Source organism: Lynx rufus, unplaced genomic scaffold (assembly GCF_022079265.1).
Source record: "Lynx rufus isolate CCGP_SWC_20201006 ecotype Redwood Valley unplaced genomic scaffold, mLynRuf1.p SCAF_8, whole genome shotgun sequence".
Classification (NCBI taxonomy): domain Eukaryota; kingdom Metazoa; phylum Chordata; class Mammalia; order Carnivora; family Felidae; genus Lynx; species Lynx rufus.
In genome coordinates, this window is record NW_025814896.1 from 17,264,957 (window position 1) to 18,418,389 (window position 1,153,433).

At 43.6% G+C, this 1,153,433-nt stretch overlaps 1 protein-coding gene, 1 non-coding gene and 1 pseudogene across 2 annotated transcripts; 1 reads left to right on the forward strand and 2 right to left on the reverse strand.

The window, feature by feature from the left end:
• The first annotated feature begins 156,538 nt into the window (after positions 1-156,538).
• PTPRT (protein tyrosine phosphatase receptor type T) lies at positions 156,539-943,942 on the forward strand. The gene is made up of 32 exons (XM_047069145.1): positions 156,539-156,617; positions 156,997-157,122; positions 239,011-239,282; positions 245,747-245,828; positions 254,716-254,831; positions 273,152-273,326; positions 346,924-347,217; positions 540,276-540,572; positions 563,797-563,906; positions 652,757-652,958; positions 654,267-654,369; positions 708,676-708,949; positions 739,884-739,920; positions 774,912-775,047; positions 787,352-787,381; positions 813,210-813,358; positions 849,035-849,222; positions 867,972-868,059; positions 882,217-882,293; positions 891,562-891,598; positions 892,898-892,995; positions 895,515-895,574; positions 896,300-896,416; positions 900,996-901,150; positions 904,414-904,549; positions 906,639-906,788; positions 908,289-908,462; positions 912,064-912,195; positions 938,367-938,492; positions 939,356-939,519; positions 942,743-942,878; positions 943,747-943,942. The coding sequence occupies exons 1-32, from the start codon at positions 156,539-156,541 to the stop codon at positions 943,798-943,800; spliced, it is 4,374 nt and encodes a 1,457-aa protein (XP_046925101.1). The 3' UTR covers positions 943,801-943,942.
• Positions 328,756-329,526, reverse strand: LOC124504155 (transcription initiation factor TFIID subunit 9-like; annotated as a pseudogene).
• Positions 859,534-859,664, reverse strand: LOC124504483 (small nucleolar RNA SNORA43). Its single transcript, XR_006960456.1, has one exon. It is a non-coding gene; the product is annotated as a small nucleolar RNA SNORA43 (small nucleolar RNA).
• Positions 943,943-1,153,433: the final 209,491 nt, after the last annotated feature.

Sequence of the window (1,153,433 nt, forward strand, 5' to 3'; positions counted from 1 at the left end):
CTATGCTGACAGCTCAGAGCCTGGAGCCTGCTTCTGATTCTGTGTCTCCCTCTCTCTCTGCCCCTCCCCCGCTCGTGCTCTGTCTCTCTAGCTCTCAAAAGAAAACATAAAATAAAAGACTGTTGTTGGTCAGCACCTTTCTCCCTCTGTGGGATCAAGGATGGGACAGCACTTTTGGTATGTCACCAACTTTGTCACTTTGTTGATCATATTTGCCTCTGTTGTAGAGCAAATGGCAGAATATATTAGGAATTTCCCATCACTGGAAGAATGAAAGTAGAAACCTCTTCCCCCCCCCGCCCCCCCAGGAGAATTTGGGAAAATGTCTCCTATTCCTAGGTGCCTCTGTGGGCATCACCACTACCTGTACTGTACTTGGACGTCTCTCCACGATCTGCTTTTTCCTCCCTATACCCATTGCCTGGATTGGAGCCCTCACCCTTTCACGCCTGCCAGACAGCCGACCAACTGCCTTCTGGGTGGGCTCCTCTCTCTGCATCCCACCTCTGAGCTGTGGACGTGCTGGCACCATAGGGCTGTCTGTGTGTGACTGGCTGTGCCAGCCTGGTGCTCACACTCTTCCCTGGCTCTCCATGACCCATCCTTAGCCTGCCTGAGAAGGGCCTCATGACTGATGAACCCTTGCCAGCCTCCAGCCATGGCTCCTGGACATCTCCCCTCTGCTGCAGGCCCTGCCGCTTCTGCATACTCTTGTTCCCGGACCCGCCCACTTTCCTCCCTCTGTCTGTAACCCCTTCTCTCTGACCCCCAGCCCATCTGCCCAGCCAACTCCATTGAGCTCTTGACCTCTTCCTGGGAGCCCATCCTGCATCCTCTGGTATCGTCTGCATCCAGGCTAAGTTCAGGATGTTCCTCTGTATCCCCACATTCTCTTGTCTATTTTCTCACACAGTTGATTTGTTTCTCACACAATTGATGACTCCTCTGTTTTGCCCACCACACACAGTGAGTCCTTGCAGGAAGGGGTTGTGTAGCTTATCTGTCTTTGTAGCCCTGGGACAAGGGAGCAGTGTGTCCTGATGATGAGACCGTTGTGGGCTCCAGTTCCCCTGGTATCTGTGGGACTTGGTGTGGTTTGTTTGACTTGCCCTAGCAGTTCTGTATAGGGACAAAGCTGCTATTTTGCAGAGTTACTGTGGGGATTGAGGTAATTATTTGTTTACTCTTCTAATAGTATCTATTAATTTACTTTAAAAGTATATAAATTTCTCTTTTAAAAGACTAAAAATTTTTTTTTAAATATGATTTAGTGTCAAGTTAACTAACATAGAATGTGTACACTGTGCTCTTGGCTTTGGGAGTAGATTCCCATGATTCATTGCTTACGTACAATACCCAGTGCTCATCCCAACAAGGGCCCTCCTTAATGCTCATCCCCCCCTCCCCCATCAACCCTCAGTTTGTTCTCCTATTTAAGAGTCTTTTATGATTTATCTCCCTCTCTGCGTGAACCTATTTTCCCCCCTTTCCTTCCCCCATGGTCTTCTGTTAAGTTTCTCAAATTCCACAAATTAGTGAAAACATAGGATCTCTTTCTCTGACTTATTTCACTTAGCATGATACCCTCCAGTTCCATCCATGTTGTTGCGTATGGCCAGATTTCATTCTTTCTCATTGCCAAGTTGTAGTCCATTGTGTATATAAACCACATTTTCTTTATCCATTCGTCAGTTGATGGGCATTTAAGCTCTTCCCATAATTTGTCTATTGTTGAAAGTGCTGCTGTAGGGGCGCCTGGGTGGTGCAGTCGGTTAAGCGTCCGACTTCAGCCAGGTCACGATCTCGCGGTCTGTGAGTTCGAGCCCCGCGTCAGGCTCTGGGCTGATGGCTCAGAGCCTGGAGCCTGTTTCCGATTCTGTGTCTCCCTCTCTCTCTGCCCCTCCCCAATTCATGCTCTGTCTCTCTCTGTCCCAAAAATAAATAAAAACGTTGAAAAAAAATTTTAAAAAAAGAAAGTGCTGCTGTAAACTTTAGGGGTACATGTGCTCCTATGCATCAGTACTCCTGTATCCTTTGGATAAATTCCTAGTAGTGCTGTTGCTGAGTTGTAGGTTAATTCTGTTTTTAATTTTTTGCGAAACCTCCACACGTTTTCCAGAGTGCACCAGTTTGCATTCCTACCAACAGCGCAAGAAGTTCCTGTTTCTCCACATCCTTCTCAAATCTGTTTCCTGAGTTGTTAATCTTAGCCACTGGGACAGATGTGAGGTGGTATCTCCATGTGATTTTGATTTGTATTTCCCTGATGACAAGCAATGTTGAGCATTTTTTCAAGTGTCTGTAGGCCATCTGGGTGTCTTCTTGGAAAAGTGTCTATTCATGTCTTCTGCCCATTTCTTCACTGGATTGTTTTTTGGATGTTGAGTTTTGTAAGTTCTTTATAGATTTTGGGTATTAACCCTTTATCTGATATGTCATTTGCAAATATCTTTTCCCATTCTGTTGTCTTTCAGTTTTGTTGATTGTTTCCTTTTGTTGTGCAGAAGCTTTTTATCTTGATAAGATCCCGTTAGTTCATTTTTGCTTTTATTTTTCTTGTCTTTTGGATAATTAAGGTAATTCTTCTAGAACTGTCCCTGGCTCAGAGCCTGTGAGCTGAATAAATGTTAGATGCTATTATTGCTACTTGGTTCTGGAAAATGCTGGATACTTAGTGAGCTGTTGTTAAATAGAAGGACTCAGTGGTTGAATGATATAATATCATTTTGTTGAATTCTGATTCTTTGAAACAGTTAATACAAGAACATTAATTTTCTCTTGTCTCTTTTCTTTCTGAACTTTATTTTTCTTTTCCCCAAGAGCAAATAGTTTCTCAGACGTTAGCAAAACACTGTACTTGGTTAAGCAACCCAAGAATGCTTGGAAGAGAGCCATTTTGCCCAATAAGCTAATAGCTGGAGTCAGGATTCACTTCCCTGCTGGTTGAGTGACACCCCATTTCCCTCCTCTTAAGAGAACTAAATGGCCTATATTTCTTTTTTAAATTAAAGTGAATGAAAATGAATTTCACAACTCCCCTGGAGATGCCTGGAGACACACTGGGATGCCAAATAAAAAAGTTGGGAATTGCTGAGCTTAAGCACAGTAGTCATGGGATCCCAAGAAAGATATGAAACAAGAGAAGCATCCAGAGTGGAGGAGGGGGGGTTGGAGGGAGAATCAAGGAAAACACATAGATTATGAGGCAGAGAGATGGGGATGGGGGGGAGCAGGAAGGGAGGGAATATATTGAAAAGAAACTGTTAAGTGACTGATCTTTAACTTCCGTGAAAAGTAAAACAAGTCTAAGGCGTGCTGAATAATTGCCCAAGAATTATTCCTGGCCGCCCTATAAATGATTCCTCACTATGCAAAAATATTGAAAGCAGAAGGGAAATTATTGTTTTGAGCTCGGAAATTTCTCAGTTCTCTGACTTTGCTAACGAGATTTGAGCCCATTATCCTTGTCTCACTGTGAGCCTCCGTCAATAGCAGAACTTGTATCTCCTGAGGGATTGTCTACTGAGTTCATTTCAGCTTAACAAGTGTTTATTGAAACCCAGAATGTGTCTAGGGCTGGGATCAGAACCGTCACCATGCCGGGGTTGCGATGAATGGTTCTTTGGGCCTGACGGGGTTCCTAGTGGATTGAGGGGAAACCATTGGAGAATGGCTCCTGATTGTGCCCCCACCTCAGCCCCAGTGCCTGAGCTGACCCCCTGGGAGGACATTTTTCAATGGCCTTTTCAGGTGTTCTGGTAGGTTAGATGAAGCAGGCCAACTCGTGCGGGTACCTGGGTGCTTCTCCCTGCATCCCCCACACGCCCCCTCAGCTTTCCTTGTTGCCAACTGCATGATGGTCTTAAATTATAAAACCGAACACGTCACCCTGTTGACTCTGCATTGCACCTGGTTTCCATCTGCACCTGGAATAAAATCATACTCATTAGCATGGCCCACGAGGCCCTACCAGCCTCTTAGCCCCCGTTCTTCCCATTTCTGGGCTTTGCACTCACTGTTTCTTCTCTTTGGAATACCTATCCCTCAACTTTGCACAGCGTGGTTCTCCTGAGCTCCCAGGGTTTGGCTTAGATGACATCTCTTAGCCACAGAATCTAAAATTTCCTCCCCTGCCTGCTGCCTTCCTGTAGTCTGTGTTGTCTGTACTTGATATTTGTAATTATTGTTTTCTTACTCTCTCCTCTCACGAGATGGTGAGCTCAAGGGGGAAGGTCCTTCTCTTTTCCTCTTCTTAGTCCCAGTGCCCAGCACACAGTAGGTGTTTAATAAACTGTGCCTGACCTTTTTATGCATTGGTGGAGTCAAGAGTACAAACATTGATGAAATAAGAAAGAGGGAATTGTAGGGACAAGAGGTATTAATGGAAGGAGTGCTATTAACTCAGGAGATGGGGGCCAGATCCTCTGGCCCCTTGGGATGTGTGTAGCTTTGCCTGTGAAAGAAATTAATGTTCAAGGATCCTCCCTCCTGGCTCTCAAAATTCTGAGTATAAAAGCTCTGAGACAGAACAATTTATTGATTGACAGCTCTTTGGCCTAAGCCTGCCCCAGAAATGTTTTCATGAAGAGACGTTGCTCGCTGCCTGCCTGTCTCACGTTGACGTTTTCAGGCTTAATTAGAGCCTGTTACCCCTTCTTAAGTAGTCACACACCAGACACGCCAAATAACCTTAGCACCGGGCGCTGAGATAGGAGAGTGGAATAACAATTTGATTTCGGGTAGTTAAAAGCCGAAGGCCTCTACACCACAGTTGTTCATTTCCTTGATTTAACAAGTTAAGTGAGTTCTGTATGAGTTTTTCTAATTTGTTCTGTAACATTTTATCGAGTCGTCTACACTGGCTCTGAAGCTGTGGGAGGTATGTACTCTTGAAGAGGCTCCCCACCACTTAGAGCAACTGTTAAAAGAACATCGTGCCGAGCATTTTTACACACCCGGCTTCATTTCCTCCTCCCCGCAGCTCTGTGGGATACACACCGTCAGCATCTGAGGCCTGTAGGGCTGAAGCGCAGATGCAGAGAGGCCCCCCCTCAGTTGTCAGGTCACACGGCGAGGAGGTGGAGAAGCAGGACTCGAATCCCAGTCTGTGGTTCCCGTGCCAGCGAATGTTGAGAGGGGCAGTTGTTAGATTTGGGGTCTGTTCCCGAGGAGTTTTTAACCTACTGATCGTAGGAGTAACACGCTGGAAAGGGTCAGGGGCTGCGTGGCCCGTAGTTGGCGCTGTTGACGTGGTCACGTCTTTCTCCGCCTTCCCAGGCCAGTCTCACTGGCAGGCACTGTCAGCTCCAGCCTGCGGGGACCACCCTGTCCCCGAGTCTGCATGCAGTCCTCTCCCTTCCATCAGTCTGTCCACCTTCCTTCTCCTAGCCCCTGCCTGCCTGTGGGCACTCCCCTGTGCTGGGCTTCCTGGGTGGATTTGCTTGGTGGTCTCCTGCGGGCCACAGGGGCTGTGCTGGGGGCCCCAGATTCTGCCTCTGCTTCCTCCTGTGCTGGGGGCTGGCCTCCTGCTGCTCTTCAGGGTTTTCCTTCCCACGCCCCCCAAGCCCCCCAGGGCCCACTGGAGCCAAAGGGGTGCCATCTCAGGCATTCCTGTTGGCTATCCTGTTGAAAAGGCCCCTATGATCTCAGCTTGGCACCAAAATTGGTAGACTTGGGCACATGAGCAATTTTTGGTGGTGGCATTAATGGAGGAAGCACCTGTCCTAAAACATGAGACCCTGTGAGCCTGACAAATCTTACCCACTTTGCAGTCCTGTGACACGAAAACACTCTTGTAAACATCACATTCTTTTGTATTACTCAGGCCACTATGTCACTGGGTGACCTTGGGAAGGTGGTGTTCCTGCCCGGGTCTCTGTGTACCCATTTGGTAAGTGAGAAGGCTGGACTGGATAATTTTACAGGCCTGTGGTTTGGGATCTCAATGACAGTTCACAAGCTTGTCCTTAAACTTCACACACTTGTGGTGTGTGAACCACGGTATGTGGTTAGGAACGTGAACTTTGAGGCAGGGAGACTAGAGATGGGCCACCTGCAGGCTGTGTGACCTTGGGCAAGCTGATTAAGCTTGCTAAACCTCAGTTTGCCCATTTGTAAAATAGGGCCGACTCCAGAACCTTCCTTACCAGTGGGGTACAGGCAAAATAGGGGGAGACACCAGCAAAGCTAGGCACGAAACACCCCGCTGAGCTCATCTGATAAGATAGAAGAAGCTCAAACTGGAAAGAGAAGGGGAGTGGCTTGGACCATTGGAGCTTGGGAGGCATGACGTACTGGAGCTATGGGCCAACTGGGGGTGGTGAAAGAATACCTGCCCCATGACCTTGGCCCAGCGCAACTCTTCTCGTGTGGTTGTTCTTGACCTGATGGAGAAGAGAGGCAGATTGAGTTTTCTGTTCTGAGGTAGCCAGGGGTGGGGGGATTATAAAACCCAAGGTCACCAAGGGGGACTCTTGGTGAAGTGGAGATTTGTGAGGATGAGTGCTTTGTAGTTCGGTAGCTTGCTCTTTCCTTCCTGCAGCCCAGGATCTGCTGTCCCTGGGAGCCCATTCTTCATTTCCAGGGTAGAGCCAACTGTTGGCTCTGGGCAGGACAGGTTTGGCTTTAGGAGATGATGTATGGAATCTAAGTGTGCTGCCTGGTTAGTAAATTATCCCCTGGATCACTGGACAGTGAGACATTTTAAATTGGAGCCTATGGGCTTTGTGCAGCCTTCTGCATTTTGAATTTGCAGATTCAATTGACTGTGAATTGACTGTGAATGCGCGGTGTGCCTACTGTGTGTCAGAAGAATGACACTTGAGGAGTCTCTCTACCTGAAGAGGGGAAGGGAGAAAGCCAGCCCTAACTGGGCACCTACTGTCAGGCCTGAACATGTTTTGTTCCATTCGATCCTTATCACAATCCTATAGAGCAATTATTGTATAAATGAGGAAACTGAGGCACAGGGAGGTTAAGGGACTTGCTGGAGGTATCATTCTGGTACACGACAGACGTCGACTTTGAAGTCAGGAATGATCAGGTGTAAAAATGTATTCTGTCTCCGGTGAGTGACCTACGTTCAGGAACTGTAATTGTTTTTTGTAAAGGGCCAGGTAGTAAATATTTGAGGCTCTCTGGGACATGGGGTTTCTGTCACAACCTTGCCATTATAGCATGATAATGTATAAACAAATAAGCTTAGGCATATTCCAGTAAAACTTGATTTACAGAAACAGCTAGTGGGCCAGGTTTGGCCTCTGGGCTGCGGTTTGCTGAGCCTTGCTGTATTTATTTATTTATTTGTTTAATTTTGAAAGAACATGTGCACCAATGGGGCAAGGGCAGAAAGAGAGGGGGATCGAATCCCAAGCAGGCTCCCTGCTGTCAATGCAGAACCCAACATGAGGCTTCACCTCAGGAAAGCAAGATCATGACCTGAACCAAAACCAAGGGTCAGCTGCTTAACCAACTGAGCCACCCAGGTGTACCCACCGCTGCCCCAACCCTTGCTTTAGAAAAGAGCCAGACTGACCATGAACACCATTTTTGCCCAAGTAACCATGAGACAGCCAGCTTTCCTTTCCAGAACAAAAATGATTCTCTTAGATGTTGTGCAATGATCTGAGGGCCACATGAGGCAGATGTTATGTTGCTGCCATCCCTCCAGGTGGTAAGATTTTTTTAGGTGCTTTCCAACAGGTAGATGTTGTGGCTCTGGAGAAACTGGGGGTGGGTGGGTTGTGGTATAGATGGAGTTAAATGAAACAGTAACATAATTTTCTTCTCTGTTGGTCACCATCATAAATTTTGAAGTCCATTCTAAAGCTAATCATGGCAACATTTAAGAACAGTATATTTTTAAAAGAAAATTTGTATTCACTGAATTAGTACCACAGGCAGTTCCTAAGGAGATAGTAGAGCATAGTGTTTAAGAAATAAGGCTTTGTGGTGAGAAAGATTGGGGTTCAAATCCCAGCCTAGCAACACAATAGCTTGTAAGGTCCTAGGAGGTCATGTAAGCTGAGTCTCGGTTTCCTCAGCTGGTTAGAGTGAGGTTTTTTTTTTTTTTAAATGTTTATTTTTTTATTTTAAAAATGTTTGTTTTTGTGAGCGAGAATGCGAGTGTGGGAGAGGGAGAGAGAGAATCCCACGCAGGCTCTATGCCATCAGCACAGAGCCTGATGTGGTGCTTGATCCCACGAACCATGAGATCATGACCTGAGCTGAAGTCAAGAGACTTTTAACCGACTGAGCTACCCAGGTGCCCCTTTAATGTTTATTTTTGAGAGAATGAGAAAAAGAGAAAAGAGTACTTATGTGGGGGAGGGGCAGAGAGAGAGGGAGACATTGGATCTGAAGCAGGCTCTGTGCTGTCCCTGCAGAGCCCAATGTGGGGCTAGAACTCATGAACCGTGAGACCATGACCTGAGCTGAGACCAGGTTGGGTGCTTAAATGACTGAACCACCAAGGCACCCCTAGAATGAGGTTTTTAACCTTTCCTGTACATTAGCATCATCTAGAGAGCTTGGACTTGGTGCCCAGAGTTTCCGATTAAGTAGGTCTGGGGCAGAGCCAAGAGTTTGTGTTTCTAAGAAGTTTCTAGGTGATGCTGATGCTGCTGGTCCAGGGACCACACTGTGAGAACCACAGGGTAAGAGCATGCTCAATGTTCCAGGTTCTGACTACTTCCCAGCAGGCGGATTAAGATCTGAGTGGAACACGGAAACAGGGAGTTCCCAGTACATCCTCAGGAAGCACAAGTAGGGGCTTGGAGACTCTTCCACCTTTTGAAGGCTGCCTGTAGGTGGCCCTGGGGTGGGTTCAACTCTCAATAGTTCCATGAGAAGCTTCTCGAAGGTTGGGCAAGAGAAAGAGGGAGGGACAGGAGTTTTCTCTTCCATCTTTTACTGAGAGGGGGATAAAGTTAGTGGGAGTTTCTCTTAGGACCAAAGATCGCAATGGCAACATTTTGCTCTGTGCAAAACCAGCCTCGGTGGTTGTGGGAGGGAGCCAATAATGCAGGGAAAGTGCTTTATAGCCTGTGGCTGGCATATGGTATGCAGCCAGGAAGCATTAGCTATTATTATTTGGTGTATTGTAAAAACAAAACTAATGTTTCAGAAGTGTTCTATTGTCAAAGATCCTCTCCCCCTCCTCCCCCGTTCTGTTCTCTGTTGGTCACCACCATTGGCTGTTTGGGGTGTATCTTTCAGGCATTTTCTTTATTGATACTCATGATTCATAATCTTAAACAATGACAGACAGCCGTCTGAAAGAGTGGGCGTTTTTACTCTACCAACATTCTTATCTTCTGTCTTTTTGACCTTTGTAATGCATAGATGAAAAAACATTTTTAATTAGCATTCACTCAGTTGTTAGTGAGGTAGAAAAATATTTTCAAATGTTGATCGATGTTCTGCTTTTTCTTTCTTAGCTGGTCATAGCCTCCACACGTTTTTCTTATAGGTGGTTTTCTTCGTTTTCATTTGGAAGTGCTCTATGGGTATCAGAAATAGTCCTTTCTCTGTCATCCATGTTGCACTGTTTTTTTTTTTTTTTCTTTGTTTTCTCAGACTTGTATTTTTACTTGGTTATGGGTTTTTAACTGTCCTTTTTGTCACATAGAAGTTTTTTCATTTTCCTAATTTTTAGGTGGTGAAATCGATCAGTATTTTGTTGCTTTTTGGTTTTAGTCTCCATCAGAAAGGTTTTCCTGACTGTTAATGAAGATAATTTCCTTTTTTTTTTTTTCTTGGTATCTTTGTGCTTTCTTCTGCCCTCCATCCTTCCTTTTCTTAAATCTTGAATAGGCCAGGCTCTTATTTTGAATTAAGGGTGAGGTAGAAACATGCTTTATTTTAGTCCAAGATGACAGCTAATTGTCTCTATCCTTTAATGAAGAACCCACATTTCCTACTTACAGGCAGTGCAACCTAAATAATACACTCCCGTTTATTTTGGGGTCTAATCAGCTTCTTCTACTTTGCCTGTTTAGAGGGCGGTACCATCTTGCTTTAATGCCGTAGCTATATATTTTAGTATTGGAGAGGATCATTCTCTCATTACTCTAAAGTTTCAAAAGTTCCCCAGGTATTTTTGCATATTTATTCTACTGAACAAATTTTAGAATATTTTTGTCAAATGTTCTCTAAGATAATCTGTTTTGGATTTTGGTCAGCTCTGCACTAGATTCATAGATTACTGTAGAGACCCCAGACATTTTTATGATGTTCAGTTCTCTTATCTAATCACAAAAGGAGTTTCCCATTTACTCTGCTCTCTTGTATAACATGCCTCATTGGGCTTTATCATTCTCTTTTAGGTCTTAGACATGTCCTGTTTATTCTTGCATCTTTTTTGTATATGGGATAAGTGTTTCTATTATGTTTTCTAACTGGTTCTTGCCAATCGTTATATCCTGGTATATACAGACTGGCATAAGAAGATGAGGTTTTTAGGCAAATATTTTTTTTTTTTAATTTTTTTTTTCAATGTTTATTTTTGGGACAGAGAGAGACAGAGCATGAACGGGGGAGGGGCAGAGAGAGAGGGAGACACAGAATCGGAAACAGGCTCCAGGCTCTGAGCCATCAGCCCAGAGCCCGACGCGGGGCTCGAACTCACGGACCGCAAGATCGTGACCTGGCTGAAGTCGGACACCCAACCGACTGCGCCACCCAGGCGCCCCTAGGCAAATATTTTATATCTAGCTCCCATACTGAAACTCTTTTACCAGTTCTGATAGTTTGCAGTTATGCCCTTGGGTTTTCAGGTAGACGATAATATCATCCAAAATAATGGTTCTTCTGTCTTCTCCTTTTCAATACTTGTGCTCTGATTTTTAATTTTTCTAGAAATCCCAGAATGAGGTTCAATAATAGTGATAATAGCAGATACACCTCCCATCCCCCTTTTTTCCCCTGATTCAGTTAGTAAAATAGTTTGGAAATAGATGTTTATCATTTTAAGGAACCAGAATTCTTATTACTTAAGGTCTTTTAAATTTTATATCAGGAATATTGTGATCCTCTGTGGTTTTTACCCCATTGACCTATTTTAAAAAATTGTATGGTTAAATTTCCAAATTTGAAACTATTGTCATTAACTTTAATTGGTTATGGTTTATTATTCTTTTATTATGGTACTGGATTTGACTTGCTAGTATTTTATACAGCTCCATAATCCCTTATCTAAAACCCTTTGGGTGAAATGTGTTTGCAGTTTGTATTTTATTAGATTTTAGGAAGGTAGTATGATACATACACTGTGAGTGATCTGTAATAACCCTATAGAGTCTGGAGAAGTACCCCTTAATCAAACACATTAATAATTATGCAGCCAGACATAGGAATACAACACTAAGTCAGGTAGATGAATGTGGGAAGCAGTCTTAGGTCAGGGATGGTTGCTGAAGGAGTTTAGGCCAGGTTTTCTACTGATTTAGGATGGGTCCTGGAGCAGCAGACCCTGAGATAAGGGTTCACGGGAGAATGATTGATTAGGAAGTTCCCAGGAAAATTGGGTGGACAGGTACAAACAGGGAGAGGAGGCAGCCAGCAGAGTCCCGGGGAGGGTGACTTGGGCTCCCTTTCTTGGTGGGGGGGGGTGGTTCTGGAAACGACTCTTGAGCTGTCCCCATCGGGAACAAGGGGGCTGGGGTGTCTGTGCACCCAAATGATGCAGGTTGTGAGGAAAGGAGGGGGCTTTGACAGCACAGGCCACTGCTACCACATGAGTTAAACCCAGGTTTTAGAGCTTTTTCACTCTCAGAATCTGGCATGAGAGATGATGGACTTTGATTTTGGCCTCAGTATCTCACAGTGATGCTGTTCTGTTGTTTTCCTGTCATACTGCAGTCAAGCTTGATAGCTGCTTAAGATGCACAGGGTGCCCTTCTCCCACCCTCGGCCGTGGGGGAGTTGATAAGGCACCAGGATCCTCTGTTCTCTGGAGAGTTTTCAGAACTAGCCTGAGAAGCCACCTGGCATAGCACAAATTTTGGAGGCAAAATTTGACAGGTAGTTAAGTTTTAAAATAGGCATTATTGAGTCAAACTGGTTCTCTATATTTTCCTGAAAAATAGTGCCTTTCGTTGCAGTGTAGTTTGCTAGCACAGTTGCACAGAGTAGTTCGTAAAATTTGCATATCTTTATAACACACTGTCAGTGCAATTACTTTATCTTTTCTCCTTTACAGTGAGTTAAAGATCTAGTCTAATTCATTATGGTGTCACCAATTCCTGACACTTAAAGTACTCAGTGAATATTTGCTGAATGAAGGAATCGATGAATGTGGCAATTCCTAATTTTTCATGTTTATCTTTTTTCCCCTCTTGCCAAAGGTTTATCTACCTTAATGTCTTTTGAAAAGACCCAGATATTATGTTTATCAATACTATGCTTAAATTTTTTTCTAATTCATTAAGTACTTCTTTTAGTTTATTAATTCACTTTTTCTTAAAAAAAACCAAGTTGATTGCTCAGTTCATTGATTTCTAACTTAATAGGAAAAATTATGGTATGCTTTTTCATTTGACTATAGCTTTGGCTTCATCTGGAAAGTTTCGAGTGGTAGTTATTTCTTTTCTATTTTTTTCCCTTAATCTGTCATCTTATTTTACTTCTTGAATGCAATAGTTTAGCATACTGTTTTTAACATTTGAGGAGTTGAGTATTTATCTTACATAATAAATGCCAAACTTTATTTCATTGTGATCATAGCATGTGACCTGTACAATTTAATCTTTGTGATTTAGGTTTCATTTTTGTAAGTTCTTTTTTTTCTGTTTTATTTATTTTGAGTGAGCAAGAGTGAAAGAGAATGAGCAGGGGAGGGGCAGAGAGAGGGAGAGAAAGAATCCCCAGTGAGCTCTGTGCTGTCAGCACATAGCCTGACACAGGACTTGATCTCACAAACCATGAGGTCATGATGTGAGCTAAATCAAGAGTTGGATGCTTAACCAGCTGAGCCACCCAGGTGCCCCGCAGTTTTGTAAATTTATAAAACAATTAAAATTCTTTTTTCCCTTCTGCCTCTGCCTTACTCTCATAAAACTTTGAAAAATGTGAGAAGAGTAATTCCTCCCACCCAAATTGAATAATAGTTAGGTTGCATTTCTTTAATTATGTTTAAGATCCTGTTTTTTTTCTTTTTTGGGGGTGTAATATAAAAGTAACATGGGATCCACCTGACCAGCTCATTCAATTTTGTAATACAGGTCATAGTATAAAATGCAATGTCCTTGTTCCTTTGTGGGTTCTAAAGGAAGCCTCCCAGGAGGAGCTTTTACCCCTGGCTCCATTTATCTTTGTTCTTGGGGTTAGGCCCCTTACCAGGACTTAAGGGACAGACTGAATGGAACCCAAATGATTGGCAATTACTGGCTTGAGGTTGCTGGTCTGGGGAGTATCTGTTGTACATTACAGTTCTAAGCAGACCTTTTTTTATCCTCAGCCTCCGGACATGAGCATGAATATTCCTCTTCTAAATTATGGCGGTGCCATGTAAATTTTCAATAAACATATCTTATCTGGAATTTCCCTCAGCTGGGTGGCCTGCTGTGAGTGTGGAAAAGAGAGATTTGAAGGCAGAGAGCAATTAAATTTGTTCAGTGGGCTCCAAATTCCATTTTCTTTAACTGTGAAGAGCTGCTTTGCCCTTAATCATTAGGCTTCACTATCCGGGCACCTAAACACTCATCAGGCTTAGGCAGTTTAAGTCATTCATTCATTCCTTCATTTATTCACTCATTACCCAAAGCAAAGTTCTGTTACAGGAATGTTAGGTATTCTGACGGTAATTAATCTTTAAATTAAAAAAAAACTTTTTTTAAACTAGTTTAAGCCGTTATCTTTAAATCGTCTGGTTTTTGAGCACAGATTCCTTCCTTCCAGAAAGGATCATTAGAGCACCTACAATATTGATGTGCAGAAACAAGGGTGAGTCACAAAGAATGCTTGTTCTCTGGAACCCAGACCAGAATATGGTCTTAATGGACTTAAGGCAGGTGACCAGTCTGGTGACCAAACCCAGAGGCTTACCACCTATTTTTATAAATGGTCTTATTGGAACACATCCATTCTTTTGTGCTACAGTAGCAGAGTCAAACAGTTGCCATATAGATCCTATGTCCCACACATTCAAAAATATTTGGTCTTTTCCAGAACCAGTTTTGCTGACCACTGATGTGGAAAGGCAAGGTCTAGGCAGAGAGATTTCACAGACCTCCAGACACAGTAATGTACATTGAAACTCTTAAGTGCTCTCTGTGAGGGGTTGGGCTCATTTTCTGGGCAGTTTTGAGGCAGGACGTGTTCTTGTTGCCTCTGAGGTTCTGCTCACAGGGTGACATACTGGAACAGCCTGCTTTGGTCTGGACAGCAGAGGGGTGGGGACAGCTGAGACGCCTGGTCTCACTTTCCTGGTCTCAGGGCTGCAATTGGGTGCCCAAGCCCAGCCTACCAGAGAGTGGCTTTCCCTCTCTTGAGATCTACAAAATGCTTACAACAGGGCCTGGCACAGAGAAAACTATGTGGAATAAATGAGAGCCTTTGAGGCCCTTGGGGGCCATGTAGAGGCCAATGGCAGCTTAGGGTGCCCCCTTTCTTGTCCAGACTTAAGGGCTTTCTTCCAGCACAGCCCACCCTTTATCAGCTGACTGGGCCTCCTCTGGTAGTGAGGGTGTGGGGTCTTGACTGACCAGCTGTCCTTCCTCTTCCTCCTAATCTGCTTCTTTAGCTGTGGGTCTGGGTCCACATGCCTCTTGGAGCTGGATGACCTTCAACTATAACCCTTGTAAAATGATAATAAAAACAGTAATATGGAGCATAATTATTATGAGTAGCTGTCATTTATTGAGACTCAGCAGGTGCCACTGACTTAGCCTATGTCAGGTTGGCTTGCAGATCAAATCCAGATCCTAGCCTATGGTTTACATAACGTTTTATTGGAGCACAGCCACCTGGCATCTGGGGCTGTTTTCATGCAGCAGAGTTCAGTCCTTGCGACAGAAAAGTCTGCAAAGTCTGAGGTAGTTACTCTTGGGGGCCTTTGCAGAACAAGCTGACTGACCCCTGACCAGTCCTCCTATACCTTCTTTGAGGTGGTGCTGCATTAAGTCCATTTTACAGATAGCAAAGTGAGATGCAGAGGTTGAACAGCTTGCACACATAGCAGAAAACTCAGGGGTGCTTGCCTCTAACTTCTTCGCTCTTCCTTTACAAGTTGCTCCGAATCGTGGGTGTGGAGGCATTTCTGGAGTAGAAGGCTCGGGAGCTCTGTGACCCTGTTTAGCCATTGACTGTGATTTTTAAAAAGTTTATTTTTGAGAGCGTGAGCACGGGAGGTGCAGAGAGAGAGAGAGGGAGACAGAAGATCTGAAGCGGGCTCTGTGCTGACAGCAGCGAGCCCATTCTGGGGCTTGAACCCCTGAACTGTGACATCATGACCTGAGCCCAAGTCCTATGCTTTAACTGAGTGAGCCACCTAGGCGCCTCTCTCACTGTGTGTTTTTTGTTTTTTGTTTTTTTTAAATGTGTTGGCACAATGAATGGGCCATCCTGGGGGACCTCTGTGGCCCTTCCAGCCCTGAGGGGCTGGAGTTTCAAGCCAGGGTGTGCCTGTGTTCTGCAAAGAGTTTCCGCAAAGCAGAAGAAGATCTAGAAAAAGAGGTGGTGGGTGGGCCTGATGCAGTGTGGTGTAGAGGGCAGAGCTCACAAAGCCTTGCCTTGAATCTCAGCTTCCCTCTCCCAGCCTCGAAGTTGTGGCATGTTCCCGACCTTCTTCCTGTGAGCTTGTTTCATGCCTTGTAAAATGGGGAGAATAGTATGAAAGTTGTCTTTCCCATCCCTGGCCTTCTACAGGTACTGGGAGAGGCTTGTCCTTCACACAAGCAGGGTGCCCTGATTCCTCCCTGCTGATTCACAGGGATGTGCTCCTGGGGTGACAGGGGTGGTTGAGGCCGCCCAGTGGGGTGGAGTCTGAGGGGCTACCCTTGGATCCTGCCCAGCGCCCAGCAGATGAGATGGTACCCTCTCCATGTACTTGTTCCAACACCCAGCCCTCAACCACCCAGGAAAACTGGAGACCCGGGGGGGAATTCAGGTGCTCTCTCTCTGCCTTTGCTTCTATTTGCTCCATCTGCTGAGCTTTTGGTGGATTTGGGGGTAAAATTACCTTATTAATCTTTCTTTTGTAAATACCACTGTGAAAGAAGGGGATTTTGTGTTCACTCATCTTTTTGTTATTATAGTAATTGCTTTCAATTTATAACTAATTTAATGTTGCTCCTTCCTAACCTGGCCTTTATTATGAGAAGGCTGGGAGGAATCCTGGAGTGGACGCACAGCAGGTCCCTACAGAGGGTATGATTTCCAGTGCCTTTGTTTTCATTTCTGGGTCTTAGTGGTGAAGAAGCCCATTCCCATCTGCCTGCCGGCTGGATCCCCAAATGGAGATATCAGGAGGAGATTGATACACAGGGTGAGGAGGCAGCTGGGGCAGGGAAGTATCTAGAAGCCATTCCTTGAGAAGACCAGGAAAGAGACCTGGTGACATTGTAAAGGGGGCGGGGGTGGAAAGGAAGGCTAAAAATAGCTGTCCTGTGGATCTGGACTTGTTCTGAGTCCCTAAGGAGTGATCCAAGAGAAATGGGCGGGGGTTACAAGGTGGCAAATTTGGATACAATAGGAGAAATGTGCCTACTGTTGTGACGTTCACAAGTACCTGACAATAGAGCTGTCTTCCTTGAGAGGTACTCTGAGGTGCTCCTACACACGCATTCCAGTTCAAGTTTAAGGACACATTGTCTTGGTATGAGTTTTACAGATGGAGGTTCTCTGGTCCAACCTCCTGAGGCCCCTGTGATTCTGGACCACATATCAGAATTTGTGTTTGGGGGAAGGTGCCTGGAAAGGGAGTGGATATCTAGCTGCAACTATTTTACTTGTATTAGTTTTGTGGAATAAAAGCCTCCCTCCTCGCTGGCAGGCTAATGTAGGCCAGTCTCTTGACATCAGGGGACTTGGAAACAGGGAGGGAAGGGGAGGAAATTTGCTAATGACATGCACAGATCCTCTTTGATCTCTGGAGAGATTCAGAGCACAGGCCTGGCTTCTCTGCAGGGGGGCTCAGATAAGAGATTCCAATTTCCCTGTGGACTTTCCAGGAACTACAGAGTCATTAGCTTTTTTCTCTGTTTATCAAGTGAACATAAACAGGTACAAAAATGGTTTGTCTTCTCCCTTCTGGATTAATTATATACATTCCCTGCTCCCCTCAGATGCATTAGATTTATTTGCCACTGTTCTTTTCTATGAAAAGATTTGGGGCAGTGGGTGAGGGGCATGGAGAAAATCTGGATCATCGTTGAGGGAATGTTGCTTCCTCCAGGACTCCAAAGCAGCCCCCTTTTAACATTTCCATTGGAATCTTCTGTGATGATGGAAATGTTCTCTACCTGACCTACCTGCGTAGTAGCCACTAGAGCCACTAGCCATGTGTGACCCTTGAATACTTGAAATGCGGACCGTGCGAATGAGGAACTGAATTTTTAGTTTTATTTAATTCTTCACTGACGGGTATCCAGGAGGAAAGCCCAAAGTTCGGAGTTGACCACATACAGGTTGTGTGATCTTAGGGAAGGGATTCCCACTTTCTGAGCCTTCGTTTTCTTTATGAAAGAACAGCAGGAATGGGAGTGATGCCAGCCAGTCACAGGGCTGGCACAGAGTTCTCACGGAAGGTGCCTGTGATGAATTTTGGCCACTCCTCTCCAAACCTAAGGTGACCTGTTGGCCACTCTTCACTGAGACACATGTTTGTCTCCCTCCAAGGCTGGGGCAGAGAAAGAGGGTCAAGAAGGAAAAACCGTAGTAGCTGGGGAGTAGAGTTGCCTGGTGCAGAGACGAACAGGTTGAGGTGGACCTCAGCATCCTGCCACTTGGACCAGGTGTGTTTGGGAACCCGAGAGGGCGCAGGAGGTTTCCTTCTCCAGAGATTCCTGTGGGTTGCCCCTTTGATCACTGTGGCTTGCCTTCATACTGAGGTGTTGAGGCCTTTCCCACACAAACCCCAGAGTGTACGGTGAGTATGTTGACTTTAGAGGCAGAGACAGCTGAAGTTGAATTTCCTTCTGGTGGCACTGTCGCTTGAGCAGATCACATAACCTCTCTGAGCTTCAATTTTCTCGTCTGTCATAATAGAACCTACTGCAAAGAGTCATGTGCAGATGATCAACAGATGAAAAGTCAAGAATTATCTAGTACAATTCCTGGCCCGCAGTTGCTGGCTGTGTCCTATGTTGGAATCTTGTGACTCCCCCTTTAGGACTCGGGCATCCTTTCCCCGGCTGCTGAGTGTTTGCTGCTGACACTGAAAGCTGAGTCCTTTCCCATAATTGCCCTCTGTGGAAGGGGAGGTACCTTGCCCAAGATTATACCCCTTGTCTGGGGGCAAGGCTATTTGATGTCAGGGTACAAGCTCTGCTACCCTTGCCTCAACTCTGGGCAACTCAGAGGGGCTCTCCAAGGTGTAGAGCTTCTTGGGTGACCAGTTGAGGCCTCTGTTGTGACTGCACAGTAGCTCGACTCCTCCCTCTGCCTCATCCTGTTTCCTTTATTCCTTTATAGGTGATGGTCCCAAGAGCCCTCAGCATTAGGCATCTTGCTTGGAAATGTCCTCTCCTTCTGAATTTGTTTCCTGGGGAAGCTGATCTAAAATGGAGAATGTGCTTTTCCTTCCTCCATTTGAGATTTGCTGTTGTAATTGTTCTAAGTTCTTTTTTTTTTTTTTTTTTAATGTTTATTATTTTGAAAGAGAGACAGAGCATGAGCAGGGGAGGGGCAGAGAGAGAGGGAGACACAGAATCCGAAGCAGGCTCCAAGCTGTCAGCAGAGCCCTACACAGGGCTTGAACTCAGGAGCCATGAGATCATGACCTGAGCTGAAGTCGGGCACTTACTTAACCAACTGAACCATCCAGGCGTCCCCTAAGTTTTCTTGTTTTTTTGTTTTTCTAAACGTTTATTTTTGAGAGAACTAGCTGGGGAGGGAGGGAGGAAGAGAGACAGACAGACCTGGAGACAGAGGATCTGAAACGGGTTCTGCTGACCGAGAACCCGATGTGGGATTTGAACTCACGAACCATGAAATCATGACCTGAGCCAAAGTCATATGTTTGACTGAGACATCCAGGCGCCCCCTTTCTAAATTCATTTTACCTAGAGTAAACTCCTTTCTTTCTGACTCCAAAACCTACTCATGGGCCCTAGCCACACTTCCTCCACAACAGGAATAGCACTTCACTTTTCTCTTTAAAAGCTTCCATTTATTCCTCCATAACCCCCAAAGTTAAGTCACACCTCTTTGGCATGGCCTTCCAGGTTCTTTCTAAGCTGATTCCGGTGGATCTTTCTAGAATCATTTTATCTGATTCTTTATCTGTTTATCCTAAGCCCCATCCTCACTGAACAACAGCAGTATGTGCTCATGTCCTTGTACGTGCCGTCTTTCTCTGCCTGAAGTTTACTTTTCCCATTTTCTGTCCTTTCCTTTCTTCTTGGTCAGAATTCTTCTCAAATTCAGAGTCAGTCTGTCAACCTTATTTGTAGTGCAGCACATATGTTGGCTATTTATATGGTCTCCCTTTACCCCCTTCTTGATACATCTTGTTACAACACTTGCCTCAGTATATCAAAATGTATCAGTGTCCCCTCACCACCTTCCCATTGTACGCACCTCTTCTTTGCACTTCCTGCCCAACCAGTGACTGCCACTTACTAGGTGCTCGGTTCATGAAAGATTCTCAGTTCACAGATGGTGTTCGATGCATAGAAGGCCTTTAATTCTTAATAGCGGCTTGATAAATAGTAGTGGAGGAAAAAAAGACAAGGGAAGAAGGTATTTCAGTTAGGATATACTGGCTATACTTCAATAATAAATGATCCCAGCCCACAGCAAACTGTAACCACAACGGTTTGCTTTTATCCATGCTACATATCCATCAAGGATTGGCTGTGACTTTACACTACATGGCCTTTAACCTGCTTCTTAGGCTGATGAAACAGCCTCTACCTGGGAAACAGGTGGTCTGTGGAACAGAGAAAACAATAAGGATCTTAAGCTTTCATCTGGCAATGACACATGACTGTCCATGTTGAAGGGAACACAGCGAGTCCCATGAAGATTCCTGAGTTCAGTAGGATGCAGGTGTCTCATGTTCCATATTGCAGGCTGCCAGAAATCAAGCTTCCTATCTGCCACTAGGACAGGGATGTCTGATCCTCCCCCAGGGAGAAGCACCCCAAGTCACATGGTCAAGCCTAACCTCAACGGGGTGGGATGAGTTAGACCTGTACCAGTATTTTGAACACTATTACAAAATACACAGAATGAAGTGGAGAACACAGGTGGTATCCGAGGCTAACTGCCCAAGGGTCTTTTGGAGTCAGTTTGCAGAATGTATGACCACTGAAGGTATGAGAACGAAGTTTTGCATGGTGCATCTGCTTTGTTCCCGGAAACTCCCTCTTGGGATTGTTGCCAAAGTTTCTGCTGCTGATGCTAGTGATGAAAGCCAAAGCATTTCCAGTCGGCCCATTGGTGGCCTGTATGCACGACTTCACTCTGCCTCACAAGCAGTCGATGGACCATGGAGACATTTGATGGACGGCTGCTTCATGTAATTTCTGGGCCTGTAACTTGTTTGGAACTGTCAGGCCAGACAGCATGACTACTGTACCATCATGGCTTTGAAAAATGCCCTTTTAAAGACTTGTTCCAATCAGTCACAGGGTAGAATAAATAGAGAAGGGAGCTGGGAATTGTGGCAAGACAGATCTCGTGGTTTGGAGATGGAATTCAAAGCTTGCACCTTTCTGCAGGCCGCTGAGAGGAGAGAGGAGGCACTGATGGATGGCTGCCTTGCTCTCATGCTTTCCTGCTCTGACCTGAAGATGCACAGCTTTGCTGGGTGGAGGAATCCAAGGGGTGATGCATAGGAAAATGACCTTCAGAAACCTGACCCTATGTCTTCCTGACTCTGTGGGTTTTCTCATACTGTCCACTGCCACTCTCTTCTAGTATTTCCCCTAATTCCTCCTGGCCTGACTCCTGATTCCAGTTCCCTTCTTGCTCTCAGATTTGGTATTGCTGCTCCAACGGAGCAGCATTTGTTTTCAACGTTTATTTATTTTTGGGACAGAGAGAGACAGAGCATGAACGGGGGAGGGGCAGAGAGAGAGGGAGACACAGAATCGGAAACAGGCTCCAGGCTCTGAGCCATCAGCCCAGAGCCCGACGCGGGGCTCGAACTCACGGACCGCGAGATCGTGACCTGGCTGAAGTCGGACGCTTAACCGACTGCGCCACCCAGGCGCCCCCAACGGAGCAGCATTTGGATCCGACTTAATTTGGATTTATTTGGATCCGATTTAATTCACTTTGCCTTCAGGGATGTGTGCCTCGCCTTGGCTGTAGGCTGCTCAGGCACTCAGCATCTCCTTTGGTGGTCCAAGACCTCTCGCTGCCCTTTATCCTTGGGGATACTTCATGACTTCAGTGTGGCTCCCCTGAGATTACCAGACCCCTGGAGCTTAAGGCTGTGGGACACTACAGTCATTTTAAAAAGGGATCCGTTTTATAACGTTCCTTCTTCCAGGACTGGGATATACCATGAGTGAGGACCATGCAAGATGGTACAGGCTTCTAGAACTGCATTGAATAAGAGAGGGTATTTTACTTGTGACAGTTTGGAGAAGTTTGGGTGTGGGTTTTGTTTTTTCTAGGGGGATAATATTGTGTGCCAAGCTCAACGGGCAAAGCGAGGGCAGGAGGATCTGAAAGGAATGCCTGTGCCCTACAGCATCTGTGAAGGATCCTGAGGTCAGCAGTGTGGAGGAAGGACAGCAGCTTGGAGCAAATCCATGTGTGGTGACTGGGGGGCATGACTTCTGTTGTCTGTCTGGTTCATGGGTGGTACAGGCACAGGAATGAGAGTTTAAAGGATGTTTTGCCATTTCAGAACTAGTCTTTTTTTATTTAATTTTTTTAAATGCTTAAGTTTGAGAGAGACAGAGTGTGAGCAGGGGAGGGGCAGAGAGATGGAAACAGAATCCAAAACAGTCTCCAGTGCTCTGAGCTATGAGCTGTCAGCACAGAGCCCGACATGGGTCTCGAACTCATGAGGATTGGGATCATGACCTATGCCGAAGTCAGACACTCAGCTGACTGAGACACCCAGGTGCCCTTAGAACTTGATATTCTTGATTCCCTTTTATGTTGCATTAAAATAAAGATCTTGGGGCACCTGAGTGGCTCAGTCGGTTAAGCATCTGACTCTTGATTTCAGCTCAGGTCATGATCTCATGGTTTGTGGGTTTGAGTCTTGCATTGGGCTCTGTGCTGGCACGCAAAGCCTGTTGGGGATTCTCTCTCTACCATCCCCCCCTCCCCAGTGCCCCTACCCCACTTCTTGTCTCTCCCTATCAAAAATAATACTAAAAAAAAAAAAACCTTAAAAAAACAAACACCCCCCCCCCCCAAAGATTCAGACAGTTCTGGCCTGTATCATGTAAAGGCCTTTCACTTGTAATGGAGAAATCACCGTTTCTTAGAGAAGGAAAGTAACGGGATGAAGCAGTGATGGGGCTGGGTGTGCCATTCCTTGAAAGATCAGAAAAGGAGCAGACTGGCTCTTGAGATTTATTATAGAAAATATCTTGTCATTCACCTGTTGACCAGAGTAATTGGCAACTCAGGTGCTGCTGGAGCTATGTAGATGATATACACGAGTTAATGTATGTACCTAGTGCATTAGTTTGCGCAGACTGCCATAACAAAATACCACAGCCTGGGTGGCTTAAACGGAAACTCCTTTCCTCCCAGTTCTGGAGGATAGAAGTCTAAGATCAAGGTGTGGGCAGGTTTGGTTTCTCCTGAGGCATGTCTCCTTGGCTGACAGATGACCACCCTTTTGCTGTGTCTTCACATGGTCTTTCCTCTCTGTGCATGCAGCCCACGTCTCTCTTTGTGTTTGGATTTTTTTCTTCTTACAAGGACACCAATCAGATTGGATTAGGGCCCATTATAATGGCTTCATTTTAACTTAGTCACCTTTTTAAAGGCACTGTCTCCAAATACAGTCACATTCTGAGGTCCTAGGAGTTAGAGCCTCTGCGTATGAATGTTGGGGGACACAATTCAGTCTCTCGCAGTGAGGCAGTATAGGACTGCATTCTGGAGGACTGACATACCCAACTGCAGTGACACCTGTTCTCCTGGACAGGCACCTACTGGATACAGTCTCCTCACCATTGTTGGCATCCCTCATGGATGGGCAACACAGTGTTCTCCTGATGGGGGGTTCCCAGAGTGGCAAGGGGACTGAGATCCAAGTCAGAGGGGAGGGGACACTGAGTATTGGGGATGGGTCACTTCGAGGAGAAAAGACTGGAGAGGACATTGTAGTTGTCAATAGAATTTTGACAAGCTGCCTTGAGGGGAGGGTTTGTGTGTTCCTAAAAGATATTCTGGGACTGATAGGGAAAAGTCCTGGGAAGCAAATTTTAACTCAACATAAGAAGGGAACCTTCAAGTGGTCAGAAACCTCTGAAAATACTAGGGATTGTTTCAGAAGACCAGAAATTCTTGGGTGCAGGGTATGTGTAAGCCAGAGGACCGACCTCATAGTGGGGATTTTGCATGGGGGATGCCTGAGTCACCCCGTGGAATTAGGCCGGATGCTGTGAAGGAGTCTCCCAACCCTGGGAGACTGCATTTTCAGGTGCTTTGTATACTGTTGAATACCACACAGGTCAAAGTGTCCCTAAGGTTTTCACCATCAGGGTAAAAGGATGGACTAATTTCTGAACATTAGGTTCCCTGGCTTATTGAGCTTTTTGATAACATTGTATTTTCTAGTTTGTTGTTGCAATGTTCATTAGAGGCTGTATGTGGGCGCGCGCGTGTGTGTGTGTGTGTGTGTGTGTGTGTGTGTGTGTGTGTGTGTGAGCGAGCCAAGTGAGATTTAGCTCTGACCTTTGTTATTTTCACTCTGAAAACGTGTAAGGTATCTAGTAGGTGTCAGGCATGGTGAGCCAAGGTTGTATCCACCCAGAAGACTGCTGTCTGGTGGGAGAGCTGGTCACTTTGTAAATGAGGTGTCTGGATACAGGTGCCAGTGACAGTTTGGGAATCACAGAAGGTTCTGGCTATGTTTGCAGCAATCAGGGGAAAGTGGGGTTGAAGTGGTAGTGTCAGAATGACCTTCCAAAGAGTTTTAAAATTTTCAGGGTGGCAAAGAGCAAGAGAATAGCATGTACACAAAGTCTGGGATGAGAATGTCTACGTGAGGTTCTGGGTACCCAGAGCAGCTGTGAAGGTGCAGAATCCGTTCTCGTGATGGGGTGGAACCTGGAGCTAGAGCAGTGGGCAGGTGCAAAGTTGTGACGGACTTGTATGTGCCCGCCTGAGAAGAGGCACGACAGATGTCCTAAGAATGTCTCCAGCTCTGGATCTGAGAGTGGACGCCAGACAGGACAGCATTTCTATGAAAGTCTATAATTGTATTCCTAGCACCACCCCACTTAAGCAGTTTCAGTTGCGTATTTGATTCACATGGGAATGTTTTGGAGGCATTGTTTACCACCTCTAGTACTAACACTGAATCCTACCAGTGCTGCATTCGTGTGCCCAGTGCCGAAATGAACATTATCTGTGCGCTGTCCTGTAATCCTCACGACAACCCTAATCAGGTAAACACTGATACTGCCCTGTTACACAGAGAGGTGAAGTACCTTGCCCATGTTGTCACAGCAGCCTGTGGCAGAGCCAGGGTTCTCCCTGGTGCTGGAGCCTGTGGTCATAACCGCTGCACTCACTCTCCAGCTGTCTGCAACGTACACCTGCAAAGACACGGTGACTTGGGGAGCTTGCTGGTCCCTGGGGCCACATCCAGTGACAGGCAGCAGAGCTGAGATGCCAAGCGATCCAGGGGCATTAGCATCCCTGGGAACAAAAGGTGACAGAAAATCACCTGTATTTACCAGAATGTTTGTCGGTGGGGGGGAAGCTGTGCAGGATGGGAAGCAACACTTTGAATGGGATACAGAGAGAGGCCAAGAGGCCATCTCAATTAAGAAAAAACAACCCTTAAAGCCACCTTTTAAGGAGAGGGGTCAGAGCATTTGCGGGGTTCTGCTCTAGAGAAAGGGATGTGAGTTTGGGGTGGGGCCAGAGTGCACAGGAGAGGTCAGGAGAGGCAGCCTGTAGCCACTAGGTTGTTGCTCAGGCAGCTCTCTGCTTGTCCTCTATATAAACTTGGACAAATGTTTAAAGAACATCGGTATGAAGAAGTGCCAAGTAACCAGTTGGCCTGGGGTGCCCACATGTCTCCTTTTCTCTTGGGAAGGCAGGTGATGACATTGGGAAGTGAAACAGACTTTGCGGGGCTGGTGTGAGCTGGAAGGCAGGCCAGTGTGGGTAGCCCATTTGGCTGCCAGCAGAGTGTCCCTTGGTGTGTGTGTCAGGAGGGGACAGGCTGATGGGGTCGTCCATCTGGAGCGTGCAGCCAGCAAGCACTGGGGAGGAGGCGGCTTTGGGTTCCATCAAAGTCATGATGTGTAAAATAGGTCAAAGTTATTCAAGCATCAGAAACTGAGAAATGAACCCTGTTTGGGAAGCTGGCTCAGTTTAGAGGTGTAGGGCGGTCTTCAGATCGTGCCGAGACTGGTCCTAGAGACTCAATGTTGTGGAGCTCTCAGTAATCATCATGGACAGAAACGGTTCTCAGCTTGAAGCTGCCGATGACAGGGTCAGAGTATCATTTCTCCTTTCAGAAGAGAGAGGCTGAGAGGTGGTGAGGACCCTCCCTCTGCTGTGATGGCCTTTGCTTTGTGTCATCTTGCCACGGCTGGGCATTCTTCATACCCTTGGGCATCAAATAGTCCATTTATATCTTGGTCTTAGCTTTAAGTAACTACCTCCTGGGTCCAGGGTAGCCACATTGCCACTTCTCCAAAAACAGGCCCCAGGTAGGCTGAAGTCAAAGTCTTTAACTGCTTACCTCCTGGCGTCTTTGCCTCCCACTACCTGGCCTATTCCTGTCCTTGCTCACCTGGCTCTGATATCCACCCCATTTGGGGCTTGATGACATGACTGGGGAGACCATGGAAGGCCGGAAGTGCAAGGTTTATTTGCCTTCTTTGTGTCTGAAGACTCTTGTGAGAATCTCCCTCTAGTGCAAATATTGGGTTCCTTGCCCCCAATTCCAGAACTTTCCAAACTCCTATGCCACCCACTCCCTTATTAATGTGCTGATGAATTTACAAAGTTTACTCACATAAAATATCTCCTAAGATGGACTTTGCTTGTTGCTTACCCAATATCCATTCTTAACACTCTGCCTCACTAAAAAATCCTGAATTTGTTTGGATAACGTGTCGAGCTTTAAATTTTTTTTTTAATGTTTATTTTTGAGAGAGAAAGACAGATGGAGCACTAGTGGGGGAGGGGCAGAGAGCAAGAGGGAGACACAGAATCTGAAGCGGCTCCAGGCTCTGAGCTGTCAGCACAGAGCCCGATGTGGGGCTTGAACCCACCACCAGTGAGATCATGACCTGAGCCAAAGTCGGATGCTCAACTGACTGAGCCACCCAGGTGTCCCTTTAAAATTTTTTTTTTTAATGTTTATTTTTGAGTGAGAGAGAGACCGAGCATGAGTGGGGGAGGGGCAGAGAGCTAGAGGGAGACACAGAATTGGAAGCAGCTACGAGCTTTAAAGCTACATGTCCCAGCCACCTTTGTGGGATGAGGCAGAAGGAGCCTGTTGGTTTCCAAGAAAGCTCTCTAAATGGAGGGCCAATGGCTGGCTCCTACCCCTTTGTCCTGTGCTCTGCTGCTTATTGACCGGAACAGGGCCGCCATCCTGAAGGTGGAGCAGTCGCCTGTGACAACGAGGATATCAGGGGGAAGAGATCATTGTGAGACCTCAGCCTGAAGTCTCAGACTCCATGCCAGCAGCCATTTTTTTTTTTTTTTTTTTTACCCTTATACCTCTTGTTATGTGAGAAAAATGAAACCCCAGTTGTTGAGGGCATGCTATTTTGGTTTCTGTTAGAGCTGAGTGCTGGTGTTAAGGTTGGTATCTAGTAACACTGCTTCTTTTATCTGAATCCCTTAACTGTGTCTCCTCCTTTAGGCATAGGCCTGAAAGGACTCTGGAGGATCAGCTAGGGCTCCTGGAACTCCCCCAACACAGCCTTCTCACATCCAAGAAGGCCCATGGAAAACAGACCAGGAACCTGTCACCTGGCCCTGGTCCCCTGCCCGCCTGGGAGGGTGACTTACTCCATTCAACTGAATTCAAATACATTCTTAGATTGCAAGGGATGAGTAGGCTCCAGGTTGGGCTTTAGGCAAATGGAACAGGTTCTTATCTTGGGAGGGGAAAGTGCAGCATGTTCTGTAGGCACATATGCAGCTGTGACAGCTGTTGTGCCTTCAACAGACTGAGGCATGTTCAGGGCATGCCCCCTAGGCCTCTGTCTGTAGCCTCTCCGATCTGGACCTGGCAAAGGCAAGGTTTGCATGAGAGGAGTGTCCCCTCTCTGGCTCACTTCATCAGGCTCTTAAAATTTCTTTTGAGTAGATATTTACTGTGTGTGCTTGGTTTCAGTAGTGCTCAGAATCTGGTTTTTTTTTTTTTTTTAAATCTTTTTTTATTTTTGAGAGAGTGAGAGAGTGTGAGTGCGAGAGGAACAGAGAGAGAGAGAGAGGGAGACACAGAATCCAAAGTAGGCTCCAGGCTCTGAGCTGTCAGCACAGAGCCCTACACAGGGCTTTGAACTACTAACCATGAGTTCATGACCCGACTAAAGTCGGATGCTTAGCCGACTGAACCACCCAGGTGCACCCCTCAGAGTAAGTTTATGCTCAGTTATCTTGAGTCTGGTTTGGTCAGTGGCCTGGGGGTATCTGGTCAGCTTCAGGGCCTGGTGTTGGATGGACATGAGCTGAACTGCCCAACACACCTGTGTTCAAATTTTGCCTCTATCACTTAACCTTGAGGGGGTACCTACGGTGGATTCTTTGGTGAAATGCACCTCATCAGTTTAAAAAAATACTTTTGGGGACAGAGACAGCAAGTTCGGGAGGAGAGCAGAGGGAGAGAGAAACTCAAGCCAGCTCCATGCTCATTGGGGATCTCATGGCCCTGGGATCATGACCTGAGCCAAAATGAAGAGTTGGACACTCAACTGACTTTTAGAATGAGTGGAGGAGGGGCAGAGAGAGAGAGAGAGAGAGAGAGAGAGAGAGAGAATCTCAAGCAGGCTCTGCACTATCAGCCCCAGTGCAAGGCTCATGACCTGAGCTGAAATCAGGAGTCCAAGGCTTAACTGAGTGGGCCACCCAGGTGCCCCCTAGAACTTGTCATCTTTAACAGGACTCCTGTGCTCATGAGGGGAAGTACACCTTTGATACATAAATGGCGAGCCATTCTAGCTTTGATTCAAAATGTGTCCTGGTTCCTTTAAAATCTCAAAACCTAACTAGGTTTAATTTAATTGCAAATAAGCATCTGCCACATGGCTCCTCTAGGAGAGAGCAGTGCCTTAGATTCGCAACACCCTTAGGGCAGGCTGCTCTCATTGATCAGTGGGGATGGTGGGGAACAGGGCGGGTGAGGTGGGGAAAAGAAACTTTCTGTGTTCAAATCATCGATGCTCAATGCGGTTCCTCTTTTGTTACAGAAATCTTTTTTTCTATGAATATAGAAGTAACAAGTACTCATCGCACACATGTAAATAGGAGAGTGCCTGAAGGGAAAAGCAAATCTTGTGCAACTCTCCCTCTCTAGTGCATCCACTGTGGCCTGTTTGTGCTTCCAGTCCTCTTCCTGCATATAAAAACACACATGCACTGGCATTCACTGACACATACAGACACACGTGTTCTTAAAAGGGATCATGGTATCTATAATTTCTACATGTTTTTAAAAAAAATTATATTTATTTTTACTTTAGGGAGAGGGGCAGAGCCCGGGGAGGGGCAGAGGTAGAGGCAATATTAAGCAAGTTCCACGGTCAGCCTGGAGCCCCATGCAGGGCTCCATCCCACAGCCTTGGGATCATGACCTGAGCCAGAATCGAGAGTCAGACGCTCAACTGACTGAGCTACTCAGGTGCCCCTACATTTTTTTCTTTTGAATACCTTTCCCCAATGGTTCATAAAGCTCTATCTAATTCTTTAATTGGCTGTGCTATATTGCATCCATTGTCTGAATGTACTGTGACTTATTCAGTACTTAGTTGTATGTTTAGAATGTTTGATTTTTTTCCCCCTCTTTGAAACAGTGAAAGATGACTAACCTTTATGTGTGTGCGCATGTATTTCCATGGGACTAATTCTTAAAAGTGGAATGAATGGGCCAAAAGTCATGTGCATTTCAATTTTTTTTTAAAGTTTATTTTGAAAGCATGCATGTGCATGTGAGCGGGGGTGGGACAGAGAGAGAGAATCCCAAGCAGGTTCTGTGCTCTTAGCATAGAGTCTGATGTGGGGCTCAATCCCACGACCCTGAGATCATGACCTGAGCCAAAATCAAGAGTAGGATGCTCAAGGGCGCCTGGGTGGCGCAGTCGGTTAAGCGTCCGACTTCAGCCAGGTCACGATCTCGCGGTCCATGAGTTCGAGCCCCACGTCGGGCTCTGGGCTGATGGCTCAGAGCCTGGAGCCTGTTTCCGATTCTGTGTCTCCCTCTCTCTCTGCCCCTCCCCCGTTCATGCTCTGTCTCTCTCTGTCCCAAAAATAAATAAATGTTGAAAAAAAAAATTAAAAAAAAAAGAGTAGGATGCTCAAGTAAGCCACTCAGGTGCCCCTCAAATTTTGGTAAATATTGCCAAATTTCTGAGTCGGGGGTAAGAGCAATGTCCACTCTCACCAGTGCTGTAATTGTTCCCAGCTTTTTCAGCTCTCAGTTGTGGTACTTAATCTTCACTAATCCAGCATTTGATAAATGATATCTCATAGTTTTAATTGAAGTTTTTTATTTGCCTTGTGTAAATTCTTTTCTGTAAACTGCCTGTTCACATCCTTTGCATTTTTCTTTTAGGTTACTGGATTTTTGTGTTGATAGGCACTCCTCACATATTAAGTTTTGTCCCATAGATTGCAGATGTTTTCCCCCACTTCTGTTTGTCTTTCGGTCTTGTTTATGGTATCTTTTGCAATACAACCCCCCCTTTTTTTTTTAAAAGCGAAATTAAAAATGTTAATGTGTGAGTTTCATGACCTCCTCAAAACTGGGAGTTAGAAGTCCGAGGCTGAATCAGGCTGTGAGCCCTTGGGCAAATCACTGAATCTCTCTGAACTGTAGTTCCTTGAGTTGCAGAAATAATCATACCTAAGGGAAATGTCGGATTGATCATGGAAAATGATGGCCCCAGGTACATCCAGGGATAGTAGGCAAATTCTCATTGCCTGCTTTTTTTTCATTGCTGTACCAAGAAGGCCATGTGGAGAGTGAGTTCCCCTGTCTGGGGGAATCTGTGTCCTTTACAGCCTCAGTGTCTCCAGTTCCTGCCAACGGGCCTTCTCTGTGGGGCTTTGCCTCTGTGCTCCTGTCTGTGTCCACAGTTGGGGACTCCAGCACCACCAGCTGCCTGCTCACCTACCTCTGGGACAGAGGGCGTTTACTGCTCAAGATGAGTTTGACAGGAGTGCTGGCAGATGGCCGCCGATCTGGAGATCTGAGACAGGATGGAGTTTGGAGCTCTTTCCTCAGTCTTGCTTTCCTGCCGGGAGGAATCCTGTCTGTCCTTTGGTACCCTTGGCAGTGTTAGGGCTTGATGGGCTGGCCACAGGTGCACGCAAGATGTGGAGAGACCCGAGGGTGACCAGGGAGAGAGAGGAACTCAGCCACAGGGGAAGCAGGAGAGAGAAAGAGATCCAGAGGAGAAGGACAGACTTGAGGTTTGTATGTGTGTCCTCATGCAAGTATTGTCACAGGAAAGAGGGAGGGTGGGGAGGAGGAGGACCACAGCGTCAGTGCCTGTGCAAGACTGTGGTGGGCAGAAAAGAGGAGAGGGACTCCGTTTCACTGAAAAGAGGAAAAGGAGTGGAGAAGGGGATAAAAAGGGAAAGAGAGAGGAAAGGGCAGAAAGGGAATTGCATTGAAAAGCCTTGGGATCCCGACAGAAATCCTCCTCCAGTGCAAAATTTTAAGGGGATGTCAGAAAACTTGACAGTCAACATAAATATTTTTATTAAAAAAATTTTTAGGTCTCTTTTTGAGAGAGAGAGACTGACCCTGAGACTGCGTGAGCAGAGAGAGATTGGGAAACAGAGTCTGAAACAGCCTCCAGGATCTGAGCTGTCAGTGCAGAGCCCTATGCAGGGCTTGAAATGGTGAACTGTGAGGTCATGACCTGAGCCAAAGTTGGATGCTTAACCGACTGAGCCACCCAAGTGCCCCAAGATAAATATTTTAATACAACTAAATCAAATTACTGGCAGCCTGTTTTAGTAAATAGAGTCTTAGAGCAGGAATGGATTAATGTGAAGCCAGGGAGGGAGGTACAAGTGCAGGGTTCATCTTGTCTTCATGCAAATTTGATTCTTTGTTCATCATGGATTTTTTGCGTTAATTTTGATATTAAAAATATTTCATTAAAACAGTGTTTACTCTGGGGTGCCTGGATGGCTCCGTCGGTGGAGCATCTGACTTTAGCTCAGGTCATGATCTCATGGTTTGTGGGTTCAAACTCCAGGTCTGGTTCTGTGCTGACAGCTCAGAACCTGGAGCCTGTTACAGATGCTGTGTCCCTCTCTTTCTCTGCCCCTCCCCCACTTGGGCTCTGTCTTTCTCTCAAATGTAAATAGACATTAAAAAAAAAGGTAGCAAAAACATTCTTAGTACTGAGTTTTTTGGTGCCTCCTTAAATTTGTGCCTTATTGGCCTTAGCTAGTTCCTCCCCTGAAAGGCGACACAGAGGCAAATACCCTGAGTGAAAGGGAGCCAGCGGGGTTGAGGGTCTGATGGAAAGAGAGGAGAGGAGCTAGATGGGGAGAGAGGGAGTAAGCGGGCCGGAGGAGGGAGGGCAGGGAAGAGGTGGAGGTCAAGCAGGTGTGAGATGAGCCCAAGATGGAGAGACATGGCTGTGCAGAGGGAGGAGAAGCTGATGAAGGCAGAGGGAGCATAGCAGAGGGACTATGACAGTCCAGAGGGAAGGAGGCAGCAGATGGGGACACAGTGACACTGAGTAAGTAGAAGGAGAGGAGAGAAGGCCCAGGAGCATGTCTACCCCTCAGGCAGAAGCTAAGTGCAGAGACAGAAAATTTCCTTGTGGGCAGTGCAGTCCTCCAGCCTGTGGCTCAGCAGTGCCTGAGGTTTTCAGGGAAAAGGGGGTGCTGTGGGTGCAGCTGTCCCGGGTGGAACTTACCCTCCTCTCCCCCAACCCTTAGACACCTAGCTCATTTGCAGACCCCCTTGGAAAGGAACTAAGAGTGAAGGGGTCTGACGGTCCTCAGGAGGGAACAGGGGAAACTTTGAGCTTGGGATTAGAACCATCAGATTCTGGAAGAGGGGACATCTCTCAGTGCTGGTGTGGAATGACTTCTACTGGGGGATATTAAGTTTGCATTTACTTGTTCTGGGCATCTTTGTGATTTCGGTATAATTACACAGACCTCTTCGCTTGTCATGTGTTCATGTTGCTAAAGGAGTCTACTATGAGGTGACTTATAAAAGTCGACCAGCTCGGGAGGTTGGTACAGTGGTTGTCCCCAGCTACAGATGAGGAAACTAACCTCTGGAAGAGTGACAGGGCTTGCACACAGTCCGTTGTAAGAGGCAGAGCCTGGAGTCCAGCCCACCAAGTCTAATTCCACAGGTCCACGTTCACCTCTAGTTCAGTGCTGGAGGTCTGCCAGGCTGTAGCATGCACCATATGCTGAGGACAGCAAGCCAGAGGGCACCGTGGTTTACGATGTGGACACTTCTGTCCACCTACATCCCGATATCCATCCCTGTTCCTAAATACCCACTTTTGGATTTTTTTTTCTCATGTGTGTTTTTCCTTTCCTGTAGATACAGACCATAGGACATTGGGTATTGGTTAATCATAGAGTTATAACTTCCATAAGATACTGCCTGTCCCTCCCTGATTTAATACTGCTCCAAAGAGGAGCAAAGCGAATGGAGGTAACACTTCTGAATGTCTAATGTTCTCCTGCATAAATTTGACCTAAAAGGTAGGAATTATCACTGTATTTTACAGATGTAGAAAGTGAGGTGAGAAGAGTGTAAGTAATTTGTAGTCAGAGGGTAGGGCTGGGGTTTGAACTTGGGTCCATCTGAATCTGCATTTGGTGTTGACTTCCTTGTCTCTCCCTCTGTCTCCTAAGAACCGGACACTCCTGGGCTTTTGTGTACATATTCTAAGACCATGGCACTTAGCACTCTTGTAGTAGTATTACAGTGGGACCAACCAAGGAAAAGTTACACAGGTTATAAAGGGGAAAGATTAAATGGTCACAGTGGAACCCATCATTATTCCTTCACGGAGTAGGACACAGGTGACCGTAGAGGGATGTGTACATAAAAGTCTTATATAGAACACAGAATGTGGTCCTTTTCCTTTAAAAGATCATATGCCCCATAACTTGTGTGTAAATGCTTTAAAATGCCTGTCTAGCCCCCTATTTCCACATCCCCTGTACTGTTTGACATGCAAAGTGTCATATTCAAAAGCAAATTAGTCTGAAATGAATCCTCTTTTAAACCCTTTTTATTTCCAAAATCCAGATTTAGAATTTAGGTTCATTAATATGCACAAACACTGCTCGGTTAAGCCTGTTTTAATTTCTCTGTGTGCTTTGTAAATAGGGATTACAAAGACGTTTGAATTTTCATGGCAGATTTTGGAGTAGTGTATACATTCGGGCCATTATCACATAATAAATAAATAACCCCCTGAAACTCAGTGTTGATGGTACCATCCCCAGAATGTTGATTTTTATTCTCCTCATCTCATCATGTGGATATGTGGCTTCATTCTCAACTTGATGGGGGTCTGAATGTGGCTGAAAAATGATGCTCTGCCTTTTGATGTCCATTTGGTGGGCATATGCCAGCCTTAGCACTGAGGGGAATGAAACCTCAGCTTGGCTTCTGAAGCTGGGCTTGGAAGAACACCCCGTTTATTAAATCTTTCACTAAATGGTGACAGTTGTAGGCATTAGTTACTCAGTGTTTGCCAAATGAGCTGGAAGTACAGGCTTTCTTGTTATATGCAGATAACAGAGCAACGGGACTTGTCGAGGAAGGTTCCAGCCATCAGAGTGAGTGGCTAAGAGTCAAAATAGGGCAGTGCCGTGCAGAAACTGGGTCCTCAAGAACTCCTTTCCTACAAATGAGGGACAAGATGCATTTTCCCATGATGCAGCCTGGCACTGTGCTTTTAATCATTACCTCTGCATCAGGTTCTTGGGAGAAGGAAGTGTGTCCAGTTGGTACTAAAAGAAACAACAATAACTAGTATGTCTTGAGCACTTGGTGTTAGACAGGGAGCTACCTGGCCTCATGTTCATTATCTTATGTAATCCTCACAACCCTGTGAGATACTTGCTCATTATTCTCATGTCACAGGTAAGGAAAATAAATGCCTAAGGAACTTCCCCAAGATGACACAGCCGTAGAGAGAATTCAACCCCTGATCAGACTGTGTCAAGCCTGTTCAAGTTCTCTCTCCTGCTGTGTTTATATTGTATCCCAAGGGCTAGTACAGTGCAGGGTATTAGAGTAGGTGCTCAGAAATGGTTGCTGAGCGAATGAGTGAATGAACCAGTGAGTAAAAGCAGTAGCTTTGCCTTCTCTTCTTCAGGTCATGGTTACTCTATGATACCTTGTTCAATTGATATGTTTCTGTAGAGGGTTTCCAGGCTCCAAAAAGGTAGGGTCTCTGAGCGGGGTGACCCATTCCTAGATATGTACCCTCACCCTGCTTTGTTCTTTATCTTAGCCATCACAGGACCTGTTTATTTGTCTACTCTTATCCCGAATGCAGGCAGACTTGAGGTTCTAACTTATTCATTGTTATATCTATCTCCAGGGTCTAGCATAGCTCTTGGGCACAGAGAAGGTGGCAGATTTTATATTTTCTTGCACTAGCTGGTTTGAGGGTTGCTTGTTTTGAATAAAAAGCATTAATGGTAGCAGAAATCATGTCAGAGTGCTCAATGCTTTGGGGGAGAATTCCATATTTCACACACGAGTCATGTAGGCATATCCACACTGATAGGTCGGGTTTTCTAGAATTTGCATTGTCATTGGGGACAATAGTGCCTCCAAGAGGGAGAAATGGGTTATTGGAGAGTGAAAAGTTCATCTTATGTGAAAAGCACAGACATTGACACAGTACAAACCAGACATGTAATTATTTGTTATATTAAAATGGGTGTGAATGGGAACAGTATCTAAAAAGGCTCCTAGGGGGTAAATAATGGCAAAAATATTGGGAAACACTGTTTTAATGCAGAGCCTGAGACAGTGATTCATGTGAAAGTGATTTATTGAGGGAATACTCTCAGGAGAAGAATGAGGGAAACCGGGCAGGGGAAGAAAATTAAGCAGAGGAGCATTCTTAGCTGGAGACCAGCTTCAGGTCGAGCTCACTGGTTGCTCTAGAACATTGATTTATATCACAGAGTTGGTTCCATCTTGAGGCAAGTGGCCTTTTGTACCACCATGTCATCGGCCATTGGCCACTGGCTCTCCACATGGCAGTGAGAAGGGGGAGTAGCCTCCCATGTGGCTCCTCTTGGCCAAGGACAGTTCTCTGGAGAAGGCAGTAGCATCTGTGAGCCTTTAGCAGCCATCCCTGTGGTGGCTGGGATGCAGTGTACCCACCCAGTAAAGGGGATCTGCACACGTGCCATCAGCATCCTCTATAGTACAAATCCTTCCTCCAGTGGTTTTGGAGAAGTCCTCTGATTTTTTTTTCCCCTCTAATTTCTTTTTATCCTGGTAAAATATACATATCCTAAAATTCACCATTTTGCCTTTTTTTTAATGTTTTATTTTGAAAAAGACTGTACACATGCACAAGTGGGGGAGTGGCAGAGAGAGAGAGGGAGAGAGAGTATCCCAAGCAGGCTCTGCACTGTCAGCACAGAACCCAACATGGGACTTGATCTCACAAACCATGAGATCATCACCTGAGCTGAAATCAAGAGTCAGATGCTTAACTGACTGAGCCACCCAGGTGTCCCCTACCATTTTGGGCTGTTTTTTAAGCACACAGTTCAGTGGTATTAAGTACACTCACATTGTTGTGTAACCATCACCACTCACCATCTGCAGAACTTTTCTCATCATCCCAAACTGAAACATCGTACCTATGAAACAACAACTGCCCATTCCTCCCTTCCTGGAACTTCTGGCAACTTCTACTTCCTCTCTTCTACTTTCTGTCTTCATGAACTTGACTACTTTGGGTAGTCATAGGAGTAGAATCATACAGTATTTTGCCTTCATTGTCTGGCTTATTTCACTTAGTGTAATGTCTTTAAGGTTCATTTGTTTTGTAGTATGTTCTAGAATTTCCTTTTTAATGATGAACAATATTCCATTGTAGTATATACCACATTTTGTTGATCCACTCATCTACTGATGGACACTTGGGTTGCTTCCTCCTTTTTGACTATTGGGAATAATGCTGATATGAATATGAGAATACCAATCTCCCCTTCCTCTCAACTTATGCTCAGATGCATTTTAGTCTTGGGGAGAGTACAGTGGGAGGCTCTGATTCATTGGTGCGTCCTCACTCGAGGTATAGACCTCAGTCTGTCTTTGGTTATGGAGCACAATGGCTTCAGCAGAGATGGGGAGGGGTCTTGCATTTGGATAGGAAAGACCCTCCTGCTTTGGAGGGATTAGCTTGTTTTGCAAGTATTTTTAGAAAATGAATTCCTTATTCCATTTTGTAAAATATTACAAGAAGAAAAAATTAGAATGTTTCTAAAACCTCACAAATTGGACAGGTTCTGGACATTTGTTGCTTTGGGTAGTTTCTTTGGGGTCTATACTTGACTCTCACCTTTGTGATTCTCCATAGCCTGCTTGATATTTAGAGTATGTAGACAGATAATCAGGCTTGGCTTAGAAGATTTTGGATGAATGAATGAATAAAGGAATGCGTGAGTCCACGAGTGTGTGGAATCTGCCCTGGGTTTGAACCACTGCCTGCAGCATATTCACTTGCTTTCAGAGTAATAAGCAAAGGACATCTGCCTAAGGAATAAACAGGAGGGTGGTCCATGTTTGCTTTAGGCCAAGGCCTGGAGGGAAAGCAGCCTCCAGCTCTAGGGATGGCTCCCTTGCTGCTTATCTGTGTCCTGACACGCCTAAGGACAGTGGAAAAGCAGTGCTTACCTGTTGCCTCTCTCTCAGGGGATTTCTCAAGCCGAGGGGAATGAGATCGTCCCAGCTCTTTACTCTCTTAGGAAGAAAAGGAATTTTATGAGGATAATAATAGGCTGTCCTTGATACGTGAAGAACCTGCTCAATGCTCCTGGTTAGTGGGGGCATTAATTTTGAAGAGTGTTTTTGTTCTTTTTTTTCCCCTTGCAAGCGGTGAATTTATGCAACTCTGTGTTCCTAGCTGATGCAAGCTATTTGAAAATAAGGTTTAACGATGATGGTGTGATGATGATACAACCAGTATATATTCAGTGTTACTAATGATAAAACTTTTCCTAAATGCTTTACCTGTGTTTCCTCCTCCATTGCTCATGACCCTATAAAGGCAGTGCTGTAGTTGTACCAGTTTTGTAGATGGGGAAGCTGAGGTCCAAAGAGATGTGGTGTACTCAAGGTCACACAGCTGGTAACGGGTGGAGTTTTAGAGGCAGCATTGCAATGTACCTCACAGTAAGCAGGGTATTTTGCCCTAACCAATCATAAAGGAAGAGAGTAGATTTTCAATGGTTTGTTATGGAGAAAGACCTTTTTGTAAAGGGTGCCCTTGATTTGGGGCTTGGAGGGCTGGAAGAATTTGAGGGGATGGGAAAATAGGGCAGGGCATTCCAGGGGCTTGCAGTGCGGTATCAGGGTTTATTTGGGATTCGGATGTAGCTGGACATTCAGCTTTGTGTCAGGATGGAGGGGATGGGTGGTTTGAGGATGACACAGGTAGAAAGGGAGTTTGGGGTCACACGAAGGAGAGTTCGAACGCTGTGTGTCTGCCTCCACAGGTGACCAAAGGTACGTATTTGGGAAATAGCGGCTGGAATTAAGAGGGAAGACTGTGGCCATAAAATGAAACCATGCCTGCCCTTGAAGGAGATTAACCAATCCCTCTCACTAGCCCTCATTTCTAAGAGGAGCAAATCAGGAAGCTCCTCAGCTGGTAATTAGTAATTCAAGGTGACTGAACTTGTATTAATGGCCTTTGGACTGCATAGCTTCCAGAAATCCAGGACTGATTAGACATGGCAACAATTTTTATTGGAAGAATGGGAGAGCACCATGGCTTCCTGCAGGGGGTGGTGAGGAGGGAGCTAGTTCTTTAGAGAAAGTTTCTGTGGACAGCCAGAGCGATGAGCACTGAGCATTCCAGGGAGTGGTACAGGGTGCTCTGTATTAGTTGCCTTGAGCTGTCTTAACAAAGTACCAAAGACTGGGTGGCTTAAAACAAGAGGAATGTATTCTCTCCTCATTCTGGGGGAGAGAAGTCTGAAATGAAGCTGTTGGCAGAATAGGATCCTCCTGGAAACCCTGAGGGAGAATCTGTTTCATATCTGTCCTAACTTCTGGTGGCTGCTGGCAATCCTTGGCATTCTTGGATTTTAAACACATGGTTCCAATCTGTGTCTCCCTTGTCACATGTCTGTTTTCTCCTTGTGTGTCTTTGTCTCTCTTTTTTTTTTTTTTTTAAACAAGGACACTAGTCATTGCATTAGGGCCCATTTTAATCCAGTATGACCTCATCTTAACTCATTATGTCTGCAAAAACCCTATTTTAGATAAGGACACATCCTGAGGTTCAGGTGGGCATAAGCTTCTGGTGAACACTGACCCAGTACACACTGTGAGCAGAAGCCAGAGTAGGAAGTGCAAGCTGGGTTGGGTGATAGCTTCACCAGCAAGGGCTTAGCTCGGTGAGTGCGAGGAAGGAGATCCTCATGGGAAGCCTCTGAGGGATCCAACTGCCTCGAGTCTGAGTGTCTCACAGTTATCATCAGCACACTGTTTGGAGTTTGGAGTTGGCCACCTTTCTCAGGGAGTAACTTGATAATGAAAAACGGGCTGAGAAGGAGGATGTCTGGTGGCAGAGAGCCCAGGTGGGTCAGTACGGAAAGAGTTCACTGGAGAGGTCACTGTGGTCTGAACTAGTGTGGGGGCAGTGGGGTTGGGAAGGAAGCAGCGAGGTGGGTACACTTTGGAAGGAAGACACATAGCAGGCCTTGGTGAGAGATGGGATGTGGGAAGGAGAGAGAAGGAGCATCTGAACCTGGGTGGCCAGAATAAGAAGGAAGAAAGCTCTGGTTTTATGAGAAAGATGAGGAGTTTGTGGCCATGGGTGTGTTGTGTTGGTGTGGCCTCTGGGACGGCAGCTGGGAGACTTCTATCCCGCAGCTGGAGATGTGGTCAGCTGCTGGGAGATGCTTGTCTTCTCTGCTCAACTTGAGTAAACCTGACTTGTACGGAAGTGTGAGGAGCCTCCCTGCTCTCTCAGGAGGTTGGGTGATCAGAATGTATGTAGTGATAGCCATGGCCACAGATGCCCAGTGAGTGGAACGAGTCAAGGGTGCATAACAGGCTAAGATGGCAGAAGGATCTTAAACACAAATCTTAATAAATAATAAACCACAAATCTGAGTGTGTCACTCTCTGGCCTACACTCCAGTGTGAGGTGCCCATGACCCTCAGGGTGAGGTCCAGCTCCTTAATGCACGCACAAGGTAACCTCGAGGCCCGATCACATCTTACACCATTCCATCATCCCCATCCTCACTGAAGCCTTTCTGAACCTTGTACAGTTGGAAGAACCTCTGTGCCCCCTTGCTCTGCCGTTGTGCACCTGCCACTCCCCTGGCCTGGAATTTCTTTGGCCCTCTCTCATGTCCTTCAATACCCAAGCTTGGTATCTTATGGCCTATGATAGTCTGGGCTAAGTGTCTTTTTTTCTTTTAATTTTATTGTGAGAGAGAGAAAGCCTGAGTTGGGGACAGGCAGAGAAAGGGGGGTGGGGAGAGAGAATCCCAAGCAGGCTTCACTCTGTTAGCATGGAGCCCAATGTGGGGCTTGATCCCACCAACTATGAGATCATGACCTGAAGTTGGATGCTTAACCAACTGAGCCACTCAGGTGCCCCCTAAGTGTGTCTCTTGACAGGCCTTTCCCTCAGTAGACTGTGGGCTCCTCAAGGACAAGGGCTCCCTCTTGGGCATCTCTGTGTCCCTATCTTCTCTCACAGGGATGGGCATAGTGTATGCAAGAATCAGTGGGTGAATGAGTAAATGCATGGATAGAGAAATGAAATGCCATCTATATTTAGTCCTTTTTCAGGGGTAGCTCTTAACGTGTGTGTGTGTGTGTGTGTGTGTGTGTGTGTGTGTGTGTGTGTGTTGGAGCTACTGGAGAAGAAAACATTCATTGACCTTGAGGTGGTTTCCACCTTCCCCCTTGGCTCTTGCTCTGCCTTGCCATCCTGTCCTTTTCTCTCCAATGTATCAGGGTCATTAGGTCAACCTAACCGTAAGATGCTCATGGGCCACCCCATTCTCATGAAGCATAAGGACTACCAGAATGTTCTCAGAAGGAAACTCTTGATCTGAGAGGTCAGGTGGAGGGCCCAAACTGTCACCTGGCAGATGCATGAATGACTGGAGTAGTCTTTGTGTTTACTTGGACAGTCACAGAGTACAGGAGGTGGGTGAGGAAGGGGCAGCCTGCATGGTCAAGAGAGAGGTCAGTCTTTGTTTCTTTGTTGATTTTAGCCACATGGTTGGACCTTGACCTCACAGTGAGACTGGATGGCCATCCCTCAGTCTTGAAGAAGAGTTCCTCCTTAACTCTTAACATGGCAGAGCTGTTACCGCAGCATTCTTCCTAAGGAGCACCAGTCTGCTAACTGTGCTAACATTTATGAGTACTGATCATGTGCCAGGCACTGGGTGAAGTCAGCACTTTCACTTGGATTATTGCATTTCATACTTGGGGCAGGTTCTATTTCTTCACCCATTTCACAGTTAAGGAAACGTAGGCAAAGAGGGGTTATAACTTGGCCAAGCATGCACAGCTGTTAAGTGCAGATAATGCCTGAAGTGTCAACTCCTATGGGTAATACTTTTCTGGGCCTATAGACTCAGGACTTTTCAAATTGGGCTGAGGAATGATCCTGCCTGCATTTTAAGCAGAAAATTTGATCATGGTTTTAACATTGCTGGATGATGTTCCATGACGACAAAGTCTTTGGTTGGTAGGTTTGGGTTTTAAGTGGTCTCAAAAGTGTATAAAGTTCTGTCCAGACATTTTCCCTACGTGGTTCAAGTTGGGTTCGGTTGGGTAAGCAAAATCCATAATGAGAAATATTAGTGTTCCTAGATCTTTATCTTAAATCATAACATTTGGTACAGTGGCTTTAATTTACATATCAAAGTTACTGAAAATGAAATGATAAATAAGTCATGAAGGCAAAAATGGCTAAAGATAGAAGAATAATAAGGCCTGATGCTGCATGTATTTAAAGTCAGAAGCCAGTATTTCCATTCCGATGACCATTGCTATCAACTATGTGTTTCTCTTCCCAAGTAAAAACATTGGCACCAAAACATACTTTTTGAGATTTTGTTGTTCCCTTTGAACCCTTTAAATTGTCAAAGGAAGGAGCAAAAGTGCTTTGCTAATGGATGGCTTTCACTTGTACTCAGCTGGGTATTTTGTCTTCTACTTATGTGATGATGTTTCAAGTCTTGTTTAACCTTTTGATTGACTATGTGATCTTATGAGCTGTAATCAGCTCTCTCTCTGGACTTGTCTGGATGCTGCTGTTGATTTCAGGTCGTTCTGTTTCGATTGCTGTGATTGTTCTGGGCAAGGCTCATCTGGGTTCAATTCATGCTGATGTATGAGGGATTTGTCCACCTGAATTAGAATGAGATACTATTTTTATGACCTCTTAGGAACTTCACACTTACTGTGGTCCGCAGATTTCTGGGCAGACTCCAAATTGCCAAGCCACACCTTGCCTTACATCTTTTTTCATAAGTTTTAATCAGCTTATTCTCAATGTCTGCTTCTGTGCCAAAGTGCTCGACTTCTCAGCAAGAGTTTGTTTCTCTTACTTGGGCCTCTTCGGAGAGGATGGGATCCTGAAGGGCAGTGATCTCCAGAAACAAAAATCACTGAATTGAGTTCCTGAAGAGAAGTGTAAGCAGATGATTTCACTCATTTTTTTTATTATTAATGGAAAGGGAACAAAGACCGTTCAGTAAATACATCTCACATGTTTTCAGATTATGGCCAATAAAGGAGAAGAAGGCAGCTCTATGGAGAATAAGGGCAACAAGGATGTCAAGTTTAAAGGGAAGTCAGGGCAAGCTGAGTGTGAAACATAGAAGCAAAAAGAGATACGGATGGGGAAGCCAGCGCAAGGTGAAGGGGTCCTCCTGAGCAGGCAGTAAAAGGGCAGATAGAGGACTGAGGACTGGAGGATGTAGTGTATTTCTGTAGATTTTGAGGTGAAAGAGCCCATATTAATGATTTTTTGCTTTGGGTTTTGGGAATCAGAATAAATTATCATATGCTAGGACTGTGCTTTACATACTGATAGAATCTCAGTTTTAGCTAGAGCAATTGTCCTTGATTGGGTATAGCCTGTCAGCCTTATTTTCAAATTTGAAAATGTATTTCAAAAGATACTTCAAAATAGTTTTGTTAGCAGAACTAAATATTATACTCAAAGAAGGAGAGATCTGTTTTTTGTTAATTATAAATGATGTTTATTTTGCATTTGTTTTAAAAATGTCATTGTCGGGGCACCTGAGTGGTTTAGTCGGTTAAGGATCCAGGTCTTGATCTTGGCTCAGGTTGTGATCTCGCAGTTCATGGGATCAAGCCCACCGTTGGGCTTTGTGCTGACAGCGTGGAGCCTGCTTGGGATTCCCTCTGTCCCTCTTTTTCTGCGCCTCATCCACTTGTGCACTCTCTCTCTCGAAGTAAACATTAAAAAATTATAGAAAAAAATCATTGTTAAAAATTAGAAAACAGGTAACATTGGAAAATGTAGGAAATACACAGAAGAAACCCAAAAACCATGACTCCTGTTTTGGACTGTTTCTTCTTGCTGTAGTATATAATTGTATGCTCTGTGTTTACTAACGTGTAGGGTTCAATTGTGCATTGTTACTACCTTTTAAAAACTTACCACATTACCATACACTTCGTAGAGTATTTCATTTCATATAACTTATTTAAATACTTCCCTCTGGTGGGCATGCAGGTTGCTTCCAATTTTTGCTTTTGGAAGAATGTTGTAATGAACATCTTTGGCTATTAATTTTCACGTATTTCTCTGATTATTTCCTTAGGGTCGAGTCCTAGAAATAGGAAGAGATGATCAAAAATAACTTCTTTTAAACATGTTTAAGGTTCTTGATACACTGTTTAAAAGCGTGTTCACATTCATATATTCATTCATCAGCATTTGAAGGCTCTTGGGATGGCGGGTTCAAAGCTGGATTGCTGTGGATTTAGTGAAGAGCAAAATAGACCTAGGATCTGCCTTCTGGAACAGGCATTCCACTGGAGGAAACAGTGAATAAGTGAACTAATACTTAAAAAAATTGCAGCCAATATGTTTCTCCTCTTCCCCCCCCCGCCCCCCCCCCAAAAAAAAAAAAAACTGTGAGAAGTGCAATGAAGGAAACAGGAAGTGATCTCTAGCAACAAAGGGGCTGGTTAGTGGATGCTGCTCTGGGGATATGGTCTTTGAGCTCTGAGAAAAGTGGGGAAAGGAGCATTCCAGGTAGTGAAGATTGTGTGCAAAGGTCCTGAGGTAGGACAGAGCTCGAATGGTTCTGAACATTGTTAGAAGGCCCCTATGAAAGGAAGGATGGAATGAGATGGGGTTGGAGAGTGCACAGTGGCTGGTCACTGTCAGAGAGGGCTTTGTGGACCATTACTGTCTGAGTTTGCATTTCTATGGTAAGAGTATCCAGAGGCCTGTGGAGGGAGAGCTAGGGTTTAACTCAAAATAAAAAAAAACAAACAAAAAAAAGCGTCCTGGCTGCTGTGTGAAAAGTGGATACCCAGAAGGGGATGTGAGCATTAGTAGGAACTTAGTATGTAGGTGCCCGACCCAGTCCCCTGGGTATTTGCTTGTTTTGAGGACTGTTGGACTTAGCTCTCAGAGGCCCCTGGGCAGCCTTGGACCTCATTTTTAAGAAAAGCTTTGAGTGGTGTTTACCTGCTTAAATCTGTGTGTTTTACATACGGTACTGAATCTTCCCATGTTGTTCCATTAACATCATTTAAAATGTGTTAGTGTTCCTACTGTCTCTCAGTCTCTTCACTTTGGATCTGAAATGCTGCACAATAAATGAAATATTTCAAAGTAGCATTTCTGCTATTGATAGGATTTGAAAAATGCATGCCTAGTATATGAACAAACAAGAAAAGATCAAGAACTGTTATTTGATATTTTTACGCCATTCTTCTATTGATGGATATTTAGGTTATTTTCACTGTTGTAAGTAATGCTGTGATGAAGTTCTTTCACATAGACCTGTTTGTGTATTTCCTGTGGATTTCTTCTGTTGGAAAGTATGCCTTTACGAGAATTATTTACCACATTAAATGCCAGCAAGATTGTGTACCGGTTTAAATTCTGCCAATGATGTGTGAAGGGGTTGGTTTGCTGGCATCCATCTTAACCCAGGATATGAATGAATCTTTCTTTAAAATCTTTGTTAATTGGGTGAATGTAGGTTGATTGGCATTTCTTTGATAATTAGATTATCTTCCCTTGTAGGAAGTGACTTTGTTTTCTTTGCTGAAACAGAACTGTGAACCTAATGCCTGAAGAGTATTTAAAGCTTGTTGCTTGAATGAGTAAAGGCATAGACCTATTTGACCATTTGCCTTTCTTTTGCGAATTGGTTAATATCCTTCATTTGTTAGTTGGAGAGGTCTTTTTCTTGGTACATTTTAGTAGCTCTTTATACATTATAGTAAGTAACCTTCTCAGTAACTTCAAATGTATTTTCCGAGTTAGTCATTTTTCTTTAAATTTTGTTTGTAAGTTTAATGATTTTTGCAATAGAGATTTTTAAAAACTTTTATGAAGTATTTCAACCATTGCCTTTATGGTTTGTGGCTTGGAAACCATACTCAGAAGGGCCTTCCCCAGCCTAAAATTATTATTTTCATATAAATTGACCTATGTTTTTATACTAATATATTTAGTATAAACTATTGCTGCATTTGAATGAACTCCACTTCTTTGTTGTATGGTATTTATGTAACAAGGTATGGGATTCTTTTCTGTTAGAAATTTTATTTTAGAATTTTTAATTTTTTTTTTTTACATTTATTTATTTTTGAGACACAGAGACAGAACACAAATTGGGGAGAGGCAGGGAGAGAAGGAGACACAGAATCCAAGGTGGGCTCCAGGCTCTGAGCTGTCAGCACAGAGCCCAATGTGGGGCTTGAGCCCGTGAACCATGAGACCATGACCTGAGTTGAAGTTGGACGCCTAACAGACTGAGCCATCCAGGCACCCTTTAAAGGGATTTAAAGTATCACGTGAATTACCCTAGACGTTGCTAGATTCCAGTGGCTCTTTTGGGAGCTGTGTGTGTGCACATACCTACGTGTTATATATATTTAACTTTAAATTCTCAAGTTGACAAAGGAATTTTTGAATTTTTTCCTGTATCTCTTCAAATATTTTTCTCGTTACTTTTTTTTTTTTTATTCTAATGTTTATTTTTGAGAGAGAGATAGTGTGCGAGCAAGTGGGGGAGGGGCAGAGAGGGAGAGAGACACAAAATCTGAAGTAGGCTCCGGGCTCCTAGCTGTCAGCACAGAGACAGAGTTCGGGGCTCGAACTCACAGACTGTGAGATCATGAGTCGAGCTGAAGTTGGACGCTCAACAGGCTGAGCCACCCAGGTGCCCCTTTTTCTCATGTTTTTTATTCTATTTTTTCTTGAATGAGACTCTTTTCATGATTCATGTAGTTTGTCTTTTTCTCAATGAGCCAGCTCTTGGATTTATTAATTTTGGTGTTTTTCTTCTTCTTTTTTTAATGAATTGATTTGTGCTTTTATCTTTATTAAACCCATTTTTCCTGTTTTAGTCAGTGTTTTATTTTCTAGTTTCTTGAGTTGATTTCTTAAATAATTGATTTGTTTTATTTCTTAGTTACTAAAGTATTTAAGGCTATGAAATTTACTTTCAGTACATGTTGGCCACTTTCCATGTATTTTGATATGTGTTGGTTATTATTGCTATTCTCTAAAAAAATCTGTAATTGCTGTTTTGGTTTTATTTTTGACCCAAGAATTATTTCCAAGCTGTTGGAATAATTATTTTGTTCTACTTTTGAAATTAATTTCTCATTTATTGTAGTGTGAGTAGAGAATATAATCTATGTTATTAATTTCTTTTTTGGGCACTTAATGGGATTTTCTTCGTTATTTAATATTGGTAGATTTTATAACTATTTAGTGGGCCTTAGAAAAGGAACTTAAATTCTTTGCAGTATACAAAGTATGAATAAAGCTTTTACAATGACTTCAATAATATTAATCAAATCCCCTACTTTAATACTGTCTTCCTGATTAGCCACTGCAATTTTCTTTCCTTTGCTTTCCCCTTAGTATTCCCAACATTTTTTCCTTTACGGTGTTGGACTCTGTTACTCAGACCGTAGATATTTTGACAGTTAGATCTCAGTTGTGGCTTGTGCCACTTGTCAGTTTAAAAAATGACCTCTTTTGACAAAAGTTAATACTGTTACCCTCCGTGAATTCAACCTAATATCTGTAAGTAGAAGAATGTCTGCTTTGATCTTCTATGAATTTTTTCTAGTATATTTTTGCCTTTATGTATTTCTTTTGGTCTTTATATTTTAGTCTGGTATCTTTCCCATCTTTGAGTTAAAGCTTTAGTCTTCTTCCTGATAAACATCAGATACTTGTTTTTATTGGTTTTGGATTCATTTTGAGAATCTTTTAAACTGCTGAGTCCATCCTTTGTCTGCCTCTAGTTTTAATTGTTACCTTTGCCATTAAATCTGTTTTGTGTTCAGGAGTATTGATCTTTGTGACAGGGAAGACCTATAGTCTACTTGTATTTCCAAGTAGAGTTTATTTTTGTGTATTTTGAAAATGGTAAGTTTTTATGGTTTAACATTTTTTATACCTCTGTGTACCACCATCATTTATTTAGTGCTAATTTTAGTTGTGAATTTTATCAGGAATTTAAAATCCTTTCCTATCACCACTTACTCAGTTTTGAGATCTGTAGTTTTGATGAAGCTTTTTGGTGCTTGAAAGCATGGGTGCAAGTTGCTTCTTTAGTGGTGGTGTTTAATATCAGCCTTGTTGAGTCCTTCATGCTTGAGAATCTCGTGATTGTCCTCTTGGCCTCAGTTGGCTTCTCCTTTCCCTTCCCCTTCCCATTTCTATATGCCCTCTTTCTTGCTTTCCTGTTTTTTTTTTTTTTTTTTTCCCCCTCTTTGACACACGAATGTCTGGCTGGCTGGATGTAGAAGAATACCTCTCCCTCAGACCTTCGTGGACGTTGCTCTGCTGTCTCCTGGAGTCTAAGAAGAAGACTTTTAATCCTTTGTATGTCACCAACTTTGCCCTACATGCTTGTGCAGATTCTGGTCTTGATCCTTGAGACTCTAGGATTTCACTAGCATATTTCTCCATGCTGTTCACCTTTCAGTCATTTTTTTTTTTTTCCTGAAGCCTGCAAGTCCTCTCAGTAGACATAGTCAGATTTCCTTTACGATCATAAACATTTTCTTTTGCTATATCACTGAATATAATTTTTATTTTGTTTCCTCAGTTCTTTTTTGGGCCCACCCATTCTAGAGCTATGATGTTTATCTTTAACATCCAACGTTATCTCCCTGATTGTTAGGGTAGGTCTGCCATGTGCTTTTGCATTCTGTATAAGTGATGATCTAAAGCTTATGTTTTTTATTGTTGACTTGGTTCATTACGCTGTTTTGAATTCTTCAGTGGACTTGTTTCCCTTTTTTTTCTTTTTTTAGCTGTCATGTCACTTTATCTTCTTTCATATTTTAGATTTTGATTTATTGCCTCCATAATTTTTTCAATTTCTTGGAGAGTTCAAACCAGTGCTGTTACAACATTTTTTTTTTTTTTTTGTCTTTTGGAATACATCTGCACAAAGGATATGCTCTTAGAGATGCACATTTTGCACATTTCTACTTTTTTTTTTTTTGTTTGCTGCGCAAGTGTTGCAGGAGTTTCTCCTCCTTTTTTTTTTTTTTTTTTTTTGCTGCATTTTAACTCTTTTTGAATCTGGACTCTCTATTTTTAGGTCTCCTACTTACCCTGAAATAGTCTGGTTGATTTTTCCTTGGATATGCAACTTGTTTTGAGAGGCACCATCACATACTCTTGAGGAACCAGGTTGGAGGGCTGTCTGTGTCTGAGGTTAGTCTTCTGAGTTATATAGTCCTTTGTGAGACTGGCAAGTAGAAAGAGCTGGGTCTGTGGTTTATTGCCACGAGGGAGTTTTGCCTTTGCAGGCCTTTAAATTTTTTTCTTTTTCCTTCTCTTTTTTCAATTCCATGATATGTCAGAACCACTGATTTGAAGGCATATCCTGCCTCATTGTGGGATGAGATTCCAAATTGTTCCTATTCTATACCTCCATAATGTTGAGCCATATTGTTAAGTTAGTTCCCTTAAAACGGACAAACAAAATAGCACTGAAATATTTATGGCTTCCATTAGATGTGGGTTTAGAAGCATTTTATTCCCCACCTTCCCACTGCAGTTTGCCTTACTTTTGAAATAACAATTTCAATTACAGAAGTAATGCATTGCCATTGTATAAATCTCCAGGAGTCTTTAAAAATACCGAAAGAGAAACAAAAACTCCTTATAATCCCACCATATGGAAATAACCAGTGTTTGCTTTTTGACACATGCTTTCTCTGCGTGTGTACATGTGTGTGTATTAACATAACGTGGCTAATGTACATGCTGTATGGAAACCTTTTTGCTTAGCAATACGTTGTGGAAATTTTCCCAGGTGGCTAAATATTCTTCTTCGTCATTAATTTTAATGGCTGTGCAGTACTTTTATTTTCCTCAGGCTTACCTCAGATTCTAAGAATCTGTAAAGAAATGCTATGTTTGTAACTAAACAAAAGGTGAACATGGAGGGAGGAGGTACAAAATGGACTTGGGTATAGATTTGCAATACAGCTAGAATTGACTTATGGGAAGCAGTTGGGGAAATAGTGGGGGGCTACAGCATTTCTCTCTGTACACACTCATCCTCATATAGACACAAATATTCCCGTCACTGGGGTATGGAGGGTGGGAAATGCACCAGATGGTCAGGAGTCCCAAAATGAGCCTTGGCTCTTCTCATCCCAACCCAATTTGGGGATAAATCACTTGGCCATTTAGCTTTAGTTTCCTCGATGGTCAGGTGGGGATGGTAATACCTATCCTTGCCTACCTTACAAAGAGCTATTTTATTCGTAAATAAGACTGAAATGAGAAAATGTGCAGTTGTTGACTGAAGAATTCTATACAAGGCAGAGGGATATCTGGGTGGCAAAAGTCCATTTGATTCCACCAACATTTATTGAGCACCTAGTCTGTTCAGAGGCCAGTACAGGTAATCAATATAGAGGCACCATCCTGTGCTGAAATGGCCTAGTTAGGAAGGTTTCATTTTTCTCAAATCAATGATCTTCTAGGTGAGAATGCTGGCTTCTGCTCATCACTCTGAGATGATTAATTCATTCATCATGTTAGACCGATTTAATTATTTATTATGTCGTTTTGTTTATTTAATTTGCATATCAATTGCCAGGGCCCTGCATATCTCAGCTTACCGCAGAATCCTATTAAGAAAGGTTTTGATGCTGATGCAGGTTCCAGTGGTCTCCCCGGGGGCAAAAACTTTTCTTTAATTGAATACTTAGGCGCTGGGATGCAGCAGCTGGAATTTTTTTCTGACCTGAGGTTCAACGTACTCCTTCCCGCTTGGGTCCAGAGAGACAGCTAGTTGTAAATTATACATTCTCATCTATCCTCTGGTCAATGTTTGCATATTTTACTTTTCCATAGAGGGGACAGCCTTTCCCTCGAGAAACTAGTATCTCCAGCTCTTCGTAGTTGGCTTAAAGGAAAAGAACGAGCGCTAGCCATTGTTCCCTTATCCACTGTCTCCTGATTGCCTTTTTTTGACCCAAAGGGTCGTGAAGAGGCCCTTAAGAGGCGTTGTCTATGTTCTCATCATTGTACTGTCCCAGCCTTTCAGCAGGGAGCAGTGGGAGAAGAAACGCTGGACTCTTTGGACATTAGACTGGTTTACCTTCCTGTTCATCAGCGGCGGATGAAGTGAGACTGAGGTCTTGGGATTGAATTCCTGGCCACGATCCATATTAGCTGTGTGATTTGGGGGAGTTAACGAACAATACTGACGGTGATCATATAGCTAAAGAGCATTTAACATAACACATCTCCGGCACCAAGTACTTAATATATTGTCGTTTAATAATCTCCCCAGCTTTCCTTTTCTGGTTACTGTGGCTGTGTAGGAAGTCACCCAAAAACTCAGTGGTTCAAGACTGTCACCTCAAAAAAAAAAAAAAAAAAACCTGGGACACCTGGGTGGCTCAGTCAGTTAAGTGTCTGACTCTTGATTTCAGTGGCTCCTATCATTGTCTCACAGTCATGAGATTGAGTCCAGTGTTGGGCTCCGTGCTGGGAATGGAGCCTGAGATTCTGTCCCTCTGCCTCTCTATCTTGCGTGTCCGTGTGTGCTTTTGCTCACTTGTTCTCTGAAAAAGCATCACAGTCCTTTATTTTGCTCATGCATATGCATGTTGGGCAGGACTGAGTGGAAGAGCCTGTCTCTGGGGTATACAGTATCAGCGGAACGTTCTGTCTGGGGGCTGGCTCACTTACCTGACTACTGAGTGAGGGCTGGCAGCCCAGCCTGACTGGGGTTTGGAGGTCTCAGTTTCTCTGCACGAATGACTCTTCATGAGTTCCTCGGGCTTCCTCACAGCATGAGAGGCTGGGTTCCCAGAGTGGGCATCCCAAGGAAGCGAACAAGAAGCTGCAGGTTTTTTCTAACCTGTTCTTAGAAGTCAGACAGCATCACTTCCAGTACACCTTACCGTGGAAGGGTTCACAGACCTTCTAGATTCAGGGGGAGGGGACTTAGTGTTGACATATTGATGGGGTAGAAGACTGTGGGTGGGAGATGCTTCGCTTCTTTGGAAAGTACAGTTTGCCTGTACTCCTCCAAGATGGAATTTTCTCCCTCCTTTTACAGAAAGGTTCTGTAAGTTGTCAGTGGTCACAAGCTTGTGGAACAATTGGCTGGGACTTGAATGCTAACACTCTGGCTGTAGTGTGTATGCTCTTCACCACTAACGATCATAATAGCAAACATTTATTGAGTTGCTCTATGCCATTTACTCTTGTAAGCACTTTAAATGTTTTGATATTTAACCCTTATAACAAACTTTTGTAATGGGTGCTATTTTTATCCATGTTTTACAAATGGTGACATTGGGGCCCTTGGCTGTTAAGACCCTTGCTCAGGGTCACATGGGTAAGTGTCAGCGCTGGGATTCAAACTCAGACTCCAGAGTCCACATGTTTAACAATGCAGTGTAGGGGCGCCTGGGTGGCTCAGTCGGTTGGGTGGCCGACTTCGGCTCAGGTCATGATCTCGCAGTCCGTGAGTTGGAGCCCTGCGTCGGGCTCTGTGCTGACAGCTCGGGGTCTGGAGCCTGTTTCGGCTTCTGTGTCTCCCTCTCTCTGACCCTCCCCCATTCATGCTCTGTCTCTCTCTATCTCAAAAATAAACGTTAAAAAAAAATTAAAAAACAAAAAAAAATGCAGTGTAAACGTTCTAAAGTAACAAAGCAAATCGGTTGTAATGACCATTTGCCCCCACCCCCACTTCTTTCCTTCCACACCAGAGACAGATCTTTTTCTAATAGCCTCCCCCCTCCCCACAGACATTCTGAGGATTAATTTGAGTCATTGAATCGCATTAATAGTGGGAGGAGCTTGTGTGTACAAAGTGTATCCAATCTTGCCTACCATCAACACAACCCATCATGAAGAGTTAGGTTTTTAGACTGGTTTTGAATGAATCACTCATGGTTATGGCTTCCCTGTGTGTCTCCCTCCCTCCTTCCTTCCTTTTTCATCACTACCCCAGCCAGTTCTTGTGGCTTGCGGTTTACAGATGCCGTTCAGATCCTGCCTCTCACGTTTACCAAATGGATTGGCAAAGGTTGCTGCTCAGAGAGAGCCTCACTGTTCTCACCTGTAACATATGGTACTAATAGCACCTCCTTCGGTGGGTTGCTCTAAGGATTTAAAAATGACATGTGTGAGGAACCTTTGTAAAGAAGTTGCTCACATAGGTGCTGACTTGCCTCCTCCTTCCCTGCCTGATGTTTGTCGAAGCACACTTCCTGCTGGAAACTGTTCACCTGGCAGTCAGGCTGTTGCCCTTGCTGCATTCCCCCACAGGAAATGAGAGGGGTTGAGCTGCCTTAAGTGGATGACTAGGAGTTGAGTTGGATTGGGGTCATGACTGAAATAGACCTCTCTTAAAACATCCCCACCCCCCCCCCCCAACTCAGAGGCTCTTGCTTTGAGGAATGGGATTTCTGCCCTGGGTAAAAAATGCAGTCGATTGGATGGCATAATCCTGTTTCCTGGGTGTGTGGGAAGAAGACAGTCCTTACTGGTGAATCTCAGTGAAGCCTATTGTCTGTCCTCCAAACCATGTGCTCTTCTGCCCTCTTCTTTTTTCAATGTTCATTTACTTTTGAGAGGGACCAAGCACAAGTGAGGGAGGGGCAGAGAGAGAGGGAGACACAGAATCCAAAACAGGCTCCAGGCTCTGAGGTGTCAGCACAGACCCCGACCTGGGGCTTGGACTCATGGACCTTGAGATCATGACCTGAGCCAAAGTCAGACACTTAACCGACTGAGCCACCCAAGTGCCTCTGCCCTCATCTCTCATGCTTGGTGTCTTGGGCCCCAGGATCCCAGTGTTCCCAGAGATTGGAAGAGTTTTAAGAATGATCTGAGTCATCAAATGGGCACACAAACTGTGTGAGCTACTCAGGTTCATGAAAGTTTCAAAAGATAGAGATGAGGCTAGAAGTGGGGTCTATGTATCCCCCCACCTCTGATTCCCTCCCCTTTTCTCTAATATGCTCAATATAACCTTTGCCTTAGAATCAGTGCATTTGTTTCTACCTGCAACCATTTATTCATTGATCTTGACTGCGCCCTCATGAGAAATGCTATGCCGCTGGAACCAACCAGCTAAGCTGCTCCTGATTTTCTGATCAACAGAAAATGTGAGATAATGAATGATGGTTGCCTGAAGCTGTTAAGGTTTGAGGACTTTGTTGGGCAGCGAGTGATGACTTCATACAACAGGGAATTCTTAGAGGCGCTGGCCTTCTTACTGTGTTACAGTGTCTCCTTTTTCAGGGCTTTCTGTCCATTTGTCCTTTAAGGATGGTTTCAACACATTGCTGGGCCTTCCAAAACTCCTGTTGTTTATCCTAATGAAAATTTTACTATTTTAAAAAATATAAGTTTCTCGTCTTGGCCATGTCTGGGTAGGTCTTACCTTTTTTTTTTTTTTTTTTAATGTTCTTGAGAGAGAGAGAACGAGCGAGCAGGGGAGGAACAGAGAGAGGGGAAGACACAGAATCTGAAGCAGGCCCCAGGCTCTGAGCTGTCAGCACAGAGCCTGATGCGAGGCTTGAACCCACGAACCTTGAGATCGTGACCTGAAGTCGGACACTTAACCCACTGAGCCACCCAGGTCTCCAGGTCTCCCCTTTTATAAACACATTCAGGGGTATCCCTAAATAAAGGACATTATTTATCTACGAGAGAAATTCTGCTGTTCTTGTAAGCCAGCCAGCCCAAATGGTAACCAGCTTACTCAATACCAGTTGTTACATCACATCATCTGAGGCTCCGGGTAGGAATGGGAGTGGGTTAGTGATCCAGTTATGAAGTAACAGAACTTGGTTTCATCTGGCTCCAGAGACTGTCTATGCCAAATGCCTAAGGATACTTTTTCAGATATTTCCATTAAGTTTTCCTAACAGCAGAAGAGCAAATGTGTGAGTGCTCCTGGGGGGTCTGGGGCATGGCCAGAGTAGTCTGCCTCAAGCAGGGCATTCCTTTAAAGTTTCATGTTTTAACTTAAAAAATTCATGTGAATTTTAAATGCTCATTAATATATTCATGTTGATCCTAACATAATATTATGTTAGGCTAGTTTTGGTTACACTGCTATAACAAACTGCAAAATCTCAGTGGCTTCCTTGAGAATGGAGTGTGTCTGGCATCTATTAGTCTATCAAGGTGTCAGGTGACTCATGTAAAAAAAAATGTATTGCCTCAAATTCCAGTAGCACCCCAGTTTTGGATTTCTTAATTTAGCTCTTAGCTTTGGGATAAGAAAGAAGAAAATCTCTGTGGCCTAATACACATGAAAGTGATTTCTGATTCAAATCACATTTCAGTGTGGGTTCTGTACTTCCTCTTAGGTGGTTGCTCTGGGGTGGTTTTATGTTGTGACACATGTAGCCTCTTAAAAAAAGGGAGAGAGCAAGCATGGAATGTTATATGGGGGTTCTGTGGTCAGGCTTGGAAGGGTGTACAACCCATCCAGTTGACCAGAACCCAGTCACACGGTCCTCTTGGAACTCTGAGAGGACTGGGGAGAGGTGGTCACTTCAGCAGGGTTTGATAAATACATAGCATTACTTCTGCCACAAGCATTTAAAGTTGAAATCAAAAGGTTTTCTACTGTTCCCATAATTTAATGGGTGAGAATGCATTGCTTTGAGAGTGTCACTTGAAAGATTACATTGAGCAAGAGAGCTGACAGTGTGTGTTGGGTTCTTTGTCCAGGCAATTTCTCTTGTATTTGTGCCAAAGTCTCTTAATAGGTCTTGCATAGATAGGTTATTTCACTATTAGAAGTGATATCGGGGCAATCACCAAACAGGCAGGTTCTCAGTGCTGCCAGGAGGGTGGCACGATGCAATATTTTAAGCCAACCTTGGTGGGTTTTGGTGATAAGTCCGGTTACTCATATCTGTGGTCTTGTTTACCATTTGTGGGAAATGCTGGTCAAAGGAGTTTGTGAGCAAAGGAAGAGAATCAAGAATACTTTATCACTAATAACCTTAATTTTATTCACATGTAAACAAACTAAAACACAACACGAATGAGATGCCCAATCAGGTTTTTGTCAAATTCCTAATCCATAGAGACCATGAGAGAGCAATAAGGATTGTTGGTTTAAACCACTAATTTTGGAATGAATTTTTACCCAACGACGCATAACTAGAACATTCCTCTAATAAGCTCTAACCATGCAGTCTTCCAACTTGTTTTTTTTGGTTCAACCATCTTGACATTTGTCATGAAAACACTAAGTTTTTGCCTTGATAACTGGACAAAGATGCTAACTTCCTTCTCTTCCCAAGGGGCAGGAAGAGAAGGGTATGCAGGACAGCTAGGTTCCTCAGACCCTAGCCCAGTTGACAGAGAGCATCAAAAGCTGAGTTTTCCCCTTCCCCCATCTTCCTGGGAGAGAAACACGTAAGACAACATGGATGTGCATGTACCCCAGTTATGACCTACAGCAGCTTGTCTAGAATCAACAGGGCCTGATTCTGAATGTCCTGGTTCAATGTAATCCTTTTATCCAGACCTCAAATTCTTTACCTTTTGATCTCATCTTTTGTTGTTTTTTGAGAGTGTGAGTGCACACAAACTGGGGAGGGGGTGGGAAAGAGGGAGAATGAATGAATGAATGAATGCATCTATCTTAGGCTCCATGACCAGTGTGGAGCACCACATGGGACTGTATCTCAGGACCCTGAGATCATGTCCTGAGCCGAAGTCAAGAGTAGGAAACTCAACTGACTGAGCCACCCAGGGGCCCCTTGACCTCATTCTTTTTTTTCTTTTTTTTTCTTTTCATTTTTTAAAGTTTATTTTGAGAGAAAGAGAATGAGCAGGGGAGAGCCTGGGGTGGGTGGGGGGGGGCAGACAGAGGATATGAAGCAGGCTATGCACTGACAGCACGTAGCCCCGATGTGGGGCTTGAACTCACAAACCATGAGACCATGATCTGAGCAGAAGTCTGGCGCTTAATCGACTAAGCCACTGAGGTGCCCCGACCTCATTCTTCATGTGCCACAACAGACCTAGAATTTCCTCCAAAGTTTAAGAAGTTGGGGAGGGGAGTGGCAAAAACTGTGATGGGGACCAAATGGCACAGCCCTTTTAAAAATTCAAAAGCTGACTTTTGTTTATATCTTAAATACTAATGATAAATATTCAGTATAATTTCAAGAGACATTGTGCCACATATATTAGGGTAAATAGAAAACCAAGACAGAGAACTTCTGTTGCTGTTCTCATCTGAACATGAGAAAAAATTTGCTAAGATTGGAAGTTCGGCTGTATTTGGGAGAGTTTTTAACCTGCTAGCAATCCTAAGAAGTTTTATAGGATGAGGTTGTTTGAACTTGGTTGTAAAGCTATTGCATGGAACTTTTCACTCCATTAAGTGGAAGATATCACTGGGGTCCCAATGGTAAGACACTGCCATTTGCAACAAGGAGTCACATCTGTGTGTGTGTCTGTAAATGTGTAGAAACTTTTTTTATTGTAGTTAAAATATATATAGCATAAAATTTACCATTTTAACCATTATTGCCACTTTTAAGTGTACAGTTAGTAGCAATAAGTACATTTGTAATGTTATGCAGCCGTTACCACTGTCCAATTCCAGAATTTTTCATCATTCCCAAAGAAACTCAGTGCACTTTAACACTGACTCCCCATTCCCCCTCTCTCTAGCCCTGGGACTACCATTCTACCTGCTGTCCCTATGAATTTGCTTGCTGTAAGTACCTCATAGAATGGAATCATAAGTGGGATCATGCATTATTTTGGATAGCTTTTTAAAATAAGTTTCATTGGAACACAGCCATGGCATTCATTTATATATTGTCTATGGCTGCTTTTGCACTGCAATATCAGAGGTAAATAGCTGTATTAGATACTGTATGAGTCGCAGAGCTGAAAATGTACTATCTAGTGTTGTACAGAAAAAGTTTGTAGACCCTTGAACTAGACTGGGGGTGCCTGGCCTCTATGATTTCATTAACATGGGAAAGGAGTCTCTTTTCCCCCTGATTAAGGGTAGGTTTTTACAGGAGAAAAATAAGAACCTTGAACTCTGCTTGGTCAAATTCCTACTCTGTTTTCAACCTTCTTCATATTCTAGTTAAAAAAAAAAAAACAACTGCAAACCATTTTAGAGTACTGCCCACTTTGTCTCATGGTTTTGTTTTCTGCTCAAGGTCTAACCAACTTGGAAAGCCCTTTTTCCACCCCTGAGTTCACTAATTTAATACCCTTTGTTTCTACTAGATGATGTTTATTCCTTTCCCCTCTATGTAACAGAAACCCCTTCTGATCAATAGTGCCTGCTCTGCAAAGTGTTTCATAGTTATGAAACGATATTAGCTAAATAATATGCCTTTACAAACTTCCCTTCTCATTAAGATGAGTAATGAATTAGTTCTTCTTATTTAGATTCTGACCTTTGGGTTTTCATTTTCTCCCATGAATAAAAACAAGATTTCGACCTGGAGTTCTAAAACCATTCCAGCACCTGTGTCTCCAAAGTCCTTCTTGTTTTACTGTGTATTTGTTGAAAAAGACAATTCACATTTCCATTTTGCTTTATTTTTCCAAGATTTATCATGTTACTCACCCTGTTGAACATTGACAGACACCACCTCCCGTCAAAGTATGATGCCAAGTTTGTAGGGCATTGGGTTTCCTGTGGCCTTGAGTAACACTGTGGCTTTTTACAGTTTTGCCCATCATTGATTTGAGCTATGTATAAATAAGGTTAGTCACTTATAGATTAATAACTTCATAAATATCAACATTATGAATATAACGAACAAAACCTCAGTGAAATGAGTCATTCAGGTTGGCAAACACTTGTGTAAAGAGCCAGTTAGTAAATATATTTCCCCTGAATTTTTTTCAATAAATCTTTATTTACAAAAACAGGTCATACTGTGCCAATCTGTTCTCAATCATTCACAATCATGTATTTTTTTTTTAACTTTTAAAATGTCTTTTAAAAGTACATATTGTTTTTAAGATCTCTTTTTAAAAGTGTTGACTTCATGGGTGATAGCCATTTTGAGCATATTATCCACTACTTTGGCACATCTTCCGTTTCTGTAATCAGTAGTAACCAGTCTATAATATCTAAGTGCCTCCTCCCCTGCCCCTGTATAGTAACTTCTGCTGCTCTTGTTTCTTCCACAGCCCCCTGAGGGCTCCCATTGTTTTGGGAAGCTTGAGAGACAAAACTGTAGAGTGACCTGTGACTGGAAGTTTTTCTGTCCTTGTGTCTTCAACTTTCAGGTTCTCAGTCGTTTCAAGTTTGCATCTCACAGTTTCACTTTTTAATCGTCAATTTTTCCAGTTGAAAAGATGCTTAAGGAGAGTCAGTGAAGGGTGAGCAAAATCACAAAATGCAGAAATCTGTCTAGACTTCTGCTGTTGAGGAATTCAGGGAGGCAGGAGGGGGTGGTTGGGAAGAGGCATCCAGTTGTGTGAATGAAAAACCAAGTGGGAAGGATTTGAGTTGATTCATGGGAGCCAGTGGAGTTGGGCCAAATAAGAAGAAACCAGTTCTTGTTTTCTAGGGTAGGCATGCCCTGTCCTCCAATTCCATCTGGTGGTCCCTGTCAGCCTCCTTGGGAAAGCTGCCTCCCAGCTCCCCTGCTCTGACTTGGAAGGGCGCTCTCACCCATGGTGGAGTAGATGCTCCGGGGTCCTCCCAAACCACAGCAATGCCAACTTGTCCCACCTTTCACTGCCCACAGATGTTTTGTGGTCTCTGTGTTTTCATGAAGACCGATTGGTATTGCAAAGAAACTAATAGAATTCTTTAAAAAATACATGTGTTGTTTAACGTTTTTATTTTGAGAGAGCACCAGAGGGGAAGAGGCAGAGAGACAGAATCAGAAGCAGGCTCCAGGCTCTGAGCTGTCAACACAGAGCCCGACATGGGGCTCAAACCCACGAACCATGAGATCATGACCTGAGCTGAAGTTGGATGCTTAACTGACTGAGCCACCCAGGTGCCCTGTAAATTAATAGAATTCTAATTGTGTACCTTTTGTGTGAAACATTGAAGTGTTTGGTATAATAGGAAAAGAATCTTGGACGTGAAATCAAGAAGTTGAAGGTTTGAATCTAGCTTTGCTCAACAGAACCCACATGTCTTTGAGCAAATATATAGGCTTAAGTTTTATATTCTGTAAATTGGGCATAATAAAATCCATCTTGTGAAATTCACTAATTAATTTACAGAAATTACTAATTCAGGTAAGTGAGTACCTACTTGTGCCGGGCACTGTGTGATGTCCAGCGACCTTAAGATACATGACAGATGAGGATTTACTAGTAGTAGTAAGTCTCCCAATCTAGTAGATGCTGAAAGGACTAGGGACATGGTAGGTGCTTAATACACGGCAGCTGTTACTATTCCAGCATCATTATGCCCACAGCTGTTGGTAATCCCAGGTCACATGGTACATGGTTACCTTGTCAGGTGGTTTCCCTGATTCCTAGCATGTCCTGCCAGTTGACCCTTTGACTCTGTGTCAAAACTCAGTGCTGATCTCTGCTCCAGTGATTGACCTGATCACAGGTTCTGACCAGGAGCCTTGCTTTTTCTGCAGCTGCTGTGTCTTCCTGTTTATTGCCTGGGAGAAGCAGCTAATAAAAAGTCAATGGCTCTGCTGGCCCTTCGTGAGTGTGTGCTTCCCTGGTGCATAGGAAGTATAATTTCATGGGCCGTCATGAACCTGTCAGTCCTTGTGTGATACAAGGCAGGGCCATTTGCAGCACATGGGGTTTGGGAACCTGGGATTAGACCAAAGTCAGAGTGGGGGAAAGCCTTGAACATGTCTCCCACCCAAGATCCTGTCCCAGAGAGAGCAGCCCCCATGGACCGCAGATCCGCTACCTCCCCTTTATTTTAATGTCACCACCAGTTTTAAGAGGAAGACAAATACTGAGACTGTGAAATCAAAATGGACCAAAGGATGTTTTGGATGGGAAGGAGCATTGGATATTTTCAGGCCTGACTCCTTGGTTTCACAGATGAGGTAAGAGAAGGGTACTCAATCATACTTTGTTTCGACAGTATTTATGGAGGACTTATTCTGTGCCCAGCACTCTGAGGACACAGTGACAAATAGGACAGCTTGTGGTAGCCAGTCCCCTAGATGGCTCCCAAGGACCCCAGCCTCCAGGTCTTCACACCCCCGTTGAAGTCTCCTCTACCCCTGAACCAGGCCTGGTGTGTGTGACCCATGGAATTCACAAGTAATGATGTGTCAGTTCCAGGTTATGGTATAAGATCCTGTAGCTTTCATGGTGGTATCCCTCGTTTTGAGGAAAGGCAGCTGCCGTGTCATGAATAGTCTTATGAGCAGGCCCATGTGACCTGCAGACAACAGTCACATGAGTGAGCTTGGATGAGGAGTCCCAGCAGTGGTCAGGCTTTCAGACTACTGCTGCCTTCAGGTGTTACAATTTAATGTGTTCCATGAAAGGAAGGACTGGCAAAGATGAGGGATTGGAATACTGCTGGGATTCAAATGTGTATCTGTGTTCAGCTTTAGGAAGTGCCAGGAAGACACCTTGAGGAAGTTGAAGTTTGAAGTGATGACTGAGGGATCTGGAGGAGTTAGCCTGAGGACACAGTAGAAGGAGGGCAGACCCCAAGGTGGAAAAGAACTTGGTATGTTTGAAGATCTGAAGAAAGGGCAGGTGGCTAGAGCATGACAGGTGTCCCACCAGAGGAGCCTGGACAGGTGAGTTGGGGCCACATACCCTGTGGGTCTTGTAGGCCATGGAGTGGAGTTGGGATATCATCATCTAAGTTAGTTCTCCCCATGGAACTTTCTCGGACATTGGCAGTATTCTACATCTGCTCTGTCCAGTAGGGTAGCCACTAGCCACAGGTGACTGTTTTGCCCTTGAAATCTAGCTAGTGCAATTGAGCCACTGAATTAACCTTAATACTATTGGATTTAAATTTAAAAAGCTACCTGTGGCAGGTGGGTACTATATGGGACAGTGTAGAAAGCCCAAGTGGAAGCAAGAGAGGTTTCCAGTGGGTAGGGATGTGATTTGACAGGAATCTGCAGGAAGATCTTTCTGGCTGCTGTGGGGAGAGTGGATGGAAGGTAGGCAGGGAGGAGGTGGGGCAGTGGTCGGGGTGGGGGATGGTGGCTGCCCCACCAGCTCCCTGTGCCCTTTTGCGGCCCCAGGACCATGTGAGGGTTGGAGATGCTGAGGCTGGGGTGTCAGTGTGGGATCATTCCCACCTGCTCTAAATTGATGCAGGTGGGGGTGGGCAAGCTCTCCAAGGAGAGCGGTTTCTTAGTTGCAGAAGGTATAGGGATTCCCCTCCTGGCTGTTGCAGGATGGCCCTCCTGTATAGCTGCCTTGGCAAGGTTCAGGTGTGGTGATGTATCTGCAGGCTCTATTCAGGTGGTTTATTGCCTGTGCTTTAGTTTCTTCATCTGCAAAATAGGATATGAATACCATCTACCTTTGGGAGGGAATCTCACCTCCTTCCTGAATTGCCCACCGTCTTACTCTTCTCTTTTCCTCCCAACTATTATGCCCACCCTGCAGGCCTCCTAAGGCTCCCTGAGCTCTCCTGCCAGCCTCTCAATGGCACTCATTGGCTCTGCTTGCCTTGGGATATTCACTCTTTTAACTATTTTTTAGCTCACTTATTCTTAGGTGTTGAGTTCTCCAGTAGCACTTCCTGCTTATGCTTGGCATTGTACAAGGAGAATGGACTTTGGTGTCAGACAAGCACAGATTCTCCTTTCATTACCTATTGGACTAGATTAGGTTAAAGAACTTTTCTGAGCCTAAAAATAAGAATAATGATACCTACCTGGGAAGTTACTATGATATATAAAAATGTGCATGAAAGCACATAGTAGCTGCTGAATAAAGTTTGTTGTGTGACTCTTGAGTGAACTTGGAGTCATGGGTGGGGGTGGAGAGTAGTAGCATTACCTAAAGATGTTTTATTCTAGTATGTCAGTTCTGGAATGGGATTGTTGTTGTTCCACATTAGAATAATGAGAAAGCTCTTATCTTTATTGGAATCCTTCTACAGAAAGAGGAGCGCTGTATTTGTGTCAGAGATAATGTGGCCTTTTTACAAGCTTTTGTGTGATAGACAATAGTAGGGACCTTTCATCTGGTGTGTTCAGGGCTTTTGCTGTCTGTTTCTTTACATGGTCTGTCAATTCCAGTCCTTACTTGGCTTCTAAATGATTTGTGTGGCATTTGGTTTGTGAATTGTGGGGTGTGTGTGCATGTATGTGCTGTGTACTTGCATATAAATGCACGCTTGCACAACACGTGTATGCATATGGGAACGTGCCTACCTGTACGCAGGGAGCTTATATGCCTGTCCATGTGTAGATGTATAGATAAATGCATGTCTGTTAACACACATGCATGTGATGTTGGTAAGTTGATGTTTATGAGTGAACTTGGCGTTTTCCTACGGACAGAGCCCAGAAGGGTGCAGCAGACCTGCTGAGATCAAAGTGGACTTGTCTAGGAGAATGGGGTGGTGGGGTTGGAGAGGTCTTTCTCACAGTGGATTTGGCAGCTGGTGGCTGCCTGGACTCCTCTTGGCCCCACTCTTCATAGCTCTGTGACCTTGGGAAGTTGCTCAACCTCTGGGATTAAACAGGATGATGATGTAAATATAGAGTGCTTAGGATAGGGTAGAGGAAAATCACTCAGGCAACACCCGATCTTCTTTCTAAACTTGCCTTCATTGTTATTTCCAACCCTGAGATTTCAGAGCATTTGGTAGCCAGCATGGCTCAGCCTGGCTACAAAGCGTGGCCCGAATTTAACTTAGGGAACCAAGAAGAAGATGTTTAAGTGCCTCCTTTTGGGCTCCAGGAAATGACCAGCACTGCATGCAGAAGATCAAGAGCTTGAAATAAGCAGGAACAGAAGAGACAAGCCCACACCTGGGCCTTTGAAAACAAGTTAGACCCAGATCTCAGGCTGGCACCTGTGTGCTGACCCTGATTAGATGTGTGGCCTTGGACATACTCCTCTAGGGAATTAGGGGGTAGTGAATGAATCTCCTTATGGGTTATGGGAGGATAGGAGGTAAGTCTACCCAGTGCCTGGTGCAAAGGAAATAGTACCTCTGCTCATCAGATCCCCTGACCTCTGATCTCTGCAAGTGCAAGCACTGATGATAATCTGGAGCACATCCTCAGAAGGGCAGGTGTGAGAGAGAATGGAAGAGATGGAAGTTGTTCACCCTGGGGAAGTTGAGCTCATGTGGCTTCATCTGCATTGACTGACTTGTCCTTGCTTGCTGTCTCCGGGCCTTTGCACAGTTCTCTTTGCCTGATACGTATGCTTTTAAGTTTTGTGAGTTACGTTCTTCACACCCTTTGATCTTATTTCAGATCTTACCTCCTCAGCGAGGTCTTTCCTGATTATCCTGGCTAAGTGGGTACTCAAGGTCCCTGGCTTGGTTACTCGTTGCCAAGTACCGCACTTAATTCGTTCATAATGTTTATCACCTGATAGAGATTGTGTTGCTTACTTGTTTACTCTTTTATGATTTGCCTCCCGTGCCAGACTGTGAGCTCAATGAGGGCAGGTGGATGGCTTCTCAGTTACTGTCTGTCCATCACTGAACCCAATGCCCCCTCCTTAGTGGTGCTGAGGAAATAAAAATATCTGGGTCCTAACTGTCTAAGGGTAGGAACCTCTTGGGTAGCCTGTCTGGGTCTATGTAAAGTGTTTCAGGACTGAGTGTCCCTTTACTGGGTACCTGAACCAAAAGCAAGGCAGCCACATGTTGCTGATGCCAGAGGTTAGTAGGAAATTCACCTCTCCCTGTAGAAAAGTTCAGGGCCTCAATGACATTTGCCTGCCTGGATCTTCTTCCTGTGAGTCTAATTCTGATCCACTGAGCTGCAGGGAACCAGTAAGAATACTGGCAGCAGATAGCACTGCCCTGTCCAACTGGGCTGGTGACTCCTTTTTTACTAGGGCTCAGCTCTCCTAACCACTGCCAAAGCCATCCACGAGAAAAGGAAAAAGAAGCAATTGAACACAAATTTACTGCCTGATAGTGTAAGTTAGTTTTTGCCATCTAACAAATAAATGATCCTGTAACTTAGTGGCTTAATAAACAGAGGTGTGTGTGTGTGTGTGTGTGTGTGTGTGTGTGTGTGTGTGTGTGTGTGTGTGTTTAAGCTTAAGATGCTGTGTGGGTCAGGTACACAGTTGTGGTCTGGACTGTTTGCTTGGTCCCTGCTAAGCATTCTCATGTGTCTGAAATGCCCCATTCATATCTTTGGTGTTTGAGAGACTGTCATCTGGGTTGTCTCAATTCTCATCCTCCAGCAGGCTAGCTCTCTCCTTCCTTCTTAGGATGCTTTCAGGGTTCCACGTGTAACAAGAGGGCAACCCCCATGCGCAAGTACTTTTAAAAGCCTCTTTTTGCAGCATGTTAGCTACTGTGTCACTAGCCAAAGTAATTGATATGGCCAAGCCCACAGGTGTTGTGGGAGGGGATGACCCAATGGTGTGTTTATGGGAAGGTAGATTTTGCAAATGGTTTACCACTCTGCTTTCTGGCAGGTGGTTGCATGTGCAATTTCATTCATTCCCTGAGTTTTAGTATTACTTTTCAGGGATGGGGGTCTTGAGGTTGAAGGAGGTACGTTGACACAATTGGAACCAAATGACAATTGTACTGGACAAAGTTAATGAGCCAAGGAAGACATTATTTAGGACATTTAAGACATTGCAATAGGGGAGACAGATTGAACTGGATACACTGAAACAGAGGGTTGGAGAAGTTTTCAGAGCTGAAGTGGGGGAATTCTTAGGCTCTCTGCGGTTGCTAATTCCTTTTACCAAAGGAAAAGTTAACCTTATCATACATCTTTGACAGGTGGTAGTTTTACAGCTTGGAGCAAGGTGCTGCTGAAGTTAGGCTCCTACCCTCCAGCAGAGACTAGGAGGCAGGGGCACACTCTCCTTCAGGGCTTACATTTCATGGAGATGGTTCCTTGGTCTTGGAGAAAAACATTTTGTTTCCTGGATTATAAAACTAATAAGAGGCTGAGAGATTTGCCTACATTTCAAAGAGGCAAGAGAAAGAATTTAGAAGTTTTCTAAAGTAAATGCTCTAAGAAAAGGGAGGTGAAGGCCCATAGTAAGAAACCCGTGTAAAGTTTAATCAATTTCAGGTAACCTTAAGACCACCTTGTTCAGAATGTGATTTGAACACCGGACCATCTGATTCCAACATGCACGCCCTCCTTCCCCCACAATTTATAGTAAGCACATAGCATAGGCTGCACTTGAAAGGTAAATCTGTCACCATTTAGAGGCAGTTGAGAAGCTTCTAAAGAATTTGTCTTATTTGAATGTAACACCTCGATGACTCTGATATAATTGCAGATGCAATATATAGAAAAAGTTGGCCTTAAAATAAGTTGTAGAATTCAAAACCACAATGTCAGAGCCCAAAGCCATATGAATACAAGGTAATCTATTCCCTTGGCTGCACAGGTGAGAGATCTGGTCTTGCCCAAGGTCATGGCCCATGGTCACGCCCAAGGTCACAGAGTGAGCCAGGGTCAGACTTTGACACTGTGCCCAGAGCTTCTGACTCCCAGTTGCCAAGGGCTGAGTTCCTTTGGCCCCATCCTCCAAGGCTTTGTACCAAGGGCTTCTCAGTTTTTTTTTTTTTTTTTCCTTTCTTTCTTTTTAAGGGCTCACTGGCAGCTACTGCTCCAAGGCAGAAAATGTATTCATTTAAATGACTTCGTTTGGAAATAGAAGCTTGAATAATGATGTTACCATTTATAATTGCTCTGATTAACCACACCACGTTTTGCAGTTTAGAATAAAAAAAGCCTCATTTCTTTTGTGATGTGAATTTTAATTGCTTTCTCTCAGGAAGACCCCCTCCAGGCATACCTGCTTGTTCCTTAGCTCCTGGAACCTCAGAAAGACCCCTCTGGGCATACCTGTGTGCTCTCTGAGTTCTCTGGCAGAGATTGGGGGCTGGACACAGGGCATGTATTCTGGGAATACCAGGCCGGTTGAGATTTTGGGACCGAAATCCCTGCTGCTGGTAGGACCATAGTTTCACACTACCTTTGGGGGGGTGGCATCAGAGCACTTAGAGGTCCCACAAGACCCAGACTGAAGACCTGGGATAAGGGAGTTTTTCTTATGGGTATTGGAAGCTCACTGTGGTTGTCATCCCTGAGATTACAAAGGGGGCAGATTCATCCATAATTTATCTGCCAGTGAATGTGTCTTCTCAGATGGATTTCCTTTTTTATTTTTTTTTTTAACCTTAAGGATATTTTCACTTATTTTTCTATTCTTGTTTGACATTTCACCCATATGAAATAAAAATCACAGTGCAGTGAAAAAGGCAAGAGTTGAAGAAAATATAGGTGAATATTTATTTGATCTTAGTAGGAGCAAAGGTTTTCCAAGTTAAAAGCCAAGAAACAAACTATAAGGGGAAAGAAAGATGCATTTGGTTACATAAAAATCTTAAACATTTATAGGTAAAAATAAAATGACAAAATTAAGAGACAAACAACCTGGGGAAAATATTTACAACATACATGATTCACAATAAGTAAAATAGGTAAAAATTTACATAAAAGTAGGTAAAAATAAAATGACAAAATTGAGAGACAAACAACCTGGGGAAAATATTTACAACATACATGATTCACAGTGATCAGTTATCCTTAATATATAAAGAAAACTAATAACAAAAAAAATCAATGTCTTGATAGAAAAAGGAGAAAAGGGTATGAATAGACAATTTATGGAAGAAAAATAAGTTGATAAAGAATAATCTTTATTTACATTGACAAAAGTTTGAGCAATGATACTGGTGAGGATGAGGTGATGTGGTTGTCAAGAGTATAAATCTCTCCAGTTTTTCTGGAGGGCAATTTGATACATACTTTGAGAATCTTAAAATGTGTATACCCTTTCACCTTGTAATTGCATTCCCAGAAACCTACTTTGGAGAAATAGAGATGTACATAAAAGAGAAAAGGATTTTTAACAGAACATTATTTGGGCTGGATAAAATTGAAGAAAAATTTATTAAAAAAAAATTTTTTTTTAACGTTTATTTATTTTTGAGACAGAGACAGAGCATGAACAGGGGAGGGTCAGAGAGAGAGGGAGGCGGGACTCGAATTCACAGACCGCGAGATCATGACCTGAGCCGAAATCAGACGCTTAACCAACTGAGCCACCCAGGCACCCCGAGGAAAACAAATTTAAATACCAGCAGAGAGTAGTTAAAATAATTATGTGGATTTCATATAATGGAATTCTCTGCAGATATACAAAATGATAGTTTCAAGTTTTATGAATGCCATGTGAAAAGTCTCTCACTATGTTCAGTTTAAAAATTAGTAAACTAATCTTCATATGCAGTATTACTGATTTCTTTTTATTTAAAAAAAATTTTTTTTTAACGTTTATTTATTTTTGAGACAGAGAGAGACAGAGCATGAACGGGGGGAGGGGCAGAGAGAGAGGGAGACACAGAATCGGAAGCAGGCTCCAGGCTCTGAGCCATCAGCCCAGAGCCTGATGTGGGGCTGGAACTCACGGACCGTGAGATTGTGACCTGAGCTGAAGTCGGAGGCTTAACCGCCTGAGCCACCCAGGCGCCCCATTACTGATTTCTTTTATATATAAAACAAAAGTTAATGGAAGAGAATGAGCCAGAGTGTTAGCAATTCATCGTATCTTTGATAGAATATGGATAATTCTTGTTTCTTTTTTAAAAGGAACTTGCAAACTACTTTTCATACTTACATAAATATTTCTTTTAAAATCTAAGAGCCTAACAAATGATATTAAAACATTAAAAGAGAAAAAGAATCAAGTTTGTGACGAGTTTGGGTTTAAATCTGAACTTTGCATTTAGTAGCTGGTTGATCTTAATTTTTTTTAATAAAGATTTTATCTTAATTCCAGTCTACTTAACAGTATTAGTTTCAGGGGTACAGTATAGTGGTTCAACAGTTATGTACATCTCCTTAATCCCCATCACCTAGTTAACCTGTCCCCTGTGCACCTACTCTCTGGTGACCATCAATTTGTTCTCTATGGTTAAGAGTCTGTTTCTTGGTTTGTCTCTCTTGTGTTTCCTTTGATCCTTTGTTTTGTTTCTTAAAGTCCACATGTGAGTGAAATCCTATGATATTTCTTTCTCTAATTTCACTTAGCATTATATTCTCTAGCTCCATGCATATCACTACAAATGGCAAGATTTCATTCTTTTTTTTTTAAAGGCTGCATAATACTCCATTTCTGTGTATCACTGTATATATGGTGGTAGTATATATATACCATTATATGTATATATGTGTGTGTATATATATGTACACACATATGTACCACTTCTTTATCCATTCATTGATTGAACACCTGGGCTGCTTCCATAATTTGGCTATTGTAAATAACGTTGCTATAAACATAGGAGTACATGTATACCTTTAGAATTAGTGTTTTTTGTATTTTGGGGGTAAATAGCCTGTAGTGTGTTTACTGGATCAATAGGGTAGTTCTATTTTTAACTTTTTGAGGCACCTCCATACTGTTTTCCACGGTGGCTGCATCGGTTTGCATTCCTCCCAATGTGAGAGATCCTACCAGCATGAGGGTTCCTTGCCAACACCTATTATTTCTTGTGTTTTTTATTTCCGCCATTGTGAAAGGTGTGAGGTGATACCTCGTTGTGATTTTGATGTACATTTCCCTGATGAGTGATGGTGAGCGTCTCTTCATGTGTCTGTTGGCCATCTATCTGTCTTTGGAGAAATATCTATCCATGTCTTCTGCCCATTTTTTAATTGAATTGTTTTTTTGTCTGTTGAGTTGTATCAATTCTTTATAGATTTTTGGCCCTCTTTAGTGGGTATGTCATTTGCAAGTATCATCTCCCATTTTGTAGGTTGCCTTTAAGTTTTGTTGATAGTTTACTTCGCTGTGCAAAAGCTTTTTATTTTTATGTAGTCCCAGTAGTTTATTTTTGCTTCTCTTTACCTTGCCTCTGCAGACCTATCTAGAAAAATGTTACTATGGCTGATGTCACAGAAATTGGTGTCTATACTCTCTTCTAGGAATTTTACGGTTTCAGGCCTCATATTTAGGTCTTTAATTTTTTTGTTTTATTTATTTTTTATAATTTAACTTTATTTTTTTATTTTTTAAGATTTACATCCAAATTAGTATATAGTGAAGCAATGATTTCAGGAGTAGATAAGTGCCCCTTTACCCATTTAGCCCATCCCCCCTCCCACAACCCCTCTAGCAACCCTCAGTTTGTTCTCCATATTTATGAGTCTCTTTTGTCCCCCTCCCTGTTTTTATATTACTTTTGCTTCCCTTCCCTTATGTTCATCTGTTTTCTCTTAAAGTCCTCATATGAGTAAAGTCATGACTTTTGTCTTTCTCTAATTTCACTTAGCATAATACCCTCCAGTTCCATCCATGTAGTTGCAAAGGGCAAGATTTCATTCTTTTTGATTGCTGAGTAATACTCCATTGTGTATATATGTGTGTGTGTGTGTATATATATATATACACACACACACACACACATACACCACGTTTTCTTTATCCATTCATCCATCGATGGATAATTGGGCTCTTTCCATACTTTGGGTATTGTTGACAGTGCTGCTATAAACGTGGGGGTGCATGTGTCCCTTCGAAACAATACACCTGTATCCCTTGGGTAAATACCTAGTAGTGCAATTGCTGGGTCATAGGGTAGTTCTATTTTTAGTTTTTTGTGGAACCTCCATACTGTTTTCCAGAGTGGCTGCACCAGCTTGCATTGCTACCAACAATGCAGAAGAGATCCTCTTTCTCTGCATCCTCACCAACATGTTATTGCCTGAGTTGTTGATGTTTGCCATTCTGACAGATGTAAGGTGGTATCTCATTGTGGTTTTGATTTGTATTTCCCTGATGAGCGATGTGGAGCATTTTTTCATGTGTCGGTTGGCCATCTGGATGTCTTCCTTGGAGAAGTGTCTATTCATGTCTTTTGCCCATTTCTTCACTGGATTGTTTTTTGGGTGTTGAGTTTGATAAGTTCTCTATAGATTTTGGATACTAACCCTTTATCTGATATGTCATTTGCAAATATCTTCTCCCATTGTGTCGGTTGCCTTTTAGTTTTGCTGGTTGTTTCCTTCGCTGTGCAGAAGCTTTTTATTTTGATGAGGTCCCAATAATTCATTTTTGCTTTTGTTTCCCTTGCCTCCAGAGATGTGTTGAGTAAGAAATTGCTGCGGGCAAGGTCAAAGAGGTGTTTGCCTGCTTTTTCCTTGAGGATTTTGATGGCTTCCTGTCTTACATTGAGGTCTTTCATCCACTTTGAGTTTATTTTTGTGTGTGGTGTAAGAAAGTGGTCCAGGTTCATTCTTCTTCATGTCACTGTCCAGTTTTCCCAGCACCACTTGCTGAAGAGACTGTCTTTATTCCATTGGATATTCTTTCCTGCTTTGTCAAAGGTTAGTTGCCCATACGTTTGTGGGTCCATTTCTGGGTTCTCTATTCTGTTCCATTGATCTGAGTGTCTGTTTTTGTGCCAGTACCATACTGTCTTGATGATTATAGCTTTGTAGTGGAGCTTGAAGTCTGGGATTGTGATGCCTCCTGCTTTGGTTTTCTTTTTCAAGATCGCTTTGGCTATTCAGGGTCTTTTCTGGTTCCATACAAATTTTAGGATTATTTGTTCTAGCTCTGTGAAGAATGCTGGTGTTACTTTGATAGGGATTGCGTTGAATATGTAGATTGCTTTGGGTAGTATTGACATTTTAACAATATTCTTCCTATCCATGGAATCTTTTTCCATTTCTTTGTGTCTTCAATTTCTTTCATCAGCTTTATTTTTCACCTCTTTGGTGAAATACCTAGATTTATTCCTAGGTCTTTTATGGTTTTTGGTGCAAGTGTAAATGGGATCCATTCCTTGATTTCTGTTTCTGTCACTTCATTGTTGGTGTATAGGAATGCAACCGGTTTTTGTGCATTGATTTTATATCCTGCAACTTTGCTGAATTCATGAATCAATTCTAGCAGTTTTTTGGTGGAATCTTTTGGGTTTTCCATATAGAGTGTCACGTCATCTGTGAAGAGTGAAAGTTTGATCTCCTCCTGGCCAATTTGGATGCCTTTTATTTCTTGGTCTGATTGCAGAGGCTAAGACTTCCAATAGTATGTTGAATAATAGTGGTGAGATTGGACATCCCTGTCTTGTTCCTGACCTTAGGGGGAAAGTTCTCAGTTTTTCCCCATTGAGGATGATATTAATATTGGGTTGCTCCTATATGGCTTTTATCATTTCGAGGTATGATCCTTCTATCCCTACTTTCTTGAGGGTTCTTATGAAGAAAGGATGCTGTATTTTGTTAAATGCTTTCTCTGCATCTATTGAGAGGATCATATGGTTCTTGTCCTTTCTTTTATTGATGTGATGAATCACGTTAATTGTTTTGCGGATATTGAACCAGCCCTTCATCCCAGGTATAAATCTCACTTGGTCGTGGTGAATAATGTTTTTAATGTATTGTTGGATCCGGTTGGCTAATATCTTGTTGAGGATTTTTACATCCATGTTCATCAGGGAAATTGGTCTATAGTTTTCATTTTTAGTGGGGTCTTTTTCTGGTTTTGGAATCAGGGTAATGCTGGCTTCATAGAATTTGGAAGTTTGCCTTCCATTTCTATTTTTTTGGAACAATTTCAAGAGAATAGGTGTTAACTCTTCCTTAAATGTTTGGCAGAATTCCCCTGGAAAGCCATCTGGCCCTGGACTCTTGTTTTTTGGCAGATTTTTGATTACTAATTCGATTTCCTTACTGGTTATGGGTCTGTTCAAATTTTCTATTTCTTCCTGTTTCAGTTTTGGTAGTGTATATGTTTCTAGGAATTTGTCCATTTCTTCCAGATTGCCCATTTTATTGGCATATAATTGCTCATAATATTCTCTTATTGTTTTTATTTCTGTTGTGTTGGTTGTGATTTCTCCTCTTTCATTCTTAATTTTACTCACTTGGGTCCTTTTTTCTTCTTGATCAAAGAACCAGCTTCTGGTTTCATTGATCTGTTCTGTTTTTTTCATTTCGATAGCATTAATTTCTGCTCTAATCTTTATTATTTCCTGTCTTCTGCTGGTTATGGGTTTTATTTGCTGTTCTTTTTCCAGCTCCTGAAGGCATAAGGTTAGGTTGTGTATCTGAGATCTTTCTTCCTTCTTTAGGAAGGCCTGGATTGGGTCTTTAATTGTTTTTGAGTTTATTTTTGTGTATGGTGTAAAAAATGGTCCAGTTTCATTCTTTTGCATGTAGCTGTCCAGTTTTTCCAACACCATTTTTGAAGAGCTGCTCTTTTTTCCGTTGGTTATTCTTTGCTGCTTTGTTGACCATATAATTGTGGGTTTAATTTTGGGTTTCCTATTCTGTTTCACTGATTCCTGTGTTGTTGTGGCAGTATCATACTGCTTTGATTACTGCAGCTTTGTAGTATAACTTAAAGTCTGGAGTTGTGATACCTCCAGCTTTGCTTTTCTTTTTCAAAATTTCTTTTGCTATTAGGGGTCTTTTGTGATTGCATTAAATGTGTAGATTGTTTTAGGTAGTAAAGACATTTCAACAATATTCTTCCGATCCTAGAGCATGGAATGTCTTTCCATTCCTTTGTGTCCTTTCAATTTCTTTCATGAGTGTTTTATAGTTTTCAGAGTACAGGTCTTTCATCTCTTTGGTTAGGTTTATTCCTAGTTATCTTACTGTTTTGGGTGCAATTGTAAATAGTATTAATTTCTTTTTATACTGCTTTGCTGTTGGTGTATGGAAATGCAAGTGATTCTTGTACATTGATTTCGTATCCTGCAACTTTACTCAATTGTTCTGTCAGTTCTGGTAGTTTTTTGGTGCTGTCTCTTGGGTTTTCTCTATATAGGAAGATTTTCTTCTTCTTTACCAATTTAGATGCTTTTCTTTCTTTTTGTTGTCTGCCAACTGTGGCCAGGACTTCAAGTACTATTTTTTAAAATATTTTTTAAATGTTTATTTTTGAGACAGATCATGAATGGGGGAGGGTTAGAGAGAGGGAGAGAATCTGAAGCAGGCTTCAGGCTCTGAGCTGTCAGCACAGAGCCCGACCTGGGGCTCCAACTCTGGGACTGAGAGATCATGACCTGAGCTAAAGTCAGACGCTCAACCAGATGAGCCACCCAGGCGCCCCTTCAAGTCCTATTTTGAATCAAAGTGGTGAGAGTGGATATTCTGGTCTTGTTCCTGACCTGAGGGGAAAAGTTCTGTTTTTTCCCCTTTGAGGATGATATATTCTGTGGGTTTTCCATATAAGGCCTTTATTATGTTGAGGTATGTTCCCTCTAAACCTGCTTTGTTGAGGATTTTTTTCATAAGTGGATGTTGTACTTTGTGAAATGCTTTTTCTACATCTATTGAAATAACCATATGGTTTTTCCCCTTTTATTGATATGATGTATCATGCTGATTGATTTGTGGATATTGAATCACTCTTGCATCCTGGCAGTAAATCCCACTTGATTGTTGTGAATTATTTTTTAAATGTATTGCTGAATTTGGTTTGCTAGTGTTTTGTGAGGATTTTTGCATCTGTGTTCATGAGAGATATTTACCTATAGTTGTCGCCCTCTTTTTTCTTTTTTTTTTTGTGGTTGTCTTTATCTGGTTTGGTGTCAGGATAATGCTGACCACATAGAATGAATTTGAGAAGAATAGATATTAACTGTACTTTTAAATGTTTGGTAGAATTCTGTGAGGCCATCTGGTCCTAGACTTTTGTTTGTTGGGAGGTTTTTGATTATTGATACAATTTTCTTCTAATCAGTCTTTCAAAATCTGTTACTTCATGCTTCAGTTTTGGAAGGTTCTATGTTTCTAGGTGTTTATCCATTTCTTCCAGGCTGTACAATTCATTGGCATAAAGTTTTTCATCATATTACTTCTCCCATTTCTTTGGTGTTGGTCCTCCTTTTTCAGGTGTGATTTTGTTGGAGTTCTTTGCCTTCCATGAGTCTGATTTGAGGTTTATCAATTCAGTTGATCTTTTCAAAGAACCAGCTCCTGGTTTCATTATCTGTTCTATTTTTCTTCAGTTGCCATGCCATTTATTTCTGGTCTAGGCTTTATTTCCTTCCCTCTGATGGTGTTGGGTTTTGTCCATTCTTTTTATAGCTCTTTTATGTGTGAGGTTGGTTTGTTTGAGATTTTTCTTCCTGAGGTAGACTTACATTGCTATCAACTTCCCTCTTAGAACTGCTTTTGCTACATCCCAAAGATTTTGGACTGTTGTGTTTTCATTTTCATTTGTGTCCATGTAGTTTTTGATTTCTTTCTTGATTGCTTGGTTGACCCATTCATTGTTTCAGTAGCATGTTATTTAATCTCCATGTATTTGTGCCCTTTCCAGATTTTTTTTTTCCTGGTGGTTTATTTGTTTCATAGCATTATGGTCAGAAAAGATGCATGGTATGAACTCAGTCTTCCTGGTTTTGTTAAGACTTGCTTTGTGTCCTAATAAGTGATCTGTTCTAGAGAATGTTCCATGTGAACTTGAAAATAATGTGTATTCTTTTCAATACACATTATTCAGAATACACATTGAGAAGAAGATATATATTTTGGTGCTTTGGGATGGAATGTTCTGAATATATCTTTTAAATCCATGTGTTCCAGTATGTCCATCAAAGTCACTGTTTGCTTTTTGATTTTCTGTTTGGGTGATCTGTCCATCAATATAAGTGGGGTGCCAAAGTTCCCTACTATTATTGTATTACTATTGACTAGTTCCTTTATGTTTGTTATTAACTGTCTTATGCATTTTGGTGCTCTGTATTTGGTGCATAAATACTTAAAATTGTTTTATTTTATATAGTGTCCTTCTTTGACTCTTTTTATAGTCTTTGTTTTAAAATCTATTTTTGTCTGATACAAATAATGTTACCCCAGCTTTCTTTTGACATCCATTTGCATGATACATGTTTTTCCATCTACTCACTTTCAATTTATAAGTCTTTAGGCTTGAAATGAGTCTCTTGTAGATAGCATATACCTGGGTCCTGTTTTTTAATTTTTCCATCACCTGTGTTTTTTGATTGGAGCACTTAGTCCATTTCATTCAAACCTAATTATTGAAAGATAAGTATTTATTGCCATTTTGTTACTTTTTTTGTGGTTTCTATAGATTTTCCTTGATTCTTGCTGTCTTTCATGGTTTGCTGATTTTCTAAAGTGATACACTTTTATTTCTCTTTATTCTGATCTGTTTCTAGTTTTTGATTTGTGATTACCATTAGGTTTGTATATAGCTTTTCCTGCTTATTGCAGTCTATATTAAGTTGATGGTCACTTACGGTTGAATCCATTCTTTACTCCTCTGCCCCCTACATTTTAGGTATATGGTGTCATATTTTATATCCTTTTATTTTGTGAATCCCTTGACTTATTTTTACAGATGTACTTATTTTTCATACTACCCTCTATGGTCTTCCTTTCCAGTCAGAGTCATCTTTAATATTTCTTGTAGGGCTAGTTGAGTGGTCATGAACTCCTTTAGATATTGCTTGGACCTTGACAGTTTGGAACCTTCTGTCTGTAAAGTGAAGACAAATGCAACTCTGCACAAATTTGTTCTAAGGGATAATTCAGAATATATGGAATGTAGCCCTGAATATATTCTCAGTAACTGTTAAGTAGGGTCCTTTATTCTCTCTGTTGGTCTGTCTGGCATTTGGATTTGGAAGCTAGGATCTGGATTGGTCTTTGAATTCTCTTCTATGATTTTGTGCTTGTTTTGGATTTCCCTAGTTAGTTAGCTCCAGCCATTTGTTGCATTTTCCCCAGAGAGGATTAGGTCAGCCTTGACATTGCTGTGGTTAAACATTTGAGTGGGCTTGTTTAGGTTATGTCATTTTGGGCTATGGACTCTTAAATCTGTTTCTTTCTTTTGTTTGACAGAATAAAACTGGTAAACCCACTGGTGGCAAAAATGTGACTAAATGGTCAATTCTGTACCCTGTTCATGGACATAGAAACTCATATAACCCTTTTATTTTTATTTTTTTTTTAATTTTTTTTAACGTTTTATTTATTTTTGAGACAGAGACAGAGCATGAACGGGGGAGGGGCAGAGAGAGAGGGAGACACAGAATCGGAAGCAGGCTCCAGGCTCTGAGCCGTCAGCCCAGAGCCCGACGCGGGCTCGAACTCACGGACTGCGAGATTGTGACCTGAGCTGAAGTCGGCCGCTTAACCCACTGAGCCACCCAGGCACCCCTCATATAACCCTTTTAAAGGAAAGTTTGGAAATAGATATCAAGAGCCTTTTTAAGTAACATCGTATCTTTTGATTCAGTAATCCTCTGTTTGAGAAATAGTGTGTTAAGGTAGTAAACAGATATAGACCCTAACTTACGTACAATTCCAAAACTGTGTCCTTTTCAGCATCTGAGAAGATACGGCATAAATGTGGTTGTTTGTGCTTGTAAGGGTTAAGGTTCCTTTGGCAGGAGACTAAAAGTCTACATTTCTGTCTGGATGATGGTGATGAGAATGGCTTCAAAATCAGACACAGTTCTTTCGCTCATTGTGGTATAGATGAAAGAGGCCACGTGGGGTAATGGAAGGATCTGATCACTGGTATCAGCCAAAATGGATTTGCATCCAGACGTTGATAGGTGACTGACGTGTGATCTTGCACAGATACCTGCCTTCTCTATGTGCCCATTGCTTCATCTGTAAAATGGGTATGATAATGCTAGCCTTGCAGTGATTTTCTGTGTAGAGGAGAATGTCTAGGACTAGGAATGTGATCCTATATCATCCTTCCTTTTTTTACAATGAATTGGACTGGTAATTATGGATAAGTTAGCCTTCTGTGTTGATTCTCCTAGGCTCCCTGGGAGATAGCCAGGCTTCCAGACTCCCTTACAGCTCCATAGTCCCCAGAAATAGTGTTGGCTGGGTCCTTAGCCAGCTCCCCTAGAAACTGGGGGTGGGTAAGGGCATGGGGAGCAGTTCTGCCTTGTTTCCCCAAACATCATAATGCCATGAGGGCATTAAGACAGAAGCTTTTGCAGAAATTGTTTTCATAAAATAAAAGCTTACAGATTTTAGGTGAATATTATTTTATAATAAAAATCTGAAAGACAAGATTTTGTTAAAAAAAAACGGGTATCTGATACACAAAGTTTGGAAGGTGTAGAGGAGTAGAAAGACTAGGAAAACAAGGACACATGTTTCCTGACCACCCAAGATAACCATTGTTGGTTTTTTCCTGTATTTCCCTTTAGAGTTGCCTGTGCATTTTCATATAATTGAAATCATACCGTATATATTGCCATGCATCTTCCTTTTCGTTCATTTGGCCACATAATACAGACTTTTCTCACATTATTAAAAACTCTTTGTAAAAGTGGCATTGAATCACTTCATGTTCCTCTATTTAGTGGATATTAGATATATAACTATTCATTTCAGTTATTTTTAAATCAGTTGAAAACAATATTTTCCATATTCGATATTTTCTGTCTCTTATCCTTAATGTCTGTATCAGATATTCCTCAAATTATTTCCTTGTTCAGAATGTCTGTATATCAGGCTAGGGCTGGCAGAATTACACCTTTGAATGTCTGTAATGACTCCAGGTTAAATCTTTAATGCATTCTAGCTATTTTTTTTAATGTTGTCTATAATTTCTATTGGAAATTGAGATGCTGCAGCAGCTTCGATGAGAAATCATACTCCACAAAGTGGAGAGAATGGTGCATTCCTGATTTGGAGTGGCTGTTAATGGCAAATAGAAAATGACCATTTGGGGTGGAGCTGGGAATAGCTTTTGTTTTAATTTCTGTTAAGAACTGGGACTGGGGGGGAGGTGGAATGAGAGTTGTGTTCCGTTTTGTGGGTAATGTGAATACAGTAGAAATTGAACAGATTTTTTTCTTTCTGTCTCTGGCCTTAGTGGAACTTGTACTAATTTTCTGGAGTTGTTCACCCAGCGCTTACAATTGCTTTTACCAGAAACGATCTCATTTCAGAAGCCTGTGAAGAGGAAAAGGAAATGTGTTCTCACGACTGTGAGTCAGTGTAGAGTGAAGGAAGCCGCAGAGAGCTCTGCGTGTGTCTGTGGGTGTGGAATTGTGTGAGAAAGAGTGTGTGTGTTGGGGGCAATGCATTGACAGAATTAAGTCAGGAGAATGTGGGAAATAACAACAAAGTTCTGTGTGGCTCCTGCTTGACATGCTCAAGTGAATGCCAAGATCTCTTCTGGGACTCAGAAGTTTTGGGGTGTTAGGGCTTCCCTGTTACTGGTAAGAAAGTATCAGAGGGCCTGGTTGATGGGCTGTGCAGGGTGCAGGGTGGTTGGGAGTGGAGATCAGAGAGGTTGCCTAACTTTGTCAGGATTGCACAGCTCAGTTTTGCTTAATTGCAAAGCTCCTTCTGATTGCACCCTGCCCCATAGCACCTGGTCCTCTGGAATATGATCTGCTGCTGGTTGGGGGCGGTGGTTGTATGTAAGTGGCTCATGGTCATGTGCTGCTCCTAACTAAGGGCAGATAACACTCATGGATGCTCTGAACTTTTAAAAACCATAGCCCAGGATTTGCTGTGTTTATATGTTACACCCCCTCAGCTCAGTTCCCCAGAACTCTCGGAGAGAAAAGGGATTACAGAGCTGGGAACTGTATTCTGATTAGCATTTCACTTTTGCACCTGCCAGATGGGGCAGATCATTACCTGGAAATTATGTTCAGTTTTTGTATACAAGAAATACTGGTAAATTACCCTAAACAGAATTTATCCATTTATACCTGGGGCAGGTGTGTGAGCACACTTTTTCTACTTTTTGATGCTGTACAAATTCAAACTGGAAACCTTCCCTTTGAGGCTTCAGCTCTTATTTTTTTTTCTTTGTAAGATATTTATTCCTGTTTCTTTAATTCACTTATTTGAGTACCTGCCATTTGCCAGGAACCATTCCAGGCATGTGTGTGTGTATGTGTGTTTGTGTGTGTGTGTGTGTGTATGCGCGCGTGTGCACACGTAAAACAGATGAGGACCCAGTGTGGAGAGAAGGCCATCAAAAAATTGCAGATACTAGGTACAGGCAAAATGAGAAGGATGAAGAATTGGGTTGGGTATTGTGTCCAGCCTCCAAAGAAGTGATGTTTGAGCTGACATTTCAGGCCCACATGTCAAGAGTAACTTGCCATCTGAAGAGTTTGGGAGAAGCAAGTTCTTCTAGTATATTTTATTTCCTCCCCGAAATTGGTGTCATCTTCTGTCTCCATATCAAAATGGTGCCACCATCCACTTAGTTGCTTGAGTCAAAAATGTACGAGTTCTCTCCAGTTGCTCATTTTCCCTTTCTATCCCCCACTCTTTTGTCACCAGCCCTGAAAGGTATTCCTAGATGTCACTTCTCTCCATCTCTGCTCCCAGCTGTCATCATCTCTCCCCTGGACTGCTGTGATAGCTTCCTGATTAATCTTCCTGCTTGCCCCCTTGCCGTGCTCCTGTACCTTATAATTATTCTCCAGCCAGTGGTGAAGGTGCTTCGGACCAGATAGTAGCTACTGGCCATGTGTAGGTATTTAAATTTAAATTACCAAGTGGACTAAAATAGACTAAAAATTCGTCAGTTACACTAGCCACATCTCAAGTGCTCATTAGTCACATGTGACCAGTGGCTTATTGCATTTGGCAGTCTAGATAACAGAATTACTTCCGTCATTGCAGGAAGTTCTTTAGGATAACTCGGAGATAGAGTAATCTTTCCAAAGTATACACCAGCTCGTGACACTCTCTGCTTGGAACATCAGATAGGTAGTATTACAGCTCACTGAGAATAAAGGCCAAATACTTTATTCTGATCTAGAGTCCCACATGATCTGGCCCTTCCTACCTGTCTGGCCTCATCATATTTCTGTCTCCTCTTTGATCACTATATTCCAGTCATACTTTGGCTTCCTATTACTAGAACACAAAGAACTTGTTCACTCCTTGGGGCCCTCATAAGAGTTCACACCTGAGTTCCCTCGGCATGGCATGCCCTGTCTTCCCTCCCCCATCCTAAACAAATTCTTTGTGTTGATGGCTCCTTGTGGCATTTAGTCATCAAAATAAATGTCACCATCTCCAGAGGCCTTCCTTGACTATCCAATCTTAAGTAGCCATCTGCTTGTTACAGTGAGCGCTGGGTGTTGTATGTAAGTGATGAATCACTAAATTCTCCTCAAACCAACATTACACTATATAGATTAACTGGAATTTAAATGAGACTTTGAAACAAAGAAGCCATCCAGTGGCTGTCAAACAACTGAGTTAAATTGTCTTCCCACTCTTACTACTGATGTTTTGCTCATTCATTTATTGCTGAATTGTCTTTTGCTTGTCTCAGCTTACTAGTGTCTGGCTTCCCACGTAGCAAAGGGCTGCCTGCCTGGTTCAAGGCTACAATCCCAGTGCCTAGAACAGTGCCTGACTTACCGTTGGTGCTCAACTAATACTTGTTTCAGGAATGAATGAATCCTCCCAGGGAAGCAGGACTGCTGCTAGCCCAGATGGCTGCTATAGTGTATGAATTAGAAAAGGCACCCTTTGCTCTGCCTGATCTTGTACAGTGAACATCTCGCCCAACTGCCTGGTAGCGCTCAGAAGGGGGTGACCTCTCTAGGCAAGAGGAATACCAAGTGCAGAGAACCTGAAGGAGGAATATGCTTCATGGGTTTGACAAAAAAGGCTGGTGTCTGTGGAACACAGTGTGTAAAGGGGATTGTACAATGAGAAAAAAATCAGGAGATGTGGTTGGGGGACAGGTCATGTGGGGCCTCAAAGGTCGTGGTAAGGAAGTTTTATTAGTGTTCCAAGTACGTTAGGAAGCCATTGGAGGATTTAAGGAAGGGAGAGACATCGGATTTACGGTTTGTTTATTCTCCGTTTTATTTCCTTGCCTTTATGGGTAAATCTGTTCTAACATTTTTCTCAGGTATATGATTTGGGGGAAGCTTTTAGTTTGAACGCTAGTTCTCCCAAGGGTCGGGGACTTCTCTGAAGACTGAAAAATCCTCACACGACACTTTCAGGTGCAGCAATTAGGTCCCAAACGCACATTGACTGTTCTTTGAAAAGCTTTCTGGCATTCACTGCTGCTAATTTTGAAGGTTACAAATTTTCAGCTTTCTGCTAACGGTGAGAGAGGCACAGAGCAATACCAATTAGGAAAAATCCCAAGTAGTTGATTGTGGCCATTTGGTAGAGTTTTGAAACGCAAATAAAAACATGCGTACAGCTCTTTCTTTGGAATGGGAATACCTATTCAGCCTGGTATTTGGTTTCAGAATCTATCTGCCTGTGAACAGGATGTGTGACCTCTGTGCGCGTTTTTACACGTGAGTACAGATTGAATTGATAACTTGCTCTGGTCTCAATTTCTTCTCTTGAAACGAAAGGAAAAATACATCACTTCTTCCAAAAGTATCCTTTACCATATTCTCTCATTTCTAAGATGCTATAAAGAAAAAAAACACCCTTGGTTAAATTGTAGCTTTTGGGGAACAACAACATAAACATTATATTAAAAGGATATATCAATAGCAAGAAGGAGTCTGGTTTCAGAGAAGTTAAATGTGAAGCCAAGTATCTGTCTTATATCGATCATTCTCTACTTCGGAATCAAAGCTAATATGGGACTGCTAAATTCTAAGCGCTTTGAATACTGACTCATTTAATCCTCAAGGCAATTCTTGAGGTTGGTTTATTATCCCCATGTTCCAGATACAGAAACTGAGGCACAGAGAGGTTAAGTAACTTTTCCAAGGCATGAAGGTAAAGTGTGTTTACATATTCCACAGTCTGCAGTGACATCTTCACAGTAATATTACCTGTTGTTATTTGTAGATGTATTTTCCATCATCTTTGTTGAGCAGAGCCGAGCCCAACTTGACGAAGAGCCAGCCTGGTGGTCCTGGCTGGATTCTGAACACTTACCTCCCTAGCTTGACTGTCCAGTTCTGGAGTTCTGATCCAGAGCCCAGAGCATTTGGCTGATCTTGGAACCCAGGTTCATCCTCCCATGTGGACCAGCATTTTGACTGGATTTTGTTTGTTCCAAGTCAAGAAAGAAGGAAATACTCAATTATAAAACAGAAAAAAGGAAATAGAAAGAATGCCTTTTTCACCCCTAGGTAGAGTCCGCCTCTGTGCTGAAACTCTTTTTTTTTTTTTTAATGGCTGTAAAATGAGGGAGAAATTGAGAACAACGACAACTACCAAAAGAACATTTCCCTTTAGGCAAACCTACGTGTGACACTCCATTAACGATACCCGAGTCGTCTTCCATCTAGTGGGAGCAACACAATACTCACGTTAACCAGTCCTTGATGGTGCCAGAAGCAGGAGATGACTGGTCAGTTTCCATCCTGTCAGTCACTTTCAGGCAAACAGAGGGTGTCTCTGGGTTCCGCGTGGACACACAGTTGAGTGTTGGCAGCACTGCTTGTAGTTCCGTGAGTGCTTGATGCTTGGTCTGCAGCTTATGGCAGAAAGAGGATGAAGAGCTGGACGGACGTAGGTCCTGGGGTCTTCACCTGCCACTCACTCAGCTGATGTCTGTCAACTCTGAGCCTCAGCATCCTTCATCGTGCAGAGAAGAAATTGTAATCGCTTATGTCAGCAGGTCATTGTGAGGAGTAAGTGGCTTGAAGCCTAGGAAAGTGATTTATAAGCAGGAAGCTGTGGGAAATACTAGCTTCGTTATGATGTATGTTATGTTCAGTGAGCTTTTGATTTGCCACAGAGTTCGCTTGTGTAATTCTGGGTATTTTTGTGTCCTGGGACCCTTTTGCCTGTCCCTTCTCCTTCACATGTTGCCCATCTGTGAGTTCCTTTGGTACTTGGCAGTTTGTGTATCCATTCACACATCGATGTCTCCACTCACCCAACCTACTGAATGCCTGTTGTATACCAGGTACTAGGCTAGGTTCTGGAAAACAAAGATGAATCACTTAAGGATGGTCGTGGCCCTTAGGAAGCCTGTAGGCTAACGGGGGAATGGAGGAGTCCATGGAGGAGTGTCATGGGGTGTGGTTGGCACCGTAACTCAGGAGTAGGCTGCAGACAATGAGGACGTGAGGTGAGCACTCAGTTCTGTTAGGGTTGGCAGTAGGAGAGGGAAAGGCTAAAAGAAGTTCCTGAAAAGGAGATGGCACTTGAGCAGAGTCTTGAAAGGTATCTACTTGTCAGGCTGGGGGAAAGGGCATACCTGAAATAGCGCGTAGTAGCCTGGCACATTCAGGAAACTGAATACTGAGTCCTGCCTTGAGAAGAGGGTGTTCAGGGAATTTGTCTTGGCAGATCTGAGGTCCAAGAGGCAAGCTGGGGCCATGTGGGAATCCTCAGACACTAGACCGAGCATCTTGAGTTATCTCAGTGTGCATCTTTGGCCTGCCAGCCACTGGCTGCAGGTTTTAGTAGGAGAGTGTCAGTCTTTAGTTTGAATGTTGGGAAATTTTTCCTGCCATCTGGTGTAGGTGAGGGATTGGCTGGTACAGGACAAGGATGAAGGCAGGGGGCTGGGTGGAGGATGCTGCACTGGTCAGAATAACAGTCTAGGGGAGAAGGGATTCGGGGGCAGGTGAATGGGATCAACCACTGCATAGATTCCTAGGGCTGCTATAGCAAATGACCACCAATGTTTTGGTGACTCAAAACAACAGAAATGTATTCTCTCAAAGTTCTAGAGGCCAGAGTCTGAAATCAAGGTATCAGCAGGGCCATGCTTCCTCTGAAAACTCCAGAGCACACTTTGTCCCCTATCTGGTTGCTTCTGGTGGCTATTGGCACTCTTTGTGACTGTATCACTCTAGGCTGTGCCTCTCTTTTCACATGGCCATCTGTGTCTTTTCCTCTTTTGTTTCTTAGAAGGACACTTGTCACTGGAGTTAGAACCCATCTTAGTAATTCAGGATAATCTCATCTCAAGATCCTTAACATGATCATAGCTGTAGACTCAGTTTCCCAAAATGGTCATACTCAGTTTTGAGGGATCAGAATGTGGACATATCTTTTGGGGAGCACCATTAAACCCATTACACCTACTGAATGGATGGAGCTGCTCCTGTTCTCGGGGTCCCTGTAAGTAGCTATAGAAGGAAGGGCTGAGGTCTTGCACAAATGTCCTAGCAAAGTTGTATAAACTCATCGTGTGCTGAAATGCCATAGCATCTCCCCACAGTACCTTTCCAGTGTCTGATGAGTAGATAATGGTAGACCAACCGCCTCTGTGAAAAGAGGTGTAAAGACACAACAAACGGGAGCTAAAGCAGGGGAGATCTTTCGAAATAAAGTACAAATTCAAGAGACTGTTATTTGTGGAGAATCAAATTTTCTCCGACAGTTCTGCAAGTACATTGCAACAGTCTCTTAAGCAAAACGTATTTTCTAAAGACAATTCTCCTTGAATTTTACAAACTTTTCTCAGCCTGATGATTGTGTACAACGGAATGAACTCCAGCCTTGCTCTGTTTCTGTTTTTCTCCTTGTTTGCACCCAGTCGCTGTAAATAATGTTGGCAGAACTATGTCTGGGGGAAAAGGCTGCTCATTTTCATGTGGTTTTGTTGCATCACTGCTGACACCCAGGTGAAGCAGCACCAAGTGCTCCCTGACCCACTGTCTCCTTCATTTGGCAGATGTTGTCAGAGGCCTACTGGAAGCTGGGCAGTGCTTTCTGCTGCAGACACAGGGAGGGACTTGATGCAATCCCTATTCCTGACTTGTAGTCTTGTGGGGATAACGGACGTCCACACGGCCATGGCACTGTGCATTGAGGACTATGATAACACAGCGGGGGGTGGAGGGTGGCAGGAGGAGGCAAGGGGGCATAGAGGAGAGATGGATTCCCCAAAAGTAGAAGTGGAAACACCCAAAAAATACATGAAATCCTACCAACCTCAGTAGACACCAGGCGTGCTACTTAAGACAAGGTACTGTTTTCACTTGTTAAACTAGGCAAGATAAAATTAAAGTGGAATAATGCTCTGTGTTGGCAAGCATGTTAGAAAATAGTCTCAAACACTGGTGGTGGGAATGTGAATTGGTACAAGCTTCCTGGAAAGCAATTTGATGAGAGGTTCAAAAGACTGGAAAAGCCAAGTCTGTTCAAGATGTCACTTTGTGACATTTGCAGGCTCCTTGTTTTCCCTACATCCTCTTGGGTGTCTCCTCCATCATGCTGCTTGCCACGTGGGGTTAGAATTATCTGTTGGGGTATCTTTCTACCCCACTAGACTGAGACCAGGATTTCTGTTTCTCTAGTTCTTAGTACTGTGCTTTTCTGAATATTCTAGCCTCGTAATAGCTTTGGGATTGAGTGTTTCCTGAATGTTGGAGTTTCTGTAGAATTTTCCTAGATACTCTTGCATGTTTATTTTTTATGGATCAAATTTAGGATTGCTTTGTCAAAATCCCTCTTCCACTATCTCCCATGAAAATGAAATTGGATATTGGTTGGGATTTCTTAAATGTATAGATGAATCTAAAGAGAATTAGCCTCTTTACCATATTAAGGCTTCTCATCTATGAGCACGATGACCTTCTGTTGGTTGAAGCTTTATTTTATGACTCTTGGGGAAGCTTAGTAATATATATATATATTTTTACAAGTGCAAATCTTGTTGAAATCATTGGGTTCTTTAGACAGCAGTGTACTGGAGTCCGTCAGTACCTGCTCATAAGAGCTGATTATTTTCAGAACTTCAGTGTGGTGATTGTAAAACACAGCCATTCTTAAAACTTAAATTATATAAATTTCCAGTGATACATATTATAAAAGTAATAAATACCCAAAACTCATGACTTTCTAATTGTTTCATTAAATTTTGCTATCAATGCCCTCGGATTTATTTGGGTGTGTGGTATATCTGTAAGCAGGAAATACTGTGTAACAGGGTACCATGGCACATCTCCTCCTAGCTGTGCATGCAGTAAAACCATGTTGGGCATGGTGGGAATATTTAAACTGAAAAAATGAGAAATACTATAAATGTTATAAATCGGGGCATTCCCCCCCCCCCCAGCTCACTATTGATGAGTTTATATCAGTGTGTGTGTGTGTGTATGTATGTGTATTTAAACATGTATATATAGATAATGGGACATTTTCTGCCCCAGCTTTATATTTTCTTATTGGCTGATAATGTTACATGAAAAAAACAATGAGTTTATTCATTTACTTTTATGCTAGATGTCTTACTGAATTTGAATAGAAGTTAGAATCATTTTCCTGTTGATTACCTTGGCTTTCCTAGGTAGATACAAATCACTTTAAAATAATGATAATTAAACTATTTTACTAAGAACTTAAATCAGGAATGGGTATTTATTCTAATCAAACATCATTTGGCATCTATTGATACACTTGTATGATGTTAAATTTAAAATACATTTCTCCTTGAATTAAATACACTAATTTATTGATGCTGAAATTTCCTTGTATTTCTGGAATGAAATTTATTTGATCATGTTATAATTTTTTTCATATGTGATAGGACTTGGTTTCTTAATTCATTTTTATTTATACACATGATACTGGTTTAAAGGTTTATAATTTTGTGATTTTGGTTGGATCATGGTATCATGCTTATGACAGAAATCTTTATAAAATGATTAGTGATATGTATACTCTTTTATTTTTTTATTTTTTAAACTTCTTTAGTGTTTATTTTTGAGAGAGAGAGAGAGAGAGAGAGAGAGAGAGAGAGAGAGAGACAGACAGAGAATGAACGGGGGAAGAGCAGAGAGAGAGGGAGACAGAATCCGAAGCAGGCTCCAGGCTCTGAGCTGTCAGCACAGAGCCTGACGCAGGTCTTGAAACCATGAACTGTGAGATCATGACCTGAGCCTAAGTTGGAGGCTTAACCCACTGAACCACCCAGGCGTCCCACGTTTGCTCTTTTAAAATTGGCTAAATGTTGCTTAACCTTTGGCCTTGACATCTAGGTAACAAAGCATATAGGACTTTTAAAAATGAGTTGTTGAGGTTCTTTTGTGGCATAGTATTAAGAATTCTCTGTAGGAAAAGAAAGTTGTACGTAAGTCTTTTAAGTCTACACTATTGATTATACTAGTCGTGGCTTCTTTATTTTTATTTTTAAATTTTATTTCGATTCCAGTGTAGTTAACATAAAGCATTAGATTGGTTTCAGGTGTACAATGTAGTGATTCCACAGTTAAATATATTACTCCATGCTCATCAGGATAAGAATACACAGAGTCCCCTTCACCTATTTCACCCATCCCCACCCACTTCCCCTCAGGTACCCATCTGTTTTCTATAGTTCAGTCTTTCTTTGTATGTCTTTTTCTCTCTTTGCTAAATTCCATATATGAGTGACATCGTGTGATATTTGTCTTTCTCTGACTTACTTTGTTTAGCATTATACTCTCTAGATCCACCAGTGTTGTTGCAGATAACAAGATTGCATTCTTTTTTATGACTCAGTAATCCATTTTGTGTGTATATGTACGTACACACACCACATATACCACGTTTTCTTTATGCATTCATCTATCAGTGGGCATTTGGTCTGCTTCCATAATTTGGCTATTGTAAATAATGCTGCAATAAACCTAAGGATTGCATAGTCCTTTAGAATTACTGTTTTCATATTTCTTTCAGTAAATATCCCATAGTGCATTTACTGGATCATATGGTAGTTTATTTTGGATTTTTTGAGGAACTTTCTTACTGTTTTCCACAATGGCTGCACCAATTTGCATTCCCACTAACTGTGGAAGAGAGTTCCTTTTTCTTCATATCCTTGCCAACACCTGTTGTTTCTTCTGTTTTTGACATTTGCCACTGTGACAGATGTGAGCTGATAACTCATTGTGGTTTTGATGACTTCCCTGATGAGTGATGTATAGCACTTCTTCATGTGTCATCCACCTGTATGTTTTCTTTGGAGAAATCTGTTCATTCTTCTACCCATTTGTAATTAGATTATTTTTTGTGTGTTGAGTAGTATCAGTTCTTGATATATTTTGGGTACTCTTTAGTGGGTATGTAATTTGTAAATACTTTCTCCCATTCTGTAGGTTGCTTTTTAGTTCTGTTGATTGTTTCCTTTGCTGTAGTCCCAAAAGTTTAGTTTTGTTTCCTTTGCCTCTGGAGACCTATCTAGAAAAAAAGTTAATATAACTGATGTCAGGAAAATTACTGTCTGTGTTCTTTTTTAGGGTTTTTAATAGTTTTAGGTCTCACATTTAGGTCTTTAATCCATTTTGAATTCATTTTTGTGTATGGTAAAATAAAGTTGTCCGGTTTCATTTTTGTGCATGTAGCTGTCCAGTTTTCCCAACACCATTTGTTAAAGAGACTGTCCTTTTCCCATTGGATATTCTTTCTTGCTTTGTTGAAGATTAAGTGACCATATAATTGTGGGTTTATTTCTGGATTATCTATTCTTTTTCATTAATCTTTGTGTTCTTTTTTTGTGCCAATACCATATTGTTGGGATTTGTAAACTAAACAGCTTTGTAATAGAACTTGAAGTCAGGAATTGGGATACCTCCAACTTTGCTTTTCTGTCTCAGGATTGCTTTGGCTATTTGGAATCTTTTGTGGTTCCACCCAAATTTCAGGACTGTTCTAGTTCTGTGAAAAATGATATTTTGATAGGGATTGCATTAAATGTGTAAATTGTTTGGGATTGTATAGACATTTTAACAAAATTTGTTCTTCCAATCCAATCGCCTTGATCATGGTGAATGATTTTTTAAAAGTATTGTTGAATTTGGTTTGCTCATATTTTGCTGGAGATTTTTGTGTCTGTTCATGAGAGATATTGGCCTGTAGGTTTTTTTTTTGTTGTTATCAGGGTAATGCTGATCAAATAGCATGAACTTGGAATATTTCTTTCCTCTTCTGTTTTTTTGGAATAGTTTGAGAAGACGAGGTATTAACTCTCCTTTAAATGTTTGGTAGAATTCCCCTGCGAGGCTATCTAGTCCTGGATTTTTGTTTGTTGGGAGATTTTTGGTTACCGATTCAATTTCCTTGCTAGTCATCAGTCTATTCAGATTTCCTGTTTCTTCCAGCTTCAGTTTTGGAAGGTTATGTCTCTACAAATTTATCCATTTCTTGTAAGTTCTCTAATTTGTTGGCATTCAATTTTTCATAGTAAGTGTCTTATAATCCTTTGAATTTCTGTGGTGGTGGTGGTTATTCCTCCTCTTGAATTTGTGATTTTGAATTGTCTCTCTCTCTCTGTGTTCTCTGTCTCTCTGTAAGTTCATTAATTTTGTTGATGTTTTCAAAGAATTAGCTCCTGGTTTCATTGATAAGTTCTATTTCATTTATTTCTGCTCTAATCTTTATTATTTCTTTTGTTTTGGGTTTTGTTCTTTTTCTAGCTCCTTTAGGTGTAAGGTTTGGTTGAGATTTTTCTTCTTGAGGGAGGCATGTATTGCTATAAACTTCCCTCTTAGAACAGCTTTTGATGCATCCCAAAGGTTTTGGAGTATTCCTTATTCTTATTTAAATTTTCCTCTTTTGATCGGTCAGGACTCTGAAGTAGGTTAAACTTACTTACTGTTACTATATTTCTGTTGATTAGTTTTCTAGCAGTGTTACTTGTTGCAGAAAATGTCTTTTTAAAAAAAATGTTTATTTTTGAGACAGAGTGAGCAGAGGAGGGGAAGGAGAGGGAGACAGAGAATCCCGAGCAGGCTCTGTGCTGTTAGCACAAAGCCCTGTGTGGGGTTCAAAGTCACAAGTTGTGAGATCATGACCTGTGCTGGAAGTAAGAGTTGGATGGTCAACTGACTGAGCTGTGCAGGTGCCCTGAAGGTGTCTTAATAGTTAGGATTCCTTTGTGAGTTACAGTTTTGTTTTTTTTTAAATTTACGTCCAAATTAGCATATGGTGAAGCAATGATTTCAGTAGATTCCTTAGTGCCCCTTACCCATTTAGCCCATCCCCTTCCCACAACCCCTCCAGCAACTCTCAGATTGTTCTCCATATTTATGAGTCTCTTCTGTTTTGTCCCCCTCCCTGTTTTTATATTATTTTTGTTTCCCTTCCCTTATGTTCATGTTTTGTCTCTTAAAGTCCTCATATGAGTGAAGTCAGGATTTTTGTCTTTCTTTAAGTTCACTTAGCATAATACCCTCCAGTTCCATCCACGTAGTTGCCAATGGCAAGATTTCATTCTTTTTGATTGCCGAGTAATACTCCATTGTGTATATAGTTACAGTTTTTATCGATGTAAAATGGTTTTATTTGTACTATTTAATATATTTTAATTCTGCTTTGATGGATAATGGTATATCTGCATTTTTTCCATTGAAAGTTTCCTGTTAAACTTGTCCGTCCATTCTTTCACATTAAACCTTTTTTTGAATTTATTTACGATCGTGTCTTAGGGAAAATATTTAGTTGTCCTCTAGTTTTTTACTCAGTATGTGAATAATTGTTTTTTATTAGAAAAGTTGAGGCCATTTATACTGTCATAACTGCTCTATTTTTTCCTGATGTTAATCATCTCTATTTAATGCTTTGTGTTTCTTAATATTTTTGATGTTTCTTTCTCCCTATCTCTCTTTCTTTTTAACCCAAGTGCAGTGGTTGGCAACCTGTGGCCCATTTTTGTATAGCACACAGGCTAAGAATAGCTTTTACATTTTTAAATGGCTGCAAAACAGTATAAAATAAAGGAGAATATGTGGCAATAACTGTATGTGACTCAGAAACCTGAAATATTTACTGTCTGATCTTTACAGAGTTTGCCAATTCTTCACGTAATAATTAGGTATTTGTACTACATCCTGCATTTGGTTTCACTGTTGGGTACGTTTAGTTGTCTTAAAAACATAACCAATTTTAACTTTTTCTAAGACTTCTTTCTAATTGCCTTCAGAATACAAAATGTTACCAGTTTTCCCCTGCATAGGATAAAGTAGGTTGGTGTAGTTTTACATACTGTTCCATAATCTTTATTCATTTCCTCACTTGAGGGTATAGAATGAGATTTTTATGCATGCTTCTGATTTAGTCATCATTCTTTAAAATTGTCTTTTTTTTTTAAAGAACCACTAATGATTTTTATATTGTTGATAATTGTATTTATGTCGTTTTTAAGATCATTTCATGTTCAGCTTCTTCTGGTGTTCACTAACAGGCTTTTGAAAACATAAAAAAATACCCATTTTTCATTTTAAAAATGAAGCCCTATTTGGTTAGGGTATTTCTTCTAGTACTTGCCTGAGGAGGGTGGGGTAGGTGGTGATAGAAATGTTTTTCAGGTATTCTCTGCATTTTTTCACATTTGTTAAATATCTTTCTGCTTCTTCCATACATGAACAAAGAGTGCTTTACACCCTGTATCTATTTGATTGGTAGCTTTTGCAGTCTAGTAATTGTAAAGGAGAAGTCTGAGATGAGTCATTTTAATTATAGGAATGTTTTCTATGTATATAGCTTGTTTGTTTCTTCTTTCATACTGGAAATGCTATTCAGGATGTTTTGGACATTGAATACAACTTATTTTTTATATGATCTATTTTTTTGGGGGGGGGATTCTCTTTATATATCTGTCTTTAATATTTCTAATTTTCTTGTCAATTCATTACTGGGAGTGTTATGTCTGCTTTGGCACCTGTAGTAAGCTTACCTAGTATGCCAGATTTCAGGACTCTGAACTCTGCTTATGGAGAATCCTTTATTATCACATTGAATATTAGAACTTCAACTAATGCTAGGAAAGCATCAACACTGTGTGGTAGGTACAACATCTAGAAGCTGAGAGTTAATTTCTGTATCTCTATTCCTCTTTTAAGTAAAGCATCTGTATTAGTTTCCTGTTACTGCTGTAACAAATTGCCACAAACTTAAGGACTTGAAACGGCAGAGATTTATTCTCTTACAGCTCTGGAGGTCGGAAATCTAAAATCAGAGGGTCAGCAGGTCTGTGTACTTTTTTTTTTTTTTTTTGAGGGGAGAATCTGTTTCCTTGCCTTTTTGGGCAAGATAGCATCTAGAGGCCACCTGCATTGGTTGCCTTGTGGTCTCAAGTTATTCAGGCCTATGCTTGTATCCTTCCCATCACCTTCTCTGACAATTCTCCTTCCCTCTTTTACTTACAAGAACCCTCATGATTTCATGGGGCCTGCTGTATAATCCAGAGAATCTTCCAATATCAAAATCCTTAACTTGTATCTATAAAGTCCCATTTGCCACATAAGGTAACATTTTCACAGAATCTGGGCATTGGGATGTGGATGTTTTGGGGGACAGTCGTTATTCAGTCACCTCCGTACCCTCTCTTGATGTGTGCAGAAAGAACTCTTTTCATCCATGCTGCCATTTGGAAGGCAGTGGAGTTGGTCTCTTTTCCCCTGACTGTCCCCTGTCCGCACCTGTGCATCCTTGCTGACTTCTCTGAAGTATCTGCTGTGTGGATGCCTGCTGTCCTAACCCTTAATTCTATTCCAGGGCACCCATTCTACTTCCAGCCAAGTGCAACTATAACTTTTCTTCTTAGAAACCACTTAGTTGTTTTCCCTTCTAACCAGTACTGTATTGTACCCAGTAACTAAAATATCCAGCATTTCTGAGCAAGGATACCACTGAGCAAGGATACCACAATATATGGAGATGTGCTTTTACTGGGGGAGAAAATAAAGTTTTAGGTTTCTAGAGAACCAACAACACCATAACGATCTTCATTGCCCTCATTTCTTCATTTCTGGAAAGTTCTACATATCACTGCTTCAGTACTTGGTGGCATCACTCATGCTCCTGATGGCTTTTTAAATGCATTAACATTATTTTACCAACTATCGAATTTCAAAACATGTTTTATTTTAATGACATGTCTTTTTTTCTAGCCTTTAAACTAGATCCCTTTTAAAAATCTCTTTTGATCTCATTAAAATTTTTTTTTTGTAGAAACCAGGTTTTCTTGAATTTATGAAGAACACAAAAGGAGAGTGTATGAAGTTTAATGGCATTTTATGCAAAGAATCATTTTAGAAAAGTATATTTTCCCTGCATACTTTATTCTCTCTTGTTTAATTTACAAAATATCCTTCCTAGGCTCTAAATTGGTTGTATTTTTTTTTTTTGTAATCTTTTTATAAATGGGGACAGTTTTACCTCCTGTCCTGGTATGTTCTCCAAAAATAGGGAAGTGAATTATTTGGGGATACTGTTTGCTCACTGCTCAGATAGTGTTTGTAACATTGTATTACCCTAGCAGCTCCTGTCACTCTATCACCTGCTACTTATTCAAGCCAGTTTTTTAGGGTGTGTGTGTGTGTGTGTGTGTGTGTGTGTGTACGCGCGTATGTGCATATTAGCGGGGGAGGTGAGGGAGTAATGACAAGTGTTGGTGACTACATTTACATAGAGAGGAAATATTTCTATTGATTTTATTGAGTGCAATATTTCACTAAACTTTATCAGGACATGCAAATATACATTAAATATACATGTGACCTGGTTGATGACTGTCTCTGAGCCAGCTCCTTGTAGGTAGTAGTGGGTTGAGTGGTTAAGGTAGACAGGTGCTCTCAGTCACCTGGGACAGGCATTCTGTATTAGTGGAGGGTGGGAGGGACTAGGTGCTGGGCAGTGGGCCAGCCCTTCCAGGTGAGAATGGCAGTACCCTCACAATCAGGACATGGAATGGGACAGACTTGTGAGCTCCAGGAGTGAGCTCCCTGGGGAGGATACAGCACTGTCCACTGTACCAGTTTTCTGCCTTCTGTGCTTGTTATCTTTGGGTTCTCCCTCAGGTCAGGGCTCAGGAAATCTTCCTGAAAGTTCTAGCCAGTGTCAGCTCTTCACGAACCTAGGGTCCTGGTATTAAAGCGGGGGCAGGGGACGGTGCTATTCACAGAACATAGGGTCCTGGCGTTAAAACCTGGGCATAGGTTTTAGTGGTTCCTACAAAGGAAGAGAGTCCAAGCAAAAGTAGAAGGGTCTACTTGATGGTCAAATAGAGGTGGTTTTTTTTCCCATCTGGGCTCAGTTCTTGAGAGATTTGGTTTTGCAGTATGGTGATCAGTCACTGCATTTGAGCCTCTGTTTCCTCATCTGTAAAATAGGTATAATAATAACTCCTGCATTCCAGGGCTCTTGTGTGGATTAAATGAGGTGACACTTAAAAATTTTTTTTTTCAACGTTTATTTATTTTCGGGACAGAGAGAGACAGAGCATGAATGGGGAGGGGCAGAGAGAGAGGGAGACACAGAATCGGAAACAGGCTCCAGGCTCTGAGCTGTCAGCACAGAGCCTGACGTGGGGCTCGAACTCACGGACCGCGAGATCGTGACCTGGCTGAAGTCGGACGCTTAACCGACTGCGCCACCCAGGCGCCCCATTTTTAAAGTACTTGTCTCCATCCCTGGCACAGAAAGCTGTGCTCAACAAAGCTGGTTTTCAGTAACATTTTATAAAATCATAGTTGGAAAATGGTAAAATATACAAGATGAAAAAAAGATACAGGGTGAACTAAAAAAATCTAAAGACAGAAAATGGAATTGCTTTGAATTTTGACGATTGGTGATATTAAGCATTTTTTCATGTACTCGTTGGCCACGTGTATGCCTTTGGAGAAATGTCTGTTCTTTACCTATTTTTAAATCAGACTATTTGGTGTTGTTTGTTACTGAATTTTAGGAATTCCTTATATATTTTGGATATAATCCCTTAACATCTATGGATTCCAAATATTTTTTTCATTCTATGGGTTGCCTTTTCACTCTGCTAATCAATTCTTTTGCTGTGCAGAAGCTTTTTAGCTTGATGCAGTCCCACTTAAACAATTTTTGCAACAAAGCTTATGCTTTGATGTCGGTCATTTCCAAGATATCATTGCTAAGTCCAACATCAGGAAGCTTTTCCCTTTGTTTTCTTCAAGGAGTTTTACATTCTAGGTCTTATGTTCAAATCTTCAATCCATTTTGAGTTGATTTTTGTATATAATGTAAGATGGAGTGCAGTTTCATTTTCTTGCATATGGATATCCAATTTTCCCAACATCAGTTGTTGAAAAGACTGTCTTTTCCCCATTGAGGTATCACCTTATACCCATTAGGATGGCTGTTATCAAAAAATCAAAAGGTAGGGGTGCCTGGGTGGCTCGGTTGGTTGAGTGTCCTGTGACTCTAGATTTCAGCACAGGCCATGACCTCATGGTTTGAGTTTGAGTCCTATGTTAGGCTCTTTGCTGATAGCACGGAGCCCGCTTGGGATTTTCTTTCTATCCTTGTCTCCCTCTCTTTCTGCCCTTCCCCCGTTGTGGAGAAAGTAGAGCCCTTGTCCATTGTGGGTGGGAATATAAAATGGTCCAGCTGCTAGGAAAAACAGTATATGGTTCCTCAAAAACTTAAAAACAGAATTACGATATGATCCAGCAATTCTAACCCTGGGTATACATCCTGATGATTTGGGGACCTTGAAGACCTGTGCACTCCCATGTTCATTGCAACATTATTCGCAATAGCCAAGATATGGAAGCAACCTAAATGTCTACTGACAGATGAAAGGATGAGCAAAAGGTGGTATATACATACAATAAAGTATTATTCATCCTTTAAAAAGAATGAAATCCCTGCTATATGTCACAACACGGTTGAATGTAGGGACATTATGCTAAGTGATATAAGCCTATCACAGAAAGACAAATGCCACATGATTCCACTTCCATGAAGTATCTAAAAATACTGTAGTCAGACTCCTAGACACAGAGATTAGAATGATGTTTGCCAGGGAATGGGGGGGCAGGGGAGGGGGGATGAATGGGGAGCTGCTCTTCAATAGGCATGGCGTTTCAGTTCTGCAAGATGCATACATTCTAGAGATCTGCTACACTGGACAACACTGTGCTTGTAGTTAACAATGCTGCATGGTCCACTGAAATTTTAAGTGTGTAGATCTCCTGTTAAGTGTTCTTACCACATACTCACAAACATCAACAGAAAGTAGGAACAGTAAGAATTGAGGAGGTTGAGATTATATCATGATTATCATTTTTCAATGTGTATTGATTCTCAGGCAAATACTACACTGTATTAAGGGAACAAAAGCAGAGTTGTATCCTTGAAGCTATGGTTCTCAGGAGGAGGTTTTCAAGCTAGTAGCCAAGGGAAGACTAAGCTTGCATGGCAGTCATGGGTTGGGTGACCCTATATTGTTCCCCAGCATAATAATTTTTTTAACATTTATTCATTTTTTGAGAGTGAGAGAGACAGAGCATGAGTAGGGGAGGGACATAGAGAGGGAGACATAGAATCTGAAGCAGGTTCCAGGCTCTGAGCTGTGAGCACAGAGCCTGATGCGGGACTCAGACTCACAGACTGTGAGATCCATGACCTGAGCTGAAGTCGGACGCTTAACCGACTGAGCCACCCAGGAGCCCCATCCAATGTAATTATTAATGGTAGTTCTTTTCTCTGTTGGAAGTGTCTTGGTGTAGAGGATAAATTACATACTCATCTTAGTAATGAGGTAGGGGGAGTGTCACAGATGGACCATCTGAGAGGTTGGTGAGGCCACTTCCCTATCTGGACATTGGCTCCTGATGTGCAGGTGGGTTGTTGGGTCAGTCACGGTCTGTTGTTCTTCCTTTTTATTCCTAGTCTGCCTACATGCCCACAACACACATTTTGAAGTGAAACATCCCCAAAGGATGATGTATAATTTGTATGACAGACCTGGAGCCTGTCGACAGTACAGCTCATTCTACTGAACTCTTCCTGGGCCCCCTAGCTTGACTGATTATAGTAAATGAGGTGTCATTTAAGGGCTGGCGATGTGGAGATTATGAGTATTGGGTCTAAAGTACAAAATATTAATTGATAAAAAAAGAAGTAATTAATGAAAACCTAATTAAAGCAGACATCCTGAGCAGGGCACTCCTGGAATCCTGGGACAGTCTCAATTACCAACTTTCCTCCGAGCTTATAATGTGTAATTGGGAGGTATTAGGCTCTAATGGATGAGATTAATACAAAAATTAATTAATGAAAAAGGAAATTAAATGTGAGTTTGTTAAAAATTTCCAGAGGTGGGTCCATTACGCTGGAACAGTAGGTGCTCAAAGATTTATTAATGAAAGTCTTCATGAGTGACAGAGTCTTGCATGCATAACTGACACTGGAGGCCCCCTTTCCGTGCCCAACCTCACCCCGTGTCATCTGTCTCCATTAAGTAGCATCTGATGTCAGCTAGGGTTGCAGTAACCAAGGGGAAGTCTTAATGTGGAAGAATCAAAAAGTGTTCATTATTCTCCAGGAGGGGAGGTGTATTCTGGCCTCCCCTTCCCGCAGCTTCTCTCTTACAGAAAAGGGTAAACAGACGGAGTCTTTTGGTCGCTCAAAAAGAAACTTAAGAATGACAAATCGATGTAGAGTATGATATTAAAAACAAATTTACTTTTCCTACAGCTATATGAAAAAGTAACGTTCTTTCATATCCAGGAGAGCTGTTTTTGTAAATGTTTATGAGTAAGTGACGCTTCCTAGGGCCCCTAATTATGTTGGCTTGCCACGTGCACGGTCTCCCCTGTGCTTCTGTGCACTGCAACTTGACCTTCTGCGTGATTCATTGTTCTCTTCTATTGATCTGCAGTTAATCACTTCTGGGTTTCGATTTTTTCCCCCTTGAAAATGAGTCAGGGAATTTGGGCATGCTCAGGGCAGTTCATGACGCTGCTCAAGCTGTTTCTGAAATTAAGTGGGCGCAAAAGTCACTCGGGGACCTTGTTAAAAATACGTGGATTCTGTGATTGTATCACCAAATAAGCCTGCTGCTTTAGCTCTGGGGTGTGGCAAGGGAATCTGTGTTTTCTTCATCTTTTTTTTTTTTTTTTCTTTTGAGAGATAGAGACTTAGTGAGTGGGGAGGGGGGCAGAGAGAGGATATGCATAATCGGAAGCAGGATCCAGGCTGTTAGCACAGAGCCCAATGTGGGACTCGAACTCATGAACCTTGAGATCATGACCTGAGCTGAAGTTGGACGCTTAACCAACTGAGCCACCCAGGCGCCCCAGGGAATCTGCATTTTCAATGGGTGGTTTAGATACAGGTGCCTTGGGCCCTGGGATCTCTGATGAGTCAAATGCTTTTTGCCACTGAATGAAGGAGCACGGACTTTAATTCAAAGATGTGGTAGTGTGGACTGAATGTGTGATCCAAAGTACATAAGTTAAATCCTAATGTCCAGTGCGATTTGGAAGGTGATTAGGTCACACTCATGAAGGAGGTTAGTGCCCTTATAAAAGAGGCTCCAGGGAAGCCACTTGCCCTTGCCTTGTGAAGTTACAATGAAAAGACCCAACATCTAGGAAGCGGCTTTCACCAGACACAGAATCTGTCATTGGTTTGTGGGCTTTGTGGCATCTGGAACCAAGCAAGAGATTTCTAGGACAGCCCAGATGGCCTAAGACCATGGGTGTCCTGGACTCCACTTATGTGCTCCCCACATTCTCTTGGCCCTGTTACTCCCACCCCCCATGGTCCTGACTTCTGGCTCAGTGTGTGGGCCCACTCACTGATATTGTCACCTTAACTCCTGAGAGCATGGAGTCTTAGCCTCCACTCGTGGAGAAAGCCGTGCTTGGCACAGCCTTTATTACCCCCAATTTGGTGGGAGCTGCAGTATGTTTGCTGCCCAAATTCGAGCAGAAGGGGCTTGCACAAGCCCTGTACCATGAGGTATAATCTGCCTTTTCTAAGGGCTGTGGGGAGCAGCATGGGTAGCACAGCCTGTATATGCAGGAATTAGGACTCTGTGCAGGATGAACCTTAACCAGAAAGTCAGGAAATAAGGCAGCAGATACATGGCTCTCCCTTACTTTCCAGGAAAGAAAGTTGGCACAACTGTGCCCAAGCAACTGGCTTGCTTGTGAGGCTGTGGCCAACCTAAGAATGTGCTGATCTGTATTGATTTTTATCCTTTCTCTGGTTTCTGTCCTGGCATTGCCTCTCAATACCTTCACACCCAATTTTGGCAAGAATGTTTTTATTTTGAGAGAAAAAGTGTAAGTAGGGGAGGGGCAGAGAGGAAGAGAGCAAGAAAGAATCCCAAGCAGGCCCTGCACTGTCAGTGGGGCTCAAACCCACAAACTAGGAGATCATGACCTGGGCTGAAGTCTGGTACTTAACTGACTGAGCCACCCAGACACCCCAAGAATGCTTTGTTTTGCCTCTGCCTTTGTTTCTGGTCTGTGACTGCAGTTTGCTGGCCAGAATTCCTTAGCAGGTCAGGTAATCTTTATGAATCTCTTCATCTGGTAAATGACTACAACACTCTTAGTACTTTTCTCACAGGACATTAAAAAAAAAAGTTTATTTTGAGAGAGCACACATAAGGTAGGGAGGGGGAAGAGAGAGAATCCCAAGCAGGCTCTGCCTTGTTGGTGTGGAGCCTGACTTGGGGCTCAAATCCACCAACCATGAGATCCTGATCTCACCTGAAATCAAGAATTGGTTGCTTAACCGACTGAGCCACTTAGATGGCTCTCATAGAGACCTTTTAAAGCTCAATAATACTTATATTTAATTTATATTTTAAACTTTTAAAAATATTTTTATTCTTGAGAGAGACAGACAGACCGTGAGTGAGGGAGGGGCACAGAGAGAGGGAGACACAGAATCTGAAGCAGGCTCCAGGCTCTGAGCTGTCGGCACTGAGCCTGATATGAGGCTTGAACTTGTGAACCGTGAGATCATAACCTGAATTGAAGTCGGATGCTTAGCTGACTGAGCCACCCAGGTTCCCCTTCATTTATATTTTAACTTGTTAGAGTATAAAAACTATTTGTTACATAATATGTGAATTATATTTTAACGTTAATATAAATATAAGTTAAATACAATTTATAATCTATATATACTTCATAATTTATATTTATAAATACTCACAAATTTATATTTATAACTTAAATTGGATGATATTAATGAAATGTTAGTCATCATACTAATTACAGTTATGCTTTTAAGAAAATTCGGGCTCATTTTGTGCAGGCATGGAAGATAGAGATAGAATGAACCAAAACCTACATTCTAGAAGTGTGCTTTCCAGAATGTGTTCTACAGCCTGTTAAAAGCTACTACTGGAAGCACATTGCATGTGGTGGGGTTTCTGAAGGTGTAGATAACATGTGGCTTTCGCTTTCCTGGAGCTCCCAGGCTGGCAGAACTGTTTGGGTACATACTACCAGGTTATCCTTTAACAATAAAAGGTGTAGAAGTGAATATGACTCCCATCCCCAACCAGGGGAGGGAGGGAGGTTCAGCCCAGGAACACTGCCCCATATTCTCCAACAACTCCCTCTTCATGTTCTCACCGAGCATGGTTCTGCATCCCCATAGTTACCTCCAGGAAAGCATCTGCTGACCTGATAGTACAAAAACTTGGTCTCCTCGAAAGCTCTGTTCCTCTTGGGAAAACAGTACCCTGGAGTCTGTGTTACACATCGGCTTCCTGGGAGCTGGGTCTACTAAATTAGTCCCACTGAGGCCAGGAGGCTCTGCCAGGCTTGGGGCCGGAATGTGCAGTGCAGTCTCAGGCTGGGCGACTATACTGTGGGGTAGCCATCCTATTCTGTGAGAGATATCTTGGAGGCCCCACTGCCCCAGCCCTCTCTCTGTGGCCCATCTGTTAATGTCTTGAGTGTGATACATCTTCCCAGGGCAATAATACTCAACTGGGGGTACTTTTGTCCCCCAGGAGACACTTGACAACATCTGGAGATAGATTTGGTTATCATAACTGAGAGAGACGTACTAATACCATCAAGTGGGTAGAGGCGGGCATGCCATTGGACATCCTGCAAAGCACTTGCCTCCACAAAAATGAGTTGTCTACTCCAAAATGCTGATAATGCCAGTACTGAGAAACCATCGCCTAGACGGGCTCAGTCATCTGGGGTCTGCCTTGGAGAGACAGCCGAGAGTCATTGAGGGGGATTTCTGCTGCCTTGGTATAAGCCAGAAGATTTGGCTTGTCCATTGCCTGGCAGCCTCAGATTGATGATCCCTCTGAATCCGTGGCTGGAATCTCTCTCAGGATCGTGGTAGACTGCATTCTTTAGTCTCTTGGGAAAAGCAGTGAGTAGTGCTGGTGGGGGTGAGGAACTGCCCCTCCTGAGGGGCAAAGTTCACCCAAATTCTCCTGCAAACAAGCACTTTCTGGGTCATGTGCTGACTCAGGGATGCTTCTATCCAGCAGTCATCCATTGGGGGATGGTAGTGGGTGTCATGGGCAAGGGCATGTGGAGGGAGACCTGCTTTCAAATTCAGGCCTCACCTCTACTGAGCTGTGTGACCTTGCTTAAGTTTCCTAACACCTCTGGACCTCCATCTTTGCTGGTGGTGGTCCTGCCTGCCTCACTGTGTGCTGTGCTTGCCTTGGCCCTGGGGGAGGGGACAGCTCTGTCCACCCACCATCTTCATGCAGTCTTACCCCTCTGCTGACTCCCAGGTGAGGGAACTGCCATATGGTTTGGATGTGCTTGGTCTCCTTTCGCTTTCATAATTTGTTTTGGTTTGACTTGGTCCAGTTTTCTTTGCAGGTTCTGTAGAGGAGGGAGTGGTATTAACTAGGAGGAGGTTGGAGGAGGGACACATTTCAGTTATGAACAGGCATGAAAGGGCACATTTAATTTATCCAGCCCAAGATTTTTTTAAAAGTATACGTTAAAAAACCTCATTTTCTCATTAGGTGCTATAGTTAGTACTTTTGTATCTATTCATTTAAGAAAGGAGACTCTCAGGTTCAGTGTCTACCCAAGGTCAGACAGCAAGGTGCTGGCAGACTATTTCCAAACCCCTGGTTCTGTAACCCACCCTCGGAATTGTCATGTGGACCAAGTGGAAAAGCGTATTTAAGAAGTTCTTGAGGCAGCTGAGGTGTACTTTGTGGTTTTTGTTTTCTGTGTGCTTTGTGGGTACATGAAACAAGAAGGTTCTGATGGAGGAGGACATACACGATCTTACTTGTGCAGCCTCCCGATTCAGGAGCCGTGGGTGTTCGAGTTTGGTGATTGCGTCAGATGGGGTGAGGGGGACCCAGGCTCCTGGAGCGGTTTCACTGGTCAAAGGAGGATGGTCTGCTCTGCGGACTCAGCAGTGTGTGAAGCTGGCTTGTGGCAGGCAGCTGGCTGATGCCTTTGGAGAGGAGGGCGAGGTAGGCTGGGCTCTGAGTGACTGATGGCCCTTCTCTGCCATGCCTTTGAGTCCTTCCTCTGGACCTTCTGCCTACTCTTTCATCCCAACAGTTTCTGGCTTCTAGCATTCCTTGTCTGGGGGCAAGTACCATGGGTCTGGGTGTTTTTCTTTAAAATGGAGGATTTTGGTCTTGAAAACATTTTCTTGGCCTGGTCTTATATCTGACTCTTTGGTGTACTTCATTTCATTTACTCCTCATAGCAACTCTGGGAGGCAGGTGCAAGGATTCATCATACATAGCTGAGGAGATTGAGACTCTCACAGCCAGTTAAGGGGGTGAAGCTGTGATTGAGGCTCAGGGCTTGGTCATCAAGGCCTGCTGATAGCTCTTGATCTACTTCTGCCTCCCAGTGTCCACTGCTGTTGTCCTAGGCCGAGCCCCCATCAGCTGTTACCTAGGACTAGGGTGTTGGCTCTGCACTGCTTTCTCTGCTTGCTCTCCATCCATTTCCAGCTCCAAAGATACTGAAATCTTAGCTCCTGGAGGGTGCCAACCCTACCTCACATATCCACTGCTGAATCCCCAGTGCTTAACATCATGCTTGGCACATGGCAGGTGCTCAGGAAATATGCATGAGTACATGGATGGATGCTTAGATTTGCATTTTAGAAAGATTATTCTGGTGGATGTGATTCGCTTATCCGTCCATCTATCATCCATCCACCTGTCCATCCACCCGTCCATCCACCCATGCATCCATCCCTCATCCCCTCATTCATCCATGTCTTTATTCCTGTTTATCCAATCAATCATGTATTAGAGCAGGAAAAAGGCAAAACACACTTAGTGCTGTTAGGTCAGACTCAAATAGGTATTAAGGGCTTCTTTGATGAGGAAAACATCATATTATTTCTATTTTAAGAGTGATACAACATAAAAGCAGGCACTTTTCGTGAGTTAACATGTGTCTCAAAATCTGGACCTTCATCTAAAACATTAAAATACAACTTGTGATTTATCTAATTTTCTCTGCAGATGATCAAGAGACAGCATGAGTAATTCAAATACAAGCTAAGTTCTAATTCCTTGCCTGTTAGAAAGCCGCTTTCACTTTGGGGTGCAAAACCGAGACTGCAGAAATATTAATAATTAAGAGCTTGGAGACCGTCTAAGCTAAGGTATAGGCATGTAAAACAAGTACCTGATTACAGAGCAGATTTTTATAATGTCCAGCCGAGGGGCCATGGAGCCTCACCATCAGGGGACCTGGCCATCATCCCAGGTGCTACCTAGAGCAGGGATCCCAGCTCTCCCTGTGAGATTGGGGTTTGGAGCTGTTGGCACCCCAAGGAGTTGTTGGGGATTCCACGCTCTTCTACAGACTTCTGCCTGTGGTCATAGTTAACAAAGGCAGCTAGCTAGGTGAGGAGGGACGAGATTCCCAGTGCAGGAGCCTCATAAATATGAGATGAGATGGCTGGGATGGAAATGAAAGCTGAGATGCTCAAAAATAAAGCGTGAAAGAGTCCTGGCCCTGTATAAGAACAGGATTGATCTCTGTACGCTGACAGAATGTACGATTTCCCTTCGCTTTACTACAGTGCTTCTGTTTCTATAGAAACCACCAATTTTATAGACAGATCGGCTCCGTGAGAAGGCGCGGGGAGTTCAGTTTGAAGCCAAGTGCCGTCAGGGCACCGGGCACTCCCAACCCCGGGGAGGGGGCTTTCTTCTTTGCTAGCTAACTAGCTCTCCTGGGGATGGTTAATGATTACCAGGCTTGGAACCTGTCACAATTATTATAATCACACTTGCAGTGCCGCTTTCCTTGCACAGAGCCCCCGAAGACACGGCTGGTTGTAGGGCTCTTGGAGCATCCTCACAGAGGCCAGTGGCATGCGGCTTTTCTTTCTTCCATTCATTTGTTCATCAGATACATACTGATATCTTAGCACCAGACACCTTGCTGTGAGCCCCGGAGGAGTCCCCGTGCTACAGTAAGGGAGACAGACAGGCAAATCGATAACTTCATTTCAGTTCTGTGAGAGAGGTTTTTCTGGCCAGGACTCCCTGAGAAAGAGACGCCTGGTGTTGGCCATATCTCAGGGATGGTCTGGCAAAGGTAAGAGATCCCTGAGTGCTTCCGTTATGTTTGCTGCATAACCAGCTACCCCCAAACCTAGTAGCGACAACCAACACCTGTTTTATATATCCACAATGACTGTGTGGGTCCGAAATTGGGGCAGGGCACAGTGGATAGGTGTGCCTCTGCCCCTTAATGTTTGGGGCCTCAATGGTGGTGGGCTCAAAGGCTAAAGATGGCGGGCGTGACCCACATGCATCCCTGTATTTTTAAGATTGGTTCTCCTCTATATGGTGTCTACTGGGGCTGGGCTCCTCAACTCAACATGTGTAGCACCTGGCTTGGATGGCTAGAACACCTGAGGTCTAGCTGCTGTCACACTCTTTGTCCACTAGCTTGGGTTTCCTTACACAATGGCCTTCTCAGGAGAGCCTTCCGTGGCAGTGGATACTGCAAGGCTTTTTGTGACTTACCCTCAGGAATTCTAGAGCATCACTATCATGGCATTCTACTGGGGAAAACAAACCACTAAAGCTAGAGCAGATTAAAGGGGAGGAATCCTCTTTTATTTTTTCCTTTTGAATTAACTTCAGCCATCTCCAAGGGGCAAGTAGATAACCCAAAGTGGCATAAGCAAAAATGAAATTTATTGAGTCATTTAATTGGAAACTCCTAGAAGAAGGGGGTAAGCATAGCTGTACCCTAGGTTTCATCTGAAGTCATCGGTTCCTGGTTTCTGTCTCACCTTCTTACTTTGCTTTTTTTGTGAACTGACAGAACTCCTAGGCACAGTCTCCCCATAGGGAGTCAAGATGGTCACATCTCCTAGCTGCTCAGTGGACAAGAGAGAATGGCCCATCACCACCCATTCAAAGCTTGGCCCAGACTTGCGTTGGTTTATGTGGGTCACATGAGCACCTCTGAGCCATTCACTCTGGCCAGAGGCATGTGGAACTCCCATTATTGGCCAGTCCTGAGTTATGGGCCCACACCTGGGGCAGGTAAGGGTAATAGGGGCAGCTTCTTAGAAGATGACCCAGAAGTTCTTAGAGACCATGATGAATAGGTATAGGGTAGTTCAAGTGGTAACTGAGGCCAAGGGAATGAATGGGGTTCTGATGAGCATCTAATGGATGGGCTAAGAAGGTGCACACCATAAAGGCAGCAGAGATGGAGTCCCTGGGGAGGTGGGAAGAAAAGCAGCAGTTTGTGGCTTTCTGGGAACCAAAGGAAGCATGTGTCTCATGAGGGAGGGAATGGTCAGCATTAACAATGCCTTGCAGAAATGAAGTGGGATTCACTCATTCATTTATTGGAAAGATCTATACTGAGCACCCACTATATGTCAGGCACTGTTCTAGTACTGGGGATATAAAAAAACCAAACAAAATAGACAAAAGCCCCTGCCCTCTGGGATCTTGCATCCAAGATGAAGGTGAAGGGTGGTCACTAGATTCAGCAACACGGGAACCCTTGCTGACCTTGGTGAAAACAGTTTCAGTGTAGCACTGGGGTTGGAGAGAGCGTGGAAAGTGAGATGGTGGGCAAGGTAAATGACAACTCTTAGACGGAGTTTGATTGTCAGAGGGAGGAGAGGTAAAGATCAAGGGCTGGACTGGAAGATTCATCTTCACTTTAGTTTTATAGTACGAGAGTTGGGCTCTCCGTTTCTGTGCATACATTGGTTGATCTTCTGTTCTGATATCTTGTGTGGTCTAGTTCCCCAGAGAAGACCCTTCTACTTGTCCGCTTGCCTGAAGATAGGCCCTGAAGGGAGAGGTAATACTAGGATTTTCCCTACCAGGAGTAGATACTCTGGGAGCTCCTGACATCCAGAGAGGACAGGAAGGGACTGCTACCCTTCGAGTGCCTCTGCTACCAGGGGCTGGGAAGAGGCTGGCCAGCAGTAAAGCACTGACAAGCCGCAAGGAGGATGCATTATAACATGGCCCCATCTCTCCATCCTAAACAAAACCAAATAATCCAAACTCTCCACGTGTCTGCATTCTTGATTTAAAATCCCTTCTTCCCGACAGTACCTGCTGCTTGTGAATGGTGAATTGGGGAGACCTCAGATAGTGTAGGGTGGGGGAGGGCAGGGTAATGTGGATAATTGGCCCCTGGATAATTTAGAGTTGGTTGTAATTAACCTAATTTTGGAAGCACAGTGCAAGATCGCATACCTGCGCTTCTCAGGCGACCTAGTGAGAAAGCTCTTTGTAGTTTCTCTTGTTCACCTGACTATATTTACATCAGTGGTTCTCAGCCAAGGTCCATTTTGCCCCTTGGGTGACATTTGGCCAAGTCTGGAGACATTTTTGGCTGTTACTATCAAGGAGGGGTGCCAGCGGCACCTAGTGGGTGGAGTATCCTACAATGCACAGGGAAGCCCCCCTCCCACCCCCAGGACAAAGAATTACCTGCTCAAATATCAGCTGTGCTAAGCTGAGAAACCCCGCTGTTTTTGCAGCAGATGGGAGTGGCCATGATGTCCAGAAGAAAGGAAGAGTGGGTACAAGAACTATACAAGTATATACTAGAAACAATTCTGAGATTCCTGCTGGAACATAGTGGATATTCAGTACTGGGACTGCCTTTATTTTTTTTCCTTTTTTGCAAGAGAGTTTAGCAGTTGAATTTATATTCACAACTCAGGGCCCTTGTCTAAAGACCTGATAACATTCTGACCCATTCTCTGCTGATGCCACAGTGGGGTCAGACCACGGTCTATTGTCCTCACAGCTAAAATACTGCTTTTTAAAACTCTCAGGATTGCTTTGTTCTTGGGATTGCCTGGTTTTGTTTTCTTCAGCAAAAGCCTACAGGCATTTAAATAAAATGTTTGCCTTTCTCTCTATGAACACAGGACCTCCCAGGGCAGGACCGGGCTGGACTCTAGTGTCCCTAACAGCTCTGGCCTTGACACCTGCTGTGGCACTCCCCTGGGTAATGCATTGGGAGGGATGCATTTGCCCCCTGAGAGGGGCTCTTGTGCTGGTGGGGGAAGTTGTTAGGTGAATAGAATTCTGAATCTTCCACTTCATAGCTGGTCTGGGTAGACTGAGAGATGACCAACTGTCATGTATTCATTCTCTTTATCCTTCACCCAAAGCTTTGACATCTCTAAATGGCAAGTGGTCAAAACCCCAATGGACATGCTACAGTATGGATGAACCCCTAGAACCTTATGCCAAGTGAAAGCCAGGCACAGTGCTCACATGTGACTCGATGTAAAATGTCTAGATTAGGTAAATTCAGAGACAGGGAACAGATTAGTGGTTGCTGGAGGAATGGGGAGTGACTAGCTAATGGGTAGAGAGGTCTTTGGAAATAAAATGTTTTGGAACTAGATATGGGTGGTGATTGTATAACACTGTATAATACTAAAAATGCCCCTGGGGGTGCCTGGGGGGCTCAGTGGGTTGAGTATCCAACTCTTGATCTCGGCTCAGGTCATGATCTCTTAGTTCATGAGTTCGAGCCCCACATTGGGCTCTGCGCTGAAGGCACGGAGCCTGCTTTGGATTCTGTCTCTCCATCTCTTTGTTCTTCCCTACTTGGGCACATGCATGTATGCGCGTGTGTGCGCTCTCTCTCAAAATAAAAACAAGATTAGAAAAGCCACTGAATTTTGTACATTAGATGATTACTTTTGTTATGCGAATTTTACTTAAAAAAAAAAACAAAACCAAACCTTATGGACAGAGAGGCTCAGCTGGCCCATCTTTAGACCGCAGATCCTGGGGCCCACCCCATACTGCCCAGCCTGGGTGGGCACCAGGGGAGAGGCTGTCCTTAAGGGGAGCTAGCCCCTCAGAAGCCCTGATAGGAGAGGCCCTGCCCCGTTGGACACTGGCAGCAGGGAGTGTCTGCTGGGGTTTTGTCTCTTTCATGTTCCATTGGAAGTGATAAATGAAGCTTTGCATCTGCTTCACGGCAGATTAGTCCCGGGAGAGGTAGCAGACGCTCTGGCAGACACGTTTAAATCCTCCTCAATAGCCGGCTTCCTGCAGGATATAAAACAGAGCTGGGGAGGGAGACGCAGAGCGTTGTGCCAGTGGTCACTGCAGGCTCGGAGCAGTCAGCGAGCGCGCTATCTCCCCGGCCTCTGACACCCAAGTGGCTCCGCAGGTGCACAGGTGCAGAAAACAGCCCATTTTTCTTACCATCTCCCCCTTGAGCTCTGCCTTGGGATGTATGATGCCTGTGTTTTAGTCCCAGCCCTGAGATAAACTGTCCGTGAGTGGCCCATAGTGGTAACAAAAGTCAAACAGCTGTCATTTACTAGCTGTGTGATCTTGAATAAATGACATAACCTCTCTGTGCTCCAGTTTCCTTGTCTGCAAAATGGTGATGGGATTGCCTATCCTACAGGAACGTATGAGGCTTAGATGAGCACGTACAAATAGGTTTAGTTATATTTACCTAGTATGTGTATGTCCTATAAATACATAAATAAGTATAACTATGTAATATTTAATAAAACATAAATACATTTATATATGATGTAAGTACCATATATAACATACATGTGATGTGAGATACAGGTCCTTCCACAATGTCTGGCCCACAAATGATGGAAAATGTAGTGGGTTCATTCATTGAATCGTTCAGGGAGTTTGTGCTTCCATTGTCTTCTGGGTACAGGGACCAAACTGTGCCTAAGATGAGCACATTTTCTGTCTTGATGAAACTTATGTGCCAGTGGAGAGCTAAAACAAGACCTCAAAGATCGACATAAAAGCAAATTATAATAAATACTATGGCTGAAAACAAGTACTTAAGGTGGAAATTAGCCAGGTGTGGCCTTTATATGTGGTGGCTGGGAAAGGCTCCTCTGAGGAGGCGCTGTTGAAACAGGAGCCTACAGAAGAGAACACGCTGGTTATGTGGAAAGTGAGAGCTTTTCCGGGAGGGGAGCACAGCAGGTGCAAAAGCCCTGCCTGTTTGAGAAACTGAGTGGACACCGGTGAAGCTGGGGGTAGCAGGTGAGGAAGGAGGCTCTATAGGAGGTTGGAGAAGCAGGGTGGTCTGCATGTAGGTCCTTGTGGGCTGTTTACAGCAGTGTGCATTCTGTTGTGAGTTTAAAACAAAGCTGGTCCAACGCAGTGGTGGGACCAGAGTTTTGTATTGGGAGGTCACATTGCTGTTGTGAGGGGGAGTGGTTTGCACAACGTCATGCGTGCATTTGGAAGAGCAGCCTGCAGGTTCCTGCATCTGTTCCCGTGAGGGCATCTGCGCCTGCTTCTCTTGTCACCTTGGGAAGGTAGAAATTCTAGTGGATGCTCTTTTGGGTCTTCCAGCACCTAGGTCCTAGATGGACATCTTCTCTGCTCTCTTCTGTTGGTTTGTTACAAGTCTGCATGACTCAGTGGCGGGGTAGTGTACCCAGGGTATGGAAGGTATTAGTGGTTAGAACCCAGATCCTTCCTGGGCTACTTATTTTGATGGCTGTCCTCACTCATGCATTGACCCTAATGAAGGAAGCTCTGCTTGTGACCAGACTCTCCTCAGAGACAGCTGGAATAATTTCAAGGAGGTTTATTGTTTTGAGCTATATATCGAGAGAGATTAATCAGGTGACTCCAGATTCTTTGTGCAAGAAGAAGGGTATGTAGGGGATGCAGAAGCAAGGAAAGGGAGAGATTCTGGCCCTGGGGGAGGTTGTGTCTCCTCTTTCCCCTTTCTGATTTGCATGATTCCAAAGTACTGAAGTCATTTGTCAGTAGAGGGATGCCGTAAGAGAGACTTGTGGTCCAGCGCCTGGTGCCTGGGAGAGGAAGGGTAAGGGGCTGGGTCTTCAGTGGTAGCATTTTTTATTAGGCTAGGCTTCCCCAGGCCTGCTCCGCTCCAAGCACTGAGGAGAGGTTGCCAACCTAAAGGCTGTGGTTAACCAGCCATGGGCAAATCCCCTGAGGGGACTGGCTTTGGAACAATTGGGTCAGTTCCAGCCACTGGTGAGCTCTCATCTTACTGCTCTGGGCCAATGTCCACTGGGTATCTGGGGACACCTACTATACTGTGACCTTTTCCTCACCTCAGCCTGTTGGGCAGCTAGGCAACTGAGGCTCTGCCTGCCTGTCCTTGGAATCTATACCCTGTGAAGCACTGTTGAAAGATCTTCCCTACTCCCCCCCCCCCCCCCCCCGCCCAAGTCCTGTTGGGGTTTTGTTGTAAATGATGACTGAAATCCATGCCACAGGAAAATGACAAGTGACAAGTCCTGAGCCCTTCTCCTTAAGAGTAGAAATGCTAAACAGTAAAACCTTTGGGTACCCAGGCCCTTCTGTAGAGTTTAATATGCAATTAGCATAGGTCTTTCTCCTTTCATTCAGTAAGCATTTACGGACCCCTGACCAAAGTAAGAAAGTAATAATGGACATTTAATGAGCATCTCTTGTGTGCCAATGAGTTCCAAAATATTCTGTGCATATTATCTCTTGTAATATCACTTTCATGAGGATGCTGCTGTCAATATCCTTTTTGGGGATAAAATCACTGAGACTTAAAGGTGTTGGCTACCTGCTAAAGGTTGTTTAGCCGCAGCTAAGGGAGGTACTGAGTACTAGAGATAGAACAAGACCAGGCCACCACTGTCCTTTCATCCTTAGTGTATTGCAGAGAGGCCAACGTGAGGCAGACGCATAGGCATCTAGAAGGATGGGAAAGACTTTGAGAGCAAAGTCCAGTAAGAGCATTGTGGTAGGGTACCCAGCCTGTTGTGTTCTTGGATGGGGTCAGTGAGGGAAGACTTCTCTAGAGAAGAGTCTTCTAAGCCTAAGTATATACCCTGTGTAGAAATACTGCACTTGAGTTCTTCCATTGGCTTGTCCATACTCTTCTTTAGGAGCTGTGACTAGACTGGGCAGATAGATGACCTGTCTTTCTTCTCATTTGCTGAATGCCCCCTTCTCCTTTTGTTCCTCCTCAGCCAGTGTGGACATGTCACGTCCATTTGTATCTGCAGGATGTCTTGGACCTGATCTGTGTGCGCTTGGTCCAGGATGCCTTTGTTATCTGGTCTCTATAAATGGACTTCTCAAGTCAGTGGCTTGCTGTGAGGGCCTGCATTTCACTCCAGCCATTGTCACAGTGTTGCTGCAGCCTGAGTATTTGTTTCTTGTGGGTTTGGCCCTTTGCTCCTGCCCCCATTCCTTAGAGACCATTATATTTTGCTGTTTTGGTGGGGAGAGTGACTTCTCAGTTGCACTGTGGTAAAAAAGGGTTACTTTGGTGTGGCCTCTTCTGTGACACCCCTGGGTTGTGTCTTTTAACATTACTGCAACTACAGGGGGTTGCTGAAGTCAGTGCTGAGTATGTCATGCCCAGTATCATGTAGCCGCATCTTGATGATAGCTACGTGGACTTTTCTGACTTCAGCATAATTTTCTAGTTGGAGGAGGTTCCTATTTTTTTGCTAACAGTTCCCTCTCTAACCCCAAGGAGTTCATAGCCAAGCATGACATATGAGAGTAGCCTTTAAAGTTTAAATCTCATCTCTCTCTCCTTGCTGTCTCAGGGAGTGACGTCAACACAGGGTGTTATATGAAGAGTCACCTGGGGCTCCGAGGGACAAGAGTGTACAAACATGAAGCATGGAGACTGGTTAAGAAGTCCTGGCAGTCAACTAGGTACTTAAGTGACTTTGAGCCTCTCTCCCTCATGAGTAGGCTTAAAGTAATAAGTACTATCACCTGGGAAGATTATATTTTTGGAATTAAGTCATCTTAATATGTATCAAGGTCCTGGCACCATGGCTGGCGCACAGCAGATGCTTAATAAATGCTAGTGTATTCTTACTTGTTGGTCTTCCGAGAGAACGGTGGTGTTGGGAGAGGAGGTAACTGATTTTACCTCCATATCTCTGTCCAACACGTACTCCCTGAATGGCTAAGAAGATACTCAGCTTTGGTTGGCCAGAGAGAAGGAGGTAAAGGAATATATTTTGCCTTCTAATAATACTCTTTCACCGTGTATCACTTGACCTGCCTTTTTTTTCCCCCAGAGCTGTTATTTCTGCCTGAAATGCTATTTATTAATGATATAATTTATTCACTTCTTTGTTACCTTTCTTCCTTACTAAAACACAAGCCTTTGGAAAGTCAGAACCTTGTCTGATTCACTACCACAGCCCCAGCTCTTTGTCAAAAATGTAACTCATAGTGTACATATTAAGGTAATAGATGATGAGTGGATGAAAAATCTAACGAATGGATTTGTTATTATTACTTTAAATGTTTATTTTTGTGAGCGAGTACCAGCAGAGGTGCAGAGAGAGAGAGGGAGACAGAATCCAGAGCATGCCCTGCACTGACAGCACAGAGCCCAAGATGGGGCTCAAACCCAAACCATGAGATTGTGACCTGAGCCACAGTCAGATACTCAACTGACTGGACCACCCAGAAGCCTCTAACCATTGGATTTAGTTCATTTTGATTAATGGCCATTTTCTCAGCAGGTCTCAGCATCAACTTTGGGTGGAGTACTCAGACACTAGGTAGAGAGATGAATAAGACAGACTCTGTTCTCAAGGAAGGAAGGAGCAAAGAAGGGGGTCTCCAGCTTTTCCAGTTTCTGAGCCAGTGTTGGTAGAAACAGGGTCTGAAATGGAAGGAGTGTCAATGAACAACACCTGGCATCAAAGCTTTGTCTTTTCAGAGTCACGTTCTACTATGGATGTGGTTCCCTCCCTCACCCTAGATTAGCCTAGAAGGCTACCTTGAGTGGCAGAAGAAATTGACATCCCATTGAAATTGATGAAATAGTCAAGCATTTGCCATCAGAATACACTAAAGCATTGCCATTTGGGGAAAACTCCTTTAATAAGAGGGAGGCCTGACCCATGCAAATGGTGAGAGCTGGTTGGCGTGTCTTCTCTTTGTATGGGTTTTACAGAAACCAGAGATGATTAAGGGGGCAAGTGAGTTGGTAAAAGCATCTCTAGAGAACAAGTACTAAATGGCTTCTTTATTGCTCACCTCTCAAGAAACCTTCTGTTGAAACTGCTGGCAGTAAGTGCAGGTTAGGCCTGTGTGAAGTTATTATAAATGCTGTTCTTATGTGTAAGAACTTTATTTTTTAATTGGTATCTTTTTTCCCCCCAACTAATGCAATAGGAAGAATGAAAATTTGTAATTTCTTAAGACACAGGAACTATTGAGAGAGAGAACAAAGAGGCTATTGAAACATTTAGAGACTTCCCGTAAAACCCAAACCACACGGAACCTCCTCACCTCCTTTTCCTGCACAATGGAGGCCTCTCTGAGGAGTGTGGGGGCGGGGGCGCAGGCTGGAAATGCCCATCACAACACGTTACTGAATGAGAAATAGGCTGCGGGGAAAATGCAGAGAGCCAGAGACTTAATGTTCTTGCTGGACTCTCTTCTTCAGACCCTTATGCTCTTTGTCTCATATGCTACCAGCAATTTAAGGTCTAATCGTTTTATGGCTGGGGCTTCAGAACAGTCAGGGTCAGTGAATGTTTGAAACAGCTTTTCTTAGGACTGGGATGAAGTGGAAAGAGTCCTAAAGAACCGAGTTCAGATCCTAGCTGTCCTGGGGTAGGGAGGAAATTTGTGCCTTAGTGAAAAATGATGACTGGCGTAGGCTCTTCATTCCAGAGGACACCCCTCTGGGTCATCTGATTGTGATTTTTGTGTAACCTAGTTTATAATCGATGGGTTTTAAATAATCACTTTCTGTTCTGTGTGGCAGAGGTTCCAATGATCATCCAACCTCCCACAAACCAATCTTACCCCCATTTGTACATCCATTAAAAAATTTCTCATCTATCGATAGGGCTGTACTTTGGGTTTTCTTTGGAGCCAGTTGCAGTATCTTCCTTTACTGATTAATGACGGAATAAAATAAAGTTAATGATAGGAAAACGAATTTAAAAAATCAGAATTCATGACAGAATAAAACAGTATGTTCATTCTATATCTCTATGAGAATCATGGTTTTACCATTTTTTGAAAATTACCTTTTAACACTCGTTACTGACAGGTACTCTCTAACCAGCTTAACCTTTTTGAGCCTCAACATCCTCATCTGCAGAATGGGAATAATAATACACAGTGAAATCACAGATTTTACTAAGGGTTTTACCATCCATTGTCCTGTTTATTATTGATAGCTAGATAATATGTAGCAATTAATTTTTAGCTGTTATGGAGAGTGAATGGATAATGTTTGTGAAAACACTTTTATCAAGTGTGATTCATAAAGTGCGATTCAGATTTTAGCTGGAGCTATTGTTGGCATCAAATGATGATTTAAGAGTTGCTCTTAACTCTCTGAAAGCTTGTGATTTGGAAGGGAGAGGAAATTTTCTCTGGTGGCTTCAGGAGGTGAACTGGGGCCGATGAATAGAAAGTGTAGGATCAGATTTTGGCTGATAATAATAGAGGAGGGCTTTCTAACAACTTGCTGTAATGATGGCGTGGGCTGCTTCATGGGGTAGTGAGGTTCCCGTCATGGGAAGTACGCCAGCAGAGACTGTTGCTCATGGTAACTGCAGTACTAAAGAGCATCCCAGACTTGGCTTTCATTTCTGAGAAGCTTCATGTAGAGAAACACAGGCATATGTGGGAAAAACGGTCATAGCCCACTGCCGGGGAACCTGAGAGCCACAGCCTTACTGTCCTTAGAAACCCTGTGAGCCGTGAGCCTGTGTATACATGTGGATAACATATGAACAATGCCTGGGATAGTGCCTTGCACACTGATGCACATCAAACACTGCTTTAAGTAATCTGTCCTCTTGGAATAGTTTTTTCCTTGACTTGTGCAGTAAGACAGGAGGTGTTTGTATAATAGTGTGGTATGCACACACAGTGTGTAAAGCAGACAGTCCCATTGCACAGGTTCAGGCTGCTGCCCAGCATACAATTCTGAGGAGCTGGGCATTTGCAGGTAAGGTGAGCTACTGGAGACCAGGTGTGCCATGTGAACCATGTAGGATCCCCTAGATGGGGCTGAGGCTCACTTCCGTGGGCTCTGACTCCAAGTCTCATGGTCTCTTGTTTTCACTTACATCCCAAATTGAGCTCCTCACTTTCACTTCTAAACTTGCTCTTCCTTCAGTCTTCATTCTTCTAATTCAGTCCCATTCTTCTAATTATTGGGACCACAACCCAAGAGTTATTGCTGTGTTTTTTCCTATACAGGATATCCAGAATCCAACCTGATCCCTGCTGCTACCACCCTGGATTTAACTGTCATCGGCTGTCATCAGCTCTCATGTGGATTAGAGCAGCAGCCCCTAACTGATGTTCCTCTTCTCTGCCCTTGCCACTTTACTGAAATTGTTTCTGCCCCCTAGTCAGAGGAGGCCTGTTAACCCACAAGACATTTTATATTGCTCCTCTGTCCCAAGCTTTTCAGTAGCTCCTTATTTCATTCAGCCTAAAGGCCAGAGTTCTTAAAAATGCCTGCAAGGCTTCATGTGATCTGCCTGCCACACTTTTCTCCCCTCATTCCTATAACTCTTTCTCATTCTCTTTCACTTTTGCTGCTGCAGCCCTATTGACTTATTCTCCTGCCTCAGGACCTTTGCATCTGCAGCTTCTATGTGAAAAGCTCTTCTCCCAGATAGGCAGGTGGCTTATTCCCTGATCTCTTCCATGATTTTGCTCAAATGTCAACTTTTCATTGGGGCCTTTTCTTTATGCTGTTGGTTTCAACATGCACCCCTCACCCCTTCCCTGCTGTGTTTTATTCACAGCCGTTAGCACCATCCAACATGTTACCTTGTTTACTGTCTTTCCCTTTCCATTAGAATAGAAGCTCTGTGAGAGCAGGGATTTTTGAATTCTGTTCACCTCCCTTTCAGAACAGTGTTTGGTCCGTAGTGGGCACTCACTAAATACTTGTTGAAACCTAAACCTCTGAGTTTCCCAAATACTCTTATGTGTCAGGTTTAAGACAAGAGGCTCTGATGATACTTTCCTGGGATTTTGTTTCTATAGTAGGCAGTCTTTGCCATGTTCCCAATAATCCCTGTATCCTTGTATTCATGCCCGTGTGTAACCCCTTCCCTTCCAGTGTGGGCTGGAACTAGAGACTTGCTTCTAAAGAATAAAATAAGGCAGATATTATGGGATGCCACTTGTTTAGGTTACAAAAGACTGTGACTTCCATCTTGGTAGCATTCTGTCTTTAATGGCACTTTTTCCTGCTGTCTTCTTTACTCTGATGAAGCAGGTGGACATGTTGTGAGATCCTCTGTAGAGGAGCCCATGGGGTAAGGGAGTATGGGAGGCCTCCAAGCACTGACTCATGAAGAACTAAGACCTCAGTCAACAGCCTGTGAGAGACTGAATCCTGCCAAAAACCACATGGGTGAGTTTAGAAACAGATCCTTCCCTGGCCAAGCCTTCAGATGAGACCATAGCCCCAGCCAACATCTTGATTGCAGGCTTATGAGATGCTGAAGCAGAGGACCTGGCTACACTGTGCCTGGATTTCTGAAATACTGAAACAGTGAGATAAGAAACACATTTTATTTTAAACTAAGTTTTGGGGTAATCTGTTACACAGCAGTATATAACTAATGCACATCTGTTTTTTTTTTTTTTTTTTTTTTTCTTGATCCATTGGGAACTATATTCCTTGGCTGGAGGAGTTGAATCTCTTTCCTGTTTGATTCCTTAGCTACACAAACACAAACACACACAAACACTCACTTTAGTCTGAGGCATTTCTGACATTGGTATTTGACACAACTTCAGGTTCAGCAAACTTCCTGAGACCCTGTTAGTGATGCCATAATAAGATGGGTAAATTCTCAGTACCTTCGGATGCTGCTCAAGGCAGAGTCATAAGCGATGCTTGTTTGATAATGCCGAGATGTGTCACTGCCTGGAAGGCCGTCTGGTATTTATAGGAAGCTGAAAGTTAGGCACTGGGGAAAAATGAGTTCCAGACTGTTGCACTTACTTTCAGATAGGATCATATTCTCTGAAAAATTGCGTAGGATGTTGAACTGATAGGGAATTCAGCATGATTGTATGGCTCACTGGGCTTGTATTATGGCGGAGAAAAATCATCTTGTCGGGTTGGGAAGACGACAGTCACATCTCCTCAGCCGGCCTGTGATAGATGCTGGAGGATGGATTGAAGACGTGGCTCCATTCTTCTTCCAACCTTAAGACACGGAGTTGCATTTTAAAGTAAACCCACAAAAGGAAGGATGCTTTGACAGACACATTGGGAGGCTCCCCCCCGTTGGCAGTGTGAACTGCTAGATGAAACTGAAAGCTTTGAGATAAGCATTTGGAAATTCAAAGAGGCATCTTGTCTGTCATTTGTAATGGCTAAAACCTTGGAGGAAAACATGGTCTCACATGGAAGGATTTGGGGGAAGTAAGTTTGGTCAATCAGTCAATCAATCAGTTGGCTAGCAAACACCTCCTGTATGCTTGTTTTGTGCCCAGAACGATGCTCCATGATGGAAAATACAGTTGAATCAGACTCGATCCTGTTACCAGGTAGGCCATGGAATAGTACATGTTACAACACATGTAAACATAAAACGATCACAACACAGTGAAATGAGGGCTTGGGCTTTGTGGGAGGCCAAATAGAGTGATTGGTCCTACCCACTGGGAACAGGGAAGGGAAAATAAAGGCTTTTCTGAGTAGGGAAATAACTTGGGTAGGTAAGTGGCGAGGTTAGCATCTAGGGGAGCCTAAGGCATTCTAAGTTGCAAGACCAGGCTGTGCAGAGGCCTGCAGGTATGAATTAGTGTAGCTGAGTCAGGGAATTGAGAAGGCCATCAAGGTTGACATGTGTAAGGCAGGAGAGGTCAGAGCGATTGCTGAGACTTGTCTGAGAAGGCCTTGAGGGCCAGGCCAAAGCTTAGATTCTGTTCTACAGGCAACAGGGAGTCCAGGTTGGGTCCTCATAGGGGAGGCATTGGCAGGTTTGGTGTTTGGAAGGGTCACTCATGGATCCCAGTGGAGGAGGGGTTGGAAGAGGTGAGAACAGGGGCAGATGGACCAATGAGATCAGAGAGAGGACGTTTGTTTCTGTGCTGCTCTGACCACCCTTATTATTTGCTGTTCTGTTTTTTCCTCCTTTTGCATTAGTTGCAGTCATCTGCAAGTGGTAGTAGACACCTGAGGGGGAGGTGATGCAGGTGGAGTAGTCATTTCAGAAATTACCTAAGTGTCGAGGGAAGACGCAAGATTTTCAAGGCCCATCTCAAAGTGCACCATGAGGCCCCAGCTAGAGGATGGTTTGGCAGTGGGGTGGCCAATTGTCCTGCTTTGCCAGGATGCACGACTTGAGGTGCTAAAACCAGGAATGTTCTGGGCAAACAAGGACAAGCTAGTCACCTGAGTCAACAGGGTAAGGCTGACCAGGCTCCCTGGTATGGAAAATACAGCTTCCTTCTGTTTTTTTTTTTTTTTTTTTTTTGTCCTCTTTCTCTCTTCTCAGCCAGGCAGGTCACATACCACCCCATTCCAAATTTTTGAGTTAATGGCCATTCTCTGTCCTCTGACCTTTTTGTCAGGGATGTGCATTGGCTGCCCTGTAAAGACTAGAGGCCCTCACCCATTACCTCAGTTGTATGTGGGCCTTGGGCTCCTTGTCCAAACCAGGCATGTGCCCCAGTGGGAGGTTCTGGCTGCTTCATTGGACCTGCCCCCAGTCTAGGATGCTTGTGTGGCTAGGCCTCATGTCCCTGAGGCTGGCTCTAGCCTCCATTTTTTTGTACCTTAGGGAGTGGGCCTGCCTTCCCCCAGCCCCAGGTGCCTTCACAGGCCATGTGTTCCCAGAGCCACCCCGCCCTTGTGTTTGCCTCTGCCTCAGGTTTCTTTCTCTCTGAGAGATTGGGCTTGGTGGGACTTGTGCCCAAACCAACCCTGTGTGGGTGCTGTTCATGGGCCCAGGAGGAGGCTTTTGCCTCAGATGGTGGTTCTTAGCCTCATGGGAGATTTGAGATTAATGTAATCAGGAAAAATGTTGACAGGATGTTTTCAGTGCCGCCTAGCTATGATGAAAGCCACCGGAAGTGACCTTCACTCCATGCCTCAAGGCCCTGTCTCATCTGCACTAGCGTTTTGTCAGCCCCCACCTCCCCCTGCTGAATAGCTGTGAGTCATTCTGTGTATGCTCGTTTTCCAGTTAGAAGGAAGACACATTGCTCCTTCCACAAAGATGTATTGAGTGTCCGTGCTGTGTCCTCTCCACTTATTCCCACCCTGTGTGGGAGGGTCTCTCAGAGTGGGGGTTCATATCCATGATGGCTCCCTTCCCTCCGTGTGCCCTTGCAGGAGCCTATGCAGTGGCCATCTGCCCCTTCTGTGAGAAGGTTCTTCATAATTCTGAGCAGAGTGGTCTTCTTCCACACACTGTCCTTACAAGTTTCCTTTCTCTGCTGAGGAACCTTGATAATTACTTTTAGGAAGCTTTTAGGAAGCAGTGGCTCCCACGTCTGGGGATCTGCTTGTTTTAGTCAGCTTGGGCCTCATAACAAAACATCACACCTGAGGGCCTAAACAGCAGACTTTTTCCCCCCCTTATAAGGCTCAGATCAAGGTCTGGCAGGTTTTCATTGTGTCCTCACGCGGTGGAGTGGGGGAGGGTGGGGGGCAGTCATTGAACACTCTTCAGTGTCTCTTCCTATAAGGACACTAACCCTGGCAGACCAGGGCCCCATCCTCAGGATCTCAGTTAACTGTCTTAATCTGCTAAAAGCCCTATTCTGCAAATACAGTCATGCTGGAGATTAGTGCTTCAACATGTTAATTTGTGGGAGGGGGACCCAGCTGAGCCTACAGCAGTGCTCTCTTCCATGTCCAACTCCTTACCCTGCTCCTGGTAGGAGGGCTGGGCTCCTGGTGTGAGTGTACTACCAGGGTCATGGGCCGTGGTGGTAGCTAAGGTGGAGGGGATTGAGGGGATGGAGGGCTGGTTCAAATGGCATAAAGGGGTGAGGGGGTAAAAAAAAAAAAAGCTTCTATATTCTAGGTACCAGTCACAACCATTATCGTAAGATTAGCTTATTTATTTGGCAGTAGTAGAATGCCACTGTTAGAAGGTAAATTTTTTGAGCTCTGTTTCCTAGGAGAGAGGCAAGTCTAGAGGTTGTCTGTGAGGGTAGGACAGTTGAGGCAGTTGGACAAGGACTTCAGTGGTTTATACTACAGTGCTGCAGCTCTTGGTGGGTTGGGGAGTTGCATTGAATAAATGATGTGAGGGCTTTGTATGGCTCCTTCTTCCAGCATAAGTGGATCTTTGGTTGATGGGCAGGTATCTGGCTCCCTAAGGGGGAAGACTTCAAACGAGAATAGAATTTGGCTCACATCTTCTAGAATGTGGACCTACAGGGGTAGTGATTTGGCCTTCTTGGCTACTGCTGATGTTGGCCCCAGAAGAGAAGCCTGGGAGGGCTGGCTTTCCACTGCATTGATGCTAAAGATGGGTGTCCTTTGGGTGTTCCAAAGGCAGGACTCAGCTTCCTCACCATCACCAAGTGTATTGGACCCAGTGTATTGGAAACAAGTCTGGGAGATTGTGTCAACTTCTCTCAAGTGACTCCTTTCTTGAATGGGTACTAAGCACGCAGCCTGGAGCCAGGCGTCCTAATTTGGGGATCATTTGTAGTCAGATCAGGCCTTGAGATAGGGACACAGAGCTAGCAAGGGATGAGTTACATGACCATTCTAATACCCATTTACTAATCAATAGTGGAGGAGAAATTTTGAGTACTTAATAAATGGTTTGCTCACACGTTGCCATGGTAATGGCTAATTCTTGAGAGTCCATTCAGGCATGGGTTCTTGAGGCCCTTTCTCTGACCTATGCTTGCTAGGGCTGAGAAGGCTTGTGTTCCTGTAAACATCAGAGAAGAACACTTACCTGAATTGATTGAAGTGGGGGGGGGGGAACCTGTCCCTGTCATTTTGGCTCTGAGGCTGTGAGAGTGGGGTAAGGTGTGCCCCACATGGGCCTTGGGCCCATCAAGTCTGAGCACTCTCTCTTCCACCCTAATCTTGCTATCTTTATTCGTTTTTAGACTTTTTTATTGACAAAAATGGTAAGTTTATATGTAACACATACTTTCTATAGCAAATACAGAAAAAAATGGAAATGCACAGAGGAAAAAAATAAAACCCCATGAATAAGAACAGGCGATTTTGATGTTTTCTTTGGTGCACTTCCTTCCTGTGTTTTTTAGATACGTTTCTGTATTTGTATATTTTAAACACAATTGGAATAATTATATATGTGACAGTTTCTTTCACATCCTGCTTTATTCCTTAATGTGTATCATCGACATGTCCTCACTTTGGGTTATGTGGGAACTCTAAATGATGGATGATGGCATGCGCTTCAAGTGCATGAGCATACCACAACTTAACCAGTCTGATTTCAAACGCATCTGAATCCCTTTGCATTCCTATAAATAACACTTGAGCGAGGATCCATGCATGCAAGTCATAGGATATCTTCCTGGGAGAGATTTACTTTCTTAATTTCTAAGGATGTTAATGATGACACAGGAGGCCTAAGTCCCTTCCCAGGGTATTGGAGCAATCTAGGTGCCCCCATACAGTAATTCTTCTACTACTGTGTTACCCCATTAATGGGCAAAGCAAAACAGAGGACTGATAGATCCTGTTGTCCCAGCTGTTTTGTTATTCTAGTATTTCTGGCTGGGAGTTACCAAAGTCCCTGGAAGGAAAGATGTTAGATACAAGAAGAATCAAGAGAGTGACTTTGACAAGGTCAGTCTTGAGGGAAGGGAATGTGTCTGTCTTCTATACTGAAATAAGGAAGGGTTTTGTGTTGAGTGCCTGTACCTGCCCTGGAATAGTTGTGGAATGGGGGATGTTTCTCACCTGGAAAAGAGAAAGTGGTAGGGCTGGGTAGAGGCTATAGTACCTGATACATAGGAGTTACTGCCACAGCAGAGTCCTTGAAGCTACTTGTCATATGCTGTCTCTTAGCTGGATGAGGGCCGTTGTTCTGACACCTGCTTCCTGCCCCACTGACCCATTCTTAGCCCCCTGGACAGCTGGACCCACACCCCTGCCCTGTCCCCCAGAAACACCATGGCAGAAGATTCCCAGAGCCCCTGCTGTCATCTCTCCTATGTTGTCAGTTTCATAGGACATATACCAGATGTTCACATTCTGTGGCGCAAGGACAGGTGGACCCCAGAGGTTCCCTCCTCCTCTTGCCTGATTTCTGTCCATTTTGTCCACCCTCCAGCTCACAGCTGCAGGTGCTGGGGCTCCCCAGACAGCTGCAGTCATCCGCGTCCTGTCTGGGCTGTGTCCTCCCTTCCCCTCCCTCTGTCCCTCTCTGGGCATCTCTGAGGGCTCCCTTGCCGGGAGCAGCTGTTGATTCAGATTTTCATCAGGACTTTGATAATTAAAACTCGAAGCTCTTCAGACATTTGCGTTCCATTACATTGAAGGAGCAGCTGTTTAAATTTCGGGCAGGGAACCAGAGCCTTGTGCAGTGAGCTTGGGTTTAGATTAATCAAGTCAGTAGATTCACTCCCCTGAAAGAAAACTTCCCCCTGCCCCCAGTTTATATGAACAACTGGTATGTTCCAGGCACTGTGCTGTGCTGCTTATGGCTAATAGTGTGCAGCTTAGAGGGAGACGTCATGACTTTGGATCCCAGCTCTGCCAGTTATTGGCTGTGTGACCTTGAGCAGGTTACCTAACCTCTCTGTAGAATTCCAGAATTGCTACTGTTTGTCATAGATGGTTTGAGGACCAAGTGAAATAAGGCACAGGAGCCTGAGTATAGCGTAAGTGCTTAATTAGTGTTTGTTTATAATTTTAGAATTTTATATAATGCCCCCGATGGCTCAGTTCATCCTATCTTACCCTGTTTACAGAAGAGGAAACAGAGGTGAAGTCATGTATGAGAGCACATGCAGGCAGCGAGTGGGATACTAAGCTTTGAGCACTGGACCGCCCGACCGCAGGCATGGGTCCATCACACTGTGTGCCTGCTGCTTCCCTGTCCACCTTCTTGCCTTGCCATCTTTGTGCCTCACTTGTTCCTGTCCTCAACTTAGAAAACAGTGGCCTCGGCTCTGGGAATTGCCAGACTCTACTTCTTTTCGGGGGGTGAGGGGGGGGGCAAGTGAGAATTCCTGAATGAATGGAGTCTCTTCATTCTTTATGGGACCCCAGATTTTCCTACCCTCTCTTATGGCAGACATTGAAACATTTGAACAGCAACCTTAAAAACACCACCTGTACATTATAACCCATGTTGTGTTAGCCTCCAGGCTATTGGGACCTTGAGGGAGGGAGGAGAGTCCATCTGTGCACACATAGAGACAAACACAGACACACACACGTGTGCATACACCATCAGGGACACCTCCTTTTCCTGGTGTTAACAGTCGATGGGGGGCCTGGAGCAGGAGTTTGAAATTTCCTCACCTAGAGCGGCTGTTCCATCAATAATAGCGGTAGTGTTGGCAGTCGCTGCCATCCTTTCCTGGGGACACATTGTAAGCCTGGCTGCCACCCTGCTGGGGCTTGGCGTACATTATTTAACTCCGTTCCTACAACAATCCTGCAGGTAAGGCATGATTTCTTCTCTATCGCAGGTGAAGCGATGAGACACACAGAGGTTCCAGCACGGGCCCCAGGACCCACAGGGAGTAAGCGTGAGGCTGGAGTTCTAACCTGGCTGTGTAGATTTTGGAGCCTGTGTGCCCATGCTCATTGCCTGGGTTCTATTCTCTCCTCTGGGATGTCATCTTGTTGGAGTGGAGAACTGGAGTCCAGGCCCAAGTTTCTCTGGGAAGTGCTTCTAGTGGAAGATTTCTGTGCCCCATGAAACAGGTCTCTTGGATCCCTTATTTGATAGTATAAGCTCCCTAAAAACACCAGGTGCAGTGGAGTGAATTGCAATATGAATTGCTCTGAGAAAATACTTGTTCTTTGCTGCTTGAACCTAATAGTTACTGGAGAAGAGCCAGGAGTGGGGTTTGAGTTCACACAGCCCACTGCTGCGGTCTGTGATCTGGGGAAGGGCAGTGGCAGAGGGTGCGGGCAGGTCTAGGAAGTGAGGAGAGGAGAGGCGGCGTCGGGGGGGGGATCTAGGAGTGGGTAAGTCATCATTCATATGGAGTCTAGGGAGTTTGTAGATGTCTGAACATGGCTCAGGCTTGATCAGGGAGGGAGAACAGACCAGAAATGGTCCCTTGGTGGGTGCAGAGGCCACATCTAGGAAATAACAGGGTCTGAAGGAGATACATGGCCTGCTGGAAGTCTGGCTCACATGCTGGCTGGTTCTGCTTATGCTGCCCCAGGAGTCAGGGGGCCTCATTCTAGCCAGATTTCCTGCTCCCCCAAACCCCCACGAGTCACCATGTGAAGAAATAGCCCACCTGAAAGACCTAGCTGATGAGATCTAGCCTTCTTCCAGGAAGCTTCTGGAAGAATACTGGAGTCAAGCAATTGAAGGTCTTCTATGAAGCTGGTGCTTTGGGACAACAGGATAGCCAATGCTGGGAATCTTCAAAGGGACTGTAGAAATTACAAGCACCTGGTAATCACATGCAGTTGACAGTCCCTCATAGATATTTGGGAGTATGGGGAATTAAGCCTTCCTTTCCTCAGCTGCTCTGCTTTCCTTAGGCTGGTGGTCTTCGACGTGTTCCTAGAGCAGTGACAACAGCATCACTTGAGAGCCTGTTAGAAATTCAGCTTCTCAAGCTCTGCCCCAAACCTGCTGAATCAGAAACCAAAGCAATCTGTATGATTGTGATTCACCCTGAAGTCTGAAAACCACTGCTTTAGGCCAGTGACATCCCAAATGTGGCATGTCACCACTGGTAGTTCATGAAACCTTTGGTGTTGTGTGGGCAGGGTATTCAAAAGCATTGAGTCACATAGAGAAAAGGCTTCCCTTTCCTTTACTGTCCCTCTTCAAGGGGAACTTCTCAGTTTTGGGGTATCTGTAGTGCTCTGCCTTTTAACACTACTGCCTTATTTATATCTGAGAGAAAGCAGGTCTCAGGATCAGAATCCTAGGTGAGAAACCCCATCTTGCCAGTATCTGCTTGCTTTTTGTTGGTGTTGTTAATTTTGCTTTTAGCTTCATTATGTGTTTATGGCAAGTGAGAATAGGTTTCCACTTTTGGTGGTGATACGGAATTTCTTTTTAAAGGAAGTCGAGAAATAGCCATTTAAAAAATATTCGTGCAGGTGGCATTAGGATTTATCAGTGCTTGTGCTGGAGGCCTGGGAGACTTTAAGAGCCATGGTTAGAAGCCAGCACTGCTGTGAAAAGTGGGCTTATGGACCTGAGAATGGCCACAGTGATTGTCTTGTTGTGGAACAAGGAACCATGTGCGTTGGAATCACTTGGGAGGTTCTGTAGAAGTACAGATGCTTAGGTCCCATCCCTGAACTACTGAATGAGTACAGCCTAGGAATCTGCATTTAACAGGCAACCGCCACCCTCCTCCCCAGGAGAGTCCTCTGACCAGTAGACTTTGGGAACCACAGGTGAGGTAACAACACGGGTTTGTGCATCTCCACTCAGCCTTGCTAGGTCAGCTAATCTCCCGGAACCCCATTTCCTTCTCTGTAAAGTGAGGTTGGCAGTGATGGTTTTCAGCTATGGGTGTGAGACTCTGACAGTTTGCCAGCTGTGATATTCTCTGCCTATTTGCCCCATTTTGTGTGAGCTCCACTTGCTTCACCTTGAGGATGTAATTCAAAGCTATTTCCCTGAAGCCCTCGTGGCACTGAGGTTAAGATGGAGTTTAGGATCCAGACAGAGGCCCTGAGCCAGGTTTCTATGGGGTTTAACACAAGTTGGGGCTCTCTTGGCAGTTCTCCTTGTAAGGTGTACTTTTGGACACTGGGTATTTTTCCCCATGAGGCTTAACACGTGTGGCCTCAGGTGCTGGCAAACACCACTCAGTCTGTGTATCAGACCGTGGCTGCTTCTGTTCCCAGAATGGAAGGCTGTTTTGCAGGCCAACGCCACGACCTTCCTCAGCTAGCTGCATGCTGTTTTAACCCAAGAGATCTTGCAGGGCTTTGCAGCACAGGCTGTCATAGAAAAAAAAAGGGGGGGGGTTGTTTAAAAGGTAGGTTTGAAGTGGTGTTTAGGGGGATTCTTGGGTGAGTTCATAGCCTGTATCTGAAAGCATTGTCCAGCTTGAAATGGGCCAGGTTTTGACGACATTAGACACTGCCAGCCCAAGGGAACCAGGGCCATCTCTCAGCCTGTGAAGCATCCTCAGGCCCAGCAAGACATGCAGGGACTGGGTGTTGGTGCCAGGGCCTCTGGTTCGTTTACATCCTCCTTGTGTGACCTTGTTAAATCACCTGCTCTCTGCAGGTGTCAGTTTTCCCAGAGGCTAAATGGGGATAATAATGAATTTGCCTCCTGGGGCTATTATGAGGCAGGGACTAAAAAGAAATAACTGGAAAGTGTTTTGCCACCTAGATGGTGGTGTGTAGGTGTTGGCTGTCCCTTTGTCACTGGGAGAGTTATGTGCCGGCCTTTTCTGTCTGAAAACCTTAATTCAGTTTTAATCCCCATGGTCCTGCACATTTAGGGATTTCGTATGTCATTTGGCTCAGAGGTGGCACATTCATGGACCATGAGCCCAGCTCAATGCATAGACGTGAATTCTTCTGAGCACACAGTATTGTCTAAAAATTGCTTCCGGACGCCTTTAGATGGCATCTGTATTCTTTGGTTTATTGAACGTTCTACTCCTCTGTATTGCCCAGTCTGTGGCTTTGCACACTTATATTACCTATGGACCCACAGATCCTGGGAAGTGACCCCTAAACTTCTGGATTTTCAAGTGTAGTCTCCAGGTATAGTGGAAGAACATGCTCCATGTATGATTGGCCCTCCTGCAGTCATGATCTGGCATGAGTAGTCTGGTCATGGGGCCAGGGGAGGAGGAGTATTGAATGTCACCTGTCTGCCAACATCAGTTGTAGGTAGGGTCCTTCCCCGAATAGCCATGGGTGAAGTGTTGGGAACTATAAGGTGGGATGCCTTCCCTGCTTGGGATGGGCAGGGTGGTCAGAGGGGGCTTCCCTGAGGAAGCCTTGATGCTTGAAGGACAACTCTAAGGGTGATGAGACAGCAAGGGAAGAGTGGTCTAGGCCTTAGCTGTTTGCCAAGAGAAGGATGTGGAGGCATTAAATGCTACCATGTATTTGAATGATCTCAGTGAAGCCACACTGAGATGTGGATCATGAGGTGGATGGGTGGCAGGGGAGGGCCTCTCCCTTGAAAGGCAGCCATTCTAAACGTATCTATCTGCCAATGGTCCTGCAGGAAAACACAATTCTACTTAGAAGTAACTGAAGAGACTTCCATGAAGCAAGTTCTAGAGGCACAAACATGGCTAAGGGAGTGAATCCACAGGGGTGCTGAGGCACCAAGAGGAGTCTCTGTGGAATAGGCTGAAGGAGGGTGGTCATGTAGGTTTGACCTACGTGTTGGATATCCATGTGGATATATCATTTATGTAGTTAGATATACAAGTCGAAGAGTGTAGGGGACAAGTCTGGAATAAAGTTGTAAAATCGGGAGTAGTAACTGTATAGGTGCTATTTAAAATAAGTCGTGGGCTTGGAGTGAAGTCCTCAGGGGAACAGAGAGAAGTAGTTCACAGACTGAGGCCTGAGCATTCCAGCATCAAGAAGTCAAGAGGAGAATGGGGGTGGGGAAGTCTGGTCTGGAGGCCGAGAAAGAACGAGGTATGTGGGGGGAGCAAGAAGACAGAGCAGTGTCTGAATCTGGGAGGAGGGAGCAACCAGTCATGCCCACACTGCTGATAGGGCCAGTGTGATGATGTCTGAGAAGTGACCTTGGGATTCAGCATGGAGGTCACAGGTGACCTTGGGGAGTGTGGTGTCACCTTCCTGGTGGCACTGACAGCCTAATGGTAGTGGGTGCCGGGTACGGTGACTTGAGATTGAACAGTGGCTACAGAGGATTCTTTCCACTTCTGTTTCCTTCTAAGGTGAAGCAGAGAGACCGTGAACATGTATGCCTTTACATGCCTACAGTAGTTCTTTATTTTGAAGGGAAAAAAGTAATAAAAATTTAAAAATAGAGAAGATGAAAATGATACCCTAGATCCACCTCTCTTGTACCATGCCTAATAGAATATCTCTTAATTCTCAGCCCCCAACCTCCACCATGCTTATAATTTTTTTAACCACTTACAATGTTAATGGAGGATCAGCCCTTACATTTTCTCACATAATGTTTCATCACAAGTGGTCTTGATGCCGTCTCTTTGCCACGATAACCTGGGTAGTTAAAACTTGCATGATCTCATTGGGACCTGTTCCCAATCTCCATATTTCCTGTGGAGTCTGAAACTAATGAAGGGGATGAAGAAAATGTCTGTAAATATGTTGTTGTTTTGCAAACACAAGCACTCTTAAATCCAGCTTAATGATTGCTCAGTTTAATTAAACACTCTTGGTCTAACTCGTTACCCACTTCTCTGCACTGATTACTGCCCTGATATGAAAGAAGAGATCCAAATGTGCCTTTGAGGTTCTTTCCCCCACCCCTTTCTTTCCCTTCTTTTTTTCACAGATGTGAGAGGAAAAAGGTGAAGGGAGAAATCTGGTTCTGCTTAGTGTACTCTTCTGACCCATGTGCCTTAATATCCTTTTAATTGGGGTAAAGTTTTCTCATATTTCTGTCTATAACTCTCCCCACCTCCCACCACCTCTTAAAAATGTAGTAAGGTGTTATTTGCAGACTACAAGTTAAGTGTGGAGTATAGTGGATTTTGGTCACTATACAATCATGTAGCCACCATTTCGTCAAGACACAGAATCATTCTTCCCCTCCTTTTCCTTCCCCCTCTCTGCGTATCACTCCTCCCTCCAACACCTTGTCACAGGCAACCACGTAACTGCTTTTTGACACTATAGTTTTTCCATCTTTACAGTTTTATATAAAAGGAATAGAATGGTATGTAATTGTTTGCACTTGACTCTCACTTAGTCTGCGGTTTGTGAGAATTGTCCATCTTTTTTGCATGTATTAATAGTTCATGCTGAGTGGTCCTCGATGATTAGGACCCGCACAATTTAATCTATTCACTTTTTTCCCCTGTCTCTGACTGAACTCACTCTCTTCATTCATCCTTAAATTGTAAGTGACAGAGACAGTCATAAAGCTTATTTAATGTTTTTGATCAGGACATTCAAAATGCTGACTGCTTTACCTGTGCTCATAGCCTTCCCTTTATGTGATGAGCATAAATTGTAACGCTACCGACTCAAATTCTGGGTGGGGATTGGTTTCTGAAATCAACAGATGAGTTGGGAATTGGATAGTGTCACAATTACCCTTGGAAAATTCCTTAAGGCACCCGTGATAAAGTATGTTTGGTTGAGTGATTCTTAAGCATACTGCAGTTTAACATCCATTGAACAAGACTGAAGGAAAGAAGAAGAACGACAGAGAACTATGTAGATGAGTGGACAAGGAAGGCATTCTTGCATTAATGGGTGGGAATTATGAGGTCTTTTTGCTCTATTTTAAGTCTCTGCAACTTTAATTCAAATGATTTTATTTATTCATCCATTTTTAGGTAGTGGGGATTTAATGAGATAATATTTTCAAAAACGAGCCCAGGGTTTGACGTGCAGTGTGTGCTGTGAAATGTTTCATGGGTTGGAATTTACCTCTTGCCAAATCAGAATCACGTATAGAAACGGTTTTTTGAAATCTAGCTGCTGGTGTCTGGTGTGGCCCCACAGATCAGCCTTTGCTCTCATGCCATTGAACATTGGTCTAATAACTCCATTGTCCTATGTTTGTGGGTCAGTGTTCAGTCCTCAGAGGGATCTCAGATGGTGGGGTCCAGCCACCCCCAGACACAGAGTGGGGGAAAAGCACATCTAGCTCTTGCTGCTCAAAGTCCCCAGCAGTTGGATATTTTAAGACATGCTTTTTAAATTCTTAGCTGCTTGGCCAAATCAGAAGGTGTCCTCTTCTATGGGGGTCCTCTTCTATGTCTTCTATGGGGGTACTCTAGCACTGAAGGGTGCCCCTGTGTATTTTCATAGGAGAGGCATCAGCTTCCATTTGTCTCCTGGTGTCAGCCCTCAGTCCCTGAGAAATGGGAGCAGCATCTCTTCTTTGCCTGGTGAAATCTGTTTTACTTTTAGGGAGTTGTATAGGTGGTGTGTTGTTGGAGAGGAAACATTTTTCTGTACCTTTCAAGATTCTTCTAGTTGGTCTAGTTGACATGAGATAAATTACTAGGAGAAAAACTAACAAAGTTTCACAACATGGATACTTCCTGTATACATGGGAGAGACCTGGGAAGACCAAGGAACGGCCTGAAATGGCTGAAGCCATTTCCTTGAATACTGTCTTCAGCCAAAGACAAAAGATGTAGGGGAGGGGAGTCTGTTATGGGAGGAGAAACACAATGAACAAGGGTTAAGGTTGGTACATAGATTTAAATTATTGCCTTCTCTCTTGATAGTAGTTTCTAGAGATTTAGAGTCATCCCCTTCTTCCTGGTATAGTAGAAAGATACCCTTACAGGTGGAGGTTTCCCTTTTACATGTAAATGTCTCTTTAAAAGGGTAACTTCTCCTTTTCAGAGCTGCTTCTGTGTTTGCAGTTTCTTAAAAATAACCAGCTTAAAATAGTATGCCAAAGAGGCATAGTTTTCAGTGGCAAATTTTGCTCTCCTAAAGTGGCATGAGCCAAGAGGGCCTCTTCTGGTGTTAACGAGGAAGAAGAATTGAAGAGGGAGTCAGGTGGAGTTCAGATATTTAGGGAACCCAGATGATTGTTGCTCAACTTTCCTTTGGAAGGCTAAACTGATGAAGTACACACACCAAAACCTGGAAGCAAGTACCAGTACCAATCCTCTTAATCTGAGCAGATTTTGTCTAATCACTGATTTGTAGCAATAAGTGAAAAGTTGGGTTTCATGTGTCCTTTCCCTTGAAGACCATTTTGAGGAAAACATAGCAAGCAGACAGTAGGAAGGAAAGTTTATCAGGGAGGTAATTGCAATGGGAGAGGAGAGCTGTGCTTTGGGGAGGCTGGTTGTGATGGGTGGGGTAAGCAGGTGGTCTGATAAATTTGCTGAGCAAAAGGTAGTTTTTATTGAAGTTAGCCAGTCCTTGGAAGGGGCCTGTGGGGAGGAGAGATACCTTACTAACATTTGGTCAAGTTCGTTGATATTTTGTTGAGATTGGTTATTGGAGACAAATGTTTGGGCTAATCATTTCTGAGACAAAGAATTTGGGAGATCTGTATCTGGCCTTATCATAGATAATTAAAGGGGACATCCTAGGTTTCATTAAAGCCTTACGGGAAAGAGTGGGTCTTTGCAGTTAGCTGATTCCTAAATACAGAAGGGGGGACTTTCTTCACCCTCACTCTTAACCGGGAACACAGGGCTCAGGTAAGTTGGGCATTTTCACCAGCAAGCTCTGTCTTGACTTCCCACTAACCCTACTGCATGAATGGGCAGCAGAATGATGGTGCTGAGTATTGCTCAGGTGTACCCAACCTGGAAGAGGGAGGTCAAAGAGCAGGCCAGAGGACTTGGCACCTGAGCTCAGGTGGGCAAAGAGGTTGTAGAAGCCAAGAGTTGTACCCCTGGGGCACTATGGTTCTGCTCCTTTGTAAGATGGGGCCCTAGGAATGGCAAGCTTGTGAGTCAGGTGAGTGGTTCCCCCACTCTGAGTGTGATGGAGGAGGTAACCATTGTTAAGCAGCCAACCTAACCAGTTTCAGACTTCAGTTCCATCCTTTGCTGGCTGCGTGACTGCTGGAAGTGGTTTCCTTATTTAAAGTGGGAACAGTGGTACCTGCCTCACTTGGCAAGCTCCTAGGCATGTGAGAGTGACCTTCCATTCTGGATTGGTGGGAAGCAGTGTGATTTCACTGGCTCATTGTTCAACTTTTCTGAGATCTTCCTTTGGTAAAAAGTCAGTGCTAGTGAGGGAAATGGCTTTTAAAAACAACAGCAATTTATCTGTCTTCTGCATTAAAGCTGCAGACATACTGGGAGGGAGCAATATTCTTCAGGCAGGTACCTCTGCTACTAACCATCACAGCAATCTAAAACACAACACCTCGACTGCGTGGCATGGAGCATCACCTCGCTGGGCAGCCTGTCCAGCCCAGGGAGCAGCCAGGCCTCAGACACAAAACCATTGTGCAGACCAGAAGGCAGCTTACAGGGTGCCTTCAAACTTAGAAGTCCATGAGCAGGGGAAGAAATCTGCAGGCCTTCCCTATAGTGGGCCAGGCCTGAGATGTGTGTCCCAAGGGGCTGAGAACCCTGCTGTGGGGGTCTCTCAGCTCTGCTGTAAACTTTTTAATAGAAGCTCAGACTTGGAAGCACATTGTACATAGCATTTGGACTCCCAGCGAAGCCCTAAAATGGCAAAGGCAGTAATCCTGGGAGCCGTTTTCTCTGCTTTGACCACAAGACATTAACAAAGACATTAGCACAGCCATTTCATTTGAAGGGGCCACAATTTCGGATGCCTCTGTTTCCTAATTGCATCTCTCATCTTCCCTCTTTATCTCTTGGCTTAAGTCATTGGATAGCATATTCCTGAACTAGGCCATTTAGGAAGGGTAGGAAAGAGTTGCCCAAGCTTGATTTCTGGGCCCTGGTCTCATACAAATTTGATGCTATGCATTTGGTTTTTAAACTATGTTTTCTAAGACCTTAAACATGTAGCAGAGAAGTACACAGAATAACATAATGAACCCTCATCATCTGGCTTCAAGAATGATCACATCGAGGCCAGTTTCCCTACACCCATACTCCTATCCACTTTTCAGGTATTGTTAATACATTTTTCCACTGTAGTCAAATTCACTCATGCTTCCCCTTTGTTTTGTCAAACCCTTCGCTCACCCTCAATTCCTGGTGATCTATTTGCTCTTCCTATAGTTGTGACTTTTCCAGAAGGTCAGGTAGATGGAATCATGTATCATGTAGCTTTACGAACTTAGCTTCGTTCAGTTAACATAAAACATTTGATTTTTGTTGGTGTTGTAGTGTCTGTTGGTAGTTGGTTCCTTTTTATTGCTAAGTGGCATTCCATATTTGATTTTTGAACTGGGTTCTAAGAATCCAAGGGCTTGTGGAGACAACTGCCATTGCCTTTATGGGTGATTCATCCAGATGTGTGCAATGGGCCAGGCTTCTGAGGTGCATGGGTATTGGAGCACAGGTAGCTAAATAGTCTGTCTTCCTTGAAATGAATTGATGTGACAGAAGATTGTACCAAGCTAGGAACTAGAAAAGATGCCATCTTTCTGCCTCATAATCAGAGTAGTTTCTAGTTGGCTAGGTAATGGGATTAGATTGAAGACGTTCACCTAGGGTTGATCCACAAATCTCTTTCCCGAGAAAGCAAAAACAATCCTGGTTGTGAAATTTGTCAAGGGAGAGTATATAGGGCATTTTCACAAATGAAGATGGATGCAACCACCAAAATGAAACAACCAAACAAAAACTTGAAAATCCAGTAGTATGTTAAAGGAATAACACAGCACTCTACAACAGAATTTACCCTGGAAATGTAGGGAAAATTCAGCTTTAGGAAGTTAAATAATATTTGTCACATCAACAAATAAAAATAGAGTCACCATATGATTAGTTCAATGGTCTCAAAAAGGAGTATGATAAAATTCAACACTTACTCTGGTTTAAAAGTTAACAAGCAAGCCAACACACCAAATGCTTTGGTCAATAAGAAATTGAGAGAATAACCCTTGTAATACTAAAACAACAGCAACAATGAAAAAAACCCCAACACTTTTCTAAATTTAAAGCTAATGTAATCATTTGCTATGAAAATTTAGTAGCATTGACCTCAAAACTGATATTAAGACTAAATTGTTTAATACTTCCATCCATCAAAGTATAATAAATAATGGTGATTACAGGTTGAATTGTGTTTTCCAAAAGGATATATGTTGAAGTCCTAACCCTTAGCACCTCAGAATATCACTTATTTGGAAATAGGGTCTTTGAAGATTTAACCAAGTAAAGATGAGGTCATTAGGGTGGGCCCTAGTGCATTAAGACTGGTGTCCTTATAACAAGGGCAAATTCTGATACTAAGACACGTACAGAGAGGACCATGTAAAGAGACACAGGGAGAATGGCTTGTGAACATGATGACAGAATGGACTAATACATTTGTAAGCCAAGGAACACCAGTGATTTCCAGCAAACCATCAGCAGTTGGAGACACACATGGAACAGGTTCTCTCTCTCAGCCCTCGGAAAGAACCAGCCCTACCTACCAACATGCTCATTTCAGATTTCTGGCCTCCAGAACTGTGAGGTAGTACATTGTTTAGGCCACCTGATTTGTGGTACTTTCTTATAAAAGCCCTAGGACACTATGTAATAGCTACCATTGAGTGCTCACTATATGTCAGACATGGTTCAAAGTATTCATATCCATGAACTTAATTTTCACCACAATTTTATGAGGAAGAGATGGTTTAAGTAGGGGGGCTACTAATGCGGGGCTTGAACTCACGACCCTGAGTTCAAGACTTGAGCTGAGATCAAGAGTTGGATGCTTAACTGACTTAGCCACCCAGGGGCCCCATAGGAAGAAATGATTATTAACTGATGTTTTGTTGATGACGAAACTAAAGCTCCAAGATACTAACAAACTTGCCCTTGGCCATTTAATCTTGAGCATCACCACTAGTTATGCCGTGCTCAGATCCATAATAATTACAGTATGTTGGTACTGATATATTTAGACACATAGATCAATGGAACAGCTAGAAACTCAGAAATAGACTTATGTATATGTAAGCATTTAATATATGGTGGATATTAAGGAGTTGATGGATTATTCATTGGTGCTGGAACAATAATGAAAATACTTTAAAAAGTAAAATAGAGTTAGATTCATATGCCACATTATACATTAAAATTATTTCTAGATGAATTAAAGATTTAAATGTATTCATAATTTAACAAGGGAATCAAAAGCCGATACAGGTGAATATTTATTTCTTGTTCAGTATCAAATACCAGAGCATCACATATTCTCTGTAGGCAATTCCGCCAGAATGGGGGATGATTTACAGAATTTACTTTATACTCAGCTCTGTCCATATGTCAGAAATGACTCAGTGGTGAAAAGAAACTAGAGAAATGTCTATAAGAATATAGAAAATAAGTTGGTCTTGATTATAGTAAGAGCGCTTACATGTTAGAATAAACAGCGTGATCATAAAATGAGTGAAGTATATGAACAGGCAGTTTACAAATGAAGAAATGCCAGTGGCCAGTTAAGCTTATGAAAATCATACAACCTCACCTAGTTCAGTAACTTCAAATTAAAACCAGAGGTCTCTGTGTTTCATCAGTTAAATTGACAAATATTAAAAACAGCAATACTCAGTAGTGGGGATGCAGAGGAAATGAGCAATTTTACACATTGCAGATAGCAGTATTTATTGGAGCAGCTGTTTTGGAAGGCGATTTTACTACATAAAATTATGCATGCCCTTTGATCCCCAGAAATTCAACTTTCAGCAAATTTTCCTAAGGGAATAAATGTGGAGATGTCCTAAAGTTTATCTCCTTGCTTTATGAATAGTAAATTAAGGAAACAAGAAAAATAAGAAAAGGGGATTTTGTTGAGTAAATTATGGGCTTGCAGGATGGCAACCATTAAAATTAGGTTTTAAAAAATGTTTCATGAAAAGCATTCCTGATGTAGTAATGTCTTTTTTTTTTTTTAATAATTTTTTATGTCTATTTTTTGAGAGAGAAAGAGGGAGCAAGCAATCCAGGGAGGGGCAGAGAGAGAGAGGGAGAGAGAAATCTCAATAGGCTCCCCACAGCCTGTTGTGGGGCTCAAACTCACAAACTGCGAGATCACGACCTTAGCCGAAGCCAGGACTAGATGCTTAACTGACTGAGCCACCCAGGTGCCCCAGTAATGTACTTTAAAAGCAAGTTGCAGGGGCACCTGGGTGGCTCAGTTGGTTAAGTGTCCAACTCTTGGTTTCCGTGCAGGTCTAACAATTTGTGAGATGAAGCCCTGTGTGGGGCTCTGTGCTGACAGTGCAGAGCCTGCTTGGGATTATGTCTCTCTCTCTGCCACTCCCCTACTCGTGAGCTCGCTCTCTCAAAATAAACAAACATTAAAAAAAAAAATAAAAGGTTGAAAAAAGCAAGTTGGCTTTGGTTCTGATTTTATTTTTTAGAAAATAAATGTATATATCAGTGGGAAAAAATTTCAAAATCCATAGATCATGATATGAACAGTGGTGACTCTTGGAGAGGTAAGTGTAGAGGGTGTTGTTATTAACTTTTTTCAAATTATTTGCATTAAAAATGTATTTTTGGGGCGCCTGGGTGGCGCAGTCGGTTAAGCGTCCGACTTCAGCCAGGTCACGGTCTCGCGGTCTGTGAGTTCGAGCCCCGTGTCAGGCTCTGGGCTGATGGCTCAGAGCCTGGAGCCTGTTTCCGATTCTGTGTCTCCTTCTCTCTCTGCCCCTCCCCCGTTCATGCTCTGTCTCTCTCTGTCCCAAAAATAAATAAACGTTGAAAAAAAAAATTAAAAAAAAATGTATTTTTGCAATTAGAATAAAGCTAATAAACCTGACATATAGATGCATATAGAGTTTCATGTATAAATAAATGTGTATAGGATGCCCCTGTATAGTGTACAAACCTTTCAGATGTTAAAGACACCAAAAAAGGCCATGTTGTCAAATGCACTGGTGCCAGCAGGAAGTTTGAATATATGTGACTCCAGAGTAAGCGGAATAGTCTCTAGTTAATACTGATCAATAGCTGTAACTTGTCAAAATGTGTGTTGTTAAAATATGAATACGTTTTATAGGCATTCTACTCCTAATAATAGCTAATATATATTTAGCTCTTAAAATGTGCCAGACTTTTTTCTAGGCTCTACGTGTTTTCCTCTGCTAATTCCCGTAAGAAATCTTGTGAGGTGTGTGTATGTACACCAAGACTCACAAAGTGCATACGATGAATATGCTAGATTTCTTTTGGAGGGAGCACTATGATTTAAGAAAATGTTCTTCTGTGATTAATTTCAAAGAAGACTGTGTTCTATAATCCGCTCCACCTTAATAAATTTTTATTTATTTTGTGTGGTGGCCTCTTAAGATGCTCTTGTGGGTACCAAGGGAGTTCGCCAGGGGCTCAAAGCAGTGTGAAGACTGAGCATGTTGCTCTTAGTGATGGGTTGGGTTTGATCCTGAAGCAATCTGTAGACTCCCTGGAGAGTGGATGGAATGAAGCGCCTTTAAGCCTACTCTCCGTCAACATCATTTCTGTAGTCTGTTTTCAGTAAGAAAGCCAACAGACTTTCCCTATCTTACCTTGTAACATTTATTATTTCCTGAATAACTAGGAAATGGCATAGGAGAATATGAAAATTGCCCCTGATTCTACTGTGGAATGCATTGCTCCCTCCCCATGAATTCCTGGTGTGCGGGTGTTGCTGACAAGGGCATAGCTCTATTTCTTTTGGTTTGCCTGGAGGGAGCCTTCCAGAACTGTGGAGAAACTGCAGAGAGAACTCTGTGTAAAAGCTCATGGGTGGAGATGAAGGGTAATTGTAGTGAAATCTGAAAGCCATTTCAGATTCCTAGGTGTGCAGCAGGACTTCTTGGTCTGGGGTGTGTCATGCGATGTGGCCTGGGGCTACTTGGGAGAGATACTTTCAACCAAAGGGCCTACAGGGATTGAAGGGGATGATAAGGTAACCAGCTTTAGGTATCAGTATCTGCTGAAAGGTGCAAAGATGTGATTGAGGCATGCAGGGAGCTGCAAGGGAGAAAAGAAAGGGAAAGGACTGGGAAAATTAACAGGAGTCTGCAATACCCATTGGCCTCAGCATCTTTTAGCAAACAAGACAAATGTCTGAATTACAGTGTTTTGCCAGAGCCATGGACAATAGCAGTGTTTTCTAGCACAGTTGTTGAATGTTTGACTCCCCAGGGTAAAAATCCAAAAATGTATGAAAGTAACAGTGTTGGTGACCCCCCCCCCGGCACTCCCCATCTCCTGCGTGAGGTCTGCTGTTTTGAAGGTGAGATGCACAGCCATGCAAGTGCAGTAGAGGTTCGTAAGTGCTGGACACATCTCACACGCCTCCATCCGCCATGTGGCACTGCTGCACATAAAGATATTGATGGCTTGTGGGGCCAGGCACTGTGTCACACGCCCTTCATGCATCCTGTGAGCGAGTTTCAGGGTCCTCCACCTGGGAAGCCATGGAGGGTGTCTCACTGTCCCGTTACCTTTCCAAGGCCCTGGCAACAGGTTCAGATAGTCGTGTATTTTATCTAATTATCAAAAGTAAGATAGTTTTTAAAAAAAGTTTTAATGACAGTGTTTTAAAATTGTTTTTCCATTTTTCATTGCTTCACTCTGCCTCTAGGTCTTAGTAATTCAGGTATGAGTCTCTCCAACTTTTCCTTTATCATACTTTGCTTCTGGAGGTTGGTGGTGGGGCTTTGGGAGTAGTCAGGGACATTTTAGGGATCTAGACAAGTGGAAGTTGAAATGTAGTTTGGGTTAATGGGGTATATTTCATATATAGTATTTACAGTGTACATATGCACATAAACATATGCAGTATTTATATACACACAGGTATATATAGTGTATACTGTATACTTATACACACAAGTATACGTACAGTATTGTCTTTTTACAGATGAGGGAATAGAAACTGGGAGATTAACTGGCTTGTCCGAGGTCACGTGGTCATGGGCTGGGGTCCGAGATGCTTATCATCTGTGGGTTCTCAGCATGATTGGGATGTGGTTTTGCTTCTCTCTGTGTTAGTGGAGTTGCAGTTGCTAATGGCCAGCACCCTGGAGGATGTGGGAGGGCTCTCTGCCGCCAGCTCCAGCTCGTTTTAGGTGGCCGCGCCTCTGGGAAGTGTTCCTGCACGTGCTGGTGGTACATGAACTTCTCTCACCTGGCTCCAGATGGGGAAAGTTGGGCAGTTCTCATAATTGCTTTGCTACAGTGACTGCTGCTGTTCTTCAACCTGGAAAATTGTTTTGCCATTTCTCATTGCTTTCACTCTGCCCCCAGTGCTTACCAATTCAGTTTTGAGGCTCTCCCAGGTGAGACAAGGTCCCAGGGCCTCTGCAGAGAACGGGTTGGAGGGGAGAAACCAAACATGACTGAGGCTTTGGATGCTGTTGCTGCAGGGGGGATTGGGCAGCAGGTGTTCAGGTCAGGTGTCCTGAATCTTTTCCACAGCCCCTGACGTTCCCCTGGCAGATAGTCCTGGGTTTTCTGGAATTTCAGCCACTTCCTCTCATGCCTGGGCCGTTTTCTCAAGAATGAGTTTTCTGGTATGTAAATTTTTGGCATTTTGTGTGGGCCCAAATTGTCTCCCATCCTCTAAGGTGGTGAGAAAAGACCATAGGACTGTAGGCTCCATGTTTACTGTTTCTTTGCTACTTTTGCGTCCTTTAGTTCATTTCAGTTGGTGTCGAGATCCGAGGGATTGATAAATTCATGTTTATACCACCATCTTTTTCACCAATGCTGGTTTCCATTCTGCTTTTTGCATTTTCACTTTTCCTGAAATCCTTTCTTAACCCACAGATCTGTCAATCAGTCCTATTGTCTTTTCGTTATGTTGGTCTCTTTGTGGCTTTTTGTTGTCATTTCAAGGGCTGGGTCTCTCTGTATCCAATTGAGGATGCTAACATTTTCTGAAGTGTATTTCACGTTCCTGTATCAGGTCATTTTTAGAGGTCTACTCTTTAAGTTTTCAAAATGATTTATTTTGCTTTTTTTCTATTTTTATTTTATTTTATTTTTTTTTTTTGCTCATCATAACTTTTCTTTTCCCTGAAGATTTTATTTTCTGACTGCAGATAGGAGACAGCAAGGAACAGAAACTGCCAAGTGTCTAAAATAGGTCTTACTCAAGTAGGGGGCCAGGGGCACCCTTTTCTACTTAGTAGATTGCGTGTATTTCTGATCTGGGGGTTGGCAGTGTGGGAGGAACACATGGTCTGCCTCCTTAATTCCAGGTATATGAGGTTCAACTCCCCAATTCCCCTATCTCCACCCAGATTTTAATAAGAGTGATCTGCCATTTACGTTTCTAAATCCATTTCAGTATCCTCCATATGACATGTAATTGTTTTATTGTGAGCCCTGGTTTTCAGTTGTACAGGAAGTTTTCACCTTTTCTGGTGTTTTCGTAGGCGTTGCAGTGAGGTTCTGAGAGAGACCATCAGGGGCTTCTAGCCAGATGTATATCAAACTGAATGTGACTCAGGCAAGGTCATGCAGCTAGCTGGTGGCAGAGCAAGTCTAATGCGGGGCTCCTTTCTTCTAGACAAACCCTCGGTCTTCAAGACCATCTACCACTCTTGGCCTGTCAGAGCCTGAGCTATGATGTGATTTCGCAGGTGGTAGCTTTGTTAGAAGTTCATTTCTGTTCCAAAGAGTTTTAGCCTGAGGCAGAGTCTTGCTGTGAGGGGCTGTGCTCATAGGATCATCTGCTTTGGGCATTTACAGATTACAAAAAAAAAAAAAATGTGCATGGAGCTAGAAGTTGCTGAGTGCCCAATCTAAAGATGAGAAGAGTGGTTATATGTCCTGGCCATATAAACTCCCGGGCATTGGAGAAGCAGAGGTGAGGCAGCTTTGAGGTACTGGAGTCTGGTTGTTGTTGTTGTTGTTGTTGTTTTGGTTTTTTTTGTGCTTAGGAATCTTCAAGACTGCCCTGCTATCTCCTTGGGAAATGGTCATCAAAGACCACCTCTTCCTTGACTACTAGAAAAGTTCCTGCTTCCTGTTTGTGGGTGCCTCTCTCTTGGGGGAGATTGACCTCTCCAGGGAATTTGAGGGTCACTATTTGAGAGAAAGAGCACACAGGCTTAATGATTTACCAGGGTGGTCTGCCAGCATAGCTCTAACTGCTGTTACCCACGGCACCGTCCCTGGCCCTTGGACCTCAACACACTCCGGATCCACCACTGCTTTGGGACTGACCCAGTCGTGCCTTAAAGGTAGTTTGCACTTGAGTCCTTTGTGCTCTGTCCCTAAAACAAAACAAAAAACATTCCACATTTTAATGCACGTTAAACACATCGTGGTAGATACAGCCCGGCTGGCAACCACAAACCCATTTGCCAAAGCTGAGTTGTTTCGAGGGAGCTCCCCATACCATCTATACTTATGATAACACTCAGGCTTCAATAAATATTTTATCTACACAATGACCAGTTTGGTGATTTATATAATGCTGGATGCTATTACTGAGTTAAATTGACTCTACGGAACCCTCGTTTTTACTCTTTGTAATTAAATGTTAATACACTTACAGAAACTGAGTATATGAACCAATATCTGCCAGCCAGCCCTAAATGTTTCTGAGGCTTTTGTATGCGTGGCATTGTGCAACAGAGAGATGATGGCCTTTTGGGAAAGGAAGCAGAGTCAGAACCCACAAATGTAGGGAACTTGGACTGGATTCTTAATGGATTCTCAGTTTCTTTATCTTTACAATGAGAATGAGTAATTCCTGGATCATAGGATGGTTGTTATGATTAAGTGAGATTGTGTGGGATGACTGGCCTGATGCCCGGCAAAGAACAGCTGCTCAGTGAGGATCGCTTTCTCTATGTACCTTACAGATAGGTTTACTGAGGGCCTGCCATGTTCAAGGCATTATATGTGAAAAAACCAAGGTGGGTACCTACCTGCATTATTTCCCTCCCATGATTTCATTGAATGTGAACTCTGTGAAGGAGGGGCAAGTTGTGAATCCCTGTTCTGTCTCTGGCACTTAGAATGGTGTCTGGGACACAGTGGATACTTGGTACAGAATTAATGAATGACATTCAAGTATGGGCTGAATTAATTCATGGAGGATAATAAGGAAGAGTAAGAGTTGCCAACTGGAGGTATTGAGTGGTTTTTTTCATGCAAGAGATATTATGATAGAGTTGAGAGGGCTGTGCTATGGGGCCAGATTGAAAGTCCTTCTATTCCTTATTCCTCCCTTTACCAGCTGTGTAGCCTTGAGGAAGTTTCTTAACCTCTCTAAGCCTCAGGTTCCAACTATGCAAGATTGGTACACTGAATCCCAAAGAGCAACTCACAGTGGTGCTCTAAGGGGAAATAAGGTCGTGCTTGTTTTTTGTTTTTTTTTTTTTGTTTTGTTTTGTTTTTTTTACCAAAGTGGAAAAAATTTAAAGCCCTGGGAAGTTTTAAATGACCCACAGATGATCATCTCAGGCATTCTTTATGTCTCAGGGGTGAATATATTACAAGGTGTGTTCCTCTCTGGGCCAGGTGGGAGCACCTAGCTGTGGTCTCTCTTGATGATCTGTAAGCCAGGTTACTAATGGAGCTGAGGTCTGGAGTGGGCTCGGAGAGAGCACCAGAGTCCCCAGGAGAGCCCTGTGTGCACCGGGTGATGGTCCATAACCTTGAACACCAAGACAGTGAGTGGAGACTCAGCTGACTTTACCGGGTGAGGCTTGTCTACAGAGACTCAGAAGGTGTCACTCCTTCTTTTTTCCCCCCTGGTGAAAAAGTCCTATGTTAAAAATAAGTCCCTTGCAGAAGAGATTTTTAGAAATCCAGGTATTGTCACAGTGGTAGCAAAGTTAGTGATCACTTGGCTGGTGTGACCCAGGGCTAAGAATGTGTTTAGGGTAGGACTGTCTTGGTGTGAATCCCAGGCCTGTCATTTCCTACCTGTGAGATTTAGGGCAAGTTATCTAACTGGTTCTCAGTTTCATTGTGGATGAAGTGTGGGTAGTGATCGTACTGTCTCATGGGGCCCTTTGGGGATTCAGTGAGATATTTGTGGAAATGCCTTAGTGCACTGCACAGCGTATGGTAAACACTCAGTAAGTGCTAGCCACTGTCATTATCGTTCCTACTTTACATATGGGGAAATGGAAGCTCAGATTTCTTGTGATTCACCTGAGGTCACAAGGAAAGTTCCAGAACCAAACTACAAATCATCTTCTGAAGCCAAGTCATACAATCATGAGACTTGGCCATACTCAGCTTCATTCATTAATTTATTTGGTATTCATTCAAATGCTTAAACATCAAAGTGCTGGGCTATTTGAACAGTCCTGAAGATTGGCGAATGAAATGGGCACATGCTTCCCGCTTTGGTGGACTTATGTAGTGGGAAGGCAGAAAATGAATAAGCGAATAAACAAATAATTTCAGAGTTACTAAGGGATGAATGAACCCTTAGTAACAACCCCATTGCACATAAGCAAGGTGGTATAATAGACAAGAACTGGAGATAATAGGGGGCTGTTTCCCCCTGGAATGTTCACAGAGGTGGCATTTTGATGCATGCGATGCCCAACTGAGTCAGCCACATGAAGCCGCATGAAGCACCGATGGTGAAAACATTTCAGGCAGGGGAGGAGGAAGTGCAAAGACCCCAAGAGCTTGGCTTGGGTTTCAGAGGCAGTCGGAAGTTGGCACAGAGCCTGCCAGAAAGCCCTCTAAGCCCATGCTTCTGTGCAGAGGAAACCTTTATTCACCTTTCCCTGACAGATAAAAAAGTTTCCCAGACACAGGGTATGACCTGTGGCCATCTCTTTCTTTCCCTGCTCCCACAGAAATAAACATGAAAAAGGCATCGCGGTTGTGTGAGAAAAGATGAAAGATGCTATTCTGGCTTCTGAGTAGGCAGAACTTTGGCCCTGGGCCAGGAGAGTGGGGTTCCATCCCAACGCTGCACCCCTCTCTGCATCCTTGTACTTTTCATGCCTGTTTCCCACCCTGTGAAATTAGGAGCTAGGCCAGATGATCTGTGTCCTCTGCCAGTGTGGGAGACTAGTGGAATCCCTGTATCTGCTCCCAGGCTGTTTTTGGGTGGCGGAGAGGGGGAGGAAGACTTTGCAGGCTGGTGGACTCTCCAGCTGGTCTCCAAATTGAGCCATTTTTCACTTTGAACTGAAGGTGACCGCTCTCTCCCCTGCTCCCTCATCCTCTCCTTGGCAGGTTGAAGCTGGAGGCTGAGCCCAAACATGGCCTTCTCCTTTGCTCTCTTTCCTCCCAGACACAGTGCACTGCAGTATTGCTGCGACCTTGCCTGGGGCAGAGATGTCTCCTTTCCTGCATGCTCTCTTGGGTCTGCTTGTAAACTGGTGCCCAGGAAGACTGGGGCACATGAAAAGACAGAAATGAACGTGCCACGTTCACTACTGTGTTCTCCTCTTGTACCACACACACATGTACCAGACCAAGGGCCATGGCAGACCACTCAGAGAAGCTGGTCTGAACAGAGGCTTCTGTTTCCAGGGGTTGCCTGACAGTCCTGTATCCCAGCAAATGGAGCCAGGTGGACATGGTAGAAGAGTCACTGTTTCATAGGGTATCAGAAATTCAAGTGTCATTTGAGAGAGTTTATTGTAATAGAAGGGGTTGTAATATTATACTGTATTATAATAGAAGGGATGCCTTCTATTACATGGGAAGAATCTCTGACCTGAGAGGTTAGGTGATTTGCCCAGGGTTACACAGCAGTAAGTAGAGAATGAATCTGGGACTGCCAGTACAGATCAGCATATCACAATAGGTGCTGCTGATCCATATAGCATATGATGGGCCATTTCAGATAGTTTCTTTTAAAGTACTGTTTATGAGATTGTGCAATCTGAATCTAACCTATAATGTAGTTATCTTCCCCATTCCTAATTCATACATGGGATTAAACATTAATGAAATATTTATTTGGCACCTCTGTGCCAGGCTCTGTTCCAGGTCTTGGTTGGTAAATACTGAATTGACTCAGTCCTCATAACAACCCTAAGAGATGGGCACTATTATCCTCATTTTCTTTTTTTTTTACAGATGGGGAAATTGAGGCACATAGAAATTAAATAACTTGGCCAAGGTCACAAAGCTACCTCCCCCCAATAGTGGAGCTGGGATGCTGGTTCCAGAGTTCACGCTTTTAATCCATACCTACGTATGTCTCACTGGACAAAGAAAATCATCGCCTGTCCAAAGTGGGCATGCCTCAGGGCCACCAAGCACATTGACCTCTCTAGTTTACAGGTGGGAGAGCTGGAGCCTGCAAAGGGCGTGGGAGGGCTGAATCAGGTTCTAGAACACCACTGTTTCTGTTAGTCCTGTCTTTTCCTGCTTTTCTGAGCTGCCTTGGAAGTCTGAACACGTCTCTGGTCTAGAAGACCCAGCAGCAAGTTCATTGTTCTCCCTTGAAGTCCCTTTGCTAACTTGTACCTTTGTTGTTTTCATTCCTGGGTTTATTATAATGGGCCCAATTAACCTGAGTTGCCTCATGGAGTCTGTGGGAGAAAGAACCAAATGAGCAGATCAGACACTTTCTCTGGTCCTTGGGGAATGCTCAAGCCATCAGAGAGACATCATCTTATTTATAATAAATTCACTGTTCAAAAAGCTTTAAAACATTTTTTTTCTATTAGGAGTATTGTTTCTATCTGTTGAGTCCATGAGTGTTTGACATTGGATGACTTTATAAAACATTCTACTAATTGGATTTATTAAAGCAAATAAATCAAACACTAATTGGAACGTGCCCTGCCATTATTTTTGCTTACTGAATTAGATATAATGGTGTGAAGGCCTTCTTATCATATTTGTGCACTTATTTAAACACCCCCCTGGCACACAGTTCTGCAAATTCAATTAGGTATTCAAAAAAGGAATTCAATTTATGCAAGTCTGGTTTACATTCATTCCGGGGGCAAGGCTCTCCTACCGGCGATAGGCTGTTTGCAGTTATAAGCCCTACTTAGATACTGCCTTGCCTTTAAAGCATCTGGCAGCCTGAGGGTGGGATCTTGATGGTTTGGGGGTTTGGGTACTTTAACGTGGGTGTCTGCAGAGCAGGGCCAGCTTCGTGGGTGTGTGTGACCTGAGCAGTCTCATGGAGACTGGCCCTTGCCCCATGCTTATTAGGCTCTGCCATGGCCATCTTGAAATTACTTTCTAAGGAAGAGGCTCTGTATTTTAGGTTTGTATTGAGCCCCACAAGCTTTGTAGTTGTATCTATCCCAGAGCTTGCTCTGGTTCTCAGAACTTCTAAGGAGGAAGTCCTTGGTTTGAGTCTTAGCCCTCCCCCTCATTGACTATGTGGTGTTGAGAACATCATGTGCTCTGGCCTTGTTTTCTTCATCTGTGAATTGGGGGTGTGTGCTAGTTTTGACTCATAAAGTACAAGTGCTGTGATGTGGGGGAGGGTGCTCATTTAATTGCAGACAGTTACTGTGCTGCTGTCACGCTTAGCCCACAGGTCAAGAGTGTAGCTTTAGAAGACACTGGGAGACACATTGTCCCCAGAGGGAGGAAAAAACATTATACAGCTGGGAATTGGGAAAGAGTTGTTAAAAGCACATGACATTCAACAGACATCAAACACTCAAATGGTGAAACGTGGCCCCTTTCTGTGATTGTGTTAAAATTAGAAATTTTTACGGCATTAAAGCAAATGTTGGAATGGTATATAGCCTGCAGACCAATTCTAGACCTTCACTAGTTTTCATATGGCCCACCATTGAGGAATGGCTTTTATATTCATTTAAAAAAGTTTTTTTTAATGCTTATTTATTAATAAATAAAGAGAGACACAGGGTGTGAGCAAGGGAGGGGCAGAGAAGGAGCAGACTCCAGGCTCTGAGCTGTCAGCACAGAGCCTGATGCGGGGCTCGAACCCACAAACCATGAGATCATGACCTGAGCTGATGTCAGATGCTTAACCGACTTAGCCACCCAGGCGCCCTTGGTTTTTACATTCTTAAACGGTTAGACATATCAAAAGAATATATTTTGTGACAAGTGAAAACCATATGCAATTCACAGTGCAATGTTAATATTTTTTTTATTGAATACAACTCTGCTCATTATTTATGGCTGCTTTTTTTTTTAAATTGTATTTAAGTTTTTTAAATTTGTTGAGAGAGAGTGGGGGAAGGGCATAGAGGGAGAGAGAGAATCTCAACCAAGCAGGCTCTGCACGGTCAGTGGGGCTCCATCCCCTGAGATTGTGAGATTGTGACCTGAGCTGAAGTCAAGAGTTGGACGCTTGACTGACTGAGCCACCCAGGTGCCTCTGCTTATGGTTGCTTCTATGTTGTGGTGTTGCTGCATTGTTGTGACCAAGACCTAGTGGTCCACTGAAGTGGGCAGAATTCTAGGAAAGCTTCCAAGATCCCTGCCCCGTGGCATGCGTGCCCTGTGGAATCCGCATCCCTTGGGTGGGACTACTGAGAATCATGGACTTCACTCCCATGATTAGATCAGGTTAGTGAGAAAAGTGAAGAAAATTTTCAGATGTAATTAAGGTCCTAAATCGCTCGACTTTAATCAAGAAGGAGATGGTCTTGGATGGGCCTACCTGAATCGGGCCAGCCCTGCCCTACCCAGAACAGGAGATTTGGGGCATGAGAGGGCTTATGGGGAGGGGCCACAAGGCCAGGAACTGTGGGCAGTTTCTAGGGGCTGAGAGTAGCCTGTGGATGACAGCCAGCCAGAGGACACTGAATTCTGCCTAATACCATGTGAGCTCCAAAGAGGATTTGAGCCCCAGAAAAGTGACTTCAGCCTGGTGAGGCCCTGAGCAGAGAAGCCAGCCCAGCCTTGTCTAGACTCCTGACCTGTAGAACCCGTGAGCTAATAAATGGGTGCCGTTTTAAGCCCCTAAGTTGTGTTAGTCTGTTGCAAGGCTATGAAAACCAATAAAATCAGAAAAGTGGAAATATTTATTATCTGGCTTTTTATGGAAAGTTTGCTAAATGCGGAGTTAAAAGAATAATAAAAAGTAGTCCTACCACATTGCCCTTTCCTGTGCCCCTAAGCATTTAGTCCTGCCACATCTTGAGTCTGAATAACTTCCAAGTGTGAACTTCCCACATATCAGGGATGACTGTGGGAGGCCTGAGCCTCCACCCCATACACCTTCTTGCCTGAGACCCCACCTCCATTTCTTGTTCTCCCCAGCACACCTTGGCCTCTATTGTGAGTTAAAAAGCATTCTGTCATGAATGCCTTGACTTCTGAGACTGTGGAGAGGCGTGTTGAGCCGAGGCAGTGATTTGGAAAAAGGCACGCAGGCTGGCTCAGTGTACTTCTCACAGGGATTGGAGAAGAGCTTTACCGTCAGCCATTTCCCTCAACCAGAACTTCCTTTCAAGATCAAGGTTGCCTTCCAAGTTCATTGTCATGACAACCTGGTATAATTAGTAAGAATGTAGACTGAGTTAGTCGAGGTTCAAGGCCCTCCCTTTGTCTCTTGTGATTTCTGTGATCTTAGGCTAGTTTTTAAATATTTTTATGCCTCAGTTTCCTTATTGATATGATGGGGGATAATGACCATACATATCTCATGGGGCGCTTGGAGTAATTAAATGAGCTAACGTTGGTGAACCCTTAGAGTAGCGCCAGGCCTGTATAGTTCAGCACCTGACAGGGAGTGTTGGTTGTCATTATTACCACTCACATCGACTTGAGATTTGTGTCTGCCTGGTAGCCTTGTGTCTACATCTCTTCGACCTTGCACCATGATTACCTGCTCTTCTGGCATGGTGCCCACCACCCCTGCTCAAACCCTGCTCATAGTTTAACCCTGAGCAGCTTGCTCTCTTTCTGGGTCTGCTGCCGGTACTCTTATGTCCCCTCTGATGCTCCTTGGCCTCCACATGACTCACCTTTTTCCTTCGTTTGGTAGCTTCATGGTTTCTCCTGGCTGCATCCTTCGGCTTGCCTTCATTCTCTGGATTCAGACTTGCCCTCTGTCCTGAGCATTTGCAGACCCAAGGTAAATTCTTTCAAAGGGTCCAGCCTAAGGCTTAGCCCCAGAGCCCTTCTCTGCTCCAAGGCCTACACTGGGTTTATCCTGACCCCTGAGGGAAGCCAGTGGAAGATACACCAGAGTTCCCTGTGGGGGTCTCAGCCTGGCTTCTCTGTTTGAGTGCAGATCTATTTTAAATGCGTTCATCCATTCATTGAACAATCAAGTCAAACACAGACTATGGACTAGGTGCTGGTGAAGGGATATATGGCATGCCCCTGTATTCGTGGAGCTCTGGGGCTTGGAGAGAGAGGGGCACAGTCCTGTGGTTTCATTTCCCCCTTTCCCCAGGTCCCCAGTGCTGGATGTATCCGCAGAGCACCCTGAGGGGGATATTTGAGTTTTAGCTGTATTCTTGCCAGGGGATGGGGTATTTCATTGTTACCCTCCTCAGGGCACATCACTGTGGTTGATCATGTTCACGTGTGTCAATCAAAGTTCGAGCTGTGTTGGAAGTGAACCTGGCCATGTAGAGCAAGCGAGGACAAATTTCTGCTTTTCTTGGATATTTTTTTTTTTTCCAGATTTCTCTCTTCACTAGTTTCACCACTGGATGTTATAGGCACAGCTCCCCACCCAACCCTCCCCGCCCCTCCGGAAGCAGCAGGGTGAAACTTGGATTCTGTGCACACACACGGTGTCCTAAGAGGGGCAGGGTTAGAGCAATGGAAAGTATTCGGGCTTTGGTGCCATTACAACCTGAGACTAATGTCTTGACTCTACTACTTCATGCAGGTTAGTTTACTTCTCTGTCTATAGAATGGGTACAATCAGAATGGCAGTGCCTGCAGTGACGGGTACACATTTAGTGGCCAATAAAAGGAGATGTTAGTATTGTTATTGCTTTATGCGAGGGCATTCTTTCTCCCTGAGATTCCTAGCTGGGCACATCCCTTAGTAACTTTGAGGACAAGTTTTCTTGTGTAAAACGGGGAAAGCAGTGTTTCTTTCTTAGAGGAGGGGGTGTCAGACTGCAGCCCCTTGGTTAAGATCGGGCCCATCACCTGGCTTTGTGAATAAAGTTTTATTGGAACACAGCCAGCCACATCCATTTGTTTCTGTATTGTCTACAGCGGCTTTTATGTTACAGTGGCAGAGTTGAGTAGTTGTGGCAGAGACTGTATGGCTGCAAAGTTGAAAATTTTTTAGTGTTGGGCCCTTTTCGGAGGAAGTTTGTCATCCCCTGTCTTAGTGGGGGTAATTGGACTTCATTTGTATGCACACATCTATAAATACATACTTAACACAGCTCAAGTGCAGTGCCTGGCATATAACAGAAGCTCAGGAAATGTTTAGTTCCTCTTCTGAACTTAATTCTGTTCAAGAAAATACAGGATTCATATCTGAGAAATGCAGAGGCAGACACATTTATATTTTTATTGAATTCTATTCCTTTCTCATTTTCAAAAGAAGAGCTCATGTTTAAAAAAAAATTCTGATTGGCACTATAAACTTTATTTATGCTTTAATGTATCCTAGAGTATGTATCCTGCACTATTTTGACTTCCCTTACAGATGCTGATCTGCTATACATTACCAAACCCAAATGGATTTCCAGAATCCAGTTTCCTTGCTACAGTTTTCCATTTCTCTGTTGACTTTTTATGCTTGACTCTCGTCAGAGCATCTGGGGCCTTTGCCACATTTTGACCTCCACCTGTCCAGGGAAATAGCTCCTCTCTCTGGGTGCAGGAAGGTAGGGCTGTGTCCTTCACCCTGTCCTCCCCTAGTTATGTGGGTCTTCTCCAAACCTGGATGTGTGCTCTGGACACATGTGCTGATTCCTATTCCTGGGGTGGGTTTTTTGTTTTCCCCCATAATGATTGTGGTCGGGTTGACATCAGTTAAATGGGTCTGCCTGTTCTTTAAAACTGAATGAGGGGTGCTTCCAGATGAGTCTTTTGGGAACCTCTCCACTCATTAGTCTTTCCTAAGTCGCCTACCACCAACACCTGCAGAGGCAGCCGGGAGCCTTTTCTGTCAGGCGTTAGGGACCTAAGGAATTGCATCAAGAAAGTAAACCTCATTTTTTTTTTTTTTTTTATTTATTTTTGGGACAGAGAGAGACACAGCATGAACGGGGGAGGGGCAGAGAGAGAGGGAGACACAGAATCGGAAACAGGCTCCAGGCTCTGAGCCATCAGCCCAGAGCCTGAGGCGGGGCTCGAACTCACGGACCGCGAGATCGTGACCTGGCTGAAGTCGGACGCTTAACCGACTGCGCCACCCAGGCGCCCCTAAACCTCATTTTTGAGATAGAGGAACAGCAGTGAGACTCAGGGTTATCAAGGGTTTGAATATTTCATGCTATGGGTCCGGAAGCAACTGGTCTTTGCTTTCTTCTCCTCCCCTTGGTGGCCGTCAGTAGCCAGTCCCTGGCTTGCAGTGTGGCTCTGCATCTTGGTGGCTCCTGAGAGTTCCCGGTTCTTTCTGCGTCGCTGGAATCCTTCCCTTTACCACGGCGGGGCTCCCTAGTGATCCGTCACATACACCACAAAACGAGGACCCAGAAACGAGGAAGAGATGTGAGCTAGAGTGGGGCTCTACCCCGCGGCAGCGTGGGTTGCTGTCAGGATGTGTAATCCTGCGCTCGTAACTACTCTTTCTCAATCTGTTGGTTGAGAGGAAGAAAATTCAAGGAGGATGGCTTAAAGGAAATACTAAGTATGTTTTTCTCTCAAATAGCTTTTAACACTTGTGTCTGGGTCAAGCCAGACTAATGGGGAGCAGAACTCTAGATTGAATCCTGTTGAGCCCCAATGAGTAGCTTTCCCCCTGTTGTATTTTGGGTGATGCGGTCAGTTTATGTGGAGAATGAGAAATAGTCTCATGTAATTGGCCATGTGCTCCTTGTGTGGGTGTTTCTTCAGATACAGTTCATGATGGAGCATGGGGTTTCTGTTACCAGTGGTCCTGCGGAGACATTCTTGGGTGAGCCAAGCACCTGGAATGGGTGTAATTTTCCTGTGCAATTGGCTTTTGTTGTAGGAACACTGAGTGTCCGGTATCTGAACAGATTTTCCTTTTTCTAGTGGCCATTGGAAGCTCGGAGCCAAATACCAAACTCCCTTTCAGCAGGCAGGCATGTCGGAAACTGCTTTTCTTTCTTTCCTGTCCTCAGCTGTTGTTGGTTTTTTTTTTCCCATCATGCCTAACATGCTGTATTTGCTCCTTCCACATTGATGAAGCCACAGTGGATTTGTGAGTGGTAGTGGTCGAGTTGGGAGAGGGTATATTGGACCGGTTAAGGCAGCCTCCTTTGAATGGGGTCTTTGAGCTTGCTTCAGCCCTTCTCCATGAAGGTGTTTTTTGCATTTTGGCACCTTGAGTGTATGTTTGTGAGGCTGTCTTTCCCTGCACTCTGCAAACTGAGTGTAAGAATTCTTTGTCAATTCTGTGCCCGTGCACAGAAAACATAAAAAAAAAAAAAAACTTATTTAACTTTGTTTCTAGAATAAGCAAAGAAATGCATTCTAATGGGAGAGATCCAACCACCTTGGAAGCCCTTTTTCTGATCCTCTCTCATAACCTTAGAAGTGAAAGGCTTGGTCCTTGGTTTTGGGGGAATACATTCTCTCTCTGGTCCATTAGAATGAGCATGGGTTATGTGGTTAGGTCACCACAGAATTAATCTTGGCTCTAACATTCCCTTCAGTGTGAGCTGAGAAGGTCGCTTAACCCCTCCGTACGTTAATTACCTTGTACTTACAGTAAGGGATAACAATCTGCCTCACCAAGTTGCAAGCATTAAGTGAAAGCAAATGAGCAAAAATAAGCAGTCAGTGTCTAGTATGTTGCCTGGCATGGAGCAAATGCTTGAGAGCATGCGAAAGGTTCTGCTATGGTCCTAGTTAACCCCTACGCTGTCAGTAACATAAGACAAGTTGGGATTTTGCTCTTGGAGAGTGAATGCTGGTATCACTGGTCATGTGACTGGTTGGCTCTCTTCCAGTGTCTCAGGGATCCAGACTCGTTCCCCCTGGATGCCACTGCTTTCACCTATAGTTTTGGAGTTCTTCACAGCAGGGATAGGTGAGGGGGATTCCTTGTAAGAGGTCATTTTTATGGGCCAATCATGCACATGGTGGATATCCCTTTGTTACACATCTCTAGGGCTTACTATGAGGTCTTGCCCAGATGCAAGTGGCCTGGAGACACAGTGCTCTTGTGTGCACAAGAGAGAAGACTCAAACAGTTTGCTATGCCCATAGCATGGTCTTGGCCACTCTTTCCTTGTCTCATCCTGGAGGCTGATGTCTATTTAGGATGCTAAATCAGGTTTCCCGTGGACTCTTGAGATGCTGCAGGTGTCCCTTGCTTATCAATTCAAGCAGGTTAAGGATCTGTTGTCTATGGCATTGACCCGATTCATTTGTCTCCTGCAGGCTGGGCTCCCGGCAGGTGATGGCATTGTGATGGAGAAAAGGGGGATGGCCTACCTAAGAGCAATGGAACCACTGCCATCACTGCTTTTAAATTGTAAATATAGGGGCTCCTGGGTGGCTCAGTCAGATAAGAGTCTGTATCTGGGTTTTGGCTCAGGTCATGATCTCACGGTTGTGTGAGTTTGAGCCCTACGTTGGGGTCTGTGCTGGCGGTGCAGAGCCTGCTTGGGATTCTCTCTCTCTCTCCTCTCTGCCCCTCCCCAGCTTGTGCTCTCGCTTGCTCTTTCTCTCTCCCCCGCAAAGTAAAAAACAATTGTAAATGTAGTGTATTGTGTTCTCATGTCTGGAGTATTCACACTCTGTTCTGGTTTGGGAAGTTTATAGAAGCACTGATTTGGGGGTGCCTGGGTGGTGCAGTTGGTGAAGCATCTGACTCTTGATTTTGGCTCAGGTGATGATCTCACAGTTTGTAGGATCAAGCCTGCTACGGTTCCTGCGCTGACAGTGCAGAAGATGCTTGGGACTCTTTGTCCCTCTCTCTCTCAAATAAACATTTTTAAAAAATTAAAAAGAAGTGATTCGGGAGGATCACTTGGAATTTGTCAGGCGATGTGGGGAAGGAGCTTTCTAGGTAGAAGGGGCAAGTATGGGGCTTGGCAGAGCGGGTTGAGTGTGGGGGTACTCTGTGCTCACTGTTACTGGAACAGAGCTTTGTGTCAGGAGTCCTGTGTTAGCATTATTGGTTCATTCACTCAACAGATACTTAAGCCCCTACTATGTGCCAGAGCTGTTCCCAGCCTTCCTGAAGCTCACTGTCTAGTGCAAACTGGTTGATTGCCTCCCTCCTTGCCTTTCAGAGGCCAGCTGAGTTCTCCGCTGTATCCAGAGTGAAGTGCCTTCTCCTAACCTTTCATCTCCTGGCCTCCTGTCCTTGCCTGTTGTCCTTGTCAGTATGCACTGGTCATCGGCCTTCCTCAGTTACCTGAACTACGAGTGGCACATGGCTGCCATGTGTGGCCTGCTCTCCCTGAGGAGCTGGGTGTAGTAGAGGAGCATTATAGCACAGGACAGGGAACTATTTCCGGGACATGTGGGAAGGCTTCCTGAACCCCTGGTAGTCTGTCACCCACCTCACCTGCAGCCTTTGTGGCACGACGCTAAAATGCATGTGGGTTATTCATTTACTTATTCACCATCATTCTGTCTTGTGCAAGAGTGACAGGACCCTTGTGTAAACCGCTGTACGGCCAGGGCCTGGGACTCTGTTGGACCTGCATTAACGGCTCAGTTCATGTTGAACTGAAGAATGAATGAATGGAATCAGATTTAGTTCCTACCAAGGCATCAGCCAGTTTCCATCACAGGAAATTTCTTACTGGCTGTCACTTTTTGTAGGTTTCTGCTTTCCATTGTTTCTTGAATCCCTTTCTTCCTCTCCTTTACTTTGTAATTGAGGTATCCACATTAGACATCCCAAATTGCTGTTACTTCTTAGTGCAAAGTTATTTAATACTCTTGACTCAAGCCCAAATGCCTGTATTACCAAAGTACGTCCAGCCCTCCTTTGTTCAGCTGAGACTCCAAATTGGGGTGCTAAGGGTCAGTGCTTCTGGGTTATCATTTATCATTCACACAAGATCTGTCAACAGGACTTCTACCCCACTGAGAACATCCCAGGCCTGGGGTGCAGAGAATGGCTTTTGTCCTTGGCAGCTGGTGGGGATGATGGGGAAATATTAGGGAAGGCTGCAGACCTGGGCTGGGGCCAGCAACGGATGGCTTCGTACATGGATTGGAACCATGTTTGCATGTGTGATGGGGGAGGAGGGTGTGTAAGGGAGGCAGATGGTGATGTGATGACACCTGAGCATCAAGGAGAATGGGGGGGGGGCAGTTGCAGAGCTGGCCGGGTGTGAAAGGGGGTTTGGGAGACCATCAGGAGGCTGCTCTAGAACTCTGTCCTGTGCCACCTCTGTGTCCTGCCGGCTCACCTGGATGCCCCCCCTCCTGCTCCTGGTCCGCAGATGTGCTGGGTACTCCAAAGCCCTGATCAGTCCTCCTTTGGGATGTCATGGCTCCTGTTGATCCAGACCAGAATTTCCTCCTTGGAGCCCTGGTTCTGTAGCCCACATCTTTGTTCACGTCCCCTGGAGGGGACCTACCGCTCATGGTGTATGCTCAGTAAATCCTTGCAGAGTTGAATTGTTAGAACTTACTGTAAAATGGTAGATGGCTTTAAACACTATCAGCACCAACTACGATTGTCTGATTCTTCACAAATTTGATTTTTATGCCATGAAACATGATTTTTCACAAACCACTTTTATAGGGAAGGAGATAGATGTGGAGAATTTATTCCGTGCCAGTTACTTTTCATGTGTTACCCCATTTAGTCCTCATGGTGTTTCGGTCCAGTGGCTCCTCCCCTCCATGCCACAGGTGGGGAAACTGGGCCGCAGATGGGGAAACTGAGCCGCAGATGGGGAAGCAGCTGGCCGGGGCTGGCCCAGGTTCGCAAGGTGGAGCTGTGTGCAGCTGGTCTGGCCGGACTCTGGAGCTGGTGCTCTCTCTGCTGCCCCCAGTGTCTGTCCCTGTTGTAGGAAGCAGTCACAGAGGCATGCCCTGGCATTCATTTTTTCCTACTCAGAATGAGATGTTACTGTTTACTTTCTCGGGAAGGAAGATTGAAATCAATGTAACTAGCCGTATTAACTTTTTTAAATAGGAGGGGCCGGCAGATGCCAGCACCTTTCTGAGAGAACCAGAGCAAATATAAAAATCCAATTTGCTTGCCTTTTTTTTTTAATCTTCGTCCAAGTTTAATATTCAAAGTTGTAAATGAGGGGCTGATGAGACAGGGGTAAGGAGCCAAGCTCAGACACCAGGAGGTATTTACCTGTATCTTTTTTATCTGCAGGTGGCTGTTCCTTTGATGAACACTACAGCAACTGTGGTTATAGCGTGGCCCTGGGGACCAATGGGTTTACCTGGGAGCAGATTAACACATGGGAGAAACCAATGCTGGACCCCGCGGTGCCCACAGGTACGTGACCCACTGTGTTGGAGGCTGGGATGAGGGTCACTAGCTTCTAGGATGACTTACGGGGACAAATGTATGGGTTGAGTGGAGAGGGCAGTAGACAATGTCCTTCGAGTAAGTTTCTCATCTCCAGGGGTAATCAAAACAAGGCTGAGTGCGTTCTTAAGGTATGTGGTAAGAATCACACGTCCCCTGGATTCAGGAACCTTTGGGATTTCTTTTAGCTTTAAGATTCTAAGTTTTAGCTATAAGTAGAGCATCCCTGGGTTTTGCTTGGGAACCTAAGAGTAGTTGGATTTGGGGTGGAGAGGAAAGAACTTGTGAAGAATGAGGTCTTTCCTTTTCTTCCAGGACACATAGATAAATAACTTGTATATCTCGAGGGAAACTTCCGCAGTCAGGATATTACTCATAGTTAATGTCCTGACATCCTGAATGCCCAGCTTGTCATTAACCAGCAGGGCTAAAGGGCTAATGTGCTTTCTTGATAGATGGCTGCTTGAGGCAGGCCTATGAGAGTGACATCTGGTATATTCTAGCGGAGGTACACCTGGAGGAGAATACTCAGGAAAAACACACTTAGGGTGGGCTATGCCTGGGTGACTTGAATCTTGAAAACGTTTACCTGGGGACATATGCCAGGAAGAGTTACAACTCTGGGAACATGAGGATCACCTCTTTGGATATGTGATCCCAGGTACAGCGGTAAAGACGGCTGGTTTGGGTGTTGGAGAGGGAACATCATATTTAATGGTTCCTCCCCATCTAAGGGCAGTCTAACCCACATACTATCTTGTTCTTTGTCCACACATCTTGTGGTACTCTTCCTCGCTCTGGCCATTAAATGCTGGAGATCTCAGGCTTGTTCTATACTGCTTCCGTGTGTTTTAGGTTCTCCAGAGAAACAAAATCGATAGGATTTATAGAGATACATTTAAGAGGAGTTTAGTATGGGAATTGGCTCACACTGTATGGAGGCCGAGAAGTCCCATCATCTGCTGTCTGCAGGTTGGAGAACCAGGAAAACCAGTGTGTAATTTGGTCCAAGTCTGAGGGCCCTAGGATACAGGGCTAATGATATAAACCCTGATCTGAGTTCGAAATCCCAAGAACCGGGAACACCAATGTCTGAGGGCAGGAAAAGGTGGATGCCTGTAGCTCAGGTAGAGAGAGTGAATTTACCCTTCCTTTCCCTTTTTTTTTTTATTTGGGCCCACAAGGGAGTGGACGATGCCTGCCCCCCCCCACCCCCTTGGTGAGTGCTATCTGCTTTATTCCATTCACCAACTCACATGCTTGTCTATTCTGGAAATAGCCTTATAGACACACCTAGAAATGATGTTTTAGCAGCTATTTGGGCATCTTGTAGCCCAGTCAAGTTGACACACACGGTTAACCATCACACTACAGATGGCCTTCACCACTTCTGTGCCTTTGGTTGCCATCAGACATCTCATATGAACTCTAGACCACCCACTTCCTGGCTGCCAAGTCTTTTTGGCTTCCTCTGGGGAGAAGAATTTAACAGGATGCACTAAGCTATAGACAGAGAAGACACTCAGACCTGTCCAGGTAAGGATGTGGCCTCTGTGGCCTCATGGACTTGGAGTTTGGCTCTAAAGCATGAGGCTGCTGGATGGTTCTGTATACTTCCAATTAAAGGCATAAATGGTTATGTAAGTTTTTCATGAGTGTAGATACCCGCCCCCGGTGTAATAAATCTGTCCTGTGGTACAAAATTGAACTTTGCAGATCTAGTAGGATCTTACTTTGCGTGAACAGAGTCTCCAGCAACTACACATGCCCATTAGTGAGGTGACCGTGGACAGCCTGTATGTGGGTTGCCCCATCATAGTTTTTAACATTGCTGACTTAATTCTCAAAGGTGCCTTGGTTTAGATGATAGAATCACTCATTCTATTAGAGTCCAGAGTACTTTGCGGAAATATACCACATCTCCTCTGTTTTGCCTGACCATCTTTGACGTTGGCCAAATGTATCCGGATCTTCTAGTATGTGTATGTGTTTGTATCCAAAAACATCTAGCCCTGCAGAGCCTTATAGACTCTCCAAACTCAACATGGCTAAAACTGAACTCTTGATTCATCTTTGCTCCTCTCCCCATGTACTACTCTCTATGGAACCTTTTCCTCCACCTTTCTGTCTTGTGCCTCCCCTTTGTAGCTCAGCTTAAATATCACTTCCTTAGGGTGGCACTTCTAGATACTTCAGCCTGGGTCAGTTATCTCTGTAAATGTTTCCCATTGCATCCTGTGCTTTTTCTCAATGATGCATGTCACATTGGATGTTGTTTGTTTGGTGTATGTTATACCCTCAGATGAGGAATTCCACATGTGTAGGGACCATGACAATCTTGTTGATAGCTTTATCTCAGTGCTTAATACAGTGCATCATATGTAGTATGTACTAAATAACATTTTATTGGATAAATGCATGGATGGATGGCCACATAGTCTGCACTAAGTGTATTTTATTTATTTATTATTTAAAATTTTTGTTTGCTTTCTTTTCTTTTTTTTAAAATCTTTATTTTTGAGAGAGAGAGTGCGAGTTAGGGAGGGGCAGAGAGAGGGAGAGACAGAATCCGAAGCAGGCTCCAGGCTCTGAGCGGTCAGCCCAGAGCCCGACGCAGGGCTCAAACTCACAAACTGCAAGATCATGACCTGAGCTGAAGTCAGATGCTTAACCGACTTCAGCCACCCAGGCACCCCTATGTTTCTTTTTTATTTTTATTAAAAAAAAAAAAATTTTAACGTTGATTTATTTTTGAGACAGAGAGAGACAGAGCATGAATGGGGGAGGGTCAGAGAGAGGGAGACACAGAATCTGAAACAGGCTCCAGGCTCTGAGCTGTCAGCCCAGAGCCCGATGCAGGGCTCAAACTCACAAACTGCAAGATCATTACCTGAGCTGAAGTCAGATGCTTAACCTACTGAGCCACCCAGGTGCCCCTATGTTTCTTTTTTTAAATTGAAGCAGAGTTGACATACGATATTATACTAGTTTCAGGTGTACTCCAGGTGATTCAACAAGTCTGTTATGCTGTGCTAAGTACAAGTGTAGCGACCATCTGTCGCCATACAATGCTATTGACTCTGTTCCCCATGCTGTACCTTCTCATGACCTATTCATTCCATAACTGGAAGCCTGTATCTCCCACTCTCCTTCACCGTTTGGCCCGTCCCTGTCTTCGCCTTCCCTCTGGCAACCAACCACTAATTTGTTCTCTGTAGTTATGGGTCTGATTCTGCCTTTTATCTGTTCATTTGTTTTTTAGATCCCGTATATAACTGAAATCATGATATTTGTCTTTCTCTGACTTCACTATCAAGTGTTTTTTAAATAAAGAAATGAAGGTCAACATCTTCAAATCCCTTTGGGCCCTCTATTTAAACTGACCACGGATTTTTAACCTTTCCTGTAATCCTTCCATTTTACAGATGAGGAAACCAAGTTGCCAAGAAACTGTGTGGCATGGCTCCTTTGCCCACCGTGCCAGTCTCTCTTCCCAGAGGAATAACTCTTCTAATCTTTTTTTTTTTTTTAATTTTTTTTTTTTCAACGTTTATTTATTTTTGGGACAGAGAGAGACAGAGCATGAACGGGGGAGGGGCAGAGAGAGAGGGAGACACAGAATCGGAAACAGGCTCCAGGCTCTGAGCCATCAGCCCAGAGCCTGACACGGGGCTCGAACTCACGGACCGCGAGATCGTGACCTGGCTGAAGTCGGACGCTTAACCGACTGCGCCACCCAGGTGCCCCTAACTCTTCTAATCTTAATTTTTCAGTCCCTCATTACGGGAGAGTGTCATTTCATAAATACTGGATTGTGCTAATACAATCCTCTGAGCTTTTCTAAATAGAGGCATTTGATAATGATCACTGAAATTATTCTGTCATGATGCGCCTGTGGATTTCAGTGGCTCCGTGTGCTTCTTAGGCAGAGAGGCATGAAAGTGAATTTGGATTAGGCAAAATTGTTTGTTCTTCTCATGGGCCAAAACTGAAATCTTACTTTTCCTTCTGTAAAACCAGCACTTTGCATCCTTTGGAAGTCTAGTTTGAGTCTGTTTATTCAGATGTTCCACACCCTTTGACTGATCCACTTCTGTGTGACAAACTCTGTGCTGGACTGTAAGTGACACTGTGTCATTTTGGCACTTAGTCCCTCTGCTGGCTTCTCCTGGCACATGGGAAGAAATTTGAACTCTTTGCTGCAGCCTGCAATGTTCTGCATGATCTTGTGTCTTCTCCAAGCTCCTTTTCTTCTCAAAATGCTCCAGGCACACTGGCTCCTTTCAGCGCCTTGGAGACTGAAAGGCTGTCAGGTTGTTGGCTGGTTCCAGACATTTGCACATGCTGTTCCTGCTCACTGGAATGGTTTTCTCCACTCTTTGTGTGGCCAGTTTCTTCAGGTGTCAGCTCAGATGACTGCTTCTCACAGACATTGCCCCTTATCAGTCTATGTAAAGAAAGATTCCCTCCTTGCTATTCCCATGGGATCCTGTTCTTGGCTTTCAGAGTTCTTAATGTAAACATGTTTCCAGGCCAACTCATTCCAGTCCTATGCCATAGCTCAGTGACTTTGGGCCCTTAATCCCTCTGCCTCTTTTTCCTCATCTTTAGCATGGGAACCAGTGTGAGAGTTAAATGGAATGATGGCTGAGTGAGTGTGAAGTGTTTGCACATAGTAGAACTTAATCAGTACTGGTTCCTCTGTGCTCTTTTCTATTTTTTCTTTTTTTTTTAAATGTTTATGTATTTATTTTTGAGAGAGCAAGTGAGCAGGGGAAGGGCAGAGAGAGAGGGAGTCAAAACTCTAAGCAGGCTCTGCACTGTCCGTGCAGAGCCCGATGTGGAGCTTGAACTCATGAGCTGTGAGATCATGACCTGAGCCAAAATCAGACGCTTAACTGACTGAGCCACCAGATGCCCAACTCGTTTCGGGTTCTTGACAATCTCTGGAGCTGTAAGTCTAAGTTCTTCTTAGAACCATGTCTCCTCCTTCAAGTTCTCCTGACCCAGATGCTTCTTTACCCAGGTGCTTGACTCAGTAGGTGGTCTGCGTGGGTCCCTGAGAGACCCAGAGAGGCTTTTCAATACCCAGGGTACTTGTTGCCCTGCGGGCTTGCACATCTCCTCTAGCCCAGCTCTGTCAATTCAGCACTCCACACCATTGCTTTCATGGCTTGTCCTCGTCCTTTTCCATGGGAAAAGCCCTCTGGCTGGCATTCCAGGCTTCAGACCTCTGACCTCATCTTTGTTGGGGCTGTCACAGAGGAATGGGGATACTACACCCACAGACCCTCTTTCCAGGCCTCGATCTGGTCCGTAGAACTTTATGCAGTTTCCTTTGGTTTCTAGCTCTGCCTTTCCCAGCCTTGCATAAGTGTCTTGGGGACTGAAGGGGACTGAAGTCTCTGTCATTTTCAAAGGCTGAAGCCAGAGGCAGTGGGGCTTGGGAGGTGTCCTTTAATTTCTTTCTTGATTAAAAAATTTTTTTTTTAACATTTATTCACTTTTGGGAGAGACAGAGTGTGAGTGGGGGAGGAGCAGAGAGAGAGGGAGACACAGAATCTGAAGCAGGCTCCAGGCTCTGAGCTGTCAGCGCAAAGCCTGACACAGGGCTCAAACCCACGAACCATGAGATCATGACCTGAGCTGAAGTTGGAGGTTTAACCAACTGAGCCACCCAGATGCCCCTCATTTCTTTTTGATGCTTGTAAGCTATTATTTTAAGTGTTGGAACAAAGTAAGGTTGACTTGTAGGCTGAAAACCCAGGTGCATAGGAAATGCTGCATTTGCGTGAACTTAAATTGGACCCCAACCTTCAGGGAGTTAGACATAAATTTTTGTCATTTTGGGGGGTCCCCCCTTCTAGAGGGGTTACAGATGTCATGGGGACTTAAACAGGCCAGGCTATTGTAGTTTCTTCTTAGAAGCCCACTGTCACATTCCTGTGGTCCCTTTGGGTCTAGTAATACTGATGCTTCTTCCCAGGCTTGGATCCCTTGTTTGGAGTCCAGCCAGCCCAGGTGCATCACCCAGCATCCCTTCTGGGGCTAGCACCACTGAGCTGTATGGGACCAGCAGACCCTCCCTTCCTTTTCCCACTGTGGAAGACTATCTGTCCTCACTTTCTACACCCCAAAGGCACACCCTTCTTGTCACAGCCCTTATTTGAAGTCATAATCTCTTGAGTAAAATTTTAAGCTTTACAACAACTAGAAGAAAGAAGGAACCTTTCACTTCAAGCAGCCTCTTCTCTGTGTCCTGCACCGATTTCTAGAGCAGATACAAAGACCCTAGTTAGTTACCTGATCGGAAGGGCTACATGTTAGGAAAAAATCCATGGAAAACACACACATGGGTGTCTTTCAGCCAGTTGGCTTGCCATGGAAGCAGACACAATCTCAATATTGTGGTGCTAGTTTTCCTTTCTGTCACTGTCATAGCAGGCCGTCACACAGTAGGATTGGTGGAGGAAGAGAGATACATAGACAAGGAAGTGGCCATGGGAACACAGAGACAAATTGGAGCAATGCATCTATAGGCCACAGAGTGCCAAGGATTACTGGCAGATACCGGAAGCCTCCTTCCCTAGAGCCTTCAGAGAGAATATATCCCTGTCAGCAACTTGATTTCAGACTTGTACTCTGAAAGGTTCTGTTTCTGTTGTCTTAAGCCACCCAATTTGTGGTAATTTGTTACAGCAGCCCTGGGACAGTATGACTGGGTCATTCACATATCTGTATCCTGACCCCATCACCTTTCCTACGTTAGAACTAACACCAGGGTGCTGTAAGTAGAGGAACCTTTGCTTTCTCTTAAGAGAACTGACATTTCTGTGTTCACTCTAACCAAGAACTGGATTAAACATTTTCCTGTGCATTTCTATTTTTTAAGTGTTTATGTAAAAAAATTTTTTTGTAATGTTTGTTTATTTTTGAGAGACAGAGACAGAGTGTGAATGGGGGAGGGACAGAGAGAGAGAGAGAGAGAGAGAGAGAGAGAGACAGAATATGAAGCAGGCTCCAGGCTCTGAGCTGTCAGCACAGAGCTGGAGGAGGGGCTTGAACTGTGAGGTCATGACCTAAGCTGATGCCATACGCTTAACTGACTAAGCCACTCAGGTGTCCCTAGTGTTTATTCATTTTGGAGAGAGGGAGAGAAAGTGTGTGTGCACATGAGCAGGGGTGGGGCTCCACTCACAAATCATGAGATCATGACCTGAGCTGAAACCAAGAGTTGGGTGCTTAATGGACTGAGTCACCCAGGCGACCCACTATACATTTCATCTAATGTGCCACCATCCCATGCATTCAGAGATCTTATCTCCTCTTGTTTTGAGAAAATCAAGCCCCAGAGAGAGAAAGTGATTTGTCCAACCTCATGCAAGTTAAATATGAAAGAGGAGCCAGTCTTCAAATCCAGGGTAGAGAAATCTGTGTTGTATACATGGCACTGTCATCAACAAAGCATCTGTTAATGTTATTTATATTTAAAGTCATGCTTTATGATGGCAAAAATGCACATTTGTGGTAAAGACTATGCATGGTAGAGGTAGCTGTAAGAAACAAAATTAAAGTCATATGCTCACACACACTTACATAAATACATTTTTCTATATAATGCTATTTTTAAGTATTTTCCTATGTCATTAAATATTCCTCAAAAAGCACTTTTTTTTCAATATATGAAATTTATTGTCAAATTGGTTTCCATACAACACCCAGTGCTCATCCCAAAAGATGCCCTCTTCAATACCCATCACCCACCCTCCCCTCCCTCAAAAAGCACACTTTCTAAAAAGCTTCATAGTTTTCCATTACAATGATTGTTCCATGATTTAACCACCCTGTTGTTGGATATTTAAGTTGTTTCCAGTTACTCACTCCTGAATCACATTGCAGTGAGTGTTCTTGTACATCTATCTTTGCTCCTCTCCAATAGACGTTCTTACATTTGCTTTCATACATAGATATATATATGAAATCTATATAGAAACATATATAGATATATCTATATATATATATTTCTGTACTCCCTTCTGTATCAAACGTAGAGTAGTTGTACATTATTTTTGAGATCTGGCAGAATGTCCACATGTCAAACATGGAGTCCTGGATATTTGCCCACAAATTGATGTAGGGAAGATTCTTTGTGGACTCTGCAGCCCTAAACACAAGTCAAGAACTGGCTGGTGATGGCCCCCTGAGTGTAGCACGTTACAGCTCATAGTGTACTAGTTGGAGACCTTCTGAGGATTAGCAGGAATTCTGTTCAAGATAATAATCAACTAGAGAGCAGTCCGAGCACTAGTCCAGGTGGATATCAGCTGTAAAAAGCAGATTGGTCTCGCCAGTGCTGATTTGACGAATAGCAAGCCTCTTCGTAGTCTGTTTTTGAGCTAGCTTCTGTTCTCCTTGTAGGCAGGGGCAGTGAATGTTTGCCAAGTGAATTACTCTTGTTAGTAATTGAACTTTCTCATGATACGATCCCAGCATCTATTTCCAGCCTGAGCCTCCATTTCGGCCTTCTTGGCTTCTCTTTCTATATAGTCATGTGAGAGAGGCTGTTAGGCTTGAGTTTAGGGAGTCTAGCCTCCAATTCTGCTTCCTGAATTTGGGAATCTCCCACTGTGTGGAATCTTGGTGGACCGTGCAACTTGTCCAGAGGTGAAGGTGCCAGAAATTTACTCTTCCTCATGGCTTGGGTATGGCTGGACGTGGGGCCTGGATGCAGCCCATTGGAGCGAGGGTGGGCCAGAGGCCTGTACAGGGGGGGTCCCGTGATAGGGGTGTTGTCTGGGCCACAAGAGATGCTACTAAATGAGGTTGCTGAATTGCTGCCGCCTTGGCTCCCCAGAACTGCCTAAATTTCTGTTCATTTTTCAAGGCTATTGTCTAGCTTTCTGTTCATGATGAGCCTCTCAGTATTCATGCAGAACATTTCTGAGTTTGAGAAGGATTGTCATAGTTGATTTTTCTTGTTTCTAACCCCAAACCTTGCAGGTTCCACAGTCTTGTCTTTGGCTAGAAGGCATCTCCTATCTCCCTTTGTCTTATGTCAAAACCCTGAACAGATTAGTCTCCTCCAGGAGGACCTCCCTTACTCTCCCTGTGCAGGATTGCCTCTTCTCTGTGCTCCTGTGGCTGAGTTTATTATATCTTGTCTCGGATTTCTGACTATGGCTGTGAGCTCCTTAAGGGTATAGGCTGCTGATCATTGCTCCCTTCCCTCTGCCTTGCATTGGGCTTGGAACAGGGAAGGCGATCCATGTATGAAGACTAAATTATCATTAAGGTTATAAGCATTTGGAAAGTCAGGAGCAAGTTGATGTCAGGGAGTTTTGGGGAGAACCCTGGAGAGCTGCTGCTTTCTTTGGCATTTTTATGGTACCTGGTGCACCTGCGGCTTTCCTACCTGGCCTGCCTCCTCTCAGCCTGATGAGGTTCAGTCTGGCTGGACCATTGCTCCCAGGTCCTGCCTTGTCAAGGCTCTTTTGCTCTATAATTGACCCTTGGGACAAATAAAGGGGCCCTGCAGATTCCCCCTCGCTTCACTCTGGGGCCTGGCACGTGTGTGTGGATCTGCTTGTGACCTATGTAAGACCCTCCCCATTGGAAAAATGTGATGTATCCAAAAACTGACCAACTGTTTCTTTAATGTAGTGCTTACATTAAAATGATTGGGAAGTATGGGCCTTTAACCATCCTTAATCACTCCTGATATTATTATTGATTGGCTTAAAGCTATAAGCTCTTAAGTTCCCATTTAGCCAGTATTGAATCAATAAGTTTTTCTTCCCTCTTTAATGATAAAATATTATATATTCATTTTTAAAGAGATGCTGAGTCTGTACATATAAGGTAACTCTCTCCAGGACCATCTCACTTCCCTCCGATGTCATGATTAACAGATGGATGGGTATCAAGAAAGAGGGAGGAGGAAGAAAAGGAGGAAGGGGGTGGGAGGGAAGAGAGAATATATGTATGTGGTAATAGTGACAATAATAGTAGGGAAGCAGTATTTAGGTAGTGCTTATTGTGTGGTGGGTACTATCCTGAGCACTTTAAATGTATGAACTTAATCTGCTCACAGCCCTCTGATACAGATATCATGATCTGCGTTTTACAGATTAGGGAGCTGGTGGCACAAAAAAGCTTCTGTGACTTGCCCAAGGCCGTAGTTAGCATGTGGTAGAGCCAGGATTTGCCTGCAGGAAGTCTGTGTCGGAGTCTGTACTCTCGGCTGCCTCACTTTTGTGCCTCCTAAGAATGCAGATGATGAATCGGGTCATGGTTCCCAACAGCTGCCATTGCCCTCCTTTCACATCACCCATTCAGATCTAGCGTTCACCTTCCAGGGCTGGCACCATCTTTCACTAGATGGATGCTCCGTGCTTTATTTAACACCCAAGAAATGCAGTGGGAGAAGAAAAGATAAAAACCCAAATGTACCCCATATGCCCCAATAAAAGGCCGGGTCTTTGTCTCCAAACAGCTCTTGAAAAAGTTCTTACAGGGCATTTTATATTATGGGATGGTCTCTTATGTCCTTTGAACCACAAAATTAATTAGGGAAACTACATTAGCCTGCAGTGACCCCAATCAGTGCTGGTTTGGGATGTTTACAGTGATAACAGAATGGATAGGGGGGAAAAGGCAATAAAATTGAAGACATGTTTTATATTATTCTGGAGGATATGACTGGGTAATGACAAGTGATAAGGATGGCTTGTAAAAAGCAACAGAGGATCTTTTTGGTGATCAAAATACACATGTTACATAAATGGGAAAACAGGCCTGTTCGAATATCCACATGGATGCTTGCCTTGATGTTTATTTTCTGTGATAAAAAACCTCAGTTCAAAAATCAACAAAACATAAAGGCAACCTATTGAATGGGAGGAGATATTTGCAAGTGACATTATCTGATAAGGGGTTAATAGCCAAAATATATAAGGAACTTAAACATCTCAACACTAAAAAGCCTAGTAATTCAAATAAAAAAATGGGCAGAGGATATGAATAGACTTTATTTTTCCAAAGAACACAAACAGATGGCCAATAGACACATGAAAAAAATGCCCAAAATCACTAATCATCTGGGAAATGCAAATTCAAGCCACAGTGAGATATCACTTTATATCTATTGGAGTGGCTGAAATAAAAAACACAAGAAATAGTGTGTTGGCAAGGATGTGGAGAAAAGGGAAACTTTGGGCACTGTTGGTGGGAATTCAAATTGGCATAGCCCCTGTGGAAAACAGTGTGGAGGTGCCTCAGAAAGTTAAAAATAGAATTATCATGTGATCCAATAATTCTGAGTATTTACCCAAAGATAACAAAAGTGCTAATTCAAAAAGATACATGTACCTCTTTATTGTAGCATTATTTACAATAGCCAAGATATGGAAGCAACTCAAGTGTCCATCAGTACGTGAATGGTTAAAGAAAATGTATGCACGCACACAGAATGGAATATTGTTCAGCCATAAAAAAAATGAAATTTTGCCATTTGCAACAACATGGATGGAACTCCAGGGTATTATGCTAAGTGAATAAGAGAAAGAAAAATACCATATGACTTTACTCATATGTGGAATTTAAGAAATAAAAAAAAGAAAAAAAAAACAGATTCTTAAATACACAGACAACAAACTAGCAGTTGCCAGCAGGGGCAGCTGTGCAAGTGGACGGGGTGATGGATGAAATAAAGGGGATTAAGAATACACTTACCATAATGAACACTGAGAAACATAGAATTGCTGAATACTTACATTGTACACCTGAAACTAGTAAACAGTAACATGGTATGTTAATTATACTTCAATAAGGAATTTTTAAAAAAATATTCTTACATTTATAAACAAAATACCTTAATAAACTATGATGTTGCTGTTCACAGCTTTTCTTGATAGGCTAGTACAATCTTGGGAACAGGGTTGCTGTATGCTGAAGGTCGGACAGTAGCTCTTAGCCTTGCCTATCTTAGGTAGTTACGCTGTGCATTTTTTTATTGGTGTACCATGTTTGATTTGTCCCTGATATCTTTGGAGTTTTTCTGAGAAATGGAGCAGTAATGCAGCATCAACTTATTAAAATACATTTTAAGCCTTTTAAAAAAAAAACTGTATTTTCTAGACTATTAAAAAGCAATGTATCCAAATGCTGTAATTGGATGCAAAGGTGATGTAGACAGGTGTCAGTGAACTGAAGAAGTGCTTGCTCTAATGACAGACCCAGATGACAATGGCACAGAGGCCGAGTTCAAATGAAAGTTTCTGTAATATGTGGGAATGGACAATAAACCACTATTTTGTAACTTAACACGTGTGTGCCACTTACTGGACAGTGTTCTAGGGGCTTTACATAATTTTAAATCATTTAATACTGATATGAACTGGGTACTATTAATTACCCGTATTTTACACATGAGGAAGTTGAGCCCCTGAATGTTAAGTACCTCACCCCGAAATTAGTAGCAAATGGAGGAGCTGAGGTTTGAACCCAGGCACTCTGGCTCTAAGAGTCTGTGCTGTGGACCATCGTCTATTTTTAACATAATGTGATATCTTATGAAACATGATTTCAAGTATGTATATGTCATTAAATCATGTCTTAGGCATCATAGGCAGACATTTAACTAATTCATGTGCGTGCTGAATATTTTATGTATTAACTAGCCTCAAAACTTTTTGTGGGGTCTTCTCCCTGGGAAATACCCTATTTCTAGGCACCAAGGGTTAACCATCCTGTAGCCAGCTGAATGCAAATATAATAAGCTTGTGAATTGTTCTGAATAATCTGTCATAAGGGAACATTGAATAGAAGCAGTCATGCCTCAGGAGATCTCTAACTGGACAGCAGAGATGACTTCCGTTATGACTCCTTAGTCTTCTGTTTCTACTTCGGTTACTCCCGGGACAGCCTGAGAGGAAGATACTGCCAAGAATCTTCATGATCCTAGTGATGCCATCCCAGTGTAGAGGGTGATGTTTCCATGGATCATTCATCTGACCTGGCTGCTGTTGCAGGGGCTTGGGCGCCTCAAAGTGAACACCTTGTTTTTGAATACATGGATTGTCTTTTACTTAATGAGGAAACAGGTTTTTTTTTTAAATGCTTTGAAAACCATAGTAATTTGAGGTGTAATTACATAGTGTAAGAGATTTGATAAGAAAATGATAGTTTAGTACAAAGAGTTTATTAAATTTAATGAAAATTGAGGTGGCTTTTTTTGATTCCATAAAATAGGGTTCAGTAATTTGAAAAACCCCAAGAGCCCACTGTGGTCCCATTTGGGAATGTCCTATGTGTATCCAGTGGGGAGGTCACTAGTCACTTGTGGCTATTGAGCACTTAAAATGTGGCTAGTTCTGCACATGTAAAATTCACGAGAGATTTTGAAGACTTACCATGCATGAAAAAAATATATGGCATCCATTAATTTTTATATTGGTTACCTGTTGAAATGATTATATTATAGATCTACTGGGTTAGGTAAAATTATTAAAATTAATTTAAGCCCACCTTTTTTCTTAACTTTATAAATGTGGCTACTAGAAAATTTAACCTGTGTGGCTCACATTATATTTCTATTACCCATCACTGTCCTAGATTATCAGATTTTTAATTATTTTTTATTTCAGGAGTAGAATTTAGTGATTTATCATGTATAACATCCAGTGCTCATCCTAAAAAGTACCCTCCTTAATGCCTGTCACTCATTTAACCCATCCCCCCACCCAACTCCCAGCCAGGAACCCTCAGTTCTCTGTATTTGAGTCTCTTATGGTTTGCGTCCTTTTATCTTATTTTTCCTTCCATTCCCCTATGTTCATCTGTTTTGTTTCTTAAATTCCACATGTGAGTGAAATAATATATTTATCTTTCTCTGACTTACTTCACTTATCATAATATGCTCTAGTTCCATTCATGTTGCTACAAATGGCAATATTTCATTCTTTGTTTTTATGTTTATTTGTTTAGAGAGAGAGACAAAGCAGGGGAAAGACAGAGGGGAAGAGAGAGAATCCCAAACAGGCTCTGTGCTGTCAGTGTGGAGCCCGATGTGGGGCTCGAACCCACAAGATTATGACCTGAGCTGAAATTCAGAGTCGGATACTCAACTAAGTCATTCAGGCTGCCCCAAGATTTCAGTCTTGTTGATCACTGAGTAATATTCCATGGTGTATGTATATATACCAAATCTTTTTTTTATCCATTCGTCAGTCAATGGAAATTTTTCTTGTGTCATTTGTACCAATAGGAATGCCTGTCTTTCATAATAATTAGCATTTATTGAGCACTTACAGTGTGCGAGGCACTTGAAATGTTTTCTCCTTTATGGTTCACAACAGCCCTATGTAGTGTAGGTACCATTGTCTTCCCTATTTTACAGATGGGAAAATTGAGGCACAAAGGGATTCAGTAACTTGCCTGTAGTTGCAGAGATAGTAAGTGGTAGAGAGGGAATTTGAACGAAAGTAGCCCAGTTCAGTGACTTAACTGATGTTTCCTAGGCTGGCCACCTTTCAACACACTGACACGGGACTATTGTTCCTGGCTTGCTGTGCTGATTTGACCATTTGAGCCTCAGTTTCCCTAGCGAGGAGTAGGCTGGAACATCCCTCGGGCCCTTCCAGTGCTGCTTTTCCTGTAGTTTCTTTGTGCTTCTTTGGGGGCCATGGGAACATGGTGGGGCTGGGGTAGGCGCTGTCTCTTCCAGCAGGCCAGTCAGTTAGTCTGGTCCTTCTTACTTGGTGGGCAAGGAGACGGTCCTCAGTGCCTGTTCCAGCTCTGCCACTAATCTGGGCCGGTCAGCTACTTTTCTCTGTACTTGCCTGGATCCTTTTCCATGAAATAAGTCTGAAAGGGATTCCTGGAATTTAGTCCTAACTCTGCCATTAACATGCTCTGTTAACTCAGGCCAAGCATCTTCCCTTTCTGGGTCTTACTTTATGTAAAATCAGGAGTCAATTTCTTCCAACTCTAGTGGTCTTTGACTTGTAACTTGTGACTCAAGAGGAAAAGGGTACATTTTTAAATGAAGGAATTAGGTGCCACATTTGTAAAGTAAAATGTCTGAAAAATCTTTTGGTCTTATCTCCTCATCTGTCTGTCTGTCATGGCAGCTGCAAGGAATCACCTTGATAGAGGAATTTGTCTTCATGAGTGTGTGCAGATGGGCACAGGAAGATAAACCTCCCTGTCAAACTTCCTTTGTTCTCAGAGCTGCAATGATTTTCCCTATCCCTTAGGATCATGTGTACATCTTCAGATTTTATTTTCCCAGAATTGTTGATCAGTGAGACATTGGGTCACTTAGAGAAATTTCCCTTTTTTCTAAAAAAGACTTCCTGTCCTCCTGCCCTCCTTCCTTAGTCCATACAGTTTTGCCACTGTGCTCTATGCTGACGTGATGCGACTTCAGCTTTGGAAAGTCACAGTTGCTTTAGCAAACTGGTTTTTAAACCTTCCTAGAATCTGCCAATGTCTTTTAAAAATGCTTCTTAGGAGGATATTATGCTAAGCGAAATTAGAGAAGGACAGATATCATGTGACTTCACTCATGTGGAATTTAAGATCTAAAACAGATAACATGTATGTGTATTATATATCATTAAATATATAAGACAAATTGTATATAATTATACATGTTATATAACATAAACAAAAATAATATAAAAACAGGGAGGGGACAAAACATAAGAGACCCTTTTAAACAAAGAGAACAAACTGAGGGTTGCTAGAAGGGTTGTGGGTGGAGGGGATGGACTAAATGCGCAAGGGGCATTGAGGATGACACTTGTTAAGATGAGCACTGGGTGTTATACATTGGGGATGAATTACTGGATTCTACTCCTGAAATCTTATTGCACTATATGCTAACTTGGATATAAAATAATTAAAAAAAAATACTTCCTAGGGCACCTGGGTGGCTTATTCAGTTGAGTGTCCAACTCCTGGTTTTGGCTCAGGTCACGATCTCATGGTTCGTGGGATTGAGCCCCATGTCAGGCTCTGTGCTGATAGTGTGGAGCCCGCTTGGGATTCTCTCTCTCTCCCTGTCTCTCTGACCCTCTCCCACTTGTGTGCACATGCTTGCTCGCTCGCTCGCTCTCTCAAAAGAAACAAACATTTAAAAAATGCTTCCTTTCCTGGAGCACCTGGCTGGCTCAGTTGGTAGGGCCTGTAACTCTTGATCTCAGGGTTGTGAGTTCCAGCCCCACAGTAGGTGTGGAGCCTACTTAAAAAAAAAAAATGTTTCCTTTCCCAAGTATGTTCATCATCAAGAAAGCCAGGTTGTATTTTCTCAGAATTCTCAAAGCATTACTTGTCATTAGTGAAGTAATTATAAAAGCTACAAATAAGCAAAAGTCTCCAGTGTTCTTTAAGAGTCCTGAGAGTTTCTAAAGTTAAAATAAGACTTCTGGCTAAAAAGGTACAAAAACCTTATAAATGAGAGCTGCTAAAACATACAAGCACAATGAGTCTATCAGTTGGGGTTTAAGAAAGAACACAAAAACCACCCTATGTATTTCAATCAGGAAGGTATTTAACACAGGGTATTAGAGGCCTAAACCTTTGGAAACCCTCACATGGATGGTTAAATGACTTTCAACAAGGGTGACCTCATATTCATTAGGATGGCAGTAATAAAAACGATAATAACAAAGAAAATAACAAACATTGGCAAACAGTGGGGAGGATTCCAAGAAATAAGAACGCTTGTGAATTGTTGGAAGGGATGTGAAATGATACAATTCCTAAGGAAAACAGTATGAAGTTTCCTCAAAGAAGTAAAAATAGAATTACTGTATGATCCAGCAATTCTACCAAAAGCAGGATCTCTGAGATATATTTGTACATCCATGTTTTTTGCAGCATTTATTCAAAATAGTGCAGAGTGGAAACAATTAAATGCCCATCAACAGATGAATGGAATAAAGAAAATTTGTTCTATACATACAGTGGAATATTGAGCCTTAAGGAAATCCTGTCATAGGCTATAATAGGAATGAAACTTGAGGACACTATGCTAAGTGAATAAGCCAGTCACAAAAGAGAAGTACTTTATGATTCTATTTATAGGAGGTGTCTAAAATAGTCAAATTCCTAGAAACAAAGTAGAACAGTAGTTGCCGGGGGGAAGGGCAATGGGCAGTTGTGGTTGAATGGATATAGTTTGAGTTTTGCAAGACCGAGTTCTGGAGGTCTGTCGCACAATGGTGCAGATGCACTTAACACTGCTGAACTGTACCCTTAAAAATGGTTAAGATGATAGATTTTATGTCCCATGTTTTTATCCCAGGTAGAAGGAAAAGGAGTTTCTAGGCTTGCAGCCGCAGTGATGTGTGAAAGAGCTTAGTAGGGTGGCAGGAATGCCGAGTACCCAGGCATGCTTTTGAGTAGGGTGCATTCTTAGTGACTCTGTGCTCTTCTTACATGGAACAAGTAAGTGGGAGTGTGAACTTGGAAATCAGCTGATCGGAGTTGGAAAGCTGGCGACTAGCAATTTGACCTGGGGCTGACTTGGTAGCTGCTAACTGGGAATCCCCAGGAGAGCAAGAAGAGCAGAGGGCAGAGGGCGGAACAGGAAATCCCCGTGCTTTGAGGCATGGCCAGAGGATTGGGCCTCAGAAGGAGCTGGAGGAGCACATTCAGAGGGGTGGGTGAGGAGCAAGTCTGCATTTCACCAGGAGCACCTGTCCTGTGTCTCCCTTCCCATAGAGGCTGGGGACCCTGGGACATGCCTTCTTGGTGCTATGCCTTCCCTTCCTGTAGCCCCCAACTCTCCTTGCTTTACTTTTCTGTCTTCTGCCTTCTGCATCACTCCCATGTTCTTTGCCTTGGGGACTACAAACTAGGTCTCAGAATTTCCTTGTCCCGAGTCATGCATCGGTTGGAGTGGCTATATGTGATCATGCATTTAATACCCGTCATCCTCAATCAAATATATGTAGGAACAGGAATCAACTTACCCATTCATAGCTAGCTATGTGTCCTCAGTCCTTAGGACTGGCCTTGGCCCCCACTGTGCCCTCAGATAATGTTAACTGAGTTAGGAGACCACTGAAACGTTAAGCTACTTGGAAAAGAAACAAAATCATAGATGGCCGAATCACAGTCTTGTGGTCCAGAGCACTGTGCCCGGAGGCCTTGGGAAGCCTGGGTTTTCGGCCTGCATGTTGCTGATCCACTGTGTGGCATGGAACATGTTGCTTAGCCTCTCTGGGCCCCAGTGTCCTTGCCCACTTAATGAAGGGCCCTGATTAAGTAACACCCCCACAGTTCTTTCTAACATCACATAAGTTCCATGTGTCATTTCTGCAGAATTTTTTTCCATTACTGCAGACAGGGACCTCATGATTCAAGAGCAGGGACAGTCTGGAGTCCACGTGGGAGTGAGGCAGGCCAGGTGTGGGAGGCCGGAGTAGATGGAGTGTGGCCAGAGAGCCACCCTGAGTGTAGTTTCAACCTTCGAAAAATAAGTCTCCTTTTTTTTTTTTTTCCCCTGGGTAGTGGCCACAATTAGGAGAGAAACTGCATTTAACACCTATGCTGAATGTAATTGTTATCTGATTTTGACCATTTTAAGCAGTCAGCTTTATAATCCTGATTTTAAAACTACTAAATTTTTTGATTTTGCAATAAGGAAAATAATAATAGGTTATTTGCTTGGATGGAAAGACTGTTTTCCTGTGTTTGACAGGAAACTTCCATAACCTGTGTCCTTGACTCTTTGTAGAGTTAACTTTTGGAAAGGCTGCCCGAAGTATACACATAGAGAGTTCATGGACACTGCAGTCAGAAGAACACGTGCAGAGGACCGTGAGCAAAGCTGTTTAGTTTTCCTATGGCTCAGGGTTTTCTTCAGCGAAGGTAATGGGATAGGAGGATGTGGAGATTAAATGAGACAATATGTGAAAACACAGGACAAAATGCTTGCTGCATGGGCACATGATAAGTCCTCTCCAGCACCCACGTTTACTTCCTTCCTGTCCTATCTCAGCTGGGACCCACTGTGGGGGTACTGGGTTAATTTGTATCTACAAGGGAAGGGAAACCCTGAGGCCTGAACTGTGTGTGTGTGTGTGTGTGTGAGAGAGAGAGAGAGAGAGACAGACGGACATACCAGATAGTATGTCTGTGACCCTAACCGGCCCCAGCTGGCTGCCTTTGCAGACCTTAGGCCATTTATAATAAGAGCAGTTGGTAGTGGTCTTTTGTCCTTCGTGCTTGTGGAAGGTCAGCAGGAGGTTCATTTTAGCTCGGGCCTGGGGTGGGAAAGCCTGTACAATGTCAGGAGAACCAGACCCTACTTGGGAAGAGGGCTTGACTACAGGGGATGGCCAGGAACAGAGGTGAGGGGAGGTGTCTCCTGCAGACTGGAGCACCTTGGCCAGGTGGCTGGAGGGACTTTCTGAACCCGCTCAGCTCCCCTACCCCATCTTCTCTGCCTTGGAGAGAGCTGGAGAGGTGCGTCTGGACCCTAGCAGATGCCACACCATATGGAAGCAGTCACCTGTGACTCAGACCTGAGGTTTTACATCATCTTCCCTGCCACACTCTGATCTTTAGGCAAATCCAGCTCGTTTCATTTCTGTGACTCGTAGGTTATAATCGGGGGATGGAAGAGGAGATGAGGATCTTGCCACCTGTGATATGTCCACTATTTTCATCATATTTAGGAAATGAGTTTAACACATCTGAAGGCTTGTAGGACTGGGTCCTGTTGATCACTTATAAAAATTACTCATTAATTCATGAGCATTTGGGACCTAAAGTCAAACTCCTTGTGGGTTTCGCTTCTCAAGGGGAAGTAAACATTGCAGAGGATGATCCCCAGACACACAGACTGTGCTTTCCCAGTCTGTCTAGATAACCGCCATGTGAGCTAACTATACTTGGATAGGGATGTACTGTTCAGCAGAGGTGTGAACCCTGAAAGTCAGCATTCTGCAGTGTAGACCCAAGGAATTCGATCTCCTCAGGAGTCCCAGGTACCATAAGCACTTAGGATTTGCAAAATTTTAGGATTGTGCCCGCTTCTTTCCTGTCAATGCACCTGCAGGACCTCAGGCTTTGCTAGAGCCTAGGCTCTGCCATAAGGCAACATGGGCAGAAAAACAGGATTTCTAGCCCATGTATACACATTTGAGCCCTGGCTCTACTCTTCACCAGCCTGTCACCATGTATGACCAAGGACCTCTCTGAATCTCATTCTTTTTGTATATAAAAGGGGCATGGGAACACATGTCTGCTTCACCCTATTATTGTAAAAAAACAGTCAAGACAGTGGAGGTAAACCTACTTTGAGAACTCAGTGTAGTTGTATGGGTCAGTTGTTGTGACCTTGAATAGCTGGAACCAGGCTTCCTGTTGCAAACACACACAGTGTTTCCTGCTAAAGAGACCGCCCCCTACTTACCCACCAGGCCCATCTGAGGGCGGATTAGAACTGTTGTGGCTGTAAACCCAGCCAATACGGGTTGTAATATAGTAAATTATCACTTGTTTTGCAGTCTTGAAGAGAAAAATAAATGCAATTACACTCATGAATGTTGAAAAATGAAGCAAAGCAGCGTGGATCGGCACATTTGAGGTGCTTTTCCAAATGAAAAGCTGTGTACAATGAATGCTAATGGACTCTCTCCCTCCTACTCCCTAGCATATGGTGTAAAGCGATCTTTCTGGATTAAGGAAGTAGCTGTGCCAAGTGCCCCAGGCACAGGAGAGGGCCCTGAATGGCCCCCACTATAGGAGACCCAGCAAACAGACCCCGATTTCTTCTCTTAGCTGAGGACACAGAATAGACCCAGTTTCCTAAATCATGTACTTGAGTAATCTCGATGATGCCTTGCTGCCTATGGAATGGGCAGGTCATCTGCAGGTCTTCCGGCACTGTCCCCCGTGGACACTCGCTGAGTACCTACTGTGTGCCAGGCATGATGCTGGCATCTCATGCCCTGTCCCTCCTGATCAGTGTTCCCTGTCACCATGCCCTGATGGGCATGATGTAGCCCCGTGCCCACTGGGGGTTATTAAGTGCTCAGAATGTGGCCAGTCTGGTACACACTACATCTCAAAAGCTTAGTACAAGAAATACCTAAGATGTCTTGTTAATTTTTTATATTATTTAAGTGTTAAAAAGATAGTATTTTATTTTTTATTTTTTTAATTTTTAAAAATGTTTTTATTTATTTTTGAAGGAGAGAGAGAGAGAGCATGAGCAGGGGAGGAGCAGAGAGAGAGGGAGACAGAATCTGAAGCAGGCTCCAGGCTCTGAGCGGTCCGCACAGAAGCCCGACTCGGGGCTCGAACTCATGAACCGTGAGATCATGACCCGGGCCGAAGTCGGTTGCTCAACCGACTGAGTCACCCGGGTGCCCCCAAAAGATAGTATTTTAGATATGTTGGGTTAAGTAAAATACACTAATAAATATCTCCCTATTTTACTGTTTTAAACCCGGATACTAGGAAAAGGAGAACCAAAAACATGTGGTGTGCACTGTATTTCTATTGGACGTCACTGACGTAGCCCCTGCCTTCCTCTTCTTGTTCTCTACCACACACTTTGCTCCCTTGCTGGTAGCACCCCTTCCAGTTGTTCAGCCATAATATGTTCTCTCATGCCTCAGGGCCTTTGCACTTGGTACCATCCTTTCTCAGAGGCTCTTTGGCTTTTTCTCAAATGTAACCTTCTGTGAGAAATAGTCTCTGACCATCCTTTCTAAATACGTCTTATTTGTTACTTATCAAAATACTTGTTTTTTCCTAATCATTATTTTAACATTTAGGTATTTAACTGTTTGTGTATCTGTTTCTTCTGAGAACATTAGGGTAGAGAACTCGTCTTTTTTGTTTTTTCTGTACTAATCTCATTGCCTTCCACAGCAGTTAGCAGGAAGTAGGCACTCAGTTTTTTTCTTAATGAATGTTGAAATGTCACAAAGGATAAAATATTTTGATTATACTGAGATGTTGAAAGACATTTGGAAATACTTAATGGCGGATCCTAATTTATCAGTCAGTCTTTAAAGAAGGTCTGGGTGAGAAGCATATGGTATATGAAGGATTTAAATGGAGAGAGTGGGGCGCTTGGGTGGTGCAGTCGGTTAAGCGTCCGACTTCAGCCAGGTCACGATCTCGCGGTCCGTGAGTTCGAGCCCCGCGTCGGACTCTGGGCTGATGGCTCAGAGCCTGGAGCCTGTTTCCGATTCTGTGTCTCCCTCTCTCTCTGCCCCTCCCCCGTTCATGCTCTGTCTCTCTCTCTGTCCCAAAAATAAATAAACGTTGAAAAAAAAAATGGAGAGAGTCTGGTGAAATAGAGGTGGGATCATGATTGAGGGAATTAATAGGGGATGGGGAAACTCTCAAGGGCTGTCAACAGTGGGGAGCTGTTACTACCTCCTGGACTGAAGGGCAGTGGTAGTAAATGGTGTTCTAAGACTGCCTGACAGGATGTAGAGAACACAACTCAATCCTTCCACCCTGGAGTATTCAGCTTGTACTCGCCACCAGTTAGACTCAGCTGGAGGCAGAGGGTCCGGGAAGCTAGAAGATGCAGATCACAGAGGTCAGACTCTCAGGAGCAGGGTGGGGATCAGTGTGGATTGTGAGTGGGGTGCACAGAGAATAACTGTCATCCTGAAAAGGCATGGGAAGCTATTTTCTGAATGGGCTAGAGCATGTCTGTTCCAGACCAACAACCTATATCTTCAAAATACAAGGATGCTCATGATCATTAAAATTCTTTAACATTCATGCAGAGATTTCTAGTTACAGAATTGGGAGGATAATTACGGCAAAGGAAGAGATAAGGTCATTATTTGCAGAGGATATTATCTACTAAAACCCCCGAGAGAAATAAGTGAAAAACTATCAGGACCTATTAAGAGTCTAGCAAGGGGACTAGTTAGGGAATAAATATACAAAATCAACAATTTTCTAAATCCTAGCAATAACCAATTAGAAAATATAATTTTAAAAGAGTTCATTCTGTAAAAGGAACAAAAATAGAAAAGGCTGGGGAATTAACTCAAGAGGCAGTATGAAGGACCTTTAGAAGGAAACTATAAACCAAAACTGAGAAAATAAGTAAACAGATGTTATCTTATTCTTGGGTGGCAAGATTGGATATTTTTAAAGTTTGTCAATTTAATTTAAAATATATAATGTGAATTATAATAGAAATGTATAAGCAGTGTTAAAGAATTGTTTTAAAGTTTGTATGGAAAAATGGTCACAGATCATGAAGCAGATAACAAAAGAGAATGATGGGGGAAGACTTCTAAGTTTTACAAGTGTATCCTAGAATTATTACAATCCAAATAGCATATACCAATCGAAGAAGAGACAGGTAAATTCTGGGTCTGTGGCCTGTATCATGACACTTGACCTCCCTAGAGTATCCATTTCTCCATCCTCAGCATGAGAAAATAAATAATCTTGCTTGGTAGTGTGGCTGTGAGGGTCATTTAGGAAGACTGGCCTGGAAAAGCCTTGAAGCTATGGAATCCTGGGAAGGTAATGTGTACTCTTTTTTTTTTTTTTTTTTTTTAGTTTGTTTACTGGGGCACCTGGGTGGCTCAGTCAGTTAAGCGTCCACCTTCAGCTCAGATCATGATGCCACAGTTCGTGAGTTCAAGCTCCACATCGGGCTCTCTGCTGTCAGCACGGGGTCCACTTCAGATCCTCTGTCTACCGCCCCCAGCCCCTCCCCTGCTCACATGCACGTGCTCGCTTGCTCTCTCAAAAGTAAACAAACATTAAAACAGTTTATATATTGTGATAGCATGTGTGTGAGGACACACACAGGGAAGGGGCAGAGAGGAGGAGAGAGAGAATCCCAGGCTGGCTCCAGGCTGTCAGGTCAGTCTCCCAAATTGTGAGATCACAACCTGAGCCGAAATCAAGAGTCAGAGACTTAGCCGACTGAGCCATTCCAGCGCCCCTGTATGCTTGATTAATTAGGGGCCTGGGACACATTTTGTTGCCTTCTCCCCCAACCCTGCACCCCTTGGACACCATCTGCTGGGACAGTATGTGCTGCTGTTTCTGCTGAGGGAAGGGTGAAGAAGAGAGAGCTTTGAATCCTTGCTGAGGATGCAGCTTTTTGTTCAACAAACATTGAGTTGCTACAGCCACACCCAAGACGGAACTTATGCCACATGTTTGGGGTAACAAAGACCTTTCATTGACCAAACTTCAGTTAGGTTCCTTTGGTCCCTCTTCTTGACTGGGCCTTGAGGTTACCCCCATATCCTAAAGCTCCTATCCCCTATCCTATTTTTGGCCTACTTATCCTACTTGTAGTGAGACTCCAACTCTTACAATCTGATCACCCTGTCTTGCCTTCAGCAAGATTCCTATTAAGTCAGGTTAGCAAGAAAATCCCCTCTATCCTTGATGTCTTTTCTTAGTCTTATCCTTGCCTTAGTCCTATTTCTTGTCTTATCCTTGATGTCGCTGACCCCCCTCACTCTGCTCCTTAGCTACAGATCCCCAACTGTCTTTGTGTATTCAGAATTGAGCCTTATCTCTCTCCCTGTTGCAATATCTCTATTACAATAGTCTCGATTAAATTCTTCCTTACTGTTGTAACAAGTGTCAGAGTAAAATTTTCTTTCACAGTGGTTACCATGGTGAATAAATCCCAGCTTGCCCAAAGGGAGCTTTGGGTTTAATGGATAGACAGATAGGCGGACCCAAGATCAACTGCATGTAAGAGAAGCTCAATCATTGATTAATTTAACAAACATGTATTGAGAACCTCTAATATACCAGACACTGAGGGTACAACTGTGAACAAGATATTCCAGCTCCCACCTTAATGAGGCCCACAAGATGATGAAACAGATACATGACGAAAACAAACGTAAACAGAAGAAGCACAGAGGAGTTGGTTAGTCACATTCCTTTTCCATGGGGTTGTGGGGGAAGAGGAGGTTCAGGTGAACAGGAAAATCTTCCTGCAGAAGATGACATCTGAGCTGGCTGTTTGTTGAGTTCAACCATTGCTTGTGTCCACAGGTTTAGAGCCTTTTAAGCACATTTATGAATAAGTATGAGTTGGGTGTCTCAGGAGCTAGCCTATGATGTGCAGACTGTGGGAAGGAAGACAGCTGAGGTTTCCAGAGGCGGCCCATCTCAGACATGGATGGAGATTATCCTAATAGGATTTCACAAAGACCACTTAGCAGTCGCTGAGCTTGAGGGAAAAATAGTTATGAGCTGAGGGTGGAGAAATGGCCAAGAATCTGGCAACTCGGCGAAAGCTTGTAGAGAAAAGCTGACAGCCAACAGACAGAACAAGATGATGCTTGCAAAAAGGTTAGAAGAAGAGACCAGAGGAAAAAAGTATACTGAGAGATATGAATGGAAATGGAAGCGCATTACTATAACTTGGGAACATGCGTTAAGATAATTCCAGCTCTGAGAAGGAGAAGAGCCAGGATTTATTCATTGTAGCAGTTCACACTGTCGGGGAACTCCTGGAAGGTGATGTGGGCAGTGGAAGGTGAGAAGTGGCTGGGAAGAAAGCATGTATGGATATACTGCAACACAAGCAGAATTGGGATAGCTGGTCCTAACCCTTCCTCTTTAGATATAGGGGGAAACAGATGCAGAGAAATGCTACAACTTATCCACAGTCGCACAACATAGAAAGTGCTGGAGCTAAGAAGTTGGAACCTTGTACATTGCTAGTGGGAATGCATAGTTGTGCATCTGCTGTGGAAAAAAGTTTGGTGGTGCCTGAGAACGTTGAGCGTAAAGTAAGTATGTGACCCAGCAATTCCACTGCTAGGAATATACCTAAGAGCACAGACAACATACTCACTTTGTCACACCCAGCCGCTGCCTCTGTCTTACATTCTTTCTCTGTCTCTCTCCTCCCTCCCTTCCCACTCTTCCTCCTTTCCTGTTTATATATACTGGGGAGAGTTGGGATCTGAGTTGTAGCTCTGCCAGTTAGTAAATATAGGACCTTGGTTTCACTGTCCTGTTGCTGACTGGGACTAGATGAGGGTCTTTCCAGCCCTGATAGTGTGCATATTCTTCACACACTATCCCCGCATATGTTCAGGAACTGCAGATCTGGTATCAGTGAGGGTACAATCCCCTATTAAACGTGTGCTTTCCCAGCCTTGAAAAGCCTTCATGTCCTCTGACTCCTTCATTGCTTGTCGAGGGAGTTCTTAGACTCTTCAATTTCCGTGGGATTACAAAACTGTTTTTCTGTTTCCTGGAGCACCTCTTCTTCAAGAGTGAGGTGTTTTGTTTTTGTTTTTTTTTTTTTGATTGTTTTTGCATGCCAGACCTACATTGGGGTGACACAATATTCATTGAAGTCTTAGACTGTTTTTTTCTACTTGCCTCTCTCTCTCTCTCTCTCTCTATATATATATATATATAGATATATAAATATATAGATATATATATCTAAATATATATAATATATATAAATATCTATATCTCTCTATATAAATATATATAATAAAATATATATATAAATATATATATAATATATAAAAATATACATATATCTATGTATATTAAATACATAGATATATATAAATTGGGCCGGTTATGTGACAGTGTTATTTGATACAGATTGGGAACACCGAATTTTCTTTGGCTACTCTTCCTTTGTATTTGGACACAGTTTGGCTCTTTCCCTTATGGGAGAGGAAATCACTGGGGACTTAGGAGTCTTGTCTCTGGTCTCTGACTTTATCCAAAGTCTTACACTGGGTCCAGTCCTGCTGAATTGGTAATGGATCCAGTTTCTGGATGGAGAGCTTCCCCTAAAGCTTCTGTTGCTTATAAGTCCTCCGCTTTCATGAAAGGTCATTCTGTTTCAGAGGCTTTTGTTTTTTATTTTTCTAGGCCTATTCACTGTCTTTTTTGTCTTCCCCATTTGAACCCTGATATGACATAACTGGTTTGCACCTGACAAGCTATTCTGGGGGTGGGATTTAAGGAAAGATGTAAATCCCTAGTGGGGAAAACAAACTCCACTCGGGATGGTTTACATTTATCCCATGGTTTGGCAATACTTTCCAGTTGATTCCCTTCAAATTGGGAGCTATCTCTGAGCTTTTCTGTTTATCCAGTGTTTATTCCCTCCAGCACTGTTACATTTGAAAAGGGAAGATGGGTCTGGATTCTTCTCCTTTCATTTGGGTTCAAGGTGACACTTAAAACTTATAACGTGAAGTTAGGGCTCTCTCTGTATTTCAGCATTAATAGTATATTTGCTCTTTTCACTACTTTTTGTTCACTTCAGTCAACTTTGGAGATGGAGTTTCTGTGAGATGGTACTCAAGCCACCATATTTTCTGAAAGATCTGGCATTCTTTCCATTCTGCCATGCTGGGTGATTATAAATACACTCTTGCACAGCCAGTATGACTTACTCTTATTAGAAAAGGTTTTCAATGACCATTTCACTGAAATGGCCCATTTATATGTCAAGTACATTATTGGATATGTGTTTCTATAAGAATAGAATAGCAACAAACAAAAGACTGAGTTCCAGGCTGCCAAAAAGACACTGTGGGGCCTCCCCAAGCCTCCTTTCCCATGTGTTTATGTCAAGTTGCTGCAGTAGGTCTCAGTGGTGAGTGCCGAAACTAGGCAGTGGGATTAGGTTTTCAGAAGATAATGCTCTTGTTTTCAGTTCAAGATCTTAATTTTGTTGAAAGTGCGGCTGATGTTGTTGGTGCTGGTATAAATGATCTAATTTAATTTAATTTGCTTCCTTGCAAAGAAGGTGATCCCTTGCCCAGCTGCTGCTCTGGGCATAGAGGGAGCAAGCAGGCTTGGAGATAAGCTCTGAACTTTATCAGACCTCTCCTAGGTTTATGCTAATGAGCAATGCTTAGAGATTTCAGAAACCTTTTTCCTAGTGATTGCTTTAACTACCAGGCAGAATATTCTCATGAGTCTTCATCTAAGGGGCCATCAGGATGGGGAGGGGTGGAGTTGATGTGGGATTATCTTTTTTGTCTGGTCTGTTGTTTTGCTTCCAGGTGTCGTATCTGTGATGGGTGCAAGGCACATGTCTGGTGGAAGTTAGGAAGGGTCTTCTCTGTGTATTCTCTCACTGTGTGCCAAAGGAATTTTTGTGATATGAATTCTGAGGGGTAGCAGGTATAGAAGAGTCAAGTGGTCCTTGATTAAGCCCTGGTTGTACCTTACCAGTTTGTTTCTATTCCTGAGTTCTTCAAACTTGCTGAGTCTTGGCTTCCTCCAACCATGTGTGAATTGGGTAAGTGCCTCAAAGATAGAGTGTCTCATTCCTGTCTATATTCTCAGTACCGAATAAGGTGTCTGCCAGATAGTAGGTTTGATAAGTGTTTCCCACATGAATGAATAAATTAATGCATGTATGAAGAAAGGAAATGGATGGATACTTCTGGAAAAGAAGATGGAATGTCACCATTGTGTCTCCAGGCAGACTCATTCCTCAGACAAATACTATTTGGGTATGAGGGGATTCAAAGTCCTGCTATGACAAACAAATTGTGACTGGTGATGGCACAGCATGCCTCCCCAGTTCTTCTGTCTGTGGTCAGGTTGGGGGCATTGGAAATGGTTTGCTGTCACTTATGCAGACATGTATGTACTTGAGAAAAGGGGGCACCAAACCATGCTATTTTTCCACCTAGTCTGCAGATTTACTCAGCCATGGTCTCTGTCTACTCAAGTATTTGACTCAGCTTAGTTGTGTTTTAGGAGCCCATCCTTCAAGGTGGTGGGGATTGAAATCAGCCTCCTAGTTCAATCCTGGCATACACTCATTCTGGGGTACCTGGACCCCAATTTGCTTTAACACAAAACTGTTTTATTCCAGTATTTATATGAGGCTCTATATCTAGAGCATAAGTTTTTAGGTCACATTTGAAGTTATGTAACGTGGAGGAGGCATCTAGACAGGCCATGGAGGGGATAGAATCCCTGTGTGAAGGACATACTTCCAGAATGAGCCAATGGAGAAGAATCTTTACACCAATGAAAAATGCTGTGCTTCTTGAAAATCATACTACATAGTCTCTGAACAAGTGTGCTCTATGTACTTCTTGACATATGTAAATATGTCAGTTCTCCCCCACATTGATTATGCATTTATGTTATTTCAATCAAAATCCTTCGGGAATTACTGTTTAGAACTTGACAAAATTTATTCTAAGGTTTATATAGAAGCTTAAACCCATAAGAATAGCAAAAAAAATATAATGTTTTAAAAATAAAAGATTTACACAGTAAAAAGTTATAAAGGGTTATAAAAATAATTTAACACTACAAGCAATTTAGTTTAGTGGCTGGTGAAATGAAATATAATTGGAACAGAACAGAAAAAAATACAATAAAAAGGTTTGAGTATATGTAAATATTTATTATGTGATAATGGTGGATTTCAGATCAGCAGGGGAAAGAATAGATTATTTAATTAATGCTGCTAGGAAAATTGGCTATTTAGGGAGAAAGTTAGATCATTAACTCAGTCCGTATATGAAAATAGATTGCTAACATGTTAAATGTAGAAGAGAAAAACATAATGCCTTTGAATTTTATGTGATGTTCAAGCGAGAATATTTTAAGGGACACCATCAAAGATGGAAATTACCCTGACTGGTTGATATCATATGTGAAAATGAATGTTAAAAGTCTCCTAAACAAACATAAAATACCCTAATTTTCTATTCCCTCTTTTTCAGCATGGCTCCCCCAGAGAACTTATTCTCCCCATCTCTCTGGGTTTGCTCTGCTTGGTCACTGCCAAAGCTGTCCCTGTCACAACCGCTCAAGTTCGGCTCTCCGGTGGTGTCCGTATTGCCGAAAACTGTGCTGCTCATGTTGTTGGACCTGTTGGGAGCATTGATTCTAGTTGGTCTCTTCTTCTCTTTGAAACTTGCTTATCATTTGGCTTCTAATCCCAGTACACTTAGTGGCCCTTCATCCATGCTGGTTTTCCCTGTTCTCCTTTGCTGGTTCCAGGCCTTCTTAGGGTGGAGTTGCTGCTGGGCCATTTTCTCCAGCTACACAAGCTCCTTTGATGGTTTCATTCAGGTCAGTGGCTTGAAGACCATCTCTTGGCTGATGATTTTTTCCTCTTCCTCCTCCTCCTCCTCCTCCTCCTCCTCCTTCTTCTTCTTCTTCTTCTTCTTCTTTTTTTTTTTTTTTTTTAAATCTCCATCCAGGACCTCTTTCAAGCTCTAGCCTGGTGTATATCCATCTGCCAACATGGTATGGTCATTTGGTTGTCTGATTGGTTTCTCCAGTACAGCAAGTATACCACGAAACTTGTAATCTCCCCATATCCCCATTCCCAACTTGGACCCTCCCCTGTTTATTATAAAGTGGGGAAAAAGCTCATCATTAAATAACACAAATACAAATTAAATACCATCTTTTTCTGTCTCCAGAGTTGGCAAACAGTGGGCTGTAGGCCAAATGTGGTTTGCATCACGTGTTTGTAAGTAAGTTTATTGAAGCACAGTGACACCCATTCATTTACATATTGTTGGTGGCTGATTTGGGGGTTACGATGGCAGGACTAAGAAGTTGAAACAGTGACAGTGTGATCTATAAAACTGAGAATACTTTCTATCTGGCTCTTTCTAGGAAATGGTTGCTGCCCCCTGCTTTATCACATCTACAGCAAAAGCTTGAGGTGAAGCCATGGCAGATTAACAGAAAGCATCTTGTTCTCTGTTGTCGGGTAGCCGTGTGTATATATGTGTGTGTGTGTGTGTGTGTGTGTGTGTGTGTGTGTGTGTATAGAGAGAGAGGGAGAGAGAGAGAGAGTCTCAATTGGGACACTTAGTGAAAGGGATGAGAGAGAGAGAGAGAGAGTGTGTGTGTGTGTGTGTGTGTGTGTGTGTGTGTGTGTCTGTCTCAATTGGGACACTTAGTGAAAGGGATGCTCCAGGCAGGCAGGGGGGTACTATAAGTATGGATACTTATGATGGATTTTTAAGAATTAGATTGAAAACGGGGAAATGCAAGACAGTGATGATAATTAGAGGTGAGTAACATTACAGTTAATGGTTAAGAATAATAGAAGTTGGATATTGGTAAAAGCACGAGGTCTAACAGCAGAGAAGAGTTTTAGGGCCTTAAGGTTATCTTTGGATAATTTCAACAGAAAATTGTAAAGCAAGCAGTTATTCTCAATCTCATGTCAGACAGAATGCTATTTATTAGGTAACACAGTGGCAGAGACAAAAACTCAAGTACTCCTTAAGCTGTGTAGGGGACAGAATAGAAGATGTAAGACAAGAACAAAATGTTCAACGCTAATGAGTGCCTGAGAAGGACATGAGGAGACTAGTAACCTGGATGTTTGAAATCGTGGAGAATGGCCGACTGGAAGGAGCTGCTGTAATTAAGTGTGCATCTAGGGAAGTGGCAGGAACACAGTGCTTTGCAAGTTTGGTTTAGCAACGAGTCAGCTCCTGAGTGCTCTAACGAGGACCACAGAGTGAAGGTGTTTGTGGGGAATGAGACCTGGGCAACCAGCTTGTTCTCTTCCATCTGTGAGTTTTCCACGTGATGGAAAGAAAGGCAGTCAGGAGATAGGCTGGCCTCGGGCTGCGTGGTGAGGACTTGTAGTTCAAAATCATTTCTGCATGGTCAGTAGGGGTGCTTCAAGGTAGGCTCTGGAGGAACAACATCGTGGGTTGAATCCACAGCCCATGACCTCATGAAGGAATGTGTGTGGGTGCCCTTGGGGACACCACAGGACTGTAGGTATTTAACAACTGAACATAAGGGACTTTGGCTTCCTGTTGCCAGGCGTTACCAGAAGGTTTGCTTTGGGAAGATAGATTCACAGCACTGCATAATGGTATTCAGCCTTTTCATGGAAGCATAGTCCCTTTAACCTTGTGAGTCTATCCTTTGTCAAATGAATGCCAGGCTGGCTCTCATTAGCATGTGCCTTTTCCGGGTGTGCCTGATCTTCCTTAGTTATTCCATCTGGGATCTCAGAAAGACAGAGGTGGAGACCTTCTTAGGAATCACCTAGTCCAGTGTTTTTCAACTTGAGGACCTGGGAACCTGGCAAGAAGTGGTAATGCTTGAACTGCTTTTAGTATGTCAAGATGCTTGTGCGATGGTGTGTCTGAGCTTCACAGGTTCAAAAAAATTTCAAGTCTTTTGGGTTAGAGTTTGAGTGGAATCAACCTAGTGAACAAGGTTGGTGATCGCATGCTTCTCAAGAGCCCTGATGGGGGGCGGGTAGCAGTTGTATTTTGCTTTGATTAAGAGAAGTTGGAGGGAGAGGTAATTTTTTTACTTTGGAAATTCTATTTCTGTAGTAGACAAGCCTTTGAAAATGTGAGGGTCCAGGGAGAAGTATACTCATAGTAGAGGTCAAGAACCACTTGTCTAGTCCTTTCAGTAACCTGCCCCACTCCATTTTATTGATGATGAAATGTGTGCCGAGAAAGAAATGAGACAAGGTGACATAACCCACGTTTTAGGAAACAGAAACAGCAGGATCTGGCAGCTCTGAGACTAATATTTCAAGGGAAGATGAGGGAAACACATATGGAGACCTGGAAGCCACTTTCATGGCTGAAGAGTGGACGTTTATTGAGGACCTACTGTGTGCCAGGTGCTGTTCTAGGAGATTCACACACATCCTCTCATTTAATTCTCTGTGATCCTGTGAGTTAGGGATTAATACCCAAGAGATTCAGATGAGGAAAGCAGGGTCCAGGGACTTGAAGGGATTTGCCCAAGGTTATTTACCAAGCAAATAAAGGAGCCTGGGGTTCAGAGCGAAGGTATTGTGGCCCCGCAGTCGACTCCACCCTGCCTTGGAGAATGTGCTTCTTCCCATTTGGGCTGATTTAGGGACATGTGAAGAGGATGGTCTTCCTCAGAAAGAGAAACCACACACAGTGCTTTAAATGCCTCTGACTTGTTTCAGCATACCCCAGAAGCAGTACAGGCCTGGATCTCTGTAAATATTGGATTCGTTGATTTGATGTATTGGATTGTCTGTCCAAGGAGCTCTTCTGTGGAAGAGAGACTTTCATTGTTCCATAGGGCTCTGAATTCACTTAGAGCAGGTGGGAAAGTCCTAGAAAGGAGGCTGGTGGTGATTTAAGAGGAGGTGGGACTTTCTGTTAATTAGAAGAATGGACTTCTTTCACTTAATAAGTTCTGCTGACTCAATAAAAGGTGGAGCCATCTTGGCTGTGACAAGTCCCTCTGTGTTCTGAACTGATGATGGCAACCTCCTTTGTCTCTTGCCCCAAGCCATTGCTTCCAAAGCCTACACATCCCTAAGGCGAACTTGGTAGGTCCAGGGAGGGGCTAGAGGGGATGTGCCACCTGGATCTGGTCCTTCCAACATCTAGCAATTCACCCAGCAGTGGCTGCTAAGAGACACTGATAGCTATGGCATCTGGCTCTAAATCCCCATTCAGTGTTTTAGTGGCCAGGCCTGGACCCCCTTATTCTAGGACAGCATTGTATGTGTACTGAATGCTGTGCTGGTATCTTCCACATGACCCTCTCAGTCCATGCTCTGCCCCTTGCACCCTGCTTACTGTCTTGGAAGGCTCACCTGGAGGGACCTCACTAGTGCCCTTTGACTTCTGTATGGCCCGAGATTGGAGGGAGGGAGAGAGGACAGCATGGTCTAGGTACTTATTCCCTGGACGTCTCCCTGTGCCCTTGCTTGAGGCCAAGCCATGTGGCTGGACTGAAGGTCACTGCTCCTCTAGAAGGAGCCTCTCATCACTGTTTTCTGTTTGCTCTTGCTTGATTACAGTAACTGCTCCCTCCCTGTGATCTCTGCTGTCCTGAGGGGTGGAGACAGCCTGGCTGCACTTGCACACGTTCTTCCCTGTCTGCCCCTTTATAAATAGTCTCTTCGTTTAGCTCTCATGTATTCTCCTTGTTGAACATGCCAAGTGTGACCCTGATTGAGACCTGTGCATTCTTTAGTTTGATCTTCATAAAAACTGGAGGAGATAAACATATTATTATCGTCACCCTCCTTTAAAAATTTTTTTTAACGTTTATTTATTTTTTGAGAGACAGAGCATGAGCTGGGGAGGGGACAGAAGGGGGGGGAAGTCACAGATTCTGAAGCAGGCTCCAGGCTCCGAGCTGTCAGCACAGAGCCCAACACGGGGCTCAAACTCATGAACCATGAGATCATGACCTGAGCTGAAGTCGGATGCTTAACTGACTGAGCCACCCAGGTGCCCCCATCACCCTCCTTTTTAAGTGAGAAAGCTCAAGCATAGAATGACCCAGTCACTTTCCCTGGAGTCACGTTGTCTGTAAGGGTTAGACACAGAAGTGGCATCCAAGCAGTCCTTTTTTTTTTTTTTTTTTTTTTTTTTTGCCATTACATAAGGATGCCCAGTTCCAGCAGTTCTTTTCCAAGCAGGCCTAAGACACAGGGGAAGAAGAGGAAAAAACAGGTTATATAATGTTTTTGGAGCCTGTCCCCAGACCTGTGTCCTCATCTTGACTCTCCAGGGGTCACTGCTGCAGCAGGTAGGAACAGTCTAGCCACAGGGCTCTCAGAGCTCCTAAGGGACATGGTAAGGGAGCCTTGCAGAGTGATTTCCAAGATCCCTGAGCTGTTAACCTCTTGAGTTAAATTAAAACTTTATTGCTTTTGAGTTTGAGCTCAATAAAATGTTTTAGTTTTACCCTAGCTTTATACTAAACGAGAGTGGTACCTCTTGTACCCCCTAGAGGCTGAGAGAGGTGGGGCAGTTACTGTGGTTATCTTGACTTTGCAAGGTTAGTTAGCACCGCAGACTTGGGGACACCTGCTAAGGATGGGGAAAGCTCTAGTCCCTCCCTGTGTATGCCTTTTGTGCTTTGGAAGCATTTGCCCCAAGCCTGACATCTGCTTCTGCGATGCATTTTGCTGAGCTCTCCTCAGAGGGGGCGGTCACCACAAGGTGTTTCATTAGGTGTCTCAAAAAGCCTCATAACCGCAGCCTGGCTCACCTCTCCCCTGTGGAGCTGCTTTCTGCATGAGGCAGGGGAGGGTGGATGGTTCAGACATAATTTGCATTGGCAGCAGGAATGTTATTTTTGCATTATAAAGCACGATGGGTGACCTTATCAGAAATGGGAGAAGGGAGCAGGCAGCAAGCAGGTCTGTGGCTCCTTGTGACATGTGGGGGTTAGTGTGCCATGGGGGTGGTGGGAGGGTGTTAAATCCCTTAGCAGCCTGGCCCCATCTGCTCAGCTCCTGTGCCGACCCCAAATAGGTCTGTCTGTGTATAGATATCTCCTGCACGCAGCAGGCGTGGCTGTCTCGTGACCAGGGGTGACGACTTTGGTCTTTATGAGCACCCCAGGATTGAACCTGAGCTCTGGCCCAGCTGGAGCTTTGGTTCTTCTTCTGCCCAGGTCTCCCCTGTCCTCATTTCCCAGAGGCTAGACTGGCCCTGATTTCCTGAGGGGTTGTGACATAACGTAGCTTGCCTTTGAGCACATGCTCTGTCTGGAGTTGTCCATTCCCCAGACTAGACCGCAGAGCTCTGCTTACACTTGCCATGGGTTCCTGTAGCCAGCCCACAACCTGGAAGCGTTCTGACGTGCTCTTCACTCAGGCTTTGGTCCATCCGTGTGCAGCAGGTGGACGTACACAGCACTCACTGCACAGGCTCTTGATTGTCAATAGGATAGTCTGGGATTATAGTTTTTAAAGTAATTTAGTGGTTATTCAGCAAGAAGCCCAAGTCAGACTTCTTACAGGCCACATTGTCTGTCTCTCTCGCTTACACACACACACACGCTTTGGTTTATGATAGGAAATAAGATTTATATAAAATCATGAACCATCAGACATCCTTGGACAGTCAAATAATACAGTCCCCCGTTTTTCAGATGAAACAACTGAGACCCAGAGGAGGAGTAAACTTGGCCAGTGCCACACAAGTTAGCTCTTTGTACTTTCCCCAGACTGAACCTCGTTCTGCTAAAGTTATCATACGGGGAAAAGAAACCAAACAGAAACAACTCGTGACTTGGAATGAGGTACTTGTTTGACTGCTATGATGATCTTGAGAATCTTCACACGCTCAGGCAAGGGAGAGGGTGGGCTCCTTGCAGAGCAGTGTCCAGGCCCGTTGTCCTTAAAGGCAGCACCTCTCCTTTGTGGGGCCACTCCCCTCCTCACCTCACCTACATAGTAATGGGGGTTGGCAGTTTATTTATTTATATATTTTTTATTTCTTAAGTTTTTATTTTAATTCCAGTTAACATACAGTATCATATTTCAGGTGTACAATATAGTGATTCAGCATCACTCAGTGCTCATCACAACAGGTGTACTCCTTAATCCCCATCACCTATTTAACCCATCCGGGGGTTGACAGTTGAATGTGATGGTCTAAGGTCAGGCAGAACACCAGCTTTTCTCAGAAGGCTGTATCTCAGAGACCCCAAGCTCAACACTTGGACGCATTCCTAGCAAGTATGGAGAGAAAGTGCCTGGCCAGTGAGGCTGAATGGAGAGGCATGGGTGGGCAGGCAGGGAGTAGAGAGCTTGTCAAATCCCAGTAATCCTACCTCCTAACGCAGGTCTGAGCCCAAATAGGGGCTCATACTGATGGATGGGTGGATGGATGGATGGATGGATGGGTGAATGCCAGAAAAGTATAAGAAGTCAGAGGAGTCATCTTGTTGAAAGAACCTCAAATTCAGGTGGTCAGGTGGGGGGACACTGTGGTGGCAGGAGCACTGGCATCAGGCTGATCTCTGAAGATGAGTTTATAAGACTTGTCACTTTTCTCTTACTTTTTGAATTTTACAGACTTCCTACCAGGAATCTATGTTGTTTTTCATCACAAAAAAAATTTAAAAACACTATTGCTGCTAGTGTTTTCCCTATCGTTCCTGCTACTGTAGCTGCCAAAGATATTTTGTAAGTTTTTTATGAAAGTGAAGTGAAATCATGAAGTTAAAGTGCCTAGCACAGTGCCTGGTACACAGTTGGCATTCAGAAAAAGCTCCCCGCCCCCTCAAGCTCATCTGCATAAATGCTGTTCCCAGTATGTATATTTAACTTGACTGTTGAGTTTTGAAGTTCAGTGTTTTTCCTCATTATCTTCTATTGTTCTGACAAACTTCATTCAGGTTCTTGATCTTGCAGTTTTCTTGGCTGGGTTTCTAAGATTTCATATGCACACACACTTGCTCACATTTATTTTTTCCTGGCCAATTACAGAATTTTCTTCCTAAGGAAGGAGATGTACTCTCTGAGGTCATCGTAATGTGATGATGTGTGGCCAAGTTTTCACCCCTTCCTTCACACTGATAAGAATGTGGTGCAGAGGTGGCTTTAGTCCAATGCAGGAGCCCCACAGGCTCGCTCCCCTCCTGGTCACCATGAGCGTGGTCCCTTTTTCTGTACGTCTCAGGGAACTCTGTGCCCTCAGTCCATTCCTTTCCCCCAATAAGTACCTGTTACACCTGCCATGTTATTTATACTTCTGCTCTTTGGATTCTGGCCAGCAGAGGTTGTCACCCTTGCCAGTTTTCTTTGGAGACGTGACAACTTTTGAGATGCTACCATCTGCCACATTCACCTGAATCACTTCCAATTCAGGAGTTTCTGCTTCCAAAAAGAAGTAATTCCTTGGGTTGATTTCTGACAGGTCCGACTTGCGGCAGCTGCTTGAGCAGAGGCAGTGGTGGGAGCGGCCAGTCCTCGGGGGTAGGAAGAGTGGAGTTTCTGTGGTTGCTGCAGAGTCGTGCTAATATTGTGATTCCGTCAGCACACGAAGGTGGTTTGTCGTGCTCATGATGTGCCCTGTGTAATTGCTTATTTACCTCCCGCCTGTGATTGCCTATTGGAAGCTATCAATAGCTGCAGCTTATTTCCCAGATCTCTTTAGGGAACCAAAGTCCATCTCATACCGGGAGGAATCCTCTAACTGTGGAGTTTCTAAGCCGAAGTTCCTTTGGAAAGAATGTAATCCACATGCTTACTTGGCAAGTGGAGAATTTGTGATCTAGGAAGTGAGTTAGCTTCTCCAAGGTCACACGAGGCCTGATGAGATATGGCTTTCCTAACCTTGGCCTTGCAGAGTCTGGCTGCCTGGCTGTCTGCTAGGAGCAGCCCGTGTTTTGCAGGCACTGGACCCTTCCCTATTTATGTGTCTTCTGGAGTTTTGAAAACGTTCTCAGTGCTTTCGCTGCAGAAGGCAGTTCCAGCATGCGGGGGCACCTGTGCATCCGTGTCTGGCTGCCTCTCGTGAGACCAGGCTGCTGTCGCACAATACGGGAGTGTTCTGATGCAGGGGATTTTTCTAAGAGTGGGCCTTGTTGCAGCAGTGAGTGGTGCCAAATCTTAGATATGGAGCTGAGCTAGAATTAAAAAGTAAAACTCACCGTCTTAACAAACAAATGATTGCAACAAACATGGCTTCTGTAACGTGCTGAGACCTCGGTGTGGTGCTGCTGGTGAAGTGGGGAACAGGGTGGGATGCCGGGCCATGTAGCCGCTTTGAATGCGGAGGTGGGAGGCCTTTGGGCTAAATTACGGTGTTTTAAAGAGGGTGGCAAACTTTTGCTTGAGCCAGATTAAAGCTTTTAGTTTTTCTTTCCCAGAGTCCTAAGTATTTAATGAGCTCTGAACTAGGCGTACTTCAAAGTAGCTACACATACATGCTCTCTCATAATACTTACGCAAGCTTAGGAGCTAGATTCTCTTACACAGAGTCCAGAAAGCCGAGAAGCTGTTAAAATGGAAAGCGTTGTTTGTTTGTTGTTTTAAGTTTAGCACTAAGTTCTTCTGGCTGCCAGATCTGACCCAAACTGATGTTGAAGCTGTTTATAGTTTTTATTTATCTCCCCTTGTGTGAGTTTTCATGGGCTTCCTTGGGGAAATATTTATATGTTGAGCAAAGGATGTTGCTCCCAACCCCCAGATCCCACCAGGGATGTTACATGTGCCCATACTATCTTTCTAAAAATCTGAGCCATTCTGAATTCTAAAGTAGATCTTGTCCTGGAAGTTTTGGATCAGGGATGTGGGTATAGATGACATCTGCATTGTAAAGTAAGGGAAACAGAGCCTCAGGGAGGCTGAGTCACTTGATTGAGGACACTCAGCTCATGAATGGTGTACTAGGTACAGGCAGTATAGATTTTGAGGGGGCTGTGACTCACCAGAGGGGAGGTTGTCCTCTGAACAGGGGGCAGGCCCCCAGATGGTGAGGTGAGATGTCTACTTTGTGGTAGGCTCCAGGTAGAAGTGGGATTTGGCGGGGGGTGGGGGGGGGTACAGTATACTTCCCATGGAAAGAGGACTTGTCGAGCTTAGCAGGCTGTTAGTAGCCTTGGCAAACAGCTTAAAGTTGAGGATCCAGAAGCCAAGGGCAAGCAGACCCAGGTCAAAAGGCTTGGAGTGAAGCAGCACAGATATCTCCATGGCCATTAATGAGAACGGCAGGAGCTCTGTGGACAGGAACATCTGGGGACCCCCCCTCAAACGTTGGAGTACTGGGCTCCAATTAGCAACTCCTGCTGGGAGCATGCACTTTGAGCAGTGGATGGGCAGATTCCACAGACCAGTGCTGACTGGGCAGCAAAAGCTGGGACTGAAACCCATGGTTAGATGTTGAATTGTCACCCCTCCCCCAGAAGAAAGAGAAACACATTCAAGTCTTAGTCCTTGTACCTGAGGATGTGACCTTAGTTGGAAATAGGGTCATTGCAGATGTAATTGGCTGAGTCATATTGGAGTAGGTGGACCTCTAATCCAGTATGATTGGTGTCCTTTTACAAAGGTGACCCTGAGAAGCCACAGACAGAGAGGGAGAATACAATGTGACCACGGAGGAGAGGAGTGGATTTCTGCAGCTGGGAGTCAGGGAGTGCCAAGGATTGCTGGCAAAATCCCCAGGAGCTTGGATGAGGGGAGGCACGATTGTCCCCTACAGGTTTCAGAGGGACCATGTCCTTGCTGACACTTTGATTTTAGACTTCAGCTCTTTGAACTCTGAGACAATTAATCTCTGTCATTGCCAGCCACCCAGTGTGTGGTGCTTGGTTATGGCCGTCCTAGGAAACTGATACGCCTGTCTACATCACCTGCCCTGGTGCTCCACCAGGGCTGACTTTTGGACCACCTGGTGCCCGACTGCACCCCAGTTTAACCTCATTTAAATCTATAGGGATGGGAGGAGTGCCTGGGTCGTTCAGTCAGTTAAGTGTCTGATTTCAGCTCCAGTCATGATCTCACGGTTTGTGGGTTTGAGCCCCACGTGGGGCTCTGAGCTGATAGCAAGGAGGCTGCTTCAGATCCTTTGTCTCCCTCTTTCTCTACCCCTCCCCCACTTTCTCCTGTGTGTATGTGTGTGTGTGTGTGTGTGTATGTGCGCTCTCCCAAAAATAGCATTAGAAATATAAACCCTGTGAGGGCGGGACCCAGGCATTAGGGTTTTTAGAGCTCCCCAGTGGGCTTCAAAATGTAGCTGCATTTAAGAACCACAGCCTAAAGGGCCTGCTCCTTAAGGCTCCTGGGTGGAGTGTCCATGTCTCTGGAGTGATTGAGCACAAGGGGCTCTGAGCTGGGCTTCCCCCTCAGGACAGTGTCACACCTGTCCCAGGATTTCCTGGGTCATTCTCCTTAATCCTGCCTTTTCTTATCTCTTCCCAGCTTTTCTGCCAGCAGGGTTCAGGGAAAGAGCTACTTTCCTTTATAAGTAACACATTGAGAACAGTGGTTGGCGCACAGTAAGTCCTTTCTAAGAGTTTTCTGTTGTGATTTCTCAAGCTGACTTTATAAAATCCTTTCTCTCTTAATCCTCACTTCCTAGAGGGTGACCCCAGGGTGGTAAGATTTTATTGTCCTGGCTCAAAGGACCTTGTTTCTCATTATGCTTTCTTTTAATTAGAGTCCCCTTTCCCCCCCAATTTGCCTGAGAGCTAGATCATGTGAAGGGCACCTTTTTTTTCTTTTCTTTTCTTTTCTTTTCTTTTCTTTTCTTTTCTTTTCTTTTCTTTTCTTTTCTTTTCTTTTCTTTCTCCTTCTTTCTCTTTCTTTCTCTTTCTCTTTCTTTCTTTCTTTCTTTCTTTCTTTCTTTCTTTCTTTCTTTCTTTCTACACAGAGTAAGTATGGTTGAGCTTCAGAGTGACATTGAGTTGGCTTTTCACTCCCAAGATGAGGCAGAACCATGGAGAGATTCATGCCTGTAGCAGTAAGGACTGATGGGGTCAGGGAGACTGTGTGGAACACAATCCCTCAGCCAGCATGCAGGAGGAGGCCACCTTCCAGTGCCCACTGGAGCCCAGGGGACAGTCACACCTCATCCTGGCCTCAGGAGGGAGAGACAGATGCTAAAGTAGCCAGTGCTGTGCAGCGTGACACAGGATAGGCTAGTCCAGTGACCTAGGCCAATCTGGGGGCCAGAGATGCGGGAGCCACAAGTGCTGTCTGTTCAGCCCAAAGGATGTAGCTTTAGCTTCCCCAAAAGCAGGGCCTCCCCAAAGGAGCCTTGAAAGGATGAGAGGAAGCAGATGCCAGGTAGGCAGCTGACATTGGCCACCATGTTGGGCACTGGTGAAGAAGTGGGAAAGAAACGTTGGTGCTCATTTGTGTCGGACCTTGAATTTCCTTGCCAGAGGGGTCAGTGTCCTGTGCAGAGCAGTGGGCAGTTACCACGTGTTCACAATCAGAGAAGGGACGTGATCAATTTTTGCCATTGGTTCCAGCCCAGCTCTTCACACGATGATGACAGGCCCATGGATCTTCAAGGTCATGTTGCAGACCCTTTGATCCAGCCACCCATACGATGCAGGAATCCTGAGCTGGGCCCCTGGTCTTTAGGGTGTTTGATCTCAGGGAAGATATCCATCCTCCTGTCATGGGCCCAGTTTCACAGACCTCCATCCCAGCCTGGCTAGCTCAGTCTGGGCTCCCTAATTAAAAGGATATGGAGAGGGGCAAGAACTCATAACACCGGCAACCAACTGGCTTTTTATTTGTGGTCTCATTTCATCAAACACTTTAAAGTTTGTTTGCTTGTTTGTTTATTTAGGGGGAGAAAGCATGAGCAAGGGAGGGGCAGAGAGAGAGGGAGAGAGATAATCTCAAGCAGGCTCTGTACTGTCAGTGTAGAGCCTGACGTGGGGCTCACACTCATGGACCACGAGATCGTGACCTGAGCTGAAACCAAGAGTCGGAAGCTTGACTGACTGAGCCACCCAGGTGCCCCTTTCATCAGACACTTTATTTAATTTTTTATTATTTTTAATATTTTATTTATTTTTGAGAGCGAGAGAGACAGAGTGTGAGTGGGGGAGGGGCAGAGAGAGAGAGGGAGACACAGAATCCGAAACAGGCTCCAGGTTCCAAGCTGTCAGCACAGAGCCTGACGCGGGGCTCGAACCCACAAACTGTGAGATCATGACCTGAGCCACAGTTGGATGCTCAACCAACTGAGCCACCCAGGCACCCCTTTCATCTAACACTTTATGTTTGTTTTTTTTTTTTTAATATTTTTATTTATTTTTGAGACCGAGAGAGACAGAGCACGAGCAAGGGAAGGGCAGAGAGAGAGGGAGACACAGAATCTGAAGCAGGTTCCAGGCTCTGGGCTGTCCACAGAGCCCGACGCGGGGCTCGAACTCACACACCACAAGATCATGATGTGAGCCGAAGTCAGACGCTCAACCGACTGAGCCACCCAGGCGCCCCTCATCTAACACTTTAAATGAGAGCCTAGTACTCTCAAGTTGTTACCTCACTTGGAAAATGTTTTTATACTTCTCTGGGAAGGTAGACATATCATCTCTCCAGGTTACAAATGAGACCAAGAGTCACCCTTGACTCCTTCCATCCCTCCGCCCTCAATTATGTTCAGTTTTCCTCTTAAATATTCCTTAAATCTGTTCTCTCTTTGGCCACCAGCGTGCTGCTGTGTCTCTTTTTGGTATGCTTACTTCTTTCTGTACATGGCAACTGGAGAGAACCTTTTCTATTGCTCTGAAGTCCAGATTTCCTCAGCATGTTACAGATCCCCAGGTCCCCTCAACCCTGCCCCCGGCACATCCTCAACTGGACATGCTCATCCTCAACCTCCATTGAGTCTTTCTTTCAGGGCTAAGTGTGTTCCGTTACCTCATTAGCTGATATTAGTTGTTCTCCTCTTTCTGCCTGGTACTTCCATACCTCTGTCTCATTCTTTCACTCTCAACTCAAATGTTTCTTCCTTGGGGTCAGGCCCTGTCAGGTGATCCTACAGTCTTCCATTGTGGCACATGCAACAATTTGTAACTGTACATTTATTGCAATGGTTACTGATGAAGACTTAGGTCCTGTCCCCTCCCCCACCATGCCACTTTCCTGATGCTCATGTTCTAGTGCATAGTACAGTGCCTGGTACACAGTTGGAATTGAGTAACTATTTGTTGACTACATTAACAGCTGTTGAAGGCAGTGAGGCTCTGTGATATTAAGTAACTTGTCCAAGCTCATGCAGCTCGCATGTGACAAAGCCGGGACTAAAATCCAGCCGGGTCTCTCCCAAGCCCCATGTCTTTTTTGCTACCCCACCTGGTGTGACTTCTGAGTGTGTCTTCGGTCTCAAATCCTGGCCTCGAAAGAGGGATTAAATGTCACTTTTTCCAGAAGCCTGGGGTCTGCCGTGGTCGTGGTGACCTGGAGGCTTCCTCATTGAAGATCTTCATTCTGCTGTATCCTAACCTTTTAGCTGTTAGAGATTGATGTCGAGGATTTGCTGACTTATTGACAAGGATGTCAGTGTAAAGAGCCACATTACTCCAACTCCTTTAGAAAGTGATTTTTAAAAGACAGGATACTTGGGTCATTCAAGGGAAAATGTCTTCAACAAAGACATTTAGTCTGTTGTGTTCTGACCTGAGTTTGTCTTCTGGAGGCAATCCCTCCGAGTCAGGAGGCATGAAAGAGAATCATCTGTCTCTCCAGATGAAGTGTGAAGATAGGGATGAAGGGTGGATCCTCACAGTTCATTCTGTTGCTTAACATATTAATTGACCTCTTGTTGCCAGGCACTGTAATAGGCTCTGAGGATCCAGCTGCGGATGACCTTATGGTCTCTGAATAAATAAATCATGCAAATTGAATGGTCATGTTATGAAGAAGATAAATCACTTGCGCTGATATGTATGAGCTGTCTGAACAGTCTAGACGGTCTAGACCCCATTGGGGCTGGTGGAGCCGGGTCCTGGAGTGTGTGTGTTCCCCAGTCTTGGTGGCAGCCAGGGGCTCTTGATCAGCATGGAGAAGGGAGTTGACAGCTCCAGAGGGGTGGGTGAGGGCAGGTGTCATGATAGGATAGCAAGCCTTCAAGGTGTGGCTCAGGGTGGCAGGGCCCAGACACTTGCTTTGCCAACTGAATACAGTGTGCATATCAGAACCAGGTGAGGGAACTGCAGGTGTCCCAGATGGTAGGCAGGTGGTGGGCACACTCACAGCGGGGGCCTGGGAGAGGTCCTCTGGATGTGCCTCCGTGAGCTCCACTCTGTGACAGTCTGCAGAATGAAGGACCTGAATCTTGGCTGTCGCCTCCCCCCTGTATGCCTGCTGTGTCCTGACATTGGGTCTTGGTCTCCTTCATCTGTGGTGTGGATGGCGGAGAAAGGGTGGTGACTGTTCACCCTCAAGAATGCCTGTCATTATAGAAGCTACAGGTGCTGTGGGTAATTCTGACTTCAGACTGCCTGGAGTCCCATCCCAACTCTCATACATCTGTGCTGAATGTCCTAGGGTGAGTTCCTTAGTCTTTCTATGCCTCTGTTTCTTTATTTTTTTATTTTCTTAATGTTTTTATTTATCTTAGAGAGAGAGAGAGAGAGAGTACTAGTGAGAGAGTACTAGTGAAGGATGGCAAAGAGAGAGGGAGATACAGGATCTGAAGCAGGCCCCAAGCTCCAGGCTCCCAGCTGTCAGCACAGAGCCCAGTGTGGGGCTCGAACTCACAAACTGTGAGATGACAACCTGACCCAATGTCGGACGCTTAACCGACTGAGCCACCCAGGCGCCCCTCTGTTTATTTTTAACATGAGGATGATAACACTTAATTCTCAATGCTTAATTCGTGAGGATTAAATAAGAATGTACATAAAATGCCTGGCACGGTGCCACCTGCGTAGCAAGTGCTCAGTAAACAGTAGCCATTTTCATATAATTCTTTGCTAGATATTTTACTTACAAAGTAAGCCTATTAAAAATGAAAATTTAAAAATTGGCAAGAAAATTGTCCCAGTTTTATGGGTGAGAAGTCTATGAATAAAGTGTCTAAATTAGTGCCAGGAGCTACGTGGCCAATTAGGGATTCATACCTGGCTGTTGTGTTCAAAGCTCAGCTCATCACCTTACATTTTTTTTTTTTTTTTTTTTTTTCTGACCTGCAAGCTCCAAAACCAGATTTTGGCCCTTGCCTAGGTCTTAGAGTTCAAGGACCTGGGTTTCCTGAAAGACATGGTCTTTGTTTTCATGTCTCAATGCTTTGCTTGGCTCTGCTTTTCTGTGTTGACAAGGAATCATGGGGAATAGTCTCTAATTTTAGAGGACTTTGCAGGAAATAGAAATGTCCAAGGGATTACCATTTATCCAGCAGCTCGGAGTGCACAAATCAGGTGGAGACACTGAAGTCCCAGCAGCCATTTATAATTGGTTTGGGGAACATGTCTCCTGGGAGATGGGCAATTGAGAGAGACCTAAATCTGCCAGAATATATTGGATGGGGTGTCTGGTGTAGGAATATGCTTGGCCCTACGTGGATGGTGGGCAGAAGAGGGCTCCTTGCCTCTAGGCCTGGGCATCAAGGGTGACTTATTCCTGGCAGGTTTGTGGTGAAGGCTTCTTGGAGTCAAATGATAGAACCAGACAGAGGTGGATGACCCTGAGCTCCCATTATACATCTCAGATGAGAAAATGAGGCTGGGGTGGTGGGGGGCAAGTGGAGAGGCTCGTGTTGTCTGAACCTCTCTTGTGTGTCAGGCACCAAGATCAGCTTTGCCGAATGCCATTTCATGGAAAACTTTACACCCTGAAATCTTCACTGTCTAAAATGCAGGATTCCTCTCCTAAAACACGGATTTTCATTATGCTTTGCCTGACTAAGGAAGAGGGAGAAGTATTTTCTGCTCTTGAATATACACAAATATACTCTATCTCTCTCTGTTTCTGCTTCCTTCTTTGCTCCCTTCTGATTGTTAAGATAGGTTTCAGGGGTGCCAGGGTGGCTTGGTTGGTTGAGTGATTGACTCATGATTTTGGCTCAGGTCATGATCCCAGGGTGGTGGGATTCAGCCCTGCATCGGGGTCTGTACTGAGTGTGGAGTCTGCTTATGATTTTCTGTCTCTCTCCCCTGCCTCCTGAGTGTGTTGTCTCGCCCCTCCTCTGTCTCGCCCCTCCTCTGTCTCGCCCCTCCTCTGTCTCGCCCCTCCTCTGTCTCGCCCCTCCTCTGTCTCGCCCCTCCTCTGTCTCGCCCCTCCTCTGTCTCGCCCCTCCTCTGTCTCGCCCCTCCTCTGTCTCGCCCCTCCTCTGTCTCGCCCCTCCTCTGTCTCGCCCCTCCTCTGTCTCGCCCCTCCTCTCTCTCGCCCCTCCTCTGTCTCGCCCCTCCTCTCTCTCGCCCCTCCTCTGTCTCGCCCCTCCTCTGTCTCGCCCCTCCTCTCTCTCGCCCCTCCTCTCTCTCGCCCCTCCTCTCTCTCGCCCCTCCTCTCTCTCGCCCCTCCTCTCTCTCGCCCCTCCTCTCTCTCGCCCCTCCTCTCTCTCGCCCCTCCTCTCTCTCGCCCCTCCTCTCTCTCGCCCCTCCTCTCTCTCGCCCCTCCTCTCTCTCGCCCCTCCTCTCTCTCGCCCCTCCTCTCTCTCGCCCCTCCTCTCTCTCGCCCCTCCTCTCTCTCGCCCCTCCTCTCTCTCGCCCCTCCTCTCTCTCGCCCCTCCTCTCTCTCGCCCCTCCTCTCTCTCGCCCCTCCTCTCTCTCGCCCCTCCTCTCTCTCGCCCCTCCTCTCTCTCTGAAAAGAAAAAAAAAAAAGCTTGGGAAGTTTCAGGAAATGGTGAAGAAGAAAATGAAAATTACCTATAAAACTAATAACCAGAGACAAATATTGCTAATAATTTGGTATCATTCCTAATTACCTGTTCTCTTTTTTCTTACTTTGTTATCAAAAACAGTATCCTTGTTTAGACCAGTTATAAAAGTAATGTATTCTACAAGGCTTATAGTGAAAAGCAGCAGCCCCTGTCTTCCTCATCCTCCACCTTGATTCTCTCCCCCAGGCAACCAGTTTCACCTCTCTTAGCTGTTGTTTTCTGCTGTGTTCAACACTGCATTTCTAAGTAACATACCAGTGCTGCTAGTCCTTGTTTATTTCATTTGCATATGATTTATTGATTTCTCTGTAAGCTTTCTTAAACTTCCTCTCCACCTCATACATTCACACATCCCAGCATGCTTCCTCACTCCATCTTCCTAGTATGGCATTCACAATTTGGAGGAAAGTCAGTTTTCAGAGTTGGCCTCATTTTAGCCTTATTAATGTTATTTACATCTGGATAAATATTATATTTATATTCCTTTCCTCATTTCTCCTGTCAGTTTAATAACTGCCTTTTAAAATTGATCATTTTTCTTTTAACTCATCACCTGAGTTTTTCTAACTCTCCCCTGAGTTTTTCACTCAACTCATTACATTCAGACTCATTGGGTTATCTGTTGGTTTCATTCTCTCTTCCCTTGTACTTTTGTTCACAGAGCTCTCTAACTTCCTAGTTGAATCTGGCCTGCATAACCTCTGGACCCTGGCTGCAATGGTTGTCCTGGGGTTTCCTGTTCTCTTATTTCCATAGGTCCTAAGAGTTTCTTTGTTTTTTGTTTTTGTTTTGTTTTGTTTTTTGTCATTTACTTCCTTGTTCTATTAGATCACTTCCTTCTTCTAGTAGTTTCTCAAGAAAGGTCATGAAAAGTACAATTTGAAAAATATCTTAGGTGGTTGACAATAATTTTATTCTATATTTACCTTTGATAGTTTGGCTGGGTATAGAATTCTAGTAGCATATAATTTTCCTTTTTTGACATCAATAGAATTCACTAATTTTTGTATATAGTTCTTTAAAAAATTTTTTTTAAGTTTATTTTGATAGAGAAAGAGAGCACGGGGGAGGGGCAGAGAGGGGGGGGGGAGGCGGGGAGAGAGAAAGAATCCCAAGCAGGTTCTGCACTAGCAGCCTTGAGCCGAGTGCTGGGCTCGAACCCATGAACTGCAAAATTATGACCTGAGCCGAAACCAAGAATTGGGCACTTAACCACTGAGCCACCCAGGTGCCCCCGTTTTGGTATATAGTTATATGTGTTTTTTTTTTTAATTTTTTTTTTTCAACGTTTTTATTTTATTTTTGGGACAGAGAGAGACAGAGCATGAACGGGGGAGGGGCAGAGAGAGAGGGAGACATAGAATCGGAAACAGGCTCCAGGCTCCGAGCCATCAGCCCAGAGCCCGACGCGGGGCTCGAACTCCCGGACCGCGAGATCGTGACCTGGCTGAAGTCGGACGCTTAACCGACTGCGCCACCCAGGCGCCCCATAGTTATATGTGTTTTGACAAATGCATGGAATCGTCTAGGTGTTACCCTAGTACATACAGAACAGACCCATACCTTTAAAAATTTTTTTATATTTATTTATTTATTTTTGAGACACAGAGAGAGACTGCACAAGCAGGGGATGGGCAGAGAGAGGAGACACAGAATCCGAAGCAGGCTCCAGGCTCCGAGCTGTCAGCACAGAGCCCGACACGGGCTCGAACTCACAAATCACGAGATCATGACCTGAGCCGAAGTCTGATGCTCAACCGACTGAGCCACCCAGGTGCCCCCAGACCCATACCTTTAAAAAAGTGATGTCATATGGACCCTTTGTAGTCAACCCCTCCCTTCCCTACTTTCTGCTCGTGGCAAACACTGGTATGTTTTCTGTCACCATGGTTTTGCCTTGTGATACAGCATTCTGAAATGTTGTATCAGTGGAATCCTATAGTGTGTAGCCTTTTGAGTCTGACTTCTTTCACAAAATATAATGCATTTGAAAGTCATCCATATTGTGTATATTACTAGTTCATTCTTTTATTGCTGAATGGTATTCCATTTCACGGATTTACCATAATTCATCCATTCATTGCTTGAAGGATATTTGCATTGTTTCTAGGTTTTGGTGACTATGAATACAGCTATTATAAACAGTAGCACATGGATTTTTCTATCAGCGTAAGTTTTTATTTCCTTAAGGTAAACATTAGGAGTGGGGTTGCTGGGTTGTATGATAAATGTATATTGAACCTTATAAGACACTGTCAGTCTGTTTTCCAAAATGGCTGTCCCATTTTGCATACTCATGAGCATTGTGTGAGGGTTCAATTTCTCCATAGCTTCAGCAGCACTAAGTATTTTTTTAAAGTTTAAGCATTCTAGTATGTGTACAGTGTCATCTCACGATGGTTTTAATGTGCATTCCCCTAATGAGCAATGGTCCTGAGCATCTTTTTATATACTTTGCTTTTTATATAGCTTCTTTTGTGATGTATTTATTCAAGTATTTAGCCCATTAAAAAAAATCGGGTTGTTTGGTTTCTTATCATGGAGTTTTGAGAGTTTGTTTTTTAGGGAGCATGTGCATGTGAGCAGGGGAGAGGGGCAGAGAAGAGGGAGAGACAGAATCTTAAGCAAGCTCCATGCTCAGTGCAGAGCCCAATGCGTGGCTCAGTCCTTCAACTGTAGAATCATGACCTGAGCCAAAACCAAGAGTCAGATGCTCAAACATCTGAGCCACCCAGGTACTCTTTGTTATTTTTTTTTTAGAGAGAGGAATTTTTAAATATATTTTGTACATAAGTATTTTGTCAGATGTGTGATTTTTTTTTTTTTTTTTTTTTTTTTGGGACAGAGAGAGACAGAGCATGAACGGGCGAGGGGCAGAGAGAGAGGGAGACACAGAATCGGAAACAGGCTCCAGGCTCTGAGCCATGAGCCCAGAGCCTGACGCGGGGCTCGAACTCACGGACCGCGAGATCGTGACCTGGCTGAAGTCGGACGCTTAACCGACTGCGCCACCCAGGCGCCCCGCAGATGTGTGATTTTTAAGTAATTTCATCTAATGGCTCATCTTTTCATTCTCTTACCAGTATCTTTCACACAGCAAAAGTTTTTAATTTTGATAATGTCTAATTTACCATTTTTTTCTTTTATGGATGATGTTTTGATATAATTTCTAGAATTCTTAGTTTAAATCAAGGTCATAAAGATTTTCTCATGTTTTATGGGTTTATGTTTTACATTTAGGCTTATGTTACATTTTCAGTTAACTTTTGTATCTGGTGTAAGGTATGGGTCCTGGGTCTCTTTAAATGAATGTGTGATTGTTCTGTCACTGTCGATTGAAAAGACTCTCCTTTTTCCATTAATTATCTTTGTACTTTGTAAATCCCTCAGAATTTTTTCTTGCTGTAAACCTTTAAAATATCTGTCTTTCATCCCAGTGATTTAAGGGTTTCATAATGCTTCGGAGTAGATATTTTTTTTATTAATGGTGCAGGGCTATTTGGTTACTATTTCAGTCTACAGTTTCATTATCTTAAATTCTGGGAATTTTTGTGATTTTTTTTTTTTTTTTTTGACAAATCTGATTAGTTGGCTTTTGGACCTTATAGGCCAGTCCTCTAATTTTCTTGTTCTCTTGTTTCTTTTTTCCTCTTTTGTTCTATTTCCTGGATACTTTTCTCAACTTTATCTTCTAAGCCAACTTTTGTAATTTCAGTTTCAGCTTTCCATATTTTTAACATCTGAGAGTTCTCTTTTGGTTTTCTGAATGCTCCTTTTTTTGTGGTATTCTATTCTTGGGTGAAATATCTCCTCTTTAGGTTTCTTAAAAATGCTTTTTGAATTTTCTTTTGATTGCTGTTTGTCTCTTCCCTCCCAACCCTGTTTGGATCTCTTTCACTCTGTTAAAATTTCCTTAAATACTGGTAATCGCTGGTTGTCTATTCATATTTAAGAGAAGGGGGTTAAAATGTCAAGTGCTTGCATTGGGTAGCAGGGGGCGTGTTCACTGATGGGCTTGACTATACAGAGAAAAGGCAGTAAACTGTCTTTTTCGTTGCTGACCCTTGGGATGTTCACACCTAAGGTCTTGTCTTCCTTATGTGGTCAGTTTACCCAAAGATAAATCCTCCCTTCATGTGAATGCGAAGCATGCAAAGCCTGGCTCCCAGTGCTCAGAGCTAAGTGAGGGATACTTTTTCCACCCTGTGTTGGTTTCCCAGGGTGATTCCTGGGTTTGTATGTCCTCTTAGACATCTTATGCAGGTCATGGAATCCTACAAGCTAGGTCATCTCTGAGTAGTTACCATTTGTCCAACTGGTTTTCTTCTTCTAAAATATTGTTGATATCTCTCAGTTGATGTCTTTTTCCATTCTCTTGGTACTTGTGGGTTTATGTCTTTTTAATTCCTACATTGTCATTTTAGTGAGACTTGGGTAGAAAGAAAATGGAGGTTAACGCATGTGTTTATTACATTAAATACAAGTTTTCGTGTCTCTTTTCTGTAACTATAGATTAATAACTACACACCTGCACACTCACATATTTGCTAGTTATACACAACTCTTCCTTGACTTATGATGGGGTTATGTCCTGGTAAACCCATTATAAGTGGAGAATATTTTAAGTCAAAAATGCATTTAATACACCTAACCTCTTGAACATCACAGCTTAGCCTAGCTTGCTTTAAACATACTCAAACACATTAGCCTCTAGTTGGCCAAAATTATGTAATACAAAGCTTATTTTATACTAAAGTGTTGAATATCCCATGTAATTTATTGGATACTGTAGTGAAAGCGAAAAAGATGATGGTTTTATGGGTGCAGAGTGGTGCAAGTGCATGGGTTGTTGTTGACCTTCAGGATGACGTGGCTCACCTGGGGTTGTGCTCTCTGCCACTGCCCGGCATCAGGGGAGAGTATGAGAAGGTTTCACACCACGTCAGTGCCTTGGGAAAAGATCAAAATTCAAAATTTTGTGGCTTCTAAACTTGTATAGATTTTACACCATCATAAAGTGGAAAAATCATAAATCGAACCATCGTGAGTCAGGGACCGTCTGTACATTTTAATTTACAAAATTGGGATAGCTTTTTTTTCTCATTTAAAATGATATCATTAGCATTTTTCTGTCTGAATATTAAATGAGTGAGCTTTTATGTGAGTTAAGTGATTCCATATTGATGTATTATTACTTACTGAATCATGTTTTTGCTCTTGGGCATTGAAGTTGCTTCTGATTTTTCACTATTATAATACTACTGTTCTAACATTTTTTTCATGTAAATCTTGGGATCTGTAATTATTTCCTCTAGATTGGGATTATCCATTTGGTGGTATGGGTATTTGAATGTGATATGGGATTTATATTGTGATATGTAATACATATTGTCAAATTACCCTTAAGAAATATTTTGCTAATATTAGGAATTAACACTGTTTCAAAATATTTTTATTTGATAAGAGGAAATGACACTGCACACATTTGGCTTGTCTTTATTGCTTGTGCAGCTGAATGCATTTTGTCCTCTGTGAATTATCTGCTCATGAACATTTTTATATTTGCCGTATATGTTTATGGGATTTTTATGGAATAAGTTTACCTACTACTTATATTAAAATATGTTTTCCCATTTTTTTTCCTTTCAGGATTTTTGATGTTATGATGAATACTTTTATTTTTTATGTTGTCAGCCACAGAAAACTTTATATCTTCTTTGGCTTTTGGGGTTTAAAAATTATTTCCCCATTCTCAAATACGATAAATATTTTTTAAATACGTTTTTCAGATTTTTAATGGTTTGATGTTTTCTTCCTTTTCATGTTCACCTTTTTATGTATGTTTGCTCATATTGTAAGTATATATATGTGGATACAAATATGTATATCTGGGGAGACACACACATATACATACATACGTGTACATATACATAATATTTATATTTATATTTATATTTATATTTATATTTATATTTATATTTATATTTATATTTATATTTATATTTATATTTATATTTATATTTATATTTATATTTATTCACTCATGATGTGGATAAGAATCTAAGTCTGTTGTTTTCTGAATAGTTCACCAGTGTCCCAGGACAATGAATTCATAGTCTGAACTTTCTCCATTGATTTGAAGTAGGAACTTTCTCATCAAACAAATGCTCTTACAGAGTTTGTTGATGTTCTTTCTCTTTGGTGCCATTAGTTTTCTGTCAATATAACACTCTTGGAGTTATGGTAGCTTTATCAGGTTAGTTAATGCTTAATAAGACATCTCCTTGTCTTTACACTTTACTAACAAGGAAGTGTAGCCTTTCGTGTTTACTTTAAGGTGATCTTTAGAATTACTTGATCTCATTCCAAAAAAAAAAAAAAAATTCCCCCCCCAAAACCCTTGGGTTTTATTAGAATTGCAAATATTGTACCAATTATTTTTTGTGAGAATTTCCATTTTTATTGAGTCTTCAGATTTGAAATCATTACATGGATCTTCACATTTTCACAGAATCTTTTATGTTCCTCAGTAAAGTTTTATGGGTTTCTTCATCTGGCCCTCACACATTTCTGTTTAAATTGATTCCTAGGTATTTGCTACTATTGTGATTTAATTTATTTCCTGTTAGAGTTTCCAAGTGGTTATTGCTGCTATATAAGAAAGCTGTTGTGTTTTATCTGTTTATTTTTTAACCATTCACCTTACTGAACCCTTTTATCAATCCTGCAGATTTTTGAGTTGGTGGTTTGGGTTTTCTAGGTGTTCAATCACATCACCTGTCAAATGATGGTCACTTTATCTCACTTTTTATCATATATTCATTTTTTCTTCCCTTACTTTTTAACTTCCCTCCCTCCTTTTTAAAATTTCATTGGGTAGAACTTGCAAATAAGTGCTTAATAATATTGGCATCACCCTGTTTCATTCTTAAATTTGGTAGAGATGACTTCAGTGTTTCTTACATGGGATGCTGTCTTTTAGTTTCAAATGGGCACTGTGTTGTTCCCAGGAAGTGTTCTTCCTTGTCTAGAATACTGACTTCTTAAATTTTATTTGTTTTTTAATTTATTTCTGAGTAAGAGTGTGAACAGGGGAGGGGCAGAGAGAGAGGGAGGCAGAGGATCTGAAGCAGGCTCTGTGCTGACAGCAGAGAGCCCAGTGCAGGGCTCAAACCCATGAACCTTGAGATCATGACCTGAGCTGAAATCAAGAGTCGGATGCTTAACTGAGTCACCTAGGCACCCCTAGAATACTGAATTTTTAAAAGACAAGAATGTTGAAGACTTTATCCAAAGCCTCTTGAGGAACAATAGATTGGAGATTGTTTTTTTCACCTTTATTCTGCTAAAATAATGGCCTATAAATGGATTTTACACTTGCAAACAATCTTTCCTTTCTTGGAATAAACCTATTGTCCCTGTATGCATATATTTCTTTTTCATATAAGATTAATTATGATTAATTCAGGAAGCATTTTTGTGTGTTTACATATTTATAAGTGAGACTGTTTTATAGTTTTAAGTTTAATTTCCAAAAGAATTTTAAAATGTTTGTTAAAGCAAAACAAACAAACAAACAAAAAACATGGTGACTATATCAAATAGCTCAGAGGGGTGCCTGACTGGCACAGTTGGTAGGGTGTGAGACTCTTGATCCCAGGGTCATGAGTTAAAGCCGTGTGTTGGGTATAGAGTCTGCTTTGAAAAACTAAAGTATTGAAAAAGGGGGGCTCATATTGAAAAGCTAACATACGCTGTCGGGTCCTCTGCTTCGCGAGTCCCACTAAGCATCCATGGCTGCTATTTTTGTTTCTGCTGTTGGTTATGTCTACATGTGTGAATACTTTGCTTAAAGTGCTTTTCTTGACTTACTAACATGGAGCATTGTTTACTGGCTTTCTATTGAGAGAAATAAGGACTTGCCCTCTTGAGTGACCTTCTATTTCCTATTAGAGTTAGATTTTACTTTGTGTCTTCCACTGGTAATCGTTGACAATCCAGATTTTCTTTTTTCTTTTTCTGTCCGTCCAAAGCCTGAAAGTTTATTTGCTTCTACACACATTTGAGGAGTTCACATAAAGCCTGGTACTAAAATAAAATGAAAGAGAACACAAAAATTAATATTTTCAGTCCAAACAGTACTACATTCTCATATAACTCCTTAACAAAGAGTATATAAGACATGAAATTTTTGAAACCTTATAGGACTCAAATGTCTGGGTCAAATTTAATTAATAGTTTTGCTGGGTATATAATTTTTGGCTGAGAACCATTTTCCGTAAAAAATTTTAAGCTATGGTGACACTTTTTTTCTAGGATCCCCAAGTGGTTGGTAAGAAGATCTGTTGACTGATTCCCTCTTGTCCTTTTTTTTTTTTCTTTTTAAATAAACTGGACTTTAGGCAATCAGAATTAAGAAAAAGTTTTTTTTTTTTTTTTTTTTTTATGTTTTTGAGAGAGAGACCAACAGAGTGCAAGTAGGGGAGGGGCAGAGAGAGAGGGAGACACAGAATCTAAAGCAGGCTCTGAGCCGTTAGCACAGAGCCTGATTCGGGGCTTGAAACAATGAACCGTGAGATCATGACCTGAGCTGAAGTTGGACATCTATCCAGCTGAGCCACCCAGGTGCCTTGGGCAATCAGAATTTTAATTCAGGAAACATAGGGTCAGGTAGAAACCCGACTCCTATTCCTTGTCCCTATAGTTTTGAAGCTTAAATACTTGGAAACAAAAAACAAAAACAAAATCACTTAACATTTCAGAGAGACCCCAGGAAATAACTATGAATGGTCAGCTTGCTGTATTTATTTAAGATTTGTGAACTCTTTTATTTGGTTTTAATATCAAGCTTGTTCAGATCTCCTAGAATGTCCTGGGAAGCAGACAACAACTCATAGATTCAGACTGGCAGAAAAATTCTTTCTTGTTGACTGAGGCAAGTGGTACACATTTGGTTTGCTACTTGCTTCCCTTTGATGTGTTTTAGAGTCTCTGATTTCCGTCATGGTTTGGGCTTGGCTTCCACCTTAGTTGTTGCCCTCTGTCGGTCCCTTCAGTTACAGGTTAAAACTCCTCTCTCTACTCAGTCACTTGACAAACCTAAACCCCTGGGGCCAGCCCTGTAGCCCTCCCTCGCCCCTCCCCAGGGCTGTGTTTGAACCTAGGAAGACCCTACTGACTGATGTATGTGATCCAGGAGATTCCCATCATTAGCTCTTGTAAGTGAACCTGTCTGCTTGTTCTCTACTCACATCTAAGTGCGTTCATGTTGCTTCTTCCACAGAACCTACTACAGAAACATCCGTGAGTAGCGTAGAATTTAGTAAATATGCTATGTGTGAGATGAAGAAAGTATACACTTCAGAGCAAACAACTGAAAATATCCAACCTTTATTTTCCAGTGCCCATTCTCATCTGTACTTCCACTGTTTTTTTTTTTTTTTTTTTTTTTTTTTAGCTCTTGGCTCTCTGTTTCTCAGCCTTGGGTCTAGTTTGATTTGTTTCTTTTCTTTCACTATATTTTTTCTCCCCTGAATTCTGGAAAGCAGTTAAGCTGTGCTCACAGCCTCTACCCACAAACTTGCATACCTAAGCCCATCTTAGTGTTAAGCAAGGCAAGGGGGCTTAGGAAGGATAAGACCTTCTTTTTCCCAAATACGAGGGTTATTCTCAAGAATTCTTGTGAATGACTTGTTTGCCATGAGATCAGTGACCCTTGAATTCTTGTGTTGCCACTTGATGGAGCATGGTATTACAGATAATAGGGTGGCATTTATTTCCTTCTGTATGAAATAAATGGGATGGGCTGTATGATGGCTAGGATTGTTTTCAGTACTAACATTTTATAATCCTGTGAATTAGTTAACTAAGTTCACTTCCGTAGAGTAGTAACCGCTCATTCATTCACCAATACACTTATTGAAAACTTACTCTTCATATAAAATTTGAGAGCTTGCAAAGCAATTTACATATATTATCTAATTTAGTACTCCTAAAAAAATCGATGGGTTCAGTATGATTATTACTGTCTAAACTTACATATGGAAAATGTGACTCAGATGTTCAGGTGAAGATCATGGGCAGATAGATTGTGTTACAGTATTCTGCCTGCCCAGTACCCACTGAATTGAGCAGACAAAAATTTTTAAGAGCAATAAATAAAATTCATGACAATATCTAACCAAGGTAAAGGGAGTCATCAAAGGCAGTAAACTTTAAACAGGGATAAATAAGGAGAGAAAGAGAAAGTACTGTTGTGCTGTAGCGAGAAGTAATTGGATTTCTCTTTCCCCACCAGCAGAAAGCATGTCCTGAGATTTCTCACTAACACCCAGACATCTGGAGGAAAGCAAATTGAGTAATGGTAACCTCTCTGGTGTTTGACAAAGGAATAAGAAAAATGGCCTGGCGCAGGGGGTGGGCTGAGAGACAAGTTAAAGTGAAAAGTCACAGAGCTGGTTAGCCTTCCCTGATGGGAGCCAAAGCTGCAAGACTACATATTGGATTAGAGAAATAATAGATAATAATAGATAATATCTCCTTAGAGGAAGAGTGAGTACCTGAAAGTAGATGGGTTGTGATTATGCCTATTTCACCAAATCTGAGAAGAAGGAGCAGATCTCTAGTATCCTAACCATGACTGAACATGAACCCTGGACAGGCTCTCTCCTTCTGTCACTGGTCCATTAGGTTATAGAAATCAGGCAGCCCAAAGAATACTCAATCTTCAAACTTCAGCTTCAAGGGGAAAACAAACTGTTTGCTGCCATGTGACAAGAGAGTCAGCTGTCACCTCTGCTATATTTCATGGCAAATAGAATGTCAGGACAAAGCCACCCAAGTGGAGCAACAAAGAAACAGCATGGCAACTTTAGAGCATAGTGTAAAAAACAACAAAAAGGTAAATAAATCTAAAGGCACAGAAGAAGACAAACAAGCATGGGGCTATAGCATGCAAGAGCAATACTTTCAACCTAGAAAGAAATATTAATTAAGGAGCAGAGCTCCTTACACAGTTGCTTTTCTGTATAGAACACAATGTAATGGGAACTAGAAGTCAGTAAGGTAAGAGTTCAACGATGAGGTGGTAAATTAACAGAATGGGATTGATAGGGACAAAAGGAAACAAGTGGAGACCCAAAATACCATTCATAGTGTTGAAGAGCCCATAGATAAATTAGAAACAGCAAAAAAGGAAACAGAAGCAAAATAGAATATATATTGCTGAAGTAGACATATGGAGGAAAGTCTTGACCAGCATATGAAGGCAGGTGAAAGTGATGGAAATAGTCAATGGAAGATGAATATAAAGACAGCTAAAAGGAAACAAAAGATTTGAAAAAGATTTATTTGAAGATAGTATGTAGGTATGTGTATGTATATAAAACACGATTTATTCACATATGTCACATAAATTAACATAAGAACAAATCCTTTTTGAATTGTGCACAAGACACTTCGTTTTAGAGGTTTACATGTCTTAATTTTTCACAAGAGTATGAGGTCAGTACTATTAGTATTCTTAAATTATGGATGAAGAAAGTAAGACATAACAAGTTAGGGATCTTGACTAAGTTCACAGTTAGTATATATAGCAGAACTGTGATTCAAAAGAGCAGAATTATGCTCTTCTGCCTCTGAATAGAAAAAATTCCCTGAAATGACTGTATAACTAAATTTGCACTTCAGAAGACAGTGTGTTGCAAGTGAGGGCACCATTTCCTCTTCCTGTCAGCAGTGTATGAGGGTTCTAATTTCCACATCTCCCTAACACTTTATTGTCTTTTTTTTTTATAGAGCTTTTTTTTTTTTTTTTTTGAGTTTATTTTCAGAGAGAGAGTGAGGGAACAGTGGAGGGGCAGAGTGAGAGAGAGAGAGAGAGAGAGAGAGAGAGAGAGAATCCCAATCAGGCTCTGCACTGCCTGATGTGGGGCTTTAACTCACAAACCATGAGATCATGACCTGAGCTGAAGTCAAGAGTCGGATGCTCTACTGACTGAGCTGCCCACGTGCCCCTGGCTTCTTTGATCATAGGATTCCACTTACAAGATACATATAATGGGGTGTTGTTGCGTAGGTGTTACAGAATTTCTCTTTAGGGTTAAGAGAAAGTTTTGGAAATGGGTGGTAGTGGTGGCTGCACAGTATTGTGAGTGTAATGCCAATGAATTGTACACTTAAAAATGGGTCAAATGGCAAATTTTATGTTCTGTACAGTAGTTGCCACGGTAAAAACAATTAATTAAAAAAATGTAGTCCAGGAAAATTCGATACAGAATGTTGAACATTAAGGTATGTGCTAGTGAAGCTGTTAAACCTTAGGATAAAGAAGAAATTACCCAGTGTTAAGATGCAAAAACATCCTTCACAAGAAGATCAAGAAAATTAGGTTGGCCTCATACTCTTAGGAAGCAGCATTTGGTTTTGGGAGACAATGGGATAATGTCTAATATAGACTTAATGGAAAGAAGACACAGCCCAAGAATATCACAGGATATTAAGCCTACAAACAATTGCCCTCAAGAATAAATGTACTCAGAATAAATATAACTTCCACGAGATCTTGAGAAAATACTGAATCAGAAAATCCAACTAATTAAGAGTGAATAAAAATAAAAGATGCATGAATGCAGAACTCACGGTATAAGGAGTGATGATGAGTAGTGACTCCATATAAATGTAGAATTAACAATAAATAACTCCGGCAATTACAGTTATAGATCAGGATGTGAAGGTCACAAACCCGGGCAACGTAATGATAGCAGCCACTAACAAAGCTGAGAAATCGGGAGACGGGGAGAGGGAAGTTGAGAGGAAGTGAGCGAGAGCTAATGTCATCTTTCACAGCGCGGAGTCATTAAGTAGTGTTTAAAATTAAAATAAATAGTTAAAAAAACAACATAATTACTCCAGACTCTTACTGTTTTCTTCACAATCTGTGTTCTTAACCTCATAGGGATCTTTTGGCAAATACCTCCTGGTGAAGAAACATTTGAAGGTCTAGATTCCTTTCAATTTTGTTTTCCTTTTCTGTTAAATACAAGTAAAAATAAATGACATGTAGAAACGTAAAAATAACATGTAATGTTTCCCCCTCCCACATTTGGTAGTATTTATTTCTATCTGTTCTTTTGTCTGTCCAGCCACCCATCATCCATCCTTTTCGTCTCTGTATAGATCCTAAGATATTTACTATGATGTTTGCCATATGGTAACGGTAGCTATTTCTGGGTGGTGAGACTTGGGGTTTTTTTTTTTTTTTAACTTGCATTTTTGTAGGTTTCTGTAGTTTTTTCAGTTCTCCAAAATGTGTATCGTTTTCACAATAACAATAAAGTGATCTTTCTTTTTTTAAATAAAAGGGCAAAGCACGTATGTCAAGACATTAACAGTGGCTAATCCTGGATAGTGGAGCTATAGTATATTTTATTCTTTGTAGGTTTCTTTATTTTCTGACACTTTCATTAAAATGTAAAAGGCATTAAAAGAAAGGTGCAAAGGGGCTTGATCTGGGTTTCATAGTTAGAAAGTGGCAGAGCCGTGGGTTCAGCCTAGAGCCGGGGGAACTAGGAATTCTGAGACGGGGCAGGCTGCCACTCTGGCTTAAAGCAGGAAGCAGCCCTGAAAACCCACTCTGGGTAGAACCTGATTTTCCCCTTGTGGGCGGGGGGCAATATTGCAGTTGTTGAGTTAGTTTGTTGTCAGAAATCTAATGCCCAAACTTAAAAAAATTTTTTTTAACGTGTATTTATTATTGAGAGACAGACACAGAGTGTGAGCGGGGGAGGGGCAGAGAGAGAGGGAGGCACAGAATCTGACCTGTCAGCACAGAGCCCACTGTGGGGCTTGAACTCACAAACCGCGAGATGATGACCTGAGCTGAAGTCGGATACTCAACCGACTGAGCCACCCAGGTGCCCCTAATGCCCAAACTTGTATAGGAATCCTAAAACCATAGGTTGTGAGAGCTGTAAGGAATCTGGAAATCATTCCATCCAACCTACACATTTAACAGATGAAGAGCTTACAGGCACCAGGTGCTGTTTCATACAGCGTAGGCTTTAGAACTGGAAAATTCTTCTAAGGCAATTGAGTACAATCGTGAATATGGATTGAGCTTAACACTTTGTGTTACCTGTGCATGAATAGAGTCTGTGTCCAAGTCCTAACTCATCCTAGGAAAATACTCTGTGGCCTTGGCATGGGTTCCTGTTTAGATTCAACAGATTTAAAAAAAAAAATTAAATGTATTTATTTTTGAGAGAGACAGACAGACAGACAGACTGAGCACGAGCAGAGGAGGGGTAGAGAGAGAGGGAGACACAGCATTCAAAGCAGGCTCCAGGCTCTGAGCTGTCAGCACACAGCCAGAAGCAGGGCTTGAACTTGCAAACTGCAAAATCGTAACCTGTGCCGAAGTCAGATGCTTAACCCACTGAGCCACCCAGGCACCCCCAGATTCAACAGATTTTTGATGTGTACTTTCCCTGAGCCCGTAACTGTGCCAGGTAGGTCTTCTCCTCCCAGTACCTATTTTATTGGTATAGAAATTGAGTCTTAGCCTGAGGGCAAGTGACATTCACAGAGTCACTCACTGTAGTTGGTACAGTGGGTTGATAATGACCCCCACACCAGATACGTCTGAGTTCTAACTCCCAGAACCTATGTATGTGATCTTACTTGGGGGGAAAAGTTATTTGTAGATGTACTTAAGAATCTCAAGATGAGGTGATCCTGGATTTAGGGTGAGCTCTAAATCCAGTGATAGGTATTTCGCTAAGAGACAGGTAGAGGGAGTTTTGAAACACAGAGACAGAGGAGAAGGCCACAGGAAGTCAGGCAGAGGTGAGTAATGTAGCCAGCAGAAGCTGGAAGAGGCCAGGAAGGATTCTCTCCTAGAGGCTCCAGAGAGAATACAACCCTGCTTACATCTTCATTTCAGACTTTGGGCCTCCAGAACTTGTGTGAGAGAATAAATTGTTGTAGTCTGAAACTGCCAACTTTGTGGTAGTTTGTTAGGACGGCCCTGGGAAACTCCTCCGTCTGTCTGGGATATGGTGGAAAGGGCTCTAAGCCAGGGTAGCTGACTCAAGATTGGTTCTCTCGGTCCATCTCAGAGCCCTTCTTGCCCAAAGGCCTGCAAGTAGGAAGCAGCTGCCTGGTCTGCAGCCTGTAATCACACCTGGCAGGAGATAATGTGTCCCACATATATACTGTCCCTGGTTCTCAGGCCTGTCCAGCCTCAGAGTAGGTTTGGGGGCCCTGGAACAAGAGAGAGAAGTGGTCAGTGACAGGAGCAGCAACATCTCTTGCCTGGGCTTTTACTTCAGCTTCTAAACTGACTGGAAGTACCTGCTTGCAACCACTTCCTGTCTAACCCAACTTAGATCCTGCTGGTCTCAGACTACTACTTACTGATACACAGCCATCCAAGCAAGGACGCAAAAGCTGGAAACTTCATTTCCTACACTGCTTGCCCTGGGGGGGGGGGGGTGGTGGGTCTCAGTTGGATTCCACCAGGGAGAGATCTTTTAAGGCATGAGATCTGGGAAGCCACAAGCCTCCAGCCAGCAACTCAGGACAGGTGTTGATAGAGGTGTCAGCCATTGACAGTTATAGGGTTGTGCCTGGGTGCTCAACAAATGAGCACTCCCTATGGGGCCATTGGCAGCCAGAACTAGAGACACTATCCTTCCTGTGATCCCTATACTTAGGGATTTCCTGAAGAGAACTTTCCATTCCCCCAGCCTCCTAATGGTTGTGTAAAGGTCCAGTTGTACAAAAACTCTATTTGCTTGACATATCCAGTGTGGACCCTCCTTTTCTGTTGGAGCCTTGAAAAGAGGCATTGATCTTCTTGAGATGAATATTTTCTCGTGTCTCAGTTCTTCTTAAAAACAGCACATAGCTGGGCACATAACTTAGCTGTTGGTGTAGGTGGTGAAGGAAACACTCAGTCCTGAAAAGTGGATAAAGAATTGGGAGGCACAAGTTTGAAATGAGACAGAGGGCTCCACTGAGAGTCCCAGGGCCTAGCAACACTACTCTGGATGCGCAAAGTCCCAGGGTGGAAATAAATGCTAAGATCCTTTGGGAATACGGCCTCTTGCACTTTCCCGTAAAACTTTCCATGAGGACCTCACCAAAGGCAAAGTCCATTGCAAGTAAGACAGGAGAATCCTCCCCCAACTCTAAGGCTAAATGAATGGTTAAGAAGCACATTAAATCAGGTACTTATAGCTGTGCCCCCAGCAAAAGTGAGATGGGGCTTTAATTCTTGCCTGTCTATCTAGTTAGAACCTACAGTAGGGGACAGACAGCCTTTTATAGCATGAACAGGACTTTCTCTGAAGCTCTGAGTTCTATTGTTTTCCTCCTATCCTTTCTTTTTACTTCTTGCTGGAGGCTGAAACTCACAAATACAACAAGGTGAAAATTAGGGAAGTGATCATGGCCAGTTGCACCTTGGAAGGTGTAGTTTTCCCCAGTGGAGTACTATAGGTGGGCTGGGATGCTCCTGTTGGTGGGATTTTCATGTACCGCATCTGTTCACAGGGTCGGACAACCAGACAGGGATCACAGAGATCAACCACTGTCTTTCTGAATCTAATCACAGTTCATGATAATACCCACTAACATTTATTGAGAGCTTAGTATTTGCTGGGCATTCTTCCTAGGGGTCTACAAACTACAGCCCAAGGGCTGCCTCAGCCACCTGTTTTGTCAGGATTTATTGGAACACCGCGTCATTCATTTGTTTATCTATTGTCTGTGGCTGCTGTCATGCTCTCAGTAGAGTCGAGTCATTGTGACAAAGACTGTTTGGGCTGTAAAGCCTAAAATACTGCTTGTCTGGTATGGAAAAAGTTGGTCAGCCTCTCTTCTGAGTCATTATGTATATATTAAAAAAAATTATTTTTGAGAGAGAGGCCGAGAGAGAAGGAGACAGAGAATCCCACACAGGCTTTTTGCTGTCAGCGTAGAGCCCAACACGGGGTTCAAACCCACAAACTATGAGATCATGACCAGAGCCGAAATCAAGAGTCAGACGCTTAACCGACTGAGCCACCCAGGCACTCCTCAACCATTGCGTATATTACCCCAGTTAATATTGATGGTGATCTTGGGAGGCTGGTATTTTCATTATGCCCATTTTGCAGACTGGGAAACAGAGACATGGTGAGTCTAAGTAATTTGCCTAACGATGCAGGAAGTAGGAAGTGTCAGAGCTGGGGTTTGCCTGCATGCTGAGTCCAGGGCCTCCATCTTTGTTGTCATATTATGCCTCAAGCACAAATCCACAGGACAAAAGATTTTTCCGAACCTTAGGAATCAGGGTGGTAAATATGTCAATCTACTTGCTTCCCAAGTAGGGGAGATCCAGGCCAGGGCCTTTGATAGGCAAGGATCAGCCTACTCTCCTTGTTCCATTAGCAGAGGGTGAGAAGCAGGAGTCTTTGCTGTTCAGAAGAGAATTGGTTGAGACTCGGGAAATTTAGTTGCAGCCTTGTGACCTACACTGTAAAAATGATGCAGTATCGGAAATGCATGGGCTCAGAAAATACACCATTCATAGGTTCTTCCTGGGGAAATAATCACTGAAAAGGTACTTCAGAGCATGGAAAGATGAGCTAAAAATCAGGAACTCAAAATGAGGAAATTACAGGATGAAAGGCTGGTGAGCATCCCTGGGGGGCCATCTACACAAGTCCTATTCAACTTGCTCCAAGGCTCTCGAGGAGAATTTTCATCTCGACAAACTGTCTCTGATTAAGTACCTTGACTGTTGTGTTCACAGCTGTATTCCCAGGACCTACAACAGTGCCTGGCGCATAACCCGCTCGATATACATTTGTTGTAGAACAAACTGGCGACATCACTGCATAGGCAGCCCCACGGAAGGGAGGCTCCTGCCTCTCCCAGTGGCCCCTAGGTGTAGCTTCAGAGCAGACAAGTTCACTATAAATTGTAATCCCTCATTAAAGCCTCTCCTTCAGGAGGAGTTTACCAGGCAAGGTCCCAAGCCCAATTAAATGCCACAACTACTTAGAAAGCAGCTAACCCATGCCAGGAAATGTGACTATAAGGAAACATCTCAAGGTCCTCCTGTGGTTGTCTCTCTGTGGTGGGTAATTTTTCCACTTCCTTCTACTTTTCTGGCTTTTGTTTTTGTTTTTTTTTCCCTCCAGGTAGCATTTTATAATGAAAAACAATACTACAACACATTTCCAAATTTGATGTTTGGTTATTTCTGCAGAAATCCTCCCAAGTGATTGCCTTAGACACCTCTTTGGGCAGTGAGCACAGTAAGGGTATGGAAAAGTGGTTCTCAGTTGAATTGTATCTGCCCTCTCCCATTCATATGTTGAAGTCCTAACCCCCTAGTAGCTCAGAATGTGACCTTATTTGGAAGTAGGGCCACTGCAGATGTTAAGTAGTTATAATGAGCCGTACTGGAGTAGGTGGGCCCCTAACCTAATCTGGCAGGTGTCTTTATAAGGAGGAGATCTGGAGACAGACACACATACAGGGAGAAGACCACGTGAATCTGAAGGCAGAAGTTGGGGTGATGCTTCTACAGGATAAGGAACACCAAAGATCACCAGCAAAGCACCAGAAATGGGGGGAGAGCCATGGCATGGATTCTCCTTCGCAGTCCTCAGAGGGAACCAGCCCTTTGAGCCAACATTTTGATCTCAGACTTTAGCTTTTAGGACTCTGAGACAGGAAATTTCTGTTGTTTGAACCACTCTGTTGGTGGTACTTTGTAACTGCAGCCCCCAGCGAAGGAATATAGAACTCATCACCCACTTGGCAGTTGTGATTCTTAGAGTCGCCTCTGCTTCATTATTTCAGCTTCTGCTTCTCTGTCTTTCCATCTGTGTTGGTGGAACTGAGCTGGGGTGAAGCTGACAAGGTTATTCTCATTGGCAGTGTGGAGTATAGATAGAAATCACTGGACTGGGGGGGTGCGCAGGATGGTAGGGAGGAGGATAACTGGGGGAGAGGGCCATTGGCATTGTGGCCAGGGAGTCCAGAGTGGAGTCTGGCAGGGAAAGTGGGACCAGGGGAGGAGACTGGAGCTGGTACTGGGAGAAAGGGAAGACTGAAGTAGAGGGGTGCCTGGGTGGCTCAGTTGGTGGGGAGTCCGACTTCGGCTCAGGTCACAATCTTGCAGATCATGAGTTTGAGCCCCTCGTTGGGCTCTGTGCTGACAGCTCAGAGCCTGGAGCCTGTTTCCGATTCATTTTCTCTCTCTCCAAAATCAATAAACATTAAAAAAAAAAAAAAAAGACTGAAGTAGGAAAGCATACCTGCAGCTGACAGGCTTGGAAACGGGCTGAGAAGTGGAGAGGAGAGTGCACACAGTCAGGATGAAGGCTTCAGAGAGTTATTAGGAGGTTCTGGGGTTTGATTTCAAGATGCTCCAGTTGACAGCCACTGAGACATCCTGGTAGCTTCAAGGATTCAAGTAGGACTGAGAGACTCTACATGTGTGTTTGTACGAGATAGCATTTTCTCTCCAAGTATCCTCCTCCCACCTTGTGACCTGCATAGGCAGCTGTGTCCCCTCCCGTGGCAGTGAGTGCCCCTCCCATGCTGGCCCACGAGGGCTAGTGCTCAGAGGCCGTCCCTGCAGGTGGGACTGGAAAGGCAATGTCATGCAGGTGGTTGAGGGCAGTGGTCAAGAGCCCAGACTCTGGACCCATTTACGGTGTTGTGACTCCCACGGGTGCCCTGTCCCTTCATGGGAAATGGAGAGAACATGCAGTGGACAAGAGCTGGCATAAGTCTCCCCAAATAGGCTGATGCCCTAGGAACCTCTTTGAAGAAAAACTACTTCCTTTTTTTTTTTTTTTTTAAAGTTCATTATTTGACAGAAAGAGAGAGAACATTTGTGCGTGTGAGCCAGGGAGGGGCAGAGAGAGAGAATCCCAAGCAGGCTCCATGATGTCAGTGCAGAGGCCATCGTGGGGCTGGATCCCATGAACTGTGAGATCATGACCTGAGCTGAAATTGAGAGTTGGACGCTAAACTGACTGAGCAGCCCAGGTGCCCGAAAAAGTACCTCTCAAATGCATGTGTATATCAGCATCACCTGGGGGCTTGTGAAACCACCACAGCCTGGCTGGGTCCCACTCCAGAACTTCTTCAGAAGGTCTCCGGTGGGGCCTGAGAATTTGCTTTTCTGTCAGGTTCCCAGGTGGTGCTGGTGTAGCTAGGTCGGGAACCACATCTTGCAGAACCACTGGCAGCAAGAGATGCTCCTTGGGGTAAACTGCAAAGAGGCTTCCTGGTGCCTCTTGGAGTCACCCATGTATGGACAGTGACCCTGGGACCTCCCTTTTCCTGCAGGTTTGTAGGGCCACCTGTCTGCCTCTCTGTTGCAGTCAGAGATCGACAAGAGGGCCCGGGATGCTGCCACTGATGCGGGTCATGATGGTCGATGTTTACATAGATCTCACCGTGTGCCAGGCACCGTTCTAAGCACTTACCTTATGTAAGCTCCTTGGATTCTCATTAAAAACCTGTGGGGCAGGTGCCATTATTACCATCACCACTTTCATTTTATGGCTCAGAGAGTTTAAGCAACTTTTCCAGGGTCACATAGCTGGTAGCTGAGAGGCTGGGACTTGATAGGGCAATCAGAACCCAGAGTCTGTGTTCTTATCCTACAGTATTCCACTGTCCCTGCAGAAGAAAGGAGGCAAGAAATGACCCTAGTGGTGTTGGCCAAGTCACTTGGACTCTCTTTGCCCTCGTTGTTACCTCAGGAAAGGAAATAGCTTTTCCCATTTCAGATGAAAGAGATACCTTTACATTAAAGAAAAAAAAAGCTGTCAGGATTAATTGGATAACAGCTGTCAAGTTCTTGTATCTCCTTAGAGGATGGGGAAAGAGGAAGAATAATTATTGTGCTATTTCTATGCAGACCCTAGTACATTTGGGGGAGTCAGTAAGTGTCTAATGATATTCTCGGTAATTGGCAATGATTGAAGGGGGGGTTTCAGAGGAGAGACCTTGCTGAGGTTAGGCAGCAGAGAGAGCCTTCCTGTCTGATGGTCAGTAGCTAGAGTCTTCCTGCATTTGAGAGAGGTGGGAGCCTGTGGCCCAGGGTAGGAGGGGACCCCTGCAGGTGGGTTGGCACCATTGCCTGCCCTGGAGGGGTGGGGGAGGCACTACTTGTCTGGACCAAGTTTATGGACCCCGGGCAGTCACAGATCCAGTTAGACCAGTGTGACCCATGAATCAGCTGTATCTGTTTCATTTAGAAACTTGTCAGAAGTGCACATTCTTAGCCACCCCAAACCTACTGGGGGTGGGATCCAGCAGGCTTTCAATAGCTTTACTCCTAGCGCAGTCACCTTTTGGGTGTGTGACTTTGGGCAAGTCACTGTGAACCTCTCTGTATATCAAGTTCTTTGTCTATAAAACAAGGGTGAGAGGCTAGACAGGTGGTCTGTAAGGTACCTGGTCTGTATCTCCAATTCCTTCTCTTCGTTCCACAGACAAAGACTGTCTTTGTCTTGCTTCTTGGCTTTGAAACAAGCTATTGCTTCTGCAGGGAACGTTCTTGCCACTCCCTCTCTATGTGTCTGGCTCCTGAGTAACCCTGGGCCTCAGTGTAAACTTTATTTGTTCCAGAGAGTTGCTTGTTGTTTTTTTTTTTTTTATACCTCCTCCCCCTAAATGGAGTCTGAGTTAGTGATCTGTCCACGTATATACCCTGTCACCGAACTCCTCACTCCCCGCCCCTGACACTGCCTCTTACATGTCTGTAACGTGCACAGGGGCAAAAACTCATGCTGACTGCTGTTTCTCTGGAGTGTCGGACACATAGTGGGTGCATAAGTAATATCTGAGGGTAGAACCAATTTCATCCAATTTTTTATTTAAAAAATATTTTTTTATGTGTATTTATTTTTGAGAGAGAGAGAGAGAGAGCGCGAGCGAGCACGCACAAGCAGGGGAGGAGTGGGAGCGGGGGGGGGGGGGAGGGAGAGAGCCACAGGATCCGAAGCAGGCTCCAGGCTCTGAGCTGTCAGCACAGAGTCTGTCACAGGGCTTGAACTCATGAACCGCGAGATCATGATTTGAGCTGAAGTAGGATGCTTAACCGACTGAGCCACCCAGGTGCCCCTCATTCAATTTCTAAAAATCTTGGTTCTAGCAGAGTTTGTGAGGAAACCAGTGGAGGGGTTAGCCTTCATGCATGGATCCAAGTAGGGGAAACTGAGACTAGAGATATGAGCAAGTTGACTTAGGGATACCCTGGCAGGGAGAATAAGTGGAGAAAGTAAGCCCCAGTGATGGAGGATTTGAGGGGAGGATGCTGTGGAATTGCGGTGCAGACAACGTCTGTGTACGTCTCTGTGCGACAGAAGGGCCCATCTGATACCGGCATTAGATAGCGTGATACCCTTACCACAGACAACCATGGTCTGGTCTTCCAGTAAAGAGCAAAATAACGTGATGGCGTCTAGCCAGCCCTCACGGCGAGGAATCTACCCTGGCATCACCGGGGCAGACATTTTGCAGGGCTCGTAGGAGCTCTTAACCTTCATTTATGTATTTATTTATCACGGACAAGGTTAAGGACGACCTCTCTGAGAAGTAGGTGGACACTCTCTCCAGAAACAAAGCTCAAAACCATACACCTTCCCCACTGTTGACCTTGCCACTCAGTGGGCACGTGACCAGGTTGCTGTCAGGGTCGGACCCAGTTGTGACAGGGGAGATAAAAGTGTCAGGTGAGGGGAAGGTGGGCTTGAATGCTTCGTGTTTCTTCAAGCCCTGGTATTTTAAAGCCTGGGAAATAATAGCAGTGACCCAATTTAGTAACGCGAAGCCAAGACAGCACTATTTTAACAGGCTTAGTCATCTCTTCGCTTTGCTTTTTTTTCCCCCCTCCATTTCCATTTGTGTCTTTTCCCATTGCAAATATACGAGGTAATAATCCCGTATTTTCCATGGAGCGTGGCAAACATACTATATATAAGACACAGTTGAACATTCTGTGAGTGTAATTGGAGCATAAATGTAACTAATCAAAATATTATCATGCCAATGGATGTGTGAAGACTTTGGAGATTTAAAAAAATATATATATATTTTAGTTCCATGTCATTTCAATTTAAGAGATTTAGAGCTGCAGAAGCAAAGGACTCAGCCCAATGAATGTCAGGAACAATTTGGGGTCTGACAGTGTTACAGGCAGCACTGTTGTTCTCTTTACTCTTAATATGGCAGCAGCCTGACAACTGATTTCCTTTTTGTTCTTTCCTCCCACTCTCTGCCCCTCTTCGTGCCTGCGCCTGCTCCTAGGGCAAGGCTGGCTAACCCTGGGGAGTGTGAGATCCCTGCTTGCACCAAACGTAACATACCTGCTTGTGTGGAGCCTAAGAGCTGAAGGATGGGTAGGGTTTCCTTTGTTTGAGTCTTGGCTCTGCTACTCACTGTGTGGCTTTAGAAAAGGTACCTGATCTCTCTGTGCCCCAGTGTTTTCATTTGTATGGAAAGGGTAACAGAAGCAACTACTGACAAGGCTGCAATTAGACTGGAATGTACATGAGTAAAATGGGATAGTTTGTGTTTGCTGCTGTTGCTGTTTGCTGGCAGGTGTGTCTGAGGGACGGGAATTGCTGTGGGAACATAAAAATCACTGTGTTTCTTTATAGAAACAAGACCCGAGGAAAAGGGCCTTTCCTCCTTCAACCCCACTCTAGAAGGAGCCTAAAATCCAAGCCAGTCCTGGCTCCTTGCCCACCTACACCTAGTGACTGTAAAACTTGTGGGGGAGGGGAACAGACTCTGCCTGCACACCCCTGTTCCAGGTGAAGAAATGGAGAGAAAATTCTTGGCTCCCAGAGGCACCGTGTGACTAAAACAGTTGCACAGGAAGGGGTGGGAATCTGAAGGGAGAATGGCGTTATATGCCCTTCAGTTCTGTCTTTACATTGCCCAGAGAGTTGTGATACTTCCCACATCAAAAAGCAACTAGAACAGAGCCTGTGTCTCACCCTTCATGTAGCAGAGTTCTCACTGGGTCATGGCGTTGGGTTCCATTGTCTTCCCTACAGTAACATTTATTTTTCCTGCGGCGATGTTGAGCTATGCTGAGATGTTGGGGGAAGAGAGATGTGAGGTTGTAAAAGGGGGTAGCCCGGGTCCTGGGGTGCCCCATAGTGTTTTACATGGGCCTGTCCTCATCACAAGATTATGGTAAGGTCTAGAAGGGGAATGTTGGGTGGGGGTTTTGTTTTTGTTTGGGGAGTGAAGGGATGAGAAGTAATTAAGGGGGTTGTGCATGGCTGGGATTTTATTCTGCTTTGTGGCCATGTCTTTGTCCTGTCCTCCCCTCTCTCTCTGCTCAGTGTTGTTTTCCCCACCTGTATTTCTCCTGCTTTACCACCTCTGTCTCCCACTCCTTGTGCCCCTCCTCCCTCATCTTCCTGGCTGTGTACTCACTACTCACGTGCTTCCTTCTTCCTTTCCTTCTGCCTCCTCTCCCTCCCTTCCTATTCTTTTCTCTCCCTCTTCCCCTCTGCTTTCATCATTTCCTCAGGAATGGGGAAGGAATGCAGGCAGCCCTGGTACCTGGTCTTTGGGGAGAGAGGCCCATGGATAGACCCCCTTCAGCAGTGCCTTCAAATCCACTCGACTGGGCCTAATTCTGTTTTTAAACGACATCATCCATACCTACATGGGTTATCAGATAGCTGTTTCTTGGAAAATTGCCTTAACAAATTTGCATATGAAATGCTTAAACCCCAACTTCTTGGTCTGAACGAATGATTGCAGAAATAGTTATTACTTGTTCACACAAATTGACTCTGGCAAAATGTTCACAATGCTCACTTCCTTTGAAATTTCAGGAGGTTATTTTCTTTGTTTTAAATAGATATTATGTATCCATTAAGCTATAATTAATCCCTCCTCCCCATTTTCTGGTATATTAGAAAAGAAGCAAGTTTCTTTCCCCCTTTTTTTTGACACCTGATAATTAGATTGCTTTCATTGATAATATGGATGATGTTGAATGATATGTTTGCTACTTTGGCTATTTTAAATTGTTATATTTATGATTGGCTTGATCGTTAGTTTTCCGGATACTGTTGGCAGAACTATACTTCTCTTCCATGTTATCTTTCCTTACTTTATGGTTCATTTGTGTCTTTTGACATTTTGGTGCCCCCTGCCCTTTATATTGTGACCAGATAGCTAAACTTGAACATTCTGGACTTCTAAATGAAGCCTTGTCCAGAAAGATGTGATAGAGCCAAGTATAGGGCCAACAATGCGGGAATAAACATCCTCTGGGCATTAGTGAAAGCCACTGAGAGAAGGTGATATTTAAGTGGTTTAGTAAAGGACCATAGCTGGGCTGGGCTGTGTGGTTTTCAGGAACAACACCCCCTGAGCAAAAACCCAGAAGCAGGGAAGTCTGCAGTGTGTGTTAGTTTCTTATTGTTGCTGTAACAAATCACCTCAAATTTAGTGGCTAAAAATAACACAGAGGTGGGGTTTTTTTGTTGTTTGTTTGTTTTTCTCTAATTGAGGTGATCAGAAGTCCTAAGTGGGTTGCCCTGGGCTAAAGGTGTCTGTAGGGCTGTGTTCCTCCCTGGAGGCCCTAGGGGACAATATATTGTCTAGTTCTTGGGGGCGGCGCGGGTAGGGGGGGGTTCTGCATTTCTTGGTTCCTGGCTCTTCCATCTTCAATGCCAACAGCATTGCCCCTTCAAATCCCTCTCTGATTCTGCCTTTTCTGTCTCTCTTGTCCAGAATAATCTGCCCCTATCTTAGGGTCATCTGATTGGCAATCATCATTTCATCTGAAATTTTAATTCCCCTTTGCTATGTAAGGTAACATTGTTATGCCCAGAATTCGTGATCCCCAAAGACCACTAGGGAGCTGAGTCCGATGCAAAAGCAAAAGAGCCTTTATTTGAGCTAGCTCGAACTCAATCCCCTACCTGCACCGACGCAGCGGTGAGATACCAGGCAGAGAGAGCGAGTTTCAAAAGCACAAAGGTTTTATAGGGGTCTAGGGGCAGTTGGTGAGGTAATGGCTGTGGCCTCAGCTGATTGGCTGGGGAAGGGTCGGAGTCCTGTTACGCAGGTCGCTGGGTGTGTTTTGATCAGGAAGTTTGAACCGGTGAGCGGGAGGTTACTCAAGGGGAGGAGGCGTGGTCTAGGTGAAGGACACAGAACAAGATGGAGTCGGCCGGCGTAGGCCTGCCCTTTCAACATTTTCACAGGTTCTGGAGACCAGAATATGGCTGCTGTTTTCCTCACCACGGAGTGGATGTGGGCTGTGTAGGCAAACGATTTTCTCTCTCTTCCTCAGTGTTCCTTGCTTTAAAACAGGGATAGCATGGTACCACTTCATTGGGATGCTCAAAGATGCTAAGAGAAGTGCCTGGGACATACTAAGTTCTCAATGAACATTTAGTAATGTTAAACATAAATTGCACTGGGCACACGGACATCTGCTACTGGCTGTCTATTATGAAATTAGCATTATTGAGTCAGGTCCAGTTTTTCTTTTCTTTTCTTTTTTTTTTTTTTTATAACATTTATTCACTTTTTAAGAGATCCAGAGAGACAGTGTGAGTGGGGGGAGGACAGAGAGAGAGAGAGAGAGAGAGAGAGAGAGAGACAGAATCCAAAGCAGGCTCCAGGCTCTGAGCTGTCAGCACAGAGCCTGACACAGGGCTCGAACTCATGAACCCTGAGATCATGACCTGAGCCTAAGTTGGATTTAGGAGCCGACCTGGAGCTCAGTTGGCTTAACCGACTGAGCCACCCAGGCGCCCCCTGTTTTGAAAAACTGTGTACTGAAAACAGACAAAAAAGTTTGACACGGAGCTTTCAATTTCCCATTTTCTCGATGAGAACATTGAGGCCCAGTGAGTTTTCACGACTTGCTCAAAGTCACACGACTAAGAAAGAGCAGAAGTGGGACTGAAACCCAGCACGTGCTTCATGTCACCACAGCTGCCTTGGCTCCGGGCAGCATTTGGGTCCCTGCTGCCATCCTCTCCCTTCACGTAGATGCTGGCGCTGGAAGCTGGCGGGGCCACCTGTCTGCAGGGACAGCTCTGAGCTCTCGGAGCCCCAGGCCCTCAGCTGCCAGTTGCCTGAGCACACTCATGTAATCTTAATGAACAATGTGCAAAGCCATTAAAAACTCAATTAGGGCTTTCTTTTTACTGCCGACGTGAGGAAATGCAATCCTGAGGTGCTCATGTGTAAACACAATAGCCGCCATCTGCTATGGAGAAGCCTTTTGCCTCCAAAAAGGGGATCTGTGTTGCAGACACATCAATAACGGGGTGCGTATCAAGGCATTATTATGCACGAAGGGGAAAAATGCAAAATTTATGGCCAGCCAGAGAGTACTTCCTGGTTTAATTCGACAATTTTCGGTGCTATGTATAATAACTATGAGGAAACTAATGCTGTTTTATGTTCCTTATCACGTCAGTAGATTTTTTTGGGGGGGGGAAGGGAAAAGAATATATTTACAGTCTTCCCTTTCTTGTTTCTGACTGATCTTGGCGTAATGACTGGCTCATTTTTGATCTCCGGGAAACTGACAGCCCTGGGATGATATTAATTAAGCCAACCTGTTGATCAAAGGGGGCCCCCACTGAGCTGCTGGTAGAGGAGGGTTTTCAGTCCTTAACAGTCTCTAAAATGGCAGGCCTGGGCTCAACTCAGATATGGCTTCCTTCCTTTGTGGAGGATGTGGTCAGAGCTCTGTAAGGTGGGCTATGAGGTGTTTTTAGGGCTCTTCCCAAAGACACTATGCTTGCATTGCTGAATATTCTGGCTTCCAGTCCCTGTGCCTTTGCACATGCTGTTCCCTCTCTTTGAAATGCCTTCCCAAATTACCACCAGGCACACATCCACGAAAGGGAAACTAACGGGGAAAGAGAAGAGGCTCATATAGACCTTATGTGGGGATGTAAGCTCTCTGCCTTCTGGGATCTCTTCACACATAATGTGGCTGAGGATATTCCTGGGGAAGGGGTGCTGGGAGAGAAAAAACTGAGCCTTGTGCCATGAGGATGTGAGAATACTCAGGTGTGTCCTGCGGACTGGAGGAAGCCTGTTGGCAGTGATTGACCGCAGGGCTGCTGTGGAGGAGAAAATCCATCCCAAAGGATGATGCCAAAGTGGAATTAAGGGGGTAGTGCTGCTGGGTGAGCCTCACCCTGTTTGTTGGAGGAGCGGGGGGACCATGTAAGTTTGCAGAAGAAGCTATCTCTTGAACCTTACTGACTTTGGAGCTTAAGCGTCTCTTTCGTGGGTCCCCCGAGAGTGTGCCTCAGCCAAGACACTGCAAGGACCTGCCCAATCCTTGAGCTGAGGACCATTCAAGAGAGCTGTGCCAGAAGTGCGGGGAGGCGAGGGGAGGACAAGGGGATTGGCATCATTAATTTAGTCGGCAGTGAGCACGTGCCTTGAGGACTTGGAGAAATACACAGGGGAGGATTGCAAGGAGCTGGGGTTTGTTCAGGTACATGCAGGGCGTAAAGCTGGCCAGATTCCACTACCAGGGTTCATAGTGCACTCACGGGCTGACAAAGTTTCACAGTCTTCACACTCGGGCTCTGCATAGCCCACTACTAGAAGACACCCCAGCTCCCCTCGCTGAGTTCATCACCCTTCTCTCTGCATTGTTACCACGTCTCTGCCCTGCTCCAGAGCTGTCCTTCTAGATACATGAGGCTAGGTTTCCTGGGAAAGAGGGCATCTGGCCTTTTCTGTTCCCATAGAGGAAGGTAGGCTGTGTTTCAAAATGGGGTAGTTACCCAAATGTAGGAAGGGAGTTCAGATATCGGGTGGCCAAACCACAGGGAAAGTTTCTCCAGCTCATCAGTCTGATTAACCTGGAGGAGGTAACCATGCAGGGCTGGTATCTTAGGAGCAGTGTATGACCATGATGTTCATACTGGCCAGCAGCCCTGATGAGTCTCCACTGCTAAGGATGGACCTTCCCTGGTTATAGCCCCAAACCTTTTTCTTTTTTGTCCAAATTGGGAGCCAAATGATATGACCTAGTGTTTTACTTTTTACATCATACTTCCTTACTAATTGATGACAGGGTCCACTAGTGCAAGGAATCTTCTATACTCACATGAGAGCGCTCAGATTCCCCCCAGGATACCTGCCCATTAGACAATGTACGCCGGCTGGCTCCAAATGGGTCTGTCGTCCTGTGTCTCTGGTTCACTGGCTTGGGAATACATATGTGTTCATGTTAATGTAAAATGATGACAAAAAAATGGTCCTCCAAAGATGACCATGTCCTAATCCCTGGAACCTGTGCCTGTGTTAACCTTACTGGGCAAAAGAGATTTGCAGATGTGTTTAAGATACTTAAATGGAGAGATTGTTCTGCATTGTCTGGGTATACCCAGTGTGTGAGAGTTCTTATAAGAGGGAGGCAGGAGCATCAAAATCAGAAACAGGAGAGGTGACAGTGGAGCTTGAGGTTGGAGTGATGTCCTTTGGAGATGAAGGGGCCAGGAGCCAGGGAGTGTAGTCTAAACGTGGGACAAGACAAGGAAACAGATTATCATCTGAAGTTCCTAGAATGAAAGAAGCCTACCTACATCTTGATTTTAGACTTCTGGCCTTCAGAACCATAAAAGAATAAATTTGTGTTCAATTAAGCTATGGAGTTTATGGTAATTAGTTACAGCAGCCATAGGACACTAAACCAGGATCTGAGTCTATTGTCCCCTGGTGCTCCACCTACTTGGCCATTGGGCCTCTGTCCTCATAAGGCTGCCCCTGGTCATGAGTTTAAGATCAGTTGCACTGGGTTCTTCTGTTGCCAAGCTTCTTTCTGGGCTCCTCAGGGACACCACTGTTGCGGCTGTGGGTTCCTCCCCCCCAAAGTGGTGCAGACTCCTTCCCTCCTGCTGGGTCTGCCACCTGCTGATGCTGACTTTTCACCATCCCCTTCTGTCACTTGGACCCCAGAGCAGCACTGCTCATTCCTCCAGTTTCGCCAAGACCTTCATGAGCAGGACTCCATCCTGCTATACCTTACTGGTCTATGTCCCTTCCCTCCTTTGCCAATAGGCTGGGCGGGGTGTGGTGGGGTGGGCAGCCATCATTTTTTTTTTTCTAATATATATTTTTCAATATGCTTGTCTGTTTCTGTGAGCCTTGCACCAAAACACACACCTTTCTGTCTAGTCCAAAGGCTGGGGCATGCATATCAAGTCCTCAAAATAGACATGAGGGGCCAGGGTGGTAGTGGTACCGTGACCTTGACCAGACACACATCCAGCTTACCTTAATGAAGATCCAGGATATTTCTTGCTTTTTTAAGAATTCGTTCTCAGAATCAATTCTTTTTCTTTTCTTTTTTCTTTGTGCCTCTGTTGACACTAGGATACCGCTTTCTGTGATGTCCCTACTTTGTGTGTCATCCTGTCCCCTTAAACAAAGGGACTTGTGGGAAGTAAGGGTTCTATGGGGGTGCCAAAACAATAATGCTAGCTGTGGAAATAAACTTCAAAATTTCAATGCCTTAATAGCCCAATAACAGTTTATTCCTTGTTTTCTTAAAGCCAAAATGAGTGTTTCTAATAGGTGGGTAGCCTTCCTGATGGTCATGGTCATTCAGGGAACCAGGCTTCTTTTACTGTGTTCCATTTCTCGTGGAATCCTCTGAATCCTATGCTTTCAGCTAGCTGGTGGATGGGAGAGACAAGGGAGAGGTGATTCTCACACCTCATTATGCATACAGATCACCTGTGGATCTTGATAAAATGCAGATTTGGATTTAGAAGGCCTGGTGTGGGGCCTGAGATTCTGTATTTTTTTTAATGTTTATTTATTTTTTGATAGCCACAGAGTGCGAGCAGGGGAGGGGCAAAGAGAGAGGGAGCGAGAGGGAGACACAGAATCTGAAGCAGATTCCAGGCTCTGAGCTGTCAGCACAGAGCCCAACACATGAACCATGAGATCATGACCTGAGCTGAAGTTGGACACTTAACCTACTGAGCCACCCAGGTGCCCCAAGATTCTGCATTTCTTACAAACTCGCAGGTGATGGTGATGCTGTGGGTTGACAGACCATCCTTTGAGGGACAAGCTAATGGAGGGTGGGGCAGTGGAAGTAGGGTTGGGGGGAGGGAGGTGGCTTTTACGAACCAAGCCTCCATGTGCCAAGTGGCACACTTCCATACTTGGGCCCCATTGGCTAGAACCCAGTTGTGTGGCCCCACCAATCTCTAAAAAGGAGGCTGGGGGATGCAGTCCAGCTCTGTGCCCAGAACAAAGAGAACAGGTGTGTTAACGAACCAGGAATCTCTCCAAATGGAAGGTAGATAGAAGGCCAAACACTTTCAGCACCTCTGCCTTGTGGGAGGTGGAGCCTCGTCTATCTGCAGTCATGGGGACAGCAGGATAGAGAGAAGCTCTAGGGTCATGGAGGTGTATGTATGTTATGTAGCTCTGCCTCTTCCATGAGCTTGCTCACCACCGGAGCTGGGATGAAGAAGTAGAAGCCTGAGCTGGTGAAAGGGAAATGCTCCCGACTCTTTGTGCTGTGGATTATATGCAGCCTGGTGTGGATTGGCAGGACAGGAGCTGAAAGGCCCACAGGGGCGCTATGGGATTCTTAGTGGAGAGAGCCAGGCACTGCTTGCTTCATAGGCTGCCGTCCCTACACATAGCTGTGCCACAGCTTTGTGGCAGGTGCAGTCTGCTTCATGGGGCTTGTGAGGCATCACTCATCTATCCCTGGGAAACCTTCTGGAACCCTGAGGCATGTAGGTCAACAAATACAGGCATGTATGCTAGCTCAGTCTTCTTTCTGTGCTCAGTTTCCCCCTTGCCATGGTTCTTTCTTTGCTGCCTCAATGGGGAGGTTGTGATAATTAGAGATAATACATCTGCCAAGGGACATCTCTCCACTTACCCTGTGTTAGCACCAGGCCGTAAACAAGGAGACTTGATTCTCTTGGAAACATGGAGGGGTTGGGGAGACGTGGCCTCTGTGCTACTTTCATTGGCTCCTGTCCCAGGAGGCAGGAGTTTTCTGATTGGTGGGATGGTGAAAGTCTGATAGCTCTAGGTTCCTGTTTCTCTTAGTCACCTTGCTTCTCGTTGGCTCATTTTCGGGATAGGCCTACCCATTGACCCTAAGTGGCCGTCTCTCCAGGATAGCTCCAGGCCTAGGGATCTGGGTGGAGTCAGAAGGAGGGAGTCCACGACCATCCACCTGCTTTGTGTGCTCATGCAGAGAAGATAATGCAGAAGCCTGATTTGGCCTCAAGTCCAAGTTACTTTCTCTAATCCAGTTTTGTGAATAATAAAATAGGAATTTTGAACTCTATCTGTCCTGTGTGAAATTTTCTTTTTTGTTTTCTTTTGAGAGAGAGAGAGAGAGAGAGAGAGGATATGAGAGCAAGCGCAAGAGGGGGAAGGGCAGAGAGAGAGGGAGAATTCCAAGTATGCTCTGTGCCATCAGCACAGAGCCCAATGTGGGGCTTGAACTGACAAACGTGAGATCATGACCTGAGCTAAAACCAAGAGCCAGACGCCCAACCGACTGAGCCACCCAGGCATCCCTGTCGCGTGTCTATTTTTAAATTCATGCAGAATCCAAGGAGTATGGGCTTTGAATGCTTGGTACCCTCTAGAATCCCAATGAGCAACAGTGCCCAGTACTTATTAGCTGGCAACTCCAATCTTCTGGGTTTTACAGTGCATGAATAAGGCTGCTTCCTAAAGTGGCTTACCTCAGTTGGGAATAAGCAGTCTTAAGGTTTCATTCTGAATTGAAGATTTTAGTGGTTAAAATGAGATTTCAAAGCAACAATGTTTTTCTAGGTAGGAGTCTTCATCCCAGAATCCCGAGTTGATCTCCTGTATTTTACGATGTAGTTTATTTCATAGCATCATGGGACTTTAAGTCACAGAGTTCAGCCCTAGCAGTTGATGGTGAAATTTCCTTAGACATCTCTTCACTTGTCCAGGCTCTGTTTAGCCACCTGTAGTGGCCAGGAACTATGTCTCCAGGGCCTTTGTTAGAAGGCCCTTTAAATGGAAATTTGCCTCCTGTGGTTTCTTTCATAGATCTGCCTCTCTAGCACCTTTGTCAATTAGCAATTGCCACAGTAATGCTGCCCAGCAAAAGAAGAGGAAACTCAGCGGCAAACAGCAGTGAGCATTTACTCTCACACTCATGGGTCTGAGCATTGTTTGTGGACTGGCAGATCTGGGTTGGGGTATTGACTGTGTGGCTGTGCTTCTAGCTGCGGTGTGGGGATGGCTTGGTTCTTCAGTGCTGGCTGAGCTCGGTTCTTGACCCCACATGTCAGTTCTTAATCCTCAGCTGAAAGAGGCAGCAGCTAGCTGAGGCAGTCTTCTCCTGAAAGACGGTGATCGTGCAAGAGGGCGAGCATAGCTAGGCATATGCACACTTCAAACCTCTGCCTGATTCAGTGTGTTGACATCTTGTTGACCAAAGCAGGTGCAGCCCAAAGTCAAGGGTGGGGATATGGCCTCTGCCTCTTCTGGGAGGCCCGGGACATGAATCCAGGGTGGGTTGAAGAACTATAGAAACAACCATTTAATCTGTCAAAGCAACTCCAAAGACGCTCCCTTCCTTTCTGTGGGCAGTCATCCTGCCTAATGCTTGAAAACAGTAGTCATGTCTTCTGCACAGAGTGAGAGTGTAAATGTGGAGTTGGAGAGAATCTGGGTCTTCTCCATCCTTCCCTGTCTGAGGGCCTGGGGCAAGTCATTCAGCCTTTAAATAGAATGAAAATCCTCTACTTCCCAGGCTCATTCTGAAAATTAAATTGAATAACATATTAAAAAGACACCAGGCATCACATTGGTACTCCTGAAGTGCTTAGGAATTATTACTTACCCTCTATTCCAGGCCGGACATCTTCTAGTTGTCTCTCACTTTCTTTGGGGTCTTCCTTGCTTAACTGAATATATTCTATGTTTTATATGTCCTTCTGGGATACTTAGAATCATTCCTCATGCTGAATGCAGTGTGAAGGGGTAGTTGTCAGTTATTCCTTGAACTGCATGCAAGGGTCCAAGCAGAATATGTTGGGAGGACACTTCTTACATTGGAGATGTTTTGCATCCATCGAGACAGCCTGAGCTTGCATGAGGTTGCATTTCACATTTTGCACTTAGAGTTTGCACAGGTAGCTATGTTCCTGGGGTTTTGTTCCATGTTTCCTTTGTGACCTGCTGCATGTGATGTTTCTTCTGTAAATTTATATAGACTGTCTACTTTGTAGTAATATTCATATGTGTTGCCATCTCTCGCTTTAAAAAAATGTTTTTTGAGAGAGAGAGTGAGAGCGGCGAGCATGCATGCATGTGCAGGGGAGGAGCACAGAGAAAGGGAGAGGTAGAATCCCAAGCAGGCTCCATGCTGTCTGTGCATAACCTGATGCAAGGCTCAGTCTCACAAACCCTGAGATTGTGATGCGAAACCAAGAGTTGGACACTCGACCAGCTGAGCCATGAGGTGCCCCCATGTTGCCATCTCTTAATTTTTAAACTGCCTTGTTCAGTAGGTTTTCTAAGTTCCCAGTTACGGAAGATGATACTCAGGTTGAAAGATAGGATGTGGCTTCCTCAGGATCAATCAGAAGCTCCTAGAGTGACTTGATTTCTGGCCATTAGGTTTGTGGGTATGACTGATTATCAGAAGGATTTTCTTTTTCTCTCTTTGTCTCTACTTCCCACCCCCTTTGTGGGTCTCCAGGATCCTTCATGATGGTGAACAGCTCTGGGAGGGCCTCTGGCCAGAAGGCCCACCTTCTCCTGCCGACCCTGAAGGAGAATGACACCCACTGTATCGATTTCCATTACTACTTCTCCAGCCGTGATAGGTCCAGCCCAGGAGCCTTGAATGTCTATGTGAAGGTGAACGGCGGCCCCCAGGGGAACCCTGTCTGGAACGTGTCTGGGGTCGTCACCGAGGGCTGGGTGAAGGCAGAGCTTGCCATCAGCACCTTCTGGCCACATTTCTACCAGGTATGGCATTTCATGGTTTGAGTTTTTAAAAAGTAATCGTATATATCTCTTGCCCAACTAGAGTTGTTACGCCAAGAAAGGACTTACTTTACTCATTTGTGCAACTTGTATTTACTGAGCCTCTTCTAGCAAGACCCTGCAGGTGCAGAGGCGATCCAGCACGGCCCCTGCCTCCCTGGAAATCATGCTCAGGAAGAGGAGACTAATACATAAATAAGCAGTTACTGTAGTGTGGAACACAGTGGGCTCTCCGGGATGCTGAGGGAACAGAGACAGTGAAGCCTTTTATAAAGTAACTGCTTAAAGAGACCTGATGCAGGACATTCTGTTATTATCCCTATTTTATGGATGAAAAAATTGAGGTTCCGAGAGATGAGATAACTAGTCAAAAGATCACCCCTGAGGAATAGAGCATCTGGGGGAAAAGCAATTAGGAAGGCTTTCAGGCGGAGGTGGCAGCTAGGCTAAGTCTTGAAGGATGAATCAATAATTACTGAAAAAGGAAGGGAAAGGCATTTGAGTTGTCAGGGATGGTGCATGCCAGGGGCTGGAGGAGCGAGTGAGAGAGTTTTGCAGAGTTTGGAAACTCTCCCTCGTTTCAGAGTAGGTCACAAAGGAAATACACAGGGAGCTAAGCTTGCAGAGGAGAGTTGGTCGTGGATGGCTTTGAATGCCAGGCCAAGGAGATTAAGTGTAATCTCTAGAGCAGTGCCACTCAAACTGTTGCAAGAGACCTTTTTTTTCTTCTCAATTCACTGTGGCCCAGTGCTTTCATGACTAGTAAAAATGTCACAGCAGTGCCACAGTGCTGCAATAGTTTCTAAACACCTCTCCCACTTGCCCTATTTACCTCAGTGTGGGCCGAGAATGCATGGGGCGTAGGCTGGCGTCAGTCTGCAGAGCGTGCCTGGGGGAGCACCGCTCTGGGTCCGCTTGGCCTGGGACTCTCGAAAGCTTTTCTTTTTTTAAAACAACTGTATGAATTTAGGTACAATTTACATATCCTAGAATTTACCCACTGAAGTGTGCAATCCAGTGATTTTTAGTAAATCTAAGTTGTGCAGTCATCACCATAAACCAGTTTTAGAACATTTTCATCACCCCCGTAAATCCCTTCTGCCTATTTGCAGTTATCCCCATGCCTACTCTTGAAAGGTTTTAAGTAAGAAAGTGACATAGTCAAATCAGCATTTTGGAGAAATTTCCGTAGAGTCTGAAGCAGAAAATGGACCCGAGGCTGGCAAGGTTAGTGGCTGGGAGCTCCTCAGGCATCCTTCAGTTCAACATCTATGGTATGTAGTCCCTTCAGATAGACTGTGCAGGCAGCCGCAAACAATATGGAAATGAGTGGAAGGATGTAGCTGTGTTCCAGTAAAACTTTATGTCTAAAAACAAGTGGTGGGCCAGATTGGACCTCCAGGCCATGGTTTGCTGAACCTTGATGTAGGTGATAAAGCTGAGGTTTAGAGATGGATACTGAAGTCCAAGGGCACACAGCAGATCATTGGAAAAGTCGGGGCCTGAATCTTGATGCCCGGGCCCAAGACTACCCCCTGTATAACTGAGTATAAAGTAAGTGTGTCTGTAAGTCCACGGATACCCCCAGTGAGGCCTTAGGACTCCAACTGGAAAACCTCTACGTAGGGCCTGATGTTAAATGGATTATAGGGTAGGGCCACAGATGCAAGTATAATGAGCAGGAAAAGTGACCCAGGTGAGGACAGTGACACTCTTGGCGATGCTCTTCGATGGGGTATAGAGAGGGAAAAGGACATTTCTTGGATACCCTCTTTGTCCCAGCCCTGTGGTAAGCATATTGCCTCTAATTTATCTGTGTAGTAACTCCCTGTGTTGGGAAGGAGCAAGACTTGTGTTCTAGAGTAGGGCATATTATTGGTAAACTGAGGTTCCTATAATCCTGCGTAGTAGGTCCTCTGGCTCCAAGCTCAGTTTCTTGCTTTTGGGGAAAAAAGCCCATTATGAGAATCTTCCATTCCCTAGCTGTGTAATGTTGGATGTATCCTGTCATCATTCCGAGTCACTTGCTTTCATTTGTAAACTGGAGAGGGAAATCGGTACAATGGAGGGTTCTTCTGTGCATTGAATGAGATTGCATCTATATAAAATGACATGTCAGGCTTGCAGTAGCCCTCGGTAATTATTGGAGGGAAGGGGGAGGAACAGAGGGGAGAACAGAAAAAGAGGAAGGGGGAACGATTTCTTCTTTGAAGAAATGGCCACTGTGGTTGAGTTCTGCTCTGTAAGCTCTGTACCATCCCTGTGATAGGCAGCTTCATCTGGGAGAATTTTCTCATTTCCAACTTGTCGGCTACTACAGCATCATTATGTTACATTATATCCTCTGCTGTGAGCTTTGTGGTGAGGCGGCCAGTAATGCACCAAAAGCAACAGTTTAGAACAGACACGTCTCCCCCACCACCTCAGACATGCATGTGCGTGCATGTGCGTGTACACACACACACACACACATATACACACACACAACCACTAATAGTCCCATGGCCACACACACACAGGGGCACACACAGGTGCACATACACCTGCATGCTCCCAGATTCAGCACCCACACATACATCCAGGGGAGAGAAGGGGAGATCTATCAAGAGATTCAAAGATACTTGCAAAGCAGATTTTAAAATTCATCGGACCCTAAGCTCCCGTCCTGCATGTATGATTCTGTGGACTAAATACAATTTTAGTTTTTAGCAGTGCTGGGACTCAGATCCTGATGGCTTGTGTATTCATTTATTAAAGTCATATTTCATAGTTGCAAAATTGACTTTTAGCTCTGTAATAAACACAGAAATTTCATCTTTCCTATTAGTGGGCTCTGTGGCACCAGGGTTTCAGCAGGGCCCGGGGTGAACTCCCCCCTGCCTTCTAGCCCCACACCTGCCTCCTCTCAGGAGCTGGGGCTTATTAAAACTGCCTAAGCTACACTTTAAATCTCTGCCCCTTTGCAGGAGGTATTAACTCTATTTTATGTTTTTAATGATTCTAAACTGTTCTATCCCAAGATTTAAAAAAAATGAGAACTTTTTATCAATTACCTGCTCACTGTGTTTTCTATCACCAGCCTAGGTGAAGTGGTCTTATTCATTGCTTATAATTGCTATGTAGACTTGTGAAATCTAGGACCTGCCTGGCTTGGATTCAACTGGACTTGAAGTCCAGTCTCTTTCTCAGGGATCTGTCACTCTCTAGGATTAGCAACTTCACGCACAGTTCAAGGGGGTGCGTCTCACAGAGGGGGCTGCTTTCACCCACCATTCACACTCTACCCCATCTCCTCTATCCCACCTCCCCTTCTCTGCTGGGCAGCAGATCCTACTCCTCATCTTAGCCAGGCCTCCTGGGGCTGGTGTGGGCGAGAGGCCCTCTTGATTTTGCCCTAAAGAATCCCTCTCCATGAAGATATATGTGGTCTTCTTCCTGTGAGGGGAGCTGGTAGCCAACATTTTTCTCTCTCATCTTTGGATAAAATGTTTGCAGCCCCTTGAAACTCTTGCTATGCAGATTCTGTGCTCAAGGACCACCAAAAGGGAGGATAAAATGCCAGCTCCCTTAAACCATGTCCTGACATCTCCTTCCCCTCTCCTAACATGCACACAACCTGCTTTTTGGAGAGGTTGAGGATGATTCATCTCTGAGCCTCTCCTGGGAGATGATTTCCTGGCTTTTCCACAGCTCATGCATGAGAGAGATGTTTATGCCTTTCCATATAAGCCCCAGGAGGTCTTTAAGGTTTTTAGGGGCTGGGGCATGTGTAGTTGACCTTAGGTCCACATAGTGGCCTTAAGATTGAAGAATGTTCTGCAGAGAAGGTGGGTTTCCCGGCCTGAGCCTTGGGTTGCATCTCTGCCCCTCGGGGTCCCTGCTCCCTTACACTGACATGGAGTATTGCTAGGTGTTGGTAAGCCTCCTTCTGCCTGTCTTCCACCCCACTCTCCCTGCCTGCTATAAACAGACAGCACTAAAGTAGCCTCTACAATTCTTTACTCACCTTAGTGCCAGCCTCATCGAGAGTATTCAGGGGACCTGCCTCAGCAGTTGAGTCCTGGTAGGCCTTGGAGGGTTCAACATGGACCTTCTTATCTTTCCTTTCCCTTCCAGCACTATTTCTGACATATCCAGTCTCGTATCTGTGTTGTTGACTCTTTAATCCCCAGACACCAAAGGTGTCTATCTCATGACAGCTTGCATGATTTTTATTAAAAAAAAAAAAATTGTGATTCTGGAATGGCATGCTAAAGACGCATACTCTGGGCTCCTTCATGTTTGTGAGCATTTTCCTCTGAATGATCTGGCAGTGACAGAGAGAGGACTTTCCCCAGTTCTTTCTTGGGAAGCGCTTTATTCTCAGCTGTATCCAGAGTCTGCCCTTTGGTATAAATACACTATGGACCTAGTTCTAATGTCTTGTGAGTCTGGAGCCTTTATCAATGAGTTGCTGGGCTGCCATGGTCCTTTTCTCTATGCTTCTGTGCTTTCTCCCGACCACCTTCCCTAACTCCCTTGGTTCCTGAAGCCACATGTGCCTCTATTTCCATGTAACTCCACATGGACCCAAAGTCCAGCTTCCACCATATTTTGCCAGTCATGACTTACACCAAAGAGTCTGTTGAGAGAATGAACTTCAGTGGAAACTTGGGGTCGTGGCTACAGGGGACAGTCACATCAGGGAGTCTATTAGCTTCCTCCTCTCCCCAAACCTGCCACCATTCCCTCACATTCCCTCTTTTCTTTCCATCCCTGTCTCAAGAGTAAGAACAACAATAGTAACATTTACCAATATCTTACCATGTATGTTGCAAGCAATTTATAATTATTAACTCATTTAATGGAAAACGAGAACATTCTTTCCCTTGTTTATTATGGAATATTTTTCTTCTATTTTTGAGAAGCCCAAATCTTACCTTTACAAAAAAACCCAAATCTCATGCTTTACAAAAAAAAATTCTCAAGAATTCTGATGAATGAAAGATTCTCTCTTTCATTATAGAATTCTTATTTCTGCAGAAGAAGGGAGAGATAACACTGAACTAATATATGTTTCACTATCACACACCCATTCTCCCATGACTTGTATTCATTGTATTCATTCATGGAACATGTGTTAATAATTAGGATAGCCCAAGGTCACATGCTTAGTAAGTGGTGTAGCCAAAACTGCAACCCAGGCATTCTGATCGAGAGCTCAAGCATTACACTGTCTTCTTTCTTAAGATAAAGATGGGACACTATCTATTGAATTTGGCAACTATGAGGTTATTGGTATTTGCCATGAGAGCAGTTCTGGGGAAAGTGTTGGGGGAAAAAGTCCAGATTATAGTGGGAGGGGGGAGTTTTGCAGTGGGAAGTAAGGAAGTGTTGAGAGTGAGTGTTGATGAAACTACTGAGAATCCCAAATGTGATAGTAACACAGCTGGACTGTGCTAAAGCAGATTCTGCTGCCAGAGGGTAGCTTTTAAAGAATATGAGAAGCCCGAGCATTTATACCTATGGTTGAAGCTGATGGGAGATAAAGACCATTGGAATTAGGGAGGTCAAGGGCATTAATCACAGTGTCCACATAGTCACATCTTCTAGGTGAAGTTAGTGGGTGACAAGGACAGCTGTTAACTGGGTTGTAAAATTTCCACTGAAATACACAGTTTGGGTGAGAGTCAGAATGGAGAATTCAAAGAACTTGTTGCCCTTGAATTCCCGGATACCAACAGTTGTGTATGGGGCTTATCTTCAAGAGGTATTATTAAGAAATTGAGATTGAGGAGAGAGACCAACCAAGAAACAGACTCTTAAGTGCAGAGAGCAAACTAATGGTGACCAGAGGGCAGGTGGGTGGGGGGAGGGGAGAAATAGGGGCTGAGGATTAGGGAGTGCACTTGTGATGAACACCAGGTATTGTGTGGAAGTGCTGAATTGCTATATTGGACACCTGAAACTGTATGTTAACTGTATTGGAATTAAAATTTTTAAAAACTCAGATGGAATATATTCCTGGGGGATGTAGAATCAAATCAGGGTAAACCCTCCTTGGTTTATGGTAGCTTCTAAGGTAAGCTCCTGTCACAGTTCATAAGAAAGTTTGGGATATTAGGAAGTAATTCTTCTCTGTGTTTCACTTGAAACAACAATGAAAAAGGTGCAGATTGGGGTTTCAAGCCATGTTTGGGTGGTTTTTCTGCATTCAAGCGTTATTTATGAAATCCGTTAAAAACGTTCCGTGTGGCTGATTCTTCTTTGGCTGGCCATTAGAATGTGGCCTTTTTACCTTGTTTTGGAAATCCAAGGCAATTGGCAGGGTAGCGTGCTAGAGTAATGTAGTGCCTCTTTGAGAGGCTCTCATGGGAAGCTGAGAGAGAAGGTTTGGGGGCTGGGCGGCTGCCTATAACGCCTACAACCACTTCTGCAAAATTGACTCTCCCCCATGTGTGTTGCAGGTGATATTTGAATCCGTCTCTTTGAAGGGTCATCCTGGCTACATCGCTGTGGACGAGGTCCGGGTCCTTGCTCATCCATGCAGTAAGTCTGTTCCCTCCTCCTCACAGCCTTGCTCCATGCCGGACTGGGGAGCTTGGAGGCTGTAGTCCCCCCACCGCCATTCATTCAGCTCACAACCATTTCTCACCCTCCTTTTTAATCCTTCAGAAATGCTTACATACTCAATGCAATCAGTCCTGAATAAATTCGTCATCTTGCTGGCCTGTTCAACAGGCAGTACCTACAGGAAATTTGCAGAGAGTAGCAAAACATCTTCGTTTGAATCTCTCCCCGTCATTAAGGGAGTCTAAAGTCCTGATTGTTTATTAGTGGGATTCAGACCACTGAAGTGGAAGAATTAGAAGGCTTTGGATGGAATCTTGTGCAATTGTCTTAAAAAAAAAAAAAAAACACCAAAACACTGGGCAAATTAGCCACTGCTCACTCACAGGGAAAAGTACCCCAAAGCTATTAATTCTTTAAAAGTAATTTTAGATACACTCATCAGCTCTGTGTAGACGTAGGGAGAGATTTCTCATGTGGTTAGTACTTCTGGTACAGTATCAGGAGTCCTCAAAGGCATACTGCTCCTTCCGTGCCCATCCACTTTCCCCTTGAAGCTCCTTTTGTTGTATTTAGGCTGAGATTTCTGGATGTGTTTGTGCAAAGAACTGTGGTTCCCAGTTTTGCAAAATCCCAGAGGCAGTTGGTGGCATCATATCTGGTGACATTTGGCTGGGGGGGGACTGTAATCAGAGGGATACACATGGGGATTAGGGCACCTCCGAGGAGGGCTAGCTGGGGTAGCAGCCATTCTGCATGTTGGAGATTCCCATTAATTTATTGGCGGCTGTCTGGTTCCAGGTATCTCCTGGAGGGCCCTCTCTACTCCCTCCTTGCACCATTGGTTGTGGTGCAGTTTGCTCTTTTCTCCACAAGTGTCTTTGCCCCTGGTTGTTACAGGGCCTTTCAATCCTTTCATTTTGGGGCTGTTTTCAGTTCAGCCCCATCCATGTTGCTTTAATTGAAATGACACTTTCCACTTCTGCAATGAATTGTTAGCACCTTGAACATCACTTCCTTCCCCAGCACTAGAATGCCATTGTTGGACTCATTGCTTAGAGCCCCTTCTTTGGAAGAATTTGGGACAAGTTACAAAGGGTTTTGGCAAGACAGTCTTTGGGATAATTGTATTTTGTGTCTGTGCAAGAGAGCCCCTCTTCCCCTAAATCAGCCAGCCTCTCAGTGCTGAGATCCTACTGGGTTATTCATTGCTCTGGTGTAAACTTCCTATCCTTTGGGTTACTTCCTGGGTCTTTGGGATTTCAGTCATGCCTGCTGATCCAGACCTCACATGAAGAAGTCCCCCCAGCCACACAGTGTTTATATAGTAGATACGCAGTTAATCCCCTCACCTGGATTAAGCCTTCCCCTCCCTGGCCTTCTGGGAATCAGCTGCCCATTAAAGAATGATCTTTGACCTCAGACTGGACAGCTGTGTTGGGAGATGCCTGCCCTCCCTGCAGTCTACTTAATGCCACACACCCAGCTCTGCACAGCTTTCCCAGTTTTGAGGTAGTCTGTCTGCGAGACCACATTAGTTTCCCCAAGCCCTGTGCACATCCCATCATCGTCGGGGACCCTCACCTCTGCTGCAGCCTGCCACACCCCTGCTTCTTACTCAGTGCTTGATGTTTGCACTCTGTCTTTCTTTGGCTCTTCCCAGGAGAATCCAGTCTGGCTTTCTCATAAGGGATCCCAGATCTCTCCACTCGAACTGGAGTTTTCCCCTCTGCTGTCACCCCACCTGATACCTGTCCCTTGTTCCAGTCTTAGCTCTGCCCATTGATTCCAAGCGCTGTCCATGGTCTGCTATGAAAGCCAAATGCTCCCTTCTCTCTGAGAAATCTCTATGGGAGAGGGTTCTCTGGAGGGTGTTTGATGCTCCCCACCCTAAAGTCTCATGCCCCCCCCTTGGAATTCTCCCCCTCCTTGGGGATGCTCCTGAATTTAGGATTCTCCTGACAGCCTCGTATTCCTCCTGCTGAGGAATGTGGATTGCGTGGTTATGGAATTGCTGAGAGCCAGTTACCCAGCAAATGGGCCATGGGATATAACTCAGAAAGACGTGACTCTGGCTGTGTTCCTTTGTAATGTGAGTGCAACACGGAATTCAGCCTTGATGCTTAGGCACCTTAAGCTTAAACTTCCCAGAAGTCAAAATGTGAGGACACTGCAATAGTGTCTGGAATTGGAAAAATTCCACTTAATTATATGTACAAATACTGGCAGTGCATATAGTCCCTCAGGGGTCTATCCATAGCTTCTGAGTTGTGTGGAGGTGAACGGTACCTCGCAAAAGCCCCTGGTTGAGTTCTCTGCTCAGTCTGTGTCTACTCCAGCTTCATACTTCCTTTCAGTAAGTAAATTATTTGTGCATTAGCTATGTGTCAGGAATTTGTGCTGGACACAGGGGATACTTAAATGATCAAGTTGGTTAGATCCTTGTCTCCGTGGTGTTAACTTAGCAGACTTGCATAGGGAGGAAAGCTACTAAATAAGTAATCTTAAATAGTAATGAATATAATTTCAGATAGTGATAGTGCTGGGAATATAATAAATGTGAGTGGCTGGCATGAGGGGGGAGTCCTTAGAGTCTAAGGGGCAGGGGAGGTGTCTATGCACATGTGGTCTGAGCTGAGACGGGAGTCCCCTGTGTAGTGATCTAGGGAGGGGGGCATGCCAGGCATTGGAAACAGTAAGTGCACATGTCCTGCACTGGGAATCCGCAGGTGCTGCCAGAACACCGAGAGTGTAGGGAGCGTAGATGTGGATGAAAGTGGGAGGGAGGCTGAGGCCTGACCACTCAAGCCCCTGAGAGTCCTGATGAGGTTAGGTTTTAATCTAAGAGCAAAAAGGAGCCAGTGGAGGGATTTATCCTAGGGATTGATTTGATCTAAGTGTTACAAGATCACTTTGGCTGCTCTGCGGAGAACAAGTTGAAGGGGAATAGAGAAGTGAGGAGACCTATCAGGGGGAAAGTTCTGGAATCACGGAAGACGTGGTAATGGCCCGGACCAGGCTGGTGGAGAGATGTCCATTCATCATGCAGCATATGCTTCCTGAGTGTACACTCCAGGACAGGCACTGCGCTGGGTGGATGGGAGTAACTCTCTGCCCTCATTCATTCTCTGCCCTTCCACTGGGACTGAAAACAACTGGAAATGAAATCGGCAATTACGTGATCTACAACAGAGTGTAAATTAGTTTGCTAAGGCTCCCATGCAAAACCCCACAGTCTAGGGGGGCTTAAAAAGCAGAAATTTATTTGCCCGCAGTTCTAAGATGGAGATGGCAGGGTTGGTTACTCCTGAGGCCTCTCTCCTTTGCTAACTGTGTTCTCACATGGACTTTCCTTTGTGCACACATGCTCGTGATACATCTCAGTGTGTCCAGATTTTCTCTGCTTATCAGGACACTGGATAGATTAGATTAAGGTCTGCCCTAGAAGCCCCATCTCCAAATACGGTCACAGTCTGAGGTGTTGAGCAGTAGGGCTTCAACATAAGAATTTGAGGGAGGAGGGGCGCCTGGGTGGCTCAGTTGAGCATCTGGCTTCTGATTTCAGCTCAGGTCATCATCTCATGCTTTATGAGTTCGAGCCCCATTACCTGTGCTGTTAGTGCAGACCTTACTTGGGATTCTCTCTCTCCCTGTTTCTCTGCCCCTCTCCAGCTCATGTGCGTGTTCTCTCATTCGTTCTCTCTCTCAAAATAAATAAATAAAGAATTTGGGAGACGGAGGAGACACAATTTAGCCCATAACAGATGGTCACCAGTGCTGTGAAGAAACAGGGAGAGAGGTGGACGGATCAGAGATAACATTTAGGAGGTAGAGTCAGCTGGTCCCATTTGATAGATTAGTTCGGGAGGCAGAGGCATCAGAAATGGTGCACTCCTGGATTTCCAGCTTACACAACTGGCTGGTGCAGGCTAGACTGGTGTAGGTCTATCAAAGGTGGAGCCTGAGTGATGCCTTCCAGCGTTCCCACCATGCATGCATCCCATGCGTCCTCATGGGATCATGAGTCACGCAGACTGCTAGAGGCTTCTGAACTGTCCTTTGGGTTGACAGTGCTTCTTTCCCTCTGAAGCTTTCATATTAATGCATTTATGACTTTGCTTACGGTTGTTAAAAATTTAACTATATGGAGAAATATACATTCTCCCCAGGCCTTGTCATTCTCCACTTCTGTCCTCCAAAACATTTTTTCTATTAACATCAGGTCAGTGCTTATCAATAGGCGATTCCATGAAATATTCCAAAAGTTCCAAGGGGTTAGTGCCTGATTTGCAATTGTAGTCTCGATCGATCTGAGCTGAAGTTATGACTTTGAATGATTGCCTCGCAGCTTCCAAAACAGTGACCGACACAGAGGTGTAATACTCAAAGGAAATTATTTTCTCTTAGAAACTGAAACCTCTCGTCTATATTTTATAGCCCATTTAACATTTTTGTGTTATTATAAAAGTGTTTTAGCCATAGTCCCCCTCTGCTGTCATTTCTCAGTGTTAGCCCTTAGCAGGGTGGCCACCGCAGTGGCAACCACATATAATAAATGTCAGCACAATTTTCCACCGGGTTTCTAAGTTTCTAGCTCCCAAGATGACTTTTGGAATTTTTTAGACTTTTTTTTCCTTCTCATCACAACCTTCTGGGGCCATGTCACTGAGCCCGTGGAGTGTCTGTACCACATTTCTAATGTGTGTACTGCTCTTTCTCCTCAATTGCGTGGCTTCCTACTGAGGACCGTCAGGCTTAAAGAGCGAGAGAAAGGGCACAATAATATGTCTTTGGATGTTGCACTGACATCTGCAGGAGTTTAAATGTCACCAGCATCAAGGCATTTTGCCCCAAATGCATAGCTAGTTTTCTTTTAACCCCATTCAGCAGGATTCCACTTTGGGGTTGCTGGGTCTCAGTGGGGAGTGAGGGTGGAGTGTTTAAAACCACAAGCTGGAGGCCGACCTGGGCCCCAAGGACAAATGTGTTTGGTAAGTTGAAGCTGGCAGGATAAATTCTTTCTCAGAGCTGTAGATGGTGGGGGGGATAACAGTTGAGAGAGCATAGGCCTCAGAAGTGGACTGTGGTCAGGGGAGAGGGGGTGGAGAAGAGGGGTCAGAGAGGCCAGGAGCTCAGAGAAGTGGCCTGAACAGGTCCCCAACATGAGGAGGATCCTCAGAGAGAGACTTTTGTTGTGAGGTGGGGATGAGGCCCGGGCTCAAAGAGCAGACACCAGAGTAAGGGCATGTAGAGAGAGCGCTAAGCAGGGAGGAAGGTGTTCTCGATAAGCTCCTGTGTCAGGAACCTTGATCGGCGACTAGCAGTCATGTGATCTGCAGCATGCTGCCTGCATTCATGGGGCCAGACAAAGGCAGAACCAGCCAGTGGGAATGATTCTGGATGACTTAGCTGGAGCCTTATAACAGAGACCACACCCAGAGGAGCAGGCCTGCAGATGTGTTTTGTTAGGTCTGCAGGGTGTTTGAATGGAGTTCATATATATATGTATATTCATATATATATAGATATTCATATATATATTCATATATATATTCATATATATAGATATTAATATATATAGATATTCATATATATGTATATTCATATATATACATATATATGAATTCCTAATATATTAGATTATATATATATTAGAGCATATATATATATATATGTATATATATATATGTTTTAGAGAGAGCACAAGCTAGGGAGAAGGGGGGAGAGAGAGAGAGAGAGAGAGAGAGAGAGAGAGAGAGAGAGAGACTATATATCTCAAGCAGGCTCCATGCTGAGTGTGGGTTGCCTTGCCATGGGGATTGATCTCACAACTGTGAGATCATGACCTGAGCTGAAATCAAGGGTCGGATGCTTAACTGACTGGGCCACCCAGGTGCCCCCAAAATTCAGTCAAGATTTTAGAATGAGAGATGTCACAGAAAACCTGGATTTCTTACTTGGGTTGAAAAACTGGACACTTGGCTGCTGTCAGCCAAGTACTCTGGAATGGCCTTCATCTGCTGGATGTAAGTAACAGCTGCTTCCTTTTAAGGGGTCGTGGAGCTTTATCCATTTTCCTTAGTCCCCTCCACTCCTTATTGCCTCCTTAGTGCTGAGGCTGGTGTCAGATACCCATTATTATTGTGTGTGTAACGTTGTTGTTCTTACGTAGAGAGAAATCTTTACTCAAGTCTCTGTCAAAAGTGGGCAAGTGAATGATGGGGCAAGGAGGTGGTGTTTTGTTTTTGTTTGGTTTTATGACTGAGCTACTTCATTCATTTATGTAAGTGGTTCCTGTAGGTGTGTGGGTTCAACATCTGCCATAAACCATCAGTGTTTAACCAGAATATTAACACTAGGGGCTATTAAGCCTCTGAACTCTCTACCATTAAACCTAGAAGGGAAGCAGGAAGAGGGATTGAAGACGAAGAAATCCAGACAAAAGGTTTTCTGCCGAGAAGCTGGGAGTCAGAAGCAAGCAGGGGACATTGTTCCAGAGAAGATCCATTTCTGATTGCAGAAGTCCCAGACGTTAAACCATTTGCCCAATGTCCCCAAGGGCATGGAGAGACATCCCTTTGTAAAACCCAGCACAGAGCCTCCCAACATTGGAGTTAAGGCTCTTCTCCCTCCCTGCGCAGAGTGGATGTTCCTTTCCCTTTAAACCTGTGGCATAAATGGGCTTACCAGGTTTACCCTCAGTCCCACTTGAAGAATCGACTTGAACTGATAGTTCCAAAAATAACTTGACAAAATTATACAGGAAAGCAAAAAGGAAACAATTTCAGACAATCAAAGCAGCATGACATTTGTCAGGTTGACTAGATGCAGGAATCTTCAATTCTGAGAAGCCCACAAAGACAGGTCTTCCTGGGCCTTCAATTTTTGACACCACTTTAGCAGTGGGGTCCTGAGGGTGGCCCGAGGGGGTCTCTGAGCTGTTGTCATTTGTTTAGAAGCCCGAGCAGAAGGTGTGTGTTTTCACACAGCAAGTCTGCCTCTTCATGCCGAGGGTTTTGGGTTTTGCTGAGCTCTATACCTGGTGACACAGGCTGGTGGAGCAGGTAGTGTGTAGCATGAAGGCTGTGGGGACAAATGGCAAGGAAGGGGGGTGGGGATCACTTGTGATAAGATATTCGGGAGCAATGAGAGGAACCTAGAGAGTCAGCACGGCCTGGCCTGCAAGCCCTGCCTCTGGTCTCTGGGGTCCGGGTGACACTGTGGACTTCTCATTGCCCAGGAAGCTGGACATCACGCTAGTTAAATGTTGACTTTGGGGCCAGAATTTGGACTTAATTCTGTTTCTGTCTCTTATTAACGCTACGTAGCTTTGGGCAAATTAAACTTGTTGGGCTTTGATTTCTGCCTCTGAGAGGGAAATAATAATGTGTACTTTATAGGAATTTTACAAAGTTAAATTAGATGAAACACGTAAAGCATTTATCACAGTGCCTGCCATTATAGGAGCTTTAGATAAGTGACATGATTGTTATTATTTGTCTCTCTGGGTATTTGACTCTCTCTGAAAAGATGGCCAAAGGCCCTTGTTGAACCTTCTTGATCCTCTTAACAACTGTTCATTTGGTCCCATTGTGGGGTAGTTGACGTCCAGTTTATCACTGATTTGGTTGATGTGTTAGGGGGTCCTTGGCACTTTTTTAAAAAGTTTGTTTTGAGGGAGAGAGAGGAGGGGGAGCGGAGAGGGAGAGAGAGAATCCCAAGCAGGCTCCATGCAGCACAGAGCGCAACATGGGGCTCAATCCCATGAACCGTGAGATCACGACCTGAGCCAAAACCAAGAGTCGGATGCTTGGCCAACGCAGCCACCCAGGCCCCCCAATGGGATCCTTAGCACCTTTGTGCCTCAGTGACGAAATTATACTTCTAGACATTGGTTATCAGCCCACTCATCTTTGGAGAGTTCAAATAGGCAAGAACCTGACTCCTCAAACAAGGAAAGAGATGAATCCATTATCCCAACATAAAACTAATTAATTCTGGAATTGATTGCTCACAGACCCTGTGAGTTTCATTTGAAAGTCTCTTTTCCTGTTACGCCGAGTCCCCAGAGTAAATGACCCACCTCCTTCCCATCCTTAGGAGACACTCTAGCTCAGAGTTAAGAGTGTAGACTCTGCTTGTTTCTTGAGTTCTTGGTGCCTCAGTTCACTCACTATAAGACGAAGATGATCCACCACCAACTGCTTTCAGTTCAGTGAGTTACTATGTGTGCACATGGCACACAGCACCGACCGCTTAGCAGTCATGAATGATGACTACTGTTTTTCTCCTCCACCTGTGTCCCTCCTTTGCTCTGCCCTCCCTGTGATGTGCATCATCAATGCCATCACCAAGGCCAGGCACCTGGGTCTCAGGCTCAAAGTGCTTTGCTTAAGCTTTCTTCATTTTGCTCACTCAGGCTACAGGGAGGAATTATCTATGCTGAATCCTCTCCATGTGCCCACCTCCATTTTCTTCTTCCAAACATGCCAGTATTGCCCAGAAGCTAATATTAAGGATTTTGAAGCTCTCAGAGACCTGGATTCATGTCTTAGCTCCCTCACTTTCTGGCTCTCTGTGCCAAACTATAACCCCTCAGAGCCTTAATTTTCTGATCTGTGAAATGAGATACTACTTATCTCAGGGTATTGGTGAGGTTTAAGTGAGGTGATCCTGTAAAACTCTTAGAACAAACAGCTGACTCATAGTAAGTGATCAAACAGCAGTATCTCCTTACTGCACCAGGCCACTTTCTAGGTGCAGGTTCCACCCTGCTGAGCGCTCATCTTGCATGGCCATCCATGGATGGGGAAGTGGCGCAGGCTGTTGAATTGAGTCCTCATATGCTGTTTGGTTTCTCTCCTAGGAAAAGCACCTCACTTTCTGCGGCTCCAGAATGTCGAGGTGAATGTGGGGCAGAATGCCACGTTTCAGTGCATCGCTGGTGGGAAGTGGTCTCAGCATGACAAACTTTGGCTCCAGGTAAGAATGGGAGTGGCCCCCTGTGTACACGTGCCCATCCCTTGGTAAGGGAAGAAAGTGTGTGCTGTGACAAAGGGCTTGGTGGGTGAGAGGAGGGGATATTTTTTATTTACCTCTGCTCCTTAGATGATACTCTGCATCCATGATCTTGTTAGATCTTAACTCTAATTCTGTTTTGTGGGCGCCAGGATACCCATTTTACAGAAGGAGAAGGCGATACCACAAACATAAAAGTGACAGAACTAGAATTTGCAACTATGACCTTTCTAAGCTGGCCTCTAACAGACTTTGTCCATTAAGCCCAGAGACACAGGGCTAAGACAAACTCAGTACTTTAGATTCTGGGTATGTGGAATCCTAAAATCTTGGGTGGAGAGAACCTAGCTGCTACTCAGTGGTCCACCAGATTCCTATTTGTTCCTCCACAGCCTTCTGGTGAAGTCTTATAAAATCACCCTTTACCAGAATATTTCACTAAATGAGCAAAGCCATCTCTTCTTTGGCTGAATGAGTCCATCAGGAACGTCTGCTGGAAATTTGTTCTGAGTTTGAATCTGTCCCACTCGTAGGTCTGCTCGTTAGCCTTACTTTCAAAGCAAGATAAAAGAGAATCTCTTTTAGTGGAGGTAGGGGAAAGGATGGGACCTAGAATTAGACACAGATTGTTACAGCATCAGAGATACTCCCACAGATGCTGATGTAGAAATACCAAGGGCTAAGGCAGCACAGAGAGTCAAACTGCTGTTCAGTGAGTAGCCACCAGGCACATGCGGCTGATGAACATATTTTGGTTTGTTTTTTATTTTATATTTACTTATTTATTTTTAAATGTTTATTTTTGAGAGAGCACGTGCCAGCAGGGGAGGGACAGAGAGACAGGGGCAGAGGATTCGAAGCAGGCTCCATGCTATCAGTGCAGAGCCCCACACAGGGCTCGAGCTCACAAACCATAGGATCGTTACCTGAGCTGAAGTAGGATGCTCAACCTACTGAGCCACCCCGGTGCCCCTGTTTTATTTTTTATTTTAAACAGATTCATTGGGGTATAATGGAGATACAGAATTTAAAGTGTGTAATTTAATACATTTTCACATGTGTGTATATATGTGAAACTTTGATCACAATCAAGGTACTAGACATGGCCATCATGCTCAAAGTTTCCTCGTTCCCATTTGTAATCCCTGCTTTCTGCCTTCTTCACTCTTATCTGTCTCCAGGCAATCACTGATCCACGTTCTGTCACTAAACAGTTGATTCTGAAACTATATGGGTTTGAACTGGGTGGGTTCAATTATACATGGATTTTTTTCCCGATAAATACAGTATAGTATTGTAAATGTATTTTCACCTCCTTATGATTTTCTTTAGTTTCCTTTATTGTAGGAATGCAGTCTATAATATAGCATACAGAACATGTGTTTATTGGCTATTTTATCAGTGAAGTTTCTGGTCAACGTAGGCTATTAGAAGTTTAGTTTTGGGGGAGACAAAAGTTATACATGGATTTTTGTATGTGTAGGGGTTCAGTGCTACTAACCCACATTGTTGAAGGGTCAAGTGTATATTAATTTACATGTTCTAGAATTTTCTATAAACGGAATCACACAGTATGTACTCTTTTTTCACTCAACATAATTATTTTGAGATTCATCTCTGATATTGTGTATGTATATAGTTTATTTAAAAACTTTTCTTTGTGGAGTAATACTCCATTGTGCGAGGATACCATAGATGCTTTATATATTCATCTGCTGATGACATGTGGGTTGTTCAAATACTGGTTATTTCAAAATAAGTTGCTGTGAACATTCATGACTTGAATGGACTTAGGGGCATATGCTTCCATTTCTCTTGGGTAGAAGTGGAATGGCTGGGTCATATGGTGGATGTATAACTTCCTAAAGAACTGCTTAGCTCTTTTCCTATATGGTTGTGCCATTTTTCACTCCCATCAGCAGTGTATGGGAGCTATAGTTGCTTACCAATATCCTTACCACCACTTGGTATGATCAGTCTTTTTGGTTTTAGCCATTTGAATAAGTGTGTAGTGTTACTTCACTGTGATTCTTGGTCATGAGGGAAAGGAAAACTAGAATGTTGAACATCTCTTCATGTGCCCATTTGCTTCCATTTGTATGTCTTCTTTGGTGCAGTGCCCGTTTAAGTATTGTGCTCATTTATTATTGGCTTGTTTGCTTATTATTGCATTTTGGTAGTTCTTTCTATATTCAGAATACAAATTCTTTGTCAGATACATGGTTTGCAAATGTTTTCTATGTGTGGCTTGTCTTTCTATTCTCTTAACAGTAGCATTGGAGGAATAGTTTTTAAATTCAGATGAAATCAGGGGTGCCTGGGTGGCTCAGTCGGTTGAGTGTCTGACTTCGGCCTCAGGTCATGATCTCACGGTTCGTGGGTTCGAGCCCCGTGTTGAGCTCTGTGCTGACATCTCAGAGCCTGGAGCCTTCTTCAGATTCTGTGTCTTCCTCTCTGTCTCTCCCTCCCCTGCTTGTGTTCTGTCTCTGTCAAAAAGAATAAATGTTTAAAAAACATTAAAAAAAATAAGTTCAGATGAAATCAAATTTATCATTTTTTTTTCTTTTTTGGATCTTTTCTGGCATCATTTCTATGAAATGATGATCTTTGCCTAACCCCAGGTCACAATGATTTTTTTTTGTTTTCTTCTAGAAATTTTATAGTTTTAGCTTTTACATTTAAGTCTGTGATCCAGTTTAATTTTGCATATGGTGTGAGGTATGCATCAAAGTTTGTGTGTGTGTGTGTGTGTGTGTGCGCGCGCGCGCATTTGGATACCTCAGTTGTTGTGGCATCATTAGTTGAAAAGAACATTCTTTGCTGTACTGCTTTCATCCACATATGTGTGGGGCTCTTCCTGGGCTCTTCTGTTCCACTGATCTCTTTGTCTATACCACTGTCCCACTGACTTGGTTACTGTAAGCCTTATAATGCGTTTTGAAACCAGGTATTGTTAGTCCTCCAGTTGTGTTTCATTTTCAGAGTGATTCTGGCTATTCCAGGTCTTTTGCATTACCATAGGACTTTTAGAATCACTTTGTCAACTTCTACAAAAAAAGCCTGTTGGGATTATGATGGGGATTGATTGCATTGAATCTATAAATCACTTTTGGAGAGAACTGACATCTTAGCAATAATGACTTTTGTGAGTATGAACATGGTATATTTCTTCATTTATTGAAGATCTATAGTGATTTCACTCAGCAAGGTCTTGCAATTTTCAGTGTATAGGTCTTACACATTTTTTTTTTTTTTTTTGGTCAGACTTACCCTTTTTGGTCTAAAAAGATCTCAATTTCTGACTTTTCACTGCTAGTGTATAGAAATACAATTGATTTTCGTATATTGATCTTGTATCCTAGAGCCCTGTTAAACTTAAAACAGCTATTTACATTTAAATTAATCAAAATAAATAAAATTCAGAACTTAGAAGTCCAGTCAAACTAGTCACATTTCAAGTGCACAGTAGCCACATGCATCTGGTGGCCACCATGTTGGACGAGCAGAGACAGAACATTTGCAACATTGCAGAAAGTGTTACTGGAGAGCACAGCTCAAGCTCCAAGGAAACAGGAATGTTGTTTAGAAGAAACTAACTCCAGTTACCTCCACCTTCATTTATTGAAAGATCTCCATCATGTCTTCAGGTTGACTTAGCGTGAATGTTGGTCCCTAGCCCATTCGGAATCATCTCTGCACACTTTGATGGGATTTGATAGCATTGCTTCTCTTCTTGGATTTGAACCTATCTCCCACAGTTTGGAAAATCCCTGGGTGAAATTGCACCTCTAGGAGCTAACAGTTCTTTCTTGTTCCTTAGTGCAGTAGAATGAAAATAACAGTGGTGCCTGAACCTCCTGTTTCCTTGGGCTGCCTGCAGACCCCAAGAATCCTTATAAACTTCCATGTGTCACTTAAGTATTTAGTGCTATTTACTCTTTCAATTGTAATTTGTGTTAAGGTGCATCAGGCTCTCAAGAAGCTTTGTCATTTCAATGGCATTGCCCCAGTTGGGTCAGGAGACTGAAAAGGAACAATCACAGTAGTCTCAGCACCTTTATTTAGCTTTTCCAATTATTTTATGATCATAATTGCTGCATTTCTGAGTTGCACGTCCTAAATCTTGGGTTTGTCAGTGGAAGGGTGTTAGAATGTAATAGAAGTTTTGAAGAAAATAGAAACATATGGTGCGGAGCTCTTCCACACCTCATATACCTGCTTTTCAATGTAAACCAAATCTTAAGTCACAGAATGTTTTTCAGGTGGCTTACAGTGGGACATAAAGCATGGCAAGATAGCATAAATTAAAAGTGAGGTGACATAAGATAGGAAAAGAAGACCTTGGAGCTGGTCATAATGTTAAAACTGCGTTTCTCCACATCTGTGGCTTACCGGTGGGTCACAATTGGAGGCCCCACTACCACAGCCGCCAACGGAATAACCTGTCAGACATACAGTTCACGGTGTCCACAAGATAAACACAAACCAATTTCTCGGGAAAATTCTAACTTGTTCACACAGAAGCCGGATAGGAATTGTTCCCAGGAGTCCTCATAAAGAAAACAATGTGTGATATAAGGAACACCGTTCTCCACCACAGCCTTATTGAGGGCACACAAGTGACTTTCTCAGGCTTGTTTCCTATAATGGTGCTCTGTGCAAGAGTAGTTTGGGGAGGTGGTCGAAGAGGGAGGGGTGGGCGTGGGCAAGGCAATATGACAGAGGTCCCCAATTCTCTGCTAAATCCATCTCCGTCCTGGGATACTTTAAATATAGGTGGTGAGTGAATAGATTCAGTAGCTATTCCTTTAAGGAAACCACTAGGAATACTGTCTCCCTCATCTATATTTCAGGAAATATTGGGAGGTAGATGGTTTATCCTCTGCTCGCCGGCAAATGCCTACTTGGCTGGTTAAGTCCAGGCTTGTATTCAGCAGTGTAGCTGGAAGTAAGTTAATGTCTTTGTACAAAATATGAGGCCCCTGTCATAACGCCTGTCACTCAGGATGCCACTGTGCCCTGATCTAAGACAGGCTAAGGCAGTAGTGAATTTCTCATGATTTGGCTGCTTTGGATCTGTTCCAGTGCCTAGAGGAGTAGCAGCCTGCAGACTGGCCAGAGTTCTGTTCCACATATCAAGGCTGTTGTGACTCAGCCTGAGGATCTCCGAAGCAAGTGAAACAGGCATGTTGTGGCCAACAGTCTGCCTTTCAACAATGCTGTTTCCTTCTGTAGCTTCCAAGATATGCTGAGGAATCACTAAGCCACCAAAGATGGAAACATTTTTATCCACCAGTTTTCAGTCTGGGAAATAAAGCCAGTGACTTTGTTTCCGGAATAGTATGTCGGTGCCCCCTCTCTCTGGCAATGTTTGGGGAGTGGTCACTGGACTCCTGGTGTGAGATAAATCCCTATCATCTGTGTAGGAGAGAATGCTTGCCTTCCTTTCTGTCCAGTGAGGCTCTCTAGCTTGCTTATCCTTAAGTGCTTTCTGATCATAAATTAATAAGTTAAAAAGGAAGACCAGCCCATACCCCTGTTTTACTCTCCCCTAGAAACTTTATATGCTCTTTGGAAGCATATAAACCTTTGGTGCGGGCTTTCATGGAATTACATTGCAAGCTCTACCTAAGAATCAATGGACAGGACCTATGTGAAACCTGTATCCCCCAGCCTAGAACAATGAGTCCCTCAGGGAAAAGGCTGATAAAGGCCGATCAAAGTTACAAACAAACTCATCTTGTTTGGGACAGATTTCTCCTTGAGGAGAAGAATATAATGGCATGGCCTCTGGTGGAAGGGGCCTCATTTATAACTTGCTAATTTCTTAGGTGATACACTGGCCTGAGGAATCCAAACTTAGAATTTTTAAGCATTCTTTAAACAAGTAGATGGTTTGCATTCTGCGTGGAATGTCTAGTAACCAAAGCAGCCTACAGTTCGGGGAGCCCTTTAAAAAAACAGAACAATTGGGATGCCTGGGTGGCTCCATCCGTTAAGCATCCAACTCTTGATTTTGGTTCAGATTATGATCTCATGGTTTGTGGGATCGAGCTCCATGTCAGGCTCTGTGCTGACAGTGTGGAACTTGCTTGGGATTCTCTCTCTCTGCTCCTCCCGTTTGCGCATGTGCTCGCTGCCTCTCAAAATAAATGTTAAAAGAAATAAAGAACAGTGTTCAGGGTACAGCTAGGTGGAAGTGTGCTGACAGAATATCAGTGCATTGAAAATGTGCCTGGGTACATCTTTTCTGGAAACTAATTGGGCAATAGATAGCTAAAATCTTAAATGAACATACTTGTCCAAGAAGTAATTTTACTTTTGGGAATTTACCTAAGAAAATAACCAGAGACAGAAAAAAATTGATGTATTCGCAAGTATGTTCAAAAGGATGAAACCTGAGAATAACCTGAATGTCCAGCAAAAGGGACTGAATAGGTAAATGCTGGAATGGGGTCATTAAGTAACAGATTATAGAAGTATATTTAATGCCATTTCCACTGTATGTATTTAAGTGAAAGGAGCAAGTTATAAAACAATATGCTTGGTATATTTTTATCAAAAAGTAAACATGTATGAATGCATATTTATGCACACATCTACATACCTATGTAAATATGCACATATTAACACTATAAGGCATGTTATCAGGACATTCAGTAATTGATTGTGATGGTAGATTATGTATGCTTTGTATTTCCATCTTTTCTGTTTCCTCCAAATACTTTGAAATGAATGTAGGTAACTAATATAAACAGAAAAAAGGGTAGGCATAGCAGAGTTTAGAAGCAGCAGTGCATCTTCCCCCAAGGGTAAACTTAGCCCCAGCTTTCCCCCACATGCTCATCACCACTAGATACCCTTTATCCAAGAGGAGGTTGGAAATACCCCGTGTGTGTCAGCTGGTCTTTATGAAACGCTGTGCTCCACAGGACTCCGTGTGTGAACTTCTCGGGGCTCCACAGCAGGCCCTGTCAGCCCCACCACAGGGCTTGTTTCCAGGCCTCTCCACAAAGGATTTCCTTCCCCATGGGTTTGTACAACAAATAACATTTGACAAGTCCCAAAAATGAGGCCGTGAGTCCAAACGTTTGGCAGAGATCTCCGTAGGGGCAGCATGTGTATTTAGGCACATCACAGGCACTGGACCGGGAGCAGACCCTAATCTGGCAGGAAAAGGCTCTTGCCCTGTGAGCTCATCAGCTCGACAGCAGGCACGCCAGGGCTGACGAGATAAGCAGACATGTCAGTCCTTTCTGCAGCTGATTTTTCCAGTAAACTTGTTCCCCTGCTCCCTGAAGGGCTGCTGCTGGCCCAGGGCTGTGAGTGTGCTGGACCCAGCTCCTCCACGTCCTGCCCACACCTGCATCAGGTGTCCATTCCATGTGGAACTGCTGTTGAAGACCTAGTGGCCACACAACAACTAGACAATGATGGAAAGTGAATGATAACACAACAGCTGACATGGGTAGCACAGTTGGTTACACGTATGATGGACTTAATTCTCATAGCCACGCTTTCAGGGAGTTGCTTCTTTTAGCCCCATTTTGTAGATGAGGAGGCTGTCTTTGAAGGGGGTCAGTGAAGTCCTATAGGTCGTGAGCCGTGGAGGCAGGATGGGATTGTCAGTCTGTGTCACAGTCTTTGGTTTTGAGCATCTTTTCCTGGTCACCTTGTAGACCCGACACTTATGTCACCATACCAGCCTTTCTTTCCATACAGGTGGCTTCCTATTAAAAAAAGATTCATTTATGTAGCACGTATTTATACACCTCTAATTGGTACTGTACTAGATACTTAAATAGGTCTGTGGTTCTCAAAATTACAAAAAAAAAATCAAAATATAAGTCAAACCCTTAAGTCATACCCTTGGTTTTTTTGTTTTTCAAATTGTTCCTGTTCATTCTTCTCCCCTTCGCTCCGTTTCCTCAGTATGATGTCTACACTTGTAGTGTGGCTTTCTTCAACTCCCACCTCTTCCTGGAAGTGGCCCTTGTGAAAGTCACCAATGCTTTTCTTGTTGATGAAGCCAGTCGTGGTGATGATGATGGTGATGATGCCTTCAACTTTTCTTTCAGTGTTTGATGATGCTGACTGCCCCTCCTTCAAGTTCCCTCTTGGTTCCATGAAATCATTTGCTGACAACCACGAAGGGTCTGAGAGTTTACCTTACTTGCAGGCTAACGAGTTAGCCTACACAGCTTCATAGATGCTGGCAGAAGATGTGAGACTCATGGGTCAGAGATCAAGGACTTTATTAGTCACTGCATCACATCACACAGCATGACCTTCATGTTTGCCACAGTCTCCCCCAACCCCTGCCAAGTCCAGTGAGAATGACATGGGGGTGGGTCCGGGTTGGGTTTGCATACAGTGGGTCTGTGCCACTTTTTATTGTTAGCTTTATTAAGATCTAATTTATAAACCATAAAGAATACTAGCAAGTCTAGAATTCAGTGTTTTTTAGTGTATTCGCAGTCATGGCATGGTCATCCCATGCTTTTCTTTTCACCTGCAGGTGCCCTAGATCAAAAAATAGCTCCTTCAGGGCAACTCAGGATGAAATTCTAGCTGGGCTTTGGATCTACAGAAGGTTGCATGCTCTCAAATTCCTCTGCACCCAGTGCACCGACCCCTCCTTCCTTATCCTGTGCAACACATCTCTGAGGATTATAGCTAACTTGGACCTGGAAATCTCCCTTCATGCACTAACTCTGTCTTATTCACTTCCTAATACCCTTTCCTCAGTGTCTTCCCTCAGCCTGTCCTCAGTTTATGCACTTGAGGATTTGGTCTCTGCTCATCCCGGCCCTAGCACGTGGGAGCTGAAGGAGCCGGGAGCGAGCAGGACCTGCTTCGTGGAACTTACCATCTGACAGCAGACACAGACATGAAGCAACTGACACAGAGTTAAATATTTCGGTGTAAATGTGGCCAGGCTGTTGGGGAAGAGTGGCTCTGCTGGGTAGGAGTCGGGGGGATCATGAGTATCTAAGAAGTGGCCTTTGATCAGAGTTCTGAGAGGGGAACTCGAAATAGTCAAAGGGAGATAGAGGCACCCAGGGAGGAGGCACGTGGGCTAGCCCTTCACCACCTGCCCATCCTCTTTGCTCAGGGCTGAACACTCCCTATGGGGCTTATGCCAGGACGCTCCTGACTCTCCAGGAACTCTGGACCCAGAGATCCACCCCAAATGAGCAGTCAGCCATGCGTGCATCGGGCCCATGGGAGGGCTTCAGCATAGCTAATCACAAATGATTTATGTCCACTTCTATTTCTTCTAACTTTTAATAAAAAAGAATCAAAAGCTATTGTTTAGAGACTGCCAGAGAGGTACAAATATGTTCTTAAGAGAATCAATGAGTCAGATTTTAGTGAGTTTCCAAATGTCATGCCATTGAAGCAGTATGACTAGAAGTGAAAAGAATATTCGTTACAAGTGAATTGTGAGAATTTCACTTAAATATTCCCTAGCCAGGAGATTTCTGGAACAATTAGAATAATTTTCAGCTGGAAATACTGGGCCTCATTTTCCGTGTGTGTGTGTGTGTGTGTGTGTGTGTGTGTGTGTGAGTGAGTGAGTGAGAGAGAGAGAGAGAGAGAGAGGGAGGGAGGGAGGAGCACAAAGCAGCTCAGAGAAGTCTTTCTGGACCCTGTATTAGAGTATCTCCTATAAAACAGCCATCACGTCTGTTGCACACAGCTCCCTTTTATTAAAGACCATACTGTGCCCACTTCCACCAATCACAAATCAATTACAAGCCTGCATGCTCTCTCTGAAATAATGACAGCCATTTTTGCAGGCTATGTCTCATCTCTCTGTGAAGGGAATAATGCCATGACATAGGAGCAGAGGGGAGGGGGAATTGCAAAATGATGAGGCCATTAGAGATGCCTCAGTAGCTCATAGAGTAGTGTGAAAACAGCAGATCGTCCGTGGCATCCGGTGTTTCTGTGATTTCCTCTCTAGGTAGTTCCTGAGGATAGGTCTTGCCTGAGGGTGGAAGGATGCGTGCATGCTAGGGTCAGAAATACTAACGTGTGGGTATTTGCAACACCTGTTCTTGCAGAGAGTGTGACTCTCAAACAATGTAAACAAACAAAAAGCTAAGGAAAGGTGGAATTTGAGTTGTTGTAAAAGAGAGAGAGATCAGCAGATGAAAGTGAAGAAAGAAAAACGAGAGATTTCAAAGGAAGCTGTCGCCATGATGAGGGAGGCATGAGTATAAAATGGGATTAAGCAGGATGACAGCTTAGCTTAAACTATGCCTTTGTTCAATTAAGAAGATATGTACCCCTTGGATGGATGAATTGGGACTAAGGTTCACCTTCTGGAAAGCAGCATCTTTGTGGGCTTAGAGCTTGGCAAGCAGACAAAGCCTTTGGGCAAAGAAAACAGATAACCTTCCTCCAAGTGGACTCAGTGAGCTGGTGGTCTGGACTGGTCTGAGCAGTAAAGCATGAGCTGGATTTGAATGTCACACCAGTGGCTGGACATCTTTGGTGCAGTGACCACTTGCTCAACCACAGGAAGTGGCCTGGATTTAAGGGATGTTTCCATTCCCATATTATGAGGTATGGTTTGGCTTCTTCCTTTGCATTCAGGGACTTAAGAGGACCATAATCTTCAAGTCTTGGAGGCCTAGGACAAAGTGAGCAGCATCAACATCACTAGGGAACTTGTTAGAGATGCAGATTATCTAGCCTCTCACCTGACCTACTGATTCACCCTGGAGGTAATTGCAATGCCTGCTAACTTTTGAGAACCACTGCTTTAGACTGATGAAGTTGGGTTAAGAAAACCTTACCTGAACCTAATAACATATCAGGTACGCCATTGCTTAATAATGTATTCAGAGAGTCTGTTAGCCAAGAATGTGGGACAATGCTTGGGCAAAGCATCTTCACATAGATATTTCTGGATTAGAGACCACTGAGGTTTCCAGAAAGCTAGGCATCTGGGCTTCTGTCACAGCATTTCCCAAACTGTTTACTCTGGAGCAATCGTTTCCTGCAAGATGGCAGTTGATGTTCTTTGAATAATCTGTGTACTCTACCCTCCTTTCTCAGAGTCATTGTGAACCTTGTGTTGTCGTATATGGATGGTGTTTTGGCAATGTGATTTTAAAGTCTCATTCTCTGGAATCAGATCACCTGGGTCCACTCTGTAACTTAGTCACTCAGCAAAGTCATATAAGGACATGCTAGTACTCGTGTGGTTGGTTCATGGACTCTTCCCCCACAGACTCACTGAATTGGAATCTGCCTTTTTAATGAGATCCCCAGGGGATTTATATGTACAGTAGTTTAAGAAGTACTATTCATAAAGCATGTTGCTTGACCTCTCTCTGCCTCGGTTTTCTCACTTGTAGCATTTTTTTAATGTTTATTTTTGAGGGGTGGGGGAGCCAGAACCTGAAGCAGGCTCTAGGCTCTGAGCTGTCAGTGCAGAGCCCAATGCAAGGCTTGACTTGCAAACCATGAGATCATGACCTAAGCCTCAGTAGGATGCTTAACTGACTGGGCCACCCAGGTGCCCTGTAAAATAGCATTAATAGGGCTTATCTCATGCTTTGTCATGCATGAGAAGCACCTGGAGGGTTTGTTAAAACTGAACTGGGCACCTGGGTGGTTCACCTGGTTAAATGTCTGACTCTTGATTTCGGCTCAGGTCATGATCTCTGCTCTGGTCATGATCTCGAGGTCATGGGATTGAGCCCTACCAATGGCTCCGTGTTGAGCCTGGAGCCTGCTTGGGATTCTCTCTGTCCCTCTCTACCCCTCTCCTGCTCACACTCACTCTCTCTCTATTAAATAAATATACTTAAAAAAAAAAAACAACCCAAAACCAAACTAGAATGGCTCCACCCCTAGAGTTCCCGACTTAACGTCTAGGGTGGGGCCAGAGAATTTGCATTTCTAACAACTTTGCAGGGGATGCTCATATAGTGGATGTGTAGACCATATTTTGAGAGCCAGTGTTCTGGATCATTCTAAGAACATAGCTTTTTCCATGCTGACCCTGTTGTCCTTCACGAAGCATGGTGTTTCAATACTCAACTTTATGTGTATAGTTTACCCTTTTTGCTGTTTTGTTGGAATTAATAACAGAGTATGTAAGGAGGAAAAAACTCAGATTGCCAACCCCAACAAACAATATCTAGAAATGGATATCAGCCCTGGGATTCTCTTTAAAATGTGCTTTTCCAACAACTATTCAGGTGATGGTGATGGCCCAGGAACTTCACCCTTGGAGAAGTACTTTCACAGAGATTTTTAAAGGATTAAGTGAATTCTGTCATGTAAGCCAGTTAACACAGTGCCTAGCACAGATTGTACTTAGAAAACGTTAATGTGACTTTTACTTAATATATGCTCAGACAAATCCTGTTAGGTTAAATATTTATCAAACTCAGTCATGGAGCTCTTGATTCCTGGGAGATGTGTTGACTTTTAGGGGAAGTAGGGTGTGATTGCAGGGGTGCTCCAACTTTCCCACATAGGGAGTGTTCTCTGAAGTCAGTTCTCAGCCTGGTCCCCCCCCACCCCACCCATTCTGGCTTTTTAAACATCGATTCTGGGGTAGACTGCCAGCAAATCTCAAGGCAGTGGCTTTTGGGACTTCAGGAGACCCCGTGTTTGAGGTACCATAGGAGGAGACAGAGATGGGAAAGTGCTGGGTTAGAATGGATGCTATTGGTGTTTTTGATGGTGTCCTTTAAGAGCCAGCGCCCCCCAGTCCTAAGGCACCGGGCAGTTGGCTGCTATAGGCTCATAGCTGCCCCTTCCCCAAAGAACTGCCCTGGGGCTAATGGGAACAATTTTCTCCTTTTCCCACCTGGCAGGTCCTGACCAGTGACTGACTGACATGGGCTACCAGTCCTGGCTCCTTGCCTCAAGCTAGGATCAACCCTGGTACATTTAAAGGCTCCCGAGATCCCATGGAGTCAGGCTGAAGCTGGACTAAATTTTGATAACATTCTTGCTAGGCTCCTTTTCTCACTGTGTCCTTTACCTGCTTTGTCCTCAGGGCACTCGGTAGGTCACCATGTCTCAGACTCTGCTTCTGGGAAGCCCAGCCCTGTCAGTGCTCACTGGGAAATTTATCCAATTTGCCACGGACACGGAGGGGCTGGAAATGACTCCATGTTAGAATAACGGATGTAGGTCTGAAAGAAGAAAGGAAGTATGCCTGAAATTTCAGAGGAAGGATATACTTACGTGTGCAAAATACCATAGGAGTCGAAAGAAAGTTTCCAGCGTGCGGGAGTGGTGACCTGGGGGTCTGACAGATTCTTCCCCAGGCTTCCACCAGCATCATCCATGCCTTGCTTCTGTCTGGCTTTTCCCAGGACTTTGGCATCTCTTCTCTGTCATCCTCTTTCCTAGCACCCTAGCATCTGTATCCCTGTGCATTTACATGGCACCTGGCATCTTGGTTGGGAGGATGTACTCTCCCACCTTGTCCCTGGGCTGAGGTCCATTTCAGGTTCTTGGCATCGTGCTGCTCCATCCCTCCCTGTGCCTACTCAAACCTGCTCATTTGCTTGTGGGTCTGTTCCTGGTTTGATGAAACCTCCTCTTGTTTTCTCCCCTTGTGTTTTCTTTTCTGCCTGTGTCTGGGGCTGAGACAGTGACTGCAACCTGTGCTGCTTACGTATGCCCTCTGCATCAGTCCCTTCTCCATGCTGCCACCGTGTTCTGGGCCCTGAGCTTGTCACAATGCCTGGTCTTCTAGAATCTCTCCTGATCTCGGCTCCTGGGTTGCTGCTCATGTCTTGACGTCCAGCACCTCCTTGCCCTTCCATCTGGGTTCATCTCTCTGAACTTAACCTTCATTTCTCCTTGCCTGGGGTCCATCACCGTGCCATTTCCCATCATGGCTCTGGGCCCTCGTGCCCATTCCTGTCCTGCTATTGTCTGCTCCCAATATGACAAGTGTGATTATCAAAAGGCCTATTTTCCAGAGATTTTATAAGACAACCTGCAATTTCCTATCCTTCGATGGGAGAAAGCCTGGTAGTTTGGGAACTAAAGAGAAAAATGTGAATTATTCAGGGGATGCACTTCTTCTTCTCTGGTTCTGCTGGAAGCTGACATCATTAATAAGAAAAGTAAATAATCCTGGAGGTTACAGCAAAATAAAATTTGAACTAAATATGAAAAAGGAACGTTTTGCACTCAATCAGCCCTTTGCTGTTTGTGTTAGTTTCTTATTGCTGTTGTCACAAATTAGGCAGACTTAGTGGCTAAAAACAACACAGGTTTATAACCTTGCAGTGGTGGAGATGAGAAGTCGGAAATGGCTCTTCCAGGGCTACAGGGAGGTATTGGTTGGGCTGCATTCAGTCTGGAGGTTCTAGAGGAAAATTCACTCCCTTACCTTCTGGAAGCTGCCTGCATTCTTTGGCTCATGGCTCCTTCCTCCATCATTAAGCCATCAGTTAATGTCACTCTGTCAGTCAATTTAATCAAAGTTCATTTCGTCAGGATATGGACATTTTAGGGAGCCATTATCCTGTGTAACCCACTTTTCATGGTAAATTTGGAGAGCTCTGCTCCCGCCAGAATATTCCTTTATGTGCTGTTTTGTACCCCTTCTCATTTATCCATCATGATAATGTCATAAAGGGGGCACCAATATCAAATCCATCATAGGTATAAAAAATCAAAGCTAAGAGAAATGAAATCACAACCCAAGGCTGCACATATTGGGCATTTGCTTGCATTTGTCTTATCATTTCCTATCTTGTCTTTCCCTACCTCCAGCCCTGCCCTCTCTCTGAAGTACCTAGCCTCATGGGAGCTCACCTGTGACCCCTGAGGGACCAGCCACATCCAGGAGAGTGTCTGCCTGGGCTTAGGGAACAGTGGTGGCCCAGGAGTTTTATATCAGATTGGTTTGTTTGTTTATTTATCAGCACATTTTTTCCCTGGATTTAAAAAAAAAATTTTTTTTAATGTTTATTTTTGAGACAGAGAGAGACAGAGCATGAATGGGGGGAGGGTCAGAGAGAGAGGGAGACACGGAATCTGAAACAGGCTCCAGGCTCTGAGCTGTCAGCACAGAGCCTGATGCGGGGCTCGAACTCACGGACTGTGAGATCATGACCTGAGCCGAAGTTGGACACTTAACCGACTGAGCCACCCAGGGGCCCCTCCCTGGATGTTTATATACTTCTTTATCCTTAGCATCCAATATTTTTATGAAGTAAAATGTGTACCTCAATTGTTGTGGTCTTCATAAATTCTATCAAGTAGATAATAGTCCATTTCAGTCTGAAGATTTAGGTCTTATTTTCACCGAGGAAAGTGAGCTGATAGATGTTGGGGTATGATTTGATTTCCGTTCCCTCAGCTTCTGTCTTCAGGAGTACCAGTTATCCACTTGGTGCTTCCTGGTCTGGTGTCTGTTTTCTTTGTCAGTTTGCCTTCCTCCTGTCCTTTTATCTGTGCCTTTTTTTGTGATCCGCCTGCTCAACCCCCCCCCCCCCATCGCTGTTTTTATACACTGTTGATTCTGCTGTTCACTTCTTGTGCCCTTGTGAATCCTGCAAATGGCATCATTTGTTTCCCATAATTCTTTTGAGGTTGATTTTCTTTCTTCGTACTTTTCCTTCTCCACTCACCTCTTGAGTCATGGTCTGTAGAGTTCATGTGCCGGCCTTGCTCTCGGTGTCTCCCTTCTTATCCCCCCACATTTCTTCACTGTTCAAAGCATTGGGGGTCGGAGGAAAAGCTTTGTGTCTGATGAGCTGTCTTGTCAGGACCTGTGCATTTTTGCTTGTTCCCCCTCACACAACATCCCTTTGTTTACCCTGTCTGTGCCTTTTTTTTTTTTTTTTTGCCTCAGCTAAGAAATTGGTGGCAAATAGGTGGATCTTGGCTATGCCCGTTACCCACCCTCTTCCACATTTGTAAATGAGGGGGTGAAGGGTGGGGAGTAGTCACCCCTCATCTGAACAACACATGGTATCTGTAGGCCATGCTCTGCCGCCAGGTGGCCTGCTTTCAGATCCCAGCTCTGCCACTTGCAAGCTGTGCCAGCCCAGGCAGGTAGGTGCTTCTCTGAGCCTCAGTTTCCTCCCATAAACAGTGGAGGTAATAGGTCATGAGCTCACGAGCCCTGTGTCCGGCTCTGTGCTGACAGCTCAGAGCCTGGAGCCTGCCTCAGATTCTCCGTCTCCCTCTGCCCCTCCCCTGCTTGGGCATTGTCCCTCTCAAATATAAATAAACGTTAAAAGTTTTTTTTTAAAAAGAAAAGAAGAGATCAAAGTGTTAATGATGATGTAAGTCAGTTAGATTAGAAAGTACCCAGAGCCTTGTCACTCCCTTTCCAGGTCTGAAGGGCCTGCTCAGTAGTGAGGAAAATGGGCTAAATTTTTTGGCGACTCATCTCTTCTGAGGCCTTTCCCTGGGTTCAGCCAATGTTTCCTCAAATGAGGACACGTTCCTGGCATTTGCCAGAATGCCCTCTACTTCCTCCCTGCACTGTTTTGGGAGAGGGAATTGTGTCTGGTGTCTGGTCAGTTCTCATGGTGTGAGCAGGTTGTTCCAACTCTTGCAAAAGCGTGTCAGAGCATGCGGCAGGAGGTGGGCATACTCAGCCCTGATGAGTGCTCCCTTCGGTGGATGCCTTGTATCGTTCTTGTTCGGCCGTGTTGCTTACTTTCTGGAATGGGAGGGGGTTATGGCTGCCCCTCACACTGCCATGCTTTTACAAAAAACCCACTTATTTTATTACTTTCAAGTATAAAAGCCATATTTGAGGCAGAAAGTCCAGAGAATGCCAAAAGGTAAAAAAGAAGAAAACCATCACCTGCAGTCTCCCTGTCCAGCCTGGAGCCAGTCAGATCGAGGCCTTGGTTTCTCTGTGTTTTTTGGCTTTTTGCTCACTGCCCTCCCCTGCCATCTCATTCCCTTGGGACAGCTGAGCACAGTAGCTCTACCCTCTCTCATATCCCAGTTCTGACATCACTGATGGGGCCGTGGATGGATGGAAGCAGGTCACAAGTATGCTGGAAGCATTTACTTTGGACAGGAAGTGAAGATCGCTTTGTGGAAGTTTCCGGGCATGGAAGATGCCATAAGTCCTAAGGTTTTCTGAAATCCAACTAGACAATTAAAGCACTCAATTTTACTTTGGGAAAAGAAAATTAAATAAAGGCAGTGAGGATGGGGTCTTGGTGAAAAGACGCTTGACCTGAAGTTGGAAAAGCTGGCTAAGGGACTTCCTGGCTCTGCCTGTTTACTCAGCCACACAGACATTTGGATTCTGCTAAGAAGAGCAGCAGTAATACACATGTCACACAAGGTTGGGAGGATTAAGAAAGAGATTCAGGGTCTGGCTCATAGTAGATGCTTAATAAATATTCACACAAGCTGCCTCCTCACGCACGAGCCTTACCAGTTATCTTAACTTGCTGCTGTTGAAGGGTCTCATTCAAACTCAGAATATCACACCTGAGATGTAGCATGGTGCAGACAGAAATGCTTGTGCATCCATCTTGATTCTAGAAACGTTTACCAAGTCTGGAGGTCGGGCACGGTGCTGTAGATGCAAGGGGCAAAGTCATGCTCTTGGGGAGCTCATAGTGTAGTCTCCAGTGGGAAACGTGTGTAAGCAAAAATGCATGGAAGGTTTGCACCATACAAAAGAGAGTGACTAGCTTCCAGAAGGTGGTATGACAGGGCCACTTGCTAGAGATGGCAATGGGCTGAGCATAGGTTTTTAAGGGTGAGGGAGTGTCCCCAGGCAGACAGAAGGTTCCAGGCAGGGGAAACAGCAAATGCCAAGGAGGAGACATGCCAGGAAGCCCCGTCCACACCATGCCTGGGGACACAGATAGCCTGTGTGTGGTTATCAGGGCACCAGCCATGGAGCTGGGGGCCAGGCTCTTTGTCACTTGAGGGCCTATATTTTCAGGAACTTACCTGAATCTGTCTTTGGGGGAACCCTGTGGGCTCTGCTTAAGAGATGAAGGAAAATGGGAGGAAGGCGGGCAAGTGCCAACCTTAGACGCAGGCCAAGCAAGGAACCAAGGTGTTGAGAGAAGGCCTGTGCCCTGTATTGCCATTAGGCACCTGCATTCTTGAATCGGCTCCCTAACGAAATTTATACCTGCATTAGATCACTTGCAAAAGCCAGCCACGGAGACCCCTCCTTATGGAAAGCCTTGGCCCCAGGGGTGTGGGGACAGTTGGGGCTTCCCAGCTGGAGGTCACCTGGTGCCCTGTGATGATATGGTTTCTGCTCTCCCCCCCTCCCTACCTCTGTCCTGCAGCAATGGAATGGCAGGGACACGGCCCTCATGGTCACCCGGGTGGTCAACCACAGACGCTTCTCAGCCACGGTCAGTGTGGCAGACACTGCCCAGCGGAGCGTGAGCAAGTACCGCTGTGTGATCCGTTCTGACGGCGGCTCTGGTGTGTCCAACTACGCTGAGCTGATTGTGAAAGGTGAGTGCCCCCAGCGCGTGCTTCTCCCACAGGCCTGATTTCAGGGGCTGCTGTGGCCCCATCCTCAGACGGTGCAAGGAACTGAGGTGCCTGTTCTCATCTCCTGCTGCTCCTTTCTGTTATTTGAAGGACACAAGATTTCCAGTCCCCCATTCCCACACTCTGCAAAGAAAGAAGTGAAGTTACTGTAAAATCATAGAATTTTGCATTATTCTTCCAAGTTGAGTCTTACTCATAAGGTCCACCTGTGCAAGCCTGTGGGTCTATAACATGGAAGACATCTCCAAATTTGGCTTTATTTTGCATTTAAAGTTAGAATGAACCATTGTCCTTGTGTTTTGGTTGTGTTCTATTGCCGTATTCAGAGAATAGAATTATTTCTGAGGGATTGTTTATTGAAAATTCGATGTAATGACAATATTTCAGAAGGACTTCTGAAATAACCCCCACCCTACTGGCCTTGATTCAATTCTTTTCAATTTTCTTGTTCTTGTTCACCTTGAGGTATTGTTGACATGCTTTACATTAAAATATGCACATTGCTTCCTTTTCTGCTTCCTCCAAGGAGCCGGATATCACATTTATTTTTGAAAGCCTATATAATCTTTGTTTTAATGCTTAATGGTTGTATACTATTTCATCAAGTGAATCATCCCATTTCTTAAAACCTCCCTATTTGTAGTCATTTAGGTAATTCCAGGTGTTTTCGTTTTTGTTTTATCTTGCCTTTGTGCATCAATTAACACCTCAATGGAGTTCTTCCAAAAGAGAACATTTTTATTCCATTGAACCAGATTATTTCCTTGGATGAATTCCCTAGGGGTAGAGTTGGTAGGGCCAAAGAATATGAGCATCTTTATGGATTTTTCTTTGTGTCGTAATATTGCTTTTGCAAAAAAGTGGTTTGACAGTTTACCCTGGAAAAAAGTAGCGTATGGATTTACTCATTTTCCAGCATTATGTTCACCGATTAAAATTTTAATATAGCATAACTTAGTGAATGAAATAATGAACCTATTCATCTTCTGCTAGCTGTAGAATGATACCCAGGGTGTATGAAAGTGAAAACCTGGATCGACTCCCTAGAAGTCTCCTGAGTTGGTTTTCTGGGACAAAGTATGGGTTGGGGTGAGGGCCTTGACCTCTATTTGCTGGACCCCATGTAACCAATAGCCTTGCCTGAACCTAGATTGGGGGTTGTAGTCTGAGAGTTTCTCTCCTGGGCTGTCCTGACTCTAGATGGATATTCACACAGCTGACCAATTGTTATCATTCAGTTCTTAGCTTGAACATCCTCATGCCATCTTCTCTGAGAGAATGTCCCCAGCCCTTGTGCTGCTGGGTGCTCTCTATCACGTCACCTTGTGTACGTGTGATAAAGTACTCATCACACTTTAAAATTTTATTTTTCCTTTATTCATGTTCTTGGTAGTTCTCCATCTTGCCCTTTAGAAGACGAGCTCTGTGAGAATCGAGGCATTTTTCGTTTTGTTCCTGGTTCACGAGGTCCCCAGACTTAGCCACGGGCATGGCCCAAGTGCCGAGTTTGCCCAAATACAAAACTGCCAGTGTTCAACTGTTTTGACCTGCGCGGTTGGTCATTTCGAAAGGCTCAACCTTAAAATACTTATTGAATGATGGATGCATAAATGAGTTATTGGCCTCAGCAGGAACTCATTTCATCTCCATAATGCCATGTACACTTAAGCTGAAGATCAACAAATTAGGCAGTCATGAACAGAACAATCAACAGAGGGAAAAATCATCTTAAAATCATTGACATTGAGTGCCATTAATACATAAAAGAAAGCATCATTTCAATCACATTAGGCTCATATGTCTGCTGTTTTGGTGCCATAAGATTGATTTTGGTAACACAGTGGCCTCTGCAGGCCTTTCAGGCACTAGGTGAATATGTAATTTCCTGAGCCGCCCCCTGCAGAAGTTCATTATATCCCTCCTGTGGCAGCCTCCTGCTCTGCGGTGGGGACCCACCAGAGAACAGACTGTGTTTGCTCATGCTTTCTCTCCACGGCCTTGCCCACACCTTGCAGGTGCCTGGCACCAGGCCGGTAAGGAGGTAACAGGATGAGTGAGTGGGGCAGCTAGTGTAGCACTCTGATCTTTTTGCACAATTGGAATCAGAAAGTGCTTGGTTTATTCTTCCTTTCCCAGTTGTGGAGGAGGAGATGTGGGTTACCAAAGTCCCAAAGCCTTTGGGACTGAGGATGGCATCTCCATGGGGAAGCATCATTGCCTTGGTTTGAAAGGGTGGTCAGGGTTCATTGGGACAGTGATTGATCCTTTGTGGGCTGTGCATGGGCTGGGGTTCGGGCTTCTGGGGGAACAGTGCACTGGCCACGTTTCTCACTATGATCCAGGAGCCCTGCTGCCCCCAGTGCCTTCACCTACAGCGCTCGCTCTTCTCTTTTCAGGGACGTGCTGGGTGTCCTCCTTCAGAGGTCTCCTTCACAGTGCGCCTTCTCTGCAACCCGCTCCCCTCTTATTACATCTTGAGAAAGGCTTTTATGGCAGGTGCCTGGGTGGCTCAGTCAGTTAAGTGTCTGACTCTTGATCTTGGCTCGAGTCATGATCTCACAGTTCCTGAGTTCGAGCCCCACATCAGGCTCTGAGCTGACAGCACGGAGCCTGCTTGGGATTCTGTCTCTCTTTCTCTCTCCCCTTCCCCCAATAACACAAGTGCTCTCGTGTGCACGTGCTCGCTCTTGCTCTCTCAAACTTTTGAAAACAAAGAAAACCTTTTGGCATAGCACTTGTTTGTAGCAACCATTATTTTTCCTTTTTTTAGTTGGTGGCAAGCTAGAAGCTGAGCCCCTTGAATGTAGAAGTCATTTCACAAATGTGATCTCATTTAGTCCTAACTATGGCACTGTACCTTAGTTTTATTTTAATTCATTTTACAGCGGGGAGAACAACCACAGCCAGGTTGAGAGACTGTCCTAAGGGGCAGAGCTGGGATTCCGCTGGGTGTTGGCTCATGCTATTTCAGCCATCTTTGGACGGCCTCAGGGTTGTGACCTTGTTGGCACCTGGTGTCATGATGTCAAAAACAGTGTTGAAGGCAACCAGACTGCATGCAAACTCATGACAAGAGTCTCTGGAGCTGCTGTTAACTTGGCCTTTTAACTCCTGCTTTCTCCATCACTGCTCCCCTCCTCTCTGGAGTGGAGTACTTACTACCTTCCAGATTCCAGGGGAAATGGATTTAATTCTTTTTACCCACATACTCCTAAATAGCTAACGGTTGCCAAGCAAAGTAAAATGAAAATCAGGGGACACCCAGAAGCAGCAGTGATGTCTGGCCAGGAACCCATGTGAAGGCAGCATCTGGGGGAAAGTGTCCTGTGACTCACTGGCCTCTTGGAGCCCCTGGCCATGACTGAGCAGGATGGCTAGATACTTTAGTACTGAAATATTTGCACTTTAAAAAAAAAAAAAAAAGTAGGGGCACATGGGTGGCTCAGTCGGTTAAGTGTTCGACTTCGGCTCCGGTCATGATCTCGCGGTTTGTGGGTTTGAGCCCCGTGTTGGGCTCTGTGCTGACAGCTCAGAGCCTGGAGCCTCCTTCAGATTCTGTGTGTTCCTCTCTCTCTCTGCCCCTCCCCTACTCACACTCTGTGTCTCTCTCCTTCAAAAATAAATAAACGTTAAAAAAAAATTAAAAAAAAAAAAAGGAATAAACCTAAATCTTCCTTCTTTCAGGGAATGGAGAAAATTTGAGAAGACAAACGTATTTTCAAGGGCTAAGTCTTGTCTTAGGGGATGGCGCTCCCCAAATGTAACTTCCTGTTCCTGGTTTACACATCACACAGATGGTGTGTGCTGAGGGGGAGGCAGCTGACCCCTGCCATGCCACGTGTCGTAGAAGGAAAACCAGCCCTGGGCACATTTTCCCCCAGGTTTTCTTCATTTTATTCCAGTTCAGACACAGGAAAGTGCCCTGATGTATGGGTTCAAATCCAGGCCTATCTTGTCCCAGCGCTATGACCTTGAACATCAGCCTCTTCCGATAAAGCTGGCTCATCTGGGAATAGAGATGTAGGATTACCTACCTCAGAGTGGTGTGTGTCCAGCCAGAGGATTCAATGAGACAATGGATGTAGAAGTTCTTAGAACAGTGCCTGGCTTGTTGCCCTTAGAAGTGTTTGTTAAATAAACAGTCGTGGTTCGTGTGATTTCCCAGGTAAGAGAGTAAGAGATGGTGAAGGACTGGGTGGGTGTGTGGGGATAGGACAGACGCATGACCCAGTGGTGGTTTGATTGCTATCTCTGTGGCCTTGGAGAAATCATGTAAGGCCTCCTCTGCAAAGGGAGACTGGTGGTCTCTCCCCATAGAGTCATGTGCTGATCATGGGGAAAGGGAGGGAGGAGATATAAAAGTGGGTGCTGACATGTGGGCTTGTTTGGGTTGACAAGTTTGGGTCATGGATCATGGGGTTTGGGTCATGGGGTCCATGCTAGGTCAGATGCCCCAGGTCCCCTCCTGTGTCCACCACTGGTGAGCTAGGAATCTTGGGAGAAAGGAAAAGTAGCTGGTCCTTCTTGCGCTCAACCATCTGACCACATGGCAGCACTTGTTCAGAACTCAGGCCATCCTGCATTTGGGAGGTCACAGGGACCCTCGGTGCCCAAGGGTGCCCAGAGATGGGTGGAGCGCCCTCTGACAGTGTCCATAGCAGGTGTGTGCACTGTGCCAAGTAATGTCTCTGTCTAAATAGGTGTGTTTATGGCTGGCTGGCTTGTGCTTCATGTGCTATCCCAGGATTGTGAGCATCAGCGCTTCAGAAGATACCACCTAATTTGAGTGTAGGTAATATCAAATTCTCAGGGCAACACAGATCAAAATGAAAGCAAATTGGAATTACTTAATTCTGAAGAGCTGTTTATTGAATTGTGATAATGTACCTGGGTATACATTAGATTACTCTATAATTGAGGTTTTGCACAATTGATAGTCCAGTCCCTCAATCTGCCTGTTCCGGACCAGTGCTCACAAATGCACTATTCTCTTCCCATTTCTGGATTTCCTCCTATCTTAGATTTCAAGATGTTTTTGCTTATCCCAAGGACATAGGTGTCTTCAGTCCACATTATGCAGGTATGCGACTGATGAAAATTTGCTAAGATAAAAATTTGTTGCTGGCAGTGATTTTTGAATCCGTTTTCCAACTCCATATAACAGAAGTAGAAGTCTGATACCAGCACTGAGTGCCTGATGTTCTGTTTTAAATACTCATGTGACTTCCTACCAGGGCAGCTTGATGGGATCAAGAGTAGGGATTTTGGATGTGAACACACCTGAGCTTCAATTTCAGTCCTGCCCCCCCCCACCCCATCTGGGTGACTCCGGGCAAATTATGTGTTCCCCCTAGGCCTCAGGTTCCTCATCTGTTCAATGGGATGAATGTATCTAATTGGATCCATTATGAGAGGGAGACAGTACATGTATAGATCCTAGTACAAAGTGGATACCCACACAGTTACATCTGTAACCATCAGTAATCATATTTTACTATTATTTAAAAAGTTTTTTACTGCTTATTTTTGAGAGAGAGAGAGAGAGTACACAAGCAGGGGAGGGACAGAGAGCGAGCGAGAGAGACACAGAATCTAAAGTAGGCTCCAGGCTCCGCGCTGTTGACTCAGAGCCCAGCGTGGGGCTCAAACCCATGAACCATGAGATCATAGCCTGAGCCAAAGTTGGACACTTAACTGACTGAGCCATCCAGACGCTCCTATATTTTACTGTTGTTTTAAGGGATATTACTCGAGTACATTGTCCATTTTTCCTTGTCCTACTTAAAGGAACAATAACCTGTAAGATAGAAGTTTAAGATCTCTCTTGGAAATACGATGGAGATCACCAAAGGCAGCCTATTATTCAAAGTCAGTTGCAGAAATGCTTTATTGGGTTGCACTGTCTTTTTTCCTAACATTTTGTTGGAGTATTTAAAGATCTCATGGAGTTGCATCAGGTCGGGCCACACGGAGCCTGCGGTGGCGGCAGTGGTGAGTGTGGCCCCTTGGTTCTGGAGCACATGCTGCGTGGTTGACCACTGCCACTCACGTGGCCCATTTTGCTGACATCACTAGTCTGGTTTCTGTAGGCATTTGAGTTTACAGCCTCTGGTTTAGAGACTGCATGGCTGGAGTGGCAGACTTGGTCCTGCATTCATTTGTTTGAGAGCTGAATGAGCCCCAGCTCTGGGTCAGATGGTGTGGTAGGCCCATGGTTTATTGGGAAGAATCATGCAAGCCTATAATGCATGGCCATTTAGTTTGTGCTCAGCATCTACTATCCTGTGTTACTAATCCTGATGACCCTATTCTGTAGGTGCTGTTAGCATCCCCTTTTACAAATGAGGGCACAGAGGCTCAGAGGGGTTCAGTAGCTCTCCCAAGGTCGCACAGCTTGTGCGTGATGGAGCCAGGATTTAAAGCCAGGCCTGCTGGTGCCTGAGACTGAGTTCTTTCTTGTATACATTTCTTACAAAATTCAATATAGTAGCCCTGTAATTGATGTAAGCTGAGGAAATCGAGGGTGGGACAGTTGATACAGTTTGGAAAAACCCTAGAAGGTTTCTTCAAGTGCTCCCTTCTGAGCTGGCTCCTTGGCCTGGCAGGCTCTTGAGCAGAGACAGCCTGGGCCACTTTTCAGACATGAGTGGGTGACATGTTTGAGGTTGCAGATAGAGGCTGGGGGATATATTCGGAGTCTTTGTGCCAGACAGAATTGGAGCTTTATTCCGTAGGAGTCAGGGGGCTCTGATGGAACCCCCGTCTGTGCTCCGTGGACAGTAGTGCGCACACACTCCTGAAGCTGGGCCTCTGTATCCATCTGTTCTCCTCTTGCCTGGTCCCTTCCCATGGTCCTGTGCAAAGCCCTGGTCAGGCAGGTTGCTTTGGTAAAAGGCACAGCCTATTTGGAGGAGTGAAGATCAGGGGCCTTCAGGACTGGGATCCCTAGAAGCAGACTCGGCAGGGATCTGAATGCAAGAGGTTTGTTTGGGATGTCAGGAGGTGAGGTGAAGAGGACGGGCATTTCCAAGCAGGTGACCATGTGGAGCTCATTCCTACTGGGGAAGCCTAGGATTCAGCATAGACTCCTACGATGTGAGAGAGTTGGGATATTTGTACCCTACCTCCCACCAGTCACTGGTCGAGGGCTGTTCCTGGGGTATTCATATCCTGGTACTTCAGACTTGTTGCACAGGACAGGAGGGGCCTCGGGGGCTTTGGAGAAAGCCCACAGCCATTTAGATTCAGATAGGACAGTTGGGAGTTGGCCCCCACTCACTGACAAAGTAAGGTCTGAGAGAGGGAAGCGTGGGATCCAACAGTTTCTGCTACCCAGACCCTGCAGCTTCTACAGGCTTCCGAAGTGACCGAAGCTGTTGGCCTGTGCCTGGTCAGTGGCCGCAGCTGTGAAGGGCCGCTGCATCATGCTAGGAGAAGAGGCAGAGCCAGTAAGCGCTCTGAGCATGTAGCTTGGGCAGCCACAGGAGCTCTTCCAAGGCCGATATCAGAACTGGACTTGGGAGCATCCGTTCCTGTTCTCTGCCAGCCCTCAGAGGCCAGGGGGACCTGGGGGTGGGGGTGGGGGCACCGTTTTGCTCAGCAGTCAGAGAGTGGGCTTGAGGTAGAAGATCCTGGCTGGAATCTGGCTTCTGCCCTGTAAACAACTCCCTAGGTCTACCTAGAACCCTGCCACACTCTCCTACCTCTGCTGTGGACACCTGAGTTCGGGTTGGTACACCTTTCCTGTACAGAGCAGGATAGTCTATATTTTCAGCTTCGTAGGCCATACGGGCTCTGTTGCAGCCATTAAACTCTGCTGTTGTGGCAAAAGCAGCCATGGTAAATATGTAAATGAGTGAATGTGGCTGTGTGCCAATAAAACTTTAGTTATGAAAACACGCAGCGGTCTGAATTTGGCTCCCAGGTCAGTTTGCCACTTGGTGCACAGGACCAAGCTCTCCCCCTCTTTCAGTTGGATGACTGTATCAGCTCTTTCCCTGTTCTACCCTTGTGCCACCTGAGGTCTAGTCTCCATGCAGCAGCCTGAGTGATAGTTTGAAAACAAGTTAAATTGTGGCATTTGCTTGCTCAAAACCCTCCAGTAGTTCCTGTCATACTCAATAAAATCGAAGCTTCTTAACATGGCTTCTAGATCTGGCCCCTCTCTCTCTTTGATTCCTGATCCCCCACCTCCCATATTTGTCCTTTTATTCTCTTCTCCAGCTACACTGGCCCATTTCCTCTTCCTTGAACCATACCATGATAGTTGTGACCCTAGGACCTTTGTACTTCCTGTTTGTTCTCTCTTGGCTTAAAATGCTTTTCTTCCAAAGAATTATGTGGCTCATTTGTTTAATTCCCTCTGGTCTCTGGTCAGACATCAGTGTCTCAGAGAGCCTCCCTACCCTGAGTACCTTATCTAAAATAGCAGCCTTCCCTACCTCCTGTAAAGCTGTATCATTGTTTCAGTCTGGGGTTTTCTTCCCAGCTTGTATCAGGGTTTGCCATTGTCATTTACATCTCCGTATTACATAATCTCCTGAAGGCAGAAGCTCTGTACGTTTTGCTTCCTGCTGCATCCAGGATACCTGGCGTGTAGAAGGCGCTCGAACTTGCTATATCCATCATCATCCTCAGTGCTCCCTACACAAGCCTGCAGTAGCATTGCAGGTGACTCCTCACCCCTTCCTGCTCCAAGGTTCTGTTGTTGTTGGAACCGTGGGCTTCCCTCCTGTCTCTGGACAGGTTCCGTCCCCTTCACGGGTACCACTTTTTATCTTTTCCTTTAAGTCTTGTTTTCCTTTCCTTCATTCTTTCCTTCATGGCTGTGGAAGCTTTAAACTTTACAGTTCCCTGCAGTACTGCTGTGGCCTTTGTCCTGCTCTGTTACAGTCTGGGGTCTCAGTTGACCTGCCATGGCCATGCTACTTATCCAGTCTGCCATGGGGCCATTCTGATGGTCATTTAAAAGAGACCTCTGGGTTGTCTTTTAGTGCCGGTCAAGGGAAGGCTGGTCTCAGGGTGAGCCCTCCCCCTTCCCCGCTGAGTCCTGCCCACTCGAGTGTACCTGCTTCAGCCCGTGTCTCCAAGTTTAACACCTTTTCATGTCAGTCTTGGCCCATCTCCACCCCCCCATCCCATCTGACCTTGGCTTTCCAGAAAGATGCTATGCAAAGAAACTTGAGCACCTCCATCTTCTCTGCAGCCGTCATTCTCAGCAGGAAAATATCCTGATGCTCGGGTTCTTAGTTTCATCTTTCTTTAGTCATAACTTTTATTACTGGGTTGCTTTGTTTGTTTGTTAGTTTGTTTGCCATGGCTACTCTTGGCAGGAACACCTGGATTGCAAATCAGAGGTCTTGGGTTCAAATCTTGGAGTAACTATGTGAATTAGGAGTGTCACCTCTTGACTCCCTAATTCTAAAATGGAACAATTGTTCCAACCCGCCTAGACTTGAGAAAGGGGTCAAGGGTATGTTCATCCTGTGTCAACAAAGTGCTGCCCGTAGGTTCATGCTTGTCTTCATCAATTGCCATCAGCCCCGCATTTGTCAACTGCCCAGCCTTAGCCCCAACTCCCTCCTTCTTGCATAACGTCACTGCTAGCTCTTCATGGGAAGGGAAAAATGACAGATGGGAAGAAAGTGGGAAACTTAACTTGAGCATATGTGTGTAGGGGGGAGGCGAACTGGGAGAAATCTATGTATATTGTATTCTATATGGGCACAAAGACCAGCTTATTTTTAAGAAAGCGTAAATGTGGATAAATAAAACCTGACAAGTATTGGTTTCCTTGAATTATTTTGACTACTTTATCAGCTGCATGCTGATGTGTTGCGTTAACACTTTTAACGCTTTTGGAAATTAAATCAAATGGCAATTGCATTAAATCCTCATTCACTTGGAACATTATCCTCCTGTGTTCAAATGGAAGAATTATCTGGGGTGTGGAATGAGCTGTAAGGTCTGTCATTAGCTAACATTTGTGGACCATTTATTGCCTGCCAGACCCTGCCCTGGATCTTCCACGTGAGGTTCTGTTGAGTCCTCACCTGCTCCCATGTTTCAGATGGGAACGCTGAAGCCTGATTCCCCAGCCTACTTAGAGTCTCACTGCCTAAAATCTGTCCTCTTCCTACTGTAATTGAGACTTTTTTTCTGGCTCTTCTAATGCTAATTTTCCATAATGTTCTATTCTGTGGCAGATACTCATGGCATATTGCTTCTGAGAACCCAAGTTTCAGGCCCAGTTAAACTCGATTAAACCATGGGCTCCAGATTCAGAAGGGATGCTGCAGGTCATGTTCTCTGTCCCCGTCTTGGAACCGAATTCCCCTCTGAACTGCTATGCATGGCCTCCGTCCATGCCCCCTACACTTAGGGTTATTCTGTCCCCCCGGGGACATTTGGCAGTGTCTGAAGACCTTTTTAATGGTCATACCTGGGAGGGTGTGGAGGCCAAAGATGCTGTAAACGGCCTACAATGTACAGAACAGCCTCCACAGCAAACAGTTAGCCAGCCCCAAGGGCCAGTTGTGAAACCGTGACCCCGACCCCTCCCCATGGGATGGTCTTTTTATCCCTGGTGCTCTACACTTCATGTGCAATCCCATGGGCTTCTGGCCAGGGGTGGGGGGATGACAGGGGTGGTGGGAGAAAGAAGGCAGAGGTAGTTACATGGCTGTGAAGAAGTGATTCAGCTTGTTTGAGCCCCAGTCTCTGAAGAATTGACATTTGACTTCTGGTTTGCTGCGATGTGCTCTTGTGCCCCCTCCTCCCATTTCTTTCCTAAATACCCATGGGGCCCCAGTAAAAGGAAAGTGCAGACTAACCACCCGCTGTTGGGAATATGAGAAACTCTGGCTGCCAGGTCAGTAAACTGCTGTGTGCACCAAACACATGAGCCTCCCCTTCCACTGAGTGGAGCTGTGATTCAGAGCAGATGCCTGACCAAGGACTACATTTCCCAACCTGCCTTGTTCTCAGTGGGACCGTGTGATTTGCTCCAGCCAGGGAAGGTGAATACAAGTACATTCAGAGCCACAGTGTTACTCTTCCCTCTTTAGTTGGCCGTATACAGATGACCCCAAGCCCTTAGAAGGTGGAAGAGTCCAAATATCGAATAATTCTGGGTCATTGAATCACCTTTTGGAGAAAAATTGCCTGCCAGACAGGCCCGTTATTTAAGCAACAATCAATTATTATCATGTTAAGCTTCTGTGCCCTGGGGTCTGTTTGTTATAGCAGCTAGCATTGTACTAATTGATACAAGTTTCATCAAGAAAAGTCATTAGCAGCCTCCCAGGCCTATCCTCTTGAACCAAAGCTTTATAGCCCACTTTTTTTTTTTTAAGTTTATTTGTTTAATTTCAGAGAAGGCGGGGGGCAGAGAGAGGGAAAGAGAGAGTCCCAAGCAGGCTCTGCACTGTCAGCACAGAGCCTGATGCAGGGCTCGATCTCATGAACCATGAGATCATGACTCGAGCCGAAATCAAGAGTCAGACACTTAACCAGCTGAGCCATGCAGGTGTCCCTCCAGCCTGCTTCTGAAGAGATGAGAAGATACTTCTTCCCTTTCCCACTGCTACTGGGCCCAAAAGTTGGCCTGATGGCTGGACAATTATCCTTTTTTTCATGGGTTGCTTTTTTTAAAGGTTAAAAAAAATGTCTCTCCCCAACCGTTACTTGATGTAGAGCCTACAGATTCCAGAATAGCCTATGAGGGCAGAAATTGTGTGTTTATGTTAAGGAAGGGGGGGGGTTGGGCATGGCCTGGGCTGTGGCCTAGGAAGCTCAGGAACAATGAAAGCTCGGGAACAAGTCTGCAACATGTGACAGCTTGGAAACCCTATCCAGAAGGCTGAGTCTTAAGTTAGAAAGGAGCTCGAAGACCAGTGATAGCCCTGTTGGGTAGTATAAGACCCCAGTCATATGTGAGGGAACATGAGAGCACAATGAGGGGACAGGGAGCGGGCTGGGGCTCTGGTCGCATAAGGTAGGCTGTTCCAGTGCGCAGTCTGAGTCAGCCCAGTGTGGCCACGGGAGCTGTCATTGTGCCCAGTCTCCCCCAGCACACCACCTCTCCAGCCACGTCACTCTACCTTCCAGTGGAGCCCATTAATTCCAGTTAGGGGTGGATAGGATGGAGGGTGGGGGAAGAACACAGCACTTTGCACCTCAAAGCAAGCACCACCAGTCATTTAGAAGTGGTCCTCGCCACGGCAGCATGTTTAAACGTTAAAAAACAAAACAAAACTGGAGTAATTAGCAAGATGCAGATGCCAAAAAGCAGTATCATAACAGTTAGGGGGAGTAATCAGTGGGGTTCATTATGCCCACACTGTGTTTTTTGTAGACCGCACAGTCCTGTCCCCTGCCCAGGATGTGCTGCCATCCCAATCCAGGGAACTCCAGACCAGTGCTTCCGTGAGGCTTAGTTTAGAAGTAAGGTAGCTTCCGTTTTACCGCTAATTAGCTTCCAATGACTATTTTTCTGTTCCTCAGTTTTCCTCTTTGTCATAAGAGAAGGCTGTATTATACAGGTGGGCTTCAAATGTATCCCCACACCCCCACCCTGGAAACACTAGAATGCTTTGCAAAAACGGTGAGAAACAAATGACCTGGCTCTGTAGAATGACGGGGCTCTTAGAAAGATAGAAAATTTCTGTTTCCCCACCACCTGGGCAGATGGATTTCTTTGCTTTTTTTTCTTTTTAATTTTTAATGTTTGTTTATTTTTGACAGAGTGCGAGAGAGAGAGGGAGAGAGAGAGTGAGAGAGCACACGCACATGAGTAGGGGAAGGACAGAGAGAGAGGGAGACACAGAATCCAAAGCAGGCTCCAGGCTCCAAGCTGGTAGCACAGAGCCCGATGCAGGGCTTGAACTCAGGGACTGCGAGATCATGACCTGAGCCGAAGTCGGACGCTCAACCGACTGAGCCACCCAGGCGCCCCTTCTTTGCTTTTTTAAATGTGTTTGTTTGTTTGTTTGTATTGTTGTTTTTTGAAGCATATGATCCTTCTCCCCATACTTTTCTGGACCCTGGTGGCAGTGGGGCTATGGTTCGGCATCTTCTCTTTTAAATGAAGTGTGCTTGTAGCACTTTCTCATTATTAATCCAAGTAGCAGGTCTCTTGTTTATGAATCTAGAGGCAGGTGTGACTCGTAATCCAGTCAGCGGAACTACCCATTTCTGATGGAACTCAGCTTGGTGGTTTGCAACAGACGCTGACTAGCAGAGCCGCTTGTCCTCTGTTCTCAGGGAGGGACAGTCTCCTGTTGGAGATAATCAGCAGCAGAGTGTGCCCTGTGATTTGCTCTTCTAATCTCTCTCGCGCATGAGAGGGGAACCGCTGGGGCCCCGTGGGACAGGACTGTGATGTTGCTTGCTACATCTTACGGGCTGTTGAAAGTGCCTTTCCTGAGGGCAGACAGGGAGGCTGTACTTCAGAAGCCAGCAGGGCTTGGTTTGACTCCTGGCTCTGTCTCCTTTTTGCTCCTGAATTAGACCACACAAGAGACGGAGCCTCAGTCTCTCCACCTATAAAAGGGAAAGAAGAATGTTATTTGCTTTGCGTTTTCTGAGGCTCAGTGAAATAAAGCATGGAAGGCAAGAGCGTGGGACTTACTTCATGCCAGCTGGGGAAGTTAAAGACTCAGGCGACAATATTATTTGTTCTCTGTATCATTTACTTTTTCTCCTGGAGGGGCAGGAAGGTTACATTTCCCAAACATCCAGATGGCCAAAGGAATGTGTGCCAAAGTGATGTGTGTCCCTTCTAGGCCAGACCTGTACAGAATCTCCCATGCGTTAGCTCCTTGCCTTTTCCCCTCCTGTTGTGACACTGGAGACCATATGATGAGGCAGGTGGCATCTCCGGATAGAAGGCTGAGTCCCTGAGTGAGTGAGGTGTGGAGCCCTTACCACCCCTCCCCACCCATAACCTCATTAGGCTGGGATGTGAATGAAGAGTAGCTGAACCGGCCTTGACTAATGTCCATTCCTCAGGCCCCTCCTGCCTTGATGGCTTACAGACCTCTTCTAAGGTTTCCACCTGTACAGTGGACAGACACCCACGGCATCAGGACAGTGCTGTACTTCACACTTGGAATTTTGTGGGAGCCCAACAGTGGCCGGAGAGGCCTTTGCTGCATTTGACCTCCTAGTGAGAGGAGTTTGCTGATTCTGTCTGCCTGATGCCACCTGGACTGACTCATCTCGAGCTGCCCCTGCTTTCTGAGCAGTGCTGCCACAGGAATTCTATACTCCTCCTTGTGACTTTTCTTTTGGGGAATTGAGCTGACTGTCCCTTTTCCCCCTCACCTTTCTTTCCCTAGCTAGGCTAATGCACTCCATTAAGTGACCAAGGAAGCTTGTAGACTTAGGGACAAGGGTGACTCCTCCAGATGTCTTTGCCTGTCTCTGCTGAGTCCTAAGCTCTGTTGATTTGGTTCCTTGACTTCTGTGAGCAGCAGGGATGAAGGGAGTTGGAGAATACCCACCTCCCAGGCTTTGGCCGGGTATGGACCTGGTCCTGTTGCCTATGCCTAGGTTCCCACCTTTCCCACCCCACCATATCAGCCATGGCAGCAGGACTCCTGATTAGCTCCTGGTCCCCAGTGTCATCAAGGGCTGCCCTGCCATTTCCAGAAGCCATGGAGAGGCAGCTCATAGATCTAGTCTTCCTATCATTGACTTTGCATGAGAGCCCTTGCCAGGTGTTCCTAGGGTTGGATCTGAGAAGAGCTCTTGTAATCCCAAATTTGTCTGTATCCAGGATGCCAGCAGAGGTTACCATGCCTTTTGAGGTTTGGGTAGAATGAGATCTGTTTCAAATGTTTGTATATTTCTAGAGATTCTTATTATGGTTCCTTTTTGGTTTTCATGACTCTCTACTGAAAGCCCCCTGGGTTTCAATGTCAGTTACTACTTCTTACATCTTCTCTCTGCTCTATACCCTCCGTATTTGGAACTCAGTCCCCTTTCCTTAATTTTCCTTCATTCTTTCCTTGACACATATACACACACTCTTTGTGGCATGGCTGACTTTGGAGGATTTAGCAAGGGAAGGGGGTTATAGTACAGCAAGGCAAGTGCGTCCAAATGGAATGTGGGATGTGTCTGCTCTGGCAAGTGCTCTGGCCACCCCATCAAGAAGTCCTTGGTGGCTACTGCCTCTTCTGAAGGCGTTGTCCTGGCTCCCCCTTCACCACCACTCCCACCCCCCTGCCTGTTGGGAAGCTCTGAGGCAGAACATTCTGGCAGCAGAAAGTGGCTTTAGGACTGTTTGCACAGCTCATTTCTGCCAGCCCCACTTGCCAGTTATTTCCCCACTGGTTTTGGATTATTTTTGTCTGGCAGATGCATGACTCTCCCCTTGCCTTTCTTGGGCATCTCAGAAGTGGGCCCCATTTTGCCGGAGTAGATCCCACCCTTGCCTTGGTCCTTGACACTTCCGTGGAAATCTCTGCAGGCCACAGCCCTGCCCACACCCTCGTGCTTGTCCTGCCAAAGTGTGTGGTTATTGACACGATTGAGAGTAGGAGGGCTCAGCAGCGGCTGCTGTGAGGTGAGAATTGAGAGGGGAGCCATTCTCATTCTGGACCCTTTCAGGGCTGAGTGGCAGTGATCCACGTGTAACTGGATACAGGCCCAGAGGGAGGGTGTTGGTATGTGTCCCCAGGATGCCCAGGCATGGAGCTGCCTCTGTGCACATTCACATGTCAGGGCTCGAGTGGTGGACTCAGGGCTCTGTCTTCTCTCTGTTTCCGGTTTCCTGGTTCCTCCTTGATGTTATCCTCATACATGCTCATGGGGAATGGTGGGGGCAAGTCAGGGGGCCTACAGCTTCAGGCCCACACCTTCTAGTTTAATGGCCTCGAAGGCAAGAGAGTCTACTTCTCTCCATGTCTGAATGTCAATCCCAGGAAAGGATTCGGATCATCCCTGCCTGAGTGGATAACCAGTGCTGTACCAGGTCTCCTGCCCGGTAGCATGTAGAAGGGCCCTGTCAGAACCATGTGCTCTGGTCTGCAGCCAGGAGGGCAGAATATGAAGAGTTGAGGTGCTCCAGGAAGATGCAGTGGGGTGGGAACCTTCCCCTAACGAGGGGTTCTGGACAGACAGAAATTGGACAGGTGTGGGTGGGGCACCCCTGGTGTTTACACTGCTCTGCTATGGCTTTGTGGAGTGGTGAGGGGAGGGCCCAAGCACATGGAAGATGTAAGATTGACTAGTAGGTGTGGTCTACAATCTGGGTCCCTGGGTTTTAGGCTTAAATAACAATGATGCACTTTTGTTTCAGTGAGTTTTTGCAGTGCTGCATGGCCATTTCAGAACCAAAAACATACCTCTGTCTGTCCCTGTCTGAGTCCAGTCTGTCTTTATCTCGGTACCTCTGCTTTCTGACTTCCTTTCTGGCTCCCACACCAGCCCTGTTCATTATTCTTCAGAAGGTCACAAATGGTAAATGGCTCTCTGTGCCTGCTTGCCAGTGCCCTCTGGTGGGATATTTCCTCCTGGGAAACATGGTTCCCCTTCCCTGCCCCCTGTCCTCCCTCCTTCCCTCCCCCTTACCACCCCCCCCCCCCCCCCCCCCCCGCCGAGCTTGCACTCTGTGTGTCACCCTTTCATCGCTCATTAGTGCCTTGTTGCACGCAAGCGTTTGGAGTGATCTTGGTCCTGTCCACACTGATGGAGTTGTTGACAGTGGCTTCCCTGGTTCTGATACCTTGGGTATGGGGTAGGGCTGCACAAATGGGTGACTTCAGCATCTTCCTGTGAGCCTTCTCTGGTCAAGGACATCAAGCAGTTAGCTCCATTTGCTTCTTAAACCAGTATAGAAATACATACCTGGGCGGTGCTTTCTCTAAATGCCCCTATTAAATGATGGGTCAATGAGGCAAAGGTTATTATACACCTACTATATCCCAGGAATCTTCTAGACACAAGGGATACACCAAGGGATCTGTGTGGGGACAGGGCTTCCATTATCTTGAAGCCTGCATCCCAGAGGAGGAGAAAAAAGGGAAATGAGCTAACAAGTGAGATCATTTCAGAGAGTGTTAAAAATGGGGTTCTTAATTTGAAAATCACAAGTGCTTTGTGGACTGGGACCACTCGTGTAGATGCCTGCAGCCCCTGAGGAAGCCACGAGATGACCTGTACTCACACCCCAGCTCTGCCACTTACGAGCTCTGCGACCCCAGCATGCCCCTGAGCTGCTGCAAGCCTGTGGTCCCATCTGCAAAGTGAGCTCAGAGCGGCTCGCCTCTCAGGTTGGTTGGTAGGTGTGAGTAGACAGTGGGGTTAGGGCTGTAGCTGCCAACTCGGGGCCCTAGTCCACAGGGTGGGGTGAAGGCAGTCATTGGGGTATTTCCGCATGCCACCCCCAGGGCTGCTAACTGGTATGGATTTAATCAACAGTTGTATTAGTTTCCTAGGGCTGACATAACAGGTGACCACAAACAGAGAAGCTCCACATAACAGGAACTAATTCTCTCAGCCTGTGTGGGCCAGAAGTCCAGCATCAGTGTGTCCATGGGGTTGATCCTTCTGGTGGATCTGAGGGAGAATCGTTTCTATGCTATTTTTTTTTTCTTGGTGGCTGTAGGTGATCCTTGGTGTCGTTTGGCTTCTGGACACATCACTCCAGTCTCTGCCTCCATCATCACATGGCCTTCTCTGTAGGTCTCTGTGTCTAAATGTTCCTCCTCTTATTAGGACACAAGTCATTGGATGAGGACCCATGTTAATCCAGTATGGGCTGGATTATATCCACAAAGACCCTGTTTCCAAACAAGAGCACACTCAGGTACCTGGGTGTTACGACTTGAACCTATCTTCCTGGGGGACACAGTGGAACCCAGAACACCAGTCTAGTTTCATAGGTGTGACGTCTCCCCTCCAACTCCTCCTGAACTATTCTTGTGCGTCTTGTTTTCTACAGAATTCAAGCACCCCCTTTGACGTTGAAAGAGAGCTGTGTGTCTTCCAGGTGAGCGGTGGCCACAGACTCCCCTGGGAGGGGAGAACAGATGACAAGCTGGGAGGCTGGAGCTGCTGCTTTACCTCCCTTCGTCCATCTCTCGGGGCTCTTTCCCTCTCCTTTTTCACATCCTTTCCGTGTGCCACTGCCCCTCCCCCCTCCAGTGGCAGTGGCCGCACTGCCCCCAGAAGGAGCTGCCTCTGTAATTGGACCCTGTGCCTCTTCAGCCATAGCTCTCATGAGCCCCCTTCCCAGACACCATCACAGACTTTAGGCCCATTACCATTTAGTGGCATCACTGCTCACATGACCTTCTCACGTGTCTGGTTCCTGGTCTTCTGATTCTGCCTCGCCCGCCCTAGTCATCTAACGTGACCTCTCTAAACTGCACATCTGTTAGCAAATGTGTCTGCTCCATTAGACTCTGGGTTCCATGATGACAGGCATGGGGTCGGTGCTTGCTTATCCTGTATCCCATGTGCTTGGCACATTGTAGGCATTCAGTGGACATTTGTCGTATGAATACCCCAGTTACAAGACCTCAACAGCTCTCTGTTACTTCCTGCTTGTATGCAAGGATGGGCAAAGCCCTTTGCAGTCTCTTTTCTTCCAGACATTTACACTGCACTCAGTCTGGAAAGCAGCCTAGATCATAATAGTCAGCCTCTGCACTTTTGCACATGCTGTTCCCATTTCCTGGAATGTGGTTCCCCACTTCATTAACTCTTTCATCGCTCAGCCCAAACATTTCCCCTCCAGAGAAGCCTTCCCTGGCAGCCTTCCCTGCCACCGAAAATTGGGTTAAATGCCTCTAATTTATAATTAATCTATGGATTAATCTATATTCACTTAGCAGGAACTCCTGCTAGAATGGAATGTCTTTGGAGGCAAGGGCTGTATTCAGTTTCTCCCTTTATTTCTGGCATTACTGTGTGTGGAAGGAATTCAGTTCACGGCTGCTTATGTGAAAGCAAATAGTTCTTGAATGTGTGCAAAATGATGAGGATGTCCCAAATAACCTATGATTATTATTATTTCCATTTTCTAGGTAAGATATCAGAGACTCAGAGGTTAAGTGGCCTGGTTAAGGACACACAGCCAGAGTGGCCTTGGTGGGTTGAGTTGGCCCAAGTTCTCCAGGGGGAAGCACATACTCAGACACACAGGAGGGCAAAGGATAGGGTGTGGGTGGCTCCCAAGGAGACCCAGGACACTGAGGAAGGCCTGGCTCCTGGCCATGCCCTTGCAGAGACTATGGGAACTTCAGCCACTGCCCTCCTCACGATTCTCTGGAAACTTCTGTTCTAACTGCTCTTTTTAAGTATCGCTCTTGCAGTTCAATGTGTGGGGGACACAGTTTGTTTGTAGCAACTGCTAATGACAGGGCTACTGAAAAAGACTGTCTATTTTTGGAGTTAAGCCTCAGCCTAAAAGAAATAAAAATAAACATTGAGAGGTTTGGGGTTTTTTTTCCTCTTAAGAAAAATCATATAGGAAAAAAAAGATCAATTCCATCTCCACATGTTCTCCTTCCTAGTGATGGTAGAGTGGGAATTTACTCCAGGGCTGGCAGTCAGGGGTCCTGGGGTTTGAGTCTTGGTTATGCCATGAGCTCACTTTTTCATGGGATGCTGTCTTCGGTTCCTACTGGTCCTAAGGACGGCCACGGGCTCAGACCTCAGCTGGCTGCAGCTTCCTTTCTCTCCTTCAGTCACAGCTGGCCCCACCGCAGATCTCCGTGCCAGTCTGGACCAGGAAAGAGGGGTTGAGCTTCCCCAGGGGCACTCCCAAGTAGCAGTCCCCCTAAATTCTGCCTCATCTACCTCAATTTTATTTGAACATCATTGAATCATCAGCAGAGTGCCATTGCTAATAGTGATACTAATACTGATCATATTGAACATATTCTGAGAGATTACTATGTGCCATGCCCTTGCCGAGCACCTCTGGAGCATTGTGTTGTTCTACAAATACTTACTTTTCATGCTCCCACCCCCAAAGGCAGAATGCACTTCCTATTCAACTTCGACAAGACCCTGTTGACTTTGAGCTCAGCTGTGTGGCTTGCTTTCACCAACAGAATGTGGGAGAAGGAACAGGGTGCCAGTGTCAAGATGAGGTCACATGTTTCTACTTCTGGTCTCCCTCTCTGCAATCCATCATTAGAAGAACCGGATGCTGGTAGCTGCTCTTTCAGCCGCATTCCTGGAGTGAGGAGGATAAGGAACAGATTTGAACCCAAATTGGAGCCAAGCCGCACTGACCCACAGACCTGAGAAAGCGAAATAAGTGTCTGTATACATCTTGAAGATTCAGGGATGTTTGTTACTGCAGCAAATGCTGACTAATAGCATCAGCACACTTAAAGAATGATCTTGAGTAGCTCACAGCAGATCCTCTGAAGTAGCTGTAGTATTGCCTCATTTACATGTGGGATTGTACTAGATCTTTTTCTTTGAGGATGCCACCAAGCTGTGACCAGTAACCCCAAACCATGGGATCTGGCAGCATCAGCTCTCTATTCAGGTTGTAGTCGGTGGGCTTTGAAGAACAGTGTCACTGTAGTGGGTGTGGATACTAAAGGTTGACTGAGAGACCATCTGAAGGCAAGAGGCGACACCATCTCTTGGGCTCTTGCTAGTGGAAGGAACTGAGAGCAGTCCTTTATGTTCCACAGAGAAATTGACTTCTAGAAGGCCACCTGCAAAGTCTGGAGTCAGTGGTATTCCACAGGACTTACTATCCCAGTGGCCCATAAAGATCCCAGTCTCACAGTCCTCTAGCTCAGCTGGAGTGATGGCCTGCCAGAGACGTGGGGCCTTTTGGGGCCGTTCATAGAGCTGAGATTCTCCTGGGCCCTGGTGGCCATATGCAGGGCAGCTGGAAGGTGGGTTAGGCCACAAAAGAATCATGAAGGGAAACAGATCTCAGAGACAGCATTTTCGAAGTTTCATGTCTGAGTAAGAGATGTGGCTTTGGGGTCTGGTTCCCAGTTGGGACTCCTGAGCCATCTCTGGAACTGCCTGAGGTACCTCCCAACACAACACCTATTGTCACTAGGGCCTTCTATCCACACTGTCCTAGCACCTAGCACCCACTGGATCCCCACTTCTAGCTCCTCCCTGGAGTCCCTTCTCCCCAGATCTGGGCCCTTCTGTGTGAGGACCCCAGAGGACCAACGTGCGAAGGATGTGGTGCCGTTCCCTATGGGGTGAAGGCATGTGTGTTGATGAGCCTGAACAGTTCTGCAGCCCGTAATGGCTGCAAGGGCAGCAGACGGAGCCGACTGGAAAAGCATTATATTGATTCCAAGAAGTATCTAAAGTGAGAGTTCAAAATACGTTCTGGAAGGCAGGCAGCCCTTGGCTCCGGTGAGGCACTAATGAGCTCCCCAGCCAGCTCCAGCTCGACCTGCATCTTCCCGGCAAAGACCCAGGGCTGGCATTGAAGAGGGCGCCAGCAAGGGCGGGTGACGAGGTGATTAATGTGGAGCAGCTTTGTGGGCTCATACCAGCAACTCTCTCTGAGTCTTTTGTTTCTTTTTCCTTTTATCTCCACAAGGCAAAGAGCCTGGGAATTCCTACTCGTATCGTGTTCTGATTTGTTTGCTTGTATAAATGAGCCAGTCTTTGAGAAGAGAGTGACTCTTTCTCTTTTAAAGGGGTGTAATGCCCAGTGATTTGCCTCGTTTCCTCCCCCCCTGCTCCTCAACCCCCTCCTGGCTTCCTGAGGCTGAGTCACCCTGTTTCCAGGTGGATGTCAGGATGCACATGTCGCCCGCAGGGCAGGTGCCTAAGCCTTATATTTGGGGAGGGGGTTGAGGGATAGCAGGTGTGTGCCAGCCTATTGAATGGACACCTTTACTTATGAGGTTGCATCACTGTATTTTCATGCCCAGAAGCCTTCTCAAGAGGTCAACTTTTCTGTTTATCCATCCCGAGATTGGTACCTCGTCTCCTACGCAACCTGTTTGTGCTAAAGTGTATCTTAAGCGTAGACGGCAACAAGAAGCAGGCCAGGAAGAGAATGTGGGATCTTTTGTAGCTTATTAAAATATGAGCATCTGTATTCCTTTTTTGTACCTTGGATTAAAAAAAAAATGCTACATTTCTCTTGCTTTTTAGACGGCATGCCTCTGTAGCACATGTTTAAATTCTGGACTCTGAAGCAAATATCTCAGCCATGAGCCCCTGAACATCAGACTTAGAAGGAAAGGAGACCTGAGTGCCACCAATCGCAAATACGAGAAACTGGCCAAGTCCCTGAACAGGAAACGGCATGATCTTTCATCCTTCTGTGCCTTTTGCTCTGCCATTCTCTTTGCTCTGTGCCCCTTCACCTTCTTCTCACACTGTCCTCTTTCAAAGCTCAGTTTAAATGTCACCTTCTCTGTGAAGACTTCTTTCACATTTTCAAGCAGATATGAACATTCCCTCTTCTTATCTCTTTTGAATATACCTCTAATGTAAAATATTTGGTGTTTGTTAATTCAGTTAAATATGTAGGAGTCGCTATTATATGCCTAGGCTCTATTATAGGCACTAGGGATGCGGGGGTTGATCAGACTTGCAAAGTGTGTCTTGTCGACCAGCACTGTCCAATGGAACTTGCTGTAATGATAGAAATCTGTATCTCTGCTGTCTGCTGTCTATAACTCAGTAGCCACGTGTGGCTCTTGGACACTTAAGATGTGGCTGTTGTGACTGAGGAATTGAATTTTAAATTTTATTTAATTTCCATTAGTTTAGTCACAGATGGCTAGTGGCTACCATATTGGGCAGCACCATTCTACAGGAAGAGATGGACTTTGAAAGAGTTAATAGATCAATATATTACTACCAACTGTGATGGGGGCATGTTGGAATCGAGTAGAGTATAGTGGCAGAGAGTAAGTGGGAGGCCTGTTTCGGTAAATGAACAAGGAGAGTTTCTTGGAGGAGGTCACGTTTGGATCTGAGACCTGGAGGATGAGAAGGTGTCAGCTACTTAAAGAGCAGGAAGACTTTGTAGGTAAAGGGAACACTGAATAGGGAATGCTAGAGGTAGGAATGAATGTGGCATGCTGGAGGAATTGAAGGTGGTCAGAGTGGTTGGAATGGAGTGGGTGAGTACTAGGAGTAGAGGTTGGGGAGATGGTCAGGGGCCAGATCACCCAAGGCATTGGAGGCCATGGGGCACAGGTGAGCTCTTGTGGGAAGTCCTCCCATCAGGTGACAAAAGCAGGGCATCAAGTCCACGTCTCCTGGCTGTCATCTCAGTACTTCTGCTGTGCCATGCTGCCCAAGCAATGTGGGCTCCCAGCCTTTGTGGGATGCCAGTCTGGTGGTGAGCCTCATCTGCATTCTGTTTCCATCCCTGTCTCCAGCCTGACTTATTTAGGCCTGTCTAATTTATGTAGCTGCTGTACACGGGTAGTGCATGTTGGGCTCAGGGGCCTGCCCGTATTTGTCTCTGTGAAAAAGAAATACTACCATCTCCATTGGAGCCATCTTTTTTGATCATGATGCTGGGTAGTTAAGATTCTGGGAGCATTTAGCACAAGGAGGAATTGCTGTAGTGACAAGTGGATCCTTCTGTAACCTCCACTTAATTGGAAGAAGTGACAGCCCCAGTGAAGACTCAAATAAAATTTGGTGCAATTAGACTGTACTGAATGGCTGGTGCCAGGACCAGTGTGGAAATCTTGCAGCTGGGTCTTGGAACCATGGAGGAATCCATGGTTGGACAGGAAGAGTCTGTGCTTGAGATCCAGGTGGAGGTGTTCACTTCAACTGTTCATCTCCCCATAAATTCTGTGGGCCTTTTAGCCAGAAGTTTCCTTGAAGGAAGTAGTGGGAGGCACTGAGGCAGAGGGAATCTCTTCGATTGGGCTCCCTGGAGATAAAATCTGAGACAGTGAGTTGGATGCAGAAGGTTTATTCTGGAAAGTTCTATAGAGGTTCACCCATAGATAGGGGAGCGAGGAAGGCAGAACAGGGCAGAGGGAGCAGATCTACAATGTGGTTACAACTGGAGGTGTAGGACTTGGGCAGTTGTGAAGGGAGAACCCTGGAGCCTGGATGGCCCTTCAGCATTGTCCCAAATTCAGGATAGAGGACCAGGCTTTGCATTCACACATGAACCCGTCATTGGCCATGTCTTTTGACCTCCAGCAAACATAGCCTTGGATGAGGCAAGTTCCCAGAGAGGGATTAAAGTGAGCAGTCAGAAGTTGACACTCAGCTGCTGGGTGAGGAGTGCACCTGCCTCCTTGTAAGCAGAACACTACAATATCCACTGCAAGGTCAGCTGGGACCCACAACCCATGGTTCCCTTGGATATTTCTGCTCTTCCTCAGATGTTGACTCCAAGGAACCCCCATACCTTGAGCCCCACCCCCAGCTCTTCTCTTCCAGTCCATTTTACTCTGTCCTCTAAATGTTCTGGGTGAAATGGAGCAAGTCCTTTGACTACCTAGACTCTACTACCCCCTCCCTCCCTCTCCTCTACTTGCCTCTAGTGCCTGCACTGGCCTCCAGGGCTCCTTTCCTACTGCTTTCTGCTTTTGTTCCCCAGGACTGGTCAACTGTATCTGAAGGCATCTTCCCAGTGTACTTACCACTCCCACTGTGATCCTTCTCTTTTGGGAGTTCAGTTGCCAGCAGGGAGTCTAAGAAACCTAATATCCACCATCTGTCAGAGCACCATGGTGGGCTCCAGGTCAGATACCAGAATGAGGATTCCCACTCTGCTGCTTTCCAGATAAGGTATACCAGGGACACATACTTTGTTTGTATTATACTTTGATCTTTTTGAACCTTGCTCATCTGTAAAATTGGGATGCATCTACCCACACCACAGAGCTGTTGTGAGGACAAAGCAAGACACACCCACAGCACAGCACCCAGCACATGGTAAAGATGATCATTATTTTGTCTTCATTGAAAGCCATGATCAACTCAGCCAGGCCAAGGGCAGTCGAGGTCAAATCTCAGGGTCAAGTGGAGAACCCAGATACAGAAATGCAGTGCTGAGTGTAGCAGATAGTCTTAAATTATCCACAGTTTGATTGGGCCTCCAGCCAAGTCAAGGCCAATGCTCAAGAGATCTGAATTAATGGATGCCTCGAGGGCTACATCTAAGTGCAAAACCACATATCACGGCCAAGGGCCAAGCAGCATTCAGTCCTGGTTCACTCCCCTCCTCTACCTGTACCATCCTCCCACCCAGCTCTCTCCCTGTGCAACCACAGGCTCAGTTTCTGCTTGGGAGAAGGGGGCTCTGAGAGCTGTGTCTCCCCAGTCCTATAACTCAGGCTTAGTGTAGGCATCTTACTGTCCTTGTGTGCAGTGGGGAGCTGACCTGGAATCCCACACTCCAGTCTTGTTCTTCTTCCATTGTTGGACACGCAGCAGGGCACCACAGGCAAATGGAAAAGAAAAAACCTTGATCGCTGTTTGTTTTCCTTAATTTTCATTGTGCTTCTTTTATTTTTACCCTTGATTACAAGCAACAGAAAGTTCCTCTCTGTTTTTTTCCCCCCTTTGCAGCTGTTAGTTTGAATAGCATCTGCTAGACTGACACCCCTGGTAGGCTCAGAAAAAAGAGAAATTAGCTAAAAGCGAAACAAGAGAAGCATTTTTAGGTGGGAGCTTCATTTTGCCAGACCTGCAGTCTTTTGCCTGACTTCCAGAGCTGCCTTTGGATGCCAGCCCACAGCTTCTGGAGGCCGTGTTTTTGTTGTTGCCATTATTTTTTTGTTCTTTATTTGAAGACAAATGGCCTCCTTGAAGCCCCTGTATGCGTAGTTCTGTGGATCCAGTCATATCCTTTATTAGGGGGACAATCTACTTGTCAAGTGGTAAAGATTTCTGTTGTTTCCACGTCCTTTATTTACTCCTTCAGTCTTGTATATTTATTCATTCATCAGACACATTTATGTATCTGCAAATCGCTTGCATTTTGCCAGCTAGGACGCAAGTTAAATCAGATGATTTCCCTGACCCTAGAGATACTCACAGTCTGGCTGGGGAGACTTGCATGTAAACCGATGATGGCAGTGAAGGATGAACAACGTCACCGACCGAAAGTGGTCATTGTTAATGTATGGGTGTGCTGTCATTGTCCCTTGGCCCAGTTCTCCATTTTAACACTTGCTGCCTGTGTGACCTTGGGTAAGTTACCCTTTTTGTGTCAGTTTCCTCATCATTTATAATGTGGGAGTGCTAGAATTCATCTCAGAAGGTTATGGGGATTATATGAGATGATATATAGGTGGTGCTTAGCGGAATGCTGTGGGTGGAGTGAAGTGTTCGTAAATGTCACCTGCTGTCCCTGCTGTTGTTGAGTAAGGGAGAGCTCAGGCTGTGGCTTCAGAGACTGGGGTTCAAAATTTGGCCTCATCACTGAATAATTTAGCCTGTGGCAAGTCACTTAACGTCTCTTCCCTTGCAAACTGGTAATACAGTTTTACCTACAAGGAAGACAATGCTAGTCAAAGTGTTCTAGTCATGGACCGCAGTGTCAGCATTGCTGGAGCCTTTATGAGAAATGTGAAGTCTCCGGCACCACCCCAAACCTATTGAATCAGAATCCGGAGTAGGGTATATGTATCTGCGTTTTAAAAGTCTGCCAGGAAAAATAAATAAAAATAAAAGTCTGCTCAGGGATTATGATGCGTGCTAAAACCTGAGAAGCCCTAGGATAGAGATAAGGTATGAAAGTTGTCCGGTACCCAACCTGTCCAGATACTGAAGATTCATAAAGGTTTTTACAGCTATTACTGCAGTGAGAGCAAATATAAGAGATGGCGAGTAAGGGAACGTCATACTTCACTAGAAGGTTTAATTTGAGCTGACTCTAGAAAGATGATAGGAGATTTTTTGAGAACGAGATCACTTCTGGATGGAGGCACAGTGTGAGCCAAGGCCCAGTAGTGTTTGGAGAATGGTGCAACATTTGGTGCTGCTTAGGCATTAAGCTCAAGGAGAAGGGTGGCTGGAGATGCAATAATAGAGACACAGCCTGATAGAATCAAAGCACAAGGATCTGATTTGACCAGGACAAGGACTTTGAGCTTGATCTTGGGCACTGTTGATGGGCTTGAAACACAGAAGTGACCAGATCAGATTTGCTGTTGGTAAGATGAGTTGTGGTGGATGCAGAATGTTACCAGGAAGGCTCAGTGGGTCAGGGCAAACAGTGGTCCCCGGAGTCTCCAGAAGAAACTTGCTACTGAAATTGAACATTGACTGGTATACCAGTTGTCATTTTATGTTGGTTTGTTTGTTTATTTTTTACTTGTTCTTCCTTCCAGCTTCCTGCAAATATTCTCTGAATACGTCTGATGTTCCAGGCATTCAGGCATACATACATATGACAAGCAAAAGAATCCTTACTTGACCACGAGTGTGATTATTACATAGTGTGATAAGGAAAGGGGGCCAACCTCTATTGATACCTGGCACATGGTAGATGTTATTGTTGATGTAATCACTGCTAGTTAGTATCCCCCGACAGTGTTCTTGAGGCATGCCAAGGATAATCTCAAGAAGTTCTCACGGTGACCCATTTTACAGCTGAAGAAGCTTCACTGAAGGGTGTCACATGTATCAGGACATTAAAAGGAAAGTAATAGATATCGAAGGGAATAGGAGGTTTGCAGAAGTCTTCTGCCCCCACTTCTCCTGCCTCCCACTGAAACATGCAGGTGTTACAGGACAGAGCTGAGCTAGAAGGACAGTCAGGAGACAGGCTTGAGGCCATCTGAGGCTCTAGACAAAGGACGGTTGTTTTGTCCTGTCACCAGCAGGGCAGTCTTTAGAAGATGTTAAAAAGGCGGGTGACATGATGAGAGCCACTTTGGAGAGATGCCCTGACATCTCCGAGTATTTGCTGGCAAAAAGTGAGGTCTTGGGAGGTAACATTTTGTGAGGGACGCTGACATTTATTCATAGCATTTCTACTTCTTTGCTTAATTCTCTTAAAATCTGTGTCTATGTCAAAATCTCAGAAGGATGAGTGAGGCCCTGAAGCTCTTCTGTTCCTCACACCCCCACCCCACCCTGAACAATCCCATTAGTAACAGCTCGTCAGTCCCTGAAGCATAGCGATGGCAGCCACCGAGGGCTGAACGTGGGCTGTGCATGTGTGTTCTCAGAATGGGAGGCAGAAGGAGGCCAAGAGGAGACATGGAGAGGGGGAGCCCTACCCTGTGCTGTGTTCTTGTCATGCACCAGCTCATGTAATCCTCTCTACATGGGGAATAGACACTGTTCCCATTTTACAAAGAGCAAAGTGAAGCTCAGAAAGGTTAAGTGTCTTACTCATGGTTGTACAGCAGCCGGTTGCCTGCCCTTTTGCCAAAGGCCACCTGGCCTCGGAAGGCTGGTTTTGTTTATTTCTCTGTGGAGATGACATTACTGCTAGTAACACCTTAGCAGTAAGAATCGGTCTTTATGGCAGATAAGTTTCTAGCCACTTCCAAGGCCTTTGGGTCCTGTATGTAGGCAGAACAATGCTTCCTCCACTAAGATACCCAGATCTTCATCCCCAGAACCTATGAATCTGTTACCTTATGTAATTAAAGGGGCTTTTCAGATGTGACTAAGTATTTTAAGATGGGGAGATGATACTGAATTATCTGAGCTCAATGTAGTCATAAGGGTTTTTATAAGAGGGTGGCAGGGGAGTCAGACTCAGAAGGGAGGTAACAACAGAAGGAGGGAGAGAAGGAAGAAAAGAGAAAGAAAGATTGAAAAATGCTGAGCTAGTGGCTTGAGGGAGGAGGAAGGGGCCACAAACCAAGCAATGCAGGTGGCCTCTAGTATCTGAATAAAGCAAGGGAAACCCCTCTCCACTGGAGGTTCCAGAAGAAATGCAGTGCTGCTGACACCTGGATTTTAGGACTGCTCACACACGGAACTATAAGGCAATACCCTTGTTTTAAGCTGTTAGGTTTGGGGTCATTTATTACAGCAGCAAGAGGAAAGTAATAGAGGCTTCCAGGACAGGTAAGACAGGTGTCCCTATGCCTTGCTTTGTATGTACAGACAAGATTGAATTTGTATAGCCTCAGTCACCCTTCCCTTCACTGAGCCTCACTTTCCTCACGTGTAAGTTTGAGGGGGAGAGTGTTAATTGTCAGAGTGCAAGTTTATGATTACCTCACACTCATGGTTCCAATCCCAACAGAGATTTTATTTGTCGGGAAAAACCTCACTCCCTCTTCGGATGATGTCAGTCCCTGTGTTACACACTCTTCAGACACTGTATACCTCGCTTCCCATGTTTGTCTTTTGTAAGAGTTTCATGAAGAGCTTATTTAGACATAGGAAGAGATAGGGACAGAGTTAAGAAAACAAAGAATGATAAGGCAGCCACAGCAGGAAGCTGGTATTCCCCAGGGCTTGGAGGGGCAGAGAAAGGGAGAGCTGGGGTGGGGCACATGGGTGGGCGCAGGGTAGCTCAGATCCCAGAGGAAGCAGCTGTTGCCAAAGAAAAGGCATTGAGGAAGGGAGGAAATAGGTGCTTTCTTTTCACCTTTGATGATCTAGGATACCTTCTTATTGGCTGGGGCGAGAATCCCCACTGGGAGTTGAGGGCAAGGGAGCTGAGAGATACAGTCGATGGAGGTGGGTCTCCAGGTGCACGGGGCAGAGCAGAGACTGGATTCAGGGCCCAAACAGGATAATCTGCACAAGTATGCGGCTGATGTTAATTCATTTTCCACTGCTGTGTGATATTCTTTCACAAGATTTACCTCCGTGGTGATACAACACATGACATGTGAGATGATTATATTAAAAGTAAACTTTCTGAAGGCAAGGATTTTGTTGCTTTGGCCACCATCATCTCCCTACAGACAGAACACCTAGTAGGTGATTAATGAATGCTTTTTGAATGGATAAGTGAATTTGCAGCTATGAAAATACATTGAAAATCACAGATTGCTCTGCATAAGTTCATTTTTATTAAGACCAGCTTCAGGGATGCTAAGTAATTTTCCTAAGGTCAACAAGTACCAGAGGCAGGATTTGAATCCCAGTCTCCTGGGTCCAAGTCCAGTGGTATTCCCACCCCAGTCCAGTTGCTTAGGCCATCTGGTCTGCTTATCCTTTGTAGGCTCCTTGGGCGGCTCTTTCCCCATGACAGCATAGCCTCTGAGGTACTGCTGCCTAGACTGGATTACTTTTCCCAGGGAAGCACAGTGAGCACGTCTCAGGAGAAGCAGCTGTCCTCTTCCTGGGAACCACTCTGGATGTAGAAGCACACAGCTGCACTGAGTGGAAAGAGAAACGTGACCTTGTATGGTAGAGCTGAAGAGGGGGGTCACTTCAGGCTTGAAGATCTAGAAAGCAGGGGGTGCAATTCCTTATCAGGTCCTTGGCAGTAGAGCATAGGCTATAACTGCACCAAAATGGCAGACCCCCCATTGCTATGTGTGGACCACCAACTGCATTAGGGGTATGGCGGTGAGCTGTGGGAGAGTTGTTCCCAGGACCCAGCCCCTATCCTTCCAGATTCTGTGGTTGCCACAGTCTATAGGAAAGGCTGTCCTGGGGAGTGGGCACTACAGCCCGTGATGGGCAGCCTGCCCACAGCTGGACTGCTGGCTGCTGTGGAGCTGGGCAGGACCGGGTTCAAATCCCAAGTTTCTGTGTGCTTCTAGAGTGACCCCTTTTCCTCTCTGCATGTCAGTGTTCATGTAATACAGAGACAGCAAGACAGTAATCCTTTCTTTGCAAGACTAGTGTGAGGATTTAATAATAAAAATAGTAACAAGAAGATAACATTGATGGAGCACTTCTATACTAGGCATTGACCTAAATGTCTATGTGTGTTTACTTATTTAATGCTCACACCAGTTCCCTAGGATCTGCTATTACCTTTGTTGTACATGTGAAGATACTGAAGCTCAGAGAAGTTGTGAGTTGCTAAAGTCACTCACTTAGCAAGTGGCAGGGTCAGGATTTGAACTCAGGTCATCTGAGTCTGATAGTCATGCTTTCCATCCACTGAAGTTTACCATCTCTTATGATACATTTGAAAAATTGTTAAAATTTGCCATAGGCCCAAGGAGCATCTGGTGTGTGATGGGAGTGTCTCTGAAGTATCCGTTCCTATAGAACTGTGCTGTCCAATATGGCAGCCACTGGGCATATATGGCCCTTTAAATTCAACTTTAAATCAATTAAAGTAAAAATTTCAGTTTCTCAGTCACATGGGCTGCATGTGCCTAGTAGCAACCCTATGGGACACTGTGGTTATAGAACATCTCTGTCATTCCAGAAAGTTCAGTTGGGCAGTGCCTGCTATGGATGATGGCAGAGCCCTGAGTTTGGCCAGAGAATGGACAGACTGACCCAGAGTTCCCTTAGGGTCTTAGAAGGGACAGTGAAGGAGGATTCTGGCTCCCAGCTAGGATGGAAAAAATGGAAAGCACCAGCATTCCTTTTGAGGGGCAGTTCTTTGACCAGCTCATTTGGAGTAGAAACACCGGTTTTAAGGTGTCTCCATGTGGTGTCAAAGGGAAGGGAAGAGGCTGCTCCAAGGAGTAGAGGGTCAGATGCTAACATGCTGTGCCTTTAGCAACCTACAGGCCATTAGTGCACTGCGCAAGCCGATCTGGTGGTGTGGTGGGCAGCAGAAGCCACGCTGGAGTGGGTACGAGGCAGTGGAGACAACAGATCTAGATGATTCTTATTTGAGACCAGCAGTATTGCTTCGCCTGGCCGCTTATTTGAAATGCAGAGTTTTGCCCCAAGCCCCAGACCTACTCAGTTGGAATCTGTATTTTTACAAGTCTATCAGGTGATTCACAGAGCTGGTAACCTTCAGGAAGCACTGCTCTAGTGCCTGGTTGGGTGTTTCCAGCCCAGTGACAAAGATGAAGGGAATTACAGGCTGGCGAGTGCCACTGGAAGGGTGGAGCACGGATCCCGAGGTGGATGAGCAGGCATGTGCAGAGGCCGGTGACGACTTGGAGGAAGTGACAAGGCCAGTGGGCAGGGGTCATGATGAAGCCAAACAGTGTCAGATGCTGCAAAGCAGGGGAGCGGGGAGATAAAGAGGAGAGCTGGGAATGCCAGGGCATTGGTGTTCTTTGGGAAAACTGGCCTAGTAGAGCATCAGGACAGACATAGAATGTGGGCCCCCTCAGGGGAGATTGAAGGGTCAGGCATTGGATAGGTGTTCACCACATGTCTTACTGCCCAACCAAATGGGTTGGCCTGATGGGTGGAGGGAGGAAAGTATCTGTGAAATGAGGAGATGGAAGTGAGAAATGTACCTGTGTGTGTATTATGGTGTAGGTGTGTGCACATGTGCCCATGGCACCGGGAGTGCTCTGGGAAAAAGCCAGGCCTCTGACCATAGGACTGAGGTGGGAACACTGCTGCTCTGATATCAGCCCCAGGACCCCAAAGAGCCCACAGATCCCATGGGCCTCCCAACCTCACACTCCAAACTGAGCACACAGGCCCTCTTCCCCCAGCCTGCTTCTTTGTGTCCGTCTCTCAGTGCTGCTGTCCACCCACTCGTTCAGCCAGAAGCCTGACTGCCTGCCAGGTGCTCCCCAGCACCTGTGAAGGCCACTCAGCTGAGCGTGCCAGCCCTGTTGCCCAAATGTTCCTTGCGCCAGCCCACACTTTCGCCCGCTCACTGCTGAGACCTTTGGAGCTGCCCTCCAGCTCTGTCTCCCGTTGACCCATCTCACCTCCAACTTCCCAGCGTCATCCTCTCCTCTCCACACACCCTTGTCCCCACCTCTTGGGGGCCCCCTGATGCCTCTAAGATGTATTTCAGATTCCTGAGCCCTACTTCAGCCATCCATTGTAGACACCTTTCCAAGTACCCCATCCCTGTCTAGGCCCGAATAACCTTTGTTCTTGAAATTGCCCTGAAGGTGCACAACTGCGTGTGTGCTGCTTAGACCCCACCAATCTGTCCTTGGACGGGTGCTGCCCATTGAGAAGTAGCCCTGAGTTCTGTCCCTCAGTCTCTGAGTTCTCTCCCCCTTTCATTCTTCTCTAACTTGACACTTGTCACAGTTTGTCAGCTGTGTGTTTATGTGCGTGTCCTCTCACACTTCCTCCATTCATCAGGGTTACTGAGCCCCAGCTCCACTATGCAAGCATTGTAAGTGCGCTAGGTAGAGAGAGTGATTCTCAAAGTGGTCTCTGGACCAGCAGCATCTACACCACCTGGGAACTTGTTAGGGACTCAAATTCTTGACCCCTGACCCAGACCTACTGAATCAGAAAGTTTGGGGATGGACTGAGGAATCTGTATGTTGAATAAACTCTACAGGAAATTTATTTTTTAATTTCTTAAAATCTTTATTTAAAAATCTTTTTTAATATTTATTTTTGAGAGAGAGAGAGAGAGGGGGAAGGAGGGATTGCCAGCAGGGGAGGGGCAGAGAGAGAGGGAGACACAGAATCTGAAGCAGGCTCCGGGCTCTGGACTGTCAGCATGGAGCCTGATGCAGGGCTCGAACCCACGAGACATGAGATCATGACCTGAGCCAAAGTCGGACGCTTAACCGACTGAGCCACCCAGGCGCCCCAGCCCTCCAGGAGATTCTGATACACAGTCACAGTGCAGACTCACTGACTTAGGGGAGTTGCCATGACAAATCTGACAATGTCTAGTGGTTAAAACAGGAAGGAAGAGTGGTTTATTCCTTACTTAGGAAACATCTAAGGTGGGGGACTCTTCTCCAAGTGATGACTCAGGGACCATGGCTCTGTCTTCTGTCAGCCGTCTTGACCACGTGGCTTCTAAAGTCACCCTGCTCTTCTGCATCAGACATTTGAAAGGAAAAGTTTATTTTCTGATGTTACTGTTGTTTTTGTTTGTTGGGATGGACCCAGCCTGAAAGTGGCACATGTTTTCACTCACTTGCCATCGGCGAGAACTGTATGGCCACACCTAACTGCAGGGGAGACTGGGAGCATCAGCCACCTTGTGCCAAGGAAGAAAGGGACACAGACCTGTGGGTAGTGAGACAGTCTCTGCCAAGTGAGATGCTCTTTATTTATGAAAGATCCACTGAGACCCTACCTGGCATGAGGCCCAGGGCTCATCTCTGGCAGGGTCACACTGGAGACCCACCAGTCACTGGGGTATCAGTTAGTTTAGACTAACAGGGCTGCATAAGCCCTTACAAAACAGGAGCAGGAGCCAGAGAGATGAATGGGAGCTCACCACACATTTGAAGTGTTTGCAACTTATGGGCCATTTGTAGTGGGGTTATGGTGAGGGGGATCTCCTTACTGTTGGTCCCTTTGTGCCAGACACAGTGCTATGGTACTTGAAAAAAAAATTTTTTTTAACATTTATTTTTGAGAGATCGAGACAGCAGGAGCGGGGGAGGGGCAAAGAGGGGGGCACAGAAGCCGAAGCGGGCTCCAACCCATGGACCGTGAGATCATGACCTGAGCCAAAGTCGGACACTTAACAGACTGAGCCACCCATGTGTCCTGATGCTATGCTATTTTTAACATTAAATGAGAAAGACGATGAGGGAAGCAATGCTTAGGGAGGTTAAGTGGCTTGTCCAGGTCACATAGCTCGTTAGCTGCAGAGGAGGGAGTTGACTCTAAGCCTTATGACACTAAAGGCTGGGGTTTTCAACTACACTTTGATATCTGTATCAGAGTGCATCCTTCTAGAGGCTTCTCCAGATCAGCCTGAGGATCATAGAACTCAGAGCTGGAAGGAAGCCCTGAGGCCTTATGGCCCAAGCCTCTCATCCAAGGCTTGAGGCATTCTGTTTCCGAATTCTACTTGTACCTTCAGAGTTTCTGCTTTATGGAAGGAATCCAAATGTTGGCATCCCTCTGGGTTCTCCTCCTGCCCAGGGAGATGCTCGCAGCTCTCAGCAGAGTCCCTGGCGTTCTCCACCTACTGCTCTGGCTCCAATGCCCGCTCTCCCTGCTCTGCTCCGTGTGCCTGGGGCCTTAAACAGCCTGAGCTCAAGCCTGCACAAGCATCATCCAACCCCAGCTGTGCCCCACTCATCGGTCAGTTGCTGGGGATCCATGGAGGCCCCGAAGACACCAGGGTAAATCACCCGCAGGTGTTGTTCTGTCATTAACACACACCCCTGAGATCTCTAAATGCGAAGTCTATCCATCCTGATCAGAGTTGCGTTAGGAGGAAGGCTTCATTTCGGTTAAAATTAGATTAAAGGGATTTTTTATAAGTTAGGCTAGATTTTATGAAGATACCCTTTTCCATGGAAAGCAGTTTTCTCCTAAATGGAAAAAAAAATCAAAATAAATGAAATCTTTCCTTGATCATTTTTGTTAAAAAAAATTGTCTTAAATATTTCTGCCATCTGTTCCCTATTATTCCTGAAACTTTGTGTTGAGTATCTGGGGGATGGGAGAGACTCAAAGGGCCATCAAAATTGTTTTAAGTAATTAAAGCTGATAAAATTTGTAAGTTTTTATCTAATCTCTGGATGATTTGATTGGAGTCAACCAGATGTAAAAATGCCTGCGACAAATTATTCTGTGCCTGGATGATATGCAGTTTTGACAAAATATCTTGAAAACAGCTGCTAAGTATGAGATCTGGGGATTTGACAGTGCAGAAGGACAATTCTGTGTCCTCAGGAAAGCTTGGAGAAAATCCAAAGGAACTTGGGTCATAAGAATTAATTGTGCTCATGCAAGAAAAGCCACATTTTTGTAATGGGGAGGCATGCAGTGTCTATGGCTGAGTTCTTTCTCTGTGTGAGGAGCAGGCTATGGGCACATATGTTCTGGTAACATCTGAGGATTAGTCAACCTTTATTTTTCTTGGCCCCTTTTCTTTGGGGAAAGCTCTTATTTTAAGATCAGACTCCTGTGTGCATTCTTTGTCGAACCACTTGTAACCATCCAACAGTTTGGATGTGTGTGGCACCCATCTCCCCATACTGTGCTATAATGACGGTCTCTTCCTCCACTATTGGCTCTGCTACTTGTATCCACATAACCTTGGACTAATCACCTAACTTTTCAAGCCTTTGTATTCAGGTGTGTAAAATAGAGATAGTGAATCTTACTTCCCAGTCCTGCTCTGAAAGATAAATAAGATATGGCACATTTTATTACTTGTGTAAAGCCCACGGTTTGGTACCTCGGAAATGGTCAGTGTGTGTAAACGTCCCTTTCCTTCCTTATTGGACTTCCAGAAAGAGTGTGATCTCCTCAAGAGGAAGAACTGTTTCTTATTCCTGTACGTCACACAGGAGGCATTTAGTATGTGTTTGTTAAATGTGAGTGACTGAATGAATGGGTGATAAGTGGATGAATGAGGCTTGTTGTTTTCGGCAGTATCTTTCATACCTGCATTGATTGTCCCAAAGATGGGGTCTTCCCCGAAGGCATGGAGGTGTCTTGTGGAGGCTTTGGGAGGAGTGACCCCTTTCCCTGCAGCAACTGCTGCTACTTTGTGAGATGTATGTGTCTCGGTGTCTATTCTTTGCTTTTTCAGAGCAGTGGGAGTGCCCACCTACCTGTGGTGGTAGGGCCCGTCCTTGATTACTCTTTGTGGTATCCAGGGACTTTCCCCTTCGGACTCTCTACTTGGCCTCTAAACTTGTCCCTGTTACTCCCACCCTGAGAAAGAACACCTTGCTTGATGGGCACATGCAAGGATCATGATGATTACAGGTAATGAACTCTCACTATTTACTAAATACTTGATAGGTGTTACCTCATTTGCTTCTCACAATATCCTTTAATGCAGATACTACACTACGGCCCCATTAATACTGAAGAAACCAAGGCTCAGAAAGGAGAAGTAAATTTCCCAGGGACCACAGCTGCAGAGCTAAATCCTTGCCTTTTGGTCAAGGTTTTTGAGAGAACTGACCAGCTTCCCTGGCTACTCTTGTTTGCCTCACAGTTGGGACTGGGCTTCCATGACTGACGTTTCTTGGTTTTCTGCCTATTTCTCCAGCTTAAAATTTCTGTCCTGGTCATAGGTTTGTGTTTCTATACCTTTCCCTTCAATGTGGCATTCCCCCAGAGTGCTGCTCACATACGCCTTCATGCTCCATGTTCCTTCTGTTATTCCATCCAGTCTCATTATTTTAATTATGACCAGGGAGGCTGATGACTGACTCCCACACCCATATCTCTTGCTCAGACATTTCCAGTGAACTCCCAATTAATTAGCTGCCAGAGATGTTCCTGTGGATTGCCACAGGCACCTCAAGCTCAAGATGTTCTTCCCAAATCTTTGATCTCCATTAATGGCGCACCATTCATTTCATCACCAACACCAGAAGGAAATCTGAGAGCCGTCTTAGGCTACTACCTTTTTCTCAACCTTCCCTGCTGCATCCCACATGTAACCCATCAAAATGGACCTGCCAGTTTATCACCTAAATGTTTCTTGATTATATCTCTTCCCTACCATTGTTATTATCACTGTATCCACTCCTGTCAGTTCTCAACTGGACTCTTGCAGTCCCTTTTTTGGCAGGGACATGGACTTATAGTTTGGAGTATAGCATAAATGCAGAAAGGTCAAAATAATACGAATAACACCATGATCAGGACATAGACTATACCCAGCACCACAGAAACCTTTGTGTCCCCTCCAACTCATTAATTCACAAAGGTGTTCTTTTAGTTTTTTTTCTGTTTTTGAATTTTATATAAAGAGAATCATAAAGCTATGTATTTTGTCTTAGTTCTTCCATTCAAAATTATATTTGTAAGTCTCATCCATAGTGTGTATAACAATAATTCATTCTTTAATTCTTGACTTGAACAATGTTTTGTTATAATGAATATACCAAAATGTATCCATTCTACTGCTGACATACATCTGGGTTGTTTTCTATTTTAGCCATAATGGACCATGCTGCTATGAATGTTTTTGTTGTGTTTTGTTACTGTTTTGTTTTGTGTTTGTGTTATTGGGCGCCATTTCTCTTGGGTGTATAACTAGCAGTGGAATTGTTTTTTGCGTTAAATACATATTGCCAGACATTATTCTAATGTGACGTGTTAGTGTTGTCAGTCTGTTAATATTGGCCATTCTGGTAGGTATATGGTAATATATTTTCATGGTGATTTTTAAACTTGAATTTTACTGATGACTAATGAGGTTGAGCACTTTTACACATAATTTTTTTGGCAATTCAGATAATCTATTTTGTGAATTGCCCGTTCAAATATTTTGCCTTTAAAAAAATTGTGTGGTATCTTATTGATTTGCCAGGAGTTCTTTGTATTTACTGGATATGAGTCTTTGTCGTGTGTGTGTGTGTGTGTGTGTATCCTAAATTATCCTCTCCCATTCTGTGGCTTACCTTTTTACTTAATGGTGTGTGTTGGTGAATAAAAGATATTAATTTTATTACCATTATTAGAAGTGTTGTTTTCCCTCAGTTCACTGTTAAGTGAATACTGTTAAGCCTTTTTAATACACCAGGTGTCCATAAATGTATGGGTCCATTTCTGGATTCTCTGTCCTTTTCTGTTGGTCTTTTTGTCTCGTCACTATTTTGATATCTCATTGTCTTGATTACTATAGCTTTATCAAAGCCTTAAAATCAATCCTACAGCTCTGCTTTTTATTTTATCAGCAACAACAACAAATAGGAGTTATTGCTCATGTGCCTGTGAGTTAGCTAGAGTTCGGCTGATCCTACCTGGGTTCGTCGGTATAGCTGTGCTCAAGCTGTGAGTCTGAGCAGCTCCAATCTCTGCTCTGTTTTCATTCTGGGACTCAGAATGGAGAAAGCAGCTACCTAAGTGGGGGTAATGACAGATGTGCAGGAAGGCAAACCCCACTCCACAGGCACTTAAAAAACAGAGTTTATTATTTATAGGAGTTTTAGGTTTATAGCAGAATTAAAGGGAAGTATAGAGAGTTCCTATATACCCCTGCTCGACACAGGTGATGTTATTTATTAAGATTGTTTTCACTATTCTAGGTTCTTTGCATTCCATATAAATTTTAGCATCAATACATCAAATTTTTAAAAACACTTTAGAGATGCTGACCAAAGTATACATTGAGTCTCTAGAGCAATTTTTGGAGAATTTACTCCCTTTATAAAATGGAATATTTTAAGCTATGAATATGGAATATCTCTTGAATCATTTTTTAAAATTTTAAATCCTTTTCACCGAAGTTTTAAAGATGTTTTTCTTTTGGTTTTCTTTTTTTTTGTGTGTCACCGTTTCTTTAAATACTTATTTATGCCAATTTTCTCAGCTCTGTCTCTCCGAGATGCCAAATATCCATATGTTAGACCACTTGGTATTCAACCACAGGTTACTGAGTCTCTTTATTTTTCAGTCATTTTTGCTGTGTTGTTCAGGTATCTACTTATCTGTTTTCACATTCAGTGACCCTTTCTTCTACAGTGTCTGAACTGTTGCTAAGCCCAGAGTAAACTTTTCCTTTTTGATGTGATACTTTTCAATCATAGAACTATTATTATTTTTTAACTTTTTGTTCCTTTGCTATGATTCTCTGTCCTCTTGTTCTGTACAAATGTCTTTTAACACCCTCAGTGCATTTGCAGTGGTTACTTTCAAGTTCTCATCTACAGATTCTAACATCTGAATCATCCTGACGTCTGTTATTTTGACTGTGTGGGGTGTTTTCCTTCCTGAATCTTCATCTAACAACTGTAGCTGATATGCTGTACATAGTCTAGATTTTGTCAATTTGCTTTCAAGGTATTGAATTTTATTCTGTCAGACAGTTAAATTACTGGCCCATCCTTCTGAAACTCTCAGGATTCTTTGTTAGGATGGATCTCTTTTGGTTTAGTCAGTCATCTTTATGTGTGGTCCCTCCTTTCAGATGTGATGCTCACTACTGTGACTTGTTCTTTCTGGGGTCTTCACTGAATCGCCACTGCACCTGGCCCAGGATTCCAGTGTTTCTCAACCCTAGACAACCTCTGGTATTTCATTTTGGCTCTGAGTCCTGTATGTATTAAATACTCTCTTCTAGATATTCCAGAGTTTTGCCTTCCATATATGCTGGCCAGCAATCATCCAGAGATTGGTAGGGAATCTCCATATGTGCTATGGTACCCTGCCTTACAAATTCCACTCTGGCAGCCCCCAAACTCCCAATTCTACCTCCTTAGTTCAGCAAGACCTCCACCCTCTGACTGGGCTCCATTTCCCAGTACTCTGGCATCCCAAACCACCCTTATCCCCACCAAGACCTCCGTTGGTCTATCTGAGATGTTTCCAGAGGACAGTTAGCAGAGTGAGAAACTACATGTCAGGTAACAGATCCAAAGCTCCTTCCAGGATATAGTCTTGCGTTTGCTGTATCCCATGTGATTAGAACACTATAACCTTAAAGCGGAGAGGAAGGTGACCTGAGGCATCTCCTGTTCTATAGCCCTTGTTGAACCACTGGAGAAACTGAGGCCCTGAGAGGGCAAGGGGCTCATCCAACAGTCTCATGGGGAATTATAACTCTTTCTAGATCCTAGTTTTGCTTACCCCTTTCCATGGCTCCTTTCTCGTATACTTAAATACATTTTCAAAATTGAAAACATGTTAGAGAATCTAAGAGTTGCATTTTAGGTATATAATGAAATTCTGAAGAGGAGGGAATGAAAGGAAGGTAGAGAGCACAGTGCATATTAGGAAGAGGAAAGAGAGAGATTTTGTACGTGAGAAGCCATTGGGTACTGGTCTCCAGGAAGAAGGCACTTGAGGTTTTCCATCTTGAGAACACATGCTCTCAAGAATTGTCTTGATTCTTACTTAACTACTGGCTGGCAGCAGTTAAAAATTTTTAAAAATTATTCCTGTGTTTTTTGTAGGTACTATATTTAACTGCTCCAAAAATCCAAAGACACAAAAGAATATACACTGAAAATTTGTCCTTTTACGTCTTATCTCAGCCACACATTTCTCTTCCCTAGAGATTATCAGTGTTACTGTTTTCTTGTGTATCTTTCCAGAGGTGTTTTATGTGTAGATTAATCAAATTCCCATTCTGTTGTCTTCTTTTTCTTACATAAATTGTAGCATATTACACAAGCTCTTTTGAGTTGTACTTTTTTTCTCAATGTATCGTGGGTATCTTTCTGTATTTGGACATGAAGAGCTTCCTGTTCTTTCTAATAGCTCCAGGGTGTTCCATTGTATGGATGTACCATCATTTATTTAACTGGTTGCCATGGATGAGCATTTGGATTGCTTCCAGTCTTTTGCTATCAGACAATACCACAATGAATAACCCTGTGCAAACGTCATTTTATTATGCAAGCATATCTTTAGTATAATTTCCTAGGCCTGGGGTTGCTGAACATTTTTAACTTTGATAGATACTGCCAAATTATTCTCCATAAGGGTTGTGCTGTTTTACACACCAATCAGTGATGTGTAAGAGTTGGCATTGGTTTTGACTGTGGTATTTTTCAAGCTGGAAACCACTTTATACATTACCTTTTCCATTCCTCTAGTGCTGTGGATAGAGAGTCAGAGGCTCAGACAGCTGGGGTCACTGGATAATCAGTTGCAGAGGTGGGCCTGAATCTGGTACCGTAACTGCTCCACCTGAGTGGTCTGTAGGACCCCAGGATGCCCAGATGTGGACTGTTCTTGGAAAAGTGTATTATCTCACTGTATGAGATAGGCGCAGAGAACATGACTCTTAGTACTTAAAGCTCTCAGTAGGGCTCTCTTTGTTGGGCTGCAGTATGGTGTTTGCTTTTCTTAAAATAAAGGTTAATTTATCCACTCACAAATCCACTACAGACTAAGAAAAACTAAGCTGACATCCCAGTGGGGAAGAACTCACAATTAGATCCTGCAGGATTTGGTGAAAGGGGCCATCTTGGCCCCTGAGCAATAGAAACCTCTCCAGGGGAGAAGAGAGATGTCATTCAGAGACTTTGATGATATCCCTATTTCAGTCAAAATGCCCTTGCCTTGCACTTGGTGTCTCCTACATCGTCTGTGACTCATTTGTCCAGGTAAAGAGAAGCACATTATTCTCCTCATTTTGAAGGGGAGACTCTTGTCAACATCCTGCCTCCACTTGAGTATGGTGTTGGATTATCCAGGCATCAAGGAGTAGAGGGACGTTTGCCCAGTGGATTTGAGTCATGGACTCTAGAGTCAGCCCTCCCTGAACTCGAATCTCAGTCCTGTCATTAGGACTTAGCAGATATGGGAACTTGAGCCAATTATTTCATCTCTCAGCTTCCTTTTACTCACTTGTAAAAGGGGGATCATAACATTACCCCTACAAGATAAGATGTGCTAGGTAGTGCTGTAGTAACAAATGGTCCCACACTTCAGAGGCTGCAGACTATAAGGTTTATGTTTTATTCACACGACTCGGCCATTGGAGGTTGATGGGGACTCTCTTCTACAGTTGTCCATTTCTCTGAGACCTAAGATGGTAGAACAGCCACCATCTGGAACTTTGCTGGTGACTGTGACAGAGGAAAAGAGGATGTGGGGAGCCAGTGTACTGGCTCGTAAAGTTTTCCTCTGGACATTGTAGGTGAGGAAAGTGTGAAGTCTCCCAATAATCACCTTTTGTCCTTAACACAGATGGGATTTTAACCAAAAGGATGGATGTCTCTTTTACTTCCCATTTGGTGGGCAGTGAGTGATAACAGGGAAGGTTTATGTGGAATTTCCAGAGAAAAGAGTCATTTGTGACTCTTTGATGTTATATTAATCTAAGAAATTACCTGTATCTGATAGAATTTTATGAAATCTTGGCTCTTATGTGGCCCTCTATTTCAAGCAGCTTGAGCTTTTGGGAGACTGTGCTCACTGTAAAACCTTATAGTGGTCTGTTTCACATGGTCTGGGGGCAGGAACAATCTTGTTCTTTCATAAGTTTTTAAATTCTTAAAACAATAAAAGAAGACTAAAGGCAGCTTTGAATCTCAGTTTTGTCACCCTAGTACATCCATGGTCTGTCTGTCTGTCTGTCTCTCTTTTTATCCACACGTATATGTTTGGCAGAGATGCCTTCAGATGAGAATACCATACCATGTGTATTTCACACAATTTTTGGTTAATGTTACATTATCCATATTTTGTGTATTCCTTTATGGCCTTCGACATACTTACATTTAACAGTTGTAGACAGTATACCTGTCTGTATTGGTTTTCTGTTGCTGTGTAACAGATTAGCACAGACCTGGCAGCTTAAGACAATGCATGATTATCTCAGAGTTCTGCAGGTCAGAAGCCTGAGCCTTGCCTGGGTTCTCTGTTGAGGGTATCACAAGGCTGAAATCAAGGTCCTCATAGGCTGAATTCTCATTTGGGGACAAATCCGCTTGCCAACTCATTTATGCTGTTGGTTGAATTCTGTTCCTTGTGGTGGATATCAAGTCTGCATCTTTTTTGCTGAGTCTCTGCCAGGGGTTGCTCTCAACTTTTAGAGATCACCTGCCTTCATTGTCATGTGACTTCTTCCATCTTCAAAGCCTATGGTGGAGAATTTCCTTGGCACCCAAACCCTCTTGCCCTTCAGATCTTCTTTACTAGGAAGAGCCCCATTTCTTTTTAGGGCTCATCTCATTAGGTGAAGTCTACTCATGAGAATTTCCCTTTCTTAAAGTCAGGACAGCCGTGTGACATACCCTGCTCACCACCCAAGAAATACAGGGCATTAACACCAGGGAGCCTGAGTGTAGAGAGACACTCAGAATGCTGCCAACCCACCACCTCCTTTTACAGTTGTATTCACCTCTTACAGCTGCTGCAGCAAAGCCCTAAAGACAGGGTGTGGTAAAATGACAGACACATGCTCTCTCACAGTTCTGGAGGCTAGAAGTCTGAAGTCAAGGTGTTGGTGGGGCCGCACTCCTTCTGAAACCTGTACGAGAATCCTTCATTGCCTCTTCCCAGTATCTGGTGGTATGCTGGCGATCTTTGCAATTCCCTGGCTTGTAGACCTAACACTCCAGTCCTCCATCTTCAAATGGTGGTGTCCCTGTCTCACTACATCTTTAGGTTGCCATCTTCTTATAAGGACACCTATCATAGTGGATCAGGGCCCACTCTACTCCGGCATGACCATTCACCTTAACTACTTATACCTGCCAACAACTCTTTTCACAATTAAGGCAAGGTACAGGGCACTAGGCCTTCAGAATAGCCTTTTTTTCGGGGGGGGGATACAATTCAACTCATAACAATGTTCTTTAATTGTATTTTTATGTTGTTTCAAGATTCTGTACGATAGATAAACTTGTAATGGTCATTGTTGACTATGACATAGTTTCATTCTTCCTTGTTTCCTTATAGTATAGTTCTTGGAATGAGATTTCTGCACAGAATTCTTTTCCAATAGAGCAAGAAAGGACCCAGTTTCTTAAGATGACTCTGTGCCAGGTACCGAGGTAGATCTGTGTCTGTATGTTTCATTATATCTTTCCAGATATTAGCAACATTTTATAAGTGAAGAAACTCTAGTGCAGAGCAACTTTGCTCAAGTGTGCATATATAGTGTATTTGTCAGTCAAGGACCAGCAAGGAAAATGCAACTCTAGGTATTTGATACAGAAGGAATTTAATGTAGGGAATTGGTTATAGGGTGAGCCAACTCAGAGATTAACAGTGACCAGAAGCTACTACCATTAGGGTGGATGGTCACAAGATGAAGATAGTGTTATTGGAGTTCAGGGTTCTGGGTTACTATAAAGAAGGTGGAATTCTTATAGAGACTCCAGCAGGAGCTACAGGAGCTCTTGCCTGAGTCAGCGGGAGGGGGAGAGAGAGAGAGATCCGTGAGTATGTATGCCCTGGAATATATGTATACATGCATTCCATATGTATGTATGTATGTGCTCTGGACTCTCCTCTCCTTCTACCTCCAGTCTCCTCTGAGTGCGTCTAACTGGTCAAATCAGAAGCCAGGTGACAACAGGATCTTGGGAAACTTGTTCTTACCTTGTAGCCCTCTCCCCTGACCTCTCCCCTGTTACACAGAGCAGAGCCAGGTCACAGAATCTAACTATCTGATAGTAAATGACCTAGGATCACCCTACTTAATAATAGTAAGAGTAGTGATAACAGCATGATCATATTAATAGCTATGATTTACTATATGTGTAGTATTACTATATGCCAGCCACTGTAGAAATTCTCAACTTACGTTTTCTCTTTTAATCCTCATGATAACTCTGTAAGTTAGGTACTACTAAACTTCTGTATTACTGTTGGGTAAACCAAGGCTCAGAGAGGTTAAACCCTTTGCCCAAAGTCATATGGGTAATAAGTGGAGTCTGAACGCCTGTCAAGTTCTGACTTCCCAATCATTGTTCAAATGCTGGTGGCATTGAATTAAAGCATTTGTATATTTAATATAATGCATAACTAAAGGCAGGATAGGTATAAAGTGAGACTGTGAATATCAGGCTTGGTTCCCAGAAAACCCTTTGGCCGTGAACCCATGAGCTGACTGGGCCTCCAGTGAATTTGGAGCAACAACCACCTGTCACCCGCCATAGTTTATTCCCTGGTTGTGTCCCAGCCTTGAGTCTTCCAAGTGTCTGAGCAGGTTGGAAGAGTGGGTAGAGATAACAGAAGCCAGGGTTACCATGAGGATTGCCTTGAATAAAGTAAGGTAATGAGAGAAGTGCTTTGTAAATCACAGAGTACCCTGCAAATGACAAGTGACACTATTATAACAGACCAAAGCCTTCGTTTTCACAGGGGCTTTGATTTGAACATTATCATTTTGGCTTTCATTTTGAATGTGATTTGAAATATGGCAGTCATTGAATAGGAAAGACATCTAGTTCAGTGCAGGAAAAAACTGACTAGTCAGTGTACAGACCTATTCTGTTCCAGCCTCTGTACTGGGCATTGCATACCTCTTCCCTTCAAAGAGCTTTGCACCTAGTGTGGGAGGGTTACAAAGGGCAAACATGATTACAGTTCACTGTGACATGGGCCACGATCAGTGTATGTGCAGCATGGTCAAGTGATGGAGAGGAGGGAGGGTTTATTTACTCTATCCGGAGCCAGAGAAGGCTTCCTAAACTAGGCCTCGAGGAGGGAGGGGGAGAGGGGCTTTCCAGGTAACAGAGTCTGCACGTGGAAGGTACAAAGGCCTAGAATGGTATCTAGTGTGCCGTGGCGGATAGATGGGGAAGTGGAGGTAGATTCAGCTGCAGAGCCTGATAATGGAGAGCATTCTGTATTGGGCCAAGGAAGCGGAGACTTTTTCCCCCAGGTGTCAGTGCCCTCCATCTGCAGGATGCTATGTGAGTTACAGGAAACACCCTTGTGGTTGACTAGTTGAGTTTGTGACTCACTTCAGAGAGGGAGAATGCACACCATGAAGAGCCTTGGGGAGTCTCATTAAGAAGGTGTTAGAAGGACTTACTATAGGATTTGGGCTTTGGTTGGATAATTGGAGTGGAGGAGTGTCCAAGGGAGCGGGCATTTGCTTTAGACTGAAATCTGTCAGGAAGTGGGGATAGTGCTATGATCAGGCATTTGAATAAGTTTAATCCAGATGGAGGTAATACTATAGCAGGATGAAAGTGGTAATTGGTAGAGACGCCACCAGCCTCGCATGAGCCAGGAGAGGGTGCTGTGTGTTTTGTGGTTTGCATGGTGGCCTTGTTTTTGTCTTAGAAAAAATGATGAAGTGGTTTTGTTCTACCTCACTTCATCATGGTAGCAGCGAGCTGGTCTGTTTGGCTGTTGTGTGAGATTGTTTAGGCCAACCAGAGAACAAAAGGCCCTAGCTGGAAGTGTCGGGCAAACTTCCAGAAACCTGACGTCCTAGCTGATGGTAACAGGCCAGTTCCCGGATATCGGGGACTGCCCCAGAGAGCAGGGCAGGTCGAGGTGTCATCTGCTTTTGCATAGCTCCTTCAGGAATATGTGGTATCCCTAAGGTTGACTCTCAGATTCACTGGGGCCTTGGGTGAATTCTCTCCTCCTTTGAGACCATTCTTCTCTCTAGTGAATGGAGGAATGATCTGTGAGCCTTCTCCCCTGAGAGCTGAGATCTCATGATTCTCTTTTTGAGAAATTGATGATTCCTGGGTCAGAGTGAGAAGAGCAGAGATAGGAGCATCACCTGGACCGTAAGGGCTCTGCGTGGACCCACTGCACACAGCTCTGCCTGCACCCAAGACTACTTTTAGGTTGAGGTGGAGCAGTGGGTTTGCTGGTCATGTGTCATTTGTCTGTCAACTTGCATTCACCCCAGTCCTAGTAATAATTTTTCCTCTTCCCTTCCTGTCCCTTCCCATCCCTTCCCTTCCTGTCCCGGCCCTCTCCCTGTTTCTGTTTTTGTTGTTTTCTTAATCAGTAAGGGAATTTGTTGGTTTATGGAAATGAATGGTCAGAGAAGAGGTCTCACACACTTGCGGTGTGGGCTGATTAAAGGCTCAACCAGTGACTTCACGCATTCCAGCTTCTTGCTCGCTCTGTCTCTCCCTTTCCTTTTATTTTTGGCTCGGCTTCCATCATGTACCCATTCTCTGGTCCCACATGGTTAGACAGCAGTGCTAATCCTACCTTTCTCTCTGGAAGGATGAACAGACTACTTCTGATGGTCGGTGGGCAGATTTGGGTCGTGTGTCCATCCCCGAACCATCCCTGAACTACAGGGGTGGACGCGTGGATAAGCTGATTGGTGTAAATTGCACTGAAAGATGAGTTCAGCTGGACTGCATCGGGGTCCATTCCTGGAGCTGATGGTGGGTCATATCACAAACTGTCTGGTCTGGCTGTGGGAAAGAGGTCTCCAAGAAAAATTTGGAGTAGTGCTTAACTGAAAGAATTGTGAATCCCAATTGAGAAGCCAAAATAAAACTATAGGTTATCTTCCTCAGAGATGCCCAGGGAAGCATAAATTGTGGTTGAGATGCCATCGAGCTCCAGCACTGCCACTGTCTTTCTAAGGGAGACTAAACTTCTTGTTGTCTCTTGGTCTCCATTCCCTGTGTTGTTTGATGGGGATAGAACGGTGCTCCCCCAGCTCTGTAGGGATGTGCATCATTGTCTACTGTTAGAGGACTGTGTGTTCATTGCAGGACACAGGACAGTCATGCCAAGGGGAATGGAAGCCCTTTGCTCACCAAGACCCTGCGGACTGGATCTGTGGAGGGGTCACTGTGTTAGGGGGGCACTTGTCAGATGAAAGGCCAAGAACACATTCAGGACTCTGGAAACGATTGAGTGTTTACACCAGCCTCTTAAAGCTTCTCCAATGAGGTGTGACTTGCCTTCCTTGAGCCTTGGACTCTCTGCTTGTTCTTCATGGTTTGCGTTGATCCCTGGGGTTGGGAATGAGAACTATGCTCTGGGAAGATGAACAAACACCTTGTGAATCCAGCAACATGAATTCTCCCCAGACAGCTCAAGGAATAACTGCCAGAACAAGGCCACAAATAGTGGCAGGCATGGAAACTATGTTCAAGGTTCAGCAGCCCTCTAGAGGAGGGCGGGAGCGTCCTGGTCTGGGTGCGATGGGCTGTGACTGGTGGGTAAAGAATGGAAAGGGCAGATGTGGGAGGTTGGAGTTGGAGCACCTCTGGAAAGTGTGAGGTGGCTGACCAGGAAGTTCTGGGATTGGTGGAGGGGTTGCGGGGCTGCGGGGGAGGGTGGGTACCTCAGGGATGGGAAGCTGCACACACAGTTACATCCTTGCCACTTACTAGCTCAGTGGACTTGGGCATAGCTCTCTGAATCTCTACGTCCACATCTGTAACATGGGGAGAAAATACTCAGATGTTTCTGGCCTGGGCCCCTCCTATCCTTTTCTGTGGACCCTGCATTCTCTGGTCTCTGCAGGGTTCTTCACTCCTGTTCTGCCTTGATCTTTGTTCATACAGCTTCAGAGTCTGTGAATTCAACATGGCTGGCCCCAGGGGTGACCGTGGCACTTGCACCTTTGTACCCCAAACCCCAGATCCACTTGTTCCTTCTGGGAAATCTCTTCTCCACATTGGCTTTGTTCACTGAGCTCTGTGAGGGTGCTCAATGTTGTAGAGACTCAACCAATGAAGGGTAGTCTCAGAGCCTGGGATCTGGACTGAGTGGAGTCCTGCCATTACACACACCCCGACACTTTCCGAGTAACATCATTAAACATCCCACAGTAGCACCCATAGTGACTGACTAATCCAACATTGTGTGGGTTACTAATGCCTCCTGTTACAGCAGCAACCTTTCCTGCCTCATTCCTGTTCCGGTTTGGGTAATTTACCTTGCAGCTCCAGGATTTTCTCCAGAATGGGCAGGGATGACTCACATTATTGCCCTAAAACCCCATGGAAATGTATCACCGCTCGCTTCCTTCCCAGTGTGATAAATCTGATTATAACTTGTAGATGGCCACTCGTGGCTGTGCAGCAGTTTAAAATGCACTGAAAGATTCATTCAGCTAAATCGAAGTTGTCAGGTGGATCGCCAGAGGGAATTCTTGTTGCAGACACAAGTTGTGTTACGTCTGCTGTAGCCTTGTGGCGGCTTTCAAATTGCTGTTAGGAAATAAATCCATTAATCAGTATGGACCGCCCTGACTCACTGTGCTAGGCTGTGGGCTCCTTGGAGGCACAGTGTATGTCTTAGTCCCTCACCTGCCTCTTAGCATCTGGTGTAATATGCCCTAGATAATTGATTCTTTTTTGTTTTTCCAGTATAACATTAAATTCTTAAAAACAAAAAATAGAATCCCCAGTTATCACAGATAGAAGTGGCCTCAGAGAGAACCTCTTCCAGTCCCTAGATGAGAGTCCTAAGGCCCAGAGAGGGAGAGTGATATCTCCAAGGTCACACAGCAAGATTCCATGAGAGAGCTGGGCATGAACCCTGGCTCCCGATGCCCAGCCCAGGGCTCTGGTTCTCTTTTGTGCTTTTCTTGGCCACTCCTGTCGATGAAGGATGCTAGAAATTCCATTTGGACTTTATTCTACTGTTTTACAGTCTCTTCTGAGTAATAAGGTCGGCTTGTTTAATAAGTTCAGCTTCAAAGTAGGTCAGGGATTTTATTTCTGTGCATGGGCCATTAGCATTCTTAAGTGAGAACACATTTTTTTTTTAACTGAGAAAATATCCTTTGTGTAGATGAGATGCTCTACGTCTGCCTATTTCCTAAGCTGTGTCAGATCCTTTTATACCACAAAACCTCTGTGAGGGGGGCCCCAGGCTTCTCAATGGAGGCTGAGGCCAGATGGGAGGGATGGGTAGGGGATCACGTGAAGTCTGAGCCAGAAGGGCAAGGTGATTGCCGAAGGCTTCTCAAGCTAGTAGTCACATTGAAGTGAGGTTTCTGGTTTGTTTTGTCAGAGTTAATTCTCTGAAGAACCCCAAATGCTAGTTGAGAGGATTGAGCACTACGTCCAGAAATCTCTCCAATCTCTTGTGACTCAAGTGCCTTCCCAGATCCGGTTACCCACTGGCCAAGCTGGTGGAAAGGAGTCGGGGCCTAGATGTTGCTGCTGCTGTTGCCAGGGAGAAGGATCGGGGCACGCCCAGGTGGGGTGCTGGGGAGGGGGGGGAAGGGTGACATGACACCTTCTCTATTTAGGGCTGCTCCTGAGGGTAATAGCAATTTTCTATTTCTAGCAATGACCTGAATTGTTTCATGAGCTCACTCCTTAGTCTGTTGCCTTTAACCTAAATGGGGCTGGTAACACAATAAAAGAAAAATGGTTTCTATTCAGAATTCCTGTTTGAGGCACCATGTTTGACACAGTGAAGGTTGTGGAAGCATGAGTGGCCATGTCCCCGCCTTGCAGTGACACGGTTGTAGGGAAGAAAGACACGGACATAAGCAGTGGGTAATGTGGGCAATGGTGGGCTGCATAGGCCTCTGGCAGTGTTTTCCACACATCAGTCTATTCTGAGCCCCCTTCACACTGTTTTTTCCTTACATATTCTCTTATTTAACACTTTTGCTTTTAAAAACGAGACACTTTGCTCGATCTTTCAAATGAGAATTCATAGCATGGTAATCTCTATATTACTATAGAGAAAGGAAGTCTTTTAGGTTTCTAACACAAGCTAAAGTACGTCTTCGCCTGTTAAACTAATTTATGGATCAGTGCCCGCTGGTGTGCACCTGATTTAATCGCACACATATCACTAGCATGTACTGCACTTTGGAACGTGTCAGGGAGGATTTCCAAAGCAAGTGAAGTGTCGGCAGGGTCTTGAAGGATGCAACTCTTTGAGCAAGTGCGTGATGACTGTGAATAATCATATATGTTTCTGTGTAAATACATGGGGTGTCTCAGTACACAAGGTTTTGTGGGGGCATAGAGGAAGAGGTGATGTCTTGGTCCCTTGGGGTGGTGTTTTTTTATTGCTCTTTAGGTAGTTTTCCAAGAAAGCCTCGTGATACTGGCTTTTTCCACCGTCACTCCCTTTCATTGCTTAGATTATGTGCATTACCACTACATAATTGTGAGTCAGTTGTTGGCTTATTCTATGCAGGGCTCTCTGTAAGCATTAGAACTCCTCCCTGTGTCCCAAGCCAGGAAGAGACAGGTGAGGAAGACCACTTACTCACTCACCCGCCCATTCATTCATTCATTCATTCATGTGTTTATTTACTGCTACCTCCAAGGCTAGGATTGGAGACATAGATACACATACAACATTACTAACTAAAGGGTAGGGTGGTTGAGGAATCATTCAGATGTTCTGCATATTATGATTGTTAAGGAAGGTATTGTGGTGAACAAAATGAATGATGTAGCCAATGGTTCTCAAACCTGGCTGCACATTGGAAAAGCCTGAGGTGTTAAAAAAAAATGCCGATGCCTAGGTCTCACCCCAGAGATTCTGATTTGATTGGTAAAGGTTGGGAATTGGACATCAGGAGCCTTAGAAATTGTCCACATGGTTCTAATACACAGCTGTGGGCGAGCCATGGGTGCAATCACAAAAGGTCATTTTTAAAGAATGATACTTGGTGCTATGGAGGAAATGGGCATGGCAGAACCCAGGCTGTTTGACATTTAGGTATGAGTTCAGCCTAGCCCTCTCAAAGGGCTCCCCAGAGCTTCAAGCCCTGCAGAGTTTTAACAGTGGTCTTCCTGTTTCTTAGAGCGGCTCATTTCATGCTTCTTGTCTGCAAAGGAACTGGTTTCCTGTAGCTTTTGAATTGACTGTGAGACCCCTGAATGTTCCTACATCAGCTTTCTGGGCAGAACCTCTGTGGTTTGGGGTCAATCTTGAGTACATCTTAACTGTTGGGAAACCTCATTGGGATTTCCAATCAGGAACATATACAGTTACGTTTCCTTTCCTTGAGGGGAATCAAAACTAGGAGAGGAAATTCATGGGCCAATTTTAAGAGGACATAAAGGCCTCCAAGCTGTGAAGTGTTCCATAGGAATGATGCCCTTTGAGATCAATTCTTTTTTAAAAAAATGTTAATACCTTGGGAGGATTGCTACATTAAACCTGTTTGTCCTTTAGTGTATGTGACTTTAATCAGATTGCTTTCCTGATTAAGATCTAGAAGAGGTTTTAGGCAAGACTTTTTTTTAAAGCTTTGTTATTATATGTGTTTTTCTTCAATGAAAAATGATAGTAATTTCACTGGGACCATCAATGTGCCCCACTGAACAGGCCAAGGTATATCTTTGTAGCAGGGCAAGCTTTCAAATTCACTTCTCATTTTATTGCATGTATGAGTACAAAGGTGAGTTTAAAACATTTTCTTTCATTTTATATCACCACATTGAGAAATAAAGAGGCAGAGTTTAAGGCTAGGTTTTATTAGTAAATGGTTCTGTATGTGCTAGAACATTTGAATTTATGATACCTTAGTGTAGACCCCTCTGTCCTGCCCTGCAGTTGGATCTATGTTACACTGAGTCCCATCTACGCAAATATCCATCCCTATCTTGTGGACAGTTTCTTTACCAGGTATCTTTTTCAAGTAATTAAAAATTAATGCCTTCATAGATATCACTATCATATAATACATCGAATAAATATACAAAGTGGCCATATGTTAATGCCCTTGTTTGCTTACCATTGCAAAGTAAAAAGCACTGGGCTTACCAAATGTTCAAACACGCCTTGAAGTGCATTAAAATGTCTCCTTTGAGGGCATTCTTTAGTAAAAGTAGGCTGTCCTTTTATTTTTATCTAAAGTAGATTCAGCCAAGTCTTCCCCAGTCTTCTGCCTGGTTTGTATGCTTTAATTTCAAAGGTGATTCTGAAACTGATCTTAAAGGAAGCTTGAAGCATGGTGTGTGTGCATTTGATTGTGCCTGTTTATATTAACTTGTTGCCAAGATGTTTCCCTTTTTAGTCACAAAAAATTCTTCCTCCAAATCTTTAATTGTTTATCTATGCTGGATTAGTCACATACTACTCCAAAGTGTAGTGGCTTAAACCAGCAAGGATTTATTGTCTTGCAGGCATGGGCTAGGGGATCATGGTGCAGCTTGATTGGGTGATTCTGGCTTGGGGGCTCTCACAGGCTGCAGTCATCCTAAGTCTAGTCTGAGGGAAGATCTCCCAAGTTCACTTATTCACTTGGCTGTTGGGCAGCCTTCAGAAGATCTTCTTAAAAGATCACTCACATGGCTGTTGACCTCAGAGCCTCATTAGCTGTTGGCTGAAGATTTCATTTCTTTGGGAATGTGTGGCTCTCCAGAAAACAACTCAATAAGGTTGAGGGGGTGGGGAGGAAGAAAGGGAGAAAGGAGGAAGGAGAGGGAGGAAAGGGGAGGGAGGGGGAGGGAGGGGGGAGAGAAAGGAAGTAGAGAGGGGAAGGGGAGAGAGGGGAGGAGAGGGAGGGAAGGGCAAGAGAGAAGGGGAGGAAGAGTGGAGAGATGGACAGGGAGAGAGGGAGAGGGAGAGGGCAAGGAAGGTGGTAGTCTTTTTGTAACCTAATCTCGGAAGTAACAGCGTCACATCACTTTTGCTATCCTCCATTTGTTAGACGTGAACAAGAGGTCTAGCCCACTTTCAAAGGGTCAGGGTTAAACAAGAATGTAGATACCAGAAGAGTAAATCATTGGGGGCCATTTTAGAGACTGTCTACAGCAATTAGGGTCTCCAAACATCACCAAAAAGTGATGGGCATTTGCAGATACTGTCCAGGATTTTTCTGGCACAGGAAATACTGAGGTTTAGCTCTTTGTAGCTCTACAATAATAAAAGTAGCATATTAAGTGTCTAAGTATATCTTATACTTCCCAGATTGACAGCTGCTTAATAATGAATCACTGATTGAATTTGAGGTAATGCTACCATCTTCTTCTCTGTCAAGTCCAATAAAGGGATTCTGAAGGACAGCACCATGCTGGATACATGCCTCTCAGGTTGTAGGCTCTGAATTTCACTGTCTTACATCTTTTTAATAGTTTTGAGCATATGCTTCCTGTTTCCCATTTTTAGGCAACTATCCATCATCCTGATTGAAAACATAATTTTAAAAGTATTATGCTTCTAAAAAATAAATGAAGAGTGCCACTAAAACTTGCAAAACAAAACACATTTTTTCAGTATTTCTGTGTTACTGAAAAATGCTCTATGGCAGGAAATAGAACCAAATATAGTTATGTGTTTGCCAACTGAATGTTTGATGGAACACAATTTTGTCAGGAACCTGAACTGATTTGTGAGTACTGATGAATTTGAGTAGAGTAAAAAGTAAAAAATTAACATGGATTTGACACAGAAGGTGTGACTTACAACTGGGAAAATGGATAAATTGAACCTGGTCAAATTTAAAACTTTTGATCTGCAAAAGCCCGTGTGAAGAGAATGAAAAGACAAGCTACAGAGTGGGAGAAAATATCTGCAAACCACATACGTGACAAAGGACTAGTGTCTAGAATATATAAAGAGTTCTTAGAACTCAACAGCAGAACAGCAACAACAAGAAAACCAAACAGCAACCAACAGTTCAATTAGAAAATAGGTGAAAGTTAATGAGCAGACATTTCACTGAAGAGGATATACAGACAGCAGATAAGCACATGAAAAGATGTTCAGTATCAGTAACCATTAGGGGAGTGCAAATCAAAACCACAATGATCTATCACGACATACCAGAATGGCTAAAACAAAATGGTAGCACCAAATTTTAGTGAGGATGCAGAGCCCAGATCGCTCCTTCATTGATGGTGGGTGTGGTCATAAAGACCAACATGAGGGATCCCTGTGGTGGTGGAAACGTGCCATCTTGATTTTACCAGTGTCAGCATCCTGGTTGTGATATTGAATGATAGATTTTTTTTTTCTTTTGATGAATGACAATTTTGTTTTTTACACTTAAAGGCTGATGAAAAATCCTATTAAAGAAAATCCAACATCTCAATCAGAAAGGATAACTATTTATTCATTAAATATCATCTAGGTCTTCTATAACACAACATGAAAACACCCGGCATGCATATTTAATATTGGTACAATGGATTCAAGACCAAGTGCACGTGGTACAAGCATCAAGGCTAGATTACAAATTGTCATAGTCATAGTCATCATCCCCATCTTCTTATTTTCTTTTCAATGCATTTGATGATTCCTTGGCAGCATTTTGTGATGGCCTCCATGTTAGTGGTTATAAGCATGTTTTTGGACCCAATTAATTATGGATTGATTAATCAGAACATTGTGAATCATGGACATTGCAGGAATTGATGCTTTTACAGTTGGGGACTATGAAGTGGGTGTATGTGCAGTAGACCTTTGCCCTGTGAGGGACATTGGAGTCCCTACTGTATTTGACACAGACGTGGTTTGTGGGGCTGGTGTGCCATGTGTGGGAGTACTTGGACTGCTATTATTCCCACGGAAGGAGATGCCTTTTTTTTTTTTTTTTTTGTAAACACTTAATTAAGTCTTTAGTTTGGAACAGTCAAGCAGAATATATCAGATGGTAACCTAGGGCCTTGCTGTGGCTTGATTAATGGCAAAGGAGTTTGATTTCTTTGCCTTGCAATATCTAATAAAACATCTCTTGGGGGAGGATAGAGGTAAAAGACTGATCAGCATTACACAGCATTGCCAATAGCGCATCATCTGCATCAACATTAGCTTTCTTAGCATGGCTTGAATATAATTTTACATTGTCTAGAATTGTGGTCACCTAACAGAAGGCAAACTCCAATGTCTGATTTCTAACTCTTGGCTCCTAGTCTGTAATCCCCACATCCTTCAGGATTTGTACCATCATCTGTGCATCTTTTGGCATGCTCTTGGGAAAAGCCATCTTGCCAGACTCCATGATAAGACTTCTTGAGCTAAATCACCCACAGTAATGTATTTCAGTCCTGATCTGGATACAAGTTCTTTGCCTGGCACGGGTTTTTCCAACCGCTGGTGTACCTGGGATTAGGATATTCGGAAACAACATGGTCCTCACTCTTGCATGATAGTTTTGCACAAAGTTATCATTGGGGAAGCGGAGTAAAAGATACATAGGACCTATTATTTCTTAGAACTTGTGGAAGTCTATAATTATCTCAAAATAGTTTTAATTAAAAAGAATTAACACTTATGTTCAAAGTGACAAGCTGACTTCTCAGCCCGAACCAGTAGGGCCTTTCTGGGCAAGGATCAGCAGCCCTTCTTCTGAGGTAGAGTGCTCTGTTCAAGACCTCTTATACTGCTGGATTTCCTGATAATATCAAACTACCAATTCTTTTTTTTTTTTTTAATTTTTTTTTCAACGTTTATTTATTTTTGGGACAGAGAGAGACAGAGCATGAACGGGGGAGGGGCAGAGAGAGAGGGAGACACAGAATCGGAAACAGGCTCCAGGCTCTGAGCCATCAGCCTGACGCGGGGCTCGAACTCACGGACCGCGAGATCGTGACCTTGCTGAAGTCGGACGCTTAACCGACTGCGCCACCCAGGCGCCCCGAAACTACCAATTCTTTTTTAAAAAAATTTTTTTTTTCAACGTTTATTTATTTTTGGGACAGAGAGAGACAGAGCATGAACGGGGGAGGGGCAGAGAGAGAGGGAGACACAGAATCGGAAACAGGCTCCAGGCTCTATATTGCCTCAACTTTTGTGTTGACGCATCGATTCAACGCGTACTTAGGAAGCATTTATTGTGTGCTAAGGATCAAGGCAGTTGCTGTGAATAGGTAGAAATCTAGAAGTGGTCTCTGCCCTTGTGGTGTTTTCATTCTAGTGGAGAAAACCAGGAAGAACAGCCTCACAAATAAAACCAAAAGCATGTCTGAGAGCATGGGGGAAGTCAGGGAGGAAGTAAGTTTGAGCTGGGCTATGCAGAGTGAACTAGGTGAAGCACAGGGAAGAGGAAACAGTGTGGGTAAAGGCCCTGAGATAGAAAGGATCACAACTCATTAGGCATATTTGAAAACAGACGTATGTGTCTCGAGCCTGTGCAGCGAGAGGGGCAGTGGCAGCAGACGAGGCTGAACAGACAGACGGGCCACTTCACTCATGGTATTTGAGGCCACATAATGGAATGTAGTTGTTACCTTAGGAAGATAAGTTGGGCTACAGGGTGGAGAATAGATCTGAAGAGGGCAGAAGTAGAAGCAGGGTTAGAAAGGCTTATGCATATTGTACAAATGATTTAAAGCTCTTTCCTTTTTGTTGATTGAAACTTAGCATACGATACGGCAAAGTACATTGACTTTAATATATGAAACTATGTTAAACTCGCTTTTGATTTTCATCATAATTTGAGATTCTTTGGGATTTTCTCCATACACAATCACATAGTCTATGAATAATGAAAGCTTTATTACTTCCTTTCCAATCCTTGTATCTCTTATGTCTTTTTCTTGCCCCATTGCAGTAGCTTGAACATCCAGTAAAATGGGGGAAATCAGGGGGAAAACATTCAGTATTTTACTGTTGATTGTGATGTTTACTATGTTTTGGTACTTGTTATCAGATTAAAGCACTTGACCACTGTTCTTATTTCGCTAAGAGTTTTATCGTGGATAGATGCTGACTTTCATCAAATGCTTCCTTGGCATCTCTTGAGATTCTTACTTGATTTTTATCTTTTAGTCTGTTAATACAATGAGTTATACTGATTAATTTTCTAATATTAAACTGATCTTGTAGTCTTGGAATAAACACAGTGTGGTCATGATCTATTACTCCTTTTATGTATCACTGGATTTGGTTTGCTAATATAATGTATAGGATCCTTATCTCTGTTTATGAGAGATTGGACTGAAAGTTTCTTTTCTTGTGATATCCTTGTAAGGTCTTGGTGTGACAGTTATCATAGGCTCATAAAATGAGTTTGGAAGTATTCTGTGAAAGACTTTGTGTAAAGGTGGTGTTCCCGTGGAACCATTTATGCATGTAAAAATTCAAGCTTATTTTACGTTCTGTCTTCAAGTTGAATTTTGTCCCAGGAAGGCATTCTATCTAAAAACTGTCACTTTGTAGATCCCCTCAGAGGTTGCTCTGTATTTCTTGGGGTTCCCTCTGTCTGTGCTTAAGAAATACATGATTAAGATGTTTGAAATATCTAGAATAGTGCCTGAAATGTGATAACCGATAAATTTGCCCTCTTTCTCTCTGTGCATATTCTCTCCCTGACACAAAAATACCCACCTGTAGTGGCCTATGATGGGTCCCAACATGAAGCCACCAATTCTGTTATCAGAGCCCAGTGTCTGCCTGCTTGAGTTAGGATTGTGGCTTCTAGGGATGGTGATGGTGGCCCGTGGTCTAATGAGACCTTGCCATGTTCTGTTGCTCCAGAGTCCTTTCTCAAAGGGCTGCTGTTTAGGCCTGCTAATTCTAACTCTGTCTTTGCACTGGATATGGCAGAACATAGAAGTAGCCTATGGGGGCGAGGGGTGGTGGGTTGGATGAAGCCACTTTTTCAGTTCCTTTCCATAAAGGGGGGCATTCACCTCTTCAACTCCCCCCACAAGCTGAGCAGGCAGTTGTGGGTAAGTCTCTCCTTTTAATCCATCTGGATGCCTTTTCCTTGAGAGCAGTGAATGTTTGTAGTAACTTTAGCCATTTGGGTCACTTTGGTCATTTGGGCAGCTTAGAGAGGAATTGGGCATCTCCCCCTTCCCACCCTGCACACAGGGATGTTCGGAGGAGAGAAATTTGCAAAATAACAATATCTCTAAAGCCCCAGCTCCCTCCCTTTGCTCTCTCACTGTGGCTGGTAGCATAGCAACTGATGGAGCTGCCTGGACTCAGGTTGCCCTGATTTGCGTATTTCTTCCCTCCCTCCCTCCCACCTCCTTTCCCTTTACTCCAGCTTTTCTCAGACATGTTCTGTTAAGAAGGCTGCCATGTTTTCCCCCTGGTGCTTGTTGAGTGTGGGTTGCCTGTCCCAGTGGGAGATTAGCGGCTCCCTCATGCATAAAGCTGAAATTGATTTCATCGCATGTGCTACATGAGCCCCAGATGCCCGAGTGCTGCTCAGATGCTCAGAGTGGAGATGGCAGGAGGCTTGAGAAATGGTGGAATGGCCTTATAATGGAGGGGGCTGTGGGATGGGGAGAGAGACAAGGTGGGAGGCCATAAGGGATGGGAGAAAGAGGGGAATAACTCACATTTATTCGGGGCCTGTCATGTTTCAGAGATTTGCATTTGGTCTTCTCAAGGGCCCAGTGAGATATCTGTTACCCTGGTTTTACACATGAAGAAACTGAGGTTGAGGGGGAATTAATTAACTTGCCCAGAGTTGTAAAATTAAGAGAGAGGTTATAAGCCAAACTCTGTCTCACTGCCCATTGTAAGTGAAAATGAATACGAAAATGCAAAGGGATGGAGTCCAGAATATTGGGCCTTGTGCACAGAAGCCATGTAGCGCTCTGGGATGCCAGGCAGGGAGCCTGAGGTAGATGGCACTTGTGTGGGCCAGGCAGACATCATGGAGGTCAGAGCACGACTGTGGCTCCACAGGCATGCATGTGCCAGGACTCACCTGACCTGGTGAATCCTAGTCTTGTGCTAATACTGGTCCCATCCCCCTTGCTGCCTTTTTCAATCCAATCAGTGACCAAATCCTGGCCAGTCACCTAAATCTGTGTCTAGTCTGCTGCCTCTCTAGCCCCATGACCATTACCTTGGCCCAATATCTATCATTTCTCTCTCAGCGATCGACATGATGTCCCCTGACTCTCATGTCTCTCCTTCAGACCTATTCTTCACCCTGCACTGAGGAGTTGTCCAGAAAGAACAGGTGCCCGTGTCACATCCCTGCTTACAAAGCCTCAGGATGAGGCCCAGGATCCTCAGGAAGACCCTTGCTTATCTGGTCCATGTTGACTTCTCCAGTTGCCTTTTTGCCATTCCCCCCCACCCCTATCTATGTTTCAGCAGGTGATGCTATTCTTCAGCGACCCAGTCTCTCCTCATCTCTGTGAAGGCCCTTCCCTCCCAGGTGCCCATTAGTTTCTCTTCTTCTTTCATGACTTCATGATCTGATGTCTCCAGGAAGTCTTCCCTCATTTCCTCCATCTGATTCCCTCCTCCCAGTGCTTCCCTAGGGCCACTGTAACTAATTACCACACACTCAATGGTATAAAACATGAAAATTCATTTTCTTACAAATATGGAGCTCAGAAGTCAAATGGATCAGCAGGGCTGCATTTCTTTGGGCTCCAGGGGAGAGACTGTTGCCTTGCTTTTTACAGTTTGTAGAGGCTACTTGGCATTCCTCGCTAGTGGCCCATTCCTCCGTGTTCAAAACTACCTGTTCATCATCTTTCCACCCCTCTCTGACTCTGATTCTTCTGCCTTCCTCTTTCACCTATAAGGAGCCTTCTGATTACATTGGGCCCGCCTTGATATTCCAGGATACTCTCCCTGCTCAGGATCCTAACATCATCACATCTTTGAAGATGTTTTTGCCCTGTAAAGTTCTGGGGAGCAGGACGTGGACATCTTTATTTTTAATTTGTTTAATTTTTTAAGTTTATTTATTTTGAGAGACAGAGCAGAGGAGGGGCAGAGAGTGAGAGGGAGAGAGAGAGAATCTCAGGCAGGCTCTGTGCTGTCAGTGCAGAGCCCTATGTGGGGCTCGAACTCACAAACCATGAGATTATGCCTTGAGCTGAAACCAAGAGTCAGATACTTAACTGACTGAGCCACCCAGCCCACCACCCTCCCCCCCCCCCCCCGCCCTGGACATGGACATCTTCTGAGGACCACTATGCTGTGTACCACACTCCTCTCTGTGTCATCAAGACCCTGGCCTGCCGCTGTCCAGCCTTTTTCACTTGATTCTGCAGTGTATTGATTCCTACATCTCTTTCCCTCCCTAGTCTCTTAGATTCCTCCAGGGTAGAGACAGTTGCTTTAACTCACTGTCTTCAGGACATAGAACCAGCCCTCAGTACTTGTTCATTGAACACAAAAAAAGCCTTATCTCCCTGGCTCTTATCTGCCCACCTCACTCTCCAGCTGCCCTGGATGTGGAGAACAGTGGGGCAGTTCAGTGCAAGTGTTAAACCCCCAGACCCGAGCGGGCCATCCCAGGTATCCCAGTGCTATCCCGGCTGCAGGACTTTGGGCAGCTTGCTCAACCTCTGTGCCTTTGTGTCCTCACGTGCAGAGTGGAGATAATTATAATGTCTTCCTCTGTCAGTGAGGATCCGGGAAGGAAACCCCAAACCATGGTAGGTATTTCAGACAGATAGTTTTATTGAAGGGAATCACACACATGTTGGGAGATTGCCAGAGCAAATGTTGGGACACTAAGGTGGCCAGGAATTGCAGGAAGCATCTGTCACACCCGGGGCCATGGTAACACAAGGGAATAGGAGTATGGAGCAAGAGCCCCACTGGGGGATGCTTGGTCCTCCGAGGAGGGAGGCCACAGACGGTACTGCATCTGTGGGGGCAGATGGGAGATTGCAGAGCATCTTCTTCCCTCTTCCACCTTTCTAGTCTCCACATACAGCCTCCCACTGGGAGCGCTGAGCCAAAGCTGGCAAGGGAATCCAAAATGCAGTTTGTAGAATCCCTGCCCCAGAATCACAGAGCCAGTTACAATAGGGTGGCCTTGAAGCCAAAGGTCTGGGGGTAAGTAACTGGCACATATCTTTGGTTTCCTCATCTGTAAAATGGATACTATGATAGTACTTGCCTCAGAGTGTGATAGGAGGAATAAATGAGTTCATATGTGTAAATCCTGGGGTAGAGCTGGCACATGGTGCTGAGAGAGCATTTGTCCCTTGTCCCATGGAATAATAGCTCTCTGCATCCCGCAGGTGTTACTGACTTGGATGTCTCTGGAACTCAGAGACCCAAACTGGCTAAGGCCCGAGTTTCTTCCACCCAATTCTCCATAGCTAGACTGCTGGGAAAGGGTGGGGCAGAGAGTCAAATGATGCTGGATCATGGACCTGCGCTGTTCTACGACAAGATGCTTCTGTGACATGGCCTCTAATTCTGAAGGTTTAGATTCTAGGCTCTCCTAGGCTCCTCCCTCGAGGAGATAGACTCTTGATTAGCAGTCAAGGAAAGAAAGGCTCTTCTGGAATGATTACTCTGTTCTTAATTTTGGGAAGTGGCCCAGCAAAGAGTAATCTCAAAAATATCAATATGCTGGGGAAAAAGAGGAGCAGGGCACAGACAGAGTGTTACAGATCATGAAATCTCGCCTGGTGCTAAGTCGCTATTGAATTATGCATTTTTAAATGACTTCACTGGTTGCAACATGACTGTGTTAAGTAGACCGAGGCCAAGCTCTTAAATGTACTTGCTTGTGGAAATGTTGGCAGGAGTACACTCTGACATTGCTGCAGCCCCTCTTCATCCTGACACAGGAAAGGGAATGCATTTAATAGAATCTTTCTGTCTTTCTATGGGGGCCACAAAATGAGGGTACCAACTAAGTTTCCTCCCAACTTAGTGCCAACTAAGTGCACTTGCAATGTGCTGGGACTGTTTAAGACTACTGATTAGAATACCTGATGTTATCCTCATGGCAATCCACATGAGGGAGGTGTTGTTATCACCCCCATTTTACAGATGAGGAAACTGAGTCACAGAGAAGTAACTTGCCCTGGTTTTCATAATGCCTTACTTTGGATTTCTCCAAAACCAGACCCTGCAACAGCATTTTGCAAGTAGTTTATTTGGAAATGGAAGAGAACACTGGTAGAGGAGGAGAGTAAGTGAGGCAGGAAAGGAAGGAAGCCTTCCCCTAAAGGATGCATGAATGAGCTGGTAGTTCTGGGAGGTATTTGATGCTCATTCCCACTAGTGATCCCTTAAAAGACTGAAAAGGGGCACCTGGGTGGCTCAGTCAGTTGAGCATCTGACTTTGGCTCAGGTCACGGTCTCACAGTTCATGAGTTCAAGCCCCACATCGGGGTTGCTGCTGTGAGCACCGAGCCTGCTTGGGATTCTCTCTCTCTCTCCTTCTTTCTCTGATCCCCCCTACCTCCCCAAAATAAACAAACATAAAAAAAAAAGACTGAGTAGAGCAGGCCCATTGTTCCACCAAGGATCAAAGAAACTGGGGTGTTTATCCACCTCCTCATATTCCTCATTGGGAAAGAATTATACCTGGGAGTGATAACACCCTGGCATGCCCAGTCTACCCTACAGTGGGGCCATCAAACTCTGGCAGCTGTAGAAAGCTACCATCCAGGGAAATGCAGGTGCTGGAGGCAGGAAGTCATCAGCTCATGGTGGTATTATCCACCAAAACCACACGTGACCTCTAGATAAGTCAAGAGAACTTTGTCTGGGTGCCACCAGAATCAGCTGCATTTGGCTAAAAGGTAGCTGAGCCATAGAAAAAAGAATTGCCTAGAATCCTAAGAACTAGCAGTACTTGTGCCAGAAAAGGGAAGAGTAAATGTCCATGGATGGCCTTCCATGCTGGGGAGGTAAAACTGCTGAAGTATTGTGACTCCAGGATCAAGCCCACCATAGAGCAGGTGCTGTGATAGGATCTGGGGACATAGGCGAAAATGGCTTGGCCCGTGTCCTTGAGACAGATCCATCAACAAGTAGTCTATGTGTGCTGTACAAATTTTGTGATGAATTTGTGCCCAGGGGTCACTGAGGACCGTGTCAATTACGGAGGATGCTGTTGGTGCCCGATCCCCAGGACGGTGCACCCTTCCCCTAGTGGCCATGGGTGCGGCTAAAGCCTCACAGTTGCCCCTTGTACTGGGTTTAATATTGATTGTTCCCCCCAAATTCACGTTTTTCCTAGAGCCTCAGAACATGTCCACATTTGGAAATAAGGAGGGTCTTTTCAGATGTAATTTATTAAGTTAAAATGAGGTCATACTAGAGTAGAGTGGGTGCTCATCCAGTAAGATTGGAGTCCACCAGAAAAGGGAAATCTGGACGTAGAGACACAGACACATGGAGAAGAAGGCTATGTGAAGGCACAGACGGAAATTAGACTGACACATCTATAATCCAAGGAAGATTGAGGACTGCTAGCAAACACCAGAAGGTAGAAGAGGCAGGGAAGCATTCTGCCCTGGAGGCTTCAGAGGGAGCATGTCCCTGTTGGCACCTTGATTTCAGTCGTCTCACTTCTAGAACTATGAGAGCATACATTTCTGTTGGTTTAAGCCACCCATTTTGTGGTACGTAGTTATAGAAGTCCTAGGAAATGACTGCACCCTTTGCAGGGTTACTGTTCTCAGCCACACAGGAGCTGCTTGGCTGACGGGCAGTGCCTGCACCCTCAGAGCAGCCTGTATCTGGTTAATGACACAACGGTGCAAATGGCTGATGCCCTTGCCTCAGTGAGGGACAAGTGAGGTTGTGCACTTAATGCTCCAGAGCTCCAAACTACATCCATGTTTGGCTTCCTGACCTTTCTCCTACCATGCCTCCTTCTAAAAACTCCTCCAATCAATGACTTGCACAGAATCCTTGTCTCAAGCTTTGTTTCTTGGGACCCTGGGCTAACACAACCACAGAACACAGAGAACACAACTTTGAGGTGATATCCAGGAAGGCATCCCAGAGGAGAGCTCTCTTGAAGGACAAGGGAAGGTGAGTCACCTGGAGAAGGGGGAAGAGCGAGAGACTATTTCAGAGAAATTCCCTGTGTCCAAAAGATAAATCCTGTTAGTATCTGAATTCCCCCATCCTAAAGTTAGGATTTTGATTCATCCCAAGGTGGACTGGGGCCTTTCTTCAAGTGATCTTTTCTCTTAGGAAGGGCAAGCAGACATTGTATTTCTTGCATTTTTTAGGAAGAGTCTGAGAGTGTCTTTCTGTTGGCTGTGCAACTGTACCACAACTTAGCTGGCTCTAAAATTCTTGGGTCATGAAACATCCTCTTAAAACCCGTGTGCGTGTATTATGTTATTACGGATGGGGACCTCTCCCTCTGCCTTCATCCTAAGGCTGCGTGGGCCCCAGTCCTGGCTTCTTGAATGACTAGGTGTTGGACATTGGGAAAGTTAATTTGCGTCTCTTTCTTCTCTTAAGTAAAAAGTGAATCATAATAGTATCTACCCATAGAGTTGCTATGAAGATGGTGAGTTAATATTCTAAGTCAGTAAGAAACAGTGACAGGTGCATAAAATTTTGCAGTTACATATTAGTTGCCACTGCAGTCATTTGGGATTATTACTACTATTTTCACCAGTTTCACCATTACATCACAGTATCTCGAATTGAAATGCTGAGGTCTGAGAACCAATTGTTTAGTCTTTTTTGTTTTGATGGAGATCTGTGTGTCTCTAGATGCTTGCGGGAACTTTTCTTTAGTCTTGTATTTCAACGTATTATCAGTTTGTGCTTAATTTTGAGTCTCATCATTGATTTTGCCGGGAGCCCACTATGTTCTTCATACTCTGTAAACTCAGTGCTCCATTTCTTTCAAAGAAATTTTCTTTAGGTATGTCTTTGATTATTGTTCTGTTCCACATATTTGATGTCTTCTCCCCAGACACTTCCAATCCTTACTGTGAATGTCCATCCACTATTTTCTGTGATATTCTCCTTCTTGTTCTTTTTTATTTCTTCATGGCAACTCCAAACTCTTATTTAGGGGAAACTTATAAAATGTTTTCTTTTGCATAAGACATCAAAAATTATTGACTATATGTTAGGCTAGGGCACAGAGACTAATTCTGGTAGGCATGTTTTGGTAAATTAGTGCTATGTCTACTTGTGTCTTCTGCTCAGGGACCTCATGAGTCCATGCCATGGAAGGAGAAGGTGGGGTCTCTGGTTGACAAGACACAGGTTAGAGGCCGTGAACATATGCACATAGAATCCCTACAGTTCCTGGTGGAGACTTTAGATACTTTTCTAATTAGAACTGTAGAACCATCTTTCATTCTAAAGATGAAAACATTGAGAGTCTCAAAGATTGAGTGGTCTGTCCAGGGTCACAGAGCTGGTTAGTGGAAAGGCAGGTCAAAGAAGGATTTGGACCCTGATCTCCAGCTAGTCTCCCTTTTTCTTTTTGATCCTTAATTCATTATTGTATGAAACAGTGTTGCGTGCCAGTCAGTAGAATATCTAACAAGCATGATGCTTTGAGCATCCATTATGTGCCATGTGGTCGTACAGCTGAGTAGTTATGAAGCAGAATTAAAAAGAAAAATGGGCCCAGTTTGATTAAAAGTAAAAGGAAAGATGTTCTAATCGGGAAAACTGGCATGTGCAAAAGTGTGGAGGTGGAAATAATAAAGTAGTATGAGCTATGTGTGTATGTTGGTGGGTAGAATGGGGTGGGGGCATTCTTGCAGACTCTTCATGGGTCAGTCAATAGTGATGCAGTTAGGTGATCAGATAGGGGGCAGCGGGTGGTGGAAAGCATCAGAGGCCAGGTTATATCCACCTTAAACATGTCGAGGGTCACTTTACGTCCTAGCAACATTCAGTTTTTCTCCAAAGGTTTGATTTCTGTCTGGAGCAGACAATGCATACGTACAAAGCTTGCTCTCTAGCTATTTGAAGCACTTTTGCTGTCTGTAGGAATTTCTGGGGAGCCAAACTGTTACAAGTGCTCACAGCGGGGAAAAAGAAAGATAGAATTGGTCTGGAGATTGCTGCCTGAGGACAAGGCAGAATTATATTAAGGGGTCACCTCACCACCTACGTGTTGAAGGAGAGCCTTGGCAGGTCCAGGGCAGTTGCTGCCCAGGACTTACTTGTGGGTGGCTCACACAGTCTTGTCCTTGAAGTGCTTTGATGCCTGGTTGGAAGGGGCCAGTGCAGTCTCCGAGTTCAGCTCCCGGAAGGCCAGACCTTGTTCCTCTGGATTTGGTTCCAGACTTTGTCAGCAGAGAGTGTCACCAAATGTGAAAAACTTATTCCTAGCTACACAGTTGATGGTTCAGGATCAAGTAGATAAAGGGAGTTCGTGGTTTCATATGTGAAAAGCCTCATGGATGAGAACTGGTGTGTCCTGAAAAATAATAGGAATTCAAGCATCTGATGATGTTGATAGAATTATTTGGAGATAAACGATATGTGATTAGAGGCTCCTTCCTCCAGGTATTCTGGGGTTCATCTCTCGGTAAAATTTAGTGGCATTCTTCCCACCTGCTGGGCCACAGGCAAGCCATATTTTTGTTTATTTTCCTTAAACTTTTTAAAAATCATTGACATATAGCACAATACTGGAAGTGCAGTTTGATGAGTTATACAACCCTAGTCAAGATACAGAAATTTTTATTACCTTAGAAAGTTTTCTCAAGTTCCCTTCCAGGCAGTCGCCTCAACCAGAGGGAACACTATTCTTATTATTTAATTACCCAAATCAGTCTGCAGTGCATTTCAACACTCCAGAAAGTTCTTTTATTCCTTATCCCAGTGAGTACCTGCTCCCACAGGTATGTAATTTGTTTATCACCATAGGTCAATGTTGCCTCTCCTTGAGCTTTTCATATAAATGGAATCGTTACGCGTTCTTCTTTTCTCCTCCTTTTGCCTAACATAATTTTGGGATTCACTCATGCTGTGTGTCAGTAGTTTGTTCCTTTTTCCTTGCTGTACGGTATTCTGCTGTACGGATGCACATCATTTGGTTGATCCAGAAGCACGCACCTGGGCTCCTCCAGTTTCCTCCTCCTCCTCAGCTTCTGAATTACCTTCTTGTTACTTCTCTTTCTGGCAGTCCTTGAGTGAAAGCTAGAATGTGAGCTTCTGGCAACCAGGATTGTGTCTGTTGTGTTTACCACTGAATCCTCAGCGCTCCGAACAGCATGTGACCGATAGCAGGTGTTCAGTGTTTGTAGGATGAGTGGATTAAGAGTGTTCTGAGCACCTAGTTTTAATTGCTTACCACTCTGAGCCTGTATGGTATCTTCCCAAACAACTCAGATCGACAGGACCCCCAAGACATTCTCTCTTTGCTCGCAAACGTAACATGAATTTAAGGCCCAAGGGTTGTGAGCTTTGTCTCTGCAAGAGCTTCCCTCTGCACCAGGTTAGGTCCCTTCGTAGACCTCATTAACTGTCTCTACCACCCCCATCATGACCTTTCCCTTCCACTTTAGTGGCATTGCTGCTTTAATTGACTGCCTTACGCTCTCATTCCATGGGTCTGGAGAGCCTGCTTTTCTCTCTACCACTAAAGTCCCCATACCCAGCACTCTGTCTGGCACATGAGAAGCAGAGAGTACATACTGGTTGGGGTTTCTTTCACAGAGAGTTCTGTAAGGTTGTCCATCCCAAGACCATGACCTTGAGAAGAGAAGGATGCATTTGAAAACAAAGCCTCTGTTATATAATGCATGATTGTGTGCCCCCTGCCCTTTCCAAATTCGCATGTTGAAGCCCTAACCCCTGATGTGATGGTATTAGGAAGGTGGATGCCTTTGGGAGGTGATTAGGTTTAAATGAAGTCATGTAGATAGAGCTCCCATTATGGGATTTGTGCTCTTATAAGAGGAGGAAGAGACCAGCTCCTCTCCCTCTCCCTCTCCCTGTCCCTCTCACTCCACCATGGGAGGGCATAACAAGGAGATAATCTGCAAACCAAGAAGAGGGGTTCTCACCAGGAACTGAGTTATCTGGCACCTTGACCTTGGTCTTCATAGCCTCCAGAACTCTAAGAAATAAAGGCCTATTGTTTAAGCCACCCAGCCTTTGGTATTTTGTTATAGCAACACAAACTACTAAGGCAGCCTTCGTAGAAGATTTCTAGTTAGGATATAGCATCTCATGGGTAGGGTCATGTCTTCATAAAATATTTTAGCCCAAATGTTGAATCTGTTAATGAGTTAGGTGGGTCATGGCCATGAGGGACTTAGACATTTACTTCACATTATCCCATGGAAATCTTAGAATGTTTATTTTCACCCAGATGTTTGGGACCCTGGGAGCCTAGAAGCACTAGATCTGTGAAGTTTACACCAAGTTCCATTTTCTTACTGATTGTACTCGTGGCTTTAGCCCCTGCAACAAAGGGTGGCTTCAGGGTCTCAAAGAAGTGTAAAGTATTATGGGCATGTGGTGCATAAGCAGGATCTCTGTGCTTTGCCTTTATTCTCAGCATAGCCTCTTCAGGGGTTCATGTATAGGCTTCAGAAGTGTTCATGAATTCCTGAAATGGTGGGCATATGTGCATTTTCCTGGGAAAAGAGTCTGAAATTTCTCACCAGATCTTTGCAAGGGCCTATGTATCCTCAAAAGTTAAAAACTACTTGCATAGACTCCCTTGAAAGATCCTTCTGGTTAATTGCTTAAACATCTGAAGTACAAGAAGAAAAAGGGAGGAGCAGGAATTCTGCTAGGGCCCAAAGTTCTAATGTTCCGCCCCCACCTTCTAGTAAACAGACCCTCCCTGGCCTTGGTTCCCTTTCTGATGACTCCAGTTGTTGGATTAGATGGCCTCATATTTCTTGCATTGTGTGCTTGAGCAGTTCGTCTCAGAGAGAACTGACAAACCTGATATTTCTGTTCATTTAAAAAAAGAGAGGTGCTTACAAAAAAAAATAGTGTGTCTCATATCCCTACTTCTCTTTGAACCACTCATGCATGTGACTTATAAAGAATCCAAAGTCTATAAAGAACTAATCAAACTCAACACCCAAAAAACATAATCCAGTGAAGAAATGGGCAGAAGACACGAACAGACACTTTTCCAAAGAAGATATCCAGATGGCCAACAGACACGAAAAGATTACTCACCATCACTCATCATCAGGGAAATACAAATCACAACCACAATGAGATACCACCTCACACCTGTCAGAATGACTAAAATTAACAACACAGGCAACAACAGATGTTGGCGAGGATGCAGAGAAAGGGGAACATTTTTGTACTGTTGGTGGGAATGCAAACTGGTGCAGCCACTCTGGAAAACAGTATGGAGGTTCCTCAAAAAATTAAAAGTAGAACTACGCTATGACCCTGCAATCGTACTACTAGTTATTTATCCAAAGAATACAAAAATGCTGATTCAAAGGGGCACATGCACCCCAATGTTTATAGCAGCACCATCGACAATAGCCAAAGTGTGGAAAGAGCCCAAATGTCTACTGACTGATGAATGGATAAAGAAGATGTGGTGTACACACACACACACACACACACACACACACACACACAGTGGAATATTACTCAGTGGTCAAAAGAATGAAATCTTGCCATTTGCAACAATATGGATGGAACTAGAGTGTATTACGCTAAGTGAGATAAGTCAGAGAAAGATAACATAGGACTTCACTCACATGTGGAATTTAAGAAGCAAAACATGAATATAAGGGTAATGGAAGGAAAAATAAGATAAAAACAGAGATGGAGGCAAACCATAAGAGACTCTTAAATACAGAGAACAAACTGAGGATTGCTGGAGGGGAGGTGGGTGGGGGATGGGCTAAATGGGTGATGGGTGTTAAGGAGGGCACTTGTTGGGATGAGCGCTGGGTTTTATATGTAAGTGATGAATCACTAAATTGTACACCTGAAACCATTACTACACTATATGTTAACTAACTTGCATTTAAATTTTAAAAAAGAACCCCAATTATAATTGGATTACTAACAAAAGAGGAAATAAAATAATAATCTGATGGCTGTTTTAGAACCAGGTACAGGAAGCACCGTGATGTACTTCATGATATTTTGTCAAGGGGACAGAGGGAGAGATAATTGTATTGGCTAGTCTGCAGAGGGACATGTGTACTAGTAAGTCATTTGAGATGGAGACATCTATTTACTCGAGGGAAAGTTTGTTACTATATTGTACCTACCACCAGAAATAAGTGAAAAGAGATTAAACATTTGGAAAGATTGATACTTTATTTTCTTTCTGGTGGTCAGCAATTTACTGCTAATGCCTGAAACAGAGCAAAGACCATGGAGGAAAGTTGATTGGCCCAAGCCCCAAAGTATTGAAGTCTTCTGCTCTTAATTCTGTCCAGGGCCAGTCTGTGAATAATTGTATTAAGGAGTTGAGCAGAGTTATCACAGAGCTACAAAATAGCACCCTTGGGGCCCCACTGTAGACTGATGGGGACTCTGGAGACTTGACAATGATGATCAAAAGGTCTATATATTTAAAATGCACAAAGGATGAGCTCAGAAATTATCTGCCTGCCAACTTAACTTCTCTACCTGGAACAAATTATCAAAAAATCAATTTGCAAACACCTTTGAGGTAACAAGGCCTTGAGTAATAACCTTCATGGCTTTGTAAAGAAAAGCATCTAGCTTGACTAATCTGCTTAATTTCCTTCTCTGACCAAATGGCAGGCTATAATAGAGGCAATCTGAAGTTGTCCCTTAAGATTTGCTTCAAATCACACTGAGAAAATATTGTCCACCTCTGTTTCATAGCAATTATTCTGTCTCTGGAGAATCTTTGTGGGTAGGTGATTAATCAGAAAGCAAACGCTGAATGAGTCTGATCTATCCCGAAGCTCTCACCTGAGTTCCAGATGGAAACCTGTACCTGCATAGCCCAGAGGCCCTCCAAAAGTTTTGATCACATCTGCATTATACTCCACTCCCAGACACTCCCCGACCCACTGACTCTTCACTTCCTAATTCTACTCCAAGAATCATTAATTTGTTCATATCCATTGACAGATCCCATTTCTGGCAATTGGTTCCAAGAAAATATGAGACCAGAAAAATTGGAGTCATTTGCACAAAGATGTTCATTGCAGCATTATTTACTGTAGCAAAACTTGGCACAACTCCCGTGCCTAAGAATTGGAGATTAGTTAGTGTGATTGCCTGATAGATTGTTCTGTAGCTATTAAAGACTGTGATGGCAAGATCCATGTTGTCAACAAAGTCTTTAGAATCTAAGAAGTGAGGGAAGTAAAACATTGGGTCTTTATGTTACTGTAGGTGTATGAACAAGGATTAAAAATATGAATAGAAATTGTAATGGAACATGGAGAAATAAAAATGGCTGTTATATTGAGTGGTAGATAAGGGGACTTATTTTCTCTTTATTGTTACTTTCTTTTTTTTTAATTTTTTTCAGTGTTTGTTTTTGAGAGACAGAGACAGAGCATGAGTGGGGCAGGGACAGAGAGAGAGAGAGAGAGAGAGAGAGACAGACAGACAGACAGAATCCGAAACAGGCTCCAGGCTCTGAGCTGTTGACACAGAGCCCGAACCCACGAACCGTGAGATATGACCTGAGCTGAGGTCGGACGCTTAACCGACTGAGCCACCCAGGCGCCCCTATTGTTATTTTCTTTATTGCTTTGCCACTGCTATTTTTTGCTACAAATAAAAATAACAAACATAACCAGTTTGAGTTCTAGAAAATGGGTGTCTATAAGCAAACAGCTTTCCAAAGGAATAGCTGGTCTGGGAAGGCATAGAGATGTGGGTTCCATCCTACCTTACCTGCTTCATGATCTTGGTTAGGTGACCCAATCACTTGGATTCTTTGTTTGTTTGTTTTTAATCCATCAAAATGGAGGTGATTGTGTCCCAAGATTTGCACAAAGTAGTGCATGTGAGATTTCTTGGTAAATAAGAAATACAAAGTTAATGTTAATTTCGGCAGCTACGCCAATGGGCTAAGAATTGCCAGAAAGACCTACCATAAGTGCTTGTTGAAATTCTAGTTTATTTAACCGAAGAAATAGAACTTAGTGGAAGAGGAACAACCCATACAGGATGCAAGATAACTCTGCATTGACTTTTCCCTTGACCTTTGATTCCTACAGAGGACACTGTGCCTGTGACATCCTCCTTACTGGAGGAAACCCGCTAGAGTTGAAAAGAAGCTGAATTTTTCCTTTGCCATCATCTTTTTGCTACTTTGGCTCATAGGACTATTTGGGGGAGAACTTCCACTAGGAATACATGTGTTGCTATGAAAGAAATGGTTACAAACCTCAGACTCTCCTGGGTTTTGAACCAAATTCCACTTCAGTAAGGGCATGTTCTCATTTGAAGACGGAAAACAGAATATTAACCCAGGCAGCTTTGCTGTGTTCCAGAAAAACCATTTATTCACAATTACCTTCTTTCTTTACTTTATTTAAATGGAGATATGGTCATGTGGTAGAAGAAATACCAATTCAGGTATTTACATTAAAAAAAATCTCTCACCACAGTATTGAAACAAAAAAAAAATCATAGAAATTAAGGTAGGATGTGAATGGAATCATGAAAGGGATTTGGACTCCTGTAAGTGGCTCACTCTGGAATTCTGTTCTTGTCCTTATATGCTTGGATTCTTCTCTGTAAACCATTTGGGTCTGACATCCTTTGCTGATTGCTTGTCTTCCAGAGCCTCCCACACCCATCGCCCCCCCAGAGCTGCTGGCCGTAGGGGCCACATACCTGTGGATCAAACCGAATGCCAACTCTATCATCGGGGATGGCCCCATCATCCTGAAGGAGGTGGAGTACCGCACCACCACGGGCACCTGGGCCGAGACCCACATAGTTGACTCTCCCAACTATAAGCTATGGCATCTGGACCCTGATGTGGAGTATGAGATCCGGGTGCTGCTCACACGACCGGGGGAGGGAGGCACGGGACCACCAGGGCCTCCGCTCACCACCAGAACCAAGTGTGCAGGTAAGAGCTTCCTTCTTGACTCTGCTTCGAGAGGTCAGGCAGTTGCCCTGAGTGATCCTTCTATGGGCATTCTGCGACAGTCATTCCTAGACTTCTTTGATGCGACTGTGCTTCCTGTTGTGGAAGGCAACAGTCAGGGCTTTGGTCTTGCCTTCGAGGCCCTCCTGGCTCTGGTGATGACTGGGACCCATAGAGCCGCCTGACTCCAGCCGTGTCCTGGAGAGTTCCTGGTTCTGACAGTGTTTCCAATGGGACACTGGTTGTGTGCCTCCAGGGATTCCTGGTGCCACTGTAAGTCTGAGGCTTCCTAGTGCTCGAAGTGTCTCTCAGGGCTCCTGGCTCTGAAAGTGTGCCTTGTCACGGCCTCGTTTGGACTCACCTCTGTGTGCTTCTGATTCTTGTTAGCTACCTCAGGTGCTTGTGATGTTAACTTTGTCCCTGAGGATTCCTTGCCTAGGCCTGTGACCCTAATGAGCTCTTGGTTTTGACACTTTTCCTGGGGGTTCCTGGTTCTATTTACGTCTCTGAAAGGTTCCTGATGCCAACTTTGTCTTGAGTACTTCCTGGTTCTGAAAGTGCCTCTCCATGGATTCTGGAACTGCTTTAGTCCTTGAGAGCTTTCTGGCTCTGTATCCCTCAGGCCCTTCTGGTTCCAACCGAACAGTCTGGGTTGGGACTGCCCCTTCATGGGTCCTCTGGATTCTATATCCCTCCAAGCTCCTGGCTCAGTATACCCCAGGGGACTTGTGCCTCCCCCAGTTTCTCTGAGGTTTTTGGTTGTTGCTTAAGAATTTGGTGGCTGGGACTGTGTCTGAGAAGGTTCTTTTGAACCAACTATATCCTATCCCCAGGAACTCCAGGCTTCTATGGTGATTCTAATAAGGGATATTGGCTAGGATTTTATCCCTGACTGTATTCCTGAGATGTTACAGCTCTGAATGTAACTCAAGAAGTTGAAAGAACTCAGTGTGGTTTTTTGCCCTTTAACCATTTGATGTAAGTACTTTTATCTCATATATATATGAAGGAATAGAGACTCCATATTTTCAAACCTTTTGTCCAAAGTCGTAGAATTAACCAGTGGCACCATCAGGATTTGCACTCAGGTTCTTCTGACTCTAATGCCACTGATCATTGGTCACCCCACGGTGAAAAGATAGAGAAGTCTGTGCCACTGGCATGGAATACAGTGCTGGGGTTCTTCCAGGGGGGACCAGGGAAGCAGCAGCATGAGCCATTGGATTCCAAGGGAGGAAGAATCACTGATGGGTTCCGGGTGGGGAGAGAAGGACCCATCGGCACAGCGGCCCCCATGGAAGAAAAAAACAAAATACAATTTGTTCTATAATGCGACATACGCGTCCCTGAAAATCACTGTAGTATGGAAAGTTATGCGATAAAGACTATCAGGGTTATGGGGGAAAATGGGATTAGGGTACTTCGCTCATTCTTCATCAATGACGCATTAAAAAAAAAAGAGGAAAATAGTAAAACTGGTCACACAGTTCACACCTGTCAGTGGCTTAGGATACGCATAAATACTGCAGTACATAGAGTGTGTTTCCTTGCAGAGAGACCCCGGGTTTGCTTTTGAAGCAGGTTGCAGCCTGTGAGCTGGGGTGGTGATGAAGAGGGCTTTCTGAACGTGATGGAAAGTCATGACACCAGCTGTGGGTGCCTGGGGCTCACAGCACGTGCTGTGAACAGAGGCAGCAGGTCGATGTTTGAGGGGGGTACGTTCTCTGTACTCGTGCGTGGCTCAGTGGAGCCGAGTGCAGTTTTCTGCTTCCATAGTGTTTCTATGTGCAGACTCACACATAGCAAATGTGACATTCGTGCTATGCTCAGATTGTCCCCTAATAGGTCAATCATGTTGGAACACATGTGAGTTGTCAGAACAAGAGCTATAGCAGAACTGACTGTAATCACTCTTACGTACCTCAGTAGTCCGTCTGGGTGGTCTATAACCCAAGGTTAGTGAGGATGCCCGTTGCTTGCGAGTATTCCTTTGGATGTTGTCAGACCATTATAATAAATAGAAATGCCATTTTCTTGATTGTTTTCAAAAGCAGGCCTTCGCAAAATTCCTTATTGAAACCTGATTATAAAACCTACTACTTTAAAAGGACATAAGATTATGTTATTAAACCAGGTAATACCTTATCTCAGCTTTGCAATTCAATATTCATCCATAAAAGTAATTGATTTGGTCCTACCAATGAGACTTTTCTTTTTCCACAGGGTAAATCTAAGAGTTTCCAGGGTTTTTGATCTTTATAAATGATACTGAAAGTCCTTTAGCAGCCCCTCTGGACGTATTTGCTGATGATCATATAATACATTTTGAAATTCAATCGGAAGATGATCATCTCAATAAAAATTTACAATCTATTGCAAACTGTTGCCACGACTGTGTAATGGATTTTACATGTTGAAAACACAATTGTCTGACTATCACTATAAAAATTATGAGTTGAAATGCTGTTTGTGGTTTTATATTTCAAAAAATGTTGGTGTTTAAGTAAGTTACAGCTAAAATCTTGAATAACCCACATTTTACAAAATGTGTCATCAAGAACATAATCTTCTTTCCCACATTGCCACTGATGGTAGAATATTCTTTGCCTCATAATTAATTTTTAAGAGGATTTCAGGGCTGGTATCCATTTGTGGAAGCTGTTTATTGGGGTTGGTAGTGTGGGTCCCCCCCCCCTTTCCTTTTTCTATTATTAATCGCACTGGAAATGTACTCATTATTTTGCAAAACAGAAAATGAGAGAATGTGGAGTGTGGAAGGTATAATTTCTGCCCAGAGGAATTTACCGACTATGTTAAGATTCCAGCAAAACAGCAAAAAGGGTAAAACATAAACATAAAGTCGAATATTGAAATAGCATACTTCAGGGAGAAAAACCAGGTCGGTGGGGAAAGGCAGTGCTCTTAAAATGGTCTGGCACACTGGTTCACAGAGTTTAGTCCCTGGGCCATCAGCATCACCTGGGAACTTGTTAGAAATGCAAATTCTCAGGCCTCAGCCCTGACCTAATGATGCAGAAATTCTGGGAGTGGAGCCCAGAAATCTATGCTTTAAGGAGCCCTCTGAGTGATGCTGAGGCATACCCACATTGAGGAATCACTGATACGCTGTGCCACACCTACGTGCCGCTTTGGTGGTGTGCCCACTATGTTGCTTGATCCTTAAGGCAGCTCTGAGAGGTAAATGGGAGGAAAGCTAAGGCACAGCATCATCAGCCCAAGATTGCAAATCAATTCAGTGCTTAGAGCTAAGTCTCTTGGCTCAAGGAATTCCCCATCACATGCTTTGATGGGGTTTCCTCTCTACATGTCCTCTTGAGGGTGGGTTTGCATGGTAGGGAGACTGGCAACTATGGAGACCAGCTGCATGGTCTAGTCAGTCCACGGAGGCTGTAGGCCTTTTCTGCAAACATCTACTGAGCTCCTTCCCCGGGCCAAGCTCTGTTCTAGGCATTGGTGGCAAAGGCTTAAAGCAGGCGCTCAGGCTAAAGCATGGGTGTAGCTCAGGAAGATACCTGGGGGACAATTCAGCAAGGGCAGGTGTGGATGTATTCCAGGTCTGCTAGGTCTGACAGGCCACTTGCCGGGTATATCCTTGGTGCATCAGGAACGGGGTAACACCTTTACAGGTGGACATTTTCAAGAGTTTGGCTGCAAAGCACCAACCTAGCTCAATAGTCTCGAGTTCAGAGCAAGACTGTTAGCCAGTGATGCCAGAACCTGGACAGACTATCACACAGGGAATGTAGGGGTGAGAGAAGAGGGCCAAAGATGATACTCCATGGCTTCTGGTTTGGATGGCTGGGAGGTGAGTGGTGGAACTGTTGGGCGAGATGCAAGACACAATAGATGGGTTAGGGATGAGAGAATGAGTTGAAGTTTGCATATGTTGTGTTTGAGATAAAGATGCATAGCAGGTGATGGCATATGGAAGCCTGGAGCCCAGGAGGGACCAGCAGGGTATCCCTTCATCTTCCCTGAGAACTACCTGATTGCATCTGCATTTTAGAATCAAAGGGGCTCCTTAGTACCAATGAAAGCAGTCTAATTTTCTTTCTTCATACTATTCCCTTGAGATGCCCCATTCATTTATTTTTTTCATTCATCGTTTTGTTCTTTTGCTCTCTTTAATCATCTGCCATCCTTCCTGAGATACAGGCGTGGGGTGCATATGTGATAATTTACATCAGAGTTCTTTGAAAAGCTCCAAATACTCTTTAGATGCCTGTAATAAAATGAATTATTACTTGTTGCTCTTGTGGTTATGAATTGTTAAAGCAGGAAATCTGACATGTCCGTTTCTCTGGACTGACTAGCATGTGAATGGGTGTACCATTTTCTTTTGTTGTTCATCATCTCACAAGAAATCCTATTTCAGAACACGATGATCATAATCTAGACTCGCAGACGTTTTCTTATCTAGAACAATGGGTGGTTTTCTCTGGCACATCCCCAACAGCAGACATCCATGGATACTAGTTGGGTCCTAGGAGCTTGTCTGGTGCCCACCCAGCCTCACCCTGAATGCTATCTCTGATAGGAAGATCATGCGCTCCCATAGCAGACCTTCTAACTGCTGGGGATCCTGGGTGGTTACTATTACTCTCTACCTAATATTGGTCTGGTTATCATAAAACTCTGGCTGGGGTCCTATGTGGAAACAGAATATCATGTAGGTTTAAAAGAGCAGAGGCTGCTAGCATCAACTATCTGGATTCCACGAGGAGAACCAAGGTCAACAGCATTGAGAATGGGGACCAGGGTCAGCAATAGGGGAAGGCCAGTGAGATGATGAGAGGTGTGGACACCACACTGGTCCAGTTCATCTTTTCTGCAGGTACCACTTTTAATGGGCCATGTACCTGCTTGTTGATGCCTTCAAGCTATCACCCAGCATTAGACAAAAGACATTCTCCCTCACTGTCACCCAGATCTGCCTCCATGCCACACCCACTTGTGTATGGATCCGGTTTTACTCTCAAGAGACCTATTCCTCCTTATCTCAGAAACAGGTCTTAAGCAACCCAAATTTAGCTCTCTTGTGCTCTGGAAGTCTCGTCCCCTTATCCTTAAGGTCCTGCTTGAGCCAGACTCTGGCAGTAACCATCACTTTGCAGTTGTGGAATCACAAATCCACAATCTAGCATGCAGGTGATCAGAAGTTCCCTGTGATTGCTTGCTCCCTGTAAATTAAAGGCCCCATTGCCTGGGTACCCACTTCATTGTGGTATTGCCGAATTTAGGTTTTCCAAATGAAAAGTGACTTTGTACAGCCAGAAATGTGCAATACTGCTGCTTTGGAGGGCTCACTTAGTATTCCCTCCACCTGAGGTTTGATTGCACATTATATTTTATTCACATATTTATGGATTCCTACTTGAAGTGATAGGTGTCTGTCTCTTTTCTCTAAGGAAATAGAAAGGAGAAATTCAAATTGCTGAGCTCAATGAAGTAAGAGTAGTCATTAGAATTTAGTGAGAAGAATAGGGGCTTTAGAGCCAAAAAGAATCTGGTTTTTATTTCAAGGTGGCACTTGTATCTGGATGACAGTGCATCTGTCTGTGTCTCTGTTTCGTTTCTTCCATTTACAGGAGATTATGATACACTGTTTTGTGGCGAAGCCTCAGTGAGATAAGTTATAAGCCTAGCAGAGAATCCAAAACATAGAAGCCCCTTAATGAACATTATTTGGAAGAAAACAAAAAACAAAAAACATCTCTGGCCTAGGAAGAGGGTGTCGGAATCTAAACTGATGGTGTGATGGACCCTGTTGTAAAAGGACTGCTCTAGTACCATTGTCCTTACTTGCTCAGACAGTGGTGGATTAGTGCCGAAGCCCTAAGCTCCTGGGAAGATGGTGAACACTGGCTTTGAAGGTGTTCTGGGTTCGTTGATGTGTGGCTACAGTGGTACCTGATGATGAGGTCAGGGGCGGAGATAGGAGTTGCTCTTTTTCTGATTTTGTCTAAGTCCTACGTAGGAGAGAGAAGCATGTTATCCAGACCCCTCTCTTTCCTGGGAAGCCAAGGCTTATGAGCATGAGAACTTGGGAACAGGGAGCGGAGGTGAGTCCTGACTGTCTTCAGTGAGCATCCTTAGGCGGGCTCTATGTTTTCAGTCCAGCATCCAGTTCTAGGGCAGAGTGGAGGGACAGCAAGAGAGAAAGAGAAATTGAGAGTCTAGAAAACAGAACAAAGCTATGTAACTAGCCTTGTAAGGCCTTTTTAAATTTTTTTTTTTAATTTATTTTGAGAGAGAGACAGTGTGAGTGGGGGAGGGGCAGAGAGAGAGAGGGGTAGAGAGAGAATCCCAAGCAGGCTCTGTGGTAGCAGCCCAGAGCCTGACATGGGGCTTGAACTCACAAAACCATGAGATCATGACCTGAGCCAAAACCAAGAGTTGGATGCTTAACTGACTGAGCCATCCAGGCACTCCAGGCCATTAAAAGAAATTTTTTGTAAGCCTCAGCTTCAATGCGCAGGTAGCATAACCTGGTCTGAGATTAGATTAGAAGGGGTCTAGATTAAAAGCAAATGGAACTTCCTTCTGAGCAGGATGGTGGTGTGAGCACAGACTTCTAACTCCTATCTCTGCCCTGTCATAATCCTGGTGAGATTACCCATGAGTCTGAGGGAGGCACAGCAAGATCAGCCAATAGCAGGCAGATCACCATCCTACCTAGAACCAAAGCAGAATCTGAAGACCACCAGGGAAACCTCCAGCACTGTGACAGACTAGGGAAGGAGGATCTTCCGTGCATGCCACACCATGCTCAAAGGGACATGGTTGCCAGAGTCGTGCAGGTGAGCCCAGACTGAAGGCACCCACAAAAGATGGTTATGACAACCACCTGTGCAAAATTATTTGGAGAAGGGGTGCTCATTGCTCTTCCACTTCCCTTTCCTTCCCTGCCTTTTTAGCTGCTTCTGTGCCTCCTTCCTCCCCTGGAGCATAGGACCATGGAGGAAAGAGGAGGGATTGAAGAGAGAGAAAGCCTGCTCTCACCATACCTGGTTCAGGAGCTGCTGCATGAGCCAGGGGGTGTCTGCACGTGAGCAGGCATCTGCTGGGACATGATATGTCCCCCTCCTCTTCTTGCAGACCCTCTCCCCTCCTTCCATCTATGTACACAATGTCTACAGGTGGCTACCATGGAACTCCTCCCTTGGCTTCGGGAAGATGAGTTGGAAAGCTAAAGCCTTCTTCCCTACACCTGTTTACAGGTTCCAAGACTCCTCCCAATCCACCCAGCCTCCTTGCTGTGTGGGTTGAGCCTGGTGTTGAAGGGAGGAGGGAGGGTCCAGTTGGGTGCCTCTTCCAGCCCCTGAGGACCTGAGGAGGACATCTGGAAGTGCCTCAGGTTCTCTGCAGGAGGCGGCCATACTTACTCCTTACTCTTCCTCGTTCTGTAGCCTTGGGTGAAATTCCAAAGTAACAAGAAAAAAACCTGTAAAACATTGTTAGGTTTAGATTTTTTTGCTCCCCCATGATCCCTAGAGAACTAGGGCTCAGAAGGTGAAGTATAGTAAGCCAACAGACCTTCCTGGGGAAATAAATACTCCTTGATTCCTCCTTACCTTGAAAGTTGAGATAAGAAAAAGCCACAGAGAGGTAGTGTTAATGATAATTAAATCTAATATCTTTGGTTTTTTTGTTTATCAGACTTTCTGGATTAAAAAAGTAACTCCCAAATATGTTAGAGTTGGAGGTCACTCATTCCTATACCTGGGAAGACCTTGAGATAACAATACCAAGAAAGTGTGTTTCCTTTGTTTCATAGTAATGAAAACAACAGCTACCCAGTTTGAGTATCTATGATATACAAGGCCCATAGCCTTGTATAAAAAAGGTATAAAAATAAACCATAGAGGTTGTTTGGAGGATTTTACTTGTAATTCTTGCAGCAGCCTAGTGGAGGGAGCATGATTTCCTCCATCATCTGGGAGGTAAGTGACTTACCCAAGGCCTTATACCTGACCAGGTGGCCTGGCTGGGAACTGTGTAACTACATAGCTACAAAGCTCTGTGACCGCCAGCATCCAGCATCATTATGAAAGCAGAAGGCACCATGACCAAGTTGGGTTTATCCTAGAAAGGCACTGATGAAAAATGTTGAATGCTGGAAAAGCTATTCATATAATGCCTCATATCAATAAGTCAAAGGATAAAAACCATATGATCTCCAGAGAGGCTGAAAAATAATTTGAAAGAAATCGGTCTTCATTACCGATCAGAATTCTTAGTAAGCCAGGAATGGAAAGTCACTTTTTTAGAATTACTATTTCTAGGAGCAAATACTCTTACAGCATCAAAGCCTAAGAGAATAAACTAAACCAAGAAAAAAAAAAAGGTATTAGGATTATTAAGAGATTTCAGTATTATGGTCAGACACAAAGCAAATAAACAAAAATCAATAGCCGTATGCTAGTAATAACCACATGAAAATATAATAAAATGTATCCTGTTCTCAAATGCAATTAAAACATAAATACTTAGGAGGAAACCAAGAAACATACTGCAACTACGTATGAAAACATAAACCCCTGCAAAACTTTTCTGAGGAAGATAAAGCAAGACTTGAATAAATGGAGAGGTATATCATGTAGTTGGATTAGCAAATTTAATATTGTGGGGATATCAGTTCTCCCCAAATTAATTTATGGGTTTAGTGCAATTGCAATCAAAACCCTAATGGGAGTCCTTCTGGAACTTGACAGTGATTTCAAAATTGATCTGAAATAATATAGAGGAGAAAGTAATGAAGAACAGTTTAAAAAAGTGGTGTGGGGGGACATTTCATTGTGAAATATCAACATTTATTATAGCTATAATAACTGAAGCCCAGAGAATAATCCAGTATAGAGTGAAACTAGCTATTAAAATTTATATGAATGGAGAATTGCTTAACAAATAGTATATTTGTAATTGGTTAATAATTTGGAAAAAATAGAATGTGTTGCATGTATATTATGATACGCTAAATAAATCCTGGATCGATTAAGAACTTAAATTAAAATCAGAAAAAAGGAAGAACCAGAAGAAAATATTGTTCTTTTCTTCGGAAGGACTTTCAGCTCATTAAGAGCAAATAAATAAACCCCTGAGTCGAATCTTACTGTGTAAAAAGAAAAGGAAAAGAACAGCTTCTCTACTGTATTAACAAAATTCAAAAAACAAGTAGGTAAGCTGGATATGGGAAAAGACAACAGAATTTAGAAGAAAGGGATAATATTCTCACATAAAAAGAGCTCTAACAAGTTGATAAAAATGTCACGTGATAGAAAAAAAGGCTAAAAAATATTGACAGGTAATTGTCAAGCAAAATGTGAATGGTGAAGAACAAATTTAACATATCCAGTATCACAGATAATCTAATAAATACACTTTTAACCTGTAAGATTACCAAAACATACCTATTTTTCACTGGTAAAAACCAGCGTTGGCAAGGAGCAGTGAAAGCAGTCTTTTATAGGCATTTCTGCAAGTGGGTTAAGTGGCACAGCATATTTAGAAGACAATTCACTAATTTTTTTTCATAACAAAATAATCAGAGCTTCACAGAAGGAGTTGTATACATGGAGGTCATCACTGCATTATTTACAAGGGCAAAACTTGGAAATCACTTCAGTGCCACAACAGTAAGAGCATAGGTAAATAAATTTGTGTGTGTGTGAACAGTGGAATTCTATACTGGTATTACAAACCATGTTTTTCATAGAATATCTAATGGCATGGGTCAGTGTTCATGCTCTGATAAGTTAAAAACAACAACAAAAGTCAGCTTGCAGGATTGTGTATGTAATTACTGCCCCAGTTTTTTGAAATATAGATACATAGCCCCATGAGCTAGTGAGTTTATCAGCAGAGCTGTGAAGTATTGACCAGAATTCCCCATTCCAGATCCTGCCCCCTACATTTCCAGGGGAAGCGCACGTGGCCTCCGTTCACTGCCTGCCCTGAGTTCTAGAACATTGCTCTGTTTCTCCTGGCTGTCCCAATTGGACCCAGTGTGGAGCTGGCCCCTCTCCACCACTCTCCGAAAGCTGCAGGAACACAGGGTTGTTTCCTGCAGCAGCAGAACTGCTCTCAGTGTTCGGTGGGACACAGACAAGGGTTTGCATTGCTATGCTGCCAGCAAACAACTTGCAGTCCTTCTGCAGACTTAAAGGTCCTTACAGTTGGCAGGGATTTTTTACCTTCTCCTCTCCCTCCTGGATCACATAGGTAATGCAAAGTCTTCTTCCTCCAGAGCAGTTCCACTGTCCCCAGATTGATTCGGGCTTCAGCTCCAGGCCTTTCTTTGCACATCTTTTGCATGGAGTTGAATACTCAAAGGGAGTGTGGGGAGGGCGGCTGATGCTGAGATCAAATCCTTTCTTGTAATGAGAACAACATTCCCTTAAGAAGAAGGTGTTTTAATTTATCTGTACTCCTATGCGTGCACGGACACACCATATATGTAGTATATATTTATATGTATGTGCCGTGTGTGTGTGTGTGTGTGTATATTTATATATACATATATTCATGTATATACATATAAATATATACCTTTAAAAAGATTGTGGGCCACTGTAAACATTTTCTCTTTGTTTTGCTATGTTGTATAAAATGTATATAACTGGAAAGTAGGTTTCCCTCTCAGAGTCAAGTGTGGATGTGAAAGATTGTTATAAATTGTAAAGTACTCTATATAAATGTGAGAGGTTATTTTTATCATAGTTAGTGCATCATTGACATTCTTGGAAGGTACAGGAACAGTTGCACGCCTGCTGAACCCTGGAATGTGAACACAGCTTTATGTCATGTATAGATGGAGCCAGGGACAGTCAAATTAGCCCCATCTGAGTTAGAATCCAGGTTCTGTCATTAGAATGCTGGGTAGCTTTGGGCAATTTGCTTAACTTCTCTGAGCCATTTTCCCTGTTAAATGGGGATAATATTGCTTACCTCACTGAATAGAAATTAGGGCCATTGGTGTTAATGATGACTAATAACTCACTGAATCTGCTTGCAACCCCACAAAGTACTTGATTGCAAGTCACAACAATTGGGAAGTGGCTAAGGATAGAGGCCCTGGATTCTGACTCTAATTCTTGCTCTTACCCACTTGGGTATATAACTGTAAGTGCTTGGCACAATGCCCAGAATGTAGTAGGTGTTTAGTAAATGTGAGCTTTTTCAATTTAACACCGAGAGACAGACTTTTTCTCTCCCTCTCCAGGCCCTCCTAGCCAGTAACCCCTAACACCTTCACTGGGTTCAAGGTTCAAGGGGGCGAAGTTAGCCTCTTGCTGTGCTCCCAAAGGGATTGACTACACGCCACAAGAGACAGAAGCCAGTGTCAGTCATGGTTTTTACATCACACACAGCATTGTCTTGACCTGCTGTCGTTCTGAGGTGCTTAAGGAGAGCTGTGACAGGAGCTGAGAGGGGAAGCTGGGGTGTCTTTGAGGACCCAGCAGGGAATTGTTGCCCATCCGCCATTGCCATTATAGATTTCCCTAGTTGGGGATGCCTTGAATCACTAGAGCCATGTGCAACTCTTCCTGTGAGCCCTTTTCCCAGCTGGGCCCAGGGCTGCTGTGGGGGCTACTGCTGTCCTTCCTTCATTGACCTTGATCTTCATCCTTGAAAAACATGAAGTAGTCTTGACACCAAAGCGAATTTTTGAAAATAGAACTTCTATCCCATATACCAATTAATATTTTTTTTTTGCTAGTGCATATTCCCTTTCAATCACTGATCCCATTCTTACCATGTAATTATGCCCCATGTGCCATTTATAGCCCTCTCCTTTCACTCAGCACCATAAGTTAATATTTTACAGGTTCTTAAGGAGTTTTCAATATTGTTTTAATGGCTCATCGTGTTCCTCAGAGTCTAATTACAGTATCTTGCTAAACGATGCCTGTATTGTTGGATATTTGGGTGTTTCCAAAGTATCGTCCTCTCCCGGCCTGTAGTCTTCTGCTTGAATTATTTTCTCAGACTACATTGTAAGGATTTGAGGTACTAAAAGGTAGAGACATCCTTATGGCTTCTGCTACATTTCACAGATTGCTTTCAGTGAAGTAACTGTGCTCTTTCATAATGATATGAGCACTTTCAGCGTAACCTTGGCAGAATTGTGTTACCATGATTTTTTTTTTTAATTTGCCAATTTCATAGGCATGAAGTGGTATTTCAAGTCTGTCTACAATCTCTGCTTCCACATTCTCTTCAGCCTGCCTCATATGTGGCAGCCCCCACTCTGGGCTTTATTCTGTTCCTCAAAAGCACAGTGGCCAAGCTCTTGCCCGCCCCCAGCCTTTGCGCAAGCTGCTCCCTCTCCCTGGAACTCACTCCCCACCTTTCCCTTGCCTAGCCCACCCACCATCCTCCTTTCCGGGTTCCTTTAAAGCTTACTTCACAAGGAGACCTTGCTTAATGTCCTGATCTCAGTTAGGCTCCTTTCTACTTGCTGTTCTAACCATTTTTTATTAGAATTTTTTTAAATGTTTGTTTATTTTTGAGAGAGAGTGCAAGCGGGAAAGGGGCAGTGAGAGGGAGACACAGAATCTGAAGCAGGCTCCAGGCTCCGAGCTGTCAGCACAGACTCACCAACTGTGAGATCATGACCCGAGCTGAAGTTGGACACTTAACTAACTGAGCCACCCAGGTGCCCCCCTTTCTAACCATTAATAACACTCTTCACAGAACTTATCCTGATTTGTAATCATCTGATTATTTGTGTGTCTTTGTTTATTGCATGTCCTTTCCATGAGACTGTGCACTCCCTGAGGACAGTACCCTCTTCTCTTCTGGTCATTACTGCCTTACACCCTGCCTGGCACATAGTAGGCACTCACTCAATAGGTGTTGAGTGCATGTTGGGAAGATATACATGTGCACTGTGGAAACTTTGGAAAGTCAGAAAGATAGATAAAAATTTAAATGACCCAACATGGCATCATCACTTAGCAATAAAAAAGCTGTTACCAAGTTGGCATGTTTAATAGTCTCGTGTTCTACATTTAACTCATTAATCAGTTTATTTTGGTCTTTGCTATACGGTGAGGTTTCAGCTTGGTTTACATTTGTGTGACCTTTCATTCCAACACCACAGTTGGAAAAAGCTTAGGGTGTCCCACACAGTGAGGGACTGGGTAGATGGGATGAGGAATTCTTTAGAGAAAGAGAAGGAAGGGAAGCTGGAAGCCTGACCCAAAAAAATCACCAAAGAAAGCCTATCAGAGTGAGGGCCCTAACTTTGAATCCCCTGACCTGACCTAGTGGCTGAGCAGACAGCCAGACCACCGTTAGGGAAGCTCATTTTGGGAGGAAAGCTTCCGCGCTGCCCAAGTGGCCAGCACCACCTCTGTTTGCAAGTCCGTTAGAGTGCTATCTTTCTAAAGCTTTTATAGCATCTCTGTAGATCTTCACTGTGACTGAGACTAACCTGGATGATTGCCCCAGTTTACACTGGAGGACACGGAGGCTCTCAGGAGTTAGGTGACCTTCCCTAAATCTCAAATCTTGAGATGTCTGTGAAATCACATCTTCTGACCCCAAGCCCTCCAGGCTCCTGCCCTCTGGCCACTACAGAAGGTTTCTAAGTGTTGTGAATATTGGATTAAACACATGGCTTGGCAGAAAGGTGGAGGGGATGGGCAGAGGAGGCCAGTTCTGATTAATTGAATGTTTTTTTTTTTATTTGAAGGTTAAGCAGCAAATCCATTTAAACTTGGTTCAGACTAGTTTATATGGGATGGTATATGAACTAAACACAATAAAATTGAGCCCAGAGGAATATCCCCAAGAAGAAGGAAGTCAATAATGTGACCCTTAATTGCCTTTTACAGTCAGTACGTGTCCTTGACTACTGTACCCACCCCAAAGCATTTGATCAAAGCTACGGCAGCTTAGACATTTAAAGGCCTCTCACAGACAGTAAAGGGCTACCTCCCTGTGCTGAGCTTTGCTAGACTGTAACCCCCTGAGGACAGAAGCTTAAGCATTTCACCCTAGGATTTGGCTAGCATGTGCAGAAGTTTGAAGAATGGATGGGTGTGCATGCTTAGTTAGGTGTGGCTATCAAGGTAATGATGTTCTGTATTGTGGGGAAGTTAGGGTTCAGAATAAATGGGCATCAGGACACTTGTAGTATGCCACACAAAATATCGCAAGAGCATGATGCTTAATTCTGGCCACGTATTTTCAGAGACACCAGATGAAAGACAATGATGTAGGAGAGTGCTGGCCCTGAGGAGTGAGCTATGAAGCCTGTCATGTGAGCAGGCTGGAGATGCTGACCAGAATGTGTGCTCCCAGTTAGGGAGACTCTGATGCCTGCGCTTCTGGCTTCCGCTGAACATGGTGAGAAAGTTAAGGCAGGTGGTCACTTTTTGATGGCGTTTTGCAGTGATAATGAAAGAAATAGTTTTCATCATTTTAATTTTGGATAAAACCCTAAAAAAGAATAGATGCCAGCACTCAGAGATAACTACTACAAATTTTGGGATGATCCTCCAAATCGGGTTGTTGTGTTTTCTTTTTTCTTTTTATCTTTTTTTATTATATTTTTTAATGTTTGTGTTTTAGGGAGAGAGAGCGTGTGAGCAGGTGAGGGGCAGGGAGAGAGGGAGGCACAGAATCTGAAGTAGACTCCAAGGTCTGAGCTGTCAGCACAGAACCCAGTGCGGGGCTCGAACCCACAAACCATGAGACCATGACCTGAGCTGAAGTCAGACGCTTAACCAACTGAACTACCCAGGCGCTTATTGTTTTTTTCTTTTTCAAATGTACAAATTCTTGGACAAACTTGAACCAATATGTATATATTTTGTCTATAACCTATTTCTTTATTTAACAGTGTGTAATGAATATTTTCTCATGTATTTACTTCTTTTTTTTTTTTAGCTTAAGTTAGTATAAATAGCTTAAGTATAAATTGAATAGCTTCATGCATCAAGTATGGAACTTGGTACTAAGAGTGTGGCATGATGAATAAAATAGACATGGTTTTTATGGATCCTGAAGACTGTTGGGAGGGACACACATTTAATATGGATACAGAAATACAGTCCGTCTTCATTATTTGTGGATTCCGTATTTGCACATTCATTTACACGCTAAAGTGTATCTGTGACACCAGAATTAATGCTCATGAGTTCCATGGTCATTCGCAGACATGTGTGGAGTTTTGGAAAATTTACATTCCAGACTCAGGTCAAACAAGGTGATGCTCTGCCTTCTTGTTCCACACCCCCTTTGGTAAATAAATTACCTTTTTTTGTGGTCTATTTAGTGCCCTCATTTTCCCATTTTTGTGATTTTTGTGGGTGGTTTTGCTGTTTAAAATGGCCCCTGAGCGTCGTGCTAAAGTGCTGCCTGGTGATACTAAGAGCAAGAAGGCTATGATGTGCCTTATGGAGAAAATACGTGTGTTAGGTCAGCTTTGTTCAGGCATGAGTTCTAGTGCTGTTGGCTGGGAGTTCAATGCTAATGAATTAACTGTAGATAGTTATATTTATCTATAGTTCATATATAGTTTAATTATATATAAATATATAACAGTTATGTATTATAGCTTATAAAACAAACAAATACATAAATAAATAACAGGGTTGTGTTTTCACTGGTTGATGGAAAGGTTGTATAAGAGGCTCCCCTAGGAACAGTGGTCGAGTATTTGCTAATTCAGTGCAACTTTATAGAACTATTACAAACAGTGAGAACCAATTATACATATACACAGATCAGTAAGGTGGGAAGGTGGTCAGGAATGGGAATATACATTTGGATTCTTTGGTTCTAGATATTCTTTAAAACTGTTAAAAGATAATTTTCAAGAAGAGATAATATAATTCTCATAGATCTATAAATAGGAATCTGGTTTTATTTAATTCATTTACAAGGAATTGGTAAGGTGTCACAATCAGTACAGGGTCAAATCCAAAACTCAGAACATTTATAGATTAGGAATATTGACACAGCTATGCAAATGGAGGCAAAATTGGCTTTCTCCCTCCCCTTTGGGAGGAGGAGGATTGTCCCTCCCTCTGAGAGAACCATTTGCATGTGTATAGACAAATTATTCTGCATTGTGGTCAGTTAGCTACAATTTGCAGCCCTGTCAAATAGCTCCTTTAGAGTCGGAATCAGATAACAAGGAAGCTTGCGCTATAGACAATGCCTAGTTTTCCATGGAAGCACAGATTTTTTCCCCACAAAGCGGTGGTGTAAATGTGATCGACCTAGATAGTGTGTGTGGGGATGACAGAAGTGAGCCCTGAGGATGGCCACCACGGTGAGACTGGATCGCAGAGGCAGCTAGCTAGCGAAGCAGAGTGTGAAGAAAACGGTGCTGTCGGGGAAGCAGCAGCAAGACTGTGGGTGGGGGAAGTTGTCCACTGTCTGAAAGTCCAGTAAGCTGTACTCTAACAGGGTCCCCTTGGATTTGGTAACCTGGTGGTCACTGGTGACTTCATGGGAGCAGCTATTGAGGGGTATGAAGACGCAGAAGCCAGAGTGGCGTAGGCTATAGGTGAAACGGGTGAGAAGGTGGAACTGTTGCTTTGATTAATGTCTTAAGATGCTCTTATATGGATGCACCATCAATTGTATTTTATTTCTGGACATCTAGGTCTTTTATAATTCTTTAAAAAATTTTTTTAACGTTTGTTTTTTGAGCGGGGAGAGAGAGAGAGAAAGACAGAGACAGAGTGCGAGCAGGGGAGGGGCAGACAGAGGTGGAGACACAGTATGAAACAGGCTCCAGGCTCCGAGCTGTCAGCACAGAGCCCGATTCGGGGCTCAAACTCACAAATTATGAGATCGTGACCTGAGCCGAAGTCCGACACATAACCGATTGAGCCACCCAGGCGTCCGGTCTTTTCTAATTTTTCAAAAATTACAATTAATATCTTTGTAGACTATAATTTGTGCGCACATCTAATATTTTTTCTAGAATATATAAATACATACATACATACATACATACATACCTGGAAGGGTCGTTGCTGGATCAGTGAGCATTTTCAAGATTTTGAAATGGTTCTTCAAAAACTGGGTCAGTTTACACCCCGCCCTCAACAGCACAGGAGCAGCTTTGTTTACTTGGACATGCTCATCTGTAGCTATTACAAGTCTTCATTCCCTTTTTATTCTTCTCCATTTCCCTGAGACAATAACTCTGCAAACAAGTGGTTTGGTGTTTGCAGCTGATAATCAATGGCTTTTATTTCTTATCATTACTCACAAGTCACAGCCCTCTGTTTGGAGCAGAATCAATTCTCTCCCTCGTCGGCCTTAACACGTGTCAAATATTTGCACGTTCTTATCTTTCTTTAGGCTTAGCTTAGGCAGGCTCTGAATTTTTATCACCTGACGTTCTCCCCTCCATAGCCATTCCTCCATTTTCCTTAGGGCATTCCTATCTTACCTCACCTGTTCATCCTCTTAAGTCATGGCCATGCCTTCATACCCTAGAAAACTCCCATCTTATCTGGGCCAGTAGAGAGGATTTGTACCTTTACCTCCTGAAGCCTGCACTGTGAGCTCTGTTTTTCAAATAAAAACTCTATCCAGCTCATGCACATTGAGGACCTGCTTATAGGATCATATGTCATTGATTCTCATCTCCGATTTCTATATTTGGTGTTTCTTAGGGTTCTGTCCTTCTGACTGGTTCTCTTTTCATTACACAGTAGTGTCCCTAGGTAGATTTACCTGTTCCCCTGGCTTCAATGAGCTACACATTGCCATCTCTCTTCTGAGCTTCAGATCTATACACCTAACTTCTCTTCCTACCCGTCTTATGCCTACCTCAGTCCTACAGGTTGAACACCAGAAACAGCCCATCTCTGTTTGATAAACAGCAGCCTGCCTACCCAGTTCCAGTACCCGGAGTCTTCCTGTCCCCACTCTGCTGTCCCATGCAATCAGCCACAAAACTGCATTTTCCCTGTTTATCCCTTAGAGCTGCTCCCTCTTGAACTTTAGTCTCCCATCCACATACGTGACCTGACAGTCTGTGCTGCCTCGGTTCATTCAGGTATCACATTGGGTTTTATGCCTGTTACCAATCTTTGTCTTACTAGGTTTTGAATCCTGGTAAATTTCCAAGGCAGATTATTCTTTTCTTTTCTGTTCTTTTCTTTTCCTGGCACACTGTGTTGTATTTTACATGTAATTTCATCTTGCTACTTCTGTGTCTTCCCATTTTTATTCCTTTTCAATAGACCCTGTCAGGGTGGGAGAGGCATCTATGGACCCCATTGCCACTAGGATCAAATACAAAATGACATCATTGGATCCATTGGATTGTCATGCTGGAGTCACAGTCTCATGATGACTAAATGACTTTAAATGTATAGAGCATTAGTACCATTAGATGTTGTCTATAAGTCTTTCTTCAGTGTTAAGAATACTGATATTCTTGCCCTGATATTTGTGGATTTTGGATGCAAAAGGGCATTGTGGAGAAAGTATGATTTTCCCAGTTCAGACTCTGATCTCACTACTTAACTAGCTGTGTGACTTTGGGCAAGTTACTAAACTCCTCTGGACCTTCATTTCCTCATCTGAGAATTCATTTATAAATAATAGCCTTCATCTTCTTGGGCCGTGGTGAGGCTTGAAAGAACATATATGTGTAAAGAGTCATTCCAAGAGCCCAGAACTTAATAGGTATCTGAGAAAGGTGGTGATTCTGGACAGCTGGTGTTGCCTGGGTATGTTGGACCGAGAGCAGTCTGTAAAGGTAACACTCTTTTGTGTGCTCATACCCCATCTCCATAGAAACCCTTTGGTATGAATAGCCTCATGCTTTCTGGAATTACATCCCAAGGGAGATCACATCTCTCCTGGACCTATCTACCAGCCTTCTCTTTCCTGTCCCTGCTTATAGTCCTCCTTCTCTCCACCGCACGCCCTCACCATCCTCTAAAGGACAGCCAGTGTGGCCATTTCGGAGCACATCAGGCCCTCTATCTTCTCTAATTCTCATGAACCCCTCTCACCCTTGGAGTAGCATCCATAGCCTCCCTGCCATTCAAGACCCTTCACTAGCTTTCTCAACCTCCTCTGTCTGCCCTCCCCTTCTCTAGGGTCTTTGTCTTTAGACACTGTGGCCAGGAGATTTCAGGGCTTACGGAAATGTTTGAACACATAGTAAAGCAATTTATTGACTCACAGATATGTAAGGCAAACTGTAAAAAAAAAAAAAAAACTAATCAGCATTTCATGACATATGTAAGAAATATATCTGCATGCTTATTTTATATATACTTATATATAACGTAAATATAATTTATAGTCAGATTTACTGTCCAAAAGTTTCATTATGCGTAAGGATAAACTATAGATTAGCTTTTCTCACAGATGAATTCCCAAAGAAACAAAGTAATTGGAGAAACCACAGGTGTTGATAAATTACTCAGTTGCTGGGAGTCAACTAATATGGAAAGCAAAATTATTTTTTTTAAATATTTCAAGATAATTTTATGACAAAAATATTACCCTTGGGGCGCCTGGGTGGCGCAGTCGGTTAAGCGTCCGACTTCAGCCAGGTCACGATCTCGCGGTCCGGGAGTTCGAGCCCCGCGTCGGGCTCTGGGCTGATGGCTCAGAGCCTGGAGCCTGTTTCCGATTCTGTGTCTCCCTCTCTCTCTGCCCCTCCACCGTTCATGCTCTGTCTCTCTCTGTCCCAAAAATAAATAAACGTTCAAAAATATTACCCTTAATGTTGGAGGTAGAATGTATGTGCATCTTAATATGATATGAGGGGATATTCCAAAACCAGACTGGCCTACGAAGATCACATATAGCCTTGGGCTTCCCTTCACTTCCCCTTTAGCCCCTCACTGCTTAGCTACCTTCTGTTCTGCCATGTGTTTGAACCTGCTGATGATAGGCTCATTCACTTTTTTCCCCTGCTGTGACTCAGTCCTGTGATATTTGATGATGTTCCCAGCGTGCTATAAGTCCCGTCAGACTGAGGATGTGTTAGCCTTATTACCCAGTGGGTTCCCAGCCCAGAGCACAGGACTTTATACACAGTGCAGACTCTTAATGCTTCATAGCATTGAGGGGAGGACTGGTTGGTCTTGGGGAGTTACCATGAAGAAAGGGAATGCTGGAGGAATTTGCCTCTTATGGGGTGCTCAAGACTATGCCCAAGTGTTGACAGACTCATTCAGAACCTACTGTTTAGACGCTTCCATCACATATCCCCCATGTGAACAGGACACACTGCTCACGAAATCTGTACTAAGTTAAGTGACACAAAGATGAGTGAGGTGACCCACAGGTAGGGGATCACCCTTGGCAAGAGATCAAGCCCTTGACTTTTCCCATTGTCAGAGACTCCATGGGCACCGAAGTCCTCTGTAGCCTCTGTGGCAGAGAAGAAAGGTAGATGGTGGGTAGAACTGGCAGTGTAGGATTCTAGAGGTCCTAGTGTCATGAGTGGAGAGAGAGACTGACATTCCAAGAGGAAAGCAGGAAATCAGCCCAATGGCAGGTGGGGGTGTGGCACGAATATGCCTGGGAGCCATGGTGGCCATCACCAAACACAGGCCAGGAATCACTGAGCACATGTGTTCTGTGCACTGCCTCTCAGCAGACTCCTCAAGGGCAGGGACCACAGTGTCTTTGATGCTCTGGTCCTTTTGAGGCTCTCGTGCCAGCACAGTGCTCAGGGAGGAGGTGATGGATTAGTAAGGGATGAAGTGGATGAACCATGCAAACAGCAGTGTGCCTTCAGAGCAGATAATTCCTCCTGAAGGAGTCTCTCTAGGTATCTTGATTTTATAATGGGTGTTTCATGGGCCGTTTTGGTCGTTAGAGTGGAATAGAAACAGAATACATAGTAGACATTTTACCTAATTCTCTAATTAAACATGAATAGCAGTGGGAGAGGTAGTATCATGCTGTTTTTAAAGATGAGGAAAAAGCTCGGAAAAGGAAGTCATTTGTCCACTAATGAGCTAATGAGTGGCAGACCCAAGCCTGGAAACATGGGTAAAACGTCTGGTCTGTCCTCTTCTGTAGTATCACCTTGCTTGAGTATCGTCAGTAATATTCTGGAAAGGAGACTATCTTGGGAGCAGAGAAGCCTCTCTGCACTTGTAGTTGCAGCAAGTGGATGCCAGACTGTTTGCTGTCTGTAGCCCTTAATGACTTGTGCTTCATGTCTCTGAGCCTCAACTTTCTCATCTGTAAAATGGGAATAAAATATGACTACATCATAGGCTTAGAACAAGGACTCAGTGGATAACATTTGTGAAAACACCTAGCAGAGTTGTTGGCACATGGAGGATAAACAAATATTAATTGATTTTTAAAAATTGTTTTAATGTTTATTTTTGAGAGAGAGCGAGCAAGCATGTGGGGGAGGTGCAGAGAGAGAGAGAGGGAGACACAGAATCCGAAGCAGGCTCCAGGCTCTGAGCTGTCAGAATAGAGCCTGGTGAGGGGCTTGAACCCATGAGCTGCGAGATCATGACCTGAGCTGAAGTGGGACGCTTAACTGACTGAGCCACCCAGGTGCCCCTAAATGTTAATTGATTCTGATGTTAGAAATGAATTTATGGTATGCTCATGTTTTCTTACACCTGACTTTGGCAAGCACTGAGGTTTGGACTTGTTCATTAGTTCCTGTTTGATCCAGTGTGACATTTTTGTGTTGTTATGTGCAGTGCTGTCCCTCTCAGACTTCCTCTCTGTGAAGGCATTTCTCTGTACACTAGCAATGATATGTACCAAACCCACTTTCCTTCTCAAAATGCTTTTTGCTTGTAGAATTCTTTATGATCTAATCTCATTCAGATGTAAGACCCATTTAGTTCACATGTAAAAGGACCCATTTGAAAAGTAAGGGAATGAGGTAGCCCTCAGTTTGGTTTGGGGCCTTTCTGGGGAGCTTAACCAAAGAAATGGAGATCTGCACTCTTTCTCAGGAATTCAAGGGTCACTGGAGTATCTTAATTGTGTTTTTTTTTCTCACTGCATGTGAGGCAATTTGCTTTTTATCCTTGTCATTCTTTGCCATGGTGGCAGAGATAAAGATTTTCTTCACTGTAGTTGTTGTGCTAAGAAGCTAAGAATATTGGAAGGAAATTGTTTTTTCTCTTGTGCCTTATCTTTACGTAAGTATTCTCAGGGATCTCAGAGCAGCGTAGGAGATGACCTCTGCCTTATTGTCGCTGCAGAGGCAAGATAGAAATACAAGCAGTGGAGAATGAAAGCAACCCTGGCTTCTGTGACTGTGTCTCCTCAAACTGTCAAGGTGATGGTTGAAATGAATCCACTGGTCAATTCCAATTTAGTCCAGCCCCTGCTTTGACACAGCTCCCACCTCTGCAGGGCATTGACCAATTGTTTTTCATGATTGATGGAGGTAACAGATTTATTTTTGAAACTGTGGCTGATTTTCATGATCCCAATGTGTCTGGGAAGAGATAGAGGTGGGGGATGGTGGTGGAGAATATTGCTTTGTTAATGGCAGTGACTTCTGTGAAAGCCTCAACAGTTCACAAGCTATGCTGCTAGGGAAGCATGTTGGATGTTGGCCGAGAAAACCTGGGTTCTCGGTCCTGGTTCTACTGTTTACTTGAACGAGTTTCTTAACTCTTCTCTGCTTTATGACCTATAAAATTTGAGCCAGGTGGAAGAGATTGCTAGTAGTCTAACTCATATTGGTTCTCACCTTCTTCCTTACTGAGATCTGATTTTATTCTAGCAGTGATGTGACCAGATAAAAGACTACATTTCCCAGCCTGCCTTGCAGCTGGATGTGGCCATGTGACCACATTCTGACCAGTGAGATGTAAATGGAGTGGTGGTTGGGGTTGAGGGAGAGAAGCTCTTTCTGAGGGGAGCAGAAATTGGTGAGGCCCCCTTCCTGCCCTCCTCTTATTCTCTCTGCTGATATAGACCTGGGATGATTAATCCTTGAAGGGATCCAGTTTCTAGTGTGAGGCTCTGACTGCCTCTCTGTTAGACACTCTTGAGTGTTATGTGGACACAAAGAGGCTCTCATGCAAACTGCAGCTGGATTATGTCTTCATATTTCAAGGGACAGATATGTCTGCCCACAGGTGCAAACACTTTTGCGGTAAATGGAATTTGAACCTATGGGCTCTTCAAGGACCTTCACATAATCCCAAGGGAATCGGGAGTTAGTACCTTAACCAGTAATGAGTGATGTCTTTTTGACTCAAAAAAATCCATGGATATTTCTATAGAGATGGACTTCCGTCAGATAAGTGTGCACCAATGAACTCAGGTTGTAGATGCTATGAATTGAGTGTTTGTCCCCCCTCCCCCAAGTCTTATGTTGAAATCCTGATGCCCGGTGTAATGGTGGTATTGGGAGGCGGGGCCTTTGGGAGATGATTAGGTCCTGAGGACAACCCTCATGAATGGTATTCGAGGCCCCAGAGAGCTCATTCACCCCTCCCACCGTGTGAAGACACAGCAAGGAGTTGGCAGTCTGCAAGCCAGAACAGGGCCTTCACCAGAAGCATGCCGGCACCATTATCTTGGATTTCCAGTCTCCAGAACTGTAATAAATAAATGGCTCTTGTTTATAAGCCACCAGTCTGTGGTATTTTGTTGTAGCAGCCCAATTGGACTAAGACTGTAGGGCATGAGTATATAATGTGGATGATTCTGAAGTCTGATCACCCAGTCATGAATGAACAGAAGGAGATGACTGTTGGTGTGGCCAGTGAGGCCTGTGCTTACATGCAGGGCTGTGACCCTGCTCGGTTGCAGGAGGCACCTCTTACACAGACTTCCATGTGAATGGTGTGCCCTGGAGCGACAGGTTCAGTGGTCTTGACACACAGGGACCTCTGCACAGGCGCCTCTGCTACGGGCTCCTTACAGGGAGGCTTTTGAGACTCCGTCAGGGGTCCACGGCAACCCTGGATAATGACATAATCTGCTGTCTGTCCTCCTCAGCCACTGGCTGCCTCCCAGTTAAAGTAAGTAAATGGTTTAATAAGAGGAGATTGCTGAGGCTTCTCTCTGCCAGGCTGGGTCTGTTGGGAGAACAAAAGGAGTCACAGAGATCTGAGAGGGTGGTGGAGGGGAAAGACGAACCATCCACCACTCACTGTTCCATTAATGAAGGACCCCTGACTGAAACCACAGGGGTGTCTGCTCTCTCTGTGCCATCTTGTCCCTGGATGCATCTGTCCTCAGTATGGTTGCCCACAACCCAGCACATGACACAACATGGCCCAGACCCGTGGGTTGGGCCCAGGGGCTTTGTAAGAGTGCTGTAAAAACCCCAGGAAACCTTAAGGTGAGCTCCTTCCCTGCAGCATCGGGGCAGAGTGTTGCCAGCTAGAATCTGAGAAGGGCCCTGATGAACGATCACATTCAGGCTCCCACGTGTTCCTAGATGCCGGCTTGAGTGGAGCCAGAAATTTCCTGTGAAGCTTATCTCAGAGGAGAACCTCCTATCTTTGTTATTACTTAATGATTTATTTTCACCCTGACCACTCCACATGTGATTGGTAGCATCTTCTGATGAAACCAGAGGTCTAGATAGCCAGATTTTTCTCCTGATCCTGAAATCTGCGAGGAGCTGGTCACAAGAGCCTTATTTAATGAGCACTGGCTGGGTCTTGCAGACATTGTTCTTGTTAGCGAGTTCACAGAGATGCAGACACAGCCTCCATCCTTATGTGCTCTGTCCCTGCCTCTCAGAGGTGCCGAGGGTGGAATGTTCAAGCGCAGTGTCTGCAGAGATGGGGTCATGGGTTGAGTGCTGAGATCCAGGTGTGGGGCATCCTGGAGATCTGACAGACTCTACAGCCTATACTCAGGGGAACTTGAAAATTGAAAGGTTTTTATCTATTAGCTGTCGCAGCTGGGCTTCTGGGCAAGGCTGACTGGCTGAGAAGTTGAACCTGAATTCTGCAAGTAGGAGTGCGTTAGGAGGAGCTCTGGGTTGCTGGCTGGACACCAGAGGAGCAGCATGGGAGGGGGCCACTTAATTTACCTGATTCGTTCATTCGTTTATTCCCTATTTATTGAATGACGGCTCTGTGACAGGCCCTGTGCTAGGGATTTAGGGGGGAACCTGACATTCTCCCATGTGACTTAGTAGCTCACAGCCTTTGTCACAACAGACACCAAGACATGGACTTCTGGGTTCAACAAAAGACACATATAACTGTCTTAGGTTGGGTTCCCTAGAAGCAGAGGTGCTGAAATAGGGGTGTAGGTACATGTGATTCACTGAAGGAAGAACATGGGAGGGAGGGACAAAGCGTGTATTAGTGGAAGGGGCAGAGTAAGAATGTGATCAGGGAACATCGAGCCTTGGCCTGATCCACAGGTAAAGGCCCCAGAGCAGCACTGTTCAAAAGAACTTTCCGTGGTGATGGGAATATCCTAGATCTGTGCTGTCCTCAGCAGAGCCACCAGCCACATGTGGCTACTGAGGATGTGAAATGTGGCCAGTGTGGCTGAGAAACTGAAATACTGATTTTATTTCATTTAAATTCAAGTACTCACATGTCACTAATGGCCACCTTGTTGGACAGTGCAGCTTTAGAGATGTGGTGGGCAGGCTTCTTTTATGAAGGGCCAGCGAGTAAATCCTTCAGGTTTTGTGGCCCACACAGCCTGTTTCAATTACTCAATGGCTGTTACAGTAGAAAAGCAGTCACAGGCAACTTGTAAAGGACTGGGTGTGGCCGCGTGCCAATAAGTATTTATAATAACAACTGTCAGGCTGGAGGTGGCCCTTGGGTCACAAAGCAGACGGCACAGGTGCCCCCTCCACACACCCCAGCAAGACTCCAGCATTACGTGACCTGTGCCAGTCCGCCATTGGTGTAGGTCACCCAGGGGAAGAATTGTACTTTCTGGGCAAGATGACACCTGTAGGTTGAGAGTGTTTCCCGGAGCAGGGCAAGGGTGGTGGTGCAGAGCTAGGATCCCTTAGTCGCAGGCAAGGAGAACCTAGAAGGTGCACTACAGTGTCTAATACAACAACAATTTTTATTGTGTGTTCACGGTGTGCTAAGCACAGTGCTGGGTCCTTCACATGGATTCTATCCATTCAGTTCTCAAAATATCCCAATGGGGAAAGTAGTGTAAGTGTCTCTAGTGCATTTCTGCAAAATTCCCTGGTTTTCATCATTTCAGTTTTGTTGTTTTAGTCACCTGTTACCTGCATTATAGCCATATATTAATTCTCTCTCTCTCTCTCTCTGTTACACATATCTGAAATGCAGTATGATGTCACCAAGTGTCAGTCGCATGCTTTTTTCTGTCACATAACTTTGTTCTCCCAGAAACCCCAGGGACCTGATCTTTCTTTGCGTTAGCTATCTCTACTTACTCCATCTCTCTGGAGTGTTTTTTAGCCTACACTTTGTCATTTGGAGGAAATAGGAAGCCCCATCTCTCCATGTCTATTTTGGTTTCCCTTGGAAACCAAATAGTTTGGGTACAGGTAGTTTACTTGGGAGATGATCTCACAAAGCACAGTGAAGAGGTGGAGAAGGAGACAGGGAAGGGAATAAAGGCAGTAAAGAAGGTGTTAACAGATTGGTTATCATTGTGGCCAATTAAGGTTTAACTCCACTGGAGACTCTGCCGGACACATACCTTAGAAAGGGTGTTTATGCACCCATTACCACCTCACATCGGATGAGGGTCCTGGAGGGTTAACTCTCCAGCACGGTCCATGGCCCAGGGTCAAGCATATTCCCTCAGAGTGAACCTCTTTTCCCAGGCAGAGTCCCGTGAAGCAGGTTGCCTGTGACCACCAGGCTGTGCTTAGGGTCCCAGAAGCATCTGTCACACTCCCCTTTCTTGCTTTATTATTAGGTCTCCAATTATGGACTTTTGTGTTTTAAGGGGTTTGTTTCCAATTTCTATAGTGCAGTAGTCTGCTTGACAGTCTGCATGGTCAGGGAGAAGTGACAGACTTATTAATGTGGGGTTACTGATGGAAGCCTGCTGTATGAGTCTTGGGTCTTATTTCTGGTTGCCCTAGCAACAATCTGGGTCTCAGTTTTCTCTTCTCTGGGTCTCAGTTTTCTCTTCTATGTAATGGGAGTGATAGCAAGGCTTTTGCTGTACCTCAAATGAGGTAATGCATGAGCACATAGTAATCTGTAAAGCACATAGGGATGTGAGTTATTGATTAAGGACTAAGTGCTGTGATTAAAGCAGTGTAAATGATCTAGTAATTATTTTCCTAAGTCTTTAACATCTATCAAGCTGGGCTCTGTATTTAGCCTGCCTCCCAGACTCCCCTGCTGCTCACAGGGCCAGACTCTGGGGGTACACACAAGACCACCTTGCAGAATCTCTGGACTCAGGGGGCTCATGGCCAGAGAGGAGGCAAGTCCCAGACCAGAGCTCTTCATGCATGGAGATGAAGAACACCATTTAGGCAGACAGAGGAGCATGAACACAGACATGAGGGAACCTTCGCTCTCTGCTGAGAACAAGCAGATCAGTGCCTTAGGTCTGGGAGGATGTGCTGACAAGGGAGGGGACTTGAGTGCTGTATTCACCTCAGGAATAAAAGTGTGACATATTCCAGATTCTCTGGTCTGAGATATTGGGTTATTAGAAAGTGTGAGTCTGGAGGACCCAAGAAGTTGTTGCCACAAAGGTTTGGGTGACAGAGATGATGAGGCCTGGGCAAAAACAGGGCTGTTCATATTTTTAACCTGCTTAGTCAGTTGAAGCCGTGGGAGTGAACTCTTGGAGCTCTATTGAGGAGGGGCAGGAGTGCAGGGGCAGGACCCTGTGGTTTCCTGTGGGTCTTCTCAAGTTCTCACACAGCCAGGGTTTTAGGAGCACTGTGTTGTGAGTACCACCACTGCTCTCCACCACTCCACCCTGTAATCATTGGATCTCATGTGGATAGGAGGCTTCCTTTACTGAGCATCTTCCCTAATCCCAGAGTACCTTCTTAGAGGATGGGATGGCACCATGAGCTGAGAGAGGAAGGCAGGCAGCCCCTGATTGACAATCCCTGACCTCCATAGGGAAGTCAGAAGAGGTATTGTGCCCAGGTAAGGGAAGTTTGCACGACTCCTGTAGAGCGTTGTGATTTGAGGAGGCATCCTACAGTATACATGAGGCAGTGAGTATGTGGTGGCTCGGGGTGAGAGCTCTGAAGGCAAGCTGCCCTGCTTCAAATCTTATCTCCATATGTTATCTAACTGTGTGAGCCTGGACAAGGTATTTCAGTTCTTTGGCCTTATTATTATTTTTATCTTACAGTGAAGGTACTAATAGCATATTCCCATGGGTTTTTGTGTACAGAAAAAATGGTACTGTCCATGTGAAATGTTTGGCGAGAGCTTGTTCACTAGGTGTTATCAGCATATATCCAAGAGAACAGTTTCCATGGGGTAATAGAACTGGTTGTATCAGTCAGCTATTGCCATAATAATGCTGCATAACAAAACCCACAAAACCTCACAGCTGTGGTACACAGCAAACATTTATTTTTGCTCATGGGTCCATGGGTTTTCTGGAAGATTCTACTGACTTGGGCCAGCCCTGGCTGATGGGCATATTGCATCAGCTGGCTAGTCAACTGGGGCCGGATGGTCTAAGGTAGCCTCAGCCAGCAGGACTGTACTTTGCTCTACCTGGTCTGATGTCCTCCAGCAAGCTAGCCTGGGTTTGTTCTCATGGTGGGAGGAGCAGTCTATGAGAGGAAGCAGAAATACAGGAGTATTTTTCCAAGCCTCTTGCCCAAAGCTTGCTATTGCGCCATTGGCCAAAACAAGTCACATGACCCAGCCCAGAGTCAGGGGGTAGGGTTGCACAGTGACAGGTCTAATAGTGATGCAGGGAGGCTACTAAGTGTAGTCATTAATGCAATCACTACTACTTTGGTCTTTTAATAGGTGTTACAGGATAAGGCCAATCCTAATTGGGTTATTCCTCTTTATTCCTCTTTAGTAGAAAGGGCATAATACTGGTTACCATTCACTGGGCACCTCAGTGATGTCAGGTACTAAATGTTCCTACTTCAGGAGGATGCTTTGAGGATTAAATGAGATAATGTATGTAAAGCCTTTAGTTGAGCTCAGTGCCAGCATATCATATTAACTCATCAAGTGTTCACCATTATTATTTGTGTTGTTGTCATCATGACTTACCATTATCTTACCTTGCCCCTCCCTCAGTCTCCAGTGTAGGCATTTTAGCTCCATTTAGCAAAGGAATATTGAGACTCAGGGAGATTAATAACTCTCCCAAGGTCACACAGGTAATAAGGGACAGAGCTTTCTCTAGTTCAGAAAATAGTCTGAAGCCTAAGTGATGTCAAAGAAAGTATACTGACCTGAGTAGAAAGTTCTAATTCTGAGCTCAAATCTGAGGCCCTCCAGCTTTGGGCCCATGACCTTAATGATTCTTTGTAGTGCCTCCGGGAGTCTTTGGGTCCTCTTTTGAGGGGGAGCCTTGAAGAGACTTGGGTTGTTTAAAAGGCAGTTGTCTCTGTGGCTGATCTCCCTGGCATGTTTAGACATGGTTTGGCCAGAATCGCTACTGGTTGACACGCTCTGGTCTCATTCTACTCATTCTGCTGGTGAGCCCTTGGGTCTTCCAGGGAAACCTCAGCTGCTCAGTCCTCTCAGCCCCATACCACTGTGAGGCAGATGTCTGGGTCCTCATGGATGGTACAGAGCTCCAAGAGGCTGAGGATTCCGTATGAGGCCATAAGGTAGGCCTGCAACCTGGGGCCCCTGAATCTGAGTGTTGTTCCCTTTGTGGCTACCAGGTTTTTCCAGGGCCTGGAAGACCATCCTGCTGTACCTCTCTGTCCAATGCCTTAACTCCTCTTACCACTTCTGGGCTCTCTGGCTGCTTTGGGTGGTTCTCAAGGAACCATCAGTCATGAATGACTCATCCAAGCAATTTGCAGATTCTCTGTCCACTGAAAAGAGTTGCCTTCTTTATCTGCCTCCTCCTGAGGGAAAAGCATTTTCATACTGCTTGTGCTGGGCACAGACTTGGCAGGGGTGGGGGGAGTCTCTTCCCAAGGTCCTTGGCATTTTGGCTTATAGGAAAGCTGATACTCTGCCTGTAGCAGAGGTTTCACTAGTAGTTTTTTAAATTGATTCCAGGCAGGGTCTGGTAAGGGAGAGAGAGGGGACTGGGGAGGATGTGTAAATTCTCCATCAAAGAGAACCCTGACAGACTTATAATCTATCAAAATATACTATGCCCTCAGCTCTAACTGCTGCCTATTCATCCAGGATTCTGTCGTATTCTGAGCTCACAGTTCATAAGTTCTCATGGGTACTTTAGGAAGGCCCCTCACACATGGCTAGGGGTAGTACAAATGGGTATAGTCCTTTTGGAAGGAACTGGAAATGTGTATCAAAGGCCTTAAAAATGGTTTATACTGTTTAACCCAGTAATCTAATATGAGTGAAATTATAAGGAATGAATCCAGACCTAGGAGAAAGCTAAATGCAGGGCAATTTATGGTAACAAGAATTGGGAGCAACCTAAATGCCTAACAGTCTGATAATGGTTCAGCAAATCATGGTTCATCCACTTAGTGGAATATTATGCAGCCATAAAATGGTAGTTATAGATGGTAACTTGGGAACTGCTTATGATAGGATTCCAAACAAACATGCCAAGAGATACCATTGAACACACGCAGTGATTAAAATTGTGTAAAAATGTGTTTGTGTTGTCACAAATGGTGTGGCCCCAACAACAATCCACGTTCCAAGTTCCCAGTGGGAGAGAGGGCAGTTCTCCACTGGAAAGTGAGGCAGGACTAATGCAGAGGTGGCTGCAGGCCTCACAGAGAACCACAGCATTGTTTTAAGTTTCCTGCTCATTTTAAACATCTGTAACCATTCTTCCCAATTTGTGTTTTAAAACTTACATGGAATATAATTAAAGAAGCTTCTGTAAAGATTCTTCCAGATCTGATATCCTAATGTGCATTTTGATTGTTACCACGCATGGGTTCAAAATGTCCATCATGCCCATTTGATTTAGCACTTGAGATCAGGTGCAGTGGAGTGGTGTGGGCAGAAACCAGATTACCATGGGCCCAGGGGCTAATGGACAGTATGTTTAAACAACTCTTTCATAAGGTTTGGCTGTGGGAGGGAAGCATCATATAGGTTTATAGTTGCTGAGAGATAGCAGTTGAAAGTTTCCAGCATCAATTTTTTTTTTTTTGAGATTTTCTGGTTACTTTATAAAACAGGTTTAAACTTGATAAAACTAGTTTAAACTTAAAGGTCATCTTGTCCTCCTGTTGGAGACATTAATGGCTCAAAGAAACAATTGGGAAGGTAATTTAAAATTTTCATGTTTGAGTTACAAAAATCTATCTGAAACTTTATAATTAATGTGCTATGGCAGTCTTTGTTACAAGAGACTTTTTTCTGGCCTTTCTTTAATTATGTGGTATTTAAATCCACTCTGCCATTTAATTCCCTATTAATTTGTGGGTTTATCTTATACATCTTCTTTCTAGTGTTTGAGAAAACAGTTTATAAACAGAGTAGAACATTTAAAACCAACCTATATATTATCCCTTTTTTTAAGTTGAGAAGACACTGTGACTAAAATTTAAGCAAAAATGTTTAGCCCAAGAATAAACTCCTATAACCACCAGTAGTAAAATAATTTTTTACTGGTTCTCATTCCATTCCGTGACTTGTGGCCTTGAGTGTGTGTTTTATTTACTTGGACTCATACTCGGGCTCGTAGTTTTTTGTATCCTGCCTCAGACAAATCACTAAGTTGTAAATGAGAGAGAGGTGTGCTGACCTTTGTAACTGAAAATCCGTTGGTGGGTCTGAATTTAGGGTGGATTAGCATGAACCTGAGTCATAAATTCCCCCCTAGACCACGGTGGGATCCGTTTCCCCACAGTGGGTGTAGAACAGGAGGGAAGTGTGGATATCACACACAAAAAGCATGTGTCCCCCATGTTTTAGGTGTAGATTTTGCATGTAGGGCAGAATAGATGTCATCCTATTGGATAGCCATCCCAGAGCAGGATTTGGATGAATTCTTCCAATTGATCCCACTTGATTCTATGTGATATCCCATTTTTTTCTCCTTCAGTTGGTAAACAGCTCATCTGACAACCAGTTTATAGGCCAGGTTATGTCAAACTGAGTATTGGAATGTACTGCTGTATGGGTAGGATCAGCAGTCTGCTGAGAAAGAGGCTCTTTGACAAAACTAAGCCTTGATCTGTAGTGTTTGCCAATGCTTTGGTGTAAATATTCACACCATGAGTGATCTCAAGCAATCAGTGTAAAGTGACTGAATGTGGGGCTGGGAAGAGATCTACACAGCTGGTTCTCGTGCGTAGTTGCAATTCATCCTACCTTCTAACAACTTCTCTCATGCAATGTGCTTTCTTATTTATGTGTTGTTTTCAGAGACCCAGGTTTCAAAACCTTAGGCCTATACCCCATTGGCTTTGTCAGCTCGGAGACGGGCTTATTTGTCATTTCTGGTGCTTCTCATGTATTCAATCAGTCATTCACCCTTCCATTTAACAAGTATGCACTGAGCGCCTACTATGTATTGGGTAATTTCCTCTGCACTGGGAGTACAGCAGTGAACCAAACGAAGTCCGTGCTCTTTGGAGGAGATAGGCTATTACAAAATAAGTACCGTTTTTTTCCAGGTGAACATGATGGGGAAAAAATGAAGCCATGGAAGGGGTTAGAGAGTGATGAGAAGGGGGCTGTGGATGGAGAAGCAGCACTGTTAAATAGGGTGGTTTATGGAAGGACTATCTGAACAAAGAACTGAACGAAGTGAGGTAGGAAGCTATTTGAGGGTTTATGTGAAGAACATTCTGGGTCAAGGGAACCGTAATTGCAGTGGATGTGAGGTGGGAACAGGTTTGGCATGGTTGAGGGCAGCAGGACAAAGAGCCTGGAGCAGAGCCAGCAACGGGGACAGTGGCAGATGATGCCAGAAAGGTAGCCAGGGCCCAGATCATGGCTTCTCGGTAGAGAACCTAGACCAGTGATTCCCACAGTGTAGACTGCTGACCAGCATCATTGTCAGTATCTGGGACTTGAGAAGTGCAGATTCTTAGGCCCTGTCCTAACCCTACTGAGGAAGCTCTAGGGGCAGCATCCAGCAACCTGTGCTTTGACGAACCCTCTAGGTGGTGCTGTTGGCTGCTAGAGACCTGGACTCTGGCTAGGTGCCCTTTCTCTGTTTAATCCCTCCCCAGTCAGGGCCACCATCTTCTCAGCAAGCTCAAATGTTATTTTTCATCATGCATGTACGACACTGTTAGGTTCTTGAAAGATACAAGAGAGTACCCACGATGACACTCACAGGCCATCAGATCTGCTCCTGCTGGGATGGGTCCTGGGACTTGCACCCCTTATCACAGTTCCCATTGTTAATCTCTATTTTTAAGTCTTACCTGTGTGTTCTTAAAGCCAGTGGTGATTGAATTGCTCTCTTTGCTACACGCTTGCTTCTCCCTCGAACAGTTTGATCAGGTATACCCCTATGTTGGTAGTTTTTTTTCTGTAAGGTGATTCTGTTAGAATCTGTTAGAAGTGTAACAATAAGAACAGTTTGCAACACAGTATAAAGTTTATGTAATTTATATGTAACTGTTATGAATTGTTCCATGATACTAAATCTAAATCATATTGATTAGGGCTCAGTCCCTACCCACCTGAGACTTTTGCCCTCCCTTGAAATTAGAAAAGCCTTTAGCAACCTCTATGCAGCCACAATGAACTGAAGATCCACAGCCCTTCTCTGGGATTCCTGATTGCTTGTAGGGAGTTAATGTTGCCTAGCATTATTCAAATCATCAATCAACTGTGTTAATCTCACAAGTACCAATGGGAGGGTGTATATTCAACATTAATTCAAGAACTTCAAAACCTAAGGAAGAATCCTCATAGTCTAGTAGTTAATAATTACTTTTTATAAGTTACATAGAACTGAATTGTGTATGCAAGTCCTTAACAAGCCAGTGTGGGTACCCAGTGCAGAAATCTTGATGATAACCACAAGCTGATGATTCACAAGTGTTATCCAGCAGGTGTTTTGAACTCCCTTTGGAGCTTGTTCCAGCAGCTAGATCTGGAATTCAGTATCCATTGTCTGAATGTTAGATTTTTATCTGGTCTTAAAAGGAGACACGAAATAAAACGCAAGACTTCCAGAAGGAGAAGTTACTAATTTGGTGTGCAATTCCAGAATCCTAGCATTTCCTAAAATAAGAATTATTACAGTGATGTTTGTTCAGATGTAATCATCCAGGCATATTTCTAAACATATCTGTTATTCTTATTACAAGCAATTCTAGCAACAAAAATAATAATGATTTTTCAAGGATTATAAGTTCATATAATTAAACATCAGAGGAAAATATGGATATCAAAACCTCTCAAAATGTTGAGATGCAGCACATTTTTGCCTATTTTTCTGTTTCTCGTTCATGAATTTCAGCTTAAAATATATCCATTTTTTTTAAAACCATTCCCTTTTATTCAACAGATTTAAAGAATAAAAGTATTTAGGAATTTAAAATATTCCTTGATATTGAAACTCTCTCTGCTATAATGTGGTTGTTTCAGATTTTATTTACATGGTTGTCATCACTCATGTGGGGGACACATGTATCTATCTGTCTGTTTTCAATCTACTCCTAAGTGTCTGTCTTCCAAAGTTTATTATCATCCCTTCGGCATACTGAAGATTTTTTCTTGTTCTGTAATAGCTCCTTGGGGGAGAGTCTCATTACCGTACCATGGCCGTGTTAAGGAGGCCCCAGGGGAGAACGTCACTTCCTTGACACCACGTGCCATGGTCGACAAAACTTCAGTTACTCGAAGGGTATCTGTGATGTTGAACACCACATGGGGTAGTCACCTGCTGTCATTGACACTGACCCATGAACAGGCCACTTGATAGCTGCCACGTACATGTCATATGGTCATTGTGAGTTCACTCAGGCCTGCCTGTTGTAAATGCTTTCTGGTCTCAGATACTCTGTTTTCATGCCACCTGCCCAACACGTATTTCTATTTCTTCCCTGTGTGCACACACTTACATAAAGATTTGTGGGTAAATAATGTAGGTTTTCAAGGGAAAGTTCGTTGAAAGGAATTAACGTTTAGAAACTAACGAATTCTTCAAATTATCTTTATACTTTAAATCAAGCAACACCAGAGCTGAGAATTAGTAAATAAATTATTGGCATGCTGCCATGGTACCCATTCAGTTGCTTGATTGGGGACCTGAAGTCATGCTTAACACCACCCAATGTGGGAGGGTGGTGCAAGGCTCTTTCCCCTCTCTTGTCCCTGGTCTTGGGTGAGGCATTAGTTTCTTATTGCTGCTGTAAAAAATTACCATAAACTTAGCTTAAAACAACATAAATTTATTATTTTTAATAAATAAAAATAAAATTTTTCATACATTTATTTCTATTGCCGTTACAAATTGATTATCTTCTGACCCTCTGGAAATCAGAAGCCTGAAATGAATTTCATGGGGCTAAAATCAAGGTATTGATCATGACCTGCTCCTTCTAGAACTTCTAGGGAAGAATCCATTTCCTTGCCTTTCCCTGTTTCCAGAGGCCTCCTTCACTCCTTGGCTCATGGTCCCTTCCTCTGTCTTCAAAGCCAGCAGAGGAGTATCTTCAAGTCTCTCACACTCTACCTCTCTTGCCTGCCTCCTTCAATATTAAGGCCCCTTATGATTACATCGGGTCCCCCTAGCTACTCCAGAATAATCTTTCCATTTCAAGATCCTTATTACATCTGCTGAGGCCCTTTTGCAGGGACTTTACCAGGTAAGGTTCCTGTAAGGTTCTGGGGATTAGGATGTGGAAATCTTTGTTTGGAGCAGGAGCATTGTTAAGTCTATCACAGCTGGGACTCTGTGCTATTAAATCCAGTGCCAAAAACCATTGGTTTTTCTCCCTTACTGAGCAGTTGCTCAGGAATGACTGTTTTGAATCATACTTGTTTGTCCATATTCTTTGGATTCTTGGTTTGCAGCCAGGACAGTTCCTTTCTCACTACTCCTTGTCCAGTTCTGGATTCTATCCTCTCCCTGTGCTTTAGAACTACTTGGTCAGGCTTGACTCACTGCTTGCTTCTTAAGCTGCTTGCTTTGTACAGAGGGTATATTGGACCAAGTAAAACATCCTAGAGTCCCAGGTAAATCTACTCTACGAGTGTGAGAGCAACACCCAGAACATATCCCTCATACCAGGCAACATTAGAAAACACTTAAATAAGCAATCGGTAGGGAATCGTGATAGCAAAAGCTGAAACTAAATCCCATGGTGAGGAAATTTCCATTCTGCCATGTTTTCCCTCATTTTCCCAAGGTGCTCAGTGGCACTCATCCACTGGGGTGTGCACCAGTTTCTTTGTAATAGTCTGTCTCCTGAGAATGTCATCATCACTTTAACTTCTATTCTCCCTAGCACACCATAAATGGAGTTAACTGATCTATGCATTCTTTGACAACTATAGTTCCATTTGGTTTATTTAGAAACAAATGTAATTACTTAAACTGGAGAAGACAGAACTACTTTTGCAGGAAAGTCAAAACATGCATCAACACTTATCTCTATAATTATTTTACCAGAAAAAAAAAGTCCTCAGCGGCTTCTCTCACTAATGAAGAAGGCCCTCCACAGTTGTTGGCTACTTGCTAAGTAATATCTCAGTTCTGGTCTTGTGACCATAAACTTAGCCTGGCCAGCCTACCTTAAGTGTCCAGGACTCATGCAGATGAAGCTCAAATGCTTCTACTCCAGGATGTGTTGTTGAAGAATATAGCCTTTTGAGGCAGATGGAGCTGGGTTTAAGCCTTTGATTCTGTCTTAACTGTTTTCTTGCTAAGTGTTATTGGGCAGGGGCAGGGGTGACAAACTTTTCTCTAAAGGGCCAGAGGAGTACATATTTTTGGCTTTGTGGACAACAGGGTCTCTGTTGTAACTACTCAACTTTAGCATAAGTAAAAAATGGACATGATTGTACTCCATTTAAACTTTATTTAGAAAAAATAGATTGAATTTGGCCCAGGGGTCATATTTTGCTGACTCTTGGGCAAGATATTCAGTCTCTAAAATTTTAATGATATTAATAATGAATATTAAGAGCTGGCTTTCATGGTATTGTTAAAGTTTAATGAGGTAATGTGTATTAAGTACTCAGAACAGTACCTGCCACAAAGTGGATGGGCAATATGTCTTTGAATAGACATATGCATTGGTGGGTGGGTGGATGGATGGATGAGTGGATGGATAGAAAGATGGATGGGTGAGTAGATGGATGGGTGGATGGATGGATGGATGAATAGATAGGTGAATGGTAAGGATGGAGGGATATGGAAGGAAGAAAGAAATAGATGGAGGGATTGGAACTAAATATATTGAACAATAATTTGCAATAACTGGGAGACAGCTCTTCTTTGCTACAGGGATAATGGACTGCATGGAGTAAATTAGTTAACTCATGCTTTGTCACAGGGAACAGAGCAATAGTGCTAAACAGGTAAGCTACAGAAGCTTGTGCCACCACAATAAAAATGGTTTGTTCCTTTTCTTCTGCCTTCTCTATCCCACCCAGGAGTTTTGTGTGTGTGTGTGTGTGTGTGTGTGTGTGTGTGTGTGTGTGTGTGTGTGTGAATTAGAGCCATCCCACCTTTCCTCACCATAACTTCGCTTAGTGAATCCAGGACAATCATTAAAATCCCAGAGGTGGAGGCTCCAGTGGTTGCCTGTATTCCCGTCCCATTACACTTATACCTGTCTGTGTTCTCTGTGCTGGGTGTCTTGCTGATGTCCAGATGGTTAGGGACCTGTGATGGCTCTTAGGTCTTAGGGCTGTGAGATCTGTTTCTGCAAATGACTGACCTGTTCTCTTTTGGACCCTCAGGCAGTCTGGATGGGTGGAACGTGGCTAATCCAGTGTACATGTGTCCAAAAAAAGACAACCCTTCACAATTTTTGAGAAAATAAGAAGATGCCCCCCATTCATTATTAGTAACCCTTGAAAATAAATTGAAGAAGTTCAGACTGGAACTTCTGGCTTTAAATTTTTATCTCTGAAACAGACTGCCCCAGCTTGGAAGTAATAGATTAGAAAAGACATTAAAAAAGAGAGAGAGAAAGAGAGAGAGAAGCGCGTACCTGGGTGTCTCAGTTGGTTAGGCGACTGACTTCAGCTCAGGTCATGATCTCACAGTTTGTGAGTTCAAGCCCCCCGTTGGGCTCTGTGATGACAGCTCAGAGCCTAGAACCTGTTTCAGATTCTATCTGCCCCTCCCCTGCTAGCACTCTTTTTCTGTCTCTCTCAAAAATAAACAAACATAATTTTTTTAAAAGAGAGATAAAAAAGCAACACTACCCCACAACACTGAACCCTAGCCCTCAGAATTGGGGCCTGAGCAGAGGTGGACCCAAATAGGTGTGAAAAGACCCTTTGCCTTACACTACAGTCTAATTCTTAATTTAGACACACGTGGTCTATTCAAATGAGAAAACGGAGACTTTCTACCAGGTGAGTGAGACTTTTTATGATAAACATATGATTAAATACTATAAAAATGGATCCAGAGCTTTATGAGAATTTAAGCATGAACTGAAAGAAGATAAGACTATATTAAAAATTTGAGGCTTAATGTTACAGAATCTCATAGGTCATCCAGGGCTTTGGATCAAATAGTATGTTCATCATGTGGACAAAGAGAAGAAAAAAAGAAAAAGGAAAAAGATACAGAGGTTGGTTAATGCAAGGATAGAGACGTGTGCTCGTTCTAAAGGAGCACAAACAGAAGCTTCTCACTCAAGCTTGAAAGGAAGGAGAAGCATTTGAAAAATGGTGATACTACCTGGCAAAGTAGCATAATTCAGTGACCATGTGATCCAGAATTTCCAAGATGGCTCCAACTTTCCATGTTTTTTTCCTTACACTAGAAGATTCCCAAATTGTGTAAAAGTAATTTAATTTTTAGGGCACCTGGGTGGCTCAGTTGGTTGAGCATCCAACTCTTGATTTCAGCTCAGGTAATGATCCTCGGGTCATGGGATCAAACCCCACATTGGGCTGTACTCTGGGCATGGACCCTGGTTAAGATTCTCTCTCTGCCCTTCTACCCCCTCTCAAAAAAAAAAGAAAAAAATTTAGACCATGGTGATTGATTGATTGATTGGTTTGGTTTAGTCCCTGGGAACATGAAAGCTCAGTGGTTAGACTCATGCCATTAGCTGGAGTCTGTGAAGATGTTTGGCATCAGGAGAGCCAATACTGCATTTCCTACAAGATAGAACTTTCACCAAGATCAGAATGGATGAGGGGCGCCGGGGTGGCTCAGTCGGTTAAGTGTCTGACTTCAACTCAGGTCACGATCTCACAGTTTGTGGGTTCGAGCCCCATATTAGGTTCTGTGCTGACGGCTTGGAGCCTGGAGCCTGCTTCAGATTCTGTGTCTCCCTCTCTCTCTGCCCCTCCTCTTCTCATGTTCTGTCTATCTCTCAAAAATAAACTTTAAAACAAAACAAAAAATCAGAATGGATTAGGTGGCCAGTATTTGTAAATGAGTGCCCCAGGTAGAAATATCTAGCAAAAATGGGAAGTTTTAGGATACAGTGGTTTTTCCTCATGAGTGTTGAGTGAGGGCCAGTCAGTACTTATTTCTGGGCTGAGTCTTTCTCCCACATTGTGGTAGTTGAGCTTGTGCCCGTAATCACGTGCTGCTGCTAGTAGGGCCCTGACGGTTCTAGAGCCATCTACTCGGGCTTCTACACTTGGGTTCACTCTTGAGTGACAAGATTGAGATGGGGCACAGCTCCACTGCCTGTGGGGGTGTGGGTCGGAAGGGAAGAGAGGCTGAAAAGAGCCACTCAGCTGACTACCGGCTGCCCTACTCTTTACTACCAGATTTAATCTCCTAGAAGGAACAAAAGGAAAAACAATTATTCTGGGAAAGGATGCAGCATGTTTCAAGTGCCAGGAACTGTGCTGGGCGCTTTGTGTGTTTTCTTTCATGTCGTACTCAATTACTTTATCATCCTGTGTTGTCCCTTTCTCTTTCTCTGACACATGACTTAGCAAATTAGGTATTTTAAAATCGCTAGTGTGTGAATAATGAGAATGTGCTGCAGAGAACGTAAGGATCTTCCCCGGGGCCACAGAGTGGTCAAGAGCTAAGCCAAGACCTTGCAGTAGAGACTTCCAGCTCCAGAACTCAGGTCTTTCCCGTACACACTGGCCCCCTCCGTCTTCTGTCACGGTTTAACAGGCCTCTCGTTTCTGCCGTTATCTGTGAGGCCATGGTGTCAGTGTTTATCGTTTTACCCTGCTTTGAAAGAAAAACGCTTGACATTTCTCATTAGAGAGGATTCTCTAAGTTACTGTCCTTTTCTCTTGGGCTGCCAGGAAGCCTCAAGTCACATCGGAAACTTGCCACTGGTCCCAGTGGAAACATCATAGCTGGCACCATGTGTCCTTCTCGCCGCAGCGGTCATTAGTCCTTGTGCGCTTACCCTGACATACATTTTGCCACTGTTGCAGCATGTTCTTTTGTTGGAGGTCACGTCAACTCCTTTGTAGAATGAGGTGGTGAAATAAATGACCATGTAGCGAACTGAATGCCAGACGTGTCTGCATGTGCCACTGACGACTGTTACTGAACTCTGACGGGCAGCTCCTGCCACGTTTCTCTCCCCTCTCACATCGGAGTTTCTCAACATCCCTTGATTTTCTCTTTCATCTACTTTCTTCCAGAACACTCAGAACTAAGTTAGCTGGGGATGAAGAGTCTAGCCCCCATTTTCATTTTGACTGAAGCGGTTCTGAATCGTTTTACCTCTTTCTGTGCATTTTACCCTGTTCTCTCAAAGTGCTGCTTGGTCCTGGCATTTTACTAGATGTGGCTTTTAACAATCATTAGTTTTTCCAACAGTTTGAGCACCTCGATGAATGCTTTGGGTTACTCGCAATATTAATAACTCATGCCATTTTAACCTTATGTTCCTGATAAAGGAATTTTCTACTGTTTAAAGCTCAGGGATGAATAATGGCTGAGTGTTTCTGTTGTCCTCTTAAAATGGAGATTACTGTATGTTGAATCACAGTAGAACTACTTTTTTATAGGCTGTGAATAGCATAAAGGCCCATCAGGTTATTCCAGGCAGTGCCAAGTGAATGGATAATGGTGAGCCAATTATGATAAATAATGCCTTGTTTCCTTTTGGCCCCTGTGCAAATTTCACATAGAAGGATTCTATTAAAGGCTGGGAGATTAAATTAAAAAAGACAGCATTAACACCAGCACCTAACACAGTGCCTGGCCCAAGTCAAGGCTTCATGCTGGCTCAATCAATCTGAGCTCAGCAGGGTTTTGTTTTGTTTTGTTTTGCTTTGTTTATTTTTCATTTTATTCTTCTTTTGCTCTGATAAGGGTTGCTATCCTTTCTCTTTCAGGTTCCTTCATTAGATTGGGTCAGGCCCAGCAGGAGCATGACTTCAGGACACTTTGCAAAGCTCCTAGCAGCCTAGATGGGCGAGCAGAATGCTGCTTGGTGAGGCTGATTCCACTAGAACCCAAGGAGGGAAAAAACCAGAAAGGAACATTCTAGCAGAGCAAATAGAGCTGAAGTTAGTCTGAAAGAAGAGGCAAAGCTGGGTGTGGGCACACGAGCGCAGCATTCAGAATCCAGGAGGATCAGGGGCCTGCTGAAATGTGGGTGTGGAGTTGGCTAGGATGGGAGGTTCTGGAAGAAGCACATGGTTGAGGTGAATGTGGCCAAGGTGCTTCTGGGGAGGATGCTGATGCCCCCGAAACAAATTCTGATGTCTCCAAGGCCCTGGCAGAATGGAGTCCCATTTTCTGGGCCTCTCTTGTGCCGCTGGAATAGGCAACCTCTTCTTTCCCCCGCTTCCTCCCATATTCTGTAGGGTTTCACCTTGAGGACGCTGAACCATTCTCCAATCTGGGCTTTAGTATCCTTGTTGGCAGAACAGCAGTGTTGGACTACCTGTTCTTTAAGATCCATGCCTTTGTGGTTTTTGTTTGCTTTATTAATAATGATGTGAAACGTTTTCACGTAAAAGCAGGTTTTTTTTTTTTTTTTTTAGGCTAACATACATTTTTTTTTTTTTAATTATTTATTTCGAAAGAGTGCAAGTCGGGGAGAGAAGCAGAGAGAAGAGAATACCAACCAGGCTCCACGCCGTCAGCACAGAGCCCGATGTGAGGCTTGGACTCACAAAATGTGCGATCATAATCTGAGCTGAAACCAAGAGTCGGACACTTAACTGACTGGGCCACACAGGCGGCCCATAACATACATCTTAAAGCCGTGAACATTTATGTTTCTCATCTTGTTTTTTTTGTTTTTGTTTTTGTTTTTTAATTTTGACATTTCTTGCTCTGCACGGATTTATGTTTAATTTCCAGCTACTAGCAATAGTGATTCCACACACCAGCAGAGTCAAGGACCAAGACGAGTGGGCAGTGGGAACTTAATTTAATATGGATGGCTCACTTAAAATTGTGTGAATGTATATAGGAAAAAAAAAAAGTACCCATTCCAAAGGCAGCATTATGCAATTTGATGACATCTATGTGATTTTCAGCAGACAGCTCCACAAGGCCAGAGCATTGGTGGAGGAAGAATACATTTTCTAAAGTGGAAGCATGTTCAAATTTAATTCCTGTCGAGGGGAGCCCTGTCCTTTAAGATACAGGTATGCAGAAGGGATGGCCAGGAATTAAGGAAATTTGGATTTGAGAATATTTTTTGAAGCAGTAACAAGGTATTCTGCTGTCTTTTAGCTCTCCTTTCAGCACCGCTTTTCCTTACCTTGCCAGGTTCTTTGCCCCTCCAGGGTCCCCCATCTGCTGCCCATTGGCTGTCCACCTTCATAACTGTCACTGGGTGTGTGTCACCTAAGGAGGGATATAACAGTAGGGAGGAATACGGACATCTGGAATTCAGGAGCAAGAAGTATTCTGGAAGTATAGACTTGAGAGTCCTCAGGGTATAGGTAGCAATTTAATTCATAGCAATCAATGAGACCAGACAGGGAGGAGAGAGATCTAGAATACAATAACAAGCAATACCAAAATTGAGCATATGAGTAGAAAATAGAGGGCCAGCAAAGTAAACCAAGAAGGACAGCCAGGGAACTCTAGGAGCACTCGGGAGCCAAGGGTTGTGTATTTAACGGGAGTGGTCCCTGGTGTTCTAAACTTGCTGAGTGGTCCCTTAAGAGAAGGATTAAAAGAAATCCTTAGTTTAGCATCAAGGGGTCCTTGGCAGGAGGATTTCCAACACACAGGTGAGGTCAAAAACCAGATAGAAAGAGTTGAGGACAAGAAAAGTAGAGATCACTTTATTTCACTCTTTCAATTAATTAGCCTGTGAGGTAAAGGGGAGGGTTTCGCCAATACCAGAGAGTGATGTAGAGACTAGAGATTTTGCTCATTACAACAGAGAAGAGTTGGGGTTGTTTCAATTCCCAGCTGGGAATTTGGGAGGAAGCCTGTGGAGGGTGGGGGGTGATTGATGTGGCAATGCCCCCAAGTGTTGGATGATTTTTTACCTTAGTACCTGGGGTTGTTTTGTAGGAAAGCTCTTTTTTTTTTTTTTTTTTTTTGAAGCAACTGAAATTTTAATATAGACTGAGCCATTAGGTGATATTAAGGAAGTGCTGTTAATTTTGCTAAGAATGTTAGTGGAATGTGGCTATGTTTAAAAGACTAAGTCATCATTGATGCATATTGCAGTGCTCATAAGGTGAAATGTTTTAAAACTTTAAAAAAGATGATACATGGCAAAATATTAATAACTGGTAAATCTGTGAGCATAAAGGTATTCATTATTTTTTAAATGTTTATTTTTTTCAATTTTTTTTTAAGTTTTAGTTTTTTAAATTTACATCCAAATTAGTGTATAGTGCAACAATAATTTCAGGAGTAGATTCCTTAGTGCCCCTTACCCATTTAGCCCATCCCCCCCCCACAACCCCTCCAGTAACCCTCAGTTTGTTTGCCATATTTTTTTTTTAATTTTTTTTTTCAACGTTTATTTATTTTTGGGACAGAGAGAGACAGAGCATGAACGGGGGAGGGGCAGAGAGAGAGGGAGACACAGAATCGGAAGCAGGCTCCAGGCTCTGAGCCATCAGCCCAGAGCCTGACGCGGGGCTCGAACTCCCGGACCGCGAGATCGTGACCTGGCTGAAGTCGGACGCTTAACCGACTGCGCCACCCAGGCGCCCCTGTTTGCCATATTTATGAGTCTGTTATGCTTTGCCCCCTCCCTGTATATTATTTTTGTTTCCCTTCCCTTATGTTCATCTGTTTTGTCTCTTAAAATTCTCATATGAGTGAAGTCATATGATATTTGTCTTTCTCTGACTAATTTTGCTTAGCATGATGCCCTCTAGTTCCATCCACGTAGTTGCAAATGGCAAGATTTCACTCTTTTTGATTGCCGAGTAATACTCCACTGTATATATATACCACATCTTCTTTATCCATTCATCCATCAATGGACATTTGGGCTCTTTCCCTGCTTTGGCTATTGTTGATAGTGCTTCTATAAACATGGGGGTGCATGTGTCCGTTTGAAACAGCACACCTGTATCCCTTGGATAAATACCTAGTAGTGCAATTGCTGGGTTGTAGGGCAGTTCTATTTTTGGTTTTTTGAGGAACCTCTGTACTGTTTTCCAGAGTGGCTGCACCAGCTTGCATTCCCATCATAGGAGAGCTCTTTACAGAGATGGGACATTCAAAAGTGAAAGCCCTACATGACTGTAGGCAAGGGTCCTTGTTTTATAAGGTACTGGTCGAACCCCCCCCGCACTTTCCCCCCCCGTTCCTTCTCAGGTCCGACCTAATGGCTTGATAGGTCTAGGTTCTGGGTTGTCCATTCCTAATTGGCTCATTTCCATTTTATGAGGGGTGGTTTATGGCCATATCATTCCTTGTGGGTTATACATTTTACGGTCTACTACTTATTTATAGTCAGGTCTTTGGTCAAATTGCTGAGGGATACCTGAGGGGGTGTAGGTGGTATCTGTTGTGTTCATAAGAGGAACCTTATACTTATGGGGGGAGGGGATTGCTGTGGTCAGACACTCCCAGCATTGTTCCAAAATACGTCCTTCCCCACCCAGGTACCTCTGGTCCTAATCTTTTCCTTCTCTGCCTATTTTATCCTATTTTTCCCTCTCATACAAGAAGACTACAGGGCAGGGGATTCAGGGCCCAGGAAAGAGGAATGCCCTTGCTTTATGACAGGGCAGAAGGAGGAAAGGAGGGGTGCCAGGAAAGAAAGGGTGTCAGAACATTTCTTTGGGATGGCCTCTTATTGCTTCTGTGAGGTGGGAGGTAAGATCATGCCCTAATATTGGGGTAAGGAAGTATTCAGGTGCATGGTGAAAACTTGTGAAAGCAGCAGCGGAGACAGGGAGGGGAGGTGCCAGGACGTGGGGAAGAATTAGCTCAGCTGATATTGGAAGGCTGCGGTCAGTCTGTGGATTGTGTGATTCTAGAGCAGAGCTCCGTGGCCTAGTTAGAGCATGGCCGGTTGAGTTGGTACAGGGTGTTACGGGTTGAATTGTGGCCCTCAGATTTATACATTGAAGTCCTAACCCCCAGATACCAGAATGTGACCTTATTTGGAAATAAGGTCCTTGAAGACATAATTAGGTTGAGGTCATTACGGCTCTAATCCATTGTGACTATGTCTCTATAAAGATGGGAAATTTAGGCACAGACATGGGCACACAGGGAGAAGGCCATGTGAAGATGAAGGCAGAAATCTGGGTGATGATTCTATAAGCCACGGACTGCCAGAGATTACCAGTGAGCCAGCAGCAGCTGGGACAGAGGCCATGGGACAGATTGTCCTTCACAGCCCTCAGAAGAAACCAGCCCTGTGGACATCTTGACCTTGGATTTTGGACCTCCAGAACTGTTGTAGATAGCCAGTCTGTAGTATTTTGTTATGGCAGCCCTAACAACCTGATACACAAGGGATAAGGTGATTTTTTTGTTCTTTTCATTTCCCCCCTTTCAAGTGGTTGTGAAGGATTTAAGACAAACATTTTAAGAGTACATTCTGAAAGCATTATGAAAGAGATAGCTCAAGGAGTCCAGGGTGGGTGGGGAAAGAAGGTAAAATGAGAGAGGACATCTAGAAAAAGGAAAGACTAAGGTATCTGGTGCTGAAATGTTCTTCCAGCTTTTACAGTTGTAATTGTGAGTAATTGTGAGTAGCTTATAGAATCTGTTTCTCTGAACAGTTCAGCCATCTTCTGTAGGTTCCTGCAAAGGTTAATCTTAGCCTCCAGGTTCTTGCTGAAGTTATCAACGTGTTACTCCTCAAATTAGAGCTGCCGCTTAGATCACAGCCAGGGTATTTGCAAATAATCATATCTTGTTAGGCATTGGCTTACATTTACATATGATAGCCACAGATCTGAATCTGTTCTTAGAGGGACTTTCAAGTTGTCTGAGCTGTGGAGTCTTCAAAGGGCTGTCTGACTCGTGTGGATTTAATGGGCTATTTGCCCCGTGATTCAGCATTTCCTAGGCTCCAGCACTCAGAGAATTTGCTCATTAGCTTCAAGAGACAGCTTTTTAATGGAATAAAATAAGGGGGAAAGTGGGTTGTGGTTTCAAAAGCTACTGTGATTAAAATCCTATGGACAGCTGCTGTTCAGTGCGGTGTCACCCAGTGTGAATGAAAAAGTGCCCGCTGTCAGAAAGCCATTGGGCTGTAAATTCTGTTTACTGTACAACTGGCTGCTTTCTGCCGAGTTTAAAGTTTCTGGAAGAGTGCCTCAGTAGACCACATTGGGCAAAACCAACTTTTTGAAGAAATAACTTTTTATCAAAGAAAATTTGGAAAATGTATGAAAATAATTATCTTTGTAAAAAGTAGATGATCTCTTGAGTTTATCATTGAGGGCGTCTACCCATCTGGTCTGTTATTTCCCCCATGCATACATATCTGTGCATACATTTACTGAATTGGAGTCCTACCATGGTACAGTTTTGAAGCTCACTTTAGTTAATGTTACATCCTCACCACACTCCTGTGCCGCGGAAACAGTACTTCCGTGGTGACCTGTGTTCCATTATCATCATTTATTTAACTAATCCCTCTCTTTGGCAATTTAGGTTGATTCTAGATTTTTGCTATTGCACATGATCTAATGTACATTTTTCAATGTATAATTTTTTTAAAAGATTTGGGCCTCTGGGGATTGCATTAGAATCTCTTGAAGGTCAGCCAGGGGTGTAGAGGGCTTTTGACTACAGTCCCTCTGGCTAACTCCTTTGAGCGTGAAATGCAGGGTCCCTTGGGAGGGAGGGCACTGCCTGATTCTCCCTCACACATCCCCTGGAGGGGTTTTATACATAGAGCTGCACTCAGGAGATGGATGCCCAGGGCTTGGGCTTAAGTGCAAATCGCGATTTGTGTAATACGGTGGGGGCCTCAGAAGCTGGATTGCCTCCTCTCTAATGAGTTAAGGCTGTGACTCACAGGAGGTGCGGGTTATAGCGGATGACTTTTCTTTTTATCCCCCCTCCCATCCTCTTGGATTCCTTATGATGGAAAATTCATAAACTGTTCTCGGTGACAGTTGTGCAAAATGAAAAGCTCTGTGAATGTGTGGAGAATAGATTATCCTGACTGCTGTTAAGCATTTGACAAATTGGGAGTTTTGTCATACATCAGAGAACAATGGAGGGAGAATAAGGAACGATGGGAATCATATAAATACAACACACCTGACGGCCCCCGGCATCATTTGTCTTCCTGTGTGGTGGGGAGGGCAGGGAGAGTGGGGGGATGGGCGGGCGGTGGGCAGGCCACTGGCCTCCCTGGGGCTGTGTGGTGTGCCCCACCACCAAAGTCTGTCTTGGTAACTGTTTTAGGAGATGCCGGGTGGTTTGGGGTCATGTTCATTAAAATTTCTTGAGCTAGTTGCACCTGGGTGGCTCAGTCAGCTAAGCATCTGACCTCTGCTCAGGTCATGATCTCACAGTTCATTAGTTCCAGCCCCACATCAGGCTCTGTGCTAACAGATCGGAGCCTGGAGCCTGCTTCCGATTCTGTGTCTCCCTCTCTCTGTCCCCCTCCCCCAGTCTGCTGTGTGTGTGTGTGTGTGTTTGTCAAAAATAAATAAACATAAAAAGATTTTTAAAATTTTCTTGTACTAAAGAAAGATTTCCTATGACTCTGACATGGGATGGGGATTCCTGAAGCCACTAGTGGACCAGACAGGAGTCTCATGTATTTTAGTAGGAGGATGAAAAGGCTACTGAGTCCCCTGTGGAGCTGATTCTGGAAGTCTGCCTAAATGAGGTGGACTGAGCACCTGTGGGGGTTGGGGGGAGGGTGGTAGAGAAGCACGTTGGTTTTTTTCCTGGCCTCCTGGGCTCCTGTCTACCTTCAACAGAAGGAATACAGATAGGAGGGAATGGCCAGTCTCTGGACTTAAGTGAGGAAGGACAGTTTGGCTAGAATGTTTGGTTGCTTCTATCACTGAATATCTCAGCAATGAGGCAGATTTGGAGCACAAAGAGAAAGCTGCAGAGAGGGCTATGGGTGGTGGGGTGCATAGCTGGCCTGAGAGGGCTGTCTGGGGCTGCAGGGCCATGGTGGGAGGAGCATTGGGTAGACCTGGAAGCAAATTTTCACTTCCCTTTACCAGCAGTATGACAGGGACTGGGAAGTGAACTGGCCTCTGGGAGACTCAGTTTTGTGATCTATACACAGGGATGGTGGTCCCTGCACCGAGAATAATGTCGTGAAGATTAAGTGGGATAGCGTAAGGAGAGCGTCCACATGCACACTGATGGCTCTGATGAGAAAGACAGATACAAACGTGTCGGAGGAACTGGAGACCTCATACTGGCGGGACACATTTCAAATGGTGCAGCTACTTTGGAAAACAGTTTCCAAGTTCCTTGGAAGGTTAAATGTAGGGTTACCATGTGACCCAGAAATTCTCCTATGTGTATACCCAAAAGAAATGAAAACATGTCCACAGAAAAACTTGTACCTGAATGTTCAAAGCAAAAACAACCCCTATGTCCACCAGCTGATGAATAAGTAAAATAAATAAATGTATATATACATATATATACGTATATATGTGTATGCATATATATACACACAGAAATAACTGTTATTTAAAATGAATGAAATTCTGATACATGCAGCAACGTGGATGAACCTTGAAAAGATGCTAAAGTGAAGATCAAGTCACAAAAGACCATCTATCATAAGATTCCATTCATTTGGAATGTCCAGAATACACAAATCTGTAGAGACACAAAGTGGACTCATGGTTGCTTAGGGCTGGGGCAGTTGGGGGGAACCAGAGAGGTGACTGCCAAAGTGTATGGGGGTTCTCTTTGGATGACAAGGTTCTACAACTGATTGTGATTATGTGATTGTGATTGTGTGCCCAACTCTGAGAATGTATGAAAAATCATTGAATTGTACACTTTGGGTGAATTGTAGAATATGTTAATTATATTTCAATAAATGTGTTCCCCCCACGCCCCCCCCCACACACACACAAAAGAAGGAGCAGAAGAAAAATACCTGGTGCACAGCAGGTAACTTAGGGGAACAATAGTTAGTAAGCCCTTTCCTGTCTCACAGACCAGTTTGGGAAAGTTGGCAGGGCCTCAGTTCTCCACTTTTCAAATTCAAGTCTTTGTGTTACACTAGTTAAAATCTCTGCCTTCCAAAAAGAGACACTGGGCCTTCATTTGAGTCAAAGGTGTCACTGGGGACCACTCTTTCTGTGGAATCAATGTGTTCCAGGAAATCTGGGGGTACAGGCTGAAATCCCAGTTTCTCTCAGTTGGATCCCTTTTTGACGCCTCCAGAAAGCACTCTTACTTATCTAAATGCCTGCATTGAATCTGTATACCATGGTGCAAAAAAGCTGTTGAAAAAAAAAAAAAAGCTATTGTGCTAGAGAAAGAAAGAAGTTCTTCCCGCTGTCTAACTCAGGTCTTCCTGTTGTAATCGAAGTCCGCTTCCCACAGCCCATTGGAATACTGGCGTCTGTTGAGGCTTGGATGCCTGGAGTCAAATGGAATAAATGCCTCTTTGGAGAACAGCTCCTGGAGGCCACTGCACATTTGTCACATGTCAGTGGGATCTGCATGTGGATGTGAAATGTATATTTAAAAATGTGCACACACTCGGCTGCACACGCATCCTGCTCCAAATGTGTTTATCCAATTGCCCATCGGAGACCTGCCCTGGGGGGCTGAGCCGACCCTCTCACCTTTGCCTGCCAACCCACAGCTCACCCCACCCCACATCTGTAAGACCCCCTGGCCTCCCTTGCTCCTTTCCCTCTCCCTAGGGGGAGGGTGACTGGAAGGTTCTGCTTTGCAGTGGGTTACCCGTCTCTGAAGATAAATTTCTTACCTTGATAGAAACTGGTGGCTCCAGCCCCCATGGCATCCGGCAGTTGAGGAGAACAGAGTGAGCACTGGATTTGGAGTCACTAGTCTCCTTTTTGAACAGTGGCAGTGTCACTCAGCGGCCCCCTGGCACAGGTTATGTCAAGTGACCTCTCGGTCTCGGATTCCTCTTTGGTAAAATAAAGGCACAGACCTAGGTCTCTCAAGGATCCTGTAATTTGGAGAACCTCTTTCTCTTATGCTTCAGGAGAGTAAGAACACCACTATTCAAGTACTGGAGTGTTCTAAATTACCTCCCCCATGAGGACTGGAGGCAGGCATCTGGTCTGGAACTGTGATACTCAATTCTCAGGTCTGGTACCAGACTCTGATGTCTTTCCCTATGGTGGTTTTAAAACATGGCCCCAAGTTCTCTGGTGTTCCTCCCATTGGAACTAGTTTCTGTTCCCTTCCTTGGAATCTGGGTGTACCTGTGACTGCTCCTCCCCCTTGAGAAAAGCAGGGATGAGGTAACTTTTGAGGATGATCTCTTGGGACCCTCGTCCTTCTGGAGACACTCTTGCTCAGAACTTCCCCTTTCTGCAAAGAGAAGCCCAGATGACATAGTAAGGCTACAGGTCAGTGCTACTAGGTGACCTCTTCGGCTGAGCTGACTTTCAGCTGGCTCAGCCCAGGGGCCAGAGATGTGAGTGAAGAAGGTTGGAGACACATTCTTCCTGCTCCAACCCTCAGCCATGCAAGTCTCCTCTGGCTGTTCCAGACTAACCAGTTGATGATGTTCCAGACATTATACAGCAGAGCAAGACATCCCTGCTGCACCCTGCCCCAATTCCTGACGGACAGAATCCATGAGCATAGTAAGCTGTTTGATGCTACTGTGCTTTAGAATGTTTACTCTTGCTAGGGACTGAGTGTAACCCCCAATATGATGATGTTCAGAGGTGGGGCTTTAACGAGGTAATCAGGTTTAGATGAGGTCATGAGGATGAGTCCCCAGGAAGGGATTAGTGCCCTTATAAGAAGAGGAAGAGAGATCTGTGCATGCACTGAGGCAAGGCCATGTGGGCCCACAATGAGCAGTTAGGAAAGCCGGGGAAAGAGTCCTCACCAGAGCCTGACCATGCTGGCACCCTGATCTGACTGCCAGCCTCAAAAATGATGAGAAAATAAACGTCTGCTGTTTAAGCCACCTAGCCTGTGGTATTTTGTTCTAGCAGCCAGAATGGACCATGGCAGCTATGTAACAATAGGAAACTGGAATATACCATCTGAGCTTTGATGTTTGCCACCTGGTCCCTTGGTCACCTCGAGCATGGTCTACAAAGTATGAACTGGTTATGCAGATACACTCCCAGGAGGAAAATCTTAGTTTCACATGAGAAGTCACTGTAAGGGTGTCCTTTCTAGGGCAAGGGTCAGACCAAGAGTGAGAGAGATAGAGTCTAGCGGGGATAGTGTAGAGAGACGTTCAGGAGCAAAGACACAGAGCTCTCTGGAAAGACTTAAGCCCCAGCCCCCATCTTCCTTCCCCAGCCTACACTGTGGGAAACAGCCCAGCATTGTGTATCCCCAGACGGAGTCTCCTTTCCTCCCACCCTGCACCAAATTAAAGCTATTATCCAAGGACAATGGGGGGGACTATGGTCTTTTTCATCTGCAGTGGAGAGGAAAGCTGACAACATGGGTATTTATATCATGCTCTGGCTTTCCAGGGGCCTCATATTCATTAATGAATTAATCCTTCTTAACAACAGTCCCTTTATTAGGTTGGCATCATGATGCATGTTCATCAGACAAGGGGACTGAGGCAGTGGCTAAGGCTGCTTATGATACATGGGGCTCTACAGCTGGGGCCATTGAGGACTCGCTCATTCCAGAGGCACATGAGGCCATCAGGTGCCAAAAGCATAGTTTGGGACTTGGGAGTCCGGGATTTGGGTATGAGTCTACCTTCGGTATAGCCCTTGGATAGACAGCTTTACTGCCAAGTCTCAGTTTCTTCTTCTGTAAAATGAGTGGAGATAGTAATCCCACCAGGGTATAGAGTTTTCACCACGAGAGGGGAGGCATGTGAAGATGCCCTGCCAGCTGTGGCATATCCCACACACATTCATTGTCATTGCTTCCAGGTACAAGTGAAGATGCTACAATTAGCATCAGCACCTGCACCAAGGGTGAGGGTCTGCAGGGCAGAGTGAGGACTGGCCCCTCCAATCCTCCAGGCTTGTGATGATGACGAGGACTCAGCAGCAAAAGCAAGCACTTACAGATCCCCCAGCCCAAGCTCAGGTCTCCCTACTTTCCCTGATCCACATCACTTACCCCTTTCTCCACCTCCAACACCCTCATGCTCTTCACCCTCATACACCCATAATCTCTGTCATTCGGGTTTTACTTACTTTATCTTATTTTTGTGTGTTCAGGAAGTGTTTTCTTGTTGCTCCAAGTGTAAGAGTTGTCATTAACGAGTGGTAAAAAAAAAATCCACAGTTCAAGGTGGCCTCTCTCAAAGTTCTGCTCAGATCGAGTCTCAGCATAGGCAGACAAAACAATATATGTCTGTCCAGTCTGGACATTCATCCCACCCGTGGTTGGTGGCTCAGTTATAACCTTCAGTTCTGAGATCTGACTTTTACATAAAGGCTGCTCAGAGCTACTTTTTTTTTTCCCCTTCCCATTTTTAAAAAAATTTTTGGGTAAAATACATATAACATAAAATTTACTGTATTCGCTGCTTTTAAATGTAGAGTTCAGCACCGTTAACTCCATTGATGTTGTTACTCCTCCATCTGCAAAACTCTTGTCGTTTTGCAAAACTGAAACTCTGTAGTCTGTAAACAACAACTTCTCATTCTGCTTCCCTTCTACTGTCTGCTTCTGTGAATTTTCCTGTTCTGGGGACTTCACACAAGCAGCACACTGCACTGTTCATTCTTTTCTAACTAGCTTGTTTGACTTAATGCCCTCGTGGTTTCTCCATATCGTAGCCTGTGTCACAATTTTCCTTCCTTTTTTAAGGCCAAATAATATTCCACGGTATGGATATACCACATTTGCTTATCATTCATTATCAACACTCAGGTTCCTCTCTCTGGATGACGCTATGAACCTGGGTGTGCCCTGGACCACTTTTAATTCAGAGTGACTGGCGCCATCTGATGGAAATGTGGTGCCAACCAAACACAGCTTCTCCACGGAGGACACTGCACGGGAGAAAATGTGGAAACCACCCCCCGGGTTGTGTTCAGTGACCATGTGCAGCAGACAAGCTGATCACGTTGGGTGTGAGAGCAGAAAGCCTCTTTTTGTGCTGTGATGACACTTGGCTTTCATGCTTTGATGTTTCTCAATCTTTTTAAGAGCATTGACTCCCTTCTGCCGGGAGCCTTTAAAATTTTTTTTCCTTGATTCCCTATCAATATTAGTGTGCTGTTATATGTATCTGCACTTCACATATAGAAAGAGTAAGATTTTTTTTCACCCCCAGGAGCCCATCTTTGCCCTTTTAGGGGCACTCATTCCCACTGGAAACACGGTCTGTTCAACTGACTGCCCTACTCGGGGGTTGGGAAGAGAAGCAGCCACCCTCAGGTTCCTCCAGAAGCTCTGCTGCTCCCGTCAGCTCCTTTTCTACACATTCCTGTTAATCCTGTTAGATGGAGTAGAACAAAAAGCGATAGCTTAGCAACCTGCCATCCAGTGTTGTCCACTATGGTAGCCAGTGGCCACTCCAATTCAAATCAGCGTGAAATAAAACTAAATCTTAAGTTCCCAGTCATAGGGGCACATTTCAAGGACTGAGTAGCTTTATGTGACTGGTGGTTACAGTATGGGGCAGCACAGGTCTAGAAGATGCCCATCATTACACGCAGTTCTGCTGGACAGATGGCTCATACACTTGGTGGCTGGAGGGATCACAAGCTCATGAACATCCTGTGTGTTGGAGGGTTCTGGCACCCCTGGGGATCATCCTCTTCTGAGCTACTTGAACTTTCTTTATGGCAAAATCAACATAGATCTATGAATGTTTGACATTCTCCCTTCTAACTGCCTTCCTGTGTCCAAGTGTCACTGACTGACCCTGCATCTGAAATCAGGCAGACCTGGTAGGGATCCCAGCTCGAATTTCTTAACTTTGGGCAAGTTCCTTAGCTTTTTGGCTCCTCTTTTTCATCACTTGTAATTTGGGGGTCGTGCTTTCTATATCACAGATGTATCAACCAGAAGGCATAATGTGTATGGCTCCCTCATTTCCCCAGGGCCTGGCACATAGCAGGTGCTCAGTAAATGTTGGCTGGGTAAATGATTATTGAATTGTTTGTTTCCTTTGCTGAAAGACAGCAAGCCTGAAGCCTTCGTTTTTTTTCCATCCTGATTCTCTTGCTCTTCAATTGTGCTGAGGTCCCCACTCTGCAGGGACACATCCCAATCATGTCAGTGCTGGTAGTCTGAGATTGGATCTAGTGGGATAGCTGTATTTATCACTGGGTGGAAGGGGTCCCTCGGAGGTAGCGGTATGGGGGGGGGAGGGTAACAGAGTCAGGGAAAATCAGGTGCCAGAGAAGAGCCAAGGTGACTCACATTGCGGTCTGAGTCAGCCCTTCTCAAACTTCAGTGTGCTCAGAGAACCCTGTGGAGCCTGTTCAGTGTAGACTGATCCTGTAGGTCTGGGGTGAGCCTGAACTCTGCATTCCTAATGCTAGTTGCTGCAGTTGTGGGTAGCCTACCAACCACATGTTGAATGACAGGCATCTGAGGACCCACTTACACTGGGGATCTGGGTCATGTGGAGATTCGTGACTCTTGGACCACATCTATAGAATCAGACTCCCGGGGACCAGGGCCTCAGGACCTGGACAATGAGCATGTTTTCCTGTTTATTCTCATTCATCCTGGAGCCTGAGAACTCCTGATCCCTGGACTGATACAGGAGGTGCTGAGCCCCTAGAGGAGGGGAGAGACCCCTTTCCTGGAGTCCACGCACCTCCCCAGAACAGCTCCTCCGTGGGTGCTTCCTGTACCGGGAAGTTGAAGTCAGTGTTTGCTCCACTCCTTTGTGCCAGTTTCTGAAAGCCTCAACCCTTTATGTCAATCTTCACAAACCTTACCTGGAACACTCTTTGCTCTCAGGTCTGAAGCATATTTGGATAAGACAGTGAGACATTTGCAAAACCGGAGGTTGAGAATGGATGGTTTGGGCTCAGGGTTTAGTGCAACCATGATTATTCATCTAGCCCTTGACCTTTCCGCAGAGATGTCTGAGAAGTGAGTAAATTAACACCAGTGTGTTTGGGCAGGGAGGGCGGGGGGTGGGGGGGAAGGTGAGGGGGGGTGTGGCAGTGACAAGAGCCTGATGAGCAGAACTGGGCCTGGGAGGTCAGCTGTCCTTAGGTCTCACCTGGGCTTTGATTCTCTTTGCCTGCCCCCACTGCAGGCTGTGTCCTGAGGGTCAGCCTTGGCCTGAGGCGGAAAGTGGCTGGAGCCCCACCCCAAGAACGGATTCAGCCCTGGGGCCTAGCTCTGACCCCTGGCTCCAGAGCAGGTGGAAAGGGATTCTTTTTTTTTTTTTTTTCCAGCTTCATTGAGGTATAATTGACAAATAAATTATAATATATTTAAAGTGTTCATTACAATGTTTTGATATACATACACTGTGAAAGGCTTGTCTCTGAGATAATCTAATGTATCGTCTCACATATTTACTTAAAAAAATTTTTTTAATGCTTTTATTTATTTTTGAAGGAGAGAGAGAGAGCATGAGCTGGGGAGGAACAGAGAGAGAGAGGGAGACACAGAATCCGAAGCAGGCTCCAGGCTCTGAGCTGTCAGCACAGAGACCCATGTGGGGCTTGAACCCATGAACTGTGAGATCATGACCTGAGCCGAAGTCAGACGCTCAACCGACTGAGCCACCCAGGCGGCCCTCTCATATTTACTTTTTAAAATTATTTTGGTGAGAGCGCTTAAATTTTACTCTCCAAGCAAATTTCAATCACACAATACAGCTTTACCAACAACAGTTACTGTGGTATGAGTTAGATCCTCAGGCTTTATTTTACAACTGGAAGTTTGTATCTTTTACCAACCTCTCCCTATTTTTCCCCAGCCCCTGACCATAACAATTTCTACTCTCTGTTTCTATGAGTTCAACTTTCTAATTAAAAACAAATTTTTTTTTAAAGTCCCATTTATAAGTGAGTTCACGTAGTAGTTGTTTTTCCTTGTCTGGCTTCTTTCACTTAGCATAATATCCTCCAGCTCCACCCACGTTGTTGCAAATGGCAGCATTTCCTTCTTTATTAAGGCTGAATAATATTCCATTATGTATCTCTCTCATATTTTCTTTATCCATTCTACCTGTCTACAGACACTTAGGTTGTTTCCATTTGTTGGCTATCGTGAATACTGCAATGAAATGAGAATACAGATATTTCTTTGAGACAATGATTTCATTTCCTTTGATGTATTTCCAGAAGTGGGATTTGTAGCTTGTATGGTAGTTCTTTTTTAACTTCTTAGAGAAACTCCATAATATTTTCCATAGTGGCTGTACCAATTTATAAACCTATCAATAGTGCAAGAGGGTTCCCTTTTCCCCATCCTTTGCTAAGTGTTGTCATTTTGATAATAGCCATTCTAGTAGGTGTGAGATCTTATCTCATTGTGGTTTTGATTTTCATTTCCTCGATGATTAGTGATGTTGAATGCCTTTTCATGTACCTATTGGCCATTTGTATATCTTCTTTGGAAAAATGCCTGTTCAGATCCTGTGCCCATCCTTTAATTGGGTTATGTGGGTAATTTGCTACTGAGTTCCATGAGTTCATGACTGGATTCTTAATGGACTCCTTAGGCCTCTGTCTAGACCTATGCCTTACACGAGCCTCAGTGCCAGGCGCTCTAAGATGCTCTTTCTTCCTTGACCTTGACTGTCTTCCAGCCGGCCAGGAGCCCCATAGCCGGTGTCCGACACCCCTGCTGAGAGGTTGCCTGTTATGAACAGCACAAACCTCTGGTCTAGGGTGCCTGAAGTGGCAGCTTCCTTCTCAGTGCTCGCTGACCCTCAGGAGGAGCCTAGGTGAACTGCCATGTCATTCCCCCAGCCACAGCAGTGCAGGCATGGCAGGCAACTCATGATGCAGTTAGGGAGCTCAGTGACGTGATGGTATTAAAGGAGGGTTAGTCACAGCCACTCAGCTAAGCATTCCTGGGAGAAAAAGAAGGGTGGAGCCCTCGTGTCCCTCCCAGCCTCTTCCTCACCTCCTTTTCCTTCTCACATGTGGAGAAGAGGAGCTGCTGTTTCCTGGAGGGCTTCATCTGGGAGACTGGACTTTGTGACCTTTATGTGTCCTTGTGACTCTGAGCATGTGTGTGCTGCAGACGTTTTTCCAAACCGGCGGCTGGAGTAGGGGTGCGGGCAGACCAGACCTTGCAGGTGGAAGAGGAGAAGGGGTGTGTTGTCAGACACCAGCTAAGGGAAAACACGGGCAGACGGGAGGTGGAGTTCAGTTTCTGTGTATTTGCTTGTCAGGGTTTTGTTTTTCACTCAGTGCATCTTAAATTTTCTGCAGCAACCTTGGTGTGTGGGTACCCTTCTACCCCTCTTTGGTGGCTGGGAAACTTTGGTGTTTGTGAGTCATATGAGGAAGAGAAATAGTCTGGCTTTCAGGACCTTAGGAGAGTTCACTGGCCCTGATGGGTGCCTGGACCCAGAGGACTGGGGGCTCGAACGTCTCCACCTTCCTCCTAGTGGATGTATGCATAAGACAAGCATGAGAATGAGAGAACCTCCTTCCAGCATGTTCTCCCAAGTCCTACCATTCCACCACTGTAACCACCCACATTGGTGGTGGCTTGAAAAGAACATTCTCGGGAGATGAAAGAGAAAGAAGCCTGCTACTAAGGCATTCTCCTGGAATATTATTGACTCATTTTTTATGAGATTTAAACCTAAATCATACTATTTGGAGGATCCAGATGAACCAGATTCCCCACTTTCAGAAGGGTGGCTTAGCCTCTCCATTTCAGGCCCAACATTAATGATGTTATCAAAATAACAGATGACTATCAAAATTGGGCATACCCTGCATATTAACTAGGAGAAAGGGGAAGACACAATATTATAAAATGTGTGGGTTCTCACCAGATGACTGTTTAAAAGACCAGAAAATGCAGAGGCGGGAGGAGAATGGGGGAGACAGATCAACTAGAACGTTGTTGACTCATGGCCATCCAATTTCAGCAGGAAGTACTGACTCAGCCCCACGTGCACCTGAGGCCACCTGCAGCCCAGGCATCCCTTGTGTTGGATAGCTAAGCATTGCTTACACACACTTGGGTCCTGTTTCCTTACTTTTTGGTTTATTTATATGACAATCCCTTATTGTTTGATTTGCTTTTGCAAGTATGCTTTTACAGTTAGACAAAGGAAGAAGGAAGGAGATGTTGGTTCTGTGGCAGTTGTTGAGTCTGGACTCCCCTTAGGAGCTCTGGGCTGAAAAGAGCTGGATACCCATGGAGGAGGGGGTCTGGAAGGTGGGTGGGGAGTGATTACTCACCATTGGCTCCAGTTTCCTCTCTCTAAGGCATCTTGGGAAACTCCTCCAGAAATGCCATTCTTCTCCACCTAGTGGGTAAAGGTTTGAAATCTAACAGTTACGTCAATCTCTAGGTTCTGCCTTTAAGTGTATCCTGCTCAACTCCCCTTTTATCCAGTCCCCGCATCTGATCCAGAACAAGCTCTGAAGCATAAACCAGATCATGTCACTCCCCTGCTTAAAATCCCATAGGAATTCTTACTGCGTTAGGAGAAAATCCCAACCCCTCACTGATGGTGGCACACAGGGCCTAGTATGATTTAGCTGCACCTGCCTCTCAAAACCCATCTCCTTGTCTTGCACTATGCTCCAGCTGGACTGGCCTTATTTCTTTTCCTCAGACTCTTCAAGGTGCTCCTGATTGCATTTGTGTTTCTCTGTGTAGAATGTTCTCCCCACTCCAGATCTTCAGTTGATGCATCCTCATTGTGGTCTCCGCTCAGATATCATCTCCCAGGCCAGACTAAAGCATTCTTCCCTCCGCCATTCCCCGTTACCATCTCTCTGGTGTATCCTGTTTATTTTCTTCATTGCACCGATCTCTTGAAACTGTGTATGTGTCATTTGTGGCCTTTACTTTTTAATCTTCTGTAACACATCATTAGACAGTAAGCCCCATAAGAACAAGAACTTCTGCAGTGCCCCTTGCAACAGTGCATGGCACGTGACTGGCCCCCAATAAAGAGTTGTCACGTAAATGTACAACAGACACAAGCGTGCTGTTCTCCAGCTCTGCCTTGGGTCCCTTCACATTCAGCGTGTGCCGGACATTTATTGTCTCTCAGGTCTTAAATGTTTGCCAAGGTGCCAAGAAATAAGTATCTGTCCCATTTCACAAATGGAGAAGTTAAGGCTTTAAAGATGTTGCTCCATCTGCCTATGATCACGTAATGAGTAATCTCGGGACAGCTGGGGATGGAGACCAGTTCTAGCCAATTTTAAAACTCCTTGCTCTATCATCATCTAATAAGTGGTGGTGTTTAGGAGGTGGCCAGGAAGGCTGCCTGGAAGAGGAACATAAGTAACTCTAGGAGAAAGGAATAGCACAGTAGGAAAAATATGTACTCTGGGACCACCCTGGCTGGGTTCCAAGCCTCGCTGTACCCTCTCTTAACTTTGTGCTGTACCAAATTTCTTAACCTCTCTGTGATATGGTTCCTCTATCTGTAAAATGGACATAGGAATAGTAACTCCCTCCCAGCGTTGTCAAGAAGGTAAAATGAAAGCCGTTAGACCAGTGTCTGGCATGGGTAAGTGCAAGTGCTGTATCAGAAGAGTTGACTACTCTGATCATAAATATCATCATTCTGCAGCTCGCCCAGCAGGTTGCAGAATCTTCCTGGGGATCCTTAAGAAAAATCTGGTAACACATAGGTCTCTTTGGAAACCCCACAGTCTGTCTGTCTGTCTCTGTCTGTCTGTCTCTCTCTCTCTCTCTCAAGACCTGTGGGGGCTTTGAGAAGCAATCTCTCCATTCTATGTGACTTTGGAGGAGAGTGGTAATGTGCAAGTGCGCCAAAGGAACATAAACTTTAAAAGCAGAGAAGAAAATGGATGAGTTAGTGACACAGAGTTGTGGGAAAAGCCACCCACTAAATTACATTTCTGCGCAAGAAAAGAGCTGCAGACAAAGCAGGAATGAATGACGCTGGGGTGGCAAAGACATCAAGAAGCAGAGCCAGTAAGGAGCTGGGAGCCCTCTATTATTTCTAGCATCAAGGAAAGTGTGCTTTTATTATTCTTTTCATAAGTGGTCTCAACTCATTTTTTTTTGTTGCTTCTTAGTCACAACTGGTACGGCTGATGTCCTTGCTCCCTGCACTGAATCCAGCGCATACCTTGGCCCGACGACTGGTCTAGTTACAGAAAGGGTATTCTGGAGAGGTCCTTGGGAACTGTCTCACCTATACATGCTCATTCACAGATGAGAAAACTAAAGCCATGATGAAAAGGGACATTTATTTATTCATTATTTCAGCAGTGATTTATGGAACAAGTTTGCAAGGGCCCAAGCTAGATGCTGGAGAAAGTTGAGAGGGTTCTGTCTTTCTGAGTAAAGCATATGCAATTAACACCTACAAAAGTCTGTTTAATGGAGGTTAACTTGCAAGGAGCTGAGGCCTGAGAATTTCAAGGCTTGAGTTCTAGTTGAAACCGCCACTTTTCATCTGAACTGGGGTGACTGAGCTTCAGTTCCTCGCTGGGAAAATAGGGAAGATGGTGTCTGGCCTGTGAATTGCACTAGGATTTTACGAGCACCCACATAATCATGACACGTGCCGATGCTTGATGGCCTATAAAGCAATTTGTAGATGATGCTTTTGTACTGAAGGGATGATAATTTGCAAGCAGAGAATTGCGGCCACTGGAATAATATAATGGGAAAATGAAAGGGACCGTTGTGGAGGGCAGGTTGCATGTTGGGGAATGGGTAGGGAAGAGCCAGAGGTGGCTCCCAGTCCTTTATTCTAAGGGGTGGTCCTTTGTGCTGTTTAGAGTAAGTAAGAAAAGAGTCCACTATGGGGAGCAGCTCATTCAACTGGGCAGCAACTACCACTTGCTGGTATCTAACTTTGTGACACCTGTGATGATGGAAGACATGGAGACCTGGCACAGCCTTCTGTGAACCCAAAGTTTTGCAGGAGACGCAGAATTGTAAACAGAAAGGTACACTGTAGTGCCTTGCCAGAGGGACCCCAAACCCACCGTGTTAGAGATGGCTTCCCAGGAGAGATGATGACTCAGGGGGAGTCCTGAAGGCTATGGAGGCTTTGACCAGTTGGGTTACACTAGGAAGGGTGCTTGAGGCTGAGAAGACAACACAAAGAATGATGTGGCAAGTTCCAGAAACAGGCTGTGGCCTCAACGAGAGTCCTGGACTACAGGTGGACCTGGTGGTGGCAGCCATTTTACAAATAAGTGGAGCACCAGGCAGAACTTGAGCTTGGCGAGGGGATGGTGTTTGTGGGAGCCATCTTGGGATGAATGCTTGGTGGCATCTGATTAGAATCCTTCAATGACAATTGTAATTTTTAGTCGGGATTGGTCGTCTCCTATCATAGCCTGTCTTGGAGGTCACGGACAGCTTTGTAAAGTGTGCAGCCAGTTCTGCATGGAAGGTTTCCAGGGTGGGAGTGCAGATAGCATGCACAATCCTGGGAGGCCAGGTGGAGAACATGCACACTGTGATGGGGAACCATGTAGGTGAGCATCCCCCTGGAAGCAGAAAAGCTGGCCCTTGCTTCCCAGGAAGTTACTCAGCTCATGGGGTGCCTCGTGTTGTGACCCAGCCCTTCTGTCATGCCATTTTTTTCCTCCAGGTTCTGGGGAGTAATAGAATCCTGAGGGGGGCTTGGGGGGGGGCGGGACTTCATCTTTGAGCAGGGATAAATGGGTTTTACTCATGAGGCCTGCATCTGTTAAGTTCCTGTGATTTGCAGTGTCAGCCATGTGTATGTGACAGCTAGGAGAGTGACATAAGAGGCCCTTTGTGACAACTCCAGGAATGTCTCCACCTGGATGTCACTCATAGACCTCAAACCCAATGTGTCCAAACTTGAATTCATCATTGCTTTTCCCTCAAAAACGTTTGCTCCTTATTAAGGCTGATATCGCCACCATGCCCAAGTCAGACCTTCAGAGTTAGTTGCCTTCGGTGCTTGCCTGCCTTGAACCCCCAACCCCATATTCCCCCAATTCTGTCAGTTCTGCATCCTGTGTATCTGTCTTGCCATTGTCCTGGTGCTGGGTCCTCATGTCCCACACCCAACAGACTGCACAGCCTGGTACCCTTTGTGTGGCAGGCCCTGTGATGGGTACAGAGGTCACTGAGACAAGGTGCTGATGGAGGAGGCAGCCTTAGTAAAGGGCAGTGTTGAACCGCTAAAGGAATTTTGTGTTCTATGCTGTGGAGCTCAGAGGGTAGAGGCAAGCCCTGACCAAGACTAGCAGAAAAGTGAGAGAGGGCCTTTTGCCTTATTCTTTTCCCTGCCTATAGTTCCTTTCTCACACTTAAAAAACTACCAGGGATTCATTTGAAAAACTATGAAAATATTATTTGTTACATTGAAAATGCAGAAAACAGAGCTAAAATAGAAGCCTAAAGGTTTCCTATAGTCTCAACCTCTGTCCAGCTACTATTAGGATTTTGTGTCTTCTGTAACAAGTTTTCTTCTTCACAGTTATAGCTTACAAAACTTGAGATGCCCTTGGCTATACTATTTTGTACACACTCTTTTTTTTTTAATGTTTATTTTAGTACTGAGAGAGAGCATGAGCAGGGGAAGGGCAGAGAGAGAGGTAGACACACAGAATCTGAAGCAGGCTCCAGGCTCTGAGCTGTCGGCACAAAGCCTGACACGGGGCTTGAACCCACGAACCACGAGATCATGACCCAAGCTGAAGTTGGACGCTCAACCAACTGAGCCACCCAGGAGCCCCTGTACACAACTCTTCTTTACCGAAGGGTACCATAGCATTAGAAAGAACAACAGAACTGTTAAAAAAAGAAAAGAAAAGAAAAAAACAGCTCTCTTGTTCTTTCTTGCTAAAAGGAATACATAGCTATTTCACGCAATTTTAAAAGATGAAAACCAGTGTAAAACAAAGACCACCTACTACTCCCATACCTGGAGATAGATGCCTTCTACTAACAGTTGTGTGTATGTTCTTTTAGAAGTTTATGTTCATATAGACAGTTAGATATAAGTATAAATATATGTGTGGTGTGTGTGGGGGTATTATACACCCCCCCCCATATATCTTTAACCTACTTTGCCCACTTAATACCTTATAGCTCTCTTTTTATTTAAATGTGTTTTGAATACTGTGTTATTTTTTAATATCTATAGGATATAACCGTGTATTATAGCATCTATATGACCCTAAGTTAATCCAAAGGGAAGTTCCTTTGAGTGATATCCCACATAGATGCATACTAAATTATATGGCTAATCTCATATTTATGGATATTTTAACTTCAGCAGAATGATGAAAAGGTTTGTCTGAGCATATATGTGCTACAGTCCACTTATTTCTTTGGTATAAAGTTCCAAAGTGACATTGCTATGACAAAAATTGTGAACATTTTACTTTTGGGTCTGTATATGTGGTTGACAGAATTATCACATGATGACCTATGTCTCTATCTAATTAACTTCCCTTGAGTGTGGGTGGGACCTGTGATCGCTTCTAACCAGTAGAGTGTGGCAAAGGTGATGATGGGGTTTCGTTCCTGTGATGCTACATTGTATGGCACAAATGAGGGAATTTTGCAGCTATAATGAAGATATCTAATTAATTTACTTTAAGTTAATCAAAAGAGAGATTATTGAGTGACCTTGACCCAATCAGGTGAGACCTTTTATAGAGGGAGTAGAATTCAGAGGCTGTCTGTCCTGCTGGCCTTAAAGAATTAAGCTACCTTGAGTCTATAGCTCCAATGAAATGAATTTTGTCAATAATCATATGAGCTTGTCAAGGACCCTTAGCCTCAGATGAAATCCCAGCCCTCGTATACACTTTGACTTGTAGCCTTGGGAGACCCTGAGCAGAGTAGAGAAACTAAGCCCTGCCTGAACTTCTAACCTACTGCATCTATAAGGTAATAAATGCCTGTTAATACGTGCTGTTTTAAGCTGATAAATTTTTGGTGACTAATTATGTTGCAGTAGAAAACTAATACAGTATAGGAAAAATGCCTCTGACAAATTGTAGACAAACTTACCCTCCCAACCAGTATGAGAGCTCCCATTTCCAAGACTTTTTGCCAACACTGTGTATTCACAACCTTTTAAATCTTTGCTAATCTAAGATTTAAAAAAACAGTTTTATTTGTGACCCTCAGTTGCAAATAAGGTTTGCATATTTTCCATACTTTTATTTTAAAACTCATTTTTAATATATTGCCTCATTGTATCCTTTGCCTATTTTTGAAAACAATTTTATTGGTTTGTGAGAGTTCTTTACATATGCAGAGAAATACAGATCTTGTTTTATCTGTTACAAATGTTGCAAGTACATTTTATTTTTCCAGCTTGACAATTTTGTTTTTATTTCAGATGTTGTTTATGGTATTTGGTGAGGAGTTTTGTCTTGTCTTTTCTTTTTTCTTTTCTTTCCTTCTCTTCTCTTCTCTTCTCTTCTCTTCTCTTCTCTTCTCTTCTCTTTATTTTTAGACAGGGAAAGAGAGTGTAGTGCACATGCACGTGTGGGGAGGGGCAGAGGGAGAAGGAGAGAGAGAATCCTATGCAGCTCTGCTCCCAGAGTGAAGCCCAATGTAGGGCTTGATTTCAGGACCCTGAGATCATGATCCAAGTTGAAATCAAGAGTCGGATGATGAACCAACTGAGCCACCTAGGCACCCTGGTGAAGAGGGATTTGAATGTTGTATCATTTTGAGTGTTAGAAAGGCTGTTCTAGTGGTCTGTGTGGAAGATGGATTGACGGAGAGAGAAAAGTGAGGAGGCAGTCACATTGGTTCAGGTGAGTTAATGAAGATGAAGCCTGAACTGCCTCAGGTATTGTAGAGATGATGAAAAAAAAAAAGATCTCAGTTCAGAGATATTTTGGAAATGAAATTCGTAAAGTTTGGTGTATTCAGAACTGACTTTTTTATGGATGGGGAATAGAGACTTCTAGATAAAGTAAGTGATGCATGGTCCTGCCTGCATCGGTGGATACAAAGTTCACTGAGGAAGTTTCTCCACCTCAAATCTATACCACCAGAGGCAAATCCCCTGAGACCAAGCAGCACATACCTCCTGTGATCACAGCCCTGCCTTTATTTCCAGTGGGTGGATGAATAAATCATTCCTGGAGGCTCTTCTTCCCTCCCTAAGAAATGAAAACTTCACTCTTTGGTGTGTTTTCTTTGAATCCCTGTCACCAGACAGACTTATGGTTTTGAAGCTAAGCAGATTGGCAGGGATGTTTGCTCAAACAAGGATCTCCTTGGACATGCCTGGCACAGGATAGATTTTGCCTTCAACACCTTGGGCAGCCTTGTCTCCAGGCAGGGGTGGGGGCAGGTGGGAGGAGAGTGTTCAGCCTTGCAGGGAACAAACTTCAGTGAGATGTTAGACATCACATGAAAATTTGCTGGCAGGAACAGAGAAGGTAGACTCATCTATTTCTAGACTCTAGAAGATTCCTCACACCATCCAAAATAAATTCTGTAATGGCAGAAATGAAGATCTGAGAGAGGGTTGAAGCATGCTTGGGGTCTCCCACTGGTGGGAGTAGAGGGGAGACACCAGGGTAACAAAGCTGAGGTCCTGAAAGCCTTCTGACACTACTGAGCTCAAACCCTCAGTTGGTCCCTCGGTTCGTTTAATGCAGAGGTTCTCCACCGAGGGCCATTTTGCCCCTGCCCACCCAGGGGATGTTTGACAGTATCTGGAGACGTTGAAGTTGTCACAACTGCGAGGCTGCTATTGGCATCTAGTGGGTACAGGCCAGGGATGCTTCTAAACATCCACAATGCACAGGACAGTCCCCTACAACAAAGAATTATCTGGCCCCAAATGTCACTTGTGCTGAGGTTGAGAAACCCTGTGAACAGCTGACCTCCCCCAATCCTTTACATTTTTCCCTGGGGTCTCTTCTGGGTACTGGTTGGCCTTGTTGGTGCTGAGGATGGGGTGAGAATGAGGACTCAACACCCCCAGGATCCTGGCCCCAGGCAATTCTGCTCATCCTGCAGCTGGAGAGGATAGATGAACAAGCAAATCCATTTGTGAAGAAAGCAGGATCTTTCCTCTCAAGCTCCAAGTCTGACATTTATAAACATTCACTACCGTCTGGCAGGGTTCCCACGTCCTCTGCCAACCCACAGAAGTACTGACATCAACTTTGATTCTGGTGATCCGTTCACTTTGCCAGATTGAAGCACCGTGTCTGTCAGACGAGGTCAGCTGTGGGAGGAGGGAGGGGGCTGGAGTTTTGAAATTCTGGAAATAGATAAATATTCAATATATCTTTGCAGAAGCTGGACAGTCTATACATGAGTCAGAACAGACTGTTCGGATCCTCAAGTCTTGGGACGGTGTTCCTCTAAAGCAATCCAGAGACCAGGTGAAACCGAAATAAATTAGCATTAAGTGCTATCTGCATCTCAAGCCTGACATCACTTCCCTACATTTACATGTCAACAGGTGTGTACTTTACGTACATGTTAAGGATTTTTTTAAAAGAGATTCCTCATGGAACAAGGTGGTGTTGTTGTTTTTTAAATGTTGGCAGCATTTTTTTTTTCTGTCCCAAGAGGTAAAGAACAAACATTATAAGGAATAAATATTGGCCCTAAACTGTCACTCACAAAGGATACCGATGCCTGCATCCTGTTCCTGTGAGCCAATTTGACAGAAAAAAATGTTTTTTGTGTGTCTCGAATCTGTTTCTCAGAAACGGTGCCGGGGGGACAGAATCTGGACTGACAGCAGCAAATAGGATTTGCATGGAGGTACTGTCTCCAGCCCACAATCCCGAGAGGGTTCTCATCCTCGTCTTCTTAATCCCCCTTGGCAGAAGCCACCTCCTGTCTCTCACTCCCCTCCCTTAACATCAGTCTCCCGATATTCCTGCTTTGGCTGATCTGTTTCTATGTTGGCTTGTTGTCTAGGACTCTTCCCGCACTCCGGTCAACTCCTGCCTGTTACGGCAATTTCATTAATACTCAAGGCCTCAGCCCACTGAGTCTACAGAGAGCCTCTGAACCCGTGTCTCTAGCCTCAGTCTCTCCCTGAGCCATAGACCTGCCGGCCAGTGAGATGAAAACACATCTCCTCCCAGTAACCGCTGCTTCCAACAAAACGCCATTCCCTGTCCATCCAGTGTCAAGAACCTGGACTGGTGTATGACTTCTCTCTCCCCCATAGGTTAGCAAACAGTCTCAGAGTAGCTTAAAATGTGCCCCTTCAATGTCCTGCTGAGGAGACTACCAGATCCTTCATGCAGTCACTACTGCCATTATGAGCAGCACGGTTGTCATCTTTGCACCTGTCACTCTCTGTTGTCACTTTCACCTTGACGTGAGTCTAAACAGCAACTTCCCACTCCTCACAAGAGCTTAAGTGTGTCAGCAAGTCCTCCAAATCTAGTTTTCACAGACTAGATAGACAAGCTCCCCGGCTCTCCCGAATGGCTCTCAGCCACACGGCATTACATAGGTGTGTGACCCCAGCGTGTAGCACAGGACCCAGGACAACTATGAAGGAGGCAAAGTAGGGTGAGGTACTGGACAGTGACAGGGAGGGTGGACAGGGCAGGCTTCTCTGAGGAGGTGACACAGGAGTCTAAATGAAGAGCACAGCCTCCCTTCCTGATACTTTCCGAGTAGAGCTTCCAGCCCGGAGGTTGTCAGAGGCTGGAGGACCAGTAGGCGAGGAGGGTGGGCAGGGAATGTCTCCCTCCAGCAGTGGCAAGGTAAGCACGTCTCCAGGATCTTGCTCCTCTGGTGATTTTGAAATCCCATGGTCCTCCCGAGGCCTGGGCTGTGCAGAGACTCCTCGGCGGGGTACTGAGGCTCTGATTCTGCCCTGCCTTCCCGTGCTTTCACTGCCATGTTACTTAGTCCAAGACTCCCCCGCTGTTTGGTTCTATCCGTTAATGGCCTCATTGACCCTGTAATATTCTGGTGGCTGAGTTGTTCGTATGCAGGAAATTCACCGACCATTTCACTCCACTGGAAATGGAAGAAACACTAGGGGTATTCCTCAGTGTCATTTTCGTTTTCAAAGACACAGAGAACTCAAAGCTGCCTTTCAAATCCTTAATTTAAAGTGGCAGGGACTAAAGGCATGGTTAGGTCGAGTCCTCAGAAGCCTCAAGATGGAAACTAGGGAGCTGAGCTGAATGGTAGGAACCCCAGATGCTAGTGTCGTAAGGTCAGCGCAAAGGGTAAACTCCCAGGAAATGGACAGGACCTTCAGAGTGGGTGGCTTTTTGTCTTCTGAGCAGGACGCACCTCCACACCTTGTTTTTTTCCACCTTGTTCTTAAAATGCCTGCTTAAGGAATCCCCAGCTTTGCCAGATTAAGGGAGGAGCGAGACACAGAAGTACGGGCATTTAGTGGTTCTGTCGCTTGGCCTGAAATCACAGGAGTGTGGCCTGTGACTGAACGTCCTGAGGAGCGACTTGGTGTGCCTGCTTTTTGTTTCCATGCATCTGTGGTAATAGCTCCATCCATCTACGCAATGTGCTGTAAAGGTGGAAGCAAAGAGGAGGAAGAAAAGGCCTTTCCTTTGGGCAGAGACACGCGGGTGGAGATTGCTTACTAAGCCTGTCAGGACCTGGACAGCAGTTGGTCAGGGTGGAAGCCCTGGAAGTCCTGACAGCAATGGTTGCCTGCATATGCAGCTTGGCTTTTTTTTATTTATTTATTTAAATTTATTTTTGGGAGAGCACAAGTCAGGGAGGGGCAGAGAAAGGGAGACACAGGATCCGAAGCAGGCTCTGTGCTGATGGGGTGATGGCCCAGAGCCTGATGTGGTCCTCAAGCTCACGAACTGCAAGATCACGACCTAGGCCAAAGTCGGCCCCTCAACCCACTGACCGAGCCACCCAGGGGTCCCCTGTGCTTGGCTTTGTACATGCGTCACTCCCACTGAAACCCACGTGCCGTCTGAAGCACGCTTCTGTTTTACCAACAAGAAAGCTGAGGTTCCACACGAAGCACCTAGGTTCTAAATATTGGAGAAGTGAGCCTAGATTCAATGGAACAGGATGAAATCCATAGAAGCGATACCATATTTTAGCTGTTTTCCTGATCTGTGGGCTTGCTTTCATGGTTTTGTGTGGCAATCTTGATGACCGTGGTGTCAGCGTACCTGGAAAATAGTGACAGGGTTTTCCAGGATCAGGTAGGGGGCAGTGGGGAAGCATTGGACTTCCCTGCGTCCCCCAACCCAAGAAACACACACACACACACACACACACAACACCTATTTGTTTGTGTCTTAGATCACATAACTAGACTCAACCAGAACTTCCATTTTAATCCAGATCTCTGTAAACAGCACCATCCGACATGTCTTATTAAACATCTACTCTCTGCCAGGCCCTCTGATGGGTGGAGGAAGCTATACATACCTTAGCTTTGCTGAGGAGAGGCTGCAGTTCTCAGGTTAACATTGTATTCCTCTTATACTTGGATAGAACTCTGATTTTAGACTTAGCTTACTTAATATGCACACTCCAACTTTCCATCCGTCTTTCTTTTGGTATTTCATAATTCTTTTGTTACATAGTTAGGTTTATTAATCTTTTGCTTAGTGTTTCTGGCTTTTGAGTAAAGAAATAGAAAGGCTTTAGATGCCCTAAGTTTATGAAAGAATGTCCATGTATTTTCTTTTAGGATTTCAATGGATTGATTTTTGCTTTTGAATTTTGATCAATTTGATCTTGGTATACAATATGCAATGTGATGCATTTCTAGAAAATCCTCCTTTGGGATTTTTATTATACTAAATCCTTGTGGCACTTGGACCTGCTTGTGGATTGTCTAATGTTCCATTGGTCGGTTGGTCTGCTGGTATGACAATTGATTATTGAGGCTTTATTTTTTCATTTTTTAAAATATTTATTTATTTTTGGGAGACTGCAAATGGGGGAGGGCATGAGAGAGGGGGATAGAGGATTGGAAGTGGGCTGTGTGCTGGCAGACTGACAGCAAAGAGCCTCATGTGGGCTCAAACTCACAAACCTTGAGACCATCACCTGAGCTGAAGTTGGATGCTCAACCCACTGAGCCACCCAGGTGCCTGATTGTTGAGGATTTAATTATTGGCTTTTTGTATGCATTACTCCCATTTAAGGTATTAATTTAAAAAATTGGGAAGGTTTTCCCATAGCTTTTTTTTCTATCTATTCTTGCTACTCTCTTTTCCCAAAATGCCTTAAAATGAATAAAAAGCTGTCTTTTTATCTGATTTGCACAGATTCATTCTCTAGACTCAACTGAAAAAAAAAAAAAAAACCTCCTCTTGGGAGCCTTCCCAGAGGCTCAGACTCAGACTGAGTCCTCAGACTTTGTTAGGTTCTCCCAGCCCTGGTTTGTTTCCAGAGTACCCTGTGTGTCCCTCTGTCACCTGTTCATATGGCACAGGCTTGTGATTGGCTACTTTTCTGTCTCCTCCACTGGGCTGTGCTCTCCTTGAGGGCGGCTCCTGGTCAGCCACACTGTTGGATCTTTTTAGCAGAGAGCACAGTGCCTATTACATGGTAGCTTTGATCCACTCGTCTACTGATAGGTAATCAACTACCTGCAACTTGAAGACATAAGACAATAATGTTTATTTTTATTATCTCTTACTGTTTCTGTGAACTGTGATGGGGCTCAGCTAGGTGGCTCTACTTTTGGGGTCCCTTGTGTGGTTCCTCCAGGCAGTGGCTCTTAGCCAGGAGCCATGGCTAAGGCTTCTTCACTCACAAGCCTGGTGGTTCATACTGGCTGTCCAGTGGGGGCCTCAGCTGGGGCTCTTGGCTGGAACACCTACTACCTATGGCCTCTTTGTGTGGTCTGTGCTTCCTCACAGCATGGTGGCTGTGCTTTTCAGGAGCAAGAAAGCCTGATGAAACCTGTATCACCTTTTATGACTTGGCTTCAGAAGTCACATTGAAGCATGCCCATCATACTTTCTTGATAGAGGCAGTCTCAAAGATCCATCCAGTTTCAAGAGGAGAGGACATAAACCCCACTCATGGGGAGTGGCAAGGTCACATTGCTGAATATGTGGGAGAAGTGATACGGTAATTGCCATCTTTGAAAAATATAATCTGTCACAGTGCTCAATTATTTGTAAATACATGATTTGAGGTCACTGGGATGGTTACATTCCAGGCTCAAATTTGAGCTAGGACTTCTGATTGATTAGGAAGAGAACAGGTGCCTGAGGTGAGTGTGCTCCCTGCTTCCACCTGGGTTGGGTACGCAGCCAAATCGCTGGGTGGTCTTCCCAGTCGGGGAGCAGTTTCAGGAGCTGCATGTGAATGCGTAGTCATGTAGGTAAAACATTTTGAGTTCTTGATCATAAACTTCCTCTCCCCCATTCAAAGTACTGGGTTATTAGTTTGTTTTTCCTGCTCTACTTTCTGAAGTAAGTGCTTTGAAGAACATGGGTGTAGGAGAAGTGACACATTAAGTATTTCTGCTGAAATGTGGGGTTTCTGCTCAAATGGAAGGTTCTGTGTTTATGACTGGTACACAAATTGAAGAACTGAACTTGTATGAACACTCAGGTTTATCATTTTGCTCTCAGAGCCACCTCTCACTAATAGAGAACACTAAAAGGGTTTGAGGAAGCTGTTCCCCTTGGTTCTACCAGGTAAAGATAATTGAGCAGGTAGAGAAAGGCACAAGATGAGAGGAGAGAACTCCCCACTCCCCAGGGAGGACCCTGCTGGGTCTGTCTGATGGTCCCAGATCCCTAGTATTGGGGGTGGACGGGAGCTGGGAGGAATGGGTGTCACTGCTATTTGTGTCTCAGTGACAGCATTTAACCATCCAGTACAACCTTCTGCCCTGTGAGATGACCCACCTGTAAGAAGGCCTCTGCTGAGACCACCTTTAATAAATGTGACGGTTGTCATAGAACGTAGGGTCTGGATTCCGATGTTGTGGGTTCAAGTCCTGGTTCTACCATTTACTAACACTGCAGTCTGGAGCAGGTGACTTGACTTCTCAGTGCCTTAATTGTCCCAGCTCAGTAACAGAGATAATAATGGTACCTACATGTAGGTGTTATGAGGACTTAAGTAAGGTGTTTAGAACAGTGCCCAGTACATAACGAGCACTTAGTAAATGTTAGCTCTCATTTTCCCTGTTACTGTCATTCTTCTCATTGTCTTTGTTACTCATAAACTGCTCTCCCCAGACCTCTAGACCTGTAAACCATATATGTAATTTTAACTTTGCTAGTAGCCACATTAAAAAAAAAACAAAAAAGGTGAAGTTAGTTTTAATATTTTATTTAACCCAATATACCCCAAATATTGTCATTGCGTTGTATAATCAGTATAAAATTATTGATGTATTATATATTCCTTTGTTCAGGCTAAGTCTTTGGTCTCTCATACGATGTGTTCCTATAGCACATCTCTGTTTTGATTGGTCACATTTCAGGGGCTCAGTGGCCCCATGTCCTTGGTGGCCACCATATTGGACAACAAAGCTCTGAGGTTTACAGCATAAATTGAGCAGCAGCTGACAAAATGCCTACTAGGGCAATGAGTACTTACTATGCGCCAGGCACTTTACACGTACCATGTAATTGAATCATGACCATCTTGCCAGCAGATACTTTGTCCCCCATTTTATAGATAGGGTAAAATAGGATAACTAATTTACCCAAAGTGACCCAGCTAGACAGAAACGGTACTTGAAAGTAGGTCTGTGAGACGGAGTCTCCTTCCTGGGGTGAGGTGGTAACTAGAGGCTTGACTTTCTGGTAGTGATACATGAGTGGCATCCAAAGCCAAGGCAGGGCTCTCACAGAAACATTTGTAATGTGTGCCGAGCCTTCTTTGTGACACATTTGAGGAGAGCCAGCTGGGCTTGGTCACAAACAGGCCGAGGACTGAGTCTGGGTCCCAGGTCAGTGCTCAGGATAAATCCAGATTTGGGGGCTGTGTCTGTGACCTAGGTCATGACTCTCTGTAAGGCTGGGATCTGGGTTTAGTCTGTGAACAAGAACTGAGTCTGTGACCAGGATGGGAACTTGATCTGGGCCAGGTTAAAGTTTGACCTGAGGCAGAGGTCAAGGCTCTACTTTGGGTCAAGGTCTAAGCTCATTTTCTGGCCAAGGGGCAGCGTGGTACATGCAGCAAACTCACAGGAGTTCAAACCTTTAAGGTCAATCCTGTACACCAGACACCTGGCCTGGCAATGCCTTGGGAAAAGCCAGGCCATTGTCTCTCAGCTGCCTAGTTGTAGGAGTACAAAACTGGGGAGCGATGCAAATGCTAATTTAGGGACACAGCTGCAGTGAAGGTGAGGGTCTCAGGAGAAGCCGTAACTTCCCTGGGGAATGTTAAAGGCACACGGTGGCCTGCTGCCTCCACCATGTCTACGTTGGATGGGACCAGGATCTATGAGAGAAGATTCTAGTAGCTGTGTTGCATGGAGTGGTTGTGGTGAGGTGAGAAGCAGGAAGGGCAGGCGGATCTCACGGGGTGCCAGCCAGTGCAGCTGGCTTATGGGCTGAATCAGGGCACTGGGACAGCCCAGGGCTTGGCATGCCATTTGCTCCTAAGGACTGAGCTGAGTGGGCAGCACCACCAGCAGGGTCCCACAAGGTTGTGTTTGTTAAAATGAGTCAGATAACAGACAGTGGGCCACAAGGGGTCACCTCTGGCACAGGTTAAATAAACGATGGTATAGCTATCCAGTGAAATATTATCCAGCTGGAGAAATGAATGAGGAGTAATTTTCAAATATATCGCGAGGACAAAAGCAAAGTGGAAACAGGGTGTATAGTATGTTCTCTTTGTGTAAGGAAACATAGAAATAAAAATGTAAGTGCCCAAGGATGCATGTGATAATAAAAGTTATTACCCGGAGGTTGCCAAGGAGGGTCTTTTTAAGAAGGAGCTGAGCTCAGTTCAGGGACCAAGCCACTCCAAAAACTGATGCTTCTCCTCACACTGGAAGTCTATGGGTCTTCATTCCTGCCACTTAGGTCTCAAGGGGCCACATGGTCATCTGAGTGTGGCTAGGAGTGGGGGAGGAAGATCAGGTGAAGGAGCCCTACCTTTGAGAGCCAAGTAAATCCTCACCTGCTGGATGCTATCTCTTTGTGGTCTCCTCCCCACAGCAAGCTTTGTGGACCTGACCATTAAACTGCTTGCTTTTTATTAGTTTGAACTAAAATCGAAATGATTTTGCAAGAAACCCAAAGCAGTGAACAGTGATAGAACTAAACGTCCATTCACTGCACATAATTCCTCTGGGGTAGAAGAGGCTTGTGTGTGCTGTTGTTGTGTCTGCCAAAAGTCTAAAGCAAACTGTTTCCATAAAGTATTGTGCATTTATAATGCAGTTTAGGAACGCTTATGTTTTTATTTGACAGATACATATTGCATGAGCGCAACATTGAATGTGTATTTAATCAGGATTTGTAAGGAATCACTGGTAATCCTTTTATGTTTCTTCTTTATATTTCTGTATTATAAACTTGCTTCGCTGCACATACCACAAAAATTACTGAACTAAAAAGATTGACAGTACAATTGAACTAAATACCAATAGACATTCTGTATGTGTGTGTGGTTGTATGTGTGCATGTGTGTTGTGTGTGTATGTATTGTAATATGTTACAGATAGAGTAAAAATATAATTTTGGGGACCCCTGAGTGGCTCAGTTGGTGAGTGTCTGACTCTTGATATTGGCTTAGGTCATGATCCCAGTGTTGTGGGATTGAGCCCCACATCAGGGTCCACACTGAGCATGCAGCCTGCTTGGGATTCTCTCTCTGTCTCCCTCTACTCTCCCCTGCCTGTTCTGTCTCTGTCACTCACTCTCTCTCAAATAAAATGAAGTTTGATTTTCTTTTGGTGGGGGAGGGATAAATTAGTCAATAAGCTGTGTTGGAGGACTTGGCAACTCTTTGGGGGAAAATTGATGATATCCTCACCTCACACCAAACTCCAAAAAAGAAAAAATTTCTCCAGGGGTTACTCTTAAATATTAAAACTGAAATCATAAAACAATTTGAATAATGTATGGGTACATATATAAAAAATCTCATATAGGAAGTTATTTATAATTCCTTGCCTTAGTTTATTCATCTATATAATGAAATAATAAGTATCTTTTTTAAAGGATTTCTGTGGGAATCAAATGAGTAATCTATGTAATGTAATGTGATATGAGTAATAGAAGTCTTTAGGAAAGTGCCTGGAACGTGGTAAGCACTATATAAGTATTAACTATTGTATCTGTTTCTAAACATCTCAAATAAAGGAACTAAAATGATAGATATGACTCTAAAACTGTAGAATTTCCAAATGTCAAAAAATAGCATACATAAAACAAAATGCAAATGGCACATTAAAACTCAACCCAGATGACAGAAAATGGGTAAATATTCTATATGTGTAGTTGTTCCAAATCAATGAGAATAAAACTTTCTCTATGTGTAGTTATTCCAATAAGAGAAAAGAAGTAGATTTCTCAAAGGACATAGGAACCAGGATTTCAATAGGCCAATCACAAAAGAAGACATTCATATGAATTCATTCTTTCAGCAAATATTTACCATGTTCCTGGTATCCACTGGCTCTCCAGGAAGTTGGGGTACAGTGAGTGGAAATAAGCCCCTGCTCACAAGGAACGTACATTGTAAGAGTCAATAACTACATGAACAAGGAGTCCAGTTCAAAAAGAATCCAATGCAAAGTTGAACAAAGAGTGAATCATTTTTTATGTACTCAGCAAATATTTTTGAATTATTTTATCATATCTCAGTGATGATGCAAGGACATTAACCCTCTTAGACCTTCATAATGGGAGTAGAAACTAGTTCAGAGCAGTCTGTCAGGAATTTTGTCAATAAGTGCTAAAAAAATTTTTTAAATGGGTGATTCCTGTAACTCAGCAATTTAACTCATAGGAAGGTATTTTGAGGAATAATCAGAAATGCATAAAAAGATTTCTATACAAGGACATGTATTCATTGATTCATTCATTTACAAGTATCTGTTGATAGGGCATGCCTACATGTGTATGTATGTGTGTCCATATACACACTTCTTGAAAAACTTTCAGGCTGGGGAGGGTCAATGTTCAGCCATGACAAGAGTCAGGTGTATCACTCTTTCAGTAGTGATCAAGGTGTCTATTACCCTCTTGCATGGGACAAAGTTCTCCTCAATGTGAGTCCCTTCGAAGTCTTTCCACTGACCATTAAACAGGAACTATGGATTACAGGAGGCAAGCAAGCCATTGCTCAAATGACTAAACAGACTGGATGCCATTGTCATGACCTTAAACCCAGGGTGTATTTGATTTTATAACCATTGTGTTTGAAGCTCTATTAAGAGATGACTGGGTCTCTAAGGTAATGTTTCCATTGTCAAAATCCAACTCAAGATCATCTCTGTGGACCTGGTAGTCAGGGAACTCACAAATAGTCTTATCATCCATTCGTCCAGACCATCAGTGGTACCATATGACTGAAGGTGCCAGGGCAAGGTAGGGAGAGGTAAGCTCTATGTGCTAGATACTCTACTAAGCCCCAGGTTGTAGAGATGGATGAGATAGGTTCTTCGTTCATAAAGAGTTTGCTATGGAACCAGCTCTGTCATCTCTGTTTTTCTGGCCTGGACCCAAGACCGGTATTTTGTGGTAACCCTATGAATACTTAGGTGAATAGATACCAGAACCATTTTGGTATGAATTTGGGAGGGTGGGGAATCAACTGTGTAGTTCAAATCAGGATTCTGAAAATGAAGTCTGGAAAGTTTCAAAAGCTTTACCTCTGTGTGTATGTCTAGCTCTTTGAGCAAGCTAGCACTGCTAATTCTATACATTAAACCATCAAAGGGTAGTGGCAGACCATTAAACAAAGGGTAATCACAAACATCCACAGTTACCAGCATTTTTGGGGGGGGGTCTCTCTGAAAACTTTAAAAGTCAACCCCTCTTGATGAACAAATTGCAAAAGATGCCTCACTTTCCAGTCTAACCCATTCCATAGGAGGATAATAGGTCCCAGCCTAATTTAATTCTAGCCCCATTGGTCCCCTTGACCTATGGCTTTATGTACTGTACAATCATAGATGGCAGCCCAGGTGCCTTGGATCCTTTTAGGTCATTTGTGTAACCTGCTCTGATCCTGTGTCTGCCCATCTTTGCTCTGGGCAACATGGTTCAGCCACTCATGCCACCTGTAACCTCAGGGCTCCATTTGGCAGACATGTGTTTGAGGTTCGTTTTCTGTTTTTATCCCTGAAATTGTGCACCCCTGACCTTGCCTTCAGGTCCAGCCCTCCCCAAAAAATCTGAAAAAGGCTCTCCACACCCTGGCAAAGGGGAACTGCAGACAGAACCGAGACAGGTGCCTCCTCTCCTCCCTTCTCTCTGCAGAAGAGACCAGATTCAGATGCATCTATGGGGACTAGGGAGGGAGGGCTGAGCTGACACTCTCCCAGCAAAACCACCATTATTATTGTGCTCATCCCTTGGTACTTGGCAAGTAACCCCAAGTTCTGGGTCCACTTGGGAGAATCAAAGTCAGGATCCTGGCCCCTTTGTTCTGTGCTGTTGAACATGCATTTCAGTTATTCCTTTATAGCAGAATTTAAGCTGTTTATTGATTTGGGTGGTAAATTGACCAGTAATGCTCCAGGCAGGAGCCAGAGAGCAGTAAGAATTCTACCCCGCTTAGCAGCAGCCCCTCAGCCTCTCAGTTACAGTGTAGTAGCAGCTAGAGTGGTGATAAGCATCTTTGCTTTTAGATGTCACTTTCTTTTCCAGTTTTATTGAGAAAGAACGGACACACTTTACCATATAAGTTTAAGGTGTACAGCATGGTAGTTTGATTTACATATATTATGAAATGATTACCACTATAGGTTCAGTTAACACCCATCTTCTATAGATACAATAAAAAGATAAGAAGAAAGGGAAAAAACTTCTTTTTGTGATGCGAACTCTTAGGATCTCCTCTCTTAACTTTCCTGTATATCATACAGCAGTGTTAGCCATAGTCCTCATGTTGTCCATTACATCCCTTGGTTTTATTTGTCTTGTAACTGGAAGTTTGTACTCCCACCCCCACCTCTGGTATCTGTAAGTCTGATTTCTTTATGAGTTTGGTTTTTACAAAATTTTCTCATTAATTAATGAATTCATTCATTCATTTTTAGATTCCACATATAAATGAGATCACACAACATTTGTATTTGTCTGCCTTATTTCACTTAGCATAAATGCCTTCAAGGTTTATCATGTTGTCACAAATGGTAGGATTTCCTTTTTTTGTTGTTGTTACTTATTTTTTTGGCTGAATAATATTCCTGTGTGTGTGTGTGTGTGTGTGTGTGTGTGTGTGTGTGTGTGTGTGTATCACAACTTCCTTATCCATCATCCATCGACAAATACTTAGGTTGTTTCCATGTCTTGGCTGTTACAGATAATGTTGATAGGAATATGGGTTGCATATTCTTTTCGAGTCAGTGTTTTGTTATGTTTAGTTATATTTCCAGAAGTGGAATTTCTGGATCATATGGTAGTTCCATTTTTAATTTTTTGAGGGTCCTCCATACTGTTTTCTGTAGTGGCTGTACTAATTTACAGTCCCATCACCAGTGCACATGGGTTCCCTTTCTCCAAATCAGTACCAGTGTTCTTTTGTCTTTTGGTGATGGCCATTCTGATAGGTGTGAGGTGATATCTCATGGTGGTTTTAATTTGCATTTCCTTAAAGACAAATGACCTTGAGCATCTTTACCTGTACCTGTTAGCCTTTTGTATGTCTTCTTTGGAGAAATGTCTGTTCAGGTCCTTTGCCTATTTTTTAGTGAGGTTATTTGAATTTTTTGCTGTTGAATTGTATGAATTCTTTATATGTTTTGGATATATTAGTCCCTTATTAGATATGTGATTTGCACATTTTTTCCCATTCTATAGATTGTCTTTGCACTTTGTTGTTTGTTTCCTTTGCTGTGAAGAAGCTTGTCAGGTTGTTATAGTCCTGATTGTTTATTTTTTTTTTTTATTTTACTGATGGTGCTTTAGATGTCCTATCCAAACAAATGATTGCCAAGACCTATGTCAAGGAGTTTTGTTCCTGTGTTTTCTTCTAGGAATTTCATGGATTCAGGTCTTTCATTTAAGTATTTAATCCATTTCAAGTTAGTTTTTGTGAGTGGTGTAAGATATGGGTCCTGTTTCATTCTTTTACATGTGAATACCCAATTTTCCCAGCACCATTTATTGAAGAGACTATCTTTTCTCTTTTGAGTAGTCTTGGTTCCCTTGACAAATATTAGTTGACCATATATTCTTAGGTTTATTTCTGAGCTCTTGATTCTGTTCCATTGGTCTCTGTCTGTATGCTAGTACCATACTGTTTTGATACTATAGCTTTATAGTAAGCTTGAAATCAGAAAGTGTGATACTTCCTGCTTTGTTTTTCTTTCTCAGGTTTGTCTTGTTTTTTGTTTTGTTGTTGTTGGGGTTTTTTTTGTTTTGTTTTTTTTTTTTTTTGGCTGTTTGAGGTCTTTTGTGGCTCCATATAAATTTTAGCAGTGTTTTTTCTACTTGTATAAAAATGCCATTGGAATCTTAGTAGGGATTTTACTGAATCTCTAAATGGCTTTAGTTAACACATCTAAAAATATTCTTTCAATTCATGAATGTGGGATACCTATCCATTTATTTGTCTTCTGTGTCTTTCAACATTGTTTTGTAGTTTTCAGCAGAGATCTTTCACTTCCTTAAATTTATTCCTAAGTATTTTATTGCTTTTGATTCTATTATAAATGAGATTTATTTCTTTGTTAGAAATTTCATTGTTAGCTCATCAGAAACATACTGATTTTTGTATGTTAATCTTGTATTTTGCAACTTTAGTGAATTTGTTGATTAGATCAGTTTTTTGTTGTTGTTGAGTCTTTAGGATTTTCTATATATAAAATCATGTCATGTGCAAATAGAGATAATTATACTTCTTCCTTTCCAATTCTAATACCTTTCTCTGTTTTCCTTGCCTGTTGCTCTAGATAGGATTTTCAGTATTAGCTGAATAGGAATGAGAGTGGGCACACTTGTTCCTGATCTCAAAGGAAAAACTTTCCACTTGTCACCATTGAATATGATGCTGGCTGTGGGGTTGTCATATATGACCTTTACTATGTTGAGATATGTTCCTTCTTTGCCTAATTTGTTCAGGGTTTTTATAATGAAGGAAAGCTGAATTTTGTTGAATGCTTTTTTCTGCCTCTATTGAGATGATCATCTGATTCTTTTATTATATTGATGTGATGTATCATATTGATTGACTTGTGTATCTAGAACCATCCTTTCATCCTAGGGATAAATCCCCATGTGATCCTGGTGCATGAGCTTTTTAATGCGCTGCTGACTTTGTTTTGCTAGAATTACCTGAGAATTTTTCATCTTTATTTATCAGGGAATATTAGCCTGAATTTTTCTTTTCTAGTAGCATCCTTTTCTGGTTTTGGCATCAGGATAGCTGACCTTATAGAATGAATTTTGGAGTGTTCTGTCCTCTTTGATTTTTTAGAAGAGTTTAAAAAGAATTGGGGTTTATTTTTCTATAAATGTGTGGTGAAATTCACCAGTGAAGTCATCTGGTCCTGGGCTTTTCTTTATTGGGAGATTTTTGATTACTGATTCAATCTCCTTATTAGTAATTGGTATATTCAAATTTTCTATTTCTTCATGATTCAGTCTTGGTAAGTTGTATGTTTATATTAATTTCTCTGTTTCTTCAGGTTGAACGGTATTTTGGCATATAGTTGTTCAGAGTAATCTCTTTTGAGCCTTTGAGTTTCTGTGGTATCCTTTGTAATGGCTTCTTTTTCAGTTACGATCTTGTTGGTTTGGATCCTTTTTCATTTTATCTTTGTTAGTATAGCTAAGAGTTTATCAGTTTTGCTCATGTTTTCAGAAAACCAACTCTCAGTTTGGTCAGTCATTTATTTCTATTGTTTTTTTCTGTTCTCTGTATCATTTATCTTTGCTCTAATATTTATTATTCATTTTTCTTCTGCTAACTTTGGGCTCAGTTTATTCCTTTTCTAGTTCCTTAAGGTATAGAGTTAGGTTGTTACTTTGGGATATTTCTTCATAATACAGGTATTTATTGCTATGAATTTCCTTCTTAGAACTGATTTTGCTGCATTCCATAAGTTCTGCTATGTTGTGCCTCCATTTTATCTCAAGAAATAATTTTAGGGGTGCCTGCGTGGTCAGTCAGTTGAGCATCCAACTTCAGCTCAGGTCATGGTCTAGCAGTTTGTGAGTTGAAGCTCCATATCGGGCTCATTGCTGTCAGCATAGAGCCTGCTTTGGCTCCTCTGCCCCCCTCTCCTTCCCCGCTTGTGCACTGGTGGTCTCAAAATAAACAAACAAACATTAAAAACTTTAAAAAACAGAAACACTTTTATTTCCTCTTTAATTTCTTCTTTGATCCATTAGTTATTCAGGAGAGTTTATATTTCCATGTGTTTGTGAATTTTCCAATATTATTGATTCCTAGTTTCATGTCATTGTGATCAGTGAAGATACTTGGTATGATTTCAGTTTTCTTGAATTTACTAAGACTTGTTTTGTGGCCTAACATATCATTTATCCAGAAACTGTCCCATGTGTGCTTGAGAAGAGTGTTCTGTATGTGTCTGTAAAGTCCATTTAGTCTAGTGTTGTTCAACACTATGTGCTGTTGATTGATTCTCTAGATGATCCATCCATTATTGAGAGTAGGGTATTAAAGTCCCCAACTATTACTGTGTTACTGTTTATTTCTCCTTTATCTTTGTTTTTGCTTTATATATTAGGTCCTCTCATGTTGGGCACATAAATATTTACAGTTGTTATATCTTCTTGATATATTGACCCCTTTATCATACATAATGACCTTGTTTGTTTCTTTTTATCATTAAGTTTAAAGAAGTTTAAAGTCTATTTTGTCTTATATAAGTATACTTACCCCTCCTTGCCTTTTTTTTGTTGTTGTTGTTAGTATTTGCTTGAAATGTCTTTTTCTATGCCTTCACTCTCAGTCTCTGTGTATATTTAAGACTAAAGTGAGTCTTTTGGAGGCAGCATATTGTTGGATCTTGTTTTATTATCAATTCAGCCATTCTGTGTCTTTTGATTGGAGAATATAATCCATTTACGTTTAAAGTAATTGTTAAGTCAGGACTCAACTGTTGTCATTTTGCTAATTGTTTTCTGGTCATTTTGTAGATTCACTGTTCCTTGTTTCTTATCCTCTTATCTTTTGTGTGTTTTGATTTCTTTTGGTTTCAGTAAGCCTTGACTTCTTACCAGGTTCTTTTGTGTAATTACTATAAGATTTTCTATTGTGAGGCTTACACAATGGGTTTTAAAATTATAACAACCTATTTGAAGCTGATAACAACTTAACTTCAATAGAACTCATATAGTTTACTCTTTTACTTTTTTTTCCCCTCTCACATATTAGGGTAAATTGCTGTTATAGTTTCACATATTATTAAATTTTTGATGTTTTATCCACTTAAAGGCAATACAATTGTCTCTACCCAAGAGCTCCTTTTATATTTTTTTCTATTTTTTAATTTTTTAAATATTTATTTCTTTATTTTGAGAGAGAGAAAGAAAGCACAAGCAGGAGAAGGGCTGAGAGAGAGAGAGAGAGACAGAGAATCCCAAGCAGGCTCCGCACTGTCAGTGCAGAGCCTGATGTGGGGCTTGAACTCACAAACTGTAAGATCATGACCTGAGCTGAAATCAAGAGTCAGATGCTTAACCAACTGAGCCACCCAGGCACCCCTATATTCTCTTTTCAAGTATGACTTCCTTCTCTATTCAAATTCCTTTGTTAAGGCTACATATTCAGCCCCTCGTGTTGAATTGGGGATGAGGTACTGATTAGATATGACTTTGTGATTTAACACATTTTCCCTTCCTGTGACTTTAGGCCTCTCTCTTCTTCAGTCACCAATTAGAAGGACCATTCAATTCTGTAAGCATTTTTTGAGCACCTAGTAGATGTCTGCCACCATTCTAGGTGGTTGGAAATACATTGATAGACAAATCCTTGCCTTCATGGTTCTTATATTTTGTAAGGGACACAGAAAACAACCAATAGGCATAATCAATGAATAAATTTTATGATGTACTAGATGGCCTTAAGTACTTTAAGGAAGCGTGCAGCAAAATAAGGGAGATTGAGAATGCTTGTGGTAGAAGTGATTTATAATTTTAAAGAAGAGTGGCTAATCTAGGCTTTATTGAAGGTGTTATGTATTGACAGACTTGAAGGAGATAAGAAAGATTTAGTCAAATGAATCTTTAAGGGTTGGGGAGAAGGGAGGAGAGAAGACTTTCCAGAATAGGGACAGCCACTGCAAAGACCCCGAGGCAAGAGTATGTTTTTTGTGTTCAAAGAACACAGGGGGACCAGGGGCCAAGTATGTGAGGGGCAGAGTGCAAGGAGATGAAGGCAGGGGGGTAACTGGAGACTGGATCATGCAAGGCCTTGAAGCCCATTAAAAGGATTTAGGTTCTGCATGAAATGGGAGCAGTTGACTGGTGTTGAACAGAAGAAGAAGGTGGTTTGCTTGCAAAGTAAAAAGGATTGCTCTGGCTACAGATTTGTGAACAGACTGTAGAAGGTCACTGCAAATCTAGGATCGAGAGGACGGTAAACATCCAGCCAACAGATGGGTTGGTGGATCCGTGGCAGAAGGGAGAGAACAAGAGGAGAGTTAGGCCTGGGCTTCTGGAAGGCTGGAATTGTTGCCAACACAGATGCAGAAGAATGCGGACAGAGCAGGTTCATTGGGGGAAGACCATCAGTTTAGTTGTAGGCATGTGAAGTTTGGAATCTCCCCCAGATATCTACTAGACAACATGAAGCTGTGTAAAAGATACCTTCGGAGTCAAACAGACCTTATTTGAAATCAGACTTCTGCCACTGGGTAGCTCCGTGACCTTCAGAAAAGTACTAATGTCTCTGAGTCTCAGATTTTATGCTCCTACAATGGAGACAATTCTCTCTGTATATACTCTACTGGAGATTGAGATGAAGATACAGTAAGGAGTGGGTATGTCATGGAAGCAAAGTTAGCTGTAGAGGTGAGTCCCTGCTTAGTGTATTTCCAGAAACATCAGGGATTGAATCTATTCTTAGCTCATGGGCTCTCCAGGAACTCCCTTCTCCAACTCTGGCTTCAGGTTCCTCCTCTGTAAGATGAAAGTTGACAGGAATAACCTTTCAGGCTTGCCTTGGCACTAAGGTTGCATGAATGTGAGGACTTTGGGTTGGAGGGGCTCTGCCTTCCAACTTGCCAGTATCCTGCCTCACCCTGGGGGCTAACATGCATATGTGTATGCATGTACACAGAGACACACACATATACTCAGCCTAGCCCAGAGCAGCCCTGCAGATTTTCTTCTGTTTGGATAGATCCTGTCTCCCTGGGCATGTCAATGACTGCATCTGGCCAAGCCCTTTTTGATTGGAGGCACACAGATCTCTTTGCTATAGATCTCCTTCCTCTGTGGCCCATAGTCCGGCAGCCTGGTCCTTGCTGGTGGCCACACCAGACAGCCATTTGGCAGTCTATTTGGTATAACCACAGTCACTGCCAAGGGGATGAACCCGTCACCTCTTTTCAATGGTTCTAATAAAGAGAGGAGGTAAACATCACAAATCTGGAACACCGTCTTATTTATACTGAAAGGTGTTCAGGTCAGGAAACAAGTTTGTTTCCAGTGTCCTAAGATCTGCATGCTTGGCTATCCCTCCATGTGCCTTCTCTCCTCCCTTGGGGGTACCTACACCACCACCTAGGTTGTCCATCTAGGCTCCTTCCTTCCATGAATCCCATTAGACTTATTCACCTCCTCCTGGGAGGTGATGACCCCCTGATAGCTCTTGTATGGCTCTTTTTGGGGAGTCAATTATTTTAAAACCAGTTGATTTCCTTGCAAACTGCATTATGCTTCTGTGATCCAATTTTGAAAAAAGCCTGATGTTTCCTTTCTGTTATCACAACTGTTGGTGGTAAATTGACCTATCTAGCTTTTTTTTTTTTTTTTTTTAACTCTATCTATATTGGTCCTCTTTCTTGGTACTGGCCTGTTTTTCTTCACACTATTAAGTCTATTCATTTTGAAAATGCTACTTGAGCTGAACATTCTAGTATACTTTATTGTCAGTTTTATCCTTCCTCATTTTACTCCCTGGCATCATCCCTGAGCATCCATTTATCATAGCATTTTTTTTTAAGATTTTTTTTAATGTTTATTTATTTTTTGAGAGAGAGAGACAGAGCATGAATGCGGGAGGGTCAGAGAGAGAGGGAGACACAGAGTCCGAAGCAGTCTCCAGGCTCTGAGCTGTCAGCACAGAGCCCGACGCGGGGCTGGAACTCACGGAGTGCGAGATCATGACCTGAGCCTAAGTCGGACGCTCAACTGACTGAGCCACCCAGGCGCCCCGCATTTATCATAGCATTTTACCACAGTCTATCAAAATGGCCTGCCTTCCCCCACTGGGCAGTGAAGCAGGAGTTGGGAATTGGCCATCTCTCTGGGTGCAGCAACCAGTTCAGGAATGGGAGCTCAGGGAATGATGAATGATTAGGTGAGGGAATTAATAAATTAATAATCATCCACAGGAAAAGATGGTGGTAGATTTACTCCTACCAGTTGTTGAACAAGGGGGCCATCAGAATTCTGTGGATCTCTAATACTGTGGCGACCTATGTAAACCCCCAAATCCCAGTCTATTAAATGCCTCAAGGTTACAAAATCAAAACCCTAAGGGTAGTCGGTCACAAACAGCCAACTAGGCTTTAAGCTATAGCCACTTAAATAATTTCCTCCCTTTGCTTCCGTCATTTCTACATGCAAGTCTTTCCCTGGCTCCTGTTAGCGTGCACTCCTAACTTCTGGTTTGGTGCTGCCCGATTCAAATTGATTTATGCTCAGATAAACTTGAAAACTTTAACATGCCTCAGTTTGTCTTTTAAGAGTTCTAAAATATGTAAACATGTTCATGCCTTTATGTCTCCCTGGACCCTCATCCATCTTACGAAGCACAGAGAGTTCTGGAAGTTAGGTTATTTTCCTGACCAGGAAGACTCCAGATCTGTAAGTTCCAGATCACACCAAGCTATAAAGCCATGGTGACCACAGCATGAAGGGCCACAGGACCCCATGCACTTCATCTTCAGGTCCCTGGAGAATGGTGGGTGCCTGGATAGTCTCTGACTTCATCTTGCCATCCTGGGTTAGTTAATTGACTCACTGATAGACCCAGCTAATCAGAAGATGTTTCCTGAGCACTGGCTTTGGGATAGGTGTGCTGCAAGGCGTGGCTGCAATGCATATAACTCCGTTCTGCATGCTCACAATTTAGCAGACAAGTAAACTGAGGGTCCAGAGCAGGCAGTCAACACTAACTCAGGACATAGGGAGGACTGCCTAGAATAAGTTATGTGGGAGGTGTGGGATAAATCTAGTGAGGAGATAAAGGGGAACAGTGTGATGGAGACACAAAGTAGGTCCAAGTAGGATGATCCAGGTGCAGAGGTCCAGAGGACAGAAATCAACTGATGCCCCAAGATGCTTACCCCGACTGAATTATAGAGCATGAAGAGTGGAGGGGTGGATAGGAGCTGGTTTTTCAAGAGGCTTGTTGGCCAGCCAGAGTATAGATATCATTGCAAAAGCATTGGGGAGCCCCTGATGAGTTTTAAGCAGAGAGATAACATAATCAGAACTGCATTTTGGGATGCTTATTCTGGCTACTGGGTGGAAGGTTATAGGGGACAGAAGTGACATCAGAATGTCCAAGGAGGCAGCTTTGTGGTTGTTCAGGCAAGATAGGATTGTGGCTGGACCTATCTGCCTATCAAGCAGGTGACGGGACTGGAGAAAAGTGGGCAGATTGGAGAGATTTTTAGAAGGTAAAATTGATAGGTCTTGGCAATTTGTTAGATCAGGGGTTCAAAAACAATAGCCTATAGACCAAATCTGGCCTAGGGCCTGGCTTTGTGACCTTTTATAAGCTCATGTTCACACTACAGTGGCAGAGTTGAGTAGTCGTGACAGAGACCCTGTGGCCTGCAAAGCCTAAAATGTTTACCATTTGGTCTTTTACAGAAAATATTTGTCAACCCTGGGTTAGACACAAGGCACTGGGGGAGGTAGGGGAGGGGAGGGATTTGAGTATGCCTGCTGTTGAGACAGAAACCCAAGAGGTGGGGAAGGGACTGTCCTGGTGTCTCAGCCATTCATCAGCCTTGATCCTTAACTGGATCCTGATATTTTGCCTGGCTCTCCCTAGCCTCCTCCCCAGGGAAACTGGCCCTGCCCTTCCTTCTCTGTCTAGCTGGAACTCTGCTGGGATTTGAATGTTCTTCCAAAGCTGTGACGTTGGATTCATCTGACCACAGGATACCTGCTGCCCCATCCAGCCTGCCCAAAGAACTGAGCCTCCAGGCCAGTGCCCACCTTCCTGGGTCTTTCTTGTAACCCATCTAGGACCAGACTAGATCCAGTTGTTTTCCCAGCCCTGGGCCACACAGTCCCTACCCCCTTACCTCCTCCCACCACCTCCAGCTGTGTTGTTGCAGCCCCAGCAGCCTGTCAGTGCCCCTGAGCCTGTGCCTCAGGGAACCAAGAACCACGGGGGCTGCAGGTGCCATTTGGGCTCTGTCTCCTCCCCTCTGCTCCTGCACTGGTCACCTGCAGGGCCCTGGGCTGGGACTGTCTTTCTTTGAAACCAGGGAACAACCCCTGCTGTCTCTTTCTAAGCAGGTCACTTTTGGTGGGTGTGTAAATCCACTTTTCTGCTTGTCAAAGTGACATTTTCATGATGCCCAAAGTTATTAAGCGGCATCTTTGGGCGCCCACTTTTTAACTAAAGTGAAGCAAGCTGGAAAATGTCAATAGTGATAATGTACAGTTATGTCCCCAATATCCCCTGATTGAGTGCACGATGGAAACGCTACGAACTGCAGAGCGCGCAGAGCCCTTTGCAGGGAATTGCCAGTTAAAGAATTTGTTCAGACTTACAGGTTTTTTAACTGTAAACCCTGAGTGTCTTAAATAAAATACCTGCTGCCACGGCCCTCTGACTGGCTGGGAGTGTCAGAGGCCCAGCCTGCAGTGTTCTGGAGGCTCCGCAGCCCCTGCCCACAGCTGCAGACTTGGAGCCTCCTGGCTTTGCAGCCTCCACCACCTGGTCAGAGGGGCAGGAGGAGCCCATCTGCTCTACAGTGAGACCATCATGCTGATCACAGGAGCCTTTGGTCCCCCAGCACCCCAAGCAGGAGTGATACCTCTGTAGACGGAAGTTCGAATGGAAGGGAGGAAGCAAGCGAGCAGGCAAGCAGGGTCTGGTGACATCAGAACTTGAATGGGGGTGAGGATAAATGCCCCCGACTCTGCCCCTGGGCTACAGGCCACAATTTCTCCCAGTCTGAGACTGACAGATGCTGGCTTAATTCCCACCACAGTGCTGCCACTCAGTTGAGACTCATCTTTGAGGCCCAGCAGTTTGTGTCCTTCTTCTAGAAAAGCCTGTTCTTGCTAAGGGAAGATACTGCATGGAGACCATCATGGGCAGGGCCGGTGTGGGTGCTCCTGTCACCAGTGGCGAGGCCCTGCTAGCTGCCACCGTGCCTGCCTGGCCCAGGGCAGGCCGGGCTTGTACTGCCCAGGTTGTTCCTTATGTTCCCACCCCTGCGTCCCTGCCAGCCACTCCTTAGCCAGACACTTGCTGTCCTCCTGAGAGGAGACATCCCACATCCAGCTCCAGTGCAGCCCGGACGCCTCTGTCTCCTCCTTCTGAGGGGTGTCGTCCATCAGAACAACACCTCATTTCTCTTGTGTGCATTTTATTGTGGGCACCTTGCCAGGGTACCTCCTGCACCCTGTGTCTTACTGCCCAGATTCTGCAGCATTCATGGCTAATTTTATTTTTTTTAATTTTTTTTAATGTTTATTTTATTATTTTTGAGACAGAGAGAGACAGAGCATGAACGGGGGAGGGGCAGAGAGAGAGGGAGACACAGAATTGGAAGCAGGCTCCAGGCTCTGAGCCATCAGCCCAGAGCCCGACGCGGGGCTCGAACTCACGGACCGCGAGATCGTGACCTAAGCCGAAGTCGGACGCTTACCCGACTGAGCCACCCAGGAGCCCCATCATGGCTAATTTTAAATAACGTGTTCTTTAATGTGACAGACATTTGTCCAGCAGAGATGCTAGGTACTGGAGATGTGCTGGCAAATAAGACAGATGTGGGCCCTTCCCTCAAGGAGCTTAGATTCTAATGCAGGAGGCCACTGTGAAAAATAATAACAGCAGGGGCGCCTGCATGGCTCAGTAGGTTAAGCGTCCGACTTCGGCTCAGGTCATGATCTCACAATTTGTGAATTTGAGCCCCACATCAGGCTCTGTGCTGACAGGTCAGAGCCTGGAGCCTGCTTCACATTCTGTGTCTCCCTCAGTCTCTCTGCCCTCCCTTGCTCACACTCTTTCTCTCTCTCAAAAATAAACAAACAAAAAAATATTAAAAATATAATAACAGCAGATTTTGTTTATGTAAAAAAACTAATCTCTACCATTAGAGTCAAGGTAGACATTACCTTTGCGGGGAGGGTTAGTGACTGAAAGGGGCATGGGGGAGTGGTAGAAGGTAGAGAATGTTCTATTTCTTGACTTAGGTGCCGTTTGCATAGATGTGTTTAGTTTGTGAAAATTCGTAGGGATGATGTTATGTGCACGTTTTTGTATGGATATTAAACTTTGATTAAAAGTTAAATAACTAATTAAAAAGGTAATTAATTGTAATCATGGTGAGTGTTACGGAGAAGGAGAGCAGAGTATGAGAATGTATAAGTGGATCATCTGCCCAGATGTCAAGGTGGAGGACGGGAGTGGCGTTCCTGGGATAGGCCACTTGATATGGGCTCTGTAGGACAAGAGGGAGTGATCTAGGCTCATAGGGGAAGGCAGAGAGCACATTCAGGCAGAAGAGCCAGCATGGGCAAAGGCCCTGAGGTAGGCAGGGGTATGGACTTTTAGCAGAACCTGAGGGAACACCTGTGTGGCTACAGCAGAAAAAACAAAGGGCAAGGGGTACCTTTGGGAAATGAAGTCCAAGGGTGGGCAGGCAGAGAGGCCGAACCTTGGGGCCCGAATAGGGCCTTTCTCTTTCTGTCAACAGCCTGCATGGGAAGTCATAGAAGGGTGCAAGTCAGGAGGGCTGCTTTTTTTCTGATTCATGTGCTAATGGAATCTTCTTGGCTCCTGTGTGGGGGATGGTCTGTGGCTGGCAAGAAGGGCAGCAGGGAAACTAGCCAAGGGGTCGGGCATACTTCCAAGGGGAGGAGAGGGCAGCCTGGGCAAGGAGGGAAAGAAGATGTAAAGATGCATACAGCCTCCCAGGGCTTGGGGTCCTCTTTCTGGAGCATCTACCGACGATGCCCTGCAGTCCTCTTGGAAAGCAGTGTAGCAGTGTAGAGCTCTCACAATAGTGACACCCTTTGACCCAGTAATTCTAACTTTTAGAAATCTGTCCTAATAGAAAAGTAAGCTTTATAAACAGTTTCATTTACAAGGAAGTTTTTATTGGTTTTCTATGGCTGCTGTAACAAATTACTACCCACTAAGTGGCTTAAAACAATGCACAGGTACTACCTTGCAGTTCTGGAGGTCAGAAGTCTGAAATGTGCCCTACAGGGCTAAAATCAGGATATCAGAAGGGATGCATTCCTTAGAGAGGCTCTAGGGGAGAATCCATTTCCTTGCTTTTCCCAGCTTCTGGAGGCCTCTTGTAATTGCTTGGTTTGCAGTCTCATTCTCTGTCTCCCAAGCCAGCTCGGTAGCATTTTCGACCTTCCCCCCTTCTTTCCTTCTCCTCTCCATCTCCTCCTGCCCTCCACTTGATTTCTCTCCCCTACCCCCTTCCCCCATCCTTCACTTATAAAGAGCTTCCTGATTACATTGAGTCCACTGGGATAATACAGCCTAATCTCCCCATTTCAAGATCCCTAATTAACTTAGTAACTTAATTAACTTAACTAGTTGACTTAATCTACAAAAACGCTTTGGCCGGGTAAGGTACCGTATTCACAAATCCTGAAATTAGGATGTGGATGTTGACATTTGGAGAGGGTGTTTTTCTATCCACCACATTGTCATCCCCATGTTGCTGTCGTGGAGGCAGGTTAGAAACACCTGAGGCATCTTTTAGAAGAAAATAGTTAAATAATTTCTTCCTCCTCCTCACCTCTGCCGCATTACAGTGTTTGTGAAGAACTGCTTATAACATGGCCCTGGCTGATGCCATCATATGTGGTAGGAAACTGTGCAGTTTGAAGACGTACTGTGCTTTTGCATGATGTGCTAACATGTTGAACAATTGTGAACAAATAGGATTGTGAGAAACTAGTGGTTCACATTTGTACTACCTGGCAGTTGAATCGTGTGTGTGTTAGTTTCTAACTTTGCGCGTTTCCCTTATTTTCTATAATAAATACATTGATTTTTAAAAAATCAATCTACCAGCATTGGCATGGAGGGAGAGAGGGGAAGCCAGCCAGCCTGGAATTAGCAGAGATTGGAAAGAACCAGGCCAAGATTCTAAAGACTCTCTGGACCGAAAATAGGCTGTTGACTCAGTGGTCCAAAAGTTCTTAACTCCCCCTTCTCCTGTTGAGGTCAGTGAGGGGGATGGGGGTGAGTGTGATCATCGAAAGACATTGTTTAATTTTCTTCCCTTGTGGAGATGCTGGTGTTCCTTAGTTACGACGGTCCACTTGCTACCCAAGGCTACTCATGTGTCTGGAAGTGTGGTCTAAGACCCTGTAGTGGGAGCTTCCTGATGACAGCCTGTATATCCACCCAGCACATACAGCCTCACTTAGTGGTTCCAAGCAAGGATGGGTACTAAGCAGTGGGTCCAAATGGACATCTTTAGGAATGTGCTGCACTGTTAGTATAGCAAATACAGCCATGTCGCGCTTGCTTTGTACATGCAGTGAAAGCTACTCATTTGTAACCCACAAAATCGCTTGGTGTGTAAGGGAAATGAAACTTTGTGTTCTTGAACTAAAATTAGTTCATTAGGAGAGCTTTGAGGATCTACTTCGTTACTCTCCTAAAAGCCCTGGCTGTCTGCCATTGCCAATGCCTCGACAACTTAAAGAAGTACCAGCGAATCTGCACACTTACAAGTAGTAGGAATCTCCACGATTTTTGGAAAGGGCGTTTTGTTATACATCCTAAGTGTGGTCGTGAACAACTGTAACTTGCAGTAGCTCTTTTTCTTGCATTAATGTATCTCCAAAATTACTGGTAAGTTTTACTTTCGTTCCTGTGATGTTGCTGCCTTGTTACGATTTTGATAATTCTGTCAGTCGTTACGGTTTTTATAATTCACTTTTAATAGAATCACCAAGTTCATTGTCAGAAAGTGGGACAGGGACGAGGGGATAGCTGCGGCCTCTTTCACTTGGCCTGTTCAAGTTAGCTGTGGGCAGAAAAGTTGGGGAGCCACTGAGATAGGTGACCCACTGATGAACACAGGGAGTAGGAGATACACGGAGTAAGATGACAGATAATGTGAATTTCCTTGGAAAACCTTTGCCTGCATTTCCTGAAAACATCTAAATGTAGGAGTAAATGGTGTATTAATTACAAGCCTCTCACCTTGGTAATTAAGCAATAAAGTCCCATCAGGCAGTGCATTTGTGGGTGATTAGAGCTGTGTTTGGTGGAGTCAGAAACTTGCAGCTGAGGATTAAGTGGTTTTCACCACCTGAGAGATGCATTAATCACCTGGAGCTCCCCTACCTGGTGGATTTGGTTGCTTATTTGGGATGGCATTTACACATTACAGTGAGGAATATATATACGTGCTGAGAGAGCTCTGGAGTCCAGGGTAGTTACTCAGCAAGGACAAGCAGGGTTTCCAGGTGTAGTATCCCCGCTCATTTTGGCGTCTGCCCAGGGGTCACCTCTGAGCTACTTTTGGGAGGTACAGATGGGAGAGATGCCCGAGACACTGTTGACACACCTCGGATGTCCCACCAGATGTAAACAGCCTTCCAAAGGATGAAGGAAGACAATGTGGGGTAGGAGAAGCACATCAGTGTTTAGAGACAGAGAGCTCTAAATTTAAATAGTAGCTTCCGCCCTTATTGCACACCGTTACTTCATCTCGCTGATCCTCAGTTTCCTCTTCTGCAGCACTGGCATATTAGTCAGCTACTACTGTGCAAGAAATCAAGCGCAGAGTATCAGGGGCATACAACAGTGAGCATTTATTTAGCTCATGTGTGTGTGGGTTGAATGATCCCAGCTGTCTGTTTACACATCTGCAGGTTGGGGGTCAGTTGGTCTAGGTGGCTAGGCTGGCTCTATTCTTTATGTAGTTCTGTTGATCTGCATCTGTTCTTGAGTCTCCCTTTTCTTGGAACCAGTGAGCTAGTCAGGACTTCATCATCTCATGGCGGAGGCACAGAGGGTGAATGGAACACGAGAGTCCTCTGAGGACTAGTGTTAAAACCGGCACATCATCGCTTCTGCCTCGTTCTGTCAGTCAAAGCAAGTCACAAGGCCAGGGCCAAAGACTGGGCCATTCCTTCAGTTAAAAGAACTGGAAAGTCACTGGGCAAAGGACCCTGATAAAGAGAGGGTAGCATTTGTGTACTAATAGTGTAACCTCTGCTTTTTGTGGGGGAGAAGGTCACGTTGTGTAGAATTTTGAACAAGGCACCTTTGTGCAATTTAGAGCTCAGTGAGCCTGTCCAACATGAAACAGATAACCCTGTATGTTGCACAAAAATTAATTTCTGACAGTTGTAAATATCACAAAGGGAATGTAAAGGATGCTAATAGGGACTTCTTTTTTTTTTTTTTTTTTTCAACGTTTATTTATTTTTGGGACAGAGAGAGACAGAGCATGAACGGGGGAGGGGCAGAGAGAGAGGGAGACACAGAATCGGAAACAGGCTCCAGGCTCCGAGCCATCAGCCCAGAGCCCGACGCGGGGCTCGAACTCACGGACCGCGAGATCGTGACCTGGCTGAAGTCAGACGCTTAACCGACTGCGCCACCCAGGCACCCCTAATAGGGACTTCTAATATGGGGCCCCAAGATACAGTCTTGAGCAGAGTACCTGGAACATGGTAGGCATTCGGTAAAACCGGGTCATTGCGGACAGCTACGAGTATGTGCATGGTATAAAGCAGCCAAGGTGGGAGTTGGGCATGTGCTCTGCTCACCAAGCTTTGCATGCTGGTGTTTGGCTGTGAGGCAGCCCCACAGGAAAAGGCAGTGTCCTTCTTCCCCAGCCCCAAACAGCTCCCTGAGTTTATGGCATACCGTTTATAGAAAGCTCACAGTGGACAGGGTATCTTGTGGTCCCACATGAGCCCAAACTGGAATTCAGAGTCTAAGCGTTCTGCTGAACTGGTCATCTTGTGTCCCGCCTTCCCAGGCATCTGACAGCATGAATTGACGTGCACGTAGGACAAAGAGTCCTACAAGGGGGAGGAGAGGAGGATGTCTAGAGGGACACAGAGGAGATGGAGAAAAGAAGAGGGGCTCTGGGCAGTATCTTCTGGATCATGGTAACTGTCTTCACAGGGGACTTTGTGACCTTGCATATAAGACATGTTAACTCAAGGGCAAGTGATAATGTGTGGAAGAACACTGGGGGGCCTGTAGAGAACTCACTACTGTTGGCCTCAGGAAGATCTACCCTTCTGGCTGCTCTAGGGGAGCACAGTAGAGACAAGGCTGGGCAGGGGGAGCAGGCAGAAGTGGGTTGGTAGATAGGGTGCAAGTTTAGGCATTTGATACTCATGTGATAGCATAAATCATTAGGTCTTCCATTTAGGGCCTCCCAAAGATGCTGTCATTCCCCAGATTTCCTGTGATCTTGATCATCCCGTGCCTTTATTCAGCAACTGTTTATTGAGCACCCATTGTGTGCAGGACAGTGATATGTATTTTAGATATAATGGTGAACCAGGCAGGGGCTGTCGCTGCCCTCTCACGGCTTGCAGTCCATTGGGAAAGGAAGCATTGGACAGCTGATTTCATGGTGAATGATTTATTCACAGCAGTTGTATCTTACATATCTGAGGCTCAGTTTCCTCATCTCTGAAGTTGCCATAATAATGTCTCCTCCTAAGGTTGCTGTCAGGGTTCATTGAATTATTTCTGTGTGAAGCGCCCAGCTACATGTAGTAAGAGCTAAAATATCATCCTTATTCCCAGATGATTCCAGGACTGTTGAAGGATCCTGGATTTAGAGATTCAGACTGCTCTCTGTGGGCTGGGTGGGGCCCTTCTGACCCCAAGCGCCAATTCCAACAACTGGACTTCCATTTATGGTGGTTGGTTTGAGTTCTGGTGTTCAGCTTTTATTTGAGGTTCAACCCAGAGAGGCATGGAAGAAATTGGATTTATTTTTATGACAGTTCTTAGTGGAGACTGGCAATCAATCATATGTCAAGATGCTGTTTTGAAAGGAAGCAGGTTATAGGCGGACTTTGGAGACCAGGCTCCATTTACAAAGTGTGCTATGGTAAACGCATCACTTATTCTCCCTGCTCCTCAATTTTCTCACTCGTAATGTGGGGATAATGATACCAACCTCGGAGGGCTCTTCTGGGATTCAGGGAAATAATGGGAGTGAAATTCCCCGGCACATGCTTGCTGGCACTCAGTAGGCACTCCATGAGTGGAAGCTCCAACCTTTAATGTCTTCAGGTGTTCAATAGAAGGCATTGAATTGATTATTCCAGCTATTTTGCTGCATCAATACTAATTAAGACAATCACAATAATGAGACCAAGTACCATCTATCAATGCAGACACTGTAGGCCACCAGAAAAATACATCACAACTGTAAAGCAGGCCTGGTGTTCAATAACTACTTTGCAACTGATTAATCATCCCCTACATCATGCAGTACTTCAGAGTTAATGAAGCAATTTTACAGTGGTTGGGGTAGTAAACGTTCATAACAAATAGGTGAGGTTGGCATTAACTCATTGGACAGTCTTCTCTGAGCACCATGCGGCCTGTTGTAGCCTTGATGGAGATGAGGCTCCTGACTCAAAGTGGAGGTTTGAAATGGGCAGGTGTCTTAGTTGCTGCTCTTGAGTGTGATAGAAGAAGAAAGTGTGCAGTGGAAGGGCATCTCACCCCACCAGGGGTCACAGAAAGGTTCTCAGTGGACAAGACGCCAACTCTGAGTCTCGAAATTGACTGGAGCTTCATAGATAAGAGGACTGCATTAGTCAGGGAAGGCCAGACTATAGCACCAAATATACCCAAATATATAAAGGCTCAATGCACTCAAAATGTTTTTTAGTTATTTTTAATAAGCTTTAAATTTTGGAATATTTTAAATTTAGAGACAAGTTGCCAAGATGGTATAGAGAGTTCTCATCTACTCTCCACCCAATCTCCCCTAATGTTCACCATTCAAATTTCCACGGTACATTTGTCAAAAGTAAGACATTGGTAGGTTGATATTTAAAAAACACCAGATTTGGGGGCACCTGGGTAGCTCAGTCAGTTAGTGTCCAACTCTTGATTTCGGCTCAGGTCACGGTCTCCCAGTTTGTGGGATTGAGCTCCGTGTTGGGCTCTGCAATGACAGCTCAGAGTCTGCTTGGGATTCTTTCTCTCCCTGTCTCTCCCCTGCACATGAGCACTCTCTCACGTACGCACGCGCGCGTGCTCTCTCTCTCTCCCCAAATAAGTAAACTTTAAAAAAACAAACGAACAGATTTTATTTGGATTTCACCAGGTTTTTTTTTTTCATTTATGTACTTTTTCCATTCCAGGATGTAGTCTAGGATCCCATAGTACATTTACTGAAGTTTGCATTTTGCTCACTCTGGATGGATAGAATGAGCAGTCTTCTGACCACTCCATCACTCAGGGACCTGGGTGCACAGAGGCCCTGACATCCTCAGCATGTGGCTTCTGAGGTTGTCCTGGTCATCTGGGCCCCAGCACACTGCCAGCAGGGAAGAGCATGGAGGGGTGCATGTGAGGCGCTTGGGGGCAGAGGGAAGTCCTAGCTGTCACTTCTCATATTTCATCGGTGCGAGTCAGTCTTGAGGTTCTGTACCTTCTGCTCAATTTTGCCATAAACCTAAAATTGCTCTAGAAAATAAAGCCTGTTAAAAAAAAAAAAAACAACTAATCACAAGACCACCCATAGAATGTGGGTGGAAAATATATTCTCAGGCAGAATAGCTGTTTCCCAGCCACAGCTGTATATGCTGTGAAAGGGGAGAATGACTTTGGTGGAGTTAGGTGTCTGTGCGCCCAGGAAGATACAGGAGTGCATTGGAAGCAGAAGACATTGCATTAATTAAAGTGGAGAAAGGGCAAGTGTTGTCATGCACACTGTATCGGCCAGAAGGTTACAGGGCTCACCTGGGGTGCAGCTGGTGAGTGCCGCTGCAGGAACGCAACCCCAGGTCTGCCTTGGCACGGAACCAGCCTGTGCTCAGAAGGCCTTCAGGACAGCAGCCTGATGGGCCAGATGAGCCACAGGGATGTGCTTCTATCTCCTACATTTCTGTAAGGATGCTTTATCTCAAGTTTTACAATTGTTCGATGTAGGGACAAGGCTTTTCCCCAGATTCCTTCATTCTCCCCCAAAAGAGCAAGGGATGAGAGAGGCACCCAAAGAGCTCCAGACTGATTCACTTTTCCCACCAGGCTCCAGGCTGCATCTGCGCCCAGAGGCTCCATCATGGCTGGGCATGATGGGGATGGCGACACATTGGAGACAGTGTGTCTGCCTGTCATCTCACATGTGATGCCAGTGTCTGTTTATTTCTGGCTGGATGAAATATAATTGCTCCCCAGGCTGACAGTGACAAGTGGTGGTGTGGGGAGTCTACTCCTCTGAGTGACGGGCTGGGCTTGCGCACCTAGACTGACAAAAACAGATCCCGTGATCAGGCACTGGGAGTTTGCCTCTCAGTGTGAGCCCACCCCCCGCCCCCCCGCCCAGGAATGGGGCTCCAAACTGCTTCGGGTGCTAGTGTCTGTGGTTTGGGGGGCATGAGGGGAAGCAAGCAATTCTCTAGTGAACAGCCACATGCAGCCCTGACATGAGGGACCCAGGGCACCAGGACACAAGGTGCAGCCTGAGCCACAGTGGAGGGCTCTGATTCCTCCGTGTGGCCATCAGAGTGGCAATGCTTTATTGGGCTTTTTCTTCCTTACCTTAAAAATAATACAGGTCATTTGGGGAAGATTCAGACAATGCAGAAGAGTGAAAAGAGAAACCAGGGTGCCTGGGTGGCTCAGTTGGTTAAGCATCTGACTCAATTTCTGCTCAGGTCATGATCCCTGGGTTGTGGGATCGAGCCCTGCATCAAGCTCCATGCTGAGCCTAGAGCCTGTTTCAGATTCTCTCTCTCTCTCTCTCTCTCTCTCTCTCTCCCCCTCCCTCCCTCCCTCCCTCCCTCTCTCTCTCTCTCCTTCTCTCTGTCTCCCTCTCTCTCCGCCCCCCCATGCCCTCCTCCCACCTTGCACGTGCTCTGTCTCTTTCTCAAATTAAAAAAGAGAGAGAGAAGCCAAAGTTGATCCTAAATGTTTCTAGCCAGACCTGACCACTTTGGGTTTTTGTTCTGTGTCTGTTTCCTTATGGGAAAGAGCCAGGCTGCCTGCTCAGCCCCCACCTTGCAGTTAGCGTGAGAAGTTGTGGCTGCATTGTGCCAGGAGCACGTGAGCTGCGTCACCCCCACACCTGCCCTTTATAAGGCCCGCCCCAACTGTCCCTTCCCTCTAATGATGGCAAGATGCAGAGGACCAAGAGGAGGACGTCAGCACTCTGGGGTTCCTTCAGCCCCAGGAGAAACCTGGACTCCTCAGTGACCGAGCAAGGCCTCCCCACACAGATCTATACTGGACCGTGATAGGAAGAAAAGAAGTTCTTGTGTTGAGTCTCTGAGGGTACACATGTTAGCCTGGCCTGAATAAAACAGCTGCCAAACACTGGGTGTCTGTGCCTGCATATATACACCCACTTACACATACAATGATGGAGTCCTATCTTTAATTATTTTTTGCAGCCTGCTTTAGCCTCTCAAAAGTGATGTGAACATCCAAGGTAAAGATACATTTACCCAAACACTTTATATAGACTTTATATTATATGGATGTGCAATAATTAATTGAACTACTCCCTTGTTCCTGGACATTTAGGTTGTTTCCAGTTTTTAAATTTTGTAAATACTTTATCATGAACTGGATGATATATGTCTTTGTGCACATATCCAACCATTTGCTTAGGACACATTCCTAGAAACTGAATTACTGGATTACATTTAAATCATTTTTTCTCATCATAGGAATATCTTTTTGGAAAAGAGGCACTCTGTTAGGAATATATGAGAGATCCACTTTCCCAAAACCATCAACTATCTGAATACTAAGCTTATTTTTTTTTAATTTTTTTAAATGTTTATTTATTTTTGAGAGAGAGTGTGAGCGGAGGAGGGGCAGAGAGAGAGAGAGAGAGAAAGACACAGAATCTGAAGAGGCTCCAGGCTCTCAGCTGTCAGCAAAGGGCCTGATGTGGGGCTTGAACTCACAAGCTGTGAGATCATGACCTGAGCCAAAGTCAGATGCTTAACCAACTGAGCCACCCAGGTGCCCCTAAGCTTATTTATAAGTGAAAAACAGTTTGTTTTAATATGTTGTTCTTTGTTTATTGATAATGTTCAGAAACTTTTTCTTGTTTATCAGACCTTATTATGAGTTGCCTCTTTTTTAAGCATTTTTTTCTGTTGGGGTTTCACACATTTATTATTATTTTGTATGAGCTCTTTACATGTTAGACATAATGAATTACTAATATGTCTTTCAAGTTTATTTAGTTCTTGGCATATTTATGTTCTTTCTATTCCTTCTATAAAGAAGTTTTTAATTATTTCAGTTTTTCTTAATTGCTTTCAGCATTATTTTTAAATTTTTTTTAATGTTTATTTATTTTTGAGAGAGAGAGAGAGAGACCGAGCATGAGCAGGGGAGGGGCAGAGAGAGAGGGAGATCAGAATGTGAAGCAGGCTCCAGGCTCTGAGCTATCAGCCCAGAACCCGATGCAGGGCTCGAACTTGTGAACTGCGAGATCATGACCTGAGCCAAATTCAAATGCTCAACTGACTGAGCCACCCAGGCACCTTTCAGCATTATTATTTTCCTGGGAAACTAAGGCCAGAATATGAAAATATTGTATAGATTTTCTAGCATTTTTATGATTTATCAAAGGCCTTTGTAAGCCTTTGATCTTTCTAAAATGTATTTTCATATCAAGTTGATGTTGTCATCTGGCTTTGACTTACTCTAAAGGCCAAGAAGGGAGATAGAACCAGACATGTTCAAAACACTAAAAGAAGTTTGGGATGGCTGGCCTGTAGCACTGGAAGAGGATGAGTCACACCAAGGCTGGTGGGATCGTTAAGGCAGTTGCTGAGGGTGATGGGCATCGTGTACAGCACGCTGACTCCAGGGGTCTATGGGACATCTAGATATGCTAGTGGGGACTTGGGTGTGGGTTGTAGTGCATCCTTAACTCTCTGGGGCTGGACCTTGGAGTGGACTCAAGAAGGATGGTGCCTGTGTCCACATAAGAATGTTTAGAATAGCTTTATAGCCCCAAACTGGGGACAGTCCAAATGGCCATGAACAGGGGAATGGTTACACATATTGGGATATTATGTCCATACAGTGGAATACTACTCAGCACTACAAAGGCAGAAGCTGTTGGCACGTTCAGTAAAGCAATCTCAAAACCTTATGTTGAACAAAGCTAAAGAAAGGAATGCATACATTTATATGACTGCCAAGAATAGGCAAAACTGCCCTCATGCTGATTAAAGTCAGAATAGCAGTTCTCTCTGGGGGTGTGGAGGGTACTTCTGGGGTGATAGGAATAAATGTTCTCATATCAGTTTAGGTGGATGTGTATGTAGGGCAGGAGAAATTCTTCCTCTGCCCTTCCAGGTTTTCCAGCTGGACTAAGAATTAAGTTGACATGAGACAGAGTAACAGAGGGGGAGAAAAAAGCCCAGAGTTTTATTACCTGTGTGGAGACCCAATATTCAAATTGAGATCTAAGGAAATGACCAAGGCAAGTAGATTTTACACTTTTTAGATGAAGAGACAATAAATCTGTGAGGCATTGACAGGAAAAATACAACTTACCTTTGGGAGCTTCAATTAGTAAGGAATTCTATACAGAATTTGGGCTGGGGGAGTAAATTAGTAAAAAGGAGCCAGAGTTCTTTATTCAGCCTCCTTGGCTCTCTGGTACTAAGGGGACCAGGTCCAGGGAGGGTACTTTTCACGTGGGAGATGTATATCCTGCCTTTGGGGCAGCAGAGGAGGGTCTTATGCCGGCTGTCTCTTAAGTAACTTTTATTTAAAATAATCAATATGTCAAAGTGGCACGCATTTTAGGGTAGCCTGCCCTTGGCTTCTACATACACATACATAGAAATTTACCAGGCTGCATGCTTAAAATTTGTGTATGTTACTGAATGCAAATTATATATTCAAAAGAAAAAAATTCTGGGAATGCATAAAAAAATGTTCGACTTCAATTTACAGATGAAGCAACTGAATCCCACAGAGGTGATGTGATTTGCTCTGAGTCGATGTTTCAGAACAGAGTTGCCTCATTTCAAGGCTGGAGCCAGGTGCTGATAGAATTGTGATTACTTTGATCAGTGGTAGAATGGAATGCATCCTAGGATCCGGCCCTGAGAGGTCCCCAGGGTGGGAGCCCACAGCCAGCGTTAGCATCAGAGCCTTTGAGGCTGCAGTCCCAACAGGAATCTGGCGTGTTAGGCGCGAGTCCCTGTCGCCATGAGCTGGAAGTCTATGCATATTGGGGTTCCCGGCTCCCTCACACATCTAGCTTGACAAAAGCAGGAAGCATGATGAAGTGTGGATACCAGCATTCTCAGCCCACCCCCATCCCCCACATCCAGAGAAACGAGTTTTTGCTGAAAGATAAGTAGAAGTATATATAGTTCCAGAACTGGAGAAGCCATAAAAGGGTCTAAATATACTCTGGAGGAACTTTACACCTAGCTTCACAGGTACATCCCGTGAGATCATTCATGCCAATTTTTGTCTTAAGATGTCCCCAAGGCATGCATGCAACAGTGACAACGCCACTGGGATAGCCCTGCAGTTATTAAATATTCACTAATGATACTTGCAGTCCAGAAGCAAGTCAGACTGAGTGCACCTTCCTGCTGGGAGCTCAAGCTGTCCTGCAGCCCACCGCCTCAGCCGTCTGCAGGGACATAGGAGCACAGGCAGTGACTGCATGCCTCTGCTTTCCTCTGGAGTTTGTAGGAGGAGGCCAGGACCTCCTCGTGGAACTCAAAGGAAACTAGCACACACGTTGACTGATTCAAGAGCAGTTCATCTCCAAGGTTGTATTTCCGAGAAAGAACAAGCAATTGTTACAGTCCTTAACCGAAGGCAAAGGCAGACCTGCCTTAGAGGTGATTGTCGCATCCTGAGGACCGGCCGCATTTGCTCCCAGCCATGGGTTAACCACAGGGCACTGGTGCCACCTCAGAAGCCTCCTAGACCTTTCAGTCCCTGGGAGAAAATTGCCCACAATCTTGAAGAGTCTTTATAAAAAGAAACTAGAGAGTGGGTGGAGCAGTGTGTCTGTGTTCTGCTTCCACTGAGGAGGAAGCCAGGAGAGAGGCTTTCACAACAGACATTGGGTTCCAGTTAGATACCTGGGAACAGTCCTGGGTGGAGATGCCCTAAATGTGTGGGCTCTGGTCCCTGTCCTCCAGAAGATCACACGCTACTGAGGGACACAGCATACTCTCAGTGGCTTACAGGGAGAATCCAGATTGAGGTGTGCTTGTGCTGGTATATGTACATGTCACAGGGTCCCAGCTGTGGGCAGATGGCATGCTCAGTGGGTTAGTAAAGGGAGTTCTATGAAGGGCTGGCTACCAAGATGAAGGCCATGATCTCAAATGGGGGCAGTTTTGCCTCCCAGAGAACATTGGCTGTGTCTGCCGACATTTTTGGACACATTTTCATCACAACTTAGGAAAGGTGCTGCTGTCCTATATCACATAGAGGCCAGGCAAGCTGTGAAACAGCCAGCAATACACAAAACGACCCCTTACAATAAATATTTCAGCCCCAAATGCCAGTAGAACTGAGGTAAAGCAACCCTGCTATAAAAGAAGGTAGTCACTTCCCAAACCAGGAAGAGGCAGGGAGAGAATGTCCCTGCTTGTCCCTGTCCTGTCATCTCTTATCCACCCTTCCTGTTGGGTGAACTCAATCAGATGCCAGAGACTGGGAGATCTCTGTGGGGCAATCCATAGGACTTAATTTCCTCAACACTGGTTGTTGATGCCAATATCCCCTGTAAGGCAAGAGTGCAAAGGGATAGACTCAACCCATAAGCACCCACAGGTGCTCAGTGTCCCTGTACTGTCCTCTTTTCTGTCTTTACTTGTGCTGATGTTCTTTTAATGTTTGCTGTCAGAATGAGGGCAGGCCTTGGGGTTGGATTTTTCTCAAAATTCAGGGAAGAAAGAGTGTGCAGGATTCTGGAAGAGAGCTCTGAGATGCAGCTGAAATGTCTCATGTGGATTTTCATACAGTTCAAAAACTTCTCACCTCCTACCCGGCTTGGATGAGAAAGGAAGAATTAAGGAGCTGCAACATTTTTCTAGCACAATGAACTTTAAAAATGGAATTGCCGTGCAAAGCAATGACTGATATTTCAGTAAACAGGCTCAGTACAATTGCATTATGGTTATTTCAGCTTTGACATTTCCTTGCATTTAGAATAGCATCGGCAGGGATTTTTGGAGATCAAGTCGTTCTGTCTTCTCAGAGTCCAGCTTCTTCAAGTTAAGGGTCAAAGAGCATCAGTGGAAGGTGCTGTAAGGACAGGCCATGCCCTCCAGCCTTGGCGTTCCGTTCTCTTCTTGGGCACATACTACCCCTCCCTTAATAATAGCTGCATGTCTTTAGACACCATGGGGCAGAAAATATGAGTAAGCTGGACATCTATTAAGTGAACTCCCTGGAAAAAAAGAATGACATATGGAGGCAAGACAACGTAAGTTTGTTGTTCACCTACTGGGAGCCAGGCACTCTGCTGAGTGCTTTAATGAACTATCTCTGTTTCCAGAAACAGAGCTTCCATCACCCACCCTCACTTTGCTGTAGCTGTGGCCTCTGGAGTCACAAAAAGGAAAGTGGTAAGGACAAGATGCAAGGTGGCTTTCCCAGGGGACTTAGATAGTTTGGAATTCCTGCACACATCACAAAGCAGGCAGTGTGGAACTAAAATTAAGCCCTGCTCAAAGAGAAGGATTTTGCAAAGATTGATACAGATCAGGTTCCTTTGTACATTCCAATAATTTCTCCCGTCCCTCTGCATTTCTGTGCCATCAACATAGCAACCCACAGTTCAAGGTAAGCACTGAGGATACTCTGAGGACAGTGTAAGGACCATACATGAACATCTGACTTTTGTCCTCATTCTGGAGGTACTTGCCCTGATAGAGCTTACCCAGGAAACTCATGCATCCTTGATGTGGACCATCAGGCATCACTTGACATCCTCCATCTTAGCCATGGTGCTCCCAACTCATTCACACCTAAGATAATGCTCAGAGTCTTGGGGACGCTGAGCCTTAGTTGACATGAATCCCAAGGATCCTATTTGTGTCCAGTTAGCTTTGCATCAATCATAACTGGCACTAAATAATAGCCATAAAAGGATATGGCTAGGTTGCAGGTGGTTATATCAGGTCATAATTCATAAGGAGAGTCACTTCCATTAATTAGTGTTAAGAATGTCAGTAAATCCATGAGGATGAGGTTGGTTTGACATTAGCAGATGCCCAGCCCTATTTGGGAATCCAAAGTGTGTTAGTTACTACTGCCTGGAGTTGAACTTCTTGCCTGCCTTCCCAGAAGCTATAGAATGGATCCCAGTCCCTCCCCTCTGTGCCATGGAGGTTTATTTCCCTCATGATGGGGTTGTCAAGACTGACAGTGACAGTACTAATCACCTTTACATTAAATACATGATTTATTTAACCAAATGAGTATTCCTACCTGTAACTGCTAAATGTGTTGGCCACAGGCAAGAACTTATGGGTCAGATGAATGACTGTTCCAGCTTTCCTAAGCACTCTTGTCTAGGCATTCTGGGATCAGAGCTGGTTCAATAGAAGAAACAAGGTGAAGCTGATGTTTCTGGTTCTTCACTATGGCAACTCAACCATTTTCCTTGTATGACTTAAAAAAAAACCACTTTTATACAACAAAAGTTGCTGTTTAAAATGATTCTCCTGTGCCTTAGCTATTTGACTATCTGAACCCATCTACTCTTCCAGTAACAAACAGATTGGCCAGTGGTTTGACCTCTGGCATCAGGGTTGTCCAGGACTGGTGGTGTTATGTATTGACAGAAGGATGGAGACTCTAGGAGGATACTCTATCCCTACCACCTCTCCTTGGCTTTGGGACTTCCTCTGATCTGGTGGATTATTTTGCTGGTATAGAGGCCCCCTTTGCAGAGCAAAGGGTAAGGGCAGAACTTGCATTCTGTGCGTTAAAAATGAGACAGTGATGAGCATTTATGGATGTTTGTTTGGAGAATAGGGACTCTCATCGCTTTTCGGCCTTTTGGCTAAAATCAAGTGAGAATAGGAACTCTCTATTTGTTCACTGCTGTATTCCCAAGGCCTAGCACAATAACTGGTATATAGTTGGCATTCCATATACAATTAAAATGAATGAAGGAACCCCTGGATGAGTGCTGAGATGAATACTTAAAGCAAACCTTTGAAGCCATTGCTCACGACCATATAGCTTTTCCATGGAAGAAGAGCTGAGCTTCCAGTCCCAACTTTCCTGTCTCTATCACCCTGGGTTGCCTTTCATGTTGACAGGACACTAATAGTTCCCAACTGAGAAAAGTGCCCAGCAGGGCAGAAGTGCAGGGGAGAGACACACATTCCTTGTCATGTGGCTTCTGTGGTCTCAGGCCAGACCCTGGTGAGGAGTAGTCCTATCTGAATGGAGTTCAGCATAACATGGGTTTTCCTCATGCACATTGAGTCTGGCCTCTCCCTGGGCATCAGCAGCTGCTTTCTTGTCATCGATTGAGGGATGAATTGATGAAGTAGCAACATACATTGACTTTCTTTAACCACAATGTGCAGTGTGTTCGTAGCCAACAGCCAGAGTTCTATAGTTCATAGACACCTATACAGGGGGCAAGCCTCCATGCCGCACACATATTCTGGGTGGGCGAAAAATCCTTGGTTTGGACCTTGTTCCTCTAAGTTGTGAGACCTTGGAGAGTTGCCTCACATCTCTGCATTTCAATTTCCTCACCTCTATAATAGGAATAACAAACAACCTCACTTCACTCTATGGAGGCTTGACCAATCAAATATGTACAAGTTGACACACACACACACACACACAAACCCAAACAAATAAAATATGCACAAGTTCTGGCAACGTAATGTCATTCCCAGATTCAGAAAAGCCAGGCGCACATCATCAATGTTCATCTTCTGCATGATTTTCAGGAAGCTGCTCAGCTCTGAGCCTCAGACTTCTCATCTGTAAACAGGAGGTGATGATAATTATTGTCCTGTCTTGTGTCACAGGCTCACTGCAGGATTTGGGTGAGAGATAACTGATGAGGCGACGGAAAAATTCAGCTGCAGACTTGGTCACACTTGCCTTCAGTTGCAGGAGAGGAACCCACGCCCCAAGTAATTAGGGCTGGTTTGACTTTTGGGGACCTGCTGCTATCAGATCTTGTTCAGAGAGACAGGATGTGTGGCTGACCAGGATGGAGAGGCGTTGTGCCAGTGTGACTGTGGACCCGGGCAGGTCCCTGCCTGAGAGGCTGGTGTGAAGCAGCCCAGATAGAGGGCTTCCAAAATGGTATGGTTGATATCACCACATAGATAAGTGGCTTAAGAGAGTGATATCACTTCTCTGGGCTCACTTTTATCATCTCCTCTCTTTCTGTTCTTCACTGGAATGTCACCTTCTCAGAAAGCCTTGTTGTATTCATTGGCTTTATTGTGATAACAAAAAATATATAGATCATTGGCTTACTGAAGAAACATTTTTTTCCTTGCTCACAGGCTGTGGTTCTGCTCCATGTACTTTCTCATTCCAGAACCCAGGCAGAAGGACCAGCCCTCGCCCAGACATTCAGTTTCCATGGTGGAAGGCAGAAACAAGAGACTGAGCTAAACACACAAAGTGCACTCAGAGCTTACTATTGGATATGGTACCTGTCACATCTGCTCACGTTCCACTGGCCAAAACAAGTCCTGTGACAAGGGTCTTGTCTCAAGGCAGGGAAGAAGTACAAGTCCCATGGCCAGGGCAGGATGTAGAATCTCCTTGGAGGAGAGGAAGTAATCGATTCTGAACAGTAACACAACATGCCCCAACTTCCCTGACTACCCCGTTTGAAGTTGCAATTGCTTCTAACACCCGCATGCTTGCCCCGGTCTCACTTTATTTTATTTGTCTTTTAAGTTGTGTTTATTTATTTTTGAGAGAGAGAGAGAGTGTGTGTGCACATGCAAGTGGGGGAGAAGCAGAGAGAGAGAGGGGAGAGAGAGAATCTCATGCAGGCTCACCATTGTCATTGCAGAGCCTGATGCGGGGCTTAAACCCACAAACTCTGAGATCACAACCTGAGCCAAAGTCGGATGCTTAACCGAGCCACCCAGGTGCCCCTGTCTTGTTTTATTTTTATGCTTTATCCTGCATTGTCATCTTTCTGGGTAATTTAGACAGTTTTTAAATTGTCCATCTCTCTGTGTCTGATCACTCTCTAATGTCAACTCCATGGGGACAGGCATTTTTGTCTGTATTTTAAGGCACATATCCTCAGATCCTGGGACAGTAGCATAAATACCTTGAGCTGATTCATTACTCCCATCTGTTATTTGACAATAACATTGGATGACGTGTACCAATTGCTTCCCTGAGGGGCACCTGGGTAGCTCAGTTGGCTAAGAGTCCAACCCTTAATTTCAGCTCAGATTGTGATCTCATGGTTCATGGGATCAAGCTCCGTGTCGGGCTCTGTACTGATAGCGTGGAGTCTGCTTGGGAGTCTCAGTCTCTCTCTCTCTCTCTCTCTCTCTCTCTCTCTCTCTCTCTCTCTCCCGCCCCCCCTTTGCCCCTCATCTGCTCACGTGTGTGTATACACACACACACACACACACACACACACACACACTGCCTCTCTCTCTCTTAAAATAAATAAAGATTGTTAAAAAAAAAAAAGAACATATTCCAAATGCCTCCCTGAGCATTGGGTCCTCTCTTCCAGGCCCAGTATATCTCAGACACAGAGAGGTGGACAATTTAAAAACTGTCTAAATTACACAGAACACCCAGTATACCCATTAGTTTGACATCTGGGCCCAGGTGCCCTAGTAGGAGTGCCTCGACGTATTCTGAAAGGTACTCTTGAGAAGGTGGCCTGTCATCGGGGCACCGCAGTCTGGTCTGCTGACAAGTACTCTCCTCCCTCTGTACATAACATACTAGGGTAAAGCTGTGTGGTCAAACATCTACCACTCAGTACTTCTCTGAAAACAAAATTAAAAGTCAGATGTCCAATATTAGAATAGTTAACATGTTTTTTTTCTTCTTGTATTTTTGGTAGGAGTGAGGAGCCTAAGAATAAGAATGATCCCCAAACTATCCTCACCTTTCACATAAAATCTTCAGTGCCTTATTTCCTGCGTTCTTTTGTGTTCTTTTCATTTGACTTTTTCTTTTCATTGGCAAATAAACATAAATTTGACCAGTGTAAGACCAGTGAGCATCCAATTACAGCTAAAGATTTACCAAGTTCAATGATGCTTAATGATTCCCATCATTGCCTAGGGGCTAGAGAAGTGCATTTCTCATCACAAATGTATATGCTTCCGTATTTTCATTTCAGTATTCTGTTTTCACAGAATAATAGCCAATGACAGCATCGATAGAAGATTTAAAAAATTATTCCGAATCTATTTCCTGAGCACCTACTAACAGCCTGTTACACCGATAGGCAGTTGAGACCTGGTGGTGAGCAGAGAGCAATCTCCCTACCCTCAGGGGGTTTGCAGACCCTCTGGGTAGATATTTGCATCAATAATATCCTGCAAAGACGTGATACAGCCAGCATTTAACTGGTGAATGGCAAAAGCTACTCTGTTTTTTTCATCCGTTAGTGCACAAAGTTCAAGCTTTGCAGAGAAAATGTGTTTTAAGGATGTCCCTGAATAATACACAAAAGGGAGAATTGTTCAAAAATTGAACAAACGGGCACCTGGGTATCTCAGACAGTTAAGCGTCCGACTTCTGCTCAGGTCATGATCTTGCAGTTTGTGGGTTTGAGCCCCACATCAGGCTCTGTGCTGACGGCTCAGAGCCTAGAGCCTGCTTTGGATTCTGTCTCCCTCTGTCTCTGCCCCAAACCCCACTTGTGCTCTGTCTCTGTCTGTCTGTCTGTCTGTCTCTCTCAAATAATAAATAAACATTAGAAAAAAGTTGAACAAATTTCAAGGAGTGACTGTGTGTAATTATGAATTACTTTCTCTCCTTCCAAGAACTTTCTTTCCTGTCTGAAATGCCACAAGTATTTCTTTTAGATAAAGTGGCTCTAGGATCATGGGAAGCCCAGGCCTGCTGCTTCTATCAATTTTCATGGTTCTTGATGACATATCCTGGTCAGTGGCCCCAGCCAGAAACCCTGGCCTCACCCTAGATTATGCCCTTGGTTCACCCCACATCCAAGCAGTTACTCAGGCCCATTGAGTTTATCTGTAATGCCTCCTGCACCCACCACTTCCCCCTGCTGCCGCTGAGTCCAGAGAACTCAGCTCTATCCTGGAGTATTGCAACAGCCTTCCTGCCTGAGGTCTCAATCTGGTCCTGGCTTCACGTTGTTCTAGAAAACCCTAATCTGGCCACTTCACTCTCTACTTAAAATTCTGTGGGTTAGAGAAAGAAAGTAAGTGGATGTCATTTGGGCCGGGGGCGGGGGGAGGGTGGGGAGAAAAGTGTGTAGAAAAGTAAAAGTGGAAGCGAGGGAGAGCAAGTGAGCGTGTGGGAGGGGAGAGAGAGCAAGCAGAAGTGGCGTGAGGAAGGAGAGAGAGTGTGGGGAACGAGAAAATAAAAGCGAGTGGAGAGGAGAAAGCGAAGTGTGGGCGGGAGAGAGAGGGAAAGGAAGGCCGGGTGGAGGGAGAGGGGAAAAAGTAAAAGTGAGTCAGGGAGGGAAAGAGAAAGTAAACATGAAAAGTTGAGAGAAATTGTGGGAAGAGGAGAGGAGGGAGGGGGGCGAGTGGGAAAGGGAGAAGGTGAGAGAGACAGATGGACGTGGTCTCCGGGATCACGTGGACCTGGTGCCCCTTGCCCCAGTGTCAGCAAGCCAGCAGGTCTCCTGTTCAACCTGCTCTGGATCTCATCATTTCTCAGAAATAGGAGACCTGGTTGGCGCCGTGTCAGACACACCATCCCTGTGCACCTGGAGTGCGGCCTGCAGAGGCTCTGTTCACACCAGTATCCTGGCAGGTGGAATCTCAAGCCACCACAGTTGATGATTTGGGGACTGGGGAGGGGAACGTTATTTTGAGATGAGTCCCTTCCGTGATACTAGTCCCCACCACTAGAACTAGTTAGTACCTTTCCCACTCTCATAGTTAAGGAAACGCAAGTTGTTGGAAGCTACCAAGACGAGTTTTCCTGTAGGAAAACAGAAGGATGACACCAGCCTAACCAAGTTTGACTCTTGGCCCCCATTGCTTTGGCAGGAAACACCAGTTAGGCTTCTGTTTAACCCTTGGCCCAGTTAAGCTTTGTGTTTAGACAGAACATCAGTTGAAGTATGGGCAGGAGTGCTTATAGACACTGACATCAGCAGAGATACGAAAATAAACATGTGAAGGGCTTCTCTACATGTTATCTTCAGTTTGTCTTGTGTTGCTTATACATTGGCTTCAGACTGGAGGTGGGATGTCAGGGCAAGTCATTATTCTTCAGGGACAAGAGAGCAAATGAAAATGTCAAAGCAGAAGTGTGGTATTTAAACACAGGCCACAGAAAGAAACTCTATCAAACTGGACTTATTAATGAATGCCCAAATAGAATGCATTACATAAATCTAATGCACTATCATTTTTCTCAAGAAAAAGAATATTCAGTGTTTCAGGCCATGTCAATCCTTGAGACTGTATTTTTCAAGAAGAGCTAGATTGAATAAAAAAAGTTTTGTGGTCTTATGAGTAAGATTTCTATAAGTAGAATAGAATGATTTGTGTGTGTGTATGTGTGTGTGTGTGTGTGTGTGTGTGTGTGTGTGTGAGATTTATCCTTGGTTTGTGCATGGTAATGTTCAAATAGTCCACTTCAAATCATTCCCAAGTCAAGTCAGGAGCTCTCCCACTGCATCATTTATACCTTTGAGAGAAGTGTCTAAGGACTTTCAGTGGCTAGCTGAAGGACTTTTCAGTAGGCTAGCTCAGTGCTGGGAATAAGGAAAACAGAATTACTACATGGCCCCTGCGTATATACACAGTAAGAGATTCTGGACTATCCCTGGAATATTGCCAAAGTACTTACACATCCCTTGGCTTTCTCCAAAAACCAAGCATTGTCCTACCTATTGTCCTACCTATTGTACCTATTGTAGTCTTAATTCCTGTTTGTTCAAAACATGACTGGCAGAGACATCTGACTGTAGACATGCCCTTTTGTTGGTTATATTCTTTTGGTTCCTTCTGGATCTGTCTTGGATTACTTTCATCTGTACCATCCCTTCCATCTTTTATGGCAACTACCCCCTTGTTCTTAGCATAGACACAGGCTCCTAACACACTCTACTCCCCCATGCTCACCACTTCTGACCCATCTTTTTTGTTCTTTAACCACAGTGTAATTTCTTCTGGGTTTATAAAAGGAAGACATTTTCTGTGGGATAATTGGGAAAGCTTTAACAAAGCAAAACAAATGAGCTGTTATCCCACTCAGGGTTAATCCTGATAATAATTCATTGTATTTCCTACATGGTTTTCTACAATGTATGTATTTCCCTCCAAAATTGAGGACCCTCTCAGTGCACTCTTTTTATAGTTAAAATAGATCAAAATAGTTTTTCATATTGTGAATACTCTGGAACATCATATTTAGTTGGAACAGCATTCTCGTTTATGGATAGCATGTAATTGATCTAAATAATTCCCAAAGGTTTTGTTTTGTTTTGTTTTGTTTTGTTTTGTTTTGTTTTGTTTTGTTTTTGTTACTTTTGTTGTTGTTGTTGTTTTTGGGTTTTTTTTTTTAGCATTTTCTAAAATTTTCACTACCATTAACTGTGTGAGGAGAGGAATCTACATCTTACATCAACTTCTTATTTAGGATAAAATACAAGAAATTGGATTATTGAGTCAAATTATATGAAAGCCACCATTTTATCTTTTTTTAAAAAATCTTGGCCAAGAACAAGAGCAAAATACATCTTTTGTTCATAGTTGTACTTTCTTAGCTAATAGTGATGGTGCCTATAGGCCATCAGTCATCTGAATGTCTTTTATAAATGTAAACAATCCATTTCTGTCCTTTGCCCACTTTTAAAAACTTCCCTGATTGTCTTTTACTTGTTGATTTGTAGAGATCTTTACATAAAGTAGAATCATGGTATTTCTTATGTTACAGATAGTGTTCTTACTTTTAATTTTCCTTTAATGTGGATTGTGTCTTAAATACACAGAATTTGATCATAATGTTTATTACTATTCTAATCACAAAAGGAAATGCATCTTCAAGCCAAAGAACTGAGAAAGAACTCGAAAAGCAGGAAAGGCAGAAAACCCAACCAGAGCTAAGCAATTTTGTCTTGTACTCAGTATTTTCTATCATATGAAAAATGTTATTATATAAGATACACATTTCTGTAGCTTTTTTCATATATATGTATGTCACAATTTTATTATGATAGCAAATCTTTTATGATAATTATTTTGTAACTGAACAGGGTAGTCGATATAGATCTGTATTTCACAGATATTAGAGTCCAGTAATTGCCAAGCGCTGGTGCTCACTACTGGGGATACAGCTATGAACAAAATCAGCCATATTCTATCATCTGGACAAGGAGTTTCTGGAAAGCTAGATGTTGGAAAGGAGACCTACAGCCTGTGGAGTGGATGTGTAAAAGGCCAACTGAAATGGTCTTGGGAGTCCAAGAAAGCTATGTGAAGGTGTATTAGGTTCTCCAGAGAAATGTAATAAAAACAGATACAGATATAAACACAGAGTAGATATAGATTTTTTTTTCAACGTTTATTTATTTTTGGGACAGAGAGAGAGACAGAGCATGAACGGGGGAGGGGCAGAGAGAGAGGGAGACACAGAATCGGAAACAGGCTCCAGGCTCTGAGCCATCAGCCCAGAGCCTGACGCGGGGCTCGAACCCACGGGCCGCGAGATCGTGACCTGGCTGAAGTCGGACGCTTAACCAACTGTGCCACCCAGGCGCCCCTAGATTTTTTTATTATAAGGAACTGACCCACATTTATGGAGACTGACAAATCTCAAGGTCTGCAGTTGACAAGTTGGAGATTGAGGAGAGGCGATGGTGTGGTTCCAGCCTGACCACGCACAGGCCCTAGTCTGGACCCAGGAAGAGCTGATGTTTAAGTTCCAGGCTGAAGGCAGGATAAAACCAGTTTATCATCTGGAAGGCAATCAGGCTGGAGGAACTTTCTCTCAGATCAAAATCAGGGTTTTTATTCTACCCAAGCCTTCAGCCCGTCATTGAGTCCTGCCTACAGTAGGGAGAGCCATCTGCTTTACTTGGTCTGTTCTTTTAAATGTTAAATGTTAATCCCATTCAAAGACATTGTCACACAAATGCCCAGTACCATGTTGGCTCGAGTGTCTGGGCATCCTGTGGCCCAGTCAGGTTGATATATAAAATTAACCATCATGGAAGTGATGAGTGTGTTATCTGGAGCCTGAAGAACAAGCACTGACCAGATTGGGGAGGTGCAAGTGTGCGCTAAGGTGGGGGGGTAGGCTCTGTGCATCCAAGGGCCTGAAGGAAAACTGGGTGCCTCATCAGTGAGGAAAGAAAAGAAGGCATGAGATGAGGAGGGAGATACTGACAGATGCTTGGTCCTGGAAAGGCTCCAGGCCATGGTGATGAGTTTGGATTTTTTCCAAATACAGTAGATAGTATTGGGAGTATTTGAAGCAGGGAAGTGATCTGATGGGGCTTTTGTGTTTGAGCAGTCACTCTGGCTGCTCTGGGGAGAACAGTTTGGTGGAGATGAGCAGAGCAGAAGTGGGGAGGCCAGTGAGGAAGCTTAAGCAGAGGAAGACGTGTGTGACACATTCCAGGGGTTTTCAGGAGCGGGCATTAGGCTGGCTGCCGCAAGACGGAATATAGAATCAGTGATGGCTCTGGAGTTTCTTCTGTGAGAAGCTGAGAGGTTGATGGTGGTCATGGCTGAGGTGTAAGTACCAGAGGTGTACAATTTGGTGAGAAGCTGGGGGGTCTATTCTGGGACACGCGTCTGTGGGACACCGAAGTAGAGACTAGGCCAGCACTGAGGCTATAGATGAGGAACTCAAAGAAGAGGTCCAGTCTAATGACATCAACTTGTGAGTGAGGACAGCTTGTATTTAGTGGGCACTTTGTGCAAGGTACTAGTCCAGGACCTTGACATGGGATATCTCATTTTTATCCTCACAACAAGCTTAGGAGACGGGCATAGATACTGTCCCATTTTTTGAGCGAAGACACTGAGGCACAGACAGGTTAAATAATAAGTTGCAGGTCATGATAAGTGCAGAGAAGAGTATAGAACCCAGACGGTCTGTCTCCCATGCCCTTGCATGAGACTTCTGTGCTGTCCTGGCTCCTCTCACTAGCACAGGGTAATTTAATATAGTGGGTCTCAAACATTAATGTGCATATCGTAGTCTTCTGGAGGACTTGTTAGAATACAGACTGTTTGGCCCCACCCCCAGAGTTTTTGATTCAGTAGGTCTGGAGCACAAGCCCAAGATTTTGCATTTTTAACAAGTTCCCAGATGCTGATGCTGCTGGTCTGGGCCCTTGCTGTAAGAAGCACCAGCATGGAAAAAGAACAGGAAAAGGCCTAAGGAATGCCAACATTAAATAAGAAGATAAAGGAGAAGTAGCAAGGAAAGGTCACTGGCAGTAATTGGCTTGGGAAACAGAGTGTTTCAGGAAAGAAGGGGCCATTTATGTAAAATGCTGCTGGGGTAGCAGGTGAACTAAGGATCAAAAAACTTACTTGAATTTAGTGACTGAGGCCATTGGTGACTTTGTGAGTTCATTAGGACTTAGGGATCAGATGTAGATTTGAGGAAGTGGAAATGAATTTAAGGAACTCTTTTGAGAAGAGATTCTCTTTTAAGCTAGGCTATCATTGAATTTTATGTTACTTCCAATTTTCTTCTTATACCATCTCAGAGAGCATTGTTACACATGCATCGGTGCAGACGCATATGATTCTTTCAGATAAATTACTAGAAATAGAGTTGCTGTGAAAAATTATTCACATTTTTGAGGTTCTAACTATGGATATAGACTGTGGATAGTCAGTCTGCCCTCTAAAACTGACTGTACTACTAGTAAAGGGAGTTCTTTATTGACCCGCCCTGTCACCAATGCCTGCTGATATTTTTCATTTTAATTCATAGCAATATTATATGTCAAAAATCTTAGTGTTTTAATTTTTAATTCTCTGACACTTGAAGTGTAACAGTTTTTTCATGTTTGCTGGCTACTTATATTTTTTCTTTCCCAAGTTACAAATTCACCTCCCTTGAACATTTTTCTTTGAAGGCACCCATCTTTTTTCTTATTGATTTGTGAGAACTCTTTATGTATTAGCAGCATCAGCCTTGGCTGGTTCTGTGTCTGGAAAATATTTTACCATTTATACGTGTACTTTTGAGTGTGTTAGTAGTCTTTGATGAGAAAATACTATCTGTTATGTGATTAAATTTATTCATTGTTAATGGTTTGTCTTTGCAAGCTTCCAGTGTAAACCTATTTCATAAATATCTAAATTGTGTCATTTTTTGCTGGCTTTGAGTTTTATTCCATCTGGCATTTGTTTGGGGGCCAGGTAAGATATTTTTCTTATATTCAGCCAAATATGCCAACATTGTTTTGTTGCTTTGAAATGCCTCCTTTAGATTCTGAATTTTTATTTATATTTGTGATTGTGTTTGCATGTTACATTCTACTCTATATATGCTTCTTCTGTAGCTATAACCATCACCCATCTCAATGAGGGCTAAGGAAGGGGCGCTTGGGTGGCTCAGTCAGTTAAGCGTCCAATTTTGGTTACGGTCATGATCTCCTGGTTCGTGAGTTTGAGCCCCATGTCTGACTGGTGCTGATAGCTTGAAGCCTGGAGCCTGCTTCATATTCTGTGTGTGTGTGTGTGTGTGTGTGTGTGTGTGTGTGTGTGTGTGTCTGCCCCTCCTCCACTCACACTCTGTCTCTCTCAAAAATAAATAAGCTTAAAATACATATATTTTTAAAAAATGAGGGCTAAGGAGGTATTATTCTCCTATATCTGATTCCTAGGGCGTCTGAAATTTCTAAAGAAGCTCATTTGAAAGTTAAGTTCTTTTCATTTCTTCTTCCATTATGGTCTTGTCTTAATGAATCCAGCAAAATGCCTTGAAGCTTTTATGATGTTGCAGGTTTCCCCATATTTATTTCCTTAATAACTGCCATGAGGAAGAGACACTGTTGGAAAGAATGGTCCAGAGACTGGAAAAAATCAGGCACAGCAATGCTAGAGTTATAGATGGATATTGATGTAGAAGGGGCATTCCCCCCACGTACATGTGGAAATGAAGGTTTGAGACCAGATTACCCAGGAATGGAGAACTAACAAGTCATAGAAGAGAAGAGTGGAACCTTGGGCAACCCAACAAGTAAGTGTCTGCAAGGCCCAGAAAAACAAGAAGTATTCAAGGTAGGGTATAGAAGTTGGAGCAGTATTCATCTCAGAAAGCCAAGGCAAGAGAGGGTTTCCAGAGGGCAGACCTAAGGCTACCAGATCCCCAGTCAACAAGTAAGGCAATGGGAGCTTTTCCCAGTTTGAAGAACAGATCGTAGGTCAGCAAGTTAGAAATGGCCAATGCATAATTTGAACTCTGAGATTCAAACTTCTTTCTATCACAGATGCAGACAAGAACACCAAGCTAGCTTATTACACTAAATAAGCATTGACTAACACATTTTGCATAAGGGGAAAATGCACTTAGTCAAACAAACAAAAAAAAAGTCTCTGTTTAGCCATCCATTTCAAATTTTTATAGAAAATTGTGTAGGCAGCATCAATTATGCTTGGGCAAATTTAGACTAATTAATGGGTTGACTAAGATAATTATTGAAATTTGTCTATGGATGAAAAGAGGAAAGATGAACCATTTAAATTGCTTTTTGTGTGTGCCTGATGACTATTTCTAAAAGAATGAGACCACTGGGAAGTGTATGAAATGGGAGTGGCCCTGCTCTTTGCAGGGTATGATGATAGAGTAACAAGGCAGATGTTTTAATCAACACTTCAGGATTAATGCCTTAAAAAGTCTAATATGCATAAATACAAATAACATATACCTTATAGAGAAAGATATGTAATTTATTGAGGGTCAGCAACATACAAGAATTCTTCCAGATGCTTTATGTATGTGAATAGCTTTCATCTGTAGCCCAGTGAAGAAGGTATCATCCCCAATTTACAGACAAAGTTCCTGAAGCATAGAGAGGTCAAATAAGTGACCAACTGACATGCCCAACAGAGAGGAACTGAGTCTGATTCCAGTGCCCACACTCTGTGGGCTCTGTCTCTTCAAAGAAGCCTTCCTGGGTGGTAGATAACTTACTAGTTAGGAGGCCACTTCTCAAAGCAGATTGGACTCACCGAGAAGAGCTTTCAGAACCCAGGTGTTTGACCTACCCTGTGTCCTTCTTCTTTGTTCCAGTCCCACCAAAATTTTGAAAAAGAATATTTCCTGGATCTTCCTCTTTCATTCCATAAACCCACTCTTGGGTAATTTCTAAAAATGGAACCTATCTTAACGGATGAAACTTGGCTCCACATTAAAGCAGTTCCAAAGTGGAATGTCCAACATGCTGGGAGCTGAGGTGGCCCCTTTGAACCAGTCTGAATTTGTGCCTAGGCAAGAGACCACATGGCTCTGTAGGAAGTGACATGGCTTTGTATCAGGAAAACAACTGGCTCTGCCATTTCCTGGCTGTGAGGTCTTGGGCAGGCCATCTGTTCCTTCAATTCACTGGATAGAAACCTTACTCAAAAAACCTTAACCAAAAGAGTAACTTGATGGCTAACTTGATCAAGTAACTTGATCCTACCCTAAAAAGATTAGGGTAGGATTTGCTGATGTCTCTCTTCTGTTTTCTCCTTCGCCCTCTCTTCCTTTTCCCTTCTCATTCACGTCATTGCTTTTCTCTTTGCTATTTTCATTTACCAGGGACTCCCTTACAAAAATTGGAAAGGTGCTCTGGAGATACCTGCAGTCTTTTATGACAGAGTCTTACTGCCCTTATTGAGGTCACAACAAAGTTGGGCAGGTATTTAGCAGCCTATTAGGGTAACACAGAGAAGGAGAGTGACAGTTCACAAAAGTGAGGGTATACAGAAGACAAAACAATAGATAATTATTCATTATGGAACCATCATTTCTTCATCCACAAAATGGGCTTACAAGTTTGGTTGTGAAGGTAATGGATAATAAATGGGGAGTGCTTGACACATAGTCAATAAATGGCTCCCATGATTTTTTATTTTGAACCAGCCTGTAGTTTCCCCAAAATTATACAATCTCACACTATTCACAGTTCTTTGCCATTTTTTAAAAATTTTTTAATATTTTTTATTTTTTAGAGAGAGGGACAGAATGTGAGCAGGGGAGGGGCAGGGAGAGATTGGGGGACACAGAATGTGAAGCAGGCTCCAAGCTTTGAGCTGTCAGCACAGAGCCCAACATGGGGCTTGAACCTATAAACTGCGAGATCATGACTTGAGCTGAAGTCAGAAGCTTAACTGGCTGAGCCACCCAGGTGCCCCCATTTCATTCTCATTTTTAATTGGAAGTAGTTTAGTCTTTGTCTAAGTGATTTGGATTAAGTTCAAAATTATTCAAGAATTATTGAGATAGGTCCTTGAGATAGAAATGCATCAGGGAGGATCTCTGCCCTTGAGAACATCCTGACCTGGTATCACAGTTTTCCGCAGTGCTGTTGAGATACCCTATGTATGTCTGATCAGTGGGAGAGAAGGCAGTGGGTCATAGCTAGCCACTAGAATTGTACATAATATAAATGACAACCTTCCCCTCCCGTTCTGCAGCTGTGGTGAGGGACTGTTACTGAAGGAAGTGTCTTGTACAGGATTCTAGGCAAATGAATACGCAGATACTTCTTCACATGGATAATTTTACAATGTTTTTTTTCAATTTTTATTGCATAGAGGTAAAATGAAACTGACTTCCCTTTTGACCTCTACTAAAGGTAGTTGAGTGAATGTTATGTCTTCATTTATGACATCTAATCACATTGTTCTTCCAAGGACCCCTCTCTGGTTTCATTTACTTAGTCATTCCTTATATTCCTGTTCCCATCTCCCATTTCCAACACCACTTCCTCTGTCTTCTTAATGCATTTAATTTACATTTCTTTGTGTTCTGGAAAGATGTACTTAATTGAGTGTTTTAAATTTACACAAATGAATCATTTATAACTCATTCTTTTTCACCCTTTTTTTCAATCCACTGTATGTTTTAAGTCCCATCTGGGTTAGTATATGTACATTTCACCCACGACTTCTAACCCTTGTTATTTTCTACACTTTCCTTATCCACTCTCCCAGAATGGGCCCAGATTGCCTTCAAGTCACACCCACTGCTTCTGACATCCTGATACATGTTCATTCATACAGCTCTGCAAGAAGTTCTCATAATATAACTCAGGGCCTGAATTTCTGGATCATAGATTGTCCTGGGTGGTCTAAGAACCCAGATTGTTTTCCAACATGGCCAGTCTGAGTTGTGGTTTAGTGTTCCTACCTCCCACACCGCTCTGGCTTCACTTAGGATGAACTCTCTCTCCTACGTGTTTGCCAGCCTTATTAAGTTGAAATGCCAGTACATTGTTTTAATTTTCATTTCTCTGACTACTAATGAGTTTGAGCATTAACCCAATGCTTATTAACATTTTAGGTTTCCTCTTCTCTATTGTCTATTCATAGAACTTCTGCCCATGTGTTCAGAAGAAGGATTCTTATCTTTTCTATTAAATTTTCATGAGTTGAATTTGTACTTCAGATATTATTCAGTTGTCGATTTTGCCAAGTATCTCATTCCAGTCTGTGTTCTGTCATCTTTACTGAACATAAATCCATAATCTTATATAATAAAATTCCTCATTTGTGTGTGTGTGTGCCTTTAAAGTTAGTAGAAGTCTTTCCATTCTTAAATCACAAAAATTGTCTGTATTTTGCTCTGTTAACTTTACTCTTTTACTTCTCATGTTTTGGTGTTTGATCCATTTGGAATCCATTTTTGTATGTTTTATTTTGTTTTCCATAAGGCGATCCAGTATTTTCAGCACATCTATTAATTTGCCCCTTGTTTATTCATTGGTGTGCAATTTAACCTTTATTGTATCATACATTTTATGTTTTCAGTGGTGTGCCTTAGAGCTTGCTGTTCAGTTGCAATATAACTACGCCTTTTGAATCTGTCTCAGGATTGGATAGGGCAAGTCCCCATGCCCTACCTCAGGTAGTCATGGACTTTGGTTCTTTCTTATAAATTTTAAACTAAGTTTGTCTGGTTCTCAGAAGAACCCAATTAGAGGCTTTATGAAATTGCATTGAGTTGATAGATTAATGAAAACCTGGCATGCTTGTTATATCATTTCATCCTATTCAAGAACTTGGAATGACTGGGTTTGTTCAGTTTTGCCATGTCTGTTAGATTTTTTTTTAATGTTTATTTATTTTTTGAGAGAGAGAGAGAGAGAGACAGAGTGTGAGAGGGGGAGGGGCAGAGAGACAGAGGGAGATACAGAATCCAAAGCAGGCTCCAGGCTCTGAGCTGTCAGCACAGAGCCCGACATAGGGCTCGAACTCACAAACCTCAAGATCATGACCTGAGCCAAAGTCAGATGCTTAACCGACTGAGCCACCCAGGCTCCCCAATGTCTGTTACTAGATATTTAAAAATTGTCTTCATATCAGTCTTGTGAATTCTTGGTTAAGTTGATTCTTAAATATATTATGGCTTTCATTACCATAGTGGATGATATCCTTTTTTATTCTGTTTTTTAGTTATTGATGGTGTTGAAAACTGCTAGTGATTTTTCTGAGTTGATGCTGTATCTGGCTACCTAGTAAAACTTTTATTGATTCTCATATTTGTTTATTGTGTTACATTTTCTGTGCTTATGATTTATGGTCTGCAAATAATGACAATTATATCTCTTCCTTTCTAATATTTGCCCCTCAGTCCATTCCTTTCTTTGTTCTTTGATAAACAGAAAAATTGATAGTGGGTATCTTTTCTTGTTCCCAATCTTAAAAGGAATGTTACTAAACTCTCTCAAAGAGAGTTATTATAGGATTGGGGTGTATATATCTCTAGGTATATATTCTTAGTTTGCTTAGAGATTTTAATCACAAGTAGAAATTTAGTTTTATCAGTTTTTCTGTCTGGAATAATTTTGTGATTTTTCTCTTTTTATTTATTAATGATGTGATTTTTTTTCCTCCTGAGACTCTACCTGGTTTTCTGTTAGTTCAAATTACATACCTATTTCCTTATGTGTAAAATGAAAAGTCTTTTACCTGCTATGAATACAAAGTCTTTAAGCATGTATTTTTAATTCTTTAATTCTACAGTGTTTCTTTACTTTTATTTTTTTTATGAAATTTATTGTCAAATTGGTTTCCATACAACACCCAGTGCTCATCCCAACAGGTGCCCTCCTCAATACCCATCACCCACCTTCCCCTCCCTCCCACCCCCCATCAACCCTCAGTTTGTTCTCAGTTTTTAAGACTCTCCTATGGTTTGGCTCCCTCCCTATCTGATATATTTTTTTCCGTCCCCTCCCGCATGGTCTTCTGTTAAGTTTCTCAGGATCCACATAGGGGTGAAAACATACGGTATTTGTCTTTCTCTGTATGACTTATTTCACTTAGCATAACACTTTCCAGTTCCATCCATGTTGCTACAAAAGGCCATATTTCATTCTTTCTCATTGCCACGTAGTATTCCGTTGTGTTTATAAACCACAATTTCTTTATCCATTCATCAGTTGATGGACATTTAGGCTCTTTCCATAATTTGGCTATTGTTGAAAGTGCTGCTATAAATATTGGGGTACAAGTGCCCCTATGCATCAGCACTCCTGTATCCCTTGGGTAAATTCCTAGCAGTGCTACTGCTGGGTCATAGGGTAGATCTATTTTAATTTTTTGAGGAACCTCCACACTGTTATCCTCCACACTGTTTTCCAAAGGCAAGGGAAGTAAAAGCAAAAATGAACTATTGGGAGGGACCTCATGAAGATAAAAAGCTTCTGCACTGCAAAGGAAACAATCAACAAAACTAAAAGGCAACCAACGGAATGGGAAAAGATATTTGCAAATGACATATTGGACATAGGGCTAGTATCCAAAATCTACAAAGAACTCACCAAACTCCATACCCGAAAAACAAATAATCCAGTGAAGAAATGGGCAGAAAACACGAATAGACACTTCTCTAAAGAAGACATCCAGATGGCCAGCAGGCACATGATAAGATGCTCAACGTCGCTCCTCATCAGGGAAATACAAATCAAAACCACACTCAGATACCACCTCACGCCAGTCAGAGTGGCTAAAATGAACAAATCAGGAGACTATAGATGCTGGCAAGGATGTGGAGAAACGGGAACCCTCTTGCACTGTTGGTGGGTATTCTACAGTGTTTCTACCACATGCACATGGCAAACTTACATCACTGCTGTTGATTAAGGAAGGGTATAAATTGTGAATATAAGTACATAGTATGAGTCAGAATTGATTTTATTGTTTGTTGCCATCCATATCAGGAAAACATTCAATGCTTTCCCAAACTTCATGCTTACTCCACGCATCTAACAGGACATATATTAAAAAGTTTTAAATTAATTTGGCACATTTGTAGTTTTTTAGACTACATAATACATTTCTGAGGCTCAGAATTCACAAAGCACCAAACGGTAACAGTACAAAGTAACTCTCCCTCCAGTCTGTGTTCCTCCGCTGCCCAGTTCCCCCCTTCCTGTGCTTAATAGGTGCACAGAATTGATAGGTATAGAAGTATTTATGCATGTGTAAGCAAATATGTGTGTGTCACCTCTCAACACTTTTTTTTTTTGAACAAAGATGTTAATGGACCTACTGTTGGGCACATTGCTTTATTCACTTATCAGTATAGCTTGGCTATCATTCAGTTACATACAGAGCATTTTTAGTGGCTGTTTAGTATTTCATAATATAGATGTAACTTCATGGATTAGGAATGCCCTACTAATAGGTATATAAGTAGTTTGTAGTCACTTGTTCTTATAAACATTGTTTCATGTATGTGTGAATATATTAGTCGTAAAAATTCTCTGAAGTAGAATTGTTGATCCCAAGGTGGTTGCAGATGTAATTTTCATAGATTTGCCAAATTATCTTCTCCATAGAGATTGCATAATGTTTCAGTTATTACAGAAATACTAAAGAGCGTGTGTTCTCTGTATGTTCTCACAGCCAAAGTATATTATACACATTTTTTTACTTCTCCAATATGATATGTGAAAATTGTACCTCAGTAAAATGTCATTTTCTTTGGTGGAATTATAAATTAATTTGAGCATCTTTTCAAATATATGAGTCATTTATATTTTTCTTCCCCAGGAACTGTCTCTCGTACTCATTTTTCTGTTGGGTTGTTTTTCCTTAATTTATTGATTTGTAGTAGTTCTTTCTGTATCAGGAAAGGTGAGTTATAATTTATTCCAACTTAAAGTCTTTCAACTCTGCTTCCTAGTGGTTTTAGCCATGCTGATGATTTATGTTATTATTTTTTTAATGTCCTTATATCAGTCTTTCCTCTTCTGGCTTCTGGACTTTGTGTCATACCTGGCTGTCTCCCACTCCAAGATTATCAATGAACAAAAGTCTCTTCTGTTACTTTCATACTTTGATCTTTTGCATTTCTGGGGGAGCCCATCTGAAGCTTACCTTTGTGTGAGGTATGGATCCAATTGCATTATTTCCCCTCAGTGGCCACCCAGCACTTTTTACTAGGTAATGTATAGCTTTTCCCACTGATATCTGTTTCACCTTTATTATATGCTAGATCTATGCTGTATTTTATCTCCTTCTGTGTTTTTTATTTTTAAAAAAATTTTTTTCAATGTTTTTATTTACTTTTGAAGGAGAGAGAGACAGACAGAGAATGAGCGGGGGAGGAGCAGAGAGAGAGGGAGACATAGAATTTAAAGCAGGCTCCAGGCTCTAAGCTGTCAGCACAGAGCCCAATGCGGAGCTCAAACCCACGAACTATGAGATCATGACCTGAGCCGAAGTCAGATGCTCAACCGACCAAACCACCCAGGTGCCCCTCCTTCTGTATTTTTCAGTGTATTTTTTTTTTTTGCCCACTGTGTACCAAAATCATGCAGCTTTATGTGCTGAAATTTAAAATATGCTTTAATGTCTTAGAGAGTGAATCGACCCCTCCCACCCCTCTCCCCCCACATAATGTTCTTCTTTTTCAGAGTTGTTGGATACTGTTGGTTATTAATTTTTCTTATGAAATTTGGTATCATTTTCTCAGTATTTTTATTGGGATAGCATTACATTTTCATTAATCTAGGGAGTGTTGATATCACATTGTGAAATTTTCTTTATATTATCAATTTTTTATACGCGTCCTATATGCACAGTCTTGTTCTTTAGTGTATGTTAAAAATAAATGTAGACCCCCATCTCTCCTCAACCAGTAGCCATCACTTTTCACCTGCTCATGATTATGTTAAATCCATACTTCTAAATTAGCCACTTCTATTGATATTTGTGATTTTTCCACTTTATCATAATCTACTCACTTCTCCTGAGGAAGATGATTTAGCTCTCCGTGCTTATCTGACCTAGTACACACATAGGCATCCTTCCCACCTACCTTCTCCATCCTTCCAGTAAACTTATATCCTCATTTTAGTTAGATTGGCATTCAGTGTTTACAGTATTTAGGCTATGTAAATACCATTCACAGTGAGCCATGCAGTAAATTATGATTATTTTCCCTTCCTGCACAACTATTATATTTTCCCTGAAGCTAATATTTGCTTGTTTATGGTTTGCTTGCTTCATTTTTATGTTTTTATTACTAATTCAGCCCAAACTCTTTGGCAATTATCTGAAGTTCTTCTTAAGATATTGAGATGCTTCAGTTACTTTTTCAACTTCATCCTCCTACAGAATGCTCTCCCAGAGCCTCTGGCCAGTTCTGGTCTGGTGTTTCACTTTCTCTGTCTGGTGCTCAGCTGTTGTCCCGGGATCTTCCTTCCCCGTCTACCCCATGATTTTCTGTCCTGTACTCTCATTGTCTCAGGCTCCCTCTTTCTTACTTTACTGACTTATCTTGGAAGAACACTTCCTTCAACAGCTTCTTAAGGAGGTATATTCAGAAGATCAATATGTGAATGCCTTCCACAGTCAGCCCTTACACTAGGTTAGTACTTTGACTGTAAATAATTTCCTTCATGACTTTGAACACTTTATTCTATTATGCTCCAGTGCCCTGTGTTGCTTTTGGGAAGGTGAAAACCATTCTGGTTACTGATTATGACCTGCTTCCCACCTCCTGCCCAGACGTGTAGGATGCTATCAATGGCTCATCACTCTAAAATTCCACAATTATATGTCTGAATGCAGACCAATTTTTATCCATTTATTTGGTTGGGCACATGGTAGGCTGTTTCATTCTGACAATATACATCTTTTACTTCTAGGAAAGTGTTCTTGAAGTCTTTTGCTGATTATCCCTTCCCTTCATTTTCTGTTCTTTCGTTTTCTGGAACCTTACTATTTGGATCTTGGAACTGCTGGGTTGGTCCTCTGCTGCAGCTGTTTGATGATTTCTGAATCTTTGGGTTTTGGGTTTTTTGTTTTTGTTTTGTTTCTAGTGGTTTTTGTAGTTTTGTTTGTTTGTTTGCTGTACTTTTCAAGAGACTTCTCAGCTCCATCTTAGAACCCTTCTACTGAGTTTTAATATGTAATACTATATTTTTAATTTTCAAGAGCTCTTCTGAAAGTTCCTTTCTCTTCTAACATTTTGGTCCCCATTTCACAATATGTTGTCTTACCGCTCTGGGAGTGTTAATAATAGTGTCGTTTTTATTTTTGTTTTAATTTGTCTTCACCTCCAAAGAGTCTGTTTCGTCCAGATTTCTTTGTTTTGCTTGTTTGTTTTGATCTTTCTCTCTCTCTGCTGGATGCTTTCCCCATATATCTGAATTTGGTGAAAAATGTTGAGATTTAGGCTAAGGCAAGTCTGGTGGAGAAGGCGTTGATCAGACAGGAATTAAGGAAATAGGTATACTGAGGTTGATCACTGAGTTAAGCAGGGGAAGATAAGAAGGGGACCGTGACTCTCTCGTTTTTGGATTCACCAAGGTCAGAGACACATAGTAGGAATAACAGAGTTGGAGGAAGCTGTCTAGCGCGGGAGACCATAGGTTTGGGTTTCCTGTGGCATGTGGCTTTTTTTTTTTCACCTAGTAAAAAGTTTAATAAGTGTAACCAATCTTGAGTATGTGTTATTTTCACATAGTTTCTTGGCAGTGCAATGTCCACATTCCCTAAATCCACAGCCTCGAGCCCAGAGCCACATTAAGTGTGCACCCATCCCCAGGCCTCGTCTGGAGATCCAGAGGCAGTCAGCAAGTTTTGAGCCTTCCTGAATGCCAAGCCCTGTAATTAGGATCTGAGGATACAGCAGTGAGAACGGCACAGTACCTGATCCTGAGCTCCTGTTGTCAGTGGAGGAGACTGATTCATAGTGTGGGTAAAACAGAAGTTTGTACACATCACTGTGAAATACTAGAAGAGGAAGGTTAGAGAGAACTCCATGGATTGGCAACATTTAGACCATTTATTGGAAAGTGAATAGGGATTTACCAGACACCACAAGTAGAAGGAGATTTTCAGGAAAGCAAATGGCATAGATAATGGGATGGAAGTATGAAAAGGTAGGGGGTGGGCAGGAAGTGGCCCATGGCACTGGAAGTGACAGATTACTATCAGTGAAGCAGCCCAGATGAATAGTTAGTAATATCTGTCTGTCTTTGTCTAATACACAGCATACTCACCACTCATGAGAGGGATAAATGAGAACATCACAATGTCCCTATGGAGGCCAATTGTCTTGCCCTCTCAGTACTGAGCAATAATGTTCCCGATAATGGCACAGGTTAGTCCCCATGTGGCTTGATGTGTAATATTTTTGAGTGGCCAATTAATTCTGCTAATCACATTAGTGACAATTAGCAGGATGCTTCTCTGATTAGGGGGCTGTGGTCAAGAGGCTCTTACATACTTGCATTTGCTGAAAAATAAGTCCCCTCTTTGCATAGCCTGTTAATTTCTGTCAACAGGGGACATGAGATTTAGCCCAAAAGAACCCACCCCTTCACCCTCTCTCTGACCACCAATGGCTCTTAAAATAGGAGAGAGCATCTGATACTTACTTAATATTGCTCGAATTGCACAGAAGACTTGGAGAAGGAAACTTGGTATAGGTGTGTTTTGTTGGGTACCTTGGAGTGTTTCTCTGGGATTTCTGCGGAACATGGGGATATCAAGCTAGACAGCCTTGCGTTGAAACTGGCTCCAGAATTTACTGGGTGTGTAATCTCAAGCAAGCTTTTATTTGTCTTACTGTTTTGTTTCATCTCTGTGCCTCACTTTACTCATCTGTAAAATAAATTGTAATGGTACTCAACTTCATAGGGATATTGTAAGAATTAAATGCGGATTTAATGCTGGAATGATGCCTGGCGGCTAGTTAGCGCTCACTCACTATCATCACTATTACTGATTCAGGAATCTGTTGGGAGAAGTGAGAAACTTATATCAACAGGCCACGCTGGTGGTGAACTTAATGGTGGTGAGCCAGACCCAAATCTAGTTGTGCTCCCTGATTTGTCAGATGTCAGTAAAGAGCAAGTCTTCACCCATGAATTTCGAGCATGGCGCACTGTGCTGTAAATGCATGCAGACCTGTCCACTTTCCTCACTGGACTGTGATGCAGTGAAAACAAACAGCACAACTGTCTTCTCCCCTGCTGCATTCCCAGGCCCTCGCATGCCACCTGGGATGTGGGCAGGGCTCAGAAGTCATGTTGAATGAAAGAAAAGATGGAAAGAAAAGTCAGTGTTCTTTTTTAAAAAATGTTTATTTATTTATTTATTATGAGAGAGAGAGAGAGAGTGTGTGTGTGTGTGTGCTTGCACGTAGGCAAGGGGCAGAGAGAGAGAGAGAGGGCAAGAGAAAGAATCTGCACAGAGCCCAACATAGGTCTCAAACCCATGAACCATGGGATCATGACATGTGTTGAAACCAAGAGTCAGACACTAAAATGGCTGAGCCACCTAGGTGCCCTAAACAGAAACAGTCGGTTTTCAATCCTGAAATTTCCCCTTACTTCCTGGGCAAGTTGCGTAAGCTGAACTTCACTTTCATGATTAGCAAAATGAAAATAATCATTCCTATTTCAGTTAAGAAGAAAAAAGATGGTATATAAAAGTTTACTAATTAGTGTGTGTGTGTGTGTGTGTGTGTGTGTGTGTGTATAAAAATACAAACTTATTAACTGATTTATTTTGGAAGAAAATGAATACTCAGAGTTAACACCCAATATATTATCATTATAATAATAATAATAATAATAATAATAATAATAATAATAATTATTATTATTATTATTATTATATTTGCCTTTGTAAGTAAGCACCCAAGTCATATGTGAACATGTATTCACCTTCTAAAAAATGAGAACAGATCAGATAACACCAAGTCCCTAGGCCTGTGGCCCTCCCTCACGGGCTTCCTAGGCATGATGCTTATCCATGGAAGAGGCTTAATCCAATGCATTTCATACATACATATGTATCTTCAAAACATTGTCATGTTTGAGGGCATTTTTTTTTAAAAACTCAAATGATATTTGCTTATAGTATAGAACTTTTCCCCCCACTTATCCCTACTTCTTGGAGAATATTCCACATAAGGATATAACATAGTTATTCAGTCATTAATCCATCAATAGACATTTAGGTTGGCTATACTTCATTCCCATTACCAAAATAAATGCTTTCATGACTTCCACCATATCGCGTCTTGAGGCGCAGGGTGTTGCCTTTGGGCGGCTACACAGAAATAGTGTTTTAGATTTTACTAAGTTTTGCCAAGTTGTTCTCCTAAGTGGCTCCATCCATTCACTCTGGTACTAGTGGAATAAGACTGTTTCTCGTCAACTTTGTCAATACTTGATATGATCGGAATAGTTTCATTTCTGCCAGTCAAATTGCCCCGAAATGGTATCACATCACCCAACTAATTCAGAAGTTGAGCACTTTCTCATGTGTTGTGATAGATGCTCTGTGGGCATATTTATTTAACCTTGAGGTGATCCAGTGAGTGAACTCTTAATGCCTTCATTATATAAATGTGCAACAGGGGTGCCTGGGTGGCTCAGTCGGTTAAGCGTCCGACTTCGGCTCAGGTCATGATCTCACAGTTCGTGAGTTCAAGTCCCGCGTCAGGCTCTGTGCTGACAGCTCAGAGCCTGGAACCTGTTTCAGATTCTGTGTCTCCTTCTCTCTCTCTGACCCTTCCCTGTTCATGCTCTGTCTCTCTCTGTCTCAAAAATAAATAAACATTAAAAAAAAAATGTGCAACAAACGGTTACTTATAACATCCCCATAGCCCGCAACGTTAACAGTGGCACGTGTTCACACACAGGAGAGAAGATGTCTCCTGACAGGTGTCCTGAGACAGAGTAAAGGAGAGTTAAGAGCTGAGAGTGGAATAAAAATCATTGATAAGAATGTTGGAACTACCAAGCTTTTGGTTCCAACCTGGGGTTCTCTGGTCACCAGCTGTGTGCCCACAGGGTGAGCCATTTACCCGATTAGGAATATCGGCGTTAACTTCTGTAAAATCAGAATAATGTGAATCTCATATGATTGCTGTGAGGATTAAAGAGAACAGGTAGGGCATAGGTGGCTTTTGAGAAACAGTAGTTTCTCTTTCCATTTGAAAAAAAAATTTTTTTTTTTTTTTTGGCCAGCACATGGGAGGCTGTGGCTTATAGAACAGTTAAATGTTGACACTCTCCGATGCCTGCTCCCACCAGAGCTTTTGGGCTTTGCCTTCCAGAGCATTTGTTTTTGCCCTAAACTCCAAAAGTCATTCTTTCCTCTGTGAGAGATGGTAAGAAAGAAGCAGAATGGCTAATCTTAGCAAGATCCTGTAGCCTCCTGTTGCTAGACAGGGTACACACCAGCATGTCCCGTTTACAGATGGGATCACGGAGACTCAAGGTGATGAAGTGACTGCTGACAGCCCCTGCTGTCTGTGTGGGGTCCCTTCTCTGTGCCAGCTACTTCTGGTAGTGTTGGAGAGAGCACTGGGTCTCGTGTTCCCAGCCCTATCTGAATCAAGGGCACTTCAAAACTTCCCCTGTCATGGGGACTCAAAACAGATGCCCTTAGTCACTTCAGGCAGGACATTGTCACTTGCAGGACCTTACCAGGTATGATTGCCTAGTCCCATCAGCCCCCCACTCTGATTTTGTACCTTCCTTAGGCCATGGACCACCTTCCCTGTCAAAGTGTAGCACTCACAGGAGCTGCCAGGACAGGTGCATTTTTATCATGTGCTTACTATGTGCCAGGGACTTTGTGAATAGCTCCTCATTCACGATAGCTGCATGGCTTTTGGGTAAGTTCATTAGCCTCATTCCTCCTCTGTTTTCTGATCTGTACAGTGCGGATTGCTAGCAGGGCTGGCTTCGCATGGGTCATAGGAAGACTCAGTGAGACAGTGCACTTGAGGTATTGAGCACAGAACTGGTTGCATTGTGGGCTTTCATCAAACATTGACCGTTGTTGATACACGCCTTCCATCTCCACATCCCCTTACATTGTAGGCCTGATGGTTAGCCCCATTTTACAGCAGAAGCAATTGAGGCAGAGCAATTACAGAGCAACAAGTAAGTAGAGAAATAGGCACCTACACGATGTCTGGTGGCTGCAGAGTAAGGACAAGCCTGGCTTCGGGCATCTAAGCCACTAGAAATAATGTTGCTTAAGAAGTGGACAGTGTTGTTTGGGTGTGGTGTCTAGACCTGCAGCTCTGTGTCTTGTCCTTGATGTCTTTGTCATGCAAGATGCTGTCCTTGTGAAGATCCACACACGGCCTCTGCTGGTATCTGTTTGCCAAGAACTCACAACAACTCTCAAGGCTGGACATCAGTGTGGTGAAGGGGACAGGAAATACAGTGGCAGGCTCAAATATTGAGAAATTCAAGCAAACACAGCGTATTTGATTTCTTTCCCTGACCCTTAACATCACTGGCCTGAAGGGAGGGGATACAGACCCCTGTCTGCTCACCTTCTGTTTCCCGGTGGGGCTAGCCTCCCCTCTCCTGACCTGCATCCCAGCCCAGGTGCCCTTTTCTTCCCTCAGTGTTCTATGTGGGTCTCCATGGAAACTACAGATAAGGTCAGAGAGGGCAGCCAGCTAGATGGAGTATTCACAAGGTTGGCAGCTTCATGAGAAGGTGGCCAAGCTTCCAGCATTTGACCAGTAGGAGAGGAAGGTGGCTAACACTCAGGATAGCTCAGTGCCATACCCCATGCTCCCTGTTGGCCACACACTCGCCATCCTCCTCAGAGAAGGGAGGTGAGTCTGAGGAAGACCACCTACCTGGCCACACGTAAGCAGGGAAGCTGGGGCAACGAAATCAGACACAGATCTAGCATTTTCTGTGACCCAGGTGCTCTTGAGGCACCTTCTATCTATCAAGGCATTTAACCGTCATAATGACCCCTTGAGCCAATACTATTATTTATAATCATCCCCATCTCATAGATGACAAAACCAAGGTACCAAGAGGTAACTTGCCCAAGGTTATATAGGTAGGAGTGATAGAGCTGGGACACCAACCGGAGTCCATTCTCTTCATTGTGATGCTCACTTATGTTCCAGGTGGATGCGCACCCCAGTCCAGCCATTAGTGTCCCAGATAGTGGATTGACTAAAAGTATCAGGTGCCTTGTCCCCAGATAGGTGATTGACTGAAAGTATCAGGTGCCTTGTCACCTCTCTCTGTGGCTTTCAGAAAGAAAAACAAGATCCTTGAGAGGGACACCCACTATGCAGCCAGGAAGGACCTGGGGTTAAGAGCCAGTGGTGTGCCCAAGGGTTGAGTACCTAGCCCTGCAAAGGAACCCCACACTTGTGGAACAGGCCAGTCCACATTCCACGGCTTGATTTTCTGGAATCAAATTAGGCCAGTGAATAGGCCAGTGGCGTTTTCATCAATTTCTCAGCCTTCCCTTGGAACTGAGCCTGATTTCCTTGGCCTCCCGCAACGCTGCCTGCTGTTTACTGAGCACACCAGCTCCTGAAACCAGGCCTGCTTTAGTCATGCAGCAGGGCAACGTGGTGGAGGGAAGATTACAGGTATTAGAGGCCTTTTAGGATCATTTAGAATCGAGCTGTTTTCCGAGCAGGCAATTAATCCAGCTGCATTAAAGAGAGCTACTGGGGCTCCCACACCTCTCCCAGCTTTAAGAAGGGTGTTTGGGAGGCTTCTGTTAAATGACTTTCATAGCCAGCTCTGGGGCTCAGTGGGACATCTTCCTTTTGCAGGAGGTGCTGGGAGCCTCTCCCCTCAGAGCTGGAGGTCTGCTCTGGGAAGGAGGAGAAGTGAGTGTAGAAAGGATTGGTGTCTGTACCTGGAGCCCATGGCTGGCCAACATTAGCACCTCCAAGGGCCTCAGAACAGAAACTGGAAGAGTGATCTCAGATCTGGAGAGATGGTCTGGGACCTAAAGCAGCAAATACACTTTCTCAGGGCCTTCTCCATCATTTAAAATGGAGCGGGCCATAGTGGGTATACCCTTTCACAGAAGGGTATGAATGAGTCCCCGAAGGACTCCAGACTTATGCCGTCTACTGAGCACCTATGCATTGAGCACTTGTGTACCCATTATATTAGCCTCAAAAGCAATCCTATGAGGTAGAGACTACAGAAAGGAAGCTGAGGCTCAAAGAACTTAACACACTTGGGACGTGAACCTGTGAGCCCATAGTGGCTGACCCTGCACCCCAAGTTATACACTTCTCCATTGGTCAGTATCTAGGAGCCTCCATTCCCATCCCAAGCATGAGGCAGACAAAGGGTCACACAGCCCAGCCTCCTCTTTCCTGTAACCTTGCCTATCCCCAAACCAAGTTATGTATCCTGCAACTCTATCACCACATACCACACCATTGTGAAATTGTTAGTTTGGGCATCTGTCCTGGACGTCCTGGAGGGGCCATGCTCTTTCTAGCTCCAGCATCTGGCAGACAGACAAAAGCACTGCTGCTCCGGGAACCCACGCTTGGCCAAGTCTCCTTGTTCTGTGTTTCAGTTTTCCTTTCACTAAAACGAGAGGGTAAGACCATGTGAGGTCTGGGGTCCCCTCCATCTCTGATGTACTATGAAGCAGTGCATTCATAGGGCTGTTATAAGATAGCCAGCACCTATCCAAAGTGAAGACAGTCTTCTTCGAGTGAGTGTCTGCTCACCCTGGGGTACTAGGAACTCTTGCATCTGCACTTGGTCTCTTGCATGTGGCATGAGCTTCTCGCATGAGCTTCTACTCATAGTCTGGATTCTCTTGACAGCTTCTTGTTGTCATGGCTGGCTACACTCCACAATGAAAGTGCTAGGATTAGGAATCAAGAGGGCCTGGTAGTCAAGAGGCATTCAGTACCTATTTGCTGAATGATTGCCTAAGAATGGCTGTTGACTTTTTTTTTTTTTAATTTAAATCCAAGCTAGTTAACATAGAGTATAATAACGATTTCAGGAATCGAATTTAGTGATTTTTCACTTACATATAACACCAAGTGCTCATCCCAACAAGTGGCCTCCTTAATGCCCATTGCCCATTTAGCCCACCCCCCACCCAACAGCCCTCCATCAACCCTCAGTTTGTTCTCTGTATTTAAAAATCTCTTATGGTTTATCTCCCTGTTTTTATATTATTTTTCTTCCCTTCCCTTATGTACATCTGTGCTGCATATTAAATTCCAACTGTGAGTTACATATTAAATTCCACCTGTGTTGCATATTAAATTCCACCTGTGTTGCAAATTAAATTCCAGATATTTGTCTCTCTCTGACTGACTTATTTCACTTAGCATGATACACTCTAGTTCCATCCACGTTGTTGCAAATGGCAAGATTTCATTCTTTTTGATAGCTGAGTAATATTCCATTGTATATATATACTACATCTTTATCCATTCATTGGTCAATGGACATTTGGGCTCTTTCCATACTTTGGCTATTGTCGATAGTGCTGCCATAAACATTGGGATGTATGTGCCCCTTCGAATCAGCATGCCTGTATTCTTTGGATAAATACCTAGTAATGCAATTGCTGGGTCATAGCATAGTTCTATTTTTAATTTTTTGAGGAACCTCCATACTGTTTTCCAGAGTGGCTGCACCAGTTTGCATTCCCACCAGCATTGTAAAAGGGTTCCTCTTTCTCTGCATCCTCACCAACATTGGTTGTTTCCTGAGTTGTTAATTTTAGCCATTCTGACAGGTGTGAGGTGGTATCTCATTGTGGTTTTGATTTGTATTTCCCTGATGATGAGTTATGGTGAGCATCTTTTCATGTGTCTGTTAGCCATCTGGAAGTCTTCTTTGGAAAAGTCTCTGTTCATGTGTTTTGCCTATTTCTTCCCTGTATTATTTGTTTTTTGGGTGTTGAGTTTGTTAAGTTCTTTTAGATTTTGGATAATACCCCTTTATCTGATATGTCATTTGCAAATACCTTCTCCCATTCCATCAGTTGCCTTTTAGTTTTGCTGATTGTTTCCTTTGCTGTACAGAAGATTTTTATCTTGATGAGGTCCCAGTAGTTCACTGTTGCCTCTGGAGACATGTGAAGTAAGAAGTTGCTGCAGCCAAGGTCAGAGAGGTTGTTGCCTGTTTTCTTCTTTAGGATTTTGATGGCTTCCTGTCTTATGTTTAGGTCTTTCATCCACTTTGAGTTTATTTTTGTGTGTGGTGTAAGAAAGTGGTCCAGGTTCACATGCCCTGGTGAGTAGGGCACATCTACTGTCCCAAAGTAAACACTATAATAAATAAGATGGGAATCAATTTATAGAGGCTTCCCTTCTTTCCCAATTTTTGGTGATGCCCTTTTCACTAGTTATAACTCGTTTTAATAAAATATATAGACTGTTCTTTGTCTACCCCTGCTCTTAGGTAGATTTTCAATTTGCTATTATTTTTGTTCTGTTCTGAATACAAAGAAGATATGCTCATTGCAAAATACTAATAACATGTCAGAACATCACAGCTTAGCTTAAACAGAGAAAGTTTTACCCCTAAAGAAACCATTGTTGGTGCTTCAGCACATATTAATGCCTCCCTAACTTTCAGATTTGTTACCAACTTTCCTAGATTCCCAAAAATGTGCTTCCAAACCAAAGGTGGGTCAAAGCTATGTGCCACCAACAGTTGGCAAGGAGTTATGCTTGATCATTTTAATTGTAGTGATTAAGTTGTTTGCTCCTGTATATCACATACATTTCCTGTGTTTTGGGTTGAGTTTGAATGTGTGGGTCCCTGTGCTGAATACTGTGTCACAGGGATGATTCTAGGGCCATGTTTGTCTAAATGTGTTCCAGGGATCTGAGGTTTCACATTTAATTTGTGTGCTTGTTTAGAAAGCACTTACTTGGGCCCCACCCTAGCCCTACCATGTCAGACGCCTTGATTGTGGATGAATGACTTGTGTTACTGCTAACATGAATGCCTTAATCCCTCTGTTCCCTTTCTATCTGGCCTCAGTTAATAGCTTGGTATGATAATGGCACAGACCAGTGGGACAGAAAGAAGCCTTGGTCCACAGGGAAAGTGCAGGCATTCTACATACATGAAGGCAAAGACCAGACCACGCTGTGCTCAAGGCATCTGTTTCTCTTTCCCAAATTGACCTGGTTAACTCCTCTTCTCCCTGTAACTCTGATCCCCGAAGTTGTCTCATCTACAAAGCCTGCCCCCAGATCTCCAGGCTAAGCTAACTGCACCCTCTTCAAAGCTCACACAAGAGCTTATGCCTCCTTGAAGGGATATCGTGTTGAGATGATCTGTGTCTGTCTCTCCTCTGAGGCTCTGTGCTCCTTATGGAGGGGAGCCATGGTGCACAGTGCCTGGTTTGCAGCAGGCACAAAGTGACAGGAATGCATGGCTGGGTGAGTTAGCAAGGGTTCATAAGAGTGCTTAGTTTGTCCGCACATTCTGTGAAAGAAGGTGATCCTAGAAAGTGTGGTCCCCCTCCAAAATTATTTATCTGGTCTTGTTACAGTGAACCATTTCCAATTTCTCCACAAATCTTTGGAAACTACCTCATCAGTCTATATCCAAGCCCTTTTGTTTTTCAGGATAGAAGAAATCAGTTAATAGCTAGAAGCAAACAGCACGTCCACAGCCTTATAAACTCATCCATATTAACATAGCTCAAGTTAACAAACAGGCTTAATTAGCTCATGGACTTTGAAGTCTTCTAGCAGCCTTTTCTAGCCAACATTGGATAAAGAAATAATGGAAGGACAAGAAAGTACAGAAAAGAGGCAGGGGTGAAGCTAACTAAGCCCATTTCATAGTAGCTCAGTTATTAATATTTAAATAAAAAATCCATTCCTTGTCCAAATGACAAACCCGTTAAGTCATGTTTTGACCTTAACAAGTTGTTCAGAAATAAATATGATTTCGTCAAGATTTTTAATGTACTTTTTATTAAATTTCATCCTAGAGGGTGTTTCTAAACCATCAACAGCTGGGTCTGCCCCCCCACCCCACCAAACCCTATTCTTTACTCCAGAGTTGGGGCCATTCTTGTTTCCCAGGCATCAGACCATTCGTCAGGCAATGGCTGTCTCAGGCCCCTTTCATCCACATGATTAATTCACTAGGGTTCACCAACCTTAAGATGTCCTTCCTTAGCTTGACCAGACAGATCCTTTAATGAGCATCCTTCCTTCCCCTTCTCAGTTCCTAAGGTTTTACCCTTCTCCTTCTCAGTTCAACAATGACATTCCTACAAAGTGGACCTACAAGGGCCGTGAACACTGCTGGCCACTAAGTCCCCTTCATAGGTGAGAGAACTGGATCAAGTCTATGCATAGAAACTGGAGCAAGTAAATTTAGAATAAAAACGGTCATTTCTGATTCACATAGAGGGCTGAAAACTTATCTAACTTCTTTCCACAAGAGCAAAGCCTGGCAGGAAACATAAGAGGATTCAAAAAGACAGTTGTGACAAACCAATGAGTGACAGGACCATAAATGGATAGTGGCCAGGTTTTATGGAAAAAGAAATTAGGGCACAAAGCCGACAGGTGAGATGCACTGTCAAAGAGTAAGAGCCCAATTGTTAAAAAAAAAAAAAAAAAGAGAGAGAGACTATCCCAGAAAATTTGCAGTTCTGTAATATTGAAGTGGAGACATCTAGGGATATATAACCATTACATGCAATTGATTTTATATCATGTGTTTATGTTTTAGGTATTTAAAACTGTGATCCTGTGTGGAATCAGATAATAAGCTATTTTTAACGACTTTTCAGAGTTTTCACATAATTGTAATAAGGACTGCTTATAGGATTGGTCATCATAAGGATGAAACTTGGAGTTCTATGTAACATGCACATGATCCACTGAGGCCAATGACATAGGAAGTGGTTTAAGAGATGAAAAATGTCATTGGCTCCAGGCAAGTGGCTTTGAGTCTAAGAGCGCTGTCTTTGACAGAAAACATGTAATCATTTGTTTATCTAACACTTGCTTATTAGAATATCACTGTGAGGAGTGCAGGGCATATAGTAGCAAACATAAAGACAACCAGATGCTATTAGAATGTATATAGAAGGGTGATTTGTCCCATTTCAAGATCTATGAAGGTTACCCAAATAAATGGAATTTGGGTTGAACTGTATCTGAAGGGTGGAGTAGGCTGACCGGTAAGGAAAAGATATTCTAGGCAAAAGAAAGTAAATTTGCAAAGACTTCAGGGCTGGCAGAAGCAAGACACATTCCTTTAACAGTAAGAAGGCCAATTTGAGTAATAGTTCAAAATCAGAGGGGCCAACAGAGTCAGATCATAGGCCTACCAGACCATGTTAAGAATGTTGTCTCTAGCCTAAGAATGATGAGAAACCACTGGGAGATTTTAAGCAAGAGAGTGACATAACTTTACATTTTAAAACATGCTATATTCTATTAGCTAGAACTTGGAATTCATTTTTCTATAGAGTAACTTAATAGTAGTTCTGTGAAGCTGAAATAATGTTATTAGCACAATGTATCCAGCTAACCAGCCTATTGAAAAGCTGACCTTGGTTGCCAACTTGCTTTATAACTTGGTTTCTATTAAAAAAAAAAAAAAAGATTCCAAATTCCAGGCAACATATTTACAAATGACACTTTGGTGGGGAGGGCAACCTATAATCTGTTTAGACTTGTGAAAAGCCTCCAACATGTTCCATATCAAAGGTTGTTAAGAAAGGTGAGTAACAGACATTTGGTTTTAAGATAGCAGAGTAAAGATCCTTCTGCCCCCTTCTTCTCTGAGAAATTACCCCTCCATAAAAAGAAAAATCAGAAGAAAAGGAAATGCAAGTGCTGTGGTAAAACTGAGAAGACTGTATCATGCTGGACAGTAACTATGAGGAAGGGCTACAGGATGTAGATCAAGCATGTGGCCAGGTGCTGAGAGAAGACACTTGTGCCTGCAGACATCAAACAATGTCAGTAGAACAGCTTGTGAGATTGGTAGTGTAACCTCAGAGACAAAACCAATAGTCCTTTTGGCATCTGTGTCAGGAATAGAGTACATAGGGGGTGGGGCAGGGCAGTCCCCGGGTACAGTTTGGCACTACAGAGAAGCACTGAAGGAAGGACTGAATAAGAAACAAAGATACAGTCTGAGGCACCTGGGTGGCTCAGTCGGTTAAGTGTCCAACTTCAGCTCAGGTCATGATCTCGCAGTTTGTGAGTTCAAGCCCCACGTCAGTCTCTGTGTTGACAGCTCAGAGCCTGGAGCCTGCTTCAGATCCTGTGTCCCTCTCTCTCTCTCTGCCCCTCCCCTGCTTGCACTCTCTCATGCACACTCTCTCTCTCAAAAATAAACGTTAAAAAATTAAAAAAAGAAAGAAAGAAGCAGTTTGTTTTAGGGCATCAGGGTAGCAGAGACATTGACCTTTTCCCTGGGTAAAATAATCAATGAACATACCCAACACTGCACCATAAATAGTTTTTACTGTGAATTTGGTAGAATTCCTGCTCACTTAGAGGATGGCCCTGCCTCACTTCCAATGAAACCTTCTATAGAAAGCTAATGCAAGTAAAACTCAGAGATTGGTAATAATACTTGTGTCAGAAGGAACTAGTATGGGTTCTACAGAAAGACAATACGAGAAATTAAGGAAAGGAATGGAGTACAAGGCAAGTAAACACACACATGCATGCACACACACTGGTGGAAAGTACTACCACAGATAAAATGAAAATTGGGCCAAATATAGCATCAAAAACTTGAAAGAAAATTAGGTGGTTACCTCTTCATATCAAAACACAGGAAAATCAAGCAGGGGACAAAGCACAATCTTGCTTTCATGAGAAATGAAGTGGTTCCACAAAAGAAAACCATCATAGAAATGAAAGAGCCACACCCGAAGCATTAAAAGGGTGAATGAACAGCCCTAAAAATATTAAATGGCCTCACTAACAGTGGGGAAAACAAAATGGAAATCAACAAAGCATTAAAAAGCATTAAAGACATAAGAGACTCTAAAAAACTGAGAACAGACTGAGGGTTGATGAGGGGTGGGAGGGAGGGGAGGGTGGGTGATGGGTATTGGGGAGGGCACCTGTTGGGATGAGCACTGGGCATTGCATCGAAACGAATTTGACAATAAATTTCATATTAAAAAAATAAAAATAAAAAGCATTAAAGAGAAATAGTAAGCCTGGAAGGAGTTCCAATATACACATAATTAGGGGTGCCAAAGAAGAAAACTAAAGAAATACAATTGAAAAAAAATTCAAGGATAGAAAAGAAGAATATGCTCCAGAAATTAAAGGAGACTTGCATCTAAAGAATGGAAGGTCACACTAAATTCTCAGAAAACATTATTCACAATATCCAAACAAATACATATCATTGTGAAATTAATAGATTTACATTCTAAACAAGGAGTCATTTGTTGAAAAAGTGAACATATCAGGTGACCTATTTTAAAAAAAAAAAGGTTTTCCATAGAAACATTAAAACTAGATGACAATAGGATAACATCTTTAGAAACTTCAGAGAAATAAAGTTTGGCCCTCAAATTCTGTAACTAGCCAAACTTCTATTTACATATAAATGCAAGAGACAGACATTATTGAAGACACCACAATTCCAGGAGCACAGTTCCCATTAACATTTCTTGTTAAATTATTAGAAGATAAACTTCAGCAAACAGATAAATGGATTCAGTGTTCTCTGCCTAGCCTTTTTTGCTGTAGCTTCTCCATTCAAAAAAAACCACAACTCTTGGAATTAAAATTACAGAAATGGAAATGTGGAAATTACCCAACTGACTTCCATTATGACCAATATTGAAAATAAGGTATTCTCAAAATATCCTCCTATAGCAATTACCTATTTGTTGGAAAATCACAAGTGTGCTTTTACATGAGTAATTATGCTTTTGTAATTAAAGGAAATATTCAGGGACAAAAATGAAAAGAGAGCCAGGAACCAGAGTGATAAGTCAGTGGAAAGCACTGTTTGCCCTAGGTGAGTTTGTCAGTAGAAAGAACCCAGAGCCTAGATTTTAATAGCCATAGGGTGAGTTAGAAGTAAATCCCACTCTCAGTAAAGCTCATGCACTTGAAATAGTGTACCCTCAGTGACGAGCCAAATATAGAGGGGAAAAAAAATATTTAAAGCATTTAAAGAAATGAAAGATGGGATAATGGATCAAAAAAGCACCAACTGTTGATGAGGCATATTATAAAAAGAATCAAATATAATTTAGATATGAAATTACAAACTCAATGGACATGTTAGGAAGGAAATGAGACATACATGAGAAGAGAAGTAATGACTTGGAAGATAGAAATAGCAAACTACCCAAAATGTACTCAGACGAAAAAGGCAAACAAGAAAGAGGCGTGAGGAGTCATGAGACCAGGATGAGAGAGACCCACATACACGTTCTGTAAGTGAAGTTAGGGGGAGGGGGCGATATCAGAAGAGAGAGGGCTCAAGACATTTTAGAACAGATGAAAGACGATTCTCAGTTTCAGGAAGTCCAGGGAATCCTCAGCAGAATGATTTTTAAAAAATGATACAAGGATATCTAGACTTCCTATTGAAAATTGTAGAGCACTAAAACAGGGTTCAGAGAAGGCTGGAAAAAAATAGGTAGATGACCTTACCAAGAAATGACTAACCAACAGCAGCAATGGAAGCCAGAAAACAATGAAACCTCTGTGGAGTGCTGACAGAGGGAGAAAAAATTCGACCTTGAATTGCATACTTAATTGAAAATACAGGTGAGAGAAAGATACTCTGATAAACAAAGACCAAGAATTGGCCACCCATGAAATCTCACTATAGGAAAGTCAAGAGGTTGGAGTTCTGGAAAGGGAAAATCAATCCACCCTGGAAGAAAGGCCTAAAATGTAAGAGAGAAAGATGAGCAAAGAAATTGGTAAACAGAGTGGGCAATTTAAATAAACATTGACTTTATGAAAAATAATAATGCTCAATTTAGTGTGTACCTGTGCAGAAGATACAACAGAACTAAACTATTGGGCAATAATAGTATATAAAGTGGGAAGGAGTTGATGGACATTAAGTGTTTTAACATCCTTGAGTTATTTTGGAAGTGGGGTACTGATAATATTGAGACTTTAAGTGAAATATGCATAACAAAACTTTAAAAGGTATAGATTAATTTCCAAAACAGTAGAGAGAAAATTGAATTTAAAGAGGGTTAAAAAACCATTTAGAAATTTTCAAACAAAGCAAAAATGCAAAATAAGATGAATTAATGCCAAATTTATTACTAACCATAACATATGTCAATGTACTCAACTCACCTAATAAGAGAGACATTGTCAGATTAAGTTGTTGAAAAAGGACACAAAAACTACATGCTGGAAAATGACATTGGTGCCTTAGTTTTTGAATCTTCCCAAATTCCACCATATAAACAGACAAAAAAATTCAAAGAACAAAACAACCCATGGGTAATCCCTACAAAATACCTAGGTGACAAGCTATCCTCATGAATTACAAATTGTGAGTGAGGAGGGTCAAACCAGTGACAACTGGCTCGGCCAACATCGAGATATATTCCAATAAAATTTCTGGACTTTAAAAGAAAAATGAGAGACTCTTAAAAACTGAGAATAAACTGAGGGTTGATGGGGGGTGGGAGGGAGGGGAGAGTGGGTGATGGGTATTGAGGAGGGCACATTTTGGGATGAGCACTGGGTGTTATATGGAAACCAATTTGACAATAAATTTCATATATTGAAAAAAAAGAAAAATGAATTCTTGTGCTTGCAGGCAACAACAACAACAACAAAAAGACTAAATCACTTACATAAAGGAAAGAGTATCAGGTTATTATCAGACTGACAGTTACAAAACCTGCATGGTGTCAGGACTGTGCGGGGAGCAGGAGAGGAAAGCAGTGAGTCATTGTATGAACCTCAGGATCAAAACCAACCAACAGATAACCACTGGAAAGCTTGAAAATCAAAATGAGAATAGTTGCGGAATACTGTGTGCAATAGCAGATAAAAACATAGGGTCAGCAGGAAAGCATGAAGCATCTGGAACAGTCTGGACCCTGTGAACTCTCAAAAGTAGCCGACCAGAGCCCCCTCCCAGGAATAAAAAGTGGGATTAAAAAATCAAAATTGGGTACCGCAGAGACAATACTGACAGGAAATTGAAGGCCAGATAAAAGAAAGTGAGAAAAACAGAGTTGGGGCATCTCAGAAAGTCAACCAGCCTACCTTCTAACATGTTACAAAAACAGCACAAGAGAGCTCTGTGGAGTTAGAAACTAAATGTTCAACTGCATTCTCTTCTGCATGTTTAGGAAAACTAACTTCACATAAAAAAGAGGACAGAAAATGCTTGGATTCAAAACACATGCAAAGTTAGTATCATGAAACAGAATCACCAGCCTCCAGATAATAAAAGCATGCCAGAGAAATGTGGCTCCAAGTCACATGAAAATTATAATACACTATTTCAAAGAAGCTAAAGACACTAAGAAAATGATAGAAGATATGATGGAAGTATAAAAATCAGAATTAGAGGGGCACCCGGGTGACTCAGTCGGTCAAGTGTCTGACTTTGGCTCAGGTCACGATCTCAGGTTTGTGGGTTCAAGCCACGCATCGGGCTCTGTGCTTACAGCTCGGAGCCTGCTTCAGATTCTGTGTCTCCTTCTCTCTCTGCCCCTCCCCTGATCATGCTCTGTCTCTCTTTTTCTCAAAAATAAATATTAAAACAATTCTTAAAAATCAGAATTAGAAAAACCCAGAATGAGATCACAGGACTCAGAAAATAATTAGAAATTTAAGAAAAAGTATTTTAGAAATAAAGACTAAATGAGTAACTGAAGAGTAAATCAACACAACAGATCATGCCTAAAGAAAAACAGGTTAAAGGAAGAAACTTACAAAAGAGATAAATGGGTTGAAGAGAAAATGAGAAAGTTAGAAGACAGGATAAGATCATCATTGCTCTAGTAGAGTACCCAAAGAAGAAACCCAAAGCAAGGGTCCAAGTACCCAAAATTACAATTCAAGAAAAAACAGTTAAACAACAATTCAATAGAAACAACAAAAAGTTACATACTGAAAGGGCCCACGTACTTAAGAAAATTGACTTGGAATGACCAACACTGAGACTTATTTTAGTAATTTGATTTTTACTTAAAAACAAAAAAATTTTGTGCTTCCAGGCAAAATGACTAAGTCATATGTAAAGGAAAGAAAATCAGGTTATTAGGACACTTTTTGACAGCAAAACTTTATGCCAGAAGAAAATGGAGCAACATATTTATATTTATGATACTCAAGAAGATGCAAGCCAATGAGCCAAGAACTTTATATACAGCCACACAGACTTTCAGCATAAAGATTACACACCAATTGGTATCAACATGCAAGAAATAAGAAAATGTTCTCCTGGGTTCTTCCTGAAGAATCTTGTCAAGAAAAGCTTAACCAAGATGATTAGAGAGACATCAACAAGAGGGCTGGTGGTGAACGTTAAATATTTTTAATGGAAAAAATATAACAAATGGCTGTGTCCTTTATGAATTCAGTACAATTATGAAGAATACAGAGATACAGGAAGAGGATCTGTGAGAAAATTTCACTATTTCAGTAATCAGTGCAGCTAGTAGTGGTATCACACTGTTATCTTGAGACTATCAAACATACAATATGGAATAAAGCGCATGAGTGGTTATATGACACCCTAATTCTGTTTTACTTTTATCTTCTTAAGAACCAGGATTCTTGGAGAACAAAGGCAATACACATGTAAGGTGGGAGAGATAAAGTAAAAACCTGTAGTCCTGACTTCAAATCAGAAATGTTATTATGGGGTGCCTGGGTGGCTCAGTCACTTAAGTATCTGACTTTGGCTTAGGTCATGATCTTGCAGTTTGTGAGTTCGAGCCCCATGTCGGGCTCTGTGCTGACAGCTCAGAGCCTGGATCCTGTTTCAGATTCTGTGTCTCCCTCTCTATGCCCCTCCCCTTCTCGTGTGTGCTCACCCTCTCTCTCTCTCTCTCTCTCTCTCTCTCTCTCTCTCTCTCTCTCTCAAAATACAGAAATACTAAAAAGATTTTTGATTACATTAAAAAAGCATTGTTATGAATCTAAGAGATATTTTATCTTGGTTTCATGTAAAATGGCCACAATTTGTAATACAAGAAAGAATACTGTTATTTGGGGTCAGAGGTAACAGAATGAATTGACTTACAGACTAGATAGAAAGATAGACAGGTAGGTAGGTAGGTAGGTAGATAGATGATGGATAAATGATAGATACATAAATGATAGCAAGATTATAGTGATAGATAAATGATAGATACATAGATAAATGATAGATGATAGATGATAAGATGATAGATGACAGATGATAGATAAGAAGCATGTATAGTTGTGTGTGTACACATGGGTTCCAAGCACTGTCTACCGAGAAGACCTAAAAGCAGTGATAGATACCCCAGTAACAGCGAATTCAGCTAACACTCAGATCTTGGCTTCTAAATACCATCCTCCCATAAAAGGAGCCAGGCCTCCTTAAACAAGTAGTTGATTTCAGAGCTAGAGTAGAGGAAATGAAAGATTAAACCACAAGTCTGTAGATCCAATGACCCAGTATTTTAACAAATAAATTGCACTGGCAAAAAAAAAAAAAAAAAGTGGGATGAAAGGAACCTACAGACCAGAAAAAAACTTTAAGGCATATCTTCTAGAACAAGCAAACAATCAAAAAGGGGGGTGGGGGGCTAAACTGTAGTGTTTGAGGATGAACATTTGGGACATAAAACTATAGAGGGATTATCGTAGGAGTCAGGATACTGGTTGTTTTTCAGGAAAAGAAAGAGGGTTTGTAACTGGGACAGGCCTTCTGAGGTGGCTGGAAAAGTTTTATTTGTTGACCTGAGACTTGATATCAAGGATATTTGCTTCATAAACATTTATTTTGCTCTATATTTGTTTTATTCAATTTTCTTTATTTGTACTACATTTTACAACAAAAATATTTATTCTGTTTGTTGAAGCTGCATGTGCTTTAAGAGACACATCCCAAACATAAGGATGCAAAGAGCCTGGAAGTAAAGAGATGAGGAAATGAACACATTATTTTTTGTTGTTGAAATAGAGTAAGACATAATGGGCAAAAACTATCCAAAAGACAGCCAGTGCAGCTATAGTAATATCAGACAAAAAAGACCTTACGGCAAAAAAAATTATTGAGAAAAAAAAAGGAAACTATGATGATGACAGGATAAATTCACTAGGCACATATAATTCTAAACTTGTATGCACCAAATAAAGGAGGTTAAAACATATGCAAGAAGGCGGACTGTACTAGTGAGGAAAATGTTCAAATGTGCCCTCATAGGAGAAGATTTTACACATGTCTCAGCAACTGATACATTAAGCATATAAACCATTAATGGGGATTTAAAAGATTTGAGTAGGAAAATAAGATCACCCAGAAATATAAAGAATCTTACATTTAGAAATGGGAAGATGTATTCTTGTCAAGCAGACTTTGAAAGCTCATAAAATTGATCAAATAAGGACTCAACAAATTTTAAAGCCTGAATACAAACCCACATAAAGACGTCTGTCTCTCTTTCTATCCAGTGGTCTCCTGAGATCCATTGGGAGAGACAGGGAGGAGAGAGAAGTCAACAAAATAATCCTGTATACTTGTAGCTACATAAATATTTTTTGGAATTCCAAATAATGATTCATGTATTAACAATGAAATTATATTAAATGAAGATATAGTCACCTACTATAAAACTATAAACATTAGTGTACAGGTTCTTGTGTAAACAGTGTTCATGCAGAAACTTGAATATGAATGAATGTTTATTACATCTTCACTTGTAACAACCAAACACTGGAAACATCCCAGGTGCCCTTCAGAGAGTGAACAGTTAAAACACATTGTGGTACTTGCACACCCTGGAATACTGCTCAGCAATAAAAGAAAATGAACTGTGGATACATACAGCAACTTAAAGGAATCCCCAGGGAGTCAGGCTGAGTGAAAAAACCCAATCCCAGAAGGTTACATACTATATGATTCCGTTTGTATAATGTTCTTGAAACAATGAAGTTTCTGAAATGGTGAGCAGATTAGTGGCTGCCAGTATTAAGAAGGGGGGGGTGCCTTGATGACTCAATCAGTTGAGCATATGACACTTGATTTTGGCTCAAGTCATGATCCCAGGATTGTAGAATCGAGCCCCACATCTGGCTCTGTGCTGAGTGTGGAGCCTGCTTAAGATTCATTCATTCATTCATTCATTCATTCATTTCCCCCACTTCCCCTGCTTGCACTCTCTTTCTCTCTCAAAAAGTAAAAAAAAAAAAAAAAATTTAAGTTTTAAAAAAAAGAGGATGAGTGTGGATGGAAAGTAGGTGTCACGGTAGAAGGGCAACATGAGTGATTCTTGTGGTGACAGAAATGTCCTGGATTTGACAGTATCAATGTCAATAAACTGATTCTGATCTCCTATTGTAGTTGTGCAAGATGGTAAAATGGTGGGGGGAGGGGCACGGATAAAGGGTACATAGGGTCTTTCTGTAACTGTTGCTTAGAACTGCATATAAATCTATAATTATCTCAAAATTTTAAAAATTAATAGAAAATCCATTTTAAACTGCAGATGAAAGCATGTGAATATGGCAAAAGCAAGATTTATAGCCTTTAATCCTTATCTTCAAAAAGGCTGAAAATTAGTAAACTAGTCTTTCAAACTAATAAGTGAAAAAATAAACTATTAAATAAACGCAAAGTAAAAGAATGGAGCTAATAACACAGGAATAGAAATTAATAAAATAGAAAAATATACCATAAAGAAGATGAACAAAGTCAAAAGGAAAAGCAGGAAGACACACCACACACACACACAGTGAAGGGAAACAATGGTTAACCTGCAAATATGACAGAGTTTAAACAGAAGATAAATATCCTGGATAAATTAGTGGAAAATGGTATGTCAGGACACACAAAAACAAAAGCTTATGTTATGTACATGACCAGAGGTTATGTACATGACCAGAGGTAAATGTACCCATTATATACTGACAGATGCTCCATTCATCTTGGAGGTATAACCCATTCTAAACTGAGTATGGCACTATTAACATAGCTTTCAGCTGCAAAGCGGATGTTGTTAGGGCTTCAAGGACAATGTGGCAAATACACCATCATTGTGGGCAATGTCAACGTATCCTCTCTCAGTTAGTGCTATCTTAATCAGAATAAAAGCATTATTAGTATGGATATTTGAGCAACACAATTACAAAGTACTCAGTAACTGGAAATGACATGGGTTTTTCAAGCATTCATAGGAATTTAATTAAAGTGACCATGTATTAGACATGAATCGGTTCTCAACACAATTTGTATCACACAGATACCACAAATACTGTGGTATTTAATTTGTGGATGGAGAAAAGAGAGCTAAACTTTTTTTTAAAAAAGCATTTATTTGGGATCTCAGAATTCCAATTCACACAGCATGGATTTGGGTAGCAACCCAAATTGTGTCCCACTGTGGAACAAAAATCAGGGGTTCTGAAAGAGAAAAGGGAATGCTTAAATATATTGTATACTAAGAATTTTGATTGGTGTTGGTGACAGAAAACTAATCTTAGCTAAACATAATCGGTCGCTACAGCCATCACTAAGCAAGTCTGTTAACCTTAGCAAATTGCAGGTGTTTTCTGCGGAGTCCTTGGATGATTGGGGTTTGGCCTAATGTAGAAGTTTGTGGTTCTATCCAGTGGGCATAAAGCCTACCTCCCTAATGGCCTCTCAGCCCCTTCTTAAAACCCCTAGACATAACTGACTCCGTTTTATTTCACTTTGCACAGATTATAAAATAATTAACATAAAATCAATAAAAAGATAATTTTATAAAAATCTACATGGGAATTTAATCCCTCCTAAGTTACTCAGGGTTCAAAGAAGAAATCACAGTAAGAATTGGAAAATATTTAGAACTGTATAATAATGAAAATACTCTATATCAAAATGCATGAAATGCAGTTAAAGCAATATTTGGAGAGAAATTTAGACAATACAGTGTTTATATTAGCAAAGACTTCAAGTTGAAATTTAATAGACTAAGCATCTGACTTCAAAGTTAGACTAAACAAAGACTATAGAAAAGAAGTAGAGTAAAAGCAGAACTTAATTAAATGGAGTACAAATGTACAATAGAAAAGATCAACAAAGTGAAAGTTAGTTCCTTAATAAAAGCTGAAATAATTGACAAACCTCTGCCAAGATTAAGGGAGGGGGAGATAGTACAAATAACCCATATTAAAGAAGAAGGTAGTAAATGTATCAGTGATATAAAAGATAATATCATTTTCAGGCAAATTAATCTGAAAGATTAGGTGAAATGAACACATCTTAGAAAAATATAAAAACTGACTAAAGAAAAAATAGAAAATCTAAACAGTCCTGAAAAATCTGAAATTAAAGAATTTGCTTGATAATCAGTAGCTAATATCCCCACAAAGAAAATGTCAGGTTCAAATGGTTTAATAAGCAAGCTTTACCAAACATCAAAGGAATAGGAAATTCTAATCTTAAATAAAATCTTACCGAGAAGAGGAATATCGGAAACTTCCCCTGATTGATTTTACATGGCAAATATAAATTTTGTGCCCATAGATAAGATCAGCATGAGACAGGAAATTATAGCTTAATTCTGTCACGAACATTCAGAAACCAAAAATTTATTAGCAAAAACTTGTTAGAGCCAACCATATACAAAATAACTTGATGACTAAGGTGAGTTCATTTTTCAGAATGGTAGCTTACTATTCTGAAATGGTAATTTATATCATGTGAATAAAATATTTAAATTAATTTGAGAGTTTACCACTGTTTCTATAAATAAGAAACATTACAACGTGAAGAACAGGTTGTATTCTGACTGGAATCCTTATGTACTGTAAGTGAATTGCTAAAACCACTTTGGAAAACAAAAATCACATGGCAAGATCTAACAAAGCTAAAGATATGCATAACCAGCAGTTCTACTCTTGGGAACAAATTAACAGAAATGAGAGCATAAGTACACAAAAAGACTTACTCAAAAACGTTCTTGGCAGCCATATCCCCTCAAACTGGAAGCTATTTAAGTATCTACCAACATTAGGATGCATAAATTGTAGTCTGTTTACAAAATGTAAATCTATACAGCAAAGAGAATGAATAAACTATAACCACGCTCAACACAGATGCATCTTAAAAGCAGAATATGAGAGAAAAAAAGTTAGAAAAGAATACATTCTGTATGATTCCATGAGTGTTAAAAGATGTAAAACTGGTTTACGGTAAAAGAGGTCAGCATAGTGGTTACCTTTAAATGGGGCAGTCACTGGTTGGGGGATAGTTCTCATGTCATCATAATGTTTGGATTCTTAGCCTGGGTGCCGGCTACATGTATGTGCTCTTTGAAAGTTAATAAAGCTGTGCTCCTTGGACTTGTGCACATTTCTGTATATTACACTTGAATAAAAATCTCCTAAAAATCAATTACATTTCTATACCCCAGCTGCAAACAGAAAATATGTTTTTTAAAAATGATAAATACAATGAAAAAATACCTGTTTCAGATCGAACATTCATACGCTCTCCTTATGAAGAAAATTATAGCATTTCATTGAAAGTCATTGAACATGACCTAAATAAATATATTATTGGATAAAAAGACTCAGTATGTTTAAGATGTTCGTTTTTCCCAAACTAATCTATAGATCCAGGGACAATTAAAATAAAAATCCTAATGCAGCTTGACAAGTGGATTGTCAAGTACATTGTCTGATATATAGATATGTGGATATAGATAGATAGATAGATAGATAGATAGATAGATAGATAGATGTATCTGTATATGTATCTGGTGTGTGTGTGTGTGTGTGTTTGTGAGAGAGAGAGAGGCAGAAGAGAAGAGAGGAGGGTGTCCAAAGAAGTAAATTGCCCTCCTGATAATGAAGATATTCTATAAGTTATAAAAATGAAGAAAGTGTGATATTAATACAGAGATAGATAAATGGAAAAGGAGTGAAAGTCCGTAGATGGGGACATACACATAGGGAACTGGTTTCTAAATTCGTAGCAAACAATCCAATATATAGCAGTGAGATAATTGATTATCCACGTGGAAAAATTGATCTGGATACTATCTCTCACCATGCAGAGAATCAATTTCTGATGAATTAAGGATTCACATATCAAAAGGAAACTTTCACATTTTAAGAAAAATGTGCAGAAGAATATGACTGTGGGTTAGGAAATGATTTCCTAAATATTATGCAAATAGTAATGTTGATAAATTCAAATATACTAAAACCTTGAATTTTTGTTCCCGAAAAGCAGCCCAAATGAATTTAAAAGATTAGCCACGCACCAGGAGAAAATATTTGCAACATACAAAGCCAACTACAAATGAGCCTCTGAAATATATAATGGATCTCAGTGAATTAATACAATTAAGGCATTTACAAAGAAAAGAAAGAGTGAACAAAGAGAAGACATTTTATAAATTGGGAATGACCACGAAGAATTGATAAAGCACTCAATTCTGTTAACATCATGAAAATACATATTGAAAGTACCATGTGATGCGATTACACATCCTACATGTAAAAAAAATTCAAAAGTCTGACATTGTCAAACCTGAGCAGGGACGTGGAGCAGGAGTGATAGAGATGCTGGTACACCTGCTGGAGGGAGGTGGAAGTTGGTAAAACCACTTTCCATATGATTTGGCATTTTATTATCAAACTAAAGATGGATAGAGATCTCCTCCATCCTAGCAAGTTCATCCTGAGCTGGCTGACCTAGACAGACTCTCATTCACATATGTCATGGACCATGCAAAGAATATTTTTAGCAAATATGTATGTAAAACCTACAAATTGGAAATGACCCAATGGCCCATCAGTAGTAAAATGAATAAATTGTGGTATTTACACTCCGTGGGATATTATATGGTGGTGAAAACGAACAGACAGTAGCTACAAATATCAAAATGGGTGAATTGCCAACACATTATTGAGAGAAAAATGCAGATTACAGTGAAAAGGGCATTGTCATCATGATGACTTCATTGGCATAAAGGTAAAAATAATCATTTTGCTTATTTATGTAGATAAACAGTCGAAAGATTAGCACAAAATTTACAATAATGTTTGCCTCTAGGAGTATAAAAGTATCAATTAGGGAAGGAAGGCAAAGAAGACTTCAGAGGCACTGATAATGTTCTGTTTCTTAAACTTTGGTTATGAGTGTCCTTTTTACTATTATTCTTAAAAAAAAAAAATTGTGTATATGGTGTATGTCCTGGCACCTGGAAATTTAAAAGAAATGGCAGTAATGAAAGAATCTTCTCACAGGTCTCTCAAGTAAAAGAAATCAATACTAAAATTACAAAATACCCAGAAAATGACAATGAAAACAGTGCACATCAGAACTGATAGGATACAGCTAATGTGGTACACTCATGGGCTTACTTTGTACACTTTGATGTTTTGTTGTTTTTTCAAGCCCAGTATATACTCTTTCATGTTTAATGTGTGTAAAAATTAAGGAGCTAACTCAAGAGATTAGAATTTTTCAACAAAATAAGCCAAAGGAAATAGAATAAAGAAAATAAAGTATCCAGAAATTAATAAAACAGGAAAAATAAATGGTTTCTTCAAGAGCCTAAGGAGTAATTGGGGCAGTGATTGAGCTTGTTCCTAGAAAACACTGAAGAATCAATGGAGGATGCAAGAAAAACACCATAGCAACAGCAACAATAACACAACAGCAAAATTAAAAGAATGGGATGGGGGTGCCCGGGTGGCTTGGTTGGTTGAGCATCCACCACTTGATCTTCATCACAATTTTACAGTTTGGGAGATCGAGCCCCATGTTGCACTCTGCGCTGACAGGACAGAGCCTGCTTAGGATTCTCTCTTCCTGTCTCTCTGCTCCTCCCCCACTCACGCATGCATGCACTCTCAAAATAACTAAAACTTAAAAAAAAAAAAAAGAATGGGATAGATCTAAGTATCCTGACATATCCAGAATGAACCATAGGATGCACTGGTAATGAAAAAAAATCAAAATGCTGAATTATGTGTACAGTCATTTCCATTTGGGTTAAAAAATATGTGAAAATAGTTTCTCAGTTATATGTCATTAAATTAGACATATGCCATCATATGACCCGTAACCCAACTACGTATTTATCCTAGAGAAATGAAAAGTTATGTTGACACAAAAACATGTACATGGAAGTTTTTATCAGCTCTATTTGTAATTACCAAAAACTGATAACATCAACAGATTAATGGATAAACGAAATGTGACACACCCACATTGGAATATTGCTCAACAATAACATGGAACAAACTATTAATACAGTGGACGGGGAGTAAATCTGAAAGGCATTATGCTGACTGAAGAAGACAATCTCAGAGGGTTACAGTCATACAATCATATTGTATGATTCCAGTTATGTGATATTCCTGAAAAGACAACACTATGGTGATAGAGAAGAGACCAGTGGTTGCCAGGGGTTAAGAATGGGGGAGAGGATGGTAGAGACATTGAAACTATGAAGGGATGGTGTAAGTGAGTTTTGGGAGGATGGTGAAACTATTCTGGATCCTGATAGTGGTAGCAGATACACAAGATTGATATATCTATCTTAAAATTTATAGATCTGTAACCCACCAAAATAAACATTTTTGTATGATAAAGTGGTTACATGTATACATTTAGAGGCCTATGTACAGAATATCTCTGGAAGGTTGCACCCCCAGTGCTGAGACTAATCACTTCCTGGGAGAGAAACAGGACAGATGGCTCAGCTCAGGGAGAAGGGAGGAATAGAGCCTTTTCCTGTTTGCTCTTTGTACCTTCTAAAGTTTGTCTCATGTTCATGCATGATACTCAAACTTTGAATGGTCATGTAAATACTGTATAAAATTAAATTTTGTTCCAAATGGAAGACTGGAAGTTACTATGGAAAATGGAGGTGATTTTCTGTTATTGGTAGGACCTTGCCAAAGATTGAGAAAACAAGGGTCAGATCTGTGAAGGCACTAGGTAGACCTTGCTGAGACATTGGTCTCTAAAAATAAGCTCTATACCAGTGTCTGACCATTTTTGGTCTGACCACCAAAATCACAGCAGTAATCATCAAGTTAGAATTATCCAATCCTGATCTCCAAATATATTTTTGTAGTCCCGTGTTAAGGGACATAACTGGAATAATGGTTTCAGATTCTCAACTGAGAACTAACACATTTCACTCTGCAACTTTTAGACCATAATTATCATGTCAACAAAACTACGAACAATGAGCTGTCTATACAAAGAAATTGATGAAAGCCTTTAGTCCTCTCCGAATAAGACAAAAGTCTCTGTCCTGGTACCATTCAAACTTCTCTTGCCCTTCAGTGTTTAAGTCCGGCTTCCCATAGACTTGTTCCTGTTCTTGCCTCATGCTGGTCTCTGCTAGGATGATTCTGCTGTATCAAGACCTTTCTTATTATTTGTGGAGCGGGCAAGATCTTTATTAATGCTTTTGCTCAAGAATTATTTTAAATTCTGAATTTTTATCAGTGCTCCAGCTGAGGAATGGAAATGGAGTAAAATGGCTTTCCCATGTGTCTGCAAGACCCACAGCTTTGTGACTTGCATTTGGAGGGATTTGTCTTCATTCTCTTGCCAGCTGCCCCTAGGTTCTGCCCCTTTGTCTTGATTTCTTGCCAAGGAGATCATGGGGAAGGTTGTTGTACTTCATCCTTTTGGACTGGAAAAATAGCTTGCTTTTTGTGGATCTTTGCTCCTGTGTGTTCAACATAGCACTTCTTGCATAACCAGTAAGCACCTTCCCTCCTACTGTGTATGTCTCTTTGCTCTAAGTTCTTGTTTTTGTTTTGTTTTGTTGTTAACACTTTATGGGTGTGAATTCATGCATGTGGAAGCTAAAACTTCAGGTGAATTTTAAACTCAACAAAGTCTTAGGAATACATTTTAAGAGAAATGACCCAGATTACTCAAGAAGAATGTAGGCTACAAACTACCATTCTAAGTAGGGAAGGGCCCCAGGAATGCACCATCCTGCAGACTTGTGGCACCGTTATGGTCATATGAACCACGTAAAGGGATGAGTACTGGAAACAATGTGGTCCTACGCTTATGCAAGGAATGGTGTTCTTCCACACAGCACATGCCATATATGCCTTTAAGGTCCTTGTCTCTTGTGCATAGAAACAGACAACCTCCCTCCTCGTTTCTTGTCTGTGCCCAGCACTTTCCTGTGTGTTCACATTCTTAAATTCTTTTTTTTAAGGGCAACCCTGATTTATAGATGTGGCTCAGAAAATGTGGTAACATGTCCTGCTACAGGTGGAGGGCCCTAGGACTGCTGTGTCAAGGTTAAAACTACCAAAACCCAGGAAGGAGTAGTCGGAAGCCACAGTGGGGACAGTATTGGTTATCCTTGAAGAGCCAATCGTAAATGGATGCTCAACACATTTGCTAAATAAATGAGAGCTGATAGTATTTTCCAGTCCCTTGGGTTAATGAAATAGTAGGACAGCCTCATTTTATAGAGAGAGGAACTAAGTTTCAGAGTGATTCACCTTCAGCAATATAATTAGAGTCAGCTTGTTTTTTTAAAATATCCTGAACTATTTGGCGGAGTAAGATACAGTGAGTATAAATAAAGGTCTGTTCCGTATTGGGCACTGAGAAATGAATTTGTGTTACACCTTACACCAGAAGGCAGTTTGACTAGAAACATATATTAAGGCAAAGGATGTTAGGATAACATGTGAGAGGAAACAAGTTGAACATACAGTAGCCTGTGTCTGGCCCAAAAGCCAGGTCTGTTAAGTCAAAATGGGCTTAGGGGACCCATAACAGGAGCAGTAACAGCTCGCTTGTTTAGATCACAGACCCTGGAGACAAGTGTCTAGCTTCTAATTCCAGCTCTGCCACTTACTTGCTGTGGAACCATGGTCAGGTTGCTTAACTTCTCTGTTCCTTAGTGCACTCAACTATTTTATAATAGGGACGTTCAAAGTACTTATGTTGGTAAGGTTGCATTGAGGATTAAATGAGTTAATATTTTAAATCACTTAGAATACCTCCCAGTGCATAGTAAAGGCAGTTTAAGTGCTTGTTAATAAAACTTATAAAGCATCTTTGTGTTTCTTCACAGAGACTTTATGGGGAATACTTGTATGCCATTTTACAGATTGGGAAATTCAGCACAGTGTGGTCATGTGACCAACCCTCCCTCAAACTGCTGGGATGCAAACCCAGGAGGCTTGGCATGAAGCCGGGATCCACCCCCATTCCTGGCTATGTCTACAAGAATCTTTCTTTAGAACCCACGCCTGGAATACCCTTCCCTTTGCTTGGCAGGCACTCAAACAAAATAAGCAAAAAGGGTATTTTGATGTTCCACCTTAGTCTTGTATTTTGACATACCTTAAAGCCAAAATTAAAAAGGAAACCAAAAGATAATACACACACACACACACACACACACACACACACACACACACACACATACACGCACACACACAAGGGTAATTACTGATTTTATTAAAAACATCTATCACAGAACCACATAACCGTTGTTATTTTGGGCCTGGGAATACAATGCACGCTATTAAGCCATGTGATGATTAAAGATAAAAGCGTGATTAAATATGTTAATGAAAGTGCCAGGCTGTATCAGGATGCACGTCCCACGTTGGCCTTGGAGAGGTTGGGCTATCTTTTTGATCCCTGTGTGAACTTTCTCTTCATCTGGGTTTTTTTAGAGGATTAGTTATTTTATGCTAAAGAAAAAAAAAATCCTCTGGGTAATGAAATTCTATCTGAACACTGGGGCCTGGCTGACTACCCTGGCCTCCTGCCCCCTGGCTGCTCTGACAGCTCATTTTCATTCTTTTCTTAGTGGAATTGGATTCTCCTACCAATTTCCTCTACTCTCAGGTCTGGAGGGAAGAGGACAAGAGGCAGCCAGGAGGGGACTAATATTTGTCTTGTCCAGGCATTGCATTGGTCACTTCCTGTATTGAGACACAGTTCTAATTTAGCTTATCTGTATCATTATCGCTATCTTGTTTTAACAGAGCTTGGGGATGTTAAATAATTTGGTGTGGTAATCATTAGTGGACTTCTCAAATATGTTTTGTTCTCCTTCTGGATATATGACATGATTACCCTTCTCTGCCATCTTGGATTAGGTGTATTTATGTGAGTGTAAGTGACACGTATCTCATTTTGCTGGAAGCTTAAAGAGTTCACCATGTGCTCTTTCTCTGTCACCCACTTCATCGGTTTGGACCCACATATAATTAGGATGAGCAGAGCTTACTTCTAACCCTGCTCATGAATATATACCAGGAATGAGAAATAAATATTTGTTGTTTTCATGCCACTAAGATTTGGGACTTGTTTTTACTACAACATAGCTTGGCCTGGGCCTACTTAATACACCCCAGTGTCTCAAGGTCTCACAACTTGGGTGGATCTGGGAGCTAGGATTTGAATGCAGTCTGTCTTCTTTCCTGTTTTTACTTAATTATTTTTTAACGTTTATTCATTTTGAGAGAGAGAGCATGAGTGGGGAAGGGACAGAGAGAGAGGGAGACACAGAACTTGAAGCGGGCTCCACACTCAGCACTGTCAACACAGAGCCCCACACAGAGCTCAAACTCACAAACCGCGAGATCATGACCTGAACCAGAGTTGGACACTCAACTGACTGAGCCACCCAGGCGCTCCCTGGTCTGTCATCTTTCAAAGACGTTTTTCTTTCTACTGCCGCAAACTCCTTTGACAGTTGTCAAAGCAGAGCTTGATGCGGAGCTCGAACCCACAAGCTGTGAGATCAGGACCTGAGCCGAAATCCAGTGTTTAACCAGCTGACCCACCTAGGCACCCCTGCCCCAAACTCTTTTAATGAGGCACAGCCCAATCCTAGGATCGAGGATGACAGTATCCCATACTACCCTCACCATAGGAAGTACAAGGAAGAGGCACACACATAGCCCCTGGTTAGAGTCCTTCCACGGACCCACTGAGGATCCCAGCAAAGGAAAATATAGGACTCAGAACCTCAAGGTCAGGTTAAAATGTATTGACTTGTTTTGTAACCTTACACTAAAATCATCTAATTTCAGTTTTCCACATATATATTGGGAATGATACCACCAAAGCATTAATATCCATGGCCTCTTTGGAGTCTGATACTAAAAGAGATCCTTGTTTTTTCTCAAGTCAGAGATTTCACAAGATACTGTACAATGTTTACTGCTTTGAGTAGTAAAACATTCCAGAAGTACCTGGAATTGAGCGGCAATAATCTGGGTCTTGTACAAAGAGTATAGGAAGGAAAAGAAGGTTAGGAGGAAAGGACTCTGAGAATAGATTCAATTGAAGGCATCGGTGTCTCCATAAGGAATTAAATCAATAAAGAAAGCCCAAAATATTAGCTGAGATTGTATATGACTAATGGGTCTGTGGGGCTGTTTGCAAAATAGTGTGGATGGACAATAAGGCTTCCAGATGTGTTTCACAAACCAGTGGACTCATTTTATAAAATTGCAAAACATTATCAGTAAAATATTTCTGAGCACATTTTCTCATACAGGCATATACTTACCAATCATGTACGTGTACATTACTAGAGTAGCGTATTATGTACATTATATATACTTTCTGTGTACATTAAACACGTATTAAAGGGGAGATTTTATTTTATTTTTTTTTCTAAGAAATTTTATTTTATTTTTTTTTAATATATGAAATTTATTGTCAAATTGGTTTCCATACAACACCCAGTGCTCATCCCAAAAGGTGCCCTCCTCAATACCCATCACCCACCCTCCCCTCCTTCCCACCCCCCATCAACCCTCAGTTTGTTCTCAGTTTTCAACAGTCTCCCATGCTTTGGCTCTCTCAAAGGGGAGATTTTAAAGGGATGAATAAACAGAAATGCATGATGTAATATGATCTTTCCACACCCTCCAACAGATGGTTGAGCATAGGTTGGGATATAGTGACCCACTACTGAGTCAGTAGCTTTGTATCTTTCAGCCTGGAAGTGACTTTGTTGCTACCAGTTACAGAACCCATGGGGAAGGAACATAGGGAAGCTTTTCAGTTGCTTATTTTGACTCAACCTTTCATTGAGCTGAATGTTTCACAAAGGACAGTGAACAAAGTAAAATATTCTTTAATCACATTCCAATGGAAAACAGTCAAAGGGCAAATATAACTCATATTCTTTTCTCTTTCCAATGTCACAGAGGGTTGTGAGCCATCTGTGTCCCTTGGAGACCAAGCAGAAAGTTGGGCACATCTTGTTGATATGCAGACAAGTGTTAATTTACATATTTAAAGCAATAGTTTCTGTTGCTCATATGAAACCCAGTCTCCACATAGGACCCTAAAAATCTGTCATCTCAGTAAATAACTAAAGAGTCGAGTGTCACATTGCTGTTTAAAATAATAAAGTAATGAACTCGACTAAACATATTTTTGAAACTTGAGAATCCCTTGATACAGACCAGCAGTATGCTTGGCGACCCAGTTGTTTGGATGTAAAATAAGGAGACAGGAAGAGAGGAATCACCTTCAGTAGGAACTTGAAGGTGACTTCCTTGATGGGGGTGAGGGGCAGTTGGTATTTGAATTTCATGAGATAGTATATTGCAAATACTCCCTGCCCAGCTTTCAGAATGTAGGACATGTTGAATGCATACTGTTTGAATGCATACATTTCAGAGACATGTCTGCATAATTTATTCCTGATGACTTGGAGAGTGTAGTAAAGTATTTGGAGGTTCAAAGCTAGACTTACAATAAAAAAAATTAAAAACTCAATAAATTTGAAGGCAAAAAGGAAGAAAAAAGCATAGAAAAAGCAAGACAACATATGATAGTAAAATAATTTTTAATTGAACAGTATTCTCAACAAATGTAAATGGACTAAACTCTCTAGTTTAAACATAAAATTATTTTATTTTATTAGAAAACAAAACCCAAATTATATAATTTTCAAAGAGACACACCTAAAAGATAAGGATACAAAGAGATTTAAAGTCAAATATGGGGAAAATATATCAGAAAAACAGTAATAGGAAAAATCTGGTTAAACCATATTAAAGAGATAAAATAGACTTAAAGTAAAATAATAAATTAGTACTGTATTAAAAAGAGAATTTGATGTACGTCTCAATTATGAAAGATACGTTTATTCTCTGAGTTCCAATGACTCTAAATTTCTATGCACCTAATAACATGATCTCAAAATGTGTAAAGTCAAATTTGACAAAAATACAAAGAGAAAATTTCAGATATATTAATGGGAGATATTTACCATTCATTCATTCATTCATTCAACAAATGTTTGCTGAGCATCTATTTTATTTCAGGATTCCTTCTAACTGCTGAGAATGAATATGTCTAAATTTCTGCTTTTTATGAAGTACACATTCTCCTGGATGGAAAAGATAATAAATATATTTAATATGTCAGCAGTTGATAAGTATTATAAGAAAAAAGTAAATGAGAGGGGACAGAAATAAGGGGACAGAAGATGGCAGAATAAGGGAGTTGTTGTATACATGGTGATGAAAATAGAACTTTTTCATAAGATAACCGGAATGAAGTGAGGGAGAAAGGGAGGTACCTAGATTGGATAAAAGCATTTCAAGTAGGGGAATCAACAAGTATAAAGGCTCTGAGGAGGAGTTCTTGAACTGTTCTAAGAACAACAAAGATGCTAGTGTGAACAGAGTGCATGAAAGAGTTCCTGGAGATGGTATCAGATGCACATCCTTCTATAACTGATAGACCAAGCAGGCAAATAATAAAGAAATAAAAGATTTGTGTGACATAATAAGACTGATCCAATTGAAAAATATAAAATGTTCATCTAAAAATTAGAGAATATACCTTCTTCTCTAGAACACATAATACAGTTATAAAAATTGATAATCAGCCAATAAAACAACAAAATCTTTGAGTCAGTATCACACAAATTACATCATCTGATCGCAGTGAAATTAAGCTAGTAGTAAAAAAAAAAACAAATAAAAATTACATTTCTAAAAATCTCTACATTTGGAAATTTAAAAGCATTCCTACAGAATATATAGGTCAATGAAGATATAATAAAGGAAATTATGTAAACTACTTAGAATTAAAAGATAATGAAAATAATACAAATAAAACTTGTGGAATTTGGCTAAACTCATTGAGGGAAATTTATAGCTTTGAAGTGTATATAATAATAAATAATATCCAAAAATTTAATGACTTAAGCATCCATCTTAAAAGGGTAAGAAAAGGGCAATATATTAAAACTAAATCTAATAGAAAGTAAGAAATAATAAATATTAAAACAGGTAGTAAAAAAGAAACAAAAGCTACAACAAAATATATCAACAAAGCTAAAACTCTTTTGATGTATATAAAAAATATACCAGCTTCCATCTTTTTTCCTTCAAGAAAAAAAGTTGGCATAAACAAACAATATTAGGAATAAAAGAGGATATCCAAAACTACAGCTGATACTAAAAATAAGAAAACACTTATATGATTGGCAATATCAAACAGCCTGAAGTGGCAAGTATTGGTAACTATTTAGAAGAACAACTTTTTAAAAAATTTTTATTTGGGGAGGGGGTGCACATGTGTGGGAGAAGGGGTGCACATGTGTGGGGGAGGGGCAAAGAGAGAGAATCCGAAGCAGGCTCTGCACAAACAGTACAAATCTTCACAAGGTTCAGTCTCACGAACCCTGAGATCATGATGTGAGCAAGCTTAAATCAAGAGTTGGGTGCTTACCCAACTGAGCCACCTGGGCACCCTACAACAGCAACTTTTTTAACACTCCTGAGGAGAATGTCATTTGCCATTATCTATTAAATTAAAGATGTGCTATGAAACACATAGAGTCTGTAGAAGCTCTTACACACATATTCTCAGGAGATAAGTACATGAACTTTCTTTTTTTTTTTTTTTTTCCAACGTTTATTTATTTTTGGGACAGAGAGAGACAGAGCATGAACGGGGGAGGAGCAGAGAGAGAGGGAGACACAGAATCGGAAACAGGCTCCAGGCTCTGAGCCATCAGCCCAGAGCCTGACGCGGGGCTCGAACTCCCGGACTGCGAGATCGTGACCTGGCTGAAGTCGGACGCTCAACCGACTGCGCCACCCAGGCACCCCAGTACATGAACTTTCTAAGCAGCTTTGTTCACAAGAGCCAAAGAGTTGGGCACTAACTTAAATGTATATGTCTGGAGAATTGATGAGTAAATTTTAGTTTCTACCCATTCATAAAATTTCATCTTCTAGGACAGTAAAAATGAGTGAACCAACACAAAGATGAGTTATCCAATATGGATGACTGTTACAAACATGATATTTGAGTGAAAAATGTAAGACAAAGAATAATACATACCCATATCCTTTTATATATACCACAAAAGCATGCAAAACCACGCAGTATCTGGTTTGTGTATACATGTGTATATCTATAAAAACTGAGAATAGTGGTCACCTCCCAGAGGCAAGAGGTAGAGGGAGGGGATACAATAGATTATATATATATTGATAATGTTCTCTTTCTTAATACATGTTGCATACATAGGGGTGAAGCTTATTTTTCTCCACATACACATTTTAAATGCTCTTTCTATAAATGATATATTTTTATTAAAATATTTGTGATGAAAAATACCATAAGTAACATTTTGTCAATAAGTGAAACTAAGACAAAGCATATAATTTCCTTGAAAAAGAAAATTTTCAAGACTGACCCAAGAAGAAATCAAATTTAAAAACTATTCAATCAGGGGTGCGTGAGTGGCCCAGTCAGTTAAGTTTCTGACTTTGGCTTGGGTCATGATCTCACAGTTCGTGGGCTCGAGTCCTGCATTGGGCTCTGTACTGACAGCTCAGAGCCTGGAGCCTGCTTCAGATTCTGTGTCTCCCTCTCTCTCTGCCCCTCCCCTGCTCATACTCTGTGTGTCTCTCTCTCAAGAAAAAAAAAAAAATTAAGAAAAATGAAAAATATTCAGTCAGTAGTTTAACTCAGTCATTCAAGGAAATAATATATACAATATAGTTAATATATATATGCGCTCGCGCACACACACACGCTCTTCCAGAGAATGGAAATTAAAGGAACATTCCCTATTTATTTCACAAGGCTAGGATACCTTGAGAACAAATCCACACTAGGACAAAAAAAAATCAAAGGGAAATTATAATGTAGTATTAACCTGTAAATGGGACTATATTCAGTGAGGAATGTTAAAAAGTAGGTGTATAAATTGGTACAGCCACTTTAAAAAATTGAAAGTATGCAGAAGGAAACAGCAAACTTTCTCTCTTAAGAACCAGGTAATATTTTAAATACTATAGGTCATACTATCTTTGTCACAACTATACAACTCTGCAGTTGCAAGAAAAGCCATAGACAATACATTTAAAAAAAATGAATGTAGCTGTGCTCCAGTAAAACTTCACAAAAGCAGGTGATAGGCTGAATTTGGCTTATGGGCTATAGTTTGCAGATCCTTGGTATATATAGAAGCTACATGTATACTACCCTGTGCTCCAGAAGTTCACTTCTAGGTATATTCCCAACAGAAATACATATATATGCTCACCAAAATATTTGTAAAGGAATGCTCTTAACAACACTATTCTTTTTTTTTTTTTTAATGTTTATTTTATTTTGAGGGGGGGGGAAAGGGAGAGGGAGAGGGAGAGGGAGACACAGAATTCAAAGCAGGCTCCAGGCTCTGAGCTATCAGCACAGAGCCTGACGTGGGGCTTGAACTCGTGAACTGTGAGATCCTGACCTGAGCTGAAGTCAGACGCTCAATTGGCTGAGCCACCCAGGTGCCCCATTCTTTTTTTTTTTTTTTTAATTTGTGTTTTAATACCAGTAGAGTTAACATACAGTGTTATATTAGTTTCAGGTATACAATATGGTGATTCAGCAGTTACATAGTTTACTCAGTACTCATCCAAATAAGGGTACACTTAATCCCCTTCACCTGTTTCACACTCTCCACCCCCCCCCCCCCCGCCACCCACCTCCCCTCTGGTACCCATCAGTTTGTTCTCTATAGTTGAGACTCTATTTCTTGTTTTTTCTTTCTTTCTTTTTTTGTTTTGCTTCTTAAGTTTCACATATTAGTGAAATCATATGGTATTTGTTTTTTTTTTTACTTATTTCACTTAGCATTATACTCTCTAGCTTCATTCATGTTGTTGCACATGACAAGATTTCATTCTTTTTTATGGCTGAATAATATTCCATTGTACATATATGCCATATTTTCTTTATCCATTCATCATTGATGGACACCTGGGCTCCTTCCATAATTTGGTTATTGTAGATAATGCTACTATAAACATGGGATGCATGTATCCCTTTGAATTAGTATTCCTGTACTCTTTGAGTAAATTCTCAGTACTGTGATTACTGGATCATAGGGTAGTTGATATGTCATTTGCAAACATCATCTCCCATTCTGTATGTTGCCTTTTAGTTTTATTGTTTCTTTTGCTGTGCAGAAAGCTTTTTATTTTGGTGTAGTCCCAATAGTTTATTTTTGCTTTTATTTCCCTTGCCTCAGTAGACATATCTAGAAAAATGGTTACAGCTACTGTTTGAGAAATTCCTGCCTGTGTTCTCTTCTGGAATTTTTATGGTTTCAGGTCTCACATTTAGGTCTTTAATCCACTTTAAGTTTTATTTTTTGTGTATGGTATAAGAAACTGGTCTGGTTATGGGGCGCCTGGGTGACTCGGTTGGACATCTGACTTTAGCTCAGGACATGATCTCATGGCTAGTGAGTTCAAGCCCCACACAAAGCTCTGTGCTGACAGCTCAGAGCCTAGAGCCTGCTTCGGATTCTGTGTCTCTTTCTCTGCCCCTCCCCCACTCATACTCGGTCTCTCTCAGAAGTAAACATTTTTAAAAAAATTTAAAAAAGGAAAAAGAAAGTGGCCCAGTTTCATTCTTTTGCACGTTGTTGTCCAGTGTTCCCAACACCATTTATCGAAGTCTTTTTTCCCATTGCATATTCTTTCCTCCTTTGTCAAAGATTAGTTTACCACCTAACTGTGGGATTTTATCTGGGTTTTTATTCTGCTCCATTGACATGTGTCTATTTTTGTGCCAGTACTATATAGTTTTGATTCTTATAGCTTTGTAATACAACTTGAATCTGAAATTGTGATGCCTCCAGCTTTGCTCTTTTTTTTTTTAAGATTGTTTGGCTGTCTGAGGTCTTTTATGGATCCATGCTAGTTTTAGTATTGTTTGTTATAGTGCTGTGAAAACTGTTGTTGTTTTGACAAGGATTGCATTAAATGTGTAGATTGCCTTGAGTAGTATGGACGTTTTAATAATATTTGTTCTTCCAATCCATGAGCAGGAAATATCTTTCTATTTCTGTCATCTTCAATTTCTGTCATCAGTGTTTTATAGTTTCAGAGTACAGGTCTCAGGTCTTTTACCTCCTTGGTTAAGTTTATTCCTAGGTATTTTATTATTTTTGGTGCAATTGTAAGTGGGGTTGTTTTCTTTTAAGTTTATTTATTTATTTTGAGAGAGAACGTGCACATGAGCAAGGGAGGGGCAGAGAGAGGAGGAGAGAGAGAAAATCCAAGCAGGCTCCACCATGTCAGTGCAGAGCCCAATGTGGGGCTCGAACTCATGAACTGTGACCTGAGCCAAAATCCTGACCTGAGCCAAAATCAAGATCAGATGCTTAACCATCTGAGCCAGCCAGGTGGTGCCCCATTGGAGTTGCTTTCTTAATTTTTCTTTCTGCTGCTTCATTATTAGTATTTAGAAATACAACAGTACATTGTACATTGATTTTGTATCCTGTGACCTTAGTGAATTCATTTATTAGTTCTAATAGTTTTTTGGTGAAGTCTTTAGGCTTTTCTATATACTTTATCATGTCCCCTTCCTATAGCTTAAGGTTTTTTTTTTTTTATTTCTTGCCAACTTGGATGACTATTTTTTTTCTTGTCTGATGACTGTGGCTAGGATTTCTAGTGCTATGGTGAATAAAAGTGGTGACAGTGGACATCTTGTCTTGTTCCTGATCTTAGGGGAAAAATTCTGTTTTTCACCATTGTATATGATGTTAGCATAACAACACTATTCTTATAGCTAACTACTTGGAAAAAACACAGTGCCTGTCAGCAATAGAATGAGTAAATTGTAGAATAGTCATACAGTAAAATATTATATAGCAATGAGAACAAATGAAATGATGTTACATGTACACACTATGGTAGAATCTCACAAATGTAAGGATGAAAAAAATAGACACACAAGTACATATTTATGATCCTGTCCATATAAAAGTTCAAAGACAAACACTGTCTAATATATTACCAGTTAGGATATTGGATATCCTTGGGCGGGGGGATAAGTGATTGGGAGGGAGCATAGTGGGGCTTCCAAAGTGCTAGCAATGTTTTGGTTTGTTAGTGTTGGTGTTGATTACATGGAAACACTTGTTTGGTAGAAATTTACCAAGAGGCTTATTTTTTTAATGTATTTTCCTGCATGTATATATCAGTTAAAAGTTTAAATTTAAAAAGTAAGAAAGAGTATATAGGTGAAATCAAAGTTAGATTCATTGAGAAAATGTCAGGACTATCTCACATTGGGAAATATGTTAATGTAATTACCACATTAATCAACCCAAATAGAAGACTCAAAGCTGAATAGATGCATTAAGTCATTTGCTAGAATTAAAAACCCACTGATAATAAACTAAAAAAAATCTCATAAATCTATGAATAGAAATTAACTTTCTTAATCTGATAAGGGGCATCTCCAAAAATCAGACAACAAGCATCAGAATAAATGATGAAATTTATAAATGTTACCTTTAATACCAGGAAAAACTGAGGAACAAATGCACCAATGCTGTTTCTATTTAGCATGGTGTTAGAGGCAGCCAGTATGGTCAGGGAATTCTTTTTAAAGAAAAAAAAGTATAATTACTGGAAAGGAAGGGAAAAAAAATTGCCACTCACATGTACCATGATTGTCTAGAGAGAATAAATATTACAGTATAAATTCACAGGTCTGTAATTGTAGCAAATTATAAATAATAAAGTGTTACATCAATGTTGTTAGATATCAGACCAGTATAAAAGTCATTTACTAAAATGATAGAAGCTGCAAAAGGAGACATATGTAATACCAGTAGTATAGGGTGGGGTTTTTTTTTTTAGCAATAATATAGTTTTTATTTTTTTAATGTTCATTTTTTTTAACGTTTTTATTTTTGAGAAACAGGGAGAGAGAGAGAGTGAGAGCACATGCACGCATGGGGGAGCGGCATAGAGAGGGAGGGAGACCCAGAATCTGAAGCAGGCTCCAGGCTCTGAGCTGTCAGCATGGAGCCTGACGCAGGGCTCGAACTCCTGAATCGCGGGATCATGACCTGAGCCGAAGTGGGACACTTAACCGACTGAGCCACCCAGGCACCCCAATGTTTACTCATTTTTAAGAGAGAGCATGAGTGAGAGAGGGGCAGAAAGGGGAGGGAGGACAGAAGATTGGAAGTGGGCTCCAAGCTGACAGCGCAAGCATGATGCGGGGCTCTACCTCTGGAACCAGGAGATCATGACCTGAGCTAAAGTCAGACAGTCGTCTGACTGAGCCACCTGGGTGCCCCAATCATAGAGTCTTTAAGCCTGCAAATCGGTGCTCTGGAATTCTTAGATGCATACGTGTGGAAAGGAAACATGAGTGGCTGCGTGGAGTGTCTAAGGTGCCAGGATTTGGGGTGTATATTGTATTTCAGCTTACACTGCTCCACGTGTGGTAAATCCTTCATTCTACAATTCCTTTGGGAGCTGAGCTCCTCCTTCCTTACTGGAGCACTGTGACTGACAGCCAAGCTGAAAGAGGCTCAGCCCCTATTTATCAGAAGACCCTTTGTGAATGGTCTCCGTGTCTCCTGACAGCTGCAGGGAATGGTTTTCTTCTCCCTTCTCCTTGTTGATTCGTCGGGCAGAAGGGGCAGGATGGCGCATGCAAGGATGTGCAAAATGAGGAGAGAAGGCGTAGGCTCCGTGCTTCCCCTTGCCTGTTCCTGCTCGTCCTTTCAGGAGCTGAGTCTCTGCCCTGAAACAGGAAATCAGAATGTGCAGATGCCAAAGGCATGGCCCTGTGACCTAGCAAACGGAGGCAATAGGTCTCAGTTCCCTGTGAAAGTGCTAGACCTGCTACAAACTTACCCAATGACATAGAACAACTTGAACCAAGAAAACAGGACGTGGAGAATGTAGCATTTACTTATATTTTCTGGATTATCTTTTGCTTTTGAATTTGGATAGATCACGTTGCTGAGTGTCACTGCCCTCATCTCCAGGAGAGTAAGTTCACCCTTTGATCTTTAAAGATCTTTCCTGCTCTGACAGTTTATGAATCTAACACTCAGGATCCTCAGAATCCCTTGGGGAAGACAGGAGATGGACAGAAATATTTAGAGCGTTAGTTAGGATGACAAAGCCAGGTATCCATTGAGAGGTCCGACACTCTTGGTAGATCAGAAGAGGAAGATACACTCCTGTCTGAGGAAACAGGAGGTTTGTAGGAAGAGACGATACTACATTTAATCTATTTTTTTTCTATTTTCTAATTTTTCTAATTAGAGAAGCAATTTTTGCTCATTATAGGAAATTTAGAAATCACAGAAGGTTGAAAGCAAGGAAAAACATTTATTCCACATATCCATCCTGCCAGCCAGCCATCCAGCCATCCAACGATTTGACTCCTATTATGTGCAGACTGTCTTTCTAGGCACCAGAGAGATTGCAGAAAAACAAATACGCAAAGTTCTTTTTCTTGTGCGATTCATTTTTCAGGCCAGGGTGAGTGAAGTCAGGGAAGTAAAGAATCCCATAAATTCCATGAGATAATTTCTGCAGGTGACAAGTGCCAGGAAAGTAAAGGTGGTTGTGGTGGCGACGTGGTTGTTGGGGAGGGGGTTGGGTTGTGGTCGTGGGAGGCCTTTTTGATGAGACCTCACTCATGAACCCACCGCTCAGCATTAGCCACTAATTCCTGGTGGGTTTCCTTTCTCTGCATATTTCCTTTCGTGGATGCTTTTTGCTCACCCACCACTCCTCACACCCCCCGCCTTTTGAAAAGATGCTTCTTCGCAGCCCCCACTTCATTACTCTTTATAACTGGGACCTCCCCATGCATTGTCATAACGTGTGCAGTGAGAAAACTTGTTTCCCTAATTTTGAAAGAGATCAATAAAAACAAATTAAAACCGAGGATTAGAGGTGCCTTTTTGCCACATTATTTTTCTGAGAACAAAAGATGTAGTGATCTCATCGTTATGTCTCCAGAGGTCTCTAACCATAATATAAAGCCATTTAGTGCAGCTTAACATGGTAATAACTCACTGCTTTTCTGCCCTTACTCCGGGGGACCACAGGGAGGGAGAAAAAGCAGGTACATAAAGGGGTAGGGATGAGTGAGAAAAGCCCACATCTCCTCATTAGAAGAAACTATAAATTCTATCTGGCTTGGCAGTCCATTTTAAGATGGGACTTTTCTGGGAGAAAGCAGGAGAGGATCAGCACCATAGGGGGACTGTGTGCCTCCCTAGAAAATGGGGAAATGAGATGGGGGGGGCGGTGAAGAGGAGGAAAGAAGCTAATGTTTGAAGACCAGGTGCTGCCTTTAGGAGTGTTTGCACCTTGGGAGAATCAGGAAAGGCTGCCCTGCTTTTGATTCCAAGCAATTGAAAGGGATAATCCCGTTGAGTAAGAGAGTCTTCCTCCAGGAGTCCCCGAGTTAACCAGAGGACTGTTGGATAGATGAGTTCAGGAAGCACACTACTTCTCTCTCTCAAGACTCTTGTGGGCTACATGAAACATTGTATATAAAACCTCTAGTTCAGTGAGAAAGACCAGGGTCTAGCATTGCAATTAGAAACATAGGCCCCAGGGGCACCTGGGAGTCTCAGTAGGGCTTAGGTTGACTTGGGCTTAGGTCGTGATCTTGGAGTTCGTGGGTTCGAGCCCCGCATCTGGCCCTGTGCTGACAGCTTGGAGCCTGGAGCCTGCTTCAGCCTGTGTCACCCTCTCTCTCTGCCCCTCCCCTGCTTGTGCTCTGTCTCCCTCTCCCCCTCTCCCTCCCTCCCTTCCCCCCCCCTCTCTCAAAAATAAACATTAAATTTTTTTTTTTAATTAAGAACAAACAAACAAACAAAAAAGAAAAACATAGGCCCCGGAGTCAACACCACTGATTTCATATCCTAGCTGAGAACCCTCTCTGAGCACTTGTCTCCTCATCTGTAACATTAGCATTTTAATACCTACCTTATAGGGCAGCTGTGAGGATGAAATGAGATGATTCAGATACAGTGCTTAGTACAGAACCTAGAGCTTACATGGCAACCCTAAAAATTCTCCTAACCTCTTCCTTTTGCAAATGAGCCAACCAAGTCCTAGAGTAGAGTCACTAAAAGCATAGACTTAGTTGACAAATCTGTATTTAAATGTCAGCTCTGCCATTTTGCTGGGTACATGGTGTGGTTACTGCTTCTAGGCTCTCGGTGCTTTCCTCTATACAAGGGGACATTGAGACTTGTAACTGTGAGAAGTAAATGTGATTTAAGCCAAGTGCTTTGTCAAGTGCCTGATATGCAGAATTTAAAACTTTATGGGAAATGGATGAGCATTCACAAATTATGGTTGTCATGGTGGCCGTGACCATCATTCTGGGTGGAAGGTAGTGAATTACCAAATTAGGAGATTCATCTATTTAAGCAGAATAGTATTGGGGCTCCTGGGTGGCTCAGTCAGTTAAGTGTCCGACTTCAGCTCAGGTCCAGATCTCATGGTTCGTGAGTTCGAGCCCCGCATCGGGCTCTGTGCTGAGAGCTTAGAGCCTGGAGCCTACTTTGGATTTTGTGTCTCCCTCTCTCTCTGCCACTCCCCTGCTCATGGTCTGTCTGTCTGTCTCTCTCCCTCCTAAAAATAAACAAACATTAAAAAAATTTAAGCAGAATGGCATCAAGTAGGCTAAAAGCAGAGATGGTGAAGATCTGAAAAATATAATTGATAAACTCCAAGCTTATTGGCAAATTAATATTAAGTAATTTTAATATGTAGAACTGTGCACCCAAAAACAGAAAACACATTTTTGAGTGCATGCAAAATAATTGTAAAAATGGATTGTATTAGGTCATAAAAGAAGCCCAGTTAAATTCTAAAGAATGTGTATCAATACAGACTATGTCCCCCTCCTGTTCTATAATAAAATCCAACTTAATAACTAAAGAACAGCTTTTAAAACCATGTGAGTTTGACAACTAAGTAACATATTACTAAATAGTATGGGTTAAAAAGGAAATCGTGAAGAATCATGAAGTGAATAATAACGAAAGCAGGGCGTGTCTCTGTTCTAGAACAGAGCTAAAACAACACTTTTTTTAAATGTTTGTTTATTTTTGAGAGAGAGAGAGACAGAGTGTGAGCAGGGGAGGGGCAGAGAGAAAGGGAGACACAGAATCCAAAACAGCCTCCAGGCTCTGAGCTGTGAGCCCAGAGCCCAACACGGGGCTTGAACCCACGAACACTGAGATCATGACCTGAGCTGAAGTCCAACGCTCAACTGACTGAGCCACCCAGGCGCCCAGACCTAAAACAACACTTAATAGAAAGTCTGGAGCTTTCAATTCATTTGCTGGAAAACCAAAGTTAAAAACAAATGAGCTGGATATACAGATGGAAAAAAAAAAAAATCCATGAAAAGATGTTCAGCATCATTAGCCACGAGGGAAATGCAAATGAAAACCATGAGACATCACCGCACACCTTTCCGAATGGCTCATCTGAACAGTAGTGAGAGCACCAAAGGCTGGTGAGAAGGTGAAGAAGCCGGATCTCTCCTACGTGACTCGTGGGAATATGAAACCGTCTACCTGCTGTAGAAAATACTTTGTCCGTTTGTAAAACTACAGATGAGCTTACCGTATGATCTGGCAATTGCACTCATGGGCATTTATCCCAGAGAAGGGAAAACGTATCGGCACAGAAATTTGCCCGTGAATGCCCATAGCAGATTTGTTCCTAATAACCCCAAATTGGAAACTACCCACATGTCCTTCAGTGGGTGAATAATTAAGCAAACCATGGGCCACCCAGACCACGAAAAACCATCTGACAACAAAGAACAAACTATTGAGAGAGGCGACAAATGGGATGTAGTCAAGGGAATTATACTGAGTGAAAAAGGAAATCACAAAATGTTACATACTGGATAGTTTCATTGATCCACCAGTCTTGAAATCGTAAACTGGTAGAAACACATTGGTGGCTGCCGGGGGTTTCAGGCGGTGGGGAGGAGAAGGCGATCTGTCGAGAAAGGGGTAGCAGGAGGGAGCCTTATGCTGGAACAGTTCCGTACCTTAATTGCAGTGGTTTTTACATGAAGCCACACACTTGATAAAATGGCATAAAATCACACACATTCACGGATGAGTGCATTTACAAGTCTGAATAAACTCTGGATTTTGCCAACATCCATTTCCTATTTACGATATTGTACTAGAGTCGCATGAGTTGTTAATTTAGGAGTGGCGAGATGAAGGGTACATAGGACTTTCCAGGCATTTCTTTGCAAGTTCTTGTGAGTCTACAATTATTTTAAATGTTAAAAAATGAGCTAAACATTCAACTTAATACCAGGAAAAAAAAATAAGAAGGAAATTGATAAAATAAGGATCAATATTAATTGAATGGAGAGGAGTTTAAAAGAATGGATGATGATTCTTTGAAAAGAATACTAAAAAAACAAAGCAGACCAATAAGAAACATGTGATAAACACAAATATTTTTCTAGAAAAAGAATATAATGAACTATGTGCGATTAAATTTGAAACTTTACATTGTGTAGATAAAATTAGAGAAAGACATAAAAGGACAAAATTCACATGAGGCGAAAGAGGACGTTGATATCGACCAATAAGATGAAAGAAAATGGAATGCTCGTCAAGGCCTTCCTCCTCAAAAAAGCCAGGCCTGCATGGTTAAAGAGTGAGTTCTACCAGACCTTTAAAGAATAATTTGTGCTGTTTATTTTTGAAGATAAAATAATGTGTGGCTCCTTTTGTGAAGTTACTGGACTCTGGGCACCAAAATAAGATAAGAATATAAGTAAAGAAAAATATTGGCTCATTTCATATATAAATATATAGAAATTGTCTCCTAACACATATTAGCTAATGAACCCAAGACTGTTTTACAGAAATAATAATCAGATTCATATGGGGCTTATCCCAGGAGTGAACTTTTCCCAATATTAGTGTAATTTACTACATTAATATACTAAAGGATAAAAATCACATGATGGTTTCGGTCTGTGAGACACGGAATTTAATAAAGTTGCTACCAATTTGTGATGATTTTGTTTAAACTGAGCAAAGTAGGAAAGGGAGACATTTTTAAACTGCCAGAGTTTACAAGCCCAAATCCTACAGCAAACATTATATTTAATATGGTGCAGTCCTTTCCAGATCAGGAAGACAAAAATGTCCACTATCACAGCTGCTATTTAACATAATGCTGGAGTTGTTGGCCCACAGTTTAAGGAAAGAAAAAGAAATAAGACATGTAAGGATTGTAAAGGAAGGAATAAAACTCATGATTTGTAGTTGATATGGTAATCCTCCCAGAAATCAGTGTGTGTGTTTGTGTGTGTGTGTACAGTGAGAAATAAGAGATTTCACCAAGGTTGCTAGATAGATGATCAACTTACAAAAATTTATAGCAATACTCCATACCAGCATTAATGAATTAGAAAATCTAATTTGAAGCAGTTGTAATACAAATTATCAAATATTTAGGATTTAGCTAGCCCAAGAACTACAAAAATCTCAATGGAGAAAAATTGAAAACTAATAAAAGACCTGAAAGAAGATCTGAATAAATGGAGAAACAGTCCATGCTCATGGATGGGATGATACTATTACACAAATGGAATTTCTTCCCAAATTTGCCCATAAATTTAACGCAGTGTCAATAAAAATAACCTGTTGGATTTTTAAGGGACTTGATAAACTTTCTGTAAAATGTGTATAGAGGAATAAAAATCCACAGCAGTCAGCACTGAGGTATTAAAAGAGAGGACTTGCCCTATCAGGTATAAATACATGGTATATACTCTAAAGCCATTTTGTGAAAACACTGTGGTATCCGAGCTATAACAGGCACATGGGCCGATAAAACACAAGTGTGAGCTCAGGAATCAACCCGTGTGTGTACAGCAACTTCAGGTCTGATAAAGGCAGCGCTACAGATCAACTGAACAGACTATTTGGTAAATGCTTCGGAGAAGAATTTTTTCACTATGTGGCGGAAAATGAAACTGAATCTCAACCTAATACCTCACACCAAGATAGTGGAGCCCAGAAGACCAAAGATGTTCGTGCAAGAGAGAAATCTATAAAGTTAGAAGATTGAAGAACACTTTGTAACCCAGCTTTGCGCAAGGACTTCTCCAGATCCTGACTTTCCCTGGGAAGGGAGTGGAGGACAGGGAGACCCGTGCTGCCTGCCCCCCAGCAGCCAAGCAGAGTCCCAGCCCATGCAGCAGCTGGGCGGTGCCTGAAAACCATGCTGCGTGAAGTACCACACACTGAGCTAACACAGTACCATGTATCTAAATGAAAGCGGCACAGGCAACCGTATACGTTTTCTAAGAAGACAAAGTAAACACATTAGACTGGCTGTGGTAGAGGAGTGGGGAATGGGGAGGAAAGGGAATAAGGAAACAAAGTCAGGATAGGCTGGCTAGGTGTGCTCAAGTAACAACCCAAAATTCTCAGTGGCTTAACTCCAAACAGAAGTGCATGCCCCTCTCTCTCTCTGTCTCCCTCCTTCCTCCCTCTCTTCCTCCTCTCCCTCACTCTCCTCTCCTTCCCCTCCCCGCACCTCCTTCCTTCCTCCCTTCCTCTTCTCCCCACCCCATCTCCCCTCTCCCCCTCTCCTTCTCTCCCTCTCTGCCTCTCCCCCTCCCCCCTCCCTTTCCTCTTCTCCCACTCTCCCTCTCCTCTTCTCCCTCTTTCCCTCTCCCCTTCTCCCTCTCCCCTTCTCCCTCTCCCCTTCTCTCCCTCCCCTTCTCCCCCCTCCCCTTCTCTCCCTCCCCTTCTCCCCCCTCCCCCTTCTCCCCCCTCCCCTTCTCCCCCCTCCCCTTCTCCCCCCTCCCCTTCTCCCCCCTCCCCCTCTCTTTCTCCTCTTCTCCCTCTCTCCTTCTCTCTCCCTCTCTGACCATGGGGATGACCAGAGGGTGACTCCTCCCTCAAGATTTCAGGATCCCAGGTTGAAAGAGGCTTCACTGCAATAGGTGCTTTGATGTAGGAGAAAGTGAGACAGACCAATCACACGTGGGGTTTAAGGATACCCCGAAGGGGCGCCTGGGTGGCTCAGTCGGTTAAGCGTCTGACTTCAGCTCAGGTCATGATCTCGCGGTCTGTGAGTTCGAGCCCCACGTCGGGCTCTGTGCTGACCGCTCAGAGCCTGGAGCCTGTTTTAGATTCTGTGTCTCCCTCTCTCTCTGACCCTCCCCGTTCATGCTCTGTCTCTCTCTGTCTCAAAAATAAATAAACGTTAAAAAAAAATTTTTTTAAAAAAAGGATACTCTGAAAGTGACATTTTCTTCTCACGTATCCCTGGGCAAAGTAAGTCCTGTGGACACACCTAACTTGAAAGAAAGTGAAAAGTGTAACCTGTCTGTATGCCTGGGATGTGGGAGATATGGTAGATGCTGTGTCCTTCATTTGGGAGAAAATTTTTAAATAAAATTATTTAAAATTTTTGTTGATTTCAGTGCATCAAAAATAAAGAGTTTTTATTTATCACAGATCACCATGAACAGAATTAACAGGGGAAAAAACCCAAAATATAAAAAGTCCTCCAAATGAGTATATAATTGAGCAAAGGATATGAAAGGGAGTTTACAAAGGTGAAAACTAAGGCTAATGACTATATGAAGAAATGACCAAGCCCATTAGTATTAGAGAAATGCAAATTAAAATAGTAATGGAAAAAATACTTGGTACCCCTCATATTGGCAAACTTTCTTTTTTTTTTTTTTTTTTAACTGGATAAGGCTAAATGTTGCCATGGATGTGAGTCCACAGGAACCTTTCCACACAGCTAAATTTGGAGTAGCTATTCTGGAAGCAATGGGAGGGCTTTGTTGAATTAAGTTTACATATACCCTGTAAGTCAGTGCTCCTGTTCCTAAGAATGTATTCCCTGAAGAAATGTAAACAGATCTGGAAGGGGATATGTCTGAGGATATCTGCTGTAGCATAGTCTCTGATCGGGATGAATTTGAAACCAACTGTGTGTTTGTCAGTGAGGAGTAAACGGATAGACTATGAAGCATGGGCACAGTGTATGGTTGGGACCAACAGACACAGCCACGCGAACGGGTCTGAAGCAGTGTACTGAGTGATGCAAAGGTACAGATAGAACATGTTCCAGCATACATAACTGTTGTGCACGTGTATATAGCATTACATGCATTTTGTAAGAGTTCATTCAAGCAAAGGAACATGTGAAACCTGCAGTGTGTGCTTATGGAGAAAGGCACGGAGAGTGAGGAGTGTGGAGAGCAAAATATAAAAATGAGCAGAACAGTAGTTGAGGGTTGTATTTCTTATTGCCGCTTTAACAAATCAACACAGAGTCAATTGCTTAAACCAACACGTATTTATTATTCCAGAGGTCAGAAGTCTGAACTAGGTCTAGAAGCACCTGGGTGGCTCAGTCACTTAAGCAGCTGATGCTTGGTTTGGGCTCAGGTCATGATCTCAGGGTTCATGAGTTTGAGCTCTGCATCGGGCTCTGCACGGAGCCTGCTTGGGATTCTCTCTGTCTCTGTCTCTCTCTCTCTCTCTCCCTGTCTCCCTCTGCCCCTCCCTGGCGCGCGCGCGCTCTCTCTCTCTCTCTCTCTCTCTCTCTCAAAATAAATGAATAAAAAAATATTTAAATTAGCTCTGTAGGTCTGTGTTCCTTCTGTAGTTTTTGGAGGAGAAGCTGCTCCCTTCCCTTTTCTGATTTCTAGAGGCTTTCTGCATTCCTTGCCTTGTGAACCCTTCCTCTGTTTTCAAAGGCAGCAAGATAGCATTACCCGTCCTCCTCTCTGACCTGCTTCTCTCTTATATGTACCCTTGTGAGTTCATGGAGGCCACTCAGAAAATCCATGATAACCTTCCTTAATTTCAAAATCCTTAATTTAATTGCATCCACAACTATTTCCTTTGCCATGAAAAATAATATATTCCCAGGTTCCAGGTATTAGGATATGGACATCTTTGGGGAGAAGGGAATTATCTTGCCTGTCACAGCAGTTTGGGCTTGGTGCAGAGGAGAGCAGGGTGTGTGGAGGGCTGTGCTCTGAACCAACACTGGGGAGGTGAGGGCAGGAGTGACTCAACTGGCCAGAGTAGTTAGATCAGAAAGTTCATATTGAGATTGAGAAGAACTTCAGATGAAGTCCCTGTGAGACTTCTGCCCCTCTTTCCCAGGGACACAGCATATAATAGCCCAAAACCAGATAGAGCAGGCAAGTACCCACCCCTTGTGGTCTCAGCAGAATCGTCTGGCTGCCCTGAGACCTGACTCAAAATTAGACTGTCCTCCCATCAGGGGACCAAGCCTGTGTGATGTGAACAAGTGCTGACTGGTCCTCATGTGAATCGGAACATAAACTGATACTGATCTGTGATATTGGGTTATCATATCCCCCCACCCCCACTTTCCTACTGTAGGAGGCCTGGCACACTGTTCTTGGGCTTGCCCACGTGACTTGCTTTGGCCAATATAGAATTAGTGGATGTGACATGAGGGAGGCCTTACCAGCTCTTGCATGGCCTGTCTTGGCTCTGATGCATCCATCAGGGAAACAACATACCCTGAGCAGCTGCTGTCGCTTCATCTTGGGCCCTAGAATAAACCCACAGGAGGCAGATCTGAGCACAAGGCACAGCCTGGAGCCAAGCCGCCTGGCTGAGCCCAGCCTGGATCAAACAGGCAGATGCATGAGGTCATGGATAAATGCTTGTTGTCAGCCAGTGACTCTGGGGGCCATTTGTTACACAGCAATACCCTATTAACATATGAGCACTATAAGTTTTTTCCAACCGCAGATGACTCCTAAGAGGTAGGTGTCCTGAGCTCCACTTTACATATTATAAAACCAGGTTCAGAAAGGGTTCAAATTATTTGTTCGAAGTCACACAGTTTGTAAACAAATTGTGGTGGTCAGGAGAGAGAAAGTGTGAAACATCAGGCACGTGAGCAAAGCTCTTTGCAGTTGGAGGAGAGATGTGAAGTGGAGAGGGGCTGGTGACTGGTGACCCTGCCCATCACATTTTGCAGAGGGCAGCCTTGAAGGGTAAGTCAAAGTTGAAAGTCAAGGGGAGGGATAGTGACCTCCTCACAGTTCTGATGGGAAGGATAATCCTTTGCTGGCTGTGTGAGAGCCTGTGCTTGGAGTGTGGCTTACAGTGTCATGGCCATGGGCCACCTCTGTTACAGCGGTCAGCCAGGAAATACGGACTATGCCCGGTAGGCCAGCATCTTTGCTGAGAGGTGCTCTCAGTGAGTGGGGGTGCTCCACCAGTGAGGGAGTCAGGCAGCCAGCCAGGTAAATGGGTCTTCCAGCTACTGCCTCATCGTGCTCCCTCTTCTACTAGGGTTTTCTTGGTGGTGCTTTGCTCCAAAGTGATTGGAATAGACAGCTTTTGCTTTGTCGTATGCCCTTTCTCAATGCCTACGTAAGTCCCAAATGAGACCCGACAGAGAATGAACCTCCTTCAATTGACAGTGGTTTTTGTTTGAAAATTTTCCTTCAATTTAATTCTCCTCTTGTACATTTCAAAGAATAAAGCCTTGGACATCATAAAAAAAGCTTGGTAGGCATTTCTGGGCCTGCTGACACAGCAGGCCTCTTCAAGGCCCAGCAGCCCTGAGTAGTGTCTATAGATTAATGCTATTCCGTAGGAGATCAAGAATGTCCTGGGGTGGGGGTTTCTCAGCTGGGAGCAGCCTTGGCTTTTTGAAAAGTCCCAAATCTGAATAGAAAAAGTCAACCTGTCCAACTGCAAAGAAAGGTGGTAGTTCTGGGAGAGAGGGACTAACAGTGCATTCAGGAGATACTGCTTTTGTTGATTTGTTTTACCTATCCTAGAAACAATTTGATTTACATGTATCAGCATCACGCGATGGCATATTAGCTGCAGGGAAGACTGTTTCCTAATTCCAGTGCCCATTTCATTCATAGCCGCGCTGCTCGCCAAGGAGAAAAGGAGACGTGCAGTGTTCAGAATGTTGAATGCCTCACCTGGACCCAGCACTCAGTGGCTTTTGACCCTCAGAGAATGCTTCAGATTTCCATCTTTCTCCAGCTTTTCCTATTATTTGCTCCCTTATTTTTTTTAAATTTTATTTATTTATTTTTGTAAATAGACCAGGTAGACTTGCCATGAATTCAGTGTGAACTGAAGTGAAGCCCAGAAGACATTATAGGCTCACTGTCTCCTCCCTCCCACCCTGAAACTCTTTTCCTCTCTGGAAACCAAAACCATGTAATTTAGAAATTGCTTCTCTCTTTCCAACCCGATTTCCTCTGCCACAAAAGTAATTTTTAAACATTCTGAAGCTTTTATTTTCAGGCTGCAATCATGTGCCTGTGTCCATTTAATTCTTTGTGGTGCCTGAGCACCTGAGCGGTCACGGTGCAGCACCCTGCCCCCAGGTTTACCCAGCAGTCCAGGTGGCTGCATCTGGATGGGGCCCTAAGGGACGGCCGGGCTCTGGGCCACTGCTGGGAAGTACAGTGCCACCAGCTAGGACATCAGGTTGTGGTCAGGCGGTACCCAGGCAGAATGGAGCACTGGGGGAGATGGGATGAGGACATGGAATGTTCATGAAGTCTAGGCAGTAGGGCCCTGCATCTATCAAGGCCTAGTTAGCACATAAATCACACCGCTGATTTTTAACAGAGAGGACTGCTTGTAAGGAATTGTTCTCTCTCATGGTTCTCAAACTGCGCTGAGGGCAGCCTGGGACACCACAGTGAACTCAGAAAGGTATCACATGAGGACATTTAGATTTTAATCTTTTTTTATGGGGGGGGTTAAAATATATCAAATTTATTTACACCCACAAGTGCATAATGATGCTTTAAAATTTTAAACTAATTGGTCACTATTGGAGGATGTTAGAGAACTAACATTTACTCTTTTTATTTTTAAAATGTATTTTTAATTTTTTTTCATTTTTATTTTATTTCTTTGAATTCGAGTTAATTAACATATAGTATAGAATTGGTTTCAGGAGTAGAGTTTAGTGAGTCATCACTTACATCTAACAACACCCAGTGCTCATCCCAACAAGTGCCCTCCTTAATGCCCATCACCCATCTAGCCCATGCACCCACCCATCACCCCTCTAGCAACCTTCAGTTTCTTCGCGGTATTTAAGAGTCTCTTATGGTTTGCCTCCCTCTCTGTTTTTATCTTACTTTTCTTTCCATTCCCCTATGTTCACCTGTTTTGTTTCTTCCACATATGAGTGAAATCATGATATTTATCTTTCTCTGACTGACTTATTTCACATGAAACACAGCATTGTTTGTCTGACACTGCACAAACTATTAAGCAGAGGTGGTCCAAAGCTTCAGCATTAGACTGAGCTACACTCCTTTTGATGCTGTTGTATCTTTGCAAAGCTCGGCTTCCAGTAGCTGGTATGATGAGAAGCAAGTATTGCACAAGTCACCCTGGAGCAGGAAACAAGAGTGGCTTGTTCAGTGTTCAACAGATGCATGCATCCCATTAGTAAGTAATTGTGGTTATTTAAGAGTGACATTACAATATTTTTTGTCTTTTGATTTGTGTGTACTGTTTTCTCAAACTGCTATTAAGTTAGGATATAAATACTTAGGAAGTTGCATGGACGAATAAATAAAACTGTGAGGTGTTTCTTTGGTGAGGAGCTCTTTGAAAAATTGTCAAAACTGCAAGAGCACTGTGAACCGAGCAGGTTTAGAAACCTCTGGTTAACTGTATATGAAGAAGTGGCCAGAACACTGAAAAGGTACAAAGGGAACATGAAGGTATTATACCAGTGTAGGAGCAATGGTGGGCAGTAGGCACTGCTGGGCTGGACAGAACCAAGAGAATGGGCTGGAATCATAACCATCTAAAAGACGGGAAGACAGAGCATTTTTTGGCACGTGCTGGCATCTCTGAGGTATTGCTGTGAGGCTGGCTCTTTAATTGCTGGAGAAGCTGTAAACCACACCTAACCCCTGCAGCACACTTCACTCCCAGGAGGGTGGGGGTGGGGTGAAGGAGCCAGCCTGCTCTCCCTTCCCCAGCCTCACCGTCTCCCTCTGTCGCCCCCTATGGGCTGGGACTAGCATGCAGCCAAATGGGGGAGCAGAGATCCTATCCCCAGCAGCACCAAACAGTATAGGAGTGTTGGGAGCAAGGGACACTCGCTCAGGACACAGCCCAGTGTTCTGGGGTTGCAGCTGCCATGCTCACTCTGGGCCTGAGGTCCTCCTGGAAGCTCCGGTTCCCCATCCATGCCCCAAGCTGCTTAGCTGTAGGACTGACAGCATAGGGCCTTTGGAGGAGCCCTCGTCTCACCCTGTTTTCCATCCTGGTCTCGTTCACTGGGTCTTTCCGTGGGAGGACATGAAGCAGCACCCCTCATCCACCTGTGGGTGAGATAAGCGTTTGAGAGCAAGTTTTCCCAGAACAGTGAGGCCTGGACAATCCGTGGAAGCTGGGAGAACGGTAGGAGTAGAGAGAGGAGGGAGGAGTGACAACCTTCAGTCACCCATCAGCTCTTTAGAACCCTGCTTCCCTGACTGCCATTTTCACCAGGCTGCCCCTCCTCCGTTCCCTTTAAAACACTTAACTACGGTGTGCACTTTTGTCAGCCCACACGTCTGACTGCCCATGTGGTCATATCCGTCTGTCTCTCCTAGTGATCTTAAGCTCAGGAGAGGCAGGGACTGTGTCTATTTTTGTCACGCCTGTGTGCCACCCCATAGGTGCTCCATAAGTGTTGTAAGCTAAATTGTGTCTACAAAGACTTGAGTGTAAATGGAGAGATCAAGGAGTGGCTAGCGGGACCCGAAATCAAAGTCACGTGTTAGGCACAAGTCTTCCTGCACCCCCCAGTCTCCCTTCCCCACTTGCTTTTCCTCTAGAGCGCTTACTGCTAGCTGACATTCTGTATAATTTTATGATGATCTCACATGTTATATAACCACCCCCTCACTCCCCCGCACTAGAACATAATCCCCTTAAGGGCAGAGAGGATTTTTGTCTGTTTAGCTCACTCTTACATCATGTACAATGCCTTGTACATGGTAGGAGCTCAGAAATGTTTATTAAAAGAATGAGTTTGCCCATTGCTTTACTTTTGGCAAAGAATACTTCTATCACGCTGTTACAGCTGCCTCAGTTGTTACTCTCACTTCTTAGGAATGGTATGAGGGACTGTTACAATGCTTAACATCTAGACTGGCCTAACTCGTCACTGTGTAGGGGTGTGCATGTGTGCGGGATGGCGGGGGGGGGGGGGGATCACTGTTCTCATCCTCATGACCGTTTTCTCCTTTGTTCTTGTCTCCTGAACTTTAAATGTGCTGTCTCCTTTGCCTGGGGTTTAATCTTCTCTCTCTGTAGCCCCCCTCCCCCATCCTCCCGTACCTTGAACCTTTACCTGGTTAAATTGTCTTCCTCATTTGCCCAAGGCTCCCTCTTTCAAGACAACCTTCTTGGCTTCTAGACTGTACGTTACATTGTTGGTGATTTAGTCTCAAATATCTAACAGTGGAATGTTGTGGGTGAGTTCTGCGTTAAGCTATAGTTACAAGTCAAACCCGGGGCTTTCAGCCTTCCAGTCAGCGGGCCATGGAAGGTCTGCTGGTTTCCCTGTCAAGAAGCTGCTACTTCAGAGACCATGCTACATGGCCCAGGTGTTTCTGATACCATAGCTTGATCATCAACCCTCATTTTGTTAATGAGCCTATGAAATGTCAGAAATTGCTCGTTGTGGTTAAAATCAGAGACCTGTTGCCTAGCTTAATAATATTATGAGTGGACTCTAATTGCTGAAATTGAAGGTATTCAAAATATGTGAGTTGGCCAAAATATTTTTAAAGCTCTTTCCAGACATACATAATGAAGAAGCACCCAGTAAGACTTCTAGCCTTTAACCTTAGGGATGATTGATTCCTAACCAGTCCTAGTTACCCATTGGATCAGGAGGATTCCGGGTTTCCTAATGTGACTGTAATGGTAATTGATTTTGCCCCTGGAACAGAAGCAGGCAAACTAGAGCTCTGGTGTTGGCTGTTTTTGCAAATAAACTTTTATTGAAACAGCCACACCCATGTGTATGCGTATGGTCTGTCTGCCTGAAAAATGTTTGCCAACTTCTGCAAGGACAGATTTCTGAGACTTCGTTGCACTTTACAGAATAGATGGTTTGACCTGTTCTGTGTCTGCTTGCTAATAAACATTTGTGTAATAAGTGGTCATTGACATAGTAGAATTTGGCCTGAGGCTTGCTTTTATTACAACCTAATAATGCAGTTGCGGGGGGAATCATTAACCTTCACTCACCTCACATTTCTTTGGTGGCTTCTGGTGTCTATAAGAAAGGATGTAAGGGTTGTGCACGAATCATGATTAAATAGGCTCAGATGAGTTTCTAGTATGAGGCTGTGTCTTTCTGCCTTGTGCTACCTGGAAAGCAGCACTTCCCGTGCAAGAAGGTGATCCAAGAGGCGCCTGGGTGGCTCAGTCGCTCAAGTGTCCACCTCTTGGTTTTGTCTCAGGTCATGATCTCAAGGTCAGGGGATTGAACCCCGCGTTGGGGTCTGTGCTGGGCATGGAAACTGCTTAAAGTCCCCCCCCCCCGCCCTTTCTCTCTCTCAAAAAAAGGGTGCTTCAGTCTTCATCATTCCATTCCTCACACTTGGGTCTGCATCTCCTTTTAGAGCATGAGTCTCATGGGAAAGTACCTGTCTTACTCTCATGCATCCCTCACACCTGTCCCATCGCAAAGGTTCCATATGTGTTGCAGAAATAAGGAATAGATACAGCAGCATCTGCACATGCATTAATGGGAGCTTGGCAGCTCCAAACCACAGTTGGTCAAAAGCATGAAGCCATGGGAACTAGGCCAGTAACCTACAGAACTCCTATCTCCATGTCTCCTCTACCTGCCTCCCTTCTGGCGGTGGGAGCTGCCTTTGAGGGAATACAGCCGTGTCAAGTACCATCCAAGAGTTTGGTGGAGGCTGTCTCCTTAGTTCCCCTTCTCTGAAAGGCAGAGTATCACCCATGTTTTACGCATGAAAAACTGCAGCATGGATGCAGATGAGACAGTGATTTGCTTTAGGTCCAGGTGTTAGCAGAGCCAGTGTTGTTTTCATTATGCCGTAGTCTCCAGTGCTCGAGTAGTTTTTCATTAATTAATGAGCCAGTGAACACATAAATGAATTACCTTCTTTATTTCATCGCTACAAGAGGATAGCAACTGAATCACCTTCTCACTGGTAACCTATTCCAGTGGTGCAGGATTCTATTTATCAGGATAGGTAGGACCCAGTGACCCTCGATTGTGAGGGCACCAGCGTTCTCCAGTGAAGCCTCTGGCTTCCTGTCCTTGCCTCCTTTTGCAAGATGTCTGTGGTAATAAGTCAACAAATTCTTGTCCACCAAACATCAGCAATAAATTAAAGGAAGTGGTGGAAAGTAAGCAAGAGAGTGGGTTTGGATAATGCCGGAAGGAAGATGGATTTTAATTTTGTTCCTTTTACCTTTTTCTCCCTCTGTGTATCATTTCCATGCAGAAATTGCAAATTAATGGTCACATCGAAATATCTGTCAACGTATTACTGCTCTTCCAGCATCAAATTATGCCAGCAATAATGTTTCCAGCTGCCTAGGACTTCGTTGCAATTTAATTTGAAAGGAACTCGAATTGCATCTCCAAATGGATAAAAAATTAATTTTACATACAAGCTATCCACCTCCACATTTTCAGCCCCATGCCCCAAATTATCTCAATGTAGGTTCAACTTTGAACGGTACATATGTTACAGCCAACTCCACAGGCTAAGATGAATACATAGAAAATTCATGATTTGGAAATCTGCTTTGCTGCTCTTTTTTTAATAAGATGTTCTGCCTTGATTAAGGTCATTAGGAGAGTCTACAGCTATTGCCTTTGACAGCAGGAGTGGAAGCCAGGCCCGCCTAGAACAAAAAAAAGCCTGAAATTCTGTCTTACCCGCATGACTACCCTTCGCAAGTGGAGTGTAAAGAGAGCCCTGATTCACCCCTTCACCTCTTCCCCGCTCCCCTCCCCCCCGCAGTGTGGAGGTCTTCAGTCATCACTTCCTCTGTGTATTTACTCATTCCTTAATTTATTTATTAAGCAGCCGTGTGTCCCAGTTATGAAAATGAAGAGATCTCGGGGCTCACAAGTTAGCAGATGAGGTGAACATGAACCAAAGCTATAAACGACTCACCTGCTGTTTGATAAGGGCTATGGAGGACATGTGCTAATATGCTAAAGGAAACATGATGGGAGTATTCATTGTGCCTGGGCCAGGAGGGCTTTTGGAGGAAGTTACAAGGAAAGGCTGGTACTGGAGCTGGGCCTTGAGTGTATTGGCTAGGGATTTGCCAGTGGCCCCCCACGCAGAGGGAAGAGCATGGGCAAGAGCAGGGAGGGATGAGAGGATTCAGGATGTGGTACTCGCCTTTCCCAGCACAATGTAGGGAGTGAGCAGTGGGAAGTGAGGAGAGGAATTTGGAGGTGGGAGGGTACAGGTTGCAGCTCGGGCTCAGGTATTAGGGAGAAAATGATACTTGAAGAAATAGAACTTGAGTAAGATCTAATGTGCAAACGGGGAGAAGTGATCAGAGGTCAGGAGGACCAGCGTGCCTTCCAGAGGCAGCTGCAGGAGTGAGAAAGCTTCTGTAGGCATGAGTCAGTCAGTCACACACAGACTCACGCACACACATACACCCCGGCCCTAACCTATGCAAGAACACAAATGAGTCTGGAGCAAGAACAAATAGAACCTTGTGGTCCTCTTCCTCCCCTTTCCTCTTACTCTGTCCCTCCCCCAAAGAGCCTCATGCACCATGGATGGAGACTTTATTCCTCATGTCCAAATTCTGCCCACTACCCTCCCCCAAACAGCCGTTCTTTGGTTACCCCTTGGGCCTAGGGATGCACATACACGGGATATGGTCTGATTGTGGAAAGGCGGAACCAGGAGGTTCCCGAAGGTCCTGGAAGTGAGTTTGGGGCAGGGAATTCTGGGTTCCTGGAGCCTGGTCCAAAATAGGAAGCACAGGCACCAGGTGGATGCTTTGACCCCCTGACTCCTGCGCCGGGGGAGGGCACATGCCGAAGACGGCCAGCGTGGCCTCCTTAATGCACAGGGTTCAGGACAGGGCTCCTGTTGCCAGGTCTAAAAGCAGAGAGACAGAGTACCCAGAGGCCAAGCCACTTTGATTTTTCATCAGAGGAAGATGTCCCAGCTTCCCAGACAAACCACATTCTCTCCCCACTATTTGTCTTCCCATAGGCCTGGAAGCTGTTACTTAAGAAGGTCATATGGGTGTGGTTTTTGGTGGCAGAAACCCTAGGCCTCTACGCTTGGACATATTTACACGGGGAATGTAAATTCAACAAAGCAATCTCCACTGCACACACAAGGCTTTCTCAGCAATTTCCAACTTATTTGCACCGAATTGAGTGTAAACCCAAGACTCTCCCTGCTACAGGCAATTATCAGAGCAGAAGCTGGGTTTGGAGGCTGAGGTTTGGCGGGGGAGGGGTTGGATTGAAGGCATGAATGCTTCTATCATACATTTTGAAAACTAGTTTTCCTTGTGTCGGATTTCAGGACATTGTTTTGCTTGAATGCAAAAATAAACATGTCCACCTTAAAGACTCAGGGACGTCGCAGAGGGGATGAAACTGGGACCGTGGAGTCAGTTCCCAAGAACTGGGTCCGAGTTCAGTTCCCAAGAACAGGTCACCATCTGTTCATCTCAGTTTAATAAACATGAACTGGCCCCTCGACAGCCCCTCTACCATGTGTTGGGGTTACTGGACAAACAGAATGTGGTCCCTGGCAGCCTGGGAGGAGTGACAGATAAATGAACAAGCAGTTCCTAGAAAACATGGCAAATGCTGAGTGGGCTGGACACCTGTGCGAAGTGCTGTACGAGCCCAGAGCTGGGGACTTGGCTGTGTGGCCCTGGGTAAGGCACATCCCTTCGTTGACCTGGATTTTCTATGCCAGAGAGTTGCAGGTACCTAGCCCAGAGTTACTATATGATCAGGAGCCACTGTCTTTCCCTTTCTAGAATGGTAGTTCTTGAACTTACAAAACTCTTTCACCCACACGTCTGTCAGAGGTCTTCTTGCCTTGCGCACAGGAGCTGAGCTTTCCTTGAGATTTGTAATTTCTGTGCTCTGGGGACCTCAGGGTACCAGTAACACACGTGGCCATATTTCCCAAGTCCCCTCTGTCTCTGCTCCCTGTGTTTGTTCTCAAGTGGTGTTTCATTGGACCAAGGGAGGCATGGAGATCTCAGCCCTTTCTGTGAATTTTGAGGACCTTGTTGAGCTAGGAGTCACACGGGGAACTGTCACACTGGGCTCCAGGTGTCATTCTGCCGTCTTGTTTGCCCACATCCTTTCCTGTTCAATGCCAGCAACAAGTGGAGTCATTTTTCTCTTCCTCTGAAGGCTGAGCCCAGCTGATCCCACGGCCCTGGGAATCCAGCTTCTGCTTCAAATACACTTCTTTTTAAAAAAAAATTTTTTTTAACGTTTTTTATTTATTTTTGAGACAGAGAGAGACAGAACATGAACGGGGGAGGGGCAGAGAGAGAGGGAGACACAGAATGGGAAGCAGGCTCCAGACTCTGAGCCATCAGCCCAGAGCCCGACGCGGGGCTCGAACTCACGGACCGCAAGATCGTGACCTGAGCTGAAGTCGGACGCTTAACTGACTGAGCCACCCAGGCGCCCCTCAAATACACTTCTTAAGGCATTTCTCCAAGAAAGGCCATTTTCTCTAAGAGGAATGCCCACTGTTAGAGGCAATTTTCTCTCTCCCTTTACAGCTCATTTTATACTCATTAACGGCCCTCTGAGATTCGCGCAATAATTTCCACTTTATAGAAGAGGAAACGGAGGCTCAGAGATGAAGTACCCTTGCCCAAGGTCACACAGCTAGTGAGCACCAGAGTCTGGCTTCACGCCGTGCTCTGCCCGCTCTGCTGTTCCCCGCGGCCTGTCTGGTGACAGTGGCATGTGCTTCAGAGGAGGCAAGTGACTTTCCCAGCGCCCTGACCTTCCCGCTCTGGAGGGAGTCTCTGCTGTGTGGCAGGCTCGCACCATCCCTTGCCCTCTTTGAAAAGGCGCCTCTGCCGGCTCCTTCCTTTAAGAGGAGCAGAAAGGTGCTTTGAGCGCCTACCTGCACAGGTGAGCTGTGGGGAGGATTCTGGAGAAGCTGGAGAGCAGAGGTGCAAAGACAGGCCAGTGGGCAACTCAGCTCTGAGTGTGATGGAGTCCCGCCCCACCCTCTCCAGTGGGTCCCCGGCTCCTGAGGGCCCAGCATTTCTGCCTTACAGTTCTTGGCCTCCTCCCAGCATCCTCCCCGGGTCCCTGCTGACTGTGGGGTGCCCACGTTGGTGCCTTTCCCTGGTCTCAGTGCCCCGTGGTATCCCGGTGCAGCACACGTGGAGGCACTGGACCCTCAGGGGCTTCAAACCTCAGCTGTGCACTCGCTATGCGGCTTTTCAGTCATTTCCACTCACGGAGCTTGTTTTCCTCGCAGACGAGACTAGAGATGCCTTCCTCACTGATGGCCATGGGGTCTACAGAATGCAGCGTCCATTGGCCTGAGACTCCCTGGGGCCCTCCCAAGTGCGTCTCTGGGCGGGGCTTGGGCTGCAGGGGCCAGCAGACCTCGCTGCTCTCACGGGGCTTACCTTCTAGTGGGCAGGGCCAACTTTTAAAAAGCTGCCACAGTGGAAAATGATGAGTATGGAAGGGAACAGTTAATAGGAGGAGAAAGACACAGGCACTGTACTCTGCCCAGGGACTCAGCAAGGACGTCTTCACAGAGGAGGCAAAGTGAACAGGGAGCGAAAGCAGGAGAGACTGTTGCCCAACTCCAGCAGGGAGGGGAAGACCACCCTCAGAGCCAGAGAGGTGGGAGAGGCAGGGTCCATTTCCCTTGGGGGCACACAAAGCACCTGTGCTCTCTTTCCAGACCCTCCTGGTTGTGCACGTCTTCTGACTTTGCACACTAGGCATGTGGTCAGGTAGACACAAGTTCATAACCCCACGTTGCCACTTGCTGGTCTTGTTGCTGCTCTGCACACATTCCTAGACCTCTCTGGCCTCAGTTTATTCCACTGTAAAGTGGGGCTAGCAGTCAGCCCCTCCCTTCCAGAGTCACAAGATGATGCAGGTGATAGAACCCAGCACCATGGCTGCTGGCCATCAAGTAGGTGTTTTGTTTTTATTGTCTCATTTGTGCTGCAGGGGCACACTGGAGATTCCAAAAAATATTTAATGTGGACTGTGGTACATTTAAAGTTGTTTAACAAAATGGACGAGTCTTGGATTTAAAAGGGTCTTAAATATCCCTGTACTCATTCTAAGATGAGGTGAGAGAGCTGTGAGAGCGATTACCTGACTGGGGTGTGGCATCCGTTTTGAAGGCACACCCAGAGGAGGAGTGTCATGGGGTCCTAAGCAGGGTTGGGGGGCTTCCCTGCCAGGAGAGTTCCAGGATCTGGACTTGCAGAAAGGCTCTGGCTGAGCCAGGCTGGTGGGAATGCACAGACCTCCCCGGCAAGTAGCTTTTGGCTCACCCTGTGCCTGTACATTGGTTCTGACGCCATCAGGACTTGTTAAACCAGGCGACCAAACCAGATCATAACTGCCCCCCCCGCACTATGGGGACCACACTTTCACCTTCTATTCTGTGTGGTGTCAGCACAATGGACCCTCAGCAACAGCTTGTTCAGTGTCACATTTTCAAAGTCACCCGTTTGCTTTTGGAATGCCGCCTCTCTTTTACACAAAGGACCTGTGAACATGAATAATTGGGCTGCATGAGTGACCGTGAACTCCTCAGTCTTTCCAGAGCCAGGCTGCTCACTGTCCCCAGCAGTGCGTGAGCAGGTCCGGACCGGTTTTCCTGGCTCCCTGACATTTCTGGGCATCCTTTTTAAAAGAAGACTGCTTTGAAGTATGTTCCTTGGCAAGGCTCTGATACAAGTCACAGGACATTTTCCCCACAGGGACAGATCCAGGAAATCAGCTTTCATTGAGTCCTGCCTTCTTTCTTACTGCTACATTGGCACAGGGGCAACCTTACCCCTAAATGCTCTGAGAGGACCAGAGGGATGATAGAATCCATCATTTTTGGAGAAGGATGCTGCCCAGCACTACCACGTAGAAGACTTTCAGAGTAGAGACAGCATACGCATCCTTATTATTTTTTCTTTTCCCACTGTTCCTATCGCTGCAAAAGAAAAACCACCATATTTTGAGTGGTTATTAAGTTCCAGGTACAATTCTAACTGCTCTTTAAGCAACATTTCATTTAGCCCCCCGCTAGCCACCAGCAAGGGTGGCTACTTGTTACTATCACCATTTTATAAATGAAATAAAAAATGGACCCAAAGAAATTACAGAATTTGGTCAAGTCCTAAAGTAGTGTGGAGGGAAGATACTGAATAAATCTCTAGTCTGTGCTTAACTACTTCCAGCTAAGATATTCAACACAAGAACTTATGGGGATGCTCATCACAAAAGAAGTTATGTTTCTGTTGTAAGAAATGCCTAAGCTTTATAGAATGAGCTGCACATGTGGGGATTTTTTTAAGTGTTTCATTTGTTATGAACCATTTTTTACAAAAAATGCCTGCATGAAGTGTAAACGGAATATTTGTAATAAAATATGACAGTGAATGTTATATATGGGGGTCTGGGACCATATGGGGAAGGATGGCGTGGGACACAGCATTAGTGTGTGAAGTCATGACCGTATTTGCTTGCAGAATGATGTCTCTGGAGGGGCCTGTTTGGAAAGAAGTAGAGAGGAGAGAAAGGAGGTCGAGGGCTGTCATAGGAGCCTAGGAAATAATGAGTTGTGTTGTCAGTGGAAAGAGGGGAAATGGCAAGAAGTCAGCGGTACCTGTGACCATGTGGACAGATTGAGTGCTGCGTGCCAAGCATGTGGCTGAATCTCCAGCCTGTACATCTCAGTGCAGTTAACCGGAGAGAGGGGACTGATTTCCCAAGGGGAGAGGATGTGGCTGGATTAAATATAAGGCAGATCAGAACTCCAGCAACCGTCTAAATTAGTGCATCCCTGGAGCGTTGTGTGTGCCGTTGATGGTACCCAGGGTGGTTTTCGGGAGTACCCTGATGAACCTTCAAGAATGTAACAATTTTGTGGTGTTTTTTATTTTTGACGGTTAACGATTCTGTATGGCAAGTGTTATCTTTTAGATGCATGCATTTAAGTAAGAAAAAAAGAGTTTGACAGAAAAATGTTAATTAAACTGCACGCTCTATGGCAAAAATCATGCAGGCAGTGGCTGGGATAAGTTTGGAGGGCTATTCCCCCGTTTGAGCACGACACCCACTGCCCGCTTCCTGACACTCTCAAAGCCCTTGTGTCTTGCACGCGTGTCTTGCAGACCCTGTGCACGGCCCGCAGAACGTGGAGATTGTGGACATCCGCGCCCGGCAGCTGACCCTGCAGTGGGAACCCTTTGGCTACGCAGTGACCCGCTGTCACAGCTACAACCTCACAGTGCAGTACCAGTACGTGTTCAACCAGCAGCAGTACGAGGCTGAAGAGGTCATCCAGACCTCGTCCCACTATACCCTGCGAGGCCTGCGCCCCTTCATGACCATCCGGCTGCGGCTCCTGCTGTCCAACCCCGAGGGCCGGGTGGAGAGTGAGGAGTTGGTGGTGCAAACAGAGGAGGACGGTGAGTGAGGGCGGCTGCCTCCTTGGGAGTGGGGTGTGCAGAACCTGTCACGGGGCCACGCCTATCAGTGATGAGGTGCTTGTTTTCCTGTTTGTTTTCCCTTTAATTTCCTCCTCTATGTCTGCCTCTTCTCCAAGGTCTTCCATGAAGACCCACATAGGCTGTGCATTGCACAACTCCAGGGGGTGCTGTTTCCATAGACACAGCTGTGCACTCAGCTTTGACCCTTCAGCACCCCCATCCCTCTTCTCACTTTACGGCACCTTCTAGGTCCAGTGTTTAACCACACCGGTGCCTCCAGAGAGGCATTGTTGAGTTGTATTAAGTGCGTTGAATCTGGGAGTCAGACAACTCTAGAATCTCCAAGAGTTACAAATAATAATAATAATAATAATGCATATAAGTTACTTAGCACACGCATTGGATGCACCCAGACCCAAGTACTCACCCGGATATCCTACAGGCATCACAAATTCAAAGTATCCGAAAATGAACCAATCTCCCCTTCTGTATTGATTTCTCACTCTGTGTTCCTCATCTCAGTGAACTACATCCAGTAAGTAAAAATAAAGACCCGAAGTCAGCCTGGGAGCCTCCATTTCACCCCCCATCACTCCCCCCACCCCCCCCCCCACACACACAAGGTTCTAATGAATCTGTGTGATTTCTCTCCCCACATGCCTCTTACCTCAAGACTCCAGGAACACAGAGCCACGTGTAACTCCTAGAACACAGCACTTTTCCCACCCTCTGTCATTCTGTCCTGTCCTGTCCCATCCCTCCATGTCTGTGGGACAGGCTCTGTTCATCTTCAACATGCTCCTTCCTCCAGGAAGCTTTCCCTGACTGCCCCAAGCTGACTTGGGTGTTCCTTCCCTGACCCGCCCCCCCTGCATTTTGCATGTAACTCCACTGCAACAGTTACCTTACTTAGGGGAGTACAGAACTTGCTGCTTCTAGGACTTCTCTAAAAAGCACTTTTCAACAGCTGTGTTTCAGTTTTCCTTCCAGCCAAGCTGTCTCTGGCCTTGTGGGGCATCTTTAGTTAGTTCCTTGGAATCACACTTGGTAGAGCTTTAAGCCACATCCAGCAAAGGGGACTGTGACCTCGTCTGCAGGGCAGGCCATGCATCACTCTTGCCCCTGATCAGGGAAGGGAGCAGCCAGCATGGTTGGGGCTGGGATGCAAAGGGACGACTGGGAAGGAAATCTCAGGAAGTGTTGGCAGTCTTCACATGCAGACAGAAGGCCATGGGCACAAAGATGGTACAAAGGGGTCAGAAGGAGTGGGATCAGAGCCCTGTCATTGTCAGCCACATGAGGCAGGTACCTCCACTTGACCCAGGTGGGCCTCAGGACCTCTAGGCAGAGCCTCTTGCATGCAGTCCCACTTGGCACTCTTGTTTCACATAAGCAAGGCCAAGGACCCAGAGTGGTGGCCCCTGCTGGGGTCCAGACTCACATCCTCAGCTGCAGTGTCCCCTAAAGACACAGAGGAAACTGCCAGCCTCTGCACATCTTGTTCCCCAATTCTCCTTTCCCCAAGTCCCATCTTACAACTGGACATTTTACACAGTCCACCTACTTGCAAACCCTTTGTGACCCCCCTTTTAAACTCATCATCACAACGACTCTTTGCAACTCCAGCAGACTGCTTTTCTGGGTAGTAGCTGCAGCGGAGACCCAGCCTCTGTCGCCTTGCCCCCACCTTCCTGCCTTGCATTGAACCTCAGTCCACTGTGGACCCAGTCTCCCCTGGACCAACCTTGTCCGATGACCTGAGTGTATGCTTCCTGTGAACCCCTTCTCATGCAACCCCCAGTGGAGGGGTGGGCGTCTCCTCTGGGCTTCTGTCTGCAGCTCAGGATCTGCGGCCCTGGGTTGGGCTCCAGGTGAAGCTGCCGGCCCTTTCCTGGATGGCTCTGTTGTTTCAGAAACGCACAGCCCCTCCTCCAGCAGGTACAAGGATGAGCTGCAACAGAAGGTGAGCTCTGGAGGACCACCCCTGGGACGAGCTGCTTACCCTCTCAGTGCCTTGGTTTCCTCACCTGTCAGATGGAGATAGAAGTAGTGGCCACCTGATGGCTTTTTGTGCTCATTGAAAGGAGTGGTACATAAAGAAACTGGAATAATGTTCAGCAGATTGTAGGTTTCCAATGAATGTGGCTGCCACATTTGGATTAAGTCACAGAAAAAAAAAAATATGTCTGACAAAAGATCCCAAAGCACAAGCAACCGAGAGACCTTTAATCTGCCCTAGGAATCCTCTCTAGAACTCTCGACACGCACTCCCAGTTGGTTGGTGAAAGTATGACCTAGGCTCTCAAGGAGTGGTGATCTGGTCAGTGCCTGATCTGAAAAGCAGAACCAGGGCAGGAAGGGAGGTTCAGGAGCAAGTTGTTGTTAAGGAGGAGCCACCACCGTTGAAACTCAGCTTGAAAATTCAAGACTCAACCTAGATGAGAGGGTTTGGCCCAGGAGCAGCTCAGGGTATGTTTTCCAGGATGCTCTTCATGCCTCAGGCTGCTTTTGGAGGATTACCTACATCTACAACAGGAAATCCCAAGTCCCATCTTTAAGCCATGCCTCAACCTCTCCCTTTCTCCTTCCTGTCACCAGGGGTGGGGGAAAATATCACAAAGCCTTTATCAAAATAACTCGAGAGCAGCAATGCTTTGAAATTAAACTTTAATTAAGCACCATTAATAAAACATCAATTCCTGTTCTACAGAGACGTGTGGACATTATCATATTAAAAACACCAACACCCAAGACTTGGTCCTCAGTCTTAGAGCCATCCTGAGGCCCCACCTCAGGAACCACTGTGCTGAAGGAAGACCTCAGAAGATAGTAGGCCCCTCTATGTGCCAGAATCAGGTTCCTTTCCTCCTCAGGAGGAAAGAAGCACCCTTTCCGTTGCTGGGAGCTCATTCACCTCAAGGACAAACCGGATAGATCATGGCTCTGGTTGATTAAGTGAAACCCCTCTCACAGAGGCAAAGAGCAGCGTCTCGGATTGAGCTGACTGGATTCGTGCTGCTTTGGTCTGTGCTTCAAAATTGTCTTCCGGGGAATTTGCAGAATTTGTAATTTCAGCCCCCCAGTGCCTTTGAGGGCCTATGAAGTGATCCGCGGCTGTGAAAGAAGCCGTGGCTGCCGAGCCCTGTTGCATCAGTTAGGAAGTAGGTAGGAGACCAAATGGGTTCTTTACTTTCCCTGTTTCCACAGATGACTCAGGTAAAACCATGACTCGCTTGTTTAATGCTTGCTTCTCTGCCTTTCCCCAGACCGTAGTTGCAATTATGAAATGGAATATATGAGGCCTTTAAAGATAAAATCGGTTTGATGATGGCCTCACTTTGGTTACCATTTATTGAGTACCTACCCTGTGCTAGGCACTAATAGGTGTATTGTGCGTGGTGACTTATACCTGAGATTTTATTTTGCAGTGTTTCAAGGCTGTAGAAAAATTAAGAGTAGGACAAAGGAGACCTGTGAACCCTTTGCCTAGATCTAGTATTTGTTAACACTGTGCTACATTTTCTTATTCATATGTATGTATGGTATGTTTGACATGGAGATATCACACATAAAAATACATAATATTTTTAAGTATTTAAAAGTAAATTGCAGGGGCGTCTGGGTGGCTCAGCTGGTTGAGCTTCCGACTTCAGCTTAGGTCATGATCTCATGGTTCGTGGGTTCAAACCCCTCATTGAGCTCACTGCCGTCAGTACAGAGTCTGCTTTGGATCCTCTGTCTCCTCTCTCTCTCTCTCTCTCTCTCTCTCTCTCTCTGTACCTCCCCTGCTCATGAACTCTCAAAAATAAGTACATTTAAGTAATAATAAAAATTAAAAAATAAAAGTAAATTGCAGAAGTCCCAACATCTGATCTCTCAACTGTTTGAGAGCATACGTTACCTAAGGGTAAGGACATTCTCCTACATAGCCACAACACTATAGGACATCTTAGAAATTTAGCATTAATTTAAAAATAACCAAGTAAACAAATAATCCATATTCACATTTCCAATAATGCTAAGCATGATTTTATGTGACAAAGTCAGAAAATGAGACATTTTTGGCAAAAATGCCCCATGAGTTGGTGATGCATACTTTTCACTGTATCATATCAAGACTTACATAATGTCAGAAAGCCCCTGACATGCTGCATTTGCTCACATACATAGGTCCCTCTACTCTAAGTGTGGTCCTTGTCCCTTTGTAAATCAGCCAATCTGTGTAGTGGCCCTGTGAGGTCTGTTGACTACCCAGTTCCCCACACACTTTTCACCCAGCGGTCTTAGCCTCCCTGACAATCCTCGCCTGAATCAGTTACATTAGTATTTCCAAAAGAGTGAATTTTAAATCTGTCCTTCCCTCTACATGTATTAATTAGCATTCTTCTTTATAGAAGGGTTTTCTCTCCCCATCTCCCTCCCCATTTTTAGTATCCCTACTGACTCAGAGATCCCCCCCCATTTTTTTTTGACTCTGTATTAAAGTCCAGCACTACTTATAATTCTCTTTGGTGCTCACGTTATCTCATCTGTGGCTAGTGGGAGTCCCTTCAGATTGGCTCCTAGGTTCTTTTGACATGTTCTCATTAGTCTTCCTTGCTTCTGGCATAACAAAATATTCTAGACCACCCTTGTAATATCTCTGCCCCAGACCTGAAGTCAACCACTTATCTAAGGATTTCTGGTTGCTTTCAGTGGGGAGTGGTATTTTGGCACTAAGATATACATCTTAGCTGTGATCGATGGGGTGTTACCGCCTCTAGACTTTTCAAGTAGGTAGAACTGAGGAATATAATTTATCTGTTTTAAATCACAAAGTCATACTGATTCATATCACCTCAGGATTCATTCCTCTGTGTTCACCCTCATTCTATACAGATCTCTCCTTCCTCCCACTGTGAGAACTCTGGTTCCCAACATCCACACATTTCTCCATTTGCTTCTTCCTACAAAACATATAAAACAGTTTCAGGGGCGCCTGGGTGGCGCAGTCGGTTAAGCGTCCGACATCAGCCAGGTCACGATCTCGCGGTCCGTGAGTTCGAGCCCCGCGTCAGGCTCTGGGCTGATGGCTCGGAGCCTGGAGCCTGTTTCCGATTCTGTGTCTCCCTCTCTCTCTGCCCCTCCCCCGTTCATGCTCTGTCTCTCTCTGTCCCAAAAATAAATAAACGTTGGAAAAAAAAAAATTTAAAACAGTTTCAGAAGTACGGTACCAATCCCCCTAAAAACAAGAAAGCAACTTTATTAGGTTAAAGATTTTCTTTTCAGCTTTTCTCTCCTTCAGCAGCCAAAATGCAGTGTTTAAAGGCTTCGTCTTTTCTCTTTGTGGTTATATTATCAATTTGAGGCCCATTTAGGCTCATTTGTTTCCATTTTAAGGCTCGCTTCTCCCCATCCTTTTTATTTAATTTTATTTTTTAAAGTCAAAATAGACACGTGGTTCAAAAGTCAAAACTGCAGAAGTGTATGCTCAGAGATATTGCCACTATCTCTCTTTCACACTGTTCATGTCCACACCCCCAAGGCCACCATTTTTATTCATTTCAGATATAGTTTTCTTATAGTTCATTTTGCACAAAAGGTAAAAATTATTCCTCTTATTTTTATATAAAAGATAGCAAAACAGATGCGCTCCACATCATGTGGCTTTGTTCACTTAGTATACTCTGGAAATCACTCCATATTTGTTTGTACAGATTTGTGTTATTCTTTTTGATGGCTGTAGGAGACTCTTTTATGTGCATATGACATGGTTTGTTCAAGCAGCATCCTATGGACACTTAGGTTATTCCCATTACTTGCTATGAAAAGTAATACTACAGCAAATAGCCTTGCACTTACTTTGGTATCTGTGGAGTTGTATTTTCATGGTAAATTCCTGCACGTGGGTTTGCTGGAGTCAAAGGGTAAAAAAACACGCAGTTTTGTTAGATGTTGACGGATACTCCTCCTCAGAAGTTGTATTATTTTACATTTTCGCTAGCAATGTAGATGCATTTCTCTTAACACCAAATGTGAGAAAACAAGCAAACAGTATTGTTTCTCCTACTTTGCAGTAAGGAATTGTAGGCTCCCATATAATTTATAATAAGTGTATAAAATATAGTTGATTATAATTAATATGTACATACTATATTAATATAATCTATATATAATATGATTAATCACATATAATACATATATTATTTCATATAATATGGTAAATGTACTTGCATTATAGGAAAGACTGACATGTCTTGGGAATGAGTGCCTGTATTTTGTGTGCATTTGTAGACATCTTATTATCTCATTCCTCAGGTCATCGGAAACTAGAAGGACGCTGTATGTTGCTAGGGACAGGTGCATGTATAGTAACAACATGCAGCACATGAAATCGAGAAGAGGGAAGTGACAAAAGGATAAAAGGCAATAACAGCAAGGCAATAAATAACAGTCCAGAGTCATTTAGTGGAAGGGTGTAAAGCTATGCACATCTTAGCAAGTCTGAACACATCGTTTAATTAGAGCTCAGTACATTTTAGAGTTTTACAAAGATGGCCTTGAGATAGTATAAAAGGTAAGGAGAAATGCAGTTGTGGTTTTTGAATGCTTGTGTTGACCTAGGTGTTGTGCTGATATCCTTCATTCCTACAGTGAGTTGCCGAATCCTTTGATGAAGGTGTTTATTGATATGATCATGGTTCAGGGAGTTCAAGGAACCTGTCTGAGGTTGCCACACAACAAGTGGCAGAACAAATAAATGCATCCCAAAATCTTACCCATAATTTTTTCTCTGACCATCTATTAGGTAATCCTGTAACCTAACCAAAACCTCCCCAACACTCTCTGTGCTTAATTTTTTTCTGTGCCATTCATCATCATCTGAAATACTGTGTGTGTTCACATATGTGTACACACACACACACACATACACACACACGTTTGTTGCCTGCCAAACAGCTAGTAAGTTGCTCATTGACTGTCTGGTGAGTGAATGAATATTTGACATCAAAGTCCATGCCTCTTCCCCATATCACAGGATCTTGTTTATATACACTGTTTAAGAAGGAGAGGATATATGTGATGTATTTTATCTGTATTCAAAACCAACTCATAGTGGCTTGCTAGAGCTAATCATTAGCCTCTGTCTCCACCTCCTAGTTCTGTGATATCATATTCATTGCTCCAAATTGGTCATGGTGGGGAATGTACACCATGGATATTGGCAGACCTGTTGGTGTTTTTGTTTTTCTTGGAAAGTTGGTTGTGAAACATTTATTAACATACCACTGTATAGTTCCATTAAAAAGATATATTTGACAACATGTAAACATTTACCCAGAAAAAAATATCTTTCCTTCACCAAGACTAGGAAATCTGTCTTGTCTCCATCAGATGCACTTAACAGATTCTGGTGGCCTTCAAACCATTTTCAGATTATTTTGATTTTTCTTAAGTTCTGAGTCTCTTTATGAACCAATTAACCAACAAATATGGCACCTGGAATGGAGAGCCCCGCCCCCCCCCAAAACAAATAAAAGACCTAGATAAGGTAAACAGGACAGGAAACCTCTGTTGACTCTTCAGGGCTCGGAGCTCTTATATGATTTGTTTACACGGCTACCCACAGAGTTCACAATTATCAGCCCCACTTTCCAGATAGAAAAATGGGGAGAAGAAAGGAGAAGAGGAGAGGAGGGTATAAAACTTTCCTTGATTACACTCTGTCCCCCTTTATGTTGAAATGAAAATTTCCTTTAAATTACCACCTGACTTTTAGGCACAAGAAAACATCTGGTTTAATTACAGTGAATTTACATGAACTTACTGACAAGAAGCACAGTTAAAATTAGCAATTTTAGTGTGTTTTTTTTAAGGGAATGAAATTATAAAGTAATTAACCTTTGTTGTAGAACTCTGTCAGAAGGATGGAAAGTTCTTTGCTGTTAGATACAAGAAGAAATGAAATTGTGGGAAGGGAATATGTGGACTCATTAAAGAATTATAAAGAAAAAAGAAGACTAAAGTAACACAGAATTAGAAGATAAGGCGGAAAAAGAATCTTTCTCCAAGAAGTCTTTTCATGATGAGAGAGAGTGGTGGGAGCGGGAGGGGAGACCCAGCTGAATCCAAAGAAAGTAAGTCCGCTTCATTGGAAGGACATCGTGACCTGTGGAGCAATGGTGTGGTGTGGCAAAAAAAAAAAAAACAAACTTTAGTGTGGGGCTGAGATGACCTGGCTTTGCTACTCACAGGCAGTGAGATTGCCTTTCAGCAGTTCTGAACCCACATCTACTGGAATAAGGAAAAAAGGGCTGATTCAGAAAATACTTTCCAGCCAGAAGGATCTGGGCTACATCCAGGCTCTGTTCACTACTTTGTTACCCAGCTCTGCTTAAATTACTTTCATATTGGGCACTGCAGTGTCCCTGTCCGTGGATTGGGGGTGGTAATACCATCAATCCCTTTAGGGTGTTCTACATGAAGGTCTGTATGTAAAGCACCGAACTTACTTTCTGCCGAGAGTACAGACTCGGTGGTGTGTGGCCAATATCAGACATGGCAGGCAGATTTTTAATCAAGGGAGTTAACTAGAAGAAAACCAAAGAGGGGATCTTTGCAAAATTTCTGTTACTCATGGGCAGGGGGCCGTTTTAGAATCACCTATATTCCCTCTATAACCTCCATCTCAGATTTCTCACTCTGACAGTAGAGATGAATATGTGTGCGCCAGTGTTCCAGTAAAATTTTGCTTATAAAACAAGCAGCTGGTTGCATTTGGCTATAGCCATAGTTTGTTGACCCTTGATCCCCACTGATTCCCCCTGTTTTCTCTATTATCTTGACTTTACAATCCAACGACACACTGATTTCCCCCATCGGTATCTCTGGTACCTCTCCTCTGCCCTCCAGAGTCATTTAGCAACTGCCTGTTCAGCCTGTCCAGCTGGATTGCTAATCAGTCTCTGGAATTAAACACGTCTAGAGCTGACCCCCTGATCATCCCTCATCCACCCCCAAACTCATTCTTCCCACAGTCTTCTTCATCTCAGTTAATGGCAACTGCCTTTTATTAGTGGCTTGAGTCAAAAGCTTTGATTGTTTACTTTTATCACACCTGAGGCCCTAAATACCTTTCAGCCTGGATTCTCTATGGTTGGCACCCCTTTGCTTTGTGCAAAGCAGCAGCCCTGCTTACTCCCCACATCCCATCTATCAGCACGTTCTCTTGGCTCATCCTTCAGTAAATAGCATGAACTTGACCATTGCTTACAGTCTCTACTGCTAGCTCTGTGTTCCAAGCCACTGTGATCTCCAACTTGGACTATTGCAATAGTCCTTCAATGATCTTTCAGCTTCCCCTCTAGCCCCTACACTCTTTTCTCAGCTTAGCAGACAGAACGGTCTTGTTAAACCAACAGGCAAATCATATCCTCACCCCTCTGCTCAGAACCCTCCATCGGTTTCTCACATCACTGAGATTAAAAGTCCACGTCCTTGCAGTGGCTCGCAGGGCCCCACGTGGCCACAACTTCTACTTCTGGTCGCCTCTCAGACCCCATCTCCTTCTACCTCGGCCTTACTACACAGATCCAGTCATTGTACTCAAATATGCCAGCTGCGTCCCCCCCCTCAGCACCTTTGTAGGTGCTGTTTCTTCTCGGAATGATCTTCCCCTAAACAAACAGGGTTGCTTCCTTCACCTGTTTCAACGTTTAATTATTTTTGGGACAGAGAGAGACAGAGCATGAACGGGGGAGGGGCAGAGAGAGAGGGAGACACAGAATCGGAAACAGGCTCCAGGCTCCGAGCCATCAGCCCAGAGCCTGACGCGGGGCTCGAACTCACAGACCGCGAGATCGTGACCTGGCTGAAGTCGGACGCTTAACCGACTGCGCCACCCAGGCGCCCCTTCCTTCACCTGTTTCAAGTCAACGTCTCTTTTCAGGAAGATCCTGCTTGACTATTCTATGAACAACTGGAAGCCTCCTGCACCACACTCTGTCCCTCTTCTCTGCTTCACGTATCTCGTTAGCATTTATCATTTAACATACTACATATTTCACTATACACTTTAGTATCTGGCTTCTCTCACTAGAATGCACACTGAGGAGTCTGGGTTTTTTTGTTGTTTTTTGTTTTGTTTTGTTTTCTGTTTTCTGGGTATTTTCAAGCACCTAGAACAGTGCCAGGTAGAGAATAGCCATGCAATAAATAAGTTATTGGATGAATGAATCCCGAGTCCTCAGGGACAAGATAGATTTTAAAATTACCATAGAAATCAGAAGGTGCTTGTCGAAAGCTATTTAATATACTCAGTAAGTTATGGGAAGATACGGCTTTTATGACTAGCTGTGTAACACCATTCGGGAAGAATGGAGGCAAAAACACCAAGGAAAATAGTAATAATCCTGATTCTGCAGAAAAGCAAATTGGTGTTCTCCAGGATGTGAGGGACCAGGGGAGGAGCAAACACAGAGTAATACTACCTTTGTGCCAGCCACTTTGCTCAGCACTTTACCTGTGTGAATATTTTCAAGTGCCACAACACCCATGAAGCAGGTACTATTTTATCCCTACCTTAAAGTAAGGAAACTGAGCCGCAAAGAGGTTAAGCAACTTGCCCCAGGTTACACAGCCAGAAATGGCAAGAACAGGACACAAACTGGGGCAGTCTGGCTCAGCCTACGGCCTTCGCCATGATGCGATGCTGCTTTTTGGGTCTACAGGACGAAAGTGAGAGTTTCCATTAAAGGTGGTGGTCTGATTCTTAAACTACCTTCCTAAAGAAATGGAGAAGAACACCTTTATTTTCTTTTTTTTACAGTTGGTAAACTTTATTATTATTATTTTTTCAATATATGAAGTTTATTGTCAAATTGGCTTCCATACAACACCCAGTGCTCATCCCAAAAGGTGCCCTCCTCAATACCCATCACCCACCCTCCCCTCCCTCCCACCCCCCATCAACCCTCAGTTTGTTCTCAGTTTTTAAGAGTCTCTTATGCTTTGGCTCTCTTCCACTCTAACCTTTTTTTCTTTTTTTTTTCCTTCCCCTCCCCCATGGGTTCCTGTTAAGTTTCTCAGGATCCACATAAGAGTGAAACCATATGGTATCTGTCTTTCTCTGTATGGCTTATTTCACTTAGCATCACACTCTCCAGTTCCATCTACGTTGCTACAAAGGGCCATATTTCATTTTTTCTCATTGCCACGTAGTACTCCATTGTGTATATAAACCACAATTTCTTTATCCATTCGTCAGTTGATGGACATTTAGGCTCTTTCCATAATTTGGCTATTGTTGAAAGTGTTGCTATAAACATTGGGGTACAAGTGCCCCTATGCATCAGTACTCCTGTATCCCTTGAGTAAATTCCTAGCAGTGCTATTGCTGGGTCATAGGGTAGGTCTATTTTTAATTTTTTGAGGAACCTCCACACTGTTTTCCAGAGTGGCTGCATCAATTTGCATTCCCACCAACAGTGCAAGAGGGTTCCCATTTCTCCACATCCTCTCCAGCATCTATAGTCTCCTGATTTGTTCATTTTGGCCACTCTGACTGGCATGAGGTGATATCTGAGTGTGGTGTTGATTTGTATTTCCCTGATGAGGAGCGACATTGAGCATCTTTTCATGTGCCTGTTGGCCATCTGGATGTCTTCTTTAGAGAAGTGTCTATTCATGTTTTCTGCCCATTTCTTCACTGGGTTATTTGTTTTTCAGGTGTGGAGTTTGGTGAGCTCTTTATAGATTTTGGATACTAGCCCTTTGTCCGATATGTCATTTGCAAATATTTTTTCCCATTCCGTTGGTTTCCTTTTAGTTTTGTTGGTTGTTTCCTTTGCTGTGCCCAAGCTTTTTATCTTCATAAGGTCCCAGTAGTTCATTTTTGCTTTTAATTCCCTTGCCTTTGGGGATGTGTCAAGTAAGAAATTGCTACGGCTGGTCAGAGAGGTCTTTTCCTACTTTCTCCTCTAGGGTTTTGATGGTTTCCTGTCTCACATTCAGGTCCTTTATCCATTTTGAGTTTATTTTTGTGAATGGTGTGAGAAAGCGGTCTAGTTTCAATCTTCTGCATGTTGCTGTCCAGTTCTCCCAGCACCATTTGTTAAAGAGACTGTCTTTTTTCCATTGGATGTTCTTTCCTGCTTTGTCAAAGATGAGTTGGCCATACGTTTGTGGGTCCATTTCTGGGTTCTCTATTCTGTTCCATTGGTCTATATGTCTGTTTTTATGCCAATACCATGCTGTCTTGATGATTACAGCTTTGTAGTAGAGGCTAAAGTCTGGGATTGTGATGCCTCCTGCTTTGGTCTTCTTCAAAATTACTTTGGCTATTCGGGGCCTTTTGTGGTTCCATATGAATTTTAGGATTGCTTGTTCTAGTTTCAAGAAGAATGCTGGTGCAATTTTGATTGGAATTGCATTGAATGTGTAGATAGCTTTGGGTAGTATTGACATTTTGACAATATTTATTCTTCCAATCCATGAGCATGGAATGTTTTTCCATTTCTTATATCTTCTTCAATTTCCTTGATAAGCTTTCTATAGTTTTCAGCATACAGATCTTTTACATCTTTGGTTAGATTTATTCCTAGGTATTTTATACTTCTTGGTGCAATTGTGAACGGGATCAGTTTCTTTATTTGTCTTTCTGTTGGAGAAGAACACCTTTAAACCTGCCCTGAGAACTAGAAGATGATGCCATACCCACGTTGGAAGGAAGGAATGAACGCACTGTTGGAAGAAGCGGGTGTAAATAGGGAAAAGATGACTGAGCTGTAACCATCGAAAGAAACCCCTTCCTCACCCTTGGGGGCCCAAGGGGATAGACTTACAGGTCCAACCTACATTAATATCCTCAAACTCTGGCTGACCAGGCTGAAGGCAAGGCTGAGCTATGGAGCTGGTGGATGGAGTAAGGGATTGGAGAGCAGGAGATGGCCTCTTCATATGCCAGTCTACACTGCAGAGAATGAGAGCTCTCACTCCAAGCCTGCATGTGGTGAATAAGGAAAAGAGGGGGATTTAATGAAAGGCTAGCTTTGGGAAGAGATGCTCCAGTTCAAGGAAGGGGCAGTGTCCTAGATGACTTAAAGCTGCCTTTAAAAATACCAAAAAAGTTCTCTCTCTCTCTCTCTGAAAAGATGTTCTATGGCCTGGTTATTTTCCTTCTCAAACCTTCCCCTTCCCACCTTCAACCAGGTAGACCTCCTAGCTAGCCAAATGATAGATGGATGTATCTAAATTCTTCCCTTTCCCTCCAGGTTAGAAATATTTAAAACCAGTACTCATATAATCACTAGCAGAACACATTTTTTTTTAATTTTTTTTTAACATTTACTTAGTTTTGAGACAGAGACAGAGCATGAACAGGGGAGGGTCAGAGAAAGAGGGAGACACAGAATCTGAAACAGGCTCCAGGCTCTGAGCTGTCAGGACAGAGCCCGACATGGGACTCAAACTCACGGACTGCGAGATCATGACCTGAGCCGAGGTAGGACGCTTAACCAATTGAGCCACTCAGACACCCCACTAGCAGAACATATCTTGACCCACCAAACCAAACCATCTCAATCCACCTCTTGTAAGGTTGCATAAAGAAAGATTATTGGACAGATGCTTTCATTCTTATTAAAAGGGACTGATCTGATAATTCAAAGCAAATATCCCCTGAGAATTATGGCAAGAAGCAAGATTTAAAAACAGAATAAAACACTAATCCACATTCTCGCCAGAATGTATAAATAAATGCTGGGCTAGAACATGCACATGGAATTGAATCAATCATGTAAAGAGGTTAGGTCTCCCAGACTGATTTTTGTAAAAGAGTTTAATACTACTTACTATATTTAGTATTTTAATTTAATAATAAACCGTATAGTGCTTAGGGATACATGTTTAAGAAATAAAAATTATAATGAAAAACAAGATTCATTATTGTTATGAAGTTAAGAAGGTTACCTATTGAGGGTATGAAATTGATTATTAGTAAGTTAATGAGATGAATATTTGTTTTATACATTTGTGTAGTGGCTGTTTCACAAAAGGATAAAATGAGGATACTAAATATAAATACCCTTTTATACTGATAAATTTTACCATTTGTGGGATATGGAAAAATTCTTAACAAAATATGAACTTCAAATTTTGACTCAAGACACACACCAAACTTATATAATTTTACAGCAAATGGAGAAATAGAATCAATAGTTTAAACTTTTCCAGCAAAGAAAACACCAGTACCGAATGGTCTTGCAATTGCAATCAAATACTCAAGGCACCGGTATCTCCAATCTTATATATACACTTTCAAAGAGCAAAAAAAAAGAAGTAACACTTTCCTCTTCTTTTTCTTGATACTAGTGTAACCTTGGTATCTAAACCACACAAGCTTATGAGAAAAAGGAAAATTAAGTGCACATACCCCAAACAGAATATTAGCAAACGATCCATTGCTGTATACGACTAGGAAAATATTAGTTTTATTTTAAGAAATCAATATTGGTTCAACATTTGTAGATCCATTAATGTAATTCATTACATTAACTAAGAGGTACAAAAAATGTGTCATTACTATAATAGATACAGAAAAGCATCAGTTAAAGCTCAGCAGGATATAAAAAGGAAATATCCTTGTATACCAGGAACGAAAAGGATCTTCTTACCCTGATAAAGGGAAACTAAGAAACCTACAAACACCATACTTGAGGATAAAATAATAAAACCATTCTCTTTAATGTTGGAAAGCACACAAATACTTACCAGTCTCTCCATTAAGTATTACATTGATGGCTCTGGCTGAAGACAAGAAAATTAAATAGAGTTAAAATATTGTAAAAGAACAAAACTATTATCGACTGCAATGCTATGATTATTTATATAGATAACCCAAAGAAATTTGTACACAAATTATTAGAATTAAGAGAATGTAACATGTTTGACAAAGAAGTTGACATTAGAAAGTCAATTGCATTTCTATTTACCCAATAAGTATGTGGTATGCTTTTAAAGATACTACTTATAATAGCAATAAAAATACAGGGTGTTTAGGAATAAACCTAATGTAAGATTTCAAGACATGGAGTATATATAAATGTATAAAGAACTGGGAAGATATCAAAGAAGACCTAAATGAGAGAGATGGCATGTTCATAGATGCCATAAACCCATTATCAAGACATGACCTAGAAAGACATAATTTATTTCCCAGTTGATATATAATTCATGCAATTCCACTACAGAAATAAGACATTTTTCAAAAATGTACAAGGTCATCCTAAAATGTGTATGGCAGAGAAAAGCCAAGATTGACTAAGACAGTCCTGAACATGAAGTACAAAGTTGCAGGCCTTGCTCTACTAGGTATCAAGATACACAAATCTTTGCTTAATTGAGAAGATGTGGTATTGATACAGGTATAGTCTAAGAGAACAGCTGAACAAAACAGAACTTATATCTATGTGAAAATTTGATGGAAGGCAAAGGGAGTATGGCAGATCAGTTGAGTAAAAAAAAAAAAATTTTCTTTTTCATTAAGTCATGGTAGAATAGGGAGAAGAATTGAAATTGGATCCCTGCCTCACATTATACATGAAAACGCAATTACAAAGAGTTGAAGACATTTTACAAAAGGCCTAACTTTAAAATTATTTGAGGATAATTTAAAAAAATATTGCTATGACCTAAGAGAAAGTATTTCTTAAAGAAGATTTCTTTTGTTAGAGTTTATTTTTTTTGTTCGGGTTTACCTGGCCTTAGGATAATGATTCAAATGCAGTGTGTTCAGGACACACTGGTAACGAAGAGAGGAAGGGAAGGGAAGAGAAGGAAGCCAGTATTGGTGTGTTATCAAGAAAAGTACCTTGTAAGTTCTTTATAGATTTTGGATACTAACCCTTTATCCAATATGTCATTTGCAAATATCTTTTCCCATTCTGTCGATTGCCTTTTAGTTTTGTTGATTGTTTCCTTTGCAGTGCAGAAGCTTTTTATCTTGATGATGTCCCAGTAGTTCATTTTTGCTTTTAATTTCCTTGCCTTTGGAGATGTGTCGAGCAAGAAATTGCTGCGGTTGAGGCCAAAAAGGCTGTTGCCTTCTTTCTCCTCTAAAGTTTTGATGGTTTCCTGTCTCACATTTAGGTCTTTCATCCATTTTGAGTTTATTTTTGTGTATGGTGTAAGAAAGTGATCTAGTTTCATTCTGCATGTTGCTGTCCAGTTCTCCCAGCACCATTTGTTAAAGAGACTGTCTTTTTTCCATTGGATGCTCTTTCCTGCTTTGTTAAAGATTAGTTGGCCACTCAACACCTGAAAAACAAATAATCCAGTGAAGAGATGAACAGAAGACATGAATAGACACTTTTCCAAAGAAGAAATTCAGATGGCCAAGCAACACATGAAAAGATGCTCAACGTGACTCATTATCAGGAAAATACAAATCAAAGCCACACTGAGAAACCACCTCACATCGGTCAGAGTGGATAAAATGAACAAATCAGGACACTACAAATGCTGGTGAGGATGTGGAGAAATGGAAACACTCTTGCACTGTTGGTGGGAATCCAAACTGGTGTAGCCACTCTGGAAGACAGTGTGGAGGTTCCTCAAAAAATTGAAAATAGGACTACCCTATGACTCAGCAATAGCACTACTAGGAATTTACCCAAGGAATACAGGAGTGCTGATGCATGTAGCCCAGTGTTTATAGCAGCACTTTCAACAATAGCCAAATTATGGAAAGAGTCTAAATGTCCATCAACTAATGAATGGATAAAGAAGATGTGGTTTTATATGCAATGGAATACTACTTGTCAATGAGAAAGAATGAAATCCTGCCATTTGCAGCAACGTGGATGGAACTGGAAGGTGTTGTGCTGAGTGAAATAAGTCAGTTAGAGAAGGACAGATATCATATGTTTTCACTCATATGTGGATCTTGAGAAACTTAACAGAAGACCATGGGGGAAGGGATGGGGGAAAAAGTAGTTACAAACAGAGGGGGGGGGGCAAACCACAAGAGACCTTAAATACAGAGAACAAACTGAAGGTGGATGGGGGCAGAGAGTGAGAGGGAAAATGGGTGATGGGCATTGAGGAGGGCACTTGTTGGGATGAGCACTGGGTGTCATATGTAAACCAATTTGACAATAAATTATATTAAAAAATAAACTTAAAAATTACCTTGTGAATAACTGGGTTTTAGAATAGTGCCACTCCAAGTGTGGTCCAGGGACCAGCAGTGAATTAGAAACTCTTCCTGGTCCATGACAAGATAATTACAGAAATAGAGGTTAAGTATTTTAAAAGGAGAGGCTTCCATTTTTCTGTTTTTAAATTTTACCTTTACTTTTTAATTTTGCTATTCTTTTGTGGTTTTGTATTTTATGGTAATATTGGTCCACCGTGGGTTGGAAACAACTACGACAACACAATAATAATCACTTTCATTGGAGGTAGTTTGGAAAGTATTAATAGAATATGTCTCAGAGTTAATCCAGTCAAGTAGTGAGGACACTACGATATTCATCTATGAATTTCGTATCTTCCATTGCTTGAAGATTGTTTCAGGGGCATTAACTCTCTGAGAGTTCTCGCTTGCCCTATGTGGAGACAAGTTTGCTTTCACAGCCTTCAAGTAGAGTAACAAACATTTTGCAGTAAGCATTCCTGTGTGGGTGTGGCACCAACAGCATCTAAGTCTGTCTGTTTTTCCCAGCTTTACTGAGGTATATTTGATAAGTAAAATTGTGTATATTCAAGATGTACAACAGCATGTATATATGTACACATTGTGAAATTGCTACAAATAAGTTACTAAGTCTGTCTTTCTCTTCTTCAGAAAAGGTCTGATAAAATTGACTACATTAAAACTAAGAACTAATTTTTATCCAAGGGTAACATAAAGAGAAATGGAAAACAGACAAACCAAGAGAGGATTTTTATAACACATGTATCCAATAAAAGGATCAGTAACAAGAATATACAAAGAACCTCTACAAATCAATAAGAAAAGGACAGTAATGGTCAATAAGCATTAAATGTGCTCAGCCTCTTTAGTAAATAGCTAAAAGCAAATAAATCCTCAATGAAGTATTATTTCATGTTTGCTAGATGGTCTAGAATTTTTAAATCTGGCAGTACTAAGTGTTTGTAAGGATTTAGAGAAGGAGGGCCTTTCAAAACATTGCTGGAGAGAATATAAATCACTGCTGCCACTTTGGAAAACAATTTGACTTCACTCAGTAAAGCTGAAGACATTTATACCCTTAGCCTATCTATCCTACTCCTGGGTATACCTGAGTGAACTCTTAAAAATGTTCAACTGAACATACAAAAATATTCATAGGCACTATGTCATAAGATAGCTCTTCTGAGAAAAAGCCCTATCATCCATCTACAGGACATCTCACCATCTACAGAATGACAAAATAAATAAGACTATATTCATAAGATGAATGAAATACAACTACCTGTATCAACTGATATGAATATCAAAACAATATTGAGTGACAAATGCAAATCATTTAATACAAAGACTTACTTTCATATGTATGTCATGAAGCCGGAGGAAGCAAAATGATATCTTGGGATAGATGCATATATTTATAACTCCAAATAAAAATAGAATGATTAGCATAAAACCTGGCTAGTACCTGACTGGGTGTTTTTTGTTTGTTTGTTTGTTTGTTTGTTTGGATATTTTTTGTTTTGTTTTTGTTTTGATGGGGAGAGAGAAGTCAGCAGTATGGAACACACAGGGTACTTCAGTGATGCAGTGATGTTTTGTTTCTTAGAGGGGATAGTTGGTACATGTGTGTTCATTTCGTAATTATTTTATAAACTATTCATTCATTACCTGTACTTTTGTCTGTGATAGATTTCATAAGAGATACTTTTTAATAGAGTCAAAAATAATATGACGAAAAGCAATAAAGTCCTAGAAATGTAATGTGTAAGGAATTTTAAAAACATATTTCTGACTAAGGGACATAAAAAGAAGCATTAATAAATGACGATTTGTACAGCATTACTGATGGGAGGGCTCATTATAAAGAGGTGTCATTTGTACCTCAGAGAAGTGAAGAATACAACTGGAATAAAAATTCTGATGGAACATTTTTGAAGTTTTTTAAACTTTTTCTAGTGTTCTGGAAAAACAACAGGGTAGTGAAAGCCCAGAAAACCTCGCAAAAGAAGAATAGTAAAAGAAAGGGACTTGTTCTGTCAACTATTAAAACATGTTACATGAACACAACAGAGAGATACTGTCAGAATAAGAGGCTGTGACTCGGAAATAGAGTGGGGAGCCGCTCAGCATGTGCCAGGATATAAAATAATTGAACATGCTAGGAAAGTGATATTTTAAATCACTGGGGAAAGTTCTGACTGGTCAACTAATTGTTCTAAGAAAACCGTACAGAACTACAGTGAGATTTCTGTTTCGTGCAATATATAAAATACATTCCAGACGGATCAACAAATTAGGTTCAAAAAGAAAATGGGAAGAAATCAAGCAGAAGACAATACACATGACTCTTGTTCTGATCCGGGGTGAGAACGGGAATTTGCTCTAAACTGGAAATACTGGAGGAGACCAGGTGGCCTGAATGCCAGCTGCTTGATACTCACAGTCTTAACCTCCCCTGGATAGACCCTTGCTAAGAGTAGCATCTCCATTTCTCCGTTCAGTTCACTTTGCAGCTCTTAAATCTTCTCCCAATCCCTGACTGTTGGTAGATGGTTTCACCCTCACTTCTCAAGAAAATGGAGCCATGAGGACACCTCAGCTCTCCATTCCAAAGCAGCTGCACATTTTCCCATCTTGTCTTCTCTCACGAGGGGAAAGGTGCTTCCTCTCCACCCACCCCCATTGCTGCCTTTCAGGACTGGACCCCACCGCTTACTTCAATTTCGGATTTTTCCCGGTTGCCTGTGATCCTGCCAAAACCTCTCCAGCCTTTGGAAGGGGGCGTTGCTGTGCTCCTTTTCCCATCCCCGCTCTTGCTGCATCAGTCCTCTGGAGGCCAAAATCACTGGCTTGTCTGGGCAGGGTCTCTCACCTTCTGCGCTCTCCTCTGCCCATGGCAGGAGGGCTGTGAGGCCAGCATTCCCCTGTAGATTACTCTTGCTTAGGTCACAGGTAACCTTGAAGACACTAAGTTCAGTGGGCAAATTTAAGTTTGTAGTTTCCTTGACTACTCAGTCATCTCTGTCACTGTGAACCTGACCCTTCTGGATCCCCCTTTGGCTGCTCCCCTGACAGCCCACCTTCCTGGTTTGCCTCTTGCCTCTCTGAACGTAGCCTCCCAGTTTCTCAGTTTCTTTGTTTCCTCCTGATTGTTAACATGGTAGTTTTCCTCTTGGCTTAGTCCTGGACCTGTTTTGTTGGTTCCCTTATACACAGTTGCTTAATCTTGTATATCCAGCTGCTACTCAACGTTGCCATTTGGGTGCTCTGCACACACCTCAAATGAAACATCGCAAAACTCACCAGCTCCCTTTCCTAAACTAGCCCTCCTGTAAGACTCTCTTTCTGTGAACAGCACTGTGACCCACTCCAGGTGTCTAAAACAGACAAGCTGGGGTCTATCCTTGACACATTGCTTCCATGTTTCACCCTTAACCATCAACCAAATCATATTTGCTCAGCAGCTGCAAATCTCCTGCACCATCAGCTTCTTTTCTATACCACCATTACCATCCTTTCTCCCCAGGAGGGCCTTGCTCCTTCCACTGTGGCCCTCACAGAGCCAACCCACCACACTCCCAACAGCTAACCCCCCCCCCACTTTTGTCCTAGGAACTTCTAATCCACCAACTTTTATTTTCCTCTTCATATCCTGACTTGCTAGACTAGATTTCTCTGCTTGTAATTCTCCCAGTACTTTGTGCCCTTACCTCAAAGTCCTGATGTTTGTGGCAAGGATGAATAGATAGGGAAAGCAATCAGAGATCTGATGATTTAGAAGCTTCTACTTACCTAAAAGATTCAAGAAGCAAATGAAAAACTGACAAAAATATTTGTAACTCATGCAAAAAGAAGCTTATATCCTTAAAAACAGATTGTAATTACAAACCCATAAGACAACGATGGACAAAAATGAAGAGCCATAGAGGAAAATGAGAGCAGGTTATAAAGAGCGTGTTCATAAAAGAGTCAATGCAAATGGCCAATTAAACTGAAAAAAAAAAAAAACCTACATTCTCCAGTTTTCTAAAAAGGATACACACACATACACTTAATTTTTTAAATAGTGTTGGCATGGATTGGGAATAGTCGTGTTCTTCTTTTGGGGGAACCCAGAATGGTACAAACTCTGTGGAATGCAATCTGGCAATATGTGTCAAAAGCCTTAAAAATGAAATAGTTCAACCACTTTGGCCCAATAGATTAATTTCTAAGAATGTATCTTAGGGAGATCTGCAGAGTTTCATGAAAATACTTATTTATAAGAATTTTCATTGCAGTGTTACCTATAAAAAATTCAAACCAACTTTTTTTGTTTTTGACAAAGCACTCACACACCTACATGTGTGTGCATGCACATGTGGTAAAGGGGCAAAGGGAGAGGGAGAGAGAATCTTAAACACATTCCACGTCCAGCTTGGAGCCTGACTCAGAGCTCGATCCTATGACCCTGGGATCATGACCTGAGCTGAAATACAGAGTTGGATGCTGAACTGACTGAGTCACCCCTGTACCCCTCAGACCAAGTTTAATACCCAATAATGTGACTCTAATGGGGCATTAAAATGCATAGCCCCAGAGAACATTTAAGGATTTTTAAACCCGTGATTTGTTTAGTGATAAAAGAAGGTCATAGCACAATATGCATGGTAGGAGTTTAATTTTTAAAAATAACATATGTATTTGCATAGGCATAAAAATACGGGAAAAATATCTCCAGATATGGGGATTATGAGTGATTTTGTTCCTTCTTTTTTTTACCCTTTTTGTATATTCTTAATATTCAACAAATTCTGTGTATCGTGTCCGTAATGAGAAAAACTAAATATATTTTAATTTAACAATAGGGAACTGATTGCAACATATGGCCAAGGCTATATCGAGAGAGGCGTACCATGATGATTAAGAGTATATGCTTTGAAGCTCATAGACAGGTGTTCAGTTCCCTCTTTACAACTTAAGAGCTGGATGACCTTGAGCAAGTTATTTAATTCTCTTAGCCTCAGTTCCCTTATCAGCACAACGGAGATAATACATCCTGGGCAGAGCTGTTTTGTGGCTTAAATGAAATAATGTATGTAAAATTCTGATCAAAGAGTAAGTGCTTAGTAAAAGTACCTGCTTTTATAATGCCAAAATATAAATAGATCCAGTAATGATTTACATGAATTCATGATTCCCTGGGGGGTTATAACTGGAAGTTTGGAGAATCATTTATTTTATGGCTCAGCATCTTCTGGACCATCGTAATGATGCTGGAATCCAGCAGGAAGGTGCTGGCAGGAAGACTGAGCTGGGTTCAAAAGCCTCCCAGGAAAGGTTTTGCTCATTTGGGCAAAATGCTGGCATTGGTCATCGATTCACTTGCTTGGCCAACCAACAAATGATTATTAAGCTTCTACCATGTGCCAGGCATCAGAGACTCAGCAGTGAGACAAACTAGCTGCCTTCTGGGAGTGAAACAGACTTTTCTAATTGGTGTGGTTTCAAGACACATAGATCCTGTTGGGTTCAGCAATTCGGAAACTGAGGAATAGTTGGAGACTCTTTGGTAGGTCCAGGAAGATGGTAGTGATGCTCACTTTGCATTCCTCGGTTACCAATCCTAAGGCAAGAGTCTAATTCTAGAATCCTACCTGATGGCAGGGCTGGGGCCTCTTGATGTCCTCCCTACACTGCTCAGGTTTAATTCAAACACAGACTTGCTTAGTCTGCAGATAAAAAGCCATTTGGTCACCTGGGGGAGGGGGAATAGCAAACTATGGCCCAGGGGTCAACTCCAGCCTAGTGTCTTTTTCTTTCAAATAAAGTTTTATGGGAACACAGCCATGCCCATTTGTATATGGTTGTCTGTGGCTGTTTTGTGCTACAAGCACAAAGCTGAGCTATTACAGCAGGTACTGTAAGGTCCACAAAGCCTAAAGTGTCATCTGACCCTTTACAGGAAAGCTTGGCCAACTGCTGTTCTAATTCATTGGGTCTGGAGAAATGAGATGGTAGGTGCCATCAAGTTCCTTTTCCCTTCTGTAGTTCCAGGAGCTGTTCCCCTAGAATCTATCCAAGGAGGGCCCTTTGAGGAGAAGATCTACATCCAGTGGAAACCTCCCAATGAGACCAACGGGGTCATCACACTGTATGAGGTAAGAAGACCCCTTTGCTATACCTCTTGGTTTGGCTTCATTCAATTGACTTCAGCCTGAAGTTGGAAAATTTCTACTGGGTGCAGGGCTCCAGGGAGGACATGAAGGTGAGTAAGACACATCTTACCCAAAGGTTTCAGACAATACAGTGAGAAGACAACACAAGGTCATACAGATGAGCAGCTTGACAGCCCCAGTGACCCAGAAGACTGGACACACCACACATTGAAGTGATTATTTATCTCTTTAGAAAGGAGTAGGCACTCAGGGAGGCAGACTGTCCCAGCAGAGCCCAGAAGACCCAGGCCTAGCACACAGTAGTTATAGTTCACTTCATGTGGAAAACCACAACACCCAGATGATGCTCATCCTACACCTGTTAGTTTCTGGGCTTCCAGAAAAAAAATCCCGAAGTCATTCTCTGCCCTGGGGGTGCATGATTCTTAACTTTTAATGTTGCTCTTTGGCCACAGCATATTTTATTGTTACTCAGGTGATGGTATCAGAAGCTCCCCTCCCAGCATTAGCAGGGCCTTATCCTATCAGAGATATGACATCATATCAGAGATGGAGCAGAACCTCCTCAGACAGTAAGGTACCCATCAAGCCAACACAATGTGGCTTCCTGAAAACTTTGAACCTTAGAACAAACTGTATAGAAGTCTATTGCAAAACAAAAACAGTGAAACTTCAGCAAGGCTGATATAGCTGAACTCAAGTACTGAGATGTGGTCAAGGTTGACTATCCTCCCACCCTGAATCTTCTGAGATGCTGGGAGACTGTGGTACGGGCTGCAGTAGAGACCACAGCAGTGCAGAAGGAAGGATATGGAAGCCAAAGCTGCAGTGATGGAGCCCTGCATGCCAGGGTCTCACGTGATGAAGTCCCACATGCCAGAGTCTCATGTGATGGAGCCCAGCATCCCAGTAGCCCTTCTGTGGTATTGCATGATGGCCCCCAGCATCCCAGTAGCACTGCTGTGGTGTCTCATGACCGTTTTCAGGGTCTTCCTCTCTCCAGGCCTGCTGCTCCCCTCTAAGATGAGAGTGGTAATGGCTGCATTAGGGTTCCTGTAGAGGGTTTGAGGTGGGAAAGGTTACAAGCATCCCCAGGCTGAAATGCAGTGCAGCCCCTGAGAGCTCATGCAGAAAGGTACTGAGAGGTATTGAGGTATTGAGAGTGAGCTGTGAAAGAATATCCCCACGTAAGGGAGGGAAATCAAAGAGTATTGGTGATGGAGAAATATTTAGGATGAATTGAATGGACACAGAAGCTCTCTAGAGAGACCTGGAAGGACCTCAGAGCTCTCTGAGGAAGGAGAAAACCATCCATCATGTACAAGGTGTAACACCTTCAGAAAATGCCTTCACTCAGCAAATCCCAGCTTCCTCAAAAGAAGAGCTGTATCATATTCCATTTTGGGCCCACATGGTTGGGAGAAGCTTCCTTCCTGCGGGAAGCTGCTAGGGGCGGGGAGGTACCATATCGACCTTGCCCAGGACATGTTCAGAAGTGCCTCGTTGCGGGGGAGAGAGGGACCAAAAACTCAGCTGAAACAAAGCCTCGTCAGTTCAGAGCTACCTGCCATTCTTTGTGAAGTGGAAGCTGCCATCGCGTGCACACACACACACACACACACACACACGCTCACTTGGTGCTGTTATGTAAATGGCTCTCTATGCCAGATGTTCAAGATTTTTGGAATTCACAGGCCAGTAACATTTCAAAAGGCATGGAGGACCAACATCCAGTTCTTTACCATTTTTTATTAACATCATTTCATAAAAGACATAACTTCAAAAATACAGAAAGGACATAATTTCAGAATAAAAGACAGTCCTTCAAATTGAATAAATTTAGCTTTATGAATAACTCATGAGTCTCCTTATTTTTTCTTTTTGCCTTGAATTGAGGACAACTTTGTCCTGAAAAGGCCCTATAGTCTTTTTACCCAGCTGCACTTGGAAACCACTGGGCTGGGCCATGTTGCAGGGGACGTCATATCCCTGCACGGACCAATTTCTTACTTGGGAAGTATCCTGCCTCCTCTGATGTGTGCATGGAATGGGCTAGGAAACCCGCTCATGCTGTTGTGTGAGAAGAAGAGACGATGGGGTGGAGAGAGCGCAAGGGAGCGGTCCCAGCTGTGAGTGATACACCCTGTTCAAGCAGTAGCTCCATGAAGTTGAGGTCTCAGCATATGAGACCTCTGGAGCTCTGGGCTCGATGGTGGGCACAGATCAGTACAGGGCACCCTTCTCAGTTGTGTGTGAGTCCTGTACCTTGTCGATTTCCAAAGACCAGTCACCGGGGATGCTGGCATTTCTGTGATGGGCTCTCCTGGACACAGCTCTGGAGAGACACCTTCAGTTGGCTTCTCAGCTGCTTCCTGTGCTGTGATTACAGAGAGCGAGAGATGGAAGGCTGCAGCTATCTGACTTTTCCGTGAGCTCTGGAGGTCACCTTTTGGGAATATGCTAAATATCTTAGATGATGCGATGAAGGGAGCCAAGGAGTTCATGGGCTGAGGTCATTGTATTTTGAGCATAAACGTGGCTGTGACCATGTGCATCAGAGGCTAGTGGGACCTCCGAAGGTAAGAATGTTGGCTTTTGAGGTCAGACAGCTTCATTCTGAACTCTAGCTCTGCCATTGTAACCGTGGGTACAGCAAGGAGCTTCTCATTTATATTCATTTGTACACATACATATATGTTCAATGCTGTGTTTGGCATTTAGAAATAGCATCAATGAATGTTAGCTCTCACAGTACATAAAAATGAAGAAATTGAAACCCAGAGAGTTGAGGTGTGAAGACCAAGGTCATAGCTGAGATGGCAGATTCGTGGGTCTTGAGTTCAAGTGCCGACGCCTTGCCCCTTACTCAGTGTGGTTGGTGGACCGGCAGCATTGGCATAACCTGGGAGCTGGTGAGAAATGCAGCTTTCAGGCCCCAGCAGACCACCTCGGTCAGAGTCTCCTGGTAACAAGATTTTCTGGGTGATTCACGTGGGCGTGAGAGTTTGAGAAGCACTGCTCTAGACCACACTACTCTTGAGAATATTTCAGCAATTGATGAGCGAGTATGTCCTCCTGAGCAGAGAGAGACAGGGAGGCCCTTCCACGCTGGGTTCAACCCATTCCCATCCCAGATAGTAAGCAGGAGACCTTGCTTTCCAAGACATTTATAACAGAGTATGTGTTTATGAGGCAATTTCCAAATTTAATTAGATGAAACCAATTTGATTTTTAAAATTAGGTTCTGGTTGTAATTTCTAGAGAGGAACCCATAAATTATAACTCACCCTCCTCTGGTCTCAAAAAGTGTATTTTGTGACAAAGGAAAATAGGATAACACAAATAGAAGAGAAGTCTAGGATTCTCTGTATGTTCCTGTATACAACCTTGGACTTGACAAAGTCAAAAGCCAAAAAAGGAGCAGTGGGTGCAGTAAAGGAGGGCTATGGCTATGTAAACACTGGAAATATTATTCAAGTGTAGCAGGTTCAAGTAAGTTTAAATAATTAAATTTCTTTTCCCATGAGTCTGAGTCACAACCTCTGGGTCTATCCTTGGACAGTTCTGCGCCCCAAATCTGAGTGGCTTTGATTATGTCTCATTCCGTCTCTGGGCTTAAGTCCCCTCTTATAATACGAAGGTGTCAGATTATTCTGGGCTTCAATGGGTAAGAATCAAGAGAAAAATAAATCTATGTCAAACCCACAAAATCAAAGGTTTATACCTCATTTTGGAGTTTCTCTCCAATATGAAACTGCCTATGACTGGAGTCTTTGAACATAATGCAGTGATGACACTTGAAGGAAAAATAGCTAGTGGAAAGGCCCTGGGGTAGGAATGACTTTGGGATGTTTAACAAATAGGAAGAAGGTCAGAGTGACTGAAGCTTCATGAGCAGGGGGATCATGATGATGAGAGCATATGGAAAGTGTGTGGGCAGGGTCGGGTTGTGCAGGGCTCCTAGAGTTCATGCTTTATCCTGAGAGAAATAGAAAGCCCTGGGAGGATTTTAAGCAGAGGACTAAAAGAATCAGATTTACATTCTTTACAAAAGCAACTGGATTTTGTGTGACTAGTGGGCTGTAGGTACACAGGCATCTTGGATACATCTGGAAAATGTGCCAGAGGCAAGGACATTTCCATCACCTATGATTTTTCAATGAGGACTCAGCTAGCCAGGTGGAAGATCGGAATGCTTTGTCACATCTGCCTCTCTGCTGCTGCCAACCTGGACTTTGACACCTTTCTTTCAGTCGGGAATTCATGTCTTGATGGGCTCCCTGAAGCCATGGACCTTGAGACCCTGTGCCTCCCCCAAGGAATGGGAGTCTGGCCCTTACCCTAATGCTATTCCAGGGCTATGGCACAGCCTGTTTTTCCAGCAGTCATGACCTGTCTCCCTGCCTGCTAAGTGGGGGCTCCCAGTGGTCATTGGAGCCCACTGAAGCCAGCCTCCCCTTCACTGTGGCAGGAGGTATTAGGATGAATTAGACCATGGCCTCACATGTTTGGGGATTTGTACTGTAGTGGGATGTACAGAGTATGCGTCTGTGATCAGTTTCCTAACAGAGTGACAGTGCCCAGAGTTAAGTAATGTCAAAGGCCTCACATCTACAAACCAGCAGATCAATATCAGACATGCAGAATCTCGGGCCCCAGCCCAGACCCACTAAATCACAGTCAGTGTTTGAACAAGATCGCTAGATGGTTGGTGCCCATGTTAACATATGAGAAGCATTGTTCTAAGAGACACTTTACAAGTTCACAGCCTAGACCCAGGAAGCTCTCCTTGGAGGAAGAACATGGCCACTGAATGAACTGAGTAATATTCCTGCTCACATGGGACCTGAGGGCTGAATATTTTCACCAGGAATGTGGAGATCAAGCCATTCCCATAGCCTCTTCCAGAGCCCTGCTTGGGTCTGACCAAGATATCAGGGTTCCCAAGTCCAGGGCCTGGACATGAGGGTTAATGTGGCCTCTCCCACTGTCACTGAACTCTCGTGAACAACACAGCTCACCCAAAACAGACCATCACAGCTGCAGACAGGGACTTACAGCCAGAACGGGGTCATGGAGGAAACAATCCAGCCAGTTGTTTAAAAGCTCCTCAATAAAATCATTCAGAGACAAGCTGTTCAGAGTTCATGAAAAACAGTAATCAATACGTGTTTCAATTCTATTAATTGTTCTCGTCTCTGTCCAAAAATAAAAACTGCAGTGTGGGAATTGGGCCAGAAGATGTTACACTAGCAACTGGGTTAACGAAGTGTGAAAATATTTAAAATTCAGACACGTGAAGCTTCCCAGTAAGAGCAGTCAGAATCACCAAGTTTCTAATTACAGTGTATAAATCTGAGAAGCTTAAAGAGAACGAGAGGACCCTAATGAGGCAGGAATGGGTGTCTTGATTATGCTAGAGTTGATTGACATTTATCTTGCAAGCTATTCTAGGCGCCTGGCGTTCAGAGTTAAATAAAACACAGACTTCGCCCCAATAAAACAAGGCGGCATTCCCATGCGGGAGCTCCTTTAAATGGTACAATAGGCCAGAGGGTCGTCAATATTTTTCCAGCATGCAGATGGTTGGATTTGATCTGAGCAAAAAGCACGGGCCCCAGAAATCCACATTCCATCAGAGCACATTTCAGGAAGGCTGAGACTGGGGAAGTGTTCAGGCAATCGGAGTGGGTGCACGTGGATGGGGAGAGGGGGCCAGACGCTTGCATGAGCTCCTGAGTGGGCTCTCAGAGGGGGAGGCCCGTAGGAGGCTCAGTTTGGATGTGCCGGCACACCTTCTTCTGTCCTTTGGCTTGGCCACAATGACCTTTTAGGGTTCACTCTCCCCAGACAGTCCAGTGGCTCTGGTCCACAGAGAGGCAGTAGGGTGATGGAATGTGGTCCTGATGGGCAGGAGGTGGTATAGGAGGAAGTGACTAACACAGCCCAAAGCAAGAATTTGCATAATTCAGGCTGGAGCTACGTTAATTAGGATACACAATTTGCATAATGCAGGCGTTTATTGGGTATAACTTGAGCCAGGCTCTAACTGGGAAAAAAAAAACTCTTGTTTCTTTTGAATTGTTTAAGCCAGAAATGTGGGAATCATTCATTCTTCCCCACCTGCCACACATCCGATGCTCTAGAAAGTGTGATGGCTTCTCCTGTCAAAACAGACACAGGTTAGGGCACGTGGCCCCATCTCCACCAACACCCTGCTCTGAGCACTCATCTGATGCCTGGAACATTTCAGGACCTCCCTACCCACACTCTCACTATTCCACTGTATTCCACTGCCACACAGAACATCTCAACAGGTAAATCCAACTGCGTACCTTTCTTGCCTTGGCTTCGTCTTAACTTTGGGACCCTGAATAGTCTGGCCCCTGCCTGCCTGCCTGCCTGCCTCTAACTTCATCTCCTGCCCCTGTCTCCATTGCTTTCTGTGTACCAGCCCCTCTAGCCTTCTAGCATTTTCTCAAACCCACCCAGTTCTCTGTGGCTCATGTGGCTTTGTGGATGTCATTTCTTCTGCCTGTAGCATGTGTCACTTTATAGTTCTCATGACTATCTCCTTCCTATTATTCACCTCTAAGAGGCTTTTCCCCTCCACCATCCACTTTATCCAGGAGCCTGCTTGTTTCTTTCATACCATTTTCACAATCTGAACTTAAGTTGTTTGTGCTTTATCATCACCCATGGGACTTGGAGGCTCATAAGGGCATGGGCCCTGTGATGGTTATTTAACGTGTCAACTTGGCTAAGCCATGGTGCCCAGATATCAGGTCAAACATGATTCTGGATAGTTTTATGAGACTGTTTTTTGGATAAGGTTAACACTTAAGTCAGTGGAATTTGAATAAAGCAGATGCCTTCCATAGTGTGTTTGTGGGCCTCATCTAATCAGTCGAAGAGCTGAATGGAACAAAAAACTGAGCTCTCCTGAGCTAGATGGAATTTTGCCTGCATATGACCTTCAGAATTGAACTGTGTTGATGGCTCTTCCCTTGTTTCCAGGCTGACAGCCTTTGGTCTTGATCTGCTTTTGGTCATATTTGTTTTTGCTTTTCAGTGTGTATTCAGGACCTAAAAGAGACATTTGCACATAGTATATGTTCAATAAATACTCCTTGGGTAGATGTGTGGCTTTGTGCTTTATCTTAACAAGGGGTAATGGTGAAAGTTTTGCCTAATAAGTTTAGTGGTTTTCAAGCTTAGCTGAAGATCAGAATCATGCCTTGAGAGCCCAAAAACATGGATAAATAAATAGGTAGGTAGCTGTATAAATGGATGGATGGTGGATGGGTGGATGTCTGGGTCTCACTGCAGTCCAAATAAATCAGAGGCTCTGGGGAGGATTCTTTATCCATGTGGATTTTTTTTTAAAGTTCCTTGGGAAATTCTAACATACATTCAGGGTTGGGGAAAAACACTGCATAAAATGAATCCAGTAAATTCACTCTGAGATGGTATCCTAGCCAAATACCAGCTAAATAAACACAGTCTCGACTCTGGCCTTCCCCTGTCTTCATTCCTCTCTGCCAGAATCCAGCATTATCTGGTGTTATATTATAGCCAAGTCGATCATGCACAGGCTGGTGCCAGATAAGGCTCAAATTCAAGATGCATTGGCCTTTTTTCCTTAAGGTTGCTAAACAGTTTGTGGGGTAACTGAAGGTACAGTGGGCTGTACCAGTCTGTCCATATTCCGTTGCATCTTACCAATGGCATCTTGCAACTCTGATGGCGCAGTCAAGCACACACCTTACCCTATGAATATTTCCCCCTCCCCTATATGGGAGAAATTAGTTCCTTTGTTTATTTATGAGATTAATAAGAGACACGCGCACACACAAAACTCAGCTTTGCCCATGGGGCTTCTTCTAAATCTTAAAAATCAGGGCCCTGGGATTCTAGGAGCCATCTTTCCTAACCCTCAGCCCATCGCTCACCCTCCATAGGGTGTTTCTCTTCCAGAGACTTGAATAATGCAGGCGTCCCTGGGTAGATGCCATACACAGGTCTGCTGGGCTGACAGGCAGGTCGACAGGTGTCTCAACAGAAATGGCTGTGGGTTGAAAAGAATGATTTCTGGCGCTCAGAGTCTGGAAGGAAAGGAAGTTGTGTTCTGACGTGAGTAAGTTACGTTTATGTAAGTGAGACCATTAGAGCTGCCTGTCATCCGCTCGTGGAATATCAGGAGTGCCTGTATAGTTGCCTCAGGGTCTTTCTTTTTTCTGTTACAACTTGGGTGTTTGTGATGGAGCCAGGCAACGTGACAGTGGGGAAATCAACAGATGCATAGTGCTTGTTACCTACAGAACGGCAAAGCATGTTCTCCTGGCAAGCAGGAAGGCTTTTACAATAAACATTGATCATTCCGTTTAGCTCTAAGAAAACTGAAGTTTCTGCGGGGAAAATGTTCCCGCAGTGTGCATCTGGGGGTATATTTGTCTTGGTGTATGTGCGTAGGAGCATGTATGTGTGTGTTTACGTGGTTATACGTTGGCACGTGTACTCACGTATATACTTATGCATTTGTCTGCATGTCTCTGTGAGGCTCTACCCATATTCTCAGCTGCATTCTCGGAATTGCTCTGTGTCTTTGGAGAGTTAACTGTGGGAGACACCTGAGACACAGGGCTCGGTCTGTTTTCTCCCAGGTCACATATCCACGCCATAGGAACGTCATGGGAGAAACTCCCTCTTATTTCAGTAGGCTCCCAGCCATTTCTCACACCATTCTGCCATAATTCCTCTCTTAAGGAAAATTTTGAGTTAAAAAATGATCTGCAGGTCAAACTTAATTTCTAGTACTTACTGTTGTCCTAGGAGAGTGGAAGGAAGGCAGTGACCGGGTAGCCCCGCATTTGGCACAGCACACGCTCTCCTTATGTGTTCCTTACCTGGCAGGGAAGCTGTGTTTTGACGCACTGTGTGCCCACAGGACCTTGTAGAGGAACAGCTGCACACACAGCCACGCAGCTAGAGATGGAACCCTCTCTTTGGCTCCATGGTCCTTTCAGTAAGCTGTGCCCAGAGGCGGTGTCTAAGCTGCCAAGTGTCTCTTTAAACATCCTAAGCTGTTCTCTTTTCATCTCGCGTGTTTTACCTTGTTCTTCCTGTTGCAATTCCACCTGGACTGGGCAGCGCATCATGGGCTTGCTGCTTTTAACTGGCCGGCTCTTTCATTTCTGTTTTGGTCAGAGCAGCCCTGTGTTTGGAACGCAAATGAAGGGTGATTGCAAGTTCTCATCTATCATCAGGACATTGGAGTCTGCCTTCTGAAACCTCTGCAGGCTGGAATTCAGATCTGTGATGCAAAGACTATGCTTTTGTTGGCCTCAGGAGAGGGCCTCTGCTTTCCTCCCTTCACTCTGAGCTAAGGACCCCTTTTCTTTGACTACTTTCGCTTCATTCTTCATTAGGAGAAAAGTAGTTTCTTAAAATCTAACACCCAAGGACAGAGCCTTGGCCTACATCATTATGGACTCCATACACGCAGGCATACGTACAGCACCCACACATACTTGCATGCAAGCAAGCCCACATGCAGACATACATACACGGTCTCCTTCAGAGCCCTTCAAAACGTAGGTCGTAAAAATGGTCATTTGCTTTCTTGGGCTTCTTTTTATTTTATGCATAATTTTAGCATGTCTGTTTCATTTCAAGTCAAATAGTGAATCATGCAATTAGGAAATTTAAGATTGACTTTTAGTTTGCCATGGCCGAGTAAGGTATTTTTAGTGAGCACCTTTCCCAACCTGGCCCTTGGCTTCTACATCTAAGACCTGGGAGAATTGGACCAGATAGATTCAAAGGATCCTTCCTGCTCTGACCTAACACTTGAGTGCCCAAAATTGAATTCTTCTTACTCATAGTTTCATGAAACACTTTCCTCACTGGTCTCCATGTGACCCTCTTTTGTACTTATTCGTGATTTCATTTTTGTAATAACCTACCAGCTACCAGGGCATCCCGAACTTTGACAGTATCTTATATCTACTTATGAGCTCCTCTCATTTCAGCCTCCTGACTCCCCTGGCTATCCTGAATCTTGTATATAATTCCTTTTTTATGTATGTAAATAGGCTCCACATCCAGCATAGAGCCCAATGCGGGGCTTGGACTCACAGCCCCGAGTTCAAGACCTGAGCTGAGGTCAAGAGTCAGATGCTCAATCGTCTGAGCGACCCAGGCGCCCCCATGATTCCTTTTAATATAGCCTTACTACTTCTATGCATTCCATAAAGGCACATTATTTTATTTTATTGGTGTCTTAACTTTAATAAAAGATTATAAGTTTTATATAATCTTTGGAAACATTTTAACTCCCTATTATGTTGCTAACAGTCATCTCTATTGGTGGGTTCAGCCATAGCACTTTCATCTGGACTGCTGTCTAATGTTGCAGTGTGTGAAGATATTACAGTGCATTTATCCATTAGTCTCTGGTAGGCATTTGGGATTGCTTCCAGGATGTTGCCTTTGTCAACAGTGGTGATAAGCAGCCTTGTGCATATCTCCTATTGCAAATGTGCAAGGTTTTCTCTTGAGTTTATATCCAAACTAGTCTTACTAACTTATACTCATGTCAGCGAAGTAAAGGGGTTCCTATATTCCAGATCCTGTCCAGTATTTGGTATTGTCAGGATTATAAATTTTGGCCGGTTAAATAGATATAAAATGGCATCTCATTGCATTGCTTTGTATTCCCTCAATTATTAAAATAGTTGAATATATTTTTGTATATTTGTTATCATTTGTTTGTATTTCCTTTTCTATGGGATACCTATTCATGTCTTTGGCCCATTTTTTACTGGATTATCTTTTTTATTATTGGTATGTAGTAGTCCTTTATATGTTGTTGATGCAATTTTGTCAGTTACATATGTAACTTGATGTTTTTTACTTCCTATAAAGTATCTTTTGATAAAAGAAGCCCTTAATTATATAATAGAGTCAATTTTGTCAGTCTTTACATATTTAGTTAGCACATTCTGTGTCCTTCAGAAGCTCTTCCCCAAACAAAGGTGATAAAGATTATTCCCTCGCTATGTTCCTAGTAATAGGAACCAAACAGGGTTTAGTTTTGCATTCTGAATTTAAGTCTTTGGTCTATCTGTAGTTAATTCTTATGTATGGTGTGAGATGGGGTGCAAAGTTCATTTTTTTTCTGTATAGATAAACACTTTTCCCAGGTCTTTTGAGAATAGCCCTGCCTCCTTCTTGATCCTCCCGGCCGTATCTAACATTGACCAGAATTTCTTACATGCATTAATTTTTTCCTGAGCTCTCTGTCCCATGGGCCACCATGCATCTCATCCACACACAATCATATTATGATAGTTCACACTTAATCTTGATCTCTGACAGAACTGTCTCCTCCTCATCTCATTTCAGAAACATCTTGGTTATTCCTGCCCTTGGCTTTTTCATCTTAAAATCCACTTACCAAATTTGATGAAAACCTCTGTGATAGTTTTGATCAGAATTGCAGTGAACAATAGAACATCATGGGTGGTAATTGATATGTTTACAATATTAAATCTCTCCATATTTAAGTTTCCTTTAATGTCTCCCAAGGTTTTATTATTTTACCTACAGAGAATAATGTGTTCCACATAAAATCTAAACTACCAGCTTAGGTCTCCAAGACCTTGCATCTTGCATTTTCTTTCTCTCTCCCATCTCACTGGCTTTTATGTCCTCTGACATGCTTCAGGTTCCCTCCTGCTTCAGGCTCCGTGCATACGGAGTTCTCAGTCAGCAGAGAGCTCTTCCACCTCCTTTCCCATGGCTAACCCGTTCTCACATGATAGGAATCAACGTGTGCTACGTCCTCAGAAAGGCCCTCCCTAACAGTCTTAAAGTAGGACTCCACCCACTCACCATTATTCTCTAGCACTGCTTTCCTGTTCTGAAAACATACATCACAACTCAGAAGTGTTGTATATTTATTTATGAATGTGTCTTCCTGTATTGTAAGTGCCCCGAAGGCAGAAATCACATCTATATTACTCAGCACTGGAGAGCTCAGTGCCTTATGCAGTGCTTGGAAAACAGTAGGTGCTCAAAACTTTTTTTTTTTTTTTTTAATGAGTGAAAATTGGAAAGGTTCCCTTCGATGGCTAAGGTATAACGGTGGTAGAACTATCTCTTGACATCAGGTGACTCACAGATATAACCTAATATGACCATACAAAATCGTAAGATTATGTCCTAAGTCCTATAATAACCTTTAGTAGACTACATGAGGTTCCAGTGACCAGTGAGTTTACATTTAACATGTAGAACTCCACTTTCACTAGGTAAATTTGTCAAGGTTAGGGATCTAACCTGGCATAAAGTAGGCACTCTGTAAGTATTTGTTGAATGAAAAAAAACTGTATTCCAAACTTGAATCAAAGTGAAGACAGCATCTGTAATAAATATTTAAATACTTTGTGATGGCTTGATTTTTTAAAAAGAGTTTATTCTTTGTTAATGTTAATTACGTTATATACATAACAACATTGCATGGTGTTAGGGAGACAGAGGAAAGTAACCCCATTCCCATGCCTTCACACACCAACCATTTCACATGGGCTTTCTTTCTTTCTTTCTTTCTTTCTTTCAGTCTTTGTGCAATTACATCTTTTGGACAATTATGACTACACTGCAAAATTTGGGTTTTCACTATGTCAAATATTTTTCCAATTTCAATGTAATCTACTTAACTATCCCATTTAATGGCTTTCTGATCCCCTGAGTACAGAGACCGTATTTTACAGTCTATTGTGGGGTGTGTTAACTGATCTCCCTAGAATGTAAGACAGGATTTGGGGCATATGCTAAAAATGACCTGGATCTCTTTAAACAGCGGGTTAGCAAAGTTTGAACTTCTGCTTCCTTTTCCTTCTCAGTAGATCTGTCCATAACAAGCAGAGCCATTCACATGCCTTCCATTGATTATAGAAATATGCTCAAAATGATAGCTCTCTTCATTCAGTAAGAATGAATCTAAGGGAGGAGAGTAGAACAATATGTACAAGTTGGGGTGGAAATCTGTAAACCTGAAGTTGGAAGGGGTAGTCCTATTTGCTTTCTTGTTTTCAAATTTAAGTCTCTGTTTGCTTATTTCCTAACAAATGGGGGTGAATATGGGGCATGTGTGTGCCCCCACGCCTCCCATGGCAGACATCAGTAATCAATCAGGCCACACTCTTCCCTTGAACCTTAACATGGCCTCAGGATCCCTCCCTCATAGTGCTCTAGGTGGTTGGCATCATGTCATCTGTGATGCTTAATGGTCCTCTTTGTCCTTTCCCACCCACTGTGTGAATGTACTGTCTGCAATTGTGGAAGGCAGTTCTTTTTAATGATGGCGCTGCTGCTTGGGATAAGGCACCTATACTGTGACTTCCTTCCTGAGGAAGATGCCAGAGGGGAGAAACTCAACACTCAGTGACTCATCTGGAGTGTTTTCAAGATTCTCACTAAAACACAGGGCCACAGGAAGACAGGAGCATGCATGGTGGTTTCAAGACTATTTGGAACTTCCCTTAAGGACATTATGTGTATAACCTGCCCTTGGAAGTCCTCACCAACACATGTATTCCATAATCTTACCGTTCCCAGCCAGTTCTTTTAACAGTATGACAGGAAGTTTGGGTATGAGAGAAAAATATCACATACAATCTCTTCCCCTAGCACAACAATTATTTTTCCTTGTATTTTATCTTTAATATGCATACATCTTTTACCTAACTATATAATTACATAAAATTCGCTATCATAATTTTTCATTAAGCATTTTATCACAATCATGATGCTTTTATAGCATCATAGAAACAGCTTATCTTTTTTAATGACTGCATAATTTCCCATTGAGTGTATACACCCTAATTTACTTACCCATTCCACTCCTGTCATCTGTATTTCTGATAACATGGTGATGAATCTCATTCACATGATGGTGTTGTGTGATGGTAGAAAGAACATGGCCTTCAGATCAGATTGACCTGGATTCAAATCCTGGTTTGAATATAACCTGTTAGATTGAAGACTTTTGGGCAAATTAACTTCTCTGAAATTGAGTTATGTTCTTAAAAAAAAAATTAATGCATATAGAAGAAGCGGTATTCAAGCCTACAATGAGGACTATTGTAAGAATTAGATATTTGTTGCCGTCATAGCTACCCAGTAACCATTCAGTGTCGTGGCTGGTTTTCTTCCTCCTCTATTCTGTGTATTTCTGTCTTAGACATTCCCCCACATGAAACTACAGGGTTGAATAGAATGAACACTTGTGTAATTCTTGATATGTCTTACCATATTGTTCTCCAAATGGATTGCACCAGTGTGAGCGTGTGTTTTGAGTCTTGTGCTTTTATGCCAATCACTCTGTCTGAGAAGCAGGCCTTTGGCAGCCCACCAGAGATTTATGTCAGCTTTCATGATACCCTCAGAGCAGGCTGATGTGTGAAGAGCTCATCACACATGTTGGCAGATCCATTTGCACTCTCCAAGGACGTGCCAGAAACACTCTTCCTTCATCGACTCATTGTTGGCTCCCTCTCCCCTTTGCCCTTGAGTAACAAGTAAAGTGCCTGGCCTCTGACAGTCTCCCAGAAGATGCTGGGGGCCCCATAAGAACTCAAAACTGGAGGACTCAAAGCTAGGTTGCTCTAGGCTCTGCCACCAACTTACTCTGTACACCACCAGTCATGCCCTCCCAGGGCCTCAATCAGCTAATCTGTAGAAGAGCACTTGGTTGGCCCCGAAGGCTTCGCCACTCAAAGTGTGGCCTCTGTCATCAGCATCATATAGGAGCTCTTGGTCAATGTGTCATCTCAGGCTCCATCCCAGATCTGCGGAGTCAGGGTCTGCATTGTTATAAGACCCCAAGTGATTACAATGCACATTAAAGTTTGACAAGTACAGCACTGAATTATCTTCTAGCCAGGATTTTCTGTCATGCTAGGAACACTTGCTGGGAGCCTCATTTTTTAGAAACATGCTTTCCCTGCACCGTGCCTGTACTATGTCTGGATTTCCCTACCATGCGGTGAGATTGCTCCCCTGCCCAGAAGCCACTCCTTATGGGTCTGGATCATCACAACCAATACTTTCTCCCCTGAAGTGACCAAAGGCATTTTTCTAAAAAACAGATCTTATTAGTCACTCTGTTGTTTAAAGTCCAGCTGTAAATCTCAGCGGCTCTCAAGATAGTTTCTGAACTCCTCTTTAACTTGACCAACAGGTCCCTCTATGAATGACACCCCTTGCTGGCCTCCCTGGCATCCTGTCCTGTTTCTGTACCCACTTCCCCAAATCCACAGGCTTTATTTAACTGCCACACCACACTCTCCATGTCCCCGCCTTCCCTGTATCTGGAGGCTCCTTCCCAAGCCTTCTTTCGCCCAGTGGAAGCCTGTGCATACTTCAGCACTCTCAAGGACTCAAGGATCCTTCCGGGGACACTTTGTTCCTCTGAACCACCTAAATGAGAGGTTCCTGCTTGTTATGTTACTCTATCACTTATTGCCCTGCACTGTGATTGTTTATTTCCGTATCTGTTTACAACCAGGCTCAGAATTCTTAGACTCCAAGGACACATTTTGTTCCCTGTTGAGCTCCCAGAACCTGGCATATGGTAGGTCTTGCTCCTGGTCTCTCCAGCCTTCTCTGCCTGCTCTCAGGAGATTGAATCTCAGACATCACTGAGCTGCCTTGTCTTCTTACCTTGTGTTCAACAAAGGAGTGCTCTGCAGCAGATAGAGGAAGGAGGGGAGAGGGGGAGGGATAGGTCATCTCTGTTCCATCTCCCTCGGGGAACGTCGCAACTCCTCTCAAGGTGACCTTCCGTGTTCTGGAAACTGCTCTCTCCTCTACCCCTGCTCCCTTGCTAAATTCCCCCTTCTGCACTATACCTGGTTTCCTTCACCCCACCTACAGTGTAAATCGTTCCTTTATTAAACTGTCCTTGAATTACCTATCTGTTTCCTGCTGGGACCCCATTGAGACCCTTGTTACCAGTGCCCTGTACCACTCAGTGCTTCTCATCATGTTATTGACCTCAAGCCTTAAACCCTTCAAAGTGAGGATCATTATCTCCATTCAATACTGAGGCTTAGAGAAGGGATGTAACTTGCCTAAGATCACACAACTGCTAAACCAAGCCTAGATTCCTACCCTGCTGGATTACAAATCCATTCACCTAACTCATCAGTCGTGTTGCTTTCTCCCAAGGCACTCAATAATCATGGGATTAATCCACATCTCCCAGTCATGATCAGTCCACCTCAGTGGGATGGCCATGTGCTTGCAGATGGGGGGCAGGGGTTAAAGAGGCAGCCTTGGGACAAAATGGGAGACTGAGGTCTGGAACCATCATGGGCCTGAAACCATCTTCCAGCCTGCATTGTGACTTCCCATCTAGAACCATCAAATCCTTGAGGAGTGGCACTCAGTCAGGACAAGGACTGGCCCAGGGCAGTGGATGGGAGAAAGCAGGTGCAGCCAGATTGGGAGCAGGAGGCTTCATGACCCTCAGCAGAGGGGACTTTACCATCAGGATCCTATTTGCAGATCCCATTCAGCCTGAACATTTTTGCAGCTGAACAGAGGTATGCAAAGGCCTGGCCCTCCCCTGTCATATGCATCTGAATGGTGTGCATGCCCCGATGGCTTTGGGAGGGTTCTGACATGAATTTCTGACACAAATATGCACTGTCTGGTATGTCAGTACCAAAGGAAAGTTGCAGAAAGCAGATTGGCATAATATTTCTCAATAGTGGAGAAAAGTTGCCCATTCCAAATCAGTTTTGAAAACAAAAACAAAATGAAACCTTTTCAAACGTCTGCAGAGCAGTGTCAAAATGGGCAGAGTTCCCCATGGCAGCTCCTGAAGTTTCACGCCTTCAAACCAATTATTGTCTTTAAGTAACAAGGGAAGCCTATCTGGGGCCATGAGATGACGCCTTCTCTAATCCATGCTGACAGGAGAGCCCAGTGACCATGTTCAATTTGCACTTTCTGTGGAGCAAGTCCAGCCCCGAAGTGACGGTTGTTGGCGCTCACAGCAGTGCTCCTCTAACTAGAGTCTCTGGGATCCCGCGGCATGGACTGTCTGCACATTGGTGCTTGGGGATGTACAGGTTTTTCTGTTCCAGAAGCATAACAGGATGAAAGGCCTTTTCCTTCAGTCCTCAGCTTCTGGGGTACTTTTTAACCTGAATACATTCTTGTTTTATAGTAAGTGGTTAATAGATAGTTCTAGAAAGGAAGGAAGGGGAAAGGAGAGACAGGAGAGAGAGCAGAACTGACCACCCAAATCAGCTGCTTTCAGACCTGGATGAGCTTTCAATCCCTAAAGTTTTGCAAAGACAGGGAGTTCTGGGTCCTCCTTAAAGCTATTGAATCAGGGCACCTGGGTGGCTCAGTCAGTTAAGCATCCAAATTTGGCCCACATTTCATGGGTTTGAGCCCCATATGGGGCTCTACACTGATTTGCAGAGCCTGCTTGGGATTCTGTCTCTCCCTCTCTCTCTGCCCCTCCCCGACTTGTACTTTCTCGCTCACAGAGAATGAACGAACTTGAAAAACAAAAAGCTACTGAATGAGAAATTTCAGGGGTGGGGCCAGACAGTACTTAGAAATGAAGCCCTTCCTTGTCCCTTGTCCCTTGTACAGCCAGGTTTGAGAGCTGTTGAACTCTTTCTGGACTGCCTCCCATCACCCCCACCTCAGCTCTGGCTGGGGCCTCAGCTTCTCCAAGACTCCTGCCTCCATCACCTGCTAGGTCTTCCTCTGCTTGGTCATCTTACCAAGATCCACCCTCCCCATGAACTCCACAGTAACCCATCAAACACACAGGCCAGCAAACATGGATAGCCTTTTACCAGCAGAACACAGTGTGAACTCTTTAATGTTCTCCTCGACCTTCACAGTCTCTTTAGTCTCCTGTCTGTATATCTCCTGCTTCTCTGTCTATATTCTAGCAGCATCTTTCAGAAGCTGTCCTTTGCTTCTGTACCTTTGTGGACATTGAATACTTTGTCTTCAAGGCCCCTCTGCCTCACCCACTTCCCATTTTCTGGGGGTAATGCCTGCTTCTCAGTCATCTCAATCATTACCTCTTTTCAGGAAGATTGCCCCTTACCTCCTCCGACTGGTTTTTGTGCAACTCATGCAATATTCTGGGGTGTATTTGTCATTGCATTATAGTGGTGTGTGTGTGTGTGGGTCCATGTGGGTGTGTGTCACTAGATCTCAAGGCAAGGACTTTGTCTTATTCACCAAGGTTTCCCCAACATCTAGAACAGTGCTAAGCACACAGAGGATGCCCAAGGAATGTTTGACAAATGCATGACTTTATTTAGGTTCTCTTTTTCTCCCAAAATTGATCTATATAGTCTTAGCTGAAGCAGTAAGTTAAGATCAGAAATATGGCAAAGAAAAAAAAATGCCTCACTAGCCCTTGTCTTCTAGTCCTTATCTGTTTCTCTCTGCACGTATCACAGATACATACCTTTCTTTAGCTTAGGATTTTTACTAGAACCCTCTCCCTATACATCTTGATGCTATCCTAGATTCCCTCCTGCATTCATGTCTTGGGAAGAAAGATGTTGCCAAGGATTGTTTTATATTTGTGTTCTCACCTGAAAAAAGTATTCCTGTGGCTGTGCTGACAAAGTCTATTTTGCCCTGCCCAGGAGCACCACAATTTGCTGTAATTGCTCTGCACTTGGTGTGGTCCAGTGGCTGCTACATCATCCCCATAGACCCTGAATCCAGTGACACCAGTTCGTCATGCCAGAACTTCAATCACACGTGCAAATGAGAAAAACATTCTCAGATTAGGCCTTCATCAGGTCATCTTGCTTGCTGTTTGAGGCTTTTGAGACACAGCATTCCCCTTCTACCATCCTGCAGATTCCATCAGACCACTATTGTTCAGGTGAAGAGAGCAGGAGATGTGAACTGTCAGTTACCAACCCTGGTGCTTTTTGCCAGGGGCTCAGGGATCCATTGATGGGAAACACATATCCTGACCTATGGAAGTCCTGGGGCAGCATTGCCTTTGGTATAACCTTGAAAGCTGCAATCCTGGCTCTGTCTAGTCTCTATCAGTAAATTGAGAGTTTTTGTTTGCACAAGAGAAAGTATACCTGTGACATTGCATTCCGGCAGAGGAAAGCAGGGTTTTCTCTGTTGAGGTTTGGAAAAGCCTGAGTATCCAGAGCCACTGATTTGGCAGCAGCAAAAATGATTTTGGGGCAAAATACACACACACACACACACACACACACGCACGCACGCACGCACGCACATGCACACCCTTTGAGATTGGTCCTTCCCACCTCCAGATAACGTTTGGGTAGTTCAGCAGATGCCAAAGGAATAGAGATCCATAGAGACCTGTTAAGTTGGAGTTTAGCACAAACTTTAGACTTGTTATAAAAAGTTAGTTTGTATTTATAAAACGTGATAATAGTAATAGAAAAAGAAGATAATTTCAATTACTCAGAATCTCACATTTTTCTTTTTCCAGGTTTCCTGCTAGCCCCTGTCTATATGCATATGAATTTTTATACAGTTGTAATTATTGCACCTCTATGATTTTAAATGCTCTTATCTCACTTAAAAATATATCATAGTTACGACATTATTAGCATTTTAATGGCTGCACGATGTCCCATCAGGTGGTACTACCACAATTTATGTAACCACCCTATCTGACAGTCTCCAGTATTTCTCCTTTATAAATGAGGCCTCAGTGAACATCTTCATGCATTTGCTTTCTTCCCATCTTCAGATTATTTCCTTTAGATAACTTCCCAGAGTTACGATTGTGATGTCAAAGAACATAGCCTCTTGTCCTTTACCTTTCATGGTGCGTCGCATCAGCCCCCATCTGAGCTAAAGGGCTGTGAGCACAGAGTCTTAGCTGGATGGAGGCCGAGGCCAGTGAGATGTGTGGCACAGGATGAGTTCCAAAGGTTAGGATGGACGGGGGTGTGATGGGAAAGGACGGGGGACTTCGAACCACGTGAGAAAAGATAGATCCAGTCTGCCCCTGGGTGGTTGTTGTGTGGGCCGTTCTTGGGGCCTGATACCTTCATTGTGAGTGGGGAGAATAATGATGACTCCAGCCAGTTGGTAACCAAATCACTGACTGTGATGTGTGATGGGGAGAGGAGGAAGGACCCTGGTATGAAATAGGCTCACCCCTGATTGCTTTTTGTCCTGTGCTCCTCTCCTGCAAATACATGTACACAGCCTACCAGCAGTCTTTACAATGCTGCCTCCAACTTGTGCCTGACACCTACCCTCTTCTCTGCCTTTGCTCTTCCCACCCTAATTGTGACCACCAGCGTCTCTTGCCCCAACTGCAATAACGACCCAGCTGTTCTCCTTGCTTCCATGCTTGGCCCACATCCACCATAGTCCATTTGACATGGAGCATCCAGTGTTTTTAAAATACCAGGTTGTTCATGTCATTCTCATGCCTCCAACCCATCAAAGGAAATGATGGTAGCATCAGCACGCCATTACCCCCCCAAAGCCCTCCAACACACATGGGATTTGTTTGTAGTCTTGTTGAAAACACACCAACAACTTGACCAAGCCCAGGTGAATCCAAGAGCTTCTGGCCCTTCTTCATGAATCCAGTAGGGTAGAGATGTAATGTCCTACACAGTTGGATCAAGTTCTTGCATGCAGGGTATCTTCTGGACATTAAACATGATTCCTCTTAGGAAGGATGAAGGGACCAGAAAATGGTCTCAGTGACTGTGTCTTAATTTGCTAGGGCTGCCATAACAAACTGTCACAAGCGAGCTGTCTGAAAAAGAGAGAGATTTATTACCTTACAGTTCTGGCAGCCAGAAGTCCAAAATCAAGATGGTGGATGATGGCAGGGTTGGTTCCTTCTGGAGACTCTGAGGAAGAATCTATTGCCTCTCTCCTGGCTTCTGGTGGGTTGCCAGTAATGCTTGGCCGCCCTTGGTATTTGTGGGTTTGGGGCTGTATACCTCCAGCTCTGCCTCAGTCTTCACATGGCCTTCTTCTCTTCATGTCTCAATTCTCCCTCTAACTTCCTCAAAAAGGACACCTACCATTGTATTTGGGGCCCACCCTAATCCAGAATGACCTCATCTTGAGATCCTTACTTAATTATATCTGCAAAGACCCTTTTCCTAATAATGTTACAGTCACAGGTGCCAGATAGTCTTATCTTTTGGAGGCTCACTATTCAAACCACTACAGATGACAAATCCTCTGAGAAAGTGCAAGGTAGGAGGAGCTTGAGAAAGTGCAAGGTAGGATGTCCCTAGAAGAAAAAGGCAGACTGTAGGTCAGTTTTCAGAAAAATAGGGTATAATCGGGGTGCCTGGGTGGCTCAGTCAGTTAAACAACCGACCTCGGGTTAGGTCATGATCTCACGGTTTGTTGAGTTCAAGCCCCACATCTGGCTGTCTGCTGTCAGTGCAGAGCCTGCTTTGGATCCTCTGTCTCCCTCTCTCTCTGCCCCTACTCCCCCTCTCTCACATGTGTACTCTCTGCCTCTCTCAAAAGTAAAAATTAAAAAACAAAAAAACAGGATATAATCAGTCCCTTCACTTTTTGAGGATTTGTATGGGGTCTACCTGGCTCCAAGGAGAAGCAGAAAATAAAGAGCAATTCTGTATCCACCGGGAACAGATCCCTAGGCTAACTCTGACCCTACTTTGGGGGAGCTAGGTATGGACTTGGGCAAGATTGAATGGTTCAAACTCAGAAAAAAAGCAACAGAGTAGTACTCCCTGAGGAAGGAATCACTTCCCTAATCAAGATCTAGAAACCGCCTTCTCAGGTCACCTCAGCCTTTTCCAGAGGCCTCCTCCACAGCTGCTCCCATTTGTTTCAGCAACCACCCGACCGCACTCCAGACAGCGTTTCCCCAAATGGCCCCAAACGTCATAAGGCTAGGAGGTCCTAGACACTGCCAGACTGCTTTCAGTCTCCTGGGGAACTTCATACTCTGGGGACAGACCAAGATAGACCAGAACCCCCTGAAAACAGATACCTCAGTGCCTTGGGCATCTTAATCAAGTCCACTGGCTCAGGTTCACGGGCAGGTGGCTGGACTGCAAGGCTAGCTGGAGCCCTTCATGAAATAAACCTAATGGGGAAAGAGGAAGAGAACATAACATCAACAGTGATTAGCCAAGGATGGGGAGAATAGAGAATAATTATTTTTCCATTCTGCTCTGTTTGCTCTCTCTTTCTCTCTGGGTTATCTGCTGTTTCTAACAAGCGTTCATTTAGTTTGGAATCAGAACAAAAACTGTATTTGCATGGAGCAGCAGAGTGGCAGGGTGGTGGGGGGGATAGCGGGACCATGACAGAATAGTGCACAAGAGCTCAGACGTTCATCTAAGTGGAAACTAGCCCGCTTCCCATGGTCATGATAACTCCAAACTTGGGAGATGAAAGGGTTTGGACAGTCATGTTCAGACCCTCACATACATGTATTCATGTGATGGCTCACTTTTTCTCATCAAAATTATGCTTGTTGGTAACCAGTCACCTGTTATATCTTGGACACACACACACAGACACACACCATACTAACCCACAACACCCCTTATTAATTTCCTGGGGCTGCCGTAGCAAAGTACCACAAACTAGGCAGTCTTAAACAACAGCAATTGATTTGCTCATAGTTCTAGAGACTCGAATTCCAAAATCAAGGCATTGGCAGGGCCACACTGTCTCTGAAGGTTCAAGGGGAATTCTTAACTTCAGGTGTCGTCAGCCCCACTTGGCATTCCTGGGCCTGCTGCTGAATTTCTCTGCTCTTCTCCCAGTGTGTCTGTGTCTTTTCTCTTCTTCTTATACGGACACCGGTCACCCCAGATTAGGGCCCACCTTAATGATCTCATTTTAACTTGATTATACTTGCAAAGATCTTATTTCCAAATGAGGTCACAAATTCATATTCACAGGTAGAGGGTGTTTGGACTTCAACATTTCTTTTTCAGGATACACAGTTCCACCCACAGCAAGCCAACTAAGCCTAGTTCTATCTTCCAGGCTCCCACTGAGGCCTGCCTCACCAGACTATGTATACACTTCCTGGAGACAACTGTCTTTGCCTCAGACCCTCCTTCCTCCCACACACAGCCCATTGCCAGCACACGGTAGCTCCAGCTTCTCCCTCAGTGACACCGGGAAGCGAGCCCCACCCACCAGCGACACGGTCATGATTACATTTTGCACAGCCACACTTGGATTTGCATGGCCAATTACCCTTCAAAACTTCGCACACTCCCCTTGTGTAGGCAGCAGGGGAACAGCCAGCATCTGGTTCTGTCCCAGGCAAAGCCGCCCCTTCCCCTTAGGAGGGCAGAGAGAAAGAAAGAATTCTTTACCGATCTGCCCAACTGCCCCAGTTTAGATCCCAGCCCACCTGCTCTGCCCGGTTGGTCCTCTCCTGACCCTCCACTTCCAGAAGAGGAGCCAGAACATGAAAAGATGCTCAACATCACTCCTCATCAGGGAAATACAAATCAAAACCACACTCAGATATCACCTCACTCCAGTCAGAGTGGCCAAAATGAACAAATCAGGAGACTATAGATGCTGGAGAGGATGTGGAGAAACAGGAACCCTCTTGCACTGTTGGTGGGAATGCAAACTGGTGCGGCCACTCTGGAAAACAGTGTGGAGGTTCCTCAAAAAATTAAAAATAGACCTACCCTATGACCCAGCAGTAGCACTGCTAGGAATTTACCCAAGGGATACAGGAGTACTGATGCATAGGGGCACTTGTACCCCAATGTTTATAGCAGCACTTTCAACAATGGCCAAATTATGGAAAGAGCCTAAATGTCCATCAACTGATGAATGGATAAAGAAATTGTGGTTTATATACACAATGGAGTACTACGTGGCAATGAGAAAGAATGAAATATGGCCCTTTGTAGCAATGTGGATGGAACTGGAGAGTGTTATGCTAAGTGAAATAAGCCATACAGAGAAAGACAGATACCATATGTGTTCCCTCTTATGTGGATCCTGAGAAACTTAACAGGAACCCATGAGGGAGGAGAATGAAAAAAAAGAGAGGTTAGAGTGGGAGAGAGCCAAAGCATAAGAGACTCTTAAAAACTGAGAACAAACTGAGGGCTGATGGGGGGTAGGTGATGGGTATTGAGGAGGGCACCTGTTGGGATGAGCACTGGGTGTTGTATGGAAACCAATTTGACAATAAATTTCATATATTTAAAAAAAAAAAAAAAGGAGTCAGAGAGTGAAGTGGCCAGATCTGGGCAGGCAGTAGGATACCTGGAGGAGAGGAAGACGGCATAGAGAGGCATGGGGCAGAGGAGCTCAAGCCTCCAGCTCCAGGGTCCCCAGCATTAACATCCAAACCACGTGCCAGGAGCAAAGATGAGGGGTTGTCTTGGGGTGAGGCCAAGCTCTGTGAGGAGAGCATCTAAAGCAGAGAGATGCGCCAACAGGAGAAGTCATAGACACCCACTTTTACCCCCCCAGATCTGGCCCTTTCCTTCTGTCCCTATACTCGTGGGCACCTCAGAGCTCCTGCCTACTCCACTTATTTGCTGAGTGTCTCTTGTGCTCAGGTAAACCATGTGCACATGCGACCAGACTTCGGGGGCCCAGGCTCAATCTCTGGCTGTGTCGCACACTGGATAGGATAGACCGACATGTACAGTTGTAACACGGAAACCTAGGAAGGCATGGCGCCATACACAACATACACACTCACGTGTGCTCCCAGCAAAAACCGGTCTTGTTATAGCCGTCACAGACTCTCCCTATAGGCCATGTACCATGGGAGTCCAATTCATTCACTGGCTCATTCATTTATTCAGTATTCATTGAGCACTTAACCGTGTGTCAGGAACTGTTCTAGATGGTTGGTATGATACATCAGTGGGCCAAATAGATACAAATCTTTCTCCTCCTGGAGCTGATGTTTTGGTTATAAGAGGCGGCAGCCTTTACAAAGACTTGGCAAGCCTTTGTCAAAAGCCAGAGGAGGCAGATTAGGGCTTTTAATGGCCTCTGCTTACTCCAGGACCACAATGGAGGCCTCCTCCAGCCTGGAGGGCCTCTCTCCCATGGATGGGGCTGGGGTATGTGCTGTGGCAGGGACTTCCATGACTTGGCCTTGCCCAGTGACGCCTGGCTGGCAGATTCCTCTCCCTGACCGAGCAGCAGATTCTCTCTCTCAACCCAGAACACTCCTGATAGTCTAGAAGTGCCTCTTCCATGTGCACGTAATTTGCATCTCTCTGTTCTGATCTGAGCTGCACGTTGACTCTGAGAGCAATCTGATGGCCACATTCTTCTTACCTTTCATTTATCAGCTACAAACCACACGTGAAATATTGCTGGCTGAGCTTTTTCCCCTTCCCCATGTTAACCATTTGTACAATATGTCTAAAATAAATTCTTTTAATTTTCTTTATTTTGAGAGAGAGAGAGTGAGTACGAGCAGGGGAGGGGCAGAGAGAGAGAATCCCAAGCAGGCTCCACATTGTCAGTTCAGAGCCCAACACGGGGCTCGAACTCACGAACCATGAGCTCATGACCTGAGCTGAAATCAAGAGTCAGATGCTTAACTGACTGAGCCACCCAGGCACCCCTAAAACAATTTTTTTTCTAACTCGTGGTCTTCACTGCAGAGGCAAAGACCTAAGCACATGGTCTGTTTTGGAGTTCTACTCCTGGGTCTAATCCAGACTTTTGTACTGCTCAGTTCTGACATTATAGAACAACACCTTCCAATAGAAATATAATGTGAGCCATGGGTGTAATGTAAAATTTTCTAGTAGCTGCATTTAAAAAGCTAAAAAGAAACAGGAAAATATAGTTTAATTTTAATAACATATTTACTTCACCCAGTGTATCCAAATTAGCATCATTGTAGCTTGTAATTAATATAAAAGTATTGAGATATTTTACATTCTTTTCTTCATACTCAGACTTTCAGATACAGTGTATATTTTCCACTAACAGCATGTTTTGGTCCATTCTAACTACATTTCAAGTGTTCAATAGCCAAATTTCAGTTTTGTCATTTGTACAGTGGTCATATGAATACCTGTTCGGTGTCACTGTGAGAACAAAATGGGTTTCTGTGCGGGAACTCCTGGGACATTGTCAGGGATCAATAAATGTCAGGCTTTCCTCACCTTCATATTATTCATCCATTTTGAGTGTGTTGGGCAAGAGTTAATGTTTGCCTCAAAATATAAATGAACTTTTGAAATATAATAGATATTAATTTGTCCCTTATTTTGTGCTATTTTGTTACTTTTCTCCAACTGTTATTTTTCGTTTTGACTTTATCCCTAAAATTTCCAGGAAGATTACTCTCTGTTGGGGGTGAAATTGCATCCCCCACCACCACCCTGCCCCTGCCAAAAGATATGTTAAAGTCTTAATCCTCAGTACCTATGAATGTGACTTTATTTGGAAGTAGGGTCATTGGAAATGTCATTGAGATGAAATCATACTTGGGGCGCCTGGGTGGCTCAGTTGGTTAAAGTGTCCGACTTCGGCTCAAGTCATGATCCTCGTGGTTTGTGAGTTCGAGCCTTGTGTCGGGCTCTGTGTTCACAGCGTGGAACCTGGAGCCTGCTTTGGATTCTGTGTCTTCCTCTCGCTCTGCCCCTCCCTCACTCGTGCTTTGACTCTCTCTCAAAAATAAACATTAAACAAATTTTATTTTAGAAGATGAAATCATACTGGACAACAGTGGGCCTAAGGCAATAACTACTGTTCTCATAAGAAGAAAATTTGGTATATGCTAACTAATTTGGATGTAAATTTGAACAAATAATAAAATTTTTAAAAAGGAAGGAAATTTGGGCACAGAAGCACAGAGAGAAGACCATGTGGCAACAGAGGCAGAGATTGTGGAGTGATGTGTCTACAAGTCAAGGAATGGCAACCACCAGAAGCTAGGAAGAGGCACGGAAGGATCCTTCCCCAGGGCCTTCAGAGATAGCATGGCCCCACCCACATCTTGATTTCAGACTTCTAGAATCTAGAAATGTCAGAAAATAAATACCTGTTGTGGAAGCCGCCCACTTTAGGGTCATTTGTTATAGCAGCCCAAAGAAACTAATACACTTTCAATGAACTACTTCCTCTCCTTCCCATCCACTCCTTAGCCCACTCTGCTTCAACTTTATACTCTATCATGAATTTATACTGTGCTCTTGGAGTCTGCCCTGACCTTTACGTCCCCAAATGCAGTAGCCTGAAAGCCTGTCTGTCCTAAGGAGCTGTGCCCCTGGCCTGGATGTTAGAAATGAATGACCAGGGAAGCTGGTCAGTCTCCAAGACTCTGAGCTGCATGTGGCCTCCTGGGACTGGTGTATCCCTAGAGCTCCAGGATTTGTTGTCCTCATCTGCACAAGCCAAAACAGGGATTAGCCTGACCAGGGAAATCCACAAAGACTCAGAGCCTTGAAGAGGGACTAGATGGTTTGTTTGTTCGCAATTGGGAGAAGGGCACACCTTTTTCTGTGTGCATGCAGGCAAGAAAAAAATAAAAAACAGGGGATGCCCAAGAACTAAGGAGGACTCTTCAAAAGGAAGAACATAGGTGTTTGTGGTGGTTAATGTCCAAGAAGGCCAGATCACAGAAGGCCTGGAGAATGGGGTTGTCTGTGTGTTGTGGCATACCCAGGGATAGGTAAGATTCACCTGGAGTTTGCCATTTGGAATTTGAGTTTCATTCAGAAACACAAGACTCTATATTGTTGTATGAGATACCCAGTTCTCCTTCAGGACAAAGTTTGCTGGAGTATCTATTCCTGGCCCTTCAGTGGGTGATGTTTTACCATCCTTTCTCCCTCTGCAGCTTCTGTGATACCCTCACGTAAACTGTAGGCCTTGGCAACTTTTCTCTTTTACTCTAGCAGAAACTCCATTACATCCCTAAGACTCTAAATGAAGGGAAAAAGAAACACACCCACAATCGATCCCACAGACCCAAAACTGAAACTGTTTCAACTTCTTACCCACATCTAGGAAGATATTTTTTTCATAGTTACTGTGATAGTGTAGATACAATAACATACTTTCTACCGCTTAGTATTATGTCAAAAACCTTTTTTCCTCCATGTTGCTAGTCTTTGTCATTATCTTGTTCAGTGACTATGTAATATTTCATCAAATTGATGGACTCTAATTTACTTATCCATTCCCCTGATACTGGACACTGCTACTCTAATACAGATAATGCCATTATCTCTATAACCAGTGGATCAAAAGCTGACACAGCAGATACAGTCAGAGTCAGCCATGAATTTTGCATAGAGTCAGGTTACAAGTGGTTTCTTCTCTTTAACTTAAGGGCAGCAAATAGGCTAGAGGGTCTTGGGGAGCAGGGAAGAAATGTATTCCCTCAGTTCCAGACCCAGAAGTCCAAAATCAAGGTCCTGACAGGGTCATTTCTTTCTGGAGGCTCTGAGGGAGAATCTGCTCCATGCCTCTCTCCTAGCTTCCGGTAGCTCACCGGCAGTCATCGGGATCAGTCACCAGGATCAGGTGACTGTCTCCATCCTCACATGGGCTCCTCCTTAGTGTGCCTTCTACTGCTCTCTTCTTTTATAAGGACACTCATTGTTGCATTTAGGACACACTCTAATCGGGCTCTCTCTCATCTTGAAATCCTTAACTTAATAACATCTGCAAAGATCCAATTTCCCAATCAGGTCAGAGTGCCATCTTCCCAGTGGACATACTTTTAAGGGGTCACCATTCAACCCACTATAGGAAGAGAAGGCATTTAGATTCATGAATACAGTTAGAATTTGCAGATTCCTGTTTCATACATGTTAGCCTATAATCTGCTTATCCTTACAATATATTAGAAACATCTTTCCCTACCCGCGTATAGAGGATCTCCTGGGTTCATTTTTATTGACTGCTGAGTACAGCATAGCGTGCGTTTCACAGTTACATACTCTTACCTCATTTTTTTTAATTCTGTGGATTAATAATGTTTCATCAGTATAAATAATGGCAGAGATGAACATCCTCATGCATAGATTACTACTGTGTGTATACTTTGTCCAACATATCTAATTAGTCATCTTAATAGAATTAATCAAATCTCTCTTTTCTATAAGCTTAATTATGTATGTATATATAGACATATATAATACATATGTGTATATACTAATATTGAATATTTACTAAATGTCAGATGTCAGGCCCTGTGGTGGCATTTCTATATATGATTTCATTTAATTATATCAAAAACATCTGACATAGTTACTGTTGTTATCCTAATTTTCCTCTTCTACACGGAAGAATGCTTTCCAGAAAGGTTAATCAGTTTGCCTGTGGTCCCACAGCTAAAAGAGGCATAGCTGAGATTAGAACCCAGTGCCCAGCCATTTAACCACTAACCTCTGCTGTCGACTTTTACACTGAATATATATGTGTGTGTGTATATGTGTGCGTGTGTGCGTGTATATTATAGACACACACATACTTATACACATATATATTTTCTGTTCTATTTTTAGACAATACCCTGTTGTAATTGATTGCCATATGGTTTTAACTTTGTTCTTTTATAGCACATTGCTAATATTTGACACACTTATTCCCCACTTCCCATTTTTAAAAGTTTCTTACTTTCATCTATTTATTTTTCCAGATAAATGGTAGAGAATTTTATTAAGTTGCAATATAAACCCTATTGGATTTATATTGTACTTGCATTGAATTTATATTAATTTAGGAAGAATTGATACCTTTACAATATTGAATTTCTTATCCAACAGCTAGTATGACTCCATAAAATCTTTCATGTTTCTGAAAGGATTTTGTAGCTTTATTCATTTAAGTACTTCATTTCTAGTTAAGCTTGTTCCTAGATTTTTTTTCTGACTTTCATGTGTAGAATTTTTCTTGCATTACATTTTCAAAACTGATTATTACTTTTGTTATATTTTCTGTTTGTTATACATTATGAAGCTATTAGCTTTTTTATATTAATTTTGCAACCAGCTACCTTTGTAAATTTTTCTAGTCCTTTCTAATATGTTTGTCAGCTGATTTGTCAAGGCTATACCTTTTATTTCAACCTCTTAATTGCTTTGGAAATTATATCTGGAACAGAGACATCATCATTTGTTCTGAACCTAATGGAAATCCTTGGGTTATTTCAACATTAAACGTGAAGCAAGATTTGGATACGAGATACCTTCTAATTTTTATCACGTTAAAAAGTAGCCATTTGTAGGGCGCCTGGGTGGCTAAGTTGGTTAAGCTTCCCACTCTTGATTTCTGCTCAGGTAATGATCTCACAGTTGATGGGTTCGAGCCCCACATCAGGCTCCGTGCTGCCAGTGGGGGGAGCCTGCTTGTAATTCTCTCTCTTTCCCTCTCTCTGCCCCTTCCTGTGCATGTGCAAAATAAATAAATAAACTTTTAAAAAATGCAGCCATTTATTTCTATTTCACCAACTCTTACCAGCGGTGGATGTTGAATTTCTTTAAAAGCCGTATAGGTAGCTATTGACTTCCATGCAACAAGTATTTATTGAGTAGTGGCAGACAATGCTGTAGGCAGTAAGTAGTCTCTACCCTTATGGAGAGAGATGGTGCTGGGCTGGAGGGGAGGTTGGAATTTCAGAGAATTAGTCTGAGAAGGCAACTCTGAGGAGGTATCATTTAAGCAGAGACCTGAATTCATTGGTGGGTGAGCTGTGTGAGATCTTCAGAAAGAAATCAAGCCGTGCAATCCAAAATGATCAGTGACCTCCTCTTTGACCTCTCAGTGTGTTAATGAATGAAAGCACATTTCTTAATGTTGAATCATCGGGTACAGCCAAAGTAGATCTCCTTTCATCACATCGTAGAGTTATTTTAATGGGCTCCTAGTTTGACAGTGTTTAATTTCAGATTTTTGCATTCATATTCATAAGTTTGTCCTGGGGATTTTTAAGACATTCTTTGTCAAGTTTTGTTTTGTACATTAGACTGGCTTAAAAATAGGAATTCTTAAGTTCTCTTTCCTTTTCCTTTTGCTTAGTACCATTTCATTGATGCAGGAATTATTTGCTTCTTAAAAGACTGAAAGTATTCTCTCATAGAACTAGATGTCCCAAGGGCACCTTGGTGGCTCAGTTGATTAAGCATCCAGCTCTTGATTTCAACTCAGGTCATGATCCCCGGGTTGTGAGATTGAGCCCTGCATTGGGCTCTGTGCTTGGAGTGGAGCCTGCTAAAGATTCTCTCTCTCTGCACCCCCCCCCCACTCAAGCATGTGTATGCTCTCTCTCTCTCGCTCTCGCTCTCTCTCGCTCTCTCAAAAAACAAAACAAAGACCCTAGATGAGACTTTGGGTGTAGGAAGGGAACACAACTCACTCAGACATTCTTATGCGGTTTAGTTTATTTTATGCTTATATATTTATTTAGATTTTCCTTTTTTTCTTCTTCTTTTTTTTAGTCAAATTTGTTAGTATCCGATTGCTTGGAAATTTATCCAGGTTTTCAAATAGGATAGTGGTAGGGTTGGGAAAAATATTGTACCATATCATTTTAATTTTATCTTTGTCCATGATTATTTGCCTTTTCTCATAAGTAATTGTGTGTGTATTAATTTAATTAAGGTTTCTTCCAAGTGTTATTTACATTTAATAAAAAAATGCCCTATTAGCAGGACAATGTAATGAATTTTTGACAAATGTGTGCAGTTGAGTAACTACTACCACTATCAAAATACAGAATATTTCTTTAACCCCACGGAGTTTCCCCATGCCCCTTGTAATCAATTTCTCCTTCTCCCCAGACCCTGAAACCAGTGGTCTGATTTTTGTCACTATAGAACTGTTTCATATAAATACAGTATCATATAAATAGAATCTCATGGGATGTAGCTTTTGAGTCTTATTTCTTTCATGAAGCACAGTGCTTTCAAGGTCCACCCACTTTAATGCCTGTGTCAGTAGTTTGTTTCTTTTTGTTGCCATTTTTATTGGCATATAATTGACATATAACATTGTATTAGTTTAAGGTGTGCAAAGCAATGATTTGATATATGTACATACTGCACAGTGATTACCACAATAAGTTTAGCTTACATCCATCAATTTCTTTCCCATTTGCTGAATAATGCTTCATTGTATGAATATATCACCATTTATCCATTTGTGGATGGAAATTTAGGTTGTTCACAGCTTTGTCTACTCTGAATATTTGTGTACAAGTCTTTGCATAGACATATATTTTTATCTTTCTTGGGTAAATCTTCAGGATTGGGTTTGCTGGGTCATATATAAAGTATATGTTTAACTTTATAGGAAACCACCATTATGTTTTCTAAAGTGGCTGTTCTATCCATTTTGCATTCCCAACAGCAGTATATAAAAGTCCTAGTCATTTTGTGACTTGTCAGTCATTGTCAGGACTTTCAGTCCTCTTTCCCCCTTTACTCTTTGGCCATATAAATAGGTAAGTGAGTAAGGGGTGAGATCTCATTGTGGTTTTAATTTGGGTTTCTCTAATAGTCTTGAACACTTTTCATGTGTTGCTGCTTTCTATAAATCTTCTTTGGTGAAGTGTTTGTTCAGATCACCTGCCCATTTAAAAAATTGGGAGTATCTCATGTTTTTGAGCTTTAATAACTCTTTATTCAGGATAGAAGCCCTTTGTTAGATTTGTGTGTTATACATATTTTGGTTTTGTCTGGGACATCTCTTTTTATTTCCTTAACAGTGTCTTTTGAAGAGTAGACATTTTTTCTTCTTCTTTTTTTTTTTTTAATGTTTGTTTATTTTTGAAAGAGAGAGAAACAGAGTGCAAGCAGGGGAGGAACAGAGAGAGAGGGAGACACTGAATCCAAAGCAGACTCCAGGCTCTGAGTTAGCAGAGAGCCCGACACGGGGCTCAAACTCATGAACCACGAGTTCATGACCTGAGCCAAAGTCTGACCCTTAACTGACTGAGCCACCCATGTGCCCCGAAGAGTAGAAGTTTTTAGTTTTGGTGAACTCCAGCTAATCGGAGTGTTGGTTTCATGCTTCTTAGGTGATGTCTGAAAATGTAGACCTCGCCCAAGGTCACAAAATGTTTCTCCTATGTTTTGTTTTGATTATTGTACATAGTGTGGAGGATGGTTGAAGATTCATTTTCTTACATGCCAGTTCTTGCGCCATTTATTAAAAATACTACCCTTCCTCTAGTGTGATTTATTTCCTTAAAGTTTTAGTAGAATTCCCCAATGAAACCATGTGGGTTTGGATCTTTCTTATAAGAAAGGTCAATATATTACACCTTCAGCTTATTTAATAGATATGGGGATAATTGGGTAATCTAATTGAGCTTTGATAGTTTGTGTCTTTCATCTAGTTTATTTAATATATGCTATCAAATTTTATTAGCATTAAGTTGCTCATCACATTCCCATTTTTTCCTTTTAATGTCTCAAGATGGGTAATGATGTCCCTGCTCTCATCCTTGATATTAATGATTTGTATGGTTTTCTTTCAGAATCTTTCTGGCCAGAATTTTGTCTATTTATTGATCTTTTCAAAGAATCAGCTTTTGATTTTATCATTTTTCTTCGTTGTTTTTCTGTTTTCAATTTCACTGATTTCTATACTTTATTATTTCCTTTTCTGTGCTTCCTTTGTATTTAATCTTCCCTTTTCTGGTTTTTTAATATGCAACTGACATTATTGATATGAAAATGTTCTTATTTTCTAATGCAGGCCTTTTAATGCCATGAAGTTCTGTGTAAGTATGGCTTTAGCTGCCCCCCACGATCCCACTAGTTGAACATACTATGTTTACATTTTCAATCAATTTGAAATACTTTAGTTTCCCTCGTGATTTATTTTTTGACCTATAGGTCATTTGACGTGTTTTGTGTGATTTTAACAAATATTGGGGGACCTTCCAGATATGGTTTTGGAATTGAATTTTAGTTTAAATCCACTGTGTTTGGAAAACACATTTTCTGTGATTGCGCTTTCTTTTATATTTGCTGAGGTTTATTTTATAACCCAGTATATGGCTTATTGTGGTGAGTGTGCCAGATGAACACGAAAAGAATACGTGTTTTGCTATCATTAGGTGTGGGGTGCTATAAATGCTAATTAGGTCAAGGTGGTTTATAGTTTTTCTCAGGCTTTCTCTAGGTGCAATGATTGTCTGTGTATTGTTCTGTCAGTTGCTGGGAGCAGTATTGAGGTTTCTAACTTAATTATGGATTTGTATATTTCTCTTTTCAGGTCTATCAGCTTTTGTTTCATGTATTTTTGTTGTTGGGTATATTTTTGTTTTGTTTCATGTAGCTCTAATGTTATTAGGCAGATTTTAAATATTTTTATATTTCTATTTTTTTATTGATTTTATTAGCTGTTGGCTTATCTGTTATCTGTTTGCTTTCCCACCAATTCTGTTTTATTTTTTTAAGTTTATTTATTTATTTTGAGAGAGAGGAAGAAAGAGAGAGGGAGAAAGAGAGAGAGAATCCTAAGCAGACTCTGCATTGTAGCCTGGAGTCCCACATGGGGCTTGAACTCACAAAGTAAGTGTCAGATCATGACGTGAGCCAAAATCAAGAGTCAGACGCTTAACCTACTGAGCCAGCCAGATGCCCCCAACCAATTCTTTATTGAATATAACTTTGAATCTACTTGTTTGTTACCTTTTTTTTTTCAGCTTATTTATTTTGAGAGAGACAGAGACACCAAGTGGGGGAGGGGCAGAGAGAGAGGGAGAAAGAGAGAATCCCAAGCAGGCTTTGCACTGCCAGCAAAACCACGAAACTGAAATCATGACCTGAGCTGAAACCAAGAGTTGGACGCTTAATAGACTGAGCCACCCAGGCACCCCTACTTTTTTGTTACTTTTCATTTTATTAGTTCCTCCTTCTCTTTTCCTTGGATTTTCATGAAGGTGGTTTTTTTTTTTTTCATTTTCAATGTGTTTTTTTTCTTTTTGAATTAAAGACTGTCAATTTATTTTCACTCTTTTGTATGTAATAAAATAGGCAGTTTTGGCAGCATTCCCCAAGTTTTTATAGGAAGCATAATAGTTACTGCTCCTTTCTAAAATTTCTGGGACAAATTGTGCTTTTGACTTTTTTAAATTAAATCTGATTAGACTTTCTAAAATTCCCAAATGATTTGAGTTTTTGTTTCTTTGTTCCTACTTGTAATTCTTTCCAAGTTGTCAGAGACTTAGTCATCTCTGCCTCTAAAGTTTTCTTTTAACCCAAGTAGGTAGGTTGTATGAAAGCAGTCATGACATGAGGTAACAAACCCGTGTGACTATTTTCCAGTAAAACTTTATTTACAAAAAGAGAGAGAAGGCAGGGTTTGGCCCATGGGCTGTGCCAAATGCTGTCCCGAAGGGACCGATAAAACATTAATTTGTGTTATGTTAGTTCTTATATTTCCTTTAACATTTCCTTCTGAACCTAAATCAGAAAAGAAAACAAAATACAGTCGCAAATTATTTGAGGATGCTTCATCTTTCAAACATTTTGCCTTCCAACCACCTATTGGTACTTTTATAACTTGAGAAATTAATACACGAGTTTGTACAAATACTGCATTCATTTTGACATTACTCCTGATTTAGTTCCAATTTTAATACACTATTATAACTACATGTTAGAACAATTTAGATTTAGTAGATCCATCAATTATCATCTTTTTCTCTATAATTTCATTATTATATTACATGATAAATTATTCTGTTATCAGATCTAACTCTCTGGTTACCCATGTGTAGGCAGCAAATAATTTTCTCTTAATAAGAAAGAAATTAATGCTAGGTTTAACACAAAGGGTACAGTTTCCTATTTAAGGAAAGGGTTAGTTCTTTTGCAGAGGTCATTTTATATATGTATATATAATTTATTGTCAAATTGGTTTCCATACAACACCCAGTGCTCATCCCAACAAGTGCCCTCCTCAATGCCCATCACCCACTTTCCCCTCTCCCCCACCCTCCATCAGCCCTCAGCTGTCAGTATTTAAAAGTTTCTTAGGGTTTGCTTCCTTCCCTCTCTGTAACTTTTTCCCCCCTTCCCCTCCCCCTAGTCTTCTGGTAAGTTTCTCAGGAGCCACATACTAGTGAAAACATATGATATCTGTCTTTCTCTGCCTGACTTATTTCACTTAGCACAAAACTCTCCAGTTCCATCCACGTTGCCAAAAATGGACAGATTTCATTCTTTCTCATTGCCAAGTAGTATTCCATTGTATATATAAACCACATCTTCTTTATCCATTCATCAGTTGATGGACATTTAGGCTCTTTCCATAATTTGGCTATTGTTGAAAGTGCTGCTGTAAACATTGGGGTACAAGTGCCCCTCTGTATCAGCACTCCTGTATCCCTTGGGTAAATTCCTAGCAGTGCTATTGCTAGGTCATAGAGTAGATCTATTTTTAATTTTTTGAGGAACCTCCACACTGTTTTCCAGAGTGGCTGCACCAGTTTGCATTCCCACCAACAGTGCAAGAGGGTTCCCATTTGGAGAGAGAATTTTTGATCTATCTTCCAGATTCTCTAAATGTATTTCCACAGTTTGTTGCCAGTAGAATACGTTTCCTTAAGTTTATCATGAGAACCATATCTTGCATGATAACCAAACTCCTTCAAGGGAAATACATTTATGCCTCCCTGAATTAAAATTCAACCTTTGTCACTTATGTACTCATATAAAGTTAGGTCCAACTCCGTTCTGTTCCACTGAATTATTATCTCTCTGTGGGTAAATGATGTATTATTTATAGTGACTTTGTTGTAAGCTAAGTGAAAGGAAATGGTGGTTCCACTTTTTTTGTTATAGTGTGTTTTTTCCTTTAGTGATACCATGCAGTACTTTTCTTTCTCTGTCTGGCTTATTTCACTTAACACAATGCCCTCCAGGTTCATCCATGTTGTCACAATTGGAGTGATGTTGTCACAGTTGGAGTGATTTTTTTTTTCTTTTTAAAGACTGAGTAATATTCTACTATAGATAGGTAGATATAGATAGGTATAGATATAGGTACACACACACACACACACACACACACACACACACACACACTTTCTTTATCCATCCATTTATCTGTGAACAGAAACCTAGGCTGTTGCCATACCTTAGCTATTTCAGACAATGCTGTAAGGAACATGGTAGTATGGATGGGTATTTCTTCAAGATACTGATTTCATATTCTTTGAATGTATACCCAGAAATGAGATTGCTGGATCATATGGTAGTAGTTCTATTTTTAATATCTTGAGAAACCACCATATTATTTTCCGTAGCAGCTCTACAAGTTTGCTTTTCTACCAACAGTGTGAAAGGGTTCCTTTGTCTCCACATCTTCACCAGCCTTCTTGATGAAAGACATCCTAACAGGTATGAGGTGATAGGTTTTGGTTTGTCTTTCCCTGGTAATTAGTGATGTTGAGCACCTATTCATGTACTTGTTGACCATCTGTATGTCTTCTTGGAAAAATGTTCAAGTTCTTTGCATTTTTTTTTTTTTGCTATTGAGTTGTGTGAATTCCTTGTATATTTTGGATCTTAATCCCTTATCATATATATAGTTTGCAAATATTTTCTCCCATTTAACGGATTGCATTTTCATTTTGATGTTGGTTTCCTATACTGTATAAAAGTTTTTCAGTTTGGTGTAGTCCCACTTAATTATTTTTTGCTTTTGTCGCCTTTGCTTTTAGTGTCAAATTAAAAAAATCATTGTCAAGACCAATGTCAAGGAGATTACCTCTCATGTTTTCTTCTAAGACTTTTATACATTCAGGTTTTACATTTAATTCTTGAATCCATTTTGACTTGATTTTTGTGTATGATAGAATAAGTATCCAGTTCATTCTTTTGAATGGAGATGTCCAGTTTTTTCTAATATTGTTTATTGAAGAGATTATTCTTTCCCCACGGTGTACTTTTGGAAGACTTGTCAAAAATTAATTGACTGTATATGCATGGGTTTACCGCTGGGCTCTCTGGTCTGTTCCATTGATGTATGTGTCTGGTTTTTATGCCAATACCACACTGCTTTGATTACCATAGCTTTGTAATATATTTTGAAATCAGAAGTATGATGCTTCGAGCTTTATTCTTCTTTCTCAGAATTGCATGAGCTATTTGGGGTCTTTTGTGGCTCCATATGAATTTCATGATTGTGTTTTCTCTATCAGTGGCAAACACCATTGGGATTTTGCTAGAGATTGCATTGAATCTGTAGATAGCTTTGGTAGTATGGACATTTTAAACAATATTAATTCTTGTAATCCATGAACATGGAATATCTTTCCACTTCTCTGTGCCTTTGTCAGTTTTTTTTTGTTTCTTCTTACTTTTTTTTTATCAACATGTTATATTTTCCAGTGTACAGTTCTTTCATCTTCTTGGTTAAATTCATTCCTAAGTATATGCTTTTGATGCTTATTATAAATGTTTTCTTAATTTCTCTTTCCAGTATTTTGTTCTTAGCATATAGAAATGCAACTGAGTTTTGTATATTTGATTTTGTATTTTACACCTTTACTGAAGTTTTCATTTATTAGTTCTGACTGTTTTGGTAGAGTCTTTAGGGTTTTCTATATATAAGTTCCTGTCATTTGCAAACAGAGATAATTTTACTTCTTCCTTTTGATTTGGATGCCTTTTCAGTATTTTTCTTGCCCAATAACTCTTGCTGGACTTCCAGTACTGTGTTAATTAAATGTGGTGAGTGTGAACATCCTTATCTTTTTCCTGATCTTAGAGGAAAAGCTTTCAGCTTTTTACTGTTGAATATGATGTTAGCTGTGAAGCTTGTCATACGTGGTTTTTATTATGTTGAGGGACTCTATCTGCACCTAATTTGTTGAGAGTTTTTAATCATAAAAGGATGTTATTTGTCATGTTTTTTGTCAAACGTTTTTTCTGCATATATTAAGATGATTATATAATTTTTATTCTTCATTTTGTTAATGTGGTGTATCACTTTTATTGATTTCTGTATGTTGAACCATCCTTGCAGCCAAGAAGTAAATCCTACTTGGTCATGGTGTAATAATCCTTTTAAAGTTCGGTTGAATTCAGTTTGCTAATATTTTGTTGAGGATTTGTGCATTTGTATTCATGAGGTATATTGGCCTATAAATTTATCTTATTGTAGTGTCTTTGTCTGGCTTCGGAACCAGGGTAGTTCTAGCCTAGTAAAATAAGATTGGAAATGTTCTTTCCTCTTTAATTTTTTGGAAGAGTTTGAGAATGATTGGTATTAATTCTTCTTTACATGTTTAATAGAATTTTCCAGTGAAACCATCTGGTCCTGGGCTTTTCTTTGTTCAGAGGTTTTTGATTACTTACTTAATCTCCTTACTAGTAATTAGTCTGTTCAGATTCTTTATTTTTTCGCGATTCAGTCTTAGAAGTCTTGTATGTTTCTAGGAATGTATCCATTTCTTATAGCTTATCTAATTTGTTGGCATAAATTGTTCATAATTGTTTCTTATGATCCTCAGTATTTCTGTGCTGTCAGTTGTAATGTCTCCTCTTTCATTTCTTATTATATTTGAGTCTCCTCTGCTTTTTTTAGTTTGTCTAGCTAAAAAAGTTTGTCAATTTTATCTGTAAAAAACCAGTTCTCAGTTTCATTGATATTTTTCTTTTGCATTTCTAGTCTCTACTTCTTTGTTTCTTGGAATGCAGTTTTCCATATAAATTTTAAAATAAATTGGAACTTAATTTTATGAATTAAAGTCATAAAGACTCCAAATGACATTAGGTTCCATTAATGTACTGGCTTTGGAAGGACTGACTAATTTAGTTACGGAGTTTTCTCATTTGTACATATGGTATCTCTCTTTGTTCAGGACATGTTTATTACTTCAGTATATAAACTTCAGTAAAGTTTATTGTTTATCTGTTCTTTTAAAACATAAGTCCAGAACCATTCTTGTCAAATGTATTTTTACTTGTCCCATATTATTCTGGTTTCTAATTATGAATGGGTTTTTTGTTTTTGATTTTTTGCTATTGCTTTGTATGTATTTAGGTTAATTCTAGCCAAATGAGCAACACCTGTATAAATTATAAGCTTTGAAAGTGGTCTCTCAAGGGGCGTCTGGGTGGCTCAGTTGGTTAAGCAACCGACTTCAGCTCAGGTCACAATCTCACAGTTTGTGAGTTCCAGCCCTGTGTTGGGCTCTGTGCTGACAGCTCAGAGCCTGGGTCCTACTTCAGATTCTATGTCTCCCCCTCTCTCTACCCCTCCCCTGCTCTCACTCTGTGTCTCTCTGTGTCTTAATAATAAATAAATGTTTAAAAAAATTTTTTTAAATAGTCTCTCAAGTTTTCTAAGTTTACTATCTCATAATTTGCAAATAGATTGAGTTTTGTCACTTCGTTTTCAGTATCTTTCCTGAGTATTTCATTTCTTGATTAAGTGCATTGGCTTAAGCCACCAAAACAATATTAAAGAGAAATGGAGTTGGTAAATATGTGTGTCTTGTTCATGATTTTGAAGGAAAGAGATTCAGTATTTTACTCTTTAATGTGAGGTTTACTGGGGTGTTTTTTTTTTAATTTTTTAATTTTTTTTAATGTTTGTTTATTTTAGAGAGAGAGACAGAGTATGAGCAGGGGAGGGGCAGAGAGAGACACAGAATCTGAAGCAGGCTTCAGGCTCTGAGCTGTCAGCACGGAGCCCAACGTGAGGCTCGAACCCACGAACTGTGAGATCATAACCTGAGCTGAAGTGGAATGCTTAACTGAGCCACTCAGGTGCCCCAGCTCTTTTTTTTTTTTTTAAAGAGTCCTTACATTTAAGTACTGCCCATCAATTCCTATTTTAGTTAAAGTTTTCATTAGGATATTTATTGGATTTTATCGAATGTCTTTTGGCATGTATATAAATGAAGACTGCCTCTATGACAAGTGCCAGGAAATCTTAACTCAAATTGGTTTAACCAAAAAGTGAATGCATTGGCTTTAATAACTAAAAACATACAGATAAAGCTGACTTGAAACCAGCTTGACATAAAGGCTCAAACTGTATCACCAGGATCTGGCATTCCTTACAGACTCTCCCCTTGTGGCCACTTGATATGCTGTAGCAACTCTAAAATCCATGCATTTAGCTCAAGTACAGTAATGAGGGGGGGGGAAGGGGAGTGATAGGTATTCCTAGAATTCCATAAGATGTCTTATTTCATCTCACTGGTTTTGGAAGGGCCTTAAGCTTCCCCTGAATCAGAGAATCATTATAACCAGGGTAATGTGATATGCTCCTTTGCTTAGATGTAGAGCACAAGCTTCACCCTTTGAACTGGGTAGAGACCCATCCAATACTCATCTGCTGAGAGGAGAGGAGTAAGTGCATCCCCAAGACAAAGCTTTGGTTTTACTTCCCAGCATAAGAGAAAACAAGTACTACACAACACAATAACAGATGTCACTTTAGCATCTATTGACTCTACCATATGGCTTGCCCCATTAATTTCTGGTAGCAATACATTGTCTTGATATATTTGCTGATGATGAACCATCCTTAGAATAATCCTTATTGAGTCATGGTTTATGCTTTTGATGCACTGATTGGTTCCATTTGTTTATAATTTTCCATCTGCGCTTTGTAAGTAAAACTGATCCCTGGTTTTATTTTTGGCCTACTTGTATCATGTTTTGGTGCTAAGATTATGTTTGGTACCAAATATTAATGGGAAAGTTTTCTTCATTTTTATACAGACTGAAATAATTTAAGTGTCGTTAGAATTATCTTTTATCAAGGCCAGATTAAAAAAAAACAACTGGAAAAAGGATCTAGAGTTGATATGGTTTTTATAACAAATGTTTAAATAACTTCTTCAACTGTTCCATAATTTTTACTCCTTTATTGAATTTAATTTTCCCCAGAAATAGCATTAGTTTCTAGATTTTAAAATTTGTTGCCATAGAGTTATAGATAATAATTTCTTAAAATTTTAAATTCATTTAATCTCTTTCCTATTCATGGTTACATCACATTTCTCTTTTCTAGTACTTGATATTCTACTTCCTTTATCTTTATTTGCTTCAGCAAATGTGCATATGTTTTTCACAGGGCCAGCTTTAGGTTTTATTTACATACGTATTTTCCCTTTTTATATTATTATTTTCAGTTTCTCATAGTCTACTAATTTCCTTTGGTTTATTTTGTTATTTTTTTCTAGTTCATAAAGTTGAAATTCTTGGATCACTTTACTCAGAGTATAGCTTTAGCTGCTGCCACATCATTTCACATGAAACAGTCTCTATCTTTTTTCTTCATTATTTTTTAGATAGTTCATAATTTTCATTTGGATCTTGTGCTTGATCTGAGGTTTGGGTATTGAGGATGAAATTTCTTAACCTCCAGAAAATTAGGTTTTTATTTTAATTTGATTAGGTAGTAGCTAGAAATATGATCTGTAAAAAATTGCACCTGTAATAGAATTTATTATGCTCTTCTTTTTAGCCAGGTATATATATATATACTTCTTTTTAGCCAAGTATATATATATATATATATATATATATACGTGTGTGTGTGTGTGTGTGTGTGTGTGTGTGTGTGTGTGTACACACTTATCAATTGATTTAAGGGATTCTATGTTTGGCTTCTATGTTGTTTATGACTGTTATCCTTTTTATTTTTCAAATTGTCAAATTTGAATTTTTTTTTAAACATCTACATTAAAAGTTTTGTGTCACTTGTTATTTTTCAAATGAGTAAAATGTTAGCACTGAAAAATTCTTAAACAATTTTTTTTTCAACGTTTTTATTTATTTTTGGGACAGAGAGAGACAGAGCATGAACGGGGGAGGGGCAGAGAGAGAGGGAGACACAGAATCGGAAGCAGGCTCCAGGCTCTGAGCCATCAGCCCAGAGCCCGACGCGGGGCTCGAACTCACGGACCGCGAGATCGTGACCTGGCTGAAGTCGGACGCTTAACCGACTGCGCCACCCAGGTGCCCCAGCACTGAAAAATTCTTAGGTGTGTCATAGAATAGCCTCTCAGTTCTACTAATAGGGAAACCGAGATCAAGAAAGGAGAGAGGCCTTGTCTAAAGCCACATAGTAAATCTGGTGAATCTGAGCTCTTTCTACCATACTTCATCCTCCAAGTGTCCTATGACCAAATTGCTTCTGTATGAAACTACAAGATTAGATGATCTGATACAGGTGAAAATGGAAATGATGACCAAACATAAATAGTTATTGGTCTTAGAAGGATGAGTTAATAAATGATGAGGAGTATGTGGGTGTGAGTTCTTCACTCAGTGACCCAGGTTCTTCTTATTTGGTGTCTCCATCATCCCCTAGGGCATTTGATTATCTTCAGGATCTGACTGGCAGACAAGGGAAAAGAGAGGGAGGGATGGATTCCACATGAGTTTTTATGAGCAGACCTAGAAGCAACATACGTCACTTCCACCCTCTTTCCATTGCCAGAACCCGCATATGGCCCCAGCTAAGTGCATAGCTTTGTGTAGCTGTGTGGCCAGGAAAAGAAGGGAGTTCGGTGGACATCGATTTAGTTCCTACCACATCACATCCTTGGCTGGAGAAGAGCCCTGAATGTGGATGTGGGGAAAAAAGCTAGGTTGAGCCCAGGGCCTCTGGATCTGGGCATCAGGATGAGGTTCCAAACTGAGTCTGGAGGACAGGAGCTTTTGTTGGAAACTGGGGCAAAAGCCTAGAGGACCTAGAAGGGTCCAAGAAGATGGACTCCTATATGATGGAGACAAAAGATCCCAGTCTTCTTTTATGTATTTCCAAACACCATAAGTATTACATTTAGAATAAGGAAATATCTTTAAAATTGTGTCATGGTTGGAGCTTCCTGTTTTAGCTGTTCAGAGAGTCAAAGACTACTGTGCTCCTTGTTACACCCACACTTTTCGCACATGAGCACATGTAAGCATGTGCACACTCTTGTGCACACACCCTGCAGTCTTCCTGAGAGGGTCAGGACCCCAACACAGCATGAGAAGCAGCAGATGTTCTTGCAAACCCTGCTAGTTCTTCAAGATTAAATGCCTTATAAAACACACTGCATTATTATCTCTTCTACTTTTTTGGAAACCAGATTCTTGATTCCTCCTTTCTGCTGTTCTCCTCTCTCTCTCTCTCTCTTTCTGTCTCTCTCCTCTTTCTCCTTCTCACTCCCCCTTCCCTTTCTTTCTCTCACCTGTTCACTCCCTCTCTCCCTCTCTCTTATAAAGGCTTCATATTATTGAATATAGGTCATGGGGTCAACCTGACACCCATTCAGAACTGCCTCCACACTGTTGCCAACATTTCCCTTTTTCCTGCTCCATTCTCCATGAGCAAATAGGGCATCTTTCTGAGAATGAACATGTAAATTTCTTTGCATTTTTCACAAATATCTTGGTTGTGTGTTTGCCTCCAGTCTCTTGGGCTCAATTATCTGAAAATAGACCCTCATTTGTCTTAGCCCAGGCTTGGTTAGTTGCAAATAATAGAAACCTACTCCACCTGGCTTAATCATGAGAGGAAGATTTGCTGGAAAGGTACAGGGATAACTCACAAATCTCAAGTCAGCAAAGCTTTGGGGAACCAAAATCGTCAACAGAAACTGAGGCAGCAGCTGGCTCTGTCTGTCCTCATCTTTCTCTCTCCACTCGTCTGCTTTCTCTGTTAACCCGTTCGTTGTCTCCATTGATCACCTTTCTCTGCTCTCCCATAGTGGCTTCACATGGCAGAATATTCCATTCTAGCCCCTTACGACAGTTCTAAGCTTGATTCGAATCAGAGTGACCTAATTCAAGATTCTCGGGACAAAGGGCCTGATGGATAGGCCAGGTGTCCACCAACTGTGACTGGTGAGGTAGATAGGAAGCTCTGGGTAGCAAAGACATCCCTACCGCCTAGCCAGTGAAGATCAGAAATCACAAAATATTTTAAATATCCTAAAATGTAGCACTAAGAGAGTGTGTTCCAGTGGTTTTGGGCTTGTTTCTGCGACTGACTGTGACAGTGATAATGACTGGGCTTTGAGCATCCTTTCGTTAAGCTGGGAAGAACCATTGTAGCAGGTGATACTCACAATACGACTAACCCCATTTCATAGGGCAGGGCTTGGGACTTGCAGAGAATGGTGACACATCCAAGCCCCCACACGTGCATCATCTGTAGAGATGGTGTTTGAATCCAGCTCTGACTCAGTCCAGTCTTCCTCCAATGTTCCACGCCTGCCTTTGTGTTACTGTGTATGTATATATGGTATGTGTCATCTGAAAATGATGGTTAAAAAAATAATACTCATATTTTTCTTATAGGCTTGTTATTACACTAATATGGGTTGGGTAAAAGCATTTTGGAAACTACAGAATATGATATAAATATTATTATGATCTCTTTATCCACTTACCTAGCCACTTACGTTCTGTTGAGGTTTATATTAAGTGATGGCTTGATTCAGTATAACTTCCCTTGTATGTTGTTTTGTTAGGGGATGTTTATAAGGAATGATGGGCAGAGCAGGGGGAAAGGAGACTAAGACAATAATAAACTTCTGAGATATTAAGCCTGCAATGCATTAAGATGTCAACCCTGCTTGAGTTTTGTTAGGGTTTTTTTTAAAGGTTGGTGTGTGTGTGTGTGTGTGTGTGTGTGTGTGTGTGTGTGTGTTTAACCATGTTGACATTTTTAGCTATTCCAAATTGAAATCTGAATTATCAAAACTGCTTATGCTCCTGTATTTCTGTCTTGGTAGAAAGTAGACCCACCACCCATAAACCAGAGACCTGAGGGCATCTTGGACTCTACCCTCTTTTTCGAACCCCACATCCAACTGTCCACCAAAATACCTATTCCTTCAGTATAGTTTCTTCAGTTAAAAGCACTTAAAACCCCATTCATCCCCAAAGAGCCCCGCTGTTTTGTTGTTTGTAGTTCATCCTCAGGATTGCTACCAGTTTTCCAAGATGTGCATTTGAGTGTGTCGCTTCACCTGCTCAGAGCCCCTCAGTGGTTCCCATTCTCTAAAGCCCAGGCACTTAGTTTGACTTACAGGGCCCTGCCTTTCTCTTCTCTTGCCTGAACACATCAGAGTGCTTGGCATACCCTGAATATACCATCACCTTCCAACTCCAGCCTTTACAGGGACAGTTCTTTCTGCAAAGATGCTCCTGCATCCTCTCTCTGCATTGTACAGTCTTCTTTATCCAGCAAGTTGTGACTTCTTGAAGGTATCTTTCCAGATGCAGTGAGAGAGGGGGATAGTCCTGTCCTTATCTGGCCTGCTCTCAGCTCCCCCAGCTTTGCAAATATATTCACATTGTCACTTCTCATAACACACAGCAGCGATTTAAATACCAGCTCCTCTCTAGACTTGAACTCCTTAAGGGCAGAAATTACAATAGCCTTGCTTATATCCCCAGGACCTAGCACAGGGCCTGGCAAAAGATGACTCAATAAAAATTACTTGAATACATGAATCAATCAGCTGTGTCCATGTAAAGTCATGTTTCCTTAGAGGAAAAGAAACTGTATTGAAGCCAGCTCCCTGTGACCCTGTGATTCTAAGAGGGTCTGAATCAGGCACTGGAAGAGTTTTGCCTTCAAAGTCAACAATCAGTTTTATTGCACATTGCTGTCTCTTTAATAAAGCAAGAAAACATAATCTAACCTTGGAAATGTGCATGGCTCTGACATGGGTTAAAGACAACATGAGATATCTTAGGACCATGTCAAATGTTGACGTGGGCCGTGCTGACGGGTGATTCCAAAGTGGACTGAGGCTATTTCTTGTCTTACTGGAATACCATCTGGATTCAAATGTTAATGTTCAATCCAATTTGTTGCTAAGGCAACCAAGTTATAGGCCATCTTCAATTTAGAAAAGGTGATATTGCCAAAGTCATTTCATAAGTCAAATATGTGAAAAGCACACTACATTTTCCAGGGTGAAGAGTGTTATAAATGGTAGCTGGAACCTACAGAATTGTATTTAATCTATATTGTTGCAGTGCTTATGCAAGATAAGTTGGTAAATCCCATGTCGTCTGGGTCACAGCAAGTCTCAGAGCAGTCTGGCTGTGCACCCACGAGCTTTCCAGTATTCCCCAAAACTAACTCAGGATATACTGTGTTTAGTCCAGAGGTTTCAAAATCTGGTTCAGCATCTGGATTACCTGGGAAGGATTACAGATTCATTGGTTCAACTTTAGACCTGTCTCATTAAAATCAGAATCTCTAGTGGGCTCCAGGAAAATATACGTATTTTTAAAGCTCCCAGGTGATCCTGGTATTATTTGTGAATTGCTATCTAGGTTTCTTGGATAGCACTGCATTTTTTTTTCTTCCCCTGCTTTGGTACTGGGAGGTGGCTTCTCATATTGCTGCCCAAGGTCAAGGTGGTAGTTATGTGGGTAATGACGTCTGAGGGTACCATAGTTCCTACTGACAAAAGATGAACTTGGATATCCTTTGAAAACACTGACACTAAGCTCATCCTGGTGTCTGGACCAGCACTGCTGATGCTCACAGGGGCAAGCTCTTCCATCCTTGCTAAAGGGGATAACCGAGAGCCTGAACACAGACCATTGATGCTACAAAGACCAAAAACATTATCAGAACCATGGGATTCATTAAAAATAACTTATAGCTCCTTTTCTCCCATATCCTTCTTATCTTAGGACTCAGGCCTGAGTTCCTAGGACAGTCTGATTATAAGACACTGTATGGGTAACTCCTCCCCAGACACTAACCCATGATCACTGGATATTACATCATTGCTATGACTGTCTTTCTTATTATAATAAGCTACAGTGATGAGCCCACTATGCCTTTTGTGCATAACAAAGCCCTCACCAAACTCAGCCAACCTAATCCAAAGATGAACCTAAATTGGGTTCAAGAGAGAATCCTGAGAAGGCCTGTTGAGTTGGGGGAAAAGTAAATAATTTGTTAGAGTTTATCTGTTAGATTTCTTAGAGTATTATAATAATGGCTCTCAATGAATCATACCTTCTTGTGCCTTCTTGTGTGACATTGTCACTCTTCCCAACAAGAGATGGGATCTAGTTTCTCTGCCTTTCCACATCTGTGCTGATCATGTAATTTTCTTTGATCAATAGACTGGGGCAGGGACAATGATGTGTAAGTATGGACACTAGGTCTTTAAAGGACTTAACTTTAAATGTCCCATTCTCACCCCCTAAGGCTACCATTCTGTGGAGAAGTCCAATCTGGTCTTCTGGAAAATAAGAAATCAAATGAGAAGCATCAAAGTATTCTAATCCATAATCAACTAGACATATGAATGAGGCCATCTTGGAACCTCCAGCCCCAGTTTAGCCTTCAGATGAGGGACTACAGCTACATAAGTGATCCCAAGCAAGCTCAGCAGGAAAAACAGTCCAGAGTGCTAACATACAGAGTTATGGCAATAACAACTCATTGCTGTTTTAAGCCACTAAATGTTGAAATACCAATAAGTATCTGATTCAGTACTATGTCTTTATATAAAAAAAAAACATGCATGCAAAATTGAAAGCATCACATATGATCTATCTGTAGTAAAGCTTGCATTCTTCCAGAATTTTGAAATTTAACTGGAGACATATACAGTGTTTTTATTCTATTTGATGCACAATTGAGATTCTACTGTACATGCTATTTGATAACCTGCATTTTTCATGTAATAATGCACTCATCATTTTTGTATCTCATAAATAATATTTTATATGATTTTAATGACTACATAATACACCATTGTTAAGATGTGCATAATTTATTTAGCCAGTTCCTGTTACTGGATATTTTTCTACTGTTGTAAATAACGCTGTGATGAAAGTCCTTGCACATCAGTCTTCCCACCCATAAATGATCATTTTTGTTAGCACATTTTAGGGATAGTATTGCTTAATTATTTTTCAATGTAATAAAAAAAGGAAGAATATTTCACTAATTTTCTTCCATTTTACTAATCATTTGCATTTACCTTCATATGGGAATCTGTTGATTTTTACTCCCCTTTATGTATCTGGGAACTTGGGAATACAGTCAGTTCAGACCAAAAATGGCTTATGCATTCCTAAAAATCACCATACTTTGCAAAACTGCACAGTAAAAACTGAAGGGATTAATGGGAAAATGGGATCAGCAACATACTAAAAAATGACGAAAAGAACATAGGAACCTACTAAAAATGGTAGCACAAGTTTACATGTTAAATGGTTACAAATACATGAATACTACCATAAATAGTCTTTTTTTTTAAGTTTTTGTTTTAGTGCCCCAGTACTCATCACAAGTGCACTCCTTAATTGCCATCATCTATTTAACCCAACCCCACCCACCTCCCTTCTGGTAACCATCAGTTTGTTCTCTACAATTAAGAGTCTGTACCTTGATTTGTCTCTCCCCTATTTTTTTTCCTTTGCTTCTTTGCTCTGTTTCTTAAATTCCACATATGAGTGAAATAATATGGTATTCTATCTCTGACTGACTTATTTCACTTAGCACTATACTCTCTAGCTCCTCCATGTCATTGCAAATGGCAAGATTTCATTCTTTTTTGTGGCTAATATTTCACTGTTTGTGTATGTGTATATGTATACATATATATATACACACCATGTCTTCTTTCTCCATTCATCAATTCATGGACACTCGGGCTGCTTCCGTATCTTGGTTATTGTAGATAATGCTGCTATAAACATAGGGGTGCATATATCCCTTTGAATAGCGCTTTTTATTCTTTGGGTAAATACCCAAAAGTGCGATTGCTGGATCACAGGGTAGTTCTGTTTTCTACTTTTTGAGGAACCTCTATACTGTTTTCCAGAGTGGCTGTACAAGTTTGCCTCTCCACCAACAGTGCAAGAGGGTTCCCCTTTCTCCAGATCCTCACCAACATTTGTTGTTTCTTGTGTCATTGATTTTAGGCATTCTGACAAGTGTGAGATGATATAGTAGTTTTGATTTGCATTTCCCTGATGATAAGTTATGATCACCTTTTCATGTGTGTGTTGACATTTGGAGAAATGTCTGTTCATGTCTTCTGCCCGTTTTAATTGGATTATATGTCTTTTGGGTGTTGAGTTTTATAAGTTCTTTGTATATTTGGATACTAAACCTTTATCAGATATATTATTTGTAAATATCTTCTCCCATTCCATAGGTTGCCTTTTAGTTTTACTAATTATTTCCTTCACTGTGCAGAAGCTTTTGATTTTGATGTATTCCCAATAGTTTATTTTTGCTTTTGTTTCCTTCACTTCAGGGGACCTATCTAGAAAAAGATAGGTCATGTCAGAGAAATTAATGTTTGTACTGTTTTCTAGGATTTTTATGGTTCCAGGTCTCATGTTTAGGTCTTTAATAACATGGTCTTTATTTTGAAAAAGACTTGAAGTTTGCATGTGGAAGAGAACATGAGGTTGAAGCTTATGAGTTATTATGAACGGATGGGAGGAAGTTAGTCTGAAATGGGAGGGAAAGTTGGAACACCAGATGTGGCTGATAACACATAGTGAACTGAGGGAGCAGGCAGATGTTTGAGGCAAGTGTGTGTGTGTTGTGTATTTTGTGTATTCCTGCATGATTCAGTGCAGTTGGGTGCAGTTTTCTGCATCACCTGTGTTTTTCCTGTATGAAATAACATGTAATCAAAACCTGTGTTATGTTCAAATTATTCCCTAATAGACAAGCCTGCATTTTCAAAATAAATGTCATAGCAGAACTGACTTTCCTGAGCTTGCCATCTTTGTCTCCTTCAGTCCTGCTCTGTCTGCATCCAACCTCATGGAAAATCTTCAAAGTTCTTGTACCCCTTTAAAAGTTTCCAGGGCCCATGCAGGCTTTTCCCATCATTGTATTGTAAAGCCCCAAATCTCTGGGGATATGGAGAGAACGCACCAGTTGCTTTTCTAGCATCCAGACTTAGTTCTATCTGACTCTGTAGCCCCTCTCTTCTTCCTATGCCAAGCCAAGTGACTGTGGGTCACTGAAAAATGTTTTGTTTTTTTTAAGGTTAATATGTAGGTTGAGGTAAAAAAAAAAAATGAAGTGGATTTTTTTTGAAAAAGCATCAGAAGAAAGATTAGTAAAGTAAATGCTCTCCACCAGAAGAAAATGTCAACCTCTGTTTTCTTAACAAAAACATATAATTTTACTTTTTTTCCTTTTGCTTGGTATATGCGGACAGCCCTCTTACCTTTCAGGTCCTTAGTTGACTCACAGTTAGAACAGAGGGAGGGAACAAACACATTTCATGCAAGGTCTGAGAAAAGGGTGGGGAAGAAATGTCTGTGTTAGAACTGAATGACTTTAAGTAAGATCGCCTCCATTGGAATTAGCCAAAATAGAAGCGAGATGTGAGGGGAAACAGAGTGCCCTTTGGGAACAAATTAACCATGAGGGTGGAGAGTGGCACCAGGTGTAAGTGTGGGATAGAACCCTTTAAGAGCCACTGGGAAGCAGGAGAGGACATGGGCTGAGCAGGACGCAGAGAGGCGGTGAGGGCAGTGCGCCCTGCCCTGGCCATCGCGCAGTGTGGCAGCAAGTTGGAGCCCAGTGGAGCCCTTGGCAATCTTGTTGACACATGCAGGACATCAGACAGTGATAAACTCTTCTATTGGGAAGAGTGTCGGCTGTATCCACGATGATTAACATGCTTCTACACATTAAAATTAAGTACATTTAAATTCTGTTTTCAACATGTAGGACTTGCTCAGTGATACTCAGGGGCAAGACACATCAGCTTTCTTCTGCTTTATGGATCAAATGAAACATCTCATCTTCCACTAGTGGGCCTGGCAGCTCATCCAAGCCCAATTATTGTTGTACCCCCTCCCCCTCATATCCTTTGGGAACATAATAGAACTGCAGGCTGACTCACTCACTACAGGAAGGTCCAAGAAGGGCCTCTTAACTTTGGCTCTTTGGGTTGCCTCTGAGCTGTGAGTTGTCCAGGCCCAAGGTGCTCTGGAACCTTTGCTGGTGGTGGTCAGTCCCATCTTATCAAGCTCAGCAAACAGGATATTGACCAGGGCTTGGTGCTCAGAATGTCTCCATTCTAATATGTCTGTGTCTTTGCAAGTAAGATAATCCTGCTGCAGTCTTCCATACTGCTATGCTTGTCTTTAGGGTCAAGCCATACCTCTCTCATGTTCTTGCTGCAACACAAAAGTCTCCTCCTCCCTCTGTGAGGTGGAGTTGAAGGGTATTAAATAGAAATTCCTCCCTGTGTTGAAGGAGCTCAGAACTCACACTTAAAAGGACAATTGCTTTTAATTATTATTTTAAAGAGTTCATAATAACCTCCTTTTCTTCTTCCTCCAAAAAATCTACATACCTCTTTAATTTATCCATCAGGCACTTACTACATATTATCAATTTGTTTCTAACTGAGGCCCTTAAAAGTGGGTGTTATTATTATTTTAAAAGCAATGGAAAGAGCTAAGCAATTATTCAGGGTCAATTATATGCAGAAGTAAATCTAAATAAAAGAAGTTTCAACCTCAAGCCTGACTCCACAACCTAGTTTCTTACTCCTAAATGGTATCTTCCCGATCAGTACTAAAGAAGATAGCCCTTGCTGTCTGGTTCATTTTTTCCCCATGTAAAGCATCAAACATTTATTACCTTACACAGTTTATGAGGGTCAGGAATCTGAGAATGACTGAGCTGAGTGGTTTTAGCTCAGGGTCCCATTGTTAGCTGAGGGTGTATCATCTGAAGGTTTGACTAGGGCGGGAGGATCTGCTTCCAGGATGGCACATTCACATGACTGTTAGCAGAAAGCCTCAGTGTCTCACAACATGGGCCGCTTTTATGACGTGCCAGATGGTTTCTGCCAAAATGAATGATACAAAAAAGGGAGAGAGAAATCACAGTATATTTTATGACCCAGCCTTGGAGGTGGAAGGGGACCACACATGGATGTTATTACCAGGAGACAGGGATCACTGGGGACCAGCTTAGAAGCTGGCTTGCACAGGGCATTTACTTTAGTTGATTTTACTACCATGTGTGTCTGCAGTTCCAGGGTGAAAAATGATTTCCTGGCTTATACTTCTTTTAATGAATTAATCCATTTATATTTTCCATTAATTTTTCCAGCCAGAGATGGACATTTTTTGAATTAGAAATATGGATAATTTCAGAGACACAACCCACCAATTAATTGTGTTCCATCTTTTGCTGGTTCATTCATTACCTCTTCATTGATCATCTACCACGTGCTGGGCATAGTACTAGTTGCCTGGATACAATGAGAGGGAAAATGAATGTTGTCCCTACCTTCCTAGAGTTGTCGATTGAGTAGGGGAGAAAATTATTAGATGAGTAATCACATACGTTGATATATCACCACAAAATGTGATGAGTGCTTTGAAATGAGAGCTTATGTGCTATGAAAATGTGTATTATGGGGGGTCTAACTTAGTTTGAAAATCAGCGATAGTCCCATAGCAGGATGTCTTGACCTGAGAACAACTGACATTCTTTGTTCTGGGCATTGTCCCGTGCATTGTAGGATATTGACAGCATCCTGGCCTCTATCTACTAGATGCCTTCATCCCTCCCTAAGTTGTGACAACCAGAAATGTCTCCAGGTATTTCCCTATATTCCCCAGGCACAAAATATCCCCCAATTAAGAACCACTGCTCTGTAGGAAATTTCCAAATGAAAAGTGTTAGGGGATGGGGCATTTCAGGAAGAGGAAAGACTATGTTAGTGAGATTTTCGTTGACAGATATTTTCAAATAATAAGGCCCAAACAAAAACAAAAACACAACCCAGTTACCTAATTCTGATTCTCAAGTTTAAATTCAGATCAGACTCTTGCCCGGATAACTTGTTGGCGCCCCTTTAAACAGAAATTCACACTCTGTAGCCAGTCCGCTTGTGCTGAATAAGGTGTCTCCATATAATTGCTAAGGAAAAAACAGGTCTGGCCTGAAGCTCTCTTCCAAAACGTATTTTAACTTATTGAATCTCTGGGCTGGCTAAAGTTGTTTGGCCTTCAGCCTGCTGGTTTATATCACTGCCCGAAGCAGGGTATTATCACTGAGAAATACATGGCCTCACTTTTATTGGAAAGATATTTATAGGTGCTGCTTATATCCTATATGAATATATTTAATGTGGATAGAGTATATAACCAGGCCAGGTATAAAGCCAGATTACTTCCACCAAAACTTGCCTTATTTGAATTTTGAACAGACAAGAATTAGCTTGTGTGCTTAGAATCCTGAAATCTTGAGTGAAAAGAGAACTTAGAGAATCTTATGGGAAAAGCATGGCATTTGGAATGCAGACACTTCTGGGTCAGATTTTGCCTTGGCTCTATGATCTTGGACGCATAAAATAGCTTCAATTTCCTCATATGTAATGAAGATAATAATTCTTATTTCACAGCGTTGTTATAAAGATATATAAGATCATAGCAATGTCTGACATAACAATAGATGTCCAGTAAATGAAATGTCCCTCTTTCCTCCAGATGATCCAGTTCATATTCCTCTTAAGCATCCTCAAGAGATGATCCCCTCAAAATCTGGGAGCTAGTCTGTCCTCAGCTCTTCCCTCACTCTCTACATCCAGAAGATTATCAAATTCCCTCAAGTTCACCTCTGTGTTTTATTTGGGCTGCCATGATTTATTTTTTGGATACTTGCAATGGTTTTCCAATTTGACTGTAGCCACAGATTTTAAAATCTAACTATGTCAGCCCCTAAGTATTACCTCTCATTGTCCCACAGGGTCCAAAATTGATTATGTCTTACCTGTCCAGACTTAGCTCTTTTATGCACCTCACCTTTGATCCTGTGCTCTAGTAATGTCCTTTGTGATGGAGTCCTACAAGCTGTTTCATATTCTCAAGCCATTTCAGACATTTCTATGGGTAGAGATTCATCCCTCTCTGACCCTTGTCCACCCACCAGATTAATCCTCAAGGACCAATCAACCACCAAAGCATCTTCTGATCTCCCACTGGCCTCCCTCCCCACTTCATCACCAGTTTGCTCTGACACAACCTTGTTCATATTCCCACACTGACATATTTCATGCCTTATTGACTTAAGTATTTATTTATGGTCTGTCTTCTCTACTTGAGAGTGAATTACTAGGATGCAAGAACTAGATCTTACTAAAGCTTTGTGTTCCCAGCTATTTACACTGACTCCATACTGGTCCATGTTTCATAAGCATTTGACAAATGAACCCAAATTCAGCTTGAATCCCCACAGGGATGTGAACTTGCAGCATTCAGGACAGCAACCTGGTTTTGACCGTGTGTCCCATGTCAAACCCAGACTGATTCGTCTTGCATCTTTGTTGTCATATCTACTTCTCAACTCCTCCTGCCCACTGATTCTACTTAGAAATAATATATATAGTCCTCAATGTGGCTGCCATTTGACTCTTGGAATGCTGCTGACATCATGCAGCAACAAAATCTTCTCTTGTTGGAGAATTCTTCTACTTACTCCTCATGTAACGTGAAGTTCAGGTCCCTTATCACCTTATCTCCCTGATTGGGATCTGTTGTGGATCACCAGTACCATGGCTAGACCTAAACCCAGGATGCTGGATAGATTCTGACAGCATGGAGGGTCTTCGTCCTGAAAATGATACTGTGATAAGAAGAGGAGAAAATAAAACATGCTTGCATTTATTCCTATGTTTTTCTAGAACACGAGTAATAGTAGCTAACATTGTTGAGTCCTTAGCACATACCAAACACTGTAGGAGGAGCAGTCCCAAAACTAGTTACTCTCTCTGTAGTCCCCGAACTCCACTGCTGAACCGTCTTCCTGACCTCCCACATACACCAGAAGCTCCCTGCTGAGACATTGCATCATGGTTATCCACCAGGGTAGACCAAACAAAAGGATTGTTTGTCGATCTCTGATCTCTGCTTAGACGCATCCTTCTGCCAACCTGGCAAGAACGAAGTTGCATGAACCCATGGTGCTCATAGTCACTTGAGCCACAGTTTATAGCATCTTGTCAAGGCACCCAGGAAGCCAGATTGTACAACCTCAAAAATCACTGCTGAGGACATCATTCAAGGCTCTTTCAGATCAAAGACCCCATATTCCATTTCTTCACTATTTGGTTTTCAAAATGGTTCCAATTTCAGATGTTCCACCCTCTGTCCAAATTGCTAGGATTTTATTTATTAAAATTTTTAATGTTTATTTATTTTTGAGAGAGAGAGTGAGAGAGAGAGAAACAGAGCATGAGCATGAGCGGGGAAGGGGCAGAGAGAGAGTGAAACCAGAATCCGAGGCAGGCCTCAGGCTCTGAGCTGATGGGGAACTAGAACTCACAGACTGTGAGATCATGACCTGGTCTGAAGTCGGACACTTAACCAACTGAGCCACCCAGACCCCCCCTGTTTGCTAGGATTTTAAAGTACCCAAAGCTATTTAATTATACTTATAATCACTCTCATGTCTTGAACACATTTTAGATATCAGGAATTGCAGTTAACTTTTCACATTTATATCCTTGCTGAGTCTTTTCAACTAACCTAAATCAGACAGATTTTTCAATTGAGGAAATAGATGCAGAGAGCTTATCTGACTGGGCTCAAAACATAGGACTATTATTTAGCAGCTAGGAGAGTTAGGATTTGAACCCAGACATAACTCCAGTGCCCTGACTCCTACACTCCATACCCTGTGGCCTCCTGAATCAGTTTATTCTCATACCATAGGGCTAGGTGGGGATTCCATGGGCAATATGCATCTAGAAGCCTGGAGCCAGGAAAGCCTTCAAGAGCATCTGTGGGTGAGACCATTTATGTATGGCACAAGTGGGGACAAAGACCACTGGAATAGCCATTGCTGTCCAGTAGGATACCATCTTGGTGCCCTGCCAGCACCCTCTGGCTCCTCTTATAGCCACCCTGATACTCCAGTTGTGAGGGTATCACAGTTCAACCACCAGACTTTTTTTTTTTCTGTATAATTGATTGCCATTGTGTGAGGATTCTTTTGTTCTGACTTCTCCCCCCTTTGTATTTTCTTTCTAAGCACTACAAACATTTTATCCCCTTACCTTTGCCCCTAGATGTGTTCAAATCCTGCCTCCCCTATTTTCCTGGACAGACTTGGCACCCACTTCCATGATACCCTCCACCTGCCCTGGAAATCTGTCCTTCTGAAATCCATTCTTTATATCCAGTTCCAACACTGCTACATCTTGTCCACAAGGACCCATGAAAGATACCGCCTAGTGTTGTGCAGGGATCTGGAAATAGTCTGCCGATAGGGTACCCAGGCAGGAGGCAGTATGGACTTCTGGAGCAAGAAACATTCGAATGCTTTAGAACAAGCTCTACTCCAAGGAGACAGAAGAGCCATTTCTCCTAAGCGGAAAATCTCCCTGAACCCCAGCCCCACCCTCCAGCAAAGGCCATCTCAGTCCCAGAGTCCATCAAAACTTCAATTTTCTCAGAGTCTCCCCTATGATGCCATTTTATGTGCTATTAAACAGAACAATGCAGCTCACCAGTAAAATAATCTGCAATAACAGCCCATTAAAAGCCTCCCTTAATATGGAACTTTCTAATTAATGTAAATGGGGTGCAAAGCTTGGAAAGCCAAGTTGATTCTAATGTTCAGGAAGTAGGTAAAATAGGAAAGGGTCTTATTTTTCATTAGCGATCTATTAGGGAATCGAATGAAATCTTTATGGCTTGGATATATTACCCAAAAAGTTACAATTGCTTTGTTTTCTGCCTCATTTCTCTGCCACCTTTCTCTATAAATATTGCTATGTGGTGTTTTCCATGTGGGAAAATAAAATTTTGCATGGATTTTGTGTCTGAGTCTCTCAGGTTCTGAGGATGTTTGGAGATGAAGGGGACACAGTAGATTAACCCTACTTCTCACCTAAGTTGGCAGCTGAGCCCCAAAGAAAGTTGAAGACTAGTGTAGTCATTTCCTTCTTCCTCCCTTCCTCCCTTCTTTGTCCCTCCTGTCTTTCTCTTCCCCTCCCTCCTTCCTTTCTACCACTGTCTCCATCCTCTTTCCCTGAAGTATTTATTGAGCGGTTGATCAGTCAGGTTAGGTTAGGTTACCTCTCCTAAATGCTAAAACATGAAAAGTTTATCTGTCATCTGTACTGCATGTTCACTGGGGGTCAGTAGGGCAGCAAAGTCACTCCAGGATCCAGGCTGACGGCACAGCCACCATGCTGAACATTGCCAGTCGTCCTGTCAGAGGAAAAAGACAAAGTAGCAAAGTGGGATCTGGCTCTTCAAACATCTACCTGAAGGGTGCCTGGCTGATTCAGTTGGTAGAGCATGTGACTCTTGATCTCGGGGTCATGAGTTCAAGCCCCATCTTGGACATAGAACCTAGGAAAAAAAGAAAAGTGTCTACCTGAACACATGGGTCACTTCTACTCACATTTCATTGCCCAAAGTCAGTCATTTGGCCATGCCTAACTTCAGGATCATGGAAGTATCATCATATAGTGATTCCAAAAGGCCCTTCCCATGAGCCAAGCAATGCAATAACAATCCATGGTATCACAGTGAATTAGAAACCGACCTTTCTCAGGGCGCCCGGGTGGCTGTCTGGGCTGACAGCTCGGAGCCTGGAGCCTGCTTCGGATTCTGTGTTTCCTCCTCTCTCTGCCCCTCCCCTGCTCATGCTCTGTCTCTCTCTCTGTCTCTCAATAATAAGTGAACATTCAAAAATATTAAAAAAATAGAAACAGACCTTTCTCAAGGAGCTCAGAATCTAGTGGGAGAACCAGAAAGCCAGAGCTTGGTAAATGGGGTACAAGGCTGTACTGGGAGCCCTGGGGCCAAGTGGGCTCCAGCCTTCCCCTGGAGCTTTGCTGCAGCTGGTTGTATGACCATCTTCCTCTTTCTTATTGGGATCTTGTGTCCAGGAGGGAAACTCATCCTTTGACCCACCTCCCCAGGTACCTGTCTTCAGTGTCATAGACCCATGATCCAGGGGCTTATTAGAAAGGGAACTATCTGAGACCAGCCAGCCTAGACAGGCCTGAGGCTCAGGAAGGGAAGGCCCACATTCAGGCAGTATGGCTTGAAGTCAGTCATTTGGCCATGTCTAACTTCAGGATCATGGAAGGCGGGTGTGGGTTAACCTGATTGCTTCATAACCTACTGGTGAGTGCCTGTTGCATCCTGGTGCCAGGAAGTCAGTCATTTCAAAGGATAGGACTCTTTCACCTGAAGGGGGCAGTAGACAGGAGCAGTTGGGCTCCAAACCTATCTGCTAAAGTTGAATGTAAGTTCTTCAAGAACTTCCCCACCACACACACACCATATAGGCCATGGGCAGGATTGGCTCTGAGGTTGGGGGAGCAAGGGATTAAACCTTAGGAAGTGAAGGGAGTCATTGGCTATGGTGGATGTACCGTAGATAGCCAGACATCATACACTTTATATTCCTGTGCAACATGCCTCTTTAGAGCCCAGAGAGAATGCCCTGGCTAACTTTGTAATCACGTTCCAATCAGCTTTACGGAATTGTGAAACTGATTATCCTGCCGGTCTCTCACAGACTTTGGAGCAAGGCAAAAGGGGCACCTTAATTCTTTGTTGAATTCCATACACTGATGTGAGGAGACTTTAGCTTTTCTATCCATCCCCAAGAGGAAAGGAGCTCAAATTACCTTGAAATTACAATTTAGGGGCATCAAACCTTGGCCAGTCTGTTTCATTTCCCCAATCACCCAGCCAGGGCGGGTAGTACTTGACATATTAACTCTGCTTTAAGAACATGAAAACAAGGTGAAGTGAGAGAGCAAGATCCAGGGGCCCCATGCAGGCTCAGACTCTCTAGGATTAGGAAAATGGGTGTGTGGGGGTGCTTTGAACTTGGGTCCAGGAGTTCTAGGCTTCCCCACAGGATGGTGTGATTGGGATGTCCTAGTCAATTGATATACCAAGGTACTCCCACTGGTTTTTCTTTGCTTTCATTTTCTGTCTTGATGAAATATTGGGGAGTTTTGTATAGCTGCCGGGAAGTGAATACAACTTAGTCATGTGTTTCACCAGCCTAGAGATTCAGAGAAATCTTCCTGCAGTCAAGGAACCTGCCCAGGGTCTTAAACAGTGACCAGGGGCTACTCAGTTGGAGGAAAGTGGGAAGTCCATTACAGATAGGAGGGACTTCACATGCCAAGGCCCAGAGGCACTTGACTACAACAGGAAGAGGGAGGGAGCAAATGGTGGAGAGGAGACTAGGAGGGCCCAGCACAATGAAGAGATCAGAGTCTATAGGCAGAAGAAGAAGCACGTGCATTAAAAATGAAATATGGGATCACAGGTGTAAAAATGGAGATGTGGATAGCACAGCAGAAGCACAAACTGTGGAGTGGTCCCCTTGGAGCCTTGCTAGAGCTACTTGACTTAATGTCACATCTGTCAACTCATGTCTGGAATTCACAAGGAATTTCTTTTTCCTTTCAATTACCTAGATCGTTATTAAGTCATGACAGTCCTATTATAATAGCTGGTAAGTGGTGAGTGCTTATTAGATTTCAGGACCTTTCTAAGAATTTTGCACGGGTATCTTATTTAATCTTTTCACAATCCCATGAGGTGAATACCATTAGTATCCCCATCGTACAGATGAGGAAACTAAGCCTTAAGGAGTTTGTCACTTTGCAGAATGTCACAGAGCCAGTGGTAGAATGGAGGTCCTAACATAGGAGTCTGAACCTAGAGCCCATATCCTAATTGCTGTACCATGATGCCTCCAGTGATGAAAATAGAGCTTTTCTATTCCTTCCTTCATTCAGCAGATATTCACTGAATGAGATATGCAACAGGCATAGTTGTGCTGAGTATTGGGAAGACAGGGCTGAACAAGATGGCAAGCTGCATCTTCACATGGAGCCTCCAGTCTACTGGGGGGACAGAAAATCAGTAAACCAGTTAATGCAAAAGAGAATATCAGGTTGCAAAGAAAAAGTTAAGTAGACCATGAGGAGAGAAAATAGCAGAGCTTGAAAGGATCTTCAGTGCCGGGCCAAAGAATCGAAACCAGGAAAAGGAGAGTAATCTCGGTCATACGATAGATTGACAACAGGGTTGACAAAAGAATCCAAGACTCCTAATAGATTCAGTAGCTATTTATCCGGTGCCTACTCTGTTCTAGGCACCAGAACAAGACAGCCACGGCCCCTCCCCTCATGGATCTTACATTCTCTCCCCCACCATGTGCTGCCTGGGTACCTGACGCTTTGCAAGACACACTTTTTTTCCATCAGTTGTCGGTTCTACTAAAAGATGCCCTCCACCTTTGTCTTTCTCCTCTGCTCAGCTCATGGCCGGAAAATCCCAACAAGAGTATTTCCTTCTTTCAATAGCCCAGATTCCCCTGCCAAGAGCAGAACATTGGGGAAAATAAAGATAAAGGGTTTAGGCCTTTCTCCGACTTCCCAAGGAGGGAATCTATTAATGACTGTATAAAATACGATGGTTTCTACCCTGCTGCACTATTGCTTTTAGGCAATCAACACATACAGAGTTTATCTCTCTTGAATAGGGAAGCAGAGAAAGGGGAGACCCCAGAAAAGTGAAAAGATATTAGTTAATGCATCAAAGATTTGCCCTTATATGTAATGGCTTTTCTTCTCTTCTGCTCAGCCGGGGCAAGGGGCAGTATGGGCTCTGGCTGAACCTGCAGCTTCCCAGATACCCTGCTGAGGTCTCAAACCCCTAGATTCCATAGGGCGGTCTGCCAAGGTGGACAAAAAAGGATTCCTCTAGATATAATTCCTACTGTCGGGTGTAGCAAGACACCATAGACAGTTTAGCAGCCTTCTTTGGATCTAGATAATTCATATCCTATCTCTAAGCCTGACCTGTTCTCCTATACCCTGTCCTTGTAATCTTCAGATGTAGTGTGTAATCTTCATGCAATCTTCACAACGAATCTAAAAGACAAGTGCCATTATACAAAGAAGCTGAGGCATGGAAACATGAAACAACTTTCCCAAGGTCACACAGTTAGTAAGTAAAAGACTGGGTGTTTAAATTCAGGCTGGAGTCTGGATTCTTAGGCGGTGGGATATATTGCATCTGCTACCCCTGTTCTGCCCCCAGCCCTGCTGCTGACACTATCCCTGTTGCTATGAGCAGGACCCCTTGTTCTACTGCTGTACTATTAATGATAATGATACTAATTTTTTTTTCTGCTGCTTCTCTGACGCTGCTGCGAGGTTTGTAATGCTATCACTACACTTCTGTCTGTGGTGTCATTATTGCAAATCACAGCACCCCCGCTACCTACTACTGCCTTCCTCCCTGTCCTCCTCCATTTCTTCCTCCCTCTTCTCCAAACCCTCCCCCCAACGTTTATTGCCCCAGTCCCAGATATTCTGCCATGCCTTCTACAGACATTATTCACAGATGGGGAATTGAGGCTCCGAGCTAAGAAATGTCTCCTGTATGGGGATGAGGTTGACCAGTGGCAGCACGGGATTTTAGTTCTCGGTCGTTTATTTCAAGCCCCACGGAATTTTCAGATTGATACAAAGAACTTGCAGCTGAGAGCCGATTTGTACTTGGAACCTCTCTATGCCAAGAGATGTAGGTCCAAGGGTCACCGGGGAATGTTAGAAATGCAGAATCCCAGACCCCACCCCAGGCCTGCCGAATTGGAGTCTGGTTTGATTACATGTGAAAGTGGGCCAAGCACTGAAAATGCCCATAGATTTTCCTCACATTTAATCCTTAAAATCCAGTAAAGAAACAGAGCAGACGATGCTATTCCCACTTGAGTCACCCGAGTGGTTCAGAACCAAGAGTGAACGGCAAGATAGTACAGTAACTCCCTTTCTATGGGGGGTCAATAAAGATGTGAGAGTCAGGAGACTGAAGGGACTTGAGGGCAGCCAGCCAGATGGTTGTCAGAGGTGAATCTGGATTCATTGCCTTTGCAGTTACCTTTGTACATGAACTTCTGGAAGAATATTTGTTGATGTTATAAATAACTTGGTAGGGGGTAGAATGAGTGCGTGTGTGTGTGCGTGTGTGTGTGTGTGTGTGTGTGTGTTGGGGCGAAAAATGAGGGTCAGTTAGACCACCATCTAACCAGAAGGACTACAACCTGGGAACACTTCCCCCTGGGGACACTAGCCTGGAATTGCATGGGGGCCCCCTGCTTGAGGACTTCTGGCATTGTGCCATGACTCCTGGGCTCACCGACAGGTCTCTGGCTTTCTACTCCTCTCCATGTAACTCTACCCTATGCCTGACTGCTGTGGCCTGTGAGCATTTCCAGTGAAGGCTGATCAAGCAAAGGTGAGAGATGTTTAGTGCCCTGGAAGTCCTCCCTCCGTGGCCTCACACACAGTGAAATGGCTTTGTTGAAGGAAACACAGTAGTAAAAATGGCATTTGTCCAAGTTATCAAAGAAAGGCGGTAATTGCAAAACAAACTCAGAGACAAGCAGCTGACAGCCTCACTCCCTCTTGCTATCTATCTTCTTTTTACACGGATTCAAACTATCACCCCTGTGTTCTTTCTTTAAAGAGGAAAATACGATAACATCACTCTGGTTTAATTCCAGAGTCTGCTTCCTACAGCTTTGTCACAAAGCCTGAACCCTTTATCATGCCTTTTAAGGCCTTTACTTATCTGACCCCAGCTCACCCCTCTGGCTCATCTCCCCCACCAGATACTCCACTACACAAAATTTCTCGCCATTCTTCAGACCCCCCCCCCCCCAGGCTTTTGTGACTTGGGATCTTTCCTCAGGCTCTTCCTTCTGTCTGAAATTCTTTGCCCCAATCTGCTCTGAAGCTCCTTACTCCCCATTTCATGCCATAAGCAGTGCCCGTGTCTGTCTAACAACAAAAATCTGGGTTCTTAAACCATTGTGCCTCCTGAAACTTCCCTCACAGAAGGGGCTAGCAAAACAGGGTTCTCCGGGGTGAGGGTTAGGGTTTGGTGTGAACTTCTCCCAGAGAGGCCGCCATGATTTTGGACAGGAGCGCCCTGGCGTGTGTGTTCCAGACAGGCAGCTGGACTGTCTGGTGGACGAAATGGAGCAAAAAACAAATCTACATAATGGAGCCATTGATCACTGTCACAACGTGCAACCAGCTGTGGCCTGGAGAGGATGCATTTTTCAGGAGAAGTTTTCCTGGGGAAAGAGTATTTGTTGATGTGAGGCTCTTACGAGTATGATGAGAGTTAGTCAGTGTGAGGGAGATTCTTTCCCTGATGACATTTCAGAGACAGTTTTGCACTGAATCAACTTAAAAATGTCTCTCCTTCTGCTCTTGGAACTTGGGATTGCTGTTTCTCCCCTGCAGGGTGAGAGCATTTCCATCTTCTGTCTGGCGATCTCATATCTCTTCAGCCCTGCTCATGACAGCTTTCTAGCGTAATTGGGGATGCGGTTTTCCCCATCCATTGTGATAGTTTGCTGTTGGCAAAATCCAGTCTTTGGCTTCTGGAGATATTTTAATTTGTATAGCTTTCACACCCTTTTCTCCAAAGAGTTATAGGAGTTTTACACCCTCACACACTGCTCTATTTACAGCTGCTGTTTGTTTGTTTGTTTGTTTAATTCCAAGTGCCTGCATTTTGATAGCAAACTTGAACCATCACAGTCTGACCAGGCTCCTCTTCCACGTGTCTGACTTTTATGGGACTGTCCTGACTCTTTCTCCACTAAATGTGAAGTTAGCTGTTAATCATGCTCTTCCTGACTTTATAGCACCTGTCACTTGCTTGTTTTTTTAAAAAATGGTTTTATTTACCTGTTTACTTGGTTACCACCTGTCTCCCGCACCTGGAAGTAACCTCCAAGGGGGTGGGAGCTTGTCTTGTTCCCATTTTATCTCCTGACATGGTGGTTACTCAGTCGATGAATGGGGATACAGTATGTGATCTTTCCCTCCCATGAAGAAAGCCTTCTTTCTTTCCTAGATTTACACATACATTGCCTTTGCTTCAGAAATTGATGGGAGTTTTGTCAAATGCATTGACATATTTTGGGATGCACTTGAGCCTGTGGATAAGATTCATTATTTTAGGAGAGTCTTAATTGTAATGATCCTTTAGTTTCTCTAAATTTTTTAATGCTTATTTTGTTTTTTTTTTTAATTTTTAATGTTTATTTATTATTGAGAGACAGAGAGAGACAGAGCATGAACATGAGAGGGGCAGAGAGAGGGGGAGACACAGAATTTGAAGCAGGCTCCAGGCTCTGAGCTGTTAGCACAGAGTCTGGCGCAGGGCTCAAACTCACAAACCGTGAGATCATGACCTGAGCCAAAGTCAAATGCCTAACCGACTGAGCCACCCAGACACCCCAATAATCCTTCAGTTTCCTGAAATAAATTCTTATTGGCAGTACTATATTATTTTTTAAAAATTGGTTATTTGGTTATGGTCCTCCTCTCTGTGTCAGGCTCTGGTGTTACTAACTTCTTGTGGGAGGCTTCTAGCCATGAGATTGGCCCCCAGAATGAGATGTCCCATCCTACCAGCAATGCATGAAACTGCCCTCTCTGGCAAAGCTCTGTTATTTTAAGTTCACTTTACTATTTAGAAAAGCAAACCTAGATATATAACTTCAATTTGTATGTACTTGGATTCCAGTGAGGTTGAGTCTCTTTTCTCCCCACTGACAAATGTGTGTATCTTTGTGAATTTCCTGTTCGTGGCATTCATCATTTTTTCTCCATTTGCATGTTTGTCTTTTTTTATTGACTTGCAAGAACTTATTTTATATTAAGGATTTGACTGTCTCTGCCATATGTATTTTTATATCTCTTGTTTCAGTTTCCATTTTGTTTACTTTTTAGCAGCATTGATGGTAGATTTTGACAATTTTTTTAATGTTTATTTTTGAGAGAGAGAGACAGACAGAATGTGAGTGGGCCAGGGGCAGAGAGAGAGAGACACACACACACAATCTGAAGCAGGCTCCAGGCTCTGAGCTGTCAGCAGAGCCTGATGCGGGGCTCAAACCCAGGAACTACGAGATCACGACCTGAGCCAAAGTCGGACATTTAAAGGACTGAGCCACCCAGGCACCCCTAGATTTTGACATTTTTTAAAACTTGACTTTAAACGCTATCATTTTTTTAAGGTATACTTTCTTCATTTATTTGCACGTGTAAAATGTCCAGGCCAGAGATCAAACAACTGGGCACCTTTATTTCTCTTACTTTACAATTTCATGTATTTTTACATTTGACCACTTAATGGAGGGAGGTTTCTCCTTGCTCACACCTGATGTTCTCCTTAAACCTTAGACGCAGCCTTGATAAGGTTTATGAAAGAAAATAAACCAGTGTTGAGTGAGACAGAGGGGGCGGGACTGCAGGGAGGCTCCCTCCTGAGGGAGGCTGAGGGATTTCCCTGAGGCAATGCAGAAATTGAATGTGGTCAGCCTTGAATAGGGTCACCACCTTCTTATGCAGATGTCAGGGACTGGGAAGGCTAGCAAGGCGCCCAGGGCACAGAGTTTAATTAAGGAGGCCCTCCCTCTTGGATGCAGACTTACAAGAGCCGCCTTGAGTTTGGCTCCTGGCTGTTGCTTGCTCATTTCCACACCCCCCCCCCCACCATGCCTCTGGGGTGGGGGAGGGCAGCTCCCCAAATAGGGCCCTTGGCTCCTCCCTACTCCTCTGGTACCAGAGACCCCTGGTCCTGTGTAACTTATGCTGTGAGGTGGTCTCAGGGTCATCCCTGGCCTGCTGCTTCTGCTGTTATCATAGAAGTAGGGTTCTGCAGTGCAGGGAGCACAGAGCCTGCCATGGGGTGATGCGCTCAGACCCGATCTCTCATTTTCTGGTTGTGGCACACCCCTGGCTTTCTTCTCTTCCCCACACTCTGTAATATGGGGCCACACCTCTTCTGCCCACCACTCAGAGCTGTGGCCAGGGTCAAGTTGAGTCTGTACTTTGCAAATGACAAAGCCCAACACATATGTCCGTGATTTTCATTACTGCCGCTACAAATTAATATTGGCATCAACGGGTTCGTTTCACATCAGGGCCTGCTGCCTCTGGCCACCTTACATCAAGGCTGTTGGAAGCATCGATACAGCAGAAAGGTCCTTTGGGGATGTGACCATCAAAAAGGAGTGAATTCTGTTCCCTCTGAGAGTTCTTGTCAACGGCAGAATCCTGTCAGTTTACAAATAAAAATCTAAATATTTAAAAACCCTAAGCCCCTGCCTGAGAATAAGGATTAAAAATGAATATTTATGAACTGATAGTTCTGTAATTCTGTCTTCAAATGCTTCATCTGGTGACACGCACAAGCCTGTTGTCACCCTGTCTTTGGCTCGAAGTCAGAGCCCAGCTGGGCAGTGTACCTCACTATGTGTATGACCTAGATGAAGTCACTCACCCTCTCTGAGCCTGTCTCCTCAGCAGGAAATTGAAAGAGTTAATACTTAACTCATAGTGTTATTCGGCCAATCAAATAATACAGTGGATACTGGGGAGCCTAGCAAAGTGCCAGGCACACAGTAACTGCTCCAAAATGGTGAGTGCCCTCCATGTGCCCTGCCTTGGCTGGCATCTCTGTCATTCTTTCTGGCCAGAATGTGACAGAAGTCTCAGGGCCTTGTTTTGTTTTTCGGTTTTGTTTTTATTGTGGTAAAATACACATGATATAAAATTTCCCATCTTAGCCATTTTTATTTTTTTTTTTAATTTTTTTTTTCAACGTTTATTTATTTTTGGGACAGAGAGAGACAGAGCATGAACGGGGGAGGGGCAGAGAGAGAGGGAGACACAGAATCGGAACCAGGCTCCAGGCTCCGAGCCATCAGCCCAGAGCCTGACGCGGGGCTCGAACTCACGGACCGCGAGATCGTGACCTGGCTGAAGTCTGACGCTTAACCAACTGCGCCACCCAGGCGCCCCTAGCCATTTTTAAAGGTGCAGTTCAGTGGTTAAATACACTCACGATGTTCAACATCCATCCCCAGAACTCTTTTCATCTTGTGAAACTGGAACTCTGTACCCATTAAAGGGTAACTATGTGTTCCCCCCTGCACCCACCATTCTACTTTCCATCTCTGTGAGCTGGACTATTCCAGGAACCTCCTAGAAGTAGAATCGTACATACTTGCCTTTTTATGACTGGCTTACTTCACGGAGCATAGTGTCCTCAGAGTTCATTCATGTTGGAACCTGGGTCAGAATTGCCTTCCTCTTGGGGTGCCTGGGTGGCTCAGTGAGTTAAACATCCAACTTCTGCTCAGGTCGTGATCTCACTGTTCATGGGTTTGAGCCCCACGTGGGTCTCTGTGCTGGCACAACTCAGAGCCTGGAACCTGCTTTGGATTCTTTGTCTCCCTCTCTCTGCCCATCCCAGCTCATGCTGTCTGTCTTTCTGTCTCTGTCTGTCTCTCTCTCTCTCTCTCAAAAAAAGCCAAAAAAACAACAAAAAAAAATCTCTTTCCTCTTTAAGGGTAGGTGGTGTTCCATGATATGTATAGACCACATTTTGTTTATCTGCCTGTCGATGGATGCTTACATTGCTTCCACATGAGTCTCCATGTCTTCTTAATACTTTATTTGCATGTCCTCTGAATTGAATTAAGGACCCATTATCAAAATTGAGCAGACCTTGTCTTCTTTTTACCAAAATTCTAGAATTCCTATTTCCCTTCATTGCAGAATTCCTATTTCCTGACCCAACTCTCTTGCTAACCTGTCTTTAGTTGTCCTTCTTCAATTGGGAACATAGCCAAGGTCTAAAGGGGCTTCTCATCTTTGATGGGTGGACCCTCTGCTCCTGCACTACACCCTGGATTCTTAGGGAATCAAAGGACCTTTGAAGCCCCTTGGTTCAAGGTCTCTCAGCCATCTTCCCTTCTGCCAACAGTTGGAAGACAAACTGTATCAAAGTCCCAGGAGGAGGAGAGGCTTGGGAAAAATGTTGGTACCCTGCCTGCATTCTCAACCTGCTTACTTGGAGCCTCAGTCTGGGACCACCCCCCTTATGATCCTTCTAAGTTGATCCCAGTCTTGCCCCCTGGGTTCACATAGGAAGAGGTAGGAAAACTCAAACTCAGCAGCTCATCTAGACACAACTGTCAATTCTTCCCTTAACAAAAGGACCGATTCTCGAACATACTAGTCCATGTGATTGAGGCTTCTAACTCTCTTGCCCTTGAACTGAGGACTGGGCTTGCTAATTTTGGGCTAGAAGACAGCCCTGGGTATTGAAACTGAGGCTTATTCATTCATTCATTCAACAAATAACGATTGAGGGTTTACCCTTTGCCCTAGCTGCTGGAGTGAGTACCGTGAATGCTCCAGATGTGGCCCTGTTCCCATGTTATTTAGTCTGATTGGAGTGGCAGGTATTAATCAGAGAGGCAAACAAATGTGAAATTGCATATTTAAGATAGGTGTGAGGATCCCCTTCCGTGGTCACTGTAGCAGGGGATCTGAAGTGGGGTATCAGTTGGCTTTTCTTCATATACTCTCTGAAAGTGGTACCTTGGCTGAAAGTGGAAAAGTGGTAGAGACTATAGTAGAAAAGCCACGTGAGACATAAGACTGAGCCATCAGTGCTCAGACCCTAAGTCACAAAGAAACTGTTGACAAATGGCGGTGTCTTTTTGATGTCCTTATTCCTTTACCTTCCAATGGTGCAGCTCCCCCACGGACACCCCCATCAGCCCATCCCTGTCTCTAGCCCAACCCCCTACCCTGCTTGGGCTGCTGCTTTGTACAACTCTAGGGGGCACCATCCACGTGGATATAATATGATTAATGCTCCCTAGAGTTGTACACAGTGATCCTGGCCCTTCAGAGGCAATCATGGCACACTGGACTTGGGCAGGGAAGGTTTGCCTGGGAGAATGACAGTAGAATGGAAACCTGAAGGAAGATGTTAACCAAACAAAGAGGGGATGGAAGCGTGTGCTGTGCAGAGGGAACAGTGTGCCATAAGCCTTTATGGTGGGGGATGCAGGGCTAGTACAAGGTGTAGAGAAAAGGCTAGTGTGTCCAAGTGTAAGATCAAGGGAACATACGTGGTCACTGAGATGGCATGGAAGTGACAGCAGGGGCCAGATCATTCAGGATCTGTGGGCCACAGTGTAGATAGTGGTTTTATCTTACGAGCAATAAAGAACCATTAAAGGACTTCAGTGTTTTTGCAGTAATAATGGGAGGTGCATTTATTGAGGGCTTACTGTTTTCCAGGAGTGTTCTAAGGTCTTTACCAGTATTCTCCCAATCATTTACTCACTCACATCTATAAGACAAGGACATCATTACCTCCATTTAGCAGGTGAGGAAATTGAGGTACTGGGAAGATAAGCAGCTTGTCCAGAGACTCAGAGACTCACAGCTTGTTCTTAACCGGTACAGAAGGCTGCCTCCCGGTTCTAAGGAGTGAGCAGAGACTCATGTTATTTTGTGGTATAGCAGGAGAACCCCAATCTTTCTCCTGAAGGAATACCCACCCCTCTGCCATGGATATGGCCAAGCAGGGTGGGGTGCTGTGTATACGTGTGGCCTAAAGAGACCACTTGATATCTGGGACAGGTGCTAGACCCCATCACTGGCCCTTATCCAGAGCTGGTGCTGAGGACTCTGACAAGGCAGAAAAGCCCTTATCAGCCCACACAGCTGCTTCCTGGGCTGTTTCCCCAGGGAGTTACATGGCAGCAAAATGAAGGCATCCACATTCAGTTCTGCTTGCTGCACAAACTGTGCAGCCATGGGGAGCACCAGGTGCCCACTTGAATTAATGTGGCTTGAAGTGTGCACTTGGGTGAATCCATGCCTCATGGCAGGTGGGCGTGAGCCTTGGGATAGGGAAGAAAGGACTGTGGACACAGAGGAGGGGCCATGGAGGCAACTACAGAGCTAGGGGAGCCAGTGACTTTTGTCTGTCTGCTGAGGAAAAAGTAAGAATAGATTGACGATCCAAATGAGGTGATTATGTAGATGAGATGTTCTCATCAGGGAAATATACTTTTTAAGAAACCAGAGTTTCTCAAAATAGTTCAGATTGCTTTACAGACAATCCTGGGCAGTGGATGAAAAATGATTTGGTGTCATGGCCATACAATCGGAAAGTTGAATACCCAGGTTTCTCTCTTTCTCTTCTCTGTTGTCCTTACTTCCTGTTCCTTTGGTCAGTGCAGAGCCTGCTTGGGATTCTCTCTCTCCCTCTCTCTCTGCCCCTCTGCTGCTTGCGCGCTCTCTCTCTCTCTCTCTCTCTCTCTCTTTCTCTCTCTCTCTCGTGTGTGTGTGTGTGTGTGTGTGTGTGTGTGTGTCTTTCTCCCAAAATAAGCTTAAGATAAGCTTTATTTTCAATAAATAAGCTTAAAAAATATTTAAAAAGTAAGAAATGGCAATTGTGGTTCAGGGAATGGGGAAGGTAGCTTTCAACACACAGATTCAGGATGGAAAGGGTAGGAGATACAATTAAACCTCTTCAGGGATACCCAGATTTGAAGACAGATAGCACATCCCCTCCTGTGAAAGTCCCATTTGTTGTTGGAATACTCTTATAGCTCCTGAATTCTCTCTTTGGAGGCAAAATCTGGGCTCTAGGTTTGTCAATGAGGGAAAGAACCAGACCCAGAGAGGCAGTAACTGATGGAGGACTGCCCCCAACCCTACAGCAGATTAGGCAGCCCAAGGCAGTGTGTGGCCACTCCATCACCATATCCAAGGCTGACAATGAACCCAGTAATATAGCGGTAAGATGAGAAGCCAGTCCAGACAGGTCTCCATGGGAGTATTTCTATATTTATATTCAGAGCAGTTCAAAGAACATTTCAATTGCTATTACTTTAGCAAACGTCTTTCATGCAAATTTTGATATTTTTCAATGAAGAAGCTTTCATCCGAATCAATGGAATGACTCCACCTCCCACATGAAGGACCCAGTGCCTTCCAGATGCATACCTTGTACATGTTGCCTTCTTTGCATTTGAGGAATTTGTGAGTCCTGCGTCTTGATAGGAGGCTGAATCCCAGGAGTGGACCCCAGAAAGACATTGTATACTTTACATACTAGCCCATTAGTATACCTTGAATCTGAGGCTCTGCTGAGGCCCCAGCCCTAATTTCTCTACTTAAAGAGCAGTGAGTTTCAAGGTCTCAGGCTTCATGGGAGGCTAACACTAAAGGCCACACCAGCCAAAGCTCTGGGGTCTCCCACTTCAGAGAGCCCTGCTGTTAATAGCCTTTGAATGGGGCACAGCCGGTGGCTCAGCCGGTTAAACATCTGACTTCGAATCAGGTCATGACTTCATGGTTTGTGGGTTTGACCCCCCACATTGGGCTGCACGCTGGCAGTGCGAGGCCTGCTGGGGATTCTCTCTGTCCCTCTCTCTCTACCTCTTGTTTGCATATGGTTGGTCTCTCTCTCAATCAGTCAATAAAATAATAGCCTTTGACCTCCTCAAATCAGCTGCTCCCCTTGAGGTCCAGCTTGGGGAGGCCATGCTGGGTGGTCATCTTCCTAGACATCTCCTCAACATCCTGATTTATGTTCACTTTTCCTGCCGGGGGTCTAGACCATGTTCCTCGTTCACCCCTGACTCACCCAGCAGGGGCCCTCAAAGGAAACGGGGGGGATGTTGTTGCACAGGGCAGCTGGCAGGGACGCAAGAGGGCATGGAAGTGGCCCAGTGTACCAGCCTGTCCTCCCAGTTACCCAGGACCCAGGGCCTCGTTGGAGTTCCAGGAGCTCATGGGCCCCTACACCCCTGGCCTGAGTTGAAGCAGTCATTAATCACCTTTTAGGTCAAAGAGTTTCAGTCCTTCCAGTCAGTCCAGACACCAGGTCTGTCTCAGGGGCTGATGCTCAGTCTGATGCTACTCACGACTTTCAGGGGCCCCCATTCCATCCAGAGCAGAAGCCTAAACCTTACAGGGACCCCATTCACCCCTCTCACCCCATTTCCCCTCCTTTGTTCACTGGCCTTTGCCACACAAGCTTTCTTGCTGTTTACCCAGTCAACCAGACATGATCCCAGTTCAGGGATCGTGCTCTTCTCTCAGATACCCACTTAGCTGACTCCCGTTCCTGAAGTCCTCACTCACCTCACCTTCTCGATTCAGCCTGCACAGCCCAGTTCCTCGTGTAGCCTGCATGGGTCTTCCCCAGCACTCCTGTGCCTCTTACTCTGTTCTCCTGTGTTCTTTTTCTTTCTTTTCTATGGCACTTACCATCCGCTAACATACTAAATAATAGACGCATTATGTCCTGTATACCTCTCTCCCCTCCCCTCCTGCCCTGGCTAGTGGAAGGTGAGCTCCAAGAAGGCAGGGGTTTTTATCACTCTCTTCACTGGCATATCTCTAGTGCCTAAAATACTGACTAGTTTGTATTAGCTCTGTAAATAATTGCTCACTCAAGTTGAACAAATCTGTGGTTTACCCCAAATCCCCTCAAAGACCCTCTAATGTTGCAAACTGAGGTCCGACTGACCTGCTTGGTATCCTACCAAGCCCTAGGCATTTCCCAGGGTCCATACACATATGGACACATTTTAGCCTCACAGCAAGCCTTTTCTCTTAATGATGAAAGAGTCTGCTTGAAGATGCCCCAGCTGCTAAGCATCATGGCCACAAACCAACCCCAGGCCCCCAAGATCACATGCACACTGTTAGTTTAAGTCTTTCAGAAGTCAAAGTTCAGCCTTGTGTTCTCTCTGAATCTTTACTGATAAGACTCCAAACTGATAAGATTCAGTATCTTTCAAACCCCTTCTCAAATAAGAGGTAGGAGAAGGTTTATATCTAAAAAGAAGCACAAGAATCCAAGAAGTATACTTTACTATGAGGCAAAAGGAAAAAAAAAAAAAAGGCAAAATCCCGAAGCCAGTTTCGTTTCCAGTCTACAGGGTGGCTTCCCCCTACAGTGGGTGCCTAATGAGGCATGGCTCTGGAAGACCAGGCAGTCAGACTGTTCACTCCATGGGTTTTACTCTGCCTTCCCCAGCTCAGGACTCCGTCATTGCCTTTGCAGCAAGCCCGCTCACATGCGCCATGTAGAGTCGATGGAAGTGCCGTGCATGGAAGCCAGCCAGCCTTGTCTGACCCCAGCACCCACGTTCTCACAGCGCTGTCCACAGGCAGAGCCACAGAGCAGGAGGGACCGAGGTCCCTGTCTCCAGAGGTGTTCTGCGTGATTCCCCAGTGATCCCCGGCATCGCCTCTGAGGGTGTCTCACTTAGGTGGGACAGAAGGAGGAACTGAATAGAGTCGGCAGAGTTGTTGATGATAAGTTAGAACTCCTTGGGGACCACAGGTGCGGAGATGGATGTCACTGGCCTCCATGAAGGATTGGGATGGGAAGGGAAGAAGGTGCTAGAATCAACGAGGAGCTAGGGCATCACATCTATATCTTCATCTCTAGAGGGCATGGGCTTTTTAGGGAGAAACCATGTTAGCCCACAGTTTGCACCCTCTGAATTCTGATATTCTGTGGGGGGAGAAGGTGTTGGATGGAACACATGTCATGTGTCCCTGCAGAGATAATAAGCCTGGGGCCACCCCTCTGCCAGTGGGCACTTGGGGGAGGAAGAAAAGCTTGGTCCGGTATCAGACCTGGGTTGCCCCTCAGGGGTGCCTCCTAGCCATCTGGCATCAAACCAGTGTCCAGCAGGAGAGAGAAGGCATTGAAGCAGTGATGTACAAGGTTTTGGTGTTCTTTGCTGAGCTGCGGCCAGGCTGAAGGACAGCAGCCCTGGTCCCTCCCTGTGATGGCCGAGTGAGGACATGGGCAGTTAGCACATGGCCCAGGAGTAGCCTGCAGATGGGGGAGGCGGTCCTAACTCCTGGCACCACCAGCGGTGTGGGAGGGAACCACATGCTGGAAACACCAGCCCCACCGGGTTGTAACATCGTTGCCATGTTCGGCACTGCCAGATGCTTCTCCAAAAAACTGTTCTGTCCACTCACGAGTATACTTGTTTTACAGATAAGAAAGCTCGAGGCTGCCACTGCTTGTTCTAGACCGTATGTTCTTAACACAGTGTTACCACCCACAAGAGATGAAAATTGGCTCTTGCAGGGACCAGGATGCTCAGAAACCTTCCTCTTGTATTCAGATGCATAATAAAGCATACAGTACGCAAGCAGCCATACAGATACGTAAAGAGTCCATATACAGCTATCCAGCGTACCTGTAGAGTTAAAACTTCATGAGGGAGATTGAGGGGGGAAATGACTAAATGGGCTTCTTAGGAGGTGATCATGGCAAGGGAAAAAGGGTTGAGAAACCCTGGTCTAGACCAGCACTGTCTAGCCACTAGTTATATGTGACTGTCGATCACCTGAAATGTGGCTAGTCCGGATGAAGATGCTGTGGGAAGTGTCAAATTACACGTACCAGATTTCAAACGCTCAGGAGGAAAACCAGGATGTAAAATACCTCATTGATCATTTTGTGAGGATTATATGGTAAAACAATAACATTGTGAATATCGTGGGTGATCATTAAAAATTAATTCCATCAATTTCTTTTATTTTTCACGTGGCTCCTAGAAAACATAAAATTACAAATGTGGCTCACATTCTGTTTCTTTTTTTTTTTTTAATTTTTTTAATTTTTTTATGTTTATTTCTGAGACAGAGAGAGACAGAGCATGAGCAGGGGAGGGGCCGAGAGACAGGGAGACACAGAATGTGAGGCAGGCTCCGGGCTCCGAGCTGTCAGCACAGAGCCCGACGCGGGGCTCGAACTCATGAACCGTGGGACCATGACCTGAGCCGAAGTCGGATGCTCAACCGACTGAGCCACCCAGACGCCCTCACATCCTGTTTCTAGTGCTGCTGCAGATAACTTTCTGCCAGGATTTGTACCTGAGTTTTCTGACTCCCTCCCGGGCTGTCTTGTTATCCCACAGCTGGCTCCTCAGAGAAGATCCGCCTACTGTGTGACTTTAGGCATTCCCCTTAGCCTGTCTGAGCCTTGGTTTCTCCCGGGTGCTTTGAAAATGAAAAAGTTCCCTCCAGCTGTGAGGTTCCACTATGGACCCAGCTGAGGGCCTGGGGTCACCACAGGTAGGAGGGTGTGGGCTCCCTGATGACCTGTTTCACCAGAAATGACACCTCCCTAAATAGCAGTGCTTCCTGCTGTGCGTCTGCTTCTGGGAAAAAACCACATGGGCAAGATTAGAAGAAGGGAAAGCTTCCAACCCAAGACCAGCAAAGAAAGGCTTAGAATAAATGACCATTTTACCCAAGAAGGGAGAACCAAAAAACAAACGCTTCCATTTCTTGTGAGCAGGAGGAGACAGAACCAAAAAGGCTTTCACAAAACCTTCCCCTGCCAATAGGGACTCATAAAACATTTTACATACATGCTCTCTCGGAGTGGATTGATGTTCAGGTCTCCAATATGCCCACCCTTGTATTCCTTTCCTAATGCCTAACTTGAGGGGGAGGGGGGCATAAAATCAATTCTATTTTAGTTTCATGAGGAAGATGCCGAATGAGAGGAAAATGCATTAGCGTGAAACTTAAGCCTTCAGCCCCCTGCTGCCCCAGAATGTGTTATTATGTGATCAGTGAAGCTGTCCTTAGAAAGCCCTCTGGAATCTACCCCTGCCTCAGCCTTCTAAGGGGGAGGCAGGAAGCTCCAGATAGGAAGGAGAGACCCTCTGGGGCGCTCTGGAATTGCAGTCTGGCGGCAGGTCCTCTATCACCCTGACACCCCCCCCCCACCCCGTTCTCCAAATTCATTCCACCCCAGTCCTCCTGGACTTTGGTTTCCATAATCCCCAGCTCTCTAACCTGAGCTCTCCCCATACCTCCACATTCCAGCCATGCCCTCTCACTTCAGCTAAACCTTCAGCAAACAGGTTCCCACAGTAGAGTTTCTGGTGTCCCAGCATCTGGAAACAAGACAGGCCCGTCTTCATGAGGACAGCAGAGCCCTGAGGCAAAGCAGCTGGAGTCTAGACCCACACTGCCTGGGTTCCAAGCCTGCTCTGCCTCTCACTAGCTTTGAGAACCCTGGAAAGCGACTTCTTCTCCTTAAGCCTCAATTTCCTCATCTGTAAAATGGGGCTCATAATGGCACTGGCCCTCCTAAACTTGTGATGATTTAAGTGAGTAATGTGTGGAAAGTGGTTGGCATGGCTCCTGGCAGATGTTGAGTGGCAATAAATATTAACTCCTATCATTATTATTATTGTAATGAATTTCTACAAGAAATTTCTACAAATTTCTACAACCCTCTGGGAGGCACAGGGTTGAGTCTTCTGACCTGTGGTTCCCACAATTCCAGATTAGCCAGTCAATGTGTTGTGCACATTTTGGGCGAAAATACCACACAAGGGGTATGCCTTTGTCTATGCCGTCTTATCAGGAGGCATTCAACGTCCATATTTCTCATTACTGGAGTTGCTAACTTTGATCACGTGGTTAGGAAAGTAGCATGCATTTATTGTGTTTCCTTTTTCGGGATATAAAAGTGAATAAAATGTTACCCATGCTCCCAAGAAACTCTCAAGTCTGATGGACACATGGTGTCCTAGCTACTATTGGCTATAACAAACCATGCCAGAATTTAGTGGCAGAGAGCAACAACTTTATTCTGCTCACAGATTCTGGGGGTCAGGAATTCAAAAGGGCATGACAGAGATGGCTTGTCTCAGCCCCATGATGTCTAGGGACTCGACCAAGACTCAAATGACAAGGGGTGACCAGACAGAGAAGTGGAATCCACTGAAGGCTTGCTCACTTACCAGTCTGGTGCTGAGATAGCCTGGATTCAGCATCTACACACGGCCCCTTTCTGTGCCCCACACATCCTCACTGCTTGGCCACCTCTGATACGGCAGCTTAGATGCTATAGACCTAAGTGTCCTCCTGCGGACAGGTCAGAAGCTGCATTCATTGCCTTTATGACCCAGCCTCTGGAGTCACACAGCATCCTTTCCCCTACATCCTATTTGTGAAATCATTCACAAGTGGTCCCAGACTCAAGAAGCGGGAGATAAGCCCCATGTCTTGAGGGGATGAGTGTCAAAACATGCTGGCCATTTTTAAAAATCCACCAAAACATGGGAAAGCACTGAAGGATCTTTCTACTTATACAGGTTTGGCAACTCAGCCCCAAGAGGGCAAGAGCTTCACCAACTTGGGCCTCTTAATTACCAAACATGTAATTTAATTGAGGGCCAACTATGTACCAGACAGGTATGGACCCAGCTGCCAGGGATGTTCACCAAGCCCCTCCATGGGGTGGCAGGCCCACACAGACCCACCACAAAGCCTTGTGGTCTCACCGTTGCGCAGGCATTTCCCCCCTCTGGCAACTGGTCACACATGGACGTGCGCAGAGGGCCCAAGACTCGAGGTGCAGGGCAGAGTGAAAAATGCTGGACTTTGGCATCACAATGACTTTAGTTCAAACTCAACTGTACCACATTCTGTGTTTGTTACATTTCCATCCTTAATCCTCATTTACTCAGTAAACCTCATTGACTCGTGTCCTGCGCCAAGCTGGATGCTGGCCATCACAGCAGTAAACGAATAGAAACCAGACCTTGTCCTCCGTGAAGGATTCCCCCCGCCCCCCCAGGCTGTCTCTGCCAGCAAGGCCTGTGGGTGGCACTGTAAGCTTCCAGGGAGCAGGGTCAAGGGATTATTCAACTTCTCTCACATCTCTGCGCCCAAAGCCAACTGGAGAGGAATTGGTCACGCAATTTAGCAACTTAACCAGGTTAAACTCAGCAGAACGGAAATCAGCTGAGTGTGAAGTTGGCAGGCGAGCGGCTTACATTTAGAAACCCAAGAAGTATTGCAATGCAGACTAGAAGCAACTGGGAATATCACTAGACAGACTCATTAAGCAAGAAGGTTTCTGTGAAAATGACAAAATCATAGCACCCAGGGCACCCCAGCATGAGATTAAAAGCTGAAAGCAAGTTCAAGCTTCCTATTATTAAGCTGCATTATGACAGTTTAGGAAGAAAGATTTTAGAGCCATCAGAGTTTCTGGTGGCTCTGTTATGGGAATCTGACTATGTCTTTGAAATTCAGAGCAGTTTGACAGAGTGAAATGATCAGAATATCCCTCCCTTGTGAGGACCCTGAGGAGGGGAGAGGCAGACACTGAGAGTAGCCCAGGGATAAGGATTAGAGGGGCTGTGGCGGTGGGGGGCGTGTATTGACAGGAACACACTCATCAACAGTCTGTCCAGGAGCTGAAGGGCAAGGTGTTGATTTAGGGAAGGGAGTGAGGTGCCCAAGGTAAGCACTCAATAAATGTTAGTTCCTGTTATTACCACCTGCTGACCAAACTTTGCAGGTTGGATTGCTGGGTGGTGAATATTAATGACCCTGGGCCAACTGGATTCTGAGCTTGCTTTCTCCTAGTGTTTGATCCCAGAGCCACCAGGAAACCAGCCAAAGTCAGTGAACGGGATATTGATTGGAAATCAGCAAAAGCCATGTTGGGCAAACAAGCCAGCTTCCTTCTACAACACCTCTTTGATCCTTGGCAACCGAGGGTGTGCACACACTTCTGGAACGAGCTCCCCGCAGGGCGGCCGCAGGACTGACCGACCCAGCCATTGTAGGCACCGTGCCTTGTGCTGGCAGCTCCAGGGAAGGAGCGCAGCCCAGGCAGGTGCTGGCACAGCAGACCAAACCCACAGCCTGGGCCTCTGACCCTGGGAACCACAGAAGGCTGGCAAGCCCTGGCAAGTGTTAGCAGAGCGCTTTGGCAGGTGAGGTTACAAAATAGATCCTAGGCACTCAACTCTCAGTAAGTGGTGGTTTGGGGTTTCAGCATAGGTTCTGCGAGACAGAAATCCAATGGTCTTCCCTCCCCCACTCTTCCCGTTCCTGAATGTTGGCAGCCTCGGAAGGACCAGGCCAGGGGACATTCACAGATCTTCCCATTGGTGTTCAGCCTTAGAAGTCTCATCACCTTCAGGCCTGGTGCCAGTGTTGGCTCCTCCTTACTCGCACATTTGTGGGGATCTTCACCAGCCAGACATTCTGATCAGTAGGTCTGGGATAGGCCCATGAATCTGCATCTCTAACAAGCTCCTAGGTGATGCTGATCTTATCTTGCCTATGGACCACAATTTCAGTAGCACTGTTCTTACGCTAGGGTATGACCTTGTATCTCTCTTAATAGCCTACCATCTCCTTTAATGGCTCTCTATTACCCTCAAGGTAAAATTGAAGCACTTAAGTATTCCCAAAAAGCCTTCCATGACCAACCTCAAAGCAGGACTGTCACGTTCTGTTGCATAGTTCGTGTACTGCACAAAGACACACCACCAAGAGGGTGAAATCCACTAAGCACCGCAAAGCACTGGGCTGTATTTGCCCGTAGGACTATGATTAGGCATTAAGAAAGGTATATCTTTTTCTTGTCACTGAGGCACCCTCAGCTCACTGATGTATGGTTGGGGGGGCGGGGGGAGGCTGGGATGGAGAGGGCCTGCATCTGCCTGGAGAGGTGCCTTTTCCTAGTTTGCACAGAAGCACTGCACAGGCCGGCAGCCATCCTCCCAAGAGCATCTCTGCAGCTTCCACTTCCTCCACTGTCCTCTGTCTCCCAGCTTCTCTCACTCCTTTACCTGGTTAACACCTTCACACTCTGGGGAAGACTTTGTGGCCCCGGAAACCTTCTCTGTCACGAGAAGCACCGTCCCTTCCTTCAGAGCAGTAATCCTCCTGTGCCTTTGCCACTCCTTCCTGTGGGTGTGCCTATCTCCCTGACCGGACTGTAAGCTTCCGAAGGCTCCGCACGGCTCAGCATGGGCCTCAGGGAAGAGCTCAGTGAATATCTGTTGTAGATTCTATTCTGCAGCCACGAAGACCTCACCGGTGCCAAAACCCAGCCTGCCACTTTTTGTTGTTGTTCCTTAAACATTTTATTTTGAAATAATTCTAAATTTACAGAGAAGTTGCAAAAATAGTGCAGAAAAAAAATAGTGCGCAACTTCCCTGAATGTTCATGTTTATGTAGTCATGGTACAGTTATCCACTCTGAGAATTCACATCAGTGCTTTACTGCTGACTAGCGTGCAGACTTTTTTCTCAGATTTCCCGAGTTTTTCCACAGGTGTCCTTTTTTCCCTTCTAGGTTCCCATATAGCATACAGATGTCACGTTTCCTCCTCCTCCTCCTCCTCCTCCTCCTCCTCCTCCTCCTCCTCCACTTTGTGATAGCATCTCAGTTTTTTCTTGTCTTGATGACCTTGACAGTTTTTAAGAATCCTGACCAGTATTGACTCTGGGTGTGTCTGGTCTTTTTTGTTGTTATTGTTGTGGTTGTTGTTGTTTTTATTGATGGGCTGAGATTCTGGGGCAAAAGCCCACAGTGGGTGTGCACCCTTCTCATCACATCATAGAAGGGGGCTCTTGAGCTCAAAATGACTTTTCATTGGTATTGTTGACCTCGGTCACTTGGTTAAGGTGGTGTCAGCTGGGTCTTTCCTCTTTAAGCTAGTCTTTTTCCCCTTTTATCCTAGGTCTATTTAAAGTGAGTCACTAGGGGGAGGGCACCTGGGTGGCTGCTTCAGTTAAGCATCTGACTCTTGACTTCAACTCAGGTTATGATCTCACAGTTCATGGGTTCGAGCCCCACATTGGGCTCCACAGTAACAGTGAGGAGCCTGCTTGGGGTTCTCTCCCTCCCTCTCTGTCCCTCCCCACTCTCAAAAATAAATAAACATTTAAAAATAAATAAAGTGAGTCACTAGGTCCATCCTCAACCAGAGAGGAATTAGGCTCCCCTTCCTAGGGGGGGAGGGGTGCCAAAGAATTTTTTCTGCTGCTGAAGCCACAACAGCAGCTAGTAACTCTGGGGGAGATGAAGCTGTGCAAACATTTTATTCCTCTTCAGCGTGGTCCACCAGCTCCAGCATTCACCCACAACCCTGCCTGCAGCCGTTACTACTGTAGTCCTCCCGTGGTCAGTTTCCTTCCTTCAAGCATGCCATGTGAGGGCACGTTTCCTTGGCACAGGCCACATTGTGTAATTCTTCTGCTTAATCCCCTTTATGGTGAAGGGTCCATTTCTACCACTGTCATCCCTGGCTGCCCAATCAAATCTCCTGGAGAAATTGAAAACAGTACCGATGTCAAGGCCTTTGTACCCAGAGAGTTTGATTCGCTTAGTTCAGGGTAGGGTGCAGGCATTGATATACTGTTTAAAAGGTCTCCAGGGCATTCTGTGCTTTGGAGTCTGGGCTGAGGAACATGGGCCCAACCCAACACTGTGGCAGCTTCTCTGGATGCCTGTCCTCACTCTCTGTGGCAGAACTGGTCACTCCCAGATCTGTGCTCCTCCAGGACTCGGTTTCCTGCAATATCTATTAATGCCTCCACTTGTCCCCAAAGTCAGGAACTGGGTCTTCTTCACCGATGTTTTTTCCAGAGCCCGGAGCAGAGTCTAGCACAGAGTAGGTTCTCGGTGAGCATTTGTTGATTGAGAAAATGACCCCGTTTCAACAGAGGCAAAAGCAGTAGCTGTCTGTGCACAAAGTGGCAAACCCATGCGTTCTTTTGCTGGCTCAACAGTGTTAGAAACACCGGGAGCAGCAGTATTTGTGTCATTCACTATCATTTCTCTGATGTTGTTACAGTCCTCCGCTCTCAAGGAAAAACAAAGGCCCCATGGCCAAGAAGTCACTGGCATATGCATTTCAGCCATCTGTGCCTTCACGCTGTTGCAGAAGGAACATGTTTGCATTTTATTTTTTAATTTTCAGGAAACCAAGAGACAACATTAGCACTTCTAACAAGAAGAGATTACCTTGAATAGATCTGTTTTTGTATGTTTACCTTGGAGGTCACCAAGATGGCTAAGACCATGCCTGTAACACTTTTATAGTGGGTCCAAAAAAGGACAAAATATTTTAACCATTGTTTTTTTTTAGTTTAAAGAAAAATGAAGTTAATTTAACTGTTTTCAAAATGAACTGACCGAGTTGGTAGCCTTGTTACGACTCGACTAGGTTGAGACCTCCAGGGTATGGGCTGGAAGCCATTGGGGGAAAGTCGGGAGTAGATGGGATGCATAACTTCAGGGTGCTGACATCCCCCTCCCCCAAGGGGCTTAAGATGAAGACAGCATGGGCATAGCACGAAGGTGCTAAGCTATAGAGGATGCTTCTGGAGCATCAAGCTGTAGGAGGGCTGGTCTTGATGCAATTTATACTACCCCCACTGCCAGCTGATGCTGTTAGGGGTTTCCTCCACTTGGGGTCATCTGTTGTTGAGTGAGCTCTTTGAACAGCCCTCTGGTCCTCCCAGGGCATCTTGAGGTATTCTAGTAGACTTATCCAAGTTCTTGCCGCATCATGGCACCCACATTCACACACGAGCTGAGAGATGAGACCAAGGTGAAGTAGAGGCAGCAGAGAATGCTTCATGGTTCCCATCTGTCCTTCTAGCATACCACCTGATGGCACACATCACTTCCCTCACGCCAGCTTTGACTTGACACCTCTCTTGGCCTCGGTTTCCACAGCTAAGAAATGGGAATGACCATAAAGAGCCCACATCTTCTTTTTGAGGATTAAATGAGACGGTGTTTGTGTGAGGCCCCCTCACAGCGCCTGGCACAGAGTGAGTGCCCCCAAGTTGTGTTTTTGTCCCGATTGCATCTTCTGACCCTCTCCCCCCCTCCCCCGCTTCTGCATTCTGGCCACTTCCTTCATCCCTACTTTATCTCCTATCTTCCCTCAACCCTCATGTAGCATCTCATTCTCAGGACGAGAATCTTGTCAGCTCTGCCATCTGAACTCACCCGGTGCTCAGCCAGTGCCCGGAGGGTGGCGCGGCCGTGTCTCAGTGTAAGAAACAGGCCCTTCCTGATGGGGCTCTTTGAGGAAAATCATTGCTTCTGTTCCTCCTGCCTCTCTTGCCCCATCCTCTGTAGCCCAGGGTAGAAGGGCTGCTTGTTCCTCTGGTGTGCTGCAGCCAGAGCCTTGATGCAAAGGCAAGAGAAGTCATTCGTGGACCCCCTGGAGCCTTACTTCTGAGCAGAGGGGCTGCTTTCCAGGAGTAAAGAAGCAGGGGTCGCTCTGCAATATAAAACGGAAACTGAAGTTAAGATTATGATTTAACCCTTGAAGAACCCCTAGCCTCAGGGAAGTTAAGCAAATGGCTCAAGCCACCCAGCTAGTTTGATCGTTCATTCATGCGTGCAAGGGGAGGAAGTGTGGAACAAAATCTGCCTCAGATCCTTGCCATTTTGGAGCTTAGAGTCTACTACAGGGTTCAGCAGACTGTTTCTATAAAGCACCAGAGAGTGAATATTTTAGACAGTGTGAGCCGTAGGCCCTCTGCCACAACGACTCAAGTCCCACCCTGGTAGTGGATAAGCAGCTGGAGGTGATACATAAACGAGTGGTGTGGCTGTGCTCCAATCCACTTTTACTTACCGAAACAGATGATGAGACCCATTTGGCTTTCTGGCTTTACTTTTTCAACTCTTGGGCTAGTGAAACATTGAGTGAAACAATTGCATGGTTAAGTGTAAAATTAGTTGTTCAAAGGAGAGAGATGTTATTTGGGGGAACATAAAGTAGGTGGACTGGAGAGTCAGAGGAGGCACTCATGAAAAGTGACATTTGTGGGGGGAGGGTGCCTTTTACTTATTTATTTTCTAATTTCAGTAGAGTTAACATGCAGTATTATATGTTATGGTATTATAGGTTCAGCTGTACAATGTAGTTATTCAGCAATTCTTTTTTTTTAATGTTTATTTATTTCAGAGAGGGAGAGAGACAGAGAGACAGAGAGAGACGGAGTGGGGCAGAGAGAGAGGGAGACAGAATCCAAAGCAGGTTCTAGGCTCTGAGCTGTCAGCATAGAGTACAATGTGGGGCTTGAACTCATGGACCATGAGATCATGACCTGAGCCGAAGTTACATACTTAACCAACTGAGCCACCCAGATGCCCCAGTTATTCAGCAGTTCTATACATTACTCAGTGCTTATCATGATAAATACACTCATAATCCCCTTCCCCTGTTTCACCCATTCCCCCACCCTCACCCCTCTGGTAACCATGTTTGTTAAAACATCATTTTAAGTGTGATGTAAGGATAAGGAGTCATTAATTGGGTGAAAGGGAGGCATGGGAAGGGAAAAAGTGTTCTGAGCTGACAGAATAGTTGGTGCAAGGGTCCTATGGCCAAAGAGACTGCAGTTCTTTTCAGATATTGAAATAGAGTCTTGGAATGCAGGAGGGAGGAGAGGGGAGGCCAGCTCATGCAGAGAGCTGATGAAAACCACAGCATAAGGACTTGCTTTTAATCCCAAGAGCAATGGGGGACCACTGCTTTTCTGATACTAAGGGGTAATGTGACTGGATTCTCCTTACAAAGTGCTCATTCTGGCTTCTGGCCAGGAATCTCACTGACAGCAATCAAAAGAGACTCAGGTTGACAGGCAGCTCAGCACCCTTTCCCCCACAAACTTTTTATTTTATGTTTGCCGTTCTAACAAATCTTGCGTTTCCTCCGCTTCCAAAGATTCACGTTACGTTATACATTTTACGGCCACAAGCTCCATCCCATTCCATTTTTCTCACCTTCTGGCTTTCCTTACCCAGTCCATCCCCCCACTAACTTCGTAAAACTTGCAAGTTAAATTTTTCAGAGACTGTTTCTGACAAAGCAGTGGGAATTAGATTTGGTGAAGCCCTTCATAAAAAATTGAAGGCACGCTATATTAACATACATTGATTTATTCATAGTGTTTCATTACAAGTAAGTGAGGATCCTGTAATACCAGGAAAGGTTAGGAGAGCAGGGGAGCGCGGTATATTATATTGACAGCTCGGTGGAAATTGAGTCGCTTTTGGATTGAATTTGGAGTGCAGAAAAGGAATTGGCTAGTAAATAAGGCATGAGTTTTACCTCCCAGTGTCTGTATATCAGTGTGGTTGCCACCAGCCCAGGCAGGGGGACGGGGACAGAATTTCAAAAGGATACGTGAGCACTGGTAACCTGGGCTTGGCTGCCACCCGTCAGAGCTCTCTGGGTGTCTCTGTTCTTGCGTCACCAGGAAACCTGAATCCAGCTGCACACTGGGGACTCAGCTCCCCCATTTGCTTGGCTCACCACTGCCGGTCACACTGGGTTTTCCTCAGTTCTCCCAAGACTGTTCCTACCCCGGGCCTTTGCCCAGGTGGTTCCGTCTGCCAAGACCCTAGAATGTTTCACTGCTGCTCTGACTCTGTGTTATCCTCTGCCATCAGCTCACTTCTCCCCTGAGATACCTCCCTGAGCACACTGTCTTAGTTTGGTGACCCTGAGACACCGAGAGGTGGGAGTGGGGAAGGAAAAGGAAGGGACGGTAGCCAGTGATGGATGTGTTTCCCAGCCAGCTATGTTGGAGGCAGTCGGAGTGGAATCCCTCCAGGAAGTCCCCTGGGATGCTGCAGGAGTGTCACATGGGAGGAGCCCAGGGACCGTGTGCATCAACTACCATCATTCTAGCCGCTGGGGGCGCCAATTACCCAGCGCAGGCGAGTGCCCCCCCCTCCCCCCAGGACAGCCCTCAAGCACAGAGAGGCAGATGGTTGCCTTGTTTCTCTCTGAGAAGCGGAGCAGGTGGGGGTGACCAGAGGGAAAGCTGGGGACAGGTTCACTGAGGACCTGCAGGACAGGTATTCCTGCCCAGGCTTTGCTTGCAAGGTGCCCAAATCCTTTAGCTTAGTGTGTTTTTCCTCTGGGGCTTGCTCTGCTCCGAGGAGTCTGGTCTGTCTCCTCCTCGGCATGTAGCGTCAATTGCTACTGCTTGACAGAGAGAGAAGTTACCTCTTTCTCTAAAACACGTGGCGCCCTTGCCAGAAAACGCAAACGGCTTATTTTTGATGTAAAGTTGGTGTGTTCCTGTTTCTGTCTGGGTTTGGTCTTCCTGGCACATAGAAGACATTCTTGACCGAAGACAAAGTGATAGAAGGTGTGTGTGTCATTGACCTACATTGCTCAGAAAGGAAGACACCTGGGCACGGGGTCAAGCTTGTGTTCACATCGGCTGTGTATGCAACAGTTGTGCAGTGCAGGCCCCAGGGTGCAGGCGTATGCAGGACACATTTGTGAAGGAACAAGTGAATCAATGAGTGAATGCATCCTTTAGTTAATGCGATGTTGTCTCCGGGCCGGGCAGCAACTTCTAGAGTAAGGAGCACAGATTTTAGATCCAACAGACCTGGGTTTAGTCATGTGTCAAGGGTAGAACCCTGAACAACCATGAGAATGCATGGCCTAGAGCTACACATGACAGCCCGCACGCCTCTCACAACCACAATGTGGAGCGAAAGAAGCTGCCCTGTATGCTTCCACGGATAAAAAGTACAAGAGCAGGCAACACTAGTCTGTGCTGTGTGTAAGTCAGGATAGAGGTTATCCTTGCTGAAGGGTGGTGGGGAGGGATTGGAAGGGGGCACGCAGGCTACATCTTGGTTCTGGTAATGTTCTTTCAGCCAGGTGCTGGTGATACGCGTGTGTCCGGTTAATAAAAATTCGTTGGACTGTATAGTTTCTGTATGTATGTTATACTCTAACTAAAGACTTTTTTTAATGTTTATTTTTCTTTTTGAGAGTGTGCAAGCAGGGGAGGGGCAGAGGGAGAGGGAGACAGAATCCAAGTCAGGCTCCAGGCTCTGAGCTATCAGCCCAGAGCCCGATGCGGGGCTCAAACTCACAAACCGTGAGATCATGACCTGAGTCGAAGTCCGAGGCTTAACCGACTGAGCCACTCAGGGACCCCTAATAAGACATGTTTAATAGGACAAACTAGATGAAACAAATAAACATACAATCCTGTGTTTGTCACTTTAACAACTGTGTGACCTGCAAATGTGGCACACAAAAGTGTGATCTATGGGGGCTGGTGCTGGGATGCCAACCGTTTTTGTTACTCTCACAGCAGGGTAAGTGCAGAAATAGAGAGTGAGCACTTAGAAGCTCTCATGGTCCCTTGACATTGCCACAGCCCCCCGTGTGGGAGGAGTGGACGTGTCTGGTTACACAGAGTGCAGACTGGTGTGGCTATTACCAGACTCACATGATGAGTCCCACGCGATGGGGTCTGCAGAATATTATGGGTCAGCAATGGATTGGGAAACACAAAACTGGGCCTTCACCACAGAAAGTTTGGAAAGTGCTGACTTAATGCAGGTTACTTTCAGTTGAGTCTCCATTTCTCCAACATTTAAATGAGATAAATATCCTGATGCCCCGAGGTTTAGGGAAGAGGAACAAGATACCGCGTGAGAAAGCAGCAGAGAGCACCATGGGGAGGAAGGGGCAAGGAGGCTGCATTCTTAAGTGGCCTTCCAAGCCATTCTTGTCAGACGTCACACATAAACACTGCTCTACAGCTGTGCTGTCCAATGTGGCAGCCGCTGGCCACACGGGGCTACAGAGCTTTTGAAACTTGGCTAGTCCAAATGGAGATGTGCCAGAAGGACAGACTACGTACTAGATGTCTAAGACTTAATATGCATAATAGAATCTAAAATACCACATTAAATGTTTATGTTGATTACAGGTTGAAATGCTAATACTCTGCACATATCAGGTTCAACAAAATGTGAAAATTAATTTTACTTTCTTCTTTTACTTTCTTTTCATGTGCCCACTAGATGATTGAAAAGCGTAGGTGTGGCTCACATTCTATTTCTGTTGGGCAGCAGCACTCTGGCGCATGTCCACAGTGCTCTTGTGAGACTGGGACCGTCTGTAAGGTGGACGATCCCAGCAGAACTTGCTGTTCAAACTTACATGCCTCCTTCTCCTTTGCTCTCCTGACATTCCCCTGGATGAGCTCCATCTAGCTTCCTGCGCGAGGTATTTATTTGTTTGTTTGCTGGCTTGTTGTACAGATCAACTACAAGGCTGTTGGCTCGCTGGACCCGAGTGCCGACCTCTCCAGCCAGCGGGGGAAAGTGTTCAAGCTCCGGAATGAAACCCACCACCTCTTTGTGGGTCTGTACCCGGGGACCACCTACTCCTTCACCATCAAGGCCAGCACAGCAAAAGGCTTTGGGCCCCCTGTCACCACTAGGATTGCCACCAAAATTTCAGGTATGTGTCTTAGAAAGGGGAAAGGAAGAAGGGTGGTCTGTTTTTTCCCCATACATAATTTTCCTGGGAGTGAAAAAGGGCAGAGCCAGCTGTCACCTCATGGTATCGGAGCAAGTAAGAGGATGCATCCCCTGGCGTGTATCACTGTAGTTCGTGAAGAAACCAAATCCACAAACCTCCTAAAGTGTAAAAAACATACTAATTAGACTAGACCAGAGGGAACACTAAGTGATTCACCAAATAATTTATCATACAATTGCATTAAATAGGACGTCTTCTTCCCATACAAATTCGTTTGTAAAAATATGATTTCTTTTCAAGAATATTCCTTTTGGCAGTACAGGGCACAGCCATAGGTTCTCATGAAATGTTGGATGGATGGATGGATGGATGGATGGATGGATATTACAATGCCATGGATGTCTGAGATTTCACCCGCCTGGTCACCAGTAGGGTCCCCTCCACCGCCAGACACATTCAACACGGAATTATCTCAGATCCCATTTTACAATTTACAAGTTTTGCAAATACCTCTGGCGTGCATGCATACGTATTTTGCATAGACACCCACAGTGGTTTTTGCGACTTAATGTTTTCACTTATCTTTATACCATAAGCATCTAACATGTTGGTACATTGCTTTCATGATAATGTTCTGTCAAGCGGATGGACGTAATTTAATTAAACATTCCCCTGTGGTTGCATGTTTTTAGAAAATAACTCTTCAGTAAATATGTTACAGAATACAGTTTAATTCCTTGGTTTGGATTATAACTTTAGGATTAAATTCCAGAAATTGAAATACTGAATTAAAAGGGCTATGGGTTTTAATAGCTCATCATACAGATGGCTAGATTAGCTTCCCAAGGGATTAGACTACGTTGTCTTCCCATCAGTCGGGATAAGAGAAGGGAGGGTCTCGTGAAAAAGAGAGAGAGAAAAGATAAGAGGAACTAGTTCAGCACTGCTGTAATTTGCATTTCAGATGTGTTTAAGGAGGTCGACTCTGCTTTTACATCTTTGTTAAGTACTTACCCTTCCTGCATTCATCTGTTTATGGTGTGGAACTCTTTGATTGCTGAGGGCTAGTGGCCACATCACTGCCATCCTTCCCCTCTATCTTCTGCACCTTGAAGGGACCCACAGGCAGGTTGGAAGGAGAACTGTGCTGAAAACCTGGGATGCCATGTGACTCTCGCCCAGCCCTTTCCCAGTGTCCTTCTGGCCATCCTGGGTGTCTTTAGGAATGGCAGCAGGGGAGGTAGTTAGCAGGAGTTCTGTGCTGAGTGCCCTCCTCTCTCTGTCCAGCTCCATCGATGCCGGAATATGACACAGACACCCCGCTGAATGAAACGGACACGACCATCACGGTGATGCTGAAGCCTGCTCAGTCACGGGGAGCCCCTGTCAGGTGAGGAGGGTTCTTCTCCTGGACTTCATGCTTTTTCTTCTCTGCACCGTGTAGTGCCCATGAACAGGACTGGCTAGAAGTGAGACTTCTGGAAAATGAGAATCAGCAGCCCCAAACTCAGTTCAGGGGGTGCCACTGGGCCAAGAGTCTCTCCCCCAGCAGTGAGGAATTAGGACGGGTTCAGAGGGAACATGCTGATGGGGACATGAGGTAGGGCTGGGAGAGAACTTCCTGGAACACACCTATGGTCAGTTTATTTAGTGGGGTTGGAGGCCTGGAAACAGAATCTCCTGGAAGGATATCCTTTCCATATATGACTGCCATAACAGACACATGGACCAACTTGCTGAATTCTACAAACAAACTAATCATGTAAATGGGACAAGACCTCCGGGCTGGTCCAGTTAGGGCCTTGGGGTACTAGAGTCCCTCAGGAGGACTTGCAAGGTCATACTGCTGACTTTCACAAGAGGTTGTTGGAGTTGAGGAGCATACTTCTGGCCAAGGCAGTGCAAGTAGTTCAGTAGCTAAGCTGAGCCAGTGCAAGTCCCCGGGCTCACGGTTGCCGGGAAGGTGGGCATCTCTTGGAAACAACTGCACTCTGCACAAGGGCAGTGGCTTTCAAATTGGCTCAGTTCAGTTAAACAAGCATGCATTGAGTATCTTATCTACCAGGAATGGTGGGGCACAAGGGACCCAAATGATTCATTTATTCATCCATTCCTTCAACAAACACCTGTTGAGCAAGTTGCTCAGGGCCAGGCACTGTTTAACCGCTTGGGAGATAGTAGCAAACTAGCTGTGAATAAGTCATTTCCTAAGGAAAGTTAAACTTCAGTTGGGAAACAAGAAACATGAAAACATAATTGCAATACAGTGTATGCTTATAGAGAAGAAATTCCCAGCTGACGTTCTCAGGTGACACCGAGCTGTCTCTTAAATGTGATATAAGATGTTGCCAAGGCAGTAAGAGGGTCGAGCATTAGGAAGGCATGAAGGAGAGAAGCAGCCTGTTGCATGGGTAGTAGTTAATCCAAGGCTCTGGAATTTACTTGAGCATAAAGGTCAAGGCAGGAGTGGTCAGGTGAGAATGGGGGCCATGTTTGAGAATCTCCAGTTTGTTTGAGGAGTCACAGAAAGCCATTGGATAGCCACATGCAATGTCACTCTTGTGACACCAGAGACTGGGAGACCAGCCAGGATGGAGGCAACTGAGATGGTCTAGTTATCTGTTTTCCAAACCGGATCCAGCTCTACCCAGAAATTGTAGGTGGCGGAGCAAATGAAATCAACTGCAGCAATTTGGAAGTTCTCATCTCTTCTAAAGATTTTGGACTGTGTTCTACCCTAAGTCAGGTGAATCCTTCAGGCCTTGCAGTGGGTGTGCGTGGTGTTTGTGGAGCACCTGGCTATAGAACTCTCACCTTATGTTCTCCACATAGGAGAACTATGTTCTCCACATATGTTCCAGGACTGTCCTACCTGTGATGAGCCAAAACAGGTGGTGGCTCTTATGTCATATGAATAATTACTTGAGTTACTACTTTTCTTCCTGTTACTCTCATGCAACATTTTCATTTGATTCTCTCTGTACATGGATTTCACTCTCTTACACATTCTCTAAGTGATGATCCTCATTTTCACATGAAGAAATTGAGGCTCAGAAGTGCCCAAGGGCACACAAAAAAGTAGGAAAGCTGAACTTGAGTACAGGGCCTACAGGTGCCAAATCATGTGTTCCGTTCAGGCCACCAGTGCCTCGCTCCCTTTCCCAGCTCTTACCTCTCATACAGCAGCATCAGTCACCATTTCAAAATCTTAGAAAGCTTCTCAGATGATGAAAGTATGGTCCAGAAAAAAGCAACAGCTTGCCCCACTTTACACAGCAAGTTAGCTGCTGACCCAGGTGCATAGGTCAGATCTGACCAAAAGCCCACGACCTTTATATTGCAGACCCAGGTACTCCCTTTCATTACTGCAAGGCTACAAATCAGCAAGGGGACTTCATCACTTGCAATCCCACTGTGGCTTCCCGGCAGGTGCAGATTCCATGTAGCTCACTGTAGTGTGCTGGCTGCTGGGTGGGGCGATGGAGAGGACCTGACTTTGGTGGCAGCGGACCAGCAGTAGATTGAAATCCCGCTCTGACACTACTGTGTGACTTTGGGCGAGTTACTTAATCCCCCTGACTCTCAGTTTTCCTTATCTGGAAAGCATGGATGGTAGCTATTTCGCAGAGGCTTAGCACAAAATACGGAAGTACCCAAAGCAGAGCAGACCTTCGAGAGTTATTTGTTAGCTTTGCTTCTTCTCTGTGGCACTTAGGAGGTTCTTTCAAAACAGTGTTTGACAATCTACCCTCTCTGTAGGGTCACAGCGTTCTCCACTGCATTCCTGTTCAAATTTCCAAAGCCCTTTGAGACCCTAATTCCATGATGGGGAAGGAAGGACTGTTGCTTTTTACTTAGGAGCCCCTAACTACTTTCCAGCACAAAGTCTCAGAAAAATTTCTTTTTATTTTTTTTTTAATTTTTTTTTTCAACGTTTATTTATTTTTTTTGGGACAGAGAGAGACAGAGCATGAACGGGGGAGGGGCAGAGACAGGGAGACACAGAATCGGAAACAGGCTCCAGGCTCTGAGCCATCAGCCCAGAGCCCGACGCGGGGCTCGAACTCCCGGACCGCGAGATCGTGACCTGGCTGAAGTCGGACGCTTAACCGACTGCGCCACCCAGGCGCCCCGAAAAATTTCTTTTTAAAGAAAAAAATTTTACTGAGAAAGAAGCAACCTTGGTTTTGCCCAGTGGCAGGATAAAGTTAATTCTTCTACAGAGGATTCAGGGTCCCATCCTCAAGATGAATCAGATTATATGTCTGTGAACCCCTGAAAACTCATCGAAGCCAGCTGAACACAGATGGGAGTAATTATCACCATGTTTTATTGGGCAACTGGCTGCTGGGTGGGATTGCAAGTAAGCAACTGTTACGTTCCAAGAGTTTAACCTTGACTAACCTATTAGAATTATTACATCCCTGTTAGAAGTGAGGAAACTAAAGTTCATGCTCACATAGTCAGCAAGTGATAAAGATGAGATTTACATCCAGCCCTTCCCAAAAGGGGTCCTCTGAGCAGCCCAAACTATTTTTTTCTGGGGAAGCTTTCCCAGTTCCCCCAAAGAGGTGCCCCTTACACTTTCCCTCTGAGCCTACATGCTCTTAGTTTGCACATCTTTGTAATAAGCTCATACATCCTAAGACTGTAGTAAACTAGGAGGTGGGAATGGAAATGCCCCAGTAGCAGTGAGAAATGACAGTGAGTAGCAGCAGAAAAACAGGGCAGGTCTACAAAACAGACACAGAGATTCAGCAAACAGGGAGGCGTACGTGCTGTAACCCCTCACAGCCATGGGTGTTCATTAGCGGTTCTGGTTCAACTAAAAATGTAGCGTTAGGTTCTGTGTCTTCAAGTTAAAAGAGGCTGCTGGTTTCCACTTAACAAGTAAGCCCTTGCTGCATGTCTGTCCCTGTACATAAATTATCTGTATCCTCACAACGTTGTGATAATCGTCTCCCCCATTTTGCAGATATGGAAACTGAGATAAATAGGAACCAAGTAAGTTGACTCAGGCCACAAAACAAGCAAGGGGTACAGACAGAACTTAAACTCAGTTCATCTGACCCTAAGCCAACACTCATTTCTCACAACCTCCCAAGGAGAAAGTTGTGCATGACATACTTTGGTGACATTTCCATTGGGGAAAAAAAAAATTAAATGTCACTGCTCAAAGGGGCAATGCTTGGTGTCTGTAAATGTCTGACTGCTTTTCTTCCCAAGGCTCTGGATCATTGAGAGTGGGTATAGGCTCAGTTTCTAGGATTATTTTCAGACTGTTGCTTGGGCATTTGCCAAGAAGGGAAGGAGATTAACCAGTGCCAGTTAGTATGACTTCCAGGTCAACTGCAGTGACAGCAGTGGCAATATCCCAGTAGATTTCAGTTACCTTAGCCCTCGTTCACCTTGAACTCTAGGCACTAGGATGCCCATCTGGGAGGCAGTGGACCATTAGATCATTCAACACATATTTATTGAGCCCTTGAGATGTCCCAGGAACTGAGCTAAGCAATGGGGATGTAGCAGGAAACAAGGTAGATACACACCTGTCCTCTTGAGCCTTAACTTTCGGCAAGTGTGCATGTGAACAGGAAGGGGGGTGGGGCATCAAGCAGGTGAGCAGACACAATACTGAGCTGAAAGTGGCAAAACAAGATGCTTTGAAGCCTGTGGGGACAGTATATTGATGGAAGAACTGCACTGTCCAGAGAGATGGGCACACCCCTGGCAAGCGGGCCAGTGAAGAGTCCCGCAGGTGGGGGACATGGGGGCATAGAGAAGACCGTGAAGGCTCCTCTCTAACCACAGGGCACAATGAGCTCACTAGATAGATTGGGTCATGGATGCCTGGACTCCTACTTTATAGTTGAATGCTCCTTTAATTTCACTGTATCATGTGATCATCACTCAGTGAGCTGGGTGGGACATACCATCTCTGTATCACAGGAGGGAGCTGAAGTCTAAGATACTGAATGGTCCAAGGTCATGGAGCTCGTTCTGCACAAAGTCTGTGTGTGGACCTTGCTTCCTGCTTCTGAGTTCATTGCTCCCTCAAGGAGTTCTGGGTTCCCCATGTCTGGGATGCCGAGTGATGACTCAGTAACTTTTCGGTGGGGCTGTTGTGGAGTGAGCTTCCAGTAACTAGAGAATCCGGGGCAGGCAAGATGCCTTCCCAGGGGACCTCCAACCCTGGACTATGCAGGCCCAGCCCGCAACTTGGGACCCCGCATCTCTGGGTGGAGCAGCCCATTCTCCAGCAGCCTCACCCCTGGGCCTCAGCTGCAGGCCCCACCCAAGTAGCTTTCTTCCTCCGTCTGCCAGCAGCGTTCTGGTCCTGGCTTAGCCAGACCCCAGCTCCTGCTCGGCTGCTTGCTGCCCCTGGGGAGCCCCATGGGTCTAATCTATTCTGCCTGGTAGAACTGGGCACACAGGGAGGCGAGGGGGAGAAGGGCGGATTGTCGTGCGGGGCTCCTGCACCCCCATCCCTCCATCCAAACCACCTCGGAAGCTTGGCCTATTTTTCTCATACTCCACAATGGAGATTTATTGCTTTTGCATTGCTTTCCTCAGGCCTTCAAAGATTTATTGGTTTTTAAGTGACAGAATCCCAGAATTGCTTAAAAGATCAATCAAATAGTGACTAGAATCTAATATTCAGCTCCAACTCGAACCCGCCAAACCTTCTTCCCCCACGCCCCACCTGTCACGCTGATGTATCTGTGGTAACCTTCATAAGAAAGTAACTTGGCCGTGAATTTATCACCCAAAATGCAGTCCCTGAAGCAGAGCCCCAGATTCTGTAGCAGATCCTGCCCCAGAGCTCCAGTTGGCTTCTTCAGGGACGTTCCCCTGTGTTCCTTCCCCTCCCATCAGTCACAGGGACCTGTCCAGTGCAGTCTAGAATCACTTCGGGATTAGCTGCTGCTTCTGCCCCTCTGCCACGCTTCACCTGTCCTGCCCGGGTGGTCTTGCTGGTTTGCCTCCCATCAATTTTTCTTCCTTCAGTCCATCCTCCACTGAGCTGTTGGAGTGTCCCTTAAAATTCTTCTTATATAATTTATATGTATAATTTATTGTCAAGTTAGATAACATACAGTGTATATACAGTGTGCTCTTGGTTTTGGGGGGTAGATTCTCATGATTCCCTTAAAATTCTTAAATGGGTCATTCATTGGCTTTCCACTATGTTGAGTTCAAGCTTCTTAACATGGAACGCCAGGTCCATCAGAATCTGGCTGCAACCTTCGTTTCTAGTTTTATTCCCTTTCACTCCGCCCCGTTACCAGTTTTTACTCAACAGGGCCCAGGGGGCTTCCTTCATCATTCTTTCTTTAATTGTGTTATGCACTTGCCAGTATGTTTCCTTTGGTTTTGTTTCTTGCCCTCCCCTCCCTAGACTGTGAGCTCCAGGAAACCCGAGGCTTGACACTGATGGATTCCCTTTCCCTGGGACAGTGTCCGGCATGTAGTAGGTGCTCAAAACACAAGTAAGTGACTCCGCACGTCTGTTTTGCGCACCTGGTAGATGGCAGGTGCTGGGACTGGAGGTACCCTTCACAGGCCTTGCCTTCAGCTTCTAAATCTGGAAGAGTGCTACTGCCCCATTGACTTTCTGCCCTGATGGAAATGTCCAGTCTCTGTGCTGTCCAGTCGTCGCCACCAACCACATGTGGCTATCATTGAGCACTTGAAATATGACCACTGTAACTGAGGAACTGAATTTGTTTATTTCTTAAATTAATTTAAATTTAAAGAATTCCAGGGTCATTCATAGCTCGCGGCTACCATTTGGGACAATGCAGTTCTGTTGGGAAGATAATCAGAAAAACTAAAAAAAAAAATGCTTGGTCAGAGGTTTCTATGAGGGTTCAGGGCAGAGGCACCCATCATTAGCCTGATGGGCTCAGGTGCAGAGAGGGCTTCCTGGAGACAGTGTTGCCTGACCTGAGACCTGCCAGCTTGCGGGGAGTTTGCTTAGTGAAGGAGGGGGGAGCAGCATACACAGGAGCCAAGGCAGAGAAGGTGCACGGTGTGTTCAGAGGCGGCAGGGACATCAGCACACTTGGGCAGAGGGGAGCAGGGAGGCAAAGGAACAGGCTGGGGTGCGGTAAAGAATCATTGTTTTGGGTTTGGACTTTGTCCTGAGAGGTATGGGGAACATTTGGCAGCTCTTGGCTCTCCCGTAAGCATTCCAGCCCTTGTCTATGCCATTCTCTGTGCCGAGCATGGCATTCTCTACCTGTCCAATGTGCAGTTCAAATCTGCTACACCTGGGGCCATTCCCCACCGTGCAGCAGGATACATTGGCTCCCCTGGGGGCCCACACTCTGCCCTGGCCAGTCCCCGGTCAGGGACTTGTCGTTTCAGTCTCTACCAGCCCGTGACATCTTAGTGTCCTCCTGCCGTAGCTAACTTCCCAGTGGGATACGCCAGAAAATCAAAGCCTTCTGCAATCATACCCAGCCTCATGCAGTTGACTCATGAGTGGCCTTGAGCCAGTTACTTAACTCCTCTGATCTCAGAGCTGCTTGTTAGAAAAATGGGAAGTACCCACGTCACAGATTGTTGTGAAGATCAAAGGAGGTAAAGTGTGTCGAATGCACCTGGTAGTTGTTCAACTTCCTCCTTGGGTTGGCCAAGCCGTTGAGACCGAGAGTGGCTCCCTCCCCTAGTAGCCATGGGAGAGGTGATTCTCTGAGCCCTGCTGTAAGCTGATGACTGTTCATCCTTTGCTGCTCTGACACCATGGAAAATCTGCATGCAGGGTGCTGGCAAGGGTGTGGCTCATAAGGAAACATGCAGTTGTCTCCAAGAGTGTCACAAAATCCTCAAAACAATATGCCTTAAAAACAGATCCTCAAATTTCAGCACATTTTCAGAAATACTAAATGAAACAGACAGGGTTAGGGTACCTCAACTGCTTAAAGGCCAGCAAATCAAGGGCTGAGAGCAGTGCCCTCGTCTTGGAGGAGATGCCCATATGTGTTGTGAAATCAAAGTAAATCAGATCCAAAGCATCATCAGGAATGATCATGGGGACCCACGTGAGCTTCCTGAAGTGAGATCTTATAAATATGGGGAACCAGAGTAGGTACCTGAAATCAAAACCAAGCAGGAAATGTGGGAGCAGATCCCAGGAGGTGAGCCAGGTTTATCCGTTCGCAATTCATTAAGTAAGTCAGTAAATACCTAACTGGAATCGGAGCAAACAACCACGTGCCAGACATTGTGCAGCCCTGGAGATCCGGAGCTGAGCACACGGTCCCACGTGAGGCTGATATCCTAAAGGCAGAGACAGAGCTGTTCACGTGGTGCCACAGACACTCATTGACAACACAGACTGTTAGCCGTGGCCGCCAGTTCTGACTAGGTTGGTGCTACCTCCCCACCCCACCTCTGATTTCAGCTGTGGCTGAGCTGGCCTGTTCCCTGCGTACTAAGTTACAGGATCCCTCCTCTAACACCAGCACCCCCTCCTTTTCTCATCTCTGCTTTTGTGCTTTCTCCAAAACCCCACAGACCTTGTTTGGTCTGAGCGGGCAGGTACAGCTCAGACACACGGGATTTGGGACACCTGGGTGGCTCAGTCTGTTAAGTGTCCGACTCTTGGTTTGGGCTCAGGTCATGATCTCACAGTTAGTGAGTTTGAGCCCCACATGGGCTCCACGCTGACAGCATGGAGCCTGCCTAGGATTCTCTCTCTCCCTTTATCTCTGCCCCTCCTCTGTTCTGTCTCTCAAAATAAATAAACTTAAAAACAAACAAACAAACATGGAATTTAATGCCAACAGGAGACAGCAGTCCAGCAGTGCCCCGCCTCCTGTCCTTTGGAGGAGGTGTGTGCCACATGGTTCCCCACACACCTCCATTAGGATTGAGCCCTGCTTGCCCACAGTGGGAGCCATTTCAACAATGCAAACCTTACTGGGTTTTTTTTTTTTTTTCCCTAAAAGGGAATCAGACCAGGCAGGAGATGAAGTTAGACTAAAACGAGGCCAGGAGGACAGCAGTGGGCAGGAAACGCGAAGGAGAGTGACACCTGATGAGGCTTGATGGGAAAGGGCCAGAACATTGGTGTCCAGGTGAAAAAGGACATTCACCCAGGGTCTAGTGGTGGTGGAGGTAGAGAGAGGGCCTTGAGCTGACTAGGCAGCAGCTTTGATGATGACTTCTCTCTAAGGAGCAGGCAGGTGGGTGGGGAGGAAAAGACATTGTCCAGGGTGACTCCCACATTTTGGCCTATTCGTGGATTGGAGGATGGAGCCCTTCTCTGAGCCAAGGAGCACTGAGGGCAGCAAGAGTCTGCAAGGACACATTATCCAGGAGAGACCATTGGTGGTGAACATGGCCTGGGCACCTAACTGGGGATTAGCAACCAGCTGCACAAGGACAGGTTGTGTGGTCCAGGAGAGCTCCCTGGGGAGCTCTGAGGGATGTCCTTCAAAGTCAGGTAGGACTTGTGACCTGCTTTCATGGGATGCTTAAGGCCTAGTACACAGGGGGTCAGCTCTGGTTTGGAAGGCCAACAGTATGACCGTCTGAGTACAGGGAGACAGAAGAACATGGTGAATGGTCTCTAACACAACTGCAAGTTCTTTTCACTCCTGATGAGGAACCCCAATCCTTTGCATTTGACAGGTACAGATAGTTAAGACAGTGGCTTTGAAATGCACAGTGACTAGCTGCAGTACAGATTGGAGAGGCAGTCAACTCTAAGTTTTTTTTAATGTTTATTCATTTTTGAGAGACAGAGCATGAGTTGGGGAGGGGTAGAGAGCAAGGGACACCCAGAATCCAAAGCAGGCTCCAGGCCCCGAGCTGTCAGCACAGAGCCCAACACAGGGCTTGAACCCACAAACCATGAGATCATGACCTGAGCCGAAGTCCAGTACTTAACCCAGGCGCCCCAAAGATCCAGTCAACTCTTAAAGAAAGAAAAAACTTCATTGGAAAGAAAAGGAAAAATTGCCAAGTTTCTTCCAGGATTCCTTTAGTAACTGTGGAGCCCAGATGGGGAGTATGAGACACAATCACAGAAGGCTTTTGCTGGTCCCTTGGAGGTGCAGTGACCAAAATTGGCATCGTTACCATTTGATTCTAAGATAGGAGCGCAAAAGGTGTCCAGTTAAGAAGGAAAAATGAAAATTTTGAGGAGTTCTTAGCGGGTAGCCTGAGGTGTTTCTGAGTCCATGTCCACTTTGGGAGGGATGAGAAATGACAGTTATACTGGATACTCGTTCTTGAAACATCATTTATTTCACTTAGCTCCCCACTCTCTGGGATACCTTTGCTGGGGCCTGAAGATGAGGAGTGCTATGTGTCCCACTTTGGTGGAGGGATGGGCAAGAGGCACTCCCACATAGACTGTGAGATTTAGCTCTGAAAGTAATACCATTTGTTGCCAAGTCTACACGCTGGCCGGGATTTCATCACACCAACTGGGGAAGAGGAGGAGCCAGATACAAAAAGAAACAACCAGAAATGAGGCATAGTGGGATAAATACTACTGCAGAGCTGTTCCCAGTGGGGCTGCCCCTTACTCTAAATATGGCGACTAAGGGCATGTGTAACTGTGATTAGAGGGACATGTAACCACCAGTGAAACTTCCCAAAGAGACAGAATCAGTCCGTTGAGTATGGCACAGAGTGCAATCAGGAAGACCACCCAGGAGAACAAAACGGAGGAAAGGTGGGCCCCAGATAATGTAGGTGAGTTTGCATTCACTTCAGCTCACCCTAATTGTATTGCAGGTTTCCCTTTATCGACCCCCCCAAAAAACCCAGTGACCCAACTTACCAAGAATTGGTTCTGGTGTTGATGGATTCTGGATTTTATTCCTTAGTTTCAAACCAAGGAGGAAAAACAGGTGTTTCAGAAAGAATATTTTAAATGGAGCAGGAGGAGCAGTTGCTGGAACATGAAGAACGAAAGAGTGTTCTATTTTGGACCGTCTGCCATCTGGAGAGATGGAAACAGACTGTCACTGGCATGAGGGAAAAGAGACAGTGTGGTTGTCATGTTCACCTCCTACCATAGGGGCTATTTAAATTCCAGAAGGCTGGAGAGCTGTAGAGGCATGAGATCAGGGGTTTTAGATTTGAGAACCATTAACATTCAAGTGGTATTTGAAGCATGGGAGGAGCAGGTGACCTTATCCAGGGAGAGGATCTACAGGAAGAGACGAAGAAGACAGCTCTATGAAACTCTGTCAAGGAACAACACAGGAGATGGAGAAGGTCTGGCCATAGAAGTAGAAGAAAAACCAGGGCAGAGTTAAAACATGAAAACCAAAGAAGGTTGTTGTTAATTGTTTTTTGTTTCTGTTTTTGCTTTAAACAGGAGATGGTTGAAATTTTGTTGTTCAGAATTCTCTAAGAGCTCCCAGCAGCTCTTACAGTAGAAAAGAAGAGAAACTCATACCTTGATCAAGGACCATAGGAAAAGGAAGATGATGATACCAACAAAAGTGCTTAAAATGGGCCATATGGTCCAGGCTTGATTTGAAAAGCCCATGGAGCTAGCTGTGCAGATAACAGAAATATTGAGGGCCAGGTGACCCCAATGCTGTTGAGGAATCTGTGCAGAGGGTACAAGGTTGGGAGAGGCTGGACAGACAAAGTGGCATTCAGAGAATAAATGATCAAAGATAAGGTTTTAGTAATGGAACCCCGCAATGGAATAATGTGGCTCCAGGAGTTACCATGTTGGTAGTGGTAGTGGAAGAATGGTAATGGGTTGAAGGTAAACGTCATTGAAGCCAAGTATTTCAAGGACCAAAGAGGCCAGGCTATCATGGGCAGCCTGTCTAAGGAGATGTAATCCTTACCATGCTAATCCTCCCAACCCCGGGGAGGTGGTGAAACCCTTTGCAAGAGCAACAGGGATTCTCCAGGGTGCCTTCTCCTGAGTCTCAGTTTTACTCCAACTTTTATTCTGCTGACTTGTATTTCTCACAGTCTTCTGGGCCCCGTGACAGCTTGCATCACTGCTTTGTCTCAGATCTTGCACAGCTGTAACTGATGGTTCTTAGTCTTTCTGTCTGCAACTGCCCAAAGGTCAGACTTTCAAGTCAGCCTCCATCAAGTGCATTTCTATAGCCTAATCTATTGATGTTCTTCTGAGCTGGTACATGGATCTGTGCCATGTTAGATTCCAAGGAGGTTTACTCTCATCCAAAAAGCATTCTGCACAATGCTCACTCCAGCTGCCTGCGGCTGCTCAGAGAGTTGCCTCCTCTCAGCAGCATTGAGGGAGGTGATCTTGAAAGCCCTGGCTTTTTGGTAGGACAAGCACAACTTAAAGGTTAGAGTCTCTGCCATGAGGCAGAAGAAATTTGTACTCACCCCCTTTCACAATGCAACCCATCATTTTCTTGCCTGGCTATAACTGCTTGCAATTTGCTGTTTAACTGGTGCATTTCCACTTGGATGTAGGTTCCCTAAGCAATTTCTAAAGATTATAAATGTATAAAATAAGTGTTCCTGGCCAGGGCAGGAGGTATAGTAGCACCGATAACACAAGGATTCATGGGCAAGATTTTAAACCTACTCTGTCCAGTACTGAAGCCACGACTCCATGGGGGCTATTTAAATTTAAATTAATATGAATTAAATTAAAACTTTATTTCATTAATTACATTGTCCCCATTTCAAGTACAATAACCATATGTGGCTAGTGACTACCATATTGAACGGCATTTGCATCATCACAGAAAATTCTGTTTTTACTGCAAGGCTCTAGGCCCTCAGGGGGCTGGTAAAAAGAGGTCAAGCTCTGTCTATGGCTTCCAAGGGGCTGTTAATGGGGACTTAGACACAGGCATAATGTGTAAGACCCCAGAGCCAGAATGGGACCTGTGACTGGTCCCATTACTGCTGAGACCCTGACCTACTGAACTAGGCTCCCCAAGCTCCACTGCATCACTCTGCATCTGGGAAATGATTTAACCCCAGGGTTATCAAATCACAGTGGCTATTAGAATCCCCTAGGGTGCTAGTAAAAATGTAGATTTTTGCCCATCCCCAGGGATAACAGCACCAGACCTGAGAATCTGTATTTGCACAAGCTCCCAGATGATGGTCATGCTGGTCTTGAACCACAACTCCAGCACCACTGGGTTAGCTTACAGCTGGACTCCCATATGGGGAGAGGAGCTCTTAGGGAAGTATTCTCTTCTGTGGCATCGATGCTTACTTGTTCTCCTGACATGGGGAAGTAATTGTTTTATGTGTTACTGTGAGGTTGCCCCTGTTGGTTTTACAGCTTTTGGAACTTGTGTCTGTTTTGGTGTATGTTTCAGCATGAAGATAATGAATTTTAGTCAAACTAGGATGTCTGCCAGCTTACTTTTATTTGTAAGGTCCATACGGGGGCCAAAAACACACACCCCTGTTTTCCTGTGATGACAACAATGGCGTGTGAAAGAATTCATGTTGTGTTGTTACATGCTGATAGCACATCTGAAGATACCACTTCTGTGCAGATACGGGGCTTAGGTAGAAGATGGATGTTTGGTGAGATAGAGTGTCAGGATCTGAACAAATCTGTATTCTTTTGTGGAAGGCTCCAGCAGCCTGGGAGAAACAAATCCATTTCCAACTTTCACTCTATAAAAAGTTGCATATTTTCTTAGATCAGACAAAATATATTGAATGCCAAAATGTTACAGCAATATGGGCGCGTCACTCAGCTGGGTTGGAATCTGTATGCATTGTCCCCCCGGGCCAGTTTTGATTATGTTCTTTTTCCTTTTATTGCAGTCAGCAAATCTGAATTTGCTATTGTGGGGAGAGCAGGAAGAAGAGAAAAAAATGAACGTTTTTAACCTTCAGAAAGTTCAGAGGTTCAGTCTGAATAAGCACAAAAACTTTCAGTGTGCCTCTGAATTCCTTGCATTTGCAGAACTGCTCAGAATCCCAAGAGAACTACCTTGCACACAGGATTCAGGCCCTGCTTTGTAGCTAAAAGGCAGAGCAGAAATTATGAGAGGAGCAGAACTAGAGAAGTGGGAAGAGGAATCACTGTACAAAAAGGAGTTTGGTCCCAATCCAGGCTAAGTTTTAGCCTATTGTTCAGTTTCTTCAATTCTAAGCCATCTGCTTCCCACGGCTCTCAGATAACATCTCCCCTGCCAGGACACCCTGTTCCTGCTTAATTGAAATTAGTTTCCAAGAATAGTTGTCCAAAGCAGTTTCCAATGGCGGGAATGTTTTGAAAGTCACAATAGGAGTTGTAGCTTTGGGATGCAGATGTCTACACATGAGCCAGATGTTCAAAGACATCACATGGTCCACAGCAGCCTTCATATTACCAAAGCCAAGAGTTCTCTCATTGGCCTCTGCAACTCAGAAATGGCTCCTTTGAAACTGGCATCATCCCTCCATTAGGGACCTGTAATACTGCAAGTGTGAAGGGAAACAATCACTTCTATTCAGGTTTAGAGCAATGTGTTTCCCAGGCTTAATTATACCACAGGTATATAAATTACAGAAACATGTTAATGCTCCCATGATTAAAATTATAGAGTGCCTAATTGAAAAAGCATAAACTGAATTGAAGAATTCCTAATTATAGTTTGCTTTGAGGTGTTAATTTCCTCCATAACGAATGCATAATTTCTTGGAACCTAAAAAGGTGGCCTCTTGCATCAGCACGTAGGCTGAAGGCAGATGGGATGGGGTTGTCATCTTTCAGTACAGGAAGTTGACAAGGGAGGTTTGGTTTGGTGGGAGAACCTTGGAAGGGAGCTTTGGAAGGAGGCAGAACTGGTAAAGATGCTGCATCAAGGTTCTACCTAGTGGGCATTAGGACAAAGGACAGGTTAGGAACCCATAGAAAAACTTGTTCCACCTGCCTTTTTCTTCTGTCTCCAAAGCCTCAACCTTTATCTCAGTTGGTTTGGGTGATTTTTGTGCTGTGTCCTGGACCAGTGCTATTATCTGGGAATCTGTTAGAAATGCAGATGTTCAGGCCCTGCCTCCTGACCTACTGAATCAGGAACTCTGGGAGTAGAGCAGTCTGGGTTTTAACAAGGTCTCTGGGAGATTCTGGTGCATGCTAAAGTTTGAGAAGCCCCGTTCTAAAGAGCAAGTCACAGACTGCCAATGTCACATCTAGCTGAGCTTTGTTGAGCTCCTACTCTGGATCAGAACTGGTGATTAGTGACTTCCCAAGCAACATTTCACTTGATATTCAGAGCATCAGACTGAAGCAGGAAAAATTCGCTCTGTTTCTCAGGTGAGAAAATAAAGATCCAGAAAGCTGGCTTGCCCAGCCTGTAGCATTTTTGAGAGCTATAGGCCTTGTCTCTAGGTTCAGATGGGGACTCACATGCACTGTGTTGTCCATCTTTTTCATTGTTGTCACCTAGTTTCATCAATAGTTTGCTAATAAATGGGTTTTCTGAACATTGTGGAGCTGAAGGCTGAGCCGCTACTGAGAATGAATTCCAGGTGAGTCATGACTTTGCTAATGCTGAGTCTGACTTTAGAATGAGGGAGGGGGCTCCTAAGTGTCTGTAATAATTGCTAGTAAGGGCATCGATTGTTAGCATGCATCCCTCCTGAATAGTGATGTGAATTCTAAGCATAAAAGGCGAGAGCTCACAAAGAAACTTTTTGAGGTTTGGAAGTAATTCCCCTTCTCTAGTGACCCAAGTAGCTGTAAGTCCTGGATTAGAGACTCTAAGGACAGAGGAAGCTGCCCTAAGACATACAGCATCTCTGTCTCCTCTGTTCAGACATCTTGGTTTTCTCAGGTTTCTATTTCCTAGTCTAAACACATAAGAGAGAGAGTCTCTCTCTCTCTCTCTCTCTTCCTCTCTCTCTCTCTCTCTCTCCCCCCCCCCCGACAATGTCTCTCTCTTTCAATGTATTTGTGTGGGGGCAGGTTTTAGCCAGCCCATAGCCATATGAAACAATAAGCTTATGTTCTTGGCCTATAGCACTCTACCAAATTTTTGCGTAATACTTAGCCATTCCCATATGGTTGAAAATTTAGGTCATTTCCAGTTATTTATTGTTATAAATAACCCAGGGGGAAAAAGTACTTATTTTTTCTTTTGGTATTGCATCTTTAAATAGGAAAAAATTCTCAGTTCAATTACTGACATGAATAAAATCGGACTAAAATGTGTTGAATGCCTACACTTATATGCCAGGCACTGACAGCCAATTCATATATATTAACTTTTTTCATTATTTAATTAAAAAGAATCTCAAAGTAACAAGTATACATAGTTAGGAAATCAGATAGTCGAAGACCATTCCCCTGAGCCACCTTTTCAAACCCACTCCTGTGTCCAGAGGCAACTGCATTGTCATTCTTTACTTCTTCTGGGAATTGGCATTGCCACTACATAATGTGCTGGAGCCTTTGTTTCTTTGTGTTTTCTATCAGCATGGAGCCCGATGTGGGGCCCAAACTCATGAACCATGAGATCATGACTTGAGCTGAAATCAAGAGTCGGAGGCTTAACCAACTGAGCCACCCAGGCGCCCCATATAATGTGCTGTTTTAAAATGATTGGTTGTAGACATTATCTGTTTACTTCCTATTATTATAAATGAGAATTTGGCTTTTTTAAATCATCTAGTACTTCCCCTCAAGCTTCCCAATGTAGTTATACCACTATTTTTAGTTAAATAAATACACAATGGCTAATTTTATAATTCTATAAAAGCAGGGCACTTCAGTGCCAAGTGGTATACTATTTTTGTTATAGTATTGTATAATTAGCTCAAAGCTTACTATGTACGAGATACTATTTTCAGTTCTTTACATACATTAACTCAGTTAATTCTCACCCAAACCCTTTAAGGTAAGAATAGCATGAACCCCATTTTAAAATGTGGAAACTGAAGCACTGAAAGATGAGATAACTTGCCCAAGTTCACACAGTTAATATGTTGTTGATCTAGGATTTGAACACAATAGTCTGGCTTCACAGTCTGAACTCAACCACTATGCTATACCACCTGCCATTACTCTTCCTGTCTTGTACAGTTTTTTTCACCCTAGAATACGCAATTATTCTATTTTATTCAAGTAATATCTTTATTATGCTATTCATACATTTTTCTTCTCACAGAGCCCCGTCATGTCAGGTTTACCCCTAATTTTCCTTTCTTTTCTTTTCTTTTATATATATATATATTTGGTCTTTCCGTTCTATTTTCTAGAAGAATAACCCTTGTATAGCAGTTGTTTAAAATTTCAGCAATTATAATTTTTTAAGAGCCATATATGGTTTTCTGAATTTATTTTTCTCATATCATCATCACTTATTGTTTCTAGAAGGAGTTGTTTCTCGGGGCGCCTGGGTGGCTCAGTAGGTTGAGCATCTGACTCTTGATTTCAGCTCAAGTCGTGATGCCAGGGTTGTGGGATCAAGCCCTGTGTAAGGCTCTGTGCTGAGGATGAGAGCGTGGTTGGTTTCTCTTTCCCTCTGCCCTTCTCACCAGCTCATGCTCTCTCTCTCTCTAAAAATAAAAAAAAAAAAATAAGTAAATAAAAATATTTAAAAGAAAAAAGAAGCAATCATTTCTCAAATTTTCTGAAGATAGTATTTTGATTATGGGAGAGAGGCTTTGCTTACTGCTGTATCATCCCCATTTCCTCTTGAGTCATTTTATTTTCCATTTGAATTGACTCTTCTCTTTTATATTGGTGCGTTTCTCACCTAACCAACAAGACTTGTAGTCAGTATTTAAAAGTAAGCTATTGTGATCAGAAAGAGAAATGAAGAAGGCAAATTTCATTTGCAGTTGCACCAAAAAGCATAAAATACCTAGGAATAAATTTAACCAAGGAGGTAAAATGCCTGTATACTGAAAACGATAGGACATTGATGGAAGAAATTGAAGAAGACACAAACAAATAGAAAGATATTCCATGCTCATGGATTGGAAGAATTAATATCATTAAAATGCCCATACTACTGGAAACAATTCACAGAGTCAGTCCAATCCTTCAAATTTCCAATGGCATTTTTCACAGAAATAGAAGAAATAATATTAACATTTGTATGGAATCATAATAGACCCTGAATAGCCAAAGCAATCTTGAGAAAGAAAAACAAATATGGAGGTATCACACTCCCTGATTTTAAACCATATTACAAAGCTATAGTAATCAAAACAGTAAGATACTAACATAAGCAGGCACACAGATCAAGAGAACAGAACAGAGATCCTAGAAATAAACCCACAATTATATGCTCAGTTAATTTATAATAAAGGAGGCAAAGATATACAATGAAGAGATGACCACCTTTTTAATAAATGGTGTTGGGAAAACTGGAAAGCCACATGCAAATGAATGGTACTAGACTGATGGCTTATACCATACACAAAAATTAACTTAAAATAGATTAAAGACTTGAATATAATACCTGAAGCCATTAAACTCCTAGAAGAAAACATAGGTGACAATCTTCTTGACATTGGTCTTGGAGATGATTTTTTGGCAAGAATAAAGGCAAAAATAAACAAGTGAGACTACATCAAACTAAAATGCTTCTGCATAGCAAAGGAAAACATCAGCAAAATAAAAAAGCATGCTACTGAATGGGAGAAAATACTTGCAAATCGTATACCCAATAAGGGGTTAATATCCAAAGTACATAAAGAACTCCTACAACTCAATAGCCAAGATTAAAAAGTGGGCAGAAGACCTGAGTAGAAATTTTTCCAAAGAAGACATACAAATGGCCAACAGGCACATGAAGAGATGCTCAGCATCACTAATCATCAGGAAAATGCAAATCAAAATCACAATGAGTTACCAATGGCTATTATCAAAAAAAAAAAAGATAAGAAATAACAAGTATTGGCAAAGATATGGAGAAATAAAAACTTTTTTGAACTTTTGGTGGGAATGTAAATTGGTGTAGTCACTTTGGAAAACAGTATGAAGATTCCTCAAAAAATTGAAAATGAACTACTGTCTGATCATCAATTCCACTACTGAGTATTTGTCCAGAGAAAACAAAAATACTAATTTAAAAAGATATATCCACCCCTATGTTCATTGCAATATTATTTATAATAGCCAAGATATAGAAGCAGCCTAATTGTCTATCAATGAGTGAATGGATAAAGATGTGGTACTGTATATGTATGTAAAAAAGAATTAAATTTTGTCATTTGCATCAAGGATGGACCTTGAGGGAATTATGGTAAGTGAAATAAACCTAACAGAAACACATATATTGTATGATTTCACTTATCTAGAAAACAAAGCAAATAATACAAAACTCATAGATACAGAGAACAGAACAATGGTTACTAGAGAGGAAGGGGGCAAAGTGAGTGAAGAGAGTCAAGAAATAAAGATTTCCAATTATAAATAAGTCATGGATATGTAATGTACAGCATGGTGACTGTAGTCAATATTGTAGTGAAGTTAACCAAGAGAGTAAATCCTAAAACTTCCCATCACAAGGGAAAAAAAAGTATATAACTTTGTATAGTGATGCATGGTAACTAGACTTATTGTGGTGATCATTTCACAGTGTGTGCAAATACTGAATCATTGTTACACACCTGAAGCTAATAAAATGTGTGTTTATTATACCACAGTGAAAAAAAAATCCAGTCGCCATGTATTGTGTGTGACAAGTAACCGTTTTAAGACATACTATGTACATGGTATCCTGCTGTGTTACCCCTTTTAGATGGTGCACAACTAAGTGTCTGTGCCAGGAGGCTTTCTTATGAATTCATTACTCTAATGACCATATAATTGATTGTCCAAATTGGAGCACTTTGAGAATGAAGGGGATCAAATAAATACTGCAGGAGCATGGGCATAAACCTGGACTCTTGTGGGAAAACTGGAAAATATGGTTACCCTGTCTGTAATCTGCTTGAGGTAATGCGATTTCTTTCAGTAACAATAAAAAATTAAATGACACATTATTAGTTATATCAATCTGTATTTGCCTTTTGTTTTCTCATTCATAGCTTAACAATAGTGTTCATTTTTATCCTTCTATTCTCAGTGCCTCTTCCATAGTTTTTCAGAAGTGAAAAAGTCCAAAATTTAATTATCTTTGGAAATTCAAATATCTCCAAATACTGTAGCATTCTTTTTTATTTTTTTTTAAATGTGTTTATTTATTTTTGAGAGGCAGAGACAGAGTGTGTGTGAGCAGGGGAGGAGCAGAGAGAGAGGGAGACACAGAATCCGATGTAGGCTCCAGGCTCTGAGCTGTTAGCACAAAGCCCAACACATGGCTCGAACTCCCCAACCATGAGATCATGACCTGAGCTGAAGTCAGGCACTTAACTGACTGAGCCACAAGGTGCCCCCCAATACTATAGGATTTGAAATAAAATCCTGATAAAAAATAAAGAGTAAATTGTTTATGATATTTAGAATACTTTTTATTTTACAAAGTAAATGTTTAATTTATACAGTAGGTCAGTTAATTTTCAAGGTGTTTTCCTTTTTTTTTTGTAAGAAAAGTTGGAATGTTATATTTTGAAAAACTTTGGTTATTAGGAAACCTGTCGAATTTTCTTCTCTCCACTTTTATAGAAAAATAATTGCCATACATGACTGTTGTAGTTTAAGGTGTACAATGTGGTGATTTGATTTACATATACTATATTGTGAAATGATTACCACGATAGGTTCAGCTAACATTCATCTTCTCATATATGTAATAAAAGGAACAAAAAATCCTCCTTGTAATGAGATCTCTTAGGATTTACTCTCTTAACAACTTTCCTATATGTCACATAGCAGTGTTAGCTGGAGTCATTATGTTGTCCATTTCATCCCTGTATATTTGTACTTTTTGACCACCTTTCTCCAATACTTCCTCCTCCGTACCTGCCTGCCTCTGCTAACCACAAATATGGTCTCTTTTTCTAGAAGTTTGGTGTCTGTTTGTTTGCTTATTAGATTCTACATATAAGTAAGATCATATGGAATTTGTCTTTCTCTGTCTGACTTACTTAATTGAGCCTAAATGCCTTCCAGAACCATCCATTATCCATGGATAATATACATTATCCATGTATAATATTCCATTGTATGGACAGACCACAGTTTCTTTATCCATTCACCCATCGATGGCCATTTAGGTTGTTTCCATGTCTTGGCCACTGTAAGTAATGCCATGAACATGGGGGTTGCAGATACTTTTTTGAGTTAGTGTTTCTGTTTCCTTTGAAAACCTGTCAAAATTAACAAAGGATTATCTAGCTCCCAAGTTGAAAAGGCAGAAGGGAGAAGTTGTACCATTTTCCTCCTGGTTAAATGAGTAAAAGAAATGTTCACAACATAATATTAATGAAAAAAGGTATCATGTAAAACTACATATAATACAGTTTTAATTCTGTATTTAAAGTGTATACAAATGATGGTTAAAAGTCTAGAAGAAAACTAAAAGACATAAAATAAAGAAGTAAAAGTAAAATGTACAACTTGATTGGAAGTGCCATGTTTGGGGGAGTGAAGACGTTCAGATTCTCCAGAGGTGGAACTTCTCTCTCCTGCCTAAGGTGTGAGGATAGACAAGTAGAGGCCCAAGTTCAAGAGTTTTATGGAATTATCTACAGACTTTGGATCAGCATCCCTGTTTTCAGCTCCACATTTCACTTCCACACCCCTATACCTTTCCGCTTCAAGATCAGTCTTGCTTGAAATCCATTGGCAAATGAACTCCCTTTGTTCATTTCTCTTTACAGTTTGGCTTTCTTTATCTTCCCACACCAGACACCCCTTCTCTGGCCATGTTTAGTCTTCCAGAATTTTGTTGAAACTTCTCAACCATGAATGGCCCTTCTCTTCTTCTTTATTTCCTTGTAGATTTATATGCTTTTTCATCTTTTCCTATCGTTTAATGGAATTTCAGGAAAAAGGAAAGATAAATGGAGTGCATTAAATCTTCCACTTGCAGCTAGAGGTTCACTTACGTTATTATCTCATCCAGTTCTCACAATAATCATTTGCTGTCTTCGGATTTTCAAATATCTTTTAAATATTTAAAGGAAGTTCACACAGCTAGTAAGTTTCAGAGCCAAAATTCAAATTTAAGGCATAGTTTAGCATCTAGGCTCTTTGTACTCCTCAGTGATAAAAGTTGTGACTTTTGAAATCCATTGCCAAATTATTTCCCCAATTTGATGATTCAATTTACAGTGTTGCTGGAGTTCTGTAATCCTACCATTTCCAACACAACTGTGCTGAGATGGCATGTTATGATTTACATTTACTTTGATAATAATGGCCTTTAAATGGGAGTATATTATCATCTTGATTTGCATTTCTTGGCTTAATGGCAAGGCAGAATTTTTTTCCCCATGTATTTTTATACTATTGACATTCCTTTTTGTAAATTGTCTTTTTAACATCTTTTTACCTATGGCAGTGGTTCTCAACTAGAGTTAATTTGTTCCACAGAGACGATGACTGAGACATTTTTGGTTGTTACAATTCGGGGGTGGGGACTGCTATTGGCACCTATTTAGTCAGTAGAGACCAAGGATCCTACTAAATATCCCTCAGTGCACAGGACCGCCTCCACAACAAACATCATTTATTCAAAATGTCAGTAGTGCCAACACTGAGAAACCCTGACCTAGGAGGATCTTGATAACCACCTTCTTTTTTTTTTTTTTTTTAAATTTATGAGTAGATCAAAGCTTCTCAATCTTCTTGGTCTCAACACCCCTTTACATTATTAAAAAAATAATGAAGGGGCACCTGGGTGGTTCAGTCGGTTGGGCAACGTACTTTGCCTCAGGTCATGATCTTGCGGTTCGTGGGTTCGAGCCCCACATCGGGCTCTGTGCTGACAGCTCAGAGCCTGGAACCTGCTTCAGATTCTGTGTCTCCTTCTCTCTCTGTCCCCCACCCCTGCTCACGCTCTGTCCCTCAAAAATAAAATAAATGTTAAAAGTAATAATAATAACAAAGGTCCCAAATACCTTTTGTTCATGTGGGTTTTGTCTATCAATATTTACTATATTAGAAATTAAAGTCACATTTTAAGAACACTATAATTCATTCAAAAATAGTAATAAAATCACTACCTCTTAATATAATAAATTAATATAATATAAATATATGTGTGTTATATATAATTTTATATAAATTGTTATGTATATATGAATTATTATATATAAATAGACCAAATGTTATATAAATATAAAGTTATATTTTCCAGAGCAATAAAATTAGGGAGAAGAGGTACAGTGTTTAACATTTTTACAAACATTTTTAATGTCTGGCTTAGTAGAAGATAATTAAATTATCCCATCTATTTCTGCACTTAATCTGTTGTCATGAATTGATTTGGTTGAAATATGTAAAGGAAATCCAGCCTCACATGGATGTGTAATTGGAAAAAGTGAGACTAGTTCAATAGCCTGTTAAGGTAATTGTGGATATTCTTTGATAATACACCAAAACTCAGAGAATGGTAGTTTCCTCAAGTTTAGTGCAATGAAACTGTATCAGTGAATTTTCATAGTCTGTTACATTAAAATATATCCCTTTACATTGCACTTTGAATGGATATTTTATCCTCATTGATATTTTCTCCTTGATTTTTGTAACATTATGCTTTGGTCCTTTGAAAAAATTTCACTGAATTATAAAAATCTTCCAAATGTTGACACATTTTATTATACAGTATCAAAATAATCACATTTGCTAATATCACCACTGATCTCATCATAAGTTTTTAAGTATTGGGAATCTGTCAAGTTCATAGTGACAGAAAACAAGTTTTCCAAATTGTTTTTTTTGGAATATAGTGCAACAATGATTTCAGGAGTAGATTCCTTAGTACCCCTTACCCATTTAGCCCATCCCCCCTCCCACAACCCCTCCAGTAACCCTCAGTTTGTTCTCCATATTTATGAGTCACTTCTGTTTTCTCCCCCTCCCTGTTTTTATATTATTTTTTTTTTTTTTTTAAATTTTTTTTTTTCAACGTTTATTTATTTTTGGGACAGAGAGAGACAGAGCATGAACGAGGGAGGGGCAGAGAGAGAGGGAGACACAGAATCGGAAACAGGCTCCAGGCTCTGAGCCATCAGCCCAGAGCCTGACGCGGGGCTCGAACTCACGGACCGCGAGATTGTGACCTGGCTGAAGTCGGACGCTTAACCGACTGCGCCACCCAGGCGCCCCTTTTTTTTTTTTTTTTTTTTTTTTTTTTTTTTAAATTTTTTTTCAACGTTTATTTATTTTTGGGACAGAGAGAGACAGAGCATGAACGAGGGATGTTTTTATATTATTTTTGTTTCCCTTCCCTTATGTTCATCTGTTTTGTCTCTTAAAGTCCTCATATGAGTGAAGTCATATGATTTTTGTCTTTCTCTGACTCACTAATTTCACTTAGCATAATACCCTCCAGTTCTATCCACGTAGTTGCAAATGACAAGATTTCATTCTTTTGATTGCTGAGTAATACTCCACTGTATGTATATTATATATATATATATATATATATATATATATATATATATATATATGACATTTTCTTTATCCATTCATCCATCGATGGACATTTGGGCTCTTTCCATACTTTGGCTGTTGTTGATAGTGCTACTATAAACATGGGGGTGCATGTGTCCCTTCAAAATAGCACATCTGTATCCCTTGGATAAATGCCTAGTAGTGTAATTGCTGGGTTGTAGGGTAGTTCTATTTTTAATTTTTTGAGGAACCTCCATACTGTTTTCCAGAGTGGCTGCACCAGCTTGCATTGCCACCAACAACGCAAAAGAGATCCTCTTTCTCCGCATCCTCGCCAACATCTGTTGTTGCCTGAGTTGTTAATATTAGCCATTCTGACAGGTGTAAGGTGGTATCTCATTGTGGTTTTGATTTGTATTTCCCTGATGGTGAGTGATGTGGAGCATTTTTTCATGTGTTGGTTGGCCATCTGGATGTCTTCCTTGGAGAAGTGTCTATTCATGTCTTCTGCCCATTTCTTCACTGGATTATTTGTTTTTTGGGTGTTGAGTTTGATAAGTTCTTTATAGATTTTGGATACTAACCTTTATCTGATATGTCATTTGCAAATATCTTCTCCCATTTTGTCAGTTGCCTTTTAGTTTTGCTAATTGTTTCCTTCACTGTGCAGAAGCTTTATATTTCGGTGAGGCTCTCATTTTTGCTTTTGTTTCCCTTGCCTCTGGAGACGTGTTGAGTAAGCAGTTGCTGTGGGCAAGATCAAAGAGATTTTTGCCTGCTTTCTCCTTGAGGATTTTGATGTCTTCCTGTATTACTTTGAAGTCTTTCATCCATTTTGAGTTTATTTTTGTGTATGGTGTAAGAAAGTGGTAAAGTTTTATTCTTCTGCATGTCGCTGTCCAGTTTTCCCAGCACCACTTGCTAAAGAGACTGTCTTTATTCCATTGGATATTCTTTCCTGTTTTGTCAAAGATTAGTTGGCCATTCGTTTGTGGGTCCATTTCTGGGTTCTGTATTCTTTTCCATTGATCTGAGTGTCTGTTCTTGTGCCAGTACCATACTGTCTTGATGATTACAACTTTGTAGTATAGCTTGAAGTCTGGGATTGTGATACCTCCTGTTTTGGTTTTCTTTTTCAAGATCGCTTTGGCTGTTCAGGGTCTTTTCTGGTTCCATACAAATTTTAGGATTATTTGTTCTGGCTCTGTGAAGAATGATGGTGTTACTTTGATAGGGATTGGATTGAATATGTAGATTGCTTTGGGTAGTATCAATATTTTAACAATATTTGTTCTTCCTATCCAGGAGCATGGAATCTTTTTCCATTTTTTTGTGTCTTCTTCAATTTCTTTCATAAGCTTTCTATAGTTTTCAGTGTATAGATTTTTCACCTCTTTGGTTAGATTTATTCCTAGGTATTTTGTGATCTTTTGTGCAACTATAAATGGGATCAATTCCTTGATTTCTCTTTCTGTCGCTTCATTGTTGGTATATAGGAATGCAACCAATTTCTGGGTGTTGATTTTATATCCTGCAAGTTTGCTGAATTCATGAATCAATTCTAGCAGTTTTTTGGTGGAATCTTTTGGGTTTTCCATATAGAGTATCATTTCATCGGCTAAGAGTGAAAGTTTGACCTCCTCCTGGCCGATTAGATGCCTTTTATTTCTTTGTGTTGTCTGATTGCAGAGGCTAAGACTTCCAATACTGTGTTGAATAACAGTGGTGACAGTGGACATCCCTGTCTTGTTCCTGACCTTAGGGGGAAAGCTCTCAGTTTTTCCCCATTGAGGATGATATTAGCAGTGGGTCGTTCATATATGGCTTTTATGATCTCGAGGTATGCATCTTCTATCCCTACTTTCTTGAGGGTTTTTATCAAGAAAGGATGCTGTATTTTGTCAAATGCTTTCTCTGCATCTATTGAGAGGATCATATAGTTCTTGTCCTTTCTTTTATTGATGTGATGAATCACATTAATTGTTTTGCGGATATTGAACCAGCCCTGCATCCCAGGTATAAATCCCGGTTGGTCATGTGAATAATTTTTTTAATGTATTGTTGGATCTGGTTGGCTAATATCTTGTTGAGGATTTTTTCATCCATGTTCATCAGGGTAATTAGTCTATAGTTTTCCTTTCTAGTGGGGTCTTTGTCTGGTTTTGGAATCAAGGTAATTCTGGCTTCATAGAAAGAGTTTGGAAGTTTTCCTTCCATTTCTATTTTTTTGGAACAGTTTCAAGAGAATAGGTGCTAACTCCCTTAAGTGTTTGGTAGAATTCCCCTGGAAAGCCATCTGTCCTTGGACTCTTGTTTTTTGGCAGATTTTTGATTACTAATTTGATTTCCTTACTGGTTATGGGTCTGTTCAAATTTTCTATTTCTTCCTGTTTCAGTTTTGGTAGTGTATATGTTTCTAGGAATTTGTCCATTTCTTCCAGATTGCCCATTTTGTTGGCATATAATTGCTCATAATATCCTCTTATCATTGTTTTTATTTCTGTTGTGTTGGTTGTGATCTCTCCTCTTTCATTCTTGGTTTTATTTATTTGGGTCCTTTTTGATCAAACTGGCCTGTGGTTTATCAATTTTGTTAATTCTTTCATAGAACCAGCTTCTGGTTTCATTGATCTGTTCTACTCTTTTTTTGGTTTCAATAGCACTAATTTCTGCTCTAATCTGTATTATTTCCTGTCTTCTGGTGGTTTGGGGTTTTATTTGCTATTCTTTTTCCAGCTCCTTAAGGTGTAAGGTTAGGTTGTGTATCTGAGATCTTTCTTCCTTGTTTAGAAAGGCCTGGATTGCTATATACTTTCCTCCTATGACCACCTTTGCTGCGTCCCAGAGGTTTTGGGTTGTGGTGTTATCATTTTCACTGACTTTCATATACTTTCTAATTTCCTCTTTAACTGCTTGGTTAGCCCATTCATTCTTTAGTAGGATGTTCTTCAGTCTCCAAGTATTTGTTACCTTTCCAAACTTTTTCTTATGGTTGATTTCGAGTTTCATAGCATTGTGGTCTGAAAATATGCACGGTATGATCTCGAGTTTTTTGTACTTACTTAGGGCTGATTTGTGTCCCAGTATATGGTGTATTCTGGAGAAAGTTCCATGTGCACTGGAGAAGAATGTATATTCTGCTGCTTTAGGATGAAATGTTCTGAATATATCTGCTAAGTCCATCTGGTCCAGTGTGTCATTCAAAGCCATTGTTTCCTTGTTGATTTTTTGATAAGATGATCTGTCCATTGTTGTGAGTGGGGTCTTGAAGTGTCCTACTATTATCGTATTACTATCGATGAGTTTCTTTATGTTTGTGATTAATTGATTTATATATTTAGGTGCTTCACATTTGGTGCATAAATGTTTACAATTGTTAGGTCTTCTTGGTGGATAGACCCCTTGATTATGATATAATGCCCTTCTGAATCTCTTGATACAGTCTTTATTTTAAAGTCTAGATTGTCTGATATAAGTATGGCTACTCCAGCTTGGTTTTGTTGACCATTAGCATGATAGATGGTTCTCCATCCCCCTATTTTCTTTTTTTTTTTTTTTAATTTTTTTTTTCAACGTTTATTTATTTTTGGGACAGAGAGAGACAGAGCATGAACGGGGGAGGGGCAGAGAGAGAGGGAGACACAGAATCAGAAACAGGCTCCAGGCTCCGAGCCATCAGCCCAGAGCCTGACGCGGGGCTCGAACTCATGGACCGCGAGATCGTGACCTGGCTGAAGTCGGACGCTTAACCGACTGCGCCACCCAGGCGCCCCTCCATCCCCCTGTTTTCAATTTGAAGGTGTCTTTAGGTCTAAGGTGGGTCTCTTGTAAACAGCATATAGATGGATCTTGTTTTCTTATCCATTCTGTTACCCTATGTCTTTTGATTGGAGCATTGAGTCCATTGACATTTAGAGTGAGTACTGAAAGATATGAATTTATTGCCATTATGATGTAGAGTTGGAGTTTCTGGTGGTGTTCCCTGGTCCTTTCTAATCTTTGTTGCTTTTGGTGTGTGTGTATGTGTGTGTGTGTATATATATATATATATTTTTTCATCTTTTCTCCCCTCAGAGAGTCCCCCTTAACATTTCTGTCAGGTCTGGTTTAGTGGTCACAAACTCCTTTAATTTTTGTTTGTCTGGGAAACTTTTTATCTCTCCTTCTATTTTGAATGACAGCCTTGCTGGATAAAGAATTCTTGGCTGTATATTTTTCTGATTCAGCACATTGAATATATCCTGCCACTCCTTTCTGGCCTGCAAGTTTCTGTGGATAGGTCTGCTGCAGACCTGATCTGTCTTCCCTTGTATGTTAGGGACTTTTTTTTCCCTTGCTGCTTTCATGATACTCTCCTTGCCTGAGTATTTTGTGAATTTGACTATGATGTGCCTTGTTGATGATCTGTTTTTGTTGAGTCTAATGGGGGTCCTCTGTGCTTCCTGGATTTTGATGCCTGTGTCTTTCCCCAGGTTAGGAACGTTTTCCACTATGATTTGTTCACATAACCCTTCTACCCCTATTTCTCTCTCTTCCTCTTCTGGGACCCCTATGATTCTGATGTTGTTCCTTTTTAATGAGTCACTGATTTCTCTAATTCTTAAATCGTGCTCATTTGCCTTAATCTCCCTCTTTTTTTCTGCTTCATTATTCTCTGTAAGTTTGTCCTCTATATTGCTGATTCTCTGTTCTGCCTCATCCATCCTTGCTGCCACTGCATCCATCCGTGATTGCAGCTCAGTTATAACATTTTTAATTTCATTCTGGCTGTTTTTTTACTTCTTTTATCTCTGCAGAAAGGGATTCCAATCTATTTTCGACTCCAGCTAGTATTCTTATTATCGTGATTCTGAATTCTGGTTCAGACATCTTGCCTGTATCTGTGTTGGTTAAATCCCTGGCTGTTGTTTCTTTGTGCTCTTTCTTTTGGGATGAATTCCTTCATTTTGTCATTTTTGAAGGGAGAAAAGGAAGTAATGAGGTAGAAAAATTGAAATTAAAAAAATTAAAATTAAAAAAATATTAAAATTAAAAATTAAAAACACTCACACACAAATCAAATAGATGATACTAGATCCTAGGTGTGTTTTGGTCTGGTGTTGAAAGTGGTTTGACAGATTAGAGAAAAAAAAAGGGGGTGGAAGGAAAAAAAAGGAAATCATTTGAGAATTAAAAAAAATGAATACACTGAGGTAGACTAAAATGAGATGATGGGAGTAAAATAGAATTTGAAAAAATGTACACAAAAGTAAAGAATATAGTAGAAAAAATTAAAGAAAAATATTTTTAATAAAAATTAAAAATAAATATGAATTTTTTTCTTTTTCTATATTCAAGAAAAAAGAAATGAAAAAGAAAAAATATTTAAAAAGAAAGAAAAAAATGAAATTGTTTGAAAATTTGAAAAAGTGAGTACACTGTAGTAGACTAAAATAAAATGATGGAAGTAAAATAGAATTTGAAAAAATTTACATAAAAGCAAAAGTATAGTAAAAAGTTAAAAATATTTTAATAGAAATTGAAAGTAAAAATGAAGTTTTTCTCTTTCTGCATTCAAGAAAAGGAAAAGAAACGAAAAAGAGAAAAAAATACAGAAAAAATAAAAAGGAAATTGTTTGAAAATTTGAAAAGGTGAATACACTGAGGTAGACTAAAATAAAGTGATGGAAATAAAATAGAATTTGAAAAAATTTACACAAAAGTAAAAAATACAGTAATAAAATTTAAAGAAAAATATTTTTAATAAAAATTGAAAATAAAAATGATTTTTTTCTCTTTCTGTATTCAAAAGAAGTGTAAAAGAGAAAAAGAAAAAAAAAGAAGGAAATTGAATAGATGGACCTGCTGACAGATTGAAGTAGGACTGAAATTGCTTCATTTTCCCCTAGAAGTGAGTCTATGTAGCACTTTTTAGTCCATAAACTAAGCCGGTGGTGAGACTTGAGTTCCTGAAGAGCGAGGTTGGCCCAGTTTGGAGGGACTTAGTGCAATGGCTCCGTTCTCCACTAGATGGTGCTGCTAGCCTACTGGGGTGGATATGTTGAGGTGCTCGTAGGTGCGTATGCGCATGTGTGGGAGCGGTGAAAATGGTGCCACCCAGCTGCCCAGTCTGTTCTCCTGGATCAGCAATCGCGCACCCAACCTCTGTCTTCAGCTTCTGTCCACTCCCTGCTTTTTCACTCTCCGTGACCAGGCCCCAGGCAGTACCTGTCTCCTGAGTTTTGTCTCAGATGTGGCTGTTTTCCCGGGCCCCTTAGTTCTGAAGGACTGTGGCTTTGACCCATTCTGCCCCTCTGCAGGAGGGTCTCACCCAGCAATGGCCAAATGTCGGCTGCACCCAGGAACGCTTGCTGGGCCCTGCTGCTGCCGGTGCCCCGAGACTGCGGCCAGGTGCCAGCCCGCCCCAGAAAAAGTTCACGAGACAGTGTAGCAGCAGCGTTTCAGGGATTATGGAAAATCACAAGCCACATCTGGCACCAGGCTTCACCCTTAACGACCTTTTCCGGCACCAGCGAATGTGGCCGTTCTCTGGGGTCTGCTGGGACCAGGTGGCTTCAACAGTCTCTACCAAATGTCCTTCCAGCAGTGGAACCGCTTTTCCCCGTGTGGCCCGAGAGCCTCCCGGACCCCACTCTGCTGCTGGGGATTCACTTTTCCCACCAGAGCACCGCCAGGTATGGAGCTGTGGAGTTGCAGCCTTTGCACTCCCCTTGTTTACAGTCTTAATGGAATTTAAACTCCTTTCTCCTTTCTCCCTTTTTTAGTTTAGTCCCCACTGCTGTTTCCAATTTTCCACTTTCTCTTCAGTTGCTTTTGGGGAGGGGTGCTTTTCCCATATTCTCCCCCACCCCCAGTCTCGGTCCTCTCTCCAGCCACAAAAGCAGTTGCCTATCCTCTGCGGCTTCTCGCTCCCCAAGTTCACCTGTCTCTGCCGCTTACTTGCTGAATTCTGTGGTTCAGGTTGTGCAGATTGTTGTGTTAATCCTCCAACCAGTTTTCTAGGTGTGTAGGATGGTTTAATGTTGGTCTGGCTGTATTTCCTGGATGCAAAACAGACAAAAAACTTCCATGCTGTTCCGCCATCTTGGCTCCTCCCAAGTTTTCCAAATTCTAAGTTTCACATGAAAACTCAATTATGAACAAATACTGTCAGTTTTCCTTAAGTGACAGATAAATTTCATTTATTTTGGAGAAAATGTATGCCAAATATCCAAATGTGAATAACCATAATTTGTTAGTCACTCTTTTAAGAAAAAAATGGTGCTTCATTTAAAATATGCCTATGTTAGCATGCAACTCGATCGCAGAAATACTTTTCCTTAAGAAACTGTAGAACTTCAGTAAGCAGTAGAAGGGCGCCCCAGTGGCTCAGTCAGTTAAGCATCTGACTTCGGCTCAGGTCATGATCTTGCGGGTTGTGAGTTTGATCCCCACATGGGGCTTTGTGCTGACCGCTCAGAGCCTGGAGCCTGCTTGAGATTGTGTGTCTCCCTCTCTCCTGCCCCTCCCCCACTCACACTCTGTTTCTCTGTCTCTGTCTTTCTGTGTCCCTCAAAAATAAAGAAAAACGTAAAGATTTAAAAAAGAACTTCAGTAAGCAGGAGAAATGATTGATAAAAAGCTTCCTCTTGGGTCACATGAATGTTAAAAAGACATGTATTCACGGGTTGGAATTAACACTTTTTACTGCTTCATCAAGGACATTCTTTTATTTCATTTTTCTTAATGTTTATTTATTTTTGAGAGAGAGAGAGACAGCATGAGTAGGGAGGGGCAGAGAGAGAAGGAGACACAGAATCTGAAGCAGGCTCCAGGCTCTGAGCTGTCAGCACAGAGCCTGATGTGGGGCTCGAACACATGAACCATGAGATCATGACCTGAGCCGAAGTTGGATGTTTAACCGACTGAGCCATCTGGTGCCCTTCATCAAGGACATTCTTAAGTAAAACTGGCATTTTTGTTTTTTGTAGTGAGTGGAGAATTCAGTGACAAGAACAGTTGGATACCATTGCTTTGCTTTGCTTTGTGCCAAGACATAAAGCACTTTGTGCCCACCATTGCATTTGTACTCAGTGCAAGTATCAACACACTGAGAAAAGGCAAATAGAGTCTTAGTATACTATTAAAATCATTTTGATGTTGCAGAATCACAGAAAGGATCTTGGTTGAGAGCTGCTAGATTAAGTGATTATACTATACCCATGGATCTTTTTGATTTACATCACAAAATCAGGGCAAGGTTTCTGCAGGAGGGTCTCTGAAATTTGCTATATATGAGAATACTTCAGCAAGCTTGTTCAAAGTTCATATTTCCAAGCCCCACATCCGGAGATTGTAGTGGGGTCTGGAATTCACAGGCAATTCTATTGTTGGATGGAGAGTTGGCACCTATAGTTCTCTACTCTTAGGTGATTTCCAGCTTACTGCACTCCTGCAAATAAGTTCACTGTGGGGTTACATTTCCCCATGGGAAAAGTGTTTTCATTAGTGTAATAATTCTTCCATAGCTTTTATTTGCTCTATCTGGCACTAATATGCCCATTATTATGATTAATTTAGTGGTTAATTAATAATCATTCCATCTACCTTTTTAGAGCTTGGAAGGGCTTTTTTGAGGATAATTGATTTCAGATAGTCTTATAAAAAAAGCGCACAGAGTATTTTCACGTGTCACTTTCCTTAAGCAAATGTCTTTGTTGGAGGTAGAGACATCCAAGGCACCCTATTGATTACTCTTAAAAACAGCCACTGTAGCATCTTCTTCTACAGAAGCATCACTATGGGTTTGAATCATGAAGTTTGGAGCCTGAATCCCTATTTAAGCTAGCCTTGTTCAACTTTATTTATTTATTTTGTTCCTCTTACAACGTAAAGGGACTCTAGAAAGAACAATGGCATTTCAGCTGAGAACTTGGCAGGAGGGTAAAGGGGTTGCTTCCTAGGACATCTGAAGAAGATGACAATGCTAGGAAGCCTGGGGGGAGGTAAACAGGCTGGCTTTCCACTGGGGGACATAAAATGCTTCCAAATGTTTGTTAAAGAAACAAAACAAAACAGGAAGATTTCTCGTTCCCTAGAGTGTTCTATTTCTCTTTCTTGCTTTTCAGAGTTTAAAGTGTAGATGAATTACCTGCAATCTTTTAAAAACAGTTTCTGCCTCAGTAGCTAGAGGATGGGGCCCAAGATTCTGTATTTTCAGAACCTTCCTAGATGATAAGGATGCTGCTGGTTCAACGCCCTGTGGCAAAGCCCTATGGCATACTGCTTCTCCTTGTCGATTGGCACTGTTTGCTGTAAGCACTCTTTATTACTTATGTTGACATAAACTGTTTTAAAGTTATTTTTTAAATGAGCTATTGTCGTTAGCTAACAGAGCTGTAGGTCAGTGGCCATTGTAAATGGAGTAAACTTTCCTTCATCCATTACTGGATCCTTGATTGACTGAAGTGAGACTTTTCAACATGAGCTGGGAAGATAACACTCCCGAAGTACCTTAGGGGTGGGGTATATTGACTAAATATTCAAGAGTCAACATTACTCATCAAGCTAGAGGTGTATTGGGCGTGGATTATACCATGTCACCCAAGTACAGAAATCCATCCATCAATTAAAAATATGAAACTACAGGGGTGCCTGATGGCTCAGTCATTTGAGCATCTGACTTCGGCCTAGGTCATGATCTTGCAGTTCATGGGTTCGAGTCCCACATTGGGCTCTGTGCTGACAGCTTGGAGCCTGGAGCCTGCTTTGGATTCTATGTCTCCCTCTCTCTCTATACCTCCTCCACTCTCTCTCTCTCTCTCTGTCTCTCTCTCTCTCTCTCAAAAATAAAGATTATAAAACAATAATAAAAAAATAAAAATCTGATACTATAGCCAGTTGTAACGTGTTACATTAAATAATCATTTTTAGAGTATTTTCACGTTCCTAATTTTGATTTTCATCACAACACTGAGGTCGTTTATATACCCTTATTTTGAATAAAGTTTAATTTAGATTCATCACAAAAATTATATTTGCTTATATAGAAATTACAGAAAAATGAAAAGGAGAAAGCAATCTCTTATCCATCATAAAATAATAACATTTTGGGTGGGTTTTTTTTTTCATTTTTCTTTATCAAATTAAAAACTTAGTTTGTTCCTAATTGCGATACTCCCTTACAATGTTGGATCCTCTTTTTGCCACATACCATAACAGCAGTTACCATTTTAATGATATTTACTGGGTACTTATTCTTTTATCTTTCCTAGTAGTTAGCAGATTTCCTCCACAGTATTGACTGAATATTCCCTGTGGTGCTGCTGACTTGTGATCTTGCCTGTGTGTGTGCACGCTTTGTGTGTGTGTGTGCACGCTTTGTGTGTGTGTGTGTGTGTGTGTGTGTGTGTGTGTGTGTGTGTGTGTTGCGGGCACGCGCACATCCCACTATGTTCTTGGTTTGCCTTCACTGTTCTGTTAGAACTGCCTCTTTTGAGCACTGTGCATATATACCACCCATTTTAATTATAGCTTCCCCAACTATTTTAGTATCTAGTCTTCCTAATGATTCTTGTTGTTCCAACTGTCCTTCGCTGTTTTCACCCACTTACATTTCCCTATACATTTTAAAATCTTTTTATCATGTTGCCTAAATAGTCCCCAGTGGAATTGACCTAAATTGTATTAAGACTCTTACTTAATCTGAAATGGTTACATTATCATGAGACTTTGTACCCTGAAAGAGGGCAAACCTATCCATTTGAGGCTTTACTCTTGCTCAGGAAAATTAAGTAGATTCCTTCGTGTAGGTGACATCCACAGCTATTTTGTTAAAATTGTTTCTTGCTAATATTGTTTGTGGTATTTTTTTTTGAGAGAGAGAGAGAGAGCGAACATGGGTGAGGCAGAGAGAGAGGGAGACGCAGAAAGTGAAGCAGGCTCCAGGCTCCAAGCTGTCAGCACAGAGCCCGACATGGGGCTCAAACCCACAAACCGCGAGATCATGTCCTGAGCCAAAGTTGGTGGCTTAACCAACCGAGCCACCCAGCTGCCCCTGTTTGTGGTATTTTATGCTGTCTTTCTCCCATTACGTTTGCTAACTGGTTTCACTGGTATTTAGGGAAACCGTGTGTGTTATCCATTCCATTTGCTGAAACCTCTTGTGAGTTTCTTTAATTAAATTTTATTATCTCGGTTTACCAGTCTAATAATCACATCACCTATGAATAATGACAATTTTAAGTCCCCCTTTCCAGTTATGATAGCTTTTCTTTTGGTTTTATACTTTGTTGCATTTGGTAGAGCTTTCTGGGGAATGTTGCCAAATAGTGATGGTTGACCTTTTTGCGTTACCCCCAACCTCAAAGACTAGCCTTACAGGAAATTACCTCTATGTGTGATGTTAGTGGTAGGTTTAAAATAGATATTTTTAAAACATGATAAGAAAAATTACCTGTATTTTGCCACTTATCTTGGTGACTCTTTTTAAATGAGAAATGGATGGTAAATTTTATCTTGTCTTTTTGGTGTCTATTCATATGATCACTTTTCTATTACTAAATCTATCTTGTGTACCTGAGCTAAATGACCTGTTTATAGGGAACCAGTTTAATAGTGTTCTAGAGGAATAATTTGCAACAATTTGAGATGCTTTCCCTCTGTTTCTGTCTTATGTAATTGTTTAGATAGCATGGGAATTATCAGTTGTTGAAAGATTGAAAAAAAATCATTGGAAAAGCCATCTGGCTCCAGTGTTGTTTATTCTAATTTTCTTTTTATGGAATGCTTAATTAATTTATTGTCATTCTTTTTTGTTTAATAACAAAGGCTTTTCAGATTCTGAAAACAGGTTTGGTCCTATCCCATAAGCATTAGACATCATTGTTCTCAGCATAATAGTTTCTAAGGAGTGTGAAATTGTGGTTTTGATTTCCTATTTGATATTAGAGTTATTTAGGAAAGTTCTTATTTTCCCCAGCTGGAAGTTTTTATTTGCTTAGAATTTTGGTTTAGTAATTTCTAGTTCTATCTCATTATACAGAGAGAATATGGTGTATACCTCTGTATACAGAGGTGTTATTGGTTTTTGTGTGTACCCTTATCATTTTTATCCTGCATATCAAATATGATCTCAAATATTAAAATATTGTTTCCTTGGGGCACCTGGGTGGCTCAGTCGTTTGGGCATCCAACTCTTGATTTCAGCTCAGGTCATGATCCCAGGATTGTGGAATCAAATCCCTCGTTGGGCTCCATGCTGGATGTGCAGCTTGCTTGGGATTTTCTCTTTCTCTCTCTCTCTCTCTCTCTCTCTCTCTCTCTCTCTCTCTCTCTCTCATTCTCTCAAATTAAAAAAAAATTAAATATTGTTTCCATCTCTGTCATAATTTCTGGGACTAGTTTTTCTGATTTTTTGTTTTATTTTTTATTCTTATAATCCGACATTGCAAATTTACAATAGCTACATCTTGTTTCTTTTTAACTTTTGTGAGTTCTATTGTTAATTCTTAAAAAGATTTTTTCCACTCAATATCTGGGTTTTTTTGTCAATTTCAAACTTACAGGATGTTGCAAGGATAGAACAGTAAACATCCATATATTCTTCCCCACCCCCCTGACCCACCAGTTGTAAACATTTTGTCGTATTTTTTTTTACCTTTCAAATGGCTGGTGGGTATTTCCTAAGAAAAAGGTCAATCTTCTCTACAGCCACAATACAATTAGCACATTCAGGAAATTTAGAATTGATATAATAGTAGCATCTGATATGTAGCTCATATTCCTGTTTCCCCAGTTGTATCAATTAATTAATTATCCTTTAAGGCTTCTTAAAATCCAGTCATGAACCTGTTACATTGCATTTGATTGCCAGAGCATCCTGAAAATTTTTAATAAATAAATTCTCTTTTGAGCCAGTGGAGCGTACTGTGGTTTGTCATATAGGGTGAGGCCTTAAATTTGGTGTGTTTTTTTCCTCATAATTATGTAATTTTCCCCAGCACTATTTATTGATAAAATTTTCTCTTTCCCATTGATTTGTGTGGCTTCTGTTTCTGTATGTAAAATTCACACCAAACACACACACACACACACACACACACACACACACACACACACACACAAATTTATCCCATTTTCTTTTAATCATACTCCAGTACCCATGATTTAATTGTTTTAACTTCATTATATGCTTTAATATCCAGTAGTGGTTTTGCACATTTATTTATTTATTCATTCATTCATTCATTCATTCAAAAAAAGTTCTTAACTATAATTCTTATTTTAAACAAACAAACCAAAAAAATAAAAAATAAAAAATAAACCTCCCATTGAAATTATTAGAATTTTCAAATTAGGGTATGCACGTCTTCATGGCTCCCAGGGATCACCTAACTAGCCTCATGTTTTATACAGTTTGCTTTTTCCCAAAGGAAAAGCCTCAGTTGGGCCAGAACTGACATCTTTACAGTGTGTGATGCTTTCATCCAGGACTTGAGCATTTCTGTCCCTTTATTTGTCTTCAGTTCTGCACAATTATTTAACACCGGCTCTGCTCAGCCCTGTGCTAGGGGCTGGAGATACTCTTTTATTTCACTCAATAGAGAGCTTTATTTTTCCTTGCCATGTCAGTCCTGTACATTTCTTATTTGTTGTGTGATCCTTAGTTGTTTTTAAAGGACTATTCTAAAAGGACTTTTTTATTGCATCTTGTAGCTTGGTTTTCATGCTGTGCAGTTTATTTATCTCTATCTTCTATCAAACCACTTTACTGAATTCTTTCATTAATTTTAGGAGCCTTTCAGTTGATTCTCTTCGATATATTAGGTCACCATCATATTATCTACAAATGATGATAAATTGCTTTCCTCTCTAAAATGTATATCTCGTCTGTTTTGTGTCTTACTTCATTGGCCAGACTTATCCCATTTTAGATGCAAGTTCTAGAGGCAAAGTGACTTACTCAGCACGTCAGACAGAGCGGGGGAGTGGTAAAGCCAGCACTGAAACCCCTACCTTGCATTTTAGTTCAGTGCTGCTTTAGAAAAGGTTACCAAATCAAGGTCATCTATCCAAATACCAGCTAACTGGCCTCGTATCTATCCAGTTGCTTTTTCCTGGAAAGAAGGTTGACATTTTCACTGCTTATAGTCCTCCCTTAAAATGACTTCACCTTTCAGGTGCATGGGTGTGCATGCACAAGCATGCATGCACAGATGCACACGATGTGCATGATGATTATAAATGACATGAAGAAAAAATTTTAGGCAGAAGAATGTAACAGGGTTTGTTAGGATTGGGGTTGTATTTTATTATTTTTTTATTTTTTAATGTTTATTTATTTTTGAGAGACTGAGAGAGACAGAGCATGTGCGGGGGAGGGGCAGCGAGAGAGGGAGACACAGAATCTGAAGCAGGCTCCAGGCTCTGAACTGTCAGCACAGAGCCTGACGTGGGGCTCGAACTCAGACTGCGAGATCATGACCTGAGTCGAAGTCAGATGCTCAACTGACTGAGCCACCCAGGTGCCCCTGAGCGGTTGTATTTTAAATAAAGTGGTCAGCTAAGACTTCACTGGCAGAGATGAAGAAGCAAGCCTTCCAAGGGTTGCATATATCTGAGGGAAAAGCATTCCAGGCATAGAAGGTATCAAATGCAAAGGCCTTGAGATAGGAGCATGCTTAGGGTTTTCAAGGAGCAGCCAAAAGGCCACGTAACTAGAGAAGCATTAGAAGAGATGACATCTGAGAGTTTGTATGAGAGGGCCTTGTAGACGTTGCAAAGTTGTTGCCTTTTACTCTAAGTAGGAAGGCTTTTAGTACAGGAGTGTCATAACCTGAGTCATGTTTTTAAAGGGTCACTCTGGCCACTGTTGTGTGAATAGATTGTAGGGAGCAAGAATGAAAGGTGGGAGATCAGCTGAGAGGCTATTGTACTAATCCAATCAAAACATCGTGGGGGTTTGGCCAAGGTGGTAGCTGTGGAGGTCCTAGAAGTGGTCAGATTCTGGATATTTATTAAAATTAGAACCATGGTAGTTCTTATGTATGGTATTATGAACAAGAGAGGACCCATGACTAAGAGAAAGGATGTAAGGGCCATCGCCAGATCTTCTGCATTTTGATTTAAAATCTATCTCAACAGAAGTAAGTGCATGCTCTGTGAAAGCTAGTTATGCTTCTTTGAAATGTTGGAGAAGAGGGTATGTTGGAGAAGAGGGTATGGCCCTAGCCATCATCTGATGGTTGTCTGGTTTTTCCTTATAAGGTTTCTTTTGCTTTCATCTGATAAGTAAAACTTAATTGGAACCCTTCAGTTGAATTGTTATGGCCCCTTTACACAACATATTTATATCTCTAAATTTCTACTCAGCATCCACTTTCGCTAAATTTACAAAATGCAGTTCAATCACAGAAGGGTCCAAATGGAAAACAAGGCAAATTTTTGTTGTCTAATTGATAACACTGTAATAATGATGCATGTAGCAATTGTGTTGGCTCCAGCCAACTTGTATAGAGCACTCTACTCTATGGAAAGCACTCTCTAGACACATTATCTCATTTGGTCCCCACACTATCCTGCATGTGCCTCTCTCCTCAGAATCCTTCCCTGTTGGAGCTCCTCGTTGTGCCCTTACCTCCCTGAATTATGCTGAACAGTTAATATCTGTCTCCGCATCTCGGGTCCCCATCAACCAGGGAGCATGTTATTTTCAAATTTGCACCTGCTGCACTGTAGTCACTTGATTAATATCAGATGAATAAATGAATAAGTACATGGAAGACAGAGGGGGCAGTAGGTCACACAGCTAGTCAGAAGCCACGCAAAGATAACACGTGCACATGCCAAACTGTGAATGTCTACCTCATCCCATTTTCTTGCCTTCTCTAAGGGCTATTGTGCAAGGCAAACAGTGAGGGGAAGAAGGAAACCAGGAATTCCCAGAGCCTTGGATTAAAGGTTGGCTAACTAAGACATATCATTGTAAATTTCAGCTTCTTAGTTCTGAGTGACCTTTAATGTGGGGAATGTAATTGCAAAGCTAGATTCTATCGGGGATTATAAAGCTCGCATTTGTTTCTTAGCCCGACTTGTACTATAATGCCAAAGGTTTATCATAGCATTTTTGTATTAAAATGTGTGCATAGTTGAATGCTAAAGCACAGACTTTTGAGAGGAGGAAGAACATCCAAGATTATTCAGTCCATTTCCCTCGTTTCTTTAACAGCTTTATTGAGGTATAATTTACATACCATAAAATCCACCCATTTTAAGTGTACAATTCAATGATTTTCAGTAAATTTATAGGGTTGTGCAACCATCACCACAATCCCATTTTAGAACATTTCATCACACCATAAAATACCCTGTGCCCAAGTGGAGTTGATTCTTGTTCCCACCTCCAATCCCAGGCAATCACTAATCTGATTTCTATCTCTATAAATTTGCCTTTTCTTGACATTTCAGATGAATGGAATCATACAATGAATAGTCTTTTCCATCTGGCTTCTCTCATTTAATACAGTGTTTTTGAGCTTAATGCCTATTGTAGAACATATCAGTCATTTGTTTCTTTTATTGCTGAATTATATTTTATTATATGGATATACCACATATTGTTTATTTGTTCACCAGTTGATAGACATTTAGATTGTTTTAATATTTTGCCAATTATGAATAATACTGCTATTAGCATTTGTATACAAGTTTTTGTATACACATGTTTTCATTTTTTTGGCTAGGTGAATAGTAGTTTTACATTTACCTTTTTTAAAATTTTATTTATTTTGAGAGAGAGAACACACATAGGTGCGCACGAGTGTAGGAGGGGGTGAGAGAGAGAATCCCAAGCAGGCCTCATGCTGTCAGCATGGAGCCACTTTAAGGCTCAGTTTCATGATCCATGAAATCATGACCTTAGCCAAAATCGAGTTGAACGTTCAACTGACTGAGCCACCCAGGCACCCCTATATTTACCTTTTTAAGGAACTTCCAAACTGTTTTCCAAAGTAGCTGCCCCATTTTTTTTAACCTTTCCAACAGCAGTGTATGCCAGTTCCGGTTTTCTCATGCCTGTGGCAACACTTGCTGTTGTCTGTTTAGTGATAGGCATTCTTGTGGGTGGGTGGGTTGGTGGGTGGGTAGTTTCTCATTCTGGTTTTAATTCACATTTGCCTAATGACTAATGAGCTTGACCATCTTTTCATGAGCTTATTAGGCACTTATATTTCATCTTTAGTGAAATGTCTAGTCAAATATTTTGCCAATTTTTAATTGAGTTGTTTGTCCTCTTGTTATTAAGTTGTAATGGGTCCTTATGTATGTTGCAGAGAAGTCTTACCATACATATGATTTTTCAAATATTTTCTCTCAACATGTAGCTTGTCTTGTCATTTGCTTAATAGTGTCTTCTGAAGTCCAATATGAATATATATAATATATATACTATATATTACATAGTGTATATATTCAACATATATAAATTTAATGTATATGAGCTGGATGTCATTATATGTATTATATATTACACATGTGTGTGTATAATTTTTCCGCCATTAGTGGATATTTTTGATGTTGTATTTTATACTCTTTTCCTAATCCGACATCATGAAGATCTTCTCCTGTGTTTTTTCCTAGAAGTTCTATACTTTTAGCTCTAACAGTTAGGACTATGATCTATTTTCTGTTAGTTCTTGTATATAGTATGAATTTAAATTTATATTTTTGCATGTGACTATTCAGGTGGCCTAGCATCACTTGCTGAAAAGATTATTCTTTGACCATCACATTTTCTTGGATTCTCAAGAATCAATTGATCACAAATGTGGGGGGTTATTTCTGTACCCTCATTTCTCCTCCCTCGATCTGTAAGTCTATCCTATGCCAGCACCACACTGTGTTGATTTTCATATTGTGTAATCAGGAACTTTAAATCCTCCTTTATTCTTATTTTGTAAAATTGTTCTATTATGGATATTTGCATTTCCATATATATTTTAGTATCCGCTTATTAATTTTTGTAGAAAGTCTCCTGGGATTCTGATAGAGATTGCATAGAATTGCCATATTAACAGTATTGACTGTTCCAATACATGCACGCGACTATGTCTCTGCATTTATTTAGGTCTTCAGTTTTTTTCATCGATGTTTTGTACTATTTAATGTACAAGTATTTCACTTCTTTTGTTCAGACTTATTTATAACTAAGTATTATTTTTGTTACTATTGTGAATGGAATTTTATTCTCTTAATTTCACTTTTAGATTGTCTTTTACTAATGATAAATATACAGTTGATTTTTATGTATTAGTTTTGTGTCCTGTGATCTTGTTGAAATTGTTTATTATAGTTGGGTATCTGTGTGTGTCTGTGTCAGTTTCTGTATGTGTATTTCTTACGATTTTCTTTGTGTAGGATCATGTCATCTCCAAATGAAAGGTTTCACTCCTTTCCCTCCAATGCCTTTAATTAATTAACTAGGCTCACTGGCTAGAATCTATAGCACAATGTTTTATTTCACTGCCTAGACTCTATAGTACAGTGATGAGTAGACATCTTTGTCTTGTTCCTGCTTTTAGAGGGAAAGCATTGTCTTTTACTCTTGAGTGTTAACTTTAACATGTTTCATAGATGACCTTATCAAATTTAGAAAGCTTCTCTCTATTTCTAGCTTATCAGTACTTTTTATCATAAATATGCATTTGACTTTGTCACTTTTTTTTCTGAATCTGTTGGAATTATCATGTGATTTCTTCCATTTATTCTCAATAGATGCTAGATTGCATTAATTGATTTTTGGATAGTAAATCAACCTTGCATTCCTGGGATAAATCAGTTATGATGTATCATCTTTTTTATATGTTGGTAGATTTAGTTGGCTATTATTTGGTTAAATATTTTGGGGCCTATATTCATGAATGCTTAGGCTCTAGTTTTATTTTATTATAATGTATTTCTCTGGTTTTGATATCAGGGTTTCATAGAATGAGTCAGGGTGCATTACCTCCTCTGCTATTTTCTGGGCAAGTTTATGAAAAATCAGAATTATTTACTCCTTAAATATTTGGTAGACTTTACCAGTGAAGCTGTATGGGCTGGGCTTTTTTGAGGGAAGAATTTTAATTACTAATTCAATTACTTCTTATGAGTACATTGAAATCTTCTTTTTTTTCATGACTCAGTTTTGATAAATTATGTATTTGTAGGAATTTGCCCATTTCATCTAAACTGTCTAAGTTTTTTGGCATAAAGTTTTTTTTTTAATTTTTATATTTATAATTTTTAATTTATAATTTTTAAATTTTCTGTAGAGTCTGTAGTGGTGTTTCCTTTTTCATTCTTGATTTTGGTAATTTATGTTATCTCTTTGCTTTTTGGCCAGTGGAGATATAGTTGCCAATTGTGTTGATCTTTTCAAAAAATCAACTTTTGTTTCATTGATTTTTCACTCTTATTTTTATGTTGTCTATCACATTGATTTCCACTTTAATCTTTATTCTTCTTTCTGTTTGGAGTTTAATTTGCTTTCATTTTTCTACTGCCTTAAAATGGAAACGTAGATTATTAATTTGAGACTTTTTTTTCTTTTCTATTATAGATGTTGCATATACATGTTTGCAATTGTGAGTTTTCTCCACCCACTCCTGAAATCATTAGTGTGGACAGTATTGTTCAGTTTATTCATTGCTCTTTGGAGAGAGGTCTTTGTGCTGAGCTCCTCACAACACGATTTCAAGAAGGCCCACACCACAATTTTAAATTTGAGGAAGTTGAGGCATATAGAGGTTATTTTAGGTTGGGTTCTCTCAGAAACCGACTCATAGGCCAAGGATTTGGAGGCAAGTGATTTATTGAGAAGATGCTCCCAGTAAAAACTAGTTCAAGAGAAGGGGAAGCTAGAAAGAGAAGGTTAAGAAGCCAAACATGGGTGTGTTCTGTGGGGGGCTCTGGTGAGTGAATTTCACCTTGAATAAGTTCCCCTTGAGGCAAAGGAACAGGATTTTTTCACTCCTGTTCCAGACAGTCACTGGAAATGCTAGTCTAAGGCCAAATATAGGTGAAGGTTGGGGAAGAGCAGGACTTAAATTTTCTAGCCCTCTTTACCATGAGAGGAAGTGCCAATAGTTTCAGAACAACTCTGAAGAGGTCCGCAGTGCCCTCATTAGCAACAGAGCACACAGAGGCTGGCTGGTGGACACAGAACCAGAAAGAATGACTAAGAAATGTAATAACTGTTCTCTCTTGTGAGATTAAATTACTTGCCCAAGGTCACACGGATGTGTATTGCACTAGAAACCAGGTTTATAAATGCTAATACTTTAATCAAAGTTATTAGAAATTCACTAAAGGTGTATTATACAGCCCTTGTTTTATTTACTAATGATAAACTTTTTTTGATGACTAAGGGCTTTACTGTCTATATATGAATCAACCCTGATGCCAGTTGCTGCTTTCTGGGACCTTTCCCCATAGTCATTCTGGCCATCAGAAGGCCCTCTGGTAATCTAGGAAAATAGAGAAACTAAGCACCTTCTTTAGTTATTTAATGAAATTGCATTAACCTAAGCAAGTACAGAGAATGCATAAGAGAGAACAAAGTTAACCTCAGTGAGGAGTGCATTTACAGTGTTCCTGTAGATTATTGTCAGGGCCGTGAACACCCAACACCTACATGTTCCTATAGACCACTCAGTCAAATGTCCTTTGGAAGAAAAGGTATTAGCAGACCATGTAAGTATTAGTATGTTTGAGTTAAGACCTTATGCCTTTAACTATTTTCATTGTGCCAATACTAAGAGCTTCTTAGTTGACAAGTTTCCTAAGTCACTAGACCTCCTGGAATAAAGATATTTGCTACTGGGGAGATTTTTGTATATAATATTAAAACTATGTTTAAAACAATTGAGTTAGCTTTAAGATCAAATTTTTTTAAGAAGTACGTTATTTGGTGGGGTAAATTATAGATGATGGTTCAACTTAGGGTGTGCTAAAAAGATGTTTAGCCTTGGGGCGCCTGGGTGGCGCAGTCGGTTAAGCGTCCGACTTCAGCCAGGTCGCGATCTTGCGGTCCGTGAGTTCGAGCCCCGCGTCGGGCTCTGGGCTGACGGCTCAGAGCCTGGAGCCTGTTTCCGATTCTGTGTCTCCCTCCCTGTGTCTGCCCCTCCCCCGTTCATGCTCTGTCTCTCTCTGTCCCAAAAATAAATAAACGTTGAAAAAAAAAAATTAAAAAAAAAAAAAAAAGATGTTTAGCCTTATGGATAAGACTAAGGGCTCAAGAGTCAGACTGTCTGCATTCAAATATTAACCTCAGTGTTCAAATAGCAGTGTGGCTTTAAGTTTCTGAGCCTCTCTGTGCTCTATTTCTCTTATTCTGTCACAATAAGGTAATGGTATCTGTCTCTTAAGAGTTATTATGAAGGTCAAATTAAATAATGTGTTGAATGGGCGTAAGCATCATGTCTAGTAGGTAGTAAGTGCTCATTAAACATTTTCTATTGGGTGAGGTAATCATTGCAGTGGGAGCTATGGTAGAAATACGGACAGAGAGCTATGGGAACAGAGGTAGGAGAAACTAGCTCTGGATTGCAAGAGAGAGAAGTCTCTTCAGAAAGAGTAACATCTGATACAGGTCTAGATTGGATGAAGAATCCTCAAGATGCAGAAAAAGGAAAAAGGCATCTTGGGGAGATGGAACAGCATCTAGGATAGCATTGAAGCATGTAGTAAGAACTGACATGAACATGCATCTAAAATTCATTTTCTAAATTTTGCCAATTTCGTTTATTTAATAAGTACTTAGTGAACAGCTGTTATGTGTTTAGCAGGATATTAGAAGCTGGGGGTGCAGCAGCAAACCAGGCAGTAAGATCTCAGACAACAACCCAGGCAAGAGGTCTCAGACCTCATGAAGTTCACGGACTATTAGGGAGCAGGCAGAATAATCAGACAAGACCTATTTTACTTGTGATGAAAGCTATAAAAGAAATAAATCAACAGATGTAATTGACAGTGACTCAAAAAAACTGATAATTATGAAGGAATGCTGAGGTAGATTGGAATGACCCAAAGTAATGATTTTGTTTTTATGTATTTTTTTTATTAAAAAAATTTTTTTTTCTACATGTACTTATTTTTGATAGAGACAGAGCATAAGTGGGGAAGGGGCAGAGAGAGAAGGAGACACAGAAGCAGAAGCAGACTCCAGGCTCCGAGCTGTCAGCACAGAGCCCTATGCGGGGCTCGAACTCACAGACCGTGAGATCATGACCTGAGCTGAAGTTGGATGCTTAACCAACTGAGCCACTCAGGTGCCCCAAAGTAATGATTTTAAACAAAGTAAGAATATTTGAGGGGGATGTCCCTGCTAGGACAAAGGTATAAATATTAGAATCACCTAGGTTTGTGGTTTCATAGTCGCACATTAGGATCATCTGGAGACCCCCTAAAGATTACCCCTAGAGATTCTGATTTGGTTGGTCCAGGGTGGGGCCAAAGAATAGCATTTTTTTTAAAGTCTGCTGGACAATCAAAATGTACAGCCAGAGTTGGGAACCCCTGATCTTCAGCAGCATACTTCTGACTCTGAGATGACTGTTATCTGCCCTCACCTGAAAAATCAGTGACAGTCTCAACAAAATATTAGCTGACTGAATTCATTAAAAGGATTATGGTTGGTCAAGTAGAATTCATTTCTGGGGTGCAAGGATGGTTCAACATACACAAATCAATAAATGTGATGCATCCATCACATTAATAGAAGGAATAGGGAAAATCATATGCTTATCTCAGTAGATACAGAAAAAGCACTGGACAAAATGCAGTAACCATTCATGATTTTAAAAAATGTCAGTGAACTGGCTATAGAAGGAACATACCTCAACGTAATAATATGACAAGCCCACAGCTAGCATATTCAGTGGTGAAAAATTAAAAGGTTTTCTTCTAAAATCAGGAATAAAACAAAGGTGCCCACTCTCACACCTCCCATTCAACATAGTACTGGAAGTTCTAGGCAGAGCAGTCAGACAATAAAAAGAAATAAAAGGTATCCAAATTGGAAAGGGAGAAGCAAAATTATCTGTTTGCAGAAGACATGATCTCATACATAAGGTGTAATATCGTATGTAATATATGACTGATATAACATAACAATAACTTTATATATATATTATGCAATATAATAACTTTATAATAAAGGTTAAAGGATAATTTGATAAAGCTACAAAAAACAACATACAAAAATTGTTGAATTTCTGTACACTAACAATTTTCTGAGAAATAAAGAATACATCCCCATTTACAATAGTGTCAAAAGAATAAAATACTTAGGAATACATTTAAATAACGAGATGAAAGACCAGTAAGTACACTGAAAACTGTAAGGTACTAATGAAAAAAGCTGAAGATGCAAATAAATACAAAGATATCCTGTGTTTATGGATCAGAAGAATGAATATTGTTAAAATGTCCATACTACCCAAAGCCATCTAGATTCATTGTAATCCTTACCAAGATTCCAATGGCATTTTTACAGAAATAGAAAAAAACAATTTTAAAATTTACATGGAACCACAAAAGGTTTCAAATAGCCAAAGAAATACTGAAAAAGAAGAACAAAGTTGGAAACATCACACGTCCTGTTTTAAAACTATATTACAAAGTTATAGTAATCAAAACAGTATGGCAGTGATACAAAAACAGACACATTGACCAATGGAACAGAATTGAGAGCTCAGAAATAAGTCCATGCATATATGGATATATATGTATATGCATATATTTCAAACTAATCTTTGACAAGGAAGCCAAGGATACTCAATGGGGAAAAGATCATCTTTTTAATAAATGGTATTGGGAAAACTGACTATTCACATGTAAGTGAGTGAAGCTGGACCCCTGTCTTGCATCACTCACAAAAATTAACTTGAAATGGATTAAAGACTTAATGTAAGACCTGAAACATAAATTCCTACACGAAAATGGGGAAGTTTCTTGAATTTGGTGTTGGCAATGATTTGATGGAAATGACATCAAAAACACAAGCAACAAAAGCAAAAATAAACAAGTAGTTCCATCCCAAACTAAAAAACTTTTCACTGCAAAAGAAGCAATCAACAAAATGAAAAGGCAGACTGCAAAATGGGAAATAACATTTGTAAAACACATACCTGATAAGGGACTAATATTCAAAATACATAGGGAAATCCTACAACTCACCAGCAAAAAAAAATAAAATGAAATAATCTAATTAAGAGTGGAAAAAGGACATGGATAGACAGTTTCCCAAAAAAGGTACTCATTTGGCCAACAGGTACCTGAAAAGGTATTCAGCATCACTAGTCATCAGGGAAATGCAAATCAAAACCACAATGAGATATCACTTCATACCTATTAAAGCAACTGTTATCAGAAACACAAAAGATACTGTGTTGGCAAGGATGTGAATAAACGAGGATTTTGTACACTGTTGGTAGAAATGTAAACTGATGCTGCCATTATGGAAAACAGTATGAAGGTTTCTCAAAAAAAAAAAATTAAAAATACAGCTAACCTATGATCCAGCATTCTCACTTTTGGTTATATATCCAAAGGAAATGAAATAAGTACCTCGAAGAGATACCTACACTACCAACTTCATGTGTTTTTGAAGTCCTGTGGCTTTTTAAGAACTCCACAGTAGGATGGAACTGGAGAGTGTTATGCTAAGTGAAATAAGCCATAGAGAGAAAGACAGATACCATATGTGTTCACTCTTATGTGGATCCTGAGAAACTTAACAGGAACCCATGGGGAAGGGGAAGGAAAAAAAAAAAAGAGGTTAGAGTGGGAGAGAACCAAAGCATAAGAGACTCTTAAAAACTGAGAACAGGGGCGCCTGGGTGGCGCAGTCGGTTAAGCATCCGACTTCAGCCAGGTCACGATCTCACGGTCCGTGAGTTCGAGCCCCGCATCAGGCTCTGGGCTGATGGCTCAGAGCCTGGAGCCTGTTTCCGATTCTGCGTCTCCCTCTCTCTCTGCCCCTCCCCCGTTCATGCTCTGTCTCTCTCTGTCCCAAAAATAAATAAAAACGTTGAAAAAAAATTAAAAAAAAAAAAACTGAGAACAAACTGAGGGCTGATGGGGGTGGGAGGGAGGGGAGGGTGGGTGATGGGTATTGAAGAGGGCACCTGTTGGGATGAGCACTGGGTATTGTATGGAAACCAATTTGACAATAAATTTCATATATTAAAAAAAATGTATTTTAAACATAAAAAAAAAAGAACTCCACAGTACACTTGTGAGACACCAAAAGTGCAAAAGGCAAATAATATCTTAATGGTATTTTGAAATATTTTTGATCTTGTAGATCACCTGAATGGCCTCGGGGACACTAAGTGGTTTCTGCTCCCCACACAGGGCCACCACGGCTTTCCCCATCGCATAAGGTTGCCTGCCTTGCTCTGCCCTGCCTAATGGCTTTAAGACTGAATTGTTCGGGAAGGAGCTGGAACAGGGCAGTAGAGAAACCTTGAATTTTACTTTTTAAGTCTTGAGGCTGGTTTTGGTGTTGATGAGTTAATTCTGAAATGCTTTTGTGTGTATTGTGTGAGAGAGTAAATGAGTAAAAAATAATGATATTAAAAACCAGGGTTTTCACTGTAGGAAACAAATTCACGATGGGGAAGGTGAGGAAGAGTCTTGTGTTAATGGATTTGAATTGGCAGTGTCAGTATGAACTGATCATATAAATTTATGAAGCCTATTTATGGGAGAACATGGGTGTTAAATGTCCCCTTTTCTGATTCTGGGCAGTCTTCACCTGTGAACTACAGCATCCTGTCTGTCTGTCACCTGACTTAAGTATTCTGAATGGGTAATAGCACCTTGCTGGAGATCTCTTCCCCAGATATAAAAAGGGGGCCATAGGATGTGTTAGTGATTGATGGATGGCTCTGATAGGCCCCTGGTCCTTCATAGAAGAGCATGAGTTATCACCCAGATTGTCAACTCAAGAATCAGAGGGGCCATGAGGCCCTGGTGGCAGGGTCCTCCTCTAATACCTGCAGAGGAATTCCCACACCTCTTACTCTTCAAGGTTTCTGAAGCACCTGTCCTCTATGAGCTGAGGTCTTGGGACCTCAAATGTCCATCTTCTCACTGGAAGAAATAGAGGGGATGTCACAGGATGGGGAAATGTGGGGGTAAATGCTGTATGTGGTGAAGTGAGCATCTTGTTATTCTTCTCTTAATACTATCAGGATTTTTCTACTAAAAAAAATCCTTTCTGTTTACAAATGCTCCGGAATATGTTTTAATCACTTCTTTTGCACTAGAGATACGACTTTGGAGGAGTTCTTCTCATTTAGGTATGATTTTATCATTACCAACAAGCCATAAAGAGCTTAGATAATTATGTTCCTAAGAGAAGGACAATGAGAATGAAGTTATCCCAAGAAACAAAAAGAAACTGTCTTGTCCCCCCACCCCACCCCTGCTTCCTAAAGTGTGCGTATCAAGGAAAGGACACTCACACAGCTTACATGTGCCATTCTCCTCCTTAATCAGAGTCCCCTGATCTTTAAGAGGGGCTGGGTCCACTGGAAAAAAGATTTTTACTACCAAATGGTTTATGGCTTCCTGGCCATGGTTGCACATTTGCCTCTGAATGGAGAAGCTGCAGGCACAGTAGGCCTGAGGGTGTTGCTGGCTGCACTCAGGCACATTAATCCCAATTGTATGTGAACTGTATGTTGACAACACGGTTTAACCACCACCACCCCGCCCCTCCCCAGATATCCTTTGCCAGGCTTTATGATTTCAGAAGAAGCCGATAGAGCTAAGGAGTTCAGTCTGCCAAGTAAAAACTACTCTGAAGGTCCTTTGTCACATGTTGTTGGCTTATGGAAAAAGAAGGGAGATGGAGAAAGAAAAGGATACTGAACTGTGAATGAAAGTCTAGCTTTTTGCTTTTGCCACAGTTTGACACAGGGCACTCAGCCTGTCAGCCTCAGTGTCTTCACCTGTAATCTGGCTGCTGAGTTTGGTTGAATTGACAAGTGAGTCCTCAGTAGTGAGATTGATGGCGGGATCCTGGGCTGGCCCCTGGAGACATGTCTTGCCTCCCTCTGTAGCCTTTGGCAGCATTCACGCGTTAGAGCCCAGTGAAGACCCACTGCTTAGCTGTCCATGACCACAGAATCTCATGCCAGTCATGTACAGTACTCAGGCCAGCCTGGCGGCTCTGCGTGATCCATCCCATCATAGTAGGGCCAAGGACAACAGAAAGCGAGTCCGGGAGTGGGATCCGGCCCCAATGAAGTTCCAAGGCTTTGGATTCTCAATTTAGAGGGAGAGGGTAACAAAAGGACTCAGGGGTGGCACAAGAGTTTTCAACTTAGAAACAAGGACAGAGGTCTTCTCATGTGGACAGGATTAACCCAAGAATAGTATGGGATAGATTGGACATCAGAGGAAAGCAGGGACTCACAGGTCTTTGCAAACCCCATTCCTAGAGATGGGGCCTGTTAGTAGTGCCTCCCAACCCAGTCAGGAGGGCATGCAGGCTGGATAGGCTGAGTGCCTCCAAGCCCAGTTCAGTCTTTTAGATCCTACTGCAAGCCTCCACACATGGACCCAAGAGACTGTTGCTCCTTCACTCTTCATTGCCTTTTGCCCTTTTCCTCATAGATTAGAGTTGCATGAGTCAGACCCTCAACAAGCAGTCCTGAGCACTCTGGCAAGATTCAGAGTTTTACTTGAGACTGCTGTTATATGTAAAGCAATGGAGGTCCTGAAAACTGTTATAGACACCCCTCCTCTAGGTTTGGGTCTTGGGTCTTGGTGATGTCTTTCAGAGACTTTTGAGCTTAGCTGTCTTGATAAACATAGTGGTTATACTATTGAGAAGGACCCCAGAGTTGAGGAGGGAATGTGCCCTGAAGTCATGATTTAATTTAGGCATTTATTGGCTTCAATTTTTTTAATACATACTTTTAGTGTTATTTATTTATTTATTTATTTATCTATTTTGAGAGAGGGGAGCACAAGCAAGAGAGGGTCAGAGAGAGAAGGAGACAGAGAATCCCAAGCAGGCTCTGCACTGTCAGTGCAGATGTGGGGCTCGAACTCACAAACTGAGAGATCATGACCTGAGCCGAAATCAAGATTTGGAGGCTTAACTGACTGAGCCACCCAGGCACCACAGACTTCAGTTTTATGAACACATATAGATGTCACACACACATATACTTTGGGATGTTAGACGCACTCACGTGTCATACACATTTAGGTGTCCACACACATTCATCTGAATGTCACACTCATTCAAAGAGTATATGTGTTCGCTCAGTTTTTAGACACCCAGGTCCTACAGATGCTCATTTGGACATTATTCACACTCAGATGTAGTCTGCCCTCCCAGAGAAGTGGCCATATCCACTCACATGACACTCACCTGCACTCTGGGCTGCTGAGTTCTCATCCAGTTGTGCCCATCAGAGAATACACATGCTCACTGAGCTATTGCTCTCCTCCACTCAAGGTATCACTCTCTTCCAAGTGTGGCAAACATTCACATGGTGTATTTTTTTTCCATCTGCATTGTTGACGATCCCCATGCTCAAGGAGATTCAGGAGAAGCCCTGCCATATTGTATCATGTTTCCTTGGGTTAGTCCCTCTATACCCTTTTATTTTAGTGAAATAGTCCTCTGCCTCTGTCTTTGTCCAAGTTATGCTTCTTAACCGAGTGTATTTAGATGGACGGCTTGATTAAAGGATGGTAGCGCTCACCATGCTCCATTTTCATAAACCATGTGCTATCTCACTATGCCATCTTTAGAAGATTGGTTTGGGTGACTGCTGAAGTCACCTTTAATTCACAAAAATTTCCTGGGGGCACTCTTTGGGCAATTGATCTTTTGTCTTAGGTCATGAGTCCAGAGAGCTCTGCAAGAAAGATCTTCTAAAAGAAAAGTATTTACAGAGAGATACAAACTGTGGACATTCAAAGAGATAATAAAATGCCATCCAGATCCACCAACGTTTAGGATAACTTTTATAAAAGGAGCCTACATATTTGACCTACAGCTGGTGTTCAAGGCTCAGTCATCTCTCTTCACAGACTGGTACCTTCTTACTTCCTTCCAAGTTGAAGGGAATGGTACACAATCACTAGACAGGAGCTCAGAGTATTCACTGTTTATTTTGATTAGGGATTCTGTATCCAGTCATATTTAGTTTCATGCCTACTTTCAATTTTAACTCAATTTAATTTGGTTTACTTGAACAAGCATTCAGTGATGACTTTATGGGTATCAGGCAACCTAGTGGGCAATGTGGGGTTGGGATAAATGATGCAGAAATAACTAAGCCACAACTCCCACTGTCCAAAAAGGTAACAGTCTAACCAGAGAAACAGTCCTGTGCTCATATTCTTACAATCCCAAGAGGATATCCATTAGTGAGTTGTAGGGGAACTAAGGTGGGGGGAAACTCATTCAGAGTTAGAGGGTCTAGACAGGCTTCATTGAGGAGATGAAAGATAGACTCAGCCTTTAGGGAAAGTCTTCCCCAGACAGAAGTGGATAGAAGACATTGCATGTGGAGGAAGCATGAACTGATGGAGTGAAATCCCAAGGATGTTTGTCTGGATCCACTGGAATGAGGGGTCCAAACTAAGAGTTTCTGAAAGACAGACTGGAAGCCAGGCACAAGTGTCCCCAGTGCCAGGATGAGGAGTTCAGATTATATCATTAGGATAACAGCTTATGAAAGAGTTTGAAGAGAGACTGTGTTTATATGTTTAGGAAGATCAATGAGTTGACTAGTTTATCAGGTAAGTTAGAGGTAAAGAGACCAGTTGAATCCGGGAAGAGGTAGGGAAGTGCCCAACCTAAGCATTATCAATGAAGGAAGAAAAAGAGGTGGGGTAGATGCAGATTGCTGATGTCAACTGGGCTTTTTGTTTATAGGGGCAGAGTGAGATCTAAGGAGGTAGGAATTGAAAATGAGCCCCAGACTCAATATCTGGTCACTTGATGGCCAATGCTACCCTTCACTAAGGAAAGAAAGGTAGAAGGAGGAAGAGGCAGGTTTGTAGGGGTTGGGACCAAGTTACATTTTGGATATATCCAGTGTGAGCTGGCCTTGGGACATCTAAATGGAGATCTATTTCTACACAGCAGTGGGTTTATAATTCTAAAACTCAGGAGGGAGGTTCAGTTGTAGACAGAAATGGTAATAAATAACAAGTGCATCCCTCCAGATCATTGCTCATCTGCTTCTCTTTCCTGTTCAGTGTTTATCAGCTGGTTGTCAAGGAGGAGCGACTTCAAAAATCACGGAGGGCAGCTGATATCATTGAGTGCTTTTCGGTGCCTGTGAGCTATAGGAATGCCTCCAGCCTTGATTCTCTACACTACTTTGCTGCTGAATTGAAGCCTGCCAACCTGCCTGTTACCCAGCCATTTACAGTGGGTGACAACAAGACATATAATGGATACTGGAACCCTCCTCTTTCCCCTCTGAAAAGCTACAGCATCTATTTCCAGGCACTCAGCAAAGCCAATGGAGTAAGTATGGCCACATGAAGGCCATTTCTTGCCTTGTTTGTATTTTCCTATTCTCAAATGAGAAGTAGCATGGCTTTAGAGCAGAGGTTGCCAAACTAAGGCCTGTGGACCAAATCCAGCCCCATGACTGATACACACACACACACACACACACACACACACACACACACGCACACTTTTTTTTTTTTTTTAAGTACAGCAATGCCTTTTCATTTACTTGGTCTAAGGCTGCTTTTGATGCTACACCAATACAGTTGAGTAGTTTAGACAGAGACTTTATGCCACATAAAGCCTAAAATATTTATTATATGACCCTTTACAGAAAAAATTTGCAGACCTCAATATTAAAAGATAAAAAAGGTCTTTCAAATCACCTTTGGGAACATTGCATGCCCATCTAAGGATTAATTTCCTCATCCATAAAATACCTATCTGTTATTTATGAATGCATTAAGCATGTTGTAGTTAATCAGTGAATACTAACTCTTTTATTATTAGCAATAGAAAATTTCCACATTAGAAAATATTCTCTTCTCCCAAAGACAAGGGAAACTTTTTTAGTGTCAGATATTTCTTTGGTCAAGATGGGATACCAGTCATAACATCACAAAATCACGGGGCTGAAAAGGATGGGAAAGGTCACCAAATATCTACCTCTCTCCCCCTACACATAAAACAATCAACATTACAACATCACAGTTAACTGGTATTAGTGCTTATTCTTGAATATCTCTAATGACCGAGAACTTACTTCTTTATGTGGTAATTTTACCGATCTTTGGGGTGTCCGTGGCTCTAAGAAAGCCTTCTATTGTACTGCCTGAAATATGTTTATTTTTTTTCATGTTTTTAATGTTTTTATTTATTTTTGAGACAGAGACAGAGCATGAGTGGGGGAGGGGCAGGGAGAGAGGGAGACAGAATCTGAAGCAGGCTCCAGGCTCTGAGCGGTCAGCACAGAGCCCAACACGGGTCAAGAACTCACAGACTGTGAGATCATGACATGAGCTGAAGTCGGACGCTTAACCGACTGAGCCACCTAGGTGCCCCAAAATATGTTTCTTATTATAGGTTCTACCCAATGCTCTTGGTCCATACCCTTAGGTCCCAAGAGAACCAATGTAATCACCTTCTTAGGTGGTATTCTTTCAGTTACATAAGATCTTTCCTACCATCCACTTCCCCTCTGTTCAGATACACCCATCTGGTCTTATTTTCTGCAAACTAAATATCTTTAGTTCCTCTTATGACACAAGTATTTCCCATTTTGCTTTTGTGCATATATCTCAGGTTGCCATATTTCACTCAACAAATATACAACAAACACTGACATTAGCTAAGCCCTATAGTTCATATTAAGGTTACATAGTATGTGCAACCCTCCCCTCCCCTGCAAGACTTTTTCTTAACATAAGGGAGTCTGGTGTGTGCCATGTTCCATGGTATATCTGGAGAAGTGAGAAACTCACTGGAGAAAGGAAAGCTGAAACAAAAGCAAGATTTGGTGAAGTGTGTGCTGAATAGCCTCTGTAGGCTCTGGTGGCCGAGATAGAGAGTTTAGTCTGTCAGTGGCAGCCATTACCTTATGAGAAACCTGGATTGAGGAACTAATTAACATTTTAAATGTCCACATACCCATTTAAATTCCACACTGGTATTTCAGTTCTGCATTTATTACTTGCCCAAGCAACATTCCTCAGAGTCTAAAACTACAAAGAGAAGCTGCCAGACTGCCTTCCATCTGTCCATCTGGTATTTCCTCTGCATGAAACACTCTGATGTATTGAGGAAGAAGACATAAAGATGGGCAGAAAGCATCTGGGGGCCCATCTTGTCTCTGTTTCTCTGCATCCCAGACTGGCCAGTTTGTTGGTCGAACACAATTCTGAGAAGGTGTGGCTTTCTCTGCTCTTGGCGACATGTCAAGAGGTGCTGTTTGGGTTTCCATGCTGTGAAGAAGAGTAGCAGCTGTACTCAGTTCACTCTATATCACATTCCTACCATGACTCTAATAGAAACCCAGCTGGAGACCGAGTCTATAGAGACAAATGGACCCCAGGAGGAATTCCCCAACCCAAGTGTGGTTGGCCTTGAGTGGAACAAGCAGGTGAGGCAAGAGAACTGTGGGAGGTTTGGCTTTACAAACTTCACACAGTAAACTACTTCCTCAAGGAAGGAGGCTTGCCATTGGGAAAGAAGTCACCCCACTCTGAAGCTACCTCATCCAGGAAGTAGTTTCTACTACTGCTTCCGGATGAACAAGGCCATTTAATTACTTATGCCTTCCATCCCACACCATGTGCGCTCCCATTTTGGAACTAAGATTTGCAGGAAAGGAATTGGATGGGTGCTTATGCCAGGTGTCTTGAGGGAAACATAGAGGGACAGAGGAACAGGAGGAAACAGAGAAAAAGGAGCAGAGGAAGAGCTATGGGAGCCGGATGCTCAGCATGTTGTATTTTTCTGACAAGGAAAAAACTACACACTATTTCAAATTACTGTATTTAGTATTAAGTTATACTGAAAAGAGTTAAGTTAAAGAGTCATAGGAGCAGAAAAGCCATTCTCAGTCTAACAAATCTCTGCCGGCCCCTCTCAGATTTCTCCATCTCATAAAGGGCAGCAGACAATGCAGTTAAGCCTGGAGGATTTTTGAGGAGAAAATGTTATAACCCACAAATTCTTTATCAGCCCAGTTGTTGTTCTTGTGTAAATACATCAGAAAGACATTCTCAGTATCCAGGGGCTCCCGCATGCTCTGCCTCTAATAAATCATTCAAAGAGCAATTGACCAAGCAATGAATCAAAATAAAGAAATCAAGAACAGAGAAATGTAGAATGAAAAGACCAACACTGAACTTGGAAATTAACTAAACATAGTGTTAATGCTAAATAATTGCTATAAATATGTTACAAAAGAGAAGGTTAATATAAAGAAGTAATTAAAGAGAACATGTAAGGAATTAACAATTCTAATCAAGGTCTGTAATCTGCTGTTATGTCAACAGAAACTGAGAAAGAGTTGGAGGATTGATGAGTGTAAATAAAAATTTGCCAATTTCCCCAATTTAGACAGGATGGAACAAATAGCAACTACTTTATTTTTGATACTGAGAATTTTTGAAAAGTAAATTTTTTTAAACATAAAGGCAGATTTCCAATCTAACCTTTAAAAAACAGGAAACAACAATCTACAAAGAAAATGGGGAGAAGCAAAGGAAACTGTAAGTGATGAAACTGTAAGTGATGAAAATCAGCAACTATAAAGCAAGCCAGAAGACCAAAGTACCAGGTTTGATTCTTTTAAGTGGTTCTTTGTTCCCCTCTTTAAAGAGGAAAAAATATCTTGGATCAAGCTATTTCCATATTACTAGAAGATTAAAACCAAACAAAGGATGAGGCCAAGTCACATTAAATTAAAACAAATTAAAGGAAAGCAAAAAATGGCCATTTGTTGCAGGATAGTCGTTGGCCAGATTGAATAACTTACTGTCAATCAATTTTATTGCTCCCAACCCTACCTGCAAGTTTCATCAGGATGGGGTAAGAAAATTTTAGGGTCCAGGTATATTTATTCTGGATATTAAATAGAGTTTTTTTTTTCAGTTCACCAGACTGGATAAATATCCAGCCTGTGCAATCAGACTACCTACGCACAAAACCCTAATAACTCTGATTTTAAGTAAGCTATTAAAAATAGTTACATGTGATTGATCAATTAATTAAGTAAACCTCTAGCAAGTGCATACCAAACGTCAAAAAAAGGCATTTCTTCACTCATTAAATGTTGACATAAGATCTGTGTTGAATATTAATGGGATGAGGATAAGGATATTCTGTAAATTCTACAGTAATCTACATAAATGTGGAAGTATTTTAATCCATCTCTGTAAACACAATGGGGAGCCCAAGTATGATGTACATCATGAGGCATGGTGCTCAGAGACCTTGCAGGTATTTTCCTGAAGTGTGGATTGTTGACAGGCACTTTTACTGGGAATTTTGATCAGATTAGTAATATCACATTTAGCCATTGATGCTTTCTTATGGAGAACAAAGGCAGTGTTGGCTGTTAGAGCACTGTCCTTGGTTCTGACTCCTCAGTGCCAGTCTTTCTTGTGAATCAAGCCATATTGTAACCATTTATTTTGGATATGGCTATATCATAGATCTATTATATCATTTTAGAACTGGGTAATTTTGCAGTGTCATCTAATGCAGACCAGCAGCCTACAAAGAAATCTCCAATAAGGTGTTCTTGGCAGGGCATCATAGAACCTCAGCTTGATCACTGCAATTCTCTGGAGGGAAAGAGTTGATTCCTTTGTGAGCAAGTAAAATTATTAGAACTTTCTTCCTTCTATAAAGCCAAATTTGGTCTTCTTAACTCTGTACTCTTGGGCACTTGTATTTATTTGAACAAATCAAATCTTTCTTCCCATGTCAGCCTCTTGGAGAAAATAAGACCGTACCAACTACCATCTTTGTTTGGTCACCCAGGCTATATCTTATTGATATCTAACATGCAGTTACTTCTGTTTCTCACTTGGAATGATTTTCTCTATCTTCTCAATCCTATTTATTCTGTACTTTCATAGACATACTCCTTTTTTCCAATGCCCTCCTTCAAAACGATGCCTAGAACCTAGAATTGTACTTCAAAGATAGTTAGACCATGCCTGCTACATGTTCACTACCCCTCCTCGCCTTACCATTTTCTAAAACATTATTTCCCTAACATTCCAAGATATTTTTCTCACTTTGGGGCCGTTATGCAAGCTGTAATTCTACCTGACTGTCTCTTCTCTTCATTCTTTGCAGAACTAGTACCTTCTCATTTTTCAGGCCTCCTTTTCGATGTCCCATCCTCTGAGAACTTTGCATTTATATTTTCTAAGAGCTGTCCATGCCAGTACTCACTTACATGTTAACCTGTTCTTTTTTTTTTTTTATAACACTGAGCACACTTTTAATTGCACTTACTTTTGCGTAGTGCATGCCTTCATCCTTAAACTGAGAGCTACCGGAGGTAGCAGCTCTGTTTTGTTTGCCTCTGTATTCTCCATACTAAATACAATATTTAACACATAGTAGATACTTGATGATTGTTGCATGAGTGAATGAATGAGAGTATGAACTGTTTTGAACTGTTTCTTGTTTGTGAGTCTGTTTTCTTGCTTATGAAATCGAAATGGTAATATAAAACTCACACAGTCATTTTGAAGATTAAATGAGAAAAGATCTTGAATTCTGAAAGCTACCAAGTAAGTGTCAGTGCAGTCTGAATTTCCATTCTGTGTGGCATGAGAGATGTGGTTCTGAGCTATTTTCACCATAGACAGATGAGCCCCTGGAGGACCTTCCTTCCATCATAGCAGTAAGACTTTTCCCCAGCTGTCTCATTTCCCAAGCTCCAGGCTCCTGGGCAGCCTTGATTTCCTCCAAATCTTCCAAATGGTACCCAGAGTAACTGTCTCAGTTGTAAACAGCAGGTGGGTGCAGTTTTGCATTGTTTTCTCCCCCACTCCTCCCAGAATGAGGTCTGCTGAATCTACTGTTCTCTGCATCCCCACCACCATTAGCCATAATTGTGAAGTTGAAAGGACCATAATTAACGGTTGGATGCAAAACAAGTGTGGCAAATTCATGCAAATATCCACCAGAAGCCACCTTTTCTTGGGCAGGGTTGTTGTGCCTGTTATATTTATGCAGAGAGAAAACTCTTTCCTTGCCATATCTTTTTCATCATGTAGGAGCACATTTAACCTGGATGATGCCTCTGCCAAATGGTGATCTAAATAAGAGAATTGGGAAGTAGAGGGTGATTGTTCTCATTCTCTCGCTTTCTCTTCCAGCTCCTGAACTCAATTGCCTCTTGAGAGCAGTTGGAAGCCAGATGCTATTTTGAAGGGGTCCTCATGTTTGCAGTGTAATCACATTATAATAGTGAGGATTATCTAGGTAGAGTGTGGTTATGGAGAGTTCTGCGTCTCTGAATGTACTGGAAGGAGCTATATTTAGTTGTGTCCAAAAACTGTTAAAAGAATGTTTGTACATGGATTGGTTTTCTGAGGCATGGAAAGAACTGAGAGGTTGTCAGTCATCAGACAGACTTGGCTTTGAATTTGGGCTATTTCCAATGATGTGAACTTGTGCTGTTACTTAACATCTCAAGATGAATGACCTACCTCCCCCACCCCCTGCCCAAGTTCTTTTCCTTTTTGCTGCTTTCCTGCAGCTCCTCTCCTGAGGCAGGGGAAGGTTGGAGCGTCCTTATCTAACCTCAGGAACTATGTCTATGTGGCAGCTGTTGACTGTCTTGACTCACCCATCACTTAATTGCTTCATAACTTCACTTCAGGCTTTATTTTTATTAGTTTAATGTTTCACACATGGTCCAAGTCTGACCTCTGTTCTTGTTAAATCTTGTGACATAATTGATTTTGTCTTTGGGGAGTGATCTTGCCCCTCCCAACCCCGTTTCCTGATTCTATTTCTCCTTTAGTGACTTCTCACTTGTCTCCTTTAGTGACTTCTCACTTGTCACGTGAGGAAAGCTCAGGTGGACCATGGAATGAGAAGATAGGGGAGGCCCAAGCTCAGATGGGTTAGGGTTAAGATCATACAGGGCTATCTCATGACTTGGGTTTTAGATATTCCAATCAGGGAATTTATAAGAAAACCCCTGTATTGGTTAGGACAAACTAATTTATGCTATAGTAGCAAACAACCATGAAATATCCATGTATTATCAGAAAAAGAAATATTGTTCATTCCTTCTGCATGTCCAGAATGGGTCGGCAGAAGGACTCTGTTCATCATAGTCACTCAGGGGGCTGAGGCTAAGGGAAAGTCCATTTTGACATATGTTTACACAATCACCAAGACAGAGAAAGAGAAAGGTGGCAAAAGGGCGCTCATTCTAAAAAGTTTCCACACAAAATGATACCCACCACTTGGACATTTCATTGGCCAAGGCTATTTATGCGGCCATGCTTAACTTCAAAAACAATGAGGCAGCTGATTCCAGCCAAGTGCCAAGAATGTGAACTTAAGGTATTTGAGAACATCCTTAATGACCACCACACTTCCTTATTATTGCCCATAATGAAACTTTTCCATAAAATTCCCATGATACACTCAATCTTGAAGCACCTGTCCATTTCCTATTACAGATCCTGAGAACTTTCTATTATTGTGCTCCTACTGCATCCCAGACACTAAGAAGATGCTATCACCTGTGCTACTTCCCAATTGGTCTCACAAAGCGACTCCATTTAAATCAGTGAATGAATAGACTGCCAGGAGCATCCAACAATCTCATAGAATCTCAGTTACTTCATACTGAAGAAGGGATTTTAGTAACAGCTTTCTCATTTTATCTACATCGATACATGGTAAAGAAATGTCTAATACTCCCTGTTGACACTATTCCACTTTGAAAAGCAGTGGTTCTTCCAAGTCTACCATGAAGTATGGTTGAGAGGCCTCAGAAAACTTTAGATCTCTCCCACCCATCAATTGCTGCCAAAGTATCAGAAAACTGTGAACTGAAGACCTCCACGTATTATTTTACTGACTTGTTACCATAGTCCTATGTTAGGAACTTGTCTCTGGATTGTATCAGCTCTGCTGCAGCTGAGTGAAAGTAGAGAGGGAGACTGAAATGGACATTTGGAAGCCAGGGTTATCACCAAAACCTTTCTATAACCACTTTGGAAAGCTTAGGCCTGGTCAGTGCCCCTCCAAGTCCTGCTTTGTCACCGGAGCCTGCTTTGCCTGCCGGATCAACCTGCCCAGTCCTCCTTCCCAATCCTCAGATCCTGGGGATCACCAAGCCTCCTGAGCATACCTACCTCTAAGATCCATTCTACCATGTGAGCCTTAGCACCTGCTATTAAAAGTTCTGAACTTCTATTGAAGCCCTGTTGGGGCTCAAACTTCTCTTACTAAGTGAGAGAGAAATTCCCTGAGTGTCACCTTGTACAAATACCAAAATGAGCTCTCCCAGGTTGCTAATTTATTTTTTCACTCACTCCTAGTTCCTACAGATTTTATTATCATGGTATGAGACCTGAGGGACCAAGAACATTTTCCTTTCAACACAAAGATACTTTAGACTCATTTGGAAAAGGAAATGGAGGTTACCCAAATGTTGATAGCTGATAATCTTGTCAGTCTGGGTGTTGAGGCTCCAGCCCCCAGCCCTCAAAAGGCTCATGGAAATAGCAACCTAAGTTTCCATATAGCAGGGGTTTCTGCTTCCATCAGGCCCCTTGCAAACCAAGGGTCCTTATGAAGTTTGGCACAATTGGCATCCAAATGGTGAAAAAGTTGGGATACCACTGAATTTGGAAACTGGATCTATGACTTTAAAAACTGGCTCTGCTATTTTTCAGCTTCATGAAATGAATACCTGCCTACTAAACTTCAGTTTCCCCATCTGTCAAGTAGGGACAAGATATGCCCTCCCAAGCTCCCCGGAGTCTTTGTAAGGAATAAATAATAGATTGTGATAACTTTATTCATATTCCTAAGCACCTTTTGAATGAAGATATCACATATACGTGTATGTGTTTGTGCATGCACATGTGTGCAAATTCAGCATATGTGTATACATGCATAATACACATAAATATTTTAGCATGTGTATATAATTATGTGTGTATATACGTGAATACGTATGCATACTGACTTAATATAAATTTTAAATTAGCTCAAGAATCTTAGCAGAAGAAACGCTGTCATTACACTAGAGGCCTAACATAGGTGGTTAATGAAATAGAACATTAGCTGTACCTCCTGAGCTTCCTGGAAGCAAAGGCAAAAAGGAATGTATGGCAGATTTGCAAAGCTTCTCTTCATGGAAAGAAGCATACATACTTTCCATGGGAGACTCTAGAAGGGAGATTTATCATGTATATTCTTACATAAGGGGCCCTGAGGAGATACTGGCCAATATCATACTATCTCTACTCCAACACTCAACACTATCTCTACTCCAATACCATACTATCTCTGCTTCCCAATCAACATTGTGATACAATATTAAATTGAAATTTAATGGAGTCATTTACACTCAGTGATTTTGTTTCTTGTGCTGTATAATAGCATTAATGCCATCAATTAATTCCATTAAATAAGTTAATGGATCTCAAAGATTTTTTTCCCTAGGCATTGTTGATGAACATACCTGGTACAGAGTCTGTTGCATAGGTTGGCACTGACCATCCATGTGACCTTAGGAAAGTGATTTAGACTCTATGAATCAAGTTCTCATTTGGAAAATTTTTATGCCCATAGTATCAACTTTATCAAAATGTAAATATTAAATAAGAAGATGCATTAAAAATGCTTATCATGGTGCTTGGCTTGCAATAAACACTGAGTTAGTGTCAGCTATCATTATTAGAATGTCACAGGTGATATATATGAGGCAGAGTATAGAGGTGTACTAAGGAAAGGACACGAAAAATCAGTCGGTGCACAGACTTTTGAAACCCATCAATCAAATTTGAATAGACTGGGAATAGGGTTCAGGAGGAGGTAATTAAGGGAGGAGAAACAAAATCAGCGAAGTCCAAAGTATGCAAAGACACCAGTTGGCACACTGGATACATCGAGGAGACAGGAAGAGTGAGATTTCAAAGGGAGGTTAGAAATGTACTTACAGAGAAACAAGTGGGCAGTTCTGCAAGCCCTTCCTGGAAACTGAATGTTGGTCACGTTCCAACCTTTGCATCATGGCCCCCAGATTTGCCCATTAACTCAATTTATTGGGCTGCAGAGTTGAAGAGATTCACAGAAACCAAACCTACATGAGACTGGTGGAGATAGTAAGCAATGACTTCTTAAAAACTGAATTGTTCATTCCTCCCCTCCAAAAAGATCCCTGGGTCTTTCCTATCTTAGAAGTCTGGATTGCCCAAGACATCTCACTTGCTGTATCCAGTTGCTCACCAAATCCTAATGGTTCGACAAATTTTCTTCAATCCACATATTCTTCTCATTTCCAATGTCACCATCCTCATCCTAAATATCATCATCTTGTGCCTGGGAAACCTCAACAGCCTCCTAACTGGTCTTCCCACATCCGCTCTTCCTTGCCTCAAGCAAGTGTAAATTGCACAATTACACAGCAAGTGTAAATTCATACTGTATGTATCTTCATTTAGCAGATGAGCAAGCCAAGACTGAGGATGTGCCGAAGCACATTCCAGGAGCAAGAGACCGAGCTGGGTTTGAACATGAACATGTAAAAATGCCATTAGGCAGCCTTATACATTTAGTGCCTTGATGCTGATTCATTACCCCACAAAGTGGAATCTGACTAGACTGAAATCAGCAGGGTCTCTAAAAGACCTCAGATCCCCCACACATCACATTTATCTCTTTCTCTGCCCAGATATGGCCAGCCTCAATCCCCTGCTTAATCTTGAAACACCTGCTGGCCCTGCCGTTAACATCAACAAATAATGAGGAGCTGTACTAATAACAATTATCATAATAAATTGGCCCTTGATTACATCTGTCACCTGAGAATTTCAAAGACTTTACAAACATCAATTAGTAATTACAGCTCAAAGGATCTCTCACAGAGAGCCGTGATCATTAAGGTCAGATAAGAGCTGTGCAGGGAGGCATGAAGGACGGCTCTAGCTTCCGTTGGTTTAGACCTGGGAGTTCCCAGTCCCTTGTGGAAGGTCTAACGCTCTCTCTATGAGGCCCAGGAACCACACTTTGGACATCCCAATTAGAGTATAATTCTAGTGTTGAGGAATGGGAAGCATGAAATGTAGTTTTAGAAGGGAGTGTATAGATTATACGGTGCCCTTCTTACAACAGAAAAAGAAACTGTTGTCCAGAGTGGGGAAGTGATTTGCCCAAGGTCAGAGCCATGACTTGAACCCAGTCTCCCCCATTTATCTGCATTTGTTTATTCTGCAAAACTGTGTCATCATTGGCCATTCTCTCCTCTGTAAGGAGATGCTGCTGCTGCTGCTGATGGTGGTGGTGGTGGCAGCAAAAATCCAACAGTCATTTATTAAGGGCTTGCTCTGATCTGGTGGGGAGATACACAGGTAAATAGGTAAATAAGGTCAGTTCCTGCCCTGGAGAACGCACAGTACAGTGGGAAAGACAGTCATGAAAACAAATGTGTATAATAAACCGTATCAGGGGTCTCATTGGTGGAGTACCCACTGTACCCCTGGAAGCCTGGAGATGGAGGGGATGAGAAGGTACTTAGGAAAAGTTTCATAGAAAAAAATGACAATTCATCTGAATTTTGAAGGTAAGTGGGTATTTCTCATTCAGACAATAGGTCAGAGGACTGAGCGTGTCCTATAAAGGAAGCATCTGAGCAGAGGCCCAAATTGTATCATTCCATGATTTGGGAAGATTTGATAGGATTGATTCTGAGATATAGATAGAAGGCCAGAGAGAGAAAGACAGGAAGCAGATAATGAGGGGTGGGAGGACTTAGCAGGCTATAGTTAAAAGCTTAGAATTTATTCTCTTTTAGACAGGGAACATGATTTTGTCAATAATCCCAGTATCAATTCATTATAATAATAAAGCCATGCACGTCTACTTCTTTGCATCTCTCAGGCACATGTGCGTTCAAAATTTTGTTTAACCCAGTGAGATGTGCATTGGGTATTGCTACCATTCCATAGATGAGGACAGTGTGATTCAGAAAGATTAAGGAATTTGCCCAAGGGATTTGCCCAAGGGATTTACCCAAGTTCACTCAACCAATGAAAAACAAAACTAGAATTTGAATGTCTAACATCCCCCATTTTTTATGGCATGATCAGTATGTGCCAGGTACTGTGCCATCAGTGAAAAGAATGAGCAAGTCTCTTGCCTTCATGGTCTTTCTTTATATCTGGTGGGAAGCATGGAAAGTTCATAAAAATTACAATTTCATGTAAGGATGGGTGAGAATAGAAAAGAATGATCTATGATAGAGGGTGACTGGAGAGTGTGGCAATTGAGTGGAACCATCAGGGAAGGCATCTTGAGGAAGTGACAGATACAGAACTCAAATGATCAGGACATGAAGATTATGAGATTCCAGGCAGAGGGAACAGCAAATGTAAAGGCCCTGAGGACAAAATGAATTGAGTAGGTTCAGGGATTGTAAACAAAAGCAATCTGCCTAGAGGGAGAAAGTAGTAAAAAGAAGAAATGGCAATGTTGGTTTATGCAGGGAAGTAGCAATCAAGGGGAAGAGCTGGGGTTTTACCCTTAGTCTACCAGGAATCCATTGGAGAGTTTAAATAGGGATTAGTGGGATCTGTCCTAGGCAGTTAAAAGATTACAGAGAGGCATGAATTATCAGGGTCAAGAAAGGCTGTAGGTAGGTAGAGTGGACAGAAAGCTATTGCAGCCATTTAGGAAAGAGATAATGGCTGTAGAGAAAGGTGGTAATAGCTGAGACAAAGAGAACACAATATATTCAGGATGTGGCAAAAAAATATTCTCTCCCTTTAAGAAATTTGTTAATATGGAAAATTTCAAACTTGTACAAAAATAAAGAGTATCATAGACTCATTTCTGTATGCCCTTATTTCAACAATGATCAACCCATTGCCAGTCTTCTTTGATCTACCCCAATTCACTCCCTCTACTCTGGCAAATATTTTTGACTCCTTGTTTCAAAGTCATTTCAAACTTACAGAAAAGTGTCAAGAATAACATAAAGAGCTTTCATAGACCACCCTAGCTCCCTAATTGCTTACAGATTACCATATTTGCTTTACCATTCCGTTCTCTCTCTCTGTCTCCCCAACACTGTCTATCTATCAATCTGTCAGTCAGTGATCTGTCATCCCTTTACACCTAAATGCTTCAACATGCATTTCCAATACAGTACAATACAATTACCAGGAAATTAATGTTGATGTAATACCATTAGTCCCAGCTTTGCCACTTGACTCAATTATGTCCTTTATGTCAGATTTTTTTGTTTTTGTTTTTTTAATCTGGCCCAGGATCACTTGTTACATTTAGTTGTCATGTCTCTTTAGATTCGTTATATCTCAGCCTTTCCTTGGCTCTCTTGACCTTGAGTCTTGAAAATTATGATAGGCCAGTTATTTTGCAGAATGTCCCCGTGTTGGGTTTGCTCGGGATTAGATTAAAGTTATGCCTTTTTTGGCAGGAATACTACAAAAGTGATATTGAATTCTTCCCAGTGCATCATATCAGGAGGCACTTTATATCCATGTGTGCCATTATAGGTAATGTTAAAGTTGATCCTTAAAGTGTTCTCCACCAAGTTTTTCCTCACTGTAAAGTTACTGTTTCTTTTTAATGTATACATATTTTGTGAGGATTTATTTCTAGACTAGGTAAACATCCTGTTCTTCATCAAACTTTCTTCCCTTAGTTTTAGCATTTGTTGATGATTCTTGTCTGAATCAATTCTTGATAAGATGTTTGCCAAAGGATGTTTTTTCTCATTCCATGATAATTTATGTATTGGTTAACATCTATTGTGAGGATGGGCTCTCCTTTCTCCCTTGTTTTTAATGTATTATTTATTTCTATTAGTGAAAACTCATAGATTCTGATTGTACTGAGTCCATGATAACCTATTGCCATTATTATTTATTTTTATGCTCAGATTGTCCCAGTCTTAGTGGGAGCCCCTTCTAGTCAGTTCCTATATCCCTTTTTTTTTTAAGATATATTTTGCTGACTTATAGCCAGGTGAAAACTATACATGTATCTTCTGATTTTTGTTTTTATGTACAGATGCATTTGCCAAAGTAGGATGGAATGAGTATATCTCATTTAACAGGTCATTAGTTTGATCTATTGATTTAAGCATTTAAGTAAGCAGTTTGTGGCTCTCATTTGTCTCTCTGTCCAGATCGTGCAAATATAAGAAGTATACCTTCAGAGAAGTACCTTTGTCCTTGTGATATGTCCCCATAAGTTCTTGGAAACTTTTTTTTTATTTTTCTGGTATGATTTATTGTGCTTTTTGTGCACCAACTCCAATTCCTTTTAATAGAGAATGGTACTTAGAAACCAAGATCTGAGAGCTGCTGAGTATCGTTGCTGATGGGTATTATTGCTTCTGGCTCTCACAGTGAAAACAAATACAAGATATACATGTACCTATATACTTTCCTATATCTATCTGCCTCTCTGACTGCCTACCCAGTTAATAATAATCTCTGTATTAAAAACCAAGAGTTTATAATTATAGCCCTAATTCCAATCCGACATCACAGGATTCATTTCAGTCTTCACCCCTCCCATATTTCAGCTCACTTCTCTGGCAGTGAGAAATTTTAATTATTCTCAACATATTTCCTTATTCACTCAACCCTAGAATACCTAAAAATTATTTTCAGAATTACTAACCTATATCACTTTGTAAAACAAACCAATTAACTAGGATTCAACATAGACTTATAGATGGGCTGTACAAAATATTGTGTTCAGAGTTAGTTGGTTCTTTTTTCTTTCTCTAAGGTACGGTTGTTTATTGGGAATGTAGTTAGGTTTATTTGGTTATCTTTGTTACTAATTTTGGGTTCATTTTACCCATTTATTTTTTGAGACGGGGGGAGGAGCAGAGGGAGAGAGAGAATCTTGGGCAGGTTCCACGCCCAATGTTGGGCTTGATCTCACAAGGGTGAGATCATGACCTGAGCTGAAATCAAGAGTTGGCCACTTAACCGACTGAGCCACCCAGGTACCTGCCCCCCTTTCCCCATTCTTACTGCTTTTTTTTTTTTGGATATGTAAAACATTGCAACATGGTTCCATAAGTGTAAGCTATACAAAAGAAGTGTATGCAGAAAGGTACATACCATTTCTTTCCCCCCCATTCCCACTATCCCCTGTGGGAAATCAGTGTCATTGGTTTCTTGTAAATTATTGGAAAAAATTAAGAAGTTCACATATATTTTATTTCCTCTTATAAAAAAGGTGACATACCATGGAGGCCTGAAAATCACTTTATATTATTTCATAGAGATCGTTCTTTTTTATAGCTTCATAGTATTTCATGATGTAGCTATATTAGTCTACTCAATTATTCTCCTATATGTACATATAGATTTTTCCCAGTATTTTTCAATTGCAAACACTACTGTAATAAAGGAATGTATGAATATATATTTCTGTATTTTGGGAGGTGTCTTCAAAGTTATACATAAGAAATTTTATCTTGGCTATTAAATAATGCTGCAACAAATGTAGGGGTGCATGTATCTTTTTGATTGAAACAACCTAAGTATTCATCAGTGGGTGAGTGGATAAAGAAGACGTGTCGTGTATGTACATATATATGTTTATATGATGTGTATATACACATGCACAGTAGAACACTACTCAGCCATTAAAAAAAAAGAGAGAATGAAATCTTGCCATTTGTGACAGCATGGCTAGCCAGACTTTGAGGATATGATTATGCTAAGGCAAATAAGTCAGAGAAAGACAAATACTTCATGACTTTACTTATATGTGGAATCTAAAAAACAAAGCAAACAAATATAACAAGACTCATACTCATAAATACAGAGAACAAATTGTTGGTTACTAGAAGGGAGGGGCTTGGGGGAGAGCAAAATGATTGAAGGGGAACAAGAATGCCAACTTTAATAAAATAAATTGGTCAGGGGCAATGTATGCCATAGGGAATATAGTCAATAATATTGTATCAACTTTGTATGGTGACAGATGGTAACTAGACTTGTTGTGGTGATCATTTCACAATGTATAAAAATGTTGAGTCACTGTGTTGTCTACATGAAACTAATATAATATTGTATTTCAATTATACCTCAATTTTAAAAGAAGAAGTTTTATCTCAATATGTTTTTAATCTCCTTTCTCTTATTATAAGTGAAGTCATATATTTTAAAATATATGTTCATATATTTAGGAGACATTTTAATTTAATTTTTTAATTACTGCTTTATATATGTATATTTTTAAGTAAACTTTGTCCCTGTTGTGGAGCTCAGACTCATGATCCCGAGATCAAGAATTGCCTGTTCTACCGACAGAGCCAGCCGCTTTTCCTTATGTCTTTTGCCTGATTTTCTATCAGGCTTTTTACCTTTTCCCCTCAATTTCTAAGGTCTATTTATATATAAGGAAGGGATATTAGCTCTTCTCTTTTTAAGTTTTTTAATGTTTATTTTTTAGAGAGAGACAAACAAGAGTGTGAGCGGGAGAATGGCAGAGAGGGAGACACAGAATCCAAAGCAGGCTCCAGGCTCTGAGATGTCAGCACAGAGCCCTGACAGAGGGCTCGAACTCACGAACTGTGAGATACAACCTGAGCCGAAGTTGGATGCTTAACTGACTGAGCCACCCAGGCAGACCCTCTTTTCTTTTTACTTTAAAGTGTTTTTTTAAAATTTATTTATTTATTTTGAGAGACAGAGAAAGCACAAGTTGGGGAGGAACAGAGAGAGGGAGAGAGAAAGAATCCCAAGCAGGCTCTGCACTGTCATTGCAGGTCTTGATGGAGGGCTCAAACTCATGAACCCTGAGATCATACCCCAAGCCAAAAATCAAGAGTTGGGCGCTCAACTGATTGAGCCACCCAGGCACCCCAAAGGATATTAACTCTTTCTCTGTGTTATATGTTACAATTTTTCCCAGTTTGTTGTCTTTTGACTCTGCTTATTAGTGTTTTTGCCACACCAAAAAAAAAAAAAGGTAGTGAAATGCATCAATTTTTTTTATTGCATCTACACTTTGAGTCAGAGTGAAAAATCTTACACCAAGTTTATAAAGGAATTCACACATGTTTGCTTCTACTGCTTGTATAGTTTCATTTCTTTACATTTAAATTTCTGATGTTTGGTGTTTATTTTTGTGTATGGTGTGAAGTATGGATTTAATTTTGTCTTTTTTCCCCAAATGTCTGTTTGGTTGTCCTAGCAACATTTATTTATAAGCCCATCTTTGCCCCAGTAATTTGAGATGCCCCTTTTCTCATATTTTAGATTTTCACATGTTCTTGGGTCTTTCTCTGGATTTTGCATTCTGTTCCCCTGGCCCATTGGCCTATTTATGCACTAATACCACACTGGTAAAATTACAGAGATTTTATGTTTTTAATATGTGTTAGGGCAAGTTGTCCTGCCTGGACTTTCTCTTTCAGTGATTTCCTACTTTTTGCATGTTCATTTTTTCATGCAAGTCTTAGTACCACTTGTCCAGCTCCATAAAAATCCTATTAGTAATTTTACTGCTATTACCACTCATTTATACATTAATTGGGGTGAACTGACATCTTTAAGATGTTATATTGTCCTAGCTGAGAACAGAGCATAACTTTTTTTTGTTCCAGTCTGCCATTATGTTTTTCAGGGGTGTTGTAAAATTTTCTTTATAAAGGTTTTGCACTTGGTAAGTTTATTACCAAGTATTTAAACTTAGTTGTCATTGTAAATGGGATTTGCTGGCATCATATCCTCTATCAGTTGTATGTATGGATACTGTTCACTTTATATGTTAATTTTATATCCTGCTAATTTTTATCATTAATTCTCTAAGGATTTCTAGATATACCATGATGTCATTTGCAAACAGAAATATTTTAAAGTTTATTTTCCAATTTATATGCCTCTATTTGATTTCTTTTATACAAGTTGCACTGGCTGCTACTTCCAGTATTTTCTAAAGGGGTAGTGGAGACAGAGAATATTCTACTCTTGATCTTGATGTTAGTGGGAATGCCTTTACTAAATCCCCATTAAGTAGGATGCTGATTTTAGGACTAAAATATATTTTTTCATTATATTATGAAAGTATTCATCAATTCCTATTTTCTTGAGTGGCTTTTTAAATTAGAAATAAGTATTGAATTGCATCAAATGCTTTTTTTATGTTAGATATAATGATAGGATTTTCTTCTTTGATCTCTTAATACAGTGTGTGTGTATGTATCATATGAATGGATTTCTTCACATCGAACCAACCTTCTAGAATACATTCCTCTTGGTCATAGCATTTAACTTTTCCCAATGCAAGTGTTGAATTCTGTTTACTAAATGTTAAGAGTTTTACACATTCGAACATAAAATTGATCTATAATTTCCCTTTTTTTTTTTTTTTTGGTATTATCTTTACTAAGTTTGTGTGTCAGTGTTAGGCTGGTTTCATAACGAAATGAGCAAGCCTTCCTTCATTTTCCATGTTGTAGAACAATATATGTTAGTGCTATCTTGTCTTCAACAGTCTGGTTGCAGTTTCCCTGTGAAAACATCTGGGCACCGTTTGCATAGTCCTTGATATCTTTCTCTGTTTCTTCTGTGGAATGTGCTGTAAGTTTTTATTTCTATTAGGACCCATTTTTCCTAGGCATTTATCAATTTCATTTAGCTTTTCAGAATTTATTTCCAGACATCTAAGGAGCAGTCTCATTTTTACAGATTTCTTCTTTTTCAATAGTTATTTCCCCTTGTCATTTCTTATTTGTATAATGGTGCTTCCTCTCTTTTTACCTTTTTTATTCCTTACTGTTTTTCTCTTCAATAGTTTCTGCTTTTGCATTTACCATTCCCCCTTGTATGCTTTTTGGCCCATTTTTTGTTCCTTTTCTAGATTTTTGTGCTAGAAATTTGATTTTTTTTCATTCTTTCACTTTATCACTGCTCTGTTTTTCATAGATTCTGATCTGTAGAATCTTCATTATATTTTAACTCCACATTCGCCCAGGAGTAAGTCAAAAGAAATTATTTTGGAACTTTCCAGGAGGAAGGACCTGTTTGGTTTTTTAATATTCTTAATAATTTCTAATTTTATTACACTGTAATCATAGAATATTGATAATAATTCTACTTTATGGAACATAGTGATGCTTTCTTAATTAGCTAATGCATGCTCAGTTTTTGTAAATGTTTCATAAGCTCATAAGGGGAAGGTTTCTGTCTGTTAACAGGCTGTAGGGTTTGATGTACATCCACTGGAGCTGCCTAATTATCTTAGCTTTTCTAGGTCTGTGCCTGTCTCTTCCCACTTGATCTGACTTATTCTGACAATAGTCTATTATTCTTGCATCTCTTCTAGTTTCTACTTCATAAAGGTGATTATTGTGGGTTTGGTGCATAGATATTCATACCTGTTACATTTCCCATTAATTGTAGGTTTAAAAAGTGTCCTTTGTTGTGTTTAATGCTTTTTGAATTGTATTCTGGTGTGTCTGATATCAGGATTGCTATTTCTGCTGGGTTTTTTTTTTTATGTATAATTTTCCCCATTCCTTTATTGTTGCCTTTCTGAATCACTTTGTTTTAGGTGTGACCTTTATACATAGCAGATAGTTGGGTCTTGCTTTATGAGGCAATTTGAAGTCTTTCATTTAATTGTGTGAGTTAAACCCATTCACAAGTGGTGACATGACTGACATGTTTGGTCTCAACTCTAGCACCCATTCTTTATATCCTAATTTAATATGTGTTTTCCTTATTTGTGCTAAAATATCTTCTGATATTTAGAAAGGTTTGTACGTTTGTTCTGGTACTTACCTTTGTAACTCTTTAATCCTCTTTTCATATCTAACCTTTTCTTGTCTGGTTGGTCAGCATTTTTCCCCAGAATTATTAAAGTATAATTAACAAGTAATAATTGTATATATTTAAGCTGTAATGTGATGTTTTGATGCACATGTACATTATGAAATGATTACCATAATCAGGCTGATTACCGTACCTATCACCTCACATTGTGTGTGGTGAGAACACTTAAGACCTACTCTCTTAGCAAGTTTCAAGTATAACATAGAGTGTTTTAGGGGCACCTGGGTGGCTCAGTCAGCGAGTGTGCGACTTTGGCTCAGCTCATGATCTCACAGTCTGTGAGTTTGAACCCCGCATCAGGCTCTGTGCTGACAGCTCAGAACCTGGAGCCTGCTTCAGACTCTGTGTCTCCCTCTCTCTCTGCCCCTCCCCCCTCGCTCTCTCTCTCAAAAATAAATAAACATTTAAAAAAAGATAACAATATTTTACAGATCTGCAGAATTTATGAATCCTGCATAACTCTTGGACCAGTATCTTCCCATTTCCCCTGCTCTTAGCTCCTTAAAACCACCCGTTCCCCTCTCTGCTTTTATGATTTCAACTTTTTTAGATTCCACTTTGTGAGATCACACATATTTGTTTTTCTTTGTCTGGTTTATTTCATTTTGCATAATGACCTCCAGGTTCATCCATGTTGTTGCAAATGGCAGGATGTCTTTCTTTCTTAAGGCTCCGCAGTAGTTCATAGTTCTGTATATACACCACATTTTTCTTTTCCCTACTCCAAACATCCCTCAGACTATTTAGCCATGCTGATCCCCTCAGTGTTCTAGTTGGGGCAACAAAGAAATGGGCCTCTTGGGCAGCATCTTGCCTGTCTGGGGAAGCCAGGCATTCACTGTGCTCTCACATTCCCGCAGGAGAGAAATCGTGGGCTGAGGGGGTCTCTCTGGGCACTGGGCTGTGCCACTTTGGGGGACATGTGACACAAGTAAAATGAAATTGCTCTTCTTACCCTCTTGGATGCATTTGTTTTCAGACTTTTTGCTCCAGTGGGGTACTGCAACCTCTCTGCTGGACTTCTGAGCTCTCATAAAGGTGCTCTCCTCCGTGGCTGGGAGGAGAAAATTACATTTCTGTGGGAGGATGAGTGCTGGAAATTCTTATTCTGCCATCTTGCAGACATCACTGGCTTGTCAATTTTTGATGGTATCCATCGACTTTTACCTAGTGCCTGTGAACAACCAATGAATTTGTCCTACTCTCCTTTTCCCCTGTTTATTCTCTTTCTCACTGTTTCTTGCATTACTCCTGCATTGTCAGAAAATATAACATTTCTGTGTTCTCTCAATTATGTCCCTGCCTTGTTTTAGTCTTATATTTACAATAAATATATTAAATGCTTACCGTTAGTCTTTTTGCTGAAATTTTCTCGGTCCACTCTTTGTTGAATGAAATTTATCCTCTGATACATTCCTCAAGAAAGAGTCACAGGCGTGGTATTCATTGAGCTGTTGAATGTTGAAAGCTACTTTCCTATAGCTTTGATATTCAAAAGACACCTGGCTAACTGTAAAACTCTTGGTTCATAATTTCATTCTTTGAGTTTCTTGAAAATGCTGCCCCTTATTTCATGGACTCTGATGTTGCTTTGGAGATATCTCATGACATCTCTTGCCCTTGTGATTTCTTTGCCTGGAGTCTTTGAGAACTTTTTTTTTTTTTAGGTTGAATTGTTTTATTAGAATCTTGGAATCAATCTTTTGAGTCTTTGGGTCCTTTCAATATATAGGCTCAGGGTGTCTTTTAATTCCAGAATTTTCCTTTGATTATTGTTCTAAATCTCTCCCTATCCAATCGTTCCATCTGTCTTCTCAGGAATTTCAAGTATACATATATTGGAACTTCTTTGTCTTCCCTCTCAGTCACCTTTCACTGACCCTTGCTATTTTATTCTTTATTTTATTTTCTTTTTCTTGGTTGTTTTTTCCTTTCTTCAGTGCCACTTATTAAAATTTTTCTTTGGACACCTTGTTATTTATTTATTTATTTATTTATTTATTTATTTATTTATTTTTTCCAACGTTTATTTATTTTTGGGACAGAGAGAGACAGAGCATGAACGGGGGAGGGGCAGAGAGAGAGGGAGACACAGAATCGGAAACAGGCTCCAGGCTCTGAGCCATCAGCCCAGAGCCTGACGCAGGGCTCGAACTCACGGAGTGCGAGATCGTGACCTGGCTGAAGTCAGACGCTTAACCGACTGCGCCACCCAGGCGCCCCCACCTTGTTATTTAAACATCATTTCTGAAGTGCTTTTGCCTTTCTTCTTATTTTCCTAAGTTCACTCAACTCTTTTTTTTTTCTGCTGATTTTTTATACATATCAGTTTTTAATCTTTGCATTTCTAATTCAGAGTTGTTTGAGGAAATTTAATTCAATTTGGAGTGGTGGTTACAATTTTCTTTTTGGTTTTTGATGGTTTTGTTTTGTTTTTCCCTTAATTTGAGGGGGGTTTATTTTTATCACTTGAGATGTTCTTATTTTTATTTTCTGTTTTCTTTGTAGAGTAGCTTTATTTGGCACTTTCCTTTTATTCATAGTGTAGATTGAAGGTGGCTTACAAGATTTTAGTTTAAAAACACAGCATTCTGATAGGGGAGTGAAATATGATTTTTTAATGGATGACTAAGTCTTGTCTCTGATGGAGGATGGGTGGATGTGTGTTCTTGGACTCATGTTGCTGCTGTTTTCTCTCTCTCTTTTGACTCACAGGATCTTAAAATTCCTCTTGCCTCTTTTCCTTTTCCTCAATAAATCTCCCAAGGGCACATTTCCCTTCTTTTTACCTTATTTTCCCCTATAAGTGATCTATTTAAGGTTGCCACCTTGAATTATGTGTGCCTTCAAGTCCTTTCCACCTACTCAATGTCTTAATCTATCAGCATTTTCACACATTTTCAGATTTTTTATACATACAAACTTGGTCTTGCTAGAGATCGTTTTATTATTATTATTATTATTATTATTATTATTATTTTATTATTATTTTTTAGAGAGCTGCACATAGGCAGGGGTGGTGGGCAGAGGAAGAGGGAGAGAGAATCCTAAGCAGGCTCCATGCCCAGTGTAGAGCCCAATATGTACTTGATCCAATGACCTTGAGATCATGACCTGAGCCAAAGTCAAGAGTCAGATGCTCAACTGACTGAGCCACTCATGCTCCCCTAAAGATCATTTTAGATCAATCTTACACCATCTACTAGCTCACCTCTCTTCTCTTTCATGTTGCTTTTCCATATGGCCCTTGCTGTCCACAAAAGCTTGTGCTGAAAACCTTAAAAATATTTCATTCATTTGTGGTGTTTAATTTTTTTCCTAACAGTGATTATGAAGTTTTGAGCATTCTCTGTATTTTAATGATGCTAATGTTGTGTACTTTGTGGATTTTTGGAAGAGAGTCAAGGGGAATTGGGGTACAGAGAGGCTAGACTGAGGACACAGTTGGTGTCCGTACCAGAAGCCAATACTGATTCATAAGCATGGGGTGGGGTGAGGTGTTGGAAGGTCTCTAGGGTCAGGCACAGCCAAAATATGCCTTCCAATGATGGGGGAGGTTGAAACAGGATCCCTGCACTCACTGTCTTGGCCACCACCATCTCTTGGCTAGACTACACCACATTCTTCCTACTTACTAGTTTTTCTTGTACCATAAGTCTGTTCTGTATATAACAGTCTCTACATTTTATTATTTTATTTTTTTAAGTTTATTTATTTATTTTGAGAGAGGGAGAGAGAGAAACAGTGGGGTTGGGCAGAAAGAGAGGGAGAGACAGCATCCCAAGAAGGCTCCTTGCTTTCAGCACCAAGCCTGATGCAGGGCCTGGTCTCAGGAACTGTGAGATCATGACCAGAGCTGAAATCAAGAGTCAGAAGCTTAACCAATTGAGCCACCCAAGCACCCCTAAATTCTTTACATTTAAAAAAATGTAAATCTGAGGGGCGCCTGGGTGGCTCAGTCGGTTAAGCGTCCAACTTCAGCTCAGGTCACGATCTCGTGGTCCATGAGTTCAAGCCCCGCGTCGGGCTCTGGGCTGATGGCTCAGAGCCTAGAGCCTGCTTCCGATTCTGTGTCTCCCTCTCTCTGTGTCCCTCCCCCATTCATGCTCTGTCTCTCTCTGTCTCAAAAATAAATAAACGTAAAAAAAAATTTTTTTTAAATGTAAATCTGAAAACTTCATTGTTTCTGCAAATAAATCTTTGATGGCTTCCAGTTGTTCTTAAGATATAGGCCAAAACTGTACAGTCTAAAAGGCTCTACGAGGCTTCTGTTTCTAGCTTCACCTCATATCATTCTCCAAGTCCTTCTTTATAATGTAACCATTCCAGACTTGTTTATATCTTCCACTACACCATGCATTTTCTCACGTCCAAGTCTTTTCACATTTGTTCCTGAATCCAGGACACATTTTTTTTTATACTTCATATATCTAACTCCTACTTATCTCCCAAGTCACAAGTTAAATGGTCTTTTCTCAAGGCAGTGTATCTTTTTCCTTCCCATCCACACTTCGTGTCTTCTTCTTACACATACTTAGCACCTAGTACTTCTTCCTCACAGTGTTTATTGCAACTTGTAATCAGATACTTACTTGTGAGAATAGATATCTAATGTTAGTCACAAACATTGGAAAATAATGTGTACATGCTCCATGAGGACATGGACCACGTCTGTTTTGCTCATCCTGTAACACTAGTACCCAGCACAATGCCTGACACATAGTGATCATTCAGTAATCATCCATATAATCAATAGTGATCACATCAATAAATAACTGTTGATTGGCTGACCAAATGAATAAATAAATAAAGGAATAAGTGGGCTGTTGAGGCCCTAGCCAAGTCTTAGAGGAATATTAAGGCAGGAGCCAAAGCAACTTGGCAAACTAGACTATGGTGTCAGGGCTAATTCCCATTGTATTTACTAGGGTATCTCAATCTTGGAGAAGACAAAGGCATGAGTTATGGTAAGTGGGAAAATTATGTGAAAACTAGGGTGAGAACCAAATCCCCATCCTATACATAGGGCAGTCTAATGGGAGTAGAGTAAGAATTGTATGTACTACTCAGGTACCTAGGGCTTCTTGGTCAGGGTAGTGACACAACTTAACCTAAGTCTAACTGGATAATAATTAGCATCTACTAAAATACTTGATGCCTTGGACACTATGCCTCTGAATTAGAGAGACATCCTATAATTTCAGCAGATGGTGAAAGGATGGATGTATAGATGAGACAGACTTGATCTACTCTTGAAATGGGGGCTATGAGTAGGTAAGTAGTTGTAGACATGAAGCATTTGGGTTTTTTTAGTGAGCTATGTGTTGTGGGGTGTGGTGTGATATGGAGTGATGTCAAGAAAACAGAGTACTGAAAGAAAAGGCATACTGCCAGTAGCTGAAACCAGACTCAGCATTTTGAGAACTTGAAGCAACCTTAGAATACCCTGCCCACTCTACCAAATTGGCCTTTTCCAACCCTGTCTCTGTATTTGATTCATGGGGAAATTGAGCCATAGAGAGCAGCAGTGACTTGCTTTATATTGCCCAGCACTGGCAGAGCTTGAGTAGAAGCAGGTCTCAACAGAATCACAACAGTTAGGATATTAAATTCTACTCTACGGTGATATATACCTGTGTCCAGATTTGCCAGTCTGGAGTGGGGACTGGGCTGTGAGTGAAGTTAAAATGATAGGGAAAGGAAATTATATTGTACTGTCCCAGAATATATGACACATCTAGAAGTAGGATATAATTAATGGAGATAGAACAGAAAGTGTACCAAATGTTTCTCCTTTCCCCAAAGCTTTATATAATCTTGGCACAAAGAAAGTACTCATTTCCTGTTTATTGAATGGATTGGGGACTTTGGGTATGTGCACACTGGCCAGACTTCCCATATGTTGGGATGCAGAATGTCTAGCATGTTCCCAACTTGCTTGCTAACAATTCAATCACACAGAAGGGCAAGAGAGTGACTTAGGACTTTGTTATTCTGTATCTAATTCTAACCAACAAAGACAAATTGGTTATGGAATTAGAGGTGTCAGGAATTTGGGAGAAAGCAGACATGTCAACATCATGTTTGTGAGAGCCAGGGAGAGTCAAGTATAATGAGACATGTGCTCCAGATTATAGAAAACAGCTTTTAATAGATGTGGGGTGGAGGAGGTGGTGTCAGAAATGGCTCACTTTCACACATGCAACTATGGAAGGGAAGAAGATTCTCAGAAAATTGTCACAAATGACCCAATGAAGGAAAGCAAGCAGTAGAAGAAACCATTGAAACTACCCAGATTCCCTTTAATATGACCCATTTTACAGAGAACATTCCCACAGAAGGCAGGTTAGTGTTTTCACTACTGCAGGGATGAAGTGACCCAGAGGGAGCATGATGTTCTGGTAATATTTGGTGTTTTCATCTGGGGTGCTAGCCATAGGTGCATATTTACTTTGTGCAAAACTTGGCACTCTTGGGTGCCTGGGTGGCTCAGTCAGTTAAGCATGTGACTCTTGGTTTTGGCTCAGGTCATGATCTCATACTTCATGAGTTTGAGCCCTGCTGGGCTCCACACTGACAGCAAGGAGCCTGCTTGGGATTCTCTCTCTCCCTCTCTCTCTTCCCCTCCCCTGCTAACAGGCACATGCACTCAATCACACACACTCTCTCTCAAAATAAATAAAACTTTTTTTAAAAAAGATTCTTTTTCTCCCTCTGCCCCTTTCTCCTGTGTGTGTGTGTGTGTGCGCGCGCTCTCTCTCTCTCTCTCTCTCTCTCTCTCTCTCTCTCAAATAAAAACTTAAAGATAGAACACTTGGAAAATTGTAGTTAAAGTTAGTATACTTGTCTCTATGTATGTTGTACTTCAAATGAACCAAGTAATGCCTCTTAAGTATATTTCTTTCACAAATTATTTTTAAATGTTTATCTTTGCATGTTGTAGTAAAGATTGTACTTTGCTTTATTCCTTTAATATATTCTTACATGTACTATGCCATGTTATTATATGGTACTCACAATTATTTTTGGTTAGCTTCATAATATTCCACTGTGTGGATAGACTACAATTTCTTTACCATGCCTGTAGGGTTAGACCGGTATGTGGAGCTACACTTTAACTTTTATAAAGACCATTGGAACCAACATCTTAGGATATAAACCTTCTAACATTTCAGGTTATTCCCTGAGAATAGATTCTTAAATGTGAAAAGATTAGATTGACTCTCTTTGAAGTTGAGATCCATATTTACCAATTACCCCCAGCAGTGAAACCTCATCAAACTCTTGCCCGTTGCTGTATGCAATAATCTTGCACAATTGGCAAGTTTCCTAATAATAGCACTTGTAAAAATCTTTTTTCATTGTATTAATACAAAGTTGGAGATTCTTCTTACCATTCCTAGTCTCTTGGTATGGCTCCCACCCTGCACAGTTTCTGGGTGATGGTCATTGTGGTGGTTGCACAGCCATGTGAAGAAAGCTTTCAGTCCTCAGGAGCTTGTGCTTTCTGTAACCATCTCAGGCTTCAGCTCACTGACCCTTTAAACCAGAGAGCAGAAATGGAAGCCAGCAGGAGTTGAACATCTGCTCTTTCTCCAAGCTTGAAAACAAAAAATTAGTTGGCTCACTTTTATCATCATTTTCAAGTTTTACCTCATTTGTTACTGAAGCTTCTTTGGCATCACATTTAGAGAGTTTTACTTTATTTTCATATTTTTTATTCATAATTTTTCCTTCTTTCTGCCTTCTGGATGTACTTTTTAAAAAACATTTTTCTTGGGGCGGTTGGGTAGCTCAGTCAGTTGAGCGTCCGACTTCAGCTCAGGTCACGATCTCGCGGTCCGTAAGTTTGAGCCCCGCGTTGGGCTCTGGGCTGATGGCTCAGAGCCTGGAGCCTGCTTCCAATTCTGTGTCTCCCTCTCTCTCTGCCCCTCCCCCATTCATGCTCTCTCTCTGTCTCAAAAATAAATAAATGTTAAAAAAATTAAAAAAAAACATTTTTCTTGAAATGTAGCATTCTTCAAATATCATATGAACATCTCAAATGAATACTTCATATATTTGCATCATTTCTGCATTTTCCAGTTTTTTAATAAAGCAATTGTTTATTTGAAAAAAGAGCACTTTTCAGCATTAAAGAATGTAAAGGAAACACTTGTCCCAAAGAACAAGTCATGTCAACCCAACCTTCTTTCTTTGAGAGAGTTCTTAGGCTGATAAATTGCAGGAGTGCAGTAGACAGAGCATGAGTATCTGAAGTGAATTTGACCCTATTCTCAAAATATTTTTGTGGAAAAACACAGCAGTAGGATCCAAGTGCGTAAACAATTGAAGAGATGAGCAGTTAGATAACCACCACAAATTCTGATGAGCAATAAATGCCAGCCCGGAAGATGGATTCTGGTACATGTCATAGAGCTCTATCAGTGCCATTTTCTAGGTTATCACTTATACTAACGATCTGGATAAAAATATAGAAAAAAATATTTTCAAAAACTTGCATATGGTGAAGCATATGAGAACAAGCAATAGCAATCAGATCAAAGAAGATGGAAGTCAACAGTGGAAGTCAGTATATGACTCTGTACTTGGATTCCAGAAACACAGCCACATTTATGTATGTAGGAGCAGGCAGGTATTTTTTTGTGGGGGTAAGGTTGATGGCACATTCATCATGATGACTGAAAAACTGGGATATTTGCTATGTTTAACAGAAGCCCAATATAACTAAGGAAAATAGAATATAGTGAAAATCTAGATAATCATATACTGACAAGACCACATGCAGACTGCTACTTCATATTCTAGTCCCTTCTCATTAAGAGGGACAAACTGGAGGATGTCCTAGGATGAGTACCAGTATTGGTTCAAAGGACTTGAACTCTTATCATTGGAATTGTTGAGGAAGAAGAATGTTAGTGGATGTGAGAACTATCTTTCAGTATCCAGACATCTCTGCTACACAAGCCAAGGGCAGACTTTCTGTGGTCTAAGGAACAGACTCAAGACCACTAGGGAATCATACTTGAGTTTAATCAAAGTGACAGTCTCTAGCATTCAGAGGTATGCTTAGAGAAAATAGACTCTGCTGTAGACATTACCATTTCTTCCTTCACTTAAGTTAGGTATGGCCACGTGACTGCTTCTAATCAATGAAACTTGAGTCAAGCAAGTGTAGTTTCTGATACAAAGCATTTAATTGCCAGTGCCCAACTCCAGCATTCTCTTCTCCTGCCTCAGTGAACACTGAAGCCTTGTGTTAAAATGAAGGTACCAGCCTTGGTCTCTGAGTGACTACAGTGGTTATAGTATCCCCCAACCACCACTACTACCCCACCTCAGACCGTCATGCACCTACATTGGACATGTTGGTTTGAGTGGGAAATATACCTTTACTGTTTTTTGCCCCTGCAATTCATGGGTTTTATATCTCTGCATAACCCCGATGCAATATTGTGATCTCTTATAAGAAATATATTTTTGGTCTTTCAGATGACCAAAATATATTTCTCATATGTATTTGGTCTTTCTTCATGGTTTCTGGTTCACAGCTTCCCAAACCTTAGGAATTTTCTAAGTGTCAATGGTGATAAAGGTGTCTTTTGTTACGTTAATGAAGGTGACTTTGGGACCCCACCCAAGGAGGATGCTAGTTGCCAGGAGGATTAATTTTGGATTAGAGGGTCCCACAGTCCCACCCCACCCCAACCTACTGGACCTCTGGAGAGAGGGGAGGGGCTGGAGGTTGAATCAGCCAATGGCCAGTGACTTAGTCAATAATGACTATGCAGTGAAGCTTTCCATAAAAACCCAGAAGGACTGGGTTCAGAGACCTCTGGGTAGGTGACCACATGGAGTTTGGGGAGAGTAGCACTTCTGGAGAAGGCATGAAGGTTCTGCGCCCCTCCCCACATACTTCGCCCTATGCATCTCTTGTATCGGGCTGTTCCTGGGTTATATCTTTTTACAACAAACTGGTGATTTAGTAACCTGTTTCTCTGAGTTCTGTGAGCTGCTCTAGCAAATTAATTGAACCTAAGGAGGAGGTCATTGGAATCTCCAAAATGTAGCTGGTAAGTCAGAAACACAGGTAACAGCCTGGGGCTTGAAACTGGCATCATTTGAAGTGGGGGATAGGGAGCAGTCTTGTGGAACTGAACCCTTAACCTGTAGAATCTGACGCTATCTCCAGGTAGATAGTATCAAAATTGAGTTGAATTCTGTGACACCCTGTTGATATCTGAGGATTGCTTAATGTTGTGGAAGGGGAGGAACCACCCTCCCAAAACAGAATTGGGTCCAGGAACCCTCAAAGACCTGACTAACACAAATGCTTTCAAGATGCAGTAATTTCTTATGAGTGAGCATTAGCAAGACACATGTTTGATTCTTGAGACCCATACACTTGCATTCCTTTTTGCCTTTTATTTTCATTGCTACACTATATTCAGATTGTTGCTGGGCGTATTACTTAGTCAACTGGAATTTTCAACTGATTCTAGGGCCTCCTTGGAGATGATCCCAAGAAAGCACACTAAAATGATGATCTTCCTGAGCACACTCTTCTGTAACTCAACTGCAGGCCCAGTAATATCTCAAGTTTGTGGGTCTTGTCCATTTGGGGAACAGCCAACAATAACTAGATAGTTTACCCACCAAAGATTCGATCGCCATGCAAACATACACACACACGACATTACCCATGAAAACTGTGAGGTTCACCAGAGATCTCAGGGCCAGTGTAACTTTTTGAGCATGAAATTTGCAGTTTTATTCTTACACATCCATATTGCCTGGGATCATGTCTAGTATCTGTTTCAGTCTGTGCAGATAGATGCATTTTTTACTTATTATTTACTTACCAACATAGTTTCCCAAAGATGCTCTTGGTGCCATCTACTAACATATGCCACAGTGTACCCATCTAGTGTTATTATTAAAGTTGTCCTGTGCTGGGCAGTCATAGGATTTGATGTTTATAAGTGGTTCTGTCTGGGAGGCAGCTTATGAGGTGATGGGAGCCAGGAATTAAAAGGCACAAAATATGTACCTTGCCTGAAAATAAATGAAGAAATAGAATTAAAAAGTGATTCCTGGTGTGCCTGGCTAACTCTGTTGGTAGAGCATGTCGTTCTTGATCTGGGGGTTATAGGTTCAAGCCCTGCATTGAGGGTAGGGATTACTTAAAATCTTTAAAAAAAAAAAAAAAAAGGTGATTACGATGGGGGAAGAAATGGAAAGGACACATTTCAGGTTGTAATTAAAAATACATATATAGACATATATACAGGTATACATATGTACATCTTTTCTTTATATAACAAACCAAACCCACAACTAATTAACTGGGACCTCACTTTTGTTGTTCACAGGAGACCAAAATCAACTGTGTTCGCCTGGCTACAAAAGGTATGTTGGCATGTCCTTGTCTGTCTTCAACCATTTAAGGATTTCTCCATCTAGCCACACAGGGAAAGTTTAGGCAACAATTACTAAAAATAAAAGAAAGAATTGTTATTTTCATTGGAGTCATTATACCTACAGTATATGTTAATAAATACCTACAGTGTATATTAATAACACAGTGCCAAAAACATAGTAAGAGCTCAAAAAATACTTGTTGAATCAGTGGATGGATAGATGGATGGGGATCGTGGGGCAGACAGACAGACGGACTGACAGACAGATGGACAGATGAATGGACTAGTACATTAATCAGTAGAGTGATGAATATAAATTTTCTTAAATATTCTTCTATATATTTTCATTATATTTGGGTTTGTGCTTATGTGGGTATTTTTTTAGCATGTCTGGTACACCTGTCTTCTGAGTTTTGTGCTTTTTTCAGCTGGGTTTGGCTTTCACAAATGAGGTGATAGTGTCGGTGCCTTTAATAATGAGAAAACAAACACTGCATTGTTATGTAGTTGGCATTTTCAATACTTATCCCAAAAACTAAGGCAGCATTGTTCAGGCTCATCACTTTTTGTTTTCCTAATTATAATTGAATTGCCTGGCCCTTTCAATTGGTACATGTTTCTGTTTATTACTCTTTAAGAAAAAATCAATGAATGGTTTGTTATCATTTAACCTATTACAAGGTTGAATGGTTAGAAATCAGGTTTATCTTTTTGTTATAGGATGGATATTTTTAACAGCTATTCTCTCCATATAACCACATGAAAATTGGACAATTCTGTTGTCCCTTGCATTTATTGACAGTGTATATAGTTACATAGGATGCTTCCCCAGAGATGGCAATTATAAATATAAGTAGGCATATAATCATAGATATAAAACATAGACAAAGACGATGACCCAAGTGTGTATGTACATATGTGAGTATATACACGCATGCACAGTCATACAGAGGAAAACACATACATATGTGTGGGAAGAGGTAGAAATGAGGGAGGGGAAGAGAGAGAGAGGAGAAGGAGGAGAATATGGCTGTTTCACAAAATATGCACCAAGACCTGTCACTCATGTCTTTCATAACTTTGAAGAAAACCAGCTCAATATGTAGGCTGAGAAGGAAAGATGATACAGGAGGAAGGAGAGGACAGAAGCACCAAGGACTCACTGTGATAAGAACCCCCTCTGATTTCACATAAGTCATGAGAGGCCGGCATGTCCCTAACTTGTTCTCTCTCAGGAACTCAGGCTACTGGACAGACAGAGATAAACTACTCTTTGTGAGGCAAGGAGAATTGATGGCCTGCAAACAAAAGTGACACAAATCACAGGCCTTAGAAGGCTTTCCCACTGAGGAAAACAGATAATCCAAGAGGAAGAGCATCATCAATTGGATAGCATTAGAGCTCCGGACAGCTGAGCGTCTGCTGTGTCCCGCTTAAAGGGGCAGCCGGGGGAAGGGAGGAAATGTACAGGGAGACCTCCTTCACCCACCCCTCCAGCTTTGACCTCTAGACAAGGGAGAGGTTGATGTGGTTGCTCTGCCCTCCATGGTGGGGGTGGGGGGATGTGGTATTCTAAGGATACCCTCTGGGACATAAGCCCCCCTAAAGGGTAGTTTGTTGGATCCTGTTTTCTAAACTGAGAATTGGGAACACATGGTTGGATGGACAAGAGATAGATATAGGAACTTTACAAGAGAATAATTAAAACTCTACTTCTGGGGCAACTTCAGGATCCACTGTCCTCATAGTCCTAGAGACCCAGCATGAAGCACTTCTCCCTGCAGTACAGCTGCACTGGTCCTGAAAGAACTAGAGAAGAAAACATGTACCTCTTCTAAGCATAAGGATTTGTCCTCACATTTGACTTGTAGGATACTGTCTTCCTTAGGGGGGTGTGCACATGTAATGTGTGGGTGTGTGGAGGGATGGGAACAAGTGAAAAATCTGGAGTCTCAGATGGCCGAGCCCTGGCAGGGCAGGAAGGAGTCAGGAGTCAGAGGTAGATTCCCAGCACTGACACCCTCACTTTCCAGGTCTGCGAGGGCCAGTCCTTCAGCCCAGACAAGCGGAGCTTTAGGAGCACCTTGAATAGGACAGAGAGCTGGACAGTGGAGAATGCGAGTCTCTCAGAGTCCCGGGGAGTTACCCCTCTCAGTGCCACCTCAGATAAGAGGATGCTTGGTGAGAAAAAAGCCAAGAAAAGACAAAGGAAAGCAGACCTGTGTTTGGTTGGTGTCTACTCTGTGCCTCACGTTAGCTTTGGAGCATCCGGGGTTGATTAAGGGCAAACCCTGTCTAATTCCGTGCACTCTTCATGAGGACTCTGTAGCAAGGATCTAAGGCCAAGAATGAATATTTGGCCCATCTCTTTCTGGAATCAAATTTCCCCATTTAGTGGGTTTGCTGAAAACACTATTACTTTTAATAGAGAAAAATAAGATACTGGGAATCCCATAGGCTTTGGCAGTATCTAAAGTGCCAGTGACATATTGCACTGGCCATCTGGCTCCCTCCAAGCACTTGGCACTTCTCTGTCATCATGGCACCTTCCTCTTGGGGCTTCCAGTGGGCATCCAACCCCTGGAGTGTGATCACATGTGCAAACTTAAGGCCACTGCTCTGCGGATGTTTTATCCCTGACTCTGGTGACTCCTGATGGTGTCCGTGGTCACCTGTGTGAGTCCTGCAGAATAGAAGGGCTCCCAGGGAGAACGTAACAATCCCCAGCACTCAGGCAGGGTCATTCTGACCTGACCCCAAGCCCAGTGCCTCTTCTGTTAGATTCCACATCTGGCTCCAGCATGACGCTCTAACCCTTGTCTGTCTGCAGCATTCCTATTAGTCACTTGAACTCTGATGCAGCACTGCCCAGTTTGGAGGGTTGCAAAGCAAGGGACCTAGAATAGTTTTCTATGGCTGCTATACCAGAGTACTAGCAGCTGAGTGGCTTAACAACAAAATTTCTTGTCTCACATTCTGGAGGCTGGAAGTCTGAGGTAAGGTGTCAGTAGGGTTGGCTCCTTTGAGGACTGTGAGGGGAGGATGTGATCCATGCCTCTCCCTAGCTTCTAGCAATCTTCATTGTTCCTTAGTTTGCATCTTCACATGGCATTCTCCCTGTGGGCATCTCGTGTCCAAGTTTCCCCTTTTTTATAGGGACACTAGGTACTATTAGATTAGGAGCCCACCCTGTTCCAGGTTGACCTCATCCTAAATTAACTAATTACATCTACAAGGACGCTATTACCAAATAAGGACACCTTCTGAGGCACTGGGTGTTGGGATTTCAACATATGAACTGGGGGATGGACGCATAGTTCAACGCATAACAGGACCCATGCATTTAGGGGCAGTGTCTATGTGGTTTCCACTGGAGCCTCTGATTGCTCATTATTCACAGTATAATCCCAGTGGCTTTTAAGGGTGTGCAAGGAGCAAGAACCAGCCCTGTCAGAGGGGGGCGCTGGCAGTGGACTGGTCTAGATTGGACTTCTGTTCCCTTGGGGAGTTTAGTCAGGCTGCTTTGGGCAGAGGAATTGCAGGTTCTGTGGAGGGAGCCCTGGGCAGCGGGTAAATACAGTAGGTGGTCCGCACACACCCAATGGCTGGGTCTGTGACAGCAGGACCCTACTCAGACCCTACATGATGGTGGAGCATCAGGTCCTGATCTAGTCAGGTTTCAGGGCCCTGAGCAGAGCCTGCTTTCTGGGGCAGGCACCAGCACTGCTGACTTGGAAGGTCTCTGATGAGGTGATCCTTGGTCTTAACCACTAACTTCCTCATCCCATTTTGCCATGGCAGAAGTTCCTGGCACATGCCTGGCAATCAAAAAATGCTCACTGAAATGAATAAATGCATTTGAAGCCAGCATCTTACTGCAGCAAGAGTCAGAGACCTTGAGAGTCTCAGTTGATCTCTCTCAAACTCCAAGGTGCCATGTTTCAGGTTATCCCCATCTATCCATTCACAGAACATTTTTTAAACATACCTACTGCCAGTGGTTTCATGATAAACCTGCTCTTTGTAAAAGAAAAGCCCTTATTTGTAGTCTTTGTTGATCTCCAAAGTATAAATATCCCCACCATGTCCAATATCAAGTTACCAATGGTTTAATAACTGGCTCACAAAAAAGTCCAGAGTGTTTAACACCCAGGTCTAGCAAGCTAATACAAGCCAGCTCCGGCACACCAAGGCCTCTACCACCCAGTTTGTTAGAGGATCAGACGATATAATAAACATCTAAGTGTTGTATTTACTGCGAGGTGTTTTGGAAAAAAATATTGTCAATAAATGTTACTTCCTTTGTGTAGTCTGCTCAGTCAGCATCTGTGAGCTGGGTACCTTGAAAGGAACTAGGGTTTTGTGCTGAATCAGCAGGCATGATGCCTGTCCTCAAGGAGCTCACGATCCAGTGTGGAAACTAGACCTTGCATGAGTGATTTTGACAGATAATTGTGGACTTATGATTATGATCAATGCTTCCAAATGGAAGTGAAATGTACTGAATGGGGGCTAAAGTACCGTTGGGGCCAAAGCTCCATGCAGTAATGGCATGTATGTTCCTGGGCCTTCATCTGGGGTTCTGTTTCTCTGGGACTGGTCCAGTATGGGAGATACAACCCTTCTGTTACCTCCATCACTACCCCTTCTCACCTAAACACTGGGAATTGCACAATACCCAGACCAAGGGTAGGATTGGAAGGCTAGCTGACTCAGCATCTCAGACTGTGAGAGGAGCCATACCCCTGGTCCAAAGTCCCTGTTAAGAGTCAAGACTGTATGTATTTAGAGGATTGAGAGGGTAGGGATTTGCATATCACCAGGGGGCAATATTTATTTACAGAGTGAGGGCAGAACCACAGATTGAAGGCCCAGCTAAGGGACTCTGTGGGGTGGGAGTTTGATATTTGCTAGTAGAAGGGTAATTCTAGCATCAGGACAGGCTCACCTCAAAAGCCTTGAAAACGGTCTTTTTCATCGATGGAAGGGTCTTGTTGGCATTGCCCCAGATTCACATTCTTTTTTATCTTGTTGATCAGCCAGGGATTGCCTGTTATTAACTTTGGCTAGAGATTTAGAGGAATTAGAATGTGAGTTCAACCATAGTGGGGAAGTGGATTTCATCGATGAGTAGTAGATAAAGGCAAATAGGAGCTGTCTTAAGACAGATTCCCTGGAAGCAGAGCCTGAAGCAGGGATTTGGGTGCATTTAATGTATTGATGGAGGGCACTTGGAAGAAATCTATAAATCAAAGAGGGAAGTGGGATGGTAAAAAGAAAATGTTAAAGCAAGAATCTGTTCTCAGATAAATGCAAGCCTAGGCTACATGCAAGTGGAGTATAAATTTCTCCAAAGTTCTGCCTTGAAGTAAGAAGACCAGGTTTTCTGTGTCTCTCCCCCATAACAATTAGTCCTTGGTACTTTCCCCTTTCCTTACCCTTCTCCCTCCCCTCCATTTCTCAGGTGGCTCCAGGGGAAATGGTATCCCAGAGCCTTGGCCAAAGTCTCTGGAGAATGTCACAGGTGTGAGCCCTTAGTCTTAATACCCACAGCAGCAGGGGCACGGGGGTGTGGGGGGAAGGTTGGGTATGATACACTGACCTGCAAAGGGGATCTGGGAGTGGCACCAGTGGCCTCCACCGCACTGATCTTATCATAAAGAGGATGTGTTTCATCATCGGGTTGAGGGATAGCAAAAAGCTCATGGAATTGCCTCAATTTCAAGAGCTAAAAGAAAATCCTGAAAGCCCTGTGCTTGGCACACTCTACTCTGAGAATTTGTTTAGAGCGGCAGAGAGAAAACTTCAGCTAATGGGTAAATAAGCATTACATTTTTGGTTTAGAAGCAGAAAATTATTATTACTCATTCTCCGAAGGGAGGGCAGTATGAAGATAACAATAAGGCTTCATTTGTGTTGTTAAAACAGGAATTGTGAGATAGAGCAAGTCAGTGGGAGGTACATTTAGACCCATTAAGTAAGGTTTACCTCGTATTTGGAAGACGAGGGATGGGCTCAGTTTCAGAACCAGGTTGAAGATGGAACATACTCAGAGACCACTCTTGGGAAGATAGAGCATGTAGAAATTTGCAATGAAAGTGCAACCTTAGACTTCCAAGGTTCTGAAGCTTAGGCTGGAGGGAGTGTGGGGGTGGGGAACTGCCTTTCCTGTGGAAGATGATTATCCTCTGTGGTGGAAGGTGCCCCAGGCTATAGCTGCTGAAGGAGGGACCTGAGCATCTGTTTGTGCCTTTCTGACTCAGAGCAGGCCAAGGGGAAAATGGTTTCTGATCTAGAACCATACCAGTCAGTTTCTCTTCCAGAAACTGATGTCCATTTCCACCCAAGTCCCTGTCCTGTCTTATTCTCCCCTGCTTTCCTCCATGCACCCCTCCATTCACTTCGCTACTTTCTCTTGCCCACACTCCCTGCCTCCCCCAGACTTGCCTGCATGACCTGGCCCCTTACTACCTTTCAGCCTCTCCCAAGCTTCTATCCTCATACTTGCTATATTCTTCTGACTTACCAAGTTCCTTCTAACTTCAGGGCCTTTACTCATCCTGCCCCCTCTGCCCAAAATTATCCAGCCACTGTATGTGCCTGTATAACAGATAAATATCTTTCTAACTGCAGCATAGACACACTTCCTCAGAAAGATCATCCTGACCTCCAATCTGATGTATATCCCCAACATTTTCCACCTGAAATCATACCCTGTACTTTTTTTCATAGCATTCATTTTGACTTGCAAATATGTACATTTTTTTTTAGTTTGCTTACATGTTTAGTGTCTATCCCAGCCACATTCCAAGTGTAGTAAAAGCATTTTGCCTATTTTGAGCACTGTTGTGTCCCCAGATTCTAGCATACTTTCGTGCTCAGTAAAATATATTGAATGAACAAAGGGATAAATCAATGGATGGTCAATTGATTAATGGATGGATGGATGGATGGATGGATGGATGGATGGAGGCTAATAGGTTATTCTTTCATGGCCTCTTTTTTTTTTCAAATACAACCTATTTGTCAGCACTGTTCTCTTTCAATGTAGGAGTAAAAAGGAATGAGGTAGAGATCAACTATGTAATCTACAGTACCCACTCACAAAGGCCAGCCAGGCTCTGCTGGGGTATTTGCTATAACAGGGACCTCACTACTGGCCCAAAGAGTTCCTCCCACCATGGGAGGACACTTCATTTGGAGGGAGCCTCAATATCATGAGTCCATATTGGCTCCCCGTTATTTCTGTCAATGTGTCTTTGAGGCCACATAGATCCTGTCTGCCTTTCCTCCCTCCAGAAAATAAAATTTGCTTTCTCTGTGTCCCTCCGCCCCAATTAGGGCCAAGCAGGTACTTACTTGCCTGTCTGCCCTCTCCCTGTTGGAACCTCTCTGGCCACCAGCAGACAACAGCACTCCCATCTCTGGCACCAGCCAGGGAGGGAACACAGCTGGTTCTGCAGACTCCCGCTGGGTGCGCCCGAGTGGCAGTTAGAAAAATCAGCTTTGATTTGATTTGCAAACTGAGCCTAGTCATTGAGACAAAATAAATCCGGAAACCCATAAAGCCATTTGCAGAGTTGCTTTGCAGAAGACAGCCACAGTTTTAATCTAGTAAACACTCTCTAACGATCCCATTAAAACAGCCCCCTCAGAGTAGGTGCTGAAAGCTGAACTCCAGAATAATGAAGCATGAGATAAGGGGCCAATGTCACCAGTAGATCCATGCTGCCCTGTGGTGGTGATGGACTAAAACCATTGTCCCAATGGCAATAGGCAAGAGACGTGGGCAATGGTCTTTTGTAAATGTGGTTTCTTTTTATAATGGCTAAGCCTGAGGTGGAGCATTTCATCCAGCATTTTCTCTTCTCTCTTCATAATGGATTCTCACCCCTACAGAGAGTGGCAGGACAATAAATACCCATTCTCTAGTGAGATGCCCTCATTTTGCAGATGCTAAGACTGGAGCCAGGAAGGGGAATGATGTGTCCATAGATTCCTTATCTGTAAGACTAACATGCCACAGGTGGTGTGAGAAGCCAAGCAAGATGTAGGTATTGTCTCCTATCAGATAGGAAATTCCCATCACCTGCCCTCCCCTCTGTTGACCCAATTCTATGCAGAAGGTTCTATCTTTATGAAGCTTCTTTGAGAGGTTGCATGGAATAATGGGGAATCAGAGTCACCTGGATTTAAATCCCACATCCTAAACTTAACTGTTTGACCTTGGGTAAGTCAACCTTTATGAGTCTATCACTTCACTTTTAGGCTGGAGATCATTCATTCTTTCTCATGATTATTTGAGGTAATGCACATAAAAGGTCAGGAATATAACAGATTATAAACATCTTTAGCTTCCCTCCTTCATTCTTCTGAACCTTCTCAGATAGGAGACCTGGAGACCCACCTCTCTCTCTGCTGTTCTCTAAGGATGAAAACCCAAAGCCCAGGCTCTAGTCATTTCTCATACAATTCCACAAATCACACATTTATCAAATGCACTCAGACTAGATCCAAAGTGCAGAAACAGGCACAGGAATGATGCTGGCCTCAGTTCTTGGTATTTAACCTCTTCATCAATAGGTTGTTATGTTTAAATGAGATTCTACATAGCAATCATGTATTTTTATTGACTGTAGCATTTTGCTCATGCACCTGCTGCCCTTTGACTGTAGCACTTTTCCTTTCCTCCTGATCTACCTAACAATTTCAGGAGGGACTCAGGACCACAGGATGCCCAAATCTAGCTGTGGTAGCTGAAGTAGAGACCCCAGTGAGGGATCACTTATGAGAGGCAAACTATAGTGAGTCAGTCTATTGGAAAACTCTTGACTCTTGTTCAGTCTTTAGAAATCCTGCCAGAATTTCAGAGGGAGAAGTCCAGGGTGTGTGGTTGGGGGTTAGAGTAGGGTGGTACTGTTTCTTTCTAGCCAAACCCAATAAGGTGAATTTTCCATAGTGAGGGTTCTCAGAATTGCTTGAGTATAACAGATATCCTTGGCCCTTGGCCCCTTTTATTCTCACCCAGTGTCTTCTAGGCCCTAAAATTCCAAACGAATAATTTGGCTTTTCCTGAAGGTTTTGTGACAAGATAGAAGAAAAAGATTATATCATAAGTAGACCAAAATAACCCAAAGATGACATTCACATTAATATTTTTCTTTCTACAACCACTGACACATCTCTCTAGTCTTCTTTTGTCCCTCCCCTATCCCTTCTCTCTAGACTGTTCATACTTCTCTCTCTCTCTCTCTCTCTCTCTCTCTCTCTCTCTCTCACACACACACACACACACACACACACACACACACACACACACACCTTTTCCCCACCCCACTCAGGAAGACAAAGCTGGAGCAATAGAGTCCAGGAAAACAAAACCAACACCAACACTTGCCCTTCAAGCATGTCCTCGGGAAGCCTCAGTTCATCCCTGTGAACTACAAATGAGAATTATCTACCCAAGACCTGAGACACCTGAGTTGACCTTAGCTCAAATCTGATGCTCCAGAGCAATTGTATCTCACAAAGGAATAGGAGGAATTTTAAAATCATGAGTCAGAGAAAGAGGAAAATGTTTCTGGAGACAGGGTTAGAAATAAAGAGAATAAAGCTCTATTTGAGCTTTCTCTGATGGGGTTTCAATGTAGTGTTGAAAGGGGGGGGTGAAGAGGGCTAGCAAAAATTAACCATCTGTGATACCAGTCATGGTACTATGGTGCTGTGTACCAGTCATAAGGCTGTGTATGTTGACATGAGTTTATAATGAGATGATAGAATCAAAGCCTGGCATGTATTACACACTAAATAAATAGTGATCATCATTATTACCCTTACTCAAGAAATGAAGCAGTATAATCCCAGAAGGGTTGAATAAAGAACCCAAGGCCCCACAGAATTGCAGCTGAGTTCTAACTCCAAAGCTCATGGCATTCCCATGACACCATTTTGAATCTTGTCAATGATGTAGACTGGGTGAGATTCTGTGAGTCAGAGTCCCCTAGCTCCTATTTGTTAACCCCTTCCCATGACTCTATTCCAATAATAGTCGATAATAGAATATTTAGAGCATGATGGGCCTTTTGTTTCTCTTTGGCAGTGTCCAGGCTAAGTCCTGAGATCTGTAGCAGACCTGGTGCCTCAAGGAGCCCTCAGCTTTTTACACTACTATAATATATTGAAGCTAATAAACCAAGAAATTAGTTTGCCTTCAAGGTTATCTATTCTAGTGTCATCTTTAGTCCATCAGCATCTCTTTCTATTCAACATTCTTTGCTTGAGAAGGAAATAGAAGTAAAAAATCATAAAAGAAGTCTAAGGCACTTATAATTCTGATCTTCTTCTTCTTTGCACAATCTTAATATTTTTATTAATATTTTTATTAATATTAATATATATGAATGGGGACTGGAAACTATGGAGAGAGCAGGGTCATGAATCCTCTAACAGAAAATCCATATGATGTGGGAACCAGATGGCAGAAGAGAAAGCAAGGGACTACTACTACCTTTTCTTCTGCCGGATTAGTTAGGATAGGTCAGGCTTAGCTGCAATAACAAATTAATACCCAAGTATCAGTAGCTTAATATCAGAAAGTTTTCTTTGTTGTTATGCCATCTAGAATATATGTGGCCTCAAAAGATGCCATATTAGGGAAGAGAAAGTATGGGGATAGTAAACTGGATCTTGAATACCTCACTTGGAAATGACTCTAGTCACTTCTGCTTACATGGCTCTGATGAGGCTTGGATTCTTCTGTGTGACTAAGAAGGAGTGATAGGCCAGGCACCAGTAAACACTAGTCACCTCTACACAATATGTATGATCTCTTTTCCTGTTTCCACTTCCCTTTGTGTCCTGCTGAGACCCATGATCCATCACTCGTCTTCTGCTACTGTACCCACTAGAGAGACGTCTTCCCATCCCAACACCTATGCAGCTATACTTCTGTGTCTGCCCTTCATAGCTAAGCACTCCTACCCAGCAGAGTTGGAGCCCTAGGTGGAAGAGTGGGGAGGCTCCTCTGGGCCTGTCAACTAAACTAAGGCTTTAACTGTTTTTTTTTTTTTAATTTATTTAATCCTTAAAAGAACTTCATGAGATACTTATTAGTATTCCCATTTTATGGGTAGGGAATTGAAACTCATAAGTGTAATTTTCCAAATGACACAGCTAGTAGGTAAATACTAAACCAGAATTTCATTTCTTCATTTAATTTTCCATAAACATATATTGAGTGCAACTTAGTATTAACAGTGGCCTCTTGTCCCATAGAGGTTACGAAATTTGTCTTTGGATTTGGACAGTCTTTGATTCTAGGCTGGAAGAGGCACTTAACTGCTCTGTGTCTTGGTTTCCCCATCTGTAAAACCATGACAATAGCACCACTTACTTTATGGGACTAATGTAAGAATTCAGTGGGCTAATGCATATAAAGTGCTTAGTGCAATGCCAAGCTTATAATAAGCACTCAACAGGTAGCTAGTGGAACAACAAAAAGATAAATTATATCAATATAGCATGATAAGGGCTGTGAAGAAGGTAAATCCAGGATACTGTGGGAGCAGAAAAGGGAAACATAAATCACTTTAGGGTGTGCATTCTCAGGTACGTGGTTACTGAGACAGGTTTTAAAAGAGTGACAGTTATCATATTGAACAAGGCTGGAGAGTAAGGCAGGGAGGTCTTCTGAGTTGAGGAAGTAGCATGTGCAGATCATTGGAGGCAAGAAAGCATGCCACTGAACTTGAATGGGTCAAAGCAAACAGACGGATGCCAGTGTGACCAGAGGGCAGGAGTGAACAGAGGTGGAGGCTGAAGTGGCAAGCAAGGCCAGGACACCAAGGACTCAGCATAGCCCCATAATATATGTGATATATATATGTATGTATATATATCTATATATCTATATATAGATAGATAGATAGATATGATATATATATAGATACATATATGATACATATATATCATATATATACACACATATATGATACATATATATATCATATATACACACACATATATATGTATATATGTGTATATATATATACATATATACGTATATATGTATATGTGTATGTGTATGTGTATATGTGTATGTGTATATATATATATGTGTGTATATATATATATGTGTATATGTATATATGTATGTGTATATATATATATATATATGTATATATATATATGTGTATATATATATGTATATATAGACATAGTCCTGAGACTGTGGGAGCCCTTGGAGGTGCTTAAGCAAACTGCCTTTGTCTGAAGGCCACCCCAGTTATAGCTTAGAAGATGGATCAGAGATGGGGTTTCAGAGCACAGACAAGGTGGGAGCATGGGAGAACTGGTAGAAGCCACTGAAATGGGACAAGTGAGAACATTTGAGTCATGTCTTCTCAAGCTTTCTGTTTCTTTTTCTGACATGCATGCAAGCCATATCCTGCCTACCTCAAAGGTGGGGGAAAATTAATAAAAATAGCCACTTAGACTAGGGATTGGCAGACTTTCTGTAAAGGGCCAGATAGTAGGTATTTTCAGTTTTGCAAGGCCTGTGGTGTCTGTCACAACCTATGTAGCTTTGTCATTGCAGCACAAAAAGCAGCGAAATAAATATAAAATGAGAGTGTGACTATGTTCCAATAAAACTTTATTTCTGGACATTGAAATGTGGATTTTGTATAATTTTTGTACACCATAAAGTATTACTCTTCTTTTTGTTTCTTTGTCCCCCAACCATTTAAAAATATAAAAACCATTCCTAGCGCATGGCCACACAGGGAACCGTGGGAAGCTGGATTTGACCCATGAGCCATAGTTTACTGACCTCTGACTTAGTATGTGCTTTGAAAATGGCACAGTTCTTCATACCTTAAAGGGAGGAATATTATGATGACAACTAAGTGTAGTTACATTTTATAGTATTTCATGACCTCGATCAAGCTTGGTATTTGTGTGAATTTTTGAAATTATGTATTTCCTATTTACCAGTTGGTCTGGAACACCCTACCTCTCTCTCCATTTGCATAAGGGCTTTATACAGTTTTGTTGATGAATCAGTAGAGGAACATGCAGCCTTTTACCAAGCATAAGACACCTTACTGCCTTTTGTATCATTTTCTTTATAGAGACAAGTGGTTGGTTTCAGAGGGCAGGAGCATTAGTCATGCAAACCAGGGTTGGAATACTGCATCTGCCAGTTGCTAGTTGTGTGATCTTGAGCAAGTTACAGTAGTTCTCTGGTTCATGTATTCACTCGTCCATTTATCCAACAAATATTCACAGAGTACCTACTACATGCTGGGTACGAGATTGCCTAGTAAATGGAACGCTGTGACTACCTTCAAGGAATTTACAGAATCAAGGAGAAGTCAGCCATTAATAACATGGGAAGGTTATCACTGTATAAAGGGAAGACTAGGGTGTGATGGGAAAACAGAGCGGGCCATCTTCTCCATACATGGTGAGATGCTCAAGACTCCCAATAAAGGAATTCCAAACTGATTTCCTGAAGGATGAACAGTTGCCAGCCAGGCAAAGGGGCAGGAAGGGAGTGCATTCCACACGAGGTGATGAGGCTGGGTAAGGCCTACAGATAAGAAGGTAGGGGGCTATTGATAACAGAGAAGATGTCATTGCCCTTTGGGCAGAGAGCATGGACCAACAGGCAAGGATCTGTCATTGAGGGTCTGCGAGCTGGTGGAGGGGATTTGACATTTACCTTTCTCATGCCCTTCAGCTGAAGGGTGGAGAGTGGATTGATAGGGGGCAAGACCGGAGACAGGAAGACCAACAGGAGGCTGCTTAGGTAATCCCCAGTGAAATATGAGGGTGGTTTCAACCAAGAGGAAATGAAATTGGAGAGAAGGAGGAGGAGGCTTCCAGAACCTTCCTGGAATATAATAACTAAGGCATGCTGAGTAATTAGAAGTGGGAGGTCAGTAAAAAGGAGGGGTAAAGGATGACTCCCAGATTGCTAGACCAAGGCGCTACGTGGGTGGGGCCACCATTTACTAAGAAAGCAGAGACTGGGAGAGAAGACACCAAGTGGAAAGATGATGCGTTCATTTGTAATAATACTGACCTTTCTGGGATGCTCAGTCTCAGAAACATTGTGTGTGAGGTACCTGGCATGTCGTGGGGCCTTGATAAATGTTGAATCTTATTCTCGTTTCATTTTTAAAAATCTTTTTCGGGCCTTGTTGTGTTAGATCACGATGTTCTTTTGCTGTTTAGTGTGAGCTCTTCAGAGCCACAAGAACTATGGTTTTGTTCACCGTGCCACACGTTTTCATGTGTGTTTCTTTCTCTCCTTCTCTTCTGCATGCTGCCTGGGGACTGGCTTCCTTGTGGTCAGCACCAATGGGCAGCGCCCAGGTGACCCCGGGGACTCCACTCTGCCTCCTCACCACAGGTGACCATCAGAGCCCTGGGCGGGTGGGAAGGGATTGAGAGTGGCCCATGCTCAGGGCATCCTCCAGGCCAGGTGCCCCAGAGAGGAACTGGCAGTCCCTCCACCCCACCCATCCATCTGCCCACCTATTCTTCCAGCCACCCACCCATTCACCCATCCACCCATCTCTCCATCCCTCCTTTCATTCATGCATCTATCCACTCATCCATTCTAATGCTTACTACTAAGTACCTGCTGTGTGCCAGGCGCTGTTGCAGGCATTGAGGCATACAACGATGAGGCAAAAAAGACATGTTCCTGTGACTTTCTGGGAAGGGAAAGAGCCACACAAATCAATGTACAACTGTAACCATGAGTAGTGCCACAAACGAGAGGTATGTGGTGTTCAAAATAGACAAACACATATACCTGGAGCAAAGGGAGTGTGTCCCCAAGAAGTGACAACTTAGCTGTGGTCTGAGGTTAGGGAAGAAGTTGACCTACTACATCTGTGCTTAGGAAGTAAGTAGATCAGGCTGTGATCCCAGGCCTACCATTTGTCCCAGACAGGCCCTTTATTTTTTTTAACGTTTATTTATTTATTTTTGAGAGAGAGAGAGAGAGAGAGCGAGCAAGCACGCATGCACACACACAAGTCCGGGAGGGGCAGAGAGAGAGGGAGACACAGAATCTGAAATGGGCTCCAGGCTCCAGGCTCCAAGCTCCAAGCTCCAAGCTGTCAGCGTAGAACCCGATGCAGGGCTCAAATCCACAAACCGTGAGATCATGACCTGAGCCAAAATTGGATGCTTAACTGACTGAGCCACCCAGGCACCCCTGGGACAACCCCTTTCAGTGTGATGATCCCAACTTCTCCTATGTGTGAAGCAGGAGTAATCATGGTTACCTCTTAGGGGGCGCCATTTTCTCGCAGTCTCTGCACAGGCAGCGTCTTCTGGAGGTGTACTCCAAAACCATACAAGATGGCGAGTGTAAGAAGGGCTGGTATGGGAGTGCCCAGTCCAGAGTAAGTATATGTTTGAAGTAAATACCAGCCCCTTCCATCGAATACACTGCAGTTTGATCTCATGTCGCATAAACATCCATTGCTCTTCAGAGACTGGGCTGCAGAGCCCATCTGTGTCAGAGGCTAATGCCCATTTCAGGGCCTGATAGACAAGGGATGCTGCTGACCTAGAGATTCTACCTCAGGGGCTCATTCTTGTCATTACAGTCGTTGACGATTTCAAATCTTTTACTGTCACCTCTCTCAGAGTTGTTGCTCAGACAATGGCCTCCTCTCTACTGGTCCCTGACTGGCTAGTTTGTCATAGGGGGAAAGGGGGTGCGGCAGGCAGTCATGACAGGAGTCTGGCCATCCAGTACCTCACAATCCTCTACTGTCCACCCCCTTTCCCAAATTCAGAAATATCACTGCTGGGGCACCTGGGTGGCTCAGTTGGTTAAGCATCCAACTCCTGATTTTGGCTTAGGTCGTGATCTCATGGTTCCTCAGTTCAAGCCCCATGTCAGGCTTTGTGCTGACAATGCAGAGCCTGCTTAGAATTCTCTCTCTCCCTCTCTCTCTCTCTGCCCCTCCCCCACTCATGTTCTCCCTCCTTCCCTCCCTCCCTCTCTCTCTCTCTCTCTCTCCACACACACACACACACACACACACACACACATACACACGCACTCTCTCTCTCAAGATAAATAAATAAACATTAAAAAAAAAAGAAATAGCACTGCTAATGAATGTCTTTGGGTTCTCTAGACACAGAGCCTGAGATAGGGATTCTTGTGCAAATCATTCATGGAGGAGTATTCTCAGAAGAAAGTGAGGAAGACAGGGTAGGGCAGGGAAGAAACTAAGGGAGGATGTGGAGGCCTGTGTCAGCCTGAGCCCACAGGGGCCTCTGGAGTGTGGGAGCTGCTCCCACCTTGAAGTCAGGGGCCAGCAGTTGTGCCACTGTGTCAGCCAGCCATTGGCCACGGGCTCCCGTGCGAGTGCACAGCCTCCTGGAGAGGCAGCTCACCTCTGCCTTACGGCACTTCTGCCGAGAAGGAGGTATCTGTGAGCCTTTAGCAGCCAGCACGCTTGGCAGATAGAGATGAGGTGCACCAGCCCTGGAGAGGAGATCTGGGCAGACCCTCCATGTAGCACTCGCTACAGCCCGGCCCAGCTTTCCTCCATAGCCACCTCCATAGCTCAGCGTGTCACTGCCCACGCCCCAGGGGTGTCCTCCTAGCCACTCATTACCTGTGTGACTTTAAGCAAGTTGCATAGGCTTTTTTCACCGGCAAATCTAATTGTCACACTTCACAGTCATTTTACCGATGACGATTTAGGGGACCCTGGAGAGTGCCCTGCTCCACAGCAGCACATAGTAGGCCTTCAGGAAATGTCAGTCTCCTACTATCCCCCCATCATAGGCCCACCAGCCTCACCCTCACCCTCACCCCCAGGGCTGTGTAGTCAGAGTGAGGGGCCAGTGACTCCACCCCCGTGCCCACACCCACTTTACTGAGAAACCGTGCTTCTCCAGAGCAGGTGAGGGAGCTCCATTTCCACTGGGCCATTGTTCTCTGGGATCTATTCAAGTCGAACAGCCTGATAATGTTTTCTTTAAACAGAGCCAATTCTGTATCAGGCACATTTGTTCTTACCTCTTGCCTCTGAGGTGTCTGAATGTTCCTCCTCTGACAGGTTTATTTCATCGTGTTCCATTGGTTTCTCGGCCTCATTTGATGGGTGAGGTGCCTGCGAGTGTTTCTCTTTGAGCAGAATGTCCCTTTCAAAGGGTGTTTTTGTTAATGCTCTTCCCCTGGTAGCAATAAGGGCTGGTGTAAATAATAACTGTCGGATGTGAATGACGAGGAGTTTAGACCGTGAGCGCAGTTTGCCTCATTTCAGATCAGCAGCAGCTCAGAGAACTGTGGAGCCACGTTGTGTGTCAGGGACAGGCTGGCATTTGGAGTCGAGGCTGTGTTCAGCTATCGGCTCTGCTCCAGTTCTGGCCTGGCAATGGTGGGCAAGCGATTTCTTTTCTCTGGGCTCCCTTCTTTTCCGGACAAGTGGGGATAGCAGTGCACCCGGCCATAGTTAATGGGGAGAGCAAAGTATGATAGCAGCCTTAGCTTCCTTGCTCAGCTAACTCTGACTAGCTCTTCAGGTCTCTGACTTCCTGGCCTCACCTTCAGAGAATCTATGTTCAGGGACAGGGCTTGTCACCCTCGGCACTAAGGACACTTGGGGTGGGTAATTCTCTGTGGTGGGGGGCTGCCATGTGCGTGTTAGGATGGTCAGCGGCACCTCTGGCTTCTACCCACTAGATGCCAGTAGCACTTCGTCCCTCAATTATGACAGCCAACTATATCTCCAGACAGTCCCCCAGGTCCCCTGAGGAACAGTAGCTCCCCCTCTTGAAATCCTTCAGAGCTGCACTGTTCAATAAACATAGAACTTGAACCATGTCTGTAACTTTACATTTTTACAGAAGTGTTTATTTTTGAGAGAGAGAGAGAGCGAGCGAGCGAGCCCGTGCAAGAGCAGGGGAGAGGCAGTTGGGGGGGGAGGGTGGCAGGGACAGAGGATCCAAAGTAGGTTCTGTGCTGACAGCAGAGAGCCTGATATGGGGCTCGAACTCACAAACCATGGGATCATGACCTGAACTGAGGCACCCCTATAATTTTACATTTTTTTAGAGTCACATTAAAAAAGAAAAAAATAACAGATGAAATTAATGTTACTAGGTATTATTTAACCCAATGCATATAAAACATCATTTTAACATGCAGTTATTATTTTAAAATTACTAGTGAAAGGTATTTTATATTCTTTTTGCCCTGTCTTTGAAATCTGGTATACATTTTACACTTAGAGCACTTCCCAATTCAGATGCTAGATTTCAAACAGTTAAAATGAAATATAACCCTAAAAAGATAAACATCGTGTTTAACAAGTAAACATATTTTAAACTAGTATAGTTTTAAATTTTAAATTAGTTAAAATAAGTAATAAAATAAATTTAAAAACTCAGTTCCTCAGCCACACTAGCCACATTTCAGATGCTTGGTAACCACATGTGGCTTAGTGGCTACCACTCTGGACAGTGCAGATCTAGAGGTAAAAAAAAAGTCTTGATCCTCTTTGTGCCTAGTCAGTGAACAGAAGTGTATATTCACAGAGTAGTGGCTCAGGAAATGTTCAATTACTTGATTCAGATTTCACACACACACACACATTTGACAATGTCTGGAAATGCATTTGGTTGTCACAAGTAGGTTTGAGGGTAGAGAACAGGGATGCTGGCCTTGAAAAAATAAGGCAAAATCTATTGTGGCCAGTGTTGGATGTCTTTCTGTTGTTGACTTGAGGCTGCAGTGGACAGATGACTAGCTCACATTTCATCTGAAGGACTTGGGGTGTCGCAGGTCCACCATGAGAGAAAGAATGCCCCTTCTCTGCCCCTGCAGTAACTGAGCCACGCCTCCAGTCTGAACCGCTTGGGTCCATTTGGAGGCTGGAGTGATGCACTAACTGTCTGCCTCAGCTGAACCCCTGTCAGACTCCAATTCACTACCTTGGCTCTTCCCAGTGCCCACTGTCAGTCTGTCACAAGGAGAAGGGCTTTGAGACAAGCCCTCATATGGAGATTCTGTTCCTTAAAACTGGGGGAACTTGGGCAAATCATTCAGCCTTGCTGATCCCAGGTCCTCATCCATGAAATGATGTGGAAGAGTCCCACCCCTGGGACTCGTGGCGACGGTCATCAGAGAAAATGGATGCGTTTCTAGCATGGCTCCTGCTTAAGGGGGTGTCAGATACACCTCCCCTCTATTGTTCCTTTCTTTCCCGTTCACTTCATGTTGAAACCCTCTATTGTTGTTTACCTGGCAGTTTTTAAAATCAGAGCCTTGCCGCAGTAACAGGATTCAGGCCATAAAACACTTCTCTGAGATTGCTTTGCAACTGCCTCTAAAGCCACTTTCCCAGGGCCAGCTTATAAATTCTGGACTAGGTAGACTTTGAGCCTTTGGGACAAAAGTGTGTGGGCCCAGAGCAGATGGGGAGGCAGCACAGCAGCCTCCTGAGGGCTCCACTCGGTGCCTGGTGGCTTAGGCAGACTGGGACACCCTGGGGCCTCAGGGACCCCTGCAGGGATGCTATGCCCCCTGGCAAGGATTGAGGGATGGTATGAGAACAGGAGCTAGAAGCATTAGGACCAGATTTAGTGCTCTGGAAAAGGCTGAAACCCAAGCACCTACAGTGACAGACTGTGCTTGGTGGACCCACAGCTGAGACAGCCTGCCAGGTTGGCTGGAGAGAGGGAGCAGCTCTTGGGGTGGGCAGGGGGTGGGCAGGGGCTTCAGGGATGTCTAGCAAGATGAGGAAAAGAACACTGAAACAAGCCAGGTGTGTTACAGACTTCCTTCATCCTGTGGCATGTGCAGAGGGCTTCACATCATTAATGCAGTTAAGCTTTCCACCAACTCTACCCCATAGGGTGCTATTAGCATCCTCATTTACAGACGAGGAAACTGAGGCTCTGATGATTGAAAATCACACAGCTCAGAAATGATAAAGCCAGGAACTGAACTTAGATTTCTCTGGAGAGTCTGTACTCTTACCCACCATGCTGTGTGCCCATGGTCAACATTAGTGGATACCGATTATGGGCCAAGAACCAGGAAATACCATAGCAAAGGGGCTCAGGACTGTGCTTCAAAACCACATAATGACTAGCCCTGGGACTTTGAGCCGCAGAGAGGTTACAATTGTCCCATTTCCTTTTAGGCAAAATGGGGATACTAATAATAACTATTGTTAAGAGGAATAAATGAGATAATACATTTTGAGTGCTTAAACTTGTGCTGTTGCTTTTATTATTATCATAAACCCATTTTACAGATGAGGAAATTGAGGTCCAAACAGGAGGAAGCAGCCAAGCTCACCAATGGTGAGATTCAGGCAGGTGGCTGGACCAGATCTGTGGTTCCTGAGAAACATGGAGGGTGGGGGTGAAAGGTGAGAGCCCGTGAGAGCCTCAGCCTAAAGCGACAAGCAGAATTTACAAATAAGGGCTCATAATTGGAATATAAGGTGGGAGGCTGGACACAGTAGCATGATAACCCCAGCTGCTGTGATGGACCAAGGCAAGAGTTAGACAGAGAGCTGAGATGACACAATGCTGAGGTCCCTGAGCCTTTGACCTGGGTGTCCTCTGGTCCCCCTTGACCAAAGCCTTTGGTGGTCCCAAAACTCAGGCCAGGGCTGTGTCTGCAGATGAGGAGCAGGGACCAAATGGGAGGTCAGGGAGATGGGTGACATTCAGGATCCGGACAGCCACAGCTCTTCCATCTGGCTACTGGCATGGCTAGGCTGACGCAGCAGAGCACGGCAGGAGCCCAGTACTCGATCCAGGATGCGATCTTTGTCAGCAGTCTTCCAGTAGGTGCTCACCAGCTTGATGGACCTACGGCTACGGGCCCACCACTCTGGCTGCCAGCTTCTGTTACCAATCTCCCTGCTGAACCAGTAACCTTAACACAGGAGAGGAAGGCATTTTCTCGCATGTTGCTTCTCCAGTGGGGTGTTCTCCTATAGCAGGTGAATGTTTCTGCTGCCTGCAAACAAGCATCTAAGCAAGGAGCATATCTGACTGAGGCCTTCACTACATCTTTTTCTCTCTCAGGACATTCTCCTTAGACCAAAGTGAAACCTGTCTCCATGCTTCTGTGCAAACTGCCATTAAATTCAGATTCAGAATCCAAGGGCCGTCCTTGCTCTTTCTTCCCAGCTTAGGTACCAGCTAGTCACCACGTGGGACCAGTACAGCCTCCAGAATGCCTCCTTTTCTCGCTGCTGCTTCTCATTCCCAAGACTCATTAAGTCCTTCTCAGATTAGTGTCACAGCTTCCGGGCTGACCTTCCTGTCGTCACAATGGTGCCCTTTTAGTGTATGCTCCACTGAAGCCTGAGTGATGGTCCAGCAATAAGAATCTGCTCCTGATTGAAATGCCACCAGGCTCCCCTGTGCTTTGGGAGAGTTAGCCTGAATCAAAGACCCTCACTCTTCAGCTTCCTTCCCTCTTTGGCATCCTGTGCCATGTTCACACTGATTACATCAGCAGGGCCTGCCTTCTCACAGCCCCTCCCTTCGCTGTGATGCTCTCCCTCTGTTGTCTACCTTACTCGCCCGTTATGATCAAGTCTGTACAAAACCTTCCCTGACCCCCACTGTCTCGGGCTACACTGAGCGGCGATGCTCAACTGGCCAGGCCAGTGTATACAGAGGATCCCCTGAGTCAGCCCCGAGTGAGGGGGCCTCATCAACATGGCCACATTCACACCCCAAGCACACTTTCTTGGAGCTGTGTGGTTTCTGTCACCTCTTAGCCTGTGCCCAGACACATACAGTGGTCATTTACACGACCCCATGCATGAGCAGACTTATGGGTTGAGTGGATGATTGACAGTAATAGATCATGTGCCAAGCATTGGGTGCTCTCCCCACCCCACCCTCTGCCTCACCTCACCTGACTCACCGTCTGCCATTTGGTTAGGCTCACTGTGAGTCACTGAGCACTCGTTTTCTTTTTTTTTTTTTTTGTTAATTTTTTTTTCAACGTTTATTTATTTTTGGGGAGACAGAGAGAGACAGAGCATGAACGGGGGAGGGGCAGAGAGAGAGGGAGACACAGAATCGGAAACAGGCTCCAGGCTCTGAGCCATCAGCCCAGAGCCTGACGCGGGGCTCGAACTCACGGACCGCGAGATCGTGACCTGGCTGAAGTCGGACGCTTAACCGACTGCGCCACCCAGGCGCCCCTGAGCACTCGTTTTCTATCCAGTATTTGAACTCTGTGCAGCCCCATCTGCCAAGCTTCCTAGAGGATGATTCTCTGGAGTTTCTGGATAGAGGTCCCCTAAATCTACTGGTTCAGCCCTGCATAGGCTGTCTTGGGCTCACCTGGTACTGACCCAGGAGAGGTCAGGCTTAGAGGCAGAATGCATAGGCACCTCAGGACAGACATCTCAGTCCTCTGAGCATGCCCCTAGAAGCAATAGCCATGGCTGCAAATGCTCTGGACCTCACTCCTAGCCTCTAACACAGAGCTGCTTTCCATCCATCCTTTGGGGAGGAGGGTAGATCAGCTTTTAGTACAGAACACGGTGATTCAGTGTTTCTGCTTCCAAGAGCCAAGGGGCAAAGGCTAGAAGAAAGAAAACATGTTCATGGTGGATTTGCCTGGAATCTCAACAATCGATGCTGTTCCCACTGCTGGTTTTATTACCCTTGCTCAGTTTCATTGCACTAATCTGAATTCTGTGCTGCGTGTTTACCGGTCGTTCCCTCTGATCCCGCTCGTGCTTCCACTAATCCTTCCTATAGATTTCTTGTTCCCTTCCGCGCCTCCCCTCCTTTCCAGGCTCTAAGGCTTGCTGTAGGCAGCATGTTCCAGAGGCAAGATCTGGGCAAAGCTACCCAGGCTGGGCAGATCTTAGCATTTCCTCCCCCTTCCTCCCCCTTTGGGTCAGGTAATGTGGTCATCCTGTGAGAGATCAGCTTGGCCAGAGTCGGTTGGAAAGAACTGGATTCTGTTTCTGAGTAAGAGCCTTGGGGACACCTTGACCCAGCACACCCTGCTGTACTGTTCAGACAAATAAAGCCAGACATAGTGGCCTTCCTGAAGCCTCCTGCGCTGCTCAGCCCATGACCAAGCAGGGGTGTCCTATCCTCTTCCCATATCTAATTGGCCCTAACCCCTATTAGTGATTGCATTTTACTCAGCTAAATGCTAAGACCTCCCTCCTATTCCCAGCCCATTCCCAGACTGCTTAGAACATGCCCGAGCTTAGCCTGGTGTTGTGGATTCAATGTCTTCCCCCAAAAGATATGTGGAAGGCCTAACCCCAGTTCCTGTGAAAGTGATCTTATTCAGAAAGAGGGTATTCACAAATGTACTTAGATAAGATGGGTCATGAGGGCAGGCTCTAATTCAATGAGACTGATGTCCTTACAAGAAGGAAACATCATGTGAAGACAGACCTACATGGAGGATGCTGTGGTGACGGAGGTGGAGTGGGCTGCCGAGGAAATTGCCTAGCAAACCTGCAGTTCAGAGGAGGCAAGGGAGGATTCTACCCAGTCTCAGGGGCAGCCTGGACATCTTGATTTTGGACTTCTGCCCTCTAGAACTGTGAGAGAGTACATTTCTGTTGCTTTAAGCCACTCAGATTGTGGTAACTTCTCATGACAGCCCTATAGAACTAATACACTTGGAAACGCAGGAATCCAGAGCACTGGGCAACGGGCAGGAGTCCACCCTCAAGGCTGTTCCCTTACAGTGGACAGACCTCCATGAGACCAGGGCCAAGAGTTGCCATCCCAGAGAATTTATTTGGCCAACCTGTGGGGCCTCCATGTTGGCTGTATTCTGTGTTTGGCTCACAGCCAGCCTCTGTTCTGTGGCTCTGACCCTCTCCTTTTTGGTTCTTCCTCCTGCTTTTGAATAGTCCTAGCATTTGCTGCTGGTCACACCCTGGCCTTGACCTCTGCCTCACCATTCAGGCCGTGGTAACCTATTCTCTGTATCCTGACCTTGTTTGGCCTGTATACCATCCCAGTGGGCTTTTGTGCCCACCGCTACAGTGACTGCTCTGGAGAAGGCTTCCCTTGTTCCACAGCTGCCCCAGACTTCCCTGAACTCCACAGGAAGAACTACGATCTATTCAGGGTGACCATGCACTGTCTCACACTGGCTGCCTGGAAAGTCTAACAGGACCATCTACTTGGCCACAGGGCACACCAATGAGTGTGTGTTCTCCTCTCTTACATCTGTGCTTCAGACTAAACCCTTAATCCCCAGTGCAAACTGTGGGTGCTCCTCTCTGCCACAGCGAAGCAGCTTTGAGCCCCCCAGGCTCAGGCTCAGGCTCAGTGCACAGATTTCTGCAAGCAGGGAGCCAGTCCTGCTGGCACTGAGCTGGCTCAGCATCTTCTTCCTTGTTGGCAGGGCGAGCCTCGTCTGGACCGTAGGGAACCAGGGTGGGGAAGGGAGAGAGGAGGCCACTGGATGGTCTCAGGGAAGCCCATGACATGTCCCATACCACTGATGACATGTGAAAACCAACTTTGTAATCTAGCTTTGGCTAAGCAGTCATGCATGCCCTTTGCTGTATACACCTGTAATAGCTTTGATTTAAAGCTTGGAGACTTCTCTCTCCTGCCAGGTAATGAGCTCCTAGACAGCAGGACTGTCTCTTAATTACCTCACATGGCCAGCACCTTGCTGTCCTCACTGTCAGCATTATAATCCTAACACCACTCATCAGGCAGTGTCCAGGACTTTTTCTCTGTGGCCAAGAGTTGAGTTGGTGCTAATGAGATCAGGGTAATGGGTTTAGTCCATTTGGAGGTCACTTGGCTCCATCCAGTCCCATTCCATGGGCTAAGTATCACTGCTGGCCAAAGTCCTGTCAGAACTCTAGGCATAGGCTGACCTCTCACTGTGGGTAGGTACAGGCAGAGCCCTAAACCCCACACAGGCTGGCTCCTGATGCCTCCTTTAGATTTGATGCCTACCTCAGCCACATCTTGGTCTTTAACCTTAACTGTAGCAGTCTACAGAGTGCACCCAGCTCTAGCCATTGCTTGTGGCCCTTCTCTGGTCACGGGCTAGGGTCTTGGCACTCACACTGTGGGCTTCTGGGCACACGAAGAAACAGTTGAGGGTATAGGGAAGTATGAAGGGATTCTCAGCTCACCAGTGGTGAAGCCCTGGAATGTGGATACCTTACAAGGGATGTGTCAATATTGACAATGTCTGGCATCAATCAGGCATGACTCCTCTTAAATAAGTCTATAATGCAGAATTCTGAACACATAAAAAAAAATTCAGAAGACCAATTCTCCTGCACCCAGAAGACATTAACCATAAGGGTTTTACATAGCCAGCTTTTCTACTGTATGTAACACGACTGAATTAGAATTTGACCTACACAGAGCATTTGCTGTGTAAAGCAAGGTCCACCCAGAAACAGATTCAGGAGATGCATAGGACCAAGCAGAATCAGCATTTGAGGAACAATTTATTTGAGTGGCCGGAGTGCTTTCAAACAATCAATTAAAGCTATTCCCATCTCACGAGGTGCTAACCTCCATTTAAAGCTGCAAAAGAGGGCAACCTCTGTCAGCAATATTTAGCAGTTTTAGTTGTATAGGCTGTGATGAAGTCAATTCCAACCTCTTAGAACCAGCTGGGTGATATGGAGGGAGGCTGGGATATTAGAAATCTGTATCTACTTTACACTTAACTCAGTACTTATTAAATGGTTTTCCCCAACAAGGCTAAAGCTATCTTTGAAAAACCCGTGTCTCTGTAGTGTTTTCCAGCTCCTTGACATTGACTCAGAGTTAAATCTTGGCTAAAAGCAATTACTGTCATATGATGAATTGAAGCAATTTATTTATTACTTGAGAAACATCCTAGGTGATGTCACTTAGAAGAATGATGGAATAATCCTTCTCAAGTGCTCCATTATCAACCAGACCTAGTGAGGGAGGCACCATTCCCAGGTGTGGGGAAGGTAGTCAGAAATTTTTAAAAATTATCATCTTGAGACCAGAGAAAGAATATTAGGAATAAAGTAGACAACAGTTATTTAAACTTGATCTAGGCTTGTCTCCCTGTATAATTATATGGGATGCTGTGGTGGCTAAATATCAAGAAAGGAATTATAGGGAAAGCCCAGAGATTAATAATAAAACTGAACTCAGTGTGTTAAGGGCTTAGAGATGGTGGTTGATATACAAGGAAAGTGAAAAGGATGAGTGAACTTAAGTTAAAAAGGTCAAGTTTAAATATCATTTGAGCAAAGTCTGTATAATTTGACCCATATAACAAGATCCACATGACATGTTCATCAATCCCTTCCATATTAGAATATGATATGTTGGCAAGAGGGCATGAGGGGAGATAATTTCAAGAAAAGCAGGTATAAAATGGAGCTGCGTGATACAGCAGGTGGCAAACTCAGCAGGGACAGGCATATATACAAAGGCGTCTTAATCTGGCTGATCAAGATAAGGTTCTAGATCAAAATACCAGTAAGCAGTACCTGCTGAGCAACCTAGTTTAACACCTAGCTGTCCCGAAAGCCAGCCACAATTTCTCTAACTTGGCCTTGACTTTGCTGAAATTAACACACGGTCCTGGGCATTCCTCCTGGATTATAAGCCCAGACACCTCTCCAAAGTGGCGATGAATATCATCACTTGTTCATAGGAAGCCCTTGGTGGCCCTTGGCCTGTTTGGCCTCACATCCCTCCTTTGTTCTTCCCTTGCTGCCTGGGATGTACAGGTGACCCCTGCAGGCTGTGTTTCCTGGGCCGCATGTCAACTGGTATCTGGGTTTGGCCAGTAAGGAGACATTAATTACACAGGAAGAGGAAGGAGAAGCCTTTCTCTCTTGGCTTCAGGCGCCTTCTTTGGTGGTGACCATGTCCCCTCCATGACTCCACTTCTGGCGATCTTCCAGAATCCTAACTTCTTTTGGGTGACCCCGACCTCTGGGCTCTGATGATACCACCACCTCCTTTTGTCTCCGGTCTAGGTTGGGTAACGACTCCTGGTGTTGCTATTGTCTCGGTTGCCTCACCATCTTCTCCTGATCCCCGTGTGTCAATTCTCTAGTAAATATGTTCCATTTTAAATGTTTGGAGTCGTTTCCCTTTTCCTGGTTGGATACTGGTGGATGCAGAGCCTGTGCTGATTTCTAGTGATTCTTCCTTCCTGTAGTAAATGGTAAGGGAAAAAATGTGATTTAATCATCCAGTCTGTATGTTTTTTTTCCTGTATCAACATCACACTTTACTCTTGTGAAATATCTGGAATCCACATTTTCCCATTAAAAAAAAAGTCAACAACAGCATTTGTTTCTCCCCAGGCTTCTCGCACCCCTCCTGTTTGCTACAATTTCAATCCTCAAAGACTGCCAAAGTAGTTCATGATCACAATTACAAATGCTCTCAATGCCTTGGGATGCAATTTGTAAAGTCTGGAGGCTTGAATCTAATGAAGTATCCAGATGCTTTCCTACCAACTTTTTTCCTATCTTGGACTTAAATTCCATCTTAAAAATAGCCTACCATTCTGAGAATTCGCTTCCAGCAAAATCAAGAAGGGATATGGTACATACCTGACTTTAGAAGAGCCAGAAAGTTGCCCAGCTTTCTCACCTTTTCCCTGTTGCCTCCTCTTGGCAAACCCCCCATAATCAGAGATGTCTGCAATCCTTAAAACCTTCACTGGCATTGAGGTAGCAGCTGAGAGTCAGAGTTTGAAAGGTTTTCTCTCCTGGGTGCTAGATGCGTGCAAAGCCAGAGTAAAGACAGAAAAACTCTCCAACAAGAGAAGTCATTAAGTAGACAGGGGTGAACTGCCAGCACAGTAAGATTTGGGGATAATATGCCCTTAGATAGCTAGGAGGCGACTGTGTATTTTAAAGACTGCGGCTATTAGGAATTGTGTTCCCGAGAGCCAACTTCCTTTCTTTACCATCAGCAATGATCACCAGCATGGGTTATGCATCCACTGGGATTTACTTGGTTTTGTCAATTGCAACTAGACGTTCTTTATCTGAGACTTCTATTTTTGCTCCATATCTTTACAGGGAAGTTCTCTGAAATAAAGCTGTAGAATTGGGCCTGTAGCCAGTGAGAGCACTTTGAGAATGAATCGTTAATCCCTTGTTGCCACATTTTGTTATTGCTGCCATTAAGTCATCCAGATGTAAGCCTGATACAGGCCTTGCCTATAGGAGGAGAGTTAAGTGAATCACTCTGGGGGTCTCCGCCTCCCTTCATCCTAAGGATTAGATGAACTCAGGCAGCAGGTTGCAAGGAAGCGTCACCCCAGTACCCATAGTGCACCCACAGTTTATAGACATAGAAACACTCACCTACCAACCCTGGAACTAGTTCCAAGGCCATGCCATCATTTTGCCCCATGCGTGAGCAGTTCCTCAGAGTTTGTCAAACTTTTTTACTTCTGTTATTACATTTGATTCTTTGAAAATCCCTGTGAACTTGGCATTTACTCCGTATTTTACAAATGAGGATATCAAATCACATGGTGGTTAACAGGTTTGGTCAAGGTCACTCAACCAGTCAGGATGGAATCTGGATGCCAATTCATGTATTTCTGATCTGAAACCTATTGCTTTTGACTGATCTCATAAAACCATAGAATCTCAATCTCAGAAGGGTTATAAGAGGTTGTAGAGGCCCTCTACGTGATGGGAGAATACCAAGTTTCCAGATAGTGTCTTTCATTGTTGGTGACACATTCTCCTGCTTTTGTGGGTAACTTGGGGACTTGGGGGTTGACACCATGGGAGTTTCATGTCTCTAAAGATGACAGGGAGAATGTCTCTCACCCAGGACATGGGTATCACTGGAATCAAAGGATGCCGACTTGAGGTGGGAAGCAGGGTCAATAAGCAAAGAAAAAAGGTCACTGTCCTATGACAGTGAAGTGTTGAAGGCTTGGTTAAGCGTTCCAGAAGCCCGGGAGGTGAGAACACGTAGAGACAAAGTAGGCAGATACAAAGGAGGGCCAACTCTGGAATAGGACTAGGGAACTATGACTGCTTTTATGCTCCTCTCTACATTATAGTACTGTATCACAGGCTTGAGCCTCAGCTGGATAGTGATTCCACATAAAAACCTTTCTTTGTGTTGGCCCCTAATTTACCCCCATCACTCTACCCAGTGATATTAGCTCCAATTTTTAAAATTAAAGGGATCAATCTATTCCATCATCCACAGTGGCTTTTCAACTTTTTGAAAGCAAGAACTAAGTCTCATGTGAATCTTCCACTCTCTAGGCCATGAAGTCCTATTCTGACTGCCATTCCTCCAAAGTCAATGATCTCTGATTTTAGTATGCAACTGAATAACCTACATACCTTGTTAAAATGCAGGTGCTGATTGATTACATCTGGAATGGGGCCTGAGATTCTGCATTTGTAATAAGCTCCCAAGTGATACTGATGCTTCTGGTCTTTGGATCACACTTTGAATGGCAAGGCTCTTGACCTGTCTTTACCCTGGAGCCCCCTCTCCAAGGGTAGAGTCAACAACTGGATAAGCCTCACCAGAGTGACCTGACTAGTACAGTGTTAAGCAAAGCTAATTGCCCTTGGTGGATATCAGGAATCCTTGGGGAATATAAACTGGGATGGTTGTTTGGCAGCATGGGAGGAGATGGTAGGGAGATGGAGCATGGTGACTGGACTCTATGTATGGAGGAAATACTGAGGGAGAGGGGAAGACTTCAAGAGACCAAGAGCTATTCCTTGGGCACCAGGTTTCCATATGCAGCAGTGAGTAGGTAGTACACTGAAAGCCAGATGTGAACTCTGAGCTGGAGCTGGGAGGAATCTGGATTCTAAGACATCAGTGATTTCATGGACAGAGGACAGAGGGCAGCAGCAACATCTTTGAGGGGACAGGTTTGGCCTTTGGGAGTGTTCAGAGTTCAGAGGGCCCGGTTGGCTAAGGTATAAAGTTGGGCATGCAACCTCATGTAGAGACAGTAGTTTCCTGTCAGTGTGGGCTGAGTTCATAAGATTGTTTTTGATGATTACATCACACAAGGGACTTAGGTAGAGGCTTGAAGCTACTCCAGTTGGATAAATTTACCACCTGGTGCATAGCTGCCGGTTCTGATTTACGTGGACTATTCTCAGGCTGGCTCCCAGTGGATGGCAGAGATGAAGAGGACACATCCAAGTCCCTCCCTCTTCTCTCAGTTACCAGGCTTATCCCTGCTTAGTGGATAGAAAGTACCCAAGGCCAGAAAGAGGGCTTTTTAAGGGACTGGGAGACTGATACAATATGAAGTTTGACTCTCATGAAAAGGGTGGCTTAGAGCAAAAGTAACACACCTCCCATGTTGCTTCCAGTTCTTCCTCTGAAAAATTCCTCTGGATTTCTGGCCAGTGAGTCAGATAGCCAAACTTCTTTGTGGACCCAGTCCTGGCATGTCCTTAACTACACCTCTGTCAAGGACAGTTCATTATGGTGATAAGGGGGTGAGCCCTGTACACAAAGTCCCATCTCTGAAACTCACTAGTTATATGGCCTTGGACAAGTCATTTAACCCTTCTGTGAAGTTTCTTAATCTATATAAAAGGGGAAACAAAACTAGTACCTCCTGAGTTTTTAGAAGTTTCAATGACTTCATGTATGAAAAGTGTTGGGCACATTACTTGGCACCCAGTAATAGATCAGTACATTTAAGCTAACATTTTATTTATTTATTTACTTATTTATTTATTTAGAAAGAGAGTATGTGCAGGGGAGGGGCAAAGAGAAAGGGGGAGAGAGAGAATCTCAAGCAAGCTCCATGCTGTCTGCTTAAAGCCCGATGCGGGGCTTCATCTCACAAAGGTGTGAGATTATGATCTGAGCCAAAATCAAGAGTCAGATGCTTAACCGACTGAGTCACCCAGGTGCCCCTTAAGTTGATTTTTTTAAGTAGTAGTAATTGAGCTTCTGTTTGATGATGAGCTCAGTGCCTGCCTGAGACAGCCCATTGTATTGCTAGGAGACCCCACCATGAGCCAACCGTTATGTGCTTCCCCATAAGTCTTATCATAGGGTCTCATCTGCTTTGTTGAGAACTTATATGTAAGGCCTCATGTAGATTCGTCTGACTCTGCACCAGGCACAGGGCTAGCCCATGCTCTGTCTCTGTCCCTCTTTTCTTCCTCTCAGATGAAGGAGCCACATGGGAATGCTCTCTGGCCTTCAGTCCCAGAGACATTTCCTCTGTACCTGTACAGTGCTGTTGGCATCCTTACTTTTTCAACAGAGGTACAGTTCCACAGTGACTCAAGCAAATGCCCTTGAAAGGGTGCTAAAGTGGACATTGGGTTGGCCATGTCCCAGGGCTTGTTCCTGTCCCTGTACCTGGAGTCTGGTTGGGCCAGCCAAGTATAACTCCTCCTCATCACTTCCTGTATAGAGTTTGTGATTTCAGCCCTGATGCCTGTCGGCTGAGCTCACTGAATCTCTCTAAACCACTGGCTGGCCTTTCCAGATAGATTCCCTGGTTCAAGTATGTTCCATTGTTGGTTCATGGTCACCACTTAAATCTAGGGACGTCTTGGAACTTAGTTGGGAAAGGGTTTCTAACACATATCCAACACCTTCACTTTCCTTTGGATGGAGCTTGATTCTATCCTAGGAGCAGTGTTTGACACAGCTGATTATTCCTTCCTTCTTGAAACACTCTTCTCTTGGCTCTAGGGCACTCTACACTCCTGGGTTGTTTTATTAACTGTCTGGCCACTCCTCCTCTGCCTCCTGTGCAGGCATATCATTGTCTACCCACTCACTAAGTGCTGTAGACTCTCTACTCTCTCTCTAAGCCTCCTTCTCCTTTTACTCTTTATTCTTTCCCTGGGTGTCTCCATCAACCCCGAGCTGCAGATACCATCTATCTGTATGCATAAATCACACATTTTTACCTCCAGCTCAGACTTCTTTCCAGAGCTCCAGACCTGCACTTTTAACTGCCTCCTTTTCTAGAGTAGATCTCCAGCTCAGATTGCCCCAAACACACCCATTCTCTCTCTACAGCTATACTTTGCCCATTGTTTCTTGAGCTCATAAACAGCACCATCACCCACCTTGTTATGAAAACCAAAAAGTTGTGGTCATCCTCCACAGTTCTTTGCCCCTCACTCTCTGCATCCATCCCAGCAGCAGGTTTTATTTATATGCATTTCAGTAATTACCTCTTTTATTGCCATCACCATCTCCTAAATCCGCACAGCTATCATCTCCCACATGGATGCCTGCAATGGTTTCAAAATTTGTCTCTCCAAGTCACTTTGGCTCCGCACTGAAGCTGGAATGATCAGTCAGAAAAGTAAATCTGACCATATTATTGCTGCATGAACAACACTTAAATGGCTCCCTGCATTTCATGGGGTAAAGAACAAAAGCTTTCATTGTAGCTTCTGATGCCCTGTGTGGATGGGCCCCTGCTGCCTCTTCAGCTTCCCTCTCATCATGCTCTCCTTGCTTTCTTGCCCACGTTATTCTCTATTTCTTTCATTTCTCAAGTGCGCCAGTCTCCTTGCCCCATCACACAGCCTCAGCCAGTGCTGTTCCTTCCACAGCTCCCACTTGCTCCTCTTGTGTTCTCTGCCCATGTCTTCCCAGGAATGATTCACTTCCCTATTGTGTGCTTCCCGAGTGCCATGTGCCTCTCTTTTCTCATTGTTAACAGATTTGCAAGCTTACTATTATTGATTCTCAGTTCATTAATTCCGTCTCCTGAGTCCCACCCATCACTCACAGTAGGCTCCTCGAGGGCAGGGACTGTGCCTGTTTCACTCACCACTGTGTCACTGAATGCCTGTGCTTGTGATCATTTACTGAAGGAATGAAGTGTGAATCTCTTTAAGCCAAGCCAGTAACAGTGTTCCTAGGGTAATAACATCCTCTCCAGGGCTCTCTTGCCTTTGTACCCCCAGTCTCTAGGATAGGATCTCACAGCAGGCGAGATCAGCTATGCCAGTGAATGCTCCCGAGCCAACTTCCTTCCTTCAAATCCAAACAAAAAGACTGACACAATTGAAGAAATTGTCATCTGAGGTGTTCAGCTTCCTTTATGTTTGGTACACAGTGGACTAGCCTTATCTCAGAAAGCATGACTCCAAACTAGGAAATGGGGGCTATGTATGGTTCCTTGGAACTAGCCCCCATTCTGGAATATGAGACCAGCCCTGCCAAAGAGGTGGTTGGCTAACTCCCCCATGAACTCACTGAGGCAGAGATAGGCAGAGCTTGCTCAGGCAGCCCTGGGATTTGATGGGCTGGTCTTGCCTTTAGCTGATTAAGGGAACTGAATAAAATCTCTGACCCATAAGTCCATCCAAGAGAAGGATCTCTCATCCCACAGACAGCATTGTTTGGCACACAGTACATGGGTGCTCAGTAGCAGATGAATGAAGCAAACAAACATCTTTATATCCTTCAGTCACGTGTAAGCCGACAGGAGGAGGGCAGCCTGTGTGAGACACTGACATTAGAGAGCTGAGAGCCACACTCCCTGTTCTTGAAGACTTGCCGTTCCCACGGGGGAGACTTGTCCCAGTTACAAGAGAGTTTGGGGAATGTGCTCTGATGGGGGAAACACTTGACACTCTTAAACAAGAAGAGGGGATGCATCCTTGTGCTGAAGGGCTGTTCTTAAACATCAGAGGGCTTGGGGAATCAGAATCGTAGCTTATGGGCATTAGCTTTCCTTCAGTTCAACTGAGTTCTGTGAGCACGTGGCTGAAAAAGGAGAAATTCAGTTTGGTTCCATGAGAACAAATGTGTGTGGGCAGCAGTGTCTTCCCTTCAGCTAAACGTCGAACAACCGCAAACATTAAGAGAACACCTAGTACAAGCCAGGCTCGGTACTACCATGAGGAAACAAAGATAAAGGAGGCATAATCTCCCCCCCAAGGTGCTGGCAGAGCACTGGAGGAGACAGATGGAGAAACAAATAGCTAATAATATCAGTATATTGAGGTATGTGCAAAGTGTTACAGAGAGTTAGGATTTAGTAGAGAGAGAGAGGCACTCTCCCAGGGGCACAGGCAACCAGAGGAGATGCAGATGGTGATGAAGGATGAGCTGGTGCTGAAGTGGCAGAAACTGGGAAGTAGGGATGTGCCAGGCAGAGGAGTCTTTGGACTTAAGCTGCTGCACACAAATGTGGTGCTGGGGAATATGAACGGCAGCAGGAAGGAATTCACTCAGGGTGCTAGTAACCCGTGGACCACTCTCCAGAAGTGTTCCTGTAGGTGTCTACAATGAGAAGTGGCCTCTGATCCCCAGCACATTGCCTGAAGAGGCCAGGCTGAGGTATTTTTTGGCTACCTGGAACCGAATCAGAGAGTTTGTACCTGGCAGAGCACATAACATTGGCATTAAATTCCAGAAATGGAGTTAGTCACATAGAAGTGTTTTCTGAACCCCAGGAAATTAGCTTTAATGCACCAAATTTCTGACACACCGTTTGTTTCATAGAAGGCAAAACAAAAACTTTATGCTTTTACCTTTAAAATTTGAGTGATTTTAATCATGTTACCTTAACACAAAGCTCTTGTTTTCACCATTTACCAGAAAGAATAAAGTTGGGTTTGGGATGATTTCATGAACCCAAGAATAAAACTGTAAATAGATCCATGGTTTGATTCGAGGGACAACTCAGTGTGAGGGATGAAACGCTCCACTTGACCTCACCAGAGGATAGGGATTCCCTGTCACAGCAGTTGTGCAAACTTGGGACTTTCACTTCATTTCTCTGCACCTCAAAAAGGGGGAGGTATAATCCAATATGACAAAGGATTGATCCTCAAAAAGAGTACAAGGGACAATGTGTGTCATGCTCTTAACACAGTGCCTGGCACATAGTCAGCGCTCAGTAAGTGGAACCTGTTGTCATTATAATTGTTTTCTGGTCGTATGTGTGAGCCTTTTCCACAGCTTTCTTCTTCTTTCCCCTTGAAGGTGCCTCCACTCAGAATTCTAACACCGTGGAGCCAGAGAAGCAGGTAGACAACACCGTGAAGATGGCCGGTGTGATCGCTGGCCTCCTCATGTTCATCATCATTCTCCTGGGCGTCATGCTCACCATCAAAAGGAGGTGAGTGTCTGGTGCTGCCCTGCAGACTCTGCTGACCCCAGCTGGCCCAACGCTGCCGTGTGGCCAGGTCTTTGCTCTGCTGATCTCTTCGGAGCAAGCACCTTCTTCTGTGAGTGTTCAAGTCCTGAAGTAATTGAGCTAATTGTGGCTCATTGTGTTGGCATCTGAAAGGTGTGTGCTGCCTGCTTGGCAAGTGGCCCTGAGATGGTCAGTTTCTTAGGGAACCATCGATCCCTATGGCTGGGCCACCCTGGTGTGCCATGGGGTTCCATGTCGTGAATCTTCTCAGAGTTAGCTGCTCTGTTGTGATTGATCATGTCTCATCAAGGTTACTGGGGAGCCCCAGAAATACAGATGCAGGAAAGTAATGCTTTATTCTTTTTGCTTTCACTCACCCTGATTTCTCTTTGGTCCTCCAGCAGCATCCTACACTGCCCCCTGCATGGCAGAGATAAAGCCTCCCATGGGGTGATAGTCCCAAGGGAAGATTCCTTCCTACTCCATGTCCCATAAGGCCTTCCCAGCTGGATTGTTGCTACTTGTTCTTTCTGAACGGATGTCTTCCTGGGCGTCTCTGGTCCACTAACGCAGTTATCACATGTTGCATGGCTCATGAAAGCCAGGTACAGGCTCCTCCTTATCTCCAAGATTCAACACACTGACATCTTCTGTTTTCAGACATTCGCAAGGCTTGAGGCTAACGCAGGGGAATTGCAGAGAGGGAAAGGAGCCATTCATCCAGGAAAGCTGATGAATATCAGCTGTCACTGTCCCAGGATGCACTGTTATTCCTCCAAACCGGAAGTCCTGGGGCCCACCTCTCCTTAGCCCCTGGACTGCCCCCATGTATCCATGTCTACCACGCACCCTCATGTCTTCTCAGTTTCAACATCGTGGTCCCAACCTTGGTCTCCACCTTCCTGCTCCCCTCCTCTGCCAAAGCAAACAGAACCTTTATCTACATTACATTATGTGCTTCAGTGCACCCTGCCACCAACTTGAAGATACTTTTACATCATTAAACAAGCCACAGCCTGAAGCTCTGATGTCTGGTTACTGACAGAGTTCAGAGCAAACCCAGTAACAAGGACCAGGGACTTGCTTCCATCTGTGGAAGGAAAAGTGCTTGTGAAATTTGTGTCTCACCAGAAAACAAAGGGACAGAATGCCCTAAAGACAAAGTGCCGCTTCTATCTAAGGACTCTCATGAGTATAAGGAAAGTTTTTTAAAAATCCCCTTTTCCGGGGCGCCTGGGTGGCGCAGTCGGTTAAGCGTCCGACTTCAGCCAGGTCACGATCTCGCGGTCCGTGAGTTCGAGCCCCGCGTCGGGCTCTGGGCTGATGGCTCGGAGCCTGGAGCCTGTTTCCGATTCTGTGTCTCCCTCTCTCTCTGCCCCTCCCCCGTTCATGCTCTGTCTCTCTCTGTCCCAAAAAAATAAATAAAAAACGTTGAAAAAAAAATTTAAAAAAAAAAAATCCCCTTTTCCAATTATCAGTGAGTGAGAAATACTGGGGTTCCCACTGTACATGGTAGTCAGCCTTCTCTTAGCCATTTCGGCTCCAGAATATCCCTGTGTCTTTCATGACTCTGTTCTGAATCAGCCAGTCCTCCCTCTGGCCAGGATATCTTACTGGTAGGACCTTGTCCTTTTCTTGACATCTTTTGTCTAACAGAACCACTCCTTTCCTCAGGCTCTCAGCAGAATAACTGGAGAGTTAAGGTTCTTATCCAGCTACTGATTTTCTGGTTGGAGAGGGGGAAGGGTAGGTACTACATTAATATTGGGGAGCAAGAGCTCCCAAAGCATTGAGGACAGCATTGCATTGTCATATCATCATCAACCGTATGACCATATTGCAGGTATCAGTGACAAGTCAGCTATTAGATGAAGTCAAACATGAAGTCTGGTTTCTCTGGGGGCGATGGGCACATGTAAGATTGCTGACATGTTTCTTAGAGTCACAGACGCATTAGAGGCAGAGGTGAGCTGGGGATTGTCACCTGGAAAAAGTAACTGATTTAATAGAATCTCATTCCTCTTTGATAGACCTGAAATGTTCTCATTCTTTGCCACTGATTTGTAAGTCAGATAAGCTCTTCCAATTTTGCTCTTTCTAAAGCCTGGCTTAACCCACGTCACCACCGTCTGTGAGCTTGTGAAGAAATTTCACTTCCTTCTCCACAGCTATTTCTGCTATGTGTGACTTCTCAGGAGGGAGGAAAGGGCTTTCTGTTTCCAGGGTGGGAACAAGTATAAAGAGAGCCCTTTGTGTGGCTTTAACCTCTATTGCGTGTCTTCATCATCTCTCACCTCTATCAAAACTGTCCATCAGACCCAACCAACAGGCATCGCATGACCACCATTTGTCCCGAGAAGCAAAACTCAGATGTTTTGGCAGTGAGGCGGGTGGGTGGAGGTGGAGGCTGATCAGTGTTTGCATATACAGTATCTTTTGGAGAAAAGAAGACCTTTTGCTGACCTACTTGATAGTGATAATTTACAGATAGGTGTAGGGCAAGGAAAGGAGAGGAGAGGAGAAAGAGAGCATAAAGGTAGGTCTACACACTTTCTAACCTACAGTGTCTTCTGATGTCTAGAGATGCCCCCAAAAGACAGTGGAGCATTTGGTGAGCTCCCTTAGGTCTTCTTACTCCAGCCCTGTGTAGAAGTATGGGGAAAACTTCATTGTTCAATTGAGTCTGTCACTATCTTACTGCTGGCCAGAATGCTGCCCACAGCTACCTAAAAAGAAGAGATATTACACAAAAAGAAACCCCCAAATAATAGGCAGATCATCACAACTCAGGACCCTGGTGTGTCAGCATCTCTTCAGTGTCCCAGTGTGACCTAGAGTTCGTTCCTGGTTGCAGGAACTCTCAGAAGTCAAATGCCTGCTATATCCTCTCCACTGATTTGAGCTGGGTCTTCTTCCTCACCTCTACAGACATGGGAGTAGTGGTTTCCTGTTTTCTCTGCTACTAAGGGATTCAGCTGGCTTGAAAACTTCCCCAAAGCTTCAGACAAAAGGTTTCAGTACACATGAGATGTCCCTAGATTGTTCTGTAGAGTTCATCATCACTGGCCTTATAGGGCTTCCTTGTGACTCCCTAAAGAGAGTCTTTCTCTTGCTTTTAGGTGTTTTCTTTTGTGATACTAAAATAGAAAGCCAACTGAGAATGGGCTAGAGATACAGAGGACCAAGGGAAGGACTTAATGAAAGCAGCTAAACAATTTACATTCCAAAGGTGGGGGTGGGCAATAGAGGGGTAGAGACATAGCCTGAGGGATGTTTTGTTGCTTGGTTGTTTTGTAATAGAGAGGATGTTGAGAAATGTAAGGTTGTAGAAAGGGGTCTGAAATGTTGGGGGGTGATTCATTTTTTTTAACGTTTATTTATTTGTGAGAGAGACAAAGTAAGAACAGGGGAGGTACAGAGAGACAGGGAGACACAGAAACCAAAGTGGGCTCCAGGCTCTGAGCTGTCTGTCAGCACAGAGCCTGATGCAGAGGGCTAAAACTCAGGGACCCATGAGATCATGACCTTAGGTGAAGTCACACACAACCAAATGAGCCACCCAGGAGCCCCTGTTGGGGGATGATTCAAACAGGATTCCCTTACAGTTTGCAAAAGATACAAGTTAAAGTATTTTTTTTTTTTTTGTAGTACCTTTGGCTGTTTGGAGAGGATTTCTTTGAATGCAGACCAATGCAGAATCAGGGCTACATGGAGATATAAAGGTTTACATGAGCATTATAAGAAGGGAGCCTGAAGCCCCTCCCTGATATATCAAGTTACTTACCAGGATACTGGATATTGGCTGGATGATTGGCTCCATCCTTTACTCCTGGTTCCCTTGATCACATGTGGACCTCAGAATGGTCTAGAATGGGTTTCTGTATGCACCTAGGTAATAGAACATACCTCCTTTTCATGACCATCCTGTTGAGTTTTGAAATAGAGACTCATTACTACAGTCCTGGTCATCTTCTTCCTTGGCCTCCTCCCTTTAGAATTGCTAGACATCTGGGGCACCTGGGTGGCTCAGTCAGCTGGGTGGCCAGCTACAGCTCAGGTCATGATCTCACGGTCTGTGAGTTTGAGCCCCGTGTTGGGCTCTGTCCTGAGAGCTCAGAGCCTGGAGCCTGCTTCTGATTCTGTGTCTTCCTCTCTTTCTTCCCCTTCCCTGCTTGCTCTCTGTGTATTTGTGTGTGTGTGTCTCTCTCTCAAAAATAATAAACAATAAAAAAAGAATTGCTGGACATCCTCTCCCAAAGAAATGTGCAGCCAAAGGGTTGCTAGGCCACCCCTGTGGTCTCTTGGCTTACTACCTTAGGGCTCTGGGAGCTTTCAATGAAAATTAAGGTGGCAAGCTCAAGCCTTAATGCCTTAACCTTGATGTTTGAAGGTATTTATTAGCCACTCACATATGGGAAGTTCTACATTTTAATGTTTGTTTGGGGGGATATGCTCATATGGGCTCATGCCCACAAGCTTGCCATAGTCCCAGTTTATTCCTTGGGACATACTTCCTAAAGTCTGAGCATGGTCCTCCAAGGCTTAAGGCATAACCATTTACTTTTGCATGGGGAAACTGTGAAGCCAGGTTAAGCAGGATTCTTTGGTATATTTGTACCCCAAGCCTTGTCTGGATCCTCTATTAACTTTTCATTCCCTTTTTACTTTTCAAATGGAAACTGAGCAACTTTTAGGAGACCTTTTTGAAGTCAGTTCCCACACATGGTTCTAGCCACTTCCTTCTCCCCTCCTCCTCCCCCTGCCCAGCTCTTTCTGGTCTAGCCTCAATTTTCTCCCAACCAGGTCTGTCCAGATGGTAACTTTTCCAGGAATGAATTTGAAGTATCTTGAGTTTGAGATATGAGAGTCTACTTTGAGATAAATGTGCATCTCTTGGTGTACTTTGATACTCTGTGACTTCAGTCTGCCCCAGAAGTTCCCAGTCTCATGGGTACATACATCTTGTTTTTGTGGACTGGGAAGCAGAAAAACTGGGTCCCATTTATGTGCTGTTTGCCTTGGAGACGCAACAAAGCTCAGCCTTTCCTTTCTCACCTGTGACATGTGGCTAATCCTATGGGGTTGTTCTGAAGATCAAATGAGCTAATGGTCTGGACAGGCTTTATTTCCTATCCCTGCCTAAGTGGTCATAATGCACAGTATTAACAGAGACATTCATCTCACACATGACCATCACCTGTACCAAGCCAGCTCCTATGCTAATATGCGAAGAGCAGTACTGCAATCAGTACACATCATCTAAGCTAATTTGTTTATTTTCCATTTAAACTGTCACCATATTGTGATTTTAATACTACAAATAATCCTGGTAGGATAGGACATTGGTACACCTTTGTTTGTTTGAGAAGAGGAAACTGAAGTTCAAAGGTTTATAAGTTGCCCAAGGTTTTGGGTACAGTTGAAATACAAAACCAGGCTGTGTGACTCCAGAGAGTTAACTGAATGCTGTTACCTTCTATTCTATTAGTCCACGCAGACTGGTAGAAAGTAAGTGAATCCTGAAATAGGAAGCCAGCAACCCAGGTTCAGGGGTCATTTTCTACTGCTCTCTGCTGTAATGCATATTGTGTCCCTGAATCAAATGTCAGGTGTTTGTGTTCACCTACAAGTTTCCTGTCACTCTCTAACCCTCAGCCCCAAGTTCTTCCAAGCAGGACTCCCAACTAATACCTCTAACATGAGTCTTCCCACAAGCCCCCAACCCCAGAAAGATGCATTGATACTCCCCTGCATGTAGCCACTGTACCATGTACACAGGTCTTCAGGTGTGAATTTAGCCATGTGGTGGTTGTCATTTTGCTGGCCTCAAGGTGAAAATGACCTGAGAGGGCAGGATCTTCTGCTTTAGCCTTTTCTCACCCTGTATCATCTGCCTCTGGACATCTGCCTTGAAAACCCCTCAAGGTTTTCATGGTCAAAGCCCAAATCATCACCTGTCCACCGACCTGCTCACAGTCCTGTGTCCCCATCTCAGTGGCAGGCACTCCCTCTCACTCCATCAGCCAAACTGATAGGGTTGCTTCGCCCTGATACTTCTGAACGCGCATCTTTACCTTCTCTTGGTCACACCCTCTTCTCAGTCCCTGCACTGCCCCTTCCCTGGTGGAGGCCCCCATAGCTCTATTGTATGAGTCTCCTCCCCAGGCCCGCCCCTCCAACCCATCCTCCACAATGCAGCCAAAGTAACATTTCAGAAAGGAAACTTGTACTCCCAAACCTGCTGTCTAAAATCCCTTGATGGCTTCTCCTGCCTTATAACAATAGTTCCTGGGGTAGAGATGAGAAAAGAAGCACATGCTTTAGGACATCTGGAGAATTTTGTCAAGCTGCGCTGTCCCCCTGCTCACAGTAACTCTGGAACATTTCCTAAAGTCTTACTCTACTGTTATACCCTTGCTTGTGAAGCTTCCTCCTCATTCAATACCTGTGTACCTTAGTTCCATGTGACCACATTCTACCCCTGTTTAAGATCTAATTCAAAAGCTGCCTTCTCCAGTAAACCCTTCCTGACCTCCAATCTAGACACAATCTCTTCACCATCTGGATCCCCTCTGTGAGGATCCATATTGTATCCTGTTATATTTGTCATTTGTATTCATGTCTTATCTTCTTTACTAAACCATCAGCTGTCTATTCTGATTCATCCTTATCACAAATGTGCCATGTGGATACTGGGGATTCCCTAAAAACATGTTGAATGGAGGAGTCTGGTGAAATTAGAACAGATGGGGCCCAGAATTAACACTCCATCCCTTGGGCAGGAAAGCTTCACTCAGGACATAGACCTAAATATCAACATGGAGCACAAAGAATAAGTCCAGTCCTGTGGTGAGGGTGTAAGACTAAAAGGGCAGCATAGGAAAGATATAGCATGATCTGAGCCTTCAGGGAACACACTGTCTATCAAGGGGGGGAAAAAAAAGAGTGAGTCAATAGGGAAAGGGAACTTGTGGGTCAGCCAAAAGAGACTGTGTCACTGTGAGATTATAGTGTGCTGCAGATCACAAAGCTGAAATGTGGAATTGAAGGAAAGTGCCCCAAATCACATAGCTAATAAGTGGCAGAGCTGGGTCTCAAACTTGGCCCATCTGATAATGGATATGACACTCTTAAACACCTGAATGTCTAGCCTAAATGAAATATAAAATAGGACTTGCTGAGATGCTGAACTGTAAGTCATGATTTTGAGTGGTTCGTTGCAGTGGGCAAACAGCCCAAATTAAGGATGTCGTGCTGTTTTGTCCATCCCATTCTAAACAGCTCCTTGCTCCATCCACTGAAAAGTGAATCCTTCTGTTTGCACTCCCTACGTAGCCACTCAGGCCAGAAACTTGGAGGTCCTCTTCAGTATGCTCACATTTAATCACCTACTTTCACTTTCACATTTCCTTCCCCATGGCCATTACGAGATAGGCCCCCAACGTCTCTTGCTTTGACCTCTGCAGCAGCATTCATGACCCCAGTCCCTCTCCCCTACAACTTTATTCTCACACTTCTGCCAGAATCATTCATCTAGAAAAATATTTGGTCACTGGTACTTCCTATGCCCAGTGGTGTTGAGAATGAGCTCCATAAGCTCTTTGGGAACTAAGACCTGCCAACGTTTTGACATTCTCACCTTGCTAACTGACCTAACCATTCTATAAACAGTTCCATCTTCCTGGAAATACCCTTCCTCCTACTCCATCTAAATGCTCCTTGACTTTATAACTCAAGCATCATAGACTCTAGGCCACCTTATCTGTCCCCCTCCCCATCCTTCCCCCCTGAATATGGTCCCACTGCTCCCTGTGTTGCCACAATACCATTTATCACTCCAGAAGACACTAGAGCCTTGTGGTTATTAATGGAGGCTCCTAAAGTCAGACTGCTTGGATTCTCATCCCATACTCAACTATGTAAACTTGAGCAAGTTGTCTAAGCTTCACTTTCCTCATCCTCAAAACAAGGATAATAGTGCTTCATAGTGAGGATTAAATAAAATAGTCCACATAATGTACTAGATCAGTACCTGGCACATAAGTGACCTCCTGCTGTTTAAGTGGTAGCTCTTATTATTTGTTTTATAAGCTCCTTATCTGGCTCTCTCATCAGACATTTGGGCTGGATCAAGATCTCATTTGTCTTTCTATCTCTGGTACTTAGCAGGGAGCAGGCACACGTAGTAGGCCCTTGAGAAGTTTTTGCTGAGTTGATGATGGAAAGATGGACGAGTAGATGATAGATGGATTGTTGGATTAAAGGGAAGATGAGTGGATGGATGAATAGATGAGTGTGTGGGTTTATGGGCTAGATGGATAAGTGGGTGGATAAATTGCTAAGTGGGTAGATGGATGGTTGGTTAGATGGGTAGAGGGATGGGTGGTTGGATGCATGCATAGATGGATACATGGATAGGTAGAAGGGTGGATGGGTAGGTTTATGAGCTAGATGGATAGGTAGATGATCAAATGGATGGTTAAATGGACAGCTCAGTCCTGTTTAGTATGGAACAAAGGAAAGTTGTGCCTCGCATCAGTTTTGTCAGCCAGCTGAAAAGAAGATTGTGTAATATGTGATTTATTAAGTTTGGAGTTGTTTTTGGTTTTTTTTTTTTTCCTAAGCACAGCTGTCTTCCTGCTCAGGATTTTTGGTCTCAGGCAATCTGTTACTTACAATATCACTGTATCCTTGTGAATTTAGACCTTCAGTAAAACTTCTTCAAGCCTCAGAGAAAACACACATGTATACTGTGTTTTGGCCACACAGAAAAGAACTATAATCCTTGCCCTGGAAGACTTTGCAATGTAATTGGGAAGAGATACTCAATAGAAGTTTGTCAGTTGCTGTTAATCTGGAGTTGCCTTAAAGCTGGGTCAGGGATAGCACTGGCTTTTGATGACAACCAGGATAACTCAGAAAAGCTACTTTGAAGAGGTGGTTTGAAGATAGGGAAGTGTGTTGTCCTGAGGAGGTGGCCCAACCATAGGTAAATCCTGAAGGTTGGAAGCAGAGAATCCCAGAAGGTCCAGAATATTGAGTGCAGCCTGGGGCCCAAGAGCACAGCCTGGGGCTGCTGATGGTGAGGAAATCTGGCTCAGGATGGAGGCCTTGCCATTGGCCCCAAACTGCACAACAGCAGTAGGATCCTCACTATGAGTGAGGAGTGACCCCTTAGAGCCTCAGATACCTCAACCAAAAATGAGAAACATAATGCCTGCTCCATGGGGTTATGGGGAGGATTAAAAGATTTAAGGCATGTGTCATATCAATGCCAGACCCACTGTGCTGCTCAACATACACCTGTTTCTTCCTTCATATAGGCAGCATAGGCTGGTGGTCAAGAACGTGGGCTTAGACCCATGTTGTTGTCCAGCTTTAGAGCCTCATTGCTATCAAGTCCAGTTACTAGCTGCAAGATCTTAAGCATGTTACTTAACCTTCTCTGCCTCAGTTTCTTCATCTGTGGCTGATAATAATACCCACCTGTCAGGGTGGTTGTGAGGAATACATGAGTTAATATATGAGAGCCTAGAACAATGCCTGACACATAGTAAGTGCTACGTAAGTATTTTCTCTTCTTTTAATACTATTTTAAATATTCCTAAAGAGGTGAACACTTTGTTCCTGGTTACCGGAGTGAGAAGCAGCAAACCTTATATGTATGGATAAGGTGGGGGCATAAATTCCCCTTTACTGAACACTCATAATGTCAGGTGTTTAGCTTAATATAATTTACTTAAAATACTTTATATATTATATATCATATATAATCCGAATATGATTTAGATTAATCTAATATGAATGCCCACTTTTGGGAGTAGGTAATTATCACTCCCAACTTTGACATGGAAAAACTGAGACTCAGAGATACCTAAATAGTGACCTATCAAAGACATGTAGTTAGCAAGTGGTGGTGCTGGGATGCTAAGACATCACATTTCCACTCCGCAAAGATGTTTAGGCTGGCAGTCATCCATGCCATTCACCATGGTACATGGATCAGGAAACACAGGGCCAGGGGGAGGAACATTGCCCAGAATGTCACAGTGAGCAAGTGAAAGTTCTGGGATCAGAACCCTGTGCTCTCGATTCTCAGCCTGCTTGTTCTTGACAGAATGGGGAACATACATGTCTAGAAGTCTTCATCAAATGGATCCTGCACTTTCTTCCCCAAGGAATCAAATTTCCAGTCACGGGACCACAGAGCCAGCAATGAAGGAGAGGAATGATCTCCTTACAGCATGAACCTGTATGGTTGGTGGGAGGGATTTGGTGACTTACATGGGCTCTTCCACTCCCACCCACCATGGCAGGGAATTCTTCAACCCTTTCATCATCTAGGGTCCCTGTTCATCTGACCCAAGACACTGAACAGTTTTATGAGTGAACAGATCTTGCTGCACTGTGGCTCATTTTCCCCAGCCCAGCTTCACAAGCAGGCATGGAGCTGCTTTTCTGCCATGACTTCTTAGCTCTCAGAGTCACTTATCTTCTGTAGCTGGAGTTGGGCTCTCCTGATAAATAAGAGAAAGCCTAGAGGTCGCCTGCCTAGAGGTCACCCTGCTTAGAGGCTTTGGCCACTTCGAACTTGAGAGGGAGAAATTTGAGGCTCTGAGGACATGTTCCCACCCTGCAGATATAAAACTGTATCTTCCTGTGCCAAGCAAACTGGATAACACTTGCAATTAACCAAATAACTCAAGAGGGAAGGGAACTTTTCTTGCCTATTCAGATGGATATTTGGGGACCTTAATTATCAGCAATTTTTCTCAATCCACAAATGTGTCACTTATTGTCAGTGCAGCTAAGTCTGTAAGATAAAAGCATTCCTATTTATTTTCCTACAAAATACAAAAAGTTATAACAAAGGGAATATCATGGACTTGTTTGAGATTTTTATTATTCAGAAGCCAAGAGCTAGAAGGGACATCAGAAAGAGATTGCAGGTAGTGATTTTTCAAACATTCTTTTGGAGAGTGGAATTCTTAGTCATGTGACATTTTAAATGAAACTCCAATTTATAAAAGAGGTAAAAATGGAGAAGAAGTGCTTGCTGGCTTTCATGGATAAGCAATCCTACCTGCTCAGTTTCCCCCATCCCATTTCAATGAGGCTACTGTACAGAGCCCCCAGGATCCTGCACACACAGTTTTTAAAACTAATGGTCTGGTTCAGCTCATCTGAGGATCAGATAAGGAAATAAAGGCACAGAGAATTTTTTAAAGTTGTAGTCTATTTAGATTGAAAGTTGGAATTCCTTTCTCTTCGTCCAGTGCTTTTTAATGATGAAGTTTGAATTTTGTTCCGGTTATCTACTGATAGGTAACAAACTTGAATTTTAGTGACTTATATTTCTTATGAATCTATGGTCTGGTTAAGGCTTAAAAGGAATGACTTGTTTTGTTCCATGATACCAAGGGTCTCAATCGACATAATCCAACTGGTGAGGGCTAGCTGGATATCTCCATACAGTTTTAGGGTCTCTCCACAGGATCTTTTCAGCATGGCCACCTCAAGATACTTAGACTTCTTACATGGAGAGTCAGAGTTCCAACTCAGAGTTCAAAATACCCAGGCAGAGCTACAAGTCTTCTTCCTCATCTATCCTAGAAAGTCCCAGAATGTAATTCTTACCACATTCTTTTGGTCACATAGGGCCATTCCTGCTTCAGTGTGGGAAAGAACTACACATGGGCATACATACTGGGAAGCGTGGATCATTGGGGAGCCATCTTTTTTTTGGGGGGGAGCCATCTTGAATGCTGCTACCTGATTACCTTGCTTTTGGCAAGACCTTACCTGACTTATTTAAATAGGTTCTGATGCAGTTTGACCTGAAACAGAGAACATAAAGTCATTATGGCTTTCCTTAGATCTTAAGGGAACTGTCATGTGAAGAGTGGTAGAGTAGTTCTAGAAGGCCACAGAAATATGACCCAGGACCAAAAAGTCGTAATTACAAGGAGGCTAGTTTTGACTGACTATAGAAAAGGACTTATAAACAATTAAAACAGCCAACATTAGATGTGGCTTTCTCTGCATGAGTAGTGAGTTTCTCCATCATAAGAGAAGTCTCTCTCATTCCTTCTACCACTGGAAGTATTTGATTCTCAGCAAAGATGATTAGGAGAGAAACTTGCATCTCCTTGAACTTTGGGATGCTGAAATACTATGTGCATTTCTAAGAATCAAGATTTCATATAAATCTAATTCTTGTTTGTTTGTCTTTTCTTTTTCCCCTTTTTTGGACATTTCCTTCATCTGACTGCCCATCAATATATAGAAGAAATGCTTATTCCTACTCCTATTACTTGTAAGTATCGACCCGGGGAAACTTTGCTTCGTGCCCTGTGAGGGAACCTGTAGCATGCATTTCCTGCACCAACCAAGTGTCTGTTGGCTTCTCATACTCACTTCTGTCTAAGTCATCTGTAGCCCCAAAGTTTTTATTTCCCATAGATGTTTTCCATTTGAAAATGCACTGTCATTGTTGCATTGTTGATGTCTGTTATGTTTCTTCCATCTTGGACTCCTCCCTCCCCGTCCCCCCCGCCTTTGTTTGGAGCTGTGAAGGGCTGTTTCTCCTTTGGCAGTGTCGTTTTATAGTTAGAAATCCCCAAATTTCAAGAAGAGGTCAACCTAATCCCCCTGCAGGACTTGCAGACATAAAACAGAATCACAGATCTCAGCAACTTAGAGCCCATTTATGTCTACTTGGGGGAATGTGTCGCCTTAAGGGGCTCAAAGGTTAGAGAGAAATTCATTGGCTGTTTCCACTATTTCAGCAAGTCTACAGGGAAATGGGACTTTACCTAGAACCAGCTTCATAGGTGACAGAAACATCCGAGGTCTTTGGGCTGGAATTATCTCAGTCTGGTGTTTGGCAATAGTTATCTCCTGTTATCAATGCATTTTGTTGGTAGTTATGTGTGGGCTGTTGCCTGTCAATTTTTTTGCACTTTCTAAATAAAAATGATGATTTTTCTCATTATTAAATCAGACATTTTGAAAACATGACGGTAAAGGGAAAGAAAAACTACACGAATAGATCCTTGGTATGAAAAGTTAAGAAAACCACTGAAGTAACCCCATATCCTTAATATGCATTTCCAGTGTTTGAACATTGAGGTCCAGAGAAGTGTGTGAAATCACATATCCAGTGGGATTAAAACTCGGAATGTCTGGCTTCTGGCAAAGTGTATTGTCCATCATTCTATGTCTAGCTCTACCCTGGCATACCCCGCCTTACAAGAGAGGCCATGCCTGTTAGTGACCATCTGCTGAAGCCTTCACAGACGCAGATTTAGCCAGCAAAAGGCTCTCCCACCCCCTCTGCTCAGTGTTTCGGTCTAAGGTCAACAGGCTAGGCACTGAGTAAATAAGATTCTGGTGCCACCACCATCATGTTCTATAGGAACCGATGGACCCCACCATCAACACTGAAAGTACCGGAGAACCTGTTTTGTTTGTTCATTCACTCATCTGGCAAACATGCATTGAACATGTTCATTATGTTCCAGACACTGTGGATGGAGAGATGGCCAGGACTTTGAGCGCTACCTTCCTAGTGTTCAAGCCTGTCTGGGGACTAGTGTAAAATCAAATGCTTGAAATGTTGGCTGAGATGCACCTATATGTACTGTCCTATAGAGGCATTTACTCGGGTGACTAATTTTTTAATGGGACAGGGGATAGTTACCAGTGTTTGTAGGGATGGATTTGCCCACTCCTGAAGAAACAAGAATTCTAAACAGAGGGAACCGCATCTGCAAAGGAACAGGGGTTAAAATGATATGGGGTGTTGTTGCTGTGGTGAAGAGAATGAGCTTCAGGAATCATGCAGCTCTGGGTTCAAGCCACATCTTTGTCACACACCAGTTATGAATCCTTGAGGAAATCCTCAGAACTCCTTGAGCCTTATTTCTCTTAACTCTAAAATGGGGGTAACAGTGCCTAACTCAGGGAATGAGGGATTTTATAAAGTGCCTCGCACAAAGTTGGCACTAATGAAATGTTAGTTTTCTTTATTTCCTTTTGTAGAAACCATAAGGGGTCAGGAAAGTAGTGGTGGCCCCTGGGAGCTCCTCTGGCCTTCGAGAGGTTCTTCTGGCACCAGTGTTCCACAGTAGTCACAGGCATGCGATGACCCATCCCTGTCTCTGGGCACCTCACCTCCTCCGTCTGTTAGACAGTGTGCATAGCACTGTCTTTGGATGCCCACTTCATGCCAGGCACTGTGCTGGGTAATGTGGCAGAATCCAAGATGCACAGTGCAAGAGTATAGGAGACAGACTAGCAAGTACTTGTAGTTCGAGGTGCAGTGATAAACAGTTGTGCAGTTGTGCAAACTTAGAGTTCTAAGTCACAGATTTATTGAATGTTTATTTCTGAGAGAGAGAGAGAGCAAGAGAGTGCACACAAGCAGGGGAGTGGCAGAGAGAGAGGGGGACAGAGGATCCCAAAGCGGGCTCCGCACTGACAGCAATTAGCCTGATGTGGGGCTCAAATCACGAACCATGAGATCATGACCTGAGTGCAGTCAGACACTCGACTGACTGAGCCACCCAGGTGCCCCCTGAGTTACAGATCTTAGCGTGTGAAGCTCATGCCAGCTTGGGGAACTGAACGTGGTTGAAGATTCAGAGGAGGAGAACTGGAAAGGCAGACAGAGAGGTAGGAGCAAAGCTTTAAGAACCAAGTCCATTGCAGAAGGAAGATTTTACAGTAGAGATGCAGAGAGATGGCAGTGGAGAACGTGAGCGTGTCCCAGACATCTGAGCATCAGCAGTCATTTGTGCAGGTCATGGGGTGGGTTGAGGGACAAAGCCAGCCTAGAGCCCATGAGGAGGAGGATGCTTCTTTTTAACCACCAGACCCTAAAGCAGAGGAGAAACATGAGAGTACTTGAAGGGTGAGAAAATCCTGGGCACTTGTATACAACGAAGTAGAGGAGTCTGTGCAGAGGAAGAGGCTGAAGATGCTGGTGGGGGGTGGGTGGTTAGGGGGAGGGCACGTCTGGAAGGGAAGGTCTGGAGGCAAAGTGGGGTTAGGGAGCAGCCTCAGAGGGGAGGCACGACAGGTTCTGTGAGACTGTAGGATGGAGAGATGAATGTAGGTGGAGAAAAGGGAACAAAAAGGAAATGCTGACACCCGTGATTTCCAGATTCAGAACTCCATTCTTAGGTGTAGACCCCAAGTGGGTGCTTTCAACCTGCCTGGAGAACCTCAGTTCTGTTCATGGACATCAGTACCTTGCTAGGGACAAGAAGTGGTAGCTATTCCTGGCTGACAAGGACACCCTTGAGGCACTTCTGTCTTTGCCATCCTGGGTATTTGCCAACTGGTCAGAGCTGAGAGCACTGGGCTGCCAGATCAGAAGTAGCCAGGGGATTAGAGTGAAGATGGGCCAACAGAGTGCTAATAATGACCAGGATAAACAGAGCTGTAGACCAAAGGAACTGAGACCTAAGGACAGAGAAGAGTCTATAATGGGGCCCTTCATTGTCCAGCACATGCTAAAAAATAGGGAGATAATGTGAGTTTTGTTGTCAGACCTAGATCCCAATTCTATGTCAGACTGTTCAGACCTTGAACATACATGGAACCACTCTGAACCTCAGTTTCTTCATCTGCAAAGTGGTGATAACAATGTTAACTCCCCAGGTTTTTGCGTTTTTGCCAGGGCTGGTGAGAGGGTATATGTAGAGTGGCTACTACAAAGTAGCAGCTATGATTCCTTACATTCCGAGCTAACAGAAATGCCTCTCTAGAATGCCTTTTTGCTTTTCTCTATAGTAAAGAAGCTCCCAACCACTTCACTGTCTGCTTTTTAAAAGGATATTAAGAGTTGGAATGTGTTCACGGATTAATTTATCTCAAGGTGTGTGACGGGCACTGTAATTGTTTCAAACAGAGACATTTTAGTGTAGCAGTTCTTGAAAAAGCACTAAGTTGTTTACCAACTGTTCCAGCAGAGAGAGAGCACTTAACTGTTCCACTTAGCCTTAGGTAAATGCCTGTACACGTGTCATGGAGACAGAAAACAGTGACCTGGGCTGGGCCTTGTCTGCAGAGACTCTGGAACTCTTGAGTTCCCATATCCTTCCCATCTTTCCCCATTCCAGCATATTTGAATCCTGCATCTACCCTTCAAGGTCCAGATCTAACAGTGTTTCCTACAGGAAGTCTTCCCTGATTCTCTCCACCCATGGGAATGGTGCTTTTCTCTGAACTCTCACTGTAATTACTTGGTATCATGGGCAGGAAGGGGCAAATGTGTCTTAAGAATGTTTCTTGTTCTTTCTGGTTTTCCTCATGTGAATGAGAAGAGCAAGATGATATTAAAAGCCATAACAGCTGAAGTCAACAGGGAGATGGTCTGTTCTCAAAAAGAAAAGAAATGGCAACGATTTTTAGCTACCTCCAGACCCTTTCCCTTCCTTGCTTCTCTATCTTTAAGGCAACCTTTGCTCCTGTGCAGCTTCTGGGTCTCAGTTGACTAAGATGTAAAGTGGAGACTAAAAATGGGTACCTCGCAGAGATCTTTCAAGGATTCAAGGACATAATAAAATGCTTATTATGTAGTAGATCTTCAACCAAAGTAAGAAATCACCTCTGTTGGTCAGTGCATACACTTCTTCACATCATAGGCTGTTGCAAATCAAGTATTGTTGCCTCAGTACATGTAAAGAGGAATTTAAAATGATTATATCAAGAGATACTCAAAAAGCTTTTTATGTAATTCATCAGCCACTTCAAATAAAAATGAAGAAAAGATAGGAATTGAAGGAAACCGTTTAGAGATGATAAGTATCAATTACCAAAAGCTGACAGCAGACATGTTGACAAGCGGAAGGGGAAGGTGTCACCATGAGGGCCAGGCAGAGATGGCAGCCATGTTGCTGTGCAGCCAAGGGGAGGACTGTGGTGAGAACTTATTCCTGCCCCCTCAACCCCCCCGGAGCAGCTCGGTCCCCTTGAAAGTGCAGCCTGGGAATCTGCATCTTAGTACACACCTCAAGTTCTTATTTTGCATGCCTACTTTGAGAGCAGCTTTTCTCCTGACACCCTTACATCACCCCGATACAACTGTCCCTTTTTCAATATCACACCTTTGCACTTGGCCCTCTTCCTGGGATGCCTAGCCACCCTCTGTGCCTGGAAAATTCCAACTGAAGGGGGAAATTGCCATTCGTATTTAGGCAGACCGTATCCGTGTCCTCACCTTTGTTGTTGCATCCAGCCTTCATTCATTTGTCCCCTGACTCACTCATTCATGAACAATTCTTAGGTTATTCTGCCCGTGGTGTATTTGCACGTCTGTCTCCTTGTTGACAAGGACTGTGTGTTACTCATCTTTCATTTCCTGATGACTAACTTGGAGCCCAGAACAAATCAGACATCATCAGACTGTGTCGATTACTTGAATGAGTGCACCCAGGTGGGTGTATGTGTGAGGTTGCTACCCCCATTTTGTTTTCTCTCCCATTGAATTATGCTTTTCCATTCTCCTGAAGATAGTATCCATCTTCATACATTTTTGGCGTATGGTGATGGGGGGGGTGTCTTTCGGATCAGACGTATTTTTGTAATTTTATATTGGTTTTAGGTTTAGAAATGTTGTACTTGCATTTCACAATTATAAATGCATAAAATTAATGAATACTGCCACAACAAGATAGATATAAATGCAGTGGGCTAGATCATGTGCACAGAGAGATTTGGATAGGGATTGCAACTGAATGGATGCTTTATTGTTCACTCTATTGAATTAGAGTCTAAACACATCAGTCATAAATACCAAACAGAGCAAATCTATAAGTCAGAGGCTCTGTCAACTTAATCAGGGAAGATACAAATGAGCATTTCTCCTCCAAAGAAGATAGAAGATGTGCATACTTCAGTTTTAAGTTTATACTTTAAGTTTTAAAACCCAACTAGGTTTTAGTGATGCCTTGAGGCTTGGAAAGGTCTGCCTGTGATTCTGCTTCTGTTCTGTAAATGCATTTGAACTTTGTAAAGCAGGTAAACAGGAGTATGGGGAATACTGCTGACAGAAAGCAGTGACATACCAAAATGTGGTTGGAAAGAGAAGTTCTCGTGGAGAAAGTTACGATGTGCTACTCACAGCTCCCTTCACTAATGAAGGACTTTGGGTGGATACCCCGTAGTGTGATTATAAGAGCAGAGGGTAGTTCTATTTTTTTATTTTTTGAGGCACCTCCATACTGTTTTCCACAGTGGCTGCCCGAGTTTGCATTGCCACCAATAATACACGAGGGTTCCTTTTTCTCCACATCCTCACCAACACTTGTTGTTTCTTGTGTTTTTGATTTTAGCCATTCTGACAGGTGTAAAGTGATACCTTATTGTGGGTTTGATTTGCATTTCCCTGATGATGAGTGATGTGGAGCATCTTTGTACGTGTCTGTGTGTCTTCTTTGGAAAAATGGATAAAGAGGTTGTGGAAGTGTATGTGTGTGTGGGGGGGTATAAAACGTATATGTATATAAAATGGAATATTACTCAGCCATAAAAAAAGAATGAGATCTTGCCATTTGCAACAACATGGATTGATCTAGAAGGTGTAATGCTAAGTGAAATAAATTATCTGAAGAAAGACAAATACCATATGATTTCATTCATGTGGAACTTAAGAAACAAAACAGAAAAAAAGAGACCACCAACAAAAATACTTCCTGAATACAGAGAACAAACCACTGGTTACCAGAGACGAGGTGGTGGTGGGGATGGATGATATAGATAAAGGGGATTAAGAGTACACTTATCTTGGTGAACAGTGAGAAATGTATAGAATTGTTGAATTATTATGTTGCATACCTGAAACTAATATAATACTATATACTTCAATTTTTAATTAAAAAAATTGTTTTTTAAAGAATGAAAGACTTACTCCCCTAGTGACCAGAATTACTGCTGGTAGACAACTCTTGGCTGACAGCCCTCTTTGGGATCATTTTTCCTTCAGAGCTGCTTCATCCAAGGTCATCCAGTAGCTATTCAATACGGGAGTGTGAGAGTCACCCCAGCTTCAGAGCTTCCCATGGGGTTGCCTTAAGTCTTCATTTCCCATGCATCACCAAGTTCCCCTTCCACCCACTCTTTCCCTTCCCTTCCCTCACCTGTCTTTTCCTTTCCCTCCCATAGATGTTGACCCCAGAAGCGCCTCCTAGTTCATCTCCTGCCTGTCAGTCTCTGTCTCAGAGTCCAATTCTCAAGGAACACAGTCTGCCACATGTCCATTGGCTTCTCTTCCATTTGTCCACTGGAGACAAGTGGATTTGAGTATGTGGCATGCCCCTACCCTGCACGTGCACGTATCATTGCCTGTGGACCCTCTGTGTACCAACTAACTGGGGTCACCACTTGTTGCCTGCTGATGATAAGTAAACTCTAAAAACTTCATCCTTGGGCACTCATTCATTCACAGGCATTTGCTCTTCTTTGGGCTGTGGGCATCACCATGCATAGCTCTCGCCTGGGGGAGCTCACTGTGCATCACAAAAGTGACTGTAGCTTTTGCTGGACCAGCCAGAGGAGAGAGCGAGGGTCAGAAGTGCCCACCACCATGTTCCTCAAGGCCCTCCAGGGCAGGATGGGTTTAATTCTGAAATCCCTTGCCTTTAGCAAGCATCCCCAGAGTGGGAACGACGCTTTCAGCTAGGGCTGTAGCAAAGATAGGATCCTGAGGGGCTCAAACTGGAAAATGCCTTTCTAAATGTTTCAGTGTAGTGCTTTTAATGGAAGGAAGTGCTTTAGTTAAGCTCTGCAGTGTTGATAATGATGATAATGATTATGTCGTGTTTGTATATACAGCTTTACCTCTTCCAAAGTGCTTTCCCACTTAGTACCTAGGTGTCTGGTTGGGCTTGGAGGCACTTAGCAAGGTATTATTGGATGGATGCCTATGCCGTGCAGGAAAGAGCCCCAGCATCCTGGCTCTGCACCTTCAGGAACTTGACTGAGTCCCACCTTCAGTGTCTTGTCTGTAAAATGGGGGTAATAACACCTACATTGCTGTTTCCGTGACATATTCTTTCATTCATGAGCATTTACTGAGCAGTTGTTCTTTTGTGCTAAGTACCGAGCCAGGCGTTAAGTATTTAGAAAGAAATACTCTTCTTTCAGGAAGCTCACAGCTTAAAAGGCAACTTTCACATATTAAAAAGTTACAAAATAATGTTATATATACTTGGAAGAGGAGAATGAAGACATGGCAGAGGGAAGAAGTCACTGAATCTGCTTTGAGGAAAGACACCTCTGGACCAACTTAAGAGGGTACCTCACCAAAGAAATACCCACATTTCTCTTTGGCCTCACTGTCTAGAAATACACACACACACACACACACACACGCATGCACACATTGTATAACTAAATAGATTACATGCTGGGGAATGAGTTGGGAACAAAGAAAGAGAGTAGAGAGGGAAAGAAAAGAGGAAGGAGAAAGTGTGAATCCCAGTGCCACTACTTAGCAGCTGTGAATCCTGAGCATTCTGAGTTTGTTTCTTATCTGTATAATGGGAATTTTAGTGCTCACTTCATGAGATTATCTTAAGAAATTAAATGATATAATGTCTGTGCCAGGGGAATGGTTGTCTTTTATTAAATGGCAGAACTGAGCTGGGACATAGCCGTGGTGGGTGGTGTCGGGGGTTGGGGGAAGATAGAAGTTGTAACTTCCAAATGTAAGTTAAATGGAAGAAGAATTTGCCCAATAGAATGAAGAGGGTCTATTGTAGATAGTGGTTCTTAAACTCACAAAATGTCTCCCTGAGTAATCGGATAAGACATGCCTCCTCCTGGCATCTATCCATGCGGATATCGGTGAGAGAGGTCAGAGTCAGTTAATGATTCTGGCCAGCGTCACGAGGGTGGACAAAATCATTTCAACACAAGAACACTTTGTAGACCAGTGGTCAGAAAAAAGGCTGGGGTTGTTAGAATGTCTACCCGTGGTTATTTCTAAAATAGGAGCTGGAGAGTGACAGGTCTGTCACTACCAAAACCTGCCTTAAAAGTGGAAAGGGTCTCAGAATGCAGAAGGGCCACTCTGTTGTGAACAGTCCCATTGTCACATTAGGAATGTTGCCTCCTTCCTGGCCACAGAGTTCAGAGTGTATGTTTGAGGAGGGCAGCGAGGTAGGGAGAGTACCATAAGTCACAACTCATAAAGACTGGAGAACTGATTTCATTGGTCTCAAGGGTTGGCTAGACATCTTAAAGTTCACCAGGTTACTCTAATCTGAAACCATGGCTAAGAACCATCCAACTGAGAGACCTTGAGAATCCAGGGTCATGGAATATAATCATTTGGAAGATAAGCACGAGGGCTCGTTCTGGCCACTTAACCTAGAACCTCAGTTGGGAATTTGTTCCCACTGTATCATCAAATAGACACAGCTTTGGTTATGCTAATGGAAATTGAGTTTGGAAGGCAGAGTCCAAAGAAGACAGAGCCCTATTTGCCAACACTGTTTCCTTCCTTTAGATATTGAGGTAGACAATCTGTATGCTATTCACGAATGTGTAGACGCCATTTAACAAATGGCAAAAATGACCCAGGCACATTTTAAAATATTATTTAATTTATCATAACAATCATTCCTCTTAGTGGTGTTGGTACCACTGTGAGGAGTAAAGACCCCTCAGCCATCATCTGTCTCCTAGGAAATAGGTGTTCATGAGCCTTCTCTTCATCAGTGAAACCTCAAGGAGCCGAGTACTTCTGCTTGTGAAATCTGATTTTTATCAGAATAAACATTGTTTGAGCTTTCTGGAGCAGTTTTTAATTCCAATGGCTTTGAACCACTGGGCAAAACATTCTAAAGGTGGGGATTGTTGGGTATATGGCAACCACACAGTTTTTGTTTTTGTTTTTTTTAAGTAGAAGTATTAAAAGACCCGGTTTTTAGAGGGAGACTTGACTTTGTAACAAGTGAAAATGTGTTTTAATAAGGTTATAAACCAAATCGAGCCTTAAGATTAAAGAAGGCTTGTTTTGTTTTGGAAAATAGCTTAGCGACAATGAACGTTTTTAGAAATGAAGAAAAGCTAAGATAGTCTGCATTTTACTTTATTCTGCCTTCCCACATCATTTATGACTTGGACATCTGATGAAGAGAGAACTTCTAGCGAAACCTCTAAATTCAGATACACTTAATAAGGGATCTCATTCTATTCTTTTGTGTTGTCTTTGCTTTCTACAGCAAAACTACTATGAAGATGTGGGATGTAAGGTTTTTCCAGGAGATCAGTGGCTGGCTCAAAGTGTATGCATCCACTATATTACTATGCAGGTGTAGTAATCTAAGCTGGGAGCTCAATAAATTATACTTTTATAATCTCGTCTCTCACCTCTTAAGGGTATTAAACAGTGCTTTTGCCTTAGCTCTCAATGGTGAGGAAAACCATACTCAGTACCTAGAAGCAATGTTGTAAAGAGAAGAGCATGGACTGAATTGGTGTTTGAATCCTGCACTTGGCCACTTTCTTTCATTTTTTAAAAAATGTTTATTTATTTTTTAGAGAGAGAGCGGGGGAGGGGCAGAGAGTGACAGGGAGTCATAGGATCCAGCGCAGGCTCTGTGCTGACAGTGGCCTGCCTGGTGTGGGGCTCAAACTCAGGAACTGAACTGTGATATTATGACCTGAGTCGAAGTCGGACGCTCAACTGACTGAGCCACCCAGGTGACCCTGGACTCTGCCCCTTTCTAAGCTAACCTGAGCCTGTGTTTCCTCATCTGTCAAAGGAAGACAGTGATACCAAAATTGGAGGGTTGTCTTGGGGATTTACCAAGGATTACATAAAATAATACAACACGTGTACAGCATCTAATTTTGTATCTGGTACATGGTTGGTGCTTGGTACATTGCAGCTATTATTGTATTTTATGTTATATGTCTACTGGTGTTTTGCACTTTAGAAAGTGCTTTTATACAGATCTCTCCTATAACTTTCAAGGCACTCCAGTGAGGAAGTATCATTAAATGCAAGGAAATGAAGTCTCACCCAACTGAACAGGGTCACAGGCTACTTGAAGAAAGAAATCCATGGAACAGAGTTACCAGTGACTGGTACTGTGTTCTCATGATGGATTGAGAGGTGGTTGTGACAGGGATCGGGCAGCAAAACTGGGAGGAACTATGCCCTCTGAGATCAGATGGAGTATGCCATGAGCTAAGTCCAGTGTTGGTCACTGCCTGAAAGTATATAACCATTGTTCCAAATTATAATTGGAGAAAAGAAGAGAAAAACACCTGTTCCCACCCCCTTATTCCATTAAGTACACTCACTGTCTAAATGGGACAAGACTCAAACAGGAAAAAGGTCATTCATCTTTTTCTAGCTGTAAGAAATTTTATAATCTGAATTGGAGGAATAAGGACAAAGATTAAAGGAAAGATAAGGTCGGGGGTGATTTTTGTTATTTCTTAAACGGGCTTTTTGAGTCCCACTTTTAATTTTTTAGAGCAAACTTTTGTTTCTTAACATGTTTTTGTTTATAATGTCTTACGAATAAAGTTGTGCTATGGAGAGGATTTTATTCAAATTCAGCTATGCCAGACATAGAAGAATAACATTATATAAAAATGTACCCAGATGATTATGATATTTAGCATGACAACAGGTGTCTGGTTTCATTTTCTGGACAGTTAAGGTTTGAAAGCTTCCTCCCCCCCTTCTTTCTTTAAAAATAAGTATACGATGAGTTCGAGCCCCGCGTCGGGCTCTGGGCTGATGGCTCAGAGCCTGGAGCCTGCTTCCGATTCTGTGTCTCCCTCTCTCTCTGCCCCTCCCCCGTTCATGCTCTGTCTCTCTCTGTCTCAAAAATAAATAAAAAATAAAAATAAAAAAAATAAGTGTACGATGGCATTTTAGAATCAGATGTTGATACCTGAAAGAAATCTTGCTTGGTTTTGATTGGGCTTGTGTTGAATCTATAGATCAGTTTGGTGAAAATCAACATCGTAACAGTATTGAGTCTTTTGGCCCAGGAATATGGGGTTGTCTCTCTGTCTGTATGGGTCTACTTTCATTTGTTTTATCATCCACGTGTTGTTCTCAGTATGCAGGATCCCTGCATCTTTTGGTGGATTTATACCTGAATGTTTCATTTTTCCGTGCTATTTAAATGGCACCATTTTTTAAATTTCATATTCTAATTGTTCATATATGGAAATATAACTAACTCTCGTATGTTAAAAATTATTGCACTTGGTAACACAAAAAACAAAGACAAGAAGATCTCAGTTGGATAAAATAGTAACTTATTTCAAGCAAACAGGGCTATTGCGTGAAAGAGGGATTAGACAAGATAAATGGATAAGAAAGGACAAATGTGTGCGTGTGTGCACAGACACACTGCAACATTGCACAGCCATAAAAAAGGATGAGATCTTGCCATTTGCAACAACATGGGTAGACCTAGACAGTACTACGCTAAGTGAAGTAAGTCAGACTGAGAAAGATAAATACCATATGATTCCATCACATTTGGATTCTTTAAAAAAAAAACAGACTAATAAACAAAAAGAAAAATCAGTCCTATAAATACAGAGAATAAACCGATGGCTACCAGAGAGAAGGGAGTGGAGGGAGGGACAAAATGAGTAGAGAGTGGGAGATATAGGCTTCCAGTTGTGGAATGAATAAGTCACGGGAATACAATAAAATAGAGATTATGGTCAATGATACTGTAATAGTGCCGTATGGTGACAGATGGTAGCTATACTTATGGTGAGCATAGTATATAATATACAGAGAAGTTGAATCACTGTGTTGTACACCTGAAACCAAAGTAACATTGTGTGTCAACTGTTCTCAAATTAAAAAAAGAAAAAAGTTGTATGGAAACCAATTTGACAATAAACTTCATATATTGAAAAAGAAAAGAAAAGAAAAAAGATTGATTAGGCTCACCCAGGCCAGGTACTTAGCAAAGTACCCACTACATACCCAAAATGTTAGTTCCATCCGTGTTGCCTTCTCACATTCTGTGTTGCTCTGAAAGCCAGGCTCTATTCTATGAGCGGAGGTTATGGAAGTTAGAATTATGTGATGGTTAAGATGTTAAGACTTGGTTTTAGGCAGACCTGGGTTTGGATCCTGGCTCTACCATGCACTAGCCGTGTGCTCTTGAGTATCTCTCTCACCCTCTCTGCTCTTCAGTTTCCTACACTATAAAGTGGGGATGATTGATCCAAGATAGGGTGCTGACTTTACCAGAGTACAGTTCCTGGCACCTAGCAAATGCTCAGTGAGCATTAGCTACTCTCATTGTCGCTTTGTTGTTGTTGTTGTTGTTGTTGTTGTTGTTATGTTGCAAGGAGGAAGATGCTGGAGAAGCCTAAGTAAGAAAGGCCTTTCTAACAATGCTTGTCCAACAATAGACTAGGTTGAGTGTGGGGTAGTGAGCCTCCCATCACAGAATAATGGACCACCGTTATCTAGGCTGTCCCAAGGGAAGTCAGGCTTCCCAGAGAGTTTCCCCTGTGTCAAAGTACTGATTCCCCCATGGCATCAGAAGCAAGTGGCGGTGGTGGTGCCAGTCTCCCTGGTCACCTAAGACATTTGACCCACAGACACCAAGAGCTTGGAGGAGTAGACAGAAATGGCATCCACGAAAAAATGAACACAGACCAGACTTATCTTTCCATCAGCTGCAGTTTATGATTGCACATTAAATTCAATTGCTTTCCTTAGGAGTCTGGTGTTGAGACCCATCCTCTCCAGCCCAGTGCCATCCATTCTGGCTTTCCCCAGGAGTGCAGACAGACCAGCCGCCTTCCTAGTGTACGCTAATTAATTTATCTCATGCTTGTGATTTTACGGTGCTTAAGTGCTGGAGCATTTCTGTTTGTTCTTCTCCCTGCAAAGCACCTCACGTTACATAAAGACCATGAATCTCCATTGCAAACGCCGTCTGTCTTGGGCTAGGGAACAGCCCGCCGGCAGCCTGTTGTCTTGCTGGCTCTGCCTCTTACAGCCAAAGTAACACATCCATTAATTTATCCTTAATGACATTTTGACATTCCAATCAGTTCATCAGATGTGCCTTATGCAAGCCTTCTCCTGCACGGCCGGGCCAGGGTGCCAGGCCACTCTTGATGCATAATGCATGAAACCAGTGCAGTGCAGGGTACCCTCTGACAGACACATCGCGTGATTCTCACAGCTCTGGCTTCCCGAGTGATCCACACTGATGCCTTCAGCAATGTTTTCCTCTGTGCTTCCAGCTTGCTGTGCTTAGGGGAAGCGGGTCAGTTCAAAGAGAGATGTCCTGGCTCAGAAACATACATGCAACTGTGCTATCTGAGGAGAAGTAATAGCGTATCAAACCCCTGCCACACTCAAAGGATTAGAGAAGCTTTAGTTCCACCAGTTCAGGTGCAAGGAAGACCTATGACAAAACCTAACATCCTGAATTTCGTTACCCTGCTGCTACTTAAAAATAATGATGGCAAAGACATTCTGATAACAATGGTATCAAAGAAGAAATGAAAATTATCCTTAATACCCTCCATATAACACGTTAGCATAGGCACGCTTCCTCACAGTGGTAATCACAGGGTACACAGTTTCATTCTCTGGGTTTTTTTTTAACTTAATGTGAGCCAGTTAGCATTCTTCAATGTTGTTACATAGTTTTCATTTTTAATGGCACTCTATCATTTTAATAGCTGCATAATATTCCATCCGGGGGATGCACCATCATTTACTGAAGCAATCCCCTATCGGTAGACATTTATGAGGCTGTGACTGATGGTTTGCAATTGAAGAGAAGCTGCAGAAAAGGCTAATGGGGAGAACAGGACTCTGCAGGCTAAAGAATCGGGGCTCCATTCCCTCCCGGTCCGGTCCCTTTACCTGTTTTATGAGTTTGGGATTAACCTCTGGGCCTCCGACTCCTCACCTATAAAACAAAAGAAATAATCACTCCCTTGTCATGCTGCTGTGAGGGTTACAAGTGTTTTCAAGGTATGGAGCACATGCTGGTATTTCCTACACGTTACACTGTTATATTCACCTGTCTGTACCAGTGGTTGTAGATCAGGGGCAGTACTGCCCTCCCCAGCCTCCCTCCTGGGGACATTTGACAGTGCCTAAAGACATTTTTTATTTGTCACACCTGGGAACGAGAGGCATTCCTGGAAGGTGGTGGGTACAAGCCACGGAACCAGATAAACATACTGCCGTTCACAGGACAGCCCATGCGGCAAAGAACTCTCTGGCCCCACATGTCAATCGTGCTGAGATCAAGAACCCCTGCCATACACACAGCTGTTTTCCAATGTCCACGTAATACATGGATTTTTATTATTATTTCATTAGGATAAAGCCCCAAGAAAATGGAAATGCTTGAGTAAAGAGTATATTGTGCTCACAGGCAGTTCTAGGAGAAATGAGCTGGGGTTGGGGATGGGAATAAGGTTTGAGGTGACTGATGGAGAATAGACAGCAGGTAAGTAGTATGTGCTCCACAGTGGGGCCGGAGATGACATTCCATAGACCAGTTCTCCAAGTATAGTTCCAGCATCTCCTAGGAACTTGGAAATGCAGATTTTCAGATCCTACCTCAGATTCACCAAATCAGAAACTCTGAGAGTGGAGCCTAATCATCCCTGTTTTCAACACGCTGTCTAGTTGATTCTGGCGCACCCTCAGGTTTGAGAATCTCCATCGTGCACCATCTGTAGAGAAAGGCCCCTCCTGTAGAATAATAAGAAGGACCTGTTCCAGTACAGACACTTGGTACAGAAATAGATTAAAAGTGTCAGGTCTAAGTCATGGGGATGCTCAAATATGGGACAGAGCAACAATAAAGGAATTAAACGTGTTACTCATTCATTCATTCATTTAGTCAGTAAACATTTTTAAAGCTTTTACAACGTTGTGCCAAGTGCTGAACTAGGTGCTAGGGAAAAGTGAACTAATGGATGTTATGGAAGCCGTTATAATGAAGGATGGTGAGAACAGCAGGAAGATGACTAGGAGATGAAATGTAGGTAAAGTATGTCCCATCAGGGAGAGATCAGAAAAGGCCTCCTGGAAGACATAGTGCTCGAGACGGAACTTAAAGGGCTTGTGATCTGTTTATACGTTAATTCAGCAGGTGCTTGTGCCAGCAACTGCGTGAGGCCCTGGGGAGTGGGAAGCGCCCGAGGCCAGCATGACCCCTACTGGTGTGGTCACAGTCTAGCAGGGGAGATGACCCTGGGGGCTGGCCATCCAGCAGGCCATCGTGGTTTCTGGAGGGAGCCAAGGCCTGTAGTGGGGTGGGAGGAGGGGGAGAAAGAGAGGGCCCTGGGTCAAGGTCTGAGAAGAGGAGTGGGCACAGGGATGTGGAGTACAAAAGGTGGTTCGGTGAACTAGGGAAGGAATAGCTGCAGAGCCTCAGGAAGGAGGAGAGATGGTTTAGAAGAGTTTAGTAAAGTCTGAAGGCTTTGTGGTCATCCATCCATCCATGTATAGGCTGGTTGGGTAGAATGGGCAGCCCAATCCAGGGCATCCAAGAGGGCATGGACAGGAGACATAGTTCAGCTCAGCCTCAGCTCAGAGGAGAACATCCCCATCTAGGGACCTGCCTCTCTGGGAAGAAGCTGCCTGGAGACATGACGAGTCCCTGTCACTGGAGTTGACAATCAGGACCTGCATGTCCACTTGTTGGGGGATGTTGCAAGGGACCTTCCAGCCATGGTGGGAGAGTGTCTCGAGAGCCCCAAAGGCCATTCCAGCCCAGAGAATCCAAGACTCTGTAACCTGTAATGAGGGTCAGAACAGGACCGGGAGCAAAACATCTGCCCGAGAGTCTGGCTTGGTTTGTGGTTGTGTAAGCAAGGTATGGATGGAGTAGGGCAGGGTGCCAGGAGAAAAAGTAGTCATTTTGGTTCCCTGGAGTGTTCATCTCGGGGAGAAGATCAAACACAAAATTAAGGTAAAAATAAAGCAGGGGAAAAGCATGCGGACTGCCAGTGTGAAGAAGGGAGAGAAAAAGAACTGGCATTTGTGGAGTGTTTCTTACGTACCAAAGACCATGCCAGGAATGTACACTTACTATTTCTAATCATCGTAGTCACTCTGTGAACAAGGGCCTATCAAATACCATTTTACAGAGAAGGAAACTGAGTCTGATAGTCTCAGAGGTGGAGACGCAAGTAGGATTCAGCAGCTTGTTAGAATCAGGTTAGCCTGGAGCCACAGTCCATTTCCACAGAATCAACAGCAGAGGGCTGTTCGCTTTGCCCAGAGGTTCAGAGCTCAGTGGCCTGAAAGCACTTCGGGAACTCAGCACTCTCTCAGCCAAAGATTCTGTCCTCACTTTCCTATGAGACAGTTACTCCCTTCTTGTTGTTTATTATTTAACAAACACTTAACACAGAGCTTATCTGGTAGGTGACACATCCTGTCATAAGTTCATTAGTATTTGTAAGTTAGTAGCTATTGCAAACAGTTGTCATAAGCATTCACTGTAAGTACCCCCTATTTTAAAGGTAAGGAAACTGAGTTGTAAAGAAGCTAAACTGTCCAAGGCCACATAGCTAGTAAATACTGGAGCTGGGACTTGAACCAAGGCACTCTTGGCTCCAGAGCCCATGCTGTTCCCTCTGGGTTCTGCTGCAGGGTCCAAGAGATAGTGTGGCCATGTGGGCAGTGGGAGGAGGGCCTAGCATCTTTCTTAGGCCTTCTTCTGCACTGGTTCCCCTGCCAGCCTGCTAGACGATGGTCAGACTAAATCTGACTCTGTCCTTTGTGAAAAGAGCATAATACATAGGAGAGCCCACCTGGGCAAGAAAGAGAGAGGGGCAGCCACAAGGAAGAGGGAAGCAGAGGCAGACAGGTAGAGTCATACACATGGAGAGCAAGACAGCAGAGAGATGAAGTGACAGGCAGTGGCTGGGATCCTTCAGTCTTTCAAATTGTGGTGGCATCTGCTGTGGTTATTTCTATAACTTCCACCATTCCAGTGGAAACACATAGAAGCCCCAGGCTAGGGTGATGGGGGTGGAGGAGGAAGGACCCACCAGCTATGTTCTAGAATCGGTACCCAAAAGAAGTAATGGGCTGACCCAATGTGCATTGCCTGCAGGATGTGAGCAGATGTGAGTGTGAGCTTTCTGCCTGCACGTGTGTGCATATGTATGTGAGTGCGTTTTTACCTGGAAAGGAAGGGACCCAGCTGAGAAAGCTTTGGGACAAGGGTGGATACATATAGGTCCTTGGCTAAGCATGACACAGCAAGGAATCTTAGAGAACATTCAGAAGCCTGACTGCCTGAGTTTGAATCCCAGCTCTGTCTCCTAAAGCCTGGGTGACTTTCCATGAATTTCTTCCACGCTCTCTGCCTCTCCCTCTCATCTGTGAAATGGGGATGTGTTTACCAATCTCCTACAGTATTTAGGAGAATTAAACACATTGTGTTTGTAGTAGCCTTAATAGTGCCTAGCATGGAATAAGTGCTGTTTACATGTTTATTAAATAAATGAAATGGATTTGGGATTTAGTATTTCATGGATCTTGTATTCATTTCCTAGGGCTCCATAACAAAATACCACCAACTGGATGGCTGGGGGGTGGGGGTGGAAAAAGAAAACAAATGGACTTAGTCTCTCACAGTTCCAAAGGGTAGAAGTCTGAAATCCATATGTCACAGGGTCATTCTCCCTCTGGAACTCTGGGTAGAATCCTTCCTTGCTTCTTCCAAGTTTCTGGTGGCTGCTGGCAATCCTTGGCTTCTAGTTGCCTCACTCCGTTCTCTGCCTCTGTCATCACATGCCTTCTCCATGTGTGTCTCCATCCAAATTTCCCTTTTCTTATAAGGATACCAGACCAGTTGGAGTAGAGCCCACTCTGATGACTTCATCTTAACTCGATTACATCTTTAAAGACCTCATTTCCAAGTAAGGTCATTCACAGGTACCAAAGGTTAGGACTTTAACATCTATCTTAGGGGGACACCCTGCAACCAGTAACAGTCATTTAAATAGCATCTGTTACTGCCTTGGTTCTGAGATGCCAACTACCCCCTGTAGAGAAATCAATACCCAGTAAGGGGAAAGGGCATGTCTCTGGTAACAGGAAGATATTTGGACCCCTGAGGCTGGCAGCCAAGTCACCTGCCTCTGCTCCTCCACTTCCACAGGTGAAGGATGATAGGGACTCCTCACTGATTCAGACCAGCTAAGGAGTGGGTTCTCAAACATCCGGGTCTTTAAACTTCAGCATGCGTTAGAACTGCCCGCAGAGATTATTAATCATCCAGAGTTTCTGAGTCAGTAGGTCAGGGGTGGGGCCAGGGAAATTGCATTTCTAATATGTTCCCAGGTGAAGCTGATGCTGCTGGTCCAGAGACAACCCTGTTCTACATCAGTGGTGCTCAAGCTCGGTGGCACATTTATAATCACCTGGAGAGCTTCTGAAAACCCACACGCCCAGGCTGCACCCCAGACCAATTAAACTAGAATCTCACCAATAATTTTTGAAGCTCCCCAAACGATTCGTGCAGCCAAGGTCGAGCAGCACTGCTCTAGAATACATCAAAGAACATTTTTAGAGAAAAGGCATTCTTCAGAGCATCTGCTCTAAAGGATTCATGTTTCATAAATAATGAGGCCATTTAAATTAACTTGGCTACTCCTTATATTTAAAAGATTACCAGAGAACATGCATTGAGTGCTTACTGTGTACGATTCTCTGGGAAAAATGCTTTGCTAGCCACATACCATTTAATTTTGCAGCCACTTTCTGGGAAAGTACTACTGTTACCTACTTTTCAGACTGGAGGAAACTGACATGCCGACGGATGAGTACTTCTAAGAGCTCACACAGCTAGTCTGAGATGGCGCCAGGTTTTGATGCCAGGCTGTCTGGCACCAAAGCCAGTGTGTTAACTGCTTTGCCATTCTGCCTCCTGATGTAAGAGAAAGAGGTGTGTTCTCCTTTGAATTCTGCACATACCCATATCCTCATTTATACTACCAACTCTAATGTGGTAAAGCCCAGCCTCTGCCTCAGTTACAGTAGTTCTGGATTAGTGAAGTTTGGATTAATGAGGTTTTGCTGCATTCATAAGGGACTAAAATCATATATGCCATGGACTGAATTTGCACTTCTAATTTCATTCTGAAAAGAGAGGTGGAGGAATGTTGGAACAGGTGCACTGGCAGGTAGAAAGCAGGGTTTGGGTCCTGTGGCTTCTGCCATTGTGCTGTGTGCCTTGGCTAAGCCCCTCCCCCTGTCCAGGCCTGCTTCTTCTTGAAGAAATTGAGAGGCTGGTACCGTTCCCTTACAGTTCTGATGCATCACTTTAATTAGAGATCTGATCATGTCAGCACAGAAGCATCCTGGCTTCAAAGGGTACAGTGCTGCCTTGTAATAGGAGTAGAGTCTCAGCTCTGTATTTTCTTTGTCCACCTCCTATGGGCTGAGGATTTCTCTCTGGCTCCAGTGTTCTATCTAATCTTTGTGGCTTCCCAGGAAACTGTCTAGAGATACCAACAGAGGATGAGCCCTATGTGGAAAAGAAAGAGTGCCTTATCCATGCCTCCCCAGGAGCATGGGCATAGCTCTTCACATTTAGGGAAAAATCCTAGGTGGAGGCCCCAACACTCTCCCCCCATTGGCTGGAGCCTCCTGTTCCCAGCCCAGAAAAGATTCAAGGGTTTTTCAGGATCCAGATGGTCAATTCCCTACCACCTCTATTCCAAGTGGCTTCTCAGTCTCTACTGGAACTTTGCCAATGAGGGGCTATGCGTTACTTCCAAAAGCCCAAACAGGGCAAGGGTCATGCCTGGCTTTTTACATCATGATCTCTTTCTAACAGCCACTGGCACAAAGTAAGGGCTCATTAAATATTTTTCCAACAAATTAATGTGCAAAGAGGAAGAAACTACTAACTTTGGGAAGGAGACGAGTAGGGGACATTTGAGTTGGGACTTAAAAGGTGTAGAGAAGGTTACCAAAGAATTAAAAATGGGAAGGACAGTCAGGCATTAGGTGCTTCCAAAAGAGACCCAAGCAATTGTACTTTGTTCTTTCTTCCTTGTTTCAAGCCAACCTGGTTCTAATTCTGCCCCTGGGGCCACAACAGAGCCAGACAGATGTGTGAAGAGGGCATTCCTGAATATTCCTTCTCCTTGAAAAATAATCCCCATTGTTTCAGACATTTCTTCTCTCAGAGCATGATTTCAGAACCCTTCACAGCCCCGCATTCCTCTCCCTTGAGTCATTCCACCTGCCACTATCCCTTATAAAGAGTGGTGCTCAGAATAAATCATAGGACTCACGGTCCATCATGGGCACATCCCCTGCCACCTACCCTCACTCAGCTAACAAGCAAAGGTCAGAAAGACCTCAGAGTGATCTGTTAGAAGAAAGAATGCCAAGAGCTATGGTCACATCACATTGTCCCCGCCTGTCAGAAACAGTAAACTTCGCATTGCTATGTCTTAAAATGTTCTTCGGCTCTAGAAATGTCCCTGCAGAGGAATAGATAGGCTTATGAGTGCTCTCTTTTTACCAGCTTCTGGTACCCCCTACTGGTGAAATTGTGTGACCCAGTTGGCAAGAATCTCAGAACAACTAGAGAAAAAAATTCCAAGTTTCATAAGTCACAAGTACTTGAATCTTGAAGGATCTGAAGATTCCATAAGTTATGTGACTCTCCCATGTATCATGTAACTATTTTATGTGATTAAAAAAAAACATTTTATAGCTATGGCTATACTGTGGGTTTTGAGGGAAAAAAAATCTGATTTCTGTGAGCATTCCATTAATTCTGCAAACATCCCAAGAATTCTGTGACAACTACCGGAAGAAAATGCTAAGTTGTCAGCCAGAAATATTCATAAGTAGAAATATTTCAGGTCACAAACTAATTTTGTGCAAGTTTTTCTTCCTCTTTCCTTGTATGTATCTTTTTTTAAAGTGGTTATAATTTGCAGTCGGAGTAGGATGGCAATCTCTTCTGCACTTCAAATTGTAGACTTTTAAATATAAATTTGTACAACAAATTTATTGAGCACTGGCTGTGTGCCAGACACTCAGCAAGAAATCAGAGTAGGTGCGAGAAGTCAAAAACCCTTCACCCAAGAGGCTCTTGCCCTAGTGGGTGGGAGAGTTGGATCCCTGCAATTCAACTAAACAGGTGCTTAGCTGGCATGGCAATGAGGCCTTCCTTGATCTGAGAAGGTTCAGACCAACCATTGGTGTTTCTTAGCTCCATGCATTTCTTCTCCCTGGCTTTCATCACTTTCATGATTTTATAGCTGTGTCTGTATTTATCTGTTTAGCACCTGTCTTTGCCGTTAGTCTCCGTGCTCTGTGAAGGTCAGGGTCATGTCTGGCTTTTGTCACTGTGATCTTACCTCTAGCAGAAGCCGGTACATGTAGGTGCTCAATAAATATTTGTTCAGTGAATGAGTCAACCAAGAAGAGAAAATCACAAATCTATGTAGAGGAGCAAGAGAAACCTTCAAGGAGATGTGACATTTGAATGACACTGAGCCTTGAAGGATGGAGAGGAGGGGCCAGTGGAGAAGAATGGGGACATATTAAGGAATATATAGTATTGAGGAATGGTTGGGGGGTGAAGATGAGGTGGCTGGTGTTCCCTAAGAGAAGGTGTGTATGGAAGATAAGGCTGAGTTGAAGCCTAGAGCCATAGCCTACGGGTCTTTCATGCCCTACTCATAGGCTTGGATTTCCCCCCTTCTCTTAAGGAAAAACAGGGAGGGGGGTGTCTGAGTTAACTTGATGGCTATAGGAATAAAATGATTTTTCCTGTTGTACCAAGATGGTTTTTTAATTCTTAAATTTTGAATTCTGATAGAATATAGATCCCAAAACTATAGTTTTATGTTTTCTTTCTTTCCACATCCCTTCCTTCTATTTCTACTTTGTAGCTGTGTTTTCTAGCTGCTAAAACACCTGTCTGTACATTTTTAAATTATTATATAGCATCATCATCGTGAACACATAGTGTCAACCATGGGCTGAATACTAAGGATGCCATACTCCTTAGTTTTTACAATTCAGTTGGTTGTCGAGTTTTTAAATATCTATGTTTCAGAGAAGTTCAATTTTTCATTTTTCATCCAGGTTTTCAGAGCTACCCAAACATTTCTATAAAAGGCCATTTTTCACAGATGCAGCAAGGCCTTTTTTTATTATTATTATTCCTTTGGAAATGAATGACTTGTGCCCAAGACAACTCTCTCCATATTATTTTACCCCTAATGGAATGGGATTGGTTGGGAGTTATGCCCCTACGGAAATATCAAAGCCTCTTGTACACACTCACTTATAGTTTTAAAGTTAACTTTCTTATTGGATTTCCTTTTATTTCCTGCCAGGGCAATGTGAGCAGAGCTTAGATAGAGGCAAAGGATCTGCTGTATATCTTTTCAAATTTATGATTAAGAAGGTCACATATACATTTTTAAACACACTCCTTTTTGATAATAAATGAAGAATAAAATTTCAAAATGTCATCAGCAGTAGACCCACTCATTTTTCCTTCGTTGGCACTCCCCCTGGCCCCTGTCTGACTGCCAACACTGGTCCAGTACTTCCTTTCTGGTTGTTTTTCTGTCTACCAGGAATAGTTTGACTCCTGGAACAGAATGCCTGTGGCTAGAGTATTATATACAAAAGACGCATTCCTATTCCCAAGAACCCCTCTTTTCTCAAGCCAATGGGGGGGAAAACGGAAAAGAAAGGAAAAAAGGGAGGGAGGGAGAGAAGAAAGAAAGGAAGGAAAGAGGGAAAGAAAGGAAGGAAAATAAGGAAAGGGAAGGAAGGGAGGGAATGAAAGGGAAGGAAAGGAGAGGAGGAGGAGGGGAGGGAAGGAGGAAAGATGGGAGGGAAGGAAGGGAGGGAGGGAGGGAAAGAGAGAAGGAGGGAGGGGAGGGTACATGGGTTCCATTTTAGGCTGCATTTGTCTTCAAATTGTGGCCGAAATGGGGGAGATAAAATTCTCTTCTTGGCGGGGGTTTCCTGGATCCAGATTCCTTTGCCTGGTTCTCCACTGAGCTCTCTGCTTCCAGAGCTAGCACTACCTGGACTCCATGCCTCTGGCTTCCAGTTGGGTTGAGCAAATGAGACCCACTGTTCATTGGTCAGGGGGGGAGAAGAGGATGTAGCCAGGGTGTTGATGCATCTTGTTCCTGCCATGTGAGGATCAACTGAGTTCCTCGAGAGAAGGCTGCTGCTTCTGAGCCGGTGGTCTTATCTTCACAACTCTCTCCTTCAGGGTGCCAGTGACTGCTTCCTCTGCTTGTCCCTCTGGACACGTGGGTGGCCAACAACTCACCTGTCACTATAGTGGACCTTAGGTTCCCCTTCACCCTTCTTACTTTTGTCAGTAGTCCTTTTGCACATAAAGTCTCCCCAAATCATTCTCACTTGAGTATGCCATCTGTCATTCTTCCGTGCAGTCCACATCTAGATCCAGGGATCCATGGGAAGGGTGTTACTCCCCATACTATCAAACTAGAATTCGTCCTAGATGAACTCCCCTAAAATACTTCTGTGTCTAGGTTTTATCTTTTCATTTCATACCTCCTCTGATAGGGAGATCATTCCTCTTGAAACTGCATATTTCATGACCAGGCAGGCTCAATTTTGGAAAAATTTTTCCTGAATTTGACTCCTCTGGGAGATCTGTTGTTTCCATGTTGATGTAGGAGTGATTAAGATTGAAGTTGAAACCAAGTCCTATGGAAAATGGAGCAAGAGACCTGGGATAATTTACCCCCAAGATATTTAATGTGTCCATCGCCTTCCGTATCACAGAAACATAATAGCTATATTTAGAATTGGAAATGTGGGGAAATCTCAGAGGGACTGCACTGGATTTTTAGAAATGTTTGAAAAATTGTCATATGCAAGAGGGGTTAGTAATATTTTTGTACTTCTAATGATCTAAGAACAACCAGTTAAAATTTAAGAGAAGTAGGTTTCAAATCCATATGAAGGACTTTTTAAACCTTCAGCTGCCTGGGAAGGCGTCCAAATCTCTACCACTTGATATCCAGAGATTTCACAGTGGGTCTCTTGAAGGGGGATTTGGACATTAGAATGTGGTTGGACCAGCAGGGATGATATAAAAACAAGGATGCAGCTGTCACGTGTTGAATGTTCACTGTGTGCCAGGTGCTGTATTCCATGTGTTTCACATATGATCTCAGTTAATCATCACAGGCCTAGGAGCTTGGTCCCATTGTTGACTGATGTACCCAGAGGACGAGTTCAGAACTTAAAGAGGTTAAAGAACTGGCCCTGGGTCATGCAGCTGGCAGGTGGCGGAGATAGTATATGAACCCAGGTCTTCCTGATGCCAAAACCAATGGTTTTAACATCCAGTAGATGGTGTCATAATGACCTGGGGAACTAGGTGGCCATGCACAGGCCTAACCCTGCCCTACCTCCATGAGCTGGGGCCTCTGCGTGCTTTTATCAGCTCTCAAAATGATTCTAATTTCCATCACAGTTTGGAAATCACTGATTTAAACTAGTATTATTATAAATGCCCATCTGGTTCTGAAGGTCTTTCATTCCTATGAATGATCGTCAGGCATCAAGTTCAGCTTTAAAGTTTCTCCTTTCGAGCTACAGGACTAACTAACCCTCACCCTCACCCTCACCCTTCACCAACCACAAGTCTCTACTTCAGTTGTCCATTGTTTGGCGTGTTATTTTATTAGCTTAGTCCCTGAGAAAGGTCAGACTCCATTTTGAATCTCATTCAGAGCCATGAGAACAGAAAGGGCCACTCAGCTTCTTCCCCACTTCGAAAGAAGAGCAAGGAAGCATCATGTAAGTCTCATTGATTTCTGATTTTAAGCCCAAGTAAAGAACATACCTGTTGTTGGAGATGATCCAGAATAAGCCTCATATTTCCGGGTAAATGAAAGCCATTAATGGTTTCAGGAGGATTTAGGCTTATTCCGCCTTGACATTGGAGGACCCATCTTGACTCTCTCTGTTCCTGGAGAATGAACCAGGTTTGGGGGTTGAGGATGATGGGTAGGGCGGAAGAACAATCTGATCTTTCCAATGCTTTAATGCAGCTGGAACCATCTGACTGTGATTTTTTCCCCTTGCACATGTCCCAAAGGAAGCTGGCCAAGAAGCAGAAGGAGACACAGAGTGGAGCCCAGAGGGAGATGGGGCCTGTGGCCTCAGCCGACAAACCCACCACCAAGCTCAGCGCCAGTCACAACGATGAAGGCTTCTCCTCTAGCTCTCAGGATGTTAATGGATTCAGTAAGTTGACCCAGCTAAGGGGAAGGGAACATCCATGGTTCAGCTTGACCCTGGTACCTCTGCTGTGGACCCCTCACAGTGGTCAGATGCTGTAGGGTATGGGTTTGGGATGCTTCCTTGGATGTTCCAAGGATGAATGTTCTCCCTGGCAAGGACTTGGGGCAGCCCATCTTGAGGGAAAAGGAGGATTTAAGAATATTCCCCCAAAGCAAATGGAAATGGGGCAAGCCATCTTAACTGCTTGTAGAAATAAATAGATACAGGTTAAAACTAATAGTAGTAGTTTAAAAAAAAAAAAAGAGGACATAGTTATGCCCATAAGGAGAAAAACATGCTGCATTGAAATGAGTGTCTTTATAGTTTTCAAAACGGTGTTTCATATAAACCATGTTAGGTAGGTGTGCCACTAATTGCCATCTCTGTTTTGAGTGCTTAGGAAACTGAGGCTCAGAAAAGCAACTTCTGCAGTGTCCCAAGGCTGATGAGTATACCTATCCAAACCTGGAACCCATGTCTCCCAAGCCTGGCCAGGTCCAAATTATAGCCAGTGTTCCAAGGGGCCTTTAGTCAAGAGCACCTGAGCCCTCATGCAGAATTGATACAGGGTCTAAGATTTCAGAGTTAAACCTTATCCAAAGGAAAATCTCGAGACTGGTAACCTAAAACTAACTTTTGTTCTCATCTCTCTGTAATACAATTCTTTTTCCTAGATTTAATAGAAATGCTAGATTCCCCAGCCTCTGCTCCAGATTAGGGAATTCAGGAAATCTAAAGGAATGTGAGCGTAGACAAATGAATGTCCTCCACACAGTGTGTGGCAAATGGAAGAAACCATAATTTGTAAAAATCACTTAGATGGGGGGGGGGTTCTATGAGAAAATGAAGAAAGAAAGGAAACAAATATTTATAGACCATCTTCGTCCTCACCATGGCCCCGTGAGATACTGCATATGATTGTTCCCATTTTATAGGTAAGGTAGCCAAGGTTCAGTGCATGCGGCTGACCTTCTCAGAGTTGCATAGCTAATTCCTGATGGATCCATGTTCTGAGAGTAACTTAGACCCATGATTGCTCATCTTAAGTATAGCACAGAACTCCTCTGAGAAAGTTTTCACAATACACATATGTAGGCCCTACACCTTACCGACTAAATCACAATCTCCTGAGGGAAGAGAGGTAGGGAGATGAGGGGAGGGGTAAGGTGGGATGTGGATTTTGTAAAAGCCACTTAGACGGTTCTTACAGGCACACTGATTAAGAACACTGAACTTTGAGGGAAGCAATAGCCATTTTCAAATATTGACATGCCGCCTTGGGAAGGAGATTAGTTTTAAACCTATAAAAAGGTTGAGAAAATAGTAAAATGAATATTCCTTTACCTTGTACCTAGACTCACCAATTATTCACATTTGCAATATTTGTACACACACACTCTCTCACTCCATACTATATATTATATATGTATACATATATAAAAATATCCTGTATATATATAATTATATTATATAAAATTATATAAAAATTTTATAAAATTTTCGGAACCATTTAGAAGTAGGTTGCAGACATCATGGCACTCTACTTCCAGAGAATTCCTAAGAACTAGGAAAACTCTTCAACGTAACCATTATAAAATTATCTGACCCAAGAAATGTAACCTTATTTCAGTATCGAATATACCAGCATATAGTTAAATTTCCTCACTGGTCCTAAAATATTTATTGTTGTTGTTGTTGTTGCTGCTGCTTTAATCCAGGGTCCACTCAGTTACTCACATTATACTTGGTCATCATGTCTCTCCATCACTTTTCATCTAGAACAGCCAGCCCTCCCTCCTTTTTTTTTCTTTCAGGGCATCGACACATTTTAAGTCTCAGCCAGTTGTCTCCTAGAATGTGGCACAATCCAGATTTATCTGATTTTCTTCACCATGATTGCACTCAGGTTAACATGTTGGCAAAAATTCAACATAGGTGGCATCATGTCCTTCCCTTTGCATCATTTCAACAGACAAATGCTATCATTTTGCCCGTTATTGGCAATGCTAAGTCTGCACACTTCTTAAGACTGTGTAATGAATGGCTTTAAAGACAAAGTCTAACAGTGCATACTGATTATTTCATGAGCAAATATTTAACTTGCATTTTCCTCAGAGAGCAGAGCAAGTGTGCAGTCTGCCTACCCACGAAGCCAACTCTTTTTCCTTTCTCAACCCAGATGAATCGCTGGGATTCATACATTCCCTTGGGCCCAGAAAAAGGCGATAGTGACATAGGCAGCCAGGAGAGGCAGAAAAAGGGTTGACAAGGAAATGGACTTGGTGTGTCCTGAAAGAAAGGCCCATCTGAAGATCCCTGAGAGTCTCTATCTATATTCATCTGTCACTGATTCTCCTGCTTTCCCTGGGAGAAAGGAAGTTCAATAACAAGTCTAGCTGGTAGACAATCCTGGCCAAGTGATACCCATTCACCCCAGACTTTTCCTATATAGGCCAGATTCTTGTGCACACATTTTTCCATGTGTAAAAATGCCTGGGAAGGCCGAATGTCAAAATGGAAAGACTTCTGGGAAGTCTGAGTGCCAAAACTATTATAGTCAAAGATACATGACCTCGAAATTCTAGGTATTTGATCTTAAGTTTTCTGATCACAAGTGGAAACCTGGGTAACACTGATTTCTTGGATTTCAAGGGGGAAACATCACTGTATTCCCCAGGGCTAAAACTTAAACTCTTAAGAGGAAAGCATCCAAGACCAAGGTAGATTAGCCAGCCAAAGAGGAGGAGAAATCCTATCTAGTAGAATCTAATCAGACATTTTCAAGTCTAGAGACAATATTTCCAAATGATTGATATGTGTGTTTGTTTTATATGCATACACACACAGATACACACACACATACCTTTTAATGGCGTTGCTTTTAAAAAAAGACATTGAAATTGAAAAAAAAGTTCAGTTGACAGTATACTCAATTATTAAGAAATTTTGCATTTGTTTGAGTCACTGAATATTTTAGTACTCTATCTATGCATCTGGTGTCCTCAGGCTATAGCCACAAACACGCTCTGGGGATTCTTTTTAATACCCTGGAATGCATCAGGTACCTTTAAAATGCCCTGTGGAACCGCTGGGATGAGATTTGAGGGGAAAAAAATGTAAGTAATGCTTACACTAGAGATGTAGAAATTGCTTCTGAAATCACCCTGATGTATGTAAAATTGAATCTATTTTCTTGGCATTAGGGAAGTGACTGTCTGGCTTCTGCAGCGGCTTTAGGAGGCCCTGAGATTATTTGCAAATGTTAAGGAAGCAGGAGAAAGACAGAGTACAAGAATAGATGTCACATCAGAAAAGATTACGAAGAATGTGCCCTGAGCAATTATTTCATTATTGAACAGGTGGGCTCCTGCCTGATTCAAATTCTGCATCTCCCTGCATAGGTTGATTTTCAGGGGTTTTCTATTCCAAATAACTGTTGCTGTTCCACAGCATCCATTCTGTCAAGCTTCCAGATTTTGTATAGGAGCAATGACCTCTGGGAAGCAAGGGTGATGGGGCCTTTGCCATTGTCAGGTGTGGGCCTTTGCTTTGGAGTGCTTCAGCATTCTTGAAAAAGGAGTGCATGTCACATTTAAAGGACAAACAACATGCATTGTTTTCAGTTTAAAGAAATGGCTGGCTTTTATTAAGTAATCTCATTTTGATCTTATTGCCCTGTGTACCTGATTGTTATTTATTTACTTTTTTTTTTTTTTTTTTTTTTAAGATCTTTCACTCACTGGGATAATTTTTCCAAGTCTTTCTTCTGGTGCTATCTTTTTACACCCATGCTTAAATCTTTTTCTTTATATCTGTTGTTCATGGTATCATCTTCTCTGTGTTCATTTTCAGTCCAAATCAAAGTGCTTCAAAACAAATCCCTGTTGAATTTCTGTGCTAGTGATGCCTGCTGGCAGGCCAGGTCCAAGGACCAGAGGGGTTCCTGCGGGACCAGCCAAGAAGGTCCCTGGCTGTGCGCAGGATAGAAATCAAACACGGGCCAGCAGGAGGTGAAAGCAGAGTTTATCGAACATGTAAAGAAAGTGCCGAGTATCCGGGAGACTCAGCGAAGGAGTCTCATCTTTATTTGGGGCCTGGAGCTTTTTTATTGGCAATTATAGTCTGGTGTACGTGTCCCCTTGGGCATCCAGGAACTGGTTGGAACAAAGCCAGGGGCCCAGCTGTTATTACTTGGAGGGGGTGGGTATTGGCATGGAGACGTCTAGTGCTGGTGGTCTGGTCATTCTCTGTTCTAAGGAAACCAATAACCCCTTGTCCCTTACAAGGAAGACATACACTGTTTGCATTGTGAGGCGTGTGTAGAGTGGGGTGCAGGTCCTAGCAAAGGATAAAAACAGGTTTTTGTGGAGTCCTTCAGTTTCCCTATCTCAGTGTGGAGCTCAGTTGTCTAGGCTTCCCATGCTGGCATCTGACAGACTCACTTGCCCTCTGGGTGCTGTTGGTAAACTCTGTCTTCATTGTTTTGCTTCCATTGTACTGAAAGGCTGCATATTGGTGCGTGTGAAGGCAATTGGTTTCTAAGCAGCATCAGAGGCTGGGCCATCAAGCTCTCTGCTCTCTAAGTAAGGATATAGGCATGGTTGAGGCCCTGGAGGTGAGATTCAGTGGCCACTTGCCCAACACTTGGTACATGCCAGTCCCTGTGCCATGAGTCCTGAGCACAGTTTGGGGAGGGGAATAATTATACCGATGAATAAAAATGGGCATTGTCTTGCATATAATGTGTTTCTACTGAGTTTTTCATAGTTTACAAAAGTCCTTTTGCAGAATATTGGAGCCATAGATCCTTATTCCTGCACCAAAAGAAAGCTTGTATGTTTATTATCACCCCCATCCTACAGACGAGGAAACTGAGGTTCAGAGAGACCCTATGCCCCAAATCCTACAACCATTTGCAGAGTTAAGGGTCTATTTCTTCTGACATCAGTTTGCTTCTATCCATCTAGCTCTGTATAGAATTTGGGAACATATTCAATAACAGTACCTACAGCAAAACAATAATAAGAGAAATAAATAATCAAGATGTCAGGAACACATAAATGAAGACAAGAAGGTCAAGACCAGGTTGTATTAGAATGTAATTTATTATATTAAAAAACAATCTAAATATGTAGACTGGTAACTTTCATATTCCAGTTTGGCTCTGAGCTTTCTAGTAGCAAAAGCCCAAATAGGAAGGTAACTTTCATTGGCACCCATTACATATTAGGCCATATGCTCTATATAAATCCCACTCTTAAGCCTCCTAGGAACCCAACAAATTAGATATTATTCCCACTTCATAAACGGGGGAACTGAATTTCAGAGAACCAAAATAAGTAAGCCCAACATCACATGCGCACAGAGTGGGGATGGGATTGGAAGCCAAATAGGGTTATCTGACTCCAGAACCAGCACCCCTTGTCCTGTACCATGAATGGTAGCCCACACTCAGCAGTCTAAATGGTGGCCACTCATGGCCAGGAGAGAGGGAGAACACCACTCCTCTCCTGATGGCCGGCCAGCTCTTCTCCCATGTGGACAGGAGCTACTACCATAGCCATGTCCCACATGGAGGCCTGTCCCAGGCCTGGGCACTGGCAGGGAGCCCATCAGATTCCCACAAGCTGCCGGGCTCTGTGATAAGCACACTCAGATACGCATCTTCATCGGTCCTCACAGAACCCTGTATAGTGGTATGTTTATTACTAAACCCATTTTACAGTTGAGGAACCTGGTGTTCTGAGATATTGCAAGATATTCCTCAAGTCACGTGATGAGTAGATAGTGAGGTCTGGACTCCAAACCAGATGTTCTCCTTTCAGAACCGAACATCTTTGTCTTTCCTGTAACCTTTAGCTTTCTGCCCACCACAAAGCTAGGTGAAGGAGAGAAAGGAGATTAAGGGGAATAGCCCATTCTGCTGGCAGGACAGTGCCTCCTCTTAGTTCTGTCTAACTTGACAGAGTTAAGTCTGTCTGCTTGAGAGCCTGAAGCTCCTCCTGCAGGAAGACAGCTGTCCGGTCGATGCTCTAACAGGAGATGGGACTGTAGACCAGATGGCCCCATCTTCAGGCATCCCTGATCTGGACCAAGCCCTAGATAAAAGGGATGACCCCAGACACAGAGAGCTCACAGCTGGGGAGGGGGACAAGTAGTCCAACAACAAGCATCTTTTCACAGCCCTATAGGGGCTACAGGAGCAGCCTTCCTACAAAAAGAGCCACAAGATTCTTCCCCTGACTTTGTACCTCCAACGCAACCAAAAACATATTCAGTAGCCTCAGAGCTTGTGGTAGCCTCAGAGATGTTTGCTGCTGCTGAAGAGGGTTGGTCCTGAAACCTGATTCCATTCTGATCTCCACCCCACAGAGCTCCTAAAAGGGTGTCCTCACAGGTATGTAAGGGAATGTCCAAGCTTGGTATCCTGCAGGATGGTTTGGCAGAGATGGGGCAGGCAGAGGGAAGCATCAGGCAAAATTTTAACCTGATGATTTTAGGAACATATTATGTAAGTTAAGAAATTCAAATGGGGAACACAGTGCTTGACTTTAAAAATTTAATGGCTGAGGTTGCTGTAAACTCCTTCAGGAAGATTCCCGCACCCTGTCAGGAGGATGTTGAGCCAGCTGGAGAAATGGGTCTCTGGGAAAATTGGTTGGGCTGTGTCCTTCCCTGGGGAAACTATGCCCCTGATGATGTGTGATGTTAAGGATTGCTAATGATGCCTCGCCTTTGTTTGGTACCTGCTGGGGCAGTCATTTTGTTAGATGCTGTTCACATATTATCTCTAATTCTCAAAGCATTGCAACCAGGTAGGAATTATTATCCTGATGTCATAAATAAGGAAACCTAAACTCAACAAAATTAAATACATTTCTGCTGTCCTGTCTTTGCACTATTCCAACTTGACCTTCCTTTCTTTTGCTTAAAACCCTTCAGTGGCTCCTTGTAGGCTAAAATTCTAAGCTGACCAGAATGTACCCTGACCACTGCCCAGCTCTCTGGCCCATTTGATACCCACTGAGCATTTGTTTAAATGTATGAATGAGAGAACCAATGATGAGCTGGAATTCAATGAAGATCTGCTAGCTCCATGCCCATATCTGGTCCCAACTCCTCTGGTAGTGAATTCTCTCTCCTTTTAAGCTGCAGTCTGCTTTACGTAACTTCCATCCATTTATTCCAGTTTTTGCACACAAGTGTATTGGTCAAGTGTATTGATGGCCCTTGGCTGCCCTCTGATGTCACATAAAGTAGGAAAGTCGGTCTTTCTCTTCCTACAGTACCCACCCCCCCGTCCCTTGCTGTTGGACTTCAGCCATGTGTGTGCCCTGAAGGTCGTTCCTTCAGGCTGAGTAACCCACATCAGCCATCAGCCTTCTTCAGGATACATTTCTGTTTTCCAGTCAGCTCAAAGTCTCAGTTGGCACCTCTGTCTCCATTTGGTCCATGTTCATGGAGTGCATGGTCTCCAAGATGAATGTGACTCTGCATTAGGTTGAATCGCTGGAAGTTTAGAGAGCCACTATCACCCTCACTCTAGATTCTAATCCTGGGTTCAGAGTACACTGCTCATGTATGAATGAACCCCCAAATATCCATCACATATCTGCCTAATGCAGAGCTCAGGGCTTCCAACTAAAACTTTCTCATTCAGCCCAAGTAAAGATGGTTTGGGGGCCCAAGTGAAGGACTTTATATATCATCTGTGCTGTCTTTGTGTTAGATTTGACCCTGTTATCTCAGCGTACTGAGATTATTTTTGATTTCTGTTGTGTCAGCCAATGAGCTCACTTAATCCTCCCAGGTTGGAGCCTCAAAATGTAATAATTACTAGATTATTAATATTCATAATACCAGCTATCCTCTGTTGCTCATTATGTGCCTATTTCCATCTGAAATTATATGCATTTATATGCATTATCTTATCTCATTGGTATGTTGGGAGGATTAAATAAGTGTTATAATTGTCCCTGGTGATTTACAAGTGAGGAAACTGAGGTTTAAACAGTAATGAACTTGCCTAAGGCTCATAGTGTTAAGTAGCAGAACTGGAACTGAACCCTGGATCTGACACACCAAAGCCTTCAGCCAAGACAACTCCATTAAACCACAGGGGTTATTATTCCCATTTTATAAAGAAGGAAACTGAAGTCCACAGGTACTGAGTAGTGAGTCATTTGCTCAAAGTAGTGGTTTTCAGAGTGTGGTCCCCTAATGAGAAGCATCAGCATCACCTGGGAATTCTTTGGAAGGAATTTCTTGCGCCCCACCCCAGACCTAAGGAACCCAAAGTTCTCAAGGTTTCTAACAAAGGTTTCAGGTGATGCTGATGCATGTTTGAGTTTGAATCACTGGCTTCAGCTAAATCCCAGGACTGTCAGACTCCAAAGCCTTTGCTCTTTACGTGCTAAGTTGTCTCTGATAATGGTAGAGTTACAGCACCCTGGGAGATAAAGGCTAATACCCCCTTTCTCAGGGTGGAGGCACCAAGAAGGCATTGCCCTTTGGAGGTACTGGACCTTAAGGTTGCTAAAACCCATTATAGCTTTGAGGATCCCCAAGCCCAGGATTCTTTCTCAACTATCTCTGGAGCTTTCTCTCCTTTTATCTGAACAGCAAACAACCTAACAGAATGGAAGGAGTGGAAATTTACAAGAAAAAGCAATCATGAGTCACACAGTGAAACCAAGACCTCAACAGAATATCATGAAGAGATAAAAAATGCACAAAATTCTGTTTGCAGGGACAATTATATTTTCTCATTGCTCCAAGATTAAATTGAATCTAGAAGAAGAATTGAATGTTACAAGCTTGCCACCTCCAGTTTTATTGAATATTTTACAGAGATTATTGAATATTTTGTAATCATCCACTTGGCTGACAGATTAAAGGACATACTTGATTCCTGGCAATCCAAAGTTGAATGGAATTATTTATTCTCTGGAAGTGCAAAATAGAAATTTAAGTGGCCTTGAAAAAGTAGACAAACTGTCTATCACAAACACTGAGGTAAATTAACACATGTTTCAGAGAAAGATATTAGACTCAAAAAGGGACATGATAGACCATCAAAACTAAACATTACCTTAGACACCACCTGATCCAACCGTCCCATCTTAAAGAAAAAGAGTTGAGTCCTAGAGAGTTTCCTCAAGGTCACTCATTGAGTCACTAGCAGAAGAATCCGGGCTAGTATTGGGGGCTGTGACCACTCTAGTTATTGTCCCCCAGTCTCCTTCAGATGAATGAAATATGGTCAGTAATGCTTTATCTTCTCTAGAACCCCAATCCAATTTCTGCACAAATAAAATCTTCTCAAATTGAACTATATTTTTCATCTCCTGGTTATGGGAGCCAAGGTTTTCCTTTAAATATTCATTGAATACCAACTATATGCCAAGCAGTGTAGGGGTTGTGAAGATAAATAAGGCATGGTCTTTGCCTTCAAGGATATTATTGTCCTCCAAGAAGAGACTTGTAAGTGGATTAGTTTCAATAAATGTGGTAAGTGATGAAGAAAAGGTGTGTATAGTGCCCTAGGAACACTGATCATAGGATTGGCAAGTGATTGATTCTACATCAGATGATACTGCATGAGAGAATGGATTTTGACTTGAAGGAGGTGCAAGAGGAGGATTGTCCCTGATAGAAGGGACAAAGGCTTGGACAAGGGTCATGGTAGGCTTAGAAAAGGGGGCTTGGAGTACAAGGTGTTCTGTGTTGAGAGGATACGGCCAGAGATATGGCTGGAATAGTAGCTGGAACCTGCCCGAGAAGAGTCACATTTGTAGCCTACTTAAATTCACTTTCCAGGAAGGGCTACCTGTTTGGAAAATAGAATGATCCTAGTTGAAGTTGCCTCTGCATGTTATTGGAACCTGGCCTCATATTCCCTTTGATTTGTATAGATTTCACTTTCCGTTGTAGTTAAGTAGGGATGGCATTGTATCAGCCACAGACTTTTACTTTCATTATGAGCTGGCCCAGCCATTCCTTCTCAAAGAGATCTCAGTAAAGCTACAAAGCTAAATTTGCTTTTGACAATTTATGCTGGGTCACTACATCTTGAGAAGAAAATAGATTGTGCTCTGTACCTCACAAGCAGTCCTGAATCACAACAGGGCACTTAGAAAGTGCTTGTTAAAGTAATCAGGGATAAAGAAGTGAAGTTGAACATGTAAATATGTAGTTGCTAGGTAGCAGAATAAACCAAACTTAGAGACCAGGTTTTTTGTTTTTTTGTTTTCCCTCAGCTCAGTGCTACAGCCTTGATGAGTTGAAAGCATAAATAGTAATTCTCCTCACTAACATTTTATGTGTAATTACTGGACAAAGCACTTTACATGCATCATTTCATATTCTCAACAACTCTGTGAGGCATATTAGGGAAACTAAGACTCAGAATTTAGGTAACTTGCTCAAGGACACCCAGCTACCAAGAAATCAAATCTGAGTTTGAACCTGGGTTTATATGATTGACCTATCAGCAGCCCATCTTTCTTGAACCAGTTTTCTTCACTTGACTTTTCCTTTTCTGGTTTTCCTCCTTCCTCCCCAGCCATTTCTTCTCATTCTTCATTATCCATCAATCCTCTTATCCCCAACCTCTAACCACTGAAGCATCCCAGGGCTTAGTCCAGAATCTTCTCTTTTCTGCTCATACTCAGTATAAGTGGGTGGTGATGACATTAAATGAGATCATGAGCACAGGAAGAGGCCAGATTTGGAGCGGAAGAGGGGGAGTTTACACATCTTGACAGGTTAGGTTGGAGATATTATTGAGTCATTGAAGGCGTGTCAAGTAGGTAGTTGGATCTGTGGGCCTGGAGCTTAGCAAAGGAGCGCAGCCTGGAGATATAAATGTTTGCTACCTTGTGTACACAAGGTGATTGAAGACTTTGCCATGAATAAGGAAACTGAGGCCCATTGAGATGAAACACATTGCCTTGGGTCACTTAGCAAGTTAATGGAAGAGCCAGAATGTTGAACCAGGACTTATACATCAGGAGAGCCTATAGAAAAGCAGTTAAAGCTGAGAGCAAAACACAGGACTCTAAAAGGGACTGTGTGAATGTGATCCAAGAACAGAACCTTCTGGTCGTCCATCTGGATTCTGAGATGGAACTCAAAGTGTGTGAAGAAGTTAATGGGTTAGGTGGTCTCATGACTGTCTACTCAGCCTGGATATGATAGAGTCTCAGTATTCAAAGCAAAATTTTCTGATTTGAAGTAGAAATTTCGAAGAACCTGAAGTCTGATTTATATGTTAATGGGTCAGGAGTGGATCTATATTTCTTGGGAAGTCCATGAAGGAGTAGTCATAGGGTTGGCTCCATCACACAGTTTGAGGAGCCCATGTAAAATTTTTGCCCACAGAGGTGGGCAGCAGGTATGAGGTGAAGATAGGAAATAGAGATTTGCCAAGAGGACATCTTTAAGAGGTAGCATTTGAGGAAGTGGAAGAAAAGATCAGAAGGCCACAGACAGGCAAAATCCCTCTGTCCCCAGCATTACCACCCTCCTTATTCTCTGGGTGGTGCCCCACGTATTTCTGGAGGAGGGTGTCATGAAGTTTAGTTACTTAGGCTGCCTTTCACTGAGATGCTCTTGACTCAGCTGTGAGAACTATCCACACCACATCTAATACATCTGTAACCTGTACCTACATCTACAGCAGACAGATTTCAAATGAGGAGATCCCCCAATCAGAATATGAAGTGTTGGTGACATAAACAAGAAAAAGGCAATTCCTCCCTTAAAAAGCCTGTGATGTGATAGGGAACGCAGACAACGGTGATCTGGAATGATTCCTCCAGTAGAGATAGGTGTGGGAAGCTGCAAGGAGAGTGGCGTCTGGTGAAGAGAAGTTATCCTGGCCCATTAACCATGTGCTTCATTTCTCTTCAAGTGATTTATTTTTCACCTCACCAACCATGTGAGTTGACTTCCTAGTTATGTGGAGCCTGGAAATGAAAATAAAATTTCAGGTCCTTAGCACCACAGCAAGAGAAGATGCATTAGATGTAATCATAAAGATACATTCAGCAGAGATGCAGTGCAAATTAATCTTGGCATGTTCCTTTCCCTCACTTTCTACAAGTTCCACCTCACATTTTGATTATTCTTTGTCTTCCATATAACTAGAACCCATTCACACCCACTGCCTCCATCTTTGTCCAAGTAACTGCCATCTCTTGCCTCAGTAAGATCCGTAACCCCTAAATAATCATCATATTCATCCTTGTGATTCTGTAGTCCACGTTCTTCTTAACAACTAAGGAGATGTATTAAAGGCAACTTGGAACATGCTTATCCTTCCCTGGCTTGAAACAGTTCTATAGCTTCTCATTATTCTTAAGCTACAAACCAAAGTCCACACAGGTTTTTCCCTCTCCACCTTTCTCAAACTCTCTCACATCACTGCACCCTTCTCTGTGAGCTCCAGCCATACTACCTTCTTCTCTTAGTAGTTCACCTTTTCCACACTCCTTCTACCACAGGACCTTTTCCTACACTATTGCTCTATCTCATGCAGACTGAGCAAACTACAGCCCATAGGCCACATAGAGCCCACTCTTTGTTATGGTAAATAAAGTTTTATTAGAACACACCTATGTTTATTTGTTTACAAACTGTCTATATATAGCTGCCTTTGTGCTATATCAGTAGAGTTTAGTAATTGCTACAGAGACTGTCTATCCCACAAAGTCTAAATTATTTACTCTCTATCACTTAACAAATGTTTTCCAACTCCTCATCTGGTTATACCCACATTCCCCTCCTAACTGACTCCTTTAGATCTAAATTCACAGATTTCTAACATTCCTAACCCTTTTCTCCCCAGTCCAGATTGGATTTCTTTGTTAGGTGCTTCATAGAATTTTGTTCCCCTTTTCTTCTCAGCACTGATTTCATCTCCCAAATGTGTTTGTTTAAGGCCCAACCCTTCTGACAGATGGCAGGTTCCAAGAGGAGAGGACCATTTATGTTTTGCATTCTACTGTATCCCCAGCATATAGCATGGTGTATGGCACAGAAAAGATACCCAAAAATGTTTGTTTTATTGAATGGATAAATGAATGGATATATGTATAGACAGACAGGACTCAGACAAAGAAATCCTATATACTAAGTCAGAATAAAAAGGACTATGCTTAGTACAGCTGACATTATATACTATTGTCCTTTTTTCTGCATCCAGAATTGAGTGTACACAGACCAAGAAATCAAAGAATGTTTTTTTTTTTTAACCAATCAGTTGATATCCAGATTTTAGCATGTCTCCTACCTCCTGCCACTAATCCCTAGTCTTTCAGCACCAAAGGGAATTTTATAAGTTCCTTTTCATAGTTTTTGCAAAAGTGGGAACTGCTACTCAAAATATTCTCAAGTGCTCTACTATTGGTTGGTTTGGGAATGTGATGCAATCATTCTTCCATTCATAGGAACAAGAAAGGAAAACAGTTCATAGTTTTTAGATCACAAATACATGCAAAAACTCAGGAGGGCTGCTATTTGGCTTTGCCAGTGGAAGAAGAAAAAAAAGTTAAATACAAGAAGCAGATATAACAACAGATTATGGTTCTCTGTTGGCTGGATAGCCTTACAACTGGCCATGGGAACATCAGTTGTCTGGGAAGGTTCTGGGAGACAATGGGCACTCATTACACGGATCCAATTTCTGTGCTCATAGAGAGTTGGCTTCCTCATACCACTTGTCTTGGAAGCTATTTCTTTGGCTATTGAAACTCACTTAGTAGAAAGGAAGTGAGTTTGTTTACTAGGTGAGAAGAAGCTAAGATGAGTTGATAGAGTATCAGTAGGAAATAGAACTAGGCTCCTCAGGCTGTGTCAAGTTGACCCAGGAAAACATGGAGGAGTTGAATTTTAAAGGATGAGTGTTATGAGTTTGTCAAGACAGAAAGAAAGAAATATGTCACTGTTCTTTGCCTTGTTATAATATACCATATCAACATTTAATGGCCTAAATCAACAGTCACTGTATTTTGTTTGTAATTCTGTGGGTCAGGGGTTTGGGCAAGGCACAGCAGGGATATCTTGTGTCTGCTTGAAAATGAAGAGACAGCTGGAATGACTTCAATGGCTGGAAATGACTGGGGCAGCTATTCAAGGTCCATATGTCTGGGGCCTCAGTTCTTCCTTAAGTGGCATCTGCTAGGGATAGAATGCCCAAATCCTCCTTTATTTGCACATCTGACCCCTTGGTTGAAATTGCTAGAACAACCAGGGCTAGCTGGCATTGTTCTTTCTCTGTGCATCTAACTTAGGCTTCTTTGTAGCATGGCAGACTTATGGCAGTCATACTTCTTGCATGATGGTTGGCTCCCCCCAGAGCAAGTGTTCCAAGAAGGCCAGGAGGAATGCCAGTCTTATTAAAAACCAGGCATCACCTCTGCTGGCCAGAACTGGCTAACATCATCTCTTTTGCTTATCATTATTAAAACCAGTGACCAGCCAGCCTAAGAGTGGAGAAACAGGCTCCACCTCTCAGTAAGAGAAATGGCATATGCCTACAGGAAGGGAAGGACTCAATTGTGGTCCTCTTGGAGGTGAACTACCACACTGTTCTAAAGGAAGAGAAGAGTACATGTACAGAGGCATAGAGGTACGAGAAAGTCTACTTGCCTATAATCAAGAACAGGGGTGCCTGAGTGGTTCAGTTAGTTTAGCACCTGACTCTTGATTTGAGTTCGGGTCATGATCCAAGGGTCATCGGATTGAGCCCTGGGTCAGGCTATGCACTTAGTGTGGAGCGCTTAAGATTCTCTCTCTCTCTTTCCTTCTGTCCCTCTCCCCACTCATACTCTGTCTCTCTAAAATTAGAAAAGTGAATAAATAAATAGAAATACTTTCTAGAATTCCAGTTAGGTTGATAATTCTTCGACTACTAGCACAGTACAGCAGTGTCTCTAAAGATTTTCAGCATCTAGAAAGAGCCTTTGGTAACTCCTTGTAAGTGTAAGTGCATTGCCTAAAATACAGAGTCCAAAATATGTCAGTGATGTTAACTTCTCTGTAGGGCCTGAGAGAAAATGTGAAGAGCAGAGATAGAGCTTAGGGTCCTTGTCCAAGGTGCTGATTGTCCTTGAAGTCAAGCACCCTGACCCTTTTCTCAGAAAGTCCCTTCCTTTGGACTTGTAATTAGGAATATTCTGACCTTTTGGAGTGTTAGTTGCATGAGGTTAAGTGGTAGGAGATTAACTTGGAAAGATAATCAAGGACTATGTTTTAAAGGGTCTCAAAAACCTGTGAGTTGGAAATTTATTGTTTTCTGTAAGGAGCTAACACAGATCTTAAGAAGTGGATGGGCAGGGATGAGCCTAATTTTGGAAAGATCATCCTAGTGACAGTGAGGAGAATGTTATTGGAGTAAGGGTTAATAAGGCTAGTAAAATTCAGTATTGTCTCTGCATATATCAGATTCAGGGAAAGTGACTTAGCACAAAATAGTGGCGTCCATGGAAATTTTATTGTACACACATACCCACACCCACACATACACACATACCTGATTAGAGCATTAACATTCACTAAAACCCAACTAGTGTGACCAACTATTTGTAATGAATCAGGTGATAGAGAAAGGATACTCTGTGACATTCCATTCTTGGGACTGTTGTTAAATCCAGAAATATTGATTAGATCTCCCTGCTTGCTCCATATTTTCTTGATCAGTCAATATTTTGATGCTTTGATGCCTGGAAATACTTGCACATGTTTTAAATGAGTGTCCTTATTCAGCTAATGTCTCATTGGGCCAGTTCAGTTTTTCCAAGGTGAAAGCCCTTTTCATCTTCAAGGTCTTTGATGTAGGTCAGATGAAATTCCCTCAGATCTATAGATGTGACAGAGACTCAGAAAGTAAGACAGTCATTCCAGACTAGCAGAGTCACTTCTGCTGCCGCTGCTGCAGTGAAGACCTGTGTGGTCCTCCACTGAGTCTTCAGCCAGCTGTGCTCTACCAAATGTATGCACTTGCAAATCTGGTCCCTGGGCTCTCTCTTATTAATAACCCTTCTTATTCTATCCATCACTCTCATGTCAAATTGATCATCAGCCAAGGTTTGCCTAATAATTCAATATCATTATTATGCTTTACTTATAAAATAAGTACTTGACTAGCCTGTTCTGCAATTTAAAAATGCAAATTTTACCATGCCACTGCCCAGCCAAAAGCCTAACACAGGCTTCCCATTGTTCCCAGGATGAAGTTAAAATGCATCTCATGGGCTACACAATTCAGAATGATCTGATTCCTGTCTATATCTTTGGTCTCATCTCTGGCCACTCTCTGGATTTCTCACTATAATCCAATTATATTAATTTTCTTTCTGTGCTTTGAAAACGCTAAGTATTTTCCAACATCATGACTTTCACAATTCTGTTCCCTCTTCCCAGAACATTCTTCCTGTCATTCATGGTTTAGCCCTTATTTATCCTTCAGATCTGTGATTAACTGTCACCTTTTGAGGGCTTCCCAATCACCAATCTAAATAAGTGACCATTTATTCCTACTATCCCTGTGTTCTACTCCTTCTTAGCATGTATCACAGGTATCATGTATGCAAATGTTTATTCACTGAAGATTTATTTGGCTCATGTCTGCCTTCTTCACTAACTTATAAGTCCAAGTGCAGAGGCCACTCCTATTTTGGCTACCACTGTATACCTGGAGACTAGTATAGTGCTTGGTATATAACATATACTTGGTCAGTATCTGTTGAATGAATTACTATGTTAATTTTGTGATCAAGATGGATCATAATGATTCGCTTTTAACTATTCTGTGTTTGACCAGTTGTTGTTCTGTGCTACTGGAAAAGCAAGGACCTTTAGGCATAGAGATGACTAATATAACTCAGGCTTTGATCCCATTGTTGGGGTAGGGAAACCAGAAAGGAGACCATTGTACTAGTCTGAGAAAGATATATGGGGTACACTTTGTAATTCCATGTCTTAGGAAGTTCTAATCTTTGTATCTTTGTCCTCATCATTAATGAAAAAGGTCTCATCACCAAATAACTGGTTTCCTTGGACTCCACCATTCAGTGCAGGCCTGGAATACAGAAGGAACACTCTTCAGAACTGCTGTGTGACCCCAGCTTGCCCCTACCCTGATGACCTTCTCTTTCTCTTCCAGAGGCCTTTATGCTTCTAAGTTATTTTTCTTTCCACACCCTCACCCCAATCACTGCTTACCCTTCTCCAACTTGATCCCCTTGTGGATCTTCCCAATGTCTGGGAAAATGGGAAAAGAATGTTCCTGCTAAAGGCTCCCAAAGCCAGGTGCCTGATGCATTCAAGGAAAAGCAAGGAAACCAAGACCCCATTCCAGCTCAAGGGTCTAGATAACAAGGTTTTCATGATGAAAAGTCTGCATTATTCTTCATTGTATAGCATTTGCAAGTCCAAACCAGTGGACCCCAAGAGAAGCACAGACTTCTCTGATTCCAAATCCTTCCAGAAAGCACCAGTGTAAATGGGATTGCCCCAAGATGCTTCTAAAGGACAACAAATACCCTTATACCTTATGAGGGCTGAGTCCCACTGCCATGCTAGCTTTCTGAAGCTGAAGCCACTGGTTTCAAGATCTCTCCTTGGTGCTGATTCTGATCTTAGCCGCTTAAGGTCCTTCCTCCTTCTGCTTGCCTATTACTGGGTTCTGCTATGACTCCAACCTAGCTATACTGGACTATTCCAAGTTCTCATTTAAGCTACTCACCACTCTAGTCCCATAATGATTCCCTGCCTGTCCCCCAAATCTAGTACATCTACCCCATTCAGACTTACTCACTTAGTCCCTGCTTGGCACGGAGCCCAGTGTAATGCTGTCAAGGATGTTAGCTGGCACAGTCACTTCTGTCATTGTTTTCTAAAAGCATAGTTGCTTTTTCAACTGACCCTAGACATGGTGAGTGTTTAGTCACCATTCCAAGTCATTTATTTAGCATGAAAATTTATTAGTTAGGCCATTGTTTAGCAAATTCATCACATTGCACTTTTTACTTAGCAGAATCACTTAATTAGTGTTTTATTACTGGAATTGACTGTCAATTATGTGGCTAATTCATTTACTTAGGGAATGAATTTTTTATCTCGGTAAGGCAATTCAAAGTGCACTGTTAACTCTTTAATGATTAAAGACTGTTGTCAGTGGCAATTCATGTTGTAAGGAAAATTAAACCATTTATTTCCCTTGAAGAATCAGATGTTGGGAAAATCCTTGGAAAAGTGTAGAGGGAGTAGTTTAGAACCTTGCAAGAATTAAAGAACCTTCATTAACCGAAAGACTCAGAACATTTGGCAAAGCTGAATAAAACTGGCTGGAGAGTTTTCATTGGACTCATTTCAATAAATTATTATACTCTTATACATGTATATTGCTGTAAATGTCTGTAATGCTCTTTGATTTACACTATTTTGGGGGCCTCTCACAAAAACATTGTGGAGTGACACTAGAGTTTATGGTTGGCAGCCTCTAAGGCAGCCCCAGTGATTCTTGTCTCTTATTACACATTCCTATAAAATCCCTTCCCTTGGATCCCTTCCCTAGTGACTGGCTTATAATGAATGAAATATGGCAAAGTATTAGGGTGTAACTTTCAATATTAGGTTATAAAAAATACTGTGGCTTCCATTTGATGCTTTCTCTCATTCTCGCATTAACCTGCTCTATGGGAAGCCAATTGCCACGTTGGGGGTTGCCCTATGAAGAGACCCACTGAGCAAGGAACTGAGGGAGGTCTCCAGGCAATATCCAGAAGGGACCTGAGTCCCTTAACTCAAATATCCCCTGAGAAAATCAATCTTCCAAAATCACATGAATGAACTTGGAAACGGATTCTCCCCCAGTTGAGTCTTCAGATGTGACCATAGTCACAGCTGATAGCTGAATGCAACCTCATGAAAGAGCTTGAACCAGAAGTACCCGTTAAAGGCTACACTGATCCCCAGAAATTCATGTTGTAAGGAATGATCCATTGTGAGGCAGTAGATGTTTGTTATTTTAAGTTGCTAAGTTTGGGAATCATTTCTTATGTGGCATGGCTACATGCTACTACATGGTTTAGCATGTGCAGTGTTACAATAATTTACCAAAAGCCTTTTGGTTAATCAGTAGTAAAGCCAGCATTTAACCTCAGCTCTTCTGATGCATTGCTGTAGACAAAAAAAGAACATGAACTACAGTGAAGACACCTCATTGCAATTTTTAGGGGTCCTTAAAGTTTTTTTCTGTTAAGAGGCTGCTTCTCTAGAACAGTGGTTTCCTTGTGACCTGCACACCTCCATTACCTGGAGATGTCATTGGGATTCTGGAAAAGCTTGCTTGTGGAACTACTCTTCTTTGCCATGTTTCTATCAGGAATTGAGTCAAAATTTCCCTTTCTGGCCCCCAATCACTGCCCTGCTCCCTCATTGTATGGTTATAACTGTAGTTCCTCAACATGACTGGCCCAAACTAAAGCTATTGAATTATTAGGTGCAGAATGTGAAGCTAAGGGATTTATATTTCATATGTTCACTGACTGACTCTTGTACAGTACCAGGATAGGGATCCACTATATCAAATAAAGAAGGTTGCCATTTCATGGATCAACTTGTGTAATACAGCAGGGCTGTAGGCTAGCTAGGGCTGCTAGGCTAAACCGTGATGTGCTTTATTAGTTCACATGCTACTTATGCATTGTTTACTTCATATATTTGGTACACATTGCTTTGTTAGCTCTAACAAGAGAACTATTAGGCATGTGTTCTTCCCAAAACAAAGGTCATCAGCTTTGGGTGCTTGAAATTTTTTCCTTGGTTGGTTTTGAACAGTACTAAGCTGTAGTACCTCATTCATTCACTAAGAGTAGAAAGGACAGTGTTTGCTTTACTTATGAGCGACTCTAGGATTGTTAATGTACAAATTGTATTTAACTCAAAATTGCCTCGGAGAGATCATCTAATCCATTGCTATTCAAAGTACAGGTCCATGCACCAGGAGTATCAGTATCACCTGAGATCTCATTACAAATGCATTCTTGGGCCACATTCCAGACCCATTGAGCCAGAATCTGCATTTTAAACTATTTCCAATGATGTGCATTAAAGGTTGAGAAGCACTGGTCTAATCCAACTCCGTAACTTTAAGGTTAAGATACACAAGGGTGAAAATAGTTGTGCAAGACAATTTAGTGGCAAAACCAGGATGAAAACTCAGGTCTTGTAACTCCAAAACTGTATTATTCCCATTCTGTTAATGCTCTGTTGTCTTAGTGGTTTATTATATCCACAAACTGCTTACGTATCCAGGGCATAGTTTGAAATGGGGAAACCAGACTGCTAACCACCCAGTACAATGGTAAACTCATTTCAAACAGCTGTTGCACATTTAAATTTCATCTCCGAGACAAGTTTAGCCATTTCATTTTCTGTTTCTTACACATCAATGAAATACAAAGTCACCTGTCAGGCTGAAAATTGTAAAATCTGTCAAAATTGAGTTTTTCTAGTTTAGCTAAGTATTACTTTGCAACTGTTTTGCATACCTTTGTCTTATTACGATTTTGATGAATGAGAGGGAGAAAATAAGATAAGCCATGTTTTCAGTGTTGGGCATTATTTAAGGTTTTTTCCTCTCATCACACATCTTCCTGTGAGGATGGGGGTCTTGGAGTGTAGCGATACATACGTAACAAATGCTGGGCTGGCCATTTTTAGTATGAGCACAACCCTAGAGACACTGATAATGTCTCATGTCCAGCCTAAGCTGACAACCTTCAGTATGAGAGAAGCACAATGCATCTGGTGATAACTAAAATCACCACAAGCCCATCTGGGGAAGAAACGCATTTGGAGTAAATGTGGCTTCTTGCTCCCTACACCCATCAAGGCTAATGGAACTGAGGCAGGAAATAAAGATCTTGCTACTCTCACCATAGAGATAAAAGGGCATGAGAGATGAACCTTGAAAACAGGTATCATGTCTATCAGCAAGATGGCAGATGGGTTTCAGAGGGGCAGGTGTACTTACCAAATAAACAAGTATTTACCGAACAACCACTAGATCCTAGAGATGTATTGGTAAACAAGAGAGATACGGCACCTGCCTTCATGGAGCCTACAGTCTAGAGAAGGACACTAGACATTAAATAACTTAACTATTAATTGTTCAACCACTATTGTGATTCATGGAGATGACATCTATGTCCAGGAAGATACATTGTGGTTCACGAAGATGATATTGTTAGGCTCTAACATGATACTCTCAGATGGGGATAGGGGCAGATAGGAATGTTTTCCTTGATATCTTCAAATATTCATAAAAGTTAATAGATTTTTTAATAAACACCCATCCACTATTCATCACCTAAATTCTACTATTAACATTTTACCGCACTTATTTGATCACCTATTTCCCATCAATCCATCCCTCAATCCATCTTGATTTTTTGTGCATTGCAAAGGAAATTTCAGACATTAGTATACTTCCCTTCCCCCATATACTGCACTTGCATATCAATAATGCAAGCTCAATGTTCTGTTTTTTCTTTTGAGGTAAAATTTACAAAGAAAAGCATGGATCTTAAGCTTTCGATTCCATGTGTTCAACGGTTGCATACACATGTACAACCCAAGCCCCTAACAATATACAGGCAAGCCAGGAAGACCTCTCATGCCCGTGCCCAATCAAACCCTGCCCCCACTCCACCTAATAGGTGACCACAGTTCTGCTGTTTTTTCCTACCATGGATCTGTTTGTCTATTTCAGAAGAGGTAGTGGCTTTTGAGCTGAGTTCTGAAGGATGAATAGGAATCCACTTGGCCTTGGAAGGTTCAGGAAAGTTAACAATTCCAGGAGAATAACACATCATGTACAGTTTCTCAGGTGGATGAGAACTTGCGTGGCTTCAGCCTAGTAAGCACAGGACAGACAGACACTAGATGAGGCAGACACTAGACCAGAACCTTGAAACCATATTAATGATCAGGAATGTAGCTAAAGGGCAGTGAGCAGCCAATAAATGGCTTCAGCAGGGAGGTGACATGCTCAGCTTTGGACTTCTGAAAAATTATCATGCCTCATTGTAGAGAACAGAACATGGAGAAACAAGAAGGGATTCAGGGAGATGTGAAGACACTGTTCCAGCTCTTATGGAGAAAGAGAGAGGGGTAGCGTATATGAGGGTCCAGGCTGTGTCCGTCCCTTCTTATATTGGACTGACCTCAGGTATGTTGCACTTCTAACAATTAAAAATCACAGTGTTTGGTTTTCCCTTTCTGTCTTCATTTTTCAGTGATAGCATCCAGAAATCTTTTGTGGAAAACTATGGTTCAAAGAGGTTAAGTAACTTGCCCAAAGTCACACAGCCAGCGAGCGGTGGTATCACGGTTCTCCCTCAGGTGTATTAACGTTCAAAGCCTATACACTTTTCACCACTTCTGTGTCTTCAGGGAGTGATGGGAGTTTCTCAGCCTTTCTAGTTGGAATCATTCTTCCCTCATTATATTAGATTCCTCGTCCACTCCAGAATGTTCAGGGTAGAAGACTGTGCCAGCAATCCCAACCAACTTGTGTGTACTTTGAGGACAAGCTCATCATCTGTAGCCCAGATTTTTCTTTAAGCGACGGTTTTGGGATGGGGGCAGGTGATCCAACATGACTCTACCAATAGGTGGTTTTATTTATTTTTATTTATTCTGGTTGTCACTCTGCCAAACACAGAACTGACATGTAAGAGCCACCTGAATTTTCTCATGCTTGCAGCTCAACCAATCCCTCTATGTCTGTCTTACATCCTTCCTCATACAATCTCAGTGTTTCCCTCTATTCAAACTCCTCTCCAAAGCCACCCCAATGTCACTCTTTTTTATGTTTGGAAGAATATCAAAACTACACAATTCACTGGTCTTTATTATTTCTACTTCAAGTAACTGACCAAATATGTTCTTTGAAGTTCTTTTGAATATTCTGTTCACATTAACATGCATAGCCATATACAGATCTTCTTGCTGATAATATTAAAGAACTTCACAATAATATTAATCTTCCTAACATTAAGTGACCTCAAAGTTTCCTCTTACTTTTGTAGACTTCATTCTCATCTGATAAGTAATACACTCCCTAGAAATCCATTTCTTCCCAGCCAGTTTTTCTATCACACTTTGTCATGAGTTTACAAATTTGTTTAGATACATATCTCAGTGTCTATTTATGGGGTATTTTTCTGTAAGTCAAAGTTCAGGTAGTCCATTAACCTTGAAATATCAGTGTCTCTGAAAGTACAAATAAATGGTGGGTATGGAATAATTAAGCATTAGATATTGCAGGAAAGGACTTGTGTCTGCAGGAGCTAAAGCATTTTGAAAGTCCAGAATTGTATCCCTTCTCCTTTGTGCTTCAACAGTATGTTTCCAAGATCCCACATACACCCCCTTACTTCCTAGTTTGATCACTAAATACACAGGACCCCAAGCACCCTGTTGTTGCTGTAGGTATGTTGCTTCTGGCAACGCCCAATGATCTGCATTTTTATTTCTATTGAATTCGGTTTATAAAACCTATGTGGTAGAATACTGGTATCAGCACATTAGCTGTCTTGTTCTCCCACAGATCTTCTTGAAATTGTGACCAAAAAAAAAAAAAATGATTTTAAAAGTTTTTTTTAAAATAGCAAAATCCTTTTTTCAGAAACAGTCATACCCAGAAGTCTGTTTTATGAAACAGATATAAAACCATCTTGCTCTGATTAGAGAAAAGGTGAGGGAAAACCAATGGGCTTTCCAGGCCATGCTCGCACATGCACACACACATGTACATGCACAAAACTCGTCACGGATCCAATCCTCTGACCCACAGCAAACTCTGAACAGAGGTCTCCCTTCCTAACTCTGGCTCAGTGTGGACACCAAGGCCACAGACTAAGAATTCACTCGTTCCCTCCCCTCTAGACCCCATAGGCGAAACTTTCCACTGTACGTTTTACAAAAAAATGAACATAATGACCCCAGCCACTAGTCATTTGAACAGGAAAATACTGGTGGCTTTTAATTAACAGGACATGGGTCACAAGAGCAAGGCTATCACATGAATGACACTTTAACATTGAACAGTGTATGGAATGCACAGCCATTGTGGCAGCCCTGTGGGCCCCTGGAACATAGGAGCATCAGGAAAGATGAGGCTCCAGCTGGTGGGGCTCTTCCAGACTTAGGGTTTCATGGAGAGGCATTTCTTTTCATTATTGCTATAGTCACCCAGGGTCCAATAACCAGCTCTCAGCTTAGAGACAAGAGAGCAACTCAAAGGCTAGTGTTCTCTTGCGTGAAGGATCCTTATGCCGGAACTGCTTCTGCCTTTTGGCTGTGGTAGTGGCCACAGGAATATGTGATACAGTTGTATGAAACTAAACACATGAGCACACCCCCACACGAATACACACACGCGCGCGCGCGCGTGCGCACACACACACACACACACACACACACACACACACACACACACAAAAGTGCATGTAAACCTGGTAGAATCTGAATGCAGTCAGTGGAATGTGTCTGTGTCATTTTCCTGATTGTGATGTTGTGCTGTGGGTACGCAAGATGCTAACATTGGGGAAAACCACGTGAAGGGTATGAGGGACCTCTCTGCATTATTTCTCATGGCTGCACGTGAATCTATAATCCTCTCAAAATAAAACTTCTTGTTTAAAAGAGCTGGTGCTCTGGTGATGGGCTGAGGTAGAACTTCTGGTTCTGGTCACATCCATCACTGTCTTCAGATGTCCTTCATGGTCTTCCCAGGCATCTACTCACTCGCCAATAATCGAGCATGTGATAATAGCATCCTGCCAATTTCTAACAATTGTGAAGTGGCTTATTTGTGTCTTTTTTTCTTCATCATTTTTGGCAGAAGTTTGTCAGATTTATTGGTGTTTTCAGAGGAAACAGCCAGCTTTTGCTTTTCTTCAGCATCTCTGTTTATCTTTAACTTCTATTGTGCTCCATTAACATCTGTTCTTATATTTATTTACTTATTTTCTACTTCAAACGACTATATTTTTCATCTCTTGAAGTTAAGTTTGTACTTCTCAAATTGACTCATCCTTTTTCCATGATGTGCTGCATTATTGCCGTGGTTCATAATCCACCCCCCCCCTCATTTTCTCTTTAATCAATCTGCATGTATTTATTTTATGGCCCCTTTGATTGTTTTATTATTTTCAATTCTTGGGAGGCACATTTCTCTGTGTACCACGTCTGCTGACTCTCCCTCACAGGAATAAGCTTCTTCACATGGCTTGTCTTTCTTTATGTTTTGTTTTCCACTATGAATTTATCATTAGTGGAAGTAGTTTTGTTCTGGGGGAATTCACGTGTCTTGGATTATGAAAATACCTCCATAGGGTGGTTTCCCATTTGCCTGTCAGGACAGAGCGTTTTGTATGTTGTTTTCTATGTTTGCAGTTCATCACACAAGTAGCTATGGACCCCAGACTCACGTGTGGTAGAAGTCCAGGGTTTCTTTTGTTCTGTTTTTGCTTCTATTTGAAAGTTATCCACCCTTGTTTTTATTCTACTAATTGATACCTTCAGCTCACAAACACTCACACACACACACACACACACACACACACACACACACACAGATATGCACACCCATGCTTGAAATTAGATCCTTGAACTAAGATCAAGATTGAAATAATATAGATTGACTATCCATTTATGAAGGATGAAGGAGTTGATATGCTTTTATTTCTGGTGATACATCAGTCACCCACATCTTTTTGTTGGTAAAATTTCAGATTTTAGCCAAGAATTGTTATTTTAGATATTTTTACATACTTTTTCTTTTCTCTTTTATTCATGTTTGTTTTGATTTTTATTCTCCTATCTATGTTTGACTGACTTTGGTGTTGAACAAATCAATTCTTTTATAACATGATTTCCTCCAGCATCCTGGGATTTTTACTTTTTATTTTTTCCCTTATTTCCCTACCTCCCCAAGCCTCTGGAAAAGAATCAGAGCCAGTATAATTTCTGAGTCTTTGTATAGCAGGTAATATCTTCCTGGAACCTCACGAGTGAAAAAACAACTTACATCATTGTATAATTTTGGGGTCACAGCCTTCTTCCCTCAAAAACTTTCTTCCATCACTTTCTGGCATTTAAATTTGGGCAAGGGAAAATAGAGTTAGCGTTGTTGCTCTTCCCTTATAGATAACCATTTATTCCAGCCTACATGTTTATCTAAGTGCTTTTTCATCAATAGTATTTAATAGTATTTAAGCAGTTATATCTGGAGACTTATTCTGTCTTTAAGTTGTACACAGAGAAGGGCACCTGGGTGGCTCAGTTGGTTAAGTGTCTGACTCTTGGTTTTAGCTCAGGTCATGATCTCACAGTTCGTGGGATTGAGCCACACATTGGGCTTTGTCCTGACAGTTTGGAACCTACCTGGGATTCTCATTCTCATTCTCTCTCTCTCTCTCCCTCTGTCTCTCCCTCTCCCTCTGCCCCTTCCCTGCTCTCTCTTTCTCAAAATAAATAAATAAACATTTTAAAAATATTTTAAACATAGGGGAAGGGAAAGAGAAATAAGATAAAATCAGAGAGGGAAGGAAACCATAAGAGACTCTTAAATACAGAGGACAAACTGAGGATTGCTAGAGGGGAGGCAGGTGGGGGATGGGCTAAATGGGTGACAGGCATTAAGGAGGGCACTTGTTGCGATGAGCACTGGATGTATATGTAAGTGATGATTCACTGGATTCTACTCCTGAAACCAACACTACACTGGATGTTAACTAACTGGAATTTAAATTAAAAAAAAAAAAGAACACACATACAAAAAAGAACATACAAAAAATATTTTTTAAAAAAAAGTTGTACACGGAGAACTTTTTGCTTTTGAAGGTTGCAGTTTTTATTCTGCCAAAGAGCTGTTTTTACAGATATCCTTTATTATTGCATCTGCGTCATTTATTCTCTTCTTTAGTAACACCACTATGTCTTTTCTGTGTCTGTTTTCTGTTCTCTGAAAATGTCTTTCTGGTGTCTGAGAACATGAACTCATGAGCGCACATGAGCAGGTAGGGACAGAGGACCTAGAGTCCCCTGCAGGTTAGTTGTCCTCAAGTTTCTGCCTGTTGCTTATTCTCATTCCAGGCTCCAGTGTCCACGTTAATACCACTGTTGTGTTTGGGTTTCCTTACAATCTCCCCTTTCCTCACCCAGCGAAGTTTTTTCCATTTGTTATTTTTTTTTAATGTTTATTCATTTCTGAGAGAGCACAAGCAAGAGTAGGGCAGAGAAAGAGAGAGGCAGAGAGACAGAATCCAAAGCAGGCTCCAGGCTCTGAGCTGTCAGCACAGAGCCTGACACAGGGCTCCAACTCACAAACCATGAGATCATGACCTGAGCAGAAGTCAGACACTTAACTGACTGAGCCACCCAGGCATCCCTTGCCATTTGCTTCTTGACCCACAATTTGAAAAAAATGTTCTCAGTAATCTTTCACTTCCTTTATTCTTCTGTGTTTTCTTGAATTTTGTTCCCAAGAAAATACACGCAATCTAGAATTCGTTTCCATTTCCCCTTGTTTAGGTTAATATGCCAGTAACAGGAGAAAAAAAGAAATCAAACTGGCTTAAACAGTATATTAACATGTCAGCTCACAGAACTGGAAGTCCAGAGTTTAGGGCAGGTCCCAGGGTTGGTTGAAGTATCATTAAGGACCCAAATTCTGGTAAGCTCTTCACTTTACCAGCTCATGTTGGCATTGCCTTCTGCTTGGTTCTCCTCATGGGTACAGGATTGCTTTAGCAGCTCCAAGCATCAAACCCACAAATGGTGTAATGCCCAATGGGAGAGAGAGGCCCCCAGAACAGCCTTCTTAGAGGTAGAGAAATCTTTCCCAGAAACCCCCTCCTATCTCACTAAAAACTTTTGAAAAATTGGCAAAGAAGATAAGAGCTCCTGATTGGCTTAAGGAAATCCCAATTTGACCCTGTATCTAGGAATAGAGTCATCTACCTGAGTCACGAGGAAACTGTGTGGGCACCTAAACTAATTTGAAGGCTCTGCCAGAAAGGATAAAGGTAGGGGATGATGGTTGGGTAAAAAGTCAACACTGGCTGCTTTTTTACTTTTGAAAATTATATTTTTCTCTGCCTTCAGAGTATAATTTTCCTTATTTTTAATATGGTAGATTTTTCTAAGACCATGTTGTTTCGTTTCTGTTTACTTACTATAAAAAAGGAGGAGAAAATTTCTCCAGGACTGGTGTTTGCTGTAAACAGAGCAGGAAGATTCTCACTGGTGTCCTTACTGCCCAACTGGCGGGAACCCTTTTCTTGTGGCTTAAGCAAAAGGAGGAAGGGATGTTGACAGCCCCCATCCCTCTGCAGAGTGTCTGATACCATCCCTCCATCTGATCTGAGTGCTATGGAGGGAAGAATTTATGTTCTGCCCACAAAGAGGAGGATTGATCTCTGTATCAGAGGGAGTAAGTCAATCCAGAAGTCACCTTCCCCATGACTACTCCGGTCCCCCCTTTTTTTTCCCTAATACTGAATCTGCTTCCTAGGGTATAAAGGTCTTTGTCTACCTTCTTTTGCCTTTGCCATGTCAGAAACCCCAGTGAAAGCGGTTGAGGGGGAGAAAGGGCTTGGAAATACCCAGCCTCCCATATTTGGTTGCTTAATCTTTGATTATCAGAGCCCAGAGAAGGAAACAAGAAGGTGAAGCATTTTTTTTCTGTCCTTCAGGCTAGTGTTACTTGAAGTAACAAAGAATCTCAGTGTCAGTTGCCAGTTATACAATGTCCATTTCAACTCTGTAAAGTGTGGCGCAGCAGGGTGGCATTGTACTTACTACTAGTGTTACAAGTTCAACCCTACGCCATTTGGCCAGACTTCAGAAGGAGAAGGAGAAGAAAACATAGACAATATTTGTGGCCTTGAATTAGAGATTTCTTGCACAAGACAAAATAACCAACCATAAAGGAAGATAATTGATAAGTTCAGCCTGATCAAAATTAAAACTTATGCTTTTCAAAAGATACTATTAAGAAAATAAAAGGGTAAGCCTCAGACTGGGAGTAAGTATTTCCAAAACATACATATGATAAAAGGCTTATATCCAGATTACAAGTCAATAATAAGATAACCCTCTAAAAAAATGGGCCGAATATTTGAACAGACACCTCACCCAGAGAAGGAAAACAAATGTCATATAGGTACATAAGAATATACAAATTAAAATTACAGTGAGATCCTACTGTACAACCACTAGAATGCCTAAAATTAATAAAACTTACCTAAAATTAATAGAACCGTGAAACAAGAGCTGGTGAGGATGTGTAGCAATGGGAACAAACTAGCTATAAGCAACAACATGGAAGAACCTCAAAAGCATCGTGCTAAGTGAAAACATAGGAGCACCTGGGTGGCTCACTGGGTTGGGCATCCAACTTCCGCTCAGGTCATGATCTCACAGTTCATGAGTTCGAGCCCCACGTTGGGGTCTGTGCTGACAGCTCAGAGCCTGGAGCCTGTCTTTGGATTCTGTGTCTCCCTCTCTCTCTCTGCTCCTCCCTTGCTAGTGTTCTCTCTCTCTCTCTCTGTCTCTCTCTCTCTCAAAAGTAAATAAACATTTTTTTTAAAAGCCCAGCCACAAAACACTGTATGCAGTATGATTGCATATATATGACATTCCAGAGAAAGCAACTACTGCAACAGAAAGCAGAGTAATGGTTGCCATATGCCAGGGCCAGGAAGTATTGGGTACTGAATGCAAAGAAAAAGAGAGAGAGAAGGTTATTTCACCTGCCGTTGCATTGAGAGATAGTATATCCCGAGTAGATATGAGATGGGGGTGTGTGAATCTACTGTGTCTCAAGAAGTGCAAGTCAGTACACTTATACTAGTTGAAGTCCAGAATTTGGAAATGTGGAACACAATTTTCTTACAACATGGCTCCCGAACCCAAGCCAACTACTTCATCTATGCTTCACCAAAGAAATTGCAATCCTTTTCAACCCAAGAGGGAAAATTGCCCTATGTTGAATCAGGTGAAAGGTGATTTTATACAATTTCAGAGATTTTTTTTAAAAACTGTGACAAAATGAAGTCTCCATCTTCACATATGCAGTGTGATACTGACATAATTAATGGGTATTCCTCCCAAATTCTGATGCTAGGTTAGTTCACCGACTTACATTTTAATGCTATTATAAGTTTATTTTCTTGAGGCTTTACTGATATTTGGTAGCAATGGTGGGGATCAGGCAGCGCCTGCTAGCAGCCAGGGGTCACCTTGAGACGTCTTCCAATGGATCCCATTTAAGGTTACAACGACCTTCTTCCATGATGATAATGGTCATCGCCATCTCTGATGCCAATTACAAATAAAGATCTTAGTAATCTGTCTGAAGTCCCATAGCTAGAAAGTTGTGAGGTTCGTATTTGAAGCCAGATTTTGTCTTCAGGTTCTGTACTCTGACCCTGACACCTGCTGTTGCCACAGCACCCCCGCTGTGTTTGTTCTAATCACGTCTCCACTCTGAGCAGGTGAGCCAGCCTCATCCCCACCTTAAACCTTCTCTCCGGTCCCAGACTCTCCCCTCTCAGCAAGCAGTCTCCAGATACTTACCCATCCCCTCTTTGTGCTCTCCTGCCCTAAAGGGTACACAGATTGAGAGGAATTGTTTTAGATGAAATAAGAAATAGAAACTATAGGAATTTGGTTGGCTAGTTAAGAAATTGTGTCTTGACTCTGTGGAGGCTTTTGCTCAGAAGAATGACTTGATCAAAGCTGTGTAAAAAGAACTGTGAAGGCAGAAAGACCCCTGGGGAACCTGATGGAATAGTCTTGTCATGGGGACTCAAACTAGGACAGTAACAGCAGGAGTAGAGTAAAATATTTAGATGGCCATGGAGTGTGTCCTGAAGGAAAGAAGAGAGAAGCCCTAAAAGACTCCCCAGATGCTCTCGCCAGTCTGTGATTCTCATGTGCCAAACAGCACATCTTGTACAACATCAGAACAGCAATGGTTTCTTCCCTGCTCACCCGAAACCAGGCACTTGCAGGCATTATTTCATCGAATCCTCACAACACCTGTCTTCCCTGTATTATAGATGAAGATACTGAGCTCTGAAACTGTAGTCGCTTGGCCAAGATCATCGAGCCCATAACTGGGTGATGAAAAATACGAACCCCATTCTCTCTGATTCTGAGACCCAGACTCACAGCATTTCTCAGGGTCCTGCTCTTCTCATGGGACACGGTCAGGCCATTTCTTAAAAAGTTATATAAACGTTGTAGTGAGCATCAAAAGTAAATGGGCATGTTGCATCCATGGGCTAGAGCTGTCTTACACTAGATCAGTTGTCTCTGAAGTTCACTATAACTCTAAATCAGCTCTCTTTAGAACTTGACTTGGCTCTGGGTAAGTCTGTACACCTGCATTGCCCACTAATCACCTATGCTGTTGAGCCCTGGAAACATGGCTAGTCTGAAGTGAAATAAGACTACCCTGAAGCGGGGCACCTGGGTGGCTCCGTCACTTAAGTGTCCAACTTTGGCTCAGGTCATGATCTCGTGGTTCATGAATTTGAGCGCCACATCAGGCTGTGTGCTGACGGCTCAGAGCCTGGAGCCTGCTTTGGATTCTGTGCCTCCTTCTCTCTCTGCTTCTTCCCCACTCTCACTCTTTGTCTCTCTCAAAAATAAATAAACATTGAAAGAAATTTTAAGCTTACACTGAAGCAAGTGAAAAATTTTGTACATTGGATTTCAAAGCCCTAGTACAAATAAAGAGTGTAAAATATATCATTAATGATTTTATACTGACTGTTGAAATATTATTTTGTGAATTGAGTCAAATAAAATTTATTTTTTAAAATAATTTGACTTAATTCACTTTGCCGTATTTAATGTTGCTACAAGAAAATTTTAAATTACTTATGTGGCTTGCATTACATTTCCTTGGACCTCTTTGCCCTATTATGTAACTCAAGTATTCTCCATTTCTGTTCTTTTTCTCTAGATCTGTGCTGCTCAATATAGTAGCCACAAGCCACCATGTGGATAGTTAAACTGAAATTAATTAAAATTAAACAGAACTTAAACTTCAGTTCCTCGGTCACATTAGCCGCATTTCACATGCTCACGAGCCACACGTGGTTAGTGACTGCCATATTGCACAGCACAGATATAGACCATTTCCATCATCATGGGAGGTTCTATCAGACAGAGCCGATATAGGCTGTACATACTTATAGCAAAAAACCACAGAGGTGGGGTGTGAATGCCTGTAGCTTGAAAAACATTTCTGGAGTGCCCAGCTCCACAGCACATCCCCCTCCCATCTCCCAGGCACCTGTCCCTTCCCACCTTTGTTAGACTTGTTTATACACACCTTATCTCTTTTTCTCTCTTGCAAGGGCTGTGGCATGCTTATCTCTCTCTGAACACACTTTCCTCCACCCTCCTGTATGTATGTGGTATCTAACACCAAGCTTTATACAATATAGGTACTCAGTAAATATTTGTTAACCAGTCGGAGTGGCAATTCCTACCAAGTAATTGGAAATATGTGTCTGGAGCTACAGGGAGATCTATGAGGGGGATAAAAAAATAGAAAAGTCAAGGCCAGAAGGAAGGAGAACCAGTAGAGGGACAGAGGAAATAGAGGGACTGTGGTGACCCAGGATCTCCTATGCATTACCCAAAAGCCCCTGACAGGCAACCACAGAAGTTGTTGCAGAGGAACTCCCAGGCTTAGGCAACAGCTATAGAAAAAGTGCGAAAGAAATCCAAAATATTATCATGTGATAAATAAACATGCAAAACCCATTAAGGAGAATTCAAAATCGCATGAAAATCAAGGGTCTGGTGAGGAGAAAAATGAGCAGCGTTCTCTCCCAGGGCCAGCTGGTTTGAGTTACATTTTATGAGCAGCATGTGAATTCCAGTGCCCTTGTTGAATTAGCCGCGGAATCGCACGTTAGTTTTAAGGCTCCCACTCGAATAGGAACATCATAACGCTTTTTAATTGGGGCTGATAAAAACGTAGCATTACTTGTAGGTTCCTGAGAGAAGTGAGTTGTGAAATTGGGTTTTCATTAAACCTAATGATGGAAAATTAAGTATAGTGCGTCTGGTGAAATGGGCTGTGATAAAAGGCATCACTTCTGCATTATCGGAGGTTAATAAGGAAATAGGTGAGGTAAGATACATTGGAGAAGGGAGTCCAACTAGTTGAATTAATAAACCTTGAAAGCCCCTTGGTTCTGAGCCTTTACAGCATCATTAGCACCAGCATTGACATTATTACGAATGTTACAGCAATACAAAGTTGTTAAATTTCAAATGCATTTACTTTCCATTCCAGTGTTGGTTTTGCTGACACCAAGTTTACAATCTGTCTAGCACTGTGTTTAGGGAAAATATCCATATTGGTTTGGGGAACTTTTGGCATCTCACAAAATTTGCCAGGTGCCCATTCCTAAGAAGCCTGTCTCTGCCAGGCAGTCCGTCTTCCAGGCAGTCCGTGCCCCAGGTCCTTTGAAAGACCATGGATCTCTGCAGACACCTGTCCCCATGTGTGATGGCGGTTTAGGTGGGAGACACTCACAGGGCTCCAGGCACTGACTCTGGCCCATGCTCTCCTGGGCATCATGAAGTGCAGCATCCGGAGAAGTAAACAGAAATGTCCCTTCTCCATTCCCAACCCCACCATAGGGTCACAGGAGTGATACTCGCCGGAAGGGTGCCTCCTATCTGTGATAGCTGGGGCACCGGCAAGAACTAGTGTGTCCTTAAAGAAAGGAATTCTTCTTAAAACCCTTCAACAGCTTCCCTCTGGCTGGGAGATTCTCACACGTTCACAGCCTTCTTGACCTGCCTCACACCATCTCTGAGAGCTTTGCCCCCATCACGTGCCCACCCATCTCCTCCGCTCCTTCTCGGCCTCCTTCTCTTCCCTCAGTGTGGTTCCCTTCCCCAGCTTCTGTCCTTGTGCTTCAGGTGGTTCTTCTTGTCTGTCTGCCATACTGGACTGTCAAGTCTGGAGGGTGCGGTCTGTGTTGTGTGCATTGCCAGTGCCTACCACAGTCCCTGGCACATTGACAGTGAATTCTCAGTAAATTGGCCTCCTGATCACAAGGGTGTGCTGGAGAGTGAAAGCAGCCCCCACATTTGCAAAGCTCTCCATTTAATCAATGCCGTTGAAGATGTACTACATGTTACCTACAGTCCCAGGAGGGAAACGAATCAGGATTTTTCTTCTGTGCAGTCCAGAAAGCTGTGCTAACATCTCACGTAGGCCCTTCTTCCTTGTACATAAGCCTGTGCGCTCTAGGTCTTTTTGTTGGCAATCCTTCCTTACTAGGAACAGTTTAGCTCTTGCTGTCACATAGGAGATTCCACTTCCACATACAGAAGCAATGTCTGAGGGATTATCATGACGTGAGCGACAAACAGGGAACACGGATTTTGAAAAGACAAGTTGCAGAAAGTCAGGAATATACACTGAAGCCTCCCTGGGAGTGACTGTGGCATAGGCTTAATGGGGTCTGTGTGGGTACCTTAATGTGCCTGAAAACACCAGGATCATCATCTATGGCAGTTCTGATCTCATACATGCCACAACTGGAGGCTCTGGGGCATAGACAGTCCATGACTTTGGGAGGAGGTTGAGGAAACCAAGCCTAGATGGTTGTGAACTGGCCCTGAAAGATCAACAATGTATGCTTGGCAGGGAGTCCATAGGGCAAGCATGTGGCTGTCCTGGCCAGAGGGGAACAGAGGAATTCAAATCTCCCCTCGGCATGCATCAATTTCCAGTTGGGGGGGGGGGGCGGGCGGTGAGCCAGCAGAGGGCAGTTAGCGTGACTCAGTGGGTATAGAGATTATTATCAAGGAGAGTACAGATCTTAAATCAAGGAGAGATTCGATAAAGGAGATGGGGCATAGGACCCAGGCCTGGGAGAAGTAGCTGGCAGGACTGAAGGAAGAGGTTCGGCGACACTCCTGGATCAAGAGTGTGAACTGGTGGGGAAACTAGATAGTAGACAGAAGCCAAGCACGTTGCAGAGCCCAGAGCTGGAGAGAGCAGCTGAGGGGGTCAGGGTCCAAGACTGGCTTCAGTTCCTCCCAAGGATGTAGGCAGATGGAGCAGGAGCAGACACATGGCTCTGGTCTCCAGAGACCTGGGCTCTCCTCACTTGCAAGCAGGCACCAGAGGTGATTTCCAGGCATCCTATTTCCTAAACTGCTGTCTGGCTTCTCACTGGCTCTGAGATCGGCCCTAATTGGCCAAGACCACCCTCTCAAGCCTGGAGGAAGGACTGAGACAGGCAGAGGATGGCAGCCAACCTGGAACTTGGTCACTGCTCCATCGATAAGCACCCTTGAAATAGAAACAAACCCAGGGTTATTGTGTTCATTGGTTCGTTTGTCGTTTTAATTTTTAAATCTGCCACCACAGCCATGCGAGGGAAGCAGTGTCCTCAGCTTCCTGATCACTTGAGTCCTGAGTTAGTTCCCCTGCCCTGGGGGGTGGTGGAGAGGACAGAGGACAAAACTGTCATAGGTGATATGTGCTTTGCCCCCTTCTCTTTGAAGCAGATGGCAGCCGTGGGGAGCTATCCCAGCCCACCCTCACGATCCAGACTCACCCCTACCGGGCCTGCGACCCTGTGGAGATGAGCTATCCCCGGGACCAGTTCCAGCCTGCCATCCGGGTGGCGGACCTACTGCAGCACATCACCCAGATGAAGAGAGGCCAGGGCTATGGGTTCAAGGAGGAATATGAGGTAAGAGACCACCCTGTGGAGAAACTTCCCAATGGGCACAGAGGCTTCATGGGTACTGAATCCTTGCAACTCAAAGGATGGTTTCCAGGCCAGCAACAACAGCATCGCTTGGGAGTGTGTTGGAAAGGCACCATCCCAGTCCCCACTCAGACCTACTGAATCAGTTTCGATTCTTGCCTTCCTTCAATAGGAAGATGGAAAGGATCAAGTCCCATATCCCACCTGTTGTAAAAAAAAAAAAAAAAAAAAGCCAGCCAGTCTCCCCTGCCAGTGATTTCCCGGAGACTTGCTTGCTCGTAGTCCCCTCTGGGCCCATTACCTTGCTTCTGCTGTGTTCTCAACACCCACCCCCTGAGTCACTTTCACCTCTGGTATCTGCTTCTCTTTGTACCTTCTCCTCACCCTGGCTTTGGACAGCCCTTCTCTCCCTCCCCAAGGCAACTCCAGTGCAGAGGACTTGTGAGTAGTGGCTGTTACTGAGGTTTGGGGAATAACAGGAGGATTGCAGCAAAGTACAGGAAGTGCCTGAATAAAAGTCCTTCTGAGGTTCCGGCCTCCTGACAGGTCTCTATCCACTCTGTCCCCAAAGTTCTTTGTAGTATCCTCAAATTTTTCCTTTTTTTTTTCAATTTTTCCCAGCATCCAGGAAAAGAATTCCCACGCTCCCCCCACACTCATTTGTTTATGCAAAACAGTTTAGCTTTCTCCGTCTCCCTCCTTTTGCTTCAGACCTTGCCCCTCAGGCCTCACCTTTTACAAAGAAGAAAATAAAATAGAAGGAAAAATTCATTAAGATGTTTTCCTGAACTAAAGAGCACCACCTCACTCCCCCCAGGAAGAATTTTGCAAGCCTCCTTGTGCAGCCAGCTTTGAAAACAACATTTCTTTCTTTACTTTTCCTTTCCTCTCTCTCTCTCTCCCCCTCTCCTCCTTCCTTCCCAAAATATCTTTCGAGCGTCTACTGTGTGCCAGGCTCTGAGTTATGTGTACTAGTTTTTGTAGGTTTTTTTTTCACATGCACCATGTTCCCCAAATATGCTAGGGTCGGTAACACTGTATGCAGTGCAAACGCATTGACTAAGACTCTACATATTTGGAATTCTTGATAGTGCAGACTAAGTTTATCTCTCAGACTATATTCTGAGAAAGAGCTTACAAAGCAGTATTTCAGAAGCTATGTGAGCTCATGAAATTGTGCTAAACTTGGGGGGAGGGGCGGGCTGCTGAGTCCAGACAGCCAGATTCCAGTACAATAAACTGTGTGATATTAACATATCATTTTGCTACCTGAGTTTTAAATTCTTTATTAGTTGAATGGAGAGTTTGGATAAGGTGATGTCTAAGGACCTCTCTGGTCCTAAAATTTTACGAGAGTATAAAACACGGTGGCAAGGGGCATGTTTGACACATTTATGAGAACAAAAACGTTTATGTCCATGGATGTGAGTAATTACCAGCTCAGGAGAACTTGCGCTTAATTTCAAATATGATCCCGGTAAAATAGCATTTTTTCATATCCTCAATCCACAAATTTGGGGAGGAAATCGGGGTGATATTTGGAGGAAATGGTCTCATCACTGCTCATCCCTGGGCCTTACTTCCTAGGGGGTTTGTTGAATGGTTCTAGTCCCTGAAAGTGTGGAGGCATACATGGGTATGTGCTTATACACACCTGTGTACATATCTTTGGTGAGTGAATGACAGGAGACAGTGTGCTGTTGGTAAAGGCATATTCAATGTCATGATGCTTTATAAGTCATTAGTCATACTATTTCATTTAAGGTTCCAATAGCATGAAGGGAGACTGGGGATTTATCAGAAAGGGGAAGAAATAGTCAAAGACTGAGAAACACTGTTCTAAGAAACTGAGGTCTAAAATTTGAAAACAAAAAAACAACTACATTTGACTACTTTAGTGCATTTCCTTCCAGGGTAATATCTTTTTGGAAAGTACATCCCTGTGTGGTATGATTTGGATTGATTTTTTTTTATTTATTTTTCTGCCTTTTTACATTTCCCAAACTTTCTGAAGTGGAAATGATGTGTTTTTATAATATAACAATACATTTTGCTCCATCATTTGGACCCCAAACGGAAATATCACTTAGTGGACTAGTCCTGCCTTCACTTCGTTCAAATTATATTAACCAGTTAACTTGAATGTTTAGCTTCCAGTTAACACATTTTCTGATTAGCAGGAGGTTAAGTGGGAAGCAGCCTTATTTAATGGGAATCTTCCCACAATCTGCCAGTCCCCTTTCCTAGACATTAGGTGGATATGGCTTTGATCATCAAAGCACCCATGATGTCTAGAATCTACATAGTGGGCCTACGAGCCACAGGTTTGCTTGAAGACCATGCCCTGTTGTGGGGCGCCTGGGTGGCGCAGTCGGTTAGGCGTCCGACTTCAGCCAGGTCACGATCTCGCGGTATGGGAGTTCGAGCCCCGCGTCGGGCTCTGGGCTGATGGTTCAGAGCCTGGAGCCTGTTTCCGATTCTGTGTCTCCCTCTCTCTCTGCCCCTCCCCCATTCATGCTCTGTCTCTCTCTGTCCCAAAAATAAATAAACGTTGGGAAAAAAAAAAATTAAAAAAAAAAAAAAGACCATGCCCTGTTGTAATCACAAGGATCCTGAGCCTCCACTCCTACTCTCAAACCAACATGTTTTGTGCTCTTTCTTGCCTATGACTCCTGCTCAGCTTTTTTCATACAAATGGGTGGGTTTGACAAGTTGACATATAAGGGACCTCTCAGCTATAGCAAACTGTGTCTTCTAAAATTCAGTTCAGCTGTACAGTCACATAAATTTGTTCAATAAATATTCACTGAGTATTTACCATTCCCAAGGAGCGTTCTACATATTTGGATACAGAATTGAACAAATTGGACAAAGATTCATTCCCTCATGAAACTTGTGTTCTAGCAAGAGAAACAAGAAATCAATTACAGACTTAAAAACAAGTTATTTTATTAAAAGCCTTGGAGAAGACATTTACTGCTCTTCAATCTAGACCTGAGCTAATGTTGGAACAGATGAAGTGTGTGTACCTTTGACACTTCAGTAATATTCTCTAGTTTTTCAACAAGAGGACAGAGAAATGTCTTACAAATGCATATTGATGTGAAAGGCTAGTTTCACCTTTCTTGATGCCTCACAAATAAGGGGAAATGGCTTGTGATAGTGTAACTATAAAACAAAAATAATTATAATTGAGAATTCAGACAAAAAAGACAAGTCATTTCACAACAATTCACTTAATATGTTAGTAAATAATATGTTCAACACTGAAACATACCATTTGCTGTGCTACACACTATCCCAAATCTTAGTGACGTGAAACAACCAATTTACTGTGCTCATTGATTCTGTGGGTCAGAAATTTGGACGTAGCACAACAGAGTCTGCCTCTGCTCCTTGATGTGTGGAAACCTTGACGTGGAAGCCTCTAAGGCTGGGGCTGTAATCATCAGAAAGTGTCTTCGCTTTCATATCTAGTGATTGCTGCAGGCTGTCCCCTGGGGTCTCAGCTAGGATTGTCATCTGGAACACCTACACACGGCCTCTTCAGGTGGCCTGGACTTCCTCACAGCACGGGAGCCTGACGATGCTGGACTTCATACATAGTAGCTCATAGGTCCAAAGGTGAGCCTCTTAGCTAACAGTAGAAAGTACATCATCTTTGTGACCTAGACTCAGGCATCACACAGCATCGCTACTACCTCATTGTATTGGTTATAAGCAAGTAATAACTGCCTATATTCTAGGGAAGGGGAATTAAACTCCCTCTCTTGATAGATGGAGGGGCAATTGCAAGATTCTACAAGAGAATGCAGAACAGGAAATACTGGACAATACAATCTTTGGATGATACACACTGCCACAAGTACCATGGAAAAAGAAAGGATAGAGCAAGGAAGGGAGATAGTATATTCCAGGGACGTAGAGTAAACAGGGTTCCAGTATTAAATAGGGTAGAAAGGTAGTCCTTAATTAAAAGAAAAGTTTTGATCAGATACATGGTGGAAGAAATCTAGAGGCAGAAAGGTCCAGATCAAGGGAGTACGAGGAGGCCAAGGGTGGTATGAGTAGAGTGAACAAGGAGTAAAAGTAATAAAAGATGACATTGGAGAAATAAAGGGGGAATCTGACCATGTAGTGCCTCATAAGCCATTTTAAGGACTTTGGCTTTTACTCTGAATGAAATGGAAAGCCACTGCAGAGGTTTGAGAAAACAAATAACTATTTCACATTACTTTGAAATGTTCATTCCAGCTACTGTGTTGAGAAGAGACATAAGTAGGCAAGAGTCAAAGCAGGGAGACCAGTTAAGAAGCCATGGCAGTAACCCAGGCAAGAGGCAATGGTGACACCACCAAGGTGTGGTAGTGGAGGTGGTGAGAAATGGTTGGATTCTGAACATAGCTTCCAGACAGAACCAACAGGGTTTCCTAATGCATTAGCATGGTGTGTGAAAAAGAGAGAGAGGCTTCCAGACAAAACCAACAGGGTTTCCTAATGCATTAGCATGGTGTGTGAAAGAGAGAGAGAGGATTCAAGGGTGACTCTGGGGCTATTACTTGAAGCACTGGGAGGATGGAGTTGCCACTACCAGATATAGGGAAGCTGCAGGGAGAACAGACTCGGGGCCAATGGAACAATCGGGAGTTCAATTTTGAACTGAGTTTGAGATGTCCATTAGACATGTTAGTGAAGATGGAAAGTAGGTAATTGGACATATGAGTCTGGAATTTGGGAAAGAAACCTGAGCTAAGGAGAAAACTTTGGGAGTTACTGTCACATAGATGATATTAAAGCCATAAGCCCTTGCTTCGAGGTCACGAAGCAAGTGAGCATTGATTGACAGAGATGATAACCAAGGATGAGCCTTGTGGAATGTCAATTCAAAGATGTTTGAGGACTCTCCATAGGCCAGATGTTGTACTAGGCTCTAGGAACTGAGAGGAGACAGAGCCCTTGCCTTCTGGGAGAACTTAGAGCCTATTCTTAGACACAGACATATGAACTGATCACTTCAGTATCTTGAGAAAATGTCACAATAGAGTGCTGTGGGAACCCTTGTGGGTGGTGTGCATGAAACCTAGCATGGGGATGGATGGCCGTTGGCTTTCTGGAACACATAAAGCCTAAACCAAAGCTTGAGAAATACGAATCACCAAATTCGAAAGCAGGGAAGGCTGTTCTGGGCAGAGGGACTAGAAGAGTCTGTGGCATGGAGGTATGCATAGCAGGTTGAATTATGAGAACCAGAAGCAGTTTGGTACAAAAACTATGTTTGGCATACAAAGCATGGAGGGAGATAGGGCTGGAACTATCAGTAGGAGTGGGCTGGGGTGGTGAAGCAAGGGGATATTTTTCAGGCTAAGTAAGGAGTTTGGATTCTATTCTAGAGGTCATGCAGAGCCATGGAACGGAGCAGCATTTTTTAAAGTTGAATTCACATTCTAGATGTAACTGTCTGGCATTGATCAGAGCAGGGAGACCAGAGGCAGGTAGGCGGCTGGGACAGTAAATGAAGGAAAAGATGGAATTGCTCAAACCAGGAGACTGGGCCCAGAGCCCAGATAAGCCCACACACTTTCTCCCCTGTAGAGACATAGAATCAGTTCGTGCTCTTTGGCATGTAAACGTGAGTCTCTCAATATGTATTTTAAGTTCAATGACTTGAAGTCATATATGAGTTGTTCTGAGTTAATAGTCAAAATGCCTGGATTCAAGTCCTATCTCTTTAATTAAGTATCTGGGTGACCTTGGGCAGGTCATTCTCCTGCTCTGGGCTTCCATTTCCATATTTATGCAATAAAGGAAAAAAGGGGTTGGTCAGAGTGATCCAAACAATGCTTATGTCCTGCATATTTTGTGAGCCTAAGGAGGAACTGATTGTCCCGGACTGATAGTCCAGCTAGACCCCTTTCTGGGGCTGCCACCCCCATAGTTACATGTCAAGTCCCAGCAACCGTGGTTGACCAGGGGCCCTGGGTTCCTAGGAACTCAAGGAGACCTGAGGCTAATTAACCTCACCTGCCATACAGATAGGAAGTTTGGAGGTTTTCAGTCTTGGCCACACATTAGAATTACCTAAGGAAGTTTTAAAAATGCCAATGCCTAGGCTGTCCTTCAGATTAATTAGAATTCCTAGAGGTGGGATCCAGAGATCTATATTTTCTAAGCTCTCTGGATAACTATAATTACTTTCAAGTTGAGGGATGCTGACCTAAGGAGACTCCTTGGAGTCCCCAGAGCATGCCCTGCCTGTGCCCCCAGACCTATCACCTCACTACTCTCCTTGCTGCTGGTCACATCTGATGCCATGGGGCATGTGATAGCCACTCACAGAGGTGATAGAGCACAGCCATGTTGAAACTAAGGGGCTTCTGCTCATGATCTTGGACTGCAGAGTCTTCTTCCCTCTTTCCTGTCCTGTTTTCCCAGCCCAGATTCTCCTACCCTCCCCAGCTACAAAACAAAAGTCTTAGCACACTAACAAATGCTAAGAGATGTTGGCTGGAAAGAAGAGTTGCCTAAAGCCCAGGCATCATCGTGGTCAGAAGAGCAGCAGGCTCAAGGAAGATGAGGAACAACAGGAAGGGGTGACTTTGTCACGGGGAGAAGGGAAGCCTATTAATGCCAGTTCAATCCAGCCAGTCTGTCATCGTAATGAATGATGAGCCCAGTAGGGTGACCAGAAGGTATCTGGTTATTATAGCCCCATGAAGACTATTTAAGGCAACAAGGAACAGCTGTGAGGAATAGGATATGGCCTAATGAAGAGCAAACATTTGTTCATTCTCCAGCTCTGGACAGACACACTGCGTGCATGGCGTCTGTGGGGTGAAGCCAGTGTTGTCATGTGTCTGCTAGTCGTCTGTGGGTGACACTGGCAGGCAGCCTTCAGATGGGGCATAACCATAAAGATGGATGCTTCAGGATGCCCCAGTGCCCTCTTGTCTGCTCGGAGCCACCTGAACAGAGGCAGAATAGACCTTCACAACTTTTCTCTCCTCGGTTGATGAGGTTAGTCACAGAGCATCCCACTGCAGGTGATTCCTGAGAGATCTGGTCTACCTCCTCAATAGTTTACAAGTGAGAAGAGAGATTCTGGGGAGGGGCCTGGGGAGTTAGCAGATGCCCCAGGGCATGAAAGGGAAAACTATGGCTGTTCTCCAACTGTGGGAACTCATAATGACCAAAATAGGAAGACTTGGATTCCACCTGCTCATATCACTCCACTCCTCATGGGTTAAACTGAGGAGAAAACGGGCCATTTCCAGAGGGTGGCCCAAAGATATCAGTAACCCACGTGGGTTCAGACTTGAAAGATTTTCTAGCAGGAATAAAACTCATGTAGGAGAGACTATTAATGCAGTGTTTTCCTTTGAGCTTATTTTTATTTTTCTACTTAGAATTCTGTTTGGAACCCAAAAAACAGTATTTTCTGTGTTTGGTATGAGAGCCCTCCCCAACCAAGCAAGCAATTTTCAGATGGTACCAGAGAAAAATTCCCTTGACTAAGAGTCAAGACTTGGTTTTCAGTCTGTTTCTGACATGCTGGGTGGTCTTGGACAAGATTGCTCCCTCCCTGGGTCCCCACTTATCTCCTGTGAGATATTTGGCTGTGTGGAGTGGACTCCTGAAGCTTCCACTTCATTTGGCCAGAAATACTTACTGAGTACCTACTGTGTACCTTACCTTACACTGTTTGGAGACCTAGAGATCATTAGAAAGCTCAGCAAAGGAAATAAGAAACCCTATGTTAAAGGAAGATCGTGGTCTTAGTACACCATGTACTTCTATAACACACTCTAGTTAAAATGCTTTGTAGCACGTGGGGAAGGGCAGTCCAGGATGAGTGTGTGGGAGGGTGGTAGTATTGTTTATTTTTGCTTTTTGTCAGTTATTACTGTCAAGATCAATCAGAATCTTTACAAAAGATGAGACACTGCATTGAAGAAGAGTAGAAGAAGGCTGGGTAGAGGAAAAGGATGGGTGGCAGAGGGAATCTTATGCTCAGGGTCTTGGAAAAAAATCATTGAAGTGTTTCAAACCACTTCTTAGAAGGGAAACATAGTTGTTTGCCCATGAAAAAAGAGAAATAAAAATGAAGCCAGGTGGGGAATTCACACCCTTTGCCTAGTTTTCCTGGACAGAATTAACAAGGCAGTAGTTTAACAGCCCTCCCTCAACTCTGGCTGACTCTGTTTCAGGGAGAGCCGTTGGCCCAGAGACAGCCACGCAGAAGCTCGTGCATGAAGACAGAGACAGTATGTGGAGGGGTCCAACAGTCTGTAGCCTAGAATGGGATGCAGGGATCCCCCAGATCATGGTCTCAGAGCTGGGAGGAAAAGAGGGGCCCTAGTGTGAGCTTCTTTGTTAGACTATCGGCCTCATGAAGGCATGGACCGGGTCTTACTCATCTCTCTTCTCTGAAGCATCTGCAAAATAGTATATAAATACTAACTATTAACTTAATGGAATTACAGAGTGCTGGCAGAAATCTTTGTAATTAAGAATAGTTCCATCCGGGGCAGGGGGCAGGGGGTGGGAAGCAGTATTGCTTAAAGAAAGATACCAACGTAGAAAGACTCGCACATCTCTCGCTGTCTCTATAGGTACACTGAGTATCTGCCTTAAAATCTAAGTTGACTCTTCCCCAGGAACGTGTTGTTTCTATTTACCTTACTGCCGAAGACAGTGGCTCTCAAACTGTGATGGGTGTCAGAATCACCTGGAGAGTTAGTAAAGAACATTAGGACACAATGATAGGACATAGGTCCCATCATTGACACGGGACAGGACCCAGCCCTCTGCATTTAACCAAATTCTGTAAGGAGATTTGAATCACTACCAGTTTGAGAAACACTGCCCTAAAATTTGTTTTTAAAAGAGACCTTGTAGCTTTTCAGGGGACTTTTTAAATGGTGCTTTGTGACTCTGCACACGGACACACGTGTACTCAGCTATTCCACCTTGATCAAAGCTCCTGTCACAGACAAATACCCCATCTTGCTGCCATCTGATTTTCTACTCAGCTTCCCCAGCAGAACTCATAAATTACCGTCTATTTAGTGACATGGTCGCAATAATATTTGCTCTCCTGATGCCACTCTGAGTAGATATCATCAGTCATCCTCTCCTGCCTTCTCTATCCACATTTATAATCCCTAAGGCATGTGTTTTTCAGCCCAGAAAGAAGCATTCATTGCGAGCATAGCCTCTGCCAGGGCCACCACTAATTCATGCAGCTCCTTAGAGTGAAATAGCGAAAGATTCACCTGTCTCAAGATGCCTGTTCATAATACATCCAGAAATTTACATGCCTACCAGATGTATCATGCTTCCTTAGATGTGACGCTCTTGCTTTGTGCACAACCAGTACAGCCATCCACGGCGGCCCTTGCCATCTACCAGCTAACCTTGGACTTCAGTAAGTGTGGGTGTTTACCGAACTCATGGACCTCAGTTGAGATGAGACCTTGGGCTTCCTGAACAGCTTATACAACTCTTTCTCACTTCCTGAATACTCGCTCTTACCTGTTTCTAGGGTGAACGATTTGTCCTGGTTTGTCCAGGATGGTCCAAGGTGTTTTTTAATTTTTTTTAAGTTTATTTTTTTTTTGAGAGAGAAAGAGAGAGAACACAAATGGGGTAGAGAGAGAGGGAGAGAAAATCCCAAGCAGGCTCCACACTGACAGCCCAGAGCCCAACGTGGAGCTCAAACTCACGAACCATGAGATCACGACCTCAGCTGAGATCAAGAATCAGATGCTTAACCAAATGAGCCACCCAGGTGCCCAGGATGGCCCCAGTTTTAAAACAAAAGTCATACATCTTGGGGAGCCCTGTGGTCCAAGGCAAACCAGGATGGATGTTGTAAGGAGCCCCCATGTTTGGTCTTATGACAGTAAACTGGATGTTTCCGATCAAAGGGAGGCAGGGAGTAAATTCCAGAAGTCAGCCACAGGCACTCAAGAGCACATTCTTGGGCAAGACTGGGATGGAAGAGTCTCCCACACCTACTGTGTGCCAGGCATGGTGTTAGGAGCCCACCAGCTATTTTGGGTAGTTTCTAATCATCACAGAACTCCATGGGGTGTATTTGTTTTTCATTTTTTTAATTTTCATGCTATAAAATCCATTTTGTGGGGAAGGAGGCAGGTGTACCGCTCTATGAATTTTAACAAATGCACAGAGTCATGTAAACAACAGGATATATGAGAGTTCCATGGTCAAAAAAAATAGTCAAACCTTTCCCCCACCCTAACCTGAAGGGTGTTTTTTTTTTTTTTTTTTCTGGCTTGTTAGGCTACAAATCATTCTTAGTGGTCACTGTTCTGAGCACTGAGCATAGAAATAGCCACTTTCTCTTTGCCCCAGTGTCACAGGTGCAGCAAAGCAGAGCAGCTGTTCTCACCCACTGAGCCACCCAGCCTGGAGGCCTGGCTCAGAAACATGGCAGAGGTGTACTATTGACTCAACTTTTAGAAAAGTTTATTGAGACTGGAAGTGATGGAATATTCATTCTAGTGTGTCTGCCTTTTGCAAAGCCCTGCCTTTCCCCTGACTCATATGCACAGTGGGTGGGCAAGAGGTATTCTTGACAAGATAAATGAATGAAAGACCCAGGTAAAATGGTGCATCCTTGGTAAAGACTCTCTGGAGTCTTCCCTCCACTGAGAGAATGCCATGGTGGGCAGGGATGCAGGGAAGTCCTGGCCAGCTGGACTGCTCAGGCAGGAAGGAGGCCCTCGGCTGTGCCCCGAGGCATCAGCCAGGAACTGCCTGGTCAGCATTCCCTGGGCCTGGTTTTGCTGTACCCCAGGGCGTATCATATCCAATTATCTCCAGGAATACAGTCAAGCCAAAGGGAGGAAGAGGGGAATCATAAGTGACAGAATCTGCTGAAGATAGTGAGTGAACAGGTAAATGAAATGGACCAGGACACTCTCAGCCTTGAATTGGAGGTGAGTTGCTCTCGGAAGCTCTGTGTTTTGACGTCTCACTATTTGGGCATAACTCAAAGAAGCGTAGGTACAACGAAGAGTGTCCAAAGAAGGATAGCAAGCCCCAGAAAGGACCCTCATATCTCAGGAGGGCCAAACCAATAGGTAGAAGGAACCAGCCAGGCATCAGGGGGCAATTCTTAGAGCAGGGACCAGAAGTAGTAAGTAGGGAAATAGGTAGGTTGAACAAGCCTGTGAACTGATTGAGCACAGCAGAGCCTAAGAAGCCCGTGACCCCTACTGGGGTCTCGATAGGTACAATGAGTGTCTGGCTTACTGAGTTCCATGACTGGGAGCGAGGACGGATGGGTGGGCAGGTGGGTTGCAGCCACAGGGAGAGTTAGTCTGGAGTAGGCACCAGAAAATAATTTTATCCCAAAGTGTGTGAAGCCCGTGAACAAGGATGAAGGGAGGGTTTGAGACACAAGAGCTCTTACCTCTTATCATGCTGCTGGTACTGGCTCAGCCTCCTCACCTTAAAAAATGTTCAAAGCATTTTCATCAACCTAGAAGAAAACATATTCTTGGTGTTGGTCCACTGACTGCCATTCCGAGCTATACCCTCCCCATCCACATTTTGCATCACTCGCTTGCTCTCATCCTCCAGGCCCCGGAGAATGCCCCTTCAAGTTCTAGAACACACCAAGCTCATTCCATCTCAAGGCCTCTGCACTTGCTCTTCCCTCAGCCCTGGAACATTCTTTCCCCAGCTCTTGCCATGGCTGGCTGCTGCTCATCATTTAGTTTTCAACCCAAAGGTGTCCATAAGAGACAAGTAGGAATACACCTGGAGTTGAACAAGCCGGGTTTAAAACCTGCAGGACATCTCAGGAAGAGGATGTGAGAAAGGCCTCCCAGGCTGTGGGCTATGTCGGGTGATTTGGGGCTTTGTTCTGGATTGGATGTTGTTAGGAAGTGGTAAGATTGGGTACCTTGATAGATCTTAACTCTAAGAAAGGGACGCCAGACAGAAGCCAAAGCTATAAGTGGCAGAGAAGCAGCCATAACTTATATTAGCCCGGATAGGGGGATGTTATTGATTGATTGATTGATTGATTGATTTATGGTTTGGACAATGTTCATATGTTTCTGTGTTTAGATATGACTACACAGTGGTCATGTTTTTGCCTTGCCCCATCCTGGTCTCAGAGAAGCCTTGTCTGGTGTTGCAATTTTGCAAAATTGTTTATGTACAACAGTAACACAGCAAGGTCCAGCTTTGAGTGCCAGGCCAGCTGCTGGAAGTCATGGGCTGTTTCTTTCCTTATCAGATGTCTCCGTTTTGAAAGGTCCTGCACAATCCACTCAATCTGAATGGTCTCTTCTTCCTAGTTGTTGTCTCTCCCGGCCCCTTATTTATCGCCTTTACAGCACTGGTTCTAAGCAGTTATTATCTTGTCTGTTTATTGTCCACACCTTCCCACAACTAGAGCAAAGTTCATGAGATCTTGTGTGCCGTGACCATTGCCGTTATTTCTGGGACCTAATATCCAGATGGTCACCGCGGAAAGGAGGAAGAGAGGGACGGTGGGAAGGAGGCAGGAGGGGCAGATTCACTCAGCTTGCATTCCTAGTCAAGTCATTTCCTGTTTCTGGACCTTACTTGGCTGATCTCTAAAGTGAGGCAATAGTTTTCTCAAAAGAACCTTCCAGGTCTGACTTTTGAGGATTCTGGGAATACCACAGCTCAGACCTCCAGGGATGAGGACATCCCCAAATGCAATCTTCGGGACCGAAAAAAAAAAGAAGAAGGAAGGAAGGAAGGAAGGAAGGAAGGAAGGAAGGAAGGAAGGAAGGAAGAAAAAGGAAAGAAAAGAAAAGAAAAGAAAAGAAAAGGAAAGGAGAAAGAAAGAAAGAAAGAAAGAAAGAAAGAAAGAAAGAAAGAAAGAAAGAAAGAAAGAAAGAAAGAAAGAGAAAATGATTGCCTTAGAACAGCAACACTGTTGAAGTGTAGGAAACATATCCACACACAGAGAAGAGTGTGAAATAGAGCCCACACCCTCAGGAGAAGAGGAGAAGAGGGAAGCCGAGAGTGATAATGGATGAATATAATGAGATGGCAATTTTGGCCTGAAAAGAATGTGATTAGCTCCTAATGACTGCCACCATTCCCCGGTCAATCTACTGTAACTAGCTGCTAATGTAAAAATAATGCCCCTTGGCTGGCTCCCTTTGAAGATGGAGAGAAGTCTCCCTCATACTTTTACCCCCTCTTATTTTTTTTCCTTCAGGAGATTATCCCCTATTACACCGCAGCTCCCTAAAAAGGGAAATGGATGTGTGATCAAAGTCAGCCAATAAGGGGGTCATTACAGCTCACTCCCGGGAGGCTCTGTTAGACCTTGCCTCCTCTGCCTAGGTCAACAGCATCACAGCCCTTGGGCTCACACCTTCCCCCAGCCCAGCCCCACCAAGGGACATAGGCTCCCAGAGCTGTGGCAGAGGCCCATGTGGTTTCCCACAGAGTAGGGCCACTCATCACAACTGCTTTTGTTTAGCTTAAGGTTTTCCAGATGGTATCTGAATGCTGGGTGCATCCTGAGGGCCATGGCAGATTTGACAGGACTCCCAAATTGCCATTTAAGGACGTTGCGGGTGGACAGGGACCTTCATCAGATCTCTGCAGTGTCACAGCACAGAAGGTACATGCTTATGCCGTGGGGCCCCCGTGGAACAGGGCAAAGTACATGGAGGCAGAGGACGCAAAACACTGTCCAAGCTGTCCAAAAGTGGGACCGGAAGCATTATGGGGAAGTGAGCTCTCTGTTGCTGAGGGTATCCAAGTAGCACATGCTATGCATCAGCTTATCAGCTGCCTAGAAGGCCACTAGGGGAGGGAACACAACCAGATGATTTTCAAAGTCACTTACGCCTCTGAGATTCCAGAGAATGTGCAGAAGCCATCCCACCCACTAATGTTTTCAGCCATCTGCCCAATCTATTCATTTATTCCAAAGGGGATTCAGGCACATATGAAGTACAAGGCCAGTATTCAGACATGAATAAGATGCTTTTTCTGGAATAGCCCATCAACAAGTTAAGAGACAAGATTTTCAAATTAATAGATATAAACAAGCCCATCTGATAATAGAAGTGATTTACTAGCTGGGAATGAAGCAGAGTGGTAGGAGAGTGAGCAAGGAAGGTTTCACAAAACAGATTTTTGAGTTGGGTTTTGTAGGGTATGTAGGAGTTTACCAGACAGACTCAGGTGGAAGAGAATTTTAAGCAGAGGGAACAGCATGTATAAATTCAGTCTCAGAAGTTTGAAACACCTGAAATTGTCTGTGGCATTACATTTGGTTCTTTATCTGTGGAACGTTAATATAAGGACAAGACATGAGGCTGGAGGGGCATGTGGGGTGAAGTCATTAAGGACCCTGTATTAAAGACTTTGGAATGTATGCTGAAGATAATGGCAAGGGGAGTAACTGGGTCCTATCCGCATTTTAGAAAGATCTCTCTGATTATAGTAAAGAATGGATTGGAGGGGACAAAACCAAAGCAAGAGAAACCAGTGAGGAGACTCATGGGAAAGTGTCTCTCCAGGTAAATTTGCTATTTGCAAGAACCATGGCTGCTCATTAGAATCGCCCAGGGAGTTTAAACACTGCTGATACCTGTGTCCCATCCCCAGAGAGTCTGATTGAATTTAATAGGCTGTGGCTTTGGGAGTTTTTTTTTTTTTTAAGCTTCCCCAGATGGTTCTAATGTACAGCCATAACAAAACCTTAAGCTAACTGTAACCTAAATCGTAGCACAGAGTAGGTACTCAACAGATTTTTTCCAAAAACATCATTATGAAACTATTTGGAGTGTCCTGTTCTTGGCTTCAGACCACTTTTAGGTGGATATAATTGAATGAACAATTGGCTTTTATCACAGAGGGTTTTGCATAGAAAATCCACACCTAGGAGGCGCCAGGGTGGCTCAGCTGGTTAAGCTTCTGACTTCCGCTCAGATCATGATCTCCAGGCTGCTGAGTTTGAGCCCCACATCGGGCTCTGTGCTGACAGCTCAGAGCCTGGAGCCTGCTTCAGATTCTCTGCCTCCCTCTCTCTCTGTCTCTCCCCCACTCACTCTGTGTCTCTCTCAAAAAAAAAAAAAAAAAAACACACTTAAAAAATTAGAAAATCCACCCCCAGATGGGCTTCTTGGTGGCTCATTCAGTTAAGCATCTTACTCTTGGTTTCAGCTCAGGTCATGATCTCATAATTCATGGGATCAAGCCCCAGGGGGATTCTCTCCCTCTCTGTCTCTCTGCCCCTCCCCTGCTTGCGCTCGCTCTCTCTCTCAAAATAAACATTTTTTAAAAAAAGAAAGAGGGGCACCTGGGTGACTCAGTCGGTGAAGCGGCCGACTTCGGCTCAGGTCAGGATGTCACAGTCCGTGAGTTCGAGCCCCGCATCGGGCTCTGGGCTGACAGCTCAGAGCCTGGAGCCTGTTTCAGATTCTGTGTCTCCCTCTCTCTGACCCTCCCCCGTTCATGCTCTGACTCTCTGTCTCAAAAATAAATAAACGTTAAAAAGAAATTTTTTAAAGAAAGAAAGAAAATCCACCCCCAGAGTATCAGCTCAAACCTTGAGAAGCCCAACATTGCCAGTGAGACAGCACAGCTCACTGTTGCGGAGAGTCAACAATGTACAGGCTTGGCAGCTTGTCTGAAACAGCTGGCACTACCTGGCTGGGGGAGGAGGCCCAGGGCTGGAACCTTTGTTCCAGGAGTTAACATGCAAAAGCAAGAACCACATGAGGTCTAGAGATGTCCCGTGCTGGTGCAAGAGGGATGCGGGGTGATGGTCATTTGTAGTGAGGAGTAAGAGGAGGAGGAGAGAGGAGAAAAAGGAGAGACAGGCCCTCCATTTGTAAAATGAGCACTTTCTTACCTCCATAGTACTTTTGTCACACTCACGTTTAGGGCAGAGACTGGTGCCAGAGCCTAGAACCTGCTTAGCTTCTCCTCCAGGGTGCCTGAGGGTTTAGGCCACACAAACAACAAAATGCTGATCACTTAATGGCTGGGAAGACACTCGAGCGCCCCGGTCTGAAACCCTGGGGCGAGCTAAGTCAGAGAACACAGCTTAGCCAGGCAGCCCCTGCAAGGGCCTCCCACCCCGTCTGCATTACACCTGGAATAGCCAGATAGCAGAACGAGCACCAGTTCTACCTACCCAGGCACCACGTAGTTGAGGATCATGGTTATGCTTCTAGAAAAAAAAGGTCAGCAACATACAGCCACAGGCTACATCCAGTCCAATGCCCACCGTTGTAAATACAGCTTCATCAGAACAAAGCCACGCCCATGTGTTTGCATTTTGTCTGTGACTGCATTTGCTCTGCAACAGTAGAGGGTGAGTGGTTACAACAGAGAACGTGGCCTGCAAAGCCCAAGCTGCCCCCTCTCTGACATTACAGAAAGTCTGCCAGCCTCTTCTCTAGAAGACCCACCCAGATTGGCTTATTAACACATGGGAGCCTGGAAGCAAGAAAGGGGGTATCGTGCATGGGCTGGGCTTTGAACAGACAGTGGTCCCGCTTGCCTATAAAACACAGCCCACTGATTGGTGGAATTTCTGACCACTCGGCTCACACACTGCTTGTCTTGGCTGAACATGGTAAGGGATGGATGAGCAAAGGCAAGGCCAGTGCAACAAGATGAGTGGACGCTCCGCTCCCCTGCACTGCAGACAGGGTGCTGTGTAGACGGAGGGCAATGCAAATCCAGCCTCAGAAGCAGTGTGGCACCCATGAGCAGGGCATTCAGCCCACTCTACAGGGTGCAGGGTGGGAACAGAAATCAAAATGTAGCCTGGCCTTCATGCTTCTGCAGACTTCCTAAAGTGGCTCCTGCTCCCTTAAATGCCCATCTTCCTTCCCTGTATAAGTGACTGCCCCCTCCCCTGTGTCTCCGTGACACTTGGCTCAAACTCTGTTGATTGCTCCACGTGGTGGTTGACTTGTCTGTCTCCTCTTGGACTGATGACTCCCATACCTTCCCTCCCCCTGTGACTGTGAACCTCTGCCTCCAGCTTCCTTCTCAGCATCTCAGCTTGGACGTCAAGTAATCAACCAGCCTCAACATGGCTGCTGTTGCCGGAACATCTCAAGAAGCACATTGTCCTCAACAAGGGCGAGCCACTGTTCTGAGCACTTTGTGTACCCAAAACACAGCACAGAATTCCCGCCTCCCCACCTCTCTTTCTCCCCATCTGTTTCTTCTCCATCTCCACAAATGGCCTGGCCCTCCACTCAGTTCTTCAGGCCAGCAGTCTGAGAGTCAGCCTTCACACCCCCTTCCCTCATAGTCCACACCTACAGCAGATGTGTTGGTGGCCTGCCCGTGTCCCCTCTACTCTCAGTGTTCCCACTCATGCTCACTCAATGCCCGCCTTCCAGAAGCACCTGTGGCTTTTCGCCTAAGGACTTCCTTAACACAAAAGAATATGCACACCTTGCCTGCAGAGCATAGCAGAAGTGCCAAGGGATTTCCTAAGAGTTGTCCTCAACCAATGGTATATCGGAATTGATGGGTAAATACTCCAGCATGAGATGGGCCTGTGAGATCAAACCCTGGGTGGACACAGCAGTGACCTGCTCATTGAGGTACCCTGGACCAACTTCCTTCCCTTGATTGCCTCACTTCCCCCAGTCTCCCACCCATGGGCCTTAGGATTGCCTCCCAGATAAGATCTTATATTCAAATGCTTGTTTCCCAGTGTGTTTCTGAGGGAACCAAAATCTGCAATATTCAGTGGAACGTCCTGACAATGATCACTTCTAACCACGTCCACGGCCACCATCCTAGTAAAAGGTCCAAGGTAACATCATTTCTTACCTGGACTATTGCAACAACTTCTTAACTGATCTTCCTCCTTCCTCCCCCGGCCTCGTAGAGCCTGTATCCCATATGTGAGCCAGAGCATGCTTTGTAAAACATAAATCAGATCAGCCAACTGCACGACTCACATCTCTCAGTGGTCTTCCCATCTTACTTAGAGTAATACCCACCTCATTACTGGTGACCACAATGCCTTATATAACCTGAACTGTCCCAGCCTGTCCATTTGCTTCCATCACCACCCTCCCTGCCTCATCCTTGAATATGGTCATTTGTTACCACCTTTGCACCTGCTATTCCCTCTGCCTGGAAGACACATTCTGCTTTTGGCATGACTGGATTTTTTGCATCATTAAGAAGTTAGTTACCTGTTACCTTCTCAGAGAAGCCTTCCAAGACTGTATCATCTAAAGACATTTACATCTTCCATCACTGTCCTTTTCCCTGCTTTTTTCTTTTCTTGCCTCTTTCCGGTATCTAAAATCCCATATGTTTGCTCTTCCATTTGTGATGTCTTCCAGTTGACTGGAAGCTTGAGGGAGACTTTGTCTATTTCTCTGTATCCTGAGTACCTAGAACAGTGCCAGATGCATATTAGGGACTCAATTAAATCTGTCGGATGAACAAATGGGTTAATGAACAAATGACTCCCCTGCTGGGCCAGATTTGGGCCCATGACACGCACAAGACATCAATGGCATTTGAGTCAATGAACAAGTGATTAAGTCCATGGAGGGGCCAAGTCTGTGTTCCCTCCAGGTCACCTCTGAGAACACAGAACCCTTTATACTGAGTCACCCATCCCAATGGGTCTCTTTCTCCGCCTGGCTCAGCAGCACATGGATAAAGTCCTTATTGCAGGCCATTCTAACCACTCTCTCCTTCTCTTTTAGGCCTTGCCAGAGGGGCAGACAGCTTCATGGGACACAGCCAAAGAGGATGAAAACCGCAATAAGAATCGATATGGAAACATCATATCCTGTAAGTGCCCTGAGGGTTTGGGGAGCAGCCAGCTCGGGGCCCAAAGGGGCCCCAGGCTACTCTGGTCACACAGGAAGCACAGTTTGAGGCATCATGACTTCGGCCAGACCCCACTTCTAGGGCTGCAGGTGTTATAAGGTGAGCACCTACCAAGCAGGGCCCGTGTGGGCCAAAACCCTTAGTGGCACTGAGCCTGCAGGAGAGCATGTTTTGTGCAGAGGTAGGGAGGCATGCAAGGTCTTTGCCTTTTGCTCAACAATGAGCTTTAACATTTCTATAATCACCTCTGATGCATAGTTTGATGAAGGCAGTGGTGCAGAGCAGTTAGAGCCCCCCTGGAGTCAGACTGCCTGGGCTTCTACCCCAGCTGTGGTGCCCTGAACACATTACCTCACCTCTCGAAGCTTCAGTTTCTTCACCTTTGAGATGGTAAAAATAATAAAGATAGGGTTGTTTTAAAAAGTTACATAAACCCTTTCACGGTGCCTAGCACCATTACTCTTAGCCATAGAGTTAGTTTCTCAGGGTCACCGATGAGCAGCATGGATAACTTATTCCACCTTCTTTTAACCGGAAATCACCGAATACCCATCTGGGGACATGGAGTAAGCCAGGTTGGTGGGGGATGGGCATGATCGGATGTCCATTTTGGAAAGATCATGAGGGTAGCTGATCGGGAGGGTGGATCTGACTGGGAGAGATTGGAGGCAGAGGGACCAGTCGAGAGGCTACTGCAGTGGTCCCAGCAAAGGATGATGAGGCCTGAACAAGAGCAGTGACAGTACTTGTATGTGACTGTGCCTAATATTCAGTGCTAGAAGGTGAGGGAGGGAGATATTGTAATGGACCTTCACACCATGCACAGGTCACACACAGTATTATCCCTGCCAAATATCAGTCTGTACAGCCTTCAAAGCAACATAAATACAGAGAGAACAAAGTTACCTCATACAAAATGTTGACCACGTGGTCTGACTAGAACAAGAGTCTCTAACAGCCTTTGTCTACCATGATGTAGTCAACCTGAATCTTTTAACATCTCACCAATTGTGTGTATAGCATTTCTGGTCTCAACTCTCAGGATAACCCAGCCTAGCCAAAAAAAAAAAAAAAAAAAGAGGAGGGGAAAAAAGGACCCTGAATAACAAATTATTTCTAGCATAGTTCAGTGTTTTGTTTTGTTTAACTGTCTAGACATTGCCTAAGAAAAAAACTTGGAGGAAGAAGGCATAAGATACAGGCAGCTTGCAAAGGAAGAAAGAGGCAGAAGTTTTAGCTTAGCTGTTTCCTGTGCTGATTTAGGAATGGGCTATGAATGGTAGAACTAATCAGAAAACACTTATAATTTGTCTCTTGGAAGATAGTAATGCAGGCAGGAAGATTTCTTGCAAGTGAAGTGTTGGAAAGAGATGCTCAAACAATCAGGAAATGTATTATTAAGACCTGTGATGCGTGAGCTCCCTCTGAGCCAGCCCTGTGCTGGGCCCTCAATCTCTGCTCCCAGGGTCCCGTTCCAGGCACACGTAGCTTCTCGCTCTGACCATCCTCTGCTTCAACACCGTGCAAACCATGTCCTAAAATACCTGGTCCCTTGTCTGTTCCCCCTATAAGACTGTGAGTTTAGGTAGGGTTCACTAAATTATAGGCTGTGAAACCTTAGGTGACTATGCCAAAACTTAGTCTTCTCTCTGTAAAATGGATACAACAATGTCTTCCTCCCAAGGTGTTGTGCAGACAAGAAAAGATAAATGACTAGAACATAGTGAAGAGACAGACCCTGCCTCCCTGAGAGGCAAGAATATCCAGAGTGGGCCAGGCATCCAGGCAAAAGCCTGTGGGGGCCAAGGATGAGAAGCCGAGCCAAGCTGTGTATCTTCCAGACTTCCCTCCTCATCCTCAGCACCCAGTACCTTGGCTGTGCCATTGTCCTCTCTCAACTGAACTCTTCCCAAGCCTTCGTCCTGATGATGCACATCTAATCTGACCCCCACCTTCCACCTATCTGGTATCTGACAGAAGCCAGCAGGACCTCCTCAAAACGTGAATTGGATCCTGTCATTTTCCTACTGAAAACCCTTCAACTGCCTTTCCTTCATTTCTAATTTTTTTCCACTTGGCATTTTTTTAAATGTAACATTTATTTTTTGAGAGACAGAGTGTAAGCAGGGGAGGGGCAGAGAGAGAGGGAGACACAGAATCTGAAACAGGCTCCAGGCTCTGAGCTGAGAGCACAGAGCCCAACATGGGGCTCAAACTGATGAGCTGTGAGATCATGACCTGAGCTGAAGTCGGATGCTTAACCGACTGAGCCACCCAGGTGCCCCTCTTTCCTTCCATTCTAAGCACTTCCTACCCAAAGGCCCTCAGCCACCTCTCCACTCCCACTCCATACTCTGTGTTCTCCATCACAGTTTCCTCAGCTAAGCCATACTTCATTCAGTCCCTTGAGCTTTCTGTGCTCATTCATGCCATAGGGTCTTTGCACATTCTGTTCTATCAAAGTGCCCTTCCCTCCTCTCTTTGCTCTGCTAAGTTCTACTTATTCTTCAGATCCTACTTGGTCACCATTTCCTCAGGGAATTCTTCTGACCCTTCACATTTGGTCAAAACCTCATTATTCATTATTCACTCCTTGAGCACAATGTATGTCTTATCATCACTGTGATTTGAGAGGCATTTGGATGATTGTCCGTTGACTGGCTGTTTTCCTCACTGAAAAATAGATGCTGTGTGACAGCAGGTGGATGACTGTCTTATACTTCTGTGTCCCCAAACCTGGCATATGACTGGAACTTAGTAAATAGGAACTTAATGTTGGCAAGCAGACGCTCTGCAAAACCCCAAAGGGCTTGAGCCATGAACCTCTCCCTTCTGGCTTCTCAAGTAAAATAGAAAATACGCAGGAAGGTTGGAGGGAGAAAGACTGGAATCGGACAATGTGGGGCACGGTGATATGCTGGTAAGGAAGATGGTCCTGAGCCTGGGTGGGGGCAGAGACACGAGACACAGGAAGGGGCAGAAAGAGAACAGCCCTGTCCTCTGTGAGAGCTGTACCTTGGACGCAGGATTCCAGGTAGCAAGGAAAAACAATGAAAGGGATTAAACTCCACCACTGGGGGTGCAGAAGATGCTATCAGCACGTGTCCCACCCACACCCCACAGCCTCACCAGCAGGCGGTCTGGCATCCTGGACCAAGACTAGGGTGAGCAGGCGAGGCACCCACAGTGCAACATTCAAGGAGATGCCACCCTCGGCTGCAGGACCCTGAGAGCGAGCGCCCCCTTGAGGTGTGTACCCTGGATACCTCACTCGATTCCCCCTCGTGCTGCCCTGTCTGCCTTTCTTCACCTGAGGGCTTGCTGCAAAGCTGGGGCAGGACTCTCCGTGCACAAGGCAGTCTCTCCCTGGCCGGTGAAGTAGCCCAGCTCCTCGCTATCCCACGGAGGCTGTGTTCTCCACCTTTTCCAGACCCCACAGGGACTGGGCAGCAGCTGTCCACCACAGGAACGAGCTTGAAAACTCCCCCTTATGGGGGCTACCTCCTCGGCCATCTCACTGTCCCTTCCTCACTGCTGCCCCTGCTCCTTTATAAACTATGTGCCCTGGAACCCTCTTCTCACATCCACTTCTGGGCAAACCGAGAGGAGGCAGAGGGAATTCAGACACCTAACGATACCACCTTGACGGGCTGGAACAAGCCTGAATCTCAAGGGTCAGTAATTCTACAGTATACTGTGGCCGGAGTGGGTCTGCGCTCAATACAAAAGGAGACAGTATCAGGCAACCAGTGCGTTCAAAAGCCCTGGAAGACATACCGGGGAACTGAGCAAAGAAAGAGTCCTGGAATTGAAACGAGAAAGGTGAAAAGAGAAACAGCCCGGAGGAACAGGAAGTGTTCCTGCCCTTGTATGTGTCCCTCCCTAAGGCAAAGTCTGCCGTGGTTTGATAAATAGAAATATTCTTGGCACAAGAAGAAAACCGGGTGTGATTAGCATCTTAAGGAACCCAGAGCTCCGGGAGGCTGGAGTGGAGGACAAAGGCCCAGGCCAGGAGGACAGAAAAGATTAAAGGGGGGAGAGAAGGAGGGAGGGCACTGCCTGCAAATGAAACAATGAAAGAGAATCCCTGGCTAAATAACCCCTTTCTTCCAAATGAGGCTGTTCAGAATTTAGTAACAGAGACAGTGGGGCTTCCAAGGGGTGAAAGCGGCAAGGAAGCGAAAGGGAAGGAAATGAATGGGGAAACAGAACAAAGAATTCTTTGCTCTCAAGCAGCTCTGGGCAGAGACTGTGGACAAGGGGAAATTTCTAGAATACCAAAGCATTCCCATGCAGAAGTTCTGGTGGGGGCTTCCTGGACTGCTGGAAAGAAGTTACACTGAGGACAGGAAGTGAGCTCAGGGGTTGCCAATGTCATCAAATGAGGCTCCCCTTCTGGGATCCATCAGGGTCCCAGCAGGAAACAGACGGGACCCTCAAGTAGGATGATTTGAACAGAATTTAATCAAATGTTGTTTGTATAAAGGTGGGAGCTAGTTCTAAGGAGATGGCAAGGAACAGTGCAGTGCTTGAGGCTAAATACTCCCAAGGAGAAGCTGCCAGGACCCCAGAAAGAGAGAGGTCCTGGCCGGAGGCGTGGCCCTCAGGGGCATTGCAGCCAGCCCCAGGTGACCCCAGCAAGCAGGGCTGAGGAAATGAGCACCTTGATGGAGTTCTCTGCTCATCCGGTCTTCTGCAGGTGCTTTGCCATTGGCCACACCCAACCCAAAGCCAGAGAATAAGGGAATCTGCAGACCTCATCCACTTGGCCCCCGTGTACTGGAATATTGGACATGGCTCCAGGCAGAGGTGGGGTTCTGCTCTCAGTTCAGCCCTTGACCTTCTGCATGTGACCTTCAGCGAGGTCACTTCATCTCTCTGCCCCTCAGTTTCTCCATGCACAGAGGGCAAATTAAGATGAATGAAAACCAAATCTAAATGTGGTATACAGAGACTTTTAAACCCCGCTGAGACTTAGTCCAGCCTCTTTGAATTCACAGGCAAGGAGCGGCGGTCCAGAGATGTAGAGTCCCTGCCCAGGTCACACAGCAAGTGTACAGGACAGCCACAGCCAGCACTCTGGTCTCGTGCTGTCAGGGTCCCACATGGTCCCTGGCAAGGAGTCCTTCTGCATCAAAATACATCATGTTCTTGGTGCAGGTGGTGGGGGGCAGATGGGACATGCTAAGGGCTCTAACGTCAGAAAAATGGCAGGCTGGGATGAGCAATTCAGAGAGGCCATTCTCACTTCCAGGGAGGAACCCAGATTCGGAATAAACCCAGAGGCTTTTCTCTGCTGACTCCTGGGAGACAGCACTGGGATGACAAAATGGGTGCCTTTTTCAGTGCTCCCAACACTTGGCCCCCTCTTCTCCTTTGCAGTCTCTGAGGGTGGCCCTTGCCTGGGTCCCACAAATGGGTGCTAGGGCAGAAGTCATCAGTGCCCTTGTTCATCACAGGACTTGTTCTGGCCGCTGGAGGTCCCTCTACCGGCTTGCAGGGCAGGCCGGAGATGCTAGGACGCGAACCTTCCCCAGGAGCAGCCCCGAGCCACTGACAGGGAGCGGGTGCTCCCACACTGGCCACTGTCCCCTCAGACGGAAAGACTCACTGGAGCTTCCAGCAGGACGAAGCCACAGCTGTCTGCGGTGGCAGCTTGCTTGAAGACACATCCCTTACCAGATGCCTTCCTTTCTCCGTGTCCTTCCCATTCACCTTCCCAGCGTCACCTCCCATACCAGCTACTTGCGCTCAAATCCTTGTCTCAGCTTCTGCTTCCAAAGGAACCTGAATGAGAAACCCTCCTCCTTCCCTCCAGAGAGTTCCCTCATTGACTGGGTGAAGGCTGGACAGCCTGCTTAGGATGAAGCAGTAAGTGCATCAGGTAGGCCGCTGTGCCTGTGACTTCTCCAGGCGCTCTGCCCCGCCAGGCCTGACCCCTCTGCCTGCCAAAGGCTCCATCTAGGGCCCTGCAGAGGGGAGCCGCCCAACCCAGCCAGCACGGAATGGGCAGAACAAGGAGGTATGGAGACCGTCGGGCTGTTTCCCTCCCCTTCCCCAGCCACCCTCTCTCTTGATAATGGTAATTCAATCAAGATTGAATGTGCAGACCTTTAGCTTCAATGAGGTACCCAGGCAGTCTCAACAGAATTGTCTCCCTCCTCCCTACCCACTCGTGCAAGATGATGGCATTAACATTTCCAATCCTTCTAGGAAATGATTTTTCAGCTCCGCAGTTCATCGTAATGAGCCAAATCTCTTTTCTCTGAAAAATTACACCTTTTCTTTACCTTCCTCAGTGCCCGGAAGACAGGAAGAAAGAACATCATATATCCAAGTGATATTCTCTCCCCAGCCCCACCTCTCTCAAGTGATTCTCTCTTTAAGTGGATTCTACTCAAGAAGACCCATTTGTTGGGTTACTTTTGGTGGGGGAGGAGGGGAGGAGAGGTTGTGGTTTGTCTGCAGAGTGAGAGCTGCAGGCAGGAGGAAATAGCCCTCTCCTGCGGGGTGGGTGTGGCAACACAGTGGGATGGGCAGTGTTGGGACCGGAACTGGCATGGAAGGGGTAGATAGGGGCAGTGGGTCTTGGGGTTCCAGGAGGAGTAGGGATCCCACCACTCTATGAGAAAGCTCTCGATCCTACACCTTCTCCTGAGTTGTTAAACTTCTTGGAGCCTTGAGTTTCTCATCCATAAAGTGGGGTGATGATATTTAGAGAGACTTCACAGGGTTACTATGAGAATCAAGTGGCTGAACCTCCATAAGCTTCTAAAATAGTACCTGGAAGGAACATCCTACTCATTGCACATGGGTAAGTTCCTCTGCCTCACCACCCAACACGGGCTGGGTCTCCAGTCTCAGGGCCCAATTCCAGTAAGATCGTTTGGCCTTTCCCAAGACAGATTGAAGTGAATAACCAGGGCACTTCGATGCTACATAATTGGACACCGATCTGCACACCCAGACGTGAGGGCGCATCAGCGTCTCCTAGGGGGCTTGTTAAACTGTGTATTTCTGGGCCCCACACTGCAGTTTCTGGCTCAGCAGGTCTGGGCTGGGACTCAAGAATTTGCATTTCTAACAAGCTCCCAGGCATTGCTGAAGCTGTTGGTCAAGAGACTACATTTTGAGGACCACTGATCTAGAATAATAATTAAACCGAATTTACATATTTGTTTTTGATTTCTTATAACACCCCAGGTGCTTTCATATCTTACCTCTTTTAATCCTTGCAATATATCTACAAAGGAAGATTTGATTTTGATGTTATAGTTGGATAAATGGAGGCTCAGGGAAGGTAAGGAACATGCCCCAGGTGATATGGTTGGTCTGTGACAGAGCTCCTGCCTGCCCCCAGAGTCTACCTGATCCCTTAGTCTCTCCTGCGGAAGACAGGGCTGGCCACCAATCTGGGCACAGGGCAGAATGGATCTGCGGGTGGGGTAAAGGGTCAGCTCTGGGGAGAGGCGGAAATTTGAGCCCAGGATCCAGGCACACTCTGCCAGTTCTGTGCACAGGAAAGAGCCTTGCACCCGAGGCCAGGTTACCTAAAATCAGCTGAATGGCTTTTGAGTAAGGGGCCCTGCCCCTTTCTGGTTCCCAGCCTCTCAGACACAATTATAATAATTATTGAGTACCTGCTGGGTGCCACACACTGTGGACGACTTCAGTAAATAGGGTGCCCTTCCCTAAATAGGATGTGAAGAGGGGAGCCACAGGTTAATCAGGTCGTCACAGAAATACAGCTGTTCTAAGAGCTCTGAAGATAAGTACAGGGAGCTCTCAGAGTCTGGAGTAAAGAGATCATAGGAAACTTCCTGAGTAAGGAACACTGCGCTGAGACCTGAAGAATGAGATGTTCCCAGACTTATGGAGGTAGGTTGGGGGTGTTCCTTTACATGTGCAAAGGCCCTGTGGTCAGAGTAGACATTGTGCATTTGAGCAACGGAAAAAAGAGCATAGTTATCAGCTTAGTGTTTAGGGAGGGAGATATGAGGCTGGACTGGGAAGTGGGTCCCAAACCATCAGATCATGCAAAGCCGCATGGGCTCTGGTGAGGCTTTGTTCCTTGTTAGTGGTGCCCTGAGCGGATTCATACCAGCTTGCAAGAACAGATTGTTAAATTTTCAGGAATCTTGTGAGCTAGTTGATGCCATGTTGGTAGCTTGAAATTAGTCGTGGTGGGAGTATTTATACCACAGAAATCAGCAGACTGTACCAATCAGGGCCTTTTTTTCCCTCCAGAGAGCTGTTTGTTAAACATTTAGCAGCATACCACTGGTCTTTGTCTTAAAATGACAAGAAACAGATTGATTCCAGAGGGACAGTGTTTCTGTTCCCCTGGCGTTGTGTTCGAGGGAGCTCTTTGGATCTCTATAGAGTCAATGCAGTTATGTCTCCCCTTCTCTAGCTGCCACCCGTTGTCTTCTCCCCACAAGCCCATCCTTGCCCGTCTCCCACCTCAGCTGAGAACCAGGTGGGGCCAGCCTCTGCTCACCTCACCACGGAGGGGTCTGCTTCTCCTCCGTATGACTCTTCTCAACTCCTCTCCTTGTCTGGAATATCAAACGAGGAGTACCAAATTAGCTGTTTCTCAGGCTTGCGAAATGTAGATAGAGCATAATGAACATTCTGGGCTGCCTGTAAATTACCTTGTATAAACTCCTTCCCATCGCCCGCTGCCCCATCTTTCTCCATGTGCCTGTGGATAAACACAATTTTTTATCCTTCTAATTATATAAAGTTAGAAGGAGAAGGGGATGCAGAATAATATTAGCATCTCCCAGAAGGAATAAATAAACCATGAGGACACTGCTACCCCTTGCAGTCCCTTTCTGGGGAGCCTATGGCTGAATTCTGCCCTTTAAAGTGTACGTGCAGTAGCTCCTTGCCTCCACAGAAGATGAATTTTCATTTGGTACCGAAGGGCAAATGGGAACACTACATTTCTTAGCATCTCAGCCCTCCGCTCACAGCCTGCCTCACATCCAGCCCAGAGCCACCGTTTATTAATCATCTGCTTCATACCAGGCACTGTCCTAGCACTGTTTTTTTTTTAGAGCAGTCTTAGGTTTCAGAGGAAGGGAGCAGAACATACAAGAATTCCCATATACTGCCTCCCTCCCACCTACATTCAGATTCCCCTATTATTAACACTGTGTGTGAGTGTGATACATGTGTTACAATTGATGAGCCATTATTATTGGCTAAAGCCCGCAGTTTACATTAGAGTCTATTCTTTGTGTTATGTAGTTCAAAGGGATTTTGAAAATGTACAATGACAGGTATTGATCACAGTATCGTACAGAATAGTTTCACTGTCCTAAAACTCCCCTGTGCTCCACCTGTTCATCCCCCAACCTAGTCCCTGACAACCGCTGATCTTTTTCCTGTGTCCATACTGGAACGTCCCAGAGTTGGAATCACACAGTCTGAAGCCTTTTCAGACTGGTTTGTTTCACTTAGCGGTATGCATTTAAGTTTCCTCCATGTCTTCTCATGGCTTGATAATTTATCTCTAAATATCACTGAATGATATTCCACTCTATGGATATACTACATTTGTTTACCCATTTATATATTGAAGGACATCTTGGTTGTTTTCTAAGTTTTGGCAGTTGTGAGTAAAGCTGCTATAAACATTTGTGTGCAGGTTTTTGTGTGGACATAAGTTTTCAACTCATTTGGGTGACTACCAGAGACAGCAATTGCTGGGATCTCATATGATAAGAATATTTTTAGTTTTGAAAGAAACTGCCAAACTGTCTCCCAAAGTGGCTGTACCATTTTGCATTCCCACCATGAATGAACAAGAGTTCCTGTTGCTCCGCATCCTCACCAGCATTTGATGTTGTCCGTGTTCTGGATTTGGGCCATTGTAGTAGGCGTGTAGAGGTATCTCATTATGGTTTTCATTTGAAATGCCCTAATGACGTATGATGTTGAACACTTTTGATACACCTGCTTGCCATCTGTGTATCTTTTTTGCTGGGGTGTCTGTTCAGATCTTTTGCCCAACTTTTAACGCGTTATTTTCTTGTTGTTGAATTTGAGAGTTCTTTGTATATTGTGGATACGAATCCTTTATCTGATATGTCTTCTGCAAATATTTTCTCCCAGTCCATGGCTTGTCTTTTCATTCTCTTCATTCCGTCACACTTTTCATGCCTGCATTTTCTCATGTAATCTTCCCAGCACTCCATGAGCTATACAGTATTGATTCTACTTTGCTAAGGAACCCAAGCTAAGAGAGATCAATTGACTTACTAAGTGGTAGGGCTAAGATATGAACCCAGATCTGACCCTCAGCTCCATGCCTCACATCGTCAGTGTATCCCACTTGCCACAGGTTAGCACATGCGGGAACGAATTTTTGTCCTTTCATAATAAAATGGCCTTTTGTAGACTCAGAAAATAGAGCTACCCTGTATTTGGATGCCTTGCAGAGCCCAACATGGGTACTTGTGTCTGAGTACCTTTATACGGCATGGAGAGCCCTCTGTAACCTAACCCCTGCCTGCCTCCTCTCTCTCTTCTCCTGTTGCTAGTCTCCTCACACTGTGTCCACAAGACAGGAAGCGGTTTTCAGCCTCCCTGAGTGCTTGCTTTTTCAAGAGTACTGCCTTCACTCTTGCTGTTCCCTCTGATGAAAAGATTCTTTCTCATTGTCCACTGGTCAAGGCTTGACCACTTCTCTTTTTTAATCTGGGAGAGAGAGAGAGAGAGAGAGAGAGAGAGAGAGAGAGAGAGTGTGTGTGTGTGTGTGTGTGTGTGTGTGTGTGAGCGGGGGAGGGGCAGAGAGGGAGAGAGAATCCCAAGCAGGCTCTGTACTGTCAGCATAGAGCCAGATGGTATAGTTGGATAACCGTGAGATCATGACCTGAGCTGAACTTAAGACTCAGACACTCAGCCGGCTGAGCCACCCAGGCACCCCAAGCCTTACCCACTTTTAATTCACATAGTACTTCACAAAGCCCTCCCGTCTCCACTTTCTAGACTTTGAAGCTCTACTTCTGTGTACAGTCTGCTTCCCGAACCACACTGACAGATTTCTTAAGCATGTGTATCACTTTGGTGGCACTCCCTTAGGCCAGCCAGCCTGTACGTAGTAGGTTCTTCGTGAGTGAATGAAGAGAAGAAATTGACAAATACCGTCATCTGGTGCATAGAGGCCCCTTTCACCTTTGAGAATATATAACTTAAATTTTGTTTCTTTTTGATTTTTTAAATCGTTTTTGCCTTCAGATTTTAAGTTTCATTTTAGGTTAAGAAAATTCTTCTCAACATTTTAAACCAGAATTTCTGTTTCCAGTGCTGTAGACCCCAGGGGCAGTCATAACTCAATAAATAAAGGAGATGTTTGAATCAATAAGTCATTAGTGAGACCAATGAGTGAAAACACAATGTGTGTTTTTACTTTTTTAGGGCTTACAGTTTCTTTTTAAGTTTGTCTGTTTGTTTGTTTGTTTGTTTGTTTGTTTAGAGAGGAAGAGAGAGAACCAGTGGGGGAGGGGCAGAGAGGTGGGGTGGGAGGGACAAATGAGCCAAAGCAGGCTCTGTGCTGACAGCAGCAAGCCCAATGTGAGGTTCAAATTCACAAACTGTGAGATCATGACCTGAGCTGAAGTCAGATGCTTAACTGACTGAGCCACCCAGGCGCCCCAAGGCTTACAGTTTCTGTAACCATTGGTAACAGGGCTTACCAGCCCCAGCTGGGACTCGGTTGCTGGGCCTTTCCTGAGTCCTTGCCGGAGCAGGGGGTCCCCCTGGAAGCCCCACTTCCAGGGGCTAGAATGCTGCAGGAGCTGGGACCGGCCATTTGCACAGACTTCAGGAGCAGAAGTCCAGGGACAGCACCTTGTGCGGGTGGAGCTGGGGTTCAGGGTGAGAGGGACCTGAGCTAGAATCCCAGCTTTGCCACTCACGGGCTGTATAACGTTGGCAACTTACTTAACCTCTTTGAGCCCCTGTTTCTTCATCCGTGAAGTGGGAAGGAAAAAAATACCATATCATTATGGCCTTACTGTAGTAATCTACAGAGCTACGTTGAGGAATTAAGGATTGAGTGAGATCACGTGTGTAGAGTCTGATACCTGCATGAACTCCATAAAGGTGCACTTCACACCCCACTCCCCCCAGCAAAGGGATGCATTAGACCTCCCCCCTGTTTCCTCTAGCTGCTTCCACCGAAACTCTTGCCCATGATGAGTAAGAAAAGTGGCATCTGGTATATCTCTGTGTCTATCATAGTGCCTGGCAAATGACACATGCTCAATTAATAATTTTTAATTATTTAATTAATGGATATGAAATAGTGTCCTGTCCATTCCCAGGCCTGTTTGTCCATCCTAGGACCCATTCCTGGCCTTCTCCTGTTCAACCCCTGCAGGCTTCATTTCTCAGTCTCTTTGCTAGCTGGCCTCCAGCTGGGTTTGACCAAGGCCGTGCACTGGTGAGAGACTGGAAGGCAGGGAAAGGAAGAAGCCGGAGTACTTCTTCTCCTCTGTCCCAATCGCAGACACCTCCTATAGCAGCGAGTGAGGCTCCTCTTTTTCTCCAGCTCCCCCCCGCCCCAGAGAGGCCCACGGGCTCTAGCTTCCATGGTGGGGCTGTAGCCCCCAGCTCGGATAACCTCGCCTCCTCTCTCCGTGCCGCCATCCCTAGGGAGGCAGTGTCTCCCTGCTGGTGCTGATCTCTGAGTTACCACCGCCTCTATTTGCCCTGTCAGCTCTTCCATCACCAGGTGACCCCTTGTCTGGCATTAATTCTCTCTGCCATGTGCGCTTGAAGCAGTTTCCAAAACCCTGCTTAGACCTCCGCTTTGGAAGCAGGAGTTTCTGAGCTCAGAGTTAGGAGAACCCCACGCTCAAGTTCCACCATCCATGGACCATGTGGCTAGTCAGTCGTCCTGAGCCTCAGTTTCCTCATTTGTAGCGAGGGCTACACTGCTTGTCTCACAGGATCCTGAAGTGATCCACTCGTATGCTCACCAAGGATTTGTGGAGCTCCGAAGGCACAGAGGATGGAACAGGGAACAGAGCAATAGTGTCCCTGTTCTCAGGGGCTTCCGGTTAGTAGCAGTAGATGTGCATGGAAACTGCAGAGTGCTTCATGAGTCTTAGCAGGACAAGCTGACCCCACTCCCTGACCCCAGGGACGCTTGTGGGGAGCACTCCAGCCCACTGGCTGGGAACCCTGGCCTAGACTGGACCGTGAATGCAGTGACTTACAGTGGTGGGCACACAGTCACCTGGACAGCAAGCTGAGCCCCTCCTCCAACCAGACCCAACCAGGGTGTTTCGTTTTTGTGTGTCTCTTAGCATGGCAGAGTGCACTTTAGTTAATTGTAAAGGATTAGCCTGATTCTTCCGTACAAGGGGTTTTTTCATAGTTTTTATTTGATGTTATTTGAAGTAAGCATGCCATTGACTAAACCTTGCAAATCTTGTTTATGCCTGGATTGGGTTTGAAAGGGTATTCTCTGTAACATGACTTTTGGTTATTGATGATCTCTTTTATAATGATGTAAGCCATCTTCACTTGAATGATTGTATTGGTAACAGTATGTAGCCAACAATCTACTTGCACCAATACCCCAAGAGGCAAAAGAACAGCATTTGTGCACATGTGGAAAATAGGTAAAGTTGCCATTTTTCAGCAAAGCAGGAAAGCGGAGCATGTTAGTCCAGATCCAACACTTCTCACTTCCTAAGTGTTTTGATCTCTCTTGCACTGTCCTATGAAGAAGGTATTTCTACCTCCCTATTAATGACAAAATCACTAAGACTTAAAGGAGCAGGTGACTCACCCAGATAGGTAATGACAGAACCAGAAGGACAGGCGGAAACAAAGAGAAGGCGCACACAGTGCTTTTTAAGGCACAGTGATCTCCCTGAGCCTCAACTGCCTCATCTGTAAATGGGTATAATAACTGCAGGTGGGACCAGGGGTCAAATGAGAGAGTAAGAAAGCAGTATGATGCCCCTATTGCTGATACATGGCAGCTCTTCAGGAGGGTAGTGCTGGCCCCTCACCGGCAGGCCTCTTACCACCCACCCCCTTGTTTTCTGCTCTCTCTCTCTCTCTCTCTCTCTCTCTCTCTCTCTCTCTCTGCAGATGACCATTCCCGAGTGAGGCTGCTGGTGCTGGATGGAGACCCGCATTCCGACTACATCAACGCCAACTACATTGATGTGAGAGTCTTCATGGGGCTGGGCGGCTGGGCTCTGGGGCCGGTTACAGCAGGCTCAAGATGGATGGCTGTCTGTCCCCCAGACGCTCCCCCACAAAGTGGCCCTCCCAGAACATGTCCAGATGCAATTAGCATAACCCAAGTTGATGATCCGTCTAAAATCGCATCCTCTTTCAGGCTGGCTGGAGTAGCCTACTCTGTGGGGTCCCAGGACAGCTGCCCATCTTGTTCATTCACCCATTAATTCATTTGTATGTGTGTCTGTTTGTCCATTCATTCATTCATTTGAAGGTATAACCATTTATGCACCACAAATTTAAAAGCGCCTGCTGTGTGCCAGATGCTCTGGGAACCATAAAGCTAAAAGTGCCATGGTCTCTACCCTTTAAAACCTGAGCAGGAAGATAAGCTATGCACATCAATAATTCCAGGGCAAACGGAAAGTGGTAAGTGTCATATGTTCAGATAAAATGCTGCAGGGATTCAGAGGACGGGGAAAAAAATCTCTTCTTCCATCAGGAATGCAAGATGTGATGTGAACCAAACTTCAAGCATGGGAAGAACTTAAAATTAAAGAGGGAAAATGGGCCTCTGGTTAGAAAAGCACAAGCCAAAATGTCGCAGCTGGAAGCAGAGGGTGTGTGCAGCTGAGGCTGAGGGGAGCTGAGGCTACATCACGGGAATAGCGGACAGTAAGGCTGGAGCTAGCTAGATCATTGGTGGTTTACGATCAGACTTAGAAAGCCGGACTTGGTTCTATAGACAAGAGAGGGCTACTGAAAGTTCTCTATCACGAAGGTGACCAGTTCAGAGCTGAGCCTAGGGATGATTTCTCTGTCACCAAGGGTAAGATAGCTCTGAGGGAGGAGAGTCTGGGATTCAAACAGCGTTAGGAAAGGGGCTGCTTCACCATGGATGTGAGAGACTTTGTGAAGGGGGAGCATGGCCACAAGGGCCAGACGGACATGCTGTTATAACCAGTGTAAGCCAGCCTGCTCAGGACCTCCGTCCGCTAGGAGCCCGAGAGCCTTGACGAATGGCTCAGAGATCCACCTCGGTGCCTCCGATGCCCAAGTGCTTTTACAGACAAGCTGTGAAGTGCAGCGGTATGCTTTTAAACTCCCCATAATCTAGGCTCATCCAGATGATTCATTGATTCAACAAATATTTATTGAGCCGAGCCTTACGGTAGTCATTTTTCTGTTTGTTCTCAGATCTCTTTCTTATCCTTCCCCGTTCTCCTTTGCATTGCTTATATGAGTGTGTGTGTGAGTGTGGGTGTATGTATGTGATAATGTGGGTGTGTGAGTGCGAATGTGAAAGCATGTTGAGAGCGTGTATTTGAGTGTGTGTGTGACTGTATGTATATGAGAGTGTGTATGTGAAAGTGCGTGTGCATGTGTGTATGAGTGTGTAGGTATGTGAGAGTGTATGTATGTGAGACTGTGTGCATGTGAGTGCATATATGTATGTGAGAGTATGAGTGTGAGAGTGTGTGCATGTGAGTGCGTATATATATGTGAGAGTGTGTGTGTATGTGAGAGTGTGTGTGTGTGTGTGAGAGTGTGTGAGACTGTATGTGAGTGTGTGTGTATGTGAGAGTGTGTGTGTGAGAGTGTGTGTGTGTATGAGTGTGTAGGTATGTGACAGTGTGTGTGTGTGTGTGTGTGTATGTGAGAACGTGTGGGAGTGTATGTATGTGAGAGTGTGTGTGCATGTATCTGTGTGTATGTGAGTGTGTGTGTGTGTATGTAAGAGTGTGTGAGACTGTATGTGAGTGTGTGTGTGTATGTATGTGAGACTGTGTGTATGTGAGTGCATATATGTATGTGTGTGAGACGTATGTGAGTGTGTGTGTGTATATGAGAGTGTATGTGTGTGAGAGTATATGCATGTGTATATGAGTGTGTATGTATGTGAGACTGTGTGCATGTGAGTGCATATATGTATGTGAGAGTATGAGTGTGAGAGTGTGTGCATGTGAGTGCTTATATATATGTGAGAGTGTGTGTGAGTGTGTATGTGAGAGTGTGTGTGTATGTGAGAGTGTGTGAGACTGTATGTGAGAGTGTGTGTGTATGTGAGAGTGTGTGAGACTGTATGTGAGTGTGTGTGTTTATGTGAGAGTGTGTGCATGTATCTGTGTGTATGTGAGTGTGAGTGTGTATGTGAGAGTGTGTGAGACTGTATGTGAGTGTGTGTGTGTATATGAGAGTGTGTGTATGTATGTGAGACTGTGTGCATGTGAGTGCATATATGTATGTGAGAGTGTGTGTGTGTGTGTGTGTGTGTGAGACTGTATGTGAGTGTGTGTGTATATGAGACTGTGTGCGTGTGAGTGTGTGCATGTGTGTATGAGTGTGTACGTATGTGAGACTGCATGTGAGTGCGTATATATATATATATATATATATATATATGTATATATATATACATATGTGAGAGTGTGTGTGAGTGTGTATGTGAGAGTGTGTGTGTGTATGTGAGTATGTGTGTGTATATGAGAGTGTGTGTGTATGTATGTGAGACTGTGTGCATGTGAGTGCATTTATGTATGTGAGAGTGTGTGTGTGTATGTGAGAGTGTGTGTGCATGTATCTGTGTGTATGTGAGTGTGAGTGTGTATGTGAGAGTGTGTGAGACTGTATGTGAGTGTGTGTGTGTGTGTATGAGAGTGTGTGTGTGTGTGTGTGTGAGAGTATGTGCATGTGTGTATGCGTGTGTGTGTGTGCAGCAGGAGGGAGAGCAAGCTGATGCCTACAAGGAAGGCATTGATGGGAGATTGGAAGGGGAAGGCTGGTGTAATTTTCCTCCTCTCTCACCTCCCTGGGTGCTGACTCTGGCAGTGGCCGCATCCCAGCTGTGGCGCCAGCTTCTCCCAGGCAGACCCACTGGAGTTCCCGCCTCTGCCTGGCAACTCCTCTGCTCCAGGGTCCGGCCGCTTCTGTGTCTCCATCACCCACTAGTTCCAGGGGTTGTCACAGTCTCCCTCTGGGAGCCCCTCTGTCCCCTGGTTAGCATCTCAGCTCCTCTAACACTGATAGGTCCCCAGCTCCCCATACCGAATTCCCTGTGTCTGAAACACCCACAGTGGATTCTAGTCCCTGCCTGGACCCTGGCTTACAAAGGGCCTACACGTGGTCAGGAACAGGGGCTGGAGTTTCAGTGGAGGTCAAGGTAGACACAGCCTCTGTCCCCGTGGCCCTCCCAGGAAAGTTCACAAGGAGATGGCCAGTTCAGAGTAATCTGTCTTTAGCCTGGAGAAAGCACTCGGAATATCCACCCATCACACCTCCGGCCTCTCCCTCATGCATCTTAGTATTCATTTCACAAACACTGAGCAGGCCCTCCACTGTGTGCTAGAAACCCAGACCTGAAAAGAGACTCAGGTCTGGTGAGGGACTCAGGTAAGAAAAGAGACCCTCAGAGCAGGGCCTATGGGAACATAAAGGAAAACCAAAGCCTTCAGGTATAGAGGTGGGTAGTCGAGGAAGCCTTCCTGGAGGAGGTGACACAGTGCTGCCTTAGCCAATGAGTAAGAGTCCAACAGGCAAGAAGGATTGATAGTAACCTCACATCACCTCTTTTGTATCAGCATTACCTTAACTAGTACCACATTCTCCTGAAGTAAATGCCATTGCTACCCATTTCCAGATGGGTTAGCTGAGGCTGTCAATTAGTTATGTAACTTATCTAGGATCACACTGCTAGGATGTGGAGGGGGAGAGAGCACGAGTCTGAATCTGGGGTGACTCCCCTACCATGTTCTGCTGGCTTCAGTTATAACAGTTATAATGACAACAGCCAGTGGCTCTAAATGAGTCCTCTTTGCACCCTGTGATGGGTGGAGGGTTTTAAAGGAGTCGGTTTATGGAGACCCCTCAATGGCCCTCCAAGTAATCCTCCCCATTTTTCAGAAAGGGAAGCTGAGGTTTAAAGAGGTTGTGAAGCTTGACTAAGGCCATGCAGCTGGTCGGCAGCAGAACCAAACTTAGGAACCAGACTGGAATAACTCCAAACCCAGGGCCTTTCCTCCTGCCCCTCCCCATCCACTCCCAGACAGCACCTCACATCCAGCACCCAGTAGGGATTCAGTTAGCATGTAGTTAACCAGACTGAACTACTTCCTTCCAGTTTCCTTTTGACCTTGTCTCCAGCTGAGTGCTTGTGGCAACACTGATGGCCGTGGCCCACATGAGGTGTGCCGGCCTAAGTTGCTGTATCTGGTGTTTGTCATCTAAGTGGTAGCCACCAGCAAAAATTACTTCCCTAGATAGACACTCAATCCAAAGTTGCACGAGCATCTTGCCACAGTCAGAGCCAAGATGCACTCCGGTGTGTTAAAGGCAACAAATGAAATTGCTGACGATGCAGGTGGATCTCCAACATCGACACTGAGGACGCCCCCCCCCCCATGCCTACCAGCTTCCATCGTTACAATGCATTCTGCAAGCCTTTGAGGATAAGAAGCCAGGGATTGGGCTTAAGATTCTTGCTCAAGGTTGCATAGCTAGAATCCATTTCTCTGCACACTAAGGACACCCCACCACCCTTTCCCTCCCTAGAAGTACTACATTGTGCACGCAGGCCGAACAGCCTCTGCTAGATGCTGTCTTTTTTTTTTTTTTTTTTAATTTTTTTTTTCAACGTTTATTTATTTTTGGGACAGAGAGAGACAGAGCATGAACGGGGGAGGGGCAGAGAGAGAGGGAGACACAGCATCGGAAACAGGCTCCAGGCTCTGAGCCATCAGCCCAGAGCCCGACGCGGGGCTCGAACTCACGGACCGTGAGATCGTGACCTGGCTGAAGTCGGACGCTTAACCGACTGCGCCACCCAGGCGCCCCGAGATGCTGTCTTAATATATGACACTGGCCTCTGCTGTATCTCATTGGTTAGAGTCAGTCTCACTGGTTAGAGTCAAAGGTTCGTGAGACCAAAGTCATGAATTCAGCCCTTGTTGGGTTTATTCAGTCCTGCTTACCAGCCTTATGATCTTGGGTGAATTATTTACTTGTTCTCATATCTGTAAAGTGGGATAATAATGCTACCCCAGCAGGATGTGATAACTGATGTACGTCTCAGTCTCCCATTAGGAAACAGAGGCTCACTCAACTGAGGAGAGTTCAACAAGGGTGGGGGCAGGATTAAGGGAAACCAACAGGGTGGGGTGCAGTATTCCCAGGCTAGGAGTAGTAGCCTCTGACAGAGAGTCAGTGCTAACCTCAGTGGCCTGATGCGGGCGGACCTAGAACATACACCCAACCTCCCCACGGTCTCTGAGTCCCTGCTTCTGCCCCCCATTTGCTGAACACAACTGGAAGCTGGAGGCCACAGAAGCCCATGATGTGGTCCATATGGGTCAGCATCCCATGGCACACGGCAGAGCGTGGAAGGGAAAAGTAGACACATGGAGGGACAGAGAAGACACCAAGCACAAGCCCCTCCTAGCACGCTGTCACCAATATAGGGTGGAGTGAGGGGTGGGGAAGCGCATTAATTGTGAACCTACTATGTACTGCAGCAAACTTAAACTGCCTTAGTCTCTTTGGAGATTCCCAGCCAGACACACCCTAGACAGCTCTCTAGGTCCTCACCCTTTTGCCCTGGTCTCCAGCCCAGTTGAAATCATCCTGGCTCTCAGAAGAGCTAACTGCCCATGCTAGAATCATTTATCCACAATTGGATCTTGACGATCCATTAAAACAACTCCATTTGGATAATGAGCTAGATGGGGCCATCCCTGTCGGTGCCTCCAGAGGCCATGGTTCTGCTACCATCTGAACCATCCCACCATCGGGTTTGTTTGCACGCCCGAGAATGTATTGGCCACTTGAATCTGTTATAAATTACCAGCCTGGAAATAAATATCGTATCTGGGTCCCCAGTAAGTAACAGATGCATGAGTCCAGAGTGAGATAAATGTGTTTTGGATGCAAGCCTCTTTCCCATTGCTCACAGACGGATGGAGGCAGCCGGGGCCGGTCGGCAGTGGGTCTCTGCTGTGTAGGTGGGACTTCGGTGAACTCAGTTCATTTAAGGTTAGGAAGTTTCCTGTCCCAGTTCCTGGCAAATCTCCAGCAAAGACCCCAGTTAAGCAATACGGTTCCTTTTATCTCCATTGTTGAGGAGTCTCGTGGTTAGAATGTTTTCTCTTTGGGGACTGTCTAGGGTCTTAGAGACCAGAGGGCCTTTTTACTTACCTGCAGTGTGCGTGAATTTGATACATGTGTATCAAGGCTGGTGGCCCAGGCAGACTTCTCTGTGCTGGGGACACAGCCATGAGCAAGCTGGATACAGCCCTGCCCTGCTGGCCCTCCCATTCCACTGGGGAAACAGTGAGCATGTACATAAACAAAGAACACTGTGCCATTTGGTGACAAGTGCAAAGGAAAGTAAACCACAGAAACTTGAAAGGGGCTGTCAGGGTGGTCAGGGGAGGCTCTCTGTAGAAGTGACTGGTAACAGAGCAGTAGCCCGGATGGAGGGAGAGAGCAAACCGCTGAGTTAATGGGGGACACATGTAGCAGGCACAGGGAATGGCCAGTGCAAAGGCCTCTAGATGGAAACATGACTGCTGTTTCCGAAGAAGAGAAAGACAGCCAGTGAGCCAGGGGAAGAGCAGTCGGAACAGTAAAGCTCCTGGAGGGATGGAGTGGAGATACCATTAAGGTGCCCCCACCTCACCCCAGTGACCTATTCATGCATGTATGCCACCAGCCAGCCTTTGCTAAAAACGGCACCCAGCTGAGTGTCACGTGCTGTGGCCCACGAGGAGAAAAATACAAAGATCGTATTGCAGCTCACATTGTGAGTATGCTCATTGGGCATCTGCAGAAGCCTGTGGGACTGCTCAGGAGGAGGGCGGTCTCATCTGAGGGGTAGCGCGGGGAGGCTGGGACTTAGGGAACATGAGAGGGTGTGCAGAGGGACAGCTGGCAGTGAGGCTGGAAATGTTTGGCAGTCCTGAGCTGAGGCATTTGGACATTACTGTGCAGGCAATGGGGGGCCATGGTAGGCTGTTTGGTGGGGGAAATAACATAATCAGATGTGCACTGGAGACTTCGTTCTGGCAGGAAGCAGATGAGCTATGGGACCAGACTGGACGCAGGGAGGCCAACAAGAGGCCGGAGCTATGGCCCAGGTCAGGGAGGACGAGGGCTGTAATTAGGAGAGATGATGGCAGGGTGTGGGGGAGTGGGCATGAGAAACCGCATCCTCCCACACTCTAGGGGACTGTTTTGTGTTCCCAGACCTACTCAAGAAAACTCCTAGAGCCTAGGAAACCTTGTCCATCTTGACTTGAAGGAAGAGTTACCTCCTGGTACCTCTCACCTCCCTTCCTACTTCCCATGTGTCAGAGAAGAGCTCTGTTTTACATTAACAGGCAGAGCAATGAGGAGGGAAGGGCTGCTGATCTCACCATCTCCCAAGTGGCCAACACAGACTCTTAGTCGTGGTAGGCACCCAATAAATGTTTTCCAGATAACCAGTAAAATAATATAAAGTCCTATATGTTAAATCTTAGGATAGTGCCTGGGACATAGTAAGTGTCATATAACCCTAACAGCAATCCTATGATGTAGATAAAAGTACCCGCATTTAACAGCAGAAAATCAATTGAGGCACAGGGAGGTTAAGTACTTGCCCCAGACCACCACACAGCTCTTAAGGGTCAGGGCCGGGATTCAAAACCAGGCAACAGGGTCCAGAGTGTGTGCACATAACTTCTTCCTACCTTAATGTATTTAGCTGACCTCTCAGCAACTTGTTCTTGGACACTTGCTCCGAGTCTCACACTGTACTAGGCTCTATGGAAAATATGCTTAAAACTTAGGAGGCAGTGTTTGTCCTCGAGAAGCTGACAACTCACTAAAAAGACAGGACTGCTCAAACAGAGCGTAGGTGGGGCCACTGATTCCTAGTCACTGTGGTTAACCCAATAATAGCTCAGGCCATGACAGTGGCCTGGGTTGGTGCTGACAGTGAACTCCGGCATCTCTAGAGTATGCCCAGCAGTTAAAAGGTACCTACTGAATATTTATGGAGCAGGTGGAAGATTGAGGTGGAGGAATATATAGGGGACCCAAAAACTAGTCTTCGAATCAGAAAGTAGATCCAGAACTTCAGAGATAGCACATCTGTTTCACCATAAGCCATACAGGTGGCAATTCTGGCTCATTTCCTGAGAAAGAGGAGGCAGCCCATCCACCCCGGCGGGGAAGAAAGACTGATCACCAACATTTAAGAGAAACTAGATATTCATCAAACTTTAGGGCTTGTTTTCTTTTGAGATAGTTAACCATAAAGGAAAGGGGATTTCAGGACTGTCAATAATAATGTCTCTACTAGCAGGCTCCATAATTGGCATCTGTATTTTGAAATTTTATCCGTCCATCCATCCACTCATTCACTCATGTGTTCATTCACTAAATACTAATTACATTCAGTGTTATGGACTAAATGCAAATCTTTGTCCCCAAACTTAAACTCTACCCAGTAGGATATAATTCCTCTCTGGCACTAGAAAGGGGATCCTCCAGTATGGCCATATCCAGGCCAAAGAGAAGGTTATCTTCAACCTCTTCCCCAATGATTAGGGTTATGGGGCACAGAGTAACCCCACACCAGAGCGTGCATGGCAGGGCCTATTTGGACACTCTGAGATGGACAGGAATATCAGGAACTAGACTCTGAAACAGAAAGTGGCTTTATCAGCCTCTGGGTCACACCTGCACGGGGCCCTCCCTGGTGAATGGGACTTCCAATCCCAAGCCCAGCCATGTGGCACAGAGATGGTCACATTGTGGCATTCTTACCGATTTTTTTTTTTTCTAATTGTTACTAATTCAAGGGGCCAACAACTCAATGGCTTTCTTCTGGTGGGTGGCCTACAGGGACTCACACAGTGTTCTGCACACAGTTATGGCCCAGGAAAGACTTTTTGGTGGTTTATGTCCCCCCAGAAACCCCGAAATTCCTTCTCCACCTCTTTCTGGGTGCATGGGCATAAGTAATGTCCACCCAGTTCTTGCTTCCAGGGCAAGCCTATATGGGCCCCTCACAAGTAACTATTATAAATTGAGTGATTTAATAAGCTCTTTACATGCGTTACCTGATTTAATCTTTGCCACTTCTCTGAGAAACATCTAACGCTATTCCCACTTTGCCTATGAGGAAACCATGTCTTGGAAAGGAGAACTATTACTATTAGGGTGTTTGCAAGCTTTGACTGCAGGCCCTCACTGTGCTTTTGTCCTGTTGTCCAGGGATACCATCGACCTCGGCACTACATTGCAACTCAGGGTAAGTACTCTCCTCTTCCTTGAAAGGGTCCTCGCCCTTCACTGTAAGAGAGGGATGGGCGTCTGCCAGCAAAGAAGCTGCAGAGGAGTAGGGCTGGAGAGCCTCCAGGGGTCCCTGGGAGCGTCCATTTGTGTTTTTTTGTGAAGGAAAGAGGTGCCAAGTTCAGCTCTAGGGGAGGGACATGAGCGAGAGATGAAGGAGATGTCACTAGGCAGCGGTCAGGCAGGGCAGACCAGAAGCATCGGCTTCAGGATCCACCATCCGGAACTGGAGTTGATGCTGCCTTATCTCTTTGATGAGTATATGCCTAGAAGACCAAAGTAGAAAACAACGTGGCTGTACATCATCAGAGGCTTAAAAATGATCCTATCTCCCCAACTGTTGGGGGAGGAAATCCTGTAGATAATTACATATACGGACAGGGATATATATAAAGATATTCTTCACAGCATTATCTTCAATAGCAAAAAAGTGAAAAGTCTTAAATGCCCAACCGTTGGTAGATGAGTTAAATAAAGTGTGATACTTCAATATTCTAGAAAATTATGCAGTGAATGCATTTCATGCTTGGTCAGAATTTTTAAGAGCGTGCAAAAATGCATATAATGATGATGCTTATTACAGCAAATACATACATAGAAATACGGGTACATACACAGAAAAGTGTATACATATACAGAAAAATGCTATTCGGATTTTGATACAAAACACATGTGTTACTTTAGTAATTGTGAAAGCGATGAAGGCCCAGGACATTGAAAGAGAAATTTCCAAGGAAATTGCTTTGGACTCTCGGATGCTATCTCTCTTGCCTTGTCTGTTTCTTTCCGTCCCTGCTGTTTGGGCTGCAGACGAATGCTCCCTGTGTTTGTCAAGCTCACAATCGGGCCTCTTCTGTTTGCACCGTGAGCGTCTGGCTCCCAGCAGCTCTCTGTCTCTCCTCCCTTCCCTGCAACCCCAATTTCCTCCCTGTCTGTCATTGAGCTTCTAGAGCCCAATTCTGAGCGAGAAAATCATTGCCAGGGAAGGGCAATGGGTGCAGGACACATGGGGGCTGCGGGAGAGCAGAGGGAAGAGAAGAAGCTGTCGGCGTGTCCAGCGGATGCTATAGTCCATGCTCTGCTTGGTTGGAAAGCTGCTTTTCTTTCCCATACTCTGGCCCTGGTCTCGATGACTTGGGTGTCCCAGCAAGGATCATCTGGCCTTGCTCTTGCTTACCTCTGCCGAGCCTTGACTGACCACGCAGGAGGGACGGCCTCTTGGCTGCTTCCTTGACCCTGTCACCTTCTCTGTCGGCAGGTCCAATGCAGGAGACCGTCAAGGACTTTTGGAGAATGATCTGGCAGGAGAACTCGGCCAGCATCGTCATGGTCACAAACCTCGTGGAAGTGGGCCGGGTAAGCCCCTCCCGCAGTCACCTGGACAGAGGATGCTAGTGCTGCCCTCCAAACATTCCTCTGCTCTGGGCCTTGTGCCAAGTGCCCCCATTCAACAGTGTTCAACAGTTTGCCCCACAGCAACATGCATGGGAGACATCCTCACTCCTGCTTCCCATTCGAGGACTGGCCTTTCCCTTCAAATCATCCCTCTCTCCACCCTCACCCCGTTGATGATGTCATCTCATGCACTTTGAGGATACTAAAGCCATCAAACGTGAACTCTCATCTTCACACCGCAAAGCCACAATCCTACCCGCATCTACAACCACCTTCTCATTCTTCCCCCTCTCTCATCAGGGGGATCCATAAAAAATGGCCATTTTTGTTGACCCCAAATGGTAGAATATCTGCTGTTTCTAATGGTTCCGCCTCATACGACGGAGGAAGTGACTCTTGCCCTTTCAAAGGCAATCCCAGTGCCTTAAATCACAGATTCTATTCAATATTTTTTTCATTTCTCTGCTCACTTGAAAAGTAGCTCTTTTTCTCATTGCTAGATCATTCCCCTGAACGTAAAACATCCTGAGTACCTTCCCCCTGAAAAATATAAAGCAGGCAAACAAAAAGGATTCTCTTGTCCGTACTTTTCTGCCAGACTCTAAAGACACACACAGACTCTGCTTCTCCACTCCCGTTCTCTTCTCCCCCATCCAGCGTAACTCCTCCCTCCATCCCACCCATAGTGACACCGTCAGTATCACCAGCATCCTTCATGTGGACGAACAGCCACTTTCTTCTCATCGACCTCAGCCTCTCAGAGCATTCGACCCTTTGCTCCCTTACCTCTAAACCTGGATATTCCTCAGGGTTCAGGCCTCGGTCTCCCACTCTGCTCTATCTTGACTCTCTCCTACGTCATCCTTAGCTACTCCTAGGGCTTGGAAATGGGACTGTTATTCCCCAGCTTGCTTTTGCCAACTTGGTAAACTGTGGCATGTGGGTGGGCGGGCTGCTGGTTTAAAGGCAAGGTGCACAGACCCTAGAATGAAGAGGGCCTCTCCACTTACCATATGAACTAACTGAAGAGTGGGCAGGTAAGTTTTTGTTTCGGCAAAAACCAGATAACCCATTAAAATAAAGAGTCCTGGCCTCCAAGATAACGGGAAAGAGAGAATCTGGGCTGTTGTCATAATCCAGGCTATGGACATCTCGTGGCCTCATAGGACTCTAGGGCCAGGAGGGACTTTATCCTTGAGCCCACTCTTACCTAGTCCTTTCCCCAATTTTACAGATGAGGAAACAGGCCCAAAGGGGTGGAGTGACTACCCTGGAGTCCCCTAGTCAGAGCCCTACTAGGACCACTGACTCTTGACTCTCATGCTAGTATCGCAGCCCCTCCACTCATGACTGCTCCCCAGAGACCCAGGCCTGGGGGAGGAACTGCTGTGGCCAAAAAGCCAAACAAACAAACAAAAAAAAACTAGGATTTAAGAATTCAGAGGTAAACTCCAGCCTGTTCTATAACATATCCCATATTGGAGACTGACTCCCTTGATGGACAGATCATGAGTCTAATTTGGATTTGGGGAGGGAACAGGGAAACAGTTCTCTCTTGACAGAACTCCTAAGAGCCAAGCACCGTGCCAGATGCTTACTGTGTATTACTTCATTTGGAGTCCCAACAACTGCCCCAGGTGGTGTTTCTGGTAATTATTCAGATGGCCTAGCTTTGCATCCTGGCTCCATCCGTTACTGACATTGGACACTTTTTTAGCCTCTCAGTGCTTCTGATTCCTCATCTGTAAAATGGGGTAATAATAATATCTGTATGAGGTTGTAATGATAAGCTATTAAAATAACGCATGGAAGGAATTCATAGAACACTTAGTAAGCAGTGAGAAACAGTAAGTTGTCAGTAAGTGTTAGCTATCATTTTTTTAAGTTTATTTATCTATTTGGAGAGAGAAAGAAAGCATGAGTTGGGGAGGGGCAGAGAGAGAGAGAATCCCCAGCAGGGTGTGCACTGACAGGGCAGAGCCTGACTTGGGACTCCAGCTCACGAACCGTGAGATCATGGCCTGAGCCGAAAGCAAGAGTCGGACGCTTAACTCTCAGAGCCACCCTGGCGCCCCTGGCTGTCATTATTAATAAGAAGTTGAGCCTCAGAGATTTCGGCACTTTCTGGAAGCTACACAGCTACTGAACGTTAGCACCAAGCAACGCATCCATTTGCCTCCAAAGCCTGTTGCACTGTACCAGCATTTCCCTAAGTGGGTTCCACGGGATGCTAGCCTGCAGGATGTCTAGTGAGAAGAGGGTTCCATGGTTAAATACGTTTGGGAAATGCTGTGCACTCTTTGCCCCTCTCGGAGAGTCGAAAATACAGTAGCGTTAGCACATTCGATGAGCTGAGGAGTCTGGTAGCAGAGCGGCCTGTTTAACTTTGTTTAATCCAGCATTTCCCAAACTCATTTGACCACAAAACCTTTTTTTTTGTTTGTTTTTTTGTTTCTTGTGTTTTACCTAACACCTATTAGCGCCCAGCGGAACACACTGTGGGAAATGCCACTGTAGGCCGCGCGGCGTCCCCCGGAATGGTAATGCTTTTGTTCTTTTTAGGGGAAAGCAATGATGATCTCTTCTTCCTCCCGCGGAGTGTGACGCAGAGTCAGGATGTGGGACTGGCTTGTCTGTAGCACCTGCACCCACTGCCCGGGCACAGAGCGGTCACAGAGTCTTCCCTCTGAGCCCAGCACCTTCCATACTTTTCCCAAATGAGAGCCTTTCTCCTTCCAGCCCCCAATTTCCACCTCTTAATAGTAATGTCCCTCTCCTGACCACTTCTGCTTCCACTCCCTTGCTGTTGCCCACCTTTTATTCTCATCTCTGCTCTGCTGACACTGCCCAGCTGCCCCAGCCTGACCTCGCACAGAGAGGGCTCAGCCAGAGCTAGGAAAATGGCCAAGTGACCCCAGAAGAGTCACCAGACCTCCATACTCGAGCGTTATTCTCATCTGTAAACGGGGGTAACGCCACCTGCCTACCTCACCTTGATCTATTCGATCACTTAGGGTGATGATGGACTTGGAGATTTTAAGGAGCTCTGCAAAAGAAGGTACCACCATTATCCCTAACGGCTCCAGTTCCTTGGGGAGAGAGCGTGGCCCTGTGCGGTTTGCCAGTCCCTGGCCAGCTGAGAACCCCTTCGACCGAAATTCCACCCAAATCGCCCTTGGGTTTATCTGAACAGGAAGGCCAGACGAGGCGGCTGCTCGTACTCAGCCACCCACTCACTCGTCCTTGTCTCTGTCTTTTCTCACAGGTGAAGTGTGTGCGATACTGGCCGGACGACACGGAGGTCTACGGAGACATTAAAGTCACCCTGATTGAAACAGAACCCCTGGCAGAATACGTCATACGTACCTTCACAGTCCAGAAGGTAAGCTTGTTTGTTCATTCTGGGCATGCACTGAGCAAGGGTCTGCTCTGTGCCCATCCTGTGTTTGGCACCAGGGATGAGTCAGCAATCAGGTTGGATGTGAATCCCATTCCAGAAGATGCCCCCCTCTAGCAGGAGAGACAAACAGAATTCAACAGACAAATAAATGGACTAATGCCATATGGTGATAAAAGCCATGGAAAAAAAAAAAAAAACGTGCCATGAGTGGAGACAGGAAGATGATGTGGTGAGAGAGGGCTTCCTGGAGGAGGAGGTATTGAGGCAGATAATGAAGGATGAGAAGGAGCCAGCTGAGGGAAGAACAGGAGGAATACTCTGCCAGGCAGAGAGAAGGAAACATGCAGAGTTGAGGGGAAAGAAGATTTCAACATGTTCTAGGCCTGTGGTTCTCAACTGGTGGTGATTTTGTCCCACAGGGGACGTTTGAGCATGTCTAGGGACATTTTTAGTTATCAAACCTGAGGAAGGAGGGGTGCTCCTGGCGTCTATGGGTGGAGGCCAAGGATGGTAACATCCTGCAATGCGTAGGACACCCCAGCCCCCAACCACAGATGTCAGTGATATCAGAGTTGAGAGATGCTGGTCTAGGTATTGAAACACGGCTAGGGTGCAAGTAAGCAAGAATGAGATTTCATAAAAAAAAAAAAAAAATGAGAAAAGCTTAAAATGAAAAAAAAAAAGAATGAGATTCCAAATAATTATTAGATTAGTAATTTAATTGGTCTCATAATGCTAGCTAACATTTATTGAGCAATTACTAAAGCAGGTGCTTTTCTCGGTGCTTTGCATACATGAACTCATTTAATCCTCCCAACAACCTCTTCATGGAGGTACTGTTATTACCCCCATTTTAGAGGTGACAAAAATTAGGCACAGTGCACGTACATCAGCTGTCCAGAGTTGCCCGGCCATAAGCCGGCCGAACCACGTTCCCACCTCAGCCCTTGACTGAGGCTCGCTGTGCCTCCACTACTCCAACACGCCATTTTCTGAAAGCACCTGCACTACTGGACCAGGTGGCCCCAGACCCGAGGATGCAGAAGCATTGGGCATTCACTGCTGTGAAAGCTGTACTGTTGAGGTTTGTGCAAGTACTTTTGAGGACCGAAGCAGGCACATGCACGGTATGGTGCCTGCACACGTGGTTGAGTACAGGACATGCTCCTCCTGGCCGTTCCCTCTCCAAGCCCCGTGCTCCTGAAGGCCTACATCTGCAGGCTCAGGTGAAGAGCCAGGAGAGAAGGGCCCTTCTTCTTGACGAGGAGGAAGACAACAGGTGCATTGATGTGGCCTTAGGTCAGGTTCCTTAGAAGCAGAGCCTGAGACAAGGATTCAGGTGCATATAGTGCACCCTGGGACCACTCTCAAGAGAAACTTGTAATAGAGGGCAGAAAGCGGGAGAGGGAAGGAGAAGGACCTGGGCAAGAGAGTCTTCCGCAAAGTCTAGCCCAGGCCTGCTCCAGGGGGCTTCCAGAGCATGACCTGCACCAGAGAGTTTGCCCCCTTGCCTCAGTCTGCCCTCTGACTGTAGACCAGCCACTGAGAGGTCACCTCCAGCACAAGTTGGCTCTTGTTGGCTGAGGGCACCGCTCCAGAAAAGGGGAGTCACTCGCAGTCAGCACTCCTGCAGTGGAGAGTCCTGGGGACACAAGCCACAAAAAAGGTCCTTGGATGGGGCTCCCATCTCACCTGGCACATAAGCAGTTAGTGTGGAGAGTGAGATGAGCAGTGGGGACATAGTGGCCCATCCTGGGTCCCACACCTGAGCAGGGAGGCTTTGGAGAACCGTACACAGGTGCTCAGCAAACTATCTGGGTCTTTAGCTCACAATTGGTTCTTGAGCCAAGCCCGGGAGCCAGAAATAATAAACAGGAAGCAGCATCTGCCCTTGAAGAGAGCACAGTCCCAACTGGGAGAGAGGGCCCCTGATACATAACCGCAGTGGAGGTAGTGAGGTCTCGAACAAGGGCTTCCCTGGGCTGAGGTGACTCTGAGCATGGAATGAAAAACTGAGTATTCCTGAAGCTGTTTTCTCCTACTTGAGCTCGTCCATCAGGGCCCTCATCTGGGCCTTTGTTCACTCCCACCTGGACGCCTACCCCAGCCTCCTGGGGCCTCTCTGCTTCTAGTCTCACCCCATCTTAGTCTGGGTTTCTGGGAGCCAAGTCTGAGGCAGAGCTTTGGGTGCCCTTGTTCTGAGGAGAAGAGAAGAGAAGGAGGAGGCGGGATGGGGCAGGGGAAGGAGCCAAGCAAGGGAATGCTTTCAGCCTGAGACCAGCTTCAGCCAGATCCCATGGGAGCTCTAGAGACAGGTAATCCGTCTCAAGGCAAAGGGATCTTCTGTTCCTCCATTAGGGTAACCCAACGTCCTGGTGTGCCCAGGGCCATCCTGGCTTTAGCACCAAAAGTCCCATGTCCCGGGAAACTGCTCAATCCTGGGCAGTCTCAGCAAGTCAGCTGCCCACTCTGCTGTCCTCCAGCCACTGAAGGCCAGCTGCCCACCCCCACCCCCAGGGGAAGTGGCTCCTGGTTGGCTGAGCAATTCTCTGAAGGAGGAAGTGGCTGTGGGCATCAGCCAAGACTCAGAGGAGCTGGGGATGGGGTTTCTGGCCCGGGAAAGGGGACCTGAAGGGCACTGTCAGCGCCCTCTGCACTGCCCCCCAACACACCCGCTCAGATCCCTGCTTCACATAGCAGCCTGCATAGTCCTCCTAAAAATGCAAGTCTGATGACGCGCTTCCCCTTCTGTGCACCCATCCCTGCAGCCTCCCCAGAGCTCCCCAGTAAAGACTCAGTGTGGGATACAAGGCCTCCCGGGATCCAGCACATGCCCCGTCTTCTACTTTCCTCTGGGGGTGCCCCGTTTGTGATTCTGTGCACGAGCTGCTAAATAAGCCCTGTCCCCACATGGATGCCCCGGCTGCCAGTCTCCCACGGAATCCTGCCATCTCTTCTGCTGGGCAGTACTCGGACATCAGTGTCTTACAGTGATTAGGAGTGCAGATGCGAAGTCCATCAGCCAGGGTCCAGACTGGGTTACAACTTACTAGTTGTGTGACCTAGTTATGTTACGTAACCTTGCTTAGCCTCAATTTCCTCATCCACAAAACAGAGATAACAACATAAGGACTGGTCTGAGAATTAAATGAGTTAATACATTGAAATATTCAGAAGAGTAACAGGCATGGAGTCTGTGTTTAATAAGTATTAGCTATAGGGGTACCTGGGTGGCTCAGTCGGTTGAGCGTCCAACTTCAGCTCAGGTCATGATCTTGTGGTTCATGAGTTCGATCTCCACGTCAGGCTTTGTGTTGATAGCATGGAGCCTGCTTTGGATTCTCTGCCTCTCTCTATGCCTCTCTCCCACTCACACACATACGCTTGCTTGCCCTCGCTCTCTCTCAAAAATAAACATTGAAAAAAATTTTAAATCTTTAAAAAAACTTCTTTAAAAAATAATAAAATAATAAAAAATAAAATAATAAATTAAAAAATAAATAAATAATTAAAAAATAATAAATGTTAGCTATTATTGTGTCTCAAGACTCAGGCCATGCATCACCTCCTTTAGGAAGCCCTCTCTGATTTCTCCTTCCCCAGATGGGGTTACCTGACACTCCTTTAAATACTTCAGTAGAATTATCCACTTAGGGGTCTGCCTCCCCAGCTAGACCATGAGCTGTTCCAGGGACAGGGGCCATAGCTTTTATTTCTGCCTTCGCAGTGCCTAACACGAGGCACAGATAACCTCAGTGAATATTCTTTAACTGAAGGAATGAACACTCTTCCTATTCAGTGTTCCCTGCACACCTGCAGGAGATTGCAAGGTAAGAAAGAGTGGGCAAGGACACTGCCTAAGCTCAGGCTCCAGGTGACACCTGACCAGAGACTGGTCAGAGCAGTGCCCTTAGCCCGGAGGGTGTCTGTAAGGAGTGGTGAGAGGGGAAGTGGAAGAAACTGGAGGCCCAGGCCCCCGTCCGTCAGAGGAGCTCTAGCTTTTATTTGTTTCCTATCTTACCATTCTAAATAAGAATCTCATAACTAAAGAAGTCTGACACGTTTTTTTAAACTTAAAAGCCATGGAGACAATGATAGGACTGGAGAACTGAGGGACACAGACCCCAGTCAGCGAAAAAGCCATATAGTGTACTGGCAAGGACTTGAACTTGTTGTTTAAGGCCAACCTTTCTCTGAGTCTGTTCTGCTGAATAGAAGTCCCATGACACTTTGTCAAAAGAGGGTCCCTTGGACAAACGCTATGGGAGGCTGTAACACTCCCTTGGGGATGCAGAGTGTACATGAGCCCACAAAAGTCTCTGAGAAGTCCTGCAGCAAAGCCACCACCTCTACGTTACCTACTTCCATGGCCCCCAGGCGCAACAGATGACAGAAGTCACTCTGTGTGGCAACCCCTGCTCATGCTGGTAGGGTCCTGTCCTCCCTGATGGCAGGGAGGCTGGTTCCTCGGTGCAGCAACTGTGTTCCCCGCGGGTGCTTGGGGCAGGAGGGGGCATGTGGGTGCAGCAGCTGGAGGAACAGAGGCGCGTTCTCTCCTCAGAAAGGCTACCACGAGATCCGGGAACTCCGCCTCTTCCACTTCACCAGCTGGCCTGACCACGGCGTCCCCTGCTATGCCACCGGCCTCCTGGGCTTTGTGCGCCAAGTGAAGTTCCTCAACCCCCCCGAGGCGGGGCCCATAGTGGTCCACTGCAGGTAAGTGAAGTCCTCCAGCTCTAAACAAGGCTGCTTCTGCTTCTGCAGCCTTGCTCTCGGGGACAGAGACACTGTTTTTCCAGTGGCCTTTATTCTTCGCCTTCCAGACTGCCCTGCCCTGTGTTCCCAAGCCCAGCCCCAGCCCCAAGGGCTGATGACGACGACAATATTGACAACAAAGTAATAGTAGCAGTACCAGTTGGTATCATTACTGTTGCCCTGAAATAGTAAAGCCACCTGGGGACGTGGCCTTGCACCGACAGCCTCTGCCCCATGTGCACTTTGCACAACTTCTCACGCGGCCTGGAGGGGTGGGCGTTATCATCCATCCCATTTTACAGATGAGAAATACCGAGGTACTGAGAAGGTGGACACTTTGCTCGGGGCCCACAGGGGTGAAACGGCAGAGCCGGGAGTTCACAGCCATGGCCGCAGATGCTCGCCCTCAGCTCCTTGCCGTGGCGGCAGGGCGCCTCGGTGGAAGCCCACTTCTCTTCAGTTCTTGTATTTTAAAAATCAATTGCTGGCCTGCAGGGTCCTTAATAGAGAGTAAATGGACAGCGCCAGGCTTCACCTTATTATGGAGAAGAGATATTTTCAGCTCTGACCTAGAAAGTCCCCTGGGAATGACTGGCACATCTTCCAATCCTCCTAAATGGAGATGAAGTGTCATGTCAAGGGCGTTAAGAATTGGACCAGACCCGAAGGCCAGCTGGCCTGCACACTCCTTCCTCCCAGTGCCTCCGTTTTCCAATGTGACCCTGGGCCCAGCCCCGCTTTTCAGACACTGCGTGTTCTTAGCTGCATGTTAAGTTATCTTACCCTTGCCCTGGCGGTGTCCACCTCAGTCAAGGTGCTGAGTCAAGCCAAGGAGGGTCTCCACAAACTGCAAGCATCAGGGAGCCAGCCCCTTCTCACTCAGCATCCATTTACCCTCCCCCACCACAAGCAGGTGTGAATTAGACAGCCCATTTCACAGATGAGGTCGCTGAGGGTTAGGAGAGAATACTCATCATCACCTCTGGGCTCTCCAGGCATTTTGCATACATGGTCTGCTTTACACCACATGACAGTTCAAGGACGGGAGAATGTTCGCTCCCCGCCCAGTCCTGTAGGGAAACAATGGCAAACATTCATCAGGCTCTCCTTACATGATGGCTCTATGTCTTACCCCCATAATAAGTCAGCCTTATGCGCCAGGCACAGTGGTTCCCACTCCTGGGTCTATTCTGAAGATTAAATGTGTTGGGTAACAAAATGAGGTGCCTAGGAGTAGTCCTGCCATGTAATAAGCACATATAAAATACCACCGTTCTCTGCTTCTAATATCGGCCCCACTCCCAATCCCAGCACCTAGTGCATACAAGGTGCTCCATAAATATTTGTTGAATGTGAGTAGCAAGCAACCATTTATTGGGAAATTGCTAGGTACCCAGGCATAGGGCTAAGCAGTTTCCATGCATTGTGCTTTTTCAGCATAATGTCATGCAACTCACACGTACTGTGCTATTAATTAATGCTACATGGTGGGCTTATTTATTATTATCAGCCTCGTGTTATGGTTGAGGTTATGGAAGCCCAGAGAGGTTAAGTCATTTACCCAACGTCACACGGCTCGTAAGTAGTTGAGCCAGGATTTGATTCCAGGGGTCTGGCCCCAAACATCATGAGCTCAGTTGCTATGTGAGGCAGAAATAAATACAGCTCAGGTGCTCAGGAGAACACTGCAAGGAGGCACGTTGTACATGTGAGGCTCGCGGGCACCAGGCAGCTTGCTCACTGGTGGGGGATCCAAGGTGGATCCTGGTTGTGTCCCCTAAAACAGGCTGAGGAGGAGATGTCAGGAGAACACGGATGAGTGCCTCTTCGTGCTGCCTCCTAGCCCCTGGTGCCCAGCCCACCGAGTCCCTTCTGAGGGATCTGGACCGGAGGTGTAAGGGTAAAAATACAAGTCAAATTTAACTCAGTTTAAACCATGCAATTTTACTAAGAACAAGGAGTGCTTCCCAGGGGTTTGTTTTACAGATCATTGTGGGTGACAGTCCCCTCGGGCCTGTCCTGCCTGGACTTACGGTCGGCCGGCATTGCTCTCCTTCCTGCCCCAGCCCTGGTTTCCCCAGGGGAAGCAAGATGTGAAAACGCAGCCAACATGGGCCTCCTTGGTGGTCTGGCCTTCACTTCCTAAAGTGCATGCATTCAAGGTCAATGTTCTGTTTGTCTCTGATTCAGTGCCCTGACCAGAACCAGTGCTGGTCTGGGACCCATGCCGTGGTCCATGGGGTCGTGCTGAGTTCTTCTGCTATTTTGTACTTGGTCTGAGATTTTCCTGAAGGAAACACCAGTGATCAGAATGGAGTATGAATCAGAACCAGAGCATATATACCAGACCAGGGTCTTGGAGCCATCACCTGCTCCAGTTTAAGGATGCTCCTGGATCATGTTTCTGGCAAACAGGTGCAAGCGGAGCCAAGCCCCGGGCTTGTGACATGGGACTTGGGACTCACTCTGTGCCTTTGAGCCAGCTCAGAGGATCTGGTTTCTGCCCTCTCCCCTTTCCTCTGCTCCCTCGTCTCTCCGTCCTTGCTGCCATCTGTCAACCTGTTTGCTGACGAAGGGAAAAAGTGGAACAGAAGGGGGACGGGGGGTAGGGAAGACATGTTTATTAGGCATCTCCAGTGTGCCAGGCACCATGCCTTGCATGATACAGATGGATTGGCTGCACCCACCAGATGAGGCAACGACAGACATACGTGTTGTTGAAGCGTGCATTTCGTGCTGTTACTAAGAACGTATAAGAACACAGGCCCTGGAGCCAGATTGCTGGGATAAAAAGTCCCACCTCCGCTGCACGCCAGCTGTGTGACCTTGACTAAGGTCAGCCCTCCACGCCTTGCTTTTCTCACCTGTAAATGGGGTAAGAAAACAACCTCATAAGGGAGTTAATAGGTAACATTTGTAACACACTTCGAACAATTTCTGGCACTTTGTAAGCATGAAATAAGTGCTTGCTAACGAGTACAACAAATATAAGCAGGTTTTGATAAAACAGCCCCAAAGGCAAGCATTGCTCTCCCATTTTACAGAAGAGAGCTGAGACTCTAAGTTCACTTGCTTGCTCTGAGTCTCCCCGCAGTGCTGGGATTCAGGCTTTTATGTCTGACCTCTACAGCATGCCTTGGGACAGGGCTGAATGGGGGCAGGGGGCCTCCCCAGGGCTGGTCCTGTCCCAAGGTCCCTAACACAGACACTGTCCTCTCTGCCAGCGCTGGGGCTGGGAGGACCGGCTGCTTCATCGCTATCGACACCATGCTCGACATGGCCGAGAACGAAGGGGTAGTGGACATCTTCAACTGTGTGCGTGAGCTCCGGGCCCAGAGGGTCAACCTGGTGCAGACAGAGGTGAGTCCTGGGGCACCGAGCTGGCCAGCCAGCTGCAGCCCTGGCCAAGGAGAAGCAGGGTAGAACACTCACCCATGGGTGAAGGTATCCTAGAGAAAGAGACCCAGGGGCGGGAGAAATGGAGGAAGGGGATACATGGCTGACTGCGAGGAGACCACAGTAGAAGCCAGGACACCACTGCCCACCCTGAGGCCCCTCGGTGCAATGACATCCACCAATGAGGAAAGGTAAGGAGTTCCCCAGTGCTGAGGGCATCTGAGCAGGGGCTTAATGGGAACTTCTAAGGATTCTTCGAATGGTTTACTTGGATTGGGGGAAGAAGAGAGACAGGGAAGGATTGGCATTTGCGGAATGCCTGCTGTGTGCCAAGCATTGCTTCAGTCCCCGCAAGAATGGCTTAACCAACAAAATTATTGAATAATTGGGCTAGGTTCCAGGGATTCCAAAAGAGATAACATATAGCCCTTGCCTTCGGGGGGAAAGCAGACCTTCAAGCCCCGCTCTGTTCAGGTCAAGAGCCCAAGCCCCGTGGGAAATGAGAGGAGTCCATCTTTAGTGTTGAGCATCTATCTACCATGTGCCAAGCATAATGATGGGCCCTTTGTATTCAGGGTATTGTTCCTACTCACAACAAGCCTGCCAGGCAGCTCCTACTGGTATCCCCATTTCATAAAGAAAGAAACTGAGAAGCTGGGTCCGTGTGACTCCAAGGCCCAAGCACTTTCCCCTGAACCATGCTCTCTTGTTAGGCAGTCTTTTCTGCCTACCCTACTCCTCAGAGCCATGGCTGGTTATTATAAAAGCCCATCATCTGATTCTAGGGAAGGCTGTGGGTGCCCAGGCAGTCAGCTAAGGCAGATAAGAAGCTATGTCCATCACCAATCTTGCAAAGGGAAGTTTTGGCTTTGGGCATGGCCAGTCACTGCCGGCCCTGCAGAGAATCCAGCACTTAAAAACATAGGCCCCTGCTGTGGGGTCTGAGCTAACTCCCACAGGCTAGTGTCTGGACTTCTTGGTGAGGCTGCAGTAAAGCCAAGAGGCTGCTTTATCTGTTCCCAGGTTCATGCTTGCGGAAGACAGCCTTGCTGGCTGGCATCAGGCACATGGCCCCTGCTGTCTGGTGGGGGAGACAGACATTCAAATAGATCATCGTGATGCATCGGGATAAGTGTTTTATGTAGGGCCAAGTTCTGCAAGAGAGCACTCAATGTTTGTTAAGGGCCTGGGAGCAACAACAGCAACAGCTTCCACCTGGTGGGTGTGCAGAAGACTGTCCAGAGGGGATGAAGCATAGGGGCCATAGAAAAGGGGGAATGGGGTTCAGGGAGAAGAGAACAGCAGGTGCAAAGAACAGAGATGGCCGAGGGGCATAGGGCGCAGGAGCAGACCCTGAGACAGGGAGTTGAGGGCAAGTGATTTATCTGAGAGGTGATCCCAAGGCTCACCAGTTGGAAAGCAAAGAGAAGGAAAGGACACCAAGCTTTATGAAAGCGTTAAGGTCTTTTGTAAAGGTGTTTAATTAACCCTGTGAACAACTGGAGGCCAAGCCTACTGGGAGCTCTGAGGCCATAGGAAATGTTCCCTTCCAAATCTCCTACCTGAGAGAGAAGGGAACTTAGGTATTTATGCCCCAGCTCTCCAGCTGGCACTGCTTGAGGGCTCCTTTCCAGAGCATTGGCTCTTCAGCCATGCTGGCTCGCCCTGCACCCAGCCCAGGTGTGCTCCTGGGACTAGAGGAAATCCCTCGGCATGAATCTCATGTGCTTACAGTACGTAGGCTTCAAAGTAAAGGTGAAAGCTGAGGGGACACAGGCAGGTACCAAGAGCCCTACTGCAGCACATTCAGAAGTTTCTTACTTTCCTCAATGTCTACACAGCTCAGTCTTACGCTGGGGACAAAACTCACCATTGCTCAGGTGGTCACTGAGAAACATGGAGAGTTGGTCCTTCGGGTTTTCAGATAGGAAGCAGTGATTCTGCAGTCTGAATCCTGCCCCTACTTCACAGCTGTGGGATTCAGTTTGGACCACAAATTCCCAGGCCACTGTCCTCACCCGGCACCCTGTCTCTTCTCTTCTTGGCTGGGCAGGAGCAGTACGTGTTTGTGCACGATGCCATCCTGGAAGCATGCCTCTGCGGCAATACCGCCATCCCCGTGTGTGAGTTCCGCTCTCTCTACTACAACATCAGCAGGCTGGACCCCCAGACCAACTCCAGCCAAATCAAAGACGAATTTCAGGTATGAGCAAATCCCAGGCTCGGGGACCCAGCCAACTTCAGCAGCACTGAGCACGTTCATGGGGTTTTCCTCATGAGAACTGATGAGTGTGGTGTTTCCAGTGTCTGCAGCTCCAGACAGCTGCAGAATGAATTCTTGCACATACAATGCACAGCCACGAGCAACTGTTAACCAGTCACTTGGTGACTGCTAACGCTTGTTTTAACTCTGCATATGTTTTTGAACTAACTTTGTTCTAGTCCAATCCTAGTTGTGGGTGGAGACAGGTTTATAAACACAGGTGTGAGTTTCATGCTCTGCTGTCCCTGGAGGGACTCGGGTTTTTTCTTACCATTTCTGTGCAATTGGAGTGTGTCTGTCCTAGAGCCTCACTACTCAGAGTTGGGTCTGGAGACCAGCACCATCAGCTTCACCCGGGAGTTCATCAGGAATGTGGTATCTTGGGTCCCACCCACAGCTACTGAACAAGAACGTAGAGTTTAACAAGATCTCTGGGTGACTTATCTGCATATTGAACTTTGGGAAGCACCATCCCAGAGCTCAGCTCAGACATAGCACATCTGTACTTTGTAACCCAGGTAGCCAGAATGGTGGCCACCTTGGTGTGGAGGCCTTGATGTGAGTCACTGAGTAGGCCAAGAGGCCAGCCCTTTGTCCTGAGGTCAGTGCCAGGGTCTTACCTAGGCAACAGGTGCTGAGAACCAGGTAGTGGGAAGCAAGGAAGCTCCAGGAATTGAGGGGCAAGTACCCAGCCCCTGGTTCCATGGGTAGATACCCCAGCCAGGCCAGTGCCCCCGTGCTCCCTCAAGCAGAAACTTTACTGATTGGGAGAGGAGACCAAGTACTGAGTAGGGGAAAGACAGAGGCCACAGCCCCCTCGTGGGCACACAGAACATCTGGTCTCCTGGCTGGGCAATTCAGCTGTGGCCCCACACTTGCAAGACTCCTCTGCACGACACAACCCTGAAATTTTCCGGACTCCTAGAGCTTGCTTCCTGGGGGTCTCTCACCTATCCTGGGAAGCTCATCCAGACACCTTTCCATTCTGAAAACAGCTTTCTCTAAGAGGAGCATTGGTGAAATCCTTTCCCTCCTTCCTTGGCACTTCAAGGGATGCATGGGGGATTCCCCACCCCCACCCCCACTCCCACCCCCTGACCTCCTGGCTCGCCCACCCTTCACAGAGCTGAGCAGCTTAGCTCAAATGGTTGGCAGGTGTTGGCAGCCTGTGTCTGCTCTGTGTGTGGGCATGCAGTCTGTACATACTTGGCATCATGGGGGTGTCTCACAGCCCTGGTAGGGGCTCTCAGCCTGCATGGAGCAGCTAACGGGAGATGGCAGAACATCACACGGGAGAGGAACAAGTCCTGGGGAGGGACTGGAGGGCCAAACTTTCAGGATGCAGATGGGGTGGGGTAGGCTGGCTTTGAACCTTGCTATCTCCTCTGTTTGGGGCTACCACCTGAGTAATGCCTACCTATCTGTCTTTGCGCCTTACAGACCCTCAACATCGTGACTCCCCGCGTCCGGCCCGAGGACTGCAGCATCGGGCTCCTGCCCCGGAACCACGATAAGAACCGGAGCATGGATGTCCTGCCTCTGGACCGCTGCCTGCCCTTCCTTATCTCGGTGGATGGGGAACCCAGCAACTACGTCAATGCCGCACTGATGGACGTAAGCTGAGCCCTGGCTGGCACTCACTGGGAAATTTCTTCAAGGTGGAGATGGCTGGAGCCCAGGGCACTGACACCCCACACCACCACCCCCAACCAGCCTCTCTTTGCTTCTGCTCTCCCTGGCCACAAGGACCTTTGCTCCCCCTGAAGGCTCTGGTCCAAACCTATATACAAGCCATGTGCTTGGCTCTTTGCTCCCATAATCCTGTCAAGAATAGACCAAAAGCATAAAATCGGTCCATGACGGCACAGCACAAGCCTTCCCAGTACACCCTCCTGCTGTCCATAGAGCTAACTCTCAGCCTTAAGTTTAGTTCAGGAAACATTCTCTATGCCAGGCCCTGGCCTGAGCTTTGGGAATGCAGGATGGTGCAGACATAGGTTCTGCCCTTGGGGAACTCCCAGGCAGGCTCCCAGAGCTCATGTGCAGAGGCAAGAATGAGGCTGGCAGATGGTAGGTGCTCAGTAACTGGACAAGTGATGGGTTTAGCAAAGGGCATGGGCCATGTTTCTGACTGTTCTATCAGAGGCACTTTCTTCTGCTTTCTCGGCAGCAAATCTAAGAAGGGCACTCCTACCTTGACCTGGTTTAGGAGTCATGACCCTAATTAGAAGGTCATGTCCATGTTCCTGACTCATATGCTTTCCTCCTGGGTCCTTCAGCTACTTCCACTGATCATTCCTCCACCTCCTGGATGTAGAGATATTTGCAGCAGGAATGAGCCATGGATTATCTGGTCTCATCCTTGTACTTTTAAGCAAAGGACAGTGAGGCCAGAAAGAGGAAGAGACTTGCTCAAGGTCACCCGAAAGCTACTGGCAGAGCCAGAAGCCAGGACTCAGACCCTGGAATTCATTCCTTGGGCCTCTTCACAGTTTGTGCAATCCATTAGGACACAGACATCCCGAGGCTCAGGACCAAGAATACCATTGCCTGATTGGGGATAAGCCCTTCAGATTCCGCCCCCCCCCCAACCCATGTCCATGGTTACATCCATCCAGCCCACGTGGACTTCCCGTCTCACCCAGAACAGGCAAGAATGTGGGGTGCTCTGTCCTCGGGTCAAAGCCAACTCCTCTTCTGACCTCTGACCCTCCTAAAACTCTCCCCAAGGGCTGTCAGTGTTGGAGGCAGGTGATGGGAGGTCAATGCTTATCAGCTCTGTCAGGGCTTGCCCTGGCCTTGGCCCACAGGGTGCCTAAGTCCTCCATGAAGACCCTGGCTATGGGTCCAGATGCAGGGAGCATTGTCCTGGTCAGATCAAATAGCTAGAGATGGAGGGAGTACCTCTGGCCTTTACCTTAGAGCTCTCTAAGGTCAATGTGTGCACGTATGTGTATGTGTGCATGCATGTGTGTGCACGCATGTGGCAAGAGAAGGGGCCTGCGGGTATACTCACACTTCCAGGTTCCCCATTGCTTTTCTCCCGTTTGTCCCAACTCCCTCCCCCCTGGCTTCCTCATCTATGCAAGGATCAAACATGTTTCTGGCCTCTACTTAGTAGGTTAGATGCTGCCTGGAGCCAAATGTCTTCTGCCAAGCTCTGATGCTGATTATGTTCTCTTTGTCCACAGGGCATTTCTCCTGTGAGCCATCACTGGGCCTTTGCCTTTCTTTAAAAAAAAAAAAAAAAAAAAAGTCCTTATCTGTATTCCAGTTCAGTCTGTGCATTATCTGGTAACCATAGCAGCTTTGCTCCTAGCAGAAAAATATGAAGTCCTCTGGGTTAATTTTTAATGTTTCCCCTGGTAAAGGATGATGTTATCCATGAAATGGATTGCCGGCTGATCCCTGAAACCCAGCAGGAGCGCGGATCTTGAACATATTTTCAGATAAGGCTTTGTCAGGCATGCTGGCCTAATAGAGCATTTATCACAGAGACAGGGAAAAAGGAAAGAGAACTAACATTCACCGAGTGTTGGGCAGGTACCATGTCGGGCCCTGGACTTACCCTGACTCATTCTGTGTTTGGGTGTTATTGTCCCCATTTTCCAGATGAAATACTGAGGCTCAGTATTTGCATGACTGTCTCCAGGTCAACTAGCTCAGAAGGGTGGAGTCCAGGGTCTGGATGCTGTTTTTTGACTTTTAAAACCTAGGATCTTTTCTGTGTCTAGAAATGGCTCAAAGACCTGCTCTCTGCAACTAGAGTTTCGCTTTTGGGGAAATTAAATATTCTGGGAGGGCAGAATATTTGACCATCCCACTGACCAGGAGAAGGTCCTTGGAAGACAGGACCCTCGTGCCTATGTGACATCCACAGTTGCTAGGCATTTTTTTGTTCAGGGCATCAAGAGATAACAGAATGGACAGGTGCTTTATGTAATATGGTTGGCAGGGTCTTTTGCCTGGGTGTTCCCCTGGTTTGGACAGGCAAGCCCCTCTATCCCCCCCATTTCCTGCTGACTGGACACTCTACTGAAAACAGCTGTGTCTGTCACAAGGCTTGTCTCTCAAGAAAGCTTATTAAGAACATAGGCTATGGGTAATCTCCAGTTTCACAGACCACTAAAGGAGAAGCTCTTCAATCTTTCCAAACCCCTCATGAGATACTGTAATAAATGAGGCCCAGTCAGAGCTTCCAATGTAGCCCAGACTATCACAAGCTAATTTCTGGGGGCCTCAGTTTCCCCATCTGTAACATGGGACTGAGTGTATGCATTTGTTTGCTGGACCTGTACTGGGTGTGTCATGTGCCAGCCACAGCATTAGGGCCAAGGATGAAGAACCAAGTTGTGTTTCTGCCCTGCCAGTGGGCTCACCGTCTTTTCTTGGGTGCTGGTATTTTCAAGTGCAAATCTCATTCAATCCATATGACAGTATCCTTTCGGAGTTGTGATTCCCCTCTCTCCGATGAAGAACGTGACTTTGGAAAGATCTAATAACTGGCCAGGGCTTACCACCAAAAAGAAAAAAAAGGCACTCTACAAATGATGCCTGGATGGAAGGAAGGAAGGAAGGAAGGAAGGAAGGAAGGAAGGAAGGAAGGAAGGAGCAGATGGACAGATAGATACATGACTAATAACCTACAAGTAAGAATGGTGGATTTGAACCCCTGGCCTTCCTGACCCTAAAACCTGAGCACCTTCCACTGCCCATTGTCTCACAGCACACAGTGTCCATCTTCTGCCAGGCCTTGGGGCAGGAGTGAGCCTCCTGCAATAGGAGCCCCTTCAGGAGGCTCTCTGCCTTGGGCTGAGCCAGCCCCTCCTCCAGCATTGTGGGCACAGGACCACAGATATCCCTAATGTCCCAAGAGGTGCTTTGGCCAGCAGAGCAGCAAATCTGCAGCCAGAATCTTTCATTTCATATTGTAATGATGATTATTTGCTGAGCTCCAAAACATAAATAATTTATTTGAATAATCCCCAGCCGAGTGACACTTTCCTAATGAAATGTCTTAGTTTAGAGGAGAATGAGTTCATTATGAGAAGGCCCCCTTTGTCACCTGGGCACCCAGAGATAACAGAGCAGGTAGGTGTTTTGTGCAATCTGTTTGGCAGGTTCGGGGGCCTCTGGCAGCCGTCCAAGCCTCATCACCATCAGAGCATCACTGATGGATGTGTATTTTACGAAGCCTATGTCGTTCCTTTGTCAGAGCCACAAGCAGCCCGCCGCCTTCGTGGTCACCCAACACCCTCTACCCAACACCGTGGCAGACTTCTGGAGGCTGGTGTTCGATTATAACTGCTCCTCCGTGGTGATGCTGAATGAGATGGACACTGCCCAGGTAGGAGGGGCCCAGCCACTGCCCGAGGTGCTCAGGTGCATTCGGGAAGCCATGCCCAAGAGCTGGAGGGAGAGCCTGAGAGCCAGCATGGTGTTTCCCCTGCCCGACGGAGCTGCCTGCTGATGGCCACTGTCTGGCTTCGAGCACCGATCCGGCCCATCCTGCTGCCAGTGGAGGCTGGAGGTCTCTTCCCAGGCCTTGCCACCCCTGAGCCCTCTCATTCCCAACAGTGACTCCCCCCTGCTTGTAGGCTTTGTCCAGCCCTCCCTCCCCACCCAGAGCCAGATTCTGCTCCATCCACCACACTGATTAGGGCCTTGCTCCAAATCACACCGAGCACACTGAGCTGAGAGGCTCACAGAGCCTCCCCACCACTGAGCGTCTCCAGCCCTGCGGAATATTCTGATGCCTTGCCACACCCACCCACCCAGCCTGCCCCCTGGGAGATGCACCCAGCACTGACAGAGCCTGGAGCTTGAACTGTAGACCCTCTGCCCGCTAGCCACCCCGACGATCCCGGCTTCATCCCAGGTGACCCCGGTGTCCAGGCAGGCTTCATGCTTTAGCCCCCCGGGGTCTGATGACTCCAAGAGTGCTAAAGCACCTGTCATGGGACAGCTTCTGGAGCCCAGGTCCCCATAGCAGGGGAGCCGTTCCTGGGTGGGAAAAGTGAGAATGTCCTTTCAGGTTTTTGAAAAGTGATCCTTTCACTGTCTTGAAAGAAACTCAGAGAAACTCAGTGCACTCCTGTGTGCGTGCTGGCCTTGTGTGGGAATAAAATAAAATGGATCTGAGCTGTGGTCTCAGCCCTGCAGGAGCTCACAGTCTTGCTACAGAGACGGATGAGCAAATTGTCCCAACCTCGTGTGGCAGCGCTATAATAGAGGTCAGACGCAAAGTGCTGTGCTGGCCGGGAACAGGGAGCAATTAATTCTGCCCAGAGGGTGAGGGAAGACTTCAAAAAGAAGGTGACTTTGGCCTTGAAGAAGGCAGCAGAAGTTTGGGTGTGTGGGGCTGAGTGAGCTAGGAAAAGGCACTCGGAGCAGAGGGAACAGTGGGGCAAAGGCAAGGCAGTGTGAATGTGTGTGGCTTCTCTTTAGAACAGCTGGGGTTGCAGTGGAGCTGGGGCTCAGGGTCTATCGGGAGCAGAAGAGGGTGGTGAGGCTGCAAAATGTAGCAGCGTCCTGCTTGCAGAGGGCTGCCCATGTGGGCTTCAGATCTCAGCCTTGGCCTGCAGCATAGTGTCAGACCCTTACTTTGTAAGCAACAGAACCCTCTCTTCGAATAAAAGCTTTTGTGTAAGCGCGGTATTGCTCAAGCATGTGTGATCAAGAGATGTTCGTGGTGAAACCACCTGGGGTGGGAGTTGAGCTCCACCCAGACTGGTCTTCTGGTCCCCCCAGTGTCTCTTGGAGAGTCAGGACTCTGGGTGCTTTTGTGAAGCCTCGGGTTTCCAAGGAGCACCGTTAGACAATATTTGCTATCCAGGGAGGAGGGATTCTGCAGATTTTAAGCCATGATGTGGCTGGTTCCTGTTAGAAAGTTGAGTCTGGGGACCAGTGAGGAGAAAAAGTTAGAGGGAAACCTGGAAGCCAGGAGACTGGGAGGCGGATTCTGCAGATGTACAGAAAAGAAAGGTAGTGATCAGGAGGCGGGCTTGGATGTGAAAGTTGGTTCCCAGATGGAAATCTACAGGTTTGGGGAGCAGTTGGATGTGGGAGGTGAATGAGAAGGAGACGTTGTGGATGGTGGCAGGAGCTCAAGTCTAGGCAGTTAGACGTCTGGGGTCGCACCGACCAAGATGAGGGAAGACAGGGGGAGGCGAGGAGAGGAGCAGATCATCAGGATGAAATTGAGCGCCTGGTGGGATGTGCACATAATACGTTCACGAGAGATTTGCTCATCATTCACCTATATTTGTGGAGTATCTGCTGTCTTCCAGAAGCTGTTCTAGGTGCTTAGAATGCATCATGAACAAGACACAGAAAGCAAAACAACAAATTCCCATCTCTGGTGCAACTTCTAAAGCGAAGGAGACAATATGTAACCAAGTCCCTATAATGTACTCAATTATATGTTAGAAGGTGATGAGTGTTTGGAAAAAATTAAGAGGAAGACTGGAAGGCAGGTGTGGGGCACTCTATTGATAGAGTGATCAAGGCAAGCTGATTTGAGAAGGTCACATATAAGCGTATTTTTGAAGGAGGTGGAGAGAATAAGCCGTGTGACCATCTCTGGGAAGAGCATTGCAGGGAGAAAGGACAACCCACACCAACACCTTATGGTGCGCACATGCCTGGCACATTTGAGGAACAGCACAGAGGCCATTGTGACTGGAACAGAGTGAACATGGAGACAGCAGCAGCAGGTGACACAGACACATGGCAGGGCCAGGTCATGGAGGCCCTTAGGGGTCCTAGGAAGAACTCGAGTTTTACTCTGAGAGAAGAAGGGAGCCACTGACAGGTTTTGAGGAGAGGAGTGACATACTTTGACCTTTAAAAAAAAAAAAAAAACAAACAAAACATCCCTCTAGCTACTGTGTTGAGAACACACTAATGGTCTGGGAAGGAGAGTGTATTTGCTAAGGGATGTGATGGCAGCTTGAACCTAAGTGGTAGCCATGGAGTAGATTCTGGATATCTCCTGAAGGGAAACCCAACAAAATATCCTGACAGACTGAATATGGTGTGTGAGTCCCCAAGGGGCTCAATCAGTAGATGTGGCTGGAATCCAAGATAACCATGAAATTAAATGGATTCCCATAAAACAAAGACTTCTGTGGAGTTCCAGACTCAGAAGGCATCACCACCCTATTCCTTTGCCTGAGAAATTAAAATGGTGAACTCTGCTCACTGAGTCCATGAATGAAGTAGAGCCTGTGAAAGCCTGTTTGCTGTTCCCCCTTTTCCAGAAGCCCTTTTTGCAAAACTAGAGCTTGGGCATGGAGGAGGAGTGTGAAAGAATCTCACTTTGGGACATGTAGAGAAGCAGGGGTCTAGGTCATTGACTATAACTGCCCCTTCCAGGGTGTGTCTTGGGTGAATGAAGATTTCTCAGCCCCAGATGTTGATACAGCCTTTAAGAATTGATTCTCTAACTGCAAAAACATCAGGTTTAGAAGGGCCATGAGGTTGGCTGCCATATGCAGCTGGCAAGCATCCCCTAAAATCGACAGATGAATAGAACACTTATTGATATAAATATCATCACCGCAACAGCTGGGTGCCTTGCGAAAATAAACAATGACACAGCGTCAGCAGCAGAAAAGCTGCCCTCAGCACCTGGAAGGGCGGTTCTTTGAAGCGGCATCAGCATTTGTCTGCCAGCATGCCCATGCCAGGACAGCTACAGCTTCCTGGCCAGCCCAGCAACACAGATGGGTCTGTCATAGGTCCTGAGCATCATCAGAGGACCAGTGAATGCCACATCCTCTGGTTTGACCACGGGCCAACCATAAGGGCTTGTGTGGAGGGTTGTGGCAGAACTACCTGTAAGTTGCAGCAAAATAAGGTTGAGGAGAGGAGGAAACATCTCTAGTGACTTATTTTCTTGCACTGCTGGCCAAATCTGCCTGCCTCTGCTCGGAATCCTATACTGCATCATTCAGTCAGCTATCCCCAACCACAGATATTTTCCCTTCTCCACAGTGGCTTCAGTTCAAAGATAATTACAAGCAGTGGGAGCTAAAGATAAAGACTCTGAAGGCAACTACATATTCAACCTTAGAGATTTTCTTTTTTAGCTCTTTGGGACTCCAAGGCCTATGATCAGATTAGTGGAGCAATATCCTAGAACCACAACATCCAGCAAATGACAGTGTGGTTTCCAGTGGGCACATCAGAAGGAATCTTTCCAGTCACACCCAACAGCATTGACCCAAGATCTCTTCCATCTTTGTGGGCTCTACAGATAGACCAGAGCTCATGGGGAGCAGACCCAAAAAGAAGCCCTCGTCATGGTCATGCCACACCTGCCACATTGTTTAGACAACTCAGGAAATCCTCTGTGCCAGCCATGGGTTGGAACTGTGCAGTAGACAGAATCATGCCCCCGCCAAAAGATGTCCACATCCTGGTCTCTAAATCTATGAATATGTTATCTCATACATGGGTTGGAACTGTGCAGTAGACAGAATCATGCCCCCGCCAAAAGATGTCCACATCCTGGTCTCTAAATCTATGAATATGTTATCTCATACAAGGGACTTTACGGATGTGGTAAATTTAAGGATGTTGAGGTATGTAAATTGTCCTGAGTTATCCAGCTGGGGCCCATATTAGGTTCCTAGTCAGAGGGGTGCAAGAAGATCAAAGTCAGTGGTGATGGAAGCAGACCATGGGATTATGGAAGCAGAAAGTGGAGTGATACAGCCACAGGTCAAGGAATGCTGGCCGCCTCTAAAAACCTGGGGAGATGAGGAATAGTTTGGCCCCTACAGACTCCAGAAAGGAAGACAGACAGCTCTAGTGACACTTTTATTTTAATCCTTTAATACTCATTGCAGATTTCTGACCTCCAGATAATACATTTGTGTTGGGTTAAGCCACCACATCTGTGGTAGTTTGTTACATTAGCCATAGAAAACTACTGCAGGCAATACAACTGAAAACAGGAATTCAGACTCAGAGTTGTAGGGATCAGTGCAGGTTGTGAGACTGAAATCATGGGAACGTCCAGAATCACCAGTGTTGAACTGGAAAGTGGCTTATTCTAGAGAAATCCATGCCTGAATCAGAGTCCATCAGGAAACATGAGAGAACAGGATGGGGAGAGCCAAGGAGAAGGCAGATGACCCGCCTCCACAGGACTCTTGCTGACCCAGAGGAGGTCTTTTAAAAGTTAAGGTGCATATTTTCTGGGTTGCATTCAGTCATCAACATGCATGGATTGAGAAACTACCCTGAACTAGGCACAGACCAGACATAGCAAAAGACAAAAGAGGCACCAAAAAATAAATAAATAAAAGCCAGTCCCAAGGAGCAGACATTGTAGTGAAGTAATATCTACCTGCCAGACTCCCTTTGGCATCAAACAGGATGGAATCATCTTTAACTGGAACCATCTCAACCAAGACCCTCAAGTGGCAGGAAGGAGCTGACCAGGAAGCAGAAGGAATGGAAAAGCCAGTGTCCAGGCAGCATGTCACTCCTGAGCTCTGTGGTCAGCTCTGGAAGAATCCAGCAGGAGATGGCCACCGTATATCACCCCACCAGCCTGTAATCAGGTTTGGGGACATTGAGACCCAGGATCTCTTTGGTTGTCTCCACATAGTAAGTGGTAGGTCTTTAATATTCCTTGAATATTCTGCCCATTTATTATATTGACCAGGCGTACAATGTCCCCTGAGTTTCTCAGTATTTCACTTGTCACTCTAGGGAGTACACTTTATCTGGCTTATATCTTAGCGATTTTATCATCTAAGTGATCTCCAAACACCTTTTGATATTTCCTAGGTCTTTCCTCCATAGACCTGCTATTTTGGAAGCTTTTGTTTCCCAAACTGTATTTAATAATTAATAATTTGTTTACTTGTATGTTTTTCCATGAACATAACTATCCCAATGAACTTCTGATCAGCAGACCATATACAGAGCTAACACACAATGGTCTAATTCCAGCCCAAAGCCAGAGATTCGGTGTCCTCCACTCCAGGACAACAACCTGATAGCATTTGGCTTTTAATCACTTTGGGGATATCTTACTGGCTTCTCCTGCCAAATTTACGGACACCACTTTGGAAACCACTGATCTGACCAGGGTCTATTTCCCCTCATTTTGCATGGCAGGAAGCTGAGGTCCAGGCAAGAAAAAAAAAAAAAAAAAGATTTAAAGGCACCTGGATGGCTCAGTTGGTTAAGTGGCCGACTTCGGCTCATGATCTCATTGCTGGCTCGAAGGCTCATGAGTTCGAGCCCTATATCTGGCTCTGGGCTGATATCTCAGAGCCTGGAGCCTGCTTCCAATTCTGTGTCTCCCTCTCTGTCTGCCCCTCCTCTGCTTGAGCTCTCTCTCTCTGTCTCAAAAATAAACATAAAAACAATTTTTTACAAGATTTATCCAAAGCCCCACAACCCATCACTGACTTAGGCCGAAGGTCCCCTTCCAAGGGTTGAAGATTTTGGTAGCCATTTAAACAGTAGCGTTTCCAGGGCTCTGGTGCCTGATAATCACTGGCTGGTACCTGGGTATACGGAGCAGGAAGAAATATTTTCTGGTTTAAAACAAACAAGAGCTATATAAAAGCTGAGTCACCCAGTTCTGAGGCTCCCACCATGGAAAGTCTGAGAGTTCAGGTGATGCTAGGCCAGATAGAAAGGTGAGGGAGGGTGAGACCAAGAACAGTGCATTTCTACAGAGCTTCTAAAAGTTGACAGGCAAGCTCATCATTCTCCCAGGAGAAATGCAGCGTGATGTCTTTTTTTTGTCATTGTGCCTGCATGGCAAATAGCAAGCACTGATATCCCCATTTTTATCTCCGTTTGTGAAAACACAGCCTAACATGCTAGCAAAACCCACAGAACACCCAAGTCTATGTCTCCAAGAGCCTCAGGTCTGACTTTGCAAGGAGCCGTCCTTCTGTTCCAGAGAGGGTAACAGTAGAATAAGAAGTCTGGGGCCGTGAGACCAGAGTTCAAGTTCTAGCCCTGCCACTTAACTTGGTGTGTTGCCGTAAGCCAGTTTCATAACTTCTCCAAGTCTTAACACAATCCTCTATTAAATTCATTTAACCCTGATGTCAGCCAAGTTCACTCTGTCTTTGAAGGTTTAATTGAAATGGGCTCTGCTTCCTATTCCCCAATCCTGTGGGCAAGTCTGTTATCCACCCCACAGATTTCTGGGAATTGCAAGGGAGTCCTGTTTGCATGGCCACTTCCTAGTTCATGCTCAGGCTTTACTTCCTGCTCCATATACCCAGGTGGAGTTTGAATCCCAGTAATGCCCATGACCAAAGGTTGAACATTGCACATCCTCATTCTTAAACCTCCCTGCCTCCTCATCCTCATGGTTTGGAGCACATCTCCCCCCAACACCCTGTTGCCCAAACAGCCCCTGCCTCGGCCTCTTCTCCCATACCTCCCCAAGCAATGCCACCTTCTACCCAAAAGTTGTTCCTTTATTCAGCTATATAATTGAACTCTTTATTTTAACATATAGTGAACATATACTGCTGCATCAGTTTCAGGTGTATAATATAGCCATTCAACAATACCGTACCTTACAAAGCGCTCATCAATATAAGTGCACTCCCAATGCCCTTCACCTATTTACCCAACCTCTCCTCACCTCCCCTCTGGTAACCATCACTTTGTTCTCTACAGTTAAGGGGTTTTCCCCCCTCCATTGCTCCTTTGTTTTGTTCCTTTAAATTCACATATGAGTGAAATCATATGGTATTTGTCTTTTTCTGACTGCATTTCACGTAGTATTCTCTCTAGATCCATCCATGTTGTTGCAAATGGAAAAATGTCATTCTTTTTTAATGGCTAAATAATATTCCCTACATATACCACCTCTTTATCCATGCATCTACTGATAGACACTTGGGCTCTTTCCATAGTTTGGCTATTATTGGTAATACTTCTATAAACATCAGGGTGCCTATACCCCTTCAAATCTGTATATTTGTATCTTTTGAGTAAATACCTAGTAGTGTAATTGCTGGATCGTAGAGTAGTTCTATTTTTAACTTTCTGAGGAACCTCCATACTGCTTTCCAGAGTGACTTCACAGTTTGCATATGCACCAACAATGCATGAGGGTTCCCCTTTGCCACATCCTCGCCAACACCCTGTTGTTTCTTTAGTTTTTGATTTTAAGCTATTCTGACAGATGGTATCTCACTGTGCTTTTTATTTGCATTTCCCTGATAATGAGTGATGTTGAGCATCTTTTCATGTGTCTGTTGGCCAGCTGGATGTCTTCTTTGGGGAAATGTTGGTTCATGTCTTCTGCCCATTTTTTATTTGATTATTTGGTTTCTGGTATTGAGTTCTGTAAGTTCTAAATTTTGGATACTAACCCTTTATCAGATACAATATTTGCAAATATCTTCTCCCATTCAGATTGTCTTTTGGTTGTTTTGATATTGGTTGTTTCCCTCGCTGTGCAGCAGAAGCTTTTTATTTTGATATAGTGCCAACAGTCTATTTTTGCTTTTGTTTCCCTTGCCTCAAGAGACAGATCTAGAAAGATTTTGTTATGGCCAATGTTAGGAAAATTATTTCCTATATTATTTTCTAGGATTTTTATGGTTTCCAGTATCAAGTATAGATATTTAATCCATTTTGAATTTATTTTTGTATATGGTGTAAGAAAGTGGTCTAGTTTCATTCTTCTGCATGTTACTGTCCAGTTTTCCCAACACCATTTGTTGAAGAGACTGCCTTTTTTGCCATTAAATATTCTTTCCTGCTTTGTTGAAGATCAATTATCCATATAATTGTGGGTTTACTTCTAGATTTTCTATTGTTACATTGATCTATACATCTGTTTTGAACCAGTACCACATTGTTTTGATTACTACGGCTTTATAATATAACTTGAAGTCCAGAGACAGGATATCTCCAGCTTTGCTTTGCTTTTTCAAGATGGCTTTGGCTATTCAGGCAGAGTCTTTTGTGGTTCCATACAAATTTTAGGATTATTCTACTTCTGTGAAAACTGCTTTGGTATTTTGATAGGGATAGCATTAAATGTGTAGTTTAACAATATTTGTTCTTCTTACATGCACATGGAATGTCTTTCTGTTTCTTTGGCTCATCATCAATTTCTTTCATGAGTGTTTCATGGTTTTTAGATGACAGGTCTTTCAGCTCTTTGGTTAGGTTCATTCCTAGGTATCTTATTTTTGGGTGTCATTGTAAATGGGATTGTTTTCTTAATTTCTCTTTCTCCTGCTTCACTACTGATGTTTGGTAATGCAATGGCTTTCTGTACATTGATTTTGTATCCTGCAACCATGTGGAATTCAGTTATCAGTTCTAGTAGGTGTTGTTTTTTTGTGTGTGTAATCTTTCAGGTTTTCTATATATAGTATCATGTCATCTGCAAATAGTGAACTTTTTACTTCTTCCTTACCAATTTGGATCCATTTTATTCCTTTCTCTTGTCTTATTGCTATGGCTAGGACTTCCAGTACTTTGTTGAATAAAAGTGGTAAGAACGGATAGCTTGTCTTGTTCCTGATCTTAAGGGAAAAGCTCTCAGGTTTTCCCCATTGAGGATGATGTTAGCTGTGGGGTTTTCATATAAGACCTTTATTATTTTGAGGTATGTTCCCTCTAACCTTGTTGAGGGATTTTATGAATAAATGCTGTATTGTGTCAAATGTTTTCTCTGTGTGTACTGAAATTGTCATGTTTCTTCCTTTCACTTATTGGTATGATGTATCACATTGATTGATTTGCAAATATTGAATCACCTTTGCATCTCAGGAATAAATCCCACTTGATCTTTGTGAATGCTTTTTTAAAAGTCTATTTATTTTGAGAGAGAGAGAAAGAGCACAAGTGGGGTAGGGGCAGAGAGAGGGAGAGAGAATTCCAAGCAGGCTCCATTATCAGCATAGAGCCCAACAGAGGGCTCAAAACCATGAACTGTGAGATCACAACCTGAGTGGAGATCAAGAGTCAGATGCTTAACTGACTGAGCCACCCAGGCACCCCTGTGAATGATTTTTCAATGTATTGTTGAATTTGGTTTGCTAGCATTTTGTTAAGAATTTTTGCATCTATGTTAATCAGGGATATTGGCCTGTAATAGTCTTTTTGGTAGTGTCTTCATCTGGTTTTGGTATCAGGGTAATGCTGGCCCCATAGAGTGAATTTGGAAGTTTTCCTTCCTTTTCTATTTTTTGGAATAGTTTGAGAATAAACATTAACTCTGCTTTAAATGTTTGGTACAATTCACTGTGAGGGCATCTAGTCCTGGGCTTTTGTTTGCTGGGAGGTTTTTGATTACTGATTCAATTTCCTGGCTGGTAACTGGTCTGTTCAAATTTTCTATTTCTTCCTGCCTCAGTTTTGGCAGTTTATATGTTTCTAGTAATTTATCCATTTCTTCTACATTGTTCAATTTGTTGGCATATAATTTTTCATTATATTCTCTAATAATCCTTTGTATTCCTGTGGTGTCATTTGTTATTTCTCCTCTTTCACTTCATTTCTGAGTTTGTTTGAGTCCTCTTTTTTCCTTTTCTTTATAAGTCTGGCTAGAGGTTTATCAATTTTGTTGATCTTTTCAAAGAACCAGCTCTTGGTTTCTTTTTTTTTTTTTTAGTTTCTTTTTTTTTAATTTATTTTTTTTGATTATATGAAAATTTATTGTCAAATTAGTTTCCATACAACACCCAGTGCTCATCCCAAAAGATGCCCTCTTCAATGCCCATCACCTACCCTCCCCTCCCTCCCATCCCCCATCAACCCTCAGTTCTCAGTTTTTAAGAGTCTCTTATGCTTTGGCTCTCTCTCCCACTCTAACCTCTTTTTTTTTCTTATTTTTCCTTCCCCTCCCCCATGGGTTTCTGTTAAGTTTCTCAGGATCCACATAAGAGTGAAAACATATGGTATCTGTCTTTCTCTGTATGGCTTATTTCACTTAGCATCACACTCTCCAGTTCCATCCACGTTACTACAAAGGGCCATATTTCATTCTTTCTCATTGCCACGTAGTACTCCATTGTGTATATAAACCACAATTTCTTTATCCATTCATCAGTTGATGGACATTTAGGCTTTTTCCACAATTTGGCTATTGTTGAGAGTGCTGCTGTAAACATTGGGGTACAAGTGCCCCTATGCATCAGTACTCCTGTATCCCTTGGGTAAATTCCTAGCAGTGCTATTGCTGGGTCATAGGGTAGGTCTATTTTTAATTTTTTGAGGAACCTCCACACTGCTTTCCAGAGCGGCTGCACCAATTTGCATTCCCACCAACAGTGCAAGAGGGTTCCCGTTTCTCCACATCCTCTCCAGCATCTATAGTCTCCTGATTTGTTCATTTTGGCCACTGACTGGCGTGAGGTGATATCTGAGTGTAGTTTTGATTTGTATTTCCCTGATGAGGAGCGATGTTGAGCATCTTTTCATGTGCCTGTTGGCCATCTGGATGTCTTCTTTAGAGAAGTGTCTATTCATGTTTTCTGCCCATTTCTTCACTGGATTGTTTTTTGGGGGTGGAGTTTGGTGAGCTTTTTATAGATTTTGGATACTAGCCCTTTGTCTGATATGTCATTTGCAAATATCTTTTCCCATTCCGTTGGTTGCCTTTTAGTTTTGTTGATTGTTTCCTTTGCTGTGCAGAAGCTTTTTACCTTCATGAGGTCCCAATAGTTCATTTTTGCTTTTAATTCCCTTGCCTTTGGGGATGTGTCAAGTAAGAAATTGCTGCGGCTGAGGTCAGAGAGGTCTTTTCCTGCCTTTTTTTTTTTTTTTTTTTTTTTTTAGTTCCTATATAATTTACTTCCACTAATCTTTATCATTTCCTTCCTTCTGCTAGTTTTTTGATTTGGGTTTTTTCCTTCTTTTTCTAGCTCCTTGAGGTTATAAGATTGAGTTATTTGAGATTTCTCTAGCTTCCCTTTTAGAATAGCTTTTGCTAGATTCCAAGGGTTTTAGACTGTTTTCATTTTTATACGTTTCCATGTATTTTTTTATTTCTTCTTTGATTTCTCAGTTGACCCATTCATTGTTTAGTAGCATGTTATTTAACCTCCATGTACTTGTGGTCTTTCCAGATTTTTGCTTGTGGTTGATTTCTACTTTCATAGCGTGGTGGTCAGAAAACATGCATAGTGAGACTTAGATCATTTTGAATCTGTTGTGTATGTTTCTCTGGGCTAATACGTGATCTATTCTGGATAATGTTCCATGTTCACTTGTATATTCTGTTTTAGAATTGAATATTCTGAATACATCTGTTAGATCCATCTGGTCTAGTGTGTCATTCAAGCCCATTTCCTTGTTGATGTTCATTTGGATGATCTGTCCATTGATGTAAGTAAGGTATTACAGTCCCCTAGAGTTATTGTATTATCAATTAGTTCCTTTGTGTTTGTTACTGAATTATATATTTGGGTGCTTCCATATTTGGTGTATATACATATGTGTGTGTGCATATATACACACACACACACACATATATATATACATATATATATATACATATATGTGTGTGTGTGTGTGTATATATATATATATATATACACATATACATATATATATAATTGCTGTTATCTTGTTGGATTGTCCCCTTTATTATATAGTGTTCTTCTTTCTCTCTTTTCACAGACTCTTTTAAAGTCTATTTTGTCCAACATAAGTATTGCTATTCCAGCTTTATTTTGATATCCATTTGCATGATAGGTATTTCTTCATCCCCTCACTTTCAATCTGTGGGTGTCTTTTAAATATATTTTTTAATGTTTATTTGTTTTTGAGAGAGAGAGACAAAATGCAAGTGGGGGAGGAGCACAGAGAGAGGGAGACAGAATCCGAATCAGGCTCCAGACTCCGAGCTGTCAGCACAGAGCCCGACGTGGGGCTTAAACTCATGAATGGTGAGATCATGACCTGAGCCGAAGTTGGATGCCTAATGACTGAGCCACCCAAGGACCCCCAATCTGCAGGTGTCTTAAGACTAGAACGAGTCTCTTATAGGCAGCATATAAGTAGGTTTTTTACCCTTTCCACCACCCTCTGTCTTTGAGTGTTTAGTCCATTTACATTCAAAGTAATTATTGATATAGATGTATTTATTAACATTTTGTATTTGTTTTGTGGTTGGCTTTGTATATTTTCTCTGTTCCTTTCTTCCCTCGCTCTCTTCTCTCACTATAAATTGGCTTTCTTTCATAATGTATTTGACTTCCTTTCTGTTTTTTGCAGATTACTGACTTTTTATTTTTGATTTGTGGTTACCATTATGTATATAACATCTTCTACATATAGTAGTTATATTAAGTTGATGGTTGTTTAAATTTGAACCCATTCTTTACTCCTCTCCTCCCCATGTTTTAGGTATATGGTATCATACTTTACTTCCTTTTATTTTGTGAGTCCTTTGATTTTTACAATATACTTATTTTCACTGCTTTTGTGCTTCCTACTCACTCTTACTTATGGTCTCTCCTTTCTACATGAGTCCACTCTAACATTTTCTTGTAGGGCTGGTTTAGTGGTCATGAACTCCTTTAGTTTTGGTTTGTCTGGGAAACTCTTTCTCTCTCTTTCTATTCTGAATGATAGCCTTGTTGGTTAGAATATTCCAGGATGCAAATTTTTCCCATTCTGCATTTTGAATATATTATGCCACTCTATTCTGGCTTGCAGAGCTTCTGTTGAAAAATCTCCTGCCAGACTTATGGGTTTTCCCTTGTAAGTTACTAACTACTTTTGTCTTGCTGCTTTAAAATGATTTTTCTTTATCAATACTTTTTGCCGTTTTAATTACTATGTGTCTTGGTATAGTCCCCCTTGGGTTGATTTTGTTGGGGGATCACTGTGCCTCCTGGGTCTAGATATCTGTTTTCTCCTCAGATTAGGAAAATTTCAGCTATTATTTCTTCAAATAAATTTTCTGCCCTATTTTCTCCCTCTTCTGAGGTCCCTGTTATTATGCTTGATGGAGTAACTGAGTTCCTGAAGTCGTTTTTCATTTTGTATAATTTTTTTTCTCTCACCTGCTTAGCTTGATTACTTTCCATGACTCTGTCCTCCAGGTCACTAATTCATTCTTCTTCCTGCATGCTATTTATTCCATCTAATGGGGTTTTTTAAAATTTCATTTATTGTGTTCATCACCTCTCATTCTTTATCTCATTGTTAAAGTGTCTCTGATGTCCTCCACTCTTTTCTGAAGTTCAGTGCTTCAAATTCTCTATTTAGGCATATTACTTATCTCCATTTCACTTAGGTCTCTTGTTGTGGTTTTGTCCTGCTCTTTCATTTGGGACACGTTTCTCTCATTTTTTCTAACTCTCTGTGTCTGTTTCTGTGTGTTAGGAATGTTAGCTGTGTCTCCTGTTCTTGAAAGTAGTGGTGGGGCAAGCACTTTTAAAAAGGTGGCACTGTCCTTTGTGAGAGGAGATGTGCATGCCACAAAGCATGCAGGGTGAGGCATGCAGTTTTAACAAGGTGCATGTGTCCTCTGTGAGAGGTTACCAGCTGCTGCCCTATCACTGCCAGGACTGAGTCCCTGCAAAGTGCACAGTCAGAAGATGTAGTGTTGGCAAGCTTTGCAAGGTATTCTCAGGGAGCAGCCCAAGCATCAAGGCTCAGGAAAATATGACTGGAAAGGACAGATCCGCCAAAGCAAAGGAGAGCAGGGCTTGGTGTAAGCAAGGTAGGTAGTTAACGTGGGTGCTGTGCTGGTTCCTGCAGGTAGCCGTGTGTTTATGCTGGGGGGCAGGGGAGGAAATTGGCACCTGCCAGCTCTTTTGTTTCTGGAGGAGTCTCCCTGTGAATCCTCCCCTCTGGGACACCCTCTGAAATGAGTAAATAACTCTCCCACCCATATGCCCCTGGCATTTTTCAAACTGCTGCTTCTAGGCTGGATCTCTGTGGGCTGTTATGCTATCTCTTTAAGCATGGAGACTTTGCTTCCTAATGCCCTCCTTGACTCTCCCAGAGCCAAGCCTGCTGATTTTAAAATTCCAGGCTCTAAGTCCCCCTAGTTGTAAGAACTCACAAAATTCACCCCCTTTGGTTTCAAAGCCAAATGTTATGGGGATTCACCTTCCCTGTGCAAGCTCTGTTGTGATAGTTTTTTTCCTCTCCTCTCCTCACCCACAACTCCCTCCCTCCCAAGGATGGCCCATGAGTTGGTTTAGCTCCCCACCACAGCTCCACCCTTCCTACCCTCTTTAATGTTGACTCTTCTCTACATTTAGTTGTGGAATCTGTTCTTCCAGTCTTCAGGTTATTTTTTGCATTATTTGCACTATTGTGTTATCTAGTTGTATCCATGGGATGAAGTGAGCTTAGGGTCCTCCTACTCCAACATCTTCCCCATAAGTCCTGCCTGAGTGCTCTCTTTAATACCTCTTTCTCAAGCCTGCCCTGAGCCTTTGACATCCCCTCATTCTACCATCCTCTGTACATATTCTCCTAAACTCCTACCCTGAGAACAGATTCCGATGCAACTGTCATAAGAAAGTTCCCCCACTGCATGGGGATTACATTATTCACCCTTGGGGGCTGTTGAGAGGCAGAATTGAGAAAGATACGCTTTGGTCACCAACGATGTGCCTTTCTCTCTCCCTTGCTTTTTACCTGCCACCTCACCCTCTCTCTTCCTTAGCTGGCCAATTATATGTTTTGGTTCTTAATAGAATCTCTTTAAAGGAATTTTATAATCACTGATCTGAATCTTATAACTAATTCAGGTGACTTTCATATTATTTCTTAGAAATACGAATTCAACTACATCTTCAAGTGGCCCAGGATTGATTTCCCCTACTATGAACCTTGATAAGCTTGATAAGTAGAATCTTTCATTTCTGAAGCTGTGTGATATTACTGGCCTTTCCATTTTATCAAAGTATTGTTTAATTAACAAAAGGCATAACTAAGGTGCACTACAATGTGCTTTTAAATTGTTTATTCCAAAAATAGGCCCATATGGTAGTTTTCATTCAACTCATCAGAGCGTGTTTATTCCAGCAACTAACTAGCTTTCTGATTCCATCAGCAAGAAAATGATGTTCAACAGTGAGGGTACCTCCACATTTGTTATATTTCACGTGTGAACTTGCACTCCCAAAGGACATCTTTTCATGGCCCAAACAGCTATGGAGATCACTAGGTGGAATAATGTATGGCAGCTGCTCCAGGGCTGTCCACACATGCTTGGTTTAACTTGTTCTAACAATAAATAGCAAAAGTCCCTCTGCTTTTCTGGAAGAAGCATGGGCATTTCTAAATCATATGCTGCAACTGGACTGGCTTCCTGTTCCAGATGTGATAAGCAACACACTGTGCGTATTTGCAGTAGTGAAGCCCTCCCCTCTAAACCATCCCTCCCCACGCTGTTGGGTGAGAAAAGGAGGAGGGAGGGGCCAGGACATGATGTGGGAAAGGGCCATTGATCCAGACTCTAGGCTAGAGGATTGAAACCTATTCTTGGAAAAAGCCTCTTCAAAAGGTTTTCAACTGAATTTAAAAAAATGCCAAAGTTGCATTGAGTGTTCATGCAGCCCCAGGTTAGCTGTGTTCTCATGTTCTTAGAGCTAAGTTGGCCTCCTTGAATCCCCCCATTTTCCAGGACCTCCTGGAATCTTTGGAAGAAACCGCATGTCTCCTTGGAGCTTGGGAAGATGAAAAAGTAGGAGGACCCTGACCTCACCCTATCCCACATTTCAATTAGATATCACTCACATCCCAAGTCAACAAACCAGAGAGTGATATGAAGACTGGCAGAACAAACTCCACAACTATAGATAAGAAGCTGCATCTGAAAGGTTAGAAAGGTCAGAAAGGTAAAGGGATGTGGCCCACAGGAGGGAATGAACTATGTGTGCAGAGGAGAGAAATGAGCCCTTGAACCAGGGAGTTCACATGAGGAAGACTAATGTTTGGCTTTAAAAACCAGAGGGGCTAAATTCTGTGAGTTTATAAAAGCAATGGTTACTTGGAGCCTAGAGTTTTAAAAGTCAACTGACTCAGCACTGGGCAAGCCAGGACAGTGAATGAAAGCTGGGTCACCACCCTTAAAGAAATAGCAGCCTACAGAGAAAAGCAACATAAAAGCAGCAGTTTATACAACACCAGGACAAACAGAAGGCCTGTTCATACTGATTTAAGAGTGTATTGTTGGAATTCTCTGAAGGCAAGGGGGCTGGCAGTCACCATGTTCCTCCCCTGCCTCCCAGCATAAATACAGAGCCACCTGCAAGAGGCAGGGATGCACAGATACGTCTGCCTGACCCTTTGGTAATGAACCACACCCATGAGTTCTCCTGAAGACTCACCCACTCCAAGACTGCTAGCCTCTGCCTTGGGCTCAGGGCAAATTTTGTTAAAGCTGCACGTGTGCCCTAAGCAGCCAATGGGTGCACAGCTGCCTCAGTGCACCACGCACATCTGCCATGCCCCCAGCTGCCATTTCATGACACACCTGGCCACATACCCACAGCCACCATCATGCACCAGACCCAGCTGCTCCCAGCCTTGCACCCCTGGCAGCCCTGACTCACAGCCCCTACCAGCCCCAGCATGCAGCCACAAGCCGACAGTGTTTCAGGGGACCTGGCATAGAACTGGTGGCCCAGGAAAAACTTTGATAATACCACTATCCTGCTCCCAATTTCCCCAGCAGCAAGCCCCTTGGAGCTGGCCTTCCTGGGTCCCACAAACACCACAGAGAGCAAGCACAGCCCACAACAGGCAGAGTCAGTGCAGACAACTTCACTGAAAGGAAAAGTGACTCAGACACAACAGTAAGGTATAAGTAGTGCCTCGTTGCTGAAGTGCCAGTTTTTAGTGAACAGGGGACACTGTACTACAGGGTACTCCAGGACCTCCTCTTCATAAATTCACTACTTTCAAGAGCAGAAGACACAGTTGGCTTTAATACACAGAAACAGGCACAAAGCGGTAGAGAAAATAGAAATTTATCCCCGGTGAAATAACAGGACAAGGCCACAAGCAGATCTCTAAGTGAAACAGATATAAGTAACATGGCTGATAGAAAATTTAACACAATGAACAAAAGGATACTCACTTGATTTGAGAAAAGAGTGGAGGACATCAGTGAGACCCTTAACAAAGAGATAAGAAATAACTTGGCAAAGATAAAGGGCTAAATAAATGAAATGAGAAACACACCTGATAGAATGAACAACAGGATGGAAGAAGGAGAGCAACGTATTAAAGACTTAGAAGACAACTAGAAAGTAATCAGGCTGAACAAAAGAAAGAATTACACAAAACAGAAATAGACTTAGAGAGATGGCTTCATCAAGCATAATAATATTCATATTATGGGAGTCCCAGAAGAAGGAGAGAGAGAGAAGAGGGGCAGAGAGTTTATTTAAAGAAATAACAGTTGAAAACTTCCCTAATCTGGGAAGGAAACAGATATCCAGATCTAGGAGGCACAGAGAACTCCCATGAAAAATCAACAAAAGCATATCCACACCAAGTAATTAAACTTGCAAAATGTGATAAAGAAAAAATTTTTAAGCAACAAAGTCAGTAACTTACAAAGGAAAACCCATAAGGCTAGCAGGAGATTTTTCACAGAAACTTTGCAAGCCAGAAGGGAGAGACATAATATATTTGAAGTGTTAAATGGGAAAAATCTGCAGCCAAGAATATTCTATCCAGCAAGGATATCATTCAGAATCTATCTCAGAAGGAGAGATAGAGTTTCCCAGACAAACAAAAACTAAAGGTGTTTGAGACCACTGAAGCAGCCATGCAAAAAATATTACAGGGGACTCTTTGAGTGGAAAGGAGAGACCAAAAATGACAGTATAAACATAAGAAACACAAAGCCAGTGAAATGAATATTTCTGTAAAAAAAAAAGTCAAGTAACTCAAAAAAAGAATATAAAATATAATACCATATACCTAAAACGTGGGGAAGAAGGAAAAGAATGGATTCAAACTTAAATGACCATCAACTTAATACAGACTGCTATATGCAGAAGCTGTATACAAACCTAATGTAACCATATCAAAAACCACTAATAAACCTATAAAGAGAAAGAAATCTAAATTGTCACTAAAGAAAATAAGCAAAACACGAAGAGCAGAGAAAATCTTCAGAAAAAAAACACAAAACAAGTAATAAAATGTCAATAAATACATATCAGTAATTACTTTGAATGTAAATGGACTAAATGCTCCAATCAAAAGACACAGGTAACAGAGTGGATAAAAAGTGCCTATAAGAGATTCATTTTAGAGCTAAAGACACCAGCAGATTCAAAGTGAGGGGATGGAGAAACATCTATCATGCAAGTGGATGTCAAAAGAAAGCCAGAATAGCAATACTTACTTTGGACAATATGGACATTAACACAAAGACTATAACAAGAGACAAAGAAGAGACACTATATAATAATAAAAGAGGCGATTTAACAAGAAGATATAGCAATTATAAATATACATGCTCAATGTGGGAGCACCCAGATACATAAAACAGTTAACAAATATAGAGGAAATAATTGATAATAATAAAATAATAGTAGGGGACTTTAACATCTCCCACTTACATCAGTGGACAGATCTAAACAAACATCAAGAAGGAAACAATAGCTTTGAATGACATACTAGAACAGATGGATTTAACAGATATATTCAGAACATTCCATTCTAAAACAGCAGAATACACATTCTTTTCAAATACATGTAGAACATTTCCAGAATAGATCACATATTAGCCCACAAAACCATACTCAAAAAATTCAAGAAGGTAAAAGTCCTGCCATGCATCTTTTCTGACCACAATGCTATGAAACTACAGGTCAACCACAAGTAAAAATCTGGAAATACCACAAATACATAGAAGTCAAATACATACTACTAAAACAATGAATGAGTCAACCAACAAATCAAAGAAGAAATCAAAAAGTACACTGAAACAAAACGAAAACATAATGCTCCAAAACCTTTGGGATACTTCAAAAGCAGTTCTAAGAGGGAAGTTTATAGCAAGCTAGACTTATCTCAAGAAGCAAGAAAAATCTCAAAAAGTTAAACTCACACTTAAAGCAACTAGAAAAAGAGCAAATGAAACCTAAAACATCAGAAGGAAGGAAATAATAAAGATTACAGCAGAAATAAATGATACAGAAACTAAAAACAAAAAACCAAAAAAAAAAAATCAATAGAACAGATCAATGAAACCAGGATCTAGTTCTTTGAAAAAAATCAATAAAATCAATAAACCTCTAGCCAGACTTATCAAGGGAAATAAAGGACCCAAATAAATAAAATCACAAATGAGAGTAGAAATAACAAACATACATACGACAGACATACACTCAGAATATTATGAAAAACTATATGCCAACAAATTGGACAACCTAGAAGAAATGAATAAATTCCTAGAAACCCAAAACTGAAAGAAGAAGAAATAGAAAATTTGAACAGACCAGCAAAGAAATTGAATCAGTAATCAAAACATTACCAACAAACACAAGTCCAGAACCAGATGGCATTATAGGCAAATTCTACCAAATATTTAAAGGAGAGTACTTACTCTTCTTAAACTTTTCAGAAAAATAGGAAAGAAAGAAAGGAAAGGAAAACTTCCAAATTCATTCTATCAGGCCAGCATTAAACTGATACCAAAACCAGATAAAGACTCCACTAAAAAAGAGAACTACAGGCCAATATCCTTAATTAACATAGATGCCAAAATCCTCAACAAAATACTACTAGCAAACTGCATCTGATAATACATTAAAAAATCATTTACCACGATCAAGCGAGATTTAATCCCGGGTTGCAAACATGGTATAATATTCACAAATCAATTGATGTGATCAATAAGAGAAAGGATGAGAACCATATGACCATTTTTTTAATATGAAATTTATTGTCAAATTGATTTCCATACAACACCCAGTGCTCATCCCAACAGGTGCCCTCCTCATTGCCCATCACTGACTTTCCCCTCCCTCTCACCCCCCATCAACCCTCAGTTTATTTGAGCATTTCAATAGACACAGAAAAAGCATTTGATAAGTATAACGTCCATTCATAATTAAAACCCTCAACAAAGTAGGTTTAGAGAGAACATACCTTAACATCATAAAGGCCTTATTTGAAAAACCCATAGCTAACATCATCCTAAGTGGGAAAAACCTGAGAGCTTTTCCCCTAAGGCCAGGAACAACACAAGGAGGTCCACTCTCACCATTTTTATTCAGTGTAGGACTGTAAGTCCTGGCGACAGCAATCAGACAACAAAAGGAAATAAAAGGCATTCAGATCAGTAAGGAAGAAGGAAAACTTACACTATTTGCAGATGACATGATATGATATATAGAAAACCCAAAAGACCCCACCAAAAACTACTAGAACTGATTTAAAAATTCAGTAAAATCACAGGATGCAAAATCAATGTACAGAAATCCCTTGCATTACTATATGCCAATAATGGAGCAGCAGAAAAAAATTAAGAAAACAATCCCATTTACAATTGCACCCAAAACAATAAGATACCTAGGAATGAATCTAACCAAAGAGCTGAAAGAGCTGTACTCTGAAAACTATAAAACAGTCATGAAAGAAACTGACACAAAGAAATGGAAAAACATTCCATGCTCATGGATTGGAAAAACAATTATTGTTAAAACATCTATATTATCCAAAGCAATGTACATATTTAATGCAATCCCTATCAAAATACCAACAGCAGTTTTCACAGAACTAGAGCAAACAATCCTAAAATTTGTATGGAGCCACAAAAGACTCCACCCAAATAGCCAAAGCAGTCTTGAAAAAGCAAAGCAAAGCTGGGGACATCACAACTCTGGACTTTAAGTTATAAACAAAGCTGTAATAATCAAAACAGTATGGAACTTATATAAAAATAGATACACAGACCAATGGAATAGAATAGACTATCCAGAAATAAACCCACAACTATATGGTCTATTGATCTTCAACAAAGCAGGAAAGAATATCCAATGGGAAAAAGTCTCTTTGGCAAATGGTGTTGGGAAAACTGGACAGCAACATGCAGAAGAATGAAACTGGATCACTTTCTTACACCATACACAGAAATAAATTCAAAATGGAGTAAATATCTAAATGTGAGGCAGGAAACCATAAAAATCTTAAGGGAGAACACAAACAACTTATTTGACATCAACTGTAACTTCTTTCTAGATGTATCTCCTGAGGCAAGGGAAACAAAAGCAAAAATTAACTATTGGGGCTACATCAAAATAAAAGGCTTCTGCACAGGGAAGGAAACAATCAACAAAACTAAAAGGCAACCAATGGGATTAGAGAAGATACATGCAAATTACATATCCAATAAAGAATTAGTATCCAAAACATGTAAAGAATTTAGAAAACCCAACCCCCAAAAAACAATAATCCAATTTAAAAATGGGCAGAAGACATGAACAGACATATCTCCAAAGAAGACATCCAGATGGCCAATAGATACATGAAAAGACACTCGTTATCACTTATCATCAGAGAAATACCAACCAAACTACCATGAGCTACACCTCACACCCGTCAGAATGGAAAAAATCAAGAACTCAAGATACAACAGATGTTGCTGAGAATGTGGAGAAAGGAGAACCCTCTTGCACTGTTGGAATACATACTGGTGCAGCCACTGTGGGAAACAGTATGGATTTTCCTCAGAAACTTAAAAATAGAACTATCTTATGATCCAGCAATTGCACTACTGGGTATTTACCCAAAAACTATAAAAACATCCATTCAGAAGGATACATGCACCCCTATGTTTACAGCAGCATTATTTGCAATAGCCAATAATGTTCCATAGATTGAAGAATGGATAAGCATGTGGTGTGTGTACACACACACACACACATACACACACAATGGAATATTATTCAGCCATAAAAAAGAATGAAATCTTGCCATTTGCAACAACATGGATGGAGCTACAGAGTATTATGCTAAGTGAAATAAGTCAAAGAAAGACAATTGCCATATGACTTCACTCACATGTGGAATTTAAGAAGAAAAACACACCAGCAAAAGGAAAAAACGAAGAAAGACAAATCAAGAAGCAGACTCTTATCTACAGAGAACAAACTGATGGTCACCAGAGGGCAGAAGGGTGAAGGGATGGTTGAAATAAGTGATGGGGATTAAGGAGTACACTCGTCATAATGAGCACTGGGTGATGTATAGAAGAGCAGAATCACTATACCGTATACCTGAAACTCACAGAACACTATGTTAACTAATGCTAATTAAAATAAAAAATTTTTAAATAATAAAATACTAATTGTTAGCTTAAGAAAAAAAAGAAACCATAAGCCTCCCTCCCCAAGAGTTCTGTAAATCACTGGTATTTACCTGCTCAGGTAATTTACGTGCTCATGCTCAGGTTCTCAGTTCACATATGTGGCCTCTGCTCCATTTCCATGTTTCCCAGGGAGCAAGGTTCAATTCTTCACTGGTTTCTACAAGAAATCCATGTGCATTGAGCACTGTACATGTTATCAATTTACTGAATACTTAGGGGTTTGGGGGGTTACATGAAACAGTGATCCACCTTCCACCCTTTCACTGGCTCTCCTATGCTCCCAAACTTTGTCATCTCCCAGGTCCCTCTTAATAACAACCCACAGCTCTCTCTCCTTTGACATGCAGAGCAGCGTCCCCATGCCCAGGATACTGCCCACCCCACTGCTACCCCAAGCTGGCTGATCAGAAATTTTCACAAGGGCAGTCGTATGGCTATTATCCTAAGGCGAAATTTTCATAAAGGATACTAAGTAGAGGGGGGAAATAAAACCTTCAGTTTATACCTCTTGTTTTGAATAACCACCCCCCCACACACTGCCTGCTAACTATAGCTCACATTTGTTGAATATTCACTAAATATCCCGTGATAAGTAACACATTATGATTCCCAGCCACTCATAACCCAGAGAAGCTAAAAGAGTTGGCCAGGTTACTCAGCTGGAAGGCATCAGGGCTGGGATTTGAACCCAGAGCACTTCAAGTGGGAGCCCCACTACGTTTTGCTACACAGCGTACATAGACCTAAATGGCAGTACCCGTACTGAGGCACCATCCCACCACTTGGACACCAGGACAGCCTTGAGCTAAACAAAAGAGGACATTCTTGTTGGTGGAATCCTTTCCGAGCCCTAAAAGGTCACTGGGAACTGAACACTGGCTTCCTCTCTTCTTTCTCCTGCTTCCCATGGCTGGATTATGTGCGACATCCTGGGCTGTGGGGAGACCTGATGATGTTTGGCAGCTCAAACACCACATGTGCCCACACATCATCCAGCTGGATGTCACGGTGCTGCTGTGGTCTCACGAATTAAGGACCTTAAGTGACAGGATGGCTCCGATTTAGGATTAGAAGGACCCTGCAACCTTCCCCAGCCCTCTGGGCATTATGGGAAAGTGACCTGGAAAATCAAATGTAGAGAGGTGTCCCAAAATATAGGAATCTTGTTTGAGGCACAGTAGAACCTATTAGCTTGAGAAATTGGTCTGGAAATCTTATTAAAAGAGACAAATCATTCCACCTTCTCTCTGGACTGAAAATATTGGGGGTAATAGACTTTCTCTGAAGCCTGGGACCCATGTACCTCATGTCAGGATCACAGCCAACCTCTGGCAAGACTCAATTCAATGCAAGTGATAAAGGTTATTATTTTTTTTAATGGGCAGTTCTGATTAATTCTGATTTCTTTGGCCAGCCACCGACTTATCTCTACTAGTCCCTCATTACTGTGAAGGTTGCAAGCCAGAAGAGCCAATGGCGAAGAGAAATGAAGTTCAAATTATGGATTTGTCATTATTGCACAGCTCAGCAGATAACTGTCCTGCCCCCTCCACCACCGCCACACACACACACACACACACACACACACACACTGAATATGCTCAATTAACCTGCAGTGGGGATGGGAAAGCAAGGCACCATTGCATTGTGAAACCTAGCCTTGCTAGTCTTGGCTATTTAAAGGAAATGGTAAAAAGAGTACTTCAAACGTATAGGTTAGCTATTATTATGGTGGTTGTGTTTGCTGGATACTGATAGGTTCCGGAATAATGCAAATCACTGGAATTTAGCAGATGCTTATTCCATGCCTGGCACTGTGCTGAGGGCTTTCTTCACATGTATCATCTCCTTTATCCTTAGAACAACAATGAAGGTCAAGAGTTGGCAAACTTTCTCTATAAAGGACAAAAAAGGAAATATTTGAGGTTTTGAAGTCTATTTTAGGTTATGCAGGGTATTCTCAACTACTCAAATCTGCCATTGTGGCTTGACAACAACCATAGACAATACGTAAATTAGTAATTATGGATGTGTTTCAATAAAACTGTATTTACAAATTCAGCCTCCTGGCCAGGTTTAGCCTGTAGGCCATCATTTGAACATGTTATTCCCAATCTGGAGGTTGGGTTCTTTTCTCTCTCCTACATCCTCCTTCCTCCCTGCTCTTCCATTCTGGTTCTAGTTCTGGAGGAAGAATAGAATAAAAGATGTTTTTGCACATGACTTCCCAGGGAGAGTTGGCTGTTCTCTGTCAACAAAAGGGAGAAGGATTGTTTTCATGAAAATCCTGCATCCGTGGTGGCTGTAGGGGGCCATCGGAGTCCCATGGGTCACCTGTCAATCTAGCTCCTTGTCTACAAGCTCGATGTAGGCTGTGGCAGACCCCACTGGTGAAAGACTTGATCCCAACCTGCTCTCAGAAGACATGGTGGGTCTTTATGAGCCTCGGGTACATTTTCCAATACCTTGCCAATGGTCTAACACATGACCTCTTTGTCCACACTGGGGTGGTCCCCAACAAGCCTGCAGCTGCAATCTTAGCTTCCATCTGAGCCCCAACCCCTGGACAGGGTCCATCTCCATGCCCCTTAGAAACTGGGGATTTGAGGAAGCTTTGTGCCTCTCTGAGCCACAATACCCGCCACCTACCTGAATATTCTTTTCCCAACTAAAGTCACGTAACAGCTCCACAGATACCAGGGAATAAATTATCTGTCTCTCCTTGATGGCACTATAAACATAGGGAACAATTTAGGATCTCAGACTAGGGTTTCTCAATCTCTGCTCTATTGATATGTGGGGCCAGATCGCACTCAGGAACAATCATGCACACCGTAGGATGGTTAGCAGCATCCTGGCCTCTATGCACTAAATGCCCATAGCAACCCCCAGGTGTGACCATCAAAAGTGTCTCCAGACACTGCCAAATGTCCCTTAGCTGACAAAACAACTTCTGGCTGAAAGCCACTGTCTGGTTAAAGGGCAACCATTGCATTGCCTTTTGCTCTCAGCTGTAGGTTCTAACTCAATTCCAGAAAAATAGGAAAGATCACAGGCAGGATCACCATTTCCCACCTAATACTCTAATACTTCTAGCCAGTGTTTCCTGCAGGCAATAAGAAAGGCTTGGTGGTAAATGAGATCAGCACCCCCCACCCCTCCCTTGACCTCTCCCTCTGATCTCTCCCTTGCCCCAGCTCTGTATGCAGTACTGGCCTGAGAAGACCTCTGGATGCTATGGGCCCATCCAGGTGGAGTTCGTGTCTGCAGACATCGATGAGGACATCATCCACAGAATATTCCGCATCTGTAACATGGCTCGGGTAAGTGGATGTCCCCTATCACTTCCTGTGCTGCTCACCCACCCCAAAACAGATGAGGGCTAGTGGGAGAAGATGACACACACCAGCCAGGAGTCTGTGCTGTACTCTCCTGATAATCCCAACTTTGGGGAAGCGGTGCCTCTGCCGATTCCGGCTCCAGACCCAACCATGGCTCCAGCACTCAGACATGCATGGGGAGACACCCAGCCTGCCAACTGCCTGTTTCCGACACACTTGCTGCCGTGTAGTCCAAACTTCTCAGGAATTAGTGCTTCCCCGCTGTGTCGCACTATGTTGGCATGAGTTGATGCAGCCTTTGATTGGATCCAGTAGGCTTTGGGCTAGACCTGAAGAACACCAAGATGAAAAATAATTAGTTGCTTCCATGGGGAAATTCACTGGCTAGGTAGAGAAGTATTGGGTGGGAAGGGAAGATCAGTAGTCTATGAAATGGGTAATGAAGACTTTGGTCTTTACTGGGGCCCTGGGGTGAACAGAACTGTGTCTCTTCCTCAGTTCACTGTCCAGTGGGAACATGAGATATGTTCTGGCACATGAACCTCAGGGAGAGAGACAAATTTTGCCCAGTAGAGTGAGTCAGGGAAGGCTTTTCCTATAGAAAGGGACATTTGAATTGGGTTTTGGAAACTGAGTAGTTTTGCAGGTAGAGGGGCATGCAGGGAAGTCATGGCAGGAGAATTAGTGTGCACAAAGGTGTAAGGATGAGAATGGGGAGAGACAGACTGTGATGACATGGCATACAGTCCATTTAGTCTGTCTTCCACTGCAATGCTGCAGCCCCCAGGGTAGCTGAAGGGTCTGCATCCCCAGAAGCACAGCCCTAACAGCTTCTCTGCTTTCAGCCTCAGGATGGGTACCGCATAGTCCAGCACCTCCAGTACATTGGCTGGCCCGCCTACCGCGACACGCCCCCCTCCAAGCGCTCTCTGCTCAAAGTGGTCCGCCGGCTAGAGAAGTGGCAGGAGCAGTATGACGGGAGGGAGGGCCGCACTGTGGTCCACTGCCTGTGAGTACCGTGGTGGGGCCTCTGGGGTAGCAGGGTGGTGGTGACAGGGCGTCTGTCCTTGAGGATGCCACTGCCCACAAACACCAGCCATAGGCATGCCTGGCCATACCACCTCTCAACATCTCTCAAAGGCCAAGGGGCAGGTGTTCAAGGAAATATAACCTTTCATGGACTGGGGTTGCCAGTTTGTTGTCCTGAATTAAGATTATATGACACGTCATTGATACAGAACCTGGTAAACTTTCATAGACATAGGGAGTGGGCAGGCCACTCCATATCACTCTTTTTTAATTTTTTTAATGTTTATTTATTATTGAGAGACAGAGACAGAGAGAGACAGAGCATGAGCATGGGAGGGACAGAGAGAGGAGGAGACACAGAATCTGAAGCAGGCTCCAGGCTCTGAGCTGTCAGCACAGAGCCTGATGTAGGGCTCCAACTCACAAACCGCGAGATCATGACCTGAGTTGAAGTCACTTAACCGACTAAGCCATCCAGGTGCCCATCCATATCACTTTTAATGGGGAGAGAAGTCCCAATCCCCAACAAGAGGCATGATGTGTCCTCTTAGTCACTAGAAAGCTAGGACAGAGTGGGTTCCACTGACTAGATCCTCCAATTATTTCCTAAAGGAGGAAAAGAAGAAAGGGCATGTGTTGATTGAGTTTGATGCCAGATATTTTAAATGAATTTTAAAATTAAAATACCATCTACAAGGTAGATATTACCATGCTATAGTGAAAAACTGAGGCACAGAAGGGGTGAGAAATTGGGTAGTTAAGTGAGGAGCTTTGATCTGAATCCACCGACATGCAAGTCAATATGCTGTTAACCCACACTGCCTCTGAGTAAACCAAAGGACTCATCAGCCATGTCCTCCTTCAGGGGCATCTCTTGCTATGGGCGTACTGAGAACACAGGGACATGGGGAGCCTGAAGGGAAGGCAATGCCCCTGAGGGGTTGATCGATGGGTGTGAAGGGCCCTGGAAACACTGTTTCCCATGGCACAGTGGGCTCACAGCTATGCTGATATGTCCATTACTGGGGTACACTGTAACCTTTACCACCTATCTCAGAATGGGCAAAGCTGGGGCACAGAGTTTCCCAAATAGACCTTGATGTCATAATGCCAGGTGGAGGTCAGGACCCTTAGGGGACTGTGGCTGACAGGCTGTCATCAAGAAAGTTAGTTAACTGAGTGAGCTTCAGTTACCTCATCTGCCCAGTGCATATGTTAAAATAGGTCATCTTAAGACCCTATCGTGCTTTGTCGTTAAATATTTAGAGAACAAACACAAGTTATCTTCCAACATACAGATTCATGACATCATGGTAGCAAATATGCAAATGTTATAAAGACAGTTACTTCAGAGCCTGAGTTGGAGTCTACCCTAAGAATATAGAGTGACCTCCGAGAAGGATTCTGCAAAGATCTCGGACCCAGAGCACCTCTGTAGCTGTAACAGCCATGTGTGGAACATATGACTGGCAACCATTCCCTTTGCTGCTCAGAATGTGGAGGGTTAGGGGAAAGTGACTGAGAGGACTCAACTCTCTTAAAATGTGTCAGAGGAGATGGGAGTGAGCTCTTCCCTTTTTAGAGTAAATATGTCTGGAGCCCATTAAAAACACCTTACTGACCTCAGAATCGAGTTCAGTCTTTTCAAAACCAGCTATTGTTCATCGTTCCCCTCTTTCAAATAGGTGGTGTATGCACATGTCAGGAAAACCAGACACACACAAACACACACACATACACACACACACACACACACACACACACACACACACACACAGACACGACTTAAGGCCACCACCTATAACAATCCTTTTTTTCTCAAAGGATGCAAATCACAAACTGGGGTTCAGGAAGATGCTGTGAGGTGTCAGTGTCACGTTGATGGGTGACATCAGCCAAACCAAGCTAGTTCTACCCACATCCCAGAAACTGGCAGCTGGTTCCCTGCCAATTCACCCCTGCCCCTTCCACATCCCTCTCACACAGTCAGGTGGCCTCACCTTTAGCACAGAGTCATTACCATCATATCAGGGTCTCACTCCATCAGACCCTTGGATTCCTGTGCCCACTTACCTCTTTCTCTTGGACTCTGTTCTTGCTTCAGAAAGTACTGAACACTCCCTCTAGGGGAATCCCTTCCTACTCTTTACCATGTGATTTTTTTCAGCCTGCTTTTTTGCAGGAGTACCTTTTTATCCATATCGCCCCTAGCCAAGGTGACCAGCAGTTTGAACTGAAGGAAAGCATAGGCAGGTCCTCCTGTCAACAGGGACCTTGGCATCCTTGGAGGCCAGAGATACCAAAGAGACATCGAAATGCAATGGCCAGTGAATGGAGGGCAACTGTCTGTACTTGAAACATCTGCTCATTGGGTGTCCTATACATAAAACATCTGGGAAATCAAGTGCCTTAGTTTCCATCCAGATGTTCTTTAGACACAGGCCATTACATGAAATCATTAGTTGCTCTTGGCAACGTGCCCAGGATTTCTGAATCAGGTAGTTTCCTAAAGGGACTTTCTGTAAATAGTTGGAGGTGCATTTTCATGAACATGAATTATGGAGCACCAGAAAGGAGGGACAGAGAGATGACCCTGCCGGGAGCCCTCTAGTTTGACTCTCCAGATCGACAGGGTCTTGCTTAAACCAGGATGTCCAGAGACCTATCATCTCAAAATAGAGCATTTCAGACCCACCCAGCCCCACCCCTAAACCTAGACTGGCTGACCTGAGGCTAACAGTGATGTCTCTGGAGTTTCTATCCTTAGTGGAGGGGAAGAACTAGGATTAAAACCACCTGGAACCTTCCCCTGTGTTCACTGGATGTGTAGGTGGACCCAGATCCTCCTTTTGAACAAGGATACAGGCACCACATCTACAGAGACACACAGTCTGTAACACTGTTTGGGTCAGTGTACCATGTATGACTTTCACATGCTCATAGAACCAAAGAAACATCCAGCTAATTGAATTCTCAAAGAGCATCTAGTCCAGCCCCTCCATTATATGAACAGGGAACAGCTCGTTCAAGGTCAAAGCAGGCTCATGGCACCAGTGGGACTGACACCGCTAAGGCTTTCACCATAGCCTGACCTTGCATTTGCTGGGGCAGCCACTCCCCCACTACTGCTGATGTAGCTTTAGGATGAGCAGGTGCTGGGAGGGTGCCCAGGAATATAGCTCACCTCTTCACTCTGTGTGTAGAAATGGGGGCGGCCGCAGCGGAACCTTCTGTGCCATCTGCAGCGTGTGTGAGATGATCCAGCAGCAAAACATCATTGACGTGTTCCACATTGTGAAAACACTACGTAACAACAAGTCCAACATGGTGGAGACCCTGGTGAGTGTCCCAAGAACCTTCTTCCACAGTCTGGGGGCTGGCCCTAATTCCCCTGACCTGGAGAAAATAGCATCAGATAGAAAAACACCCAACAGCAGGGCGCTTAGTGAGCCCTTACAGTCTAAACCCTTTGCACAGTTATCTGCTCTGCTCGCATCCCTTCCAACCACACAAACTTCCTTCTCCTGCAGGGCAGTCCAAATATTAATCCTGACACACTAATCCTCATATCGCTAATTCAGGCTTAGGGGAAGGGATTCTGGATTAGTGGAGTGTGAATTATATTTTCAATTCAGTCCAGTCCTATTCTAATTGACCTATGTGAATTGCACAGTGTAAGCCCAGGGCTCGGACACTGTGGAGAAAGCGATGGAGCAGGCAGAGCCCAGATCATAAGGCCTGGTGCAGTGATGGGAACAGACCATACACAGGGAACTTTGATAGAAAAGCATGGTCCTACTTAGATTCTCATCCATAGACCAGCAGTGTCAGCGTCATCTAGGTGCTTGTTAGAAACACAGAATCTAAAGCCACTCCAGATTTACCCAGAGTTTGCATTTTAGAAAGATTCTTGGGTGCTTCATATGCATCTTTTAGTCTGAGAAGCACTAGTGTCCAAAACAGGGAAAAGGAAGAGAATGATCCCGTTGGGCATCTGGGAAAGCGTGGGTGTGAACAGGCCTGGGGCACAACTTGGGGGGATGTCCAGATACAGATAATTACATGGATAATTTTGAGTCAACTGTTAGTATGGATGTAGATAAAGTTTCTTCCAAAATCTGTGTCTCTAACCTAAATGCATTTCTCCTTTCCTTTTTTTTTCCTTCTCTTGCCTCCTCTGCTTCCTCTTTGCCTCTCCCCCTCTCAGGAACAGTATAAATTTGTATACGAGGTGGCACTGGAATATTTAAGCTCCTTTTAGCCCAATGGGATGGGGAATCTGCCGGAGCCCAGAGGCTGCTGCAGCCAAGCCCCCTTTTCTGTGAATGGCAGTGACTGGGCTCAGGGGCTAAGAGGCGGCCCCCTGCCCAACTCCAAGGAGAAGACTGGTGGTCCGTGTTCCGTGGTGGGCCTGCACCTTCTGAGGGTCTCCTGTAGCTGTGGGGGATGCTGCTCTGAAAGGCCCAGACTTCCCTTCCACACCCAACCAGCCACAGCCATGGGCCCATGCACACGTGCACCCATGGCGAGGCCCTGGATTTTTTGGTTCCCAGACCTCTTGCTTTTGTTCAAGTTTGTGAATCTCATGGCAAGCTGACTGTGCGAGCGTTGGGGAGTGACAGCCTCAGCAGCACCTCCCTGCCTCACTTTTCCTTGAGAGTAGAGGAGATATCTGTTCTACTCCTCCATGCAGTCATGGAAATGATGGGGTTCTTGGAGGGGGGGGCCTGCTCTGCTGCCTGCTGTAGGCTCCTTCAGGGATCTCTGGCATTGGACACCTGCCGGTCTGGATCAGTGTGACCTCGGGATGCTCCTGAGACCACAGCAGAGGTCCCCATTCTCAAACATAACCTGCATGGGGCTTGGCCCGATACCATTTTGAACCCCTCCCCCAGCCTAGGCCTTGACCTGTTGTTCACTGGCCAGTCCGCTGTGTCCACGCCCTCTGATAAAGGTTCTCTTTGCTTTTTTTGTAATCAGTGGGAGGGAGAGTGTGGAATGTTGCTGCTCTTCCTTTTCTTTGTGAAAAGGAACCATCTCTTGGAGGGCAGGGCTGACCTTGTGTCTCTTGGGTGGTGGCTTCCTTTAGGAGAGAGAAAAGAGTCAGTTATTTTCTGAAGTGTATAGGGAAAAAACTTTATTTGGGCATGTAAAATCTTAGTCTCTTATGTCAAAATAAAAGGGGGAGAGAAGTTTGGGTGTGTAACTATAAGACAAATCTCTTGGGCCTGTAATCTTTCCTGGCAATGTCCTTAAAAGATCCCACCCTAGGACAGCGATGCCATTGAGCAAGGGCGACAGGCTACTCTGAAGATGGTCCCTTCAGATGCGGAAGATGATACTAGCTTTGTGCATAATCTTGGATCCCCAAATTTGAATTCCTTCCTAGAGAAACCCCTAGCTGACATCTTGAAAAAGGTCATCATGGGCCCAGTTATGCTCTAGTTTAAAATAGGCCAAGGAGATCATACTAGGGATCTAGGATCTTATTGAAAGTAAAGTATGGGTGACCCAGTGACAGGGAAGCAATATTTGCTAAGCATCTACTGTACGTCGGGCTTGGCACATTCCTTATGACATCTCACGCAGTCCTAGAACCCCCATGAGAGAACTACTAGCCTGTCATCTCTACTTTACAATTGAGGAAACTGAGGCATCTTCCTCAATGATGAAATCCTGGGTTCATCTGAGAAAGGCAGATATTGGTGATAAGACCCGTTTGTACTGTTTCCTTCATCTTTCTCAGCAAAGCACTTATTTTATGGAGGGAAAATAAGGCCAGAAACTTCTGAGCAGAGAACTCCACAATGGAGTTCTTTCTTTCTGATGCGAGTTCTTCTGGGAAGCCCAGTAGTTCAGATATATTTTACTAAGTCATTCCCAGCTCCCCAGGAAAGCTAGTCCCATCTGATTTCTTGGCCAATGAAAACAGTTGCCTGTTTCCTCAGGCTGTGAGGTCTGTAAGCCAGGGACATGCTCTACTTTGGCCTCTACTAGGTGTTGAGGCACAGTATTTGGCAGCCTCAGGGCAGCCTGGGATCTAGGAAGCTCCACGTGGAGGCTGGTCTGGCCCCAGACAGGAGATAAGGAGCACAGAATTCAATAAGGCACAGTTTTTCTCCCCAAGAGCTCCCTGTATACTGGGGAGCTTGAACCCCAGTACAGGAGTGGTGCAGCATATGAGCATCATATGAAACTGGGAGCAAGAGACCCTCTGCCTGCCTACGACTTCCTAGAGGAAGTAGCTGGGTCTCAACAGGTAGAAAAAAGAGGAAAAGGAAATCAGTCCAAGGGATCAGGATGTATAGTGGCAAAGAGGTGTGAAAACTCCTTGGGATGGGAGGCAGGCAGGTGAGAGGTCAGCCCAGCTGGAGCAAAGCACGACAGGAGGGGCGGCAGGAGATGAGCCAGGGTCAGGGAGAAGAGTGTTCCACCAAAAGCACAGACTTAACCCCTACAGGCAACAGAGAGCGAGGAGAGCATCTGAGTGATGTGCTCAGCTCAGTGTTAGAGAAGACTCCCTCTGGGGCCAGTGAGGCTGCCTCCTTTCCTTTCATCAGACACTGTGAAAACATTCCCTTAAGCGTGTGCTTTTTACTATCACATATATTTGTCTGTCTGCTCATTATTTTGTTGCTGGAACAAAATATGCAGTGGATCATGAGACTCCACTCTTGTGAGAAACTCAGGGTCTCTGCTCTACCGTGGAGCAGGGTGACCACTGCAGGCCCATGAGGATGGGACATGAAAGGAGCCCACAGAAACTGTTCCCATTGGTGTGAGCTCTGGAGCTGTCTGGAAGTCCAGGGACACCAGACGTGATCACAGAAGGGCTGTCACTTTGCAGGTTCAAAAGGAAGCATCTCAAAGGGAAGGAAGGCAAAGGAGCCCCCCAGTGAACTCACTCTTCTCCTTTGATGGGTCCTTTCCCCAGTGTACTTGAGCAGGTCCCCAGGCCCCAGTTCCCACTGGTCGTGCTGGCTTCCCCTGGCTCCAGTCCACTGCTCCTGCCAGCCCTCACACAGCCTTCAAGGAGCCTGTAGCAGAGAAAATCAAATGCTCTTTGCTCAGACCCTGGCTCATCCATGCAGAATGGGGGAGGGGGGCTATCCAACACAAATCCTAGGATTTATTTTGCTCTGGAAGGGGTGACAGAGCTGGCAGATAAAAATGACACTGGCTTCTATCATTTCAAATGGTAGGAATTTAAATTTTGACTTTAGGGATAAGGGAAGTTGTAAAAATTCAGGCCATGGTGGGGTAATCGACCCAACAAGGCCCAGCGATGGTTCCCCCAGTTCAGCGCCCCCATTTCCTCAAAATGCAGCTACTCTCCAAAGAAGGCATGGCAGTGAACAGGTCTTAGGCCAGTTTACAGAGGAAGAAATTAAGGCTCATGATGGGAATATTTTCCCTAAGATTGCACATGGCATGCATGTAGCAGGGCATGATGGATGGGATGGGGGCACTGATGCCCTGGAATTTGGACTTGATCCATTCCCTGGGAAATAAGAGAAAACACCACCTCCCCCAAGGTATCTTCCCACCCCACTCCACTTAGAGGATGGGCTACCTTTTACAATTCAGAGGAAAACCGTATCAGTAGTATCAATCTCTGGGTTTCCACATCAAAGACTAGCCTCTCGTCTCTGGGGAGCCAAGGGAAGTACCCCCAAGTAGTACAGAGCCTCAGGGCCACCTCCTAGGTATGGACCTTGTTTGGAGATGTGCAGAAGAAGCCAGGAACTCTCCCCAAGCTGCATGCATTTGTGGCCTAGATGGCTTTAGGCAGTATCTTAGCTGTGCCTCAACATTGTGTCCTTTCGCCCTTTCTGGGCCTCTAGATGACCACAGCAGGCCTCCCTTTGTGGGAACAGAGGGATCAGATTGCTTTTAGTGCTGGCCTTCTCTTTGGGTGCGGCCTGAGCAGTGGCCTGCCTACTGTGAGCCTTCACATGGAACCAGAAGACCATGTGCTGGGGACTCTGAGCTCACTGAATTCTCCCAACATCCCTAAGATGTGTTTGCAACTGTCACCATCTTACAGATGAGGAAACTGAGGCTCAGAGAGGAGAAATCACTTGTCCACAGTTCCCCAGTTAGTGAACAGAGGGGATCCAGGAATTAAACTCATTCTTCTGACTTCAAAGACAATATTTTTCCTCCATTGTGTCTCAGGTTTTCCCACAGGTCTACCCATAATAGCAAAGCCTAGGGTGGAACAGATAACCCAATGGATCTTGTAAAGCCCAAATCAGACAAGCTTAAAATTCCTCCACAGTTTCTTGTTTTACTTTAACAATTCATATGATACTTGCCTTCTACTCTAATTTGCCTGATTTAATAGGACTGTATTTTTTACATGATGTGCCCTGGTCCTTCATGTGGCTTTGGTCCCCTCAACTCCCTATGACAGACCCTAGGGAATCATATCCCAGTCTGAGAGGCACCATGTCTGGCCATGCTGCTTCCTTCCTCCTGAGGCCAATTCCAGACTCAGGCTCAAGACCAGCTCAGCTTCCCCAGGCAGATCCTTTGGTGTGGGGGTACCGTGACCTCACTGTTCATGGGTTGATCTCAACTCGTTTCTTCCAGTTAGATGCTGGAAAGAACCCACTGGTATATCCTAGAATGATGAGGATGTGTCCATCTGGCATAGTGAAGGGTGAGCCCATAACACTGTAAAGGGAAAGGATAAGATGCACACAGTCTTTCTCAGCAGATTCCTGAAGGCTGGGACTTGGAGAAGGTGTGATGTACTCTGTCCAGGTGGAGTCACATGGTTGCTAATGTGGGCAAATCTAAGGACATGCTTCACATGAGGGGCTGGGGGTCTGGAAGGCTTCTTACTTTACTTCAATCACACATACTTGGCTCCTGCCACATGCCAGGGCCCTGGAAGGGGTGCTGCCAGGAACAACAGGTTATTATGGGACAGTTCATCCCGTGATGAGGCATTGGGGTGGCAGTGGAAAGAGCTTAGTCTTTGGTTCAAATCACATCCTGACCATTTCTTAGCTGTAGAATGTTAGGCCAACCAATTAACGGGAAAAGATGTGAAAAGAGGAGCCTCGGCCAAGGTAGAAGGCACAGATTTGGAGAGCTTTGGGCAGGAAAACAGGAAGGCAAGGCCAAGAAGTTGGGACGCAGCGGAAACACTCAAGTATGCACATGAACTACAGGGAAAAGTGGTCATTTCTGTGGCCCAGTAGGACAGGGGACAGGGAAGCCTGGCCAGGACCACTGGGAGCAAGGGTGTCACTTTAGAATAAGTTTCACTGTCTCAGAATAAAGGCTGTAATTCTCCTTGTGACCAACCAAATCATGTCTATCCATCATCTGCTCGCTGTTGCTAAACCAGCTCCTAATCTGTGTCCTCACCAGGGTCCACATTTCCTCAGCTCTGGCATGAATCCTGCTGTGTGCATACAGGTGTCAGTCTACTTAGGCTGCTCAGACAGCAGAAGGGTGGCCCAGGGAAGGATAGCCATGCAGGCACCATGTCATCTCAGCAGGAGTAACTGTCCAACCCCGACCCAGAGACACTGAAGGAGATGATAATTCCCCTCCACCTCACTGCCTTAGAAAAGAATGAAGAAAGCCACCCTCCTTTTGCCTTCATCTGGTCACTGCTGGGCTAGACAGGCCATCAGCACCCAGCTAAGTCAGGAGGAATGCTGTGGGAAACGTGAACAAGCCCAGGAGTAAGAGGATCAGGGTGCTAACAGATTGTTCTGGGCCAGATCTCTGGGGTAATTAGCACCCACAATGGTAGACCCTAGGCTTGGCATCCTAGCTATCTAAGTAAGAGCTTGGGGGTGGTCCATAGGGGCTCATACAAGGAATGTGAGAGGACTCCGGATGAAAGAGGCTATAGGTAAGACCCCTTTGGGGCTGGATCACCATGTAATCTCCTTCTGTATCCAAGAGCTTCTCTGGGTGTTGGGATTTGGACCCTGATTCTTGGTTGGCATGTTCAGAGAATGAGCGTCTGAGGGCAGTAGAGCATTAGACAGGAAGGTATTGGTGTGAAAGCCTGGAGCTCAGGGTAATTAATGTAATTCATGGTTCCTTGGTGAGTCAAATTCTTAGATTTGGGGGAGGAAAGGGAATGTGAAGTAACCTGCCAGCAGTGCAAAACTGGGTAAGCACACTTCAGTGCATTTGAGCTTGTGAATACAAATCTGTAGGCCTCCTGTGAGATGGTCTCACAAACTCACCATGCCCCCACCTCTCCCATGGAAGATTAACGATTGAAGATGTTCCTTGGGTCAAAGCACCAGGGCAGTCCAGAGGCTCTGAGAACCAAGTAGTGCCATCCCAGTTCAAATCAGACTTCCAAAGGGTCAGGCAGAATGCTAGTGCCCATATGCTCCATAGGTCTGTAGATCATTGGACAAATTCAAGCATGGTTCTCTAGTCCCAGGTCACTCCTGTGAGTGGAACTAGGACCACTAGGTAAAGCTTGATGACTGTAAGGAAGAATTTGCTATATGCCAGAGAGGATAAGCTGCCCATATGAGCAGTGGTCCTGCAGAGCCAGACATCTCTTTAAAGGGAAGAAAGAGAATTGCTGAGATGACCTTTAACTTTCTTCCACCCTATATGAGTGATATTTAATGCAGGTGGGACCATATTTGAACTCCTTCATTCCTGCAGAGCACAAAACCAAGGCTGGGTTTGGTTTGTGCAGGTTGAAGTTCCCTGCTCTCCTGTCCAAGTCTTCCCACCATGCAGGCGAAAATGCTGCTCTGGCCCCATAGCCAGCACTAATCCAGGCTGGTTATCACCAGAATGTCCAGAGAGAATAGCTGCTTTGCCACAGACCCAATGCCCACCAAGATCTGTGATGAGACCAACCATACTTCAGATCCACTGGCCAACAAAGCCTTCAGTGGTAGCCAGAACTAGTAAAGGTCCAAGCAGGACCCAGAGCAGGGCTTTGCTTACCACACACATGGTCTCCAGAGGTTACTTCTACCCCACTCCCCACTCAAGGCCTGTTGGAGCAGACTGCATAAAGTAAAAGCACAGTGACTCTGTTGGCACATAATTGTAATCATCCCCAAAGCATCCATTTCATTGCCAGGTGGATCCTGGGCTAGCCCAAGTTAATCCAGGCTAACCCGTGTTGGCAATCATACTCAGAAGCACTTTTTCACCCTAAATCAACTAGCCAATAAAAGGCAGAGTTGGGGCTTCTACCATTGCCTTGGCTACTGGACACCATCACAGCCCTCTAAGGGTCATCATGGGGTTCCCACATGACTTGAGGGAGACTGACATTTTTCACATCCACTGGGCATATGATATTGCATGAGACCAAAGTCTCCACACTGTTTGCAGCCTCCTCCATGAATCCCAATGGCCTGCACTTGTACAGTTTGGGTGTTTGATAGATAAAGCACGTATGAGAAGAGAAAACAAAATAAATCAACTTTTTTAAAAAGCCAGCACTGTGCTGTCAATGTTCTTTTTTTTTTTTTCCTTTTCCTTTCCAATTCTAGCTTAAAAAACCAGAAGGTAAATAATGTCAGGTCAATGAATATCAGATATATTTTTTGACTGTACATTACAGTGAAGTGTAATCTTTTTACACCCTGCAAGTCCATCTTATTTATTCTTGTAAATGTTCCCTGACAATGTTTGTAATATGGCTGTGTTGAAAATCTATACAATAAAGCTGTGATCCTGAGATTCATGTTTTCCTAAGATATTCGCACTGGTTTCTTCCTGGGGTTGGGTGGGAGTGAGGGGAAGACAAGTGGAAGAAGGAAGATGAGAAAAATCTATGACCTTCTAGGTTTCTTTATATTTGTTTAATCCTCACATCTATAATGCAGGAAGGGTGTATTATCCCCTCTTTGCAGATGAGAAAGTTGGGGTTCATAAACATTAAGGGATTTTCCATGATTCTACATTGAGCTACTGAAAGGGTAGAGTCTAAAACAGTCCCCCCCCCACCTCCGCCCAAGTGTGGTCCATAGAGACCTGGCACCAGAATTACTCAGGAAATGTGTTAACGGACAAATTTTTAAGCCCCTACAGAATCACAGTTTCAAGATCTGCATACTAACAAACTTCCTGGATATAGAAGTTAGCTACTGCCGCATAATATACCACCCCAAAACTCAGTGACTTAAACAGTAGTCCTTTCTGGTGTCCAGCTGGGGTCTGACTGATCTAGGCTGGGTCAGCTGGCCCACTCATGGGTTCTACTCCAGGCCAGGCTTGCCTGGGATGCCTTGGCTAGGGCATCTTTGCTCCCTGTAGCTGTTATCCTCCCCCCTGGGGACAGCAGGCTAGCCTAGTCATGGTCTTCTTATGGTGATAGGAGCATGACAAAAAACGTCCAGTCACATCAGCTGCTTTGAAACAGGTCTGCAACATCCCATTGGGTAAGACTGGTTCCACGGCATCAAGATGCATAGAAGTCTACTTCTTGACACAGAACCTCCTTTTCAATGTTCTAATAAATGCTGACATTAGGCACTACACCAGTGATGCCAGATGCAGACTTTAACCCTCTCATCTCAGACCCATAGATCATCTACATCAGCTCACCTGAGAAACTTCTAAACATGCACAGTCTAATTCAACTGGTCCAGGATGGGTGCCCAGAATCTGCATGCTTAACAAGGTGCCCGAGGTGGTTGTAATACATGCTGGAATTGTGCAAGCACTGTTCTAAATGCTGTTGCTATTACAGAGGGCCAAATCCGACAGGGAGACAAATCAGTTCCCAAACCAGTGTATGAGGCTGCCAGTCTCTGAGTTGGATGCACAAGCTCTCTCCAGGTAAGCAGAAGAAACAGCTGGAACTAATTATTTGGAGTTTACTGGTTCCCAAGTTTTCTGTACATATCCAGATAGAAGCATGAGCCATAGGGTCAGAACCCAGGGTACACTTGTTCTCATTCAGCTTTAGGAACCCTGGCAGGGTTCTTCAACCTAAGAGACCTATATTTATGACCCACCAGAACCCACCTGCACTCCCAAAAGCCACAGAGCCTGGAGAACCTATACCTCCCAGCTTGGGTCCTGAGTGGGGAACCTGGTGGCCAGCCAGCTAGTAGTAATCTTTGTCCCTCTGTCCTTGGTCATGTTAATCTCACTTGCTCTGCCTGCTATATTTATTCGTTTGCCACAAATGTAATAGTTGACATTGGGAAAAATAAAATTAGAAAGAAGGAAAAAATCTCACATATCTCCTAATAACCAAAATACTTTAGGGCATATTGTTTTTCCCCAAAATGGAAATAACTTTTTAAGAGTTATTATAAAAGTAGCATATACTCATTTGAAAGAAGACACAACAGATGAACATAGGGGAAGGGAAGGAAAAATAAGATCAAAACACAGAGGGAGGCAAACCATAAGAGACTCTTAAATACAGACAACAAACTGGAGGGTTGCTGGAGGGGAGGTGAGGGGGGGATGGGCTGGATGGGTGATGGGTGTTGGGGAGGGCACTTTTTGGGATGAGCACTGGGTGTCATATGTAAGAGGTCACTGGGTTCTACTGAAGCCATGACAACACTGTATGTTAACTAACTTGAATTTAAATTTAGAAAAAAGAAAGAACTCCATACAAAATTGCTTGAGACATAAGGTAAAAGTCACCACTTCTCAAAGGCACTTGTTAATATTTTTATGCCATTCCAGACCTTTCTATGCGTATATGAACATATATACATATACATACATGCTGATAGGCTCCTTACCACTTAACATCATGCTATGGTCATATTTCTATGGACATATGCTTAGATAGCTATCATCTTTCTTGACATGCTCCCAGTACTTCTGCAACCTGAGGGTAACCTGTTTGAGTATGTCAAGACTCAGGTGCTCTCACAGTGATATCTTTGAACCATACCCCTGTGTGCTCCAAACCTGGAGACTGGCCAGAGAGGCACAATCCTCCTTACATACCTACTAGCTGCCCAGGTGGGTCCTAGCCTAGCCCTCCTTTCTAGGTGGACCTGAAGTGAGGGTCCACATCAAACCTTAAAGCACCTTGGTGAGACTCTGATGGGTAGCTCTGGTTCAGCCTAAGATCTTCCTCCAGTCCAGGAGTTTAAGCTTTCCATGTGAACTCCAGCGGATCTAAAAGCCCTCAGACCCTTAAGGACATAGCACAAGGTTACCAACATGCCATGCAAGACGCAAGAAGGGGGATTTGATTTCCTCTGGCAGGGTCTAGGATAGTAAGGAGAAAGGAACCAAGAGAAGTGCAGAAGCAGCTGATGGGATAAGGAGAAGAAACCATTCTTGGTTAATTTTAGAAAAACCTTGACTCCACAAGGACTTGGCCTAAGTAGCTTTCTCTTGAAAACTAGCAAAGGGACTGAACCTGAAATCTCCATTAGCATGCAGTAGAGATACAGCACCGACACAGAGACAACCCCCACAGACTGAGAACTAGAGGCTGGAGCATGGGAATAAACCCATGGAGATTGGAAGAAAACTAAGGAGGATTTCAGTTTCCACAGTCCACGGATTATGCATTGAAATAAAGCTGAACTAATGGTTCAAGGAATCCAAAGTGCATGGAAAGATAGAGAAACATACAGAGAAATACAGATGTACAGAGAACATAGACTGAATATACAAATGAATGACTGTATCAGTATATCCGTAGTGATTATCTCTCTTCACAGAGAATATGAGTGACTTTTGTTCTTTATATGTTCTATGTTTTCTAAATTTTATGTTACTCTCATGCCTTGAAAAACCACTTATAGGGGCGCCTGGGTGGCTCAGTCAGTTAAGCGGCTGACTTCTGCTGGGGTCATGATTTCGCGGTCCGTGAGTTCGAGCCCCGCGTCGGGCTCTGTGCTAAGAGCTCAGAGCCTGGAGCCTGCTTCGGATTCTGTGTCTCCCTCTCTCTGCCCCTCCCCCGTTCATGCTCTGTCTCTGTCTCAAAAATAAATAAACGTTAAAAAATTTAAAAAAAAAAAAAAGAAAAACCACTTATATAAAAAGGTAGGGGGAGCAGCACATAGAAAAATGAAAGCAGGATAGACACGATGGTGCCAGGAATGGGATCAGACCCAAATGACTTACCAACACCTGGGTCAAGAGGTTCAAAACCTTGGCACTGCCAAACCACCCAGGAAAGAGAACACAGTCAATTGGCTCGATGTCCAAAGGGGAAAATAAGCCAGTTGCTCAGCATAAATAGAAGTGTTCCAGCTACAAAAGCCAGAAGTAATCTTTTTCCATGATTCCCCTTAAGAAAAAGAATGGTTTCAACAACATCCTTAGCAGAAGGCAACATTTCCCTCCCTGAAGGCTGGTGGCCTCTTGCCATGGAACGATTCAGTGAAAGCTCCTTACTGGGGGACCAAATTGAAGGTGCCCGGCTACAGAGTTCTCTGCAAGTCAACCTGAGCCAGGTATAGGTATTACCATCTCCTGAAGGATGAGGACCCAAACAACTGTATGTGCCCAAACAGAAAGTAGATTCACCCCTCTCTGGGGTGGGGTGGGGCAGGACCAAGAAGCCATTCTCATCCTAGGTTCTGACCATGGCTGACTCCATCTGATCCTGCTTTCCTCTAAAATGCCTACACATTCATAAAAGCTGGACACTGGGCTACCAAGCTGCTAAGTGAACCTGGGAGGAATTTCCCCTGATTACAAGATACAAGGGGCTGAAATAAGAATCATAATCATCAGTGGTTGGTGCTGATTCCTGGTTTGCCCCCTAAATGATGTGAAGGAACCTCAAAGAAAATGAAGTGGTTCATCCCTCCAGATGGTCTGGTTTCACTCAGAAAATTGGCCATTGGTCCATTTCTATCCCCCCAGAGATGAAATGACATTAATAAAAACCTCTATGAGAGGGGGAATTATGGGGAGAAACTTGCAGAAATGCAAGTGCACTTTCATGCCCCCCCCACCTTCTGTTCAGAGCAGCCCAGAGGGAAGCAGGGAGAGGAAGGAGCATGCTGTCATGTGAATATACATGAGACAGGGTAAAGCACTTCAAATATCCTCAGCCTCACCTCTGATCTCCTCTGTGGCGGTGGTGACCAAGCAGCCTTCTGCAGATTCCATGGAGGGGCAGCCAATGCGCCTCTCCCCAGACCTTTTGCTTCCCACCCCTCAGCTTGATGCTATTCTCTAGGCTGCCCAAAGGAACCTGCTTAGCATTCCCATGTGTGCCACCCAGAAAAGTGGGGGAGTTAGCCACCCTGCCCCCTATCACCATGGGGCAAACTTTGACCAACAGGAGACTGGAGCCTGTAAACAAATGCTTTCTCCTTTCTTGCCTCTGAAGGCAGTTCTGAGCTACATTTTATGTAACTTTTCAAATAGTTCCATCAAGCAAACAGATCCTTGTAGGAGCAGCCAACTCCATAACACAACCTTGTATTGCCTCTCCCTCCCCCCTTCTCTGATTTACACCTCCTTCCCTCATTGCTTCTTGGAGTCATATCTCCCAATAAAACATTGTCCCAGGCTTGGCTTTGAGGGAGGTACTAGCAGGGAAATTGGGCTAAGCTAGGCACAGCACCCCATCCTCCAACTGCTAATCTGAAATGGGATTCTGCCAATGTGCATAGAAGGCTTCCAGCTGTCCAGTAAAGCTTTTGATCCAGGGACAAAAATGGACTTGGTGTAAAGTGATTCATATGGGAGAATCTATAGTCACATCCTAGGCTCATCCTATGTGTCATGTTAATTTGCTACTCAGATTTGGGAACAGGAGTCCTGCATTCCCATGTCTTTGCTGAAAATAGTAAGCCTGCCCAATAGACAGCAAGAAGGACTGTAAGCGGCTCCATGGGAGCTCTACTGTGAGCACTAGCACATTGGGGCGGTTGGCCGGTGGAGCAGGAGAACCTCTGCCTACAGAACCAGGAGCCTGAAGCAACACTTACTCCCAGGCTGCCCTTGGCAGGACATGGCTCCTGACAAATCGTGTAGGCAGCCAGCTCCTAATGGGGGAAAATTGTGCCAGGAAAAGGTGGGGAGGAGGGGTGTCCAGCCGACACTAAACATAGATACAAGCCTCTTCAGGGCTAATGAAGCTCCTGTACTGAGAGCCCCAGCTCTGGCTAAGCCCCTTGCCCTCACAGTCTGTCAGATTTCTGAATTGGCAGAGAAAAATAATCAAATCTCACTCCCTTCCCCTTCCCTCTTCTTCCCTTCCCGTGTTCTCTGGCAACTCCCAACTCTGAGCAAGCTCAGAACTCCACTTATAAGATGAACAAACAGGAAAACATCACCAGACACATGAAAAGATGCAGGAGTTCAAAGCTGAGGTTCGCTTTGAGAAATCAGAGAAAGTGCCTGCCCATGAAATCAAGTCCCTGCCAGGGAAAGGAAGACATTTTACAATGAATCCAAATGCAGAAAAACACCAGATTTCATAACTGAATCCAAGAACTCGTTTTGTTGTTGTATCCAGCAAAAGAAACTGCTGACAACTCTAACCAAAATCAAACACAAATATTCAAAATTAGGAAACAGAAAGGGGATAGTATAGCGAAAGAGAAAATTACACAGCATTATATAAGGATATTATGAATAACCCTGGAGAGTAATTTTAAAATCTTGATCAAGTGGATCATTTTGGAAAAGTATGAATGTTACCAAAATTGGCTCAAGAAATAGAAAACCTGAGTAGACCAATTATCAGAAAAAAAAATGTTTAAGTGGTTAATTTTCCCTAAAACATACAAGAACAAATAGTTTTATAAGGGTACTTGGTCAAACTTTCAAACAAAAATGTAATTCTTATGCTGTATGTACTATTCTAGAACAATGCAAAAAGGGAAATCTTCCCAATTTATATTATGAATATTATGAAGCTAAAACAGCATAGATACCAAATATTAAAGAGCGCGCACACACACACACACACACTCAAAGCTTTTAGACAAGTCACATTTATAAATGCAAACATTTTTACCAAATTATATTTAGATGCTTTTTAAAAAAATATATATACCATGTTCAAGTAGCCTATATACCAGGACTCCAAGAATAATTCAGTATTAGGAAGTCTAAAGATAAAAGGAGAAAGACATATAATCAACTTAATAAATACTGAAAACACATTCAACAAAATTTAGTATCAATTTCTGATTAAATACAATAGTCTCCATAAGCTGGTAATTATAAGATACTTTATTAGCATAAGTTAAAATTATGAGTGGAAGACATTATTAGAATTTACCTGTATCTACTTCTCCTTTCCATCCAGACACAAAAGGAAGATTACACCTTTCTACCCTCCTTGAAATTAGTGGGATTATGTGACAAGTCCTGGCCAATAAACTTGAGCAGAACTGATGTGTGTCAATTCTATGCCTAAGTAGTTAATTGCTGGTAAGAGACTCTATAGCATTTCCTTTCCCTGCCCCATCTATCAAGGAGGTCCTGGGTTCCAGATGATGAAGCTGTAGGATGGAGGAGCCCCCATCAGCCTGGATTACTGAATCACCACAAGGAGGACAGTTTCTCCTGGGGGTAACCTGGATCCACAGAGATTTGTGGCACTTAGCCAATGAGTGTTTGGAGTTCTGTATGGCTACAAAATGCCTAATATAAATAGTCAATGTATTCAGTAATAGAGAAAAAGTATATTTCTATTAAAATCATGAATGCCTACATCATTGCTATTATCTAATATTTTTGGCTAATGTCAATGCAGTGAATGCCATTAGGCAAGAAAAAAGAGAGATTACTATTAATGTTACCATTACTATACAACCTTCCCCCCCCCCACACACACACACATTTTAATTTTTTTCATGATTTTCTGGGTCAGGAATTCAGGGAGGGATCATCTGGCCAGTTCTGGCTTAGGATTTCTTCTGTGGGTACAATCAGATGTCAGTTAGAGCTATAGTCATCTTTAAGCCTTGACTGGGTGGGATGTTCTGGATGGCTCACATACATGGCTACTGTTGATAGCAGCTACTGACTGGGAGGTCAGTTGGGTTATCAACTAAGGTGTATACATGTGGCCTCTCCAGCATGGTGGTCTCAGGGCAGTCAGACTTATTACCTGGTCCCTGCTTTCACACAAAGGAGCGTCCCACAATTTCTGGTGGAAACTAAGTGACCTTTTTGGCCCTGGCCTTCAAAGTTATACCAAATCACTTCTGTTGGATTCTACTGGGTATAAGGGATTCAGTGAAGTCAACCCCTGATTCAAAGTGAGAGGACATCATCTCCTTGATAAAGGGAGTCTCAAGTAATCTGTATACATGTTTTTAATTTGACACAATTACTTTCTAAATGAAGGTTCAAAATCATCACAACCAATGATGTATGCCTAGTAACCCCAAACTTATTAAGAATAATAAGGATATTCAGCAAAGGTAGAGGTTATAAAATAAGTTTGCAGAGTAAATAGTTTCCCTATTCATACTTGCAGAATGAAATAATGAATTTCTTCATTGATATAGCATAAATTATATGTTATGAAACATAATGAGAAAGAAATATTATATTCACAATAGCAGCACAAAGTATTAGAAATCTAGGAATCAACTTTAAAATTTGGAGGATTCACATAAATAAAACTACAGAATCCTATTTCAAGACCTCAAAGAAGACAATAATAAATGAAGAGATGTAGGAGAGAGAAAGAATAATTATAGTTAAAATGCCAATTCTAACAAAATTAAAAGAAGAAATTTAAAAAAAATTAATTCAATTTCAATCAAAATCCAAATGAGTCTTTTAGTAGGCAGGTAACTTGAAAAATTCATATTAAAGTTTATCTGAAAAAAATTAACACACAAGAATAGCCAATTTTAAATGAGCTACAGTAATTAAAACTATGTATTACCAGTGAAGGAATACATCTAGTCAATTCCTTGGGACTTCTTATCACACTAGATATTAGGAAGACAAGTTTCACATCTGTTAAGATACAATTTGAATAAAACTGGTTTGATATTATCAAATATCCATTGATCAAAGGCAAGAGAAAATGAGAGGGAAACCTTTCTGAGAAAATACCAAAGCAGAGTTGTTGTATTTTGGGTTTAGTTCAACTCAATGCATTTTATTGTATCCGGGACATCCATTTATGTTAATGTATAAAAGCTAAAATGTGCACATTATTACTTTGCTTAATTTTTAACTACACAAATAAAACACAAATACATTCTCCCGGTAAAATAATCAGAACATTACCGATGAAGTTAGGCCCTCTTTGGCCACCATCCCCAATCCCTAACCCCTCCCCAATAGAAAAGGAAAAGCCTTTGGTCCATCTTACTCCTCTGGTGCAATATCTCCAGGAGACCATGATGGAAAATGGGCATCAAGACACTACTCCAAGGAAAAGAAATGGCTTTATCTGGTTGAGAACATCCACTTGAAAAAAGAAGCAGAGAGGGACCAATTTTAATATACTGACTCTTGGATAGGAATGATGGGCAAAGCTTCCCCCAGGGTTTATGCCATATTCCACAATTCAGCTCCAGCACGTTGTTTGCAAACTAAGTAGTTGGGTGAGGAATTTTCCTTGGAGGTGAATACATCTGCCTTTTTAAGATTGGCCTTGGAGAGCAATCAGCCATCACTAATGGCTCCAAGTAGGGCCCCAAGGGATACCCAGACACAGTTCTGGCATCCAGTTCCCCAGAGATAATGAATTTTGCCCTGGGGTTATGGAATAAGTGCAAGCTAAAAGATCCTCAGAGAGGCACCATATGTCCAAACAGACTGTGGGTGCCTTCAGAGGGGAAATGTGCTAAGGCAATTCATGTCCCGCTTGTCAGAACCGGAAAGACAGAATGTCCTGGTCACAAGAGCCAAAGAGAGCCACAAAATATATACAGAAAGAAAAATGTTGGCCAATTTTCCATTATCTACGCTACTGGAGAAATATAATATCTGAAACCATGAATGTGACCAGGTGAATATTCTAAATTCCAGGCCTCTTAGAAAAAAATAATTTTAAAACTTACATTTAAAGCCAAAGCATCAGGATACATGCTTTTATAAATATGTCCAGAAGAAATGCCCTGTCTCTGAAGACCACATTCCAGATTGCTCACTGCATCTGAAGAAGCAGGCCTTGTTACCTATAAAAGTCCTAAGTCCCCAAGAAGCACTTCATCTAGACTCTTACAAGCCCAGCTAACTGGTCCAAAGTCATGCATTGCTTACCAGTTCCTGAAGCAGGTAAAGAAATTGTAGATTTTTACAGTGGAGAGAGGAGTACTGGACAATCAGCCAATCAGCCAACTAGAGAATATTCCCAGAAACAGTGGTGTAGGCACAGGCAAGAGGGTCTATGATTCTCTGTCAATAAAAGACAGGAGAGGAGAGGGGCGCCTGGGTGGCGCAGTCGGTTAAGCGTCTGACTTCAGCCAGGTCACGATCTCGCGGTCTGTGAGTTCGGGCCCTGCGTCAGGCTCTGGGCTGATGGCTCAGAGCCTGGAGCCTGTTTCCGATTCTGTGTTTCCCTCTCTCTCTGCCCCTCCCCCGTTCATGCTCTGTCTCTCTCTGTCCCAAAAATAAATAAACGTTGAAAAAAAAATTAAAAAAAAAAAAAGACAGGAGAGGAGGGTGAGGGGAAGATGGTGGCAGAGCAGGAAGGCCCTAGGCTCACCTCATCCTATGACTACAACTAGATTAACTATCAAATCATCCTAAATCCCCCAGAAATCGATCTGAAGATTAGCAGAAAAAAATTCCACAACTAAAGGTAGAGAAGAGGTTACACTGAAGAAGGCAGGAAGTGTGGAGACACGGCTTGGGAGATAAATGGATTGTGGCCACTGTGGTGGGGAGGGAGCCACTGTCAAGAGTAGGGTGAGAGACAGACCAGCACACAGGGGAGCTCATTGGCAAAACAAATTCCCATAGCAGGTGGCTTGGAAAGCAAGAGGGCCTGAATTTCTTGAGTTCTTGCAACCAGTGGAGCTTAAAGCCTGGACTTGTAAAGGTCAGTAGGCTTGGCTGGGATACAGCCTGGAGGCATTGTGCTGCTCTTGGACAGAAGGCAGACAAACAACCCACAACACACAGCATGGATACAGTGATCTGAAGAGCACATGGGGCACACAGTGGGGAGATTAACTGTTCATCTCGGAGCATGTCCCAGAGAGAGAGCATTCAGAGAGAGACCGCTCCAGGAATAAAGGAACTGGCCAGTGCCATTTCCTTCCCTGGCCCCTAAGCATAACCACAGGGCTACCTGTGGGAACCAGCACAGCACAGACATTCACCACCTAACTTGCTTACACCAAGACTCCACCACGCCCCCCCCCCACCCACCCTGTGGACCTACCCTTCCTAATCACACTTGCCTGTCGCAGTACAGCAGGCGCCCTCCCCTAAAAGACTGGTCCAAACCCCTGCCAAAACCACATATCCCTACCTGGGAGTTTTGCAAGGCCTTGGTTCTGGTGATGACAGTGACAGGCTTAATTTCACAAGTAAACCAGAGCATACCTAGTTGAAACATGCTACATTCAGGCCAGGCACCAAACACTGCAGACGACTAGCCTGAAGGATAAAACAGCCAAGACACAACAGCAGAGCACATACAGCACATAGTGGAGACACTCCCAGAAGTTCCAGGCCCTGGAGAATAGGGGACACTACACTGCAGGGCACTACAGGACCTCTTCTTCATAAGGCCATTACCCTCAGGAATATGAGAGACAGCTGACTTTCATTACACATAAAAACAGGCACAGAGACTTAGACAAGATGAGAAGACAGAGGAATTTGTCCCAAATGAAAGAACAGGACAAGGCCACAGCCAGAGATCCAAGTGAAGCAGATATAAGTAACATGCTTGATAGAGAATTTAAAGCAATGATCATAAGGATACTCACTAGACTTGAGAAAACAGTGGAGGACATCAGTGAAACCATTAACATAGAGATAAGGAGTAACAGCAGAGATAAAGGGCTAAATAAGTGAAATGAGAAACATGCCTAATGGAATGAACAGCAGGGTGGAAGAAGCAGAGGAACAAATCAGTGACCTAGAAGGCAAAGTCATGGAAAGTTATCAAGCTGAACAAAAGAGAATAAAAAGAATTATTCAAAATGAAATAGACTTAGGGAACCCAGTGACTTCATCAAACATAGTAACATTCATATCATAGGAGTACCAGAAGGAGAAGAGAGAGAAAAGGCAGCAGACTTTTTTTTTTTTTTGAAGAAATAATAGCTGAAACTTCCTCATCCAGAGGTTCAGGGAACTCCCATCAAAATCAACAAAAGCAGAGGTGCCTGGGTGGCTCAGTCGGTTAAGCATCTGACTTCAGCTCAGGTCATGATCTCATGGTTCATGAGTTTGAGCCCAGCATCAGGCTCTGTGCTGACAGCTCAGAGCCTGGAGCTTTGGATTCGGTGTCTCCAACTCTCTCTGCCCCTCCCCCGCTCACACTCTCACTCACTCTCTCTCTCTCTCTCTCTCTCTCTCAAAAATAAATAAACATTAAAAAATTTTTTTAAATCAACAAAAGCAGATCCACACCAAGACATACTGCAATTAAAATGGCAAAATAGAGTGATGGAGAAAAAATATTAAAAGCAGCAAGATAAAAGATGACAGTTATGTACAAAGGAAACCCCATCAGGCTAGCAGATTTTTTTCTTTTTTTTTTTTTTTTTAATTTTTTTTTTTCAACGTTTATTTATTTTTGGGACAGAGAGAGACAGAGCATGAACGGGGGAGGGGCAGAGAGAGAGGGAGACACAGAATCGGAAACAGGCTCCAGGCTCTGAGCCATCAGCCCAGAGCCCGATGCGGGGCTCGAACTCACGGACCGCAAGATCGTGACCTGGCTGAAGTCGGACGCTTAACCGACTGCGCCACCCAGGCGCCCCAAGCAGATTTTTTTCAGCAGAAACTTTGCAAGCCAGAAAGGAGCAGCATGATATATTCAAAGTGCTAAATGGAAAGAGCCCACAGCCAAGAACACTCTATCCAACAAGGCCATCATTCAGAATAGAAGGAGAGATAAAGAGATTCCCAGACAAACAAAAACTAAAGGAGATCATGATGACTAAACCAACCCTGCAAGAAATGTTAAAGGGGACACTTTGAGTGGAAAGGAGAGACCAAAAGTGACAGTATAAAGGTAGGAAACACAAAATCAGTGAAAATGAATATTTCTGTAAAATATCAGTCAAGGGACTCACAAAATAAAAGGATGTAAAATATTACACCATATACCTAAAGGTGGGGAGGAATAAAGAATGGGTTCAAACTTGAATGACCATCAACTTAATATACACTGCTATATGCAGAAGAGGTTATATACAAATCTAATGGTAAACACAAATCAAAAAATCAGTAATATATATCCAAAAAATAAAGACAAAGGAATCCAAGTATACCACGAAAGAAAACTTTTTAACACATGAAAAAGAGTAAGACAAGAAAGGATCAGACAAAATCTTCAGAAACAACCACAAAACAAATAATTAAAAGGCAATAAATACATATCAATAATTACCTAGATTCTAAATGGACAAAACACTCAAAAGACACAGTGTGACAGAATGGATTAAAAACAAGACCCATCTGTATGCCACCTACAAGATACGCATTTTAAACCTGAAGACACCTGCAGATTGAAAGTGAGGGAATGGAGAAACATCTCTCATGCAAATGGATGTCAAAAGAAAGCCAGAATAGCAATACTTATATTGGACAAAATACACTTTAAAACAAAGACTGTAACAAGAGACAAAGAAGGACACTATATAATTATAAAAGGGACAATTTAACAAGAAGATTACAATGTAACAACTGTAAATATTTATGCACCCAACATGAAAGCACCCACATACATAAAATAGTTAATAACAAATATAAAGGAACTGATTGATAATAGTACAATATTAATAGGGGACCTTAACACCCCACTTCACCAATGGACAGATCATCTAAACAGAAAATCCACAAGGAAACAATGGCTTTGAATGACACACTGGAACAGATAGATTTAACAGATATATTCAGAATATTCCATCCTTGAGGTACCTGAGTGGCTCAGTCAGTTAAGTGTCCAACTTCATCTCAAGGCATGATCTTGCAGTTCATGAGTTTGAGCTCCCACATCAGGCTCTATGCTAACAGCTCAGAGCCTGGAGCCTGGTTTGGATTCTGTGTCTCCCTCTCTCCCTGTCCTCCTCTTCTCACACTCTCTCTTTCTCAAAAGTAAATAAGCATTAAAAAAAATTTTAAAAAAGAACATTCCATCCTAAGACAGCAGAATACACATTCTATTCAAGTGCACATGGAACATTCTCCAGAATATATCACATACTAGCCCATAAGCTTCAACAAATTCAAAAAGATCAAAGTCTTACCATGAAGTTTTTAAGTTTATTTATTTGGGGGTGGGGGGAGAGAGAGAGGGAGAGAGAGAATTCCAAGCAGGCTCTGTGCTGATAGCCTAATGTGGGCTCTGTCTCATGAACCATGAGATCATGACCTGAGCCAAAATCAAGAGTTGGAAGCTTATCCAACTGAGCATTTGGTTAAATGCCTTCCATTTCTATACACCAACAATTAAACAGCAGAAAGATTAAAAAAACATTATCCCATTTACAATTGCACCCAAAACAGTAAGGTAACTAGGAATAAACCTAACCAAAGAGGCGAAAGACCTTCCTCTGAAAACTATAAAACACTCATGAAAGAAATTGAAGAAACATAAAGAAATGGAAAGAAATTGCATGCTTGTCAATTGGAAGGACAAATATTATTAAAATGTCTATACTATCCAAAGCACTATACACATTTAATGCAATCTCTATTAAAATATCAATAGCAGTTTTCACAGAACTAGAACAATCCTAAAATTTGTATGGAAGCACAAAAGACCCTGGATAGCCAAAGCAACCTTGAAAAAGAATACAAAGCTGGAGGCATCACAATTTCAGATTCAAGTTATATTACAAAGCCCTATTAATCAAAACAGTATGGTACTGGCACAAAAACAGACACACTGACCAATGGAACAATCAAGAAATAGACCCACCATTACATGGTCAATTAATCTTCAACAAAGCAGGAAAGACTATCCAATGGCAAAAAGGAAGTACCTTCAATAAATGGTGTCAGAAAAACTGGACAGCAACATGCAGAAGAATGAAACTGTACCAATTTCTTACACCATAAAAAAATAAATTCAAAATGGATTAAAGACCTAAATGTGATACCTGAAACCATAAAAATCTTAGAAAAGAGCACAGATGGTAATTTGTCTGACACTGGTCATAGCAACTTTTTTTTTCTAGATAGGTGGCCCGAGGCAAGGGAAATAAAAGTAAAAATAAGCTATTGGGACTACGTCAAAATACAAAGCTTCTGCACAGTGAAGGAAAAACTCAACAAAACTAAAAAGAAACCTTCTGAATGGGAGAAGATATTTGCAAATGATATATCTGATAAAGGGTAGTATCCAAAATACACAAATACTTACAAAACTCAATACCCCAAACCCAAATAATCCAACTTAAAAATGGGCAGATGTGAATAGACTTTTCCCCAAAGAAGACATCCAGATGGCTAATAGACATACGAAAAGATGCTCATCATCACCTATCATTAGGGACAGGCAAATCAAAACTACAATGATGTATCACCTCACTCCTGTCAGAATGGCTGAAATAAAAAACACAAGAAACAACATGTGCTGGCGAGCATGTGGAAAAAAAGGAACCCTCCTGCACTGTTGGTAGGAAAGCAAACTGGTACAGCCACTATAGAAAACAGAATGGAGTTTCCTCAAAAAGGCAAAAATAGAACTACCCTATGATCCAATAATCATACTCCTAGGTATTTACCCAAAGAATACAAATACACTAAATGAAAGGGATACATGCACCCCTATGCATATAGCAGAATTATTTACAATAACCAAGATATGGAAGCAGCCCAGTGTCTATTGATTGGCGAGTGGATAAAGAAGATGTGGCATGCTGGGGCACCTGGGTGACTCAGTCAGTTGAGTGTACGACTTTGGCTCAGGTCATGATCTCGCAGTCCATGAGTTTGAGCCCCACATCAGGCTATGTGCTGACAGCTCAGAGCCTGGAGTCTGCTTCAGATTCTTTGTCTCCCTCTCTCTCTGTCCCTCCCCAACTCATGTTCGTTTGCTCTCTCACTCTCTGTCAAAAATAAACAAACATTAATTAAAAAAAAAAAAGAAGATGTAGCCTGCACACACACACACACACACACACACACACACACACACACAGGAATATTATTCAACCATAAAAAAGAATGAAATCTTGCCATTTGCATCGACATGGATGAAGCTAAACAATATACTACTAAGTGAAATAAGTCAGTCAGAGCAAGACAAATACCACATGATTTCACTCATATGTGAGATTTAAGAAACAAAATGGGAAAAATCAAGAGAGTGAGACAGAGAGAAAGCATGACACAGACTCTTAATTATAGAGAACATTCTGATGGTTACCAGAGAGGAAGGAGTAGAGAGATGAGTGAAACAGGTGATAGGGATTAAGGAGAGCACTTGTGATAAAAATAAAAACTTTAAAACTAAAAAAAGAAAGAAAAGACAGGACAGAGACCTCTATCTCAGGCTGGGGAAGAGATCATGCAATTGTGGGATCAGAGGTCACATTTGTATGACAGAAATACCATTCTCAGAGTTCAGTGGAGATGGGGGAAGGAGGAGATTTGAATGATGCAGGGCATGCTGTCATTATGGTCTCTCTCTGCAAGCAGATAAAATCCCTCTGCAGAGACAACACCCCCCAAGCTTCCCAGAAAGACATCTATCAACCGTTAGACAGACAAATCTAGAGCAGAGAACCCCAAACCTGATTTTTTTTTCCTGATGCCCCAAGAGCTTTCCCAGGAGGACTCCAGGCCCCTAGTCTTCAGTGGAATAAGATTCCCTTCTTTTCAGATTCTAGAATTCTTAGCCAACCCACATTGACTTATATGTTCCTGACAAATGCAGTTAACCTCCCAGCTGACTGCATTCAGAAAATCAGAATATGCCCCTCTTTGCAGGGCTTCTGCTTAACACTTCCCATAAAAGGAAGGGAGTTAGGGGCCCACACAGCAAAAGGTATCCTAACACCTGCTGCTGTGGGGAGTGGGTAACTCAGGAGGAAGTCTTAGGGGTTGGGTCGTGCCACCCACCCGCGGGTACCTGTAGGAAAGGTCGCCACCATCTGGCTCTACACAACCCTGGGCTGGGGTAGCTCCCTGAACAGGACCTCTGTTAGCCATGCCCCCTGGGTTAGCCATGCCCCCTACTGGCATGGCTTGTTTAACTCAAAAGGCAAAATTACAAGTGTCAGAGACTGGAGTTAAAACATACAATACCTTGCATCAGACCTAGAAGAAATGGCAGTGGTAATACCTTTCCAACAAGTGAGGCGTGCAGCTGCAGGGGAGAGCAAATCCCTGGAGAGACTGAACTGTGGATCCCATAAACATCCCAGGGTGAGATTCTTGGAAAAAACTACAAGACTTACTTATCCAAAGGGACCCAAGGAGGAAGTAGCTGGAGTGAGAAGGATGGTGGCCCCTAGATTTCCCAGGTATTGGCAGGTTTCTCATTCTTCCTGTCCTTGCCAAACTACTTATTGGTTGCTATAAAGATAAAGCCAAATCAATGAACAACATAAAAGAACAAGAAGTGATAAAATTTTAAATTGAGAGTAAAGTAAGAAATAATCAACAGGAATAAAATACAGGCTTCCAGTAAGATTAAACTATCAACACACATAAAAATGAGACTTCTTTAAAAATAACATTTATTTCATATTTAGCAAAACTGATGTATTACTGGCGGAGACAGGGGTGGTCACCAAACAGTTCTTGTATTTCCCAGAATCCTTCAGAACTATATTTGAGCCCACACGACTAATTCCAACCAGTAGATGCTGAGGGGTGATAACAGGCATCGTTTTCAGTAGGACTATTTGAGAGGTTCTGGAAACCATGTGTGAAGACATTTCACAAAATGAAGGGAATCCAGATCACTAAATCGATCACGGAGGGCCCTGGAGGTTTACCCAACCCCCATCAGACTCCCTATGAGTGAAAATCAAACCTTTGTTGGATTAAGCCACTGAGTTTTGTAGGTTTGTTACTACAGCATATCTTGACTAATACAAGTGCTTATAATTTGCTCACTTAACCCTCCATATAATCTTTTTTTTTAATTTTTTTTCAACGTTTATTTATTTATTTTTGGGACAGAGAGAGACAGAGCATGAACGGGGGAGGGGCAGAGAGAGAGGGAGACACAGAATCGGAAACAGGCTCCAGGCTCCGAGCCATCAGCCCAGAGCCTGACGCGGGGCTCGAACTCACGGGCCGCGAGATCGTGACCTGGCTGAAGTCGGACGCTTAACCGACTGTGCCACCCAGGCGCCCCAACCCTCCATATAATCTTATAGGCAACACCATTATCTCCATTAAGCGGGGAGAGGCAGAGAAAAGTGTAGTAACTTTTCTCAGGTCTCATATTTGTTAAGTGGCAGACCTGGGATTCAAATCCAGGCAGCCTTTGTTCTTAACCACTATGCCAGGCTGGCTCTCACCAACAGAGGTATCTCAAAGGAAAATTCAAGAACTTGATGGCCATGGACCTTCTTCTACAGAAGATTTGAGGATGTTGAATCAGAGTAGGGGAGTAAGGAGGCAGGGCAGCCCTAGAAAGGTAAACTAAGGTAATCCCTTCTTCCCATCCCCATGGGATAAACCTGCCAGTCCCTGTGTGACAAAGAAAAGGGAGCATAGACCCATGGAGACCAATTCTAAACACCAGCCTTTCAAATCAGGCCTTCTCTTTTTTGGTGCCCAGAAAGACCCTCACACACAGGAGTCAGGAAACCTGAATTCTAGTTCCAAGTCTACAGTAAAACGTTGTACAACTTGAGCAGTTGCCTAACATCTTTCTGGGCCTCGGTTGCTACATCTGAAATTTAGGAATGATGATTTCCATCTCACCAGGTTGTGGAAAGTTCAGACCAAACAATACATGCCATGATGCTTTGGGAAGCTGTAAAACGCTTTGCAAATGCAAATAATCACTTTTATTAGACCATCAGAACCAAGGAGACAGGAAGTCCCTCTGACATCATGTCCCACATTTCATTGGAGAAATCTGAAGTCTTAGCAAGTTGCCCAAGAATAAAAAAGAATTGCTTGAGTTATGGATGTTACCTAATAAATACAATAATAATGATAGTAACAAAGGGGCAGTGAGAGAACCAGGCACTAGGACCTCAGACCTTTAGCTACCTAGACATTACTTTTCTCACGGTTATGATCTGAAAGTTTCCAATTGCTTTCTTTCTGTGGGAGACTGCAGCTCTGAGGCTCTGAACCAGGCACACCTAAGTTCAGATCTGAGCCTGTAGCGGTCCCTGGGTCTCCTTTTTCTCATTACCTCTTCAGTGCTGCTGGAACTATGATGTCCCATCATATGCAACTGCCATTTCTGTAGGTCAAAAATGAACAGACACCACAGATTCATAGTAGAATATGGTGCTGCATGTCAGGAACTTCCAGTGCCTCTCCCCATCCTTGGACCCGACCCTGGTGCTTGGACCACCTTCATACATCCCACACCTCTTCCCTTAGAGTGAACGTTTCCCATGAAGTTCCTTGGTCTTTATGCAAAGAGACTCCTCCTGGCTCTTCTCCAAGCATGCTTAGATACCACACCGCCAGGCACTCAGACCAAACACCTTTCCAACCCCTTTTCATTTTCCTGCATCCACACACAGCCAAGCAAAGAAGGCAGAGCAGGGAGCAATCCTGTGTTGTGGAAAGGGACAGCAAGTCAGGAAACCAGGGCCTGGCCTTTGCCCCGCTGTGTGGCCTGAGGCAACTTCATCTCCTTCTCTGGCCTTCAGGGTCCTCATCACCAGGAGACAAGGTTATGCGATGAGATCAGCAGCCCCTACTCCTCACTGTGCAGCAGAATTACTTGAGAAGCTTTTACAAAATGCAGGCGCTCAGACCCCCTCCAGTGGTTCATTTTTCATAGGTCTGACAACAGTATCTTTTAAACCCTCACCAGGTGATCACAGTGTGTCGCCAGGTTGAAAACCACTTGACTGGATGATCCAAAGGCCCCATGACTCTCACATTTACTAAATCTCTGAAGAAGTGTGTGAATCTGCTCGAGGTTCCAGGACTGGGAAAGCACAAAGGGACAGGCACTCCTAGAAATGGGTCCAAGGCCTCATTAGACTTTGGAGTAGGTCTGCTTGAGCTCCAGTTTCCTGCCCCCTGCCGTTAGAAGGATGTCTGGGCTCCATCAGGGCCCAGCTGGAAGGCCATTTCGTTTGGAGAAAGATTTCCTCTCACTGCCTCTCAGAGGCCTCCTTCGCTGATCCAGAGAACTGAGGCTTTTCATTTTAATTAGCAAATTCTTGTCGCTGCCGCTGGAAATGAGCCTCTGTTCTCATTTCCTTTACAGACTCTGTCAACTGAGATGGTGAGGGAGGCGGCGGGAAGGTGACTTGGGAGCTGTTATCTGATGCAATTTCTGTGCTGGTGGGGGGCTCAGAAGATGCGAGTGTGGCTGAGACGGCAGAGGAACCAATCATACACTTAAGGAAATGGCTTCCTGGCTTTGGGACACAGTGACTTGGGTTAGCGTCTGTCTGTGGATCTGTACACATTTGTGTTCTGGGGCCAAATGAATGTTATTAGAGCCACCCTGGCTCCAGGGCCTCAGTGGATGGCTATGTCACATCTCGAGCTAAGAGAACCTTATTAGGAGAAACACACACACGTTTCCAAAATACCTGTGGATGGAGAGAAATGGAAGGAGGCATCTGTCTAATGCATATTTTATAAGCCCGTGAACTCTCCAGGCTAGCAAGAGTGCTCATTGGTCATCTAGTTAGTAGCTGACATGGGAGAGAGGCAGACTTCCTGAGGTACCAGAGATCACAGGAAACCCTGTCCTGGGGGTTCAGCAAGAGGGAGAGGCTGTCCGTGTGAACTCATTTCCAAAGTCACCATCTTGTTTTCAGTCAGCCCTAGCATCTCTTATGGGTTTCCCTAGTTGCTCGTCTTCTGCAAAACTGAGGGAAATCTTGATCCAGATGAGGAGTACAAAAAGGTAGAGGTAATTAGGAGAAATGTCCTTATACAATTAGCCAGATCAGTGAAAGGAGGACAAGGAAGGATTATTTGCAGATGCCTTAGAGTTCATTTACTCAAATTTCACTGAGGGAAAGGAAGGTGAGGTGGCCACAGACCAGGGTCTACAGTGTGCCCTCCCCATGGCCCTTCTCCACAATACCCCCAAACCCTGTGATGCAGCCACCCTGAGCTCGATTCACCTCCCACGCACACCATCCTGGCACCAAGGCTCTCCCCCACCCTGCCCTGGCTCTCCGCCCAAATACTATGCTTCCAGGGCCTGCCCTAGTCTTCCCCTTCTTTCCTCAGGTGCCCTGTCACCTGGCTAAGTAGGACAGCATTTCAAGGCTCAGACCACTCACTCTTTCAGTATTTACTGAACATCCATATATGATCAAGGAAACCATTAGGATGGTCCCATCTTCATGGTGTGAGGGAGGCAGATACACATTGGTTACACAAATGCATATACAGCCATCTCAGGGAGAAGTGCTTGGCAGGGGAGCTCCATGGGGCTAGGAGTGTATATGAGGAAAATCTGGCGAGGTGGGGACAAGCCTGGAAAGTCTTCCCTGGGGAAGTATGATGGAGCTGGGACCTCAGTAACTGGAGACAGATAGGAATAGATGGGGAGAAGCCACTTGGAGGGTACACAGGGAATTGTTCCAGGAAGTCCTCTGCTCTTCCCTGTACCAGTCCCTTCACAGACTCCATGTCACTGCCTGCCTGTCACACAAAGGCACACATGCACACAGACACCCACCACCATGCGTATGTCCTGCACATACACATATGGTCACTGTTTGGCAAATGTATTTTGATTAAGTGAACAAATCATGCAGAGATAAGGCTTCTAAAAATTCCCAGACCTCTGGTGCCCTCCACCTCACCTCAGCTGTCTTTTTCTCATGCTTCTGCAAGGCTCCAAAGCATATTTGGTGCACATTTTGAGTTTGTCCAGAGGCCAAGGGATCTGAAATATATTTTTTCCATGGCCTGACTTGGCCTCAGACATTGACAAAAGTGTCATCTCATTAGAGGCTATTTGAATAGAAATTATAGGCTTGTTCTCTGAGTGTGGACTTGAGAGTACTTCATAAGACAATTACCGCTAAATATCTGAAGAGAAACACCCTCATTGGTTTCTAAAAGCCCATCTCAGGTCAAACCAACCTAAATTCCTCTCAATACAATTAGAACTTCAATAAGAATGAGAGAAACAAGCTTCCAGGAACATCAGGACCTCGAAGGGACAATAAACAGCACTGTTGGAGGACTGGGAGGGGGACAGGGAAGGGCAGAATATTCTGGAAGGCAGCATAAAGCATGTGGAGCACAAATCCACCCACGCTTTGACCAAGAATCATCAGCTGGTCTACAGAGAAGAGTAAACATGGATGAAGAGATCACTGGGCTCCTCAAATTCACTCACCCACTTCTCTGCCCTTTCTGTTTCCACAGAGGACCAAGAAAACGTATGTGCTCCAGCCCAGCGTGAGCTGCCAGGCCTTCACAAAAGCAGTTCCTCCTGCTCCAAATGCTCTTTTCTTCTTTCTGCACCTCTTTCTCTCCTATACCTCTATGAGGTCTTCCATTTCCCCCAGCTCCCTATAGCCATTTCTTTCTGCAAGCCCTGGCACTATCTTCAGGAATCATGCAAAAAACCCAAATGTGGCCAGGGGAAGACCAGAGGGAGGGACAGTACTTGTGAGGGCAGGCTGCACTGCCTGCCTCCAGGGGGAGCCATTCACATGGTGGTTTATGTAAATGGCACCCGCCAGAGTTCAGACATCCCAATTTGCTCCCTTAGCCTACTGCCGAAGCTCTACAGCTCTTTTTTTTCCCTCTCTCCCTCCCTTGCCTCCTCCCTCACCTCCCAGAGCCTTAAAGACAAGACAGAAATCCAATCTTCCTAATATCCGTGCTTCTAGCCCTTAGCACAGTTAGCAAAAAATTAAAACATCAAAAGAATGAATACATTTAAAAACAAGAATGAGAAGAGTTGATAAACCAAGTTCTTGGTTCTACCTAAAGGAGGAGATAGCACAAAAATTGGAAGAAAATCCTTCAAAATTTTAAGTGCCATTTGGAAATTTTCTTTTACTTGTTTCATGGAAAAACAAAAGGTGGACAGAACATGTCAATGCTGGAGTCTCACCTATATATTCACTTTAAGCACACCTTCCCGTGTGTGCTTATTAGGGAAATATTAGGGAAAAGCAATGTAACTCATGTGGACAGAACCTTCTTTAAAACAATTCCTTTCCCACAGTGTAGGTCTTTGGAAAATGAAAAGACCACACCATTTCTCCAGGTGCCAGATCTCTGTCAGTCTATGTCCCTCATTGCCCAGTTGTCCATAAGAAAGATGCTACAGCCACTGCCTTGAAGGGCAGCGGAAGGGCACCTGTTCTGAATATCCTCTTATGCACCTGTCTCAAGTGAACACACCTGGACACCAGTGAAGAGTCCAGTTAGGTCTTCTCTGAATGGGCAGGAATGCTAAATCCAAGGGGGAGAGGGAATGAATCCAGGTGGAAGAGGGCTGGGGTGGAAGGTGGGGCAGGGGAGACAGAGTAGCATGCTCTTCTGACTACCCTGCTGTCAGATCATATAGAGACCCCTTCACACTCCAACCCCAGCGTCTCCACAGGCACCACCAGAGAAACAGATAAGTCCAGAGAGCACAATTTAAAGACAACTAACCAGAACAATCCTCCAGCTCTGACATTGTGGGTTTAACGCGGAAAAATATTCAGCTAAAATCACTGGCATAGTTAGGCAGTGGCTTAGCAATACCTTTTTATGAAATAAAATACTGTCTCTCAAAAGTGCAAAATAGCTTTCTGCTTTGGAATTATGATTCATCCTTAAGGTGGGCTGATCTTTAAATCTTACAATGGCTGTCATCCCAAAACTGGTTCTACAAACACGGTCTTTCTGACCAGACTGCTCCCCCACCTTCACCCCAATGAGTAGAGAATACTCTAATCAGAAGGTAAGAAGATACTCTGGTCCTACTAAGTCCCTTCCTCACCTTGTTCAAGATCATATGGCCCTGTTGCCTGGGAACAAATCTATCATGACTGAGATCAATGTTGCCGGCCATGAGAAAGACCACCCAGGATGTCCACCCGTATCTAAGGCCTCTCTGTGCCAATGAAGCTCAAAGAAATAGACCTGTGTGTTCTATGACCTTCTCTGTTTCCTGACCAGAAACTGATCCCTGATCCTGGGCCCCAGAATGACTCCTGATGTAGCCCAGACCCCTGCCCCAAACTGATTCCTGATTCTAATACAAGACTGACTCCCCTTCTCCCCAGCCACTCCTAAATGTATTCCCTTGGTCACATGAATCAGAGTGAAGTGAAGACAAAGACAATGTCTGACTCAGCTATACCTCCTGAATACCAGAACAGGAGCTGGCTCCAAATAGGTGCTAAATACATGCTAGCCAAATACATGAAGGAAAAATTCAATGAATAAATGAGTGAATGAGTTAAGTGGGTTCAGGTTTATGGTTCAGGTTGATTTTTCAAAGACATGGGGCCAAGGAGAGGGGTTTGCTTTCAAAGTCTCCATCTCTCATGTCCACTCTGGAAAGCTCCAAGCTCTTCTCCATGTGACTTATTAATAGTCTTGTCCCTATGCTTAACTGTGCAGTGGGCAGTTCGTCCTGAGCTAAATGGCAGGCAATTGAAAACTAATGAGGTGAGAAATGCTCCCATCATCTGAGCCCACTGATGCCCACAGCTGAGCTCATCACACCTCTGGTTTTCCAGGGAGGGTCCCCAGAAGTCCCTGGGGTAGAAGGCACTGGCACAAACATAAGGGATTCTGGTCTGGGAGGAAGACCAGAACTTGGCTCTCAGCTTTGCCATGGATCCAACTGTGCTGCTGTCATTGTCCCAGCAGAAAGAGATGAGCTGTACTGCGTTTCTAGCTGCGATGCACAATTATCCATGTAGTTTTCAAAAATACACATTCATGGGTCCCACCCCAGAACTACCAATGCAGAACCTCCGGATAAGGAACCTAGAATCTGGGCTTTTAGGTTGCACTCAATAAATGACTGCAACCAGCATAATTATTCTCAGAGCTTAAGCTCCAGTTCAGGAGTAGCAAAACTATTTATTTCCACATATGTACCAATGGCAGGCCTAGACGGACTCCAGAAGGTGATCTCAGTATTTAGTGTAACTTCATTGCTTGCTTCCCTCTTTCTTGCTCCCCAGCATTAGCAAAATATAATCGGTAAGCTAAATCCAGCCCCTTGCTTATTGTTGTAGATAATGTCTTACTGGCACACAGCCATGCCTTGTCATTTACATATCACCTATGGCTGCTCTCACACTACATGGCAAAGTTGAGCAGTTGCAACAGACACTGTGTGACCCACAAAGCCTAAAGCATTTACTGTCTGGCCCTTTACAAAAGAAGTGCGCCAAACGCTGCTGTAATTTGCAGGTGCTTCCAGTGGGTGATTAGGATGAGGTGTCGGACACTGGCCCACCGTGTTCACTAGAGAAGAGCACGTTATTTCTGACCACTGCACAAGGGGAAAGCAGGAGAGTGCCAAGCTGCAGGAGCCCGGAGGCTGACTTGCATGGGGAGCACCTTGGTATGTAGGCTGTCACTGCCAAGTGGGAGGGGAGGGCACCTCCAAGATGGGAACTGGGGGCTAAAGGTGAGCGTGAGGCCCACCTGAGAACAAAGTTCTGGGTCTCCGCAGCTTGAGTCCTGGAGAGGTGAGTGTGGACAGTGTGAACAGAACTGAGTTTAGCTCCTTGGTTTTAAATTCCCATAGCCATGCTCTTCGATTCAAGGCTTGCCTGATAGATGAAAGAAAGTGTGGGAGGGGAGAGAGGAAAAAGGGAAGCAGTCTGGGGGCAGCTCTTCAAGGCTCTAAATTCTCCAAAACACAAAAAATAAGCAGGCAAAATAACTGAACTCAGAACAGCATGGGACCCACAGGATTTCTGAGGGGAAAGAGGCCAGCCAGGCCAACTGTCGCCCCAGCCACCTGCCTTATCAGGAACTCTCTGGAGCCCAGGAAAGCAGGTCTGAAGTAGACAGGGGCCAGCAGGGTCCACTCAGAGCACAAGGGTCCCCGGGCCCCATGGATACCAGAGCACCTGGCTGGGCATGCATGAGCCCAAGACTATTCCTACTGTAAGGCCTCTCCAATGAAGCTGCCCATGCCAGGTCTGCCTTCCACTGTCCTTCTATGCCCACCCAGGCACACCATCCCAGATGTTGGGAAACACACTGCTGTCAGTACTGGGAGTGTAGGCAGATTTGAGTTATTTAAAAATGACTTGAAACACACACATCAATCAATGTAATCTGTTCAGCTGGCAAATGGAACAAGGCCTTGGGGAAATTCCAGATCAAACAGATCCACCAGGAGCTAAACAATCAGAGAGTTGTATCTAGAAATAGCTGCTCGCACAAGAAAGGCTGGGAAACGTGGCCTCCCACCAGGTCCCTCAGACATGAAAACAATTCTCTGCAATTCTGCCCTAGTCCCAGAGAAAACTGTGACTTCATCATGATGTCAGTGTCAAGACCTATGTTCATTTGTTTGTGCATATGTGCCAATGGTGGGCGTAGATAGAACTCCAGAATGTGATCTGAATGCTTAGTGCACCTTCATTTCTTGCTTACTTCTCCCCTGCTCTCGAGCATCAGAAGTGGGTTTATCCCCAGTTTCCATGAGATCTGACACCCATTCTGACTGCGAGTATCAGCCTATCCCTTGCCCCTCAAGCCACCCTCACTGAGGGACCCACCTGGCTTTTGCAGGTGTCCATTGTCACATTAATCCACTGCAAGAGGCTGGGGCAATGGTCGATGAAGACTAGACTCCTCAAAGCAAGATAGGAACGGATTCTCGTAATTATGTCCCTTTCCTGTCTCACTTCCCCATTTCCCCATAAGCCTTCTGGGGCCACTGCAATCAACCACTGCACCCATCCCTTGTTTGAGTCTACTCCCATGGAAGTCCAGCTGAGAGTGTGGGACCCTGTCCTCCTTCCACTCCTGGGCCCTAGTACAGACCACCAAAATGAACCTGCTGGCACCATCCGCTTTTAGGGCTTGGGGAAGAATCCAGGCTGTGGCCATCTTTGGTACTCTGGCCAGAGTGAGAGGCAACGACTCAGACTACGGCCCAAGCCCATGCCCCAGTCTCTCTGTGGTGGTGCTGGGATATCGGTGCACCCCCCAGCATCTTGCAGATAATCTCTGAGCCTCTCCTGTGTAATGCATTTACAGCAGCTACTGAGCCATCTTCCTCCCATTTAGTTCTTGGTAGGTGGCATTGATGCTGGCTTTTCTCTTCCTAGTTGAGCTCATGCTTCTCAACAGGGAGTGCTATTTTCATAAATTTGTGTTTTGGGATCACCCACAGTTCCGGGCTCCACTTTTAACATGTCAGTAACAGCCAGTCCCCCTGAGGAGCACAGTGACCCAGTCACAGGCACCGCAGCCCACACTGCTCCCCCTCCAAACAGGCCAAGAGAGCAGAGAACTTTGCCCCTCACTCTCCTCCCTGACTCAGGACATGAGCATCTCCTCCTGCTCCAGCTGGTGCTCCTGTGGCTGTACCCTAAAAGTTTCCCTGTAGAATTAAAGCCTTGCTGCTACTCACACCTTGAGGCACACATATTCCTTCACAAGGAATATCTCTTAGGCAGCAGTGTTGGGGATACAGAAAAGAGTTTGGCGAGGCAAATGTCCCTGGGATCACATGATCTGATGGGGGAGGCATCCCAACACACTGTGTGCTGGGCTCAACACACTGTGTGCTGGGCTCAGCACTCAGAGGGACAGGGTGGTTGAGAGCAGACTCAGGCCAGACTTCCTGAGTTCAAAGCCAGGCTCTGCCCCTTAAAAGCTTTGTGACCCTGGGCAAGGTACTTAACCTTTATGAGCCTCAGCACTTGAATCCAAATATGGGGGGTTTGTGTCAAGTGCTTAAAATAGGGCCTGGCCAATAACAATCATTAGTAAATGTCCCTCTCCTCTGAAGGAGGCCAAGCGACCAAGACAAAAAGAATGATATGAAGCAGCAACTCTGTTTATATGCAAGAAACCACATCCTCAAGAGACCAGGAAAGGGGACTGTCCATCCTGCTCAGAGGACAGTTGTTAATAGACATCACTGAGACTCACAGACTGGTAGTGAAAATATTCAGGCTGTGAGTACAAGCACCCCTGGAGTTCGCAGAAGGATTTCCATGGACTAAGAATGCTTAGTCCATGTGCAGATGGGGGTTCAGAGCTCTGCCATGTGGAGGCTGCCCATCCTTAGACTGGAGAGACACCAGCTATCTGAGCTATGACAATAAAACTACACCAGAGCACCACATTGGAACACCAGCCAGACCCCACTCACATACCAGAGGGAGGGATCACGACCTCATCCCCTCTCAGAGCCAGCCCTCCTCTTCCTAAAGGTTCCCTTGAGCTCTGAAACCAAGGATGGAGAGTCTCAAAATTCAGTGCGATAGAGGCATAAAGACTTCTTCAGGATGTTGCTTTCAATTCTTTTGGATATATACCCAAGAGGATTGCTGGATCATACGATGCTTCTATTCTTAATTTTTTTGAGGAACTTCCATACTGTTTCCCATTGTGGCTACACCATTTTACATTCATACAAATAATGTACAACTTACCTTTATTTTTTCAATAGTAGCCATTATTTTTCAAGAAATCCATGAGATAATATCTGATTATGATTGATTTGCATTTCCCTGATTTAATGATGTTGGGCATCTTTTCATATACCCTTTGGTCATTAGTGTATCTTCTTTAGGTGTCTATTCAAGTACTTTGCCCTTTGTAAATTGGGTTGGTTTTTTGGTGTTTTGGGGTTTGTTTGGTTGTTTTGCTGTTGAATTGTGGGAGTCCCTTATATTCTTTGGCTATTAAGCTCTTATCAGATACATGGCTTGCAACCAGTTTCTCCCATTTCATAGGTTGCCTTTTCACTCTGTTGACTGTGTCCTTTGCTGTGCAGCTCTTCAGTTTTATGTAATCATACTTGTCCAATTTTGCTTTTGTTACCTGTGCTTTTGGTGTCCTAGTAATGAAATTACTGCCAAGACCAATGTCCTGGAGCTTTGCCCCTATCTTTTCTTCTGGGAGTTTTACAGTTTCAAGTCTTATATGTAAGTCTTCAATCCATTTTGAGTTGGGTTTTGTGTATTGTGTAAGATAAGGGTCAAACTTCATTCTTTTGCATCCAGTTTTCCCAACAGCATTTGTTGAAGAGACTCTCCATTCCCCATTGTGCATCCTTGGCATTCTTATCAAAAATTGGTTGTCCAGGGGCGCCTGGGTGGCTCAGTTGGTTAAACGTCTGACATCAGCTCAGGTCATGATCTCACAGTTCATGAGTTCAGGCCCCACATCAGGCTCTATGCTGACAGCTCAGAGCCTGGGACCTGCCTCGGATTCTCTTTCTCTCCTCCATTCTCTCTCTCGCTCTCTCTCTCTCTGTCAAAAATAAATAAACATTTCGGATGCCTGGCTGTCTCAGTTGGTTGAGTGTCCAACTTCAGGTCAGGTCATGATCTCACAGTTTGTGAGTTCGAGCCCCACATCACGCTCAGGCTCTGTGCTGACAGCTCAGAACCTGGAGTCTGCTTCAGATTCTGTGTTTCCCTCTCCCTCTGCCCCTCCCCTGCTCATGCTCTGTCTCTCAAAAATAACTAAATGTGGGGCACCTGGGTGGCGCAGTCAGTTAAGCGTCCGACTTCAGCCAGGTCACGATCTCGCGGTCCGTGAGTTCGAGCCCCGCGTCGGGCTCTGGGCTGATGGCTCAGAGCCTGGAGCCTGTTTCCGATTCTGTGTCTCCCTCTCTCTCTGCCCCTCCCCCGTTCATGCTCTGTCTCTCTCTGTCCCAAAAAAAATAATAAATAAACGTTGAAAAAAAATTAAAAAAAAAAAACTAAATGTAAGAAAAAAATTTTTAAATAAACATTAAAAAAATAATTTAAAAAAATTGGTTATCCATAGGGGGTGCCTGGGTGGCTCAGTCAGCTAAGCGTCCATCTTTGGCTTAGGTCACAATCTCACAGTTCATGGGTTCAAGCCCCACATCAGAATCTGCGCTGACAGCTCACCTGGAGACTGCTTCAGATTCTCTCTCTCTCTCTGCCCCACCTGCTCATGTTCTCTTGCTCAAATACAAATAAATAAACATTTTTAAAAAATTGGTTGTCCATATATGCATGGGTTTATTTCTGGGACCTCTATTCCTGTCTGTTGATCCGTATGTCTGTCTTTATTCCAGTACCATGTTGATTTAATTATTGTGGTTTTGTAATATATTTTGAAATCAGGAAGTGTGATGTCTCCAGCTTTCTTCTTTCTCAAGATTATTTGGCTATTCAAGGTCCACTGTGGTTCTATATAAATTGCACGATTGTTTTCTATCTCTGCAAAAATATTCCAGTAGGATTTTGATAGGGATTGCATTGTATCTGTAGATCACTTTGAATAGTATGGACATTTCAACAATATTACATCTTCTGATCCATGAACATGGGATGTCACTTCATTTATTTATGTCTTATTAGTACTCCCATGTTCATTGCAGCATTATTCACAATGCCAAGATGTGAAAACAACCCAAATGCCCATCAGCAGATGAATGAATAAAGTACAATACATAAATATAATGGAATATTATTTGGCCATTAAAAAAAAAGAAATCCTGCCATATGAAAAAACAAGGATGAACCTAGAGGACATTATGCTGTGTGAAATAAGCTAGCCACAGAGGACAACTACTGCAAGAATCTACTTTTATGAAGTATCTAAAATAGACAAGGCTGGGAAGGGGGAAATGGGGAATTGCTGTTCACTGGGTATAAAGGTTCTATTATTTAAGATGAATAAGTTCTACAAAGATATGCTGTATAAAAATATGCATATTGTTAGCAATACTGTATTTTATACTTCAAAATTTATTAAGAGGGTAGATCTCATGTTAAGTGTTTTTACAATAAAAAAAGGGGGGGGAGAGATATTTATTCCAAAAGGATGGGAAAATGGCCAACAAGCACATGAAAAGATGCTCAACATCGTTAGCCATCAAGGAAATACAAATCAAAACCACCATGAGATACCACCTCACACTCACCAGGATGACTGTAATTGAAAAGACAGATAATAACAAATATTGGCAAAAATGTAGAAAAGCTAGAACCCTCATACATTGTTGATATGGATATAAAATGGTGCAGCCGCTTTGTAAAATAGTCCAACAGTTATTCAAAGAATTGAACACAGAGTAACAGGAGAACTTAGCAATTCCAGTCCTAGAAATAGATTCCCAGGAGAAATGCAAACACACATTCACATAAAAATTTGTACGTGAATGAATGTTCATAGCAACATTATTCATAATAGCTAAAGAGTAGAAACAATCCAAATGACCATCAACTGATGAATGAATAAAACATGGTATATTCATAAAATGGAATATTATTCAGCAATAAAAAGTAATGAAGTCCCAGTAATGCTACAATGTAGAATCACAAAGACGTTATGCTAAGTGAAAGAAGTCTTTCAAAAGACCACCTATCATATGATTCCATTCACATGAAATGTCCAGAACAGGCAAATCTATAGAAGCACAAAGTGGATTAGTGGTTGCTAAGGGTTGGGAGAGTTGGGGGGAATGGGGGAGGTGACTTCCAAAGTGTATGGGGGTTCTCTTTGGATGACAAGGCTCTCTGTGATGATCAGTGCCCAGCTCCGTGAATGTGCTAAATAAATGGGGGCACCTGGGTGGCTCAGTCAGTTATGTATCCAGCTTTTGATCTCAGCTCAGGTCTTGATCTCAGGATTGTGAGTTCAAGCCCCGCACTGGGTGTGAAGCCTACCTTAAAAAAAAAAATTGGATTTCTGGGCTACACAAAAATGCTTACTCTATGGGGTCCAGTATCTGCATATTCAGCCAGCTCCCCACAAGATTCCAACACACTTTGAGAGCCACCATCTCAGGAATGAGGGTACTTTGTTATTTTTTGTTTTTGTGGCTTAGGCCCTGAGGGTTGACTTTTTTTAAAGTTTTATTTTACAGAAGTAGCTTCAGATTCCCTTGAAGAAGTCTGTTTATGAAACTTGCATTCAGCCTGGCAGAAGTTATTATGGTGCTAACAGAGGGTTTTTATGATTTTAATTAGATACAGGCAGTGGAGCCCATGTAAAACTTTCCTTTTAACTTGACAATAAGTGCTCCTATTTCCCAAAGGGGAGGCCAGGAGACATGGAAAGAGCTTTCTAGAAGGTCAGAGAACCACAATTTCCTGAGCACCTACTGCGTGCCAGCAGCTTCAATATACATATATTGTTGCATTCATACCACGTGGAATGGAGATCATTGTCCTGTGTTTGGTTCAAATAAGGGTGTAATTCCAAGCCACAGAACCAGTGACCATTCCAGTTCTATTTGCTGCATAAACAACTGCCCTAAAACTTAGTGAAATAAAGCAGCCATTTTATTATGCTCGTGTACTCTGGGGTCCGGAATTAGGCAGGGCAGTGGGAGGGTGGCTTGTATGTCCTCCATGTCTGGGGCTTCAGCCGGAAAGATTCCAAGGCTGGGGGTGACTCATGGCTAGGGGCTGGTACCATCTGGAGGCTCTTTCTCGCATATCTGGCGGTTGGTGCTGGCTGCTGGTAGGGAGCTAAGCTGGAAGGAAGCAATGCAGCTTCAGTTCCATATTCTTATGGGATGGTCAGGGTCCCGAGAGAAGCAGGAGGAAGCAGTATCTCCTCTTATGACCTATGCTTAGAAGCCACACAGCATCACTTCCTTCCATCCTGCTTGACTGGTCATCTAGTCACTGAGGCAATACCAAATTCAAAGAGAGGGGACACAGACCCCACCTTTCCACAAGATGACCATCGGTAAAATTCACAAATTCTGACTTTATACCTGTGCTCCTCTGCAGATTCAGGAAAAACTGACTTTTCCATAAGAAAAAAAACACCACATCTGAGTTTTATTATGAACCATAGGAGTCAGGGAATCCTCTTGGGCCTTTTCACACCTCCCTTCTTCTGGTATTCACACCTGAAGACACTCCTGGCCCTCCCCAGCCTCTGACATTCTCCTTGGAGAGAAAAACTAGGACTCAGTGAGCTTCAAAAGAGGAAGTCCAGTGAGCAGACCAGAGAGCCCAACTTCTGTTGTTTTCCTCTCTTGCACCAAACTGGGAGAGTTTTTTTTTTTTTTAATGTTTATTTTATTTGTGAGAGAGAGAACAGGTGGAGGAGGGGCAGCCAGAGGGGGAGAGATGATCCAAAGCAGGCTCTGCATTGACAGCAGAGAGCCCAACGTGGGGCTCAAACTCACAAACCGTGAGATCATGAACTGAGCCGAAGTCGGACACTCAACCGACTGAGCCGCCCAGGCACCCCAAACTGGGAGAGGGATAAAGCTCTCATCCCCACCTCTGTTTCCACCCAACTTCTCCAGGGCGGAACCCTAGCTACAGAAAGTCTGCACTAGGAGACCAAGATGAGGAAGGCGATGTTGGGAATCAAGAGAGAGCACTGGATACAGAGTCAGCAGATAGACTGTCAATTCCTGCTTCCCTCAATACTAAAAGTCAATGACCATGGGTTTTTAGATAGACTACAAGGACCCAGTGTCACCCAGAAAAGGTGGCAGATTTTTCAAAAGAACTCACCAAGTATAGCTGTTTAGTTGTAGCTCCAAATTTCAGGATCTTGGCCTTGCCCTGAACTAAACAGTGCAGCCATCCCTTGGGGCTAGACTCACATTTACCAAGCTTATAAGAAGCTGATGTATATACCCAGCTCCACCGCGAGAAGTGCAATGGCTAAATCAACTGTTATATATCCACAGAGAATCTACACTGGAGGCCAATTCATCATGAGACAGTTGTCAGGTGACTGTGGGCTCAAAGCAAGGAAGCTATGTGATCAGGATGTTGACAAGCTGGACAGAGAGGGCCTGATGGTCTACCTCTCAAGAAAGTACTTTTCTCAGGAACAGACAAGATCTCTGATAGCTTAGGCAGCAATACTCTGGAGGGTTACACATCCTCAGCCAACTTAGCCTCCAGGTTCCTTGTTTGTTAGTATTGGGACAGATCCTAGCCCCCTTCTCCTGCCCAGTTGATGATAGCTTTCTTCAGACACGACAGTATCCCCCATTGGGCTGTGCCAAAGATCTTTTCCCACTTTTGGTCTAAATGACATTACATATTTAAGGCGACCTCCCAAATAATTGTAGGGCTCCCTTGACCCTGGTAACTTATTTTTTCACACGAAGCCTCTGTGTTTCCATTGCAGACACTTGGTGGGGCTGATCCAAGAGTGAACTCACATGGCACAACACAGTATCTGGCTCACAGGAGGCACTCGGTAAACAGCAGTTGGCAATTCTATGTGATACATGAGTGATGGTATCAGATGTCCCAGCCCATCCTCAGAGAGGCTGGGCCCCAGCTGCCATGGAGGCCCCAGAAGAAAGGAGTCCCTCAGGCACACTTCTGTGGCTGCAGGAAGAGCCAGGTATCCAGACGCACCACCACGACCTCCTCCCACCCCCAACACACCCACACACTTTATGTGACAACCTTTTCAATGTGTACACATAACCAGCAGTGTTCTTCCTTGGCCTAAGAAAACAAATTGATCAAGAGTCAATACAGGTCCTAATTACGAGCTCTGCACTGGAAGACTGATGGTGGGAGATGAAGAGGGCAGAACAGGCCCTTGATGGGTGCCTGTAATGAGGTGTCACTGGTCCCCACTGTAAGTCGTTTATAAACATGGTCGCATGTCGGCGGCTGTCAGCATCCCTGCCAGAGCTTAATGAGCTGCTCCTTCCTGCCCTGGGGTTAATGTCAGAAGCTGATCATGTTTTCTGCTGTGAGAGGCACTGCCTGATGGTTGGTGGGTTTCATCTACAAATGTCCCCATTCACTCAGGAAATGCATTATCCCAAAACTCCTGGCAGAGATATGCATTGATTTTCCCATCTGAGCCTCTCAACCTCCAGGAAGTGCTATTGCTGAATTCCCACTTGTGGCCTCTTCTCCTCACTTGGATGGATATGGGAGGGCGCCTGCCAGGTCTGGCACCGGGGTCCTGGAGTACAATGGGTAAGAAGGGGGTCTCAGCATCTGACTGTTCAGGCTTACATCTTGGCACTACCATTCACGAGGATGTGACTTCTCCAAGCCAGAATTTCCTCCTTTGTAAACTGTGAAAATAGATTTAAAAAAAAAAAAAAAAAAAAAAAAGGCCTTTTCACTTGAAGCAACACTGAGTGCTGGGTTTCACCCACTGGCTCTTTTATTTTTTTTTTTAATTTTTTTTTTATTTTTTTTTAACGTTTATTTATTTTTGAGACAGAGAGAGACAGAGCATGAATGGGGGAGGGTCAGAGAGAGAGGGAGACACAGAATCCAAAACAGGCTCCAGGCTCTGAGCGGTCAGCACAGAGCCCGACGCGGAGCTCGAACTCACGGACCGCGAGATATGACCTGAGCTGAAGTCAGACGCTTGACCGACTGAGCCACCCAGGCGCCCCACCCACTGGCTCTTTTATTTATTAGCTGCAGCTAATAAATATCTACAGACTTGAGTGACCCATGACAGGAGACCCTCCATAGACCTAACTGAAGACTCTTTCTTAACTAGTATACAGTGAGACTTCTTTTAACCAACCCTATATGAACAAATGGACTCATTCCACCCAATCTAGAGGGAAAATGGCTATTCTTAATCAGCATAGTCACAATGAAACTTCCTTTCCTAGCACATAAAATTTCCTGACATCCTCCCTTCAAGGAGTTACCTGGTGAATTTCTTCCCCAGCACATCTCCCTTTGGTTGGTAAATAAGTAAACTCAGTGCTCACTCTTCTAATCACCATGGTGGCCTTTGTCTTTCCATGAACAGCACATCCTTCACCAACAGTACTCTGTGGTAGACAGAATAATGCCCCCATCCAAAGATGTCTAAGTCCTAACCCCCAGGATTCATGAACATGTCAGATTACCTAGCAAAGGAGAATTATAGTTACAGATGCTAGCCAGCTGACCTGAAGATAAATAGATAGGTCTGGATGATCCAGTTGGACCCAATGTAACCATAAGCATCTTTAAAAGGGGAAGACAGAGGTAGGAGGAAAGCAGTGAGGCAGCATCAGTAGAGCTCAGGCAACACTGAAGATGGAAAGGGCCATGAGCCAGGAAATGCAGGTGACCTCTAGGAAGCTGGAAAAGTCAAGGAAATGGATTCTCCCTGAAGCTTCCAGAAGGACTTCTGACCTCCAGAACTGTAGGATAATAAACTGTGTCATTTTTAAGCCACGATGTTCGTGGAGACTCATCACAGCAGCCATAGGAGATGAACACCAATACCTCCTTCACTGGGATGTGAGCATTAGGTGAGTTCTACCAGGTGGAGTGCTTAGACCGATGCCTGGAACATCATCATAAGTATTCAGCTAATATCGTTATGATTATTATAATGTCATCAACTTCATTATAGAGCTCCTTGCCTTCTCCCTCTCTTTGACCATTTCTACAACTCAAATCCAGCCAAGAGAGTTGGAGGAAGGAGAAGAACTGATCTTTCCTGAACATTTCCTATGATGGGGGCCTCGTGCCAGGCACCTTGGCCCGCACTTGGCACATGCCCTCCCCACTGGTGAGTGTCTGGAACCACCTCCCCTGGAAAACCAGACCAAGTCTGGGTCCACATTATTGTAAGATCCCAGTTGCAAATCATCACCACTTGGGGCGTCTGAACAAGTGTCCTCAGCTATGATCACCCATTCTCCAAACACAAGCACGAGGCACTGTTCTGCTTGGCATCTTCCACATCGTCATCTGCCAGGGAAGCTGAACTGCCCTCCCAGCCCCGGCTGACGAAGCTTTTGCCTTGTCTGGGTTCCCAGGCTCTTGGTGCATTCCCTGCCTCCCTGGGAGCCAACCACCCCATGTTGTCCTCAATCATCTGCCTTCTTATTTCACTATGACCTCCTTGAGGGCCAGGCCAGTGCCTGGCTCTGCAATGTGGTTCTCAGCACGTCTTTGTTGCATGATGGAGGGGCTGAGATTACAAATCATTTTTTATTTTCTCCTTTAAAAAGCAGGAGCTCTCCCCAGCTCTGCTTAGCTTAACAGGTTGGGCCTTTTCCATTGCCAGTGCCTCGGATGAGGCAAGTGAGGCACGTCAGGTACAAAACTGAAGGAGGTGCCCACTCTCTGGGGCTGACCTGAGAATGAGCACCTCCTTCAATTTTATACCCGACATGCCTCACTGGTCACACCTCACCCCAGCCCCGTCCCCTGCAGATACTACTCCACCCCCAACTATTACCAGAGTGGGAAGCAAGTCTCATTAAATTTCTTTTTTGTTTAATTTTTTAATTTTTATTTATTTTTGAGAGAGAGAGAGAGAGAGAGAACGAGAACATGCACAGGCAGGGGAGGGGCAGAGAGACAGGGAGACACAGAATCCGAAACAGGCTCCAGACTCTTAGCTGTCAGCACAGAGCCCGACATGGAGCTTGAACTCACGAACCATGAGGTCATGACCTGAGCTGAAGTTGGACCTGAGCCACCCAGGCACCTCTCATTAAACTTCTCAATGACACATAAATCAATTGTCCAACATCACTGAAAGAGGTTGAGTTTACCTTGTATATAGGAAAGAATAATGCTAGGTGATGCTGTGATAAATTAATACTGAAATATCAGCTCAGCTATAGGGTTCTGCTCTACACAGCCACTCAGGGAGCCAGGAGGATGGGGGTCCTGCCATCTTGGAGCTGTACCAGCTGGAAAACCTGGCCTCCTGGGTCACCACAGAAAGAGAAACAGGACCCCCCTGCTTGTCTATACTTTGGCCCAAAAGTAATAAAATTTATTTCTACTTACAGCCCATTAATTAGAAATGATTACATGTCTCACCTATTTGCAAGGGAATTAGAAGTCAGACTCTTTGTGTCCAGGAGGAGGAAGAGGGGAGCCAAGATTGTCTGCTTTAAGAATAAAATTGAGGTCCCTGCCCGAATGGAGCTCACAGTTTAGAGCAGTGATTCTCAAATTTGAGGATGCAGAAGCATTAGCAGGGCCCTTGTTAAAAACTCAGATTCTTCATCCATTCCTCCTGAGGCTCTGATTCGGCAGGTCTTAGGAAAGCCCAGGCATGTGTATTTGTTGCACACTAGCCAGGTAATTCAGACGCAGGTGGTTGATGAGCACATTCTGAAAAACAACGTCTCACAACTGGATCCAGACGTATATGCCATTTCCATCTAATAGCTGGGCCCTGCCTGTGCCAGATATGGTCTTACCCCTGAGTACTCTCTGAGGTCATGCACTGTCACAGACTCTCTGAAGGCTGTGAGTTTTTGTAACCTTCCTGAAGGCACAGACTTGGATGGACTGGTCTTAAGGAGAGACAGCATGCTTTCACTGGGTCTTCCCAATGGGTAAAGATAGCCTATGGCATGGAAAACCTATTATAGAGCCAACTGCAGCCACGTGAAGCCACACAGCCCTAGGGAGGTGCCTGATACCACACTTCTGGCATTTCTGTAAGTCAGGAGAGCTACCGCATTGGAAGGAGCAAATTCTCCAGCATGTGCTTGTGTGGTTGAAAAAGAATAAATATTGTTAAAATGTCAATACTACCCAAAGCAATCTACACATTCAATGCAATGCCAATCAAAATTTTACCAGCATTCTTCTCAAAGCTGGAACAAGCAATCCTAAAATTTGTATGGAACCACAAAAGACCCCGAATAGCCAAAGTAATATTGAAGAAGACCAGAGCAGGAGGCATCACAATCCCAGACTTTAGCCTCTACTACATAATCATCTACTACTGTAATCATCAATACAGCATGGTATTGGCACAAAAACAGGCACATAGACCAATGGAATAGAACAGAGACTCCAGAATTGGAGCCACAAAAGTATGGCCAACTAATATTTGACAAAACAGGAAAGAATATCCAATGGAAAAAAGACAGTCTCTAACAAATGGTGCTAGGAGAACTGGACAGCAACATGCAGAAGAATGAAACTAGACCACTTTCTCACACCACTCACAAAAATAAACTCAAAATGGATAAAAGACCTGAATGTGAAACAGGAAACCACCAAAACCCTAGAAAAGAAATCAGGAAAAACCTCTCTGACCTCAGCTGCAGCAATTTCTTACTTGACACATCTCCAAAGGCAAGGGAATTAAAAGAAAAAATGAACTATTGGGACCTCATCAAGATAAAAAGCTTCTGCACTGCAAAGGAAACAATCAACAAAACTAAAAGGCAACCGATGGAATGGGAGAAGATATTTGCAAATGACACATCAGACAAAGGGCTGGTATCCAAAATCTATAAAGAACTCACCAAACTTCACACTCAAAAAACAAATAATCCAGTAAAGAAATGGGCAGAAAACATGAATAGACACTTTTCTAAAGAAGACATCCAGATGGCCAACAGGCACATGAAAAGATGCTCAATGTCGCTCCTCACCAAGGAAATACAAATCAAAACCACACTGAGATATCACCTCACACCAGTCAGAGTGGCCAAAATGAACAAATCAGGGGACTATAGATGCTGGAGAAGATGTGGAGAAATGGGAACCCTCTTGCAAAGTGGAAATGCAAACTGGTGCAGCTGCTCTGGAAAACAGTGTGGAGGTTCCTCAAAAAATTACAAATATATCTAACCTATGACCCAGCAATAGCACTGCTAGGAATTTACCCAAGGGATACAGGAGTGCTGATGCACAGGGACACTGGTACCCCAATGTTTATAGCAGCACTGTCAACAATAGCCAAATTATGGAAAGAGCCTAAATGTCCACCAACTGATGAATGAATAAAGAAGTTGTGGTTTATATATACAATGGAGTACTACTTGGCAATGAGAAAGAATGAAATATGGCCTTTTGTAGCAATGTGGATGGAACTGGAGAGTGTGATGCTAAGTGAAATAAGTCATACAGAGAAAGACAGATACCTTATGTTTTCACTCTTATGTGGACCCTGAGAAACTTAACAGAAGACTGTGGGGTAGGGGAAGGGGAAAAAAAAGTTACAGAGAGGGAAGGAGGCAAACCATAAGAGACTCTTAAAAACTGAGAATAAACTGAGGGTTGATGGGGGGGTGGGAGGGAGGGAAAGTGGGTGATGGGCATTGAGGAGAGCACCTGTTGGGATGAGCACTGGGTGTTTTATGGAAGCCAATTTGATAATAAATTTCATATTAAAAAAAAAGAATCTGGAATTGAGTAGAAGTGAAAACACAAATTCACTGGAAGGCTGGTCAGTGAAGGTAGGTTATGACCCGAAGGAGTGGTAACCCTGTCTTGTGCGACATATGAAGAAACATTTACCTTCTCAACAGCTGGTGTGAGAGCTCATTCATAGGGAGAGGACTTCCACGCTAAAAAGTATCCCTGATCAGCACCTTGGGGGTTGAGGTGAGCAAGATGCCAGGGATCCAGCAAAAGATAGAAAAATTCAGACCACCAAAGAAAGGAGGAGGGAAGAGGGAGGAGGGTCCGGGGTAATGGGCAGAGGATCCTAGTAAGCTAGAAAAGTGTTCACTATGTGCTTTGCTGGATAGTGTGCAATGAAACTATATCCTTGATCTGACCTCCAGTAAAAGCTCCATCACTCACTAATGTTTCAGAGTGGGGTTTCTCTGGGTTTGGACAGGGAGCTCAACCCGACAGGAGGGCTGAGTCCTATGTCAGGGGTGCAGATCAAAGGACAATGAGCCATTCTCCCTGTTTCACTCTGGGTCACTCTGCAGGAGAGGCTCTGGAACCTCCAAGTGGTCTTAGAAGAACTGCTGGACCCGAATTAGCCGAGGAAGAGGCAGTAACACCCAGGGAAGCCAGGAAGCAGTGCCAGGGTCAGGGTGAGAGTGACAGCAATGACCAGCAGAAGACTGTGCCTGTTAGCTTGTTACAGAGGAGGGGAGCTGGGTGCTAAAGGCAGGTGAGACAGCAAATACTTGGGAGCTCTCCAAATACTTGGGGCAAGGTGAACTCCCAGGGCTCGGACGGGGGAGCTTGGATTATGCCACTAACCTACATAGGTGGCCATGAGAGTAAACGTATTAACAGTGACAACAACAACAACAGTAGCTAACACTTATGTAGACCTACTGCGTGCAGTAGTAGTATTTATCAACTTATCTATCCCCACAAGTTACGATTTAGAGATGTGATTGCCCCGACTGGATGAGAAAACAGAATCCGGGAAGAGCACATTGCTCGAGGTCACACAGCCTGCAGGAGCAGAGCCATGACTTGAATTCAGACAGCGAGGCTTCCACGTCTACGTTCTAAGCCAGTGCTCTCTAATAAATGTAAAAGTACTTTATTAAATAATGCTGAAAGTGCTGAGCGATGCAATGTATCAGTAGGCTCCTGAATGTCTAGACAAAAGATATTAAAACAAAGGAAATCGAAAACCGACCCAAGAATCAAGGACTTCAACTGCAGGTTGGATATTCCCACGTAACCCGTGGCCCTCTCCCTGGTGTGCGGGAACCACACCCACCATCTCAGCCCTGCTTCTCGGTAACAAATGTTCCAGGCACTTCTCTTTGGCAGATCAAAAATAAAAATAAAAGCCAGTCGATCCTTGGGAATGCTCTGGACCAGATGAGGCATCGTCCAAGCCCAGAAAGTCACAGACCTGGACAGAGAAGACAAAGGAGGAGCCCAGAGGGCCAGTACTGGGTTGGGCCTTTTCAGTACTGGCAATCGGTGAGCAGCGGACAGTCTTGGTTACAGCCGGGAAGTTAGCACGGACCAGTACAGAGGTCACCAGGAGATGCGGAAAGGATGAAGGGGTGAGTGTCAGAATCTGGGGGATCTCTGTGAGCACAGCCAGGAACACAGGAACCAGCCCCAGACAGTCTGTCCAAAGCTGCAGAGCCCCAGCCACTGGAAACCCCCCCAGTTTCAGGCACAGAGGCTTTGCCAGGCATTTAGAACATGGCACAGAAGACCCCTCCTCCAGGTGACACTGGGCCCAAAGATCAGAGAGATTCAGGCTTTCGCCAGCAAGATAAGGCCCAGGACAGGTACAGGATGTGTCCCTGCATCTCTGCCAGGCAGCATCCCCCGCAGTGCGCAAGGCAGGCTTTCCCGACTTCCAGGTCTGCATTTCATCTTTGTTGATGTATTTATGTCAGATCTTGCTCATCACACTTTCCTACAATTTAGGCTGTTTTCCTTCCCAACACACTAAATACATGTTATTGCTAAGAGACCGAGTTCTCAATTTACACTGTTTTGCACTCATTTTCTTAAAATATCTTGGTGCCATCTCAACGTGAACCATGAAGCCAGCCCTGACTGCGTTCCTACCCACAGGGAAACAAGCGGGCATTCCCGGAGCGCCCCGACAGACGCCAAGATCCCTGCAGCCATCCTGTAGATGGAGGGGCCTCCTTCGTGGGCAGGAAATGCTTGGGATCACAGAGAAAGCCAAGGGGGGGGGGGTCTTTGCTCAATTTAAGCGTATTCTCCTAAGCAGACCCCAAGCCGGCCGACAGATCCCACTCATTCTCTGTGTGTGGAACACAAAGACGTCCTGTGGGATCTGCCAAGGCCACCAGCAGGAGGAGGAACCCGCTGGCACAGCCGGTCCATGACTAGTCTGACGGCAGCTCTGTGGCGGCCTCTCTGGTAAGAATAAAGTGCTGTGAACTTGACCAGCAAAGAAGCTCCTGGAAGACTATTCTCTGAGAGGCAAAGGGAACCACCAGGTGACTGACCCCAGGCATACCATGTCTCAGCAGTCAGCCAACCCCCAAGAGTCCCCTCAGTTCCCCAAACAAGGCAGGACTTGATACCCAGGGGAGGGCGGGGGATGGGAAGGGTCAGGGAGGAGCTGCTCTGGAAAAGCTGTCACATAGGGGGCTATGGAAGCGCCTTCCTAATTCCCACCCGTGGTTCCCGTACTACCATACTACCACTGTCGGCTGCTGCTGAATCAGGTCAGGGCTCCTCCCCTGGAACCCGAGGCTCTCCACATTTGCCTAGCTTACTCACCCTTCTGCACCCACTTGCCCCACTCACCTGCCTCTGTGCATCTGCCCCAATGCAGATGCTCTTCCACCCCACCCCACCCCACCTTACCCATCCTTCCAGGCCTCACTCAAACCCCACCTCCTCCACAGTTCCCTCCCCCATCCCCCCAAGCTGGACATCACACCTGATACTCCTGTTGGGATTCCTAATGATCTGGAATATAACCTGGGCTGTTTTCTTCTCATGAACTTGTAAGAGCAACCTATATTCCAATCCAGGTTTCCCATACATGTGAGCTGTGTGGCCTTGGGAAAGCCAGTTTCCCTGAGTTTGTCTCTCTTGTTATAAAATGAGGACTATCATCTCTACTTTCCAAATTGCTGGGGAGAGGAAAGTATACAAGTCATTCAGTGAATGTTAGTGAAGCTCCATCCTCTAGAGTTTAAGAGACCGGCTCCGGAGCCAGATCATCCGAATTCAGTCCCTGGTTCAGTAACTTTCCAGTCGTGTGTCCTTGGACAAGCTACTCATCCTTTCCGTGCCTGAGTTTCCTGCTCTTAAAATGAGAACAAGAATAGAAACCACCTATGAGGTGTGGCAGTGATGCAGTTAGTTAACACATTCAGGGTGTTTAGAACAGTCACTCACTTCCTCCTGGAAGGAAGGGCCATGCCTCCCACACCTTAGAAATCTACACCTTGCCCAACCTCAAGCCTGTGCAGCAGATGAGTGGAGTCAAACCACAAACAGCCATCTCACCCCTCCTCCAAGCCACACACCTCCAGCTTGCAGGGACACAGTCATAAAACACACATGCTTCCCATGTCCTTCCATCATCTATCTTCAAACCAGAACATTTACCCATCTCATTCAGCTGTGCACTTCACAGATGGGGATGGAGCACACAGAGAGGCTAAGGAACTCCCCTGGAATCACACAGCAACTACATCTCCTCTCCCAGGAAAAGAAAAGGCAAGGAGGACAGGGGTCTGATGTGACAGGTTTCTGTCCTTGGTTGAAGTGCAGGTGGTACCGGGGTCCGCTGTGGCCCTCCCACAGTGCTGGCTCCAGCTCTGAGCCCAGCATCCCCTGCAGACTGGGCTGGGCAGGGCTAGGGGGCACCACGTGAACCTGCACGAGCCATGGGATGGGCAGGGAGTGCAGACTCATCTCTGTAACCTCCTGTGACCCTCACAGCCACATAGCGAGGCAGAATCTTGCTTCTCTCTACAGAAGGTGATGAGGCTGGGGTTGGGATAATTGACTTGCCCCAGTTTGTAAGTTCACTCGGAGGTGCAAGGGTCAATTTGTAAATGGCAACAACTGATCCATGGGTGAGAACCGGGATGCCCAGCAGGTTCTGCTCTGTGGCCATGGAGGAGCCATTTCCCCTGGCCACACTGTTTCCCCATCAGAACAGTGAAGACCTGGCCAAATAATCTCCAAGGGAGGGTCCTTTGAGCTCTGGCATGTTGTCACAAAAGGGTGATCCCAGAGGTTTGGCAAACCAGAGCAACGCCCAAATGATTCATTCAAGCTGGAGATCTTGGGGTCCCACTGATTCTTTATTGCCTCTTCCATTTGGTGCATTTTGTCAAAACCTCTTTCTGCTGATTTACAAGGTGCTTTGGGGTGTATCTGGAGCTGCAGTGTGTTCTCTGCCCTCCCTGAAACATGCTGCAGACTCCCCACGTCTCTGGACCCACAACGTCGTCTGGCTCTGCTGCTGCCATTGACCTGGACCTGCCACCTGGAGCTTCTATTCTCCCCTTTCCTTGCTTTTTCTTTCTCACCCAGTCTGTGGCTAGCCCAGGCCTGCATCTTCTCATGCTGCACTTTTAAGTGATCTCTGGGATTCCTGCTTTTATTGACATTGAAACTCCTTCATCATCTTATTTGTAAAGCACCATCAGAGGTGCGATGGAGCAGAATGACCACCACCTGAGGAATCAGACATACCCACGGAGGACGCCAGACTGCCGCTCACCAACCTGGACAAGTTAGGTAGTTTCTCTGAACCTCAGTTTCCCCATCCATAAAATGGGGCTGATGCTGGTCATCCCATGGTTGTGAAAACTACATAAGATCATACACATGCTAGGTACATAGAAGTTCTCCATAAGCCTTGGCTAGGAGTGTCATTAAAGACCTTGCTGCTCCAACAAGGAGATGAGTAGATGCTCTTGGCATCCTGACTTGTGCCTTCCCATATCCTACCCCAGAGGGCATCTGTGCCAAGTTTCTGTGTGCACCAGTGCCTGCAGGACAATCACTGAGGGGCAGGAGTTGGTGTATGAATTTCCCAGCTCCCTCACCCCAGCAGAACCATCCTGAGGTCTGTTCCACACCACCTCTTGGAAAGCTGCAGTGGGATTGAGCCCCCAGCCTGCTCTTCCTTACTTGCCTCTGTCAACCACAGTTTGCTCTGCTATCCCCTCCCACAGAAACTACTCACACCCAAACTCTTGTTTCAAGATCTACTTTGGAAACAACACAAACCACTGAGGGGAAAATGAGTGAACATTCCATTGCAAGCTGGTGCAGTCTGTGCGAAGATAGAGAGAGCACGGAACTAAGGGCATTATTCCAGTTTAAGGGCTGCATAAAAATAACCAGTCCTGGGAGCTCCCGTTGGGAAATGGCTACAGTCATACCCGAGCACCATCAACTTTTACTGAGTGCCTATTTGCTACCAGGCACTCTGCCAGGTGCCAGCAATAGTACCCAGCTCCTATCCTCCAGAACTCACCGACCTGGGGAAAGCAGGAAATGCTTACAATTCAACATGCTGAAAGCTGCAGCAGGAACCTGTGCAGAGACTGTGATATGGACACTGTCATAAGATGGGACTGCCATGCTGAAGCCTGGGGGGTGGATAAGCACTCGCTGGGCTGTGGGAGGAGAGGGTGCTAGGCTGGCGGGTCTCTGTTGCAAAGACCCTAGCGACTCCACGAAAGCCACTGCCAAGGATGACAAATGTCAATGCTGCCTCCCCCATGGGAAGGACTGCTCAGAAGTTCTGGCTTCCAGGGGCTGCTACTGAGCCGTATGTTGGAAACAGCCCGAAATTCGGGGTGTCACTGGCCTGAATTCCAGTCCTGGCTCAGTGTCTTGTCACCTAGGTCACTTCAACCATCTGGCCTCAGTTCCTTCATACTTAATAACTCGAAGTCAACAATATATATCTCTCCTGGCTGTCGTGCAGATGAGATGAAATAAATTCTGTCAACACACAGTGACCAGGACCTGAGAAAGCAGTGGGAACTGCAGGAAAATGCTGAGTGAAAATCTGAGCATGGGCTTCTTGAGAGATGCATTCAAGAGGGATGCTGGATGTGGCATCTGGGTGGCAGGGATTCGACTTGTCCTCCAAAACCTGTTTTGGATTCCAAGGTCACAGCTTCTCAATGAACCCCTATCCATGAGTCCCTCAGTGAACTCCCATCCCTGAGCCAGCTCTGGAGAGACCCCCATCAAAGTCCTAGAGCTCTGATTGGGCTGTGGGAATCGAGGACCCAAGGCTAGGCTATGTGGGCCTGTGACCATAGATTCCAAACACAGAGAGTGATCATCGCCAAAGCTCCAGAAGGGTCTAAGATCTTCAGTGACCCTCATGGCATTCACTCCACTGGTCCTGATATAACGGGTGGAAACCACCCAGACAGAATTAGCTTCATCCAATATTTAGACTTAAACTTCTCACAGAAGTTTTCAACAGAAGATCGCCCAGTACAAAACCATATCATCTGTCTGAAACAATCTTTCCTATTAAGTCACACAGTGCACACATAATCGGGCAGTGGTGGGAAGAGAGGGTGGGCATTGGAGTAGGAGGCCATGGTGCTTAACCCCCATGTGAGTGCTGAGATAATCCCCTCATGGCATCTCTCTCTAAGCCATCACTGTGGAGAGGACCCCACATAAACACTCTTGTCACATGAGGTCCAGAGCCTCTGAGTCTCTGCTCAGAGAGGAGAGAGACTAAGAGAGAGCATGAGCTTCCACCAGGGGAACAAGTATCACAGGGCTGTGAGCCTTTATCCCCCATAAATCCTAACAGGCTGGTATTAGTGTAGATGCCAAATTTACTCTTACCAGTCTGGTGGTATGTTTTACTTATGCAAATAGGATCCCCTTGGTGTGGTAGGCAGCTTCTGATGTGGCCCCAATTCTCTGGTATTTCCATCCTTGTGTAATCCCCTCCCATTAGTGTGGGCTGGATCTGGTAACTTGCAAAGTGATGGGATATTGATTCTGAGGTTAGGTTACAAAAGACTATGAATGGCAGGCTGGCGCACGCATTCTCTCTCTCTCCCCCTCCCTCCCTCTCTCCCTCTCATTGGCACTCTTGCTCTGACTCTTGTGTACTTGCTCAATGAAGAAAACTGGAGACGCCCATGTGGCAAGGAACTGAGGGCGACCTCCAGTAAAGGGCCAGCAGGGAACTGAAGCCATGAGTTCAACAGTCTTCAAAGGAATGAATACTGCCATCAGCCGTGTGAGCTGGTAAGAGGGTCCCTATGCAGTCAGTCCTTCAAATGAGACTATGAGAGACCCAAAAGCAAAGGACCCAGTTGGGTTGGGCCCACGTTCCTGACCCACAGAAATTATGAGATAACAAATGTGCACTGTTTTAAGCCACTAAGTTTTGGGGTAAACTGTTACACAGCAATAGATAACTAACAAACCCAATATACTGATTCCGATAACACACAAACTTAGATAGCTCTTATGGGTTGGTACTGACAAAGTGTTTGGACCATAATGAAGACTTAGGGTCATGGTTTATATGTGCAATCATTCCATAACAGCAACTGGGGAAATGTAAGACAGAGGAAAGGAATCTGAGTGGGAAACAGCACTTGAGGCATCACAAACAACAGCAAGCGATATTGCCGGTAAGTGCATCCTGTGCTTGCACACCCTGCAGGCCATCTCATTTAATCCACACCGCAGCCTGGGATGCTGGCACTGCTCCACTCCCTGCCTTACAGACTAATGCACTGAGACTCAGAGAGGTGGAGTCATTTATCCAAGCTCACACAGAGAGTGCTGGAAATCAGGATTTTAACGTGGGCCTCTCTGACTTCAGAACCTACCCTCTTAACCACTGCAGTATATATAACCCTTACCAAGCTGCACACAGGGCAAGGGTCACTACTGGCTGTGAGAATGAGGGCAAGGGCCCACCCCACACTCCAGTCTCCACATCCACTCCAAATGCAGCAGTTCCACAGGGACCCTTCCAGGCCTGTGCCTGAGACTGGGGGGTGGAGCACAGTAAGTCTTCAGTGAGCCCCATAATCATGCAATAAGCTACATGCATTGCATTTTATTAGAACATTAATGACAATAAAGAATGATTAGAAGAAGAATAAAATAAAAACCCCTGAGGCGGAGAGAACCGTAGCCTTGAAATCAATTGCGGTGAAGACTGCTGAATTTATAGGCTTACAGGGTCCAATATTCCAAGGATTTTTCAGATTCTTGGCCTTCCTATACTTGTTCATTCAGATAACCCACAAAAATCCCTAGAGAGTGATTCTACAGGGGGAATCTGACTTTATAATCAAGCCTCCTTAGCCTAGTGTATACAGTTACTATTTCTCTGGCCTCATCTCCCATTTCTGCCCCAACTCACACTCTGTGTTCCAGTTGGTCAAACATTGGCTATTTCCTCTGGCCTCTCTGTTCCACTATTTAGAATATTCTTCCCTACTTGGTAAACATCTGTCATTTTAAATCGCAACTTAAATAAACATTTTTAAAAAATTAACAAGGGGGTGTCTGGGTGGCTCAGTTGGTTAAGCTTCTGACTTCGGCTCAGGTCATGATCTCACAGTTCATGGGTTCAAGCCCTGTGTCTGTCTCTGTGCTGACAGCTCAGAGCCTGGAGCCTGCTTCAGATTCTGTGTCTCCCTCTTTCCCTGCCCCTCCCCCACTCATGCTCTGTCTCTCTGTCTCTCTCTCTCTCTCTCTCTCTCTCTCAAAAATAAATAAACATTGGGGCACCTGGGTGGCGCAGTCGGTTAAGCGTCCGACTTCAGCCAGGTCACGATCTCGCGGTCCGTGAGTTCGAGCCCCGCGTCGGGCTCTGGGCTGATGGCTCAGAGCCTGGAGCCTGCTTCCGATTCTGTGTCTCCCTCTCTCTCTGCCCCTCCCCCGTTCATGCTCTGTCTCTCTCTGTCCCAAAAATAAATAAACGTTGAAAAAAAAAAATTAAAAAAAAAAAAACAAAAAACAAAAAACAAAAAAATAAATAAATAAATAAATAAATAAACATTAAATTGCAACTTGACTCTATGTTCCTCTATAAAGCTATTCTGGAAAAGCTTTTGTACTGCCATGTATTAGTTATCTATTGCTGTGTAACAAATTAACCCACAGATGGCAGCTTAAAATAACAACTATTTATTATCTCACAGGTTCTGGAAAAGTGCTTCTGGCAAAAGATCTTTCTTGAGGTTACAATCGAGGTGTCAGCAGGATCTACAGCTCTCTCAGGGCTCAACTAGAGCTGAACAATCCACTTCTAAGCCTACTCATGTGGCTGTTGACAGACTTCATTGCCTCACGGCCTGTGGTACAGAAGGCCTCACTTCCTCACTACTCCTCAGGGGTCTAGGACTGCTCACAACATGGCAGCTTGTCTCCTTCAGTGTAAGTGATATGAGAGAGAGAGAGAGAGAGAGAGAGAGAGAGAGAGAGAGAGAGACGTGTCACATGTGACATCCATCACTACCGCCATTTTCTATTCATGAGAAGTGAGTCTGTAAATCCAGTCCACACTGAAAAAGAGGGGATTACGCCAGGATATGAATACCAAGAGACAGGAATCACTGGAAGTGGATCTCAGAGCTTGCCTAGCACATAAGCACTTCTCATGAGGAAGACGTTACTTTTTTATTTCTCTCCCTCTCTTCCCCCAGGTACCAGACTACAAGTACCTTAAGGGGAAGACTGTGTCTGTTCATACAGTTTCCCAATTCCCAGTTTTAAGGAAAGCCAAAACCTTTTGTCCTTCAGGGTAGTGGTTACTACCATAGACTATGGAATTGGCTTGCTTAGGTTAGAATCCCAGGTTTGCCATTTACTAGATGTGTGACCTTAGGCAAGTTACTTAATTTCTCTGTTCCTCACTTTCCTCCTCCGTAAAATCGCAATGATGATAGCATACATGTCTCATATAACACATCTCATGTTGTCGGAAAGATTTATTAAATACTTAGAACAGTGCCTGACATACAGTATTACAAAAGGGTGTGCCCAACAAGTAAGTGACCCTGCCAAAGGATGTGCCGGGATAAAATTAATAATTACTATCTCTTATCCTTATATAGTGCTGAATTATTTACAAAATGCCTTCATATAGAGATTCACCCTTATTAGGAACAATACTGCAATGAAGCAGTATTTATTATTATCCAATTTTGCAGATAACTGAAGTATAAAGAGGTTAAATGTCCTGCCCAAGGTCACACAGAGACTTAGTGACAGAGCTGGGAGTAGACCCAGGTGTCTCGACCCCAATTACTCTGCACCATGCAGGAAAGCCGATACTCCTCCAAGCTAATGCCTGGCATCATTCTCAAGTCACTGCATTTCTTATTCTCTTGTAAGGGTAAATCAACAATTAAATGAGCAGCATGAGGTCCCTGTTGATGGAGTCAGCTCACAGTAACATCTTTCTCAGTATGTTGATTAGTCACAGAAATCTTGAGCTGCCTGTGAGGGCTGGTATGCAGGTGATTCTATACCATCATGAATTGGCTCAGACACAGGGCCCAGAAGGCACTATAAAGGTTCAGATTGGATCCACACCTGCCCATCTTGAAGAAATCCATTGCTGTCATTATATATTGACTTCCTGTATGTTCTTTTTCATAATGGCTCTGCTGAGATATGTTGCTAAATTGGTTTGTCATCTGTAAAATAAGGAACTAGAACTTGCTCCCACCTTGAAGGAAACGATTGTCTCTTATCTAACCCTGAATCCCCAGAACCTGACTAGTGCCTAGTGATTATATGCTCTGAAGAGCTCCTTATGAATGATCTTTGAAGTGTCTCCCAGCTTCAGTATTTTAAAAAGTTGATAGCAAAGCAGTGACAGAAGACTAAAACTACCAAAAAACAGACACAGTAACTGAATGTGAAGCTATCTGGGGCCACTCACATGTGAATAAACAGGCTTAAACATCTCAGTAGATATCTGAGAGTATCAGTGGGTTCACTACTTGTTCAACAAATGTCCATGGTGATGCTACTGAGGTCCCCCAGAGTATAGTTCAGTCTAGGAGGCATTGGCTGGTGCTGTATGATTAGTCATGTTAACTATACAACCTCCATACTGAAGGGATGATCTGCCGAAGACCATGTCTGGTGACCAAGTAAAACCCAAATAAATTCAACTCAACTGACACTTTTTGGTATCCATTGTGCAACAGATACTCTGCGAGTTTGGTTTGGGTTCTCTGAGGAGCAGATACAACATGGGATTAGATGTGCAAGATATTATTGGGGAAATGCGTCTGAAGGATAAAGGGAGGGTCCTCAGAAGGAGATGCAAGTCTGACACCTGTGGGAGAGGAAAGGAAGAATCAGGAAGGAAAAGTTCAGATCACATGCATTTCTGAGACAGTGCCATCCAGGTGAAGGAAGAATACCCAAGCAAAAGTTGTCCCCTGGAGGAGCTCCATTTGGGGCAAGAATGATGTGGCTCTAGACTCTTGAAATGTTTGGTCTGGGGCAGGAAGCAGTCCAGGGGAAGCTTGACTGTGGCCTGGATGGCAGAGAGAGTCCAAAAGTACAACCAGGAGGCTGCCTGTTGCCCTACAACAGGCTCTCCTGGAGAGGGCAGCCACAGGTACTCCTAAATCCCAGAATCCCAGACCTGCATAAGTTTCACCAATTCCCTTTGAAGAACCTTCTTTCTCTTAAAGGAAGGAGATCGTGAACAACGAAAACAATATGAGAAGGGGCACATGTAGCAGAGAGGAATGAGTCATTAACTTACTTGGACAAATGATGGTACCTCAAAGAAGTCTCTGGAGAGGACATGACCCCCAGTTAAAGTGTTGAGGCATCATGGCTGGAATAAAGGGGCAGGAAGTGGGTGACTAGATGGAATGGTCTACAGGGAAGAACAGATTTCAGAAATCAAACTGCCTCAATCTGTGAGGAGGTCACCTAAAAGGAGTCTTAATCAAAGTGCACAAATTCATAAAGGGAGAGGGTGGAAATGAATTTGCTCATCAAATCCCACAAACCAAAGAGGGAGAAGAGAGTGTTTTAGAGCAGATGAGAAAAGGCCTGCTTTACACCGAGGGTTGTCACCTTTTACGACTCATCAGAAGGAACTAAAGATGTTACGGCAATGCCCCAGTCATCTGACCCTACCAGGAGAGGAACTTTTCCATGCATATAAAATTTCCATATGACAAGATGTACTTCTTTGAAGGACAACTAGAGGAAAAAAGCATGCTAGAGAGAAGTGTTTCTAAAATGAATTGGCCAATGCCCTGCCTTCTTAAGCACCATTTAAATTTTTCCGGGTGACTTGAACGAGCTTGCGATAAACATGAATGACTGTGCCCAGATACAGCAATACCCTCAAATCCAGTAAAGTGTGGAGAACTATTTCCTCCTGCACCAAACAGCTCCAAATATCCCACTCCTGCAATCTCCTTGTCGCCTTCTCACTCCACTATCAAGTATCAGTGGATCCTTTTTCTTGCCCTCAAAGAATCTGCTTATAGGAAATTTAGACCCACAATCACTTCTAACCAATTGCTTCTAATCTCCTCTGGGATGGAAAACCTGATAACCCTTCTCATCAAAATTATATTAACATAAGACTAAATATGCTCTGAATGAAGAATTGAGGTTCTGTTCTATGAATAAGTTGACTGACCCATTAGGAGTCTGTGAATTTGATGGCATCTACTTTTGCCACAAATATGTTTGTCTGCCTGCGTTGATGGTGGAACAGAGTGGATACCGTTTGCTTCTTTCTCGGTTCGGAGCTATATTCTGGATAACTGAGGTTGCTGAACAAGTGACTCCTGGATAAGTGAAATTCCAGATGACCTCACCAGGATGGACAGTTAAGGGAAATGAGGACATTTCAAATTTTGCTGCCCTGCAAATACTCCTCAGCTCCCTTCTTGCATGGAATAAATGGCATGTTAATGTGAGGTCAGCTTTCCCAATGTCCATGTTCAGGGGTGTTTCTTCTGTAGGTGAAAAGTCTGTATATATAACTGATATTATTTTTTATGCCTCTTCTAAACACAGTCAATGCTTGAAAGGTAAAATCTGGCTTCATTTCCACTCATACTCTATGCTCAATCAAGCCCTTCCAGAAGAGTTCAGTACAACAGGAATAACCATAGCCTGGACCAGCACTCGTGTGTGTGTGTGTGTGTGTGTGTGTGTGTGTGTGTGTGTGTGTTACGAAAACCATGGAAACACTGCGGCCCCACCCCACACCATCCCCAAAGATATCAGTGTTTGAGAACAGATGAATGAGCAATGATTACTAGAGTTCCAACTGTGTGCCAAGCACTGGGGCTAGATGTCTTAACATTCATTAATTCATTTTTTAAAGATGAATAAACAGAAGCTCAGAGAAATTAGTGAAATTGCCCAAGGTCATGTGGCTGGCAATGGACAGAGCTGAAGGTCAACTCTGCATTTCTTATTTCAAGTCTGATACCTTTTCCTTTACATGCAATATTGTAAGGAGCCTGAAAATCCCATCTCCCACATGCAGACAGACTGGAGGGAGGGACAGCATTACACATTCCCCTTTACCTTCTTCCACACTAGACACTTGACCTCATCGCTTGGTGCATCCCCAGTGGTCAGCTCTGAGTCCTGCTCCCCATCAGCCTCCCTGCCTCCAACTTTCCACACTTGTTCTACTTGGAAGAGCATTACATGTCCACCTGTAATTTAGCAACTCAGACCCCTCTCTCGTTTCCCCATCATCTCCAGCTCATCCTTTCTGACGCAGCCAAGAAAACCTTTACACAACCTTCCAGATGGCATATAGTTCTGCTTCTTTCTACACCTTCACTTTGGGTATGCATCTGTCTCAATAAAAATACTGTCTCCCCTTCCTCTGTCCATCTGGGCTCCTCTCCTCCTTCAAATCCTTTCTCACACTCATCTTCCCTGGGAATAATAACTGGTTAAACTCAGCTAACTCTCTAGCTCCTTAGCACTTGGAAAAAAAAAACATAAGACACTGAAGTCAGGAAGCTGGGTTCTAGTCCTAATGTGACCAGCACCTAGCTGTCTGATAGGCAAATGATTTTTTAAATCTCTTTCCTTAGCTATAAAACAGAGACACAAACACCTACACCTTGCCGACCACAGCAGATGCAATGCAGTAAGGGTTGCTTGAGTGCTTGCCCTCAGGAGTCAAACTGCAAGAGGTGAATCCTGGTGATATCACCTTGAGCCAATCATTGAATTTCTCTGAGCCTCAATTTTCTCATCTGGAAAATGGGCTGACGTTATAGCTATGTAGAGTTGTGAGGACTGCTAAATAAGATAATATACGTAAAAAACATAGCAGAACATCTGCATGGTGTAACTGCTCCACAAATGTTAGTGGTTGCTGTTATCATTACGTATTACCTACTTCAGCAGGTGAGTGTAAAAACAACAAAAATAAAAAACCTTGTGCCAGAGGTGTGCTGAAGCTGGCTTGTATCCACTCGGGAGACTCCCAGACTCTGTTATTTAATGTTATTTAAGGTTAGAAACTTTGTGAACACATTGATGGCAAGTTAGTAGCTTGAAAACAACAGTGATGTGAATATTTCACTACAGAAATCAACAAAGCTACAAATCAAGGATGTTGGTTTTTTTTTTTTTTCTTTTTTCCTTTTCAGAGAAAAATATTTGCCAGTACACTATTGCCTAGAATGGTGCCTGGAACACAGTAAACATTCTGCGTGCGCGCACACACACACACACACACACACACGCGCGCGCGCTGTCATTCGAATTATTCTAAGACTCCTCTTGGATCCCACCCTCCTAGGGTAATTCCTGGCATAATCCACTCTTGCCCAAATAAAGCCACCAACCATCCCTCCATTTCACCTCACTAATAGAAGGGCGCCATCTAGTGCCGGAAATAACAACACCGTCTCTTAAACGTCCACTACCACAGGGGTCAGTACAAACGACACCTGGAGGCCAAATCTGTCCCCTGCCTGCCTTTGTAAATAAAGTGTTATCATAACACAGCCCCACTCATTCATTTACAATTGTCTATGGCTGTTTTGTTGCTGCTGCTGCTGTTGCTGTTTTTGTACTAAAAACAAAGGCAGAGTTGAGTAGTTGTGACTGTGACAGTACAGTTTGCACAGTCTAAAGCATTTACCACCTGGCCCTTTACAGAAATTTGCTGGCCCTGCCCCACCGTACAGTTGCGTAAGCTGCTTCCTTTATTTACATGTATCCATCTAAGTTCACAGACCTCAATGCTCAGATTTACTGGCTCCATGGCATTTGATGCCCTATTATTGTACACATAGTTCATTTCCAATATCTCTATTATAAACAATATACAGTGAATCAGTTGTCATGCCATTGTAAAAACGTTGAGGTGTCCCTAAGGTAAAGAGCTCGCTGTCACCAGAAGAAAAACACAGGGTGTCTCTGCTATTCACTGCCTGTGGGATTTAAGGCAAAGCACTAATGCTTCCTGAACCTCAGCTCCTTCATCTGTTAAGTGGGACGAACAGTATTATTTGCCTCCCTAGGTTGTTGTAGGAGCAAATGAGATCGTTTATTAGCTAGCCTTTTCACAAGCTACAAAAACAAGTTCAGTACTGTTGGTTTTATTAGCTATATAGCCGAGGGAGGAGTATATGATTTTCCTCATTAATCACCTAAGATTCTGTAGAGAACACAAGTTCTTATTTTCAATGTTCTTCAGAAGGTGTTTCCAACATCCCTGGTCTGGTCCCTAAATCCCACCTATCCGCTTAGAATGGGATGCAAATGCCCGGCATGGGACATCTGTGGAATAGGATGTTTCAGCCTGATCTTGAGAAGAGCCCTCATTGCTAAAAGGAAACAGAGCTGGGGGCTCCCTCCTCAGCCTCACAGAGGAGAAGCCTCTGGTGCTCGACCTCGGCAGGAGAGCAGAGAAGCAAAGTCCACTCCAACGAAGGTGAAAATGTGACCCTCGGGGATATGGCCCGCTCCTCTGGCCTCAGCGAGCCCCTGAGCCAGGTGCTCCCCAATGCCATCTCTGGGGAGGGTGTCTGCCGAAGTGTGGGGATTTTCTTCTCCTTTCTGCCAATATCTGTGCCATTTCCTCCTTCCTTTGTCCTTGCTGCCCTCACCCCTCCCCCACATATGTGGTTTCTAGAAGAGATTCTGGATGCCCACTGTAGCAGACACCATAAATGCCCTACCAATAGTGACTCAGCACTGCCAGCTCCTATGCACAAACTTGAACGTTTCCAAATGAAAACACCCAAGACATTGCCTGCTCGGCCCTCAGGCAAGCTGGAAGTAAGAGTCCCCAGGAGCAGCCCTCAACCAGTGACTGATGACAGTTGGTGCATAAATACCCCAGCTCCTCTGCCCCTCAGTTAGAATAACTAACAATGTTGGACACTGTGTCCTAGAAGTTTCCTGGGGAGCCCTACTTGCCCAAAGCAGTAACCTGTTCCATTGTTCCACGTTTTACTGTTATTGGTTCCTTTCTTCCCCCTTTTCCCCACTCATGTGCTGGTGCTTCCTGGGATCACGGCCCAAATAAACTGCCACCACTCACTTTCTTGTCTCAGGGTCTGCTTCTAGGGTATCCAATCCACGACATCCAGTTATGCCCATGTACTTTGTGCCAGATTCTTTGCCAAGCAACTAATAATACAAAGAAGGAATACAAATTCCAAATAGTGAGCCCACAAAGTCCAGCATGGTTTGGCTCCTGCCCACCTTTATCATATCACCTCCTATCACTCCCCTACTCACATTTTTTTCAGCCACATGTGCACTTCCACAGTTCCCCCAACAAGGCAAACTCTTTCTGGCCACAGGCTCTTTGCACATGCTATTTTCTCTGCTTGGAACACCCTATCCCATCCCTTTGCCCAGGTGACTTTTCAGCCTTCAGGTCTTAGCTTAAGTGTCACATCTTCAGAGAAGTCTTTTCTCATCATGTTACCTAGGTAGGGCCCTCCCTTTGTCCTCATTACTCCATCTCAAGAATTTATTTATTTTCTGATTTAATAGCACTTATCAAAATTTGTGATTATGAGCTTCACTCTTGTTTGCTTCTCTAAACACTATGTTCCTTCCTAGACTAGACAGGGATGATATCTCCTTTATTTATTCTTATATAACCTGTGCTACTCAGAGTACCCAGAACATAGGAGGCATTTGATATATATTTGTTGGATCAACGAAAGGATGAAGCTAAGAGCTGATACACTTTGTCTTCCATTATCCCTACTTGTATACTCACCTACCTTGCCCTCACCAAAGACATGCATAATTGCAGTCTTCTAGGTATACTAACATGTTTTTCCCTCCCTGTGCCCTCAAAGAACTTTAAATCAATTAATCAAAAGCTACTTGTTGAGAGGACAAATGGAAGGGGAAAGACGGATAATCCAGAAGCTCTGCGTCTTTTGTTAGTGCCAGTCTATGACCATGGAATAGGAAATGTCTTCGGAGACTCAGTTTCATCATCTGTACGATGAGCACAATGATCTGGGCACAATACCACAGAGCAGATGGTGTGTGTGGAAGGAGTTCACCAACTGCAAAATACCATACCAAAATCTTAGTGACTTCCCTTGTGAAGTTTTGTGAATTGCCACATCAACCTCTTGCTTCCAACATTGCACACAGCAAAATGTTGCAAGCCTTGAGAGTTTGCTTACAGTTGCTAACAGTTACCCACATATTTCATGTTCCCAAGTGTACCTGAGGCAGAAAGCCAGAACAGAAGCTTCCTGAACCAAATGAAGCCTGTGAAGCATGAGTCTTTAATTGCCTACAGCTGGATTCACTAAGCCGGGCACACGGTGGGTTGTTTCAGGATGCTGGACAGCTCCAGGACCCCTCACAGAGCCTAGAAAGGGCACCAGGAAGGCATCACCATCCAGAATAGGATGCGATCCAGGGGGGACCTCACCTGATGAATCTGCCAGTTGAAGGTCAGTGGAGTGAGGGGCAGGGGTAGCAGAGGTGGTAAATGACTTTGGTTTTGTATGCAATGAGTTCAAGAAAGGCCCAAGTGTGAGTGAAGTGGAAAGGGTGGGAGATCTAAATAGGACATGAATCTTAGATTTTGTTCAACTTCTCACTCACCTGAGAGATGAATTCTAGGCCACAGGAGGACATGGGTTGATGTCAGGGAGAGTTTCAGTGACCCCCTGGAGTTAGGATTCATAGAATTCTCTATAAGAATCAGAATCAAGAGGGAAAGCATGGCCTTTGTGCCCAATAATCCTGGACTTGAATCTCACTTCCATACTTTACTATCTGTGTGATAGATAGTTCAACCTCTCTGAACCAAAGATTCCCCATCCACACACTGAAGGTAATAATACTTGTATTATTGACTTGCTATCCTCAATTCAACACTCTTTCCTGCATCCACACCCTGGCCATGGCCTCATCATGGGTCGAGTATACTCCCCTGCTCTTTGCTTTTATATTGGCTATGTGATTTTCTTGGCCAATGATATATGAATGGACGTGCTATCAACATGGGATGAACATAGTCTGGCTAGCTGATAATAGGACAAGAAGAGAGATATGTAGACCAGAGTCACATTAGCCAACCTACAGACTTGAAGTAAGAAGCAAGGCTATCCCAGCCAAGTTTGGCTTGAACAAGTCAAGCTCCAGCCAATCCAGAGACATGTAAGTGATAACAAACTATTGTTTACTGATGATGGGTTGTGGGGTGGCTTGTTACACAGTAATAGCTAACAGATGCCAATAGCTAATAATACCTACCTCTCAAGCTGGTCACACAAATTACATTAGACAATATTTAAGCTTCGAGTACAATGTCTGACATATATGAGAAGGCCAGAAAATGGAGACCCTTTCTTCCCTTACCCTGAATGTGAAGTTGGTCTGGTGGTTGCTGTCAGCTTCTACATTATCCTGCTGTTCCCATCTGCTGCTTCTGAGATACCCACAACAACTTTAAGGAGATGCATGTTTTCCTTTCCTGTTTCATTTGCCTGATGCCAATTAAATCAAATTTATGGAATTTACTCTGGTTGGTAATTATCCTGGGAAATTTATCTTGGACTGCTTACAAAGCCACTTCAGCCCTCCCCCTTCCCCACCTCCCTGAATTTGCTGGCTTGGAACAGAGCTATGACTGCAAAGTCTCAGTTGTGAGGGGGGGGGGAAGCTACTGCATTATTTATTTCTTTGTATTTGTAGTTATCAAGACAGGTAAGGGATTTCAGGCTATTCGAATCTCTTATTAGAGAGGAGGGAAGTTTCAAGGATCTGGTCTCTCAGGCTGCTATAACTTCACGATGACCAAGTTCAAACTGAAGTTAATTATATCACTAAGCCCTGAGTGGTTCTACAAGGCCATGTGACTCATGCATCTATTCTTTTATTTATTCATTCTTTCATTTCTTCTGCCATAGGAGATAGTGGTGGCATACATGAGCTCTGGAAGTAGATTGCCTGGGTTCAAAACTGTCTCTGCTAATTGCCAGAGGTGTGATCCTTGGTAAATTACCTAATCCCTATGAGACTCAGTTTCCCTGTTTGTAAACAAGAATAATAATAGTGGCCACTTCATACAGTTATGAGGTCAAAATTATAGGATGCATAAAGATGTAAAGTGCTCAACACAGTGCCAGGCTTGATAGAGGTTTCCATTTTTCCTGTGGACTCCCAGTGGGCTCTGCTCTGGGGACTGAACAGCAATGAAGGAGACATCACCCATGCCTAGGGGAAGGCACAGTCTTGTGACAGACACAGAAAACTGAGTCAGGCTAAGGATAGAGTGCTTCAGGGACAAAGAGAACCCACCCAACCCAGCCTGGGAAGTAAAAAGTCAAGGAGAGCTTCCTGAAGGAGGTGACATTTAAACCGAATCTTGGAGAATGGTCTGGGTTTTAGTTTCTTTTGTTTGCCCAGATTCTTGCCTAGAATACCACAAGTCCCCAGAGCCCAATGTAGTTCCACATGTTCCAGATGGAATGACAGAGGCACAGAAGGGTCTGGAAGGAAGGACAATTAACTCATACTCATTAAGCCCCTAGGATGAATCATATATTTTTGTATAACTTTTCTTACTTGATTCTCACAAGCCTGCAAAGTAGCAACCTTATTGATTTCATTCTACATAGGAGGAAATTAAGCCTCAGAGAGGCTGACTTGCCCAGAGTCACACAACTGAGAAACAGCTGATCAAAGGTTCACACCTGGATTTCTCAACTCTAAGGCCACTTCTGTCTTTGTTGTGCCCCCTAGAACATTCTGACAGGAAGACAGCACAAGTTATTGGGTTGCTAAAGAAGGAAGGGTCAGATCTGCTAACTGAACTCCTATTTCTGCAATGCAGTTAATATATAATCAATAATCAAAGTCTAAAATCAGAGTCAGAATTAAAACTTCAACATTCCCGGAGGTTATAGGAACCCCCTTTATCACAGGTTCCCCTTCCCCCCACCCACCCTCCCCCAAAAAACCTTCAGGGATCTCATACAGAAAGCGTCTTAGTTTAGGGCTGGTGTTTGGGTTGTAATTTTCTCTGTCAGGCTGAGAGGAGGAAATACACACTCTGTTTCCTCTGCCTTTAAATTCAGAGCAGAAAGCACCAAATACTAAAAATACAGCAAGGATGTAAATGTAGTTAATTTTCCAATTATGACAAATTAAGATAGAGGAAAGGAAAGGAGTAAAACCGAAAGGCAAGTGTGCAAAGCAGACAACGTGAGGAAGAGTCTGAGAGAGGAGAGAAGAGACAGACGGACCGCCCTAGTTGAAAAAAGACAAGACCCAGAGAGAAAGGGAGAGAAACCACGTCAAGAGGGAAAATGTGGAAGGGTCAGGAAGCGAGGAAAGGCAGTGAACCAGAAAGAGGGAGCTGGGAAACTAAATTCGCAGAGAGAGGCTCAAGTTGGTTGATGAAGTTGCACTTGGCTATGGCTTTCATCTGTTCCTCCTTTTCCCCTCCTGCCTGCCAAGTAGCCGTTCTGTGTTCTTCCACCTCCCTGTTCCTTAAAGGACCATTACACAGCAGGACTTCTTACAAGGAAGAAAACTATTCCCGGGACGAGAGCTGGGTGAGATTAAATAGAAAGCCAGACTTTCCCTGGCTTACTAATTTGAGGTGTTATTAGAAAATCATTTCCTGGAAGGCCAGGTCAATGACCCATTGCTCTGGAGGCCCTTTTAAGCTCTGGGACCTCAAAAACAACTCCAACCAAGTCGGGTCTTAAGAAGTGATTGAAGTGAAACAGAGCAGAAACCAACTGATTTTTCTGAAATCCAGCAGGTTTTCCTGGGGAACAGAGATAACCAGACACACTAGCTGATAGAGTTGCATCCTCCTCCGAATTTTTCCTTAGGCGTTTTTGTCTCCCCGAGCTCAGGCCCTTGCAGCCCTCTATGAAACATAAGCAGAAAGAATTGCTGGGGACTAGGGAAGATAAATAAATCTGGCCTGACATCTCAGACTGTGGTCAGCGTGGCCACCAGCGTGCAACTGGCCAGAACCAGTTCTGGATCCACCAGGCTTAAAGGGCCATGGCATGAAAGCCTGAGAGTCGTCTCGTGCTCCCCAGTCCCTCAGACTCCTTCCCTAAGCCCTGAGGCAGTCTGTCAAGCCAGCCTGGGCCCCTGAGAAGAGACAGGAGTGGCAAACATCTGGGAGGCTCTTTACAGCCCGAGACCCTCCCTGACCTAAGATGTGCATGCACTCAGTCCCCACTCTGAACCGCAGGGTATGGATGCAGCTCAGAGAAACCTGAGGTCATGCCTCTGTATTCTGTTACCAAAATAACAAAAAACAAAAGGAACAAGTTAAATAGTAATGCAATATCACAAAAATTAAAGCAATGCCAAAATGTATAAAATAAAGATTGAAAAGCTGCTCAGTATCCATGACCCCATTGCTTTCTTCTCCCCAAAGTAACACTTTTTTCTTAATTTTTTTGAAATGTTTTACTTATTTTTGGGAGAGAGAGAGCGTGCAAGTGAGCAGAGGAGGGGCAGAGAGAAGGGGAGACACAGAATCTGAAGCAGGCTCCAGGTTCTGCTCTGTCAGCACAGAGTCGACCCGGGGCTCGAACCCACGAAGGTGAGATCATGACCTGAGCACCCACGGGGCTCAAACCCACAAACCATGAGATTATGACCTGAGCCAAGATCATGACCTGAGCCAAAGACGCTTAACCCACTGAGCCACCCAGGCACCCCCTAAAATAACTGTTAATAAAAGCCTTCTGTGCAGCCTTCCAGACTTTTTTTTAATGCACTTTTTTATATGTCCATACACCTGTGCAGAGTTTAATGGCAACTTTATTTAAATAAATAGGATTGTGCTATATATACACAATCCCACCTCTTGCTTCTGGCATTAAACAATGTATCTTTCCATGTTTTCTCATCTATTTCCATGTCTGTATACGGAGCTCCCCCTCCATTGTCTTTATTTGTTACAATCATTTGATAGATAATTAGCTTGTTTCCAATTTTTCCCTCTCTGGAGCAATGTTGCAGTAAACACTGCTGGTCCCTCCAGCTCTGTACCAGCACCGCAGCATTTCTGCAGGATGAACACACATCTTGGAGGAGAACTGTGGAGGTGGTTTTTCATTTAGGGAAACTGAAGCCCAGAGAGGGAAAAAGTTTCTCTAGGTTACATAAAACACCAGAAGCAGAACTGAGAGCAGAAGTTAAGGGTCCCAAGTGCCAGGCCAGGCACCCCTGTGACACTACCCTCATGACTGGGCATGAATTTGGCCATGCCCAGTCTGCTCCCATAGGCTGCGAGATTTCAGGCTCTGTACTGAGCAGACAGGAATAAAAGTTCAGAGGCAAAGGAGAATGTGGCAATCCTGGCATGAGGAGGGAAAGGTTAGGGTGACCAGAAGGTACCCAACAGAGGACAGGGGAAGGAGCACTGAGCTTAGATTTTAAATCCTTCAACTCCCATCCTGGCTCTCCTACCCTCCACCAACGTCATTTCATATGACTGAGCCTCTGTTTCCTCCACTGTAAAATGGACTCTATTTCCATCTGCCAAGTTTTAATGTGAGAGCTGAACAAAGTGGTCTACTGACACGATAATAGTTTGCATTGCCTTAGCTCTTAACTATGTGCCAGCGACCCTGCTAAGTACTTCTCCTGAATCATGATTTGACCTTTACAACCCTCTGAGGTCAGTCCCATTTTTGTCCCCATTTTACAGATGAGGAAGCAGAAGCATGAAGAGTCAGCCCCTGCCCAAACTCACCCAGCTAGCAAATGACAGGCTCCAGGGCTGAAGCCAGGCAGCCTGGGCACAAGGTCCCCCAGAGAGGGCAGGGCATGGCTCTGGAGGTGCAAGGCCCCAGAGTAGGGGACGAGCCAAGGAGGCCCAGCTAGAATATGCTGGACCTGGGCCACTGCCAAGTCCTGCTGCCCAGCCTCGGAGGTTCTGCTGCCCAGCCCCACTGCTGTGGGCCCTTCCATTACTGCTCCACACCATAATTAGCCAGCCCCGCAGAGGGTCCACAGTACCTGGGGCTGGTAAGGCCCTAATGGAAGCACGCTGGCCATAATTGCCTCCATCCATCACCCTGGCCCACGGAAGGGGACAGAGTCTGGCTAGAGATTTAAACAAGCCGTTTCTCTGCAGAATCCAGGGCCAATGACACGACCTGCCTTGCTGGGAGTTTGAACAGGCTGTGTGGGCCAAAGGAACATGCAGGCTTTCTGGCCACAGAAGGAGAGAGAGGAGCAGGTAGAGAAGGGAGGGAAGCATCAGAAGGGGAGGGAGGCAAAGTCAATGAAAACAGAGGTACAGAAAGATGGTTAGCATAGCAGAAAAGAGAGGGAGGTGATGTGCCAGGGAAGTGATTCTTGAACTAAACTCTCTGACTTCTTTGGGGAGTGAAAGAGAAAAAGAGAGACAGAAGACAGAGAGAAATGGAGAGGGAGGGAGGGAGAAAGAGATGGTGGGGGTAGGAAGGGAGAGAGATGTGTGTGTGCATATTATATGCATATTGCATATATAAACATACACACATAGATGTATATAGTCTCATCTTGATGATACCTTAAAAGATCAATTTGATCATATTCAGGATTACTCAGCCCATGACTCCTGAGCAGAGCACCGTCATCCTATTTAACTGTTCAGCCTGCTCCCCACCATTCTGTGAAAGGAGGATAACCCTCCCTTCTCCAGCGTGTGAACAAAGTAAGATGGCGTATATAAATAGTGCAGAGTACATGCTCATTAAAGAGGAGCTATCATTACTGTTTCTGTTTGCAAAACACTCAAAGTGTGGTTATCTGTGCAGACTTGGGAGAGTGCGTTTAGAGGAAGGGTCGTATGAGCTGGGCTCTGAAGAATGAAGAGTTCCCAAGGAAGGGAATCAGCTTTCCAGGTAGAGAGAGGAGGTCCTTTAAATGAGCAGCCGGCTAGGCTCGGGAGTGGCTGGAATGTTAGGAGTGAGAGGACTGCGGGAGGTGAGGCCACGGAGCTCCTCAGGAACCAGAACAAGGAGCTCTGGCCTTGTGTCATTGGCTGTGGAGCCCTTCCCCGGGGCCCATGCTCCCAGCCCACAAAGTGCCCCAAGCTCATCATGTTAATGGGTGGGGGGATTTGCATGGCAGACCAGAAGAAAGACGGTAAGTACTTGTTGTAGTTCTTTTTGACGTCTCTGCCACCCTAGACAGAAGCTAAGTTGTACAGTTTTTATTATACCCAGAACGGGGGCATCTACCCTCCCCACCCCCATGAGGGAGGCACTGCTTCATTTCACCTGGATCCACGTTTCTCTTCTTCCGGAGGAGACAGCCAGGTTGCACTTCCCAGGTCCCCTGGCCATTAAGTGTGGCCACACGTAGTAGATGTTATCCGTGCTTTGCCCAATCCCCTTGGGTTCCATTTACTATTCCCACATGTCCATCCTCCTGTTTCAGAGTGCTCTCATTCCAAGTGCTTGCGCCTGCCACTTTCTCCTGAAGCTTGTCCTTGGCTAATGGAGTGCTGTACTTGTCAATCCAGAAATGCCCGGGAGCTCACGTGTCCCCGGGGTAGCCCTCAGCCAGTGTACGAAAGCCTGGACCCCTTGCCTTGAAATGGGAACCTACTCCAAGGGGTCATTTCCACCCCATGACCTCCCTCCTCGATCATACCAACTTTGGTGACTTTGTCTGAAATGACACCCATGTTTACCCTCTTCCCCTTTCGCAGTCCTGCCTGCCTCTCTACTGGCTTCTCCTGGGAACGCTTCCTAAAGAAATCACCTGCACATCAGTCCTCACTCAGGGCCTGCTTCTGGGGACCCCGTCCCTGCACCATGTTTCTGCATTCAAGCCAGCAGAAAGTGAGCACTTCCCGGCCTTGCACAAAAGTCCACCTATGCTCCTCCATGTGCTTTTCTCTCAGGCTGACGGGAACAGAAATGACCGAGAGGGTCGGTCACCTTGGAAGACGCTTATTGATGATGACAGAACCTACAACAGCCTGAATCTTTGAAGTACTGCATGGAAGAAAGATATGTGCCAACCCAGAACTCTACTTTGGACAAAGTGAGAAATAAACTTCCACCATGCTAAGTCACTGAAATATTTATATTTGTCATGGCGGCTAGCGTCACCCACACTAAAATAGAAAGTGACTTTATTCTAACCCTCAGTGAAGCCTAGAGTGGGTGAAAGGCAGCTGAGGAAACCTAACCCAGTTAGGGCCCTTAGGGATCCCACACAAACTGGGCCTGTGAGCTGGGGGTACCTGTGGCAAAGCAACAGGACTTAAGGCCTCTTCCACCAGGAGCAGAATTCCCAGAAGACAGCTCTGCATAAATTCCCAAGTGCCTGGGGTTCTGTTGAAAGATGACCCATCACAAAGCATTTCACATCGTGCCCATGTAATAAGGACAAAAAAAATATTATCATCATATAACTATACATCATTGTCTGTTCTCCCCCTAGATTCTAAGGAAAAATGATTCTTGCTTTCTGAGAATATCCCTAAGATGTCCTTTGTTGAGGGGAATCTGGATAAGAGGCCAGTGAGAGAACATATTAATAGAAGTCAAAGGGGCTAAAACAACATACATAAAAAAGAATCAAGACAATACAGCTGGAAGGTCAGAAGAGAACCAGGAAATCCATGTGAGCTGGGTATTAGAAAGAGCTTAAGAGTTAGGAGTGAATGTTAGAGTAAGAAGGAAGGTTTGCAGGAGCGTCTGCTGTCTGGGTAGAAGGTGGGAGGGCATAAAGGCAGTCATCTGTAGACAGCAACTTGGGTCATGTCTTCTCTGCAATAAGGATGCCCTCCGTCTTTGGTATTTCCTTAAGAAACTGAGTGTAGACTTTAAGTACTCATAATTAATTTTTGGTTCCTGGAGTGTTTCTGGGAATGTCACCATGAAGACTGGTCCAAATGGGAATCCTGGGATATATTTAGGATTATCCTTCTAACTACTTTCAGGGGTCTCCAGGATTTTGTGGCAGAGTCCAGAACTTTCTGTCTCACCATTCCCACGATTCAAGGCACACTTCAAGTATCTTAGCCTCAATGAATTTCTTTTTTTATGAAATTTATTGTCAAATTGGTTTCCATACAACACCCAGTGCTCATCTCAACAGACGCCCTCCTCAATGCCCATCACCCACGTTCCCCTCCCTCCCACCCCCATCAACCCTCAGTTTATTCTCAGTTTTTAAGAGTCTCTTATGATTTTGGCTCCCTCCATTTTTTTTCTTCCCCTCCCCCATGGTCTCCTGTTAAGTTTCTCAGGATCCACATAAGAGTGAAAACATATGGTATCTGTCTTTCTCTGTATGACTCAACGAATTTCTTAAATCTCTACCATGAAAATTTACCACCACTTTCACCATCCTATTCCATACTCCCCTAGCTATGTGCCTGTGCCTCTAGTTCTTAGTTTTATCAGCTATGACCCAAGGTAACTGATACATTGTTTGATTTTTGAACCCTATTATAAAATCTTTGAGGATGGGTATTGTCTTTTTATCCTCACATCATCCGTCCTGCCCTCAATAAATGTAAAGATTTCTGTCTTGTTCCTCGCCTTCTCTCTAGCACCTTTGAGATTACCTGACTCATGGTAGATGCTTAGAAAATGTTTGTTGAATGAATAATGGAAATAATCAATCATCTCCATCAAATCTGAGTTGTGAGCAAGTCATAACATTTGCCTCATTGCTACTTGGGTGTTTCCATGAACATTCACCTTTGCAGTCAGATTTGCCCTGCACTTAACAGATGGAACCTGTCTTAACACCCAGCCTGCCTCAGATGACAAAGACAAAGACTTCTTAATTTGGAAATAAAACCAGAGCTCAATACACCTCACCTACTTCCTGGATTGCTAGAGAAGCCTCTGTTACAAATATCCAACAGGGTACAAATACCCTTTTGGCCAAAGGAAAATCGTACCTGTATTTTGGGCTCCCAAATCACACTCTCCTTGCTTCATGTAAGGGGCAAAACACAGGCCCTACAGTCATACAAACCCACTCCTCTGCTGGCTTTGGTGAAGTGATGTGACATCTCTAAACCTCAGTTCCCTCCTCCTCTGTGAAGATTAACAGAATGATCCAGGTAAACTCCCAGCACAATGTGAGTACGCGCCACAGCAGGAGCTGCAAGATTACTTGTTTCCTCCCTGGATGATAGCACAGAGACAACAGAGATGGAAAAAAAGAAAACCCATTCTGCTATTTTCTGGATGATCGTCTTTCACGTCCTTTACATTCATCTGAGGAAGAAAATTCTCCTCAGTTGCTCCCTCCATCATGAGTTAGTGTTCAACACAACACTGGCAGAGGGAGGAGGCGGGAGCCTGATCTCCTCATGCTGTAAACCTATCTCCTCAGACAAGGATGAAACGATAGCTTTGTCCATTTACCTCACTTGGATAATTTAGGACTGTGGCTCAATTTATAACAGAAGAAAAACACTCCACCTCTATTATTTTTTTTATTTTTATTTTTTTAAGGAAATAGTGAGAGCAATTTACATAGCTAAATGTACGAGGGCCAAAAGTGAAACCTCCCTTGTGAGAACAGAGAAAAGACCAGACTTTGTTTTTGGTAATTTCCTTCCACTTGAGATGTCACCGACAATGCTGGGCGACTTCCAGTTTTGAAATGACCACCTTCCAGGTGCTGCCTACTCCCCTACCAAATACGCCACAGCAACTAGTTCTTGAGAAATGGCCACGCGCACACTCTGGTGATCTTCTGCCTGAGTGAAGAATATAATTGTTACTCTAAAAAATATTTGGGGTGTTAAAATTATATGGTATGTCAAAATAGAGCCTTCTCTCAATGATATTTAAATTTTCATGGGTTTTTTACTCTCTTTCATAATATTGAAGTACTTTGACTATGAGACTAAAACATTTGCAAAGGCAAGTTTACTTACAGTATTTACGGCCCTTCAAACGGACCCACGTTCAAAGGTCTAAATTCTCTTTTAAAATGTCTGACTTGTATCCAAAAAGAGGAGACAGGGCAACAGTGTAGATCATTTTAATTCAAAACCGCTCTTGAATTAAATCATCTGGATATTTCTGAGGGAAAATAACCCAAAGACCAGAATGACCTGGATAATTACCTTCATTATTTAAGTCAGTCTGCTAAATCTGGCCTAAATTACTAGCCTTGGAGAGCTTTTGAAGGAGTTGTTTCAGAAAATCAAAACACAAGGAATATTTAACAATATTTTTTTCCACTGGATTCACAGGCCCATGTGATGGAAAAGGTCAATGACTTAGACAACCAAAAAAAATCTTAGACTCCAAACAAACCATATGTTCAACATTTTGATAGAAACTTACAACTTATACAAAAAAAAAAAAATACTCGCAAGAACACTTTATCTTTTGATCCTAACAATCACTGTGTCAAAGATGGACCATAATCTCCACGTTTACAGATGAGTAAACCGATTGAGAGAGGGACGTGTTTTGTTCAAGGTCACATGACAAAAAAGTGACAAACTAGGGCTAGACCCCAGAATGTCTCACTCCATATCCAGAGCTATTTTCATTGTGCCATAGCTAAATCTAGATGGCTCCAAGGGCTGGGCTGAGAACCAGTGGTCCTACAGAGGTAAGTTCCCATGTGACTCTCCTGCTATCCTTGGCCTTGTCTGTCTCAACACGGGCTAAATGCTAAACTCAATTCATGTCAATGCCTGTGCCTCCATCCAAATTCAATCTGAACCTCTAAGGATTGGGTCTAGAAATAAGTGTTTTTGACGTTTCCCAAATGATTCTGACGCTCAGCATCAAAGAATCAATCATCAACAGCATCAAAACAATTTGAGGATCACTATGCTAGATTGAGTTTTGGACAAACAGATCCCACGTCTGGGTTTTAGCAATCACAGACAGTTTAACTACAACGTACCTGGTTTCAGAATCACATCTTTTCCAGGCCTACCACCTTGCAACCTTGTGACATTGTGGACTCATGTTGGGCCTGTAGTGACCACATTGAGCCTCAGCCCTTTTCTATGAGAGTAGATGCTAAATCAGTTCTCCCTTGACCTATGTTTATAAGGGGGGATTTTGGAACCTGAATTTTTTGTGTATTATGATAAAGGACTAACCTGAAAAACAAGACTGAGGCTCAAGCTAAAGAGTAAAGCTGAAAATGGGAAAATTGGCTCAAGATTGGAATCCGTAGGGGCGCCTGGGTGGCGCAGTCGGTTAAGCGTCCGACTTCAGCCAGGTCACGATCTCGCGGTCTGTGAGTTCGAGCCCCGCGTCAGGCTCTGGGCTGATGGCTCAGAGCCTGGAGCCTGTTTCCGATTCTGTGTCTCCCTCTCTCTCTGCCCCTCCCCTGTTCATGCTCTGTCTCTCTCTGTCCCAAAAATAAATAAACGTTGAAAAAAAAATTAAAAAAAGATTGGAATCCGTAAAGATGGAAAGCAAACAGGTGAGTTGGGGTCCTGAAAAATGATGGATGAAAATAATCTGACAGCTTTCAAGCTCACAACTCTCAGGAATTCTGGATAATAAAGTATTCCTAACTGAACACACCAAGTTGCACATTCTGTTTTGGTTAAACAAACAAACACACTCTCTGTATCTGTATAGATATGCCTGTGTATGTTTTCTCACAAGGAGAACTGCAAGAAGGGATATTCACCAGGCTGGCAACACTGGTTATCTTGGCAGAGAGGAAATGCTTGGAGAATGGCAGGGATATAATTAGTGTTCCCTTTATATAGCCAACATGTGCTCTGTAATTTAAAAAAAAAAAACATATGTGATGCTGCGATTTATAAGAAGAACTATGTGTTTGGTCTTCATCCCCATTTCTTGCACAGAGCTCTTACAACTCCTGGAATTTCCTAAGTGGTGGGAGCTTTAAAGGTGTCTTTTGCCATATGAATGAGGTGACTTGGACTACACCTGAGGATGGGAACTGGTTGCCAGGAGAAGCAACCATGAGATTGATGAATGATCAATGATTTAATTAATCATGGCTAATGAAGCCTCCACAAAAACCCAAAGGACAGGGTTCAGAGAACTTCCTGGTTGGTGAACACCTGGAGGTGCTGAGTGGGGCCCCCAGAGAGGGCACAGAAGCTCCATGCCTCTTCCCCATACCTTACCCGGCACATCCCTTCCATCTGGCTGTTCCTGAGTTCTACAATAAACCTTCTATCAACCAGTGATCTGGTAAGTAACATACTTCTCTGAGTTCTGTGGGCCCCTCTAGCAAATTCATCAATGCTAGGGAGGAGCTCATGGGTCCTCTGATTCATAGGCAGTCAGTCAGAAGTACAGGAAAAAACCTGAACTTCTAAGTGTCATCCTAAGCTGGAGAGGGGTCGCTGGAACCTCCAGTTTGTAGCCAGTGGGTCAGCAGCACAAGTAACAGCTGGGCTTATAACTGGCATCTGAAGCAGGGGCAGGGAACAGTCTTGTAGGACTGAGCCCTCAACCTGTGAAATTGATGCTATCTCTAAGTACATAGTATCTGAATTGAGTTGCACTGTAGGACACCCAGCTGGTATGTGGAGAATTACTTGGAGGTAACCCCCCCACACACACACATGTGCATACACATACATGTGTACACACACACACACACACACACAATTACTTGGAGGAAACTGCCCCCACTGCCCCCAACAGACTTGCATTGGAAATTGAGCCTCAGAACTATCTTAACATAAAATAAAGAAAATTGAATAAATCAATATATAAATTCACCAGCAGTCAAACTTTAGAAATTAAAAACTTAGTAATCTATAGTTTACATTTTATGGTGAAATGAATATTAGGTGGAAGTCGTTGATGTTTTACACATGTGGAATGGAATTATCATTCTACACACATCTGTACTTCCTGCTTCTTTGGATGTAAGAGTCTAAAATCATATCAGTATCCCTAGAGCTGTCCTGCTGAGTCCATTAAACATCCCTCTCCTCCACCCATCCCGCACACACAAAAGAGGTGAGGTATAACTATTTTAAATATACAGCTGAGCTTAAAGGAAAGAAAAAGCAATTTTTCAGATGCCAGAACTGAAGGAGGAAATATGGACCAGTTGTAAGCAAGAGAGATGGCATTGAGCTACCAGGAGGGGCAGGAACTGGGAGGGAGAGGGGCTGCAGCACAGGTCCTATGCACTGGGGGCTCAGATTTAATGTTCATGCAGGGAATGGGACACTGAAGGAACTAGCAAAAAAAAATGCAATCGGGGAAAAAAATTATAACAAAGATAAAGAAAGGAAATGCAAGATGCCAAGAGTGAAAAAGGAAACTGCTAAAAACAGATCAGCAAAACAAAAGAACCAATGAATGTATAAAATAATTATAGTAGTGGTGATGATGATGATGATGATGGTGATGAATTTGAAGGTATGAAAAAGTGCAACATTTTAGACAATAATTACTTGCAACATGGGAGGGATGATCAAAGTAAAGCAGAAGGTAAAACTTTGATTACCTTTAGTCTTAATGATAAGTCAAGAATAAATATTAAAATATTAAGGGTAATAGCCACTAAATGGAGAAAAATTAAGGGGAACTACTAAGGTACAAAAGAGTAATGAAGACCAACCACTGTATTCTTGTGACAAAGGGAGGGGGGAAATAAAATGGAGAAGGAGCACAGTCAACTGTAGACACAAAGGGACAGAAAGAAATACAAATGTATCAGTAAGGATAGGAAGTGTTCATAGGGAAAAAGGGATGGTTCAAATTCAGAGATTCTGAAATTGGACTTTAATACAAACCCTGTTATAAGATAATCACAAATGATACACTCAAAACACAATGACACAGAAAGGTTGAAAACAAAGGGATAGCAAAAGGTACCCCTAATAATTGCGAAGGAAAAGAAAACTGGTGTGGCTGTATGAACAGCTGATACATCATTTCTAAGGTAAAAATCATTAACAATAGAAAGAGTCCTTACAAAAATGGTAAAAAGAAAAATTCCTACCAAAAACAAAATTCTAAAACAAGATGTATAAAAGGCACCACAAAGCTAAAACCCTGGGTGAATGTATTCGCAACCCAGATAACTGAGAACTAGAATCCAGAATCAATAAACGAAAGACAAATGAATAACAAAACTAGACAAAGGGTATGAATAATCAAGTGACAGAAGCAGAAACTTAAGAGTCAATAAGTATATTAAAACATCTCCCGTGCTGGTAAAGAGAGGAATGCAAATTTGGAAAGGAAGAGTATATTTGCTATTCATTAGATTTGTAATTTTAAAAGATTGATGGTATAAATAACCAGTGAAGAAGGAGCAAATGTGAAGTGTTTACAATTGCTGATGAGAGGGGCGCCTGGGTGGCTCAGTCGGTTGGGCGGCCGACTTCGGCTCAGGTCATGATCTCGCGCTCCGTGAGTTAGAAACCCGCGTCGGGCTCTGTGCTGACAGCTCAGAGCCTGGAGCCTGTTTCGGATTCTGTGTCTCCCTCTCGCTGACCCTCCCCTGTTCATGCTCTGTCTCTCTCTGTCTCAAAAATAAATAAAACGTTAAGAAAAATTTAAAAAAAAATAAAAATTAAAAAAAACAATTGCTGATGAGAGTGTAAACTGGCCCCATCCTTTGGAGATCAGAGTAGCAAGCTTAGTGCGCTCAGAGCTACACGTCAGAGCGTTTCTCCTTTTGGGTGTCTAGCCCAGGACTAAGGAACTACTCTCAACAGCTGTGCCCATGGAGATGCACTCAGTGTTCAATGCTGCCATTTATGTCATAAGGTGGAAACCACCTAAATATTTCTCAGAGAAACTGGCTTATTCACATAACACTTAAAGTAAAGGGGCTAGCTTTTGGATAAATCTGAAGAACACAGTCCAGGGTGTGGGACGTGGGATGGGGGGCGTGGGGGAGGGGAACAAGTCACAATTGATAGGTAGATACCAAATCTGTACATTTTGGAAATACCACCAACGGTTTATACTGTTAACGAATTCAAACATATGAACAGAAGCACAAACCCAAGGGAGGAAAGACACAGAAGAATTTCAGAGTTCTGGTTACCTCTGAAAAGAGACAATTAGGGAAGGAATGAGGAGGGTAACTATCTTGGCAATATGCCTTTTCTTAAAAAAAAATTCTGAAGCAAATATGGCAAAATACATAAGACTCTTATACCTCACCAAAAAAATAAAAAGACAAACAAACATGCTCTTATACCTGGATGTATATATTTTTTAATTTGTGTGTATTTCAAATATTTCTTAAAAGTTCAAAATAATGCACTTGAAGCCCAGAGAGGCATCAAGGAAAGGAGGAAGAGGAAAGGGTGAGGAAATTGGCGAATCCTTAAGGGTGGTCAGTAAGGGGCTCCCTGGCAGACAGATTCTGATAAAGAAGTCATGGGTTAAGCAAGAAGAGGTGTTACAGAGTGCAAGCTATGGTTTCCAGAGGATGTGGAAGGATGAGAGTGTTGAGTGGCTTCAGAAGAAAAGCTGAGCAGGGTTTTCTGCCTGGGGAAAGACGGGGTCTGATTACCTGTATGCCTCTTCGGTTGCTGCCACTTGGGCTGAACTCGACTGTTTTTATCGTGGTCTTTATTCCCAGCAAACATGCTAGCCAGGGTCTAAAACCAGTCAAGTTCAGCACTTCAGCATTGTCAGATTGCAGAACCTGCCACTTCATGGAACATTATTATTCTATACAGTACAATAACAACAGGAGATGAACAGCAGGCTCAGAGAGGTCAAGTGCCTTGCCCCGGGGCACACAGGAGGGCTTCTCTGGCATTCCCACTCTGATTCCAAAGGTTTCCCTTCCCGGACACTATACACTTCCTCTTAGGGTTCAAATGATCCCTTTGTACGTTTCCTATGTCCTGCAACAGATCCCAAGCAGTTTGCAAAGGGTTGTGGATAACTTTTTTTTTTTTTAATTTTTTTTCCCTGTTGCCAGAATTAGACATGATTTCGAAAATAAGGATAAGACATCATGAATGTCCAAGGTATTGGGCCTACAAGTCTGGGTGTAATTTGCAGATTTAATATGGAAGTAATGAGGGAGCCTTCAGGGCTTGGCAGCAATTGGTTTAAGCTGATCTCAGGGAGGGACTTCCTCTTGGTGGGGACAGATATCTTCTTGGTCCCCAGGTGAAGACCTCATACATCCCATCTAGCAAGAAGACTCAAGCACTGAACCCTCTCCATGGTAAGAGCCCTTTTTGGAGTTGATGCTGGATTTTACGGGCCTGGAGAAAAGCTCTCTGCATTCTGCGGAAGGACATCACCACTGGTTTGATTCAAGGGTGGGAGCTGTTCCGCTTGGACAGCTCCAGTTCCAGGCCAGTGTCTCCTCTGCCTCCCTGATCCTTAGTCTGGTCTGACGAGATGGGCTCCAGTTCCCTCCTGAGCTTCAGTGATTCTAACTGCACCATTAGGAAGGAAATCAGAGATCCAGTTAGAAAGCTAAAGCTGAAAGATAACCAGCAGCAGCAGCAGCCACCACAAAATTCTTCAGCGTCCTTTATCCTGTCAGCCAGCTCTAAAACTCAGCTGAGACAGAAATAATCCGCCCCCTGGTGTGGGTTTTTACCATGTCTTGCTATTTGGTGTCCAGGCATTGCAACGAGTCAAGAACATTGAAGAAAAGAACTTGGCTTCTGGTCATGTCTCTGCTCTCAGCAAGGAGCTGCGTGAACCTGGACCTCAGTTTCCTCATTTTATGAACTTGGTGATTTCTTTCTCTAACTTGATTTGCAAGATCCCTTTAAGTTCTGATTTTTAACACTGTGAGCACCTAGTATGTGTTGTAGGTAATGTAAGTGAACAAAGGGATGTTTATTGTATGATCTAACAGCCTGTGACAGATAATAAAGCAAGGGGTAAACTGGGCACTGGAAAGCATGGCAGTGGAAAGAAAGGCAGATCTCTAAGGGCTGGAGGAGCAGGATGGGCAGGACTTGGTGAAGGGTGGGTATTCCAGGTAAGGGAAATGACATCAGCCCATACCTTCTCAACAGCCCATGTATTTGTTGGGCTCTTTCAGTGGTAAGTCCCAAGACCCCAACTCAAACCAGCTCGAGGGAAAAAGGGGTGGGGGAGATTTGCTGAAAGAACAGCTGCAGAGAAACGGACTTGAAGACACAGGACAGAGCCGGAGACTTGGCCACCAGGACTCTGTCTCCACCTTCTTAGTTGTGCTCCATTCAGAGGGCCTCCATGTAACAAGGTGAGGCAGGTGGTACAAGGTCCTGACTGAACCACAGTCTTAAAACCTGCGATCCAAGGAAAAGAGAATGAACTTGCTCTCCAACTTAGAAAAATCTGGAGAGTAGTTCTGAGGGCGGGATTATCTGAATCTGCATTACACATCACCACTGTGGGCACAGGAATGTGGGGGTTACTGGGATTCCCACAGAGCCACATGGGCTAAGACAGGAGCGGTTCTCCAAAGCAAGCAGAAAGTGCTACATCAGGGGAAAAAAGGGGGGTGGGGACAGAATCTGGGCAAACACCAGTAACTAATATAGCACTTCATATCTGTGAACCCAATTTTACAGAGGAAAAAGCTGACGCTCAGGTTAGGTAACCTGCCCAAGGTCACATGTTAGAAACTGGCAAAGCCAAACCCTAACCCAGATCCATCTGGTCAAATCTACTGCCCAGATCTGTTGTTCTCTCTTCTGATTTAAAAAGCTATGCATGGGGCGCCTGGGTGGCGCAGTCGGTTAAGCGTCCGACTTCAGCCAGGTCACGATCTCGCGGTCCGGGAGTTCGAGCCCCGCGTCAGGCTCTGGGCTGATGGCTCAGAGCCTGGAGCCTGTTTCCGATTCTGTGTCTCCCTCTCTCTCTGCCCCTCCCCCGTTCATGCTCTGTCTCTGTCCCAAAAATAAATAAACGTTGAAAAAAAAATTTTTTTTAAATAAAAAAATAAAAAAAAAAATAAAAAGCTATGCATGCACCTATTTTTTTTTCTAAATGATATTTTATTTTTTAAAAAATGAAATTTATTGTCAAATTGGTTTCCATACAACACCCAGTGCTCATCCCAACAGGTGCCCTCCTCAATACCCATCACCCACCCTCACCTCCCTCCCACCCCCCATCAACCCTCAGTTTGTTCTCAGTTTTTAAGAGTCTTTTATGTTTTGGACCTATTTTTAGAATGTGGACAGCATGTTAAAGAATGAGAATGGTATTAAAGTTACCATCACTAGGCAATAATCATCACCAAAATGTTGTGTTTTCCTCTCAGCCGTTTTTCTTTGTATCTATGATAGATATTTGGCATGTGCCCTTTAATCACCTGAGGTCTTGAGGAATCCGCCAAGTACAGCCAAGGGCCATGGCTGCGGTAAGAGCAGCCCAGATCCCGACAGACCACACCACCGATTCCCCACTTGCCGTGAGTGTTAGCTGATGGCTCACAGCTGCCCCCACCCAGATGCTTGGGAGGTTTCACCTGCTTCAGGACCCCACCAGCCAAAGACTGACTACAGCTGAGTTATAAAAGCTCGGCATCCTCTCCCTCAAGGCAGAGAAAGCTTGTTATGCTCAAGCTTCCTATAAAAGCAGGTACACTTTAGTTGAAAGGGCATCTTTGACTTCCTTTCCTCCCCTGCCTTGCTTTTATCACCTCCTTAGAGGTGTCCCTCCACTTCTTGCTGCTCAAGAAATCTCATCTACAGTCTGCTTTGCAAGAAACCTACTGCAGGTTAATGACTGAGAACATTTTAACTGTGCTAAGACCTGAGTTCTAGTCACCTGCCTTTTGAAGATGGATGGGCCATTAAACAGCAGGCCAAACCAAGCCCCAGGGACCACCAGCATTCACCTCTCAACATGGCTTTGTGATTTTCTGTTCCTTTTTATCCTCAAAATAACTCTTATGAAGTGCTAAGAGCTCTGTTTCCTGGTTTAAAAAGCCAATTACTTTATACATTTCTATAGTCATGTATTTATAGAATCATTAAGGCTCTGAAGAAAAACATGCATTATTCAGTTAAATTTCACTGCAGTTTATGGGAGGAAAGTATATGCTGTAGTAGAAGTCTTAATTTAAGGATTCATGAAGATTTTGAATGGATTGATTATCATAGTCCCTCCATTCTGAGATACACAATTTAATGTTTTTCGAAGTCTTAGAATCAATGAATACATTTAGTGAATGTTTTTTTCCCCTCCCATCCCAATCCCTTGAAATCCTATTAAATATTTCCTGTGTATTCATCCACATGAATTCTAGAATTACCTCATTGGATTCCAAGACATTGCCCACCTACAGTGAATAAAATTTACAATAAAATTAACTCAAACCTATAAATTAATCTGGGTAAAAAAAAATGACATCTTTATAACATTGAGTGTTTGTAAACAGTACTATGGTATGCTTTCCCATTTATTCAAGTCTTCCTTTATTCTTCCCAATTGATCACTGTCAGTTTGTCCGTGTAAATCCTCTACAATTGTTATTAAAGTTAGTATTTTGTATTGGCATTGCTAATGGGAATCTGAGTTGTTTTCCCTCATATCTTCTACTTGGTAATGTTAGTCTATATAAAAGCTGTTTTTAATATTTCTTAAACATTTGGTTAACTTATACATCTATCCTATTAGTACTATTGGTATTTCAGATGATTATTTGGGGTAAGCTGTACAAATAATTGCATCACTTGTAAATAATGTCTCCTTTTTTCCATTGTTATGCATTTTATTTCTGATCCATGACTCATTATATCAACTAGCACCTCTATAAAAATTTTAAATAGAAATAAAAGAAATCATTGGAAATGACTCTGGTATTTTACCACTAAGCATGAAAATGAGTGTTTAATATATTTTTCAACATGGTATATACAATGTGTCTCCCTTAAGTAACTGAAGAATTTCCATCAATGATGGGGTTGAGTACTATCAGATGCAACTTTAGGCATTTATTAAATCAGACTCAGGTTGATGTGTGAAACATACTTTACAATTTGGACTAAGTTGGACACGGGGTTAAATGTCCGTTCTAGTGTTCACCTTGGCATTGACCAATTTATCTAACCTCTCCCTGCTTAGTTCCTTTAGCTATAAAATGATAACAACTCATAAGGTTCCACAATCACTAATTAATTAGTCTTGCTTGTATGACATGTCTAACACACTGATGATCCCACAATAGATGTTCAATTACCCACCATTTCCAAAGTGAATCCTACTTGGTCATGGCATATCATTCATTTAATATATGCATGGATCTAATTCACTGGCATTTGATTTAGAATTGTTGCCTTGATCTTCCTCACTGTGTGCCAAATGGAAACATCTTATTTTCTGTGTATTTGTATCACTTGGAAGAAAACTATGCCTTAAAAGTTGGAAAGGATACACTTATATTTTTATAATATATATGCAGAAAATTGCATGAAAGAGTGCATTCATAAATATGTTTGGATACAAAGTGTTTGAAGACTTATTTCCAATTTCTGTTCAATGTCAATGGCCATCATTTATTGGACAGTTATGGGCCAGCACAGAGCTAAGCCTTTCACGTGCATCATTTAATATCATGGTCACAAAAAACACCATAAAAGGAAAATTTCTCTTCCCACTTTATGGATATGGAAAACGAAGCCAGAAGAGGTTAAGTTGTGTGCCCAAGGTTACACAGTAAATGACAAAACAAGATAAGTCTAAAACTAAAATAAATCCTCTTATATACTAAGCAATGATGTATTCATTGAAATGAAGAAAATCTCAACTGATCTAATCCTTTGTTCATTTTTGGCAATTCACATTTGCTCTCAAAAGCATGCATTTCTGACAAAATTTGAGATATATTAGAATTCAATTGTCTCTCATATTTTCTTAGAATATATAATCTCCCCCACTTTCCACTTATTCCTCTTCTAGTATAGTCCTAATTTTATACATTTATGCTAGCTTTCTCTCATTTAAAATTGCCAGAAGTTTATTAATTCTACTGTCATTTTGAAAAGACAGCTCTTGGACTTACTCGTCATTTTTATGTTTTTCCTGTTTTCTCATTAGTTTCTGATTTCATCTTTACTATTTTCTTTCCCTGATTTATTTGAATTAGTTTTGAATTCTCTCTTATTTAAATTGAAAATATTAAAACAGGGGTACCTGGGTGGCTCAGTCGGTTAAGTGTCTGAGTTTAGCTCCGGTCATGATCTCAAGGTTGGTGAATTCGAGCCCCACTTGGGGCTCTCTGCTGTCAGGGCAGAGCCCACTTCAGATTCTCTGTCTCCCTCTCTCTCTCTGCCCCTCCCCTGCTTGCGCACACACGCTCTCTCTCAAAAATAAAATAAACATTAAAAAAAAGAAAATATCGGGAATGCAAGCTGGTGCAGCCACTCTGGAAAAGAGTATGGAGGTTCCTCAAAAAACTAAAAATAGAACTACCCTAAGACCCAGCAATTGCACGACTAGGCATTTATCCAAGGGATACAGGTGTGCTGTTTCGAAGGGACACATGCAACCCCATGTCTATAGCAGCACTATCAACAATAGCCAAAGTATGGAAAGAGCCCAAATGTCCATCGATGGATGAATGGATAAAGAAGATGTGGTATATACATACAATGGAATATTACTCAGCAATCAAAAAGAATGAAATCTTGCCATTCGCAACTATGTGGATGAAACTGAAGGGTATTATGCTAAGTAAAATTAGTCAGAGAAAGACAAAAATCATATGGCTTCACTCATATGAGGAATTTAAGAGACAAAACAGATGAACATAAGGGAAGGGAAACAAAAATAATATAAAAACAGGGAGGGGGACAAAACCGAAGTGACTCATAAATATGGAGAACAAACTGAGGGTTACTGGAGGGGTTTTGGGAGGGGCGTTGGGCTAAATGGGAAAGGGGCACTAAGGAATCTACTCCTGAAATCATTGTTGCACCATATGCTAAGTAATTTGGATGTAAATTTTAAAAAATAAAAAAAATTAAAAAAAGAAAATATTAAAAACATAACTTTCCTTCAAATACACCTTTAGCCACTTTTTTTTTAGTTTATTTTGAGAGAGAGAGAGAGAGAAAGTGCATGTGGTAGCAGAGGCCGAGGAGCAGAGAGAATTCCAAGCAGGATCAGGGTGTATTCAGCACAAAGCCAGACATGGGGCTCATAGTCACATGAGACCATGATCTGAGCTGAAATCAAGAGTCAGATGCTTAACTGACTGAGCCACCCAGACACCCCTGACCACTTTCTATGAGCTTTTAAATTTAGGACTCCTCTTTTCCTAATTTTCAAATAATGCCTAATTGTCGTTTTGATGTTTTCTTGGACCTAAAAGATATATGGAAGATACTTTTATCAAGGATTCAGAATTTTTCATTGACATTTTATACTAAGTTTAATTTTATTTCATTCTTATCAGAGAATTTAATCATAACCATTTCTGATATTCAGATTGGCAGGGTTTGTTTTTTTTTTTTTTCATAAACTAGCATAGGTTGATTGTGGTAAATACTCCATGAACAATGACTATTTTTTCTCTCCATTTTCAGAACACAAAATTTAATCCAAACCCGTGAAATTGAAATCAATGTGATTAAATCACCTATGTTCTTTTCTATTTTTTGCCAAAGACTATGTGATGGTTTTCCTATTTTGTTTGGATTAGGAGTTTGAGGTTTTGGTTTGGGGGAGTTTTGTGTCTGTTTATTGCCCCGACAGCTGAAGCATACAATATATGCCCATCAACGGTGATTCAGGATCATGTAGAAATGGGATCACTCTCTGAATATCAGGGGTGTGTGTGTGTGTGTGTGTGTGTGTGTGTGTGTGCGCGCGCGCGTGTTTTAAAAAGACTATGCAGAGACTCTCTAATACGATCTTTTAGATGTTTTATACCATTAGTGCTGAGAATCACTAAGCATAAATTAGTATCATAGCATTCTTGTGAATTCTACCTTTTACCAATATAAAATGACTTCCTGCATCTTAACAACTGCATTTGCCTTCCACTATATTTTTCTTTTCCTGGTATTAATATTGCCACTCCTATTCTCAGTTTCACTTTAATGGTTTTCTCCCCCTCTCCCTTTTAGGTGAAGCTTTGACAAATAGCTGTAAATGGCTTCTGGCGCGTTTTGAACCCAATCGGAGAGGAATTGTCGCTGAATAGGGGAATCTAATCTAGCGCCATTTGCCGTCACTGATGTTTGGCTCTCGCGTACGTAACTGATAGCTTTAACTTACATCAGTCAAATCAGCTTTTAACTTAATCAGCTTTTTGTGATAAAACGCTTCCTTCAAGTTTTATGGGCCAGTCCTATACCTGTTTGTCCTCGCGTCCATCCCTTGCCCTTGTCCTGACCCTGCCAGGCTGCATATTCCCGTGGCTCTCATAGGCTGGCTCCAGGCTACGTTTGGCCAGTGGGAGACATGGGCAGCAGAAGGAACAAGAAGTCAGCCTATCTCCCCCACCCCTCTCTCCACTCTGACCTCTAGATCTCCTTCCCTTTTGTCACTGTCCCCTTTCTCTGGGCTTTTCCTCTGCATCCAGAAACAGTGTCTTAACTTTGCCCTCCTTAACACTAATCTTATCTTCTGCAGTGTTATTTCTTTACTGCTTCTAATGCAAGCTTTATTAGGCTATTGAGTTTCCATTTCTTTTTTTTTTAAATTTTTTTTTTCAACGTTTATTTATTTTTGGGACAGAGAGAGACAGAGCATGAACGGGGGAGGGGCAGAGAGAGAGGGAGTCACAGAGTCGGAAACAGGCTCCAGGCTCTGAGCCATCAGCCCAGAGCCCGACGCGGGGCTCGAACTCACGGACCGCGAGATCGTGACCTGGCTGAAGTCGGACGCTTAACCGACTGCGCCACCCAGGCGCCCCGATTGAGTTTCCATTTCTTAATTTTTATTTCAGATCATCCCTGCTTGCATCTAGCAACTCTTTTAATCTTACTGTCTCATCTGTCATTCCATGAATCTCAGCATTCAAATTTACTGAGAGCACCAAGAAGCCTCATTGTAGTAAATGGTGTTAGTGACTTTTCCATTTTTTCCAAAGGTTTGTTCTTCCTTTGAATCTAATATCCCCCATCTTATGTCCCAGAAAATCTTCAGAGATCTCTTGATTTTCTTACTGTTCGTGCTTGATAAAGGAAAGACCTACTCAGGTGTGTGCCAGCAGAGAGTCTGGATGGATCTTCTTTATCATTAGTATATGATGACGACCAGAATCCACATCCAGACCTTAAGCTAAGGGCTGCTTCATATGTACAGACTCTTAAATTCCTAAGAGTCTCGTGTGCATGCTGGACCAGAAGAGATTCTCTGACTTCACAGCCTGGCCTTCTGAACATGGAGAAGGGAATTGACTCCAGGATAACTTTATGCAACCCTCTCCTCCTCGGGGAAAGCAGTACACAGATCTCTCCACTAACCAGTGATCTCTCTCTTCCTTCGTCCTTTCGGCTTTACAGACTTCTGCCATGATCCCTTCCATCTTTTTAATTTCTCAGGAACTGTAGTCCCATGATGGCTAAATACACAGAGGGGATAATAAGGAGTGGGGGAGGTCAAATGGCCTCAGAACCAATCAACTTTTGGGTAAGAAGTAGAAGTTTCCCTCCTTTTTGTTCAGAGGAGACCCTGTGTCTTTGAGGTGGGAAGTAGACAGAAGCAATAATTGAACATCTCCTCTCATGTGTCTCCTACTCTTTTACCCAAGAGTATCATCCTTGCTTTACTAAAGCAAAAATTCCTCCCAAAGTCTAGAATCCTTGTCATTGAAAAGCAGTGGTGTTTTCCTGAGTAGTTTCAGAGGAAGATGGTGGAGGAAAAAGAGAAGCCAAGTGCCACACAGGTAGACGCCACCTCAATTTGGAAATCCCATCCATGTTCTTTGAAAAAACATCTCCTGGGGCACCTGAGTGGCTCAGTTAAGCGTCTGACTTCGGCTCAGGTCATGATGTCACGGTTTGTGAGTTCAAGTGTCGCATCGGGCTCTGTGCTGACAGCTTGGAGCCTGGAGCCTGTTTTGGATTCTGTGTCTCCATCTGTCTCTGCACCTCTCCTGCTCGCTCTCTCTCTCTCTCTCTCTCTCTCTCAAAAATAAACATTTAAAAAGAAAAACACATTTTCTTCCCCCTCTCCAGGTTTTCCTGCCTGATCCATGGTGTCCCTATCCAAAGGGGACATCAAGACATTACCCTCTCTGTACTCTTGCCACCTAACAGGTCAGTATCAAACTGCCCCAGGTCTGGAGGCCTCATGCCTCCTTTCCCCATGGCTCCTCTTCCAGCCCAGCCCTTCAGAGGATGGGGTCTGCCCAAGCCCACTTCCCATTTCTCTATGTGGCTGTTCCCACAACAAATCATTAGTACTCAAGGGGACTGTTGTGGAGTTGCCTGCTAATTCAGCATCCTGTGATGTTGACCCAGATTTGGATAAAAAATAAACAGAAATATTAAAATAACACTCCCGTTTCAACTAATTACTATGTCAGGAACCAAGAGTTCATACAACAATAGGAACAAAGAATTGGATGTGAGCAGAAATTTTGCAATTTATTATGACCTACAGAACACATTATTTTTTACTCCTCACCATACAGCCTCCTAAAATTGCCGTTATGTACTTTAACACGTACTTAATTTTGACTTATGTTTTTTGTGACTTGGGTGTGTATCCATCTTCCACTTAGGCTCCATGTTCATGTAGGACAAGAATGGTGTCTCACTCATCACTACATCCACAGTACTGAGTGTTCGATTCTCCCCCAAAGGAAAAGCTAGGAGCTAAACTGATTCGTTGGGTCCCATAGAATCAAAACTAGCATTTATTACGTCTCTTAACCTGGAAACACAAGTGTCCCTAAATAGAACAGAAGCAAAATAAGAACTGGGTGAGTCAGGATAATGAGTAATATTAGAAGAGGAGCTAAGTGACTATAAACAATAGCCAAAGTATGGAAACAGCCCAAATGTCCATCGATGGATGAATGGATAAAGAAGATGTGGTATAAATATACAATGGAGTATTACTCGGCAATCAAAAAGAATGAAATCTTGCCATTTGCAACTACATGGATGGAACTGGAGGGTATTACGCTGAGTGAAATTAGTCAGAGAAAGGCAAAAATCACGTAACTTCACTCATATGAGGACTTTAAGAGACAAAACAGATGAACATAAGGGAAGGGAAACAAAAATAATATAAAAACAGAGGGGGACAAAACAGAAGAGACTCATAAATATGGAGAACAAACTGAGGGTTGCTGGAGGGGTTGTGGGGGGGGATGGGCTAAATGGGTAAGGCATTAAGGAATCTACTCTTGAAAGCATTGTTGCACTATATGCTAATTTGGATGTAAATTTTAAAAAATAAAAAATAAAAATAAGAGGAGCTAAGTGTAGTTTCTGAAATAAGAATGAAGATTTTAGGGCAGATATTGTGGACTACACTATAAGCCAAGGTATCTAAGAAAATGGAGCAGAAACTGGAAGATGGAGCTATTGTCCCTATTTAGCTTGAAATGTGAAATGTGGACAAACAAGCTATATTTAAAAAAATTTTTAATGCTTATTTATTTTTCAGAGAGAGGTAGAGAGCACGGGCACACACATGAGTGGGGGAGGGGCAGAGAGAGAGGGAGACACAAAGTCCAAGCAGGCTCCAGGCTCCAAGCTGTCAGCACAGAGCCTGACGCGGGGCTCAAACTCTGAGATCATGACCTGAAGTCCCACACTTAACGGACTGAGCCACCCAGGCACCCCTAAACAAGCTATATTTAAAAAACAGCCAGAGTGAGTGTGAAATAGACAACTGATGAATGTTTAAATGTGCACAACCAAAATAAATTACAGAAGGGAATATAACCTTCCATCCTCTCATTCCTCTGCCACAAATTCCCTTTCCCTAAAAATGTTATATAAAAGTTATCCTGTACCTAGTAACTGCAAACAAAACAAAACAAAACAAAACAAAACAAAACAAAACAAGGCTTGGTGTGTAGGATTGAAATTGCCCATATGTGTCACTTCAAGACCCATCCCTCACTTCTGTCTGCCATCTTGGGGGACTCCCCTTTCTGAGCGTGGCTTCCTCAGCTGTAAAATGAGAATAATACTACCTATGTTACAGGGCTTTTTAGATTGCATCGCATATAAAGTATCTGGCACACTGGAATCATTCAATAAGTGTTCGTTTGCATCGTCTTTCATCAGAAGCCCTCGTGAGCCTAATGAGAGAAAAGGAGAGATGCTTACTTAACAATTTGGACCAAAGCGACTCTGGTGAGCTGACGTGCATTCTTGATTTCATTACGTGCCAGAGGATAAAAATGAACAGTCCTCTGATGGCACCCCAGCCCTCGCAGCTGCCTCTCTGCTGAGGGATTTACGTTCTGCGTGATTAGGCCTGAAATGGACAGGAAGCTTTATTGTGCTAGGCTGGCAGGGTATGGAGGAGCAAATTGATAAAGATGCCTGGGTCAGTGGCAAGCTGGGTGGTTCCTAATTTATAGAAACACATCGAGAACCATTACTCAGGCCCTTTCTTCCTGCTCCCATCCCCCCCACCTTTCTACTAGACCCTTCTCTGCTCCTCTTTGCCAAATGGGGACTTATTTATGGGAGGGAAGAGGATTTACTGATAAGGATGAGGCATCAGCCAACCCACAGCCAGTAAATTCCCAGAGAAATAACATCTGGTAATTTGCCTTAATACAGCAAACATTTGTTGAACTCTCTCTACCAGGTGCGTGGACAGCAGTGATGTGGGGGACACACAGGTTAGATCTAGTCTCAGCTCCTTATGCATACAGCCTCTCTGAGCCTCAGTTACCTCCTTGGGGAAAAAAATGGGGATGATGCTAGTTTTTCTCGCACAGAGAGTAAATGCTCAATGGAAATTAGCATTTATCAATATCGCCCACCCAGATTTCCAGACTCCAAACCTTGGCATCTTCCTTAAAAACTCTTCCCATTGACCAAACCAAGGCTACAGATGCCATGTTTACAGAAAATATCCCACCCCTCTCAGGACAACTGTGCTAGTTCATCCCTTCTCTGGACTTCTGCTTCAGGGAAAGGGGAGGATATAGGAGGGGCAGGAAGGGCACTAACATTCATGGAGAAACTCCTTTGGGCCAAGGTGTAGTCATTTTAGACCAATCCTTTTAGTAGTCTCCTAGTGAGTCCCTCGCCTTCGGGTCCACACTTTCCTTCAGTCCTCCAGATCAACCAAGATATATTTCTCAAACAAAGTTCTGATCCTACTGGGGCCTGATTAAAATCTTCAAGAGCTTCTCATTGGCTGTCATATGAAGGTCACAGTCTTTGGTCTGACAGCCAAGAGTCTTCATGATCTGCTCCCAAGTAAACCCAGGTCCCAGGTAAACATCTAACTACTCTTCACCACCAACTCCACAGTCTACCCAGATTGCTTACGTTCCAAGCATTCCACTCTCACATCATCCTTGCTTTTATTCATGCAGATTTTTACTGATATTGCATTGAATGTCCATATTAATCTGAGAAAGACTGACTTCTTTAAGCTATTGATTGACTCTTCCCATTCAAGAGCACAATACGTCTCTTCACTGATTCTGGCCATTCTTCATGGCCTTCAGTAAAGTTTTATAATTGCCTTCACATAAATCTGGCATATTTCTAAGTAATCCCAAAGAGTTTTATCTTTTTTGTCATTGTGCTATTATGAATGAGATCCTTTTATATATTACATTTTCTAATTACATGTCTCTGATCAATAGGAATGCTATTTTTTCTTCATGTTCATCCTGTATCCGGACCTTATCGAACTCTCTTATTAGCATCAACTGCTTTTAGCTGAATCTCTTGAATTTTCTAAGAAAGCCACATCATCTATTAATCATGACTTTGAGTTTAAACAAGCATGGTAAATTTATGATAGGGATATCGAGGCACCTCACAAAGCCCAGGAGCTCAGGAACAAGCAGAATCAGAGTCTCAAATCCATGAGAATTCTGTCCTTCCATCTGTCTCTAATGCTGAACTTAAATTCAGCATTTTTATGTTAATTTATTTTTGAGTGGATTAAAGTGTACAATCCTTTCCTTGTTGGTTTGCTTCAATTACTTTATGCATTAATTCAAAAAATCTTCATGTTATAAAAACACATATATACACATACTTAGCTACGGATTACTTTTTAAAGACATTTTTCAAAATAGCCTGAAAACTCAAACAATATAAAACAAATTTGTTTTTTCCCTAAACACTGCAAGATAAATAAGTGTTGCACATGTAGCTAGAGTCTATTTTTTATTGTATTTTTTTAAAATAACAATACAGGAAAATTGGATCTTTTTTGGTGCACAGTTCTAGGAGTTTCAACACATATATAGATTTGTATAACCAACACCACAGTCAGGCTACAGAGCAATTCCAAATAATTCTTTTGTACTGCCTCTTTTTAGTTAACACTTCCTCCCATCCCCAACTCCTGGCAACCTGTGACCTGTTCTCCATCGTTATAACTTTGCCTTTTCCAAAATGTCATATAAATTAACCCACACAGAAACGGGAACCCTCTTTCACTGTTGATGGGAATGCAAACTGGTGCAGCCACTCTGGAAAACAGTGCAGAGGTTCCTCAAAAAATTAAAAATAGAACTACCCTACGACCCAGCAATAGCACTGCTAGGAATCTACCCAAAGGATACAGGAGTGCTGAGGCATAGGGGCACTTGTACCCCAATGTTTATAGCAGCACTTTCAACAATAGCCAAATTATGGAAAGAGCCTAAATGCCCATCAACTGACAAGTGGACAAAGAAGATGTGGTTTATATATACAATGGAATACTACTTGGCAATGAGAAAGAATGAAATCTGGCCATTTGCAGCAACATGGATGGAACTGGAGGATATTACGCCAAGTGAAATAAGCCAGGCAGAGAAAGACAGATACTGTATGTTTTCACTCATATGTGGATCTTGAAAAACTTAACAGAAGACCATGGGGGAGGGGAGGGGGGAAAAAAGTTACAGAGTGGGGGGGAGGCAAACTATAAGAAACTCTTAAGGACTGAGAACAAACCAAGGGTAGATGGGGTGGGGGAGAGGGGAAAGTGGGTGATGGGCATGGAGGAGGGCACTTGTTGGGATGAGCACTGGGTGTTGTATGGAAACCAATTTGATAATAAATTATATTTTTAAAAAAATTAATCTGTACAGATAATGACATTTTGAACCTTCCTAATATTTGTATGTTTCTTTTTTCTTGTCTTACTGCTTTGGCTAAGATGCCATTAGATTCTGTTGGTTTATTTGCACTTCCCCAACTAGACTTTGAGATTCTAAAGAGTGGGGATGGTGTCTCCTTGAGCACCTAGGCCAATTCTTAGCCAATGTACGAGTTTACTACATGTTTGTGGAATAACACATCAGGGCATAGTTGTCAATGGGTGGGCCATTCAAGCTTCCCACAACACCAAAATTATTTTCCAGGAAAGGAGTACCTTCTAGTGCCTAGATGGGTCGTAGGCCTGGAAATAAGTCCCCAGGCCCATTTTTGTTAATTAACTCATCAAGACACAAAGGGAAAATCCCACTTATTACATGCTCACTGTGATACATGCAATTGTCAGCCTCTAGTTAGAATTAATTACCTAATGTGGGTTTCAAATTTGAAAGACAAAAAGCTCTGCCTATGTGCTCATTTGGTGTTAATTATTATGGAAACCTGTTTCAACCCAGAGACTCACTCAAAGGGCTGAGGCTCTCCCTCCCATGTAGGATCAAGAAGATAACCAGTGTGATGCTGGCTGACTATCAACAGGGATCTCTTGTTATAGCAACATCTTGGGGAGAAGAGAACTCACACTCATGGTTCTCCAGGATTTTTATCAATGTTTCCCTCTTAAGAGAACTTCTGTGGAGAATTCAGGATATCTTAGCAATCCAAGAACAAGAGTTCCAAGTTCAACAGGCAAATGGAAATAAAATTAGGAGGGGCTGGGTCTGGAACCAGATGCCCCCATTCAGTGGGGCAGCAGGAAAATTACTCCCAACCACTATCTATGGAAGGGTCTCTACCCTTCCTTCGAGACTGTGCAGGATGATAGCTTCTTATACTTGCCAAAAAACGAATAGAACAACCTTCTTGTCTTGAGAGATATTTGTTACATTTCACACAGATATTCCATGGAAGCATATCATATTCTGATCTGGTACTGGCCTCCCATAATGTGTGGGTATTTTCCCCCTTTGTTCCATAGCCATTGATGGATCTGGATCCATCTACCTATCTAGACCACAGCCAGAGTGGGAATCAGAATTCACACTGGGGCCAGCTGGGCAGCCAGCAGTTCTAATTTTCACAGCTGAAATAAGTCCTACTTTACCATTCCTGTAAAATTCTGCTGCCTCTTGCTCATTGTTTAGTCAGGGCTGGTAATACAGCTGGTCCCTTAACAAAGGCACTGAGGATAGGTTAATGATTGATGGCAATAATTCCAGAATCAAAGATTTACTTCTACCCTAACCTCAGAACCATGAAAAAAGAGTAAGACATTTAAAAGATAAATTAAAAAGTTAAAATGATTTTCAAAATTCAGGTCCTCTATTGGCTAGACTTAGATAAAAGTCTAAGCTTTTTTTTTTTTTAATTTTTTTTTCAACGTTTTTTATTTATTTTTGGGACAGAGAGAGACAGAGCATGTACGGGGGAGGGGCAGAGAGAGAGGGAGACACAGAATCGGAAACAGGCTCCAGGCTCTGAGCCATCAGCCCAGAGCCTGACGCGGGGCTCGAACTCACGGACCGCGAGATTGTGACCTGGCTGAAGTCGGACGCTTAACCGACTGTGCCACCCAGGCGCCCCAAAAGTCTAAGCTTTTATCTGGACAATAAAGCGGGAGAATGGGCTCATTTTTGCTTCTGTCTCTCAGCAAACCTATTTCCTTCCCTTGGGCTGGGTCCTACCAAATCTGGACTGATTTCAACCGGAGGTAAATCTGTAGGCAGGGACCCCGGGAAAAGATTGCAGCATACATAGTAATATGCATTGAAATCACCTGGATTTGATATTGAACTGCAAATACTGATTGGTAGGTCTGAGGTTCTTTGTTTCTGAAGAGCTCCCAGGTGATGGTGATGCCATAGACCACACTTTGAGTGGTCATGTGTATTAGTTTCCTATTGCTGCTATAACAAATTACCATAAATTTAGTAGTACAACATAAATCTATCTCCTACAGTTAATGGTGGTCAAAAGTCTGAAAATCTATCTCCAACAGCAGTTAATGGATGTCAAAAGTCTAAAATCTATCTCCAACAGCAGTTAATGGATGTCAAAAGTCTTACAGGACTAAAATCAAGGTGTCAGCCAGACTCTGCTATTTCTGGAAGCTCCAGGAAAGTATCCTTCCTTTGCTTCTTCCAGCTTCTAGAGGCTGCTCACATTCCTTGGCTTGAGGCTCTGCCAACAATGCCAGCATCCCAGCCTCTGCTCCCATTATCACATCACCTTCTCTGAATGTGATCCTCCTGCCTCCCTTTATAAAGACCCTTGTGATGACATTGGGCCTATCTGGATAATCCAGGATTATCTCCTGGTCTCAAGATCCTAAATTTAATCACTCTATAAAGTCCCTTTTCGCTATGTTAGGTAACATGCATAGATTCCAGGGATTAGGCCATGGATGTCTTGGGGAGTGGGGGTATATCATATTCTCTGTCCACCAGGGATTAGTAAGCCTGAATGAAATGGTTAAGGATATGGTGGTTAGGTGGTTGATGTTTGGAACTGGTCTGGGTTCTCACAATGACTACGGGCTGTAAAGAAGCAATATTGAGAGTTCCTATGATTTGAGCACATGGGTGGACAGGTTGTGATAGCTTTCAGGAAGTCTGAGAGCAGGTACTGTGGTTTGGCTGAAACTAAGACAGGACTTCAGGGACTGCAACAGAGCTCAGGCAGGGGCCAGTTCAGACCAGCTCTAGAAGTGACAGAAGCTTAACTTGCTTCACATCTCATTTAAGAACAGAGAATTGAAAAAGCTCTTGGCTTCTCTTTCTCACTATCCCACCTCCCAGGAGACCTGCTTCTCCAGCCCTAATTATTACCAGCAAAGAGGAACCAGTTGGCAAAGTGTAAGTGACAGGAGCCTTGAGGGAAAGTGACCATATCAGCTCAGAGTTCCTAATGGCCAAGAAAAGGTTGGACACATACCCTAAAAGTTAAAGAAGCTTTCAGAAAGTCCAGACAAAGATGGTCATAGGCTGTGACAGAGAAGATGGGCAGTTCTCAGAGCCCCAGTCTGATCATTTGCGGCCCTGGAGAGAGAGGTAGAACATGTGTAGATAGGGATCTCCCCAGGGGCTGTGGGTTTTTGAAGGTCAAGCAAAGATGAAAACTTGGCATATACCAAAGGGTGGCTGGCATGAGGGTGATACTAACTGGTAAAAATGGATGGGGAATCTAAAACCCCAAAGAGCTGGGGCTACAAAAAGTGTTCAAAAACAAGATAAGCTTTCATAGTTTGGTTTAGAAGACCAAGAAGATCAAGTAAGGGAAGAGGTCTGATCTTGGGTCTTGTGGGGGATATTCTCTGCTTACCCACCCCTGCCCCCAACTCTCTACTCTGCCATGAATCCCTAGAGAATGAATGATCTCTATGGACTCTATCACCAAACTCTCTCTCTGGTTTTGGCTGGGCTTGAACAATGGGAGACATAGGCAGGAGACAGAAGGGTAGAAGTAAAGAAAAGTCAAGGTACTCATTTTCCAGTTCCCTCCCTGCTGGACCAGAGTGGGCCATGGCTGTATTCTCTTACTCAAGTCCACGGCCCCTGGCAGATAGCCCTCTCCTAAAGCTACAGCTCTCTCTTGGGTACTGGCAACTGCTCTCACTAAAGACCTCCTGTGTTCCACCAGCTCCTGTTAGTTTCCACTCAATTGGCCTGCCCCTTCCTCAAAATCTCTTCAATGAGCCCTCTGAGGGTCCCTCTGTACCCCAGCACAGCACTTGTAACCTGCCTTGTTCCCCACCCACCACACTTCCCTCTTTCTGCCCTACTTCCTCCCTCCCCTTCTCCTCCAAGGCGCTCAAGCTCCCTGTGTGCCCCCCACTCCCTCCGTACTCCATACACTTGCTTCTCCGGGTGCCTGTGTTCATGCACAATATGTCTACACTGGGACTCATTAAAAAGGAAACAAGTTATATTCAGAGCTTGAAATTTTTCCCCGGTTGGAGAAATTGGCAAAGTCTAACTTCTGGAAAACATGGAGAAGAGATTCTTCTAATTTTATAATTCCATTTTGCTTGGTCATATTCTGTTTGGGTCTCTGGGGCACAATTAGCTACAATTACCTATAAGGCAGAATTATCCTGAAATAGTCCTGAAACCCAACAGTCATGCCAACCACTGGAATGGAGGCTCTGGCTCTGTATATATAAGTCATCGTTTTCCCCCCAAAATAGCCCTTCCTCCTGTATCCATATTGATTGGCTCCATCTACCCAGTGACCTAAACCAGAAACCTGTGGATCACCTAGACTCTTAAGAGCCCTCACTCTCCTGTGACGCCTGGGTATGTGGCTCAGTCACTTAAGCATCTGACTTTGGCTCAGGTCATGATTTCTTGGTCCGTGGGTTCGAGCCCCACATCAGGCTCTGTGCTGACAGCTCAGAGCCTGGAGCCTGTTTGGGATTCTGTCTCCCTCTCTCTCTGCCCCTCCCCCGCTCACACTCTGTCTCTCTCTATATATATATTAAAAATAAACAAAAAATTAAAAAAAAAAAAGAGCCCTCAGCCTCCTTCATCCCCTGTAGCTGATGAATCATCAAGTCCTGTCCAGTCTAACTATATAAAAATCTCTCATGGTTCAACCTGCTTCTCCAGTCCATTTCTCCTGCCTGCTTCAGGACCCTATCTATCAGTGCTCTCTTAGATTATTGGAACTGCTTCCTGTTTCCTGACTCTAGTTGTCATACATACCCCCTCCAGTTATGTATACCAGCTGCCACTTAAAACCCCCAAAATGCTCAACACCCGCTCTCTATTCAAGAACCTTTGGTGGTTCCCTACTGTCCAGAAAAAAAATGACCTGAATTTGGAACATGCCCTTTGAGTCTCTTTGTGATCTGAAACCCTGCCTATGTGTCTGTCAGAGACTCAAAATGGATAATGATGATAATTCAACATTTAACTGCTGACTTTTTTGCCATGCTCTGTGCAAGAACGTTACGTGGAACCTCAAGTCTCAGCTCAGTTGGAGGTCTCCAAGGGATCCTTGACTTCCAAAAACTTGCAATAGGCTGAGTTCTGATGTGTCTTCTCAATTCCAGCATCCATGTACCCCAAAGCTCAAATTAGAAATGCTACTTAACTGTCAGAGAAAATCCAGGTCCCTTTCAAGAGGGCCATGAAAATGCAGAATAATGTGGGGGTAGATATACTAAAGCAATTAGTAAAAACAAAGACAAACCATTATGTAAACACACAACTGTTTAGTTCCATGCAGATTGCAGTGAAGATACTGAGAACAAGCAGAAGGAATCGAATCCAAGTTTTTTTTCTGCCTCTTCTCCCAGTTCATTCTAATTCTCTTTGAAAATTAGGCTTCCATATGGTTAATATTAGGTCTCTGTAGCATTAAGAATCTGCAGTCTTAGCTCGTTAATACTCATTAACAGGAAAGGCTCATAATAATAACCCTTCGCGTCTGTGCAGCCCTTTATGGTTTTAAAGCCATGCCATATGCATTATCTCATTTAATTGTCTGTAATCCGTGGGATATAGGGTCCAGCTAGAGGAGTTCATTGATTGAGGAGGAGGATACCCCCACTCAGAAACCACAGGAAAGGATGGGAAGAAGACCAAGGGTGTCTAAGATGTAATGAGATGTGGTGGCAAAATCAGTTCAGTGTAAGGCTCTGATTTACAAAATATTTTTAAAAAGAAATGCTGTCAGTGTTGCTTGCAAGAGAATAAAGGAACAGGAATGGATTTAACAGAGGACTGCCCAGAACAGACCCGGCTTTAATGAGCAGATAAAAGCTAATTTATAATGAGCACATCAGAGTGTGGCCCATCCAAGACTGAACTTGGCTTCTTTTGAAACAATGTACTTGAAAGACCACAGCATTCTCAGGCTGGGTTAATATCATTCTTGCCCTTGGCCTTTATTTTCACCACAAACCAAGAGGGATGTTCCTGCTTGTGCAAGGTGGGCACCCACATTCACGCATAACACAGTATGATAGAAGAGGAGATTTAGAGTAGAGCTCTGGAATCCCAATGACTTGTGCTCAGCTCCTTTGAAAACCCTTCTCCTTCCAAGATACACCAGCTCTTTCAAGCTTGTGTTTCCTCACTTGTTAAAAAAAAAAATACTCCTTATGTCATAATGTGGCTGTGAAAAATCAAATAATCCAAATGACAATTCAACAAGTTAGCAAATCCTCACCTAAGTTTCCTATTAGTATTACTTGTATTTAAATACAGACTTCTGTGTGCTTGCTGGGTCTCCAGTGTAGCAGGATTCTCACACAGAGAGATGGACATGGAGACTTCTTTCCAGGAAGCAGCTTTATTCATGCTGGCAGGGACTCAGCAGGCTAAGACTCCAAAACTGCTGAGTCCTGAGCACAGCAGGGTGTAGCCTTTTATGCAATTTCTACTTCTTTGTCTCCCATATAGGGTGACACATATAGTCTGATTGGACACAGTCCAAGTTACAGAATCATGTCAGTTATGCATATGTGTATAGGAGGTGATTGGGCCATGTTGCACATTGCTTTCCTTTGTTCTAAGAAGGCCTCTACCACATTCCTTAGGGAGGGGCTCCACCACACCACCACTACACTTTGAACCCCAGAAGAGCAAGAACTGTAGCTGATCTCTCTATCCATCTAGTGAGCCAGCACAGGACAACCCAATAGCCCTGCTGCAAGGATTAGATGAGTCCCTCCAAGTCACATGATTTAACAGTGCCTGTCATAAGTACACGATCATTACTGGCTCTTATTGCTATAGTCTGTTAATATGTGTGGCCTTGAAAAACTTCTAAGTCCTTGAGAAATGTTGCTTTGTAAATATTTAGGGACCCCAAAGTCCACAGGGGTCCACAGGAGTTCATACAGCAGATAAGGGCCAGACCCCAAGTCAAGAAAAATGGCTCTCTGGCTGGCTCTACCTCCACTCCAAATGCAACTCCAGACAGCACACTTTTGCTCTCCAGACCTCTGTTGCTACCATCTGTTAACTGAAAATAGAGTGAGAAGTTCCTTGAGGGCCTCTCAACTGGAGATAGTACACCCTAGGGCTGGAGCTATATAGGTGATGAGGGAACATAAGGCAAGCTGACACCCCCTACACCCCCCCTCCCCAGGTGGGTTATGTGTGACGTTTCTCAGGCACTCCTGGCTCCCCAAGAACAAAGAAAAGGGAAAAACCAACACTTAACTGATAGAGATCACAATCATATACGACAGGAGTCTGCATCAGTTTGCAACTGCCTTAATGATTTACAAAACAAAAAAAAGGCAATCTTATCAATAGCCTAACCACCAAAACCCATAGACTCAGTTTCTTGGAACGCTAACATCACCCTCCCCTCCACAGTGATGTGGGGGAACAAAGGCAAAAAGGAAATGGTAGGTAAAATTAAATTTCTTCATAACCTGCAGCCCATTGACAAATACTTGAGGCAAATACAGAGTATAACACTTCTCCAGGAACTCCCTACCTTCCTAATGCTAATGCCTTACTCCTGGAAAACAACAACCTTAGTTTGATAACAGCTAGGCCTCCAGTATCTTCTGAGTCTCTTTAGCATATGAATGTCCTTTTGGAAACTTACCTCCCCCAACTCTATAGTATATAACCAGTCACTTCTCACAACCCCCTGTGCAGCCCCTTCTGCCCACAGGTCCTGTCCCCATGCTTTAATAAAATCACCTTTTTGCACCAAAGATGTCTCAAGAAGAATTCTTTCTTGGCCATTGGCTCTGGACCCCACCACTCCAAACCCACATCACGTGGGCTTCAGTAGGCCTATCTTTTAGTGCGGGGAATGTGTTAACCCAGAAAATACAATGAATCTTGCATCCTTTGCAAAAGGGAAGTGATCTTGTCTATACTGGAAAGTTCTAAGGATTACATGAACTGAGATGTGCAGGCCAATGACAGGTAGCAAACAACAACTGTATATTCCCTTTCTCCCCATTCCCTAACATGCTGTGGTTCTAGAGTCTATGGTCATAAGACAGGATTGGGCAAATCACAAATCCAGTGAAATATTACCAAGAAGATCCAATGTGTTACCATATTGGGGTTACCATATTTAACAACTTCTCCATTGAGATAGCAAGTAGCCACACAAGATTCCCCTCTGAGAAATGGGGCAAAGACCTCAGGCCACCTGAGGAATGGCTGAACTCATAGCCAAGGTCTTTGTAAGAAGTTCTGCCCCACTCTGGGCCTTGAATTACAAGGCATGATGCTCTTGGCTCTGGGTTGAGGCCTTGTTTCTGTATGTGATAGTGAATTTTATGTGCCAACTTAAAGGGGCTATATGGTACCCACATATTTGCTGAAACATTATTCTTTGTGCGTGTCTGTGAGGATGTTTTTGAATGAGATTGACATCTGAATCAAGTAGACTGAGTAAAGCAAATTGCCCTCCCCAATGTGGGTGAGCCACATCCAGTCAGCCAAAAGTTTGAATAGAATAGGCTGATTCCCCTTCAAATAAGAATAAATACCTCCTGCCTGCCTACCTTGAGCTGGGACATTGGTCTTTTCTTGCCTTGAGACTCAAACTGAAACACTGCCTCTTCTTGACTATCCAGTCTGCTGGCCTTTGGACTGGAAGATACCACCCCACCAACTCTCCCAATGTGCAGAGTGCAGACTTCAGGACTTCTCAGCCTCCATAATCGTGTCAGCCAATTCCTTATAATAAATCTATCTATCCCATTGGTGCTATTTCTCTAGGGAACTCTAACATGCTTGGTCATCGCCCTGAGCTACAACTAGAGTAGAAATAATCATCCCATTAATGATGCCCACCTTGACTACTGGCTGCAGATATCACTGTTAATGCCTCCGGAGAGAGAGCCTGCTGACCCAGCCCTAGGCCTTGGATCCACTGCAAGGGAGTCTTGGATTAGACCATGCAGCATGAAGGGAAGTTCTCTGGATCAGTAGTTCTCAAAGGGTGGCCCCCAGATGAGCAGCATCTGTATTACCTGGAAACTTGTTAGAAATGCAAATTCTCAGCCTCAGCCTGAGATCCTGTGAATCAGAAACCCCAGAGGGAAAGCCTAGCTATCTGGTTTTAAACAGGCCTCCAGATAATTCTGATGTACTCAAGTTTGAGAACATGGCTGTATAAAGTTTGGTGTTTGGGAGAGGGGCTATATCCATTGAATTGAGGCAGCTGGAACCATGCAGTTTAGAAGTCTGGGTTCAAGTCCTGACCCTACTATCCTTCCACTTATCCATGGAATCTTGAGCAAATGATTTAATCTCTGTAAAGCCTCAGTTTCTCCCCTGTTCAAATGGGTATAATAATGTCTTTCTAGGTGCTCCTAGTTCTTCAGGGAATACAATACCTCCTAGGGTATGAGAAATTAACATGCACAAAATAATGACCTGGACCTTGCACAGAGTTCTAGCTCTCAAATCTTTACTTTCCCTTCCCATATGGCTAAACAATTCTCTTCATATTTCCCTGAAAAGTCTCAGTTCTTTCTCATCCTGTTCACTTGATGTTGGTGCTTCTCAAATTTTAATAGGGCCTATGAATTACCTAGACATATTAATATGCATATTCTGATTCCTTAGATCTGAGGTGAGATCTGAGATTTGGCATTTCTAGTAAGCTCCCAAATGTTGGTAAAGCTTCTGGTCCATGGACCAAACATTATTTAATAAAAGTCTAACCAAAATAGCATCCAATTTCCACCAGATAAAGTTCTACTCACCTTTCATTGCCCAGTCCTAACAGGACAGCTTCCATCAAGACATTGAAAATAGATTAAAGTATGGGTTGGAGAACAGAAAGGCTGAGGGCAGAAAGAGGCTTTAGGAAAAAAAATATGACAATATTACTGGCATGAGGGGCTCAGCCCTCTAACTAGGGAAGATCACTGGTGGAAGCAGTTAGGAGAGGACATGACTGAGAAATGTGAGCAAAGGTCGAGCTTATTGACCAATGAGTTGTAGAGAACCAACCAGAACAGGTGATATTTGTTGAGTCAGAACAATTGAGAAGGAGCAGGTGAGAGAAAAGGAAGCATATAATCAGCTTGGGTATAGACCCTGGGTTGGGGTGCCTATAGGTCATCCAATTGTAGACGCCCAGTAGGTATTTAGATATTTGGGTCTTGAATCAGCAGAGAGGTCTATGATAAATGCTGAAATTTAGAGGTCACTTGCATGCAGAAGTAGTCATAAATGTGGCTGAGATTGTCCAAAGGAGGATGGAGAAGGTACCAGAGCTATATGAGCAGTAGGGTACATGCACATACCCATCCATGCCTGTCCTATCTCGACCCCTGTAATAGTCCGTTCTTTAGGTCCATCTCTCCCAAGCCAGGGCTTTGAGGGGCTGGAGATCTGGAGAGGAACTTACGTATCTCCTTGGTGGAAGAAACATGTGAGAATTTTGAAGGCAGTTAAATCCTGGTTAAACTTCAGCTCTGCCACTTACTAGCTGTGTGGCTTCAAGCACATTGACTCAGCTCTCAGAGTCTCTATTTTGTCATCTATAAAATGAGAGTAATAACATATCCCCAGCTGGATAGCTGCTTCTTGGCACCCAGTAGGTGTTCAGAAAACATGAGGTCCCTTCTCCCTTTCATCCCCTTGCTGCCCGAAGGCCAAAAATTTAATGGTTCTCAGTGGTGACCCTCTTGGATAGTGGCCATTTCAAATCTGCCTCTTCGAAGCTATACTCCATGGGGCTCAGGATGCTTCAACTGCCAAAAGCAGAGATTTCTTTCACCATCTTTCTGTGTCTTACGAAGAAGCATGGTTCCATGCACCTCTCTTCTGCCCCAACGCCATCTCCATACCTGACCCTTAAAACTACAGCTATCCACACCCCCCAACACTATTTCCCATCTTAAATATTTGTTGAATAAATACATCTACATATGAAAAATCCTAGGCCCAGAGATGTCAAGAAACTTGCCCAAGATCACATTTTTGCCTTAAATCCAAGGTCACACAGTTGAGTACAAAATCTGTGCAATTTTCATGTTCCAATGATACCTGAACTTGTTTTCACTTGAGTAAGATTTCTGATGTATTTTTATTTTTAATTCTGCTTCTCCCAAGCCCAAATTTATGGTCTGAAAATGGACCCAAATGGCTTCTGCATTTGCCAAGGTCATTCTCTATCTGTCCAAGGGAGAGCTCTGCCCAGGGGTCACTGTGTATAGATGCTGCCCCAGTAATGCAGCTGTGAGGAAGTTTCCCCTGGGGCATAATGGACTTCAGGGGTCAATGCTGTTGTTCCTGGCTTTACACTGCCTCTTGTTAATGTGCTAACTGCCTCCCAAGGAGAAAGCCCTAGTCAAAGTGGTTGATATTACATTATGCTCTTGAGAACTAGAAAGCAATTCACAGTGACAAGGAAAAAAAAAAAAGCAACAGATGATGCTAGGAAGCCAGGGAGCAGCTTCTCCATCCCTCATGTTTTCAATTGGGCTTCCTAGCAGGGGGTAAACAACAGGTCTTTCTCTCTCCCCCACCCCTCTTGTTGTCACCACCCACTGTGGAGCTGAGCTGGGCCTCCACCCACCCCTCAGACCCCTGTCAGACACCACAACACCACCACTGCCAGCCAGCATCCTCCTAAGATCTGTGAGCTCTCTTGATTTCAGAAATAATTGCATGCCCCCTGGTAACAGGTCTCTATTTCCTAAAACCTTTCATTAAACAAGACGACAAAGCATCCCATTCAGGGCTCATGGTTCAAGCTTAACAGCATTTGACCCAAGCTGCAGTTCATAACTGGGAGGCAGGGACAGAGTGTTGGCTTATTAATAATGCACCAGCTAGAGTTACCAGACCAGCAGAAGATCAACACATTCACTGGGCTCCTTTGCTCACTACCATACATTGCTTTTCACCCTGAAGCTTTACAGAAGAATTTTTAAAGTCCTAGGCCATCTTCCCAAAATGTTAAGAAGCAGGTAGTCTACAGATTTCCATGCCAACTTAGTACAGAGTTTGTAATTACGAATATGTGTGGTTATTTGACTGAAAGCTGTCTTCCCTACTAGGCTGTGAACTCCATGAAGACAAGGCTGGCACCTGTTTTGTTTGCATTTCTTTCACCGGAGGTACTCAACATTTATAGCATGAGTAAATGAATGAAAGATATACACAGAAAGGGTAGAACTTTCTAACCTCCTTACTCTGTCACTATGCCACAAGGCATGCTAGGAGCCAATGGGGAGGAAGCTGGAAGACTGAGTCTAGGGGAGCCCAACCAGCCCTAATGATCTGGACCCATGAGGTCAGCAGCCAGAATCATATAGTCTGAAGGGGTTGTCAACTATCTCTTCCTAAGAGTCCATGTTGATGGTCCCAAAGGAGGTAGGAGATTGGCTTCAGAGTGGCAATGGCTAAGATCTAGTGGTTCAGTGGCCAGAGAGGGACGCCTGTGTGCACAGTGAACACACACCCACACGTTGGCGATCAGTGCGTGTTATCAATGTCTATCAACACACATACAACACGAGTTGCTCAGATGAGCGAACCCCATCCATTTCCCAGCAACTAGGGTTACACCCACATGAACAATCCTTTAGCCCAACCAAAATTTCATTCAACCCTGAGCTAATCATTCTTGACTCATCACATCTTTCCATGTCAAGGACTCTCCAGGGATTCCCAGGTAGCAACCTGTGCTACCATGGAGTACAGTCAAAATCAGAGAAGGAGTTGGAGTTCCAAACAGAAGGAAGCTTTAGCCCTCTTTGCTGGATGCCCCTAATCCTTAACTACATCAGTGATAGACTTCCACCCACCAGCACCCTGAAGTTCTTTGCCTGGGGGGCTGTCTCCCACTACAAAAGCTTACTTTTGCCCATGAAAGTAGCCAGCCAGGAGGCATTAGGCATTCAATCTCCATACTCCCCCACTGATTCCATATGCCCAAGGTAGCCTTCAACCAACATTTGATGGGGGGTTAGTGTGTAAATACCCCAGTTCTCTCACCCTTCCTGTGAGATAGCTCTGAGGCATGTTCTGCACTGGCTCCTGGACCCTCCCCAGTGGGTTGAACCCCAGCCACCGCAGGTTGGATGACACCCCTTCTACCATTTGCCTTTCCTTCCCAGTCTCTTCACCACTCCCTCTCCAGCGCTTGGTGGGATCAGCTCTTAAACTACTGGCACTTGAAACTTTGCCTCAAGTTCTCCTTATGGGGGCGCCTACTTTAACACAGGACTGTTTGTGTGCAGGCAAGTGGCCAATTTGGGGAACACCAGTGTTTGGTGGAAGTAGAACAGAATACAGATGAGAATGGGGGAGCTGAGGCAGGAGGGGTTGCCTGGGGGCACTCTTGAGGGGCTTCTTGTACCAGGCTGGGGAGTCTGGTTTTACCTGAAGGGCAATCACCATCTGTTACCCAAGGGCCCATGAGGCAGAGGTCCATGTGGGAACAGCTCTTGAGACCACAAGGGACCTGACATCATCTAGTCCTGCCCCATCCAGTATCTGAATCCCTTCCCTAGTGTCCCCTTGTCTCCTCAAATGCTCCCAGTAGATTGAGAGCTTCCGTTCTTGCCAGGCTGATTCAGGTCAGCCAGGTCTGACTACTATTAACTTTCAAAAAGTTCTAGAAGTAGACCCCTTGTTTCTTAAAGAGACCTAATTGTTCTCTCATATGAAAGTCTTTCAATATATAAACCATGTCTCCTCCCTGACTCTTCTCTTCTCCGGGTTCAATCTCTCCAATTCCTTTCCATCCTCCTCTATGTGACAAGGTCATTTGTCCCTGTTCCTCAGGCCTGTCTTCCTCATGGACGCTAGATTCTCAACTTTGGGAATGATATTCTAGGTGTGATCCAACCAGCCCAGAGAAAAGGAGACTTCCAGTATCTGCTTCCTCTCTGGCCCATAGGAAACTGTTGACCAAAACCATTTTCATGCCCTCATTCGTTTATTCATTCAATATCTATTTATCACTTACTTATCATGTGCTAAGCGCTCGTCTAGATGCTGGGTATAGGTCCATAGAATTTGTTTAAACCCTGCTCTTACAGAGCTTATCTTCTAGAGCAGGAGTCAGCAAGCTACTCCGAATCCAGCCTGCTTCCTGTTCTTATAAATAAAGTTTTATTGGAACAGAGCCATGCCCATTTGTTAGTTTACAAACGGTCTGTTTTCACATTACAACATCAGAATTGAGTGGCTGTGACTGAGATTGTATGGCCCACAAAGCTGAAAATGCTTACTATCTGTCTCTTTACAGAAAATTCCTGACCAACCGTCCCTTTGCAGAAAGTTCCTGACACCCATTCTAGAGCACCCACCAGAATGTTAACACCGAAGGTACAACAACAGAGATACAAAGTCCCTGCTCTCAGAGCTTGTGTTCTAGAAGCCCAACTATACACCAGGCAGTTTTTAGGACACTTGGGATTCTGCAATGAGCAGTCAAAGAATCTTCCCTCATGGAATGTTCTAGAGGGCTCATAATGTGCCAAGCTCTGAACACACTAGTACAGAGGCAAACCAGACTGACAAAATCCTTATACCCATGGACTTCCCAGTCCAACTGGGGACAAAGCAATAAACACACAAATAAACAACAGCACAGCTTTCAATGGTAATGCGTGCTATGGGAAAGTAAGCAGGAGCTGAGATGTCCTTGCATGGACTGTTACCACGTGCTCCCCAATCTCCTCCTTGTACACTTGTTCAGAGTACAACTGGAGGTCCTGATGTGGAAGTAATTATGTTAAACTCCATCTAGTTGGGCTGGGCTTTTGGTCCCAGACTGTTGAGATGCCAAAGGGAACAGAGCCAATGTTGTCAGTCCCCTAGGGCAACCAGCCTGACCCCAAGCCCACAGATGCACAACACACCCTGTGTATCTTCTCACCCCTTCCTTTCTTTTTTTATTTTATTTTATTTTTTTTTATTTTATTTTTTTAATATATGAAATTTATTGTCAAATTGGTTTCCATACAACACCCAGTGCTCATCCCAAAAAGTGCCCTCCTCAATACCCATCACCCACCCTCCCCTCCCTCCCACCCCCATCAGCCCTCAGTTTGTTCTCAGTTTTTTTTTTTTTTTGCTTTTGTATTATTTATTTATTTAAATTGGTTTCTTTTTTTTTTATATGAAGTTTATTGACAAATTGGTTTCCATACAACACCCAGTGCTCATCCCAAAAGGTGCCCTCCTCAATACCCATCACCCACCCGCCCCTCCCTCCCTCACCCCTTCCTTTCAAAAGGAGGACGGCTGGATGGGTGTGTGTCTAACACTGACAGCAATCTCTACTGCTTCACTTAAGTATTTTTGCACACAAGTTCCCCTGCTCAAGCATTCCTTCTAATTACCATTTGCCTTTTACAATGTGTTGTGCAGAGCTCACAGGAGTGAGCTTGTGGTGAGCAAGGGCCCCTGGGGTGGCAGGGAAAATAAGGCCCAGCTATTAGGGGTCTCGGGGAAGTGATGGCTTCTGTATCTTCCAGGCAGGGGGGAGAAATGGCCCAGAAACTGCGTGGCACCAGGCCAGATGCAGCACCGTAGGACCTGGCTCTGAGACGGCTTTGTGAGGTTAAGAAGTACCACTGACTTTGGAGGGGATGCAGATGCTCTTTCTAGAAGCTTGGAATGTACTGGAAAGTATCCATTGCCCTGTGGATTGAGGGACAACCAGCTGCTCCACCAGAATCTGATTTCTGTATGCATGCAATGCACTCATTCAACAAATACGTGGTGGGTGGGTACTATGAGGACCACAGGGTTAATCCCAGGCAGGCAGTTAAAACACTCCCTGAAACATACTATGCACGCAGTCAGTGCTCAGCTGTCACCATTATTATGATACCCAGGCACAGATCATCATTCATTCATTCATTCATTCAGTCAGTCTTCCAGCAGACATCAGCAGAAGGTCAGTAATGCACCAGGCTGCTGGAGGTAGAGACAGGAACCAGGTGACAACAGACATGACTTGTCAAGGAAGAGGATGCAGGGCAAGGGAGAGGGAGGGAGGAGGGCTGCTGGCTTGCATTCTTAGGAGGACGGTAGTGGTGTTCATGAAGACAAGGAACCAAGAAAAAGGCCAGCAGCACTGGGCCAGGGGTGGGGGGTGGGGGGTGTGACCAGTAGAGTTACCTGCAGATATCCCAGTAGAGATGTTCATTGGGTAGCTGGGATATAAGCCTGGGGCTCCACAGATCTGCCCAATACTCAGAGGAGACCAGAGAGAGGCTGCTGGGGTACCGGGGGTGTTGGCACAGGCTGGCTTTCAAAGTGGCTTATTTAACTGAAAACCAAAGGCAGTAATTTAGCCTCAGCCCTCAGCCCAAGAAGCAGGTGAGACTTATCTCATAGGCCACATTTATTTACATACACACATTATATTTTTTATATATAAATTTACAACATATATGCATTTATAACACACATACACATATATCCCATATTTATATATGTAATGTTTGGGGCATCACTCCACCAGTATTTACATATAATGTCTGGGGCATCCCTCTGCCAATGTCTGCTAGAAGACTGAATAAATGAATGAACAAATGAATGCATGAATTAGGGACAGCACCTGGGTATCATAACAACCAAAGCATTGATTCAATGTATACTGTGTTCCAGGTACCATTCTTTTTTTATTTTTTAATTGTTAAATGTTTATTTTTGAGAGAGAGAGATAGAGTGCAAAATGGGGGAGGGGTGGAGAGAGACAGAGACACAGAATCTGAACCAGGATCCAGGCTCCAAGCTGAGAGCACAGAGCCCAATGTGGGGCTTGAACCCACGAACCATGAGATCATGACCTGAGCTGAAGTTGGACACTTAACCAACTGAGCCACCCAGGCGCCCCATCCAGCTCCCATTCTAACACACATTTCTAACATACATTAACTGACATTCATTCTCTTTCTCCATATATACTATACACATACATACATATATTCATAGGTACTGTGCAGCCAGGCTCTGTTCCATGGGCTTTACAAATATGAACTCATGCTCACTACAACCCAGTGATTAGCTAGTATTATTCAATTTCACAAACAAGGAAACACAGAGAGGGTAAGTGACTTGCTTAAGGTCTCCCAGCTATTAAGAGCTGGAATTCAAACCCAGGCAGTCTGGCTCCAGGGTCTCTGCGCTTAGCTGCTGGGCTTTCGCTGCTTCCTAGCACCCGTGTAGCCCCCGTACAAGCCTGGAGAAATGCCCCTCCCCGCCCAAGTGCCATGCCCAGATCTTGCGGGGCTCACAGCAAGGGTGCCATGCTCCTCTGTCCCTTCCCTGGGGCCTCTGCCCACATGCCCCTCTCCTCAGACAAACCTGGCCCCCCTGCAGCCTTGGCTCCCTGCCTTCCTCCCCACAAGCTGGGGCCAAGGACAGTCCCAGGACCCTGGACTCAGCAGCAGGGACTGGAGTCTTGGTGGCAGGATGTCGGCTCAGTATCTCTGTATGGGCTGCCTCCTCCAGCTTTATTAGATGTCTTCTAAAATAGACTTTTCTATTTCAAACACCCCCACTTACCACTCGCTGCTCATCTTTCGGCACAGCCACTGTGTTTCCCTGTCATCATAATATGCTGCTTAGACTATCACAGACAGGCTGACTTTTTGTGAAATAGCAGCCTCTTGAGAGAGACTTCTTTCTCTCTTCTAATTATGCCATTTTCCAGCTGGCCCTTTTCTTTTTGAAAGGTGAGCCTTGGATTACTGGCTGTTCAACTATTAATTTCAACGTTTTGATCACACTTATCGGATGAAGGCAGGAAAAGCCTTTACATGATCGTACAGTTCTACTGTCCTACCTTGCAAGGGAAACAATCGTGTCTCAGAGAAGGAGCTTGGCTTGTCTGAGATCACCCAGCCAATTAGTGGTGGAACTGGGGTCAAAATTGAGCCAGTTAATATAGCGGCAGGGGGGCGGGGATTTAATAATAGAGTAATAATTTTTTTATATCACAGCATTAAAGTATACAAACCATGATTTAGTTCTCAGGTCACTGGACTCCCTGTCTTCTATTGACTTATATGCTGGATCATCTCATCTAAGGAGAGAGGACCCTCTTCTCCCAAAGCCAACTGTCCACTCTATCCACATTTCGAATTCCCAGCGCTCTCATCCCATAAGAATCAAGTGCCCACAAAAACATTTGAAGCTTATCGAAAGGCAAGGAGTACAAATTTGAGAGCCATGGGTCAATCCCAAAGTAACCCCAAGGCTAATTCTGCAGCCCAGACTCCTCCACAACTCCCCAGACACCTCCTCTCCCTCCTCTTACTGGTGTCTGTTTCCCGTTGGGGTAGCAGGAAGGGACTGGGCTTCCGCCATCTAACAATGAAGTATCTTCCCTAGAGAGTCCCAGCATCAATGAATGCCAACACCAGATGACCCACAGAAAGTATTTCATTCAGCCCTCCCACTTTATAGATTGGAAAGCTGAGGCCCAGAGAAGGAAAGTGGATTGCCCAAGATCACACTGCTTTGAGACAAGAAACATGTGCCTGGACCAGATGTCTCTTGTTCTTTATTTTCTAAATACCCAACATCAGCCTCTAGCTAAATGCTGCCTTGAATAGGACCTGCCTTATTGTCTTGTTAAATACAAAATATTCCAAGTAGAACAGCAATAAAACTGTAGGGTAGTAACTAACAACTCACCCACTTCACCCCTCCACTGTCCAACTCAATCTTGGTGACACATCAGAATCCCCTGTGGCATTTGATAAACATTCAGATTCCCAGGCTCACAACAGACTGAATGGATAAAAAGCCCCAGGCAGTGGGGGCCCTGGCATCTGTGTTTGTTCAAAGTAGCACAGGTGATGGGAACAGGCAGTCAGGGACGGGCAAGACTGGTTCACCTGATGGCCAAGAATCACATCAGCAGGTGTGAATCATCATGGTTGAAATGGAATGTAACTAATTATATCTTTGAGCTTTAAAAGCTTAATTCAAATACAATTAAAACATGAAGTTGACAGAGCAGGACAGATTGCTGACCAGAGGAGCACTTTAGGAGTCACGCCCAATTCTGGAGGGCAAGCTCGAAACGCCTCCACTCACCCCTGCTTGCAAAAAAGAACACATCAGACCACACACCCATGAAGTCATCATGTGCCTCACCAGTGAAAACTGCAAGCCCTCGGTGCATGAAGGGCCATTCTCTTTTCATGTTGCAAAGTAAGGAAAATAAGTGGTAAATAATAAAAGGTATAGATAAAAGTCGATCTTAGCCCTCCCACACGGTCTTTCATCATCTCCAGCTGTTGCTCCCGATATCCGGTCTGTCCCCAGATCACGTGTGAAGTCTAAGTCCCAAGTCAAAATCCTTTTGAAGGGCAAGGTACATAAGAAGGTAGAAGGACCCAAGAAAATTCATAAAATAAAACGGAGGTCCTTGAAGGAGTCAGAATAACCATACTTTGAGCCCAAGCTGAGGGGCGACAAGGCTGCAGGGAACCAGGGAACATCCTTGAAAGTGACAACTGGACAAAAATGCACACCTGATGAGTGAGGAGACGGGATAGAGGTACATCATCCTCAAGCTGTAGAAGAATAATAAAAATCAAGAGGTTTTTCATGTGTTTTAAGAAACACGAGACAATAAATGTTCAGGTTTCCCCTGAAATGAAAAGGAGCACCTGCTCTGCTAAAGGGAGAGGAAAAAGAAGTAGAAATAAGCACAGGCTCAGGGTAGAATGCTTCTCTGGCTCTGTATTAGACCCATGTCTTCCACATTCACCTGCTCCTGATTCAATCATCAGCACTCCTGCATGAATGGATAATTATAATTACCCGCATAGTGAGAATGAGAGAAATGATGTTTGGAGTGGTCAAGACCTTTCAGAGATCCCACAGGCTAGAAGCCAATGCAGCCAAATTTCAATCCAAACAGAGTTAGATCTTTCCATGGTGGAGACAAAGGTCTGCTGGGGCATGGGGGAAGGCTGGGAAGGAGATAAGGCAGAGCTTCCATTATCGGTTTTAGTGGGAGCCATGGACATCAGGCCATTGGACCAGGATATTATGTTGGAACTTTCCTCTAGCTGAGAATATCAGAAACATCAGCTTTTAGCACTTCTGGCTAATAAATAGAGGTGTATATGAAGACCAGCATTGGTTAACCCTCCCCTTGCTTGCTTTCTGCAATTATTCATGCTTCTCCATGTGTCATTGTTTCAAACCCTCAAATTGTCTCTTTTCCCTTCTCTCAGTCCCTCACCACGTCTCCCTTCTCTGGGGAGCTAGGAGTTGTTTCTTTCCTCTCCGTAGCTCTACCTTCCAGGCCTCAGGACAGAACCAAAGCCAGCTGTCCAACAGAAGGACAAGAGGCTGAGCCCAACACAGAGTCAGAGCTCAAGAAAGGGAAAGACCAGGGGAGCCAATGTTTATATGTGCCAGACCCTGAGCTAAAGGCTTGATCTACATTGTGCTGTTTGATTTTCATAAAAAAAAAAAACGGTGAAGTCATGTTGTCCCCCATTTCACAGCATGGGTAAGTTAAGTAACTTGCCTGAATCCCTACAGTGAGTGTCAGTACCAGGCTTTGAATCCAACACAGACCGGAAAACTGTTGACCTGACCTGAAAAGCGTTGTTTCCACAGTTCAATGCATGCCCAAGAACAAGGAAGGAGCACCAGAGTGAATGGTTAAGGTAGGAGTAGAGTCATGAGGTCTGCCCATAGCTGGTTAGCTAAAGATCAGAAATGGCTCAAACTGAAGCCCAGGGATATCAGTAAGTGTCCTGATGGGAATGAGATGGCAGGCTCCAACTGGATAATTTAAGGACACTTGAGTAAAGAGACATTTACAAAGGTGTGGGCAGGGTGTCGGAAAACCACAAAGAAGAGTGCAGAACCCTGGGGATAGGAACAGGCTGCTCTCACCCACCCTAGACTGGAAGGAACAAGGGGAGAGAGCAGTTACCAGAACCTGGAGGCCTGATGATGCAGTCCACACAGGTCAGCCTCCCAGGCACAGAGCTGGGTAGGAAGGGGTAGAGAGCACATCTAGAGGAGCATACAGAAGAAATCCACCCTCTCAGTCCCAAGGAGAGGCAAAAGTCACAGAAAGATCCAGAGTGAAACAGATGCAGCAGTTGTAGGGTCCAGGTTTCAGAACCCAGGCAGTCATGAGTCCCCTTAGATAAGACCTGCCTGCCAAAATCCCCTTCCAAGGGCTCAGGGCTCACTCTGTGGTTACAGGTTCAACTGTCTTCAAGATTCAGCTCCCTTCAAGATTCCTCCTCCCACCCTTGCTGCCTTCAGAGGACACAGTGATTATAAGCAGAGGTTTTGACCTAGATTCAAATCCTGGCTCTACTTCCACCAGCTGTGTGATCCAGAACAAGTGACTAAACCTCTCCCTGCCTCAGTTTCCTCCTCAGCAGAATGGGTACAAGAATGGTGCATCCCTTAACGGAATGCTATGAGAAATGAATATAGTAAATGGTTCACACAGTGCCTGGTAGAGATCAAATATTATTAGTGATTATCATTAGTATTATTCTCCCTTGCACCTATTTAGTGAGCTTCAGGGCTCAATGAGCTAGGAGAATTGTTTGCAAGTAAATGCCCATGTGAGAATGTGCCAGTGACTCTGGCCAAATATACGTAGATGTGGTAATGAGCAAGTATGTGGTGCCTCTGATGAGGGACCTGGGGGCTCCAACCATAAATCAAAAGGAAACCAGAGGCTGAGAATAATAAGTCAAAGGCAGTAATTACAAAGTGTAACTCAAATGTATGTGAGCTTGAAGGAGTCAAATTGCAAAGGATGGATCCCAGCCTCCCTCAGCAGCTGCAGGTGAAGGATGTCGACTGAACACAAGCAGCAGCCGTGGAATTCAGCCAACACTCCACCTGGAAACTTTTTGGTTTTGTTCTGCACCCTGGAGCCAAGCAGTCCTTCCTGGAGCACTGAAAGACAGCGTTCCTGGGCAGCTCACAGAGGCATCTCTGCAAACGGTTTTAGCAGAGTCCATTTGCATAGAAGTAGCTGCATTTGCATGAATCACTACAGGAGCAAATGGGAACAGAATAAGCTAACACAATAAAAATAAGTTGGCGAAGACTTTTAAGAGGCTAGACTGTAAGAACTGTCATCATGCATGCTGACGTATCTCTGCAATGGGTGTATCCAAGGAAGCAGATTGCCAACATCCCTACCAGGCAAGCAAGGAGGGCATGAGACACTTTGCCCAGAGGCCCATGTCCTGGAGCCTGGCTGTGACAGAAGTGCTGTGCTCTGGGTTAGCTCTCAAGACAGCAGAACCAAAAGTGGTGGAGGGCCAGAAGGGAGCAAAGTCCAAATCAGATCACCAAGATGAAGTGATCCAGGTGTGGAACCAAACAAGACAGGGTTCAGAGGGGCAGACAGAGAGCAGGTACCAGACCCCAGGCATGTCTAGGACGGGAACAATTTCTGAGAATGGGCCTCCTGATTAAGGTCTTCTAGTTCCTGCAACCATGGGCAAGGACATGCTAGGAGAAGATAAAGGGCCAAGGAGCAAACAGTGACCAGGCTGACCTGTTACAGCATAGGCCATTACATGAATTCATCCATCCATCCATCCATCCATCCATCCATCCATCCATCCAGGAAACATTCATTCATCACCTACCCTGTACCCAGCTACTATTTCAGGCAAAGGGTATACAGCCATGGAAAAATAAACCAGGTCACTGCCTTCATGTAGCTCACACTCTGGTAATGGGAAACAGAGACAAGCAAGTAAACTAACAAATACATAATTTCAGGTAAAGACAAGTACTAAAATAGGCGAATACAGTATGCTATAAAGAGAGGTGGGACAGGGGAATAAATACACGAAAGCCTAGCCTTCCCCTCCCCTTCCCTGGCTTGGCTCACCCACAGGGGCTACGCTCTAGGACACTGCCTGGTGGGGGGTGTCACCTCACTTTCCAATGGGTGTTGTATTTTCTCTTTTCTTTCTCTTCTACCCAGCTGCAGGAACAGCTAGCCATCCAGGAGCCATCTTTCAGAGCAGACCTGGCTGGCTGCCTCTTCTCTCTCTCTCTCTTTTTCATGCATCTTAAGCAGCAAGGTACTCTGCTCAGGCAGAGCTGGCTCCGCCAGAACATGTCTGATCGCCTCCCGGTCTCTTCTGGCCACTTTCCTACATGCGACCCTGCACACAGAGACCTAAGGCTCAGATTTGGACACAGTGGGGACAAGGACAGCAGTGAGAGCCCACTTCAATCTGACATGGTCCAGCCCAGCTCATCAGCCTTTTCTCCTTTGGGTTTGGAGAGCCAAGAGTAGTCAATAATAACATGGTGATTCTTCACCACTTTCCAGTGTATCAATCAGCTATTGTCACTTAACAAACAACCACAAATCTCAGTAGCATTCAACAATAAGCAGTTATTTTTTTTTTTTTTTTGTGCACCTGTGGGTTGGCTGGGGGTTCTGCTGATCATGGCCTGGCTTGGCTGAGCTAGGAAAGGCATAGATGGGTAGCTCTAGGCTGAGGGTCAGGTGTAGTTCTGTTCTCACCATTTCCAGTGTCTTTCAGCCTCCTCTGACCAGCTGGCTAGCCAGATGTGTTCTTTCCATGATGATGACAGAGGCACAAGATAGCAAGCAAAACACCAAAGGCACCTTATAACCTAGGCTTAGAACTAGCACAATATGAAGTGGTCCACTTCTGCCCACTTCTTCCCCTGAGTCACATGTCTGAGTCCCATATCAAAGGGCAGGGTCCCGCATCTGCCATTAGTTGAGCAGCCACAAAGTTGCCTGGCAAAGGGCATGGTTATAGGAAGGAATAAAGAATTAGTACCACACGTTCTCAGGTGCACACCTCTCTCTGGAATGGTTTAGGGAGAAAGGGAACTTATATGGACCGCCCACCTCAAATGTGAGCTCACCTTTGAGTAGAGATTGCCAATAAGGAAGCAGTTGACTTATTAATAATTAATGAGCCCTTATTAATAATTTTTAAAGCCAACATTCACTGTTTGTTTGTACTTACAGTGTTAAGTACAAACACTCTCTGTTAGGTAGGTACCATTCTAAATGCTTTGTAGGAATAAATCCTTTTTAATCCTCATAAAAATCGCCTTCATGTTGCAGGTGAAGGGGAAGTAGCTTGTTCAAGGTCACAGAGCTAGAGAACACCAGAGCCAGGATGGAGACCCAGGCATCAGGCTCCAGGACACATCCTCCCAAACGCATGTACTACTGCCTTCGTCAGAAAGCATGGCCCGACTCTGCATGTCCCTGGTCTGTTCTGTGCCTTTCCACAATTTCAGTAGATGTTGACAACCAGCAGAGACTTTAGACTGGGGATGAGGGACACTCAGGAGCTTGACCAGGACAGCAAGGAGAAGAACTAGAAAAGGAATGTCGGCTTCTTGGAAACCCAGGGAGGAGTCATGTGGGCAGAAGAAAGGCTGGGTGGACTCCAGTGCCTACAAAGAGGCTCTCAGGACTAAAGAGAGACTTGACCTTAAGATTCTGCATGGCTGAATCTCTCAACATCCCTTGTCTCCCTAAATATGTGGGACCTGGGGATCCTCGCCAAAGCCCTGCTGAGTGAGGGCAAAGGACAGGATCTGAGGAGCCAGAAGCGGATGCCCTGGGGTCACGTCCAAGGCAGTTGTTAGCATTGAGTGGTGAATAAAGAGACAGGGAGACAAGGAATCCCTGAGGCATATTGCTAGTTTCTAGTCAACTTGTCCCTCACTTCAATCATTCCTTGTTTTCTGTGATGATAGGCAATGACAACAGCTTACTCAGGGAGTGTTTTGTAAGAGACAAGGCATTTTCAGATACAGGGATTGCATGTGACACTCACAACAATGCTGTGTGGGAGCCAGTGTGTTTTAAAAAGAAGGACACGAGGGCTCAGAGGGGTTAAGTGGCTTGTTGGGGATCACACAGCTCATTAGAGGAACTGGAATCAGCACCTTCGTCCTCTCAGCCCTGCACCATCTTCACATTTTTCCCTGGAAGGAGGGGAAGCAGAATTACGTCAGGCTTTGCTCTCTTAGGAGGTGGTGTTTTGTCTCTATCAATCATTCACACTTTAGTATGATGTATTTCCAGTCCTGTCCTGACAGTAAGAGGATTAGGTGCACTGGAAGGATGCTACAAGGGCTCCACCAAGAGGTAGAGGGGAAGCAGTGCAGTGAACATGAAAACAATTTCACCCAGTCTCCATTTCTCCCTCCTGTGGGACTCAGCTGGAGCCACGCTGACAACATCTAACACAGATGTCAGATGAAGACATTCAACGAACACTAATATTATTATTGGGGAGCCTGGGTGGCTCAGTCGGTCAAGCGTCCAACTCTTGATTTCGGCTCAGATCATGATATCACGGTTTGTGGGATCGAGCCCCGGGTCCGCCTCTGCATTGTCAGAGTGGAGCCTGCTTGGGATTCTCTCTCCCCACCCCCCTCTCTCAAATAAGTAAACTTAAAAAAAATAATAATAATAGGATTATTACTGAGCCCCTTCCGGGTGCATGGTGCTGTGCCAAACACTTGGGAGACCATGGTAAGGAGGCACAGACACTTCCACTCCGGGATGGGGGAGGCAGTATGAACAAGCAGACAATCCAAAGGTAGAGTGCAGTGGGTGGTATAGACAGAGCCATGTCATAATGGATAGACAGTTTTGAGAGTGGCAGAGTGGGGCTACTACTTTGGGTTTGGGGGGTCAGAGAGGACCTCTCTGAGAACACGACATTGGCGTAACACGTGAACAAGGAGAAGGTGCCAGGCTCGCCAAGATCTAGTTCACTGGAAGAACAACGTCAGGACCCCGTGTCAAAGGTGACCATGGCGGCCACACTACCATGGTGGTGGAGTAGCAGTGGTTGCCAGTGCTGTTGTGACACTTGTGTGATGGGCACCGCTCCAGGTAGTCCTAACACTCACCACAATCTCGCCAGGCACGCATCGCCGCCCTCCACGCTGAACAGCGGAGGAACACGAGGCACCCAGAGGTTGAGTGGTTTCTCCAAGAGCAAATAAGAACCGGAAGTAAAGAAAGTTGCTGGGTGGCCAGTGGGCCTGTGCCCAGGGTGCCAGCGCTGAGTCCCAAGAGGCAAGATGATCAAAGAGCCCAGGGCTGAAATCAGGCAGCATTTTGCAGACTATGTGAAGGCCCCCCGTTTCCATCACCAAGCTCGATGCCAAAAGTCCACCTGAGCCACAACACCAGACTGATCATGTGAGCAGATGCATGGGTTTGGCAACAACCTCCCCACAGATTCCTCCACTCAGAGAACGTTTGCAGCACAGGACTGAGTGTGGGATGGGAGGGGGGCGGTCAGCTACATACCTTCCGCTGCCGATCTCATTTTGGCTACAGATAACATAGTTTAGAACAAGAAACCCACAGGGAGGGGTGCTTTTATTCTTAAACCCACTTTCCCGTCCGCTTGCACCACCAGAGTGATGGGTGACCTGAATCCAGCCTCAGACAGGGCAAACTTCAGTGTGTCAGGAAATCAAATGGTTTATATCAAAAGATCCAGGCAGAAGCCCTCGTCTCACCACAAGCAGGAAGGGGTGTTTGCTTTCTTCCTGCAGGCCCTGACCTCAGCTAAAATTGCCATCATCCACCTCCCCCGTTCCCCTGTCCCTGTCTCTCATTGTTGTGGGTCTGGTCATTAATAGAGCACGTGTCACACTGTAGCATTACAGGACTTGCATAGATCCGTAGGAGGAAAGGAAAGTGAGAGGGAGGGAAGGTCCAGGCTGAAGGGTAAGGAGAAGGACATTGCAAAGCCTGCTCCTAAAGCGCTCCTAGCTAATGGGACATATGGGCACATAAATATGTGAGGACAACCCAGTATGGCACGTGGTTTAGGAAAGATCTGACCAAAATGTGGCAGCAGAGCCAGCAACAACTTCTGCTACGGACGGCAGGAAAGTCCTTTGAGCTGAGCCTTGAAAGGTAAGTAGAGGTCTTCCAAGTGGAGAAGGGAAGGAGAGGGCAGCCCAGGCAGAAGAAAGAGCATATGTAAAAACAAGACACATAAAGGAGCCCACTGTGTGTCGGGAGACAACACTGGGGTATCCATCAAGGCTGTCGATGTCACCAAGCTTGATTCCTCCTCCAGAGTTGAAATCTGAGAGCACCTGATGACTCCTCATGGCCATCTGCTCCCCATATCCAGACACCAGGCCCAGCCATTTCTGCCTTATAATACTTGTTAGCTTTGCCCTTGACTCTGGTCCCACTGCCACCACTGCTGTTGAGGGTCATTCATCCATGGCCTCTTTGCCAAGCCTTTCTTTCTACAAAGGCCTGCCTCCTGGTTCTCCTCACCCCAAACTGTCCACTCTCGATGACCTGTCTCTGAGCCAGTTTTGGAGAGCCTCCCTGGCTAATGGTGACCCAAAGAGGATGACCCTTGCTTCTGCTAGAACCCAGAGAGCCTACCAGAAGACGGATTAGGAAAGAAAGAAACCTGCAAAAATCAGAGAACCAAGCAGCAGGACCGTAGCTGGGCTGAGGATACAGGCAGAATTGATTGATTAATTAATTCCACAATACTGCAGACCACTTACTCTGAGCCAGTCTCCACTCTAGGCACAAGGTATGAGATGGCACACAAAAGAAACCCAGTCCCTAATGTCCCTGCCCTCATGGAAACTGGAAGAGACAGCTATTACTCAAACAATTACACAAGTAAATGTAAAATTACAAATCGTGATAAGCACTAGAAAGCAAGCTTCAAGGGAGCTCTGTGTGCTGACAGTGGTGATGGAGGCAGTCAAGGAAGACTTCCAAGGATGGGATATTTGAGCTGAGATCTGAAAGGTGGATTATGAGGTGAATGGTGAGGAACAGCTTCGTGTATTAGTTAAAAGAGTCAGCCTAGGGGCGATCTCCTCTGGATTTGAATCCCGTCCTCACCAGTAGTTCATTTGGGCACATTATTTCACCCTTGCATGTCTTGGTTGCTTCGTATGGAAAATGGGGATAGTAATTGTATTTACCTTAGAGATTTGTTACAAAGAGTTAATAAGACTGTAGCGAGTACAGTACAGAGCAAGGGCTCCATAAATGGTGGGAGTACCAGTAACAGTTGCCCTAGCCGTGTGATGCTGATTGGAGTGATGCTGCTGGGGATGATGATGATGAAGGGGGTGTTGGTGGTGATTATGGGGGTGATCTTGATGATCACGATATTGATGGTGGTCATTATGAGAATGATGGTGGTAGTAATGACACTGATGAGGAGGAGGAAGAGGACAATGGTGACAACAAGGATGACTTTTGTGCCCACAGCAATAGGAACACCATATGCAAATGCCCTCAGGTTGCAAGTATGGTCAGCATGCAGGATAGGAAGCGCTAAGGGAGTTGCTAATCATGTCTCTTAAAGCAGACAGAGCCAGGCTCTGCAAATGCCAATTTATAGACTCTGAATCCTAAGCTTCTTCAAACTGTAATCAAAGAGCTCCAAAACGGATCCAAGAGCGTGCTATTATAGTTGATCCTTAAACAAGGTAGGGGTTATGGGCACTGATTCCCCATGCAGTCAAGTATTTGCATACAACTTCCGACTCTCCCAAAACTTAACTACAAATAGTCACTGTTGACCAGAAGATAACATACCGATAACATAAACATGTGGTCAATTAACACATATTTTGTATGTTGTATTACTTACTACATTCTCACAACAAAGGAGCTAGAGAAAAGAAAATGTTAAGAAAAACCTTAAGGAAGAGAAAATACATTTAGTATTGTATTTATTGAAAAAAAATCCACACATAAGTGGATCTTCTCAGTTCAAGCCTGTGTTGTTCAAGGGTCAACCATACAGTGATGACTCAGATTCAGTTAAAATTTATTGATTTCCCGGCCTTAAAAAGTCCTGCCCTTATGCCAACAGTAGTACCAGGGGAGCCAGTGTTAACTGAGTGCCTACTATGTCAGGGACAAGTATTGATGTGTTGCTCCATTCTATCCTCATGACACTTACCAGTTGGTGGACACCATACTGAGTCCTGCTAATATGTTTGTAAACAGGATACAGATATTATGCCCATTTCACAGAAAGGAAAATAAACAAGGCATAGAGTCTTTAAGTAATTACCCAAGTCACCTGGCTGATAAATAATAAAGACAAGGTTTCAACTCAGGCCCAAGTATCTCCTAGTTTAAGCCCCTTTTGCAATGTACCACAATGCCTTTTGGTGCTTAGGCAGAGGACTTCAGACTTACGGATGCAGGGCTATAGGACCTAGGGCTCAGTTGACAAAGGAGCTCTCTCCTGCTCTATCCCTAGAGTGGGGACAGCTCCCCAGATGCTAGCAGAGCTCACAGAAAGTCCTCAAGTTGGGCCATCTATAATTTGCAGTAACTGTTTATAAGAGATGACCAGAGGGGAAAAGGATATAAATGTTCACTGAGCCCCTCCAAGAAGGTAGGTGTTTTATATACATTACTTCATGGAGACCAATCCCATTCCTTACTCTTATTGTCCCCCATTTATACAAAGAAGACTCACAAGGGTTGCAAAACTCATCCAAGGTCACACAACGGGAGCATCATGTTTAATCCTGGACTGTCTGACTCCAAAGCCCAGCCTCATTAGCCCAACTATGTTCTTTCGTGGTGGAACGCACACAAGCATGCATACACACACATACATACACACAGGCATACAGCCAAACACAGTGATGGACAATTAAACGGATTTTACTCCAACTCTGAATGCATATAAATTCATAATGCTTTGAAAGATGCCCCACCTTGGAGACCCAAGCAGGAAGAATGAAGTAGAGAGCTGCCTGCCTTCCTTATGTGTTCAGGCTGCAGCATGGCTTTTATAGATTTCCAAGCACCTGGCTGCTTGTTCCGTGCTCTGTGAAGGATAACAGATGATAACAGCTGAGGTTTCAAGGTTGAGGCTTTAGATACTGGAAAACAGGCTTTTGTTGGCTATTTATTTCATAGTCTCCTCAGCTCCTCCAGGAACTGAAGTTGCTGCATATCTCCAAGCCAAGGGCTGAGCGGGGACCCTGGAAACACACGTGGGCCCATGAATAATGACTAGTGACTGTGCCTTTCTGGAGACAATGGTTAAAAGTGAGTTTCTAGGCAGACTCTGTCCCTTTCTAGCTATGATCTGAGCAATTCATTTAACTTCTCTATGCTTCAGTTTCACCATCTGGGAAATGGGAATAGCAGTGTTGCCCACCTGTCTTGTCTTAGCTGCCGCTGAGATAAATATGGAGTAAGGAGCATCTCAGAGGTTTGCCACAACAAGCATTTCATTCTCACTCACAGGCCTGTAGGCCAGCAGGGCAGCTCTGCTTCAGGCTGTAGGGTAAGTTTGGGTCTCTTTCATTTTAGGATAAAGGGAAGCAGGTATCTGGAACATGATCGTCCCATGGCCAGGCACAGGAGTGCAAGAGGGCTGGACAAATTACCTGAGCATGTTTAAGGCTTTTGGTCAAATGTGGAGTGCATTGCATCCACGCATTTCCCAATAGCTAAGATTAATCGTGTGACCAGGTCTAAAGTCAGTGAGGTGGGGAAGAATATTCCCCCCACAGGGAGGCATCAGAGTGGCATTCCAGTTGCTGTTGGCGTATAAAATGTACTCCAAAGCTTAGTACCCCAAACCAGCCACTTTATTTCACTAGTGACTATACTGGTCAGGATTTGGGGGAGGGCTCAGCTGGACTCTCTGCTGTGGCTGCAGACAGGTGGCAGCAGGACCTGCCGTCATCTGAAAGCTCAACTGGGCTGGACATGCAGGATGGCTCCCTCACGTGGCTGGCCCTTACCACTGGCAGTCAGCTGGGCTGTGGACCAAAGTGCCCAGATGTGGCTTCCCCAGCACAGCCTTCTCGGGGGAACTGAACTTCTTCCCTGGTGCCTGGCTTTCAGGGAACACGTCCCAGACTAGCCTCTGAAGGAGCATCAATTCTATGGCATTCTACTGGTTACAAGTAAGTCACTAAGAACAGCTCAAATTCAAGGGCAGAGGACATAGACCCCCCCCCCCAATAGGAGGAATATCAAAGAATGTGCAGGCGTGGTTTTAAAGCATCACGGGAAGCACAAGAGGAAGGGGAAATGAATAAATATTGTCTACCTACTCCCTCCCCATGGAAGTGGTAGAGAGAACGTGTGTATGACGAGGAGCAAGCACTTCACTAACGGTAACCACGCGAATCACAGCTGGGCAGAGATGCCAGCTGACTCACCTGTCTTGCTTGCTGACTTGGTAGACTAAGTGGACTACCTAAGGCCAGAGAACAACGGGACTACTGTTCACAGCTCACTAGCAAGGTGCTAAGTGTGTGCTAGGAAGTCCCCAACCAGAGTCTCAGCTAACCTCAACACTCCTGTGAGGCGGCATGGTTACCGTTATCTGTATTATCTGCAAAGTCTCACATCTACGTCACCTCTACAAGTTCTGTGAACACGCTCCCGTCAGTGAACTGGGGAGAGCAGCCAAGCATCCCCTCCCCACCCCCACTGCTCCTCCTGGTTTAATGATCCCAACAACTAAAAGTCCATGCAATCTGCTTATCCCCTGTCACGGCACTAATCCCACTGTGTGTCTCTCCTGTCCCACTGCCACGTCCCGGAGAGCTCCTTGGAAACGGGGACCATGGCTGATCTAGCACCGGACCCTGGGTCCAGGGCAGGACCTAGCCCAGAGGAACATGGACATCTTCCATTTGTTCTTCCAGGTCCACTTACTACACTTCTCTACCTGTATGGACTAGATCGACAGGTTCCCTTGACCTCTGTTTCTGGAGTCCCAGTCTTAGTATACGTGCTGCTGAAGCAAGAACTCCATTGAGGAGTCTTAGTAGGGGTCAGAGGAAAGGAGGAGAGTATAGCCAGGGCATTTATGACTCCAGGGCATTTATGCCTCCAGGCCTCTGCGAGGTTTCCTGGATCTGGCTGGCTCTCGCTGAGGGGTGCACCTCCTACCCCCCAGCTTTCTCTCATGCCTCCCTCCACCCAGGCTCCGATGCTTAGTGCTTCCTCCTGCCCCCTCCCTTTGGCTCTAAGGAGGGGACTAGTCCCAGCATGGCACTACCTGATCTGATTTCCCTACACCGTGCCCACTTAATAAATAGCCCTTTTATTAATTCCTCCTTGAATTAACCGAATTGGACCATGCCATCTGCTTCCCACTGACCCTCACTGATATGGACACGTTTAGGGGACAGTTACCAGACATGTGTGTCCCCAGCTTTAAGGCCTAGGACCACAGACTCTCCTGGATGCACTGGCCCAGCCAGAAGACCCAGGATGCCATGGAGGTCACAACCAGTTCCGTCTGCAGTGAGTGTTTAAACTGCCAGAGCACCTCCTACCTGGGCCATCAGGCTTCCATCCAGGACTTCATGTAGGGACAGAGCCAGCTCTCCCCTGACACATCAGTGACAGAGAGGCTTTCAATTAGAGCCATGGGAGGCCTCGGATGCCTGACATATCTCACAAGTGACGGTGAAGCGAGCAGGTCCTGCCGTGCCCTGAGGCTTGCCAGCCTGCCTTCCGCCCTCTCCTCCTCCCACGAGGCCAGACAAGCACGCTGAGCCTGCTCCAGGCCCACGGCCAGCCGAATGCTTCAGGCTCCCACCTGAGAAAATCTCCCAAAGCATCCCCCAGCAGGGAGTGTGACCACCATCTTATCTGCTTACAGTCATGGCCAAAATCCCCACCCCTTGTTCAATCCCCCCAGTGCCCTCCATTTACCCTAAGGCCCAAATGCTACCGGAGCCCTAAATGAGCCCTCCTGTCCCCCCAGACCAAGTCAGGGTCTCCTGTCTTACACCCTCTAAACACCCTGGATTCTCATCATACTTGTGACGCATCAGTCATTTACATAGTCATCTACATTCTATTCTCCATCACCGCACACCTGTTGAAACCTAAGTAAGATCATGAGATCAGGTCACGTCATTCTTCAGCTCAAACTCTTGGCTGGCTTTCCTTTTCACTAAGTAAATGCCAGTCTTCACAGTGGCCATGAGGTTCTACCCAGTCAGGGCACTGTGACCTTCTGCCTCTCCTTCTCCTGAGCTCTGCCCCAGCCAGCCTAGCCTCCCTTCACTGCCCCCAAACAGGTCAAACATGCTCCTGTCTCAGGGCCTTTGCACATGCTCCTTTGCCTAGAATATCCTTGCTCACATAGCCCCAGGATTCCCACTTCCTACCTCCTTTTCATCTCTTTGAAAGATTCACCATGTCCAGGGCATAGGCAAAGACACAGGATACATGAACATTCTCTTTTTCCCCAAAAGCAAATGTATATAGTCCCTTTATTGGCAGAAAATAGCAGGCTCAAGTCACTGCCATTGTGGGACCTGGTTTTCCAATGCCAGATAACCCCTGGCGTGCTGCTCTTTTCCTGGTTCTTTCTTGGGTCATGTGACCACCATTCTGGAAGCGAGGAGGTCACAGTGAACGCCAGCTCCAGTCTATGAGGTTCCCTTTTATGCCTGATCACAAGTTACATGTTGCATTATCTGTTTCATTGCTTTTTTTTAAAAAATAATTGAGGTAAAATTCATATAACATAAAATTAATATTTTTAAAGTTTATTTTGAGAGAGATGGAGACAGTGGGAGTGAGGGAGGGGCAGAGAGAGAGAGAGAGAGAGAGAGAGAGAGAATGAATGAATATCCCAAGCAGGCTCCACACTGTCAGCGCAGAGCCTGACGTGAGGTTCAAACCCACAAACCGTGAGATCCAGACCTGAGCCAAAATCAAGAGCTGGACACTTAACCCAATGAGCCACCCAGGTGCCCCCACTTTCTTTATAACGTCCTTTGATGTAAAAGTTTTTAATTCTGACAGAGTCCAGTTTATCTATTGTTTTTCTTTAGTTACTTGTGTTTTTGGTATCGTATCAAAAAGTCCATCGCTAAACCCAAGATCACAAAGATTTATCCCTATGTTTTCTTCTAAGAGTTTTACAGGTTTAATTTTTATATTTAGGTGTTGACTCATTTTAAATTATTTTTTTTCCTATGATATGAGTTTGTGACCCAACCTCATTCTTCTGCGTGTGGTTATCACTTGTCCCAGAATCATTTGTTAAAGATGAAGATTTCCTTCCCATTGAATGGACTTGGCAACCTTGCCAGAAATCAACCGGCTCTAGATCTATGGGTTTATTTCTAAACTCTCCATTCTATTCCAATGGTCTATATGTCTATCTTTATGCCAGTGCCACACTGTTTTGATTTATCTTTATGGATAAGAAGTTTGAATCCTCCAACTTTGTTCTTTTTCAAGATTGTTTTTGTTTTTTGGGGGGCCCTTGAAATTCTCTAGGAGAATGAGGATTGGCTTTTCCATTCCTGAAAAAATTCCTTTGGAATTCTGATAGGGTTTGCACTGAATCTGATAATGTTAAGGTAATATTACATCGGCCAATTCATGAACACAGAATGTCTGTTGATTTATTTAGGTAGGCTTTTACTTCTTTCAACAATATTTTGTATTTTTCAGTGTACAAATATTTCACCTCCTTGGTAAAATTTATTGCTGAGTATTTTATTCTTTTGGATGCAATTGCAAATGGAATTATTTTCCTAGTTTCCGTTTGGATTTACATAACCATTCTTGTATGCTGCAGCCAGAAGACAATCTGATACAAACTTTCTGAAGTTCAGCTTGGTTATTTATCTAAAAGTACATGTACCTTAACGGGGGGGGTGCCTGGGCGACTCAGTCCATTAAGCATCCAATTCTTGATTTCGGCTTAGGTCCTAATCTCATGGTTCATGGGTTTGAGCCCCAGGTTGGGCTCTGCACTGGCAGTTCAGAGCTTGCTTGGGATTCTCTCTTTCCCTCTCTCTCTGCTCCTCCTCTGCTCTTATGCATACTCTCTCAAAATAAATAAATAAAACTTAAAAATAAATAAAAGTAAACAAAAATAAAAATACATGCACCTTATGACCCAAACTTTCCAAATACAGGAATTTACTCTAAAAAGATAACAAGATATGAAGATATTTGTGCAAAAGTGTTCATTCTTGATTGTTTTATTAAAATTTTGAAACAAACTAAATGTCAACAAGGAACTCGTTAAATGATACATCCATACAAAGGAATACTACCACAGCCGTTTATAAAATGATGATGTAGAATTGTTTTTTTTTTTTTTAATTTTTTTTTTCAACGTTTATTTATTTTTGGGACAGAGAGAGACAGAGCATGAACGGGGGAGGGGCAGAGAGAGAGGGAGACACAGAATCGGAAACAGGCTCCAGGCTCCGAGCCATCAGCCCAGAGCCTGACGCGGGGCTCGAACTCACGGACTGTGAGATCGTGACCTGGCTGAAGTCGGACGCTTAACCGACTGCGCCACCCAGGCGCCCCATGATGTAGAATTGTTTTATGAAAATGGAAAGATGCTCACAATATGTTGAGTTATTTTAGTTTATAAAACAGTGTGTGCACCTCATAAACATATATTTATGTCAATGTGTATGCTTTCAAAAATCCGATAAGGTACTGGGACAGATGTCAATAGTGTACGTCTTTGGATGGTCATATTTGAGGGGTTTCTTAAGAGACATTTTTTAAAACTTGCAAGGAAACCCATGTCATGCTTTGGAGTGAGAAAACCCAATATAATAAAGATTTATTCCTTTCTAAATCTGTAAATTTCAGGCACTCCAAGTAACAAAATAAGACTTTTAAAGGTATTTGACAAAATAACTCTAATATTTATCTAGCACAAAAAATGCATATAGATATTTTAAATGCATAGAAGATATTTTAAAGAATAAGTGAGAAGAGATTTGTCCTACCACATTTTAAGTGTATCACCAAGGTACAATGTGGTGCTGATGCTGGAGTATGTTCATTTTGCAAATAACATGGAGGTGGCCCTCAATAACTCTCTGTAGAATGAAAAAATAAATGAAAAAATAAATATCCCTGGTTATCAGAGAAATGCAGCTTTAAACTATGGCTACAAGTGGCAAAACACACGTAATAACAATACTTAGTGTTGAGGAGGGTGTGCAAAAGGCACTAAGCATTGCTATTGAACATTTAAATTGGTATAACCTTTGTAATCAAGCAAATTAGTTACATGTTCGCACATAAATGCCAACTACAACACTGTTTATAATACATTGGGAAGCAACGTTTTGTCCAGCAATAGATCAGTTCAATTATGGTACCTCCATACAATGGAATACCATGATCCCATTAAAAATGACAATGTACATATACATTTCTTGACAAGGAAAGATGCTCACAACATACTGTTAAGTGAATTTTTTTAAAAAACAGAATTTTAATCTTCTACTTCACAAATACTTATAACGGGCCCTCTGCTGGCCTGACACAGAGGGGAGTGGAAGACCCAAGCTCGTCAGGATCTATTCTCGTAAGTCTTACCACCTAGCAGCAGCACAAGATACTAAAAACAGCCTGAGTGTTCTGGCAGAAAAGTGCAGGCTACTGAGGGGTGTCTGACAGGCGACATAATTTTACATGAAGGCCCCTGAGTAAGGATGAGGGAGAGATGTCCAGGCACAGTGGGAGTGGGGCGCAGGGGGAGGATTAAGAGTGAGTGAAGTCCCACATTGGGCTCTGCACTGGGCATAGAGCCTGCTTAAGATTCTCTTTCTCCTGGGGGACCTGGGTGGCTAGGTTGGTTAAGCATCCAACTTCGGCTCAGGTCATGATCTCATGGTTTATGAGTTTGAGCCCTGTCGGGCTCTGTGCTGACAGCTTGGAGCCTGGAGCCTGTTTCGGATTCTGTGCCCCCCTCTCTCTGGTCCTCCCCTACTCGCGATCTGCCTCTGTCTCTCAGAAATAAATTAAAAAAATTTAAAAAAATGTTTTTAAAGATTCTCTCTCTCTCTCTGCCCCTTCCCCATTGCGCACACGCATGCACTTGCTCTCTCAGTCTCAAAAAAAAAAAAAAATTAAAATTAAAAAAAGGAGAAACTTAAAGACTGCTGGAGGTTGGAGTTCAAGCATCCCTTGGCTTGCCCAGGACACAGGCTCAGCCCTGCAACAGGACCCATCTCCTAGAGAGATCCCTGGGCTGCCTTGTGTCTCCAGACCCCTCCCCTGCAGGACTGTGTGGAGGGACCCCTGTGTTCTTAGAGGGAAGGTATTGTACTTTCAGCCTGGGTCCCCAGGAGACAGTACAACGCAGAGAGTCTCTGGAGTTAATTAAGGCACTGCAGGATCCCCAGCCTGCAGGGACAGCTGTGAGCCGTGGACACTAAGGTTCAAATCACGAAATGCAAACCAGGAGCTCATGAGCCTCAAGTCTAGAAAACAGAACAGGACCCCCCATCCCTGTGCTCTCTGGAGGGCCGAGTTCTGGCTCTTGGGCTTACAAATGGAGCCAAGAGGGTCCCTGACAAGTCCAGAGTGAGAATGTAGCCCAGTGACAGCCCCAGTGTCTGTGGGTGCCTGGCAACCAGAAGCCCCAGGAAACAAAGGGATTCTGTCCAGGTCTAAGAAAAGCAGAATTTTATGTGCATATTTATTGCCCTCCTGGCAATTTCCAAATGCACTGTCAGTAGGAAACTGTTTCCCGGACACTAAGACTAATCAAAAGCCTGTTCAAAAACGCATTATGCAGGTACCTAACATAACCACATACATTAGTTTCTTATGGTTTTATATTCAATTCAACAAAAATTTATTGAGCACAAGCTCCATGTGAGACATCATGCCAGGTGCTGTGAGAGCCCATGGCAGATAATACACAATCCCTGCTTGCCCCCAGGCCTCAGCTGCTCACGTTCTGGGTGGGGGTAGGGAGCCACTAACACTGCAGGCCTCTAAGAGGAGGATTGCTGCCCTAAGTGCTGTAACACAAGTCCAGACAGCCAGATGGGAAAACTGAGGAAGTGATTGCCTCTGGCTGGGAATTGGGGATGGTTTAATGCAGATACTAATTTTTCCTGAGCACCACCTCTATTATCTTATTTCCTCCATATAGCAACCATATGGAATAAGTATTATTATTACCCCCATTTTACAGATGAGAAAATTGAGGCTCAGAGAAGTTAAGTAGGTTTCCCAACGGCACACAGGTAGTCAAGTCTGTTTGAGTCCATCACTTGGACCCTACGGATGATATCAGTGGTACTTTCCTAGAGGTATATAGATCATCCTAAGTAAGGAAATTCTTCAAGATACACATGCCCACACCTCACAGCATATACTCTTAATCAGTCTCTGGGGCAAGTCCCAAATATGTAGGTTTGGAAAAAACTCTGGTATGTATCTTGAGTTATGCCCTATTATAAGAGCTTGAATGGGATTTCAACAGGTGGGTTGGAGGAAATAAAGCAAACCAGGTGGATGGAACTGGATAAGCAAAAGTGCAGAGCTAGGAAAACGTAGGGCCTTTTTAGGAACCAATGACTTGGCCCGAGTAGAGGATCAAAGGAAGACAGAGGCAGTGTCTGCCAATGAGCTTGGGGGCCTATCATTTCACTAGTGCCCCTCCTGAATGCTCAGACCCACCCGCACTCCGCTCAGGGCTCAGCCGCACCCCCACATCTGTCCACACAGGCCAAACCCGCCTATCAGCTGTCAATGAGTGAGATCTGCTTGCACCTTAACTGAAAGAAACCAGCCTCTGTTCAGAGTAAAGATGAAAGCCTGTCTGACATTATTGAGCACCTACTAATTGCCAAGCACTGCATTAAGCCCTTTGCATACATTATCTCATTGATTCTTTCTGACAACTCTGAAAGTTATATGTCATTATCTACATTGTTTAAAAGATTAATGAGGTTCAGAGAGTAATTTGCCCAAGGTCATATAGTCAATAAGTGACCTAGCCAGGATTCGACCTCACATTTGTCTGACTTCAATGGTGTGCTCTTGCTCCCGGAAGGTTGTCCAAAGGGGCTCGGAAAAGAGGAAGAGAAGGCTGGGTCATGTGAGGAAAAGGGAATCAATGGAAACTGTTCCTGAGTAAACGGAATATAGCTCTTTAGCCTGGGTTCCCATAAAAAGAAGAGCCTGAGACAAGGATTTGGAGGCAAGCAGTTTATTTGGGAGGTGACCTCAGGAAGCACCAGGAAAGTGAGACAGGGAAGAGAAGGAAGCCAATAAAAGGTACAGGCTACCACTGTGGGCAACTGGGGCTCAGTACCACTGGGGACCCTCTGGCAGATTGTGTGGAGCATACATCAAAGCTGCACCACTCTGCTGTCTTTGTGATTTTACTGTCAAGGGCTATTCCCAGAACGCTAACCCTCCAGCATTGCCAGCCTGCCCTATTGAGGGCTGAACATAATACCCTGGCCAGAAGAACACCTTCAGGCAAAGAAGTTACTGGAAGCCTTTGGTGTATATGGGAACTGTCCACAGGTTACCTCCAGGGCTGGCTGATGGGATATCTGTGGGACATCATTGGCATCTCCTGCAATGACTGTGTGCAATACTTAGGGACTAGAACAAAGCATCCCTCAAGAAGGCCTCCTTATGTGAATCCAATCTAGCACACTGGTAGGAACCAGATCAAAGAACTGAGCAGAATCATGTGAGACAAACAAGAAGGCCCCCAGGCCTGAGGGTCAGGGCTATAATCTGATCAGATTTATCAAGGTCTCTCAAAAAGCAGGTGTGGAGTTGGAAGGGGACTGGTCAAACACAGAAGGACAGATCAAGCTGTCCCAGCAGCAGGGGTGATGGGGTCTGTCCCAGCCCTGTCCAAGGAAAGAGGCTCATGGTCAGTGGATTACAAGGACTTCTGGTCCCACTGGCCAGACAAGCCCTATTATAAGATGGAGATATCTCAGGCTGGTACCCTTAAAAATCACAAGACCGTCTCCCCTGGTCGGCCCACTGGTCTGAGGGTGGACTCTTCTGGTACATTCCCATGTGAATCTGGCCCTAGAGAGAAAACTCCTATAATGGTAGCTTTTACCACCAGGGTCATAGCTCAATATCATAACTCCAGTTAATGTGCATCTACCCAAAAGATGGTCCTGTTCCTCACAATGAAGTAGACAAGGATCCCACTCTGCATGGCCAAAGTCCCAACCCCAAACTAACCTTATTCTGAGTGACCCCACACACCGCCCTCCTGCCTTCCCCAGGCAACACCCTAAATTCAAACAATCTGAGCAATGGCCTTTTCTTTCTATTTAAGTTTCTACAGTAAACAATGTGAGGAGGCTTCAAGGAGAAGGTGGCTAGGGACCCAGACCATTGTTCTCACAATCATAAGCCTCAGACTCATTCTTTGTGGGACATTCTCCTTGATTATGTATGTACATGTGTGTGTGTTTCTGTATCTGAATGTTTAGGTATCTGTGTGCATATGTATTTATGCACATGGATGTTTGTGTAAATATGTGTGTGGAAACAGCAAACGTGAGCTCTGTAGGTACTATTGTGAGTTCTGTGATCTTAGGCAAATCATTAATAACCCATCCAAGCTGTTTCCATACTTGTAAAATGGGTATAACAGTAGGGCCAACCTCACACAATGGTTTGGGGGACAAAATCGGGTAATACCTGTAAAGCAGTTTGGTTTAAGCCTGAGTGAATGCCCAGTTAATGCTAGCACTTAATATTTTGGGTTAGATTCTGTGCATATGCATGCACACTGTGGCCCCTTTAAGGTTCCACTGGTACTGATCTATTCATGACTTTTGCCCTGCGCCAAGTTATGGTCACCAACGGGGTCAGTCAAGGGAAAGTCTAACAAATAACCATAAAACCACACGAGAGAATGGTTGCTATACCAGTAGAAAGGCAACCCAGGAGGATCCAAAAGCCAGAATTGTGGACACAGGGATAACCAGTCAGGGAGAAGTGTGTCTGTGGCTTCAGTGGACAGGACAGCACGAATCAGCACATGATGCCAAGCCTTCTTTCACGCAACACCCCCAGATAGACCATCAGCCTCAGGCCAGTGGTAGTCCTCAGCACAAAATCCCAGCCTATTTCTTGGCCGATGGATGGTTTTAGCTGGACTGTAGTTACAAAGTAACAAGTCCCCACCCACGCCTGCCCAAACACATCTAGGAAGACTGCAGAAAAACATCTCTCCTTCTTACCGCATAGTGGGGCTCTGGCTTTGGCTGTTTATCTCCAGTCTCAAGGCCTAAGATGATTATTCTGATAAACTGGAATGAATCTCGCAGCAGAAGGGGAGCTAGCAGTAGCCATGCTGATTTATCACCCTTTTCAACCCAGTTGGGTTCCAAGAGAATAAATCTTGCTTGCCTCTGGCTAGGTACCCGCAATCATGCCATGGACCATGACTTTCATATCCCATTAACTCTGAATTACTCAGTCTGGGGCTGAGCTGAGAGGTAATTTAAAATGGCAAAAGGGGAAAAATGTTCTGATTTAGATCTGATAGAGACTGGATTAAGTCCTCCTGTTTTTTAGGGCTTAAATGTGAGCTCCATGGAGGGGAGCACCTGCGGGTTGGACTGGACTCCTGCAGAGGACCTGACTCAAACTCATGTTCCAAAGGTCTGGAGGCTCCAGCTCATACCCACTACGAGGCAGGGGCTGAGTTTCTCTGGACTCAGTCCATTAAAAATCACCATCCCCTGGAGCGTAAATTCCCACAACCCTTTAGGGTGGCAATTTGGCAGAGGACCCATCAAAATGAAAAAGACTTATGCCCTCTGACCCAGACATTTCACTACAGAAACACTTGGCCGTGCTCGAGGGAAGGTATACAAGGATGTTTGTTGTAGACTTACTCACAATACCAGAAAATCAGAAACAAACCAACTAGCCCATCAACAGGGGAATGCCTTAGAAAAAAAGTGGCACACCCTTCTGTAAGATGTTAAGCAGCCATTAAAGAGAATGAGGGGGAAGGAGGCCCATGATATGTTATACAGTAGAAAGGAAGGAAGGACAGATGGAAGGAAGATAGCCAAGTATGGCATAGCTGCATGTAAAGTGCACTATCTGTTTAAAAAAAATTATTTGGAGATTAAATTGAAACCACTTTGTTTTCCCCTCCATCCTCAGCACTGGCACAGCTCCTATAGTTTGAGCCACTTTCAAAGTCCCACGATAAATTTCACATCCAGTCCGGCCAGGTATCTTAGTCTCTCTGATCAGGCCTCCTGGCCAGGACAATGACTAGTGTCCAGCTAACATTCTTGCTCCACAGAGCCACAGAGACCACTGGTTGGTGGGGGCGGGGAGGGTGGGGGAGAAGACAAGGCTTTTCTCAGCAGGAATCTGCCTGGTTCTCATCTTTCAAATGAACATAGAGGCCAGGCCCTCTTCACACTGAATCACCTATAACAAGTGCAGAAGTGAGCACTCAGTCTTCCCCACACCCACAGCTCTAAACTGCATGAGTATATGGGAGGCAACAGGCATGGGGCTTTAAGAGCAGAAAGCCCTGGGCCTGACATTCAAGGCCCATGGCAATCTGGTCCTGCATTAGCCAGAATAGAATAAAAGATGCTACAGTAACATACTGCCCCCAACTGCAGTGGCTTAATGTAACCAAGGTTTATCTGCTCCTCACAAAAAGTCTGGTGCCAGCCCCGCCCAGTGACTCAGAGATCCAAGCTGTTACATCCTGTGGCTCTGCTGTCTTCACATGTGGCCTCCAGTGTCGCTGCAACAGAAGGGTAACAGGAGGAGGCATATGTGCTCTTAAGTGCCTCAACCCACAGGTCACTCCCACTAGTCCACTGGTCAGAACGGGCACGTGGCCCCAACCTAACCCCAAGGGAGACTGGCAAATAGAGCTTTCTGTGTCCCATGACAAAGACACCATATATTTATCCCCTTTTCTTGACTCAAGATCCCAACATGCCCTTCCAATTTTATCTCACATACACTTCCTCCCTCGCCTGTGATGCACAGCACCCTCTGCTCTGACATCCCCACCGGGGAAGGAAGACCCGACTCTAGCCTCCAGACAGATGGGATACGAGTTTCCTCACTCTAGGCTTTTGCTGACGCTATTCCATTCATTCATCGATTCATGCAACACACGCCGACTGTGCGCGAATAATCAGCCAAGCACTCTGCTAGTCCTGAGGAACCAGTAGCGAGCAAGAGAGATACAGTCTCCCCCCTCAGGAAGCTTACAGTCCAGGGACCCATTCCTTCCGTCTCTGCCTCCTCAACCCTACCGGGCTCCTCAGCTCAGCTCCTCTCCTACCTCTTCCCACCTCCGGTGTGTCGGGGAGATTCACTCAGCTCGTGCGTGGGAGGATCATAACCCGGGGCCTGGCACAAGGCAAATACTCAAAAGAGGTGATTTGCCAGTAAGAGCAGCCACCGTAGTTCAACAGCAGCACCGACAGGTTGCCCTTGACGGTCCAGAGTCTATTCAGCCTCTTCCACTGCACCTGTTCCCAAAGGCTGAATGCCCAACCGCTCTTCGTCACTTAGAGGGCCCTGTCTATGAACAGAGCATAAGGAAACCAAAAGATTTAACAAGGGGCGAAGCTTCTCATGCAGTTCTTGAAATTGCTTCCTTTGGGCTTTGAGAGAGACCTGGTCTCTTCGAACATGAGGAGGTCTGAGGCTCCTTGAGGGAGTTCTGGGACCTTATACCAGATACAGTGACACAACAAATCAAGAACGAAGAGAAGGGCTGTTAAGACGTTTGGACTCACTTCCTGCAGGTGTCTGCTCAGGTTTCACTCCCCAGAGAGGCCCTTCCAGACCTCTGTATATAAAAATACCATTTCCTTCATTCTCTATTCCTTTACTCTGCCTCATTTTTCTTCCAGCCATTTATCACAACAATAAACAATATGCCTGTTCAAGGTTTTGGAGCCCCAGCCTGGAGAGTGTGCTGTGGCCCTGTTGCCGAGGGCATGGACTAAATCTCTGTACTAGACGGCTGGAGGACACAGAATGGACGGAGCAGTCCTCCTGGGCACCCTTCCCAGGGCCTAGCACAGAGTCCGGAAGCATCCATGCTCCCTAAATATGCTTCCTAGACTGAACGAGTTTTACAAAACAAGACAGGAGGGAGACCACAAGGAAGTATGCTTCTATACCTTAACTTTGTAAATCATGTTAAAACTTCAGGATTTCTGCAGGCACTTGTTTACAAATAAAATTAGATTCATCCAAAATTGAGTTATTCTTCATGGTCGGTTAGCTATTACTGGGAATTTAAAAGCACTTATTTGGATAATATCCAGGTCATTTGGAGTCGGCATCTTCTAAAAGTTGGACCCATTACAGATAAACACCCATGCTGGGCTCCAGCATAAAAACTAGCAATATGGTTCATTTCCTAAAACATCTGATGAAAGGGCAACTCTTTCCTCCATCCCCTAAATATAGCCTTTCTCTAAACAAAATATCCAATACTTAGCATGGGATTGCATTTGTGTCCCAACATGGGTTTCTGTTAACATACCTCATGCTGCTTTTAAAAATCAGATAGATTGGTTAAATCCTTTTAAGAAAATTAGGCAAGCAAAGATGCCATTAGTTCTAGAAACCCATCACATACACAGCAGAAGCAGAGTAATTATTTTTAAGGCCATTCTTTTTTATAATGCTTGTCATTTCTGGGTATTAGCTCAAACAGCCAGAACTTGGAGCCTCTTTAGGAGATGTCCTTAGTATCAAAGATAATATAACTCATCACAGAATTTGCTGGTGGCTTTTTATCTTCTGTTCAATTCACTTGTCAGTTTTATACAGGACGGCCATATAATTTACTGCCCCAAAAAGACACTTAGGAGGGTGAAAAGGGTTCTGTTAATATGAATAATGATGTCAGCACAACAAACTGGGCATGCAGTTACCCTAGCTTTATATCTGATAAAATATAGCTTCCCTTATGAGCCACAGACTGAGCCAGACTCCGCAGTAAATGTACTCAAGTGCTGGAAGGTAAGCAAGGAGAGAAACCCTGGAGCTAGATCAGGGATTAGCAAACTTTTTTTTTTAATGTTTATTTTTGAGAGAGAAGAGGCAGACAGAGGGAGACACAGAATCTGAAGCAGGCTCTAGGCTCTGAGCTATCAGCCCACAGTCCAACGCGGGGCTCAAACTCACAAACTGCAAGATCATGACCTGAGCTGAAGTCAGACCCTTAACCAACTGAGTCACCCAGGCACCCCAAGTAAACTTTTTCTAAAAGAGCCAGATGGTACATATTTAAGCTCTGGGGACCAAGAGGCCATAAGTATCCATAGAGGATACTGTGCAGGTACTTCTATAACCATTTAAAATGTAACCATTTAAAAATGTAAAAGCTATTCTTAGCAGTTGGCTGGATTTGGCCTATGGGCCCAAGTTTGCCAACCTCTACGCTACAGCATTACAGGTATTAAATACTGAGCTAAGAAGTTTGGATTTAATTCTGTGGCCAGGAGTTTCCAGCAGTATCTTTATTTTAGGAATAGAAACATGTCCTCAAAGGAAAGCGTATATGGAAGCCCAATATATATGCAAAACAGATAAAAATGGGTCTGCTGTGTTTGAAATGGGAATGAGAAGCATCCAGCACATCTCTCACCCCCAGTGGGTCCCCCCTGAGGGGTCCTACTGATCACAATTTAAAAACCACAGCCACAGTCATGTGGGGGGAGGGGAGTGTATTAAGGACCTTTGAGCAGAGGCGTAAAGTGATCACAGCCGTATTTTACAACAATCACTCTGGGCACAGTATGACCAGGAGGCAGAAGGCCCAGGGCAGACAGACCAGCAGGGAGGGTTCTGCCTGGAAAAACAGGCGGCAGGGACACGGATGTGGGGGACTAAGGCATCCAGGCAGGGTCAGCTTCATGGGCGTGTGGCCTATGCCACCCCCAGAGGGTCCCAGTCTTGCTTTAATGTTCTGCTGTCACCATCCTGAAAGTCTTAGCAATCTTCCCACCAGGGCCCTACAGGTTATACAGGTCCTGCACCCAGGGGTGACTCTGCATGTGTCTGCACCTTCCTCCCACAGTCCTGACCAGGGGCACTCTACATCATCCCTGGTGACAAACGCTCTCTAGAAAAAGGCACTGGACAGCACTTTCTCCAAGCCTCAGGTCACCACCCCCCCACACACACTGCTGCCCCGGGCTTCGTGGGAATCCTGCTGACCAGCAGCTACTTCCTGCTGACCGGCAATCCAGAGACATTAAGTCCTAAGGGTCCCTTTGGGTGGGACTCCCCCAGGAGCAGACACCGAGAAAAGGATTCAGGCACAAGCATGCTTGGGAGGGGGTGAGGCAAGGAGACAGCCAGTAGGGGTGTGAGCAACCACCGTGGGCAGTCGGGAGACCCCCGGAGCCTCTGATTACACCCAAGGACTTCTCTCCAGACACGCCAGCAAGCTGAGGTATTCATCACCAACTCCACCCCTCCCCCAGAAATTAGGGCTGGACCACAGGCAGGCCAAATATCCTCTGTGACCAGAGACTGCCCTCATGCAGAGACACAAAGCTGCCACCGTCTACCAGAACAGTCTGCAGGTGGCCTCTGGGTGGGCTGGGGACCTCTGTGCATGGCACCACCAGTGTCTGAGCCACCCTCAAAGCTGCTGTAAAGGAAAAACACCGATTTGGGGAACAACATGGACTTCAGGGCACTCCAAGTGTGGGAGCACTCCCGCCATGATTCCTTCAGCAGGTCCTTCAAAAGGTTCCTGGAACACCTGTTACCTGCAAACTTCTATTTGTGTGCACAGTGCTGTCCTACACACCAAATTTACAAGCAGCAGTTGTCAGACTGAATGCCAGGAAGAAAACAGATGTGCTCATCCACCAGAGGCCAGGACCACCTCCCCCTAATTTCTTAACACATCCAAACCTCAGCTTTCCTTTTATACCTGAGAACATCCCAGACCACCTTGGAGCCTCGAGGGTAAGCAGAGGATGGGACCTGAACACACGGAGAAGGGAACTGTAGCCATGAACTAGAACCTTCGTAAAGGCTTTTAAAGGGGCACAAATGGCATGTGTTTGAATATTATCATCTCCTGGTTAAGACTTTTTTTTATGTCTATTTCCTTTGAGAGAAAGCATGAATGGGAGAAGGGCAGAGAGAAAGAGAGAGAGAGAGAAAGGGGGGGAGAGAGGGAGAGAGGGAGAGAGGGAGAGAGGGAGAGAGGGAGAGAGGGAGGGAGGGAGGGAGGGAGGGAGGGAGGGAGGGAGGGAGAGAGAGAATCCCAAGCAGGATCTGTAGTGTCAGTGCAGAGCCCAAGGCAGGGTTTCGATCTCAGAAACCATGAGATCATGACCTGAGCTGAAATCAAGAGTCACTCAACCAACTGAGTGATACAGGTGCCCCTAAATGAGATTTTTAACTTTTTAAAAAAAAATTTTAATGTTTATTTTTGAGAGAGAGAGACAGACAGAGACAGAGACAAAGCACGAGCAGGGAAGGGGCAGAGAGAGACACACACACACAGAATCTGAAGCAGGCTCCAGGCTCTGAGCTGCCAGCACAGAGCCCAAGGCAAGGCACGAACTCACAAACCGTGAGATCAAGACCTGGGCCGAAGTCAGACACTCAACCGAGCCACCCAGGTGCCCCAAGAGATTTTTAACTTTTAAAATACATAACATGACCCCCATAAAACTGCTGGTGGGATTATAAAATAGTAGAGCCATTTTGGAAAACAGTGTCACAAAGGTTAAGCATAGAATTACCACATGACCCAGCAATTCCACTCCTAAGTATACGCCCAAGAGAAATGAAAACCCAAGTCCACACAAAAATCCCGTATATGTTCATAAAAACAATACTTATAATAGCCTGAAAATGGAAACAACCAAAAGGCCTATCAACTAATACAAGAATAAATAACATATGGCATATCCGTGCAATAGACTATTACTTGGCAATAAAGAGGAATGAACCACTGACACATGCTACATCATGAATAAACTTCAAAAACATTAAGTACAAGAAGCCAATCACAAAGGAGCACATATTATAGGAGTCCATTTACGTGAAATTCCAGAATAGACCTATCAGAGTCAGAAAGTAAATTTGTGGTTGCCCCAGAGGCTGGGGGGAGCAAGAGGGGCAATGAACTGACAAAGCGTTTCCTTGGGTCGTGGTGAACACATTCTAAAACTGATCATGGCAATGGCTACACAGCTTTAAAAACATAAAGAAGAGGGGTACCTGGGTGGCTCAGTCGGTTAAGCGCCCAACTTCAGCTCGGCTCATGATCTTGCAGTTGGTGAGTTTGAGCCTCACATCCAGCTCTGTGTTGACAGCTCAGAGCCTGGAGACTGCTTTGGATTCTGTGTCTCCCTCTCACTCTGCCCCTTCCCCACTCATGCTCTCTCTTGCTCTCTCTCTCTCTCTCTCTCAAAAATACATAAACATTAAAAAAAAAAATTTTTAAAGATGTGGTATATACAATGGAATATTACTCAGCTATGAAAAAAATGAAATCTTGCCATTTGCAATAATGTTGATGGAGGTAGAATGTATTATGCTAAGTGAAATAAGTCAGAGAAAGATAAATATGATAATTTCACTCATATGTGGAATTTAAGAAACAAAACAGATGAACACAGATGACAGGAGAAGAGAATAGAGGGAAACAAACCATGAGAGACTCTTAATGATAGACAACAAACTGAGGGTTGGTGGAGGAAGGTGGATGAGGGATATACTACGGGGGGCACTTGTTGGGATGACCACTGGGTGTTGTATGTAAGTGATGAATCACTGAATTCCACTCCTGAAACCAATACTGCACTGTACATTAACTGAAACTTAAACTTGAAAATGTTCATAAAAATAAATAAGAGAAGTCCAGATATATATATCCACAGAGACAGCAGAAATTACTGCAAGGTTTGTTCTAAACCTTGTTTCTGGCTGGAATATAGAATAACCTCATACAGTTCAAATATATGAAGATGTGTTGCATGATTAAAATGAGTATTTAAAAAAAAAACATACTGGGGTTCCTGGGTGGCTCAGTCAGTTGAGTGTCCCACTCTTGATTTCAGCTCAGTCATGATCCCACGTTCCAGGGATCGAGCCCCATGTTGGGCTCCACACTGAGCATGGACCCTGCTTAAGATTCTCTCTCTTTCTCCCTCTGTCCCTCCCCCCACTCACGCTTTCTGTCTCTTGTTCTAAAAAAATAAATAAAAATAGAAGATAAACACACACACAAAAAAACACTGAATTGTACACTTTAAATAAGTAAACTGTGCAGTACGTGATTTATATCTCAATAAAGCTGTTATTTAAAGACGTCACATGAAGTTCTAATATCAACAAACTGACAATAGCACTGCCTCTTGGAGCATCCATCCTGGTGAGGAGAGAGGACAGTAAATGCTATATCAAATATATTGTCACGGAAGGTGACCGGTGCTGTGAACAAAGTGAGAAGGTAAGGAATCTGGGGTGGCAGGGAGAGCCACTGTTTTAAATGTGGCAGTCGGGGGGTGCCTTGGTGGCTCAGTCTGCTAAACATTTGACTTTGGCTCAGGTCCCAATCTCATGGTTTGTGAGTTCAAGTCCCACATGGGGTGAGCTCCAGCCCCACTTGGGATGAACACAAGCCCCACTTCGGGTGAGTCCCACTTCTCTTTTTCTCTCTTTATCTCTCCTCTCTCTCTCTCCCCCACTCACTTGTGCCCTCTAAGAGTATAAATAAAACAAATAAATAAATATGGCAGTCAGGGAAGGCATCATTGAGAAAGGTTTGAAAGAGTTGGCCATAAGGACATCTGGGATCAAGCATTCTAGGCAGAGGGCATGGCTGGGACAAAAACCTGGAGGCCAAGGAGCGCCAGGATGTTGGACAAATAGCTCCAGTTCTGCTGGAGCAGCAAGAGGGGGGACGGAAGGAGAGGAAACGGGGGTTCCTGTGGGCCATGCCAGACTGTGGGAGCCTTGCCACTGCTCGGATCAGATGTGCAGCTTCAAAGGGAAGCCGAGTTACCCAGGGGGTAAGGGAGAGCTGGTCTCTTCCCCACAGTGGCTGGCCCAGCTGGAGACCAGGGCTCTGGCCACCATCATCCCTACCCACCCCCACCTCCCAGCAGAGGAACCAGGTCACCCAAGCCCACCCAGGCAGAGGAGGGGGTATACTGTGGGGATGTGCCAAGCTCGAGCCCTGAAAAGCAAAAATGAGAAGTCGGGAAGCAGCAGGCTGACAGGAAACTGCAATTTCACCATCTAATAACCCAGCATGTTTGTGATTTTCAGGTTCCAATTTTTGTATCGTCACGGTCAATTACAGGTCACAAATGATTTCCAAAGTGGGCTGCCCAGGAAGATGGTTGTGCAAATCCATTTTCCACGCCGTCCCGCTTCAGGGCTGCTCAGAGCACGTGGAGCCAGAGTAAGGGGGAGAATGGAAGGAACCAGCCTGGGGCCCCAGGTGGTGTTCCCAGCCCAGCTTTGCTGCATACCCGGCTGTGAGACCGTGACCCAGGCACCTCGCCCCTCTGGAACTCTCCTTACAGAGAAGGCTAGACCTGAATCACCTCACAGGGATGCTGTGAGACACCCCACTGCAAGGGACAGTGCGTTGAGACATAGTTTACATCCCCCAAAATGCATTCATTCTAAATGTATGATTTAATTATTTTTAGTGAACTTATAGAATTGTGCAACCATTGCCACAATCTGATTTTAGAATATTTCCATCAACCTACAAAAGAGAATCCCAGAGCAGTCCTCTGAGTTTAGAGTTCCATACATAACATTAACGCCATATAAAAGCAAAAGAGAAAAATGGCGACTTATTAGGTTGAGTCACAAGAAACTGCCATTTCTATGTGTTAAAAATGTCCAAATATTGGCAACTTCACGTAGTGTAACCTTTTATAAAAGAGAACACTTACAAACACAGTACAGTAAAATTATACTTTGCATATTAACTCATATACAATATGTGATTGCTTGTGAATTGCCTGTTATGAATTATACATTATTATACAGAAAACCATGCATGTTGGATTTTGTGGGTGATTTAAGGGATTTGGGATTTTTCAAGGGAGAGATTTTGACTGTACGGTTTTCACCTTAGGCACGGTCTTTGAGAACACACCTTCACGGAGATTGCTCACTTTTGAGCTAGCTCAAGCTAGCATCTTCAATTTGCAGTTGGAAAAAATAAGACTTAGAAAGCATTGCTGCACTGTCAGCTACCCCATACTGTTCCAAGAAATGGGAATAAAACTTTGTAAATGGAAACACCTTGCATTTGTAAAGCATAAGAGGATTATGGTTTGTACTGTATTTGTCATTATTTTGCATGCTTACTTCTTTTGGTGGGGGAGGGGTCTCTGTCCCCTTATGAGAGTCTAAGATCCATGAAGAGAGAAGCCAAGACTTCTCTCACCTCTATCTCCTCTTGCTTGGATGTATAGTTCTTGGCATTTACTACATGCTCAATAAACATTAAATAAATGAAATAAATTTGATAGAAAAGATGCTGATTCATAACTATCTCTCATTCATACACACACACACACACACACACACACACACACACACACAGAGCCCATCACTGAAGACACCAGAAGAGAGTTTGTGAGGAAATGACTGCATACACGGGTCCAGAAGGCTTTGATGTCAGTGTCTACAGATCCATTTTGAGTCAGTTCTGTATATCCTTCTTCAAGGTAAGATACTTTCATTTGCAGAGAACATAGGACAGTCTGCCCTCTAGCACCAAAGTCAGGACTTTCCAGTGCCACTCCTGGGGAAGAAAGGGGCATGAATCGGCACTAAGAACACCACATCTCACCAGGCACCTGCTGTCTTCACAGGGCTAGAAGCCAGACCCCTGGCAGGGAAAGGTCTGTAGAGATAGTGCCCAGAGAAGCAGGGACACTAGATGCTAAAGCTGGTGCAGATGCACCCAGGTGGACTCTCCGGGGCTTGCAGACTACAGACAGCTATATAGATGGAGGGGGAGGACTTGCGTGCAGGCGTGGGGGCCCTGTTACTGCTCGAAGACCAGGCTGCTTTCTGCAATCCCGCAGGGAGAAGATGCTACAAGTCCTCCTCCCACCACCCTCTTTCCCAGCTCCCCTAAAGGGAAGAGGTGTCGCCAACCTAACTGAGCAAACCCTAAGACATGGATTGAATGTGGGCGCTAACAGACAGGGTCACTGTGTTAAAATGTGTGTGTGTGTGTGTGTGTGCGCGCGCGCGTGCGTGTGTGGTGAAGGGGACAGGCCCAGCTTCAACTAGATTCTGCATCAGGAGGTATCAGTCACCATCTCCACTCTTAACAAAGCAATTTTCCATCTCCCATTGGGTGTCTGCTTCTAGCACATAACTCCCCCAGGAAGCCCATGTGGCAAGGGCACTAGGTGTATCACACTATGCTCTGTCTAGGACACAGCACAGCTCTGCACACAGAAAGCACTCAGTGCTCATTTGTGGAATGAGCACTTATAATGGAAGCAGACCTACTAGAGGGAGGCATCCTCATTTTCACAGATTGGGAAACTGAGGCTCAACAAACTTCCCTGTTCCTATGGATTAAAGCAGAGAAGAGAAGGAAGGTTGGTGCGGACAAGAGAAGATAATGAAAAGAAGGAAGAAGCTCCCAGAATCCAAGGAATTAGGTTCCTATTTGAGTTAAGTTGCAGGAGGGGGGAAAAATGCCATTTTGGTGGATAGATGTGTGTGCTGCCTATTGTCAAGAAATAAGCATGACATACTTTTCGTTTCTTCATCTGCCATGGCAACCGGAAAGCTCAGAATCAGATTTATTTGCTTAAGAACCAGCTCTATAGTCTAGGAGAGCCTACCCCTGCTCCCCTCCCCGAGACGCTGTTTTCTGATTTATGTTTCTCTCTGCCCCATGGAAACACCCAGTCCCTGCCCTAAACCTGAAGCAGCCTGGAGGTGTTTTCACATATTGTATTAATTGGCCTGTTCTGTGATTCCTTATATTTCACTAGCTCCACACCGATCATGGGAGTAATATCAACCATAATTAGGCATCATAAGGATAATGATTTCATTACAGCTCCTTTAATAGGTTCGGACATGTGTGAGGAAAGGTGTTATACAACACAGTCAAATACTTTATCACCTTGTGATAATTGGAATCGCTGAATTACAGTAACAGAGCAACCAAAGATAATTTCCTATTTGGCCAAAGCCGTCTGGCCTCCCCCAGGCCTCCAATTATCATATTTCTTCTTGGAATCATGTCTCGCATCCACCCAGAAGCTGAAGCAAGCTCCAAGCTATTACAGTGGACTCTAAGCTTGCACGGGAGCTGTGAAGTTCTAATTTTCTCATTACACAACCTCATCTGTCAGCTTTACTGGTGAGCCAGCTCTGTTCTTGAGTTCAGGTGATAAATAGGCATAAACAGCTTAGGAAGCACAGAGGCAAATAAACATTTGAAAATGATCAGGCCCTGAGAATCTTCTATCAGATAGTGTTGTGGGTCAGAGATAACCAGAGCAAACCACAGAATGAAATACGGAGAAGAGGTGGACCAAATTTACCCTCTTTCACTCAGAATCGCAATGACAGCAAGCGTTTCTTCCGCTACTCAGAGGGTCTCAGACGGTTCCTGAGACAGTGCTGTCAAACTCCGCAAAGTAAGCTGGTATCAGGAGAATAGTTTACACTGTGCACATTCATGCATTCATTCATTCATTCATTCTCATTTAATGAGATCACAATGTTAGCTACCAGCTTCTGTTCATTCGTATGAATGACTTGGGGCTTACTTTGAGCTGAGTACCACAACAAACATCAAAGGTGCATTGTGAATTCGACAGACATCATTGCCTTCAAGTTACTTCCTGTTAGGGACTGAATGTTTGTGCCACTCCCTCCCCCGCAGAACATGCTTAGGACTCTCTCTGCCTCTCCCCCACTTGCATTTTTGCTCACATACTATCCCTCTCTCTCTCAAAATAAATTAAAAAAACATTAAAAAACAAGAAACTCCTATATGAAAATTGCTTGTGCTGTGATGGGAAAAATCATAAGAAATCTCTCACCACTTGCAGAATTATTTAAAAAGAATAGTTTGGCCAAAGCATAAGGTTCAACAGAGAACTGGAGGAGGATGACGTTGGAAGACCTGTCAATTTAAAATGCTAAGACAAGGGACCTAGACTTTTTTCTTTTAGAGAGAAGAAAAGAGGGGCAGAGGGCACGGAGAAACTAACCTTCACTGAATGTCTCTCATCTGCCAGGCACTGTGCAGGATATTTTATCTATAGATGATCTCATCTGATAATCAAAACTCTCAGAAATTAATTTAAGCTACTCTTCTCACCCTCATGTCATCAAACTTTTCAGTTTTGAACAGTGGGGCTTAGAGATATTCAAGTCACTGCCCAAGCTGAGCTCAAGAGGCCCAGCATCGTCTCCCCATCCTCACCTTCTTCTAGGACATTCTAGCCCTGCCCTCATTCTTGCTGCCACATAGAGAGCCCCATCCACATACCTCTCCGGACACAATTTGTCACCCCCAGGACCCTGCCATGAGGATCCGGTTCCACAGATCAGTTGAGGTGATCAGGGCCGCTACTGAGAATCTGAACTAAATGAGCCAGAGATGAGAGGAGTTCAAAACCCAAGCTTGAGCCATGCAGGTGAACACTGAAGTTGTGGGGAGAAGAGCCCATCTGCAGAGAAATGCAGGCAGCCAGGGCGCTTTGAGGTGCGGAGCAAAGGGAGTGCAGCCTCATTAGGACACTGGGGGTAAACTTTGGTTTTTTTATGGTGAATATTGTAAATGTCATGTAGATTTTACCACCATTAAAAGTGATTTTTTAAAGAGTAAGAGTCTTCATCTATGCATTCACTCATGGATTCTCAAGTGCCTAAAACAGTGCCTGGAACATAATAGACATTCAATAAATACGTGTTAAATGAATAAATACCAGAATCTCCCACAGAGTTTTTGTAAGTACCAAGTAGATACAAGCAGATTGAAGGCACAGAGTTTGGAATTCTCTCTCCCACCAAAGAGTGGTCCATCTGGGGACAGAGTGCATGAGATTCTGAAAACATTGTAGGAGACACCCTACTCCTGGCTCATTTTCAACAGTGGAACTTTTTCCTGACACATGCAGGCAAAAATGTTGCAAGTCTGAGTAAGGAAAAAGTAAACCCTGCAATAAAATTTTTTTCATGAAGGAAAAAAAGACAAAATTTTTACCAAAAAAAAATTCAATAATGCAGATTTAAAAAAAAAAATACTAGAAGCTTTCCTAGGACATAGGTGGAAAAAACAATAAAAATTTTAAGAAAGAAGATCATAGAAACGGAGGACAGAAAATGGCAATGCAACACACAGATAACTAATTTCCAAATCAGAGTGGGACAGAAGCAACAGTAAGAAAGAAGCACAGAATGCTTTCCCAAACTAGACAAATAATCTGTAAGAACATTACAAGGATATCTACATTTCCTACATCTGACTTCAAAGTCAGTTGAAAGAGATAACTATTTGGAAGATTTTGTGACCCAGGAATTTTAGACCCAGAAAAGCTGCCTTTCTTTAGAATAGAGGCAATAGGAAAACATTCCCAACCAAACACTGAGAAAATGTGCCACCATGTATCCTTCTGGCAATAAAAACCAACTTGAGGGATGCCTGGGTGGGCCAGTCAGTTAAGCGTCTGACTTAGGCTCAGGTCATGATCTCATGGTTCATGAGTTCAAGATCAGCTCTGTGCTGATCTCAGAGCCTGGAGCTTGCTTGACATTCTGTGTCTCCCTCTCTGACCTTCCCCTGCTTGCACTCTGTCTCTCTCTCTCTCTCTCTCTCAAAAATAAATAAACATTAAAAAAAAAAAAGGCAACTTGAAATGAACACTAACTAGTCAAGATATGGTCTAAACAACTCAACTTTGGGGAAATTGAAGCATAAAAAGGACAATGGTGAGTTTTGCAACCAGTTAAAAAGGAGAAATGTCTAAATGATACTTGCAAATCTGTTTATAAAACAATGTAAATGCCAAAAATTATTACTAAATATGAACAAGCTGATACAAGACACTAGATGATGTTAATAAACTCCCCAAAAAAGTTAAGGGTAAGAGAAAACATGCTTATGCTGTTTATTAAGTGGAAAACACTCAAGAATACATTTTCACATTTAGTTCTAAAAATTAGAAAACCGTCAATTAAAGACGACGTTTGAAAACTTAGGGGTGCCTGGGTGGCTCAACTGGTTAAGCCTCTGACTTCGGCTCAGGTCATGATCTCACAGTTCATAGGTTCGAGCTCCATGTTGGGCTTAGAGCCTGGAGCCTGCTTCGGATTCTGTCTCTCCCCCTCTCTGCCCCTCCTCTGCTCACTGGCTTACTCGCTCTCTCTCTTTCTCAAAAATAAATACACATTAAAAAATTTTTTTAAAAACTTAAAACCACTACTCTAATATACATCTTCCAAAATAACATTTAAAAATGTAGATAGAGTTCTGCACTAAAAAAAACAATACAAAGACAAACAACATTGAGGTATAAAATTTAAAGGTATAAAACAAACTTAAAGAAGTAATGCAAAATGGCTTGAACAAGAAATGTCAATGTGTTAAATTCCACTATTAAAAGACAAAAATTCTCAAATTAAGTCAAAGACAAAATCCAATTATAGTTTTCAAAAGACACAAATGCAACTGTCTTTTTACATTAAACATAAAAAGGGCAAGTGTGTATTAGGAAAATGCAAATTTCCAAAGCGTTTAAGTACAACATTCACATCAGATAAAGTAAATTCAAGGCACAGACACATATTAAACAAGATAGTAAAGATTGCCATATACTGATAAAGTCTAGGCTTCATAATGAAGATTCCATTGTCATGTCTTAGCCTCTATTTCTCCGGAAGAACATGGGACAAAGGCTTAAGTTCAAAGACACACATAGCATTGATTACAAAGACTGACCATATCCTGGACCAAAGCAAGAGTCAACAAATCTGAAAGGATTTAAACCATGCAAAGTTAAGGCACCTACCTACAGTAAAATTAAGCTGAAAATCAAGAACAAATAATAAGAAATTCCCATATGTTTAGAAATACAAAAATATATATATGCTTTTAAACAACCCATGAGTCATAGAAAAAATCACTAAGTAAATAAGAAAATATTTTTATTTAAATCATAATGAAAATATATCAAAATTTGAGGGCTATCACTAAAGCCATGCATATACTAGGGGGAAAAAACACAGGCACAAAATCAATGACCAAAGAATTCATCTCAAAATTTGAGAAAAGAAGAGCAAATGAAACCTGAAAAAAAAAAAAATTAAGTACAAGGAAGAAAACAGGAAAGTTAAGAGTAAAAAGTAGTAAAAGTAAAAAGTAGAATATCATAGAGCGTCTTACGTTAGAAAAAGTTTTCTGAAACCACACATGGAAACGGCGACCCAAATAGAACAAAGGGTAGTAAGTTGCACTATGTTGTAATGAAGAATTGTCCTTATCAAAAAGCATCATTAAGAAATTCACGAAAAGAGAAGTCCAGAGAAGAAGTTATAGCAAAACATAAAACCAACAAAGAACTCATAACCAGAACATTTAAAGAACTCCTTTAAACCAATAAGTCAACCCAATTAAAAAATGGGCAGGAGACTTGAAAAGGTACTTTCCAAAAGAGACAATCCAAATGGGCCCCCATAAGAAGATAACTATCTCTGTCTTACTAGTCATCAGAGAAATGCAGATTAAAACTAGAACAAGATACCACTCATCAGAGTGACTAAAAATCAAAATTCTGACCATGCCAAACCAAGCTGTTGGCAAGGATAGGTACGTTGAAAATCCTCCTACACCACTGGAAAAAACGCATATGGGTATGGCCCCTTTGAAACAGTTTGGCATTAAAGACACTCAGACCCCCTTCACCCAGCAATTTTACTCCTAGCAATGCATGCTCACATACACCAAGAAACATACACAAGAATGTTTATAACAGCACTATTCGTAAAAGGCAAAAACTGGAAACAAACCATTTAACCCCATTTCACGATTTATCCATTATCGACTCATTAACCCCAACGCTGGAGAGACCCATTAACCAAGACAACCCGTAGGTAGTCAGATGAATAAATGGTCGTATGTTCATGTACTAGAATAAACAAATAAATTGCAGTATATTCATATAATGAAATAAACAGCAATTAAATGAGTGAACTACAGCTACGCATCATAAAGTGAATCTCACAAAGATAATGTGAAGCCAAACAAGCCAGCGAGACAAGAATAAACTGCATTATTCTGTTTTTATGAAGTTCAGAACACAGGAAAAACTATACTGTTGAGGTACCTGAGTAGGGGGTGGTAGTAAAAGAAGAGCAAGGAATTAATTAACATGAAAGTCAGGATAGTGGTTACCTTTATGGGGAAGGAGGTGCAACAACTGAACTGAGGTACAAAGGCAACTTCTGGAATGCCAGCAATGATCTACTTCTTTATCTGGAAGGTAGATACTTAGGTGTTTGCTTCCCAATAAATCATCAAACTATAAAAATAAAAATTATAAATAAAAATAAATTTAAAAAAATTTGTAGATGTGGCCAACGCTAGCCAATTTTCAAGGGAAAATTCATACAATTCAAGGTTTTACTTTCAAACAATAAGGAATATAAAATATTCACTAAGCCTAAAATTCAAACCTTAACTATAAAATAGAAACTCTAGAAAATCTGAGATACCATGCAATAATTTGTTCAACACAAATCTCTTGAAGGCCTACTATCTGGTCAGCACATACAAATTTATAAAAATGCATATGATAAGTAATCATTTAGAAATGAAGTTTCAGGGGCGCCTGGGTGGTGCAGTCGGTTAAGCATCCGACTTCAGCCAGGTCACGATCTCGCGGTCCGTGAGTTCGAGCCCCGCGTCAGGCTCTGGGCTGATGGCTCGGAGCCTGGAGCCTGTTTCCGATTCTGTGTCTCCCTCTCTCTCTGCCCCTCCCCCGTTCATGCTCTGTCTCTCTCTGTCCCAAAAATAAATAAACGTTGAAAAAAAAAATTTTTTTTTAAATAAAAATAGAAAAAAAAAAAAGAAATGAAGTTTCATACACATACCCACATACCCTTCAGGGTGCATTCTGCATCAAAGAGGATGTAACCAGTTGATTGATAGAGACACCATTTGTTTTCCAATGTACAGTGCCACAATTTGCATTATGTGGTAGATTAGAAAAATGTCCAGAATTCTCCACCCCTCACCACAGCCCTGACCTTTGCAATGTGACCTTTTATCACTTGCCCTCTAGAGATGGAGTCTACTCAGCAATAGAATATGACCCTGTGTGGTTCCAACCGTAGGCCTCCAGAAGCCTACACACTACCCCTTAACTCTCTCCTGCCATCATTATGTGGGCAAGCCCAGGCTGGCCTTCTGGAAAATGGGAGAACATGTATAGAGATAAGCCATCCAAACTAAGGTCACCCCTTGGTTAACCAGTCCCCAGGTGGCCTGGCAGCTGACCATTCATCTAAGACCAGAAGAATCTCCCAAGTGATCCCAGCCCAAACTGCCAACCACAAAATCATGCTGATTTTTTAAGGTACTGCATTTTGAAATGGTTGGTTATGCATAAAAGGCCAACGAATACACATTATGGGGATGATATTGGTTCAGAATTAGACAAGCTGAAGTCTGAAGATAGGAAAGCCAGCAGTCTTTTGTTTGAGTGGTTGAATATCATCATAGGAAGGTATGTGTTTATTTTGCTGCTGACTCCTGTAATTGTGCTACAAGCAAAAGTGTAAGGTCAAGTTCAAGGGTGAATCAAGGAGAATGGGAGTCTTCAGCTTGTGCGATTGTAAGGACAAATAAGGAGACATTTGGGTTTGTTTCTGTCAGTACTGATAAATCAATTTCTCATTTTTAGTTCGCAGTAACAAAATATGCCTGCAGAAATAAAAATAAGTAAACCTTTATTATGACATTTCTATAAGAAAAATTACTTATTGTGTGTCTAAAATTCTCTAACTTCTAACCCTCTTGTGTCACATTGAAACAAATTTTTTCATATATAATCTTTGAAATTCAGTGTTTCTAATAGTATGATTGTTTTCTACCAGAAAATATAGTAAAAAGAAGTCAGAAAATGTACATGGGATTTTTCACAATAACAGGCATATCCCTTTTTACTCATAAGAAAGTATTATGTATAATCCTGTGCTAATAAATTTGAAATCCTCAATAAAATAAATTTTGGTAACTTATATTTTCCTAAAAAATATTTGAGAAGTTGGAATACTCTAGCAAACCATTATTCAGGTAAAAAATATTTCTGAAAAAAAGAGAGAGCTTATACTCTAATGATCAGAAGTATCAGATATACAATTCAAATTCATCTTGGCATAAAGGGATTTATTGGAAGGATAATGGGACATCTCATGTAACTGTAAAAGTGAGAGACAGCCCTTAGAGCTGAGTGTCAGAAACAGCTGGAACCAGATAATGGGGTCACCAGTACTCTCTCTCAATTTTTAATTTTTTTTCTAGGAGTATTCAATTCATTCTGTCCTTTAATGTCAAGGATACAGTTGAGCTATAATTCCAGATTCTTCATCTTAAGGCTCTCACAATCAAAAGGGGACTCTCCCTACTCTCCTACTTCCAAATCAAAAATCCTAGAAAAGACCCAACTAGCTATGGCCGGGGCCGGGGGGGTGGGGGCAGGCTCCCAAAGAACATTTGCAGCCCTTGGGAGCCCACCCGTGTATACTGCTGTCACTTCTGGAAAAGGGAAAGCTATCATACACCCAGAATGAATTACCTCCGTGAAGGAGAAAATCCCAAGCTGTTTTGCAGGCAAGTTTTTTTTAATGTTCAAATAGCAGATAATTATCATCATAAACTCTTCCAGAGCAAAGAAAAAGCAAAGTAAGAGACCACCTCCTCTATTTTTCCAAGTTAGCAGAACTGAATACCAAAAGTGGAGGAAAAAATGAACACCTCAGGTCAACTTCACTTATGACTATAGCTACAAAATAACTAATGAAACATTATCAAATACAAGTTAAAAGGGTGAAAAGTATAAGAGTTCTATTCAGGAACACAATAAGGAGGCTCATTATTATTTAAAATTATCCTAGAAGTTCTGGTAAGGGAAGGAAAAAGAGAAAGAACAAGGTGGGGGGAGGGGACAGAGAGCGAGAGAAAGAGAAAAGAATATTGAAAAATTCACAAAATTAATTATAGCTATAGCACATAATGCCAGTTTCTATTTGAAAACCCAAAAGAATCAACTTTAAATTATCAGAATTAACAAAATAGTTCATTAAATTTGGTGTTTAAAAAAATAAATACAAAAAAACAAGTACCTTCCCATACATAAGCCATGGACTGGTTAGAAAATGGAGAGGAAGTAATCTCATTCATAATTACAACAAAAATACAAAATAGCTAAAAATAAATTTAATTAGCAACATGTAAAACTTTTATGAAGAAAACATCCAAACTACAGAGGTCATAGAATAAGACGACTCCCCTCACAAGAGGGAGATGATGGAATATTTCTGATGCAAGATTCAATTATATAAAATATAAAGGATCCCAAATCAATTATAAATTTGAAGCAACTGATAAAATTCTAAGGACTACTCTAAAGTTTAACTGCCAGAATAAACATCTGGAAGGAGCCAAGTTTTTTTTTTTTTTTTTTTTTTTTTAAATGGGAAAATACTGAAAGAATAGGAGACAGGAGCAATTGCCAAAAGGTAAAAACATTATATAGAGTTTCAATTACAAAACCACTTGGGTGGAGTCCAAGATTAAACAGATCAGTGAACACAATAAAAAGCCTTCGTATAAATATTTAGTATATGATAATGACAGCATTTTAAATCAATAGAAAAAAGCTCCAATTATATAACTATTTGAAAAGGAAAAAAAAATGACTATTACCTGTACCATCCACATACCAAAACAAATCCCAGATGTATTAAACATTTTTAGGTGTAGGAAATGAAACTACTTAAGTGTTAAATAATATATGTGTAGAGATTTATAGAAGCTTGAGTTCTAAGCAAGCAACCAAAGGAAGGAAAACCATCAGTAAAAACTTGATTGATCTAAACTATATAAAAATGTAATATTTCAGTATGTCAAGAAATACTATGAAGAAAATTGGAAGCCAAATGACAAATGAGGAAAATAATTGCAAGGTGCGTGCCAGACAAAGGGTTGATATCCTCAATATTTAAAGACCCCTTACAAATTAGTGAGAAAAAGAGGAAGGGCGCAGTACAAAATTGAATGCAATCTGTGGCTAGAAATTTCATGAAACAAAACAAATAACCACTAAATATATAGACAAAGTGTTGACCTTCCCTAGTAGTCAAATCAATGAAACTTCAAAAAATAATGTAACACCATTCCTCCTGCAGTGAATTGACAAAAAAAAAAAAAAGTTGAAGTCCACTATGGTGCAGAATGTCCAGATACAGGCATTCTCAAACACCACTGATGGCACACAAATGGACACTTTGTGGAAGGCAACTGAAGTACAGAGGCTTCTTAAACCTCCACACCCTATTCGCTCTACTTCTGCAACATGTTTGAAATTTTTCACAAAAAATATTTTTTTCAAGTTCACACGCTTTTACCTAGTCCGTCCGTTTACCTCCAAAATTCAATCCCAAGAAAATAATCAAAGATGTGCCTAAGATTTATGAGGCTATAGCTGCTGGTGACGGTCATGATGATGGTAAAGATAATAAGGATTTGAAATGAGATACAACTTGTGTTTCAAAGTCAAGGAATTTCTTTGGCTTATAGTCCACATAATCTGTGACCCCAAGTAACTAGATGGAAAATGAAACACCCTGCCCAGTTAGCAGAGGCCCCCAAAGTTTCCAAAAATGAATGTGACGCCTAAGTTATATTTGCATAATAAAAATAAATATTTCACATATTCATCCTCCTGTAACATCTTGGAAATCTCTCCTCAAAGGTGGCATCAGGGAGAGATGAAAATCTGAATCTGTTTCTTGGAGATGATCTCGTGAAGCCTTCATTATCTCCATTCTTCTACCTGTGTCTTGCCCTTTCACAGCACTGGGAAAACAAACAAACAAACAAACAAACAAACAAACAAACAAAAAAACCATCTGGTGGGATAGGACCTTCTCCCTTCCAGGCAGGCTGGAGCCGAGTCCCAAACTCTGTGGTTCTGGTTTGACAGGAGCTGTCGGAGTTCATCTGGTCACATCTACCCAGGTTTCTTACTGAGAAAAAGATTTAAGATGAACAGCCCTGAGCACATGGCCTGCCACACAGCACAGAAACCTTGCATTTTCAAAATGGCAAATGAGGCCTCGGAAGCAGAATGAAGGTTCACCAACCATAAAATAAAACATGGTCAATTCAGCCAGACAGAGGCACAATGGGTCTTGGCCAAATAGAAATTCAAAAGTGTTAAATATCAGGAGATGGCAGGAGAAGGCTTCATTCTTCTAGGAAAAGGTAAGAATTAGCAAGAAGTGCTCATCTTCCAAGAATCCTTTATGGAAGAAAACCTATCATGAAGGAATATTTCTTTCTTCTTCTGGGCTCTCTCCTCCTTTGCTCACGTCTAGGAGCTTGGACAGATGGTTCTGGGGTAGTCCAGACACTATGTGTGATACCCAGAAGGGCCAAACTTCTGGGTGTTTCTCAGAGTTTGCTCTGTAGCCACCCTGCACCTTGAAAGCAGGTGACTTGTCTCCAATATCAACCGGAACTCGCTAAGCCTGCCAGAATTAAACCCCACTGGCCTCCCACAAAGGCGGAGGTAAAAAAAGAATAGGTTTTAAGCAGCCCCTGGAGGGGTGCCATACTGGGGTCATTTTGGATCTCTCCCAAGAATGTCTGGAGAGGGATGGGTCCCCAACAGAAGGGATGGAATTCCAGATGGCCAGAAGAAAGATCTGATCAAGGAGAGCCAGATTCAGCTTTGGGCAGCTGCCAAGTCAGCCCAACAGTCACACACCCCCTAGTCATAACACCAGGTCACCACAGCACCAGCCAAGGAAGATAATTCCTGCACCATATGTCTTCTCTCTCCCCCAGTCCCAGCCCTAGAGAAGCCAGAGATGTGGGGTGAGGGACAGAAGAAGGGAAGAAGCCAACCACAGACCACCTCCCTGTCTGCTATACTTTTCTAGCCTGAAACAGGAATAAGCTGGGAGAAAAGAGAAGCCTGAACTTCTTTTTCCCCTTCCTGCAACTAGAATGCTGTATGTGACCTAGTATCAGCCAAGGAGATGCTCTAACTGGGATTCTAAACCCTGAGGGATTGCAAAGGTGCAGATACAGTTGAGAATGCATTCACAGCAGCAGGGGTCTCATTAAGAACCCAGGGCAGCCACATCCTGACCAGAGTATTCCCAGGGCCCCTGATGCCCAGCTGCCTGCCTGGTTCTGAGTCCTTCCAAATTCTTTCTGTGAGCTACCCACTATCCCACCAACAATTTCCATTCTGCTTAAATTAGCCCTGTTTTCTCTTGCCTCTGGGACACACCCAACTGCACTATTTTTATCTCTTAGTGACTCCTACCTCCCAGGTACCACCATCTTCCTGCAGAAGCAGAGCAACTTAAGACTGGAAATGAGGCTTCTGACAAGCAACAGTGGGCATACTCATGCTGGGATAATCTGAGGAGGGTTCAATGAAAGGGCCATTTCCATAGGTGTGGGGAGGCTGTAGGGAAACTACAAAGGACAGAGCAGTACCCTGGAATGAGTAAAACAGTGTGGTTGTTGCCCTTTTTCGGCTCAGAAGAGCAAGCGAGAGAGCAGATGCCAGAGGGCTTGAAGGAGTGTCATACAAAAGAGGCCACCTTGGGAGGAAGACTTACCTTCAGTTAGGAGGTACGACCAGGGAAACAAATGCCCTGACCACACTCTCTCCTCTGTCCCTACTTCTGATCTCCTGCTAGGGGTCCCCATGGGAAGGACTCACCTGGCTGAAGCCAGAGGGCACAGACCCTGCCGACATGACCCTTAAGAGACAGTCTTCCAGGAAAAGAACACGATGGAGGAGGATGAAGAAGGCATCTAGGTGTGGGGAGGCACCTGGCAGGCATTAGACATAAACACCTAAGAAAAGATGAGCTTCAGGTATCCCCACAGGCCCACGTACTTATCTAACCTGGGTTCCTCCACCCCAGTCCCCTTCCAGACAACCCCAGGTCAAAACGCCATCAAGACACAAGAGCATACTTCCTAGGTACAGAGGTACTCTGCCTCAGCCTCCTTTATCTGTCCTGGGACTGCTTTTGCCAATGCACCTGCTTCTGCTTTGTTACCTCCCTGACTTCCTTCTCTTTCCCACCCATCACATTTTCATTACTTCTACTATAGCATGAAGCTGCCTACACAGACAGGCTGAGACTTTTTCAGCTGCGGACAGATCTAGAAGTTACTGTTTCTCCCAAAGCACCAGGGGACTCAGGGACAGTCGAGAGACAGAACAGCCTCAGATCACAGGGTGCTTAGACCCAAGAAACAAAACAGCAGTAAATGATGTGAGCCATTTGCCATTTCTGCAAACAACTGTCTGTAGGCATTTTGCTGAGAATATTGGAGGAACATGAGATCCTTTTAAAACACAGTTCAAAAAGAGTCTGTACTTGAAAATATTAAGACTGTAAGCAGCTGCAGATGGAGAGACCGAGAATTCTTTGAAACCACTGAGTATGAAGGGCTTTGATACAAGAAAACCCTTATCATGTAGACCGTCTTGAGATATAGAAGCAAAGCAGTGAAAAAAACTGACCCAAGATCCATTTATTCAACTTTCTGCAAATATTTATCAAGCATTTACTGTGTTCTAGGCGCTGAGCTAGGATTATAAAAGGCCAAATGAGCTACAACAGAATGTTTGCCTTTATCTATATCTAATTATGCCTTTCCCCATTTCCCTGGGGAAGAGGGTTTGGAAAAACAGTCAACAATAGCTACCATTTATTGGGCATTTACAAGTGCCAGGTATTATACTAAGCATGTCTCATTCACACTTTTCTGCAACCCTAACAGCCCTCTGTAGTACCTAACAGAGAGGTACTATTGTTACCCCCCATCTTACAGATAGGGCACTGGAGTCCCGTAACTTGGAACAAGTCACACAGAGAAAGATGAGGCAGAAAAATAATACCAGAACTAAGACCATCGGGGACAGTATTTCACTAACTATGTAACACTTTACATAATGAAAAGTATGTATGGGGTGCTGTGGGGAAATGGCTGAGGCAGGGGGGACAGAGGAATACATGCTACCCTTGGACACCTTTCCAAGAGGTTCAACTAAAATTTCAGTATAACTGATTCCCCCTCCTGTAGTTATTTTCTCCACTCACTGGTCCTCTGCCACAAGACAGTCCACTGACAATGTTTTGTCAGAAAATACTGACACTTGGACATTTAAATCAATTAATGCATCCATTTCAACCCACTCGCCTGTCAGGAACACCAAGTTCTCTTGCCAAAGTAAGTACAGAAATGGGAGAGGTGGGGGAAAGGAGCACAGAGTGTATTTGGGAAAGGATGCACAATTATATGTAAGTATTTGTGGTTTGTTAAGACAGAACGACTGAGTATCTAGCCCTGCATTCAGACTGCCTGGGTCTGCATGGCAATTCTAGCTTCAGGACTTCGAGAAGAACCCTCACCATCCTAAAACCACATGGCGGTAATAACATGGAGGGGGATAAGAGCTCCACTATTTGCTATTGAACAGACATTCTCCACTCTCTGTAAGACATGATGACCTGGCCATGGCACTACAAGGTTCAGGGCTAGAAGGCTACTCTCTAGCACACCTGCACTTGTGCTTCTAACAGTTGGGCTGTTTACTTCTGTGTTGGTTCCAAGCAGGCTGATGCTAGGTAGACCTGATACCGTAATTACAGATATCGAATTAAATATCCTATATAAAAGTCAACGTGTCTATAAAAACTGAGTTGGAATACTTTGCACAAGGCAGATCACTTTTTAAAAATTCTACAGAATTAGGAGTTTGGGGAAGAAGTAAATTCTAGAAGGATTCTGCTCTCAGATTGCTGCATACCTTAAATTCTTGACCACTTCAAAGAAAGCCAAACAAGATAGCACAAAAGATAAAGAAATTTAAAGCAAGAAAGAAGGAAGATTGGTGCTCAAGGAAAAGGCACTGAGCCCCCACATCAAAAGATGGGTGTACATGCTTGGGTTAAAAACCAAATGTTTAATGTGAGTCTATTTTGTATGATTTCCTGCCTTAATCGACTTTTTCAATTATCCAGCCAGAGAATCATTCTAAAGAAGAGGCTATCTCCCAGACCTACCTCAAAGGTGCGGATCAAGTGGGAAAATTCAGGGACCCATGCCAAGCACATAGTAAGCCCTTCTGTAGAGCGTATGAACAGTGAGGCAATAGTACCTCCAAAGCAATGACCTTAGAAACCATGCAGTAAATGTTAGCTATTAAAATGAGTAGGATTTAGAGCAATCTAGGTGTGTTACCAACTCGTGGGACATCCACCATGTCATTTTGCCTCCTGTCAACAGTAAATGGGGGCATTTGGACTCAATGACACTCAAACTTTGATGTGCACCTTGTTAAAATGCAGGTGCTGACTGAGTAGGTCTGGGTGTGGCCTCAGATGTTGCCTTTCCCAGCTGTTACTGCTGATCTGTGGTCCACACTTCAAGTATCAAGGGCCTAGAATAATTCTCAAACTACAGCATGCATCAGAATCACCTGTTTCGAGTTTACTTTCTTGTTGTTGTTGTTTTTTGTTTTTTCTTACCTATTCAAACATAAATTGTTGGGTTAAAACACAGAATGCCTTGTGATTCAATAGATCTGGGAGGGGACCAAGAATCTGTCTTTCTAACACATTCTCCGCTGATGCTGATGCTGCCGGTTTGGAGACCAGACTTTGAGTGTTACTGTCTTAGATGATCTCTAAGTGCTCTGACGATGTGAAGTAAAGACTAGAAATGGTACTTGACCATTTCAAGCTGCAAAAAGCACTGTGGTTGTGTTATATAGAAGGAGACCAGGCAGGCTTTTGACTTCCCTATTCCAGAGGTCATATCTGGAATCAGAAAGATAAGACAACAAATCTGAGCTCCCACTGTCCCTATGCACCTCTGAACTCTAATTTCCCCATTAGTCAATGGGGGAGGGAGTGTCTTTTTCCCCCTGCTTTCTTTTTACTTTTTCCCCTTCCTTTTCTTTGTCATCAAGAAGCCCACCAGAAAATCTTGTGAAGGGGGTGGGAACAGAACTTCAGCTCTAATCCTAGTGTCTTGACAAGCTCAAAGATGCAAACATCACTTAACGTGACAAGCAATACCATAACTGCACTGCGAAAACACTGTTAGTCAGGTAAGGAGATAATGTGCACAGAACATGCTGAGAAAATAACAGCCCTTTGTGAATCAGCATTAGCATAATTACTGAACATCAGTAATTGCTGAAATTATGTTCACTAGGATCATTTATAATTCTAAGTGAGAGGCTTCCTCCACATCTACTCCCAGTAGGGAGGTGAAGGTGGCTCGCCAGCTGGTGTCAGACACTCAAAAAGCACTCACCATCGTCCACAGGACATCCCAAGCATGGACTCTGGATGGATTGTCCTCACTGGGCAGGACCCAAATTCCACCCGAAACTTCCTGCCTCCTCACCTTTGTTCCTGCTGTGCCTTTCCTCTGGAATTTTATCCCCTTTTAGTTCAGTGCGCCCAACATTGCTTGGCCAGCAAGACACCGGCATAGAGTAAAATGTAGACGTGCTTTGATTATGGCATACGGGAAGTGCCGTGGAAGCTGCATCATCTGTCCAGGTGGGACCTTCTGAAGATCAGATTCAACCAGGAAAGGGGCGCCTGGGTTGGCTTAGTCGGCTGCACATCTGATTCTCGATTTTGGCTCAGGTCGTGATCTCACACTTCATGAGATCGAACCCCAAGTCGGGCTCTGTGCTGACAGCTCAGAGCCTGCTTGGGATTCTCTCTCTGCTCCTCCCCCCACTCATTTTCTCATTCTCTCTCTCTCTCTCTCAAACATACATTAAAAAAAATTCAACTAGGAAGCTGCCACATGCTACTAAGTGCAGGACAGGATGTAAGGCCTCCCATGGCTGCAAGAAAGCACGCAGGTAAACTGGTCGTGAACGGCACCTTGCAGCGTGTGAGAACAAAGAAGGAAGCTCCTTAAACCCCAGCACCTTGCAGCCTGCAGCGTAGACGGAGACGCACAGGCTGAGAGGACAGACCCTGTATGTGAAGAGCAAGCTTTAAGCACACTAACGCAGACACTGAGAAGTCCCTCCCATTAGTGCCATTGGCCCCCTGCACTAGGACGCAGCTGGTGGAACACAGAATGCACTAGACCTCCAGAAGAGGCTCCAGAGCCTTTCAGAGGAGAAGGGAAACTGGGGTCGTCAAGGCAGGCTGAGGCACCCCAGAAGCCTGTGACTAAGGGCCTCAAAAACACTTCACAAAGCAAATAGCAGCACACCATCCCTTCAGGCAGGAACCTGGAAACCGTCCCTCCTTGTCCTTCCCCTACATTCCACCTCCCGTCAATACTTCAGCTATATAAGCACATTTTTGCTTGTTTTGTGTGCTGCTATATCCCCAGAGCCTTGAACAGTTGAATTAATGAACTGATGAATAAACCAGCAAAAGTCCTGACAGCTCTACCTCCAAAAAGACCTCGCACCCGTCCGCTGCTCTCCATTGCCGCTGCTAACATCCCAGCCGGAGCCATCGCCGATTTCTGGCCAACTGCATTAGCCTTACCTTGTGTTCCTGCCCCCTCTGAGCCACACTCCTTGCAGAAACCAGGTCGTTACTAACCCCCAGATTAGGTGACACACTGCCTTTAATAATCCAGATTGTCTCCAAAGTGTTAAAAAAAAATCATGCCAGAATTCCCTTTTACTGCATCAAGGCCTCTATTAATGCTTATAACTGGGTTTGCAGTGAGTTAGGCCCAGGTGTGCCAGGCAGTCTTCCCTAGACTTTCCAAAGCCCCCACTCCCTTGCAAAGCCCAGTTCAACCCCACCCTTTTTGGCAGGTCCTTTAGGGACAATCCCTGCCCAAAGTGTCTCTCTTGATGCTGAACGTCTGTGTCCCACACATTTGGTGTTCAGCATTTACCATTCACTATCACAGAATGACCTTTTCATAGATCTCAAAAAATTACCAGCCCATGTGCTGTGAATTTCGAGTCTCAGGGTGGTTTTGTCACTAACACACATAATAAGCTTGCTTCTTAATCACTGTGATTTTATCCCCATTCTACAGGTGAAACGGAGTTCCAGGGACATTGCTCAGACTCATGGAGTTAATGAGGCAGAGCTGAGATTCTAATCTTCCCACGTATCTATCAGTTTGCCTTGTGTACATCCTGCCTCCTCCAACTAGCCTTAAATAGGAGTTTCAATGCCTAGCAAAATGGCATATGTGAATAATAAACACTGGTTAATGTTCCACATGTGCTTATAGTATTCTCCACATTTTCTAAGTGGTTTACATGGGTTATTATGCAATTCTCACAGCCTGGGCTATATATCCTTTCACTATCCTAAGGTGCAAAATGAGATCTCTGAGGCTCAGAGAAGTTAAACAACTCTCCCAAGGTCACACAGCAATTAAACCATGGAACCAGGATGTAAACCCAGGCAGTCTGGCTCCTGGGCCTACACATTTAGCCACTGTGCTATGCCATCTCCCTTTCTAATAGGCCCCCAGAGAACCTCTGTGGGTTGGTTGACACCACAGACTGTCAGAGCCAGGAGAAGGGCCTTGGTGAGATCAAACATCTATGCCATCCATAAAATATCTGTCTTGGAGTGACAGCTGGCAGTTGATAAGGTTTGACATTTTCAAATCAATTTCTATTGATTTCTTTCTCCCAAAGAAAGGACACAGGCTTGATGGATAAAGCCAGCACTCGATGTGCTTGGAAAGGGTGGGGAAAGAAGGCCAAGGGTTAGCTCTGCTGAGGCCAGCAGGGAAGGCAGTCACAGCTGCACCGCAGTCTGTGAGAAAAACCGTTTCTTGGCAGAGTCCCCCTCTGAGGGGTCCCAACACAGTGCCGGGCAAATAACAGGCTCCATTTTGTTGTCACGTGATGTTCCGTGCCGACAGAGTGGAGGGGAAGCAGAAGCAATGGTGTGTGCTTGGGCACCGCCATGAAGTTATGAATATTTATGCAGTCAACACATAATCCCATTTTCACAAATACCATTCTGATGGGTTTAACAAATTAATCTAAGCCACTTCCACATCCCGGTGGATGCCTGGAAGAGATAAACGGATGGCGTTGAGCAAGGTAACCTCTGAAACAGATGGTGTGTAAGCCCTTGCTCATTTGGTAAACGTATTATTTTGTGTGTCACTGTTGCCAACATGCACTGAGCCTGCATTATGTGCCCAGCATTGTGCCACTGCTTTCTAGTGATGGACCCCCATGACCACACTAGGTGGTCTTATCCCTACTGGGTCATGAAGCTTTGGGTGACAGCCAGAGCTGGGACAGAGGGGGATGGGCACCTTGATGGGGCAGCCGACAATGGGGGTTACGTGCATGAGGCTACGTAACGGAGGGCCCCAGCCTGGCCTCAGATGGAGACCCCAACACCAGCCAGGCAGCCCAGACAGAGCAGGCTCAGCACCCCCACGTGCTGCTGCCATGGTCCCCTCTCACCTTGTCTGCCTCACTGACCTCTAGGGACAGCTGCTCCTGTTAGCTTCTTCCCCAAATTTGGCTGCTCTGGACACAGGTCCCACATTTCAGCTGGCAAAGCCTTTTAACCTGCTTGACCACAATTGATCCTCTCGGTAAGCGATTGTACTTTTGCCTCCATTTCATGGTTAAGGCAAATGAGATTCAGAAGAGTTTCAGGGGTTGAATCACAGACATATAATTAAGAAGTTCCAGTCTGATCAAGGATACAAATACAGATCTTGTCATTCCAAATCACGTACTGTGGCCCCTAAACCCGGTTCTTATCCGTAAGTCCTCTGCTCTGGGACCTACTCTGTGGAGTGTTTTATTCCCCAAATCGTTTCCACCTGAGGTAGGCTGGATTGCTGTCTCCGATTCTTCACTCTCTCCCTGTATTAGAATTGCATCCCGAGCCCTTCGTATTGGCCACCATGCAGAGGCAGAACGCATTTCTTCACCCCATTGATGTTGGGCTTGGCCACGTGATTGGCTTGGGCCACTGGGGTTGCAGCAATAACACAAACAGAAGCTACCCATATGCTTGTAGGGTCTGGCTTGGCCTCTGGTACTTCTGGGACCCTCCGTGAGATGAACATGCCCCAGATAACTACCAGCCCAAGGAGGGGGAGACACAAAGCAGAGTCCTGAACCAAACTGCATCCGTTTTCTGTGGCTAAGGTAACAAATTATAAATTTGTTGTCTTAGGACAACAGAAATGTATTCCTTCACAGTTCTGGAGATCTCAAGTCCAAAATGAAAGTTCAGGCAGGACTATGCACCTTCCAAAGGCTCTTAGAGGTGTCCTTTCTTGTCTCATCTAGCCTCTAGTGTTCCTAGAAGGATAGACAGATCACTTCATTCTCACTCTCCATCTTCACATCATCTCATCCCTTGTGTTTCCCCCCCTTTTTTTAACATTTATTCATTTTTGAGAGACAGAGATAGAGTGTGAGTGGGGAAGAGCAGAGAGAGAGAGAGAGAGAGAGAGAGAGAGAGAGAGAGAGAGAGAAGTGGAAGCAGGCTCCAGGCTCTGAGCTGTCAGCACAGAGCCCAACACAGGGCTCGAACCCATGGACTGTGAGATCATGACCTGAGCTGAAGTTGGACGCTCAACCAACTGAGGCACCCAGGCACCCCACTCAATTTTTTTAAGTTTATTTATTTGAGAGAGAGAGAGAGAGAGAGAGAGAGAACGAACAAGCTGGAGAGGGGCAGGGAGAGAAGGAGAGAAAGGATCCCAAACAGGTCCTCACTGTCAGTGCAGAGCACAATGCAGGGTTCAAAGTCATGAACCATGAGATCAGGACCTGACACAAAATCGAGAGTCAGACACTTAACCAACTGAGCCACCCAGGCACCCCCCTTTCTGTCTCTTATAAGAATACTCTCTTTGGATTTAGGGCCCATCCTAAACCACTATGATCTCTTCTTGATCCCCACCCTTAACCACATATGCAAAGACCCTATTTTCAAATAAAGTCACGTTCTGAGGTTCTAGGTAGACGTGAATTTGGAGGGAACACTATTCAGTCCCACTACAGTGTTCCCTCTGGCCCCCCAAATTCACATCTACTCCATGTGTAAAATACATTCATCCCATCCCAACATCCCCCAAGGTCTTAACTCATCCCAATATCAACTCAAAATCCCAAAGTTCATCTAATATCATCAATTCAAAAAGTCCCAAATCTCATCATCTAAATAAGGCATTTGTATGGTCCATCTTGGGGCAAAATTCCTCTCTATCTTTGGACCTGTGAGACCAAAAACAAGTCATCTGCTTCCCAAATACAATGGCAGAATGAACACAGGATAGACATTCCCATAGGGAGAAACTGGAAGGAACAAAGAAGTCATGGACACCTGGGTCCATGGCAATGCCTTCTATGCTACTCAATCCAAACCAGTTGATTAGTCTGGAGCCAGGTTTAGCTGACCTGCAGAACTACAAACAATAAATGTCTGTTATAAGCCACTGAAATTTTGAGGTTAGCTGTTACACAGCAAAAACTGTCTGATACACTCCACAGCAGTGATGGAGAGGCCTTCTGAAAATGTGCTCAAGAATCCACTACAGAACAGATTCTCATCTCTTCTCCACCAACAGATTTTTTGCCAATGAGCATTCTAAACCAAACTGCTCCAATATCCATCTTGCCTTATCAGGTAAGATTACTTTATATATAATTACTTTGACTCAACAAATATCAACTCCTTGCTTGGGCTGAACATGTATTAAACAAGAAACAGGACAGACCACCATGGAGACAGAAGAAATTGTCTGACTCAGTCTTCACCGGTTCACAGTCAATGGCAGAGACAGAACTTGAGGAATAGTAGCCAAGGCCTTGAAAAATAAATGCTGTAAGGGGGGACAAAATGGCATCTGGTGGTAGGCCTTACGAAGTCAACATGGCAAAGAGGACACTTGAGATGGGGCCTTAAATGTCAGAAGGGATTTTCAAAGGCTAAGAAGGAATAATAGGATAAAAAGACAAATCTGAGCAAGAACAATTAGACAAAGGCCAGAAAGCCAAGTTCAGGAATATCTTTTTGCACAACTGGCCAATGGACAGGGTATCCAAAATGGAGTGCTAGGAGACAGAATATGTTGGTTCACAATCCTGGGAGCTCCCCAGGTGAAATCTGAAGCTGGCCCCATAAATGGAGGGTGGGGAAAGACAGCAGAAAGAGGCCACTCTAGATCAGGAGGTGGCAGGGTTAATAAGCAAGAGAACTTACATAGGAGACTTGTCTTGGGCAGCTGCAAGATAAATAGATCTCTGCATCTGCCCACCAGAACACTGACAGTTTATACAGAAGCTTTAAAGAGGCTCAGTCCTATGTACGGTCCAGATGGTCTCAACAACATGTTGCTCTCTCAAGATTGTGTCCTTGAAATGATTCTAGCTATGGAAATAGTGGCAGAATGTATACTGGCAACGACAGGGGTGGGGGTAAGCAGCCTCTGATTGCCCAAGTCCAGCTTGCAGATCAACCAGCCATCATGTCCTCCTGATGGCCTCCTCCAACAGAATGCTGTCATGGAAAGCCTCTGATGCTAGACCCTAGGGTTTGCACAAGGCTCGAAGGACAGTAGGGAGACATGTAAAGTTTGAGAGTGAGGGAGCACAATGGGGTTTTGTGCCTTAGGAGATCATTACAGGTGAGTGCTGGATGGAGGGATCAGAGGATCTGGACCAGAGCTGAGGACACCAAGTAAGAGCCTACTGCAATTGTCCAGCTTAAGGCAGGGTGACAAGGACCAGACCACCAGGCACATTAGCAAGAACCTGGTGTCTGATGGAACACTGCAGGCAGGGCCCAGGAAGAATGTCCAGTTCACTCTGATTTACACCTGTGCCTTTCTCCCACTGAGCTCCTCTACATTCCTGAGCTATTCCTGTTCCTCTTTTTCTGGGGAGCCTGCAGGGTTATTCCTGCCACACATTCTATCACTCCAGCAAAGCATTAGCAAAAGCCATCCATCCATCTGCTGAGTCCACAGAAACCAGTGAGTTCCAGATCCAGGGACAGAGGAGGAGGGAGAGGGGAGGGGATACTGTCTTGATTACAATATTTTATCCTCAAGCGTTTGCCATGATCCATCAAATTTGCTAACACGGCAAAACTTCAGGAACTGAGTTGTGATGGGCGGAGAGGGGTTCTTGTCTCCCAAATGACCTAATAAAGCTTCCCCTGAAGGCTGGGGCTTGAGGGCAGGCTGGTCATCAGGATGACAGGGGCTGAAGCAGCCAGATTCTGGGGGTCTGGGTCTCTGAGAGGTAGTGGGAAATACGGGTAGGAAGGGGGCTGGGACCCCAGCAGAGCCAGGAGGGGATGCCAGCTTCATTTAATAATCACTCAGAGAGGGACACCTGGCTGGCTCAGACAGTAGAGTGTTTGACTCTTGATCTCGGGGTTGTGAGTTTGAACCCCATGTAGGGAATAGAGATTAAAAATAAAATATGTGAAAAAGTAATAATCACTCAATGATACAGTATATATTTTAGAGGGAGAGTTAGAACAAAAGGCACCCACGCTTATTATTCCAATGGAGTCTCCTTCCTCATTCCAAGCAGAGGGGCAGCCTCTGTGTGCCTCATCCAAGTCCCGCCATCTCTACCCGTCCCCTCCATGGTTCCCTCCCTCCTTTCCTCTCCCCATCCCTTTCCCTCATTCACCATGGCACCCCTAGCATCTCAGTCCTAACATTTATTTTCTAGGAGCCAGGAGCCACAGCTGATTGGTCTCAACATCTTCAACAGCTCATACGGGGTCTGCCACTGTGTAAACACTAATAAATGCTTTTCATCAATGGCCAACAGAGGCATGCACCACCAAGCTTCCTTCCCAGAGGCTGCCTTTTAAGCCAGCTGACCCAGCTGCATAATTAGGAGAAGGAAGGTGCCAGCACTCCCATGACCATGGCCTTTCTCTGGGCCATGTCTCACCAGGCCTCCTGCTCTTTCCTGACCTTGCACTACTGGATTTGGAGCTTCCACGCAGCTCCTTGACCACAGACTTCGGCTCACATGTGTCCTTCAGGTCATTTCCTGCTCAAATGGCTCTCAGCAGCATCTGTCTTCACCCTCCCTGGACCTTGGGACCCTGAGACACACCCCACACACATGTATATGTTCCATGTATACCGCACGCACACAAGTGTAGACATGCCATGGGCACCCACACACACCACGTATGTGTATACACAAACTACACATGCCATTCACATATATACACACTTATACCACATGTCCACACACACACCGATGTTTACACACAGCACACATATGTATACACACCATGTTTACTCCACACATACATACCACACATGTGTGCACATGTGTGTGTGCGTGCCAGTCACACATGTATATGTGCACCATGAATACTATGCACACATACCACACGGGTATATGTACATACCATGTACATGCTACACATCCATGCCACACATATGTTTACGCATCATATAGACATGCCCACACAGGCCAACACATCACATACACCAGCACATGCAGACACAGAGCATTCAGTGTGACCGTACTTCCTCCCAAGTGGGCAGCTCTGGTCTTGCCAAATCAGCGGAGGTTATTTCCTTCGAAGGCCTCTAGAAACCTAATTTCTGTGCCCTTTTTAAAAATAAAACCCGGGGCACCTGGGTGGCTCAGTCGGTTAAGCGTCTGACTTGAGTTCAGGTCATGATCTCGCCGTTCGTGGGTTCAAGCCCCACATCGGGCTCTGTGCTGATGGCTCGGAACCTGAGGCCTGCTTCAGATTCTGTGTCTCCCTCTCTCTGTCCCTCCCCTTCTTGTGCTCTCTCTCTCTCTCAAAAATAAGCATTAAAAATAATAACAATAAATAAAATAAAAATAAAATCTCATGCGGCACCTGGGTCGCTCAGTCAGTTAAGCATCCAACTCTTGATCTTGGCTCAGGTCATCATCTCAGTTCATGGGATCGAGCCCCACATCAGGCTCTGCACTGACAGCATGGCGCCTGCTTGGGATTCTCTCTCCCTCCCTCCCTCTCTCTCTGCCCCTCCCCAGCTCATGCTCTCTCTCTCTCTCTCTCAAAATAAATAAATAAATAATAAAAATAAAACCTAAGCCTCTTCCCAGTTTTACTGGTGTATAATTGACAACTAAAATTATAATATGTTAAAACTGTACAACATGATGGTTTGATATGTGTACACATTGTGACATGATACATATAATCCAGTTAATTAATATATTCGTCACCTCACATAGTTTACCTTTTTGAGTGAATACTTCAGATCCACTCTCTTAACAAATTTCAAGGATACGATACAGTATTACTAACTATAGTCACCATGCTGTATAGTAAGTAGATCCTCAGTATTTATTCATCTTATAACTGAAGGTATATACCCTCTAACCAACATCTTCCTATTTCTCCCACTTCCTGGCTCCTGGAAACCACTATTATACTCTGTTTCTATGGCTCTTACCTTCTGTTCTTTTTTAGATTATACATATAAGTGACACAATGCAGTATTTGTCTTTATCTAGTGTACTTCACATATATGAATATTCATACATATGAGCTCATAGACATGAATATTCATATATATGAATTCACATATATTCATATATATGAATAATATGAATATTTATATTCTGCATTTTTTATCCATTCATTTGTCAACTCTTAGGTTGTTTCCGTATCTTGGCTATTATGAATAATGCTGCAATAAACATGGAGGTGCAAACAGCTCTTCAAGATAGTTATTTCACTCACTCTGGATAATCAAAAGAGGGATTGCTAGATCATAGGGTAGCTCTATTTTTAATTTTTTGAAAAACCTCCAGATTATTTTCCCTAATAGCTGCACCAATTTACATTCCACCAACAGTGCACAAGGGTCCCCTTTTCTCCACATCCTCACAGATACTTGTTATTTGTCTTTTTGATGATAGTCATTCTGACAGGTGTGAGGTGATATCCCATAGTGGTTTTGATTTGCATTTCCCTGATGATGAGTGATGCTGAACATCTTTTCATGTACCTGTTGGCCATTTGTATGTCTCCCTTGGGAAAATGTCTATCTAGTCAGGTCTTTTGCCCATTTTTTTAATTGGGTTGGCTTTTGTTTGTTTGTTTTTGCTATGGAGTTTTAAGAGTTCCATACAGATTTTGGATATTAATGCCAAATCATATATGGCATATATATGGCCATATACGGCCATATATATGGCATATATAATGCCAAATCAAATCATTTGGATATTAATGTCAAATCATATGATTTGCAAATATTTTCTCCCGTTCCCTAGGTGGCTTCTTCCTTTTTGTTGATTATTTCCTTTGATGTGCAGAAACTTTTTGGTTTGATATAGCCCCATTTGTTTATTTTTGCTTTTGTTGCCTTTGTTTTTGGTATCAGATTCAAAAAATAATTGTCAAGACCAACGTCAAGAAGCTTTTCCCCTATGTTTTCTTCTAGGAATTTTATGGTTTCAGGTTCTATGTTTAAGTGTTTAATCCATTTTGAGTTTATTTCTGTGTACTGTGTAAGATAAGGGTCCAGTTTCATTCTTTTGCATGTGGATATCCAACTTTCCCAGCACCATTTATTGAAGAGACTGTTTTCCTGTTGTACATTCTTGGCACAGTCTTCAAAAATTAATTGACCATATACGCGTGGATTTATTTCTAGGCTATTTTGTCCCATTGATCGATGTGTCTGTGTTTTACGCCAATATCCTACTCTGAAAGCCAAGACTTTTGTATAAATGGGGGACTTTTCAAGTCTCAGATAAAGAAGAGGGCCATATTGGGCCCTAGGAGAAAAGTAAGTCTGAGTCTGGCCCACTCTGACATCTTAAAGGTGGTGGTGGATGGCAGGTAGAGATGGAAGGTACACTGTGAAGAAGCAGTGAGGCCAGCCATTGCGAGAGGGTATGGTCCTCTTCTCACCGGGGCTGGGGCTGAACTAACCAGGGACCCACCAACGAACTAACAGAGGTACGAGTTTGGCACAGTGCTAATGCCAGAACTGGACCCAGGATAATGGTGAGCAATGGGAGTGGAGGAGTCAGCCAAGCCCACGCACACAGGCAAGCCAAGGTCTAGATACCAAGCAACACATATATCAAGCCCAGTATCTGGGGACAGAGTCAGGATCCAGGTCGTTATCCTAGAGATGAACCGGAGCCCAAGAAGTTCTGGAGCAAAGAAAGTTAGGGAAGACGAGGTAAACAGAAACTAGGGCTCACTTTCCTGGACCAGCAAGGACATGGGATGGAGAATGGCAGACTGGCTTAAAGGGTTAGGGTAGAATAGACAGAAATCAGCTGTGAGAAGTACAGGCAGAAGGTAGCTTTTAGAGTGTCATTCGTTCCTTCAACAAATACTTATTGAACTACTACTACATGCCAGACACTGATGACATAACAGCAATGAATGCGCTCCTGCCATTATGAAATTTGCCAATTTATTACACTTAAAAACTGAGAGAAGAGCTGTACAAGAGTTTAATTCTGCTGTGCGGCCTCTCTGGCAAGAGTTAATTTCTGAACCTCAAGTCCTCTGACTTTAACTTTTAGCGGCACCAGATACACCCCCTCTCAAACTCGTTCTTTTTCCCACCAGCATGCCAATCTTGTTCCTAATTTAGCCCTCAGAATAAACCAGGTTGTCAGTTTGCTATTCCCTAATCCCTTCTCACCACGGCAATTGAAACTGATGATTGCAATATTGCCGAGTTCCTTGTTCCACAATCTATTGTGCTCAGAGTGTGGGTAATCACTGTCACAGACAGCTTATGGGAGCTCACAGAGCCAACACCAAGTAAACAACACCTCCCTGTCCCTGCTCTAGTCTGGTCTGTTTCAACAAGCCCCTGTGAAGTCTTTATGATGGGAGAATAGCATCAGCCCCTGCACCCCAGGGACTCACAGCCCAGTGAGAAAGGCAGACCTTGGTGGGTTATTCAAACAGTACCAGGGAGGCCACCTGAAGTGGGTGGGGTGTGGAAAGCAAGCCAGGGGCATCTTCCTGGAAGGGAGGCTGCCTGAACTGAATCTTGGAGGAAGTGAACACCTAAAGACATGGAGAAAGAATTGGAGAATTAGCAGGGACAGTGGGAGGCCGAAAGAGCACAATGAGCCAGATAATACACTGATCAGAGCTGCTGGGGTCCAGGCAAAGTGCAGCAGGAGATGAGGCTATAAGGGACCCTGGGGCCAGCCCCTGGAGGACCTTGTCAGCCAGGCTAAAGAGCCTGAGTTGATTCAGAAGCTGATGGAAAGTCAGTGAGGGACATTTTGTAGATGATGCCGGCTCTGTGGCTGTTACAATAGTTCCAGGAGGTCTGACTGAAGAGATGATTTAACCAGGTCACCCAGATGGAATGGTGGGGCTCCTAAGACACACTGAATCAGGATATCTGATGACATGCTCCACAAACTCCCTTTTTAATAAGGTGCCCCACTCTTAAAGTTTAAGAGCCACTGAAGATGATTAAACAAGTCTGATAAAGGTGCCAGCCAATGCACCACTTGGCTTATAAAGCAGTACCTGACCCATACCCAACTCATAGAATACTCTTAAGAAATCCCTTAAAAGGTTGAAATCACAGGGATCACGGCAAAGAACATACCTTTGTAGCAAAAGTCTTCTGTTTCCTGTTAAACTGCATGACACTGATCACTGCAACTTCTTGGTATGCAATCCACTCACATTTACACATTTTGTCAGCCTAACTAGGGTGTAAGCAAAAAGGGATACAGTTAAGAACATGAGTGCTAGGGTAACTGACCCACGTTCTGAACTGATCCTGCTGCTGACCAGCCATGGAGCTTCAGGAAAGTTGCTCAACCTTCCTGGACTTGAGTTTGGGGTGACAGTTCATCTTGGTTTGCGGGGTTAAGTGCTCAAAGTCCTGTGTTTCAGGAAATCCCTCACTTTGGGCAAACCAGGATGAGCTGTCTCCTGCAAGCACCACTCTTTAGTTTCCTCATTTGTAACATAAGAGCGTTAATATCTGCCTACAGGGACATTGTGAGGATTTGAAGTTTTCTTCAGAATCAGAAACATACACAGTAAGTGGTCCAAAAATGCCAGTTTCCTGTTCCACTCCTATCCTGTCACTTGGTCTTGTTCCCCAGGTTGCAAATAAAAGCATCACATCCTATTTGATTGGTGGATGCAGTTCAGCTCACCAACCACTTCTATGGATGGGATTTCATCAGACTCTCACAATTACTCTGCATGGGAAATAGGGCAGAAATTGTGTGCCCACTTGATAGATAGGGAAATGTAAAGTCAGACAAGCTAAATGACTCTGTGGGCAACAGCCTCTCCCACAGCCCTTCAAGTTTCTGCCCAGACCCTAAAGAAGGAAACTGGTACCCACACTCTCAGCTCCCTTGGGAGGAGCAATGGCTAACAGTATCAACTGGGGTGTGACTTTCATGGGGCCACATCTCACTGATGGGTGACATGCGATATGCCCTCCCTTCTGCCAAGTTGTTCATTGTCTCTATAGAATTACAGGTTTGTCTGGTAAAACCAAAGTCAGATTTAAGCAAAAGTATCTAGCAGCATGGAAACCTATAGAAGCCTAGTAGCCAGAGCAAAGCTTCTCCCACAGGACTTTTGAGTTGGGATTTCGTGCACGGACTCAGTCACCTTTAAAGCTGGGACTTTGTTTCTCATCTAGCAATGGATCCTTTTCCAGGGGACCCAGAGGTGGGGGAAGGGGATGAATGGTGGCACTACAGGCCTAACAACTAGACCTCCAAAGCACTCACAACAGACCCGATGGCTCAGCCACTAAACAGGTCTTGAACCCATGGCAACTGCTTTTTCCTACACCATGTAGCTGCAACTCTGAAAACCACATCTCGTAGGAACTCAATCAATTCTTGTTAACGCTCTCACCTCAGACAAGCAGCTTTGAAAAAAGCTGTTTTAGGCAACACGATCAGCCTTTTGCTGTCGTTCATTAAGGGTTTAGCAGCTCAGTATTGATTTCCTTGCAGCTGCTTCTGAACTTTAATTCCTACAGCAGAAAAACAAGGCTCTGTCTGCGACATTTCCTGTCCAAGTGGCGGGTAACAACCATTCCTGGGATGCTGATTTCCCCAGTGGTGCTGTGAACTGCGGGATGCCTACAATGTGTCCTTTGTCTATTCCGAAGAGTGATTTCTATCACTGCAGGAGGGCCCTTCAAATGTGAGCCGCAGCCCCACCTCCATCCTCAACAGCAGTGCCTTCAAACTCCTGCTCTTGGAAATCCAGTGACCACTCCCTTCTCCTCACACTGACTTACAGCCACAGGCTTCAAGTCAGGCGCTGTCTTTATGTCATCTTTGTTGCATCCAGGTTTCTCTTAAATGTTAATTCCTAGCAATCTGAAAGGACCTTAACCATCTTCTCTAGAAAGCACCGCTCTGATATTTTATCCCCTCTACAACATCCCCACCAAGTGGCCATTCTGGCTTCACTTGAACACCTCTTGGGACAGGAAACTCACCCCCTACCTAGGAAAGCTATTTCCTCTCAGGAAAGCTCTGGGAGGTTGGAAACTTCATTGTGTGGGATCAAAATCTGTTTGCCTAAAACAGCAGTCTTTCAGCTAGACACTCGGAACATCCCAGCACCTAGAAAGGGCATGGATCTCTTTGCCCACCACTGAGTATCACCACATTTTCTGACACAGAGTGGGTGCTCAATGTTTGTTAACTCATTAAGTCCACAGTGATGGAGTATCTAGCCAGGGTCATTCATCATCTAGAATAATGCTGTACCCTCAGATGGGAAAAAGCCCTGTTGATATGGAATCCAGCAAGACAACAGCTTCCCTGATGGTGCTTATTCTAACTTCCAGAACTCTCAACCCAATAGAATGAATGGCCCCTTCCTGTCCAGGTAGGTCTGAAGGGACTGTTTAACTCTGGGTCCATAAAGACAGAAGAGGGATTTGAGGATCTAAACCCACGGGTGACAAGAGGTGAGTTCATGCTGTTGAGAGGTAGCATGTAATGATCAAAGTGGACTCCAGTGCTACTGAATGGTTGAGTGACTTTGAGTATGTTACTTAACCCTTCTGGGTTCCACAGTTTCCTTGTAAGGTGGGATGACAATAATCATTCTCTACCTCCTACATCATTGTGAGAATTGAGTTCATACAAAAAAGGCCTGAAATCAATTTCAGCTGTTATTAGCCATGCCATGTACTGCTCCAAAGACACCCGTGAAGAGTAGACAGTGGCTTTCCCTGCCAGATTCCTACTACTCATCACTGAAGACCTGGACCATATCCATAACACCTGTGTGGGTAAAGAAACACCTCCATGGTGGGTCCTGCTGGCGTCCCCATGTGTGTTCTCTCTACCGTTCATCCCAATTTGGTTTGAGTCCCTACTGTGTGATAGGCATTGTGCTGTGTGCATCTGTGCATATTTCCACATATTTATCTCATGAGATGAGCCATGATATCCCCATTTTACAAACCAAGAAACTGAGACTCAGAGAGGTTAAGTAACTCCCTAAGGATACACAGCTAATCAGCAGTAGAGCTGGGATCCAGTCTTAGTGTTGCCTGCTCCAGAGCCTATGTTCTCTCTAGTGTTCTTCTGTGCTTTCTAAAAAAAAAAAAAATGTGGCAAATCCTTTAAATTGCAAATAACTGTATCTTGCAGGACATGTCCCAGCAAAGAAGCAAGTTTCTCATAGCCACTAGGGAAGCTATGGGGGAACCCCACTCCCAGCACATCCTTCTGTCTCTGCAGTTAGAAAGCATGGAAGTGATGCCAATGCCAATAGTTCATGAGGCTGGAGTGAATCGAGTGGTCACTCAGTGGCCCCTGGCAGCCTGCCTGGAAGCAATGCCCAGGGTGACAACTGGTGCCCAAACCTGGTTCCAAGGCATGGCCATATGAATGGCATTTTCAAAACAGAGCTATAGCCCCACACACACACACTTATCAGCCCAAACCCCTCATCTATCATTCAGCAGCCACATTCAGAGCCCTGCCTTCTGCTTCTAAACTGTAATCCAAGCCCTGTTTCAGGAACTAAGGTCCATAGGCTCCTCACCAAAGCTTGGGCTCTCCTTGCTCCAGCCTTCCCCCCCCCCCCATCACTCCAGAACAAACCTCTGAGGCTCACTATTTACCTGGAATGCAAACACTCTGAAAATCGATCTGAGCCCCTCCTACCCTAAGGACAGGTCCAAAACTAGACACTGTCGGCCACACACCACCACCACCATTCTTGCCTCATTCACAAAGCCAGAAATATGACAAGGATGGGAGAAGGAAGGCAGAGGTAGGAAAACCAGCTGGGAGGCTTTTGCAACTGTCCAGGTGAAAGATAACAATGGACCAGGAAAGGGGCAGTAGAGCTGGATAGGAAGAGCCCAAGGGATTACAGCTGAGAGAATGGAATGCAGTGGCCAACAGCATGCAGATCAGAGTAATTGTCAGGATGTTGTAGCGGGCAGCTTCTAAGATGTTCACAGTGATCTTAGCTGTCTGGTATTTAGGCATTTGGTATTCATGCAATTCCCCCACTTGAAGGTGGGTTGGACCTAATGACTCATTTCTTTTTTAAAAAAATTTTTTTAATGTTTATTTTTGAGAGAGAGAGAGAGAGAGAGAGAGAGCATGTGCAAGTGGGGAGGGGCAGAGAGAGAGGGAGACACAGAATCCAAGACAGGCTCCAGGCTTCAAGCTGTCAGCACAGAACCTGATGCAGGGCTCAAACCCACAAACCATGAGATCATGACCTGAGCTGAAGTCAGATGCCCAACCAACTGAGCCACCCAGGCGCCCCATCTAATGACTCATTTCTAGTAAGTACACTACTACAAAAATTATCGGATGTCACTTTTGAGATTAGGTTATAAAGACTCCATCTTCCATCTTCCCTGTCTTCTCTTATGTTCTCACTCATTCTGAAGGCAGGCAGGTACCAGGATATAAGCTGCCCTAATAGGCCCATAAGGCAAGGAAGTTAGAGAGACCTCCAGCCAATACCCAGCAAATGACTAAATCAAACCAACAACCACATGAGTGAACTTTGAAGTCAATTTCCTTCCAGTTGAGTCTAGAGATGTCAGCGGCTCCAGCTGACATGTTGACTGAAATGTCATGAGAGACACTGAGCCTGAGGACCCAATACTCCTGGATCTTTCTCCACAGAAACTGACCCAATAAATGTTTGTTGTTTTAAGCTGCTTTGTTAAACAGCCATAGCTAACTGATACAGACAGAAAAATGAACAAGGAATGGTTTTACAATACATGAGTTCAGAGTGACCAATTGGATGTCCAAAGTGAAGGAGACAGACCCAAGTTCTATCGCGAGAAACTAGATAGATGTCGATGCCATTGACTACGTCTGGGAACCCAAGTGGCAAAACAAGTTTTGAAGAAAAGAAACCAAAATGAGCTTTGGCTATGTTAAGTTTGAAAATGCCTTTGAGACATGTAAATGGATGTGTCCAGAAGACAGATTTACGACTCTGGTGTTCAGAAGAGAAATTTTGGCAGGAAATAACACCTTGGGAGTCATCAAGTCTCTCTCTCTCAGGTCATTTGCATTACAATTATTTCCTCACCCATATGACAGTTCTTGAAGTATTTCAGATGAGTTCTCCTGTCTCCCTCAAGCCTGGCATGGGTGCGTCCACTTTCTTCCACTTTTTCTCAGATTGGGTGGTCTGAGTGCCCACCTGCCTTTGAACATCTCAGATAAGAACCTTATTTCACCTGCTCTGTTTATATTTAGATGACTATGGGCAAGTTACCTAATTTTTTATTTCCTTAATTTTCTGTAAAACAGGGTTGTTTTGAAGTGTAAATAATCTATGGAAAACATTCTTCAATGTGCTAGCACATAGTAAGTATTCAATCCATGTTACTTACCTTGTGAAATTATGGCATCTAGAACAGGACAGTCCATATTATGCCAACAACACAGGTCACTTTTAATTTTTCAGTAGCCACATTTTAAAATGAAAAGAAACTGGAGAGAAAGGAGCTTGGGAAGATGGGGGAGTAGGAGGAGCCTGAGCTTGCCCTGTCCCACGTTTACAACCACATATCATCTACATCTAAGTCAACAAACCAGAGAGCAATCTAAAGACTGGCAGAACAAACTCTACAACTAAATATAAAGAAGCTGCATCTGAAAGATTAGGAAGGTCAGAAAGGCAGAGGGAGGCTGCCCACAGGAGGGAGGGAACCAGGTGCATGGAGAAGGCAGAGAAACGGGTCTGCACACCGGGGAGACCATTTCCATAATGTTTGGCTTTGAAAACTAGAGGGGCTAAATTTCAAAAGTTTGTAAAACCAATGGTATTTGGAGCCTGGAGCTTTAAAAGTCAGCTGACTCAGTACTGGGAAAGCCAGGAGGGCAAATGAAAGCTGGATCACTGCCCTTAAAGAGACAGCAACCTGTCCAGAGACACCACATAAAAATGGCAGTTTATACAACATCAGGGCAAATGGGAGACAGATCTGTTCATAATGATTTCAGTGAGTGTTGGAGTACTTCTCCAAAATTGAGGGAGCTGGCAGGCACCATTTTCCTCCCGATCCCCTAACCTAAACACAGAGCTACCTGCAGGGGGTAGGACTGCACAGATACTAAGCCTGCTTAGCCTCACCAGCTAGCAGTACAGCACTCCCACAAGTTCTCCTCCAGATAAGCCCACTCCAAGCCTGCTGGTCTTGGGCCTTGGCTCAGGGCAAATTTTGTTAAAGCAGCAAACACACCCCACTCACCAGGTGTGCTAGGCACTGAGCCACCACCACTGCATCTCCCCACCCAGCCATGCCAGTGGATAGCCCCCAAACACCACAGTGCATCTGGGAGATCCAGCATAGGACTAATGGCCCAGCATAAATTTTCCTAACACCACTGCCCCACTCCCAAGTTCCCATCAGGCACACTCACTCAGAGCTGGCCTCCCTGTGTCCCACTAACACCACAGAGAACAGTCACAGCCCAATAGGCAAAGAGACAGTTAAGATGACTGCACTGATGAAAGCGACTCAGTAACAATAGCAAGGCATAAGGAACACACATAAGATACTCTCCTGAAGTGCCAGGTTTTGGTGAACAGGGGACACTGCACTACAGAGCCTCTTCTCTGTGAAGTCACTACTTTCAAGAACAGAAGACATAGCTGAGTTTATTTTTTTATGATTTTATTGTTAGCGAGAGAGAACACATGGGTTGAGGAGAGGGGGAGAGGGAGAGAGAGGGGGGAGAGGAGGAAAGAGAGAGGGAGAAAGAAAGAGACTGACTCTTAAGCAAGCTCCATACTCAGCACAGACCCTGACACGGGGCTCAATCCCATGACCCTAGGAATCAGACACTCAACCAACTGAGCCACCCAGGTGCCCCCATTGCTGACTTTCTTAACACAGAGAAAGAGACATGGAGAGGTAGACAAAATGAGAACACAGAGAAATTTATCCCAAATGAAGAACAGAACAAGGCCATGGCTAGAGATCTAAGAAAAGCAGATATAAATAACAGCCTGGTGAAGAATGTAAAGCAATTATCATAAGGATACTCACTGGACTTGAGAAAAGAGTGGAAGACATGAGTGAGACCATTAACACATCAATAAGGAATAACATGGCAGAGATAAAGCACTCCATAAATGAAATGAGCAACATGCTTGATAGAATGAACAGCAGGATGGAAGAAGCAGAGGAACAAATTAGTGACCTAGAAGACAGAGTAATGGAAAATAATCATGCTGAACAAAAGAGGAAAAAGAATTATGCAACAGGAGAATGGACTGAAGGAACTCAGTGACTCAAATCAAACATAGTAACATTAATACCATAGGAGTTGCAGAAGAAGGAGAAAGAGAAAAGGGGACAGAAAATTTATTCAAAGAAATAATAACTGAAAGCTTCCTTAATCTGGGGAAGGAAACATATCCATATCCTGGAGGCATAGAGAACTCCCACCAAAATCAACAAAAGCAGACCCATATAAATACATGTTGTAATTAAATTGGAAAAATATAGTGATAAAGAAAAAAGATTTTATTAAATGTTTATTTGATTTTGAAAGAAAGAGAGAGAGAGAGAGAGAGAGACAGACAGACAGACAGTGCACAAGCATGAGAGGAGAATAGAGAAAGAGGATAGAGGATCCAAAGCAAGCTCTGTGCTGACAGCAGAGAGCCCATGCAGGGCTTGAACTCACCAACCATGAGATAATGGCCTGAGCCAAAGTTGGATGCTTAACCAACTGAGCCACCCAGGCACCCCAAGAAAAAATTTTCAAAGCAGCAAGACAAGACTACAGTAATTTACAAGAGAAAACCCATAAGGCTAGCAGGAGACTTTTCAACAGAAACTTTGTAAGTCAGAAGGGAGTGGCATAATATATTCAAAAAGCTGAATGAGAAAAATCTGCAGCCAAGAACTCTATCCAGCAAGGCTATCATTCAGAATGGAAGAGATAAAGACTTTCTCAAACAAAAACTAAAGGAGTTCATGACCACTAAACCACCCCACAAGACATACTAAAGGGGACTCTTTTAATTGAAAAGAGAGACCAAAAGTAACAGCATAAAGGCAGGAAATACAAAAGTAGTGAAAATGAATATTTCTGTAAAAAAAAAAAAAAACAGTCAAGGAACTCAAAAGTAAAAGGATAGAAAATATAATAACATATACCTAAAATGTGTGGAGGAGTAAAGAATGGGTCCAAAATTAAATGACCATCAATTTAATATAGATCATTATATGCAGAAGAGCTTATACAAAGCTAATGTAACCATATATCAAAAACCACAAATAAACCTGCAAAGAATAAAGAGAAAGAAATCCAAATATATCACTAAAGAAAATTGGCAAAACATGAAAAAGAGAGACAAGAAAGGATTGGAGAAAATCTTCAGAAACAATCATAAAACAAATAATAAAATGACAATAAATACATATCTATTGAAAGTTACTTTGAGTGTAAGTAGACTAAATGCTCCACTCAAAAGACACAGGGTGACAGAGCGGATAAAAAAAAAGAAGACACATCTATAGATTGCCTACAAAGGACTCATTTTAGACCTAAAGATACCTGAAGATTAAAAGTGAGGGGATGGATGGGAATGCAAACTGGTGCAGCTGCTCTGGAAAACAGTGTGGAGGTTCCTCAAAAAATTAAAAATAGAACTACCCTATGACCCAGCAATTGCACTACTAGGCACTTATCCAAGGGATACAGGTGTACTGTTTCAAAGGGACACATGCACCCCTATGTTTATAGCAGCATTATCAACAGTAGCCAAAGTATGGTAAGAGCCCAAATGTCCACTGATGGATGAATGGATAAAGAAGATATGGCATGTATGTATATATATACATATACAATGGAGTGTTACTCGGCAATCAAGAAGAATGAAATCTGGCCATTTGCAACTACGTGGATGGAACTGGAGGGTATTATGCTAAGTGAAATAAGTCAGAGAAAGACAAAAATCATATGACTTCACTCATATGAGGACTTTAAGAGACAAAACAGATGAACATAAGGGAAGGGAAACAAAAAATATAAAAACAGGGAGGGGGACAAAATAGAAGAGACTCATAAATATGGAGAACAAACTGAGGGTTACTGGAGGGGTTGTGGGAGGGGGGATGGGCTGAATGGGTAAGGGGCACTAAGGAATCTGCTCCTAAAATCATTGTTGCACTATATACTAATTTGGATGTAAATTTTAAAAAATAAAAAATAAAATTTAAAAAACAGAAAAAAAATTAGGAAAGAGAAAGTAAAACTTCAAAAAAAAAAAAAGAACTGCACAGGGATGCCTGGGTGGCTCAGTCAGTTAAGCGTCTGACTTCAGCTCAGGTCACGATCTCACAGTTCATGGGTTCAAGCCCCACATCGGGCCCTGTGCTGACAGCTCAGAGTCTGGAGCCTGCTTCAGATTCTGTGTCTCCCTCTCTTTCTGTTCCTCCCCTGCTCGCTCTCTCTTGCTCTCTCTTAAAAATAAAGATTAAAAAAATATTTTAAAAAAAAGAAAATATCTATAAAGTGATAAACCTCTAGCCAAACATATCAAGAAAAAAAGAGAAAGGACTCAAATACAATCACAAATGAGAAAGGAGAAATAACAACCAACACCACAGAACTATAGTGGTAAGAGAATATCATAAAAAAGTATATGCCAACAACTTGCACAACCTAGAAGAAACAGATAAATTCCTAGAAACATATAAATTACCAAAACTGACACAGAAAGAAGTAAAAAAGTTGAACAGACCAATAACCAGCAAAGACATTGAATCAGTAATCAAAATAGTTCCAACAAACAAGAGCCTAGGACCAGATGGCTTCACAGGTGAATTCTATCAAACATTTAAAGAAGAATTAACACCTAATCTTCACAAACTATTCCAAAAAATAGAAAAGGAAGGAAAACTTATAAATTCATTCTCTGAGGCTAGAATTACCCTGATACCAAAACCAGATAAAGACACCACAAAAAGAGAGAGAGAGAGAGAGAGAGAGAGAGAGAGAGGGAGAGAGAGAACACCACAGGCCAATATCACTGATTAACATAGATGCAAAAAACCTCAACAAAATACTAGTAAACTGAATCCACCAATACATTAAAAAATGATTCACCATGACCAAGTGGCATTTATTCCCAGGGTGCAAGGGTGGTTCAGTATTCAAATCAATCAACGTGATACATCACATCAATAAGAGAAAGGATAAGAACCATATGATCGTTTCAATAGAGGTGGAAAAAGCATTTGACAAAGTATAACATCATTCATGATTTTAAAAACTCAGCAAACTAGGTTTAGAGGGAACATACCTCGACATAATAAAGGCCATATTTAAAAAACCCACTGCTAACATCATCCTCAATGAAGAAAACCTGAGAGCTTTTCCCCTAAGGTCAGGAACAAGTATGTCTACTCTCACCACATTTATTCAACATAGTACTAGAAGTCCTAGCTAAAGCAATCAGACAAGAAAAAATAAAAGGCATCCAAATCAGTAAGGAAGAAGTCAAACTGTCGCTTTCAGTATTTGCAAATGACATGATACTAAATATAGATATACTATATATATGATACTTACAGCCCAAATGACTCCACCAAAAAATTGCTAGAACTGATAAATTGAATAAAGTCACAGGATACAAAATCAATATATAGAAATATGTTACATTTATATACACCAACACTGAAGTGGCAGGAAAAGAAATTAAGAAAACAACATCCCATTTAAAATTGCACCCAAAATAATAAGATACCTAGGAAAGAACCTAATGAAAGAGGTAAAAGACCTGCACTCTGACAACTATAAAACACTGATGAAAGAAACTGAAGAGGTCACCAAGAAATGAAAAGACATTACATGCTCATGGATTGGAAGATTATCATTAAAATGTTTATACTACCCAAAGCAATCTACACATTTAATGCAATCCCTATCAAACACCAGTATCAGTTTTCACAGAACTAGAACAAACAATCCTAAAATTTGTATGGAACCACAAAGACCCCAAATAGCCAAAGCAATCGTGGGGAAAAAAGAGCAAAGTTGGAGGCATCACAATTCTGGACTTCAAGTTATATTACAAAGCTGTAGTAATCAAAAAAGTATATAGTAGTGGCACAAAAACAGACACACAAATCAATGGAACAGAATAGAAAACCCCCAAATAAACCCCCAAGTATATGGTCAATTAATCTTCAATAAAGCAGGAAAGAATATCCAATGGGAAAAGACAGTCTCTTCAACAAAAGGTGGTGGAAAAACTGGACAGTAATATGCAGAAGAATGAAACTGGATCACTTTCTTACACCATACAAAGAAATTAAAAATGGATTCAAGACCTAAATGTGAGACCTGAAACCATAAAAAACTGAGAAGAGAACACAGGCAGTAACCTCTTTGACATCAGCCATAGCAACTTCTTTCTAGATAGGTCTCCTGAGACAGGGAAACAAAAGAAAAGGAAACTATTGGGACTATATAAAAACAAAAAGCTTCTGCACAGCAAAGGAAAGGAAACAATCAATAATACTAAAATGCAACCTACAGAATGGGAGAAGATATTTGCAAATGACATATCTGATAAGGGGTTAGTGTACAAAAACTTGTAAAACTCAACTCCCAAAAACCAAATAATCCAATTCAAAAATAGGAACACATGAACAGATATTTCTCCAAAGATATCCAGATGGCAAAGAGATACATGAAAAGATGGTCAACATCACTCATCAGAGAAATGCAAATCAAAGCTACAATGAGATATCACTTCACACCTGTCAGATGGATAAAATCAACAGCACAAGTAACAACAGGTGTTGGTGAGAATGCAGAGAAAAGATAATCCTCTTGAACTGTTGGTGGGAATGCAAACTGGTGCTACCACTGTGGAAAACTGCATGGAGATTCTTCATAAAGGTAAAAAAGAACTACCATAATCAGCAATCACACTACTGAGTATTTGTCCAAAGAATACAAAAGCACAAATTCAAAGGGATATATGCTTCCCAATGTTTATAAGCAGCATTATTTACAATAACCATATTATGGATACAGCCCAGGTGTCCATCAATGGATAAAGAAGATGTGTATGTGTGTGTGTGTGTGTGTGTGTGTGTGTGTGCAGTGTGTGTGTGTGTGCGTGTGTACACAGAATTTAAGCAACAAAACAAATAAAGGGGAAAAGGGGGAAAGAAACAAATCAAGAAACGGACTTAATTACAGAAAACAAAGTGATGGTTATGAGAAGGGAGGTGGTTGGAGGAATGGGTGAAACAGGTGATGGGGATTAAGGAGTGCATGTTTCTGATGAGCACGAGGCAATATATGGAATTGTTGAGTCATTATATTGTACACCTAAAACTAATATAACACTGTATGTTAACTAGAATTAAAATCAAAACTTTAAAAAAGGAAACTGGAGAAATTGATTTTCATAATATATTTAATTCACCGAGTATACCTAAAATATTTCAACATGTGAGCAACATAAAAAATTGCTAGTGAATTATCTTTACATCCTTTTTTCATTCTAAGTGTTTGAAATCCAGTGTGTATTTTACTCTTAGAAGACATCTCAATTTGAACACTAAATTTCAATAAAAATACTTGATCTGCACATAGTGGGTCACAAATCAGCCCTCGATAAGTACAAAAAGATTGAGATCATTCCATGCAGATTTTCAGACCACAACGCTATGAAACTTGCAGTCAACCACAGGAAAAGTTTGAAAAGACCACAAATACATGAAGGTTAAACAACATTCTATGAAAGAATGAATGGGTTAACCTGGAAATTAAAGAAGAAATGAACACATACATACATGGAAGCCAATGAAAATGAAAACACAATAGCCCAAACCTGTTGGAAAGTAGCAAAGGCAATCTTAAGAGGGATGTATACTGCAATACAGGTCTACCTCAAGAAGCAAGAAAGGTCCCAAATGTATAACCTAACCTTACACCTAAAGGAGCTACAAAAGGAACAGCAAACAAAGCCTAAAGCCAGCAGAAGAAGGGAAATAATAAAGATAAGAGTGGAGGGGCGCCTGGGTGGCTCAGTCGGTTAAGCGTCCGACTTCGGCTCAGGTCATGATCTCGCGGTTCGTGAGTTCAAGCCCCGCGTCAGGCTCTGTGCTGATGGCTCAAAGCCTGGAGCCTGTTTCAGATTCTGTGTCTCCCTCTCTCTCTGACCCTCCCCCGTTCATGCTCTGTCTCTGTCTCAAAAATAAATAAACGTTAAAAAAAAAAAAAGATAAGAGTGGAAATAAATGATACATTTTCATTTATCTGTTTTGTTTGTATGTTTCTAAGAGTTGGTTCTTTCAAAGAATTAACAAAATTGATAAACCCCTAAGCAGACTTATAAAAGAGGCAGAGAGAAAGAAAGAAAAAAAGCCCCAAATAAGTAAAATCACAACCAACACCACGGAAATACAAATGATCATAAGAGACTATTATTAAAAAACATATGCCAACAAACTGGGAAATCTTCAAGAAATGGGCAAATTCCTAGAAACACAAACTACCAAAACTGATGCAGAAAGAAGTAGATTTGAACAGACCCATAACCAGCAAAGAAATTGAATCAGTAATCAAAAACCTCCAACACAAAAAAGTCCAGGTCCAGAGGGCTTCCCAGAGGAAGTCTACCAGACATTTAAATAAGAGCTGTGGTGCCTGGGTGGCTCAGTTGGTTAAATGCCTGACTTTTGGTTTCAGCTCAAGTCATGATCCCACAGTTCATAGGTCTGAACCCCACATCGGGCTCTGTGCTGATGGTGTAGAGCCGACTTAGGATTCTCTCTCTTCCTCGCTCTCTTTCTCTCTCTCTCTCCCTCTCTGCTCCTCCCTTGCTTCCTCTTTCTCAAAATAAATAAACTTAAAAAATAAAAAAAAAATTAAAGAGGAGTTAATACCTATTCTCAAACTGTTCCAAAAAAAACAGAAATAGAAGGAAAGCTTCCAAACTCATACTATGAAGCCTGTGTTACCTTGATCCCAAAACCAGACAAAGACCCCACTAAAAAGGAGAATTCCAGGCCAATATCCTTGATGAACCTGGGTGTAAAAATTCTCAACAAGTTACTAGCAAATCGAATTCAACAGTACATTAAAAGAATTATTCACCATGATCAAGTGGGATTTATTCCTGGGCTGCAGGGGAGGTTCAATATTTACAAATCAATCAATGTGAGACATCACATTAATAAAAGAAAGGATAAGAACCACATGATCCTGTCAATAGATGCAGAAAATGCATTTGACAAAATGCAACACCCTTTATTGAATAAAAACCCTCACGAAAGTAGGGACAGATGGAACGTACTTCAACATCATAAAGGCCATATGCAAAAGACCCATAGCTAATATCATCCTTAATGACAGAAAACTGAGAGCTTTCCCCTTAAGTTCAGGGACACGACAGGGATGTCTACTCACTGTTGCTCAATATAGTATAGTACTGGAAGTCCCAGCCTCCACACTCAGACAACAAAAACAAATAAAAGGCATCCAAATCAGCAAGGAAGAAGTCAAACTTTCACTATTTGCAATCGACATGATGTTCTAGGTAGAAAAAAGAAATCTGTTGTATTTCTATCCATCAATAATGAAGCACAGAAAAAGAAATCAAGGACCCAACCCCATTTACAATTGCACCAAAAACCAGAAGATACCTAGGAATAAACCTAGCCAAAAAGCTAAAAGATCTGTACTCTGAAAAATAGAGGGCATTTATTAAATAAATTAAAGAGGACACAAAGAAATGGAAAAACATTCCAGGCTCATGGATTGCAAGAACAAACATTATTAAAATATCTATACTACAAAACAATCTACACATTCAACACAATCCCTATCAAAATACCATGAGCTTTTTTCACAGAGCTTAGAACAAACAATCCTAAAATTTGTATGGAATCATAGAAGACCCCAAATAACCAAGAAATCCTGAAAAACCAAAGCAAAGCTGCAGGCATCATGATTCTGGACTTCAAGCTATACTACAAAACTGTAGTTATCAAAAAAGTATGGTACTGGCACAAAAACAGACACCTAGGGCAATGGAATAGAAAACCCAGAAATGGACCCACAACTATATAGTCAACTAATCTTCGACAAAACAGGAAAGAATATCCAATGGAAAAAAGACAATCTCTTCAACAAATGACGTTGGGAAAACTGGATGGTAACATGTAGAATGAAACTGGACCACTTTCTTACACTGTACACAAAAATAAATTCGAAATGGGTGAAAAACCTAAACATGAAATAGGAAACCATCAAAATCCTAGGAGAACACAGGCAGCAACCTCTTTGACCTCAGCCAGTGCAACTTCTTACTAGACACATTGCCAGAAGCAAGGGAAACAAAAGCAAACATGAACTATTGGGCCTTCATTAAGATAAAAAGCTTCTGGGGTACCTGGGTGGGTGGCTCAGTTAAGCATCTGACTCTTAATTTCAGCTCAGGTCATGATCTCATAATTCGTGAGTTCAAGCCCTACATCAGGTTCTGTGTTGACAGTGTAGAGCCTGCTTGGGATCCTCTCTCTCAAAAATAAACTTTAAAAAAATGATAAAAAGCTTCTCAACAGCAAAAGAAACTATCAACAAAACTAAAAGGCAGCCTATAGAATGGGAGAAGATATTTGCAAATGATGTATCGGATAAAGGGTTAGTACCCAAAATCTATAAGGAACTTACCAAACTCAACAACCCAAAAACAAATAATTCAGTTAAGAAATGGACACAAGACATGAATAGACATTTTTCAAAAGATGACCTCCAGATGGCTAACAGACACATGAAAAGATGCTCAACATCACTCATCATCGGGGAAATACAAATCAAACCCACAATGAGATACCACCTCACATCTGTCAGAATGGCTACAATTAACAGCTCAGGCAACAACAAATGTTGGCAAGGATGTAGAGAAAGGAGAACCCTCTTGCACTGTTGGTGGGAATGCAAACTAGTGCAGCCACTCAGGACAACTACCAGATATTTACCCAAAGGATACAAAACTACTGATTCAAAGGGGCACTGCACCCCGATGTTTATAGCAGCCTTATCAACAATAGCCAAACTATGGAAAAAGCCCAAATGTCCATCGACTCATGAATGGATAACGATGATGTGATAAATATAAATATAAATATAAACACATACAGCAAAATATTACTCAGCCATCAAAAAGAATGAAATGTTGGGGCACCTGGGTGGCTCATTTGGTTAGGTGTCTGACTTCAGCTCAGGTCATGATCTCATGGTTGGTGGGTTTGAGCCCCGCATCGGGCTCTGGGCTGAAAGCTTAGAGCCTGGAGCCTGTTTCGGATTCTGTGTCTCCCTCTCTCTCTGACCCTCCCCTGCTCATATTCTGTGTGTCTCTATCTCTCAACAATAAACGTTAAAAAAAAATTTAATGAAATATTGCCATTTGCAATGACATGGATGGAGCTAGAGTGCATTATGCTAAGTGAAATCTGTCAGTCACAGAAAAAAAAATACCATTTGATTTCACTCATGAGGAATTTAAGAAACAAAACAGATGAACATATAGGAAGGGGGGAGGAAAAAAGAGGGAAGCAAACCATAAGAGATTCCTAATGATAGAGAATAAACCCAAAGTTGATGAGGCAGGTGGGTGGGGGAGGGACTAGATGGGTGGTGAGTATTAAGGAGGGCACTTGTTATGATGAGCACTGGGTGTTGTATATAAGTGATGAACCACTAAATTATACTCCTGAAACCAATAATTCACTTTGTTAGCCAGAATTTAAATAAAAATTATAAAAGAAAAAAAATACTTGATCTGTGTTTAGAGTTCACAAAATATACAATTGGAAAAAATAGAGTCCCACACCCGAAATCTTCCAAAGATAGTTGAAAGTTTTCCAATAACTGAATTGAGTATCCCTTTATTTATTTTTTTTGGAACAAGCAAATGAATTCCTTTTTTTTTAATATGAAATTTATTGTCAAATTGGTTTCCATGCAACACCCAGTGCTCATCCAAACAGATGCCCTCCTCAATGCCCATCACCCACTTTCCCCTCCCTCCCACCCCCCATCAACCTTCAGTTTATTCTAGTTTTTAAGAGTCTCTTATGGTTTGGCTCCCTCCCTAACTTTTTTTTTCCTTCCCCTCCCCACACGGTCTTCTGTTAACTTTCTCAGGATCCACATACGAGTGAAAACATATGGTATCTGTCTTTCTCTGTATGACTTATTTCACTTAGCATAACACTCTGCAGTTCTATCCACGTTGCTACAAAAGGCCAGATTTCATTCTTTCTCATTGCCAAGTAATATTCCATTGTGTATATAAACCACAATTTCCTTAACCATTCATCAGTTGATGGACATTTAGGCTCTTTCCATAATTTGGCTATTGTTGAAAGCACTGCTATAAACATTGGGGTACAAGTGCCCCTACGCATCAGCATTCCAGTATCTCTTGGGTAAATTCCCAGCAGTGCTATTGCTGGGTCATAGGGTAGATCTATTTTTAATATTTTGAGAAACCTCCACACTGTTTTCCAGAGCGGCTGTACCAGTTTGCATTGCCACCAACAGTGCAAGAGGGTTCCCATTTCTCCACATCCTCTCCAGCATCTATAGTCTCCTGATTTGTTCATTTTACACTCTGACTGGTGTGAGGTGATACCTCAGTGTGGTTTTGATTTGTATTTTCCTGATGAGGAGCGATGCTGAGCATCTTTTCATGTGCCTGTTGGCCATCTGGATGTCTTCCAGTCACGGATGTCTAGAGAAGTGTCTATTCATGTTTTCTGCCCATTTCTTCATTGGGTTATTTGTTTTTCGGGTGTGGAGTTTGGTGAGCTCTTTATAGATTTTGGATACTAGCCCTTTGTCCGATATGTCATTTGCAAATATCTTCTCCCATTGCGTTGGTTTCCTTTTAGTTTTGTTGATTGTTTCCTTTGCAGTGCAGAAGCTTTTTATCTTCATGAGGTCCCAATAGTTCATTTTTGCTTTTAATTCCCTTGCCTTTGGGGATGTGTCAAGTAAGAAATTGCTACGGCTGAGGTCAGAGAGGTCTTTTCCTGCTTTCTCCTCTAGGGTTTTGATGGTTTCCTGCCTCACATTCAGGTCCTTCATCCATTTTGAGTTTATTTTTGTGAATGGTGTGAGAAAGTGGTCTAGTTTTTTTCTTCTGCATGTCCAGTTCTCCCAGCACCATTTGTTAAAGAGACTGTCTTTTTTTCCATTGGATATTCTTTCCTGCTTTGTCAAAGATTAGTTGGCCATACGTTTGTGGGTCCAATTCTGGAGTCTCTATTCTATTCCATTGGTTTATGTGTCTGTTTTTGTGCCTATACCATGCTGTCTTGATGATTACAGCTTTGTAGTAGAGGCTAAAGTCTGGGATTGTGATGCCTCCCGCGTTGGTCTTCTTCTTCAATATTACTTTGGCTATTTGGGGTCTTTTGTGGTTCCATACAAATTTTAGGATTGCTTGTTCTAGCTTCGAGAAGAATGCTGGTGCAATTTTGATTGGGGTTTCATTGAATGTGTAGATTGCTTTGGGTAGTATTGACATTTTAACAAGTATCCCTTTAAAGTTTAAGAATTTAAACCTCATGCCCCCATTTCAACAGCAAAAGATTGTTAGCAATGATAATATTGGACAGCAGAGATCTAGAACTCACTTTAAAACTTTATTGGGTCTTGATTACTTCAATTAGTTTGCATCTTCAGAGAAGGAGATGCTGAAAGGCATTAAACATGCAAGATATTTATTGGAGAAACAGGTAGGAGGGAAATGGGGAAGGAGCTGGAGGAGGAAGGGAGAGCTGGTCTGATGCCCCTAAGGAACAGAGAGAAGGAAAAAGGGGTGGGTGGGCAGGCAGGCAGGGTCTTAGACAGCAGTGTACTTCTAAGAGAGTTGTAGCAAAGCTGATGGGGAGCTGTATTAGTCTCTGTTGCTGCTATAACAAACCACCACAAGTGTAATATCTTAAAACAACATGAATCCATTACGTTACAACTCTTTAGGTCCCAGGCTGACATAGCTCTCACCAGGCTAAAATCAAGGTGTTGACAGGGCTACATTCCTTTCTGCATGCCCTAGAGGAGAATCTATTTCTTTCCTTTTCCTAATACTTGGGGCATCGACATTCCTCAGTTCTTGGTCCCTTCCTGCATCGTAAAGCCAGCCACAGAAGGTCAAGCCCTTTGCAGGCCCCATTCCACATACCATTTCTCTGGCTCTCTTTTCATCTCTGCATCTCTCTTTGATGACAACCGGCCAAGTTTCTCCACTTTTAAGGAGTCATGTGATTTCATTTTTAAAATTCTTTTAAATTTATTTTTGCTCTTTAATTCTTAATTTACATTTTTTATATTAAATATAATTTATTGTCAAATTGGTTTCCATGCAACACCCAGTGCTCATCCCAACAGGTGCCCTCCTCAATGCCCATCACCCACTTTCCCCTCTCCCCCACCCCTCATCAACCCTCAGTTTGTTCTCAGTATTTAAGAGTCTCTTATGGTGTCATGTGATTTCAATGGGTCCACCTGGATATCCCCACTTCTCCCCCATCTGGAGGTCAGCTGACTGGCAACCTTAATTCCCTTTTGTCGTGTAAATTGATATACTCCCAGATTCCAGAGATGAGGATGGGGACATCTTTGGGAGTCTGTTATTCTGCCTGCCACAGGAATCCTTGAGCCAAAGTTACTCATCACAGAAGCCCTACATCTTGCAGAATGTGGCTGCCTTAGACCTCTGCTGTGCTCAGTCCTGGGCTGAGAGCAGCCCACAGGAAGAACAGCTGTAGTTGGCATGTACTCAGTGATGGGCACAGAATGCAGCAGTTGGAGCCTTAGATCAGTTTCACCCCCTGAGGCAGGGGATCTGAAAGGTGCATTCCCATAACAACTACACTCCTTTGATTTTTTTAATTAGCAAAACAATAATAATCCCTTCCTTTTGTAGCTTCTTCAGAAAGCTACAGAAATTTAAAAGAAAATTCTTAGAAAGCTGGTAAAAGGGAATAAGAAAATCCCATCAAAACTGACAAGCAGAGGAGCCCTGGGATCCCAGCCTGATTCTGAAATGACTTAGACACCTCGCTAAATCTAAGCAGCTGTTACAGATAGCCTTTAACACGGGTAATCGCAGGTAATAAAGCCACCCCCCAAAACACAGGAATTAAGAGATTTTAGAGATCAATACAGTGCGCATCAAGAGCTGGAGCTGTTCTCCCAGTCACACTTTGGTATTGATGTTGGACATCTCGCTGGACAGGATTCCAGCCATGAGCAGATCGGGGACACTGTCTGTTCTCCCTTGCTATATTCTTACTGACCAGGCCTTAGTGGTTTCCAGGCAAGGGGGAATCAACTTCACAACTGTTCCCCAGATGTCAGTTCTTAGTGCTTCCATGAGCTCAAATGGTGGTAGGAGAGAATGAGCATCTTCCAAAAAGGTCCCCTGGTGTCACAGAAAGAACCAGATGTTACAGCCCCAGGCCTGAGTTTGCACCTCAAGTCTTAATCTAGCTTGCCATGTGATCTTATTTTGGCAAATGGACTTTGTCTCTCTGTGCTTCAGTTTTCCTCTCTGCAAGATGCAATATTCACCTGACCTTGGATGTCGTGAGGGCTAAATGGATCTGTGAAAGGAACTAGCCCAGTGCCTGACACATAGTCGGTACTTAAATGTCCAGTCAAGTCAGAGGGTGGTTAAAAATCAAGGCAGAATGTGACTAAGGAGTAAGAGAGGGAAAGAGAGACAGATGGTATAACAGTGATCCCACAATCCACTCCTGTGGCAGCCGGCCTCCACGATGCCCTCTGTTGATCCCCACCCTCCCACATTTACCAGGACTGAGCTATTGTGACCAACACAATGCAGAAGGAATGATGGTGTGTTACTTCTGAGATTAAGTTATAAAAGGTTGTGTCTCCTGGGTGGCCCAGTCAGTTAAGCATCCGGCTCTTGATTTTGGCTGAGGTCATGATCTTGCAGTTTGTGGGTTCTAGCTCTGCATCAGGCTCTGCGCTGATAGCAGAGCCTGCTTGGGATTCTCTGTCTCCCTCTCTCTGCCCCTCCCCTGCTCTTTCTCTATCTCAAAATAAATAACCTCAAAGGTAAAAAAAAAAAAAAAAAATTGTTGTGTCTCCTGTCTCAGTCCCTCGTTCTCTCCCTTAGATCACTTGCTTTGGAGGAAGCCAGCTGCCCTGTGCAGGGACACTCAGATAGCCTATGGATAGGTCTGCTTGGTGAGAAACTGAAGCCCCCTGCCAACAGCCATGTGAGTGAGTTTGCAAAGTGGTTCTCCAGCCTCACGATGATTGCAATCTCTTGATAGACTCCATGTCAGAACCACCCAGCTAAACCACTGCCAGATTCATGATCCACAGGAATCAAGAATGGGGTAATTCATTATGCAGTAGGTGGCCTCGTGAATTGTCTGAGTGAAAGACAGCAAAACATAGTATATTCTGAGCACCGATCTTGATCCTAACACTTACCAGGCAAATAACCTGAAGGCTCAGAGGTACTCTCAGCAAAATGAGGATAAGAAATCCATCAGGCACATGTAACAAGAACCATGAAAATATATATTTCTATTTAAAAATGCTGATTCTGGAATTCCAAGGTAAGGAAATAATATGAAATGTGTTAAAACCATTATTCACAAAGATGCTCATCACAGCATGTCTAATGGTTTAAAAAATGAAATAACTTGGGGCGCTTGGGTGGCTCAATCAGTTGAGCATCCGACTTTGGCTCAGGTCATGATCTTGCGGTTCAGATCATGAGTTCGAATGCCCCATCAGGCTTGCATTGTCCCCCTCTCTCTCCACCCACCCCACCACTCACATTTTCTCTCAAAAATAAGCAAACATTTTGGGGCGCCTGGGTGGCTCAGTCAGTTAAGCGTCCGACTTCAGCTCAGGTCACGATCTCACTGTCCGTGAGTTCGAGCCCCGCGTCGGGCTCTGTGCTGACTGCTCAGAGCCTGGAGCCTGTTTCAGATTCTGTGTCTCCCTCTCTCTCTGACCCTCTCCTGTTCATGCTCTGTCTTTCTCTGTCTCAAAAATAAATAAACGTTAAAAAAAAATTTTAAAGGGAAATAACTTGATTCTCCCTTAATAGAGAAAGAGCATCTTAACTGTAGGCATATTATATATATTATAACCTACTCAATTGCCACAGCAGCTACTTTATCCCCATAGTAGATGAGGACTTGAGACTAGAAGTGAAGTCACTGCCCTAGATTATACAACTCTTAACAGTAAATCAAATAATTATTATTGCCAGACCTCACACTTACAGAGTATTTATTATGTGCTAGGCACTGTTCTAAATGCTTTGCATAGAAGTCATTTAAATCCTATCTTGTGTGACTCTAGAGTGTTCAAAATTTCATTAAAAACCACTCTGTGGGCCAGACACAGTATTGTGGACTTTAACTGCTATACCTTATTTATTCCTAACAACCCTATAAGGTGTGCTATTGCCAGATAGATTTTATGGATAAGGAAACTGGGATCATAGAGTAAATTAGCCATTATATTATTTGCCCTCACTGGAGTAAAGGAAACACTTGAGTAGAATCTACTCCTATGTCACAGGAGGAGGAGGTCATAAGAAAGAGCTGGCAAACAGGAAATATATATATTTACTCAGCATGAACTAATAGACCAGATACCACTTTATAAATTCTATGGGCACAGAGATCAAGCCCTTGATCTCCTGGCATAGGAGTTAGGAGTATGGTTAATAAACATATATGTGCACACATACACACACACACACACACACACACACACACAGTCAACTGGTGATTAGCACAATAAAAGAAAGATAAATCAAGGATACAGCATGCCTGGCATGGGACAGAGTTGCTGTGGTACACAGAGTGATCAGAAATGATTTCTTTGGGGGTGCCTGGGTGGGTCAGTTGGTTAAGTGTCCAACTTCAGCTCAAGTCATGATCTCATGGTTCGTGAGTTCGAGCCCCAGGTCAGGCTCTGTGCTGACAGCTCAGAGCCTGGAGCCTGCTTTGGATTCTGTGTCTCCCTCTCTGCCCCACCACTGCCCACTCGCACTCACTTTCACTCTCTCTCAAAAACAAAACAAAACAAAAAAACAAGAATGTTCTAGTGTGTTTGAAGAACAATGATGTTAGTGGCAGTATAATGAAGTGACCTAGAGGGAGAACAATAGGAGATGAGGTCAGTAGCCCAAATTGCATAGGCTCCTGTAGGCCACAGCAAAGTTTTGGCTCTTACCCTGAATGATATGAGAGCCAATGGAAGGTTTGGGGGAGAGGAATGACAAGATATGACTTAGGTTGCAAAAAAGGAAAGTAATCACTTGAGCTGCCATGTTGAAAATAGACTGCAGAGAGGAAAGGTCTGAAGCAGCGAAATCATTTAAGAGCCTACTACAGGGGCGCCTGGGTGGCGCAGTCGGTTAAGCGTCCGACTTCAGCCAGGTCATGATCTCGCGGTCCGTGAGTTCGAGCCCCGCGTCGGGCTCTGGGCTGATGGCTCGGAGCCTGGAGCCTGTTTCCGATTCTGTGTCTCCCTCTCTCTCTGCCCCTCCCCCGTTCATGCTCTGTCTCTCTCTGTCCCAAAAATAAATAAACGTTGAAAAAAAAAATTAAAAAAAAAAAAAAGAGCCTACTACAGTGATCCAGTGACAGATGCTAGTGTCTTAGATTGGGATAAAAGCAGAAGTAGTGGGAAGTGGTTGGATTCAGGATATATTTTGAAGGAGAGACAACAGGATTTGTTGATGGATTAGATGCAGTATAGAGAAGACTGTCAAGACAACTCCAAGGATTGTAGCAAAAGCACTGGATAAACAGACATTTCTCTTACTAAAGTGGGAAACACTAAAGGAGGGACAGGTTGGAGGAGGAGGAAACCATGAGTTGGATTTTGGTCAAGCAATGTTTGAGATGCCTATTAGACATTCAAGTGAAAATGTTGACTAGTCAGTTGAATATATGAGTGTGTAGTTCAGAAAAGAGATCCAACTTGGATTATAAATTTGGGAGTCTTCAGCCTGTATTTAAAACCACTAGAATAGGTGAGTTCACCTAAGTAGTGAATGGAGATAGAGAAATGTCTAGAGGTTGAGTTCTGGGGCAGTCCAATCTTTAGAGGTCAAGGAGATGAGGAGGAACCAGCAAAGGGGAGGGAGAAGAAGCTACCAGGAGTGTAGTGTCCTAGCAGTTAAGTGAAGAAAGCACTTCAAGGAGGAAAAAATTATCAACTGTGTCAAATGTTGCTGATGAGTCAAGCAAGATGATGGCTAAGAACTGGGCATTCAACATGGAAACATGGAGGTTGTTTATGACCTTGACAAAGAACTGTATTGGTGAAGTGATGGGCATGAAAGCCTGTAGTAGGATTGGCTTTACGAGAGAATAAAAGGAGAGGAAGTGGGGTGAGCATGGATATCCCTCAAACTCAGGTATCTACTGAAGTCACAAACTGGTCCACCAATGTGACTTCGGTAGACAAAGAGGCCACTTTCCTCTTCACTATGGTGATAGAGCTCAAGACAAAGGAATGGCTTCTCATCAGCAAGAAGCCAAAGAGGAAAATGACATGCATATCAGGCACAGATCCATGCCTGAAGTGGCAGGAAGAGCATGGCAGGGACAGGGAACATATATGGCCATTCTTCTAGGAGTGGGGGGAGGCAGGCAGTCCCAGAAACTCATAAGGAAGTAGGAGTATGGGGTTTGGGCTACAACTGAGCCAGGCTATGTCAACTCCCCCCACCATGGATGTGACCCTAGAAACTGAAAAAATGTAGACAACTTAAAGAGAAAAATCAGTATCATGGTATATATAGCATGATTGCTATGTGGAAAAAGAAAATTCCAGGAAAAGACACTAATGAAAGTTATCAAAATGTAAAACAATGTCAGTGTTAAAGCAATGAATTGCGGGTGAGTTCTTATTTTCTCTATTTTGTAACTTGTAGTGCTCAGGCAGCTTTTATGATACAAAAAAAATAATAATAATTTCAGGGGATAATAATCCAAGCCTTTCTCCCAGAGTTGTTATAAAGATTATAATAATGACTAATATTTAAATAGCTCACAAAGTGCTTTTCACACATGTAATCTCATTTAATCTTCACAACCAACATGTCTTTCTTTGGCATTTTGCAAATGCCTTTATTACTGCACTTAGCAAACAGTGGTGCAATGATCTGCTTATATATCTATTTCCCACCCTAGACTGAAGTACCCCAAAGATAAGAATGTCTTTTCATCCTTCTCCTTCACAAGTAATACAAGCCATGGCACATGACAGGAGCTGAATAAATGTTTGGCAACAGGTGGATAATGGTTGGATGGATGGATGGATGGATGGAAGGAAGGAAGGAAGGAAGGAAGGAAGGAAGGAAGGAAGGGAAAATGGATGGACAGATGCAGGGAGGGACGGACAGACAGAGATCAGGGATCAATAGATTATGACTTCAGACATAAGCACTTAATTGTCCCCAAATCACATACGTATCCTTAATGCCTACAAACTGAGCCAACTACCACTCCCTCTCCCCCCAAACTAAGTATTTTTAAAACCCCATGGCTAGTTGACCTTCTCCATATCTCACATGTCTGGTGATTTTGGCCAGTCCCTCCTTTTAGCTGTCTTCTTGTATACTTGTATTCCCACGCTGCTCTCTGCTTCCTCTCTGCTGCCCTAAATCCCATTCCTCCCATCTCACCAAACCTTTCCACCCCATAAATCAGAGCCTTCTGAACCATAAAAAATGTTGCTACATCCTCCAACTCTCATGTTCTGCCTAACGTAAACCTGGCTCTCACCATGTGGCCCCACTTTACCTTCTCTAGGGAGCTTCTCATTTTTCCCCATCTCCGGGGAATTTTTCTAGAACATCTCTAGGTTAGATATTCTTCTATCTGCTAGCATAATAACATTGATTAGATTTGTCAGTGTATTAGCTCTTTATTTTAGCAGTTGCCTTCATGTTCTACAGAAGCTCTACACACAAAGCCAAATTTCTGTGTGCAGACAACTCAGGCTCATTCATATATCTGGGTAGCTTTTACAACTAGATATTTGCAAGAAACATGACATACTTAGCACAAGCATCAGGACAATTCCAATTGCAGGGGACAAAAATCTAGCTCTACCTGACCTACATTAAAATAAAGTGAGTGAATTGTCTCATGCAGCTCAGAAAGTCATTCTGGCATCCTATGTTCAAGACCATCAGGGCGTTGCCTTCGTTCTTCATGGTGGGAAAGATGACCACTGGAAACCTTGTCCCTACATGGCCCATAGTCTAACATGAAGATATCCTCTTTCCCCAGTATTCGTCTGTCAATCACATACAAGAGATCTGACTGGCCCTGAATTGGGTATCAGTTATGATGTCCAGAGGAATGCAGTACTGTGACTGAGAGCCCCAAAAGGAGCACAGGAATTCAGAATGGTGGTGGCAGGCATATGGATCCCTTGAGGTAAAACAACACGCACACTCCATTTAAGTAGGATCCCTATCATCTCAAAACAGGTCAACAGTGGACTGGTTACACACACACCAAACCATTCATCCTTCAACTTTTATATCTGCAACACTTTCCAACTTGCTAAGAATTAGCAACATCTAAATGGAACAGGATAAGCAAGGATGGAGGATATGCCCTTTGATTGGAAATTTACATATAAAATTATTAACCATGGTTTCTTCTATCAAGAAAAGTGAGGGAGGGGAGAAGTAGTGTTAGAAAGGAATTTGATTTTTTTTTCCTGTGCTTATTTTTCTGTATTGTTTGGTGCTTTCACAAAAAGCATGAAGGAATGGAAACACCCCCGTAAAGGAAAGAGAATGAAGATGCAGAAGTTTGGTTCAAAGAGAGACTGGAGATAAAAGGGGAGGAAATGGAGTTTGCTGGGAGGGGTGCACAGAACTGCAGGGCCTCCCCCATGCCCTCATTCTTATACAGCTAACCCAGACATGAGGCAACAAGTGGCAACATCTGTAGTCCCTTCACAAAGCTAAAGACAAGCATAGAGCGGAGGGAAAATTGTTGTTTTTATTAGTGCTATATTTGCCCACTGTTTAAATTCACACTCCAGTGTATTAGGAATTAATTCAAATGTGGAAATTCATTTCCTTTGAACAGTATGTTGGTAAATTAAAAAGTTAAATTGGGTCTAAAATCTATCCTATATTTAAAACAAACAAAAAAAAATTAAAGTCACAAATTAAAAAAAAAAGAAAACTGGCCAGCATTAAAATAGGAAAAGACCAAGTTGGGAATTAATATTTCATCCAAATTTGATAATTATTGAATTCCTGTGGATGTAAGTTCCAGTTGAATTATCAACCTTGTCTGGACAGAACAAGATTTTTAAAAATAGGCTTTAAGTCAAGTTGCATGAATGATGGTATACAGTGTTGGTATATTTTGGAATGGGGGAAAAGTGAATGATATATTTGAGTGTCATTAAGGCTGTCGTGGATGAGAAATGAGGTCACTAAATCTGACAGCGTGCCATGATTTGGCTCCATGGAATGTAAAATTAAGAGAGAGAAGCACGGCATACCTAATCCTTGTGCAGGATCTGATCGGTTTCACCCAGAACACAATGGCATTTGCTGAGAACTACTACATTTAAAGATCATCAATATTGTCTATTTTAGAATCAGTTTCAGTTTGGAAAAGGGTATGGGTAAATTGAGAAAATACAGTTTTACTGAGACCACCTGACATTCAAGAATTTTACACTAATCTGAGTGGATTTAATTTCCTAAAGCAGAGTATCTGTTGTTGTCTCGATCCCCCGTGGATGTGGGGAACAGAAAGACAGATAAACAAGTGTTTAACATTCCTGACTAGACCAAACCTCTGTGCATTATTCAGAATGCAGCTGCTAGGAGGGAAAATTACATACAACATCTTTCCACCCAAAAAGCAGGAACACGTGATCTTCCAACAGATACACTCAGAGATACCTCCCCTTTTTTGCTCAGTTAACAATAACTCTACCCAAAGGGATTTCTATACCAGATGTATCCAAGGGACCAAGGAGAGTGGGAGGTATTCCAGAATTAAAGGCAAGGAATAGTGACACGAAATTAGTGACTGCAAACCAGATGTTTAAAACAAGAACTATTATGGGACAGGGCAAGAGGGCCATTTTTCCCTGCCTCCTGCTATCTCCAAAAGGCCTCAAACAGACTTCTGTACTCTCTTCCACTGACTCTTGTACATCCAGTCACAGAGCAAACTGACAAATGTTCATCATACAGCTTTAACCCTGTGTCTCATTATCAGACCCCACCCACCTATAATGCACCATCAATTAATTCTGTAGTTAGGTTGTAAAGAACATAATTATATTCTATTCTTTGAGTGCTAAAGTGTTAATTTGTTTAATGTAATTCTCTTTTAAGATCTAGAAATGTGTAGCTCTGTTTTAACAAGTAGGCTTTTTTTTCTTTTTTTTTCTTTCTTTGAGCCTTAAAATATACGGGGGGTTAATAGTTCTGTTCTCTTTCATCCCTAAGAAGCCATTGTCACTGAGGAGGATGACTATGAAGACAGTTAAGGTAACTGAAAGACATAGGGTGGTAGTGACCGTAGCAGACTAAAGAGCCTATGCCCAGATGTGCCCCACTGAGAAGAAATGGTACCTATTTAGCACCAGCTGATTGTTGCCATGTGGAAATTCAGGCCCAAGTTTACTAGACCTCTCCGTATTTTCAAGAGAAGCCATAAATCCAAATTTTTAATGAAGTATCTCACTTTTTAAAGGCTGGCTACATTTTTATTACACTCTGTATACCAAAACAGAATATATCTGCCATCCAGAGTTAGCCTGCGGATCATCAGTTTGGACTCATGACATACTTAAAGATAAAAGTCCAGTTGTAAGGCATTTAAAGGCTCATGGCAATGTGCTTGTCACCCTAAGGACAAGACAGTCAGGACAACCATGTCCTGATTGGGTCCTTGTGCAAACAGGAGCCAAGGCCAGACTTGAGGAGATGACCCAAAGCCATTTCTTCAGTGCAGATGTAAAAAGTAAGTGTTCCTGGGATATGTATTTCATATATTAATTGGGGCTCATGCCACTTTAAACGTGTGAATGTTTCTGTTATAGTCACTTTGTATAAACCATAGAACATTGCCTTTTGGAAATCATAAACTTTTATCAAAAGAAAACCAGTAACAAGTGGATTCTGAATTATTTAACTATAGAAATTGTTCTTAATAAGTTGAGATTGAACTTAGGAAACACAGAAGTACAGACATGGGTTTCAAAGAAATAATAACAGATAAAACCATAAGATTTCAAGGAGTCGAATATATCCATTTACTTATTCAACAAAATATTTACTGTGCTACGAGGTATACATGCATATGTTCTTGCATCTTTATGACAACCTCCTGTCTTGGTTTGGGTTCCAGAAGAAGCAGAACCCGAGGCAAAAATTTGAGTGTTTGTGTTTAGCAAAAAGGTGATTTTAAGCAACACTGGTGGAGGTGGAGAAATGAGACAGAGAGAAAGTAAGTCAGAAAAGGGTGTGCTGTCACATGCAGTCACCACCATGGGGAATTGGATTTCATTACCACCATGAAGTTCCGGGATACTATGTAGATAAGGTGTTTCAGTTACCCATTCAAAGAGTGAAGGAGCTGGGATATTTGTACAATTAGTCCCTTTACTCGTTGGTTGAAAGCCGTTCACAAGGAACATTAACTCCTTGGCATTTCAAGCTGCCGTGCTAGCAAGCAGAATAGTCTTTGGCAAGAGAGAGCCCCCAGGAAAAGAAATGCAGGTGCTGGCAATGAAAAGTTAGGCCAACACGCACAGAAATGAGCCACAGAGATATGGGTGGAACACAATGAGTGTCTGCTACAGCCCAAAGGTCCATCCTACCCCTATCCCCACTTCACAAATGAAGAAACATGTGGGGTTCACTCTTCTAGTAGAAAAGTACTCCTCCCTTGCAAGTTTGCCTTGCCAGTCAGGAGCAAGCAGACAAGACTCCCTGGAGAAACAGGGACGTGGAGTGTACAACTAAGTTGTGAGCTGCAATGACAGCCATAGGAGAAGGTACTGGTAGTCTACACTTTGGTCCCCAGGTTTAAGCATCAACAAACATCAGCAGGCATCAGCAAGCAGGGCTCCGATGCCGTGATGTGTATGATCTTTGGGCATCATCAGTGATGATGGGAAACATCACAGCGAGTGGAGACAGGAAAGGAGGAAAATGACAAATATTGTCATAAAAGAGCCATTGTGAAGGACCATTGAGTTACCCCGAGACCTTTGATACTGTTTCATGAAAAAGTGAAGGTGCGTATACTTACCTAAACTATTTATGACAATTTAGAGTGACCTAATTTTTACCCATAAGTGACAGAACTTAAACACTGAAGGTGCACTGGGCTTCCAGAAGTACTTTCTCTTTCTCCATTGAAGGTTGTACCAATTATTTAAGATGACATAGATCAATTACCAAACTATTAAATGTCAGTTAACATCTCTGGAAACTGAATACAAAATGAACCAACTAACACTGCCTTGTTATAGCCCCATTGTGTATAAGAATTAGGTTTAAATGCTTAATGAATGTATGAAAATATAATTACCAAGTTATTGCTCTTAGAGAGATGATTAATAATCATATCATTGACTTTTCCACTGTGCTCTTGAGTTGTTGAACTGGAATATTTCTGCCCTTTCAAGAAGGGGAAGAGACAGTGTTGCCTCTTTCTCTCTCTCTCTGCACACACTGAGGAAAGACCATGTGACCACATAGCGAGAAGGCAGCCATCTGCGAACTAGAAAGGGGGCCCTCAACACAAACCAAACTTGCCAACACCTTGATATTGGACTTCCTCGCCTCCAGAACTGTGAGAAACTAATGTCTATTGTTTAAGCCACCCCAGTCTACAGTATTTTGTTATATAGCCTAAAACACACTCCTACTAGACTCTAATCTGCTTGGGAATTGGACACTGCTCCTATTCAGTCTTTATTTCTAGTACCTAACGGAGAGACTGGCACATAGTAGGTGCTTATGAATGAAGGAGGAAACCTACCTTTGTGGTTGAATACAATTTTTGCCTTTATTTTGGGATACGACATAGAACTGAATGATCATATTTGAAAACATCTAGGAGTTTGAATCTTGAGTCTACCACTTATTAACTGAGCAACCAGGATCAAGCCTCTTGACCTCTCTGAATATCAGTGTTCTTAATTGCAAAATGATGGTTATCTTAGCTTGGTTTCCTTGAAGTAGGCTATGAGACAAGGACTTAGAAGTAGATGATTCTGCAGAGGGTGAGAAAGTGAGATCGAGAAGAGAGAAAAGCCCACCGAGCATGTGTTCATGAGCAGGTTACTGCCGTGGGCCACTAGCACTCAATCCCACAAAGAAGCTCTGAAAAAATGGTGTAAAATGTGCCCCCAGAAACTTCACATACGTCAGAAGCTTAGACAAATTATCTGCTCATTCCACTCTCTCACTGGTTCAGAACTACACACCCCCGCCCACTCTGGGATCTTTACTTCTACTTTCAGGCTTTTCTATGTGCAGTAGGGCAAGTCTCCATGATGCCAGATAAAGCCCTTGGGCACAGGAGGTAGGGAGCCGTTGTGCTCCCTAGGTGAATTCAGGTGAGCCAAGGGGAGGTAGGATGGGGCGTTACCAGTGTCTGCTACAAGAACCACTTCACAGAGAGGCTGGAAGCATTAACTGAGAAAATGTATACAGAGCACCAACCACAGTGCATCATCCATGAAAAATCACCTACAAATTTTTGTGGTGGTGGTTGCAGTGGTTGTTCTTGTTAAATACGGTGGTAAAAATTGCAACTCGTAAAGAGAATGCTTGAATTTACAAGTCAATTCCACAATGCTGCTGCCTGTTCTGAATCAAGGTCTTCTGCAGGTCCATGAATTATATAGCAGTGAAGAAAATATGATCACTGCTCCCACGGAGCTCACATTCTAGGAGACAGCCAGACTGCAACGTAAATGTTGATTCCCCGATCTGTCTGCCTTCATCTCTTTGGGTGGGCTTGCTCTTTCTTTATGGTATCAAGGAAAAAGAAAATCATCAATGCACACACATTTTATTACTAACTAAACTAAAATACCAAATACATCATCACTTCTACAAAACCTTGTGCCAGATACATACATGCCTTATATGCAATGACCACTGTCTTAGACTGTAAATATGGTTATTCTAATGTGATTATTTTTCTTCCTAACTACTATGGCCCATCAACAGTATCTTAGTTTATGTTTTCTAAGAAGCAGATACTGAGAAGATTCAAAGGCAAGGAGTTTATTTGGGAGGTGATCTCAGAAAACTATAAGCAAGTGGCAAAGTGAGGCAGGGGTAAAAAGACAATGCTGGGTGTATTATCAACCTGTTTCATGGTGGACAACTGGATCTTAATCATACTAGGGAACTCTGTGCATCAATGTAGAACACACACCTTACAATAATCCCACCTGGAGGATGAGGGATCCCAAGTATTTAATAATAACAGCTTCCGTTAGGCACCAGTTGAGGAGGGCTCCCAGAGGGGGTTAATTCTCTGGCTCTTCTGGGCTGCTGAGCTTTGTCAACAGATCAGGTTCTGGTGGCCAGAGGAAGCCTCGGGCAGTTGGAAGTGAAAACAGAGGAAGCTTAAATAAGAGCTCTTGAGTAGTCATATGTCAGAGCCACGGAGAGGAGATTTACTGCCCAACATAAACTATATGAGGCCAGAGACTGGGTCTGTCTCCTTCATCATAGATCCCCAATTTCTAATACATTCTCTGGCACATAGTAGGCATTCAATGAATACTTTTGGATGGATGGATGGGTGGATGGCAAGCAGGTAGGCAGGCAGGCATTTGCACTGAAACTTAAAGGATGAGTAGGAATTCACCAGGCACTCCAGCATAAATAAACATCATAGTCAAAAGTACAGAGTTATGTAAAAACATGCCTCCATATTAGGGAAGCTCTCAGGGCAACCCATTACTTTAAAATGTACAGCTGCTCAGAAAGTGTTTCCTTCTACAGAGACATCATATGCCTCCCTGTAAATTCCACTCTCTCCTCCTACTTTTGCCATTTGAAGCAGCAGCAGCAACAACAACAACAACAAAAAACTAACTTCTCCTTCATATCACAGTCCCTCGGATACTTGAT

Excerpts from the sequence above, each read along its gene's own strand:
- PTPRT (XM_047069145.1), top strand. The coding sequence starts at position 156,539 with ATGGGGAAACTGAGCCGCAGATGGGGAAGCAGCTGGCCGGGGCTGGCC. Across the intron at positions 652,959-654,266 it reads GATTGCCACCAAAATTTCAG|CTCCATCGATGCCGGAATAT; the intron begins GTATGTGTCTTA and ends CTCTCTGTCCAG. Across the intron at positions 787,382-813,209 it reads TATTCCTACTCCTATTACTT|GAAGCTGGCCAAGAAGCAGA; the intron begins GTAAGTATCGAC and ends CATGTCCCAAAG.